This window comes from Nycticebus coucang, chromosome X (genome assembly GCF_027406575.1).
Source record: "Nycticebus coucang isolate mNycCou1 chromosome X, mNycCou1.pri, whole genome shotgun sequence".
NCBI classification, from domain to species: domain Eukaryota; kingdom Metazoa; phylum Chordata; class Mammalia; order Primates; family Lorisidae; genus Nycticebus; species Nycticebus coucang.
The window spans coordinates 179,009,051-180,162,483 of NC_069804.1; the positions used below are offsets into that span (position 1 = coordinate 179,009,051).

The 1,153,433-nt window shown below is 39.6% G+C and overlaps 3 protein-coding genes, 1 non-coding gene and 4 pseudogenes across 6 annotated transcripts; 3 read left to right on the forward strand and 5 right to left on the reverse strand.

The window, feature by feature from the left end:
• The first annotated feature begins 29,454 nt into the window (after positions 1-29,454).
• Positions 29,455-514,595, forward strand: AFF2 (ALF transcription elongation factor 2). The gene is made up of 21 exons (XM_053580856.1): positions 29,455-29,562; positions 185,185-185,317; positions 194,886-195,746; positions 321,221-321,265; positions 350,478-350,564; positions 358,112-358,148; positions 358,442-358,493; positions 399,839-399,935; positions 421,812-421,849; positions 473,098-473,257; positions 476,555-477,568; positions 479,492-479,613; positions 483,542-483,764; positions 488,119-488,408; positions 488,976-489,039; positions 492,622-492,758; positions 496,893-496,964; positions 497,308-497,401; positions 499,833-499,885; positions 506,151-506,341; positions 510,372-514,595. The coding sequence occupies exons 1-21, from the start codon at positions 29,516-29,518 to the stop codon at positions 510,491-510,493; spliced, it is 3,939 nt and encodes a 1,312-aa protein (XP_053436831.1). The 5' UTR covers positions 29,455-29,515; the 3' UTR covers positions 510,494-514,595.
• Positions 514,596-653,705: 139,110 nt separating this feature from the next.
• On the forward strand, positions 653,706-653,812 carry LOC128578713 (U6 spliceosomal RNA). Its single transcript, XR_008377850.1, has one exon. It is a non-coding gene; the product is annotated as a U6 spliceosomal RNA (small nuclear RNA).
• A 321,216-nt stretch (positions 653,813-975,028) lies between these two features.
• LOC128577421 (spermatid nuclear transition protein 3) lies at positions 975,029-975,512 on the reverse strand. The gene is made up of 2 exons (XM_053579655.1): positions 975,369-975,512; positions 975,029-975,169 (listed from the first exon to the last, which is right to left on the reverse strand). The coding sequence occupies exons 1-2, from the start codon at positions 975,510-975,512 to the stop codon at positions 975,029-975,031; spliced, it is 285 nt and encodes a 94-aa protein (XP_053435630.1).
• Positions 975,513-983,160: 7,648 nt separating this feature from the next.
• On the reverse strand, positions 983,161-996,898 carry LOC128577099 (vesicle transport protein GOT1B-like; annotated as a pseudogene).
• A 575-nt stretch (positions 996,899-997,473) lies between these two features.
• LOC128577422 (thioredoxin-like) lies at positions 997,474-997,800 on the reverse strand (annotated as a pseudogene).
• A 56,855-nt stretch (positions 997,801-1,054,655) lies between these two features.
• Positions 1,054,656-1,085,295, reverse strand: IDS (iduronate 2-sulfatase). 3 transcript variants are annotated; one of them, XM_053579651.1, is made up of 9 exons: positions 1,085,033-1,085,295; positions 1,084,154-1,084,290; positions 1,083,314-1,083,491; positions 1,080,143-1,080,231; positions 1,077,773-1,077,973; positions 1,076,069-1,076,239; positions 1,068,718-1,068,844; positions 1,065,157-1,065,330; positions 1,054,656-1,059,054 (listed from the first exon to the last, which is right to left on the reverse strand). In XM_053579651.1, the coding sequence occupies exons 1-9, from the start codon at positions 1,085,133-1,085,135 to the stop codon at positions 1,058,582-1,058,584; spliced, it is 1,653 nt and encodes a 550-aa protein (XP_053435626.1). In that variant the 5' UTR covers positions 1,085,136-1,085,295; the 3' UTR covers positions 1,054,656-1,058,581. The 3 variants fall into 3 exon arrangements, with proteins under 3 accessions (XP_053435626.1, XP_053435628.1, XP_053435629.1); XM_053579654.1 differs by having other exon boundaries at positions 1,058,795-1,058,950; XM_053579653.1 differs by lacking the exons at positions 1,083,314-1,083,491; positions 1,084,154-1,084,290.
• A 25,152-nt stretch (positions 1,085,296-1,110,447) lies between these two features.
• On the forward strand, positions 1,110,448-1,111,985 carry LOC128577420 (protein EOLA1-like; annotated as a pseudogene).
• Positions 1,111,986-1,150,795: 38,810 nt separating this feature from the next.
• The window catches only part of LOC128577100 (N-acylneuraminate cytidylyltransferase-like), a 7,213-nt pseudogene continuing 4,575 nt past the window's right edge, over positions 1,150,796-1,153,433 (reverse strand).

Consider the following 1,153,433-nt stretch of genomic DNA (forward strand, 5'->3'; position numbering starts at 1 on the left):
AAAAATGAAAAGGAAATCAGAACCAAATTCATGGCTTCTGAATTTCCAGTGCTGAGATCTAACAGGTCTAGACATGGGACCTGCCTGAATCAACTTCCTTACCCACTTCTTTGATACATATACTCTGAGGGACAGGGTAGTATTATCAGGGCATGACTGTCATGACTGAACAATGCCCTTAACTTCTTGGTGCCTCAGTTTTTCTGTCTGTAAAATAAATGATGATAATAGTAGTACCTTCCTCACTGGGTTATTCTGAGAATTAACCTCTGCTATATAAATGTTAGTTGTGGTTGTGCTAGGTGGGGGGAGAAAGTTAACAGAATCAAGAGTGTGTAGCTCTGAGGCTAGGGATAGAAGGAGCGTAGGATTATGGGAGCTGCGGGCAGGTTCTGTGGTATCAAGAGCAGATACGACTTGTATTGCTCTTTGCAGGTAGCCAACTAGGCAGTGGTGAGCTTCAGAGAGATCTTCCTTAAAGTCTTGCATGGCTCAGGAGCAATAGATTAGAAATGGATAGGGCTGTCCCTAGGCTGATGATACGAAGGCAGCCTCTCAGTCTCCCTTAGCCCCAAAGCAGCAAGACAGAGCAGCTGGATGGTTTTCCATGCAAAAAAGTAGAGTCTGCGGCTGGGAAAGAGCCAGAGTAGTGATAGGGCCTCCAGTGGAGAGTGAGGGACAGAGCAGTGGCAACTTGCATGGTTGTGCTATGGTTTGAATGTTTGTCCCCTCCAAAACTCTTGTGGAATTTTAATTGCTATCATGAACAGTATTAAGAGGTGGGACCTTTGAGAGGCGATTAGGCCATGACATCTCCACCCTCAGGGTGGGATTAATGTCATTATAAAAGGACAAGTTGCCCTTCTACCTTCTGCTATGTGATGTTGCAACAAGAAGGCCCTCATGAGACCAGATGCCAGCACCTGATCTTAGACTTCCCGGCCTCCAGAACTGTGAGAGAAGAAATTCCTGTTCTTTATAAATCACTCAGTCTCAGGCATTCTGTTATAGAAGCACAAAACAGACTAAGATAGGATGGTGCCTGCTGATGACCAAATGCACTTGAACCTGCAACACAGTGGTAAGTGGAGAGAGAACTCCTCTCTCACCTGACTGAGACAATGTATTTCTGCCACCTAGCAAAATGAGGAATTAAGTTGCTTTATAGAAAAAGAAGTCACTCATTTTGCCTACCCGCATTTAATTTAAGGCCTTGAGATTCATAACTTGGTCACATTACTGCTTTTAAGAGTCACAACCATACTATGCAGTAGGTAGTATTGCCTTTATTTTATAGATGGGGAATGTGAAGCTAAGGAAGGCTGAGGAACTTAACTAAGGTTACAGGACTAGCAAGTGACAGAGCTAGAATCCCAATCAGGTCTCTGAGGTCAAAGACTATGCCTGATCTTTCTACTCTGGTACTCGGCTTCACAGAGCTCTGAGGGACTGTGTGAGTCTAGATCTCAATAAAGTAGGACCGAGTTAGTTTATGTTGAATGATGTGGAACACACTATACAAGGCCTGACAATCAAGTTCACGAACTTATCCTAGAAAAAGTGCTGTATGCCTCAGTGCTGAATATCACTATGGTCACCTTTGAAGCACTCCCCTTGGGAAGCTCTGCACTGATGCCAGTGCCTGGTCCACCCTTGAAAGCAATGTTGGAACTCTTTTTCTGGAATGGCTTTTAGAGCTGTCATGGTATAGCTCTAAAACATGCAACAACAATAATGACTGTCACTCAGCAAGACACTGCCACATGTCAACACAAACATAGCCGTGAAACACTGATATACCAAGGTTATAAAACCTTACAAAGCTGTTTTACAGTTCTGCTCACATAAGCACACAGTGACAAATTCATGAGCTTAATTGTTGGGCCTCGTATGCATTCTGCTGGGCCTCCTTCTCTGCTCAGAAGTTGAGCAGAAACCTCCCAGCCAGGGCAATTACCTCAACCCTGCTAGCCTTTCGATGCTCACCTGGCGAGTTTCCCAGAAAAAAAACAAGGGAGGGTCATTTCATTGCCAGAAAAGGAGCTCGATAACACTCATTCAAGCTATTTTCACATGGTGTTATTTCTTACTGTATGAAATAAATATGTCAAGCATCATACCCTCAGTGACAAGAAATCTCCAAGAACATCTTGGATACTGTTGTTGAAAGAAGATTTAATCCAAAGATTGGCGTGTCATTGGAACAAAGGTACCTTAAACCATTAAGACTGTAATTGTTTTGTCACCTAAGCCCTGTGCTGCCTTTTAATTCAAATCCTATAATGGATTTATATCTTCGTAGGCTATTTTGCTGCACCCTTGTCTCACCTTTAATGTGCCTTCTTAAATCTGTCTTCTACTGATAATTTTCTATATTAAAGTACAAAAATGACAGTTCACAATTAATCAAAAGAGATCCAGATTGGACAGAAGAAATATCAAGCTATTATACTGATTTGGAAACAAAGGAAATCCAGTTCCAACCCAGCGCTAATAATTAGAGGCCACACTACAGTGACCCCCAGGAGGTACAGTGCAAGCTTTGGAGGGCACGACTGCACTGGGGTTTGGTTGCTTGGTAGGGAAAAGGTTCCTGGTAAAGAGCCATTATTGGAGTCAAGTTTACCTTATTCCCATCAAGCTTTACAAAACTATCTAAGCCACAGAATTTAAATGCTTTGTAGAAGCACACATTATACAGGATGTGCTTTTATTTATAAAACTCTCCCCTACTTATGCAAAGAATATTGAATCTTATTTCCTTTCTATGTTTGGAATTTTGGCTGAGCTTATTTAAATCTTTACTGACTTATCTTTGAAGCAGTATCTCATCTGAATGCTTTCATTGCCTAACACTAATATTACAGCTTTTCTTGATGCTTTCAGTTTCACTTTGCTTCTTAGTAGGGTATGTCACCAGGAATAGGTGATCACAGAAAAAATAATGCAACATGGGTTTGAGATCCACGGACAAATGTTATTTTGTATTTTCTCTCGATGATAAGACTGTCTCCACAGATATGAAGACCCAAGAGTGAGCAGGCGTACTTCTCACTTTCCGGGTACAGTAGAATGGAGTCAACTTCCAATTAATGACATGTATCCATATCTTCTTTGTACATTGTTTGCATTAATTTTTAATCCCTCTTTCAGCTTCAAACAACCCCATTCAATCTTCTTCCAATTTCTCCCTTTCGACTGGAATTATTTACATTCTCATTTGCTGGGAATACTGATTTATGTAAAAAAATATATAACTAAATCAGAAAGGTAGGCTCAATTAAAGGAGAAAATGTTCTAAGCTAAGATGGAGTATGCTTTCAAAGCCAATAGAAATGACTTTGAGATTTTTGGACTTCCTGAGTTATCTGCACTACAATTCCCCTCCCCTTTATGGATTATCGAGAGTTGGCTGCAGTTTCCATTTGGTGTTGAATCATGCGCTTATAAGCCGACATAAGCCAAGAAGCATGTACATCTTCCATATGGAGCTGTTATAGAAATTATCCAGCTGATGCTGAAACAGTGAAAGTAAGGAGCTGATCTTGCTGGAAGAGTGAAAAAAAAATGTGAAGATAAAAGGCAAAATTATAAAAAATGTTGACCTCCATTTTCTTAGTTTTCCTATGCTACTCACTGTTCTATTTTTCAAATACAAATGTCTGACAGACACAGAGATTTGGGTGACATTCATGAAAAGTTGCATTCTAGAGGGAAGAGCAGCAGGGTTTTTCAGCACAGGTGCACGTGTTTGTATCCCTCTGAATAACTGGTCATGGTAAACCAAGTGGGCTATATTTGTACCATGGTGAAACTTGCAAACCATTCTTCAGGTATCTGTGAAAACTTCACATGCCCCTTTTCAGACTCTTTTCAAAATGAAAAAAGCAAATCTGTGTATTTGAGAAAAATACTGATAAGAAGATGCTCTGTATTAACAAGTAACTTGCTAAGTCTTGAAAGAGTTTTTTCTTGGAGAGTAAGCATCATGTTTTGTATAATTATACAAACCTAAAAAACAATAAGGTCACGTTTATCCTAGAGGAATTTGGAAATTGATATAGGTTGTAAATTTTGTTTAAATGGATTCTTACTTCTAAATAAGTAAGAATTTATTATTTTTGAATTCTCAATAAGGTACAGTCGCCTTTGTATTATTAGGGAAGATAATAGTGGAGTCTGTTCTTTCTAACTTGGTTTCATATAATTTTACCCGGCTACATGACTGAAATAATAAGGGTTGGATTTTTCTTACATTTATCTGTTAATCTTTCTTTTATAAGTAAATAGTGTTACGACTACACTGTTGGTAAATTAGCTCTTGCTTTTGATCATACTACAAGGTAACTGCTAAGTTCGTGTCCAACCAGAAAAGAAATGGGAGACAGCATAAAAATGAGAAAACACTTTTTTTTTTACTGAACAGGAACAGTGGGCCAAGACATTTGATGTTAGCTCAGTTCCTCTGAAATAATGTTCCTAGGTGAAACACAGATTTCAGCTTTCAAGTTTATTTAGCACAAGACAGGTATAAACTAGTCAGAAATACATCATTTCAGAAACCTGAACCACAAAGTGGTCTCAAAAAAAACCTGAAAAGGTAAAAGGAGCAGTGGATGAAGATTCAGGAAACCTGGAACCAAGCCCTGCTGCTTTCACTAAGAAGCTGGGGGACTTTGGAACAGTCACTTCCCTTTTCTGACCCCAGGTTGCTTGTGTGCAAAGCTTCATGTGAGGACCAAATCAAAGATTTTTCATGTCAGGATCAAATTGGAGAGTTTTTCAAACACTAAAATACCAGAAACTTGTATTGGATTCTCATTACTGAGGAAGCGTATTGCTATTCTCCTAAGAAAATGAAGGAACCATTGGTTGTTTATCTTTATGTCGTGTGTAACATACGATTTGTTGTTTAATAACTATAGAATGTTTATATTTCACTAGGAAGCCAGCTGGCATGGTTTACTCTGAAGTCAAAAGAGATAAGTAAGGAGATGGATCATAGTAGAATGAGTAGTGGGAGCATTCACAAGTGTTACATGTTCGTAGTTATACCCAAATCAATCAGTCTCCATGTCCAATTCTTCGGTTAGGAAATGTGGTTTTGTTCTTTGAGCTTCTATTTGGATGCACTGTTGTTCCCCAATCCAAATACCCTCATCTGAAACTGTATAAACCATTAAAAGCCTTTACGATTCAGTGCCTAGAGCATGCAGAACATGCTAGTTAGTGACACTCAAGAAGGAACCAACTCATTTTCTGTACTGATATATATATATATATATTTTTTTTCTTTTGGTGACACAACGTCAAAATGACATTCTCAGTCTCTTAATCATGCAGATCAGACAATGTCACTGTCTCCAAGCACTGAGCATGTAGCAGAGCATTCAAGTTATATAGGTTGTTCCTTGCATGCAAAATCCCCATACTCCCTCTGAACACCCCATGGCATCTTTCCAAAGACTCATGCACATAGGTGTGGCTTTGCACCACTTCTTTAAGCCACGTGGGCATAAGTAAAACAGAATGATCAGAATGAGAAAACTTTTGAAAGTCCATATTTCTATAGTAGCAAATATTAGTAAAATGGCATTGACAAATACGTTATTTAGAAAGAATTAGACTGGAGGTATTCTTGCATATCTTTTCTAGAACTGCTAGTGTCAACTATTTTGGAACCATTGGTGCACATTTTTGGTGAGGAAATTCAATAGCCATTTCCAATTCCCTTCTCCCCTGATGCTTATAAATATTGGAAAGCTAGGTACTTCCAGCTAAGTTTGGCCCAAATCTGCTTAGGACATGGGGAAATGCTTGTGGTATTCTGATAACAGGGCATATGTGTCTTTTCCTTTTCATTCTTCCTGCTAAAATGCAGACATAATGTCTGAAGATATAGCAGCTTTCGTGTGACCATTAGGCGATGAGAGGTCACCACAACATACACACAAAAAGGCCAAAATGTTGAGTATAGCAGAGTGCAGAGATGGAAAGGACCTGAATTCTTGAGGTCATAGTTAAGTAATCTTCCCAACTTCTAGATTGGCTTACTCCATGCTTCTTTTAAGTTAGCAAACATCCTTGTAGTTTCAAATAGTATTCATCAGGTATTAGTTACTTTCCATAAAAGCATTCCCAATAAATATATAACATAAGCTTATGTGACAGTTTTAGCAAGGTAGAGAGTACTTTTTCTTATAAATATCCATGGCTTCTATCCCTTGGATTGTCAAAAAAAATTTTTTAAATATATTTGGGAAATTATGACAGTAATTTTTTTCATTAGACATATTTTATACCTAAAACTTAAATTGTTCATTTTACCTCAAATGTAAATTCTTATATTTTTATCTCTATTGAATAATATCACTGTTTCTTTTGTTTGTTATCTTCCATAAAGGGGAGTAAAGGTAGTATCTTCCATGTTGGAAGGAAAAGCACCCTCTAACCTCATATAAAAAGTAGACATCAATGCCTGCAATATAACTACCTGCTTCATAATATAACCTATGACAAATTTTAAAAATAACAAATCAAAAGAGAATTAATGTGAAAACCATGCACTCAGGATAGTTTGAGGATAGAGAATGGCCAAACTTTAAGATGGCTTTGAGTGAACTGAAAATGGACCAAGTCTCCTAATTTTCAGAATGTTTTCTCCTGGTCCTGGCCTGCCCTACTAGTAAGGCTCTGTGGCAAGCAAAGGAAGACTAAAACAAAAGAAAACAAACAAACAGTCACTTCGGGGGGCGGGGGGGAGACAAAGCAGGGAAGCTAGCAAAGGGTGCTAATTTTTTTTAAATCCACTACCAGAAAGCCTAAGACCACTCTAAATCTGAAACAAACAAGTAAACAACAACAACAACAACAACAACAAAAAAAAAAACTAATACTAAAAGAAGAAGTTTTTAGGCAGATCAGAACATGAACTATAAGGGCAGAATTTCACATAATACACAGTGTGAAAGACCACACATGGTTTAAAGGGTCAAGCCCTACTTTAACAGGCAGGCGTGACCTAAAAGGACAGGCCTGATATAAGAGAACAGCCTTCAAAATCCATAGCTTTTGGGGGGATGAAAAAAGACAAGAAGGAAGAGAGCAGAGCCACTTGGCAATTGGGTAGTTAAGAAGAATTCAAAGGAAAAGGGGGACAATTTAGAGACCTGCATGACAAAAGAGAACCACAAAACCTAAACACAACTCCCACCATCACAACCAAAGTACCAGGGCAGTGCTATACTGACAAAAGAGAGTGACATTTAATTAGGAGTCTTGTAAAATTCCCCAAACCATAAAAATGAACAAAAGACAAGTGAAGTTAAGAGAGCTATGGCAGAAAGTTAGAAAACAAAATTTCATACGTGTGAACTGAGGAAACTCCTATTCCTCATAAAACCATGAACCATTTAAAAATGTAAGTCAATATACCAAACGGAGGTAAATATATTTAAACGAGCTCTTGAGGGTATTCAAACTATCCTGAGTCAGAAAGACAAAACTAGGAGTAGAAATGGACTAAACACAGGGAGAAATAAAAGGAGTGCTGAGTGAAATTTGCAAATAAGTGGAAGAAAAAGGCAAAAGAATCTCATAAATGATGAAAAATTACAAGGGATCCAAGGGAGAGCAAGTACTCAGAGTGTCCCAAAACTCACCCCTAAAGTCAACATACATGGAGAAAATGGGAAATTGGAACTAAATGTACCATTATTTACAAACTAGTCATTATCAAATTTGACAAAGAGGTGGCCAACATGTAGAAAATTTTTTGTAACTATTCTATAAAATCTTCTAATGACTATTTTATAAATTAAGGTACATTTAGCTAAAAATTTTCCCTGTGTGTGGTAACTTTATGGGCAACCTTTCTTTCTTTTTTTTTTTTTTTTTGGCCGGGGCTAGGTTTGAACCTGCCACCTCCGGCATATGGGACTGGTGCCCTACTCCTTGAGCCACAGGACATCCACCCTATGGGCAACCTTTCGACACCATGTCTATTGAGCCATCCTTTGAGTTTAAAATCCATAGGGGGAAAAACGTTTTAACATTCAAGAGCTTAAGGAATTCTGTATTCATCAGCTGATTTTTAAGAATACACTGAAGTGAGATACATTTCATCTAAACAAGCTATGACTATGAGATTTCTGCTAAAGGACCGACAGTGAGTATATTGATATATGTGTACATGTACACATACAAAAATAGAAATGAAGACAGCATATTAATGCACTGAAATTATGTGTTGTGATAAAGTGGAAGTAATGCAACTAAAATTGGGATAAGGAAGGTAATGAAAAAACAAAACAAAACAAAGATAACTGCTTTGTAAGCAATAGGTGTGTGTTAAAGAATCCTAGGGGGGAAAATCACAGATGAACCAAATAGTAAAAGATTAAATAAGAAACCCAAGTATGAAGTGCAAAAATACAAACCTTCCTAAAAACAAAAGCAAAATATACATAAAAAGAATAACATTTACATCTTACATAGAAAAAAAATTATAGAAAAATATATACAATGATATAGAATTATGGAAAATTGGATAGAAACCATATCAATCATAGCAATAAATGTAAATGAGCTTAACTCATTAATTCCTAAGTTGGGTCACAACCCAAGATCCCACTATAAGCTATGTACAATGCTAGACCTAAAACAACCTATTCAGACAAGGCTAAAAATAAAGGGATGGAGAAATTCATAGTGGGCAAATGGAAACTAGGAGATACTGGTATCAAAGTAGATTCTAAGCCACAAAGCATTAGTAAACCAGTAGCAAATAATTTTCTTTGTTTTTTCTTGGCTAGAATTGAATCACTTTTATCAGTTTTTTAAAAATCTTTTGGTTTCATTGATTTTCTTTATTGTGTTTCTCTTTTCAATTTAATTGATCTATTTTCTGATCTTTATTGTTTACTTTCTTCTCACAATGGGTCTCATTGCTCTTCTTGTTTAGTTATTTAAGGTAAAATCTTAGGTTACAAATTTTAGATCTTTTCTCTTTTCTGATTTATACATTCAATGGTATAAATTTCCATCTAAGCATTACGTTAACTGTGTCATATTTTCATATGCTGTATTCTTGTTTTTATTCAATTCAAAATAATGTTATCTATGCCTGTCTCTTTGACCTATGAGTTATCTAAAATGTCCTTTTTATGTTCCAAACATCTGAGGGTTTTCCAGATTATCTTTTATTTATTTATTTTTATTTTTACATACACATGTGTTTCTTAGGTTTCCATTTTCTTGCCTTCATAAAATTAAAAAGGATTAAAATTTAATAACAATAACAATGTTTAAGATAAGGACTAGAAACAAAAACCTCGTGAAGAATGAACGAACATAAATACATTCAGAAAAGGAATCAGACAATTGATACATAGAAATATTTGACAATATTGACTCTTATTTGACAATGTGAATGTTACTTTCTTTGCATTATTATTATGGTTATTATTATTGCTTAATATTTCAATGTAGCAGATTATCTTTTTGTTATTGACTTCTATATTAATGTTGCTATAACCCCCAAATATACTTTTATATTTTGATTCTTTTAAATTTAAGTTTTTGTTTCATTAATTAGAATATAGTCTATCCTGGTAGATCGTCTATGTGCCCTTGGAAAGGGTATATATTTCATTTTTTGCTGGACAGAGCATTCTATTAATATCAGGTAAATTTGGTTGACAGTGCTATTCAGTCATCTATATACTGTCTAATTTTCTGCCTACTTGTTTTACCAATTAGTGAGAGAGGAGTATTGCTGTCTTCCAGTCTAATGACTTGTATTTTTGTGTCATGTATTTTGAAACTTTATTATTGGGTACATACACAATCTAAGGTCATTATGTCTTCTTGTAGAATTGACCTTTTATCTCTGATGATATTCTGAAGTCTAGGTTGTCCAGTGTTAATGTAGTTTCTTTTTAGTTAGTGTTTACTTTTTTTTTTTTATTTAAAGTATGTTTCTTAGAGACACAGGATACATATTAGTGCTAGAAGTCATAATTCACATGCAGATATATCACGTATAAATATTTACTCAATAAAAAGACAGAAACCACCTTTACTAACAAAAAACCACAGGAATTAACATTCATAGTGGGAGAGATTAATAAAGCACTCCATGTGAAAAATAGATAAAATTGAAAAATCAAGGAGAAAGAATATCTGAACAACTTAATCAATAGGGTATATTTTATGCATATATATTGAATTACCTAATAATGGCAAATATACATTTTTCTCAATCAACTCAGACATAGTCACAATATTGATCAATACTGGAACATAAATAAAATAACAGTAATTTCCATAAAATAAAATAATATTCTAATTACAATGTAATAAAAGCAGACATTATTAAGAGAACAAAAAAAATAGAAAAGGCCTGAAATTAAGAAAATCTTTCATGAAACAACTTTTGGGTATAAGAGAAAATATAAATTGACATTATAAAATTTAAACATAAAATAACATTGAAAACACTACTTATGAGAATCTATGGAGTTCATTCAAAACAGTGATCCGAGGTTAATTCACTGCATTATACACTTGTATCAGTAAAAGTGAAACATTGAAAATAATTGAAATGCTCAGATCACAAAAAATTAGAAGAAAAAATTAAAATTAAAAAGGAATAAGGAAGAAAATAAGGTTAAAAATAGAAATTAATGAATCCGAGAATAGAAAAAGTAGGTCTAATTTAAAAATCTGAATCACTGGGGGCTTTTTTCTTGAACATTACCAAAACAGTAAAATCAATAACTAAATTTAAAAAGAGGAGAAAGTAAAGCTATATAAAACAAGAACTGATAAGAGAGAAGAAATTTAAATATAAACTAAGATACTACTTTTAGATCTCTGTGTAAATACATTTGGAAACATAGATAAAGTGGGTTATTTCTCATATAAAACCAGATTGCTAAAAATAAGCCCATTTGATTTAGAAAACTTAACATATCAATTTCCATGGAAGAAATCAAGAAAGTTTCAACAACTTACCTCATTTTAAAAAATGGTAAGGCTCAGATGGTTTTACCGGGTAATTCCACCAAACTTCTAAATATGAGATTATCTCAATGTACTTTGAATTATTTCTGATCATTGAAAATGGAAGGAAAACATCTTAACTCCTTTTATGAAACAAATGAAACATAGATACCTAAATGCAACAAAGGAACTAGAGACCAATTATCATCTATGAATGTAATAAAAATCTTATGTCAAATATTAGTAAACAGATTCTAATACCATATTATTGAAACAATATAACATGTCTATGTGAGATTTATTATAAGCCTGTGATATTGGTTCAATAATAGGATATCCATTAATATACTATGCTAATAAATTGAAGGAAACAATTTGTATGATTATCTCCATAGACGCTAAAAACCCTTCTACAATTTTTTATTGATACATGAAAATAAAGCAAAACCACAACACTGAGGAAAACAGTAATTTGATGTATGACAAAGATGTTACTACAAAGTAGCAGGGTAAAGATAGAATAAATAAGGACTTTTCTTGAGTAGTCCAGGTAAAAACAGCAAATGAAAAAGAAAATATATCCTCATTTTACAAAAGAGACTGGAATAAACTCTAAATGAATTAGGATCCAAATGTCAAAAATGGAACCTTATAAGTACTGGAAGAATACTGACAGAATTTCTCTTTAACCTAGAAATAAGGAAAGGCTTTCTAACTATGACTCAAAATATACAGTATAAGGAAAGATTGATAAATCTGACTACATACAATTTAAAAATATGAGGGCTATCCAGAAGGAATACAGCCATATATGTCTCTATTTTTCATAGTACATGGCTGGATACTTTCCGGACAGTCCTCATACATGAAAAGAATACTATAAACAAAGACATTTGATAAACTAGAATAAAAATATTTGCAAAGTATACATATGACAGACAAAAGAAATCTTAAAAAATAAGAACCAGTTTTTGTAAGTGGTGACAGGTATGGGCCAGGTTTCAGTCTTTTACATGTGGTTAACCAGTTCTCTCAGCACAATTTGTTGAATAGGGGTTCTTTTCCCTAGTGTATACTTTTGTTTGGTATATCAAAGTTCAGGTGACAGTAAGAGGCTGGTTTCATCTTTGGGTTTTCAATTCTGTTCCATAGATCTTGGTCTCCATTTTTGTGCCAATACCATGCTGTTTTAATCACTCTGGACTTGTAGTATAACCTGAAGTCTGGTAGAGTGATGCGTCTGGATTTGTTTTCATTACTAAGGATTGCCTTGGCTATATGTTTTTTTTTTTTTGTTGTTGTTGTTGTTCCAAACAAAATGAAGAACTATTAACTCATGATGGATAAAAGATTTAAATCTAACACATGAGATGATAAAAATTCTAGAGGAAAGCTTGAGAAGAACTCTAGATGATATTGGCCTGGGGAAAGATTTTATGAAGAGAATGGCATCTGCAATGGCATCATTAATAAAAATAAATAAATGGGACTTAATTAAGCTAAAAAGCTTCTGCACAGCTAAGGACATAACAATCAAAGCAAACAAACAACCTTCAGAACGGGAAAATATATTTTTATGTTATGATTCTGACAAAGGATTGATAACAAGCATCTACAGAGAACTCAATTAATCAACAAAAAAAAGAGCAAACAATTCCAACTATCATTGGGTAAGAGGCATGAACAGAACTTTCTCTGAAGAAGACAGGCGAATGGCCAAAAAACACATGAAAAAATGCTCATTGTCCCTAATCCCCCTCAGAGAAATGCAAATCAAAACCACCCTGAGATATCACCTAACCCCAGTGAGAATGGCCCACATCACCAAAAACTCAAAGCTGCAGATCCTGTCGGGGATGTAGAGAGAAGGGAACACTTTTACACTGTTCATGGTATTACAAACTAATGCAGCCTTTATGGAAAGAAGTATGGAGAATCCTGAAAGTGCTAAATGTGGACATTCTATTTGAACCCATAATTTCATTATTAGGAATCTACCTAGAAGAAAATAAATAATTTTACCACAAGAACATTTGCATTAGAATGTTTATTGCAGCTCACTTCACAATTGCCAAGATGTGGAGGCAACCCAGGTGCCCATCAACCTATGAATAGATTAATAAATTGTGGCATGTGTATACCATGGAATACTGTTCTGCCATAAAAAGATGGTGACTTTACTTTTTGTATTAACCTGGATGGAGTTGAAACACATTCTTCTTAGTAAAGTATTACAAGAATGGAAATGCAAATATCCAATCTAATAGAAAAACAAATACATATCCATAGGAGAGTATAACACAAGTATATTCAAGTTGGGGAAGGGGGGAAATGGGAAAGGAGAGGAGGGAAGGGTATTGGTAAGCTCTTACCTGATGAACACATTGTGAAGGTGTACAGCACAGCCCCAAGATGAAGGGCTCAACTACCTTAACTACAACTTGAACTTTACCTTAGGAACACAATGTATCCTAATCATTTATACCCTCATATTGATCTGAATTGAGAAGAAATGAGAGCCAAATGACAAAGAACTTAATATAAAATTGGGGAAGAGACAAGAACAGACAATATACAAATACACAGATGTGTGTGCATGCATGGTGTGTGCACACACACAGTCTCTCCCTAGTTCAGTCTGCCAAGACGAGCTAAGAGGATTGATATCCTAGTATAATGGACATAACTATGGCCAGATCTTGGTTTTGAAATGTCTTACTTCCACGAAAAGAATTAGGGACTCTCAAAGAAGTGGTTGATTCCAGAGATAAAGCAAAGAAATCATGAGTTGACTCTGGAACATCTGGTGGCAATCAAAAACAAAGAAGTGCTCAGAAAGAATTTGTGCATATTAAAAGGAAACTACCTTCCAAAACGAAAGAAGCTTCCAATGCCCAAAGATGGAATGACTTAAGAAACAAAATAAATAATGATGCTATTGGATTATGACCCACAGAATAAAATAAATATCCATGAGTCCACGTTGATATAAATAATTCAAAAAATAGGGAGAGAGGTGGGAAATCTCATCCTTACAGAAGAATGTCAGTTAATGAATGTAGAAGGAAAGAGAAAAGTAAAAAAGTCACCATTAAAACATCACAGTATTCTGTGATGTGGGGGTATGTACCTGTGGTCTCACCTACTTGGGAGAAGACAGATCACTGAGCTCAGGAGTTTGAGGCCAGCCTGTGCAACATAGTGAGACCTTGTCTGTAAAAAATTTAAAAATCATGATAAAGAAGAAGTCTAGGTGACCATGAGTTTGGCAATGAATTTTTAGATACAACATCAAAGGTATAATGCATGAATGAAAAAAATCAATAATCTGAACATAATTAAAGTTAAAATTTTCTGCTCAGTGAAAGACACTATCAAAAGAATGAAAAGATAAGCCATACATTGGGAGAAATATTTCTGAAACATATCTGATAAAGAACTGCTATCCAGATTATATACAGAACTCTTAAAACTCATCAATAAGAAAACATACAAACCAACTAAAAAGGGGGCTAAAGACCTTAACAGACACCTCACTAAAAACAAAACAAAACAAAACATACAGATGGCAAATAAGCATATAACAAGATGCTCTGCATCATATGGCATCAGGAAAATACAAAGTAAAGCAACAGTGAGATACGACTATGCATCTATTAAAATGACCAAAATCCAGAATATTGACAATGTCAAATGCTGGTGAGGATGTGGAGCAACAGGAAACCCCATTCATTGCTTGCTTGTGGGAGTACAAAATGGTACAGCCACTTCAGAAGACATTTTGGCAGGTTCTTACAAAACTGAACATACTCTTTTATACCATAAGATCAAGCAATTTTATTCCTTGGTATTTACTCAAAGGAGATAAAATCTTAGTTCCATACAAAATTCTGCATGTGGATATTTATAACAACTTTATTAATAATTGCCAAAACTAGGAAGCAAATAAGATGTCCTTCAGTAAATAAATGGATATATAAACTGTGGTATATCATGACAGTGGAGTATGATTTAGTACTAAAAAGAGATGAGCTATCAAGCTATGAGAAGAGATGGCGGATACTTAAATGTGTATTACTAAATGAAATAAGCTGATCTTAAAAGGTCATGTACTGTATAATTCCAACTATATGACATTCTGGAAAAGGCAAACCTATGGAAACATATCAGTCATTTCTAAGAGAAATAAAGTTTGTTCAAAAGAAATAGCTTTTGGCATATATAGTTGAAAGAAAATACCCATCCTTAAAACAGAGGATGGTGAGAGCAAGCATGGAGCAGGCAGAGAAAGAATTCAAATCAACAACCTGGAATGAGCTAAGAACTGTTAGAAACTTAATAGTCATTTTCCATTCCAACATTCCAAGAACCTGAAATTGATATTCTGTAGGTGGACGATAGAAGAGGCTCAGAAAAGTGGAGTAACTTGTTTCAGATCTCACATCTATTAAATTGGAAGAACATGATTAGAACCAGTGGTTGGTATAAGATGATCACTTATTTTCTATTTTATGTGTATTTATATTTTTTAATTCTTTCTAGGTTTACCATATACTTTGTTGGGGAATTTTTCAAGCACCAAAAAAGATTAAATTATTTCATTTTTTTTTTAGGTTTTCCAAATTACTGAATATTCCACAATATAATCATAGGAAATTTACTATTCAGTCTTTATTTATTTATTTGCAAAAGGTCAATGGGTGGACGAGAGTTCTACTGTCTAGATGCCAAGAAGTGGAGGATTGGGAATTACAGCTTATCCTTGACAACATAGACATGGGTCCTCTTATATGTAGATTTTTTTCTATAAAAATTCCTCCTCTTCCCCTTTCCAACGTTTAACTCTTTCCCTTGACCTCACTTATTTAGAAAGTGAGGAGCCTCAAAGATGTTGAAAGGCTTCCTGAAAACAAAATAGACAAGGTTAGCACAGGATGCCAGGTCTGCTGCCAGTATCCCCTTCTGCCTCCTCCATCCTTCTGCCCTTGCCACCACTGAGACAGCAAGGAGTGTCTCCTCGTCCTCCTCCTCCTCAACCTACTCATGGTGAAGACAACAAGGATGAACATATTTATGATGATCTACTTCCACTTAGTGAAAAGAAAATATATTTTCTTTCCCTTACGATTTTCTTAAAAAATTTTTCTTTAGCTTGTTTATCTTGAAAATACAATACGTAATGCATATAACATACAACATATATGTTAATCATCTGTTTATGTTATCAGTGAGGCTTCCTTCAGTCCCCAGCAGGATGTTAGTAGTTAAGTTTTGGAGGAGTCAAAAGTCATATATTCATTTTTGACTGTGCATTACGTTTTTACCCTTAATCCCCAAGTTGCTCAAGGGTCAACTATACTTTGAACCAGGTCAAGATTCTATCATGAATGGGTCAAGATTCTATCCTGAGCCCTTCACAACATAAGAGCTCCTCAAACTTAATAAGCATGTTCTCTAGATCTTTCTTTAAAAATCCACTAATTGAAATATTGAACTTGAAGGAAGAGGAGATAATAGGGATTCCAGTAAATCTCATCATGGGAACTTTTCAGTTTTTAGGTCCCGTGAAGCACTAAAACGTCCAAATCATTTTTGGTTGTCAGTGGATAGTAACATCATTTGGTTATTCAAATCTCACTTTGTAACAGTTCATCAGGTACTGACGTGTGTGCGCTCCATTGGAAAACACTCTTAGGGAGACTGTGGGGGAAAGGACTAGCTATAAGAACTTATTAAACTGAAGTCCCCCAAAGCAATGTAGTAGAAAAAGAGCTGGTGGAATATGAGGTGGCAGCAGACCTGGCATCCTGTGCTAACCCTGTCTACTTCGAAACTTTATTTTCTTCACTTTCACCTTCTTTGAGCCTCCTCATTTTCTAAATGAGTGAGGTCAAGGAAAGGAGTGGAACGTTCGAGATGAACAGATCTCAGTTTGAGTGGTGGCTCTTCTACCTACCATCAGCGTGATGCTGAACAAGTTGGCTAAGTTCTTGAAGCTTCAATATCCTCACCTGTTGTGATGATTAATTTTATGTGTTAATTTGGGCCAAATGGGCAAACATTTGAAGAGAAATAGATTATATTCATAGTCTCAAAGTATCTTCCCATGTTATTTACTAATTACAAAAGAAAAATCATTACATTAACAGTAGAGAAGCCAGTGAGCATCTTAATCAGATTATCAAAGTTACCATCACCCACGATAACATATTACCATTATGAACCCCATGTGCAATGCACTGAGAAGGGTACAGTATTGAATTTGTGATGCTCTTGCCAACAATGCCTTCATCTACTCATGGGAAAACATCAGAAAAACCCAAATTGAGATTTATTCTAAAAACAACTGATCAATATCATGAAAATCAAGAAGAGACAGGAGAACCATCTCAGACTAGATGAGACTAAGTTTATGGGACAACTAAATGCAGTGCGGGATCTCAGATTGGCTCCTTGGAGAGAAAAAAAATGATATTGAGGCAAATGATGATATTTAAATAATTTCTGTATTTTTGTTACCAGCATTGTACTACTTTTATTTTCTTGGTTTTGACAATTTTTGCATGATTATATAACATGTTTACATTAGGGGAGGCTGGGTGAAGGATATATGGCAACTCTTTGTATTATTTTTGCAACTGTTCTTTATGTATAAAATTATTTCTATATAACAAGTAAAAAATAAAAGAATAAAGACAAAAATATCTGTCCTTTGGTAGCTTTCATTCTCATGGGAAAATAAGAAAATTAAGAATAAGCATAATAATGTAAGAAAAACAAAAACTTGTCCTCCCAGGAAATATAGTGAAAACCTGGGGCAATGCACTCCCTTGAGCCTATTCTAGGGTAAATACACAAACCCAGATTTCTGAACTTTCACTGGTTCTGTTTGCTAACTGGAGTTGCTGCAGTGCTTCTTTCCTCAATGCTTGCTGAGTTTTCAATGTCAGTATGAATATATGGAACCCCACACAGTGTGAATTACATGTAACAAGGACATAGTTTCTGACTTCTCCATCCCTTTCAACTTCCTTTGAAGAGTTACCTCCAAAATAAATGTCCTTTCCACCTCTTTCCAAGAATATATGTATTTCATTGATTTATATCTCTTAGAGAATAGAAGGCAGATTTCTAGACCCAGTGGGGGTTGGCTTTACGGAGCTTCGGTGGAGACCATAGCCCAAATTGAGTGCAGAATTCACCATTTTTTAACAAAAAAAAATGAAAGTTATTTAAAATGTTTTATTTAAAAGGTAATACAGGAGCATTATAAAATTTTTTAGAAAATACAGAAAAATAGAACAACAAATCCCCCACTCTCACTCCCTCGCCTCCCCACTGGAGACTATATTTACTTTTGGGTACATTTGCTACCTTCCAGTCTTCCTCCTATGCATCTGTCTCATGTAGTTCAGGCTCGTAATGTTTATATGATTTTATAACATACATTTTCCATTTATTACACATTTTTTGTAAACATAACAATAACGGTTGAATAATATTTCTTCATGTGGCTATTAACTCAAACCCCACTCCCTATCTCTGACTATTTCATTTCAAGGACTGCTTTGTTACTTTCTGTGGGCTTTAGGAGCAGTCTTACTCCTCTAGAAGATGGATGGCAATGACTGGTGAGTTTTCAGAACATGCATTGTGATGAGCAGAATGAGAAGTGGGCTTGTAGATATGGGTTAGAATTTTGACTCTTCCTTATAAAGCTTTTGAACTTTGTTATGCTAATTTTTCTTTTCTGATTCTTTTTCTAAGTTGAAAAATGGTATAACTGATCCATAATCCTTAAGTTTCCTTTGTACTCTAAAATTCTCCAATAAGAGTATGTTATTTACTATCGAATTGTTTGAGTTATTTATATTTCCAGGTTATTGTTCCTTTATCAGACGGAGAGTTTGCAAATATTTTTTCCCATTCTGTGGCTTGTTTCTTTACTTTGTTGTTTGTTTACTTTGCTTTGCTGAAGATTTTTAGCTTGATGTAACCCATTTATTTTTACTTTTGTTGTCTATACTTTTGAGGTCTTATCCAAAAATTCTTTGCCCAGAACAATATTTTGTAGTGTTTTCCCAATTTTTTCTTTTTGTAGTTTCATAGTTTCAAGTCTTAGATTTCAGTCTTTAATCCATTTTAAGTTGTTTTTCTATGTGGTGAAAAATGGGGATTTACTTTCATTATTCTGCATATGGATATCCAGTTTTCCTGGCACCATTTATTAAAGAGACTGTTCTTTCTTTCCCCAATGCTCATTCTTGGCACCTTTGTCAAAATGAGTTGGTAACAACTCAATAGGAAAAAAAAAAAATAATCTTATTTAAGAATGGGCAAAAGACCTGAATAGACATTTCTTGAAAGAAAACATACAAATGGCCAACATGAACATGAACATATGAAATAATGCTCAGCATCAGTAATAATTATTGATATCATCTCATCCCAGTTAGAAAGACTAATACAAAAAAAAAAATGCTGGTGAGGATGCAAAGAAAGTGTAAGGATGCACATACACTGTTGGTGGGAATGTAAAATAGTACAGCCATTATAGAAAACATCATGAGGCCGAGTGCAGTGGCTCATGCCTGTAAACATAACACTCTGGGAGGCCAAGGTGGATAGATTGCCCTGAACTCCCAGGTTCGAGACCAGCCTGAGCAACAGTGAGACCCAATCTCTATCAATAGGCGGAAATTGTGGTAGATGCCTGTAGTCCCAGCTATTTTGGAGTCTGAGACAAGAGAATTGCTTAAGCCCAAGAGTTTGAGGTTGCTGTGAGCTATGATGCCACAGCACTCTATCATGGGCAACAAAGTGAGACTCTGTTTCAAAAAAAAAAAGAAAGAAGAAGAAAGAAAGATAAAAAGAAAAGAAAAGAAAAAGAAAACATTATGGAGGTTCCTTCCAAAACCAAAAATAGAACTACCATACCATCTAGTAATCTCATGATTAGTTTTGTATCTAAAAGAAAAAATATTTAGTATATCAAAGTGATACCTGCATCCCAATGTTCATTGCAGCACTATTCACAATGGCCAAGATATGGAATCAACCTAAGTGTCAATCAGAAGATGAATGGATAAAGAAACTGTGGTACATATGCACAATGGAATATCATTTGGCCATAAAATAGAATGAAATTCTGTCATGCAGCACCATGGATGGACCTGGGGGTCACTATATTGGGTGAAACAGACCATACAAAGAAAGGCAAATATAGTATGTTCTCACTCATATGTAGGAGCCAAGCTGAAAAAGTGGATCTCATCGAGTTAGAGAGTGGAATGGTGGTTACCAGAGGGTAGGAAGGGATGTGAGGAGGTGGGAATGAAGATAATTTGGTTAAGTGGTGTTAAAATACAGTTAGAGAGAAGGAACAGGTTCTAGCTTTCAGTAGTACAGTAGGGATTATAGTTAGCTATAATTTGTTGTATATTTCAAAACAGCTAGAATAGAAGAATTGAAATGTTCCGAACAAAAGAAAAGGTAAATGTTTCAGGTGATATTGATATTTACATGTTGATGTGCCTACATTTCTATAGGACATGTTTATATAGTTCAAACATGCCAGGAAATGTTGCCTGTGTTTTTGCCAGTAGGCATGCTTTTTATCACCTGGTAACTCAAGAAAAACTCTTTAAAAAGTTTTATGTATTAATCCCTGTTTGTATAGAAAGCCTCTGTTTATATATCACAATAGCATAGATGTTTTTAGCCAAATTGCTGATTGAAGTTCTGCTATTGGTCCAAAAGGCACACCAGGCAATTGAGTAATGAAATCATCATAAGAAGTTTATTCCTTATTTTATGGTTTTCTTATGAATCTCATAGAGATTGTGAACTTCTGCTTCTAGAAGTGGTCCTGATATCTAGTCAACCTTAATAAAAGTTAGCAATAAGCACAATTATTGAAGAAATGTTCCATCACCTTTTTATCAGTGAACTTCGAGAAACTACACTTTGCTGAGTGCTATTGCAGAAGTTCTAACTGGCTACTTGAATAATGCATTGAAAAAGCTACTCATTTAAAATGTGCTTTTGGTTGAAAGCAGATACTTCAACCAAAACTGGGGCATGTGAAAATGGAAAGAAAATACCAGGTAATATTTCCATTCTTCACAAGCTCTCAAATACGAGATCAAAAGATTTTCTTCACACTCACCACATTTGCCTGTGATGCATTTGAGGAGGATGAGCAAAGTCAGCAAAAGTTGTGTGGGCCTCAGAGGTGGAGTGAGGTTGCCATTTGGCCTAAGTGAAGCATTTGCCCAAACACAATTCAGCTGAGAAGAATGAGGAGGCAAAGAATGTGAAGGAGGGATTTGGGGAGGCAGAAAGAAGGCTACATAAATGACACTACGTTGAAGAAAACGCATTATTAATGAGGTTAATGGAAAACGAAAGTAGCACCAGAACATTTCCCACCTCACAGTCTGTGGCTTTATTTGGGGTTTTATTCTTTAATTGAGAACTACTTTGCGACCTTATACTCAATAAAGCCAGGATCATTTATTCCAGGAAGGTTCGCTCTTAATAAACTGAAATTCATGTGTTTTCTAAATAGGGTTTACCATCTTCTCTTTTTAAGCAGTAGTATGGGGAAAGTGTCTACTTAACCTAGGACCTGAACTGGGAAGCCTAATGAACACTTGTCGATGACTATTGATTAGAGAAACTATCACTCCTCAACAAAACAGCCAACAATTCTCTTATGGACTCTTGGATGATATTTGCATTTTCTCTGAAGGATAAGACTTTTCTTTAATTAATAGTTCAAACAGCAACATGTATTTTATAACATGAAATAGTATAAGAGACAATGGCTTAAGATTTGGGACTCCATGATTTGGTCATTCAACTGGGACTTAGGAAACCTGGTTATGGTTCTGAGTCTGATATAATTGGCTGTGTGATCTTAGTGAGTAATCTGGGCCCCTAATGAGCTGCAGATACTCAGTAGGTTCCTGGTGGTGATGGTATTCTATGATTCTGTGATATACAAAAAAAGTTAAATGGTGGCAGAAAAGAAAAAGGCTATGTTGGGGTTGTAATCCTGCTGAGAAATTTAAATGTAAGAAATAAAATGTAATGATCTGGTAAGTAAAATGACAAAGTATGCCCAGTGGACCAAAGGAAATGCTACTCATTTAGGCTCAAGTGTAACGCCTTGCAGTGCAGCTTGGTAAAGGTTATGGCCCTCCTCTAGGCTGCAGTCACTCAGAAGATTGTAAAGAAACTTTGGACTGGATGATGTCTTTAATTGGATTCCTTTCCTTCAACCCAGTGTAGACGGTAAGGTAGAAATGGGCAGGTGCATACTTGTCTGTTCACGGGAGATCCTATTATCACTGGCAGTGGATCCAGAGGCATTTGACTTATTGAGGTGGTTGTAGGTTTATGGTAGAAAGAGCCTAAGTGGAGCCACTGGGAAAGTGATGAGAAGTCTTCTCAGCCACGTAACTACTATAGTCTAGACCAGGAGTCCTCAGACTTTTTCAACAGGGGGCCAATTCACTGTCCCTCAGACCGTTTGAGGGCCGGACTATAGTTTACAAAAAAAAAAAAAAAAAAAAAAAAACTATGAACAAATTCCTATGCACACTGCACATATCTTATTTTGAAGTAAAAAAACAAAATGGGAACAAATACAATTCTACTGTCTCATGTGGCCCGCGGGCTGCAGTTTGAGGACCCCTGGTCTAGACTGATTGTGGCTCATCCTGATCATCCTAATCTGGTACAACTGCTGTGCAAAGAGGAAGGAGTAATCACTGAGTAGCAAGGAAGTGTTGTCTCTCTGGAGCATCAGTTCCCCAGAGGTGAGATAAATAGGCCTTCACTCATGGCACAACACAGCCTTATCGTACCTTCGATGGCCATCTCTAAACCCCAGCATCAAAGCTTTCAAGAATAATTCAGAGCTTGAAGGCCTTAATGCATTCTATTTCCTGAAAATAGAAAGACAGAAGCAGCTAAAAGTTGACAGTAGGCAATCATTCCATTTCTTTTAACAACACTGCCAAGGATTTGATTGTTAGTAGTTTATTAGAAAAATTAAAGTTTCTCCTGATGCCAATAATCAGGATAATTTAAACAAAGACACTGATTTAAAACCCTTTCAATGTTTCAATATAAAAATCAGTGACCTTAACCCTTTCCCAAAATGATTACTATGTAAAAATAAGTTTATATTTTTTAGTAAATATTACTTTAAAAGCATCAGACTTGCAACTTATTAATTAGGCACAGGAACCAAGCATTAGTTTGCTCATTTTCAAAAGGAAAAACCTTACAAACACAGCTAAAACACATAATACTGCTAATGTCACCAGTGGAGAAGCTTCTGAGACACCAGCTCTAGGGATGATGAGAGCACGCATCTATCTGGGGCCCTTTACTGTTTACAAAGCACTTCCACATACATATTAGGTTTCCTATCTAGCTGCTGGGAACTTGGAAATTTAGTTCTTCAATCCTATGGAGTGGCCTCAGGCTCCAGGGAGAGACCCTTAGCAGCCCTGCTGCTGAATGGGTTATAGACAGTAGTGCAGGGACAGCACTCAGAGCACCAGGAAGTAGATCTCTCAAGCACTGGATCAGGAATGGAGATGATGGATCTGGGCAGTTGGGAAAACTCTTCACTTTGCCTCCCTCATCCTTATAAATTACCAATCTGCATTTGGCCATGGACTGGAGAGTGTATAAAGGGACTTCAAATCAAGGAGACATAGAGTGTCAGAGTTGGACTGTTTCCAATCCCCTAAATTTATAGACAAGGAAATGGAGCCCTCAAGAAGCAAGGAGAGAGAACCAGGGATTTGCAGTTGTATAGCAGCACAGTATCATGCAGAAGGGAACCAGGGATTTGCAGTTGTATAGCAGCACAGTATCATATGGAAGGGAATCTCCCATGGAGTCCTTTCAGTCCACCACCATGTGCTCCCTAGCAGTCACCCAAAGAGCTTTATTAGTCCTGGATTGCTAATCTCCAGAAAAAGGACCCATCTGAGTCTCTTTAAATGATGAAGCAAGAATTGCTCCACCATATTCTTGCTTCCTGTTGCCTATTAGACTGACTTTCTTCAATGCAAGGGCATAGTTCAGCCAACTGCCTTCCCCTGATTCAGCCACAGTTGAAATCAGGGAAATTGCACCATGAGAATTTTTTTTTTTTTAATCCAACAGTTAACTGATGCCATTGCAGTCCCAAATTCCCAGGGTTTTATAGTTCATCAGGGTGGTCCTGAGACTATAAACAATAATGTGGTAAATATAATAAACACTAAACTTGGTGCCTAGATGATAGTTTCCCAGCCTCAGCTGCTCAGCTGTGCCACCATGTGTCCTTGGCAAAGTCACTTAACCTCAGTTTCTTCTGCTGCCAAATGGAGATAATTATTTGTTCCTTGCTTGCCTCCCAGGGTTACAGTGAGATGAACTCTTTCGTGAGTGCAGAAAGGGGGATGGTGTGACAGCTTAGATCAGCACATGAGCTTTGGCAGCAAACAAGCTTGGGGACAAAGCTTGGCTATCACATATGAGCTCTGTGACTTTGAGTAAGCACAGAGTCTTGTGCCCTGTGAGTCTTGGTTTCCTTCTGGAAAGTAGGCATAATGCTAGTACCTACCTCAGAGAATCATGGTGAGGAGTAAATGAAATAACATATGTACAATGCTTAGCACTGTGCCCTTTACATAATATGGGTTTGATCAATGTTATATGTTTGTATTGTTATGGTAAATATACACAAAGAATTATAGCAACATATCATATACAATTAGAATAACATCATCTTTCAAATACATTAAGCCTTATTAAGAAGATGATGGACGTAGGGTTAGATGATGTTAGATATTTAGGACCCAGTGGGAACCCAGAGCCAGGGACTTTTGGAAGATCCCTAAAATGGGATCATTGTCTACCATAACCAGAAAAGCCAAGAGTGGGTGGGGGCTTTCAATCATAATCCATGATTGGGATCCCAAGTATAAAGTGGTAGTGTCAGGAATTGTGAAAAAATGACATATGTAGGGTGGTGCCTGTGGCTCAAGGCATGGGGTGTCTACCCCATATACTGGAGGTGGCCGGCTCCAGCCAAAAACTGCAAACAAACAAACAAAGAAGACATATGTATATTCCTAAAGAACATCCTAAGTTCCGAAAATTATCCTGAAATCAACTCCTGGGATTGCCACCTACATAGAGACTGGTTGGATACACTCTGGAGGGGCCTGCTATGTATTAAACACTGTACTAGGCTTTGATGACAAGGGCTCAGGCCCTGGCTTCATGAGGCTTACAGTTTCTGGGGAGGACTGAAATGGAACAAGTAAATATAGATATTCTAAGCTTAGAAACGATGCAATGTTCCTTTGACAAGGTTTGTTTCAGAGATTACAGTCCACTTGTGAAAATTGCCCCCCAAGTTCAGAGAGTAGTAGTGATCCATTTCAAACTCATGGCAGTTCTAGGATGCTCTAGCACAGGAAGAGTCACAGTAATGGAAGCTGGTGGTCCCAGTGCAGCCCATGGCATTATCTCTAACAGGCTTCCTCAAACAAGCTGTAGCCTTGATCACAATTTCCTCCTAGAAAGTCAGCCTGACAGCATACCAGGTCAGAAACAAATGCTTAATATTTTAAGTGGAAATCTAAGGTGTGACAGGATGACACATGTATCAGAGGCTGTCAATTTGTTCATTTCCTAGAACTGACATTCATGGTGAAACTTTCTTAAGTTAATTTTAATTTTTAGACCAGACCCTGCATGACAGTGCCTTTAGTACAACTGTATGAATGGAGGATTTCAAATTCTTTGAAATGAAGATTAGTACCTGGAGACTACAAATTAAACTCCCTTAAACGTAATTCAAGTCAAGAATCTCCCTTTACGAAATCTGAGAATCAGCATTTCTGTGAAACAAAGCCTCTTAAAAAATGATTTCTGGCTTCACTTCAACGGATTGAGTCATGGAGTCTTAGTTTTGATGCTTTCTTGTCTGAAAAGATGGCTTTCTTTTGGCCGAATGATCCCAGCAGGCTCCTTTTGGTAGGGGTTTTCTCAATGGGTGAGATTGATGCGGTGCAGGGTGCATGGCAATCAGAATGGGAGAAGCCAACTGAGAGAGGAGGGTCAGAGGGAGAGAAGGCTGTGCTTGCAGCATTGGAAATCTTGGGTTGAACTGACAGTCCTAAGGTTGGGGCCTGAGGCAGGCAACATGCTGGACCAGACGAGTCTTCCACCTTGGCAAAGATACCCCAGGAAGTGGAATGGGGGGAAAAAACTTGACCTCCCCAGATCCAGGCTACGTGGCTGAGCTGCCAGTATGACAGCAGCAGTGGGCTCAGTTGCCAGACAGTCCTTTTATTTCCTCATGCTACCAGGTTTCCGCAACCTGCTTTCCCTTCCCTCCTGCCAGCTTTCAGTGGAGGAAGCACAGCTTAGATGTAGCTTGTGTGCCCACATATCTGAGGGTTCACTAAATAGCCGAGTTCTAAGGTTCCTGGTCCATCAGAGCCAGGGATACAGAGGAGGAGGAGAAGGGCGAAAGCACACCTTGGATTTGAGAAGACAAATCTGCTCTGCCAATAGCTGACGCTCAGACAGTGATCACGTGCCAGGCCTGAATTGAGTGGCCTCTGGGATGGCCTGGTCCCGTCAAGGTCAAGGTGGCCTCCCTTAGCCTCATCCCTGTTCCGGAAAGGTGGCTAGGAGGCGGGAGCTCCTTCCACCAAGCCTAGTCTTCCTGCTTGACTTTGATCTCAGGAAGGAAAAACCCCTGCCCCTCTTTTGAAGCAGCAGCCAGCACCACTTGTCTCTTCTCTCCTTCCCGCAGGCACTTCTGTTCAGAGTGTTGCCTCTTGCTGGCTCCTCCTGCTTCTGCTCAGTCCTCACCAGTGGGGTGATGGGGGTCTGGAACTCTTAAAGGAACAGCTTTATTTCTGTTGAAAATTTATTTACCTAGCATATTATTTTTCTGTCTTTCTCCAATCAATATAATCTCATGAGAAAAGTGAACCAGATACAAAGTGACCATAATCATCATTTAAATGTTAATTGTAGATGTTCTGGTTTTCCTCTAAGGATTTTCAAGCAGATCCAGCACTAACCCTGGCAACAATCATTATTAGCAATCAAATTCAATTCGAGGTCATTTAATGAGGGCATGAAGGTTAAGGGCCACGGATCTGAGCAAGGCAGTCCCTGTTGCCTTAAGGGCTCATAGTCTAGGGATGAAGACTGGAACTCCAAGAATAAACAAGATACAAGAAATAATGTGACACCCTCACCCCTACACCCCATTTTTGCCAATAGCTCCTTTGCTATGGAGTCTATGACCAGAGGAATTTACAGGTAGCCAGATCGACAAGGCAGTTGGAGATGTCATCTTATCTTGGATACCCACTGGTTGATTTTCCATCAGTCAGCTAGCATCTGTTGAATACTTGGTACCATGCAAAATAAATAAACATTGGAGCAAAGCCCCACTAGATGCTTGAATTGCAGGATCTTGTTTCTGTATGTTAATAATGCTTTTTGCTATAAGAATAAAGTGAGAGAGACCAAACACTGGGCCCCTTGTAGTTAACATCTTGAAGGCATTCAAGTCTGGAACAGTAGCACCTTCTATGGCCCTAGCTCTAGATGAGTTTCCCAGGTTCTAAGTTCCAATCTGGATTCCCCTTTAAGGGAAATGTCAGATCTTAAGCATTTTCCTCAGTCTGGGGCCACTGTTTCTTCTGGGATTTTGAGAATATGAGAAAATATTAGAGAAGCATATTCCAATAGAAGGGAGAATGGCAGAGCAGCATGAGCCAGACATCTACTGGGTCAAATTCCCACTTTACAGATGGGGAAACTGAGGTCCAGAGAAATGACTTGCTAAGAATGGCATAGAGAGCCACTGGCACCCTGCTTCGTCAATGCTTAGTCTACACTCTTCCTAAGAGTGTTCTGGCCTTAAGATTTGGGTAATGAGCCAGTACCATTACCTGTGGATAACTACACAAAGAAGGCAAAGGAGACATCTGGGATTCCAGAGCGCACAAGCTCTTGGAAAGACAGAAATGGGTCCTGTCCCTTCTGAAACACCTTTCTTTCCATGGGGGCCAGGAAATCTTTCCCTTAGGGAACTGGTTAAAGGGATCCCACCCTTCCTGGTCCCAGAGTGGAGGCTGAAGAAGAAGGCTTGGTTAAGCCCTCCACATGCAGAGAGACAGAATGCAGGCTGGAAGGGAATCCGGTAGCAAGTGTGTGGTATAGTGGGCCCACTCTCAGCTGGTTTCCCATTTCCCAAAGGAGGAAAGCGTAGAAGTCTTTTGCTCTGGGCACATGGTGGCTGTGAGGAAGGTGACAGTCTTAGCTTCAAACTACACAAGGGCAGTCATTTGCATCTATCCTTGCAGCCCACTGAATCCAGAGCCACAGCTTGTTGACCCGTTAGGTGCGCGCCGCGCATTGCAGTCCGACGTGGCATTGAAGCAGGTCACCCCGGGTCCCCTGGGTACAGGCACGCACGCGGCGCCACGGGGACAGTAAAGGTGATTTGCCTTCTTCCTGGCCCCGTGTGCTCTGTGCTGCAGACCCCGGGTTTGCTCAGGCCCACAAAAGTTTGCTATGGTACCAGGGGCCCAAGGAGCCTCTGCAGACAGGGACTCCGCCCCTGGAAGCAGGGTCGACCCCCAATCCCACGGCAGTTTGTTTCCTCCTTTCTGGTTCCAAACAGTAACTCCCAGCGGTGGGTGTGGGCAGGAATTCAGAGAGGGGTCCCATTCCCCAAGCCTGCATCGCGGCCCCGCCAGCCCACTTCCCGCTTCCCGATGACTGCCCACTGAGTCCCAGGCCCTGGGATGGGGCCAGGTCAAAGTCCCCAGCTCTGCAGCCGCTCCCACCAGCTGATTTTGACAGAGGGGGTTCCCAGGCAGCGAGGGCGGGCGGGGCAAGCCCCTGCCAGATCCGGGGATGATAACGTGCCTGTTCCATGTCGCGGCTTCGAGCTGTCCAGGCTCCGCCCCCGTGAGTGTGTAAGTGTGTGATGCTGCGGCGGCCGCCGCCGCCGCCGCCTGTGCAGCCGCTGCCGTCGCCGCCGCTGCCGCCCCGGCTGCTGCGCCGTGCCGCGCTGCTGCCACTGTCCCGGGCGCCCCCGCCGCCGCCGCCGCTGCCGCCGCCGGCCCGCAGCCCGCCAGGCGGGCGGCCCTGCCTGCCGGAGCCCGCAGCGGCTGCCGCTGCAGCGTCGGGGCACTGGGCGCGCGGGCAACCGCAGACCGAGCGGACCCGAGCGGGCAGCCAGGCGCTTGCCCGCCTTGTGCCACCACCGCCGCTCCGCAGCGCAGGACCAGGCACCTCCAGCTCTCACCGCCGCCGCAGATGCGGCCCGGGCACTTTTAGCAGGGCGGGAGGGCCAGAGAGCCGGGCCGCCCAGAGCAGCGATCCAGCCGCGCCGAGAGCCGCGCCGACCCGCAGAGAGCAGGGACGCACGCCCGCCCGCCGCCGTCGCCCGGCCGCTATGGATCTATTCGACTTTTTCAGGGACTGGGACTTAGAGCAGCAGTGGTAGGTGTTGATTTTTACCTTTTCCCGTGATGAGCAGGTCCCTGGTGGGGTCTGGGCTTTTCGCCTTTGTTAAGAGGAGCCAGGGCTGTCGTGGGGGAGCCCCTCACGCCCTCCTACTTGCTCTCAGCTGCATGGGGCTCCTGCCACTGTGACTCCTAGGTCGGGTGCAAGGGTGGAGGGAGGTCCCGGGAGAGGGAGGGATGCAGACCCGAAAGCGTCACTTTGTACCCCAAGTGCAAAGAGTTGCATTTAGCCCACATCGAATCTGGTGCCCCACGGGGACTGAGCCCCACGACCTGGTCAGGCCGGCTTCCTTGCGCCCCGATGCCACCCACTCGACATGCCTCAACTTTCCAGGTGTCCAACACTCCAGCCAGCCGTGGGGGAAGGGCAAGCGGCAAGGTGCCACTAGCCACCCTCGGCTTCCTCGGTGACCACCTCCCCCGCCGCTGCCACCTCCATCCCGGTGCGACTAGGCGCACACACCTTCTCCTCTGCTGGCTCAGCCCAAGTTCCCTGGCTCAGCCCAACTCCCTGGGCGGAGTTGCTGCTTTGGGGGCTGTGGCGCAGGAACCCTGAGTCGAGCCAACTTTGGTGCTTGGCTTTCAAGACTGGGTTTTTTAAGTTGGCCCCCAAAGTCTGCTACTCCGACGTCCTTGGACATTTAATTACCTCGTAAAGCCTCATTGGCCTCCCACTGAGAGTCAACCATAGGTTTGTGAAACGGGCACCCAGCTCTGATTCAAAGGGTTAGTCAGCTCTTCACAAAATAATCCTAAATTTGGCTCTGAGACGTTTTGAAAGATGGTGCAGATGTGACTGTGTAGCCAGAGAGTTTTTACTCTCTTGGTGATGTGCATGTGCGCGTGCATAAATACTAATACATATATAGCTATTAACTTTTCAAAAACTTCGCCTACTACAAACATTATCACTGTTTATTTGTTATAACATGTTAACGTATCAGTTTCCTTCTACAGCCTAAGGAACTAGACGGGAGGAGGGCGCGGTGGTAGTCGCTTGGAATTGCACTCTTGGCTATTACCTTTTTAAATGTAGTTAGAATAATCTGTAGTACCTACCAGTAGAGCGAAATCTTTTGCAATGTTGAACTACCAGCAGCCATTGGCTATGAATGCTGTGTATTTTTACAAGGATTTCCCCTGTTGATGTGATATTTTAGGCAATTTCCTTCTTTAAAAAAGGGTCATACGCTTGGCCAATAGCTTCATTATACCAATCATGACTCCTTTAGTTGCAAATCCAAGATAATCAGAACTTAAATGCATTTTATTTTACAGAAATTCTGGGTAAATCCTTGAAGCGGAAATCATGCTGGATCAGTATTAATCTGTAAAGCATTTTGATACCATACAGGTTTTTATCAGCTCTAGAGAAAATATCACATTAAAAAAAAATCACAATGTTATTTTAAAGTAAAGATCATAGTAAAATTACTCCTCAATTAAATATTAGGCTCCTGCATACGGCGTTTACTCTGCTTCACTAATTTATTTTGCAGACAACTGATAACCACAGCACTACTATTTTCATGCAATTTGCCTTATATATGGTGTGGCCAACATCATTAATTTAACATTGTGATAATTAATTTCATGGGTATAGTTCTAATGTTAAACATTTATAAGGTATGAGGTTTTAAAATCATGTTTAGTGTATTATTTCAATTACAGTTTTATCTTATGGACACACACTTGCATATTTAAAGGGGATGGGCTCTTTTATGTTTGATTTCTTTCTTTTTCAGAAAAATATGCCACCTCTCACCGTTGAGGAGGCTATCTCTTCTTATCTTTAGGAAAATGCAACCTTTTCTCCTCCAGATCCCTAACTGTGCCACCTCAGTTAAGATGCATGCGAACTTGGACACTCCATGTATATTATGTGAGATGCTGATGAATTAGTATAACACATCTGCATAAATAAGCTGGCCTCTCCCCTTAGGGTACAGGATCCAGGAAAATTTCTCCCTCTTACTGTTCGATTGTGAAGGTATGATATCCGTTATGCCCCTGTGTTTATAAACATTTGTCATTCGGTTGTGTACTATGTTTTGTACACCCCCACAGAGAAAAGGGACATAAATGGGACCATAGTGAATGAACTGAGAAGCCTGACATTGCCTTGAATAGAAATGTGTACCTTTCCAAACTCTCTTTGGAGGTCCAGAGTCTGCCAGTTACATGTTCATTATATGTTTACTTCCCTTCCCTGGGAGTGAGACCTCCTTAAAGTAATGGCATTTACTCTCTCCTAGCCCCCCAAGAGGGCTAAGTTGGGAAAATGGGTCAGCAAAGTTGAGGACCTTATTTACCTTGAATCTATTCTTAACATTCACTTGTGGAACAATAAGCTCTGAGCTATCTCTACTGCAACCCTAGATGTATGACAATGAACAGATCAGGACAGCTTACAAACAAACTCATTTTCCTAGACAGAATGAAGAAAGACTTTACATACACAGGCATATGTGTTATTTGCAAACACTTGAATATAGTAAACAAAAAGTGCATGCCCATTTACAAACACACACGTGTGTTAGGACGGATGCAAATGGGAAGGACGAGGTCTGAATGATGCTGCAGTGTGCACGTATGTGCGGTGTCTGGGAGTGCTCACATGCCTCATGGAACGTGCCGCTGGATTTCACAAACTGCAAGAATAACTTAATGGGTCGTGCTCTGGACTCGATTAAAGGGCCAAAGCTCAAGTTCTTTAAGATTCCTGGATGAATGAGCAATGTTCACCTGAGTTTGAATTTAATATAAACCATTCTGTGAAAGAAAAGGAAAGCACAGATGTCTGTCTGTGTGCACCAAAGACATCACTGCTCTTTAAAAAAGAAAGAAAATGGTAAAGAAAAATGAAATTGTGTTATTTAAATTATTACATATTCTTGCTTGTGGTAACCAAGTAAATGAATTCTTAAGGTGACTGGAGATCATGTGGCTAGATTTAGACTTGTTTACCAGCAATGGTGATGTCATTTATCCCTATTTAAGAGGGAAAAAACAATTTCAGAGGGCCTAGAAAGTACACAGCTGTTTAGTCTGGTAAGCAGCCCCGCCAGCATTGAACAGGTATTGCTTTGTGACAGGCTGAGGTTCTTTGTGGGGATGCTTATGTTTTTCTTTTCATAAGAAAGGAAGAGAGAGAGAGAGACAGAGGCAGATAGGCAATACAGAAAGGGGAAAATTATTAAAAATGAAAAAAAGAAAGAAAGCCACCATGATAGCAAAATCAAAATGTGAAAAGCCTGGTGAAAATTGTAGTTAAGTGATTGTGACGGTGCTGGCTTCTCACTGCAAAGGACAGCATCAATTCTTTGTAGTTTTTCTGTGATGTCTCACAAGTAGCCTAATTAGAGGCGAGCTTGCAGACGGGCAGTCATACAGGAAGAGTCTTAAACTCACTAAACTGTTATATAAATAGAAAGTTCAAAGGTCTGCGTGGGGCTGTCAAGGCTGGGATGGGGCCATGTGCCGGCCAGGCCTCTCCTCCTCAGCGAAGGCCATAGCCACACTTTCCCCATCTTCCTCGACCTTGCAGGCTGTGGCTGGGTGGGGGCCCGGGTAAGGGTAGGGGGTGGGGGCAGGGGCTGCTCTCCAGACAAAAGTGAACTGTTTTAGTTCCAGCCAGGCTTGTCCCATGCACAGCGCTGCTCAGCTCTGCCCGCACAGATCTTCTGAGGCCTCGTTAGCTGCAGTCCTCCGGAAGAGCAGAACAGGACTGTTTATGGATGGGAAGGTGTGGGAGATGGAGGGGACACAACCTTCGCCAACCCTGAGATACCAGGACTGTGGTGGGGCGCAGGGGGTGGGGCACCCTGTTGTGACTAAAGCCTAGAGATCCCAGGATTTCTGGCTCTCTATCTCCATCCCTTTATCGTTCCCCTTTTCCCTCTGTGGTCCATTCAAAGGAAGACTGTCTATTGGGTGTTTTCTCTGCTAGCACAATATGCATTCTCCAGTGTAGTTTGAACATTCATTCAGCAAACCATTAGGGATTGAGTTTCTCAGAGGAATGTGTGGGGAGGAGAGATGTAAGGGGTTGAAATTAGCTACTGATAAGGTCTCCTGTAAACCCCGCAAACCTCCCAGAGAATAAAAGCTATCTCAGCAAATCTTAAAACAAAGATCTATTGAACAAGGAAGAAAATTATCTCATGTTAGAAATCAGTTTAATGATACATGAATTGTTTTGCTAATGATTTAGTCAAGCATTTAACAACTTTAAAATATACAAATCAAGATTGAAAATGACTGCCTCAAAAATGAATCTGTCATTATAGACATAAACGAGATTCCAAACATTTAAGCATTTTGTAGATGGTTAAAAATTATATTGTATTTAAACGTGCTAATTATTGTTGAATAGAAATGACTTTAATGTGCTAACCTTTTATTTCATGCCCATTATTCTTAGCTAAAATTATTTCTTGCATGCAAAATTTGCACGTATTTAACATGATTTTAAAATTGTACAAGTCCAATAAAATGGCCATCTCTGGAACAATCTAGAGCTGTAGCCCTAAAAGCTTGTAACTGTAGGTCATACCTCAAAAAGGAAAACTGCGATGTACTTGATTAGCCTGTCATGTGGACAAAACAATTGGCGCAGTTGACTACATTTTTCATTTTGTCTTTCTTTTTCTGATTGTTGTGGGATAAAGAAAGAGATTTCAAAAACTTGTTTACTGATAAATGGAAAGAAATATGTTGCTGATTAGAGAATTCAAGACCACAATTTGGGGGAACTTTTTGAAGGATGGTTCTGTGTGTGTATGTTTTCACCTGTGGTATAACTCAACATCATCATCATTCCAAATATAATTTGTGTATTTACTTCCCCGAGCTTGGATTAAGTGCTTTAAATACTCAATTTCATTTAATTCTTCTAACAACTTTATGAGATAGAACCGTTATGATCCCTGTTTATAGATGAAGTGATAGAATCATGCATGTACTCAGTGATACAAGCCAGGTTTCAGCCTGGATGGAGCTGACCCCAGAGCCTGTCCCTTCAACATAGGACATTTTTGTCTCAACGTTTCCAAGATGTGGAATTCTTTTTCATATGTCATCTCATTTGATCATCGTGAATTGGAACATGCAGGTGTTATTCCCATTTTACAGACCAGCAAACTCAATCCTGGAGAGGTTGTATGACTCCGCTGAGTTCACTCAGCCTGTGGGTAGTAGAGCTTGGTCAGAATTTCATATCTCCAATTTCCAAATTGGGTACCTTTCTACCTTTATTGTGTGGGTCCAAGTATTTAGGCCTCACCGACAAATGGATTGGATTGTGTATATTATACTTATGTAAAAAAAAAAAAAAAAAAAAGGTCTGTAGAATTACCACATAATTGACCAGCTATAGAACTCTGCTTTTTTTCTTTTAATTGAAGAAAGAACAATTTACGTTCCGATACAATCTCTTAACACTTTATTTATGGATGCCCCTGCAATGAAAACTTGTGAATGGAAAATTATGTACAATTGAACCTTTGTAAGTTGAACACCCAAGGCACTGTAACAAACTGGTCAACATATGGAGGTGGCCAAATGTAAGGAACTAGGCCTACTACACTGATACATATATGTGGTGCATGTTTGGTCTATGAAAATTAGGTGACCTTAAGGAGGTGGTCAATGTAGCGAGGAGGTCAACTATGGAGGTTCTGCTGTATAGAAAGGAGTACTTGGGAAGTGTCCATTTAAATTTGAATGCTCGATTTTGAGGATTTGATACTTGACCATAAAGAAGACCATAGTATATTTGCCTGGTTGATGTGCAGCCTCAAAGCTAGAGATAGGTAGTTAGTAACATTTCTCTCCAAACCTTTGTAACTTGCCATATGTATTATTTGATTTGATTCTCACAATAATGTTAAGGGATTGTTAAGATTGGTTTATTAGCTCCATTTTATGTAAGACAACTAAAGTTGAGAGCGGTTACATGACCTGCCTAAGTTTACACGGTAACTAGATGGTCTTAGTGTTTATTGCTCTTTTCACTGCTTCACCACTGTTGCATTAAGTCATTTATGTTTAAATATCCACATTGGCTCCTAGGGAATGGTGTCTCACCCGCTCATATCACCTAGCACAGTGCTTTCCCATCATAGGTTCTCAATAAATATCTGTTGATTGATGTCAGAGCAACACTCAGCTCAAAGACTTCTCCATGCAAATGCATGTGCCTTCCAAGGATAGTTGCGTAGTAAATCCCTGTGATAATACTGGCCCTCTGCCTGTGTGATCATGTTTTAATAGTTTGTGGTTCTTCTCGGGTCTCTTAGACAGTCTGATCTCTTTTGCAGAAAATAATGTGAAAAAATAGTGATTATAGAAGAAACTAAATAAGAAAAGGCAAACGTAGGGCACATGTTATTGCTATGATTTTAAAAGTAGAATTTCTGTGAAATCGAAGATACATTTAGCACTAGAAGAAACAAAAAAAAGAGTATCTTTGAAGGCAAAGGGTTACAAGAGTTAACAGACTGCTATTGTGTCTCTATCCATACAGAGAATGTTAAAGAAAAATGTGTGACAAAAATCTGAGGAAGAAATGAGTGGTTATAGGACAGGGATTCCACCAGGTTTCCTTGAGTTTCAGCCCTTATGACTTGTATTTCACCACGAGAAGGCTGTTTTTCTACTTAACTGTAGCAGATCCACACCATAAATTATCATGACTGTTAAACAAAGGTCCAGCACTGGGTTCCTCTAATGTAAAACTTTCATGTAGCACTTTAATGAAATTTTATATGCATGTTCAAAGCAAGGCACACTTTACGCCATGGCGAGGGTGATGCTCTGAATTGTTGAATTTATTTTAAAGTAAATCTTTTCGATGACCTTAGCTTCTAACATCTACCTACTTACTGAGCTGAGAAAAATTATCTGAGAGCTTAAATAAAATGGCATGATTTAAGCAGAGCTGACAATAGCACTACAGCTAGAATCTGATTTTGATTATGGATTGCTTAGTTTATGGGATGCTATGTTTTAAATATACCTGTGCATTTTGCTTCATTGAAAAAGAAAATCAGCTAGTGATTTAAAGTATCTTTGATTTGGTTCTTCAGTAGGCTGGTATATGCAGGTTTAAAAGCCAGACGTTGGGGAATAAGCTATAGAGACAGGATTTGCTTTCCTTACTAACTCAAAATTACGCATCTGTTTTTTTTTTTTTTTATGTCTCTTTTGCTGCAAAACACAGACACACACACACACACACACATTACCTCAATCCTGTGAAGAATGGTTTGTTTTGTTAGATTTACAAATGATAGTTCTCTGCATTGTCTACCATCTTCAGGGAAAAATCTCAGTAGCAGATACTGTTTCATTTGGTGACCCTGGAGTCAGAATTTTGTGTTTTATAAGCACTATATCTCTTGGAAGTACCATTAAAATAGTTTCTTTTTTATAGAGGTAAAAAATAAAATGCTACTTGTAGTGATGGTAAAATTGTAATCTCAGCTTTAATAATTACTGGAAGAAGTTTCTTCGGAATCTGATATCTTCTTGGTCTTCGCATTTCTAGTAATGGTTTGATCAAACCAACCAGGCAGAGGGAATGTGTTATGAGGTCAGTTTAACCTTCAGACTGTGGCAATATGTATGTGATGACCTAACTATCTGCTGTACAACAAAACATGCAATCACACAGGCTTTATTTCCCCTTCCAGGATGTCAGTCAAGTAATTTTTTAAATAAATTAATTTTCCAAAGGGACTGATTGTTTTCATGCCAGGTCGGCACAGCCACAGTAACTAAATTAGATTCAGAATGATGGATGCTTCTCATGAAGTGCCATGGAGAGGTCTCATCAATTAGCTATTATTTACTTGCTGGCAAAATACTTGGCTTTGGTGTGTAGACATTAATCAATTGCTAGAGCCTAGTGTTTTAAGGCTTTAGGGTCATCTGAACCAACCTTCTTATTGTACAGATGAGGAGACTGAGGCCCACGTGGGAAAATGACTTGCCTAAGGACATCTGTCAATAAGTGACAAAGGTGGATTGGGAACCCCAGTGCTCTAGTTCAATGTTTCTCTGCTCTCAAGACCTGTTTTTCTTGCCTACCTACATTGTGCTGAATATTTTGCTAGTTAGTCATTTTTAGGGGGAGATGAAAGGAATGTAAAACATGACCTCTGGCCTCATGGCCTTGACAGTAGAATGCAGAATTAGGTTTGGGGAAATAGTGTGACACAGGAAGTAAGTAAAATAAGAATTCCAGGAGACGGAGGATGAGAGAGAGAGAGAGAGAGAGAGAGAAATACGAGTTAAATAGATAAAGCAATCCTAGTCAGGGCCCATGAAACGTTTTCAGTATTATTAAGCCCAGTTCAGAGTGATGTGGAAAGCCAGAAATTTGGATTGTTTAGAGGAACAAAAGCATCCGGTACTCAATATCAGACAATTGACTTTGGCCCCTGAGTTATCTTGTTTGACAGTAACTCAGATTCATTCCATAACTGCCTGAGACCTGTTTTGCTGTGTGAATGGGGTATTCTCATTAACACCAACTGCCATTTGCTGAGGGACAGCCACAAAGCTCTCAAGGACTATTTTGACCATCTGAGGTATGGAAACATTTTTGCAGACATTCTTCAAAGAAATACCAAATGAAAATTTGTTTTCCTAAAACAATTGAAACAGATGTTTGTAAATTGGCACAATTGCTGGCAAAATAGCTATTTTTTTTTAGCAATTAATAATACATTTTATTACTCACACAAAATAGCTATTTTCAAAAGAAGCATATATCATGACTCTTGAGATCTACTCAGATGCGTGTAGCTTCTTTTGCTCTTTCTCCTTTTCTGAAAATATAATTAACTCTTTTGTTTGCTAGGTGTGTACCAATATTTCACAGTCCGAATTTCTTTTTTCTGCAAAAATGGGTCAATGCCTTGGCACTGTCTGATTGGTGTTGACATCTGTGTTAGTGATTAGTTGTTTGACCACCAAGTAATTCTTTGTCTTGCTATCTCATCCTTCAAATCTTAGCTCTATCTCTTGGTACCTGCTAGTGAACAACAATCTTGCCTTTTCTGCCCTCCACCATCCTCCTACCCTGTCTGGGCAGATGCCCTTCCTCTGTACTTTCTTATCATCCTAAGCCAACTTCACCTGGACTGGATCATGCTTTTTCATGTCCATGCCTCCTCCATGAATGTGTGTTGTTGTGAGGGATGAGGACATGTCTTTTATTTTTGTGTTCCTACTTCCTGACCCAAAGTAATAACCTAATGCTGCCAATTCAGAGTGTAGCATCATTCATGCATTTAAATCATTCAGTCCCTGGACTAGCTAAACCTTGGGTAGGTGGGAAGGCATAATAATAGTAGTAGTAGAAATACTAATAAGAGAAACTGATAATTAGGGATAACTTTTCCTATATTAAATGTTCTAATTTATGTTATATGAACTTTTTCTATTTAACATAGTAGGAAACTGGTACAGAAGCATTCAGCAACTTGACCATGGTATCATAGGTATTATATCGAAGAGATAGAATTAATTCACAGACCGTGTGAATCCTTAGCTTCTCTACTAACCCATGAGGACACCCTGGAATGTACGTTGTAATAGTGGCAAGTCTTGCTTGCTCTGGGGCTCTGAAATGGACCAGGTGATGAGGACTTAGTCACTAATCTTTAGTACTTAAAAATCAGCACGAGGTTTATGTTCATAAACAAATATGAAGCATGGCTTAACAAATATGTACATCAACAAGAGACACACAATTCTGCTCTTCTTTGGGGTAAGCAACAGGTTCTATGCTTAGAAGGAAGACATCTTGGTTTGTAAACTTGGACTTGATTCAAACTTGACAAGAACATGAGTTTAATGACAGCTGAGATTTTTGTTGGTTTTATTCACTGTTGCCTCCTCAGTACATAGAACAGTGTTCTGGTGCCCAGCAGGTGCCCAGCTACTTTTTGTTCAATAAATAAAGGAATTGATATGCAATAACCACCTTAATGCTTTTGGAGATTAAAATTATAAAGAGATAGCTGAGAAATGTAAGAATGAGGTCTAAGAGAAGTGCTAAAATTATGGTGGCCAGCCAGGTAGGTACAGGTAGGTGTGTTGCCTTGAATTGATTTTCCTGAAATAGCATGCCTCTTAAAATTTTATAAATTGGGCGGCGCCTGTGGCTCAGTGAGTAGGGTGCCAGCCCCATATGCCCAGGGTGGCGGGTTCAAACCCGGCCCCGGCCAAACTGCAACAAAAAAATAGCCGGGCATTGTGGCGGGCGCCTGTAGTCCCAGCTGCTCGGGAGGCTGAGGCAAGAGAATCGCGTAAGCCCAAGAGTTAAGAGGTTGCTGTGAGCCGTGTGACGCCACGGCACTCTACCCGAGGGCGGTACAGTGAGACTCTGTCTCTACAAAAAAAATAAAAAAATAAAAAAAAAAATTTATAAATTAAATGCTATTTATGTACATCTTACTTGCCAGAAATACTGTTGGGAATTCTTGGTTGATGAGCGAACTATCTCCCCCAAATAGCTGGAAACTTATCAGATTTGTGATTTTAGATTTTTACTTATATTTAATATCTGCAGCCATGCTTTAAGGGTAATTGTGCAGGCCTTTTTTAAAAAAAGTGTCTTAACTTATTACCATCCCTGAATCGACGCTTTCATCTAGTATAAGAGGAAGAGAACATATCCTGAACATTTGCTGAGTATTTTTCTCCACACATTTATAGCATTGTAAGCTTTGAGCCAGGTGCCTTGAGTTTGTGTTTCTTTTCTTTTTTTTAATAGTTCCCTTTTGGGGAGCTAACCTAGCTTGGGGGTTTCCTAAGATATATTTTTACATTGAACACATTTTGTAGGATTCAGATTACAATTTGTCCCAAAGACAAGTAGAAAAGTGTGCATATATGTTGATTTTTAATAACTTGATAAGATAGTTCAGTAGTCAGACTAAGACCTAGCATTTACAGAGCATTATGTCATATACTTACAGACATCACCTCATTGAACAAGCACCCTGAAAGATGGGTATTTCCACACCCATTTTAGAGACAAGAAAGCTCAAGTACAGAGAGGTGTACCACTCACTTTTTAAAAGCCACATAATTAGTGAACTGCAGAGGCCTAATTCTAACCCAGGTTTTCTGGGTCCAAAGCCCAGACCCCTTCTGCCTTCACAGATATGAAAAGGAGCTGCTAATGGTGCTTGATGGGCAACTTCAAAGTGTTAAAAGGAACCTAGAAAAAAAAGTCTAAACATTATTTTATACTTTTCACAGTGTAAATTAAAGGTGACAAGATGTAGGTCCACAAGATAGAGAGATAAAATGTGAGAAAGAAATCTAGGAAATTTTAGTGGAGATGAAACAGCCGACTAGTTAAAAGAACCAGATTATTAAGGTGCATACTAGGAGGACAGATGTCAAGTGCTTAATGGGTCTTTAATAAATTAGGTCTTATAATCAGAAATGAAACATATCTTAGCATTAATCGTGGATCTGGCAAAATTGCAAGAGCCGTGGTAGTTCTTTTAAATATTAACTATTAAGTGTAGAGTATAAATGTCTTAACACAATAATTAAGTAAATGAGGTGAAGGCTATTTTAACCAGTTTGATGTAAGCATTCCAAATTGTATATAAAATCAGCACATTGTATCCCATAAATGCATTAATGTACACAGTTATGATTTAATAAAGAAATTAACTATTAAATGTAAACTATATACATTTTGCTACAATTAGGCACTTTGGCCATTAGTTTAGAAGTTCTGTAAGAGTTTAAGCTTCCACAGTGTAAATATATTTAGACTACATGTGGTGAAACGTCCCATCAAAAATGATGAAGACCATTTTCATTAGATTCTGATTAGCATCATATCCAAAATATACAATGAAATACAAAGGCACACCTGACTTCCATTGAAAAAGGACCTCATGACACTATCAACGATTACAGATACTCAAATATCTAGAACAAAAAATATAAATTTGATAACCTATTTCATTTTTTGGATAACCTATTTCAAAAGACTTAAAAAGTTGAAGTGAATTCTAAATGTAGATTAATAGCAAATAATGACAGCCAAGCTAGCATTACCTCAGTTGATTAATTTATAAGGATACTGGTCAATGATTTTATCCAAAAGCTATGCATAGTGGAATCCTAATGGGACCTGTCTGTTAAAATTACATAAAGTAGGGCATTTGATTTATTTCATAGTTTCTCAAAGCTCAATTTTAACTTCATACAAATAATGCATTAGTCACCCAGGATAAATGACACATTGAATAAAGTTGCGATTTTGTCTGCTCTCATAATCTGATTTCCCAAAGGATTACATCTGTCTTTGTAGTTTATTCCAATTTGAATATTTGTAGGTAGAGTGGGATCTGCACATCTCCTATTTCATATCTCATTAGGTGACACTGGACCGCATAGGCCTTTCCCTGCCTCCAGGTTTCTGGGGTGTGTGAGGAAGGATCTCTGGTTTGGGACTAGTATCATCAACCACAGGATAGTGAGCCAGATGGAATGGTTTAAAAACATTGCTATTCTTAATATGCAATAAGCCAAAAGATTTTATTTTTGAGATTCATTTACATTTTTATTATTTTTATATTTTTATTCTTTTTTTTTTTTTTACGTTTTTAAAGCTGGAGTACATTTCATAATTAAATAAATTCTGTAAAATAACCCTAAAATCACTTGAATTCATGAAAACAAATTAGAATGTGGGGACCACTAACCTTTGCCTAGGTGCTCACTCGAGCCCACTATCTCCATCCATGCCCTCACCCTTGACCCTGAAGTTAGGGGGGTCTTTTCCTTGATACTACAGTGCCTGTTCCAGGGATGTATATCTCCCCAAGTCTTGTAGGATCACCATAAATACAATTTCAGTGCCTAGGTCATATTGGCTGACTTTTAGACCCCGGTCACCATTGTTTCCATCTTTCATAGGTTCATCGCCTTAATGGAAGATGCACAGGTGAGTCTACCCAAATGAAGAACTTTGTAACTGTTCAGCCTGCATTTGCATACCACGATTCAAAGAAAAGGGAGGTTTTAAATCCATGTATGGCTGTAAATATTTGGGTTTATATTTTTAAGATGTGGAAAAATTTGATTAGGACAAAGTTCTTAGAACTTCATGGGCATCACATAACTCTTAAAAAAACTAAGGTAAATGATAAAGAATAGGCTAAGATTCCTTAAATTGAGCATGATCATAAAAATCCAAGCAAGGCAATGTATTCTGCAAAATTTATGAGGTTTTTTGGGGGAGAGAGTTTGCAAAGCTTGACAACCCCCAGTGCATCTGGCCTGGCACATTCCTGTTGGTAATGAGAACCTTATGGGGTGCTTGGTTTTGGGATTTTTTAGGCAGGGCCTACTCCCCAAGAGAATCATAAATGATACACAAGTAGGAAACTTCATGGCTCATAGTGTCTCTCAGGGATGTTTTAGTTAAGCTGCCCCACCCAGCTACAGTGACAGAAGTTGGGAAGAGGGCCCACTCATAAATCTTCATTGAGCTTTAATGAATTAATTACTTTTTTGCTATTGCTTATTTTAAAAGGTGAAGACATACTGAATGACTGTGGCTACATGATGTCACCCCCAGGTTCTTAGGGTTAATGTGACTTTTATTATTTGATAGGCACACAGTCATGTTATGCAATTGCATTGCATAACAATGCAGTTACCAGAAAACTATGGAGGTGTAAATATCGGTAATGAATGCACAGAGGAGAATAAAAGTAGAAGAAGTACAACACCAAAGTTAGGGTTATTTTTCCAGGTGTTTTCTTATGTCTTATCTTTCTTTACATTTGCCACACGTGAAAGTTTGGGATTAACCATAATGTCATTTGTGAACTTGGGCCTTCCACTGAAGGATGTTAGTGTGTGCTGAGTCTCATGAAATATATATTTGCTCTAACATGGTCTAGCACCTGGATTTCCTAAACATGGTTCTGATGTGGCTTTATTCTCAAAAGAAAGACTTCCAGTAATGATGTTGCATTTTGGTGGTGGTGGCTAGAGGTGGGGAAATTTCCAAGTTGAATTGGCCTGTGTGATGTTGATCCTTTAATTGTGTCTCCCCCATGAGCTTGGAGCTCTGTCAACCTCAGCAGCCATGGGGGACAAGCCTGTTGTTACTTCTACAAACACAACCCTCCATCCTATATCACCTACCTTCCTCTTTCACTATCTTTTAAATTCCTGACATTTCTTCCTATAAATGGCTTAGTAGTTACTATTTTACTCACTTCCTTGGCTAAGTCTAACAGCATTTAGAAAAAGCCAGCCTATAAGGTGAGCATTATGTCCCCATTTCATTGTCTTCTATTTAATCATATTAATTACATTTGATAAATTTTCAGATATTTTTATACCCTTTACTAATGACTCAGATACTTATAGCAGTGTTTTGAAAGGGGAAAAATCACCACTGATTTCTTGGGACCACTTAACTAATTCTTTCTAAAAACTGATTTTTTTTTTTTTTTGAGACAATTGTTTAAAAGATTGTAATGATAGCCGGGCGTTGTGGCGGGCGCCTGTAGTCCCAGCTGCTCGGGAGGCTGAGGCAAGAGAATCGCGTAAGCCCAAGAGTTAGAGGTTGCTGTGAGCCGTGTGATGCCACGGCACTCTACCCGAGGGCGGTACAGTGAGACTCTGTCTCTACAAAAAAAAAAAAAAAAAAGATTGTAATGAATAAGACAGCCTACATGGAATGAGGAAATTGGTCAAAATGAATATTTTAGGGGAAAAATGAGGAACTTTTACCTTTTGTAAGTTTCTTTTCAAAAGCTACTAAACAAATTGGTCTGTTTCCTCACTGAACAACAAAGGGGAAATAACATATTTAGGAGACAGATGCCTTTAATATCTTGCAAGCTATTTTCCTGTATTCCAAATTTCAGGTCCAAAACTATTGTGGCTAGTATAGATTTATGACCCATCAGTATTGAAAATCCAAAGAGGCATCTTGCATTTAAATTGTCAAATTATTAGATCTTAATTTTCAATGAAATGGAAAGACACTGGAAATTCTAGCCATTTTATTTTGGCAAAATAAGCCAAAGTCATTTTTATTTCCGGTGTTTAATAATAACGCTGAAATTTTGTAAATAGGAAATAGATGAGCCAGCCTTCTTTCCTTCAATACTGATACTTTGTATCCTTCTATTATTTATTAAGAGAAAAACTAGGGCTCTCTGTGAGCCAGGTTTTTTAATAATGATAATTTCCCATTTAAAAACTGAAATGTAAAAATCATAAAAGCAATAGCAATAGGAAACAAATGTGATCATTTTTCATGAATCTATATCCACTGATTTCAGTGGTGTGCAAATGCAGCCATGGCTCAATTCTCATGCAGTGTGCAGTGCGGAAAGGGAAGAGGAGACGCTCCCATTGGTTCTCTTCAACCGTTGCTCCGGTGTCCCAGCAGTGGTATAGAATTGAGAACGTTAGGTCTGTGAAGGTCTTTAAGGGGGATCAGAGCTAGGCCAACCTCTGTCTCAGTCTCCCCAGTGGTGGTCTCTCAGCTTCTGCCAGTCTATTAAAACCAAAGCAAACCAAACCAAAACAAAACACCTTAGGAGACTGAAACTACCTCCCAAGGCAGCTGATTTCTTCTTCTATGGACAGTATGAAAGTCATTCCACTGTATGTGGGCAGAGAGACCTTCTTTGAGCTCTTAACCATTTGTTGTAATTCTCCGCTGGAGGCCACACAGAACAGCCCATGCTCTCCAGTTTGCCTCAGCCTTCCCTGGGTCTGCGGTCGGAGGGCAGCGCGCCTGTGTTCATTGTGTTCTCATTTCTTAGGGCAAAATGTCCTAAGCCTGGAGAGACTCCAAGTAACTCTGTCTCGATATGCAGGTGGGAGGTGGCTGGGCCCTGAAGGCTCCAGCTCTATTTTTAGGTTCCACAGAGGAGGGAGAGGCCTCTCCATCTCCTGCAAATAAACTCTATCAGGGGAACTTGGGCTGAGAAGCAGATTCTCACTCAGCAGCCTTTTCTCAGGGAAACCTCCATCCAGATATCCTCTCCTTTATTGCCACAATATAGGAACCCCAAAGGATCAAAAGACTTATAAGAACAGTTCCAGAATGAATTAAATAATGAATATGGAACCCTGGTGCCTCCTGGGAAACTATACACAACTCTAATTATTGCCACATCAGCGGACCCTTGGCAGATGACAGTAGCCCCCGGAGTTGAGTGAGTGTAGCACTGAAAACACTCACCTGGAAACTCAATGCACAAACTCTGCTAAACCTTCTAGTGACCTTGGCAGGTAGTAGACAAGCGAATCACCACTTTTATAATGGGAAATTGAGGCCCGGATGGACTGAGTAGGTAGGAGAAGAGGCAGGATTTGAACCCTGGCCCTGTAGCACTGAACCATCACATGGCCCCTCAGAGACAAGTCTTGAGATGTTGCTCTACCTTAGCCACCTCTCAAGAAGCATCCAAGAAGTAGTACTTGGATGTTTTTAAAGCCACTATTCCACTGGCTGTGACCCTTTCCTCATCCTGCGTGGTGGTGATTAGGTCCTCGCACTTCTTACGCCACTCTGACATACAACCTTGATTAGTCACACTCTCCTTTCAGTCTATTTGTCAGCCAAACCTCTGGCTTTGTGATGGGTAAAATCCTTAGCGTCTCCTGAAGAGGGGAATGGGACTTCATTCATTCCTTCATCAAATAAATTGTGGTTGTCTACCATGGGCTAAGCACTGGGGATATCATGGTGACTGTTGTGTAAATGGCTCTGGAATCAGAACATTTACTACTCAATGTAGGACAAGAGTTGTGCAAAAATCCAGTGTTTCTCTAAGATGTTTATGGTCATATCTGAAGATCCTTCTGGTGGAAGAGATTATGGCACATTATGATGACAAAAGTATACCCTTTGTCCAGTCCTACACAGGCTGTACTTTAGGCTGGAGGTTTAGATGAGTGCGATCAGCATCAGAAAGAGAATTGGTTGGAGCTACAGCAAACCATTTCCAGTGAAAAGAGTTGTGTCACCTGGGCCACGCCTGTGGCTCAAAGGAGTAGGGCGCTAGCCCCATATGCCAGAGGTGGCGGGTTCAAACCCAGCCCCAGCCAAAAACTGCAAAAAAAAAAAAAAAAAAAGACTTGCATCATTTATCATCTGTGGAAATGCATGGCACAAGGTATCTGCCTTTTTTTGTGGCTGCCAGGAGGTTAGGCTGACTCAAAGCTGTCTTGAATAATTTTTTGTGTCTAGTATTTTTTTTTTTTGAGACAGAGTCTCAAGCTGTCACCCTGGGTGGAGGGCTGTGGCATCATAGCTCACAATAACTTCCAACTCTTGGGCTCAAGTGATCCTCTTGCCTCAGTTTCTTTTTTTTTCTATTTTTAGTAGATACAGGGTCTTACTTTTTGCTCAGGCTGGTCTGGAATCTGTGAGCTCAAGCAATCCACCCCCCTCAGCCTCCCAGCGTGCTAGGATTACAGGTAGGAGCCACTGCACCCAGCCTCTAGTAATCATTTTTTTCACTTGTTTTTTTTTTTTTTTTTTTTTATTGTTGGGGATTCATTGAGGGTACAATAAGCCAGGTTTTTTCACTTGTTGTACAGGGGATCTTAAGTCAAAATCTAACCACTGTGCTTTTGTAGAACATTATTAATAACTGCAACATTGTAATTGTGATAACTGTACTTCTCAGTACAAGAAGTATTGCAATATTGATGAGTTATTATAACCCCCTGAATTCATCAGTATAGTGTTGGGTCTTTTTGTCAAAGGTACCCTAAATTAGAAAAGAATTTAGTCAAATATCCTTGTCACGGCTATTAACAGGGCATCCTAAGATGATTCATTTCCAAATGGTTTTTATAAATATTGAGTTTACAATTGGGTTAAAATCTATCAAGGAGACATCATATTCTATTTTATTTTGGTCTAGTCTTGGCATTGGAGTATGAATTTGGTAATAAGACCAAACAGAACCAGCTGTTTGCTTCCAGGGAGCCACTTAGACTTCTAGTATGGGTGACAGATGACAGCCTTTGTAGTGAGAAGTTTACTGTCTTTAATTGGCCAGTGGTCTCTGGCATTTGCAATGCTTCATTGACACTGTGTCTTGCTTCAGCAAGAAAAGTTATACATGACCATGGCTCATTTACTGACTGTCAGGCGAGACTTTGTAAACCATTGCCCTCTGTGTTCTGCCCTGAGCAGCGACCCTCACATGTGACTGGACTTTGATGGAGAAAGGAAGAGGTGGTGTGTGGTGTTCTGTCACTTTCAACCTGAGTAGAGGATACCTGGGAAATTTTGAGGTAGAGGAGTACATATGTCCTTGTGTTTAAGCAAAGCCTAGATGACCCTTATCAGGAATGTTGTAGAGGGGATTCCGGCATTAGATATAGATTGAACTAGATGACCTATGAGGTTGATTCAGCTGCTGAGTTTTTATGATGTTTTAAAGTCCCTTAGGAGAAAAGCTGCAGTATAGGCCATTGGCTGTGAATCTCAAGCTTGAAATTGTCAGAAAATAATGGCCAAATCAAACCACATTTAATTCACTTTAAAATTTAGAAATGTAAAAGAAATTTGAAAGAGGGAGAATGGGAGAAAGATAATTGCAACATAAAATTCAACAGATAATGAAAACAATATCACATTCCAAAATTTAATTTTTTTTCAAAAATTAAAAGGATTGGGAATCATTTGATATTTATATAGCTTTCTTTTACATTTAGACTCATTTGTGAGCACAACAAATGGAGCCTATTAATTGCCAGTTCCTCCTATTGGCATTTTAACGACACCTTATATAAATGGAGGCAGGGAGGCTCCTAGCTGCTCTCCTAAAACTTCCCACTCCTGCATTCCTGAATTATTGCAGGGACCTTCCTCTGTTTTCTTATTGACACACTGCTTGCAGAAGTCAGATAACTATTCTCCAGGTCAGAAGTGATATGTTAGCATTCTCATAATGAAGAATGTATACTTATTTCCCTCTTCTCTACTCACTTTCTTGAGTGTTTCCAAAATAAAACCTAAGCATCTTATTCTTCTTTGTTCATAACATGATGGAATGAGTACGTATGACAATCTGAACTTATTCTTAGCGAAATCTCCTTGCAGCAATTTCTAGTTCAGTTTGGTTTATAATAGATGTCTCCCATTCATGTAGACATGAGAATAATATGAAGTGGAAGAAACTATGAATGAAAAACAAAAACACCCCCCCCACCAAAAGAATGCTAAAAAATTCAGAGAAGAATTTAACTGTTCTAATGCCTATGGATTAGGGTACATCCTATGCACGATGTGCCATCAGTTAATCACATAGAATGGCCATTCAGAGACTCAAGAAAATGAGTTAATATTTATCTGTGTGTACATATAGTGTGATATATATATATGCATGTAAGTATGTACAGATGTATGTGAATATGTACCTATGTACATACATACACAAGGAAGTAGTAGATTCTAGGCTTTTGTGAAACTTAAACTCTTAAGATATATTGTGGTCCTAATACTCCATCTTACTCCCTTCTGCCCATATTTACAAATAACCTTTCTTATTCTGTTAGCCTTTTTGTCTGGTTGAAGGCCATTTTGTCTAAACTAATTATGACTATTTTATTTTAAACATTTTTTAGAATAAAATAATCAATGCCAGCTGCTCTGAACATTTATGCATAGAAAGGCAAAAATATTCATATAAACTAGCTTACATCTGAGATGCTTCAAAGAAAGGACTTTAACTATCCAATATTTTAAAACTTATAAAATCCCTTAATGTTTAAGATGGACACACCCAACTGCATTCTGGGCCTGCTGCTTGTCTAGAAGTATTTTCAAATGCTTTCGGATTTAGCGAAACCCCAAATGCATGTTGCCTCAAGCCCTTTTTCCCTCTTTAATTTTGAGACCCTTGTGTATTTGCAGGGAAATGAAATACATATGTTTCTTATTCATTTACGCTTCACTCATCAAAATGTTGTTTTGTAAGAGCCATTTGATGTTCTAGAAGCTTTTGCGCATTTAAAAAAATAAGCTTTTAAAAACCTTCTTCACCACCCCCATTCCTGCTCCCCATAAGAAAGTAAATAATTGGAAATACAGAGCAGGGCTGAGTTCGCTTCTTAATTGCTTAGGTAGAGGGTGCCAGGGGCCCCAGGTAGTGACCAGTGGGCTCCCACGTTTCTGTCCTGGCCTAACTGGGCCCAGCAGGTCAAGATCCTCTTCTGGGTCATCTTAATACTGGCCCAGCTGTCTCTGTTTTGGATATAATGGAATGAATTTCCAAATAAATTTCAACTGAACAGGGAATTGACTCTCATTAACCAGAACTTTCGTTGAAATCTTCATAGAAGAAAGGTCTTTATCCTAATTTGTCATCTGAAAATAAAATGTCTTGAAGTGGGAATAACGTCTATGCCTCAGTGTGCCTTTTACTTTAGACATTAAAGCTCTGTTAAAATTTTTAATTGCCTCACTTACAGTTCTTTTTTATGTATTAAGGAATCTGATATAAAGTAATCAGAAGCAGTTTTGACCAATCTGTTTGACTGTGGCTCGTGGCTCTGGCTTTTTTCCTACAGTAATTTGTTTACGGTTACGATTACAGAGCCCTCTGACAAACCCATTTTATAATGACCTAAACTGTGCCCCTGAGAAGGAGTCTTTGTGTGGAAGTCAAACAGTTTAGTGGAGCATAAAGACTGCAGACAATTGCTAAGGCCAGGACATCCGTTTTTCAGTGCATGGCCGCCTATACACTGCAAATGAACTTGAGATAGAAGCTACCCCTAAGCCTTCTTTCTCTTTCCAAGGGTTTGGCTTGAGAGAAGCAGGTCTTAGGGTTGCATGCAGATAAATGTGTCAGTGGACTGCCAGGTACAATTTGAGGGGAGCCTCACATGGTGTCACTGTCACCATTACTACACCCTGTGACAATGCAGCGACCAGCCAATTACAAATGCAGTAAAGCTTCTAGTAATAATTTGAACTCAAAATACATCCAGGTATAACTCAGAGCTTTGTGCTGATGGCCGCCCAAGAATTATCAGTGGGCTTCACTGGGCCCCGGGGGTTCCATCTTGCCCGTAGCCCTCATAACTCCCTCCCCACATTGTTGTTCTTTTGCTAAGAGTGCCCTGAAAAAGTTCTGATGCAAACTAGTTAAACTGTGGCTGTTATTTGCTGGCCACCTGTCCTGATGACAAGAGGAAATATGGTTGCCCCTGGTGGACCTAAAGTCTTCAGTTCTTCTCCAAGGATTGCAGGTGCACAGTGTGCTATATTTAACTGTGTGGGCTGTCCTAGAGGCGGTTGAGAGGGCTTGTGCATGAATTTGCATGGGGCAGAATGATCAGCTCTTGTCTCTGGTCCATCTGGTGATAGGGACAGTTTCATAGATGTGTATTTTATTGAGCATTTTTTTATCTTAAGAGGTGAGAGTGGGTTTTCTGGGCATGTACTTACTTGTTTATGGAAACAGGCAAACAGTGTGTCTATAAAGCAGCAGGGACAAAAAGGTTGTGAGGGAAAACTTCAGTTCCTTCCTGCTTGGGGAACAGGCTGTGGGGACCTTTACAGTTTCATATTCACTGTTTTACTATGTGTTCTAGGGCTACATTGAGTGGGAGCTCAAGTTTAAATGCACATCAGATCTTTCCAACTACTTTTAGTATACATTTTCTGGTACCATTGCTTATAGATTTATGTACAATTGCACAACGAACATTTAAAATTGATATGAATTTCAATTGACTCAGACTAGGTAGGAGAAATTCTGTTCCAATTTTTTTTTCTGTCCCAATTTTTTTTTTTTAAATAATTTCCGGGCGGCGCCTGTGGCTCAAAGGAGTAGGGTGCCGGCCCCATATGCCGGAGGTGGCAGGTTCAAACCCGGCCCCTGCCAAAAACTGCAAAAATAAATAAAAAAAAATAATTTCCCAAACATGGAAAAACTCTGCTGTTAATATACTCTTATGTTGAAAATAAAGGAGGACTAAATAAAGGCATTTCCAGACCCCCCCCAAATTCCTGTCTTCTTGATATTCTCATATTTATGCTTACATTTCTTATAGTGGCACAGGATCCTTTATAAACCATCCCAATAACTTAGTGGAGTATAAAGATCTGCTCCACATAACACACAAGGGCGTGCATATACTAATAAAAGGAGAAGCTCAGGTAAAGCAATCATGCAACTTGCCTGAGGTCAAATTTTGTATAGGTGATCGCATTGAGATACATCCCTGAAATTATAATTCAACTCCAGTAGCTCAAACACTTGGACCCTGAAGCATCTTTGTAGAATGCAGGGGTGAGGCATATGCATCTAAATCTTCATTAGGATGAAAGCCAGATAGTACGGTAGCTATTAGTGTTAATATCTATTTTCAACATTAATAACTAAATGACCAAAATGAGGCCAATAGATCCAGGTTCTGTGTATGATTACAATAATTTATTTTCATTATAAAGTGAAAATGTTAAATTAAGTGCATGGTTTCCTTTGGATTCATAATAGTGATATTATAAAATAGACATATGCCTGCATACTCCATTCATGTAATTAAACTGATTCATCAAACGTACTTTTGAAGAATCTTGGACATGTGTAGGACAGAGGATTAATTAACTCAGAAGCATGTAAACTCAAAAAGTTTGTCAGTCTATTTTCATTATACATATGCTCTTCCATGTATGATTTGTGACAGCTTAAGGACAGATGGCCGAGTAATTTACAACTCTGACTTCAGTTATATACCGTGTAGTTCAAATGAAAATAGCTCTCTTTCAGCACAGATAGAGATGTTAGCAACCATTTATGAGAAGTGTTTGGAAATTAAAATCAAAAATGGAGCCTGCTTTGTTTGATTACATGCAGAAAAAAATTGGAACGTCTGTTCACAAAATAATTTCCAAATATTAATCTTTATTCCTTGACAGTTTTAAAATTGTGCAAGTTTAAAAGTGAATTATAAGTGTTTTTCCTTTCTCTTTTGTGTAGTTCATAGCAGATATTTTGGCTCTGTCGCTGCTCCAGAAAATCCTTGGATGCAGTTCCTCCAGATTGAGAAAGAAATGATATACTGCTTAGGGTAATCATTTAGGCAAGCGTGAGGAGGATGCTGGAGGAGATAGAATTCTGTTTTGAGTTGTAAAGGCACGCACCCCCAAACTTACATTTTCAAAGTGGCTCTTAGCTATCAGGCAATATGATTGTCCTTCAAAGCATGGGACAGCATGGAAGGGACTCTGCTTCTTGCCATTTAAACTTATTGTTAGCGTGCTTCAGTAAGCACTGATGTATGAGTTGGTTGAAATTGTATATGGGTGGTGGTGGTGGTGGTTTGAGAATCATCCGTATCTTCTCTGTGGACTAGAACTGATTCTTTTTTTTTTTTTTGGTTTTTGGCCGGGGCTGGGTTTGAACCCGCCACCTCCGGCATATGGGACCGGCGCCCTACTCCTTGAGCCACAGGTGCCGCCTTAGAACTGATTCTTTTAATGTGAGTGGGGAGGGTAAAAATAAGTGTGTGCCCCTGTAGAGAAAAGGAGATAAAGTATTCTTTTGATTTTCCATTTTTAATTTACCCATTCTAAATAGTGTTCCAGAAGGATTGTATGACTTAATACTTTCCAGAGAAATATTCTATTTTTGCAGGCTAATGGTTCAGTTTACTTTTAATTTCTTCATTGCCTTTCAGATAAATACTTTCGTATGAATTTGGGATTAAAATTTGCTTTTTTAAATATACTATATGGAATTCCCAAAGGAAATTATTATTAGAAGTATCAGTCTCACTCATCAATTTAGCTGTGGAGTTGAGTTCTTTTTCTAGCACAATCCCCCTCCTCAATACAGATACAGAGGGGCTAAAAGAATCTCTAGATCCATTAACATTTAGTCATGTAGAATTGTCAAGAAGATTCTCATTTTAAAGGGAATATAGAGACAAAATTTGAACTGATGTCCTTATGACTGTGTAAATAGCCAGGGATAAAGGGCACTTTCCCGTCATCAGGGCCCTTTTTGTACATAGACTCAAAGACATCTTCTATCTGGGCTGCTAATGCCCCACCTTTCAAAGAGCAGGCAGCAGGCGGCATGTGCGTCCTCGGACACTGTGCTCGCCTTTATCGTTACTGGAGGCTGTTAACTGCCACATCACCATTTGGAGTCATGACTTACAGAGTACTCAGTCCACTTTGTTGACAAGTGTTGTGGGCACCTCTCCCTTCTAAGTGTTGTTCTAAAGGAACAAGTTTTGAGAAATTAGGTCAGTTGAATTTTCTAGTATTTTTGGAATGTAAATTGTGCAAAAAGCTTCAACTGCAGTTGTAATTGAGGCTTGTTAAAAATGAAAAACAGAGATGTCAGAATTCTATTAAGAAAAAATAGTCCTGGTAGTATTTTCCTGCTATATTGACCCTCCTAACCGTATCTAAGCAAGTAAGCACAAAATTTCATTTGTGTGTGTATGTGTATGCGCACGGGTGTGAGAGCTACTACAGCCACTGTTTTGCTGAATACCTGATAACTTTCCTTTTCTTCCTTGCTTCCTGTCTGTAAGCAAGAGTAAGACATTAAAAGAGCTTTGACATAACATTTAAAGTTGAAACTCTTGCCAACATCAATATTATGTAGCAAATATTGACTTTAATCAAAAAGGTCTGGCTGATGTTAAAGCTTATAAGAACAAACAAAATCCTAACACTTATCACTAAATTACCACTATACAAGTATGTAGATGATTATCTCAGCCCAGTGAATGAGCTGATTCTCAGCAGATAATAGTGCCATTAGTCAGATTTTGTCACTTAATTTATCTATATTATTTGTAAATAGTTTACATTTAAATAAGCAGAACAGGAGACATCATAAATAGACACTAGGTTTTTGGCTGTAGATTTCACCACTATCTACGTTTAGATAAAGCTATAAAGAGATGGTATTAAATGCGGTAAGTTAACACTTAAGTAATTTTATAGTATCATTAAATGGGATCACACCTGAGCCATAATTGTAATAATTTGAAATGTCAGGGAAACAATTGATGTGATATCCACAGAGAAAGACAGAAGGATCCTTCAAAACATGCAACACCACTTAATTTCATTCGTAAAATAAGTTTCATGGCAGGGACCCAGGGATAGTGGGCTAAGATTATATATGAGGAACATGGAAGTCCTGACTGCGCTAGTGTGCTCAGGGCACCAGACCTTGATTGCCAAGTTCAGGACTTCCACATGTCTGAACTAGCCAAGGCACACCAGTCACGGCTCAGAGATACAGCCTTAAGTCCAGTGGAAACACCTGCTTTGGAGAGCAATCACAGTGATAGTTTTGACTGGATAGAATGGTCTTTCATGAGGAAGAAGACATAAGAATGGGCTAAAAAGTTAGCGGTCCACTATTTACTTAATCAGTGAATTCCCATTTTATTTAATGAATCGTAATTCATTACTATCATGATTTATTTAGTTTTAAACTTGGAAGTATTGGTATGTTTGTACACAGTTGTAAGAAATAATATACAGAGTTCCTGCTTCCCCTTATCCAGTTTTCCACAATGGTGGACCCTTGCAAATCTATAGTACATTATCACTGCCTCATTATTTTTTGATGCATAAATTATCCTAGATGTGAACAGTGGGAGCGCCTTCAAGATGGTTCCTGTGTCCTTTTGATTTTTAAGCACTTACTTAATTTCTGGCACAACAAGATACTCCAGGTTCATTTTTTACTTCGCCTGTTTCATCCCTGGAATCATTTCTGTTATGAGCCCTGATTCTTTTTATTGGAAAATGGTACTTAAAAGTTGTGGGGGATAGTACTTTTTACTACTGGAGTGTCACTGTTTCTAGGGCATCTCAGCAAATACAGCCAGGAAGCACATAAAGACACACACACACACACACACACACATACATTCACACACACTTATACCTTCTCTCTATATCCCTGTGTATACAGTATATTAAAATACTATGATATTATAATGATACTACCAGTTCCAACAAACACTACATTCCAATCTCCTCAATTTGCTTACTAATAATTCTCTAAAATTGAGAAACCTAGCTCTTGTATAAGTATATCCTTACTTCCTTGCTCAATCCAATTGTGCTAATCCCTACCACTGATAAAAATTGATTCAAGCAAGAGTCATTGATAAAGTAGTAGGTGAAAGTTTGAGGAATAAGGAAATATTAACATAATATTTAAGTATCTCTCCTACAAAATATTTCTTATTTGTAAGGAGTTAGAAATATGAACTTGACAGTGGAGAAACATGGCAGACACCACCTTAATCAAATTGACCATCATCAGTAATGAGACATAGCAACTTCCTATGCCTCCTGGTACTGTGCACTGAGGGGAATACAATACCATGTCTTTGGTATTTCTGTTGAGAGCACATGACTTAGATATAACCATGAGGAGACATCAGATAGTAATCCCAAACTGAGGAACATTCTTCAAAATAAGTGTCTAGTCTTCTTCAAAATTGTCAAGGTCAGGAGAAACGGAAGAACTAGAGAACTATTTCTGGGTAAAGGAGACAGCCAAAAGTAAGGCATGAATCTAGATTTGATATGAGACCTTTTCTTGTTTTTCTTTATTTTATGCTATGGAGGATATTATTGAGATAATTGATTGAATTTAAATAAATTTGATAGATTAGATAACAATAGAATATCAACATCAATTTCCTGATCTTGGTAATTATGTCGTGGCCATGTAGGAGAATGTTCTCTTTTTCAGGCAATACACATTGAAGGATTTGGAGTCAGAGGACCATCATATCTGCAACTTAATGCTGGGTGCAGGATATATGGACCTTTGTAATATTCTTGCAACTTTTCTTCTGGATGTCTTATTTTTTTCTAAAATAAAAAAAAAATTAAAAAGATATGAGAAATGTTCTACCTCACCTCACTCGCCACTATACTCATTGACATTTGTCATTTTCTCGACCAGTAATCGGGTCTTTTCTAAGGCACCTGAGGCCATCTTGTCTGCTTGCCCTAAACCAGTGGTTCTCAACCTTCCTAATGCTGCAGCCCTTTAATACAGTTCCTGTGGGTCACGACCCACAGGTTGAGAACGCTGCCGTAAACTCTAGCACTGGCTTAGATGAGCTTGCCTCCATATCCCGTTACTTCTATTGATTTCACTCTTTCCTGATTGCAGAAAAGTGATCGAGGGACAGTGCATACATTACCTTTTCCCTTAACTGTCCTTGTCCCTTCTTCAGTGAGTATTTGCCTCTAGCCTGTCCAAGAAAGTGATGCTGCTAACTATGGGTTGTGTCCTGTAATTGCATATTTCAGCTTCCTTGTTATACCCAAAGTAGCCTTAGGCAAGTAACAATTTGTGCTTGGACCAGATCAGACTATTGTAACTCACTTTGCTTCTTAAATTTACCTCTGGGAAAGAAAGAACGTGAGAGACAATGAAAACTTGAGGGGATTGTTAGTTTGGTATTTGCCTTTACAGATATACCTGCCTTTATGAGTTTTGTGTACTTTGGGGAAAACATTACTAAATGGTATAATATTTTGATTTACCATCACTAAAATGATGAAGGTGGGCTTTTCATTTAAAGGGAAACTTTGATCAATTCCTTTGTAAAATAAGTAATCACTTTCTACTGTTGATAAAGGAACCATTTTCTGTATTCATATGTGTTTAGGTGTGAAATGCACTGATCTGTGAGGGAAATTTCTCATGGAGTTCTTGGTATCCAGACTTAGACCTTAGACAAACTCCTGTCACATGATCTTGAAAGGGAGACAGTGGAAATTGGTTCTGGGAATGATATTATGGGGCTCATCTGGCTCAGGAAAGCTTCTGGAACTAGGGATGGAAGTCTCTTCCCAATTAGATTTTGGATTCGTTTCAGTTCATTAATTTTTTCTAAGCACTGTAATAATTTAAATAGTAAGTGTTTATAAGAGAAGTCATTCATCCTCAACTCACCTAAACCAGTATTTTAAAAAAGGCCACATGTATGTTATTTTCATTCAGAAAATGACACAGCTGGTTATGGAATTTGCTTCACTGTCAGCATGTTGGATACAAGTGGCCCCTTATTTTTATGAAGAGTTTTTTCTGTAATTATTTGAGTACTTCCATACAAATACCTTTCAAATGATCAAACTGAAAAATATGATTGAATGCTGATAAGTTATTTTAAGACTTTCCTTTAATAATGTTATCAGGTTCCTCTTCTGCTTATAAAGTTGATAATCGTATCTTAAAATTATATTGATAGAAATTTTGTCCCAGATTCCATATCTGAAATCTCACCAATCATCAAGATTTACGCACAAATCATTTAAAAGATGTCCACTTGTTGTCTGCTACAAGGGTGCCAAAGGACATTTTGTCTGCTTCCTTAATTAGTAAGAAAAATCTATGGTAAGCTAGTCCTGGCCTTGGTGGGTTGTAGGGGTGGAGTGCCATACATGACCCCATGACCTTTCCCATTCCACCGAAGCTCTCCTTCACCCATGATGACAGGAGGCAGTCTGTTGTCATTAAATAAGCAATAACATCATCTATCAGGCACCTTTTCTGCTCCTATGAAATGAGACCTTTTATCCCAACACAAAGTATAGATAAACACAGCCATAGTAACTGGCTAATCAGTAAAGGAGTAGATTGTGCCTGTGTTGACATTTCTGTTCTCAACTTAATCATGTGTTTGTTTAGCTGATGGTTGTTAATATATCAGAACTGAGTTTGAGAAAGTGATAAATTGGGTGCATGTTCATTCTCTTGTCTCCCGTGTGAAATGATTTTTCAACAACCTTTTGATGTGCACAAATCCTCCAATGAGGTTCAAGGAGTAAATAAATCGTACCAAGGAAAGTAGGAATGCTCCTACCACATGGCAGCCCTCTTTGAAGTTTCTAGCACCCTCTCAACCAGGTTTCCAAACCAAAGAATGAGGCTCCTTGAAAACCCACCCAGATTTTACTAAGTATTACCATATGGCTGTAAATATTATTAGAAGAAAATTGGAACTTTTCTCCCTGCTGTTGTTGGGAATGAAATGACATAAGCAGCTAAAATGATGAGGAAGCAGCAAATGGGTTGTTGGCAGGTTCAGGAACTACACTGTTGCCTGAATTTGAATGCCAGCTTTACCACGGAGTTGTGCAACTTTGGGTAAGTGACTTCCCCTCTTGGTGCCCTAATTTCTTCATGTGTAAAAAGAAGTGGTTGTGCTTATCAGACCGGTTAATATGTAAAGGGGCTGAGTAGAGTGCCTAGCATCTGGAAACAGCTGTGCCTGCTTCACAGGGCAGTCAGGAACATTATATGAGTTCATATATGTAAAGTACAAAGGATAGTGTCTGAATTATATTGAGTACCCCCCCAAATTTAGTTTCTATTACAATTATTGTCATTCTTAGGTCATCTGTAGGCAGATTTGCCACCCTTTTTCATTGAAGAGTGGATGCTCAATATATGATACCTATCATTACAATATACTATTATGCCTGGCATGTAATAAGTGCTCAATAAATATTAGTAGCATTGCCATTTAAAATTATTACTGTGAAAATGTCCAGGAATCTCCCATATTGTTGGCTAAAACCTTTGCCAAGTTATGTGACTTGAGTGTTAGCTTGGATTGATTTCAGGGACTGTTCATAACTCCAGTATATTCATTCCCCTTCATGCCTTGCTCTTTTCATATGAATTAATTATATGTATTGAGAGCTGCTTAGTTTGGTGGCAACTCTTGTAAAGTAGCCTGCTTGCCGTGTCTTGTGTAGTCAAGCTGCAATTCCTTACATAACCAGCAGGTGCTGATGACTAACACATGATATATTTCAGACTCAAAATTTTTAAGATTGGAGTTCAGAGTTAAAAATTAGTGCTATATCTAGTAAATGGATATAATAGAAATTGTGTAAAACAAGTTGGCCTACAAAAAGTAGTGCCTGTAGGTATGGTACCCTGATTATCCTTGTGAGATAATTTAAAGCGTAAAATCTCCTGTTCTTGTCCATTCAATCATTTACATTTAGCAAATTTTTGAGATCCTCTGGCAGGCACTCAGCTGAGTGCTATGGGCACCAATAATGAGAAAAAGTGGAAAACAGACACTAACTTTACCCTAGCTTTTTCTTTTGTTTTTCCACAGGCACACACCCAAGAAAAATGGTCAAGGAATTGTTTTAATGATAGTTTTATTCAGATAAATAGAAATTCAATTAAAAGGGACTTTCTTTATTAAAGGCATATCAAAAAATTAAAGCAAAAAATAATAGGAGTCTGAATATAACATTCAGATACACCTTTGGATAATGAAGCGGAGGCAACCCCCAATGCCACAATTCCACCCCCACTCTGCATCAGAAAAAACCTTCATAAAGCACTACTTTTTTCTGGGAGGACTGAGTATTCAAATCCACAAAAAGGCAATTATACTTAGTATAGATTCCAGTAAAATGAAATCTCATGTTCAGAACTCTGAATATTTAAGGCACAGGACAAAGGGCAATTTTGAAAAATATGGCTTGCTTATCATTGCTACATGGAAGATATGATAGGAAAATATTTGGAGTTCTGGAACATGAGATTTTATCTTTAGGAAAGTTACCTGAGTTCCGAGGTAAGTATGTACTCATTTATGCAGGATTGTTCCCTGTGGGTTATGCACGGGGTTGAGCCTTAGTCTCTTCATCAGTGTAATGGGGTTCTTGTGAAGGCCCTAGCAGATAGGGCAGGTAAAAAGCACTTGTGGACTAGTAAGCAGTATGTAATGTGGGGGCTGGTTAAGGGGTAGTGCTTTCCCAAGTATTGGTTTTGTATTTGGGAATGTTCCAACTATACAACATTTGTCTGTCTATATGGTAAGATGAAAATATTTGTGTCTTCATTACTAGGAATCAGGTATTTGGCTGCTTTGAAAGCTACACAACTCAGCTTGACTAACTCAGCTTTTATTTGTATTTATTTATCTTATAATGTTCATGTACACGTGTAGGAAGAATAAGTATTTACAAGATATCACGAATTGTCTTTTGAAAAAACATAAAATATTAGCTTAGCTTCTGCCCATCTTGTTTGTTCAAGTGTTATAAACAGTCTTAAATGGTGGTTTTTAATCAGTTCATCACCATCACTGAAAAGTACATCATTGAAATCTAGATTGAGTTAACACAGCACAGACAGAACATACAAATTAACATTTGTATATTTTCTTGATTCCTATTTTGTGCGAAGCTAACGTAAGATGCCAGTGACTCACAAAACATATTGTTTAAACATGTTCAGATTGCTAACAGACCATACTGTTATGCCTTTTAGATTCCAATAAACCATATGAAAATGCTAATTATTGAGTCTACGTTAATCTGTATAAATTATGCAAATTGAGTAGCAATTAAGCACTACTGTGGTTGAGGTGGATTCCATGCTATTTTTTAACTTAATGTTGGAATGACACAGACTCTGTTCACTCAAATAAATTGTTTTATTGTTGAGTGTTTACAGAGCAACTGCTGATGGTAATTGGTTGTAGATGACACTATTGTGCATTTCAGTAAGATTTATTGAACCATATGCACCACAACTAAAACACACACAGGAAGAGCGGTCAAGGAATGGCTATATGGAAGTTCATTCATAAAAAACAAAAAGAGCTTCTGTCCATGAAAATAGTCCTTCTGTATGAAAGTTCTTCTGGAAAGATGAAAAAAAATGAGATAAAAGGAAATCATTTAGAGAGATGCAGTTCTACTTGAAACAAGTAGAACTTAACAAGAGGTCAAGGCATCTCGTTCAGTCCTTAGAGCAGAATATTGGTAATAGTAGCTTTAGATTCTTCCACGGCACCGAATGAGAAATTCATCCCTGGTTTGGTTAAACTAATTTTATGCACTTCTGCCATGGTACACAGTGGTTTTACTCAAATCACTTACTCAAATAGCAAATAGATAGTGGCCCTGCATGTGTGTGTGTGTATGTGTGTGTGCATGTGTATTCAACAGTGGAGGGGAACACCATCTTTGTATCCTATCAAATGTTACCTAAGTTATGAGTATTGGCAACTTGGGAGCAGCTGAGCTGATTTTCAGTGGTATTTCACATAAGGCTAACTCTAAAAGAACTCATCTCAGCCCATCTCTCTGAAAACCAGAACTTTGTGGTCATGCTTTGTCACCACTGAACAGAACTCAAAGGCAAAGGTTCAACACACTGATGCAATGATTATGAGAGGAAAATAAATCTTTCCTTCCACCAAAAAAATGATGGTGTTGAAAGTGTGTAAATTATGATTTGAAGTACATTCATGACTTTAATGTTGAAACATAGCATCCAGGTGATAAGTAGCTTGTGTCAGTCTCTGGTAATTTATTTCCCTTTCGTTTCCCTCATCAGGAGTGAATTTGAGGAATATAAATTCGTAGCATGCATTCTTCCTAAAAGTTTAACGAAAATATAAAGAATATGTTATGGAATTTCCACTAGAGTCATATTCATGCCATTATTCTAATAAGAAATTTAGTGAGACAAATCTAGAAAGTGATTAGTTTTACAGGTTTTGGATTTGTCTCCCATAATTTTGAAAGCAATTTTCATTTGCCTTGACTTAAGATATTTCAGCATTCTGAGAAATTTGAAGAGTAAATCATTAACTTCTCTATTTGTTACTTCATATCTTAATAATAAACACTCAATCTCCTAAAACAGTGGTCCCAAACAGTTTTGGCACCAGGGATCAGTTTCATGGAAGACAATTTTTCTATGGATGCTTGTGGGAAACATGGGACAGGATGATGCCACTGATGGGAAGTGGCTGTAAATACAGGTGAAGCTTTGCTCATTCTCTCACCACTTAGGTCCTGTTGTGTGGCCTGCTTCCTAATAGCCCATGGACTGGTACCTTTCTGGCACCAGGGACCAGTTTCATGGAAGACAGTTTCTCCGCAGATGGGGGGGGTAGGGAGGAGATAGGACAAGAGGCGGAGGTCAGGCTGCACCCTGGTACCAATCCATGGCCCAGGAGTTGGGGACCACAGTCTGAAAGGACTTTCTTAGTTTAAATTTCATGGTTTTAAATAGGGCTCAGTAAGTCATTTGGTTTTCTTTTAAACCACATTTCATTGTAATCCCTATTATTACTTTCGCTAGATTTTCCAGTTCCCTAGCAAATCCATTGAGGAAAAACAAGGTTTTAAAGCAAGGCCTATGCTTTCAAAGCTTAATTTACACAAACTCATTAGGTTAGAAAGAGACAAAGGATTAAAATAGAATTCTACCTATAGCAAAAGAGGGGTGGCTATGTGTGGGGATGAAAGCCATGTGTGAGTGAAAGCCTTGTTGCCTCCTCCAGAGAGGGTGATTGGGTGTGGTGGTGGGCCAGGACCAGGCTATGTGTCCAAAGATCCCTTCCCAGGACCAGTGTCAGGCTTTGGACAAATTTGTCAAGCATTGTGCATAAGAATTTTCATGTGTGCTTACTGTGAACATCAAATGATACACGTATGTGAAAACTCTTTGGAACCTGAAAAGGATGTATGTATGGAAAGAATTATGGCTTAGTTAACAGAGCATAGTATTTAAAAACCGACATCACCTGTTGATTTCAGCTCAACCTCTGGCACCAGATAGGCTGCATTTGAATCCCAGCGCTACCCTGTGAGCCATGCAATTACGGATATGTCACTGAGTTCTCTAGGCCTGAGTTTCTGCATCTGTGAAGTGACGAAAATAGTAGTATCCACCTTATAATGGTTTTTGTAAAGCTAAACAAATTAATGTCTGGCACACAAAAAGAACATAAAGTTTAGTTGTTACTACTGGGAGACATTACATTAATCATGACAAAATAACAACACTGTTCTCATTTTGCAAATTCTAGAAAATGTCTGGCAGAACTTTATTTCTATTTGTATTCATTTTCTTCCTACCAGAGGTTCAGATCCTCAAAACTTTATTGAATTGGCTAGGCCAGGGGTAGGGAACCTGTGGCCTTGGGGATCCTTGAGTGCCACCTTTTGACTGAATCCAAACTTTACAGATTTGTTCGGTCAAGAAGCTGCACTTGGGGATCTGGAGGTTTACATATGGCCTTGAGGCTATTCTAGATTTGTCAGCATAGTTTTGTTTCATTTCTAAATCACATGTCTAATCTTGTTATCTACTTACTCAATAGAATAGCATGCATTCGAAAAAGAAATGATAAAAGGTGTGGCTTTGTGGCCAGAGAAACATGAATTCCAATGTCAGTTCTTCACCTTACTCATCCTGTGACCTTAGACAAGTTACTTAAATGCTCCATGCCTCACTTTCCTTACTTGTAAAATGGAGATAATCATATTACCTAAATCAGAAGGCACTTGATTGTGAGATAATCTGCACAAAGTCTTGGCCCATAATACTCCCTTAATAAGGAGAGCTGCTACCACCATCAATATGCTTGTTATTAAGATAATATGATTATTCTGATTCTTAAGAATTTAATCCAAACTCATAGAATGGATTTAAAAGCCCTTTATAATGTTATTTACCTCCATCCTTTTCTTTCTTCACACAACACATTTGTTTAGTATAAGCGTAGCCCAAATATTACATGAGACATAACTTGTATCATTCATCATTCATTTTGGTCTGAAATTCAACTTTAACTGAGCATCCTATATTTTCCTTGGCTAAATCTGGCCATCCTACTCACATGGGGACACTTCCCACCCAAATACCTCATCTCCTGCTGGGGGGTAGAGTGATCTCTAGGAAGGCAGAGCCTCTTTAATGTACCCACTTCTGGAGTTGCTACTCTAGGTGGCATTCAGGGCCCTGAGCAGGCCACAGTGGCAAGAAATATTTTTTTATTCTTTCCCTTTATTTGCTATGATGAACATTTCTTAATTCTTACTTCACAGATGTGCAGTATATAGAAGACTGGCTTCTGCCTCCATCTCTACCCGCCCCGGCTCTGTAGCCCCCCAACTTGTCCTGTGATCCACGGCCCTGGCTTCACCCCAGCCAGTAGCATTGGATTTTCTGGTGGTGTGACCCAGCACTGATACGTTGTAAAAGCTCCCCTAGGTGATGCTGATGTACAGCGAGATGGCGAATAATTGCCAGGCCCCTGCTGCAATCTGTTCATTCCGTCTGGAGTGACACCTGTTATTCTCACACCCATATTTTTTCCTTTAAAAATCTACCTGCTACAACCCTAAACTTTATCCCTTTAGTCATCTTCCTCCGACTCAGCACCTGCTTTCCATTGGCAGGTGGTCTTCTTATGCCTGGTGATGCCCCTGCCTTGTTGGGGAGTCTGGAGGGTTGGGAGTGCCAGGTGGGACTCACTGCCCTTTGCTCTGGTGCCTAGCACACTGCTGCCAGCATCGTGGATGAGCCATCCACGGCCGCCCTGGTGAATTGACTGTGCTGTACAGGCCAAATCTTCCATGAATATAATGGAGACAAAACTAATTATAACTTCTCTAAGTATCTTTTCATGTAAAAAATGAAAGTATGTATTTAGTAGTCATTTTATCCCAAGTGAAAATAATTTTTAATTACTTCATCTGTATTGAAACTTCATACAGAGAATTTAAAAAATCTTCATAGAAAGCATTAACTATTATACAATTTTGGTGTTTAATTTTACTTTGCTAGCCCAAGCCCTATAAAGTTGTTTCAAAATCAAAGCAGGAGACACTGAAATGGCTTCATTATTTACTTAGCAGCTGTGAACTCTGGGAATTGTGGTCTCTGTGTGTGAATCATAGGCACCCATTGTGATGTCTGCATTTTTGTTTAAAACAGATTAATAAGCCAATAGATTTTTTAAAAAAGATCTTTATCCATTTCAGTGAGCAGTGAAATCTGAATCTATAGCTTGTAATTGAAACTATTTTTTTCCCCAGAACTACTGAGGGCTGTTACTCAGTCTGGTATAAACAATTTATTGTGAAAGTCTTACAATATTTGCATTTTAATTAAAGAAAAACTTAATAATTCAAAACTTTGCTCAGAAAAGGTGAATTTGGGCAGCTAACGCACTTGCATGCCAAGGCACCTTTTCGGAGATGAGTCAGATTGCAGGAATTCTGTGTTTGGTGCCATTTAAATGACAAAATGGCATATGTGTTTTTCTCACTAACTTATTTAAAAACCTCTCCCAGTTGCCTTTGGGGACTCTCCCCAGGAGCAGCTGAGGGAGGCCGGCCTCCAGCAGGACTGCATACTGGCTAGATGTTCAGATGTTTTAGACAGACAGAGATGGATACAACAAATCAGATTTTCTTGGTAGAAGGGAGAGTTTAGCTATTGCAAAGGGCAAATAATCTTAATAGAAATATTTGAATACATTTATGATCACCTAGACAATGAGAAATAATTTGACAATATTGAAAGTAAATGTTTATGTACTAAATAGCATGTTAGTATAGCACCATGGGTAGTTGATCAGTTTGACCTGGAAGCATAGAAGTAGCCCCAAACCTAGGGTGACAAGACTGCTTTCAGGCCTATGTTCTGCCCCTTCACAGTTTTATGACCTTAGGCAGGCCACGAAATAAGGATTGTAGAGCTAGTGTTTTTCTGGACCTTAGTTTCCTCACGTGGAAAATGCAAATGATAGCCTCTGCCTTTTCAACCCCGCAGAGTTTTTATACTCATTTCCCAACTTGCAATGTGACAGTACATTAATTTCACCTTAATCTGAGAATATTATGAAAGATGACGTATCTGAGCTTTTCTAAGGACAGTCATGAAATTGACAAGCCTTCTCTTAATATCCTGAAAGCAAAGTCGGTAGAAAAGATGTCAAAGCAGGTGTTTGGTGAAAGTTGTTGCTTAGGAGAGAAGTACGTATCAATAGTCACATTTACTGAGCACCTCCTACATGCTGGCCACTAGGTTCAAAGATGAGGTTTGCGGAGATTATATGCATGGTCCAGGCATAAGCTGATAAGAGAGAGGGTTGTCTGATGGGAGCTGTGGGAATGAAAAGGGAGGAGTGATAGTTCTAAATTTTGATTTGTTAAAAGGAGTTCTTCTTTTCTATCTAACGCCTATATAATTGGAGCCCCTGGGTCCCACCATTACACTTTATTTCCAGACCCTTGTACAGAGGCTCACTCACTGTTTAAGCCCTGGCTGTGTGTGTTGCTTTTCCTCCCTGCTGCTTAGCTGGCAGCTTCAGATAGAGCGCTGCTTCTTTGGGGAGGTCAAGATAATGAGGGTGCCCCTTTGTCTGTCCTCCTGAATAAAGCGGTCACAGCAGAGGGTAAAAGGCAGAGGCTTAGGGAGAAGCAGAAATGGCCTTATCAGTGGCATCAAAATTATACAACTTTCCCATCTAATGGTAGCAAATGAGGCATTTTCTGTGAGTTAAGCCTTGATAGTTGTGTCCTTGTGGTGCCACACAGAGTGTGTAGGGGTGAATGTTATTTGTAATGAAACAAGTTAAGGAATAGTCCTAGATGTGGGCTACCCCTCTCCTCCCCACAAAGGCAGCCTCCAGTGTCATGAGACCAACCTCCCACCTGGTATCAAGATCTCGTAGGCAGAAACACTGATGTCTATTTGAGTGAATCCAGGAATACCCACCATCTCTAATCTGATAACTGTTTACCCAGGAATTACATGAAGCAAATATTATGGCAACATGTTTTGGGTGCTTACCGTGTATAGGCATTGTGCAACGGACTGTTCCAAACATGCAGGTTGCAGGGCCTCTTCAGAAGCTGCCTGTTTAACAAGTTTCTAGGAGAAGTCCGTGCTACTGGTCCACAGACCACACTTGAAGAAGTCATGAGGTTGAAGGGCACCTGACAAGGTCACACTTTTTTCCATCTTTAATGTACACAGAAATCATCTGGTGATCTTATGGAACTACATGTTGTATCTCAGAAGATCTGACAAAGCACTGGCTAAATCTCCCTGGCAGTCTAAATAAAATCTATAGATTAACTTGCCTGAAAATTTAGATTTGCCAAACACAATCTTTAAAAAGAAAATAAACTTTGATTTCAAGTAGTTACATTTCTTGAATCCTTACTACATGCAAGGTCTCACGCTTTGCATGTATTGTCATACTTAGTCTTTATAATAACCTTATTAAGTGAAAACAATGCCCATTGTACAGATGAGAAAGTGGAAAGCTCAAGTCATACAGCTAAGTAAATAGCAGATTCCAGATCTGAACCCAGATGGGCTGACTTTGAAGATCTGTGGCTTCTCCTTTATACTGTGGTAACCACCCTGAAGACATTATTTTGATATTTAAACTGTCCACCTTGCTGTCACTCATGTTTCTTGCTGATCCTTCTTTGACTTGTCCTCTGCCGAGCAGAATATTTATAGCTATACCCAGAAAAACAGATAGACGTTGCTAATCTGAATTTTTTAAATCTTCCAGTGTGCATGTGATAGGTTACATAGAGTTGTAATTCTTCCTTAAATGTTGGGCAGCCTTTAAAATTTAGTGTGCCCTGTGAGAGTTATAGGAAGACAAAGTAATGTAATTTATTAGGCACTTATGTACCTGTGCTTTCATATTTCTTTTCTCTTTTAACTCTCTAAACAGTTCTGAAGGTAGGAATTAGCCTCCCCATTTTACAAATGAGATTTAGAAGTGGACTGACCTGTTCAGCACCACAAAGCTAAAGAGAGGCGTGAGTTGTGATTGGAAGCTAGCTTTGCTGGCCTCAAAGCTGTGCTTTCTCTTAGGTCCGACTGCTTCTTGGTTTCCTCATCTGTAAAATGAGAATAATAATCATTACACAAGCAAATCATAATGCCTGGCATAGATTAGATGTTCAGTACATGGTAGCTATTTATATTTATTATTTTGATGACAATCAACAAGAACTTGAAATAACAGACCTGCAAAAATTCTACGCCCTACTCTTTCTCTTATTCTCTCCTGTCCATAGTTCCCTCACCCCTTTTCCCTTTCTCTACCAAGATTGTCTAAGATTGAAATAAACCCGACCTAAGCTACAGTTGGGACACAGGGATTTCTGGGTTAGTAGCTTTCACCCTGGCCCTCACAATTTCAAAGTAGGGTGCCATTTGCTTCCCACTAATAATCAAAGGCAAATGCCATCTGTCACTTTGTAAGTTTTGGTGTTAAAGCATGTCTGGTTTAGAAGGACATGATCTCAGTTGCTAAGTTGAAGATGCCATTTCTTTTGTTAGCCCTAAACAAAAGCTTGCTTTAATGAGAAGAAATTGTAATCTGCTGAAAATGTGCACTTTTGTTAATCTGGGGGTACTCAAGAGAATGGCAAATGGGTTTCTAGATTATATTCGCTAATAAAGAGAAATGTTAAATATAAACAGTATTTCAAGACGAAGACTAAAATGGAATACCTAAAGCCTTCCCGAGTCCAGCTGGTTCTTATTTACATTGCCAGAAGGAGGGATTAGGGAAGCACCACTGACACACAACACCTTCTGCATTCTTAAAATTAAAGGGACAAATCGTTATCTGAAATGAGCTTCGAGGCCAGTGCCGGGCGGGGGGCAGAGAACAGTATCAGCAGGAACAAAGGTTGTCACTGACCAGCTAAACAGTGACCTTTTTCTTTTCCATTTTTTCTGAATCTAAAAATGGAATCTCATTAAATTGCACTATAAAATAGGACCAAATTATAACAAAGAAAAGTCGATACAGTTGCAGATGCTAAGTGTATACTCCCCATGACAGAGATGTGCTTTAGTAGCAGTCCCATCAACCCAGCTTCCCCCAGAGCAGACCCCACTTCCTGAGAATAAATGAGGCATTTTTGGTAGCTGCTCTCCCAGTTGGTCTCAGGCCACTAGGGTTCCATTCTGTTAGTTATTGCTTTAGGACATTTACTGGCTCCCTAGTGGCCCCCAATGAATGAATGCAGCTCCTAAAACATTCTAACTTCCAGGAGGAGTTTGCACACGAGCACAATCTACAAAAGTAATGCAATGAGATGCTTCAGAAACTTCCAGAATTCTGTTACATCCAATGTAAAGCTGTGAAGCAGCCCTAGTTGGAACCTTTGGTTGGTAAAAATCATTGACATCCTTCATGAAAGCAAAACTACCCTCTCCCTGTGAGTTTCCCTCTCTATAGCCAAGATGAGAGAAAAAAAAATATCTAAAAATTGAGGATCTTTCCGCTACAGCAGATGCTTTAGAAAAGAAACAGCTCAGTCATTCAAACAGCCTGATTTTATGAAGTGACATTTTAGATTATGATATGACATTGCAGATTTGACATGATTGTGCTAATTGTGAGAAAATATGCTACTTTGATCAAACTAGAATGAGGGAAATAAAAAGACATTGTGGTTCAACTTGTAATAAAGAGCAGCTCATCCTCACAGCTTTTTGATTGTTGCTATAGTTATCTATTCAGCATGGGATGTACAATACAGTTAACGTTTCATTACCAGTAGCCTGTTGAGCACTTATTGTTAAAAGGAATTTAACATCCAAGCCTTCGTGTGAGTTGTTCTCCTAATTCTGATTCCTCGTGCTGACTGGCATGAGACAGGGAGCTAGATTGTATTAAACTGGTTTTATTGTGACGTGACTATGATGGATGCGACAAGGGCCTCTATTATTCGCTGGGGAGTGTGGCCGTTAATGAAGCCATTAGCTCAGCTAAGGCAAGTGAAGAAAATAGGGAAATTACCATTATTCTGAAGCCATTACCTTGTAATCTGCCACTTTCTCTCCTTATTCAAAAAGGCATCTTCTTTTTAAGGCCTCCCTGACTGTCCTTTAAAGATTCATTAATTCATTAACTTTCTAAGGAGATGGGGGTGGATGGCAGAGTTGAAATTTTAATCAGTCCAGCAGATCATAGTATTAGCATCATGGCAGTGTCTGTGTTCATCGCTGGATCACATCAGGTTAATTTTAAACAAACTGCATTACAGCAGATGTCCTTCTGTTCTATGCATAACCAAAAGAGCTTCCATTTGTAGAGTACTTTAGAATTCACAAAGCTCTTTCACATCTGGGCAATCACTGCGTACCCCTGTTTTACAGATGAGTGAACTGGGGCTTAGTGAGGCTAAATAACCTGAGGAATGAAGATCAGCCAGCTACTGGATGGGCAGAAGTGACTTTCACACTTAAATTCTAGCTGAACCTTTATATTATGATTCATGCTCTCCCCGTGTACATTCTTTCCTGGGAAAATGAAACTGATCTCTAGTTAGCACACATCTTTTGAAAATGAACAACTGGTGTTAAATTCTGCACTAAGAATTTTTAAATATCGGTTTAGTTAATCAGGGCTTTGCATCATTTTTAGACAATGGCAATGTACTGGTGCTAGTTCTGTGTGTCCTCTGCAACGCCAGGAAGTATGCCCTGTGGGTGGTTTCAGTTGACTCAAAAAATGTTTAGCTCAGTCAAGTTGAGTGAAGTCCATTTCTTGGCAAAATAGAGTGTTCTTAAAGACACAGGCCTTAGTCCTACAGCCCTTAGAAAAGCAACATTTCCCCACTGGCCTTTAGGACAGTTTCTCCCTTGGAGGGATGGGGATGCTAATTGCATGCTTGATCATTGCATTAATAAGGAAATTTGCAACACAGAACCAGTGCCTCAGCTTGTCCCCAAGTGGATGCATCTCCAAACCCATTTGTATAACTATGTTGCACACATAATTGTTACTACCCATTGCAAGGTCCAAATGGGTAAAGAATACAAATTTTGATCTTCTACAACAGGATGTTTTTGAGAACACCTAAAAGAGAGCATGCGGACCCACACTCCCCCACCTCAGGCTTGACTGACTGCTGGGCAGAACAGTCTGCTTAGCAGCCACCCTTGCAGACACGTGCCCATAGGCTGAATGACTGTCAGGGGAGATGGTCACAAGGCGGAAGGAAGCAGGATGGGAACTGAAACAAAGAGACTATTTCTCATCATATTTTTATAAGCTCCTCTAGGTGGACTACATAGAGCCTAGAGCAGAGGGGAAACTCAGTATGTATTTGTTAAAAGACTGGACAAAAAAAGGGACTCTGGCTAAGAGTTCATTCTACAGTATGTGATGATTTGGGCCATTCCCTCCTTCTTCACAAGTGAGCCTACAAATGGAATTGCACCTTTGTCCTCCAAATCACAGAGTGGATTACTAGGGAAGAGCTCTAATGAAATCTCTCTTTCTGAAATCAGGTGGCATTACCGTTTCTGTGTGAGTTAGTGATTGGTTCCATGAACCTTCCTGATGACTTTTCGTAGTCTAGAGTGCAGAGCCAGAATAAGAATCTGGCTCTTCTAAATTGTAGACCTTGATATTCAGAGTGGGGTCCAAGAGCCAGCAGTGTCAGCCTGACTTTGCTTAGCTTGTTAAAAATGTCCAGACTCAGGTCCCAGCCCATACCTCTTGAATTTGAGAGTCTGCATGGTCTCAATGCAATGCATATACACGATCAAGACTGCGGACCTCTGCTATAAGGCTTGGTTCCCTTGAAATATGAATCTTATAAGGAATGAGTAAAGATTGTGTTCTTTTGCTTTACTTTTGCAAATGAAGAGGAAGAGAACTGATCTTAATTGGCCCCCTCTCCCCTGTGCCAGTAACAGAATGTGCTTGGCATGCTCTGGATCTGCTTGCTCAACCTTCACAACTACCCTGTGAGATAAGCATTGTCTTTCTGATCTTACAGACAAGGAATTGGAGCCTAAGAGACACAAAGCAACTTGCCCAAGGCCACAGGGTAATTAATTGTCCAAGTGGGGATTTGAACTTCAGTTTGTGTGATTTCAAAGGCTTCCCTAGCACAGACATGGTGCTGTAGGAGAGAGCAGGGAGAGCAGATCAAGAGGAGATGAAATTGCCAAGTTCCTCAGGGGACTTCTCTAGGAGAATTACTTTTTTTACTGTTATTTAATAACCCTAAAATTATTAGGATGACTTTTTTATACTGGCTTTCAGTATCTCTTGATAAATATGCAAGATTGATTATTTGATGATGTCGTAACAAATTATAATGGGCTATAAGGGTGTTTTAAGTTTAGATGCTTTTGTTGAACATTCAATTATCTGCATGTCTTACTTTCGACTTTTTTTTTTTTTTTTTTGCAGTTTTTGGCCGGGGCCAGGTTTGAACCCACCACCTCCAGTATATGGGGCCAGCACCCTACTCCTTTGAGCCACAGGCACTGCCCCTACTTTCAACTTTTTATTAACAGGATTAGAGTAGGTGAGAAAGTCCTTTGCTGCTACCATCCACATTGCTATTTGTTTTTTTGTCACAGCTTCCCCCCTTTTGTGAGGGAAGAAGTCTTTCAAGTCACAATAGTTAATTACTTCCCCTGGGAGGGATCTGGAAAGACAGGAAACAAGGAAAAGGTCAATGCACTTTAAGCTGCATATTTGCCACAGTGTGAAGTGAGATGATCACTTTTGAACTTGGAGTGAATGGTCTCTAAGTGGGGAACTGAACCAGGTAACAAGATAGGGAACCTCCTATGGCCTTGTGTTTTATTTCATGTCCTGCCCAAATTCATCATATGGTTACATTTTCTGCAAACAAAATAGTTACCCAGCTTAAATATAAACTCTTCTTTGCCAAGTTCAAACAATTTTGGTATTCGCCATTTGAATTTCCCACATGACTTCTTTCCTGTATACTCATAACTGTTTCTTAAAAGCATCCCAGTTGGGAAATGATTTGCCGTCCTAAGAAAACAAGTGGATTTAGATCTCTCTCTCTCTCTGTTTCTTCCACTAGGACCAACAGAGAATCCTGTCGAATGTTGTATGTGATTGGGTGCTTGTGTGAGCGTGTATGCCTGTGTCTTGGTTTGTTGATTGGAGTTGCTGCAAGCACAGCCTTGTAATGGGCAGCTTTTCTGAAATGTTGACTGTTAATGAGCTTACTATTTTCTCCCTCATTATATGGGGGCAATTCTGTATTAACAAGCTGTCATCTTTTTCTTTCTTATTGTGGAACTTCGTCAACTGTCATACTATCAGGCTCTTGAGCCTTTTGCGGGAAAGACATGGGTCTCTGAGTTCGCTGAGCTCAGTCCACATGCAAGGCCAGCCCAGTCACTGACAGAACTTGTTACAATCACCACAGTCTAGAGTAAGTTTGGGAGGAGATATGAGGCTATGTGAGTATCCTGTTGCTTCTTGAAGCCTGTCCCACTAATTTTGACATCCATTGGTGGAAGTTGCCTACAGAAATTATTACTATGCTGTTTTAATGATGATTTTCTATTTCCTTCCCTTTATTGACCTTTATTGAGTTGAATTTTTCTAGAAAGAAGAGCTATTCCTTTTCCTTTATGCATTTATTCAATTATTTATTTATGTAATAGGAACTCTTAAACATTTATTTTGTTTTATGGGCTATAATCTAATACTGTTGTTATTTATTTTGTTGCTCAAATCTTTCCACCTATAGCCAACGGTTTCCAAACCCCTTCATTTCAGGTTAGGAAACTAACTAGAGTGGGGAGTACCTTACCCAAGCTGATGGTATAACCTTTGAAGTGGTACCAGGATTAGAACACAGATATGTTTTTGAACTCACTATTCAGGCCTGTCTTTGTTATACTGTACCACTTTGTAAAACAGTGAGAAATATCAAGATACACTTTCTGACCCTGATCTGTTTTCTTGTTTATTTTTTTATTAGTATTGAAAAATAGCTGTGTATATTAATGTGATCATGGGGCCCCATACACTGGTTTTATAGACCGCTTGACACAATTTCATCACACTGGTTAACATAGCCTTCCTGTCATTTTCTTAGTTACTGTGTTAAGACATTTACATTCTACATTTACTAAGTTTCACCTGTACCCTTGTAAGATGCACCACAGGTGTAATCCCACCAATCAACCTCCCTCTGCCCACCATCCCTCACCCTCCCCTCCTTTTCTGCCTTCCCCCTATTCTTAGGTTATAACTGGGTTATAGCTTTCATGTGAAAGCCATAAATTAGTTTCATAGTAGGGCTGAGTACATTGGATACTTTTTCTTCCATTCTTATGATACTTTACTGAGAAGAATATGTTCCAGCTCCATCCATGTAACATGAAAGAGGTTAAGTCTCCATCTTTATTTAAGGCTGCATAATATTCCATGGTGTACATGTACCACAATTTATTAATCCATTCGTGATCAAAGGGCACTTGGGCTTTTTCCATGACTTAGCAATTATGAATTGGGCTGCAATAAACATTCTGGTCTAAATATCTTTGTCATAATGTGATTTTTGGTCTTCTGGGTATATACCTAGTAGAGGAATTATAGGATTGAATGGCAGATCTATTTTTAGATCTCTAAGTGTCCTCCAAACATCTTTCCAAAAGGAGTGTATTAATTTGCATTCCCACCAGCAGTGCAGAAGTGTTCCCTTTTCTCTACATCCAGGCCAACTCTCTGGTCTTGGGATTTTGTGATATGGGCTAATCTTACTGGAGCTACCTGATATATCAAAGTAGTTTTAATTTGCATTTCTATGATGATTAAAGATGATGAGCATTTTTTCATATGTCTGTAGGCCGTGTGCCTGTCTTCTTCAGAGAAGTTTCTCTTCAAGTCCCTTGCCCAGCCTGCGATAGGATCACTTGTTCTTTTCTTGCCTATATGTTTAAGTTCTCTGTGGATTCTGGTTATTAAACCTTTTTCGGAGACATAATCTGCAAATATCTTCTCCCATTCTGAGGGCTGTTTGCTTGCTTTACTTACAGTGTTCTTGGCTGTGCAGAAGCATTTTAGTTTGATCAGGTCCCAGTAATGTATTTTTTAAGCTGTTTCAATTGCCGGGGGGGGGGGGTCCTCGTCCTAAAATACTCACCCAGACTGATTTCTTCAAAGGTTTTCCCTGCACTCTCTTCTAGTATTTCTATAGTTTCATGTCTTAAGTTTAAATCTTTAATCCAGTGAGAGTCTATCTTAGTTAATGGTGAAAGGTGTGGGTCCACTTTCAGTCTTCTACAGGTTGCCAGCCAGTTCACCCAGCACCATTTGTTAAATAGGGAATCTTTTCCCCACTGAATGTTTTTAATTGGCTTGTGAAAGATCAAATAATGGTAAGTAGCTGGATTCATCTCTTGGTTCTCTGTTCTGTTCCAGACATCTACTTCTCTGTTTTTGTGCCCGTACCATGCTGTTTTGATCACTATCAATTTATAGTATAGTCTGAGGTATGGTAGCGTGATTTCTCCTGCTTTGTTTTTATTTCAGAGTAATGTCTTGGCTATTCGAGCTTTTTTCTGATTCCATATAAAACGAAGTATTACTTTTTCAAGATCTTTAAAGTATGACAGTGGAGCTTTAATAGGGATTGCATTAAAATTGTACATTGCTTTGGGTAGTATGGATATTTTAACAATGTTGATTCTTCCCAACCCATGGGCATGGTATGTTTTTCCATTTGTTAACATTTTCAGCTATTTCTTTTCTTAGAGTTTCATAGTTCTATTTATAGAGAACTTTCACATCCTTTGTTAGATAAACTCCCAAATATTTCATCTTCTTTGGTACTACTGTGAATGAAATAGAGTCCTTAACTGTTTTTTCAGCTTGACTATTGTTGGTATATGTAAAGGCTACCGATTTGTGAATGTTGATTTTGTAACCTGAGACGCTGCTGTGTTCCTTGATCACTTCTAAGAGTTTTGTAGTAGAATCCCTGGTGTTTTCCAGATATACAATCATATCATCTGCGAAGAGCGAAAGTTTGATCTCTTCTGACCCTATATGGATACCCTTGATCACCTTTTCTTCCCTAATTGCGGTGGCTAAAACTTCCATTACAATGTTAAAGAGCATTGGAGACAATGGGCAGCCTTGTCTGGATCCTGATCTGAGTGGAAATGATTTCAATTTAACTCCATTCAATACGATATTGGCTGTGGGTTTGCTGTAGATGGGCTCTATCAGTTTAAGAAATGTCCCTTCTATACCAATTTTCTTAAGTGTTCTGATTATGAAGGGATGCTGGATATTATCAAAAGCTTTTTCTGCATCAACCGAGAGAATCATATGGTCCTTGGTTTTTAATTTGTTTATGTGCTGAATTATACTTATAGATTTATGTATATTGAACCAGCCTTGAGACCCTGGGATAAAAATGACTTGGTCATGATATATAATTTGTTTGATGTGTTTCTGGGTTCTGTTTCTTAGGATCTTGTTGAATATTTTTGCATCTATATTCATTAGTGATATTGGTCTATAATTTTCTTTTCTTGTTGGGTCTTTTCCTGGTTTGGGGATCAGGGTGATGTTTGCTTCATAGAACGTGTTGGGTAGTTTTCCTTCTTTTTCTACATTTTGGAACAGGTTGAGTAATACAGGTACTAATTCCACTTTAAAGGTTTGGTTGAATTCTAACGTGAAGCCATCTGGTCCAGGGCTTTTCTTTTTAGGGAGATTTTGTATGGTTGATGCTATTTCAGAACTTGATATTGGCCTGTTCAACATTTCCACTTGATTCTGGCTAAGTCTTGGAAGGTGTATGCTTCCAAGTATTGGTCAATTTCTTTCAGATTTTCATATTTCTGAAAATAAAGTTTTTGTAATATTCATTAAGGATTTTTTGAATTTCTGAGAAGTCTGTTGTTATTTTGTCTTTGTCGTTTCTGATTGATGAGATTAGAGATTTTACTCTTTTTTTCTGGTTAGGTTAGCCAAAGGTTTTATTGACCTTTTCAAAAAACCAACTTTTTTGACTTATTGACCTATTGTGTAATTCTTTTGTTTTCAATTTCATTTAATTCTGTTCTAATTTTGGTTATTTCTTTTCTTCTACTGGGTTTGGGGTTGGAATGTTCTTCCTTTTCCAGTTGCTTGAGATGTCCCATTAAGTTGTTAACTTCCTCTCATTTTGTTCTCTTGAGGAAGGCTTGCAGTGCTATAAATTTCCCTCTTAGGACTGCCTTTGCGGTATCCCAGAGGTTCTGATAATTCGTGTCTTCATTGTCGTTTTGTTCCAAATATTTGGCAATTTTCTACTTAATCTCATCTCTGACCCAGCTATCATTCAACATAAGGTTATTTAAATGCCATGTTTTTGTATGAGTATGCAGATTCCTGTTGTTACTGAGTTCAACTTTTATTCCATGGTGGTTGGAGAAGATGCAAGGAATAATTTCTGTTCCTTTAAATTTACTGAGGTTAGATTTTTGACCTAAGATGTGATCGATTTTGGAGTATGTTCCGTGGGCTGATGAGAAGTATGTGTATGCACTTTTGTTGGGATGAAATGTTCTATAGATGTCTGCTAAATCCAAATGTTGGATGGTTAGGTTTAAATCTAAAATTTCTTTGCTCAGCTTCTTCTTGGAGGGTGTATCCAACACTGCCAAAGGAGTGTTGAAATCTCCAACTATTATGGAGCTGGAGGAAATCAAGTTGCTCATGTCTGTTAGAGTTTCTCTTATGAATTGAGGTGCATTCTGGTTGGGTGCATAGATATTAATATTTGAAATCTCATCATATTGAGTATTACCCTTAACAAATATGAAGTGACCATTCTTATCCTGCCTTACTTTTGTTGGTTTAAAGGCCATTGTATCTGTAAATCGAATTGCACCACCTTCTTTTTTTCTGATTACCATTTGCCTGAAATATGGATGACCATCCTTTCACCCTGAGTCTATATTTATCTTTTAAGGTAAGATGTGATTGTTGTATGCAGCAAATATCTGGCCTGAGTTTTTGTATTCAGTCAGCTAACCTGTGCCTCTTTAGAGGACAGTTTAAGCCCTTCACATTAATGGAGAACATTGATACGTCTGATAAAATTTGGGGTATAAAGTTTTTCGAAAATCCAGTGGGCATTTTTAATCCTTTTGCCACTGTGGAAGTTGGAGTTTGATCAAAAGTTTCTGAGTGAGTTTCCTTTTGTGGTAGAGGATTGGGCTGGTCATTATGGAGGATAGGTCTGACAATATCCTGAAGAGCTGGTTTGGTTATGGCAAACTTTTTCAACATATGAATGTCATTAAAGAATTTAATTTCTACATCATTAATGAAATTCAGTTTAGCTGGTTAGAGGATCCGGGGTTGAAAGTTATTTTGCTTTAGGAGATTAAAATTTGATGACCACCCTCTTCTGGCTTGAAAAGTTTCAGCAGAGAGATCTGCAGTTATTCTAATATTCTTCTCTTTGTAGGTAATGGTTTTCTTGTGTCTGGCTGCTTTCAAAATTTTTTCCTTCATATTAAATTTAGTGAAGTAAATTATGATATGCCTGGGGGATGTCTTATTCAGATTGAGTAGTACTTAGGTTCTGAAACTGTCTGCTATCTGAATTTCAGAATCTGTTGGCCTGTCTGGAAAATTGTCTTTCATAATTTCATGCAGAAGGGCCTCTGTGCCTTTCGAGGCCACTTTGTCACTTTCAGGGATTCCAGTGAGGCGGATATTAGCCTTCTTCCAATTATCCCAGAGCTCTCTGAGAGAATGATCCATTTTTGTTCTCCATTTCTCTTCCTCTTTGAGAGTTTGGGAGCATTCAAAGCTTTGTCTTCAATGTCAGAAATCTTTTCTTCTGCTTGCTCCACTCTGTTACTGAGGGATTCTACTGTATTTTTCAGATCCTGGGGGCAGCAAATTCTTGCTTCAGTGCATCAAAATCTGGTGGTTTTGTCTTTAAATTTGTTAATTTCTTGAGACAACTTTTGAATTTCTCCTCAAATTTCTAATTTCGACTTTCAGATTGCTCCTCGAATTTCTAATTCTAAATTTTCCTTCATTCTATTAATCTTGTTTGCAATCCAAATTCTGAATTCAATTTCTGACATCTCGGCCAGCTGTTTATTAAGGGGATCTTCAGTTACATCTGCCATATCTTTCCTTGGTGGGGTTTATCTATTCTTGTTATTCATGTTACCAGAATTTTTCCACTGATTCCGCCCCGTGATTATTTTACACCATTTGATTTTTTCCCTGCAGCTTTGTCGATGACCCTTACAGTGCTATATAGGGCCTGAGAAACTGGGGACCTGTTTGGTGTGATGGGGCTAAGTGGTTCTGTCTTGTTTTTAGCTGGTCTCTGTTCGACCCTAGTAAAACAGTTATTCTGGGTTGAAGTCTCAGCTGTGGAGAAATACCAGCAATTAAGTCACCCCGCCCCCCCCAGACAACAATTGGAAAAGGAAAATCAAATATTCCTACAACCACACACCCAGGGCACCACTTGAATAGTCCTCGGGAGTTTAGCTCAGTTCAAAAGGTCTCAATCAATTGTCTCAGTTAGCACCTGTCTTAGGTGGGAGAATTTAAAAGGTCTCTGGCAACTGGATTGCAGGGTCTGGTGACAACTCAGATATGACTTGCTCTGGTTCTCCGTGAAGTGAGGAGGGCCCACCCAACAAATAGATTAGTCTGGGAATGTTGATTCCTCCTTCCCCACCTTGCACCTCTGTCACACCCAGTCACTCATAGCCCCGCAGGGCTGTGACCCAGTTGCCTGTAGTGAACAGATACTCCAGGGGTTTGCACCTGACTCAATCACAAGGAAATATATATCTGCTCAGCCAGACCGTTGCACTCTGCCTCTGTTTAGCAGGGTGAGGTGCTTGATGGAGGCTGGGGAGTGTTCACTCAGTTCCAGCCCCACCCCTGATTGATGTTACTGACAGAACAGAACAGAACAACTTTGTGGGAGTTTGTTTCTGTCCCTGCTAAATTCCCCTGCAGAAGAGAAACTGTTTCCAGTTCCCAGAGCCTATGCCTCAGGCTCTGTCTTTGCTCCTGAAGGTTTGTATTTGGTTAGCTGTCAGTTGTAGCCTGCTGCCTTCCTTTGTCTATAGGCTGACGAGTCCCTGAGGGCCAGGTGCACCTTAGGCTCAGTAATGCAGTCCTCTGAGTCAGCCCTGCCCTGGGAATTTCCCGGCTCTGTGTGCGCATTTTCTAGTCCCTGCACTCCACCCAGGCTGGTACCACCTCAGGTAAACCCTTTACTCATGGGGTCTGTGTTTTCGTCCCAGATCTGTTCTGAGGTGGCTGCCACCTGAGAAGCTGCCTGGCCTCCTCTGGTTGCCCAGGGAGACAGGGGGTGTGGCTTCGGAATATCCATGAGTGAGCCCTATTGTTGCCGAAAACGGCTGCTGCTCTGCGCCTTGGGGCACCATTGCTCTGGTGTGGTTCCCTCTCAGCCGACCGTCCTCTCCTCACTCCCGTGCCACAGAATCAGCACTGACTAGCTGCAGTTTAGGCCCTGTCCACACCCCTTGAGAAATCACCCAAGAATATGGACTCCTGGGGGACAGGCCTCCAGACCTCAGAGTGAGAGTGGAGGGGATTGCTGGGAGCTCAGAGTTGCAGGTAGAGAATATATACAATTTTATATAGTTTTATGTCTGGCAGGAGAACGCCGTGGCACCCTAGTAGGGGAGGTAGGTCCTGTTTTTAAAGGGTCTCTCCTGTGGAGTGCAGTGGGAGGACCTTTGAACTCTGCTCATTTGTTTGTGGGGCACTCCAGGCTGTTCTCATGGGGGAGGGAACTCCCGTGGCTTGGTGATAGATTTTGTACCTTTTGTTTGTATCCTTGGGGTCACAGTTCGCCTCAGCGGGGCTGATGTGCGTTCTTCAACCTTCTGTCTTGGTGCAGCTCAAATCCACCAGGTTACTTGCTAAATTTCTGTCCTTTAACTCTCCTTCTTGATGGGAGCCTCTGTGGAAAGCTGGCTTCAGTCAGCCATCTTGTCTCCGCCCCCTCTATACTGAACTCCCAGCTTGTTGAAGGCCCAAGAGACAGCTTTCGCACAAACTTCACAAGTCATATCCACAGAGAACTCGTGCTTCAGCATGTTTGGGACCGAGGAGGTGGTAGCAATGGTGCTGGCAGCAGTGGCGGTGACCCTTGTTTATTTTTTGATTAATATAATTTTGATTATACTTCAGACTTGGGTACAAGAGGAGCTTTTGGGTGTTGGCCTGCTATCTTTGAAAGCTTTTTTTTTGTAAAATATGTAGAACTTGGCCTGTATGATCCATTGTAGAGTAGAATTTAAGATAGAATGGGTACATCTTGTGTCTCTTTTAAATGATTATACCATAATAAGGCAGCATCTGTAGGGTGACCAGGCATTTTTATTTGCCTGAAAAAGTTCTACTTTATGCCTGTTTTCTAAGTGTAGTCATCAGTAGTGCCCTGTTTCCCCTTAAAAATGTGCAGATTTTTTGATCATTTTGTGCAATTTTTTTGATCATTTTGATCAGTCACCCCAGTTCACTTGTTTGCAAACTTGCTCCGTATCAGAATCATTCACAGGGCTACATTTAAACAAACAAACAAATAAGCAAATAAACAAACAAATCTTGGGTGGGGAGAATCACCTGGAGTGCTTCATAAAATATAGATTACTGAGCCCCACCCCCAAATTTCTGATTCATTATGTATGGGGTGGTGCCCAAAGGTAAACATTTCTAACAAGTGCTAAGGTAGTGTCAGTGCTGCCTTTTATGGGACCCACTTTGAGAACTACTTGCCCAAGCATTAGAAAAGCACTTCATGGTGAAAGAACAGATGAATGTCTGAGTGAATGAATGGATGGAGGGATGAATGAATATACTGGGTGCTCCCTGTGTGATAGGCAATATGCTGGTTGGTGGGGGATAAGACTCAGTGTAGTGACAAGAAATAGACTCTGTTAACAAGTGACAGGGGAATTACACGGTCCTCTGTGGGTAGACACCAGAGGCACCCTGCATAGATTTGTGGCCTCTCTGGCTGGAATCCAAGGACGAGGTTATATTGAGGTTCTAGTACCTTATTAAATCATTTTTTTCTCAATTGATTCTACAAGTGTAGTAAGAATTCAGTTAATTAGACATCAACCAAGAGTTTAAACTATTTTTTTCTACTCTTAGTTTTTATTTAACATCAAAAGGTAAGAAAACAACTATTCTCAGTGTCTCCCTACTCCCAGCTGAACACGTAGTATTCATCTCAGTTGTGAGGAGGATAAATAAATAAATATGGACATACATACTTGGTAGATCCAATTATATCAAATTTTCCTGTTATGTCATGGGCTAGGGACAGAGTCATTCCATTCTGCTACCCGTCTGCCTTTATTGGGCTGAATAGTTTTTAGAAAGGACTTGAATTTCCCATAGGGTACAGAATGGTAAATGCTTTACTACTGTACTTACTGAAGCTGAAAATTTGAAGGGATACAGCATATTTCCAAAGGAATTAGGGTTAAAAGACTTCTATGAACTCTTGCTTAACCAGAAAGTGTCCTTACTCAGTAACAACCCAGATCTTAAATGGTTTAGTACAATTTGGTTCCCTCAGGTGTTCATTGATTGTGTATAGGGATGGAGGTGGTTTTTGTTCGCTTTTTATAGCACCATTAGGAAAAGTATTGCGTGGGCCAACCACTCTGGCCACAGATATTGGCCCGTAAGAGTCTAACCTTCAAACTCTGGTATCAGCAGATTTTATGTTTGTGTTGAAATCTATCATTGAGCATGGCTTACCTCCATATAACCCAGTTTGTGGCCTCAGAGAGAATTTAAGCTGATGTCATGATTGTTGGGTGTCTAGGCTCTTTCTTGGGGTTAAATATTTGGCATGACCTCCATCCATGTCATATTGAACCAAAATTATCAGCATATATGCTGGACACTGGGCCCCATTTCTATAGCTGAAAGGCAAACAAAAATGATGAGACTCATTACCTGTAGAGCCAAGGACATATTGTGTAATCAGTATGCTGATTAACATCAGGAAACTTTACTTGTAGGTATTTTAATGTCTATTAATAGAATGTAATCTTTTATACCTTGACATGATGTCATGGGATAGGTTTACTTTTAAAAATTCTTCATTTTTCCTATCTAATAAATTCTGTTTATAAATATCCAGTTAGTGACACAAAGGTAAGATAAGAGCAATAGCACTGCTATTTATATTGCTATACATAAAAAGTGGCAGCACTATTATCAAGTACCATTAATAGTTCTGAATGGTGTCCAATGCAGCAATCTTTGATTTGAATATACCTAATATTGCTTTTCCTTCTTTACAAGTTTTTACTTTTTCATTGATTCTATAGTGTTTATTTAAAGTTGAAACAGAACTACTAGGGGAGCCATAATCTCCCCCTCCCTTTATAACAGTGCATGTGGAGATAGATTGACACCTGCCCAAGTAGACAACCTTTGTGTATGATATGCTAATGACATAAACTGACCTCATGGGCTGCTCCTTTATATGAAGAAAACACAAAAGATGCATGTGTGCATGTACACACACTGCCAACTAAGACAATGACAACAAACTTAGTAGAAATATTTCTTTCTTGCTTTTACTTGCTGAAAGCCAATGTTCAACAATGGCATCTCCATCTTTTAGTTGATTGCCACGTGCCTTCTGCATCACTTTTCATTGCAGCAGAGGAATGTACATGAAGAATAATTTAATTTGGGACCCAGTGTATATCATCCTGTCATGTTGTTTCCACATTGTCCTTTCTCTGCTTTAACGGTATCAAGAATGTAAATCATTTTCTTCTTTGTCTTTGAGAAAGATAATTCTTTGTATCATTATATTATCCTGGTTCTAATAATATAATCAATAAACAGCATACCCGTGCCTCAATGTTTCTTTCTACATAGGCCAGTATATGTAGCATTTTGGTGGCTACCATGTTTAGGTGTACGGTACTGCTTTGTGTTTGCTGTGGTCAAAAACAAAAAGATATTATTACATTAGCACTGACTTATCCTCAGTTGTTGTGTGTTATCATGTGTGTGTTTATTGAGGAGCTACTAAGTTTAAGGGGGTTTGAGAAAGAAACATATGACCAGGACATTGACCTTGCCCTCAAGGAATTTAAAATCTTGTTGAGGAGATAATACATGCCCCCAAATACTATAAACCATAGACAGAATTAAAAGTTACAAGAGCTACAGAGAGAGCATGATGAGAATTCAAAGCAAGGAATGGTTTCTTCCTGCAGTGAGGGGTCAAGTATGGCCTTGAGATTGATTTTGTACATGAAGAGATGAGAAAGAACAGTCTAAGTGGAAGATACAGGCTCTTAAATGCCACACGTATCTAGTATGATAAAGGATCTGGAATAGGGCATCTCTATGTTTGCTTGAGATTCATTCTAATTGAGTGGTTCTCAAACCCCAGTGTGCCTAAGGATTGCTCTTTTTATAATTTCTGGTTTTGTAGGTCTGGGGTGTGGCCTAGTAATCAGCATTTATACTACATGTCTAGGGTAATTCTAATGCAGGTGACTTTGTGATGACACTTTGAGAAATACTGTGCCTGATTTTGTGAGGGTTAAAGAGGTCAGTATCTCTGAGCACAAGTGACCTGCCTGCCACATAGGCAGGAAAAAAATAGAAACATAGAAGGGGCCAGAGCTCCTAATATGGGTTGATTACTTATACATTTTTTCACATTTTGTCTTCAAAATTTCTCTGAATGAGAGAATGCTTTGATTTTTACCTTGGGGTGAAGGCTATGAATACATTTCAGCAGCAGAGTGTCTAAAATGTTTCTAGTAAGTGGGAAAATGAAGAAATGGCACAACAAATTTAGTTTCTACAATCTAGACCTGTCCCAAGGTCCCTCGGCAACTCAGAAGCTCTCAAGAGGGAAGTGTCAACCTTTCAAGTGTCCATGTTTAATCGACTTTGAACAAAAAGCAAGCCTTTCCTTGGAGAGCTCTGTTTTAGGGGGAGATACTCCCTTTTTCCCTGTGGCTCTACGTGTTTTCTTACATGTGTAGAGAGAAGGAGGTCATATCTCCTCTTCATCCTGCATCTAACACTCTCCACTGCTGTCATTGCCAAGGTCTTTCATCAGGACCACCGTGTTGTGTGGTCTAGTTTACTTTAGTCATCTTACTGCAAGTCAATTGTGGTCGCCTGAAATACATTCAACAAGCTTTGTGCTATGTTCATGTCACACTTTTGGCCAGTCTGTGAGTGTTCACACTCCTTGATGGTAGGGGTGAGATCAGCTTCCACTTTCCCAACCAGGGCCATTGAACAACACAGTGGGTTTCGCCAACATTCTGTGGTGGGGACATTGTTGAAAATGTTTGACTCCCAACCACTACTTCCTAATGCTTTGCCATGCATGGAGCTCTCCTTATTTGCATAATAGAGCTTTCTGCAATTACAATGTCCATCATGTCTGAGGTTGTAGCCAGATAAAGCAGCTGTTTCCCATTTACTTTAAAACGTCTGTTCTAGTCTTCCAGTGTAGACATCATAAGGTGGGGATGCCTTTAGTAGTTAGACTAATTGGCTCATGGAATTAAGAGAAGGATAAAATTTTTATCTTTTCACATATGTGTGCCATAATATTAGTGGTTAAATACATCTTTTATCATTTTTTAAAGACTTGAAATATGATCTGTAATGCAAATAACTCTGCAACACTATAAAATATTTGCTTCCTCTGTTCTTTTTATTTTATGTAAAAAGGATTGTACCGCTAAAAGGAACTTTTAGAGGTCATGTGGTTTATCCTTACAGTATAGCTATTAGCCATTCTAGGCAAATGGAAGTGTAGCTTGCTTCCAAGGGTGTCCTGAAAAAATAATTTTCATAACCTTGAGGGTGAAGCTGTATCAACTATTTCTGTATCTCCTTCCTTACCTGGAACTAGCAGAGGCTCAACAAATATGTGTCAAATAAATGAATGAACCTTTATTGAAAATACATTTAATTGGCTAGCCAGCAAGTTCTGAACACATATTTATGGAGTGGATGCATGGATGAAGGAATGGACGGACAAGCCACTAGGAGATTTTCTGATAAAGCTAAGCTGATTTTCTCATGTTACAGATGAAATCAGTTTCCCCTTATTCAGTTTGCAGAGTATAAGTGAGTTTCCTCAACTGGTCACCATCCCCTCTATATTTGAAGGAAGTTATTAATTTTTCCTTCAGCCTACTCTTCTTCTGGCTGAGTAATCACAGCCATGTTTACCTTTCCTCATAGTTTCATCTTTCCAGGCCTGTAAAAGTCTCCCTGAATGAATCATAATCCTCTCTCTGTTGTAGAGCCCAGGCCTAGGTGTGCCAAAGTGAGATTTACAGAGGGATTAGTGGGCATTTTGTATCTAAACCTGGATGATGACAATCACAGACTTCATTAGTGCATAAAGAAAACCTTAAGACAATAGGGGTTTTGTTGGATTTATGGTGAGATTTTTTTCAAAAATCATGTTTGACTGCTGCTTGCCCAGTTGCTATTTCTAGGACTCCAAGATGTGATTAGACAGAAAAGAAGTCCACTGCCTTTCACTTTTGGTTATTGAAAAAATATATATATATATGCCAATAGTTTATTATGCATTTTCAAATACCTTCCTCTAAGACCTGGAGGAAGATATCCCCCTCTTACATTTCTGTGGCTAAAAGATTGTCCTGTAGCTAGAAAATATTGATTTGCTTTTGTTTAGCCCCCAATGGATTGCTTCTTATCTTTAAGACTGAATTTTTGTTAGAATGAGAGTTGACAGAATTCAGATTTAGTCAAGTGAGCTATGTCAGGGTTAGTAAAATGTTAAAGATTCAGAACAAATGGGATATTAACCTAGGAAATTTTGTGAAAAGAAGTTATTTCAGGACTCAAGACCTTTGGGTGGTGTATGTTTGTAGAAGATAATTATTTAAATGCCTAAGTTTCCTTGAGGATGAGGGGAATTGATTTCCATAGATTTTTTTATACAGGTTAAATCATAAAACAGTCCAAATTTTCAACTGTAAGAAAAGAACCGTTTCAAGTTTGCTATACCCATATGCTGGATGATAAGTCATTTTTCTTCTTGGTACTTTTTTGAAACTTCTAATTTTGTCTTACAATGACTTCGTGTTCCTTTTATGCATGCTGATATAATAAGTAAAAAAAGGACACAAAAATAAATCAAGTATGCCCATTATTTTGTCACATAAAAAATCATATACAAATTCTCCCTAAATTGCATTGGTTCGACTTGACGATTTCACTTTATGTTGGTGTAAAAGTGACATGCATTCACTAGATCTTGTACTTTAAATTAGTAGTTAAAATGCCTCTTTGACTTCCAATATTTTTGACTTATGATGGATGAGTTTATTGGGACATAATCCCATCATTAGTGCAGAAGCATCTGTATGTGTGTATATATATATACATACATATGTGCAGGGAAAATAGCAGAAGGAAATACATCAAAATGTATTACATTGATAGTTATTATCAATGAATTTAAGATTATGAGCTGCTTTTAATTTCTTTTTGATTCTCATCTATAGTTTTACAGCTTTCTCTAAAGATGACATGTATTGTGAATCAGGGCTTCTCAACCTTGACATAGCTGGAGCCAGGAAGCGCTTTGTTGTGAGGGGCATCCTGACCATTATTCTGAGCATGCATGACTTCTACCCCTTAGATGTCAGTAACACCCATTTCCCCATCGTTATAACTACTAATGTTATCAGACATTGCCTGGGGAGCCAAATCAGCCCAATTTGAGAACCACTGACATAAATTAAATAAATATTTCTTTAAGAAGAAATTTTTAAGTCCTGTAAACATAAAAGTAAGACTTAAATAAATAAAAACATGGTAAAGAGCAACATGGCTGGCACCTCACTGCTTTGTTCTTTCACCATCCTTCATATTCTACTTGGGGTTATGGTCTGTGGTGGTTTCTTGAGTTGTCAGGTGAAGAATGTTGGTAAGCCACCAACTTCCCCCATTAAAGAAATATAGGACAGAATGCAACATGGACAAAAGATTTCTTATATGTTCAGGCAAACATTAGCAATAATAATAATAAGCAATAAACCTCTTACCAAATTAGCAATGGACTTAGAGTCCTTTCTTCTCTACTCTAAACTGGTCTGTGGATGCTCAGAAGTGCAATACGAAAGGAAAAATGGATTGGGCAAAAGTGTGAGGTGCTCTGTACCTATAATTCTTGGAATCAAAACTTTAAATTGTGTTCTGGAGACCCCTGTGTGTTGCAAAGGTCCTACTCAAAAAGGGGGCCTCCTCACTTTTGGAGAGCCCCTGTGCAGTAAATGGGTTAACCTAGCAGAGGTGGGGTATTCAAACCCTACATATTCCCTGAATATACTACTCTTTAGTTGGCTTCTGAGAGATAACTTCTAGGCCCTGGGAATACTTTGCCCAATAAGAGTGTCTGCGTATACCTGGGGTTCAGAGTCACACTAGACATTTTATGTTAGCAATATGCGTTACATTAAGGGCCTTGGGCCACCATGTGTCAATTTGACTTCTGGAGGGGCTGGAAACTAAACAACTAAGGCCAGCCGCGTGAGTGTTCCCTGCCTGCTCACTGACCCCCAGCAAAAACCTGGGTAGGAGAGTTTCCCTGGTTGGTAATAGTTTGTACTTGTCACACATCATTGCTGGGGGGAATTAAGCACAATCTGTCCTACTTCTTTGGGATAGGAAAACTAAAACTTTGCACCTGCTCTCTCATGGACCCCACTATATGTGTCTTTTTCTTTTGATGATTCTAATCTGTATTCTTTCACTCTAATAAACCATAGCACAAGTATAATACTTTCTTTGAGTTCTGTGAGATCTTCCAGCAAATTATCATTCTTGTGGGTAGTTCTGGGGACTCTTGACACAGTGACATGTCCTTTAACTCATAGAGAGTGATGGGGAAGGTTATGGTTGAATTATGGTGTGAAGACTCCAAATCCATGGCCTTGCCTGGTACATGTCAACTCTGATTGGATGGAAGGCCTGAACTGGATGGTTGGACCTCTAGTAGGCAGGGTCTTTCCATGCTAGAAAAATGCTGGAGTCCAAGCACCTGATTGGGGATAAGATGCACTATAGATTAGGATTCTAGCCATGTCAGGAGGTTCCTGGTCGGTATTCCCTTCCCTTGGTGTCAGATGCATGGGTGCATTTGGCAGATTTCCTTTGTTCCAGGCAAGCAGAACAGAGGCATGGCCTCTAATTGCCTTTGGTTCTCAACACTGCACGTTCCGAGCAATGTTTCTGAACTGCCTTCTATGCTTGTTCGTCTGCTCACACTTCGATGGATTTTTTTTTTTTTTTTTTTTGAGACAGAGTTTCACTCTGTTGCCCCTGGCATGGTTCAAGCAGTCCTCCTGCCTCAGCCTCTGGAGTAGCTGGGATTACAGGCCCCACCACATTTTCTCCCTATCCCCACCTTCCCAACTTCCTTTAACTAATGTTCTGGAGACTTTGTCAATGCAGGAAAGTCTACAGTGTGCTTCCAAAAGAAGGGCGAGGATATCACCATAGACCTGGAGGAGTTTACAACCCAGGGGAGAGAGACCATTTTAGATAACCATGACATAGCTTTCAGGTACAGGAAGCTTATGGAACATGAAATCAAACCTTGAATCATGGTTAGGAGATGACAAGGCAAAGAACAGAGACTAAGAATGAATAGCACATGCATTAGCAGTCAGGCGTGTGGCCAGGTCCACAGTGTACAGGCTGTATCACTTGAGCCAATTATGTTACTTCTCTGGGCCTCTTTTCTATCATCTGCAAAACAGGGAGAAAGATACATTTTTACCAGCACTGTTAAAAAATGGAACAAAAAGAGTATTTAACATTGTTACAATGATTGGCTCATTTGCTCATTCATTCATTCCACAGATATGTTTGTTATAATATCTACCATGTGCCAGGTGCTGGGCTAGATGCTAGGGATACAGCCATAAATGATGTGGGCCTGGCCTTTATCCTCACAAAGGGGGGTAAGGAGTCCTATCAACAGCATAGTTGTTGTGTCATAAGGAGAGGCAGACATGAGAAAGACCATGGTGTGATTGGGGAAGAGTAATTGGTTTAAGTTAAGTTTACCTGTGCCTAGTGGCAGAGGGGACTCCCGGAGGTTAGTAGAGGGAGATAAAACTAGAGGGGGCAGGTTGGAGCCCTCCTCATAGTCGCATTCCTACTGAAAACATTTTGAAAACCCTCAATATGTTTGGGATTATTCAACTATTTAAATAAACCAGAATAGGCTATTCTGTTGTGGGGATAACGGATGACACTTGGATTTGCATTTGCCATGTTTTATTATCCAGATTTCAGTCTAAGATTAGGGAGAATACCATACCAGGATCTTCCACCCCAGAGTGCTTTTGCAATGGTGCTTGGACTTACTTTAAAGTCTTCTTGACTCACTGCAATGCATAGCTCCTGGCAGCATGCCTACAGAATGGATGTTCAGTAGATGTGTGTTGAGTGGTTGGGTGGGCAAATAGAGGGACTGATGCCCAGCAGGGTCATCAGAGTCAGCCTGGCTCTACCTCTACCCAGGTTCTCACAGAGCATTTTTCCACTTAACAGAAGGAGACCTGACTTAGAAGTTAGGATATCTGGGTTTTAGACCTATCCCTACCATTAATTTGCTTTGGAATGATGGGCAAGTCACAACTCCTCTGGGCCTGTTGTCCAACCTGCCAAATAATGGGTCTCCACTTCATGACCTCTGAAATCTCTTCCATGTTTCATATTCCATGATCATGTGGCTCCCAGAGATCATTTTCTCCACTTCCCCTGCCCCTGACACCTACAAGTTGTGTGAGTTGCTCACTAGCTTGCATTTTGGGGAATTGAACTCAAACCAATTAAAAATAGAGCACATTGCGAAGAGTTTCAGTGGAGATGTCTGATCCCATTGTGCAAGGGTTAGTGAAGAGGTAGTGAGAGGATGATGGTCTCTGTTGGAATTGGTGTTAAATTCTTCTTTTCTTTCTATGTCTTTTCATCATCTACCCACTGAGTACTTGATCATTGCCATGCATTACGAAGAGGAAGAATTAACCCTTACCTGACCTGTATTTAAATGATAACCCTTATTATTGACCTAGTGTGATTCTAAACTCTGCCCTAATAAGGCAGTTTCTACCACCTTTTTGATCTATGACATGTTCCGCTTCCTGAATTGGGCAGTGGACTTGGATGTGTCAAGACATGTCCCTTAGCAACATTGGCATATCTTTTTTTGGACACTTAGTGATTAAGCCCACAGCGCTGGGGAGAAAGAACTGAGCAGCTAGAAAGCCTACAGCCAATGACTGTAGGTTTCCCAGCCCATTTCAGTCATCCCACACAAAACTCAAATCACCATAAGAAATCCTTGTGCATATGTAAGATTCTGCATTTTCAGCCCTGGAATATTCATTCAGTTTTTATGCATCAGATTATGCTCATACCAATAACCCTCTAATTTATGGATTCTTGCTATTAGGTTTTGTTGAAACTAGTTCTTTCCAAAAGGAACCAGCCTCTGTTCTGAAAAAAAAAAAAAAAAGAATAAACCACACGAGGTGAATTTTCCTATAACTAATTTCAAATGTGGAGTTTTCAAGGTGTAATTTAGATGCAGCTATAATGGTTTATGGCCACAGAAAGTGTAGATGTGTGGATAGGAGAGGCTACAAGGTACTTATGAATGACTGGAAGCCAGACTCCGAAGGGAGAGAGCCAGGGTGGGGATTTCAGCTCAGTTTCACATCTCTACCTCTAAGGCATTAGATGCTGCTAATTCTTCAAAAGCCAAAGATTTGTTTTACAGAAGAAATTCTGATTTGATTAAGATATTGCTTCCAGACCTAATGTTCCTTTAGCAAGTCATGCCTACATCTATGATTGGAAATAAACTGCATGTTATCTAAGCATAAAAAAGCCACATGATTTGGAACTATTCTACAGAAGTAATATTTAGTGTAATTACAGTACATTTAGATTAATTATAGCCCTGGTTCCGGGCGCCACCATACTTAAGGTCGTATCAGCATTTTCATTATTAACCCTGTGTGGAATAAGTTTATCCACGGGCTGTATAATTTTTACTCAAGAAAATGTTTGTGTTCCACATAGGACTGGGTCACATTGAATGACCTTTCTACATTTAGGGTAACTTTTAAAAGCTATACTTTGAGAGAGATTACTATCTTCAAGATTGATGTTTTGTGTGTAGAATCTCAAAATAGAGAATTTGGAAAACATGGAAATGGTCATGATGTTTAGTTACGAAGGCTAGCTTGCTATCCTTGTGCCTCCCTTTGGTATAACATTGACCATGAAGTAAAACCAGGAGGCCATTTAACGGCCATCTCCAGATCTTCTCCATCTGAACTGAACGTGGCTCCACTCAATTTGGGCCTGTGGTGAGACACTGCCTGGTTCCAACAGTGCCGCCTGCCCAGGCTGGTAGCAGTTTGCGATTTCATCTTTGTGAGTGGCCTTTAGAATCTGTGGCTGGTTCTTTTCGAATATCGTTCATTACTGGCCTCAGGTTTTTATTTCTTGATGGCAGTGGTGACTGTGATTTTTTAAAAAAAGACAACCAAATAGTACTTTGGAGCCAGATTTGGCAAGTAGGGAGGCTGATAAGGTCGAATATACATTTTACTAAAAATGAGCTGCAGCTGTAAAATAATGAGCCTCATTTTTATGCAGGGGTCATAACTGTGGCTGAAAGTAATTCCTGCAGAGGAGGTCCAAGCCCGATTGAGCAATGCGTGTCTCCTTGAAAACAGTGCAGAGTTTCCTCGTGGTGCTGTTTTGAAGTAGTTGGCATTCATTTGAGTGTCAAATGTCTGGTAGTTTGTTATATGAAGAGTCTCATTATTTCGTAATTCTACTTCATGTAAAAAAAAGGAAATTTCATTAACATTGTAAGTAATGAACTGTAATGACGATAAAAATTGTTATGACCTGTATCTTATTCTGTTTCGCTATTGCCATAACAGAATACCTGAGACTGGGTAATTTATAAAGAACAGAGATCTAGTTTTTACAGTTTGGGAGGCTGGTAAGTCCAGGACTGATGGGTTTAGTCATCCCATGGTGGAAGGCGGAAGGGCAAGTGTGTGTGTGTGTGTGTGTGTGTGTGTGTGTGTGTGTGTGTGAGAGAGAGAGAGAGAGAGAGAGGAGCAGGGTGAGGGGTGAAAGTGTAGGGGTAAGATGGGATGAACTCCTAAAGGTCCCACCTCTTAACACTGTCACTGGGGATTAAGTTTCAAACACATGAACTTTGGGGGACACACTCAAAGCATGGCAACCTGTCAGACATGTTGAAGACATTTTCTAAAATATCTTTGTACAAGTGAATGGAAAAAAAATCTCAAAAAATAGTTGCGAGTGCTCTGGCTACTAGCATCATTTTATGGGGCACTTACCACGAGACAGGCAGTGTGTTTTCTGTGCTTTCGCTCATTTGTCCACAGCTTTTTGAGAATCTTAAGCATCCATCCTTTAAATGGTGCCAATTATGTTCACAGAGAGGTTAAATAACGTGTTCCAGGCACACAGCTTGTAAAAGGCTGATTTGCGATGAGGACTCAGGCTGATCCGACTCCGAGCCTGCCCATTTTGCCCCACCCGATGCTTTGTTCCACTTAATAAACACACGCATCGTGGGGAGAGCCACACTCCACTGCCTTGCAGCATTCGAGCTGATCTCTTGGTTGATGGAGGCAAAAATAGGGGCTGTTCGGCCTTTTTTTTTTTTTTTAACACAGAACAAGTTATATTAAATGAACAAAGAATCAGGGCAAATGTAGTAAATTTTTCAAGCCCTCACTCGGTTTTATTTTATCCCTTTCTATTTTGCCTTTTCCTGGTCGAGTCGTGCAGGTGAGTAGCTCTTATCAGGAACCAGTGATGTCATAAATCTGGACTGAAATCAATGGTGTTAGGAGTTGTAAGAGTGAGAGGCCGTGTTGGGGCCTGGGTGTTTTCCCTGCCCAATGTGCTTCACCTTCCAAGTGAGAAGCCAGAGGCTTGGGTGTTGTCTCTCCCGTAGATAGTTCTGCCATTTATGAGGTGGCCTCCCAATCCCCATCTTCCCCATTTAAAGAGGAAGAATATTGACAAAAAATAATAGAGAGCATCTTATGTCTGTGTGTAAACATATAAGAAAAGAAATGTAAAAGGATGTGCCAAACAAAAGCACCTCTTGGTAATAACAATGTAATGTAAAAATTACAGCTTGGATTCTTGCAAATGGCTCCATCCCCTGTCTTGGAGAGACTGGCACCAGCTCTTTAGCTTTACTCAGCTAAAGGGGGCCGATTTAGCAGTGCCAAGTGCACTGTTAGTGAAAGGCGGAAAAGTAGCAGGGGATGCCATTTAGCTTTCTGATGACTGGGTGTGGCCGTTTTCACAAGTACTAACTTCACTTAGAGGAAACCCATTTACAGACACCAGGGTCTGAGGTAGCAGCTGCCAGTGAGCTGGGTCTTCCATTCTCATTGCCTGGTCCCTTCCACGTGCCTGTGGGAACAGCTAGTTGGCAGTTGGACTTCATCTGTTCTAATTGACTGGGTGGGAAAATGGACTTTCTACTCCCTCATTACACAGATTACTTGGCTTAGGGAAAGGCCTTGACTAGGGCTACACTTTAAAAACCAAAAAATCAGTATTCAAGATGAATCATATTTTAATGTTGCATTTGTAGAAAATAAAAATCAATGCAAAAAAATCCATAGTGAACAGAAGATCTAATTTTTAAACAAAGTCAGGATCTGTAACTGCCATTCTGAGCCACGTTGGAGACCAAGGCAAAAGGAACAAATAATGTACTAATTTTGATTTTATTATAAAAATATTGCATTCAACTTTTATTTATCTTGATGACTGAGTTTTTGGCACCTCCTGCTGTCCCTCAAAGACCAGCTCTAATGTTATCTCTCTGGAGATTTCCTGATTTCTAGGGATTCTGACATAGTAAACCATAATTATTTGTTTGCAATATCTGCATCTTTCAGAAGACTGTGGCTTCCCTGGGCATAAAGATCCTGCCAGTCAGACATACAACAGGAACTAAAAAAAAAATATTTACTGGTTATTAAAAACAACAGAGTGAATAAATGAGTTAAAGGGATAAATGAAAATAAACTTGAGGTTTTCTAGTGCTTTATTAGTGGGTTGACATTTCAACAATTACTCCTAAATATAACCTAGGGTCAGTTTTGACCCTTAATTTGGGAAACTGAAGCTGCACAGAGAGAACTGGTTCTAGAGTTGTTCCATCGAACCCATCTCACAGGAGTCTTGTTTGCTGGGTGGTAATGATAAAGTCCATCCCTTGAACCTGTGCAAGTGCTCATTTCATTTCATTGCCCACGGAAGACGCAAGAACGATTCGGCCCTGATATAACCAAGTCTTGGAAGAGGCAGTATCTGCCAAGCGTAGCTTTCAGTTGATGCTTCAGTCGCCCTATGTGGCTTTCTTCAAGGCCTGGTCCTCAGCCAGGGCCCTGCCTCAGAGTCTGGGCTCAGCAGGGCTGCTTTTCCCACATGCCAGTGGATGCCTGTGTCCCTCTCACCCCCTAAGGAACCAGAATCTCTAGGGGGTGACTCCCCTACTCCCCTGGTCGTACAAGGGCCACATGGAATACACCAGAACCCTTAGGAATCTTGCTTAGGGTTCTGTGTGGTCCAGCTATTGGGGGGAGTTGCTGTACCCTTTTATATAAACTATATTTTCTTACCTACTTTATTAACAGTGACTCATTGGTGAATTTCTCCCAATTGAAATGGTTCACCCTAGGGAAAATAACTTTTTTTTTTTTACTGAAAAAAAGAAAACCTGAGTAGGGGAAGTTATATAGTATTCATAATCACTTCAAATCAGAAAAGTGGAAGTTAGTACTGAAGTGGCCCCTTGCATCCTGCATTAGGATTCAGGGTCTGTGAGATGCAATTCTAGATGTAGGATGGTGGAAAAATTAGGGAAATGACTTATGGGAAAATGTTAATGAAAGTGGTGAGTTCCCCACCCCCTACTGTTGTTACTTGTTTTAGCAATTTAAGACAACAGAGTGCCAGCAAAGGATAGCTTGGCTCTAACTGATGTCAAATAAATCATCTGATTTCTTTTTTAACCACATTTAATCAGTCGTCAGGTTGCTTTGTGTTATGTAGATGAAGCCTATGCTCTTGTGGGAACTATATTGATTTTGTGTTAAGAAATCATGGCTGAATGGTGAGTAAAAGGTGTGCGACGCCAGAATACAAACACGTGGAAAAAATGGACATTCATAATCACAGGCACTGCTAGTCAGTCAGTCTTACCAAGTTGCTCAGGTAAAACCTGCAGCACCAAAAGATCCCAATCTAAAGGATCCCAAACCTCTGGGTAGTGTAAATGCCCACCAACCCAGGAATGGATTCACAAGCTGTGGTGTATGTACACCATGGAATACTATTCAGCCATTAAAAAAATGGTGACTTTACATCTTTTGTATTAACCTGGATGGAGTTGGAACACATTCTTTTTAGTAAAGCATCACAAGAATGGAGAAGCAAGAATCTTCTGTACTCAATTCTAATATGAAGGCAGTAGATGAGCTAATACAAGGTGGAGATAGGGGAATGACGGGTAGAGGAGAGAGGGGGAGGGGGGATCATGATGTATGGCATACCTCTTGGGGGTGGGACACAATTACAAGGGGGACTTTACCTAACACCTGCAACCCGTGTAACCTAATTCTTTGTACCCTCAATGAATCCCAAACCTCCCTCATAACCACAGGTAACAAGCCCCCCATGGCCTTTGTCCCACTTATCTTTTCACGTAAGGGGTCATGAAAACAGTTTGTCTGGCAATGCTTTCTTTCCTTCGCCAAGCCGTCTGGCAACCAAGGTTACAGATATAAGTCTGTTCAAGTGTTCATAAAACCAGAAACAAAAAACAAAATCTGAAAACAACGGAATTCAAGTTGAAAGTGATTTTATTGTTAAGAATAGTAGATGGCACTCTTCCTCCCCCTTCCTCTCCTTCCTTTCTGTCTTTTCCTCTTTCCTCTTTCTTCCGGACTTTGATGGGCTGAGCTGGTGCCGAGAGCTCAGTGGGGAACTTGGTGCCTTGTCGCATGGGGCATGCATTCTGGGAAAACAGGAAAAAGTACCAAAAAATGATACAGCCCAGTTTCAGGTTGCAGTAAGTGATTAGAAGAAAGCCAAACAGGATGCTGTGATGGAGTTACAAAAGCTGAAAGGGCTGACTTTCACCTGGGTGGCCTGAGAAGGCCCTGTTGGAGCTGAGGCCTGCATGAGGAGAAGAAGCTGGTCAAGTCAAGGAGCTAGCTGGGCAATTACAAAAGGCCCCAGGGCAGGCACATGCCTGGCTTGTTCAAGGAACAAAATGAGCCTTGTTAGGGAGGGTACCTGTATAGAGGATGAGGTCTGGGACTCAGGCAGGACCAGATCTGTGGGTACTTCAAAGGCCCAGATAAGCAATTTGAATTTTATTCTGCCTGGAACAAGAGGCCTTTGGAGGAGTTTAAGCAAGCTTAGGGCAGGGGGTGAGCAGGATCTCATTTACATTTTAAAAGGGTACATTGGCTGCTATGTGGAGAACAAACTAGGGAGGCAAAGGAGAAGGCCAGCCCAGAGGCTGTTATTGCAGTGGTGGGGACTAGGGTGGGGGCCTCGCTGGGAGAGACAGGTTGAAGGTGGAGCCGGTAGGAGTTGCTGATAGGTCCCACGTGTGCATGCATGCACTTCTGTGTGTGTGTGTGTGGGGGGGTGTTTATGAGCACATGTGCACACACCCTGGGGAAATTAGGAGTGAAAGAGAGGAATCAAGCATGCCTTCTTAATTTTTGTATTAAATGGACAGAAGAGCAGTGAGGCCGTTTACTGTGCTTTCTGTTTATCTAACTAGACGGTTCATTGAGATGATTTGTCCAAAACAATGGACTCGTTTTTGCCAAGGCAGTTTTATCTTTGGTGAGGCAACAGCAAAATAAAATAAAACTGTGGCATTCAAACAAATGGTAGACTTTTACTCGCGATTCCACACCCTCATTTATAGGATTTCTAACATTTTGGGACTGAATTTCGGACTGGGTTGTTCCCTGAGACTGCGACCTACTCGAAGGTTATTTTTCCTGGTGCTTCTGGTGTCAGTGTCAGTGTCTGGCACATGCCAGGTGTTTGTAAATGCTCATCAAAAGGAAAGAAAGAAAAACAACCCACTCTCTCCAGATTTTGCCTCCCTTTTTTCCCCCCAATGCTTATGATGACAACAAAGGGAATATGAAAAAGAAAAGAAAAGAAGAGCATCTCTGCAGATTGGGAGGGGGAGACTTTGATAAACCCTGAAGAGAAAAATCTGACAGGACAAAACAACAAACATGCTGTAAATCATTATTTTTTTCTCACTGTGGGAAGATTCAATAAATCTACAGTGCTGCTTACCTAACTGTCTGGCAATATCATAGTGTTTAGGACTAGATTTCAACTCAGTGGGTCATTTGAATTCATTCCCAGATACATTTTAAATACATATTTCATTCATGTCTAAGACAGTTAGAATGACAAATATACTATCATTAGGCTATATTCAGTAACTGATAAAGAAATTATTAACAAAGGGAAGTCTAAAATGCCCATGTAATTATACAGGAGCTGCCTTGTTCATTTGATGCAATAGAAGCAATGAGCTGTCTGGAAGAAAAACTACTTTCCTCCAAAGCTTTCGGTACTTCCTTCTTGATTAGAAGAGAGAAGAAACATCACTATTACTCAGCATGCTACTTGGTCTTTGAGCGGTCAGAAAGACATCTTCCTCACCTTCTCTACTTGCAGTAGTCTAATTTTCCTTGAATGCCCAGCTCAGATGCAACCTCCTCCAAGCAGCCTTCCCCAGGCTGAATTTACACCATTCTCCATGTTTCTTCCGCTTTATATTACATTCATGCCTTATGGCTGTCTCCTACAACTCCACTGTTTCTTCCACAGTTTCTAGATAGTGCATCGCAAACAGTAACGCTCAATAGAGATTGATTGAATACTAGAGTAGAATTGCAATAATATCATGGTCCTGAGCCTTTATTTTTTTTTCATCCTCTTTCCCTACATCAGATTAGCTGATCTTTGCTCTTCACAGTGGGTCGTGTGTGTGTGCGCGCGTGTGTGTGTGTGGTGGGGGGAGGGTGTTATATGAAATTGAAAATAAAAGGAAGGAGCATGATGCTCCTTCAGTGGAATCATGGGCCTAAGAAGGGAAAATTATGCTAATGACAGGACCACTAGTCTCAACCCAGAAAACCGGCAGTGCTTGGTTTTGTGACTACAGCCTACGATCATGCCATAGAGTATAGCTGAATAGTTGAACATATTGTTGTGCTGGGAGGAATATTATGTAATCTATCTCTAGTTTCCTAATATATTTATGATAAGAACCAATTCTGTCTCTTCTGTACCTATTTTTTTCCTTAGGTATAAAAACTGAAATCTTTCAAGACTTTACTCCATATTCTCCCAAAGGCATCACCAGCAATAACTTCTGAATGTTTTTATTAGATATGATTGGGTTTTTTGTCAAAAAAAAAAAAAACAGAGCTAGAAAAATTTTAAGGTCATTAGCCATGAGTTTTAAATGCATAGTCATTTAAATATGTTAGTTTTAGCTGCTTGGTTCTTGCTCTCTTTAGCTTTTCTCATTTGAAGTTAATAATGATAAAAATAAATCTCATACTTATTACCTTTTTTTCATCCTAAGGTATTAACAAACCTTGGGGGTACAAAGATAATGTAGTGATTCATAAGCTTTCTCAGAGGTTTATGGTCCTAAGAGCATCATTTGATTACAGTTAGTTTTTTTTGTTGTTGTTGAAATTGCCCATAATCAACAGAAAAAAAAATGGATCCAAAATTTCTGGAAAAGTACAAGTAGTAATCCTTGTCAACCCTTAACATGTCTTTGAAGATAGTATCTTAACACAGAATCCATGGTTTTAAGCTCATAAGTATATCTCTATTCCTATGTGTTGTGTTCAAAGCTCAATACAAAGGTGATAAAATTGTTTCTATGCATTATCTCCTTTAATACTTGCAATACCCCCATGAGTTATCATTATCCCCATGTCACAATTAAGAAAACCAAGACTCAGAAATATTATCTCTTTTGTCCAAGTTGATCAGCTCATATGTGGCACAGTCAGGGTTCAATCCCGGCTGTGTCTGACTTCCAAGCTTGTACTCTTTGCCTACGTTTCAAGGTGTCTCCAGTTGGACCAGATGCTTATTTCTTAATAGAAGTCCAGATTCAGAGTAATAGAAAATAAAGTGTGAAAATGGTTGCTTGAGCTTCGAAATTGGAAGGTCATGAATGCCAAGAGTCTATTTGTTTTCATACATATATCCTCAGTGGGCATAGAGAATCAGTCTTCACACACTGATTCTCTATTTGATTCAGAGCAGTAAGATGCAGCATTGCAGTGACAGTTGCATGCCCCTGTGTTCCTCTGAAGACCACCATATGGCTGAGTTACTGTATGGTGCTATCCTTTTAGATACCTTGGTAGTTAAGAAGAACTTCACCAGACTTATAAGGTGTTAAAAAATGAGATGAACCACTAAGGAGTCTACAAAATCCCCCTTGTTCACCATCTTCAGATAGAGAAAACTATTTGTCCTAGGGAACTGAGGTATTCGCTTCTCGAGATCTTTGACAGTTCTGTGTTCTTGTATGACATGCATACATTTCATGTTCATTTCACCTTAAGTTGAACTCTATATTTTGTAGCAGAGTACCAGCAAATCACTGTGGTATCTCTGATAAGGTTAGACTCCTTAACACACACTTGAGGGGTTTTATTTTTGGCTTCATAGAATTTCTTATTCCTGTATTATAGTTCGTTACTTATTTATGTGATTATTTGTGTAATTCCTGTCTCTCCATGCTGTACTATGAACTCCAGGTGGACAGAGACTGTGTCTCTATTGTGCAGCACCCCAACTTACCTACAGAGCTTAACGCTGTGGCTGGAAAATAGTAGGCAATCAATAAATATTTATTAATGGAAAAATAAATGAATGGAATTGAATAGAAGACCAGACACGTGTAACCTTGCAGCCAATTTAGTCTTGCTTTATGCTATAGTGATTCACATTCTTAATTTTTAAGCACATCCTTAGTTCAGTACCTCTTCCATGACCTAACACCTCTGGGGTTTTATGTGATGAAGGGCAAGTCTGTTTGCTTGGTGATTACAAGAGGACAGATACAATATTTACTAGCATTAGCAACTCATGAACAAATTTGGTCCCTAGGGAAGGGCACAAAATAATAAACCAATGAAATCCAGCTGTTATCTCAAAGTAAAGCCACACAGGCATCAAGGCCAGGAGTTGAGTTCCTGTGGTCAAGGTCTCTGGAGTTTTCAAGGATAATTTATGGTGACACCAGTGAGATAGTTCATTTACATGCAGTAACTGCTGAAGGATCCTAAAGTGAAAAAGTCAGCTCATGGTTGAGTAAATACCTTGTTGACCCCTTTTAACTCAGATATGCCACTGTTCAAGGATTTACACTACAGTACTTGAGTCGTGAGTCCTAAAGTGACCCAGGAGAGATGAGCTGACCACAGCCACTTCACACATATCATGCGTATAGGATTTGGTTTCTTAAAAAGAAGCTCCCACTCATCTTTACTCAGCCCATTGTTCTTTGATTGGTTAAATGATGCTATAAATGGAGGACTGTGAGAGCAAAAAATAAATGTTTTATACAGTGCTAGAAAAAGCTTTAGGGGAGAATTTTAGCAAAAGAACAGATTTTTTCTTGTTTCTATAGAAACCAGGAGCGATCAGGAGGAGTGAGGTGTTCTTTCAAGTGTACACGTTAGTAAGGCCAGCTCAGCAGTCTCCGGTGTACTGGAGGGCCGTAGTCAAAGACCCACTAGCTGGGGGAGTGCCTCTGTCTGTCCCTTTGATCTCATTGGGAGTGGGGAACATCCTCCTGGAAATTGCTGGCTCCTCATGGGCTGAGTAAGGCCACAGTCACTCAGCATCACAGAGCCAGAAAGGCTCTTAACAGCAGTCTCCTGTTGAAAGGGGAAGAAAAAGGTAAACATAAGGAAAGCTCTAATATCAGATGTCAACAGGCCTTTAAATGAGCTCTTCAGCAGTGAGCAATAATGTCCTGGTTGTGTCCTGAGCAGATCACCGATAAACTATTGAAAGCAAGGTTTGAACCATTGGATAGTATGACATTTTGTTGCCCTTCTAATTTGTCTGCTCCTGTAAAATCTTTTTTTAATGAAATTCAAATTAAATGTCTCTTTTTGTAGTTTAATTTCGGAAGCTGTTACATTCTTGACAAGTGAATGTTGGGCAAGATTTACAATCAAATTCCAAGGCAAATACTTTCTAAAGCCTAATCAATACTAGAGCTTTCAATGATTTCTCTAGTCTTTTAAATGAAGTTTAGGTCAAATGTAATGACAAGAAGAAGCAGGCATGTTTTACTTCAATCTGACATGTCCCAGAAGGGAAGAGGAATATCTAGTAACTGACAAAAGAGTTTTCCCTTTGCTTGACATTTACCGTGTCTGTAAACAATCCAGTATATTGGCATGTCAGTGTATTAGTTGGTGGTGGTCCAAACCAGAATGCAAATTTAGATGGTGTTTCTTTTCTGTTCACAAACACACACTCTCGATCAACAAGAGAACATTTATTGCAGTCTTGCCTTGAAGTTGGCAGAGCAGAATGAATCATTTTGAAATATAAACTTCCTTAGATCTAAAATATATCACAGGAAAATACAAAACATAAGGGGAGTGGATTATGAAATAAAAGGAACATATTTCATAGTCCATAGATTATAACCATTAATGAGATGCTGGGTGGAGTGTATGTGGCTACATTCAGCGAGCAGGTATGAAAAGGGGCATGATTTCCTTGAACCTGTTCTTCCGAGGCAGCACTGTGCGATGTGGGTGGGTGTGAAGTAGCCCCTTACTGGCTCTGTGACCTCAGGTAAGTCAGTGCCCCTCTCTGATTTTGGTTTTCTTATCTGCAAACTGATAGTAATAACAATGATGATTATGGGATGAGGAGGAAAAAGAGGAGCAGATGGCAGAGGATGGCTGTCTCATAGGGTTGCTGTATATCGGGTTTGTTTATATAAGAAAGCTCTGCACGTAGGATATGCACAATGTGAATCCTCTTCCTCTCCATTGCCCCTTAATGCAAACCATCTCCGTACTTTGCATTTCTCTTTTACCAAGTTTTCATTTGTCGTCTCTCTGCTGTTAAATGAGAACTAAAGTTTTGCTAAAATATACTTTGGCCGAAAAGTAAACATACTTCCCCAAATGAGAATCATACATGGAATGAGAAACATCCTACGTTTTCTAGATACATTTTATTTCAATTTCTCCCCCACTCCCGTGAGTAAAGTTAGTTTGCAAAATCTATCAAGACCTTCTATTAACTTAAGATGAAAAGAACTGATGATTTTCTATGACTGACTCAAAGCTTTTCTGGGTTTCTGAGGAGAACTGTGTGTGGGTTTGACCTCTGGGGCTGAAGTCGGTGTTTCAGCCCCAGTGACATTAGAATTTAGAAGCTCTTTCTATGCATGCACGAATCTTGGTTGCCTGAAAAATTGTAGGGGGCTCAATCAGTATTTTTGGAGGAATAAATGAAAATTTTATGAAATAAAAATGTAAAGCTTACCAAACAAGTCTCAATACATTTGTTTCAGTGAATTTTTTTCTTCCACACAATTACGTGTGATATTAGAACACATGTGAATGGAAAAAGGGATGACTGTTGGTAAAATGGAAAGAATCCTTGTCTCCGTTTCACTGCCTTGATTGGTATATGCTCGTATCTAATATCTCTTATAGACCGGCTACCTTAACTGATCCCATGAGTCTTGGATGTAGTTTGGACAGGCTCATGATGCACATTATCTATTATACAATTTCTACCAGCCCCAAGTGCCCAGCATATGGTTGTATTGATCTGTAATCTCCAGTAATTGTCATCATTATTGAGCCTGCTTTGAACTACTAACCACATAGCAGCACAACATCTACATGGTTACAGAACGTCAGCATGCTTATGACGAAATTTCATATCGGCTTAATAAGACATCTTCATTATTTATAAAGAATGAGTCAGGGAAAGGAAGAAATTATAATTTCGTCAGTGATTTCTTGGCTTATTTAGCTCACAAGCTCATCAATTTGACCCAAACAATCATTACTCCTTCTTTATTACAGACCACACGCATAGCTAGACCAAGAGTTGAAGTCTCATAACATTTAGTAAAAGAGAAATATGGGTCTTGAGAGAATAAATGTGGAATGCATGCTGAGTATTATTTCTTTTCATTTCTAAGATGATGCTTCTTATAATGCTGATGGTGTGCACATGCAGATGTGACTGGCAGGGCCAGCGTGAGACATGCCAACCTTCTACCTGAAATATAGGACATGCTCCCTTTGCACAGTACCTGGAGTTGTGTATCAGCTTCTCAAGGGATGCCAAAACAAAAGACCCAAACTTGTTGTGACTTAGAACAATAGAAGTTTATTGTCACACAGTTCTGGAGGCTATACATTTGAAATCAAAGTGCTGCTATACATTTGAAATCAAAGTGCATGCTTCCTCTGAAGGTGCCAGAAAAGATGTACTTCATGGCTCTCTTTTAGCTTCTGGTAACCTCATATTTCTGGGTATTATCCATCCATCACTTCAATCCTTTGCTCCTATGTGGCCGTCTTCTTTCCTGTGTCCTCCCGTCTTCTCTGTGTGTGTGCCTTTTTCTGTGTCCCAATGTCCCTTTTCTGTAAGGACACCAGTCATAATGGATTAGGGTTCATCCTAAAGCCCTTATCTTAACTTGATCACCTCTATAAGATCCTATTTTCAAATAAGGTCACATTCTGAGATACTAAATATTAAGATTTCAACACAATTTTTTTTGGTGGGGGGACACAACTCAATTTGTACATTTTCATCCCAAAGTTTGTTATTTCAAGCTATACCTCTGACACTTGTGGCCCAAATGAAGCCTTAGCTTAAGAAATGGAATCCATTCTTAGAAGCTGCTGTGTGGGCAGGACTATGCACTACTTAATTGTATTTAATCATCCAGGCCCCACTATTAGGCTGCTTGGCTTGAAGCCATGCTTCTGGGGATTCTTAAAGATGGACTCAATTCTGATATGAGGTCAATTAAGGTCCTAGTACACAGTGGTGATGGGGGATGGGAAAAGCTGAGAAAGGGAAGGAGGGAGGGCATGGGGGGGTCAAGGGATGTGGCTCACCTTTTGGGGGTGGGACACAAATATAAGAGGGTCCTTATCTAACAAAAGCAATTAATGTAACCTGCTTCTATGTACCCTTAGTGAATCCCCAACAATAAAAAAAAGATGGACTCTTCTTCCCTCCTGCCTGTGACTACTATACCTGATTAGCTGCAGCATTGCTTTCCAAACATTCTGGAACTTGGAGTTGTCAACAGTTCGGCCTGGACTGCCCTCTACCTTGTCCCAAAAACCCTACTTACTACAGTTGGACTAGGTTAGTAAATTTTACTGCATCTGAAAGATATCAAGAAAATTTAAGCTTTTGGGCAAATTTTAAGTGAGAAAACAGATGGAAAAGCTGTATTGGAGTGTAAAGTAAAAGGTAGTATTGATTAAAGAGAGGAATTCTAAAAGTCTTGCAGCTAAACTGTATTCCGATGGGAGAAGCTGCTAACCCAAATCCTCCTAGCCAAATCAAGGCAATTCTAAAAAGGAAACACTAAGTTCACTGGCTCAAACGCAGGCAATCACAAGATAGTACTATTATTTTAGAACTACTAAAAGCTTTCTGAGACATTTCAAGAGGTTCATTGTCCTAAGGACAGATGAACACTTAATAAGTATTTGTGGTGCAGTCTAACTAAAGATCAGCACAGGGTCAGAAGGCCAGTGACAGGAGGAATAATATCTCTGGGTCCATCTATATACAGGGAGCGCTTTCAAGAAACTATGGGAAAAAAAGAGATTACTTAGCCTGAGGCATTAGGAATTATTTTGATTAGATATTTCTAAGGAGCTTCAAAGGACATCATCAATTAAGGGAAAAGGTATTCCACATAATGGGAAAGTATTTGAAAATTGTATATATGATGGCCAGGCATGGTAGCTCACGCCTATAATTCTTGCACTCTGGGAGGCCAAGGCGGGTAGATTACTTGAGCTCACAAGTTCGAGATCAGCCTGAGCCAGAGCGAGATCGCGTGTCTAAAAATAGCCAAGTGTTGTGATAGGTGCCTGTAGTCCCAGCTACTTGGGAGACTGAGGCAAGATAATTATTTAAGTCTAAGAGTTTGAGGTTTCTGTGTGCTGTGACGCCATGGCACTCTACCTAGAGTGACAAAGTGAGACTCTATCTCAAAAAAAAAAAAAAAGAAAGAAAATTATACATATGATAAGGTACTGACATCCAGAATAAAGAATTGCTACAACTCAATTATCAGAAATAATCCAATTAAAAATGGACAAAGCATCTGAAGAGACATTTCTTAAGAGATGACATACAAATGCCAATAAATATAGGAAAGGATGGGACGCTGAACACCTTAGCCGTCAGGGAGATGCAAAGAAAGACCATAATAAGATACCACTTCACACCCACTGGGATGACTCTTCTTAAAAACACACACACACACACACACACACACACACATAATAACAAGTGTTGGTGAAGATGTAGAGAAATTGGACACTGCGGAAATGTAATATGATGGAGCCACTGTGGAGAACCATTTGGGGGTGTTCCTCAGAGACTTAAGCCAAGCTTTCACATGAGTCAGCAGTTCTACTCTTAGCATATCTCCAAGAGGATTAAAGACATGTGCACAGAAAAACTTGTACTGAAGTGTTCACAGCAGCATTATTCATAATAGCCAAAAGGTAGAAATAACTCGAATGTCCATCCACTGATGAATAGACAAACTAAATGTGGTCTAATGTATAATAGAATATTGTTCAGCCACAACGAATAATGCAGTAGTGATATGTTATAGATTTTTCTATAACTGCTAAAATGTTACGCTAAGTGAAAAAAAAACAGACACAGAAAGGCTACAAGTAACATAAAATATCCAGAATAGATAAATCCACAGAGTGGTTGCCAAGTACTAGAGAAGGTCAGAATAGAGAGTGACTGTAAATAAGTACGAGGTTTCTTTTTGAAAGATAGAAATATTCTGAAATTAGTGGCATCAGTTGCACATTTCTGAATTCACAAGGACCACTGAATTATTCACTAAATCGTGTATATATCATATATGAATTATATCTCTGTAATATTGTTAGTAAAAAAAAAAAAAACTTTACTCACTAGCTTTAACATTCACTGATGAGTCATTGAAACAGCAACTATTACAGATCCAATGTTTACAACTTAGACCCAGAAAAGTTCTTTTTTTTGTTTGTTTGTTTTCAGGGAGGAGTATTTCATCAGTGGCATTTAGAATTGCTGCTACATGGTGATAATAAATAGCAGGAAATTGTTAAAGGAAATTATGTTGGAACACATTAATCACTCTAGTTTTGTAAGAATCACCCAACTCCTGGAAAAAGATACAAAGAAAGGTTTCAGCGTGGGCCAGCCAGCAGCGAGAGTCAATCCTCAGTGGTTTGCTGGCTTTACAGTTGGAGGGTCAGCCATGTGTTGCTTCAGGTCTCTGTGACCCTGATACCCAGCACCTCCACTAGAGGGGGAGCAAGGGAGATACAGGAGATAAGCAGTGAGACAAGAGAGCCGCTGGGGTTGCCTAAAAGCCTGGGGGACGTGCTATTTCAAATGGAGAGGAACTTGAACCTCCAAGGCAACTTGCAGTTTCTTGACATTGTGTGTGTCTGTGAAATGCAATCATTGATATTAACATGGTGCTCTTTAAAATGGTGATAAAAACACGTTTTTGTTCCCAAGAATCAGATTGAAAAGGCATTAAAATTAGAATCTGCATTGAATATCAGGGTTATTTGAGATTGCCTTTTAAGACAAAGCATGTGGGAGGAAGGTTAACTTCGATGTGAACAACCTTTAAAAGCCAACCGCAGACATTTAAGGTTAACCTCTCTGTTATTTCCACATCATGGGCAACTTTAGTGTTTTTTGCAGTCTTGGAAACAAGCTGAGGTTAAATGACATAGAGATGTGAAATGTTATCCTCTAAGAGAAACTAAAACATGGAACAAACAATATTTTGTGTATTTGAGGAGAAAGAAAAATCATAATTTCACAATAAAATTCCTCTTGTCATGTTATGAGCTGACAAGCAAAACTAAAAATATGTGGCAAACTTCTGAGACTCTAAAAAGCCAAGGGCTGTATTTCTTCACCCTCTGCATCCTGTATCTGCCTTGATAAGGAGAACTCAAAGATAAGCTGCCAGTCTTTTAAGAGAATAAATATAGAGGTTACATCAGAGGGATAGTAAAGATCTAGTCCAATCTATATTTCCCACAGCAGCATCAGGTTTATGATGATATGAATGATCCAAAGAAAGAATAAATAGTGTTGAGTAAGGATTTAGTAACAACTGAATTTCATTATCTTATGAGTCCTGAAAATTGGTAACCCTCGTCTGTAATACACTGATGGTTCATGAAAATATTCAGTCATCTGCAGCACCTCATTCATTCTCAACAATACGTAGTCAATATTCACAGACCTAAGAAGATTATCTGATATGTAGATGACTTCTGGCCCTTCTGCCCTGGTGACAAAGGGGAGGGGTGGGGCTTTGTGAGGAAATCTGATTGAATAGCCCTCTACACCTTGGTGTTGACAAAGCTAAAGTTAGTGGATTCTTCATTATGATTCATAGCCTCTTGTAAGCAGCAGCACAACAAACTGAGACATAACCATGGCTCTGGGTCTGGTTGCTTTGATCCTAGTTAGTGCCTGGAAATTTCTCTTAATAATAGGATCACACGGATTCATTTTGTAGCGCAGCAACTTATTTATTCTTGTTTGGGTCACATTGTTCAGGGAAGGAGATGTGACTTGATGTCTCAGGGCTGGGGATGATGGGCTGGATTTATGATGCTTCTCTTCCCTGTCATTCATGAAGATGACTGAACACCAGCTTTGGCCTTAGTCTATACCTACATGCTATTAATATCTAGTAATAGCAGGTACTATTCACTGGGTACTAGACCATGGCTTTTGCTTTTCTTGTTATTTAATCCTTGGGAAAAACCCAAGAAACACACAGTATTGTTTCCATTTTAGGGATGGTGACACTGAGGCTCTGAGAAGTCTGTGCACAAAATATCATTACTGGTCTCCATTGGGATATTATGCAGATTCATGAACATGTACACAGTGCCGGGGGAGTGGTGTGTGTCTGTGTGTCTCAGTGGGCACTGAGCACTCTTCCTAGGACATGAGAGGACCTCAGTTAATGAGAGGCATACTTCTTTTGTCCCACACAGCATTGACTATTTTGCCAATGCCTAGCAGGTTCAATAGATAGTGGTTGAATTAAATGAAAATATCACTAAATAGATTTTGCAAGTTGGCTTTCCTTCTGTAATTAGCTTTCTTACAATTTGAGTAGTAATTGGTTGATGGAAACAATAATTAATAATAAATTTTCTTTATTTGTGGCATGAGCATTTATCACTGTTTTCACTTGTTTCTATCAGCATCTAATTAATGAAAAGGCTTATAAGGAAACTATAGAGAAATTATATTACTAAATATTGAATAGTAATTATAATACATGATATGTTTTCCTTTTAATTAGCAAATAGACTGTTCATTATGGTTTAGATAATTGTTACATATCATTTGATATTATTTCTTTATCCTTTGTGGTAGGTGATTGCATTTCCACAGGGTATAATTTTTTATCACACTATTTTGAAATTTGATTGCAAGATTATGCTGTACAGAATTCAGTGTATTCAAATCAGTCTGAATTCTTTCATATCTTTTGCTTCTGGAACAGTTGCCTGTTTTTTTTTTTTTTTTCTATTCTCTTCCTTGTGTATGATAAGTATTCAATATTAATGAAACCCAATAGTGGTATAAATTTCCTCAAGTGTCCCGAACTTAGAGACCTTGAAATTTGAACTTAGAAATTTTTTTTTTTTTTCGAGACAGAGTCTCAAGCTGTCACCCTCAATAGAGTGCCATAGCATCTCAGCTCACAGCAACCTCAAACTCTTGGGCTCAATCGATTCTCTTGCCTCAGCCTCCCAAGCAGCTGGGACTATAGGCACCCACCACAACGTCCAGCTATTTTTTGATTACAGTTGTCATTGTTGTTTTAGCTGGTCTAGGCTGGGCTCAAACCCACCAACCTTGGTAATGTGGTGGGCGCCCTATCCACCAAGCTATGGGTGCCAAGCCTAAACTTAGAAACTTTAACTTGTGACTTGTTGCAATAACTATCTCTTTGAAAATCAGTTTCTTTTGCTAATAGGTGCAAGTAATTGTAAATGTAAGTAATGATAAATTATATAATGAAGCAGAGTCATATAATACATATTATTATGATCCATGTAATAAATGCAAATAAAAATAAATGGAAGCGTCCTAAGTGTCTCTGACCCCGTGTAACTGCTAGCTTACCTCTTCTCAGCTTTTGAGTAACTGGGCTGATCATGCCCCTCATTGCTCTGCTACAGGATCGGCCCTGTCAAGTTTAGCTATGACAGCGAATCAGTAGCACTGTGTGTGGTGCTGAACACAGACAGACCTCCTTGCTTCTGCCTTGATGATGTTATTTATGATGAAGGCGAGAGCATAAGCTGCACTTACTGCAGTCATTGTTATATTCAAGCATTGGCAGCTATGGCACCCAGATGCCCAGTCACAGTTTGTCTTAGTAACTGGATTATCTGATTTACTAGAAGTTCTGTAATGTCAAAATGGCAGCCTTTGGGAGAAAGTTTCATAGAAGAGCACTGTTCAATGCAAGGCAGCCAACTTGGTTTAAAATAAGATCTTGTCAGAGGAGTGAGCAGAAGCGACAATTATCTGGTCTTACAAAGATTGTTAAGGTATTAAATGTGAAGCACAACTCTTTCATCCCCTCATCTCATTTTGTTTCAAGGAGTTTAAATAATACTGCTTAATGCTATCAGAACGATGTCAGTACTTCAAGGGAATAACTTTCCTATTTAGATTTGGTCATGCAGTCTGTTTAACAGCTATTCCCTTTATAATGGCATGTTGCATTTCCCAGCATTCCTTAGGGCATGCAAGGCGAATGGCATGGACCTCTTGAATAATTAATATGGTTTCCAGAGTAGTAGTCATGGAAACCCAAGCAGTGTCACATATTTGGATTATAAGAATTAGGCACATTTTGAATATTATATTTAACCAAAAGAGGTGGCTGTCTAGCAAAGACTAGAAAAGCATTTTTCTCAATTCACCTGGTTTAGTGAAATGAATATGAATTTGTTGTGTGCGAGAGAGAGAGAGAAAGAAACTAATCTATCCTTCATAATACAATTATTTTTTGTTTGAATTGCTAAATTGGTTCTTTTTGCTCTGTATTTGAATTCTCTGTTTAATTGAAATGTTTTCACATGCAAGCCTCTGTTTTCATACTTTATCTAGCACTGTTCAGTCACAGGTTATTACTTTTTTATTAAAGAGAAAATGTAGAACTTAATTTACAACAAAATAGCGTAGACCACTCTGCTGTCTTGAGTATCTCTAAGGTATCACATCCTCTTCTAGTGCTCCCCCAAACCTCTGATGATATTAGGATGTAGGATTTCCAAGTGCATTAGACAATTGCTATTCATGAAAAAAAATGAGGTATTGCCACTGAGTTTCTAGACCTGTTCTGTTAGACCAGTTGTATGGCTCTTTTATTTGTCTCAAAAAGTGTCTCTTAGAATCAATATCGTCATTACCTTGGATGTGTGTGTGTGTGTGTAAGAAGTCAACCTGGCAATAGCAAAAAGCCATCATCCAGTCTTCAGTAATAGTGTACGTGTGAAGAATAAGAATAACTGGAAGTTATTTATAGAGTGTAAACCCTCTGGTTTCATAAACCATGTTATGCTGTTATTTGCTCAGGTTTATTCCACAAACAACTGCAGTGTCTAAGACTCCCAAGCCTCTGCTTTCCAGGACCGACGAAGGAAATGATTAGCAATAACATTAACAAATAATGAAAGAGTAAAAAGGATAAGGAAGAGCAAAGACCTCTTTATATTATGACTTCTACTTTTCGGCTTACTATTTAAAATTGACTTTCTCACACACAAAAAATGCCATCTCATGGAAGCCCATTGATTTTTGACTATTTTGTCCTGCACTCCCTGTTTCCAAATGCCTCTGAATAATGGGGATCCTCCTCAGAGCCCCAGATTTTCCTCTTATCTTACATTGATCCTTTCTTTATGGTAAATACACTCATGGTATCGTCTTTTCTCCCCCAAATGCCTTGACAACAAGGCTCTGTGTCTCCCTTGCACTCGGTCCCACCTACTTTCACCTCTGAGGCTAGGCCTGTCCTGCCTGTCCTTTCATTAGGATTCTGACTGCATGGCTGGCCCAGCTTCCATCCATCTGTTGATAAGTTGCAGCTTCTCTGTGAATCTTTTTAGAATTACCAGGCAAATGCTGGACTGATGCTTCAGCAAAGGCTGAGATTCATTTTCCATTTGCTCAGTCGGTCCATTATCCTGTCGCTTTGATTTGGTCATGTGTCACACTTACTTTAGCTGTTGGCATTTAATTTTTTCCGTGAGTGTAGTCAGTCATAAAATCTCAGATACCTCTAATTGGAGGTGCCCTTTCTTGTGTCATTTTGCTTGTGCTTTTAGGTCTTGGAAATTTGGAGTCCTGTACTTATGAAGTTTACCTGCTTGCAGGGGCTCTTTGACTGATTCCCAAATGCCTCTGCTTTGTCTCTTTGGCTATCTCTTTCACATTCCCCTTGGCTGTGTCTTGAGGGCCAGGCTGTCATTTCTGATAGCTTCCCAGTATCCCCCTTCTTCCCCACCAGCTTATTCTTTTGAGGACTCCACTTAAGAGTAATCTCTTCCTCTTTTGTGGTATCTGCTCCTCCCAGACTGAAGCAAATGCCCTGTGTAAACCAGGCCGTGGCACTAGCAAGGGATCTGCTTTCATGTTTGTCCCCACTGCTGCAAAACTTCAAGGTTGTTGAGGACAAAGATTCTATGTTATTCATTTTTCTATCTCCAGCCTTTTAGGCTTTAGTGTTGAGCACAGAATAGGTGCCAAATTAATGTTCTTGTCAATGTTGCTTCCATATTGAACTACATACAGATCATCAAGCTGCTTCATATTCTTATTTGGCATTATTTTTGCAACCTATACATGTGTTGTGTTTGGTAGAAACGCACCTCCTGGGACATTTAGAGATATCATATTCATTACCTAACTAACATTCTTTAGGACAAAGATATTTGAACAAGGACTATGAAACATTGATTTAACAAATTAAATTGTTTTCAAATCTCTCACATTAGGATGCACATCCATTATAGAAAAAAATAGAAGTGTGCAAGGGGAATGTTTCAGAAAGGTACCCCCCCACAAAAAAATCACGGTTATCACAATAATTAATTAAAAATCCAAAGGTTTTCCATTGAGAGGGATTCCAGGGGGTGCTGCTAGAAAGGATGCCTTTCCCCAGAGGCTGTGCAGATTTTGTTTCTAGGCTACACTTTAACTGTGCCTGTTAGCACAGTAGCTAAGCTGTTTTGAAGCATCAGACATCAGGGTTCTTGTAAACTTATAGAAAATATGTCTACGATCAGAAATGCAAGCACCCTTAGAGTGATGTAGCAGCAGACACAATGAAACAGCAATTTTAAATAAAAATGTTTTTGTTGTGATAATTAAGCACAATTGTGAGTTTCCATATGCTGAACTGAAATCCCAAGTATGTCTGTAATTGGTGGCTGGAATGGCTGAATATAGCCTCCACATTTGTTACCAGATTGTCTTCAGTATATTTTGTGTGTAAATAACGTTGGAGTAGTGCGTGCATCTATATAGAGGTAAATTTTACCTGAGATGCACATGCACAATTTTCTCTGAGTTCAATGCAAGGCCAAACACAATTTAGTTCAGTGAATAACAGGCTTTTATCAGCAGCATGTATATCACAGCTACACATTTTGAGAAATAAAGGGATTGTTGTCATTTGCCATAGTAAAAAGAGAGTTGTCTGTAGTAATATAGTTAAATGATGCTATTATTCATTTATGCCCTGATATAAATACTGTTTCATGTTTGTTTTATTAAATATAATAGTACAGCAAGAATATTTTGCTGCTCAAAGTCCCGCGTGAAAGCTGGACTAAATAAAATTGAAGGGCAACCACTGCATGCAGTGTGAAAATCAAGTAAAAACAGTTTGATCTTTTGCGATTGTGCCTTGAAAGCTGGTCATAATCCTGCCCGCTGAGCTTTATTAAAGCCTTCAGTCTGCAAGGTAGCCAAATAAACACGATAAAACATGACGATTTCTTTAGAGTAAATCACTGGGAGGTGCTATAAGTGACACAGAGGAGTGGCAGAGTTCGCCTGGAGTTCTTTGGTGTGCTGAGAATGAGAAGGGGAAATAGTCAAATTAAACTGACTTCCTTTGGGTCTTGCAATATCGTATATTCGTGTATTTTGAGGATAACATATGACTCTTAGAATTTTCCAGTGCAAAGCTGCTGTATTTTGACGTGTATAATGCACTCCCGTGTATAATGTGCATCTGTGGTTTTGATCCAGATTTTCAGGGCAAACATTTTTGTTTAAATGTTTTTATTGAAAATTTTATTTCTTCATATTTTGGTATTTGTTCTGTGTATGATAATGGAATTTTAGCATTTATTTTTAAACGTATTTTGGTACAAAGAATTTCATGTGACAAATAATTATAAAACACAAGAACGATATAAAGTACAAGAATTTTTTTTTGTTCCAGTAACAACAAAAAGAATACTGTGCATCCTTATTCATCCCTCAAAATTTGGGCAATAAGTGCACATTATACACAGCAAAACACAGTGGGTTACTGCTACCTCCTCTGTTGCCAAGTTGGTATGAGCTCAGAGAGTGCTACCCGAGCTGAACACGCTTTGCTGCTGTGACCACGGTGCCTCTATGGAACTAGTACTTCAGGGATTTCTCCAGTAAGTGCTAGATTTGCCCGGATACAGTTGTCCATTCATATCTAGGGGCTTTGTGCCAGTTCCTCCTATTTGCCAGATGGCTGCTACTGGTTGTGAGTCAGTGAAGACTGTGGTTACCAAATTGAACTCAGCTTCTTGGAGACTCTTAGGGGGCTTATCCTTGGAATCAGCCCATCCAGGATTTGTAGAAGAACTCCCGAATAAATGGCCCAAGTTATTCGCTATTTCTTTGAGGTAAAAATAAGTAAAATAAAATGACAATGTTAGTTCTGTCATATAAGTACCGCGTGCTAACCGATTGCGCCACTGGAGCTCCATGACAATGTTAGTTCTTTAAAATTTTTGTTCCTTTGAATCGGTATGTTGAAATCAAACAATTTTACTTCTTAATGTAAATTACAAGGAAGATCAACTCTATACTACTATTAAAGCCTTTTTTCTTTTAACTTTTTGAAATACGAAAGATTTGCAAAAATTGTGCAAAGAATTGTCATCTACCTAGATTGTCATCAACCCAGATTCCAATGTTGACATTTGACCACATTACTTTCTCCAATCTATCTCTCACGTAATATATATGTATACGTCTATATGTATTTATACATACATGCACTTTTCTTCCAAAGTTTTTGAGAATAAGTTGCAAACATAGTACTCCTTAGCCCTAAACAGTTTAATGTATATTTCATCCAACCCAAGATTCTTTTACATAAGTACAATGTGCAGACCAAGATCAGCATACGAGAGACCTTAATCTAAGGACTGTATTCAGATGTTGCTGAGTGTCCTTTGCAGCAGAAGAACATGTAGGATCACGCAGTGCACTTGGTCGTTTTGTCTCCTTAGTCTCCTTTAATCTGGAACGGTTGGTCAGTCTGTCTTTTTAATTTCATGACCTTGATATTTTTGAATAGTATAGGTTTGTTATTTTGCAAAGTGTCCTTCGTTTAGGTTTGTCTTATTTGTTTTGTCTCTGTTAGTTTTCTGGTGATTAGGCTCAGATGATGTACTATGGGCAGGAATACCCCAGAAGTGATGTAAGTAATGTTGTGTCCTTCCCTGTGCCTCATGTCAGGAGGTACATGCCATTGATTTGTCCCATTACTTGTCATATTAACTTTGATCACTTATTTAAGGAGGTGTCTGCCAGGTTTCTTCCCCTGTAAAGTTAGTATTTTTCCATTTGTAATTAGTAAGCATCTTGTATGACATACTCCGAGACTATGTAAATTCTATTGCTCCTCAGCTAAGTTTTACCTACAAGCCGATTAAAACATCGGCAGAGCATATGAATAGGTATTTCTTCAAAGAGGATATACAAATGGCCAATAAGCATATCAAAAGATAACAACATTAGTGATCAGGGAAATGCAAATCAAAACTTAAAATCAAAACTGCAATGAGGTACCATGTCACATCCATTAGAGTGACTATACTCAAAAAGACACACAATAACAAGTGCTGATGAAAAAGTAAAGAAATCAGAATCCTCATCCATTGCTGATAGGAATAGAAAATGATGCAGTTATTTCCAAACTGTGGAACACAGTTGGGTAGTTCCTTGAAAAGTTAAACACACAGTTAGCCTGTGACCCAGCAATTTCACTCCTAAGAATATATGCAAGAGAATTGAAAACATCTGCTCCCATCAGAACTTGAACAGAAATGTCCACACAGCCCTATTCACAGTAGCCAAAAAGTAAAAACAATTCAAATGTTTATCACTCACTTGCTGAATAGAAAAAGCAACTGTGGTATACTGGTACAGTGGACTATCCTTCAGCACAACAGGAATAAATACTGATGCACGTCCCAGCTTGTACCATAACTGGGATGAACCTTGAAAACATCGTGCTACGTGAAAGGAGCCAGACCCCAAGGACCACATATTGTGTGATTCCATTTATACAAAATGTCCAGAATAGGCAAAGACACAGTGACAGAAAGTGGATTGGTGGTTTGAAAGGGGCTTAGGGGGAGGAGAGATGGGTAGCAACTGCTTAATGGGTACAGGATTTCCCTTGGGGTAATAAAAAGTGTTCTGAAAATAATGGTTATGGTTCCATTACCTTGTGAATATACTAAAAACCTCTAAATTATACACTTTAAAGTGGTGAATTATATGATTATATGGTATGTGAATTATAGCTCCATAAAGCCATTATGAAAAAGAAGTTTCACTCACTAGTTCTAGGACTCATTGATGATTCCACTGTATCAGGTATTATTATGGAGGATGCCAAATAATGAGTTTTTAATACATTTTATTTTTTAGACCCCTTTTAGTTTCATAGCAAAATTGAGCAAGACGGTACAGAGATTGCCCATATTATCCCTGCCCCCACACATGCCCTGCTTCCCAATATCATAGTATCATACAAGTGGTTTTACTTTCCTAAAATCCCTCTGAAAGTGATTCTAAGTCTCCTTAGCAGCAAATAGAACTAGAAAATGCACAGGAGTACATATATGTATGTATGTAGACAGATGTACCTCCACACTTCCTATTATATATTTCTGTCTTCCTTTATACAGACTTCAACGTAATTATAGATATGCATTAAAAGCCACAAATTTGTACTCCTACCTCTATTTCTCATCCAATATCAAAGGGTTCATTATTTTTTCTTTGTCATATTTACAACTCCTTTTCTGACATTGAGAAACCGGGGTCCCATTATTCACTACGTGTTACCTTCTTTACGCCATTCTAGCATATGTGGAAAGTACTTTCATAATTGCTAACCCATGGCCCTGCGGAAAGAAGCTGCTAACCACATTTGCTTGGAGTTCTTTTTGTCTTGAGCCCAAGGGTATGTAGTTTAAAAACTGTGCTCAAATCACCTGGGTTAGTTCTCAATCCTCTTACATACCCACCCCCCGCGTGGTTGTTATTCTTTAGAAATATAGTTCATTTTATTTATTTCTGACTGAATTCCTTTAAGGATTTTATTTCCCCACCTTTGCTTATTTCTTTTCTTTTAAAAATCACTGTGACACATTAACATGCTTTTGAATGTCAGAACTTTTTCATTTAAAAATATGTCCTGGATCTTACACCAGTTCATAGAGATAATCATTTTAAAGCTTATTTTAATTAAGCAAATCTCTAGTAAATGAATCTCAAATAATGTGCTGCTTTTTCCCTAGAAAAAAAGTCATTTTATTATGTTGCAATTTATTTTCCAATGCTGAGTTTGAGGAAACTTTTTAAAATGGTGCCAGAGAATCTAAATAAAACATTAGCATCCAAGTGAGAAAAGGAGAAAATGACTGACGTAATAACTGAATAATCAAGGAAGGGATTGAAAATCTGAATTTTATTATGTCTGCTTACCAGCTGTTAAAGTGAGGAGCCAAGGTCAGCTTGACCTACTTATTTGTCCCTAGGGTTAAAACAAATAATCACTTTTTTACTGAATACCTACTTTGTGCCAAGTACTATTTAGGACATAAACATGAGATTCATCCCCTGACCTTACAGAGCATCAGATCTAATCGGAGAAATAAGCCAAACATGTACAAAAAGAAAATTAATTCTTTCAGAATTCAACAAAATAGAGGTACTATCCCAGGATACTAGATGATTACTTGACTAATGGATTGTCCGAGCTTCCAAAGAGGTCATGACTGCTCTGAGAGTTCTGAGAACTGAATTGGAGCAGGAACGTCTGAGACTGAGTTGAGACTGTGATGGTTTTGGAAAGCACATGAGTAGGTGAGAAGAACCAGGAAGCTGTTATAGAAGGCAGAACAATCTAATGGGTACAAACATAGGTAGGACTTCCCGGTGGTTTTGAAGAGAGTGCCAGAGGATTTCATTCCTGAATTTCACTATTGGCTCTGCCTTTTATTGACCCTGCAGTTGAGGTCAAGTCACTTATGCCTCCAAGGCATCAGTTACCTTCATCTGAACGGAGATCTTGTGATGTGGAAGCAAGATAATGCATGCAACATTAAGCACAATGCTTGGTACGTAGTATACTCTCAGCAAATACTTGCTACTTATTGTGTGAAAGCACAAAGGTAATAAAACATAAGAGGAAATTTAAGAAGACTGAATAAACCAGTCTAGATGGGAATGTTCCAGATAGAAACAGTGGGAGGGAACGCCTGAAATGTGTTGGGAGCATCCAATCATAGAGGGAGCAGTAGAGTAGTTCTTTTTTTTTTTTTTCATAGTTGAAATATTATATGTTTTTATTGAAAAAATATTTTTGTATTATCAATAAGATCTCAGTATTGGAAGAAGTGATCGATGATAGTTATTACACACAGAGTATAGGATATGTACTCATAATCTTATTTGATTCCTAAATGGATATAATTTTAATGTATCAATACACCAGGTATTGTTCAATATAATGTATTCATTATAAATCACTGGTCCTAGTGTTCAGAGTAGTTCTTATGTGAGTCTTACTGTGTGCTGGGCACTCATCTACGTGGCTTACAAGTATCAGTCCGCTTACTCTCCTCACCAACCCTGTGAGAAACGTGTTACTATCACCCCCAATTTACAGATGACAGCAAATTGAGGCATAGAGATGTTGAGTAACTTCCCCAAGGTCACATAGTTTCTGGGTGAGGAATTCTGGCTGCAAATCAAGGAGTTTAAATTTTGTTCTGTAGGAGATCATTTTTTTTAATTTAATGTATAGATGTGAAGGGGGTTATTTATATGAACTTGCTTGAATTAAATAATCACTCAACTAGCCTTTGCTGTTACAGAGAGAGAGATGTCAGCAAATAAATGAGTAATGACAGTTCTGCACTCTCAGTCACCTCCTTTCGCAAGTATAATGGTGTACAACGGAGGAAGTGCATCATTAGAAGACATTTATGACTGTGGGCACATTAAAAACTCAGTTTGGGTACGTATGCATTCAGATGAAGTGTGTGACCTTAGAATTTATTTCAAACTTGGGAAAATATGATTTGTTTTTGAAAAATAGTTTTCTAAATTTGTTTGCTAAAGACTCACTTATGCTGAATGTGAAGTTGTACAAATGCTCTTGCATATTGCAATATAAGTACTAGCTCAGCAAATGCACAGTGTTAACTAGCCTTGAATTATAGGGTTTTATGGATGCTTCGAAACCTCATTACCTCACTTCTGGGTGGAAGTAGGGGAATTAGTGGCAACAGCATTTATATTAGCAGAAGATAATTTCAGCCATGTCACGATGGAAGTACATCTTAGGCTTTTAGAGTTAGAAGAGATTAATATTCCACAATTGTTCATTTTAGGTGACATTAGCTTTCTTTCCCTTTCTAAGTATATATTATTACAAGAGGATAATACTCAAATTGTTGAACTAGAGTGGTGATAAGTGTTTTAGTAAACCTATGGAAACATTTCTGAAAGTGAGCTCTGTCAGTCTGCAAATTAAGCAAATACATGCCCAGTTCATCTTTCCAGTGTAGTTTAAATATTTGAAACAAAGAATTCTTCAATGTTTGGAAAATGGGACAGATATTGAACTAATGGGGACCCTCTTCTGAATACTTAGATGTATTTCATTGGTGAGCAAAGAACTCTTTATTATCTATATTATCATTGATGTCATTGGACAATTTAAGTCATAGAGTGACAGAATTTACAGAACAAACACGGAGTTCAGAAATTCTCTGGTTCACTGTCTTCATTGGCCCCTATCGGGCTTAGGATTACAGAAGGTCAATTACTCACCCAGGATCGCACACCTAATACAGCCTTTCTTCCCTCTTTCCTGCCTAGCCTTCCTTCCTTCCCTTTCTCCTTTCCCCCTTCCTTCTTCCCTTAACTTCCTTCCAAGATTCCTTATTGTTTTTCAACAGGCATTTATATACTGCGTACATTCTGATAGAATCAAGTTACCAACTCATCCAGGAAAAATCCCTTTCCTGGAAAGCATTTCCCTCCCAGGAAATACTGAATGACCAATCCAGACCTTCCTAACCTTGTCCCACCTACCTGCCCAGGTAAAGCTATGGACAGACCAATCCTAGCTGCCCTAACCCTTTATATCCCTGTCCACCATAGTCCACGTGTGGATTTCTCCCTAGTCAGGAATCTCACCCTCATCAACACTCCAGGTGGAGTAAAAGCCACTTTAATTGTGCGAATTAGATCTCCGTCTTCCTTTGGTCTCGCACCTCAGAATGATTTTTATCTTTGGGTCCAGAACCTTTCACCTTCTAGGTTCCAGACCCCATTCTCGGTACTGGGGACCCAACAGTGAGTAAGGTTATGAGTATTTCTTGCTCTCATAACCTCAGCCTGATACTCTCAATTAACTGATAACTCTCAATCTAGAGGGGGAGATAGTTTCTGTATTAAGCAAAAACAGTTGTAACATTGCACAGCGAGCTTAGCTTTTGCATATTTTAGGGGCTACGTACAGGAAGGGCTATTCGTTTTACCTTGATTCAAACAGTGTTTCTAAAGGCAGAAAGGGCCGACCACTCCAAAATTGGATGGCCATTGGGAAATTACTTTTAAACATATTACTCATCATGAAAAAGCATGCATTTTAGCATATGAATATTTTATTAAGCAAAATGCCTGTGACTAGCTTCAGAGTTTTGTAATACCTAGCATGAAATATGTAATAAATTGCATAATTGAAGAAAGAAAGGTGATTACAAAAACATGGCTTTAAGGGGCTAATAACTCCTAGAAAGAGCGTATCAATGCATAACTGCTTGAGCATTAGAGTCCTGTATCTTGAAAAAGGCCTGCAGTGAAAGTTTGAGTTGAGCCCTTAAAAGGAAACTTCACATTGAAGTTACCCTTATCTCTTTGCCAAGGGGAAGAGGCCAGGTGGTGAAAAGTGCCTGGATTCCATCGCATAGTAGGCCTGGCCCCAAGCTACCTTTGCAAATGGGACAGATAGAATCCAGGGTTATATGCACTCTTATTGAAAAAGTGAATTTATTGACTTAGAAATAGATTTGAGTTTCATGCATGCTTTACAGTTCTAGTCCTGTTTTCCCAGGTATTACTCCATTTCCTGTGTGTTCAGGTTCTGTGATTTCTTGGTCTCTCTGCATGCACTTTATGTATAGTAGATGTCACAGGCAGGCTTGCTGATTGCATTGATTCTGCACAGGTTTCTGCGTCCCCTCAAAGGCAGTCCCATGAGCTCCTCTTCAGGGAGCAGCAGTGTGCCTTTAGCTGCGGTACCTTCATTAGTCCTGAGAATGGTCCTTTGGACACAGTTGCTGGATTTTTAACAGGAGGAAAATAGCCTACTCCATTACTCTCTCCAGCATAGTTCTTAGGCTCCACATGTACTCACATGGGCTTATACATAACACAGCTTTTCAAATGAATGAAATGTGAATGTTAATCCAGAAGCAGCAATATTTGTTCAGATGAGTAAAATCTAGACAGTTCTAATACAATTATGTGCATCTGTCAAAGTCATTCTTTGAAATGATAACCTGTCAGCAGTGCTGTTGCTTTAAGGGTCTCACTTAAAACTGGCGGAGGCCATAGATGTGAAGCAGACAGTATTGGTGTCACCTCATCAGATCTCCACTTTGTTAGCCCTCCTGACAAAACAGAGTGAAACTATTTATGGGGGCAGAGAAGGGATTGACCTTTGAATCCTAGATTCTAATAAAGATCAGATTGAGCCAGTGGAGTTGTTCAGTGATTCAACTTGCAGAAATTATCATCTGATTTTTTTTTTTTCTACAAACCAATCACTTCCTGTTAACAGCCAGATTTTTTAAAATCAAAATCTGGGTGTCAACTGATTAACATATTTTCTTGACATTCTGGAAAGTTGTGCTTTAACTAAAGGCAGAGATTTGAAAACGTTGCACAATTTGTACTAGCTTACTAACGCGGTCATGTTTGTTTGGTCACCTGTGGGCCACAGCCTCTTCTGATTAGCTGCCCTGGATTGTTTGAGAGCACTTGTTCTAGCCTCAATTGAAGTCCATTACAGTTCTCCTGGTCTATTGTTCCATGATGAGTCAGCATTAGAACTTACAGAAATGCCACAGCACACTCAGATTTCAGTTCCCCATGCTCACCATGGAGATCACATAAGCCATGTATGTCACTGAGGGACCCACATGGCATGTGGCCAGTAAAGAGCTGAACTGGGTTGGCCTCTGCAGCAGAGGAGTTGGGAAATTACCCTGGTCACACTTCGCCCAGCAGGTCTCTCAGCAAGATAATCAGCTTGACAGACTTGGAGAACTTTCCTCTTTCCACGTTGGGGGAGGGGAACACAGACACAGTGAGAGACTTTCCTTGTGCTGATGTGAGTTTTTAAATCTGCTGTCACTGATGCCATGGATGTTAATTTTGGTAGGGTTAATTATGAGAAATTAAAAAGCTGCTCCAAACAGACTGTCCCCTTTGCACTCTGACAGTTAGGCTCTGGCCTGGGAGCATCTCTTCATTAATATCTATCCCCAAAGGGTGACCACCTGCAGCATTTGGAATATGAATCCTGAACGTCCAGGGGTAATGCCAGACACCAGGAAGTTAGGGTTCAGAGAAGGGTGACTGCTGCTTCTTTTATAGTTTCAGGAAAATATTGCAGTGCCTGCTGGAAATCACCTAGTTGGTGACATTTAGAAAAAAGAATTTATTTATTTGCATGTGGGATGTTATGGATTTGGAAATGTGGTTTTAACTGCATTCCATGCAGACCCCACTGTATCAGGGTTCTTGGTGTCGCTGTAATCCATGCAGATAGGTCTGCAGAAGCCCTGTAATTGTTTACCATTTGGTATGTCACCCAGGCAGCTTTAGGGCATGCATTTCTTTCTCAGGGAAATTTCCCCAGCTCCATACAAACCAGGCCCTCTTCCACCAGCCTAGTATATTATGCTAAATAGCAATCTCGTTACCCCAAATACATTGCAGAAAGTAAACTGTGAAAAAATACCAATATAAATAGTGCAGCTGTAAGGCAGATGGTGGGAAAAAATAAAAGTCTTCCCATACAATAGTGATTCTTCCTTGATGTTATAGTAACCTGAAAAGGCCATGTTGTGAAGGAACCTCACCTAGAAAAGGAAGTAGGTAAAATACTACAGCAGTGTTGCCTTTCAGTAGTACTAAAGGCCTATTGTTGGGTTAATTAGGAACTGAGGTCAGTGATAGAGCAGCTTTTCATGTGAAGACCTTGCTCCAGAACACGAGTGTAACTCCTCCTTAGGAAGGGCAGTTGGAAAGATATTAAAATATACTACCTTCCAAAGAGACAACATACACAATGGGAAAGGATATTTGCATATTTTCAATCAGACAAAAGCTTGATAACTAGGATCTATAGAGAACTCAAATTAATCCACATGAAAAAAGCCAACAACCCCATATATCAATAGGCAAGAGACATGAATAGAACTTTCTCTAAAGATGACAGACGAATGGCTAACAAACACATGAAAAAATATTCATCATCTCTATATATTAGAGAAATGCAAATCAAAGTAAGCCTGAGATATCATCTAACCCCAGCGAGAATGGCCCACATCACAAAATCTCAAAACTGCAGATGCTGGCGTGGATGTGGAGAGAAGGGAACACTTTTACACTGCTGGTGGGACTGCAAACTAGTACAACCTTTCTGGAAGGAAGTATGGAGAAACCTCAACGCACTCAAGCTAGACCTCCCATTTGATCCTGCAATCCCATTACTGGGCATCTACCCAGAAGGAAAAAAATCCTTTTATCATAAGGACACTTGTACTAGACTGTTTATTGCAGCTCAATTTACAATCGCCAAAATGTGGAAACAGCCTAAATGCCCACCAACCCAGGAATGGATTAACAAGCTGTGGTATATGTATACCACAGAATACTATTCAGCCATTAAAAAAAATGGAGACTTTACATCCTTCATATTAACCTGGATGGACGTGGAAGACATTATTCTTAGTAAAGCATCACAAGAATGGAGAAGCATGAATCCTATGTACTCAATTTTGATATGAGGACAATTAATGACAATTAAGGTTATGGGGGGGGAGCAGAAAGAGGGATGGAGGGAGGTGGGTGGGGTCTTGGTGTGTGTCACACTTTATGGGGGCAAGACATGATTGCAAGAGGGACTTTACCTAACAATTGCAATCAGTGTAACCTGGCTTATTGTACCCTCAATGAATCCCCAACAATAAAAAAAAAAAATATATATATATATATATATATACTACCTTCACAGAGAGCAGAGCTGGCAGTGTGAACACATAGCTATTCTTGGATTTGCTGGCTGTCTGAGGAGCAAAGACAGCCATTGGCTGTTAGAAAAAAGCAAAGGAAGAAAATCCATCAACATGTTAATTAGCCCTTCTCTTCTCTTTTGTCTAAGGATCATATTGTTCAGAGAGACCTAACAAGGCATGCTGCTGTTCTTCTGCTTTTGTGTTCTGTTAATACTTTCCCCTTCCTAGTGAGTGGGCGCCTACCTGGGCCTTGCTTCTGGTGGTCCACTAAGGACTATTGGCATAACCATGACCTCTGCATACTTTTAAAACTCTCTTCCTTTCTTTTCAATTTCTGAAACTTCTGAGACCTCGGTGGCTCTCCACGAGATGCATCCTTTCCTCCTCAAATTCTCAACTGGTCAGTGGAGGTAACGTCAATGTTGCCACATTCAGAACCCCAGGGGATTATGTCATGTGGGAGTGTTCTTGGTGGCACCCTAGTGGCTCCCAACAAAATACCCATATATGCTTCTAGAAGAAGCTGAGAATCATGAGGGCAAGACAGAAAGGAGCTCAGGGGTTGCTAATTTCTAGAATAAGGAATTTCCACACTTGTTATATTTATTTTCTTTAGGAAATATTTTCTACTCTCAAGACCAAGTAAAATGGGTACATCTCATTATGATTTCATAGAAGGGTAAACATAGGCAGGGGGAGGGGTCATGTGTGTAAAATGACCAGATTATAACCTAGTCTTGTGATTTCCATTCAGAAAACACTTGTACAGAGAAACTCCATATTTTATTATCTAATTCCTTTCCCAAATCAAGGGTTAAGATTTTCCTTAGTTGCACGAGATGGTTGCTTTTGTTTCTCTTTGAATACTCTTGTTGCCACCTGAGTATTATAGGCATATTGATATAAATGATGAACGTGTGTATTCATTGAAACATTAGCAATCTTCATCCAAATGTGTTTGGTGTGATTTTTCTTCCTCTTGAATTTATTGCTTTTACTGTGCTGCTGTCACTGGTGATGCCATCAAAAGGTAATATTGGAGCTAAAGTCTATACAGACATGAGCCAGTAGGACTAGGTGGGGGACACGGATCATCATCGTTAGCTTATTTCATATTTCTTGGGCAGTGTTTGAATGGAAAGAACACTTGACTATATATGGAAGCTTGTCTACAAGTCAGACCTTCTCCCGGCTCAACTCTGGGGCATAGAGCTCTAGGATTCTGAAGGGCAGAGACCTGGGTTCCAGACCCAGCCACACTACTGTCTGGGTCTGGGTCTGGGTCTTTATTTAACCCACAAGAGCCTCAGTTTCTCTTTTTTTTTCTTTGAAATGGAGCTAAAATTGTTTCTTCTCTGCTTTTGTCACTAAAGATTAAATGAAATACTGTACAAGTGTTTTAAATACCCCAAAGTGTCCTGCACACGCTGGTTATTCTTGTGGCTTGTATACTATTATCTGAATTCCTTATTTAATGGCTTCCAGCCACGATCAACTCTTTCAAGGCATGAACTGAACTTATTGCATCATTAGCGAAGAAATTTCCTTTTCTGAGAGGGCCAAGATTACATTTTGTGTAATGTTGCCTTCCATAGAAGTGACCACTTTCGAGTACTAATTCTACGTGCTCCTGAGCATTTGGCAAATGATGTGGAACGCTTTTTTAAAAAACATCTTTCCTTTCAGACATGTGTTTCAAAACACAGCAATATCTCATCAGAGCAAGAATACGCACAGTTTTCATTCAATTTTCTTTTTTTCCATCAAAAATGCAGCTCCCTCACAACTTGTTCCTGTCTAAGGAAAAGGCTCGCACTGCCACATTTCCTCATTAGCTTCGCCTAAGACAGACCCCTGTGTCACAGCTGATGGAACCTTTATGAGCGTTTTAGTTAAATGACTGATGTTTGCCTCGTTATGTCAGATCTGAGGGCACTCCTGGCATCTCTCTGTATTCCCTAACACCATCAATCGAGCAGCTGCTGTGCACCCATGATCAGGCTGATTATGAAAATGTGCTCAGGAGCCCGATGACACCAATTGTCTTTTATCTGAAGAGGCCGGGACACACTAGCTAGAGCTTAGAGCTCTGTGAACAGATTTTGTTCCAGGACTGGCAGGTGAGAATCACCCAAGCCGAGTCCATTGGTAGGAACTAGGTGTGGGCCATGAAAACTAACATTGGCTTATTATGGAAGAAGTTCCTGGAAGCATTGTTTTGGGCATGTTAGTCATATGATTATTCACTCCTCAGAAGATACTTTGGGCCTAGACATTTTGCTTTCATGTCCTATACAAGTTTACTATCCTCAGACCCTGAGAGAAAGCTTGCTAAGCCTAAGACCTGCTAATAGAGAATATATTTTCCTCTAAACGCACCTTTTAAAAATGAAGATAAATGGTCCCAGCTACTCGGGAGGCTGAGGCAAGAGAATCGCTTAAGCCCAGGAGTTGGAGGTTGCTGTGAGCTGTGTGAGGCCACGGCACTCTACCGAGGGCCATAAAGTGAGACTCTGTCTCTAAAAAAAAAATAAATAAATAAATAAAAATAAAAATGAAGATAAACATTTTCTTTATGGAGGATATCAAATTCAAGCTGTGTCTTCATGCAGTTTCTTTGACTATGTGAAGACACTATTCATTTGTGGCTGAAGCTAAAAGTCATCAGTAAGATTCTCTGATTCTGGGACTGCTACTGATCTGGTGGGCTGGTCTTCAAATGATGGGGTTGGGGCTTCCTTAGGGCCACTGCCTACCCCTTTGAGCCAGTTGGATGGGGTTAGACCCTGGGGAATGGGGTCTTTGGATAGAGCTCCACTAGGTGTCTCATGGGTGGTGGAGGACCTTATCAACTCCATGTGCCCCAACAGAGCTCAGGCTGGATGAGGTGGAAGTAGCCTATTGCTTTTCTTCCTCTAGGCTTTTCACTCATCCCAAATTAGACATGTGGCTTTTCTCTTTGCCCCCATGGCCAGCCTCCTTCTGTATCATTTCTTGCTTGCAAAACCAGAAGCCAGTTTTAAGTAATTTAGCTCACAACCTCAGGTTGGCCTTTGGTGTTTGAAATAGATCACTCTGCTGACTCCACAGGGGAGCCCAGGCTGACCACACAGAAGGACCTCCCCGTATATGCAGGAAAACATGGTGAGACTGTAGCCTGGAACTGGATTTGCTCATTTCTAGTCATTTCTGGCAAGCTCTGAATTATCTAACCCGGCAAGTTCCCATGGTGGTAAAACAAGTGGGTGGGGTAGCAATTTTTATACTTGACACTTTTTATGACAGGTATATCTGGATTTCATTTTTTGCTATTGACAGGGCATCTAGAACATGGGTGGGAGATGAAATAGACAGTTCAAGGCTTCCAGGGAGCTAAAGAGGAAATTCAGTAAAAAGCATGGGTTTGCAACCCTGGCCTGGCATTAGAATTGCCTAGGGAGCTTTTATAACATACCCATGTCTAGAATCCACACCCGGGAAGTTAAGTCAGAATCTCTTGGGTGGACCCTGATGTGAAAATGTTTTCAAAGCTCGTCACATGATTTGAGCATGCAGTCAGAGATGAGAACCCCTAGAGTGGGAGAAGAAGCCTGAGGTTCTGAGTTTGAGGCTCGCTTGTTTCTGTGCCTTACTGGTGCTTTGCCCTTGGATCAATCATGTTAACTCTTTGAACATTAGGATCTTCATCTGCAAAATGGCAGGCAGGGTAATAACTACTATTTATCGAGAGCTTCCTGTGTATCAGTCATTGTGCTGAGTGTATGACACCCGCTCTTGTTTAATCTTCACAAAATCCTCAAAAGGTTTGACTATGTAGTTATCTCCATTTTACAGATGAGGAAACTGAGGCTAAAACACTTTGGATAATTTTTGCAATTCATACAATCATCATGGAATCTGGACTCCTACTCTTGTTATATTGACTCCAGAGGGTAATCTCTTAACCATGACTGAATATAAGGATGACCACCACTACTATAATTTTTTCACAGGGCTGTTAATTGAGTTGATATATGTTTAAATACTCTTAGACTGTACATGGAGATGGACTGTACATGAGAGTTGCATAGTAGTAGATGTAGTAATAAGAAGAATGGGCTAGGTATTATGAATTGGGCTGCAATAAACATTCTGGTACAAATATCTTTGTTATGTTGTGATTTTTGGTCTTCTGGGTATATGCCCAGCAGAGGAATTACAGGATTGAATGGCAGATCTATTTTTAGATCTCTGAGTGTCCTCCATATATCTTTCCAAAAGGAATGTATTAATTTGCATTCCCACCAGCAGTGCAGAAGTGTTCCCTTTTCTCCGCATCCACGAAGCTATAACCCAGCTACAACTTAACAATAGGGGGAAGTTGGAAAGGGGGGGGTGGGTAGAGGGAGGGGAATCGGTGGGATCACACCAGTGGTGCATATTACAGGGGTATTTGCGAAACTTGGTAAATGTAGAATGTAAATGTTTTGGCACAGTAACTGAGATAACGCCGGAAAGGCTATGCTAACCACTGTGATAAAAATGTGTCAAATGGTTTATGAAGTGTGTGTATGATGCCCCATAATCATATCATTGTATACAGTTATGATTTAATAAAAAAAAAAATAAAAAAAAAAAGAAGAATGGGCTAGGAATTTCAGTTTATGAAATGTCAGCCTGACCTGAAGCTTGTGCCTCAGAATTACAAGACAGCACTTTTGAACTGCACTTTTGAACAATTGTTGGTTGAGAAGGGGGAAAGAGCCAGTCAGGACTTACTCGAGTCTGGAATCAATTCAGAAATACATCTGAGACACCCTTCACGGGACCTCTTTACCTTATGTTGATGCTTGCCTCCTACATTTTAGAGTCATTCTCAGTTTACAGAGCTAACTGTGTAACATCAGGCACATAATTGATCTTTAAAAAAGGAAGAAGAAGAGAGAGAGAGACATGGTTGTCATATGTGAATTCGCTGCTTTGACTTTTTGTCAATGGTGGATTGATCAGATGTATCTTCACTCTTTCAAAACCACACCAAATGACAATAGAAGGATTAAAAGAAAACCCAAAGGATTAGGATATGGGAGAGGAAATAACAGAATTCTGGTCGCTGAAAACCATTTGAACCAATAGTCACTGATTTTGCAGATCTGGAAATCCTATACCAGCAGTGGAAAAAGCTTAGAATCTACCCAATTTACTTCACAGAACCTTCAAAAAGCCCAGAAATTGGCAATATGGCAGATATTCTTTGAAGGGGGGTGGGTGAAGAGGGTCTAAACAATGATTCTCAACCTTCCTAATGCCATGGCCCTTTAATACCGTTCCTGTGGGTCGTGACCCACAGGTTGAGAACTGCTGGTCTAACATATAGAGGATTGGTTGTAAGCTGTATAAGAAGTTAGATCCCTGATTCCTCTCCCTCACTCTTATACTTTTCCATTCCCCATACCTCCAGAAAATGGGAGCTGTATTCTCTGAACAGGGTAAAACAGCATGTTGTCTTGGTATTTTCCGAAAATAGGGACATTAAGTGAACATATGTGAATGCCGCAGTTAAATGCAGAGACTGTCCATCTGCTTCCTCTAGAATGCTGGCAGTAAGGACTCATTGTGACATTCCAGAAAGAAAAGGATAAAGAGTAAAGTCTATAAGCTTACAGAGAGGGGACAGGAAAGGGGGAAGGGAGGGAGAGAGGGAATAGGTATCATGCAAAAGGACAGAATGTCTTTGGACTTCACAACGACACTGGAACCTACACAACAATTCTGAAGGAAAATAACATCTGCCCTAGGATTCTTACCGAGCCAAATTATCAATCTAGTGGGTGAATGGGATGAAGATGTTTTCAGACATAATCTAAAAAGAATTTGACCTCCAATCAGTCCTTTTTTCAGTAAGCTAGAGGAGGAAGTATTTGATCACTAAAGTAAAGGAATAAATCAAGAAAGAGTGGCATGTGTATAGGAAACAGGAGAACTGTTATAGAGGAGAGAGGCCGGGGGGTCTGTCTGCAGGAGGATAGTGGAGAGAATCCTGGATGTAGAGGGCAGTCAGTTGACGTTGGAGCAGGTCAGAAGGCTCTAAATGAAATTTATGAAGATGAAATTGATAGTTGATGTGACAACTGGTAGAGGTTTTAAGGTTGCATTAGTGACAAGTAAGCCAAACAATAATCAAAGCCAGTGATAATGATTGACTCCAAAGAGTTGCTCAGGAAAGGGAAATCATAGTTCAGTATATGACTACGTTCTGAGTAGCATATACAATCAAAATAATGTAAAAGTAAATATTGATCTAACTAAGCTTTTGATACAAATATGTTAGGAAGATAGCGGAATGGGAAGTATTCCAATGTGTGGTGGGGGAAGGGGAAAAAGCAAGAAGGCTAAACATTCATTTTCCATAGAGGGAAGTCAATTGGTAATACCCCAAACTGAAGAATTATGGAATAGTAATCCAGTGTGTTGTTTAGAGAAATGAGAGCAAATGCCTCAGAAGTAAAAGAATCTAAAGAAACATTGCAAGCAATTAATTGTTGCTTGAGAAGGGGGAAAGAGTTGGAAGTGCGCACAGGGCTGGGACTGCTGTTGGTCTTAATGAAGATTGACAGCTAGTTAACATGACATGTAGACATCAATTTGATAAAAACCCCCAGCATCTACTGTGTCATTTTGCAAATGCCAAACTACTCAGAGGCAGAAAATGAAATGAACAAAGTAGCACTAGACACTGCTGCTAAGCAGGTGATAATTACAAACTAAAGAAAGAAGTCCATCATCAGAGAAGCAAAGACTTCTGAATCTGAAGGGAAAATGACCAAACATCAACAAAATGAGCTACGATGCACTCAAGGAACAAGAGCTCTGCCCCTACCGCTTCATAGCCACTTGTGCTTTGGTGTGAGTGTCTAGCCAAGGGGCCAGGAAAGTTGCACAAAGACCCCTTCATCTAGCCAGGTCTCTCCCCTTAATTGCTTGTAAATCCAATGGAGCTAACCCAATACAATGGGCACTTAAGATGAAGCCTCTGAAAAGAGCACCAAGTGGGACAGCTGTGTTCCTGTCCCCTCTGTCTGTAGGAATCAGGATTTTCCCAGAATTTTGCATTAGCTTCACTCTTTAGTATATCAACTCTCCCAATTAGACCAGGTAGTGATATGCTGAACACTGGGGCTGACTCTAAATGCTAGTTAGTGGGGGTTAGTGAAATCCAAGCACTCAGCTCACAGGCAAATTGTATTAGTAGATATTTGTATCCATTTGCATAATTGATGTGACTGAATAGTTTAACCAGGAGAAGAATATTGGAAATATTTGTTACACTTTTTGCCTCCTTTTGTTTCGTTCTGGGATAGAAACTGTGGAGATAACTGTATGTATTGACTAACTCCTCAGGGAATGTGATAGATATATCTTACAACAATAAAAACTCCTGATAAACTCTCAAGACTACTAATTAACGACTCAGCAGGCTATGTTAACACTTGCTGTCTGTCACCAGGCAGCCACCAAGAGGTAACTGCAACCAGATTCTCTGGAAAGGGTTATAACATCAGATGGGGCAGATGAGTGACTGGATTACCTTGTTCTCTACTGTGAAGCTAAAGTTAGTTCATTTGAAATGGATAATGCCTCATCGGACTTCACCAAGAAGATGTGCTTGCAGGGCCTTGTGACAAAAAAAGAGTTTTTCAAGTTGAAAAATAATTAATAGTATTTAAAATGTCAATACCAGCTATTTTTGTGTGGTGCCCTAGGAAAGGCCATCCAAGGGTTGATGGGGAGGAGGGTTGGCGAAGAGAAGGGTACGGTGTCTCTAAGAGCCCAGTAAAACGGACAGGGATTTTCTTTCTCTGCATCAGGTAAAATCAGCACAGGAGCTCTTAACCGCATGTTGTTCTAGGGTATTATTAAGTGAATACATTTTTCATGGCCCACCTGCTAGTGTAACTAATTAACAGCCATTCTCATTAATTACATTGATCAGGATCATAAAATAATTTCAAATTGCTGAACATGATCAGCAGGAGTAAAATGGTTTCACTTTAATCCCTTAATGATTTTTTCATGATTAATCAAACAAAATATATGTAGTTATTTGATCCACTTTTTTCATCTTGGAACTGCAACTCAGGGCAATTATAGTCGACATAAAGTTGATGCAAACAGAACTACATTTCATGCAGTAGCTAATTAAGCAATAAGGCACAATGAGATGGGGGTATATGATTATCATGAGATAATCACCCCCCTGAGGTGTCACAAAGCAAAAGGTACAGTTGAGTACCTCTGCTCCCACAGGGCAGTGATTACCTTTGGATAACCACGTATCCCACTGGCAACTTATTGCTAATCGGAAACTCTTCGTTTTACGCAGAAATAAATTGAGGAAAAATGACTTTGATCATAGGAAATGGCTCACTACAATATAAAGGTTTCATCTATTAATCGTGACAACATTAATGTGTGCTTTAGAAGGTTAAATAATCAATCATGCTGTCCTCACATCATCTATGGGTGTTGGGGGATTTTAAATTGATTGTTTACACTTTGAAGAGCGCTTGCTTCTGGTGGTTTGGGTGTGTGAAATGTAGTCTTGGAGTGCTTATACTTCTAATAATTAATTTTTTTACCTAATTGGAAAGGTTTTCCTTTTACGGTACTAGACTTAAAAAAATGAAATCATGAAAGAATAGTGAATAACTCAACTTGAAAGTATAAACAAGAGAAAAAATGCATCTGCTAGACATTGGCTATGATGTCTCAGACCTGCCATCTCTCACAGCTTTTTATTCTATCCTCCAGTCAGCTACAGAGGGGACAGTAGCACACCCACAAGGTTATGTAGGTGAGAGCGATAGTTCTGGCTCTTTATGAGACATGGTTTTTCTCCCTTTCTTTGAAAGGAAAATGGAATGAACAAAGCCAAACCCACACAAATAAAAACAAAGTAAAATGACGAATAACCTGCCTGTGCCAGGTCCAGAAAGACCCTTCTCCAGAGGGTGCCACTGTCCCATGGCATTAGCCTCTTTGGATCCTCACTGCACACTGCATGCTATGGGAAACCTGAATTCATCCCAACAACTACGTGAAGTTATTTCTTCATTTAGGAACAATAATGGGGTTAGAGAGGGAGTCACACAAAATAAAAGCAAAATAAACAATTTACTTCTCCCACCAGCAACTTCTAAACAGCAAAGAGTAGATAAAACCTAATGGTTGACAAATTTACCTTCACCCACCTGGGCAGTGTGTGTTTCCATTCGATGTCAAGAATGATGTTTTTCTTGTTAACTATAAAGAAATACCTTGTGGGCAGCGCCTGTGGCTCAAAGGAGTAGGGTGCCGGCCCCATCTACTGGAGGTGGTGGGTTCAAACCCAGCCCCGGCCAGAAACTGCAAAAAAAAAAAAAAAGAAGAAGAAGAAATGCCTTGTAAATTTTGACCAACTAAACTTGTCTTTTTATTATCAAAAATCATTATATTTATCTAAGTCATGCTTAAAATGATCAGATTTTTTCGCATTTTCTTCCTGTTGGTTAAAATAATTATGGCTTTCTCAAAAGTATTTTTAAAGCTTACTTTTCTATTTTAACTCTAGAACACTAATGCCATCAGTAAATAGTTGTTGGTTCTTGAACATGTTCATCCGTATTTGCCCAGGTCGGTTTCAAAATTCGGATGCCCGCCTGGTTTACCATCTGTGGACTTCCTAAAGGAAATGTAGCTGTGTACTTGTTGTGACCCTGAGAAATGAAGATAAATTATGTCATATGCTGCATATATCACCAACTTCATGACAAGTATACATTGACAATTGAGTGAGTCCTTCCCCTGAAAGCATCCCTCCATTTCTTATGTTTTCAAAGTAAGTTTGTTAACAGTGTGTTGAACACAGTATGTTGAAAAGTACGTAAGGAAAACAATTGAACATCAGATCGAGAGTTGCTTGTTGAAGTGCTATTTTTGAAAAGTCTCATTTTAACCTTCCTAAACATTCAAGTTTACAAAACATTGATCAAGTCAAGCCATTTGCTTGACGTGGCTCAGCACAACATGGGGTTCTCTACCAGGTAGAAATACTTTGTTTAAATTTTTGGTGAGAGTTAAGAATGAGCAAGACTTTATTGAAAAACAAAATAGGCACAAAGTATAGGCAATCAGTATTATCTTGAAACACTTGTTTCATGCTGAGTCTACTGGTCTCCCAGCTTATCTCAGGTTCACAGCAGCACTCAAGCTTACATTATGCATTACGAAGAGGAAATGTCAGTTATTAACGTAAGTAGTATAGGTGCAAATTGTAAAAGAGGCTTTTAAAGTGCCAAATGCTGGGAAAAGGAAATTAAACGTAGTTATTTATGATAGAGCTTTAGAAATACTTAGATTTGTTCTTGGGAGACCTGACATTTAGATTTTAAATCATATTCAGTCTTGAAACTTGCACAATTCATGTAAAAATAATAATAAAGGCATCTTTCTCTATAATCATCTAAGTGCATGTGTGTTTGGCCATGATTGTTTCCCCTTAAAGCATCAAACATCACTTTAGTCTTTGCTAAAATATTAACATTTTATTGCAGCTGGTGAATTGAAATGATGACATATGAAACTTAATTGAGGAACAAAGGACATATGAAAAGCTCTATCAGTTGGGATTAATTTTCAGTTTTAATTCCTGTTACTTGTCCATATTTGGTGGAGATTGTCTAAAGCAGTGTTTCTCTTTCTTTTTTTTTTTTTTCCAAGACAGAGTCTCACTATGTTGCCCTTGGTAGAGGGCCATGGCGTCCCAGCTCACAGAGACCCTATACTATTAGGCTGAAGCAATTCTCTTGCCTCAGCCTCCCAAGTAGCTGGGACTACCGGTGCCCCGCTGTTCTTTTGTTGCAGTTGTGATTGTCGCTTAGCTGGCCCGGGCTGGGTTTGAACCCGCCTGCCTTGGTGTATGTGCCTGGAGCCCTAACCACCGAGCTTTGGGTGCCGAGCCATAGAGCAGTGTTTTTTCATCATTTTATCTCATGCCACACTTGAATCTATAGTTAAATTTCCACAGCAAACTTAAATTATGTTGACCCCCCCCCCAAAAAAAAGGTAAAAAAATAGAATATAGTTACTGTGCTTTGAACTGCTTTTGGAAATAATTTAATTAATGATCTTGAAAAATTATCGAGATGCTCCTCTCATGACACGCCAGTGGTCGGCAGCACACCGGTTGAAAATCAGTCATCTAGCGCAATCTTTGCATCTGCTAACATTGCAGGTGTTCTGATTGTTGGAGGCTAAGCTGATTTGTTAGTCTTGGAATTTAGCAACACAGTAGGTCGTTCCATAGATAGCCCACATGATATCAATGAAGTGCCTTTTAGGAATTGTTCATTGGCAAAAACAAGTGGGGGGACAGCTTGGCAAGACAGATGGAAAGCGCTGCTTAAGGAAGGGATCAGAAGAGGCATTGCTCTTCCACCGGCCTAAATCCACTAATCTGATGTTATTATTAGTGATAAGGAGCAGTGGCCAGAAGAAAATCTCATTCTCTGCAAATGTCATTTAAATAGGACGCTGGTATTTTCTGGTCAAGTCGACAGGCTTTAGTCAAATAGTGAGCACTTTATTTGTAAATGCAAGAAAGAAAGCAAAGCTTCAGTTCAGCAGTTCTTAGGATGTCAGTTTCCCAGTATTGATTAATTGTTCAGTAGTGGCAGCTGCTTCTTTATTAAATGTGCAGCTCGCCATACAAAAGACTCCGGTGTAGGAAGTGTTTGTTGACGATTCACCTTTTCTCACAATGTGGCTGAACCCACCTTTACATGTTGCTCAAATACTTTTCCGGAGAATGTACCTTTCCCTCTCCAGATGCCTGCTGCCCACAAACTGCCTGCCAACCCCCTGGAAGTCAGTTAGTAGGGTGAGCCTCCACCAAACAGGTTATGGCTGTACCACTAAAAAAAATCTCTAGAAATATTTTACCTTTCTTTTGCTTTTATTGTCTTTTTCCCCCCCCACCCTCTGTGAGAAGATCTTGCTACTTAAGTATTAACTGTAATTATGGATGCAGCACATATATTGCTAATGAATCATATTCTTGGAATTGCAAAACCACTTCTTGTCCGGGGAATGAGGCATATTAAGAAGCTGAAAGAACTCTTTGAGACCACTAGGGATACTATTTAGCAAGTCATTTGCTTTGCGTTTTGAAATAGTACCCTACTAAGGGTAAAGATTTCCTGAAGTTTTCTAAAAATATCTCACAGTCAGAGGTGAGTTTACACTTTAGGAGTGCCTGACACAGATGCAAAGCTTCAATGGATTTACCCTAAATGCTGCTTTAAGAAACACAAATCCAATAAAAAAGCTTTCTAACTCTTTCCCATCCTTCAAAATCAATTTTAAGTTCATCTTCCCTTGGTAGTCCCCAGCTCTTTGAATTCCCTTGGCATTTACCTTCTACGGCCACACTTGGCATTAACATACATTATACTATGTGCGTGTATTACAGGCATCTCTTTCTTCCCCCTCCATCTAGAAAGTCAAAACTTCTTAAGGTAATGACTTTGGTATTTGAAATCTATATGTTAGGAAATTTCAAGAACAATTTATTTTAAAATACTTTATCTAAGTCCCATAAATCATTGAAATGCCTTATAAATTTCAATGTGTCAATATCCCAAAGGCAAGCTCTAGATGCCTCTTTGTGCAAGCAGCATAACGTTGTTTTATAGACCTTATATCTCTATTACTGGCACAGAAAATATGGCCAATATATCGATTATTCATTCTTTATTCAACAAATTTATCTTGAGTGGCTCCTACGTAAAATATATTCTAGATCAGGCATCCTCAAACTGCAGCCCGTGGGCCACATGAAGCAGTGTGAATTGTATTTGTTCCCGTTTTGTTTTTTACTTCAAAATAAGATAGGTGCAGTGTGCATAGGAATTTGTTCATAGTTTTTTTTTTTTTTTTTTAACTATAGTCCGGCCCTCCAACAGTCTGAGGGATGGTGAATTGGCCCCCTGTTTAAAAAGTTTGAGGATGCCTGCTCTAGATATTTGAGGATACAGCAAAGAGCAAACCAAAGCAAGTGATGCTATCATGAATTAAAATGCAGCAGCTACTACGATAGGGAGGGATGGCGTGAAATTATGGCACGGGAACATTACCCTTGATAGGGTGCTCAAGAGAAAGCCTTTCATAGGAGGTGATATTTAAACAGAGACCTGAAGGGAGAGCCTGGGGAAAAACATCCCCTGCTAAGTGTATAGAAAGTGAAAAGACCTGGAGGTGTGAATGAGCTTGGCAAGTTTGAGGAGGAGAAAGAAGCCCAGTATTGACAAGAAGAGAAAAATTAAGTTGGAAAGTGGAATGAAATAAGAGAAGTAGGTAGGGACAGATACTGGAGGGCCTGGCAAGCCATACAAAGGAGTTAGATTTCATTGTGAGTGCAGTGGGGCGTCACTGGAGAATTTGTCAGGCAGTGCCAAGGTTTGATTTATGTTTTTGTTCTGTTTTGTTTTTGAGACAGGGTCTCATTCTGTTGCTCAGGCTAGAGTGCAGTGGCATCATAGTAGCTCACTGCAGCCTCAAATTCCTGGGGTTTTATTCATAAGATCAGCTCTGCTTCTGTGTGGAGAATGGATTGGAGCGGATGATAGTGGAAGCGGGGAGACTAGTTAGGGGGTTGTTATGGCAGTTGTTCTGGTGGGAGTTGATTCTGGCTTGGACTTACTGTATGGAGGTACAGTATAGATGGAGATTCAGGGAAAACTTTTGGAGGTGAACAGATGAAACTTGCTGATGGCATGAGCAAAAGGAATCACGAATGACTTGAGAGTGACTGTCGGGGCCATGTAATTACAAGAGGATGAGGAGCAGGAATAGGCAGCATAGGGTAACAGTTAAGAGCTGAAACTTTGGAATGTAGTAGTCTTGGTTTTTCTCCTTGGACAAGTTACCTCACTTCTCGAAGTCTCACTTTCCTCAATTTGTTAGAGGTGAATAATTGTAGCTACTTCACAGGGTTTCTGTTCTGTAAATCGAATCTTTAGGGACTTATACAGGTAAAAATGCTTAACATAGTGCATCATAAATTGTACGTTCTCAGTAGCTAGTTGCAAGAGAGTGCTAGGAGATAACTTCGGAGCTTTACGTAAGAGTTTTTATTAAATAACTCCCCTGCAACTGTGAGATTTCTGATTGGACACATTGAAAAGTCAAATCAAATATTCCAGTTAGCCAAGGGCAATGTCAGCAGCACAGCTGGGAAGCTTGCTGATTTCCCTCCATAAACCATAAGAAATACGGAAAAGTAAATTCTATATAAAACCAAAGAGTCTCTGCATAATTTGAAGATCAAAAATGCAAATGCGAAGTAACTGAGTAAAATGGGAAAAATCACCACAACCCAGAGCGTGATCTCCTGGTTCTTCCTTACCCCTCCTCTGATACAAGGTTTTGCAGTGAGTATAGGGGGAATGAGGAAAACTTCAAAATGAACCAATGCCTGCAGAACTCCCTAAATCCTCCTGTGTTGAAAAATATTTTCTTTTCCCTTACAGCCTTGATATTTCAGTAATAAACTAGCTCGTTATTAAATATAAACACTTTCTTTCATAAAGTTTTTAACTGATTAATTAACTAATTTTTCAGAGACAAAGTCTCACTCTGACTGGGGCTAGAGTGCAGTGGTATCAGCCTAGCTCATTGCAACCTCAAATGCCTGGGCTCAAGGGATCTTTCTGCCTCAGCCTCCTGAGTAGCTGGGACTATAGGCGCCTGCCACTATGCCTGGCTAATTCTATTTTTGGTACAGATGTTGTAGGAGTTGCTGGTTCCCAACTCCTGGTCTCAAGTAATCCTTCTGCCTTGGCCTCCCAAAGTGTTAGGATTTCAGGCAGGAGTCACCAATCCTGGCCCTATGAACTTTTTTTTTTTTTTTTTTTTAATAATTCTTCATTGTTGCCTTGCTTTTGGAAACTGATGCTAATCTTTTTTTTTTTTTTTTTTTTTTTACCTTTGAAACTTGCTTCAGCTTGTTTTCTTGAGGAGCAGAGAGGAGCCCGTGAGAGATCTATGATTATTTTTCAAATCTAGTAGTATTTCTTTGGGCTGATGAGTCTGGATGATTTCTCCAAACAGGTAGTACACTGTTTCAGGGGGCTGATTCAAATCTTTTCCCATGTTTGAAACATTGTCTTCTATTGTAATTTTAAGTATTAGCTCTGTTCCAGTATTCTGGAAGTGCAATAATATGAATATGATTATTTCTTTGTCTTCCTTCCATTTCTATTACTTTCTCTCTGACTCTCCATGCTTTTATGTATGTCTTTCTCTCAAGTTGTTCACCTGTCTTTCTTCCATGTTTCTTATTAAATTTTCATTTTAAACTTTTCTCACTCATATACCTTGTAATTCATTTTTTTAATTTTTAATTTGATCTTTTACATTATTTTTTGAGTTTTATTAACTCACCTTTTTCCTGTTTTGTTGGGGGGTATGTTTCTAATTTTAGTTTTTGCATTTCTGATTTAAAGTAGTTTGTCATATCTTCTAATGCCCTTTTGAGATTATTCTTTTTGACTATATTTAATTCTGTTTACAATGTTGCCTTACAGTTTTCCTGTACTTCATAGTTGTTTCTTAGAAGGTGGGGTTTCTTCAATTGATATGTATAAAATTTCGTTTCCCATGAAAAGACACGTTCACAAAACTTTATCATATATTAGGTCACAAAGAAAACATGAATTATTTTCATAAAGTAGAAATAATACAAATAACACTCCCTAATTACAGTGCAATAAAAGTTGAAATTACTAACAAAATAAAAACGGAAATATCAAAAGTGTTCTGGAAATTTTAAAAGTTCCCATTAAATATCTCCTGGGTGAAAGAATAAATGTTATATAAATTGAAATTTCAGATTTCAAAAAATAATGGAAAAGAAAAGACTATAAGAATCTGTGGGATGCATTCAAAGCAATGATCAGAGGGGAATTCACTGTATGGAATGCTTTCACCAATAAAAATGAAATAATGAAGATAAATGAACAAATATTCAGATCAAACAATTAGAAAATATATAACAAAGTACTCTAAAAGAAAGCACAGGAAGGAAATAATGAAGATTAAAAAATGGAAAATCATGAGGTAGAGAACAGAAAAATATAGATCTAACCCATTTATCAAAGTCCTGTGCTTTTTTAATTATGCAAGCAGAGAAATTGCTAGCTAACTTAGTAAAGGAAAATAAGTGGAGAACAAATCTGTACAAAATAAGAAATAATGAAGAAATATTCATTGGCAAAAAAGAAGTTTAAAAACACAAAAATTTACTTTTCAGACATCTACGTAAAGTTAAAAATGTAGATAAAATAAACAGTTCTCTAGGAATATACAGACTAACAAGATTTAGCTTTCTTGATTTATAAAGCTTAAATAGATCAATATCCAGGAAGGAAGAGAGAAAGAATGGGTTGTCTGACAAAAAGGCACCAGGTCCAGATGGTTTCATAGTTCTGAAACTATTCTATGTGAATATTAGGGTTGATCAAACATGTGAGTCTATGCTTTGTGAATAACATATGAACATATGTAAATATATGACCATTAGCTTTCGTTTCTTACTGTTGGAAATAGGAGCTACAAACAAAGAGGTAAGGCCAGAATGAAACTTGTGGTGTTGAGTTGTAATTGGAGGTATCAGTTCATTTGAACTCATGTTTGATAGGTGATAGATAGATAATACATATATGCATACAAGCCTATATTTCAATCTTGGTCTGCTGAGAAAGCCTATAAATTATGACATCCTCATAGAAATAAGCATACCTAGCATGCAGATCTTAGTTTCTGTATAACATACCCCAACTGGGCCTAGAAAATAAATCTAGAACATCTTATGATGCGAGAAAGTATAGAAGTGCTAAAAAATGATTATGGGATGTCAATAGGACACAAGAGCCAACATGAAAGAGCACCCAATGGTCAAATCTTAGACAACTTAAATAAAATATGTAGTGACAGTAATGGATAATGACCCATAGAATAAAATATCCACTGCTATGAATGAGTAAATGAATGAATGAAATACAAAGTCACCATTAGGAAAAGACCATGATATGATGTTTGCAGGCAAGATCTACCAATGGATACCCCAAACTGTGTATGTATGCTTAACAAAAAACTATATTAGCATAGTCTCAGAATATTTATGTTTTATAATTTTTATTTATTATGGGTACACAATAGTTGTTTTTTTTTTTATGATTGTGGGGCATCATACACTCACTTCATAAACCATTTGACACATTTTTATCACAGTGGTTAACATAGCCTTTCCGGCATTATCTCAGTTACTGTGCCAAAACATTTACATTCTACATTTACCAAGTTTCGCAAATACCCCTGTAATATGCACCACAGGTGTGATCCCACCGATTCCCCTCCCTCTACCTACCCCCCCCTTTCCCACTTCCCCCTATTGTTAAGTTGTAGCTGGGTTATAGCTTTCATGTGAGAGTCCCAAATTAGTTTCATAGTAGGGCTGTGTACATTGGGTATTTTTTCTTCCATTCTTGGGATACTTTACTAAGAAGAATATGTTCCAGCTCCATCCATGTAAACATGAAAGAGGTAAAGTCTCCATCTTTCTTTAAGGCTGCATAGTATTCCATGGTATACATATACCACAATTTATTAATCCATTCGTGGATCGATGGGCACTTGGGCTTTTTCCATGACTTAGCTATTATGAATTGGGCTGCAATAAACATTCTGGTACAAATATCTTTGTTATGTTGTGATTTTTGGTCTTCTGGGTATATGCCCAGCAGAGGAATTACAGGATTGAATGGCAGATCTATTTTTAGATCTCTGAGTGTTCTCCATATATCTTTCCAAAAGGAATGTATTAATTTGCATTCCCACCAGCAGTGCAGAAGTGTTCCCTTTTCTCCGCATCCACGCCAACATCTCTGGTCTTGAGATTTTGTGATATAGGCTAGTCTCATTGGAGTTAGATGATATCTCAAAGTAGTTTTGATTTGCATTTCTCTGATGATTAAAGATGATGAGCATTTTTTCATATGTCTGAAGGCCTTGCGCCTGTCTTCTTCAGAGAAGTTTCTCTTCAAATCCCTTGCCCAGCCTGCGATGGGATCCCTATTTACAGGGTTCATGTGATGTTTTGACACAGGCAGACAATGTATATTAATCAAATCAGGGGAATGAAAGTATCCATTACCTCAAGCATTAATTATTTCTTGGTGTTAGGAATATTCCAATTAATTTCACTCTTTCAGTTATTTTAGCTTCTTCAAATTTAGATCAATTAAAAACAAGAAAAGAGTAACTTTAAAAACTTAGAAGACACCTCAATTAAGTGATATGGGTTCACATCATGAGCAATAAGATTACTGATGACTACTAAGGCTGCTTAGACTGTGAACCCCCTGATGTGAAGCACTGAGAAAAGTACAATAACTCCAGTATCAGGTCTGTGGTATTTTGCATAATTTCCATATGATCATGACAAAACGTAGGATAAACCCAAATTGAGGGAACTTTAACAAATAATTTGAGCAGGATTCATCAAAAGTGTCAAGATCAGGAAAGACGAGGAATTGTCCCAGATTGGAGGAAACCAAGAAGGCACAACTAAATGCAATGTGGAGTCCCAGATGGGGTTCTGTAACAGAAAACCAGGAAGAAGGGAGCTACTTGGTGAAATTGGAAAAAGCACTGTAGTTTAGTTAATTGTATTTTAATAATATTAATTTCCTGGCTGGGAGGGTTTGATAATTTTATTAAGGTTATGTAGGTTGCTAGCATTAAGGACAGGTGGGCAGAAGATACACATGAATTCTCTGTACTATGCTTGTAAATTTTGTATAAAGTCTAAATTCCTTCAAACTGTTTTTATAGAGTCAAGTCAGCCTTGCAGATAGATTCATAAAACTTTCTAAAACCAGCCTATTCTGTGGTCATCTGCATGTTTTCCATTGTGTTCCAAGTTTTGTAGTTGCCATGGTATGTGAAGGTTCTATGCTAGATGTTGCAAAGTTTTAGTACCATATGGGAATCACCAATTTTCACAAAAAGAATTCAGGAGGCACTTTAGGCTTTCACAGTACTTCTGGATCATGATTATGAACATGAAAATCATCCTTGTACAGAAAGGAGATGCACACACCCAAGTGCCAATTAACAGAGATTTCTGGTTGCTACAATGACACATACATGAGTGTTTTTCCAATTTAGACCTGAGTCAGTGAAAGTGAAATAAATAGCTTGTCTTCCCTTTTTAAAGCATTAACTCTAAGCTCACTTGACCTTGTTTCTGGACATTACACAGCTCTACTGCCATAAGGCAATTATAATAAATTGATGTTGTGTGCCATGCACAATGTTTAGGGTCATGGACATCAAAATGTGAAGCCAGAGCCCTGAAATCCTCATATTTGTTGAGTACTGAGTCCTGAGATGAGGAAACAGAATCTCATAAAGTTAAAATACATTCACTCAGCTAGTAAATGGCTAGTGAAATGGGCCTTTCACCCAAATCTTCCAGATTCCAAAACTCAGGTTCTTTGAATTATCTGATGTTTTCCCTAGAATAGAGGTATGAAATCATTTGAGAACTTGACCTGTCTAGAGTATAGGGCAACATCAAAGCAGCACACAGCCACTCTGTACCTGCTGGTTATCCTAGAGGAATACCCTGTACATACTGGATACGATCTACTATTAACTGTTTCTCTCATCCTTTGAAGATGTATATCAATTAGTTTATGACATAGAAACTTGATTTCTTATTTAATTATAAGGGCACAAATCTATTTTAAAGAGGGTTCTGAAAACCAATGTGGTTTATTTCTTTTTCGACAAGCTCTATACTGATGCATGAGGCCTGACAATTATAGCTTCACATGCGGTTGTAAGAAACAATACAGATGGATTCTGTGTATCCTTTGGCTCCCTTACCCTAATAATAATATCTTGCAAAATTATGGTACACTATCACAATTAGGATATTGACACTGATACAATCAAGATACAGAACATTTCCATCACCACAAGGATTCCCTCATGTCGCCTTCTGTAGACATAACCTTTCCCTCCTATACCCACCTCCTCCTTAACCCTGGCAACCACTAATCTGTTCTTTATTTTGATACTTTTATTATTTCAAGAATGCTATATGAATGCAATAATACAATTACAATTGCAGCCCGTATAGCCTATGGCTAGGAGGAGTGAGAGTTATAGGTAACACCTGTATGGCTCAATAATGGAACACCTTGGGCATGGAGAGGGATTTAGCTCTCCTAACAAGCATGAGAGAGCTCATGAGAGGAGAATATCAGTGATTGGCAGTCTCTACATCTGTGGTGCAAGTAGTCACAAGATTATCTAAGTAGCAGCAGGAGTAGGCAGTCGGGAGCATGCATTCTATCCTGGACTGCTCACTCTGACTCTGTCTCCTCTCCTGCTTGCAGAACGCCAGCACAGCGTCTTTCTGCTGAAGATTACTAAGTTTGCTAAAGACTGCTAAGACTTAGTCTTCTAAGATTGCTTCACCCTCAAAGACTCTCTCTCTCTCCCCTTTCTGCTAAAGTAGATAGCCCTCAGGCACCTAAGAGCAATTGTTCCTGAGCAAGGTAGCATAGCAGTCTGAGTTGGGAACCTAGATAAGCCAGAGCCAGAGACCAACCAATCCCTGACCCTGACCAGTGGCAATGAGATGGTATCATTGGAGATTCATTCACCTCATTGGGCATATAAATAGTCCATTTATTTTTATTGCTGCCTAGCATTCCAAAGAATGCATAGACCATAGTTGACTTTTCAACCATTAACCCATTGAAGGACATATGAACTATTTCCACTGCTTGACTTTTACAAATACAGCTGCTATGAACATTCTCATACAAAATGCTGTGTGAACATAAACACTCAGGAGTGCAATTTCTAGGTTATATGGCCTTGAATGTTTGATTTCTTTTATCAGTAGACTTTATTATTAGAACAATTTTATATTTGCAGAAAATTGAGCAGATAGTACAGAATTCCTGTGTGGGGTCTGACAATTAAGTTTACAAACTCACTACCGTGTGCTTGCCTTGGCAGCACTGTACATACAACTCAGTAAGGTTTCATAACCATGGTATATGTCGATGTGTGGAAGTGTCGATGTGTGGAAGTGTCTTTCTGACTTATGTTCATGACTGTTGTATGCCATCACAAAAATGTCAGAGCTTGAATTAGAACAATGAACAAACATTAAATTTTGTGTTAAACTTGGCAAAATAGGAAGTGAAATGAGGGACATATTAGTCCAAGTTTATGGGGATAGTGCCATGAAGAAAGTGAATTAAATGTTTTTCTGAGGGGAGAGAAAGCATCATTGATGAAGAGTGGTCAGCCAGTAATGAGCAGCATTGAAAAAATATCATAAAAATTCATCAAATTATGTGTCAAAATTGTCAGCTGACTGTGAAAAACATAGTGGACTAAATAAACATCGGTAGAAAAATACTTAGGAAAATCTTAACTGAAAATCTTGGTATGAGAAAGGAGTATGTGAAAATGGTCCCAAAGGAGCTCACTGATAAACAAAAGCCAAGGAGAGTCAAAGATTTCCAAGGCCTGTTAGAGAAGTGGGATGATATTTTGGGCCATATTATCACTGGTAGTGAAACATGGGTATACCAATATGACCTTGAAACAAAGCGTCAAAGTGCTCAATTGAAGCCATCCAATTCTCTGTGACCAAAAATGTTCTGTCAGTCCAAATCAAGACTCAAAATGATGTTACTAAGCTTTCTTGATATCATAGTGATTGTTCGTTATGAATTTGTGCCACCTGGCAGTTAACTGAATTTACTGTTTGATACTGATCAGAAAGCTGTATGAAAAAGTTAGATGAAAACAACCTAAATTATTTTGCCAACAATTTATGGTTCCTACTTCATGACAATGCACCAGCTTATGTAGCACTGTCTGTGAGGCAGTTTTTAGCCAGTAATGAAATAACTGTATTGGAACACCCTCCCTACTCACCTGATATCTGGTCTTCAGTGACTTTTTTCTTCACCTGAAGATAAAGGAAATACTGACAGGAAGACATTTTGTTGACATTCAGGACATCAAGGATAACATAATGACCGCTCTGATGGTCATTCCAGAAAAAAGAGTTTCAAAGTTGCTTTGAAAGGTGGACTAGGCTATGGTGTTAGTGCATAGTTTCCCAAGGGGAGTACTTTGAAGGTGATCTTAGTGATATTGAGCAATGAGGTAAGTAGCACTTTTTCTATGGTGAGTTTGCAAACTTAATTGTCATACTTTCTGTGTGTGTGTGAAATATATATTGTACAGATATATGTTATGTATATCTATATAGATGCATAATACAGAGTGACCATATGACCATATGACCATATGCCTTGTATATATGTCATATGGGTGTGTATATGTTGTATATATATTTATATGAATGATAGGCTCTTGCTATGTCATCAGACCTAGAAGAGGGTTTGGAATGAAAATGTTTTCTATTTGCCATTTCTCAATAGGAATTGTACGCTGAGCCTTGTGAGAAGTTAGTGATGCCTTGCCATCTTCAGAACTCCTGCTAACAGAGAGAGTTCAGTATCCTCTGTACGGAGGCAATTGCGTTACAGACACTGGAAACCCACATATAGCCATCCTCACTGAGGTCCAGGAGAGAATAGACCCATGAGAGTAGGATGTCCTGCCAGCACTGACTTCTCTCTTTTGCTGGTATTTGAGATCAGAAAAGGTGACAACACAGCCATAGTCAGTTATTGGACATGCCCTAGTGTGTCACCAAATTTTTCCAGATGGTGTTATGAAGCTATTGAAAGGTCCTCAAAGAAATTTACTTTTAATTAGCAGAGAGAGAGAGAGACAGAAAATGTAACTCTGCAGTACCTCTCTAAAGGAAGGGTGTTATGAAATCTAAGAAACACAGATACAGAATTTTGCCTTCAAAATCTATGGGAAATTCTGGCTACCCAGTGACTTTTCAGTAGTTGTATGACTCTAGAGGAAGCTAAGGTGTTTCTTTCTCTCTCTCTCTCTGTCTCTCTCCCTTTCTCTCCCTTCCTCTCTTTCTTTTGGCAGGAGAGTTGGTGGACTATTTTAAACTCCTCTGCAGACATCTCTTGAAGCCTGCATTTTACATTTTTGTCCTGAAATCCAATCTCCATTTGTAATGGCATATATGTGTAAAGGTGCTTTTAACAACAGGAATGTTTAGTGTAGACTTTAGAAAGTCTTTGAGCCAAATCCTGCCTTCAACATGCACTTAAGTTTCCATTAAAGGAGAGTGGCAACTGAGCTTGCAGAGCTGAGGGTAACATTTGAATTCTGCTGTAGGAAATCAGAGTATTAGGAGCTGGGATATTGAATTTCACTTTTCCCCATGCTGACATTGGCTTGCCTCTGGAGCATCACCATCCAGTGTGATCTAGTTCAGTTGCATGATTTTTTATTTTTCTCCACTAACCAAAATCCAGAGATACAAATCCAGGGCTTAGGGGGTTCTCATATAGATTTGCCATATTCCTGAGGGTCTGTGGAAGCTTAATCACTTTCATATTTTATTTATAAAGCAAATGTTCCATGACATTGAAACATTAAATGGATTATACTCAGCCATGTGTAATGTATAATTTTCTAAAATCTCTGATTAATTTAATATGGGTGATTTTCATTCTTTGATATGTGGCCTTGGTATAATTTATAACAAGCTATAAATATTTGAAATGCTGTGGAAATGTGGTTTGGGGAATAGTATTAACACCTGCCTTCTATGCTAGTTGGGTTATATTAAGCTCCGAATATACATGGGTATGTTTCTGGGATATTATTTGATCTGTGTTCCATCTGAATCTGTGTATGTAGTGACTGGCTGGATTAAAAGGGGTTCTCACTATTTTCTTAGCTTTTGATCTGAAACCAAGTCTAATTTTGGGAGTTTTGTGGCAGCGTTCCTTCTTTTCTGTACTTTTTAATTCCTTGTAGAAGCAGAACTGCCAAAGTACTTTTGCTAACTCTTCCCTGTTTCCCCCACACTCTTCCCAACTCAGTGTATGTTTTATAACCAGGAAAGAAATAGCATGATCCCTGTCAGCACCTGTGCCTTGATGCACAGCCTTCAGATATGGCCGGGGCAACATTCATCCTGTTGTGGTGTGGCTCAGCCTAGCGACCCTGGGAACTACAAGGATGAGGATTGTCACCGAATCTGATCCTTCCCGGCTTCTGAGGAAAGGCAGAGGGAAGAGGCAGCCTCTGAGACTTCTCTGTGAGCTCAGTGGCTTGCCCTTTGCCCCTTCCACATCCATCTTGTCCTTTGGAAGGGACAGAGTGAGTATAAAGCAGGACACCTGAAGCTTTGGGCTTTACCCTAAGCTCCTCCTGGGTTCCACTGCCGAGTGGTTGAGCCTCACTTCCATTAACTGTCAATGAGAGGTGGTGACAGCATCTACCCTGTAGGGTTCTTTTAAGAATTAGATGATATACCCATGGAGAGAGAGAGACCGAGAGTGTGCCTGCACGTGCACTTGCTGCATAGTATGGGTGCACTGTTATTATTACAGGTGTTCTGGTCTCTGCTATCAATAATCATTATCGTCAATGACTTGCTGTTGAGTCACGAGTGGTGAAACAGCTTGTTTGTCAATCACTTGCAAGTTGAAGTTAATGGACAATCCCTCAACAGAATCTAGGATTTCCGATGCTCCTTCAGGATTTATGATTTATTCTACCTGATATTGATGCTCTGTGCCCTCTCAATATTCCATATTAAATGATGTCTATGTTTTTATGTATGTCCCTTAAAAACAATAAAAAACAAAGCAAGAAACAAAGATCTTGCAAATAAGTCACATTTCATTTCTTGAAGGCAGATGAAATTATACTTCCCTTTTCTGTTTTTCCCCCTTTTATTCTGAGTGAGCCATAGTATTACACATAAAAGTCGTGAGGCTGCTTCTTTTTTAGTCTACAAGATGAGTGAATTATGGAGCCAGCTGGGATCTGTTCACACAAGCGACTTCTGCCATTCCAATTCTGTTCCTAGTGGGTAATGTGCCTGGAGAGGTGAGGGGGTTGGTGGCCAGGCCACTGCTATAAGCTGGCATTTGGGAAATGGCATCAGGTTATCTTCACACAATGACACTGGGTTCAACTGGTCATATCAGCCTTTCCAAAGTATTAGTTATTAGTATTAGTGTATTACTTAAGAGTTAGAATAAAATATACTTTAATCTATAACACTTTATTTTTTCATATAGGCAATACAATCCCCTTAAAAGGTCAATCAGGGAGCTTGTTAAATAAGAAAGAAAGCTAAGGGAGAAACACTTTCAATGAGTTATACTAGTGAACATTGATAGCAGTAACTTAATAAAATAATATTTTGTAATCCTTTTACTCAGCCCAATGTTTTTGAAGTATTATTCTGTCTTTCTAGCATTCCCTGCAAAAACATGGGAAACAGATCTTCTTATAGACTGTCTAATGTGATGTTGATCAGACAGAAAGCTGAGCTAAATTTTCACTTGTGTGAATTTGCACCCTGGATCATGGACATTCATGGTCAAGTGCACTGGCAGGTAGGGGAAGACCTGAATCAGAAGGTGCTGTGTCAGGCAGTGTGTTATTTTCCATAGTGATGTATTAAAATTGACAGCAGCCAGTGCTCTAAGAGTATTGTGATTGTGGAAGGTGACACTTCCCAGGAGGCATTTGGATTTTGGAAGGTACTCTCTTTGGAGAAGCTGGCTTGCCTGCTGTTTCTGAGTGCTTGTCAGTGTCCTGCTGTCATGTCTCTAATTTGTTGAAATTAAGCACTAGATTCAGGTAGTATAGTCTAGTGGTTACAGCAGTAAGTCTGTGAAGTTAAGAAATGTATTTATATATACCTAAGATGCGTTACTTTTTCATGGCTGTTGTAACAAGTCCTCACACACTGCTTTAACGCAACAAAAATTTATTCTCTGTAGTTCTGGGGGTCAGAAGTCTGAGGATGTACAGGTGGGGAGGTGCATTGTTTTATGGGAGCTTGAGGGGAGAATCCCTTTGCATCGCTTTTCCAGTTTCTAGTGGCTGCCTGCCTTTGTCAGCTGTCGGTCCCACCTTACTCTAACCTCTGCTTCCTTCATCTCATTTCCTTCTCTTTCCCTAACTCTGACCCCTGTGCCTCCCTCTGATAAGGATCCTGTGGTCACATTGGGCCCACCCAGATAATCTCTTCATGTTACATCTTCAAAGTCCATTTGTATTATAAAGTCACGTCTACACATGTTCCAGGGATTAGGATGTGGACATGGGGGGGCATTGCTCAGCCTACCACATATATGATTAACCTCTTTGTGACTCAGTTTCTTTATTTATAAGGGGCAAGCTAAAATGCCCCTCTGTCTTCCTATTCTCATTACCACTTTCACTCCTCCGGGTTTAGTAAAATATTTTCCTCCAAGTACTTTCAACGCCTTAAGGGACACTTTCTATATGAATAAAAAAATGTTAGCAAGAATACGCTAGCTGAAATCTGCAACATAGGAAACTTAGATGTTTCTTACCTTACTGTATTTTATTACCGGACCTTTCATTTATGATTTAGTATCTCCCACTACCGTCTCCCATTGACCAAATGCAGTTGTAGTTTTTTCCTGTTTCTATATCCTTTTCGTAGCTTGCAGTCCTTTCTGGCTGGACTTACTGCTTCCCTAAGCCACGTGGTGAAGTCTGAACCCCTCATCCTGCATCCCTCACTTCCATGACACGGCCCCCACACATCTTTCTTTGCTCTCCTGCGTTCGCTCTTTCTCAGACAGGCTGGGATACTCACTAGCCCCTCCCCTCCCACCCCACCTTGCAAGGCTCCAGTTGCAACCCTTCTGGGAAGCCTTCCTTGCCCTCTAGCCATCAAGGGTTTACCCTTCTGTCAGCCGTCCAGAAGTTACCACTCATTCGGCAGTTTTTACAGGGTGTCTAATTTGGTTAATTAGCTTTACATATCAATACGTCTTACTTCTCCGAATAATTATAATCTTGAGACCGGGGGCCACCCTTCGCCCATTCTCGTGCTCTCCACTCAGTACTTAGCACCCAGTAAGCCTTAAATACATATTTCTTGATAACAGTGTGTGTGAACAGGGATTAGCTTTTCAGGCCTTTTGTCCTAGGATTTATTTTCCTGAGCTATTAATCAGGTACTTTAACCATTTAAATATATTGACATTATTTTCTTAGCTTGCACATGGAAACCTCCCCGTCTGCTGTGGAAAATTATGTCCTGGTTCATTTTGATGATTGTGAAATTATATGAAACTTCATGTAAATTTTATGGTAAACCGATGCCTTTTATAGTTCTGACCATAGGGACTTTACCTAAGCTTCATCTATGTATCCAACTAGATCTACGTTTTTTTGGCCAGGGCTGGGTTTGAACCCACCACCTCCGGTATATGGGGCCAGCGCCTACCCCTTTGAGCCACAGGTGCTGCCCAAATGAATCTTTTTTTTTTTTTTTTGCAGTTTTTTGGCTGGAGCTGGGTTTGAACCCACCACCCTTGGCATATGGGGCCAGTGCCCTGCTCCTTGAGCCACAGGCGCCACCTGACAAGATCTGTTTTAAAAGAATTTTTAGGTACCCTTTCCTCCCTACCAAGACGTCAGAAACCTCTATTAACAAAGCCTTCTCTTTCTTGTGTGCATAATCCTAGTAATTTCCTCCAGGGATGCCCTCAATATGAAGGAATAAATTATTTTACAAAGCTGTAGAATGAATATAGACTTCTTTTCTGAGAGGATGTTTTCCACCTGAGGCTGCTGGTGCTTTTGCCAAACTGAAAAGCAGATGCAGCTAGAGGAGCAGGTGAAGATGCTTCTGTCTTATGTGGGGGAAAACATTTCTAGAGGCTTTCAAAGCACAGACGAGGCAGGATCCCCACACCCGTCCCAGGTTGGTGGCTCATTTCAAACTTCGATTCGTGAGTTGATTAGTGTCCTTGTGGCAGCCCAGTAACTGGAGGAAACATAAGCGGTGCTGAGGCTGGGCATTTTGTACAAGGGAATTTTATGATTAGTAAGAAAAAGATAGGTGATTTTCAAGTATTTATGAACCAATTGGTACAAATTCCTAAGCTGTTTTGAGATCTTGGAGAATGTGGCCTTCATGAAGTCATTCTTTGGTTCTCGTTCTCTCTCTCTCTCTCTCTCTCTCTCTCTCTCTCCATTGGTTCTTGAAAAGGAGGGGAAGGGAAAAGGGAGGTAGTCAATCATTCAGAGATGTTACAGAATAATCACTGTATTTGTGTCAAAGCCGCCTTTTGAGAGTCTAATAAGAATCACGTCACAGATTTTAAGACAGTCTTTCACTCCAGCTTCTAAATTAGAGAAGCTGTTTCCAGGAGCCTCAATGGTGACCATAAGGATCGTTTTTAGGCTTCATTATGACCTGCCTCCATTTTCTGTCCCCTAATATATTAGGCCATAGAAATCAGAAGTGTGAATTCAGCCTTTCATTTCTCGTTGCAGTTCCCCACTTACCATTAAATCCTTAATTTTGAAGGCTCAAGTGGCCTATTGTGCTGGCAATTAGCCAATTGCAGGTGCAAAATCTTGAAGGCATCCACAGGGAGGCCCTGGTGGGAATTGTCCTAAGAAATAGATCCCTGGTTATGCCCTGGGATGCGGAACTTGTGAGGGATGGGTGTAGAGAATATTAAATGAATGCAGATGCCATGTCAGGAAAGCATTGCAAGTGAAAATGAATATGAAATTGCTTGTTTAAGGGTTGACCTTCTTTGATTAGGCAAAAGAGGCCCTTCACCCTGAGCCCTTTACAATAGAAGTCCCCAGGGCCCAGTGAGAATGGCGCCATTTAGAGGTGTACTCCAGCTTTGCCATCTGCCTGAAGAGTTCAGTGGTGGGGCAGCCTTCCTGACCCATTCAAAATAAAGGGCAAATGTGGGGGGGGGCTTGGAATGTGAGCCCCAGCACATTTGACTCCCGCTTTGTCTCCCACTACACATCCTCGTGAGCCCTGTACTCTAGTGTCTTTTTGTTAGCCAAGCCGTCCCTCTCTCTGGAATGCCTTTCACTACTTTTGACACCTGAACTCATCTGTTAAGATCCGCCTCCAGTCCTCATCTCTTCTGAGAAACTTTCCTAGACCCATTTCTAGCCCAAAGCAGAATCTTTGGTCCGCTACATTCCTGCTGCACTTTGTACTCCTGCTTTTTTGCTCAGCCCAAATGAGAGTGATTTGTGTCTCATTCGTTTGCATACCCCTGTAAAACCTAGTCTGGTGCTTTGCCACCAGTTCGTGAAATTAATAACAGCCGTGTGTCCGGCTTAGAAAAAGTTGGCATCAGAAAATCTGAGCACATTGCTTTAAATAAGATATGTAAGAGCTGGCAGCTCAGCGATGGTTTAATGGAGTTGAATGTTAGAATAAACGATCAATTGATCAATTGGAAATGAAGACAAACCATTTTTAAAACTATAGTCAATGAGAGAGTGGGACTTGATTGATGATAGTTTAATTTATGCACAACTTTCTTAAGAACACAGTGTCCCTCGCAGTGGAATGTACCTACAAACTATACGTCCTTTTTTTTTTTTTTGCCTGCTCTGCCTTTCTGAAATTTCTCACATTGTTGAAGTAGACGGAGAGCGGAATTGGCCTTTTGAGTGCGATCAGAGTCTGTTAATGCCATCCATGAATTTAGTGCTAGAGGCCAGACTGAAGGAATGAGATACAGTATTCTGTTTTTCTACCGCCCGGAAGAATGATCCCTGCTTGGCAAGGCGAGCATTCCCTCAGCAAGCACCCTCATGAGGTGCTCTTTTGCCTCATCTTAGCCAGCAGGATGTGGAAAGACCAAAATTCACAGTCAGTGGAATCAAAACTACTGGGGGAGGCCACTTTTTGCAGTTTTCTTTTTTTTGTTTTGTTTTGTTTTTCATTCCTTTTTCTTAAATTATTATTTCAGGGTAGTCTGAGGATACAAAGGATTAGGTTACAGTGTTTGCATTTGGCGAGTAGAGTCCCTCTTGTATGTGTGTCCCAAGAGGTGTGCCGTATACCTTAACATTGTGTCCATTAAGTGGGAGCACAATCATTCCCGCTCCTCCCCTCTCCGGTTTCCTCATTCCCCTGCCCTCCACCTTGAATTAATTTGGGTTTTTCCCTTATGTGGTTGTGTATCCATTTCTTTTCTTCTTCTTTTTTTTTTTTAATAGAAGTTTACCCTAACCTTTCTTTCAGGACAAAGAGAACCAATCAGTTTTCCTTAATGAATAATCCTATGCAAAAAGAGGAGAAATGAGCCTTCAATTCCTTTATATCATTTTCCCACACTTCTTTCTTTATTGCTAAAATGAATCTATTTCTGTTGGCTAGTAATATTTTTTTTTTTTTTTTTTGCTCAGCTTCAAAAATGTTCTCATCAATTCTTGAATGTCCGCATCAAAGTTACATGTCCTTTGTCACACAACACAATTCATGCCTGCTCCTTCCTCCTGTCATTTCCATGCTGAGGGAATTCAAGTCCCTTTTAGCCTAAGCAAAACAAAGTTGAGGGAGTAAAATATGTGGCAGGCAAAATGATGCAATGCACCAACGCATTACTTACCTGATGCACCCTTTCAAGTCTCTTTGCCAATGGCCTCCTTGAACATAGGAGATTTGTGGTAAATTGGGAAGAATTAGAATGGAATTTTACACTGACAGTGTCATTTTGGGTGGTTTAAAGTTTAGACAGAGTTGTCAACCCAACCCATTATTTTGGCTCTGTATTATAATCCCTAAAAGAAAATTACTGTATGTGAAATTAAAATGAATGGTTTCCGATTTTACCATATCTTTTCCTATTTGTGTCTTTAGGGGGCCTTTAAGGACTAGAAGGCAGGATATTATGAAAGGAGATATATTTATTCCACTCATGAGAAGGCCCAGTGCTCTTGGCTTCATTGCCTGTGAATCATCATGTCTTTCCTCCCTTGAAGGATAAATATGGCATTCATTCCAACCCATTTAGCCCATTATTCTTTTGTACATAAAATAGGCCCAATTAAGACATTCTTGTGTTAATTTCTGTATTCTATGTATGGCTAGAAAGAGTTTAAAAATACCCATCATAGCAACTGTCTCAAAATGCTTCATGCATACTGAGCATACCGCCCTTGGCCCCCTTCCCCAACCCTAAGGCAATAATTCACCCAAGCATGGAAACTTGTGATTTTATATCTGCCACTTACCTACATTAAGGCTTGGTCTATGCATGATCCAATATTTAGATGAACATATACATTTGTAAATATCTGGGGGTTTTACTAAACATTTCTATTTTCATGCAGATGTCTTACATAGTCGACAATCATTCTGAATCTCCTCTCTGTATGTGTTAGCTCATTCATGGTTACCCAAGTGCAGAAACAGAAAGGGACATGCTTGCCTTATTCTTCTCTGTCCCCCCCAGGCCCCTTCCCCACCAATGAGGGGATGGGATCATCACATGGAGATGTCTCACTGAAATTCCTACATGTCTTCCACTGGTCACAATAACTCATTAAACAAACCATTTTGAACGAAATCAGGAGATCAGGGCTGTAATCTTACTTCCACCATTACTAGCTGTGGGATCCTGGAAAACCCATTGAACTCTTGAGATCTGGTTTCCTTAACTATTAAAACTAAAAGGAGTCAAGGGAAAAGTTGGGACCCTATAATCACCAAGATTCTGTTGCAGCCCCAAAGTTCTATGAAATCCTTTAGCTCTATGCTGTGTGAAAATTAATTTTTGATGCATATCACTGTGCTGGTGTGCTAAATGAGTTTATCATACAGGACACTTCAAAGTGTTTTTGCCATCTTATGGCTAAGTTGGTAGAGGATACAATAAATAAAAACATGGTTTTCAAAATTTAAAAAAGGACATTTTCAAGGGCCCTTTCAATTTTTTTAATGTTAATGCGATTCAGTGACCTCACATCTACTTGTAAAACCTTTCTTGTGTATACTCCGATAAAATCAGCATGTAAGAACTTCATACAAAATATCTATCCCCAAGATGCCATAGTATTTGGTTACTAAAAAGATTAGCTGCCAGATGAGATGTAACAAAGTTCCTCTGAATTATGATGTAAAGCTTTGAATTTCAAAATGTTGTTTTCAATTGAAAGGTATCTTATAACTTACGACAAATCTTTACACAGAAGTGATATCTGGTGAGAATATTTAAGGCACATACAGTGAATCTTCCTTATTTTCTTTCTCTGTGTTTGTATATGTATGTGTATTTATAAATATGTTTGTATATATTTAGATGTGTTTATACATGTAGTTTATACACATATAAGAAGCTGAAAGTTGTTATTTATAGCCTGAATTACATTCTTTCTGTAACTAATTCTTATAAAAATTCTAAATATCTGTTTGGATTGTTAAACAAAACTCATTTTCTTACCTAGGAGATAATTTGGAGCTTATAACTTTTGAGAGTGAATGAATCTATATTTAAAAAATTTGGCATTTCATTCCTTCACAAGTCTTTCCCTGTATGATGACATTAGCAGAAATTGATACAAGGTGGGCTTTTATAATGTTAGCTGGGAGAGTTTATTTAGGCATGGTTACAGTTTTCTTATGAAAACAACAGGTAGACCAAATGAGTAGATTCTGCTATTTGTAGAAGTAGGCAAGTCCTGCAAAGGGAGAAATTTCTAGCCTAATGGATGCCTACTGGGCAAGACTTTTATGCTTGAAACAACTTCTTATACCTTATATGTTGTTTCTGACCCTAGAGCACTGCTTGATGATCATCAGGGTGAAAGAACAACCTTGCCACCCAATGAGATTATGGCCCAACCTGTTCACAGGTCAAATAATGTTAAATGGGGACATCCAAGGACTCTGGGGGAATTGAGAGGAACATTCTTTTCTTACTGTTTCTTCCTCAGCTTCTTATATTCTATTTTCCTTCACTGTGGCCTCTTATTCCTCTTCAAAATCCCTCAAGCTGGGAGTTTTAGAGGATTGCACAGATAGCCCTGCATACAGTCCCTCATGGCTTTTCATACCGACCCTGTCATTTGTCCTGCATGAGTCCTTCCTGACCTCACTTATCCTAGGGCTGCAGACTGTCTCTGGAAAATGACTCAGATCGTAATGTCAGCAAAAAAGGCTGAGCATGGTGGGCGCTGTGTGTGGGAGGGCAATCTTATGGTCAAAGCAGAACTAGAACAAGGACTTTTGACCAAGCATATAGCTGCGCCCCAGAGTGGCATTGTAGAAACCAAATCCCCCAACCTCCGCCCTCTCAGCTATGTCACCTTCTCCTATATAGCTCCAGTGGATTGGATAGCTCCAGTGTCTTGCTGATCATATTCTTTAGCAGAGCTGTTAACAAATAGATTGAGAAAAAATGAGTTCCCTATTTTATTATTGCTGCTTCTCTTTTGATAGGTGGTAGGATATTCAGAAGATGAGAGATAGGTGGAAGATGGGATGCTGCACTAACCTGAGACTCCTCTGTGTGTGCATAGCTGTGTATGCCACATACGCCTTCTGCAAACAACTGTGTGGCAAAGATTTGTCATGTTTTCACGTGTCTGAGTTCCCAGTTGCAAGACAGAGAAGTCAGGAGAAGATACATACCTTCATCAAGCAGAAGTGTCCAGCCTACTGTTTTCTCTGCTGCACATTGGAAGAATAAGAGTTGTCTTGGGCCACACATTAAATACACAAACATGAAGGGAAGCTGATTAGCACACAAAAAAGGTCTGCTATCCAACACCACAGATAAGCAAAGAAAGTCCTCCAAATCAGTATGTGGCTTCTGGGGCCCAGGTTGGACACCCCTGCCTAAATGTAAACATTAGTTTTTCTCCCTCTTTGGGGGACTTTACCAAGGGGAAGTCTTAGTGACCATTATGCTATGCTTCTGCTCTAATCAAAGGCCCCATGATTCAGAAAATCATAAGAATGAATATGGACACATGTCCTTAGCTCCTGCCATCACGTCTGCTATGGCGGCCAGACCAGACAAGCTTGGGATGGTCAGTTGGTTGGCTGATCAAAAAGTCACTTCACATTGTGGCTATGTGATTTTATTATTAGTTTTCTACCAGCACGTTTGTGTTTGCTTTAGCAATTTTGCCAAGGAATTCGTAATTGAAATTATTGTCCTGACAAAGCCTTTTCCTCAATGTGATTTGAAATACATCATTTGAGAGAATAACAGTAATTACTACCCCAATGCAGGAATTTTTGTGATTATCTTGGGAGGACTAAGTCCCAAGGTTGCTAACATGAGCATGCACGTGGAGTTAGCATTGTGAAATTCTGGAATTCAGTGTGGTCGAAGCTGTCACCAGGACTGGAGTGATGGGCATCCATTGCTCTTGGGGAAGAGTGCTTTGGGCTGTAGATTGTAGAAAGTAAGGCTTGTCTCTCATTTCTACTCAGTCTAAATGATTTTCATAAGAAAGCCATACTTCGCGGTTTGTGGCTAGCAAATGTGAAGGGCATGAGTTAGGTGGTAGGGAAGCTAGGTTTGTAATAAAGATTGTTTTCAATTTTCCAAGAACTGTTTCTTATCATTCATATTCATAGGTTGTAGGATATCCAGGAGATGAGAAGATATCCTTAGAACTTCAGAAAAATTTATGATTAGGACCTTGAAAAAATCTGTGTTATTCATTCATTTAGGATAAATACAAACTACAAATTACTGCATTTTTTCCTCTCCTAGTTAATTTCAGAATCACTCATCATGCCCTGGGTTCAATAAAAGATATAGGTATATCCTCTTGTACAGAGACTTTGGAGTTGTAACATAGACCGCCCTCACTCTAGAAAAGACATCCCCATAAAAAGAACTGGTTCCTAATGTCTCTAATAGTCAGTGCATGCTTTGTGAGTTTGAGCAAGTCAGTTTCCACACCTCTACCTTTTCTTAGCTACTTCTCCCCTACTGGGACTCTTGTTTTTCACTAAGAGGTTTTAGGACTCTGTTGCCCCCCCCAGGGAAAAGCAGTGCCTCCTTAACTTCCGATTCTTTGCCAACCATTGTAACCACCCATTTCGTGAAAACCTTTATCAGAGCTGCCGCCTGGTACCTAAAAGGATGGATTAATGTTTATCAGCTCTTCACTTTCCCAGTCTTCCCTTTGTTGGTGATATCAGTGAGTATTGAAATAGAATCCTTGCACGAGAAATATCACTCTCAGATAGATAGAAAATAGTGACAAAAACACTTTCAAGGGAGAGCAGTCCAAGGCAGTGGAAATGACAGGAGGAAGGAGCAGGCGTGAATTGTGTTGCATGACAAAGGACATACAACTTTGATGTGGACATTCAAGAATTGATGAGAACATTTTTGAAGCTGAGCAAAAAAAAAATATTACTAGCCAACAGAAATAGATTCATTTTAGCAATAAAGAAAGAAGTGTGGGACCCTAAGTCCAGTAGAATTTCAGCTTGAAATTCTTCACCGACTAGCTGTACTGCAAAGACTCTGTTTCCAAATAAGGTCATACTCACATGTTCAGGGTGGACATATCATTTGGAGATCACTATCCAACATGTCACATGGAACGCAAATTTCAGGCGGGGTCACCAGAGAAGACTTAGTGGAAGAAGTAGCCTTTAAATTCAGACATGGAGAAGAGAGGTCTTTCCAGACAGAGAGAATATAAAGGCAGAGACAGGACAATGTTGGGTTCGGGGTAGGAGTGGGTTTGCAGAATTGGATGGGGATCAGCTAGCCTGAGGACAGAATGCAGAGAACAGAGAAGCGAGGATCAAGTTTAGGAATCTTGACAGCGATCATGTCATAAGCACTGGTGTGGGAAAGTGTGAACAAAATCCAGACATATAGGAGGCTGTGGATGTGTTTATAGGAGAAAAGCGTGAAAACTTGAGTTAGAGCGGTAGCGAAAGGAACGGAGGTGAAGGATTGCATTCTGAAGGTCACATGGCCTGGAACCTTGTCGATATCATGGAGGGAGTGACGGGCAGGATCAATGAGGGGAAGAAGGCGTAGGTGATGTGCAAATGACAAAGCTAGCCGACTAGGAGTTTGGTGAAATCAATTAAAGAGCAACGTGGGAGGAGCAAGTTTGAGACAAACTTGTATATAACATGAATTCTCAGACATTGCCAGGCAGAAACAACCTTCAGGCAGGTGAGATTTCAGGGCTTGAGTTCAGGCGAGCATCACAGCGTGGAGATCGTGGTGACTTTTATGTAAAGACACCCTTCAAAGTCCTAAGATTGACCCCAGTGGCCAAGGCAAGGTTGATATTGCCGGGGAGTGAACATGCAGAAAGCTGGCATTGGGACTTCCTCACTGGGGCAGAAGAGGAGCAGAAGGTGCTGTCAGGGTAGCAGAATTCAGAGCCGGCAAGGTCCATTTTTCCTGAACAGGAACACATTAGGAGTGTGGGATCAGTTTGGGGTGTTAAAAAAGTTTTGGAAACAGCGTTGCTGGTTGTACCACATTGTGAACACCTCTGATGCCAGTGAGCTGTACCCTGAAAACGGTTAGAAGAGCAAATTTTTTATTATGCATTTTACTACAATGTGATAAAATAACAATGTAACATTTTAAGAAGGGAACTGATCAACAATGTCAAACGCTGTGGATGAGTCTATGGGGATAACAGGAAAGAAAAATATTTGCCTGAGAGAACCATGATGAGAAAAGTCATTGAGATATTCCCAGTCATCTCGCTTTCGCTGGCTGTTTGGAAAACACGGCCGGAGTTGGTTACTTCCTGTGTTGCATTTCTTCGTTTGGCATTAGAAAAAGATTCATGGGGGCCTCCTTCAAACCAAAGTGGTCACTCAGACCCAAGCAGGGGAAGGCAGCTATGAGAGATGCTTTTAGGAGCAGCGTCCCAGTGCTGATAAATAATGATATGCTAATCACCGTAAAGATACAGTGGCACTTTCTTCAAGATTTTGACACCTCCAATTGATATAACAGCTGCACTGTATTGGAACGCTACATTCTGCCTTGGCAGATGAGCTATGGTATGCTACGATATCAGTTCGTCTGTAATTTTGTTTGTTTTGTTTGTTTGCTTGTTTGCAGTTTTTGGCTGGGGCCAAGTTTGGACCCACCACCTCTGGTATATGAGGCTGGCGCCCTACTCCTTGAACCATAGGCACCACCCCCTGTTTTGTTTTTTTTTTCTTCGATGTGTTGGTTGGCATTGCCCATAAGAAAGTGCACTTACACTGTAAGTAAATGTAACTTTTAATGACTATCATGGTCCCATTATACCACAATAAAATATGCATTTCCCCAAATATATCCTGTTTTAAAGTAATTATCCAATTATGGAAACCTCATAAAAACATGAATCGGCCTCTGACGAATTACAAGTGTATGTCAGGAGTTTAGCGTGTGTAAGCACAGGCAGGGGGCTTGGAGGAAGACGGTGAAGAAAGTGATAACGTCTCTAGGCCTAGTTTTTTCATCTGTAAAATGAGGGGACAGGACTGGTTATGCTGTGAGAGTACTTTCAACTGTAATTATCATGTGCTTCTAATATTGTGACCAGAACATCAGCAGACATGCCTAAAAGTTTGAGATAAAACTTCATATGCTTTCAAGTGGCAAATTGTTAGTTTACTTTAATGAATCCAAACTTTAAAAAGTCAGATAGTTGATTAATTGCATCATTAATCTGTTCCTATTAGTCAGTTGAAACAAACCGTTTATTAATTTCCAGTTGGTAATATGTAAATTTGTAATTTAATTAAAATCCCATTATGTATTTTTTTTTAAGACAAAAGGCACATTGATATAGAGTTTGATGAGTGAGTTGCAGACAGTGCTATAGAATCGGCTCAGCTGCAAGAATGCTAATCTGTTCCCAGGCTCTGTGCAGAGGGAGAGCTGGGCCTGGGGCCAAGCAACTGGGCCCTCCAGGAATCCCGGGGAAGCATATTATGGAATGTGAGTTCCCTCGCACACTGACACGCTGTTCTCAGTGACTCTCAAAATCAGAATTGTTAGAGTGAGAAGCCTTCTCAAGATCACCGGGTTCTTCTCCTCCTTCCCACCAGACATTTGAATCTGAATCTACAACCCCTGAGCCTGTAGGGGCCAAGCTAAGTTTGCTTCCCTATGGGGAAAGCCAAACTCTCCCTGTGGACCTTCTTCCCGCTGAGCCCCCTAGGAAGTCGGCTCTATCTTCCCTGTGATGGCCCTATGTGCCCCGAGTCTTGTCTTTCTTACGGCAAAATATCCCCAGCTTTTTCAACGAGTGTCCACAAGACAGCCTGTGAGCTCACGTTGTTTCCTTGAAGCTGCCACATTCCATTGACCTGTTCCCCAGAGAGTACCAGACCCCACAGAAATGCCACCTGTGAGGAGTCTTACCAGGGCCTCTTTGGTCAGAGTGAACAATTAGGCTTATTTTTCGCAGGGACCTTTGTGTAAGTCGGTGAAGCTCCTTTATGAGAGAGGAGGTTTCCCACAAAAAGGCCTAAGAGGTGGCCATTTCCTGGGAGGCATGGAAGTCCCTCGCTGGGCTTCAAACTGCATAGAGGCCGCAGCAGGGTTAGTTGGCTTTGATTTTTTTGGCAAATGAGGAGAGCAATGATTGGGAAGAAATAACAAATAACATTTGCCTTTGTCTTTGTACTGTAATTATTGGCCTTTTGAGGGGAAATATCTCTCTTCTTTGTTTTCGTTATTTACGCAGGTGGGCAACATTGAAGGGCGCCTGGGTGTAGGCTCCAGTGGTGTTTCTGGAGGAAATGTGTAGGACATTTACAAAGTTCTTATCCCTTCATTGGAGGAATGGATCTTACAGGCACATGACCTCTGCTGCCACTCCTGTGACCATTCCTGTCTCTAGCCAGCCTGCTACTTTTTAGACTCAAATTTCTAGGTGTAGAGAAAAGACAAGCTGCTGGGAGGATCCAGAATCACTTCGTCCTTGCTCACCTTCACAGGCCCCTCTCACAGCTGCCCAGCAGGTCTCTGCTTTAGCCTGATCTATTCATCACAGCTGCCATTCCAGAGCTTTCCTCTCTCCAGGAGCTGAGGGCCTCCTCACTTCCCCGACCAGAGCATGTGAACTCATCGTCTATTTCTCTAAGGAGATCAAGGCCATTTGACATGCATTTCATAATCTTTCTTCCTCCCCACCTGTCACAGTGCCTGTCACTGCTTCCAAGTATCTGTGGGTCTTCAGTGCTTGCCTCACTTTGTGCCTTGACCCCTCAATCTTTGCTCTGCCAGGGTTCGTGGACACTGAGGAACCCTGGAATGTTTTATTCTCTTTAGGTTAGGGTTCAGGGTTCCAGAGATTACATTTGCCTAAAGACACAACACCAGAGAATCCACAGCCCAAATGAAAGAAATCCCTTCTTGGACTAAGAATATAGCAAAATAATATTAATCTGAAGTAAAAAAAAAAGAATAGAAAAGAGAATATAGCCAGATTATATTGGTAAATGAGTTCTGATTAAATTCATGAAAGAAACGGGAGAACAGCTCTTGATTTTATGTAAGATTGCTTTCAGAAAGTGTTTACAGAGAGGGAAAGGATATGTATGGTTGTTAAGCACACACGTAGAAGATAGGGGTAAGGCCCAAGCCTGACTTATTGGACCAGAAAATACAGAGACACTTCAAAGAAGAGTGAGCCAAAGGGGCCAGCTCCCTGCAATCTTTGTCCCACACATCAAAAAGGACAACAGGGAAACAAAAGAACAAGACAACTGCAGAGAGACTGAAGAGATCTCCCCATTTCTGAGGAGTGCATTCTAGACTGCAGCTAAGTGACTTTTTACTCACAGCTCCATTGAAAGAGTGGGCAGTAAGCCATAGGCCAGAACCCAGGGCTTGACGAGAAATCGTCTTATGACAGTTTGCTGGAGGAGCTAGGGAGGTAAGTGAGAAATAGCCTCAGAGAAGCTCTTTAGATGCCTGGCATCCTTTTGTATTTGGGGAGATCCCGAGGCATTCTACCAAGACTCAGATCAGCTAGGGTTCAAGATTCTGCCTATGCGGACATGTGCAAGGTTGCCAGGGCACCATGCCAGAGCCATGTCCCAGCTACATTAAGAGACCAGGTAAAGCCCAGATCAATAATGTATCTTAGTGTCTATTTAAAAGCCTATCTCTGTGAGAACAGGGATTCCATTGAAATGCAGCCATCATTTTTGCTTTCCCTGACTCGTGAACCCAGTACAGAGAGACCAAAACTAATTTCTGTTTAACTTGAATGCTAACTTAATAATCAAATAAATACCTTCATGTTTAATGCTTAAGCAGAATTTCATTAAAATTTCTTTGACGTTAAGCCAAATTTTGAAGTGAATTGGAACTGGTTTGCATTTCTTAAATTGGTCTTTCTTTGGAAATAATGAAAAAGTGTTAGAGTCTTGGCCAAATTCCAATGACTGTGACTCAACTTGTTAAAGTTAAATTTTAATATTTACACATTACATAGTATAATATTTATACTAGGCAACAGATTGGGAGTGTAGAATTCAAAATCGGATACACTTTGACTTGGAATTACAGTGTGGTAGTCGTTACACCCGGAGAACTGGGGGTTATCTCAAACTGAGACTGGGGCAGCCCAAGCAGAGGATTTTGAAATATAAACACTGCTAAGCACGCAGTTCTGGCTTGTTCTCGTGTGTTGGATTTCATGACAATGTGTGTTTTGTACACTGGCTGATCTTTGATTTCACTGTTATTGAGATACTTAGGGGAAAGCTGGCTTTTACGTGATGCCGTCTCGGAGCTTGATGGTAATGATGTCAGTGAGGTTATTGGCAACCTGCCCTGAGCATGCCAGGATCTGGACTAGCTCATGGCTGGAAGACAGGGGACCTTACGGATAGATGAGTGTAATCATAGAAGCTCGTAATATAAGAATTGCCGAGGATCCTGGACACGATCCAGTACAAACTCCCTGTTCTATGTTTGAGAAGACCCAATAGAGGTCACCGAGCTATTTAGTGATAGGTCTGCGATGAAAACCAACCCCAGATAGAAACTCATGTGCACTTTACCTGAGGTTGGTCTGTTTGCAGATTGGATGTAACATCTTTAGATTCTTTGGCAATGATCTTGTAAAGGGCATTCAAGACTCAGTTGGAGGGTAGCGTGCAATTGGATGATATTTCAGTTCCTTTCAAAACCCTCAAAACAAGAGTTCCAGGAGTGCCGTGAAAAAATAGCAGCAAATATAAGTCAGTGTGATATTAAGCACTCAGGTCTAGGGACTACCGGGGAGGGGACCCTTAGCACAATGCCCTTTCTCATCCAGTCACAGCCATGTACAAAGGGATCCTTGGGCCAACTTGTGAGGTCATGAGCACCCTGAAACTTAGCCACTTGTCAGAAAAGGATTTTCTGCATTGAGTGGAGCGCCACACCGTCTAACCCCATGACTCCTGTGGCCTCTTCTCTGAGATCTCCAGCACAAATCTGCTTCATCCCTAAATGTGGGCATGTGTTTGCACGTGGATGTGCAGAGCACGTTTCTCATTAGTGTACTCTTTGCCCTGAGATTCAGCAATATCACTGGCTTAGTAGCATGAGGTTGTGCCTATAAGATGGCATTGAGAAAACAACTCACAGAGAAAGCATTCCGTCAGCCCCTGGGCCATTCAGTCTCCACATCCTTCTTTATTTAATAACTCTCTCTGCCTTGTGCCAAACCATGGGCTTTCTTTGGAGAGCTTCCAAGTTACTCCTTTCTTAAACCAATCCCACACAGCCTGCAGTCTGACAGCCTTTCCGCACAGAGTGGCTAGCTTGCAGACACCAAGGCCTAAGTTGGGAGTGATTCATGAGTATTTTAGAGGAAACTTCCCAAACTTGTTTTATCTATTCAACTCTCTGTGCATGAACCACACAAGTAGAGAAATGCTCTTTTCACTTCTTCTTTCACCTTCCCTTTCTCTCATGAAACTGGGAGGTACTGGATAGGAGTGAGGAAACCCAACCAATGGTACAGAGCAAAAAAGCACTAGGTGAAGGGTCAGGAGACCTGACTGGGTGATGACACTGGGCAGCACACTTGCCCTCCTTGAACTTGGTCTTCCCCATAATGGAAAATGACAGCTGTGATCTCAGTACTCTCTAATGACCCTTTGATTGGAGGTTGTTTCCATGCTCATTTTTTTTCTTGTTTCCACGTCCCTGGTTTGAACTATGGTTAAGTGCTCTGCAGGTGTGGGGGGCCTTTCAGGATAATTTCACTTTTGTTGGAAGATGTATTGTCATCTCTATTGTAATGTCACTGAGACTTCTTATTAATCAATAGATCGGAAGGGTTAATGTGCCACGTTTTATAAACGAGTAACCGCAGATTTTGTGTGACTATGATATGTAAACATGATGAATCCATCTTTCGCTGTTGCGCTCAACTAAAACGTAAAAGGGCATGTGTGGTCTCACTTCTCTATAGCGATTGAGCATCTAGATATTTGAGGTAATTTAAATGTCTTGTGTCAGTCTCTTAAGCTACTTGCATAAGAATAGAAAGCATATTTTCAGGGTGATTTTTGGATGGTCCTTTTTATTTAGTTTTACTGAGTAATAATACCTCACATCCCTATATGAATGGAACCTTTTCCCTCTTCTCACTCTCTCTCAAAGATCTCGTGTCTTTTCTCTTAGTAATAACAAAGCTAAAGGTAAAAATATATATACAGCTCTTTACCTCCAACAAAGGTTTTCACATATATCATCTTATTTGTGAGTTATGGCAATCTCCAGAGATACTTGCTGTGCAGAAAAGTCAGCCTTGGAGAGCTGAAGAGGTTCACCCCAGCTCTCACAGGCACTCAGCGACAGAGCAGGCATGGATGACAATGACACAGGCTTTCAGGCTCTGCCCTACCTTGACCAGTAAGCACTCTTCCTGTGTGAGGTGCTTCTCAGAAGAGGCATTCAAAAACTTTAATAAACCATTCTCATGTGTTCATTCTACTCAGGAAGAATTTTGAAACCCTACTGTATGTCATGAAATGGTTTTAGGCATTAGGGAGGACAAAAGCAAATAAGCCGTTGTACCTATGTTAGGCAAAATAATAATACGCCCTCCAAAATTGCCCATGTCTTAATCCCCCAAATCTGTGAGTATATTATCTTACAAAGCAAAAAGGACTTTGCAGATATGATTAATTTAAGGATCTGGAGCTGAGAAGAGATTACCCTGGATTACCCGAAGACACCCAATGCAATTGCAATGGTCCTAATGAAAGAGAGGCCGGGGAGTCCGAGAAGCAAATGTGATGGCAGAAGCAGGAGTGAGAAAGAGAGGTTTGAAGATGCGATGCCATTAGCCTTGAAGATGAGAGAAGGGGCCGTCAGTCAGGCAATGAAGCTGACCTCTAGAAGTTGGAAAAGGCAAGAAGGAATGCAGCCCTGCTGATACCTTGAGCTTTGGCTCAGAGAGACCCATTTCAGCCTTCTGACCTCCAAAAGTGAAAGAGAATGATTTTTTGTTGTTTGAAGCCATCATTCTTGCTGTAATTTGTTACAGCAGTGGTAGGAAACTGATGTAGTGCCTGTCTCAAGGAACTCATTGTGTATTCGGGAGAAGTGTGAGTAAACAGTTCCATCAGAGTGGAATAGGTGATCTTGAAGAGGATCTGCAGAAGCCCAGGGAGTGGCGACGCTGAACACAGCTGGGATGGAAGGTGGTGTGTCAGGCAAGGATTCCCCAAGGAGGCAACATGGAAGATGAATTACAGATGTTTGGGCATTGTAAGAACTTGCAATTGGGGCACAATTTTTCTTTGTGTCACTGTGCCCAGAGTAGGGCTACTCCAGAGGAAAATGAATAATGGCCTGAGGATTCCATTTGCATTGAGAAATAGGGGCAGAGCCATAGAGGATCCACCATTCCTAAAGCCTTGGTATCCTGTCCAGCATTAGCAGAGTCATCCTCTCTCCTTCTGTGGAGGAAGCAAACCCACTAGGAGGGTATCGATTACAGATCTGCGTCAAATCTGCACGCATGCAATATATATGAGCGTATGTATATATAACTCTCGTACGATCCATCTAGTGCAGCCCAGCATATATATCAGCATAATATTCAACATCCATTAACTTAGGGACACACTGTGGAATTTGAAACAGCTGAATCTTGAAGTAGATCATCTCCTTTCTTCCCTGTCTGTGTTGGATCATACATTATAATGAATGGAGGCAATTATAGATAGATTCAATGGCAGTGCTGTCATTTATTGGAGTATGATTCCTCCAGCCAATCGGGGCTCTAAGTAACATTAAATTACATTAGACTTCCAGTATTACTTGAGCATGTAAAGGGCTATGGATCAATGGGTATCTGATACTTGAAATGCTTCAGCATTCAGTTCTTGTTGAATCTGTAATTAACAAATGAAACCTAACTAATCATAGTAAATTGTTCATTTGGTTACATTCTTGTTGAGCACACTGTACGCTGAGGAACAGGAGTGGAAAGTGCCACAGAGTGTGGGCCTGTGCTCTCGGATGTCGAGGTGGCCATCAGAAATGAATGCGTCTATCAGAGCATTCGAATGGTGTATACTGTGATCCAATGGTTCATCCTTGCAGGCTGCTGATTCATCTGGCTTGAACAGTATGTGTTAATCAATGATGCTTTCATATTAAAAGACAGTTTAATTTTGCTACAGATTGGCTGGCAATTTCTCAAGAAAATATCAGTAAACTGAGGAGTTCTAAAAGTAATGTGCAAAAAGTATGTGAAATAGGTAGAAAAAAAGTCCTTATGACTCATGCAAATCAAAATTCTTCCCAGCTCTTGCCAGTATCTTGGGGAAGAAAATAGGCATAAATGGCTTCAAACTGCACAGAGTTTAGATTTAAATACACCGTTATTGGTAGGTTGTCCCACTCAATTATTTATTCGCTTTAGTTTCTGTGCCTGAAAAATGCCTTCATCTTGTAAAGGAAATTTATATTAAGCCTGGAATAATGCTTGGGATCTAAATTTCAAGTGGGCAAGTACTGGTTCCCACACACCAGCACAATGTTTGCAATGCTCATTTAAATTATTAGGGGCCACAATGTTTAGCAACTATTTAGCATGATTTTGTTTTACTAGCTTACTATGCACCAGTGATATTCAATTGGTTCTAAGCATTAATATTCTCATAATATACAGTGTAGTACCTCCATATGGTTCATTGGTAGAAGCATACTAAACATATTACAGAAACAGAGCTCAACACCCTGCATATTATTGATCAACAATGCACCAATGAGACAATACAGCAGTCATGAAAATAAACACTGGCGTATGTGCCTAAGGTCTGGATGAAAATGGAATTGATGGGGACAAATGAAAATAGAGAAAAAGAGATAATGAAACAGGACCACATAGATTAGACTGTTACACTGTATCCAAAGATACAAAGTCTTTCATTATCCCCAGGCAGACCGCTGAAACCAATATTGTTTCAGCTCTAAGTGGCTTGTTAAGTAGACCTAGAAAAATCTCGTTTTAGGCTAATGCTGCCCAGTAGAATGTAATGTAAGTCACAAACACAAACCACATATAAAAAATTTTTAAAAAGAACGGTAAAATTTATAGCTTTTATTTTAACCTGTTATACAAAACTGGTATGCAAAATATCATTTCACCAGGCAGTCTGTATATAATCATTAAGGGTATACATAATATCATTTACATACTAAGTTTTTGCAATCTGTTGGGTGTTTTGCAGTTACAGCACATCTTGGTTCAGACTAACCATTTTTCCAGAGCTCAGGCTGGCCGGTGGCTACTGCCGAAGTGCAATTTTACATTATTTTGTTGCCGGTTTACCTCCTCTTCCTCTTTTAGCTTATGCTCCTTTAGATAAGTGTTTCTTCAGAAGGCTGCGAAGTTGGGATTGAATGTGTTAACAGCCGAGATGGAGCCTCAGAGTGGTCTTGGGACCTGCCCAGAGTCACACAATCTGTAAGTGGCAGAGTCACTCTCTGAGGTCTTCTCACTACACCACGTCCTCCTTCTATTTGATTCTTTGCTACTAAGGCACAATTATGAACTATTAGCAAATCAATTAATAATGAGCCGTAGACAGCTATTCTCTAAAAAACTTAATAATATCCCTTTACTCTAACACTCAGGAATGTGTCCCATGTTCTGGACCAGTAGGATTCAAAAGCATTTTGCAGTTAGAGCACAGGATGGTGTAGCAGAAAAGAAAGCGCACCCGGACTCAGGCAACCGGCATTCATATTGTGGTTTTGCCTCTCATTACCTGAGCAACAGTGAGAGCTAAGCAGTTAGCTCCTCTGGGTCTCAGTGCCTTCATCTGTGAAATGGGAGGTCAGAGAACCTGTCAGGCCTGTTGCTCAGATGTAAGCCTCAGGTAAGGTTATATTTGTTTAAGTGCTTAGTGAAGTGAAAGGTATCATGCAAATGTAACGGTCTGTTTCTTTTCAAAAGAGAAGTGAGATTTTAAAATCTTGGTATGGCCCACATTCATTCATTTGTTTATTTTGTAATGACATCAGTAATCTGCGAAGCTACTCACCTTCAAAAAATTCAGCTTGCTTTCAAAAAATTCAACCATTACAGATAAGGCTAAGCCCTCTTCAAGGAAACCCCATTCACTCCTTTCCCCTGCTCGCTACTCACTGCTAGTCTGCTATTTGATAGCATTTTGTCAAGGTTAAGGCCATTTGAATCAACACCCAGTGATAGGCTGATATGAAACAAGTATGAAACTACTTACATACTTTTAAACAAAAGGCTGAGCTGGTGACTGCAGGGCAACACAGGTCTCTCACCTCCACAGCAGAGCACATTTGTATCCACACCATCACTCCCATGCTGCCACGTGTAATGGGTTTATTGTGTGTATCGGGGAGTGTGTGTGTGTGTGTGTGTGTGTGTGTGTGTGCGTGATGTCAAGACTCAAGAATGGATTATGTACCGGTGGTGAATCCATTGCATCCATGGGAGATGTGTAAAATAAACTTGGCTCACATATTGAGTCAAAATAAATGTAAAAAAAAAAACAAGCACTTCCTTTTTTATATTGATTGGCAGGAATGTTGGCTGTTAAATATATGGGGTCAGTATTTGGTATAGAGAATTTTCTCTATGTTCAATGAGGATAGTAGAGAAAAATCTGCCACCAAACACTATCGTGACAACCTTAATTATTACTAATGATAATGACTATAATGATGACAGAAAAAGAAGTGCCATTTGATCAGTGATAATGATTTTTGTTTAAAACATGAAATATTTCAATTTAAATTGCAATGCATTGTCCATTTTTATTTGCCATTCTTTAGAGAACAGAGGCAAAATGATAGAAAGGTTTTCATAAAAATCACAAGCATACCTAGAATAAGCATTGTTAACCAAATTACTATCACTGATGTCATTTACATGTGTTATGTTTCAAAAGATGAGCATGCTGTTTTAATTTGCTTTTTAAACACCACAACAGGGTCTCCAAGCATTTAAATAAAACAGAAACAGTTCATTAGAACAGAAGGAAAGTATCTGAATATATTGGTCACAACTTGCTTGCAAGCATTTCTGACAGCAGCCCTCTGTTGAAAAGAAAATTGCACAAATTGCCAGTTATTATCATTTTTAATAAATAAGCCTCCTACCTTCACCCTCCCTCTCTCCCACCTCCCTCTGGCTTCTATGTGATTGTGTTCAACAAGCATATTTTCAGTGGGACCATTTCTATTACTGAGTGATTGAGCTCTGATTTACACATCAATTACCCATCTTCATGGAGATTTTCATGCTCCCCTAGCTGACATCAATGAAGCATAACTGCGTAAACGCTTTATTTCATACCAGTTTTGGATAACTGAGACTGATAACTAATCATAATAAGAGACAACGTGCTATAATACAGGAAACAACAAATGCTTCCCTTTAAAAATCTCATCTATTCTTCATGAGCTCACCATTCACATGCTTATCTCAGTTGTCCATTTCTTTCTGCAAGGATGTTCCTCTCACTTGATATCGCAAGTGAAATTGGGGCATTCCCCTTGAATGGAAGCATTCGTAAAAACAGAATTCTCATTTTCTAGCCTTCCCAAGGAGCAGACAGTTCTACAGTTTTCTAGTCAGTGTTGTAGACCAATTTCACCAAACATCCCATAGACAATGCGCTGGGCTGAACTTAGCTGCATCTTTAATCACTTGTTCACTCTTCCATGTTGGTCCCTTGGAATCATCATTAATGCCACTGGGTTTGTGTGTACTAGAAGTAGCTGATGTACACAATGTGAGCTCTTCCATTGCTTAAGACACAGCTGGAACACAGCTGCCTGATATTGCTTCCTACCCCTAGCCAACCTCAGTGTGTTCCCATGGCACTTTGCTCATACAGTTTTGGCATGTGTTACTCTGCACTGAATTATTTTGAAATGAATTTGCCTCTCCTTCTGGGCTGTGAATTTCTTGAAAGCTTGTGCTATGTTTTATTTTTTTTCTGAGCACCAAACATGATGCCTGGCATGACGTAGGCACCTGAAAAGTGTTTGTTGATTAAATAGATACATTAATTAATATATTAATTAATATCTTTGTCAACATTTGTCACTGAACTTAGGCAGACAAAAATATGTTTGCCTGTCATTTGTTCATTCATTCAGTCAAAAAAATATTTATTTACAGCTGAATGCTGAGCTTGGCAGGTTTCCAGTGAAATGGGAAGCAGAAATGTGTTCTTCCTCCCTGGTAACAGTTTCATTTAACACCCACAAGTAGTCTCAGGCAGATCGGGAAAGAGGGAAAGAAGAATGAGTTGGAAATCCAAAGAAGGGTTGTGCTGGAGTAGAAGCGAGAGGAGTAGATAGTGTGTGCTGTGGAGTAAGAAAGAGAAGGCCTCAGGTCTTGACGTATACTCACTGTGAAGAGTGTACGTCAGTTCCTTGTGAACTGGCTCATGGGTATGTTCTGGGGGCTATTAGGAAGAATCAGTTTCACTCTAGTTTATAGCAATTTGCTGTCCAGTTTGGATTCCTTGGCTTGTGAGAAGCATCACCTTGATCTCTGGCTTTGCCTCCTCCTGGTGTTCTCCCCGTGTGTCTCTGTTTTCACATTTACCTTTTTTATAAGGACACTAGCCAGATAGGATTCGGGGCCCACCCTAGTGTAATATGACCTTGTCTTAACTAATTACCTCTGCAGAGACCCTGTTTTCAAATGAGCTCACATTCTGAGGTAATGTGGTTAGGTTCTGAACATACAAATTTTAGGGTGACACGATTTAACTGGCAACAGCGGCTACCCTGGTTCCAGTCAGGCACCTTGTCAGGGCAAGAGAGACAAGGATAACCCAAGGGAAAGCCACACCTATAGGTCCACATGACAAAACAAGCCTGGGGTCATGAGAGTTTGCAGAGAGTGGGGTGAAAGGGCTCTTTGCTGCTGTCCCGCTGTCACGCTCAGGCCAGGGCTCTGTGGGGGTGCACCATTGAAAGAGGAAGGGCCAAAAGGTTAAGTCTATAGGGGGTAGAATTTGCCTGGGTAAAAATTAGTGAGTGCAGGTCGATCAAAGAGTTTAAGGAGACATGAAAACTGAGTCAGCTTTAAATTGTCAATTATGAATCGCTCCTTAAGGGCATTAATTTCTTTAGTCTAAAAGTAATTAAGAATACTGTTTCTGAGAAAATATTGTTTTAAATCAAGCAGTTATTGAAATTGCCTTGCTTATAGCTAACTGAAAATAAAACACCTTTTAAAAGTGTCATTTATGAGAAGCTAGAAGGTTATATTAAGACTTTGACTTGGAAAAGAATTCCTGATATTTAATGGGCATAGAGAGGAAATACTTCAAGTAGCTTTTTCCTAATTTGAAAGACAGAGCTGTTCTGTGTTGGCTGGCTGCAGGAACAACTGGTACGGTGCTCAGGACCTGGGGGTTGGGATGAAGCCAGAACACATCGGGAGAGGACCAGGGCTCAACGAGAGCAGAGGGATGATCCAAGCTTTGGGCCTTTGAGCAGAGAACCACACCCGTCTCACCAGGAAGATAGGTGGAGACTTGGGGGAAGAGGAGAGGGAGGAAGAGAATGGTGATGACAGTGTTATTGGTGACATGGACTGTGGGCTCTTTAAATATACCATAGGTTCCATAAACTGAATGCTGCCTCAAGCCAGTATTCCAATGAACCACAAAGTCCCTTAGAGCCATCCTAAGTCCCCAAACTCTTCACTGCTCCTCTCTGCCTCCTCTCTTATGGCTCCAAGGAACCGTTTCTGGTTGTGGAAAGCATACTAACATTTTCCTAAAGTAAATCAAAATTTAGATCTGGCAACTCTTTAAAGCTCAGCATTAATGTCAACTCTGATTAAGTTAGAGAGAGAATTATAAATGAGCTAGATTCAAGTTGACACTAAACAGTGCATGAAGAAATTATGGAAGAAAGAGGAAGAAACAGGAAAATAATAAGAATTTCTTCCTCTGGCTGGCCTGGGGAGCAGAGTGCATGCTGACAACAGTGGAAGTGAGAATATTTATGTCATTTTGATTTTTGTATGCAGTAATTTAAATTTTTGAATCCATTTGGAAGTCATACAGTATAAATGAATACGTTTACTGTAGTCACTATCTGATTATGTATTTTCTTGGTATGTGGTATCCCTTCAAGGCCCCTCCTCGTCTTCAGGAAGTATGTTGGTATGTTTCTGAGCCATGCAGTTGTTGGCAGCTCTCTTGGTTTGGCTGTGTTCCATGTGAGCTTGAAAGGGACTGGTTTCGGTTACAGATGGGTCAATGCACCATATAGAGTGATAGTGAAGGCCCGTGTTTAATTAATAAGTCAGAACTACCGTTATTTGAAAATGAAGTTCTATAAAATTGGAAATCAGACATATAACCTCTGAAAATGTTGTAAGAGCATAAAGGAATCTCAGGGGTCCTTAGATACCAATCGTGCAGTGGAGTCTTCCTGTGGTTTAGTAGGTGCTTATGGGAGGGAGGGGAATGCTTGACATGAGGTTGAAGGAGATAAAGGCAGAAAGTTGCATGGTCATAAAGGGTTGCCTGACACATTCTGAGGTGCTTAAGAGAGAAGGGAAGGGACACTTGTTGGCACCTAGACACCTTTCTCAAGCAGTCAGGGATATTGGACCATATCTCTCAGCTGATAGTTATACTGTGTAAAGTCAAAAGTATTCAATTTCACTGCGGAAGCTGCTTTGAGAGGACATTGAATAGGCTTCCAGAAAGTGGTTGATATGCTGAGTAATACTTCACATGGATGGGAACCTTTGGGTTGCTAGAGTCATGTTCATTCTATATAAATGTGGCATTTCCATTAAAATGGGATCCTTCCTCAAAATGGAGTTTGGGTGCATTCTTAGAATACTCTTGATAATCAATATACAGTCGAGTGTCTACCTGTGCTTGCTGCTTGAAGAATTAATCTATACTATACTTCAAGAGCCCTTTATAAGTTAAAATCTTCTGTAGGGAGTAGAGAGACGGAGGGAGGGGGGTGGGGCCTTCGTGTGTGTCAGACTTTATGGGGGCAAGACATGATTGCAAGAGGGACTTTACCTAACAATTGCAATCAGTGTAACCTGGCTTATTGTACCCTCAATGAATCCCCAACAATAAAAAAAAAAAAAAAAATTTCAGATATACATTCTGGATCAGTTGCACCATGTCTGTTGTGTGAGCACAGCTTAACTATGTGGCTGTGTGTCTCTGCGAGTGTCCTCTTCTGTGAGGAAGACGAGTATCTTCTTTATGACTAAGAGGGCAGCCTCTGGATCCTGGCTTCTGACAGCCTCAGCAGTTATCGGTTTGCACCGCTTACTAATTGGGCATGATAACCTCTGTGTCTCACGCATCTCGGTTTTCTCACCTGCAAAATTTGGGTGATAGTACTTGAGACTTTTTGTGAGGATTATGTAAGGTTACACTCTATTCCACTATTCCTGGAATAGTACCTGGCATGGAGCAAGGAATCAACAGATAATAGCTATTAGTTTTATTGTTTGTGTGACAAATCTATTCTTGTAATAACTGCTTTCACCTTCAAGGCATTTCCCCCAACATATATAGCAGTGTGGATTTCTACGTAAGAGAATTTGTCAGTTCTCTAAAGGTGCCTGGTCCTTGATTTACCTTCATGTGAAGAAGAGTTAAATGATCTTTTCAGGTTGGGTCCATCAGCTTTAGGTATACCCAACTGGGGCAAATAAATGTATCCACAAATGATTACATCATGTGCAGAGACCAGAAGTTTTTTCACATGGGATGCCTGGGACTCCTGTGGGGGAATTCTGACACAATTGGTCTAATGTGTGACCTGGGTATGAGGATTCATAAAATCTTCCATGGGTAATTCCTAGGGCCAGACAAAATTGAGAACCAAGTTATAGAAGAAATATTTAGAAATATTTTAAATTAAAAAGTCAGTATCTTAAGATTCAGGTCAATATTAACGTGTAAATGAGGTCATAAATTAACCAGTTTGGTGCCTCTATCTCAAACATCCTATTCAAGTCTATAGAGAAAAAAATTTAAAGAATAGACAAATATATCCTAATATGTTACTAGAAAGACTTAGACTTCATCAATTTTGAAATTTTGCTATAATTTGTACAGGGTAAAGGAAACTTGTGAAAGCGATAAAGAGATTTACATGTAGCTTTATCAGGGTCTCAGTCATCTTATCCATTAAATGTCAGTAGACATTAGGAGTTTACAGAAGTCTTTTTCATTCACTATCATATTTAACCTTTACATCAATGACATGAAAAGAGAAGATAAAGATTATTCCCATTTACAAATGAGGAATCCAAGACTTAAAAGTGTAAAAGGATGTGATGAAGGAACTTGTAAGTGAAAGAGATAGAGCTTGCTCCAGATTATCTGACTCTGGATATCATCATGTCTGAACACACTGGGAAGTTTCTTAGCTTCGCACCTGGCACCAACAGAACCTGTTTCTTTAATTAGCCTCAGGTTATGTTTTTTTTAGGCTTTACTATTCCTAGATTTACTGTTGCAACTTGAATATTTGGTGTTTATTAGAGTGATTACAACATCATCTTGGGAGTTTGATAGGCTAGTCAAAATAATTTTGTCCAAAGCCAAAGCCAGACATTTTTTTTAAAGAGCCTACATTTTCCAAATGATATTTGCATTGGACACTGCTTTTTTTGTTTGTTTGTTTTGAGACAGAGTCTCAAGCTGTCACCCTGGGTAGAGTACCATGGCGTCACAGCTCACAGCAACCTCAGACTCTTGGGCTTAAGCTATTCTCTTGCCTCAGCCTCCCAAGTAGCTGGGACTGCAGGCACCTGCCACAACGCCTGGCTATTTTTCTGTTGTTGTTGAAGTTGTCATTGTTGTTTAGCAGGCCTAGACCAGGTTCAAGCCCGCCAGCCCCAGTGCATGTGGCCAGTGCCGTAACCACTGAGCTACGGGCACCTCCAGGACATTGCTTTTTGTATATGAGGAAGTTCTTTGTGTTCACCTGTAGGATGCAAGAAATGACTTGAAAACCTCTCATCTTAATGAGTGAAAAATCTACGGGAGACATAGGGCACCCCTGTTAAATCAGTATAAACACACAAAATTGAGTCCATCTGATGAGCATGGTATATCATCAGACCAGGAATATCCATACAGTACAATATTGTCCTGCTATAAAAAGACGTGAAGTGCTGATCCATGCTACAGTATAGACCTACCTTGAAAATATTATGTTCAATGAATGAAGTCAGGCATGAAAGACACCATGTTGAATGATACCACATTTATGAAGTGTCTAGAATAGGCAAATTCATTCAGAGAGAAAGGAGATCCAGAGGGCTGGATAGGAAGATTGCCGGGTAGGAAGTGATGTGGAAAGGGTAGAAGGCTTCTTTTAGGGTTGATAAAAATATTCTAAAATTATTTTATCATAAGGACATATGGACTAGATTGTTTATTGCAGCTCAATTTATAGTTACCAAGATGTAGAAATAACCTAAATGCCCATCAATTCATGAATGGATTAACAAATATGGTATATGCCTATTATGGAACACCATTCAGCCATAAAGAGCAGATGGTGACTTCACATCTTTTGTATTAACCTGGATGGAGTTGAAATACGTTCTTCTCAGTAAAGTATCACAAGAATGGAAAAGGAAATATCCAATGTACTCAATACTAATATGAAGCCAGTAGATGATCTAATAGGATCATCTCCCACATAGGAGAAAATCTCATTTCAATTAAAGTTGGGGGAGGGGGAATGAGGGAGGGAAGAGGAGGGGGTGGAGGTGCTACCACTGAATGGGCATAATGTAGGGGTGTATGGAACACGTTTTGAATGCAGGACATAGCTACAAGAGGGACTCTCTCTCTACCCTCAAAATTCAAATATTGTGATTTGGTTGTTTGTTCCTGCACATTAACCTGAAATAAAAAAAAAAAATCAAAATTATATGATGATGATGGTTGCAAGATCCAAATATACTAAAAACCACCAAATTATACACTTTAAATGGGTGAAATTCAATGGTATGTGGATTATATATTAATAAAGCTGTTAAAAAAAAGGGGACTAGAAGAGAAGGGGATCGGGGAGACAGTAACATGGCAGGAGGGCTGGCTCTTGAAGGGTCTGCCTCACTAGGTAGGCTTCCTGGATGAGCTGACTTATAGCTTCTGCTTTCAGAATGAGGTATCCCAAAGTGTTCCTGTCCTTGAATATTAAGCCTACTTCCACCAGGACTTCTGGAAGTATCCGTGTCTACATCATTATTAAAAGCACAGATTTTGGGAAACCATAAGAACAAGCACTAGATCGTTTTCCTAAGAGCTAAAGAAATTGGAATGACCAAATCAGTGGCTGTCTCGACTGAAAACCTTGTGTGTTTCTATCCTTTTCCTTGCCATCTTGACTTTTTTTATGACAGTCAGTGTTTGTGGGGAGATACTCCATTTGCTGCAGAGTTCTTGGTGCGTCCTGCCATCTACGTATGACTTAGGAGGGTCTACTGATTTTGGAACTTCTTTTCCATGCCTAGATTACCTCTTATGCTGCGATTCACACCTAAAGAGCCAAGGTTCTCATGTTGATCTCTGGATGTGTAAAATAATTCTGGCTTGGTTTTAGCTGTTTTTATAGTTTTTAATTTAGTACTTTACATTTGAGTCTTCATGGACATTAGCAGAGAAAATAAGCATATAACCTGAAGTTGAATTCAAAAGTATTGGATAGCAGAGATTTTCTTTTTTCACACATAGAAGCTATGTAGAGATTAGATCAGTGTCAAATTCATAATAGGACTAGATATTGAAAAAGGACCTCTTGGAACTCTGGAACATATAATAAGGATAAAGATAAACATCTACAAATTTTATGGAAGGCAGAAATTCATTCAGGAGACCTATAATAAGTGAGTGATGGCCTATGTTTGTTCCTTGGGTGAATTAAATATGTATTTTTATGCCTTTTATAAAGACATGAGCCAAAATAGAGGTGTTTAATACAGTTGGACAGAAAACAGTTGAGGCTGAATTTCTACCTTCCTGTATATCATCACTACAGCAAATCCCGTATCCACAGTATTTTTAAACAAATTTGTCATTTAAAATATCATTTTAAAATAATGGTTCCCCAAGTAGCTTTGTAAAAGAACCAGATTAAGTAAACAATGATTATTAAGCTTCATGAAATATACAAAGCAAATGGACTTAAACTGGTTTTTATTTTCCCTCCCCCAGCCTCTTCCCCACAGATGCAGTTAATTTTTATAATCCCTTTAGGGTCTCTACATTTTGATATAAGGAAACTAATGGTTTTTCTATACTTGAATCCAAATTAAATTCCTAAAGTTGTTCCCTACTGGCAATTTCTAATAAAATGCAATCCTGAGGAAAGCTCAGCAATGAGTGCATGTGAGACTCATATTTATTCTGGAGTATGATGGAAACATGGGAGGCAGAAGGGACAAAGCATGGGAGGAGAGGTAGTTTGGAAAGGGACAAACCTGGGTTCCAGCCTCCTAGTTCTGCTACAAACCTGCTGCGAAGCCCATTACCTTTTTTTTATTATTATTTAGTTCAATTTCCTCATCTGTAAAATGAGGGCACCACAACTAGATGATTACTAAACTCTCTTCCTGCTTTAACCGTCCCTGTTCTCCAAGACTAGCCTGCATTGTCAGTCTGGGTGAGCTACCACTGTGAGCTAATGAAGATGGCATAATTGAACTTTCTAGATCTCAGGGAATCTACATGTGTCCTGGGTTTTATTGTCCCGTGAATGTACCCGGGGCTTCTAATGAACAAAATGAGAGTTACCTGTGTACAAGATCATGTTTAAGGACAAGGACAGGAGAGTGTCTGAGAGGAGAATACAGGAGAATTGACTTAAATTTGAAGATGGAAGAGAAAGAGGTTCAATGCTTCCTTTGCCACAAGCTTGATGAGGGTTTGAGTCAGCTCCATTCATTTTAGGAGGGTCTTAGTTTCCTCCTTTCTAAATGAGGGCAGTTTCTTTGTTATCAGAGGGTGGGGAAGCACACAGGTAGGTAAAATCGCAGCTAATATAAAAATCTCCTGTCAGAAGATTCTGTCCCTTTGCATCCGAATCATTAACCGAGTAGATAATGGGACCGGTTCTTCTCTTTGTGCTTTCTGTATCAGCTGGTATGGATGTAAGTGAAATAGGGATTCCAAAAAGATAGGCTGTAGGGAGAGAAACCGGAGGCTTTTGGTTAATTCATAGTAGATTTGGGTTTAAGTGGTCAGTGGCTTTTATATCATCATAATGTGACAGATTTCCCTATACTCAGGAAAGAAATGTTGGGAAAGCATCCTAACTTGCTAGGGGTGGTTAGTCTTTGAGCTTTTTTATGGGATTTCATGCTGGTAGTATCAATGCACCCTGTCCTCATCACTGTGAATAAATTTGTATTGTTCAGACCAATAATATGATGATTAATTCAGGTTTCTGGATTCAGCATTTATTTGCAGGCGATGGAGCTCTTTTTCCTTGGAAAACAATTTTAGGAGTGTAAAGATACATCAAATTATCGTGGGACAGACATATGCTTTCCTGCGGCCTCTGTGGGGCTCACAGGTTCAAACACAATCTGCCTGAATCATAAGAACTTTAATTGAATAGATAAAGAGGTCCTCATAATTATAAACGGCAGTAGGTATAACAAGAGGCTAAATGCATAGCTACGGTTTTAATTAGCTGGTGCTTCAAATTAGTAATGCTGGTTTCAGTCAGAAATCGGTGACGTTAGAAACTGAAAGTCTCATGGCTGTGGAGTTCGTTCCTCATTAGACCGCGCCGTGTGATGCTTTTCAATACGATGCCATGCTGAGCAAAAAAGGAAAAAGTTGGAGATATTTGGTTGCCTTCCAAGAGCAGTGGAACTCTGTGGAGATTAAATTCATTCTCACCAGAGATATGAGAATTAACTGTTCTTTGTCGGATGTGTTAAAAAATGCAGCAGGCAGTTTTGCTTGCAACAGATAACACCCGTGTGCACACTCAATCTGCTATTCAAATTTGCGTCTGGAATTTGGTAGCTAATGAACTGATGCAAAGTGCTCTTACCGCTGGCCGCTGAAAGGGTTGTCATGCAAGTTGAAACACGTTTCCCTTTCTTCTTTTTCTCCTTCTCTTCTTCTTCTTCTTCTTTTTTTTTTTTTTTTACCTTCAGGGTTTTAATTATATCTTTCCCTCAGAGGACAAGGAAGGTAGTTTGCAAAGCCAAGAGACCAAAGCACTTCAGTTCTCTTCATGGGAGAATTAAGTGTGATCTATGGGTCTGTCATTCTGAGCTGTCAGGTGCACAAAATGAACGGATAGCTAGAAAACTGACATCTTGCTCGCATGACTCAGAAGCAGGAGACTTTGTTTCTTATTTGTATGTAGAGAATCATCTGCTATGAAAAGCAAAGAAATTGTCTTTTGCAACAAACACCCCCCACCCAAACATTGCTTTAACTTATTGCTCCATCCCATTCCTGACCCCTGATCTGTCTTACATTTAGACAAATTGATGGGCTTGGCTTATACCAGCTGGTATGGGATGTTGAGGTGGTCCCAAGCCCCACACTTAACAGACTCAAAATGTTACTGGGCCTGGTTGATTCCATGTGAGCCTCCAACCTGGACTCATCAGATACTCACCAACTGTGTGGGGTTCTGGTTTCAATTTGTGAATGGAAATGAAAGACGGCACTAGAAAAGTGAAACACCTCTGGAGGGCATCTGAGTCTACAAATGATAGGCTGGCTTCCAGGGTCCGCACTTAGTTTTTTTTTCTTGACCAGGTGGGGCCAAGATGTGAGGTAGGTCTCGGAAGGTTTTCTTTGCTCTTACCAGACAGTGATAACATTTGCTAAACGTACTCATGAGTAGTTCAGTGAGTTCTTACATATCTACATTGTGAAAGTGTAATGTGCATCTAAACATCCTATGAATGTTGTCACTCTTTTAAAATGAAGAAATGAGGATTATGTATCCAGAAGATGAGGCTATCAAAGTCACTTTGAATTTGACAGTTCAAGGATTCCTGGGGAGAAAGGTGGATGATTCATACACTTCATCTAGTTAAGCTGCGTAAATAGTTTATGCTCTAGGCTCTTATTTTGTAAATTAAAGTTATGATATTCACGAGAAAACTAGCCTATCCACTGTGCTTTTTTATCAGTATGTCTCTTGTAATTCCTTTAGCTATTATGTTCATTTGCATGTCAATTATCTAATTAAGTCTTAACATGGTAATAATATTGATGTAGAGAAGGAGACCTACATTTATACAGTACCTGCTGGGCATTTTATATACATTTATATAATTTAAATTTTCCCAGTGTATATATACTTACTTCTAGAAAGGTTAACATCAAAAGCAGAGGAAAAGCCTGATAAACAAAAGGTATACACTGTCAGAAGACAGGTCATTAAAGTGATTTTTTTTTTTTTTTTTTTGTGGACTTCCAAAAAAGTCCAGAAATTCTCCTATAATTCCAGTAAAACAGGCTAACTCTGGTTCAGGAAAGAATTGTAGTTTATCTGCAGCTCCATACTTTGATAATTCCTTTCCCTTAGGGCTTTGTAACATTGGTGGATTCTGAGCCCTAGGCAGTTGGCAACAAAAGTAACTTTAATTCAGTACCTTTCTGCATAATGGACTGACTTTTGAGGAGCAGGTAATTGCTTATAGTAATCAGGACAAGGGGAGATGATTCTGTTATACTTGCATGGTTATGAATATAAATTATAATAAGAAAGTTTCTGCTTGCTTCTCTATTCTGAAGAGCTGGTCAGGATCTTAAAACTAATAAGTGTTTGTTTGTTTTTTGTTTTTAAATAATTCTGGGCTTTTTATGTGGTGTCAATGTGGGTACCAAGTTGACTTGCATATATTTCTTCTTATTGATAACAAAGAAGATTTAAATGACTTACATAACTCATTAATCCTTTTCTCCTTTTCTCTTTTCCTTTTCATATCAGTCACTATGAACAAGACCGTAGTGCACTTAAAAAAAGGGAATGGGAGCGGAGAAATCAAGAAGTCCAGCAAGAAGACGATCTCTTTTCTTCAGGCTTTGATCTTTTTGGGGAGCCCTACAAGGTAGCCGAATATGTATGTAATTTATATTTCTGGAAAATAGTTTACTTGTTACATTTTGAACTCACTAATCAGCATAAACAATGCCAGAATATAGTACATGTTTTTACAAGTGAAATATGGAGTATATTTGAGGCAATTGCAAGTTTCTGAGGAAGTCTTCAGAGACAAATTCCATCTTCTTTGGGGGGCACAGTAAGATTTGAGAGAGACTTGTAAGACTTCACAAGTCTTCCAAGGAACTCCTTTCTGTCTAACAATTCCTAAAGCAGGGAACGCACCCTTGGGACTTTCCACTGGTTTCATGGTCAATAGGCAACCCCTGAAGACTTCTTCAGAATGCCGGTGGACATGTCTATTTCTCTTCTTGGTCAGTGCCATCCATTGCAAGGTCATTGCTTTACTCTTACATTTTAGGTTGTTAATAATTGTTTAGTGGTTTTAATACTCTTTTTAAAATTACTATTCTAGAATAAATGAAAAAAACAACTGCTTTTCCTGGTGGTTAATAATAATGGGTTAGGAGATTGCCTCAACAGGGGTGGAGACAGAGTGGATAGTGCAGCTAGGTTGATTTTCTAGTGGTATTCTGCTAGTGAGTCGCTCCAATATCCATCAAAGTGCTGTGTCTACAAGTACTGATTTTACTATTACTGCTCCTGAACTTTCTATTGGGGTGGAGATTAGGGGTGAGTAGGAAGAGATTATAATGGAAAAATTTTATTGAATTGCTGGAAGCTGGTTGATTTTTATTGAAATTTTATAGCATTGTAATTTTCTATAATGCAACAAAAATGATGTAAGAAATAAAGCAATAGAGAAAATTTTTACGAGTTGTGAATTAAAAGAGAACCATTTAAGGGACAGTGACTTTTGGAAAAGGAAAGTTCTTAAGCAGGACAGCATAGGCCCCAATGGATTGGTGACTACTAAGACCGGAGACTTGCTGCCCTGTTAAGAGAAACTAAGTAATTCTTATTCGAGTCACTTGAGTACGTTCCAAGTTTGGTAAGCCTGAGAAAGAAACTTAGCTTGCCTAATCTACCGGTTTTCAATCTGTCAGTAACAGATTTTTATATAATCTATAAAAAACATTTTTCCTGTCTCAAACAATTTAATTTTGATACTAGCTTTGAATGTGTGTACTTAGATATATTATTAGTTTAACAAACCTTTATCGAAGATCCAGTATGTGCTAGTCAATGTCTTAGACTAGTTTACAAAAGGGAATAAAACATAGTCCCTGACTTCCAAGGGATTCCTGGTTCTGTGCCAGAGGTCATTATGAATGAATGATGGTATGGATGCATGGTGACTGGTTGACTGATAGCAGTGGAGAGATCAGTGAAGACTTTGTATTCAAACTCACTTCAAGGAGTTAGAGCACAATTCTGGACATGATGAGACGTTATTACAAATTCTTAAGTTAGAGATATACATTTTAGAAAGATGATGTTGGGCGGTAGACTGGAGGAAGGGGAATCTAGAGGAAGATACAGAAGCTATTGTGGTTGATAAGGGGAGCTTATGGAAGGAAGGATTTGAGGTAGAGTAAGTGAAATGATGGGACTCAGTGTTTAATTGGATGGGAGTAGTATAGGATAGGAATGAATGACTCCCAAGTTTTTGACTTGAGAGGATACTGGTATGATTAACAAGCTGTTCAGGAAGAAAACAGGGTTGGTGTTTATAGAAAAAATTTCAGTTTAGAGCTTTTTGGGTTTGAGATGCCATGGGATATCAAGGGAGAGCTATCTAGTAGGCATCGGCTATGCAGGTCTAGAGCACTTGAGAGAGGTCAAAAGAGAGATTTAGCTGTTTCTGTCACGTAGGTGGCAGAGGAAGCTGTGAGAATGAGTTAGATTATGGACTAAGAAGAGAGACAAAAAGAATTCTGGGGAGTAGCAACATTTAAGGAGTAAAAGAGGTGGTGAAAGCAGAGGCCAGGAAAGGAAACTAAAAAACAATAATCAGAGAGGTAGGAAGAGAACTAGGAAAGAAACATTTAATAGAAATAAAGGGAATAACAATTTTATGCAGGAAGAATTTGCTAGTTACATGCATCAAAGAGGTCAGGAAAGGTAGGCACTGTAAAGTGGCTGTTGGATTTGTCAGTGAAGGCATAATTGGTGACCTTAGGGAGAGCCATTTTATTTGGAAGCCTAACTGCCAGGGGTTGGAGAATAAAGAGGAAATGGTTAAGTAAAGAAAGAGAGACAATCAATGTAGACTTGATCTTGCATTAAAGAAGGAAGGAAGAAGGATAAGTTAGACAGTGAAAGGAAGAATTATTAGAAAAATGAAAGGAAGATTTTTTTTAAAAAAGAGAGAAATGTGAGCATGTTTAGAGATTGATGGAAAGGAACCAACATTGATGGGTAAAGAGAAGATGCAGAAGAGAGAGGTGGTGTTGAGTGGACCAAGGTACCCAAGAAATTTAAAAACAAAAATACAGGATGTAGAGTAAGTGAGGAGGCATGAGCCATGAGGAGGAAGGTGGGAACAGAGTATTAGAATGAGAACAAAGCAGGAGACTAGAAGACAGATTGGGAGAAGAAAAAGAAGTTGTGGCTTCCATAAATGGAGGAGAGGTCAAAGGATGATAGGTGTCTTGTACTTTCTCGAAGTGAAAGAGGCACAACCAAACAAGTTTTACATCTTATCTTTGGATGTGTTAGTGAAATGAGCTTTTACTCAAAGGTTTTATTCTGAAAATTCAATATTGACCCCATTCTTAACACTATTATGAGGTAAAGAACCCTTGATTTATTCTCCCTTCAGAGTGTTTTGTTTTGTTTTGTTTTTAAGAGCTTGTGTCTGGCTCTGTCACCAAAGCTGGAGTGCAGTGGTGTGACATAGCTCACTGCAGCCTCAAACTCCTGGGCTCAAGTAATCATCTAGTCTCAGCCTCCCAAGTATTTCCTTTATAATTTTAAGTCATGGTGAATTAATGGTCTGGTACCTTTAAGTTAAATCTCTTCATAAGACCTGCCATATAGATGCATATATATTTTTACATGCTAGCAGTTTATTTTTGAGGAAGCAGTTAAAGAAACCTATTATCAACATTGTCAGAAGTTCTCAAAAAACATCTGTCTTGGTGCTGCAAGGGTACATCAGGTAGAGATAAGGATGGGAGCATTTAATCTAGTGCAGGGCCAGGGCTGTTGTGTCATTAGTAGCTTGTTTCATTTGTGCTATTTGATCGGGAAGAACTTTTGTTCTTGAGTGGAAAGCTATCAAGGAAAGGAATGATGCTAAAGTTTGGTAATCTAGTAATTCCTTTTCTTTTGCCCTTGCTTTCATGATCAGTTGGAATTTGGGGCTGTGTCCATGCTCAGGTTTCCTTGAGAGAGGGCTGAGGAGTATGTCTCTTCTTTTCTCCACATTATGATTCTAGAAGGCTCCAAAGGTACCTCCAAAGGCTCCCCAGACTAAGACTGGGGTGGACACCTTTGGAATATCTGGACATGACAGTGGCAATAGGAGTACTAGAGCTGGCTTACTGTTTACTAGTAGAAACAAGAACATAGCACAGTTTTATCCTACAGTTGTAGTGAGAATAGGAAGCTCACAACATAGCTCAATCCACTGTGCAATACTAACAATGATTTATAAACTAGCCAGTGTGAACACTGCTCCCTAGGACCAACTACCCTTTCTTGGTAGAAGGAGAAATGGTTATCTCTCATATTCCTGGCTGATTTCTTTCCCTTCTTTGCTTCGCATCTACCAGTGCAAGACTGAAAATAATATGACTATCCCCAGATTTGGTCATTGGTGTAGAAGTTCTCTGTGGGTCTGTAGAGTTTATGAATTTCAAATATGAATTTGTGTTATGATGTTGAAAAGAATGTCTTCAAATGTGCCTGAAGATATGACTCCATTTGGCAGGTCTTGGTTAGTGTGGAGAGATTGGTGAGGGACTGGCATGTACCAAGGGCCTACTGTGTGCCAGGCATTGTGTGAGTGCTTTATGTATGTTCACGTGCAGTCCTTACAACTGAAGTACACATTTCCCCATGTTTCCCAAGAGGAATTTTAACTCAGAGAAGTGAGGCAGCTTCTGTGCAGCTTCGTTTCCTTGTGCCTGGGGAATCAAGACTTCGCACCCAATTCTGCATGTTTCCTTACCTGAAACAGGAAGTTGTTTATCCTCTGACAGGAAGTCCTAAGACTTAATAAACTGACCACCTAGATGACTATGAGGAAGAAACTTCATTTCTCTGACCCTAAGTTTTCTCCTTTCTGAATTGAATTATAATAATTGTAATAATAATAACATTTTATAGCTCATCACAGCTCACCAAGAATGAGTAAACTGGGGTGTAAAGAAGTTTTGAGTGGCCTACGCAAGGTCATTAATATTGGGGCAGATGGAGGTCAGATGGAGGCCAGGGTACTCTGCTGACTCATATGATTGTTGTAAGGATCCAGTGAAACAATCCTGGAAACCTTGCTTTGAAATCTGTAAGGTACTATATTAATTCACGTTATTGTCATTGTTATAATTAAAGAAAGAAATAGCAACTTACAGCTTAGAGAGAATAACCATAATAATATTAGAATTAGGAAAAAAGAGTTACTGAATCACATATGTTAACCACAATAAAATAATAGAAATAAATAAACTTCAAAACAAATTATCTTGCTACTTTTATTAAAGAGATACATTGTGGTACAATAGCCTCCTAGCACATTAGTTTTGCAATGAAATTATACTACTGATTTGTAGATAGCATTAGAAGCAAACTGAGGGAAGTTTGCATTTCCTGAAGTAATGAGAGGCAAAAAGCTTAAATGAAGGAGTGCTGTTAGTCATGAGCCACAAACCAGACATATAATTTATGCCTTAAAATACTTGGAAAATGCATTTCCTTGATGATAGAGAAATTGTGATTACTTAGAAAATAATGGCTGCAGAGCCTACCTTTAAGGAATCAACCAATTATCTAGAACGGGAAGTAAAGAATTGGCCAAATTGAAAGAAGCATATAATTGATTGAAATGGTTAGATTTCATTTTTGCTGTGTTTATAATGTTCAATCAAGATTGCCGAGAATACCTTCCTCCTTAATAGGGTTGCTAAGACTCTGGAGGGTGAAAAAGAACATTTAGTGTGAATCAGAAGTTACTATGGTGTATAACGAGAGTACATCGTGTACGTGTGTATAAATGTATTTCAGGCCCCATTGGGTTTTCTATCCAGTGACTCTTGTATCCATATCTTGAGAAATTAAAAAAACGATTGCAATTTCCCACCTCTGATGGTGGGAAGGCAGAGAATTTACTGTGGTGACCTGGACTGCACTGCTAATGATGTGGTGGTTGAATGGTGGTGGGTTTCTTTTTTTTAATTTCAGATTAATATGAAGGTACATGTGATTAGTTACTTTGTTTGCATTTGTTAGGTAAAGTTGAAGTTGTAGTTGAGCCCTTCACCCAGGGTATGTGCTGTATACCCTTACATTGTGCCCAAGGGGAGAGTTTACAAATCTCCCACCCTCCTTCCCTCTTCTCTCTTCCTCCTCCCTGTCAAGAAGCCCACCACCCTTTTTATGGAATACTATTCAGCCATAAACAAAGGTGGTGGATTTCTTGAAGTTCCATGTCTGTGGGTCCTCTGTGCCTAACCGTGCCACTGAGGGGTTTCAAATTTACCAGTATTTGTCTTAATGACGGCCATGGTAATTCATTCTTATAGCCACAGCTTATGTGTTACACAAAGCATATGGGCCCTCCTTCAATCAGCAACTCAGGAACTGTCACCAGTGAACTCAACTCAGAACTATCTGCTATACATTTCCTATCACAAGTTTTTTCTGAGACAATCCCTCTGTGAGGAAGCTAATCTCAAGGAGGTGGCATCCTTCCATTCCTCCGGCTTGTAACAGCCTCACTCCTATTCATTAGTACACAAGAAAGCTGCACAACTGGACTGTGTGGGCCTAGACCTCTAAGGCTGTGTGCAGACATGCTCTGAGTCAGACTTTAATGTAATGCTCTTCCTCTTTAATCATTATAAAAACACACAGGAAAAACATCTTTGCATTTTCTAGAAAGCTGTGTACATTGATATAATCATGATGCCCCATGATTATATCAATGTACATAGCTATGATTTAATATAAAAAAATAAATAAATTTTTGAAGGTTTTCATATAAACTTGGGGAAAAAAAAAAGAAAACTGTCGTTTTTATTTATCAAAGGTTCTTATAAACAAACCAGTCAGAGGACTTCCTTTTTACATATCGGTATCAGGCAACTATCTGTCTCATTTAATGAAATAGAATATGCTTGCTTCCATCAAAGAGAATTCTATAACTCGTGAGCTTTTCTTTTTTTGCCTTAGCTACTAGGAAGCTCAAAGTTCAATTTAATGTTCAATCATAGTGACCAAGATAGCCTAACTTTTGCCTTCTGTCTACATACCTTTGACTCTAAGCCATTGCAAATCCTTTATTTTGATATATTCTATTTAACTTAGTAAAAATTTCTTGAACACTTAATATATGTCAGACATGTACTAAATTTTAGTGATATAAAGATAAACAAAAGATGGTATCCGACTTTTAAGAGCTCATGGTTTTATTCAAGGAAAGAAATCAAATTGTAATATACACTGTAGAGGTTCATTTGCTAGACCAATTCAGAGAATTTCAGTTTTCTCCTAATTTTATTCATGTAGACAATATTTTAGACATTGGGTAGTTTAGTTCTCCTTATTTCAAGCATATTTTAAAGCCTAGGTATGGAAAAAAAATCTAAACATGAATCTGAAACTCATATCATTGAAATAGTAAACAGAAATGAGGGAATATTAAAGCCTAGACAAGGCTCTCTCCACTGAGGACCAGTTGAACATGTCTTTTCTATTTACTGCTGAAACAAGGACAGGAATGTGACCACATTATTTGCAAGATAATGAGCCTTGAGGTTCTTGCCTCTTGATGACCTTAGCCTAAAGAGAGTAGAATTACTTCTCTCTGGGCATTGAGATGAGGGTATTGAGGTGTGTGGTGGTCGCTGTGACACCCAGGGGCAAGGTTATGCTTTGGTAGAACTATGTTTCCGTGAAAGCCATAGCAGAATGGAGGCATTTCAAATGGGAAATGAAATGGAAGTGGTGTAGTTTCTCCTTGTTGAGTCAGATCCTTGAATATAACCAGGTATGAGTATTCATTAGGCAGTGATCTGACCCAAGACATAATCTATTTGAACCCTGCAAATGTTTAAAGTTTGCATCAGATTCTTGGTGGGTCCTCAGCACAATGAAATTTTTTTGTTTGAAATTTAGGGATTGAAAGGAGAGGCAATCTTTGGCTGTTGTCCAAATGGCTCATTGTACAACTCAGTTGAAGGACAAGCTACAGACAAGCAGTTTATTCTGTCTTTTCTAAGTGTAATTTTTCCCATTATAAATGACAAGCCTAGGGACTTTTAGGGAATAAAAGTGATTGCTACTCATCTACATCTTTAAGATATGTTTTTCAAATGTACTTTTGAAAACAGAGGAATTATTCAGCTAAGGATCGCGTGGTGTGTTAATTGTTGAATCACTTGTTCAGCACCAAGGTGGCATATGATGCAATATAAGACAAACTGGTGGATAAGCAAACTTGAATTCACATATATTTATTTGATTTTTAAAGATCCTCATCCTCCACAGAACTCCCTTAGCATATACTTAGCATACTTTTCCCCCTTAATCTTTAAAACTCATATTTCTCTAACTGCCCTTATTTCTTTGGAAGTGTCTTTTATGGTTTTACACATGTTATGAGTTAAAAACTTTATATGGTATATGGAGATTGTGCTAATAATGAGGCCAAGGTTTCCGGTTTCATCCTCTGATCGCTCCTTCTTGGTTTCCTTTGCTGGTTCCTCTTCTTCTTTCTGTGTCTTAAAGGTTGATGTTTCCCAGGATCTTCCCTGAGGTCAATCTTCTCATTCTACCTTTTCTTTCTTTGGGTGATTTCATGCATTTCTGGCACTTCACCCTCCATTCATCTGCATATTCTCCCATCTTCACATACAGTGAACAGACACAGCCATACAACCTAGTTTTAGGATGAGATACTAGATACTCCCTGTGTGCACCAGGAGACTGGGCTGTGTTAAGGGCACATGAAAAACCTCAGCTGTTAAACATCTACTTTTACTGGAGAGTGTACCTATGGGGAAATGGTCATCCCCTCCTCTGTATGGAAAATGTACCTGTAGCTCCTGAGACCTGAAGGCCACGTAGGATGGTGTCTTCCCCACCCAGTGGCCAGTTGCCAGCTAGGTCCTCCAGTACCTCTGGCCTTCTGTCTTTTTTTTTTTTTTTTTTTTTTTGTGGTTTTTGGCCGGGGCTGGGTTTGAACCCACCACCTCCGGCATATGGGACCTGCGCCCTACTCCTTGAGCCACAGACGCCCCCAGGCCTTCTGTCTTTATAATATCATGATCCAGCATAGTGGAGCCTAGGCCCAAAGAAGTCCTTTGCCCTGCTGACTTCAGCAGCTCATTTTGGTAACCTCTTTAGTATATAAAGAGAATAATAAAAGTCATTTTCAAGGATGATCAACTGAGCATTTGTCAAAGTCATTTCCAAATATACAGCTACCTACCAATTTTTTTAGTTATGAAAGCTTTGCTTTCTATATTGCAAAACTCACGTGGGAGCTTAATAATTTTAAAAATAGTCATAGCTATTTCAATAGTATACCTTACGGGAGATAGTGTAGCTAGTATGTTGACAGTCTGTAGAATGATTTGATTGTCTCTGTAACTCCTACACATTAGGCTAACACCACGTTGAAAAGACGGCTTTATTTCAATTTACTCAAGCCGCAGCTTAAATTCTTGAATAAATTTTTCTAAATCATCGAAAAGACACAGGAGAGTCTGAGTCACTGTTGATGAACAATCACACTATTTCAAAGTAAATGAGTATGAATCATCAATCGCCCCCAGAATATGTAGGCAGACACCAGTAATTTATACTGTTCTTTGATTAAAAGGAATTAGATTCACTTTACTCATAAGTTAGCTCAATTAGATGTTGCTTAATCCTATGCTTTTCCTAAACTTATTATAGTCATGATAGCACATTTAACTCTCTTCTTTATCCAGCGGACTAAGCCTTTTGCTGTGTTATGATGTAGCGCAAAGACTGATGTCTCAAAAACATACATAAGTTGAAAATTCCATTATAATTCCAATGATTAGTAAGCAGAAGTTAATCATGATGCAGAATGTAGCAATTCAGCTTATCTGACCTCATATAAATTGTTTTTATAATAAAGTTAATAAATGACACAATTGAATACTGTCTCCTGATATGCAAGCGTGTTTAAGGACAGGCTAGAGAGTACACAAATGTTAATCATACCTGCTCATTCCAAGAAGCTCTCTCAATAGTGTTATTGATTTTTTTCTTACATAGCACATGAAAAGTATGAAATTTGATGGCAGCATGACAATTTTAAAGAACCCTATATGCTAGTCTACTTAGAGCATCTGTTTGAAACATTAACATTAGGAAACACAAACCTATTCATTCTCTCTCCTCCCACCCCCATCTTTTTGTTATTTTAGACAAACAAAGGTGATGCACTTGCCAACCGAGTCCAGAACACGCTTGGAAACTATGATGAAATGAAGGATTTGCTAACTAACCATTCTAATCAGAATCATCTAGTGGGAATTCCAAAGAATTCTGTGCCCCAGACTCCCATCAACAAAAATGAACCAAGCTTTTTTCCAGAACAAAAGAACCGAATGATCCCAGCTCACCAGGATAATACTCATCCCTCCGCACCAATGCTTCCACCTTCTGTCGTGATACTGAATTCCACTCTAATACACAGCAACAGAAAATCGAAACCAGAGTGGCCACGGGATACTCATAATCCTAGCACTGTACCAGCAAGCCAAGCTAGTAGTCAGCCAAACAAGATGCAGACTTTGACACAAGATCAACCTCAAACCAGACTGGAAGACTTCTTTGTCTACCCAGCTGAGCAGCCCCAAATTGGAGCAGTTGAAGAGTCAAACCCAACGGTGAAGGAAGACAGTAGCTTCAAGTCTAGTGGAGAAGATGTTTTCAAAGAAATCTTTCAGTCCAACTCACCAGAAGAATCTGAATTTACAGTGCAAGCGCCTGGGTCTCCCCTAGTGGCCTCCTCTTTATTAGCTCCCAGCAGTGGCCTTTCAGTTCAAAACTTCCCACCAGGGCTCTACTGCAAAACAAGCATGGGGCAGCAAAAGCCAACTGCATATGTGAGACCCATGGATGGGCAGGACCAGGCACCTGACATCTCTCCAGCACTGAAACCTTCCATTGAATTCGAGAACAGCTTTGGGAATCTGTCATTTGGATCCCTCTTGGATGGAAAACCCAGTGCAGCCAATTCAAAGACTAAACTACCCAAGTTCACGATCCTTCAAACAAGTGAAGTAAGTAATTTTTAAAGTTTTGTTTTGTTTCATTTTCTTTCCTTTCTTTTTTCATTAGTTCACTGCTCTAACCTCTTAATCAAGTATTCACAAGCAGCTCTCATTTACCTATTGAGCCATATATGAGACTCTTCAAGGTCAGAGTCTGACTCTTGATCTTCTGTCACTTGTGACATGACTGATTAACACTCTACAAATACAGTTAAATCCTTGTAATTTGGAATGACAAAAGACAAGGTCAGTCTGAGTGAATGAACAGTTGGAGTTACAAAATAGTTTCAGAAAAAGCGTTTGTAGCATTACTATGTACAAATTAAATGCACATGAGATTTTAATTGGTCATAAGGAGTATAAGGGTCATGAAAAAGTTGCAAGTCGCCATAGGCCTTCACTAGCCAATAATATACTATAAACAGAAAATGTAGAAATTCCTTAAGGTACAATAATGAACAAATGTGACTTACTGGATCCTGAAGTGGAAGGCATTCTTTAAGAATTTTAGTTTCTTGAGCACTTGCAGAGCAATTCATTGGATTGTAGTGTTGTCTTCTGTACCCCCGATCTTCCCTCCTGCGTCAGCTTCCTCAGCAGGTTCCTGCATAGCCCTCTTAGTCCACCTCCATCCCTTCTGTCAGAGCGAAAGGTATTGTGACCAACCACAGTCCTGCTGGGTTTAGAATGACGAAACGTCCTACCCATCTCAGGAATCGTTGCCTTGTAAAAAGAAGTTTGGAGGGACCAAAGCCTCTCCCGAAGGAATGAATCAATAATGATTGTATTCCAGGCCTTGTGGCCCCTGGGTGGGGGGCATATGAGGGGCTGCCCCTCAGACACCACCGTGTCAGTAGCTGCCTTCTGCACCTCCAGCACTTGATTGGAAGAAGCCACTGCCTTTAGATTGGATTCCTGTACTGCTAAATAAAGGCTTGAAAAGACCCAGAGGAAGAAAGTAGGTTGAAATTCTTACTCAATGGGAGGGGCAGGCAGTCTGAATTTTTGCAGGTTCGGAGTTAGGGCTGTCTGAATTAGAGAAGTCTGGCCATGGGAGCCCGCTGGCTCTTCTTCCTTTATTCATCCTCGGCAGATGTGGGGGGTTCAGAAGATGATGGGGTACCAAGGGAGGGAGGCCTGGGGCTGTTGGTGGTATTTTCTGGTTGTATTTTTAAAATATCGTTTCATTTTTGAGGCGATTTTGCTTTTTGTCTCATCATGCATCAAGTCCTGTCAAGCTTCCTCCTAAGTCCAGTCTGTCACTTCTTCTCCACCCTCACTGCCTTCCAACTGCCAGCCAGCGCCACGTGCTGCTGTGGGAGCCCCTCCTGACTGAGCTCCCTCACTCTGGTCCCTCCTCTCTTCCAAAGCACCCTCCATGCAGGCAGATGGTTTGGAAGAGAGGAGGGACCAGAGTGAGGGAGATGTCATGTCCTCTGTTTTCAATTCTATAACACCTTCTCATCACTTCCAGGAAAAGTCCCAACTTCTTAGTTCCAAGTGCAAGGTTCTTTCCTTTCTGGCTTCATTCTCCCTTTTTGGCCTCATATTTCACCAGTTCTTCATACACAGATGAAATTGCAGCCACATAGAACTAGCTGTTGTTCCCTGTCATGCCACACTTTATCACACTTCCTTGCTTTTTCTGCCTGCTGTCCCCTCAGCCTAGAATGTCTTTCCCCACCCTTGTCTTTCTAGTGAAGTCCTATTTCTCCTTCAGGTCTGCTCGGTTGTCACTTCCTGTGTGACAGCTTCCCTGCTGACTCCAGCTTAATTACTAAAGCCTGCCTCTGGGCGCCTCTGGCCCCTTGCGTAAGCCCTGATTAGAACTTACTTCATTGTACTGTAGAGACTCATTTCTCTGTCTGTCTCCTCTACTAGACTGTGAGCTCCTTGAGGGCAAGGAATATCTTGTTCTCTCTGTATCCCAAGTGCCTAGCAAATGCCTGGCAAATAGTAGATGTTCAATAAATGTTTGTTGAATGAATGGATTTCAAAATGGTTACTCAATTACGTTTTTCAAGCCATAATGTTAATCAGATTACATGCACAATGTGAAATAATTGCTAGAAAATTCATCATGCATTAGATGTTTTACATAGTACTCTACCTGCTTCTGACTCTGCCCTGCTCATATATATAGTATACAGTCATAGAGAAATCCTAATCCTAATTTCTACTGGATACAGGCTTTTCATACTTAAAAAAAGAGAGAGATCTGCTTTGAAAGTAGAGGAGTAAAATGAAAGGCGGAGATATCATTATTATCCCTTCTCTTGCCATGGTATCTACTGCTGTTCCCTCCTTATACTGCCGGGACTGGTCTGGAAATAGCACCGCCTGATAAAGCAGTCTGTCACTCTGTTTCCATACCTCATTAGCGGAGTGACTGATCACAGACCTAGTGAGGTCCACTCCATGTTGTATTCCTCTCTCTCAAACATTCACAAAATGGCTGACCTAGATTCAGACTGACTCCGTGGTTTGACTCACCTAGATTCTCTCAGTGCCCTGGCACACCAATGAGAGGTACATTTCTAAAGACAGTCAGAGCTCTCATCAACTCTGGAGATGATTATCCAAGGAGCAACCTATGTGCCTGTAGCCTTTGGTGATGGTACAAATAGACTTTGGTAGAGCTTTGTGTGAAAAATGGGGATCAAGTACAAAAATGTCATGATAAGGTATCAGTGAAGGAAGAATTTATTTTAAAATATAAGTCTCAAGAAAGGATTTGAAAGAGAGGTAGAGAGAAGTTTAGGGTCCTAAAATCAGGGGCATATTTAGAATTCAAGGCCAGTGTGAAAACCAAACAGAGAAAGAAAGGAAATGAGGGGTTAGACAGCCCAATAGGAGAGCTTGAAGATTAAAATGTGGTCATAAATGTAGCCAGGGTGGAACATTATGGTTCTTTGAACCTAATGGAATTTATGTGGCTAAAACTCTGACCAAGTCTGAAAATTCACCCTATTAAATCTTGATGCACTTTCAAAAGCACTTAACAATAGAATTCAGCCCCAGTTCCTGGCGCCAAGTGTTCCAGGCATGCGGTTCCGGGTCCCTAGTCAGTGTAGCCATCTTTGATGAGTGCTAGCATTACTTTGAGTTATTACCAAAAAGGCTTATCCATGGAGCAATCACAGTATTTCCTTGAGAATTCTCACCTCTTTCCCTGACTCTAGTGACAGGAGGCTTACATGTAAGTTAATGAAATGTATTTAGGGACAGGAGAGAGCAGGATGGATTGAATGACTAGGAAACAGACAGCATTCTAAACTATACAAATAAGCAGATGAGATTATATTTGTGGATTAAGAGGTCACATATATTTGTTGAAATGTGATGTGTGAGTGTGTCTGTCCAAGTTTATGTGTCTATACTTGTGTATATAACAGGGAGGTTTTTATTCCTCGTCCCTGAAACATCCCTATGCTTCTTTGATTTCTATGTCAATGATAGTAGTACTAGGAGTCTAGGAGTCTAACCAACTGCATTGCTAAAGGTCAGCTTTTCAATTTAGGAATATCATTTTAAGAAATAATTTGTTTTTTTCTAAAGAAATTCATGTTACAGAATTTGTTAACATTCCAGGCAAACAAATAAACAAACAAAAAAAACTTATGTGCTCTGCAACTGTATGGAAGAACTTTCTGGGAACTGTGTTTGAAGACAGTAAAAGGCCTATTTATATCAAGGGGAAACTGAGGGTTCCCTGCAGATGGTGTGTTATTAGGAAATGAATTTGTTAATAACTGTAGCTTGAGATATGATTTCCTTACAGATGTTTTTGTTTTACCTTCAGATAAAAATATGCTTGCGCAGACCACTTGACATTTTGGTACAACCTATTATTACGATTGGTGGCAAGTAAATAATTGCATGCAAATTAAAAGATTAATATCACATGTTAAATGTCTCTATCTTACGTCAATAAGCTGTTGAAAGTACAACACTAATGTGTGGAGTGGCATCACCACGAAGGGTCATTGGCTTTACATGCTGCTCTTGCTTGCAATCTGAGGTATCGGAGGCTCCAATTACCTCAAAATTTGGAGCCTCTTGGAATCATTTAGTGTAACTGATTCAGGATTTTTCTTCAGGTTTAGTGGCTAGCCTCATCAACGAGCTGAAAAGTTATTGCTCACATTTGTGACTGTGCTTGTTACGTTTTATGCCCTATGTAGTGAACGCTGTGAGTATAATTAGCTTTATTTATTGTGAGGTATATAGTAAATGCTGGTCCCTGGAGTGAGAGCTACAGAGAATGCTGGGATCTTACCACTGGTGTTCTGGATGTATCTGTTCAGCTACACACAAATGACAGAGGCAGCACCTTCAAAGAACGGAAGGCCATCTAGCTGCTGTATGCAACTTATGCTACTCACCTTGCACTTGTACATCACAAATTTCGTTTTTGATCCATTCTTGTGGGAATAAAATAGTCAATCCAAAGCCATAACTGGCCTAGTTTCAACCCCATCAAGAATGAATGAAAGCAGCCCTGGAAGTCTTTACTCATTCAGGGTGCCAGAAAAGACACTTGAACTTATTATTTGTTCAATAGATGTGTAGAATCCAGAAAGTTTTGCACCCTCCCCCTGCCAGTCCATCCCCTGGTGGTTGCTTTTTGTTTATTCTTTTTGACTGACTCTCCCAACTCATTGGTCTCTTTGGTATTCAAATTTATTTCCTTATGACATCTCTTAATCCGCCCCCTAACTGTAGTGTCTTTCTAAGCTAAATGAAGTGACCCCAACTGAGCATCTGAAGCAGATAGCAATAAAATTTGGAGGCTTGCATTCTTTGTGATGGAGAGGTCAGAGATATTAGGAGATGATTCAATTAAGACTGCCATATTTCAGTGGTTTCACCAGGTGTCCTAAGGAGTAGATGCTGAGACCATTCTCACAATAGTAGAGCTGATTTACCAGGCATTGACACATAGGAATAACAAGGCAGGGTTTCATAGAGAATAATGGGAGGTAGATTTTCAACTTGGCCTTGAATACTAGGTGGAATTAGAATAGTTCAATAGGAATCGGGAAGGAAGTTCATATATGTGCATATTAGTGTACAAAAGACAGAATGGCAATCCAAAAAAAAAAAAAATACAAGGGATATTCTGAGGATAGACCAGTTTGTCTGAGGGTTTGTAGGACTGAAGTGAGATCAGGCTTGAAAGACAGACTGTCAGTTATCTTGGATGTGTAGGCTACGTGGCAGCCAGACCATGATGATACTTTACTGTCCCTGGCTTCACAGGTGACCTAGGAATTCTCTCAAGCCAATTGCCCTCAGAAATTCAAGCAGTAATTTTTGAGCTATCTCAGGTTTATTCTCTACTCCCTATGAAGAAAGCACATGTCACTTCTTTCCTTGTAGACACCAGGTCTTCCTTATTGCACTTTTGCAAAGAAAGATCTTTCAACACAATGTTCTTCTTCCCTTAGAGTCCCTGTCCTTCATTCATTCCCTTTCTCTCCATTTTCTCACTAGCATTAGTTAAACTCAGAGAGATCTCAAAGAAGACTTCTTCAAGAGTATGCCATGGCCTGAGATTTTATTTATTTCTATCTCTTCAAGTCCTATCCTTTCTCTCTCTTTTTTTTTTTCCTTTGGATTTTGGCCAGGGCTAGGTTTGAACCCGCCACCTCTGGCATATGGGACCGGCGCCCTACTCCTTGAGCCACAGGCGCCACCCTTTTTTTTCTTTTCTAAGGCTACATGCAAGTGATTCTAGCCATCAGCATCCTGAAACAGTGTCCGTGATTTCAAAATTCCATTCAGAGGATTTGCTTACAGTGCATCTGACTTGGCATTCTTTACTTTTAAATCCCTAGTCACTTTAAATATTTTTATGGTTGGAAAGAAGCCAAAAGATTGATTTATTATTATTTTGTAAAAACAAAAACAAAAAACCTTTAATTCTGATGTTCTACACGTTTAATAATGATGCAGTTTAAACCATTACTATATGATAATAATTTGAACGATTTTTCAAAAGACAGCTGAAAGCAAATCTTTATGTGAGGAAATGTGTGAAATATTGCAAAGCATAGTTTGAATGTGTGTTTCACTTCTGGCCTGAACTTGGTTTGTGAACTTGAGACAGTGATTTTACCTCGCTAGGCTGGTTGTCACATGACATTACACTAGCCAATTTATGAGGTTGCTTCCAGCTATAAATTTCAGAGGATGTGTTTCTCCTCCTTGGTTAAGCCCAAACACAACTTGTTTGTACAGTAACTTCTTTGCCCATAACCCTCTAGTAGCACTCACATTAGAACAGCCTGCACACCTCTCGCTACCCCCCTTCAAAGTCGTTAGGGAATTTATAAGACTACATAAATATGAACCACAGTTTGACCTTTTTAAGGCTTAACTAGCAATTTGGCTTGGATACTCTTATATTTTCAACATTTTACAAAGGTAACAGCTATATGCTGCCTTTCCCTACAATATACCAAGATGTGGACACAGTCAAATAGCCTCCTATTGCCACCACACACTAAAATAATGAAAGAGAGACAACTTATATTTTCACATTACTTCTAGGAAAATACTTAGGCAGATTCAGTATACAGTAAAGTTATCAGCTTTTGTTATATGGGTTTCAAATCATCTTGTTATCACTGGATGTATTGATTAGTTCAGTACTTTCTGAGCCAGTCATAAAAAAATAAGACTGCTCTCATTCTGCATTAAAGAGTAAGAAAAATTGACAGGTATATAACTATATTGATTCAATCCAAATAGTAAAGGCAGAGGGCTTTAGAGATGAGTTATAAAACTCTTTATGAGTGTTGTAAGTCTGTTTAGTAGTCTTTTAATTGATGTGAAGGGAAATAATTTTTAATTAACTGTTGGTTAAAAATGTCCTATGCTTTGATTCCCAAATAGAGTCTATAATGTAAGTGACAATAACAAACACCTGTTACCTTTATATTTTCTAGTTTACAAATGCTTTAAAAGACTTTATCTTATTTTGATCCAGTCCTAATAGAATCTGAGATTGTCATCATTCCCTTATCACAGATGCAGAAACTAGTCACAGTGAAGCTAAAGGTCAGTTGTCTAAAGGCACACAGCCAGCAATTGGTCATGCTGAGACTAAGAACCCAAGGCTTCAGTGCCATTTTACCGATGGCATTTGGTGTACAGTATGCTACTGTATGTATGTGGGTTAATTTTCTAAAAGCAGATTCTCTACTGGCATATGAGGGGCAAGAGAATAATGAGCGGAATCCAGCTTAAGTTAAAATTCCCTTGCCGGGTTCATGTTTCAAAAGTCTGGGGCCAAACACACCAAAAGAGCAATTTTTCTTGTGGTATTACAGGTTACAGTCATATGTTTTTCATTTACAAATCTGGTGAGAAGTAGTGTTTTTGCAATATTCCTAAATGAGTAACACATGATACAACTTGTTAGCGGACCTTTTCTTGGTTCATAAAGTTTCTGCGTTTTTGTCTCTTTGTTAGGATGACTTTAGCAGAAATGTTTAGACAATACAGCTAAAATCTGCATTCCTGTGACTGAAACACAACCACCCTCAGAATAGACCCTAGATATAAATAAGATATCAGTAAGAAGTGGGCATGAAAGTAATTGCTATAGAGGGATCAGACTTCCCCCAAATGTTCAAGGCCTCACAAATAGATTAATTTTTAAACCTATTTAGGATCAACAGCAAGACTAGTTAGCAAAGAACAAGCATAGTCCCTGACTTTTATTCATAGATACAAAGTGAGTGAGTCTCACTGTCCCTCAGCAAAAGAATTCAGATCATCCATAGACTGTGTACTTCAGAAAATTTCTGTGAGAATAAATGAACCAAGTAGCTGTGAAAGGCATTTGGAAAGTTTACAAGACTCTGAAATTAGGAGTTATGTATGTTTCCTGTAGCTGTAATGACAGTGTCATCAACTGAGGGGCTTTTAAGAAATTTAACAGCCAAGCCTGGCATGGTGGCTTACACCTGTAGTCCTAACACTTTGGGAGGCCAGGCAGGAGAATTGCTTGAGCTCCAGAATTTGAGACCAGCCTGAGCAAGAGCAAAATCCCATCCCTACTAAAAACTAGCCTGGCATTGTGGCAGGTACCTGTAGTCCCAGTTACTTGGGAGGTTGAGGCAAGAGGTTGCTTGAGCCCAGGAGTTTGAGATTGCTGTAACCTATGATGCTGTGGCACTCTACTCAGGGCAACAGAGTGAGACCATGTCTAAAAAAAAAGAAAGAAAGAAAAATAAAAAAGAAAGAAAGACAAGAAATTTAATAGCAGGAGAGAAATTTATTTTCTCATAGTTATGGAGGTTAGGAGTCCGGAAAGGTTCTTTGCTCCCTCCAAACACTCAAAGGATGAATCTTTTCTTGATTTTAAATAGCTTCTGGTGGCCCCAAGCATTCCTTAGCATGTGACATCATCACTTCTCTCTGTCTTTATCTTCATATGCCCTTCTCTGTATGTGTTCCTGTGTCCTCTTCTAAAGACATTCGTCGTGGGATTTATAGTCCCCCTACATCCTAGATGATTTCATGTATATATCCTTCCCTACTTGTATCTGCAAAGACCGTATTTCCAAATAAGGTCTCATTCTGAGGGTTTGGGTAGATATAAATTTTGGGGGGACAGTATTCAACCCAAAGAGATCATTCATCACACTTCCCACATGGAATGGAAGGAGGCCGGGCAGTGTCCACTGTGAAAACCTCAAGCCATTCTTTAGGAGGGAGGTGGGCTTCCTCATCTCAGAACTGACTTTAGGTTTATTCCACAGTGGTTCTGGGTCAAATTAGGTTAAAGCTCTTCAATTTGACTTTGCCTGTGTGAAAGACATTTGTGTATAAACCATTTAACTACAATTGTGCAAAAATTTTTTTAACACATGAAGTATGAAGTTGCTTTGCAATGATGTAGTAGAGAAAAAGAAATAATTAGTGTAGTTGACTTATGAGCTAGATACAGGTGCATAAACCTTTTCTGTAAAGTAAATGTTTTCCCCTTTATGGGATATGTGGTCAGTTACAAATATTGAACGCGAGTGGGGTGGGGCCTTAGTGTGTGTCACACTTTATGGGGGCAGGACATGATTGCAAGAGGGACTTTACCTAGCAATTGCAATCAGTGTAACTGGCTTATTGTACCCTCAATGAATCCCCAACAATAAAAAAAAAAAGAAAAAAAAAAAAAAAAAAAAAAAACAAATATTGTACGCTCTCACTGTAGAGTGAAAACAACCAAAGAGTATGTGAAATGAATGGGCATGGCTGTGTTCCAATAAAATTTGATATATGGATACTGAAACTTGAATTTCCATGTGTCATGAAAGAGTCTCCTATCCTCCAACCATCTTAGAGTGTTAAAAATATTCTGAACCTCCAGGCCATATGAAAATAGGCAATGAACTGGATGTGGCTGGAAGAACTTAGTTTGCTGACCCCTGGGATCCAAACAAAGTATCAGAATGTTAGTTTCTTGAGGCTTTTTGTGGCTATCAGTAGCAGAAAGATGACTTCACATCAACAGGGGAGGGAGGAGAGGAGTCTGTAGTCAAGAGGGAGCTGACCATTGAAGTAAAGGCCCCACCAGGTCTACTCTTGGGTGGATGTGATAGCTTGGTACCCAGGATTAGTACTCTTCAATGCTACAGATCACACCCTCCATTCACGAGGATCTTTTTCCTTAGTGGCTCATGAAGTGAAGGTCATTTCATCTTTTGATTTCTTAGAAATGGACTTTTTGAATTCCCAGGGCAGGAAACCTTTGGCATGTCCCAGCTTGGTTCAGAATCACAGAATGCAAAAGAAGCGACGACAGAGATATCCACTAGAACGAAGGCAGTCCTATCATTTATCTAGGGAGAAGAAAGGAAGGCCTGGGCCAAACCAAATTTAGTTTCTAGTATCTCTTATGGATCAGGAGGACAAAAGTCTATATTCAACGTGGGTGCGAGGAGATTGGAAGTTATAAGGATCTTAGAAGAGCAAATCCGCTTGGTGTAGCACAAGACTGTGAGTTAAATGGAGTGAAAGTGTTGAGTGTTCTGTGGCAGCCCGTACAGGCTCCTCATGGCTAATGGGGGGGAGTGTTTGTGCATGTGTCTGCATATACTATGAGTCAGGTGTCCATGTCTCTCTGTGGAGAGACAGTGGACTTCTAGGGGGAGGAGGCTAGAGAATGATGGCTTTCTCAGCATTTTCTGAAGTTTTTTCCCAGTATCCAGGGTAATATTTATATTCCAAGGAGACACAGAATGAAGTAGTGATAGGAGAAAGGATCTACTTAGTTAAGGCACTGAAGATGGGGGGAGGTTCAGCTAAGGCTTTGAGAAACACTTGCGTTGATAAAGAAAACAAAGAGGTCATATCTTAGCCAGATGAAATGGACAGCAGCATAAACCCTTAGAGGTTAGTGGGGTTTCAAGGGCTGTATTGCGTATATTATAATATGATGACAACTCACTGCTGAAAGTAGGTATCTAGAAAAATGTTACAATTACATTGCAATTTAATGAAAAGATTGATATTGGGAGATATAGCTAACATGTTATAGAGCAGTCGTACTCAAACTGCGGCCCGCAGGTCACATGAGGCGGTGTGATTGTATTTGTTCCCGTTTTGTTTTTTTACTTCAAAATAAGATATGTGCAGTGTGCATAGGAATTTGTTCGTAGTTTTTTTTTTTGTTTTTTTTTAAACCACAGTCTGACCCTCCAATGGTTTTAGGGACAGTGAACTGGCCCCCTGTTTAAAAAGTTTGAGGACCCCTGTTGTAGAGTTTCAGGGGTCACTACTTGTATGCAATACAATCTGAATGATGATGGTTGGAGTTGATCAAAGGGATGTTCCTGGCTCTAGAATAAACCTGTCTTTGACCTTCCTCTGTTTGTTAGGATCCCCCAGTTCATCCAGATTTTGATAAGAGCTGATTAGGGAAGGAATGTCCCATTTCCTCTGGGATATTCAGAAATGCCTTCCTCAGGCATCTGCTGGAGGTACAGACCAGTACACTCATCGTGAGCAGGCTCTTATCAAGTGTTCTTCCCTCTGTGTTGAGGTCTCAAAACTGTCTGTTTGCAGCTCTTCTCCATTTGTTTGAACGAATATGGCCTTCAGATCTTTGGGACAATGGGAAGATCTAACATCCATTTCTAGTGAAGGTTGATGGGTAAAAAAGACCCACACCACATACCTCAGTCTGAACTCCCAATCCACCTATAATAAATCAATAAGAAAGTGGTTTTGTTCAATACTGGAGGGCACCTTTTGGTCCAAGGAGAAACATAAAACAACCAACCAAACAAACAAACCATTGTAATTTTTGGATTGTTCACATTAAGTTTGATATTATGAATTCAGATATTTTAGCTTTGAAAATGTTATCATATTCCTTGTTAGAAAGCTTTGCTAGAAAACGATACCTGTAAGGCCCCATATCTTCTTTTATCCATCTGGATATTCATTCATTCATTCAACAAACTTATATTGAATGCCCATCGTGTACCACATACTATACTAAGAGTTGAAAAACTGGGATGATGACATGCTGCCTTATCTTAAGTAGCTTAAGGCAGGGGATACAGACACAAAACCACAAAAGTCGCAGTGAAGTATAATGGAAGAGTGTTAGATGTTGTCTGTGAGCAGAGAGAGAATGATTGAGAGAGAGAAAAAGTATTTAGGAAAGCTTTTTCAAGGGGATGGGAAGTTGCTTGCTAACTCTTGAATTATGATTGCTAATTTTCATAACGAAGAAGTAGAAATAGTGGCATTTCCAACAATATTAACCCACATCAGATTGTAGATGGGCCTGATGATTCCCGGTAGTCAGTAGACCCAAATGAATCTGCTGTGTTTGAGAAGTTAGATGGGTCAGGAAGATTGGGGCTTGGTGCCAGCTCTACAGATGGGGAGCCTTCTAAACCTTTAAAATGTCTAAAATATAAACATGGCAGATGATGTTTTAGACAAGTCATATTGACGGGCAGGAGAATTGACGGGATTCAAGGAAAGGGAGTAGCAAGCATGATGGGACTGGTGAGATTTGAGGCAACAAAGATCATTGAACAGGATGTTGAAATATTACACACCAGAAATGCTAACAATTTGAACTAGGACAATTTTTTAGAGACATTTTTAAAGTTGATTCAATGGACTCAGTGATTAATTAGATGAACAATTGAGAGGAAGGCAACAGAGAGGAATCTAAAATGACACTGAGATTTCTAGCTTGGACAAGCCATGGATGATGACACTATTACCCAAGATTCCTTTCTTTCACATTCAGATCCTCATGAAACAGGTAAGTTTTCCCTTTTATCTCTTTTATTGTCATGCTGTCATGATGTAGGCTTTGAATGCCATGATATTTGATTTCTATTTGCACAGTGCTGCTTGTGTTAAAGCTATGTACAAAAAAATCATGATTATTTTCTCATGCTTCAGTAAAGGATTTACTTCCTACAAATGGCCTTTTTGGTTCACTACTTAAAAATTCATATTGTACCTCCCAAAGATTTTACAGTGCTTTAGAGAACATGGGAAAGTATATTGAATACTTTCTCAGGAATCATAGGAGTAGAAGTGACAGTTTTCTCTTAGTTTTACAATATAGTAAATATTAAATTGTGCTTTGTATTTTGTAATTTTTTGAAGTCAAATGAGCACATTTCCAGTCGAATTTCTCTTGTAGTCATCGCTGTGTATTTTGCCATGATCCTTCTTGATTTTTTTTTCTTCTTTAGACTAAAGCTGTCTGCATAGGGAAAATGTCAAGAATGGACAGTGGAGTAGCTTTAAACTCCACACCATTCCACCCCACACACCAGGGTAGAATATTGAGGGAGAAATCATGTCCTTGGATTTGAGTAAAGTTGTGTAGGGTTTTTTTGACTGCTATCTATATAAATTGTTACCTTAATAAAATGTTTGGTTCAGCTCCCCTATTCCATGGTGGACTTGGTCATTCTCTTTCAGTTAAGGTGAATGAATTTCTAGTAATAGAAGCAGGAGGAAGGAGAGGAATTGAGTGTACAACATATTTGCACTTCCTAGTTCCTAGAATTGCAATTGTGTGTTTCAAATGGAGGGAAATTAATCATAATACATTTACTTGATTTAATTTATCTACTCCTCCTCTGTTCTGAACTGTTTAAAATTCTTTCTGTCACTCCTCTATACTTTCTTATTTTGAAATTGCTGTAAACACAGAGACTAGAGAAGCTGAGAGCCTCACTTTTTGCAATGAAGAGCATAAAAGCCAGCAGGAAGAGGTTTCACCAAAGGCCCTGCCGCAGCTAATTGCAGAATTGATGCTTGAGCTCTCCACTTTGAAATCTGGGCATTAAGTTACAAGAAAAGAAAAACTAATCAGCATCTTAAGGAACAGCTTATATTTGGTTAACTCTCATTGTTTGAAAATGTAGTAGTCTGAGAAAAGTGAGTCATTATTTTCAGTGGAGGGTCAGGGAGTGGCAGCAAGATTGTGGCAATGACACTATACAATTTATAAAATGAGAGAATCTTGATGCTCAGAGGACTCTGCAAAGCCAGCAGGTCTAACTGGCTTAATAGAAACACATTAGCCTGCTTTTAGCTTGCACATTCCTCACTCAGGGATGAGAAAGTCCTTAAAGGCCACAGGTGAAACCTTCATCTGAGAGCACTTGCATCAAAAATAATCAAGTGTTGTGGAACTTGGCCATTTCCCAGAACTCACAGATACAGATAGAAGTTCCAGCAAACATCTTAGCCATATGCAAAAGCAGCAGCCAAAGTCTATATTTTGACTTATGAAGGAAAAGGCCTCCCTGTCACATGAGTATGTTCATTTCACCTCCGGGAGGTGTGGGGGGGGAAGAAAAGAAATTGTAGCTGTACTGTGTTATTTAATCTGCCTGAAAATTAGCCTTCGGAGTTTCAGAAAATTGAAAGATGGCATGCCTTTGCCTTCCACCACACACAAAACAAAAGGTATTTAATGTTTGTGTCAACACTGGTTCAACTCTAAAATGGAGTTAGTCAAAATTCATGTTAACATTTTTCATATATTATATAGCAATGCTTGAGAACATTAAAAAACATACCAGGTTGCAAGTAAATTACTGATTAAATATCAGATTTAGTTTGTGAGTTTCAATTGAAACATAACTCATTATATGATTTACATAAGTACATTATTTCTTTCCAAAACTTATAGCAATATACCCGTGAAAGCTACATAATAAAACAAGCAAAATCTACCCTTGATCATTGCTGAGAAAAGATTACTGTTAATTTTTTTAATGGAGTCTGATAGTAGAGTCTAAATGATGAAGGGAAAAAAGAGTTTCACTAATAGACATTTAAAAATTACATCTTCATAAATCAAGAGGATATAGTACTCAGAGCTAGAAATAACAGTGCTGTGCTTCCTCTTTTGAATAAGCCCATTATGCATTTTTGTCTTTGCATAGCTATTTAATTTGTATAGCATTATTTATTCCAATAATTAGTGTTAACTTTCTTGGCAGTAGGCGATATAATTACCTTTAAAATTTAAATGGGATAAAAATGCCTTGAGAACATGGTTTAGGGAAACTCTAAATATTTATTTTCAATTTCCTCTTTAATTATTCATTTATGTGGTATTTGAAAGAAAAGATCTTGAAAAATGGAAGGCCACTGACAGAATCACCTCCCAGATGAATGGGCCCAGTTCTCTAGTTGCTTGGGTGACATCCTGAACTGCCGAAGCAGTGATGCCAGGTGGAACTCCACTACCCCTTCACGTTGCCAATCTCAGCTGCCTTTTCTTATTCTCATTCTCTGGAAAAGCAGTTTCTGCTGTTATCCCTGTCCCTCTCCCTCTCTGGGTATGTGAAATCCCACGATTGTATATCAGTGGACTGTAAGCTTTGCACTTCCATTCATCAGAGGAGGAGGCGATTTCTTTGGTTTATTTGTAAATTCTGAATGCCATTTATGTGACTTCTGATTTCAAATAAATTAATAAATATGGAGGTGATTACTTCTTAAATATATGTTAGTTTGAAACTAGTTTATAAGCTTCATAAACCCTTTAAGTTTGAATAAGCACCCAGTCTCCAAGAAAATCAATGTTTCTAAAGATGGAGGGGATGAAACTAGCCTATCCTGAGCCACTGTAAGGAACACAAGCAGCGTTAAGATCAGGTTGATCGTATTCATTCATTGGTCATGTATTGAGCACATCCACAGGCATAATGTAGTTTTAATCTGGATAGTGGATTCAAAAATGTTAGAAGAAGAGATGACAGGGTTTTTGCTGATTCCTGTCATGGCAGCTGGTACAGAAGAGGTGCTCATTAAACAAATGCTGAATAAATAAATGGGTCCCCCAGGGAACTGAAGAGTCCATGTCTGAAGCAATTAGACAATAATCACAGGGTATGTGTATGCAGTGTGTGATAACAAGGTACAGACGGAAGGGTGTTGGATGTGTAGGTTTTTCTTAAGGATTAGGGCCTAGAGGTTGTCCAGAAACAAGTCTGGGATTTGGGGAGGTTAGCCTTCTAGGTGAGAGGAAAGATAACCATAGACCAAAGACCGCAATTTGGGCAGGTATCATCCTATCACCAAATCAGAAAATTGACCTTGTTTGACCAGAGTCCCATGCTGGTGCTTTGTGAGAGACAAAGTCGGACAAAATTATGTTCTGCCTTTGAAAAACTTGGGTTTAGCGCCACAACCAAGGTGTGTACACAGTAATAGTACACTAACAACAAACAAATAAAAATAAAATGTTAGGGTTACAGGAGAGTGCGGAGTGCCGCAGGAGACAGGCGCATACTGGAGGCAGGTCAGGATGGCGCTCAGCCCTACAAAGCCCTGGGCTGAAATTGTGGGCATTTATAATCTTTTGGGGCCTTAGACCTTTATGAGAAGTTGATAAAGTCTTTACATCCTTTCCCCCAGGGAAAATGTGTAAAAGGAAATGCCCAAATAATATTTTATTCTATGGACCCTCTAGGGAGTCCTTATAGCCAAAGTTGAGACCTTTGGCAGAATGGGGAAAAACTGGTTTTAAAAAGGGGTAGAACCATATTCAAATTCCATCTCTGCCTCCTCCAGCTGTGTGATTTGGACAGGTTTCTCAAGTACTCGGAGTCTGTTTTCTCATCTGTAAAACAAAGGTAATGATGTCTACTTGACAGTATTTTGGCATAGGGTGAGTTAACAGAGATCATGTGATCACATTGCCAGGCACAAAACACGTTCTACTTTTCACAATACCACACTGCTGTGTCCGTTTCATTGAGGGTTAGGTAGTTGGATAATACCTAGGTTATTATTAAGTGCTATTTTTCCTCCATCCCTTCCTATCAATCAATAGATTATTTGTGTTCTATAATAATCCCCAGCATACATAGGGCAAAGTTACGAGTACATAGGGCAACATTAATTTAAAAATATAATCCCATACTGGATTGGTATGTGCGTGTGTGCGTGCGTGCGTGCGTGTGTGTGTCTCGGCCAGGGTGGGAGGGGGGAGAGAGAGAGAATGCGAGAATAATAATAGAATTTGAAAATTGACCTTTAGTGGTCTCTTTGTTTCATTGTCCCCACCAGAGAGCTTTGTGTTTTCCTACACCTTAGGGACACACGCAACCATCTTCATGTATTTCCCCAGGGTTTGCTTTGATTTACTGGTGTATGGCTTAAGATTTTCGCAGGAGCATGCATACCCACACAGCAACACACACACACACACACACACACATCCATGCACAAAAGCATGCTATAACGGCAGAATGAAAGCAGCAGGGGACAAATACATACTGTAGTTGTTGTGCAAACTTATAATGTAGCCTTACAAATATGATGTTTAGGGCAGAAATAAAAGGAGGATGGTGACGGGGGGTTGGGTTTAGAATCAAAAGTTACTCAGCTGGTCATTGTACAGGTGACTCAGGTTGGCTTTGTATACTGTGAACGTTTTGATTATAGGACTTAAAATATGCAATCCTAATTTTAAGAAAACTGGTGGAATAAACACTCATTACATACACAAAAGACCTTCCATTCAGCTTTTCATTGCTTTGCGATTATTTTCTCCAAAATAAAATGAGTAATTATTTGAAAGTACTTTTAGCACACGCACCATGTAGGCTAAGCTTGTTCCTGACATCCACAGTCCTTTGAATGGAAGTGCCAAAGGCTCCCTGCCACTATGGGCCACAGCCAAGTATCATGTGAACCTGAGTCTCACAGGTTACATGGGAAAGAAAGGATTGCCAGTCCAGCCTGCTCCCGAGAAAGATGCAAAATGCAGGAACTAGAGAACAGTGACAAGGTCTTGTCCAACACTGGGCACCGAGTAGGTATCTCTTACTTGTGTGGATGGGTGGACGAGTGAATGGAGGCCAAACCTCATGATATGGCGAGGTTAAAAACCACATAAGGGATCATCAGGGCACACTTATTCATTTAGATAAAAAAGAATTTTCTTCTGCAAAATAAGAGACTTGTGATTTGGCTTACTAATTGTTAGCATTCTGTATTTTTAGCACAAACTTAAAAAAAAATAATGCTAACCTGTATTATTTCAGTATATTTTGTCTTTCTGGTACTGAGAAATTCCAAATGCTTCAGGGCTTTGGTAGAGTATATTGAAAAATTTGGATGTCCAGGAAATAGGAGATGTTATGATTCTCTTTATTGTTCACATTATTAGAAGGACATACAGTTCCAGAAGGTTAGGAATGAGAGTGCGTATATGTTTTGCCACACAACTCTCCTGCCTGATGTGCACTAAGTAGGAAGATCAACAGAAAACTTTGCCATTGTCTAGCTGACATGAGCTGTGATCTTAGGTTTTCTTGTACTGGTCCCACATACTAAGTCACATCTACCCTCTGAGCAAACTACTCTTTAGCTGTATCAGAGGAAGAAGTAATCCCTGAGTTTTATTTTCTTTAAAAAGCTGTGGGCAAATCTCCTGAGGTTATGGATGCGCAAGTGCTGTGTAAACTGTAAAGTGACTTGTGTGTGCAAGATGAAGGCTTTCTACATTTTTAGTAAAGCTCCCCAGATGTTTTTATCTGTCCAATGGAATTGCATGTGTGTTCTTTTTGATCTCTGTGGTTGCAAAGATGAATGTATCAATCTACAGAGTATTCAATGACAGGATGGAGTGACATTTGTTTTGAGCTCTAGCTTTGGATATTTATGAACTTCTGCAGTTGCCCATGCGGACTTGTCTTTTGCCATTTTGCTTTCTTATGAGTGAAGGAGTCTGGCATGGTGCTAGAGTACTGTGAGGTTAATTTTGCTCTTGTACATTTAGCATGTTGGTCTTATGTGGGAGTTGTATCTTGTTAAGTATAAAGTATATATTCCTGGCCTATTTCTCTCCTCTCCATTGTTAAGTGGGAACTATAGTTTTTGTTTATAAGCTTTCCAAATCTGGCTGTTCTTCACCTGACTCATTCTCTTGCTTGACAAAACACCAGTCCCAAATTCTTAGCCTGCTCCTGGTCAAAGTTTAGACTTGAGCTCTTCCCAAGTGGTGACATACTTTCAGTTGGCTTGTTGTCCCGTGAAGTCTACTTTTCTTTCATCACTGATGCATTTCTTTGGCTTTGGAGACTTGGGGAACTATTCAGAATATCTTTTTACGAGGTAACAGTGCTCAACAGAAATGTGCTTTCTGTTGCCTTTCCATCATCAAGATGAATTTATGCCTTGTATATGTTAATTTCACCCATACCTAATTTCTCAGAAGTTATCTGTGTGAGAGCCAATGCAAACATTAAATGAAGATAGGCTTGTGTGTAATATAAATCTGAAAGGCATTAAGAAGTTTTTAAGTATTGTAATTGGGGAGGAAGCTATGTTGGATATTTTAAATAAGACTAGAATCATTATTGTTATAAAATAATTGATAGACGTAATGGGCCCTTACTAATCAGGGGCTGCCAAATTAGAAATCATCAGTCCTTAGAGTTCTGACTTATTTGAATTCAACAAGGTCCAATTGTTTTAATTTTGAAGGAAACTGTTGGTGAGCCTTGAAATTTGTACCTTCAGCTTCGAATTCAGCATGTTCATATAGTGTTACATGTGAGCCCAAGTATTTTTTGCTGAGAAATGTAATACATTTTCTCCAACAGTTTTGAAAGATAATAGTAAAAGTTTGATTGATAAAGAAATTACCTATATGTTGATGAAGCAGAGTCCCACTTTCTAACCTGGGCCTTCTATTCTGAGCACAAATTTTTATAACCATTCAAAGTAGCACTTAGGCACTTAGAGCAAATATATACCTGGTCACCTACATACCTATTTGATTTCCTAAATGTTAGAGCTCCTAAGTTTGAAAATGAACTTCAGTAAGCAAGTATAAATTTACAGAATAAGCACCCCAGTAGCTAAACCGAGAAATGCAATTGCAATTATTTGGTGAGAGAGAAATCAGGTCATTGCAGGCTGCACATTGTTGTATAATAAGCTCAAAAGGAGAATTTCTTGATTTTGACTAATATTGCCATCTTTTAACCTTGGGTTTGTTACAACTTGTTTTTTTCCACAGGCATTATCTGTATTATATATGTGTAGACATTAAAGCAGTTTTTAGGCTTCGGCAGCTAACTAGAAATAAATATGCACTTGTTGAAAAGCTTTTCTAGGGTATAAGGAGAGAACATTGCTTTCCTGATTTAAGTAGCACAACTTAGACTAGATTCTAGGGAAACATCTCCGACTACAGACATTTCTGTAGGCACTTACGTGTAAATTAAACATACTAAAACCTTAATTAGAGTGAAATCTGATGTGAGCCAATTTACTCTGAACCACGGTCCTGGGCAGTAAGAGGCAATTGGCTACCTTACTGCTTAGCTCAGATCTTGGTGCTGCCTCCATTGGGGAGGGTAGGAGAAAGTGACATGGCAGAACAGTGGCCAGTAGCTAAAAGTAATTTAATGGTTAGCTTTGCACATTGGTTAGTTTTTGCATTATTTGAACAAAATCCGAAACATTTTTAACTGCTGAGTTATCCCTGTCTAGTGGCAGGAATTATTGGAGGATGCCTAAGCATTTGCGTAGGCACTTGATATTTGATTCCTAGACAGACACGGTGGCTGATGTCTATAATCCTGGCACTCTGGGAGGCTGAGGTATGAGTATCCCTTGATCTCAGGAGTTCAAGACCAGCCTGAGCAAGAGCAAGACCCCATCTCTACTACAAAAATAGAAAAATTAGCCTGGTGTTGTGGTAGGAGCTTGTAGTCCCAAACACTTGGGAGTCTGGAGCAGGAGGATCCCTTGAACCTAAGAATTTGAGGTTGCTGTAAGGTATGTTGATACCACTGCACTCTACCCAGGGCGACAGAATGAGACTCTGTCTCAAAAAACAAACAAACAAACAAACAAACAAAAAAAAACACCAAGCAAACACAAACATTATCCCTGATGGCACAAACAGTGACTTTATTTTCCTATGATTTTGAATTTTTCTTTTCTTAAAATATTACATAAAACATTTACTATCATAAACACCTAAATGAATGGCCCCAGCTTTAAAATGGGACAGTAAAATCTCATTGGAGAAATAGCTATTCTTATATATAATGAACAACAGTTCTGCTGAAGTGCCATTGTAGATAGAAGCCACTTCAGAGCTAATGTTCATGTTTATGTAATGGTTTTGGAATCTAATGCTCAAAATTGCCAAATATCTCCCTGTTCTGCATAGCTAACTCCCAGCCCTTACCAAAATATCACTTAATCTTCATTTTTTAAAAAGTACAAGACTATTTAACTCTTTTGTAAACTTTCTGCACTTTGATGTAGAATATGTCAAGGTGAAAAGCTACCGTATTCTCTCTCTCTCCCCTCGCCCCACATACAGACACACACACAAGCACAATGTACACACATAATCCCGGGTTCTTTCCTGTTCTTCTCAGGAGATTTTAAACTAAAAGGCCTATTAATTTTTCAATTTCAGAGAATTCTGACTTGAAAATCAGCAGTATATTAGCAGTGGAAATTTTAAAGTCTGTTATTTTTAGTGAAACCTAAATGAATCTGTGAAAACTAATGAAAATGATAAAATGTAATTTCTGTAATGGTTTCTAGTCTGCCAAATTCCTCTCAATCCATCTGCACACATTGGTTGAACAACTATTGTGTGCTAGGTAGTAATATCATGATTGTCTGAATTATCATTCAAAGCAGGATACTTTTTCAAGTGAAAGGGGCATGAATTGGTGAAATAGCATCTGACTATAGCTGAGAGCCTTTTGAAAAGTGACTTAGCTTCTCTGAGTCTCAGTTTCCCCATCTGGGGATGACGATAACACATGTACCAGGTGAAATGTGTGTAGTGGCTACCAATACCTAGTAAATAGTGTGCCCTCCAAAAAGCATTAATCTCTTCCTCTTCCCTGAAAGCATTCCCACTTGTGGGATCCTGTGTGGTTTTGGCCAACACTTAATGGCACTTACCAAATGCTACCTCCTCTTGGGGTACTTAGAGTGAATAGAGATCTTCTTTCAATGCTCTCTAGCCTGGAATTTCTTAGAGGGATGGGCCTATGACTTACTTATCTTTGCATTAACAATGGTACTATTAATTAATTAACTAACTCGATAGCTACTGGTTGAACACCCTCATTTAACAAACAAAAATATTTTTTAAACAAGATGGTTATAGATAAATAGGTGAAATGAGGCATACCTGTGTCAAATGAAAGAATAATAACCCACGGAGCTTAAATGTTAGATGTAGTTTCTAAAGATCTGTTAGTCTAACCGTGCTTAAGCAGTGGCTTATGACTAGGGCAGTTTCCCTGACTCCATTTACATGTGTGGATTATCAGTTTTGTTGTCCTATGTGTTTGCGTTGGCATTTCCATTGGAACAAGGAGAGTCAATGCAAGTAATCATCTCTATATCACGGGGTTTCCCTTTTTAAAAACAGAACAAATTATCAGGTTTCAGTTTTTGACTATTAAAAAAATCTTGCCAAGGCCTTGTTTTAAAGCCCATAATTTTGTCCATTTGGGGATGTATTTGAACTCTTTTAGATGTTTAAAAAATAACTTATGGAGATTACAAAAATCTGAAGTTTTCTTCTGAAGATAGCTCATTTCTTTATTTTTAATTACAATCAATTAGGTACATGCCGACGTGTTGATTTGGTAGCAGCAGCGTATTTAGTATGTAGTACCTTTTATACTGGGAAAAAAAATGTTGAAAGGCGTATTTTCAAACGTCATTTAGTTGATGAGATTTCGAGTTTTCTACATATTTAGTTTGCTCCTTAAGAGGATATTGGTACTTAGGTAAGAAATCATTATCTGAAGCCTTTAATTTCCCTTCTGCTTGATCCTTCTGTGAAACCAGAAGTTGTGTCTCTAACTTTCTGGTGTCTTTCTATGCAATATTTTTCCTTGGTGGCACAAACAAGGATGTAGGGAGGTGTGCCACTTTGTTTAATAGACACTGATGGGTAAACATTTAAAGTTGCTAAAGAAAACCATCTGGTAAAGAATTGGGACTTGCATGTGGTGTCATTCCCTTTCCCTCCTCCTCCTCCTCCTCCCTTCTTCTTGTCCCTTCTTTCTGTGTCAATTACCTACTGTGTGCTAGGCATCAGATATGTGTATGCAGCTGCTTTGTACACATCGCTGCTTACATGTTCCCATGGACATCTCATACTCAGTGTAACTGGCACTGAATAGTGATGGCACTGCTTTCCCTCCCAGAAACCAGGAATCACCTGAGATCCCTTCCTATTCCCTTGTACACTACAGCCTATCAATCAAGTCCTACCTTCTTCATTGACTTTGAAGTTTTTGTTCCAACCCTTTAGCCATCATCTTACACTGGGTAAGCATCATGACTCCCTGATTTCTGCACCGGCTCTCTTACCTCTGGTCTCCCCCCTCCAACTTCTCTAGGCCTTCTCCACATGGCAGCCAGTCTGATCGTTCGGTGGCTCTCATTGCCTACAGAAAGAGGTCAAACCTCTGGAAATCCCCTTTTCACCTGGCCCTTGCCAATGTTGCAAGCTTCTTTCAACACTCTCTCGCAGGTAACCGTCTAGCTAAAGGAAAAGCACCCATCTTCTTACCTTCTAGTTTTAGCTTGCGCTTGACATCCCCGGGAAAGACTTCTCAGAGCAGGTACCCATGTTCTGTTTTGATTGTGTGTTTATATGTGTCTCTTCCCTCATCCCTACAAACTCCTGAGGGCAGGGACTGTGGATGGGTTTATTTATTATTAAATCTCTAGCACTTAGCACACCACCTAGCACTTCGCTAGGGGACCAGTGAATACAGTCTACCTAGCTTAACCACTTCTATGCATTCCAGAAATGTGTTGTTAGTCAATTTTGTCCTCATGGGAACATTACAGAGAATACTTCCACAAACCTAAGGATCCTAGTGCATATGCAGGCTGTATGGTGTAGCCTATTGCTCCTAGACTACAAACCTGCACAGCCTGTTCCTGTCCTGAACATTGTAGGCAGTTGGAACATAATGGTAAGGACCCTCAGCTCCTCTCAGTTGACTTACTACTATAAAGCAAAGTTGGATAGTTAGAAAGTATTTTTCTGTTACAAGGGTATATGTGAAACTTAGTAAATGTAGAATGTAAATGTCTTAACACAATAACTAAGAAAATGCCAGGAAGGCTATGTTAACCAGTGTGATGAAAATGTGTCAAATGGTCTATAAAACCAGTGTATGGTGCCCCATGATCGCATTAATGTACACAGCTATGATTTAATAATAATAAAAAAAGAAAGTATTTTTCTGGTTTTGGTACATTCGTCACCTTAAAGATGAATGGAACCCAGCAGTTATTTGTTTATATAGTAACATATAAATTATCTGTAGTCTTTTCTCTCCCTGGTGAGTTTGATTGACTGGCATTGTTTACAGTCTTGAAAAAGTATTTTTTGTGTACATAAAATTCCAGACCCCTTGTGCAGTTTAAATGTGAAATTAAAATGCTACTAAAAGACTCAGTTTTTTTTCAACCCAGCCTGACAGCTCATCTCATGGAAGGTCTGTTTGAATAGATGGGCCCTGATGTCAACAGACCCACACTGCTTGAGTTGGATGAAAGGAAGTGCCTAGGATCACAGATCTTCTAGAGGAAAGGGGCTACTTGCCCAAACTGCAGTTTTTAGTGAGGGATTAGCAGCAAAAGGGAACCTGATAAATGTATCTGTTATGATCAAATAATCAGGATAAAGTGTGCCTCAAACTGTCAGACTATATAATTATCCAATGGCAAGTCAAGGATAACTTAGTAATCAATCAAAAAGACTTTTGTTTGTTTTTCTTTATTTTTTCTTTTATTTTTTTAATTAAATCATAGCTGTGTACAATAATGCAATGATGAGGTAGAATGTGCTGGTTCCATATACAGTCTGAAATATTTTCACTGAACTGGTTAACATAGCCTTCATGCCATTTTCTTAATTATTGTGCCCAAACCCTTATACTCTACACTTAGTAAACTTCACTTGCACCCTTCCAAGATTTTTGTTTTCCACTCGACTGATCACTTATAACCAGCTTTCTAGTAATGTGGGTCTTAGAATCATAGCACCACATAGAACCACACAGAACCATAGAACCCTAAGGTAGGAGGTAGCAGCCCTAGGAAAATGTAGTCTAAACCTCTTATTGAGACATTTAGGAAAAGTAAGGCCAAAGAAAAGAAGGGACTTACTCAGGGCAATGTATTGGGCCACTGACAGAGTTAGGATGCAAATTTATATCTCCTGACCCTCAGGCTAGTCCTCTTTCTTCATCATGTCAGAGTGATTAGGCTATGCAAGCTACCTCACCATTTAGCAGAACTATGACCACCTTAGTTGAGAAACAGTAGAGCTTAGTGGTTAAGAACATGTACTCAAGGAATAAACGAACCCAGATTGACACCCATACATACTAGCTCTGTGGCATTCAGCAAAGTTCTTCCTCTCTGGATAGATTGGCCAGAAAAAAATACTACAAACTTGGCAGCTTAAACAACTAAAATTTATTTCCTTACAGTTTTAGAGGCTAGAGGTCCAAAATCATGATGTTACTGGGATTTGTTTCTTCAGAGGGCCATTCTCCTTGGCTTACGGGTGGCCACTTCCTCCTCATGTCTTCATAGGGCCTTCCTCCTCTGTGTGTCTATGTCTTAATCCCTTCTTTTCATGAAGACACCAGTCACATTGGATTAAGGCCTGCCCATATGACCTCATTTAATCTTAATTGTCTCTTTAAAGACCTTATCTCCAAACATAATCACATTCTGAGGTTAGAAGGATGGCATAGGAGTTGGGAGGAGGCACATTTCAGCCTATAATCTTATGTCTAAGCTGCATCTGCAAAATAGGGATAATAATGCATAGATCTTACCCAAAAAGAATATGAGGATTAAATCACTTGGTTCACACAGAGTGCTTACAACAATACTTAGTATGTGAATCTTTAATTCATGAATGGACAAAAACAGAATCTAAAACCCTTTCAGATTGTTAGACTAAATTTGTTTACATATAAACAATATGTATACATTTCCATATTAGACTGTCCCAATGGATCTATGATATAACTTGAATCATATTGAGCCCTCATACAGAGGGTTTTGAGAGGTGCTGGAAACACATTGTGTTTAAAGAGACAATCCTAGATAATGTCACTAAAAGGTACAAAGACTGAACAAAGAATGGGATTGTGGTTCTTTCTGTGCTTCTATTCTCATGAATTGTTATTTTAAAAAACCCTCCTCTTTCTTCCTTGAATAGTCAACTAGTGCTGAAAATATATCCTGGGCCTACCACCCTGGTGCATGAAACAAAAATGTAAGGTATGGTCCTTTAGAATTCATTTTACTGTTTTCACTTACTCATTCACCAAATGAGTTTTGTTATTCTGTGTATCTTATGTTTTGGTAGGTGCCATCTTTGGTCTCAAAAAAACTCATAGTCTAGAATGGAGAGACATGATTATCAAGTGCAATGAAATGTGGGTAGAAAGCCACTAACTAAGGATTATTAATAATTTGACCTGAGAAAATCTGAAAGGCTTCCCAGAGGATATGAGTGAGGCACTAAATCATGAAGTTTGAGTACAAATTATCTAAGAAACCAATTTGAGGGAAGAATTTAGACTGAGGGCACATATGCTCAAAGGCTAGGAAATATGGTGGAAAATGGACCTGCTCTAGTTTGGTGCATCTAGAGGATGAGCTGTGTTAGGTGATGATTGTGTCATGCTCAGGACATAGGCAATGCAATTATTAATGAATACAATTAAGTCAGAAACATTCATTTTACTTAAAAAACAACTGGTCTTTGGATTATTAGTCTAAAGCTACATTTTTTTTTTTTTTTTTTAGTTTGCAAAATGTTCTTCCTTATCTAATTTGTAGCTGTGATAGAAACATTCCTTAGAAGAACTGGAATTTGATCAGATGCAGTAATTTGGGTTTACAAAGGTTTCCACCCCATCCCCCCCCAAAGATAAAACAGTCCTTACATGTTGATCTGAATTTATTAGGCTCTTGGAGTTCCATAAAATGTTCAAATACACCATCATATCATGGCCATTGGAATCTTGGCCTAAAATTCAGTACTGGAAAATTTCAAAGAATGGTGTATCTTAGTGTTTTTGTTTCCCTGAGGAATAAATGATTTGCCTCACAAATCCAAACAAAAGCCATATTTATTTTAGTGCTAGAGATACAGTTGTATATAAACATATAGCAGTTAAGATATGGTTGCATGTTCTATTTACATTCTTAGGTTATGTTTTGTGTGTGTAGACACAAAGGATAATGTTAATGATACTGACTTAGGTCAGTTTCTTGAGGAAGTCAATTCTGAAATGGAAACTTTTATATGTGGGGAATTTATCGTGGAGTGCATTTATAGTCAACACTGATGAAGGAATAAAGAAAATGCTATAACCCTTTAGAGTTAACCTGAATTCAGACTAGGTACCAGGTTTTAAAAAACCCCTTCATCCAACCAGTAATTGGATGTGGGCTGCGTCTAGGGTTATGGATTCTCGTAGGCTAAGGGCAATTCCTGGAAAGGTGACTCGGTTGAGGGCAGCCAGAAGCCAACACTCCTAGCAGCCAAATGATTGAATGCTTCTGTTCAGAAGGGGGCAGGATTCTGGGACACTCAGGGTACAACATAGATATATGCAACTGCACAAATATGCCATCTGATGAAAAGTGGTCTTTTCATTGACAGTGATATATTTAATTGATGTTTAGCATATGACTTTCCATGACTATCTTTAGTTCTTCTACCATTTCTCTGTGGAGTGTCCTCAAATATGCATCTTTGTCTTATATATTTTTCAGCTGACTCTACTTGATGCTTATTTCTGTCCTCCTGGGATAGTCATCATTTTCTGTAGATTAGTAAAATTCCCCTTTCTGTCTACATCAGGTCTTGCCTGCCCAAGGGAAGGAAGTTGTTAGATGAACCAGAAAGAATCCATTGTTTCAATGGATTGCATGTTTCTGGATTCATCTGACAATAAATTATCATTTGGTATAAATTTCTGTTGAATTAAACTCCCTCTTCTCTTGACACCCGTTCCAAAAGAAAGGACAAAGCAGAGTCTCATTTAAGAATGAAATACCCAAGGACAGAAAGCTGTGCAATTGTCTAGGCCCAGCCTATGTATCATGTCTTATGAAGGAGACTTTGTTAGCTGGAGAGGATGCTCAAATTGAGGAAGTGGAATCACCGCATCCATCCCTTACCTGGCAAAGGTGATGGGACACTATGTTTGCCAGGTAAGGGATGGAGGAGAGGGAGTGGAGTTTATAAAGTTCTGTACTTGCCATGAACAATTTTTTTTTTTTTTGTATTTTCAATTTTAGAAGAAAACATTGCCTTTGTTCTGCTCAAATCACCTGTGGTTTGCTTTTGTTGATCATTTAACCCCAGAGAAATAAATGCACAAAACATTTTATATTCATACTGCTATTGTCATTTAATTATAATGAGTTTAGGAAAATTACTTGTTGAACCATTCATAGTGTTTTAAGATTGTGTTTACTTTTAAATGTGAAAATAGAATACCTGTTTTGTACTGTGAGCAAGGTATCATAAAGCACATTCTTAACTACCATCCAACCTGTCCACTCAATTACCATTTGTACAGACTAGGTTTTACTTCTAGCTTCATTTCAACTTCTTGAATAATCTATCAAGTATCTACAAAATACAAAGCAGTATTTGTATGGTCAGAACCCATCTGGTGACACGTACAGAGACTATGCATTTGGATGATTCTGACACCTGGTCATAATGGAATCTGTGCCATTGGAAACAGAGCCCCAAGTATGTCTGAGATAATGACACCCTAGTCTAACGCATGTATGTAGAATCTGAAGACAGGCCTGATGAATAACAATACCATCTGACAGCAAATAATCAACGCAGGAAATTTAGGCCACAACAGCTTGCTTGCTCTTTACACTGTCATGGTTGATTGGTTATTCTCATCACCCTTTGTTTAAAATCATTTCAGAATTAATTGGCGTTCATTAACGAAAGTCTTTGCAGTGGAATTGCAGAAACAGTCATTAATGTAGCTAATAAACATAAAAAAGAAAAAAGGTCCTATTACTGGGTCCCCACAGGCTGTTAACTAACATTTTGAATAAGAATACATAAACATAAATTAAACATTTTTCAAACTGCTAAGAATGTGGGAATTTCACACGGTGGTCTGTAATAATGCTTTAAACAAATTTGTTCCTTTTTAAAATGTATAGTTAAGAGAAAGTGATTCTGGTTAGAAATCATAACGTTGAGTGATCTCTCAGAGAAGCCAAGGCAAAACCAGAGGCAAGCCATCCTACCAGCCTGTAGATTTTACCTCATATAGTACTGTTGAATGTAAGCATGATGAGAACTGTGTGACATCGTGGCATTATTTGATCATTTAGTAGGTTGCTAAGATAAGAACCTTAATGATATTTTTAAAATCACTAATTTCAAAAGACCAAGAAACAAATCTCACTTTTTAAGGATAAATAATGCTTTCTTGACTAGGCTTTTCAGTATAATAAGGCCTCGTATGCTAACAAATCTCATGAGAACAAAGTCCAGAGAACATACACCTTACACTAATGGATTGATGCCAAACTCTGTTTCAATCCAAGGGCCTAGGGCTTATGAATATTGTCAAGTCAGCTTCTAATTTCTATCTCTGTTTGTCTTCCTTCTCATGCATATCTCTGTTCCAAAAAATGTACCATCCTAGAAGCGATCTGTAGCCAGGCTGGAAAATCCATCAACATTTCTCATTCTTCTTCTGTGATACTGCCAGGCATTTCCAATTGTCCAAACGGAAATGAAGAAATTGAAAAATAGTTTTATAAATGTGTTTTACTATTCAAAGGATGTTTGTGTTGTATGTAAATGTTATGTTTTTAGGAACAGAACAAGGAGTGGGGATAATCTTTGTTCTAATACTAAACATAGCAGAAATCCCCTTAACTCATCTCCAGTCACTTGAGAACTTATAAGTTTAATCAATACTCCTTATGCCCTGTAGGAAATATGTTGGCTGTTGCCACACACTGATGGCCGTTGCCACACACTGATGGCCGTTGCCACACACTGAAGGCCGTTGCCACACTGATGGCCAGAGGCAATTTTCAGGTACATTTGGCACTTTTGCTCCCACCAGTTGAATTATATAGCTAGTAGGGGTTAGTTGTGTTTGCTCCTAACCCTATTAATGCCAGTTGTACTTATTATTCTAATTATATAATTTAATTCAGTATTACATAAAACAAGGACAAATGAGCATTAAAAATTGTTTTTCCTATAAAATCAAGTTGAATGTTTTGGAAAAAAAAAATCAGTGTGTATTAATTTTCTATTGCTGCTATAACAAATTGCCCCCAATTTAGTGGCTTAAAACAATACACATTTATTCTGTCACAGTTTTGTAGGTTAGAGGTCTAAAATGGGAATTAATCGTAAAACTAAAATCAATGAGCCAGCAGGGTGACAGTCCTTCTGGAGGTTCTAGGGGAGAACTTGCCTTGTGCCTTTTCAAGCTTCCAGAAACAACTTGTGTTCCTTGACTTGCAATCTCTTCCACCATCTTCAGCCAGTAGTAACATAACATATCATGTTCTGCCTCAGCTTTCTGTTGTGACATTGCCTTTTCTGACACTGACTATTCTGCCTATCTATTCCACTTTTGAGGACCCTTGTTTTTATATTAAGCTTGGATAATCCTGGACAGTCTCACCATCACAAGATCCTTTATCACATTGGCTAGTCTGTTTTTCTATGTAAGGTAAGTTATAAAAAACTTAGGTGCTGGGGTTTAGAACACAGACATCTTTAGGGTGGGCATTATTTTCTCTACCACAGACCAGTCATTGGCTCCTAAAGATTCATGTCCATCCAAAATGAAAATGCATTCACCACCCCTATATACTCAAAAAGCTTAACCTGTTACATCAGTAAAGTTCAGTTGATTAAAAATGTAATTACACTAGGTTTTGGTGAGACAACTATTAAAGACTAGGGGAAAATTATAAGCTTCTAAAACATTCTGCACTCCTGTTCCTTCTCAAATGTCTGAAAGTTCCTACTCTACTTCAAGAATCTCAAATGAGCAATCCTGGAGGATGCATTATAGGTGTGCTTTATGTGAGAAGAATGTTGTAGAAATCTAGTCAGTGATCTGTACTCATAGGCCTTGACCTTAGTTTAAAAGATTTGAGGATGAATTGACATTTTTATGAGTTAAGATATAATTTTTAATGTACCAAATGCTGTGATACTCCACTTGAATGAAATTCTTTGATTCAATGGACAAATGAGAGTTGTGGTCAAGTCCAGTTGAGAGAGCTTCTCCTCTAATGAGAGTGTCTTCATTCTAGGATAGGCTGAGGGTAAATGTCCCAGATGACTAATCAAAGTTGGGCATTTTCAACTTGCATTTATGCCTTGCTTCTTGCTTCTGCATCTCCTACAGCAGGCAGCTCAGGCCATTTACCCACCCCACCCTGATATCCTCACGCACATTTGTTTCTCTGAGCCATTGTTCACACCATTGCCTCTGGCTTTTGATGCCTTCTCTTTCAGTTTTTTCAATCTTTCCTCTTCATGGCCAACAAAAGACATTTGTCTTATTCCTAGTTCCCATTAGAAAAAAGAGCCAGTTTAGGTCAATTTTGAATTCTGAACTTTGGCAATTCAATAAATCTTCTTCACACCTGAGTAGCTTACATCATTGTTTCTCTGAGGACCTGGTGGGATTATTGTACATGTGATTGGACAGGGTCCATCTCAGAGCTCTGAGCCTCTAGTATACAGAAGCATCTAGAAATGACCTGACTTTGTAATACATGTCATAGCTTTAGCAGGGGAAAAATGTTTTGTTAATGTATTTGAACATAAAATACCAGGACAGGCAATTAATAATGGGATGTTGGTGCATTTTAATAAATGCCAGATCCCCTCAGAAGTGCAAATGCTGACTGTATTGCAACCACTCATAATTTTATTATGGCAACAAGCATACACGTGTGTGTCTAGAGTACACATGTCATTGCAGGTATCATAGTACAGTGGATTTAATATTGAACTCATAACTATGACTAAAATCAGTCTGGATGTGATAAAGAAAAATTGTGTTAACCTTTGGTAATTAGAATATAAAACCAGGAAGACTAAAAATTGTTAGTTTAACTTTTGTTTATTGACTAAAACATCTAAATGGCTTTAGGCATCACAAAACAATGAAAAAAAATGTGGCTTCCTATTGGGTCTTTGATCCATTTTAATTTATTTTTGATTCTGTGTGCAGTTTCTGAATATCTTTTGTGGCTTGTAATAAAATAGCCGCAGTGCAATTTTGCATGTATGTCAAGCGATGCGTGACCTGCTATGCAAATTTAATACCAAGGTGCCAAAGCTGAATTCATAATGTTTCCCAGCTACAGAACTGTTTAAGGCAGTTTAGAAATCAATGAATATGTAATATGAAGGTGATAAGACCTAAATAAAAACCCTATTTATCTACTATGAAAAAGTATTTATACACAGAATACTTAGCACAAGCAGAAAATGGACAGAGTTTCCAATTATATGGTTTGCATAAACAAATGTTAAACTGTGTGCTTTGAATAGATAATAATGTAGCTGGTCCCTCTGCATTGTGCTTTAAACTTTGAAAATGTTTACAGATGTGTTCCCCCTCTTAGGATATAAATACAATTAAATGTGCAGCTGAAGCGGTAGATCTACTCTGAGTTCTACTGTCTATTCTATATTTGATGTTAACGTAGATTCTATATTTGATATAGGAATGAACTTCTTTACTACCAGGGTAAGCAGATACGTGTTTTATGAAGTCTCATGCTTTATTTTGCAATAAAGATCAATTTGCAGCAATTGATCAAAGTGAAAAAAATCTTTCCCCCAGGGTATTTTAGAAGGTGTCATCTTATCTGGATATGCACTTTTGATATGCCACTGTTCAAATGGACATAATGTTACTGTTTCTACTGAAGCACTCGTGCCATTTCCTAGTAAACATTTCAAGAGTTTGCTGACTGGTTCTTGTGCAGTAGCTGGCTACTATGTGGGCAGGGATGGATGGAGGAGGACAGGGCTAGATAAGTGGAAATCATTCCTAGCTTTTTATCATGGGAAATATATATTTGTACTTCTCCCCAGAGAGAAGTAGAAAGCAAGTAAGCATATTTTTGTATGTGAAAAGTGTGTGCACACACATGAATGTGAGTGTGCATATGTACATGTGCACATGTGTGCACATACACACACCCAATCTGTGCTGTTTATGACACCCTTGCTAGTCAAGAGTCCAGACTCATTTATATCCTTTGCCTTAGAGTAAGCTGCTACAATAATGACTAATAGTGTGTAAATCAGTCAAGGAAAACATCGGGGTGGGATTTAAAAAAGACATGTATATTGCCATCTGGGTGGCACTGATACTTGGAAGAGCTTGGAATACACCGAGCTAGAAGCCAATTGCTATTATAACAAAGTCTGAACAAGGTCCAAGTGATAGGAGAGGTTATAACTCTTGGTAGATAATGGTGAACTTTTACATGGGGTCTGCCTTTAGGTCTTTCAAGGAGGAAAATCAGTTTCAAAAAATTTAGCTCAGTTAAAGCCACATTTGTCCTTAAACAAGCTGTCAGAACACAGACCACAGCTAGATAACTGGTGGGTTCCTGCCTTTGAATTTTCCCTTGCCATATGTTTCCTTTGGAAAGCAGCATACTCACTATGAGTACTTAAAAATCACACAATAATTCTGAGGAAGGCCAAAATAAAGACAAAGTATATCCAATATCATCTCAAGCTTGTAATGTTAATTTGGTTTATTTTTGTTTCTTGCCATTGTATTTTCTATTAAGGCTTAAGCACACAGTAGTTTATGCATTTCACCTGAAGGTTACATATTGCTTTCTAAATGGGATGTGATGTCAGGCGTTGTTCATCTTATTTAACAAATGGGGAAACTGTCAGGGTAAGTTATGTGATCCTCAAAAGATCAGAGGCATATTTGGGTTGTGGAAACCGGTGAAATGGAGATGTGGCAATTATCAGGGTCATTTCATCAACAGAGACAGCCAAACTTGATCATTCAGACAAAAAAATAATCTACTTTGGCCACTTTCATCGAACAGATGAACTGAAAAATTGCCAAATCTCAACTTCCTAATGCTCTGTTCAAAACAGCCTTCTTTGCAACAGGGCCAGGCAAGCAGGCTGATTCCCAGGGCAGGTGCTCGTTCTACTTAGCTTAATTAAATGTGCCAGGCACCCGAAGTGGTGGAGTTACCCAAGGGAGTATTTGAGCCCCATGTTGATCCAAAGAAGGGGAGTGCTGTTGAAGTGTATGTGGGAGGAGGGAAGGGCGTTCTGAAGTACCCACCATATTTCTAAAAGAGCCTCAGTCCTGATACTTAAGTATCCCAGTCTCCACAAAGTCTCCTCTGCAGCTATATTCTTCCCATTAAACTATTCCGTCCTTGGCCTTGTGCAGATGCTTCTGGGAGGAGGAAGCTAATAAGGGATGTTTCGGAATATAACTGCAGAAAAGCATTAAAAATTGTTTTGTTGTTGTTTAGAAGGAACATCTGTAGACTCAATTATTTTTCAAGATTCTAATTTACTGCTGTGCAAACAACAGGCCAAATTATATTATCTGTATTTAGCCCTACTCTGTTGCTGTACTCCTGAGGATTTAATTGGCAAGCAAACGTCCTGTCAAAATGCTTTCTGTGGCTGAAAATATGTCTAGCTCTTAGAGAATATTAGGCTCAAAATTAACTAGAATTCCCCTAATAAAATTTCTGTTTGTCATTTAGGGATTTTGTCCTTCGTATTTTGTGAAATCTTTTTTTTTTCCTTTGTAGATATGATGATAGAGAGGGACTGTGTGTGTTTGTGAGTGTGTGTGTGTGTTGTGCACATGTGCCGGCACCATTATGGTAAATTGCCTCGGTGGATTCCATTCAGCTGTGCAAAAATCTGTACTGCTGGCAAGAGCAATTATATCATGTCTATAATATTGAAATAGACCTCCTAGGTTTCAAAAAAAGTGGTGTTTGGCTGGGCAGACAAAATTGTGTTTTAAGTGATGTGCTGGTAAGCATTCTGATGAGTCTGAGCTTGTCTGTGGAAAATATTTATCCTGTTTCCCAATGCCTGGTCGAGCACGCTCACCAGTTTTCACATGTAACATGCTATTTTTCATAGCACTTTAAAAATCCGATAGGGCCCTTCATCTGTGCTGATATCATTCCTTCATATATAAGAAAAATGTGTTCATTGTTCTATAATTTATTGCCATGGTAAATGACAGAACTTCAAAGGAATTCACATGAAGCCCAAATAAGTAATGCTAACCCAAGAAGACTGTGCATTGAAAATATGACCATTATTTGTGGCCATTTCTTATGATTTTGTATTTTCCAAAAATAGTGACAAAATTGTGAAATCATTTCATTACTCCACAAAATGGCAGTATTTTCCTATTTTTCTAGACTCATTGCTTTAGAATATAGTTTTCAGTGTGTCTTAATGTAACACCTTGTGGTATAGTCAGGCATTCATTTTTAACCTTGGAATATAATTTACTTAGCAGTTAAATTGATTTTATTTGTGGTTATGTATCTGTACATTAGTCTGTGACACATTGTGAAATTTGCCATCTTTGCCATGACCAACCCATGAAATTTATCATCTGTCTCTCCAACTTACATAAAATTCCATTTATAATCATCAAACCCAATTCACAAGTGAAAAGTGTTGGACTACAATTCTGAACACTAAAGCATTTTGACAGTGTATTTGCTGTGCAATGAAAAGGTAAATTACGAGCGTGAACCATGTATAGATATTTTGACATTTATATGTTTAGGTTTCATTTGCTCTTAAGTGTACCATCATTATGAATTCATTTGCTATTACTGGAAAAGTACTTGGGATAATGGATTCATTTGGTATCTACGAGGTTGTCACATGTTCTTTTATACATGTTCTACTATAATTTTATTTCAATTCCACTTTAATTTAGAATTGGTTGATGGACTCTCTCATGACTATAGTTCATTTTTTAAAATCTAAACTTCCTAACTGAATTTTCTCACACTTAAAACTCTTGTGCTGTCTGGCTTGGAAATAGGAAGTTTTACTTGGCCCTTTGTCAGCAATACTGAGTAACGGCAGCTCCATTCACATGGTGTCTGTGGTTGATAAGTGGGCATAGCATGGCACTAACGTGGAAATGGTGTGAAAGAACCAGGAATAAGGGTGGAAGGGAAAAATGCCATTTCTGAGCACGTTTTTCTGCACTTGATATCTTTCTGGGAAATGCCACCATTCCAGACCTGTTTGTTCTTTCTTCTCTTTTCCTAATGCTCTATCTTTCCCTCTGGTGCTCCAATCGGGCACAGTGTTTCCCTTCACCAGATGAATGACACTGAGCACTGTCAGAACTGTCCCGTGAAAGCCCTTCCTGAAATCTCCAAACCAGACTGATTGGTCAATCCCAAGCAGGGGATTTCTGTGAGTCACTTGGACACTTAAGTGAAATGTAATGGGCAGAATCACCTGATATTGTAGCCCAAACCCGCACAATCAGTGATGGGTTTTCCTAGGGCATTTGAAACAAAGGTGGCTTCATATCCAATTATACAGGAATGGGCAAACAGTCTGCTTCAAAGCCCTGGGTTGCTGAGAAACAATAGCGTAAGGTCATAACTTTAGCTTGTTTGTAGAGCTACAATGAACTGTTTGCCCAAGATTCTATCTCGGGTAAACAAGCCCCTCTAGGCTCACTTGCAAAAACGAGCAAGCTCATTGAAGCTCTTTGCCTATTAGGCTCAGGAAGAAAAGCAAAGCTGAACCCTGCCAATATTTATATACAGTATTTAATTCAGTTGTTTTATCTCATAGTAAAACTAGTCAGGGGTAGACAAGGAATTTGGGAGACAAGAACAGATCATACTGAATGCATCATACCAAATGAAATTCTTATTTTCGAAAAATGCTTCCCGTGTTGCAGGTATACGCATGTCCCAGGGAAAATGACCCTCATGATTTGTATGCAGTCCTCAAAGTACGTTAAACTTGTAATTAAAGCAGGTTTATTTTAGGCGAGTCATGGATTTTGAAGTTTAGTTTGTGTTTCAGAATTGTTTGAGAGGAAATTCCTTGTTTGTAGCTACTGATCTAGTGTGACGGGGGAGGACGTCGGTGGCTGAATGTAAGGTACTGGAATTTAATAGAGCCTGTTGGGAGTCGGGGGTCCCATTCCCCAATGCAGTTGAGCTGGTTTGATTACTAGGGTGAGCTAGAAAGTTCAGCTGAGGCACAGGAGTAACCAAAAGCAAAAGTGAGTGGAAATTGAAAATAAAACTGGAGGGGCCCCGGCAGTGTGGATAGAAAGAAAAGGAACCTACACACGGTTCAAAAAAGAGAGATTTTATTTAGGAAGAACCAAGAGAAAGTTCAGAGCACTTCCAAAGAGAGGTGGAAGTGGGTTCTTCTCCTGGAGGAGCAGGGGTGAGAAAGACAGAGACGAAGGCCTGCAGGGGTACTGAATACTCATTTGAAATTGGCTTCAAGTCTTGCACTGGTCTCTGCGCCTCCAGGCAGCACTGCCCCTTCCTGTTGGTTGTTGATTGTCTCTTTCTGTTAGTCCTTGGCGAGGTGGGTTATTTCATACCCACATCTTAGGGGCCCTCTGGACTTCCTGGTTCAGCAGGCCAGGTTGTCCTCCCACCCCCCTTGAAGCCCCTTGCTTAGTGTCCTTTCTCACAGCCCACTGTTTGGTCTCAAACTTTTCATCTACCTTTTCTTTGCTACCTACGCCAATCAATCAAATCCTAGTGCCATCTGCACTCAAATTTCTAATTGCATATTATATTTTTACCTGGATGCTTTACACATACTAAAACCCCACTATTTTTATTCTTAAGTATTTCACTTATGAGTTATAATTATTAATGGAACCTTAAATAGATCAGAAAGATAGAATGCTGTCTTGCCTTATATGAAACATGATTTGTTTCTCACAGGCACCCAGCCTCAAAACCCTACTCCCAACAGTCAATCCTGGAGCATTTGCTGAGTTATGACTGTGGCTTCACCGTTCTTCTGATGCCTTCTTCATGCCCAAATGACTAGAGGTCCTGTTTGCAATGTCTACTTTTTCTTCCATCTACCTCATATTCCTTATTTCTTCATTGATTGATTTTTCAAAAACACACTTCTTATTATATATTTTTTTTGCTCAAAAGTCTTGATGTCATTACTTTTCCTACAGAATGTAGTCCAAACTCCTCAAAGCCCTCAGCCACAAGCCCATCTCCCATGACTCCATGGTTCCATGCCCCTCCTTGGGTGCACCAATTACTTTGATGACTCTGTGCTTTGGCTCTAGACTTGCATTGGTTGTAGTAATTCTTCTGTTAAAATCCTTTTTACCCTTTAGAGTCACCCACAAAAGTTTCTACTTTTTGGACTTTTTGGTGTTCCTACCTTTTCTATAAAAAGTTTATGGTAACTTGCTCTTTATTTCTTTTTTAATATCCTAATCATAACATATATCACACTTTCATTTTTCATTCTAGCACCTCTACTTTTCCTTTTAAAATGTGTATACCCTAGTAGATGATTTATCATGGTATCTCCGATTCCTAACATGTGATCATTCACACAGTGGTTGCTTCGTAAATGTTCATGTATTGAGTTGACTGAAATCAAATGGGATCCAAAGAAATGATTGCATAAGGTCAAGGTGCAGGAGACATGACCTACTAGCAGAGGCACTGTGCTTCTTAGTGGTTATGATTGGATGCGATGACCAAAATAGCAAATAGGTTCTTAGTTGGCCAGGAGAAAATATAGTATCTTGCAAAAGGCAGTGATCATTGCAGTTGACTCTGTATTTTTAAGACTGTCAGTGCTTCAGGGAAGGCTGGTACCACAGTTAAAGGCACTGTAAACTAGAATGAATTAGGAGGAAGGTGAGAGGAAGACTCCAATGTTGGTATTGTGAAGCCAAGTCAGATAATATAGGAAGATGTAGTTTTCATCATATATCTGATAGTCTATTGAGTGGAAGGGAAGAAGAATATAGCTTGTTCTATGTGGCTTTAAGGAATAACATTTCATCAACTGATGAAATGTTTTATGTTGGCTGAGTGGTCAGCAATGTATGCCTCATCCTGAAACAGAGGAAGTATGAATGTTCTGTCACAGAAAGTGTGTAATGGGAGGCTAGAGAAGACCCTTGATAGGAGATCCTGCAGAGGGGAATCAAGTTCAGTGGAGGATTCTCATCAGCTGGAGGTCCGCCATCTAAAGGTCCTTCCAGCTATGCAATCCTGCCTCCTTATCACTTGATGCACTACTAATGGACTTAAGTTTTTGGTATACACTGTGATCCACCAATCAATGAAAGAATCCCTTAACTAATTCATTCTAGCTTATAACGTCACTCTCTTCACTTCAGTGTAAGAAGCACCTGTGCTTTCCAATTAGCTCTGAAATCCTGTTTCTGGGAGCCTTGCATTCAAAGTTCAATTTCAGAGGTAAGTGCTGCCAGCAGCCATACTAGCTAGATTTTTTCCTAGGAAACTATGTGGACATGATGTCTGTCACCTTTGCATATGAAACAGTAGAACTGTAGGCCAGAAGGATCCATCTTTAGTTTCCATCAAGGGTTCTCCCACCATGGAGTCCACCAGCATCACTCCTGGCATAAAAACTATCTGTCATGGTAAGCTCAGCTATTTAAATCTTTGAGAAAGCCCGTATGTTGTACCATATTCATGGCATATGCAGCATAAGACTAGCTTTCATTACTGTAATGCCTGTACTTTAACTGAGCTGTTTTCCAGACCAAGAATGTTACGATTAGTACCATGGGGTGTGTTGAGTGATAGCCAACCACAAACTCAAGGATGTTCTTTATTTAAGGCCTAGGAAGAATAAAATGGGAGAGCTCACTTGAAAAGTATATGGCCTCCTGTGTTCTTATTTTAGCTTTACTGACCATTTGTAAAACATTTCCATAGTGCATGAATGCAATTCACTTTTGAGTACAGTCAGGACAATTCATCAGCCAATTTAAACAGTAACTGTCTACAAATGTGTCGTCTGGTTTATGCACAAACAGAAGGCTCTCTTTTTAGGATAGATACCATTCTTTCATTCTGCCTGGTGCTAGAGCCAAAGTACTTTTTTCAGTAGTCTATCCTTTCTGTGAGGGCGGAGATAATGTCTTGCCTTTCCTTGTCTATACAGAGCCTATCAGAGTCGACAGTAACTCACAGTTATGGCTTTAGAGCTGTTTCCTGGATTCTGTGGTTTAAATTTTTTTCTTCTTTTGAGATAGGGTCTCACTCTGTCTGGAGTGCAGTAGTGTGATCATAGTTCACTACATCCTCAAACTCCTGGGCTCAAGCAAAGCGATTCTTCTGTTTCAGTTTCCCCAGTAGCAAGGACTAGAAGCGTGTGTTATCATGCCCACCACTTTTTTGTGTTTTTGTTTTGTTTTGTTATCTGCTTTTTTCTGTAAAGATATAGTCTTACTATATTGCTAAGGCTGGTCTTGAACTCCTGGCCTCAAGTAACCTTCCTGCCTTGGCTTCCCAGAATCCTGGGGTTATGGCGATGAGCCACCACACGTGGCCCACATGGGTTTAATTTAGAAAGTTGTTATCTGTTCTAGCTTTTAATTCAGTTTTAATTTCATAGCAATGGCTCCAATTTGTAAATCAGAAGAACCTAGACTGTTAGAAGAATGTCAAAATAAAATATGACATACACAGAGCCCATCTAATTGTTATATTTTGAGTTAGTAAATAGGTAACCTGTGACATTTCTCTAAATACATATCTTTGAGAGACTGAAATGGCTCAGCTTCCTATATTTGTACAAAGATATCTTCTATTAAGATTATTCATTGTAGGGACTAGAGTCTGTGCCTTGTAATCATTAATATATTAATCTGTTTTAGTTCTCCAGAATAGAATCTATTTGGCATTTTCATGTTTGGAAATCATAGCTCATAATTAGGCACATTTATCACTTTATGGAAAGAAGAATATACTGCTACAGAATTGAAAATGATAGATTTCTTTTTCTTTTTTGTCATCTTGGGGAAAGAAGGTGATTTATGTTAGTTTAGTATCTCTTAGGTGCAAAAAGTATAAGATCTTTTGTATATTTCATTTCATTTCATTTCATTTTTGTGATTATTTAAAGGTGTTTTTCCAATTTTATTAAGGAATTAAAGTAACTGATTCAAGGTCATGGAATAAAATGGCAGCCCCCAGCCTTTTTGGGACCAGAGACTGGTTTCATGGAAGACAATTTTTTCCATGGATGGAGGAGGGGGCATTAGATTCTCCGAAGGAATGTACAACCTGGATCTTTTCCATGTACAGTTTACAGTTGGGGCCAACCACTCCAATGAGAGTCTAATGCCAACCTCATTTGACAGAGCTCAGGAAGTGATGGGAGCTATGGGGAATGGGCTAGAAATAGAGATGAAGCTTCCCTGCTTTGGGGCCTGGTATCTATCAGGTAGGTATTCAGGCCCAAGGATTAGAGACAGAAGGAATTAGGGATTTGAACTCAAATCTGTCCAGTTTCAAACTGAAGTTTTTTATATCACAATGTTATCTATTCAATGGGACTTGTCATCTGTGGCATTGCAATTTATATTAGTGTTTTATTCTTTATTCTTGAACCAATGTCACTGCTAGAACTTTGCCATTTATTCTAAGAATAGCTAAAATATAAAGACATACAGAAAGGATAATCACTCAAATTTTAATGGTAGTAATGTCAAGAGGGGTGAGACTTCAAAGGATTACAAATGTAAAATGAACATATAAAATCCAAAGAACAACTTTGAACCTCAACTGTTGGCTTGTCATTGTTAGCACTCCTACCTACATTTCAGTTGTTGCTGTTTTCAGTGCTTGCCTACTCCTCATTGTTCCAAAATGTTCTGATAATTATATCTTTCAAGAAATCTTCAGAATATTATAGATGAGCTTATTTTTAAATCTGCATGGATTAAAGTTTGAACTGTGTACTTACACCATTTAAAGGTATTTAAACCATCCTATAAAGTTAGGCTGTGGAATAAAAGAAAAGAGTTAAATCAGAGAATTAAGCTGCCTCCTGTGGCTCCATTAGAGACAACTACTCAGAGTTACCATTGTAGTCTAAGGGAAAAGTGAATTTTACAAGTAATGGCTTTATTCTTATATTCTTTGATCAACTGAACTCAGTTAAAACTGCACAAGCAACAAAAAACCTCCCCGGCAGTTTAACTCTTGGCCTTTATTCTATTCTAAATGAAAATGTTACAGCTACTTTGGTCAGAACAAGAAGACTAGAAATATGATAACATGATGCAAAAGGGGCACTTCAGATCAACATTTCATGATTTCGTGGGTCAAATTGGTTAAATTGTAGATTAATCAAATATTGGGTTGAGTTGACTGCATTAGCCAAATGTGCTGGAGTCATTTAACTACCTTTCGACCCACTTTTGGGAAAAGATAAGATTAGAATGAGTATTTTTAAACATGTCTTTTTTATATCATTGGCACCTCAAACAGTGCTGGCATTCAGTAAGTGGCTATTTATTGAATATATGAATTAGTGTCTTTAATGTAAGCACCCGCCATGGGAAAAACACTATATTATGTACTACCTCTGTAAAATTATAATCATACCTATCTCACAGAGTTACAGTGTAAGGATAAAATGATATAATCACATTAAATCCTTTGAATAGCATGTGGCACATTGTAATCACTCAATCAATGTTAAAGTATGAAGTACACAGTAGAGGTATTGCTTTTCACAGTAACTCTGCCATTGGAACTAACCATGAGACACAGGCGCACACACACACACTCACACACACAGAGGCAGTGTGGCAGGATAGAAAGGGTAACCTGCTAGTAGCCGTGAGACTGGATTTGGACACCAATTCCAGAGTTTGCACGTTCTCTGACTTCAAAAACGGCATCCTTACTTATCTTGCTTCAATCGCCTCACCTCTAAAATGGGAACTGTAATACTTGAAGGCAGGGTTTTAAGACAAACCCTCTCTAGAGGGCTTTTTGAAGACACTTACTGGCCATGAGTCAATGATAAGCCACTAATAAATTGAGAAAGCCTGATATAAGAATCAGTTTATGATCTATAAGTGCTTAATCTAAAAATCATCACTTATGGTGATGATCAGAGAATCTGAAGTATTCCTGGACTACTTAAACTGGAAGGATCCCTTACTCAGCAGATTTGGAAATGGAAACCCAGTTAAATAAAGTAAATTGCCCAAGGCCAGTCACAGTTTCTTAGGGGAACATTCCAATTAGAAATTAGGCATTTAACTGGGGATGGGCTTGATTAAGTTATTCTCATTGCATCACTGAATTGGATTAAAAAATGGCACAACAGAACTGAAGACAAATAAGACTTTTAAAAACATATGCAGTGATAAAATAGATCTGTTTCAAAATGGATGATTCTCTGTACCTTTTCTCTCTGCCTCTCTAGATAGCAGTTTCCATCCATCATATAACCAATATAGATCTGAGAGCACCGTTTGTAATATTTCTAGGGTTCGGCTTTATCATCTTAAGACAAATGGAAACATTTAAATTCTTATGATTTTTATAAATAGCATAGCATTAACATTTTTTCTTATGGTTATGTATATATGTATGTGTGTGTATATATATATATACATATTTATATATTTATAAAACATCAAGTTTACCTTTAAATTTTTTTTAATATGTAATTGAGTTGCACCAAGTACATTCACGATATTGTATAACCACCTCCACTATTTGCAAAACTTATTTTTTAATCACCTGAGACAGAAACTCTATAATTTAGCTTTTTGAGAAGTAAAAATACATCCTGGTTTTAACTTGTTTGGATAGTGCATTATCTGCACAGGAATAATTTTCACAATGGGTTTATTTTGTGGCTTTTCTGCTAAATTCAACTTAAACAATTATTTTCATCTGTTTTAAGTGCATGTCATATTCCTTGAAGGCAAACCTTACATTTTTGCATCTGTGAAATCTTAATAGTTCCATAGAATGGGATGAGGCAGTGGCTTTAGGTCAATTGGCTGAATGACCTGTAATAATTATGTATCTTAAAAGTAACGACAGGGCTCATTTGAAAAGTCTTCATACCAATTGCCAGTCTCATATGTTGTTTAATTGTTTAGAAACTATTTTCCTGAAATGAATTACATCTGATTAAATTAGTAGTACCATGTATTTGAATGTACCAATCATAGTCAAATTTTATCACTGAAATGCTTAATTTGCCAAATATAGACAGTATAGTCAAGTGTGACTCAGTAAATAAGGGATGAAGCCATCTTCTCTATGTAGACTAGTTCTTCCCTGTGTGAATATATCATAGTTAAATTTTTTTCTAAGAGAGAACAAAAGCTCAATCCAATTCAGCTTGGGGAGAAAGAAATCATTTTGTAAAATGGATAAACTGCCATTTTTCTTACCCAATGATTCATCGTGTATTTCTAAATTCTGATAAGGATTGTTACAAGTCTTTTCTGTAGCATTATTTGAAAATCTACATTATTATGTATGACAGACCATGTCAAAATAATTGTGTGTGGGACTATTCTGGGTTAAGGGGAATCATATTTGATGTTACTAATTTTCACATTATTTCACCCATAAAAATTCTTCTAGCAGCAAAAGTTTTATTGCACTGTATTTCAGAGTCTCTAATTTATTCATGGGATAAATGTTTCATATAATGAATTTCCAAGTAAATGTATTCTGAAATTCATGCATAACCACGACTGCTGTAAAACTATAAAAATTTGGTTAAAATTGAGGCATCTCCCCATTCCCCTTGGAAAGTGTAGTGGGGAACCTGGAAGATTTTATGCTAATAAAGACGAGATTGTTCAGCTTTTCTTTTTATCCATTGCATTCCTTTTATTGAGTTGAAGGCGTCATCCTAATTAATTACTTTAAATGGAAACACTTCATCAATTGTATTGAGGGTCTACTACTACTTAAAGGGTAGCATGCTCTAGGTGTATCTTGTGTCATTGAACACATACTTCTTGATAGAGAAATAGGTTCTATGTTGCCTTAGAATACTTTTTTGGAACTAGTTCACAGACCCTCTTCCGTTTAACCTCATGTCTGCCTTTCTTCTCTCACTCACTCTCCACTCCCTCTACATTTTTGGATTTTTGTGGTGGTGGTTTATCAACTCGATATTGAGCTACAGTCTCTGGGCAGTGGTAAGAAGCATCTCCCTATTGTGGTCCTGGTAGTAAAAGATATATAACATCAAATTCACCATTTTAACCATTTTTATTGTATCATTCAGTGGCATTAAGCACATTCACAAAGCTGTGTAGCCATACGTATAATAAACAGACAGGAATAAAAGTACTGGTTTCAAGCAACAGTCACACCTGCTTCCATCCTCACCTGGAAGAGTGAGCTCAGGTTATTTCACAGATGATTTTTTTTGGGGGGGTGCTTATTCAACTTGCTGATATAAGAGGTAAACATAGGATTGGAAGCATAGAGTCTGTGTTTATCATTAAGACCAGGAATCCTTGTAACTTGGGAATGTTGCTATCTGCCAGACTCAAGGTATTATATTTAAAGAATAAGTTCATTATTTTCAAAGTGTCACATTATATTGAATTTGAAAAGGTTTTAAATACAATTCTATATTTAAAAATATTTGCAATTCACTTTCCTCAAGCTAGTGAAGAAGGTCACTTTTCCCAGGGACGAGGACAGTGCAAATCTTAAAAGATCACACAGTGCATGTTCTTCTGTCTAGACAGCCTTTTGGTTTGGAACTTTTCCCTGAAAGATGAGCAGTGGAATAGACAACCCCTCCATCAATTAAAAATAAAGAACAATTATCTATTAAGTGTAGTTTTTAATGAATCTACTCAGAATTTCAATGTATCGTGAAATGTCTCATTCGAAGAGAGGAGCCACTTTGCTTGCATTCACATTCATTCATCCTTTCATTCATTCAACAACATTTATTGTGTGCCTACTGTATGCTGGCCACTTTTCTAGGCAGTAGGGATATAATAATAAATAAAACAAATCGAGACTGGCCCTCATCAACATCATATTCTTTGCAGTGGTGGGATGGGCAACAGAAAATAAACTCATATAAGAAGCTTGTAAAATACAGACTATATAACATGATGACAAGTGCTATGGAAAACAGGAAAGTGGGTGGGGCTTGGGGCATGGCTCAGGGGCCCGGTTTCTAAGAGTGGTTAAGAGAGGCCCCATGAAGGTAACATTCGAAGGAGGTGAGGGAGCAAGCCATGTGGGAAGAGCCTTCCAAGCAAGGGCAGCAGCAAGTTCCGGGGATGCCTGCGGAGTATGAAGCATTCAAGGGGAAGAATGGCAGGGGGGAAGGCCGGGAAGAGAAGGAATGTTGGGTTCAGTGTAGGTAGAGAGCAGCTCACGGAGTTTCCTCCAGGACATTTGGAAGGGCTCTGGGGTTTACTTTAAGTAAGATGGAGAGCCGCCGGAGGGTCTTGAACAGCGTGGGTGAGACATCCTTGTGGAGCATTTTGGTGGATACAGAAATACATCAAAGTTAGTCCCTTTCTTTGATATGGTAATTTAAACTTTAAAAATAGGAACTTATAAAACCCATGTCTCTGGAGGCGCCTGTGGCTCAAAGGAGTAAGGTGTGGGGCCCATATGCCAGAGGTGGCAAGTTCAAACCCAGCCCTGGCCAGAAACTTAAAAAAAAAAAAAAAACCCATGTCTCTTAGAGCTAGCACTTTCAGTGGTGGGAGCGGTTGGCCTTGTAGTGAGGAAAACATGGTTCTCCCTGATGTGAAATACTTACCAACAGATTTTAGAGAAAATGCCTCTAGAGTAGAATATATAGTGTTTCCTATTCCACCCAACACACAAAATGTGTAAAATAAATTCTGCTCCCAAAGCACTTGCCGTCAGCCTAATGATAGGCATTGCCATACCTTCTAGCCATTGGCAAGAGTGGACTTGAAAAGGCTGTCCGGTTATTGACTGTTAAATCTAAAAATCAGTATGAAGTAGTCAGTTCTCGAATAGGAAAGATTGAGAAGAATGTAGGAGAGGGTTAAAAAACTGGCCTCTTCACAATTACAGAAAGGGGACATTTTCTGTCTTAAGGGGCATATTTCCTAGTAGCATGTGTTGTCAGGACCCTACTGAGGTAAATGAATTAATCTTAGTCTGTTTCACACTTTATGGGGGCAAGACATGATTGCAAGAGGGACTTTACCTAACAATTGCAATCAGTGTAACTGGCTTATTGTACCCTCAATGAATCCCCAACAATAAAAAAAAAAAAAGAAGTTCTATTTATAGTGGTTCTTTCAGGATATGAAATGCAAAGAAGTGACTCTTCGGATGACCAGATGCATGCAGCCATGTTTGGAATGACAGCAATGTAATGGATAGATGCTGTCATTAGTTGTGACCCAGCTAATAGTGCAGTTAAAACAATTTCGAGTGGGTCAAGACACCCCTGGAGTACTTCCTGCAGTGATGTACAAATCTCCCAGCAATGTGTTCTCAGTCCTGTGCGTCATGTCAGACTTAATGAAACCTTCTGCAAAGCATTCTGTTTCTATGATGCATTTAACTGCAGTCATTGATATGTTGTATCTGGATGGAAGAGATACGTAAATTTGTCATTAATTGATGTGGAAGTGAGAGAGAAAACATATGACTGCTTTTTTTTAAAGTAAGATTCAGAGTATATGTCTTTATTTGTAATTAATTACTCCATAATTATTTAGAATATGCTCCTTTAGACTTTGTCTTCCATCTCAGACTAATATTTGCAAACAAAGGGGGAGCAAATTCAGCAGGGAATGTACCAAGAAAGCCCTAGGCTGGCGTGCGTATGCATGCGGCTCCACTGCTGTGCGTCTGTGCTCTCAAGTGCACACACACACACACACACACGCACACACACGCACACACACCCCTAGCTGCTTCTAAGCACAGCTCTTTCCTGATCTTGCCAGATTTGGCCTCTTCTGAAGGTGGGAGAACACAGAAAAGGTTCTTATGCACCTCCCAATATGAAGATATCAGGGCTCTCATGATCACATGTGTCCAAAGAGAATCTATGAAGTTCCGATTGTGATCACTGACATTTGGCATGTAGACTTTGAACTCCAAATGGACAAATTCACTGGTCAATAGCCTAAGTATGAAATACAATCAGCTTCCTAGGGACCAAGATAAAAATGTGGCTATATCACCTCTTTAAGGGCTCATATTCTAGGTAGATCCCTTTATACTTTCCAGGTCTTGCCACTAAAGTTGTCTGTGGATGGATTTCATTTCAGACATTGCACCCACATTTGAGAGCGTTGCTGAACTGTAAGTCTTTTGCAGCGTGCATTCTTTGATTGCAAGACAAAATGCTTTGTTACCTTTTAAAGCACACTCATGTCACTAATCTCATTGCCAGCAGAGACTTTGAGGTAGGGTCTCACTATTCCACTTTTAAAGAAAGAAAAAAAAAAGCTACAAAAAAGTGAGATAGAGAGAAAACGTGGCCTCCATCATGATGTATACTGTTTCCTTGTTTTTATTGTTACTTCATGATAATCTTACCAAAATGTCTCTGTGACAGATTTGTATTCTTCTAGGACACAAGTTTTTCTAAATCCAAGACCTCTAGCAGCTAGGAGCAACAGTAGACGCCCAGGGTGAGATGATGAATAATCCCAGCAATTATGAAGTCAAGTTCAGATACAATGACTTTGCGGTCTGAGTTCCTAGGCATCCAAAAGTTTTAATGCAATTATTTTCCATAATTGCCCACAAGAAATGATGATTCCATACATTGAAAAATATTTTGATCACACAAGGAATACAGAAAGACATGATTCTTAAACACAGGCACTGCACATAAGCCTCAGGTGCCCTTTGCTTCCGTATAAAATCACTGGTCCTCCTACTTTTGCAGGTAAAAACTGCTATAAATTTGGTGCCTTCCAGACATCATCATTCTCTCTCTCTCCTCCCTCCCTCTCTGTCTTTCTCTCTCCCCACAATGCTACCATATTATATTATTTTGCATAGGTGCATTTTTACATAAATGACCTTATATATGTATTTAACTCTAGTGAATTGCTATTTTCACTTAACTATATGTCATGGTAATATACGGGCTCAACTTGATCCTTTAATCAGCTGCCCAGAATTCTATCCTATTATAATGGGCTTTTTATTGGGTCATCCCTTTACTGATGGACACTGAAGCTATTGTTCTTTGGCTGTTGGAAACAGTGCTATGATGAACATATTTCTGTGCCATTCCTAGCACCCCAGGGAAGAATCAAAATGGAGAACTTTTGACCCTAACAACTTAATTTTAAACAAATTTCTTCCTATAGAAAAGTAATAGCCAGCGTAAGAGGAGCTTCCTTACTTCCTTAACTTATTTCTGGTGACACAATTGGCTTTTGTGGGGAACAGGGTGTCTCTAGATTTGCCATTCTTAATCCCACATGTATATTCCCATGGTGTGTGGGACAGTAGGCCATTTCCTCTCTGGGGTTCCAAAGAGTGTCTCTGCTACAGTTGAGTGGTGTCAGCATTGCATACCAGAGAAGATTTCTAGGTGGGGGAGCCCCTTTGTCAGTCCCCCACCTCTAGATGCCCCCACATAGACACAGTCACCTGCTACTGGTCCTCTTCTCCCTCCCTGCTGTGCCTCTTGGCATTTCCCCCTTCTTTCTTTCTCTCAAAAGTAGTTCTTGGGAACTTCTACATGCCCTATACTGTTTCAGACACTGGAGAAATACCAAAGAACAAACCAAAAAGTCTTGCCCTTGTAGAGGTTATATTTGACAGGAGGAGACAGATAATACACAATAGATTTAATAGGAAAAGTGTATAACATGTGAAACAGGCTAACTGCTATGGAAGAAAAACAGAGGAAAACTGGCAGTTCTGCAAAAAGTTAAACACAAGGATCTCCTATGACCCAACAGTTCTATATATATATATATATATATATATATATTTACAAGAGAATTGAAAACATATGGCCAGACAGAAGCTTGTATACCAAGGCTCTTAACAGTATTATTTATGATAGCCCCTAAGTGGAGATGCTCCAAATGCCCATCATTGCATGAATGGATACACATTTTGTATCCATTGTATGAATGGATACACATTTTGTATGAATGGATTTGTATCAGATTCTGTCCTTTGTCTATGGGATTCCTTTAAATGATACTTCCCCTTAGTTCTTTTAATATATTATGAGTTGTATGTATTTCTGTTATGTAAAGGGAGGTGGCACTTGCCTTTTATAGCATTAATGAAGAAAGATTAATACTTCCCAACTGTTTAAAGAAATGTTATTTCAGTGAGTCTTCATGTCAGAATAAAGATAAGACAGTCATGCACAAGAAATGGAATTTCTTTGAAGAAAGATTGTGTCTCTCTTTTCTCTGATGGTTTTGGAGAAAACATAATCATGGGTAATCTTCCACTGGTGTATTTCTTGGGTCTCCCCTTACCCTGCAAAATGGATATAGGATCATTATTTCCTATGTGGAAATGTTTACAAACTTTAAGTGAACTGATGATGTGAGCTGGGAAGGGCAATGCACCTCAGAACAGAAGTGTAAGTTTGGAGCTCAGCTTTTGTGTTTATTATCTGCACAGTTTGGGGCAAGACCAATAGCCTCAGAGCTACGAGTTTGCCATCTTCAAGCTACACAGTTAGTCTTGGTTGAGTGAATGGATAAATAAAGCAATTGCATTTTCAATTATTCTCATCAATTAATTGCTTATAGTGTCCTCTAATTGACCAGGGGCACTGTGTGAGTGACAATTTGAGTATTCCTGTGTTTCAGGGTGGATGGAAGAGGCTAGCCAAATGAGGTTGAAATTGTGACGATGTCATAATTAACTTCTTTATTGTCACCAATAGTGAGGAATGTGGTGACTTCACAATAGTTCTGAAGCTAAGCTGTATGGGACATGAAAGTCAGTTTTAGTTGTGGCAGCCCAGAGGAATGTCACATTGACTGATCTCTGTATTCTGAATGGAAGATGCGTTTCATCCTTTTTGTTGGTTCATGAAGCGCTACAGGTAAGGCAATATTATTTGAAAGCCTTTCAATCCTTCTTCAAGAATAAGCTAGGCAGTAAGAATGGACTACAGAAAGTCTACAATCAGCTTTTCTCCCTCTTCATGCTTAAAATAACGAACAAGGGGGTGTAGGCTTTTGTCTTAAGAAATCGAAAGAACTGATTTAAATTCATTTTTGTGTAGGCAAAATTCCTTCTCGCTAAGTAAGGAAACTGAGACAAGACCAGATAAAGGCCTCAGGATGGTAAGAGCACTTCACTGGATGTCCTTTATGTGACTAAGAAGAACCGGAGCACAACAGATTGGTGCAGAGATCCTCGAGTGGGAAAGTAGGCAGAAAGAAGTGCAGTGTCCTTCTGATACTTTCCTGTAGGATCGTGCCTGTCTCCTCAGGATTCCAGCCCCTACTAGCTGCTCACTGAATGGTGGGAAACGCAGAGCAGCCACAAGGCAGGACACTGCACACAACCATTTGTTTGGCCCAGCCTGATCAGTTAGACCCTCAGCAACCTCCAGTTGCACTTCCTGCTCTTCTCTTCCCCACATCCTTGTCCCTCTATTTCTTCAATGCTCCTTTCAGTCTTTCTGCCATGGTTTTCCTCAACTCCCATATTTTCTCCTCCCCTATCTCTGCCCTGGTATCCCAGTGAGATCTGTGGGTAGAAAAGCCTGCTGAGTTCTACTTGGAAGGAAGTTTCTTTTTGTGGGTGAGTTGCTAGACAACTTACAGAAATGGAGCTTCCAAAGGTCATGTGCATTTTCTTCCTCTCTCCTTCCCTTCCATTCTCTCTTGGTCCCTCCCTCTCACCCTCCCTCCCTCCTGCCCTTCTTCTTCCTTCCTTCCACCAATCATCTATCTATATACCTACCTAACTATATTTAAACCTTTTCCTGTAAATCTTGTCAATTCTTTCTTGATTTTTCCCCTTTGAGCTTATGTTTATGGTCGATGCTCCATAAATGTTTATGATGAGTAACGATGACAATGCTGATAGCGAGAGCAGCACATATGCTATTCCTCGGTGTTTTTTTATCTCATGTACACAATTAAACACTAATGTTACCATCAATTACTTCTCAAAAGATGGTGGAAGCATATTTGTTAGTAATATTTTGATAATAGCTATATAAACAGATATTTGTCATGCTATTCTGACTCCTGCAACTTCATTCAGAGAAGAACATTTTATTTACATGATCAAGTGAGAGGGTGGCAATTTAAGTGAGACTGGCAATTTATCACTTTGCTTTCCAAGGTAAGTACCGAGAGTTGCACTTTTTGAAATGGTTCTGGAATTCTCTTGAAATATTTGTTTTCAAATATCCTGTTTTGAAATGGTTCTAGAATTATTCTCTTGGAATGTATGTTTTCAAATATTCTCAAAAGGATAAAACAAATATCTATATCTCATATCTATATATGTCTGTCCAGCTATTGGTCTATCTACAGGAAACAGAGGAAAGTCATTCTGTCTGCCTCAGTTTTCTCTTCTGTACAATGGGGATAATAATCCCAGCCTCATGATGTCTTTGAGTGTCTTACATGAAACAACTGCTTTGGAGAAGTGGCTCAGCTTCTTATTTGCTGAGTGATGCTGGGGACTGGTATTCTCTGTGCCTCAGTTTTCTCATCTTTAAAATGGGAATAATAATCCCAGCCTCATGATATCATTATGAGTCTTAAATGAAAGAAATCATTATGAGGGTAACATGAAATAATATTTATAAAGTGCTTAGCAGAACCGCTTGATACATGGGCAGTTATTACTATTGCCCTATTAGATACCATCCATGTAGGACCAGCAACAGAAAACAGAGACTAATTATAGGGTGACGATTATTTTCCAACTTTTAAGGATGTATATTCTCAGAGTTGAAGAGACAGAGTAAGCTTCATGGAAGAGGCATGATTTTTTTTAACTATTTGAAATGAGAACTGTATTGGTTTGCTAAGGCTGCTAAAGCAAAGTGTCGTCAATCAAATGGCTTAAAGAAGAGAAATTTATCATCTCAAATTTCTATAGGGTGAAAGTCCAAAATCAAGGTGGTGTCAGAGCTATGGCCTCTCTGCAGCCCCTAGAGGAGGATGCTTCCTTACCTTTTCCAAATTCTGGTAATCCCAGATGTTGCTTGGTTTGTAGCTACAGCACTTCAGTTTCTGTCTTTATTGTCACATGCCGTTCTTCTTGCCTTGTGTGTCTGTGTCTAGATGTCCCTCTTCTTATAAAGACATCAGTCATATCGGATTAAGGTCCCGTTCTACTCCAGTAAGACCTCATCTTAACCTCACTAATTATATCTTCAACAGCCCTGTTCCCAAATAAGTTCAGATCCACAGGTTCTAGAAGTGAGGATTTCAAGGTATATTTTGGTGAGGGTACAGTTCAACCCATAACAATCAGTATCTGTGAACATGCCACAGTATACTAAATGCTGTTCTTGATCTGTAAGGACTGGTCATGGCAGAGGAAAGAAGGATTTTAAGTGAGGGAAATCATATGAGGAACAGAACAAACAAAATTTTGTTTGTGAAGTAATACTCTGACTTTCTTGTCAGAGCCTGGCTTTCTGCTTAGCACAGCAGGAGGGGTTGCTGGAAAGGTGGGCCGTGTGACATGTATCCAGGCCTCCTGCTGTTTGAGGTGGCACTGGGTCCTTTTGCTTTGTCCCTTACTCAGGGACTGCCCTATCCCTCTATTCGGTCTTACAAGAATACAGCCCACCAGACCCTAGAAAAGACTTTTGACCTCTCCTCACCTTCATGTGCGATATTTTCTTTGGTCAATCACTACAGGCTGTGAAGTTGGCCTATCCCTGCACCTTTGCTGCTTGGAACATGGCAACTTCTTTGTAAATTGTTCCACTGCTTCCGGTCTCTTCCCTGTAGTCTGTCCTCCATATTGGTGTAGATCTGGACATATCAACCCCCTGTTGATAACTCCATCAATGATCATCCAACAGTTGTATGATACAATTCAAGCTCCTTAGTTTAGCACAGAAGCCCTTCACTACCAGGCACCACTTCTCTAGAGGCATCCTTCAGTGTTATCACTCTGCACTGCCACTTGGAGCACCTGGGCTGCCCCATACTGAGTCATGCCTTGCTGACTTTTCATACCTTGTCCCTCAGAGCAATGCCCTCTGCCTTTCTCCCTTTTTACTGTCTTGCTAGCTCCTTCTGAATCTTCATGATTCAACTCGAGTGTCAGCTCCTCTGGGAAACCTTCCCTAGTCTGCTTTCTGGCCTGAGATAGGGGCTCATTCTTCCCTGTTTCATGAGTGCAGAGCTGTGGTTCATCCTCTACCTGCCATGTAGCACAGCGTTGCACAATCACAGATTGACTTGCTTTTCTGCTCCACCACACAGTGAGCGCTTGAGAAGGTCCATGGCTCATGTCTCTCTGTACTCCCCATGCTGAGTGCTGGGCCCAGCCCAGGGCAGAAGGCCAAGAAATGTTCATGGGCTGGAGAGTAGAAAGGGAGCAGTCAGGCCGACCTTATGGCCTGGGAGTTACCCCTGAGATGATGGATCCCCTAATGCCTTCTGGCAAAAATGCAGGTAGAAACATCTATTCCACCATCTTACAAACACTGTAACAAGGGAGAAATTTAATACAAGTGAGAGATAAGCAGACAAACTTTCTAATTATAGAGCTCATGGGCCCAGCACTTGGCAGGGATCATGTGCAACACTGACTTTCCTCTGTTTTAATTCACCATTTCCCAGAGTCTAATTGTTGAGTCCACATTAGGCAGAAGATGAGAAGTGAGGGAAAAAGAAAAAAATCTTCAGTAGACAATCACCTTGTAAACATCTTGTGATGGGGATGGCTATTAAACAGGAATGCTCGTTACCAACTGAAGCTCAGGCGAGTTTAGCCAAGCAAATCAATGCAAGTTAATCTTTCAGTGTCAGCTGGCTGAGTTTTGGACTAGTGATGAATGCCTTGACTGGAAAGATGAAATGCTGGAATGCCAGCCAGTGCTCTGACAGCTACAGATGGTGCCAATTACTGCCAGTGGAGCCTGTCCTGCTGTGAGCCCAAGATGTCTGATTTGTGGCCACAGGAAAATGAAAAAGAGGCTTTCCAGCTGGGCCTGTCACCTGTCCTTTATTGTTCTGTAACCAAAATTGTATTCAGGTATTAATGCCCCCCCCTTTTTTGGTGATGGTGGTGGGGGCATTGAGCAAGTAGAGGGGGCAAAGTTACGTTAATTTTACAACCATGCGCATTGCCAATCATATGCCTGAGCGGGGGAGCAAGTCACTACCAAGGTTGGCCACTTCTTCCTCCCTCATTCCTAACAAACAAAGGCCTGGCTGTCAATCATCCTGGATTATGGACAAAGGCAAATGAAAATATCCCCAATACTCATAACTTCCAAGGGCTTTTGTGCACACAGCATCATCCAGTGTATTGTTTGAGGAGGGTGCTTTTGCTAGAAGGATCGCTGTACTTCTCTCCTGTGGCGGAGTCCAGAATTAGACTGTCCCTATGTTTAAGCCATGGTAACGAATGAGCTCAGTGTGCATATTTGGAGCTTAGCATCCAAAGGCCCTCTGCTCTGCTCCTCTTTTGAGATAGTAGGTTGTAATCACACTTTGGGGGCATTCAAGAAAATACCTCGGGATAGATTGTATCTTCATTATAAGAATAACAATATAAACATTAAAAGATAATAAGATAACAACAACACAAGAATACCTGCAGCCACACTCATTTATTGAAAGCTTTTGATGGAGAAGGTATTAGGCCAGTTTCTTTTAATTATATTGCGCTTCATCTTTTTAACAAACTTGCCTGACATATACCACTGGCCCATTTTATACGTGAAGGGACTAAGTAACAGAGAGGTGAATGACTTGCCCAAAGACATGAAATTACTGGGTGATGCCAGCTAAATTTCAACATGTTCGCCAAGCCTTAGGACTGAGTACAAGCAAAAAGAAAACAGACTATTAGTTTCTATGCCATATAGTTCAAGAGTAAGATATTCAATTAATTTTGGAAAGAACAGTAAAAGTACTAATACTAAACTGGTTAGTAGGAGTGGATAGCAATAGGAGAGGTAGTAATTAATACATCATTTTAATTTTTACTATTATTATTGGTATCCAAGTTTGGTTTCCAGTAGGTCACCACTGAATGTTACTGTTCTGGCCCTAGCTAACGGTTACATAGTGGTCAGGCACTGAGACAGGTTTCATGAAGCCGATAAGACAGGGTTAGCCGTTGCCCAGTAGCTTGAGTCAGGAAGGGACATCAGCCTGCTCTAGCTGCTGAGCCTGAAGGAAGCCACTCTAGCCATACCATCAATAATTCCATCAGCTCGTGGAGAAACCAGTCCCAAAGCCCTACCCCAGGGGACTGCTGAGCAGTGTCAGCTCCACATAGCCTGATCTGTCCCACACCAGCTCAGCTCTGTTTACGTAGATGTTCTCCTCTCTCCAACGTGGTTTCCTGGGAAGTAGAATGGGTTCTGGGATCATCTTCCCATAGTTTAGGGATCCAGATTCTGGGTCTAGAAGATCAGGTACTCCAATGGAAGACTACTTCTCCCTTTAGTAAAACACGGAGCAAAAACAGACTCAGGTGACCTCTGAGAAAACCTCAAAGACTTAACACAGCATCGTGAAAGGTGTCCCCTCAACTTTTTCAATAAGTAGAGATGACGGAGCTTAGATCCTAAGAAAATGTAGCTTGCTAAGAAATGGCTAGTGTCTTTACAACACTTTCACTTTTCTGGCAGTGTTCATCTTGGATAAACTTTCAAAAGATTCCTCCCTTTTTCTATCTTCGTCTTTTACATATTTCTCTCACTCAGAGCATCACTTAACTGCATTTCTATGCTTCTTTCCATCTTTATGCTATTTAATGGGATTAGTCGAGACATCTGTGATCATCTCCAATTATTTTTTCCCAAAAGGCAATTAGTTATAAAAACTTAAGCAACTTGATTATTTTATTTGTAATACTTGACATTTTTGTGAACAGACTATTCAGGCAACTTTAGTTTACATTCTTGGATTTTCAAGATGGCCAAGATTATCTTTTAGACCACGATGAAGAACTAGCAGCAGATTAGAATTCTTTTTTGTTGAAGAATTTTATGTATAAAAAAGAACACAGTGTCTGAAGGAATACAAGCCAGGTTTCCCCAGTAATGCCCTCATAGGGGTTATTTTGGGGATTCCCAGGACCTCCCAGTATTCACTGATTCACAAGAAGGACTCATGAGACTTAACATATACATAGTTTAACTCAAGGCTAAGGTTTATTGCAGAGATACAGCTAAAGATATATAGCTAGATGAATGAAGGAAAATATATGTCAAGAAGAGTCTGGATGAATTCCTGGGCAGGCTTCTACCCTGACATGAGGGTCCACACAGCATGCTTTCCCTCTAGCAGCAAACATATATTAATACATCTGAAATGTTTCTGTCCAGGGAAGCCCATTTTGAGACTCAGAATCTGAGGTTTTTACTGGGGTCTGATTACATACGCACGCTCTATCTAGTAACTACCCAAATTTCAGATCCCCAAGAGTAAAGCCAGTATTCAGCGCTCCAGGAGGATAAAGCAGCCTTATCATTTAGGGGAGGTTTCACATCAGTGAAGGGAACTGTTTGCCAGTCAAGTGCCCAGACTCCAGCCATAGGCCAAAGTCAAAAACAAGAAAGCGCTCTTGGGCTTGCTATGTTAACTCATTTGTGCATAATCCCTCACTTTGTCACTTGGCCAAGGCATAGTTATACCAAGATTACTATCAGTATGACCTCATTTGGCAGGGTGAGTCCAACCTGCACTATTGATCTCAGTCACATCTTTTAGGGGTTCTGGATTTAGCCAGTTAAAACAAATCCCACCAAAAATTAAAGTGTATCTTAGAAATCCAAGTAAGTCTTAAAGTTGCTATGTGAGCCTTTTACATGTGGTGGCCCGAGGCATTAATTTTGGCATGGCCTAGCTCTGGCATTCTGCTGGCCACTAAACTGAAAACTTTCCAGGGCTAAGATGGTGTCATGGTAGCTAGGGCATACACAAGAAGTACAGTCCCTTAGGGCACACATGGTGTCCCTGGAAACGCCGAGCTTACAATTGTTAGGGCACTCCAGGCAGTGCAGATTAACAGAGTCCCCGATGTGGCCTCCCACTGAAAAAGAATGTGACAGGCATCCTTTATCTTGTGCCTTCTGGAAGGCAGAAGTGATGCTTTATAGTTAGATTTAGATGTCTATTTATCTATTTATTTAAAAATAAAAATGACCTATAATCATTAACCCTATTTAAGCATAATAAAATGGAGATCTGCTTCTTTCTTCTTGGCATTATCTGGCTGGAATAACCTAACTGCTAATAGCTTGGAAATTGGGATAGAGAAAGAAACATTTTTTTTCTCATTTCATTAAATCCGATCTACAGGAATTGAGCTCTCGTCCCTTAACTTCAAACACAAATATTTAGCAAATTTTAGGATTCATTTAACAATAAAAATATATCAGTAGCCAAATGGCCTTATAAAAATAACTCGCTAAGCATGCGGGAAGCAGGTCAGAAGTTCCAGATGAGCCTTTGTTTGCCAGTTGTTCATGCAGTATTTCCACCATCTCTTTGGAGGATTGATGCTTTATGCTCCAAATGACTATGAATACTAAATTGTGGTCTCTTAAATGGGAAATTGGCTTTTACATTAGAACTTTTGGAAATGAAGATAAATACAGAGATAAAAGTGTCAGTGATGATACAGAACTTTATGGTTTACACAGCACTGTCCCCTTGATTCTCACAATTGTACCCTGAGATTGGCATTCTCATTCCCACTTTATAAGTGTGTATATATATATATATATATATATATATACTTATATATATATGTATGTTGGTGCTTGGGACATGCTAAAAATCACTCTGAGCAAACAAGTAGAAACATATGGAATTAAACACAAATAAATATTCTGACACTCGGCATTGTACTTCTTTTTTTTTTGAGACAGAGTTTCACTCTGTTGCCCTCTGTAGAGTGCAGCGGAGTCACAGCTCACAGCAACCTCCAGCTCTTGGGCCTAGGTGATTCTCTTGCCTCAGCCTCCCAGTAGCTGGGACTACAGGCACCCGCCACAACACCTGGCTATTTTTTGTTGCAGTTTGGCCGGGGCTGGGTTTGAACCTGCCACCCTCAGCATATGGGGCCAGCGCACTACTCACTGAGCCACAGGCGCCACCCTCAATATTGTACTTTTTGTACTATTATTACCACATAGCCAGCTTTTGAACCCTCAGATTCTCACCTTGCTTCAGCCTAGACAGAGTTTATGACATTAGAAAAAGCCTGGCTGGTGATTTGCTTTACAGCCTTGTAGTGTCTTGAGGGTGTTGTTTCTGTTGCGGACGTTCCTCACTATTTTGATTCTAGGATCAATAGAGTTCCTATAAAAGGAGGTTGTATTATGTATGGCTTTGGTAATTGATATTTTTGGTAGATGAATGCTTTCAAAGAGCCATTGGAACAGGGAAGATGTTGCAAGACACAAACCTGAAATGACTCACCGAATAGTAACCAGTTAATCATTTGACTGTACATACCTAGCTAAGGATGGGAGTTGCACGCAATTCTCACTCCAAACAGAGCTGCTGCCACAGACTCATCGGGTTTACTGTCCATTTGGCTTTGTCTTAGGCATTTTAACAACAAATCTCTAGACTTTAGCCTTCCCTGGGCCTGGCCTCTTGTTAAAGAAATCTCTGCTGTCTACTGAACTCATTTTCATTTCCTGCCAGCAAGAAGAGAGGGGATAAAACTAGTGCAGTCCATAGGCCATAGGCCCCAAGTGGACAGTTTACTGCAGAGCTGGAGAGGACGATGGGCGGGTTTATGTAACATTAAACCCAGGCGGGTACTTACCCACTTTGCCTCAGTGCAACATGTCCAGGACTTGGCACAAATTAGAGTGTTTGTCTTTCATTCCACTTGGCCACTGGCCAGAAGGGATACTCTATTTTCATTTTGAAATTCCACTTGGCAGATCCTTAAAAGTCACCAGAGAACTTTTCCTGAGCAATAAAAAGCAACTTTTATTGAAAACTAATTATTTTTTCAGATGAATATGCCAGCTGTTTGAAAATCCTCTGGTCATGTTAAAACATATTTTAATAGTGTGCTTACAAATGCAGATTCATTTGTGAAATGCTGTTTGACGGTAAGTCATAAGCATCTTATTCCAAAGTGCCTCCAAGCCTAGTTCCATGCAGGTCTAGAAATCTGATAAATAAAAAAATATCCATTAGGTAAATAAATCGGTTATTTAGGAATGGGAAATATTATAAAATTCACTTTATGACATACAGAGTATTTTTCCTCTTAGGAACCAAGACAGATAAAATACATGCATATAATATTCATTGAGTAATTTTAAGCTTTTAGAAGGAAGTAGCACCTAATGACTTGGGAAGGTTTAGCTTACTCTGAGTGTACTTGATATTGTGTCATTATTGGGAACAACTCTGTATCTTGGGCTGTTTCTGTTTCCTGTGTTCTAGGATCCACACTAACTGCTGAGATGTGTATGAAACACTAAAATGAATTAAACATTGGCTTTGCCTGCCAGGAATTTACAGCTTCATGGGGTGGATCAGAAGAGGGACAAGAACAGAAGTATAAACAAGGCCAAATTATGTACGGGTAAAATAGAGGTTTACTGTATATTTTGGGTGAGCACAAAGCCTGCTGTACATTCTCACTCAAGGGACTAAGGAAGAGCCTGATAGAAGAGGCACCGTGTGAACTAGGCCTTGAAGGATGAGAATACTGATGAGTGGATTATAAAGAACATTTCTTATTCTTTGAAGGAACAAGGACAGACACCAAAGGGTGAGAGGGCATGGCCTATAAGGAAGAATGTCAAGGAGATGAGGACTGAATGGAGCAGATGATGGAAGGTCTCAATGTTATACTACAGAGGTTATTTCCTTTTCTGTATAAGTTTGTGAAAAGGGGGATGGATATGCTCTCTATTGAGTATAGTCTTTTAAGAAGAGGACTAGCATAGTCAGGTCTTGTTTTACTACTGGTGGAAAGTGGAGAATTAATTAGAGGGTCATGAGACTAGAGACAAGAAGACAGACCAGTAAGGAGATATTGCAATAGTGGGAAAGAGATGACTAGGGCTTGAAAGGGGCATTAAAACAATTATCCAGTGAATTGAATCAATGCAGAGAATGATCTGGCTAATTCAGGGGGATGGGACAGAGGCACTTTACTCTCAATCATGTGTTTTTATTGGCTTGGCTTGACCAGATAATTGAGTCAACTTTCCACTTTGCTTTGCCTATGTCATAGCCATTGTATGATTTGGACAAATTGCTTAGTATTTCTACATTTCATTTTCAGCAGCTGTAAAATAGGGATGATGGTTCTTGCCACCAATGGTAATTGCCTCATAGGAATTCTCTGTGTATTTGTGTGAATACTAGCATATTCTTGTCATGTGATAATCATTAATAAGATTTCTAATACTTCTATTAAATACTAATGCTTCAAGATATTCTGAAAACTCAACACACTCAAATATAAAATGTATTAAATATGAAAATAAAATTAAAGTAATAAAAGAGTGACACCATTTGGCTAAACAATAATCCCTGATGGCTGTCCCTTCATTTGCAAATCCTCTCTGATCTATTTTGATTTAATTCAGAAAACTTCATTTTATAAAATAAGCACAATGCCCAAAGTACCTGAGAAGTTCCATGGTATGATTTCTATTTTTTTGAATCTTTTTAGACATGTTTCATGGACTAAGATATGATCAGTCTTAGAGAAGGCCCAATGTCCTGATGAGAAGAATGTATATTCAGTAGTTTTGAGGTAAAATATTCTGTAAATGTCTGTTAAGCCCATGTGTTCTGGAGTCCCATTGAAGTCCAGTGTTTATTTGTTTTCTTCTTGGAGGATCTGTCCAGTCCTGTCAGTGGAGTGTTCAAGTTCCTGGCAATTGCAATGCTGCGGTTTATCTCTTCACTTAGATCTGGTAGAGTTTGCTTTATAAATCTGAGAGCACTTGTGTTAGGTACATAACTATTTAGGATTGTTATGTATTGTTGAATTGCTCCCTTTAACCATTATATGTACAATGACCATCTTTCTCTTTCTTTACTATTTTCGATTTAAAGTCAATTTATCTGATATGACACTGGTTACACCTGCTTTCTTTTGGTTCCATTTGCATGGAATATTTTTTTTTCCAATCTCTTCACCAAACTTCTCTTAAGAACTTTTCTAGGATTTTTGCAACAGATTAGAGGCTTTCTTCTAAATACCTAAGACTTTCTAGATAATGACTTTGCTTGTTTGTCGGCAGGTGACAATCGAAGTCAAGGGGTGTCTCATGGTACAGGGGCCCAGTGACAGAAAGATGCTTTGTTAGTTTTCCAAATGTTAATGGAAACTTAAAAAAAAATACCTTTTCTGACTGACTTCATCCTATTGTAGTGTTAAGAAAATTAGGGGAAGATTCAGATGACCATTGGAGTCTAACCATTGGATAGACTCAAAAGACTCATGGTCCAAGGGGAAAATCTGCCATTTTTTAATTACTGTGATCTTATTATAAGTCACTTCAGCATTCTGATCTTCTATTGCTATGAATATAGGGGAATACCTGCTCGATCAGCCCCTCTGCATCAGTTGGAGCGACAAAGGAGATGCTCTCTATACTCGTTCTTTGAAAACTAGAAAGGGTGCTTATTTGGAATTTTCTGTGTGGGACAAGAAATGCATTGTGAGCAGAGGGCCCATGGTTACCTAAGTTAATTACCTGTCTCTGGAAACAGGAAGAACTCAATAACCCAGCAGCCCATTTTCGTATCCACACAATACTGAATAACATGTTTGTGGTTTCCTTTTCCTTGCATATATTATAAGTAGCACCAGCTTGAAAATGATTTGGTTTTTGGTCAAGAGGTTATCATTGACTCTTATTTAGAGATGCAATTAACTTTCCATCAATGACTGTGTCTAACCCAAGACAGTTATAATAATTATTATTTTACCTGCAAGGTTTTATCTGGAGGTGGGATTCACTATTTTTTCCTGTAAATGAAATGCTGAAAGTAAAGTCATTAAAATTTTTTTGACTTATGTAACATAATGTCTGCCTGCTTTATGTTGTCTTTTAAAGACATTTAATTATAGATGGGTGAAATTATTCATTTATTCATTAAAATATTAATCATGTCCTCAGCACTGTTATCTTAGAAACTAAATGCTGTAAGAGTTCTCTGCCCAAAGGCATGGTGTCTCTTAAGCCCACTATACTTGTCTTTTTTGTGCATTCATTCACTCATTCACTTCCTTAATAAATGTTAGAATGAACCCTTTTTCTGTTTAAGGAACTGTGCTAGTCCTCTGTAAGTGGACCTGCATAGGCTTATCTATGGTAAGACACCTGACATATGGGAGACTATAAAGTCATTTTTATAAGAAAGGAAAATTCAAACACTACTGATGAGCAACAAATACATATTTAATAAAAGCAAAAGCCATACTTCCTGAAGCTCTATGACTTGTGTTTTTGTACTCAGAGGTTTTATGTTGTTCCTTTGGAGTACTGCCATTGGGTTAACATATCAGTAGATGCACAACCTACCAGTGGATATAATTTATGTTTGGAAATTGTAGCTTTCAGAAAGTCTCACTAAGCACAGGAAAATGTCTTAATTTGACAGTGGGCCTGAAAAAATGCTAATTTGTTTAAGGAGGCATAACTAGCTAGTTATACAGCATAGGGTCTGTAATCTGACAAAAGGAAATCAAAACCTACCTAGCTATTTCCATGTGGTGGCCTCAGTTCCAACAATAGTGCCATTCTCAGCATGACTGTTAAATAGCCTTGCATGGCATCACCTTAAATAAATATAGTGGTGTGAGACCAGAAGCCTGGGGACAGAATGTGTGCTGGTAGCCCTCTGTCCACCCAGTGAGGACCTCCAAGGACACATTAGGCTTATGCAGGGAAGATGGTAAAGTGTTTGCTTTTCACTTTCTCTGCTTCCAGTTGTTCTCTATGGATTCCTTTTCTGTAATAAGAAACTCTCTGGCTCCTGTCCTTGAACTGTTCCATGATTTTGGCTGCAGTGAAAGGAGGGGACCACAAGAGTAGTAGTGTGAGACTAGCCATTGAAAGTGGAAGAGGGAAGGAATAAAGTTACTAGGCATGTTCTATGTGCTTAACACTTGGGTCTTTATGCACATCATCTCATTTGAACCTCCTCAAAACCCTACAAAGTAGGAGCTAGTGTTGCATCCCCACTGAGAGGAAGAGTAATCATCCACCTTTTCAAAGCCATGTAAATAGAGCATGGGGCCAGGATTCTATCCCAAGTCCATGTAGATTGCTCAGTCATATGCTTTATTCACTATACCATGCTGACTCCTCTCCATCCTTCTTTGTTGAATCAAGAGATGGAATAAACAATAGCTACTGAAGACAGGCCATTCTCTTGGCTATCTTTGTCTGACCAATGTCCTAATTTTGAGGATGTTCACTAAAAACATTTTAGGAATTAAAAAAATCTAGGTCAATATTTACCATTGAGAAGCCCCCCTTCACAACCCTTTCACCTAATAATAGTAGTTGTGGAATCTGATATCTACCATATAGTCCACATGGTTTTTCATAGGCTTTGTGTATTTGTGTTTTTATGTGCCTTCAACCAGTTTGAATATGTGTGGAAAAACAAAACAGCAGATATGAGAACTGGGAAAACCCTACAAGATCATGTAGCATGTTTGAGATGTATAAATACAGACCCAGAGAAGGAGGCTATTATTTTTTCCAGTTACCCAGCAAGCAAGTAAAAGAACTAGAACCTTACCCTGAAGAAAATGTCATTGTGTGCCTATGGCTTTAAACTAGAGCCCCCAAACTTATGAAGCAATGGTTCAGATAAGAATAGACTCTCGAGTGTCGCAGAGGCTTGACAGATATGCACAACGGGTTACATAAGGAATTACATATATCTTAGGCATGAAAGAAAGAGCTAACTCATCTTTGATTTTAGAAAGACCAAAAACTTAGTAAAATACTTTTTTCCCTTGAGAATGGGTACATGAGTATTATCTTAGATACCCTGATACACAATTCTGTTTGAGGGTCTGTGTATATTTATGTAGATACCCAACCTTTAGTACTTCTTCTTTCAATTCTACATTTCACATTTTAGAATTTAAAAATTATGCTTTTAGTTTTGTTTTCTTAAGGCACATGAAGACTGTGTTGGAGGGGAAACACTTGGGTTGAAGTGTGACTACCATATAGTTAATAATTTTTAAACAGGTCTAAGGATGTTACATATTAGAATATTAAAATTTGCTTTTCCAATATCTCTACATTTTTCCTACTGAAAGAAATGAATACATTTAATTGAAACATTTATATTACAAAAATAAGTGAGCAGGGTAAGTTTCTATTACCATCTATGAGTTAAAATCAAGATGACTCCATACGTTTTAATCCATTCAAGTTAAGACTTTTGTTTTAACATTTTGTAAGCTAAAATTCAAATTAACATTTGGCAGTGTTGACTAGACACCTTTCTGCAATAAATCTTATTCATTTTTGGATGAAAATTATGCTTTATTGGCCATGTCCCCACAAATCTTGGACTTGTGTTTGTTAAAATGATGAAAGGAAAAGTTAGACTTTTGGTTTAATCATCCCATTTTGTATGATTTTGTAGAGGCTGTTAGATATAATCTGTTTTGAATTCAAAAAGTATAATAGAAAGCTCTAAAATTAATGATGGCATTTCATTTTCAGTTTGCTGGGGGCTATAGAATGTTATAATGAAGTAATTACTACATCAGAGTCAGACCCCATTTAACTGTTTTTTGTTTTTTGTCTACAAAATAAAAATGGAGCTAAATTATATTTAAAGTCCCTAACATTCTAACATCATACTGTCGTGGAACTTGCATGTGCTTCGCAGGGAGGTAAATTAAGAACTATATGTGCTATAAATAAAATGGGAGTCAAGTATTATTTTGCTATAGGAATAGGATGACTGGTTGCTAAATACCAGAGGGTCATGTTCTCTATCCCTAGACTACCCGTTTCCTTCATGCACTTGCACCAGTTTATCTTCCTGCAGTCACACAAGAGGTGATTGCACGTGTTCTCCAGATTTCTTTTCTTGGCTTCAGAAATTGTATTTGGATTCTGTTCTTGCCTGTATTGTCTTTGTTTATCCCAAACTTGTTTCTTCTTCTAACCTTGCTTTTTGCTTCTTTTTGTGATTTGCTACTATTTTGTGTTTCTTGGCAGAGGTAAGCCTTGTGCACATTCATCTGTTTACAGCTCTATTTCTAGCCAGCTCTTCCTGCCTAAACATTCAGATTCACTTTCCCTCTCTAAATCTGACCTTAACACTAATATTTCCTTTTCGGCTTACAGTTGAGTTTGTCTATAAAGCTTTTGTGATACTGTTGCTTCATGGACCTGAAATAAACAAACAGAATTATATTATAATGCTCTAATGCAATCAACTGTTGCGTGAATGAGGTGTTTTGTGAGGAGTGACAGTATTTGTCAAACAGGTGTTATTGCATTTTGAATAATGGAAAGCATTTGGTATCCATCAATTGTGAAAATATATGAAAGTGAAGATTTTACAGATCAAAATTTTAATATTTTTTAAAGTGGATGCAAAGAATAGCAGTGGTTGCAAGCGTTTAAACATAGCTAAGGAACTCCTGGAGAAACACGCACACATGTGCACACGCATACATAGATACTTTTCCTTACTGTATATGGATATTTTGTTCATCGTGTTTTGTTAAACAATAAAATCTAACATTTAGTAATGAATCTTTAAACTCTTATTGAGGGGTGGGTATGTTTGTGAGTGTATCATGATGGAGGTGGTGAGTGCCCTTGGTAAATTTTCTATTTTCTTCCTCTTTCTGCTCCTTGAATTTTATGGAAGGGCCCTTGAATCCTTTATTTTCTTAACCATGTCACCCGGCAACAAAGAACATGGCTGAGGAACTACACACATAGAAAATATGAGAGCTCTAATGTGGTCTATAAAAAGGACATCATTTGGGGGCAAATCAGAATAAGGTATACTAGTTATTTGATTCGAAATGAAGTCCTTAAAGGCTTCTGTCACAAATAAATTTCTGATGGATTATGTGTGTGGTATGCTGGCAAATAATAGAGAAAACTGCCAACTGTATACTGGATTTGTGTGAAAGGAGTTTAAAAGAAAGGGTAGAAGGACAAATAATTGTGTGTATTATAACAGATACATAAAAGGAAATGTATGGCTGTGCGCATATGTCATTTTTCTATTATGCTAGGATTTCTGTGTAGTAGCAGCCTAGGAAATCCCATCCTTAAGTTTTTACATGTTATGTACCCAAATAAAGGTATAATTGATGGTACTAATGACCCAAGAAGATTGCCTTTATACTTTTTAATGGGCTACCTCCAACCCCACGTAAGGTACACATTTGGAATATCAACATGATTAAATAACAATCTGCCTTGGATTACACAGCCAGTGAGTGGCAGGGCTAGGGCTGAAATGTGACTCATAAGCAAGTCTTCTGTTTATTTTTTCTAATATCATTTTTATTATCTTATAAAGATAATTGAATTAAGAATCTTGCATGTATATCAACATACAAAGAAGAAAACAAAGTTAAGTCATAATATCACCTCAAAATATAACTATTAATGAACATTTTGTTTTATTTCCCTTCAGATTCATGTATATAAGTGTAGATAGAAAAGTTGAAATGGTCATTGCAGAGTTTTGCACATTGTTTTTTCCTCATAATGTATGAGTATTTTTCAGGTCATTAGATAGTCTTTGGAATTATAAACTCAATCCTTTTTTCCTGGCTCATGTACCCCTTTTTAAAAAATTCACCCATCATTAGGAACAGTTTAAAATGACAGTTACTAGAGGGATTTCACCCAGAAAATGCAAGCAGTGTAACCTGGCTCATTGTACCCTCAATGATTCCCCAACAGTAAAAAATATATATTTAAAATAAATAAATAAATACATAAATAAATAAAATGACACTTACCTTTGTCCTAAGGGCCTTCTAGTACTCATGATTGTATTGTCATGAGGACGTGTCACATTAGAGTTTTATTTTGATGTGGTTTTCTTTTCTTCTTTCTTTCTTTCTTTCTTTCTTTCTTTCTTTCTTTCTTTCTTTCTTTCTTTCTTTCTTTCTTTCTTTCTTTCTTTCTTTCTATCAAGTCCAAAGAGAAAGAGCATAGAGAAAGTTTTCTTCACTGGGAGGGAGGTCATTCAGTAAGATTCAAGATTCCTTAATATCTAGGACTTTGGCCAAGTAAATAAAGGATAAGCTAGGGTTTCCCAAGCTGTCTCTACCATGATGCAGGGGATAGTGACCATTGCATTCAACTTGTGGCTTTCCTTAGGTGGACCTATTGGTATATCATTACACTTTTACACTTGTAAATACGCTTTTGTATATATTCTTTGTTATATCAACTAGTGATCAGCATTCATTGGTTTCCATGATGCTTTGGTTCTCATTGATGATTGATGAGAAACTCTCAGGCAGTCATTTCCTCACTGTGGCTTCGTTCCTAAAATGAAGACATTGGCGTAGTTGATCCCCTCATTCCTACAAGTTCTGAAGTAGTTATATATCTATTGCATTCTGTTCAGTGACCAGACATGAGCCCTCTACTAGAGCTCCACAGATTGTGATGGGGAAATGGAAGACATTTTCTAATTTCCATTAACCCCATTCCTCCATCTACTGTACCTCATAATTTCTTTTAGAAGCCAAGGGCTTCTTGACTTCTTACAAAACAACCTTTTGTTGAGTTAATTTAAAATAGGCCAGTAATATGTGGACTCTATTTTACTGGAAATGTCCATTGGCTTAGACGTGAAGCAAAAATCTTGGCAAATGTTTTTAAAATTGTGTTAAAACTTGCCCTGGTCTTTTGTGCCTATGCCATTGTATGAATGTGATGATTATTGTTCCCATGTCTTCAAGTCCTGAGACTTGAAGTGCCCATTACAAGCTCATGTGTAGTAAAGAAGCAGTAGGTATCAACTGACAATCATACTGAAGGGGGAGGAAGCATGCACAAGCAAGCATGATGTCCATTAAAAACACAGTAGCCAGAGCAAAAAGAAGAAACATTGGTATAAATGGCCATTTTATTAGTAGTGTGTGATGGTGCTCTAAGCAGACAAGGAGCAATAGTCATCTAACGACATCTATTCTTAATTAATCTTGAATTCCTGACAGGCTTTTCATTGAAAATTCTGTTTTCTTCCTTTGGACATCAGTCCTTGTTTGTAAGAGGCTATTTAGTTTTCTACTAGCTGCAACCTAACCTTTTTTCTCTGGAGTCTTTAAAAAATAAATATTTCATGGCATCATTTGCCTTTCTTTATACCCAAAGCGTTTTGGAAGACTATGAATAAGAGAACACAGGTAGCAAAGCCAGACAGAATCCCTCCTCTTGCTTCTATTGTATCAACCACAGTGTTGATTTTTCTAAAGGGATCAATGCCATTTATCTGTTGGAACACATTAAATCCCTGCCTACGGGATTTAGGCTAGTGTTTTCTCTTCCAGAAAGGAATTACCACAACCATACAAATCAGCATAGTAAGGAGTTCAGAGCATAGTCAGAGCACTTTATCCATTCATCCATTCACTCATTCTGCATTACCTGCTGCACAAGAGGCAGAAACGTAAAGGAGCAATGGCAGGGCCGTGCTCCCTAATGGAGAGACGATGCAAGCAGGGACTGACTGGCATCAGGAAAGGATTCTCAGAGTTGGTTTCCTTCTTGGAACTGAGAGCCAGTTCACTGGTAGATACTGGTTGGAATTTGCATCCCAAGGAAGTAGAAACATTGGACCAAAGCATAGAAATGTGAAAGGACACAGCTCACTTTGGAAGAAAATTAATTCAGCCTATACAGTCACTGAGATGATGGCAGAGAGGAGGGGAACGATGACGATGGTGTTTCTAGACACAGGAGAAGCATTAGATGCTTGATTATTTCCCTAAGAAAAATACAAATCCTTTTCAAGTGCATATCTCCCTGTGGTGCTATGACTTCTGTGTGAAACTGTCCTCACTTACACATCCAGAGACACAGATATCAGTAAAGGTTATTGTTGGTTTTAACCTAGACGGCTCCTCATGAACTCCTACTCACCCTAGCTTAAATTATAGTCTTATAAGGGAGTCACCCTCAATCCCCAAGTGTCCCCTTCTAGAGCACTGCTCACACTTCATCAGTATCTTTGCTTTAGGCTGCTTCTCTGTCTTGGTCACCACTGTATCTTAAGCCCCAACATAGTGGTTGGCACCTATAAGGAGCTTAGTAATTTTTGCTTGGACAAAAGAATATATATTATGCCCACTAAAACTCTATAAAGGAAGCAGGTACAACCTTGGGCACAGGAACTAAAGAAAAAAAATCATTTAGCTTAAAAAGCAAGTGGAAATAACACAGTTTGAATCTTTATCACAAGATATTTAACTGTAAAGGACCAAGTTCAAAGTTTTTGGTTTGCCATGTGCTTTGCAAACCCCAGGGTCACTTCCCAAATAGTTTGGCCTAGGACTATTTCCTTGTTTACAGGTTTCTTTCTTTTTTACTTGCTGTTATTTTCATTAACAACAAATACTTTAATATAATGCTAAGCCGAGCTATATTAGATCGGCTAGAAATCTTTTAGGCTCTCAAAGCCTGGGCATTACATATTCAAAACAGGACCTAATGTTTCAGAGCTTCATATTCTACTATAATTATATGGTTCAATGGAAGTGATTATATCTCTTCTTCAGTAACGGGCTGAAAAGTTTTGGTTTGCTGGTTCCCTCATAATTTACTGCCTAGGTATAATAGGCCAGTCTTGCGGAAAAAAAGATGATAAATGATGCTGGCTAGGATTCATAGATTTATTAAATTTCTATCAAACAGTGCAACAAAAAAAAATCTGCTTAAGTTAGAAATGGGCTCAAATTTTTTAATCAAAATTCATGAGTCCTGATGCTTGGTTCAGTAGGTCCAAGGAAGGCTTGAATTGAAGACTGATTAAAGAAAATAAAAGGCTTATTTGAAGTAATTTTTCAATGACGGCTTTTAATTGGATGTTAAATCAAATTCTTATCTGCCTTTCTGCAGATAGCACATTATATAAAATACAGTTAGCGGCGCTACCACTGTAACGGATACACTGAATAACAATTGACTTCTCACTTTACACTGAGAGAGTAGAAGGGCCGTGGTTGTCAGCCTGTCAGAAATTAAGTATGTAAATTAATGCTTAAGTGTATGAATAGGAATATGATTTGCAAGAGGCTTAGAGTGTTGTTGGGGAAAATACTGAGGTTTCTCTTTCCCCTTCAAGGTTAACAAGTGCTCAGTGACCTTTACCGAGAATGCGAGTGTGTTAGCATGTGTGCCCACGTGTGCATTTTGCCACTGAACTGGGGCCAGGAGCTTAAATACTCCCGAAGAGCAAATACCGGACTTTCATTCTCTAATGTCCCTTTCTGCCATCCATGAATGTCAGTTCATAAAAGCAATTTCATTAGCATTTCCTCATTTTCCAATATAAGCAGTGAGTGTGGTGCTAATAATGGGCTCTTAGCCATCCATTGCAGAGGATGAGTGCTGTGTCCTATGAAGAGGTAGGTTGCCTTGACTGGGGAACACCCTAGTGAGCAAATGTGAGCTTGTGAGGCTCTGTTTGGGAACAACCAGGGGCATTCCCTGAAAAAGTGCTCACCCTTTTCAGGTCATAGCAGGGAGGAGGTGGAACAAATTCATCTTTCACAGCTGACTGCGATGAGGGTGGTTTGCAAGAGTTAATGGAACTTTTGTAAGTGCTGAGTTAACTCTCAGGACAGCGTTTGTAGACTGACAGAATGGAGATTGCACAGACTGTTTTTCTCATGTACATTTTTAATGGTAGATCCTTAGTAGACAGCTCATTAATTTCATGATTCTTTATTGCCAAGAATAATATCCTTTAGGCTTGGGAAAAGTTTCCTCTCACTTTTGTTCTAATTTTTGGAAGAACTATAAAATCTGTGCTTCATAGAATTTTAAGAGGGGAAACCTCAATATATAGCTCAGATACAGATATATCTTAATTTCCCTGTTACCTAAGGAGAATAGTTTCTGTACTGGCTTTCTATATTTGAATACATACAAATTATTTAAATTAGTGAAATTTAGATTATCTTCCTAGATGTCCTGGGGTTTTTTTGTATTTTTTCTTGACCCCTTTTAGAGCAGACTTTAGTTGAATTCAACTAAATTGATAACTTTTAAATTTCATTAATAATAATACCCATATCTATTCCATGTTAAGTGCCTCACTTGGGCTAGGCTTGTTACTTTATATTCATGGTAATGGTGACCTGTGGTGAGTGCTGAAGGGCCTGAGGAATGGTTCAAGACAACGTTATGGGAGGTTGCCTAGTGGGCACTGCAGCCCCACTTGGATTGACTCCCGACCCTACACGTTCCACCATAACGTAGCATGCTCCTCTCCCTCTAATCCGCACAGCTCCTGCAAGGTAGCTGGCATTAAGCCCCACTGACGAATAAGGAAAGTGAGGCTCGAGAATGGTGAGTAATCCACTGTGTGACAATTGAGGGACTGGTGTGAAATTTGAACCAAGGTCTTTCCATATCCACCCTTCACCTACTGCCTCCTCCCCCCTCCTGGCGCTGCAGGTGCCTTTTCCACGGCTACACTGAACGCCTGCCCCTTAACATTCCATAAGGGCCCCCTAAGCAGTGGTTTCTCAGACCTCATCATTCTTGCGTTTGTTGGGGGTGGGGGAATAGCTTTTTTTGTTCTTTGAGTATTTTTTTTATTTTTTCAAATAAATATGAGGGTACAATACTTAGGTTAACTTGTTCTCACTTCCAGGGTAAAGTTCCATTTGTAGAAGAGCCCCTCACCCAGGGGGCGTGTTATCCATCCTCCCAATGTGTGCATTAGGTGAGACCCTGGCTCATGCCCTCCTTCCTTCTGCCAAACGTCCTCCGCTCTCTCCTCTCCCCCTTCCCACTTCCGTCTACACCCGAACTGGACTATATTAGTGTTTTACTGTTAGGAATCGCTTTTAATAGTATTCTCCATCCTTCTTTGGAAGACTCCAAGATGATGTATTTTCTTGGTTCTCATCCCGCCTCCTCCTGATCTGTCATTGGCTCTCTGCTCTTTCCATCATTTCAGTGTTTTGGCTTGGAGCCCTCTAGGTCATCAGCTTTATTCAGCAGGCATTTCTACTTGGGGTGTTTCTCTCAGACTCCCCACTCCCACTTCCAGTTGTCTTCTGCTTGTGCCCAAATGGATTTAAAGGTGGATTCCATAAAATACTCACTGTGTAACTTTGGGAAAGTCAGTGAACATTTCTATGCCTCTGTTTTCTCATTTGTAAGCTGGGAATAATAATAGTTTGTCATAAGATTGTTGCAGGAATTTAAAAATGAGATAGTGTGGGCGGAGGACTGAGCACAGAGCCTGGCACATAATAAGCACTCAGCAAATGGCAGCTCTTTTTCTTATTAGCGCTCATTGTTGGATCACATGTCACAAGCTGCCTTGCATTGTCTTAATGGCCTTATCTTGTCTCCCTGAGAGACCATGAGCAGCTTGAAGCTATAGATATCTGTATATCAATCTGCCTCAATAAAAAAGCATACCCTTGACTCCTCTTTTGATGGCAAGCATTTACAGTAGTTTATTTTCATTCTGTGAGCTGAATAGAACAATTTATGTGTATTTCCAAATTCTCCAGTGTTTACTGACTATAATTGAAACCACATAAAGATACCACATTTACAACACAGAAGTAATAATTCTGTGCTAACAACATTGTCTAATATTTCAAGGGAAGAGCTAGTTTCTCCAGAGTATTGCTAGTCTTACCAATATTTTTGGTGATGTTGTTGACTTATCTTGTTCACATTTGTAGCTGGTTCACAATACTAGATGTGGAGTGCTATAGACAGAGAAAAAGGAGCAACCAAAGTTCTCAAGCTAGTGCATTAGCTTCATTCTGGTGTTTGTAAGGGCTAGGTCATTCCCCCTCTGCCATGGTGGTGTTTTCTAAATAAGAGAGTTGTCTCAGGAATGAGGTGATTTGGTACTTCAGGGGCATTTGGGAATCATAGATTCATAAAATAGTTAATGATAATTTGATGATGCCCAATTCACCATGATAAAGAACATGTGGCCAGGCTATGATTAGGCTGGATTTTGCACAGGAAAAAGTACATTAGAGCATCTGAATGTGCTGGCAGCCTCTAGTAGATAGGGTTTGGGCCCTGAGTGTCACTGTGTGTGTGTGTGTGTGTGTGTGTCTGTATGTATAAGACGAATTTCCCTCCACAGAGTCCATCTTGTCTTGAATGGCCAAATATTGGGTGCCTAAAATATGGTTTTATTGGCACCCATTTGATTTGTATCAGAGACTGAATAACTTGTATTTATAAACATCAGAAATTTATTTCTCACATTTCTGAAGGACGAGAAGTCCAAATCACTACACCAGTAGATTCAGTGTCTGGTGAGATCCTGTTCCAATGATGGCATCTTTTGCCATCCTTAGGTGGTGGAAAGGGCAGAAAAGTTGAGTAGCTCCCTGAAGCCTCTTTTATCAGGATATTAATCCCATTGACAAGGGCTCCTCATGATACAATCACCTTCCAAAGGCAGCACCTCCTAATAATGCCATCACTTTGGGGATTGAAATTTCAACATAGGAATTTTGGGGAGACACAAATATTTAGACCATAGCAATCATGCCATCCCTACTGCCAGGGGTACCAGCTCCTTTTCTCTGATAACTAGTAGCCATCTCCATCTCTGACAATAGAGCAAACAAGTTATTATATGAGTTTGGTTGGGCTTTGTCTTTTATCCCCTGCTTGGCTTTCTGCCTACCTCTATATTCAGCACTAAGCTGGATGTCTTGAACCTAAGATGAGCTCTTGTAATGTTTATAGAAGGAAGGCAGCGAGGAAGGGAGGGAGAAGGGGGACAATTTAGTCAAACCACTGAGGAATCAAACAACTCACTAATCATCCAACTATGGAGTTTGTGCATCTAGTTTTATTCCTGAATAGCAACCCAATTAAAAAAAAATTGGATTTCAAGTGAGAGAATGTCATGGTCACATTAGTATTGAACGAGCCACAGCACGTCCCTGATTTAATTATGTTATGTGAAAATCTAAGTAGTGATGTAAGAACATATCCCTTTTGGGGAATTTGCTGTTTTTTAATTTAACCTTTGTGGCAGCTGAAACCATCTCATCAACAAAGCCGTATTATCTGGTGAAGACCCTAATGAATGTTGGCAGAAATTCATGTTTTTCTTTTAAGTGCATGGAAGAAAAATAGTATGTTGCTTGCATAGATATGTTTCTAATTATAGCTTTTGCATTATACTGTTGTAATTGTCTTCTTAAATGCAGTATTTGACATTGTGCCAGGAACTTCTCAATGATTTTTTCATTGAGTGGAGGATTTTTAGACATTGACCACATTTCTTAAAACTGTACGTTTTAGCAAAATTAAAACACACTCTTTTCTCCCCAAGTCACATTGCAGCATACAATCCTCCCTTCTCAGAGGACATCATCCCCTTGTACATGAATGTGAAGGCAAAGGTAGGGAGAACTGGAGCAGCCATTGGTAAGGTTCACTTCTCCTTTGCAAGCTCTAAGACCTTGGGGATGTTGTGATGATATAGCTGTTTGTTTGAGAGGGAGGAAATAGGATTAAACAAAATGAAACCACACCAGAATCACTCAACTCCCCATTTTTATAGCATGCATAATCTGCTTTTTCTTCTGGAAGTCATGAAAGATGTTCTTTATTTCTCGTTTTTCAAAAATAGCTGCCTCTGGGTGTTGATAATACTAGTTTAAATTCTTTAAAAGAGTTTGTGAATTGTAACTGCTCTGATAGTTCTGCAGCTATTTTTAAGTTTGTTTTTGCTGAGAAAATTATACACTATGGAGTAAATTTTAAGTGCCAGTTATATATCACTGGAGGGAAATTTTGAGGCAATATCATAAATGGACTTACAATGGGGCAACCTCTTGATAATATGGCCCAGCTGATTCTGTAAGATACACATCTGGGCTTATATGCTTTGGTGAGTCTTCATTAATCTCATTAAAGCTATTCCTACACATTTTTCTTATAGCTTTTCTGATATCTTTGGTTAGCAAAACATTGATATTGTATTTTCTGAGGGAAGGCTATGCTGTCTTTTAGTCTCCTCTAGCTCTGATATGTATCCTGCTTTTTACCAAGTATCAGAAAGTACAGCTTGTCATCATTGGTTTTGACTAGGTAAGTTGTCAGTGCCAAGATTCTATCTGATCTGAACTAAAAAGTTTTCCATGGACCAGTGACAGAAGCTAGGCCATGGAGTGTGTGCTCTTTCAGTTTAGCTTTACCTTCTGTGGAGGTCACTACCACCTTGTGTGTTGCTTAGCTTTCTGTACATCTCTCCCACTCCTTCTGGATAAATCATTACCTCTCAATAGAGACGTGTCTAGCTAAGATGTACATAATGCAAACCCCAGAACCTCCCTATATTTCAGCAAACTCTTCTTTTACACATGAAGGAACAGTGTGATAAGTGGGGGTTTTCTTTCTGATCAAAAACTTCTCATCCAATAAATGATGACTATGATCAATGGCAGAGACAGGGAATGGTGGCTCTCACCTGTAATGCCTATGCTTTGGGAGGCCAAGGCAGGGTGATAATTTCAGGCCAGGAGTTCAAGACCAGGCTAAGCAACACAGTGAAACCTTTGTCTTTCCAATAAATAGAAACAAAATTAGCCAGGCATGGTGGTATAAACCTGTACTCCCAGCAACTCAGGAGGATCACTTGAGTCCAGGAGTTCAAGGTTAGAGTGAGCTACAATCCTACCACTGTACTCTAGCCTGGGGGACATAGCAAGACCTTATAATTAAAAAAGAAAGAATAGACAGTAGACCATGAAAGGAGGAGGCACAAGACATGACAATAATTCTTTAAAATCACTTAATCCAGTAAAATTATGATTCAAATCCTATTAAAAGAACACTAATGCACAATACACCTTGATTTTGCAATAAACCCTAACATGCAACACACACAAGTAATTACACTATATAACACTTTCTATCACTATTAATCTAATAAGCAAGCTCTAATAAGCATTAATTTGACATTAATTACCAATAATTTTATTTGGCTTCTTAGAATCCTAAAGAACTTATGGGGGTTGGTTTGGTCTTCCATATATTTTAAAAGTTGTTTTCTGGGAACCATGAACTGATAATAACTTGATAACTATTTATTTTTCCCAAGCCCTACAGGATCATGCCCCGACCTTAGAAATATACTCATGTGTGTATCCATTCTTTAGAAGTACCCATTGCAATATTCAAATACCTGACAGCCTTGCAAAAAAAATTCATAGTATGTCTTTGGAGACAAGAGCCTTTTGGTCCTTATTTTCTCAGATTTGTACCTCTCCCTAAGAACAATACAAAAACTATAAAAGAAAAATAAACTTCCCTAACAAATAAGAATCGGATATAACTTTGATATAGACCAGAAATCACAAAATATAGAATGACTGTGGTGGTGGAAGAAGTCATGAAGAGTTGGAAAAGATTTGTTAATTTGTTCAAGGGCTCCCTCTATGGATCTAAACACCTGACCTCTCTGCATCCCAACTAATGGAATGAGTCAAATTTCACGTCTTTTCCCTGTGTTGCTGCTTCCCCATTCCCTTTCCCCACACCATCATGGCAGAGCCCTGTTACAGAATCCTTTCAGTATCCTTTGGGTATAGATTCTACAGTTTTGAAGGAACAATTAGCCATTGTTGAAAGGGGATGTATAAAGTACTTAAAAGTGGTAACGTGTTGTGATTAGAGGTGCTTCTTTTCTTTCTTGGTTGAGAGATTATTCAATTCAGACGTACTATTAAGAAATACAAGAGGAAAAATACACATCAGCTGTGTCATCCAGAACTCAACCTAGTTTTAGGGATAAGAGAAATACACAAATAATTACAATGAAATAACTAACAGGGCTTTTCCCTACAGCATCTTTAAGGACTCTGGATAAATTGGATGAGGGTATGAACATGCTGATTGGGTTCATACTCTCATGCATGGGGTTTTGCGTGTCAGTTGCAGTGGTGATCACATTTTATAATTGTCATAGCAAGTTGAGTTAAAGAGACTGATATTTGAAATTTCCCGCTGCTTGCTTTCTGTCTTGGCAACAGGTTATCACTGATGTGCACTCACTGCACAAACTCCCATGTTATGTTCTTTCCTTATTATATATTTATCCTTATCTCAATCATAACTGAAATTGCTTTTGCCACTTTTGTTTTCAAATAATTTTGACACTGAGACATTTCAATGTTTTGTCTGTGTTTAATGATGATATTCAGTTACAGAAAAATGTTTCATTTCAATCTCCCTTAATCAGAGCCTTGAGTCTAACCTTCTGGCTCTGGATCATGTTGTATTTGCTCCTCATCAAAATAGTGGAGTGGTCCTTGTTCAAGTTATACTAAATTACAAAGTGACAAAAGATGACAGGTTCCCCAGTAAGTTGGAATCACATGGTGTTCAATTTTTGCCTGCATTGGCCAAATTCTGATGAAAAAAAGGAGAGAGAGAGAGAGAAAGAAAGAGGTGGTCACTGTGTGTCCAGATGCTCTGAAATGAGGTCACAGCATTACAACAACAGCATCTAATTTTTCAGGCAAAGGAAGTATACAGAATTTCTGATAACAAACTTCAAATACCCAAACATATTTAAAAATTATCATACAGTAAAATACACAGTAATTACCTTTCTATCTATCCATCTCCATCTATCTTTCTTCTTCTGTCTACCAAGCCCATCATACAGGATGTTTCCTAAAAATTTGCCTGGAACACTCAAATGCCCTCCCTGAAACAAACATGCTGTTGGTCATCTGAGCCTTTTACGCCTTCAAGGAAAATCAATGGTGTAGAACAGCTGAAGTTGACACATTGGCTAGTTTGTTTACAATTAGTGGTGTTTACAAGCTTGATAGATTGGGCTTGACCCAGTGAACTATTCAGAGGACTGGGCCAATATCATTGAGTATCAGTGTAGGGTAGGGGGCTAGAATGTAATAGATTTCAATGTAACAGCCTTCATTCACATCCAGGAGACATTCCATTCTGGTCATGGGGAAGATAATCATCCCCAAAATGGGGATAAAAATAGTGTTCACCTTGGAAGGTTAGTAAGGACCAAACGAAATAAACCATGGGAAGTACTTAGCACAGAAGTTAGTTGTGCTGTATATGGGCTGACATTGAAATAGAGCTGTCTTGGTGGAAGAACAGTGCTGAAGGTAGGAACAGTAGCACATGAGCTTCTGACCTCATGCCATGTACCGTGAACAGAGACGATCTCTTATGAAAGAGTCACGCGTAATTTCCTCTTTGCTGGTGAAGTATGAGAATTATGAGCTTTTATACTTTTCATATGTGAACATTTCATTTGATGGTTATTTGTCTTCTTTATGCTCCATGAATAATCAACCTGTTTATTTCAAATAAACAGAAGACAATCAGGAATTGACACACATTTTCTTATAACTTTTCAATGGTAGTAAATCTGAGTCTGCATTCACCATGGCTACATAGTATAGAATCCTGCCCAGGCATGATGCCCAAAAGTATAGTTTTGAATCTGAAAAATAAAATAGATGTTTGCAATAAGTGCTTCCTTCCTCTTTGGATGATTAGATTTAGGTGGCACAGGCTGAATATTTTGAGGGCTCCTGTTTAAACCCAAGCATAATGTACACACTTGCAAGTTACGTTTCAGATAGGAACTAGAATCTATGGAGTGGAGATAAATAAAACTGTAATAAGTGAATCATAAGTGGATAACTTCTGATTTCTCAAGTCATTACGTTTGACTTGTTGCCCCTTGGTCAGGGTGGGAGTTCAGAAATGTCAGGGAGCAACCACATGATATAAGCACATGTGGAATCCAACAAAAAAGGATAGAAGGCCTGAATTTTTATCTCCCACAGAGGAAAATAATATGAGGAAGGTATTTAGATCTATTCTAATCACACCTCATGGTCTGATGTTTCAGTTGTGGCCAGTGGTACATTAAAAGTTTCATTTGGTATAGAATAGGGGTTTACAAATAACACATGCCTGTTGGTATAAATAAAATTTTATCAACACATAACTGTACCCATTTATTGACATATTGTCTATGTTTTTTTTGCACTGTAAGAGTAGAGTTGAGTAGTTGTGACAGAGATTATACAACCCACAAAGGTTAAAATATGTAGTATTTAGTTTTTTGCAGGAAAGTTAGCTGACTGCTGTTTTAAAGGAGCAAGAGAAAAGTTATATCTCCCACAAGTGTATGTATGTGTATATATACATGAACATACGTATATAAAAATAAATTTTAAAGTTTCATATACATGTTAATTTCAAAACAGAGATTACTATACATGTTACTAGCATAGTAGTTGACTCTTAAGTAGATGTCCAATAAATAGAAGCTATTAATTTTAAAAGTAATCTGTATTAAAAAATCCTAGATAAAATTTTTTAGAAGTGTTTTGGACCAGCATAGACTATTTTATAAAGAAACTGCTGATGGATAGACTTGTAGATTTTTTGTAAAATGAGAATTGACCCCAACCTTTACCCTTGTTCACCCAGATTGAACACGACCATTGACTTAATAAGACTTAAAAATCCTTGCAAGCCATTTTTTCCTCTTTCAGTCTTGTTCTTATGTTCTATAATTATTTTAACATTTAAACTCTAGTGCATTTTTGTATTTTGTAAGCTGGGAAGAGAACCAACAAAATCAGAAACAAAAGGCTGTTCTCACAAACAACTGTAATTTTGTCAAAACATGCAATGTCCTCAAGGCTACCCTAGAGCTCATTTAGAGTAGATTCATATACAGAGGGTGCCAAAAACTATACACATTTTAAGAAAGGAAAAAAGCTGTATTAAAATTGTAATACTCAATATGTACCAATAACAAAAGATAAATACAGGTCATATTTGGGCACCTCTTGTAATTTCAGAAGCAAAACATGACTTGAGTATTAAAATTTTAATATGGTTTTCTTTTTCTTTCTTAAAATATGTATACATTGTTTTGGCACCTTCTGTATTAAGATGCGATCAGGTGATGTTGGTAACTATCTGAGAAATTCATTTTGCATTTGGCTGGCAATTATTAAAAAGCACATATTTGCATTATTTAACAGGGTCTATATAAAGCAAAACCTCATGTTGGTGCAACTTGTTGATCCCCGTATATCATACTTGGGCAAACAGCCATGTGCATGGGGGCAGAAAGCGAGGAAGCAGAGTATGAGCTCTTGAGAGTGCTCTATAGGACAAGATTTTCTCAGACCAAATGTCAGATTGAATACTCTCAGGGAATATTTTCATCGTCCATGTAAATATCAGGTTCTTTGAAACAGCATGATTCTTAAGACATGGAGACACTCTTCTAATATTTAACCACTTTTCATTTTATTTTGCTTCTTTGATTTTTGAGGTGATCTTTTGGCAGAAATTTCCAGTAACCTGTTTTAATTAAAGTAATAGAAGTTGACTGTAGAAAATTTGGAAACTGAAGACAAGTATAAAGACTACAGTGAAAATTACCCATAATGTCACCAACCAGTGATAACCACTGTAGACATTTAAGTGACATGTATGTCTCCATCTGGTTATTTACGTCCCCAAACAGAATCATACTGTGCATACATTTTTCTGTCCTGTTTTTGAGCATTCTCTCTTATCATTAATTTTTAAAATTTGTTTTAAAGCCTTATAATATACTATTATGGAACGTGATTGCATTGTGTTTGATTTAACCATTCCCCTTTTGTTAAACGTTTAGACCATTTTCATTCTTTGGCATTGTAAATAGAACTGCAATGAGTGGCATTTTGCATGAGTCATTTCACTCATGTTTTGCTTTTCTCCCTTAGGATAAAATCCTTTGTGTAGAATTATTGAATCAGAGGGTATGAACATTTTTAAGGCTGTTGATACGTATTTCACAGCTGTCCTCCATAAAGGCACTGTCGTTGTGCTGAAAGCCTGGCAGGATATGAGAATGCCGGGGTTCTCCCATCCTTCCTGACAGCACTAGGTAGCATCACTTTTAGAGTTTTGGTTTTTTGAAAGTTTAAATGTGTCATTTTGAAATGTTTGTTACAAAGTATTTTTTCTTACCTCTCTATTGGCTATTGTTGAGGCATCTAGAGATGTTATGAAACATAAAGCAGATTCTTTTTTTTTTTTTCCCTTTAGGAGATTTTTGTGGGAAAAATGTCTCTCAAAAGTAAGATAAGAGTCTCCTCTCATTTTATTTTTGCTTCCTGAAGCCCGGACCTAGGCAATGAAGTTTCAGACGCTGTTGCCAAGGTAGAGGACTATGTTCCAAGTAGGAAGACCAATGGTCCCATATTTTCAATGCTAAACTCGGAAGTCCTGGGCAAAGGAAGTCAGTTGGTCACTTTATTTTTTATTTTGTTGACTGAACATAGTATTGAATCCAGGAAATGTGAAGACATTGGGTTTGCAAGTTGAGAGAATCTTTATAGAGAGCTGCAATTCTATGGAAAAGTCATTCTGTTGGTTCATAAAATCCTTAAACATATTTATAAGATTGTGAACTATTCTTTTGGAGGTATGAGTAAGTTTTTGTATTAGACTTAATTATTTGCATGATTTTATGGGTTCTGAGGAATATTTGTATCCTTTAAACTGTGAAAAAAAAAAAAACACATTTAAACCCAAACCAAAAAGAATGAAGGATTTTGCTCCCCAAGAAATATGAGTTCTCTCAACTGACAGGTTCATAACCATTGAAGGCAAAGACAGTGTTGTTTCCAAAACACAGTAGGAGAAATAGAGGAGTGGAAACATTTTTCACTATATTTTGAAGATGGAAGGATCATTATGTTATTCTAGGGATAGTTTCCTTAATGTAAATGCCTCTGATTCTCCCTCCACCGGTGATAAATAGATTCAAATAGCCTCAGGGACATCGATCCTGTGCGTCACACAGTCCCCTTTTGCCAGTCCATTGTGACTCTGAGAATTCCTAAACTGTATCTGAGAAACCCAAGCCACACTCAGCCTGGGATGAGAAGTCATTGTCTTACCAAGTGAATTTAGTACTGTCATCTACTTCTTAGGCACACTGCGAAAAAACTGTGACCTAACTGACCAATGGCATTTGCAATACACCCAGTTTTTATTAAACAGTTTTTCTCCATGCTTTAGCTTTAAGCCACAGGTAGACAGGACAGAGAGTACAAAATTCACCTGAAATTCTTATTCATTTTTCTAGCAAACATATCTGCCCCAAAGCCATTTTTAACCTTTTTCATAAACATAAATAATGTTTTAAAGTTAAAAACAACACATTGAAACTAAGCCACTTGTGAATTTGCTTTGTTCCAATGTACCACAGTTGGAGTTTTCATCAGGTTGGAAAAATAATTCACTCTCAAGTTAAGACCTCTGATGCCACATTTAGTAACCAAGCTGCACACCTACCCCAACCATGACGTGGATGGAAACAGTTCCACACCTCTAGGAGTCTGTGAAGCAGCACTGAATGGAGATGCTTAAAAAAGCCACAGTGGAGTTTTCTCTGGGCCTCCTTTCAGTGGACTCTAATTCCTGCCTGATTACAGAAAGCAATGTGTACGACAAATAAGAGATGGCACCTTTCTTCTTTTCTGACAGAATTCATGAAAATTTTCTTAAGCTTTCAACAGTGTCTCTCTTAGTGGCTCCTTAGGAAGAAAGATGGCCTTCAAGCATTTTCAAATATCTATAGGAAAACTGGCTTTTTAAGAAATGTAGTGCCAACTGCATGCTCACAACTGGGCTGGCTCAATGAGTTTGAAGATGAAGGAAGGGCAAACCATTAGTGTTATTGAGATGAAATCACTGAAAATGAATTGGAAATTTCCCATGTATAAAAGAGTGAAGTACTCTGAAATCTAGAGGCACATGCCTAGAGTTTGTATTCTTCACTTATTTGAGCACTTACAGCATTTTCAAAGTGCATTAAGTGAAGCGTTGTTAGATATTTTGTCAATATAGTAAAGTGAATTCTATATACAGCTTTCATTAAAAATACAAAGTCATTTCTTTAGAATTTAAATACGTAAGATTTTAAAATATTTCCTTCTGAACCTGCCTTCAATGCAAAGCCTACAATTATGGAACATAAACACTTCTATTCGCCAATAGAACATTTAAGAGCATTTCTTCTGCATTGGGGTACTTTCCATGTTACCTCGTCTAGCTCTGTGACCTTGGAAGGAATACATGAAGAAAACATAGTCTTACTTTGAAGAACATTGTTCTTAATGTGTGATAGCCTCATTTTCCTTATATATAAAATGAACGTTATATTTTCCTACTATTTAATGGATATGTTATGACGATCAAAGGAGGGAGAGAGAGAGAGGACATTTACAAACACGATCATTTAAAAAGTGAATTATTTTAATGACATGTTACCTAACTTTCTTTCAAAATAAAATTCAGAAAAAATCAAAGCCTGTTCCATTATTTCCCCCATTGAAAACATTTACAATCCAGCCTATGTCTATTTCCTGGATCAACTCCCTATAACTAGATTTTTAGGTGGCAAACTCACTCATTTATTTATTGCATAAATGTTTGCAGAATCCTGACTCTCTGCCAGCTATGGTGCTAAGTGCTGGTCATAAAACAGTGAACACAGCAGACACTGTTGCTGTCCTCATAGAATGGGAGCAAAGTATGTGTCTATTCTGTGTGGTTGCCCCATGTTAACATAGTGTGTGCTGCATAGTTGATCTTAGTGAGGTTTGGTGATGGATGACAAATGATTGAGTGAATTAGTATAGGACTCAGAAAGTGAGCGAAAGCAATTCCCTGCAAGTTTAGACTTTGTTAGCTCCCAGCACTACTACCCAACAGTGAACCTCGTTATATTTTACATAATATCATAGCACTGCTTCAACTTGCCCCACTGTGTTATGTAGCATTCCATAGTGAAGATCCAGAAAAGCAAGTCCCCTCAGTTTTCCTTGGACCCACTTTTCTGTGTCCAAGGAAAAGGGTTCTCTTCGTTGACCTCTAGTTGGCTTGCTCTCATATCATGTGCCCTCTGCAGCTCATAACCTCTCAGGAGCCCCTTTGTGATCTATCCGGATTAAGTATCCAGGCTCTTTGAGAAAGCCCTTGGGCTACTTACCCTTGGCCTGATCCCACCATTCTTATGCCTTCCATTTTTCTACCATTGTATTGTGTTTTAAGTTCCACAAGCTGCCTCACATCTATTTTTTAGCAGAACAGGATTGAATGTGTAAAATATGAACTAAAAGCACACATGACATGAGGTCACGGACCTTCACAGCCCAGGCCGAGGAGGCTTTTTCTGGACAACTAACTTCTTGAACTCCACGTGTGCTTTGCTGAATTTCTTTATATTTTAAGATAAATGTACCATGGCCCTTCTCAAAACAACAATATTGATTTTAGAAATCTTTCTTAGTTCTGAAAATCTCAAAGCATTTTATAGGCTAAAGGATCTAGATTTGATGGCACTCTTCTGATAAAAATTTTTCCAGTACTTGGCATTGTGTTGGGCACTCAGAAAATGTTCGCTGAATTGAATTAGGCTCCATATTTTACCTCCTGGGCTGTTCCAGGGAAGTAAAGATGACAGCTGAAAATCTTAATCTCTGAGATACGTGTAGAATATGCTAATCAAGTGTTAAACCTCAGGTTGGCTTTCGACACTGGGTCCTGGTTTTACGATGATACTGTATCGCAGACACCTTCTACTTTTAATGAGCGAGAAAGGATTACTACGAGGTCAATTTGTTAGTTTCTACTTCTTTTAATTAGATTATTTTTATGAAATACAAGGTAGAAAATCAGGAAGAGAATCAGAAGATGAATGCGAGACCATCCAGCTTCTGCTTTGGTCCCAACTGATCAATTTTTATTTCTACCACTGCCTTTATAGTGCTACCTGTTGGAAGCATAGCATGCAAGGTGTCACCCAATAAAGGAATTTGCTCAGGGAATACAGTAACAACAATAATGTTTTCTGGAAGCAGAAGGAGTAATTAGAGCAATAACTTTTAGACCCTTCATTTCAGAAAAGTTCATGCTTTAATATTCAAATAATAATTACATGAATCTGTAGATTAGTCAGCTGAAATATTAAATCTTTTGGCACAGGCTTAATGAAAATTGTCATACTGGTGCCAAAAAGAAATCTTATGGTCGCCTTTTAAATACCAAAGAAATTCTCCATTGTTGTGCTAAAATACAGATGTGGCTTAGAAAGAAACTTGCATAGTGAGCAGAAATAGAATATATAATTAGAACAAAGAGGGCTTAAATCAAATTAATCTTCATCTGACAGGAACAGTTACATTTACATCACTGAGTGCAAAGTCATAGCCAAAATTGAAATTAGAAACAGATAATTATGATAAGAGAGGACACTTATGCTGACTTTTCTCATGCGTAATTGGAAAGCATACAAAATGCAATGCTTGTTCTAATTAGAATTAGCATTAAAAGATGCCAGTTTTGATGAATTCTGGGTTTTGCCATAAAATAAGATGTTTAAATAATTAAACTGTGGACATGCAAATTTGTTCGCCTGTTTGTTCAAGATGAGAACAGGAAGCGAGTTTGGGAATAGTACTTTAATAGTACCAATGATATGAATGATGCTAATTTCATTTGTCAATGGCATATTATAATTTTGTCGGCTTTGTTTTGTTTCTATTTTTTTCCCCAAGAACCTGATTTTATTCTTAAAATCTGTCATTCATTTCTTCCTGCATAGTCTCTTTTTGCATGTGCACTTACATCCGCCCATGCCTTATAAAATCACAGGATCTAGTTGTTCACTTTGCATGTACAAAAAGAGTGTATGTGACAGTTCCAGATGCAGATGTCAAAAGACCTTGTGATATAGTCTTGTTATTTTACCTTGGAGTTCAAAAGTGCTACTTCTGAATAGTTCTACTCAAAGGGAAAATGTGCTTCCATTGACAAATCTTTTTGAAATATTTGTTCCTGCATTCCCGACTAGAACCAATGCCTTTGACTGGGAAATGTTTCCAGCAATCCTGGCAGTTGAAGGAAGCAGGGCAGATGTTGGCCAGCATCCTGGGGTCCCATTACTTCATGGTAGGTGGCTCACCACCCTGGATTCTTTGCTTTTCTTCACCTCTTGTCCTATTACTCTTTTCATGTTTTCTTTATTCTTTTTTTTTCCTTTTCCTTCTTCCAAGGTGAAGCTTCCAGTCTCTTTAGGAGCAGCAGTGGGTCTAGCCGTTTAAATGTCCAGATTTTCTTGGAGATAATGTGATTCTTTTGCACTGAATTCACTCATATAGTGATGCACATTATTGTACATGGTGAAACTCCTAATTGCATCTTTATTGGAAATGTATGGGTCTCTGGCAAGAGAGGTGGGCCCACACCCACCTTTGAAATTATTTCATTTCAAAGCTCCTTACTTCTTGATTGTGGGTAAAGAGGTTTTCTGTGCATAAACAAAGTGTATCTTAGTTGCATAACATGCAGGATGCTGTTTAGGGTACCACTGAATGCCTTACCATCTAGGGCCCTTTAAACTATTGCAAAGGATTAATAAATGAGGTTGCAGATTTTTTCCTGAGAATGTCTTTCTAAGCAAGGAGGATTCTGATCTTTCTTTCTTTTTTTTTTTTTTTTTTTTTTTTGTAGAGACAGAGTCTCACTTTATGGCCCTCGGTAGAGTGCCATGGCATCACACACAGCTCACAGCAACCTCCAACTCCTGGGCTTAAGCGATTCTCTTGCCTCAGCCTCCCAAGTAGCTGGGACTACAGGCGCCCGCCACAACGCCCGGCTATTTTTTGGTTGCAGTTCAGCCGGGGCTGGGTTTGAACCCACCACCCTCGGTATATGGGGCTGGCGCCTTACCGACTGAGCCACAGGCGCCGCCCGGATTCTGATCTTTCAAGGATTATTTAGTATGATGCTGCCTTAGGTTTCTCTAATTCTATGATCCTGATTCTTGTCAGCTTTCTTCTTGGTTTAATGTCCTCTCAGAACTCGCAGAGTTTCTCAGTGCTCAGAAATGCCAAAAGAAGTACTGAAATGTGGATCCTCCCGTGAATCGTGGTAGCAGTATCTTTCTGGTTAGATGATGTAGGTTAAATAATCACAGTCGATTAAATGATAGCTGTAAAAGCTAAACTTGAATGAGTTCTTAAATAAAATGACAATGAAGTATGGAAGAGAGTATGACTATGAAGTAGTTAAGTGGTGTCAATGTGACCTTCAGAATGAGCGTATTCGGTTGAGCAATTCACTTCTACTACAGGGCTTCTCCCAAAACTTGCCCCGAAGGACCCCAGCAACCTAGAGCTCAGTCTTAAGAAAGAAAGGTATTCCAAAGCCTGTGATTTCATAATATCCATGCACCCACATGCTGAACAAACTAATTGGCTATGAACTGAAAAGGGCTGACAAACAAATTGATCACATTACTGACTCAGTTGGTTATTCTTAATGAAATAAGACAGCTTGATTTTCACAACTTGGCTTGTAATGTAGGTGAAGGATATTTAATGCTTTTTTAATGAGCAATATTATGAACTTACATAGCATTTTACATTTGCAGACATTATCGAAGTCAGTTTTCTTTCTTTTTCTTTCTAAGGCTTCTTGGCAGTAGTCAGGCTACTATGCCTACTGTATAGAAAGAATAATTGTAATATGTGCTATATCTCATGAGCCTTGTCAATGTAATCTGAACTCTGAGATTCTAGTGGCCATAGGCCCTGGGAGGCTGACTGGTGTCTACCCCAGCCACATGCCTGCTCCATGCTGTCCCTTCTGCTTGGATGACTTGACCATCCCCACTCACTTTCCGTGCCTGCTGAACTTTTATTCACCCACAGAAGCCCGTTCAAACTGGCCTTTCCTCTGAAGTTTGCTCTGCCCCCCTTCCTACCCCTTTCCCCCACCCCACTCTGATCCCCACCAATTAATCCTTCTCTTTCCTAGTACTAACACCTTCTGTCCTGTGGCTGTTACAGCACCTATCACACTAGACTACAGAAATCTAGTGACATATGTTTTCTGGATGAGACTGGGGAATCCTGTGGCCCCTGTATCTGAGACTTGTGTCTAGCTTGCCTATAATTGTCCCCTCTCCTCAAGAACAGGGAGCTAAGATTTAGAGGCCTTAATTAAATGCAGTTCACATTTCTTTAGATACAATTCCAGGTCTTCAGAGGTAAAGCCTAATACTCACCACTCCTATTACTTCTTTTTTTGTTTTTTACTGTTGCTCTTGCTGATAATTTTATAGAGGACCTTTGGAGGCTTTCCATCAAAATGGAACAAAAATGTGCACACACTCACACATATACACCTATTTAAAAATCAGTCTGGTCTGCAAGACCTTTCAGTTTAAGAGGAATAATGACTTGGGACACAGAGAAGGCTTTACTGTAGCCATCGCATTGAGAATCAATTCAAAATATAAGTTGCCTTCTAGGGCAGAGGTTGAAAGGAAAAAAAAAAAAAAAAACACAACATTTTAGGTTTGCTGGCCAAAATGTCCTGGCTGTGGCAGAAAATTATGGGAACATGTTTTTGTTCATTGTTTTTCTTGTTTGTTGTATAAGTGGCTACTAAGTGGCACATGGTTCTTCCCAGCCAACAGTCTCATCCGTGCCCTGGATGGAGGCAAATTCATGATGCTTCAAAGTCAAGCCTTTTATCTTGCATCTATGTCACTTCTTTTATATCCTGACTGTTCTTATTTAATTTCTCCCATGACCACTTGAAGTAGATGGGATTTTCCCCCACATAAAGGTAAGAAAATTGAGACTGGGGTCCCAGGGATCTTGTCATGTGTACATCTAGATTGTGTACAGATATTGGACTGAGCACACAGGCTATCTGTGTGCTAAAACTATACAACCTCTCGTCTTTCCCAACACAATGGAGTGGGGCTCCTTCTTGAGAAAAACTGGATAGAGGAAAAAATTATATTACAAAACAGATAAATTAGACATTTTTATTGTGATTTGTTCCTCTATGTGTGTCACTGGGTAGCTTGGTTAGAAATGTTGAGCCATTTCATAGTGTATAGGGGACTAAAACCTTGGCTTCTGTTTCCCTCTGGGGTCTTTAGTTTTAGTGGGAATCCAGACCAGACTTTCTGAATGTTTCCAAAGACAGCCACAATTGTTGGAGTAACATGGAAAACCATGCTACTGTAGGGACAAAGGGGAAAGTTCCCCTTCACCCTCAGGAAATTTGCTAAAAAATCAACTCACAACAAGCAGGTAAATTGGAGAGAAAGTGTACAGATGTATTATTACCCACGTACACAGGGAGCATTACAGAGCAACTATCCAACCGCCCCCAACGGGCTACAGAAGCTTATATACTATCTTGAAGTTACAGGAAGAATGGGGGCTTGGATCATGGCAAAACAGGTTATAAGAGAGGAGGAGGATGAGGCCTGCCTAGAAAAGTGGCCTTGTGATACAGGCGAAATCTCACAGGTAGCAGCCCTCTCAGAGGGCCAAAAAACTTTTTAAACAGGGGGCCAGTTCACTGTCCCTCAGACAATTGGAGGGCCAGACTATAGTTTAAAAAAACGAAAACAAACTGTGAAAAAATTCCTGTGCACACTGCACATATCTTATTTTGAAGTAAAAAAAAAAAAAAAAAAAAGTGAACAAATACAATCACACCGCCACATGTGGCCCGTGGGCCGGAGTTTGAGGACGCCTGAATGGTAAATGTTTCTTTTATACCTTCAAAGGTTTCAGATTCTCAGTTCATCTTTCCTGGATCTAGACATAGAGAGGCCTGGCTGCATCAAGGCAGATGTTCTATAGATGCAGATTTTTATCACAAAAAACAACTTGCAGTGGGCAGCGCCTGTGGCTCAAAGGGGTAGGGTGCTGGCCCCATATGCCAGAGGTGATGGGTTCAAACCCAGCCCTGGCCAAAAACTGCAAAAAAAAAAAAAACTTTGTGGGGCTACTTCTTTTTGCATACTTCCTGACAGACTTTCAAAATATTTCAAAGAAATATACTTTAGGGTAAAATATTTTAATTCTGAATGTTTCCAGAATCAAAACAGACTACTACTACTCCTCCTCAGACTCAGGACTCTCAATTAACTGAATAGATTTCAAACTTTGACTCATTCTCATTGACTTTGTATTAAATTTTGGACTGACTCTCAAAACAGACCACCAAATTGATGTAGTTCTAATAGGAAATTACATATAAAGAAATACATTTTGCAAACAAGTGAAAATGGTTCTATAGCATTGTGAGCTATACAGCTGCAAGCAGTACTTTCCTTATAAATTCAGTTATCAGAAATTCACAGGGTCCAAATCAAAGCCTTTTCAGATTATTCAGTTATCCAGTTCATCCCATATACATTTGTTGAGAATGTGCTATATATTAATATCATGCTAGACATTGGTGATGTGTGATGGGAAAAACCTGGAGAGTATAAAAATTCCTCATAACGGGACTCCACAATGCCTCCATGTGGCTTGTAGACAAGGAGGGAAAGTCATGCTTGTAGCCACACAAATATCCATAGTTCAAGGTAGAAACTGTTACGAGAGGTACAGAATAATTCCAGTCAGGGCTATTGTAAAAGGCTACAGAAGCAGGAGATATTTGAGTGGAACTTTGAAATATCCATGGAATTGTAATTGTGGAGTTGAGGGTGCAGTTTTAAGAGCAGGATATACTATAATTGGACAAGAGATAATAAAGACGTGGAGGAATGGGTGGAAACTCATGCAGATGCATATCACACAAGAAGTGACGTTGCAAGATATTCCGTGACCCATTGACAACTGAAAGGTATCGCCATGGTTCCTATAGTCTGCAAAGGCCCCACAAAACTCTTGGTTAGAAAATTTGAAGAGCCTGAATGGAGAAAGCTTCTTACTCCTTTGTGAGTATCAAAAGGGATGGGATGGATGTGGAACACATTATTCTTAGTAAAGTGTCACAAGAATGGAGAAATAAGAATCCTATGTACTCAATTCTGATATGAGGATAATTAAGGTCCTAATACACAGTGGGGGGTGGGGGATGGGGAGTGTTCAGAAAGGGAAGTGGGGATCAATGGGTGTGGTTCACCTTTTGTGGGCAGGACACAACTGCAGGAGGGTCCTTATCTAAGAAAAGCAATCAGTGTAACCTGGTTCTTTGTACCCTTGATGAATCCCCAATAATAAATAAATAAATAAAAGGGATGCTTTGGCATAGAGACTTCCTGGACTGCCTATGATGACTTTTCAGTTGCACACTGAAATTATTTGTAGTTTAATATAGTGTAAATGTATTTCACCACAGGAATATTGGTGCAAAAAGGAGTTCACAATTGATTTCAGTACTGAAACTGCAGTCTTCTGAAGGGCCTGATTGCAAGGTTGACCCCTGCCTGGCCTTTGGGAATTGGCTTTGAGGATATTCCTTAACTAAAAATGGTGGCTCACTGTGCCTTGATTGATTGTAAACAATATGATTCATGCTAGATACCTACTTTCTTTTGGGGAGTGTTGAGTTTGGGTTCATGCTAGGCAGAGGGTGTCTGTGTGGCTAGCCCCAGTGAAAACCTTCAGTGCTAATTCTCTAATGGGCTTCAGGGCAGAACCTCTCTTGGGCAGAGAGAACATACATGAGCCTGTTCATGGATTTCTCCAGACTCGGTCTCTGCTTTTTTGTTGTTCCTATTTTGTCTCCTTTCACTGTGATAAGCCTCCGTCATGAGTGAACTAAATGGTTAGTCGTGTGCATCCTTCCACTGATTCTCCATTTGTGTGGGTGATTTTATGGACCCCATCAAGTAAGATTAAAGGATACCCAGGAGTAACTGTCTTCTTTGTGTCATCTGAGAGAAAAAATGTCAGTTTTCAAATGTTGGATGTCCAATTATAGAAGGGCCTGCTGCTTTTTCACACTCAAAACCAAGACATGCATTTCTTCCTTATAACCGTTTTCTCTTTCTCTTTCCTATGTTTCAATGGAAACCCCTTGATTTCCATATTGAATTGCCTGACAATGAGCATCCCTCCAATCCACTGAATTCCCAGAAATGAATCCACCTTCTAGCCTTGCCACCATCTTGTCTGTGTTCTGATTGGCAGTAATTCAAGTAAAGACAGTAGTAAATATATTTTCTCCTCTTACACCACCAGGTGATCCTCAGTCAAATCTGATTGTTGGCTCATTTCTCTCTCTCACTGTAACATGTTGCTTTTGGAAATGAAAATCAATTTTACAAAGTATTAACAAAAGGAGAATTTACAGGAAAGCAAACCCAAATAACTCTTTGCTTATTTAAGACAAATAGGTCTTAGCTTGTTATCAGGTTTTGCCAAGAGACTTTAAAGGGTATGATTTTAAGTAGGAAATTAGTTCTGTGAAGTACATACATGCATCTGAGATAGCCAGGAATAGTGATGGTAGGAAGACAGGACCCCAGTTTGAAATGAAATGACAAATCTAAAGTTTACTTGCTAAAGACACCTGCAGAATTCAGGCAAGACTGGATGTAGGCAGGAGGCCGCTGGTCCTACAAATGTGTTTTTTGACCCATAATAGGTTACAGCCTGATTTACTAGGTCACATTTCACTGCTTTTATGGGCATCCTTACATCTTCTTTTCAGGGTAATTATCTCAACACACATCTGATGTGGCAATGTAATTGACTCTTGCTTTTGTGCAGTTATAGGTTAATGAACCAGACTGACTTTTTTTAGACCAAATCACTCATGTTTTGTTTTTGAAATGAAATAGAAATGTATTTAGAAGGCGATGTTTGATACATTAAAAATTCTCAGATGGCTGACAACTTTGATTTCTCATCCTTTATGCATCACAGTGTGTAGCCATGAAGAAAGGATTATAGAGGCATCTAAAAGCAGCGTGGATGTTAGAAATTTAGAATCCAAGAGGAAAGAATGGCAAAATGCTGTTTTTGATGAGTTTAACGTTTGCTGTATAGAACACCATGTGATTATTATAGAAAAGTCACTTACATTTTCAATGTATAATATTTTTCTCACCTGAGCCCCCTATGATTTTCAGATATAATATCATATGTGGTTACTTTAAATTTCCAATTAAAAACCTTTCCAAAGACCGTATATAATCCTTTTACTCTCTAATGAAATCCATGTGATGATTTCTATATTAGGAATTTCCAAATAGAGGCAGGGAAGAAATAAAAAAAACAACAACACATATTTAAGCTTAGAATTGGGACTGAGAAAACAGATGTCTTATCATTTATTTAATTGTCAATAGAGTTATAGTCCCGGAGAATTGAAACTAACAAAAGATGGTTTTGATTCAACAAAAAGAAGGCAAAGTGTACTGATAGCTAAATGTACATCCATAGTTGAAGAAGCAAGGGCGGAGGGGGTTTGGTAAGCTCTCACCTAATGGCCACAATGTAGAGATATATGGCATTCTTCCTGGAAGAAGGGCTCAATTACAACTTGGACTTTATGTAACAAACACAAATGATGTACCCTTGTATTAATCTGAAACTTTACAAAAGAAGTAAGTGGTTATGTGTAACAATCTTTTTGCCATAAAATGTTTGTATACGTAAAAAAAAAAAAAAAAAAAAAAGTAGAGAACCATACACCAAGATGTTACATCTAGTAATCTGAGTGGTGGAGCTATGAATTCTTCTTTTTTGTTGCATATACTTCCTAAAGTTTAGAAAAAATATTATGTACTTTTTGTTATAAAAGAAAAAGTAGTAATTGGCATTGGGAGCTCTGAAAGTAATAGTGACTATACATTTGATTGTGGTAAAAAATTTTTCAGATTTTCATGAGGAGAATGTAACCCTCCAATGACGGCTGTTTCCAGCTCTTATTAACTAGCCTCTTATAACCCAGTTGAGGACCAGAGCAATTTCATAAGCACTTGTGAAGAGGGTAGCTTCCTGAGTAGTAAATGAGATTTATTAGAAATATGAAACATCAGGGAGAGAATTAATCAGAATGACAAATGCAAATGATGAGTATGATATAGTGATGTAAGGCTGGTGTTCAGTAAAAAAATTGTGAAAGGTTTGATGGTGTTACCTCTCATATGAGAAGCCCTTAATGCCCTTTCCTTATAGTGGAAAGTAGGACAGAAGGTAGTTTCCCTCTATACTGGATGTTTGAGAGGTATATATGCTCTGCCGAATCCCTCAGTAGTAGCAATATATAAAACTTGGAAGAAGGGTCCCTCAAAGTGCAGGAAACTGGGCCTCTCATAGGACATCAGAGCTAGAAGTCATTCATTTTGCAAAGGGTCAGAATCTGGGAGGTATATGACCATGGTGCTCCAGTAAGTTATTTCACATAGACATTCTTGATCTGTTGGGAGAATATCACCATTTCTGATAGTTTCCTCTGAATGAAGAATTAGGCCTCATCTTGAGTTACTGCACATATAACTAGCAGCACATACTGGTCAGAAATGGCAAATCAAGGTGACCGCCTATATCCTATCACTTTTTAACTCACCTACCATAATTGGTTTATGTCCCAACTTTTCCCGAAAGTGAATCAAGCCAGCCAAGAAATTAAAATGACTATTAGCAAAGCCACTTAGTGATTAAAAAGTTATAAAAATTATTTAAAACAGGAGGGAAGAGACATACCAGAAACATTACATACAATCCCTGTTCATCATTGAGCACAGAATTTAACTTTGATAATTATCTTTTTATCATGAAGTAGATGTCATTTCCTCCTTGTAGAGTATGGACTGACATGGAAGAAAACAGTAGAGTCTAAGAAGATAACTGTCTAACACACTGATGGCCAATACGGTTTTCTGCACTTATGGAGGAGGGCATTTTGACAATCTTATCTCTTCCTCACGTTTCCCTTCCTCCTTTTCCCTTTGCTGACTTAACATCCCACATTCCTCCCTTATATGTCAGTGTCCCCTGTGTTGTTTCCCCCAAGGTACAAATAACTTGGCTACTGCTATTGTAATACTGATGGACACTGCTAAAAATATATACTTCAGAGCAACCTGTAGAATCCTCCCAGAATATCCCTCCCTCCTTCTTACTCATATTTTTTTGTGAACATGTTGGTTTTGGTTGGAAATTTTGTTTCTCTGGGCGCAGAGTGATATGTTGGGATTTCAGTTTTTGACTAATTGGATAGGTGCACTCTTTAGAGCAATTGCCCAATGCTATTGCTTATTCTTTGGCCAAATGGCAGAAAAAATAAAATCAGTGACTGTTTCATCATGTAATGAGCTTTTGAGACCCTCTGAGAGATAAAAAACAGTGAGGTGGACTTTATTGGGCTAGAACCTAAAGAATTATTTTTGATTGGATAGTTCAGCTCTTTCGCTTGATTCATTGTAATTAGGCACAATCAACGCATCCTTATTTTGAATGATTACTCATGCAAGTGGTTACCCTTTAGTGAAAGGCTCTCCGGTGTAGTGTAGTAGAGCACAGCTTTTTTGTTCATTTAGATAAGTTTGATAATTAGGGATGCATTTGTTTCAAAAATTAGTTATGTGGCCAGGAAAGAGTTTTCCATTTCTTTTGGTTCACAACTTCTTTAAAATTGTACATATAAGTTCTGTATAATTTGCATGTTTTATTCTTGTGTCTAAAAATAACTTCTAAAATTATAACCATTGAAACTGGCAAGCTGGAATAACCTTGACCCCTGTGTTGTCATGGACTTTGCCATCCTTAATAGAATGTGTGGTAAGTGCCATGTAAGTGTCAACTTTGTTGTTATTACTTATTAACAAGCCTTTTCCCAGCTAATCTGTGAAGTAGACGTTGTTAGCTCTATTTTCCAATTGAGCAAAGTGAGGTCCAAGGTTGTATTAGTTTTCCATGGCTGCCGTAACAAATTAACACAAATTCCATGGCTTAAACAACAGAAATTTATTCTCCCATAGGTACTAAAGTCTTGAAGTCTGAAACCAAAATGTCTTCAAGGCCCTGAGGCTTTGGGGGCAAATTTTGCCTTATTTCTTCCAATTTTTGCTGGCTGCTGGCAATCCTTGGCTTGTGGCCACATCACTCTAATCTCTGTTGCAGCTTCTTCTCCTCTGTGTTTGTGTACCTTTTACTTTTCTTTCTGTGACTGTCCCCATACTCCCTCTGCCTCTGTCATATAAGAACACATGTGATTGTATTTAGAGCCCACCCAGATAATTGAAGATAAATACTTCCTCTCAAGATCTTTAACTTAATCACATTTTTGCTATATAAAGTAATATTCATCCTTTTGCCATATGTTAATGTTCACAGATTCTAGGGATTTGAACATGGAGATATCTTTTGGGAACCTTTTTTGGCTGCCGCAAAGATTATCTAACCTATAAGTGGCAGAACTGAGACTGACTGAAATCTAGGTACCTTGATACCAAAGCCTGTATTCGTTCTAATACCATTTTAAATGCCACCTATCTTTGCTCTGGAATAAATTTGGAGATCACTCAATGTTACCTCTACCTTTTAGAAGTTAGAAAAGTGAGTCTCCAAGAGGAGAGATGTATTAACAATATTGTTAAGAAATGATAATAACAAGTGTAAAAATAAATAGATCCATAGTTAATAGAGCAGTATTTTTTCCCTCCATTTCTTTTTAAGGAAGTATTTTGCTTGGTGTATTTCATTTTAAAGACTTTGGATATTATTTGGACTAAACTAGCTTAAAAAGAATATTTTATTTCCTTATGCATTTTAGTCAGCTTATTATCAGTAATATGTTTAGCATAAAATTTATTAGTGACATGCCCTTTAATTTAGCCTGTGTAATTGGTGCTAATTTAGTTGAATTGCATTAAATTACACCATTTAATGTAGCTATACGTGGGTCAAGAAATTTATTTCAACAAGTTAGGTAATTTTTCATGCAGCTGAACAGTAGAAAATGGCACTGAGGTTGCTGAAAATATAATATTCCAAATTAATAGTTTTCCTGAAGTCTTATTAGAAAGGCACACAGAGCTTATCCTCCATCTCCACTCATTTTCCAGATCTATAAACATTAGCCAAAATAAAAAAAAGAAAAAGTAAAGAGGATTGGAACTTGGTAGTATACTAGAATCTTTACAAACGATCTCTGATTTGATAGGTGAGGAAGCAAATAACATTGAAAAAGCGGCAGTTTTCCATCTGTGATCTTTATGGATTTTGTCAGATGATGGAGGTACAAAGTCATCGACATCATTCCCTCAGTGATACAAAGAAAAAAAAAACAGTTGAAGTTCAGAGAACACAATCGCAAAACATGTTGCCAACTTGCAACCTGCCTCTGCTCTGCAGACTCCCTTTTACACACTGTGTACCAGTGAAAGGGTTTGCGGGAGGTTTTATTCAGACATAACAAAATCAAAGATGATGAACAATTGTTTCCTTTTTAAATGTTACTTGCTCCCTAATAGAAATGAAGGCTGGGGGAAAGGGTCATTTCTAAAAATTCCTTTTTAGAGTCTCCTTTTCTTAGTTTTTATTTTGGTTAATTTTTACAGATCAGGCAAATGAATGAGATGGCCTTTAAGGAGGGGGGTGTCTTCCATTGCCCAGTCATGCCTCTTGTCTCTTTTAAGTCTGCCAGTGATGATGTATGCCACATGTTTCCCATTGATGACTATGTGGAAGTTGTAACACTACTGGAGCTCATTTGAGAATGTAATAAACATCCCAAGATGTGATTGTTTTTTAGCTTGTCTCTAGAAGAAAGTGTTGCCAAGGTCTCTGGCAGTGTGTGTGGAGGAAGGAGGAGGGGGGTCTATCATAATTCTAATTAGACCCATAGGTGGCTTTTTCTTCAGTTTCCCTTCAGCCTAGCCAAAAGCTGACGCAGGCTTGCTGAAGTATGGGCAGATTGGATAGAGGCTGAATGTTGCTCTTAAAGGCACCTGTGAAATCATAGGTGCTACAAGCTCCAGATGCTGCAGGCCTTTTGAACTGAGTGGGTACCACACAGTGGCAGCAGCAGCCCTGGTGCTCTCTGTGTGTTTCCAGTGCAATCAAGCTTCTGCCTCTTCTCCTGATCTTCCTATAGCAATGGCAACAAATGGCCCACAGTCAAGTTGGTTTTGCCATTGTGCACATCTGAAACTTGAGCCGTCAGTGAACATCCTCTTCAATGGCTAAGGAGACATCAGCTTAGCTGGGGGTGACCAAAGTACAGAGGAGGTTGAAGAAATGTCCCTAATGCCAGAGAACTAAGGGGGGTGCCAGCCATTGCTTTCAATATCCCCCCAGGCTGCGATCCCAGGCTTTGCTCTGAATGCACCAGCCAGGCTGGGAGTAGCACCTGGTCACTGCTACTGCCTTTTTGGACCTCTTGCTCGTGGAAGGTAGGTGAGGAGATGTCTTTGTACAGCCTCTCATGCTAAACTCCTGGGTTGCTAAACCTAAGAGTTAGGAAAAGCTGTAGGGAGAAGGCAACATTTCAGCAGTGTTGTGAATAGCAGCTGGAAACAAGTTGGGAAGGACACTGTACACTCAGAAAGGCCAGAGGAGAGTGGGCAAGGGGCAGCAGTGAGGCAGGCATGCCTGTGCTGGCCGAGCCCGGGAGCTGAATACCTTCATGAGACAAACCGTTCCCCACTACCTAATGCTAGAAGGCTTAAGGCTGAGATCGTTCTTACTCAGTACCAATCCTTCTAATAATAAAATTAATTTGACCACTTGGAACAAGATTTAGTAATGGGCCTCATCCAAGCCTCTCAATATGCATATTCCACTTTGGAACTGTACATAATTGCTCAATTGCACCTGCAAATCATGTTGTTAGCTCACTAATTATTCAAATAGTGGGGGCAATTCCACAATTGTGTGTGTAATTGTGTTAATTGTTAATGCAGTTAGGTACAGGTGCACCGTAACTAATTACACATGCAGAGGCAGCTCCCCAGTGGCCCACCGTCTCCATGCGCAGGCCGCCCCTCTTGGAGACAGGCATAAGGGGTGACACACACAAAGCCACAGGCCATCAGTAGGGGTCCATGTGGCTTTCACTTGGGCGCTGCGTATACATCTGGGAAACAATCAGGTCTTTGGCTGAATTCAGCTGTTTCTGCTTTTGCTTCTCTTCTACGCACCCCACCCCCACCAGGAGTGCAGCTTGGAGCACGAGCCCACGAGCTTGCACAAGTGCCTGTGTGCACGCGTGCACACACACACAGTCACGTGGAAACTAGCTTGTGGGGCTGCTCCACTCACACTTTCGCTGATGATTCCCTGGAGAAATTAACTTTTTGTCAGATTTTATTACTATCTTTCCCTGTCACCCCTATGGGTTCAGGAATCACATTTATTTGCATCCAGATCAGGATATTTATGCCATTTACTAGGTAAGAAGAGACACAGCCTGGGAGGTGAAATTTAGGTGATTTCGGGGACAGTCTGATGATTTATGCCCATGCGACCAGAATGGGGCTTGCTTCCACTTTCACACTTCACTGTTTACCTCTTCACCCACGTCAACCTCGTTTCCCTTGTGGCCTGGGGGACGCGAGTCTGATAACCCTGAAGTGAGTCCCCGTGTCCAGGCTCAGGGGCCAGTTGCATCTCACACTGTGGAAGATAGACCTTCCATTTTTCAAGATGGACTTCATTTCAAATATTCTGCCCATTTGTCCCTATAAACCAGAAGTTTATAGCTTTTCATGGATCATGGAGTGTTTTGAAATTTTGATCAAAATGATGGAATCTCCAGCCAGCACACAGAGGCATACATAAGAGCAGTGTGCACGTGCTTTCAGATCCCAGGTTACCAAGCCAAACTCCTTCTGTAAACCCTTAATTGTTTCAGCACCTAACACAGTTCCTGGTTCACAGAAATGGTTTGAGTGAATGAAATACATTATATGAAAATACTCCTATTTGAGGTCTATGATAACTGAACAAAGTTAGGAAAAATTACAGTGCAAATACACTCAAGTCATGCACACATACACACAAAAATTTTGAGATAATAAATTCTGGATTTTTTTTTTTTTTTTTTGTAGAGACAGAGTCTTACTTTATCGCCCTCGGTAGAGTGCTGTGGCATCACACAGCTCATAGCAACCTCCAACTCCTGGGCTTAAGCGATTCTCTTGCCTCAGCATCCTGAGTAGCTGGGACTACAGGCGCCTGCCACGACGCCCAGCTATTTTTTGGTTTGCAGTTCAGCCAGGGCCGGGTTTGAACCTGCCACCCTTGGTATATGGGGCCGGCGCCTTACCGACTGAGCCATAGGCGCCGCCCAAATTCTGGATTTTGTTAGAAAATATGGGGTCAACACAGCTATAGATTTTTATTATTGTCACGACCATCAGTTAGTTTCATAACACAGTTGGTAAATTTAAAAATGGGTGTTCACAGCCAAGTACACATTTGGTGATCTGGAGAGTGTGCACTCAGGAGAGACAGAAAGGAAAGGGTGAGGGGAAGGGTAGAGTTGGAGGGGGCTGGAGGGTAAATGTGTATGCCTTGTGGAACCATAGCCCTTCTCGTACACAGGATGCCGGGCTCCCAGGCTGCACGTGCCTGTTGCGCCCCAGGCCTTTCCAGCCATCAACATGCATTTACTGTTTTGACTTTGTGCTCTGTAAGCCTAGCTCTAAGGAACTGGCTCTCTTATAAGAATACCCTCCTTGCTATAAGGAAGGCAGGTCAGCTGTAAAAAATTAATTAGCAGTGGCTCGTAACCCAATGCCAAAAGGAAAACAAGGCACACCGACGACCAGAGATCTTTTTGAGGGAGCACTGAGGTCAGCAGTATGGACACCTCCCCCAGACTGGCCTTGATCTGGTACGAGTGATTGAGTCTGCATAGCTGCTGCATGGAGAACAGAACTGACCCACTTCATCCCTAGGTCTGTGGCCCAGCAAGGCGCCCACTGGTACAGAGGGGTAACACTGGAAGTCACATCGAAGAATTGCTGAGAGGATTAAATGAGATAATCCTTGCGGGGCATTTAGCACAACGCTTAGCCCGTATTAAGTACTTTATAAATGTGGCTGTATCATTACCATCGTCATTGTTGTTGCTGTTATTATTTCTGTTGTCCCTTTATAAATATAGGAAATGCACCAAGCTGTTCCCTTCTGCTCCCTCCCCAGCCATTAACTCTGCCCCCTTGCCATTGAATATTGTCCATACCTTGCTTTCATCATTTTCTATAGTCTCTCTTGTAGCACAGGCATTCAAGTATTCGTCTTGTCCCACTAACTAGGATATGCTACCGAATTACTTTACTAGGGCACCAGAACAAAGTACCACAAACAGGGTGGATTTGGCTTAAACAACAGTACTTTGTTGCCTCCCAGTCTGGAGGTGATAGAATTCCATGATCAAGGTGTTGGCAGGAAAGTTTCCTTCTAAGGACTGTGAGACAGAATCTCTCCCTAGAGCTCTCCCTGGCTTGTGGAAGGGTGTATTATCTCCTCCTGAGCCTGCACATTATCTTCCCTCTATGTGTAAATTTCTCCCAATTTCCCCCTTTCATAAGAATTCTAGCCCTATTGGATCCGATCCCAACCTAATTTTAAGTTGAATACCTCTATAAAGATCCTGTCACTAAATAAGGTCACATTCGGAGGTACTGCAGATTAGGACTTCGGCATAAATTTTGCAGAGGACACAATCCAACCCATAATAATGGCCATTAACAATATAGGTTATGTTCCATTTGTCTCGAAGCCCCTATAGTATTTAATTCAGTGCCTGCACTACAGTAAAACAAGCAATGGGCCTGATGCGGTAAAAGCCAACAGGCCTAGGTTCTAATCTCATTTTTATCAACCCATGAGTCAGGCAATCCAAGTCTTCTTCCCCATCTAACTGTGAGGCTCCTGATTCCTACCTTAACGGGAGCTATGAACATTAGTGTTCATATATATGCTAAGCACCCACACCTAATAGATGTTCAGTAAACAGTAGCTATTACTCAGATCTTTGCTAAATAAGTGAATGAAAACTTATCGGAAGGGATGATGAAAACTTAAACATCTAATCACAACTATTTGTCAGAATTGAGTTTTGAAAATTTTTCCCATTTCATTTCATGATTTTATACAGGTGGTTCCCAAGTTACAAACTTCTATGTACAACTTGCACTTACAAATGGGGGCTATTACAGTAAGTCCCTGAGTTACAAACATCTGACTGACATATGAGTTGGTGTTATGAACAGAGGCTATTACAGGTAACAGGTAAATGTGCCTGTTACCACTTACATGCAAATTCAAGTTAAGGACAAACCTGTAGAACCTATCTCATTTATAACCTGTGGAGCGCCCACATCCAATCAATATGTAATGAAAAGGAATTAATACACTGTTTTAGAATGGTGTGAGAGGTTAACCAATTTTCTGAACCAATTTTGTGAACTAGAATCAACATTGTGGCCCTGTGTGTGTACATAACTGTGTTTGAGAAGTTCAAATTGTGTCTTTGAGGTGTGATATTTAGTATGTAGTCTGGTAAAGCCAGTTTATCACTCCAAACTGAAATGTATCTCTTAAATTTCCGAAGTGTATGTAATTTTGTTAGAAAAAATTTTCCAATGACAGCAATATATTATAGACAGATAGGCACTTGTACAGAAACTAGAAAAATGCAAAGTTCCCACCAACATTGTTTTTCATTATAGTTTCAGTTCAGTAGCACAGGCGTGTCACAGTCAGCTTCACATTTCCTTTTTGCCTGCTTGTCTCAACATTGCAATGGTGGCTAAATGTGCATTACTCGCTGTTTGGTGGAAGCAGATGAGAAAATCAGTAACACCAAAAAGCCAACTTCATAATCACTGGTTTTTCACTCTGTGTCAATTGCTGTACATCACAGAGATATAGATACGTGTAGTTGTCATGTTAAAGGTGATTAAAAGATGTTGAATCTGTAATCGCTACAATGAAAGAGATTGTCATCAATAAAGAGACTCTCGAGCTAGGAAGTTGTATTGATCTGAGCTCAGGAATTTGCAAACTCTGTATCTCAGTTATCTTGTGGTCCACAACTGCAAAAGAGACAGTAGCAGGTTTCGTGGAAGAAGTTTCATATTTTGATTAAAAGGACGCTGTTCATTTTCAGCTTTCAGGTCCTAACGTGGGCCTTCTCAGTGGGTGACTACATTGTCATTCTCATTATCTGAAAGTTGACGTATACCTTTGGCAGCACATCCTAAGTGGTTTAGTAGTCATGGGAACATTGTTTGGAGGAGAGAGAAAACTTTAGGGATTGTTTATCTTTCCTCAGAAGTATCCACAGGCTGCAATTGGTTTTATACTTGTAAAGCAGTGTAGAATTAATTCTGAGTCAAAATGCGTAGTAAATGACAGTGCAATAAGAGTGAGGCAGGAACGGTGTACTTCCATTAAGTTGTCTGTTTGAAGCAGTTCCACAGAGCCATGTATCAAGAACCGTGTCTGCGTGGATCCCTGTGAATATCAAACTCGCATGATGCAGGTCAGAGCGGCCATGCCAATTTTTGTTTGGAGCCTAAACCAACATTCTCTGTGCAGAGCCGACCCACCTTCCCACTGGCCTGCGTCTGTTCTCACCATCCTCTTCTTTATGCTTGGGTGGTCATATTTTGAAATTTCCCCAGGACCAGTTTGTCATGCAGTCACGTTTCTCATCACATCTGAAGGATGCTGTGCCTCGCATGATAATGAGGCCCTCTTTGTTTCAGCTGCTGCACTGCTCTCGGTAACTCCCATCAGCGTCTGCAGTGTGAGGCTAATGCCCTGCTAGTGGCGCATGGAGGGCCTCTCGGAGCAATACAGCTCGCTTGTTACACAGTTGGATTTTTAAAAACAGATTTACATCAGTTTCGGGTTTTCAGCTGTTGAGTTTACTCTGTTTTTTAAAGTGCATTAAAACAATTTATGAATGTCAGTTGCAAGCCTTGCGTGTGTGGCATGGGTATGTCAGCCCAGATTATTGTGCCCATGTATACAACTTACTGTTTACAAAAGAGGCTGGACTAAGTTACTGATGCCCATGTGAATATGTTCCACAGGAAGACATTCCTGCCAGGCATTCATTTCTTTATGTATTTACTAGCTGTGATGGTGCCTTTCCCACCTGAACTACTGAAGAATATTATTCTCGGTCTTCTTTTGAAATAATCATTATTTGGTTTCAAATTGCTTTTAATTGTATACTAAGAACATATTGCCTCTATAGAGATGTAGTCTGCCAATTTTATACAATATGTCTCCATGCCTTATCTCAGCCAGTTAAGAATCTGTAATCCTTATCTAGACCCTGGGAAAGCAGAGGAACCTTGGTGCAGTAAAAGGGTAATGGATTGAGTTTTTGTGGTCTCACATGTTTTCCCCCTAGCTGATCATACCACTGTTCCAATAGAATCTGTCCCCTGAATTTGATTAGAAATATTGATTATTACTAAAGATAAATAATTCACCAGAAAACTCTCTGAGACCTTAAGAATCATCATTCTAAACGCATATAACACAGGAGCCAGATAGCCAGAAAGAAACAATAGACCAGAGAGACAATCAGACCGCTTCGTTTCGTAGTGAGAAGACTGTAACCAAGACAGCAAGAGTGATTCGCCACAGACACACAGTGAGATAAAGGAAACCTGCTGAATCATAGAGCCTAACTACCAAAATAATAGAGAGGGATGGTCCATATGATGTACTTTGAGACTGTCAAAAGTTAACTTGACAAAATGGAAAACATCTGAGAGCCCAGTCCTTACTGAGAGTGTTCTGGAAAGGAACACTCCTCAAAGGAAGCAGTAGCTTTACAATTTTATGAAATTATTACTCTCAGCCTTGATAATCAATTTATTTGACCACTAGTCAGTCTTACATTTTTGTGAGTTCTGCAAAAACTGGGATACTTGCTCTCCAGAATCCTCATTTCCTATAGGTAAAGAACTTGAGAGAGATCCAGAGAGAAGGGGTAGAACCAGAATCTTCTGGGTTCAGCTGCAGGACTTTTTCCCATGGGCTACCCCTCTTCTTACACTGTAAACCATATATATTTTAAATCCCTTCTCTGTTGTTGATATATTGCAATCTCATATCTAGGCTGGCTTATTATGAGATTTATTCATTGCCAACCTCTGAAAACAGAGCGATATAAAATAACTCTGTTGATATGTTGAATTGTCTAGTCAGTGGATCTGGTTATCAAAGGGTTAGCTTGTCCATGCTTAAGGTTGAAAGAGGATTTAAACAGGACCAGACTACCAGGTCTGTTCACTTTGAAAGCTTTGGGTGATGATAATACTATAAAGAGCAGATTTTCTCTCATTAGAGCCAAATAGAACCAACCAGCCAGTTGTGAGTCCATTAGAAGGAACTTGTGAGAAATGCAACCTTTGAAAAATAAGGCTTTGAAATTCCCATAAGGAAGACCCATTTTACCATTAGATTGCTTGTCATGGGCCAGTATATATTTATTCCATATACTCTTTCATATAGACATTTCACATTTGCAGGGAAAAACATTAAAATTTCAAAAGCAGAAATTCATAACAGCTCAATTAATTCTTTTTTTTCAAACTTTTGCTTCTGAATTACATGTCTGTATTAAACAGCCTCAGCATAATCTTACCTCCTAGTTTGATTTGATTTGTTGTGTACAAAGAAGAATGACACCAAATGCTCTCATGGCTTTTTTAATCAGTGTCTTTTTGAGAATTTACACAATAGCCTATTGAGTTCCACATTCTATTTTTTTGGTATAGATTAATTTGAAGCTATTTTACTAGCCATGGTGATTGTGAATGCAAGGAAATATCATCATATTTTGTTTATTCTACACAGCTAGGTATATACTATATATGACCTTGTGCTCATCAAAACAATGGAGACATTAGGGTCATTGAACCTCAATTTATATTTTCATTACATTATGTTATACTGCACAATAAAGGAGTTTTGCAAAATAAAAATAAAAATTTAGCATAACTACTATTTTTAATAGCTGTTCCTATATTTAGGGGAATATAATATAGTTTATATAGCTGCCCTTGGGGACAGCTATGATCAAGTTTTCACTCTAGATGGACGAGGCCAGGAGGTCACTGTCACCCTATGATCTGACTGATGGTATATACCACAGTATCTAATTAGGGAGCCCCATTGCAAGTGATGATTTTCTCTTTGGTGTCCCCTTCCATTTAAGGGCTTGATGTTAGGGCTGCATTAGTGAAGTTAGACCAGGAGAAGAAAAAAAAAAAAAGCCGGAAATGGCCTAAATTTTCAAAAGTATAACTCACAGACACCATTAGAGAGGAGGCACAGATGGATCCTTTGCAGGAGTAAGACAGTTGCAGCTGCTCAAATGCATGAAATTTCTCCCCAGAAATTTATAAATATTGTTATTTTATGCACTTAAATTGTACTTTTCAAAATAGGTTTATTCATCCAACATTCTTTTCTCCAAACTTCCATTTTACTAGCATTGTATTACTTCATCACTTTGCATTGATGGGCTCAGTTCTTAATACTGAACATGGCCATGACCTCTTGCACACCAGTTAACCTCACTATGCTCTACAGCCAAAGACTCAAAGGAGGAACTCCAGCCCTTTGCCTAGCACACCTGGCTCTAGGAAAAGCTGGATTCTGACTTCCTAATGGTCTAGTCTTTGTTGGTGTAAGTGGGGCCAGGCCGGGCCTACATTGCTGGGTGATTGGAGAGGAAGCTTATCAAAGAGGTACACATAGACTTTTCTTCCCTTTCATGTAGCTTCTGTGCTTGCTTTCACACTAGTTTCTTGTGCATCTCTTTTTCACTGTCTTAAAAATCACCCCATCATCTTACTATTCAAAATTCTTAAAGAGAGACTATATTTGGGTACTGTTTTCTTGGGTAAGATGGCATACAAGCCTACTGCCCCCATCACTCCTTCCCAACAGAATACAGAGGAGACTGTGTAGATAAATCTAGTGTATTTCCAGTAGAAGAAAGTTGATCTGAGATCTTTGAGTTGCTTACATTGAAATAAATTTAAATGAATCAGATAGAAACATGAACTAACGAGTCTCCTGTCATCAGAGTCATGTAAGCAGTGGTTGTATGATGTGATGATAAGAACTTGGCCTTTTCAAAGCAAGTGGATTCTTGTTGATCCCAGACCTTCCATTCACATGGCTGTGTGAGCTTGGGCAAATCATTTCACCTGTCTGTACCGTATTTGTCCTCATCTTTAAATGGACCAAAAGGTAGAAAGTTAGAATGTATAATGCCCAGAGCCTTTTCTGTCAAGAGCCTACTAGGAAAAGAATATGTCCGTTCATTATTGGACAAGCAACTCAGAAATATTCCATAGAGAATGGAGTAGGAGCATTCATTTTGCATGTGAAGAATGGCATATTTATTATCAGAAGTATTTCATTTATGACCTGACTCTTCCCCTCCCTGTCCTCCAACAGATTTAGTAGATTTCGGTCAAAGCTTTAATACTTTAGGCCAAAGGCCTCTACTGTACTGGTAATGGCTGCCTGCCAGAGTCAGTCATTTTTCAGAGTGCCTGTTTTACTGTAAGTAACCAGAATTCCTGAAGATGGAATGGTTGTCCCTGCTGTTTTTGGCTGTTTCTCTGTTCCTTGAAAAGAGCAAGGGAAAGAGTATGCTATGTTGAATGAGCACGTGTCTTCTTTCATTCTGCCATGGCACTAGTAAGCTCATTTTACCACAGATTTATAACTCCTAAAATCAATATTGAGTGTGAGTGTTGGTGGGAGGGCAGTCAGTATACAGGGTGCTTTGGACTGCCAGTAAACCCGGAGGAATATCCTTTAATGGGGTGTAACATAACCAAGAAACAAAAGCTAACGGAAGAGTCAAGAACTAGAGTATTAAGGTACTGAACTCATCACATGTACCTTACAAATAGGTAGAACTATTTATGTATCAATAATATTTAAAAATTAAAAAAAAGCCTAAAAAAAAGAAATGGTAGAAGATACCTAGTAATGGGATTGCAGGATGAGATGGAAGATCGACTTTTAGCTCTTTGAGGATTCTCCATACTTCTCTCCAAAAAGGCTGTATTAGTTTTCAGTCCCAACAGCAGAGTCGAAGTGTCCCCTTCTCTCCACATCCATGCCAGCATCTGCAGTTTTGGGACTTTGTGATGTGGGCTAATCTTACTGGACTTAGGTAACATCTATAAGTAGTTTTGATTTGCATTTCTCTGATGATTAAAGACAATAAGCATTTTTTCATGTGTTTGTAGGCCATTCATCTGTCATCCTTGGAGAAGTTTCTGTTTAATTTTCTTGCCCACTTAGGGGGCTGTCTGCACTTTTCTTATTGTTTAATATGAATTTTCTGTAGATTCTAGTTATCAGGTCTTTGTCAGATTCATAACATTCAAAAATCTCCCATTCCAAAGGCTGTCTGTTTGCTTTGTGGTACCCTTAGCTGTGCAAGAGCTTTTCAACTTAATTAAATCCCAGACCTTCCATTTGATCCTGCAATTCCATTACAAGGTATCTACCCAGAGGAACAGTAATCATTTTACCAGAAAGACATTTTCACCAGAATGGTTATTGTGGCTCTATTCATAATCACTAAGTCCTAGAAGCAACATAAGTGCCCATCAACCCATGGATGGATCAACAAACTGTGGCATATTAGGTGAGATCCTATATATACCATGGAATACTATTCAGCCACTAAAAAAGATGGAAACTTTACATGCTTTACATTTACCTGGATAGAGTTGAAATACATTCTTCTCAGTCAAGCATGCACTGAGGGTGGCAGGTTCGAACCCAGCCCAGGCCAGATAAACATCAATGACAACTGCAACAATAAAAAAATAGCTGGCATTGTGGCAGGTGCCTACACTCCCAACTACTTGGGAGGCTGAGGCAAGAGAATCGCTTAAGCCCAAAGAGTTTGAGGTTGCTGTGAGCTGTGATGCCATAGCACTCTACCAAGGGTGACATAGTAAAACTCTGTCTCAAAAAAAAAAAAAAAAAGAAAAGAAAAAGAATGGAAAAATAAATATCCAGTGTACTCCACACTAATATGAAACCAATATATAAACAATTATATGCTCACATGAACAATAAAACACAACTAGAACTTTATCCTGGAAGTGAGAACAATGTAAACTAAAAATTTATATCCTCATATTAATTTGAAATTTAAAAAAAGAAATAGTAGAATAAATGCTGGATTGAGTAGCCAAAAACCCAGGTGCTGGTCTTCAATACTGACTAGCTATAAGCCTCAGACAAGTCATGTATTCTGAAGACTCAGTTTTTTTATCTTAAAAAATGAAACTCATTCTATCTTCTTTGCCTACTTCAGAGAGTTTTTGTGAGCAAAAAAATGAGACTTGGTTTGGGGGTGGAGATGTAAAAGGACTTTGTAACCTAGCAAGGACTCTTAACTGGCAAGAAATTCTTTGTATTAGCAACGGTCTTAGTAGCAGTAATAATAGAAGGATATTCTTAATATCACTCTCATATAAATGCCTTCATTCCTTTTTGCTTTCATCTGACATCAGGATGCTGTTGGTTTAAAATTAAAGGGTTAAGATCTTCACTTTGAGGTTTTAGGAGATATCTCCTGGAGTTAGATTATCATTTGTAATGAACACAAACTGAGAATCTTGAAAATGCTAATTGGAGAGCTTAACATTACATAATAGATGTTAGATGCTGCCCTAAAACTTTGTGGCATCCTGATAAGGTGCCATGCTTTCCTTTTGAGCACAGATTGTAAAACAAAGGCAAAACATTTAAAAGGTAATGAAGCGTATTTTATAAGTATACTTAAGTGCCAGGCTAGATAATTTCAATATTAGCATGATCATAATAAATTTTTATTTACAGAATGCCCTCAGCCCAGAGATTTCTTAATACCCAACTAAATGAATGCTAAGTATTACTAATTGCACCATTTAAATTGGTAAGTTATTTTAGATGTAAAGGGTCCTTTCTCTTTATGATAACCCTTTTGCATGAGGAAAGACCTTAAAAGAGTCTAAGGATCTTCAAATAACACTTTATAGTATACCATATATTGGTGAGTTTATTTATCTTAAGTTGAGTGCTTTTATAGATTCCAACTATATGTCTTGGCTACAAATCTTGTTTTTTTGTGCTCGTGGCATCAGTGAGAATAAATGGAAGTTGTAGAGTCTGTGAAGGCCACTGGGGGGAATTTCCCAATCTCCTAATATATCAGTGTCTTTTCCTGTCTGTTTTTGATGGGGTCCAACAACAGGTCAACATCCTTAGGTAAAGAAAGGCTTCCTAAGAGTGAGCAGCAGTCATTGAAAGTAAATTAATGAAATCTAGTATCTGCTGATCACTTTGACAAGAAGGAATTCTTGCTGCCAACATTTAGAAACCACTAGAAGTGGTCTCCATTGGAAACCAGGTTTCGACTTTCTGCCCTGGGCTGCCAAAAGTAGTGCAGGAGAAAATGCGAAAGTAAGTTGAACTTTGAATTATAATTTCAATGACTGTCTAGTGGAATGGATTCACATACTCTGGCACTGCACCTTTGAGGCTTTCGGCTGATTTGCATAAGATAAAAATCTGTCTGGTCTGACAGTTGAAAAGGTCGCTAGCACACTTGATGTCTGGTGGTCTCAGTACATTCCCAAATCTTGAATAAAATGGAAGATTTAGGAACAATCGTGGTTTTTTTTTTTCAAAATAATCTTTTCAAATAGAGCCATTTCTACATGTTTCAGCTTCAAGTTTATTGACTTAGCCAAGTATAGAGTATATTTTCACTACCACACAGCAATAACCTCTTATTCAATGAGAAGCTCTCTCATGATTGAGTCGCTTTAGCTTTGGGGCCAACATGTTATTTTGGAAAATGACATCTAATTGTCATTGTGGTCTCCCTGATATTAACAATTGAACTGTTCACATTTTAATGCTTCCACTGAAATTCTAAAGCATATTGTCTGTCTGTTTTCATTGCTTGCTGGGATGGGTTGACATTTTTACTTTTGCAGATCATGCAGGCTTTGTACCTATGAAAGGTGCAGCTTTGAATTTTAGATTGGAGACTTCTACTAATTAGAGATCATCTAACACAAGTTGAAGCTTTGAAATGAATCTGCTTTGTACCACAGATTGATATATTTCTTTTAACAGGCAGGAGTCACCTTGGAAGCTGGACTCTAGGCCAATCCCTTTGTTTTACATCTGAGGAAATGATGGCTTGCCAAAGTCTTACAGTTTGTTGGTGAACCAAAAGCACTTCTTCAAGACAGTTAGTTCAGGAAAGTTAACTAAGATCTCATGAAATACTCAGGGAATCCTGAGGGTAGGGACAGAGTGTTATATAGTGATGTCTAGCATGCTCAGAGAAACTCTTTTGTCACATTAATCTATCACATTTTCTATTCTTAGCCAATTACATTTGACTATGCCAGAACTAAGTGCTTTCAGGAAACTATATTTTGTCTTTTTAAAATGCCCTAGTCACTGCCTATCTGAATTTTTTTCTCTTTTTCAAGTTAAGGTCATATCTCACTACTTTGAGCATCCTGGGTCCATGGACATTTTTCTCTTTTGTGATTTCCTGTAATAGTTATTGTCAGAGCCATGTAGCTGGCTTCTAAAATAGGATCACCGCACAATCTGAGGTTTCTAGTATAGTCCTGATTTCAATTCATTTTCCCCATAACTGGATATTCTGGAAATTTCTATACTTGTCCATGAAAATTTCTATATTTACTCACTCAAAGAAAAATTCTTCTGCCCATGTGCAGGATTCAGGGATCAGAACATACATCCTAACTTGCACTGTCATTACTCGTTTTAGGTGTATATGTCTTATCTACTCATGCACATTATATGTGAGTTACTACAAAAGTTTTGAGATAAACTGTGTTATTGTTTATCTATTGTTTCACTTCCAAGTAATATAGTTACCAGTAAATTTTCTGATTCACTTGTGCAAATCTCAACTTGCTTGGTGTATTGATGTTGCTAGGGGGTGGGGGCTTCATTTGTTTTCATCGACGTAGATTTTATATTTCTTAAATTTTGTGTATTTCTAAATTTTTGTAATGGCCACACATACAAGGTGTCCCAAAAATTGCCACTAAAGGTCACTTTACATAGGGGAAATGGAAAATTGTAGCTAAAGGTACCTTTATTTACACAATTTTCATTACAAAATTTTACAGACTATTAACAAAATATCCTTGATGTGTTGGCCACCACTTTGAAAAATTTGTAACGAATCTTTTGTAAATAAAGGTACATTTAGCTATAATTTCCCGTTTCCCTATGTTGGGTGACTTCAGGGGTGACTTTTGGTACATCTTTTATATTCCTTATCTTAGTTCATTTTGTGTTGCTATAACAGAATAATTGAAACTGTGTAATTAATAAAGAACAGAAATGTATTGGCTCACAGTTTTGGAAGGTGAGAACTCCACGATCAAGGTTCTTTTTGCATCATAACGTGGCAGAAAGTATCGCATGGAGGAAGGACAAAGAAAAAGGGCAAGGGGAAAGAGAGAGAGAAGCAAAAGCAGGCTGAAGTTGTTACTTTGTTTTAATCAGGAGCCCACTCCTGTGATAATGGCATTAATCCATTCATGAGCCTGCATGGCCTAATCACCTCTTAACAGTGTCACCTCTTACTCCTGTTACGGTGACAATTAAATTTCCGCATAAGATTTTGAAAGGACAAACCTTCAAGCCCTAGACTCCCATGGAAACCTACCATTTATCATCTACTGAATTTCCCATGGTGTTTAGCTCAGTGCATAATGGAGATTTAATGTATAGTGTTCATTTCAGATTATTTCTTTAAAATGAGCAATTTCTCCAAATCCTAATTTTGAAAGTATTTTTGACACATTGTTTCTTATCAAGAATAAGTTTGGTTATTTCATTAAGAGTTTGCTTTATCAGTAATCTGTTGTGTTTGTATCTAAAATTATAAACACCTGCTAGCTGCCTGTTTATTTTGCGTATTTTCACAGCTCAGAAATAATCAATACTGCGTTTTCCTACAGATGTGAGTCAGGCTATGTCTTTGGTGCTGTGCCTATGCTGTCCACATTAATTGGCATAAACCGTTAACTTTCATAAGCCCTGGTACACCACGCATCACTCTTTCTTTGGTTTCAATGTGTAATGCAATGTGATTGAGACACTCCACAGAGCCGGCCCACACTTAATGTCACAGACCCTTTCTTTATGACACACACTGTGTTAAGGATCTGTGTTTTTCGTAGAGTGTTTTTCTGGGAAAGCGCCATGCCCTTCCATGAGCTGGGAGTTTCAAAAGTCTCCCATAAATGCTGGACAAATGGGGCCTCGGGACCATGTTGCTAGCTAACCGGAGATACTAAGCAAGGCCCAGGGGGAGTTTAAGAGACAGGAACTTCTTGTGTTTGTTTTATTGATTTTTCTGCAAAAAAAAAAAAAAAGTGTAACAAATTATGGTGTTTTCAAATAAAAGCATTAGGGATAGATTCTAGTTTTAGAGAGCAGTTTCCAGGACACACATGCAAGTATATTTTGGGGAAGGCTGGATGTACCAGGACATAAGTAACAAAGCCAGGTTGCTTAAGAAAGCAAGATAGGTAAGTGCCAGAGTTGAGAACCATTATTTCTAAATGGACAAAGCGAGAATTGTACCCATTCTCCCTTCTCAGATATGTGACCATCTCCATGAGAATCAAGATTTACTCTGACATAGTTTACTTATCAGGAAACCAGTCTGAGATTGATGATATCAAAAAGAAGGTTGTCTTTCAATTCATTTGAATACAAACTGAGCTGACAACCCATAGCTACTATGGCATATTTTTTTAAGCAAAATCAGGCACCTGCATTGACCTCCTATTTACATTTCTTTGAGAAGAAAAAAAAATCACATAAAAGCTATCAAGAAACACATTTCACAGTAGGCAAATTAATTGGTTTTACAGTATTTGAATGGAGGGTTTGTCAAATAAAACATGCCATGACAGTTAATAGTGTCATTTAGAGCCAGAAAATTATTGGCTTATTTGTTATTGGATAGAAGGAAGGCAAACATTTTGTATTAGAAAGTTTCAATGTGTTTAAAATCCTCATTAGGGATTAATGGACATGCTTGTTTAGCATAGCGCCTCATTAATTTGAGGCTAAACAGTTACTTCTGTGTTTCAATCTCAGTGTTATTTCTTAACGTTTTTTTTACTTTCCTTTAATTAGATCTTGCATTTGAGTTTGGTCTCTACACCATTGGAGATGTAGAATTAATTAATGAGATTTATAAATCTAATGAAAGTGAGTTATTCTTAGCTATCGTTTCATTTTAGTGAGCAGTTAAACCACATGTAAGTGGGCGCAGATCTAAGAGATTTCAGAAGTAGAGAAAAAATGTGAACTTCCCTGAATATATTTAGCAGTGTCACTTGGCATTAATAGATAAAAGTGTTTTAATTAGAGTTATAAATAATAGGGGAGCCGGTAAGGATTCGGTTCCCATGCGCATGGCTTGTTCTTGAGGAGCATCACTGTCAAAGAAGAGCAATTGTAACCCTGTTTCTGTGGAATCGCAGTGTCATCCACTGGCAATTAAGACAATCCTAAGTGCAGGGTTTAGAGAGTCAATAAGGCGCCAAGTTCATTAGAGGTTAGTCTGAAAGTGGAGCCACTTTCTATCAAGAGTATTCTGGTGTCACATTTTTATTGAGGGCATGTGTGGAGACAATTTATAAAGTCTATTCCATTTACATTGCTTTAAGGGAAATGTAGCTCAAAATCAAACCGAAATCTGGGTTTCTCATTTTAAAACAGACATTAAAATCATTAGCTATATGTTCAAGAGACTGTAGTAGTTTCTTCAGGGTGAGGGATTGTGAATGTCAAGGAAAGACCTTTTCAAAACCTAAGAGCCAAAGATACATATTTAAAAGCTTTCTTTTGTAAATGGGGTTATAGTATTTAATTTAAGACCCCATAATATGCCCATGGCAACGTCTTCAGAAGCTAGCAGGAAAACTTGAATTGCAGCCTCATTTTTGTTTCCAATGAGAAAGTCCTTGTATCTTTAAATACCATAAATGCTTTGAAAATCTTGTCAATCCGACATTATAAAAGATGATCGTCTTTTAAAATGTTTTATGACAACAATCACATATTAAATGTGTAAGATGCTTGCTTAAACACAAAATACCCACAGGATTCAAAATAGTTCTCCTTAAAGCACTTCAGAAACTCCCTCTAGTCTTGTGTAGGAATGATTTCTCTCAGAGGAATAAGGGTTAATCGAGTTCTCTGTGCTCCTCTAGACACGGAGCTGAATTCAGTTAGTCCCAGAAGAGATTCTTAAGCTTTGGGACCATATTTGGCCCTGGCCTTCATTTCATCAGGCCTTCTGGATACTATGACAGGAGCCACCCAGCCACCCGGTGTGGGATCCCACCAAGTCATTGTTCCTACCTCTGGGCTCTCTGCTTATTCCATTGAGAATGAAGCTTCTTATAGATTAGAGCAGTTGGAGGACTGTGAACTGTGGTTAATTAATCAGTGTTGGGAAACCAGAGCCTAATGGCTAAATCATCAGAGCTACTTGGCCTTCATCTCCTTTCTTTGCCTCCGCCTCCTTCTGCCTTTATCTCTATCCCCTGAGTATACACAGAGCCTAGGTCTGTGTTACACATTATCCTCGTTCTCACTCTCCCTTCAACATAACAGATAGCTGTGTTCTATTTCCCTAGCAAACCACAATTCCATGTTCCTGATCTCCAAGACAATTATTCCAACTTTTACTTTCCCCTCCCATTTCAGATACTCACACCCCACTCTTAGCTGATGAGCTTGTACTTCATAGAGAAAAATAGACACAATCAGACAAGTACCATCTCATCCTCTCATCTTTAATTCCTCCAACCCGGCTGTTTATGTACCTAGGCACCTGTTACAATGGAAAAGTATCCACAAGTGTCTGTGCTCCTATGTCAGGCCAGCCTCTCCAGCTATGTCCTGACTCCCTCTCTCCTTCTCAAGGACTTTGCTTTTACAATCATCTATTTTCTCTTCTGCAATACTTTTCCCCTCTCCACTGCATTCTGCTCACCAGTACATAAATATGCCATAATATCATCCCTCTTAAAAAAACAAAACCAAACCAAACAAAAACCTTGACTTTGCACCCCTACTTCCTAACATCCCATTCCTCTACTCCCTTTGACAATATGTTTATTTACTCTCTCCATTTCTGCTCCTCACACTAACTCCTCAATACACAACTGAGGTTACATCTCCACTATGCTGCTGTAACAGCTCTGACCAAGGTGGTTGCTGATGACTTAGATATTGCCAAGGCCAATGGCGAATTCTGTGTCTATATCTTAATGAATGGCTACTTTCTCCTTGAAGCACTCCCCCCCGGCCAAAGCTTCTAGGAACCCATGCTTGCCTATTTTTCTCCTGCCTTCATATCCACCCTTAAGAATTCATGTTTGGGTTTGGGATGCACATCATGTGATAGATAATATGGCATGTTATATGGAATGTGTCCTCCAAGCAAAAGAGATTGTAAGTGATCTTTTGGTTGATTTTCGTTTTAGGATGACTCAATTTTATAGATAAGGTATATAGTACTTATATACTACGTGTCATATATGACTTATTACCTAAAGTTTGCCTTTTTAAGTATGTTTGTATTGGTTAGCATAAAAATTATTTGGTATTTCTTATGTATTTAAAAACCACAGGCAGGGGAAGAGAGTGTACTTGGGACTTGAAAATTTGCATTAATAATTCACATTGGAAATAATCCATGCACCACAGATGGAGAACTGAACATTGAAAACAGACTACTACATGTAGTAAAATAGACAACATAGGATAGAATAAAATAGAGAGTAAATGAAATCATGGAATCCAAAAGACACCTGCAAGATGATCTCACCTGGTGACCAGCCCAAGATGAAAGGTGGTTTATCTGAAGCCAAATAGGAAATACATGCACGTGTGTTTGTGTGTATGCACACACATGCATATACACGTTAGATGTTAGCATGAGCTTGTTAACTATCCTATACATACTTTTTAACTGTCCTGTATTTTTAAAAAACTCCCCCTTATTCTGAGATTATACCCTTATTACCTCATGGATTTTACAATATTCTTTCTTTTATGAGAGTAACAGCGATAGTATTTGGTTTGGTTTTGTAATTTTTTTATTGACAAAACACAAAGGTGGAAATCTTATATGTATCCCCTATTATTTTTATACTGATATGTGAAATACAAAACATGAGGGACTTGTATCATATCCTATGCATTCTCTGTCCAGGCTGTGCAGGCTGGAGGCTGGAGAGTAAGGAAGTGAATTGTCTCAAATCACACAGCTAATTAGTGTGGTAGAGCTCGGATATGGAACTACCGTTTCCAGACTGTCAGGTTCTTTTCACTTCCTTATAAGATATGTTATCAGAAAGTGAGATCGCTGCTTAGCGGTCATTTAGTTACTTTATGCTAGGAGAGTGTTCTGTGATCATTAGAGAGGTCAGGAGCATATGAAAACTCTTAAAACTTCTATATTTACTTTTTAATTGACAGAATTCAAAGGCAGACTTCCTTCCTGCTTTATATGTTTTATATATTTAGATCATTTATTAGTCCACTTCTGTTTGTACACCTCTCGTTTTGCAGTCTCTTCTTTTACTGGGACGGACTGCGAGCCTGTGTGGAAGAGAGCTGTTAACATTAATGGAAGTGGAGTAACTAAGGATTTAGTGGAAACTATATTTTAATCCTAAATGGTGCTTGGTTGCAGGGCTGATACTTAGACAAGACAGAAGTGGGTACCCTGCAGGCCCTGAGGAGATGGATGAATACCTAGGAATTTCAAAGGAAGGGACCATGACCAGAGGGTCTGTGGGTTGTCAGGCTGGCAGCAAGCACGGACAGAGGTCAAGAAGGGGCAAGCAAATGGGGGCAGAGGCTGGGAGGCTGGCAGAGAGAAGGAGGAGGAGACAGCTCGAGTCTGAGCCCAGAATGAAAGAATCTAGATGAGAAGCCAAAAGAATAAGTAAGTAGGAGGTCTGGCCGCAGGAACCTGGCCAGAAGATGGTGCACAGCTGGAGCATGAGTGTGGGCAGAAGGGCCTCATTGCCCAGCCCAGGTGACCTGAGGCAGGGCATCCTCAGGGGATATGGACAGGTGGCAAGGCTCTTCCTTCCAGATAGGGTGTTGGTTTTTTGCAGTAATATTTCTAGATGTGTACCTCGTTTTACTTTAAGACTGTAACATACTCTCACCTGCCCCTTATAGTTCACTTTTCTATAGAAATTAGTCATTAGACCAAATAAATGAACAGTGAGCTAATGGCTATTCAGAGCCCACTGAATTAAGTACCCTCCACTTGAAATTCCATCTGCCATTAGGTCCTCTCAGCTGATGGCGGGCCTTTTGGCATACACATTCCACTGTTGCCCATACCTAATGTAATCAGTGGAGAGATGTCCTCATAATGAAGCATGTCGCCTACCCTCCCTCCCTCCCTCAACTCCCCCTCCCATACCCTCTCACATTCCATCTCCAGCCTTCTTTGTCACCTTTAGTAAAAGCCAGCAGATGGAGCAGCAGCCTGAGGCTCCCATATGCTGGGCCCCTGAATAGGGTTTTGTAATTAGCAACATTCATAAGATGTCATGGGGGCTAGTTTGCAAGGTGACCAAACTGTCTCCTCAGAGGTCCCAAGCCTCAAGGCACTGATGTTTTCTGAGGGGGGAACTAAGAACAGAAGGTACTGACGGTCACTTAACATGGATCCACTACTAGGCTAAGTTGATCTTATATATGTCACTTCATTTCGACCTCACAAAAATCTGAGAAGTGGGCCTATTTTTTATTTCTGTTACATAGATAGGGATACAGAGGCTTAGAGACATCTAAGCGGCTGACTCAAGGTCACAAAGCTAGGTAAGTTTCAGATCTCGGATTAAAATCCAAGTTTGTTGCTCTTCAAAGGCCATATGCTCTTTCACTGCCTATTGGAGCCCCCAGCAAATATAGCAAATTATCACATTTATTTGCTCAAATAAATCAAAATTCATCGCTACTTCTTTGTCTTTAGTTTTATGTTCATGTGTGATTCTACACAAAGGATCGTTTTCCATACTTGTTCTTTTCTTTCTTAGACAGGATGGTGCATTTTCACTTATTTTGCATAAATTATGTTGGCCAGGAGACTTTCTTAAAACTTATCAGAAATAGTATTTTAAAGTAAACAGCAACTCTTTGGACACCCAGGACTTTTGCCATATTAAAATGAAATTGGCAGATGAGCTGTACCATGTCACTGTTGTGAAATTGTTTCTGTTTTGATTAAAGTTATATTACCTGAGGACTTCTGTCTACAGCTAATGTAATATTAACTGTTCTCATTTAATCGGAGACTCATGAATACAAACTAGAATAGGGACAGGCGAAGGTGAGGCAGGAATCAAGAGGCAGACGGATCCCGGTGTACACTGCGTTTGTAGTCCTCCAGATTCATTTTGGAAAACTGGAACTCCCTGGATGGGGAGAGAAGGGATTTCAAACTGCACACAAATAGGAACCTTGCAAGTCGCTCTTATCTGTTTTTCACAAATGACCAATGATGGGGATTAAAATTTTTAAAAGAACTAAAAACTCATTTGATAGTACAATTTTATAACCTGAGCTTTCATTTTATTAGTAATGCTGTGTCAAGGGAACTCTGTGTCCCATAAATCAATCATGGGGATAAGTGTGGCAATTTGTTAAATAAAACACAAACCTAAGTAGTTTGGAAACTACCATCGATGCCAGTTGTGGGTATTAGTTAACTGGGCTCAGTTATTTAATTTGTAATTAAACTCACTATTTTTAAGTTTTACTTTGAGAAGTCTTCATCAAGGTAGACTATGAATATGCCTATATTAGTGGACTTTGAGTGTCAGGTATTTGGGGCTAACTTTAGGATGATGTTAGAAAAAAATGACTTTCTTTCACTTACAGTCCCTTAATAGTAATGTACTCAGGCGTGTATTTAACTTCTCTAGGTCAACCATGTGTTGATCCTTATTCTTTTAATGTTTTAAATTAATCTCCATGATTTCTATTAGTGCTGGCTGCTGCTAGTGTCTCTCAATGCCACAATCAGGGTATTTTTAACATCTTGTATTACCCTAATCGCCAGGAAGTATGCTCTAAACTGATTAATTCCAGAATGATTAAAACATCCTATGTAATTCATTTATTGTTGCTGCAGTTAATAGAATATTTGATGATTTAGCGGCATCCTGTTATTTCCTAAGATATGTATTTATCACCAGGCAGATGATCTGTGCATGGTGCCTCTGTGGCTACATGGGGTGGCAGCCTGAATCGTCAGATGGAGAGAGAGTAGACACTTGTGAGGGCTCCCAGGCAACTCACCACCTGCCCAATGTGCTTCTCCCTTTCCTGGCCCTCAGAGGACCATGTCCGTGCCCAGCACAAGAGGGTCGTCCGGGGCCAGGAGTGAGAGCACAACTTCCCCTGTGAGCCTGAGCCGTGCAGCTTGCTTTCTGCTCCAAGAGGAGGGGGTGCAGAGGGGGAATGCGAAAGGACGCTGCCGCTCTGAGTGGCTAACTTGCGCTTTGTGGACTATCTGAATACTCAAGAGTGGATTTAAAGAGAGGAGAAGGTGGCTCCGGAATTAAGCAGCAGCTTGGCGACTTGACAGGCAGCAGTTCTAATCCCAGGGCCACCACTAGTTTTCTTCCTCACTCTTTCTTTCACACCTGTCCGAGTGAGTCCTCCAGGATTGCTAGGGGAGGTGTTTGTGGGTGTGTGTGTAAGAGCAAAAGAGAGTGCAAAAGGACAGAATCCAGGGCTGAGCCCCAGCTTTAGCACAGCTCCCTTCCAGTGTGCAGAGTGACCCGGGCGCGGCTCCACAAGGGGCACAGAGACTGAAGTGGCCTCAGGAGGCCCCAGCACTGCTCAGCCATGTCAAATCCTTGGCCTCTCACTCCCATATGGAGTGAGGACTACAGTGGGGACCTCGGCGGCTGGGAGCTTCTGTCAGACATGGCTCTGTCTGTGGACCCGGTAGGTACCCTTTTCCTGGCACTTAAATCAGACCTCCTGTGTGGTATTGTCTGCTTTCCCCTGTCAATGTTGTCTCCCCAGTTTGTGTGGCGTCTTGAAGGCAGAAATGATGCTGTCTTCAGTGTCTTTAAATCCTGCCCTTTGGCACCATCCTGAGCACAGTGTGAGCTCAATCAGGAGTTGTTGTCTAAAGAAATAAATGGGAGAACTGATGAATGGGCGGACAGCCGCGGAATGAATGCGATCCTATTACCCTTGTTAAGCCTACCTTACAATGTATGTCCCAGTGGGTCCCTAATTGTTTGTTTTGCTGTCCCATCTAGACATTTAACTCTGAGAGAAAGAGGCTGAGTCTCTAGTGATTTGTAATACCAACCCCCATGCCTTGCACTTATCTAGGCACAGAAATGTTTGCTGGTTCATTAAAAAGCACTTGTAGCTCAAATGTAGTTGTCTTTGGGTGAAAGCAGCTGTGGGGCAGGGCTAGATGGATTTGTGGGACTAGTGACTTCATGAGAATGTTGGATTCCAGAATTTTCTCAAAAAGAAAAATATCTAAACACTGGGTGTGGATACATACTTATTTGACTGCTCGTGTCTGTAAAGTTCTTCTCAGTCCTGAGTGCTACGGACCCCTATAGTCATTATTAGATTTGCTGTAAAGCCCCAGAGTCCATGAGCCTTTCTATTTTGACAGCATTTCCTCCATAAAGAAATGGCTATTTCTAATTTGAGGTAAGAGATGGTATTTGCAGTTGGCAAGAGTGAATCAGATCTTAGTTTGAAAAGACAAGGAGACTGGACTTAATGATAGAAGTAAGGAGAACAACAGGGCAAGGTTAATAACCTGACTCATCGCGTGGGCTTTGCAGCTCACAAAGCACATTCACAGCACTTATTCCATTGGATGCTCACAGAAACCCTGTAACTTGAAAGGGACAAGGCTAATTTTATTTTATTTTATTTTAATTTTACAGTTGGGAAGACCAGAACTCAGAGGGGTAAAGTTGGCAAAGTTATTAAGTCCTGTTTTTAAAAGTGATAGGTCACCTCTTTTGATTTGTAGGCAAGGGTTCTTGCTATGTCTGAGTATCACTGATATTTTTTGTCTATACAGAAATTAGCACTGATGTGTTTGTGCGGAGAAAGGAGAACAAAGACTTTTTCATGAGACTAGGCCATCATGTTTAGCTTAGGCAGCCCACACTAATGCAATGCAATAATCACATTGAAAAGTGAAGCCTTTGTTACAATCCTTTTGATCTTTATATTTGGGGAAGGTATTGCTCAGGAAGTTCAAGAATTGTCTTGCAAAATACAGTTGCTGGAGCATTGGGTAATGGAATGAGATATTATTTGTGGGTAAGAATTACCAGTTGAGTCCTATAATCATGGAACATGTTAAAGCAGCATCTACCAGCGTATTAGCAATAGTTGTCAATTGAAAAGCAAAGCCAATAACTAACTAAAACTAAAAACCCAAGGATTTGAGGGTAAAGGAATCTGGGGATGTGCTGCAGTAAAATAATTAAGACCGATGTCTCACAGCCTTGGCTTGCATCATGGATCTCTAAGGGGGGGAGTGTGGATTACAGCACTTCCCACATTTATATGGACACAGAACCTTTTATTTTGCAGAATGAGTGTCAGCGGGATGGTCTCCTTTGTAGTAGTTAAGCACAGTTTATAGTTATGCTTTTACTGTGTGATTCTTCACATCCACCTTCCCTTCAAGACTGCAAACTCCATGAGTGAGGAAACTGTGTCTGTCTTTGCTTCCCATCGTACCTCTGCCTAGCACCAACCTGGTGGCACAGTCCTTGGCCCTCAAGAAATATTCATTGAATGAATGAATGAATGAATGAACTGTGCCAGGCCAAATCCCCTGTGGCTCTCTATCTGTATTTCAAGTGTTTTATAATGTATGCCCAGCCAACTTTTGAAGCTTTTTCTTCTCTCTTTCTTCTACCTAGTACTAGAATATCATTTGGCATTGGGAAGATGACTATATAATTTCTCATCCAGACTGGGACATTTTTGAAGGCGAAAGGAAATGCTATCAATGGTTACACAAGGACAGGTATAACTAGGACTTTGCTGGGCACCCCAGGATTGCTAGTCCCTCATCTCAGCCTGCCTCTCCTACTTGGGATTTTATGCTTCTCAGAGAAGGGACCCTCACTCATGGAGTTTACAGTCTTGAAGGGAAGGTGGATGTGAAGAATCACACAGTAAAAGCATAACTATAACCCAGCCCCGGCCAAAAACTGCAAAAAAAAAAAAAAAAAGAAGGTAAATCTTTCATCAGCGTTAAAGTCACTACTGTACATTCATTAATTTCAACCAGTGTATATTTCAACCCACCACCTCTGGCATATGGGGCCGGCACCCTACTCCTTTGAGCCACAGGTGCCTCCCCAAGATTTACCATATATTTAAACTTTTTTTTTTTAAAAAGTTCCATAATCTGTTTCCCATTCCCTTAAATAAAGTTAGTTTATACTGCAATCTATCAGAGAGTAACTAATTGCCCTTGCGAGGGACCTGGGGTGTGTAGATGCTATGGGGGTGGTCTGTCATCTATCAAGGCGGTGAATGAAAGAGACCCTCTGTTCTCCCTACCACAACAGGAGGGAAGCAGAAGTGATCATATTGTAATTCTGGAGAGGGCTAAGGTGTCTGAGGGATGCCCTTAACCTGCACAGGTGATGTGGTGATCAGCAGACATTTAGACAGTTGTCCCACTCCCAAGTTCCTCATCACGCACTACCCGGAAGCTGACATCTTATTTTGGTATTTAGCTTCCAGCTTTCACTGACTCTGGAACTGACTCCAGAGGAAAGGGCTGTGTGCCTGACATAGAGAAAGTCCTCAACATGTTTCTGCCAATGGCTTGAATTGTGACTGATTCAGAAAGTGACACACTGGGAAAGATGCCTTATGAGATTCACTTGCTGTATTCCTGAGATTCTCTCTAAGTGTCTGGGCAAGCTTGCAATTTACACAGATGTCTACCCTTAGCATTTCGGTAAGAATTGCAGGCATTTGGTTGGGCACTCAACTTCAAAAAGAGTTTGATTTAATCACAGAAGTGGTTTATATAGGCCTCATCTGTTTAATGACTAATATACTGAACTATGTCAGAGGGTTGAAGAGGCCTTGAAGGTCACAAGGTCGAGCTCCCACTTTGTATAGAAGAGTAAAGAGAAGCCCGGGGGAAGGGCCATGGCTCAGTGTCTCACGGCAAATCAGTGACAGAACAAAGAATTTTTTTCTGCACCTTGCACTGTGGTCTTACTGCTTCATTAAAGTAAAACAAAATAAGTCATTTGTAGATATTTTACCACTTCGTAGTTAATAGAAAAAATAATATCGGTAGCTCAATTTTCTCTCTACAATTTGTCCTACAGAGTAAACTATTACACAGTAAGCTTCTCTGAGAATAACTAGATTGTGCTTAATATATATATATATATATAATTTTGCTGTTTATTTTGTTTTAGGTGAGCCTTCCCAGTGATCCAAGCTGTGTTGAAGAAATCTTGCGGGTGAGTCGAAACCTTTATTTCTGTGCCTTTTAATAATGAAGTAATCCATCTGCTTAAGCTGTTTGAAGTAATTACTGTTCCATTTCAAGGAATACCATCCTGGGGAGTTTCCTTATCCTTCTGCTCATCCCAACTGTCTCGTTCCTTACCTGTTGTCTCTCCATCTTCTCACTGAGCTAGTCTTCTAGGATCACTCAGCTTCTGCCTCATACCTCCATCCTTATCACACAGAGACTCACCAGCTTCTTTTTTTTTATTTTTACATTTTTTTATTGTTAAATCATAACTATGTACATTAGTGCAATCAAGGGGTACAATGTGCTGGTTTCATATATAATCTGAAATATTCTCATTCACCAGCTTCTTTAGGAGACTGTCCTTGTTCCATCACCATCCCCTAAATCTTTGCCTTTCAACTTTCTGGGATCTCCACTCAGCCTCGCTGCTGCCTCCCACTACATTGTTCATGGTACGCGGATATGCAGAGTCTATGATGAGGGATGACTGGTGGGAGAGGCAAGGAGAGAACTGGAAATGATGGCATATTCTGGAAAGTGTTGCTTATGGGACTGAATAAATGCGTGGGAATGGCAGAGAGGCACAACTAAGTTGAAAAGGTGGCTATAACCTCTCCCAAAATAAACAAACCAAAAGGAAAAAGCAAAAGCCTGCCGGCCAAATGTGTCTTCCCACTTTCTCTGGTCACCAACATCATAAGGCAATATGGTATCTCAAGCATAGGTGCCATGGGGATGAATTGCTGTCCCAGCTCTGCCATTTATCACTTCAGTGACTTTGGAAAGATGACTTCGTCTTTCTGAATCTCCCTTCCTTGTCTGTAAAAGAGGACAATGACCTACCCTTACTCCCTTATAAGCTACCACATGGCATATAAATGCTGGTTATTGTGATAAATTATGATCAGTGTAGTCTTTCCTAGGAAACTATGCCAATTACAATTTGGCACCCCCTTCCCTTTCTGACCGAAGTCACCCCAACATCCTACAGAGGCTCACCCCACCATATGCCTTATCAGAAGCCCAGTGCCTGAATCAAATCCTGTGATAATACAGCCAAAGGAATAGTAAAGAGCAGAAAACTATTTACTGTTAATTGAGCCTGCCACCAGAGTTCACCTGTTGGGCATATTCATATATCTGTTTTAGCCCAAGAACATCATTACTGACTATTAAAGTGATGAGTCATATCACTGTGATCCGAAAAGAAACTGTATAGATTAGGACTAAGCTGCCTATTTTTGTAAGATAAGAGCCCAGAAACCTCTCAGTCATCTGTCTCTGGGTCCCTAAGTGTTGCTGCACCCTGGGAACTCAGTGGCCTGATCCATCCCATTGGGAAGACACAGGGAAAATGCATTCAATACTTGCTTGCTAGTTGGCCATCTTCTTTAACCGTTGGAATGAATGTCTTACTCTACCCTGCACAGTCACTTTACTTCTCCTCTCTTTCTCCCCTAAAGCCCAGAGGAATGCTGGACCCATTTCAAAATCACCGTAAAATTTGACACAATTGAAATTCTCTGCTTAAGCGCAGCCTGGCCCTGGCGCCTAGGTGGTTCACATGGTGACTAAGGGAGGGAGCAGGACGAACACCTGTCCGAAGCTGGTGACTCCAGTCTGCTGGGGGGGGCCACTTAGAGAAACAACAGAAAGAAACATGGAAAAAAAAGGAGCATGTTGCCTTAATAAGATCATAAAAGATAGCACCCTTTGAGAAAGTAACAAAAGTCCTTCTGTTATTCTTGAAAGAGCATCTAGGGAAACATCTGTTTTTTTTTTTTTTTTTTTTTTTTTTTCCCCTCGAAGGGCTGTAGATTGTATAGAATTCTTTTTTTCAACAATGTTAATGAGTGGGCTTTCCTTTATTGAAGAAAGAAACATTTCATTTCCCATGCTTATAACAAAAATGAGCTTTCTGAAGTTTATGACTAATTCTGAAATTTTTCTAGCCCACATTGCATGTCATAATGGAGTGTGCTTGTTGGACTTTCTGTTTTAAACCACACGTTCATGTTCCTGTTGGTTTGAGGGCCTTGGAGGCATGTGGTGGGTTCCACAGTAAGTCTGTTTGTTGCCTTGTTCCCCATCAGCCTCCTTCTTAAGGGAAAGTACCTTTTTTTCTTTCTATTTACCTTTCCCTGACCCCCTCAGTGCTTTCTAAACTGAGCAGAGGCCAGAGTAAGGTCACCTCCTCGATGAGAGGAGCCTGCACACTAGCCCAGGAGGAGGAGCCGGCATCCGACTGCTGAGATTCCCTCATGTCCTAGCTATGTTGCTTTCAGTCTCTTTATCTAAAAAGAAGGGGCTAATTATTTCCCCCTCCATCTCACTGCTCACTTCTAGTGAAGGAATCTTTAAGCTGTGCATGCTGTTTACATCTGCAACATGGAAATCTGAGCTTCTTTGCTCTACCAACTTTCCCACCTCTCTCATCACCCTTTTCCCCCTTCACAGCCTGGCAAGTAAACACTTGCAAACCCACTTCATCTTACCCTGGCACAGACTGCTTTGATTAACTAAGTGCAACAAAACCAGCCTTTCCCCACTCTCAGCCTCTCGGTCCTCCAGGCAGTGGAAATACTTTTGCCTCTTGTGTTTTAGTGTGGCCTGCTTTTTGAAAATGCTGTCCAGATTCAAACCAGTTGGCTTCCTTTGAAAGCCCCTCTCATGATTTGTCTGACAATGGGCTCAGCTCCCCTCCAGACCAGCGATCCCCTTCTCTTTGGTTTGCCCTACTGGTCCTCATGATGTTCTCAAGCCCACCTTGTCTGGCCTTCCAGCACTTTTCCTCTTGACCTCATGTCCTTGCAGGTGCAATCACATTACAACCAGTTAAATTGACCTGACATGACAACCTTATTTTCCTATAGCAGGTGACTGCTTTTCGAAGCACATGAACCTCATTATCTTATTTTGATCGCAGAAAGAAAGGTCGTCCCTTATACTTCAAGATATCAAGGTTCAAAGAGGTTCAACGAATTGCACCAAGGGTGGTGTAGAAATAAGCTAGAACCTGGTCATTGTTTTCTAAGTCTAGTAATCTTTGCACTCTTCCTGCTTAGTCGTTGGTCACCCTATCACAAGCCTATGATGACAGTTTAGTGTGCCTGTAGTCCTAGCTACTTGGGAGGCTGACACAGGGGGATTGCTTGAGTCGAGGACTATAGTACACTATGCCAATCAGGTGTCCGCACTAAGTTCAGCATCAATATGGCGACCTCCTGGAAGTGGGAGGCCACCAGGTTGCCTAAGGAGGGGTGAACCAGCCTAGGTCAGAAACAGAGCAGGTCATAGCTGATCAGATCGTGCATGTGAATAGCCACTGCACTCCAGCCTGGGAAACATAGTGAGACCCCATCTCTAAAAACAAATAAACAAATAAATAAATACATAATAAAAAAATTGCTTTGCACAGTGGCTGACTTATTTCTACAATTGTAAGAATGCCAATAAAGCAGCATAATTTGTGCAGCTCTTAGGAATTAAGTCTTCCATTTTGACATTCTTTAATATTTTCAAATCTCATCTCAAATAATACTAAAAATGACAATAGCAATTTACTACTAATAGTAAGAGAAGTAATAACAGTAACATGCTGTCCACTGCTCACCAGGCACAATCCTTCAACAGATATGTCTTTGAATCTTTATAATCATCCTCACTAATTATATTATCATACTTTATAGAATGGAAAAGAGTGAAACTCAGAGAGGTAAAGAAATTTGCCTCAGGTCACAGGTCCCCAAGTGTCTGACAACCATCAGGCTATCCGTTTCTTCTGGTCCTGTTAGCTTACCTGAATCCATCCTTATTTAACAGGCTCTGGCCCACTATATCATCAATATCATTGACACCGTCATGGTGTGGCTTTAACAACAGCTCCTGTTGTTTCCTCAAATTGTACAAATTCAGTTATGCCAGAAGAACTTCAAATATTTTCTCCAACAACCCGGAATTCACCAGCCCCTAGCACCTTTCTGCCAAACTGACCTTCTCCCAGGAAGTGAGCTGAAATAAATTCAGATGTCATTGCTCCCTTTCAAGCGTATTATTACTTATTAGGAATTTTCCTAATCAGAAACTTAAAGGCAGCAATCTGGGCAGTGCAGCTGGGTTTGTGTACTTGCTTCTGTCAGCATACCGTTTACTCTTTAGAGTCAAGCTGCCCTCACGAGCAAACAGAAATGAAAAATAATAACATCTCTGGCCCCAGTGATGACATTTTGTAGTTACAATTCATCTATCATATTGGGGTTTCCTAGGCTGCTCATCTGTAATAATATGGGCACCAGCAGCCACTTCTTTTTGGAACTTAACAGGGTTTTATGGGTCCTAGAGTAATCATTTCTGCAAGAGTTAAGCCAAGGAGAGCAGCATGCTCTAAATACTATTAGCTAAGAATGGATGTTCAATGATTATTTGTTCTGAAGTACTATGATGTATTTGTTCCTAGCAAGAATTTACTTAGAAATACCAACAAACTATCAATTAAATCCTTTCTAGAGTCAAAAATGGAGCTAGAGCGTTGCTTTTAGATGTGATGCTGAACAGATTGCATTTCCTAGCAAAATACCTTTCATAGTTGATAATTTCATAGGCAAACATCTGTAAGGGTAATTCACTGTTAATGAGGGATGCTGAATTTGCTAGCTAGGATTTAGGGAACTTGATTTGATAAACTGTATCTTCTCACAGATTTCTTCCTGCCATATGGTTCAGGTTAGTAAACACCTACATGGGCACCTCTCTTTGATTACAGTATGATCTATGGTTATAGCATTCTAAATTGTGGCAATTCTACTTATTACCTTTGTGTCTTAGTTTACAGGTTTAGCATAGAAAGAACTTACTAAATAAATACAGGACAAACATGTATAGGACTTGTTCTTTACTTTTTTATTTTGACAGGGAAACGAATAAAAATGCCCATCTTACAAGGAAAAAAATGGATCAGGGAACAAAATTGGTCAGACAATTATGTCTGAAAGAAAATGTGATTATATTATCATAACTATGCAACATAATCAAGCACCTTTCAGTAGAATTTCTTTTGGAAATTTAACCAATAATTAGGCAATTGATTTTATGTCCTGTCAAATTAATGTATAAATGATGTTCAAATTGGAATCATGCACACAATTTTCTATATAGCTATCTTAAATACAAATCCTTCTGGAATGTTTCAAAAAGCATCAATCTTATTCTAGTGTGGACTTTTACAATTATAGTTTCTTGAAATAGTAACATAGTATTCCATCCAAGAAAGAGAACAATTGCTAAATGTAATTTAGACTATAAATAATGTTAACGTTGATGGAGTCAAATAAATGAACTAACTAATGATTGTACCCTCTGCTAATCTGATGACTAGCTTTTACCTAATGACACTGGGAAATATGTAAATTTGTCAGCAGGTGAAAATGCCTTTGACTGGGTAAATTACGTGCAGTATTACCTTTTCTGAAGCTAATTCAAAGCACTAATGGACTTAATATGTAGCATGCATATGTGAGGTGAGGTATTCATGGAACCAAATTAGCCCATAAGAGATATTACTCATTATTTTCCTTCCAGTAATCATTCCCTGTGTTCTCAAACACAAACTAACCCAGAAGAAAGATGCTAAATTTAATTATAACAACTATTATGTGAACAATGTAGGTGAGCCATCCAGGGTGCTTCCAAATGCACTTAGAGCCTGTGAAGCAGTTCAAATATTTTCCTGTGGAATCTGGGGGTTTGCAGCTAGTACATGAGGTGAATTTTAAATGATTTTACAGACGTCATTGGGAAAGTAAGTAATATGAGTAATGAGGTGACTAGTCCAGTGAATCATGGGAACCTGTCAAACATGGGGAGATGTCAGGGAAGAGATGATGTCAAATACCAGTAACTTAGCAACCCAGAATTTAGCTGTCCAGGGAGTAAGAGTAGCCCCTTTAAAATAGCTGAGTAAATATATGATTCCTATATATCTTAGGTGTGCTATAAAAATAAGTCTGTTTTCTGTCAACTTGTTTCTTTTTATAAATATGGTGATTTATTATTTTCTATTGCATTGAATGGAAGCAGGTGAGAATTTAAGCCATGTGTAGAATTTACACCTGCTTTCTGTATCGTGAGCGTACAGAGAGGGTAATGAAACAATGTATTGGTTTGCCAAAAAGCATTCTAGGCTTATCTGAAAGAAGTAATAGCTTCCAACTGTTGTTTGAGAATCAGCCTTTTGGTCCTGGTTGTGCTGGTAGGATTGGGCTAGGGGAATAAAGGTAAAACAAAGAACGATTCCACTTGTATCTGTGTAAAGATAAAACCTGTGTCTCTGGAAAATGAGTTTAGAAAGTGGCCTCTCACAATCAATTCAGTAGGCATCTTCCAGTTTTTAAGTGAAAGCATTAGGAGAATGAGAAAAATAGATTTAAACTCCATAATTGATCTAACCAGAGGACATCCATAGGCCTAAGTCACAATTTATTCTGTGAAGTTCTAACAGGAAAGAAGCCAAGAGATGATTCCCATGATCACGGATTTGAGGTCTCCCTGATAAAATGCTACTTTTCAGCATGTGTCACACTACGGCAAATAAAAACAATATGGAAATAATAGCAATGGAAGGGAAGGTTGGAGATAGGAGATTGCGTGGACCAAATTTGGGGCTTATCTTGAGAAATAGGGAAGGTAGGATTGAATGAAAAATTACATAAAAAATTCCTATTCATGGAAAGTACTTTATGGGTGAGATAAGGTAGATGAGTGAAATGCTTTGTGGGTACCCGGTAGGGTCAATGTCTTTTGATAAGAGAGAAGTAAAGGCCAAAGACACTCAGTCACATAACCTTGTGTTTTGAAGAGACTTCCTGCTAGTCTGAAATTCAGCCACAGACCTAGCTGGTCCTAGAGGAACTCTTGTCACTGAAAAGTTAGTAATAACAAGAAAGGAATCTCCACAAAATTTATTCAAAAATCCAACAAGAAAGCAGGTGGAAAAAATGTACTAGAGAAAAAAATATCACTATATAATAAACTAAAGCTATGACCAGCATAGTGGCATGAATTTGTTAAAACATGAAGCAATTTTATCTAAAAAACACAATAGCAAAATCAGTGATACAAGAACTTAAAAATGCTATTTTAAAAGCAGATAAGTCAAGAGCTGCAAATTAATGAATTATGAACAGAAATCATTGTAATTAATACAGTCAAGATCCTTTTCCCAAACGAAATGGTAACAATAACAAATAGATAATTTCTTACCTAACCTCAGAGAGAGTAAAAGGAGAAAAGCATAAATACATAAAACAAGGAATATAAAGAGAATAGCCTCACACACAGAGAAAACTAAGACTTGTGGCAGTTTACTCAACCCCATACAAATAAATTAAGCAGCTAGGTGAAATGGATGATTTTTCTGGTGAAATATAATTGACTAAGACTGATTCCAGAAGAGACAAAAACTAAACAGACTTACCACCATCGGTGAAATGAAAACTCACCCCACACTTTAACAAAAACATCAGTCCCAATTGGGATTCTATGGAGAAATTCAACAAAACAATTAGAAAATAACACAATGTAACTGTTCCAGAACAGCAAACAAGAAGAAAAAAATTACAAAATATATTTTTTTAGAAAAGCCAACCTAGTACATGATATTGATATCAAAATTTTACAAAAAAAAGAACATAAAGTGAGCTTATGTAATATTTAAGAACATTGACACCAAGTTCCTTAATGAAGTACTAACAAACAGAAGAAGATAGCACTTTTAAGCAGTAGTCCCCACCAGAGACTGGCTTCATGGAAGACAGTTTTTCCAAGGACCAGGAGACATGGTGAGGGGTAAAGGTTTTGAGATGATTAAAGGTGATTACATCTCCACCTCAGATCATCAGGCGTTAGATTTTCGTAAGGAGCACATAGCCTAGATCCCTCTCATACGCATTTTACAGGTTTACAGTAGGGTTCCTTCTGCTATGATAATCTAATGCCTCTGCTGATCTAATAGCAGGTAGAGCTCAGGCATTGATGCAAGTGACAAGTGATGGGGAGAGACTGTGAATACAAATGGAGCTTCACTGGCTTCCCCTTCTGCTCACTTCCTGCTGTGCAGACGGATTTCCTAACAGGCTATGGATCAGCCAAGGATTGGAGACCACAGGTTTAAAGGATATACACCATGACACAGTGGGTTTTAAGAATCATGAAGCTGGCTCAATATTAAAAAATTCATGTCTATTATACAGATTTTTATTTCATAAATAGAATTAAAAAGAAAAATACACAATCATCTTCATAGATACTTAAAGGTACTTGACAAAAATGAATACTTATTTTTGATAAAAAAATAAATGGAAACATCCTTAATGTAATAAAATATATCCATCTCAATTTCAAAGCTAGTATTGCATTTCATGGGGAAACTCTAGAGTTAAGATCAAGACTAGGTTTTCTTTATCACCACTATTATTTAATATTGTTCTGGATGTTAGCCAAGACAACTGAGCAAAGTAAAGAATAAAAGGTAATGGTATATTAAGTACTGGTTCTTTACCTTAAGCAAAACTTTCTTACATGGCTGAGTCTGATAAAGTATTAAAAATAAAGGGTAAAAATATTTATGATTTCAAAAATAAAATAAAAGGCATTACAAATGAAAGATAATGATTAAAATGTTAATTTACGTGTAAATTTTATATAATTTTCTCAAAAACCCCAAATGAACTAACTAAAAACATAATTAAGAATAATATACCAATTCAGGAAAGATGTTGTGTGCAAAATAAATATATAGAAATAAATAGTATTTATAAATAAAGCAAACAACCGTAAGGTACAATGGATAAAAAAATCAATGTATGTCTTAGGAATTCATTTATCATTCAAACAAATTAAGTCACTATAAGAGACATAAAAGAATACTTAAACAAATGGAAAGGCATACCATTCGTGGATAGGAAGACAATATTACAAACATTTCTGTTTTACCTAAATTAATCTTGAATCCTTACCTCACACCATAGAACATTATTTCCAGATATATTAAAGATTTTTAAAAACATGAAATATTAGAAGTATATATGAAATAATTTTATTTTATTTATTTTTTTTAATTTTTCAGTTAAATCTCAGGATGAGCCAGCAAGGGTAGGAAGTAGTCAGGGCAAAGTTCAGGGGTTAGCAATTAAAGAAGGTTTGAAACAGTCATTGAAAGAGAGAGACAAGGCTCTCTAAGAGAATATGGTAAGATTATGAGGCATTTTCAAGGTTCCAGGTGATATTGAAGACATCATATTTATACAGGTTCCAATCTGTGGATTGTGTAATTTTCTCCAGCAGTGCTCATCACTCAAAAGCCTCTAATTAATGCATCAGGAACAGTCTGGAGGCCTCAGAGAGATTGACTAAATCACCCCAAATTGCTTATTCATACAGTTACTAAGTGGTTGACACAGGATTGGAACTCATGTTGGCCTAAATCCAAAGTACACACTAATAATAATACCAAACACTTACATAGCAGTCTTTAGCACCTGGTGCTGTTATAAGGATTTCACAAATAGCAACTCATATAATCACCATACCAGTGTCAGTAATCAAGTACTATCTTATCATCCTCCTGTTGCAGATAATGAAATGGAAGTACTTTGAGCTTAAGTAACTTTCCAAGTTCAACAGCTCACCAGTAGCAGAGTCAAGATCTCAACCTAGGCAATCTGGCTCCAGAACCCATGCTTTTAACATTCTGTCTTCACCATGAGAATATGGAGCTGAAGAAGTAGGTTTTAAGTGATTAATTACCACAGGGCTCAGCCCTTGACCCAGTGGATAACAGTAAAATAATCATTCTACATGTCAGAATCAGGAAAACAAGTTACCAGATGGACCAAATCTAATAAACAAAGTTTCATAGTAGTGTTAACTAAATGATAATACACTTGCGTCCACCAATGTTTAGAGTAGACAAGAAATGTTTAGCAGTAACATATATACTACTCAAAATTATCTTACTGGAAGATAGTCTAGAGCAGGGGTCAGTGGAGTTTCCCTATGTGAAAGGACAGATAGTAGGTACATTTGGCTTTTGAATCCATACAGTCTCTGTCCCATCTGTGCATCTCTGTTATTATAGCACGGAAGCATCCATAGACAACATGGAAAATAATCATTGCGACTGAGTTACAATACAATTTTATTTATAGAAACAGGCAGTGGGCCATATTTAGCCTTTGAGAGGTAGTTTGATGATTCCCTGATCTAGAACATCTAGATGGATTTCCTCTATTCTGTTTTGTTCCATTGAGACAACACTTGATGGATGGTATTGATTTCTGGCCAACACATTTTTTAAAAAAATTACATTCATCAAAATTTACCTTTTATTTTAGTGACAGTCCTATGAGTTTAAACATATGCATAGATGCCTGTCATCACCACCTATAACAGGATTTAAGATAATTCCAACATTCCAAAGAATTACCTCATATTACCCTTTTGCAGGCAGACCCTCCTCCCCATCTCTGATTCCTGGAAACTACTGATGTATTCTCTGCCCCCCATAGTTTTGCCTTTTTCAGAAAGTATATAAAAATGGAATCAGACAGGATGTAACCTTTCCAAAGTAGATTTCACTTAGCATAATCCATTTGAAATTCACTTAGGTTTTGCATGTATTAATCTGTTCTGTTCAATTCCTGAGTACTATTTCATTGCATGGATATATCCCAATTTGTTTATTTATTCCACCATTGAATGGCATTTCTAGTTTTGGGGAATTATGAATAATGCTGGTATTAACAACTATGTACAGATTTTTTGCATGAATGTACATTTTCCTTTATGTGTGGTAAGTACCTAAGAGTTGGATTGCTAGGTCATATGGTAAGTGTATATTTAAATTTATAAAATTGATACTAAATTGTTTCAGAGTGGCTTTACCATTTTGCATTCACATGAGCAATGCATGAAAGGCCATGCTCAGCATCCTTGCCAGCACTTAATTTTTCTATTTTTTTTTTAATTTAAGCTTTTCTAATAGCTGTGTAGTTGTATGTATCACTGCGGTTTTAAATGTACTTCCGAAATGACTAATTATGTTGAGCAGAGCATCTTTTCATGTGCTTATTTCCAATTTATGTATCTTTTTTAGATGAAGTCCCTGTTCAAATCATTTGCCTACTTTTAAAATCAGGTTGTTTATTACCTTATTATTGAACCTTGAGAGCTTTTGTTCTATTCTGGATATAAGTCTTTTGTCAGATATATGATTTGCAAATATTTCCTCCCAGCGTGTGGCTTGCCTTTTCATTCTCTTGATGGTATCCTTAGAAGAACCAAATACATTAATTTTGATGAGGTCCCATTTATTTTTTTTTTATTTTATGAATTACCATTTTGATGTCAAGTCTAAGAACATTTTGTCTAAACCAAGGTCATAAAATTTCTGTCCCATGTTTTGTTCTAAGAACTTTGTTTAGGAGTTTGATTCATTCATTTTGGATTAATTTTGGTATGTGGTATGAGATGTAGGTTGAGATTTATTTTGTTTATCTTGTTCTAGCATCATTTATTGAAAAGAGTATTTTTTATCATTTTCCATTGAATTGCTTTTGCATTTTTGTGAGAAGTTGATTGACCATATTGTGGATCTGTTTCTGGACTATTTAGTTCAGTCCATTGGTCCATGTCCCTGGCTTTTCACCAATACCATTATATCTTGATGTCTATAAATATAGTAATTCTTAAAATACAGTAATATGAATCCTTCAACTTTGTTCTTTTTCTAAAATGGTTTGGCCATTCTAGCTCCTTTCCATATGAATTTTACAATCACATTGTTTATATCTTCAAAGAATCCTGCTTGAATGGTGATTAGTATTACATTACATTTACAGATAAATTTGGAGAAAATTAATATCTTTACTTTGTTGCATATTTCAACCCATGAATGTGTGCCTTTCCATTTATTGAGGTTGGCCATCATTTCAGAGGGACATTGATAACCTATAGAAATAACCAGAATATAACATTTTATGTACTTAATTATTATATCTATGTAAAAACATGTATAAAAAGCAACTAAATGAAAATGGTCTGATATGATAGTTCTTATTTTGTTAGAGTGATAGGGCTATTGGTGAGTTTTCCTCTTACCTATGTTTTCTCAATTTCTATAACTTGTGTTACTATCATAAATAGTTTTAAGAGGTATATTGCTGAATGGAAATATATTAGCAAAGAGTAACCAGTATAGTGAGTAGATTCAAGATCTGAATGGCTAACCAGATGAGCTAGATTAAACCAAAGGCAATTGAACTAGAAGAGAGAGCAGCCATGCCACATGAGGGGCTGCCTTGTGGAAGCCAGGCTTGGAGGCTGCATTTAGGCTAGGAGGCCTCAGCTGGTGAAAGCCAGATCCTCAGGGGGCACTTACAGAGGAATAAGCATCACAGAAACAAAAGCAAGAATGTTCTAGGGAGATGTCATGGTTAAGGGAATAGAGCTTAACCTTGCCAAAAGTTCTTGGGTAACTTAACCTTTCCATAGCTCTTTTACATAATATTGCCTAATTCACAGGATTACTTGGAAAATTAAATGAGATGATGTGTGTAAAGGCCCTAGAGTAGTGCTTGAAATACTAATAAATATTAGATCCTTTCTGTGCCCCATTCTAACTGGTGGATCTGCCCCCAAATACAAGGGAAGTGAGGTCTTTGTCACTAAAGGTGGTCAAGCAGAGGTACTGTGTGTCCCTAGTATGTAGAGCATAAGCTCCCAAATCCTTATCTTACCAGGCAAGGCTTTTGCTTTATGTCCCTCCTCATGCCTATCTCCGATCTTGCCAGTTCTCCCAACTGTGTGCCCTTTTCTGCATCTGCCACAGACTTTCCCCCCTTCCTCAGATGTGCCATCTCTTCTGTTTCTGTGTGGTGGCCCCTGTCTTTTCCTGGAGCCCTATCCACTCCTATCTTTGCCTGGGGACCAACTCTTCATGCCATGAAAGATACAGCACTGAAATTAATGAGTTAATTTCTCTATCTGTCTTCTCGGTCCCCCTAGCAATGTTTATAGACTTAAACTTGTTGCCATTGTCAGGGGACAGTCTGTCTTTCATGGCTAAATGTGAGGTCCATGGTCTGTGTCAAACTCATTACTCTGTCCCTTTGGCTTAGCTCAGGAGGCCCCGCATATATGCACACAAAGGTACTAAGTGCAGGTGTACAGAAAATATATAGGCTAGATGCAGCATGTTTGTTAAGTGACTTAAATTTATAAAGGAATGATTAGAGAAAATGACCTAAGAGTGTTATTTCCACCCAAGGTACGATAATGATTTGATTTTCCATGAAAATATGTTAAGTTAATAAGCTGTTTAGTGAGCAGAACATTTATATAAAAATTAGACATTCTAATGACTCACTCTCTTATTTCTCCAAATTATATATTTAGCACCACTTTTTGTGCTCAGTTTTTCCATTGCCAATTTTTTTTTTTTTTTTCAAGAAAGACAGACTGCCACATGCAGATCCTCTTTCGGATATGTCTGGAGTCTTTGAAGTTTGACTTCCCAATGTTCTTCTACAAATAGACTTTGAGAACGTGTGTGGAGGTTGTAGCTGCTCATGTACCTTTGCCTCTGTTAGGGAAGGAGTGATGAGGGAGGAAGAGGACACCTGCCTGACCACCCAGATCAGCCAAATTAGCCTTGGCAATTGATGGGTGATAACTATTGCAGCCAAATTGTCATCATACCCTCCAGTGCCAATTATAATTTAGTACCATTATAGCCATTTTAAATATTGCTCCTCAGAGCACAGTAATGCAAGCACAATCACTTTAAACAATGACTAAAGGCAGGGCACCCTTTGCTACTATAATAGGACAGATGATTCAAATCTTTCAGATAACGTTTTAGCACCATTGACTGTGTTTGTTGTTCATTGTGGTCATAAGAAAGAAGCTTCCATGAGATGTGTCGTTTCCACCATACTGAGTTTTTCCAGACTTTTTTGTATATGTTGCTTCCATTAAACACTGAAAATCCCCCCAGAATCCACTATTCCTGGGATAAAGACTTAACACAGACAAGTTCATCTGGCTCTCCCCTGGCAGTGTGTTTAGTGGAAATTACAGAATCATAAAACAATGAAGTACGGGCCAGTATAAAAGTAAGATGGAAAGGAAACATCCTGACCATCTGGGCCTCTGACAGTTTTCTGTTCAGTTACTTTCCTACTTCTCAGGACCTGCTGGGTTTGGAGGAAACCCAAAAAGCTAGTCTATCCTCCAATGTCACAGCCCTTTACTGCTCTTTAATCCACGGCCCCCAGCACAGCTCCACACCCCCAGGGATTTCGATACAAAGGTGAATGGAGGGTCTGAGACCTAAAAGATCCACCCCCAAACCCTATGTTGTCAGAGCTTGCATTGCTTCTGTCCTATGTTATAGAACAAAGACCCTCCATGGTTGGCCACTGGGAGAATTGGGACTAAGCTGAAAACAATGTACCAGTGACATTGGACTGGGCATCAAGACATAGGAAAGCTAGTCCTGACCCTGCCAATTGCTTACTCTGTGACTCTGGGCTAGTAACTTAACCAGTACATCAAGTTCTCCACCCTTAAAGTGGTGACTATTTGCACTATCCAATACAATAACACCAGCCACACCCAGCTGGCTATTTGAATTCAAACTAATGAAATTTTTAAAAATCAAAGTTCAGTTCTTCAGTCCATTTCAAGTGCTCAGTTGCCACATCTGGCCAATAGGTACCATATTAGATGGCACAAAATACAATTTTCCCATTATTATAGAAAGTTATAGTGAACAGAATTTCCCCAGAGTATCACCTAAGATCTGCTCGTGATCTTCATTCTGAGTCTTATCATTAAATAAAGCCAAACTTCATTTTACCTTTTTAGACTGTGTGCTCTCAACTATGTTTAGAGTCTATCTGAATAATTTATTTCCATCCTGAGGCTTATGTAGATTATATTGGTTAAGTGCTACTCTAGTTCTGAGCAGTGCCCCTGCTATATAAGAAAGAAGCAGGAAAGAGCTTAAATGGGTAAAAGGAGAAAGCAAATAGTCCCACAAAAGAGAGAAGAGGAGAGAAATTTCCCCTGAAATACAGCTGGTTTAGGGGTCAGTGTAGGGACACACCCACTCCCAATCCAGGACTCAAGCAGATTTCTTTCCCTGTATTCAAGAAAAGTAATAAAGCCTTCATCCCCAGGCTCTGGGAATGAGAAAGTACAGGAGAGCTTTGAAAAAGCCCTTTTAAGAGAGAAATGGACTAATTATGTATCCAAAATGTGCATACCCCTGTAATACTCTGAAATTAAAAAGAAGGAAAACAAATGAGAGACAGAGACGAGAGACGAGAGAGAGAGAGAGAGACAGTACTATAAAACCCCAGAATGATCCGTAGTCTCCCTCGCTCCCTCCCTTCCCTTCTTGCTCTTCTTTTCCTACCCCTCCAGCTTTGCCGTCTCTTGAGACAGTCACCTGAGTTGCATCGTTACAAGACTGAGTCCTAAGAAAAGCCATTTATCGTTTCAGTGAGGCAGCGTGATTAAATTCTGGAGTTCTAATGTATAGCGTGGTGGCTACAGTTAATAATACTGCACTGTATAGTTGGAATTTACTTGAGAGAGATCTCAAGTGTCTGGCTACATACAAGAAAAGTAACTATGTGAGGTGATGGATGTGTTAATTAGGCTTGATTGTGGCAATCATTTCACAATGTATACATATATCAAAACATCATGTTATGTACTGTAAATATATAATTTTTTGTCAATTATATCTTTATAAAGCTAGAAAATAAAAAGACATTCACTGGAATGTATCCGATGACAAGGCACATTTAATGAATCTAGGCCTTTCCTTAGAAGCAGGCTCATTTTCTTTGATTTGCCATTTAGGTTGTGTGACCCACACACGGCAATGAATTGGGGAAGTGATTTCAAAACAGTTATAAAGGAGCTCTGAAAACTACCAAAATATGAGTGGTAGCTAGAAGGGTGCGAAAGCCTTGTTCCTGCTGCGGGCTTTGTGGTGTGTCCTTTATGGAGCCCATCCTTAGAGAACATGGTGGTGGCCAAAGCCTGGAGCTCAAAGCCAGACCCCTGGGCAGAGGTCCTTCAGCTGCATAATGTTGTCTCCAGGATTCTCTGATCTGTGAAATAAGAGCAAGAAAAACTACATTACCGTGATTCCTGAGTAATGTGAATGAAGCATTCAGTGAATTTTAAGGCCTAAATATTTGCCAGTTTCCATTGGATTGTTTTTGTGACTCTTCTCTTGTTCTGCATTTCTAAATATTTTCAAAGTCTGACTTTGAATTTGATATTTCAACCTGTCACAGACTCTCGATCTGGTTTGACCAAGGAGTCTAGATTTCCCCCGCGATTTTCTTCATTATTAGACATGTAAGCTCCTTTCATATCTTGGTGCCTGTCTTTTTTCCTTGTTCCTTTCTGACCGTTCCATGGTTCATAAGGCACTTTGCAGCTTTTCAAATTGTCACATTTGTTTAATTAGCCTGGAGACCCTGCCACGTTGATTTTTGTCAGCCGTATAACAGTCTCTGTGGGTAACTTGCAAATCCACGAGCAGGATTTAAAAAAAAATGGTTTTGCTCAGTTCTTTCCTTCTTTAAAGCAAATGAAGGAGAGAGCAGACAAGCAGGAGGCGGTGGCGGGGGTGGAGAGGCAACTTGCCATGGGAAGAAAGATGTGACTAGAGCCCAGGATGAAACCACTGGTTGACAATTGGCTTTTGGACAAGAGTTACAAATTGATTACAAACAGCAATCAGAATCCCAGGCTTGAGAGAGGCAGGTTTATGTGTGTAGAGAGGAGTTCTTCCATGCACTATTTATTTACCTAAAGCCTAGGTAGCAGTGTTTCATTTGCCCACCAGAACCTTCCCAGAAAAAGGTTTGACATTGCTCCCTTTGAATCTTCTATTTGGTACTTTATTAAAGTTACAGCTGCCAGTAAAAGTATTGATCTGTTTACCCCAAGAGATGCTATGGGTTTAAAACAGAGAGAAGCTTAAAGAGGATTTAGAGACATCCATGGGCAATGAACAGGGTTAGTAGGGAAGTTTGGGGGGAGGCAGCTGGAATGCACCCCTTCCTCATGGTGAGCAAACGTTTTACGATAGAAATATGGGTGCCCTCAAAGATGTCAATGGGAAATTATTAATTAAAACCACTTTGATAATAGAGTCCAGGTATGATTGGTACCTTTTTATTTACAAAAATGAGTAGGTGGTGAAATGCAAGAATTGGATTAGATTTATGTTTATCAAATATTTAGTATATACTTACTCTCTTTGCTGTATGATTTTCAAAGACATAACAGGTCAATAGCTACTTGTAGCTTGTACTTTTGGCAATGGCTGTTCGCACCAAGGCAGAGAGGGACTTGCTTTCCTGGTTTTAACATTGGATAGAAGCATGCCTATGGGGTCAGTTCCTGGAGTGTTCATATGGAGTTTAGAATGTTCTCTTTCTTCATCAGTCAAGCACCCTTTGATATATGTGGCTTTCATTTGCGCTGCCTCTTTGCCACGCTTAATATGGAACACAGATGCTATTTATTGCAATAATTGCAGAGAAAAACAAATCTGGAGAGAGTAGTGACTGTCCAGGCATTCAGGAATACTCAACCTGTTAGGGGTTTAGAATACTTTGAGGGAGTTTGCTGAATCTAATTTCACTTGGCCATAGTACTGGTTTTGATAGTGTTAAATTCAGGCTACTGCAAAGAGTTTGATGCCTTTTCTGGTCTGTTTTTATTTTTATTTTCATTGAGGGGAGTCTATTGGGGGAAGGGCGGGAGGCTGGGTGTTCAGTAGTTACACTGACATCTTGTGATAGATTTGTTAGCTAATTTCATGTGAATGGGACAAACCAGTTCTCTTTTATCCCCCTGGCGCTGTGATTCTAAGATTAAAATAGCTGCTTCAGAGGAAAGACAATTCCATGCAAATCATATTGGATGGAGTTTCAGCTGTATTAGTGGCCTGGTACCTTGTTTTTACTGAGCTTAGAAATAATGAGAGAGCAAAGCCACGGCCACGTTGTTCACTGGAGGCCTCTTTCCATGAAAATAGATATTATTTCTTTTCTCCCTAGCAATTGAGCCTTTGTTCCTTCTAAAAGCAGTTGTCATGAAGTCCTCATTACCATTTTTCTTAATGTGATAAGTGTAAACTACAAGAAAGCTATCATGTTGGAAAAGCTACAGCAGCCCTTAGAAATGGAATACTAACGCCTTGTGTAATTCTTTGAAAAGGCTGAGACTCGGGATTGTGTGAAATGTATCCTCCTGCCCCTCCCTTTGCCCACAGTTGTCATTCTCTAGTGCCTTTCACTTATAGCTAAGCTGCCTCGCTGCCTTTACACTGTGTCTCTCTCTAGCAATGTGAAATCAACAAATCCCTTTGGTAATTTCTGGAACACGATAACAAATTTCATGTTACTCTTTTTTAAAAAAGCAATTATGACAGGTTTATTTTAGTTCTACTTTGAATAATAACTGGCAATCATTATTATCTTGCTCTCCTTCCAATTATGAATACTCTAACTACGGAGAGGATGGCCCGACTCTGTGCCTGGATGTGGTCCAGCCTCCTGGCTGTTAGATGTCTTGCAGAGAGTAGATACTCAATAAATGTTTTTTGAATGAATGAAATTAAATGTAGATCATTAGAGATGGTTCTGGGGGAGAAGCCAATGAAGGTGGGTGACTTATCAAATTCGTTTGCCTGAGCTGGAGCTAAAGGAGCAAATTAGAGGGTAATCATTAAGAAACAATTCATGCTGTGAGGATACAGAATGTCATTCCATCCAATAAAGTGACTCCGGAAAAGCAAAAAAAAAAAAAAAAAAACCTGGCTGTAATATTATAAAAGCCCAGGGAATTGTTTCAACCTAGTATATTTTAAGTGATAGTCACTGGGTGTTGTTAAAGGCAAAATAAATTGAACCAGAAGAATTAGAAGCTCAGTGGTGAAGTTAAAAATCACGTTTGAAAAGAGTAAAAGTGATATGATGTCAAAATTAGCTTCATAATTAAAGACACACGTTCAAGGGTTCGAAATGTTAAGAATTGGCCATCAAGAATCCTTAGATGCCTGAACTGGAACACTGAACAGAAGCCCTACATTCAGGTTTTCCTTTCGTTCCTGCTCTTTGCAAAACAGCTTCTCAATGACCATTTCTTACATTTCTAACCCTTAAACTTCTGCTAACTTTGCCTGTACCAAACAAGGCAAATAATTCAATGTTGTTCAATCTAATGACATTTCCTAGTGAGGTAACCAGTCTTCTATTCTGACTGATTCCACTTAATTTAGATGAATGTCCTGATAAGGATCCTGATAAGGATCAACATTGACAAAGCAACCATCGGTTTGGGGGCTCAAACCCCATTACTTAGGTAGACTGGGGCTTTAGTTTGCTGCTGCTGAAATCGTGTGCAGGACTCAAAGGCTTTGGTGGAATTCTGTCTGATATATCATGATGGTGTTCTGTCTCCCTGTCATTGTCTCTGGGGTTGTTGTTTCCTTTTCAGTGTCTGAGTGTAGAATGCCTGAGGAGTAATTGGTCCAAAAGAAGTCCCAGGGATAGGCCCTGTGCAGGGCCAGGCATGCCCCCATTGTTTTCAGTGTGTAAAATGGAATTGATTGCACCTGACAATGGCAAAAACACGTCTTGAATGACTGGTTGACTGAGTGCACAGTGGAGCTTCAGGGGACTGATCACTGTGTTTCCCATTTGTAAATGAGAATTAGGCTCTTTTTCAGTGAAACCTTTGTTTGGGGGCTTCTAGGATGAAGGCAGCCAGTATGAGCTGAATTTTCTACATGTGTAGTCCTTGAAGTGATGGAGAAAATTTCCAGATTTCCTTAAACAATTGCAAGCACTAAAGAGTTTGAATAAAGCAGTCAATTATTTATTTGAAGAAGCATTCCCAGTGTTTTTATATCACGTCAGTGAAATCATAACTAAGTGTTAGAAACTTTTAAAAGAATTAGTTTTTTTGTTTGTTTGTTTGTTTGTTTGGTGTGGTGGATTATATTTTGTTTTGACCCATCTTTATGCTGTGGCTGGGAAGTTATGTTTAATGTAACAGTTGATTTTACACTTCCTCCCTACCAGCACTTGCATGGTAATCAGAGTTACAATCTCAGGAGACTGTCTTAAGAGTGTTCCAACAGAAGAATATTCATTCAATTTTTGACCACTGCAGAGGCTCGGCAGGAGTGGTTAGTGATCCAACCCACGCAAGTCTATGGTTCAACTATTGTTGGACTTTCCAAGAGCTCAGCAAGCCATCAGACAAATTGGGCTGCTAGTTGTCTCATTGTGAGACAGTAGGCTTCCCCCAGTACCCTCTCCCAGCCAGAATTCCTGAGAGAATAATTAATTTCCTTAGCCAATTTGGTCAGCCGTTTTTATATGTCATGTAGAGCAACCACTCCAGATTCAGTTTGACATCTTCTCGTCTATATCATTGACTATACAGAAGTAAAGAGTTTGATTATCTGATGAGATAAGGCAGTACAATTGATCCACAACCCTCACCCTCACCTCCCTCCTTTCTAGAAATCTCTTTTCCAGTGTCCTAGGTAGGGGTCATCTCACCTCCAGAGATGGGCTGCTCACTGCCTCCTAAGTCATAGGACCCTTAGTTTGAAAGCTAACATGATTGGAAATTCATTCTTAGTTGGAGGCAAAATTGGTCCCCAGTAACTTTTACCCATAGAGCTTGTCCTAACTTCCTAGTCCCCAAAGCAGATCACAGCTCCCTTCCATATGAGAGCCCTTGATGTGTTTGAAGACACTCCTCAGACCTCCCCCTTAGTCTCCCTTTTCTGTAGACTAAACGCTCCATGAAGCTTTCCAAGCTCTTACTATTGTAGTAGCTGTCTCGGTGAGATTGCAGCATTCTCATGCTCCTGCTGAGATGTGGTGTCCAGGAGAGCACACTCTGTTTTCATCGTGGTCTTTACCACAAAACACTATTACCTCTGCATTCTGGACATTAGACTGAACGTCACCTGTTTTGGCACTAGTTCTTGTGCCTGCCAAACCCCCTCAGATTTACTTGGAGGTAGTCAACTAAAATTCTGGGGGGGTTACCCTGTGAATTACAGCTAAAGCAGGTGATCTTTTTTTTTTTTTGAAACACATGATAAATTCTCTTACATGAGTTAATTTTTATGTCCAAGCACAGCATAATGAAATATATTTTCCATGCAAAATATTATATGCATTAAATAACATACAGTGGTAACAATGCAGTGTAGGTTTTCTGGGAAGCAGACTCTGTGATAGAAATATACAAGCAGAAAATGTATTTACTGGGCAGTGCTGTCTAGATGAGGACCAGGGAGAGTGGAAGAATGAAGCAGGATAGACAGAGCAAGGAGTTAAACTCTATCGAAGTTTCTACAAATGTCTCAGTTGATCCCTTGAGGAACCTCTGAAGTTGGGAAAGCCCCTTAAAGATGTCCAAATTGGGGCAATGGCCAGTCTTTGGATATCTGCTGCCCCACAAAGATGAACCTTGAATGAGATGACTCTCTTTAGCCAGGGGCAAGTTCCAGAGAAGAACTCAGCAGAGAACAGCAACTACCAATAGTCCCAGTAGCTGAGGGAAGGGGTGCTTCAGTCTCAAAAGGGTTGGGGGATTTGTGAGAATCTGGGAAGCACATTATAGCATCGACTACAGATGATCAAAAAGAACAATACGTAATTCATAATTTACAGCAAAGTTCTGCCTCAATCCCAGATACAATTGAACTTGAAATTATGAAAAGGTAAAATTCTAGCAAGAAAACAAAGATCTTTCTCATTCTTCAGTTTTAGACTGGGTTGGTTGAATGCAATTGCCATTTTCATTTACTGCTATTGAAATTCATCTTACTGGTTTCAGGCCAGAACTGCATGATCTTTCTGCATTGTCATTACTCACAACTTAGTATCACCTGCTATTTTGATTAACAGATATTCTCTATGTTCTTTTAAGTTTTTGATAAATTGAGATAATTTTTGGAAGCATGTTTTCAGCCAGAGAGCCCTATGAAAAGAAAGACTAGCTTTTAGGTTGATTTTGCTTACTCAGCAATTTGTGTAAGCTTATTCCACCTTAGTGGGTGGGACCTTGCTTAGGTCCATCCTCAGCTGCAAGAGTTAAATGTGAGGTTTGGCAAATGCTTTGCTGAAGCCAAGATGTACTATGTCCGTGGCACTTTCCCAGTCTGCCAAGTAGGATCCCATTTCCCAAGGGATATCAAGATTCTATAGCAGTGTATTTCAACCTTTCTTAGCTCATGGAACACTTTGAACCTATAGTTAAACTTCCACGACACACTTGAATGGTGTTGATCAAAAAAGAATAAAAAAGGGCAGCGCCTGTGGTTCAGTGGGTAGGGTGCCGACCCCATATACCAAGGGTGGTGGGTTCCAACCCGGGCTGGCCAAACTGCAACAAAAAAATAGCCGGGTATTGTGGTGGGCACCTGTAGTCCCAGCTACTCAGGAGGCTGTGGAAAGAGAATCGCCTAAGCCCAGGAGGTGGAAGTTGCTGTGAGCTGTGATGCCACAGCACTCTACCGAGGGCGATAAACTGAGACTCTGTCTCTAAAAAAAAAAAAAAAAAAATACATATATATATATATATATATATATACTTACTATGCTTTGAAATTCTTTCAAAAATCATTTAATTAATGATGTTTAAAAATTTTGATGGCATGCCAGTTAAAAATCACTATTGTAGACTGTGGCCTGGCCAGGATTATAAAGGCGCCTAAGCCCTACATGGGCTGCACATTTCGCATAGGCTTCTTCAGAGTGAAATTTACTGGTTCTGGGAAACACTTCTGAGGTGGATTGGAGGCAGCCAGGACAGGAAAGCGGTCAGGAGCTCCTCCTACATGCCCTGCTTCCCTCCGAGGGGAGTTTCATCTGGAACACCAGAGCTCCTTGATCCCAGCCAGAGGGCCGCTGTCTTCCAGGGGCTGCTGGAGGAAGGCCTCCCCAGAGAAGCACGCAGCTTTGCGTTTCTGCGGAGGCTGCCCAGCAGCATGGCGGCATCTGGCACCCCACACTAGGGGCAGCAACCTGTGCAGACACTGCCAGCATGCGAAGCCTCTCCCAAGTAACTATGTGGCTGCCGCCACGGGCCCATCCCCACCCTGCTGCAGCTCTTGCGGCCCATTTCCTATTAACAGCCCCACTGCTGCTGCCCATATGGCTGCTATGTCACTGCCTGGCTTTCCTCTCCTATCAGAGACCAGCAGAGCTTCCTACAGGCCAGTTTGAAACTGATAGCAGATTGAAGGCTAAAGGGACGATTTGCCTGGTGCCCTCCTGAGACCCAAATCCCTGGGCAGCCCTTCCTGTACCCCAAGGGCCCTGTCCCTTATTCCCTGGCAACCCCAACGTCTAACTTCTTCATACCCCATTTGCTCCTCAGAAAACTGTTAGGGCCTGTGGATACAAAGGTTCTAAATCATTTATTCAAAAAAATTAGGTTTTCTAGCAGGTTATTAGTCCCCAACACACACACACACATGCTTTTCCTCTGGAAGGAGGAGGACCTTTAACTAAAGAAGCAGATTTGACCGGGACATGGGGATACATGAATTCAGTGTTTTCAGGTATTTTTTAGTTTTGAAGAAGGGAAGATGGGAGATTTCCTCATCCTTAGGTTACTGCGATTGGTAGGTCTATTCAGTATACATGGTTACAGTCCTATCATAGGACTTTTGGGGAGTATATGCCCTATGGGAAAGAAATAAAGAAAAGAGCCCCTCCAAAGAATGACTGAGGTCAGTTACTAGGAACAATTTAATTTGAAGTTTATGTGGAAATAAAATTTAACCTGATTTTGTGGATTCATTCTCCTCTTCAACCGTATTTTTATTGTAAAACTCTCAGCTGTTCACACTTACTATTCTTAATCACAGGATTTATAAATACTTCCAAAATTGCATTTACCATATTCTTGGTCTTTCAGGACAGGGAAAGGAGAAAGGAGTACAGGAGCCCCGTCATCTTGAGCCCCTGGTGGAGCCTAAGTTGGCTGGTTGCTCAGCAGAGGCCACAGACTCAGACTGGTACTGCCATCACCATGCTTGTGGGGCTGGTAGCCATGAGCTGTGAATGTGTCCAGCACTCTGTGGTTTCCAGAACACATAAGTTAGCTCACTTCCCTTTGTGACAGGCCTATGACTTAGGCAGAAGAAGTAGGGGAAGAGATTAACAGCATTGCCAGCTGGGAGAAGGTCTGCAGACCATCCAAGCCAAAGACCACATATTGTAAGTAGCAAAACTGAGGTCCAAAATGGGCAAAACCTTGACTGGGTCTACTCAGATTTTGGCAGAGCTAGACTTGAGTTAAATGCTCCCTATCTTATTATTAGTCCAGGGAGCTCCTCAATATATTGTTATATATTACTATAACAATAACAACGACAATGCTAACGAAATATGTGAAGTACCACCATCATTTCCATTTATTGAGATGGTCATTTGAAAAGATGCTATAATCATCTCTTCAGTTTGAGCTCTTTAAAGGTAAGAATATAACATTTATGTGTAACCTCAATACATATTGTGTAAATAGCTACTATGTGCCAAGTTCAATGTTATTCTCTAAAAAGAATATATACACAACACAGGCACACACACACATATGCTTACACACACACTGTTGCTGTCGCCTGCACTACTAAAGACTTTCCCAAATGCCTGGCACATTGACTGTCTCCCACCACTATGTTCCCTGAGCCCTTCCACATGCCCTTTTTGATGAGATTAGTGTGTTAAGCAAACTGAGCTCTTAAAGGGAAAGTAACTGATCTTATCATTTCTGCATCCTAGTGACTGGCATATAACAGCTATTCAGTGAAAGTGAGTAAAACAAATGTGGGGAATCCATGAAAAAGATCCTGCCATTTACTGTGTGGCCTTGGACAAGTCACCCCACCTCTTCATGTCTTCAGTTCCTCATCTGTCAAAATGATGTGAGGCTAGTCCTAGCCTCTTTAGTTTGTGGTACAAAAAGGCCAATCAATTACTACATACTAGGCACAGGAGATACAAAATTGAATAAGGTAGGTTTGTGACAACCAAGTAGTTATTAGAAATAACAGCCAGACACCTCCATGTTTGGTGACTATGAAATGCATTTGAAATTAGCAAGGCCTAGAACATAGACTGCCTTCTGCCCCTCGGCCTGGGAAGTACCCAGATTCTTAGTCTAAAGTGGGAAAATCAGGACTACCTGCAAGTTGTTTGGGATTTGTTAGAGTCCTAACCATGAGCCGTACTGTGGATAATGTGGTAGAAAATTGGGCCTTCTGTGATTGTTCTCGGTTTGACCTTGGAGGCTTTGCATCATGCTAAATTATGTGTCTACCCATTATTAGAAGTTACACAGAATGCTCTGTAACTTGTGAAACTTATTCTTTTTACAGTACAAAAAATGCATTACTTAGTCCTTTCTTCATTAACCATTTTAGTCTTACAAAGGGGAGACACATTTGTTATAGTAAGGCTATGTGTAAGCCACCTCACCTCTTGGAAGCTCCATTACCCCAGTTGCCCAGAAGGAAGATGAATCCCTGCTCGGGCATTCTCTCTCCCTTCTCTCTCTCTCTCTCTCTCTCTTTCTCTCTCTCTCTCTCTCTCTTTCTCTCTCTCTCTCTCTCATCAAAGGGCATTTTGTGGACGTTCAGACCAATCTCAGATGTGTGTGCCCATGTGCATTAATGTTCATCAGAGGAGAGGGGCTGCATAGTAAGCAGGACCTCATTCCTACTCGCCAACTGAGTGAAGCATTAGTGTGGTTAGGTAAGGGTGCTTAGGTGTTCTTATCTTGGGAATAGCAAGATCATAAAATAGATTAATATCCTTCAAGTGTTAATGAAAAGCATAACAATGGAATATCTGCTGTGAGCTTGCCACACTTTACAGGTCTAACTCATTTTGAGAAATGAAAGAACTTGCTCCAAATCCCTTTGCTGAAGACATTCTTTCAGGAAATTATGTTCCTTTCAACTCTGTCCTCCCTACTGTAATCAAATGCATCAGAGGTAACATGGGCACAGTGTGCTGTTTCATAAAATCACCTATCTTCAAATATGGTTTGAAATTAGTTATAATTGAAAATGCAAAAGTATGTGCAGTCCCAAGTGGATTGGCCATCAGGGTGGTTCAATTTGCTGGTAATTCAAGATACTGCCACAGAGTAAATACAGAAAACCTAAGGGGAAGCATGCACCTTTGAGAAATGCCTGCATTCTTCCTGAAGTCTAAAACTTTGAGTACACCCCAAAGCACTCCTTTCCCAGGCTGCGCTTACTGCTCATTGTTGACTCTGGCTAAATACCAACTATATTTTATTCATTTAAAAATAATTGATTTTAATTGAAAAATAAAATTCGTATATCTTAATGGGGTGAAATGTGATATTTTGAATGTGTATATACTGTGAATGAGTAAATCAATTTTCCATATTCATTGCCTCAAATACTTTTTTATAGTGAGAACATTTAAAATCTATCGTCTTTAATTATTAGAGAAATGCAAATCAAAACCACCCTGAGATACCATCTAACCCCAGCAAGAATGGCCCACATCACAAAATCTGAAAACTGCAGATGCTGGTATGGATGTACAGAGAAAGGAAAACTTTTACACTGCTGGTGGGGCTGCAAACTAATACAACGCTCTTGGAAGGAAGTCTAGAGAACCCTCAAAGAACTCAAACTACACCTCCCATTTGATCCTGCAATGCCATTACTAGGCAGAAGAAAAAAAATCCTTTTACCATAAGGATACTTGCACTAAACCACTTATCACAGCTCAATTTACAATCGCCAAAATGTGTAAACAGCCTAAATGTCCATGAACCCTGGAATGGATTAGCAAGCTATAGTATATATAAACCATGGAATACTACTCAGCCATTAAAAAGATGGAGACTTTACATCTTCTGTATTAACCTTGATGGAAGTGGAACATATTCTTCTTAGTAAAGCATCACAAGAATGGAGAAGCAAGAATCCTATGTACTCAATTTTGATATGAGGATAATTAATGACCTAGTACATGATGGGGGAAGGGGGAAGAGGTGAACAGAGACAGAGAAGGAGGGAGGGGGGTGGGATGTCCTGGTGTGTGACACACCTTTTGGGGGCGGGACACAATTATAAGAGGGACTTTACCTAACAAATGCCATCAGTGTAACCCTGTTCTCTGTACTCTCAGTGACTCCCCAACAATAATAATAATGATGATGATAATAATAAAATCTACTGTCTTAGCAATTTTCAAGTCTACGGTACATTATTATTCACTCTAGTCACCATGTTGTATGGTGGCTCTTAACATATTTCTCCAAACTGAAACTTTGTACTCTTTGACCAACATCTCCCCACCCACTCACTGGCACCAAGCTCTATATTTTAAATGGTCTGACTATTTGGAGCACCAGCCTTAATCAGGAAACGCCATCTTCAAAGAGATCATGGAGTGTTCTAAAAACACAGGGTAATCAGAATTCGGTTTGAAACTTTTCTCACGTAGAGTTACTTGGGGACCAGTTTTGATGAGCACATAAGTAGGATTTGTCATGAATGTTATCAGCTGGATACAAATGCACAGCTCAAAAACACTTGGAAATAGTATTCTCTAAAGTAGGTTAAGCATCTCCTCTAAATCACATATGCATTTTTAATGTACACTTACCTACCCCTTTTTCAAGAGTGCTAGGTAAAATTCAATCTGTGTCAGTGCTTGTTTGAATAGTACTTACAAATTCTGCTTCAGCAGTGCCACTGTGAATGAATCTGTGAAATATCTCCTTGCATTACAGCTCTTCAAACATCAAAGATTCTTTTTGAACTGGGTAATTATAGAAGGGAAAAAAAACATGTTGTAGTGCTACCTGAGAGTTCTTATTAATATTGCCTTTGAAATGACTAATTATGTTTCCCATAAAGACTGGAAGAAAAGTATTATATAACTTACTCATTAAAAAGGACTCTCATAAACTTTCATCTCGCAAACCCCTCCTCAAAGCCCTCCTTTATTTCTGTCATTACATTGATATTTTTTTTGTTTGTTTAATGTTTATATACAAAAATGTTTGATGAATCCAACACACGCTGACTCCCTCCTGCTTGACAAAATTTGTCATCTTTCTGTTGCTGGGATTTTGAGCATGTGATTTAATTATCCTTGCTCTGAGGGTACGGCATGTTGGCCACGTGCCCTAAGACTCAAGCAAGATTTGAACAGCACCTCTTTTCAAGCTGAGTGTTTGAAAGAGCTGAGAAGGTGCCCCTGCTGATAACAGAGAGTGGGAGCCTGAGGGGCTTTTCCTGTTTTGAGACGTGAACTCACAAATACACTGTGTGCACGGCTGGGTGGAATGAAGCTACCAATATCATACTAGCATTGTCTATGAATAAGAAAGCATTCTCAGCTGTCTTATCGTTGCATGGAAAAAATCCACCATGCCAGCGTGGCGTGCAGCACATGTCACTAACTGTTGGATGAATATGAGGGGGCAGGCACTGAGCTGGCAGATGACACTGGGAATAGGATGCCATGAGATAGAAGAGCTGCAGCAGTCCTCCTGGGAGTAACTAAAGACCGTGGCAGAGCGCAGAACTTAAGCATCAGAAGAAAAGTTGAAGTTTCTCACTAAATGAATAAAAAAGCTGAAAATGTCTCATCCCAGAGAAGAGACAAGATAGGAGATAGGATTGCTGTCTTCCAACAGCTGAAGGTGTGTTATGTAAGCAAGGTAGATGTGTTCTGTGCACCCCGGAAGTATGATCTACAGGTGGAAATTTCTAGAGGACAGAATTTTAGATCACAAAGAAGACTAGTCTGACCAAGCTGTCTCAATATGGAGCAGGTTGCTTCAATCAGTAGTGACCTTCCTGTTACTAGCAATGGATAAGCAGATGGTGGATGCTTAGGCAGCCATGTGAAGCAGGGGGTTGGACCAAATGACTTTATGATCCTCCTGCAGAAATATTAAGGCCAATTAAGTCAGCAAGTATTTATAAAGGGCTCATTATATTTAGTGCCAAGAAAAGGGTTGATTTTCTAATTGCCCGGAAATAAAGTTGCTTTGTTTTTCCTTATCAGGAGATGACCCATTCCTGGCCTACTCCTCTCACTGGCATACACACTTCTGGAAACTCTGAGCAGAATACATTTTTCATCCCAGGACAGGTCAGTCTTCTTCCTTCCTCCATTTTCCTTGATCTCATTTTAATTGTACCAAACTTCCAACTGGATTCTTAATGATAAAAATGGCCCTGGTCTACCATAAAATTTGCACCCTCTCAACCCTTGGGATGGCAATATAAACATACTTTGTATTGAAAGAGAGTCTTTAAGGCAATATTTACACAGGCCCTGGCATCCATAGCTTACCACCTGGAGCATTGCCACTGTCCGAGTCATTGTGCTTACAGTGAAGGAATTCATCCCTTAAGAAACAGCAAATGGATGGTTGGACAACATCATCCAAGGTTTTACTCCACTCTAATGAACCTATTTTCATTTTTGTATGTCCCTTTCTAGTCTCTGCTCACCAGCACACAGATCTTTAAAAACCAATATATCACTTTGATCTTTTTCTTCTACAGGTCTATTGGCAATCATTTCATAGAATTTTTTCTTCATCTGCTCATAGTAAGAATTTTTTATCACCATTAGTTTTAAAAATCTCCGGGCATAGCTATTTTATGTACTTTAAGAAATGTCTTCCTTCCTTCTTTTCTTTCTTTCATTCATCCACTTGTTCAGAAATCATTTCCTGAGGGCATACAATGGGCTTCAAATTAGGAATGAAGAAAACCACAGGTAGATCACAAAACAAGTAGAAGGGCCTTTCTTCCTCTCTAACTTCATAGATGATACCAGGCTCAGAGAAATATCCTACACTCCCCTGGGGAGTTGAGGAAGTGCTCACTACTGAAGTGACAACATTTAGAGGATGGTTAGAATGCTGATAGGTGGAGAAGTCAAGATAAGAACATTCCATGAAGAATACCAGAATAAGCAAGGTCGTGAAGAGATGTGAGGTCGTGGTGTGAACCATATGGGCATGAGACCTCGAGTGGCTGGATTAGAGTTTGCATGATGGGGAGTGAAGAGAGAGCAACTCCAGGCAAGTCGGTGCATCTCTTTTAAAGGCCTTGGATGCCACCCAAAGTGGGACTTTTTTATAGAAGCTTGGATTAATTTATAGAATAACATCCAATCAGATCCTTTTGTTTTTAGGGTCATGATTTTGACATTAACACTGATCTAAACTCTGTTTAATTATCCCCTCTCACCTTTGAAAGGGGTCAGAACGAAGTAAGTAGTGACCACTATGGTCCCATATGAGTATGTGGTATTCCTTCCCACAGCCCGCCCTCCCCCTTCAGGCTGCCATGGACATGGGATCTTCCTTCCCCGGCACCTCTAGCAAAGGGAGCAATCTATCCATTTTAGGCAGTGTTTTTGGCTGTGTTCCCCAGTTATAGAGATAATTTGTACAAGTTCCAATTCTGACATTTACAAGTGTGTACAAAAGAACTGTTGTTTAAACGTGCTTTTGTAGTAAGTGCACAATTTGTAATCAGACATAATTTGCATTTTCTGCCAATTATCTGTGCTGCCATCAACTCCGTGATAAAGGTGGAAGCGAGTTGGGTAACATGGCAAAACCAGAGTTGTTACACACCCACTCTTTTATTTCATTTGATTCTTGCCAAAATGTTGGTTTGAAAGAAGAATGCATTTTAAATAATAACATCAGCAGCACTTGTAATAGTACCACATGCCTCTCCTCATTCTAAGCACTTAAGGTAGAGTAGTTTAATATACACTACAGCCCAAAGCAACTGGTAATTTTAAAATAACTACCAGTTTACAGAAGAGAAAACTGAGGCACATAGTAGGTCAATAATGTGCTCTGGAACACAGTTTCCTCATCTGTACTATATGCATTGCGTGTGTGTGTATGGATACTATATGATCTCAGTGAACTTTTTTCAGTTGGAATGGTCTATTATTCTGTAAATTTGTTAAAACAAATACTGCTGCTTGAAGTCTATCTACACTGCAAAGGACCATCCAGGAAAATTCTTTAAGTTGACTTATCAATCCCAAATTGAAGACGTCATGTTTTCTCATAGAGATGGGGAAAGCTCACAAGGGAGGCAGTAAGTACGTGCTAAGCAGAATCGAGGAGTAATCATAAGTCAGTGGAAGTTCAGTAAAAGCTTACGGGAGATACACATTCTGTAGAACAGAAGTTGGCAACCTAACATCCATAGGTTTTTACATTTTCAAATGGTTAACCTTTAAAAAAGAAAAACTTTATATTCTAGGAAATAATATGAACATTAGTGTGGATTCAAATTTCAATGTCTATAAATCAAGCTTTCTTGGAACCCATCCATGCCCGTTTGTTTGGGTAATTGTCTGTGATTGCTTTCACAGGACAATGGCAGAGACAGCTGATTATGACAGAGGTGATATGGCTTCCAATGTTCAAAGCATCTACTATCTGGCGCTTTGAAGCCCAAGTTAGCCACCTCTATTTCAGTGTTTTTCAAGAATTTCCATCTAATGGCATGCATGAAACTTCCAAAACACACTTAAATTACATTGATCAAAAATAAAAAAGGGGGGGAGTAAAAAAAAGAATATATTTACTGTGCTTTGAAGCTCTTTTGGAAATAATGTAATTAATGAACTTTAAAAATTTTGGTGGCACACCTAAGATCCTCTCCCAGCACAGCAGTGTACTGCATCATACTGGTTGAAAATCACTGCTCTAGTTCTTTTTTTTTTTTTTTTTTTTTGTTGCAGTTTGGCCAGGGCTGGGCCTGAACCCGCCACCCTCGGCATATGGGGCCAGTGCCCTACTCACTGAGCCACAGGTGCCGCCCATGCTCTAGTTCTTATAGAATCTCCTGCTTGTAGGATTATTGGCAAAGCTATTATTTAAAAGAGTCTCACATAAGTTTCTGAAAACAATTTCACATCATTTTATTCTACTGCTAAAAGTACATATGTGACATGTCTAGGAAGAAAGTACACAGGTCAGAGTCTGGAATTTTAAAAATTTTGTATTATGAGGCTGGGCGCAGTGGCTCATGCCTGTAATCCTAGCACCCTGGCAGATCAAGGACGGTGGATTGCCTGAGCTCATGAGTTCAAGACCAGCCTGAACTACAGCGAGACCTCATCTCTAAAAATAGCTGAGCATTGTGGTGGGCACCTGTACTCCCAGCTACTTAGGAGGCTGCGGCAAGACAATTGCTTAAGCCCAAGGGTTTGAGGTTTTGCTATGAGCTGTGAAGCCATAGCACTTTACCAAGGATAACAAAGTGAGACTCTATCTCAAAAAAAAAAAAAAATTGTATTATGTGGGTCAGGCACGGTGGCTCATGCCTGTAATCCTACTACTCTTGGAGACCAAGGTGGGTGGATTGATTGCATTCAAGACTTCGAGACCAGCCTGAGCAAGAGCTAAAAAAAGTATACTAGCAGGGTATTGTGGCAAGTACCTATAGTCCCAGCTACTCGGGAGGCTGAGGCAAGAAGCTTGTTTAAGCCCAAGAGTTTGAGGTTGCTGTGAGCTGTGACACCACTGCACTCTACAGAGGGTGAAAAAATAAAAATTTGTCTCAATAAAAAATTTATATTATGTGCATTCAAAATTCCTGTATGAACAATGCAGATTATTTTCAAGACCAAGCTATAATAAATGTAGGGTAGGAATGTATGAAACTTGGTGATAGACAAAAGTGCTTCATTTGTTTGGATTTCTGGTTTAAAAAAAAGTCATATCTAGATTACATTAAATACCGTATCAAGAATACATGACATCAGTTTCTCAGATTCTGTGAACAACACAATCTTCCCATTTGCTTCATGCATTGCTTCCGCGTTGCCCTGGAATGACCGATTGATTGGGTCTGAAGTCCAAAGTATTTCAATGAAGATTTAAAAATTCAGGCTTACAGGGCTAGTACAAAAATTTTATGTTATGTTCTCTGTTAGATATTTATTTATTTATTTGAAACTTATTTAGGAAAATATTAAACAGGACAAAAAGCACAAAGAAAATAAATCTTCAAATTAATTTCAGCAACATGAAAAGCATTTGCTCTCCACAAAACATTAGTTCAGACAATATAAACAGAAAGACAAGCCACAGATTGGGAGAATATATTTGCAAAACTAAGATTTTGTATCTAGAATGTATAAAATACTCTTAAAACGCAGTATTTACATATAAGATAGACAACCCTATTTAAAAAATGAGCGTAAGACTAGAAACTTCAAAAATGATCAATAAACACAAGAAAAGGTAACTCAACAGCACTAGTCAATGGAAAAGGCAAATAAATACCATATACTTAGGATGGATAAAAAAGGAAAACGAAACATCTGACAATACCAAGTATTTTTAATACTGTGTTCCGTATTTTGACTGTGGCGATGTTTTCATGAATTCACATATCAGGTACATCAAATTGTACGTTTTGAATGGATAGAATTTATTGTCTGTAAGTTATGCACCCAAGAAGTTGATTAAAAATAAGCCTGTGGAAGAATAAAAGTTTATTATCTTGAAGGACCAGTGATACAAAGGTGCTTAAGTTCTTGCTAAAGATGACATTCTTGAAGGAAATGAAACTGGGGTCAGATTTTGGTTCTCAGCCCAGGTTATTCTCTCTTCCAATTAGATCGTGCTGTTGTCTATTATTTGTTTCCATGACCTCAGGTAAAGTACCCTATACAAATTCAGATTCATGCACATAGGGAAAAGTGTTAAATTTCTCCAACAAGGTAATGTTTTTGCTATTTGAGCAAAAGTGCTTTTCAGAAATAAAACCTATACAGTTCAACCCCTTAATGCACGTTGTTAAGTGTTAGAAATCCTAAAAAATAAAATTATTTCTTTATTGAGATGAAAGGCTGGAAAACTCATGTTTGAATATGTGCTCTTATTTGAATTATCCTTCATTTATTCTTACAGTGAAATCTTAATACCAGTATCAACTATACTGTGGTAGTAGCACACAAGTAATTACAAAAAAAAGCACACAAGTAATTACACAAGTAATTACAAAATGATAAAATGCCCTCTTGGATAAAAACATCAATTTTCAAAAAACCCTAGTTTTTAAGCCTAAGAAAAATCCAGAGAAAATAAATGTAAAATACATAGGAAATGAAAAATATTAAAAATATTGACAAATGCACATCCTGATTCCAAAAAGCATTAACTCAACACATTCTATGCATTTTCTGATTCTCCCTAAATTCTTTAGCTAATTTTAACCCACTTGCATTATTTAAGTCATTTCAGAAAAGTTTGCCAGTGGTCTCAGAAATGAACACCAAGTTAGGTGTCCGAAGTTCTTTACGCACATCCCCGAATTGTATAAGTCCTCTCACCTTTCCATTCCTACACACATCTATTTTACTCTTTATATATACTTCAAATTTACTCTGTCTACAATTAGGGAAGGAAAAGGAAAATGAGGAAGCTATCCTAAGAGATTAAAATGTTTCCCAGTGAGGAACAAGACATAACTTCTCCGGGGAAGTGTTTTGACATCACTGTTTGGGACAAGACTAAGGGTTTGGACCACAAGAGGTCAAGTCTCAGGACATTCCTTTCCCCTCTTTCTCCTGTTAGATATTTAGTTGGATTGACCTTAGAACTTATCATTTAATTTCCTGAAAGTATAAAAGCCCAAATGCACCCTGAACCTTTGTAATAAAATCACTTAAAGATAACAGATGGAAATACTTGTATGTAGTTACTTAGATACAAATTATTAACAGCTTATTTGGCACTCTGGGAAGTCTGACATTCTGGATAACTGAAACTCTTGAATAACTGAAATGTATGGGAAGAATATAATAGAAATGATTTCGAAAGGTAACTCCTATTTTCCTGACTTTTTTGAGAGATTACACTGAGCATACTTTAGGCTTTCTTCATAACACATATTATTATGAGCATCAGTTATTGTACTACACTGTAATAGTATACTATTCTGCAATTGTGCATTTGGGGAATATTAAGACGGATAGGAACACTTACTTCTATAATAAATAATCATAGAGTGTTGTGCTTTTTAAGTTCTGACTTTGCTTGGTGATTTTCAGTGTATTCCTATGCTGTTGGTTTTCACATGCTAATGTTCCCACTGCCTGTGCCTCCAGAAGTCTTTCACCTTCCTCATCATCTGTGATTTGTTAAGGGGTGAAAATCAAATATTCAAATTTTTTAGAGACCTTTGTCCAAAGTCAGTTTTCAACCACGGAGGTTACAGACAGTCTTTCAGCAGCAAACTTCATGGGCTTTATGACAGCTCTTTAGCCTAGAGGTCTTTTCATTCTTTCTTTCTTTTTTTTTTTTTTTTTGTACAGACAGAGTCTCACTTTATGGCCCTTGGTAGAGTGCTGTGGCATCACACAGCTCACAGCAACCTCCAACTCCTGGGCTTAGGCGATTCTCTTGCTTCAGCCTCCCGAGTAGCTGGGACTACAGGTGCCTGCCACAATGCCCGGCTATTTTTTTGTTGCAGTTCCGTCGGGCCGGGTTCAAACCGGACACCCTCCGTATAGGGGGCTGTTGCCCTACTCACTGAGCCACAGGCGCCGCCAGAGCCTAGAGGTCTTTTCCACCTCTTGTTGAATTTGTGGTAGTCTTCTACAGTGGGGATCTTACCAGAAGACAAATCTCTTCAGCAACAGAATCATGCTAAATAAATCAGAAAGTTCACTTTCAATTAAGGCACAGTGTTATAGTCATTGCTTACTTTTTAAAAAGATAAATTATGCAATCTATGATCCGGGCTTTGCTGTAGAGGGTGTCAAGATTAGGCTTACTAAATAGATTGCTTTCAGCAGTGATTGATATAACTAATTCTTGTATTGACTTGAATTCATGTTCTCCAGTTTGGGAATGCTTGCTTTGCAGTATGTACCAAGCCTCTCTTCCATCCACAAGGTGCCGTGTGTGTCCTGAACGTCACTGTAATGCTTCTACTTTCATGTTTTGTCAGCCTCTGCACAGGTGTGCCACATTCCCAGCAAGCTTGGTGTGTGCAAGTGCGGATTTCTCACCACAGTGAATGAATTGTGTGTAGGGTGACTTTCCAAACAAATTTAAATTCCTTTAAATAATGCAGTTCACTAATATCTCACATTGCTTCTTATATTTCAACCAACTCATAATGAAGTTTTCAGAACACTTCTCTGTACAAAGTGAGGTCCATCTATTGCCTACGTGTCAGAGTGAAGGTAAAGCTATTTCTGTGAAAGGGAAAAATTGAGCAAATCGATAAATTATGATCTTGTTTACACTTTTACTAAAGGAAAAAGACCAAACTTTGTTCAAACCAAGTTCCCTTTACTTCCTTTGAGGCATCATTGCCTAGCTACGTGAGAAATTATACACTCGAATTTCACACATATGGGTCATTCGTTCCCATGTTGCACACATTTCCAAAGAGACAGCAGTATTCCTTATCATTCTGATAAAATGGCAGTTATGATCATGACGCAGCAGGTTTAGCTAGCAAATGTTCATCCTTCAAATAGAGCTACAGACAGAGCCTAATTAATGGAATTGTTAACAGTGGTTTCCTATTTGCAAACAGTCAAGTTATATCTATAGCAATAACAGATATACCTCTCCTTCCAACTGTATTGTTTAAATAATGTCTGTATCTATGTGTTGTTTCTTATAGGAATCCCAACATCTGACCCCTGGATTCACCTTACAAAGTAAGTGCTTTTGAAAAATCCTTTTTAGTCCAAATATTCATTTCATTTTCTCCTTTACCTTTCCCTCTTTCCTATCTAAAATTATTTAACCACAAAAGAACAACAATAACAAGAAGTTATGTTATAATATATTGTGGTACACTCAGTTGATTCCCTATTTGTCTATAATGTACAGCAGGAAAGTGTGAAACTGCATAACTGACAGGGCTACGTGTCTGGAGACCAATTTAATTCTGAATGATCATTTGTCAGTAGAAACATGAGCAGTAATTATTTGTGTCCTCTTTTTTCAGAGTGGAGTGATCCAACTAGCAGAGTGTCTACAAAGTCAGTGTCATTCAAATCGTGAGTACTAGGTTTGCAAACCGGGCCTGTTGGGGGGCATTTGGCAAGGAAACAATGGCTCAGTGCTGAGCTGAACTTGTTCTCTCTCCTGTTCCTTGAAACTGTGCACCTCGACTCATAGTAATATGTAATTAAGTCAGGGTGGAAGAATCAGATTCCCTATTGTTTTAGTCTGTTCAGGCTGCTATAACAAAATACTATAAACTAGGTGGCTTATAAAGAACAGAAAATTAGTTCTCAATGTTCAGGAGTCTGGGGAGTTCAAGATTAAGGCACCAGAAGAAACGATATCTGGTGAAGCTCTATTTGCTCATAGAAAGCTGTTTTCTCACTCTAATTTCACAAGGTGCAAGGGGTGACAGGTCTCTCTAGGCTTTTCATAAGGGCACTAATCTCATTCATGAGGGCTTGACTCTCAGGATATAATCCTCTCCAAAAGTCTCCACCTCCTATAAAACTGTCACCTTCTGGGTGAGGATTTCAGCATATGAATTTTAGAGGGGATACAAGCATTCAGCCCATGGCACCCATGATAAGCCAATAATAGTAGAAATGAATTAGATCACCATTACCCTCTCTAATGATATGGAGTCAACACAGGCTTGATCAATACCTGGGATATGAAAACAACAGTGATTTCAGTGGGAAAAAAAAATCTAGATCCCTTGCTTTCCATATTTTTAAGAGTTGTTTCAGCACTGTGTAACTTCAGCTAAAGAGATCATTGTATACAATATCCAGCTACTGCTGACTAGTATAGACAAGGGACACATATAAGCACCCATGATCAGACATGAAATATTGAGTGGATTGCTGCAGGCAGTCAGCCCAAGGCTTTACTATTTGCAGGTCATCTGGCATCTGTATATTAAAGACAAACAAGGACATCAAGGAAGACATGGAGTAAGAGATTACGTGATGGTAGGATGAAGTTCAGAAGCCAGGGCCTAGCAATTCACTCAGCACTGTCTTCATTTTTTATTAATGTTAACTAAAGGAGGAGCTTGGAGAAACCAATTTCCTCAGATTAACTATTGTAGATTTTCTAATATCCATTTGTCCAAGAGGGTATCAAGGGAGTATTTCTCTCACAACTTCTTTCATTCCACATAATAGAAAATGGAAGTCGACTTTTCTATGTAATAGGCACATATTTGAAAGTTTTTAATGAAATAATTTATGACATTCAAGTGGCCTAATGGAACACTTGAAGCGAATTGCTCACCTTTGGAAGATCATGAATAATTGCATAAAACAACTGGGAATGATTCCCCAATAGACTGAGGCTTTGGGAAATCAATGGCATTTCTACTTCCTTGGTATATTCAGTAGCAAAGCCCTAAAGCCCTGACTCCCATCATCAGCCCTTTTCTTTGGTTTTCTGGCCTGATCTATGCCTTTTAATTCATAGTTCAACAATCGAGAATCCTCAATTTTCTAAGAACTGAGGAAAAAACAACAGAAGTACATAATAAAATCATAATCCTGTTTTAAGGACTAAATGATATAGAAGCACAAAAACAAAAATCATCTTTTCTATTGTATGTTTCAGCTTCTCTATTTATCACATTTTGAATTTCTCTTCCTCTCGTTATCCTAGTAAATGATAGCTCTTACCCTTCCTGCCTATAGTCCTACTTCATCTCACCCCAATAAAAAAAGCCAATAAGATACACACATACACACACACTCACATAAGACTTTGGGAAATTAATAAAGATTTCCAAAAATGAAAATATACACAAAGATATTTTCTGTTGTAAAATAATTTTAGTCCTAAAGCAAGTATTAGGCTGCCACTGTGAAATAAATATGCCACTTTCCATATATACCATAGATTGCAATGTTTCAGTAGTTTGTAACTAACAAAAATAAACTCATGAATTGTGGTTGATAGTTAGAGGCTACATTTTCAAAGAACAATGTTTCATAGTGTGGTAGCATATAGCATAGTAAATAAGACAAAAATTCTCTATGGGGAACATTGGGTAAACAAGAAGACACTGAATATTTTCTGAGTGAGCTGCTCTCTTTTTGTCTGCCTAATCTAAAGTCCAAGCACTCTCTATCAGATCTTAGCTGCAGTAAGTTTCCTTCTTGTGGTAGGGTATGTTTGGGCTTAACACAGGACAGATCAGAATCATAATAAAGTTACTTTTATTATTAGCTTCTAAATGATCAGTTTACCCATCACTAATACTCTTCCATATTTTACTGTATTGTGACTTTTAAGCTACCTTCTAGGATTTTCCATTTGGCAGGGAAATTTTCTAGATGATTAAGAACATTATGGGCATAAAAAGACTGCTGGTGCCTAAAGTGTGGTGGGAAGCAGCCATGCTGCAGGAAAGACACCCACCCAAGGCTAACAGATGTCCTGGGCATGCTCCTGCCACTTAGTGCAGCAAAGAGAGATTAAATTCTTGTAAAACAGAATCCCTTAATTACTGGGACATGTTATTAGTTTGCCTTATCTTGGCCTGTTTTCCCTGTTGATGAAACACAGATCTTCTATTTGAGTATGGATTGTTTATAAGGACTGTGTGCATGAACACCAGATCTGAAAACAATGGCCCTGGTGTGCTTGAGTATAGGCTTGGAATCAGCCACGGTCTCTTTTTGTTCTTGACTGTTGCTGCTCTTTCTGGGCCGACCCCAGCAATATGAATGGCCTTTTGGAAGTATTTTTCAGATCAGTATACTCCATTGACATACAGTGCTTTTTATGGGGTGTCCATTCATAGAATGACATCCCATGTGCTTTAGCAAGACCATTGAACTGGAGCAGTTTGGAGACCTGATTTTGAGCCTCTGCTTTGTCTCGGTTGTGGTATTTGGGAGAGGGGAAAGCACTTCAGGAATTAGAAGATGTGAGTTTTAATCACAGGGGAATTTATTTTTAAAGTATACAGACAGGGCCTTATAAGGAAAACTAAACAAATTAATGAGCATAAGTATATAGACACATGGGTACACACACAAACACTTCTCAGAATTCAAATGTAAAGCAGTTACACACTTTAGTAATTGAGTCTAACAACATAGTAATAAAAATACATTTAATTCTTAATGGGAAGATAGAAGGCCCAGCCATTTGTTTCCCCCACCTCCTAGTCGACATGAGCCAGCTGTGTGGTAGTCTTGGAACAGGCCCTACCTGGGTCTTCTAAATCCAATGGAGTTTTAACCTCCCCGCAGAAAGGTCTCTGTCCCCCAAAAGAGGGCAAGACATTGGCTTAAGAAGGTGAAATTATATTTCTCAGGGTTGTAGAGTTGTATATTTGTACGGTAACATCATACTATTCTGTCTCTAAAAGACCCATTTATTTCAATTACCAGATTCAGGGTCTGAATGGATACAGCTGACATTGTGTTACTTTATAGTTTCTTTTTTTTTTTTTTTTTTTGTAGAGACAGAGTCTCACTTTATGGCCCTCGGTAGAGTGCCGTGGCCTCACACAGCTCACAGCAACCTCCAACTCCTGGGCTTAGGCGATTCTCTTGCCTCAGCCTCCCGAGTAGCTGGGACTACAGGCGCCCGCCACAACGCCCGGCTATTTTTTGGTTGCAGTTTGGCCGGGGCTGGGTTTGAACCCGCCACCCTCGGTATATGGGGCCGGCGCCTTTCCGACTGAGCCATAGGCGCCGCCCTACTTTATAGATAGTTTCCATAAAAACCCAGTATAAAGGCAGATTAGCCATAATGCGGGTTTTCCCTGCCATAAAGCCAGTTCCCCTACTTATTGTATTAGCTACATGCTTGAAAACATCTCAGCCATTGATTCAGAGAGTAGATGAAAGACCTTATAGAGATAGACTGGCTGTAGCTAGCCTGAATTTACCTGCGGGTGGTTGGTATGGACAAATGCCGCATGAACAAATCCTTGAATGTAGCACTAGCTGGGAAGAAAGGTCATTATATTATTACAGGAATGGTAGAAGCCACAGAGAATTGTGATTACACTATTTAACACAGGTGTCAGGCTAGGTGCCAGAGGCTGTTACATACATTGCCCTATGAAGCTTACCAGCCATCCTGGAGATGTTCCAAATTATTCCCATTTCACAGATGAGAAAAGCAGAGATAGAATCCAGTCCCTCCTCCCACGTGTGCACAGGCCAGTGGGAGATGAACCAGCCATGCCCACTTATCTTGAATGGACATTTTGGTTACAAACACGGCGAAACACTGTCACACTGTTCTTTGGTGGGAAAGTTTGAATGCAGGCTGAAGGCCCTCTAGGTTTAAAGACCCTTCTTTTCCCACTGGGTTGTCCTTCCTCATGATATTTGATGGGTTTAAGGGTTTGCCGTGCCAAATGTGACCTTTTTTACCTTGACACAACCATTAAGAAGATTCACAGAACTGAAGTTGGTGAAAAGTAGTCCCACAAGAAATTATACCTATCAGTATTTTGGGGTGACACAAAACTGGGTCAAAATTGCTTTAACTAAAGTATCATTATCTTTGAAGTTTTTTCTAAGTTTTATGAAGATTTCATTGCCATAGAGAAGAGAAAGATTATGAGCATGTTTTCCAGATCACTATAACTGATACAAGACTTATATTATTTCTTAGACAAATTTTAAAAATATTTTACTAATACAATGGTCACATTCATTGCAACCCTGACTGTCCTTGTACCAAACTTCCATCATTGAAAGCATTTCCTTTGGGATTTTGACTTGAGACTTAAGAATCTCCATGCCCTACTGCAGAGCAATAACCCAGTCTAGCAATTTCAAATATTCTGCCCCGCTTAAATGTTTGGTCTGCTACATAGATGCAATTTTGGTAGCAAAGTGACTATATAGTTCAGCATGATAAAAATGTTACTTTCTTAATTAGATTAATTCTTAACAGTATATATGTTTTGGTACTTGGAATTTAGAAATACTACTAATCGGTTTGAGGGTTACAAAAGCTAAAGCAAATCTGCTGATAAATCTTGGTGAATTTCACTAGTTGCAGCCATTCTGGTTTTTAAATCAAGGAGTATGCTAAATTAAAATTAAACACATAAATACAAACAAAATTTTTAAAAATGATAAACAAGTATGACAACTCTTGCTTTTAGCCTGTCTTGCATGCCCTGTGTCTCAGAGCTTGCCAACTTTTCCTAAGGACTTAATATATTTTTGGAAGTTCTCCACCTCGTCAGGGACAGCCACCTGGGAGCAGAGAAAACAAAATTTGGCAGCCTATTCAAGCTGTGAATTAAAGGTAATTCACAGTTTGAAATGAATCAGCATGACGTCCTTAAGAAGAGTAATCAGACATCAAGAGGATTTCATGTTGAGGATTGTATATTGGCTAATGTGACAACAAGCAATATCGGCATTTAGAATGTTCGCGTGGAGAAGCGCTGAAACTGCCTGGGCTTGATGGCTGCCAAGACTGAAAACGAGGGCTCCTTCAACGGGAGCTGGAGATTTCCACTTAAATTCTATAAGCTGAAAACACATATTTTTGCTCAGCTAGCATAGTTGATAGATCAGATTTGATTTTGTGATTTTTTTCATAGGCCCACATCTACCATAGGATTCATACTTTTCAAGTAGCCTCTGAGACACTTCTGCAATTGGAGGTGAATGTCTTTCTCTTTTTCTCCCTCTCAGGGAAAAGTTAAGTGTATCTTCTTTTCTACTTACTTCCAGCCATATCTGTTGACATTTGTTCATTCATTAATTCAGGTTTTTATTGTTTTCAACAAATACTCATTCAGCTCCTGTTGTAGGTGTGGCTCTGGCTGGACATTTTGATAACTCAGGGTTACACTGCACATCCTTTTCTCAAGGAGCTCATGGTCTGGTGAAGGCTGGACATTGGCAACACCAGTAACTCAACTAACTTGCATTTATTGAGTGACTACTACCCTGTTTCCCTAAAAATAAGACAGTGTCTTATTTTAAGGTGTGCTCCCAAAGATGCGCTAGGTCTTATTTTCAGGGGACGTCTTATCTTTCCTGTAAGTAGGTCTTATTTTCAGAGGATGTCTTATTTTTGGGGAAACAGGGTATGTGCCAGGCACTTCCCATATACTTTTTCTCAACAAGCCCATGGGATTCATAATTATTATGCTCTACAGAAAACAGAAACCGGAGTTCAGAGATGTTGAGTAAATCAAAGTGCCAGCATTGCAAAGGGTGGAACCAGAATGGGACCGGCTTCAGAGCACATGCTCTTCACTTACAGAAAAGCCATCCCATGGGCACTTTGGATATTGCTCTACTCATTTGAAGTCAGTTGTGATCTTATCCAGACATGAGGCCAAAGCAGACTAACCACAGTGGTAGCTGCCATTTTGGTTTAAATCAGGGAAAGTGTTAGTTAGATCTGAATACTATTATTTGAGTGAGGTCTTGCATATACTGTACATAGTGATACAGACACAGGGAAGACAGATCTGTCTTTAGCTCAGGGTCTGCGGCTGGATTGTGCCACTAGGACTATTGAATGTTCCCCTTAGTGAGGCATAAGGATCCATTGCCTGCAAGGGACTTATACCACCATCAAAACTCCATATAAGATTGATTGTGGTGACATATGGTGGGAACATCTCTCTCCAGAAATTTCCATTTAGCCATATTAAAATGAAAGGAAGGAAAGGCTGATATTTGCATCTGTTTGTGTAAAAGGTTCAGGTATCACCTTCTATGCTTACCAGCTTGTTTGGTAATTGGAAAGTGGCTTTATATCCTCATGGTGGAACAATTTTAAAAAATATTCCCATCTGTTATCAACCACAATGGCGTATTTCTGACATCTTCCTTGGCATTTTGAACAGTAACTGGGAGTGAGGCAGATAATCCTGGTGGAAGGCACTGAAGTTAATAAGCAAGGGACCAAAGTAAAAATAATTTCAGTTGTGTAATTAAATGTAATGTTGTAATAACACACCCATGCATGCACACATACACACACTCCGTGTTCCAGAACATTACATCCCTCAAATGCTTCTGATCTAACCAGACGCGTGTGCACACATACACACTCTTTTTTTCAGTTATTAAATTTTAAAATTATATGATCAGTGATATTTTTCTGTCAGTACCACGCGCTAACCAATTGTGCCACTGGAGCACTGATCAGGGATATTTTTCATGTGCATAGTGAATGATAATTTTGAGGCACTTTTACACAGTACATTAACATTATATGAGCCTCACAGAAATCTGTTAGATAACCTTGTGAAAAGAAATCAGACATTGGGAAGGGAAGATATTTGTCCAGGGAATGGCGGATTTGGGACTAGAAGCCATGATTCTTCATTCGCATTAGAACACACTGCCTTGTCCCATTTTCCCCAGATGGCTGCAGGGCCAGAACTCATCAATCAGAGCCCTGCCGGGCATTCCAGGCCCAGGTGAAGAAAATACAGCACAAGTATAGACAAGCCCTATGGATCATTCCTTGAAATTAAAAAAGAAATAAAAACAAAAATAAACCCAACTGAGACTAGATAAGAAGAAATACCCACCCTGCTTCTAAACTGTTCATTTTGTTTTTCCATCCTATCAAGCATGTCACAAACAGCCAGATCCTTTATCATAATTACGTTATTGGGAATGTTATGCTTAAATGGTCTGCTCTTGACACCTTCTCAGAGTTGCTAAAAGCCCTTGTATTTTACTGATGAGTGGGGAATGCGGCAGATGCATGCACAATTACAGCTGTAAAATCAGTTGAAAAATCTGACAAATGCCTTTCTTTGTGGTTCATCCATCCACTTTAACAATGAGGACCAAAAAAGGAAAAAGTCTCAAAGCTATTTGATTGACATCTCCCAATATGCTGCCAAGACTGGGACAGAGTGGGTAGCATGGAGTAGGGTGGGGTAAGGGTGGGCCTTCAGAAAACCAAATGAACACAATTTCTTTTCTTTGTTACCCTGTGGGATCTTGGCACCCAAGATCTCCCAGTATAACTCCTTAGTACACTGTCTTGTCCTTGTCTGAGGTTCCAGGGTGCCTGAGAGAGAAATGAGGGAGAGAAAGGTATCTAAAGAGAAGTGGAAGGTAAAGAATTAGCAACCTGTAACTTTGCTGGCCCCATTGCCTAATTTCTGGAGTTACTTGTTTCTGCATAAAAAAAAATCCCAGATGGATATTTCAATTTGGTAGCTACATGTGATATTTCTAGATTTTCAAAAGAAAACTATTTTTAAAGTACCTAATTCTCGCCTATAGCTTAGTGGTTAGGGCACCAGCCACATGCCCTGGGGCTGGTGGGTTCAAACCCAGCCCCGGAGTGCTAAAACAAACAAACAAAAAAATGCTGGGTGTTGTAGCAGGTGACTGTAGTCCCAGCTACTCAGGAGGCTAAGGCAAGAGAATTGCTTGAGCCCAAGAGTTTGAGGTTGCTGTGAGCTATGACACCACAGTACTCTACTGTGGGTGACAAAGTGAGACTGTCTCAATAAAAAAAATTAATAAAAGTACCTAATTCTTACTGTATCTAGAAATTGTCTAGGTTTTGCCTAGAAATTGAAAGGATCTTTCTAGGTTTCTCCAAAATCATTTTCATATATGGTACAGAGCGAAAAGAAACAACTGTTCACCATCAGTGTGCTTGGGCAATTATAGCCACCACTTCCAGGCACTTACTGTTATATATGCCAGGGACTGCAGCAAACATTTCACAGGCATCAGCTATTTTATCCTCACAAGACAACAACCTTCATCACCATCGTTTCCAGACTGTCATCTCCAGAGCTCAGAAAGAATACCCATAGACTCCTAGCACCACGCAGCTAACATTGGCAGTCAGGCCTGCCTGGCAACCTTGCACTGTGCCGATTCACTGTTCACTTGTTTAATCACCTTCCATCCTTATAGCATGCTGTGAAGTAGATAAGATTAAACCAGTTTTGTGGAGAAGGAAATTTCATGTCAGAGATGTTAAATGACTTGCTCAAGATCACATAACTAGTTGTTGAGGGAGCTGGAATTTCACTCCAGGATTCTTGGATTGCAAAACTCAAACTTTGGTAAATACCGTATCTACCTAACCTGTATGTGGTTTCAATTGAACTATTATTAAGTACAGGGGAAAATAAGAAAATAATAATAATAATCATGTTTCTATTTCTATGGCACTATGTGTTTCCATACATATTGTTATATTTGTTACATTTGGTCTACACTCAAGTCTAGGAGTCAGGGGACAGGGAAGGAAGTTATTACTGTCCTGTAGAAACCACAGATATTGGGCCTCCACTTCTGGCTGGCTCAAATCTCAGTTCTCTTACTCCCTGGTCATGTGACTTGATGAATTCATGGGTGCTGTTCTCTGAGCCTTTGTTTCTTCCTATAATAAAATGGAGATGGTATATTATTTAGACTCTTTAGTGAATTGTGATGTCAGCAGATGAGGTCATGAGTGGGCTTAGCAGTTAACTATTTCCATTGGTTCTCTCTCCATGTTAGGAGTGAGGAAAGTCATGCTCAAGTGGCTTAAGTGAGGTGTCCAAGCTCAGTCCCAATCTTCTTGGATCCTAGGAGTGTGTTCTTTTTGATAATATTGGCCTGTATTTCTCAAAAGTGTTGTGTCGCTGTGGTTTTAATCGAAGGATCAACTGTCAATGCTGTCAGATAGCAGCAGACTTAAAATCAATGGCTGTGTGTGCCATTCTCCCCCTAATCTGATATCCCCAGCATGTTTCCGGATGTTAAGAAGAGCAAATGCATTTTCCCACTCATTTATACTCTAGGAATCATCGTTTAATTTTGTGATGGTTTGAGCACTTGTAGAATAACTTGAAAACTTTAGAAAAATCACACACTTTTTACAATCTCACTGTATTACAGATTAGATATAAAAGACCTACCTTTTATCTTCATGCTTTTCGTGCAGTGTTTTTTCTTTATTGTGATATTGAAGAGGATCTGAAACTAGTGGCCTATCTTGCCCTTCACTACTGGATTAAAATTCCAGGTTGCTACTATGGTAACCGTACCTTGAAAATTAGATCCTGACAGAGTCACTAAGAAATTTAAAAGTGCATTCCTGCCATGAACTTTGAAGAAGGGTTGCTTACAACCGTCAGCGACAACCTCTTAATTGAAATAATCTGCCTTTCCATCTGCTAGAAAGAGTTTGTGTGTCTTAGGGAAGGGGGACAAAAAGATTATATCTTGATGGATTTTTGCAACATAAAAAATGGTTATAGTTTGAAGCAAAGCTGTTTTCTGCATGAAATTTAAATCAACTTCAGCTCAATTTATGCTATTCAGAGGAACTGTGATATTCAGTATTCATGGTGGCAGGAAGCCAAGAAGCACAGTAAGGACGTAAAGACACTCAGAGAAGATGCTGCTGGGGATGTAGCCTACACAAACCCTGGTTGCTCCAGAGGCAAAATGGCAGCTACTTTCAAACCACGCATTGCTGTACCCAGGCCTCTGGGAAGTCGGGGAATGCAGAGTGGCCACGTGGCAGATTGTCTGGTCAAGAAGGCCAGCAGTCACTGATTTGCCTAGTGACAGAAAAGCGAAATCATATCGATGCTCCCAATGCCAGGGGAATGAAGCCAGCGATATAGGGTCACTCACCATTTGGGAAATTGAGGAATTGAGGCATTTGTGATTTCCCTTCCCTTCCCTTCCCTTCCCTTCTCCTTTCCTTCCTTTCTTGACATGATTATAACAGTATTTTAGTGTATGCTTCTAATGCTACACGTACAACATGACTCTTTAATTCCCTGACAGTTTAATACCAGATTTTTTTTTCTCACTCTGAGACTTCTGCATACTCTTTCCCACACAACAGATATCAAATATTAATCCTTTTGGACAATATCAAATAGTAGGGTGGGCATGTGGAGGCATGGGAAGTCTCTCACCCCCTAGTGGTGGGAAAGTATCTTGATGGGTAGAAAACTTGGAATAGAATGGCCTCTCACCTCACTTGAGAGCCTCTTCATTGTTGATTTGGTCAGTGTGGTACTGAGGAGACTGTGATCATAATGGCTGAATTGTGATATTCCTTCAGACCCAAGGAATGCCCATGAAAGCCCAACAAACAAACACCAGCAATGTTTTCCTTGTGAGAGCAGTAGAACCACAGATAGCAACTGTGACTCTCCTGACACAATGGGTTAATAAATGTGTGAGCCCCTAAGTGGAGTAGGTGCCATTTATTCACCTATTTCTTCAGCAACTGGTATAGGAAGGACCTGCTACACAGTAGATAACCAGAAGATTATTGAGTATTTGGTAGTCAGTGAAAGAACGATCCAGAAAGTGTCAGTTGTCCTGAAGTAATTTTAATATTTCGATATACTTTATTCTCATATGCCTTAATCTATATTGAAAACATAGTGTTTTAAATGTTGATTAGTATGATGTAAGAACTCCAATTTGTACAAATAATCAACATGCTGAAATTGGCATAAATGTATTTATGATCTATGTACAAAAGACTTACTAAAAAAAAAGTGAGTATGTGTGTGTGTGCATATGCGTGTATGTGACTGGGAAAAAATGCAATGTAAAAGTTGAAGCAGACAGGCTCTGGAGCCAGGATGCCTAGATCTGAATCCTACCCCACCATGAGATCTCGGGCAAGTTGCTTAACCTCTGTATCACTCAGTTTTCTCATCTGTAAAATGGGGATAGTTATATGGCTTATATCATAGGATTGAATGATTGAAGTGCTTATCACAGTGCTCAGAACATGGGAAATTCTAAAGACTCACTAACTATAGATTATATATGGTTATGCTCATATAATATATTAGTTATATATTATATGCTCATATTATATATAAGTTACATATATATTATTTATTAGTCATAATTAGTGCAGTCATTATTGCTGAGTGCTCTGAGTGCTGTTTGTACCCTGTTCCAATCTTCAGCCACCTGTGTAGCCTTACACTCTGTTCCCTGACTTGTCCCAGTGGCCACCAGTTGGAGCAAGACCTCTGCAGAATAAGTAAACCTAGACATAGGTTAAGTCATGAATCCGTATAACTGGCTATGAGAATCTTGCTTCAAGTCATGAATCTCAGTTCTTCATGTGTACGATACGGATAACAGCAGTGCCTGCACCTCATTGGGGGTGTGAATAGTCAACTAGCTAATGGATATAAAGCACTCAGGATAGCCTGTCACCTCATATAAAATCACCACTGCAATAATCTCCTGAGTCATAATTGTTGGCCGTGTATTTCACATATGTGAATAACTACTTTCAAAATATCATGCAATCTTGTTGCCAGCTTTCTAATCAGGTAAAACAGAATCCTTTTCTATTTTCCATACGCATAAAGGAAATAATCTGATTAAGAAAATGTGTGAATAAAATGTCATGGACTAGCCCCTGTCATTCTGTGAAATAAGCACTCTATTCCCTTGTCTGTGCAAATCATTCCTGATGCTACATAATCTGCTTCTGTTTCCTTGGTCGAAAAAGACACTTCAGACTCTGCCTTTAATTATGATCAGGCTTGACTATGAATCCCTTGAGAAATAAGCTTATTTTTGCTGGGAGGGAAGGTAAAATAACATGTAAATAGGTTTTTAAAATACAAATGGAATCTCAGAAGGCGCACTATTGTGGAACACATTGTATATCAAAATACATAAGTACGTAGTTGTAACAGTGACTTAGTAAACACATTGCTGAGTGAACTATGAAAAATAATCCACCAAGGTGCTATTTCCCATACTCCTAAGCACTGAGTTAAGAGAGTATTGCCATAAAGTGGATATATACTGTTTAAAAATATTGGTGTGGATTTTTAAGAGTATTTTCTTCAGGCCCAATAGACTAATCATTTTTTTCCCTTGCTAGAAAAAGTATGTTGTAAGAAATTTACCTAAGTAATGTATTAAGTGAGGGTCTGAAATAGTTTTAGAAGATAACAATTCTGAGCAAAGAAATGTCTTTAGCAATTTGATTCTGAATGTAATACAAATTAATATTATGCAATATTGGCAGTGCCCATAGCTCAGTGGATAGGGCGCCGGCCACGTACACCAAGGCTGGAGGGTTCGAGCCCAGCCCAGACCTGCTAAACAATGACAACTACAACAGAAAAATAGTCAGGCATTATGGTGGGACGTGTAGTCCCAGGTACTTAGGAGGCTGAGTCAAGAGAATTGCTTAAGCCCAAGAGTTTGAGGTTGCTGTGAGCTGTGACAAGGGTGGCACTCTACCAAGGGTGACATAGTGAGACTCTGTCTCAAACAAACAAACAAGCAAACTATGCAATAGAATCCAAAGAGGTTCAGTGCAATCTTTCCAGTCTATCCTATATTTTGGCATTTCACACTCATCGTATTGAGTACTGACACCTTTATTATAAGAGCCTGAAACTAAAAGTAAAAGAAATACACATGTCAGTGTATATAAACAAATTTTTCTGTTCTGGAAAGTAATCTTTCTCTGGGCAGCATACCTTATCCCAGTTAAGAGACTACCTCTGTGGCAGAGCAACTGTCTTGAAGAATATTTTTTATGTAAAGTTATGTGCAAAACTCCTAGATGCCTGCTCAAAAATTACAGAATCATAAACAGGAGGCATCCCTAAGCATGTGCCACTTCGTTGCTCTGGCTTAAACATTTAGATCTCAACTAAAGGAACTGGACTTTTCAAAGCATGTTTCAGTTCAGCTTTGCTGCCTTTTAGTTCCATAATAAAAAGTTTGATGAGATATGATGAGAAGAGTAGAGAGATAAAGAGGCAGTTCATTATGCACATAAAAGAATTTCAAAAACTTTCTGGTTTAAAGTCATTAAATAATTTCCAAATTTTGAACCTATGGTATAAAACACTTTTCTTAGTGTAATTCTGATAATTTAAAGGGTGTATATATGGAAATATTTCAAAGCAATGTTTCTTATAAATAGAATCTCAGTAGCTGCTTCTTTTAAAAAGAAAGTAGGGAACAAATCAGATGAATCACAGCCGTCTTTCATAATGAAAAAACAGAAAATGCACATTCACATACCCACCCTATTACAGTATACTTTGGCTGTATGATGGTTATCTCTGAATGATTATAATACACAATTTTATGTGGGAGAGAAAAAGAAAAGACATATATAGATGTTTTCCCACTTGAAGCAAACCTGTCACAAAAATTCTAGCATATATTTCCAAACAGATAAAAAGGTAATTTTCACTCTTAAAAAGAATCCTTCACTTTGAAAATGATTCACTGCAGTTTAATAGTAAGCTCATCTCATGCATTTACAATGCGGTTTGATTTTCACAACATCAATTTACTTGCACTTAACAGTAACAAATCTATTGTGCAAAGTGATGCTTACTTGTATAAGATAAAAAAGCAATTTTTTAAAAATTGGAGTCCATGGTTTATGGTTTGCTCAGGATTAATATTAACTATTTATAGTTCAGCAGCTTTTGCTAACATAAGTAGAGATGGAAACGCTACAGGCTGCCTCAGAGGTAGTTCCATAGTGCCCATTCATAATTATCGAAATGCTGTATTTCAGCAGCAGTCAATCAGACTCGCCCTTGTTCTTGTTCTCATGGGAACTTAATCCTTCAGTCTCTTCTTTCCCTTTAAGCTTGCCTGGTTCACAGACACATTCCATGAGCTGAAAATCTAACAATAAATTAATGAGAAAATTAGGGCAGTTTCACGACTAATATTTGAAAAGGAATATAATCTTTGTTGACAGAGTATTCACAATAATGGGAAATAGACAAATTAGTAATTTTCTAAAGAACCATGGCAGTTCTTGTGGAAAGGTTACCTGGAGTCACCATTTTAAATGGAGCAAAATGCTATTGCAAAAGGGGCCAGAATTATTTGACATCCCTGCACCCAGGAACCAAAAGCACATCTCAAATGCGGAAGACACACTTCCCTACTTTCACCATAATATTTTAAAGAAAGATCTGGCTGGCTTTGCTTTTTAATACAAATGTGTTTAATCTTTGTTAGGAAGAGGGTCAAACCACACAGGAACGTTTTTAGGGATAAGGAGATTGGTGTTACATGCATTCTCTCCTCTTCTAAGAAACTTGATTTAGGAAACTTGTCTCTTTCTTTAGGAAAAGAAACAACCCCCAAAATAAATCCAAGCAATATAATGTACACAGCTATGATTTAATAATAAAAAATTTAAAAATTTAAAAAAATCCAAGCAATAAAAACCTCACTCAAATGATGGCTGAACACATTTTGTGACCTTTTTATTTTTTCTTGTTAAGCAGGCCCAGGCCGAGTTTGAACCCACCACCCCTGGTGCACAAGGCCAGCATTCTAACCATCACTCTAAACACTGAGCTATGGGCAGCCTATAATTTTCATATAGAATTCAGTTTTAACAGTTTTGCCACAGGTTTTTCTGAACTGATTATAAAATTTTAATCTATTTTTTTAATTTAGAGCACTAATTTCAGATTTTTTAATGTAGTTGTCTCAGCTAATTTCTATGAACAAACTCTACTTCTAAACTTTAAAAAGAAAAGGTCTATTTCTGCATTTGTGGCCACCAGGTGCTTCATCAAAAGAATCATGCATGTGTCACTGGGTGATGATTTCGAGAATTTGAGTATATTTTCATTGTCTAATTGAAAATCAATTTTCTACTGTATATTTTGGAACATTCCTTATTAGTATCAGACAACTTTCCTTGGAAGCTTTGACTTGTATGATCTTATTTATGAGATGTTAATGATATAATAGATGAGGCAAATAAAATTAGAGAGAAAGAAAATCACTTCCCTTTTCTGTTAGTTATGTGGATATGTAACGCAAAATTATTTTCAACATGAAATATTTAGATTCACCTAATCTAAATACTTTACAATGAAATAGTTACCATCAAATATTAATTTGAAAGGAATTTTATGATCCAATATATTTGAGAAACAGTTAGTTAAAAAACTAACAAGTCTTTTCATTGTAGAAATGCTTTGAGCTTTTAATATGCTAATGCTCACTGTGTTTCTACAAGAGGAGTGAAGGATATGAAGTGTTTCTCAGACTGACTACTTGGCCATAGAGGTTTTTTTTTTCCCCCCTCCAGAATCTCTATAAACATCATGTGGAATAATTGGGGCCATCTAAGTAACCGTACCATGATAGGGTTCTCTGTGCACGTGTACACGCAACTTCCATATCTACCTGGAGTGCGAATAGGTCATTATTGTTATTTTTTATCTTGTCAATTTCACCCCACCTTTCCTCCAGTTGCCCCACCAGATCAGAAAGTCTATTTTAAATCAAATGTCGCTTTTAGGCAGCTGAGTGAAATTACAGACATTTGTATTCCAAAATCACAGGGGCTTTATTTTTGTATTGATAATATAGAGGGTGGTCTGAAATCCCCCCAACTTTCACCCAGAAGATTTCTTTTGTGAGGAGTCCTTTTGTCTGGTTTCTTTTTCCCAGACCACCTGCAACTGTAAGTTGTCTCCTGGGTGGTTGGCTGGGATCATTTTCCCTCGCTGTGGGGAGAAAAACTGATTGAATAGAGAAAGAAACACTGCATACTCACTGAACATTCTTGAGAGATAATTTGCTGCCATGTTTTATAAAATCAGGGACTGGATGTGCTTAAGAGCTTTTTATTAGATATTGCCAAGAGAGATAATAGTCCTATGATCCTGCTGACTTTCAAGACCATCCTGAAAATGCAGTAATGAAGTCAACTCTCAAATCTAAGTGTGTGGACTGTCCACGTCAAACTGTGTCTTCCCCAGCTGGCTTGCTGCAGCCACCCAGCCCAGCTCTGGGCTGTCTTCCCCTGACCCTCTGTGGGAATGTGTTTTAGGAATGCAAACTCGCATAACCTTAGACTGAGAAAAACCACAATTAAGAAGATGATTTTTGAAAAAATTGTAGGGAGAGGGTGTTGCATCACACACAATCCAGAGTCTAAAGGAAAGAATTCTCCGTTTTGCCCTCCTTTGCTATGTGCTGCTTGGATTTATTAGCACAAGTAATCCCGAGCTGATTTAGTCTCTCTTAAACAGCCACATCATATTTTAATCAAGGCCAAGAATGTGTCCTTCATTTAAGCACTTTCTTGATAGCTGATCTCCTCTTATGGGGAACATTTACTACATAGTTAAGCTGGCAGGAACTGGAATTTCTGTTTTTTGTTTGTTTGTTTTTTATCTGTACACTTAGAGCAAAGATGTTTCTGTGTACACAGTACGCCACTGAATTATCATTTTTAATTACTTAATTGATTTAAACATTAGTATTGAACACATTTTACAATAATGATAACATACAAGCAGTTTATAATTTTCATTATGTCATATCTCATTCACATTATCTGAAGGTTGATACTAGATAATTAGTTGATTGGATATGGAAACGTCCCAAATATTGATGGATAGTACAGATGAACCCTGATTAGTTGGCTCTTTCTTCCTTCACCAATTACATATTATTCTTTGTATTTATTTTTGGTGTCTTCTCAATGTTAATAATATGCATCTTGGAAATTTGGAGAGATGGATGAGTGATTGTACTTGGACTGTATTATAACAGCTAGTTTATTGCATGAAAGAAAACAAATATTGAAATTTTTATTTCTGAGATTAACTTTTTTTACTGTGCATTATCTTATTTATCATTGTCACCGCCGATTTTATATATGCATGTTAGAGACACGTTTTAGCAGATTTCCTTTTTCTCAGCAAACTGGTGGGGTTAAATTAAGAAATTCTGAAATCATACAATGACCCACAAAAAAATAACAAAGATGACAATACAAAATGTTGAGAAGCTGGTACAGAATTACAGTTCGTAAGACTACCCTGCTGACAGTGGTACACCTAATCTAGCTAAACTCACTGCATCAAACTATTGTTTACATTCTCTTGGTTACCTTGACTAAGACGTGGCCATCCGAATGTATTTAGTTTTAGTAAAATCTGGTTAATAGATTAACGTTTGAGAATCTCACACTGAAACATTATCCAGGCAGTAGCAACAATTATTTTTTTCCAGGGCATTTGAGGGAACATAAGTAAACTTCCAGTAGGTATTCCAGTCTAGATACACGGTTGTTCTCTGCGGAAATATCAATAGTAAATGCAGATGCCCAGCTTATCTTGTGAAGTTGAGGTCACCGTGTTGTAGAGATGTTTCTCACTGTGAATTGATCCTTCTCTTTCTATTGTATTTTTCTTTGTCCACAGGGAGAAAGAGGGTAGAGTGAGAACAATGCTGGAAATCCAGGAATGTGTATTTTCATCTACAAAGAGAAGTCAAAATTAGATTCTTAGAAGTCAGAAAATTCTTTCTTATGTTTCCCATAAGATAATGTCCTGCTGGCAAATCAACCCCAGGTATACCTGGTCTCGGGGTGGAAGGTCCTTGTGAGTTTTCTCTCACTGCGACTGAGTTTCAATGAATACTGAGAGAAAAGTCAGTTAGCCAGTATCAAACAAGGTCTCAGAGATGCCCGGATGCGGCACTACAGGTTCTTTGTTATGGCCCAGAGCACTGTGAGCAAGTCTTCATCATTTGACACATGGCCAATGAGGGATATTTAACTTTAAGAGAGGCAAGTGGAATAATCACTGAAGTTGACTCTGCCAATTGGCCTACTTTGAAAGCCTGGAGTGGATTGGCTTCAAATGGGTAACTGATGAAGTCTTTCAAAAGAATATCCAGTTCCAACTGGTGGGGGATTTAACTCAGTGGCTTCAGATCAGCCCACGGACACAAAGGCTTCTCCGCATCTGTAACTTCTGTTTTAGCAATCGAGAACTAGGAGTCTTGTTGATGGTTGTAGTGGAAATAACAGGTATTTACTTTGAGGAGGTGAGCAATGCTATCTGAGGTGAAGCCCAGTGGCTTGACTTTCCACAAAATTCTACCAACACAATGGTATGAACAAATTTCTTTTTCAAGAGCATTCATTCCAATGTCTGAAAGCAGGTATAGATTTATGCAGATTGATTTGGCACAGTACTGCAAATTGCTGCTGTGAGATATAATTTAGAATTGCTTCCTAGCTAAGGCTAATGGCTAGAATCAAATAAAACATAAAAATAGGTTTACCATAGATTGTTTTATACATCAGATAAAGCTTTATGTTACCTACCATTGGAACTGGACGTGTTTTTGCAAGCAACATAAGGGTTGTTCATGTAATACTTTCATTATTTCCAGCAAGCGTAAAACAAAATAGAAACAAGTCCATTGAATTTAGCCACCATTAACTGCCATTAACTGTAATTTTTCCTGACAAGCTCTCTCTCATCTGATGATGAGCGAAACATTGGGAAAAGTAGACTGAAAAATTGTATAAACGTTAATGAAATATCCCCTTGTATTTTAAGTGTGCCCAGTTCAGACGTTTAAAATAGAGCAATTTATAATGTGTTAGCAGCCAGAACTCCATCATGTTTTAAGTAAATTTATTTTTCTTCTTCTTCGAGATTCTAAGTCACTCAGAGAAGACTCATGACATTTCACTATGCAAGGCAGGTCACAAATTGAATAATGTGAAATAACTTTATTAGAGAACTGAAGAAAATGATATGGCAATAATGTGTTTCGCAGTAAAATTTGATAGCTCTCTAAAGATCAATGAGTGTGTTTGTTTACTTTGAAGTGAAAGGACAAAGGCTTCATAATGGAATTCAGAGAAATGCCTGAATTAACGGAGTCTTTGCTGGATAAAATGGCTTTCCTAGTCTGTGGTGAATTCAGAAAATCTACCACATACTTTGCGGTAGAAAGAATAGTCTAGGTACTGTCTGTGATAACATGTCATTAGAAAGCTGCCCTGGAATGAATGAAAGTCCTCTCGTGGCCACACAGAATAAAACAAAGCTGTGAGTCTGCAAGGGTCTTGTCCTGTCCCAAACATTGATTGAAAGGGCACTTTATAAAGGGAGAAAGAAACAGCGGGGGCACCTTCATTTGCATCACCAAATGCTAATGATGGAGGCGCTTTTATGGACACACTGTGTACACAGAATAGGTTCAATTAAAAAGGAGCCATTTTACACTGGCCTTTACCCCACCAGGATTAGGGGAAAAAAGACAAAACAAAGACCATTTATCTGGGTAACAATACATTGCTTGAAAAAATGACGCAGAGTCCAGAATATAGGGTAAGCAAGAAGTGTGGGTCTCCCATGGCTTTATCTTTGTCACTTTTCTCAGCCAATGTGCCGTAGTCCTCGCGAAAGCATATCTTTTTCAAAATTAGGTAAATATGAATGATTGAAGTAGGCAGGGGTATTTGCAGCTGACTCTGACTAGGGAGAGCAAGATTTAGAACTTATAAGTTTAAAATCAAGCTTCATAGCCTGGACCAAAATGAATTGCTGTGTGATGTGTTTGGCCTTAGTAAAAGGAGTTGGGGGTTTGAGTTCAATGCCTGTGGACAGATGTTCCACAGACAAAAACCGAGGCTCTTAATTGGCACTAATTAGCACCCTTGTTGGCAGGGAGGGATTGACAAGGTTATTTCTATGGCACTGCCACTACCGACTCCCAAAGCTGTTCTTTCCAGGACAAGGGGAGAGCAATGTAGGTAAACTTATGCTCTTAGCCTTCACGGATTATTTGTGCCCCCAAACAAAGAGAGTCTTCACATTTCTAAGCTGTCAACTTAGTAAGATTCTTTGCCTAGGATATACATTGGCTTTTATTTTTAATTAAATAAAGTGTAATTAGTAGGAAACCATCAATACAGTAGAGTGACAGGCACTTACGTGCCGGTTTGCTTGTCGCTTGCTTAAAGAAGCAGAGGCAAAAAGAAAAAAAAAAAAGCTATAATAAGAATGAGAAAAACAATCTCAGCACATTCTAGATGTTAACACCAGTAGAGAACATACAGGATGTTTTGTCCTGGTCCAAATCCCCGTGACCTGCCATGCAATCCATCTTTTCAATGTTCTGTTTATAACCACCTCCATCTATAAAATGGGGAAATACCACCGTCCTCACCAGGGGGCTTAAGTCTGCAAAGAACCTGGATGTTGTGGTAGAGGAAGGTGTCTTGTAATTACGAGGTAGTTCTATGAGTGGTGTGATGAGGGAGACCGTGGCTGCATTCTAATAAATATTAAGCAAAGCTATGTGGAAATATGCTTTAAGTTTCTGCAAATGCTCCTCTCTCTATAATTGCAAATTTGGGAATTATGCAATAGTAGTTATTTTTTCATTTATTCAATTTAGCACTAATAAGGAGCTCAAAGAATGGATTAAAGTCATTTTTAGTAACATAACAGATTTTCTTATACTGCAACATGATGGTGTACATTGCTAAAGAGCTAGAGAGGCTCTTAAATCTAGATGAAGCCTTTTTTTCACTTCCAGGAAAACCAAGAGATTAGATCTCCAGAACTAAATAGAACCAAAAAATGTCTATCAATCAGACATAGAGGTGGGAGAAAACGCATGTGAATGTGGGACAGCTTTATGGCAGTTTCCTTAGGAGGCAATCCCGATGTAGGCATTTTTGTGAACATGATTTAAAGAAGACGAAACCTATAAGGAAGTGAAGAGAGCAAGATATGAAAGGCAGGATGGTGGGAATCCTGGACTTGTCCCACTTCGAGGCAGGGGCACCAGTCTTCTGGCTGGTCATTGGCTGGCTACCTCCCAGTCATTGCATAGGGGCTTCCTATTGGAGAGAAAGGCCATTCTCATTGTGCTAATGACAGGTCATTAGAAAAAAGCCCAAATGGAGAGCCCTGGAGAAGGACCCGCAACAGCTGGAGTAAGGGTGCGCCAGACTGGTGAAAGGAATGAAGGAAGAGCAGTGCCACCAGCCTCCACTACAGAAACTGAGGTTGGCAGGTGCCTCTCTAAGCACGGCCTTTGGCTCCCTATGCAACTTTCAGAAGAGCAAGATGTTTATTGCCCAGAATAAAGTCCGATCTTTAGTAACAAAATCCAAAAAAAATATTATTTGCCAGTTAGCAACAGTATGCACATGGACGAGCTAATCAGTGATTTCTTTCCTGTGAACAGTCCTACTTTAAGTAAAAGAAGACAGCACAGAGGTTAATTTGGGTTCTTACCTATTCATGTACTATGGAAACAGGATTGCCAGTTTTGCAAACGAGCTATTTTCATATATACCTGTCCATACCTGTGGGTGTGTTCTGGAGTCCTTGTCTTCCAGTCATCTCTCAGAACATAGATTCCTAGAAGAAGGTTTCCACTCAGGAAGACGTCATCCCAAAGTCTATGCTACTATCCCAAGTTGCAAAAGCCAGGGGATTTTCCTGTGCTTCCCCGAGACCATCTCTTATTGTCTCCTGAAGTCCCAATCCGTACCCTAGAATCTAGAGCCTAGACTCCTCCAAGCTCACTCACATCCTATGCCCCTCAGGGCATTTCCCTTCTCACCCAGCATTTACTATGATTGGAAAAGTAAGGAGCAGTCAAGCCCCAGCAGCCCCACCAGGTCCCTTCTACTTCCTCACCATAAATGCCTGGATGCCTTTCCTCATCAGCATAGCTCTGGTGCTGACACCAGATCCTCTGAAAGTTCCATACACTTTCCTGATACATCACACCCATGTGCCAGCCAACCCGCCACCATTTCTTTCCCAGGCCCTTTAAACAGCTTCCTCTACTCTCCACTCAAGGCCACCCTACTCTGCAGATTCTAGATATCCCACCAACAATCATTTTCAGGGACTGTGTGTTCTGATGCCCTCAGAAGATCGTAATCAGGGGAATTACCTGGCCAGAGTTAGTATTTAGAATGATCATTCTGGCCCACTGAAGGATAGAGAAGGCTTGAAATAACGTGAGGAGAGAAAAGAGAGATGAGTCTGGAGAAGGTTAGGATATCTGTGTCTCCATCAGTGGAATGGAGTGACAGGATACGTAAGGTGAGGGAGAAGGTAGAAAAGTTAAAATGACTCCAAGCTTCTTTGCTTGGAAATTTGGGTAGATGGCAACATAGTAGACACATATTAGTCCATTTTTGCTGCTATAGCAAAATAGCTGAGGCTAAGTAGTTAATAAAGAAGGAAATTTATTTTTTCTACTATTGTAGAGACTGGAAGCCTGAGATTAAAGCACTAGCAGGTTGGGTTGTCTGATGGAAGCCTAGTGTCTTTTTCTAAAGTTCCCACCTCTTAATACTGTTGCATTGGTAAGTTTCAACTTACCATGAATTTTGGAGGGATCAAAAACATTCAAACTATAGCAGAGAGGGACAAAAATAAAGCATGGGAATGAAGTACTGATCCATGTTACAACATGGACGAACCTTAAAAGCATAATGCTAAGTGAGAGAAGCCAGACGTCAAAGGTCACATGTGGTATGATTTTGCTCATATGAAATGTCTAGAACAGCCAAATTTATATGGACTTAAAGATGATTAGGAAGAGGGATAAAGGGTGGAGGGGATAGATGGATTGAGGAAATAATAGAAGAAAAGTTATCAGATTTCATTCTGGAGTGATGGGAAAGATCTGGAACTAAATAATCAATCATGCTGCTTGCACAGCACTGTAAATATAATAGAAAGTAGAGAATATTCCACTTTAAAATCCTAAATTTTGTATTATATACATTTACCACAGTAATAAGTAGATAGATGAATATATAGATCAAAATAAAACATGAGATGAATGAATGAATGAAATATGTACATTCACGCTTAACCCAGGAGGGGAGGCATGCCAGAGATTGGGAGTTCAGCTTTAACCTTTCCTGGGCTCGAGGCATCTCTGGCACATTGTGGTGAAACTGGATTTAGGAGCCTGGAAATCGAAAAGGTGTTCTAGGCTGAAGATGTAGCTGTAGGGGTCAGGGAAATGGACGGTACTACTCGGAGAAAGTGGAAAAGCCAGTGTCTGCAGGGGAATTGCTCTGTTTGCAGGCCGGGTGGGCAGAGGAAAAGGAAGTAGCAAAGTTGGCTGTCGGGGAATAGACAGAGCGGTGGAACTCAGAACACTATCTGCTTCTCCTGTCTCCCTGCTGGCTGGGGGACAGTACATCTGATTACTGGCCATGTCCTCAGTGTCAGGGATTATCTTGCTTTTCCTTTGTAGAGTTTATGCTATCCTCCCTGGCATCTGATCCCTCATGCTGTCTGACTCACCTCTTCTTCTGAGGTTATCTATAACTTTAAATGTACAGAAGCAAATGGGGCAGCGCCCGTAGTTCAGTGGTTACGTGGCTGGCCACATACATCAAGGCTGGAGGGTTCCATCCCGGCCTGGGCCAGCTAAAACAACAATGACATCTGCAACAAAAAATAGCCAGGTCTTGTAGTGGTCGCCTGTCGTCCCAGCTACTTGGGAGGCTGAGACAAGAGAATTGCTTAAGCCCAAGAATTGGAGGTTGCTGTGAGCTGTGACGCCACAGCACTATACTGAGGGCGACGTAATGAGACTCTGTCTCAAAAAAAAAAAAATGTACAGAAGCGAATTATGTAACCAAGACATGTACATCCCTGTAATATTCTGAAATTCTAAAAAATGAGAGTGATACTTTAAGCTCTCCAGAGGGCAAAAATCGTGGTACAGGACTGCTGAGGTTCTAAGATATCACACATTTAAATAGTCTGAATTGACCCTCAGATAGCATTGTCGGAAGTAACCAGAAGCAAAACTTAGCTTTAAAATTGGCAAGAATAGGAGTGAAAATAAATGAGGCTTACCAAAGCAATATAATCTTTAATAACCTCTCTTACAAATAAGACAATTTCTCAAATAGGGTGAGCAGTGACATGGGGTTTGGGTTGAGTTTTTGGTGATGTTATTTGAACTTGGGTTGCTCAAATAACCCAAGTTTCAGTTATTTTCTACTTTAGAAAATTGGTATTTGGAAAAATACTAGAAATGTCTTGTATCCCAGTTCTGGACACTGGAAGGCCAAGATGGAGATGTTGGCGGAGCTGGTTCCTTCTGCGGGCTGTGAGGGCAGCCTGTGCTCCAGGCCTCTCTCTTCCCCTTGAAGGTGGTGCCTTTGTTTCCTCACACTGGCTTCTTACTGTGTGTATGTCTGTGTACAAGTGTCCCCTTTATATGATCCATTTGTCCTGGATGGATTATATTCAAGTAAGACCCTATCTCCAACTAAGATCACACTCTGAAGTACTGTGGGTTGTGATGCCAACATATGAGGGGTTCTGGGGCATGAGGGGAAGTTACAGCTCAACCCCTAACAAGCGCATTTCCTAAATTTGACTTTTCTAAGTGGCAGTGATTCAAATGGCCCTCTGAATGTAGTAATGATCACTTGCTGAGTTCTGTCTCATCCAAGACAGTGGGAAATTGGGGGTGCCTTTTCCCTAAACCACTCTTAAGCTCCTTGACCTTGCTTACCTTCTGTACTGTCTCAGAATGACATGGACTTAGGGCGCTGGCTCAGGAGGCTTCTGCAAGCAGTAATTTCCAGATAACACTGTTACTATGATTACCAAGTTGAAAATAGCTTGCTCAACTGCTACTTGGGCAATTGATGAAGTAATGGGGGAAAAAAAAAAAAAACAGGTTTCGATTTACTTGTGCAGACAAAATGTTTGTAGGAAGCAACCCCCATATTCTTCATAAGCAGCTCTGTTCTGTAGGTTTTCCCAGCATCTTTTTTTAAATTATTTTTTTATTTTAGATTAATATGAGGGTACGTACAATTAGGTTACATTGTTCATGTGTTAGATAAAGTCCAAGTTGCTGCTGAGCACTTCACTCAGGAGGTCTGCTGTGTACTCTTACCTTGTACCCGATAGGTGAGAGCTTACCACACTCCCATCCCCTTCTTAAATGGAAATGTGTTTTTCACTCATGTGGGTGTTCATATACTCATCAGTGCTGAGTACATTGTGTGCTTCCTTTCCCACTCTTGTCATACTTTACTTAGGAGAATGTTCTCCAAATCCTTCCGGGTAAATAGAAAAGATGTGAAGTCTCCATCTTTCTTTATGGCTGAATAGTAGTCCATGGCATACATATACCATAGTTTATCCATTCATGGGTTGTTTCCATGTCTTTGTGATTGTCAATTGAGCTACCATAAACATTCAAGTGCAAACGTCCTTATGGTAAAATGCTCATTGTCACTAATCATCAGAGAAATGCAAATCAAAACCACCCTGAGATATCACCCCGGTGAGAATAGCCCAGATTACAAAGTCCCACAAAGAAGGAAATGCTTTTACACTGCTGGTGGGGTTGAAAACTAATGTTACTTTTTTGGAAAGTATGGAGGATCCTCACAGAGCTAAAAATAGACCTTCCATTTGATCCTCTAGTCCCATTATTAGGCATCTACCCAGAAGAAAACAGATTCATTTTACCATAAGGATATTGCCCAGCATCTTTAAGCAAGCTTAGCTTCTTCCCGTCTTGTTTTCCTGCGATAGTTCATTCTCTGGCCTTGTGGTAGAACACTGTGCCAAGTGAACCCACTAGAGACCAAGAGACAGATCAGGCTGTTGTCCCACATTTTCTATCCACTAAATCACAGTTTTCTTTCAAGGGAAGGTGGCTATTGTGAAGCTGTCAAACTGACGCAAGTTAAATGGGCTGTAGTGAAGGCTCCTGTTAACAATAGCAGCTATCTCTGTCAGATTTTAGCTTTGCAGACAGTTACAAAGCAATTTGGTGCTGATAGGTGGGCGATTAAAAATAACAAAAGGCAAGAAGAATGAGATGGGAATGCTCATATTCCTTCCTGGTTCAAAAACCAAGGGGGCAACTGAATATAGAACACTTGGACCTAGGCTTGAGTTAGCGTGGCTTTCATAATCTCATGGAGATCAGGTGTGGGGACAAAGTGTCCTCCCTCTAAGCAGCTCTGGGTGTATTTCCTGGCCACATCTGGTGAATGGAAGGCCATAGTGGGGAAGATGACAGCAAGGTCTGTGTGGAGTTCAAGGCACCTGAAGAGTTCTGAATGCTGATAATGATAGGAACAGATTGTCACTGTTGATGGGAGTGTGTGTGGGAGGGCAGTGCATGAAAAAGAGCAGTGTGGACATTTTTACAGTGTCATATCTAAGATTTTGAAGGTTAGACAATAGACAACCAAAGAGGATTAAAGGGAAATTATCTCTCAGCTCAAGGGAACCCCAACTTTAATTGGATTTGTGAGCTAACATTTGCATTAGTGTAAGAGCTGTTGCCAGTGTGGGGGCCCTCCAAGAAGCCTGGCTACCTACTCCCACGTGTCAGGGTCTGGGAAATATATTCCTCAGGCCTGGTGAGGGCTCGGGGGAGGAGAAGCTTCTTCAACCTGGGAGGTCTGCACTGCAGACCAGCAAGAATGAACACTTTTTCCCTCCCTTGATAGATTCTGAGTCCCATTTTCCCTGAGCTTAATGAATTCCTGTGTAGTACACTCTTCACGCAGCTTCTCCTGTAACCACTGAAATGAGAGCCTCCTTCCATTAGCCCTGAGGTCTGATTAGAGAACTCATCCAAATTGGCGGCCCACATTAAACACGAGCCTGCCCATGGGTTTTACTGGAGGTGGGGGCAGGCGATTTATACTGTTTAGAGGAAGGCACCTCACAGATTTCTTTTTCTCTTTAGTAGCCTTGGGTTTGGAAATTTTGAAGTCTGAGGAGGGGGGCACAGGAGTCTTTGCATGCAGGATGTTGACTTGGTCCCCATTCCATCCAGACAGCTGTCTCCTTAATGTAATGCTTTGTCTCTCCTAGAAAAGAGAAAGCACTTTTCTCTTGGTGAGGCTTCTGCTGGCCATATCAATTACATTCTAATGTAGGAAAATAGAGGAGAAAGGGATTAGGTGGGAAAAATAGCTCTTTTTCTCTGTATTTTTCTCCATCGATTTGAGTAGAAATGCATTGGAGATGTTCTGCCACTCTCTGTCAAGCAGGGCAGTAAGCAGAGTGATCCGGGACATGGGCTTTGATATCAGGTAGCTGTGGGTTGCCAGCCCAGTGCCCCCTTCCCCTCTTGGCCAGCTGTGAGACTTTTTTCAAATAACAGCTTTATTGAGATACGGATACCATAAAATTCACCATTGTGAACTGTGCAATTCAATGGTTTTTAGTATATTCACAGTTGGGCAACCACTACCACTATCTAATTCCTGAACATTTTTATCACCCCCAAAGAATCTCTAAAACCTTGGCAGTCACTCCCCATTCCCCATCCCACTAGCCCCTGGAAACAAGTCTCTTTCTGTCTCTATAGGTTGGCCTGTTTTAGACATTTCATATGAATGGAATCATGTGATACATGGCCTTTAGTGACTAGCTTATTGCACTTAGCATGATCTTTTCAAGGTTCATTCATGTAGTATATATGTCAATGCTTTCTTCCTTTGTAGAACTGAGTAATATTTCATTGCATGGATTAACTACATCCTCTTTTAGCCCTTCATTCTTTGTCATTTGTGTTGTTTCTAGTTTACGTATATTACCTTATGCCTAATGGTGTTGTCTATCTTTCCATCTGCTTATTGGCCATTTGTCTTTTGGTCTTAGTCATTTTGGGCTGATATAACAAAAATCCACAGATTAGATGGCTTAAACAACTAGCATTTACTTCTCATATAAATGGATATTGGGCATTCCTAGATCTGGGCGCTAATGTGGTTACGTTCTGGTAAGGGCTGTCTTCCTTGTTTCTTCACATGGCTGAGAGAGAGAAAGAGGAAGCAAGCTCTTTGGGTCTCTTCTTAGAAGGGCACTAATCCCATTACAAGGGCTCCACCCTCATGACCTAGTTACCTCCCAAAGCCTCCACCTCTTAATACTATCACAGTGAGAATTAGACTTTCAATATATGAATGGTTGGGGTACAACCACTCAGTCTACAGTGCTATCTTTTGTGAGGGAATGCCAATTCTGATCCTTTACTCATTCTTTAAGTGGATTATCTATCATTTTATTATTGCATTTCTGAGGTTCTTTTTATATTCTGCATACTATATACTGATAAATAAAAGTTGCACTGAGCACCTTTTGTAATTGTAGAAGTCAAATGTGACTTAAGTACTACAAATTGAATACAGTTTTTTCTTCAAATGATTCTATACTTCTTTAGCACCCTCTGTACAACTACCCAGATTTCTTGGGAAGAGTCAATGAAGTGATCCCGTTAGAGCTCTTAGAAAAGTGAATGTTTGTCATGTGTTAAACCTACCTCAAAAAGTCTTCATTATTATTAGTTAGTATTGGCTGACTTCCATTTATTGTGAGACAGAGGCGAGGTGCAAGCCCTCAAGTTACAATTATACATCTAAAAAGTATGATGTGAAAGGTGTGAAGTGCTTCAATTTTACTAACACGTTACTCCTAGAATGATTCTAAGATATGAGATAAAAAATTTTAGCTGGTATCAGAATCTGCTACTCTCATAGATCTGTGTTTATAACTCTCCCTGTTTCTCTCTCTAGATAGTTCAGTCCCATCTATCAAAAATGTGAGTTTATGAATAACAAGATATAAATACCTAGTTTGGGGGCAAGTACTCAAAAGTGGCACCTTCTTACTGGCCTCTTACTGAGGCCAAAACAAGAAAGAATAGATCTTGAGCCTTACACAATGTTTATCCTGTTGTATGTAAAACTTACTCTGGTGGCTCTCTGTTGCTGAAATTACTCTGGTGGCTCTCTGTTGCTGAAATTGCTTTCTTCAATCAAAGACCCAATAATTTTTTCCTTGATGATTCCTTAAAATCTGCTTCTGAATGCACTGATATAGAAGAGGGCCCCAGTTTATCCTAATATCAGCAATAGTGGAAGTGGTAGCATTTATTATACTAAGGCCACAATCAAACTGTTCATATATTGATTCACTTACTCTTTGCAACAATCCTACAGAGTAAGTATCAGCAGCCTCTTTTTAGAGCCTAAAAAAAAAAAAAAAATGAAGGCTCTAGAGAAGTCAAGTAGTTTGCCTACATTTGCACAGCTACTAAATGCAAGAACTGTGACTGGACCCCTAATATACCCAGGCCCCAAATCTTTGCTCTTTCGTTAACATGCAGTCTCTTTTAGGAAATTGGATTTACCAAAGCTCTTGATCACTGGACACTTGGGTTATTCTTGTATTTCAGAATTAGAAAGCCAATCTTTTGTAATTTATTAACATATGGTAGTATAGAACAGGTAAGATTTGCACATCATTTTTCAAAGGTAGACCCTTCCTTATCTTGACAATTTTCTCCCAGAGTCACCTGGTTCAGCCATTGTTTAGAAATCAATGGCAGTGCTGAACCTTATATGTGCTCAGCTGGGTCACAGAGTTAAGAAACGTCCATGGTATGTTAGTGAGCCACAGAGAATTCATTTGCACTAAGTTGAAATTTGGAGAGAGATGGCCAAAATGACTCAACATGTCTGGCTTTCCACATCGATGTGATTGTGCCATGTGCTATAATTTATAGTGTAAACAAGTTTTCTGCGAAAGCTAAATATATCATGCAACTCATTTAACATGCACAGAAGGAGCCTTTAAATTATTTCAGTCCCATTACTCAAAACGTTCAGAAAATTCCTCTGTATTAGAGCCAGTGCAGGATTGGCTCTGTAGCCAAGTGCATCAACATAAATGTTGAATCCTCAGGGGAAATGCATACCTCATACTGTTACTTAGGGAAAATACATGCCCAGACATTGTGGAGCCCCTTCTAAAACAATTCTCATTTTGTTAAAACAATAGGATAAAATCTTCAGTCAGGTTACCCAGCATCTTTGACTTTCTAAATCTGGCAAACAGTTATGAATATCACTAAAATGGCAATGTGTTTGTAAAGGATTAATAATTTATGAAGCATGGAAATGGAAACTGAGGCTTTTTATGTCACTTTCTGATTTTGTCTTTACCTACATAGAAAGCATTCCTTTGGAAGCCATATGTGATGCTTCAAAACTGTTTAAATTGGAGTAATTATCAGAACAAATGGTGTCATTGGATGATATTAATCTGTTTGTGTTCCTTCTGTCTAGTCAATGAATCAACATTAATACTAACTTTGAAAAACAGTTGAAACACAGTCATCTGTGATTTCATTTTTATTTTAAAGAATGTTTAAAAATTGATCTATTATTCTATACCTATTAAAACATACCTTTAGTTTGATAGTTTTCTGTTAAGGCAGTCTCCCTCACTACTTAGTTTTTAAGGAGTTTGGATAAAGAATGGGTATGAAATTTTATCAAGTATATTTTTGGCATCAATTGACATGATCATATGGTTTTCATCATTTATTTGTTGATAATATGTTATGTTCTGTGAATAGACATCTCATTATCAAACTGCTTTTGCACTCCTGGAATCTTGTAGACTAATATTTCATTATATATGGTTAAGTTACATAAGACATAAGCTAAGATTTGAATTTTTCAGATTTGAGAAATTTGATAATATAATGTTAAAAAAGTTTCTCTTTATTCTAAAATATGACCTTCCATTTCTGGCATACAAAAGCTATTTGTGGCAAAGGTACAGATCTTTTCCTTCCTTCAATTTTTTCTGTAACATGAGAAAAAATTTCTCTAGTTTTGCTTGTTTCCAAATACAATGACATTTTATGTGTTTAGAGTAATTCAGGCTGAGCTAACGTGAGCCAGTAATTACAACTTATGGTAAAGATTGGGTATCTTATGTGCTAGGGGGTTTGAAGTGGGATATCTCATTTAATAGTTATACCAATCCTATAAGGTGGCACTGTTGTGCCTCATTTCACTGAGGTACTCCAAAATTGAAGGGATTCGCTCTCAGGTGGTAAAAGTTGGGAGAGTTTGAACTTGGGCCTGACTACAAAGCAGGCTTTCTTTCTACACCGAGCCCTTCATTGTGCTCAATAGCCACATACAAGTCAATTAGCTTTGCAAAGTGGAAAGTTACTGGTCTCCGAGGACTCAGAATATTGGCTAGTTGTTGCAGATGTGTGCCCTAGGACCCAAAGGGGTGTTGCATGATGAGTTATAGCTGGCTTAGCCCACACATGGCCACTAGCAGAGAAACAAGTCCATTAGCTACTGTTATGCTTATGGTAATGACACTACCAGTCTTTGTTCGAATTTAAATGTGGGCAGCACGTTTGACATGAGACATTAGTAAATGAGAGTATGCTCAGCAGTGCACCTGGATCTAAAAAACAGGTCCTGTAATGAGCAGTTATCAACTGACTAGGATGTCTGGTGGTGTAGGGGAACAGCTTTACTGTGGCACCAACGAGACTCTGCAGGTATCCAAATAGGCCACATGACATGAGCTTGAACCACAACTAATGAGTTTGATGGAACACCTAGTGATCTTCCTGGAACACAAGAGGCTAGGGAAGATCAAGAGATATACTTCAAAGGCTTCTTTCACTTGCCTCCCTCTGTCTGAGATGCTATCATAAGATAGTTTCCCATTACCTCCCAGGTTCTCATGAAGTATGGACCATTCTGTCCTGACCCCAGCAGCATAGAACTCTGACCAATAAGATTGCTTGCTAATCAGAAGTCTAGAACAGACTCCTGAACCACAGTGTCTTATAACTCTCTCTGCAGTCATCTGGTCCCTTTTGTTTTGATGTCCTCCTTTTTGGTGTGTGGGACAAACATGAGGGGATAGCTGACACCTTTCACAGTTCTTCCTTTCTTTCATTATGTAAGTACCAAACTATTCTGTGAATCTAAAACTGGATCTCTGTATTATTATGGGTTGAATTATCCAGGCCATGGCCTTGACTTTGCCCTGTCTTGTATATACCCACCAGTAACAAGCGGTATGTGTACTCACCTGCTAGAATGCTCACCTGAGTCCTGAACTACATGTGCCAAAGAAGGTCTATCTAGCTGTAGGATTTTGTAGAGCTGAAACTTTCAACATGTGTTAGAAGACAATCTACCTCCTAGTCAGAACTGGAGTAATTTTTTTTTTTTTTTTTTTTTTTTTTTGTGAGAGTCTCCAGCTCTTGCCCTGAGTAGAATGCTGTGGTGTCACAGCTCACAGCAATCTCCAACTTTGGGGCTCAAGCAATCCACTTGCCTCAGATTTTCCATTTTTAGTAGAGACAGGGTCTGGCTCTTGCTCAGGCTGGTCTCGAACCTGTGAGCTCAACCAATCCACCCGCCTCGGCCTCCCAGAGTGCTAGGATTACAGGGGTGAGCCACGGCACCCAGCGGAGTCATTTTGATGCAGCAGAAAGAGCTCATCATGTAAATCAGGTGGAATTTTTATAAACAACTAAGCATTATTGCTGTCAACATTTTACTTGGGCCTAAATTGTCAGGTTTGAATATTTTGCTTAAATAGTCTGAAATAAAATGTGAATTCTTTCTGCATCAGCATAAGGAAAATCCTATCTACTGTGCCAATTCAGGTAAACAGCCCTTCTCCACAACCATTCTCTGGAAATGGCTTTGAGAAATAGTTTAAAACACTCCAAACTAAAGTGCTCTGTTATTGGCAGCTGAGAATTTGCAGTGCCTTAGATATAAGTAAGAATTGGTCCTCGCTCCCATTGAGTTTAATGTAAGACACAATGGCTTTCGGTAGGCATGAGTTGTAGTGTTCTCAACCGCAACTTAATATGTCAGTTGTTCTGGAGGGTTTCTTTAGATAGAAATTAATAGACCAGCTCCATAAAGGAGTTCTTTACTTAATCCTTTCATAATTAGGAGCTGATGTGGAGATATGAGTAATGAAGTAACCTCTGTGATTATGAGGTACTTTGGAAGTAACCACGGAAGTTTATTCTCTCTAATCTTCTGTGGTTGCTCTAAGAAGCTGAAGAAAGGCTGAAAGGGACAAGCCCAAAATGAAGGCTTCTTGTCAAGACATCTGTCTATCTTCATCACTTGAGAGCTGATGTAACTGGCTGTGTCTCCGAAGAGAAAGGTTGAGTACTAGAGACACTCCTCTGCCAGATTGAAAAGATTTCTAGCACAGGTATCTGAGCCTCACAGGAATGAAGGGACATTCATTTTAGAGAGGCAGCCTAGTGTGAGGGAATGCTTTGCTGTTTAGTGAGATTCCTCATAAAGATTCAATTCTGTCAGAGTGGTAAGATGACCTTGGATGTCAGGATTATCAATGTCCAAGATCAGTTGATTTTTAGCTCTGAAATGACTCTAGAGATTTGTCTCTTTTCTTCCTCCATCTTTACTGTCTCTGTCCATACCCTGACCCAGGCCATCCTCCTTCCATTACCTGAAATACTACAATGCTGCTCTAACTGGTTTCCTTGCTCCCTCCCCCTTCTGGTCAATTTCTATTCTCTGCTTTCAGCAGTCTCACCCACAAATACCAGGCCCAGTGAATGGTCTGAAATAAATCGCTTCATTTGGATGACTTTCCATATTGCCTAGTATGTCTTAAAGGAAATTCTCTCAAGGTGACTTGTATTGTCCTACTGAAGAGTAGAATGTCAGCTATCAGGTTTTTGTTTTTTTTTAGACAGAAAATACTCTTTTCCCCTTTGGAATTATCTCAGCATTTGTTTTCAGATCCAGCTTGGTCCAATGGGTTATGGTCTTCTCTGGGGAAATCTACTCATAGTTGTTTTCATACACACACACCCCTGAAAAATGATACAATAGTGTTTTTGTATGTGTAACATATTCTTGAAAGCCATCTGAATTTTATTAGGCCCTTTGTCATTTGCATGGTAACTTGAGTTTTCACAGTGGAAGAAAATTATATAACCCAGAGAAATATACCAAGAAAAAGAAAATTAAATCAAAATGACTGTACAACCAAAAATTGGTATTGTGCTGAATTTATGTGATCAATTCTAAGGAATTCCAATGTTGAAGAAGAGGCAGCTTGATTCAAGTCAATAGTCATATACATCAGGATTCACACTATTAGCTTTGGTTTATGTGTGTAATATATATATGAATCCATATGTACCACACATGTGCCTAGAAAAGATAGTTTTTTTTTGCCTACTGTTGTTTTTTATGAACTTAGAACTCTAACACTAACTGAATCGATGACATAGATACTGTTTTATTCCTAATGCATGGAGGAATAAACTGAGGTTCAGACAAGTTTAGTAACTTAAGCTCAGGTTGTCTGATTAAGTCCCATGCAATATACATACAGCCACAATTTCCTCGATAAAATAAGGACATTTTACTAGCTGAGTTGTTTTAACACTATGTTCCTTTACTCCCAGGGGCTCTCCAAAGCAAAGTGCTATACTCTAGTTTTCATTTGGAATTTCTAATAAGATTTCATTTGGTGGCTTGGGAAAGGATATTTTGAGTTTAAAAGTTTGAAAACCGGTGGCTTTAAGCAAGGGTCAGAAAACTTTTATTTTTTTCTCTAACAGCTCAGAGAGTAAATATTTTTAGGCCTTGTTCTCTATTGCAATTACTCAACCTGGCCATTGTGGTTCAAAAGCAGACATAGATGACACCTAAGTAGGAGTGGTTGTGTGCCAATAAAACTTTATTTATGGATAGTGCAATCTGAGTTTCATATAATTCTCATGTGTCGTGAAATGTTATTCTTTTGATTTTTTTCATTTAAAAATGTAAAAACTGTTCTTAACTTGTAGGCAATACAATAACAGAGAGAGAGCTACTTTACACTGAGGGCTGCAGTTGGCCAATTCCTGAACTTGATGGTCTCTACTGGAACATCTAGTTCTCATTCTAAGGAACCTGGGTAATCTTATGAGATGTTTATTTTCTAAAACTTCTGTAAGGCCTTGAGCTACAGAAGACACTCATTCCCTTGTCCACATGCCCGTGACAATGTGTGCAATGTGGTTTAGTTGGTGACATAGGGCCAGAGAGCCCCAGCTCATAGACCTCAGGGATTTGTCCCTATAAAGTACAGTATAGATTTTAAAACTAGTTGTCACTTCCACAGCCTTCAGATCAGTATTTTCCAGCATTCTCACTGAGATGGTCATCGAATGAGAAACTTCCATGAAAAAATGGTATTCAGTTCCTCCTGAGAAAAAAAGGCTGAGCACCTTTGCTGCAGGGAAACAAAATGAATGTTCTGAAAAATATCACCATCTCTTCCTCATCACCTGCCTTACTACAAAAAAAAAAAAAAAAAGATTATTAAATGCTGCAAAGACTATAAAACACTAGATAGGAAAAAATATATTTCCCTGAGTAATTCCTTCCAGCTTATTTTATGAAAAGAAAGGAGTCAAGGAGAGCTAAGTTACTATTTTACTAAGTTATTATTTTAAAGGAGTCAAGAGAGCTAAGTTACTAGTTAGTATAGAAGAGGGCCCACCAGAAAGTGCCTACTGAGATGGCCGAAGTCCTCAGGCATCCCTCACACTCTCTGGGCCGTGGTATTTCCCCATAACTCAGCTGTGTTCTTCATTTGGAACCAATAAAAACTTACTCTGATTGCTATTAGCTGGGGGTAGTTAGGAAGACGATGATAATTTAAGCTAACTAACCAGAAAACCCCAAACTATTTGGGTCAGAGGATGTGACTTTTCATTTTTGGTAAGAGTCCGAAACCTAAGTCAAATAGCCTCTTCCCTCCCCTGTGTGACCAAGGTCGCAGCACTGGTTCTGTCTCTAACACCATTGAAAGTCCAGTCTCTGGGCGTGGAGTATAGAGAACAAAACTCTAGCTCCTGGGTGGAAGGTACAGGAACGCACATGGCAACACCGAACTGGCAGAGTGTTCTCACAATTAACGATACTGACCAACAGAAAGACATTTCAGCTATCCATTAGACAAAGGCTATATGGCCATATGTTGAGGATGTTGTAGATATCTCCATTATGTGGTTAGGTGACATGGTGAAATAATAGTGACACAATGAAATAGATAGCACTTACAGGTACATGCAACTATAAGAGACAGGATACAGCTGAAAACTGGCCACCAACATTGCAACTAGCACCGCAGACACCTGCAAGCTGGAGTTTGGCCAGTATAAAGTGATGCTGCCTGTCCAGAGGAACACCATTTTTTAGTTCACAAAAATGCACTGCAGGCTTGCAGGCTCTGAAAACACCTCAGTGTCCTGATGGTGTTTTCCATACAAGGATTCTAGATCAACTAACAGACTTATATACAGTCTTGTATACAAAGGTTAGGGCCAGGTATGTGTAGGAACTGCCTCCTGAGACTACTACCAGGCCTAAAGGAAAGGCGAGCATTCCTTCCGATGGGAGCCATCACTGGTTTATTTCTCTAGATCTACAGGTAGCTCCATAGGTATAAGGACTATGACATCAGGATCACTCTTACTTTAAATTCTCTCTCACTTGGAATTGTTTGGCTGTTTCCTCTCACAGCCAGCTTTCAAACCTCCTTGGGCTCTTGAGTACTCCAGGATGATCTCAGGAAACTCAAGACAGCCCTGAATGGATTAGGACCACCAGAGCTTTATTTTTTTTATTGTTCCCACTTCTACAGTACCATCTCACAGACAATAATAATAATAGCAATAATAACCAAGATGAAAGTTGTAGCTACCTAGGCAATTTGTATATATGTTCTTTCTAATCCTTGAAAATATCCTCCAGTATAAGTATGATTATTGCCCATTTGAAAATGTGACAAAATTGAGCTTCAGAGAATTTTATTAACTGGATCAAGAAGCAAATCCATTAGAAATTCCTATATTTGAACTCAGGTCTAGCTGGCTCTCAAGCCCTTGCTCTTAATCCCATGCTGCCTCAAGCAAGGGTTTCATATCCATGGAACCTTCTGTAATAATGTTTCAAACCCTCTGTCTCTTCCTCTTCAAAATCACCTTAGCATTTCATTACATAAATTGGGGAAGTTTATGAAGACAGGTCTTATGCTTGTAGTTCACATAGGGCTTGTCACATCATGGTGTCCTAGAATGTTCCAATGCAAAGAGCCCTTGGAGGTCACTAGGTTCAGCTTGAGGCCAAGAGAATTAGGCTCATTTTCTTTTGGTTGATTCTATCTCATCTGCCCCAAATATCATTATTAGGGCTTTTATATGATCATCTTCTCAGGGCAAGCATTTGGTTTTATGAACAGTTTGAAGGACTATTCTATTTCTTAATACTATAGAAATTACATGTCATAGTAATAATAAACACACAGCATTTTTGCACAAGGATGGACATTATGAACTACTAGATCCTGCAAAAAAATATCCGGTGTCACTGAGGAAGTCTGCCTGATTCTGTTTTCCTCTAATTGAAAAGTTGAACAACAGTTGCCATTTTTGTTTAAGAGACACACAGGCATTCATTTATATGAGCATGTTTTTCACATTTTGTGGTATCCAATGTGTGATGAATTTGTCTACAGAATTATAACCTTATGAAAAGAGATTATCATTTTTATGCTGAGACGACCTTAGCTGCAGTGGGTGTGAATAGTGTTGCTACAATAATTAAAGCCAAAATCTTTCATTATCCTATGCTTTCCCTAGAGTAATGTTCAGCATTAACCAAGGATGAAAACGCAAACAAGTACATGTATATTCAATAATAAAGCTTAATAGGTCAGGGAAGAAGTGGAAGAAATGGATGTGTAGCATCTCCAGAGATAACTAATGATAGTTCGCCTTCCTATCCTGCCTATTTACTTCCTTGACTTGTGTTTACCGGGACTTGAATATATGCATCAAATTGTCCTTTATTAACAACCAAATCTATACCAAGCTTGTTGCCTGGTAGGGGGTGTGTTTAATGTCAGTCACTCTGTAGATTACCTGCCTATTTTCAAACTGTACATTGGAGGGCATTCATTGCCATGTTAAAATCATATGGAGTTGATTGGAGAGTACAATAACTGCTGAGTTCAGGCCTCCGTGCTCTGGCTCTGGATATGCTAGTTCTGCTCGAAGAGTACAGCCTGAAGTTCCCTGAGCCCATTTCTAGATCTGGCCTTGAGATGCCTTTAGACCTTTCCCAGGTCACCATGGCTTACCTTCAGATTGCTTAGCAAATTAACAGAAGAGCAAAGGTGCATGGAGCCTTCTGCTTATTTTGTTAATAGTATTAACAATGTGCATTATTTCCTACTGAGATGATTGATATCTTTCCGAATGAATCGTACCCTGTGTTAATTTTATGCTTTCATGAAGCCTGTTCACATGTATTAGTGCCTGTGCTGCTCACCAGTGCCCTCCTGTGAGAGAGCCAAAGTATTATCACACTGAATGGATGAGGGACACGGATGAGGCTCAGAGCTGATTAATGCCTTCCCCACGATATCAGAATGTATGATTAGCCAGCAGTTATATCCAAATATCGTAGCTTCATGTTAACATACTTTGTGAGGGGATTTGTCATTGCTGTTTGTTTTTTGTTTGTTTGCTATTTAAAATATCATCCTTTATAAGTTATACTCTCTAGGAAAATATTGTGTATTCTCAAGTTCTGTGATGGTCTGGGTTCGATGTTTGCTTTGTGGTTTCTAGCCATGTGGCCATGCACAAGTTCGTTGACCTCTCTAAGCCTCAGAATCTCCATCAGGAAGGTGAGCCTAATAACAGCATCTCTTTCACAGGGTCATTACAAGGACCAAATTCCATGCTGTCAGTCAAATACTTAACATTTTCTCTGTCATGGAAAATGTACCTTCTAAATGTAGGAATCACTTATCATTATTTTTTTGAACACTGAAATGTAATTTAACATGTAGATCTTTTTTGCATGTTGAAAAATGAAACCTTTAATAAAAAGTATAGGTAGTCTTTAAATGTTTGTGTTTTGCAGCTTACGATAAAGATGCAGCCTTAATTTCCCACAATATGTTGTAAAGAATTATTTGTTCAGAGTCATAAGCCTACAACTACAAAAGAAATACCACTGCACATTGTTTTCTCCTTCTATAAGATCGTCAAAACATTCATTAGTCTCTTGAAGGACAGTCACAAATCCTGCAAATTTAGTTTATCTGAAACTAACTCGAATAGTTGTCCTTCCCACCAATCATCTTTTAGATCAGTCTTCGGTCTGCAGACCTCAGAGAATACATCCTGGTCTTATGTGGCTGAGCAGGAAAGTGGGGAACTCTGCTCTCTTTGGAAAGTTATTGTATACCACCCCTACCTGAATCTCTTTCTAATGTTGGAACATTACCCTTAAAGTAACAGTTTCCCCTGTTTATCACATCAGAAGCTGTCCTTTCCCTTCCAGCTTCCCTTCTAGAAAAACACACAGGTGGGAATCCAGATATGGGAATTTTAGGACTGGCTGTAGCAATAGCTAGCTGTGTGATGGTGTGCAAAACAGTTCACCTCTCTGAACCTTTCATTCCTTGTCTGCAAAATGATGCCAGTGGACTCATTTCCAGAAAGATGCTGTGAAGAACAGGGAGATAAAAGAGCTGTTCCTCCCCCCTTTTCCCACATGGGAATTAAGGGACTGGTGAGGAGCTAAGTGGGAAGCAGTGTGAGATGGGTCTTGGGCAGAGGAAAAAGGTCAGCTTTATGATGTGAGAGTTCTTTATAGAAAGCTTTTGTGGAAGAAGTGGGATCTGACTGGGCTATGGAGGAAAAATAGGATTTCCAGAGTTGAAGAAAGGAGTTCTCTCCTGGGAGCTGACCCTGACGGTGAACTAGAAGCTACAAAGAATAGCACGTGCTCAGAAAATGGTAATTGGTCCAGAAAGGCTGAGACTGCCCCATCTTGGAGCATGAGGATGGGGTCTAAAGTTGTATTTAATAAATAAAATATGAACACCAATTGGTCTTTGAAGGCTATTTCACTGGAATTTTAAGACAATAAGCCATTCCTCCTGCTGGAGCTCACAATTAGAGATACAGGAGATGGCACGGGAATCCATACCCCTGTAGAAACGTAAGGCTCTATGTGTTCCATAAACAATTTTGAGAGTAAAGTTCATCACAGAAACAAACAACTCGTATTTTCTCATGTGCCTTGCTTTCGGAGAGAAAGATTTCTTATCCACTTGGGCTTACATCCCTTGGATCAAATTTTATAGAAGGAGATGGGTCATATATCAAAAGGTTAATGACTAGCCATTTCTCACCCTGCTCTTTTGTGGCCGTTGAACTACCCAGCAACGGAGGGCACTGAAAAGCAGTAGATGTTCAGCGGGCCCATTGCCTATCCAGAGAGCCCCTGCAGGCTTCGATGACGGCTTCTACAGCTAGGGGCTGTTATCATGCCCCTGTTCTTTCATGGGAGGCTCAGAGCACCTTGTCCTGTGGAGATCCAATGCTGCATCCCACCTACACAGTGATTGATCAGTACATTTATTGCACTTTTAGTAGTAAAAATATATAGACTCTAGTCATCTCTGGAGATGCTGAAATTGTCTTTTTTCCTCTTGATTTAGGGGAAAGTAGAGAGGGAAGATGTGTGCAGAGTATGACATAAATATAAGAGCTCAAATATCTAATTAGCTGAAAGAATCTTGGTTCCTTCTGCACCTTTGACAGAATTGCAGCTGTCAGATTGTAGCTCCAATATTTTATCCCCATTGCAAGATGTATCGGAGGATGATTTAGAAAAGACTCCTTCTAACTGGAATGCCACTCCGCTTTCTTTGTAGGATGCTTGAGGATGATCTGAAGTTGAGCAGCGATGAGGATGACTTTGAGCCTGTGAAGACCTTGACCACACAATGTACTGCCACTGAGCTCTATCAGGTAGGAAGAGCTTAGAGCTTGGTTTGGGACCTGAAGGGAGGGAGGGAGAAAGAGGAACTAGAAGGGTTTTGACATCCACAAGCTTCCCCTGCTTTGCCTCTGGGATTTGGGGAGATGGAAAGAAGCAAAGATGGGCATAGTGTTCTGGAACAGGTTGGATTAGCTCATGCTTTCATTAAAGCTATAGTAAGGAAATGCTGAGCTCTTTAAAACCGCTTTTACCTCCTCTCTCTACTTTTCATACACAAATACTGGGCATCAGGAAGCAATAGAGATTGCCTTGCCCTCTCTTGGACTACTATTGTCTTGGACAAGGTGTAACTTTCCTTTGCTGACTCCCGCGTGCAGCTGAGAGCCTACACTCATTAATCCAGGTTTAAGTGTGACTGCTCCATTCACCTTGCCCAGACCCACTGCTTCCCAGTGCAGCTAAGAATCAATACACACCATCCTGCTGCTTACACGACCCTTGAGGCAAAAGGCATTTGGAAAAAAGCTTGCTGTTGCCCTTGTCTTCTTCTATTCTACATTATAAGTATTGACAGTGCATTACTACCAAATGAGATGGCAGGAACGTGTATCTTCAGCATTTCCAATGAGACTGGACTTCATAATTTGAAAAGGTCAAGTATCATTTATGACTCATGAGTCGACAATGTAGTGTGTGGTGTCAGTGATACTTGTGCATTTTCTCTGTGAGAGAGAGTTGTCTCGAATGGGTGGGCCTCCTGCATTACTGACAACCTCACATAGGAGTACAGAAGTATTGCCTTTTAAAGCCAATACCTGACCAAGGCCTTCCTCCGGGGAGGTCTGCTAAGTTATCAGAATGAAATAGTCCATTTTAAGGAACGCTCATGCACTGCTATTTCAAGCTAGTAGACAAAAATAAAATTTCCATATTCACTAAATATTTCATGAGGAGGATCTTGAAAAGAAAAGCTTCTCTACAGTTGTGACCACACTGTAATGCCTGCCATTCTGCTATACTTTTATCATCAAAATCATCTTCAATGCCATGTGGACAAAACTTTCCTCTCCTTTACTGTCTTTACTTTATTGTGCATGCATTTTTGATAAGATACAAAAAATTACATCCCTGCAAGTTTAGCGCTTTATCAAGAACAAGCACAAGGTGAGTGCAGACTACACGGCTCTGCCTAAGCCAAGTTTGCAATTGTTTCCCAGGGGCTTGCTGCATATTTAGTGAATGCAAGCAGGCCCCGTCCCACTTGAGTCATGGCCTTCATAGCAGTTGTAAAATGCACACCTACTTTCTGATGACTACCATTTCTGCTGTCTGCATTTAATTCACCAATGACAAGAGCATCATATTTGTAATTAAAACAAAATCCAGTACCAAATAATCCTAGATCATTAATTTTGACAAATCAAAAGTTACTTTTTGATGGAAAGCTTTAAAGCAAAATTCAACAATAAGTGAAAGGAGATCTTGAGCACCGTCTTCTTCACTATCTGATTACATAAATGCAGTCGCTTTTTAGCTGATAAAGTTGTTAATTTCTGTATTTACCTTAAAAATGACATTGTGTCCGTTGGCCCAAATCATCTGGGGTTGACTTTATGCAAATGCTAAGACCCTCAGATGATCAGAATGGCTGAGTTGGGACCTATTCCCAACATGCTGCCTGTAGAGGTCATGCCTGCCTCAGCAAGGCTTTGGCTCTCAGTTAAAATTAGGTGGGAGGTTGAATTAGGGGATCTAAAGGGAAGCCAAGTGACAACTTCTTCCCCCTAGCAGAGTACAGGAAGCAATAAATGGGCACAGGATTATAAACATTTGCAAATGAACCCTCCTTGCAGAGTTTGAAGTTTAGTTAAAAAGCCTGTAAGGCTCTAGACCAAAATAAAAGCGAATGCTCGTGCAATAGTGGTGGCAATAATGACACTAGTGTTTGATGAGCTCTGGCTTTCTGAGGCCTAACATTCTCATTCTAAGATATGTGGGTTGACAACACTTTTCAAAATTTTTATTGTTGTAAAATTCACACAATATAAAATTAACCTTTTTAAAGTTTACAATTCAATGACATTTAGTATATTCACAAGGTTGTGCATCTACCACCAGATCAGAATGTTTTCCCCAAATGGACACCTTTTACCTGTTAAATAGTCACTCCTCATTCTTTCTTCCCCCCAGCCCCTGACAACCACTAATTTACTGTTTGTCTCTATGGATTAGCCTAGTTCACGTCAATGAACTCCTGCAACACGTCACTTATTTATTTATTTATTTATTTATTATTGTTGGGGATTCATTGAGGGTACAATAAGCCAGGTTACCCTGATTGCATTTTTTACGTAAAGTCCCTCTTGCAATCCTGTCTTGCCCCCAGAAGGTGTGGCACACACCAAGGCCCCACCCACCTCCCTCCTTCCCTCTCTCTGCTCTTCTTTTCCCCACCCCTCCCTCCTTCTTTCTCTCTTTGCTCTCCCCTTCCCCCACCCCGACCATGACCCAAATTGTCATTGAGTACATAAGATTCATGCTTATCCATTCTTGTGATGCTTTACTAAGAATAATGTCTTCCACTTCCATCCAGGTTAATACGAAGGATATAAAGTCTCCATTTTTTTTTAATAGCTGAATAGTATTCCATGGTAGCTGAATAGTATTCCAACCACAGCTTGTTAATCCATTCCTGGGTTGGTGGGCATTTAGGCTGTTTCCACATTTTGGCGATTGTAAATTGAGCTGCAATAAACAGTCTAGTACAAGTGTCCTTATGATAAAAATATTTTTTTCCTTCTGGGTAGATGCCCAGTAATGGGATTGCAGGATCAAATGGGAGGTCTAGCTTGAGTGCTTTGAGGTTTCTCCATACTTCCTTCCAGAAAGGTTGTACTAGTTTGCAGTCCCACCAGCAGTGTAAAAGTGTTCCCTTCTCTCCACATCCACGCCAGCATCTGCAGTTTTGAGATTTTGTGATGTGGGCCATTCTCACTGGGGTTAGATGATATCTCAGGGTTGTTTTGATTTGCATTTCTCTAATATATAGAGATGATGAACATTTTTTCATGTGTTTGTTAGCCATTCGTCTGTCATCTTTAGAGAAGGTTCTATTCATGTCTCTTGCCCATTGATATATGGGATTGTTGGCTTTTTTCATGTGGATTAATTTGAGTTCTCTATAGATCCGAGTTATCAAGCTTTTGTCTGATTGAAAATATGCAAATATCCTTTCCCATTGTGTACGTTGTCTACTTGCTTTGGTTGTTGTCTCCTTAGCTGTACAGAAGCTTTTCAGTTTAATGAAATCCCATTTGTTTATTTTTGTTGTTTTTTCAATTGCCATGGCAGTGTTCTTCATGAAGTCTTTCCCCAGGCCAATATCTTTCAGTGTTTTTCCTATGTTTTCTTTGAGGACTTTTATTGTTTCATGCCTTAAATTTAAGTCCTTTATCCATCTTGAATCAATTTTTGTGAGTGGGGAAAGGTGTGGGTCCAGTTTCAGTCTTTTACATGTGGATATCCAGTTTTCCCAACACAATTTATTGAATAGGGAGTCTTTCCCCCAAGGTATGTTTTCGTTTGGTTTATCAAAGATTAGGTGGTTGTAAGATGTTAGTTTAATTTTCTGGCTTTCTATTTGATTCCAAGTGTCTATGTCTCTGTTTTTGTGCCAGTATCATGCTGTCTTGACCACTATGGCTTTGTAGTACAGAGTATAATCTGGTATGCTGATGCCCCCAGCTTTATTTTTATTACTAAGAACTGCCTTCGCTATACGGGGTTTTTTCTGGTTCCATACAATACGCAGAATCATTTTCTCCAAATCTTGAAAGTACGATGTTGGTATTTTAATAGGAATGGCATTGAATAGGTAGATTGCTTTGGGAAGTATAGACATTTTAACAATGTTGATTCTTCCCATCCATGAGCATGGTATGTTCTTCCATTTGTTAATATCCTCTGCTATTTCCTTTCTGAGGATTTCATAATTTTCTTTATAGAGGTCCTTCACTTCCTTTGTTAGGTATATTCCTAGGTATTTCATTTTCTTTGAGACTATGGTGAAGGGAGTTGTGTCCTTAATTGGCTTCTCATCTTGACTGTTATTGGTGTATACAAAGGCTACTGACTTGTGGACATTGATTTTATATCCTGAAACATTACTGTATTTTTTGATGACTTCTAGGAGTCTTGTGGTTGAGTCTTTGGGGTTCTCTAAGTATAAGATCATGTCGTCAGCAAAGAGGGAGAGTTTGACCTCCTCTGCTCCCATTGGGATTCCCTTTATTTCCATGTCTTGCCTGATTGTATTGGCTAGAACTTCCAGCACCATGTTGAATAGTAAAGGTGACAGAGGACAACCTTGTCTGGTTCCAGTTCTAAGAGGAAAAGCTTTCAGTTTTACTCCATTCAGTAAAATATTAGCTGTGGGGTTGTCATAGATAGCTTCAATCAGTTTTAGAAATGTGCCACCTATGCCTATACTCTTCAGTGTTCTAATTAGAAAAGGATGCTGGATTTTATCAAATGCTTTATCTGCATCTATTGAGAGGATCATATGATCTTTATTTTTGCCTCTGTTAATATGGTGGGTAACATTTGCAGTTTTTGGCCAGATCTGGGTTTGAACCTGCCAACTCTGGCACATGGGGCCGGCACCTACTCCTTTGAGCCACAGGTGCCACCCCATGTCACTTTTTTTGTCTGGCTTCTTTCACTTGCCACAATGTATTCCGGGTTCTTCCATTTAATAGCATGTATCAGTACTTCATTCCTTTTAATGGCCAAATGCTATTCCATGGCATGAATCAACCATATTTTGTTTATCCAGTCATCAACTGATGGACATATTGGTTGTCTCCACCTTTTGTCTATTGTGAATAGTGCTGCTATAAATCTTTGTATACAAGATTTGCACAGACATATTTTCAGTGCTTCAGGATCTGTGCCAGGAAGTAGAATTGCTGGGTCACATGGGAATTGTACAGTTAAATTATTGAAAAATCACTGAAATCATTTTCTGTTACACATTATATTGTCATGCAGATAATAGAGTACTATTGCTTCAACTTATAATGGGGACCGTCATACCTCTAGCAACATCAGGAATAAGAGTCCTGAGATTCCCATTTTTTGAGCCACCCTTTCTCTGTGCCAGGTACAAGTTAAGTGCTATGACTCATCTGAACCTCACAGAAAACCTTACAGTTAGCTTTGGGCCTTCTGTCTGTGAGCAAGAAACTTGCAGACTCATTCTATTTGTGGCATAACACTTAGGGGGAAGCATACAAACAATTGCAAAATCATATCCCCAAGGGCCCAGAACACAGCATTAGTGTGAGCTGACATAGTTAGAAACTTCTCAGAAGCAAGTAGCTACCTACATTCATGCAGAACTAGATCAATTTAAAAAAATACACACGTTCTGGAGATATCCCCAAATCACCTCATCTGCATCATCTCACCATGACTCATGTTAGGAAACTTAGATAGTCCAAGCTTAGTAAGTATACAACAGTTCTTTTTCAAGCAGCTTCTAGGACCTTATGGCATAGTTAGGAACATAAAGGCTCCCAAGAGAATGCATTTAAGCATACATGAAAATGAAATGCAGGATCACGATGTCTCAGCTTCAAACTTGGTCTTTGAGTTGCAAGTACCTTATAATCAGAGCACCTACCTTTTCCTGCCCCACCACTGCCACCTTCCACAGAACTATTGGCACAGATACTCTCAGAGCAGGTAAGATGTGTGTTAATCCCTCAAATGGCAAAATGGAGCATGAGGCCAGAATGGAAAAATCACAATATACAAATTAAAGATGTCCAGTGGTTAGCTATGGAGACTCAGGTTTATGACAGAACATTATTAACATACGATTTTACCTTCTAATGACTCCTTTAAAGTCAAAAATGCACAATCACATACATACATAGTTTCAGTGAAGAAGCAATAGAGATTGTAGTGTGAAAATGTTTGTTAAAATCCTGCGTGTTCTCTTTACATCCATTATTGTGTTTTGATCTCTTCATTGGGGATATTTGGGAAGCAGCTGTGTCCATGCTGTATTCTAAGGTTGTATGGCAATGCTGGGACAGTGTAGGGGCTGCTTAAGAATACTCCTATTCCAAAAAACTGAGGAAGAAGGAATCTTCCCCAACAAATTCTATGAAGCAAACATCACCCTGATACCAAAACCAGGAAAAGACCCAAACAAAAAGGAGAATTTCAGACCAATCTCACTCATTAACACAGATGCAACAATTCTCAACAAAATCCTAGCCAATAGATTACATCTTATCATCAAAAAAGTCATACATCATGATCAAGTAGGCTTCATCCCAGGGACACAAGGCTGGTTTAACATACGCAAGTCCATAAATGTTATCCACCATATTAACAGAGGCAAAAATAAAGATCACATGATCCTCTCAATAGATGCAGAAGAACCATTTGATAAAATCCAGCATCCTTTTCTAATTAGAACACTGAAGAGTATAGACACAGGTGGCACATTTCTAAAACTGATTGAAGCTATCTATGACAAACCCACAGCTAGTATTTTACTGAATGGAGTAAACTGAAAGCTTTTCCTCTTAGACCTGGAACCAGACAAGGTTGTCCTCTGTCACCTTTACTATTCAACATGGTGCAGGAAGTTCTAGCCAATACAATTAGGCAAGACAAGCAAATAAAGGGAATCCAAATGGGAGCAGAGGAGGTCAAACTCTCCCTCTTTGCTGACGACATGATCTTATACTTAGAGAACCCCAAAGACTCAACCACTCCTAGAAGTCATCAAAAAATACAGTAATGTTTCAGGATATAAGATCAATGTCCACAAGACAGTAGCCTTTGTGTACACCAATAACAGTCAAGATGAGAAGCTAATTAAGGACACAACTCCCTTCACCATAGTCTCAAAGAAAATGAAATACCTAGGAATATACCTAACGAAGGAGGTGAAGGACCTCTATAAAGAAAATTATGAAATCCTCAGAAAGGAAATAGCAGAGGATATTAACAAATGGAAGGAAATACCATGCTCATGGACGGGAAGAATCAACATTGTTAAAATGTCTATACTTCCCAAAGCAATCTACCTATTCAATGCCATTCCTATTAAAATACCAACATCGTACTTTCAAGATTTGGAGAAAATGATTCTGTGTATTGTATGGAACCAGAAAAAACCCCGTATAGCTAAGGCAGTTCTTAGTAATAAAAATAAAGCTGGGGGCATCTGCCTACCAGACTGTAGTCTGTACTACAAAGCCATAGTGATCAAGACAGCATGGTACTGGCACAAAAAGAGAGACATAGACACTTGGAATCAAATTGAAAACCAAGAAATGAAACTAACATCTTACAACCACCAAATCTTTGATAAACCAAACAGGAACATACCTTGGGGGAAAGACTCCCTATTCAATAAATGGTGTTGGGAGAACTGGATGTCTACATGTAAAAGACTGAAACTGGACCCACACCTTTCCCCACTCACAAAAATTGATTCAAGATGGATAAAGGACTTAAATTTAAGGCATGAAACAATAAAAATCCTCCAAGAAAGCATAGGAAAAACACTGGAAGATATTGGCCTGGGGAAAGACTTCATGAAGAAGACTGCCATGGCAATTGCAACAACAACAAAAATAAACAAATTGGACTTCATTAAACTGAAAAGCTTCTGTACAGCTAAGGAGACAATAACCAAAGCAAAGAGACAACCTACACAATGGGAAAGGATATTTGCATATTTTCAATCAGACAAAAGCTTGATAACTCGGATCTATAGAGAACTCAAATTAATCCACATGAAAAAAGCCAACAACCCCATATATCAATGGGCAAGAGACAAGAATAGAACCTTCTCTAAAGATGACAGACGAATGGCTAACAAACACATGAGAAAATGCTCATCATCTGTATATATTAGGGAAATGCAAATCAAAACAAGCCTGAGATATCATCTAACCCCAGTGAGAATGGCCCACATCACAAAATCTCAAAACTGCAGATGCTGGCGTGGATGTGGAGAGAAGGGAACACTTTTACACTGCTGGTGGGACTGCAAACTAGTACAACCTTTCCGGAAGGAAGTATGGAGAAACCTCAAAGCACTCAAGCTAGACCTCCCATTTGATCCTGCAATCCCATTACTGGGCATCTACCCAGAAGGAAAAAAATATTTTTATCATAAGGACACTTGTACTAGACTGTTTATTGCAGCTCAATTTACAATCGCCAAAATGTGGAAACAGCCTAAATGCCCACCAACCCAGGAATGGATTAACAAGCTGTGGTATATGTATACCATGGAATACTATTCAGCTATTAAAAAGAATGGAGACTTTACAACCTTTGTATTAACCTGGATGGAAGTGGAAGACTTTATTCTTAGTAAAGTATCACAAGAATGGAGAAGCATGAATCCTATGGAAGTATGGAGAAACCTCAAAGCACTCAAGCTAGACCTCCCATTTGATCCTGCAATCCCATTACTGGGCATCTACCCAGAAGGAAAAAAATCTTTTTATCATAAGGACACTTGTACTAGACTGTTTATTGCAGCTCAATTTACAATCGCCAAAATGTGGAAACAGCCTAAATGCCCACCAACCCAGGAATGGATGAACAAGCTGTGGTATATGTATACCATGGAATACTATTCAGCTATTAAAAAGATGGAGACTTCACATCCTTCGTATTAACCTGGATGGAAGTGGAAGACATTAGTCTTAGTAAAGTATCCCAAGAATGGAGAAGCATGAATCCTATGTACTCAATTTTGATATGAGGACAATTAATGACAATTAAGGTTATGCGGGGTGGAGGAAAAGCAGAAAGAGGGACGGAGGGAGGTGGGTGGGGCCTTGGTGTGTGTCGCACTTTATGGGGGCAAGACATGATTGCAAGAGGGAATTTGCCTAACAATTGCAATCAGTGTAACCTGGCTTATTGTACCCTCAATGAATCCCCAACAATAAAAAAAAAAAAAGAAAAAGGAGAAAAAAAAAAGAATATACCTATGATGCATCTTAGAAGGGTACAGGTAAAATTTACTAAATTAGAATTACTAATTATTGTCTGAACACAATAATTAAGAAAATGCCATGAAGACTATGTTAACCAGTTCGATGAAAATATTTCAAACTATATATAAAACCAGCACATTGTACCTCATGATTGCATTATTGTACACAGCTATGATTTAATAAAAAAAAAAAGACTATAGCTGTGTTTTTAGACAGATGTGGATGTGAATCCTATCTCTGCTGCTTTCAAACTGGATGAAGTTGAGTAAATGATGTAAGTGCCTATAAAACGGAGGTAGGAATTACACATACTTCATTGGGTCAGACTGGTAACTAATGATGAGGTGAACTGGTGAATTGATATAGACAAAATCGCTTGGCACATAGTAGTAAGCTTACCACTTTACATGCTAATCACCATTATTGTTACTACTACTAATAGCAATGTAAAATGTATCCTAGTCTTTGGGATCCTATATATATTTACTGTCCATTTTCTTGTAAGGAATGGGACATTAAAGACACCTGTTGAATTTCCTAGCCTATATATGGCGAACTTGAATGAATAGGTTCTGCCTTCTCCTAATATTTATCGACTCCATATGCCTGGCAGAGAGGAATTGCAAGTACAGTCATTAGCATGTTTTATGGAACAGAGAAGCATGCCCTTCAAGCCCAGCCCTCACATACAAGCTGTCTCATATTGGGCAAGTTGCCTAACATTTCTGAGTCTCAGATCTCTTAATAATCAACTACAATAAACCAGTCTTGTCTAATTTACAGGAGTCTCGTGAGGATCCGATGATGATAGTGCACAAGAAAATCTTTGAAAACCACAAGCCCTACACAAATAGGTGGTTGTTCTGCCTTGTGGCCCTTCTAAACATTACCTGGAAGCCCCCTCTTTGGATCTATAGGGAGATACATATTGCCTTTCATGCTGGTCTAGGTGTCCATAGGGATCTTCTAGGGACTGGATTGAACGTTCTAACTGGCCTCTAACAACACCTACCAAACAGGAACGACCTTAATTTTCCTCTGAGCCCTGACAACCTTTAAATTAAAAGTCCCAGAAAGAAAGGCCAGATTGCCAGTGATCCCCCTGGAAACCAAGTCTTTCATGAAATGACATTTCTCTGAAAGAGTTTTGCTTCAAAGGATTAACATGGGTGAAGAGTTGATTCATACCCTTCTATAGCACCTCTTACCTTCTCTTTCCGAGTCCCTTTCTGTCCTAGAAAAAGGCTAAAGTGCTTTGCTGTGATCCTGTACTCACCTAAAAAAAAAATAACCAATTAAATTTGAAATCGGACATTGCAAAAATCCAGAACAGTGCTGGAAATGGACATAGTACTATATATATATATATATAATATCAATGACATGGTTGGAATTTGTGGGCTACCTGATGTTTATTAACCAGCTGACTGTATTTTTACTTCTCAGCTGCCGCTGTTGGCATCATAGATATAAAAACTAGCCCTGGCCTTCCTACTGCAGTGCTTATTGAATTGCCATTTTCCAGCCAGTCCTCCAGGGCAGACAGCAATACCCACTGGGGTTTGGCTAGGGAGCAGCCTTACCCAGGAGGAAAGGCTTCTTGGGAGTGGGGATGTTTTGTGTCCCCTGCAGGCCTCCACCTCAAGCCACTAAGCCTTCAGTTTTTCTTTTTGTCACATTTTTCTTCTTATGTTTCTTGGGGTTAAAGAAACTCCTGAAAACAAGGAGTTAAATCTGGAATCAATTTCCATTTACAGCTCAGAAGCAGTTATTGATGCTGTGCTCACAGTTCAATACAAGATCTAAAGATATAGACCTTGTGCTTCTCTTTCAATATAAGCAGCCTAATGAGTCTCAAATGTTTTTTTTAACAAAGAAATTGTATTGACAGGTTTATTAAAATAGCTGTCTTTAAAGTTTTAAGCGATCCACAATTTGACCTATACCAAAGGCTTCTAGAATATGTGGTGGCCAAACTCTAGAGCTCCCTCAAGAACATATTCATAGAACCAGGTAAACATCTGCTTAACGTTTCATCAAATGATACCACAATGTTTCATCTGCGCAGCTCTAACCCTGCAGCCTGCTGTACTCAGGTGGCAGGAGATCTAGACGTGGCTCTCTTATACCCCAAACATCTCCGATAGGCATCTGAAGCAGCGGAATTTAGCAATGTAAAGCCAATAAAAGAGGCAGCTACTGGTAGAAAGTTCCTTTAGAGCATTTTAACATGGATACCATCTTCTTATTAATGTGAATTAGACTGATACCTTAGATGAGTTCATTTAGCCCAATGAGAAGTTCAGAAAAATATGACTGGAAATGTTCAATTAGTCTCCAGGTTTAGCCAAAGGATTCTATATAAAGCTAGGAATGGTGTATTAAGACTTTAAAAGCAGAGCTGAACAATTCAAATTTTCTTGAGCAAAAATATGTTCTAATGTGGTATTAGGTGCATTATTATAAGTAGCTGCCGTGTATCCAATTTTATTTAACCCCATCTCCTTTATTTTCCTGCCTAAGAACAACCTTAGTTCCCTGTGAAACATGCACTTAATTCAGAGCTGAGCTACGCCTCAAGCATATGACCATTTACAGAAAAAAAATAACCTTCTCAGGTCTTCCCTTGTACTTCTTAGTTTTATCTTTTTGTCTACAGACCACTAATTTTCTCGCACGTAAAAAGTGTGCCTTTTATCCAGATCCTTGATTTTGATTTTATATTGGACACAATGTTTGTTTGTTTGTTTTTTGTTGTCACTTTGGGGCCACCTTACTGGCTAGGTTGCTGTTTGATAATTATAAGTGAAATAAATTATATAGCTGCCGAGACATGGAACATTCTGGCAGATTTAGGATGTATCCCTAATACTTACGATGTACACTGGACATTCAAAACATAGTAGCCAAGTTAAATTGAAAGCCCATTTTTATGTTTTAAGTTTGCTAATGAAAAAGATGCAATAATTTTTTTATTCCTGCTGTCAGCTAGCTCTTTTGAAGTTGATGTGCTGTGGTGAATATATGAGTTGTGACAACAGATCCTCTTTCCTGCTGTAACCGGTCCTATTTTGTACCCACAGTTCTCCCTCATCACACTGAACAAGTTGTTACCTCCCCAAGGTTTCTCTGCATTTCCATTTACTTTGTTATCAGCAGAAAGGCTGGGGAGGCCTCTTCGGTAATGACATCGGTACGGCACACGCAGCAAGAGAGGTCAGCCTGTCAGAGCTCTAGAAACAGCAGATGGATTAGGATGAAACTGGGTGCAAAATAACTTTGATAGAGACTTTTAATGTAAACAGTTTCTCTGTCATTGCCTTTCATTGAAATCTGCCACAAAATAATAAGGGTTTGGGATGTTAAGACTATACAATGTCGCTGAATACAGTCCATACATTGTGATACTCAAACACTACAGCAATTAGAGAATGAGAAGACATTTTAATTTATTCATTAAAGATGGGAAAGTAAATAGGATAACATATAAGGTTAATAGAATAACATTGGCCTTCATATTCCCAAGATTGTGTTTCCCATTTGGCTGTATTAGCATAGAGACTAGATAAATAAGAAACTGCTTAGGGCTTGTATGATGTGATTTTTAATATGCTTGAGGCAAATTTGTGACTGCTTAGAAACCTGCATGCTAAATTTTTTTCATTGTAATTAGGTCTTCTACTTTTAGCACCAAATATTTTGACTTGTAATCTCCATATAATAGAAGGCCTTGAGCATATAGACATTTGTAGAAGAGCAGTGTTGTTATATGTTGTACTTATCACATGGTCAGTAATGACAAAAGCCTGGCTAATGTCCATTGTGCTTTATGAATTATCCAACTATAAGCATTTCAATCACAAAGCCAATGGCTCTTGTGCTTAACTTAATACTTTTGTCCTACTGATCTTAAGTCATACACTGATGACAGCATGCTGCTTGTGCCCCAAGATCCAAACAGAAACAAGAATGAGTATGATCTATTATTCAGAATAGATGACTCTCATAGATGACAAGGATGACCACAGCCTTTTCGTCCATAAAGAGTACACAGCACAGCTCTGGCTCTGTGAATAGGGTGGCAGAGGGAGTATCAGCACCTCTGGGAAGCTGGGGACCACTACGTATGGAGTTGAACTGAAGTGCTCGAAGAAAGAGGCCTCACCCTCACCATGTTTCTCTCGTTGCTTTCCTGGGGTAGAGGAAGTGGCTAAACAATGCTGGTCCTCTCTCTGCACTAATCTCTTCCCCTTTTGGTCCAAGCATATTCTTTGTCAAAGGTCCTCTCATCACCCCATTCCAGTCTCAATGCATGATGACCTGGAGGTTCCATCTTGGAATCATCAGTAAGCAAGTCCCAGGAAATGTGCCATGTATACCTAGATTTATGGGAAATTTCCAAGTCTTGACTTCAATCAAGGGTCTAGGATATACCTAGAACAATATGAACAACTTGAGTGAAGGCCATGTAATGAAACACTTTGCCAGACAGAAAATGTAAGATTTTGAAATGTATATGCTATCTTTGAAAAGTGTGCTGGGGCTTTGGTTTAGGGCTCAAGCATGCTTTACTCTGACCCTCCAAATATCTGCCCTCTGCCTGAAAAGCCAGGCAAGTGCAAATACACCAAGGTCTTTGTTCTGAGTCTAGCAGAGTCTAGCTTATTCTTAAGCAGCCATATTTAGTTTTCTATTTATCAAGAACAACGAGCATAAGGATCATAAGTACACAGAAGAGTTGTCCACATTTGAGATTAACCAAAAATTAACCATTCATATGCAAGTGGATGGGCAGACAAAAGAGGTAGGACTTTCCAAAATGTATGGGACCGTATAACCAACATTCCACATATCTAATATCCCTTTGGAACATTAGACTAAAAATCTATAAACTTGCTAAAATTTATTTCTGGTTAATGAAGGTGGTCCCAGGTACCATATTTAGACCTAAATCATATATGTGTGCATGTGTGTGTATATATTGTATATATTAAATACTCCTTTGTGTATAATAAAGAATATTAACCTTATAATGACAATGGAATCTTTACTCCAACTTCCTTGTTTCTCCTATAATGAAACTGAAGTATAAAGCCGTCTGTATTTTGTATATGGATAAAAATGGATACAGCAACGAACTATAGAAATGATCTCGGAAAGTAAAAAAAAAAAAAAAAAAACATTGGGGTGGCACCTGTGGCTCAAAGGAGTAGGGCACCGGACCCATATGTAGGAGGTGGCGGGTTCAAACCCAGCCCCAGCCAGAAACTGCAAAAAAAAAAAAAAACAAAAAATGGATACAGCATCCTCACTCAGAGTTTAAAATGCCCTAAAGGGATGGGAAGCCTGATTACAATAATGCTGAGGATAAAGGTATATCATCAGCATTTGCCTCCCATGTAGGTTTCGGAATACATACATCATTGAGTACCTACTATGTACTACAAATACTCTTCCCATTTTTTCTGGTTACACATGGTAGGGAGAAAGCTTCTACTAGGTATTAATTATGTTCTGCCAAAGACACATGTCATTTTGTGAAGGGTTCCTCCTAGCATCAGAAGCAAGAGGGCTCAGATTAGTTGGGAGAAAAAAATTGAATTTTCAAACCCACAAACCCCGGGGAATAAGTGCCACTTACAGTGGGTCCTCTGCTGGAGGGAAATAAACACCTCAAGCCTCCACTGAGATGCTGCCTCGTGTCTTCACATTGACTCGCTTAGAGACTGGTTCGTGTTAACAGATGACTTTGGTGGGTGAAACATGCTTCTTCACCAAAGACGGGACCTTTTTCATTAAGTTATCATAAACCAGAATCTCAGTTATGAAGGAAATCATCACCAGTTGACAAATGAGTCTTGCTAAAGCTTTTCTACTATGTAACTAGCAAAACAGCATGAAGAGAGCAAAGCTTTATGGATTCCATACACTCTGAATGCTATTGTCACATCATCTTTGGGCCAGATACTCACAGAGCTCCAACTGGTTGCCATATTAGTGAAATGCACGTGCAGGGACAAGCAGGACTTGCCCTGCAGCAGCTGTTCAACTGGCCATGGCAGAGTCTTGAATGGCAGGGTGGGTGAAGTTGATATGTTACCCAATAAGCAATGGGAAGGATTATGAAAATGAGAGTAATTTGATCAAAGTACAGCGTTAGGACGATTCATCTTGCAGCAGAGCAAAAAATGGGGTAAGAACAGGGAAACCACTGGAGTAGGTCAGAGGCAGTGGCCATGTTCCTGGTGTGAGGTAATAAGGATCAAGCTAGACAGTAGCTGCTAGAAGAGTGTAGTATGCACAGGTGTTACATGCCTTCTGCCAGTGGGATAAGAAACCCACCCTGTTAATGCCTCTGCAGACTTCGTCTTCTTTAGGGTGTAAACAAGAGCTTCATGTTCAGTTGCAGGATGAATTTAGATGGATGCACATAGCCTGGAGCTCAGCTCTTCCTCCAGAAACCTATTTCTCCCTCCATGAAGAGTTTATGGTTCTCTGGCACTCCTTCATCCACAGCATAGCGTTCAGACCTCTCAGATTGTCCAGCCATTCTTGATTCATTGATCTCATCAGTGTGTATTAAGTGACTATTAGATGAAAGACACAGTTCTCTCGCCAGTTTCTGCCTGTCAAAATTCTGTTCCTGCCCATGTTATATCTAGCACAGGCCTATTTCATTGGTGCATAGAAAGGAATGAATCAAATTAAAACGTGAGAACTCCAGTATTCTAAGGTTGAGGAACATCTTTGTGCTTCCTAGAAGTTCAAAGTTCAAATATAAGACGTTTCCACGTACTCTTCCGTGCACCTATCCAGAGGGTTAAAAACAGTGGGAGATGTTTTTCTAAAGACTGTAGTCCCTGGATTAAAGCCAGGCATTCAGGCAGGCATCCAGGTGTTGCAAAATGTCGAGTGGCATTTTCTCCTCTTAATCTGCCATCCTGGCTGTGTGTGCTTGCTGCCAGCTGAACCCCCTGCCTGTAGGATACAGTGTCTTTTGCTATTTTACTTATTTCAATGAAATCTATTTAAATGCTTTAATTAAACAATTCATTTTTATATTTGAGCAAGTGCTTTCAGCATGTCTCTTCAATTGATTTAAACAATTCTGTAGGTATTGATCTTAGACCATCTGAATACCCTAATGATGAGTTCATTTGCTAATAGAGGAGTTTATTTTCTGAACTGAAGCAATCGATACAATTCACCAATACATACCACTAGGTTTGGATATAACTAGGGCTCACAGAACAACCATGAGAAAAGTTTTTCTTTCTTTCTTTTTTTTTTAAAGGCAAAGCAAATCAAAGAAACAGAAAACCAATGCAATTGGTTTAATTGTTCTTCTGTTGTGTTCCTATATTGCCTAATATCCACTTATTTGGACTTATCTGAATGGCCAACTTTTCCCTTTTTATCAAGAAATATATTGTAACACCCAGCTTGGATGCATCTGCTAGTAGAATGCCAGGGAAAATCACAGAAGCAGGAAATGTAAAAGCCATATAGAGCAATTCCAATAAAATCACATTTATGCATGACTGGCAGCTTTATTATTGATTATGGAAAAAAGCAGTACCTGAATACATAGTCTTGTAAAATGAGTCCTCTGCTACACTATCTCTAGGCCATCAGAGTACTCGCTTTGACAGTTCCAACATATAGGAAACATATTGCACTGTTTGTTTTCTGTAAAGCTCAGGAGGAGGATAATGTCATAAGTCTGGATATAACTGTTCAGGACATGCTTCTTAAAAGCACAAAAAGATACTCTAAATTTTCTGTAAATACAGTATACATATGTATTGGACTAGAACAGCAATTAATGGCATATTATCACTGGGACAGAATGACTTTGTCAAAAAATTTTGAAGAAGTTTGATAATTATATAGGGAATAACTAGCAAGGTTCTAAGTCACACTTTCTCCCTAAGGAAATATGATGTCATGTGTGCCGTGGTGGATGGGACTGAAGAGACAGCCACTTTCTTTCCTTCCTTCTTTCTTTCGACCTGTGTTTTAGTGATAGCCTTACATTATACGGTTCATGTAATTCTGTATGATACCTGAGTCGCTTTAGCTTCAGTGCAGCACAAGGATTTTCTATCTAGAAGAAACAGAAATTTATTCTTATTTTTAGGAAGATAGGTTTAATGATTGAGCAACTATGAAACTGTCCTTAGCCACATCATCCCTCCTCATCCCTCCTGAGGAAATAAATTTGCTACTTGCCAGGATATCTCCAACACTACAATGCTGGTAATAAGAGAGGAATCAGTTCATAAACAATCCTTGGAGTCAGAGAAGTACCTTCACCCTGGCATGTAATTTCTCAAAATGCCACCTGTTGGAGGTGGCCTGCTTAGAATAGGATCATCAGGGCCCCACGCTCAAGGTCAAGTTTAGTAAAAAAAGTAAAGAACTTTTCCTGATGGGATGAGGTATGGAAGGAGGGACTGCTAAAAGCAGGATCACTCAGAAAATAGGAAGGAGTCATGGGAGGCTTCCTTGGACAAAGAGAGAGACACAGAGACAGAGAGAGACAGTGAGAGAGAGAGAGAGAGTTGCGAGTATCTGCACATGTACTTGTGCCCCATCTCAGGTGCCCTGACCTCTCTACCACCCATGCCCAGGAAGATTGATGAAGAGGGTGTAGTGCCCTCTCCTGCTGAGCTATGGACATGCCTGTCCACTCTAAACACAGCAACATGTTCTGCTAGTAAAGGCTTTCCACGCAGAAGCATTCTGTTCACCCCAGCCCCATGCCTGATGTGGAGGAAGAGCATAGTGGTTTCCCTAAACCTTGTTGGAATAACTGCATAGCTTTGATACTGCCACCTGACTGCTGCTCAGTAAGCCCATCAACTACCGGTCGTAAAAACCTGTGCAGCACAAAGGGCATTTTCTTAGACTACGTAAGAGCTCAGGGGAATATTGCTAACATAATATTCAGTGAAATAGGATTTCAAGACTTAAAGGCAATATGAACACAATTACGGCAAATAAAAATTTTGCCTCAGCAGCGCCTGTGGCTCAAAGGAGTAGGGCGCCGGCCCCATATGCCGGAGGTGGCGGGATCAAACCACAAAACCCGGCCAAAAACCACAAAAGAAAAAAAAAATTCGCCTTATTGCAGTTCAATTCATAATTGCCAAGTTGTGGAAGCAACCTAAGTGCCCATCAACCCATGAATGGATTAACAAACTGTGGCATATGTGTACCATGGACTATTGTTCAGCCATCAAAAAAGATGGAGACGTTACACCTTTTACATTTACCTGGATAGAGTTGAAATACGTCTTCTTAGTAAAGTATTGCGAGCATGGAAAAATAAATATCCAGTGTACTCCATACTAATCTGAAACCAATATATAAACAGTTACGTACTCACAAGTACAATAAAACACTAATATAGGCCAGTTCAAGGGCAGAGAAAAGTAGGAGGGGGGAGGGGAGAGGACGTTTGGCAGAAGGGAGGAGGGCGTGAGGTGGGATCTCACCTAATGTGCACATTACAGAGAGTGTATAACATGCCCCCTGGGTGAGGGGCTCTTCTACAAATGGAAGTTTACCCTGGAAGTGAGAACAATGTAACCGAAAAATTGTACCCTCATATTAATTTGAAAAAATAAAAAATACTCAAAAAAAAAAAAAAAAAGACCTGTATATAAATACCCGTGTGGAAAGCAGTTATAGTCAAGGTGCTCTGTGCTTCTGCAGCGTGCTGTAGTTTTCAGAGTGCTGTTGTCGATGCTGGCTACTTAAGGCTACCCTTGATATAAAAAGTGATGGGATGATTATCTTCATCTTTAAAATGAGGAAACTGAGGCACAGATGGGTTAGTGTCTTGCTAATGCAAGTGGCAAAGCTGGGACCAGAAGCCAGGGTTTTAGCATTTCTAACAGCACTCTTTCCACTTGAGACTCTTGCCTTTCCTCGCATGTAATGGGGTATACTTCTTAACATTTTTTATTTCCTTTATCATCCTTTATATACTAGAGCTTCCTCAATGGTGAGATAAATATCGTGTTAGGGAGCCATGGCACAAAATAAAGAGAATGTAGGTTTGAAAAAGCATATAGATGTTATAAATTAAAGCAGCGTGACTGTTAACTCTCTAGCCTCCATTTTCCAATCAGTTTAAATTACTTTAATGTATGTTTTTAAACTCAAAATTAGCTATAATCCCAGGATGTAACTGCCTTAATGCTTGGCGAATTGCACTATGTCATTTCCTTTTCATTTGCCTCCTTTCACAGCATATCTCACATTCTGGCACATGTATCCTGGGACTGTCTTCTCATGTCCCATCATTTCGAAAGGGGAATTCTCTCCTTTTACATTTTATGGAATAATTCTTATACCTTAAGGGCATATATTACTTGCATACAAATAATTCACTGGAAAACTTTTCTTCAAAGTTTTTTAATGTAATAATTCCTCATAGCATGACTCAAATAAATTCCCATCACAGTGAAAGTAAAGAACACAGATTGGGATCTGTGTCTCATCTGGTGGAGGTTCCCTGCCACCCTTTAGAGGTGGAAGATCATGAGCACGCAAGGGAATGGCATGAGGGCATCAGACTAGATCTGTGGGGACGTCGGAACAATCCAAACTCATTTCCAAAGGAAAGAGAAGCTCTTGGCACAGACACTTTCAATCGATAGCCAAGCAACCCAGAAAAATTAATTTGAATGAAGTTATTTTCCTATGATGACTCTATAAAAAGACATGTTTCAAAAAAACCTGGGCTCAAACATGATCATGTTCTTCCTGATCAGAGAAAAATAACTGGGTCTAATTGACAATTCTGAAAGCACAGGAAGAGAGGACGTTTACTAAAAACCTATCTCTGAATCAAAGCTAGGTTAAGCAATGTCACTTTGATTGCTTCTTTCCCTGTGTTCTGCCAGTGGCATGTTCATCCCATCACATCCATCATGCTTTAAAAGACAACCACTCGAACACAGCACCCATTAATTCATGATAACCAAAGTCTTCTAGAACAGACTTATTTGGATTCTAAATGATTGAAAAAAATAGATTCATGTGATTTGCACCATAATATGTCTTCAGCCCACTACCATATCTTATTCCAAACCAGCCAGGCTTAGAGGAAAAAAGCTGGTAAGAAAAAGGCAGATGGGAGGATGTGTGTGTGTACAGACTGGTTCCCACTGCCACAGGAGAGGTGCGTGATTAACCCTCACCCCCCCCCCACTCCATTGCCTCTCCCTTTGGCCATCTGACCTGGCAGAATCTGCACCGTGATCTGTGTTAGCATCCTCTTCACATGGACTTCACAGGGCCAGGCTTTCATATCCTAGATATATGTGAGAGGGGAGCTGGGCCAGCCAGACACATATTTCTTGTTTTCTCATTTTCACCTGTTAGCTCCTTCTCTGGTTTTTCCCTTTTCTAGCACTTGCCAAAATTCAACCTCAGACACAGATGGTGAGAAAATGATTTTTGCCTACCAAGCCAAAGAAAGTGCCCAAATATTAATAATTATTTATCTAGCAACAGAACTTGAAACTTAATAAACTAAGGCTTGGATTTCCAATGCTAGCATCTAAACGTGCAGAGTGTTTCATTTGTTTTAAACATTGCTTTTAATCACATTGAGTTGATATGCATAGAGAGCTTCAGTACGCAGAATATCACCGGTCATGTAGAATGTTAAGTCCATGGCAAGAGCAGATATTGTCTCTGTTAATAGTGCTTGCCTCTGCATTCTAATTACCTGCAGTTGTTCTCTCCTCTTTAGTCCTTCTCCACCTCCAGGATTCAGAAATATAAAGATCCCTGAAAGGATACTTTTTAAAATGGTCTGAACAACCCCAAGGTTGTCAAATGGCTGCTTCGCTGCTCTCCGTATTAAATGTTATTTCTATAGCCTGAAAAAGTCTAGAGGAGTACAAGTTTGGTTCTGATTACATAATTATGCTACAAAAATATGGAAAAAAATCATCACTAAAACCCTTCAGGTGCTTAAACAGTTTGATAGACTGTAGCCATTCTGCCATCAGCGCCCCCAGCTGTGTTGCTTAGCAACATTTTAATTCCAGAAGAATCGAAGGAGATGAAATCCCTGTGGAGAGGGAAACAGAAATAAGAGGGCTGTTGACAGATGATCTGAGTTGTTTCTTCTAATATACTGTGAAGATCACTAGCTCTTTTCATGAATGATAAATGGACTGTACACAGATCAATGGGTTCAGCAATAAACTGGAACCAGGCTCCATGTCTAAGGCGACGTGGGCCGAGAGGCCTAGAGATTTCCTCATTTCGATGATTTGGTGTGTATTTTCTTAAAGGCTCCACAGGAGGAAATTGATCTCAGTATTTGGCCATCCTTTGCCCTTTTGTGGTGTCTGCTAATAAAAATGATTTCGGAATGAACACTTTGGCCTTTCTATCGCAGTGCAAGTGTGGCCAGGTGTCAATAGTAATGTTAGGGTGAGCGGTTCCTGACCACAAATCTAAAAATCCAGGATATGCCCACGACCATTCCCTCTGCACCTGCCTCACCAGCCTGTCGCTATAACCCAGTCAGGCCCACACGGGCTGAGATAAGAGTGAAAGAAAGGGAGAGGAGGACCTAGTTGGGCACCAAAGAGCCGCTGGCATGGCTCCTCACAATGGCCGGCTGTGTTGGGATGCTGCCCTCGGAGAGGTACCCACAGCCCCCAGGCGAGGAAAATTGCTTTCTGCCTCCAGTCTGCTTATCTACAGCAGTCTGCTTCCGTTACTCCTTCTGTTTCTGAAGAGCATTTCACATTGCTTATTGTTTGGGGGAACTAGTTGTAATGATTATGCCTGCTAATGTTGTCTAACTGCATTGTTTTCTTCTGTTTACAGGCTGTTGAGAAAGCAAAACCTAGGAACAATCCTGTGAAGTAAGTTATTATTTTTTTTGGTTGGAAATGTTCATTTTAATGGATGCTGTGAATGTGAAAAAATAAGGTCATAAAAAAGACTTTGGATTTTGAAGTTAATCTCTATTCATGACAATTTAAAGACAAAAACAAAACAAGCAAAAAAAACCCTGCGATGAGCAGAGAGCAGCTTATATTTTTTGCCTGTGTTCCTGATGTGGAAATGCCCCAAGTTGTACCCAGTTTACATAAATTAATATGTGCCACCCATGAATAGCTGCCAAATGCTATTATAATCATATTCAATGCATAGTACTTCAAGCCTTTGGGTTTTGCACATGCTAAAAAGATTACATTTTTAATTGCAAACCTTGGACCTATGACAGAGACGTAAGTGACTGAAAGTGTGCCAAGTGCTTCCCAGCCACGTGGGGAGGTTTGGCACCTTGGCATCAAGGCCTCGGTATTCTGCTAATGAAAAGCTCATAAAAATATATTTAAGTAAAGGTATTTTTCTTTTTTCCTAAAAGAGAGTGATTCCCAAGGCATTTTATGGAGCACTCTTAAATCACAAGTTGCACAGCAATCTTTTAAATATAGTACATCTTAGACGTTCTGTCTTTTGCAGAAGGGAGACTTTGAAATTAAGAAGGATGTCTATCTTGTCATTTGGGTTTGTGACATCTGATTGCAGCATTACAGAGCATACTAGTCCTGGAAGCTATGTGGCTGAGGGAGGACCAGTTCTATTTGCTGGGTCATTATAGGTCTGGTAATATCACAACTCCAGGAACTCTGAGTTAATTTATTTTAGCTGACTTCCATTATAGCTGGTATCAAGTACAGAAATGGGGCGTGCACTGATTTTTAATGATTTCTGGGGGAATGCCAACAACTAGAAGGCTGCTTGGTCTTGTAAAAGTATTAACTTTTCCAAGGAACCAGAGTAGCGTTTAGCATACCATTAAATCCAAGCTCTAATACATATTTCCAAAAGGTGTTGTATACTTTGTTTTTAAATTTCACTTTTCTTAGGCCACAGAACGTTCCCTATCGGGCTGTGTAGCCTCTAGACAGGCATCTGTAGTGTGGGGGTGCATTACTTTGTGGTCCTCTGGAAGTATTTGTAGGAGCTGAGTTTGTGTCTGGTCATCCAGTTGGGGTTGAAATCTTCTCTGCAGCCTGATTTCTTTTCCGTTTGCCCTGAAGGCTCCTCCACTATAAGCCTGTGGCTGGTGAGCCTTGAGAATTATGGGATGGTGCTAATGAGGCTAAGGCCAGGACTTTAGTCCCTGGGTGAGCCATTAGTGATCGTCTTTCCCACAGTCTTACTGCACCTTTCCCTCCTGTCTGCCTGCATGCAGATGTGTGCCCCCAGTCACAAGGTGTAGGGCAAGGGCTGGAGAAATGCAAATCTTAGCCCTTGATGAGGCAAACATCTCCAAGTTCCACCCTTTTCGATAGGCAGTAGGTCCCGAGCTCCATCTTGGCATGCACAGGTCAGCCCATTGGCAACGTGGGGGGCTGCATTAAATTGTATTCTAATGGCCTGGAAGTCGGGCCAGTTTCCCTTTTGCTCCTTGTGAGAATCTGACTGTATAGTAATTGTATTTTTATGAGTTCTTGTTAATTCACAGTGCAAACTCTATCTAATGTCTAGTGCTTTAAGGAATGTTATAGAAAGAAGACAGGAAAATTAGAAGTGTCAAAGGATTATGGAGCTTTTTCACCTTGAAGTAAATTTGAACATCTTATTAGTAATAATTTTAACCTAAGTCAGAACTAACGGATAGGTGTTGAGAATTGTCTTCTAATTAAGAAATATATTGTTCCCAGCGAGAGTGTGAGTGTCCTGTTGCATTTGTGCTCACGTGCCCAAAAGCTCTATGGGCACCTGCAGATGAGAATCTTTCTCAAGACCTCAGCTTAGGGACAGAAACTCCAGAGCATGGATCAGTTACACTGCCTGATGGAAGAACAAGGTCGTGGCTTTTAAAACGTTTATATGTAATGGTCCTCTTGCCATTTCTGATGTCTTCACAGACATTTTCAGTTACAGACAATGTACTGGGACCCTAAATAAAGATTTGATGCATACTTTTTTCTGGAAGAAGGAACAAACAAGTGAAGAAATTAGACACATTCCAGGAAACAGTCCTTCCAGGAACCTGGCTTGGAGGCTTACTAAGGCTGGTGGCTCTTCTCTAGTACAGTGTCACCGTCAGGTCAGAAGGACCTGTGTGTTCTAACTGAACAAGTTGCTTAGTCTCTGTTATGTAAAACTGCTCCCACGTGGCTCTAGCTGCTTTGCCTCTGACCAGTTCCTTGTTTGAGCTTATATGCAAGAATTAACATTTGATTTTCTTTTTGACCATACGATGCAAAGTGCATACAGTGTTGCTGGAAAGTAGAGATCCAGTGGCATCATTTACAGCTGAAATATTGAAACAGATTGGTGAAGATGATCATATGTGTGGTTTGATATAGTCCTTTAGTGCACAGTTTGGAAATGGTTGGGGAAGAAAATGACAAAAAAAAATTCATGACATGTGAAAATTATATGAAATTCAAATTTCAGTATCTATAAATAAAGTTCTATTGGAACATGGCCACACTCATTCATTTCCATATTGTCTGTGGATGTTTTTGCACTACAATGATAGAGTTGAGTAGCTGCTACAGCCATAGCCTATAAAGCCAAACATTTTTACCATCTGGCCTCTTCAAGAAAGTTTGCTGACTCTAGTTGGTCAGGTAGAAAAAGGCACTAAGCTTTTTTGTGATGCTGAAGGTTAAGCTATCAATTCTTTCTGTTAGTGGCCTTTAAAATAATGAGTAGATATTTACTGAGCCCTTCCAGTGTGTTCAGGACTTTCTGGAGTTCATGCGCCACCCAATTCTTATTCAGAGCAAAGAGATTTACTTTTTACTCATTGCCTTTGGAAATCATACAGATATGAGATCCATTCACTGAGCAGTGAAGCCTCAGAAACCAGTCAAAACACATCTACAGCATACTGCTAGTCTTCCAAGTTCCGTGCAGATAGATATATTTCAAAGGACGTGGAGATTTTCTACAATTCTGTTACTTCCACATCTAAGGCTAAATGAGCTTTCAATTAGGGTGATAGTAAATGATTCACAATATCAATTTGGTTTGTATATTTGCCTCTGTAAAAATTTCACCACCATCCCGTTCCTATTTTCCAACCACTTGTTCAATTTATTTTTAATACCTTCATGGTTGTAAGCCTCTTTCATCACCATAGGGAGGCTGTGGTAGACACTAATTACGTTCCATATAAAGGAGAAATTAAATATATGCTTAGTGAATGTAAGTACATAATGTACCTGGATACCGTAATGACTTTCCCTTGAAACAGTAAGTATTACCTCAAAGGGGAAGATGTGAGTGTTCTTAACAACAGTGATCAGTATAAGAGAAGCCTGGCCTATTTCTCACTACATTGGAACCATACTGGTATCAAAGCTTGATTAGCATGTTCAGACTGTGGATCTTTAATGTGTCAGTGAGACTTTCACTTGTATGTTAATATTGTACAGCAATCATCTCCAAGATTTCATGATGACAGCAAGGCCTGAGAGATGTACAGATTTCTTCTACCATATGTGACTTATCACATACATTTTTTAAAAAACACATTTCTGTTATTAAGACATATGTGATAGTACACTTCTTAAAATGTGAATTGCTTTTGGCTAAAAGCCATGCACTAATAAGTCGAGTTGAATCTAACCAAGGTTGACATCTGTTGCCGAGACAGAGAGAGAGAGAGAGAGAGAGAGAGAGAGAGAGAGAGAGAGAGAGAGCGCGAGCACACACGTAAAGTTCTTCCTTGCTTTTTACACTTTAACAACATTAAACAATGCTGTGGTTGTCTTGAACAAATCAGGATCAGAATCCACTGTGCTTGGGAAATTACGTTTTGATTTAGGAACAGATTCATCTTAAAGATAGGATGTTTTCATTATTGAAAATGACAAATTTTCAGGAAGATTTTCCTGACTATGCTTGCACATTATTCATTTATTCATCCAATGAATATTTATTTGGTTTCCCCAACATTCTGGGAACTGTGGTAGATGCTGAGGGAATTAAAAAGAAATCTGACACAGGTTTTACCCTCGAGGAGTTTAAAGTCCAGTAGGAGAGATAAAATCACTTTATAAAGAATTAAATACAAGATAGAGAGATGCCTGTTAAGTGGGGAACAGATAAAGTACAGGGATGCTCTAAAGAGAGAAAGTGTTTCTAGTTAACACTATTCCAGGCTGGGAGAGGGGGGAGGAGACATTTACACTAGGACTTTCAAGATTGCAGGTTAGAGTCAGTGGTACTGAGGTGTGGCAGAGGGAAGCAAGGAGCCCGGCTGCCTGATGTACAGGGAGTGAAAGGTCAGGTTGAAAACTGAGGCCAAAAAGTAATGGTAGCTTAGGGCCCTGGGGACTCTTCCAGATTAAAGAGATTCACTTTGTAGAGTCAAATGACATTGAAGAGCTCTTCACTTGTTACTGAATATGAATCATCAATTAGTCCTCTAATTATTAAACATAAATAGAAAGTTGATAGGCCCAGGTTCTAGTTTTGAGTCTGACATTAGCTTGTAGTGTGAAATTTGACACATTCCTTTCTTGTTACAGACCTTAGCTAGATTATTGGTATTGTTGTCCCACTTCATCAAAAAAGCTGCAGCTTGGGGCGGCGCCTGTGGCTCAGTGAGTAGGGCGCCGGCCCCATATGCCGAGGGTGGCGGGTTCAGACCCAGCCCCAGCCAAACTGCAACACAAAAATAGCCGGGCGTTGTGGCGGGCGCCTGTAGTCCCAGCTGCTCGGGAGGCTGAGGCAAGAGAATCGCGTAAGCCCAAGAGTTAGAGGTTGCTGTGAGCTGTGTGACGCCACGGCACTCTACCCGAGGGCGGTACAGTGAGACTCTGTCTCTACAAAAAAAAAAAAAAAAAGCTGCAGCTTGAAAGCCTGTTTTATAAATCTGCTAATTATAGGACAATATTTGCTCTGTTAGTTTGATGTAGGTTCATGAATGCACATAGATTATGTGTGTGTATGACACATTCATGTTTCTCTTCACACTCACATATGCACACTGATCTTTCCCCAGCGTTTCCACCTTGTACATTTGTGCAATGAAGTACAACAAACCACTTCACTTGAGTTTTCAAAAGATAGGTTAGGTAGAAGATTAAGCGTAGCTCCAAGGACATTTGGTAGAGTGTTTGAAATGGCCCATATGGGTGAATTTCTCCCTAGTCAGGAATCTCACCCCACCTGCGCTCCGGGTGGAATAAAAGCCTCTTTAATTGCAAAAAAAAAAAAAAAGAAAGAAAAGAAAAAAAGAAAGAAGAACGAAAAAAAGAAAAAGAAGAAATGGCCCCTATGAACACAGATGAATTTTGCAGTTGGAGTTCATATGTCTTGCAGTGTTCCTGGCCAGGTGTGCATTACAGATGTGCAGAGAACCAATGCAGTCACCACATCCATTCCAAATGATAAGCGCTGGATTCCCAACTGTGTTCTGCCAAACATTACTTTTGTGGGGTTGTCTACCTTAGAAAAAAAAGACTGCAGCACCATAGAGGTTTGGCATGCGCTGTCCCATCGCTTTCCTGAAGTCATTGTGTACATCACATAATACAGGCTCAAAGTAGTCTATAGAAAGAGTTGTTTAGTTTGTCTTACTTAAGATTTCCCAAATGTGTCTGGCCAGAAGACATCTTTATCTGGTAGGGCAAATGTTTGATGAAATACAGAATTGGATGTTCAAATCCATGTGAAATGAAATGACCACATAAAGGCAGGCCTCCATTGGTGGTTCAAGAAACCTAGTGCCAAAATAACTCTCACTCAGTTTGTAATAAGAGGGGTAGTACAGTGAGACTCTGTCTCTACAAAAAAAAAAAAAGAGTATCTAAAGTAAGTACATTATTTAAAAAGTCAACCATGGAAAGAAAAGAAATCCCCCAATTCTGAAATGATAAAATACCTTTTGTGTCTCTTTTTTAGTTGACATATACAATTGGCACATATTTATGGGGTACATGTGGTATTTTGATACATGCATAGAATGATCAAGTCAGGATATTTATTAGAGCCATCACCTCAAGAATTTATCACTTCTTTGTGTTGGGAGCATTTCAAATCTTCTCTTCTAGCTATTTTGAAGTCTATAATGCATTTTTATTAACTGTAAATATCCTACCGTGCCTTAGGCCAGTAGAATTTATTCTTTCTATCTAGTAAAACTATGCATTTATATCCACTGGCCAACCTCTTTTCATCCCTGCCCTTCAGACCACACCCCAGCCTCTGGTATCTGTCATCTCACTTCTCTCCCTTCATGAGATTCACTTTTATACCTACCATATACGAGTGAGAGTATCCAACATTTGTCTATGTCTGGCATATTTCACTTAATGCAATGACCTCCAGTTCAACCCGTGTTGCTGTAGATGGCATGATTCATTCATTTTTTATGGCCAAATATGGAGGGTGCCAAAAAAACATATACACATTTTAAGAAAAGAAAAGAAAACTGTATTAATATGTAACATTCAAAATATACTGGTGATGTTTGTTATCTTATATCTCTTGTAATTGCAGAAGTCAAACATGAGTTGAGTATTACAATTGTAATACAGATTTTTTTTCCTTTCTTAAAAAGTGTGTACATTTTTGGCACCTTCTGTAGTATTCTGTTGTGTTCAGATACCACATTTTCTGTATCCATTTACCTGATGATGGACACTTAGGTTGATTTTGTATTTGGGCTCTTGTGAACTTGGCTGCAATGAACATGGGTGTGCACCTATCACTTCGATATACTGATTTCTCTGCTCTGAAAGTCATCACAGTTGTAGAGAAATGCAAGTCATTAATTACATGGAAGAGTGGACTGGTTCTATGACTGAAGCATGGGCAGCACCCTGCAGGGCAGAGGGGAAGGAGTGAGGAACTGTTTGGTGCAGACTCTCCCCAGTTCAGCAGAGGCCATTCAAGAGAGCTGTAGATACTTACATTTATTTGGGAGTTCTCTATTTTGTTATGTTGGTCTGTGTGTCTCCTGAATCTCTTACCGTGTCACATAAATTACTTAGATAGATTGTGAATGTCCTGAGACACAGTCCTCAATGAAGGTAAGGGACATTTAGGGGTGGGTCCCTCTGAATGAGACACGTGAAGCCCAAAATTCCCCAGTGAGCCTCATCAGATCTGTGGGTGAGACGCCTGGCTCACTCATTTCATGACAGCACCGTGCCCACACCGATGTTCTTCCTCCCACCTCTCCCAAACCTCTAGTCAGCATCTGACCATCTCTGGCTGGTTTAAGGGCAATTAATGGAAAGATAGCAATAAAAACTCTCTCTAAATAGCTACATAGGCTTAGCCTCTGTAGCTCAGCAGCTAGGGTGCCAGCCACATACACCAAAGCTGGTGGGTTCGACCCAGCCCGGGCCTGTCAAACAACAAGGACAACTACAACCAAAAAATAACTGGACATTGTGGCAGGCACCTGTAGTCCCAGCTACTTGGGCAGCTGAGGCAAGAGAATCGCTTAAGCCCAAGAGTTTGAGGTTGCTGTAATCTGTGATGCCACAGCACTCTACTCAAGGCAACAGCTTTAGACTCTTGTCTCCAAAAATAATAAAAAATAAATAAATAAATAAAAAATAAATAGCTACATAAAATAAATTGGGCTCATTATGTTGACCAGATAGTTACAACCGGATGCAAAAGGCTCCAGCAATCACCCCAAAGCTAATGAAACTTGCACTAATTTCTGTTCACTCTCGTATTCCTTGGTAATTGCAGTTGCACCATCTAGACAACCTCAGATGAGACAACTGAGACCCAGGGAGCAGATTCCTTGGAACACCAAGTTTCCAGAAACTCTCCACTTTGCAACCACTGCCTTTCAGGACACACATACCTATGTTCAATGCCTAGAATTTGTTTTTGGTTTTAAAATTCATACTATCTATCATTATGTAACAGTTTATTTTCTTAGAACACAGCACCAAATATGTCAAAACTTAATGAATCATCAAATTTGCAAGCACTTTTATAATTATGCCAATCTCAATTACATTAACTTCACATCTGTAAGGAAGAGTTTCTTCAAAACTTCAGGCACATTATTTGCCTCATTACCATTACTCATCTTTCTAAAAGCTTTATGAAAACCTATCCTCTTTAGGTGGTAAATTAATACCCTAATAATTATGAGGATGAAACAGAAACACTAATAAACATTCATTTATTAATGAATCTAAAGGACCTCAAGTAAGCCAGCAAATGTGGAATCAAGCCTTTTTACAGGAAACTAAGCCACATTTGTTTAGCAATAACATTTAAAAAATCCTTCCTGGTCTCCATTCATTTCTAACTCTGTGTTTAGTGTTTGCTGCTTAGACAACTGTGGACAACACTGTGTAATCTGTGTGCATAAATCAGCTCAGTTAGAGGTACAGAAGAGTTACACTTAGAATTTTCACGTTACCACTCAAGGATCTTTCATTAAACTGTTGAACACTTGGAATCACGTAGGTGACCTGGTAGAAATTCAAGCAAGCTTCACAAATTTGCCCTTGTAACAAACATTAATGATGTACCTACTGTGTGCCAGGCTCAGTTGATAGAGAGATGAGTTAGATAAGATCACTGCCTTGAAAGTCCTCCCATGCTGGTAGGGAAACACAGTCACTACAGAACAGACCAGTTCCGTGTGCAGCACCCTGTGGGGCAGAGGTGAAGGAGTGAGCAACTGCTTGGAGCGGGCTCTCCCCAGCTCAGCAGAAGTCCTCCGGTGAACAGTGGGATGAGGCCATTCAAGAGAGCAGAACAACACTTTCAAAAGGCACTAAGAGAAGAAAGCAGGTGAGGTGTTATGAGCAATGTCTGGTACTTAGAGGCAGTTTAAGAGAAGGGGCATTTTTCACGGTGCTGAAAATACAAAGTTTGTGAGTTGTAGGATAGAAAAGAAAGGGAAGAGGAGCTGCATGTGCCAGGATACATAAAGCATCGCACTGCCAAAGCCGCGGGCCCCACTTTTGACATTAAGAGGAGAGCAGTGCAAGGTGGATGAAACTAAGATAATGCTGGAAAGGATTATTTTATTCTAGAAGCTCAGGGTTAGGTTAAGGAGGGATTATAAGGTACCTTTTTTAAACTGCTTAGAAAGAAATAGATATATCAAATCCTTTCTGATTATATCAGGCTAATCCTTCTCTGTGGACTTTTATGTAAATCTCAGCTCACGTACAGTTCCTGAAAGCATCAAGCTGTTCCCTCGTGGCTTCATGGACCCTTGATTGTTTCTTGTATTTTTTTTTTCTTTTCTACCATTCCTGTCACATTTCTCAAATGTCTAGGCTACACCAAGATGCAGTATTTTAGGCATGACACATAATTCTATTATTTTAGTTTCAGTTTCTGAATTCATTTCACAGATATAAAATTTATTTCTGAATATATTTTTAGCAGGCAAAAACATAAGCACAGTAGGGCTTTTTTATTTCTAGGGAAATTATACATCCTCCAGTGGTAACTACATACAGGGCTCCAAACAGTAAATCAGTCCCCCATCGACCACAGAACATGTTCAAAGTCAAGAGTCGAAGGTAATAAGTCATTATTTAGTTGACTACTAGTCTGGGGGAACTGAGAACTATAGAAATGACTCATTTTGGCCAGAGACTAAAATAGGAAACAAATAGGGTTCTGCTTTCTTAAAGCTTTTGCAACAACAGTTATCCAGAAAACCAACATTAAAAACAAGTAAATTATTCATCTACAAGGAAACGCTTCCATTTGTAGAATTTGTAGCACAGGGATAGATTATATGTCGTTCTAATCCAGTTTTTATATGCACATGTATTTATAGACTCTACATCACTGTACCCAAATGCTTCATGGTCATTTAAACCCACAACAGAATTGTTCTTGGTGATGAGGCAGCCATAATTAAAAGAACTTCTCAAATCTGTTGTTCAGCTCTCACCTCCTCCCAATCTTTTGCCTTTCTTCCACCCTCTCTCAGCACCATATTCTCACAGGTGGGTTCTATGGATTTGGGGAAAACATTTCAGAAAACTGTTGTGGCTTTTGCTTAGTTTTTGAGCAGCTTCATGGAGGACATGACTATATTTCCCTATGAAAGCCTGGCAGGGGCTTTGAATTTTCAAACGCTGAGTATGGATTGCTGGGAATCTGCTAATAACAGCATCTCCACGTAGAAACACACCTAATTTATCTCTTTCCCACTAGTTGGAGGTGTGTTACTTCCAACAATGGCTAAGCGAAAGTTTAAGGTGATTCAAAGAGTGATGCAATCATTTAATAAGTAAATTAGACATGTTAACAAACTCGCCTTACAGATGCATATGGATGTGTATATACACTCTCTACGTATATACATTGTACACTCACATATAATTTAAACCCCATCTGTTTCCAAAAAGAGATGTGACATGATTGAAACAAGATCGTACAGGAGAGGTTTAAGGAAAACCTACTATTTCCAAGCACTACAGAAGCATCTGTTTACATATATGAGGGAAATAGAAAATGCTATGTGTATTTAAAGTCAACACCCAAATGAGAGTTGCCCAACAATGACAGATCAGAGTGCAGCTGTGCCCTTTCTATAGTGACGCTATTGTGGTGCAAGGCCCATTTGGAGATTCCCCCTGGAAAGTGCAGTCAAACCATATATGATTTTTCTCTGCTGCTTCTTAGTGATGGGTGGAAGACCTTTCTTTTTTTTTTGTAGAGACAGAGTCTCACTTTACAGCCCTCAGTAGAGTGCCGTGGCCTCACACAGCTCACAGCAACCTCCAACTCCTGGGCTTAAGCGATTCTCTTGCCTCAGCCTCCCGAGCAGCTGGGACTACAGGCGCCCGCCACAACGCCCAGCTATTTTTTGGTTGCAGTTTGGCCGGGGCCAGGTTTGAACCCGCCACCCTCGGTATATGGGGCCGGCGCCTTACCGACTGAGCCATAGGCGCTGCCTCGGAAGACCTTTGAATGTGGTTCAACTTCTGAAAAGTAGTCCAAGACAGTGACTCAGAGCCATGAATGTTAAAAAGAAGTAGTTAAACAAGGCAGATCATGTGATTATTGGTTCAAAGTGTGGGTGACTTTCTCTTGTGGATAGTGAATTCCCTGAAGAGGAATTTTACCAGGGCAAGAGCAGAAGCAAGAGTATTGGATCACCACGCTATACAAAATAGCAAGCTCTCCAACTTATACACTCCCACCCCCTTTACCCCACTTTATTTTTTCACTTAAGCAGTCATTATCATAGTCTATCTATTGATCTATGTTTGGAAGTGTCATCTCCCACAAGAATATAAGGTCCATGCAAGCAAGGACATTGTTTTGGTCACTACTGTAACCGTGGACCCTCATATAGCCCCTTGCATGTGACAGCAACTTAATATCTTGAATGAATTAAAGGCAGCCACCTAAGGATACAACTCTGAAGTGCAACCATGCTAGTTTAGTATGAGTTTAGTCTTAGAATAAGCCTGATTTGGGGCAGCTTTATGGACAATCAATTATTGAGCTATTAGTTATTGCATAAGTTACTTTCTTTTAAAATAGTCTATATTCCATATTAGTTTCACTCCAAGGCTTTATAGTTAGTTTTGCTACCTATATAGAACTAGAATTTCTCCCCATCCCCAGGTGATTCTTGTGGTCTGTGCCCACTTTCTACTTAGGATGTATTCCCACCATTGATTTTGAGGAAAAGCTGCAGAAATAAAGATGTCAACTTCCCCGTGAGCGAGGGTTACATATGAGCCATTGTGTTTGACATCATTGGGCATTTTCAAGAATGACAGAAGTCAAATTTTTGTCAGATGGGACAAGGAAACAAAACAGTCATTAAGTTAACAACTTATAACACATGATTTTTCCTGTATTTAAAAGGCCACCTTGAAGTTCAAAAACTAGCAGGGTTGAACACACATACCAGTCAATGCCAGAGCACACACACTTGCCCTTTTCCTTGGAAGTGGAGCATGTGAGATGCATCTGATCTCTGCTCTCTCCTTTCTGCCATACTTCGCTATCACAGCATGAAGAAGCATTGGGCAGCTTCTCTTATTGGCCAATAGTCAGAGAAGTTTGATGGCTCCAATGCGGACAGCTCTAAGGGAGCTGCTTTAAGCAAGACTTGACACACAGAATCATAGATGTTTCTAACCACAAGAGTCCAGGCAATAACTCTGCAGAGTAGTAAAACCAAACAAGCTTTCTTTAATTTCATGTTCTTTTCATGAATATGTAAGTAATTAAATCCTTCAGTCCCATCTCAGTGAGAAGGTAAAAAGAAAAATCCCTCACTAAATATTGACGTGTACAAAAGAAACAAACAAACCAAAAACAAGACTGTGTCTCAGGAAATAACACTGCTACAAGGTTAATTTTGCCTCATACAGCATTTCCTAGAATTGAATTGCCTGATCTCCTCCCCTGGGCATTCCTCCTAGGCTTGCAATAACCGAGGCTGATTTTATTGGACTTTATTGGAAAATCACCTCTGGATGAGGTCCAGAGAAAACTTTGCCTGGGACAACTGGTGTCTGGTGCCAATTGCATGTTATCCAGGCCAGCACAATTTTTTCTCTGTATTTATTAGTAACCCTTCGGGCAGGGTAGAATAACTAGACATATTAGGGAAATTTACTTTGAATTGTTTGGGGAACTTATTGGCTAACAGGTCAGTAATCAAACTATAGCTCCTAACATGCTCACTGAATGTTTTACTAGTAGTGATAGGACTCACTGTAGTTTTGACTTCAAGTGCTTAACATTAAACTATTTTATATAATGATCTAGGAGTCTCAAAGATCCTGACCAACTAGGCAGTATTATGTGGGGTAGAATGAGAGGAGAGAAGATGGAGATACTGAGTAAGAAAGCTGTTACACTACCTATGTAGGCATGACTCATCCATCAATCATTCCCTGCTTGTTGACTTTTTAAATTATAAAATGAATCCAGAGTTATCTTGACAGCACAGTGTAGCACTACTCACCAGGAGACCCAATTTCAGAAACGGACCCCAGCTCCCAAACTCCACCAAGTGGAAATGGAGATTATTAGAAACAGAATATATTAAGGAGGAAGGGGAGGAGGAAACTGATAGAGAAGCCACACATAAGGGGACTCTAGTGACCTTGGGTGACATTAACTCTAGAGCAGAGTTTTTCAATCTTTTGTATTTCATGACATACTTAAACCTGTAGTTAAACTTCCATGGCACAATTAAATTATGATGATCCAAAAAAAGAATAAAAAAATAATAATATACCTACTGTGCTTTAAACTTATTTCAAAAAAATTTAATTAATGACGTTTAAAATTTTTTATGCAACCCCCGAAGGTCCTCTCACGGCACACCAGTATGCAGAGGTACACTGGTTGAAAATCTGGAGGCTGGAGGACAGGTACTCAAAAGCTGATTTGATTCACAAACATGGGAGAATTGGAGAGAAAAAGCCAGAAAGGATAGTTTTATGAACAAAAGAGGGAAACAGAATAGAGTTTATCAAAATACCAACTGTTTCTGATCCTCAAGCTTCTTAGGCAAAACATACAATAAGAAGAGAAGAAAAGATTCCCCTGTTGGATTCCTCTTAAAAGTCTCTCTGCTTAAGCCACTTACCAAAGCACAAGAAAACTTGTTCAGAGACAATGTGCTTCATGCCTACTTCTAAGATTGTAATAATTTAGGCATTAATGTAAAATTCCAAAATGTCAGTCTGTGTTGACTGCTTGGTAACCTTCCTTGGTGAATTTTGTACCCAAATTATTACTATTACTTACTTTAACCAAAAGAGAGAAAGGAAAACAATTCCCAGGATCCAACAGTCACACAAAGCATTTTAACTACTGATATAAGTGGCATATGGCATAATACTTGGATTTCCAGCAATCAAGAAGCAACCTTGTGCAATATCACCGTAGCTCAGTCCCCAGTGGGCATAACAGAGATGATTAGATATATTGAGTTCTTTGTGTCATTCAAAGAAAGGAGAATCTCATACACATTGGTGTTAGCTTCCTCTCACTTCATTTCAATTTTCAATAACCACTGTCATCACATGTAACAGTTTCTTCATAATGAAACTTCATGCCGAATTGGATTTGTCTTTCAAGTGAAAGCATATTGTCAAGTCTTCTGAAATCTGATCTATGAAATCATTTTATTGCTATAAAATTGTGTATGTGTGTATATATACATATATATTTCAAATTCCCCAAACAAGACCAATACTGAAAATGAATAATAAAACCAAAATTACTATATTCAAAAAAAGTTATTGTTCCCACTTGATATTTGACAGGTTGGGGGAAAGAAGTACTCTGACTAATCAAAATAATTTGGTTAATGGCGCTTCACATATAGAGAGTATGTTTTTTGAGGGATTAAAAGATAATAAATTCCCTTAACAAGAAACAATGTGATATATAACCTAATCTCTCTTTGATGATTCAGGAAGACCACACAAGTCTGTCACTGCATGAGTGGTTCTCATAGTGCCATTAGTACAGAAATTCCAGTAGCTCAAAAATTCTACATGCTTAGAATCAATCATCCTCCAGACTATCCAATTTTGTTCCTGCATTTGATGGTTTGGTGGTAAATCACCCCTTTATCCCATGTACTTCGTACCTCCTCAACCAAGCTATACTCAATCACCTGGTGATGTGAAAAATATCATGGTAGTATCTGCACAAATTCTCCAATGTCCCTCAAAGTCAAGAATAACCTAGACCATTTGTCCCTTAATTCTCCAATATGAAGATAGTTCACTTGGTATGGTTTTGAGATAGGTCATCGATAGCAGAACTTTCCCCAAGACTTCTTAGTGATATAGATGACAGAAATGCAGATATATTAATCTTTGTAACCTTTGAGTGTCAAGGCCTAGGAGACATGAAGTCTCATGACTGCAAACCATCTTGTAAGTTCATCCTGGCATACTATTCCAATCTTTTCCTATGTGGACCAAGTTATGGAAAAGGTTAGGAAGTGGTATCCCAGAGATTTGCACATGGGCATCCATGCTCATTTCTTAAGATTAAAATTCTGTAAAGCAAAGAAAAGTATTCAGGCAGAATTTTTAAAAGCTTTAAAGTCATGGTTCTCTCCTCTTTCATCCAATTTTATGGGCTAGGTCAGCATTTCCCAAAGTGTGGTCCATGAGCACTATTTTGAAAAGACAAAACAAATGCATATCTTGTGTATGTATGTGTGTGGAGAGTAGTCACGTAAGTATAGCAATGCTGAGTTTAAAAAGTTTTCTTCTTATTTAATTTGGAGCTGTCAATATCCCAATAAACATTGTGAATCTCTAAGAAAGTGTATGCAGTTTATTTCGGTGTTTCCCAAGCTTATTTGCCCCTAGAAACTTTTTCTGAATGGAATATCAGAATCTACTTTGAGACATGCTGGGATGAGTTAATGATTTAGATCCATCAGTGGGTTAAGCAAAGTTGTTTTCATATCATGGTTACCCCACTGACCCAGAAGCAAACATTTCTTTAGCCAACCTGCTACTGGTATATGGGGCCGTTGGGGACTAACTCTGGAGGTTTCACCTGCCTACCAAGGGGGCCATTAAACTGGACAGAGGTCCTGTGCACAGAGACTTCAGACCACAACCTCATTGAAGACACATAAAGTGAACTATAAAATTGGAGAGTTAAGATTCAGTGAAATTAGGTGAACATGAATACCTGTGTTGGTGAGGTCAGCATTCCCTGTAACGTCTGTCCCTCTCTTGAAGCTGTCTCCATTATGGTCATATAAAGTGGAGTTATCGGGATGATTACACAATTTATAAAACAGCTTTTTGAGATCTAAATCACATACTATACAATTAATTGATTTAAAGTGTACTATTTATTGGCTTGTATATTCAGAGATTTTTGCAACCATCACCACGATCAATTTTGGAACATTTTTATCATCCCCAAAGGAAACCCTATACCCATTAAGCAGTCATTTCCCCTTTCTCCCTCCAGCAAGCCCTGACCACTAAACTACATTCTATCTCTAGAGATTTGCCTATTCTGGAGATTTCATAAAAGTAGGATCATACAGTATGTGGCCTTTTGTGTCTGGCTTCGTTCGCTGAGCATGTTCTCAAAGTTCATCCATGTTTTAGCATGGATGAGAACCAGTAGGTGACTGGCAATGTTGCTGGGGAAGAATTATTTCCTTTTCTCTATTCTAAATGTATTGCACAGTGAAATTTGATGGTATTTAAAGTATATTGAGAGACACTGAAACGATCGTAAATTATAATTTTATATGTTCTAATACTTAAAATAAAACGACTCCGTTATGTGGATCTTTCTCAAAAGCATCTAACATCTTGTGGTTTAGATTTGGGGAAGCTTGTGTTAAGTACAAATGGTATTCTTAACTTCTGTAAACGATTCATTCTACTTAAAAACAAGGAGGTGGTGTGGCTATTGTATCATGTACCTAAGGCTTCTCAATTCATGTTCTTAATCTTGGCAGTTTCCTATAATTTTATGAAATATTTTAATATGGCAAAGTCACTTCAATTACACAGTCATTATAAGTTTTGCCAAGGTTGAGTATGGATCGTTTTGTGTTCATTAGAGCACAAAATTAGAATTTTCATTGCTGCAACTGTAAACACTGTTGGCTCAAAGGATTCAAGCATTTTCTCATAAAATCTTGGATAACTGATCATTGGTATTTTCCATGTTTTCCAGCATATTTTAATTTTTTGAAACTACGTTTTCCTCCATTGGTAGATTTCTTTTGGCCTAGAAGATGAATAAGTGATTCTCTTCCAAATGGATGTCATTGCACACCATGCATGAACCTAGTGGGCACAAAGAGCAGCATCCCCAGAGTCAGGCAAAAGAGAATAAATAATTTCTTTAATTTTCTCAGCTTTACTTGGCCCAAAGTCTGGCAGATAGACCTGGATAAGTCTGGAAAAGCCATCTGGCACACCTACATCTGTTCTCACATTTGCCAATCAGGATTTATCAAAAATCAATGACTCAAAAATGTGACGCTCTTAAGAGGTGCTAATTTGTGGCTAAAGAATGATTCAAATGCATCACCATTTGGTCCTCATGGAGTATGCTTTTGGTTTTTAGGAATTCAATGAATCTGTTTCATCTTACTTTCTTATATTCTCTTTTAAAAGAAGAAAACGTGGAAAGAAATTCATGTCTCAGGACGTTCTTTTCCCTGCTTTTGTCTATCTGGATATTGGAATCACTTTTCTAAGGAGTTTTGGATACCTTGGTGCTACTGCTTTAGTAACAATAGCTCATACATCCCTGCTCTCTTCTTGGTTGTTAGGGTGTTCTCAGCAAAACACCAAGGTTTGATTCTATTTGCCTCTTATCCCTTTTCTCCAACCCTCTGCCTGACACTTGAAGTCAGGCACTGATGAAGAACCCCTCCCAGGCAGGAAAGAGGAGATGGCATTCGGTTATTTATTGCAATGCTTCCTCTTGGCCAAGGTGTATTCTCTTGTTTCAAACTCAAAACAGCTCGTTGGCTTTTGGAGATTCAACGGCCATCGGCAGAGGAACACGGTTATTGTGGGAAGCACATGACTCTGCCAGATTTCACTGACAGATTGTGAAGCTGGAGCAAGCAATTGGCTGGAACTCTTCAGGCATGAATGTCCTTTGGCTGATGCCATGCTCATTGTTACACAGGTGCCCCTGGTAAAGTGCACGGACATTTCTAAGACCATAAAATCAATCATGTCATTCATATACCAGCAACTATAGGGAGTTCATGCCTCCATGCCACATTCGAGATGGGTCTAATCTCTACTATGATGGGTGTGTGTAATACACAGTATACACACATATGCATGATGCATGTACACGTAACAGGCTAAATTATACTTTGATACAGCTAGATTGCTTTTATAAGACTCTGTAAATTTGGCGATTAAGGTAATTTACTTTTGTATCTCATATGCTTGGCACGAGGGGTTTTGTCCCTAAAGTATCAAAAGCCCCTTATTAAACTATAGCTTTCCTGATATTGCTATCTGAGGTCAGCTTTGTGATGTGAAGTGAAAGTGAATATTAAACCCTGCTACTATTTGCAGAAATTCAGAAAAAGAAACATATCAAATCATATCTCACTCACTAGTATGTAAAAACAAAGCATGTGTGATAGGTAAAATAGGGGCATGTGTTCAGAATTACAGTGTGTATTAGTAGCGGTGAACAGGATCCCACAGATTCAGCACTGAGAATCAAGAATTGCTTCAACTCCTAAGAAAACACATGACCATTTGATTTGTAGGATGGATATGGTCTTTGCCTAGAAGGGTTTTGTCTTCTGTGAAGAAATCTACAGTGTGCCAAATATCCCCCCTGCCCACAGGAGTGGCAATCACTTTCTAAATCCAACCCAAAGCCTCTCTGCTCACATGTGTTCCTGAGGCTGGTGAGCATCCTGGCCCTTCCAAAAGGAAGACTGTGTGAGGGCATTTGTTACAGAAAAAGGAAGCTCTGGGGATCTCTTTGGGGCTCCTTATCTATTGTAGAAAAGCAAAATATGTCAAAATGGAGTTGCAGCTTAGACATTGACAATTGCCAGCAGATAACTGAGGCCTAATTATACATAAGACTTCAGCTCTCTTGACATCAATAACATCAGAAATGACCAAAGATTTTAAATTCTTCTATAAAAAGTGAATTGAACCCCAGCTTCATCTAGTTTGGATGAGCTTCCATTCCTCCTAAAATGGAAGGGCAACTAGAGAAACTCAAAATAGAAAACTCTTGCAGTGCATACTTTGATTTGCTTCAAGGCTATAGTTAATGTTAAAGATAGTGAATAAACCTACCAGCTAATAAAAAGAGAATAGTGAGATAGTGAGAGCCTACAAAGATCAGTTGTGTGTGCACATATGTGTATGTGTGTAGAGTTTTCTATCACTGTAGGCAAATATGTTTAGCATCAGGGTTCTTACCTACAACCCATGCCTTCCATCTAGATAAGCAATGCTGGGTTTTATGGGATTATGAACATGAAAAGAACTTGGACAATTACTACCTCTTCCAAGGAAAGCATTCTGCAGAATTTGTTATACTTGCAGAGAAATTAGTGGGCCTCTACTCTGATACACACTGGGATTCCAAAGTGAGGAAGCCAGCAGCTGCCTACAGGGGCATTAGAGTTTAAATGAGGGAGGAATTCAGATACCCAGATGCTTCTACTTCCAAAAAGATGTCAACCCAAATATGAGACAGAATAATTTTTTAAATGTTAGAATCAGGCCACCACCACCCACCCTGCAACAAATCTTACTGGTTATGGCAAGCTTCGTTTTAACCAACAACCTTTGTTGTAATGTAGGCTTATACTGCGTCTGTGCTCTTCATGCATCTCAGATTTTTCTGGAAGGTTCTTTGTAGGCTGAATATCAGCAAAACAGTCCAGCCAGATCTACTCAATAAGTAAATGCATATAATAAGATGCTTGCACATGAATCCAAATTTCACCATTCTATCAAACAGTAAAAAAAGTAGATTTGTATGATGTTAGATTGAGCTATTTTAATGATTTTCTTGTAAGAGCAGCTGTCCAGTTTGCCTACATCCTCTCCTGAATGAAGAGGTGGGACCACATGAGCTGTAAGGCTCTGTGCAGTTCTAATCCTATCTAATCTGTGAATTCTTCTCCACTAAGTGTGGCTTCCTGCCAGTGAACAGCCACAAGGATATACTTTAGAATATATACTTGTTTTATCCCAAGACTTAAAGAACCATCATAAGGACAAGAGGTTATCATTCCTGTCTTTAGAGAAAACTTTTAAGACTGGAATATATTTGAAATTTTAAATCTGTTTATAAAGAGTCAGTACCTGGTACACAGTAGGCATTTTATATTTGTTTAAATGAATGAATACAAAAAAAATTTTTTAAACCTCAGCACTCAGGACAGAATTTCCACAGTGTGTTGCACAGACCCTTGTCCCAAAGGAAGCTAAAAGGTTAACAGTTGAGGCATTCCAAATATTTATCTCCATAGCAGAAGGCTGGCTGCTGGCCACAGCCTTGGGAGTCCAGGCTCTCTGCAAGGCTTTCAAAGAACTCAGATTCCAAGTGGCATAGCCTGGTAGCGGGACACACAGAACCACAGCTCTGTCACTTCCTCACTGGGTAGCTTTGGGCAAGTTGCTCTCTCTTTGCCTCCCTTTCCTCATCTGTGAAATGGGAATAATAATAGAATATGCCTCATAAATGAGTTGACATGTGGAAGGCACTTGGAATAGTGTAGCCATGTGAGCCTTTTCTTTGATGTTCATCCCCCTGTTGGCTAGTCTACCAGCTCAGCTCAGTGGCAAGAGTTCTGGACCTGGTCCAGGAAGACCTGGATTTGAAATCTGGTTACCTTTTTGGCCTTGGACGATTTCTTTAGCTTTTCTTAGGCTTTGTTTCCTTATTTCTAAAATGATGGGATAATGCTTCCTATAATTGCTGTAAGAATTTTAAAAAGAAAACAGAAGGAGATTCTAAGTGTCTAAAAATCCCTGGCTTATGAAGAATGCTAGATCAGCATCATCTGCTCAGTTGGTTAGATGAGGGTCCTTAGTGCAATGCCACATACCTAGCCACACTTGAGCTGATCTGATGATGCTGTTATATTTTTCCCAACCTTGTCTAACAGCTCTGCTGCTTCCTGTGTACTGTGTATTATGTATGCAGCAAGTCCAGGAGTGGGGAGGCATCAAGGCTGTACAGGAAGTTCCATTTTAGTGCAAAGCTTGATATGTCCTAAAAGGAAATAACAAAGTATATGTTGGTGTCTTTTACCAAGAGCAACCTAGCCACATCAAAACCTGACAGTTCTATTTATTTGGTCTCTTCTGAGATGAAAAGGGTGAATGGACATTCTCACACTCCGTATCACACTGGTTGCATGAGCTCCCCACCGCTGACAGTGTGACGGGACAGTTTAGGAGGGAGTTTCTCCCTCTATCCCAGTCATAGCACCTTTCTTATGCAGAGCAGGAAAGGAAGTCATCACTCTTATTGAGGATCTATGGGAAATCACTGTCATTGCTGAGCTGAGATGGAAGTAGCCATGAATGCCATGGTTTCTAAATGAAGGCGTAGCATATGGAGAACACAAAGTGGAATTTATAGGTCATAATTACAGAGGATATGTGGTCAAGTCCATCTTGCTGTTGTTCACAGTAGTCCACTCCTTCCCACGTCAAAGCAATGCCAAATTGCAGCATCCTCCTGGCTGTTTTCCCAGTGACTGAACCTTGCACCCCACTTTAATCTGTATTCATTGATTTTTGTCAGTCAAATGAAAGCCTATTAATGGATCTATTTGTGTGACTTCTTAGAATAAAAGACTCAATGTCACATGGAGAAAGCAGCTTATGAATCTGCCCTGACGCTGTAATTGGTGAGCACACAGAGCATTCCGCTGATGTCCTCCTCACGGCTCAGTTTTCTCGGATATTTTAAGATTCTTCAACCCTTAGACTCAAAGCCTCAATTTCTCTAGGATTGTATTTCAGGGTATTTTTATGATGAATTCTATTCATCAGTTTACATTGTGGTATCACTTTGAGTAATCTTAGGATTTTTTTTTTATAATGTGGATGAGAGTTACACTTTTAAATTTATCCAGAGAACTAATAGATGTTAGAAAAGAGAAATTGCGATCTTAAACATGGACATTTATTAACAGCTACTAATGCTATGGCTAGTGGATTCTTTTTTTTTTTTTTTTTTTTTGCAGTTTTTGGCCAGGGCTAGGTTTGAACCCTCCACCTTTGGCACATGGGGCTGGCGCCCTACTCCTTTGAGCCACAGGCACTGCCCCGGCTAGTGGATTCTTTAGAGCAGCGGTTCTCCACCTGTGGATTGCGACCCACAGGAACTGTATTAAAGGGCCCCGGCATTAGGAAGGTTGAGAAGCACTTCTCTAGAGTGCGAGGGAGTACGACTGAGGCAGGGTTCAAGGCAGGGAATATATCTTGGCGGAAACCTTAGCACAGCCACACTGATAACCTTCATCATTTGTTTGCTTAAACAAGTAATCCTTTTACTGCAAATCATTCTTCCCTTTGTGTTTTCTCCTCCCCTTTCCTCTCTTTGATTGCATTTTCACTTTTTCTTTTGCTCTGTGCTTTGCCCCCTCTCTCTTTTCTGTCTCCTCACAGTCCTCTCTTTTCCCTTCCTTTTTCTTTGTTTTGCATTCTCACGTTCTGCTCGCCAGGGCTCCAACGCAGCCAGGATCTCTTTAGACTACTGTCTATAGAAGGAAAGCCAGGATACCTGGAGGCTGGGCTAGAAGGAAGGAGCCTACGGCTATTTTTTTGCACGTGGTTATTATTTTAAGCACTCTACTCACAGGTAAAGAGGGACCCAGCATTCCACATTCTATTGGGATGTTTACTTCCTTCGTGGAACATCATGAACAACGTTTATAACCAAAACACTACCAAACTCCCTTCTTTCGGAGACTAAAAAAAATGAGGTTATGATGTTTTTGCACATTCACTGTTGAATTTCACTTCATTTGAACATAACAATACTGGGGAAGGAATGACTAAGTAGACCAAACTGTCATTTTTCAGGTGGTTTCTCCCTGTGCTGAGTTTTTGAAATGAATGCAAAAATGATTAGGGATTCTCATCATATTCCTGAACATACAAATGGTATCCAACATCTCCTCAATGGAAGATGTGGCTCTGTTTTTCATAAGGTTCCCACTCTGTTCATATACAATACTGTATCTTAAATATAAGCCTATCATCAGGTTTAGAAAATCAATACTGTAAGAGTGTGAAATGGTCCCCAGAACTCTTCACAAGGGCATTTCACAGTAAAAGCAATTGAAAAAGAAGCTGCAATGGAATATCTTATGAGATAGCCATTTAGACCACAAAAGGGCCATAAAAGTCACAAGCAGTTTGTGTGAAGCAAGGTTCATAATATAACCATACAGGACTTGCTGGGAAGAAAAAGGAAAATTGCAAACCAATTTGTGGTTATAGCTTTTTCTGTCAATTCTTTTGGGATTTAAAACTTGTAAAAGGTAGAAACTTCTGCCAGCTTACATTATGTAGAAAAACTGTGATAACTATAATCATAGTAGCCAAACAAACACCAATTATTTGAAGCCAATAAAATCTTTATTAACTTCAAAGCAATTAGTGCCTCTTGGGTTAAGTTAGCCACAGAATGGGAAGGTGCCACCCAAGGCAATTTATCAGTAACAAATTTAAGAATCATCCCCAAATGCTTTATTTATATCTTTCAAAATAGTTTTGCAAATAATGGATGAATACTTGTGAAACCGAAGAGGAGAAAGAGTGGCCTTCCTTTTGGTAGCCCATAGAGACTCCAAAATGTCACTCGTATGGAGGCTTTAATTTCATACTATCAAAAATCCTACCATGTCCATCATTTCAGGCTCTGCAGAACCAGCCATCTTCCTGAACATAACCACAGTAATAATTACCATCTATACTGAGGCACCACAAATTCTCTATGTATCCACTCTAATCAGTTCAGCAGTTTTGTGAGGCGTTAGTCTCTTTTTATAAGTGAAGAAACTGAGGCTCAGGAAGGTTAATTAGTAGCAATTGAGAATCAAATCCAGGGTCCCCCAATCTTGCAGGCTCCTCCTCCACCTAATAGGTCAGTTGATGGCCAGAGCCACGTAGCACATACATTTTTCTACTTGGGTCATCCTTGGAGTTACCAAAGTGAGGTTTAATCTTTACTCCCTCCCGGACTGAAGACATGAGCTGACAGATCTCCTGGCTATAACAATTCTGCATTTCTTGCTTTAGCTCTAAATTAATCTCTCTAAACAGTAAGAAAACTAATTAGATTACAATTGCCAGTCTTTTAGCATGAATCTTTATGATTCACTGTTGATTATAAGCTGATACACAGCCAGTCTACGCAAGTTTTGTTTCCATCTGAGCAATGAAAGTAGTTTCTGGTTTCCCTTCAGTTAACATTTCCTTTTAAAGAGCAGCATTCCATTAATGAAGATGTATGAAATGAAATCTCCTTGCTGCTTTACTCAATCTAATTTCTTCAAACAAATGAAAAGTAATACTGCCTCTTTTAATATCATTAGGAAACCTGACATCTCATAATTATCTTTAGTTTGTAGTGTAGCTGAGGTGAGAGTTCTAGTATATTTGTACCACTTGCAAATCACTTTCTTCAATGGCAAAACAGATTGCAATGCATACACTTATCATCTGGCTCTATAGCCTTTCTGACACCAGGCAGAAATGTCTGTAGATTCTGTGTTTTTCAGAATTCCCATTCACCCCAACAATCCATCTCTGAAGGGCACTCTCTATAGATACCTCACTAGTCTTAGCTTATCTAAGAACCTGGAGTCTATGAAACCAATGGTAAAAAGAAATCCAGATTCATAAATAGTCCAAAAGGGTTCTGGAATTCTCTATGGCTCACAACCAGCTTTTGACAGACTGTACAAAATCAGTGAAGTCCCAGCACATGGACATGGGTGGGCAACCACTACTGGAACATTCAAGGACATAAAGTCACCACATTTTGCAAGAATGTGTCATGTGGCATCATACACTCAGTTAGAGCTGTAACATGAGAAGTCAGATGTCAGACAGACTTGAGACATCCTGACACTGCTGTGTTCTAGCTCTGTGGCTTTGAACTAGTGTACTTCAAAGAATTGGTCTAGTTTCCTTCAAGGGTATCAGTTTCCTTACTGGCAAATGGAGATTGGTAAATGGGGGGCTGTGACCTCTGAACTAGCTCCCCCACAAGGCCACTTGAAGGAACAAGGAGAGACAGTGTTCTTTGTCCATTGTTGTGTAAACTATAAGAAGCTATAAACTTATTAGCCAAAAGGGTGGCTAAAACATCAGGTCTCAGTAGGCAACCTGGAAAATCATTCATTCTGAACTACATCAGCTTCCCTGCTAAACAGAGAACAAAGGCAAAAGTGGAAGTCGGGGAAGGGGAGAGGGGGAGTGTGACTGGCTGGTATTGAACAGAACATTTGCCATTCCTATGCTGGAATGGAACTACTCAGATCCTAACAGGAACCCACTGTGTTCCTGAGCCAGCCTGAACCATTGTGAACTGTCCAAGCATTCCCTCCCCAGCATGGAAATGAGTGATCCCCTCAAATAGCCAGGACCACTTAACAACAGTGCCTTGCCCTCAAGCCACTACATCTCCAAATGCTTTGTCATCCATCTCTATTCACTACTGTCATTCTAACCTTGAATCTCAATTGCATTGGTCCTAAAGCACTTCCATGCATCACAAATAAGACAAGGACTCCTGGAGGCCTCTGGCTACTGGACCTGGAGGGATGTCTATCACCTTGCTAATTACTGACCTGCAGCTGATGGGGGTTTAAATAAGGTAGTGTTCCTGGCCCCATGGCCACTGAGGCAGTGCTATTTTGGAAGCTGCTGCTGGCTAACTTCAGATAGGGAGTCTAAGGAAGAGTGCTATTTTTGCAAGCTGCAAATGCCTCTAAGTTGTAGGTTTCATTCTTCAAAGACTACATGCACTTTACAAGTGCTTGTACTAAAATGGGCATTTAAGAATTCACACACAATTCATGTTTGTCATTTGTATTCTCAACACTGAATTATCTCACAGTATCTGTCCATTGCAGTGCACTGATATTTTAAATAATATCTCTGCTGCTTCGAGTAACAAGAAAAAAAATGTGAAGGTTATAACAGCCATTATAACCCATTTATCAGAGTGGTATAGTTATGAATAGTACTTTCCAAGGAATCGGTAACCTTAGTCATTATTAAGCACCAATCATACCAAGTAGCATCTTCTAATTTTCACGTCTTGCACCATTGTTATCATCTATAATGACTTATCTTGTTGAAATAAATTTATTAACATGACTTGAAAAGACAAAGGCAAATTGTCTTGTTTTCCCTTGTGATTGTTAGTAAGGTGAAGGCTGAAATGCAGGTTTTTATTCTGGTCTAGGTATTATATCATACTGGGAATGGGGTGGGGTTCTCCTTCTGGAAGTACATTGGGAAGTCCTGTTTGTTTTGCTTTTTTACCAGGTGTTTTCCCAAAACACCATTATGGGAAGGACTCACTAAAAAAGTGTGGTGGGGGGTGGCGATCTCAGTCTGCTTGGCCTTAAACAGATTCATTTGTGTTGCTTTGCTACTTACATGTACCTGGGGCTTTATTTCTATCTTCTTTGCTGCTGTTGCTGTTGCTGCTGTTGCTGCTGATACTAGGAAACGTCTCAGGCTGATGTCATTCTTGATGAAGTACATTCCGTCAAATCTGCGTCCAACTCTCGGCGTGTCCCTGTTGTCCAGTCTCTTCCCTCTCTGGGTCTCAGTCGATGCTTCTGTCAAGTGAGGGAATGGATGAGACATTCTTTAAGTCCAGCTCTGCAACATTCTGTGTGAAATTTCATGTGTTTGGATTTGTTTCTGAGTATGAGTCATATGGGTGAAAAGTACCACTTAGTTTGAGATTGAGTATGGCCTAGGATGACTTAGCCTCCAGAGAATTTCTGAGATTAGAAAAGAGACAGGGCTACTCTGCGTCCTTGGGGATTCACAACAAACTATACGCCTCCTCAGAGACTACCGTTACTCTTTGGGGTTGAAAAGAACGAGCCACTTAGAGATCTACCAAACTCTGTGTAACAGGAAGAGCTGCGGAGTCATGCTGACCTGGATTTGACTACTAACTCTTCCAACTATTAGTTGTGGGATCTGAGGCAAACTTATGTGAGCTACCTGAGCCTTGCTACCTGAGAACCTCGAACCACCTCCATTCTAAGGAACATTTCTTGCCCACCCCCAACTTTAAGCTCATACACACTCTCTCTCCAGTTGGGCTCAGCTGGGTTCCAACATTATTCCTTCCTCTTCAGGGAATGACTGTGGACATTGAGGTAACTTGTGTCAAGGATTCAGCATCTAACATAGAATAATTGCTTAATAAATGGGCATTCTTATTCCTGTTATCTGTTGTTAGTGTTTACTTTGTCATTGAATATACCACACTTACCATAATCTTTGAAAACACATATTTTTATACTTATTCACATTCATTAATTCATGCCTCAAATATTTATCAAATGCCTATTAGGTATTGGGTATTCTTCTCAGAGCTGGAGATACAGCAAAAAAAAAAAAAAAATGAAACTGTCAAAAGCTCTGCCCTCATGGAGTTTATATTATTTGAAGTAGAGACAGATAATAAGCAGTATGAATATATAATGATAAAATATATTGGAAGGTGATAAGTGCTACAGAGAGAAATAAATCTGGGGAGAGTGCTGGAGAGGGGTGGGGTGGAGTTACAGTTTTAAATGGTGTGGTCAGGGAAGGCTTCTTAGAGTTGGCATCTGAGTAAAAACGAAAATAAAGTGACGGAGTGAGCCCTGCAGAGATTGTAGTGAAGAACTTTCCAGGAAAAGGAACAGAGTGTACCTGGTGTGCTCTAGAAATAGTCAAGCAGATAGTTTATCTGAAGCACAATAAACAAGGATAAGAATGTTGGCAAAGAAGGTCAGAATGTTCACTGGGAATTAGATCACACAAGAGGTTGTAGGCCATGGAAAAGGCTTTGGCTGTGACTGAGTGAGTTAGGAGCTACTCAAAAATGTTGAGCAAAGGGTAGACATGATCTGAGTTTTGTCATAATAAGACCATACTGTACCTATTAAGAAAGGACTATGGGAGGGGGCAGGAATGGAGACGGTGAGAAAAGTAAGGAAGCTATTACCATAAGCCAGGAGTGAAGGGTGGTGGTTTGTACCAGAGTAGCGGTGATGAGGGTAGTGAAGAAGGGATGAATTAGTGATGTATTTTGAAGGGAAAACAAAAGTTTAACTGATGGGTTGATTGAATATGAATATGAAAAAAAGTAAAAAAGTCAGGAATGATTCCAAGAGTTTTAGCCTGAGTACTTGGAAAGATGCTATTTGCTATTAACTGAATAATTTATTTTATTTATTTATTTATTTTTTTGGCCAGGGCTGGGTTTGAATAATTTAATATAGTTAACAGGTAGCATGATAACAGTGAGACCATATGGAAATACTGAGTATTTTTCCCAGTAAAGGGACTGGGAGAATGTCAGCTGCTTGGTATCTTTCTATTACCAATATTGAGGGAGAAATATCCAACGTGTGTAAGAATTTCTCTTCTTCACACCAACCATTGCTTCCTGCTTTCCTTCTCTGCTGGTCAGCCCTTTGATTGGATTTCAGAAGTCCAGACTGCAGTTATGTGTCTTAGACCAGTGGCTCTTAAACTTGGAAATCACCTATGGAGCTTGTTAAGAAATCTGGGTGTGAGGTCACGCTCCAGACTCTCTGCTGAAGCATACACACACATACCAACCACACACATCAAGTTGCCACAGTTAAATATATTTTTTTAAGATAGAGTCTTACTTTGTTGCCCTTGGTAGAGTGTTGTGGCATCATAGCAGCCTCAAACTCCTTGGGCTCAAGCGATTCTCTTGCCTCAGCCTCCCGAGTAGCTGGGACTATAGGTGCCTGCCACAATGCCCAGCTATTTTTTTAGAGATAGGGTCTTGCTCTGGCTCAGGCTGGTCTCAAACTCCTGAGCTCAGGCAATCCACCCACCTCATCCTCCTAGAGTGCTAGGATTACAGACATGAGCCACCACGCCTGGCCCACTGTTATATTTTTAGACCACTGATTGAAATACCTGGTTTGTGCCTGATCCCTAACCAGCTCTCCATATGAAATATCTGGTTGTTTTAAATAAAATATTTTCCCTCTCCAGCTTATCTTTACTCATTAGCTTCTGTCCACCACCAAAGCAAAATGTCACAACTGATCCTACCAAGCTGATGGTTTAGGAGGTTGATAGACTCATTCATGTGACCTTTAGTTCCCTGAACATGTTTTGATTGGCCTCTGTTCTACTTTTTACAATTTAGAGGGATGGATTAATAAATCCCTAAGCTCCTCTACAGCTGTATGATTCTATGATACTGTGATTCTGCTGTGAAATTGTTATTGGAAGGCCATTTGCCTATTCAAATTGGATATTTATGAAATCAGAAATCTAAGATGGTGATTGATATTTTATTTATATGGCATATCAAAATTAATCCCAAGTTACTTCAATATAGCACAGTAGTGTAAGATCACAGCCTTTGTTTTTAGAAAGCCTCTAATTCAAATCTTTAAGCCCAACGCTTAACCTTTTTAAACTGCAATTTTCTCACATGTAAAATAAAGGTAATAACAGTATTGCACTACAGATGTACTGTCAGAATTATGTAAGATTTATGAAAAGTGGTTAGAGCACTTCCTGGCACACAGTATAAGTCTAATAAATGGTAACTATCACCACCACTACCACCACCATCATCATCATCATTGCTATTAACTGAAAGATACTTGGTAAATATTATCCCGGGTACATTTGTACTTGTCATTAAAAGGTATTATAAAAGGCTGCAAATAATTTTTTGAAAGCCTATGTTTAAATATTTTAGCACTTGTTCTCCAATAGATCTGTCTGGAAATACACATATGGTTGGGAAATTGTTTGGCTGAAATTTTAGGAAAAACAAACAAACAAAAACTAAAAAAGCAGGACTGTTCCTTCTTAGCCACCTACTGGCTGTGAGATCTTGGACAAACTTATTGCACATATTAAGAACTTGACAAAATAAAGTATATTAGTATTATGATTATTATATATAATGTGAGTGATGATGGTGGTAAAAGAAGACTTGTATACAACACAGCCTAGTAACTTCTGAAGTCATACACTCAGGCATAGAACTCAGAGAAAGAGGAATGTAGCCTATTTTCAAATTGGACTTATGTAAGACTTTCTCTTCACAAGCTATAGGTTGTTTGTTGATAAACTAACAACAAGCTGAATTATTTTGTTATTTGAAACTACATATGTATGTATATAGGAATTCTATGTATAGAAATATATATACAGGGGGTGCAAAAAAATACACACTTTAATAAAAGAAAAAAACTATTAAATTGTCGTACTCAATATATGCCAGTAACAAAAGATGAACACAGGTCACGTTGAGCACCTGTTATAATCACAGAAGTCAAATGTGATGTGAGTATTACAAATTTAATAAAGGTTTTTTTTCTTTCTTAAAATGTGTATACGTTTTTGGTACCCTCTGTAGGTATATAGGAATATACATGCTATATATTTAGGAATGTTGTATATGTAGGAATCCATGTGTCTTCATATACGATTCCACGCCCAAATGTCACATTTCTACCACCCTTCCCTATACCAGCAGCTCTTTTTCAGAGGTAATTCTGTTGAACAAGTTAAGTCCACATCACCCCATTCCAGACTTCTTCAGAGTTCTCAGCAAACTCCTGCCTCCATGATCTTGGGTTTCATGTGAAATTACCTCCTCCTGGAGGCCAGAAGGGAGGTGAAGACTTTGACTTTGAATAAGCACAGCTCTCTATCTCTGCCCCTCCTGCAATTTGAGTATTTCACAATAATTGTCATGTTTTTGATAAAAATAATAAAAAGGCAGACATAAAGGCAAATATCAAGACTTCTAGCTGACAAAAGCAGAATTCAGAAAGAAATGTGAAAATAGCAACTTACTTCAGCAATAAAAAGAGTATATTTTATACTTTAGGATTTTTTTCGTTTTGTAAAATCATGACTATCTAGTAAATGACATCCCAGAAGATATTTATCAAAGCAGGAAAGCTGTGGAAAGGAGCACCTCGCATTCACTTTAATATTTTGCCTTTTCTTTTCACATTTTTTTTGCCTAGAGATCTAATTCTATTAAATATGTACATTTTTTTTTGGCTGGAAGTCTTCTTCATGTATCTTTCAGATAAATCTTAAAAGTACATAAGGTCTGCAGGCCAGCTTTTTTTAAGTGCAAATGAGACACACAGAATATTGTCTATGAGGGTTTCCAAATTATTTATATTCCTGCAGAGCTTTACCTTGCACTTTCTGTGATAATGATAAGAGAAAAGGAAAGATTCCAATATGCCTTCTGTAGAGCACTGTCAGACCGTATTAGTCATATATAATATCTGACATGCGGGAACTTACTTTGGCTGCTCTCCACTTTGATTGGCTTTATTAGGCATTATCAAGAATGTAACTTTGCCTGATAGACAAGGTAAATAGAAGTGTAACCAAGTGTTAAGTTAGCAGTGCACTGGGTAATATTCCATTACGCCTTTGCAAATGGACATAGTTTGACTACTCTACTTCACCATAATACTCCTCTAGGACTTTGGGGTACAAGTACTTGTTAAATTAGAAGAATTACATTCTAGGTTCTGTAAACACCTTGAGTGAATCAGAGTTTCCCAGTAGACATTTCAAGGCTATAATGTTGCATCTGTAATTTCTGCTGTTGCTTCTAGCCATCATTTCCTAAGCCTTTAACATATCTCTTGTATTCATATGAAAGCAAATTTCCACCATACCGATTCACACATGTAGAATTTTAGAATGTCAACTTATATTGTTAGGCCCTGTAGAAAGGGGACTGCAGTAGGGGATACCCAGAGTTGGAGTTGGAGGTAGGGGTGATCTAGATCTGTTCTTTGCTTCACAGGAGAACCACTACTTCATTACTAAAACGCCCTAGGTATTATAGAAGGTAAGACCTCTGATAAAGCAATAGAAAATGCAGCCATTGAATAATCAGTCAGTAGGAACACTGAGAAACTCCTACAGGGCTCCAATATTCATGTTAATGTGTGACATTATTTGGAAGCTCAGAAATGCAGTGCAGACCCCAGCCTCCTCGGGCAAGTCAGCTCAGTTGATGGCTGTCGGCTAGGCCTATAATCCTATGGGATAGCAGAAGGGACCACAGTTCAAAATAGTTTCTCCATTTTATTCTGAGAGCAGGAAACAAGTCTTGGTGATTATAAGCATCTCTGCTTCCAAATGACCTATCTAAAGACTATGAGACTAAACATTAGAAAGACAAATGTGGGAACCCAGAAGAAAGGGGGAAAGAAAGGGAAAGGAAGATAGAAAATCTCCTGGTCCTGAATTCAAACCAAATACATCCCCAGTTCACCTTACTCCATTGGTTTGTCCAAGCCATCTTTCCACTGAGGGAGACGGTCTTTTTCCCCCTGCCTATGTCTTATCGTTTTTCTTCTTCCCTTGTCATTAGTTAATAGTGATAGCTTTACTCAACTACTTTCCCTATCACTGAAGACAAAGATATGTTGGAGTTTCTGCATGGTGAAGGAGATGATGGGAATGAAGGGAGAGCATGAAATGTTGCTTTGCAAAATTTCATCGAAAGGATAGCCAGAACATGAATGATACTGTTTTGGCTTCAAAAGGGTAAGCAGGTGTCTTCAAAGTCCCAAATGAGCTGTGTACAAGCTTGTACAAACAAGCGCAGAATCAGGCCTGTTTGTTATTCACACAAACAGAGTTTAAACCATCTGAATTCCACAGTTCCCAGAATTCAGATGGCGCACAATGGGCCATAATGAGCAGCACCTGTGCTTACCTCAATTACCAGACAGTTCTGAACAACGGCAGAAAGGGCTTACTAGAATTTTTTTTTCAATAATAGATTTAGTTATGTCTTTCATAATTGGATTCAAAAGCTCAAAATTTCATTTTGCAACTTGTTCATAAAATTGGTATGAAAAAGTCTGGCATTTATTCAAAAGAAATAGTCTATGAAGAAAAAAATTGCAAAACAGCCAACCGCTGGTAACTAAGCAGCCAAATTATAGTCCAAGCACTTGGCAAATACACCGTCTTTTTATTATTTCAGTAATTGAATTTCTGTTAAAGCGTGGAGCATAATTTAACATGAGGAATTTATTTATAATACAATCGTGTTTCAGTAATAAATGCATTATTATTGTCACTTTTAATGGAGTCTTATGTATTCCCTCTGAGACTGTGTGGCAGACTTTGAGACAGCCACTGCACCAGTGTTGTTTGTAGACAATTGAATTAATTGGAGACAGGGTCATTAACTCGACCTGAATACCTCTGATTGCTTCTGTAAATAAGGTTAGAGAGCAAATGGCTAATCTTCTTTGTCATTATAGATTCCTCTTCCATTTTCACACTGCCTTGTATATTAAGATCATTTTGCTAAGCAGCTTTTCAGACTCTCCTCATATTTATAGTATTGTCTTTCGTGGCATATAACCATAATTGTATCAGACTTATATTGCATTCTCCATATCTTTATAACACATGACACTAGAAAAGAACCTACATCGAATCACAACTCAAAAGCCATCAGACCAGTAAATGAATAAACCACAGTGTATAAACCATCATACTAAAGGAAAGCAAAATTGCATAGTCAAAGTTGCTTTGGTTTCCTCTTGCAGATCCACGTACAATTTGGAAACCCATTTAACACAGGATGGGCTTCCAAAGATGTAATCTCTAAAGAAAGAGCACGGCAAGAGAAGCATTGATTAAAATCTCTTTATGTTTCAGTTGATGCTGTGCCCTTTCTTGCCCTTCTGTAACAACATTAATAACATGCAAATTATAGGTGGTTGGGTTCTTTCTCCCTGCTCATTCTAGAATGACATTAACTAGTAACTATTGCAAATACAGATGTTAAAATCTTTTAAATATTTGACTTGTAGAGTTATTTTTCATAGCTTTATCCTGTTATGGGCATGCCAGATATTTAGAAGGAATTTGAACAACAATAAAAAATTCTCTCATTATAATTACTCAAATAATTCAAAAAGAGCATATACTGGAAACTTTTTTAAAAATGGATTTTCCTAAGTCATTTTATAATATAATTCAGCTAGGTGAGGTGGCGTGTACCTGTAGTGTCAGCGACTCGGATGCCTGAGGCAGGATTACTGGAGTCCAGGAGCTTGAGACCAGCCTGGGCAACATAGCAAGATCCTGTCTCTAAAAAAAAATTAATTAATATAATGTAATGAAATATAATATAATTCATAAATAAAGGGCCATTCAAATGGACAGTATTATGTTGAATGAGATATTTACAAGTAAGATATCAGAAAAAGATGGAAGAGAGGAAAGTCATTTTGTGCTTTGCTTTCTTTTCTTGACAAGATAAAAAAAATACTGAAAATGTGAAAGAGATTATCGATAGCAGATCGGCATTAGGTCATCTGTACTATTAGAAGAGTAGGTCAATTCTACATAAATGTATCACCTACCCTAGGAATTTCTCATTATCCTACCAACCTCCTAGAAGCCTACCTGTCTTCATGAGTTCTACAGCTAACTGAAAGTGTTTCCAATTCACTACTATTTAATGAGCAGCGTCCAACAGAGAAAGATAACCCCATTTCAGTTCTTTCAGACTTTTTACCTTTATATCTTATTTTAACACTAATCTTTGTGTATATGATGAAAATGTAACTTTTGACTATCATACATATGAATGTACATATGTGTATGCTAGTAAAGCATGGCTAGAACCCAAATGAGGTTAACATAAATGTCGGCTAGTAATGATGTAATTTTTATCAAATAACTAATGGCCAACATGTACTACAGAAGTCAACGTTTCTGTCCTTAGCCAAGTAATAGCAGCATTACTTTATAAATTAATATTATGCACCTAATTTGAAGGATGATACTTCCCCCAGTGTTTACTTCTTAGGCATTTTAATTAATGCTAAAATTATTTTACTTTTCTTCATATTAGCTGCCTTGGATTTTAGCCAATAGATGCATACACATGTACACTCACTCAAATGCAGACACACGCAGGCCCATACATTCACAGGCAAGAGCACATATACTCACACATGTACACACACATTCTCTTTTAAATGCCTTGACTGTGGGCATAGTTATCTGCAATACATGTTGAATTACAATCATATGCAATGGGAACATTTTGGAATGCAACCTTTCTGGAAAATATTTTTCTGCCAGTTCTTTGCCTAAGTTTTTAACTGGTAGAGTAATGGACGTATGCAATTCAGGGCATAGAAACCACACTGGAATTTGAGGTCTTCATATTATCGGCCTAGAAAGTTACTGGTATCTCACTGAAAGTACCTGTTTCCTATGGTTTTCAAGTGAGCATATTTTTCTTGTTTTTGACATGTAAACCCCAGTCCCCAAGTTTGGAAGCCTTGACAACTCTGTAATCCCTAAGAGGTGCATCTATTTGCACTTAGCTGGTGAGGACCCTGTATCATTGTGATTTGCTCTTAACGTACTAAAAGAGCATCTGATGTAACCTTCAGAACATGTAGAGTTTCAGGGTTTTTTGATGAAGAAATGACAACAAATGTAATTTATTTAACCCCAGAAGATACTTTTAATTGCTTGTTTTTAAACCCTTTGTATTCTAAATTATGCCTTTTCTGGGATCGCTAAATTTTCCAAATTACTATGCATGACAAATTCCACTTAACAACAAAACCGAACACCTTGACCTTATTACTACCAGCGTGTTTGACATCACAGATTCTGTTAGTTCTTGTTGAAATGCCTGTTTGTTTCCATCTCTTTCTAGGTCAGCTTTTAATTGGCTCTGAATTAATTTGTAACAAAGGATTGCCATTTCTATTCCTCTTCACCTAGATTCACTCATAAGCCCTGCCACTCCACATACAGGAGTCAATGTTGAGTAAGGCTGCCTAAACTTAGCTATCTTATTACTAGTGGCCACTAACAGACCTCCTCTTGACATCAAAGGAGAACTGGGTCCAAGATCAAATGAGCTCCCCAAACATGGGGAAAGTGCAGTCCCCTTTTCTTCTTTCATTTGCACTTGACCTCCTTCAATGTAGCATTGATGAGAAGGGTGACCAGGAGCTAGAATATAAGATTTTCAGGCAGACAGTGTTAAGGGACTAAAGATCCAGTATTTTCTTAGCTGTCATTCAAAATAACAGGTGTAGGAAATTCTGTTTAAAATAGCTGGTCTTTTTGACTTAAAGGGCTTTTGTGAGGAAGATTTAAGATGTCAGCTTTAAATATGACATTGATAGTCTTAGGCAAAGAATGGAAGTGAATTCTTGTAGAAACTGTCGGTTTTTTTCTGCCTGTTTATTAATGGTCTTTGTGATTTATAGTAAACGCTGGGGAGGATTTTCAGGCCCATTTATCATGAGAAGGGAACACCTTCTTGTTCTTAATGTAAGTGTGTCATAATTAGCAATGCATGTGGGACAGGAGATTTAGTTCTGTCTTTTCTGAAAGTCCTTCAACCTCGTATTTAATCCCAAACTGATTGAATATTTTTCTTCCACCAGGAAATTAATTATGCTGCTGGAAAAATCATCGACTAGAGAGGGAGTTTATATCAGGCACAATGTAGACTGGTCTAGTTAATGTATCAAAATGATATGATGATGATAGTTCACATCTTTCACAAATAGGAATAATGGAATCATCATTTTAATTAAAATAGGAAGGTCTGTTTGTATGTAACATTCATTTTCTGTAAGAGGTACACCATTTATTTCTCATATTCGTGCATGTTTGTACATGCTGTGACCCATCAGCAGCTGTTGCTCTAAATACCAATTACATTAAAAATATCCATTTGAATAATTTGCATTTTGCCAATAGAAATGAAGCTAAAGAAGGAGTTGGGCACTGTATGACAGGCCAACATCCACACAGACAGTGGAAAAGTGACATATCTATCATTGGGTAACCTGTTTGCCTAAGTATTTTCATCATATTAATTTATACTTAGATGTTTTGGTGTTCTATAGGCTGGCCTAAGTATTGGCTTCTGTTGGTAATTAGCAATGCATAGATATTTCATTGTTGAGTATTGGTCTTTACCAAGTGACGTTGTGCTGTATTTTAATATATTACAAGGCCATTTTGAGTATTTTTTCATAATAAGAAAATTACATACAAGTTTTCGTGCCATCCACCATGAGATACAGAAAGTAACTTTTATAACCTGGTCCTTGCCATCTTGGAATGTACAATTTAGTGGTGCAGGTTAGCACGATGGAGCAAAATAATTGGCAAATAATTAAGTGATAAACTGTGATCCGGTTAGTCAAAAGAAATTAGAACAGGGAAGTATCTGTGGAAATTAAAGTCACTGGAGAGGACCTCATATGATTTGAATTTGAGCTTGAAAGACAAAGATTTAAGCAAATTTGAACTTGAAAGACAAAGATTTAAGCAAGCAGAAGAGAGGGAGAAAGTGTCACTGTAGCCACAGCAAAGAGGAAAAGCAAAGGTATGGAAGCGGTGTGGGAGCCAGGAGGAGACAGTAGCGCCAGTTGTGTTGGGAATAACAGTGACAAGTAAACTTGACACTAGGCAAGGATGGTAATGGAGATTGATTTCCGAAAATCTTATAGAGAAGAGTGCATCTATCTGCCAGAAAGTCCTTGTGAATTCTGAAAACGAGAGCTCTCATGATACAACATATTGTCACAGACAGAGAGTAAAAATGAAGCCAAATCTTTTAGTTCACCAGGGAGTGAGGTCAAGGAGAGTAAGGTAAGACATTCTATTTGCAATGGGAAGTAGGTAGAATAGACTTTCTTGGTGGCAATTAAGAAGGAATTTTAGTAGACAAAATAATTGCAAGCCTAATTACCAGGCCTGAAGAAATTTCTAATGGTAAGGAAGTGTTGACCACGTCTTTAAGAAGTTTCATGGTGGAGGACAGTGAGTGACTTATTCCCAAATAGAAACCTATGTCCCGGTGTGGGTGCCCACCCAGAAGGGCTGTCTGCAGAGCCAGCTTCTCATGACAGTGTGTTACGTTACTGCCTCTTCCTCTTGTTAGGGTTAGACATGGCAATTTTGCAAATTGCAATTTTTGTCTGTCATTCCCTTAGATTTTTAAAGCTCACGTTTACAATAAATTTCAAACACAATTATGAAGATTCATTCAGTAAGAAAATTCTAAGACTTTCATCTTAGAAATGGTGCATGTGACTTTGAATGAGCCTACCATAATGAAGTTTTCTGAGCATACAGGGTTCATGGCCTTCAGGGTTTTCAACACTAAATTCTTGCAACCTATCTCATTAGGTCCCTTGAAGAAAACATTTGGTATTAATTCTCAGTTCCTATTGCTTTTTGATACGATTAAGAGGATGGATTTTGTAGTGGATTCCTGATTATTTTCATTTCCTCAAGGTTGACTTGGCGTTTAAATAATTGTCACAGTGGCCTAGAAGAATACCTGATCCTTACCACTCAGTGTTCTTGCAGCAATCTCATATCTTGCCACAAATGGCAAGGTCATGGGAGTGAAGGTGCTTGAAATTTACCAAGTGCTCTACAGTAAAACGTATTCTGGTCTTGTTGATCAGATGGTGGTGATATCCTATAGGGACCATAGGGTCGTAGAGAGGTTAAATGCCTACCCACAAATAGAAGATGGGTCTGGGGACAGTTCTTCCTGAGATCTATAGAGAAGACTTTTTTTGCAACTTTACTATAGGTGTCTTAAGCACACTTAGCATTTTATAGAGTATGTGGTTGATAAAGCCTTTTGGCCTTAGGAGTTTACATTCTAAATTAAGGAACTGCGATGCATCAGGTAACAGATCAGATGTGAGGGGAGCAGAAAACACCACTAAAGAGATGGGCACTGAAAGGCATCACAGAAGACATGTGGTCTAGGGAGGGACTGAGAGAGGGCTGCTCACTTCCCAAATGGAGCAGCAGGTGTAAGCATGAGAGGCAAGAGGAAAGAAGACATCGGCAAGGAAAGGGCAGAGGCTGGTGCAGAGCCACTCTGAGACTATCTCCAGGAGTTTCTGAGCCTGCCACAGCATGCTTCAGACTTTCCTAGGGAATTCAGCCCTCCAACTGCCCGGGCTCTCTCAACAAGCAGTTGGCCCTCATCTCCAGAGCAGTTCTGGAAACACAATGGGGAAATTCCTGCATGGAAGCAGCTTCCAAGTTGAAGTACACACCCTGCTCCACCTAGGGTTTGTGACTAATGTAATTCTGCTTTGGAAGCCTTTGAGCTTTGTTAAAGACTCCTGGCAGCAGGCCCTCTCTGGGCTCCTTGTGAATGCAAGCTGCCAATCAGTCATTCATTGTCTGCTTTGGCAGAGGCGCTGGGGCTCCTGGAGATCAGCATTCATCTCCACTTCCTTGCTTTCTCCTCTCCTTTGCTCCCAAATTTTAAAGGCAAAAGGTACAAAAATACTTGACACTTTATGAATTTTTTCCCACCTGTTTGCCAAGTTGAAGCAGCTCTGTCTAATGCCAGAAAAGCTAGTGTGTTATCTGAATGTTGTGGTGGGAGGGAGGCTGAGGCAAGAGGATCGCTTTACCCCAAGAGTTTGAGGTTGTTGTGAGCTGTGACACCAAGGTACTCTGCCCAGGGCAACAGAGTGAGACTTCATCTTTAAAAAAAATCAAACAAACAAAAAACCCCAGAAAAGCCAGTGTGGTTTTTAAAATTATTTCCAGAGAAACTAAAATATCATTTTATTCTCCCATGTGCAAATTGTGATGCTTTCAAATCATAATGTCCCATTAGCCAGCGCTGACAAGCCTGATACCAGCATCCTCCACAGTATCCTGTCACCATGGACTCTAGTGAGGCTGAGCTCAGGTTTCCTCCCCCCTTTTTGTAATTTCTTTGAAACTGTATCTCAGAGTTTACCTTACAGTATCCTTAAAACTATTTCTCAACTTTTTGTTTAATGTTTAATTAACGTTTAATTGTTTAATGCTAGACCTCAGTATTCTCCCCTGTAAAATGGAAACAGAATGTCTAATTACACAACTCACAGGATCATTCCTGGCCACAGTGAATATGTGGTAGATAGCAGCTAAGATTAGCACTACTATTACGGATTATGCCCTGAATCCTGTCAGCTGCCACTCTGACCCTCAGCTAAGACAGTGGCAAACCACCTTTGAACCTATTTAGTGATCTGTCAGACACATTTAAGGGAAAGAAACGTGCAATTTGGTGAACTACAGGTGCAGGCAAGTAGCTTCATGGAAGTTGTCACCTAAAGTCCCTGCTTATTATCAGAAGGAATCTGATAAGAAGTCTTAAGCAACAGTTGCCTAAAGAAAGCTCAAATTTGACCAGGCCAGATTAAAATGTGTATATCAAATCAGCACATTGTACCCCATAAATGCATTAATGTACACAGTTATGATTTAATAAAAAAATTTAAAAATAAATAAAAATGACACAAGACTGTCAACTTTCTCTGTTGCTAAAAGGAGACAAAATATTTATGGAAAAATAAAATCTACAATTGATCTCAAAACTGTGTCTTAGCTTTGAGTTTCGAATTTATAGCTGACCCACTTCTTTTCCTCCCAACAACTTCCATCTGAATAGCCCCGCGTAGATTTTAGCCTTGCCACTCTCACTGTGAGCCACCAGGAGTATCTGCATCACCTGCAATCAGTTGTATTAGAAATAAATGCAGAACTCAGACCCCACCCAAGGCTGACCTAGATAGAATCCACAGGTTCATAAGATCTGCAGGTGATTCCTATGCATATTAAATTTGGAGAAGCTCTTGTTAATAGAGTTCTCTCACCCAGATTACTTCATCCAATGCTCTTAGAAACCTATGTGATGTATTGGCCCCATTTTACAGATAATGAAACTGAGACCCTTATGTTAAATGCCTAGTCTAAGGTCACACAATGATGAAGTCTCTAAGGTGACACTCAAAAATAGTGTCTAACTTCCAATCTCATGCTCTTCCCAATGTCATAAAACCAATCTCTTTAAAACCATTGGTGGGAGGGAGGTGCCTGTGGCTCAGTAAGTAGGCGCTGGTCCCATATACCGAGGGTGGTGGGTTTGAACCCGGCCCTGGCCAAACTGTAACAATAACAACAACAACAACAAAACAAATCAGGAACGGGAATGGCCAGGACATAGAAAGGGCAAGCAAGCCGTGATTGGTTGAAAATCAAATGTAATGATGAAAAGCCATTGCCAAAATCACTCGCACTCATCACCTTAGAAAAGAAGTAGATGTCAAATAGATTAGGAGAAGCAGACATTATCAACAAAGTTCCCTTCCGGCGGGGGTGGGGGGGCGAGGGTGCTTGTATGTTTGGACTTATCTTTTTTTTTTTTTTTTTACATTTCTGTTTTCTTCAACTTTATTTATTTATTTTTTTATTAAATCATAGCTGTGTACATTGATATGATCATGGGGCATCATTCAGTTTGGACTTATCTTAAGGGAAATAAAATTCTATAAACAAAAGTAAGTACGTTGAGGTATAAGCTGCTATGCTCAGAGTTTTTACTATTTGTATCTTTTTTTTTTCCAAGCTTTATTATCCCCAGAGTATGGATGAGGAAAGTGAGATTCAAGGATTAATCACCACCAGCAGTTAGACAGCAAGAAGGCAAAATAAAGGGAACTGGTTTGATTGTTGTATAAGACCATTTTGCTCCCAGTACCTCAAACATGAATCTCTGTGGCTGATGATTAAAGTGAGGAAAGCAGGCTTATTTTAGAGATTATCCTTGTCTTTCCTGGCCATTATATTTCCCATTATAGAAGGCAAAGCCCACCTCATGTCCAAAGGCAGAAACAAACATCATTAAAGTAAGTCATAAGTATTAATGCAACAGCTTTTAGTAAATTACCGTTATTTAAAATTCTTCCTGTTGCTGCTCTAACAAATGACCTGGAACTCAGTAGTTTGAAACAAGACATATTTGTTATCATAGAGTTCTGGAGGTTAGAAGTCAGATGTGGCTCTCAGATGGCTAAAATAAAGGTGTCAGCAGGACTGAGTCCTTTTCTGAAGCCTCTAAGGAACAGTTTTTTACTCACGTGAGCTGTCAGTGGAATTCAGTTCTTGGTGACTGTAAACTGAGAAGCTGCCACATTCTTTGGCTTTTGGTCCCCTTCTTTCAAAGTTAGCCTAGTGGGTCAAGTCCTTCTCACTGGACATCACTCTGACCGCCTCTTCTGCCTCCCCGTTTCACTTTGAAGGACCTTAAAAGTGATTACATTGGGTCCATCTGGATAATCCAGGACAATTTCCCCATCTCAAGATTCTTATATTCGTGTTTCTAAAATCTCTTTTGACATGTGAGGTAACATATTCACAGGTTCCAGAACTTAGAATGTAGACACCATTAGGATGTGGACATCTTTGGATGAGTCATTATTCTTCCAACCATAGATCACGCAGACATTGGGTCTTTAAACAATATCATGTATAGCAACTCGTCCATGAAAATGATTAAGTGTGGATCCCCTTATTACCCTTTGCAAGTAAACTGAACAGACTTCATTTCAAATACCAGGATTAAGCAACAGGAAAAATACCCAGTGTATACATATTGGACGAAGAGTTCCTTCTTAGAGCTGTGTTGGAGTGTGGCCCAGGTCACAATTGGACAATGATCTACTCACCAATAGCAACAGAACATTAGCATAGAATATACTTGATTGTGAGTTGCTTGTGATAATATTGGAATATGAAGTGTTTTACTTTCAAACTGTGCTCAAAGGCCACCCCAAGGAGGAAGGAAAGCTTCTGGGGACACTAGCCTGGTCTACTTTCCCGTCCCTTGTTTCCATCAGAACAACTCTGCTTTCTCTGTTTTCTATGCCATGCTTCTGCACATACTTTTATTACTTTCTAGTTCTACGTATACTCTTTGTTGGGCAATAGGCTGGATGGATTTTCATGGGGCAGGGAAGATGGGGGAAGATTTTAAAACGGCTGACCCAGACAAAAACTAGATGTTCCCCATTGCTTGGTTGGAATAGTTTCAGGGTTTCGATTGTCTGCCTCTAGTGGCCTACTGTGGTGAGGCAGATGTTTAAAGAATCGGGAGAGGGGGGAAAGGGAGGGGAGGGAGGGAGGAGGTAGCTAGAGGGAGGGGGATTAATGGGATTACACCTGCCGTGCATCTTACAAGGGTATATGTGAATCCTAGTAAATGTGGAATGTAAAGGTCTTAGCAAAATAACTAAGAACATGCTACGAAAGCTATGTTAACTAGTGTGATGAAAATGTGTCAAACGATCTATGAACCAAGTGTATGGTGCCCCATGATCATACTAATGTACACAGCTATGATTTAATAAAAATAAATAAAAAAAAGAAAAATGAGGGAGGAAGAGAGGTAGTCAGCTATGCATGTTGATTCCTTTGCCCCACAGCCCTCCCTTTACAATTTAATGATGAAATAAAATATGAAACCATTCCAATTTATCTGGTAGACAGACATTTGATCCCTTGTAAAATAGTCATGTTGATGAAATTCATACAAGTCTTAACTAAAGGTGAGGGTTTAATATGGGACTCCCTGTCAAATATCTTGTATGAAATACCTTTGGCAAGTTCTGGGCCTGCGAAATGTATTGCCAAGATCAGTACCCTGTGGACTTGCTTGTTGAATCTTCCCATGTGTATTTCCTCCTTCAAAGTCATTACCCCTTCTGGAACCTTTCCTTTTTGATGCCCACACAGCTTGATTGAGCAGAATGGCCAATTCATCATTCCTGTTTATCTCTAGAGAAAGGAATTTACAGTTAAATTAGAATTAGACTCAAATGGCAATGATACAGATGTTTGGCTTTCTGGAGGCTGTTAATCTGAATTAGTAAAAGCCTTTCCTTTTCAAACATCTCTACGGAAATGGAGATTTAAGTATAACCAAGAGCAGGACATTCCAGACCTGTCTTTAGGAGCACATTGGATGGCACAAATGTCTCCTCACACATTTTCTCCTAAGGTCCATGAACAGCCTCCCCTAAAATCCTCTTCATACTTTAGATTTACAAAAATTATAATCTTTGAGTTGGAAGACACTTTATCCTATTCCCCTACTGTATTCTTTATAGGTGACAGGCTATCTGATCACCCAAGGGTGCAGGGTTCAGTGGCCTACAAGGCAGTACATTCTTTCTGTGTGGTCAGCTGTGAGTTTCAAAATGATTTTCCTGATATTAAAGTGAAGTCTTCCTAACTAGGTCTCTAACTCATTGGTCCCATAATTACCTTGGGAGGCCCCAAGAACAAGCCCAATCCCTGCCTCCCCTGGGACAAACCTTAAGGTTGTTTGAAAACTATCATTATGGGGCGGTGCCTGTGGCTCAGCGGGTAGGGCGCCGGTCCCATATGCTGGAGGTGGTGGGTTCAAACCCAGCCCCGGCCAAAAAAATAAAAATAAAAAAAAGAAAACTATCATTATGTGACCACCCACACCACCCACATAGTTATCTTTATGCAAAATAGTGCCACTTTTTTCAATATGGATTTTAGACTCTTTATCTTTCTTGCATCTACTCCATTATGGTATAAGAGATTGATCCCTTTATTGCAGAAGAGGCCTGGCCAATATAAGCATAGACAGACTGTCATGTACCTGGACTATCTCTAAAAGCCCCTTTCCCCCTGGTACTCTCAAGCCTTCTTCACCAGGGAGAACCCTGTCTGGAGAAGGTATCTTAAATGCCTCCAAAGTTCTCTCTTATTCACATGCTATTTGATCCCCATCCCCAGCCTTGGGTTTTCCACTAGGGTCATTGACTTGCCAAGCCAACTTCTTTGTCCTCAGTCTGGTCTGTGACCATGAAATCCAAATGAATGGATTTAGAAATTAAAATGAGGCTTCACTCCACTCAGTAAAGATGCTCACTCTGAGGAATATAATAGCAAAATCTGATCTTTGGAAAGGCTGAGCAGTTGAATTTGAAGTTGTTGCAAATGTGGGTCCTTTTGGGAAGTTTTACTATATCAGGACTGAAGTCATAAAGTACACTTTTAATATTTAAAGACTGTGTGCTGGATGGTTTAATATACTAAATGTTTATTTTTAGTATAAGACATTATCTTTGTCATAACCACTAGCATTCTTTATAAAAGCAGTTTATCGAAATAAGAGAGTAAATGATGTGCAGGAAATAATTTTAATACAGCCTTGGTGAATGAAAAATGTTCAAACTGCACATTAGTTTTACATCTCTTAGGCAAAATCAAGTATTGCATGGGCTAGCTTCACTCATAGCCACTTTAATATACATTTGGAAAATAAATTAGCAATTTATGAAGATAAATGTAGCAGAAGTAGGAAATTAACTAGCTGAACAGCTAAGGGATTTCAGTGAAGAACTTAAAGTGAAATATTGTGATGATTTGCCAACTTGCAAGTGGTGGATTCTAGATGAGAACATGGTCCTAGACAAATTATTCTGATATTGGTGTTTGTTCCTCTTGTGAAGACAATGTTTTGGTTTCATATTTACTTTTTGTCCTGGGAACAATCCCAGCTGGGCACAAGATGGGCCCACAGGAAATGATGCCCAAACTCAGATTTGTAGCCTACATTCCTTAGCAGACTGGATGAAGCCACAGTCTTCAGCAAGCCCGTGAGCAGCAGATGGAGAATAGAGGCACAGAAAAATACTGGGGAGAGCAAACAACTGTTATTCCCTTCCAACTGTGCAACTGCCCTGACAAGGCAATCCTTTCTCAGTAAGATTTTAAAGTCCCTGACCCTCAGTTTGAGTTCTTGTGTATTCCCTGAATCAAAGTCCCTGTTTACTCTAATTCCCAAGTTCCCATGTATGAGTATGAAAAGCTGAGGTTCTTCTTTTTATACTAATTTCCCCTAAGTGGTCATTGTCAATGATGACTGACTGTGGCATCCTACCTGAGAACATAGCAACAGAGTTAGCTATTAGAATTTTCAGGAGGAATAATTTCAGGTCTCATTTCATTAGGTGTCAGTCAAGGTTACTTTTATATTTCAAATAGTTTTTATTAATATTTAAACCTACATTATAAATATAAGTATAATCAATTTTTTCATATACGATTTTTATCTGCACCCAAAATCTCATAATCACAATCCTAAAATTCAAAAAGTTCTGAAAATGCTTATTTTTTCTAAGTTGAGACAAATTAACTTGATGATAAAATCTGACCTAAACCAATGGAAGGATATTTATTTAAAGCATTTATTAATTCCTCTTACTGTGAATGTTGCTAAAACAATATTAACAAGTTTTATTAAGGAGTGCCTCTCCATATGCCACTGACAGTATTATATACAATATGTTGAGCTTACTATTGATACATTTAAAATTTTTTAAAATCCGAAAACCAAAATACATCTGTCCTCAGAAGGGCATGAGATAAGGAACACATAGACAACACACACAAACACACACACACACACAGACAGACACACAGAGACACACATACACAGACAGACACACACAAAAACACACAGAAACAGAGACAGACGCAGACACACAAACACACACACACAGGCACACACAGACAGACACACACACACACAGAGACACACATACACAGACAGACAGACAGACACACACAAAAACACACACAGACACACACACAGAAACAGAGACAGACACAGACACACAAACACACACACAGGCACACACAGACAAACACACAAACACACAGACACACACAGAGACACACATAGACACAGAGACACACACACAGACATACAGAGACCCACACACACACACACACAGACAGACACACACAGGCACACACACAGACACACACAGACACACAGACACACACAGACACACGCACACAGAGACAGACACACACACAGAGACACACACAGACAGACATACACACAGACACACACACAGAGACACACACAGACACACATGCAGACACACAGAGACACACACACAGACACACAGAGACAGACAGACAGACACACATAGACACACAGACATACAGAGACACACAGACAGACACACACAGACACAGGGACACACACACAGACATACAGAGACACACAAACACACACACAGACACAAACACAGAGACACACAGACACACAAACACACAGAGACACACACACAGACACAGAGACACACACACAGACATACAGAGACACACACAAACACACACACAGACAGACACACACAGACACAAACACACACACACAGACACACAGACACACACACACAGAGACACACACAGATAGACATACACACAGACACACACACAGAGACACACACAGACACACACGCAGACACACAGAGACACACACAGACACACACACAGAGACACACAGACACACAGACATACGGAGACACACAGACACACAGAGATACAGAGACACACACAGACACACACACACAGACACACATAGAGACAGACACAGACACACTGAGACACACACAGACACACAGAGACACACACACAGACAGACACACACAGACACACAGACATACAGAGACACACAGACACACACACAGACACACAGAGATACAGAGACACACACACAGACACACAGAGACACACACACAGACACACACACAGAGAGAGTCACACACAGACACACAGACACACACAGAGATACACACACAGACACACACACAGGCACACACAGAGACACACACAGAGACAGACACAGACACACACAGACACACAGAGACACACACACAGAGACAGACACACACACAGAGACACACACAGACAGACATACACACAGACACACACGCAGACACACACACAGACACACACACACAGACACACACACAGAGACACACAGACACACAGACATACAGAGACACACAGACACACAGAGATACAGAGACACACACAGACACACACACAGAGACACACATAGAGACAGACACAGACACACTGAGACAGACACAGACACACAGAGACACACAGACACACACACAGAGACACACACAGACACAGACACACTGAGACACACACAGACACACACACAGAGACATACACACAGACAGACACAGACACACAGAGATACACACAGACACACACACACAGACACACACCCAGAGACACACAGACACACACAAAGACAGACACACAGAGACACACACACAGACACAGAGACACACAGACACACACAGAGACACACACAGACACACAGCCACACACACAGACACACAGAGACACACACAGACACACACACAGACACACAGAGACACACAGACACACACAGACATACAGAGACACACACAGACAGACACACACAGACACACAGACACACACAGAGACACTCAGAGACACACAGACATACAGAGACACACACAGAGAGACAGACACACACACAGAGACACACACAGACAGACACACACGGACACACTCAGAGAGACACACACAGACAGACACACACACATAGGCACACACGGACACACTCAGAGAGACACACACAGACAGACACACACACACAGAGACACGCACAGACACAAAGAGACACACTGACACACAGAGACACACAGACACACACGCAGACACACAGACACACACACAGACACACAGAGACACACACACAGACACAGAGACACACACACACACAGACATACAGAGACACACACACAGAGACACACATACAGACACACACACATAGGCACACACAGACACACACAGAGAGACACACAGACAGACACACACAGCCACACACACAGACACACAGAGACACACACACAGAGACACACAGAGAAACACAGACACACACACAGACACACAGAGACACACAGACACATACACAGACACACAGAGACACAGACAGACACACAGAGACACACACAGACACACAGAGACACACAGACACACACACAGACACACAGAGACACACAGACACATACACAGACACACAGAGACACAGACAGACACACAGAGACACAGACAGACAGACACACAGAGACACACACACAGAGACACACACAGACACACAGAGACACACAGACACACAGAGACACACAGACACATACACAGACACACAGAGACACAGACAGACACACAGAGACACACACAGACAGACACACAGAGACACACAGAGACACACACACAGACACAGAGACAAACACACAGAGACACACACAGACACACACAGAGACACTCAGAGACACATAGACATATAGAGACACACACAGAGACAGACACACACAGGCACACACAGAGACACACACACAGACAGAGACACACAGACACACACACAGACAGACACAGAGACACACACAGACACACACAGAGACACTCAGAGACACATAGACATATAGAGACACACACAGAGACAGACACACACAGGCACACACAGAGACACACACACAGACAGAGACACACAGACACACACACAGACAGACACACACAGGCACACACAGACACACACAGACACACACAGGCACACATATACACACATACCCCATGGTTCCTACTAAATTTGTGAAACTTTGATTTAGCTGAGGAATAAGTTAATTTTGGTAAATAAAACATCTATAATTCATGTATATACCCTTTATGCATTTGGTTTTGAAGGAGTTATACCTAGAATAGTTTTGCTTTTTACAGAAATTGCTGAAAAATAATCCACTAAATGGAACTTTATCCAGAAAAATCGCAAAGTAAATCTAGTCTATTTAGTTTGATAATTTCCAGATGACCAGTTTCTTAGAAGACTCCAGAACTTAATGCCTAGAAGTGAAAGAATACTAGGAAGCAGCCTTTTCACCCGAGAATCATAAATGTGGATACAGATGAGATTTCATTGCTCACTCCGCCACCCAGCATTCTCAGCATTGTGCTTGCCCTGTGTTATACTTAAAAGTTTACATGGGGGAGAATCGAGGCCAAGTAAGCCTAATCTCTGGATTAGTCTTGCTTAGATTTATGTTCGCTCAGTCTCTATTTAGTAACCAAAGACAAAAACAATTGATTAGATTTAAGGGGTACTTCGCATAAATATAGAGTCATTACTGTCACTAAAGAGAGATCTGCAAAGGATTGCCGAGAAATAAGAGCCCTGAGTTATAGCTCTCCCCCTCTCCCTCCACTCCTGGGGAAAACACAGTTCCCAGGATATATACTTAGTCCCCTGTTTCTTGTACTTCTCCTAATCTCTTGGTGTACTTGGCAGAGGAACGTACTTGCAGATAGCATTTACTTAGCACATAGCATTTAAAAATGAGCTTCTGCTCTGTGAAAGAAAAAGCTTGCCCTAGGATATTAAAGGCTAGTCTTCAGGGACAGAAGGCACAGGTAATGGAAAGGCTTTCCACAATGGGTAGTGACAATGGGGAGCCCACACTGGCTTTGAAAGTATCCTATTCCTTCCTTAGCAGCAGCCGTGCTTGGCTCCAGCTTAGTGGGTAAGGGTTGTAATGTTAGAGAAGAAGCTCTTGTGAGGGTGTAAGGTAGGGACATAAACCCTCCCTCAAGATTTTAGCCCCACTTCTGAAAGAAAACAGTGCAAAACTCAGTCCAAAGAGGCAATGAGCAAAAGGGCAGAAAGGCAATGACATCCCTAGGGTGCCAGAGGCAGCTGAGGTTGATTTGTGATGGAGCACAGAGAGCAAACGATTGGTAAGGAGGAGTATGGATTATCAATAAAGGCAGGGTAGCAAATGTGTCACTTTCCAAATGCTTCACTTGGTCAGCTTCACAAATCTGAAATCAATCATAACAGCTTGTTGGTCACTTATGATCGTACCTCCTGGTAAGTGTTTGACAAAGAGTTTACAAAAATGGTGGAAGTGGCCAAGGAGTATGCTCTGTCATTCCCTTATTCATATAGCAACAGATAGCAACCAAGGACCAATCATAGTCACTCTGGTACTGAGCACCTGGCCCTCCGCAGTGACCAGGCTCAGTAAAGCCACTGCCCTTTGAGGTTGCTAGGTGGCCACAATGCTAGGTACTAGTCTCAGCTCTCCAACTAGGTGGAAGGCAGTGGAGAACCTTGCCCCTTTCCAGAGATTTGTTTCTTCCAATTAAAATGATGGTCAAACTCACCCCTTCTTGGTGATAGGACTATACCGTGTGCTTAGCTCAGATCAGAACCTCTTGACAAACCTGTAGGCTACTGAACAAAATGGAACAGAAAATGAAAAATTATTTTAACTGAAATGAAAAGAGGCAGCGAAGCATCTAACACTCTGCTTCTATATCTGCATCCAGAAAGCATGGGACCTCGGCTTAAAGTTGTCATGTGGAGTGAAGGCAGCAGAGCTTTTCTGGGAGGCAAGGCAACGTGATGGGAACCCAAAGAACTTGGATACATAGATATGGCTAATATCGAATCTTTGACCTTGGGCTGTTCCTGGGCCTCCTGTGTCTCATGTTTCCTATCTGTAAAATGTGCCCTGTAGTTGCTACTCTGCCTATAAGCTTACAGACCAGAAGTCCTTATGCTGAATTGATCTGTGTTATGTCTGCTTTGAGACTGAATGAGGCAACAGAGGATGCCATTTTTCTTTCAGCTCACCCTTGACCACACCACAGCCCCCACCTGCAGTGCAAGTCAGTGGGGGTTCCGGCAGTTCCAGTGAATCAGAGAGCAGCTCCGAGTCGGACTCCGACACTGAAAGCAGCACCACTGACAGTGAATCCAATGAGGCACCCCGTGCAGCTACTCCAGAGGTGGGTGAGGGTGGTAGAGCCCCAACTACAATCTGCTTGTCCTTCTGGAATAGCTGTCTCACATGTGCGCGCACACACACACACACACACACAGAGAAAGCATGGTACCTTGGCTTAAAGTCTTCATGTGGAGTGAAGGCAGCAGAACTGGTCTGGGAGGCAAGGCAATGTGACGGGAAAATGTTATTTTCACCACACAATTACTTTAGCACAATAACTACTTCAGAAAGTCTCCAGGCATTTGAAAGCATTTTCTTTCTTTAAAGCATTTATCTGTATAGTCCCTAGCATGTGTGTATTTCTGATCATGTGACTGAGTTTCTGGATACTGACTAGCTGTTCTGAGCCTCAACCTTCCTCACACATGAAACTAGCGTAGGAATGACTGGTCTAGTACCCTGTTTCCCCTAAAATAAGACATCCTCTGAAAATAAGACCTACTTACAGGAAACATAAGACGTCCCCTGAAAATAAGACCTAGTGCATCTTTGGGAGCACACCTTAATATAAGACACTGTCTTATTTTAGGGGAAACAGGGTAGCTTCTCTTTGGAGAGAACCAGTCAAGCCAGTTAGGAGCCCCTCCTGGCCCTGGGGATGCCGACCTTTACTCCAGGGTGTCCAGCCTCTTTTTTTTCTTGGCTGCACATTGGAAGACTAAGAGTTGTCATGATCACACATTAAATACACAAATACTAAGGACAGTGATTAGCAATAAAAAGGGCAGCACATGCATTTCGTGATATCCAACACGACAGATGAGCAAAATCAGTCCTCACAAATCCAGCACGCGGCCCGCTGCAGATTACACGCCACCGAGCAGACGTCTAGATAAAGTTATTAAAGCATGAATTGGCATTTGGCAAATCCCAAGAAGTATGGCTAAATGGTAAAATAATGGTTAAAAGATCACATGCTTTTTGGGTGGCACCTGTGGCTCAGTGGGTAGGGTGCCGGCCCCATATACCGAGGGTGGTGGGTTCAAACCCAGCCACGGCCAAACAACAACAACAACAACAACAACATAGCCAGGTGTTGTGCTGGGTGCCTGTAGAACCAGCTACTCTGGAGTCTGAGGCAAGAGAATTGCCTAAGCCCAGGAGTTGGAGGTTGCTCTGAGCTGTGTGACGCCACAGCACTCTACCGAGGGCAAAGGAGTGAGACTGTGTCTCTACAAAAAAAAAAAAAAAAAAAATCACCTGTTTTGTATTTTAGTTTGCATCCTTCAACTGTGTTTGATAATACCTGATGAAAACATTTAATATGGCCCCATAAAATACCAAAATAAAATAACGGAATTTGCTTCCCATCTTCTCTGAGTCTATGTTAGCCGCTCAGTTCCCCTGGACTTAAAGCTGGCACAGCAAGCAAATCCCATGGTTCTTCATACACTTATTTTTCAAAAATCAAAAAGGAAAACTAGAAGGAGACAGTAGTCATTTTACTCTTATTAATAAGCGCAAACACTTACAGAGCTGGGACCATGTGCCGGGCACTGTGCTAAGCTCTAGATTTACCTTTTCTCTTTTTGTACTCACAACCACCCTCTAGGGTACTTGCTATCATTATCTTTGTTTGACAGATGAGAGAATAAGGTTCTGAGAAGTTAGAAAAGAACTTTCCCAAGATCTACCAGACTGACAGTGAGAGAGCCGGGACTGAAACCCAGGTCCCTGGCTGCCATTGCCGATGCTCTCAATCCCAGAGCTGTGCTGCCCACAGTGGCGGCTGATAAAAATTCTTCAGTGCGTAATTACCATTGTCCTGTGCGGGTTGGAATCACAGCTACTCAAGTGTTTGTAATTCTGTCACCCTCTATTGGCTGGTGCCATAAGCCTCAGCTGATGGCTTTCAAAAGAAGAGCTCTTCTAATAAAATGATGGCTCTTTTATTTCAACCAGCAGAATTCCGAGTTGGGAATGAACTCGGAGTAGTACGCCTCATTTCCATGGTTTAACAGTGAACACTAATGTCTGCATGCATGTCCCCATGAATTGGTTATTGCTCATATACTGGGGAAAATGCAGCAGTTTTTTGTTTTTTTTTGTTTTATTTGTTCATTTGCAGTTTTGGCCAGGGCTGGGTTTGAACCCGCCACCTCCTGCATATGGGGCCAGCGTCCTACTCCTTTGAGCCACAGGAGCCGCCCTGTTTTTTTTTTTTTTTTAATAAAATCTTTTTATTCTTCAGTAAAAATACAAAAGGCCTTCTTTGTTTTCAGAGAATGGCAGCATCATACAGGCACTGGCACTGTGAGTTACATGTGAGGCACACTCACAGTCCTTTGTAGGATCAGAGACTTACCTCTCCCTCCTGGTGAGAGGTGGAGTGATGATTCCTGGCAAGGATTTTTGGAAGAGGTTTTCCTCCCAAGCACCTCTGCCCACTCCCTAGAACAGTCATTCTCAACCTTCCTAATGCCACGGCCCTTTTTTTATTATTATTAAATCATAGTTGTGTACATTAATGCGATCATGGGGCACCATACACTGGTTTTATAGACCATTTGACACATTTTCATCACACCGGTTAACATAGCCTTCCTGGAATTTTCTTAGTTATTGTGTTAAGACATTTACATTCTACATTTACTAAGTTTCACATATACCCTTGTAAGATGCACTGCAGGTGTAATCCCACCAATCGCCCTCCCTCCGCCCACCTTCCCCCTCCCTCCCTCTCCTCCCCCTTCCCCCTATTCTTAGGTTATAACTGGGTTACTTTTCATGTGAAAGCCATAAATTAGTTTCATAGTAGGGCTGAGTACATTGGATACTTTTTCTTCCATTCTTGAGATACTTTACTAAGAAGAATATGTTCCAGCTCCATCCATGTAAACATGAAAGATCCACGAATGGATTAATAAATTGTGGTATATGTACACCATGGAATATTATGCAGCCTTAAAGAAAGATGGAGACTTTGCCACGGCCCTTTAATACAGTTTCTGTGGGTCGCGACCCACAGGTTGAGAACCACTGCCCTAGAACATCTCTCTGTGAATAATTCTTTTCTTCCTAACCAGGGAGGAGTGTATTAAGGAGGAATAGAAATTTATTTAAATAAGTAGGCTACAGCTGGCTCGTATCTGGCTATCTAGGTAATTGAATTATGGTGGATAGTGTTTGTGTGTGTGTATGTATATGAGCACGCATGCATGTGATGTATGTGAATGTGCGTGCATATGAGTGAATGATCACTGAAAACTTTTATTAGCAAGCAGTCACTATACTGAGGGTTCTTCTGAATTCTTCTCAAACGTGAAATTCATTCTTTTTGCTATTTCTTAATCTGTAGCCTGAGCCACCAGCAACCAACAAGTGGCAGCTGGATAAATGGCTTAACAAAGTGACATCCCAGAATAAGTCATTTATTTGTGGCCAAAATGAAACACCCCTGGAGACAATTTCTCTGCCTCCTCCTATGGTCCAACCAATGGAAGTCCAGATCAAAGTGAAGACAAACCCCAACCAGGTCATGGCTGAACCCAAAGAAAGGCCTCTCCTCAATCTCATTAGGGAGAAAGCCCGTCCACGGCCCACCCAGAAAATTCCAGAAACAAAGGCTTTGAAGCATAAGTTGTCACCAACTATTGAAACAGCTTCTCAAAGGACAATTGGGAAAAAACAGCCAAAAAAGGCTGAGAAGAGCACCAGCATGGATGATTTTTCCTGGCTCAAACCAAATATTACCAGCAGCACTCCCAAAGAAAAAGACAGCATGGAGCTTCCTGACCCACCAAGAGGCCGCAACAAGGCTACTGTCCACAAATCAGTCCCTAGGAAAGAACCAAGGCCTAATATCACCTTGGCTGCTGAAAAGAAGAAGTACAGAGGGCCTGGCAAGATTGTGCCAAAGTCCCGCGAATTCATTGAAACAGATTCATCTACATCTGACTCCAGCACAGATCAAGAGGAGACTCTGCAGATCAAAATTCTGCCTCCTTGCATTACTCCTGGAGGTAATACTGCCAAACCCAAGGAAACTGGTGGTGCCAACTTGACCCTCAGCAACTTCGTCAGCAGCAATGGCAACAGCAATAACTTATCCATCAACAATGAAGAGCCAATTTTTTCATCCATTTCTGCCACACGAAGTGAGCGTCTGTCCCCTGTACAATCAGATCAGGAGAATCTGAAAAACCTATGGGTGAAGATCGACCTTGACTTACTCTCTAGAGTACCTGGCCACAACTCACTCCAAGCAGCACCTGCCAAGCCAGACCATAAGGAAATGGCCACAAAACCCAGGCGTCAGACTGCTGCTGCAGCGGTGGAAAAACCGGCCCCTAAGGGCAAGCGTAAGTACAAGGTAAGCTGTCCAAAGTAGCCTGTCAAGTGATTGTGAGCAGTGGCTTTCAAGGAGGCCAAAGTCAATGGATTGCAGACTTTGGTGAAAGTAATGATGCCCTCCATGGGAAATGAAATATTTGACATTAATAGGGAGAAAGCCCTAGAAAGAATCAGTGCTAGGAAGCCAATGGCAGGAGTGTCTAATACGGCACATAGGAGATTGTGATGTATAGGAAAGAAGATGAAGAGAATCCCTTTTCCCAGGCAGTCAATCCCTGGAGTCAACTCCTTAAGCTGCGTCTGTTTTCATGGACTCATGTATAATTGCTCTGAGGTCCCACATGCTAGCCAGCATCAGCAGGGTACCCAAATGCCCCCAGCGTCCAAATGCATCCTTTGGGACTTGGTAATTTGTCTGAGCAGTCATTAGCATCCCAACAGTTCAATTATGCATCAAGTTTCTGGCTCTTACTAGATATGTGTTCTGACTAGTCTGCTAGGCTCACTGACTGTGTGGTAGGTTTGACCTGTGAAAATCTCTTGTGCAGAAGGTTAAGGCTACATTTCAGGGCTACAAAGTATAGTCAGAAGGTGAAATCCAGAATACCCCCTTCCATTTAAAATATGTCTAGAGAGGTGACAGATGAGTTTGTATACAAAAAGCTCATTCCATTATAATCTCCAGGTCTTGGGGTAGTTTTTTTTTTTATTTGTTTGTTTTTGTTTTTTTTTGCAGTTGTTGGCCAGCGGCGGGTTTGAACCCACCACCTGGGGTATATGGGGTCAGCGCCTTACTCCTTTGAGCCACAGGCACCACCCTTGGGGTAGATTTTAGAGTAACACTATCTCATAGTGTTTGGGTAGCCTTATTTCTAAGGCTATCATAGTGACTTGAGAGGAAGTGCCTAGTCCTTTCCCCATTTCTCCTGTCTCTTTCTCTTAGGTATGGCCAGAATACTTAGGTATTGGCTCCGCTTCTTCATTGCGACATAGCCCTAGCTGTACCCAGGCCATACTATGGAATAAAGTGATGCAAGAATGGTTTAAGTCTTCACTCAGCTTTACTTTTCACATTAAAAAACATAGGCCATTTGCTCTGAGTTTTCCACCAGCATGTCTAATGTACAAGTTGAGCACCCTAACTCAAAAGATCTGAAATTCAGAATGCTCCAAAATCTGAAACTTTTTGAGTACTGACCTACTGCTCAAAGAAAATGATCATTGGAGCATTTTGGAGTTTGAATTTTCAGATTTGAAATGCTCTACCAGGGTATAATCTAAATATCCTAAAACCTGAAAAAAATTAAAATCTAAAACACTTCTAATCCAAAGCATTTGGGATAAGAGATAGTCGATCTATATTTCAAAATAGGGACCAGGAAGTTTGGTGTCCTTGCCCTATCACTGAGTCTCCAGTCTTAATGATGACAACAGGACAACCAGGGGTGAAGATGCACCTTCAGGGCCAGCACATGAGAAGGCCCAAAGGTGTGCCTTCCATGCGATTCACCTCCTTGCCTGGTGTTGATTGTATAAACAGTCTTTATATGTCACCCACAATCCCCATGCTGTTTAGATAGGATTTATGTTAGAGTTACAATGTTAGTTTCTGAACTACTTGTTTGTGGGGGTATTGTTGATGGGAGAAGTGTCTGAAAATTGTAGATCTCTCTATTTTTGTTATGAACTTCCTATGCCACCCAATCTTCAATCACAGGTTCACATCACAGTGCAGCTCTAATGCCACCTTTTTCATAGGACTAGGCTAGGCAAGGCTGATTGCTTTTCTGTCTGATGAAAGTTGCTCATTTCACTCTCCTACCTAATCTAGAAGTTAAAATAGAAGCAAAGCGTATATCTTGCTTATTTTTAATATGTGAAATATGATTGCCTGAATGTAGCATACATTTCAAGGTCTGTGTATTTTCTTTCCCTGTTCTAGCCAACAGATATTGCGGAGAAGATTCCTGAGAAGAAGCAGCGCCTAGAGGAGGCCAACACAATCTGCTTGCTCCCCCCTTGCATCTCACCAGCGCCACCCCAGAAGCCTCCCAGTGCTAGAGAGTGAGTTGGCCCGGGCTCTATATGGTGACTCTGTAGGGGGTCAGACTCTAATGTAAGATAAAAAACTGAAGTCCCTGAGTACAGGCCCGACAGCTGTCCCTAGCCACTAGCCTGACAAGGGTGTGATGAAGGATGGACTACAAACTGCCCAAGTTGGGGCGACTCTATGAGCTTTTAGAAACATTTCTCTACTCCAAATCAGACTGATCACTGAAATCCACAAAAATGAACTTTTAACACTAAGGGAAGGGTAGAAGGAAATAAATAAATTAAAAAGAGTAAGGAGCAAGAGAACCCCCCCCCTTCACTTTAAGCAGATCACCTGCACTGGCCAGCATTCATTTCAGATGATTAACCCATTTCCCTAGGAAAGCAACTGCTTGATCTTGACAAGATGGTGCAGATGCTTGCTCTTGGATGTCATCACTTAACATGAGTACAAAGCCTAGGGACCGGAAGCTACATCCTGAACTCCACTGAGGCCATGGATATGATGTGTTTGGCGAGGTCAGGGAGATGAGCTGTCTGAGAGTTTCCCTCCCCAGGGACAGTTCTGTGTCAGGGAAAGCCAGCTATGGATGGATACATTGATTCCATTTTGCAGATACCTCTTTGCCCTCCACTCTATATGTGAAAGGTTCCAGAGTTGGGCAGGAGGCTTCCTGTCCCCTTTCCCTCAGACAGCATCAGCCTTCCCCAGAGAAGTCCTGCCCTCTGTTTCTACCGAGCATTGTGACTGAGTTCCTTCTGTCTCATAAATGTCACTTAACTAACAATCATGTCAGCTACTTGCACCATTCTGTGTGAGTAATTATTGCCATAAATTCATTCAACATTAGAGATTACTTCTATCAAAGCCCAGTTGTGGAGCCCATTAGCAGCCCAGAGCAGAGAGGCAATCTGGTTAACTGCTGCTAACAATTGATTTCACAGATTAGTGTTTAACATCAGTGATATGGCATCAATCTGCCACAGATAAGATGCTGGAAATGAGTTATCAGCTTACATTTTCTGCATCTTTGTTGTTTAGAGATGAAAAGGCAGAAAAGACATGTTCCTACTAGATCCGCTCTATGTAACAAAGAGAATAGGGTCTGGGCTGCCCCTTTCCTTGAGGTTCAGTAGCTACTTCCCTGGTAGAACTTTGCTCTGAAACATCCCTTCACATACTTGGAGTTCTCAGAACTAGAGCCCCTTCTGGTAGAGGAAGCTGACATCCTTCACCTCAGGTTGGAGCAGGCATGTGAGGAAGCATGCTACCCTGATGGGCCGATGTGATCATTCCAGGACCCTCCTCTTTGCCAAGAAGGAAGGACTAAAGTGACGTAGCATAGTGGCAAAACCTCATCAGTTCCCAGCCTTTGACCAGTTCAGACCACTCAAAAGCAAAAGGAAGAGGCAGGGGGCAATAGGATGCTGCCACACCCATTAGTTCCTACTGCTAGTCTTCCTAAGTGACCAGGGGCCATGTCACTTTCCTCATTTTATGGAAGAGAGATGACTGAGTATTAAAGGTTTGTTCACTTAAGTTGGTTCTCATCAAAATGGTATCCTTAAGCCACAGTCCTTATGATGTCTCTGCCTTTCTAGTACATGAGAAAGCAACCTGCCCTTGTAGCATATAACTTGGAAAAGACCTCAATCAGGTTCTTATGCTCATCAAACAGATTCAAGTCTCCAGGAAAAAATCTCTAGAGTAGAAGACGACTGGCCTCTTGGGGTCTTTTCCTGGGAACCCTCTACTGAAGCTCTGTCTGCTCCTTTATGCCTTATTGACCCTTCAAACCATATCCTTGGAGATTTCTATGACACAACATTTATTTTTCTAAATGAATATTCTAAACCTAGCATTTTGATATTCTAAACCCAATAATGATGCCACATCAGACTATGACAGCTGGAGTTCCCCATCCTCTAGCAAAAGGACCCTACTGAGCCCCCCCCATCCCCTTCTGTAGAGCTTAAACCATCAGCAGGGCCTCTGAGAGATAGAATGCGGATGGTGATGCTCTTCTGTTGTCTCCTATTTTCCTCTGGTCCATTGAAAAAGGTACCCAGAGAAGCAAAAATTCTTGTAGTTGGAAACCATAAGAGTGACAGAGTGGTCTCTAGAAGATACTCCCTGGGTATATTTCACCAAGGAAATCATTAAAGGCCCCATGGTTCCAGGTCACTACCAGTCTTGGGTGGTCAGTTCAGTGGCAGATGAGAAGGCTATAAGACTCTAGTAGCCCATGACAAATCAGATGCCTCTTAGAAGCAGATGTTCCCCTTATGGGCCCTACTCACTTCTCATCCAGATCAAGCAGAAGGGGAATGGTTACAACTAACGAACCATCCACCTCCTGTAGATGCTACATCAATGTTTGATGTCAGTATATATACGTGTGTGTTTGGGGGGGGTATGTGTGTGTAAGTTCATTTTTGTTGATTTCAGTGATCAGTCTGAGTTGGAGTAGAGAAATGTTTCTTAAAGCTCATACACATATAAACTCTGAAATGCCCAGTACCTCTCTAATTATTAAATGTAATGTGTTCTCATTTTTCTGGAACTTCCCCATGGATAGGAATCTTACTTTATATGTTCCTCGTCATTTTATTCAGGGATCACAACTGTTTTAAAATGGTTATACATGTCATAGCAATTTTTTAAATCCATTGACAAGGATTTAAAAATTAATATTAATCAGTTAATGACAGAAATAGTTAAGATTTTTGAAAAATTTCACTACATGACAAAAATTGGCATGGGCCACATTTATGAAACAAAATATGAAAAAGATGTCGCATACTATTATAATTGGCAGATTTGGGTGACACGGTGGAAGTGGGACTAGGAGACTGCATTGACTTCTACCATTTCAGGAAATCAGACCACTTGAATGCTTGTTCCTCTTTGATTTGTTGCTTTGAGATATCGTAAATCTATATTTCTAGACACTGACTGAAATTGACCCAGAGGAAAACATAAATTCTTCTTGACTTAATTTGTTATTGAAAATTGTACTCAATAATCATGAAAAGTAAATGGCTGCACAGTGCAATATTAGTTGTCTAAGAAAAGATTAAAATTCAAGTAATCTTCATTGATTAGTCTAACACAGTAACTAAAATGAAAATCCATGACCCAATTACCACGTTAAGCAGCTAGCAGAAGGTTTTAGTTGTTCTGTTTTATTTGAAGTCTCAGTCTATTTGATGGTGCCCATTTAATGGGCAGATAAATCAGTTTGAAAGTATGGAAGTACTTTTAGGATGGCAGATGCCTTGTGTCAATATCACCAAAGTATATGTTTTAAAGGGAGTTTTGTAAAGTAAAGTACATTAGTACTTCAGCATAACAGTTTAAGGTCAGGGGCTCATTTTGCCTTGGCATTGGGGTAGAACATTTTGTACATACAATTTACAGTGAGTCACAATAGTATTTAGTGCATTTTTTATTTCTAAGTAATGTATAAGCGTCATATTTCTTAAACTGTTATTCTACTGATTATTTATTGTACCATTTATTGTGTGATTGTGCAGTTAAAGTCCTAGGGCAAAATAGGTAGGAATCATCCTGGAAAATAATGGGATTAAAGTCTGTGTTGTATTTTCCATTAAAATCTAATTAACAGTAATATTGAAAGGTTGCAAATATCACACTGTAGCATACTCCATTAGGCATTTAGATTTGTCGTAAAGTTATGCTTCAAAGATATTCATGTGTTTATTCTTGGATATATATGTATGCCTCTATCTATACATAGGATGTATGAGAGATACCCATTAAAATATCTATATCAATGTCTATATGCTTTTATACACACTCTTCACCGTAAGTAATGGGTCACCAATTAAAATGACTTTAGCCGAATGTACCAGCATAATGAGGGAAATCAGAATAGAGATAACACTTTATGACACCCTACACTTTTTATTTCCACAGAAATAATTCATCCAGGAGAAATAATAGAAGAAAGGATGAAAAGCTATTTCCTCCTCCACTTTCCCCACTGCCAGAGGACCCTCCACGCCGTAGAAATGTCAGTGGCAATACTGGTCATTACAATCAAGACAGAAACACCTCCACAACTGGACATAGCACCTCTGGCAAACCTAAGCGAAATGAAGGCAAATTCTGTTCTACTTTCAAAGGGATATCCACAAATGTAAGCACTTTAGAGGAAATATTATAATCATTAAGGTAAAAACAAGTTAACGCAGCTTATCAAACTTCACCAGATGGGATGTTGCAGGGGGAAGACAGGAACTGGCAGAGATGAAATATAGGCGGTGTGTGTGTGTGTGTGTGTGTGTGTGTACAAATACACAAGGCCTTCATTATTTCAAATCTCAGTTATTCCAATTTATGATGAATTTTTCATTCCAGATTAATTTTCTGTCCTGCTTCCCCAAACAGATTTCATATGCAGAGATTTAGGGCCTTGAACATTTCTTGGTCCAATCTCTTCATATCATGGGGGTGGGACAGACACTTCCATAATACTGACCACAATGTCCAGCACACAGTGGGCACCAGTCACTTAGTGAGGAAAGAACAAATGGTTGAAATGGGATTGTCCAAGGTTGCTAAACTGGAGCTGGAACTTCAAGTCACATCTTCCCACCACTCAGCTTTGCAAATGTGAATTTCTTGAAAAACAGTGACTAAATAGGATGGAATTTAAAAGGTGAATCTGTTGCTAAAACTGTACCATAATAGTTCTATGCCCAACTAAAGGATTATTCAGTCCTTTGGATTTTCTGCACTGCTGCTCAGTTAGCACAGATAATTGAAAATTTGCATTACTTTTCATAACACACTGTCTTTTCATTTGTCTCAGGTATAGGTACATAAACTGTAGCAAGTATCAGCAATGTTGCTGCTAATGAATATTAATGAGAAATGTGCCTGCCTTTTCATGTATATGCAGATGATATCATATCCATATGTATCTCATTTAAATGTAATATAAAAAGCAAAGGAGTGAAAATAAATAAGTTTTCACATGTCTTGTTGTCAACTTGGTAGGTCTTGAGCCAAAAGGGCCCGTTTAATACTCCATGAAAGGCCATGAGTCCTCTGAACTTGAAAGAGTTAAATTAATAGTCCTCTATCCTTAGAGATAACAGAGATGATATACACAGGTGAATTTTATTGCTGACATAAAAATTTCACTAATCTGAAGTTGTCATTTTTATATAAAATTCATGTGTGTATGTACACGTAATATTTGCATATACATTTAAAGATGCTGACTCTATAATGTTGGGAATTAAACCAACTATTCAAACAGTAATTACACTATCCATCCTATTTTTCATACTGAATATAATTAGTATTATAAACTCCAACTGATGCTCACTTCTACTGCAAGCTTTTGGAGGGCATGCACCCTATCCAGGGAATTATTTTTATATAGTGCCTAGTATGTTGTCACAAATAATTGGGTGTTATAAATAATACAGATGTTATTATGACAATGCTAATGCTTATAAGAATCTACAAAGTCATTTCCACAAGAGGTAAAAACCACTAGAGAAACGTGATAAATATAACATTTGCTCCTAGAAATGCATCATCCTTATGGAAATCACTGGGGTTTCCTCAGATAGGAGTGAGCAAACTGGTGCCTCTTTTTGGGCCATTCCCTCTTTCTGCTATTGATTTGAAGTCTGGAAGACTTTGTGGAAGAATTTTTGCCTTATCCTGAACGTTACGAGACTTTACTCTTAACTTGTATGGTACTAGCACTGCAACAAATTTGCTCTATGACCCTGAACAAATCACAAAATATCTCTGAGATCATAAAATGAGTAGATTGGGCTAGATGACCTATTAATATAAGGCTCCGTCCTGCTCTAAAAGTGTTTGCAATTTTGTGCTCTCAGAGTCTCCTCAATTTCACTCACACATGAAGTCCTGTTTACGGATACAATGGGTGGGCACGTATGGACAGACGACATGTTTATAAAAGTTACATAATCATGGCTGAATTCAGCCATTTCCAGTCACATGTGCCGGGACTGACATCAATCCTGTGTGTGGTGACATAATGTTTCAGGGTTCTTGCCACATATCTTGACCATAGAGACAAGTGGCACTAACTTGGGCTGACCCCACGGTTTGGCTCATCTGGTTCTGGCAGTGAAAATGTGGAGCTGACTTAGGAGTTTCTTACAGCTCTTATTCCTTTACATATTTGGATTGAATAAAATCCACGATGACCTTTACTTTTTCCACATCTACTGTAACAATTTGTAGATGTGTGGCTTCTCAGCACTTTTATCTCAGTGAACTCTAGCTGGTAAGAATCATTTGATGATCAGAAGGTCCAGGACCAAGTGGAAATGATCCACATGGATGTACGAAGTATATCACATTTGAAAATGGCCCTTTCAACTCAGACAGGCCTGCACACATATGTGCATGCACGCATTCAGCAAACACGGAGAACGCTGACTGTGACAGTCTCCCACCACCCCGCCAGTGCTCTTAGTCCAAGGTGAGCAATGAAACATATGCTCCAAGGACTAGACTATAAAATCCCTGGTGACTGTTGTCTTAGGGTGGGGAGAAGGGCAGGCCTCCGAGTGGAGCGAGGTGGATAAAGCACTTCTGCTGTAGATACCAGGCAGTTCTCCCTGTGGAGGAGGGGTGTGTTGAGCTGAGCCTTAATAAGTGACTAGGGTTTAAAAACAAAAAGAAGTGGACACACACAATGTGTTTAAGATGGTAACCTTTGTGATATATGTATTTTATAGCAATTTAAAAACTTTGAAAATGAAGTAGAAATAATAAATGAAATAAATTATCACAAGGTGAAAGAAGAAAGAACGAAAGAAAAGAGGGAGGGAGAGAAGGAAGGAAAAAAAGAAAAAGAAAGGCATTTTGAAGCCTAAAATTCCACATTAACTGGATTAGGAAAGTGAAGAAAGTAGGGACGTGTTCAGATTGTTTAGTGCCAAGGTTCATGGAGGAGAACAGTCAGCAGAGATTGGGAAGAAGGCTAAAGCCAGATCAGTGAGAGCCTTGAATGCCAGTAAAGGAGCTACAGCCTGGAGTTTGCATCTGGGTGCAGGGCATTGAAGTGGCTGGAGCTTTGTTTGGAAAGCTCCAGCTGGCAGGTAGCAGACTGAGTGGAAGGAGAAGCTAGCTCAAAGGCTGATTGTCTGGCCAGAAGATTATTTGTTAGTCTCAGTGAGAAGCCCTGAGAGCTGGCATTTTGAGGCTTTAAGAGTGGAAGGGACACGTTTGAGAGATATTGGGGAAATACAATGATTGGGCTTTGTAATCAATTGGATGGGGTAATGAAGAAATAGTGCAGTGATTTTCATCTGCCATTAGCACAAAGAGGGAACTGTTTTGGTTATCAGTTTGGTTTGAGAGAAATCAGAGATGCTAATAGACATCTTTCTAGAATTGTGCAGAGGTAGTAACTGCAAGTCTCCAACTGTGGAGAGACAGTAAGATCGAGGTCTCTGTTTGGGAGTTATCCACTCATTGCTGAACCTGTTCCAACACATACAACATTGACAAATCTGATCAAGGAAAGGAGATGAGGAGTGAACTTTGGGGCCTACCAACCACAGAGACATACTAACTTGGAAGATCAGAAGCAGGAGAAGGCCCCATGGGAAGTAGGTTAGAGGAAGGCCAGTCAGAAGGCTACCATGGTTGCCAGGAGGGGTGGGTAGTGTTGGCCATGTAAACAGGGCAGATGGTCCTGTGACAGCACAGTGTCCCATAATTACAAACCTTACCCTCACCTTTCTTTATCCTCTCTACAGCAATGATAGTTCAAAGTGGAGCCATCGTAAGTCTCTTAGTTGATCTTGGACCTGGTTGAAAGGAAGCTTCACCATTCCAAGACTTCAAAATAGGGAGGCACACTCACATAGCAGTCACTTAGCTCAAACCAGTCAAGCATCACACATGAGCAGAAGGACTGCTTCAGCTTGGGTTCACCTAGAACCCAATTTTCTGATATTTTGATGAACTGTAACTAATATGTTGTGGAGTGATCTGAAGACTTTACTTACCCTAAAGAAAGCTTTGGGACTGGCTCCCTTATTAAAAATATTGATATCTGGGTCAAGAACTCTATTCAATCCTTGTCTCTTGCTTTTTCTCTCTCTCCCCACCCTACTACCTTCCCTCCTTCTTTCCATCTCCCCCCTTTCCCCCTCCCTCCTCCTCTCCGCTCTTCTCTGTATTTTTCCTTCCCCTCCCCTCTCACATTTCCTACTAGATTTAGACCCTTTGGCTCTCTTGATGGGATGGTGGGGCCATGTAATCACAGCACTTGATTAGTTTGGTGTTTGGGGTCATCGTAGAACAAAAGCTGTTGATTCACAGTGTTCCTGAAATATACTTATGTGACATAGTTTTTCTCAAACCATGTGCATTGTTTTCTTTTTTCTTGCCTTCTTTCCTGGTGTGGTTGGCATTTAAAGCATTTATGAAGAGATACTTTTAAAAATGTGGACCTAAAGAAAGCTATTTGTGCTCCTTTTTCCCAGGAGGGAGACACTCCAAAAAAGCCAGCCACTTCCACTGTTTCTATTACCAGCACTGCTATTGCAACTGTCACTGCTACTGCTATTGTCACAGCTACAGTGACAGCTACCGCAACAGCTACGGCAACAGTCACCACTACAACTACTACCACTACTATTTCTACCATCACCTCTACCATCCCTACTGGCCTCATGGATAGCAATCACCTAGAGATGACATCCTGGGCATCCCTGCCCCTTCTGTCCAGTAGCAGCACTAACGTCCGGAGACCCAAACTCACTTTTGATGATTCGTATGTTGTCCCCAGATTATCGTGGGCACAGTTTGGGAGGAGGGCATGGTACATGGGGGTGGGTAATGGTATGACTTTTCTAGTGCCATGCATGTGTCACCCCAAATAAGACTCTGGCAATAGCTCCTACAATTAAAAGTATCCTCTGCCCCCTACACTCCCACCTCTGTCCGCATCAAGAAATGCCTTTGGCTTATTTTAATCATGGAGATTTTGTTACTATTGCCAAAGGCAGATGCTTACTTCTGGGTTGTTTTGTCCTTTCTTATCCACATCTTCACGTATGACTGTGTGCTAGGTGTAGCTAGGTTTCATTTGATTTGTCTGGGCAACTATAATGGCTGGGGTTGGAGGACATGGTTATTTACCCTAATGGGCTATTATACACTTGAGATTTCATTTACAGTATTATTTCAAGGTTGGTTATGATAAGAATAAGAGCATTAGCCTGCCTTTTACAAGGCACTGTACAGGAATAGATTTGTAGCAAATTTTTTTTTCACTGTTCAGTGTTTTAATGAAAACATGAAATGCTGTTTTCTGAAAGAGCTCATTCTGTTTGTTTAGGGTTCACAATGCTGATTATTACATGCAAGAAGCTAAGAGGCTAAAGCACAAGGCTGATGCACTGGTAAGTTTCTGTCCTCTCTTTGTTTGGCTGCCATTAAGGTAATATTCCTTGAAAGGAAACAAAGAAAGTACTTTACAGAGAGTCAAACTGCTGGTAGCACAGCCCAAACCTGCTTGGTAGTGCACAGCATGATTGCCAAAGTTCTTTAAGTTGTATTGTCCTATCATTTTTTGTTTTCCCACTGTTATTGCCCTTGCCCCAACAATGGCATATACCATTGTCATTATTTTTAAAGGGAATTGGAAATGACTGTAGAAACTATCCTGGAGATGATGCGAGCTCCCATTGGGTCTAGTAAACCAGAAGTGGTGTGAGAAGAGGGATCACTGTTGAGAGCTAGCTATGTGAGTTCAAAATTTGGCTTTGGGAAACTTGAGGCTATAGCAAAACTCAGCTCCTTGCTGCATTTGGTGACCTATTTCAAGAGTGAACCCTGAAGTCAGGTTGGGACCCTGAATGGAGAAAGGAAATGCTTGGAAGGAAATCATCTGGATTTCCCAAAATACCTTGTCTAGCTGCCTCCGAGAGTTTTGGCCCCCTAGGCCAGTGATAAGGTCAACAATTTATAGATTTATGAAATGTCGAGTTGGTTGATTAGGTTGATCCTCCTAACAGTGAATCTCAACCATGCATCACTTGGGAAGCTTTAAAATAACCCTGATGCCCAGGCCACACCCCAGATGAATGAAATCAGAATTTCTGGGACAGGGACCCGGGCTCCCTAGTATTAACACTCCCCAGGTAATTCTCACATGAAGCCATTTGAGAACCACTGTCCTAGAGAAGGCCCCAAATTCAGTCTTCTCACCTTTCACCAAACTCCCAGATAATTAGAGGTATCAGTTTAACCCCACTGGGTTAACAGAAAGCATCCTTCACCAGGTCATTGTGCCCAGCTAGGACTAGCTGTCCTGTGGTGTTTGACGTTGGGAAAGGTGACCTCTGCTGCTTCCCAACTGTCTGTTATTTCTTCCTGTGGTCCAAATTGCTCACCTATTGCCTACAGATGACTTTCTGTGGTGTGAATTTTCCCTTGGAAACTATTCTCCCCTACTCCTGCAGACAAAAATGGGAAGGCAGACTGGATGCCAGCTCCACTAGAGATGCCAAGAAGATTGTGTCTATGATCACTGCATGGGTGGCAGGAGATTTGAAAGGCATTGGGAGACAATTCTGCTGGCTCAAAGGCCAAAAGTTTTCTCTTCATGTTCTCAACTATATGGCACTGCAGAATTTCTCTGGAGTTTGCTCTTTGTCAAAATTGGGGCTAAGGAGCACATAGATATTCCTTTGAAAAACTGTCATATGAGCTGATGAAGACTGGAATGTATGTAGGAGACTATGTAGATGAAATGTTGGAAGAACTGAGAAAAAATCAGAGCCACAGATCAGACACATATATATGATTAAGAATTAACATCACTCTTACCATCCAGGGATGAGTCTATGTCTCATCCCAAGTGATTTTTGTCAAATCCATTTAGAGGATAGATTATCAGTTGAGGGGGTACAATTATTTTGGAGAATGGGGTGAAAAAGTCTTGGATATTATAATGGGATGTGACCCTCCAAAGGGCCACAGTGCACGGAGCGATAGTAAGTATAATTTGGGTATTGAAATTTCATCGAAGGTGTGTGAAAACTTATAGTTGCCCCTAAGTATTTATGGAAGATTGGTTCTAGGACATCCTTTGGATACCAAATTCCATGTATGCTCAAGTCTCTGATTTGAAATGGCCTAATACATTCATATAACCTATGCTTTAAATCATCTTGAGACTATTTATAATACCTAATACAATACAAGCCATTTGCGAACCACTGTCTATAAATAAATGTTATACTATATTATCTAGGGAATTATGACCAAAAAAGTGTTCAGTACACAGCCATTGTTTTCTTTTCTGAATATTTTTGATCTGCATCCATGGTTGCTTGAAAGAATGGATACAAAACTCAACAGACATGAAGAGCTGATGTGTCTAAAAAATCTGCTTGGGGGCGGTGATAACAATAAAATGTTGACAAACAGTCACAGGATTATACGTTCACTAGACTGATGTCTATACTAGAGCAAGGAGTACCCTTGTAGTTAAAGCTCCTCATTTCATGGATGGGGAAACAAGCCTAAGGACAAAGTGTAACTTCGTGAGTAATTGGCACCATGGCCATGTCATTTTCTCTCTAAGCTTCAGTTTCTCCTTCTTTTAGAGAAGGTGCTCTTTAAGGATCTTTCTAGCTCTGGGGTTTTGAACGAAAAGTCACTTTCAAAAATCAGGGTGTCAAGATTAATTTCAAAATGGGAAAAGCAGTTAGAGCCAGATAACCTAAGGAAATTACCTTGTAAGGCAAGAGAGAAAGGAGATAGATTGCACACACGTACATAGGTTTTCAGAAAATCAGACTGATTTTGGTTGGCAGTTTTATTTCCAGTAGCGTACAGAAAAGGGAAGCACAAAATTCCTGCAATACATAAAAACTGAACAACATTTATTGTAAAGAAAGTCATCTACAATAAGATTCTAAAGGCCCCACAACTAATCATTTTATAGTTGTACCTAATCCTTTTCCAGAGACAGATACTCTGCCATTTTGAGAATTGAAACTTTCATAGTTACACCAAAAACATTTTAATAAAATGTATACAAGAAAATTAAAATAGCTAAATCTGCAGTATATTGGTTCTTTTGCATAAAAATACCATATTACTGGAATTCTTACATCCTGCTATCAAAAATTGAAAATGTTAAATCTTGTTATAAAATACTCACGATAAAAGTGTCATATATAATATTCATTACACATAAAAAAGAAATCAGTATGTCTAAGTCAGTTTAATCGTGACCATTATCAGGGCTAAAACCTTTTGCAATAAAATTTTACTAAACTAAAATATTTAGTAGTGCTATATTTTTGGCTTTTTGACACACTATTTCAAACCATCCTTTACAATGAGAGTGACGTGATTATTGTCAACAGTCAGACCACAGCTTCAGATTTTTCCTGACGATAGCCATCAATTCGTTGCTCTCCTCCTGAGGGGGGTGTTGATGTGCTTGCAAAGAGTTCAACAGCAAAGAACATGTGTTTGTTGTCCATGTGACTTGTAAAAAGCAGAACTTAGTTGCAAGCACTGTCGGTAGGACACTACCATGACTAGTTTAGTAAATTTTGTGAACAGAAACTAATCGAGGCATTGATTTGGATTCTGGTCCACCAAAAAGATAATGATAACAATACTAACAATATCACAAACCCCACATGATGCCATGGTCGTGTAGCCAGTTCATACTTTGTCCTCTCTATACATAAGGGTTTCTCAGCCTGAGCACTATTGGTGTCTTGGGCTGGCTTATCACTGTCCATTATGGTGGCTGCTGTCCTGGGCATTGTAGGAAGTTTGGCAGCATCTCTGGGAAACACCAGACTCTCCCTCTTTACTGGTTGCAACTGAGAGTTTCTCCAGACATGGACAGATGTTCTCTGTGGAAGGTGAAGAAACCTCCCCTAGTTGCAATCTGCTCTTTCCTATGAAGGAGAAAAGAGGGGGAATTATGCTGATCAGTCATCTTCCTGTTTCAGTTTGAGAAATTTGGCAAAGCTGTGAATTATGCTGATGCTGCCCTGTCCTTCACTGAATGTGGCAATGCCATGGAACGTGACCCTCTGGAAGCAAAGTCCCCGTATACCATGTACTCTGAGACCGTGGAGCTCCTCAGGTGAATGGCCTTTCTGTAGTCATCTTTCTCAGCTCATTTCAGCTAGAATGAGAAGCTATATTTTTTTCTAAAACATCATTTCCACATATTAATAATTTGTCCAAGGCATCTTCTTCTTAGAAGTCATCATAATTAGCTCTTGCCATTTTATTAATGTCACAGAAAATTTATAATTGATGGACACTGCTTTCATAAATTATCCCCTTAAGAGGTTATATTGTGAGTGTTATAATTTGCAGTATTCATAATGTTAAAATGAAAACATAGTGGGTAGAAGAAAAGTGTAATCATTTCACCATTTAGCATCGCCTTGTCTTTCCCAAGGTGTAGCTTTATAATTTGAAATGTGGTTCTCTCAGGCTCTCAGGATTTCTATTACAAACCATGTTTTCTAAGAATTTTTATCTTGGTTATTAAAAAGGGAGGGGCGCTACTGCAACCCAGAGCTGGTGTTGAAGGCTGCAGGTGCTGGTAGACTTGCCATGCAGCTGGAATAAGGGAAAGAGAGAAGGTGGTAGTGGGGTGGGACAGAGATGAGAGGATGAGAGCAGTAGAGGATATATTAACTGCTTACATTATTGCTTTCATTTACATTTGAAATGATATTTTCTGGCCTGTTGGTCTTGGTGGTGTAGAATTTGTGGGTTATCAAACATTTCCTAGAAGATGAGGAAGAAGGGCTAGGAGAAGAAGACATATCCATTCTGTGTGTTTTCCAGGGCTTTGCACATATTTGTAAAATAATGTAATCCACCCATGAGTAGTAGATAAGCACCATCATTCGCTGAATGGACTAAATAACCGCTTTTGATGGAGTGAACAGTTGTTACCTGATATGCTCATATGTTCCAGTCTCCTCTAGCTCAATCTATTAGTAATACCAGGACCTGTTTTTTCCTATCTTGTTTGTATCTGCTTAAACTGTGACAAATCTGAGGATATCTGGACCTAAATTTTCAGACAGACATTGGACTGATTTAACACGCATATTTTCTCAGTGAAGCCTTCCAAAAGATCAAAAGAAGAGAACGTAAAAAAAACAAACAAAAAAACAAAAAACAAACAAACCAAGAAAACAACTTTGCTCACATAAAAATCAGAAGTTTAGTCAGAGCCATAAAACTAGGGTGATAATGAGGGCAGCTCCAGCCTTACCTGTCAAGCTAGTCAGCCATCTTTCTCTTTTCGCTGCTCTGAGATGAGGCACCAGAAAAGAGTGTAAAGTATTTCTCTTCAACTTAGAGCATGGAAGTCATCACCATCATTCTGTACCTTTCATGAGGAAATTGATTGCTCAGTGTCTAATCAAGGCTACCCGTGATTTTCAAAGATGTATGAGATGAACATTCTGTCAAAAATTATTAGGGTTCAACGTTGAGGGAAAACAGCGAACAAATATGGAGATAATCCATGCTTTCTATTCATTCAAAAGCGCACATTAAAACAAGGTACTTTTAAAATTAACAATAAAATATAACAATTTTAAAACCTAGCATTAACAACTAAAACAACAACAACAACAAACATACCCTGATAGTGAACTAGGGCTCTCCTATGCTACTGTTGAGAATAGCACTTGATCAGTGTATATTGAGGGCAATTTGGCACTCTGTAGCAAAAGCCATACAAATGAGCATTCATACCTTTTGATCCAGTACCTCAACTTCTAGAAATTTGAATTTCCTCTATGGAAGAAAATAATTGAAATATTAGAACAAGCTATCAGTATAATGTTCGTTTTGGCATTGTATGTAATAGCACACAACGAGAAGAAAACCAAATAATCAATAATAGAAAAATAATTAAGAACACTCAACAGAATACTTTGCAGCCATTGACATACAACAATGAAGATGACTGTGCAACCATACAGAAATGTTTATAATATGAATTACATGCACACCACAATTATGACCATGAAAATCATGTATATTCATCTGAGCCAAACTGGAAGGGAAATGAAATCATAGCTTTAATATGCGGTGAGATGATGGGTGTTTTTCTTCTGTATATATTTTTCTTTCTTATTAATTGTCTTTTAGGAAAACACATACTATGTTAAAAATAGAAGAGACTGAGGCAAGAGAATAGCCTAAGCCCTGGAGTTGGAGGTTGCTGTGAGCTGTGTGACACCACAGCACTCTACTGAGGGTGATAAAGTGAGACTCTGTCTCTACCAAAAAAAAAAAAATATATATATATATATATAAGCATAATACTAAATTCATTATGGAAAAAGTGTGATGTGAATAATTAAATAACATTTATGTCCATTAAAAACATTTTGCCATTGTTTACAAAATTATGCTCTTTAGGGAAAACACATGATTTATTTTCATTATATGGTATCTTACTCCTCATAGAAGTATATTTCTATGGAACCTGAAAGTCAGTAAAGAAATTATGGACATTCACTTTAAAGTCAGTATTTTTTAATTTTATTTTGCGGTAATTGTGGATTCACACACACACTTGTAAGAACTAATACAGAGAGTTCTCGTGTACCCTTCATCCAGCTTCCCCGTGGGAATATCTTGCACAGTATCACAGCCAGGATGTTGACATTGATACATTTCACGTACTTGATTCAGATTTTACCAGTTAGTTTTGCTTTTTTTTTTCCAGATTTCACCATTTTTACATCAGTCCTCTTTATTTTTTATTTATTATATTTTCAGCCAATCGCATGTGTGTATAATTTTTTTAATGAAAGAAAATTTAGTTGGGAAAAAATAAGTTAAAAGCAACTAGATTGTCTGGTCCACTTAAGCAATTGAAACTCCACTATCAAGTCACTTCAAATGTGGTTGAATTAGAGGGTAACCGTAATATGAACACAGTTTATAGTAGTTCAATATGATATTGAAGAGATTTTTATTACTCTCTCCCTGACAGTGTACTGGCTACAAAAAGCCTCATTTTTTTTCATTCAAGTAATTATACTTGTGTTGAGTCCTGGGAATCTGTAATAGAAATGTATTTGTGAAAACATGGGGGGCGTCACAGTGACTTGACATTTCAGTGGTCCAGCTGTCAAAGGTAGTTAGACTTCTTACATAATAAAAGTCCCTTCACTTAACATTGCAACAAAAGAGGGCCCCACATCAAGTGTGCAAGTCCCTTTGCTGGAAAATGTTCATGCAACAGAACTGGAGTGATAAATGGGAGAGCAAGGTAGCTAGAATGCTTAGGAGGCAGGCTGAGTTTTGAGGGGCAAGCTTGGGGTCCCCCATTCCCTGGGGGAAGCTGCTGAAAGTGAGGGGTTGTAAGCACAGCGGCCCTGTACAGTCTCCACCGCCTTCTCATTAATGAGAACTTTCAACTGCCTTCTGCCACATTGCACTCCATTACTTATTCTACCACAAGTACCTGTGAAATTGCATTAAAGCTCAGACAATGATTTTATGCAATGAATTGATTTTCAAGAGTCTAAATGCCCAGAATGGAATGTGCATGGCTAGAAATAAAAAACGGGAACTACTCAACCTTTTATCACCCCACCGTGGAACACTAACAATTAAAGAGAATGGAAAGACAAAATATACAAGCGCCATAAATTAAGGGCTCTTAGACCTTAAAATGCTGTGAAATCGACCTTCCTTAAAAAAAAAAAAAATACCAAGCCACTTTCTACAGGAATATATTCAGAAGCTGAGCCATTAGAAAAGACCTTTTAACAGTGTGATTGAGGTCTACTCATGCTCATGTCAGACATAGTTGTATATTATTTACCTTATCTGTCATAAACTGAGCTGTGACCGACGTTTTTGTCCACCTCTCATTGAAAACCAATAATGTTGTTTAGCTAGAATGTTTCCAGAAACAGTAGTTTGCCAGCATTTATACACACATGTAAACTAACAGCAATTCTACAGCACTGTCCTACCATGTGGCCTTACGATTGAGCTGCTTTCTCTGGAGTTCAACTCCCGTGTGTCATTATCAGTCCTTTTAGGCCGTTTTGGTCCCCATTTTGTGTGTTTTCAGAAAAGCAGGCTTCTGCCCACATGTGCCAGTCAGTCCTCTGGCCCAGAGCAAATGTGGGGCAAACTCAGGCAATCAGAATACCAGTGACTTAGGGAATTTCTGAAGGGGAATAGACATTCCACTTTAGTGTTTCCTTTTTTTTCAAAGGTATGCAATGAGGCTGAAGAACTTCGCAAGCCCCTTGGCTTCGGATGGAGACAAAAAGCTGGCAGTCTTATGGTGAGTCTCATAGAGGCTACAAGAAAACCACTGAAATGTCACAGAAGGGTTTGAAAACTCCAGATCAACTTAAGCTGCTTACCCCAGATTATCACTTTTGTTTTCCATTAAACTATTAAAGGATAACTAATGGATTTTTTTTAGTCGCTCACTAAACATTTACTTTCCTAATTTATACCCTTATCAAAATGGGATTTTAATGCTTCCTCCTTTCCTTTTAAAATTGTTCTTTATTTACTTACGTTTCTCAATCTAACTGCACACTATGAATCAGCATTCTTCTTACAGTTTCTAGGTTGTATTAAGCAGCAGCATTAACATAAGCCTGTCTTCCTCACCACAGCTACCGATGTTTATCGCTTCTCTACTTGAGGATGTTTAAACTGAAGAAGGACCATGCTATGAAGTACTCAAGATCACTGATGGAATATTTTAAGGTAATTTCTATTTTGGATCATTGATTGATACGAGGTGATAAAATCACTAATTATGGTTGGCATGTTATTAAACATCAAATGACAAAAACAAGGTTGTTTGTTGCTGCCAAGAGCATAGCCTCTCTCATGCCAGCTAGCCATGGAATTCTCACACCTGATTTGATTGCTGGGAGAGAAGGTGCAATAGTACCACCCCCTGACTATTTCCCAGACTGACCAAATGGCCCTTGCCAGCCTCCTGGTTATAGTTAGGGAGATGTTGTCTGCTGCCCTGCCCTCTAGGATAGACACAGGTTGTGGCTCTGGTGCACTTTCAGTCTCTTATTAAATGAGAAGTCAACCCAGGAATCTCTCAGAAGTGAAAGAAGTCACTGTGGCTACCCTGGGTCTGGGTGGACATCCACACCCCTGGAAAGTATAGTTGGCCATGGGGAGTCTTGGAGTTTGGTGACTGCAATTTAAAACAATTGGCTGCCTTGGTTACCAAAACAAATATATAAAGCCATCAGTAGACATCTAGCATTTGTAACTTGCGAGAAAAAAAGAAAAAAAGATAGGCAACCACAAAATGTAATGCCAAAATTTGGGAATGAGTCCAGATAAAAATTATAAGCAGCAGCCTGATGCTAGGCCTGATCATTGTCTCCTCCAACACTGGCCCATGATTTAGATTTGGAAGCCTCAATGCTCCTTCTATTGGTGAGGTCTCATAAGAAAAGAAATATATATATATATATATATATATATACACGTATATATATAACGTATATATACATTTGCATATATACATATACACATATATACACATATATGTATAAATATGTGTATATAAATTATATGTATATATATATATATATATATGTATGTATGTATTTTTATTCTTTGCCAAGTACATGAGCCTTCTTGGCTTCATTACACCAAAGCAGTTGTTTGAAATGAATCAAATTACAACCTTATATCACACACCCGGTGAGTGCTGCTGCGCAGCTCTACGTGTATGAGAACCCTGTGGACTGGTTGGGAAAAAGCAAGTTCCCCAGCTATTATATGGTGGGGCCATAAACCCATAAAGCTGATGCTCATGTGGATGAACAGGGAAAACACACAACATCTCACCCTCCCTTCATATGTCCCTTCATCCCTGTTGACCTGTGGTCTGGAAAGGTGGTTCTTGAATTTAAGCAGCCATCAGAATGCCCTAGAGGGATTGCGAAACCACAGAATACTGGACCCCACCCCTCAGTGTCTAATTCTGTAGGTCTGGGGCTGGGTGCAACAATTTGCATTTCTGTCAAATTCCCAAGAGATACTGACACAGCTGGTCATGTAATGATACTTTGAGACTCACAGCTGTAGTATCTGTCCTTTTCAACCTGTCCTTTGTACCTTTTAGGGCCTTGCAAAATTCCAAGCAAATGCTAAATAACTCATTCCTGTAGAAAGAAGCGTGTTGAAGTTTTTGGAGGTTAAAACTGGAGTTTGCAGAATATGCCTTAGGTGAGGGTTTCTGTAGCTGCAGGGAGGCATTGCATTCTTACCGGACATCTGAAAATGCTAACACTCTCTAACACCCTTTTTGTAAAAGGGGCTGAGCTGGAAGCCCTTAGGCAGAGGAAGGGCATCACCTGCGCTGTGACTGACAAGAGCGGGTCTGAGGCAGGCTTACGGCCACAGGTGGCATGTCATGACCATCTGTGCCGCTTGAGCTTCAACCTGGTGAGGCCATTACAATGGGCCTACTTCTTGTCCTGTTGTGGGAATGCTAAATGTCAGATTTCCCTCTGATTCACAAAAATGGCTACAAAAATACAAGGAGGCCCATTCTTTAAACCAGCCTAGTTCCATCAGAGGAATAAAAGCCTGTTCAGCATTCCATGCAATGCAACTCAGAACCAGTAGCTTTGTTAAACAGGGAAAACCTTTAGCCAGGAGGATTTGCATGTCAAGACAGCAAATCAAGGTGATTCCTTAAAACAAACAAGCAAATGGAAAAATGCTGCTTGGTTCTGGCACATCCTTGGGATATTAGAAATTGCAGTCCATCGTACATTCCAGGGAAGAAGTTTGCAAGTGAAGCTAAAGGTGAAAAGCTTACTTGTACTCTGAAGAGCTTGTTTTGCAGACGAAATTTCAGATGAGGATAATTAAACCACTTCTTGGAGAACTGAGTCTGATTTCACTGGGCCTTTTAGTATATAAGATCTTTCATCAAGTGACTGTCATGGTCCTGATTGGAGCCCACTAATTATCCTAACCAGCTATTTTCATCGAGTATGCGGCTTGGCGTGCTGACGTACACATACATCGCAGCTCTGCATCCCGAAATGCTGCAATCAATATTAATGTACTCTAAATCACACTTCCATCTGTTCTGGAATTAATAAAACACAAAATAGATGTCCTTATTTCCCTCTCTCTTTCTCTCTTTTAGCAAAATGCTTCAAAAGTCACCCATATACCATCTCCGTGGGTTGGCAATGGAAAGTAAGTATTTTATGAAAATTGCTTTTTCACGAAAATGAGTGATTTACTAGACCCCCAAATATATTGCATTGACAACTCAGGAACAAAGGTACATTCTGAATCTATGGTCATTTGGGGGCATACAGAATACTAGCCAGATTGTAGCTAATAGGAAGACAGAGAAGTTTAAAATGATATGGTTCCAATTCTTTAACTATTTGATCTTTAAGCCAAATTATAGCCATAAAAATATCTGCTAATGAGATGGCAAGCACCATGCTATTTCAGAGAGGCAGGGAAAAGTTAACTCTACTGCAGTGATTTGTCAGTGATTCACTCGGTAATGAAAGACCAATGAAATATTCATTGATCTATGATAAGTGCTGTTTAATAAAACCAAAGGCATAATAGTGCTGAAATTGTGAAGGCACTTGGTCAGCCAATTATCCAAGCCTTCATGAAGTTTTTTTTATTAATACTAAAACACCCTGACCTAAATTTTTTAAAAAGCATCTACTATATATAATGCTGATCTTGGGCTCAGTGAATTCACTCATGACCATGGCTTTATTTAGAGTTCTATTTGCTTGGGGGAGGTCAGTCTTAACAGTAGTGGAGTAGGGGTCCAAAAAACCTTTGACTTGGTCCCAAGGTTGTCCTTGGATCACAGATAAAGTCAGTGAGTCCCTTTCTCTACCTGGGCTTGTTTGTGCCTCGTTAAAATGAAGGAGCAGGACCCAATGCCCATTGAAGAGACAATTCATACAGAAAATGAGTTTGGATCCTGCTTCTGCTGCAGCCACAAAGTGGCTGCCTTATGCCCTTGCTAACTTGTCTGAGCATCAGCTTCTCCTGTGATTCCTGAATTTCCCTCACCACCCTAATCCCACTTCCCACCCCCCAGTAGTGGAAAGAGAAACTATTCTAGATGATTGTGGACATAGACCATTGCCAAGAGCCTGTTTTATAACTCAAAGCTGTTTTTTTCAGTTTTCCATCATTTCAAACTTCTTGCATCTCTGATCAAAACATTTTCTTCCAGAGTAAAACAGTCTCTACTACTACTTTATAAATATCTATAAAGCATACTCCAAACGCAGTGGGACAATGAACTCTACTTTGAGATCATAAAAACATTCAGAGCTAAGGAGAGATCCATTAAAAACTACACATTAACTCAATTACTGTACTGAAAGGAAGCACCGTTTTAGTTGTTGCATTAGGTCTTCCTCTTACATTGATGAACAAAAGGGAAAGAACGTTCCTCTCTGGAAGTTCAGAAAATAAAAATAACCAGGGAAAGGCCCAGAGAAAGCTATTTTCTCTGAGCACAGTGTAGAGCAAGGGCAAGGTCAGGTAAGCAGCTATTAAAGGATCACTGGGGAAAAAAAATTGTTTTTTTGTTTTTTTTTTTAAATTCTGAAATGAAAGAACTCAAACATATCCTGAGCTTGTGAAGTCACATGAAAAGCCTCCTGAAATGATGTTTAAGCAGCTTCTGTCTGAAGAAAGCACACTCCCTTTAGCAGGCCATGGAGCTTTTGAATGAGACAACTCAAAACAGTCGCCCAGGGGTTACATCTCATTCATTCAGCAAAAACTTCAGGTACATCTGCACCACCAGGGTCTGGGGGACATGTTGCTGAATTCAATGTGGTGCCTGCACTCCAGAAACACACAATCCAGTAGAGGGAGGCGACAGGTATCTCAGAAGTGCTGTGGCAATCCGGGAGAAAGAGCTTGGGTCTCCCTGTGTGGTCAGGAAGTGCTTGTTATTTGCAAGCAAAACTATGGTCTGATTTCGCGGGGAATAAGTATGCTGTAACCCACAAAGGGCCTCTCACAGCATCTTACATTAGCTGCATCTCTAACTTCAAACCCTCCTAGGCCAACTAACAATTGGGAAGTCAGTTACCCCAAGGTAGTCATAGTATGGCCACCTCTCCATGGATGAGGGCTCCATATGAAAGTCTCGGGATAGATAAGCAAGGGATTGAGAAAAGACCTTTAGAATCAGCCTCTGTGGAAACTGGAAAGAAAAATGCACAGAAATAGTTTGAAGAAAGAGCAGAAAAATCTTCTTGATTTATAACAGGGGACAGCAAGCTCTTTCTATAAAGGACCAAATACTAACTGTTTTTGGCCTTGCAAGCTAAGAAGCAAAACTGAGGCTATTATATGGAAGAATATAACACATAAAACAAATTTCCGCAGTAATATAGAAGAATATAAGACAGAAGACAAAGTTCCACAAAATTTTTACTGACAGAATTCAAAATACATTATCATGTATGATTTTTGAAATACAGGTCTGCAAAGAAGAAGAAGGGACTTCCTTTTTTAATTGGCACTTGAAGATAGTATTGCCTCCAATTGACTGTAAATGTTCAGTTTTTTAAATCATTCATAGCTTACAGGACATACAGAAACAGGAGGGCCAGATTTGCCAACCTCTACCATAGAGTTATGGAAGCTATATGTTAGACAGTTTAAAGTGTCTGGGCAACAATTTCAAATGTGACTGAGAGATAATAAAAAGAAACAGAGCTAGGAAGGCTACTGAATGTTGAAAGAGTGCTTTTTGAGGTCTTCAGAAGAGCTGTTTCAGTGCACATGTGGATGTGGGTGCTACACTGAAAATGTTCGAAGAAGCAATGTCTCCACTTGAGACACTGGCCACTTAAAGCAACACGAGAAGTCTGGTATTCACTAAAGGAACCATCCAGGCCAATCAAAGGCTTCTCCCCAAGTTTTTGGATTGCCCAACCTGTATGAAGAAAGATTAGATACCTACAAGCCTGGGGAGAAGAGTGGAAACAAGCCAATGTGCACACGAAGGGGAGAGCAGGGTGGACACTCATGTCTCATGAAATCTCTATTCAAGTGGATGGTAAGACTTTGAAGTAACTGGGTAGAATGGAAAAAGAATGAACTTCGGAGGATAACAGGGCTGCTCTTTCAACTGTGTGGCCCTCAGGAAGGAGCTGAACTTCTCTGAAGCCATTTTGTCATCTGTGAAACAGTAGTAGCTGAAATTTCCATGCCGAGTTGTGAGGCTTAAAGATAATTTCGGTGAAGCCCTGAGCTCAGCACACAGTAATCGTTCAGTAAATGGTGGCTGCCACTGTTACTGCCACTAGTACTATTGTCATTATTACCTTCTCAAGTTGGAAAGCATAAGCAATCCTGCCCTGCAGCTCTTGGTGTGTGCTTGTTTTGACACTTATGCTATGTTGCTAGAAAATAATGGATTTTGCTCTTCTGTTAGATCATTTGCTCTCTTTCAATATGGGACCATGCATCCTTTCATTCACCAAATCTTTATTGAATGCCCTCTATGTATGGGACACTCTGCCTGGTCCTTTACAAACACATATCCTATCCTTCTGCTATATACATTGTTCTCCTTCCCTCCAGAACACTTTACATGTAGTGGATGCAAAATAAGGAATGGCAACAATCCAATCATTTATTCTGTTGGTTTATTGAGGACATTTGATGTGTCAGAAACTATTGTAGATTCCGCAGTATAGCACAGAGCACAAAATACATGAAAGCCCCTGCCCTTCTAGAGGCCAGATTCTCTTAGAGGATAAAGACAGTAACAAACATGTGGCATGCTAAATGATGGGAAATGTCATGGAGAAAAAGGGAACAAGGAAGCTAGAAAGAAAGGGTTATGAGAGAGAGGAGGGAGCAGTGGCACACTTTTGAGTCTTGCAGTTAGGGCATTGGAGGATGGTACAGCAAGCCATGCCGATACGTTGGGTATGCACTTCCCCCAGAGGGATGGTAGTGGCCTCTGGGGTGGGACAGAGCATGCCTGGTGGGTTTGAGAAACAGCAAGGGGATGCATGTGGCTGAGAGGTGAGAGAAGATGGTGGGATGCCTAAAGCAATGAGAGCCAAGTCAGAGTAGGGAGCACACTGGCGTGAGCACGCTCTGCATTGGCCTTCTGGTAGCCACTGTCACAATTTCTCAGGTTTCAATTTTTCATTTCGTGAATATGACATGGTATACATACATGCTCTTCAGAACACATCAGATCGTAGACCCCAAAATGAGAATAATAATGACCCAAAAGAAACCCTAATCCTAGCTCTTCTAGATTCTGCTACTGAGTATTTAAATGAAAGAAAGGAAGGGGAAGAGAGCTCCTACATGTAACATTTCCATGTGATCAGTTCAAAAGGAAAAGAGGTTTCAAGATGTGCCGGGTAAAGAGATGATTTACTTTCCCTTGTGACTCTGGACATAGCTGAAAATCATTGATACCAACCTTTCCTCTCAGTTGAAGAAAGTAAGGCCTAGCAAGGGGAGGGGATGGCCTCAGGAGCACATAGCAATTTTATGGCAGACCTGGGGCTAGAATCCAGGTCTCCTGAGATTCCAGCACCTCTTTTCTAGCACCACACAGTCCCTTTTTCAACATTTGTGGCACTTGACAGCTTTGTCATTATTTCCAGAGATTACAAATGAGACCATATTCCATTCTTGCCACAAATTGACATTTAAAGAGTTAATAACCAATATTGCGGGAAAAGACTAAAAAATAGCATTTTCAAGCTTCTGCAATAAAGAAACCCAGTATTCACTGTTTTTTTTTTTTTTTTTTTTTTTGTAATTGGCTAACTCTTCTGTGCTTAAGCCCCTTAGTGTGGACATCTCATTATCCCACTCCTGACTTGAGAAGAAATCATTCTACTAAGAAGTAAGAAAATATCTTAGAAATTACAAATATGCAGAAATATCCTCCAACCCCCTTATAGCAAAGTACAGAGCAAGTATAAGGGTACACTTTCCACCTGACACCAGAACAAATGAGAAGAGAGACTCTGTTGGCAGAAATGCTCCAAATCTCTCCCATGGCTGTAGTCACAGTCATGATGGCTCCCAGATCTAGTCCACAGTACTTCATCATTTTGGGGTACTGTGATTGCTGCTCCCTAAATCATGCATATGTGGTGCCTGTAAGGGTGCATGTCTGTTCTTGAGCCACCCTGGAAAGCTAGAGTTACCCACAGCAGCATCTGGTAAGGGGATGGGGATGAGGATGGGACAAGGTTCCTTGATGATGTTTCTGGGGTCTATTCAGAGGAATGAGGAGGAAGTTCCTTCAAGCATGCAGAGTCCTGGAGTCCAAAACATAGCTTACCCCATTTCTTTTACTCCCTCAAAATGTTCTGTCCTAATAAAGTGGTACTTTTGCCTGGGAATTGTTCAAAGTGTGGCTGGAGGAGGATAGGGAGGCCGAGGGGCAAAATGACATTGCCCCTGTGCACAGGAAGCTCCCCCTGCTTTGAGGAAGTCCCTGGGCAAATGTACAGCATGCTGAGCTAAGCCCAGGCCCTGAAGGAAGAATGACCTCCATGTTGTACGCAGGCAGCAGGTGATCGCTTGTTGCTGATGTTAAAGAATCAGTGAAAATCTATAATATGTCCAAACATTGGTACTGCCCAAAATGAGTTCTCTTAAGACTTCTCTTTATAAACCAGCATGCAAGTGAACAGTCACCAATTAACAGCCCATCTCTGCAGCATGTCTTAAAGAATCCTAAAGAGAGATTAAGAATTCTACTTTTTCCAGCTTCCCTAATAGTGCTCCTTAGGGAGCTGTTAAGAATTGCTCTTTGCTTATTGTGGTAACGGTATTTGGAGCAAATTGTCATTGTGGTTTCCACAAAACACTTTGATGCTAGGCCAATATTATACATCAAATGTTTTCTAACTGCCAATAGCTATTCTGGCAGCAGGTGGAGAAATCATCATAGCTCCGAGCTGTTTCTTTTTCTGAAACATTATAACACTTGTTATATATATTCAAAGTAAGAGATACATTTATGGGTAGAATTAATGCCAAGGAAAGATTCATCCAGCTCTCTCTGGTATTTTAAGACAAAAGCAACACTGTGCATGATCCCTCGGTGGTTGTCAAAGGTGGTGACGTGTTTAGTGTTAGAAAAGGAGATGAGGGGGCTCTTCTATAGCCTGGCACTGTACCCTGGGTGGCTCCATTGAGGCAGGTGGAGGCAGTAGTATGATCTCTCTATGGAGCAGCCCCGGAGGAAGCTATTATGCTGATGAAAGCTATGGGATGTCCTCAGAGAAGAGTTGGTGGGATGTGGGAACAAACTCCACTCTCCTGACTCTTCACATATGTTCACCATGTAAACTTCACTCTGGAGAACAGCAAGCTGCTGACATTCCAGTGTGATTAGGGAGGTCTTGAAACCTACCGTCACTCTTTCTCGCCAGGCTAACAGGGCTCATCTCTTTCCATCCCCCAGAAACACTCCATACCCAGTGTCTCTCAACAACGTCTCTGCCATCAATGCAATGGGGAACTGCAACAATGGCCCGGTCACCATCCCCCAGCGTATTCACCACATGGCTGCCAGCCACGTCAACATCACTAGCAACGTGTTACGGGGCTACGAACACTGGGATATGGCAGACAAACTGACACGAGAGAACAGAGGTATGCTCAGCTACTCCACCCACTGCTCCCAGACCAGGACTTGAATTTGGCCTGGTGGCCTTGTATCTTTCTGTGTCCCGATTTCCAGGGTGTTCACTCAGGCCTGGCACATTGACCTACTGTTGCTGAGAGAGTGAAAAAGTCTTGGATTTTGTTCTCCTTTAAAGCCTAAGCTAATCTGAACTGTGAGGTGTTGGCAAACAACTATTTTGGAATTTCACTCAGGGATAAGGACCAACACAGAGAACCAGAGGCAAAGGAAAGAATGGTTTGAAAATTAATAAGATTATTTGGGCTTCTGTTCACAATTTTTTTTTCTTGAGACTTGAAGGTGAACTGGGGGCTTCTACCTTCATTATAATTGTCAGCCCTAGATGAATAAATGACGATGCAATGAGGGCCAAAGTCAGCTAGTTTTTCTCACACACTGACAGCTGAGATGAAGGAGTGAGTCCTATTCATGGTAATGCATGAGGTTTGCTACAAAATAAATGCAAAAAGGACCCTGCTTCACCAGAAAGTAGGCCAGTGGTCTTTGGTGAGCCATGCTACCATCTGTGACCCTAGCTACCACTGAGGCTCACAACTTGACTATTCTAATGAAGGTAGAAAATAAAAATAAGCTGTGCTTTTGCCCCAGCCATTCATTTGACTTGGCTGATTCTGGCCCAGTAGTCACAGACTGCAACACTATACTCAAGGTGGAGATAGCTGTGGCCTTTTCAGAATCAGACTGCAAAGGGGTGACCAGAAATTTAGAGTAGACATTTCTGGCCAGTAATTGGGAAGCTTGAGTGCTACTAGGTCACAAGCAGTTCCAGTGGACCGTCTATGTCCACAGGCTCAAAATCCACAGTCAACCAACCATGGATCAAAAATATTTGGGAAAAGAAAACAATAAGAAATAACAATATAGCAATCAAAATAATAAAAATTGTAAAAAATATACCATAACAACTCATTGCATAGAATCCACATTGTATGAAGCATTATAAGTAATCTACAGATGATTTAAAGTACATGGGAGGATACGCCTAGGTTGTATGCAAATACCACATCATTTTGTAACAGGGACTTCAGCATCCTCAGATTTGAGTATTCTTGGGGGTTCCAGGATACTTGGGGATCCAAACTTGGGGTTGCAAGCCATATATGTGCAGATGGAAATTCCCATGAGTTTAACTGAGGACTTACTGGGCCTCCTGGCCTAATCCTTCTACCAAGCCCCAGAGTCCTCACAAGCCAGGACTCCTGGGAATATGTCAGGAGTTTTACACACTTGTTTTGTTTTATTTTGTTTTAGTTTAGTTTTGTTTTTTTGAGACAGGGTGTTGCTCTGTCACCTGGGCTGGAGTGCAGTGGCATCATCATAGCTCATAGCAACCTTAAACTTTTAGACTAAAACAACCCTCCTGCTTCATTCAGCCTTCTGAGTAGCTGGGACTAAGTCACACATCACATGTGCAGCAAAATTTTTAATTTTTTATAGAGATTCGAGTCTTGTTATATTGTCTAGGCTGGTTTTGAGTCCTGACATTAAGTGATCCTTGCCTTGGCCTCCCAAAAGTGCTAGGATTACAGGCATAAGCCACCATACCTGGCCAGAGTCTGAATTCTGAAACAATAAGTTACACTGCCCGTGAAGATAGTGAGATTAATAACAGGTCTTCAGAAACTTTAGGTGAGATCCTGAACCACTTTCCTGAACAATGGGCAATTTCTAAGCTTGTCTACATTTTTGAACTTCTGGAAATCCAGAGACGACTGGTGCATACAACCAGCCCCATCCGAGGGTTGTAGAGTTGCAAAGGAAGACATTACACATCTTAAGATTTGCCTTGCTTGTCTGCCTTCGCATTCTGTCTTATTTTGTATTGGTTTCTAGAGGGTAAGTCGATATTTATGGATTTCCTTTATCATTGCATCCATTTTTAAAATCTGTTAAAGTAATTCCTTCTAAATTAACTGCCGAACTTTCCAGGAGCAATGTGGTGGCTGTGCTGATGTTAGGGTGAAATGATGCTAATCTTGTCATTAAAACAGCATGTCAAGGTGTTACTAAATTCCTTATGTTATATTGCATTAAAACAACTCTGTCACTCAACCAGCAGAAAGTGTCCTGCTAATGCTTTTCATTGAACTAGGGAGAGAACCTAGCATGGAATCTTCTGCCTACAGCCTTGAGTTTCACATGTGTGTCACTTTGTATTTGCTTAGCTTTGGGGATTCTTCTTGTTCGTATAGACGGGGGAACTGAGGAGCTTCCCATTTTATGGGAGCTCCAATTCTTACTGGAGACAAGTGTGCATTTGCACCTTTTCCCACCCAACTGTACAGTGGAGATGGGTGAGGTGGGCTGTTCCAATGGAAGGTCTCCATGTCCACCTCCTGCCAGCCTACTGTGCAGCTGTACATGGCTTATTCACAAGGTTCTGGTGCTAAAATGGGCCAAAGGGATTGATGCTGTGCCTCTGGCCTTTGTTCTAGAAGCCCTGTTCCCTATCTTCCCAGCTGCTTATGCTGCTTACTTGGAGCAGTTATTAAAATGGTGACCTGGGCATCTAATTAGGAATGCCACAGAGAGCTTTATAGAAAATACCCAGGGAAGGAACACCCAGGCTCACATTCATTCAACAATGAATAGGTCCTTTAACACTTTCCTTAGTATTTGTCTTATCTAAGAAAATATTTAAGATGCCAAAAACAATTTACTCCTTTTTCTACAGAAGTCATTTTTATCGCATATCATAGGTTTGAAAGTATCACATAATCAAATGAAGTTGATACCTAAAGGAGCCCATGTGTTATATGTGACATGAAGAATAGATGCATTATTTGGTAAAATACCATCTGGTGAACAATCCAGCACATGTAACCCATGCTTGGAAATTGCTTTCCAAGAAGGCAGGAGAACATCCCAACCACTTTAGGGTGCTCTCTGGACCCTGCCCCCATCCCAGATTGCTCACCTCCAGCCAGCACAGGCATTGGGAACTAACCTAAGTGCCAGACAAATGAATTTGAATGTCAAAAGGAGACACCTAGGTAATTTTTAGACATCATAAATTTTTTACAACATACTACCCTCCACCCCACAAGGCAGACGTTCTAAAACTCCAGTCACCTTGGTTAGTAGTGTAGCCTCAGGGCTGCCCTCTTCTCCAAGTCAGTCAAGAGGGAGTCAGCTGGGCATTTATTTCTATTATTCATGTCCTAGGATGTTGCTATGTTACAGAAACTTGCAAGTCATTTTCCACTCCTAAAGTAAGTCTGGAATAAGACTTACCAAATCAGATTCTTCCTAGACGTTTATTTGGCTCTGGAGGCAAATTGCTGTCCAGATTCACTAGCTTTGTCTATACCGTGCCAAGAAAAATCAGCAAACTCAGTTCATTTAGACAAAAGAAAAAGAGAACGACAAACAGCTTGACAACAGACCATGGCTCCCCAGCATTTTGTGTGTAAAATACAAATGTGTAATATAAAGACATAAATTTATTATATACTATAAATATATTTAAACATGTTTATATGTAATTTATGTGTATATTTTTAAATATATAACATTAAAATGTTACATAAATATATAGACAAATATATACATATGTAATATATAGTGATATATATGTGTGTCTATATATATACGTATATATATATAAAACTTCCACAGGATCATAATGTACTTTTATACTCTTCTGTCTGAAAAAAATATATCATTTTTTTAAAACTTGGTATGAATTAAGTAACAGATTTAAATGGATTTGTGCTTTATTAATTATAATAACACATATACTCCTGGGGCTGCAGAGTTTCGGGAGCTCACTAATAATAGTGCTTGATGTATATATATATGGTTTTGATCCCATAGTAATCACTCTATAAATTTTTGTTGAATGTGAGAACAAACAAATGAGTCACTTTTCCAACATGCACATGCTTGTGGTATTGTGTAAAGGTAGTGTGTCCGTGTGGTGTGTATTTGCATGGCATCATGTGAAGGTCTGACAGAGGATTGCTCTGTTTTTTTCAGAATTCTTTGGCGATCTGGACACGCTGATGGGGCCTCTAACTCAGCACAGCAGCATGACCAATCTTGTCCGCTACGTTCGCCAGGGACTGTGTTGGCTGCGCATCGACGCCCATTTGTTGTAGTGGGTGTGCTCCTGTGTCTAGTGTCATCCCCATCACTCTACCTCTACCAGCACACCAATGGTCACTGGTGGAACTCCATTCAATGGGGAAAATTCTCTTTGGTTATTTTTGGTTTTATGCTTCTTTTAATCTCTTTCGAAAACAGAAATCATTGAAAGTGGACACTACAACTTGAGAGCAGCGTATGTTTTATTACTTAGTGGTTTTTTAGCATTTGATCTGCATTCTCAGATCCCACCATCTTTTTATGCTTTATAGAATGATAGTCCCTACCATATTGTTTTAAGTCCACACTACTCAACACAAAGAATGGGAAGCATTTGTGAAGATGACAGGTTCCTGAGAACATAGATGCAAGGGACCTGTTGAGACTTGCAGCAATAGCGGTCCCCCAAACTATATTATTATATCCATAAGAGAATGTGTTTCAGAATTCATTGTTAAAATTTTGTGGTTCCCACAGACTCAATCTTCAGGTGAGAATTTTCATTGCCACAACTCACTGGTTAGATGTTGTGGCAATATCATAAATCAAAGAGTATAAAGAACAGAAATGAACATAGCAATGTGGCGCTTAAAATGATGCTATGTGACACAACCAGAGGACTTTCTGATAGCATCCCTTTCCTTATTGCTCTTTTTTTTTTTAATTTTAATGATGAGAAGGAGGGGCAACATTTATTTTGACAACTTTAAGGCATCAGCTGACATAAATGAATGAAGTACATGATATGAAACACGAATCTTCACCTGAGATTCACTTTGTGCAAAGCTCTCCTTTTGGAGGAGCAATTTGGTAGATGCCAAAATGCTACACTCCAGTTTCACAGTTGGGAGATAAGACAGGTCTGGAAAATGTCTAAGAAGGAATTAACACTTTTGTTTTCTTTGCACTTGGTAGGCAGGTCCATAATTGACAGGATTTTTCAAGGGTGTTTTGCTTAAATCTATGGAAACAAAAGACAAGTTATCACTACCTGGAAGTAATAATATACAGTTTTCTTCTTAGTGGCTTTAAAATCTGGGCTTCTCTAATTATTATCCACATTTTCTGTTGCAAGATTTCTTTTTATACTTTCTTTAGTTTTTTATCTCTGCTTCCATTTCCTTTTTCTTTCTTTCTTTCTTTCTTTTTTTTTTTTTTGGCTCATTGTTTTTAACTGAAATATGAGCACTGATTTTATTAAATTCTATATTAACATGAATCATTTCCATGAAAATCATAAAGAAAACTCCAAACTAGCAGTAGTAGCTAGTAGTAGCTAAAAAAAAAAAAAAAAAATGAGTCCTGGGGTGCTCTTTACCCTAAGGTTCTTTGAAAGAGCCCTGAAGACTGAGATGTTCATCTAATTTACAGACATTTCCCCCTTTGGTTGTGATTACCCACCCTTTTTATCATTCTTTACATTCATTTTATGTTCCTAAACATCACAATGTAAATATCATCTTTGGTGTCCCAGCTCACCAGAAGAGTTCCCCAGTTGTAGTAAACACTATCCATGCATTTGTTACCTGTTATTACCTGCCAGTAGATAATTCCACGTAGCATTTAATCTGCTGAGTTATTGAATTCTGTTCACTGAGTTATGACAAGATAAATAATAGATATGCACATGAAAGATGCAAACTTGTGTGACTTTTAAAGCAAGTCATGCAGGTCTGTGATAGCAGGTGATCACTCTGTACTCTCATTGTCAAGGTTAGATATATCCTAAGTTGCAAAACAGCCAGACTTGAGCTGTGCTCTGGCTGTCTTTGAGTTTAAGGCCCTTTGTTGTATAATAAGGTTGTGGAAGTTGTACTCCAATGGCTGAAGCCATGCTGTTAATATGGCTGATGGGAGCATCCCAGCAGCTGAACCCAGCACTTTGTATGCTCCCACTGTAGTTGAACTTTACGTTTACAGTCTCAACAATAACACTTACTCATGCATGCAAACACACACATGTGCGCACAAACACATATACACAAATGAAACCTTAATCTTTTCTGAGCCTCTTAAATGAGGAAAATGATAATATGAAAGACTCTGAACACCCAAGGTGGTGTCAAATATAAAAGTTAAGCTGATGACTTTGCAGTGACTCAGGTTCTTTGTCTTCCATAGCTTACCAGATAGAGGGCCTGGCTATTTCAATATAATGAAGCCCACTGGCTTGACTTGTGAGTTCAACCTAGACCACAATCCTAGACCATCATGGATTTACAGGTAGATGCTTCTTGAAATTCACTCTCCAGAAACTAGACATTAGAATGCTAGAGGCAGTTTCCCAGGGAAACAAGCATATTGCCACATGGGTGATAGACTTGTAGTTCTAGTTTCAGCAACTTGTTATATCTACTTACAACAGGGAGGCAAAAGGATTCTCTGTCATTTCTGGTGGCTGAATGTAAAGTATGTGCCAAGTCAGCAGCACAATTATGAAGAGCTCTGGATCACTGCCTGATTATTTAGTAGACCCATTTTTAAATCAGGTTAGAAGCCAATTAAACATGGAGGATGAATTACCTTCCTCTCCCTGGAGATAAGACGTCTTTCGATTTCACGATTAAAGATTGTTGCTGTTTTCTAGGTACTCTATTCATCACACTGTAAATGGTGATATGTGTCGTAGGTGTGCAAGTATTGAAGGGATTGAAGGATTGAGGTATTTTGTCAAGTGAATCTCTTCAGCATACAAATTTGTGGGAGGGCTATGGGACATGTGAGAGAGAGAGCATGCCTCTACACCTTGACAAAGACTTGGTGACACACAGCTACATAAGCACATGGAGGTGGGGTGGAGGACAGAGTAACAGGCAGCTCCACCTGAGCAGTACACTGAACCATCTCAGTCCTGCAACTTGACCCAAGTAGGGCCACCACTATGCCTTCCTTTATCACCCAAGCTCCAACCACAGAGAGTTTGACAAGTCTGTGTGATGATGCTGGCTTGGCTTTGTATTTTTAATTAACTTTGGATTTTTTAGTGGTTTTGTCATATTACTGTCTGAGTTTGGTAGGTAGGATTAATTTGAAAAGAGTTTGCTAGTGTGGTCCTCCGGGTAGAATTTAGCTGTAAGCATGTTGTTAGCCAGCCTGTAGAGTGTTAATTACTTAATAAGCTCATTGGGAAAATACTAGTAGTTTTATATTTGGGTGACATAATTGGAAAAGCAGATTAGCTGCTTCTACTTTTATAATAAAAGACTTGAGGTTGGGATGACTTTTCCCCATGTAAGGAAATAAAAAGATCCAAATCAGGCAATAACCAAGTTGTGAAATTAGAAACCATTGGCTAAAATGTGTTTTGTTGTGTTTCCAAATGGTTAGAGTTTCATTTGGACATTACATTGCTATGCACGTTGGATTTGGTCTGCATTGGAAAGATATTTGTTCTATTATATCTTCCTGAATTTATCTAATTTGGATTTTGTTTTAATCAAATTCGCATCCTGGAGGTTGAAGTTGGAGTTTGAAAAGCATTTTTGAAGGCAGAATCGATTGAGTTGTTAGGGTGAAGCCCTCATATACTTCTCAACAGATGTGATAAAATTCACCTGCATGAGTTGGCAGGTGGGAGAACCAAACTGGATCACTGGGTAGGACTACTCAGTAAAGCAACAAACTGCTTGCTTATAGAACCACCATTATCCCCATTGAGGAAAAAACGTGTGGCAAGATGGTATAGCTACACAATATCAAACAAATGGGTCGATTTAGTGCCCCAAAATTCATTTCTGTGGGGAAAATTTATTGGGCCAGTTGTCAGAGTTCTGTTACTCAACTGGCAGACAGAATTCTTCGTCGTTGTTATTGTTGTTGTTTCTCATTTCCATTCATACAGCCTTATTCTCATAAAGAAACTCTGATTCATTTTCTCTTTGGTGTTAGCAAACTCCAGCAGCAGAAATGGCATCTGTATATTGATAATCAGCATTTACCCCGGCAGGAGACTAATCAGATAGGCTGGTCTCAGACATAAATCCAACCGTCTGATATTTTGGGCAAAAGAAAAGTATTAATTCCCTTTCCATTCTCCTCCTCACAAATCTAGAAGCCCTCTTTATCAAAAGCATCACATTTTACCCTATAATTTATCAACTAAAAGAAAATTGTATGGTAGGGAGGGCAGGGAGGTGGGGGTGGGGGTGGAGGGCGGGGAAGCCCCTCTAGGCCAGATTGCAGTTCTTGCCCCTTTTTGCTTCTGACATGAGATGTTAAAGAATTATTCATAGTGCTCACACTGGTTTAGGGAACACTGTACTGCTTTTCAAATCCATGATCAATCATCATTCTTCTAAGAGATTGGAGCTTTGCTGTTTCATTAACTGTGCAGTGTAGACTAATGGTGTTTAATAAAAATCATTCAAAATTTCAAACTCTTTTGCCAGTGACCTCAATTTTGTTGGCTGTTTGATTTGTATCAGACTTTGAGGAGGGACGAGGAAAGCAAAGGAAACGTGCTTCCAGGTCCCAAGCAAGGCATTGTAGTGGCAAACTCAAGCCCACCTGCCTACCAGCAGTCGCTGGAGAACAGCAGCATATAGACCAGCTGTGGGAAACCTCCTGAAGAATGTCCCAGTGGATGATGGGGCATAGCTTTTTTCTACTAAGGAATTCATTGCTATTCAGTCTCTGCAGCAAGAAGCCAGCTGCTATGTCCAAAGAGAATTTCAGGGACTTTACCTTTTTGGTTTTGTCCTGCATCACTTACGTGGCTACCACATAGAAGTATCTCTGAAAGTAGAGCCCAGTGTAGTGACAATGGGTAGCCAAATGCACCCCAGATGCACATGGCCCTCTGCTGGTTCTTCAATACTTATGAAATTGGGGGTAAAGGAACCCCTGGAGAGGAGGCAAATTGGAGAAACCCCAAAGAGGCCAAGTGGATGATGTGTTTCCCAGACCAAGAGCTTCTTTTGTCATCCTGGCATCCAACCAGTGGCGTGCTGGTAAAATATTTAACAACCAGCTCACTGAGAATAGAAGGCACCTGATTTAAAGCATTTGCCAATTTCTATGGTGTAAATATTCCCGTTATGGCTGATTTGAAGCTACCAAACGTGGCATCACTGAACACAGAGATGGGAAGACATGCGCACAGTAGGCTCTTGCCAGCCTGAGCAGGCCAGCTCCAACACATTACTGGGTACAGATAGTCAAAGAGGGATCAGATTTCACATGTGGACACATGTACACACCCCCAACATGCACTTCAAAGACTAAAACTATTATACCAGGTGAAAATTCAGATCAATCTTCTATAAATATAGTTTATGATGAGGCCTAAAGGTAAGGGCTTCCCTGGTGGCCTAGGTTTTAAGCAGGAGATGGCTGAAAAGATTGAAGCCCTCTTAAGCTGAAAGGCCAGATGAATCAATGGTGATGGTTTTATCATCTCCACATCTCGTAAGTAAAAATGAAAGTGAAATAGGCACCTAGAAAACTCTCATGCTTATTTTTTTTTTTTAGAGAATAGGTGTTCGTTATTTTTAATTATTCATGTTAATTATCATTATTTTGATTTGCAAATTCTATTTCTAACTTTTACATGTAACTTGGATAAAGTATTTACCAGGCCTCTATGGAGAATAGCACAATCCACAATTTTCTGTGTTTTCATGTTATGGGAAAATTCAGTATTTATCTCATGTCCACATTGTTGTTCATAAAGTTTTCCCTTTGGCTATTAGGGAATTTAAGTTTCTTTATTAACATTTACTTTTGGTTAAAAACATTAACCTACTGGCCTAACTCTGAATTCAAATCAGAATGTATCCATTTTCAATTATATAACTAATATTCAGAAATGATCATTCAAACCCAATATGAGGAGAACTAAGGTCACTAACAAGACAGCATAAACTATAGTATATTTTTCTAAGACAATGAGGCTTTCATTAAATACACATACACATATACACAGTCTTCAATTAAGCCCATTCACATATATCATCTTGGGAATAGAATAGAAAGTCTCAATGGATCCATACTCCTGGTACTGTGAATCTTCTGCAGTTAATAAGAGGTTTGAGTCCAGAAAGGTTGAAGAAATTGCCCTAAAATCTTATTTTCTTTAAACATTTCCATGTTCTGTCTGGGTCTGTGTCCATAGTCAAATGCTAGCCCTGGAGGAGATCCACGTCTTGCTCTTACTTTCTGGCCTTTCTGCCTTTTGCCTCTGCAGTTCCTTCTATGACTAGCATGAGAGTACCATTTGCACATCTGTCCTCTTCATGGCATTCCTACAGTTATCCTTACTGGGAAATAGTAACATCCGGGCCTAGTTTAATTGACACTGTACTTACACAGGGACACTAAGTCCCCCAAGCAATGGGCCAGTTTTCATGGCTACAAAGAGCTAGAAATATGTTTAACATCATTCTGTTTGTTGCAAAGCCATCCTCACTTATTAATCGTATTCAGCCATGAATATTAAAAAATGAGATTGATCCTGTCTCAAGACTATTTGTCAAATATCTAGTTTTCTTCCTGAATAATTCTACTCTCTGGATATTTTAGAAAAAGAAATGTCTGAGATGAAATGTTTCACATTTATTCAATTCTACAAATTGCTGTTTTGATTCCTATTTTCATCAGAGTAGTGATTCTGAAGATTATCTGTTGTAGTATCGTCTACCATAAAAGGAATATGTCAGTGGTGAGCCTCATAGAGGTTATGCTCGGAAGCACTCACTGGGATCAGAAGATACCTACAATTCTCCCCCTTTGCACACGTGGTTAAATGAGTGATGTGTTCTTTGCTTTCCTTTCTGTGGTGGTGGTGGTGGTGGCGCTGGTGGCTGTGGCCGTGATGGTTGTTACTTGTTTCTCTCTCTCTGGCTCTGGCTTTTGCTTTCTTGCTAGTGTTCTTTCTGCAAACAAATGCGTAGTTAAATGTGACCTTCTAAACTGTACTTGTTCATGCTTTTAAGACATAACAGATTAATAAAACTAGATGTGTCCTGATTTAAAACATGCCCCCTGGAAAGGCATGCTGTATTATGAAATCATGATAATATAATAACTGCATTATTACATGGCAGTATAAATTCTAGTCTCTTGAATTCATTTGTTCAATTGTATAACTCTGTGGAGCAGTGTTTTGACCTTTGCTACATAATTTTGGAGCAAGTGGAGTGGTTGCAGGCAGATGAGACAAGTGTTTTTATATCAGAATTTTTCAATGAACTTTATAGGTGGAGGCCTGGCAATGGCAGACAGCTTCAGATGTTGTAACCATTATAAATATGAACAGCAAATCTCTGTTCAAGAAATTTCCCCAGAGCACTCCAGTCAAGACATTTTATAGGTTCACCTTTTTTTTTCCTTTTGCTTTTTTTTTTTTTGAGGGTGATTTTTCATTATTGACTGAAGTAATATTCTGATTGCAATGGTATAACTCTCTCCCTTTCCCTTCTTCCTTTCCTCCCTCCCTCACAATGCCACTCCCTCATTAAAATATTGAAATCTAGAGTCTTTGCTAAATCTGCATTAGACCAGTACATAGGCAGGCCAAGAATAAAATCTAGGCAAATGTTGAAGGTTTTCCAGAGAACACCACATGTTCATTGGGCCTTTTCACAGCCCACACTGAAAAATGGCAAGGAGAACAGAAGTAGTTGTTTTGCAGAGGAGCACTTTATTAATATTCTCTGAGACCTATTGCAGTTTAGCAAATGACTCCCCTGTTTTCCCAGTAAGTAACTTGACTAAGACATGCAAAATACTCCTGAGAGTTGCCAGGGCTGTCTTCTGCCTGGTCTGTCGTGCGTGTGTTTGCTTTGTATCTAAGACGCACATTCACGTCTTGTGTGCTCATTTGAAGTGTTTCCTCATGTCCCCATTAGCCTGTATATAGGAAACAAAAAGATAAGCCCAACATGTTGTAAAGGAAGATGTGACTCTATAACCTTTCTCTTGTTCTTCTGGGGGAAAAAAAAGACATTTTTGTGCACATTTTAACCAGAAACTTTGTATATTTAAGTGTCATGGAAAATATGTATTGAGTAACTGGGATGCAAATGGGAATTTAATTGTCATCGTACTCTTAGTGTGTGCGGGTGCCCGCTCACACCATGTCGCTGAACCAAGAAAGCATGTCGTCAGTGTGTGCGTGTGCGTGTAATGTGTTTATGCATGTGTGACATGTCTGGCTTCTTGTCTTTCATGAAATCTTAGCTTTCCCTTCTTGAAAAACATTGTCTTACAGTTCCAGGAGTCCATGGCTACATTACTATATGAAGGCAATGATTTGAAATGAAAACGTTTCTCTTCTTGGAAGCTTTTGTCATAATATCATAGTTCAATTAAGTGGATTCCACTGGCCCTTATGAGGGAAGAGCCTCTGTTCGAATTCAACTGAGTTTCCAAGAGAAGGTTGTGGGTCAAGACACATAGGATGGAAGATGGAGGCTGCCTCAGCTGCAGCCACATGAGCTGAGCCCTCAGGTTTGCGGTGGGCTTGCTCTAAGCTATAGCTCAAATCCTCGAGGCTGCTATCTGGCCTGCACTCTCTCCAAGTGAGTAGAAGAGCAGAGCCATCAGGAACAGCTTAGCCTGGCTCCTAAGAAGAAAACTTCCTGAGGTCCTGCCCCAAGGGGAAGACCCTTTCCCCAGGGGTACCCCAGGGCTCCATGAAAATTCAACGATCATTCAGAAAGTGCCCTCCTTGGCTTGAACAAAATCTAATTGGTCTTTTGAGCCACCTTTTCATGGGTGGAGCTTTCCAGTATTCATTCCATTGCACATCCACCAACTGTCACTGTCCTTTACAAGCATGCTCGTCTTGTCAGAATTTCAGCAAGTTCCAATATCCTGTATAGTTCAGGGTAAACTGTTCTAACATCAGTCAATTAATGAAATGTTATCTGGTTTTTAAAACCTAATTTCATGTGCTGTCTATGTATAAAACTATATCTGCCTGTGTGGCTTTGCATTTCAAATGTGTAGCGCACAAGCGTTTTGTTGGTGCTTTGTTCTCAGTACGGTAACTCTGTGTACAAACATTTTAATGTGTTTTGTTGTTTTCCAACAAGATGTCTCTGTAAAAATGATATTGGCTGAGCTGGTGCGTTGGTTTCTCTCATAGAGGCATTAACTATACTGCCAATGCATTGAATTATTTAAAAATGCAAAATAAAATTTTTATGAAAATCTCATTTTAGACAGATTATTCGGCTTCCAAATCTACCAGCCAGAGTACCTTGTTACCACCTCTCTCGCATTATAATACATAGCCAGTGTCCCTCATTTACCTCAACAGCTGTAAAACTGAGGGCCATAAAGAAAATAACTCTCACAAAGTCAGTTCATTTTATAAGGGAGATCCTTGGACCATCATTCAGAGCCCATTTAAGAGAAAATTGTGAAATGTTTAGTCGTCTGGATTCCTAGTACACAGCACATAAAAGCTTACAAAGTATGAAGTTATAACTGCAGTAGATGCTGAGAGAGGAGACAGAGGAAATTACAAAACTACGCTAAAAACTTCAAAGCACAGCGACAGTGGCCATTTCCCGCAGGGGGATGCAGCTACTAGCCTGGGTGGGCAGCAAGAGAAGTAATTTCAGCTCACAATAATGATCAAAAGTCAGCAGGGAAAGGTTATCTGGAGCACACTCTTTGGACTAAGGCAGAAATTTTTGCTGCCATATATTTTAGAACTATTTCCTTCCAAATATTAGATGTTTTCTGGATGGTTAAAGAGTAAGTTTCAGATATGTAGAAATTTCATTAATATGGAATGTATTTTCTAGTCACGCTAAGTGAAGAATTGCAGTGCTAAGACGATACAGCTCAAAACACCTGCCAGTAAATGAAACATTAACAATCAACTTGGCTGCATTTCCTGTGAACAAATGAACTACATTTGGTTTGGCCACATATTTTGACACCACATAATCACAGTCATAGTCCAAGTGCGAACACTAAAGTAGTTAAACGTGGTTACAACTGACAGTTGTAACACTACTGCTACAAATTCCAAATCCTTTCCAAAACGTGAAGCTCACAATATCTGTAAATATGAACATTTTCCTTGTGAGATAATTAAGAAGTAACTGATCTGAGAAATAGAGTAAAATCAATTATAAATTTGTTCTCAATCAAATTGTTTTCTACACTCAAAAAAGATGCCATAAATTATGATCATGCCTGTGTAAAAGTATAAACACGTGTATAGAAAAATTGGGAGGGAATATGCACAATGACATTTTTTAATATTAGGGCTATGATGGCGGCACTTGTGGCTCAGTCGGTAAGGCGCCGGCCCCATATACCGAGGGTGGCGGGTTCAAACCCGGCCCCGGCTGAACTGCAATCAAAAAATAGCCGGGCGTTGTGGCGGGCGCCTGTAGTCTCAACTACTCTGGAAGCTGAGGCAAGAGAATGGCTTAAGCCCAGGAGTTGGAGGTTGTTGTGAGCCGTGTGACGCCACGGCACTCTACCGAGGGCCATAAAGTGTCTCTACAAAAAAAAAAAAAAAAAAAAAAAATTAGGGCTATGATAATTGATCAGTTTGTGTAGCATGTACAAGCACCAGTAGGAAAATACTGGTCAGATACTGTCCTTGCACTTGCTTATATATTAATGCATGCAATCCTCTCAATAGCACTAGGAGATAGGTAGTAAGATACTCCACTGTTTAGATGACAACATGGAGAAATAAAGAAGTTATGCAGCTTGACTAAAGTCACACAGCCAAAATTTGGACCAGTGTGGCTCCAAAGGCCTTCACCATAACCACTATGCCTACTGCTTCCCATTATTAATAATGCTATTGATCTTATAGCATATATTATTTTCACTAGAGAAACAAAAGTAAAGAATGGCCCTGAACCCTCAGGGAGTGATGTCCATTCTTCCAGAATTCTCTACAGGAAAGGCATGGGGCCAGTCTTCCAGAAACACCTTTTCCCATGAAGTCTGGGACTACAGCACAGGCGGGGTCAGCAATTCAGGAAAGGTTTGGTGAGGTGGGACCCCTTATGCTTGGAAGTATTAAACAGAAGAAATTGCACCACATTCATGGCCAGTGAGTCTGACTGGGATGATGGTCATGGATTGGTAGGGCTTAGACATCAGTTCATTTTAAGACAGGCCCAGCCCTGGGCTAACTGCTGCTCCTTGCCTCTAAAGTACAAGCATTGGCTCAGAAGGGAAGCAGAATATTGCAGAGGAGTAGGTGCCTTGGGCTTTGAGGCAGGATTCTAGATTGGGTTCTCACGGACTGACTTAAGGGAGATACCTAAAATTTCTAGGCCCCACTTTTGTTCCTCTACAAAATGAAGTTGATAATATCAGCCTTCTCCTTGTTACTCAGAGATAAGCAAGATGTCATATAGACGAGTGTTTCTCACCCTCCATTCCTTCTTGGCACCAAATGATTTCCTCTGACACTGTCACTACCAAGGACAGAAGACTTAATAGTCACATAACAATGGGGGCTCAGGCATTGACCCCACGGCTGTTTTTGTGTGTTATATTGTCCCATAAAAACAAATACACCTCCCCAAATACTCTCCCCCCCACACACAAAATGATGGGGTAAGTCCCTGACCCCCACTTTGGGATATGACTCTGAGGATGTAAGAGTAGCAAGGCAAGTTCAAGGTTGCATGTCTAGCAGATGATGTGCCACAGGTCAATAGCCTGTGACACGGTGTGTCATATGGAGAGCTAGGAGGACACTAAGCTTCATATTTTGAAAGGAGAACATGTTTAGCTTCTTAAGTTTCTCTAAGAAAGATATTTTGGGCTTAGATTGAAGATTTTTGCCTCCCTTCCTCATTTTTAGAAAATAAAATAAAATAGTAAGAACTTTAGCTAAGACACAAGAGGTCTCTGTTCAATTTGGTAAGGGAGATTTGGCCTGTATGTTTCATGTACAGGCACTTGAAATTGACATATGTTGTCAGGGCCTTTTCCATGAGCTGGGCATCTGTGGAGATTGACAGTCACACAAACTCGTCTGTGACCTGAGGAGGCCAGTAAGATGCAGGAAATGACTTTTAATCTCTGTCTCTCTAGTCCTGGTACTCTCCACCCTGAGGAATACCAGGGAGGGACTTTTAAAAATGAAAATGCTAAGTCTCAGCCTCCAAAATTCTGATTCCATTGGTCTGTGTCAGAGGTCACAGACATCGGTATCTTTTAAAGCTCCCTTGTTGATCCTCATTTGAAAACAAAGTGAAAAATCACTCTTCTAGGCTTATCAGAGAAAAAGCCCAGTTTTTCGTGTATCCCACCCACCTTCCTCAGGGAATAGGAGATAATAGTGCTTCTAAGGCTCTAGAGAAAACATCCCACAGGAATTCAAACTCAGAGTATTCTTCTCCAGGGAAGGGATTTCCTTTCATGCTATTGTAACTCACCAGAAATTTTCCAGTTAGCTCAAACCACAATTCAGTTGAACATATTCTCATTTCTCAAATAAGATAGGCCCTACTGCAGGGCAAAAAAGTGAGGAGAAATTCATGAGGAAAGATGGACTTCTCTGGAAAGATTCTCTTGGGCATGGCTGGACCTGAGCAGAGGTTGATGGTGGGGATATGAGATTCTCTCAGAATTCCCCACTCTGAAAACATAGCAATGATCCATGGAAAAGGAATGAAGCTTCTCTCACAAAAGTTTATTTAGAAAGCTCCTCCCTACATCTTTGTTGGGCCAGAGTATTTGCAGGATAAAAAGCTACAGACTAAGAAAAGGGGATAAATCTTTCCAGCATTATGTAAGTGGGTAATCAATCACTGGCCTCAGTGTATGGGCCTCCGTGTTATTTACTTCCTCACAGCAAGCCAGGACTGGTTACCTCAAACGCCCCGGCACCAAACTCAAAATTTTACACATCTAGTTATTTTAAATATAGCTCAAATAAGCAATTTTTTAGCCATTTAGAGCCTGCCTGCTTTGCATATCCCATGAAACCGTGCCTGACATCTGCTAGGCATAGATCACATCGCCCTGAGGCTACAAAAGACTTCAAGCCACAGCTGCCCTTCAGAGCTGTCTAACTTAGAGAGTCCCCATTGAGCTGCTGAGTGACATCACCTAGACATGGAAGCCTATTTTCTGCCTCTTATTTTTCCTCCCCTTCCTGAGGGTGGTCTCTGCACCCTAGCCTCTGGAAGGCCTCATCCTGTAAAGAACTTCCCTCACACCTCCACAAGCAAATCTGTCAAAGCATCACCCAAATAAAGCTTGTCGCGTGCTGCCACCTTGTTGTCATTTCTTTTTCCTTGATCAGCCCCCAAATTCTTCAAATTTGCTACACCAGGCAGCAAGAAGGGGCTCTAAAGGGTCAACTGACAAAAACTAGAGGCTAGCTCCATTTAAGGTATCCTCCCAGAGAACCTTAATATGACCAAGTCCTGGCCTAGACTCACTGAGCGAGTCCCATGATAGCCACCAAACACATCCCAAATCATTGCCTTCACTGGGAAACAGCCAGGTCTCTCAAGGTGTAGCTCAAACCCCTGCAGTGCCCTGTTGGTGCACAGGCCAAGCTCCTGCCCTATTGGCTGCCTCCCCAACCTTCATACTCTAGCCTGCTGGGGACATGGCCTCTACCCTTGCTCTTGACCTCAGGCCAAATTCATCTCCCACACTGACACAGGGCATCTTCACCTTGACTAAGCTTCAAATCCTGCAGTTCCTGGAGCTCACCCCATAAACTCTGATCGAGTCAATTTGGATATGACTCCCATGCTCCAACCATCAACCCCACATAGATAGTTTGTAAAGCTCTCCAAGTGACTTCATTCTGCCATCAGGATTATGAAGTAATTTTATAGCCAAATATCTTCTGGCTGGGCTATACCTCAAATCCCCAAGAGCAGGTGTCCTCAAACTGAGGCCCGCGGGCCACATGAAGTGGTATGAATTGTATTTGTTCCCGTTTTGTCTTTTACTTCAAAATAAGATATGTGCAGTGTGCACAGGAATTTGTTCATAGTTCGTTTTTTTTTTTTAAACTATAGTCCGGCTCTCCAACGGTCTGAGGGACAGTGAACTGGCCCCCTGTTTAAAAAGTTTGAAGATGCCTGCCCAAGAGTATCTTGGCATTGATGGACTGAATCGTTGTGCATGGTGCTGAATTTCTGGGCCCACAGCCTATCTTTGGCAGGTCATCAAAGGTCATTCAAAAGCCATTGGGCATTTGGGCTTGGGAGCTCATATCAGACTCTATATTGTACTCCTTGGATTCCTGAATATCTTCAAATTGCTATGGAATCTATTACCAACAAAAATAGGCATACACAAAAATTGTAATCTTTACTAACCTAACCTTCAAGTGTATCCCCTTATGAGTTAAGACATGTAAGTGCCTTATTACCCTTTTTAGAGTATAATCTTTATCTGGGGGCAAAGAGGAAGCCCAGGTTTGCATCTGAGTCCAGGAAGACCTGTGCTCATGCTTCATGATTCCATCAAGTCTTTGAGGGAAATAATGGCTCTCTATGAGAGATGGCACTGTTTGGGGACACATCTGGAGAAAATACATTTCCTCTATTTGAGATTTCAGTTTTACATTTAACTATCTGTTCAAATCCACAATCTTTACCAGCTCAGAACACAAAACAAAAAATCTGTAAGATATGGATAATGCCTCTTGTTGATTTCCATTATTTGGTAACAAAGTATCACAAACCTAGTGGCTTAAAGCAACACCAGCATGTATCTCCCAGTTTCCCTGGGGCAAGAGTCTGGGCATGAGTTAGGTGGATCCTCTACCCAGGGTCTCACAAGGCTACAGTCAAGGTACTGATTAGAGCTGTGATCAGCTGTCGCTCAGGGTCTTCTTTGAAGCTGCTTCAGGTTGTTGGCAGAATCCATTTCCTTGCAACTGTAGAACTCAAGTCACCTTGCTTCCTCAAGGACACCAGGAGACAGAGTCTGTCCTCTAGACCCTCTATCCAAAGACTTGCCTGATTAAGTCAGGCCCACCCAGAATTATTTTCATTTTGCTTAACTCAAATCAAACAGATTAGAGCCCTTAATCACTTCTAAAAAATCTTTTCACTTTTGCTATATAATGTAACCTAATCACACAAGTGACATTCATTCTATCCACAGGTCCTGCCAACATTGAAGAGGGGTTATAAAGTAAGGAGCAGGAATCTTAGGGGCCATCTTAGTTTTCTGCTTACCTTATACCTTTTAGGCAGGAAAAGACTTCATATCATGCATAGATTTTTCTCCCTTGCCATGATTCCTGGAGTGGCGGGCATAGAGTTTCTTGAACTGTGGCCCTGCCACCAGCACAGTCCTTTTCCCTGCCATAGTTTCTGTAAGCTAAAAATTATTCAAGCAACCCTTACTTCTCTGCTGCTTAGGAGAGCATAATAAATTAATGAATTAATTGTGTTAAGCTCATTAGTCAGATGAAAGGTGCTATAGAAATGCAAATTATTATTATTTTGAAATCTTGTGGCTGTCATCGCAAGGTTTGCACTTAGCTATTAGACACTGTGCCTTTGCCATCTATCAGCCCCTAGTTCAACAACAATGCTTGTATTTTGTTTCAAACCATTAATTTGAAAATAACCACCTTGGTGTTCATGATGTGCTGATGGGGAATGATCTGCCCTGGGAACTTGCCAACAAGAATTATTAAAAGAAAAGAAAAGATTTGCATTAGCTGAAGCTCAAAAGAAGAGAGCCAATGAGGAAACAGGAAGAACACATTCCCATTGTTTACCACTCTCGCCCTCCAGGGATTACAAATGGCTCCCCTGGCATCCCTCATATCCTCAAGGGACCCTGCCTTCCTGATGGGCAGGGTACAGAGGGATCACACTTTTCTTTTGACTATAGCTGCAGCTTCCACAAGATGATTTAAGGTTTCCTGCCCTGGGGACCTGCCAGGAACAACTTCCTTTTCTGGTCCCTGCTTTCCTGGAAGACCTGAACCTTGCTCCCCAGATAGTATCAGACTCTCCTATGAGCAAAGACTTACTCCTCTGAGGCTCTCCCCAGTCTCATCCTACTTCCAGCAATTTCCCTTGAGCTGCTCCTATTCTCCAGAGCTGTTTCCTTGCAATTGTCCTCTCCCCTATTAGTCATGGGGGACCTCTTCCACAGCCAGATTCTTTCTCTCTCCAGGAATCCCCTACCCCAGCCCTGAACAGTCCTCTGAAGTCTGTTCTCCTCAGGAGTACTCCTCATGCCCTCACCTCCCAGGCCCACTGTGGAAGCTGATAATAGAGGGAGAACATCTCAACAGTGGGAGAGAGGGTTAAGTGGCTAAGAAGGACAAGGAAATCAGGCCTTGACCTAGAGATATCCAAGTCTGAGGCCTTATGCCTGGCTTCATTCATGGCCGGTGCAGTGCTCTTCACTCACTGTACTGGCAGAGGGCTTGACCCCAACTGCTCTCTCCCTTTGGGACAGTCTAGCTCTGTACCAGCTGCAAGAGACACCCACACAACCATGGGTGATACAGCTATGCAGTTCAGCAGGGGATGGACCTGCCATTCTCCTTGGTTCTGAGATGGCAACCAATTTCTAAATTCTTGTTGTGGAGAATCCTAATTAATTTTTGACCCTGGGTCTGTTGCCTGTAGTTATAGGTTGAATATCGTCCTCCCTCAAATTTCCTATGTTGGAGTCCTAACCCCCAGTTCCTCAGAGTGTGACCTGATTTGGAAACAGGGCCTTTACAGATGTAATCAAGTTAAAATGAGATTATTAGGGCCCACTTTGACTGGTATTCTTTTTTTTTAATATTAAATCATAGCTGTGTACATTAATGCGATCATGGGGCACCATACACTGGTTTTATAGACCATTTGACATATTTTCATCACTCTGGTTAACATAGCCTTCCTGGCATTTTCTTAGTTATTGTGTTAAGACATTTATATTGTACATTTACTAAGTTTCACATGTACCCTTGTAAGATGCACCATAGGTGTAATCCCACAAATCACTCTCCCTCCACCCATCCTCCCTCCTCCCTCCCCTCCTTCTCCCTCTTCCCCATATTCTTAGGTTATAACTTGGTTATAGCTTTCATATGAAAGCCATAATTTAGTTTCATAGTTTGGCTGAATATATTGGATACTTTTCCTTCCATTCTTGAGATACTTTACTACGAAGAATATGTTCCAGCTCCATTTGACTGGTATTCTTAAAAAGGGGGACATTGAGGGACATAATCACCTATAGGGACACCACCATGTGAATATTATGATTGCCATTTACAGGAGAGAGGCCTGGAACACATCATTCCTTCATAGCTCTAAAAACTCCGCTGATGCTTCGTCAGATTTCCAGTCTCTAGAACTATGACACAAAAAATTTGTATTCCTTAAGCCACTCAGTCTATGGCACTTTGTTATGGTGGCCCCAGAAGATTTATACATCACTTGTTTATTCATTCAGTAAATTGTCATTATGCACACAGTTATGAGGATATGTACCTTGATCGGGGAACAAAATCAGATCTTCCCCTGCCCTCATTGATCTTATGGTCCAGTGAGAGAGAGTGTCAGCAGGCAATCACACAAAGAAATGTGAAATTGTGACGAAGGTGAAGACTGTGAAAGAAAATTGCCTAGTGCTGGAAGAGCCTACAACGAGGTGGTGGCAAGTCAAGAAAGGCTTCACTGAGAAGGTGCCAAATGAGATTGAATCTGAAATCTAAGCCAGCCTCAAGCAAATGCAGATGAGGGAGGGGTAAGAGCACTTCAGGCCCTGCTCAAACCCTCAGATGATCCCCAATGTGCCCATTGCTCTTCTAGCCCATGCATCAGGGCCAGGGTCACCTAAGCATCACCAGCTCTTTAAGGGCACTCCCAAACGACCCTCAGCAGATGGTATCCATCACCAGAGGAGGGAGGGTTTAGGTGAGAAAAAAGCCTGGGTGCTAAGTCAAGAACAAATATGCCCAAACACTGGCTTCAGTTCTCTGCTCCCTGAGTTCATGAGATATGCACCAAAGACCACAAAGTTGTCATGTGGCACACCCGTGAGGAGGCTGGCCTCAGCTCAGATCACTACTGCTGCTTGCTGGCCAACTCAAGCATGTCAGGCCTGAACCTCCTATCAGGACACAGGCCAGTGGGGTGAAGATGTAATAGCCAAGGGCAGGAGGCAGGGCCAGGGTAGATGCTCCCTAGACCTGTCCCCAACCCCAGCTGCTCTTGGCCCACCACCTCTGGTCATGTGGCTGTATTTCCTTCCTGATTTTCAGGGACTATAATTTATGGCTTGGAAAACTCTTACCTCTTTGTAGTGGAGCCATTGTGTTTGTTAGCATAATCATTTCTCAGAAAAGATGTCAATGAAGGCTGGGGAGTGAAACACAACTCCCCCCACAATCCCAACTGCTAAATAATTTCTGGAATGAGTTGTCAGGAACCTTTTATTTACTGATTTCACACATTTCATTTATTTCTGGCACAAGGCCAACCTTTCTGACAGTTAAGATTTATTGATTTAATTGCCTAGGGTAACCATGCAATAAAATCATCTCAAAGATAAATTTTCATGGCACTGTGCAGCATGGAGGTAATTTTTCAAATGCTACGGCTATATTTCTGCAGGTTACAGGTGCGAAATTTGCTTAAAGCAGGGATGTCTCATTATTGCAGCTCAGGAACATTGGGGGCCAGATCTTTGGTGCAAATTCTTCAAAAAAGAGAGGAGAGAGAGAGAGAAGAGAGAGAAAGAACAGGAGAACATAGCCCTTTCAGGAAAGAAATGATATTTCCTTAATTGGTTCATATATCCAATGCCCATGAGAAAGTGGGGCTTCACTTTAATTAGGAATGGGCTTGGAGGTTATTTACAGTGTTCTGTGGAATCATTTGTTTCCAGCTGTGCGACGCTTTGTACTGCATGAGCCTCACAAGGTAGATGATTGCCACTTGTGACATTCGCGTTTATTGCTTCTTTAGATCTTTTTATTTACCCTGTTAAAGTGCTCATTATGGCTCTGAACATGGGTAAATGAAAAACTCTGATTAACTCCCAGGTTAATAGTAACATTTCGGGAAGTCAGAAATAGCATAAACTTTTAACAATGTGAAATCTTTTCTTATCTCTTTTGATTTATTTTACAGTGTTTTTGCTTTGATTGCAGGTTTCAGATGGTGCCATTTAATAGCTTATTAAACTTGCAGCCTAGCAGGTTTGCTGTTTGGATAAAATTCCATTTTTACTCAGGTATAAACTTTTGGAACAGGTAGGGGCATTTTTTTTTACCTCATTGAATTCTAGCAGCTGGGGTCTGGCTGATTTTTCTCTGGTGCCCTTTGTGGAACACAGGATCACGCAAGAGTGGCTCTGAAACTATTGACCTTGAAACACCATCATTGCCCATAGTGAAGAGGGATACCAACTTGGGATGAGAGGGGGGCTTCTCACTTTTCAGATGAAACTTAACAAGGAGCCAAGAACAACGGTGCTATATTTGAGTCCAAGCCCCAGTCCCTTCATGGATCAGATGAGGAAACTGAGGCCCAGGGATGTGGGGTAGAGCTCCTGAAAGCAGATTTGCAGATGCTCAGAGCAGATTTTCCCATTTCCTGCTACCTGTGCTGCTCCCTGCACATTACTCACTGCCACATAGCCCAACTGCACATTGGCCCTGGCAACTCATTGCCCCTCTCTGAACTTCCTTGGCATTATGGAAGAGGGCAAGGCAACATGTGCAGAAACATGAAGATATGAAATTGGCGCTTTTAGGGACAGCAAGTAGTCTCCTGTGTGCGTGGAGTCAGCGGCATGAAGGCAAGCGTGATGCACGCTGAGCAGGGCCCTGGCATTATATCTAGAAGGGGATGGGTAGACGGGAGAGATATTAGGATACAGAATATACAGGACTTGGTGACCAATTAGCTAATAAAGATGCAGGAACCAAGGATCAATCCTGGGTCACTAATCTAGGTAACTGAGGTGGCATTAACCATGATAGGAAATTTAACAAAAGCAGAGCTTGAGCCCAGGAATTCGAGGTGATAGGGTCATATTTCGTTTTGGGATGTTGGCTCTGACTGCTGTGTGAAAGTGAAGACCACAGAGCAGGTGATGGAGTGGCAAGGATGGAGGAGTTAGAGGCGGCCCCACGTTTCTGGCTTGAGCCCCTGAGTGGATGGAGGACTCATTCACTTAGATCGAAAACACAGAAATAAAGATGGATTGAGAGGTGAAAATGTTGAGGATGCATGAGAGGCCCATTAGTAGAGCATGAAGAGCAGTCCCATTCACGTAAGGGTTGAACGTGATATCACCACATGAGGGAAAGCAAAAGAGGACATTTATTAGAAGGGTCCATTGGAGAAAAGAGACTATAGTCTCATAAGCCTCAGAGGAGATAGAGATAGCCATCTCCATATGATTGCTTGACAAGTGTGGGCATAGAGCCCATATAGGGGGTGCTGTCCTGGGTGCCAGTAGCAAGGAGACATACAGGTAAAGGACTCCTCCACCACTCTCCCTTGGGTGCTATAGATTGGAGGAGGGCCCACAGATGTCATAGACACTGGCCCCAGGTGAAAAGCCAAGTTGGTGGTAATGGTGGACTAATAGGATCCCAGAGCTCTGAATTTGTCCTGTATTTGTCATGAATGAGAATCATGCCAAGTCAGGATGTCAGCACTGTTCTGACAGCCCAATTTCGCACAATGTCACCAAAGAAATAGCACACAACACACTGGAACAACGTATAGTATGAGTCCTGGAGCTACTCGGAGCATCTGGTTGACTCTGCAATCTTCAGTGCCCTATGAGGGCACCACAGGGAAATAGAGAGTACACAGAGAGGAGAAATGGGGACCAGAACCTACGTGGGTCCCTCTTCAAATTGCCATGCTCTGATGGCTGTTCCCTGCCAGGACTCAGAAAATTTCAAGGGAGCCTTTTTCAGAGATCGAGTCCCACAAAAGACCCAGTCCAGGCTTGCAACACTGTGCCTGAACAATACTGCCAGTCCTGGGTAGTTGCAAGTACCAGATGGAGACATAGAAAATTGGTAAAGCATTCCAAAGTTGGAAAACCCCTGAGGAATGGGGACTGAGATAGAAGACATGATTTCTCAGGTCTGAGGGTAGTCCAGAGACTACATTTCCTAGCTCTCCTTGAATCTAGGTAGTTACAAAACCAGCTCTTACCAATGGAATATGAATAAGATTAATGTGTGCACCTTTCATGCCAAACTAGACAAAAAGCAGAAATGATTTAATACCTTTTATTTCCACTTTTGCCAGATGGTGGCAGAGTTCTCTGAGGCTCTAGTTGTAGGCACATCCACAAGATGGAAGCACACAAGCTCCCTGGATCACCATGTGGTAGAAAGGCTGCCAACCAGCAATGTCTACAGTGCACTGCTACCTGAATGAGAAACAAATTTCTATTACTGACATTTTGGAGGTTTGCTAGAAAACCAAATATTATTTATAGTGTACAGTCCAAATTTACATAAGGCTTACATTGAAAGTGGGCACAATACAGTGTTAAAGCTCTCCAAATCTGTCTCCTAGCCCTCTGAATACAAGCAATCTCTTTTTTTTTTTTTATTGTTGGGGATTCATTGAGGGTACAATAAGCCAGGTTACACTGATTGCAATTGTTAGGTAAAGTCCCTCTTGCAATCATGTCTTGCCCCCATAAAGTGTGACACACACCAAGGCCCCACCCCCTCCATCCATCCCTCTTTCTGCTTTTCCTCCCCCCCACATAATCTTAATTGTCATTAATGTCCCCATATCAAAATTGAGTACATAGGATTCATGCTTCTCCATTCTTGTGATGCTTTGCTAAGAATAATGTCTTCCACTTCCATCCAGGTTAATACGAAGGATGTAAAGTCTCCATTTTTTTAATGGCTGAATAGTATTCCATAGTATACATATACCACAGCTTGTTAATCCATTTCTGCATTGGTGGGCATTTAGGCTGTTTCCACATTTTGGCGACTGTAATTTGAGTTGCAATAAACAGTCTAGTACAAGTGTCCTTACGATAAAAGGATTTTTTTCCTTCTGGGTAGATGCCCAGTAATGGGATTGCAGGATCAAATGGGAGGTCTAGCTTGAGTGCTATGAGATTTCTCCATACTTCCTTCCAGAAAGGTTGTACTAGTTTGCAGTCCCACCAGCAGTGTAAAAGTGTTCCCTTCTCTCCACATCCACGCCAGCATCTGCAGTTTTGAGATTTTGTGATGTGGGCCATTCTCACTGGGGTTAGATGATATCTCAGGCTTGTTTTGATTTGCATTACTCTAATATATAGAGATGATGAACATTTTCTCATGTGTTTGTTAGCCATTCGTCTGTCATCTTTAGAGAAGGTTCTATTCATGTCTCTTGCCCACTGATATATGGGATTGTTGGCTTTTTTCATGTGGATTAATTTGAGGTCTCTATAGATCCTGGTTATCAAGCTTTTGTCTGATTGAAAATATGCAAATATCCTTTCCCATTGTGTAGGTTGTCTCTTTGCTTTGGTTATTGTCTCCTTAGCTGTACAGAAGCTTTTCAGTTTAATGAAGTCCCATTTGTTTATTTTTGCTGTTGTTGCAATTGCCATGGCAGTGTTCTTCATTAAGTCTTTCCCCAGGCCAATATCCTCCAGTGTTTTTCCTATGCTTTCTTTGAGGATTTTTATTGTTTCATACCTTAAATTTAAGTCCTTTATCAATCTTGAATCAATTTTTGTGAGTGGGGAAAGGTGTGGGTCCAGTTTCAGTCTTTTACATGTAGACATCCAGTTCTCCCAACACCATTTATTGAATAGGGAGTCTTTCCCCCAAGGTATGTTCTTGTTTGGTTTATCAAAGATTAGGTGGCTGTAAGATGTTAGTTTCATTTCTTGGCTTTCAATTTGATTCCAAGTGTCTATGTCTCTGTTTTTGTGCCAGTACCATGCTGTCTTGACCACTATGGCTTTGTAGTACAGACTAAAATCTGGTATGCTGATGTCCCCAGCTTTATTTTTATTACTAAGAACTGCCTTAGCTATACAAGCTTTTTTTCCGGTTCCATACAAAACGCAGAATCATTTTCTCCAAGTCTTGAAAGTACGATGTTGGTATTTTGATAGGAATGGCATTGAATAGGTAGATTGCTTTGGGACATATAGACATTTTAACAATGTTGATTCTTTCCATCCATGGGAGTGGCATGTTCTTCCATTTGTTAATATCCTCTGCTATTTCCGTTCTGAGGATTTCATAGTTTTCTTTATAGAGGTCCTTTATCTCCTTCGTTAGGTATATTCATAGGTATTTCATTTTCTTTGAAACTGTGGAGAAGGGAGTTGTGTCCTTAATTAGCTTCTCATCTTGACTGTTATTGGTGTATACAAAGGCTACTGACTTGTGGACACTGATTTTATATCCTGAAACATTATTGTATTTTTTGATGACTTCTAGGAGTCTTGTGGTTGAGTCTCTGGGGTTCTCTAAGTATAAGATCATGTCATCAGCAAAGAGGGAGAGTTTGACCTCCTCTGCTCCCATTTGGATTCCCTTGATTTCCTTGTCTTGCCTAATTGTATTGGCTAGAACTTCCAGCACTATGTTGAATAGTAAAGGTGACAGAGGACAACCTTGTCTGGTTCCAGTTCTAAGAGGAAAAGCTTTCAGTTTTAATCCAGTTAGTAAAATATTAGCTGTGGGTTTGTCATAGATAGCTTCAATCAGTTTTAGAAATGTGCCACCTATGCCTATACTCTTCAGTGTTCTAATTAGAAAAGGATGCTGGATTTTATCAAATGCTTTTTCTGCATTTGCTTTTTCAATTTTTCCAGTTTAATTATAATTTCCTATTGCTGCCTTTTTCAATAATTAGAACTTCATTTTTGCTAGGGTTTCTACCGCTATTATTTGGTTTTTCACCCAATTTTATCCCGTAAAGTTTTCTGTTTGCTTGTTTTGGTTTGATTTATAGCATTTTTGTCTTTCCTCTCTACTTGGTGGAGGTGGGGTACTGTGTCTGATCAGGTTAGCAAAGAGCTGCTGACCTCGAGGGAACCACCCAACTGGGCACCCCAAGAAGGTGGGTTTTCTTAAGGTTGTGTCAAAGTACCCTACTGTATGCCTATATTGCTCTGTCTCCCTCTTTCTGTGCCTCTCTTCCTTTTGTCAATATTCCTTTTACCCACCCCCTCTCCTTACCCTATTTTTTTTCTTTTCTCTCGGTCCTCCTTTCTTTCATTCCTTTCTTCTCTTCAACCTTCTCAACCTTCTGGTCCTGTACCAAAAGGACTCATCAAACCCTTAGTCCACAGGCATGAAAACTTAAAAAGCAAGAGGAAGTGGAAGGAAAATTAGGGCAAGGAAACAGACAAAAGAAATCACTCATGAGGAAGAATCAGTAGAAAACTCCAGGCAACATGAAGAACCAGTCCAGAACAACCCCGCCAAGGGACCATGAGGTAGCTACTGCAGATGATTCCACCTATAAAGAAATGTTAGGAATGACAGAAAGGGAATTTAGAATACACATGTTGAAAACAATGAAAGAAATGATGGAAACAAGGAAGGAAACTGCTAATAAAGTAGAAAATAACCAAAAGGAAATCCAAAAACAGAATCAAATAAGAGATGAACAATATGAAGAATATAGAAAGGATATAGCAGAGCTGAAGGAACTGAAGCAGTCAATTAGGGAACTTAAAGATGCAATGGAAAGTATCAGCAACAGGTTAGACTATGCAGAAGAAAGAATTTCAGAGGTAGAAGACAAAGTTCTTGAGATAACTCAGATAGTAAAAGAGGCAGAAAAGAAGAGAGAGAAAGCAGAAAGTTCACTGTCAGAATTATGGGACTTTATGAAGCGCTCCAACATACAAGTTATAGGAATCCCAGAAAGGGAAGGAGAATGCCCCAGAGGAATGGAAGCCATACTAGAGAATATTATAGAAAAAAATTTCCCAAATATCACCAAAGATTCTGACACACTGGTTTCAGAGGTATATTATACACCAGGTCGCCTCAACTCTAACCGAGCTTCTCCAAGACACATTGTGATGAACCTGTCCAAATTCAAGACAAGAAAAAAGATTCTGCAAGCTGCCAGGAGTAAGCACCAGTTGACCTACAGGGGCAAATCCATCAGAGTGACCGCAGACTTCTCTAATGAAACTTTCCAAGCAAGAAGACAATGGTCATCTACCTTTTATCTACTTAAATAGAACAGTTTCCAGCCCAGAATTCTGTACCCTGCTAAGCTAAGCTTCAAAATTGACGGAGAAATCAAATCATTTACGGATATACAAACATTGAGGAAATTCGCCACAACAAGACCAGCTCTACAGGAAATACTTCAACCTGTTCTGCACACTGACCACCACAATGGATCAGCAGCAAAGTAAGAACTCAGAAATTAAAGGACAGAACCTACCCTCCACACTGATGCAAAAGGTAAAACTAAGCAATGGACCCTCACAAAATAAGATGAATAGAATACTACCAAACTTATCAATTTTCTCGATAAATGTTAATGGCTTGAATTCTGAAGAGACATAGATTGGCTGACTGGATTAAAAAACACAATCCATACATTTGCTGTCTACACGAAACACACCTGGCTTCAAAAGACAAATTAAAGCTCCTAGTCAAGGGTTGGAAGACAATTTTTCAGGCAAATGGAATTTAGAAGAAAAGAGGCCTTGCAATCTTATTTTCAGATTCATGTGGATTTAAAGCAACTAAAGTCAAAAAAGACAAAGATGGTCACTTTATATTGGTCAAGGGAAAAATACAACAAAAAGACATTTCAATTCTAAATATTTATGCACCCAATTTAAATGCTCCCAGAATCTTGAAACAGACCTTACTCAGTCTGAGCAATATGATATCTGATAATACCATCATAACAGGGGACATTAGCACTCCTCTTACAGAGCTGGACAGATCCTCTAAACAGAAATTAACAAAGATATAAGAGATTTCAATGAGACCCTAGAACAACTGTGCTTGATAGACGCATATAGAACACTCCATCCCAAAGATAAACAATATACATTCTTCTCATCACCCCATGGAACATTCTCCAAAATTGATCATATCCTGGGACACAAAACAAATATCAACAGAATCAAAAGAATTGAATTTTTACCTTGTATCTTCTCAGACCATGAGGCACTAAAGGTGGAACTCAACTCTAACAAAAACGCTTGACCCCACCCAAAGGCATGGACATTAAACAATCTTCTGTTGAATAACAGATGGGTGAAGGAAGAAATAAAACAGGAAATCATTAACTTCCTTGAGCATAACAACAATGAAGACACAAGCTACCAAAACCTGTGGGATACTGCAAAAGCAGTTTTGAGAGGAAAATTCATCGCTTTAGATGCCTACATTCGAAAAACAGAAAGAGAGCGCATCAACAATCTCACAAGCCATCTTATGGAGCTGGAAAAAGAAGAACAATCTAAGCCTAAACTCAGTAGAAGAAAAGAAATATCCAAAATCAAATCAGAGATCAATGAAATTGAAAACAAAAGAATCATTTAGAAAATTAATGAAACAAGGAGTTGGTTTTTTGAAAAAATAAATAAAATAGATAAACCATTGGCCAGACTAACGAGGAATAGAAAAGTAAAATCTCTAGTAACCTCAATCAGAAATGATAAAGGGGAAATAACAACTGATCCCACAGAGATACAAGAGATCATCTCTGAATACTACCAGAAACTCTATGCCCAGAAATTTGACAATGTGAAGGAAATGGATCAATATTTGGAATCACACCCTCTCCCTAGACTTAGCCAGGAAGAAATAGAGCTCCTGAACAGACCAATTTCAAGTACTGAGATCGAAGAAACAATAAAAAATCTTCCAACCAAAAAATGCCCTGGTCCAGATGGCTTCACACCAGAATTCTATCAAACCTTCAAGGAAGAGCTTATTCCTGTACTGCAGAAATTATTCCAAAAAATTGAGGAGGAAGGAATCTTCCCCAACACATTCTATGAAGCAAACATCACCCTGATACCAAAACCAGGAAAAGACCCAAACAAAAAGGAGAATTTCAGACCAATCGCACTCATGAAGATAGATGCAAAAATTCTCAACAAAATCCTAGCCAATAGATTACAGCTTATCATCAAAAAAGTCATTCATCATGATTAAGTAGACTTCATCCCAGTGATGCAAGGCTGGTTTAACATACAGAAGTCCATAAACGTTATCCACCATATTAACAGAGGCAAAAATAAAGATCACATGATACTCTCAATAGATACAAGCAATCTCTTAAAGCCAACATAGCTTTGGATTCATTAGGAGTGTAGCAGGTGAAGAAACCAAATGCCTATAGGTCCCAGCTCAGGATAGAGGGATTAGCAAGAGGGATGGGGCTGTGTTTTTAGCATTTCACATTTCTAGCTGCATTCTACAAAACTAACTCTTCTAGGTTCTGACAGATGAGTCTAAGCTTGGCACAAAAGTCCCCTGAAGTACAGAAGGCATTTTAGAAAGAAAGCATCTAGGATAGGAGAGGCGGAGCAAGATGGCAGCCGAGTAACAGCTTCCTTGCATCTGGGCACCGTGAGTCTGGGGAGACAGGACTCCAGGCCTCTCTGGCTGGTGGGAACTGCCTAGCATCACTCCTATGAGGATACAGGGAGTCAGCGAGAGACTTCTGGACCCCAAGAGGAGGACTAAAACAGTGGAAAACCGGCAAGTTGTCGCATGTGTCCAATCCGTCTAAACCCGCCCACAACTGTAAGTTCAGTAGCAGCGAGACTGCAAACCAGAAAGGCCTTACCTGTGAACTGTTTTGATGTCCTTGGACTTGGCACTGAGTTGAACTGCCTTGGGGAAGGCCTGAGAGGGAGTGCTGAGAACTTTGGCCGTTGTCTAGGGCCCCAGTCTGAGCCGCTGAGCCAGACGGAGCTTATAGTGTTTGGCGGTGGGTCACACGGATCCATTGGCAGTGATCTGCCCCGGCAAGCTCCGCCCTCAGGATCACAGAGCTAGAAACGGGTGGGAGCTGGTAACCCAGCAACCAAGTAGCCTAAGGGTGGGGTCTGAGCCGCCTTGCAGCCCTAACCCTCAGGGGCAGAGTGAGACCGGTTTTGGCACACTGGGTAAGTGGATAGCCACGTCAGCAGCAATTCCAGCGAGAAAGCTGGGAAAGCTTCTGCTCAGCAAGTTTAAAAGTTCAAAGTGCCTTTTAAGTAGGCTGAAGAGAGATTTAGGGTGTCTACCTGCTGGGGTTTGAGAAATCAGCAGCCTCCAGTCATATCAGAACTGTGACTAACATCTCATACCCCAGAAGACCACGTGTTGCCCAGACAATATTCAATAACATATACAAACTGCTTTGTTTTTGGTTGTGTATTTTTTTCTTTTTTTTTTGTTTGGTTGCTTTTTTTTGTTTGTTTATTTTGACGTTGCTGATGTTCTTTTGTTTTTTTAATTTCAATCTTATCCACACAGATCCCTTTTTCTTTCTCAATTTTCCTAGTTTAATTATGATTTCCCATTGCTGCCTTTTTTAATAACTTCAACTTCATTTTTGCTAGTGTTTCTACTGATATCGTTTGGTTTTTCACCCAATTTTATCCTCGTAAAGTTTTCTGTTTGCTTGTTTTGGTTTGATTTATAGCATTTTTGTCTTTCCTCTCTACTTGGTGGAGGTGGGGTACTGTGTCTGATCAGGTTAGCAAAGAGCTGCTGACCTCAAGGGAACCACGCAACTGGGCACCCCCAGAAGGTGGGGTTTTTTAAGGTTGTGTCAAAGTGCCCTACTGTACACCTATATTTCCCTGTCTCCCTCTTTCTGTGCCTCTCTTCTTTTTGTCAATATTCCTTTTACCCAACCCATCTCCTTTCTCTAGCTTTCTTTTTTTCTTATCACTCGGTCCTCCTTTCTTTCATCCCCTTTTTTTGCTCTTCAACTTTCTCACACTTCTGGTCCTGTAACCCTTAGTCCACAGGCACAAGAACTTAAAGAGCAAGAGGAAGTGAAAGGAAAATTAGGGCAAGGAAACAGATAAAAGAAACCACTCATCAGGAAGAATCAGCAGAAAACTCCAGGCAACATGAAGAACCAGTCTAGAACAACCCCACCAAGGGACCATGAGGTAGCTACTGCAGATGATTCCACCAGTATAGAAATGTTAGGAATGACAGAAAGGGAATTTAGAATACACATGTTGAAAACAATGAAAGAAATGATGGAAACAATGAAGGAAATTGCTAATAAAGTGGAAAATAACCAAAAGGAAATGCAAAAACAGAATCAAATAAGAGATGAAGGACATGAAGAATATAAAAAGGATATAGCAGACATGAAGGAACTGAAACAGTCAATTAGGGAACTTAAGATTCAATGGAAAGTATCAGCAACAGGTTAGACCATGCAGAAGAAAGAATTTCAGAGGTAGAAGACAAAGTTCTTGAGATAACTCAGACAGTAAAAGAGGCAGAAAAGAAGAGAGAGAAAGCAGAACGTTCGCCGTCATAATTATGGGACTTTATGAAGCGTTCCAACATACGAGTTATAGGAATTCCAGAAGGGGAAGAAGAATGCCCCAGAGGAATGGAAGCCATACTTGAGAATATTATAAAAGAAAATTTCCCGAACATCACCAAAGATTCTGACACACTGGTTTCAGAGGGATATCGGACCCCGGGTCGCCTCAACTCTAACCGAGCTTCTCCAAGACACATTGTGATGAACCTGTCCAAAGTCAAGACAAAAGAAAAGATTCTGCAAGCTGCCAGGAGTAAGCGCCAGTTGACCTACAGGGGCAAATCCATCAGAGTGACCACAGACTTCTCTAATGAAACTTTCCAAGCAAGAAGACAATGGTCATCTACCTTTAATCTACTTAAACAGAACAATTTTCAGCCCAGAATTCTGTACCCTGCTAAGCTGAGCTTCAAAATTGACGGAGAAATCAAATCATTTACGGATATACAAACATTGAGGAAATTCACCACAACAAGACCAGCTCTACAGGAAATACTTCAACCTGTTCTGCACACTGACCACCACAATGGATCAGCAGCAAAGTAAGAACTCAGAAATCAAAGGACAGAACCTAACCTCCACACTGATGCAAAAGATAAAACTAACCAATGGACTCTCACCAAATAAGACAAATAGAATACTACCACACTTATCAATTATCTCAATAAATGTTAATGGCTTGAATTCCCCACTGAAGAGACATAGATTGGCTGACTGGATTAAAAAACACAAGCCATCCATTTGCTGTCTGCAAGAAACACACCTGGCTTCAAAAGACAAATTAAAGCTCCGAGTCAAGGGTTGGAAGACAATTTTTCAGGCAAATGGAATTCAGAAGAAAAGAGGAGTTGCAATCTTATTTTCAGATACATGTGGATTTAAAGCAACTAAAGTCAAAAAAGACAAAGATGGTCACTTTATATTGGTCAAGGGAAAACTACAACAAGAAGACATTTCAATTCTAAATATTTATGCACCCAATTTAAATGCTCCCAGATTCTTGAAGCAGACCTTACTCAGTCTGAGCAATATGATATCTGATAATACCATAATAACAGGGGACCTTAACACTCCTCTTACAGAGCCGGACAGATCCTCTAAACAGAAATTAAACAAAGATGTAAGAGATTTAAATGAGACCCTAGAACAACTATGCTTGATAGACGCATATAGAACACTCCACCCCAAAGATAAAGAATATACATTCTTCTCATCTCCCCATGGAACATTCTCCAAAATTGATCATATCCTGGGACACAAAACAAATATCAACAGAATCAGAAGAATTGAAATTTTACCTTGTATCTTTTCAGACCATAAGGCACTAAAGGTGGAACTCGACTCTAACAAAAATGCTCAACCCCACCCAAAAGTATGGAAATTAAACAATCTTCTGTTGAATAACAGATGGGTGAAGGAAGAAATAAAACAGGAAATCATTAACTTCCTTGAGCATAACAACAATGAAGACACAAGCTCCCAAAACCTGTGGGATACTGCAAAAGCAGTTTTGAGAGGAAAATTCATCGCTTTAGATGCCTACATTCGAAAAACAGAAAGAGAGCACATCAACAATCTCACAAGAGATCTTATGGAATTGGAAAAAGAAGAACAATCTAAGCCTAAACTCAGTAGAAGCAAAGAAATATCCAAAATCAAATCAGAGATCAATGAAATTGAAAACAAAAGAATCATTCAGAAAATTAATGAAACAAGGAGTTGGTTTTTTGAAAAAATAAATAAAATAGATAAACCATTGGCCAGACTAACTAGAAATAGAAAAGTAAAATCTCTAATAACCTCAATCAGAAACGATAAAGGGGAAATAACAACTGATCCCACAGAGATACAAGAGATCATCTCTGAATACTACCAGAAACTCTATGCCCAGAAATTTGACAATGTGAAGGAAATGGATCAATATTTGGAATCACACCCTCTCCCTAGACTTAGCCAGGAAGAAATAGAGCTCCTGAACAGACCAATTTCAAGCACTGAGATCAAAGAAACAATAAAAGAGCTTCCAACTAAAAAATGCCCTGGTCCAGATGGCTTCACTCCAGAATTCTATCAAACCTTCAAGGAAGAGCTTATTCCTGTACTGCAGAAATTATTCCAAAAAACTGAGAAAGAAGGAATCTTCCCCAACACATTCTATGAAGCAAACATCACCCTGATACCAAAACCAGGAAAAGACCTAAACAAAAAGGAGAATTTCAGACCAATCTCACTCATGAATATAGTTGGAAAAATTCTCAACAAAATCCTAGCCAGTAGATTACAGCTTATCATCAAAAAAGTCATTCATCATGATCAAGTAGGCTTCATCCCAGGGATGCAAGGCTGGTTTAACATACGCAAGTCCATAAACGTTATCCACCATATTAACAGAGGCAAAAATAAAGATCATATGATCTTCTCAATAGATGCAGAAAAAGCATTTGATAAAATCCAGCATCCTTTTCTAATTAGAACACTGAAGAGTATAGGCATAGGTGGCACATTTCTAAAACTGATTGAAGCTATCTATGACAAACCCACAGCCAATATTTTACTGAATGGAATAAAACTGAAAGCTTTTCCTCTTAGAACTGGAACCAGACAAGGTTGTCCTCTGTCACCTTTACTATTCAACATAGTGCTGGAAGTTCTAGCCAATACAATTAGGCAAGACAAGGAAATAAAGGGAATCCAAATGGAAGCAGAGGAGGTCAAACTCTCCCTGTTTGCTGACGACATGATCTTATACTTAGAGAACCCCAAAGACTCAACCACAAGACTCCTAGAAGTCATCAAAAAATACAGTAATGTTTCAGGATATAAAATCAATGTCCACAAGTCAGTAGCCTTTGTATACACCAATAACAGTCAAGATGAGAAGCTAATTAAGGACACAACTCCCTTCACCATAGTTTCAAAGAAAATGAAATACCTAGGAGTAAAGCTAACGAAGGAGGCGAAGGACCTCTATAAAGAAAACTATGAAATCCTCAGAAAGGAAATAGCAGAGGATATTAACAAATGGAAGAACATACCATGCTCATGGATGGGAAGAATCAACATTGTTAAATGTCTATACTTCCCAAAGCAATCTACCTATTCAATGCCATTCCTATCAAAGTACCTACATCGTACTTTCAAGATTTGGAGAAAATGATTCTGCGTTTTGTATGGAACCGGAAAAAACCCCGTATAGCTAAGGCAGTTCTTAGTAACAAAAATAAAGCTGGGGGCATCAGCATACCAGATTTTAGTCTGTACTACAAAGCCATAGTGGTCAAGACAGCATGGTACTGGCACAAAAACAGAGACATAGACACTTGGAATCGAATTGAACACCAAGAAATGAAACTAACATCTTACAACCACCTAATCTTTGATAAACCAAACAAGAACTTACCTTGGGGGAAAGACTCCCTATTCAATAAATGGTGTTGGGAGAACTGGATATCTACATGTAAAAGACTGAAACTGGACCCACACCTTTCCCCACTCACAAAAATTGATTCAAGATGGATAAAGGACTTAAATTTAGGCATGAAACAATTAAAATCCTCAAAGAAAGCATAGGAAAAACACTGGAAGATATTGGCCTGGGGGAAGACTTCATGAAGAAGACTGTCATGGCAATTGCAACAACAACAAAAATAAACAAATGGGACTTCATTAAACTGAAAAGCTTCTGTACAGCTAAGGAGACAATAACCAAAGCAAAGAGACAACCTACACAATGGGAAAGGGTATTTGCATATTTTCAATCAGACAAAAGCTTGATAACTAGGATCTATAGAGAACTCAAATTAATCCACATGAAAAAAGCCAACAATCCCTTATATCAATGGGCAAGAGACATGAATAGAACCTTCTCTAAAGATGACAGACGAATGGCTAACAAACACATGAAAAAATGTTCATCATCTCTATATATTAGAGAAATGCAAATCAAAACAAGCCTGAGATATCATCTAACCCCAGTGAGAATGGCCCACATCACAAAATCTCAAAACTGCAGATGCTGGCGTGGATGTGGAGAGAAGGGAACACTTTTACACTGCTGGTGGGACTGCAAACTAGTACAACCTTTCCGGAAGGAAGTATGGAGAAACCTCAAAGCACTCAAGCTAGACCTCCCATTTGATCCTGCAATCCCATTACTGGGCATCTACCCAGAAGGAAAAAAATCCTTTTATCATGGGCGGCGCCTGTGGCTCAATGGGTAGGGCGCCGGTCCCATATGCCGGAGGTGGCAGGTTCAAGCCCAGCCCCGGCCAAAAAAAAAAAAAAAAATCCTTTTATCATAAGGACACTTGTACTAGACTGTTTATTGCAGCTCAATTTACCATTGCCAAAATGTGGAAACAGCCTAAATGCCCACCAACCCAGGAATGGATTAACAAGCTGTGGTATATGTATACCATGGAATACTATTCAGCCATTAAAAAAAATGGAGACTTTACATCCTTCGTATTAACCTGGATGGAAGTGGAAGACATTATTCTTAGTAAAGCATCACAAAAATGGAAAAGCATGAATCCTATGTACTCAATCTTGATATGAGGACAATAAAAAAAAAAAAAAGAAAGAAAGAAAGCATCTAGGAAATGATGGCTAATCCTGGAGTTAAAGAAATAGAGAGAGATATTGAGGTTGATTTGTGTTCTCTGAATTTATTAGGCAGAGTTTTGATTGAGTACATGATTTCCTGGCCTTTCATAGTCTTCATTTTTTCTGTGAAATATAGCATATAGAACACTAATAATAGATGATATTGATTTAATGGGGGATTTTCACAAGGAACAGGTTTTTATGAGATGTAACAGTATTTATTTGAAACATATTGACATTTTTAGTGGTTGACAGCATAAATACTGAGCAGCTTCCAGATTTACAGGATATAGTCTTATAATAGGAAAGAAAAGGCAATGAAGATCATCAAGAAACCTAAATTGAATTGGAAATCTTTAAGAACTGTAAAGTTTTAATCAGAAAGTAGCTATCATGAGGGCCCTGAGCATCAACTATGGGACTTTCAACCACAGCAATAATGCCTTAGAAAACAATAGAAAGTAGAGTTCATTTTTAGCTGTTTTAATATATGAACTCATCCCAATAGGAAATGTCTTGGCTTTACTCCAACCCTGGGCATTTCCAGCAGTAGTATCATCTCTTCTTTTGTGGTCATACTGCTATCAAAGTCTAAGAAGTCCTGAACAGCTAAGTGGCAGAAATATATAAGGCAGTTGAAGAGACAGAGACAGTATGAAAGGCAGTATCTTCATTATCAACTGGTTGTCATCTTCTAAATTTATCATTAGTCCTTTGAGAACTGGATCATTGTCAGCTATTCTTTTGTGTTTGTACATCCTTCCAAGCAATCACACGGTAAGTCTAATTCAATGATGTGCACATAGTAGGAATCAAAGATCACATCTATCAACTCGTTTTTCCTTAAATATATATTTTGTAAGGCCTACTCTGTACTGGGCTCTGGGGACATAGAAAGAGATGAACAAGGCCTAACCCTAAGATTCATACAACACATACAACAGCATAGGCATATAAGTAGATCACCATTATCTTGTTTGATCAGCATGAATAGAAGTATGCTATTGTATTAATAGAATAATATTTAATGGCTTATAGAAGTGCTCAAGATATAAGAGATTATCAAAAAGGATAGATAACCCTGTTTCAGCAATATAAAAAATATTCAAACATATTTTTGCAATGAAAAAATTAGTAATTTCTAATCAAGATGATATTGTTGGTTCATCTTTTGAGCCTTATCATTCCATATCACCCTTTTCCCCTCTCTGTTGCCTTCCCATTCTTCAGACACTCATCACTTTTAGATGAAACAGAAGAAAAGTTAAAAAAGAAAACATAACTACACTCCAAAACAAAATAATAGCCCTGGATTTACAATGATATAAAAAAACAAAGGAGCACATACGATGAATTGTTCAAAAGGTTCTTAAAAATAACCAGAAGTATTATGGAATTTCTGAGAAGTGATGGGAATAGGAATATATGGCACAATATGGAAAAAGAGGCAATGGTTGATGCCGGAAATGAATCTTGGGATATGGCACCCCAACTGTAAGAGGTGTTTGAAACACCTGAGATTGTAACTGGGGCTGTAGCTTATATAAACCCACACTCCACGTCTTGACACATGAGAGTAAGCAGACCAAACAGCTCATCTAGGTCTTGATCCAGGCTGCTAATGGCTAAGTGGTTGAATCTGTGATATTCCCAGTATCATGGAGGAGAGGGAAATGCTATGCTGGGCTGGTAGCCTGGCCCACTGGATGAAAGCAACAACAGCACCCTAGATGGTGACTTTCAACTAAATGTGTTTAGAATCTCAGAGAAATGAAGAAAGGAGTAACTCATAAAATGAATTATAACTTATGAAACAAAAAATACAGAGAAATGAAACTGAAATTAACTAGAAATTACAAATATATATGGAAAGATTGAAGCTAAACTCAATAAATGTGAATGTGTACAGACTAGGAAGAAACAAAGAGCAAATTAATAAATTAGAAGACTCATATAAAAATCACAGAGGGAGAAAGAGATTAAAGTACATGAAAAAATATATGAAGAAAACTAAGAAAAATAGAGATAAAGGATGGATTTAAAGATGCTACCATGCATGCTGTAAAAGTTACAGAAGTAAAGAAATAATGGAAAAGACATATTTGAAAAATTAATGGCTAAGAATTTTCCAGAACAAAAGGACTTAAAAGCACATGGAATCATTTTCTGTGGATTATTGATTTGAGTATTAAAGGGAAACCAAAAACCTGTAGAAAATAAAATAGTAGATAAATAAGAGAATATTTTCATGAACTTGAGGTAGGCACACATGTTTCAAAGAGGGGTAAAATTACTAATCATAACAGAAGATTGCAATTTTAACTACATTAAAATTAAGAATATTCCCTCATCCAATGACACAATTAAGAAAGTGGAAAAGCAAGAAACAAAATAGAAAATATAATTGTAATAAATACGTGATAACATATATCTAGAATACGTAAAGAACTCTTGCAATTAAACAAGAAAAGGGTACTGTTAGAACAATGGAAAAAAGACTTAAGCAGACACTTTAGAACATAAGTTATCCAAATGGCCAACAATCATATGAAAGGTGTTCAACCTCATTAGTCACCAGGGAAATTCAAATTAAAACCATAGTCAGATATTATCACACATCTATCAAACTATTTTTTTTAAAAAGACTGAAAATAATATCCGCATATATTGGTGAGGATATTAAGCAACCAGAACTCTTAAACTCTAGAGGGAGTAGTATAAATTGTTACCACTGTATTAGAAAAATCTCAGTATCTGCTAATGCTGAGTATATGCATAGCATATTATCCAAAAATCACATGCTTAGGTAAATCCAACAGAAAAGTATATATAGTGTGTCAAAATATATACACCAGAATATTCCCAGTAGCACTATTTTTGAAAGTCCCAAAGTGAAAAAAGCCTAAACGTTTATCAACAACACATAAATTGTGCTATAAATTATATAATACAAAACTATGCAGCAACAAAAATGAATGATCTACTTCTACATGCAATAATATGAATGACTTTCACAAATGATGGTAAACAGAAGCCTCCAGACAGAAATCAGTAGAATATGTACGATTCCATTTGTTTAGACTTCTAAAAACACACATATGAAATTTAAGGTAGTAGAAATTAAGAGTCCTAGTTATTTTTGAGGAGGAGGGTGTGGAAAATGATTTGGAGGGTACTAAAGAAGGGTTTCTGAATCCAGAGAATGTTGCATGTCTTGATCTAGATTTTGATCACATGGATGTATTCACTCATTGAAAATTCTTCACACCATTTCATTAGTATTTGTGCACGTTTATGATTGTAAACATTTATAATGGACAAAGGAGATGTAAAATCTCCAGGATACATTGCTAAGTGAAAAAAATAAACATAGAACAATTTTTATATGCTCTCCATTATCCACAAAGAAGAGGGATATGAATACACACAAACATACACACATATCTGTATGTCTTTGCTATACCCACTGACCCTCCAAAAAATATGCAAGGATAACCATAACATTTTTTAAATGGCAACTTACAAGAAAACAGAGGACGCAACACAGCAGTGTAGGGAGGAAATCCATGTCTCTCTGGGTATATTTGTTTCTTTATTTAATTTTAATTTAATCCTAATTATTATGAGTACATAATAGTTGCACATCTGTTTTTATTCATCAAAATTGTTTATTTCATTGCTTCTAAAATTCTGATCCATAGAATTGTACAGATCCATGATGACATTTCTAATTCTCGCTACAGGGAAATGGGACAAATTAAGAAAATGGTGTGATGTTTTCCAAAGTTCTGTTCATTTAAATAAACTATTAAACGTTAAAATTCCTTAAATGTTTGATAAATATCAAGCACTGTGTTAAGTTCTTTGAAATGGTACTCATGTATTTTTTTCTCTTTTAATTTTAAATACATTTTATAAAATAAATCTGTACTTGAATGTTTACAGTAGCACAGTTCACAATTGCAAAGATGTGGAAATAACCCAAGTGCCCATCAATACACGAGTGGATTAATAAAATTTGGTATAAGATAATGGCTGAGTCACAGTTTCTTTGCAAGCAGGAGCAGTAAGATTGGGGAGAGAAGACTCCAGGCACCTCTGGCTTGTAAGCTCAGCCCAGAAACATCCCTTTGGGGAAGCAGGGAAGCAACGGGAGACTCTGGACCCTAGGAGGAGGACAAAAGCAGTGCAGACATGGCAAGTGGTTGCATTGAATCCAAGTCCGTGGCAGCTGCCATGGCTGTAGCTATAGCAGCAGTGAGACTGCAGACAGGGAAGGCCTTCCCTGTGGGTTGTTTTTTCTGGACTTGGGCACTTGGTTGAGTTACCCTAGGAGACCTTGGACGAGTGTACAAGTGACTTTTAGCAGTCTCCAGAGTCCAGGACTGAGCTGCTGGGCTGGAACAGAGCTTACATTGTTTGGCTGTGGCCCGTAAGCAGCCATTGTGGGAGAGCTGCCTTGCACGCTTCACCCTCAGGGTCCCAGAGCGAGGCCCAGGCTGGGGGACCTTGGACGAGTGATCTAGTGACTTTGAACAGTGCCCAGAGGATGGGACTGAGACACTGGGAAGAGCAGAGATTTCAATGTTCAGTAGTAGGAAAGCTGCCTTGCAGCCTCAGCCCTCAGGGGTATAGAGTGAGGCTGGTTTTGGTGTGCCTGACCGCCACTTCTGGAGAGATCCCAGCAATACATGCTTCCCTGGGAAAGCCTCTGCTTAGCCAAGGGTCACAGGTTAAAGTGTTTTTTAAATGAGCTCAGAAGAGATTCAGGCTCTCAACCCTCCCAGGCATGAGGGCAAAGAAGTCAGCAGAGGCCTCCAGTTCCCATCTTATACAGCTATATCAGCATTGTGATTAGCATCTCATATCCCAGAAGATCACCTATTGCCCAGGCAATATTCAGCGAGATAGATATATATATATAGCTTTGTTTTTTTCCTTTCTTTTCTTTTTTTTTTTTTATACAGAGTCTCACTATGTCGCCCTCAGTAGGGAGCTGTGGCATCACAGTTCAAAGCAACCTCCAACTCTTGGACTTAAGTGATTCTCTTGCCTCAGCCTTCCAAGTATAGCTGAGACTACAGGCTCCCATCACAAGGTCCAGTTATTTTTTTGTTGCAGTTGTCATTGTTGTTTAACAGGCCTGGGCCAGGTTCAAACCCACCAGCCTTGGTGTATGTGGCCAGCACCCTAACCAATGAGCTATGGGTGTGCCGAGCCACCTTTCTTTTTCTCTTTTTAGAATCAAATTTTTATTTTTTTAAACTTTGTGTACAGTAATTAATTTATGGGGTACAATGTGCTGATTTTATATACAATTTGGAATATTTACCTCAAACTGGTTAACAAAGCTTTCGCCTCACTTACTTAGTTGTTGTGTTTAGACATTTATACTCCTCCATCTTAATAGATTTGACATGTACCCTTGCAACATGCAGCATAGATGAAGTCCCACTGATTACCCTCTCTTCATCGGGCCTCCCCCTTTCCCTCCCTTCATCCTCCTCTTCCCTCCTTCATTCTGGGCTATTGTTGTGTTTTGTCATTCATATGAAAGTGTGGGTTATAATATATTGGTTTCATAATAGTCCTGAGTACATTGAATACTTTTTCTTCCATTCTTGAGATACTTTACTAAGAAGAATATGTTCCAGTTCCATACACGTAAACATAAGAGGTAAAGTCTCCATCTTTTTTATGGCTGCGTAATATTCCATGAGGTACATACACCACAATTTGTTAATCCGTTCATGGGTCAATGGGCACTTGGGCTTTTTCCATAACTTGGCAATTATGAATTGGGCTGCAATAAATATTCTAGTGCAAATATCTTTGTCATAAAATGATTTTTGGTCTTCTGGATATATACCTAATAGAGGAATTGTAGGGTCGAACAGGTCTACTTTTAGTTTCCTAAGTATTCTCCAAACTTCTTTCCAAAAGGAATGTATTAGCTTGCATTCCCACCAAAAGTGCAGAAGTGTTCCCTTTTCTCCACATCAATGCCAACATCTGTAGTTTTGGGATTTTGTGATGTGGGCTACTCTTACTGGAGTTAGATGGTATCTCAAAGTAGTTTTGATTTGGATTTCTCTGATGATTAAAGATGATGATCATTTTTTCATGTGTATGTAGGCCATGGGCCTGTCTTCTTCAGAGAAGTTTTTGTTCATGTCTCTTGCCCACAATGACTTGGGATCACTTGTTCTTTTCTTATTAATTAGTTTGAGTGTTCTGTGAAACCTTTGTCAGAAACATAACCTGCAAAAATCTTTTCCTATTCTGAGGTCTGTCTGCTTGCTTTACTTACTGTATTGTTGGCTGTGCAGAAGCTTTTTAGTTTGATCAGATCCCGATAATATATTTTGGTGTTGCTTCAATTTCCCAGGGGGGGGTCTTCCTCATAAAATATTCTCCTAGGCCAATTTCTTCAAGTATCTTTATAGTTTCATGTCTTAAGTTTAAATATTTTATCCAGTGATAATCAATTTTTGTTGATGGTGAATGGTGTGGGTCCAATTTCAGTCTTCTACAAGTTCCCAGCCATTTCACCCAGCACCATTTGTTAAATAGGAAATCTTTCCCCAGTTTATGATTTTGATAGACTTATCAAAGATAAAATGATGACATAAGTGGCTGGATTAATCTCTTGGTTCTCTATTCTGTTCCATACATCTACCTCTCAATTTTTGTGCCAGTACCATGCTGTTTTGAGCACTATAGATTTATAGTATAGCCTGAAGTCTGGTAGCATGATTCTTCCTGACCTGTTTTTATTTCTGAATAATGTCTTGCCTATTTGAGGTTTTTTTCAGATTCCATATAAAACAAAGTACTATTTTTTCCAGGTCTTTAAAGTATGACAGTGGTGCTTTAATAAAGATTGCATTAAATTTGTACATTGCTCTGAGTGTATGGACATTTTAACAATGTTGATTCTTCCCAGCCATGAGCATGGTATGTTTTTCCATTTGTTAACATCTTCAGCTATTTCTTTTCTCAGAGTTTCATAGTTCTCTTTATAGAGATCTTTCACATCCTTTGTTAGGTAGATTCCCAAATATTTCATCTTCTTTGGCACTACTGTAAAAGGAATAGAGTACTTGCCTGTTTGTTAAGGTTGACTATTGTTGGTATATATAAAAGCTACTGACTTGTAAGTATTGATTTTGTATCCTGAGACATTACTGTATTTCTTGATCATTTCTAAGAGTTTTGTAGTTAAATCCCTGGGAATTTCCAGGTATAAAACGATATCATTTGTGAAGAGTGAGAGTTTGATCTCCTCTGTCCCCATTTGGATACCCTTGATTGCCTTCTTTTGCCTGATTGCAAAGGCTAAGGCTTCCATTAGTATGTTGAATAGCAATGGAGACAATGGGAATTCTTGTCTAGTTCCAGATCTGAGTAGAAATGTTTTCAATTTTATCCCATTCAATATGATATTGTGAGGGTTTGCTGTATATAGCCTCTATCGGTTTAAGAAATGACCCACCTAAGACTATTTTCTTAAGTGTTCTGATCATGATAGAATACTGGATAATATCAACAGCTTTTTCTGCATCACTTGAGAGAATCATATGGCCTTTGTTTTTTATTTTGTTTATGTGATGTATTATACTTATAGATTTACATATGTTGAACCAACCTTGTGACCTTGGGATAAAACCAACTTGGTCATGGTATATATATTTTTTTTCATGTGTTGTTGAATTCTATTTGCTAGGATCTTATTGAATATTTTTCCATTAATATTGATTAATGATATCGGTCTATAATTTTCTTTCTTTGTTGGGTCTTTTCCTGGTTTGGGGATCAGGGTGATATTTGCTTTGTAGAATGTGTTGGAAGTATTCCTTCTTTTTCTATGTTTTGGAAAAGGTTATGTAATATAGGTACTAATTCCTCTTTAAAGGTTTGGTAGAATTCTGATGGGAAGCTGTCTGGTCCCAGACTTTTCCTTTTTGGGATGTTTCATATAGTTTTTGCCATTTCATTGATTGATATAGGTCTATTCAACATTTCCAATTTTTTCTGACTGAGTCTAGAAAGGTGGTGCACTTCTAAGTATTGGTATATTTCCTTAAGATTTTCATATTTCTGAGAATAGATTTTTTTGTAGTAATCATTAAGGATTTTTTGAGTTTTGGAGATGTCTGTTGTTAGTTCTCCTTTATCATTTCTGATTGATGATATTAGGGATTTTACTTTTCTGTTTCTGGATGGGTTAGCCAAAGGTTTATCGATTTTGTTGAACTTTTCAAAAAACCAACTTTTTAATTCATTGTTCTTCTGAATGATTCTTTTGTTTTCAATTTCATTTAATTCTTCTCTAATTTTGGTTATTTCTTTTCTTCTGCTGGGTTTGGGGTTGGAATGTTCTTTCTTTTCCAGTTGCTTGAGATGACCCATTAAGTTGTTGACTTCCTCTCTTTCCATTGTCTTGAGGAAGGCTTGCAATGCTATAAATTTCCCTCTTAGGACTGCCTTTGCAGTATCCCACAGGTTCTGATAATTCATGTATTCATTGTCATTTTGTTCCAAAAATTTGGTAATTTCCTTCTTAATCTCATCTTTGACCCAGCTATCATTTAGCCTAAGATTATTTAGTTTCCATGATTTTGTTTGCGTATGAAGATCCCTGTTGTTGTTGAGTTCAACTTTTATTCTGTGATGGTCCAAGAAAATGCAAGGAATAATTTCCATTATTATAAATTTGCTGAGGTTAGACTTGTGACCTAAGATGTGATCAATTTTTGAGGATGATCCATGGGATGATGAGAAGAATGTGTATTCAGTTTTATTAGGATGAAATGCTCTGTAGATGTCAAGTCCATTTGTTGTAGGGTCGAGTTTAAGTCCAATATTTCCTTGTTTAGTTTTTCTTGGAGGATCTATCAAAAACCACCAAAGGGGTGTTAAAAACCCCAACTATTATACTGCAAGAAGATATCAAATGGTTCATGTCTATTAGGGTTTCCTTTATAAATTGAGGAGCATTCTGGTTGGGTGCATAAATGTTAATAATTAAAATCTCTTCATATTGAGTGTTTCCCTTGACAAATATGAAGTGACCATCCTTATTTTTCCTTACCTTTGTTAGTTTAAAGCCTATTGTATCTGCAAATAAAATTGCAACCCTGGCTTTTTTCTGATTTCCATTTGCCTGAATTATAGATGTCCATCTCTTAACTCTCAGTCTATTTTTATCCTTTAAGGTAAGATAAGATTCTTTGATGCAACAGATATCTTAGCTGAGTTTTTGTATCCAGTCAACCAACCTGTGCCTCTTTAGAGGACAATTTAAGCCATTCACATTAATTGATTGCATTAATAAGCATAGTATTGTTTTGATTGTCATTTTATTGTGTCCAGTGGTTATTTTTAATCATTTCACCATTATGGATGTTAGGATTTGTTCAAGGCTTTCTGAGTGAGTTTACTTTGGTGGTAGACCATTAAGCTGATCATTATGGAGGATGGCTCTGAGAATATCCTAGAGAGATGGTTTAGTTATGGTAAATTTCTTCAACGTGTATAAGTTGGTAAAGTATTTGATTTCTTTATCACAAATGAAACTCAGTTTAGCTGGATACAGGATCCTGGGCTGAAAGCAGTTTGGTTTAGGAGATTGAAGGTCGATGACCATCCTCTTTTGCCTCGAAAAGTTTCAGCTGAGATATTTGCAGTCATTCTAATATTCTTCCCCTTGTAGGGTATACTTTTCATACGTCTGGCTGCTTGAAGAAATTTCTCATTCATATTAACTTTGGCAAAGTTAGTTACAATGTGTCTAGGAGATGCTTTATTTGGATTGAGTCATACTGGGGTTCTGAAACTGTCTGCTATTTGAATTTCTGTATCTCTTGCCATGCTTGGGAAATTCTCCTCCATTATATCTTGGAGTAGAGCATCATTGCCTTCAGGCCAATTGTCTTCTCCTTCAGAAATTCCTGTAAGGTGAATGTTTGTTCTTTTGGAGTGGTCCCACAACTCTCTCAGGGAGTGATCTGTTTTTGCTCTCCACTTCTCTGCCTCTTTGAGCATTTGGGAGCATTCAAATGCTTTGTCTTCAACATCAGAAATCCTTTCTTCTGCCTGTTCCACTCTATCACTGAGGAATCCTATTGTATTATGAAGCTCCTCAAATAACTTTCTCATTTCTTTGAGGTCTGCAATTTCTTTCTTTCTTTTTTTTTTTTTTTTATTGGCCGGGGCTGGGTTTGAACCTGCCACCTCTGGCATATGGGACCGGCACCCTACTCCTTGAGCCACAGGCACCGCCCTGAGGTCTGCAATTTCTTTTGTCATTATGTCTAAATCCTCAGAGATTTTGTCTTTGAATTCATTGATTTCTTGGGAAAAATTTTGAACTACTCTTTGAATTTCTAATTCCAACTTTACTTCCATTATATTAATCTTATTTGCCATCTATGTTCTGAATTCTATTTCTGACATTTCAGCCATTTGTTTATAAATGGCATCGTTTGTTGTATCTCCTTTGTCATTCCTTGGGGGAGTTGATCTACTCTGATTATTTATGTTGCCAGAGTTTTTCTGCTGGTTTCACCCCATAATTATTTTTCACAGTTTGGCTAGAGAAGCTGGTAAGGTGAAATGGATTGAGGGCTCCAGGAGTTGTAGTTAACCAGCCCTTCACCAAAGAGCTGGAACCCTAAGAAAAGAAATAGCAGAAGATATTAACAAATGGAAGAACATACCATGCTCATGGCTGGGAAGAATCAACATTGTTAAAATGTCTATACTTCCCAAAGCAATCTACAGATTGAATCCCATCCCTATTAAAATACCAACTTTGTGGGTGGCGCCTGTGGCTCAAGGAGTAGGGTGCTGGTCCCATATGCCAGAGGTGGCGGGTTCAAACCCAGCCCCGGCCAAAAAAACCCACACACACACAAAAAAAAATACCAACTTTGTACTGTCAAGACTTAGAAAAAACTATTTATTTGGCTCAGTGCCCATTGTTCAGTGGTTAGGGTGCCAGTCACATGCACTGGGGCTGGCAGGTTCGAAGCTGGCCCAGGCGTGCTAAACAACAACAACAACAACAACAAATAAAAAAAAAATAATTCTTCATTTTGTATGGAACCAGAAAATACCCCATATAGCTAAGGCAGTTCTTAGTAATAAAAACAAAGCCGGGCATCAGCCTACTAGACTTTAGGCTATGCCATAAGGCCACAGTGATCAAAAAAGCATAGTATTGGCACAGCAATGGTGACATAGACATCTGGGATAGAATAGAAAATGAGGAAATGAAACTAATATCTTACAGCCACCTAATCGTCGATAAGCCAAACAAGAACATACACTGGGGGAAAGAATCTCTATTCAATAAATGGTGCTAGGAGAATTGGATATCCACACATAAAAGTCTGAAACTGGACCTGCACCTTTCTCCAATTGCAAACATTGGTTCAAGATGGATAAAGACCTAAAATAAGGCATAAAACAATAAAAATCCTCAAAGAAAGCATGGGAAAAACACTTGAAGATATTGGCCTGGAGAAAGACTTTATGAAGAAGACATCTGTGGCCATTACAACATCAACAAAAACAAACAAATGGGACTTAATCAAACTGAAAAGCTGTACAGCTAAGGAGACAACAACCAAAGCAAATAGACACCCTACACAATAGGAAAGGATATTTGCATTTTTTGAATCGGACACAAGCTTGATAACTAGGATTTACAGAGAACTCAAATTAATCAACATGAAAAAAGCCAACAATGCCTTATATCAATGGGAAAGAAAGATAAATAGAACCTTTTCTAAAGAAGACGAATGGAAAAAAAAAAAGAAGAAGATAGACAAATGGCTAACAAACATATAAAAAAAGTTCATCATCCCTAATTATTAGAGAAATGCAAATAAAAACCTCCCTGAGATACCATCTAACCCTAATAAGAATGGCCCACATCACAAATTCCGAAAACTGCAGATTGGCATGGATGTGGAGAGAAGGGAACACTTTTACACTGCTGGTGGGACTGCAAACTAATACAACCTTTTTGGAAGGAAGTATGGAGAACTCTCAAAGAATTCAAACCAAACCTCCCATTTGATCCTACAATCCCATTACTGGGCATTCACCCAGAAGAAAAAAAAATCCTTTCACCATAAGGACACTTGCATTAGACTGTTTATTGCAGCTCAATTTACAATCACCATATGTGGAAACAGCCTAAATGCCCACCAACTTAGGAATGGATTAACAAGCTGTGGTATATGTATACTATTCAGCCATTAAGAAAAAAGGAGACTTTACATTTTTTGTATTAACCTGGATGGAAGTGGAACACAATTATAAGAGGGACTTTACCTAACAAATGCAATCAATATAACCTGGTTCTTTGTACCCTCAATGAATCCCTAACAATAAAAAAAAAATACAAAGAAAGAAAAAAATGTGGTATATGTATACCATAGAATACTACTCAGCAATAAAACAATGGTAAACTAATACCTTTTGCAACAACCTAAATGGAGCTGGAGACCATTCTTCTAAATAGTTGTATTTCTTTATAGGATATATGTGATATTTTGATATAGGAATACAATATGAATTAATCAAATGGGGTATCCATCACCTGAGGTTTTTATTGTTTCTTTGTAGTAGAAACATTCATTCCAACTCTACTCCTTTAGTTATTTTAAAGTATACCCTGGGTGGCGCCTGTGGCTCAAGGAGTAGGGCACCAGTCCCCTATGCCGGAGGTGACGGGTTCAAACCCAGCCCCAGCCAAAAATCACAAAATAAATAAATAAATAAATAAATAAATAAAATAAATAAATAAGTTGTTAAAAAAAATAAAGTATACCCTAACTTATTATTGATTATAGTAACTTTTTGTTCCATCAAATATTGTTTATTCTAACTACAGTTTTGTACCCAAACCATCCCCTCTTTATCCCCGCTCCCTGCTACCCTTACCAGCCTCTGGTAACCATCATTCTAGTCTCTGTCTCATGTCTCCTAATTGTTTTTAATATTTAGCACAGGTAAAATTTGTCTTTCTGTGATTAGCTTGTTTCATATAACATAATATCCTCAAGTTCCATCTATGTTGTTGCAAAAGGCAGGATTTCATTCTTGTTTGTGGCTATACAATATTCTACTGTGTATACATACATGTACCACAATTTCTTTATCCATTCCTTGGTCAATGGACACTTAGGTTGATTCAAAATATTGGCTATTGGGTGGCACCTGTGGCTCAGTTGGTAGGGTGCTGGCCCCATATACTGAGGGTGGCAGGTTCAAACCCGGCCCCAGCCAAACTGCAACAAAAGAATAGCCAGGCATTGTGGCGGGCACCTGTGGTCCCAGCTACTTGGGAGGCTGAGGCAAGAGAATCGCCTAAGCCCAGGAGTAGGAGGTTGCTGTGAACTGTGATGCTACGGCACTCTACCAAGGGCGATAAAATGAGACTCTGTTTCTACCAAAAAAAAAAAAAAATATATATATATATATAATATATTATATATATATAATATATTATAATATATTATATATATATAATATATTATATATATAATATATATTTTATATATATAATATATATTTTATATATATTATATATATATATATATATATAGAGAGAGAGAGAGAGAGAGAGAGAGGCTATTGTCAGTAGTGCATCATTAGAGAGACAGAGAGAGGCTATTGTCAATAGTGCATCATTAAATGTGGAAGTGCAGATATCTTTTCAGAATACTGAATTTCCTTCCTTTGGATATATACCCAGCAAATGGAATGATATGGGGTTGCTGGGCCATATCATAGTTCTACAGGTAATTTCAGTTTTCTTGAGGAACCTCCACATGGTTTTTCATAATGGTTGCAATAATTTACATTCCAACCATCAGTATATAAAAATTCTTTCTCTATATCCTCATCAGCATTCTTTATTGCCTGTCTTTTTAATAAAAGCCATTTTAACTGGGGTAGGATGATATCTCATTCCAGTTTTTATTTGCATTTTTCTGATGAGTAATGATGTTGAGCACTTTTTCATATAACTGTTGGCCATTTGTATGTCTTCTTTTGAGAAATCTCTATTCATATTCTTGGCCCATTTTTAATTGTATTATTTATTTTTTTACTATTGAATTGTTGAAGCTCCTTATATATTATAGTTATTAATTCCTTGTCAAACAGGTAGTTTGGTTTTGTCTAAGAAATTATTTATTTCTCCTTTAGGTTTGAAGGTTTCCATTGAGAATTCTGCTTCCAGACATATCAGAACTCTTTTATATGTTAGTTTTTCCCTTTTTTTAGTTCCTTTTGGAACTTTTCCTTATCTGTTAGCTTTATACCTTGATTATTAAATCCTTTCAAGTAGCCATGTTTGGGTTAAATCTTCTTGGTGTTTTATAATCTTCTTGTATCTGAATATTGATGTTTTTCTCTGGGTTTGGAAAGTTCTTTATCATTATTTATTTGAAAGAAATTTCTACCCCACTCTCTATCTCTACATCCTCTTTAAATCCAATAACTCTTAGATTTGCCCTTTTGAGGCTATTTTCTAGATCTAGGGATACACCATTCTTTGTTATTCCTTTTTATTTTTTCTCCACTGACACTATATTTTCAAACAGCTTGTCCTCAAGCTTTCTTATTATTTCTTCTGCTTGGTCAAGTATGCTATTGAGGGATTCTGATGCATTTCACAATTTGTTAATTCAATTTTTGAGCTCCAGAATTTCTCCCTAATTTTTCTTTATTATTTCAATCTCTTTGTTAAATTTCTCTTATATACTTCTAAATTCCTTCTCTGTGTTCTCTTGAAGTTCATTGAGGTACTGCAGGATAGCTATTTTGAATTTTTATTATGTGAAAATTAATGTATCTCCATCACTCCAGGAATTGTACCTTATTTAGTTTGTATGGTGAGGTCATGCTTTTCTGTATGTTCTTGATGCTTGTGGATGTTCATCACTGTGCATTGAATATTAGGTGTTTATTTTAATCTTCACAGTCTGGGACTTTTTGAAATCATACATCTTTCTGAATATGCAAAGGGAATTTGGTGTTGTGATCTAAGTCTTTGGTCACTGCAGCTGTATTAGCATTGGGGAACCCTGGAGCCCTATAATACTGTGACTCTTGCTGGCTCCTGGTCATACAACCTTGGTGGACTTGGGGAAGATACAGGAGAATTTACTAGATTACCAGAAAATAATCCTCGCTCTCTTCCTTCTTTCTCTGTGTTGGGTTGCTAAAATTGGGGGAGGAGTTATATGGGCACTCCTTTGTGGCTACCAGTGCCAGGCCACACCTGAATTCAGCCTAGTCTCACCCAAAGCTTGTGGTAACTACTGCTTGCCCACCTGTGATGTTTATTAAAAGCCCAAGTGATGTTTAGTTAGCAGGTGGTTAATCTTGCCAGGACTGGGAAGTTCTTTCTGTTTCCAGTGTGGGTCCAGAAATGCCATCTAGGAACTAAGGCCTGGGCTTAGGGACTTCAAGAATCTGCTTGGTGCTTTACTATAGTTAAGCTGCTAACCAAGTTGCTAAAGCAAAGTCCTCTGGGCTCATTCCTTTCTTTTTGCCCAGGTGGAAGAAGGTACAACGTAGGCCACATTGCCTGATTTGGGATCTTCTGAAGGTGCTTGTTTGCAGGAATAGTTGTTGAATTTGGTGTTGGGGCATAGGGATGACTGCTGGAAATTTCTATTTGGCCATCATTCTCTGCCCCCTCCAGCTTCTCTGGATATATGTGAATTACGTATTAGACTTAGGAATTATATGTGTTTTACATAATTATAAGGCAAAGTTAAAGGAAAATGAAAACATAATGAATTCTTGTAAACTTGAAACAAAATTAAGCCAATGAAAACAATTGTATGTTGCATTGGTGGCAGAGTCATACAAAAATAAATTATTTCAATGGGCAATAATTTGACTGTTCATCCATTATTAGATATACCTCTGGACAAAAAAGTGCTATCAATCAACAACAAAAATATTAACTAAACCAACCAAACCAACTCAAAACCCTAGAACAAAAGAACAAAAAGCAAGGAAAAGTGCAAGAAAACCCTCTTAAACAGTTTTCAGTAATCAATGGTAGTAAAAAAAAAAAAAACTAGTGTTGTTCTGAAATAATCATATAGAGAGAGTTTATATGTATATATAATTAGGTATTGTGTTAATAATGTTATTAGCAATTTTTTTCTCTTCACATAGAAAAAATAATGGATATATAAAATTATAGAATTTAACTATAAAATTTATGATCCTAAGTTTGAATTAAAGTGTTAGTATAAACTGATAAAGTTGTTGGATTGTGATTTGAATACAATGAGTATAAAAAATACTAAAATTTAAAAATAAATTTGCACCCATTACTGAATATTTGATATTAATAAATTATTGTCATACCTAGACACATCATAATAAACCTCATGTTCTAATATGAAGAAGAAAGGAATTCTTTTTTTTTTTTTTTTTTTTGGCCGGGGCTGGGTTTGAACCCACCACCTCTGGCATATGGGACCGGCGCCCTACCTGCTGAGCCACAGGCGCCGCCCAAAGAAAGGAATTCTTAAACACTATAGTAAAGGTGGTGTATTACTTATCTGGATAAAAATTAGCACAAAACTTAGTGGTGTGAAAAACAACCATTTATTATCACACAGTTTTGATGGGCCAGGAATTTGGGTACATCTTAGCTGACTGACGCAGCCTTAAGGTCTCTTACAGGGCTGTAATCAGGTATAAACTGGGGCAGCATTGGCATCTTAAGACTCAACCATGAGAGTTTCTGCTTCCAAGATCACTTAGGTGAGGTCAGTAGGATTCAGTTTCTCACTGGTTGTTCAACCTCAGCTCTTCCTTAACTAATGGCTGAAGATCTCTCTCAATTCCCTGCTATATACAACTCTGCATAGATAATCCCACATGGCGGCTAATTACAGAACCAAATACAAGAGGAATAGGGGGCATCCAAGATTTTCTATAATTTAATCTTGGGTGTGACATCTTATCACTTTTGTCACATTATTCTATTTATTAGAAGAATGTCACTAGGCTCAGCCAACACTCATGGGTAAGGGACTATACAAGGTCATAAATACCAGTAGGTTGAGTTATGCCATTCATTGTAGAGGTTGCCTACCACTGGCAGATAAAGAAGCAAAAATTAGACCTACATCAGATTTTTTAACAGCAATAATGGATTCTGGAAGATAATGGGAAAATATCTTCAAAATGCTGAAGGAAAATAAACAACCTAGAATATTATTCCAAGCTAAACTAGGTATACTAAAAGAGATATCTCCTCAAAAGTCAGAATTTTAAAAAAGAAAATTAAATATGTTTTTAAAAGATCATATTACTGGAGTAAGCAAAATTATTCAATATACCAAGAATTCTATGTCAGAATGAACTTGGAATAGCATTCAATACTACAGATTAAATAAATGTTATTTTTCATCCAAGAAAAGGAAAGTTCACACCACTAACAAAGGATATACTTCCATGTGGTGAAGAAAAGTGTTTCAAGAAGGAAAGAATGAGATCCAAGAACCACCAGAAATGATAGGAAGTAAAAAACTTGTCATATTAGGGTGAAAAGGAAGCAAAAAAGATATCATAAAGAAATGTCTTTATTGTGACCAAGTAACATCTTAAATTTGATTCAGCACTTTTAAACACAGTTGAAGTGCCACCTCAACTAACCAGAGGATGAAATCAAAGCATTCAGTAGGGCACATGACTGACGCATGATGCAGGGCAGAGCTTTTCCCTTTCACATCCCCCTCCTGGAAGGGTCCTTTGGTAAGTCCTAGGAAAGAGTTGGAGACCATTGATACAAAATATCACTGGCATTATTCCATAAAAGATAGTAAATATCACCAGAGAAGGTTTTGCTTGACTTATAGACATTTCAGTATGAGGTTCTCAGCTCCATAATCTGGAAAACAAGAAGGAATCAATCTTCTCTGAGCATGAGAGGCCTGTGAAGAGACCAAGGAAGAAAAAAAAAAAAAAACAAAGGATCCAAATGAAGAGGAAGACCAGAAAGTAGAGGCTCTTGGATGACAATGATAATATATTTTTAGGCTGAGGAGAAGAAAAAAAAAAAAAAAAGCTAGACAGCAAAGAAATACTTCCAAATGCTTACAATGGACATGTCTGTAAATGTGAGTACAATAATTTTCCCTCATCTTCTGACATAAGTTCCAAGACCCCCAATGAATGCTTGAAACTATGGACTATACTGAACCCTATATATACTAAGTTTGTACCTATACATAGGTACCTATGATAAAGTTTAATTTATGAATTAGGCATAGTACTCATGCACTTTGGAGGCATTTTGTAGTAAAACAAGGGTTCCTTGAACACAAGCACTGAAATACCACCACAGTGGATCTGATCACCAAAAGGATTTCTAGGGGACTGATGGGCTACAGGTAGCTCCTACAGTATGGAGATACTGGATTAAGAGAGGATTCACCTCTTGAGTGAGACAGAGCCCAGTGGTATGAAGATTTCATCACACTACTCAGAAATATGCATAATATAAAACTTATGATTATATATTTCTAGAATACTGTATTTAACATTTTTGAAACATAGTTGACTGCAGGTAACTAAAGCCATAGATAAGGAAGGACTTCTATACTGTTGATTTGAATTTTCATTCTTTCTTTTATGTATTTTTATAAGTTTCTACTATGATAACATGTAGTTTTATAATAATCTTCATAATAAATCCCCTTCAAAAATTAATAGAAAATATATTTTATCTTTCCTGGATCCAGAGAGTTTGTTAGAGTGCATTAGGGATGGAAGAGGTGAACATGGTACAGGGAAATATTGTAAACCTGTCTCATCACACCCCTCCATCCAACATCAGTTTAGGATCGCACTGGATTGCATATACCTTCCTGCAAGAGTTGTTAATGTGGCTTACACAATATTTCTGGATCTCTACAGGCAGATGGTAGGATTGTACCTCTCTGCTGTTCTTTTAAGTTAGGTTTGACCAAATGACTTGATTTGATTTGCCCATGATATATGAGTACAAGTTATACTACCACTTCTGGGTATAATTCACTGCACAGTCTTCCACCTACTGCGGTAATCATGAGATCACACATTGAGGTAGACCCTCCATCAGCCTGTGTCTCTGAATGGCTGCAATGAACAGAGCCCCTCTGTTGACCCATATTGGACATGTAGTATGAGCAAGAAACAGACCTTTGTGTTGTTATGCTACTCAGATTCTGGGGTCATTTGTTACTGCAGCATGGTCTAGTCTATCCTTACTGATACGCTTTCCTTTGGGGAACTGGGAGAATCATATAAAAAAATCACATACACTCTCTTACATCCTTTTCAATCAGCAGCTTCTGAGAGATCAACCTTAACCATCTTACAGCAGTCAACAGACAACTCACTGGATGATAGCAACCACCAGGGAAAGCCATACAAAAAAAAAAAAAAAAAAAGGATGGCAATGCATGAAGCCTAAGCTTTGACAATTTTCCTTATGCATTTATCTTAGCACCACATCTTGTAATTAACAAAGGAGAAAAATATTCACTCCCTTCCTCATAATTTATGGCTCAGGATTTAACATTCTTCCAAGCTGGATGTCGCTTGAGGCCATCATCTTCATAAACAAATTAACTTCGGAGCCACAGTGGCTGAAATTAATCAAAATGGCCTCTAGTACAATAAATGTATGTGCTGTGCATCAAATTTGAGTTTTTGAAACATAGTGGAAAACAGAGGAAGGGCATGTATATGTCTGATTTGACTAATTCATCTCCAGACTGAAGTTGATATCTGGTTAGTCTTGAAAGGGCCTTCCAAGGTATAGTCTGTTGTTGTTAAGGTACCTCATTTTTCTCATGATAAATTTTAGAACCCAATGAACCCAGAATAAGCCTCCCCTAATATCTTCCAAATTATAGGCTTAGAATCACCTGATGAGTTCACCTTTAATTTGTAACACTTCATGCTTAGAATATTTGCTTCAATAGTGAGAGATTTAAAAGATCTGTTCTTATTATTTCTTCATGAAATGTCTCCAGTACTCACACAGAAAAAAATCTTATTATGGCTTCTTTTTCCTTCGCATAAATGGCTAATTGCCATGGAATCCCAGAGGCAGTGCAAGGCAGAGGGAAGAGGCAGAATAAAAGAAAATTGCTTTAAATGGGCTAAACATACCTAGGAAGAAAAAGGCAAATTTCCCTGTAAGGCAAGTGCATCAATGAAACCTTTCAATGGGGGAGATCTTACTTATGCCCTCAGCATTAGTCTGCAATATATATGACCAAACTCTATTTACTCCTCTAATTAATATAAATGAGCTGCTACCTTAGTAATTATTGCATTATATGATGCACATAAAACCCTAGCTACAGTTAAAGCTAGGGTCAACGTTTTAAATCACTCTTGACTCATCATGAATCAAATATCCCTTTCTGAATATTCCAACACATGAAGAGTGAGCCTTTATTAGTAATAATGGAATGTAGAATTAATGTAACACATTTTATCTTCAAAGTGCTTTCACTATATTAACTAGTTAAATTCCACAGTGTTCCTTTTATGAGGGTCTATCCCCCCCACATTTCTGGTGGTAAATTGGAATAGAGATCAGACAAGGGACAGTCCCTGAGAGAGGAGTGTCACTCTTCTCTATCATTTGGAAACATAGTGTACAGAATTTTATTATTTGTTTTTATTTTTTTTATTTTTTGCCGGGGCTGGGTTTGAACCCACCACCTCTGGCATATGGGACCCGCGCCCTACTCCTTGAGCCACAGGCGCCGCCCAGAATTTTATTATTTGTTATAGGAATTCCATAAGAAAGAAGAGTTTACTTCAACAAAAATTCACAGATGTCCTTTTGGTATGTTACTAAGAAGAGTCTGAGGAAATGTGAGAAGCCTTCAGAAGCCAGGTGGGGGCAAATAAGGTTGGGTTGAAAGGAGGGAATGGGGGAATTTGGCTTGAAATACAGCCTGATGCTCTGGGACCAGGCCAGGGAAGGGGATGAATGTCCAGTTCATCTCTGACATACTCACCTCTTAGCACCATTTCTGTGGCTGATCCACTCGTGGGTCCCAGAGGCCCATATAAGACTCATGATAGCACTGAGCAATGCTCCCTCCACCGCTGGCCTGTGTGTTGCTCTGGGGCAGAGGCAGGCTTGATTCCTGCCTGTACTCTATTCAGAATCACTATAAAGCCTCATACAGAGGAGGTGCTCAGTCAGGGCCTGCTTCATGGCCATGTAGCCAGGGTGAGTCCCCAGGGCTCTAAACTTAGAGCTCAGAAGGGTCTTGTGCTTGGTTTAATGCTATGTTCACTGTCGTGAAATTCCTGACAGTTTTATCTTTGAATTTGTGTCATGTGAGTGACATCTGGTGAGACAATAAGGCTGGGGGCCTCAGCTCACCTTCCACCATTCTCTTGCCTCCCTGGGATGGGTTATTGGCTGCCTGCTCCCCTGACTCCAGTATTTGGGGCACCATCAGGTCTCTCCCTCCACACCATTTTCCGGGGAGTACAGCTGCCCTGTGTCCTCAGCAAGGGCCTGAGAATGAAAGTCAGGAACACGTGTTCTGCAGTTTTAGGGTGAGTTATGGCTTTACAACACATGCAGCAACTAGGCAGCCATGAGCCTCCTGACCCAGGTTTCCAAAGGTGTCCTGGAGTGGAGGTTCCAATCTCTGGGAGTCTCCTGCGTGTAATGAGTTGGGATGGCCATCTAGTGGAAGGGGATACGCCTGGATTCACTTCCCTGCCCTTGAGCACTCAGCCAGGCCAGTGTGTATGTGTCTGGGAACCTGTGGGAAGGGAAATCTGACTGCTGGTGGGTCTTGGGGTGGGGGGGTAAGGCAGTCTGCTAGGTACCTTTCAGGGTCTGTATTTACCTTGCAATTATCTCTGTGCCCAAGTAAATGTGACATTAAATAGCAAATAAAAGTCACCAGGATAGGTCCAGAGAGAGATGGTGGGAAAAAGAAAAAAATGTTTTATATTTTTATACCTTTAATAACACTTTTTCTCTGATTTTTGAATAAAGAGGACCACATTTCATTTTTCACTGGGTCATGAAAATTGTGCAACCAGCCCTGTCCTCAGTAAAGACTCATTAATAATAGTATCTATTATATATTGAACAGCCATTCTGGTTAGTCATGGCACTCACTAGGTTTGCATGCATCATCTTATCTAATCCTTATAAGATCCATACGAGGTGCATCTTAACGTCTTACTACTTCCAGCACCGAAGAGTTTTGTGGCAAATTAATTATCTTTTATGTGCCCCAGGTTTCTCATCTGTAAAGTGGTCCATATTAGGCTGACTTACATGAAACCATGTTGTCGTTCAGAAGGGTTAATAGTGAATAATTGTGTATCGTTCCATTGACTGGTTACCTTTTCCTCAGAGTACAGGGAAGATTTATGATATATAACACAAGCAAACTAATCACTCGATTAATGTTCATTGTACTTTTATTAATAGTGATGATCATTTTAGTAGTATAGAAATACGTATAGTATTTGTATACATAAAGAAACAGGGGCTTCTTAGAAAGAGATGGTCTGAGATGGGAACCCAGGCCTTCACTACTCAATCTATTAGTAGTTGTGTGGACTTATTCCCTTGCTTACATGCACTGTTTGGAGAAGGCACTGGACTTGTCCTATCTTGGCCCAAGAATGTGTGTCCTGAGCTGTAGCCCTGATAGGTGAAATCTGGTGAGACAATAAGACTGGGCTGAGAGCCTCTGAGGACCCCAAGCTTGTAATCCACCCTTAACGCCATCCCTCAGATCCTATAGTCGCATTGCTTTCTCCTCATCTCTACTATGAGGGAAATTTCCCTGACCTGAAATTGCAGTGCATTTGCATGCATTCATGGTGGGAAAGCAGCTTGCCAAAAAGGTATTATCTATTGAGAATGAGTGTTTTCCTGTATTTAGATCCAGTTTCCCCAAAACAAACACATCTCAAGATTTGTTGGAGGACTCATCAGGTTTAGGACTGCATCTGATGCCTTTTTTTTAGCTGAAGATGAACTTCAAAAAGGTAAAGGTTCATTTTGGATAAAGCCTGAAAAGTTCAGAAAGCTCCCAAGACTCCATCTGAACTTGCTTAATTTCTCTACAGCTTTGCGCTCTAAGTAATTATCCATATTTGTGAAGGATAAACTGCTCTTCCCTTCTTCATCTGTGTCACTTCTGATTGTCTGCTGGTCCTAGAAGCACCACTGCTCATCAGTGGCAGCCCTGAGTTCTTCCAGGGTCCACACAAGGAAGGTCAGCCTTGCCTGCAAAGACATAGAAGTAGCTCTTCCCTAAGGAGCCGAAGCCTGACAGAGAAGACTCCTTTTCAGTCAGAGAGCCACCGACAATCACAGCCAGGGGTGTAAAAAGTCTTGAAGTTAAGAATGTGGAAAAAAGGAAAATCCCTTTGAAAATGAATGTGTTACTAAATCTTCTGGTAAGACCTCAGTAATGGTCCTCATCTCTCTCACTCACTGAAGAGTGAATAAAAACGTCTTTTTCCACCCCATTTCCATGAATTCTCTAATCAAGTCCTCTCAACAATCCTTTTGAGAAATTTTGAGAAGTGTTTTCTAGTCCGCACTCGGTCCTAAGACAATATTGTCTTCATGCAGTGAGAGGAGAAGGAGGGTAAAATCCGAAGACGCCCCATGTCTAATCCTTCCTTCCACAGGAGGCGGCCCCAGGCCTGGAAAGCTCGCCACCCTACCAGATGGTCAGGAGCCCTGAGCTCGTGTTCTGGCTCTGCCACTCACCCCCAGGGACACCTTGCCCAAGACATTCCTTTCTCCGGGTCTCAGTTTCTACATCAGGAAAGTGAAGGTTTGGGTGGAGTCACAAAAGAGCTCTTCGGTTTTAACATCTTTTAAAGTTTTAGTGATGATAATATTAATAGCAATTACATAATACTACTACTCATTATTAATAATCTCTTAGTAGAGACTGTGTGGACTTAGGGTGGTCAGTTAAAGGTGCTTGTGCCTCCGTTTTCTCATTTGCAACCTAGGGATGATAATAGATTGCTGTGAAAATAAAATGGGTTAATCCACACAAACTCCGTATGCTTGGCACATAGTGAATGTGCCAGGAAATGTTATCTGTGACTATTATTATGTCCTGGGCATTTTGTTAGGTGTGGCCTACACTCATCCTCTAATGCCAAAATCACTGCTAAAATTAGCTCATCTTGAGGTGGGGTTATAGAGTGATAGAGGAGTGATAGAATCAGTGAAAAAGGATGTTACTTTAACTGCATGTAAAAAATAATGGTGTTTTAACTAAATGTTTTTAATGTCTTTCTTATTTAGTCTACACTCAAAAATAAGTGTTCATGTGAACTGAGTCCTCACAATAATTTTAGGGATCCACAACTACTAAGATCCATGTCTCCCCAACAGGAACAGCTGACCAAGACCATGTTGATTACTTTACCATTCTGTCTTCTTTGGAGGCCCTGGGGCAGGACTGATACTGAGGAAAGTACACAAGAGCCTGGGGTTTTTATCTCAGTCTCTAACTTTGTACATGGGTATAAGTCTTTTATTCTCTGGAGTTTTGTTTTCCTAGCTAGAAAATGAAGGGCAGGCTGGCCAGATGGTCTTACAGGCCAGTCCCACACCCCTAGGATTCAATAGTTTTAAGTGAAATTTTACACAATCTTATATTGATGGTTCTGACTACTTTAAGAAAATTATCACCTTCTTTGATAAGATAAAGTTCATATCCTTCAAGGCTGGCAGTCCCCATGCCAAAGGGAGATGCTTTAAGTGAAAAGGTCAGTCTTGTAAGCTGTATCTTATGCCCTTACCTGAAACAAAAAAGGTCCCTTCATCATACGATCTCCTTGTTGATGCCAGATGTGGCTCACACCCTGACATTGATGGAGGTGACGAGACGCTATGGTGGCTAGGGTAGCCCTGCCCTGCTTTCCATCATTCTGGTTAGAGTGTGAGCATAGGATGCTGCCCTTTACTACTCCAAAGCTTAAAGGAGACATGGCTGGAGTCTTTAAGTAAGAGTTTACTTAGGGCTTGAGAATAACAACTAGAGAATTAAGCAATGTAGGCTAAGAATCTACATAACCTGTCTCATAAGCTTTGTTTTCTTCTCTAACACCTCGGTCCTGTTCCACCGTAGCTCTTCATGTACCTGCAAGCTTAGCCAAAGCAACCTTGATAGGCACCCAGGAGTACTACCTCAGAGGTTTGTACTTTCTAAAAAGTAGACTCCAAAAAAATAAACTAAAAATAAACAGTAGACTCTAAAATATCAGTTTAAAGAGAAGTTGGGTTCCCTTCCCTTCCCCTGTCCTCCTCAAGGCCACCTGCCTACTTGTAGTTGTTTAAGAATCCACCTCTTGGCTCAGCGCCTGTGGCTCAAGCAGCTAAGGTGCCAACCACATACACCTGAACTGGTGGGTTCGAATCCAGTCCGGGGGCCACCAAACAACAATGATGGCTGCAACCAAAAAATAGGTGGGCATTGTGGCGGGTGCCTGTAGTCCCAGCTACTTGGGAGGCTGAGACAGGAGAATCGCTTGAGCCCAGGAGTTTGAGGTTGCTGTGAGCTGTGATGCCACGGCACTCTACCCAGGGCAACAGCTTGAGGCTCTGTCTCAAAAAAAAAAAAAAAAATCCACCTCTTAGGGATAGACCCTGGGAGTCAGGACAGAGCACAATTACCATGGATGTTCTAGACAAATTTACCTTGACTTATAGTTATACCAAGGGATAACATGTTTGCATATCTATTATGCCTTAGACACTGTTCTGAGCATTTCACGTAGGTTCACTAATTTATCTCTCACAACAATTTTATGAGGTTAATACTATCATCCTCACTTAAGATATGAGGAAACTGAGACCCACAGAGGGGCGATAACTTGACCAAGGTCAGAAAGCAGAATTCCAGCAGAGCAAGGATTCAAGGCTGGTAGTCTGCCTACAGGGCCCCTATGTTTAACTGATACACTGTGCTGTGAGATACACCCAGAAACACCCCAGAGCTAAGCAAGCCCTGAGATGAATTGGAGAGGCAGTCCTCAATGTTGAGCAATGGACTCAGATCCAGAAGGTGCCAGAAAAATGGTCATATATTGAGTGAGTACATAAGAAATTTCCTCAAGAAGCTCACAGACTAGAGGAGAGAGACAGATGTGCAGACAATAATATAATGCCATGGTTACAGAGAGGATAGTTACTGCTTCCTCTTGGAGAGTTTAGAGAAAACAAAGTTGGGAGAGGGGATTTGCATTAGGTACACAGTCTGAAACAAGAACCAACTATTAGGTCCATCTTCTAGGGCACGCATGCCAAGTTTCTGAGAGTGTTGTTCTCTGCCTACAGACAGTGTGTTGTTCCTTACTGTTACTGTTTGGGAGAAACTGTAGGATACTGGCCACATTTGATATGTAATGTACATAAGAAATTATTGCATAGCAAAGTTAGACTTCTAAAATACATAAATATATTCTCACCCATTAGAAAGGCTACTATCAATGAAATAGAAAATAGCAAATGTTACATGTGAAGAAATTGGAACTTCTGTACACTATTGTAATATGCACTTATGTAAAATGGTACAGCTTCTGTGGAAGGCAATTTCTCCTTGAGAAATTAAAAATAAAACTACCATATGATCCAGCAGTTGAACTTCTGGGCATATATACAAAAGAACTTCAATCAAGATCTCAAAAAGATATTTGCAAATTTGTGTTTATAGCAGCATTGTTTACAACAGCTGAGAGGTGGAAGCAGCCCAAATGTCTATCGATGGATGAACAGATAAACAAAATGTGGTGGATATATACAGTGTAATATTATTTAGCCTTCAAAAAGAAGAAAATTCTGTCACATGCTACAGTATGAATAAATTTTGAGGACAGGACATAATGCTAAGTGAAACAAGCCAGTCACGAAAGACAAATATTGTGTGATTCCACCTATATGGGGTCCCTACAGTAGTAGAGGCAGAAAATACAATTCTGGTCAACAGGGGGTGTAGGGAAGGAGAAATGGAGAATTGTTACTTAATGAGTTTTTGAGTTTCAGTTTCACAAGATGTAAAAATTCTGAAGATTGCAAACAATATGAATAGGTTTAGTACTACTGAAATTATAAATGGTTAAGAAAGTAAGCTTTATGGTATATGTTTTTACCACAATTTTTAGAAAAGCGTAATTTTAAGCCATAGTTGTTGTGCTGTAATCCTGATCAAACATAAAGGAATAATTTCGAGATGATACCCAAAGTATTGCTGATCCCTAAAAATCTTTGTTCACACTGATACTACCTTAATTTCTAAGCAGAACATGAAATGGCAGCCAGATATAACTGGAATCCACAAATGCATCCTACTTTGCCCACCTTTCCATTTCTAAAAAACTTGTTACCATATTAGCATATTTTTACCAACATAACGTGGCAACTACCTAATCAGGAAAACATAGCAATAGCATAATGATCAATGTGTTCAGTAATCATAACTGCATTTATTCTGTGAGAGATAAAGACCTTCAGAGACTTATAGCAAGTCCTTAACACAAAAGCTATTGCACGCTCATTTAAATTGAAAAGAAAAATACACAATTTGTGCTGCATGTTAAACAATGAAAGTCCTCGCAAGGCAAAGAATGACCCTATGAAGTAAAGGCTGGACTCCCCCAATGCCTGGCTTCAACAAGCCTTGTTTCCCACTAGTGTCTGCTCAAGGGATCTTCGGGATGAATGGGGCCCTAAAGGTTTCTGCAACACTAAGCAAAGGCAGCTTTCATTCAACCCCTACATTCGAGCAGTTTGTCAGTCACCATGGACTCACTGGAGTGAACTCTTGAGAGAACCTCTGACTGAGCTTCTGTTGTTTGTGTGTATTTCCATAAAGAAATACAGTAACATGCAGTGTTTGAGAGTCCTAAAACCCTGGATTCAAATTCCATCTAGTCCATTTAGTAGCAGTGTGATTTAGGAACTCATTTTGCTCTGGGTGTCAATTTTTTCACCTGTAAAATAGGAAGAATAACTGTATCTTGGCCTCATGGAGCTGTTGTGAGGATTAATGGGATAGTACCTGTAAAGCACTAAGCACAGAAACTATAATTTATGAAATCTTTAATACATTATGGCTATTGTTATTTTAATATGTTACTCAAAAGGGGGTATGTCCAATGACTTTCCCAAAGTATTTCTGTAGCTTAGATTTCTTACTTGACGGGATAAAGATGAATGTTTTCAGTAACTGTTATATTTGGACATGGTCCAATCAGTCAACAAGTAACTCCTGAGGACTCAAGGGGCTACAAAACAGTATTGCCCTAGAATATTGCTGAAACTGTATCTTCTCTTCCAATTAGCCACATTGTTTATGTTGCTACAGGTAGTAGGCTTCAACAAATGTGGCTGCAAGGAGATGTTAGAGCAAGCCCTGCCATGCTCGGTCCAGAGATTTCTGCTGTATCAGCTGAGACCTCAACCACTAAACCTCCCTAGTGTCACCACAGCATTTGCAAAGTTGTTGGCTTAGAGCCAGTAGTGGAAAAAACCAGAAAGCCAAAATTTTCCTCTTAGAGCTAATGTAGATATTTCTTGTTTAGCCTTGAATAGCCTGACCACAGAAAGTGCCTGCCCTTGCTTAAAGCCTAGCCTCTCCTCATAGAATTATTATAGCTTTTCCATACCAGTTGGACAGTTGTTTGAGAACCAAGAAGGTAGAATGTTTGCAACCAACATGTCTACTGGCTAACATATCCTCTAGGACAAATCTGGAAAAGATCAAGTCTTAATTATTTCTAATAATTTTAGATAGTATCTTTTGTTCTTAGAGCAGCTATCACATGCTAGACCTGGTTCCATCCACTTTACATGTATTTACCTATTTAATACTCACAGCAACCCCATGAAGTAAATGTTCAAAGAGGTCAAGTCTTCTAGTTACTTCTCATAGATCTAGGCTGGAATGAGGCTGCTATAGCTGCTTATCCATGTCTTTGTTTTGTGCTGCTATAACAGAATACCTAAGGTTGGGTAATTTATAAGGAACAGAAATTTTTTCCTCACAGTTCAAAGAGGTTAGGAAGTTCAAGATCAAGGCACCAGCATTTGGTGAAAACCTTGCTGCATCATTCCATGTCATAAGGCATGAGAAAGAGAAAAAAGGGCCAAAATTGCCCTTTTACAACAAAACCAGTCCTACAAATAATATCATTAATTCATTCATGAGGGTGGAGATCTCATGGCCTAACACCTCTTAAAAGTCCCACCTCTTAATATTGTTATAATAGCAATTAAATTTCATCATGAGTTTTGGTGGGGATAAACATTCATACCCATAGCATTTCCTCAAAGGACCATATTACTCTAATGCAGGTGATGCTGGTTCAAAATCATATTTCCTATCCAAATAAACAGCTCTTTACCTGTGAACTGAGGACAGCCAAAATCAAAGTACAGGAAAAAAAAAAAAGAGAGAGAGAGAATAAAGAGAAGTGCTGCCTTTAAAATGAGTAATGGGAATGATTTGAAGCCCCAGTGCTGGCAGTACATTATGAAGATAATATGTGTGGAATAAGTGAATAAATGAATGAATAAACAAAGCATATTAATTTTTTCTCAGCAAAGATTTACACGAAATGATCCAACAGCTAAATAAACAAAAGTACATTGGTAAGAGGAGACTTTTCGCTTCTACTTTGCAGGCTCTATGTCCTAGTAACAGAGAAATAATTCTATTAGTCCCCAAACCTGCATGGTGCCGTGAAGTGGAAGTGGGAGAGGAATGGAGAACTCAGGGGGCATGACACTCGGGAGAGCTGGGTATGATACATATAGGAAAGTCAAGCCAGAGAGTCCATTGCCCACTCTTTCTGTCCCCTGAGCTACTGAACATGAAGTTAGGAGATGTTTACAGGTCCCCAGGGTCTTGCATCTAGCTGGAAATGCACTAAAAGCCTGGTCTTAATGTTATGTCCCAGGAAGTGCCTTCACAGGCAACTCAGCCCAGACCAGCACTGTTAGCTTCAGATGATCTGGGCAATGAAGATTTGTAATCCTTAATAAAGTGGTTTAGTGTGATTCCCAGGAAAGAGCTTTGAATCCTGGTTTCAGTAAACATCTTTTCTCTAATCTATGAGCTATTTATCAAATATGAATGTGCTTTTTGAAATGAGTAACTCATTTTCCTGGCGTTTTTGTTCCAAAAATAATTGGAAGTGACAATACAAAGAATTACACATAGAGTTGAATCATCATAAAATAAATATAAAGTTGGAACTGCCCTTGGAGGCTCACTCTCTGGTGCAGCTTCCTCTCTGAGAAGGCACAGATACTTCCATACACAGATCTGTGTTCCATTATTGATTAGCTTTTAGACTCTCGTTACACATTAGATTAGGATAGCTCTATGACCACAGAATTAATAGTCCAACCATACATAAAAACATCTTATTAAAAAGCTTCTAGTATTTTTTTTTTTTTTTTTTTAGAAAGGAAACCTCATTTTGGCAAAATTTGAGAAAACAACAGAATTCATTAAACCCACATTCTAGGTGACTTCTTCTATTCTGTTCTTTTCAGAAGGAAGTCTCCACCTTGGCTTGTAGGGGTGTGTGTGTGTGTGTGTGTGTGTGTGTGTGTGTGTGTGTGTATGATCAATCTCTTTGAGCAGCAATTTGAAACAATGACATTAGATGATATTCAAAAGGAGAATAAACTGTATATGTTATGAGACTATTCTTTAATATTAAGCTATTTAATATCAAGCTTTAATATTAAAACATCTAAAATTGATGTTTAAAGGGGGATTCAAATATCTGGGTTTAGCCAAATGCATTTGGCAGCACATTATTACTCCTGTTTACTCTCTCTCTTACTCTCTCTGAATATTCTTTTCTTGTTTGTGCAAATGTATCTGCCTCAAGAACTGATGGGCAGGGGACCAGTGAACCTTGGAAAGTTGTGTTGGTTCTGACAATCTAATAACAAAATAACTAACTGGATGTGGGCTAGTTCATGCAGAGCATTTCTTTGATATTATCCCAACTACAAAATCCTGCTTGTTACACTGACTCCACTTTACCCATTCTAGAATTTATTCCTACTGCTTAGGGAGGCATTGGCTATCTTCCTTTACACTGCCAATTCTCTCCTATAATAGAGAAAATAACCTTCCTGATCAGGTACTCGTTGATTAATATCTGAGCTTGTATGAGTTTTGTATTGTTGCTGTAACAAATTGCCACAAACTTATAGGCTTAAAACACTATTATCTTACAGTTTCAGGGTCAGAAATAAGACATAGAAATAATAAAGTGGTGGTACTGTGTTCCTTTCTGACTCTAGAAGAGAACCTACTTCCTTGCTCTTTCCAGTTTTCAGAGATAGCCTGTGTTCCTTGGTTTATAGCCCCTCCTTCCATTTTCAAAGTCAATAAAAATCTCTGACTCTCCTTCTATTGTGACATCTTTTTTATGACTACAATCGGGGAAGTTTGTCTGCCTTTAAGGATGCAAGTGATTAGTATAAAGGTCCATCTGGGCAATCCAGGACAATCTCCCCATCTAAAGGTCTTTAACTTTAATCCAATTTGTAAAAGTCATTTAGCCATGTAAGATAATATACTCACAAATTTTGAATTTAGGAAATAGATCTCTGGGGCCATTGTTCTGCCTTCCATAGAGGTCCATCATTTTTTTTTTTTCCTTTGTAGTGGTGGTGATGCTAGGAAAACTTGCCCATTTTCATTTGATTTGAAAGGAAAAACAGAGTTTACTTAATCCAAGAAACTGGAATAAGAGTCTCTACTCTTTCAACCACCATGATACTCATTGAGATCTCAGTTGTCCATGGCCTATCAGTAACATGAGAATTTCCTCCAATTTGCTCTGATGAACCAGCATACTCAGGCCCCAACTTGATGTTTGGGACCCATCACAGAACCTGACCACTTAATAGCTTCCTAAAATGAGAAATTGTTTCTGCAGGGGTGGAAATTTTCAATTTCCATAAAACTGTATTTTTACAGTTTTCTTTTGTTCACAAATATATAAAGTATGCATACTTTTTTAAACAAAAAAAGCCCACATTTTCTTTTGCCAAGTTAACATATAATGTGCTTTTGCCTTCATTTGATAAATATATCCCTTTTCATTTAAATATCTGCTAAAGAGCAGTGTAACTGTAGAGAGTGAAGGGAATGCAAAATTCAGCAGACATGCCATGATCACCTTTTAAATCAAATTGCCAGACTTTCATTGAATCATGATTCCGCAACAGTTAAAACAGATGTAGATGGCTGATGTTGAGATCAATTGCATTTTTCAGTGCAGGGAAGTAATGTATTTGCCCCTCCCTAAAGTGTTTAAATAATAAAATACTTCACTATGCAAATTGCCTAGAGGGGTGGAGGAGGCAATAATTCCCAGTTAGGTTCAGCATAGGTTGATTCAGGCACTACAACTCACATGACAAATCCAGGCTGCCAAGTCCAGAGGATTAGCCATGTCCTGTAAATTTGGGCAGTTCAGACTATATAATTCAGCCTGAAAAAATAAACAATCCCTTTCTCTTTTTCATTTCCTGCATAATTAAAGAAAACACTGACTTACTTGCCTGGATAATTACAGGCCTGTAGGCCTGGCCTCAGGCTGTCTATAGAAGTGCCAATAAAATCACCAGAAAAGTGAAAAATATCAGGCAATCAACTGTTGGCTTTGTCAAACAACTGATTTAAATGATTTTCTGCTCCCTGTCCATTATAAATTGAGGGGAAAATGTCAATGCTCCTGAAGTCTACTGCATACATACCTGAGCTGTGGAAGATGCTGCCAAGGACACTCCAGAATGCCTGGTATTTTTTACAAGGTGCTCTTCTGTCACCCAGTGACTCCAGCCTTAATCCCAGATACAGCACTTACTGCGTTTCTACTTCATTGAAGAAATTTGGGCCAATAGGGATGATTTCATCTCATTTTTATACCCTCTACCCATTCTTAATTTTCTCTGTTACTTGCATGACCTCGGGGAGCTATTTTACCTATCTGAGCCTCAGTTTGCTCATCTGTAAATTGGGAAAATTTAAAGGTATACTGCAGTAAGTGCTTTAGGATGTGTGAGTGAGGATGATGATGGGAAAGTGATAATGGTAACTACTGAGTCTCTTGAGAGAAGAGAGAAGACAAAAATGGTGAGACGGAGGAGTCACCTGACTTAAAGAATCTTTGCTTGTATCTTTTTCCATCTTCATTCTCCATCTCATCCAATCTCACTTTTTGAGGGCTTAGAGGAGAGAGGGGGAGGATAGATTAAAAGTAACTCCATAGAACACACAATGGTGAACCATTCTGGGGCAGGTCAATTTGCCTTTCATGTTTCTTCCTCTCTTCTGGGACAAGTAATCCACATTTAAGGGGACAAGTGGAACCAGAAGCAGAACCATCAGTGTCATATCTAAACACACAAACAAAACATGGCTTATAAAACAGCAAGCAACATGTCTCTACTACCTGGCTTCCTTCAATTCAGATAGAAGTGGAAAAATCATAGGCTATGGAAACAGTGAGATGTGGTTTGAAGTTCTAATTCCTCATGAACAAGCCAAGTACCTGGTACTGAGCTACTTACTTTACTTGTTGAAGCCTTGGTTGTCTAATCTCTAAAATAGAAATGAGGGTGATTGGCACCCACCTGGATCCCGGTAAGAGCTGCACTGCAACCCGCGATCAGCATCTGCCTGGACCTCCTGGAGAGCTGCAGCATGACCAGCAATCCGCCATCTGCACCTGCCTGAAACCCAGTAAGATCTGCACCATGACCCGTAACCAACGCCTGCCGGGCCTCCACATGCCCTGACCAGGAACTCCGGGAGCTGTGTAACACCGTGTCCTCCCTCCTGTACCCTCCCTGCCTCCACACCAGCCTGCTTGTCAGGCCAGGGACTCTGGTAGCTGCGTGCTCTCCAGAGCCCTCCCTGTCCCTGCATGGAGCCCTTCTCCTGTCCAGAGACTGCTGGAACCTTGGGCCCTCTGTGCCAAAGTCACTGGGCACCAGGCAATCCCAGAACAGTGTGCACTGCCCCCTACCCTGTTGCTGGATCCGGGTGTGTCACACTCCAGAGCTGTTCCCACAACCAGAATTCCCCAGCTGGGGCAGACCCAGAGGAACTACACAGGTTCACTCCCTACAAAGATCCAGCAACAATAGAGTGATTCCACCCAGGGTCTAATCTTGGAGACACACCTACACAACTCTGAGGATGGCCAGAGGCAATGGTGAAAAACAATCATGAGGCGAAATCAATGGAAATACTCTGGTAATATGAATAATCAGAGTATACCAACTCCCTCAAGAAAGAGACACAGCACAAGATCCCATGCACAAACAAATAGCTGAGATGTCAGAAATTGAATTCAGAATCTGGATAGCAAATAAAATTGAATTAGAATTCCAAGCAGTAACCCAAAAGATGTCTCAAGAATTCAATGAATTCAAAGACCAACTGACCAAAGATTTTGACACATTAAGACAAAAAGTTGCAGCCCTCGAAGAGCTGAGAAACACAGTAGAATCCCTCAGTAACACAATGCAGCAAGCAGAAGAAAAGATTTCTGACATTGAAGACAAAGATTTGAACACTCTGAAACTCTCAAAGAGGAAGAGAAGTGGAGGGCAAAAACAGATCATTCTCTCAGAGAGCTCTGGGATAATTTTAAGACAACCAATATTCATCTTATAGGGATCCCTGAAAGAGATGAAGTGGCTTCACAAAGCACAGAGCCTCTTCTCCATGAGATTATGAAAGAGAACTTTCCAGACATGCCAAGAGATTCTGAAATTTAGACAGCAGACAGTTTAAGAAATCCACCATGACTCAACCCAAATAAGACATCCCCAAGACACATCATAATCAATTTCACTAAAGTTAATATGAAGGAGAAAATTCTGAAAGCAGCCAGACAAAAGAAAACAATTACCCACAAGGGGAAGGATATGAGACTAACTGCAGATCACTCTGCTGAAACCTTTCAAGCTAGAAGAGGATGGTCATCAACTTTTAATCTCCTAAAACAAAATAATTGTCAACCCAGGATCCTGTAGCCAGATAAACTGAATTTCATTTATGATGGAGAAATTAAATACTTTAATGACATTCACATGTTGAAGAAATTCGCCATAACTAAACCAGCTCTCCAGGATATTCTCAGACCTATCCTCCATAAAGACCAGCGTAATCCTCCACCACGAAAGTAAACCCACCCAGAAAATTTTGATCAAATTCCAACTTCCACAGTCGCAAAGGGATTAAAAATGTCCACCAGACTCTCGAAAGGCTTATCAATACTCTAAATTAGTGTGAATGGTTTAAATTGTCCTCTAAAGAGGCACAGGTTGGTTTACTGGATACAAAAACTCAATCCAGATATCTGCTGCATACAAGAATCGCATCTTACATTAAAAGACAAATATAGACTCAAGGTGAAGGGGTGGTCATCTATAGTCCAGGCAAATGGAAAGCAGAAAAAACAGGCATTGCAATCCTATTCACAGATGCAATAGCCTTTAAACCAACCAAAATAAGGAAGGATAAGGATGGACACTTCATATTTATTAAAGATAACACTCAATATGATGAGATTTCAATTATTAATATTTATGCACCCAACCAGAATTCACCTCAATTTATAAGAGAAACTCTAACAGACATGAGCAACTTGATTTCCTCCAGTTCCATAGTAGCTAGAGATTTAAACACCCCTTTAGCAGTGCTGGATAGATCCTCCAAAAAGAAGCTAAGTAAAGAATTTTTAGATTTAAACTTAATGATTCAACATCTGGACCTAACAGACATCTACAGAACATTTCATCCCAAAAAAGCTGAATACATATTCTTCTCATTAGCCTGCGGAACATACTCCAAAATCTACCACACCCTAGGCCACAAATCTAACTTCAGCAAATATAAAAAAATGGAAATTATTCCTTGCATCTTCTCAGACAATCATGGAATAAAAGTTGAACACAATAACAACAGGAATCTGCATACCCATACCAAAACATGGAACTTAGGGTGGTGCCTGTGGCTCAAGGAGTAGGGCGCCCATCCCACATGCCGGAGGTGGCGGGTTCAAACATAGCCCTGGCCAAAAACAAAAAAAAACAAACAAACAAACAAAAAAAAAAAAACATGGAACTTAAATAACCTTATGCTGAAAGATACATGAATTATAGATGAGATTAAGAAGGAAATCACCAAATTTTTGGAACAAAACAACAATGAAGACATGAACTATCAGAACCCCTGGGATACTGCAAAGGCAGTCCTAAGAGGGAAATTTATAGCACTACAAGGCTTCCTCAAGAAAATGGAAAGAGAGGAAGTTAATAACTTAATGGGACATGTCAAGCAACTGGAGAAGGAAAAATATTCCAACCCCAAACCCAGGAAAAGAAAGGAAATAACCAAAATCAGAGCAGAATTAAATGAAATTGAAAACAAAAGAAATATACAACAGATAAATAAATCCAAAAGTTGTTTTTTTGAAACAATCAATAATATAGATGAACCTTTGGCCAACCTAACCAGGAAAAAAAGAGTAAAATCTCTATTTTCATCAATTAGAAATGGTAAAGATAAAATAACAACAGACTCCTCAAAAATTAAAAAAATCATTAACGAATATTACAAGAAACTTTAGTCTCAGAAATATGAAAATCTGAAAGAAATTGACCAATACTTGGAAGTACGCCACCTACCAAGACTTAGCCAGAACGAAGTGGAAATGTTGAACGGGCCTATATCAAGTTCTGATAGCATCAACTATACAAAATCTCCCTAAAAAGAAAAACCCAGGAACAGATGGCTTTACATCAGAATTCTACCAAACCTTGAAAGAAGAACTAGTACCTATATTACTAAACCTCTTCCAAAATATACAAAAAGAAGGACCCAACACATTCTACGAAGTAAACATCAACTTGATCCCTAAACCAGGGAAAGACCCAACAAGAAAATAAAATAATAGACCAATATCACTAATGAATATTGATGCAAAAATAATAAGATCCTAACAAACAGAATTCAACAACACATCAAAAAAATTATACACCATGACCAAGTGGGATTTATCCCAGGGTGTCAAGGCTGGTTCAATATACATAAATCTATAATTATAATTCAGCACATAAACAAACTCAAAAATAAAGACCATATGATGCTCTCAATTGTTGCAGACAATGCTTTTGACAATATCCAGCATCCCTTCATGATCAGAACACTTAAGAAAATTGATATAGAAGGGACATTTCTTAAACTAATAGAGGCCATCTACAGCAAACCCACAGCCAATATCGTATTGAATGGAGTTAAATTGAAATCATTTCCACTTAGATCAGGAACCAGGCAAGGTTTACCATTGTCTCCATTGCTCTTTAACATTGTAATGGAAGTTTTAGCCATTGCAATTAGGGAAGAAAAGGCAATCAAGGGTATCCACATCGGGTCAAAAGAGATCAAACTTTCACTCTTCACAGATGACATGATCGTATATCTGGAAAACACTAGGGATTCTACTACAAAACTTTCAGAAGTGATCAAGGAATACAGCAATGTCTCAGGCTACAAAATCAACACCCATAAATCTGTAGCCTTTATATATACCAATAATAGCCAAGCTGAAAAAAACAGTCAAAGACTCTATTCCTTTCACAGTAGTGCCAAAGAAGATGAAATATTTGGGAGTTTATCTAACAAAGGATGTGAAAGATCTCTATGAAGAGAACTACAAAACTTTAACAAAAGAAATAGCTGAAGATGTTAACAAATGGAAAAACATACCATGCTCATGGCTGGGAAGAATCAACATTGTTAAAATGTCCATACTACCCAAAGCAATATATAATTTTAATGCAATTCCTATTAAAGCTCCATTGTCATATTTTAAAGATCTTGAAAAAATAATACTTCATTTTGTATCGAATCAGAAAAAACCTCGAATAGCCAAAGCATTACTCAGCAATAAAAACACAGCAGGAGGAATCATGCTACCAGACCTGAGACTGTACTATAAATCCATAGTGATCAAAACAGCATGGTACTGGCACTAAAACAGAGAAGTAGATGTCTGGAACAGAATAGAGAACCAAGAGATGAATCCAGCTACTTACCGTTATTTGATCTTTGACAAGCCAATTAAAAACATTCAGTGGGGAAAAGATTCCCTATTTAACAAATGGTGCTGGGTGAACTGGCTGGTGATCTGTAAAAGACTGAAACTGGACCCACACCTTTCACCATTAACTAAGATAGACTCTCACTGGATAAAAGATTTAAACTTAAGACATGAAACTATAAAAATACTTGAAGGAAGTGCAGGGAAAACTCTTGAAGGAATTGGCTTGGGTGAATATTTTGTGAGGACTCCCCAGGCAATTGAAGCAGTATCAAAAATACACTACTGGGACCTGATCAAACTAAAAAGCTTCTGCACTGCCAAGAACATAGTAAGTAAAGCAAGCAGACAGCCCTCAGAATGGGAGAAAATATTAGCAGGTTATACCTCCGATAAAGGTCTAATAACCAGAATCCACAGAGAACTCAAACATATTAGCAAGAAAAGAACAAGTGATCCCATCTCAGGGTGGGCAAAGGACTTGAAGAGAAACTTCTCTAAAGAAGACAGACACACGATCTACAAACACATGAAAAAAAGCTCATCATCCTTAATCATCAGAGAAATGCAAATCAAAACTACTTTGAATTCATAATTGCTAAGTCATGGAAAAAGCCCAAGTGCCCACTGATGCATGAATGGATGAATAAATTGTGGTATATGTACACCATGGAATATTATGCAGCCTTAAAGAAAGATGGAGACTCTACCTCTTTCATATTTACATGGATGGAGCTGGAACATATTCTTCATAGTAAAGTATCTCAAGAATGGAAGAAAAAGTATCCAATGTACTCAGCCCTACTATGAAACTAATTTATGGCTTTCATATGAAAGCTATAACCCAGTTATAACCTAAGAATATGGGGAAGGGGGAGAGGGAGGGAAGGGAGGGGAGAGGATGGGCTGAGGGAGGGTGATTGGTGGGATTACACCTGTGGTGCATCTTACAAGGGTTCATGTGAAACTTAGTAAATGTAGAATATAAATGTCTTAACACAATAACTAAGAAAATGCCAGGAAGGCTATGTTAACCAGTGTGATGAAAATGTGTCAAACTGTTTATAAAACCAGTATATGGTTCCCCAAGATTGCATTAATGTACACAGCTATGATCTGATAATAAAAAAAAAACTACTTTGAGATATCACCTAACCCCAGTAAGAGTAGCCCACATAACAAAAATCCCCAAACCAGAGATGTTGGTGTGGATGTGGAGAAAAGGGCACACTTCTATACTGCTGGTGGGAATGCACACTAATACGTTATTTTTGGAAGGATGTTTGGAGAATACTTAGAGATCTAAAAATAGACCTGCCATTCGATCCTATAATTCCTTTACTAGGTTTATACCCAGAAGACCAAAAATTACAATATAACAAAGATATCTGTACCAGAATGTTTATTGCAGCCCAATTCATAATTGCTAAGTCATGGAAGAAGCCCAAGTGCCCATCGACCCACGAATGGACTAGTAAATTGTGGTATATGTATTCCATGGAATATTATGCACCCTTAAAGAAAGATGGAGACTTTACCTCTTTCATGTTTACATGGATGGAGCTGGAACATATTCTTCTTAGCAAAGTATCTTAAGAATGGAATAAAAATGTATCCAATGTACTCAGCCCTACTATGAAGCTAATTTATAGCTTTCATATGAAGGCTATAACCCAACTATAGCACAAGAATATGGAGAAAGGGCCAAGAGAGGGGAAGGGAGAGGGGAGGTTAGGGTGAAAGGAGGGTAACGGGTAGGGCCACACCTACGGTGCATCTTAGAATGGGTGCAGGCAAAACCTACTAAATGCAGAATACAAATGTCTACATATAATAACTGAGAAAATGCCATGAAGGCTATGTTGAAGTTTGATGAGTATATTTCAGATTGCATATGAAAGCAGCACATTGTACCCCTTGATTGCACTAATGTACACAGCTATGATTTAACAATAAAAAATAAATAAAATAGAAATGAGGATTACAGGTGTCTTAGTCACTTTTGAACATATGCAACTCACTTATAATAGCTATTTTTGTGTTTTTCAAATAATACTTTTTAAGAATAGTCTTATATTTACAGATAGTTATAATGCTAGTAAAAAGAGGACTCATGTACTCCACACCAATTTTCCATTATTTTTAACATCTTACATTAATTAGTATGACTCATTTGTCCAAACTAATGAGCAAATATTAATACATTACTATTACTGAGGTCCATACTTCATTTCGATTTTCTTAATTTTTGCCTAATGTCCTTTTTCTGTTCCGAAGTCCCATCTAGGATTACACATAGTTGTCATGTTTACTTAGCTTCCTCTTGGCTGTGACAGTTACTTGAATGTTCCTGGTTTTTAATGACTTTGACAGCTTAATGGAATACAGAGAGTCCCTAACTTATGATGATTCTTGACTTCACAATGATGCAAAAGTGATGCACAGTCAATAGGAACTGTACTATAATGCAATATTCAATAAATTACATGAGTTATTCAATGCTTCATTGTAAAATAGGGTTTGTGTTATAAAACAGGCTTTGTGTCAGATGTTTTTGCCCAACTTTAAGCCAATGTTAGTATTGGGAGTACATTTAAGGCAGATTAGGCTAAGCTATGATGTTTAGCAGGAGAGGTGTATTACATGCATTTTCAATCTAACAATATTTTCAGTTTATGGGTTTATCAGAATGTAATCCCATTTCAAGTAAAGGAGCATATGTGTTGGTTAGGTATTTCATCAAATGACCCACACCTAGAATTTGACTGATATTTTTTCTCATGATTAAATTAGGATTCTGGATTCTGGCAAGGAAGGCCAAAGAAGTAAAGTGCCATTTTTATTACACCATATCAAAGGAGCATGATGTCAACATTACTTATTTCTATAGAATGTGTAATGATAAAACTTCTTTCATTCTTTTTCTTTATAATTTTTGTAATGTCTAGCTTATTTCTACCAAATTAGCAACACTTTAATTTTTTATTTTAGATTAATATGAGAGTACATAAAATTATATTACATTGTCTGAACTTCTTTAATTCATAATATTGGTAATTTGTGTCTTCTCTTTTTTTGTCTTTATTAATCTTGCTAGAGCCTTGTCAATTTTATTGATCTTTTTTAAAAAGCTCCTTTTCATTTTCTTGGTTTTCTTTATTATTTTTCTGTTTTTGATTTCATTGGTTTCTAGCTAAATATTTAATGTTTTTTCTTCTGATTAGTTTGTTATTCTTTCTCTATTTTCTATAGCAAAAAGTTTTAATTATTTTTCTTTTCTAATATTTTCAAGCAATTCTATAAATGTCTGTCTCTCTAAGTGCTGTGTTAATGGTACCATACAAAGCTTACTAAGTTGCATTTTCATTTTCATTCAACTAAATGCACTTTCAAGTTTCTTTCAAAATGTTTTCTTTGACCCATGATTTATTTAGAAATGTGTAGTCTAATTTCCAAACACGTGAGACTTTTCTAGCTATCTTTTTGTTATTACTTTCTAATTTAATTCCATTTTTGTCAGAGAACATATTTTCTATGATTTCTATTCTTTTAAATTTGTTAAAAAGTGTTTCATGTGCATTTCAGAAACGTGTATATTCTGTTATTGGATGGATTATGTTATATATGTCATTTATATCAAGTAAATTAATAGTATTGTTAAGGTCATCTGTATCTTTACTGACTTTCTACTTGCTGGATTTCTCAATTAATGACAGAGTGGTATTGAAGTCTCCAGCTGCAATTGTGGATTACCTGTATCTCCCCTCAGTTGCATCAGAATTTTCCCCATGAATTTTCCCCAGAAATTTCCCGCAAAATTTTCATGTGTTTTGATGCTCTGTTGTTAGGTACATAGACGTTAGGGATTGTGACATGTTTTTAGGCAATTAACTACTTTATTATTATGTAATGTTCTGCTTTATCTATGTTATTCTTCCTTATTCTAACATCTGCTTTATCTAAAATTAATATAGCTACTTTAGCTTTCTTCTGATTAGGGTTAGTATTTTGTAACTTTCTTCATCTTTAATCTATTTGAATTTTTGTTAAAACTGGCTGCTTGTAGACAATATACATTTTGGTCTTCATCTTCTTTTGTTAATTCATTCTTGCAACCTCTGTCCTTAACTGGTGTATTTAGACAATTCACATTAGGGTGGTTATTGATCAGCCATCATTGTAACATTTTCTATTTATTTCCTTAATGTTTTCCTCTTTTTTTTCCTCCCTTTCCTTTTGTTTTCTCTGGTTTTAAATGAGCATTTTATATGATTTCCATATATCCCATTTCTTGAAATATAATTTATATTTTATTTGTAAAAAAAATTAGTGCTGATGGAGCAAGATGGTGGATGAGTAACAGCTTCTTTGCAACTGGGCACAGTGAGATTGGGGAGAGAAGACTCCAGGCACCTCTGGCTTGTGGGCTCTGCCCAGAAACTTCCTTCTGGGGATGCATGGGAGCAGCGGGAGACTTATGGACCCTAGCAGGAGGACAAAAGCAGTGGAGAAGTAGCTAGTGGGTACATTCAGTCTGAGGCCATGGTGCCTGCTGCAGCTGTAGTTACAACAACAGTGAGATTACAGACAGGGAAGGACTTCCTCGAAGGTTGTTTTGGTTTTTTTGAACTTGGGCACTTGATTAATTTATTGAGGGAAACTGTGGGTGAATGTGGAAGTGACTTTGAGAGGTGTCCAGAATTTGGGAGTGAGCCACTGGGCTGGAACAGAGCTTTCACTGATAGGCTGTGGGCTGCATGCATAGCCATTGTGGGAGAGCTGCCTTGCAGACTTCACCCTCAGGGCCCCAAATGGAGGCCCATCCTGGGACACCTTGGGCAAGTGATCTAGTGACTTTGAACAGTGGCCAGAGGTTGGGACTGAGACTCCAGGGAACAGCAGAGCTTTCAGTGTTTGGCAGTAGGAAAGCTGCCTTGCAGCCTCAGCCCTTAGGGGCTTTTAGTGAGGCCAGTTTTGGTGCTCCTGATAAGCAGGCAGCCACTCAGGGAGAGATCCAAGCAACGGGTTCTTGCCTGGGAAAGTCTGTTTAGCTAAAAGCGGTCTGAGGAGAAATTCAGGTTCTCAACCCTATGGGGTTGGAGAGCAAAGAAGTCAGAAAAAGCCTCCAGTTTCCATCTTATACAGTTGTATCAGCATTGTGATTAGCATCTCATATCCCAGAAAATGACCTGTTGCCCAGGGAATATTCAACAAGATATATATATATGTATTTCTTTTTGTTTTTATAATTCTTTTTTATTTCAACTTCCCCCCCCAAGATTTTTCTTTTCTTTTCATTTATTTTGTTCCTTTTATTCATTTTTCTATGTGTAAATATAATTTTACATTTTTGCCTTAATTAAAAGTAAGAACATTTTTGCTAGTATTTCTGCCCCTGTTATTTGGTTATTCCCCCAATTTTATCTTTTAAGATTTTTTGTTTTGTTTGTCTTGGCTTTATTTATAATATTTTTGTTTTTCCTCTCTATTTGGTGGAGGTAGGGTACTGTGTCCACTCAGGCTGACAAAGAGCTACAGACCTCAAGGGAACCCCCCCAACCCAGCACCCCCAGAAGTTAGGGAGTTTTTAAGGTATGGGTCCAAATACCCTACTGTACACCTATATTACTCTTGTCTCTCTATTTCTGTGCCTCTCTTCTTGTCAATCTTCCCTTTTACTCACCCCCTTCCCTTTCTCTTTTTTGTTTTCTTTTTTTTTTAATCTTTTGTCCCTTCTTGCTCTTCAATCTTCACAACCTTCTAGTCCTGTACCGAAAGGACTCATCAACACCTTAGATCAGAGGCACAGTAACTTAAAGAGCAAGAGGAATTGAAACAAAAACTAGGGCAAAGAAACAGACAAAAGAAAGCATGCATGAGGAAGAAACATCAGAAAAATCCTGGCAACATGAAAAACCAGACAAGAGAAACCTCCCCCACAAGGGATCATGAGTTAGCTATTGCAGAGGATTCCATCTATAAAGAAATGTTAGAAATAATAGAAGGTGAATTTAAAATACAGATAATAAAAACAATGAAGTAAATTGCTGAGAAAGTGGAAAGTAACAAAAAGAAAATTCAAAAACAGACTCAAATAAGAGATGAATGACATGAAGAATATAGAAAGGATATGGCAGAGCTGAAGGAATTGAAGCAATCAGGGGACTTAAAGATGCAGTAGAAAGTATCAATAACAGATTAGACCATGCAGAATAAAGAATTTCAGAGGCAGAGGACAAAGCTATGAGTTAACTCACATAGTCAAAGAGGAAGAAATAAAGAGAGAACAAGCAGAATGTTCAAGGACAGAATTATGGGACTACATGAAGTGTTCAAACATATGAATTATAGGTATCCCAGAAGGGAAAGAAAACTGCCCCAGAGGAGTGGAAGCCATACTGGATAATATTATAAATGAATGTTTCCCTAATATCACCAAAGATTCTGACACACTCCTTTCAGAGGGACATCAGACCGCAGCTGGCCTCAACTCCAATAGAGCTTCCTCAAGATGCATTGTGAAGAACCTGTCCAAAGTCAAGGCAAAAGAAAAAATACTGCAAGCCACAAGGAATAAGTGCCAATTGACCTACTTGGGCAAATCCATCAAGGTGACTGCAAACTTCACAAATGAAACTTTTCAAGCCAGAAGACAATGGTCGTCTACCTTTAATCTACTTAAACAAAACAATTTCCAGCCCAGAATACTATCTCCTGCTAAGCTAAGCTTTAAAATTGACGGAGAAATCAAATCTTTTAATGATATGCAAACATTGAGGAAGTTTGCCACAACAAGAACAGCTACGCAGGGAAAACTTCAACCTCTTCTACACATTGACCATCACAATGGACCACCAGCAAAGTAAGCGCCCCAAAACTAAAGGACAAAATCTAGCTTCCACAATGATGCAAAAGGTACAACTTAGCAACAGACTTCCACAAAATAAGATGAATAGAACTCCACCATACTTATCAATTACCTCAATAAATGTTAATGGCTTGAATGCTCCACTGAAGAGGTATAGATCGGCTGATTGGATAAAAAAAAAAAAAAAACACAAGCAATCCATTTGCCATCTGCAGGAAACACAACACACCTAGCCTCAAAGGACAAATTAAAACTCAGAGTTAAGGGATGGAAGATAATTTTTTAGGCAAATGGAATTTAGATGAAAAGAGGGGTTGCAATCTTATTTTCAGATACATGTGGATTTAAGGCAACTAAAGTCAAAAAAGACAAAGTTGGACACTTTTATTAGTCAAGGGAAAAACATAAGAAAACATTTCACTTCCAAATATTTATGCACCCAACTTAAGTGCTCCTAGGTTCCTGAAACAGACCTTAATTAGTCTGAGCAATATGGTATCTCATAACACCATAATAGCAGGGGACTTTAACACTCCTCACCATTACCAACAGAAGCAAAAACAAAGACCATACGATGCTCTCAATAGATGCAGAAAAAACATTCGATCAAATCCAGCATCCTTTTCTAATTAGAACACTGAAGAGTATAGGCATAGGTGGCACATTTCTTTTCTTTTCTTTTTTTTTTTTTTGTGGTTTTTGGCTGGGGCTGGATTTGAACCCGCCACCTCTGGCATATGGGGCTGGTGCCCTACTCCTTTGAGGCATAGGTGCCACCTGGTGGCACATTTCTTAAACTGATCAAAGCCATCTATGACAAACCCACACCTAATATTTTACTGAATGGAATAAAACTGAAAACTTTTCCACTTAGAACTGGAACCAGACAAGGTTGTCCTCTATCACCACTACTATTCAACATAGTGCTGGAAGTTCTAGCCAATGCAATCAGGCAAGAGAAGAAAATAAAGTACATCCAAATGGGAACAGAGGAGGTCAAACTCTCACTCTTTGCTGATGATATGATCTTATATTTAGGGGATCCCAAAGACTCTACCACAAGACTCCTGGAAGTGATCAAAAAAATTCACTAGTGACTCAGGATATAAAATCTACATCTACAAATCAATAGCCTTTGTATATGCCAATAACAGCCAAGATGAGAAGGTAATTAAGCACACAATCCCCTTCACAATAGCTTCAAAGAAAATGGAACACCTAGGAATACACTTAACAAAAGAAGTGAAGGACCTCTAAAAAGAAAATTATGGAACCCTAAGAAAAGAAATAGCAGAAGATGTTAACAAATGAAAGAACATACCATGCTCATGGCTGGGAAGAATCAACATTGTTAAAATGTCTATAGTACCCAAAGCAATCTACGATTCAATGTTATCCCTATTAAAATGCCAACATCATACTTTCAAGACTTGGAAAAAATAATTCTTCATTTTGTATGGAACCAGAAAAAACCCTGTATAGCTAAGGCAGTTCATGGTAATAAAAACAAAGCTGGGGCATCAGTCTACAAGACTTTGAACTTCATTACAAGGCCATATTGGTCAAAACAGTATGGTATTGGCATCTGGAATCAAATGGAAAATGAGGAAATGAAACTAACATTTTACAACTAATTGTCAATAAGCCAAACAAGAACATACACTGGGAGAATAATCCCTATTCAATAAATGGTGCTGGGAGAACTGGATATCCACATGTAAAAGACTGAAACTGGATCAGCACCTTTCTCCAATCACAAAAATTGATTCAAGATTAATAAAAGACCTATTTAAGGCATGAAATGATGAAAATCCTCAAAGAAAGCATAGGAAAACACTTGAAGATATCGGCCTGGGAAAAGACTGTATGAAGAAGACTTCCATGGCAATTGCAACAGAAAAAATAAACAAATAGGACTTAACTAAACTGAAAAGCTTCTGTACAGCTAAGGAGAGAACAATCAAAGCAAATAGACACCCTACACAATGGGAAAAGATATTTGCATATTTTGAATCCAACCAGAGCTTGATAACCAGAATCTACAGAGACTGAAATTTATCAACATGAAAAAAGCCAACAATTCCTTATATTAGTGGGCAAAAGAGATGAACAGAACCTTTTCTAAAGAAGATAGATGAATGGCTAACAAACATATGAAAAATGCTCATCATCCCTAATTATTTGAGAAATGCAGATCAAAACAACCCTGAGGCATCATCTAACCCCAGTGAGAATGGCCCACATCACAAAATCTCAACTGTAGATGCTGGCATGGATGTGGAGAGAAGGGAACACTTTTACACTGCTGGTGGGACTGCAAACTAGTACAACCTTTCTGGAAGGAAGTATGGAGAAACCTCAAAGCACTCAACCTAGACCTCCCATTTGATCCTGCAATCCCATTACTGGGCATCTCCCCAGAAGGAAAAAAATCTTTTTATCATAAGGACACTTGTACTAGACTGTTTACAGCAGCTCAATTTACAATCGCCAAAATGTGGAAACAGCCTAAATGCCCACCACCCCAGGAATGGATTAACAAACTGTGGTATATGTATACCATGGAATACTATTCAGCCATTAAAAAAAATGGAGACTTTACATCCTTCGAATTAACCTGGATGGAAGTGGAAGACATTATTCTTAGTAAAGCATCACAAGAATGGAGAAGCATGAATCCTATGTACTCAATTTTGATATGAGGACAATTAATGACAATTAAGGTTATGGGGGGGGAAGCAGAAAGAGGGATGGGGGTGGGGTCTTGGTGTGTGTCACACTTTATGGGGGCAAGACATGGTTGCAAGAAGGACTTTAGCTAACAATTGCAATCAGTGTAACCCGGCTTATTGTACCCTCAATGAATCCCCAACAATAAAAAAAGAAAAAAATAGAAAATAAAAAGGTGGCTAAAGAGCCAGGGGTGGGAGGGAGTGGTCAAGAAAATGTGAAGATAATGGTGAAAGGGTGCAAAATTCCAGTTTGGCAGGAGAAATAGGGCTTTTTTTTTTTTGAGATCTATTGCACAGCATGGTGAATATAGTCAATAATAATGTATTGTACATTTCAAAGTTGCAAAGAATAAATTCCAAATGTTCTTACCCAAAAAATTATTTGAGGTGAGGGTTATGTTAATTAGCTTTATTTAATTATTCCACTTTGTAATCACAAACTATACTATCACTTTATTCCATAAGTATGTACTAGTGGTTTCTAGTTTCTAATATCATTTTCCTTCTGTGAGAAGAAGTTCTTTTAACATTTCTTGCACAGTAGGTCTGCTGAGAGTGAATTCCCTGAGCTGCTGTTTGTATGAGAATGTCTTTTTTTCTCCTTTTATTTTGAAGGATAATTTTGCTGGACCTAGAATTCTAGGTTGGTGGTTTAAAAACTTGTTATTTATTGCCATATAATTTGTATACCATAAAATTCACCATTATAAAGTATACAATTTAGAGATTTTTATATATGCATAGGTTGTGCAACTATCACCATTCTCTAATTCTACTTTCATCACCCTAATAAGAAACACTGTACCAGTTACCAATCACTTTTTACCTCCTCCTCTCCCAGTCCCTGGCATCCACTAATGTACTTTCTGTTTCTATGGAATTGCCTATTTTAGATATTTCATATAAATGCAGTTGTGTAATACGGAGTCTTTTGTGTCTGCCTTCTTTCAATTAACACAAGCATTTCATAACTGTAGCATGTTATAAAATGTATCAGAACTCCATTCTTTTTATAGCCCAATCATATTACATTGTATGGATATACTGTGTTTTTTTCATTTTTCAGTTAATAGACATCTGGGTTAATTCCACTTATTGGTTATTATGAATAATGTTGCTAAGAACATTTGTGTACAAGTATTTGTGTCCATGTATATTTTTCACATCTCTTTGGTATCTGTCTAGGAGTGGAATTGTTGGGTTATAAGGCAACCCCATGTTAACTTCTTAAGAAACTTCCAAGGCATGCAATATTTTTTATTCCACCTCTTAAAATTTTAAGCAATGAGATGCACCCTGGGTGAATAAGCAACCAGCAGACATGAAGAAGTGAGTGTTGCATATGTGAGGGTTGCATATGAGACCATGGGAAGTCCTCTTAAACCAAAAGGTTGTGTGTTTAGATGAGGACCTCAAGTAGGCTGAGCCTGCTGATTGTCCATGAATATAATACCTGTGGCTAACCCCAAAACACCTTCTCTTTCCCCCAGTGCCAAAAACTTGGGAGAAAAACCTGCCTAGGTAGCTACATGGACAGAACTTAATCACACAGTGTGACATCCAAGAAACTGGAAGCTTACTATGGCTATTCATAAAAATGAATTCTACCAGTATCTTAAATGTGAGGTAAACTGCAAGGGAGGTAGGATGATAATGATGCCAGCAGTAATGTAAGGTGAGGAAAGTGGTTTGTGAGGACACCCATAGAGAAGAACTTTGCACTGAGTGTCAACACAGCTCTGGTTAAGGCAAACTCCTTCTTGGTAATACTCATCAATATTAGGTTATAGTTTCCTGCATACAATCTCCCACCATAACTGGCACTTGAGTATCTGTCTCATTGTCCCATACACTGTGAAAATCCAATTCTGGTACTACACCTACTGAGATGGCCACAACACCCATATTTGAAACAAGACAAAGATACCCAGTGGAGCAGGTGTAAACAGTGAAGACAGACTGAAGGCAGTGATTTCAGAATGGAAAATGGAAAACTGAGGAGAGCTACATGGACACTGGGGAAAGGAGATGGAATGATAAAGTTTTCTAATAGTATTTAGGAAGTGAGACGTCTTCAAGATATGTAAGAAGTATTTTTGGGAGGGAAGTGGATAATTCACATCTCTACAGTCACTTAAGTATGGTCAGATTGCCATGGGTAGACTGTAGGTAAGACATACAAGTCACCAGGTAATGATGAAGTGTGAGAAGGAACAGAATGTACCATCAACTAGAAAGCTGCGTGAAAAGGCTTGGAAAAGACCCCCCCCCCCCATGTAAACCGGAACTGACATAGGGGAATGAGGAGGGCAACAGGTCACTTTAGAAGGTTCTTTAGAGATGCTAAAGAAATGCCCCCTTTTCTCTAACCAGGACATCCTGGCCTCCCTCGCATTACCCCTCCCCCATGAAGATGTCAGGGTGGTGCATTATGATGTCTAAGGTCCCCCAGGGCTACCATTGGCTGGGGAGTGGATGACCAAACAAAAGCAGGGGTGTGGCCAACCCGTGTCCTGGCCAGCACACATCCAGGAAGATCAGAAGGCCAGAGTAGACTACTCGGGGAACATTGAGTTGGTGAAGATGGCCAGGAAACCACAAGCCTCAAGTGCCATCATTGAACAACTATCCACCAAGACCAAACAGGGAAAGAGGAAGGCCCCTTGTAACCCTAGGTCCAGAGGCAGCTTCAAGGTGAGCGACGCAACCAAGTTCCTCCCCACTTTCCCCTTCTCTCCCCACAAGACTCTTCCCCTACCCCTGGCCCACACACATCCCCCTCAGCAGGCACTTCTCCCGAGCTTGCTCCCGTCTTCCACTTCTTTCCTCAAACCACTACCCTTCTGTGATCTCTCTGTTGTCGTTTTAGGCACCCAAGAAAAGCAAGAGGGCAAAAGGATGCCGACGAGGGAACTTGAGAAGAAAAACTCCAAAAATGACCAACCCTTCAAGAAAATCAAAGAAAAGGAGACCAGCGCTGTTGGGCCATTATCACTGACTCACCAAGAACTGCAATCCGAACGACGCAGGGGAGGGCCCCTCAGGTATCACCTTCAGACGCCATTAACTTCAGAGAGGCCAGAAACCTCAGCGCTATCTCTTAACTCTCTGGAGGTCTGGCCAGTGGGCAATACCCAACCGCTGTAGACGGTGAATTTCATACACCATGGTGATAAAATAAAATCAATCACTTGTGAAATGATTTGTCTCTATGTTTTCATTGATGGTGGGGAGGGAGAAGGAGGAAAGAGGTGGATGTATGAGAATGAAGGCAGGAAGTGGGTGTATGGGAATGAAGGGGAGAAGAGTTTGGGTGTATGGAAATGATGGGGAGAAGAGGTGGGTCTATGGGAATGAAGGTGGGAACCGGTGGGTGTATGGGAATGAAGGCAAGAAGAGGTGGGTGTATGGGATTGAAGGCGGGCAGCGGTGGGTGTATGGGAAGGTGGGTAGGTTCTACAGGGTGGCATCAGACAACCAAGTTTACAGAGAACCAGACACGGAGGATAAACACTGGGGCAGAACTGAGTACTGAAGACACATTTCTCCCTTAACATGTCATACTCTAGCCGGGTGTGGTGGCTCCCGCCTCTAATCCTAGCACTCTGGGACAAGGAGGGGTGTGGATTGCTTGAGCTCACGGGTTTGAGACCAGCCTGAACAAAAGCAAGACCCTGTCTCTACTAAAAATAGAAAAACTTAGGCAAGAGGATCACTTGAGCCCAAAAGTTGGAGGTTGCTGTGAGCTATGACTTCACAGCACTCTACCCAGAGAGACAGCTTGAGACTCTGTCTCAAAAAAAAAAAGAAAGAAAGAAAAACATTTCATACTCCAGGCAAGGAGGAAAATGACTTGGTATTTCTGCCTGTAGGGGTAGTGAGCAGATCCAGATGAGGAGAGGTATGATGTGTAGGGTGACAATGACACCCCCCTCAAAATGGTGGACAGCGATGTCATCTGTAGGCCACCTCCTTATATTGATGCTTGTTTCACCTTACACTGTGTTGTAAGCAACTAAAGGTTCTCAAAAACCCCAAACATCTCATCCTACTAAAAGTTCATTGAGCTCAGGGGTAGAGGGCAGCGGGAGGGGGTGGGGAGAGGTCCTATCCCAGAAGGAGAGAGGGCTTGAGGGGGGATCTCACCTAATGTGCACACTGTGAGGGTGTATAACACAGCCTCTGGGTGAGGGGCTCTTCTGCAAATGGAACTTTACCCTGGAAGTGAGACCATGCAACCTAAAAATTGTACCCTCATATTAATTTGAATAAAGTTAAAAAATACACAATGAAAAGGGATAAATAATTAGGCCTTACTGGCTGTGAAATGAGTAATTTGAATAAATATCTTGGTTAGGCAAATTACATATAATTAAATATTTTCTTTTGTTAAAAATCATTTTGTTTGAATAGTGAAGAAGAAAGTTTTCCTGTGCTATTTCAATATTTAATTCTAAATAAAAGAGCATTTAAAGAAAAAATAAAAGTCCATTGAAAGGACTGAAATAAAGGTGTTTGGGGAGGTCACATACTCAATACTGATGATCCAACTTAATAAGAAACTTGGGGTGGGGCAGTGGGATGGGTCTGCATCCTGTGAAGGTAGTAAAGGGGAGCACTGCATGCAAACAGTTTTAAAACAAAAATAGAACCATAAGAATGGGCCAAGATGGCAGATTAGAAATATCCTGCAAAACACAGCTCTCATAGAAAGGATCAAAAGTAGTGAATAATATCCACTTTTGCATTGATCATCTGAGTCAGAGCACTGGGAATCCACAGAGAGGAAGAGGGAAGGAAAGAATACAGAATTGAGCTGAGCTGTTGAGCAAAGGTAGAGGCAATTAAGGAATGTACCCACACGTGGAAAAGGGGACAATGGAGAAAATCCCAGGCTCCATGTTTCCCTGAGGATACTGTAACTGGAGTGGAAGGACAACCCCTGTACTGATACAGAGACTTGGCTCAAGGCTGTGCAGCCGCATTGCTCTAGAAAGGATGGCTTGTGAGCCCTGGGTGCTGTGGCTGGTGACAGTGTAGGATCCCAACTGCAGAACACTACTTTTTCCCAGAGGTCAGATCTGTGACTGCTGCATCCTCCTCGCCCTGCCAGGCAGGTAAGGATTTGGGGAATCCTGGCAGTTACGTGTGCCTTGGGGACAGGGAAAAGGCACCACTGCCACTTTTGGGAACTGTGAGTAGAGCAAGAAGCCATGGACCAGGCACCTACTGCTATGGCCTAGGCAATCCTGCTCCATACCACTTCTTGAGGGACTCAGGTGAAGCACATGCCCAAAGCCCTTAGCACCCACTGTCCACTACTGAGGAAGCTAGACTGCTACCACCACCACTACCACCTGATGTGCCTGGACTAGGATGTGATAGCCAGAGACACCATTGCTTTTGGTTCTGGGCAGACTACACACCATAGATCCATATCATCCTGCACAGGCACTTGACACCATGCCCTGCATATACCCTACCCCTCCTACATACTTTACCCCCTAGCTACCCTGGCCCATGTGCATGAGTACCACCTCCTGTGGATCTGTACATTCCCATGTAGGTACCCTGTCCCACTTGTCTGCCCTGTCCTAGAGTCCACGTGAGTTGTGACCCATTAGTCTGCTTTGAACTGGGGGCTGCTCCACCCCATGCCCTGTAAGTCTACTCCACACACAGGCTGACTCTGCCACAAGTACCTGCTATGCCCTGTACCAAACCCTGTGTTAACCTCACCCTGGGTGAGGCACAAGGGCATGGCCCAAGCACATGCCATCTCAGCCACCCAGGACTGAAAACCATGAGCATATTACTTCCTCCATCCTGCATGCACACACCATCCTACTGGCCAGTCCAACTTCATGAATACAACTGGTACCACGGGCTGGCTCTGCCACAGAAGCCCAGTGACAGTCACAGGGGAGCAGGTGAGAACTGCAGCAGAGCAGCGGTGTTAATAATACATCTACTCTTCTCCTGCATCTACTCTTCTCCTGCCTGGTCAAGCTTCTGAACTAGGACCCAACCACACAATCAAAGGACCCATTTCTATCTTCATTGAACAACATAGGTCTTAGCAGGGGAAGAAGAAGTGTACTAATTCTGATATCTATTTTGAGCTGATAGACGTGGCCCCAGATGAGAAGACACCAGCCTAACAACTCTGGTAACATGAAAAAAACAGGCTGTCTTAACACTTCCTTCCTCGTGCTAAGGATCACGTCAACTCTCTAGTAATGCACTCCAACTAAAAGCAAATTATTTAAATGACAGACATGAGTTCAGATTATGGATAGCATGTAAAATGGATGGAATAGAGGACATAGTAAAAAAAAATCTCAAAGAAAGAAAAAGATAAACAAAATCATTAGACATCTAGCTAGGTTAACCATAAATAGAAGAGAAAGATCCAAATAACCTCAATAAGAAATGAGAAAGGAGACATTACAACTGATACCACAGATTTATAAGATACCTATGAAGTTTGAAAAATTCTGTGCACACAAATTAGAAAATGGATAAATTTTTGGAAACACACAACTTCTCAAGCTTGGACCAGAAAGAAATAGAAATCCTGAATAGATCAACAATGAGTAATGAGATTGAAGGCCCTCTTTACCTCTCCCCAAAAGCCCTGGTTCAGAGGGATTCACATCTGAAATCTACCAAACCTACAAAGAATTCACACACACTCTACTGAATTGTTCCCAACATTGAGAAGAAGAAATTCCACTCCCCAATTCATTTTACAAACTCAGTATCATTCTGATACCAAAATCAGGGAAGGACACAACAGAAAAAGGGAAACTACAGATCAATATCTCTTATAAATATGGATACAAAAATTCTCAAATGTACTAGAAAACTGAATTCAACAGCACATTAAAAAAGTAATACACCATGCTCAAGTGGGTTTCATCCCAGGGATATGATAGTTCAACATATACACATAAATAAATATGATTCATCACATAAACAAAATTAAAAGCAAAGACCATATGATCACCCTAATAGATGCATAAAGAACATTTGATAAAATCCAGCACCCCGACTACTAGGTGTGCTCGGAGGAATCTCTAGGGAAGCGGGTGCGCGCGGCCAGGTAACTGGCGCGGGCCCGCGGCTGAATTGTGGCCGGGACGGTCGCTGGGATACCCAGACCCAAAGTGGGGCTGGAGAGGCCGGTGCGAGCAGAAAGCTTTCTCCATAACAATCTGAAAGGGGAGAATCTTTGGGGGGAGTCAGCGAGAGACTTCTGGACCCCAAGAGGAGGACTAAAACAGTGGAAAGCCGGCAAGTGGTCGCGTGTGTTCAATCCGTCTAAACCCGCCCACGACTTCCACAGGCATAAGAACTTAAAGAGCAAGAGGAAGTGAAAGGAAAATTAGGGCAAGGAAACAGATAAAAGAAATCACTCATGAGGAAGAATCAGCAGAAAACTCCAGGCAACATGAAGAACCAGTCTAGAACAACCCCACCAAGGGACCATGAGGTAGCTACTGCAGATGATTCCACCAGTATAGAAATGTTAGGAATGACAGAAAGGGAATTTAGAATACACATGTTGAAAACAATGAAAGAAATGATGGAAACAATGAAGGAAATTGCTAATAAAGTGGAAAATAACCAAAAGGAAATCCAAAAACAGAATCAAATAAGAGATGAACGATATGAAGAATATAAAAAGGATATAGCAGACCCGAAGGAACTGAAACAGTCAATTAGGGAACTTAAAGATACAATGGAAAGTATCAGCAACAGGTTAGACCATGCAGAAGAAAGAATTTCAGAGGTAGAAGACAAAGTTCTTGAGATAACTCAGACAGTAAAAGAGGCAGAAAAGAAGAGAGAGAAAGCAGAACGTTCACTGTCAGAATTATGGGACTTTATGAAGCGTTCCAACATACGAGTTATAGGAACTCCAGAAGGGGAAGAAGAATGCCCCAGAGGAATGGAAGCCATACTAGAGAATATTATAAAAGAAAATTTCCCAAACATCACCAAAGAGTCTGACACACTGCTTTCAGAGGGATATCGGACCCCAGGTCGCCTCAACTCTAACCGAGCTTCTCCAAGACACATTGTGATGAACCTGTCCAAAGTCAAGACAAAAGAAAAGATTCTGCAAGCTGCCAGGAGTAAGCGCCAGTTGACCTACAGGGGCAAATCCATCAGAGTTACCGCAGACTTCTCTAATGAAACTTTCCAAGCAAGAAGACTATGGTCATCTACCTTTAATCTACTTAAACAGAACAATTTTCAGCCCAGAATTCTGTACCCTGCTAAGCTAAGCTTCAGAATTGACGGAGAAATCAAATCATTTACGGATATACAAACATTGAGGAAATTCGCCACAACAAGACCAGCTCTACAGGAAATACTTCAACCTGTTCTGCACACTGACCACCACAATGGATCAGCAGCAAAGTAAGAACTCAGAAATCAAAGGACAAAACCTAACCTCCACACTGATGCAAAAGATAAAACTAAGCAATGGACTCTCACCAAATAAGACAAATAGAATACTACCACACTTATCAATTATCTCAATAAATGTTAATGGCTTGAATTCCCCACTGGAGAGACATAGATTGGCTGACTGGATTAAAAAACACAAGCCATCCATTTGCTGTCTGCAAGAAACACACCTGGCCTCAAAAGACAAATTAAAGCTCTGAGTCAAGGGTTGGAAGACAATTTTTCAGGCAAACGGAATTCAGAAGAAAAGAGGAGTTGCAATCTTATTTTCAGATACATGTGGATTTAAAGCAACTAAAGTCAAAAAAGACAAAGATGGTCACTTTATATTGGTCAAGGGAAAACTACAACAAGAAGACATTTCAATTCTAAATATTTATGCACCCAATTTAAATGCTCCCAGATTCCTGAAGCAGACCTTACTCAGTCTGAGCAATATGATATCTGATAATACCATCATAACAGGGGACTTTAACACACCTCTTACAGAGCTGGACAGATCCTCTAAACAGAAATTAAACAAAGATGTAAGAGATTTAAATGAGACCCTAGAACAACTATGCTTGATAGATGCATATAGAACACTCCACCCCAAAGATAAAGAATATACATTCTTCTCATCACCCCATGGAACATTCTCCAAAATTGATCATATCCTGGGACACAAAACAAATATCAACAGAATCAGAAGAATTGAAATTTTACCTTGTATCTTTTCAGACCATAAGGCACTAAAGGTGGAACTCAACTCTAACAAAAATGCTCAAGCCCACCCAAAGGCATGGAAATTAAACAATCTTCTGTTGAATAACAGATGGGTGAAGGAAGAAATAAAACAGGAAATCATTAACTTCCTTGAGCATAACAACAATGAAGACACAAGCTACCAAAACCAGTGGGATACTGCAAAAGCAGTTTTGAGAGGAAAATTCATCGCTTTAGATGCCTACATTCGAAAAACAGAAAGAGAGCACATCAACAATCTCACAAGAGATCTTATGGAATTGGAAAAAGAAGAACAATCTAAGCCTAAACTCAGTAGAAGAAAAGAAATATCCAAAATCAAATCAGAGATCAATGAAATTGAAAACAAAAGAATCATTCAGAAAATTAATGAAACAAGGAGTTGGTTTTTTGAAAAAATAAATAAAATAGATAAACCATTAGCCAGACTAACTAGAAATAGAAAAGTAAAATCTCTAATAACCTCAATCAGAAATGATAAAGGGGAAATAACAACTGATCCCACAGAGATACAAGAGATCATCTCTGAATACTACCAGAAACTCTATGCCCAGAAATTTGACAATGTGAAGGAAATGGATCAATATTTGGAATCACACCCTCTCCCTAGACTTAGCCAGGAAGAAATAGACCTCCTGAACAGACCAATTTCAAGCACTGAGATCAAAGAAACAATAAAAAAGCTTCCAACCAAAAAATGCCCTGGTCCAGATGGCTTCACTCCAGAATTCTATCAAACCTTCAAGGAAGAGCTTATTCCTGTACTGCAGAAATTATTCCAAAAAATTGAGGAGGAAGGAATCTTCCCCAACACATTCTATGAAGCAAACATCACCCTGATACCAAAACCAGGAAAAGACCCAAACAAAAAGGAGAATTTCAGACCAATCTCACTCATGAATATAGTTGGAAAAATTCTCAACAAAATCCTAGCCAGTAGATTACAGCTTATCATCAAAAAAGTCATTCATCATGATCAAGTAGGCTTCATCCCAGGGATGCAAGGCTGGTTTAACATACGCAAGTCTATAAACGTTATCCACCATATTAACAGAGGCAAAAATAAAGATCACATGATCCTCTCAATAGATGCAGAAAAAGCATTTGATAAAATCCAGCATCCTTTTCTAATTAGAACTCTGAAGAGTATAGGCATAGGTGGCACATTTCTAAAACTGACTGAAGCTATCTATGACAAACCCACAGCCAATATTTTACTGAATGGAGTAAAACTGAAAGCTTTTCCTCTTAGAACTGGAACCAGACAAGGTTGTCCTCTGTCACCTTTACTATTCAACGTAGTGCTGGAAGTTCTAGCCAATACAATTAGGCAAGACAAGGAAATAAAGGGAATCCAAATGGGAGCAGAGGAGGTCAAACTCTCCCTCTTTGCTGACGACATGATCTTATACTTAGAGAACCCCAAAGACTCAACCACAAGACTCCTAGAAGTCATCAAAAAATACAGTAATGTTTCAGGATATAAAATCAATGTCCACAAGTCAGTAGCCTTTGTATACACCAATAACAGTCAAGATGAGAAGCTAATTAAGGACACAACTCCCTTCACCATAGTTTCAAAGAAAATGAAATACCTAGGAATATACCTAACGAAGGAGGTGAAGGACCTCTATAAAGAAAACTATGAAATCCTCAGAAAGGAAATAGCAGAGGATATTAACAAATGGAAGAACATACCATGCTCATGGATGGGAAGAATCAACATTGTTAAAATGTCTATACTTCCCAAAGCTATCTACCTATTCAATGCCATTCCTATCAAAGTACCTACATCGTACTTTCAAGATTTGGAAAAAATGATTCTGCGTTTTGTATGGAACCGGAAAAAACCCCGTATAGCTAAGGCAGTTCTTAGTAACAAAAATAAAGGTGGGGGCGTCAGCATACCAGATTTTAGTCTGTACTACAAAGCCATAGTGCTCAAGACAGCATGGTACTGGCACAAAAACAGAGACATAGACACTTGGAATCGAATTGAACACCAAGAAATGAAACTAACATCTTACAACCACCTAATCTTTGATAAACCAAACAAGAACTTACCTTGGGGGAAAGACTCCCTATTCAATAAATGGTGTTGGGAGAACTGGATGTCTACATGTAAAAGACTGAAACTGGACCCACACCTTTCCCCACTCACAAAAATTGATTCAAGATGGATAAAGGACTTAAATTTAAGGCATGAAACAATAAAAATCCTCAAAGAAAGCATAGGAAAAACACTGGAAGATATTGGCCTGGGGGAAGACTTCATGAAGAAGACTGCCATGGCAATTGCAACAACATCAAAAATAAACAAATGGGACTTCATTAAACTGAAAAGCTTCTGTACAGCTAAGGACACAATAACCAAAGCAAGGAGACAACCTACACAATGGGAAAGGATATTTGCATATTTTCAATCAGACAAAAGCTTGATAACCAGGATCTATAGAGAACTCAAATTAATCCACATGAAAAAAGCCAACAATCCCTTATATCAATGGGCAAGAGACATGAATAGAACTTTCTCTAAAGATGACAGACGAATGGCTAACAAACATATGAAAAAATGTTCATCATCTCTATATATTAGAGAAATGCAAATCAAAACAACCCTGAGATATCATCTAACCCCAGTGAGAATGGCCCACATCACAAAATCTCAAAACTGCAGATGCTGGCGTGGATGTGGAGAGAAGGGAACACTTTTACACTGCTGGTGGGACTGCAAACTAGTACAACCTTTCTGGAAGGAAGTATGGAGAAACCTCAAAGCACTCAACCTAGACCTCCCATTCGATCCTGCAATCCCATTACTGGGCATCTACCCAGAAGGAAAAAAATCCTTTTATCATAAGGACACTTGTACTAGACTGTTTATGGCAGCTCAATTTACCATTGCCAAAATGTGGAAACAGCCTAAATGCCCACCAACCCAGGAATGGATTAACAAGCTGTGGTATATGTATACCATGGAATACTATTCAGCCATTAAAAAAAATGGAGACTTTACATCCTTCGTATTAACCTGGATGGAAGTGGAAGACATTATTCTTAGTAAAGCATCACAAGAATGGAGAAGCATGAATCCTATGTACTCAATCTTGATATGAGGACAATTAATGACAATTAAGTTTATGGGGGGGGAAGCAGAAAGACGGATGGAGGGAGGAGGGTGGGGCCTTAGTGTGTGTCACACTTTATGTGGGCAAGACATGATTGCAAGAGGGACTTTACCTAACAATTGCAATCAGTGTAACTGACTTATTGTACCCTCAATGAATCCCCAACAATAAAAAAAAAAAAAAAATCCAGCACCCCATTATTATAAAAACCATCAACAAACTAGTCATAGAAAGAACATAATTCAAAATAATAAAAGCCATATATAGCAATCCACGGCCAACATACTGAACCGAAAAACCCTGAAGGGTTATAGCTTTCATACAAAAGCCATAAATCAGTTTCATAGCAGGGCGCTGAGTACATTGGATACTTTTTCTTTCATTCTTGAGATACTTTATTAAGAAGAATATGTTCCAGCTCCATCCATGTAAACACGAAAGAGGTAAAATCTCCATCTTTCTTTAAGGCTACATAATATTCCATGGTGTACATATACCACAGTTTATTAATCCATTCGTGGATCGATGGGCACTTAGGCTTTTTCCATGACTTCAATTATGAATTTGGCTGCAATAAACATTCTGGTACAAATATCTTTGTTATAATGTGATTTTTGGTCTTCTATGTATATACCTAGTAGAGGAATTATAGGATTAAATGGCAGGTACCAGTGTGATTAAAATGTGTCAAACTGTGTATGAAAATAAAAAACCTGAAGGGTTTCCCCCTAAGCACTGAAACAAGATAAAGATGTCCACTTTCAGCACTTCTATTCAACATAGTGCTTGAAGTCCTAGTCAGAGCAATCAGACAAGGGAAAGGGCAACCAAATGGAGAAAGATGAGTTCAAACTTTCCCTGTTTGCCAATGATATGATCGTATACAAAAAAAAAAAAAAAAAAAAAAAAAAAAACATGAAAACTCCACCAAAAGACTCTTAGAATTGATGAACAACTTTGGTAAACATTCAGGTTACAAAAGTAATGTACACAAATCACTAGTATTTCCATATACTACAAATAGTCAAGCTGAGAGTCAAATCAAGAACTCAATAACCTTTATATTAGTTGCAAAGAAAATAAAATACCTAGGAATATACATAACCAACTAGGTGAAACATCTCTACATGGTGAACTACAAAGTACTGATGAAATAAATTAGATGACACAAATGAATGCAAAAACATCTCCTGCTCATGGATTTGAAGAATCAATGTTGTTAAAATCTCCATATTGCCCAAAGTGATTTACAGATTTAATTAAGTTCCTATCAAAATTCAATTACATTTCCTTCAGATATAGAAAAAAATAATCCTACACATCATATGTAACCATAAAATACCTCAAATAGCCAAAACAGTTCTCAGCAAGAGGAACAAATCTGGAGGCATCACATTACTTGACTTCAAAATATACTACAAGGCTATAGTAACAACAACACTATTGTACTGCTGTAAATGTAGATACACAGACCAATGGAAAAGAATAAAGAACCCAGAAATTAACCACATTGCTATGACCAACTGATTTTTATTTTTATTGTTAAATCATAGCTTTGTACATTAGTGCAATCAAGGGGGTACAATGTGCTGATTTCATATACAATCTGAAATATTCTCATCAAACTGTTCAACGTAGCCTTCGTGGCATTTTCTTAGTTATTGTATGTAGACATTTGTATTCTGCATTTAGTAGGTTTCGCCTGTACCCATTCTAAGATGCACCATAGGTGTGGCCCCACCCATTATCCTCCCTCCACCTTAACCTCCCCCCTTCCTTCCCCTCTCTTGGCCCTCTCCCCATATTCTTGTGCTATAGTTGGGGTATAGCCTTCATATGAAAGCTATAATTTAGCTTCATAGTAGGGCTGAGTACATTGGATACTTTTTCTTCCATTCCTGAGATACTTTGCTAAGAAGAATATGTTCCAGCTCCATCCATGTAAACATGAAAGAGGTAAAGTCTCCATCTTTTTTTAAGGCTGCATAATATTCCATGGAATACATGTACCACAATTTGCTAGTCCATTCGTGGGTTGATGGACACTTGGGCTTCTTCCACGACTTAGCAATTATAAATTGGACTGCAATAAACATTCTGGTACAGATGTCTTTGTTATATTGTGATTTTCGGTCTTCTGATACCAAGTAAAGGAATTATAAGATCGAATGGCAGGTCTATTTTGAGATCTCTAAGGATTCTCCAAACATCCTTCCAAAAGGAACGTATTAGTGTGCACTTCCACCAGCAGTGTAGAAATGTGCTCTTTTCTCCACATCCACGCCAACATCTCTGGTTTTGGGATTTTGTTATGTGGGCTACTCTTACTGGGGTTAGGTGATATCTCAAAGTAGTTTTGATCTGCATTTCTCTGATGATTAAGGATGATGAGCTTTTTTTCATGTGTTTGTAGATCGTGTGTCTGTCTTCTTTAGAGAAGTTTCTCTTCAAGTCTGTTGCAAAACCTGAGATGGGATTACATGTTCTTTTCTTGCTAATACATTTGAATTCACTGTGGATTCTGGTTATTAAACCTTTATTGGAGGTATAACCTGCAAATATTTTCTCCCATTCTGAGGGCTGCCTGCTTGCTTTACTTACTATATTCTTGGCAGTGCAGAAGCTTTTTAGTTTGATCAGGTCCCAGTAGTGTATTTTTGATACTGCTTCAATTGCCTGGGGAGTCCTCCTCATAAAATATTCACCCAGGCCAATTCCTTTAAGAGTTTTCCCCGCACTTTCTTCTAGTATTTTTATAGTTTCATGTCTTAAGTTTAAATCTTTTATCCAGTGAGAGTCTATCTTAGTTAATGGTGAAAGGTGTGGGTCCAGTTTCAGTCTTTTACAGATCACCAGCCAGTTCACCCAGCACCATTTGTTAAATAGGGAATCTTTTCCCCACTGAATGTTTTTAATTGGCTTGTCAAAGATCAAATAACGGTAAGTAGCTGGATTCATCTCTTGGTTCTCTATTCTGTTCTAGACATCTACTTCTCTGTTTTAGTGCCAGTACCATGCTGTTTTGATCACTATCAATTTATAGTACAGTCTCAGGTCTGGTAGCATGATTCTTCCGCTGTGTTTTTATTTCTAAGTAATGTTTTGGCTATTCGAGGTTTTTTCTGATTCCATATAAAATGAAGTATTATTTTTTCAAGATCTTTAAAATATGACAATGGAGCTTTAATAGGAATTGCATTAAAATTACATATTGCTTTGGGTAGTATAGACATTTTAACAATGTTGATTCTTCCCAGACATGAGCATAGTATGTTTTTCCATTTGTTAACATCTTCAGCTATTTCTTTTGTTAAAGTTTTGTAGTTCTCTTCATAGAGATCTTTCACATCCTTTGTTAGATAAACTCCCAAATATTTCATCTTCTTTGGCACTACTGTGAAAGGAATAGAGTCCTTGACTTTTTTTTTCAGCTTGGCTATTGTTGGTATATATAAAGGCTACAGATTTATGGGTATTGATTATGTAGCCTGAGACATTGCTGTATTCCTTGATCACTTCTAAAAGTTTTGTAGTAGAATCCCTAGTGTTTTCCAGATATACAATCATGTCATCTGTGAAGAGTGAAAGTTTGATCTCTTCTGAGCCGATATGGATACCCTTGATTGCCTTTTGTTCCCTAATTGCAATGGCTAAAACTTCCATTACAATGTTAAAGAGCAATGGAGACAATGGGAAACCTTGCCTGGTTCCTGATCTAAGTGGAAATGATTTCAATTTAACTCCATTCAATACGATATTGGCTGTGGGTTTGCTGTACATGGCCTCTATTAGTTTAAGAAATGTCCTTCTATATCAATTTTCTTAAGTGTTGTGATCATGAAGGGATGTTGGATATTGTCAAAAGCTTTATCAGCATCAATTGAGAACATCATATGGTTTTTATTTTTGAGTTTGTTTATGTGCTGAATTACATTTATAGATTTACATATATTGAAACAGCCTTGAGACCCTGGGATAAATCCCACTTGGTCATGGTGTATAATTTTTTTTGATGTGCTGTTGGATTCTGTTTGTTAGGATCTTATTGAGTATTTTTTCATCAATATTCATTAGTGATATTGGTCTATAATTTTCTTTTCCTGTTGGGTCTTTCCCTGGTTTAGGGATCAAGGTGATGTTTGCTTCATAGAATGTGTTGGGTAGTATTCCTTCTTTTTCTATATTTTGGAAGAGGTTTAGTAATATAGGTACTAGTTCTTCTTTAAAGGTTTGGTAGAATTCTGATGTAAAGCCATCTGTTCCTGGGCTTTTCTTTTTAGGAAGATTTTGTATAGTTGATGCTATCAGAACTTGATATAGGCCTGTTCAACATTTCCACTTCATTCTGGCTAAGTCTTGGTAGATGGCATACTTCCAAGTAATGGTCGATTTCTTTTAGATTTTCATATTTCTGAGAGTAAAGTTTCTTGTAGTATTCGTTAAGGATTTTTTGAATTTTTGAGGGGTCTGTTGTTATTTTATCCTTACCATATCTGATTGATGAAATTAGAGATTTTACTCTTTTTTTCCTGGTTAGGTTGGCCAAAGGTTTATCTATTTTATTGATCTTTTCAAAAAAACAACTTTTGGAATTTTTGATCTGTTGTAGAATTCTTTTGTTTTCAATTTCATTTAATTCTGCTCTGATTTTGATTATTTCCTTTCTTTTTTAAAATTTTTTTATTGTTAAATCATAGCTGTGTACATCAGTGCAATCAAGGGGTACAATGTGCTGGTTTCATATACAATCTGAAATATTCTCATCAAAGTGTTCAATGTAGCCTTCATGGCATTTTCTTAGTTATTGTATGTAGACATTTGTATTCTGCCTTTATTAAGTTTCACCTGTAGGCATTCTAAGATGCACCATAGGTGTGGCCTCACACATTACCCTCTCTTCACCCTAACCTCCCCCCTCCCTTCCCCTTCCTTGGCCCTTTCCTCATAGTCTTGTGCTATAGTTGGGTTATAGCCTTCATATGGAAGCTATAATTTAGCTTCATAGTACGGCTGAGTACATTGGATACTTTTTCTTCCATTCCTGAGATACTTTGCTAAGAAGAATATGTTCCAGCTCCATCCATGTAAACATGAAAGAGGTAAAGTCTCCATCTTTCTTTAAGGCTGCATAATATTCCATGGAATACATGTACCACAATTTGCTAGTCCATTCATGGGTCGATGGGCACTTGGGCTTCTTCCATGACTTAGCAATTATGAATTGGGCTGAAATAAACAGTCTGCTACAGATGTTTTTGTTATATTGTGATTTTTGGTCTTCTGGGTATAAACCTAGTAAAGGAATTATAAGATTGAATGGCAGGTCTATTTTCAGGTCTCTAAGTATTCTCCAAATATCCTTCCAGAAGGAACGTATTTGTGTGCATTCCTACCAGCAGTGTAGTAGTGTGCCCTTTTCTCCACATCCACGCCAATGTCTCTGGATTTGGAATTTTGTTATGTGGGGTTAGGTGATATCTCAAAGTAGTTTTGATTTGCATTTCTCTGAAGATTAAGGATAATCAGCTTTTTTTCATGTGCTTGTAGATCATGTGTCTGTCTTCTTCAGAGAAGTTTCTCTTCAAGTCCCTTGCCACCCTGAGATAAGATCATGTGTTCTTTTCATGCTAATACGTTTGAGTTCTCTGTGGATTCTGGTTATTAGACCTTTATTGGAGGTATAACCTGCAAATATTTTTTCCCATTCTGAGGGCTGTCTGCTTGATTTACTTACTATGTTCTTAATTTAAAAAAATAGAAATTATTCCTTGCATCTTCTCAGACCATCATGGAATAAAATTTGAACTCAATAGCAACAGGAACCTGCATACCCATACAAAAACATGGAAGCTAAACAACCTTATGCCGAAGGATAGATGGGTTATAGACGAGATTAAGAAGGAAATCACCAAATTTTTGGAACAAAACAACAATCAAGACATGAATTACCAGAACCTCTGGGATACTGCCAAAGCAGTCCTAAGAGGGTAATTTATAGCACTGCAAGCCTTCCTCAAGAAAATGGAAAGAGAGGAAGTTAATAACTTAATGGGACATCTCAAGCAACTGGACACGGAAGAACACTCCAACCTTAAACCCAGTAGAAGTAAAGAAATAACCAAAATCAGAGCAGAATTAAGTGAAATTGAAAACAAAAGAATTATACAACACATCAATAAATCCAAAAGTTGGTTTTTTGAAAATATCAATAACATAGATAAACCTTTGGCCAACCTAACCAGGAAAAAAAAGAGTAAAATCTCTAATTTCATCAATCAGAAATGGTAACGATGAAATAACAACAGACACCTCAGAAATTCAAAAAACCCTTAACGAATACTACAAGAAACTCTACTCTCAGTAATATGAAAATCTGAAATAAATTGACGCATACCTGGAAGTACACCACCTATGAAGACTTAGCCAGAATGAAGTGGAAATGTTGAACAGGCCTGTATCAAGTTCTGACATAGCATCAACTATACAAAATCTTCCTAAAAAGAAAAGCCCAGGAACAGATGGCTTTACGTCAGAATTCTACCAAACCTTTAAAGAAGAACTATCACCTATATTACTAAACCTCTTCCAAAATATAGAAAAAGAAGGAATATTACCCAACACATTCTATGAAGCAAACATCACCTTGATCCCCAAACCAGGGAAAGACCCAACAAGAAAAGAAAATTATAGACCAACATCACTAATGAATATTGATGCTAAAATACTCAATAAGATCCTAACAAACAATCCAACAACACATCAAAAAAATTATACAGAATGACAAAGTGGGATTTATCTCAGGGTCTCAAGGCTGGTTATTTCCTTTCTTCTGCTGGGTTTGGGGTTGGAATATTCTTCCTTTTCCAGTTGCTTGAGATGTCCCACTAAGTTATTAACTTCCTCTCTTTCAGTTTTCTTGAGGAAGCCTTGTAGTGCTACAAATTTCCCTCTTAGGACTGCCTTTGCAGTATCCCAGAGGTTCTGGTAGATCATGTCTTCATTGTTGTTTTGTTCCAAAAATTTGGTGATTTCCTTCTTAATCTTGTCTATAACCCATCTATACTTCAGCATAAGGTTATTTAGCTTCCATGTTTTGGTATGGGTATGCAGATTCCTGTTGTTATTGAGTTCAACTTTTATTCCATGATGGTCTGAGAAGATGCAAGGAATAATTTCTATTTTTTATATTTGCTGAGGTTAGATTTGTGGCCTAGGATGTGGTAGATTTTGGAGTATGTTCTGCAGGCTAATGAGAAGAATGTGTATTCAGTTTTGTTGGGATGAAATGTTCTGTAGATGTCTGTTAGATCCAGATGTTGAATCGTTACGTTTAAATCTAAAAATTCTTTACTTAGCTTTTTTTTGGAGGATCTATCCAGCACTGCTAAAGGGGTGTTTAAATCTCTAGCTACTATGGAACTGGAGGAAATCAAGTTGCTCATGTCTGTTAGAGTTTCTCTTATAAATTGAGGTGAATTCTGGTTGGGTGCATAAATATTAATAATTGAAATCTCATCATATTGAGTGTTATCTTTAATAAATATGAAGTGTCCATCCTTATCCTTAATTATTTTGGTTGGTTTAAAGGCTATTGCATCTGTGAATAGGATTGCAATGCCTGTTTTTTCTGCTTTCCATTTGCCTGGACTATAGATGACCACCCCTTCACCTTGAGTCTATATTTGTCTTTTAATGTAAGATGCGATTCTTGTATGCAGCAGATATCTGGATTGAGTTTTTGTATCCAGTCAACCAACCTGTGCCTCTTTAGAGGACAATTTAAACCATTCACACTAATTTAGAATATTGATAAGGCTTTCAAGAGTTCAGTGGACATTTTTAATCCCTTTGCAACTGTGGAAGTTGGAATTTGATCAAAATTTTCTGGGTGGGTTTACTTTCGTGGTGGAGGATTATGCTGGTCTTTATGGAGGATAGGTCTGAGAATATCCTGGAGAGCTGGTTTAGTTATGGCAAATTTCTTCAACATGTGAATGTCATTAAAGTATTTAATTTCTCCATCATAAATGAAACTCAGGATCCTGGGTTGAAAGTTATTTTGTTTTAGGAGATTAAACGTTGATGACCATCCTCTTCTAACTTGAAAGGTTTCAGCAGAGAGATCTGCAGTTAATCTCATATCCTTCCCCTTGTGGGTAATGGTTTTCTTTCATCTGGCTGCTTTCAGAATTTTCTCCTTCATATTAACTTTAGTGAAATTGATTATGATGTGCCTTTGGGGATGTCTTATTCAAGTTGACTAGTGCTGGAATTCTGAAACTGTCTGCTATCTGAATTTCAGAATCTCTTGGCATGTCTGGAAAGTTCTCTTTCATAATCTCATAGAGAAGAGGCCCTGTGCCTTGTGAAGCCGCTTTATCATTTTCGGGGATCCCTATAGGATGAATATTGGTTTTCTTCTAATTATCCCAGAGCTCTCTGAGAGAGTGATGTGTTTTTTTCCTCCATTTGTCTTCCTCTTTGAGAGTTTCAGAGAGTTCAAAAGCTTTGTCTTCAATGTCAGAAATTCTTTCTTCTGCTTGCTGCATTGTGTTACTGAGGGATTCTACTGTGTTTCTCAGCTCTTTGAAGGCTGCAACTTCTTGTCTCAATGTGTCAAAATCTTTGGTCATTCGGTCTTTGAATTTGTTAGATTCTTGAGACATCTTTTGGGTTACTGCTTGGAATTCTAATTCGATCTTATTTGCTATCCAGATTCTGAATTCGATTTCTGACATCTCAGCTATTTGTTTGTGCCTGGGATCTTGTGCTTTGTCTGCCCCATTGTTCCTTGGGGTGGGTTGATCTACTCTGATTATTCATATTGCCAGAGTATTTCTGTTGATTTTACCTCATGATTGTTTTTCACCATTGCCTCTGGCCCTCCTCAGAGTTGGGGAGGTGTCTCTCCAAGATTAGACCCCAGCGGGATCACTCTATTGTTGCTGGATCTTTGTAGGGAATGACCCTGTGTAGCTCCTCTGGGGCTTCCCCAGCCAGGGAGTTCTGCTTGTGGGAGCAGCTCTGGAGTGTGACACACCTGGATCCAGCAACAGGGCAGGGGGTGGTGCACACGGTTCTGGGAGTGCCCCGCACCCAGTGACTTTGGCACATTTTTTCCAAGGCTCCAGCATTCTCTGGCCAGGAGAAGGGCTCCATGCAGAGGCAGGGAGGGCTCTGGAGGGCACATGGCTACCAGAGTCCCTGGCTTGGTGACCAGGCCAGTGTGGAGGCGTGGAGGGTATAGGAGGGAGGACGCAGGGTTGCGTGGCTCCCGGAGTTCCTGGTCAGGGCACATGGAGGCCTGGCTGGAGTAGGGTTGCAGGTCGCAGTGCAGCTCTTATGGAGGTCTGGGTGGGTGCCAGTCGTGGGTCTTGGCTCTTCTGGAAGTCCGGGTGGGTGCCGATGGCTGGTCACGGGTCGCAGCACAGCTCTTATGGAGGTCCGGGTAGTCCTGATTGTGGATCATGACTCAGCTCTTCTGGAGGTCTGGGTGGGTGCTGATGGCGGGTCGCTGATCGCATTGCTGTTCTTATGGAGGTCCATGTGGGCTCAATTGCGGGTCACGGCGCAGCTCTTCCGGAGGTCTGGGCAGGTGCCAATTGTGGGTAGTGGATTGCAGTGTAGCTCTTATGGAGGACCACTTAAGTTCTGTGCAGGCTCGAGCTCCACCAGCTCTTCAGTCGAAGCCACCCACTTCTAACAACCATAGAAATGAACAACCAGAAGAGTCAAGCTTCCGACCAACTGATTTTTGACAAAGCAGACAAAAACATACAATTGATGAAGGAAGCCGTATCCAGCAAATGGTGGTGGGAAACTGTATTAACCACAAACAAAAGAACAAAATAAACTCCACATTACTACATTTTTAGTACTTATCCTTAAGAAATCATTGTAGTAATTTCGTAATTGGTTTGGAATTGCTTGAGATCACTTTCACTGAATTCCCAGTCCAAAGTCTTGAAAAACACAAACCTTTCCTATTATATCAAATTTACTTCTAATCTCATCAATGATTTTTGTCATCATAAACACTCATTTCATCTCTATAAGGACAAGTTGTGTCTTTTTTATGTCTTCCAGGATTCTACTAAACTGTTTGAACATATAGAATTCAGTTATAATAACTTACAATGTTCTTATAGAATTCTAAAATCTGTCCTTGGGGCCAGTTTTCCATTTCTCAACATAGATTTTTAAATGTCATATTTAATTGTCCAAAATCAAGACAACAGCAGATTTGGTGTCTAGTGAGGGGCCTCTTCCTGGTTCATAGTCTCTGTCTTCTTGTCTTTTTGCTCTGTCCTCACATGATCAAAGGGGCAAGATGTCTCTCTTTCCTAAGGGCACTAATCCTATTCATGAGGGCTCCACTCTCATGACCTAATCACTTTCCCAAGGCCCCATTTCCTAATACCGTCAGGTTGGGTGTTAGAATTTCAATGTCTGAATTTAGTCTATTGTCCTTACCTTAGTGAGGTTAAATATCTTCAATATAGTTAAAGGCTAATTTTATATCTTTTTATGAATTATCTGCTTATGTCTTTTTTACATTTTTATATCTGGTTTTGTATCCTTTGTCCAAGTAATTTTCAGTATTTACGTATTAGGGATATTAGCCTTCTAATCAACAAATCAGTTGTCTTTTGATTTATTTCATTGTGTGTTTTTCTCTCCCTTTTAAAATTTGAAACTATGTGGTGAATCTTGAGTGAGTAAGTAATCAGTGGACACAAGAAAGTAAGTGATGCATAGGACACCCTGGGAAGCCCCACCAATGCAAATGGTTGTGGGCTCAGATGAGTTCCACCAGCTGGCTCAACCTGCTAGTCAACTAAGAACCTAAGGCCTGGGGTAAACTCCACCATGGCTTTCCTCCGGGTCTATAAACCCAAATGAGGAACCCTCTGTTTTGGGAAATATGTGGACAGGACTTGATCATATAGTATCGTCTCTAAGAAGCTGGAAGCTTGTTATAGCCAGCACGGACTTCATAACCATGTGACCTAAGCAGTCACACAGAGCCCCATGCTTTGAAGAGGTCCATGTACTTGTGCTTTAATGCTATGCTGTAAGAGTTTTGAAATATGCATTACATATTACAGTTTTTGAACAGGACCCACATTTTCACATTATGTCAGCCTTGCAAGTTATGTAATCAGTTTTGTCCTCACTCTCAGGCCTCCGGAATCATGGTTTCTATGGTGAGTTCCATACTTCTAAATAAAAAGGCTTGAGCCCTGTCACTGTACTACTTTTCAGCTGTGAACAGTTCTGTGACTCTTTCCTCTTATTTCACATGGAAAAATACATAAAGACATAGACAGCAAACAAGTATGTGTTTCCCAGGACCTCTTCCCAGCAGGTCCTCAGGCTGGCCTGCTTCTGCTTCTAAATCTGGCCTGCATGCAAAACCAAGGCATCAATTGATGGAGCCTCCTGTCTGCATCTGGAAAACTCATATGGAACTCATTCTTTCACTTGCCAATTGAACCCATAGCTTGAAGCCCACAGCAGCCCCACAAGTAGGCAATATGGGCTGACTTTTGGAGTTGAAATCCTTGAATACTATGGATTTCTATGTTCTGAAGTGAGGCTATGACCTGCTGGGGCCTTGTGGTATCCTGGTCAGAAGAGAAGAGCTTGCAAAGGTTTTGCAAGTTGTCAGGACATCAAAAGGCCCTTATGACCTTTTTGAAATTGTATAGAATTCAGCAACATCTGGATGAGATTTCTGCCTCAAGAACTCACAAATTCTAACATGAGAAAAAGGTGGTAAGTGAAATGTGCTGGTCAGATGTGAATAGCATCAGAGGATGGGTGACTCCAGATGAAACCCTACTTGTCTTGCCCATGTATTGTTCAAGTCAAATGAAAGTGCTTTATCCTTTTGGAAACTCTGATTTTCACTGTCAAGTCCAACTGCCATGGAGATCTGAGAAAGCAGATTTCAAATGCTGATGACCACATATTCTGAATGATGGTATATTCAAGGCACCAGAAACTGCTCTTTTCTTCCTTCCTTTTCTGACTTACTAACTAAAACTCAGTACTCTTACCTGCCACATGGAATGTAAGCCATATCATCTATGTCTTTCATAATCACATCAAGTTCCAAGTGACTCAATATAACAAAGGGAATTTTGCACCTTCTAGGACTTCATTTACCCTGGAGGAGTTCCTGAGCATAAGGGCACCACTCCTAAGTGGCTTGTTGCATAATAGCTGCAAACCATGCCAGCATTCTCCTGTCCTCTTACACTTTGGCAATTTTTACAAAATGAGTTGATCAGGATGCTGAAATTTGGAGGGAAATGGACTTTGTCCACTCTGAGTAGCTGGTGCTGAAGAATAATAAGAAATGGACTTGGCAATGGTGGGATAGATGCTATAGAAAGCATTTCATTCTCACCTGTGACAGTGCTCTTGGGACACTAGCTGAATCAACCCCCAGTCTTTTATGGATGACATGTACTGAGATGCTCATTCATAGGGAACAAAGATCCAGGGATGCTCTGATAATGGATTGCTGGCTTGACTATCATGTGAAAGAAATGGAAGCATTTACTTTGGGGATACTTAACTCTTTAGGATCCAGTGATAATATTTGTTACTTACCTGGTTTCTGAACCACTATTATCACCATTTCTCATCATTAGGAACATATCCCTTAAATTGAAAACTGCCAAATACTAGTAATCAGACAATGATCTCTGGGGCAGGCTATCCTAGGAGCTATTCCCAGCCCTCATCCCAGCTTCCTCTTGTTGAACTACCCAGTTCCCAAAAGTACATTTATCTCTGGATGTACATTATTTCTGATCAGAAATAAGTAAACATATTTCCTCTTACAAAATAAATATGCTTCGAACTGGGAAGGCAAAAAGGCAAACACAATTCCCTTCAAAAGACAAACAAATCCTCCAAATCATGTGATGCCCACATTGGTGCTTTGTCTCTCTTTCCTTTAAGAACCTTGCCCTATTCCTACAATACACAAAAGTGACAGGCATATGAATAACCCTGACTTAAGCATGATAAAAGCTATCTATGGTAACAAAACATTTTTACTTCTTTCATATTTTGAAATAAAAAATGCAATCTTTTCAAAAGATTTTGAAAAAGATAACCCAACTCACATCCATTAAGATGACCATCATAAAAAGCAAAACAAAACAGATAATAACAATTACTGGCAAGAATGTAGATGAAAGGGAACTCTTATGCACTGTTGGTGGGAAAATAAATTGGTGTAGCCAGTAAGAAAAGTTTAAAATAGAATAATTTATATGATCCAGCAATCATACTTCTAGGTATTTATAAAAAGAATATGAGATCAGCATGTTGAAGACATACTTGCACTCCTTTGTTCATTGCAACAATATTCCCAATAGCCAAGAGCTGGAAACAATCTGAATGTTCATCAACATATGAATGAATAAAGAAAATGTTTTATATAGATATAATGGTATATGATTTAGCTTTTTTTTAAAAAAAAGGAAATCCTATCATTTGGTACAATGTGGATGAACCTTGAGGACATTATGCTAGGTGAAATAAGCTAATCACAGAAGGGTGAATACTGTAAGAATTCACATATATGGGGCGGCGCCTGTGGCTCAAAGGAGTAGGGTGCCGGCCCCATATACCAAAGGTGGTGGGTTCAAACCCAGCCCCGGCCAAAAAACTACAAAAAAAAAAAAAAAAAAAAAAGAATGCACATATATGAGCTATTCAAAGTAGTGAAACCCATACAAGCAAAAATAGTGGTTACTAGGGGATAACTGAGGGGTGAAAGAAAAGTTGTTGTTCAATGGGTTTATAATTTCAGTTGCATAAGATGAAAATCTCTAGAAATCTGCACAAAATGTGCATATGGTTATCAATAATATACTAGACATTTAGGGTAGATTTCATGTTATATATAGGTTTTTATCACTTTAGTACAAAAAAAAAAACAGTCATTTATTTGCAAAGGCATCAACAGTAGCTTCAAGTGGCTGTCTGTGGTGAGTTTGTTATGGATCCAGATAATACTCCCCAATCCTGAACAGTTGGGGTGGGTGTTGGAGACCCAGGGGCACTCTAGGTACAGATCCTACTACCTTTGCAACTTCACACATTTTTTTTTTATTTCTTCAGAGATATCATTTCTCCTCTTAAATGAGAAAAATAAGACAATATGTCTAGCAACATCTTGAAAGACCATTTGAATCACCTGGGCCCTCAAGCACAGCTCAAGCACAACGTGGGTCCTGATAGGCAATGAAGAGAGGCACTAAGAAGAACAGAGATGGGAAATAAAGTGTAAAGCCAGGTATCTTAGTCTCTTGGGGTCACTATAACATAATAGCATAAAAGAGGTAACTTATGAACAACAAGAATTTATTTCTCACAATTCTGGAGGCTAGAAGTCCAAAATCATAGTACCAGCATGGTTAGATTCTGGTGAAAGTCCTCTTCTGGATCTCAAAATGCTCAGAATGGTCCTATGTTATGTACCTTATGTTTTCGTATGACAGAAAAAATGGCAATCTAGCTCTCCAGGGGCCTGTTTTATAAGGGTACTAATTCCATTCATGACGACTCCTCTCTCATGACCTAATCCTCTACAGATACCATCACACTGTGGGTTAAGATAGTGACATATGACTTTGTGGTGAACACAAACATACAGTCCACTGCATAGAACCTTGGGCTTTACTAAAGGCCTCCCAGGACATCACTTTTGCTGGGTCTTGGGCCAGCAGCTTTCAAGACAGTTCCTAACTGGAATTGCCAATGTTTGCGGAGGAGAGGCCTAGCATTTCAGAGTCAGAACATAATACTTGATGATTTCATTGATATACCAGTCATGATTCTGTTTCCTCTTACAGTTGCTCAGTTATTTATCTCATACACATTTCTATATCTTCTGTGTGTCTGATACTGTGATGGGCCCAGAGGGAGTGGAGGAGACAAGTGGCCAGAGGTGCACAAGAGAAGGAAATCTGTTGGCCTGAGCTATAGACCAATACTTCCCCACATGTAAAACCATATATCTTTAAGAGGCTTTCAACTTAATTAAGGATGTTGATCATGGAAGCAAACATCAAAACTGTACTGCTTAAATAGCAAGGATGCTTTCTAGAGGTACTATGGCATGATGATCAAGATCAGGGGCTCCAGAGCCAGACTTCTTGGGTTCAAATTGCAGTCCTGATTTACATGCAGTATAAAGCATTCTCACTTTATCATGAATCTGTTTCCTCATCTATATAATTGAGATAAATAATAGTATCAACCGAAATTGGGGGGGGAGGAGACAAGATGGATGACTGAAGCCAGCTTTCCACAGAGGCTCCCGTTCAGAAGGAGAGTTAAAGGACAAAAATTCAGCAAGTAACCTGGTGGATTTGAGCTGCACTAAGGGAGAAGGTTGTAGAAAGCACATCAACCCCGCTGAGGCGACCTGCGACCACAAGGATACAAACAAAAGGTACAAAATCCATCACCAAGCGGACGGGAGTCCCCTCCCCCATGAGAATGGCTCAGAGTGCCTCACAAACAACCAGGCAGAGTTCAAAGGTCCTCCCACTACACTCCACGGGAGAGACCCTCTAAAAACTGGACCTACCTCCCCTACTGGGGTGCCACGGCACCCTCCTGCCAGGCATAAAACTGTATAAACTGTATATGGTCTCTACCTGGAATTCTGAGCTCCAAGCGCTCTCCTTCGCTCACACTGGGTCTGGAGGCCAGTCCTGGTTGGTCAGCGGAGAGGGGACTGCACCAGAGTGGCAGTTCCCTAAGGCACAGTGCGACAGCCGTCTTTTGGTGATAATACGGCCAGGCATAAAACTGTGCAAAGCTGTGTGTGTTCTCTGCCCGCAACCCCAGGCTTCCAGTGCTCCCCGCGCTCCCCTCTGCTCTCGCTCCAAGGTTTGGAGGCCTGTTCCCCAGACGTGGAGACTCTTGGGCGATTGCTCGAGGGGTGTAGACAGTGCTGGGCTGCAGCCTGTCGGTGCAGACTCTGGGGTACAGAGCGGAGAGAGGACGATTGGCCGGAGGGGAGCTACACCAGAGCAATGGTTGCCTGAGCCATAAGGCAGCAGCCCTCTTTTGCTAGTAATACGGCTCACTACAGAATATTCTGAAGCCACACCCCCTGTCTCCCTGGGCAACCAGAGACTCTGAGTTTGCCTGAGGCAATATAAACTTGCAAATCAGGGAAACTCCCAGGGCGGGGCTGACCCAGAGGTCCGCTTTACTAAACCTAAGACACACTTGACCCTCAGGGGATCGTCAGCCTATAGACAGTACAAGAGCAAAGACAAGCTGATTTGGAACTCAATTCAGCTTCTCTTCTGCAGGGGAAACGCAGAGTTGTTCTGTTCTGTTCTGTCAGTAACATTAATCAGGGGCGAGACTGGACCTGAGTGAAAACCCCTCAACCTTCATATAGTGCCTGAGGTTATCAGGCCTCACCTCCTCCTGCTGGAGAGAGGCAGAGCACAGCGGCCTGACAGACTTCCTTGTGATTCAGGCAGGTACAAACTCCTGGAGTACTGATTCACTACAGGCAACTGGGTCAGCCAACTGCAGGGCTATCAGTGACTGGGTGTGAAATGGTGCAAGGTGGGGAAGGAGGCAGCAACCTTCCCAGACTGATTTATAGGCTGGGTGGCTTCTCCTGACTCCATGCAGCACTGGAGCAAGCCACACCAGAGTAGTCACCAGACCCCTGTGATCCAGTTCCCAGAGACCTGTTAAACTCTCTCACCCAAGACAGGTTCAGACTGAGACAATTGATTTGGACATTTTTGAACTGAACCAATCACCTGAGGACAAATCAGGTGGTGCCCTAGGTGCACGGTGGTAGGAAGGTTTGATTTTTCTTTTCCAATTGTTTGCCGGTGGGAGGCGGGGTGACTTAATTGCTGATAGTTCTCCACAGCTGACACTTCAATCCAAAGTATCTGTTTCATTAGGGTGGAACAGAAACCAGCTGAAAACAAGGCAGAACCATTTAGCCCCACCACACCAGACAGGGCCCCAGTTTCTCAGGCCACAACACTGTACGGGCCCTTGACAAAGCCCCAGGGGAAAAAATCAGAGGGAGTAAAACAACCATGGGGAGGAATCAGCGGAAAAACTCTGGTAACATGAATAACCAGAATAGATCAACCCCCCAAAGGAAAGATATGGCAGATGCAATTGAAGATCCCATTCATAAACAACTGGCTGAGATGTCAGAAATCAAATTCAGAATTTGGATTGTAGACAAGATTAACAAAATGGAAGTAGGAATTTGAGGAGAAATTCAAAAGTTGTCTCAAGAATTTAACGAATTTAAAGACAAAACCACCAAAGACTTAGACACACTGAAGCAAGAATTTGCAGCCCTCAAAGATATGAAAAATACAGTAGAATCCCTCAGTAACAGAATGGAGCAAGCATTTATCTGACATCAAAGATAAAGCCTTTGAACGCTCCCAAACTCTCAAAGAGGAAGAGAAATGGAGAGCAAAAACGGATCACTCACTCAGAGAGCTCTGGGATAATTTGAAGAAGGCAAATATCCAAATCATAGGAGTTCCAGAAACAGATGAAGTGGCCTCGATGGGCACAGAGGCCCTTCTGCATGAAATTATGAAAGAGAATTTTCCAGACATGCCTAGAGATTCTGAAATTCAGATAGCGGACAGCTTCAGAACCCCAGCATGACTCAACCCCAATAAGACATCCCCAAGGCATATCATAATTAACTTCACTAAAGTTAATATGAAGGAGAAAATCCTCAAAGCTACCAGGAGAAAGAAAACCATTACCTTCAAAGGCAAGAATATTAGAATGACTGCAGATCTCTCTGGTGAAACTTTTCTTTTTTTTTTTTCTTTCTTTTTTTTTTTTTTTGTAGAGACAGAGTCTCAGTTTATGGCCCTCGGTAGAGTGCCATGGCATCACACAGCTCACAGCAACCTCCAACTCCTGGGCTTAAGCGATTCTCTTGCCTCAGCCTCCCGAGTAGCTGGGACTACAGGCGCCCACCACAACGCCCAGCTATTTTTTTTTTTGGTTGCAGTTCAGCCGGGGCTGGGTTTGAACCCGCCACCCTCGGTATATGGGGCTGGCGCCTTACTGACTGAGCCACAGGCGCCGCCCTCTGGTGAAACTTTTCAAGCCAGAAGAGGGTGGTCACCGACTTTTAATCTCCTAAAGCAAAATAACTTTCAACCCAGGATCTTGTATCCAGCTGAACTGAGTTTCATTTATGATGGAGAAATTAAATACTTTAATGACATTCATATGTTGAAGAAATTTACCATAACCAAACCAGCTCTCCAGGATATTCTCAGACCTATCCTCCATAATGACCAACCCAATCCTATAGCACAAAAGTAAACTCACTCATAAACTTTGGATCAAACTCCAATTTCCACACTGGCAAAAGGATTAAAAATGGCCACTGGACTTCTGAAAAACTCGATACCCAAAACTTCACCAGACTTATCAATATTCTCCATTAATGTGAACGGCTTAAACTGTCCTCTAAAGAGGCATAGGTTAGCTGACTGGATACAAAAACTCAGGCCAGATATCTGTTGCATACAAGAGTCACATCTTAACCTAAAAGACAAATACAGACTCAGGGTGAAAGGATGGTCATCCATATTTCAGTCAAATGGTAATCAGAAAAAAGCAGGTGTTGCAATTTTATTTGCAGATACGATAGGCTTTAAACCAACAAAAGTAAGGAAGGACAAGAACGGTCACTTCATATTTGTTAAGGGTAATACTCACTATGATGAGATCTCAATTATTAATATCTATGCACCCAACCAGAATGCACCTCAATTTATAAGAGAAACTCTAACGGACATGAGCAACTTGATTTCCTCCAGCTCCATAATCATCAGAGATTTTAACACTCCTTCGGCAGTGTTGGATCGATCCTCCAACAAGAAGCTGAGCAAAGAAATCTTAGATTTAAACCTAACAATCCAACATTTGGATTTAGCAGACATCTACAGAATATTTCATCCCAACAAAACGGAATACACATACTTCTCATCAGCCCATGGAACTTACTCCAAAATCGATCACATCTTAGGTCACAAGTCTAACCTCAGTAAATTTAAAGGAGAAGAAATTATTCCATGCATCTTCTCGGACCACCATGGAATAAAACTTGAGCTGAGTAACAACAGGAATCTGCATACTCATACAAAAACATGGAAGTTAAATAACCTTATGCTGAATGATAGCTGGGTCAGAGATGAGATTAAGAAAGAAATCGCCAATTTTTTGGAACAAAACAACAATGAAGACACGAACTATCAGAACCTCTGGGACACCGCAAAGGCAGTTCTAAGAGGGAAATTTATAGCATTGCAAGCCTTCCTCAACAGAACGGAAAGAGAGGAATTCACAACTTAATGGGACATCCCAAGCAACTGGAAAAGGAAGAATATTCCAACCCCAAACCCGGTAGAAGAAAAGGAATAACCAAAATTAGAGCAGAATTAAATGAAATTGAAAACAAAAGAATAATACAACAGATCAATAAATCAAAAAGCTGGTTTTTCGAAAAGGTCAATAAAATAGATAAACCTTTGGCCAACCTAATCAGGAAAAAAAGAGTAAAATCTCTAATCTCATCAATCAGAAACAACAAAGACGAAATAACAACAGACTCCTCAGAAATCCAAAAAATCCTTAATGAATATTACAAGAAACTGTATTCTCAGAAATATGAAAATCTGAAGGAAATTGACCAATACTTGGAAGCATATCACCTTCTAAGACTTAGCCAGAATCAAGTGGAAATGTTGAACAGGCCCATATCAAGTTCGGAAATAGAATCAACCATACAAAACCTCCCTAAAAAGAAAAGCCCAGGATCAGATGGTTTCACGTCTGAATTCTACCAAACCTTTAAAGAGGAATTAGTACCTATATTACTTAACCTGTTCCAAAAGGTAGAAAAAGAAGGAAGACTACCCAACACGTTCTATAAAGCAAACATCACCCTGATCCCCAAACCAGGGAAAGACCCAACAAGAAAGGAAAATTATAGACCGATATCACTAATGAATATAGATGCACAAATATTCAACAAGATCCTAAGAAACAGAATCCAGCAACACATCAAACAAATTATACATCATGACCAAGTCGGTTTTATCCCAGGATCTCAAGGCTGGTTCAATATACGTAAATCTATAAATGTAATCCAGCACATAAACAAATTAAAAAACAAAGACCATATGATTCTCTCAATCGATGCAGAAAAAGCTTTTGATAATATCCAGTATCCCTTCATGATCAGAACACTTAAGAAAATTAGTATAGAAGGGACATTTCTTAAACTGATGGAGACCATCTACAGCAAACCCACAGCCAATATCATATTGAATGGAGTTAAATTGGAATCATTTCCACTCAGATCAGGAACCAGACAAGGCTGCCCATTGTCTCCACTTCTTTTTAACATTGTATTGGAAGTTTTAGCCACTGCAATTATGGAAGAAAAGGCGATCAAGGGTATCCATATAGGGTCAGAAGAGATCAAACTTTCACTCTTCACGGATGATATGATAGTATATCTGGAAAACTCTAGGGACTCTACTACAAAACTCTTAGAAGTGATAAGGAATACAGCAGCGTCTCAGGTTACAAAATCAACATTCATAAATCGGTAGCCTTTATATATACCAACAACAGTCAAGTTGAAAAAACAGTTAAGGACTCTATCCCATTCACAGTAGTGCCAAAGAAGATGAAATATTTGGGAATTTATCTAACAAAGGACGTGAAAGATCTCTATAAAGAGAACTATGAAACTCCAAGAAAAGAAATAGCTGAAAATATTAACAAATGGAAAAACACACCATGCTCATGTCTGGGAAGAATCAACATAGTTAAAATGTCTATACTACCCAAAGCAATATATAATTTCAATGCAATCCCTATTAAAGCTCCACTGTCACACTTTAAAGATCTGGAAAAAACAATACTTCATTTTATATGGAATCAGAAAAAAACTCAAATAGCCAAGACATTACTCAGAAATAAAAACAAAGCAGGAGGAATTACGCTACCAGACCTCAGACTATACTACAAATCAATAGTGATCAAAACAGCATGGTATTGGCACAAAAACAGAGAGGTAGATGTCTGGAATAGAATAGAGAATCAAGAGATGAATCCAGCTACTTACCATTATTTAATCTTTGACAAGCCAATTAAAAACATTCAGTGGGTAAAAGATTCCCTATTTAACAAATGGTGCTGGGTGAACTGGCTGGCAACCTGCAGAAGACTGAAATTGGACCCACACCTTTCACCATTAACTAAGATAGACTCTCACTGGATCAAAGATTTAAACTTAAGACATGAAACTATAAAAATACTAGAGGAGAGTGCAGGGAAAACCCTTGAAGAAATTGGGATGGGCGAGTATTTTATGAGGAGGACCCCCCCGGGCAATTGAAGCAGCTTCAAAAATACACTACTGGGACTTGATCAAACTAAAAAGCTTCTGCACAGCCAAGAACACAGTAAGTAAAGCAAGCAAACAGCCCTCAGAATGGGAGAAGATATTTGCAGGTTATGTCTCCGACAAAGGTTTAATAACCAGAATCCACAGAGAACTCAAACGCATTAGCAAGAATAGAACAAGGGATCCTATCACAGGCTGGGCAAGGGATTTGAAGAGAAACTTCTCTGAAGAAGACAGGCGTGCGGCCTTCAGACATATGAAAAAATGCTCATCATCTTTAATCATCAGAGAAATGCAAATCAAAACTACTTTGAGATACCATCTAACTCCAGTGAGACTAGCCTATATCACAAAATCCCAAGACCAGAGATGTTGGCATGGATGTGGAGAAAAGGGAACACTTTTGCAGTGCTGTTGGGAATGCTAATTAATACATTCCTTTTGGAAAGAGATATGGAGAACACTTAGAGATCTAAAAATAGATCTGCCATTCAATCCTGTAATTCCTCTACTGGGCATATACCTAGAAGACCAGAAATCACGTCATAACAAAGATATTTGTACCAGAATGTTTATTGCAGCCCAATTCATAATTGCTAAGTCATGGAAGAAGCCCAGGTGCCCATCAATCCACGAATGGATTAATAAATTGTGGTATATGTACACCATGGAATATTATGCAGCCTTAAAGAAAGATGGAGACTTTACCTCTTTCATGTTTACATGGATGGAGCTGGAACATATTCTTCTTAGTAAAGTATCTCAAGAATGGAAGAGAAAGTACCCAATGTACTCAGCCCTACTATGAGACTAATTTAGGGTTTTCACATGAAAGCTATAACCCAGTTACAACCTAAGAATAGGGGGAAGGGGGAAAGGGAGGGAGGGAGGAGGGAGGGGGTAGAGGGAAGGGGATTACACCAGCGGTGCATCTTACAAGGGTATATGTGAAACTTGGTAAATGGTCTGTGAAGCTAGTGAATGATGCCCCATGATCATATCAATGTACACAGCTATGATTCAATAAAAAAAAGAAAAAAAATAATAGTATCAACCCAAGTGTTAGCATAAAGGAATCACATGCAAGCCACAATTTTTACAATGTCTGTAGATATTATTATAATAAATGAAATATATATGTATTTAAAATGTAACTGGGTTTAGCTTCTTGTCATTCTGTATTTTATCAATCAATTGATGTCAAAAATATGACTACTGTCAAGCAAGGACATTATGATTTATTTTTATGTACAAAATGAAGAATGGCAGACCTCTTCAATGGCATGGGTTTATGATCTTGGTTTTCCCTCAGCCATTTCCTGGCATTAACAGAGTCTGAAATTAAAGACTGGCTAGGTCCAGTTTCTCATACAAGAAATGTTATGAAGAACCTAATTATATAAGACCCAAGATGAGCTACCACTTAACTATGAAACTTGCAACAAATTATTTAATTTGCTTAAATCTTAAATATTATTTTCTTTCTTTTTTTTTTCTTTTCTTTTTTGCAGTTTTTGGCTGGGGCTGGATTTGAACCCACCACCTCTGGCATATGGGGCTGGTGCCCTACTCCTTTGAGCCACAGATGCTGCCCAAATATTATTTTCTTTACTTATGAAATGGTATTCTAACACTTAGTTTGTTTCAAAAATTAGATGAATGACCTACATAACATCATTTAGCACAAGGCCTGGCACAGAGAACATGTCAATAAATGTCCATTTTCTTTCTAACCTATTAAATGGCAATTAAGAAATCACTATTTAAGCTTCCTAATCCTCTGTATGAGAAATCACTATTTAACCTGCCTAATCCCCTAATCCTAAATATGAGAAATCACGTACGGTTTTATGACAGTCACCAGAGGGGCAATGTATCATGCCCTCTTCAAGTAGGGGTTGGGGATGGTATAAAAATTAGATCGCATAAAGCATATCCTAGCCAGGTGCCATTGCTGAGCTTTGTAAAAAACAGCCTGGCACAAAAGCACTGGTTAGAAGGAGAGACTAGCACAGAACTGTTCAGTGCATGAGAGTTTAATCAGGTTGGATGTCAACATTTTATTATGAGTATGGCTCCTATAGGGGCTCTAATCTATAGCAATATCCTTTAGATAAACTTGTAGCCCCCCGGGCCAAAGGAAGGATGAGCAGGGCTCTGAGTGCTGAGATGAAGGATGGGAGGATGTATGGGGACACACCAGGAACATCAATTAACCCCAAGCATGGAACACTCATTTGTAATCTCATCCCTATGATTTACACGGCATTCAAGTGTATGCATGAAGAACACTGAAAGTAATGATGATAAATCCCCACCACATCAGAGATCAGGATGACATGTGTTATGAGCTTCTCAGAGGATGGTTACACATCTTCCAACCTGCCACAGAAGATACAGGACTGAATAAGATGGACAAGCACCCTGTCCTTGTGGAGCTTCCAGTGTAGCAGGGAGGCAGAGAACAAACACAGGGGCATGCACTATCAGGCAGTGATAAACATTATGAAGCAAACTGAATCAGGGTAAGAGAGCCATGGGTGACATTAAGTGATGCTAGAGATAGAAGTGCTCTTTTAAGATGTAGTAGTCAAAAAAAAGTGTCTCTGAGGAGGCTTTGGGACAGAGGGAAGCATGTGGTAGGGGAGGAAACCTTATGAAGATCTGTGGAAAATGTCCCACTTAGATGACAAAGCAAGTGGATGAGGCATGAATAAATGCCTTTGAAGCATGGATGAGCTTGACGAATCCAAGGGCAGCTAGAAGAGCAGTGTGGAGGTTATGAGCAAGAGAAAGTATAGAAGAGGTCAGAAATTCAGCCAAGATATAACCCCTTCTAAACACTTCTATCACTGCCATCATGGTCCAAGCCACCCTCATCTCTTGCCTGGATTCCTACAATAGCCTCCTTAACTGGGTTCCTAGCTTCTGCTCTTGACCTCCTTCAATCTATTGTATTACTTTCCAAATTTTGTTGCACCTTAGATCACTTTGGGGTGAATTTAGTTTTTATTTCTATTTTTTGTTAATTTACTTTTTTATTGTTGGGGATTCATTGAGGATACAAAGAATCAGGTTGCACTGATTGCATTCATTAGATAAATTCCCTCTTATAATTATGTCCCATCCGCAAGAGGTGTATCACATCCCGTGACCCCCCACTCCCACTCCTTCCCTTTCCCTGCACCCTGCTCCCTCCCCTGTACTAGGTCATTAATTGTCCTCATATCAGAATTGAGTACATACCCTGTTTCCCCGAAAATAAGACAGTGTCTTATTTTAAGGTGTGCTCCCAAAGATGCACTAGGTCTTATTTTCAGGGGACATCTTATCTTTCCTGTAAGTAGGTCTTATTTTCGGAGGATGTCTTATTTTCGGGAAAACAGGGTAGTATTCTTGCTTCTCCATTCTTATGATGCTTTACTAAGAATAATGGGTTCCACGTCCATCCAGGTTAATACAAAAGATGTAAAGTATCCATCTTTTTAATGGCTGAATAATATTCCATAGTACACATATACCACAGCTTGTTAATCCATTCCTGGGTTGGGGGACATTTAGGCTGTTCCCACATTTTGGTGATTGTAAATTGAGCTACAATAAACAGTCTAGTGCAAATGTTCTTATAATAAAAGGATTTTTTTTTTCTTCCAGTAATAGAATTGCAGGATCAAATGGGAGGTCTAGATTGAGTTCTTTGAGGATTCTCCATACTTCCTTCCAAAAATGTTGTTAATTTACGCTTTTAATTAATGCCTGTATGCAAGTAGCAAAGTGTTCCTGGGGCTAGTAGTGGCTGAATCATGATTTGAATCCAATAGAGCCTCTACTCCAGCTATTATGTTTTACTGCATAACTGCTAAGTAAAGAACCTAAATACTTCACATTTATATAAAACCTACTATGTGTTAGCCAGTATTTTACAAGTTTTGACTTGTTCAATCTTCATGTCAACCCTATGAATTCAATTTTATTTTTAACCCCGAGTGAGGATGAGGAAACTGGGGCTCAAAGAGGTTAGTAGCTTACCTAAAGTCACACAGCTAGTGGTGTTGAGTTTGGCTTTTGAACCCATGTAATCTGACTCTAGAGCATGCAGTTTCAATGTGGAAAATATCACCCCTAAAAAGGATAATAATTTGTTCTTAGCAGAAAGAATTTTTTTTCTCTTTTTCTGTATACAGGATTAAACATTATCCTTACTACAACAGCCACCAATATCATAACTCATCTGGGGAATTACTGAGAACAAGACATTCTCCTGGCAAGCCTGGAAATCTCTAATCTCTTGTGACTTAAAAAGCAAGCCACCCAGTAACTCAGTAATCCTGGAGGAGCAAAGATCAGTCCTGTATTAGTAAGGCTAATGTTACACATTAAGCATTTAATGGCAGTTCTTTGAAGGGTTAGTGGACAAAAATTGCATGTAGTATTTTTGGAGGTCATTTCCCTTGCCACCCTTGAAGATCATTTCCTTAACCATATATTCTCTTACCACACTTGAAGATTATTTTCTTGAGTACATACTCTCTTGGCACCTATGAGATGATTTCCCTGAGCATGAAGCCCCTGCATGTCTTTGCTTAGTAATCTTTCTGCCCATTATGTATCTTCTCAATGAAAGGACTCTGTGAGAAGAGCTTAGTGCTATCCTGCACCTATGGTTAGCCTCACCTCTTGCAGCATGTACTGTCAATCTGTGTCTCATGTGATCATTTATGCAGTCGCAACATCTGGTGCAGTCGACAGGACCTGAACCAGGCCACGGACCAAAAGGGAAAAAAACACTCGGGGGTAAGTGAAGCCTTCAACAAACACGAGAGGGAGATTACAGGGAAGCAATGGGTAATTCCCCATCCATTGAATCACAATATCTCCGGCTTTTAAAAACATTATTAAAGTTGACCAGAGTGAAAGTGAAACAAAAAGTTTTTGAAGAATTATTTAAACATTTTATAACTGTGACATTTATGTATAAACCACAGATATACATATAGTACATACATAGTCTATTGGGGTTCTCCATAGAAACAGAACTGATAGGCTGTGTGTATATATTTATACAGAGAGATAGTTCTTATAAGAAATTGGCTCATGTAATTATGGAGGCTGGCAAGTCCAAAATCTTCATGATGGGCTGGCAGGCTGGAGACCCAAGAGAGCCAAGGTTCCAGTTTGAGACAACATTGCAGATGAAGTGTGAAGGAAGCCTGCTGGAAATTCTCTCTTGCTAGTGGGTGGGGGGCAGGAAAGCAAGACTGTTTTTTTGTTTTACTCAAGCTTTCAATTGATTCAATGAGGCCCACCAACATCATAAGGGAAATCTGCTTTATTCCAAGTTCACTCTTTTAAATGTTAAACGCATCCAAAAACAACCTCACCAAAGCACCCAGAGTAACATTTGACCAGATATGTGAGCTCTCCATGGCCCAATCAAGTTGACACATAAACTAACCATCAAAAATAGAAATATAGTATATCTGTGGTATTAAAATTTCATGGAGAAGACAAATCGGAAAAATTAAGAAAAAAAGTTTGAAAGGCTCCTTTGGTAGAAGGGGTAGGGGCAATAATGAATAAAAATATTCATAAGCACTGTGTTATAGTGTGCTTTTAATCATCACACAGTTTAGGACAACTAATCAGCTACAGAAACAACACAGGGAGGCAAGTGACAGCCATTGTAATCATCATTAATGCTTTTTGAAAGCTTATAATGTGTAAATAACTGTGCCTAGATTTTTACATGTATGTTAAAGAAGCATTTCTAATTGCTGTCATAGCTACATCATGCTCTGTTTAGCGCCCTCCTCCCCTAACACATAGGTAGGGGCTACCTCAACTATAAGGATCCCCCTTTTTTGAAATTAAGGTGTCATGGGCCTTATGGGATGGTGTCCACTGAAATAATTAGGTGAGGACAGAGCAAGATATGGCTGGACATCTTTCCTGCTGGAGTTCATAGCCCACCCCAATGTACAAATTTAGGGGCTAAAAGGGTCATAGTCTCTGGTTAAGAGGTTTTTGGACAAGCAAGACTGGCTCATAGGCTCTTCAGGACAACTTCCCTAAGATCAGGTCCCAGGATTTAGGCACCATCTAGAAAACTTTTCACTTCCTCCACACTGGGGAGCTCTTAAAACTTTCCATGTCCATGTCACACTCCAAACTAAATATATCAGAAAGCCTGATAACGGAAGTTGGGCATAAGTAATTTTTAACGATTCCTTTGTTCAGCAAAATTTGGGAATCACAAGCCTATTCTCAACACTGCAAGTAGACTTTATTTTCATACAGCAAGTTTAATTACCCATTCCTCCTCTGCTTAAAACTCTTCAATGACTACTTACAATAAAGTTGACTTTTTTCCTGTGACTGCAAGCTCCTCTCCTCATTGTTATCTGAGCACATTACTCTCCTCATTCACTGTGCTTTAACCAGTGACCTTATTCTTGCTCCTCAAACATGCTGAGGTTCACTTGACTCAGAGCTCTGGAATCTTGAAATTGGAACACTCTTCCTGAAGATATGTGCATGGTTGGCTCCTTCTTGCTATTCAGGACTCAACCCTAACATCATCTTTCTGGAGAAGCCTTCCCTGGCTTTTCTAGCAAGTTTAATATACACACATCTCCTATATGTATGCTATGATTTGCTATCCAGATTCCCCTTCAGGGACTGAAGAACTTACTTTTCAAGATCCTGGGAAAGCTGCTGGCACTTGATCTTGTCTGAGAAGACTGTACCTTATTAGGTATAGCCTTCATCCAGTGACTTTTCATGTCATTGGTAAAGTTTAAGGACACAGTCAAATCATTGCAATGTCAGAAAACTCAGCCTCAGCACTTCCCAAAGGGACAACTTTTGCTTTGGCTGAGAATACATAACCACCCAAATTTTCCCTATATCGAATCCTGCTTTCACCCCTTCCATAGCTGTCAATCCCAAGAGAATTCCCTAACAATATCCCTGCACATTAAATTTTTACCTCAGATTCCAAGGTAACTAGAACTTCAAGGGTTAGTGTCAGGAGTAGTCTGAGCAAGCAAAGTCTAAGATGGCTTTCTAGAGCTAGCCCATCCACCAGAAAGCTGGCACTGAGGACCCCTTCACTGGAGATACACGGCATGGGATTAGCCCCCTCATAAGGCAAAAATACAATTGTTAAAACTTTAAATGTGGATGTGATACATGTGGAAGGAAAATCACTATCAAGAATGGAATTGAGTGTCATTTCCTAAACAAAATTGATGCTTTGGGAAAAGATAACCAAAGGTTATGAAATATCAGAAATGAATCATCCAAGTAGTAGACCTCCAAAGAAGCTTAAACTCCCAAACACAGTCCTCATAGGCCAAAGCTAGGGCTCTTGTTGGCAAAGAATAGGACATGAAATCATAGGATGGAAATATCTGAGTTGATACACTGGCAAATCTGGCATCCTCAGTATTTCCCTAAACCTTGCATCTGCGTAAGTGGCCCACTCTTTTCTTTAAATGCACCTTCCTTTCTTGAAGATGCTGCAGAAACTTCTCCCCTGAAAGTGATATGCTCATCATTAGTAAATACTTCTCTTTCTCAGCTCTGTCTCCTGGCTAATAGTTCAATAGCAAGGCTACATCACAGTATAACATGGCTATGGAAAGTACCGGGCTTAATAAGAAAGAAAAGGTACTTTACCTCAAAGAACTGCTTGACCTGGTTAAAATGAACTATTCAGAAAGCCAGAAGAATGTCCATGGGCTTGAATTGTGAGGGTAATAGATGAAGAGGAAGTCAGAACATAAAGCTGAATAAAAGATACTGATGTGGGAGCACTCACTAGAGCTAGAGGATTTTCCTGGAAAAGACCCTGGGAGATAATATGAAAATGCTATTTAATATGATGCTTAGAAATATGGAAAAACAAATAATCCACATCAAACAAGGGAGAAATGTCAGAATTGTTAACACATGCAGTATGAAATGTAATTAAAGGCTTTGAGAAGTTCATGTGCTAACATGGCTATTCCATGGAATTCTGGAATCCCTGTCTGATGAATATGTTGTTCAGGAGGGGCTGGATGATATACCATTCACCACAGCCATTGTGAAAACAGGTGATGGGGCACCTGCATCACTAAGAAGGTCCATTATGGACCTCCCCTGTGGGACAGGGCAGAAAGTAGGAGAAGATATTATAGAGCTGAGTTCACTGATAGTGGCAGGGCTAGCAATAGAGACCATATGATGATATGTTACCATCAGAAGCTGTATGGGCATAATTACTATAATGAGTGTAAGGTCAGACTTTCTAGGATGACTCTACTCATAGAGAGCTAAGGAGATAGTCAAAACACAGTATCGCTAAGGACAAGCTAGATGGACATCCAGCAAGAGTAGTAGTCAATTTATACAAACAGAAAAAAGCAAGGATAGTTGAGCAAGAGGTTGTGAAGAGTGACACCAACAAAAAGTTAAAATCCTTTGTTTAGTTTCTAGATCTAAGTAAATTTTCAGACTCAAAACCTATTGAAGGAAGGAGGGCTGGCTCCCTAGAAGGAAGGATCCTGCAGCACCAGGCAAACATATATGGTAATGGTGCCTCTACATTTTCTCTACAGGACAAATGAATATTTACTTGGGTAACTATGTACTTGTGAAAGGGGCATATCCAAACATTTCACAATAATTTTCTATTGATAACTAAGGACTTGGTCATCATCATGATCCCTCATTATAGAAGTGGCATAAAAGGACTAGGCAATAAATGTAATCCTGCCCCACAATTTGTCCACATGATTCACAGACCCACCTGATGCTCATTCATTACCACAGTCCAAATGTGTAGTTAGAATTGGTATACTTGGTAGTTGGCACAAGACCTACATTAGTTCCTTGTCTGTAATATGAGGTAGCATAGTAGAGCAGGTGAAATGGAAGCCTCTTGTGTAACTTATGGCAAGTCCAAATAGAAGAATCACAAAAAAGTATTCTAGTGTTCTAGAGCAAGGCCATGATGTCTATAGTGGAGAATTTCACAACTTTTATATAACAGTTTTGGACATGCTACTGGGCCTTAGTAGAGATGAAGTACCTAATTAAAAGTCATTAAGTGACCATAGAGTAAGAGCTGCTCTACAAGTGCTGGATTCTTTTAGACCCACCAAGCTCCATATAAGGTTAGGTGTACCCAGGAGCAACCTATTGAAAACCAGCTGATGGAAGAGGGAAAATGCTGGGCTTGTTTTGCAGATGGGTTGGCTCAATGTGTGGACTTAAGCTGAAAGTGGATAATCATTGCATTTTTAGCCCATTGAGTGTGACCTCAAGAGACAGCAATGAAGGTAAATCTTTCCAATGGGCAGAGCTTTGGGTGGTACAATTGGTCATTCATTTTATTTGGAGAGAGAAATATCCTGTGGTTAGACTGTGTAAGGAATAATAGATTATCACAAATGGAGTAGTTGGTTGGTCAAAGGTCTACAAATTAGAAATAGTGTAAGATTTATTTATTTATTTATTTATTTATTTTTATTAAACCATAGCTGTGTACATTAGTATGATCGTGGGGCACCATACACTTGGTTCATAGATCGTTTGACACATTTTCATCACATTAGTTAACATAGCTTTTGTAGCATTTTCTTAGTTATTTTGCTAAGACCTTTACATTCCACATTTACTAGGGGATTAATGGGATTACACCTGCGGTGCATCTTACAAGGGTATATGTGATCCTAGTGTAAGATTTTGGACAAGGATGTCTGGGATATGACTGAACTTGTAGAAATGAACATGCAGTGTGAAAATCTTTGTATATTTCATGTTAAAGTCCATCAAAGAACATTTTGTATGGAAGAAGCACAAAATCATGAGGTAGACAAAATGACTAGGCCAAGTGATGTGTTACCTCAATGCTGGCACAATGGACATGGGAAAAGAATTACCATATGGCAGAGATGGCAGCTATCTGTAGGCCTACTGGCCTACTGGCAGCTATCACCGAGGCTGATTTAGCAACTTCCATAGCAAAATGTCCAAATTTCCAGTGACAGAGACTAATACCTAGTCCTCCACATGGTACCTTGAAGAAACAACCAGCCATTCTGTGGCAAGTTGACTACATTGGAACTCTTTCACATGGAGAGGGTGATTCATTTGGCAAATGATTCATTTTGACAAGAATAGGAATATATTTCAGAAATGACCTCAGACAGCACAAGAATGTTTGATACAGTGGCATGGGATTGCATATAACATTGCATTAAAACAAGCGACACACTTTAACAGCAAAGGAGATACTGAAGAGGGTGCATGATATAGGATCTACGAGTCATAGCACACCTATCTACCCAGAAGCTTCCAGTATGACAGAGGTACAGTATAGCCTGCTGAAGGCATAGCAGAGAAGACTGTTCAAAGATGATTTCAGGATATAGTATATACTATAAATTAAGACATTTTGTTTTACCCCAGTGGGTAGAATACATTAGATATGGATTCACAGTGTGAAAGAAGCCCGTCTTGGAGAATTTTTGTTCCCTGCCTTGCCACTCTGGGCTCTGTGGGTTTAAAGTTCATGCTTCCCAAAGGGGAAGTATTTTCACTACGGATAACTTAAGAGTCTCATTGAACTGTAAGCTACAGCTGCAGCCTAGACATTTTATGCGTCTTGTGCTATGGGACCAGCAGTCAAGAAGAGGAGTCACCCTGCTGGCAGGCATAATTGAACCTGAACACCAGAAGGAGGAAGGAATGCTGTTGTGCAAAAGAACTAGGGAGGAATATGTGGGAAGCATAGATGGCCCCAGTTCATTGGCTAATCTTGATGGTAAATGGACAAGATTTAGCAAGCATAGCCTGAAAAAGGAATGGTGACTACTGCTTCAGATGCTTCAGAGATAAGATCTCAGTCATGTCTCCAGGTAAGTCATCAAAAACAGTGGAAGTGTTAAGTGAGGACAAGAATCTAGAAAGGAGACTAGATGAGCAAGATATGGAGTATCAGTGGTGACCTCAAAAGTAGCTGCAGCTGCAGGGCCTATACTTTTTCTCACTAACATTCTACTTACAAATTATTCCCCAGGAAAATAGGCCCACTAGGGTTCTGGAGTTCTTGCTCCCCAAATTTATATAAATAGTAGATCCAAGTGGCAGAAGAGGTAGACTTTAGTGGTTGGTAAGGTGTATTTATCACCCAGATCTGCCTTAAGGAATGACAGATTGATTTCCACTAGCCTCTAGTGGTGCTACTGGGCTCATTGTTTTCAGTTGTCAGCTCTCCCTGAAAATTTAACTGGAGAAAATGGCCTCTTCCAAGGTGATACCACTGTTTCCAAGGAAATTTACGTACAATGACTTGCAAATGTGAATGTTAAAAGGCCCCATCTCCTTGCCACAATGTGGCACAAACTTGAAGAGCTGTTTCAGCTTAGTGCTCCCCTTGGGATCAGAAGAGGCCTTCACTGAAGCACTATTACTGTTCAGTGTTTCCCTTTGCCAGTCTTTGTTCCTTCTAATCTCTACCCTTTCACAGTTGTCAATCCTGAGGTCACTTCCTAATATATCTCCTTTATGTTAATTTCTGTCTCACAGTCTGCTTTGTGAAGAATCCAGCCTACAAAATACACACACACACACACACACACACACACAAACACACACACACACAGTAATTCTCTATTTTATCACAGTGTTTTAATTGCTTCACTCCATTTATAAGCACTTGAATGTTTTTATTCATTTTAATTATACATTACCTATCCCTTCTAAACTAGAGTATGAAAATGGCAGAGGCCTCATATAGTTTATTTACCACTGACTATATTCTTAGTGCCTCCTTTGTACATGACAGAGCCTTAATAAATACTTGTTAAAAGGATAAATAGACATATGCTTGCTCTTATGAGTTCCCCAACATTTATTTGGCTGGGGGTGTGACAGGCTGGAATGGAAAAAGGGAAGCAGGCTTAATTGTCAAACTAATTTGATCTAATACAGACAAATGTCTCTTCTACCTCTACCAGACCACAAGCAGAATGAAGTCAGAGTTCATGCCTTAATATTAGTCTTTGGCAGTGAGGAAAGTTACTCAAGTCCTTTAAAAGCAGGAAATCTGGAGCAGCTTGTATTCTGGCTATTGATTATTCCCCACAGTCCATCTATGCTCGATCCCCAGAGACTGATCCTATTAACTTCAGACCTAGGTCCCTCGATTATAGATAATGGGATGGGTGGTTGGTCAGGCTATTGGAAAGAACAATATTGGAATTTTGATGACAAAGTTGGAAAAAGTATGTAGATGGACATCTCAGAATGGGCACAGAGTGCTCATATATGTCCCATATGAATGCTTGCCAAACAGATCTGCCACTTCAGAGGAGGCCTCAAATAATCGCTAGGCAAGATGAGAAATTATAATGATACCTGTCAACTTCTTTGCCCAACTACATCAGTGCTTGTGCATGGGCCAAGGTAGTGGCAGGGATGAAAGTTATGCATCTACTCAGTAAAATGGCCTTCCTCTCACCAAGGGAAGTAAACTCAGTATGTCAGAGATATCTGAACTCCCATGTTTATTGCAGCATTATTCTCAATAGCCAAAAAATGGCTTCATTTTGTGGCAAAACTAGTCTGCTTGTCAAAGGACACAACGTTGTGTGTGTGTGGAGGGTACCAAAGTGAAGTATAAAGTATTTCCTAAATGTATAAATAGTGGGCGGGGTTTTGATTTTCATTTGCCTGGTTATTAGTGATTTTGAGCATTTTTTATATACCTTGTCTTAGTCTGGTGTTGCTATAACAGAATACCTGAGACTGTAATTTATAAGAGATGATGCCTATTTAGTTCCTGGTTCCATAAGCTGAGAAGTTCAAGAAAGGGCTTATCTATATATTTTTTGAGACAGAGTCTCACTTTGTTGCCCTTGGCAGAGTACCATGGTGTCATAGCTCACAGAAACCTCAAACTCTTAGGCTAAAGGGATTCTCTTGCCTCAGCCTCCCAAGTGCCTGGGGCTACAGATGGCTTCCATAACGCCCAGCTATTTTTAGAGATGGGATCTGGCTCTAATCAGACTGGTCTTGAACTCCTGAGCTCAAACAATCTACTTGCCTCAGCCTCCCAGAGTGCTAGAATTACAGGTGTGAGCCACTGCTCACAGTTGTTAATTACATCTTTTAAGCTTATTACAGATGATAACTTATTTCTAGACAAGTGTATCTGAAATGCATCTTCCCCAACATGAATAGCTATTATAAAAAGACAAAAGGTAACAAGTTTTGGCAAGAATGCGGAGAAAAAGAGAACCCTTGCACACTATTGATGGGAATATAAAGTAGTACAGCCATTATGAAAAATGGCATAGATATTTCTCAAGGTGATCAAACAATCCTCTATTGGGTACATATCCAAGGGAAATAAAATCAGTATGTTTTAGAGATATCTGCACTCCCTGTTTATTGTAGCTGTATTCTCAATAGCCAAAAAATGGAATCAAGCTAAGTGTTCATCAACAGATAAGTAGATAAATAAAATGTGGTGTATGTACACAATGGGATACTCTTCCTCCATGAAAAGGAGATTCTGTCATCTACAACAGCATGGATGAACCTAGAGGAAATGAAGTTAAGTAAAATAAGCCATCACAAAAAGACAAACACTGCATGATCTCACTTATACATGATATCAAAAAAAGAAACAGTAAAGTGGTGGCTACCAGAGGCTGCAGTTTTAGATAGGAGGAATGAGTTTAATAGACATACTGTACAGCCTGGTGATTGCAAATAATGATGATATATTTTATTCAAAAAAATGCTAAAAGAATGAAGGCTAAATGTTCTTACCACAAAAATAACAATGTGAGGTAATGTATACATTAATTACATAATATATATGTACTTCAAAATATTATATTGTATAAGATAAATATCTGGACTCCCATGTTAATTATAGAACTATTTTATTTATCAATATAAAAATAAATATATACATGTGAACATTCTACAAAAAATATTTTCCTCCTTAAAGATTAATTTTTTTCCCTTTTTTTAATTAAATCATAGCTGTGTACATTAATGCGATCATGGGGCACCATACAGTGTTTTTATAGACCGTTTGACACATTTTCATCATACTGGTTAACATAGCCTTCCTGGCATTTTCTTAGTTATTGTGTTAAGACATTTATATTCTACATTTACTAAGTTTCACATGTACCCTTGTAATATGTACCACAGGTGTAATCCCACCAATCACCCTCCCTCCGCCGATCCTCACCCTTCCCGCCCCTCCCTCTCCTCTTCCCCCTATTCTTAGGTTATAACTGGGTTATAGCTTTCATGTGAAAGCCATAAATTAGTTTCATAGTAGGGCTGAGTACATTGGACACTTTTTCTTCCATTCTTGAGATACTTTATTAAGAAGAGTATGTTCCGGCTCCATCCATGTAAACATGAAAAAGGTAAAGTCTTCTTCTTTCTTTAAGGCTGTATAATATTCCATGGTGTACATATACCACAATTTATTAATCCATTTGTGGATCAATGGGCACTTGGGCTTTTTCCATGAATTAGCAATTATGAATTGGGCTGCAATAAATATTCTGGTACAAATATCTTTGTTATAATGTGATTTTTGGTCTTCTGGGTATATACCTAGTAGAGGAATTATAGGATTGAATGCCAGATCTATTTTTAGATCTCTAAGTATTCTCCAAACATCTTTTCAAAAGGAATGTATTAATTTGCATTCCCACCAGCAGTGTAGAAGTGTTCCCTTTTTCTCCACATCCATGCCAACATCTCTGGTCTTGGGATTTTGTGATATGGGCTAATCTTACTGGAGTTAGATGATATCTTTGATTTGCATTTCTCTGATGATTAAGGGTGATGAGCATTTTTTTCATATATCTGTTGGCTGTGCGCCTGTCTTCTTCAGAGAAGTTTCTCTTCAAGTCCCTTGCCCAGACTGAAATGGGATCACTTGTTCTTTTCTTGTTTATATGTTTGAGTACTCTGTGGATTCTGGTTATTAAACCTTTGTCGGAGACATAACCTGCAAATATCTTCTCCCATTCTGAGGGCTGTTTGCTTGCTTTACTTACTGTGTTTTTGGCTGTGCAGAAGATTTTTAGTTTGATCAGGTCCCAGTAGTGTATTTTTGAAGCTGCTTCAATTGCCCGGGGGGTTCTCCTCATAAATACTTGCCCAGACCGATTTCTTCAAGGGTTTTCTCTGCACTTCTTCTACTATTTTTATAGTTTCATGTCTTAAGTTTAAATCTTTAATCCAGTGAGAGTCTTAGTTAATGGTGAAAGGTGTGGTCCAGTTTCAGTCTTCTACAGGTTGCCAGCCAGTTCACCCAGCACCATTTGTTAAATAGGGAATCTTTTCCCCACTGAATATTTTTAATTGGCTTGTCAAAGATTAAATAACGTAAGTAGCTGGATTCATCTCTTGGTTCTCTATTCTGTTCCAGACATCTACTTCTCTGTTTTTGTGCCAGTACCATGCTGTTTTGATCACTATCGATTTACGGTATAGTCTGAGGTCTGGTAGCGTGATTCCTCCTGCTTTGTTTTTATTTCTGAATAATATCTTGGCTATTCAAGGTTTTTTCTGATTCCATATAAAATGAAGTATTATTTTTTCAAGATCTTTAAAGTATGACAGTGGAGCTTTAATAGGGATTGCATTAAAATTATATATTGCTTTGGGTAGTATGGACATTTTAACAATGTTGATTCTTCCCAGCCATGAGCATGGTATGTTTTTTCCATTTGTTAACATTTTCAGCTATTTCTTTTCTTATAGTTTCATAGTTCTCTTTATAGAGATTTTTTACGTCCTTTGTTAAACTCCCAAATATTTCATCTTCTTTGGCACTACTGTGAATGGAATAGAGTCCTTAACTGTTTTTTGACTATTGCTGGTATATATAAAGGCTACACATTTATGGATGTTGATTTTGTAACCTGAGACGCTGCTGTATTCCTTGATCACTTCTAAGAGTTTTGTAGTAAAAGATTAATTTCTATGAAATGTTTAATAGAAACTAAATGACTAAAACAGATACATACTTATCACTTTTTCTCAAAAAATTAAATTTGGTTTATCATTTCCTGTGACCTGAAAAATGTAATGAGAATTGGATGAGTTAGCTTCAGCATTTTCATGGTTCTCAACAGGAAGTGCAAATAAGAAAAATTACCTTCTTCATGTATTGCTGACATGAAGCATGTAAAGGTAGGAAGATTAAGTAAACTGTTTTGGGACCCCTTCAAGCAAGGTGACATAGATAAAAAACACAACAAAGAGATCCAACTGGGCAGCTTCACTCTCAGGAGAAAGGTGAGGCAGCTTCTTACTGGAAATTTCAGGCTGACTCAGAGCAGAGATGCCAATAGCTTTGGCTCCACTAAAAGCAGCAGGGATGGCACATTAGAAAAGAATATTCCATCTACATTGGGGTGTGGAAAATGCAGTTGTATCACAATGGGATTGTCATATGTACCCCCACATACTCACATCTGAACACATCTTTACAGTAAAGTCAACTACAAAATATGAAAGAATGTTCAGTGAAAAGAGAATGGCCCAGAGATTTTCTTTCTATTGCTACAAAATATGAAGGGGGCACAAATATTTTGTTACATAGTTTGAGTCAGGGCTATAAATGTGCCCATCACCTGATTAGTGTTCAGTGTACCATTAGGTGGGTTCCCCACCCTTCTTTCTCCCCGTAAGCCCTGCTTGATTTCCAACGACTTTTACTTCCCTCTGTGTCCTTGTATGCTCATCTGTTAGTTCCAATGTATTAGAAAGTAACATGATGTTTTTTTTTTTCCATTTTTGAGTACTTTGCTTAGGATAATGATCTCTAGTTCCTCTCAAATTATTGCAAAAAGCATTAATTCATCCTTTGCCCGGCTGAGTAGTACTGCATATTATATATATACCACATTGTATTCAATAAATGTTTCCTAAGAGGCTACGTGGGTATGTGGATGTGGGCCAAACCATGGAATGAGCAGATATTTGAAGAGAGAAACATGAAGGGTACAGTGAGAGTCTTACATACATGTATACTTTAAGGACCCATGGAAATATAATTTGAGGGAGCAATTTTCTGTGTTTTAGTTGTCAACTTTCTTTGCAGTTTAGATAGTGAGGTATCAACATGCTGTGTAATGTTAACAAGTTTCTATTCCCAAATTTGAAAATGAATGAGTCATCAGTCACTTGAGTCAATATTGCTGTAGTTTAGAAATTACACTGTTTAGTCTGCTACCATTTCTTGGTTTCCTATGATTGTCTGAAACTGGTGTGTGAATAATTTTGGCAGTGTCTTCCAAGATATTCTACATTCTTAGTAGGCACAGGGAAGAGTTAAGAGAAATTAAGGTGTGTGGTGGTTGTAAAACATGGCTGCAAATTATTTGACACCATAACAAAGTTCAGGTTTTCATGTGATCAATTACACAAAAGAAGCATTGGATTGAAAATGTGGAACATGTAGACAAAGATAAAAGTTAACAGCTAATGTATGAGAGGGAGAGAGAGAGAGAGAAAGAAAGAGGAGAGACAGAGAGAGAGAAAGAAAAATCTGAGACTATTTAATGTTGTAACAACAAATTCCACAGACCTCATTGCTCCTGAGAGGGTAGGTAAAATAGAAGACAATAAAATCACAACATCAACACCAACAATGAACAACACCTATAGAGCACTTACTGTGATCCAGGCACCACTCTAAGACCTTTACAAATACTGTACTAACAGACTTTCTATACACAACAAAACAATGAGTAGCTAACATTATTCTCATTTACAGATGAGGAAATTGTGGCATAGAGAGGTGAAACAATTTGCCCAAGGTCAAAGATGTCACTCTTAAATTGTCACGATGAACTTATGTCCACTTTTTTAAGACGGCGAGGAAACAAGTACAATGCTTTAGAAAGATATCAAACTAAAAGAGCTCAATCCAAGGCATTCTTGAACTGAAGACTATAAACCTCAGTTACCTAAAATGTCCCTTCACTTGGAACAGCAGCGTCTTCCTGCTTCCCTAAAGAGGCATTCCCTAACCTGGAAGATTTTATCCTTCCTACTTAAACCCCTGCATTTCTGCTTCAGAATCCTTGCAACCATGCAAACCAACCAAGCCTCTGGTCCCTACCTAGGGTTGCAGAATAAAAATATAGCTTCTGGTTAAATTGGAATTTTGGATAAACAACAAATACTTTTTAAAAAGGGTAAGGGTACCTCAAATATTGCATGGGCAATATATAGAAAAAAAGTATTCACTGATTGTCTGAAAGGCAACTTTAACTAGACACCCAATAGTTTTATCTACAAATCTGGCCACCCTATCCCTACAGAAATCTTCTCCCTAAGTCCCTGGACCTCTCACGAGCCCCCTCTTTGATTACCCCAGGATTTACACCTTATAAGCCTGAAGGAAAGAGGACTGGAGAGTCCAGGCTTCAGCTGCCAGAGGCTAGACAGGGCTGGGGGATTGCTGCTGGCATCCACAATTAGCCCCAGGAGCACATTTTCCCATAGAAACAATAATCTTAATGGTGATTGGCTTTCTAGTGCTATGGGCCCTATAGTCTAGCCATATTCTAGGTTAAATAGGCTTTTGTGAACTGGCCTGGGAACCTTCCCACCATGTGTAACATTGTTTCCATGGGAAAAATGCTTCTCAAGTTCCAAACAACTGACTTACAAACAAACTTTTGGAACAAAACCCCTTTGCTAAATTGGGGAAAGCCTGTAGACTCTCTCAGAGTCATTCAAAGGCTGGTGACTTCACTCCAAGATGTTAGCAACGTTTGGGCCTGCTTAGCATACCAAAGGGAGGCCACTGGGTTTGCTAAAGAAACTTTAATAAGCAAACAGACAAGATTGACAGATCCATAATAGACAAGCTGACTCTGTCTTTGATTGGCTACGTAGGCCAGCATTTACATTGAATGATTTCCCTTAATCAAACACATGCCTTATCTGGACAGGCAGGACACTTATCTGACTAAGTGGGTGGTTATTAAGGAGATGGCAGGTACTCTGCATCTAATTGTACATTTAGCAACCTTTCACAGACACCAGCATGGCAGAGGAAAGACAAGCTTATTTTTCCCCTTCATTGTCTGATACTTTCAATGTTTCATTGGTTTGTTCACCTTGATGAAAACATAGCAATTATGCAGCTTTCATCTGCTTCTTTGAAAGGCATATGGAAAATGCTGCTTTCAGGAATAAAATGTTAATTCCAAAAAAGTACTTCAAGGCAATGTGAGAGGTGGTCTCCCATATTGCTGAAATTACATGCAGTGCCGCAGCATTTGCATAACAAATGTGACAGAATGGTTACTTAAGAGACTAAAACAGGAGGAATAAAATGTATAGAGATACCTCAGTTCTTATTAATTATTATTGGAAATGAAATGTAATGCCACTAGCTATAGGGTGCCAGAAGTAGAGAAGGAAATATATCATCATGTATTTAAAAACCCTTACAGTGTATAATAATAATTAAGAAATTATTACACTACTGATCTTTTAGAAGCAGTGTAGCCACCTGTTCACTCCTTTATTAATTACCAATTTTCTTCCTCTTTAACGCTGCACAGAAAAGATTAAAGGGAAGAATACAAAAATTGAGGTACTGAGGAGTAATTTATATCATGTAGCAAAACTATATTAAAATACATCATTCTAATTAAGATTTTTCACTAGTAGAGAAAGTCATATTTAAGGTCTCGTTTATAGCAACATATAATTTGACTTAAAAGAATAGCAATGCATATTAGTAATTACTATTGTTGATATTATTAATTTGCTCTAAAATTAACTCTAAGTGATTCTTTTTTCTCCTCTGAGCAGCAAAGAATCACTATCATAAAAGGGTGTTTAGACATTGCCTATCCCAATCAACTGAGTTCCTGCTCAGGAGACTAGTGTGTGACCCTCATGACTACTACGGAGTCATCAATGCCACAGGACATGGCAACAAATGCATGTTCAAGGACACTGGGAAGGAAAATGGGAGCTGGAGTCACAAACCTCTATTCAAATTCTGAAATGGGGTATTTTCTTTATCATGTGACCCTGTGCAAGTTAGACTCGATTACTCATTTTTTTCAGAATGTTTCAAAACATTATTAAAAATACCCCCAAAGTATTAGTTATTATCATTTTAAAAATTGCTAATTTAGTACTGTATACAATGGATACTTGCTTTTCCATTCTTGTGATATCTTACTATCATCAACTCCATCCAGGTTAATATGAAAGGATTTGGAAACTGCTTACCAACAAAATAAAGCAATTAACATGATCACTTATTCTGGTAACAATTATCATAGAAACACTAAATTGTTTTATTGGTTGAATTGTGACAACTCTAGCTATCATTGCTTATTCACAAACTTGGATTTTTTTTTTTTCATGTTGCTGGTCTTTCATTCACTAAGTCATTATGAAAGGTTGTACTTTTTTTTTTTATTGTTGGGGATTCATTGAGGGTACAATAAGCCAGGTAACACTGATTGCAATTGTTAGGTAAAGTCGCTCTTGCAGTCATGTCTTGAACCCATAAAGTGTGACACACACCAAGGCCCCACCCCCCTCCCTCCGTCCCTCTTTCTGCTTCCCCGCCATAACCATAATTGTCATTAATTGTCCTCATATAAAATTGAGTACATAGGATTCATGCTTCTCCATTCTTGTGATCCTTTACTAAGAATAATGTCTTCCACTTCCATCCAGGTTAATACGAAGGATGTAAAGTCTCCATTCTTTTTAATAGCTGAATAGTATTCCATGGTATACATATACCACAGCTTGTTAATCCATTCCTGGGTTGGTGGGCATTTAGGCTGTTTCCACATTTTGGCGATTGTAAATTGAGCTGCAATAAACAGTCTAGTACAAATGTCCTTATGATAAAAGGATTTTTTTCCTTCTGGGTAGATGCTCAGTAATGGGATTACAGGATCAAATGGGAAGTCTAGCTTGAGTGCTTTGAGGTTTCTCCATACTTCCTTCCAGAAAGGTTGTACTAGTTTGCAGTCCCACCAGCAGTGTAAAAGTGTTCCCCTCTCTCCACATCCACGCCAGCATCTGTAGTTTTGAGATTTTGTGATGTGGGCCATTCTCACTGGGGTTAGATGATATCTCAGGCTTGTTTTGATTTGCATTTCTCTAATATATAGAGATGATGAACATTTTTTCATGTGTTTGTCAGCCATTTGTCTGTCATCTTTAGAGAAAGTTCTATTCATGTCTCTTGCCCATTGATATATGGGATTGTTGGCTTTTTTCATGTGGATTAATTTGAGATCTCTATATATCCTAGTTATCAAGCTTTTGTCTGATTGAAAATATGCAAATATCCTTTCCCGTTGTGTAGGTTGTCTCTTTGCTTTGGTTATTGTCTCCTTAGTTGTACAGAAGCTTTTCAGTTTAATGAAGTCCCATTTGTTTATTTTTGTTGTTGTTGCAATTGCCATGGCAGTCTTCTTCATGAAGTCTTTCCTCAGGCCAATATCTTCCAGTGTTTTTCCTATGTTTTCTTTGAGGACTTTTATTGTTTCATGCCTTAAATTTAAGTCCTTTATCCATCTTGAATCAATTTTTGTGAGTGGGGAAAGGTGTGGGTCCAGTTTCAGTCTTTTACATGTAGACATCCAGTTCTCCCAACACCATTTATTGAATAGGGAGTCTTTCCCCCAAGGTATGTTCTTGTTTGGTTTATCGAAGATTAGGTGGTTGTAAGATGTTAGTTTCACTTCTTGGTTTTCAATTCGATTCCAAGTATCTATGTCTCTCTTTTTGTGCCAGTACCATGCTGTCTTGAGCACTATGGCTTTGTAGTACAGACTAAAATCTGGTATGCTGATGCCCCCAGCTTTATTTTTATTACTAAGAACTACCTTAGCTATATGGGTTTTTTTCCGGTTCCATACAAAACGCAGAATCATTTTTTCCAAATCTTGAAAGTACGATGTTGGTATTTTGATAGGAATGGCATTGAATAGGTAGATTGCTTTGAGAAGTATAGACATTTTAACAATGTTGATTCTTCCCATCCATGAGCATGGTATGTTCTTCCATTTGTTAATATCCTCTGCTATTTCCTTTCCGAGGATTTCATAGTTTTCTTTATAGAGGTCCTTCACCTCCTTCATTAGGTATATTCCTAGGTATTTCATTTTCTTTGAAACTATGGTGAAGGGAGTTGTGTCCTTAATTAGCTACTCATCTTGACTGTTATTGGTGTATACAAAGGCTACTGACTTGTGGACATTGATTTTGTATCCTGAAACATTACTGTATTTTTTGATGACTTCTAGGAGTCTTGTGGTTGAGTCTTTGGGGTTCTCTAAGTATAAGATCATGTCGTCAGCAAAGAGGGAGAGTTTGACCTCCTCTGCTCCCATTTGGATTCCCTTGATTTCCTTGTCTTGCCTAATTCTATTGGCTAGGACTTCCAGGACTTTGTTGAATAGTAAAGGTGACAGAGGGCAGCCTTGTCTGGTTCCAGTTCTTAGAGGAAAAGCTTTCAGTTTTACTCCATTCAGTAAAATATTAGCTGTGGGTTTGTCATAGATAGCTTCAATCAGTTTTAGAAATGTGCCACCTATGCCTATACTCTTCAGTGTTCTAATTAGAAAAGGATGCTGGGTTTTATCAAATGCTTTTTCTGCATCTATTGAGAGGATCATGTGGTCTTTATTTTTGCCTCTGTTCATATGGTGGATAACGTTTATGGATTTGCGTATGTTAAACCAGCCTTACATCCCTCGGATGAAGCCTACTTGATCATGATGAATGACTTTTTTGATGATAAGCTGTAATCTATTGGCTAGGATTTTGTTGAGAATTTTTCCATCTATATTCATGAGTGAGATTGGTCTAAAATTCTGCTTTTTGTTTGGGTCTTTTCCTGGTTTTGGTATCAGGGTGATGTTTGCTTCATAGAATGTGTTGGGGAAGAGTCCTTCTTCCTCAATTTTTTGGAATAATTTCTGGAGTACAGGAATAAGCTCTTCCTTGAAGGTTTGATAGAATTCTGGTGTGAAGCCATCTGGACCAGGGCATTTTTTGGTTGGAAGATTTTTTATTGTTTCTTTGATCTCAGTACTTGAAATTGGTCTGTTCAGGAGCTCTATTTCTTCCTGGCTAAGTCTAGGGAGAGGGTGTGATTCCAAATATTGATCCATTTCCTTCACATTGTCAAATTTCTGGGCATAGAGTTTCTGGTAGTATTCAGAGATGATCTCTTGTATCTCTGTGGGATCAGTTGTTATTTCCCCTTTATCATTTCAGATTGAGGTTACTAGAGATTTTACTTTTCTGTTCCTAGTTAGTCTGGCCAATGGTTTATCTATTTTATTTATTTTATTCAAAAAACCAACTCCTTGTTTCATTAATTTTTGAAATGATTCTTTTGTTTTCAATTTCATTGATCTCTGATTTGATTTTGGATATTTCTTTTCTTCTACTGAGTTTAGGCTTAGATTGTTCTTCTTTTTCCAATTCCATAAGATCACTTGTGAGATTGTTGATGCACTCTCTTTCTGTTTTTCGAATGTAGGCATCTAAAGCAATTAATTTTCCTCTCAAAACTGCTTTTGCAGTATCCCACAGGTTTTGGTAGCTTGTGTCTTCATTGTTGTTATGCTCAAGGAAGTTAATGAGTTCCTGTTTTATTTCTTCCTGCACCCATCTGTTATTCAACAGAAGATTGTTTAATTTCCATGCCTTTGGGTGGGGTCGAGCGTTTTTGTTAGAGTTGAGTTCCACCTTTAGTGCATTATGGTCTGAGAAGATACAAGGTAAAATTTCAGTTCTTTTGATTCTGTTGATATTTGTTTTGTGTCCCAGGATATGATCAATTTTGGAGAATGTTCCATGGGGTGATGAGAAGAATATATATTCTTTATCTTTGGGGTGGAGTGTTCTGTATGCGTCTATCAAGCACAGTTGTTCTAGGGTCTCATTTAAATCTCTTACATCTTTGTTTAATTTCTGTTTAGAGGATCTGTCCAGCTCTGTAAGAGGAGTGTTAAAGTCCCCTGTTATGATGGTATTATCAGATATCATATTGCTCAGACTGAGTAAGGTATGTTTCAAGAATCTGGGAGCATTTAAATTGGGTGCATAAATATTTAGATTTGAAATGTCTTCTTGTTGTAGTTTTCCCTTGACCAATATAAAGTGACCATCTTTGTCTTTTTTGACTTTAGTTTCTTTAAATCCACATGTATCTGAAAATAAGATTGCAACTCCTCTTTTCTTCTGAATTCCATTTGCCTAAAAAATTGTCTTCCAACCCTTGACTCGGAGCTTTAATTTGTCTTTTGAAGCCAGGTGTGTTTCTTGCAGACAGCAAATGGATGGCTTGTGTCTGTTAATCCAGTCAGCCAATCTATGTCTCTTCAGTGGGGAATTCGAGCCATTAACATTTATTGAGATAATTGGTAAGTGTGGTAGTATTCTATTCGTCTTTTTTGGTGAGAGTCCATTCCTTAGTTTTATCTTTTGCATCAGTGTGGAGGTTAGGTTCTGTCCTTTAATTTCTGAGTTCTTTCTTTGTTGCTGATCCATTGTGGTGGTCAGTGTGCAGAACAGGTTGAAGTATTTCCTGTAGAGCTGCTCCTGTTGTGGCAAATTTCCTCAATGTTTGTATATTCATAAATGATTTGATTTCTCCGTCAATTTTTAAGCTTAGCTTAGAAGGGTACAGAATTCTGGGCTGGAAATTGTTCTGTTTAAGTAGATTAAAGGTAGATGACCATTGTCTTCTTGCTTGGAAAGTTTCATTAGAGAAGTCTGCGGTCACTCTGATGGATTTGCCCCTGTAGGTCAACTGGCGCTTACTCCTGGCAGCTTGCAGAATGTTTTCTTTTGTCTTGACTTTGGACAGGTTCATCACAATGTGTCTTGGGGAAGCTCGGTTGAGTTGAGGCGACCTGGGGTCTGATATTCCTCTGAAAGCAGTGTGTCAGAATCTTTGGTGATATTTGGGAAATTTTCTTCTATAATATTCTCTAGTATGGCTTCCATTTCTCTGGGGCATTCTTCTTCCCCTTCTGGGATTCCTATAGCTCGTATGTTGGAACGCTTCATAAAGTCCCATAATTCTGACAGTGAATGTTCTGCTTTCTCTCTCTTCTTTTCTGCCTTTTTTACTCTCAAGAACTTTGTCTTCTACCTCTGAAATTCTTTTTTCTGCATGATCTAACCTGTTCCTGATACTTTCCATTGCATCTTTAAGTTCCCTAATTGACTGTTTCAGTTCCTTCAGCTCTGCTATATCCTTTTTATATTCTTCATATCATTCATCTCTTATTTGATTCTGTTTTTGGATTTCCTTTTGGTTATTTTCCACTTTATTAGCAATTTCCTTCATTTTTTCCATCATTTCTTTCATTGTTTTCAACATGTGTATTCTAAATTCCCTTTCTGTCATTCCTAACATTTCTTTATAGGTGGAATCATCTGCAGTAGCTACCTCATGGCCCTTGGCAGGGTTGTTCTGGACTGGTTCTTCATGTTGCCTGGAGTTTTCTGGTGATTCTTCCTCATGAGTGATTTCTTTCTTTTTTTTTTTTTTTTTTTGTAGAGACAGAGTCTCACTTTATGGCCCTCAGTAGAGTGCCATGGCCTCACACAGCTCACAGCAACCTCCAACTCCTGGGCTCAAGCGATTCTCTTGCCTCAGCCTCCCAAGTAGCTGGGACTACAGGCACCCGCCACAATGCCCGGCTATTTTTTTGTTGCAGTTTGGCCGGGGCTGGGTTTGAACCCGCTACCCTCGGCATATGGGGCCGGCGCCTTACTGACTGAGCCACAGGCGCCGCCCATGAGTGATTTCTTTTATCTGTTTCCTTGCCCTAAATTTCCTTTCACTTCCTCTTGCTCTTTAAGTTCTCGTGCCTGTGGGCTAAGGGTTACAGGACCAGAAGGGTGAAAAGGTTGAAGAGCAAAAAAGGGATGAAAGAAAGGAGGACCGAATGATAAGAAAAAAAAATAGAGAAAGGAGAGGGGGTGGGTAAAAGGAATATTGACAAAAAAGAAGAGAGGCACAGAAAGAGGGAGACAGAGCAATATAGGTGTACAATAGGGTACTTTGACACAACCTTAAAAAAACCCCACCTTCTGGGGGTGCCCAGTTGGGTGGTTCCCTTGAAGTCAGCAGCTCTTTGCTAACCTGATCAGACACAGTACCCCACCTCCACCAATTAGAGAGGAAAGACAAAAATGCTATAAATCAAACCAAAACAAGCAAACAGAAAACTTTACGGGATTAAATTGGGTGAAAAACCAAATAATAGTGGTAAAAACACTAGCAGAAATGAAATTCTAGTTATTAAAAAAAGCAGCAATGGGAAATTATAATTAAACTAGAAAAATTGAGAAAGAAAAAGGATCTGTATGGAAAAGGTTGAAATTAAAAAACAAAACAACATCAACAACATCAAAATAAACAACAACAAAAAAAAAAACATCCAAACCAAAAAACAAAAACAAAAACAAAAAACACAACCAAAAACAAAGCCGTATGTATATGTTATTGAATATTGTCTGGGCAACACGTGGTCTTTTGGGGTATGAGATGTTAATCACAGTTCTGATACAACTGGAGGCTGCTGATTTCTCAAACCCCAGCAGGTAGACACCCTAAATCTCTCTTCAGCCCAGTTAAAAGGTACTTTGAACTTGTAAACTTGCTGAGCAGAAGCTTTCCCAGGAAAGTGCTTGTCACTGGAATCACTGCTGAAGTGGCTATCCACTTACCCAGTGTGCCAAAACCGGTCTCACTCTGCCCCTGAGGGTTAGGGCTATAAGGCAGCTCAGACCCCACCCTTAGGCTACTTGGTCACTGGGTTACCAGCTCCCACCCGATTCTTGCTCTGTGACCCTGAGGGTGGAGCTTGCTGGGGCAGATTGCACACAATGGCTCTCTGTGACCCACAGCCAAACACTATTAGCTCCGTCTGGCTCAGCGGCTCAGACTGGGGCCCTAGACAACGGCCAAAGTTCTCCGCACTCCCGCTGAGGCTCTCCCCAAGGTAGTTCAACTGAGTGCCAAGTCCAAGGACACCAAAACAGTTCACAGTTAAGGCCTTTCCGGTTTGCAGTCTCACTGCTACTGAACTTACAGTTGCGGGCGGGTTTAGACGGACTGAACACACGCAACCACTTGCCGTTTTTCCACTGTTTTAGTCCTCCTCTTGGGGTCCAGAAGTCTCTCGCTGACTCCCTGTATCCTCACAGGGGTGATGATAGGCAGATCCCACCAGCCAGAGATGCCTGGAGTCCTATCTCCCCAGATTCACGGTGCCCAGATGCAAGGAAGCTGTTACTCAGCCTCCATCTTCACGAACTTGGATTTTTAATTTTATTTTTAAAATTAACATAAAGTAAAATTGACTTTTGGGTGAATTTTAGCATGTGTATATTTGGGTAACCATTACCACAATCAAGATATAGAAAAGCTCCATCATCCCATAAAAATCTCCCATCCTGTGTGCTTGCTTTGGTGGCACATATAACTAAAGTGGAAAGATTCAGAGAAGATCAGCATGGCCCCTGCGCAGGGATGACACACAAATTCAGGAAGCATTCCATATTTTTTTACCTGGAAGGATTTGGAGAGCATCCTCCTAAGTAAAGTATCACAAGAATGGAAAAGCAAGCGTCCAGTGTCCTCAATATTAATGTGAAAGTGGTACGTGAACAACTACATGCACATATGAGAGAAAAACTCATTTAAATTAAAAAAGGGTGAAGGGGGAGGGGGAGGAGGCGTGGCAAGCTCTCACCTATTGGGTACAATGTAGAGGTAAATGGCACACCTCCAGGGTAACAGGTTCAATTGCAACTTAAACTTTACCTAACAAATTCAAGCAATGCAACCTAACTGTGTGTGCCCTTACATTATTCTGAAATTTTAAAAACAATCTCCCCTGCTGTTCCTTTATTGTGACACCTTCTCCAACCTTAACCTTTCCTTGGCAACCACTGATCTGTTCTCCATCATCATAGGTTTTTTTCTTTCTTTTCAAGAGTGTCATATAAATGAAATTATACAGTATGTAACCTTTTGAGATTGGCTTCTTTCACTCAGCATGCCTTTGAGATGTACGCAAGTCGTTACATGTATCAACAGTTCTCCCATTTTTATGGCTGTGTGGTATTCCACAATCTTTTTTAACCATTCACTCATCTATTAAAGGACAATTAGGTTGTTTCCAGGTTTTAGTGATTACAAATAAATTTATTATAAACACTAATGTATATGTTTTGTGTAAGCATAAGCTTTTATTCTCTAGGAAAGAGTGATTACTGAATCATGTAGTAAGTGTATGTTTAACTTTATAGAAAAGAGTCAAACTCTTTTCCAGAGTGACTGTACTATTTTGCATTACTATCAGCAGTGTATAAGAGTTGTAGTTGCTCTGCATTCTTGTCAGCATTTCATATTGTCAATTTTTTTATTTAGCCATTTATTTCTAATCATGTTTCATTATAGTTTTCATTTACATTTCCTTAACATCTAATGACATTGAACATCTTAAGGTGCTTATATTCCATCTTTGTATTTTTCATTGGTGATGTGTATGTTGAATATTTTGCCTACTTATTTATAAAATTGGATTATTTCCTTAATGTTGAGTTTTGAGAATTCCATATGTATTTGCATGCAAACCTTTAGCTGGATTTGTAGTTTGCAAATACATGTATTTCCTCTCAGTCTGTAATTACCTTTTAATGAATTATCTTGACAGTCACTTTAGCAAAGAAACATGTTTAATTTTGATAAAGTCTGATTCATCATGTTTTCTTCTTTCATAGATTTTCTTTGTGTGTTATGTCAAAGGACTCTTTTCTTGACTCCAAATAACAAACATTTTCTGTGTTTTTTCCTATAAGTTTTGTTGTTTTAGATTGTACACATAGATCTGATACACTTTTAGTAAATTTTCCATAAAGTATGAAGTTTTAGTCAAGGTTCATTGTTTTAACTGTGGATTTCCAGTTGCTACAGTATCATTTGTTGAAAAGGCTATTCTTCCCCCATTGACTAATTTTTACATCTTTATAAAAAAAAACAATAGGTACCATCATCTCTTACCTTGAACAGGGACCATGGTCCAAATATGGGTCATCATCAATTTTTGTAAATACAGTTTTATTGTAACATAGACATATTCATTTGTTTATGTATTGTCTATGGCTTCATAAGCAGAGTTAAGTAGTCGTAACAAAAACCATAAGGTTTGCAAAGTTAAAACTATTTTCTACCTTGTCCTTTACAGAGAAAGCTTGCCACCCTTCATGAAGATTACTGCAGCAATGCCTGTGGTACAATGAGCAGGACTATAAAACTATAACCTTGGCAATTTATTTTGGATTGCTTAGACAATGAGCTAGTTGGAGCTGGGGGTTCCCATTTCTCCTAGAAGAAGGGGTTGAAGGCAAACTGAAGTTCCCATGTGACTTGTTTACTCTAGCAAGGAAGATTATACCATTCCATGGGTGACTGACATTCCCAGACAACTCTTCTTCTTCTTCTTCTTCTTCTTTTTTTTTTTTTTTTGGCAGGGGCTAGGCTTGAACCCACCACCTCTGGCATATGGAGCCAGTGCCCTCGTCCTTTGAGCCACAGGCGCCACCCTTTGAGTCACAGGCGCTGCCCCAGACAACTCTTTACAAACCACTCGTACCCCAAATCCAAACTGACCATTGCTCAGCAGCTTGTGTATTCTCCTATGGACAACACTGCTTCTTCCCTTTTGCCTTATGGAAAACAGGGAAGTATGTTCTCCTTGCTGACACCCAGCAGTGCTCAGGGCCTTGGCTTGACATGGGATGACAAGAGGATGGAGCACCTGCGATTTTTTTTTCTGACTTTCCTGGACCTCTAATTTTTTATCTTCATCAATAAAGCCTACCCCCTAACCCACGATATTTGCCTTTGTGCAGTTTACCCTGATGCTTATACATGATAACAGACCAATCACCCTAATGAGACCTATCCGGCATGCCAGTGGGGGACCCCACAGAGGCTGACCTAGCACAAGAGCCTTGTAACTGAACCTTCTGCATACATGTTGGTTCTCTTCCAATTTATTATTCACATTGCATCTAGAGTGGGTCTTTTCAAATCAATCTGTCCTGTAACCCACCTTCCCCTACCAACCAAATTAAAGATAGTACAAAAGATTCCAATTATTCTTAAAATAGATCAAAATCTTTAATGGTCTGATAATACATGGAGTCCTCTGGCCCCTGTCATTCTCTCCAGCCTTCTCTCCCACCATTATTCTTTCCTCTCTGACCCCCAGACAAACATTTTCTCATGTTACCTCCTGCTACTGAGCACATCTCATTCCATATATCTGAAATTCTTTGCCCTTTATCCCTCTTAGTCTTCAGTCCAAATGAAATCTTCCTCAGGGAAGCCTTGCCTCAACTCCAATTCATGTTTCCAGAGCATCAAGAAATGTAGTTGAGAATTTTATGGGGACAGAGCAAGTTGGCAATGCAGAGGATCATTCAGCTGAGCTCTCATAGTATAACTGGGAAAAAAGAGAGAATGAGAGAACCCAGCCATACCTGGGTAGCAACTGAGACATTACACCACCAGCGACATGGCTGTGAGCCAGATACAGTGTGTGATCCAGAGCAATGGAAATCTGACATATTAGGCAAGAATTGCCACCAGCTGGGATTGGCCACCCTGCCACAGAGGTCTAGGATGGGAGGAATGCTATCAAAAGTTTTTGGTTTGTGGGGGGGAAACTGCAAGTTGAGTGGAAAGCTTGGAAGAGTGGGCAAACTCAAAACAGTATACAGCAACCAGATGAGAGTACATTTGGAATGGATTTGCCATCAGTTTCATGGGTGGTGAGGCAGCTATACTGAGAAAGTGTAGGCAGCCGGGGACTGCCATTGAGGGAAGGTCAGGAAAAGGTCTTAGCAGAGGCCTAAAGCATGGCTGTCTTAATTCTGCCTGCCAGGATCAGGAACAAGTTGAGGGACTCCCATACCCCATGGGAACTGATGTCAGGGGGCACAGTGAGACCTGCCCCTAAAGAATTCTGGAGATCTTTAAGATCTCAACCCAGTAGGGTAGAATGCTGAGAAAACAATCAGGAGATCACTGAGGGCAACTAAGTTACAAATAAGGATCACAGTGGCATTTCTCCTCAGTGGATTAAAAGAACCAACATATGGTCTTGATCAATATATGGAACAATCATTTATATTTTTGGAAACAAAATGCAGTTAGCTTCCTACTTCATAGAAGTAAAAAATTCCAGAGGAATTAAGAGCTAAATTTTATTTTAAATAATCCATATATATAATTAAAATAAATTTTTTTGTTTGCTTGTTTTCCTTTTTTTATCACTATTTATTTTATTTGTTTCATGTTGTTTTTTTTTATTAAATCATAACTGTGTACATTGATATAATCATGGGGCATCATTCACTAGCTTCACAGACCGTTTACCAAGTTTCACACTTACAGCAATTCTATTATAATAAATTGCCATATATACTTGGAAAAAAAAAAACAAATAAGGATCACAGAGGTTGCTGGCTGTGTTCTCTGTCTCCTAAGAAAACCACAGTGCCACCTGGTGTCCTGGGGACACATTGCAACAGATATATTCCTATTAAAGCTTGGTCCCTTCTGCTACATACATATATACACACATGTATACATTTTTATTAGCCTTTTTTTTTTACTTCTTTACTATTTTCTCTCTTTTTTTCTATGTTGCTGAGGTAGCTGCTGTTTTGGACTAATTGAGCTTCTTCTTTTTTTTGTTGTTGTTGTGTTTTGTTTCTGCTAATTTGTTTGGTTTGTTCTAATCTTAACTTCCATTTTTACTTTATTCAAGAGTAAGGACTCCTGTATTTCTTGCCATGCTATTTTAGCCTTATTACTTCTCTCTCTCTATTTCACTCCTCTTTGTTCTCTTTTTAAATAGAGACTCTTCTACTTTCCTCACTTTCCCCACATAAATTGCTCATGCAACAACTAAGATATTACCTTTTTTTTTGTTTTTTCTTCTCCCTTTCCTTTTCCTTCTCTCGCTTTTATTTGATACAACTGTATTTTTAATTTTCTCTAACTATTCTTATTTTATTACCCTTATGTTTCCTTTTCTTTTTTTGCTGGGTTATGTGGTAGAATGACTATGGTCTGCTAGGGAGGTCATGGCAGTAATTTGGCTCAAGGAAGCCAAGAGTTCATGGTCTAGGGAGCCCATGTTTGGGCGTGGGAAGACAGTATTGGAAAATCAACACTGTAGAATTTTTCTATTTCTTTTTCATTTTTATTTACTTTTTACTTCTTGTTATTAGTTTTTGCTCTTTTCTTTCTTTTCCAATTTTTGGCAGAGGAAGAGTTTGGCTTTTTTCAAGCTGGCAAGAAGCTCCTGGTTTTGAGGAATTCCCCCAGCTTAGCTCCTCAAAATCCTTGAATTACAGGTGCAGCCCATCAATACCATTTATTCTATTTCTCTGATTCTTTCTTCCTGTCCTCATTCTCTCCTGCTCTTCAATTCTTTTCATTCATCCCACTTCCCATTGTTGCTTTTTCTTTTCTTCTTTGATGTCCTTCTTTTTTCTTTATTTTTTTCCTCTTATTTCTCCCTGCCAGAACTTTACATTTTTCTTCATTTTGACCAAAGCTCTGAGATGAGGTAATTTGAAACAAAAGAGGAAATGAGAGGGAAAAAGGAGGACAAGGAGGTAAACAAGAAGAAAGAACACATGAGGAGGAACAAACAGAAAAATTCTTCTTAAAGCATCGCAAGTATGGAGAAGCAAGAATCAAATGTACTTAATTCTAGTATGAAGGCAGTAGATGAGCTAATACAAGGGGTGGGGTAGAGGAATGAAGGAGCAGGGAAATGGGAGAGGGTTGGGGAAGGGGAGTCACAGTGTATAGCACACCTCTTGGGAGTAGGACACAATTATAAGAGGGAGTTTATCTAACAAATGCAATCAGTGTAACCTAATTCTTTTTACCCTCAATGAACCCCAAACAATAAAAAAAGAAACTTAGTTAAAAACATTTATTTGTATGATTATGTGTTTACTGTCTGTTTATCCCAGTAGACCATAAGATCCATTTCTCTTCTTGTTTCCTAGGAGCCTAGTTTAAAATGCCTGGAATAAAGTGGTTGTTTAATAAAATTAGTTGAATTATATTAACTATTACACAGAAAAAAAGCCAACCCACAAAGACCATATATTGTATGATTCTATTTATATGAAATGTCAAGAAAAGGCAAATCTAGGAGAGAAGTAAAGTAAACTAGTGATTGCCTAGGGCTAGGAGTAGAAATGGTGATTTAATGTGAACTGGCATCAAGAATTTTATTGAGATAATAAAAATACTCTAAAACTGCCCAACTAATTAAATTTACTAAAAATTCATCATATTGTACATTTAAAATTGGGAAATTGATAGCTTATAAATTGTTCCTCAATAAGGGTTTTTTAAAAATCAATTGGCCATACATGTGTGGAACTACTTCTCTTTCTATTCTAGTCCATTGATCTGTGTGTCTATCACTCTGCCTATGTCATTCTGTCTTGATAACTTTGTTTTTTATAGTATGTTTTAAAATTGGATGATGTGAGTCTTCCTATTTTATTCTTTTTCTCTAAATTTTTTTGGCCATCCTAGTGCGTTTGACTTTCTCTATAAATTTTAGAATCAACTTTTCTAAATCCTTTTTTAATGAGCCTTTCTGGAATTTTAATTGGAACTATATTAAGTACATAAATCAATTTTGGAAAAATTGACATCTTTCCTATATTGAGTCTTCTAACTCATGAACACAGTATAACATTCTGTTTATGTCATCTTTGATATTTTTCATTATTTTTATAAAAAATGTAAATATTTTGTTACATTTATGACAAAATACTTAATATTCTTGGAGGTAATATATATATTTAAAAATTTTTCTGTTTTCAGTTGCTCATTGCTGCTGTGTAGAAATACGATTAGTGTTGTGTGTCAAAGTTGTAATCTGCAAGTTTTCCGAAGTTACTTATTAGTTCTTGGAGATTATTTTTCATAAATAATCATGTAATTTGCATAGATACAGTTTCTTTTTTCTTTAATACTCTTGCTAAAGGTTTAAAATTTGATTGATTTCTGGTTTCACTGATTTTTTCTATGTTTTTTAATGTCATTTATTTCTGCTTTTATCTTTATTATTTCATTCTTTTTGCTTGACTTAGGTTTATTTTACTCTCATTTTCCAAATTTATTGAGGTAAGAATTTTTTCTATTATAAACATTTAATGGTTCAAATTTCCTCTAATCAGTGTTTTCACAGCATTTTACAAATTTTGATAATTTTAGTTTTATTTATATTCAATTAAAGTATTACTAGTTTTCCTCAAGGAAAATATATGATCATAAAAGTGTAATGGACATTGAAAGATAAGAAGGGTTGAGGAATAAAAATCTACTTATTGGAGGCCAGACACAGTGCCTCACTCCTATAATCCTAGCACTGTGGGAGGCTGAGCTGGGTGGATTGTCCTGAGTTCATATGTTCGAGACTAGTCTGAACAAGAACGAGACCCCGTCTCTAAAAATAGCTGGGTGTTGTGGTGGGTGCCTGTAGTCCCAGCCACTCGGGAGACTGAGGCAAGAAAATCACTTGAGCCCAAGAATTTGAGGTTGCTGTCAGCTATGATGCCATAGCATTCTACTGAGGGCAACAAAGTGAGACTCTGTCTCAAAAAGAAAAAAAAAAAAAACTACAATGTACACTGTTCTGTTAGTGGGTACACTCAAAGCCCTAATTTCAGCATGACACAATTCATCCATATAATATGAAAAAGCACTTGTACCCCCTACATTTTTGAATTAATAAAATAAAAATACTTTGTTTAATTTCCAAGTGTTTGGATTTTCAGTTATTTTCCTCTCATTAATTTGTAGCATAATTCTTTTGTGTCATAGAACATACTCTATAGGATTTCAGTTCTTTTTAATTTGTTGAGGTTTGTTTTATGTGCCAGGATGTAGTCTGCTTTGGTCAATGTTCCATGTGAACTTGAAAAGAATATTGTTTCTGCCATTTTTTGGCTAGCTAGAACATTTAATACATGACAGCTTCTCTTGCTTGATGGTGTTGTTCATATCCTTGATGAATTTTTTTTGTTTTCTAATTCTATCAGTTACTAAGAAAAGCGTATTGAACTCACCAATTATGCTTGTAGATTTACGTAGTTTTCTTTTCAGTTGTCAGTTTTTGCTTTATATATTATAAATCTCTGTTTCTGGTGCATACACATTTAGAATTTTTATTTCTTTTTTGTGAATTGGTCTTTTTACCATTATATAATGACCCTCTTTATCTCTGATAATCTTTCTTGTTTGGAATTTTATTAATAATTTGTATGACATTTATTTATCCATTCCCGCTAAGTGTAGTTAATGATTGGTGGTATATCTTTTTACGTCATTTTAATTTTCATGTAGCTATGTCATTATATTTAAATGAGTTTCTTGTATACAGGTTATACAGTTGGATGCTGTAAATTTTTACATTTATTCTGGGACTCTCTACCTTTTAAGTGGTGTGTTTAAACCATTTCATGTGACTAATAATAGGTTTGGATTTGGTTTGCCATTCATTATTTGTCCTCTATTTGTTCCTCTTTAGGGTTATTGAAACATTAATGATGCAATGATGCATGTTAAATTATCCATTGTTTTCATTATGTATCTTTGACTAATTATTTTTTATATGTAGCTCTAGTGTAGTGATTTTCTTTTTTTATTTTTTGAGACAGAGTCTCAAGCTGTTGCCCTGGGTAGAGTGCCATAGCATCATAGCTCACAGCAATCTCCAACTTGGGCTCAAGCAATCCTCTTGCCTCAGTTTTTCTATTTTTAGTAGAGATGGGGGTCTCACTTTTCTCAGGCTGGTCTTAAACTAGTGAGCTCAAGCAATCCACCCACCTCATTATACCAGGGTGTTAGGATTACAGGCGTGCATCAGCACACCCAGCCAAGTGCAGTGATTGTCAATCAATGTGCTACGCACAGCAAAATGGTGTGTCATGAGAGGATCTTAGGTGTGCCACAAACATTTTTAAAGGTGTTTAATTAAATCATTTTTGAAATAATTTCAAAGCACAGTAAGTATATTCTTTTTTTTCTCTCTTTTTTTAATCAACATAATATAAGTGTGCTGTGGAAGTTTAACTATTAGGTTCAAGTGTGCCATGAGATTTAAAAGATTGAAAAACCCTGCTCTGGTGATTACAATATACATATTTAACATTTTATAGTTTACTTAGAATTAATATATTAATACTTAAAAGGAATATAAAAATCTTATCACTATATTAGTCCCTTTATCCTCCTAAATCTTATATTGTAGTTTGCATTATGTATTAGATCTTTGTGTATTAAAACCCAATCAGATGATGATATAAGTCTTGATTTCAACTCTTGAATATGCGGTAGAACCTCCATAGTTGACCACCTCGCTGACTGACCACCTCTTTAAGTTGACCTAATTTTCCGAGACCAGACATATATCACATGTATATATCAGTATAATAGACCTCTAGTTCCTTAGGTTGACCACCTCCATCTGTTGACCAGTTTGCTACAGTCCCTTGGGTGGTAACTTTACAGAGGTTCTACTATAATTTAAAAATCAAGATAAAAAGAATAGTCTTTTATAATTACTCAGATATTTATCATTTATATTGTTCTTCTTTCATTCCTGATGTTCCAAGTTTCCTTCTGGTACCATATCCCTCTTAAGAGTGAAGAATTTCCTTTAGCAAATCTTTAGAGCAGTTATGCTGGCAATTAATTCTCTAAGTTTTCCTTCACTTAAGAATATCTTTGTTTTACATTCCTTCCTTAAGGATATTTCCACCTAAAATTGTGGGTTGAGAGTTGTTTTTTAACACCTTCAAAGTGTTTTACATTTTCCTTCTAGCCTAAATGTTTTCTGATGAGTGTCAAGCATTCCCTAAGCAGCAATATGGTAGCAGCTGGTAGATTGAGTGTTACTCTTCCATAGACTCAGATAGTATGGAGTCAGCAAGTCCGAATGTTGTTAGACAGTTGATTAGTTACACAGATAGTATAAACAAGATCAGCATGGGTCAACTTTCTTCATCCTATGCCATAATATGACACTGAACTGGATGGGCCAGATGGTTAACAATATAAGTAGGGATCACTGTGTCATAGAATAGCCAACTGTGGACTTTAGATAAGCAGTTTTATAGCTTAAAGCTGTACCCCACGAGGAGGAGGCAAAATGGACACTCCTACATTTCACCAGAACCAGGGAGGTAGATGAGTACTTGGGTCTTGGCCTCCTCACAAGATAGGGAAGCAAGTGAGAAGCAACTTTTTGATAGATCCTCATAGGTTGACTATCTTACTATGTTTTAGGAAGATCACAAGATGGTTCCTTAAGACTTAGGTCAAACTATGGCTTTTCTTGGTTTGTGTGGCCTATGGGGATACATGCAAGGTGGTTAGAGTACACTGGTGGAGCTGTTGCAATGCAATAAGAAATCCACAGATAGTGAAGTCATTGTTTTGTTATAAATAATATGTTTTTTCTGGCTGCAGTCAAAAATTTTTTTATCTTTAGTTTTCAGCAGCTTTTTTTTTATTTTTCTTTTCTTTTTTTTTTGAGACAGAGTCTCACTATGTCGCCCTCGGTGCTCTGATGTCACAGGTTACAGCAACCTCAAACACTTGGGCTTAAGTGATTCTCTCGCCTCCTCCTCCCAAGTGGCTGGGACTACAGGCACCTGCCACAACACCCAGCTGTTTTTTGGTTGTAGTTGTCATTGTTGCTTTTAGCAGGCCTGGGCTGGGTTCGAACCCACCAGACCCAGTGTATGTGGCAGGCACCATAACCACTGAACTACGGGCACCAAGACAGTTTTCAGCAAGCAGCTTTATTATGATGTATATAGCCATGGGTTTCTTTGGGCTTGACCTATTTGGATTCCACTAAGCTTCTCAGACCTGTAGGTTTTTGTCTTTTGCCATATCTGGAAACTTTTCAGCCATTATGTCTTCAAATTTTACATGTGCCACATTTGTGGGTCTTCTATGATGCCAGCCCCTCTTTTCAGAAAAGAAGGCTCCTCTTTCTCACACCTTTGGTACCTGGGTCTCTGCTCCCAGTGCTTTTATTGCCACCGCCACTACCACTGTGGGATCAGAGGCCTGAGAAGAAAAGGAGCGAGAAAAAGGAAAAATAAAATAAAGTGGGGGATTTCTCCTATTCTTTTTGAAAGTTATCCACTTTTCTGCTTCTTTTTTTTTTATTAAATCATAGCTGTGTACAATAATGCAATCATGAGGTACAATGTGCTGATTCCACACACAGTCTGAAATATTTTCACCTAACTGGTTGACATAGCCTTCATGGCATTTTCTTAATTATTGTGTTCAAACCCTTATACTCCACACTTAGTAAACTTCTCCTGCACTCTTCCAAGATGCACCCTAGATGTGGACCCACCAATCACCCTCCCTCCACCCTTCCTCCCCCTCCCTTCCCCTCCCTTGCCTCCTTCCCCATATTCTTGTACTGAGATTGGGTTATAGCCTTTGTGTGAAAGCTATAAATTAGTTTTATATTAGGGCTGAGTACATTGGGTACTTTTTCTCCCATTCTTGGGATACCTTGCTAAGAAGACTATTTTCCAGCTCCATCCGTGTAAACATGAAAGAGGTAAAGTCTCCACCATTCTTTATGGCTGCATAATATTCCATAGTGTACAAATACCACAATTTATTAATCCATTCATGAGTCGATGGGCACTTGGGTTTTTTCCATGACTTAGCAATTATGAATTGGGCTGCAATAAACATTCTGGTACAAATATCTTTGTTATAGTGTGATTTTTGGTCTTCTGGTTATATACCTAGTAGAGGAATTATAGGATCGAATGGCAGGTCTATTTTTAGATCTCTAAGTATTCTCCAAAAATCTTTCCAAAAGGACCATATTAGTTTGCATTCCCACCAGCAGTGCAGAAGTGTTCCCTTTTCTCCACATCTGCGCCAACATCTCTGGTTTTGGGATTTTGTGATGTGGGCTAACCTTATTGGAGTTAGATATCTCAAAGTAGTTTTGATTTGCATTTCTCTGGTGGTTAAGGATGATGAGCATTTTTTCATGTGTCTGTAGGCCGTGCGCCTGTCTTCTTCAGAGAAATTTCTCTTCAAGTCCCTTGCCCAGCCTGAGATGGGATCACTTGTTCTTTTCTTGCTAATACATTTGAGTTCACTGTGGATTCTGGTTATTAAACCTTTGTCAGAGGCATATCCTGCAAATATCTTCTCCCATTCTGAGGGCTGTCTGCTTGCTCTACTTATTGTGTTCTTGGCTGTGCAGAAACTTTTTAGTTTCATCAAGTCCCAGTAGTGTATTTTTGATGCAGCTTCAATTGCCCAGGGGGTCCTCCTCGTAAAATGTTCGCCCAGGCTGATTCCTTCAAGAGTTTTCCCTGTGATTTCTTCTAGTATTTTTATAGTTTCAAGTCTTAAGTTCAAATCTTTAATCCAGTGAGAGTCTATCTTAGTTAATGGTGTGAGATGTGGGTCCAGTTTCAGTCTTCTACAGGTCACCAACCAGTTCACCCAGCACCATTTGTTAAATAGGGAATCTTTTCCCCATTGAATGTTTTTAATTGGCTTGTCAAATATCAAATAATCGTAAGTAGCTGGATTCATTTCTTGGTTCTCTATTCTGTTCCATATATCTACCTCTCTGTTTTTGTGCCAGTACCATGATGTTTTGATCACTATTGATTTATAGTATAGTCTGAGATCTGGTAGCGTAATTCTTCCTGCTTTGTTTATATTTCTGAGTAATGTCTTGGCTATTCGAGGTTTTTCTGATTCCATATAAAATGGTGTATTATTTTTTCAAGGTTTTTAAAGTATGACATTAAAATTGTATATTGCTTGGGTAGTATAGACATTTTGACAAGGTTGATTTTTCCCAGCCATGAGCATGGTTATGTTTTTCCATTTGTTAACATTTTCAGCTATTTCTTTTCTTGGAGTTTCATAGTTCTCTTTATAGAGATCTTTCATGTTCTTTGTCAGATAAACTCCTAAATATTTCATCTTCTTTGGCGCTACTGTAAATGGAATAGCATCCTTGATTGTTTTTTCAGCCTGGCTATTGTTGCTTTATATAAAGGCTACAGATTTATGGGTGTTGATTTTGTATCCTGAGACATTGCTGTATTCCTTGATCACTTCTAAGAGTTTTATAGTAGAATCCCTGGTGTTTTCCAAATATACAATTATATCATCTGTGAAGAGTGAAAGTTTGATCTCTTCTGACCCTATATGGATACCCTTGGTTGCCTTTTCTTCTCTAATTGTGATGGCTAAAACTTCCATTACAATGTTAAAGAGCAATGGAGATAATGGGAAACCTTGCCTGGTTCCTGATCTGAGTGGAAATGGTTTCAATTTAACTCCATTCAATACAATATTGGCTGTAGGTTTGTTGTAGATGGTCTCTATTAGTTTAAGAAATGTCCCTTCTATACCCATTTTCTTAAGTGTTCTGATCATGAAAGGATGCTGGATATTATCAAAAGCTTTTGCTGCATTAATTGAGAGAATCATATGGTCTTTGTTTTTTAATTTATTTATGTGCTGAATTATATCTATAGATTTACGTATATTGAACCAGCCTTGAGACCCTGGGATAAAACCCACTTGGTCGTGGTGTATAATTTGTTTGATGTATTGCTGGGTTCTGTTTGCTAGGATCTTGTTGAATATTTTTGCATCAATATTTATTAGTGATATTGGTTTATAATTTTTTTTTCTTGTTGGGTCTTTTCCTGGTTTGGGGAAGAAGATGATGTCTGCTTCATGGAATGTGTTGGGTAGTATTCCTTCCTTTTCTATATTTTGGAAAAGTTTGAGTAATATAGGTACTAGTTCCTCTTTAAATGTTTGGTAGAATTCTGATGTGAAGCCATCTGCTGGACCTGGGCTCTTCTTTTTAGGAAGATTTTATATAGTTGATGTTATTTCAGAACTTGTTATGGGCCAGTTCAAAATTTCCACGTCATTCTGGCTAAGTCTTGGGAGGTGGTGTGCTTCCAAGTATTCATCAATTTCCTTCAGGTTTTCGTATTTCTGAGAATAAAGTTTCTGGTAGTACTCATTAAGGATTTTTTTAATTTCTGAGGAGTCTGTTGTTATTTTGTCTTTACCATTTCTGACTGATGAAATTAGAGATTAAAAAAAATTAGAGATTTTACTTTTTTTTTCCTGGTTAGGTTAGCTAAAGGTTTATCTATTTTATTGACCTTTTCAAAAAACCAACTTTTTGATTTATTGATCTGTTGTATAATTCTTTTGTTTTCAATTTCATTTAATCCAGAATTAGTTTCTCCTGGAACCCTGCCTGGGTTCCTACATTAGGCCCAAGATTAGAGATACTAGAAGAAAAAATGATAAACTCACCAACAATTTGGTACTTCAAATTCTGATCTTCCTCTGCAATCTTTCTGCTACTATGTACTTTTCAAAGTTCTCACATAGCTGCCCCATGTACAGTGTTTAAATTTTATAATTTTATTCAATAAGAGAGACAAGGTACATTTGTGTTTAGTCAATCTTAACTGAAGCTGGAACTCCCTTGGCTTTAATTTTGTCACCTGAGAACTAAGACAAAATATGTCCATATAGCCTAAATGGATTAAGAACATGATCTTTCTAATCCAGAAATTCTTATCCAGAATGATGAGATTGTATGTAATTTTTAGATGTTTCTGGGATTTCCTAAAAATTCATGTATTTGAACAAAAGAACATTCAACTAACTCACATTACAGTAGTGCCCCTTTTCTCAAAACAAGTCATTCACTAGGATTTTGTGTTATTGCTATTCTTCAAGGCTTACTTCAAAACTCTTACCTTACTTAGTACACCAGTTCCATATGATTGATATATCACAAACTATTCCAATCCTAATCATGCTCCAGCATTAAATTATTTACTCTAAATAAGACCCCCCCAATTCTCATATATATGTTACTACTGACTTTATTTTCTTAGATATTACTAAGACTGTTAAATTTTATAATGATTATGGTCTGTGTAATAGTCAAGGTTCTCCAGAGAAAAAGAACCAATACGGATACACACACACACACACACACATATATAGACATATGTGTGTGTATATAAGTGTATGTGTGTATATATATATATACATATTTGAAGCAAGCCATATATATATATATATATATATACACACACACACATATATATATGTATGTATGTATGTATAAATGTCCCCTATTGGTTCTGTTTCTCTGGAGAACCTTGACTAGTACACACACACTTACACACACATATCTATATGTTTATATATGTGTGTGTGTGTATATATATATATATATATATGCATAAATGAGGAATTGACTCATGTGATTATGGAGGCTGAGAAGTGCCAGAATCTGCCATCTGAAAGTCGAAATCCCAAGAAGGCTAATGGGGTAATTTCAGTCCAAACATGAAGGTCCAAGATCTGAGGGACTGATGGGGGATTAAGTCCTGATGTGAGTCAAAAGGCCTGAAAATATGATCCTCTGATGTCTGACAGTAGGAGTATAGAAATCTCTCCCCTTAAGCAAAGAGCAAATTTTCTCTTCCTCTAACTTTTTGCTCTATTCAGGCATCAGTGGATTAGGTGATGCTCACCCGCATTGGTGAAGGTGATCCTCTTCAGGATCCTTTTCAGTTTGTTAATTCAAATATTAAACTCTTCTAGAAACACCGTCGCAGGTACACCCAGAAATAATGTTTTGTCAGCTATCTGGGAATCATTTAGCCTGGTCAAGTTGACACATGAAATTAAACATCACAGGTGTGTATGTGTGTGTATGTGTGTGTGCATGTGCATTTGTGTGTGGTGGGGTCAGCAGTTGACAAACCTTATCTCAAAATCGTCTTGTGGGACCAACATAGCAACTGAAAGACCTTACCAATTCTTACCACTTTCATAAAAAATAAAGTAGTTTGGATAGATCATTAAATAAAGATCTTAACAAGTGATCTTTATTACATTTACTCTCATTTATACATTACAAATGAGAGTAGTGAAAATTATCAAATTCACTTATACATACTAACCTTTACTGAATAGAAAGTTCCCTGGATCTTACCCTTTGTCATTGCTAATGAGAGGTTTCTACATTTTTTTTTTGCTTTATTGCACATGATATGGAGAAGAAGACAATTTTATTTATGTCTGCTTCTTTGTTCAATAATTTTCCTATATTAGAATCATATGTTAACTCCCCCAAGTCTCTCCCAAGTTCCCCAACACATACCTCAAAGTGCTTGTTAACTTCTGTTCCCCTTTTCCTCAAATGAACATTCTCATTTTTATACATGCAAATCAAGTCATCTGTATTGAAGAGAAACAAACCATAATTATTGGATACCTGAACTGTAAATGCCACACACTAGTGGTAATTTAAGAGTGTGTTTCATTAAAGAAAAATAACCCATTTACCCTTATTCCAGCTTATTTACAGGATATATTACTTGTCTGCTCTCTTTATTTTGCCTAATTTCTCAAGGGATTTTTACTCTTTTTGATTTTTATTTTAAACAGTACTGACATTGGTGTTTTTTTATTATTAAATCATAGCTGTGTACATTAATGTGATCATGAGGCACCATACACTGGTTTCAGAGACCGTTTGACACATTTTCATCACACTGGTTAACATAGCCTTCATGGCATTTTCTTAGTTATTGTACTAAGACATTTACATTCCAAATTTACTAAGTTTCGCATTGGTGTTTTTAAAATTATCATGTAAATATGTTCTGTGATTATTTACCTGTGATGTGAGGCATTGTGATTTTGAAATCTGTATCTTTACAACTTTGCATTGCATTTGAGAAATGTTTGCTGTGGCATTAACCATCATGTATCATGGCTTCCTTCTACTCTCCAGCTTCTTTTCATTACTCCAAAGTTTCTACACCTGCCTCCTGCTTCAAAATCCACCCAACTCTCCTTTCAATTTCCCATCTCAGGTCCCACATTTTCTAATTAGCCCTATCAGGATTGACTCACATACACTCAAGCAGAGATTTGTTTCTGGTAAAGTCTACAGAGGTAAAGCTATGTACACCAGAATTTTGCTTGAGGGGAACTCATAGTGGAGAAAGGATTTTTATAATTTCATTTTTTCTTTGGGGACTTTATTTCCATTCTCTTGCTTCTTATCAAAGCAACTCATAGGGATTTTTTTCTGTATATTTGTATTTCTGTATTTACAAATAACTTTGATAAACATTTGATCCTGACAAGAATTGCTTAAGGCAGGGAGCAGCAGCATTACTCTTCTTGAACAGATTAGGAAACTAAGGCTCACCAAAGAAAGGGGCATGAAACTAAATGTGCTAAACTAAATGGTTTTCCCATGATTGTGGGTTTTTTGTTCACTCATTCATTTATTTATTGACAAATATCTTCTGCACTCTTAGGATATATACATTTTTGTGCTGGGTGCTAGGCCCCACTCTTGTGTTATTCTTAGACCACTGAAGTAGACAGATGAGATAACTTCCTTTAGAATTTGGATAACAAAATTCTCTTGCTGATCTGATTTTATTTCTAGATCACGTCTAGGCATATTTCAGCTGAGCCCAAAGTCAATTAGAAATTAATGAAAGGAGGAAAAACAACAATAAATTGGTGCTCAAGAGACATTAGGTACCAAAGTGGACGCAGTCTTTCGCTGTGAGTACAATCTTAGACATCTAACTGCTTTCATCTCTCTGTTTCTTCATCTTAGAAAAGAGGCTTTAGACTAGAAGTACTGTTAGCTCTAAGAATCTCATCTTTAAGGATTCGTATTAATTGACTTTTACTATCTATTCATAGATACAGTAGGTCAAGGTCTCTCAGTGTGGAGGGGGGCTACATTCCCCAAGGTGAGGTATGTCCTGTGAAATCCAAGCATGTGGAATTTAAAAAGGAGCTTTAAATATGACAATCACATTTTTCAAAAAAGGGAGGAAAATTATTGTTTTTGTATTGCTCACTGCAAATGCAAAGTTAAGGTAGCCTTCTAGAACAGAGAACATCAGTGTAATTTTACAGTTGACATGGAGGATGGTGGGAGGAGTAGCACATTATCAGCTGACCTAAAGAGTCCATGGGTTTTAATTACAGGGTGCTCTGCTAAGCTTGCAGGAACAGCAGACAGAGGCAGGCAGGCATCAAAGACTCTTTGGCCACCCCTGTACCCTAGGGAGTCCCTGGTGTGTTGCCTGCTTGGTGTCACTCACTCCTTCTCCCTCCAGGTCCCTGCCTGTGTTATGGGGAGGGGGTTTCTGCCGCTGTACTCTCTCCCGGCCACAGCAGCTCCCTGATGGAGTTCCCTATTACTCCAATTACTGCCTGCTGCATGCCACGTGGCCAATTATTTTAACAGCCATTTACCTCGGTGTGCAGTCTTCCTTTATGGACAATTTAATCTTGGTTTTGATCTTGACATTGTGCTTTTCCCCTTTTGGTTTACCAACTTGTTGATTTCAGTGAGCATGCTCTTGCTGCCCAATCCTCTCTTGATTTCATCTCTCATTTCATCGAACCTGTCTGTTTTCCTGGCTCTCCCCCTCACTGCTGTAGGTCTCCACTTCACCAGTTAGCACTTTGGTTCCCACTCCCTCTCCAAGCCTCATCTGCAGCTTTGTCTATCTAGCGTTAAGCCACCCGTACCTTTCTGTCATATTCTTGCAGATTGCTAGACCTGATGCATTGATTTTCCCCTTTTCTGCCAGTGAAAATAAATAGTTACTTGCTAAATGATTGTGCTTTTCAAGCCTCCTGCTACTTGAAGCTCACAAATTATCATTGATCAAGGACTTTCATTAAGTGCATCATTAAACAAACACTATTCTTTAACACACGCGAAACCTGTCTTTCCCGTGGAAGAAGAAAGCAGGAAGCAGACCAGGGTGATTCTGTTGCTAAGTTCTTCCTATGAAGATAGCGTGAAGAGTGGCCCCTTCATCTCCATGCGGCCTGCTCTGCTCTCCACACGAGCACGTAACTGGCAGTGACATAAATCAATTTTTTACGGATTAACAGGGCTTCTGTGCAGAAGACAGACAGGGCTCCTAGTGACTCGCATCTAAAGAATGCTCCTGATTTCTTTTCTTGCCCCCTTTAAAGTAAAATAAATACAGTTGAAAGTCTCCTGAATTCTAGCAAAGCTCGGTTGAAGGAAGCAACTTGCCATACACAGCTGACTCTCCTTGCCCCCCCAAAGGCCACTCAGTCACCTTCCAAACCTCATCCTCTGTGGCACCCCTTTGAAAAGCCATTGTTTCTATTTCATCTGCTAAATGTGGCCACTGACTCCTCATTTTCCCCTTTGAAGCCCAGCAAAAAGGGGAAATTGGAGGGAGTAAAGCACCTGGGAAAAGCCGCCCAAGAGCAAACATCAAAATGCCTACACCCTGCATGTGTTAGGAGGAAAAAAAAAAAAAAAAAAAAAACATCAGTGAAAGCCAGTGGGAGCCAACAGCATGTGTTTCTTATTCCTAAAACCCCAGCAGGCTTCACTCCACCCAGACCAACTTTTGAAATGTAAAGGAGAAAAAGGAGAGAGGATGATTAACAAAGAAAAGAAGCCATGCTTAGATGATGATTTTATTTCCCAGATACGCCTTTCCTGCCTCATTAATATACTTCTGGAGTGGATGAAAGTACTTGGCATCCAAAGCAGGTAGTAATGGCCCATCAAGAGATACCATATCAGCTTCCTAATGCCTTATCAAAGGTTTATTGAAGAATACAGTCATCTTGCTACTCTCACTGGTTTTAAAGAGTTACATGAAGACAAATGAAATGCCCCTTTCCTTCATATGTTTCCCCCCAACCATTTCTGACAGTGTCTTTCATGTATAAATCATACTTCTCTGATAGCGTTTGGCTGGGTCTATCATGTTAACAATGGTACAAAGACAAGGCCAAAGGGCTGAGCAAGTGCTTTGTGTTCATTTAAAGATGCAGAAACATGCTCACAGTGTATTAAACCCCGGAGAGCAGTGGGCTATTGAACATGCTATGTGCATTATTACTGGTGCTGAAACAACTTGGTGTTTATAAAGTGGCAAATATGTTATTGGAACTCTGTGTATAGATACAGTTGAGACTGTATTATTAACAAGAATAAAATGGAAACATTACCCTTCAGCAGTGGTTTTATTCAAACCAAACCTGTTTGTCCCTGTGAAATAATAGAAGCAGATTTACTCAGGTGCCCGGGCTGGAGTGTCTCAGTGCTCCAGACAGTAGCAGTAAGTCTTGTCTCTTGTGTATTAAAAGCCAGTCCCATCTTACCCCATCACCACCCTACCCTACTCGAATGATATCTCTCAGGGTCTGTACACCTGTGCCATTGCACCCAAGGCACTGTGGCAGAACTCCTATCCTGAAGCTCAGCCCTTATCACACATCTCCCTACTCAGCAGACTCATCCCCAAACCTTGAAAAACTTCAGTTTGCTTGCATAATAAGGCCCTATTGCTTTGTCCTGGCATTTGAGGTCATCCTCTGTAAGAGTCCTCAAGCCCCACCAGCACCACATTTCCACACCAATATTTTGCTCCTGTTTCCCTTCATGTATCCTCTCCTGCAGCCAAGTGAACAACTTCTTGTTCCCCATACACCTTTCCCAGCCCTGACTTCATGGTTAAGCAATTCCTTCCACTGAAGGGAACAGGGTAGAGTTGGGGGGGAAGGGTCTGTAAAAGGAGAGGAGTCCAGTCCAGGAATTAGGAAGGCTTTATTTAGCAGAGGAAGGGGGAAGAGCAGAGTGGAGTCCAACTGGTAGTCAGCCCTGTCTCACATAATTTCAAGAGATTTTTATTACCTCTTATAGGTATGGTTGGAATGTGGGAGGGGGTTCCTAGAGGAAGTCATGCCTTCTGCAGAGGGACTGATTTTTTTTATTGCAGTTTTGGCCAGGGCTGGGTTTGAATCCACCACCTCTAGCATATGGGGCCAGCGCCCTACTCCTTTGAGCCACAGGAGCTACCCAGAAGGACTGATTTTTGCACTAAGGGTGAATAGTTACTCCCTCGATTGGCCACCAGCCGGGGGCAGGGTGGAAAGTCACAGTGCTGTTTCCCAGGAACACTAACTAGCCTTGAAGCATTCCAGCAGATGGGGAGGTGGTTGCTGTGATTACACAGTTTGACTTCTGGCCTTCATTCTCTCACTAGCTCTTTCCCCAAATGGCTGTATTCTTGTCGGGGTCGTGAGGATTTCTTTTCCACGTCCACCGTTTGCACTCTGCTCCCGTTACATGCCTATATATCAAATCTTCCCTGTCCTTAAGATTCAGTTCAAAGGCCAGTCCCGCCACAGTTTTCTCTGCCTTCTCTGCTGCTCCCCTGTTGTGCTTTGTCAGGATCTAGCCCATCTTTGAATAATTCCTCCTGATACATGTAACAACTTTAAAAAAAAAAATTGTTTTATTTCTTAGTACTATAGTCTGAATGTTTGTGTCTTCCCCGAATTTCTGTCTTGAAATCCTCACTTCCAAGGTGATAGCATTAGGAGGGCGGCCTTTGGGAAGTGATGAGGTCATGAGGGAGGAGCCCTCAGAAAATTGGTCGTCATAAAAGAGACCCCATCCACCATGTGAGGACATAGCAAGAAGATGCAATCTATTAAACAAGGAATGGACTTTCACTAGACACTAACTCTACCAGCTCCTTGATCTTGGACTTCCTAGTATATACAGCTGTGAGAAATATACTTCTATTATTTACAAGCTACCTAGTTTATGGTATTTTGTTATAGCAGCTTAAGTAAGGCATTTAATCCACATGATCTTCTTAACATCTCTGTTACACAGGTAGGCTTTATTATCCTCACTTTACAGATGAAGAAACTGAAGCTTTGAACAATAAAATGAGTAAGCCAAGGATCCCCAGTTCATGGCAGAGTCAGGAGTTGAAGCTAGTTTTGCTCCTCCAGTTCCGAGTTTATAACTCTTGCTTATCACTATGGGCGGGGAGGGGGGGGATGCGGTTGAAATTTTGTTTTTTGGGTTTGTTTGTTTTTGTTTTATTTTGTTTTTATGGGGGAAGGTAGATTTTAATAACAATAACAATTAGTCATTTTACTCAATACATCCACTCATCTCCTCCCTTTAAGTGATTTGGGTATCACTTAAGTTTTAGATGCCATAGGGTTAATACGAAAGATAAGTTTTAACCTGCATTCGGCCACATTCAACTTACATGTTCTTGGCAAACCAGTTTCCTATTATGATCATTACTTCCCTGATCTGTGAAATTGGATATAATTGTGCTTAGTGTCAAAAGACAAAATTGCAGTAAATTTCATTTAAAGATCTAATTGTTTTTTATTTGCAATCCTAAAATCAGGATATAAAATAAAATGAGTGTTCTTCTGGGCATGAGAAAATAGTTGGTTTTCTAAGGTGGGGAAAAAAGAAACAGACAATAAAAAAAGAGGATTAGGTAACATCAGGTCACTTATCTCGTAGGGGCTTAAGTAGAAAGGACTCTTCATTACACTGACTCAGATAGACTGGGGTTTTTTGATTGGTTGCTGTGACTCTCCTCTTTGGGCTGATTTGTTTGGGCATCTACCTGCTTTCATAAAGTTTTAGTTTGATTATATGTCACTTAGCATGAATGTCCTCCACTTTGATTTAATTTGTTTTGCTGGGGCCTGTTGTAGGAGGCTAGTCCAAAACAATGGCCTCCCACAAACATCAGTGTTACTTAGTCAGAACTAAGAGGAGAACGTATTTGCCAGGTACATATGAGATATTTAACCATCCTCAGAGGATCAGTCATCTTCTTTACTTATGTGCTCTGGGTGTCCCCTGAAGCCAGAGGTGTTTATCACAATTCTCTGTCACAGTTTGGGAAATAGGGAACAAGGAGATAAATACTCCTTACCTTGCCACAAACTTTTACCTGACTCTGTCTTAGGGTCAATCAATGGAGCAGATATTTTTTCTGACCTTTTCTCAGTGAGATGTGTTCAGAGATATCCTAAAGTATTCCATTTTCTTTTCTTTTTTTTTTTTTTTGTAGAGACAGAGTCTCACTGTACCGCCCTCAGGTAGAGTGCCGTGGCGTCACACGACTCATAGCAACCTCTAACTCTTGGGCTTACGCGATTCTCTTGCCTCAGCCTCCTGAGTAGCTGGGACTCCAGGCGCCCGCCACAACGCCCGGCTATTTTTTTGTTGCAGTTTGGCCGGGGCTGGGTTTGAACCCACCACCCTCGGCATATGGGGCTGGCGCCCTACTCACTGAGCCACAGGCGCTGCCCAAGTATTCCATTTTCAAAAGCAACTTCATGCAAACGATGAGGCATTTCCACCCCCATCCTGCTTTGCATACTCAGGAGTGAGAACCAATCACTTGGAGGAAAAAATAACCACTATTTGAAAAAAAAAAAAAACAATTTGTGATAAAGCTAGTTTGTGGGGAAAGGACTTATTTAACTCAATAGGTAAGAGCACAGTGCTCAACAGACCAAGGGTTCCTGGCTGATCTACATGGGGACTATTTGCCCAGGTGGCATGCTGTCCCCTTCCTTTCATCTACTCTCAAGCCAGTTTGTCATAAGTTTTTTCTCCTGGCCAGTTTTCAGGAGACTAAAACTAGTTTGATGGAAGTATTTCAAATTGTATAGAAAACCAGCACATTGTACCTCATAATTGCATTAATGTACACAGCTATGATTTAATAAAAAATATTATGTATAATCAAGCTTATATATGTATAAAACAAACAAAATGAGAATAAATAATGGAGGCAGAGATCAAAGGCAAACAGGAAGAAACTTTTTTTTTTAAAAGGTGGAACATGGATACAGATAAGTATAAAAAGCAAAGAGTTTTCAAAATAAACCCACCCATATAACTCCACTTAGGTCAAGAAACAGGACATTACCTGGATCCCCAAAGTCTTTCTTTCTTTCTTTCTTTTTTTTGGCCGGGGCTGGGTTTGAATCCACCACCTCCAGCATATGAGGCCAGCGCCCTACTCCTTTGAGCCACAGGCGCTGCCCCCTAAAGTCTTCCTTGTGGCCCGTACCAACCACTACTCTCTCCTCCAGGGAGATTAATTTTACCAAAAAGCCAGAGTGAGAAGAGGTGAAACTTCCAGAAGACAATCAGTATGGTAGAGAAGACACAGGGCAGTAAGTAGGAAGTGAACATACAGTTCTTAAGTATTAGATTGGCCTCTTTTTCTCGCCACACTGACAAGAACACAAATAAAATGGCAGTCTGTGATAGTACAGTGAGAACTTGACATATTGGCACAGTGACGGCAGGCAAATTACTTCACTTTGGCTTTCTCATTTCCCCCCATTGTAAAATTGAAAAGATAATGCCTACCTTGAAAAGCTGTTGTGGTAATTAAATGAAATCATGCATAGCTACACAGACGGTCCCCAATTTATTATGGCTCAATTTATGATTTTTCAACTTAACAATGATGGTGCAAAAACCATACGTATTCAGTAGCAATGGTACTTTGAATTTGGAATTCTGACTGCTCCCTCTCTAGCTATGCTGGACAGTAGCATTGAGCTGCAGCTCCTGGTCAGCCACATGATCACAACCAATACACCACACTATACTGTGCTGCCAGATGATTTTGCTTGACTGTAGGCTAATGTGTTTTGAGCACATTGAAGGTAGGTGAAGCTAAGCTGTGATGCTGAGTATGTTATGTGTGTTTTCCATTTATGGTATTTTAAACTTATGATAGGTTTATCAGGAAATAACCCATCACAAATCAAGGAGCATCTATATATCTGTATGTGTAAACTTAGTAAATGCTCAATGAATAGGAGTTGCTAATTTAATACCCTTATTATTGGTGAGTTTAGATCAGCATAAATCCATACTCAAGACATATGTACTGTGTCATCTACTACAAAGAGAACATTATTTGAACAATCTATTTTCTTACTGTTTATTTAAACCACATAAAGTGCTTTGAGTTGTGAATGCCTAATTTCAATTTAGAAGCTGATACTGCACTATATAGTACTATAATAACTGCTTTGTATTTTTATTTAGCAAACAATTGTCCTTATTAATTGGCAAGATAAGTTTTTTTTTTTTTTTTTTTTTTTGCAGTTTCCGGCTGGGGCTGGGTTTGAACCCACCACCTCTGGCATATGGGGCGGGCAGCCTACTCCTTTGAGCCATAGGTGTCGCCCAAGATGAGTTTTATTTTTATTTCACAGATGGATATTATTATTTTAGGACTGTGTTTTTGGGGTGACACCTTCAAAAACACAGTGAACCTTCCTAAATACTAGGGCTTATTTGGCATCTTGGAGATTACCTCCTTTTACATCAGTAGGCTCAGTCTCAACTCCTAGAAGTCCTCTTCACTAGAGCTGTAAGTGACTTTAATTGCTACAGCAATAGTAGTAGCTGCAAGAGGTACAGTCTGTGCCCGATCACACCAACAGATACCAGTGCCTGTTCCCACAAACATTCTATCTGCTTCATCAAATAACTGATGTGTTTCTGGGTAATCAAGGCCCAATCTCAGCTCTGCCACTTGCAATTAGTTAGAACTGCAGGCAAACACTAAGCAGAGCCCAACGCTGGTTCCCCTGGGGTAGCGCTACAGGAGTAGGGGTGGGTAAAAGGCTGTGATGGGTAAAATGAAAAAGAATGGGTTCTCAATATGCTCCTCAAGTCATTTTTGTGAATTCCTCAGATCTTGTTACAATCATCTCTTTGTAGTCATATGTATTCTGATACTTTGAGAAATGGGTTAGCATTTCTGTTCTTCTAAACAGTTAGAAAGCTCAGGCATGGTGGCTCATGCCTGTAACCCTAACACTCTGCAAGGCCAGGGCTGGAGGATGGCTTGAACTGAGGAGTTTGAGACCAGTATCAGCGAGAGTGTGACTCTGCCTCTACTAAAACAATAGCCAGGCGTTGTGGTGGGCACCTGGAATCCCAGTTACTCAGGAAGTTGAAGCAAGAGAATCACTTGAGCCCAGGAGTTAGAGTAAGACTCTGTCATAAATAAATAAATAAATAAATAACAGCAGCAATTAGAGGTGGTGATTGGTTCACATCTATTTTAAAAATTGGTATCTCAGAACCAAGGGATGAACCCAGCCACTTATCATCATTTGATTTTTGATAAGGCTATCAAAAACATAAATTGGGGGAAAGATTCCCTATTTAACAAATGGTGCTGGGCAAGTTGGCTGGCGACTTGTAGAAGACTGAAACTGGACCCACACCTTTCACCATTAACAAAAAATTGATTCTCACTGGATAAAAGATTTAAACTTAAGACATGAAACTACACTGTTTTCCCAAAAATAAGACATCCTCTGAAAATAAGACCTACTTACAGGAAAGATAAGACATCCCCTGAAAATAAGACCTAGCACATCTTTGGGAGCACACTTTAAAATAAGACACTGTCTTATTTTTGGGGAAACAGGGTATAAAGATACTTTGGAAGAGTTCAGGGGAAATACTTGAAGAAATTGGCCTGGGAGAATATTTTATGAGGAGGACCCCCCCAGGCAATTGAAGCAACACCAAAAATATATTACTGAGATCTGATCAAACTAAAAAGCTTCTGCACAGTCAAGAACACAGTAAGTAAAACAAGCAGACAGCCCTCAGAATGGAAAAAGATATTTGCAGGTTATGTTTCTGACAAAGGTTTGATAACTAGAATCCACAGAGAACTCAAAGTAATTAATAAGAATAGAACAAGTGATCCCATTTCATTGTGGGCAAGAGACTTGAACTGAAGCTTCTCTGAAGAAGATAGGCCCATGGACTAAGACACATGAAAAAAATGCTCGTCATCTTTAATCATCAGAGAAATGCAAATCAAAACCACTTTGAGATATCATCTAACTCCAGTATCACAAAATCCCCAAACTACAGACAGATGTTGGCCTAGATGTGGAGAAAAGGGAACACTTCTGCACTGCTGGTGAGAATGCAAGCTAATATGTTTCTTTTGGAACAAAGTTTGGAAAACATTTAGGCAATTAAAGGTAGACCTGCTATTCAATCCTGCAATTTGTATACTAGGTATATATCCAAAAGGTACATTTTACAACAAAGATATTTGCAACAGAATGTTTATTGCAGCCCAATTCATAATGGCCAAGTCATAGAATCAGCCCAAGTGCCCATGGACCCATAAATGGATTAACAAATTGTGGTACATGTATACCATGGAATATTATGCAGCCTTAAAAAGATGGAGACTTTACCTCTTTTATGTTTACATGGATGGAACTGGAACATATTCTTCTTAGTAAAGTATCTCAAGAATGGAAGAAAAAGTATTGAATGTACTCTGTACTATTATGAAACCAATATATAATCACCCACACTTTCATATGAATGATAAAACACAACAATAGCCCAGAATGAAGGAGGGAAGAGGAGGGTGAGGGGAGGGAAGTGGGGAGGCTGGGTGCAGGGAGGGTAAACAGTGGGACTTCACCTATCTGCATATTGCAAGGATACATGTCAAATCTATTAAGAGTAGAGTATAAATGTCCTAACCACAACAACTAAGTGAAGTAAAGGCTATGTTAACAAGTTTGATGTATGTGGTGGGTGCCTGTAGTCCCAGCTACTTGGGAGGCTGAGGCAAGAGAATCGCTTAAGCCTAAGAGTTTGAAGTTGCTGTGAGCTGTGACACCATAGCACTCTACTGAGAGTGACATAGTGAGACTCTGTCTAAAAAAAAAAGTTTAATGTAAGCATTCTAAATTGTATATAACATCATCACATTGTACTCCATAAATGCATTAATGTACATAGTTATGATTTAATAAAAAAATTGTTAAGAGACAAAAATAAAAAAAATTTTGATATATCTAATCACGGCTTCCTTGATCCTTTGCTGAAAGCTCTCAAAAGAATACTTGATAATATCTAATAGGATTCTTCTTGACCTCAAAAGAAAGTAAAGATAGGTTTTTTGCTTTCGAGTCTTCCATTTAATACTGTTTGGCTTTCCTCTCATTCAATTACATGTTATCTTTAGGTCCATCCAACTCTGAGGTTCCTGCAGGCATCATCCCCTCTTCTCCCCATACTACCTAGGGTCCTTACTATGCAGGATGGACGCTCAGCTTGGGCTTTCCAGTCTTGAATTCTTGAAGGCTTCTCTTTGGAAATTATAATATCCCTGGAAAACCACTGTGCATTACAGAGACAAGATCCATCTCATGTTTCTCCCCCTTGGGATCTTGCCTGGACCCACCCAAACAGACTCAATCCTTCTGCTTTTTCTTACCATTCTTACACGAACATGCAGCCCAGCTCTGACTTCCCACCTGGAAATGGAAATGTGATCTCCCGGGGCTAGTGGCATAATTTCTTTATTCTTCTCTACATCCGTAGTAATCCCCCTCATTGACAAATGAATGTTTGTGCTGACCATACACTATGAAAAATTGTAGTTTTTCTTACAGAGTAATAATAAAGTAACAATAACTCCAGTCTTTCCTATATTAAATCTAAAGTAGAAAGTTGTTTTAATGACAAATATACCTGTAAATCAGTTTTCTAGTTATTACTTAATACAGGTACAAGCTGTCTCCCCTCTTGCCAACCTAACTTCCCCCTTCCTTCCAGCTCCCCCAGTGGATATTCCAGGGTATAGCCTTCTAGGCCCATGACATTCCTCAACCCTAGGTTTCAGTATTTGACTGTAAAGTTTGGGTGGGGACTTTGCGTTCAACTCTCACTATAGCCAACCAAGCATTTAATGTTGTTCTGCAAATGGTCCCTGAATTACTTTTCCAGTCTTATATCACAACACCCCTTTGGAATACGGGTTACACTGGACTACTTCCTTTTTTGTTATATATATCAATAGCTTTCATAGCATCTTTCATCACATCTTTGTAACTTCTATAATCTCTTTCCCTATACTTTTGGCCTTTGGCCATCTTATTTGACCTACTGTTTGATCCTGCAATCCCATTACTAAGTATCTACCAAAAAGAAAAAAAAAAAAGACATTTTACCAAAAGGATATTTGCACTTGAATGTTTATAGCAACAAAATTCAAATAGCAAAGATGGGGAAACAACCCAAGTGCCCTTCAATACATAAATGGATTAATAATTGTAGTATATGGGGCAGCGCCTGTGGCTCAAAGGAGTAGGGTGCTGGCCCCCTGTGCCAGAGGTGGCAGGTTCAAAGACAGCCCTGGCCAAAAACTGCAAAAAAAAAAAAAATGTAGTATATGTACACTATGGAATACTATTCAGCTATAAAAAGGCAGAGATTTTCTATCTTTTGTAACTACCTGGACAGATTTGGAGAATGTTCTCCTAAGCGAAGTATTACAAGAATGGGGAAAGAATCATCGTACTCAGTGTCAGTGTAAAACTGGTGGATTAACAACTACATGCTCACATAAAAGAAAAACTCAAATTCAAATAGGGGAAGGGGTAGTGTTTGGGTAAGTTTACACCCAACAGGTACATTTTGCAGGTATATGGCACACTTCCTGGATGAAGGACACACCTACGACATGGACTTTAACCTTACGAAAGCTATTTATGTAACCTAATTGTATGTGCCTCCATATTAACCTGAAATTTTTAGAAAATAATAATAAAAAGCAGAAACAGAGTTTCTTTATTAACTTTTCCTGAAGACAATTTTACTTACCAAGAAAAAGGAAATCCATCATGGTTAGTTGGGAATCCTTTTATAATATTTTTCAAATTAGGAAAGATATAATTAACTAGATCACACAACCCTCATTACTTGATCACATGTGACAATGATTCAACTGTCATTAAATAGAAATTAAAATATTTTCTTAACAATCTTTATTTTAAAATGCATTTTAATGTATATTGATGGCACTGTAATGAGGACTACAGGCATCAGAGTCACTACAGATTATAAACTATTTTTTTCCCTAATGCCAATTATTCAGAGTCAATTGGTATTATTATCTTGAGAAGTGATCTTCAGGTACAACTGTCTCAGCATCATGAGCTCAACATGAAATACTTGATTCTGAAAGGCAAGTCACAGTTACCATGCCATTTTTGGAGATTAAATATGGTCTGTTGCTTTCTTTGGGGTTGATCGTGAAAAGAAATAGCCATGTATAGAATTGCCTTGCTTTGGGGAATTGCTATTGTATTAAAGTAGTTAAACTGGATTTATTTTCTGAAATGAAATGTTCCACTCAAAAATTTCTGAGGGATACTCTGTGAGTGATGCTTGCACATTTGGCAATTGCTTGGCCTTTCCCTGCTCATTCATAACCTTTCTCATACGCTGAGAAGTCAGGAGTCTCCTGATAGTAAGAAAAGCTGGAGAAGGTACAGACGACTTCCTCACTCCCACCCAAGTTGGGGGGAAAGCCTGTTTGAGGCCCCTGAGCTGTTTTCTATTCAGTTTTTAGGTCACTTAACACCTGATCAAACCACATCATTTAGCAAGCCTTAAAATTAATGTCCAAGAACATTAAATGTAAGTGAACATATCCGGGAGCTTTAATCACTCTGTCTAATCAACCTAAAGGCTCTCAAAGCTAAACAAGCAGTCTATGTGAGGAGTTACACCAGAAAGGTCAAAGGGTGACAACTACCCTAACACCAGATCACAAGCTTCAAAACAAGGGCCAGTCAAAAGTGACAGATTCCAGCTGCGATGATGTATGGAGACCTTCTAGGGTGACCTAAGGTGGCAACCCACAGTGTAATGACTCATCAGTGAAGAAGAACAGAAGAGAGGGATCAGGAAAACAGTAATCTGGTTATGACATGTAATGTATGCCTAGAAACAAGTGTCAATTTCACCCAGACAGCCTTTTTAGACTTGAAAAACTGTATCAACACAAATGAATAGAGTTCTGAAAGTTCAAAAGGTTTTCTTGGAGTGAAAAAGAAAAAAAAGATTGTTTCCTTAAAATCAAGCAATCACTCAGGAGGCATACAATGCTATTACTTCCAAATGTCTCTCATTACCACTCAGAATATTTTTGTCTCAGATTTATGGCAGTTTGAGTTTGTTTTCCCTTAAATCTTTCTTTATCCAAAGAACCCCTTTTAATTTGTAACTTAGAAAAAATAAATTCCCCACAGACATTCACAGGCAGCTGTTACATAGTATTGCAAATTCTGCTTTCAAATGGGATTCAATTTTTGCTCATTTTCAACATGAATCCTTTTGTTCTGTACAACAGAAGCATGCATTTCTATTCCATTGCCTTTTGTACTTCTCTTGTTAAGTCTTCCAGCCCCTGTAAAAGAAATTCAAGCTTCTGAAGGCAGATTTATAAAAATCAAAAACAAGAACAGATTTCTGTTCTCAAGAACACACATAGCCAACCTGAAGTCACCAAGAACATTGGGTAATGGAGGCCAGAATTGGACTTCACAGACAAATGTATTTATTACTTCTACATCTTAGTGGCTTGTATTAACCAAGGAAACTCATGTGGCAATTCACTTATTGCACTGAAATCCCAAGGCTTGTTTCATCTTGGAAAATTTTCACATGCCTTCCAGATGCTGATAACATGAGGCAGTAACCATGGTGTCTCTTGTTGGGGAGGACAAGGGGTCCCTCAGGAAATTTCTCACAGGAATGGTTTTTGCCATAGTAGTGAGGGATGCATGGATGAAATCTTTGTTTTGGTTAGAAAGGTTTTAAAATGCAGAGTTTGTAGAGTGAAGATAATAAAACAGAGTGGCCCTAGACAATCCACTATATAATTAACTTCTGCTGAAATTAAAGGCTAAGTGACATGTTATCTTGTTGTCAACTTGAACATGATTGCAAGAGATTTAACACAAATCACACTATGCCCCTGCTGCACACATCATCTCTGCCAACACATACACACAGGCACACACACACAAAAAAGATGTGTATATTCCATTTAGAGCAGATCTGCCCTTCCCCCATCCTGCTGAATAAAATTTGCTGCTTATTTTAAGATAGGAATTGTTTTTAATCTGCTCAATATAGTTGAAAGCCATACACTCAAGGAGCCCACATGCAAAATTTTCCTTTGACTTGTAACTAATGTTATAATTCCATACATTTAGGTCCAGCAAATATAGATACAATGCAGTTTTAGCTAGCTCACTTTTTAAAGCATCTTAGAAATATCCCACTTTTTGGTGGGAGGAGAGTTATTGTACTTTAGCTACACTTAGGTTTTGAGACTGAAATTTTTCCTTGAGTTCAATTCCAGGTTGGGGCTGTGGGGGAGAAATGGGATATCTGTTCAAGCTGGTTTCCAATTCAATCCTGTTTGCAAGTAGAGAAACCTGATCCCACCTACACAGGGCTCAATATAAGAGACCTTTGCTATTTGAAGTGAGGGTCTCCAATTTCTTTTTCTTTTTTTTTTTTTAAGGGAAAACCTGGACTCAATCCATCTATGTAAAGGGCAGGGTTTTTTTGTTTTTTTTTAGTTTATTTAAGTCTCAAATGAGGAGGGAACTCCCTCAGACATATCCCTTTGGTTACAAATATATTTTAACCTTTTCCAGGCAAGACACAGTTTCCAATCTATAAAAATGAGGAGTACACAGGAAAAGCCCTTGCCAGATCATTAAAGCATACAGTTAGTTATTTTTCTATCAAATATTGACCAAGATGGAATATGTATTTACAGGATTCAGTACTCCCCTACTGCTCCCACCACACACACTGGGCTAGCTCTTATTGGATTTTTGTCCTTGAACGAGAACACCTGACTCGTCAGTGGGATTAGTCACTCATCCTTAGAGCAGTCAAAAGTCTCAAGAGTTAAAAATGTCCAGACAGAAGGGGATCATAAAAAAATCAAAGGAAAAATGAATTAGCAAAAAGTCAGCATGTAGCAGAGGAAAATCTAAACTGCATTCCATAGATATATGTACACTTGGCCAAAATATGGCAAAATGGAGCCAAAAATGGAATATTTTTATTCTAAACACTGCATCAATCCATACATTAACACGATACCTTGCTTCTTATAAAACATGGCTAAAGCTATGAATACAACCTGGAAAAAATGACCACAGCCAAAAATGAACGCATAAGAGATTAGCTGCTGAGTTTAAGGCACGGTGTCTGTCAGGCAGGAAGGAGATGGCCCCTCTGGGAGGAGAAAGAACTGTTACATCATTTATGAATTGGCCCTGCTCATTTTATGAGGTGTGTGACAGTTAAAAAATAGTTTATGCACAAGTATGTGGTCTATAAATCAGTAGATAAAGGTAGTCATATCATTTCTAAAGAACAGTACAGCATTGATTAAATGGCTATTTTCTTACTAATGATAATAACATAAGAAATTATTTCTATTACAGACCCTTATGAGAATTTACAAATATATATATATATTTTATGCAAGACACTATTGTTGGAAGGAACACTGTATCAGGTCAGAGTGTATTAGCCCAAATCTGACTCATTCTCTTGACTTCATGGCACTGGTTGACAAAAGACTAGGGTGAACATTTACATGTCATGTCCCAAAAGACTCTGGAATCAAATTCCACTGCTCCAGTCAAAGGCCTCAAGATTTTTTTAATGATAAGTTAGAGTCAGGCCACCAAAAAAGACCTAATATGGACACAGTGTATCCAACTGCCCAGGTTCAAATTCTAGCATTACTACCACTAGCTATATGAATATGGGTTACTGAAGATCTAGAAACTTCAGTGTCGCCCTCTGTAAACTGAAGATCACCATATTGCCTATTTCTGAGGGTTGTTGTAAAATTTAAAAAAGATTATACTTGTAAAAGCACATAGAAGACTGACATAGAGTTATCACTAAGCAAATATTATCTCTTGTTATTGCTGATAGATAAAGTATTTTGAACCATTTCTGTAAGAATTCCAACACGTAGCTGACTTTGAGAGTGTTTCCACAGGGTTCCACTGGTCAAAACCTCACCTTGACATTCAGAGAAGAATAACGAAAGAAAAGAGTGATGGCATAACTGGCAACAAGTTCTTTTCTTTCTGTTCATTTATTGAGCAACATATGTGGTTCAGGCACAAGGAACAGAGCAATGATACAAATCAACGTGGTCCCTGGATTGGTGGCACTTACAACGTACATCTTTGTCCCACTGATGAACCTAAGGGATCTGGAATGTTCTCCAACCATATTTCTGCCTCTGGAGCCCCTATAGTTTATAACACAAGTTCTCAAACTGTCTACAAAAAAACACTAGCTGCTTTCCAAGTTTCAGGGTTTCTAGTTAAATATTTGTGTGAAAATGAGCAGGCAATAGCTTTATAACTTCTGTACTGTTCATTTATGTTTATTTGGTTTTTTTTTGTTTTTTTGTAGAGACATAGAGTCTCACTGTACCACCCTCGGGTAGAGTGCCATGGCATCACACGGCTCACAGCAACCTCCAACTCCTGGGCCTACGCGATTCTCTTGCCTCAGCCTCCCGAGCAGCTGGGACCACAGGCGCCTGCCACAACGCCCGGCCATTCCTCTGTTGCAGTTTGGCCGGGGCTGGGTTCGAACCCGCCACCCTCGGCATATGGGGCCGGCTTTAACCTGTCTAGTTCTACAAAGGTTTTAACATAACATAAATAGTACGCTCTTACAATAAGATGAAAATAAGCATGAAAGCTTAACTCAAGCTGTCAGATTAACCTCTCCTTCTCTACATCATTACAATATAAAAATGTTTTACAGGAAATTAATAAATGCAAGAAAGTGCTAGAAAACAAGAAAGATTGCCATCAAGAGACCAGAAATATTAAGGAATCCCTGGAAGATAGAAAACACATTGGACTGAAACTGAGACCAACACAAACACAAAAGATCTCTTTAACCTCACAAGCAATAGATACAAGTAGCTGGAGGGGATTCAGGATAACTTTCAGGTAATTAATTGGGAAACTGTTTCCCTTAAGACTTATAGAAAAAATAAATGAGAGCAATGATGTAGGGAAAAAATAATTAAAGAAATAATAGAAGAAAAATTCCCAGAGCCAAAGGATACTTTATATTTAAGGGAATACCCAGTGCCAAAGAGAATGAATGGAAAAGATATATCTTTATCTTGAAAAGACATTTCTAGATCTAGATCTAGATATACTGATACATGTATGTGTATACACATACATACACATACGCAAATATATATGTATATGTATATATAATGGGGAAATTTTAAAACGCCAAAGATAAAGAAAAAAATTCCTAAAAACTATCAGAGAATACATACAAATGAACAACAATTAGGCTTCTCATCAATAATACTAGATGTTAGAAGATAATGAGATAGTGAAAATGAAAATTAGTTTGAATCTTGAATCCCATTCCTACCCAAACAAGCTTTCACACAGACAGGTAAAATAAAGTATTTTCAGGCATACTTATACTCAAAAAGTTTACAATATATAGCCACCTTTGAATTTCTTAACGTGGTAGTTCAGCAAAATTAATAACAACTAAAAGAAAAAATAGATGATGTGAGATGCAAGAAAAATAATTAAGCAAAAAAGACCTGCAAAAGTTATAGTTGAGTTCAAAGAATAGTTAACAAATAATATTTTTAGAAAGAAAAAAGGTATTCATTTCAGTTCAATTCATAACTGCCAAGTCATGGAAGAAGCCTAAGTGCCCGTCGACCCATGAAAGGATTAATAAATTGTGGTATATGTATACCATGGAATGCTATGCAGCCTTAAAAAAGATGGAGAATTTACCTCTTTAATGTTTACATGGATGGAGCTGGAGCATATTCTTCTTAGTAAAGTATCTCAAGTATGGAAGAAAAAGTTTTTAATGTACTCAGTACTTTTATGAAACCAATTCATATTTACTCACACATTCTTATGAAAGATAGATCACAACTATAGCCCAAGATGAAGGAGAGAAATGGAGGGAGAAGGGAGGGGAAGAGGGAGGGGATAGAGGGAGGGTAAATGGTGGGACCACACCTATGGAGCATATTGCAAGGGTACAAGTCAAATCTATCAAGTATAGAACATAAATGTCTTAACACAATAATCAAGTAAATGAGGTGAAGGCTATATTAATTAGTTTGATGTAAGCACTTCAAATTATATAAGAAATCAATACATTGTACCCCACAAATGCATAAATGTATTCATGATCTATGTATACATGACTTAATAAAAGAAAAAGAAAGCAAAAGGGTGAATAACCATAAAATATTAAATATCAAATAATCTAAATATGAAGGAGGGAAAAGAGCAATTATCGAATACATACTAAAGTTCTTATTATGGTCTAAAGGCTATAGATACTGGGTATGTTACTACACAGAGGCAATATAGTGGTGGTGGTTTAGACCCTGGGGTGTAAAATCAGACTGAGTCAAATCTTGACCTCTGCTATTTGCTCACTGTATGATGTTGGGAAATATATTTACCTTTCTTTTTCTCAGATTTTTTTCATCTGTAAAATGGAGATAATAATTAAAACTACTTCAGTGAAGTGCTATAAACCTTAAATTAGTTAATATTTGTAAGACATTTGGAATAGTCCCTGGATATGTATCATTGTTATTTATTATCATTATTATTGTTAGTAGTATTAACTTTGGATATTAGTGATTTTATTTATTTTTATTATCATAAGAGTTCTTATACAAAACTTTATTGAAAATGTATATTTGCAAATATTTGCATTAAAATGAAAGACATCATAAAATAGTTTATTTCCATATTTATTGCAATACAATTAACAAATAAACATTGTGCACATTTAAGATATACAATGTAATGTCTTGATATATGTATACATTATGAAATGATTCCCCCAATCAAGCTAGTTAAACTGTCCATTATCTCAAATCTTTAACTTTTTTGTGATAACACTTAATATCTATTGTCTTAGAAAATTTCAAGTATATGATACATTATTATTAAATATAGTCACAGTGTTGTACATTATGTCTCTAGAACTTATTTATCTTAGAATTAAAAGTTTATACACTTTATAATGAAATTGTAATGATTCCAGCTTTGTTCTTACAATTGCTTTGGCTATTTGAGCAACATCCTCCCCATCCATCCCCTGAAAATCACCATTTTGTATTCTGTTTATGTTAGACTCAACTTTTTTAGATTTCATATATTGGTGTTTTCATGCAGTGTTTGTCATTCTGATTCTGGCTTAATTCACTTAATATTATGTTCTCCAAATTCATCCTAAATGGCAAGATTTACTTTTTTATGGCTGAATAGTATTCCATTGTGTGTATATGTGTGTGTTTATATATGTATATATTATATATATTATGCATATAGAAAGTGTGAGGTATATGCACTCATACATACCTCATACGTGTATTTTAGTATATATAATGATATAAACATGTGACTTATATATCTCACATTTTCTGTATCCATTCATCTATTGATGTATGCTTAGGTTGTTTCCATTCTTGACTATTTTGAACTGTGCGGCACTGGAGATAGGAATGCAAATATCTGACATATTGATTTCATTGCCTTTGGATGTCATGCAGTAGTTCTACTGTTCATTTTTTGAGGGACTTTCATAGTGTTTGCCATAATGGCAGCACTAATTTTCATTCCCTTCAATAGCATATAAGGGTACCTTTGACATTTTGATAATAGCCATTGTAATGAGTGTGAGGTGATATATCATTGTGGTTTAATTTGCATTCCCCTGATGATTAGTGATGTTGAGCACTAGTTAGACATTTGCATGTCTTATTTGCAGGCCTTATTTGTACGTCTAGCTTCTTTGTCCATTTTTAAACTGTTAGTATTATTATTATTGCTACTGATTTATATGAGTTTCTAATATATTTTAAATACTAGCCCCCATCAGACATATGGTTTGCAAATATTTTCTCCCATTCTATAGGTGTAACTATTTTATCCCTTTCTATAGATGACCTTTTCATTTTATTGATTATCTCCTCTGATTTTCAGGAAGCTTTCAGTTTAATGTACTCTTACTCATTTTAACCTTAGTTGCCTGTGCTTTTAGTGTCATTTCCAAAATATCTTTGCTAAGACCAATATTATTTTTCTAGGAAATTTATAGTTTTAAATCTTCTGCTTAAGTCTTTGATCCATTTTGATTTTTGTGTATAGTGAAAGATAAGGTCCATTTTTGGTATTTTCCATGTTGATATTCAGTTTTCTCATCACCATTTTTTCAAGAGACTATCCTTTTCCCTTGTGTATTCCCGGCACCTTTGCCAAAGATTATTTGACACTGTATAAATGGGTTTATTTCTGGGATATCTAATCTGTTTCATTGGTCTATGTATCAGTTTTTAAGCCAGTATGATACTATTTTGGTTACTATTGCTTTGTAATGTAATTTGAAATCAGAAATTGTAATGATTCCAGCTTTGTTCTTACAATTGCTTTGGCTATTTGGGGATCTTTTGTGGTCCCATATGACTTTTAGGATTGTTTTCATATTTCTATGAAAAATGTCCTTAGAATTTTGATATAGATTTGATAGAGATTTAATTGAATCTATAGATTGATTTGTGTAGTGTGGATATTTTAACAACATTCATTCTTCCAATCCATGAAGAATTTATCTTTTTATTTATTTATGTCTTCTTCAATTTTTTTATTGATATCTTACAGTTTTCAGTGTAGAGATCTTTCACCTCCTTGGTTAAATTTATTCTTAAATGTTTTATACTTTTTGATTGCTATTTTAAATAAGAGTGTTTTCTTAATTTTATTTTGGATAGATTATTATTAGTATATAGAAATGAAATGGTTTTGTAGAATTGTTTTTTAGCCTGCACCATTAATGAACTTGTTTATTAATTCTAAGAGTTTTTTGTAGACTCTTTAGGATTTTCTACATACAAGATTGTGTCTTTTGAAAACAGCATTATTTCTCCCTTTTAATTTGAATGTCTTTTTTGGGGGGGAGCCTAATTGTTCTAGTTAGTACTTCCAGTAGTCTGTCGTATTCCTTACCTTAGGAAAAAAGATTTCAACTTTTAACATTTGATTATAATTTTAATTGCGAGTTTGTCATATATGACCTTTATTATGTTGAGACACATACTTTCTGTAGAGTATTTGCTGGGAGATTTTTGTCATGAACGGATGGTGAATTTTGTCAAATGCTTTTTCTCTACCTATTGAGATGGTCACATGATTTTTACCTTTTATTCTGTTAATTTGATATATCATATTTATTTGTGTGTATTAAACCATCTTTGCATCCCAGAGATAAATTCCACTTACTTATTATGTTTTGTTCTTTAAATGTACTGCTTAATTTAGTTTTCTAGCATTTTGTTTAGGATTTTTGTGTCTATGTTCATCAGGGATATTGGCTGCAATTTTCTTTTCTCACAGTATCCTTGTCTGGCTTTAGTATCAGAGTAGTACTGGCCTCATAAGATGAGTTTGGAAAGTGTTTCATCCACTTTCATTTTTAAAAGAAGAGTCTAAGAAGAATTAATTCTTCATTAAGTTTAATATAAGATTAATACAAGATTTTTAATATAAGATTGTTTAATGTTTAATATAAGATTAAATATGTGGAAAGAATTTAAGCATTAGTACTAGCGAAATAGAAGTAGAGATATATAACTGCCAAACCACTACAGGATGAAAAACATTATACGGAAATATGACAGAGCCATGAAAGAATGGAAAAAAACAAGAGAACCACCAAGAACAAATACTGGCATAAATAGAAAAAATAAAAAATAATATAACATGGACCACATGATAACTGTGAATTGTGAATAAATCTCTGTTAAAAATAGAAATGCCTAGATTTTATGTAAAAAATTCAAATACATAGTTTTTCCAAGAGGTACACCTAAAACAAAATGACATACAAGGGCAGAAAATAAAAGGATGTAAAATATATTCCATGCATATGTTCACAAAAAGAAAGCATATGTGGCATTATTCATATCAGACAAAACAGAATTTAAGATGAAAAACATTGTACATGACAAAATAGATATTTTGCATTGATAAAAGGAACAATACTGAATAATGACAGAAGATGAATTTCAATACATTTAACGACATAGCTCTGAAGCAGATAATACAAAAAATATCATAAATAGAAAGATAACTTGAAAATTTGTAGTCTACGATCATTGTGAGAGACAACCACTCAGCCATATTAGAAATCAACAGATGGAGTAAACCAAAATAAAACGAACCATCCATTAAGCCACAAGGAAAAGCTCAACAAATTCTCCAAAGTAGAGATCACATAACTCATATTCTTCAACCTAATTCAACACAGACTACAAAAATTGTACAGAAATATTTTAAGGCATTTCTAAGTTGTTTGGTTAAGATAAAAGTGATGAGTAAATTTTATGAAATGTTTAGAAAAAAGCAATAATGGGAACACTATATAACAAAACCTGTGAAATGCATCCAATGAAGAAGTTATAGAAAAAAACGTACAGTCTTATATTTTTCATTAGAAAAATATGAACTAATCAAAATAAGTAGATTAAGTTTTTCCACAATGTGATAGAAGCACAGCAAAATAATCTCACAGAAAGTGATAAAAAGTAATTAATAGGGTGGCACCTGTGGCTTAAAGGAGTAGGGTGCCGGCCCTATATGCCAGAAGTGGTGGGTTCAAACCCAGCCCTGGCCAAAAACTGAAAAAAAAAAAAAAAAAAGTAATTAATAAAGACAAAGCACACATTAATAAAATTTAAAAATTATTGCTTGCTCAACAAAACTTAAAGCTACGGTTTTTTAAAAACATAAATAAAAGATACAAATATTTGGCAACTTTATCAAGAAAAGAAGAAGGCACTTCTAAACCAAGTAGGAGTGAGAAAGCAGATATAACTACATACAGTTATAGAGGGGATTTTATAAATTATAAGAGACTGCATAGACTTAGTCTAATAATTTTGAAAATCAAGAAAGTTTCCACATGATGTAAATGTTTCAGACTACTTAAGAAGACGGACAGTTTACTTTCCTGTTCTACAAGTCTACATGACCTTAATATCCACAAAACATATGTTTAGCACCAAAGAAAAAACTATAGCCAATCTCATCTCTAAAAATAGATCTAAAATCCTCAATAAAATATTAGCAACCAATTGCAGCAACAGATCAAAAAGGATGTGGCAAAGATTGCTAATTGCCTACTCATTATCCTTTATCTTCTTCCTTTGTAATAGAATCTTAATTTTATTTGGTGGCAAATGGGCCCAGCTGAAAAGAAAAAAAAAAAAAAAGAAATTTTCCAATTTTGCCTACAGATGAAATTGATTACATAGCTAACTCAGTGCTAGCAATTGAGATGTAGGTGGAATTACTGGGTTAGAATTCCACAAAAGTCCTTAAAAAAGGTACAGGTAGTTAATTTAGTCTCTACTGCCCTTCCCTCTCCCTGTGATGGATATTCTGTATTTATTACTCCAGAGTTTCTCTCACCCTTTTCCATTCTGCTCTGTGGCCCAAAGGCTGACCTGCATAGACTTCATTAGCAAGCATCTTTGTCCTCTGGATTCTGGTTGGATTTGGCCAATGAGAGGCATTAGCAGGAGATAGATGTTGGAAGGTCAGGGAATCACATTATTTATTCCTTTGGTGCACTTTTTGTCAGGCCAAAAGTTGACAATGGCTCCATTCCTTTACCAAAGACCACAGTTCTGACCACAAAGCCTTTTCTTACAACTACAGCTGCAATTCTCTGGATTCCTGTAACTGTTTCTTTTCCTTATGCTTTCAAGCCTAGGAGTAGTAATGGCTCCCTGCTGTCACCAAATCCTGGGTTCCTTGCTATCCCTATTCATTACCCTTAATTATAGCCACATATGTGTGAAGAGTCTATCCATTAAATTTGACAAGTTAACTTATCTGTTTCTTACCAGGATCCTGACATAATCTCATTCTGTCTTCTGTTTGGAACACAGATGTATTAGTTGGACTTAACTCATTTTGTTTTGCTAGTTCAGCTATAACATTTCTTTTCCTGAGACTGTTAAGGCCAAAGTCTAGTTGGAGTGAAGAAGGGTGATAGCAAATAAATGGATTCTAGGGACATAAAACATGTGGAATATCATTATTTTGTGTATTGCAATGTACTGAAAATGCTTCTGTTTCCCAAAAATGCATAGATTAAAATCCTACCCTTTAATATGATGATATTAGTAGGTGGGACCTTGGGGGATAATTAGATCATGGGAAGGAATTAGAACATTAGGTAATTACCTCATTAATGGTATTAATTCCCTTATAAAAGAGACTGCAGAGAGCTAGCTCAACTTTTTTCCACCATGTGAGAGCACAGCAAGAAGATGGTAGTCTGCAATCCAGAAGGGGCCCCTCACCAGAAGCTGATCATGATGGCACACTGATCTTGGACTGCTAGCCTCCAGAACTAGCAGTGAGAAATAGCTGTCTGTTATTTAAACCATCCAGTTTATGGAAATTCGTTACAGCAGCTGGAACCGACTAAGCCATGTATCATCTCACCATATACAACGATGCCATCAGTTGTCTTCTTCCACAAGTGAAGATAAATAGAAAGTGGTGGGGCAGAGGCCAACTCTTAAAGATCAAGGCACTTGACCCAGTTTGTTTCCAAGTAATCCCTATATCTTATCTTTCATGTTAAAAAACAACAACAACAACAAAAACATTGTGGCAACTTAACCCTGAAGAGGTCAATTCAGACTCTTCTAGATAAAGAACCTATCACTAAAATGCCACACTTCAGCAAGTCTCTCGAAGTCAGAAAGGTTTTTACTGGCATTGTTTCAGTGCCTTGAGGAAATCTTATTCTTTATTTCAAAATCATACGTAGCATTGTGCCCTTCGACAGCCAGCATACTTCAATGTAAAAATCAGAGTCTTAGATTCACTGCTTGATTCTTTTTACAGCAGCCTGAAAAAAATGCAATCAGAGGATATATTTTGATGACATTCATGGTTGTCACCATTCCTTTTGAAGCTGAAAAATGATCATGAGACAAGTTGTTGACCACCAGTTGTTTTCTATGAGCAAATCTGTGTTATGTTTGGGTGTTTAGGCCCAGCCTCTAAATTTTTGTTTGTCAACATTCTTCCATGATTCTCTATCAGTACCATTCCAGATGCACTGCTTTCCTCAGTTTAAATCAAAACTCACAAAGTAGTTATTAACTAAATGAATAAAAAGCCCCCTCCTTCTGTATTCTGCTTTGTCAGTGATAAACATAACAATAATCAAAGTAATTGAATGCAACAATTAATATGTGTCGTACACATATGCCATGAACCAATTTATACTCTATATATCGGTGGTTTTGTTTTGTGAAATATCTGCTTTCATACACATGATAGTAATTTCTCTTCCTTTTGTTATCATTGATATTGTGTACCATCCAACAGTTTCATTTAACACCTTATTCTTCTTTGTCTCTGAGCAGAATATTTGTCATTAAATTTTCAGCTCCTATCACAAATTTCTTGGCAATCAAGAGGCTTAAGAGCTGTATATTCACTCTAACTACGTGCTTAACTGCATGAAACAGACAGAATCAGACTAGAAGTTTATTTATGTCTCTTGTAACAGTCTGGAGAGAGAAGGTTCAGGAATGAATGACATGGAGTTTCTGCTCCAGGAAGTCATCCAAAGATCTAGGTTCCTCCTAGTATATTGCCTGCCTTCTCTCTAGAGTTGCCCTCACCTGCGTGGTCCAAGATAGCTCACCACCACAATCACATCACAGGCAGCAGATGGAGGAAGGAGGGAAGAAGGCACATGTCTCTTTTCTTTAAGGACATGCTCCAAAAGTCACATACCTCACTTGTCTTTACATTCCATTGGCTAGAATTCAGTCACATTACTGCACATAGCTGCAAAGAAGCTGAGCAATTGTGTATTTGTTCTGAGTGTTCGGGCACCCCAGTAAAACATTAGCATTTTTTCTGAAAATGGAGGGGAACACAGATCTGGGTGACCTCTAATAACCTCTGTCACTTCTTGATATTTCCATAAGGAAAAAAATCCATGAACAATGCTTTTGCAGTTTGGGTCTGTTCTTTGCTTTCATTTAAAAAAAATCATAAATTTATTATTGGAAAGCATTATTATGCACTCGTCTTGGAAATGTTTTATGTATATGCTTTGTTTAAAAGGACATGAAAGATCTGACACCTCTGTGTGATCATTAGGTAAAGTTTTTTGTTTTTTTTTTAACTTAGTCATCAGCATGTTTCCTAATCATACTTTTCTTTTTCTCTCTTTTTTCCTTTCTACCTTCCTCCCTCTTTTCCTCCCTACCTCCCTGTCTTCCTTCCTTCTTTCCTGTCTTCCTTTCTGCCTGTTTATTTGAGGTCATCACAATCCTACATTGTCCTTGACCATATAGAGATATGGTCTATATTTACCCTTGAGTCCTACTTACTATATAAATTTACCACATTATGCTGAGTTACAATGTTCATATCATCATTTTCATAAGTTCTTTTATCACTCATTGAACCATTTTGAGTCATTGATCTATTTTTTCTCAATTGAGGATAGAATCAAGTATTTTAAACAATAGGAACCACAAAAAATACTGTATGACACCCATAAGTAATAACATACAAATAACGTAAAAGTATAAAAGTGAAGAGCTATCATATAACTGACTAGTGGGTAAGACAACCTTATCAACTTAGTCCTTACAGTAGATGTGCAACCCTTAAGGCTATAACATATTAGGAATACTAAGAAATTTCTGTTGCAGTCATAATTAATGTTGCATTTCAAATCCAGGGAGCATATGTAAATAATTTCATTGCTTTCTCCACTGAAACTGTGGAACTCTTTTAGAATCACTTGTCCTATCAGAGATCAAGTAGTGAAGTGAGGCCTGCATTATGTCCTTACTTAAGCCAACCCTGGTGTATTGTATATTTATTTGCAGAGGTCAACCAAAGAGTTTCTGAATAGTTCTGTAACCAGCACAAAGGTTTAAGGTAGGAGGGTATGTGCCCTTGTTTTGTTTTGTTTTGAGACAGAGTCTCAAGCTGTCACCCTGGGTAGAGTGCTGTGGCATCACAGCTCACAGCAACCTCCACTTGTTTTGGTTTTTTATTTGTTTGGTTTTGGTGAGACCTGTATTAGGAGGTTGGGAGCAAGAAAGGCAGAGAAATCAATGCTATAAAGAATTCTATTAATAGAGATTTTAATATCTCTGAAAATCAGTGTAAGTCAGGTAGTGGTGATAGATTTAAAAGTCACCTTTCCTACCAGTTGTTGCTTTTCTCCACCTTCAGACAGTTTTGGAGAAATGCTTTAAATATAGAGGCAACCTAGATTCCAGTGATCCCTGGATGTTTTTTTTGTTTTGTTTTGTTTTTAATTTCTGGCAGCACTACCAATACACTGACATTCTGAAACCAGAAGTCTTTGTGAGAAATAGAGATCAAAATGACTGTCACCCACCATTCACCCATTGCAAACTTTGTAGGGTGGGAAATTTACTTGAGTTGAATATAATCTGTGAAAGGAAGAATATTTCCCTGGCATATATTAAAGCTGAGGAAGACATGGCTTATGGATAACTTCAATTTGGGAAACTATTCATAAGAGATCTAGAGATGTGAGCACATAACTTTGCTAGGTCTATCTGAAGGTCTGTTGACCTGCACGGGATCACAGCTCCACTGAGCTAGAGCCCTTGGGAGAATTCACTAAACTTTTGAAGGTAATGGAGTAGATCTAGACCAGCATTTCTCAACCCGTGGGTCGTGACCCCTTTTTAACAATGAGAATACATTGCAACATTAGGAAGGTTGAGAACCACTTATCTAGACCAACAGCATCACATAGTTATTTTCAAATCTGAAAAAAAGTAATGAAAGATTTTAAGGAACTGTACTGAGATTGATATCTACTTTAAGTCATTGATTTCAATGGAGTGTTTTTCTGATTGAACTAGAATTATGAAAACTGATGGATCAAAAGGCATTTTCTCACTTCAAAAACTTTTTGTATCCTTTAATCAAATTGGAAAATATCAGGCCTACAAAAGATCTTAAATAAACATATTGTCAAACTTTCCTCCAATTCCACTCCATCCGGTAGTTAATTATACTCTGATACTGGTTCTATAACATGTAAGTGATCACCATTTGTAATATAATAATTAGCTATTACCATAATAATATTGCATTACAAACTCTACTCTTCATCTGGGTTCACCTGGACTTGTCTCTAAGTTGCGCTTTGGATCCAGGTCTATTCTATAGGTCTTTCATTATCTTTGTGCCAGTGGCTAACTGAGCATATTCTCTTGGTGAAATGCAAGAGTGCACAAGAGTAACTCAACTTCACAAGCATATTTCATGCCCTATGTGCATCACATGTACTAGTATCGTATCAGGCAAGACCAAAGTCAAGGGGCAGGAAAGTACACTCTGACCATCACAAGGTTATGGCAAGGATGTGATATATTACAATACTGCAGGGAAATAAAGAGTTGGGAGCACCAATTTATCACAGTTTACCCCCTAGGTCCTTCAACTGTTCCTGAGATTTTCCCCACCCTGGGAACTTTCCTCTGAGCATGATCATGTTTCTCCTTATTCCTCTGATGATGCCCTGGGCCCATGGCTATACAATATTCCAGGTAGAGTTGATAGTGAGCAGATACATACCAGAGGGCATCCCTTTATATTGGTTATGGGTCTATTAGCTCTGGCTCCATGAATTGCCACAACTATACAGAGGAGAGCCAAATTAGTACCACTCTTTTTTCTGAAATTCTACTATACATAACCTAAGATTCCATTAGCTTTTTGGTATTAACACTTTGCTAACAACTTCTTAGCCACAATACTCTTTAATTCATTGTTTCAGTTACAAAGTTTCTGTTTTCATTTTCATGTTGTAATCAGTTAATGCTCCATTTAGGAATAACACATATTTTGTAGTATCTATTGAAGTAGCATGTTTTATAACAAATCAATCTTAACATGTGAATGTGAATGTTTGGTGCATGTATGTGTGTGTCCATGTGTAAATTCTCCAAATGAAGAGGGTCTCTTGTAAAGTGAAAGGTTATAATCTCATTCAGAATGTTTGTGAACACACTTTTGCATATTACCCTTGAGTCCATAATACATGCCATTAACAGAGTAAAACCCATGGGCATTGACAGTAGATTTGGGTGTGGATCCTTGGAGAATACAATTCTGTTTATACACAAACAGTAGTCAAGGTCCCTCTTCTTAACATTTTAATGTACATATTGTTAGATCTTACGAAGGAAAATGAAAAAAATCAGTTAAGCACTGCCATTATTTAGTATTAACACCATACACTTTTTTTAGAGTTCTGAAAAAGTAGAAAATTGGCCTTCAAATCCTAAAACAGGAAGTATCCCCCAATGATCAGTATAATGGTTAATGATCTTAAGATGGTTTAGCAATAATTCTGGTCTGTAATATATGATATTGAAGATTACTATTCTTCTATCAAAAGGTGGAGTGTTTTTCCCTCCCTTTGAACCTAGGCAGGCTTTTGTTATTGCTTTCAACAGTGTAGCAGAAGTATGACCATGAGGCCAGGTCACTAAAAGGCAATATGACTTCCATTTACCTGCTCCACCCCTTGGGATGCTTTCCCATGAAACTCAACTACCATGAGGTGAAGAAGACAGTGATCACACAGAAAGGCTATTTGTATGCTTTATAACTATAGTGGTGACTGTTTGTTCTGCTAGCTGACAGGCTGTACCAGCTAACAGACCTGTGAGTAAGTGAGCCTCCAGATGATTCTGCCCTCTAGCCTTTGAGACAACCAACTGAGACCGAGTAGAGCAGAGATGGGCATTCTAGCCAAGCCATATTCACATTGCAAAGTCATAAGCAAAATTAATGTTTTTGTGTTAAGCCACTATTTTTAGGATCTGTTATACAACAATAGATAGCTAGAACAGAAGTGGAGCAGAGAAACAGGGTAGTAGTTTGAGGGGTTGTAGGGAAAAAATAAAATGGAGATAGGAGGTAATAGAGGGTGTTTTGAGAGGAGTAGAGGGGAAGTAATGAGTTTGGTTTTAAGTATGTTGTGGTTGAGCTGCCTAAGAGAGGTAAAAAGTAGAGATGTCCAGTGAGCATTTCAATATATTACAAATCAGAAATTTGGACCTGTCACCACTCTGAAAGGAGTGATCTTGAGCAAGCTCTTCTTCATCTCTCAGACTCAATAACCCTGATGTACACTGAGAAAGATGGAATTTTAGATCCTTTTGTGCTCTAACAGCATGTAACAGTGTTTATTCTCACATGCTTCTGTCTTTCTTGTCTAACAGAAAGATATTATAATGTAATTGAATTATTGGATATTTTTAGTAAGTTTACAATTCAACGAGGAGAGTTCAAAAATAAAATTTAATTTGGGCTTCTCAAAGTAGTATCATCAAAGACCTAGTAAGAGTCACATATGAACTCAGAGAATATAGGTCATCTCAGAAAATCAACCTCAAGTAGACCCTATGACATGGTATGCTGATCCAGTCACAAATACAGGAATGATGTACCTCTACTAACCCGAGCGGGTTGGAATATTTTGTGATCATTACTTTCAAACAGATTATGCATAGTTCCGAAGCTGGTCACCTCCTTTATCCACAGATCTATTTCCAATACCATGAGTCCAATGTGGATCTAAATCTTTTGGGAGTTTCCATGAAAGCTAGGAAGAGTCTCTCCAGAAAAATTCAAATATATTTTTATACATTTTTTCACACAACTTATAGAATTTACAGGCCTCTCTTCCCAGAGCAAGAAATAGCAGGCTTAGTGCTTTCCAATTAAGTCTGTTATATTCTCTTCACCAGTAAGTAGATTTCTCAACAATATCATGTGGTCATGGGAAATTTTTAAAAATCCCCTTATTTGCTCTCTTATTTATTGTTTCATTATAATCTTTTTGAACATAGACTTTATCTTTTAGAGCAGTTTTAGGTTCCCAGAAAAATAATGAAAAGTATAAAATTCCCCTATATCCCTTGCCCTCACACACTCACAACCTCCCCCACTATTGACATCCTGCACAACAGTGATACATTTATTAGAGTTGATGAACCTACAGTGAAACATCATTACCATCCTAAGTCCATAGTTTTATATTAGTGTTCACTCTTGGTGCTGTACATTGTGTAGGTTTTGACAAATGTAAAGTGACATGCATGCACCATTAAAATATCACACACAATAGTTTCACTTCCCTAAAAATCCTTTAGGCTCAGTTCTTTTATACTTTCTTTCTGGCAACTACTGAACTTCTTAACAAGTCCACATTTTTATCTTTTTGAGAATGTCATATACTTAGAATCATATAGTTTGTATACTTTGGGTTCTTTCACTTAATAATGTTCATTTATGTTTCTTCCATGTCTTTTCATGCCTTTATTGTAGATTATTCCTTTTTAGGTCTGAATAACATTCCATTGTCTGGATATACCAGTTTATTGATTCACTGACTAAAGAACATCTTGGTTGCTTCTAACTTTTAGCAATTATAAGTAAAGCTGCTACAAACATCCATGTGCAGATTATCGTATAGACATAAGTTTTTAATTCATTTAATTATAAATACAAATTCATGTGTTTACTTGATCTTACATGAAGAATATGCTTGGTTTTGTAAGAAACTCCCAATCTTCCCAAATGTCTCTACCTTTTTGTATTCCATCAGCAATGAATGGCAGTTTCTGTTGCTCTGCATCCTTGTGAGCATTTTATGTTGTTATCATCGGTATTTTGTGTTATTGAATATAACTTCTTTGCAGTTTTATAGTTTTAGGTTTTACATTTGGATCTGTAATACACTTTTAGTTATTTTTGTGAGGGGTGTAAGATCTGTGCCTGGATTAATTTTATTGCATGTGAATGCCTAGTTGTTCCAACAGCATTTGTTGAAAAGACTTGCTTTTCTCCATTATATTTCCTTTGCTTTTTTGTCAAAGATCAGTTGAATATATTTATGTGGCTTTATCTCTGGGCTCTCTATTTATTTTGTTTCTCTCATCTACCTGTCTATTCATTTACCAGTACTAAGCTATCTTGATTTCTATATCTATATGATAAGTCTTGAAATTGGACAGTGTCAGTCTTCCAACTTTGTTCTCCTTCAATATTAAGTTGGTTATTCTGGGATATTTTTCCTCTCCATATAAATTTTAGAGTCCATATGTTAATATCCACAAAGTAAATTTTGGGGATTTTTTTTTTAATTTTTATTCCTGCTTTATTTTTTTTCCTTTTTTTTTTATTAAATCATAGCTGTGTACATTGATATATTCATGGGGCATCATTCACTAGCTTCACAGACCGTTTTATTGAGAGTGTGTTGAATCTATAAGGTTGAGAAGAACTAATATCTAGATAATATTAAGAGATTTCTTGTTCTTAAAATGAAGCAAGTCTCCTTTCATCTAGTCCTTTGATTTATGTCATCAAATTTAGTAGTTTTAATTATCAGGATCTTGTACATATTTTGTTAGATTTATACATAAGTATTTCATTTTTAGAGCTGAAAATATAAAAGGTGATATCCATTCTTTCAGATTTTCTACCTAGATGATCATGTCATCTGTGAAAAAAGACAGGTTTATTTTTCTTTCTAACAACGTAACTTTTATTTCTTTTTCTTGTTCTATTGCATTAGCAAAGACTTCTAGTACAACTTTGAAAAGGAGTGATGAGAGCCATTTTTGCCTCAGTCCTGATCATAGTGGAAAAGCTTTGAGTTTCTCACAATTAATTATGATGTTAGCTGTCAGTTTTTTGTAAATATTCTTTATCATGTTGATGAGTTCCTCTCTTTTCCTAGTTTGCTGACAGGTTTTTAACAGAAATAGATGTTACATTCTTGTTCTGTATATGTTATTATTATATAATGCTTAAACACCGATCCCCAATCTGCTCCCAGCCAAGATCTAGATCCCCTGCCAAGGTAGCACGCTGACACATGGGAGGAAGTCACCATCATGTTGCCACTCCAGCCTTCTGATTGTGGCTAACTTTTTAAAGAACAAATCTCATGGTGTAGTGCTTCTACAGTTTCTGAAAAATAATAACCACCAATATATTATTTATATCAAATAAAAAATCTGTCTTTAAATCCTTGGTCTGCAGAAATATGGAAGTCAATTATTTTGAATAATAATTTTTTCCACTGGACTACATCATCACATTGAGGTTTTTTTTTTATTATTCTTAGTAATGTAAGGTCCTTCTAAGATCATTAAACATCAATGGATAAATGGATTTGACCCTATAATCTGTGAAATATCACAACTTGCACATTGGAGCAAAAATTCTATGACTTAAGGACCACCAATGCTTTATTCATTCCAGAGAGTATTTGGAGGGATCCAGTTTCAAGGCAGTCACTCAGTGCAACTATCAAACATGGTGATCAGAAAAAGGACGGACTCCAAAGGGCGTATAGTCAACAGTAAATCAGATTCATACTTTGAGAATCAGAATGCAAGAGAAATATCTTCTTAAGCTGATTGTCATGATGTTCTGAAACAGATACACTTGAAGTTTAGGGTTTGTCTCTTCTGCCTTCTGTACCCTGATGTTTCTGTATAAAACAAACCTAGGTTCACATGAAGTGGGTTCAAGCTACACTATAGCAAAAAAATACTCTAAGATAGATTTGGATCATCTTTATGGGTCCCAGCTACCAGACTGCCATCTGAAGAGCCTTGTTTGAGAGCCTCTCTGTGTGTGAGTGTGGGTTGTGGTCTGCTGAGTCATTACTCTTTATGATAATTGCAGCTGTAGAGGCTTCTGATTTACAGGCAATTTTGTGGGCTTTCCTGCAGTTTTACTAGTTAGGAAGTAATTCATAACTATGAAGATACTGCCATTTTCCTAAATTTATGGCCCTAAGGAAGGGAAGCGTCCTATGTCAGAGGCACCAAAGAAATTATCAGAGCATAAGTCAGGTCCCTTTGCATGCATCAAACACTCATTGACAGCCCCCTTGGAGTTAGGCCCTAGGGTACAGATTGGAAGCTAGAGAGGCTTTAGGGATGAAGATGACATAATCCCTGCCCTTGACAAGCTTCAGTCTCATGCACATGACAGCCATGCAAATAACTCATTTAAAAGCCAAACGCAAGAGGGGCGGAAACAAGATGGCTGACTGAAGCCAGCTTTCCACAGAGGTTCCTGTCCAGAATGAGAGTTAAAGGACAGAAATTTAGCAAGTAACCTGGTGGATTAGAGCTGCACCAAGAGAGAAAGTTGAAGAATGCACATCAACCCCACTGAGGTGAGCTGCACCCCAAGGATACAAACAAAAGGTACAAAATCCATCACCAAGCGGACAGGAGTCCCCTCCCCCATGAGAATGGTTCGGAGTGCCCCACAAACAAATGAGCAGAGTTCAAAGGTCCTCCCACTACACTCCAAGGGAGAGACCCTCTAAAAACTGGACATACCACCCTTACTAGGGTGCCACGGTGTTCTCCTGCCAGGCATAAAAGTGTATAAAACTGTATGTATTCTCTACCTACAATTCTGAGGTCCCAGCACTCCCCTCCACTCTCACTCTGAGGTCTGGAGGCCTGTCCACCAGGAGTCCAAATTCTTGGGTGATTCCTTAAGGGGTGTGGACAGGGCCTAGACTGCAGGTTGTCAGTGCTGATTCTGCGGCACGGGAGTGAGGAGAGGACGGTCGGCTGAGAGGGAACCACACCAGAGCTGCAGTGCCCTGAGGTGCAGAGCAGCAGCCATTTTTGGCAACAGTAGGGCTCACTCCCAGATATCCCAAAGCTATAATCCCTGTCTCCCTGGGCAACCAGAGGAGGCTGGGCATCTTCTCAGGTCGCAACGACCTAGGAACAGATCTGGGATGGAAACGCAGGCCCCATGAGTAAAGGGTTTGCCCAAGGCGGTACAAGCCTAGGTGGAGTGCAGGGACTAGAAAATGCACGCACAGAGCCTGGAAATTCCCAGGGTGGGGCTGACCCAGAGGACCGCTTTACTGAGCCTAAGATGCACCCGGCCCTCAGGGGATCATCAGCCTATAGACAAAGGAAGTCAAGAGGCTAGAACTGACAGGTAACCAAACACAAACCTGCAGAAGCAAAGACAGGGCCTGAGGTGCAGGCTCTTGGAACTCAAAACAGCTTCTCTTCTGCAAGGGAATTTAGCAGGGACAGAAACAAATTCCTGCAAAGTTGTTGTGTTCTGTTCTGTCAGTAACATCAATCAGGGGTGGGGCTGGAACTGAGTGAATACCCCCCAGCCTCCATCAAACGCCCGAGGTTGTCAGGCCTCACCTCTCCCTGCTGGATAGAGGCAGAGCGCAGCAGCCTGGCTGAACAGATATAGATTTCCTTGTGATTCAGGCAGGTGCAAACCCCCAGAGTATATGTTCACTAGAGGAAACTGGGTCACAGCCCTGCAGGGCTATCAGTGACTGGGTGGGACAGAGGTGCAAGGAGGGGAAGGAGGCATCCATCTTCCTAGACTGAACTATTTGCTGGGTGGGTCCTCCTGACTTCACAGAGCACTGGAGCAAGTCATATCTGAGTTGTCACCAGACCCCTGTGACCCAGTAGCAAGAGAGGTTTTATACTCTCCCACCTGAGACAGCTGCTGACTGAGACAATTGATTTGGACCTTTTGAACTGAGCCAATTGCCCAAGGACTATTCAAGTGGTGCCCTGGGTGTGTGGTTGTAGGAAGGTTTGATTTTCCTTTTCCAATTGTTGCCTGTGGGGGGTGGGGTGACTTAATTCTTGCTATTTCTCCACAGCTGAGACTTCAGCCCAGAGTAACTGTTTCACTAGGGTCAAACAGAGACCAGCTGAAAACAAAACAGAACCACTTAGCCCCACCACACAAAACAGGTCCCCAGTTTCCTAGGCCATAGCACTGTACGGGTCCTTGACAAAGCTCCAGGGGAAAAATCAAATGGTGTAAAACAATCATGGGGTGGAATCAGTGAAAAAACTCTGGTAACATGAATAACCAGACTAGATCAACCCCCCCAAGGAAAGATATGGCAGATATAACTGAACATCCCATTAATAAACAGCTGGCTGAGATGTCAGAAATCGAATTCAGAATTTGCATTGCAAACAATATTAATAGAATGCAGGAAAATTTGGAATTAGAAATTCGAGGAGAAATTCAAAAGTTGTCTCAAGAATTTAATGAATTTAAAGACAAAACCACCAAAGATTTTGATGTACTGAAGAAATAATTTGCAGCACTCAAAGATCTGAAAAATACAGTAGAATCCCTCAGTAAAAAAGTGGAGCAAGCAGAAGAAAGGATTTCTGACATTGAAGACAAAGCCTTTGAACGCTCCCAAACTCTCAAAGAGGAAGAGAAATGGACAGCAAAAACAGATCATTCTCTAAGAGAGCTCTGAGATAATTCCAAGAAGGCTAATATCCACCTCATTGGAATCCCTAAAAGTGATGAAGTGGCCTCGCAAGGCACAGAGGAACTTCTGCATTAAATTATGAAAGAGAATTTTCCAGACATGCCTAGAGATTCTGAAATTCAGATAGCAGACAGCTTCAGAACCCCAGCATGACTCAACCTGAATAAGACATCCCCCAGGCATATCATAATTAACACACTAAAGTTAATATGAAGGAGAAAATTCTCAAAGCAGCCAGACGTAAGAAATCCATTAACTACAAAGGGAAGAATATTAGAATGACTGCAGATCTCTCTGCTGAAACTTTTCAAGCCAGAAGAGGGTGGTCATTGACTTCGAAACTCCTAAAGCAAAATAACTTTTAACCCCGGATCCTGTATCCAGCTAAACTGAGTTTCATTTATGATGGAGAAATTAAATACTTTAATGACATTCATATGTTGAAGAAATTTGCCATAACCAAACCAGCTCTTCAGGGTATTCTCAGACCTATCATCCATAATGACCAGCCCAATCCTCTACCACAAAAGTAAACTCGCTCAGAAACTTTTGATCAAACTCCAACTTTCACAGTGGCAAAAGGATTAAAAATGTCCACTAGACTTTCAAAAAACTCAATACCCAAAATTTTACCAGACTTAATATTCTCCATTAATGTGAAGGGTTTAAACTGTCCTCTAAAGAGGCACAGGTTAGCTGACTGGATACGAAAACTCAGGCCAGATATTTGCTGCATACAAGAGTCACATCATACCTTAAAAGACAAATATAGACTCAGGGTGAAAGGATGGTTATCCATATTTCAGGCAAATGGTAATCAGAAAAAAGCAGGTGTTGCAATTCTATTTGCAGATACAACAGGCTTTAAATCAACAAAAGTAAGGAAGGATAAGAATGGTCACTTCATATTTGTTAAGGGTAATACTCAATATGCTGAGATTTCAATTATTAATATCTATGCACCCAACCAGAATGCACCTCAATTTATAAGAGAAACTCTAACAGACATGAGCAACTTGATTACCTCCAGCTCCATAATAGTTGGAGATTTCAACACTCCTTTGGCAGTGTTGGATAGATCCTCCAATAAGAAGCTGAGAAAAGAAATTTTAGATTGAAACCCAACCATCCAACATTTGGATTTAGCAGACTTATACAGAACATTTCATCCCAAGAAAACTGAATACACATACTCCTCATCAGCCCACAGAACATACTCCAAAATCGATCACATCTTAGGTCACAAGTCTAACCTTAGTAAATTTAAAGGAATAGAAATTATTCCTTGCATCTTCTCAGAACAAAATGGAGTAAAAGTTGAACTCAGTAACAACAGGAATCGGCATACTCATACAAAAACATGGAGGTTAAATAACCTTATGCTAATGAAAGCTGGGTCAGAGATGAGATTAAGAAGGAAATTGCCAAATTTTTGGAACAAAATGACAATGAAGACATGAATTATCAGAACCTCTGGGATACTGCAAAGGCAGTCCTAAGAGGGAAATTTATAGCACTGGAAGCCTTCCTCCAGAGGAAGAGCGGAAGTTAGCAACTTAATGGGACATCTCAAGCAACTGGAAAAGGAAGAACATTCCAACCCCAAATCCAGTAGAAGAAAAGAAATAACCAAAATCAGAGCAGAATTAAATGAAATTGAAAACAAAAGAATTATACAACCGATCAATGAATCAAAAAGTTGTTTTTTTGAAAAGGTAAATAAAATAGATAAACCTTTGGCTAACCTAACCAGGAAAAAAAGAGTAAAATCTCTAATCTCATCAATCAGAAACGACAAAGACAAAATAACAACAGATTCCTCAGAAATTAAAAAAATCCTTAATGAATATTACAAGAAACTTTATTTTCAGAAATATGAAAATCTGAAGGAAATTGACCAGTACTTGGAAGCACGTCACCTTCCAAGACTCAGCCAGAATCAATGGAAATGTTGAACAGGCAATATTAAGTTCTTGAATAGAATCAACCATACAAAATCTCCCTAAAAAGAAAAGCCCAGAACCAGATGGCTTCACGTCAGAATTCTAGCAAACCTTTAAAGAGGAATTACTACCTATAATTACTCAACCTGTTCCAAAATGTAGAAAAAGAAGGAAGACTATCCAACACGTTCTATGAAGCAAACATCACCCTGATACTCAAACCAGGAAAAGACCCAACAAGAAAAGAAAATTATGGACCAATATCACTAACGAATATAGATGCAAAAATATGCAACAAGATCCTAACAAACAGAATTCAGCAACACATCAAGCAAATTGTACATGATGACCAACTTGGTTTTATCCCAGGGTCTCAAGGCTGATTCAATATAGGTAAATCTATAAGTATAATTCAGCTCATAAACAAATTAAAAACCAAAGACCATATGATTCACTCAATTGATACAGAAAAAGCTTTTGATAATACCCAGCATCCCTTCATGAGCAGAACACTTAAGAAAATTGGTATAGAAGGGACATTTCTTAAACTGAGAGAGGCCATCTACAGCAAACCCACAGCCAATATCGTATTGAATGGAGTTAAATTGAAATCATTTCCACTCAGATCAGGAACCAGACAAGGCTGCCCATTGTCTCCAATGCTCTTTAACATTATAATGGAAGTTTTAGCCACCGCAATTAGGGAAGAAAAGGCCATTAAGGGTATCCATATAAGGTCAGAAGAGATCAAACTTTCGCTCTTCACAGATGACATGATTCCACATCTGGAAACACCAGGGATTCTACTGCAAAACTCTTAGAAGTGATCAAGGAATACAGCAGCATTTCAGGTTACAAAATCAACATTCACAAATCAGTAGCCTTTATATATACAAACAATAATCAAGCTGAAAAAGCAGTTAAGGACTTTATTCCATTCACAGTAGTGGCAAAGATGAAATATTTGGGAGTTTATCTAACAAAGGATGTGAAAGATGTTCATAAAGATAACTATGAAACTCTAAGAAAAGAAATAGTTGAAAATGTTAACAAATGGAAAAACATACCATGCTCATGGCTGGGAAGAATCGACATTGTTAAAATGTCCATACTACCCAAACAAATATACAATTTTAATGCAATCCCTATTAAAGCTTCACTGTCATACCTTAAAGATCTTGAAAAAACAATACTTCGTTTTATATGGAATCAGAAAAAACTTCAAATAGCCAAGACATTACTCAGAAATAAAAACAAAGCAGGAGGAATCACGCTACCAGACCTCAGACTATACTATAAATCAATAGTGATCAAAACAGCATGGTACTGGCACAAAAACAGAGAGGTAGAAGTCTGGAACAGAATAGAGAACCACGAGATGAATCCAGCTACTTGCTGTTATTTGATCTTTGACAAGCCAATTAAAAACATTCAGTGGGGATAAGTTTCCCTATTTAACAAATAGTGCTGGGTGAACTGGCTGGCAACCTGTAGAAGACTGAAACTGGACCCACACCTTTCACCATTAACCAAGATAGAATCTCACTGGATTAAAGATTTAAACTTAAGACATGAAACTATAATAATACTACAAGAGAGTGCAGGGAAAGCCCTTGAAGAAATCGGTCTGGGCGCATATTTTATGAGGAGGACCCCCCCAGGCAATTGAAGCAGCTTCAAAAATACACTACTGGGACCTGATCAAACTAAAAAGCTTCTGCACAGCCAACAACACGGAAAGTAAAGCAAGCAAGCAGCCCTAAGAATGGGAGAACATATTTGCAAGTTATGTCTTTGACAAAGGTTTAATAACCAGAATCCACAGAGAACTCAAAGTCTAAGCAAGAAAAGAACAAGTGATCCCATCGCAGGCTGGGCAAGGGACTTGAAGAGAAACTTCTCTGAAGAAGACAGGCATATGGCCTACAGACACATGAAAAAATGCTCATCATCTTTAATCATCAGAGAAATGCAAATCAAAACTACTTTGAGATATCATCTAAATCCAGTTAGATTAGCCCATATATCACAAAATCCCAAGATCAGAGATATTGGCATGGATGTGGAGAAAAGGGAACACTTCTACACTGCTGGTGGGAATACAAATTAGTACATTCCTTTTGGAAAGATGTTTGGAGAACACTTAGAGATCTAAAAATTGATATGCCATTCAATTCTATAATTGCTCTGCTAGGTATATACCCAGAAGACCAAAAATCACATTATAATAAAGATATTTGTACCAGAATGTTTATTGCAGCCCAATTCATAATTGCTAAGTCATGGAGAAAGCCCAAGTGCCCATTGATCCACGAATAGATTAATAAATTGTGGTATATGTATGCCATGGAATATTATGCAGCCTTAAAGAAAGATGGAGGCTTTACCTCTTTCATGTTTACATGGATGGAGCTGGAACATATTCTTCTTAGTAAAGTATCTCAAGAATGGAAGAAAAAGTATCCAATGTATTCAGCCCTACTATGAAACTAGTTTATGGCTTTCACATGAAAGCTATAACCCAGTTATAACCTAAGAATAGGGGGAAGGAGGAGAGGGAGGGGAGGGAGGGGGGAGGACGGGCAGAGGGAGGGTGATTGGTGGGATTACACCTGCGGTGCATCTTACAAGGGGTACATGTGAAACTTAGTAAATGTAGAATATAAATGTCTTAACACAATAACTAAGAAAATGCCATGAAGGCTATGTTAACCAGTATGATGAAAATGTGTCAAACAGTCTATAAAACCAGTGTATGGTGCCCCATGATCACATTAATGTACACAGGTATGATTTAATAATAATAAAAAATTTACAACTACTATTTGTTGCCTCTCAGGAAATAAAATGAGCTCAATAGACATGGTGCATCCTTCCATCCCCTCCCACAAAAGGCTGCCCTCCCAGGTCAGCATGGCTTAAATGAGTCATTTTAGGCAGTGTCAGCCTCTGGGCTCTGCCTGAACTACTCTGGTTGCCTCATTACCAGCAAAAGATTTACAAACATGTTTCCATGGCGAGCAACAAGAACAAATGGAAAAAGTCCAAGAGAAATGTAAACAGAAAAGATAAGTCTGGGTCAATCTCCGATGAAATACGAATGCAACCCACCCAAATTGCAACCACTTCAATCACCACAACTGAAATTGTTGTCATTTCCTTGTAACAAGACATGAGCCACCAAATCAAGGAAGACACTGGATTTTTTTATGGATATAATAGTCACAGCTCCATGAGACTCTAATGACGTAAGGGCAGTCACCTTCTGCACACAAATTCCTTCCCTTGGCTAATGGTCTACACGAGTATTGCCACTTTAATTCATGGCCCTACATAAAATGAACATCTATTAAAAAAAAAAAAAAAAAGCCAAAGGCAAAGCCAAGGGAAACCTGAAAAATCTCCAGAAATCACCTGGGGTGCTGTTCAACCAAAAATTCCCCAGATGGCAATATCTTCATTCCCAGGAAAAGAAGGTCACATTTTATTAGGCCATTTCCCTGTTTGGAAACTTTCCACAGATCCCAGCAACTTAGACATAACAATTCAAATTTCAATTGTTATTTTGCATAAGACAGACATATTCTACCTATGACCTTATCTTCTCTAGCCAAGGCTGCTTCTTGTCCCCCCATTTTCTTATCTCCATGTGTTTTTCTCTGTCTTGTGAAGTTTTTAAAAGTCATTTTTAATACACATTTTAAGTAGATATTTCATTTTACCTTATAAACATTTTATCACAAATATTACATAAGCTAATCAAGATAAGTGAAACTCTCTAAGATACATAAAGAAAATACTTATAATCTCCCATTTTTTAGGTAAGCACTGTAAAAAACCTGATGCATGTCTTTTCATGCCTTTCTCCAGGATAATACAAAAACATTTTCCTCTGTGTTGAAGGCCAGCTTCCCACCACTTTCCTCTAGTCAATAATATTCTATTCCTACTTGTCTTCAAAACCCATCTTCCATTAATTAAGAAGGCTTCCTAGATTTTCCTTCCAGTCTGAAGCAATCTTCCCTACCCTCAGCCTCAAGTTGTAATAACAATAGCAATAACAATGGTTAAGACCTCCCAAGCACCATCTATGTACCTGCCATGCAAGTTGTATGTACCTCTTCTATTTTAATCCTCCCAACAATCAGTAGATACTTGCTTATTGTTCATTTATAAATAAAGAATCTGAGGCTCAGAGAGATGAAAAACCATGCCCAGGGGTCCTCATTTAATAAGAAGGAAAGCTAGAATTTGAACCCATGTCTGTGCTCTTCACATTCTACTCAACTGCTGTTTGGAAATATTTCATGTTTCCCCTCCTGAATCTGAGCTCTCTAAGGATGTATGTCCCCAAAATTATATATTGTGGTTAATGGCATATCATGAGCTCAGAAACTTCAGTAGAATTTTTTTTAAATGATTACAGAGTAAAAGAGGACCAAAAGCTTACATCTGGCCAGAATGTGACTGATAGAAGAGATTTTTCTCTCCACAGCAGCCAAGAGTTTACTCCAAATGTGAGAGGAAACCAAAAGCCCGCATAAGTTAGGGAAGTGAATTCCAGGGCCATAGCCCATGATAGCTGTTATATATAGCCCAGGGGACACTAAACAGCTCAACTAGTGTTTCTGTTCCTTGAAAGTGTCTTGGATTTTATGTTCAAGTGATTTAAGGTGAGGGTTATTTCACCAGCCCTAAAGTATGGTCTGCTTAAAGGTCTACTTTTCCTTTGCCTGTCTTACTACCAATACACAGTATGTCAGTTCTGTTTGGTCTATGTTTAACAGTGTCTAGAATTAAAAACCTTCACAAGTTAAATTAAATTCTCAGCTCCTCACCAGCAACTACTATGGTCCATTTGCAAATGGTCAAGTAAGCCCTGTCCTACCATGAAAAGCCCACAAATGGAAAGCAGAGACCTATTTCAGCTGAATCTATTTCCTGATATTTTCCTGTGCAGCATTTGGGCTAAAAGTTCTGAAAAAGAAGCAAAAATACTCCATAACATTAGTGGTTTTCTAGAAAAAGTATAAAACTTTTATTAAAATGTTGTAATCTCTCCTTTTTTTTCATAAAGTCAAAGGATAGAGTTCCTTCTCCACATAAAACAGGTTTTGAAATTTTGCCTTTCACACACAGTAGACAATGAAAAATTTGGAAAGCTTTAGTGTCTGCTTTGATTAACATGTTCAGAAACATATGGGATTTTCCATTAGTTTCAGGGAGATAATACCCACAACCACTAGCAAATCAGTCTTTAAATATGCTTTATATGATATAAGTCTGTGGATGCTCAGAATTGACGTATGACTAGATCATCATCATCACCATTTTAGGAAAAGATAGGTATTTGATTAAATTAAAACTCAGATCTACCACAATTTTTACAATATTATATTCAACTGTAAATGCATTTTTGTTTATAGACATAAACAGTCTATATAGCCTGGGAGTAGTAAAGACTAGTGCTTATTAACCTTGGCTGTAATAATAATAGCTATAATAAAGTGTTACTATGTTACGGTGTCAGGCACTGCTCTGTTTTGCAAGTTTTATCCCAATCAATCCTCACAGCAGCCTTGTAAGGCAGAGACCATTTTATTACTATTATTACTGCTGCTACTGCTACTATTGTTTATGCTGTTACTATTACTATTACTATGAGTATTGTAATCTGTATCTGACCCATGAGGAAACTGAGGTAAGTTAAATAATCTATCCAAGATTGCACAACTGGTCAGGGGTAGAGCAGATGTCTTGGAAACAGTTTTTTTTAGTCTATAAGTAAAACATTATGAAATTTATGCCTTTATACCATTGACTCTTCCAATCCATGAAGAACAGTATACCTCTTCATGTACTTTAGTCTTCTTCAGAGTCTACCAATAAATTTTGCAAATTTTCTTGTGTAGGTCTTATGCAAGTAGAAAAGATTTTGACCTCAAGCATTTTGACTCCTGAGCCCAATTTATAACCGCAACATAATACTGCTGTCTGACAATGGAGAATTTGATATTTCTTTTATATTTTAGGTATTAGAATATTCATAACCCCAAACTGCATCCAAATGGCCAACAGTAGACTAAACATATAAACTGTGGAATATTCACACAAAGGAATACTATACAGAAATGAGAATGAACAAGCTACAACCTGATGTAACAAAATGGATGAATCTCATGAATATAAATATTTAATAAAAGAAGTTAGAACTAAGAGTCCATGCTTTATGATCACATTGATACAAAGTACAAAAATAGGCCAAATTTGCTTATGCAAATATATTTGAGGATAGTGATTGCCTACAGATTAAGAGGTAGTCGTAGTGACTGGCAAGGGGACATGAAGGAGCATCTGAAATGTTATTTTCTGATTATTGATCTGAATGCTTGCTGATCACATGAGTATGTTCAGTTTCTGAAAATTCATCAAGTCATACTTTTGAGACTTGTGTACCTTATTGTATGTTTATTATGTTTCAATAAAAAAATATTTAAAGGTTTTGAACACCAAAATGCCAATATTGATTTGATTTTAAAAGAAAAAGAAACTCAAGCTTTTCCTAGTTGCACACTCTTCTATAAATAGATGATAACAAATCAGTGTTGATGTCAAAGAGAACAATGTGTTATGTAGAGCAATAAAAATTAAAATAAATGGGGCGGCGCCTGTGGCTCAAGGAGTAGGGTGCCGGTCCCATATGCTGGAGGTGGCAGGTTCAAACCTAGCCCCAGCCAAAAAAAAAACAAACAAGCAAAAAACAAAACAAACAAACAAAAAAAACAAAGAAAAAAATTAAAATAAATGATTCCTTCAGCACCTTCACTGATTTTGACCAAGAAAAGCATTTGACTTTAGAACATCATTATTTAGGTAATAAGCCAAAATGGCTAACCAGAGGCATCAGCTATCACACCATCTCAGAGAGAAAAAAAGTTTTAGATGAAAAATTAAAAAAACTAATAAACAATCATAAAATGAGTGCAATCTCAAGAGAAAAGTACTAGAACCTACAAGAGATTCCATGGGAAGAAGTTACAGAGCAGAATAAGAAGGTGCAAAATATTAAAAGAAGACAACCCTTAAGAGAGACTTGTAGCCCAGTGAGAAGGGCAGATAGAGCAATTTCCTTCTCCCTCCCTGACATCTATGATAGCAGGAGGGCTCTCTAGCTGCTAGAGACACTTTCTCCCTACACGAGCCCAGAGGCCACTGCCACCAGGGAGCTGGGAACTGCTTGTGGACAAAGCACAATTCCAAGGTCCCCACAGGTCCAAGCCAGGAAGGCAGGTGACATATCGATTTTCCACTCACTTTGTGATTTGTCCTCCCCAGGGGCTTCAACTCGTCAAGTTTCACCCTGATTATTTCCACACAGATATTTCCCAACACTGACCCAGACTGCAGAATCCACAGTGGTCTAGCAGGTTCTGGGTGATTTCTATAACTCTAGAGTCTGGACATTCAGGGCTGATGCCCCTCTGATCAGACTCCCAACACTCTTCTGTACAGACTATTATCCTTCACTCCTATCCCCACCTATGGCTCTCAAGAGAGACAATTGAACCACAACTCCAAAGTTTCTACAGAGGGTGGGACTCAGACCTTTCCCCTTGAAGTCCTGCAGCAGACCAAGATGTGCTCAGACTGTGAGTTTCCTGTGTCTGACTAGACCTGGTGTTGCATGCTCCATAGCTCCATCAGAGGGTGCCACACCCTGAAGCAGTGGGATATTGAACCTGCTTGAGCACCCTGTGAACAACTCAAGATGGGCACACATCTCCATGGTATGGTCTGGAATTCACCTACTTGGTTTAGGGAAGTGAAGGAGCCCAGGGAACTCCTCTTGAAGGAGGGCTCCACTCTCAGCTCAGGACAGTCACAGGGGAGCTTGGAGGGCCTGGGGTCCAACTTGCCAGAACACACCCTGGGAAGACTTTGGAGCAGAGGGTAGGGAGAAGATCAAGGCTCACTGAAGGCTACCAGTTTGTGAGACTCTAAGGGACCATCCTCCATGAACATACTTTCTGGTTGGATAGGGCCACCTCCGATTCTCTCTAGTGGGAATCCACCCAGAAACTGAGAGCAGACCTTTGACCCCCAACACAATGCTAACTGATCAGCTTCTGTGGGTCATGAGGGCAAGCTCACCCAACCCACCCTTCCCAGCTGCTCTCCCCTACACACCTGCCTATAGAATACATTATATTATAATACATTTATAATATAATTGTATCTGAAAGCTCCAGGGCCCCACCCACCACCTGGGGCATTCAAATCCTTCTCTTGAGGGACAGGAGCCAGTCAAGGACCCAGAAATAGTACTGCAGCTTGTTCATTCTTGCAGGTGTCACCTACTGACAGGAGGGCTCAGGAAAGCTAACCACAAACTGCCTTGCCCCTAGCCCCTATTTCGGTGGTGGTGGAGATCAAGAAACCCCCTAAGAGCCACAGAGTACCTCCTAAAGCTTGATAGACTCTAGTTCTCCAAAGGAACATCTCAGCAGCTGGCTCATTCTTACAGTCTTCAATCAATAACTGGGAACACAGTAACATAGCCCTTCAAAGCATCTTCCAACCCAAACAAACAGGGTGTGGATAATTCATACTTACAGATACCACTTGCCACCACTGAAAGGAAGGTGGAAGACCTAACTTACTACATTCTGTCAGGAAAGATGAAGACAGCAGGTCAGAAGTAACACGAGAGGTTCATTAAACCTGCTAGAGCAACACCTATAGGCAACTCAGAACCACTATTCTTCTCCCTGAAACAGTCAAGGACAACCTATGAAGTCTCAGAGACAAGCACATAAGCGAGCACCAACATACTCGGCTCTTGGTAGAGAAGCCAGATGAGAAGGAACCAATAGGAAAACTGAGGAAATATGAAAAATCAAAGTGAAAGGTCACCCACTAAAGAAAACAAGAAGATGAGAATGACAAATGAAGAATCGTGAAAATAGGTTGTAGGTAACTCATGGAAATAAAAGAGAAAATGGAAATGCAAAACGAAGAAACCACAAAGACAATGAAAGAAATGACTAAAGCAACCAAAGTATTAAAGAAAAACCAACAGGACTTCTAGAAATGAAAATTTTACTCAAGGTATTACAAAGAACAGTGGGAAGCTTTAAGAATAGACTTGATCATACAAATAAAGTATTTGAGAATTTGAAGATAATACCTTTGTGCTGAGTAAGTCAGTTGAAGGGAAAGAATAGAGAAGCAAGAACAACGAACAAAGCCTAAAAGAAATGTGGGACTATGTAAAGAGAGCAAACATAAGAATCATAGGCATCCCTGAAGGAAAAGAATAAAATTCCCAAGGGTTGGATAATTTATATAAGGGAATTATTGAAGAAAATTTCCCAGGCCTTGCTAGCAATTCAGATATCCAGGATCTAGAAGCATATGGGACTCTTGGGAGATTCATCATAAAGAGGCAGTCACCATGACACATAATCCTTAGGCTGGCCAAAGTAAACATGAAAGAGGCACTCCTGCAAACAATAATGCAAAAACAGGAGGTAATGTACAAAAAGAAAACCAGTCAGACTAACTACAGATTTCTCAATTGAATCCTTATAAACCAGAAGTGAGTGGGGAACCATCCTCAGCTTCTAAAACAGAATAATGGCAAGCCTAGAATCCCGTATACTGCACAACTTATTATTATTATTATTATTATTTGAAGGAGAAACAGATTTTTCTCAGGCAAGCAATTGCTGAGGGAATTTGTGAAGACCAAATCTGCCCTGCAGAAAGCACTCAGACCTGCACTATACAACAATCAACACATCTACCAGTGTAAAACCATCCACAAACTAACATTCATGGTTCAGATACCACAATGGCTCAAGCAGTAAAACAAAGAGGAAAGGATCTACCCAATAAACAGGTAATTCACCATGGATAAACAGAAATTCGCCATGCATATCAATACTTCCAATAAATATGATAGCTTGAACTGACCACTGAACTGACTGAATGGATAAAAAAATAGATGCCAATTATCTTCTATCTGCAGGAAACACATCTAACCCACATGGACTCATTAAGACTCAAGATAAAGGGATGGAAAATGATATTCCATGCAAATGGAAACCAAAAGAAAGCCAGTGTAGCCATTTTTGCCACAGATGACATTGACTTCAAATCAACAAAAGTAAAGCAAGACAAAGATGGTTGCTATATAATGGTGAAGGGAATAATTTTACAAGACTTAATGATCCTAAATATTTGTGCACCTAACACAGCAGCACCCAGATTCATAAACCAAATTCTACTTGATTTAAGCAAAATGATAAACTGCAGCACCATAATTGGCAGGAACTTCAAAACATCGCTGTCAGAAGAGGACAGGTCCTCCAAACAGAAAACAAGCAAAGAAACAGAGACTTATACAGAATTTTATAACAAGTGAGCCTAACAGACAGTTGCAGAACATTCTAAAGCCAAACTACTGAATACACATTTTTCTCATCAGCTTGTGGAACATTCTATAATATTAATGACATCTTAGGCCACAAGATGTGTCCCAATAAACTTAAAAAATATAAAAAATTGGCTCAGCACCTATTGCTCAGTGGCCAGGGCACCAGCCACATACACTGGAACTGGCAGGTTCTAACCCAGCTCAGGCCTGCCAAACAACAATGACAACTGCAAACAAAAAATAGCCAGGTGTTGTGGCGGGCACCTGTAGTCCCAGCTACTTGGGAGGCTGAGGCAAGAGAATCTCTTAAGCCCATGAGTTTGAGGTTGCTGTGAGCTGTGATGCCACAGCACTCTACCCAGGGCGACATAGTGAGATGCTGCCTCAATAAATAAATAAATAAGTAAAAATAAAATAGGGCAGTGCCTGTGGCTCAAAGTAGGGCACCATCCCTGTATGCTGGACGTGGCAGGTTCAAACCCAGCCCCAGACAAAAACTGCAATACTAATAATAATAAATACAAATAAAATAAAATAAATAAAATAAAAAAATTATAAAAAGTATCTTCTTAGCCAAAAGTAGAATAAAATTAAAAATCAATTTCAATAGAAACACTCATGCCTACATACAGTCATGGAAACTAAACAATGTTGGGTCAATGAAAAGATAAAGATAGAAATAAAAAAGATTCCTTGAACTACATGATAATGAGGATACAAGTTATCAAAATCTGTGGAATACCTTTAAAAATGCTTTATATCAGGTCCCAGTAGTGTATTTTTGAAGCTGCTTCAATTGCCCAGGCAGTCCTCCTCATAAAATAGTCAGCCAGACCAATTTCTTCAAAGGTTTTCCCTGCACACTCTTCTAGTATTTTTATAGTTTCATGTCTTAAGTTTAAATCTTTAATCCAATGAGAGTCTATCTTAGCTAATGGTGAAAGGTATGGGTCCAGATTCAGTCTTCTACAGGTTGCCACCCAGTTCACCCAGCACCATTTGTTAAATAGGGAATCTTTTACCCACTGAATGTTTTTAATTGGCTTGTCAAAGATCAAATAACAGCAAGTAGCTGGATTCATCTCGTGGTTCTCTATTCTGTTCCAGACATCTACTTCTCTGTTTTTGTGCCAGTACCATGCTGTTTTGATCACTATCAATTTATTGTATAGTCGGAGGTCTGGTAGCGTGATTCCTCCTGCTTTGTTTTTATTTCTGAATAATGTCTTGGCTATTCAAGGTTTTTTCTGATTCCATATAAAATGAAGTATTATTTTTTCAAGATCTTTAAAGTATGACAGTGGATTGCATTAAAATTGTATATTGGTTTGGGTAGTATAGACATTTTAACAATGTCGATTCTTCCCAGCCATGAGCATGATATGTTTTTCCAATTGTTAATATGTTCAGCTATTTCTTTTCTTAGAGTTTCATAGTTCTCTTTATAGAGATCTTTCACATCCTTTGTTAGATAAACTCCCAAATATTTCATCTTCTTTGGCACTACTGTGAATGGAATAGAGTCCTTAACTGTTTTTTCAGCTTGACTATATATAGTTGGTATATATAAAGGCTACTGATTTGTGAATGTTGATTTTGTAACCTGAGACACCGCTGTATTCCTTGATCACTTCTAAGAGTTTTGTAGTAGAATCCCTGGTGTTTTCCAGATATACAATCATATCATCTGCGAAGAGAGAAAGTTTGATCTCTTCTGACCCTGTATAGATACCCTTTATAGCCTTTTCTTCCCCAAGAACACAGTAAGTAAAGCAAGCAAACAGTCCTCAGAATGGGAGAAGATATTTGCAGGTTATGTCTCTGACAAAGATTTAATAACCAGAATCCACAGAGAACTCAAATGTATAAGCAAGAAAAGAACAAGTGATCCCATCGCAGGCTGGGCAAGGGACTTGAAGAGAAACTTCTCTGAAGAAGACAGGCATACGGCCTACAGACATATGAAAAAATGCTCATCATCTTTAATCATCAGAGAAATGCAAATCAAAACTACTTTGAGATATCATCTAACTCCAGTAAGATTAGCCCATATCACAAAATCCCAAGACCAGAGATGTTGGCGTGGATGTGTAGAAAAGGGAACGCTTCTACACTGCTGGTGGGAATGCAAATTAATACATTCCTTTTGGAAAGATATTTGGAGAACACTTAGAGATCTAAAAATAGATCTGCCATTCAATCCTATAATTCCTCTACTAGGCATATACCCAGAAGACCAAAAATCACATCATAACAAAGATATTTGTACCAGAATGTTTATTGCAGCCCAATTAATAATTAATTGCTAAGTCATGGAAAAAGCCCAAGTGTGCCCATTGATCCACGAATGGATTAATAAATTGTGGTATATGTACACCATGGAATATTATGCAGCCTTAAAGAAAGATGGAGACTTTACCTCTTTCATGTTTACATGGATGGAGCTGGAACATATTCTTCTTAGTAAAGTATCTCAAGAATGGAAGAAAAAGTATCCAATGTACTCAGCCCTACTATGAAACTAATTTATGGCTTTCACATGAAAGCTATAACCCAGTTATAACCTAAGAATTAGGGGGAAGGGGGAGAGGGAGGGGAGGGAGGGGGGAGGATGGGCGGAAGGAGGGTGATTGGTGGGATTACACCTGCTGTGCATCTTACAAGAGTACATGTGAAACTTAGTAAATGTAGAATATAAATGTCTTAACATAATAACTAAGAAAATGCCAGGAAGGCTATGTTAACCTGTGTGATGAAAATGTGTCAAACAGTCTATATAACCAGTGTATGGTGCCCCATGATAGCATTAATGTACACAGCTATGATTTAATAATAAAAAAGTAAAAATAAAATAAATAAATAAAAATGCTTTATATGATATATGGATGAATCTCATGAAACACAGCAAAAGCAGTGCTGAGAGGGAAACTCATAGACTTAACTGCCTACATCCAAAAGACAGAAAGATTACAAATCAATGATCTAATGAATCATCTCATGGGACTGGAAAAGGAAAATAAAACCAATCCCAAACCCAGTAGAAGAAAAGAAATTGCCAAGATCAGAGAAGAACTAAATGAAATCAAGATCAAAAAATTAATGAAGCAAAAAGTTGTTTCTTTGAAAAGATGTGGAAAATTGGCACGACTCTAGCTAGATTAATCAGAAATAGAAAAGAAAGGGCTCTAATAAGCTCAATTAAAAATAAAAAAGGGAAAACTACAATTGATATCAAGAAAATATTAAATATTATAAATGTCTCTATGCTCACAAACTTGAAAATGTGGAGGAAATGGACAAATTTTGGGAAGCACACAACCTCCCCAGGCTCAATCTGGAAAATATAGAACTCCTCTACAGTCTAAAATCAAGGACTGAAATTGAATCAGCAATAAAAAATACTCCATCAAAGAAAAGTCCCAGGCCAGGCAGTTTTATAAACAAATTTTACCAAAGCTACACAGAAATTTGTACCTATATTGCAGAAATGATTCCTAACCATTAAGAAGGAAGGAATCCTCCATAATTCATACTATGAAGCCAATATCACCTTGACACCAATGCCAGGAAAGAACAAAACTAAAAATAAAAAGTACAGATCAGTGTGTCTTATGAATATAGATTCTAAAATTCTCAATAAAATCTTAGAAAACCAAATTCAGCTGTACATTAAAAGAATAATTTATCAAAACCAAGGGGCCTTCATCCCGGATGCAAGGATGGTTCAACTTACACAAATCTATAAATGCAATCCACTACATACACAGATGCAAAAAAAGGACCATATGATCCTTTCTATAGATGCAGAAAAAAAGTATTCAAGAAAATTCAATAGCCTTTTATGATAAGAATGCTTAACAAAATAAGCATAGATGAGACTTACTTCAAAATTATAAAGTCCATATACAATAAACCCACAGCCAACATCCTATTAAATGGGGAAACATTGAATGAATTCCTGCTTAGAACTGGCATCAGACAAGGTGCTCATTATTCAACATATTGCTGAAAGTCCTAGCCTGACCAATCGGGCAATCAAGGATATCCAAATAGGGAAAGAAGACATCAAATTTTTTGTTCTATGCTGACAATATTATCTTATATATAGTAAACTCCAAAGATTCAACCAAGAGATTCCTGGGGTTGATAAATAAATTCAGTACAGTCTCAAGCTAACAGAATAAATGTACACAAAATAGTGGCTTTCATTCACGTATACACCAACAACAGTCAAACTGAGAATCAAATCAAAGATGCAATACCTTTCTCTAGCAACGAAGAAAATAAAGTGCCTAGGAATATATTTAACTAAGGAAGTGAAAGGCATATATAGGGAAAACTATGAAACACTGAGGAAAGAAATTGCAGAGGATGTAAACAGATGGAAAAACATACACTGCTCGTGAATTGGCAGAATCAACATTGTTAAAACAGCTATACTACTCAAAGTGATTCACAGATTCAACACAATTCTCATTAACATACCAGTGCCACTTTTCACAGATCTAGAAAAAATAGTTCTATACTTTGTATGGTACAAAAAAAAAAAAACTCTGAATAGCCAAGGCAACCTTATGTAACAAGGACAAAGCAGAAGGCATCACCATACCAGACTTCGAGTTATACTATAAGGCTGTAATAATCAGCAGCATGGTACTGGAACAAAAACAGAGGCATAGACCTGTGGATCAGAATAGAGAATGTAGAGATGAAATCATCCTCATATTCCCATTTGCTTTTTGACAAATTATATAAAAACTTACATTGAGGAAAAGAATTCTTATTCAATAAATGGTGCTGGAATAATTTGATAGCCACATATAAAAGACTGAAACAGTACCTCAACACCAACAACTCACAAAAATTCATTCACAATAGATAAAAGACTTAAACCTAAGGCATAAAACTTTATGAATTCTAGAAGAAAATGCTAGAGTCTTGTAGATATCAGCTTCGGGAGAAATTTTATGAAGAAGACCTCAAAACCAATCTCAGCAACAATAATAAAAAAGCAGGACTTGATCAAATTTAAAAAAAAAATTCTACATGGCCAAGGATACAATCAATGTAGTAAATACATAGCCCACACAATAGGAGAAAATATTTGCATGCTATACATCTAATAAAGGGCTGATAAGCAGAATCTACAAAGAACCCAAGCAAATCACCAAGAAAAAACAACAAACCACCCCATTATAAAGTGTGCAAAAAACATGAATAGAAACTTTCAAAAGGAAGTTAGTCTAATGGCCAGCAAACACATGAAAAAAGTTCCAACATCTCTAATGACTAGGGAAATGCAAATCAAAACCAAAATGAGATATCACCTAACTCCAGTAAGAATGTCTCCATCATAAAAGCTAAAAGTAATGATTGCTGGCATAATGGAGAGAGAAAGGAACACTTATACACTGTAGGTGGGACTGTAAACTAGTACAACCTCTGTGGAATATTGTATGGAGATACCCCATACAACTTTTGTGATGACCTGGATGGAACTGGAAATCATTTTTCTAAATGAAACATCACAAGGACAGAGAAGCAAACACATAGACTCAATACCCAGTTGGAATTAACTGATCAACACTTGAGTGTAGATATGGAAGTAAATCTCAGAGAAAATCAAGCTAGGGTATATGTATACCATGGAATACTATGCAGTCATAAAAAGATGGAGACTTTACATCTTTTATGTTTATCTGGATGGAGCTGGAACATATTCTTCTTAGTAAAGTATCTCAAGAATGGAAGAAAATATATCCAATGTACTCAATACAATTATTATGAGACCAATATATAATCACCTACACATTCATACGAATGATAAAACATAACTATAGTTGAGAAAGAAGGAGAAAGGGGAGGGAGAGGGAAAGGGAGGGGTGAGGCCAGGAGGAGGATCTCACCTAATGTGTACAATGCAATGGTACATTTCAAAACTATTAAGAGTAGAGTATAAATGTCTTACCACAACAAATAAGTGAGGTGATAGTTATGTTAATCAGTTTGATGTGAGGATTCCATATTGTATATCAATTCAGCACATTGTACCCCATAAATGATTACTGTACACAGTTATGATCTAATAAAAATGCTAAAAATATAATATAAAATACATACAAATAAAATAGATTGTGGTATCTTCAAAAAAAAAAAAGAAAAAGAAAATCAAGTTAGGGAAGGGAGGAGGAGGAAACGGGTAAATTCACATCTATTGGGTACAGTGCACACTATCTGGGTGAAGGACACACTTATAACTTTGATTCAATCTGTACAAAAACCAGGTATGTAAACAAAATATGTGTACCTCCTAATACTATGAAATAAAATATTAAAAATAATTATTGATTTGTTTAGAAAATATTTACTGAGTTGTTGCTCTTGCAGTGAGCTGGTCACATTTTCTAGTTGCTATGGACACAATAGTAAATAAGACAGACAAGGTCTCTGGTCTCATAAAGCCTATAATCGATACAGGAGGAGCAGTTTTAGTGGAGAAGATAATTTAGTTATGAACGTATCGAATTTGAGGCTTAAGTCAGTATAGCATCAAATAGAAATATAGAGTAGGTAGATACAATTCAAGGAAGAAGATTCAGGTCAGAGATGAATTTGGGGCATCATCAGCCCAAAAATATTTCACACCATGTATGAGCTCTATTGAAAGAGAATTGTGCCTAGGATTGAGCACTGGGGAACCCATTCATTTATAGCTTTAATAGAAACAGACAAGTTGTCAAAAGAAATTGAGGAAATACAACCACTAATATAAGAAGAAAAGCAGAAGAGTGTGGTATAATAAACATTAAAGGAAGAAAGGGCTTCCCAAAGGGAGGAGTCGCGTATATGTCAAACGCTATTGAGAAGTCAATATGAGGACTCAAAAGTGTGTTTTGGATTTAATCATCTTGGAGCTACAGATGACCTTGTTAAGGGCAGTTTCAGCAAAGTGGTGGGAATATAACATGAGAGTAGGTTGACAAGAAAATAAGAGGAGAATAAACACAGATGGCAAATGTAGACAATTCTTCCCTGAAGTTTGGCTTTTGAGGGAGATAAGGAACTATCTGAAAATAGATATGATGCAAAAAGAAAATTACATTCCAGTATATTTTAGGTCTCTTGTGAATATAGATGGAAAAATTCCAAACAATACACTGGCAAACGCACTCAGCAACATACAAAAAGAATTATAAACCATGACCAAGTGAAATTGATCCCAGGAATGTCAGGTTGGCTTAACATCTGAACATAAATTAATGTGATATACTTAACAGAATAAAATATTGAAACTACATAATCATCTCCATAGAACAGAAAAATCATTTGTCAAAAATTCAACATACCTTTATGTGTTTGTAATTTGAGGAACTATAACAAAGTACGATAGATGAGGTTGCTCATAAGGAGCAGAAATTTGTTTCTCAAAGTTTCTGGAGGCAAGAAATTCAAGATGAAGGTGCTGTGAGGGCCCTCTTCCTGGTTACAGATTTCTATCTTCTCCTTGTTCCTCAGAAGACAGAAAGACGGTAAGAGAACACCCTGGATTCCTTCTTATAAGAACAGTAATCCCATTGTTGAGGGTTCCACCCTCATGACCTAACCTCCTAATGTCATAACATTGGGGGCTAGGATTTCAACACATCAGTTTGGGGAGGGATTAACACAAACGTTCAGTCCATAATAATTTATGGTGAAAACACTTTTAAAAACTAGGAATAAAAGGGAACTTCCTCAATCTGGTTGAAATACACCTATGTAAAATCTACAAATAACATCATACATAATGGTGAGAGACTGAATGCTTTTCCTCTAAGATCGGGACCAAGAAGGGCATGTTCACTCTCCCCACTTCTATTTAACATTGCACTGGAGTTTCTAGCCAAGGCAATTAGGCAAGAAAACAAATTAAAAGGTGTCCAGATTAAAAAGGAATAAATAAAACCATGTCTAGTTTCAGAAGACAGAATTTTGTATATAGAAAATCTGAAGGAATCCACAAAATAACTGTTAGATCTGATAAATGAGCTCACCAAGTTTGCAGAATGTAAAATCAATATACAAACATCAATTGTATTTCTCTATATGAGCAAAGAAAAATCTGAAAATGAAGTTAAGAAAAAAATTTCCATTTGTAATAGTACCTAATAAAATACTCAGGAATAAATTTTTCAAACTAAGTGCAAAACTCATTGTTAAAAGAAATTAAAAACCTAAATAAATATAACAATATCCCATATGTATCAAATGAAGACTTAATAGTGTTTTTTTTAATATTTATTTATTTTTATTAAACCATAGCTGTGTACATTAGTATGATCGTGGGGCACCATACACTTGGTTCATAGATCGTTTGACACATTTTCATCACATTAGTTAACATAGCTTTTGTAGCATTTTCTTAGTTATTTTGCTAAGACCTTTACATTCCACATTTACTAGGATTCACATATACCCTTGTAAGATGCACCGCAGGTGTAATCCCATTAATCCCTCTCCTTCCCCCTCCCTCCCCCCTCCCTCCCCTCCCTTTCCCCTTTCTCCCTATTCTTAGGTTATAACTGGGTTATAGCTTTCATGTGAAGGTCCTACATTAGTTTCATAATAAGGGTGAGTACATTGGGTACTTTTTCTTCCATTCTTGAGACACTTTACTGAAGACCAAAAATCACACCATAACAAAGATATTTGTATCAGAATATTTATTGCAGCCCTATTCATAATTGCTAAGTCATGGAAAAAGCCCAAGTGCCCATAGATCCACGAATGGATTAATAAATTGTGGTATATGTACACCATGGAATATTATGCAGCCTTAAAGAAAGATGGAGACTTTACCTCTTTCATGTTTACATGGATGGAGCTGGAACATATTCTTCTTAGTAAAGTGTCTCAAGAATGGACTTAGTAGTGTTAAGATGACACTATTCCCCAAATTGATCTTCAGATATAACACAATCCTTACAAAATTCCACCTAGCCTTTTTGCAGAATTGACAAACTGAAAATTCTTATTGAAATGAAAAGGCAATATAATGGCCAAAACAATCTTGAATAAAAAAGAACAAATTTGGAAGACTTGAAATTCCTGGGTTCATCCCTTACTAGAAAGCTACAAAAGTCAAGACCGGGTGGTAATGGCATAAGGATAGACATGTAGATCAATGGGATAAAATATCAAGTCCAAAAATAAACTCTCACTTTTTTGGTCAGTATTTTTTTAATAAGGGTTCCAAAACAATTCAATGGGTGAAAGAATAGCCTTTTCAACAAATAGTACTTGTACTATTAGATATCCACCAAAAAAAAAATGAATGAAGTCAGCCACCCCCTCACATCATATATAAAAATTAACTTAAAATAGGTCAAATCACAATTATAGCCCAGGATGAAGGAGGAAAGGGGAGGGGGATGGGAAGAGAGGGGTGGTTCAATAGAGGGAGGGTTAATGGTGGGACCACACCTATGGAGCATATTGCAAGGGTACAAGTCAAATCTATCAAGTATTGAACACAAATGCCTTAACACTGTGATTAAGTAAATGAGGTGAAAGCTATGTTAATTAGTAGGATGTAAGCTCTCCAATTTGTACAAATAATCAACACATTGAATCCCACAAAGGCATAAATGTATTCATGATCTATGTATATATGACTTAGTAAAAGCAAAAAAAAAAAAAAGAAAGAAAAGAAAAATAAAACTTATTCTCAAAAAATCAACTCATAGTAAAATAAAATTTTGAGATTAAAAAAAGAAAAGAAACATGGAATGATAAGATAATCAGATGTACACTTTCATTATGGGAAATAAGAACCATGTTAATGCTACATTTGCTTTATAATTTTTGGATTGAAAAAATTTCAATAATGCTAAAAATACACAATTTTACCACATGAAAAATAGGTCATAAATCTAAATGTAAAACTGAAAATATAAAACTCTTGGAAGAAAATAACAGGAGTAACTCTTTGTGACCTTGAGTTAGGCAAAGCCTTCCAGGCAAGACCTCAAAAGCACAACCAAAAAAAAAAAATTATAATAAGCAAATGAATAAATTGGACTTCATCATCAAAACAAAATACTTTCTGCTTCAAAGTACACTATCAGGAAAGTGAAAACACAACCCCCAGAATAGGAGAATATATTTGGAAACCATATCTATGATAAGGTACTACTATCCAGAATAGATAAAGACCTGTTAAAACAACCATAAAAAAATGTAAAAATGGGCAAAGGAGTTGAAATATATCTTTCTCCAAAGAAGTTATGCAAATGAATAACAAGTACATGAAAAGATGTTGAATGGTATTAGCCTTCACAGAAATACAAATCAAAATCCTAATGAGATACCACTTCACCCCCACTAGAATGGCTATAATCAAAATGACGGATATTAACAATTCTTAATAGCAATTGTTGGTTATGATGGGGGAAACGGAAGCCCTCATGCATGGCTGGTGGGAATGTAAATTGTGATGCTTCATTGGAAAACACACTTGCAGTTACTCAAACTGTTAAACAATTGTTACTCAAATTGTTAAACATACTTCCTATGACACATACATTTTGCTATATCCTTGTCAACACTTGTTATGTTCACTATTTGTTATTGTGCTCATTCTAATAAGTACATAGTAGCATCTCATTGTGGTTTTAATATATGTTGTAGTTTTCTGTTTCTCTGCATGCCTGATAATTTTTTACATATTTGAATTTGATACATGCTGTATATTTTTGTTTTCCTATAAATATTCTTGAAGTTTGTTTGTCAATACTGTTAAATTACTTGGAAATAGTTTGATCCTTTTAGGTGTCACTTTATAGCTTTGGTGGGACCACAGTAGCATTTACTTGAGGATTAATTTTTCCCTATAATTCAGGCAAATCTCATCTGCATATTCTACCCAAATGTCCCATGAATTATAAGATTTTTGCACTCTACTCTTGGGAGCAGGCATTATTCCAGGCACTGTGTGGAATCCAAGGATAGTCCCCTCCATTTCTGTTTAGGTGATTCTTTCCCTGACCTTGGGCACCTTCCTCGTGTGCATGTACTTATCAATAATCATCTGAATCCTTAAGGGTGCTCTGTGCAGATCTTCAGAGTGCTTTCTCTATGCAGCTATCTCCTTTCTAGTGTTTTACCCTGTGCACTCCACCTGCTACAGCCTTCCAGAACTCCCAACTTCTTCTCTACTTAGGGAAACCACCCTACCTGGAATCTTTCTTCAAAAAGTAAGTTTTCAGCCTAGAAACTTTATACAATTTTAGTTCTTACCTAAATTTGTTTCCTATCTCTCTGTGATCATAGTCCTTCAATGTCTAATGTTCAATGTCTTGAGAATTGTTCCATAGAATTTGTCTTTTCTGTATTATTTCAGGTAGGAGGGTAAAACCAGTCTCTGTAACTCTATCTTACACAGAAGTCTTCAGTAGTTTATTTTAATGGGAGGGGCTTGAGCATACTTACAGGCAAAGAGGAAAGTTAGCATTGAGAAGGGGTGGTTTAATATTTTGAGAAGAGACAATCAATAGTGCTCAGTTATTGAGAAAGCACTCGTGGGTAGGATCTAAAATACAGGTGGAAAAACTGGCTTTATATGGCCTCTGTTATAACAGGAGGGATGGGGGAACAGATGGGTATAAACCTGGGAGAATCTTAAATTTAATGGATTATATTTTTCTATTAAATAGAAGTCAAAGGCATTTGCTGAGAATGAGGGTGGTTTTAGAGGTGAGAGACATTTGAAGAGGTATATGCAGGGTTAGGAAAATATGTTACAGAAGGGAAGAAATTAGTTTATCAGAAAAACATATAAGGATGGCCAAGGTTTGCTGATGATTCTTTTAAGACTGATGGTCATAAATATATATTGAAACAAATCTAGCCTAAGGTCTTCTCTTGTTCATGAATAGCTCAAATTAAACATATCCACAATAGAAAACATTTCTTTCTTTCTTTTTTTTTTTTTTTTTGCTTCAGTAGGTTTACAGGGTGCAAGTGTTTTTGTTACATGGACGAATTATATAATGCTGAAGTCAAGGCTTTCGGTGTTCTTGTCACCAGAATAATGTACATCATACCTGACAGGTAAAATTTTATCGCTCAATTCCCTCCTAAATTCCCCCCTTCATAGTTTTCAACATCCATTATACAACTTTGACTATATGTGTATATTCCTTGTTAGTTTGGATAGTTTATTTTTATTATTTTTTTATTAAATCATAGCTGTGTACATTAATGCAATCATGGGGTACAATGTGCTGGTTTTATATGCCATTTGAAATATAAACCCAGAATACAGGTGGAAGAACTGGCTTTATCCATTAGTTTAGTAAATAACTAAATCCAGTGGATAACTAACTAAAGCCAGTTCTTCCACCTGTATTCTGGGTTTACTTACCTCACGTAATATACCATCAAGACTGCCCAACTTCAGCTTCACATAATGGATTATACTGATCTTTATGGCTATTTTTGGTACTCAGTAGTTGAGATGATAATGATGATAATGACCTTGACAAAAGCCAATTGCTGGGCGGTGCCTGTGGCTCAGAGGAGTAGGATGCTGGCCCAATATGCCGGAGGTGGTGGGTTCAAATCCAACCCTGGCCAGAAACTGCAAAAAAAAAAAAAAAAAGCCAATTGCTTTGGTTTGGATATCTGAGCCCTCCAAATATGTTGGAAATTTGATTCTCAGTGTTGGAGGTGGGGCCTAGTGACAGATGTTGTGGCCATGGTGGTGGATCCCTCATGAGTGACTTAGTGTTGTCCTCACAGTAGTGAGTTCTTGCTCTATGAGTTCCCATGAGAGCTGATTATGAAAAAGAGTCTGGCACCTCCCCATCTCTCTTGTCCCCCCTCTCTCTCACCATATAACCTGCACATGCCTTTTAATCCCTCACCAGAAGCAGATACTGGCACCTTGCTTCTTTTTATTTTATTTTTTTTTTTTTTGCAGTTTTTTGGCCGGGACCGGGTTTGAACCCACTACCTCCAGTATATGGGGCTGGCGCCCTACTCCTTTGAGCCACAGGTACTGCCTGGCACCCTGCTTCTTGTACAGCTTACAGAACCATGAGCCAGATAGTTCTTGCAGGGACTTCCAAACTGCGGCTTGCAAGCCACATGCTGATTTGCGAGGAGTTTTTTTGCTCATCTGTGTTGTTGGATATCACAAAAAGTATGCACAGACCTTTCTTTTGCTCACCAGCTTTCGTTGGTGTTTATGTATTTCATGTGTGGCCCAAGACAACTCTCATTTTTCTAATGTGCAGCAGAGGAAAGAAAGTAGATTTCCCTGCTTTAAACATCCCAAAATGGACTAAAATACCAATTCAATGAGTGGTAGAGGCAGATGAGATGGAATGGTAATTTGTTAGGACAAGGGTAAGAGGACGAAAAGGAAGAACTAGAGATCAAAGAGGAATTTTTTAAAAAGAGATAAGTGCTGTGCGGCGCTTGTGGCTCAAAGGAGTAGGGGGCAAGTCCCATGTGCTGGAGGTGGTGGGTTCAAACCCAGCCCGAGCCAAAAACTGCAAAAAGAGAGAGAGAGAGAGAGAGAGAGAGAAGTGCTTTGAGCATGTTTAAATATGGATGGAGAATATCCAGTGTAGAGGGGAAACAGCAAATATACAAAACAGGGAAAGAAATGATCATTGCCACATGGGTTTTGAGGAGCTGGGCAGGGATGGGATCAGAGCACAGATAAAATGTCTTTGTTTGTTTGTTTGTTTGTTTGTTTTGGAGACAGAGTTTCACTTTGTCACCCTCTGTGCTGTGGCATCATAGTTCACAACAACCTGAAACTCTTGGGCTCAAGTGATTCTCTTTGCGTTACCCTCCCAAGAAGCTGGAACTATTGGTACCCACCACAATACCTGGCAATTTTTAGAGACAGCGTCTTGCTCTTGCTCAGGTTGGTCTTGAACTCCTGAGCTCAAGCGATCGATCCACCCCCTGCCCTATCTCAGCCTCCCAGAGTGCTAGGATAACAGGCATGAGCCATCCTGCCCAGCGCCTGTGGCTCAGTGAGCAGGGCACCAGCCCCATAAACTGAAGGTGGCGGGTTCAAACCCAGCCTCCGCAGAACTGCAACCAAAAAATAGCCGGGCGTTGTGGCAGGCGCCTGTAGTCCCAGCTGCTTGTGAGGCTGAGGCAGGAGAATCGCGGAAGCCCAAGAGCTGGAGGTTGCTGTGAGTCCTGTGACATCATGGCACTCTACCAAGGGTGGTAAAGTGAGACTCTGTCTCTACAAAAAAAAAAAAAAAACAAAAAAAAACAAAAAAAACCGTTTCACTCTGTCACCCTTCATACAGTGCTGTGGCCTTATAGCTCACCGCAACCTCAACTTATAAGCTCAAGGGATCCTCTTGCCTCAATCTTCCAAGTAGCTGGGACTACAGGTGCCCACCACAGCACCCAGCTAGTATTTTTCTATTTTTAGTAGAAACAGGGTCTCACTTTTGCTCAGGCTGGAAAATGTCTGTACTGATTATTTACTGCCTTCAATTATACAGACAGAAACTATCAATAACGCAAACTACATGAGATTAACATAGATTCCTCACCACAAACATCTCTGTAAAATGTGTGTATTATATCACTAAAAGAATCAGTCAAGTCAGAAATGGTCCCCTGACATAAAAGATATTAATTTCCAGAGATGAAATACAAGGATGGTGCCCTTCCTTAATCTGAGAGGCCTTCATAAGTAATTGAATTTAGTTAAAACTAAATTGTCTTTGTAGACCTTGTAAGCATTTGCTAAAATTTAAATAATACCACTTAGCAGGCCAACGTGGTCAGACACCCCAGGCATTTGGCAGTCAATTCATCTTGGCAGCCTCATACAGAATCAGAACTTCTGAGGGGAATGAATGAAGGTTTTCTGTGGGTGAAAAGAGTAACACCCACTTTGAAATTCTTCTAGGCTAATAGTTTCTTTTGTACCTTATGTCATAGAACTACAGGATCTCAACAAAATACCTGTAAGGAGGCAGGGCAGCGTTGTGGTTAAAGCATGAACTTTAAAGGCATACACATACTGCCTGATTCCAACTCCTGACTCTGCTACTTCCTGGCTGTGTTACCTTAAGTTTTTTTAAAGGTATCTGTGCCTTAATTTCTTTAACTATAAAATGAGATGGGGTTTATAGTACTTACCTCACAACATGAAGATTAAATGAATTAATATTTGTAAAACACTTAGAATAGTGCTAGATACATAGCGAATATTTAGTGTCTGTTAAAGAAACAGTAACATTTAAATTGATGAGTAGCTACACTGTGAAAGAAATTCTGGGTGAAAATATTGGTCAGTATATTCGATTTTAATAGCATCATCAACTTGTCCATAGGCTAGATTGTATCAATTTTACCTTAATTGACTAAGCAAGATACCAGAGATATGAAAGACAGAATAACAATTTAGAATTTTATAGCATGAATCTAGCAAAACTCTATCAAAAAAGTATAAAAATTAAACTAGATAGTATATTGCAAACCTCTAGGTAGTATAAATTCAAATAGTTACAATTTAGATTTTTAGAATGCTTTATACTCAGTCTCATTTGTTCAGATTGCTAGAGAAACACCTTCATTGAATATATGTTATTGTTATACCCTTGGCCTTTATCAAGGATACTATACAAAGAAAATGACAATGTATTTACTAAACCAATGGATAGAAAGACAGATGGATGGATTAGCTGCTGTTTTTACTGTGAAACTATAATGTAAGATATTTTCCATGGTTTTTACAGTTCCTGGTATAAAAATAACACCAAGAGAAAGTGATTTCATGAAGAATCAGTAGGCCTCCCTCTATCAGAAAATAATTCTATAGCACTTTTTCTCTGATTACTTGGAAACTCAGAGTGAAGTTTAATGCTAAATCATTCTAACTCTCTTAGCCCTCAATGTTATTTTCCCTTCATATTTGCATATATTTGATCTTCCAGTTTTATCCTAATTATTTCAATATGTATTTTAAAAATGACAATAATAGCAAACATTTACTGAGTTATTAATATCATCTCAATAATGTTCCAGGCATTCTGAATAGATTATCTTATTGTAAGCTATTGAAAAACCTTTTTGGAAAATATAGAGATATATATCAATAAAGGTACATACATGTCAGTGTGAATTCAATATTCAATGAGAATGAGATTTTACCATGAAAAATAAGATTGCACTCAACATGGGGCCACTCTTACATTGATGTATCATTTGATTGTTTTTCTTTAAAGATGAGTTAGGGAACTTCAGTTTCCAGTGCATCAGATATCCTGAACAACACTCTTGTTGAATATAACTAAAAAACTAGATAGCACACATCTATCCCTAATTTAATGATTTCAATTTGTTTCTAAAAACCCTGCTGGTAAGTGAAAAGTTGTTAAATGAAAAAAAAAAAATCCACTACTTTTAATGAGAAAATTATTTTTAATTCATCATATCCAAGATAACCAAACCATTACCACCTATATTGAATAATGAAATGGAATAACAATGAAAAAAAGAATATATAAGTAATAAACAACAATGTGAAAGTAAGTATGTTTTTTTCTGTATACATCATTATCTTGATCTATTTTTCTTTGTTGGGAGGGAGGGGGCTCATAAGTGTCAGTCTCATCTTATACTGACACTCCTAAAAATAAAGTTGTAGAATAGAAAATCCAGTTTAGAAGAAAATAAAGACAAAACACCAGACCATGTTGAAATATGTGAAATAGCCATTATGCACAATAGAACGAAGCTGCCTCTTTACCTCTTTTGCTTGGCTTATGTATGCCAAGCAAAATGTTTTAGATTCATTTAAACCTGATGCACAATTCCACTTTGTTCCATATCATAGTTTCTAAAAAGTGTTGTGCTGACTAAATTTAAGAGGATATGTTTTTCTGAAACTTTAATGTTGAAATATCTTTTTTATGGCATATTTATTTAGTGTGATTTTAACAAATCAAGACAGCAGCAAAACACCATGCTAGTAGCCACTGTATTATTCACTGTCATACACTAGCAGCAAAAAAATAAATAAATAAATAAAAACATTTCACATAAGAACATCCTTCATGAATCATTAAAAACTTATTAATTGTACTAAATCTTGACCCTTGAGTATACGTCTTGGTAATAATATTCTGTGTGACAAGATGAGAAGTACATATCAAAGCTCTTCTTCCACATACCAAAGTCCAATGTGTGTTTCAACTTGGAGTTGTGAGCTGAATTAGATGCTTTCCTCATGGAATAACACCTTTACTTGAAAGAAAAATTCAGAGCCAAACTATAGTTATTCAGATTTGGGTATTTAACAAATATTTCCTTGAAAAATGAAGAAAATTAAGCTATTGCTTCAAGAAAAATAATTGACAGTATTTGATAAAATTGAAAAATAAAAATAAATTGACAGTATATGGTAAAATTCCAGTCTTGAAGTTAAAATCAGAATTTTTGAGAACTTGAATTTGAAATTTTTCTGGTACGTAAATGTTTTTTCTAATAAATTGGGTGGTGATATTAATAAATGTGACTTTGTGATACTGAATATGGAAATATATCTACAGTTGGAAATCTGCATAACTTGATAAACCTACATCTTACAAAAAAAAACCTAATGTATAACATTACAAACATATGTATGGGAAAAAGAGCCAAAGTGTAAGTGAGATCAATGGATTTTCATATAACTGAGTAAAAGCATTCACTGATATGATTTCAGAATCCAGATTTTAACTTTTAAGAAACTAACAATTGTTTGGTTTCATGTAATATTGATGAATTGTATCCACAATGATATAGTCTATTAGGAAACACCCTACATTTCCAACTATGTATCTATGTAAAGACAGATTTCCTTCCACCAGAACAATATAAAGCAACAGATTAAATACTGAAGCAGACATGAGAATCCAACTATCTTTTATTAAATCAAACATTAAAGAGATTTGCAGATAATTAAAAGAATGCAACTCTTCTGACTAAATTTGTTTTTGGAAAATATATTATTTTTATAAAATAAGATTTTATTATAGCAATTATTTAAAAATTGAATCAGTTTTTATTTTGAATATGGTACATGTTTATAGTTATATACCATTTAAAGAAAAAAATTGGGCTTCTAAATAATTTTTAAGAGTACAAAAAGTTCCTAAAACTACAACATTGGTGGTCACTACTTTGACAAAGATATGTAAGCTCTTTGTGGAGAAACTTATAAAACTTTATTTAAAGACATTAAAACAATCTTAGTAAACACAAAAATAGATGGTTTTCTTGATTAAGAACACTTGATATTGTAAATTGTCCCTAAATTGATTTATAGATTCAAAACCACTCTAGTAAAAATTCCATGTTTTTCCTCAAGGGAATTAAAAGTGAACCTAAATTTTATATGGAAACAGTAAATATCTTAAAATAGTCAATTCACCCCTAATGACACAATTTTAAGGTACGGTAAACAAGATAGAATAAAATTGGCCCTGGGATAAGCAAATAGATTTGTGGACCAGAATAGAGAGCCCAGAAACCATCTCCCATGTAGGTGGAAATGCTGTCTGACAGAGCTAGTATCGCAGACCATGGGGAGAAACAGTGCTCAATGAATAGTCCTGAGACAATTGGTTATTCAGATAAAGAAAAATATAAAATTGGATCCCTATCTCACAATATCCTAAAACACCAATTCCAAATGGAGCAAAGACATGAATGTGAACTATAAATCTATCCAAACTTTTAGAAAAACAATACTGGCATATATCTTCATAAACTCAGAGTGGGGATATTTTAAAACAAGTAACAAAAGGCACAAATGATACAGAAAACGACTAATAGATTCAAATAGATCAAAATTAAGAACTTTGGTTTGTCAAAAGACATAATGAAAGGGATAGAAAAACAAGCTACAAGCTGGGTAAAGATATTTGTTACATATGTCACCTTCAAATAATTCATACTCAACATCGGTAAAATAATCTTACAAACCAAATACACATAGCTCAATTAAAAGATATGACACAAGAACTGAACAGACATTTCTAAGAAGACAAAACACAAATGACCTATTCATTAAAAATAGATGGCTATTTTTTTTTAGAAACTAGGGAAATGCAAATTGACACAATGACATATAATTTTACACACAAAACACTGGCAAATATTAAGAGATCTGATAATGCTAAATGTCTGCAAGGATGCAAAGAAAAAAGAATTATTATCTGCTGCTGGTGGGAGCATAAATTGGTACAATCACTATGGCAGCCGTAGAAATGTGCAAACTTGCCTCCACTTCCTTCACAAAGATGGACCTGCAGGGAGGCCTAAAGGCTCTCTCTTTTTATACCTAACTCCTCTTTTTACCCTTACAGGCATTTCTCCCAATAGGACCCTTGAATATCTAATTCAATACTGGCAGCTGCTTCTTAGACCATCCAAACTGACAAAAGTATTTTGTTTATTTGTTTGTTTTCTATTTTTTTTCATTCTTTCCTTTTGTGTAATATCTTTTTTTTTATTAAATCATAGCTGTGTACATTAATGCGATCATGGGGCACCATACACTGGTTTTATAGACCGTTTGACACATTTTCATCACACTGGTTAACACAGCCTTCCTGAAATTTTCTTAGTTATTGTTTTAAGACATTTATATTCTACATTTACTAAGTTTCACATATACCCTTGTGACATGCACTGCAGGTGTAATCCCACCAATCACCCTCCCTCCGCCCATGCTCCCCCCTCCCTTCCCTACCTTTCCCTCTTCCCTCTATTCTTAGGTTATAACTGGGTTATAGCTTTCATGTGAAAACCATAAATTAGTTTCATAGTAGGGCTGAGTACATTGGATACTTTTTCTTCCCTTCTTGAGATACTTTACTAAGAAGAATATGTTCCAGCTCCATCCATGTAAGCATGAAAGAAGTAAAGTCTCCATCTTTCTTTAAGGCTGCATAATATTCTATAGTGTACATATACCACAATTTATTAATCCATTCGTGGATTGATGGGCACTTGGGCTTTTTCAATGACTTAGTGCAAATTAATACATTCCTTTTGGAAAGTTGTTTGGAGAAAACTTAGAGATCTAAAAATAGATCTGCCATTCAATCCTATAATTCCTCTACTAGGTATATACCCAGAAGACCAAAAATCACATCATAACAAAGATATTTGTACCAGAATGTTTATTGCAGCCCAATTCATAATTGCTGACAAAAACATTTTGGAAAACATCTTTATATTGCCCAGTAATTGAACTTGGCATATTCTATGATCCAGAAATTTTACTCAAGTATATGCCCTAGAAAGATTTATAACGTGAGGCATGTATAGGAATGTTCATAGATAGCAGCATTGCACCAAAGAGCCAAAAACTGGGGGAAAATCCAAATATTGGTCATTCGTGGAATAAGTGAATGAATTGTGGCTTATCCATACAATGGTTACACTATAGCCTGGGCTGCTATGTATTGATTCATACACTGTGTATGGCAGAACTCCAGGGAAGGGACCATTCATGTGGATTAAGAAAAAGCTACAGAGAGATGAATCAACATGGAAAATCTCAAAAAAGACAAAGTGAGTCAAAGAAGCGAATAGCAGGAAATTCCTAAGAGTATGGCTTAACTTAAAGTTCAAAAGCAGGCAAAACTACACAACACAATGCTCAGGAATACACACACACATATAAACACAAATACTAAAAAGAAGAGTAAAGCAATGATCAAGACAAATTCAGGAGAAAGGTTATAAGTGGGTCAGGAGAAGAGAGACAGGGCATACAGGGGCTTCTAAGTTACTCCATTCGATTGCATTATGACATAGTATTCTATTTCATAAGGTCGGTGGTAGGTTACTTTTAAATTGTTATTATTTTTATTCTGTGTGCGTGATACATTCTACAACATTTTGAAGGGGCTAGAATGCCCAGGTCATAACAATTTGAAACAACCTTTTTGCTAATCCCTTTTTTAAAACCAACCCCAATGAGCATCAGCATATGCTTTACTAGGTCACTGTGCTAAACCTGATTTGGGGAAAGGAAATAATAAGCAGTCACTAATGATGATTTTCAGATTTCTCCTCTTTACACACCATGAGCATGTTCTCTGGAGAGCAGATGAAACAGGTGTGCTGCCTGATGCTTCCCTCAAGCCCCAATTAGTCACGCTGTAAAAGAAATGCAAAATAAAGCAGACACATGCTTCAGTGGCTATAAAGGTATTATCATGTGTGAATGCTTCCCTTCCAGAGCCAGAGAATATGAGGAGGTGGGTTTGTAAGGGAACTTCCTCACAAGACACCAGTACCAGTAATGACTCCTTCTTACACTTCCACGGATACAGGCGTGTACAGGCTAAAGCCTTCCTTAAGCAACATTGGGCCTCACTCCAGCTATGACAAGATGCAGGAGTTCCATATCAAGCCCTCTAATAGTTCCATATCAAGCCCTCTAATATATCCACTGCTCTGTGGTGAAGATGTCCTTGGAAAGTCACCCACCAGGACAAGATTGCCACAGCCATTAAGTGAGACATGTCCAGAGTGATCCCCAAAAGATCGAACATGTTGTTTCAAGTGGTCCAAGGGCTCCAACCACTGTAGTGACAGGTCCCACTGCTAACTCCATTTTCCTAGTAAAAATACCAAGAAGGTATTTACAGAATTGTCCCATCGAAGGGGAAGAAAACTCAATGGTGTTTCATCAAATCTAATTTCCATAACAATTTTATAAAGCACATACTTATTTCCCCCAGTTTACAGGTGAGAAGACTGAGGCACAGGAACAGAAGTAGCATGTCAAATGGCACCCACCTTCTGAGTAGTGTGGACCTCCTACCACTGATTCCCAGAGCTGGTTCATAGCCTCTGTCCCCTGGAGCATGTTACTTTGTTAATATAAAGTGTTAATATCCAGAATACATAAAGAATTCCTACAACTCAAAAATAACCAAATAATATAATTTTAAAATGGACAAAGGACTTGAATAGACATTTTCCAAAGAAAATGGGGTCTTTTTTGATTCTATAGTCCATAGACTCTGTGGCCTAAGCCTCTCTCACCCATTCCTCCCTTCTGTTCCAACCTTACACTCACTTCTCACAACAAGTCTTTCAGTACTTCTCACCTTGACGATTTCAAGACCTTTCTGAAGGGTGTCCCTGTTCCCTATCTCTTTTGTTTGTCCACTATATTGTTTAAGGACTGCCTTCTCTATGTAGCCACCATGAATCCCCACACATCTCACTCTTTCCTCTCAGCATCCAGGGAACTTTGTTTGCAGCACATTTTAGGAGTTAATTCATCCAAAACTTTGTATATGGCTTGGATCTCACTTCATCAAAATACTCCATATAACATTCTAGGCAATGCAAATTTATGTTTGGTCTTTTAGCATCAGTGTTAATTTTAACTTCAGAACACATGAATTAGGAGTCACTCCTGCTGGAAATAATTTGAAAATAAAAAGAGGGAATCAGAGGTAATGAAAAGAAAAAGGAGGTAAAGAAAAAAGATAAAGGAGTTGAGAGTCTCACAAGGAAGACTGAAGAGGAAAAGAAAACAGTTAATGAAAAGTTAAACAAAGCCCAGATCAGTACACTTGGCCTTGCTATTTTATCCCACACACAACCGAGGCCAGACAGGGGCCAGACCACATATTAGTGAGATAGCATGGGAGATTTCTCTACTACCACTGTGGAGTGGAAAGAAAATAAAGGTTGTCCAAGCAGAGGAGGGACTCAGAAGTGGAAGCCTCCGCATCCCATCAACAGGATTCCAGTTGCTCTACATCTTGTCAACATTTATTATGATTTTTCTAATAATGGCCACTCTAATGAGTTGAGGAGACATGGTGGTTTTGATTTGCATTTTCCTGACATCAGCTATCTTTACATATGCTTGTTGGACATTTATATATCTTCTTTGGAAAAATGTCTATTCAAGTCCTTTGTACATTTTGAAATTAGATTATTTTGGGTTTTTTTTGTTGTTGAGTTGTAGGAGTTCTTTATACATTCTGGATATTAACACTTTATCAGATATATGCTTTGCAAATATTTTCTTCCATCCTGAGAGTCACCTTTTTACTCTGTTGATGGTTTTCTTTGCTATGCAGAAGTGTTGAAGTGTGATACAGTTTCCACAGTTCCCTTTTTCTAAAAATTGGAAATTCAAGAAGGGACATTACAGTTGATGTCATAGAAGCAGAAAGGCTCATAACAGATTACTATTAATATTAGCAGTTATATGGCAACAAATCTGATAACCTAAATATTTTTAAATTGCTAAAATATATTCAATTGACCAGGACTGAATCATGAAGAAATTAAAAATCTGTAACTACCTATAACTGGCAAGGAGATTGAATCAGTCATAAAAACACCTTCCAACAAAACAAATATCCAGGACCAAATGATTTCCTTCAGAATTCTGTAGAATATTTAAAGAACAATTGCACCAATCCTCCTTAAACTCTTCCAAAAGAATTGAAGAGGAGGGAGCATGTTCAAACTCATTTTAGTCCAGCACTATTTTGATATCCAAATCAGACAAAATAGTACAAGAAAACTACAGATCAATAATTCTGATGAATACTAATGAAAAATACTCAACAAAATATGCATACTAGAAAACCAAGTTCAATGACATATTAAAAGGATTATATACTATGTCCAAATGGGATTTTTTCCCTGAAAAGCAAGGATGGTTCAACATATGAAAATCAATTAATGTAAAACACCACATTAACAGAATGAAGTACAAAAAACACATGATCATTTCAACTGATGCAGAAAATCATTTGACAAAATCCTTTTACATCCTCTTATAACAAGAAACACTCAACAACCTAAGAATAGAATAAAATTAATTCAACATAAAACAATCACATATGAAAAGCCTAGAGGTACCAGCATACTTAACAGAGAAAAATGGAAAGCTTTTCCTCTAAGATCAGGAAGAAGATACACATTCCTACTCTCATCATTTCTCTTCAATGTATTATTAGATGTCTTAGCCAGAGCAATTAGTTAAAAAATAAAAGACATCAATGTGGAAAGATAAAAGCAAATTTATCTATTTTTAGTGACATGATCTTATATGAAGAAAACACTAAAGAATCTACAAAACACTATTAAAATTAACAAATTATTTCAGCACAATGCAGGGTACAAAATGAACACACAATATTAATGATTAACAATCTAAAAAGAAAACTAAGAATGATTATTTTTAACAATAGCATAAAAAAAGAATAAAATACTTAGGAATATATTTAACCAAGGAAGAAAAAGACTTACAACACTAAACACTATAAAATATTTCCAAAAGAAATCAAAGAAGACAGAGTAAATAGAAAGATATCCTATATGTATGAACTGGAAGACTAAACATAGTTAAAATGTGCATAGTACTGAAAGCAATCTATAGATTCAATGCAATCCCTATCAATGTGCCAATATTTTTTGCAGAAATTGGAAAAAATGCTAAAATTTGTATAGAATCTCAAAGGACCCCAAATAAACAAAACAATCTTGAGAAATAAAGTTAAAGCTCTGGGTCTCATGCTTTCTAATTTTGAACATAATACAAAGTACAGTAATCAAAACAATTTAGTATTAGCATAAATATAGACATATAGACCAATGGAACAGAATAGAGAGACCAAAATTAAACTTGTAGACACGTGGTCAAGGCACCTTCAACAAGAGTGTGAGGTCTGCACAGTGGGAAAATGGATAGTCTCTTCAGCAAATGGTGTTAGGATAAGTAGATATTCTCAGCAAAAGAATAAAATTATATGCTTACCTTATACTATATAAAAAAATTAAATCAAGATGGATTAAAGACCTAAACATACAACCTAAAACTACAAAACTCCTGAAAGAAAACACAGGGGAAAAGTTCCATGACATTAGTCTGAGCAATGAATTCTTGAATATGACTCCAAAAGCACAGCAAAGGCAAGATTAGATTTATCTTCCGTTTTAACGTAGGCATTTATCACTCTAACCTTCTAATTCTGCTTCATTCCATAAGTTTTGATGCGTTGTGTTTGTCTCAAGATATTGTTTTAATTTTCCTCATGATTTCTTCTTTGACGTATTGATTGTTCAATAGTGTGGTGTTTAATTTCCCCATAATATTTGCTTCTTGAATTTTTAAGACTCATTTTTGTGGTCTAACCAATGATCTATCCTGGAGAATGCTCCCTATGGGCTTGAAAAGAGCATACATTCTGCTGTTGTTGGGTGGAATGTTTTGTATATGTCTTTTAGGTTCAATTGGTCTATATTGCTGTTTAAGTTCTTTGTTTCTTAATTGGCCTTCTGTCCTATTTATTAGGGCATATAGATTTATAATTGTTATGTATTCCAGATGAATTGATGCCTTATTATTATAAAATGTCCTTCCTTTTGTCTTATGACAATTTTTGACGTGAGTCTATTTTGTCTGATGTAAGGATGGACAACTCTGATCTTTTCTGGTTGTCACTTTCATGGAATATCTTTTTCATCCTTTTACTGTCAGCCTATGTGTATTTTTAGGTTTAAAGTGAGTCTCTCATAGATAGCATATATTTGGATCTAGGTTTTCAAAAAAAATCTATTCATTCACTCTATATCTTTTGATTAAGGAGTATATTAGTCTGCCAGGGCTTTCGTAACAAAATATAACAGTTTGTGGCTTAAACAATAGATATTTATTTTCTCACAGTGGTGGAGCCTAGAAGTACATGCTCAGGGTGCTAGAAAGTTTGGTTTCTGGTAAGGGTTCACTATCTGGTTCACCTCTGTTGCCTTATATAGTCTTTTCTCTGTGCTCAAGTATAAAGAAAGAGAACTCTAGTATCTTTTTCTCTTCTCATAAGGACTGTAATTCTATTGGATTAAGGCCTGACCTTTGTGACTTCATTGAACTTTAGTTACCTCCTAACTTAAGTACCTCATATGTACTTTAATACATATTAATTTGTGCCTCTCCAAATAAATGTGAGGGGTGCACAAGTCAGTTCATAACAAGGAGTTTAATCAATTTACATTTGAAGTTATTACGAATAGGGAAGGTCCTACTATTGCTATTTTGTTATAACTTCTCAGCTCTAATGTTGCTCATCAGGACAGAAGCCATATAGGACACACAGCATTGCAGCTCTTACTTCATACTGTAGCAAAGAATGTGGTGCACAATAAGCCCTGGGTCAGCAGAAATGTAGATATTCCAAAGATGGACACAGTCACCCATAGGATGTCAGTGGCCCAGCTCCTGAAGTCCTCTCATGGATGTAATGGCATTAAGAGCACAAAGGATAGTGGAGTACCCACAGCTATGAATAAATCCTAGGATAAAGGAAGAAAGCAGAAGTGGCATAATAGTTAAGAGACAGGACTATGAGCCTGAGTGAGGAGTTCATTCCAACTTGTTAAACTGGTAAATGAGTCCAGAAAGAAGCCATGTAAAGAAGGATAGTAAGCACAATAAATGCTTGTGTATTTCCCTTCCTTTCTTCCTTCCTTCCTTCCTTTTCATTAAGGGTTTTCCTGCTAATCCCTACAAAGAAATAGGTGGGGGGAGTACAAAAAATGGGGGGAAATGTGGTAAAAATGGGGAAAAAGCAAAGTTCACAAAATGTTCTCACAGTCACTGTTGCTGTGTTACACTCGCTGATTTCTTTTCTAAAGGGTATTCTCTGATCTCTATTTTTTAAGGTTTTTCCAACATTTACCATGTATTATTATTATTATTTTATAACAATGTCATAGCATCAATAGACACCCAAAACAAAACAAAACAAAAAATACACCTGTGATTGCACCAGCTGAATGGAACAAATAAGACATCATAGTCAAGAGAAATCAGTTTCTGAGTCCTGATTTTGTTACTTCCTAGCAATGCAGTCTGCAGCTGCTCAGCTTCACTAAGCTTCACTTGTGCAGAATGAGCATAATAGTGCCGACCTCCCAGGGTTGTTGTAAGCATTAAATGAAATAATGTGCATAAAAGTACCTCATAACTATAATTTACTGGGTACTTTGGTTATAATTACTTTCATCTTTTATATTCTCTTCCTGCTCTCATCCATAAACATATAGACCTTTCCCAGCTGTGATTGTTGTACACACAAGTTCATAGCTTGCCCCTTGCTCTTATCATGGATTTATTTGCCTGTTGCTTACCATCACTGTCATTATTTTTTTAAGGTTGTGTGTTATGTTAAGTGGATGTGCCAAAATGCATCAAATCATTTCCCATACTACTGAATAGTATATCTAGTCCTTAAACTTTACTATATAGATAACAATAATGAACATCTTTTAATGGTTTGTATATTATTGAACATCAACAGGAAACTTTAAATTCAAGGTCTACAAGGCCTAAAGAAGTTCTTCTTCTGAGAGTATAAATGGCCAAAGTCAGGTTTGTTGCCAGAAAGGCTTTCATGAGCCAGAGCTGTCTTGCCACAGAGATAGTGCTTAAGGACCTATAAATTGTGTTTTGTGCCCCCACAAAGACAGGAAACAAAAACATTGTGGAGCCTGGGCAGTGATTTTCAGTGTAATGGTAGGAATTTCTATGCATATTTCTGTGAGCAATTAATTATTTAAAGATTGGAATAGATGAAAACAGAACTTTCAAGCACTAAAGCCGAAGTCCTTGCCCAAAGAGATTACAATTCAAAATGGTCTGATTGGTTGTGGGGACAAAGAGCAAAAATGCCCAAGCTACCAGTCACAAGGACTGTAGAGATGGAATCAGCACCATCAGAGGTCTTGCTAGGAGGCAGGTCTAGGGCAGATCAGAGTTGAAGGAGCAGTCAGAGAGACGAGAACCCAGAGCCAAGCACCACTTGGGTAGGAAAGGCCAGGAAAGCAGAGGCAGTGAGGTTATGCAAGAGGAATCAGAATGCAGGCATAATCAAAGGGGAAGAAGCTTCTTCAAAACCACTTCATTAGAAAAGACCAGGTGCGGTGGGAAAGAATGTCCTCTCCTCTTAATGGCAAGAAAACCAAATAGTGGGTGGCTTTAGAAGTAGGCCCAGTGAACAGAGGGGCTGACGGTCATATAAACCCGGGGAGCATCTAGATTCCCTCCACTGTGACACGTGGAAGAGATCGTGGGGGTGAATGCAATAACAGACCAATCTGAAAACGTCACTTCTCTGCTTAAGAGCCTTAAAAGATTCCCCTTTGTTTTTAGAATGATGTCTGACCCCATGCTATTGCTTACAATGTCTTGAATGCTCTGGCCTCTGCCAATTTCACCAGCCCCATGTCTTCCCACCGTCTAGTGTTTTGGCTCAGAGTTCATCCTCTCCGGTCCTTGAAGCAGTTGTGCTCTTTAACACGGAAGCCTTCTTACATGCTGCTTCCCACATTTGCAATACTGACCCTTCCCACCTTCTTCACCTACCTAATTCCTACTCATTGTTCACATTTCGATTTAAATGTCTCCTTCTCATGGAAATATAGATTTATGAACTCCTTGGCATCCTGTGCATACTCTATAGTGACACTTGGCACATTCTTTGGTAATTATCTACTTTTCTGTTTCCTCCATAATCTGTGAGCTCAAATGGGGCAGGTACCACATCTGTCTTGTTCACCATGGACTCTTTAGTGCCTGGAATAAAGTAGGTACTTGGTAAATATTTTGAATATAATAATAGATACATGGAAGCAAATGAACCAGTTCCTTTTAGTTATTCATCATTTATTGAATGTGTGGTCTGTGGCAAGCTTTGTTCTAAAAGTGATAAACAAGACAGGCATTATTTATCTCCTGTTTGGGACCTACTGTGTAATCCAGTATAGTGGGTCATAGACAGGTCCATAAGCAATTCAGCAATAATAAGTGCACTAAGAGAGGAGCAGAGTGTTCTTGGTGAAGGGGGTTGTCACACCAAAGAGGAAGAAAGGGAAAGAAAGATTCTAGGGTAGGAAAGGATCAGAGCCTGGCTTTGGAGGTCCAGTAATGCTGGACCTCCAGATGAAAAGAGTTAGGAAGGGTGCTTCTGGCAAATAGAGTAGCTAGAACAAAGCCATGGAACCAGGAAAGAATGGAAGGGGACAGCAAGTAGGCTGGGTGGCCACCGTCACAGATATTTAATTGTGTTGTGAGCTAAGAATGGAAGGTAGGTAGTGGCCAGATCACAAAGGGCTGTATTCGCCAAACTAAAGAAAATGGAATTAGTCAGTGGTAAAATGTGTGAGTTGGTTGTCTTCAGACATCACAGGAGAAGAGCTGTGTTTCTTTCAGTTGACGGATAAACTGCCATGGGACAGTGTGGCTGGGAATTCTCAGTGTAAAAGTACCAAGCCTAGGAGAAAATGTTTTAAGTAAAACCTGCATTTCATGATCTATAGTAAAAAATTCTATAAATGTTTCTCAAATTGTAGAGGATGTAGAAAGGATGTTGGCTGGATCCTGGAATACTCAAATTAAAGGGGTTGGTTTGGGGTCAAATCTGTGATATACATTTACCTGATTCTGACCAACCACACAGAGGGCTACACTAGAGGCACAGGTGAGAAGAAACACATAGATGGAGTGAGAAGGACCAAGGTCAGGAACACAGCATAGGGTTCTAACTCCATTTCTGCCTTGACTTGCTGTGCAACCTTCAGAAAAATCTCTTCTCCCCTCTAGGACTCTATTTTATCACCTAAACCCTTTTCATTCTAATGTTGGAGGGTTTGGTGGGAATCTTGGACTACACAGTTGAATTGTGAAGATGGTCCACCCAAAGCTTCTGCTAGTTTTTATGCAAATAAGAAAGTGCCCTTTCCTCTAGCAACTTGACTTACATTAGTTGGAGAAACTGCTCTAAGAATTATACAAACATTTTCTGTCTACTAAGTGAAGGGCCTCCCCTAGCACAGGATAGTACACAACCCACAATAGTCTTGCAACTCAAGTCAGAAGAGAGGGGCTGGGAAGGCCACCATTCTGTTCCAGTGAGGCATATCTGACTAGTTCAAGACAACTAACGGAGAATGTGGATTTGGGGCTGAGAAAAGTAGATTATGAGGAGCTTGTCATAAGAATTACAATGGCTCCCATCAACACAATGATGGTGGCAGTCCTGCAGCCATGCCCTCTCCACTGGCAAAGCAAAGTTTTCTAAAGAAGATTCTAGCCAGAGACTACAGTTGGATATGGAGTGGGGGGATGTGGATTAGTTGACTAGCTCAATTGCTCACATGGTAGGAAAGGAATGCCTTTCTCCAATGACCCCTTCACACGTGTTTTCAAGCAAGACTTTCTCAGAGTCATTTCATATAGGCCCTACACCGAGAAGACTATCTCAAACTTCTCAGGTGCCTAGTCTTGGATAGCAACAGTGGAGATGGCACAAAATTCTACCAAATATTTCTAAGGACTAGTGTTTAATGAAACCTTCATAGCAACTGATGAGTACATTTATCTGAGACCAACTTATTTACCAGCAACTAAAACATGAAATTAGCTAGTCCCTAAAGGCAATTTTGTCCTTCTCTGCCTGATGCTTCAATAAATCATTCCAATCAAGGTTGGCAGGCAATGGGGGAAGGTACCACATTTGCTTTTCATATTCTCACATTCTGCATGAACAATCGTTTTCCATTTAGGGCCTGTGATGATCCCCTTGAGACCGTCTGCATGATCCTGTGATTTCTAGTTTCTGGGGGATCAGCCATGTGTTTGCCTTGGCAGACTATAACAGGAAACCCTTTTTTATTTTTTATTTTTTTCTTTTTTGGTTTCAAAATGTGAAGTCCTGGGAATGTTTTTGAAACAGGCTCCTGACCAAGACAATGTTTCTACTGTAATAGAACACAACAGGAATGGTTCTCATGAGCAAAATTCTTTTTTTCCCAACCATATGTTTTAAAAGAATGAAGATACTTCATTTGATTTGTCAGATTTCTATCAATCCCCCCTGCTGCCATGAAAAATGTGAGTGTGTATGAAACATGGTCCTCTGTGCAGGAATCCCAAAAGCCCAAGAAGATGCCATTTTTCCACTGAACAGTAAATTCACATGCTACTAGGAGTACTAGGACAAAGAAGGACTTAGGCAGCATGGGGCTGGCCCAGCTAAATGAGAGAAGTCCCACCTCATGGTCCAGTGATGATGAGCCAATTCTGGTGGCAGTCATATTAGTGCCAGAGAGATCTTTCTCCTGAGCTGAGGGAGTGAAGGAGGACCTATAACGCATGAACCTTAGCAATTCACCTGGGAAGACAAGTCATGTGCAATCTGTCCCAGAGCTCTCAAAGCCAGGCTAGCCACAGAACTCTAGTAACTAGCCCACTCTATAATGGAAGGGAGCTCTCCTGAGACTTTTAAAACCCAAGAAAACATTAGAACAAAAGAAATACATATTATTTAGGTGTTTGGTCTTCCTTGGTTCCTCTTGTTAGGTATGCATTGCATTAGCTCAGCAGTTCTCAACCTGTGGGTTGCAACCCACAGGAACTGTATTAAAGGGTTGTGGCATTAGGAAGGTTGAGAACCACTGCATTAGTTGAATCCAAAGTTCCTTATTAGGTATTTCCATTTTATTTGATTTTTATCCTAAAAAAAAGTAAGTGAGTATCCCTGACACCAGGATCTGGAAATGAGGTAGCACATCAACTATCACAATCTTAGAGGTCATTCCTTTTCTTTTTTTTTTTTAATTTCAGAATATTACAGGGATATACACATTTTAGTTACATAATTTTACCTTAGAGAGCATTTTTTTAATTTTGAAAATTAATTAATAAATCTTTTGTGATGTCTTCAATAATAATTTCATGAATCAAATCACCAATTGCTGGATTTGATTGTTGTTTCCACGTTTTACCTGAGAAAGCCACAAGCAAGTTTAATTTCACCATTTGCTTTCAGGGTTGCAAGAAATTAAAAAATGAAACTGCTACCCCATTTTTTGTACTTTTCTCCAAAAAACATCAATTTTAATTTTTGGTAATGCCTTTAATAGAAATGAAGAGAATAAAATTAGCTTTAGCATTTTTTCATGAAGTTAAGCTAGAAGGAAAATGTCAGAGTGCCAGTTCTAGGGAGAGCAACAGAGAGAGAGAGAGAGTGTTTGGGAGAGGGGGTGTGAGTCTTGGAAACTTAGGGCCTCAGTTGTTGCATCAGTTGTTGCAAATGTAAAAAATGAGGCTGTTAGCACTAATTGGTGTCACTGATTAGAGCCGATGCATCGTATCCTTTCCCAGAGGCGGCCTGATCCATGACACCTGCTCTAAAAGAGGTGCGACAACAAATGGAACTTCATTGTCTAATAACCACCCCAGCCCTTTTCTGATGGTCCACTGTGGCAACCAACCATTCCAGCCTTTTCTGATGGCCCACTGTGGGTCACATGTTGAACTGGGTATGCGTTATAGAGCCCTCTCAAGACTTTTATGGAACCAATGAGAAATAAATAAACCAACATAAACATTCTCTGGTTGACATGTCAAACTAACCCTATGAAGTAGGGATTATGATTTTCCCCAATTTGTGAATAAGGAAACTAAGGCTGAGGAAGATCAAGACAGATCACAAGTTAGTAACTAGAAAAGCTGTGCTTCTAACCCAGGACTGTGGAATTCCAAATTAACTGTTTTTCCCAAAATTAGTATGACTGAAATTTCTCAATGGTGTTATGAATCAAAGATATCACAAGTAGAAAAGATCTTAAGAAGTTAACTAATCCACTCATTTATTTCCAGAAATGAGAAAATTAAGTTCAAATTGGATAAGGGATTTGACCTCAACCACATAGAAGACAATTGGCAGAACTGGGGCAAAAATGAAAGTTTTGGCTGGTGGAGGTGGCTCAGGCCTGTAATCCTAACACTGGCAGTCTGAGGTGGTGGATCGCTTGAGCGCAGGAGTTCAAGGCCAGCCTGATCAAGAGCAAGACACTGTCTCTAGAAATACCCAGGCATTGTGGTTGGTGCCTTTCATCCCATCTACTTGCGAGGCTGAGGCAAGAGGTGAGCCCAAGAGTTTGAGGTTGCTGTGAGCTATGACACCACAACACTTTACCCAGGTGACAGAGTGAGACTGTCTCAAAAAAAAAAAGCAATAAAAGTTTGTAGACACAAGAGGGGGCACAGGATGAACCCTCTCTAGGAAATTGGCCTTCAGTCCTAAGGCCAATCTGCTCAGAAAGGGAGGAGGAGGGAATTAGCAGCCTCAGCTCCTGCCACCTGTCCTAGGTCCTCTTCTAGCAGAGTTTCTTAACCTGCAAACTGTGAACCTGGATTGGAAAAAAGTTAAGTTGTTAATTTCACGAACTTGTAAGTAGATTTAAAATTTCCCCAATTAACGAATGGATGTAATAAACCATAGCAATATGAACAATACTTTGGCATGCTATCAAAAGAAATTAGAGATATTTGCAAATTACATTAGAGTTGATGAACATATCTCAAAATTTCATTTATACTCACTGCTCAGAAATTATGGTACTTGTTCATGACTCTTGATGAGGAATTACATGTGTCACTGTATCACAAATTTGTTTGCAAAAAGACTGTTTTCTGATATGGGTTGATAGGCTTCACCAGCCCACCAAAGGGGCCAGGGCACAAACCAGGTTAAACCTCTTGCCCAAGGGGAAACAGTGCTGTCACTGCAGACAAGGCTATCTTCTATGAGTGATGGTTCAACATCAACTCACCACCATCTCAGAATAATTCAGAGGTATCTGAATTAGCAGGCCACTTGCAGGCTTTACTCAAGGAAAGAGCAGCAGCAATGTTGAAGGAGCTGGAATTATATCATTAGTCAACGCAAAACCTCAACCAAAAATTTCAGTTTCTTCCTTTAGTAATCCCACAGGCTATTTGTTGCAGGACTTTCAGGGCCGTGGTTTCAATGGCCTGTATGGGCTGAGTGTTGCCCCTAAACGGACAAGGACAAAGCAAGTCCTGGTTCTTCACTGTAGCAAGAAATGATTGGCCTTGAGTTTGTGCAAAGAGCTTGATACCCAAATAACTTTTTAAAAACATATCAATCCGACCGTGAATCTGGGGAGATAGGACTCCAGGCATCTCTGGCTGGTGGGAACTGCCTATCATCACTCCTATGAGGATACAGGGAGTCAGCGAGAGACTTCTGGACCCCAAGAAGAGGACTAAAACAGTGGAAAACCGGCAAGTGGTCACGTGTGTTCAATCCGTCTAAACCCGCCCACAACTTCCACAGGCACAAGAACTTAAAGAGCAAGAGGAAGTGAAAGGAAAATTAGGGCAAGGAAACAGATAAAAGAAATCACTCATGAGGAAGAATCAGCAGAAAACTCCAGGCAACATGAAGAACCAGTCTAGAACAACCCCACCAAGAGACCATGAGGTAGCTACTGCAGATGATTCCACCAGTATAGAAATGTTAGGAATGACAGAAAGGGAATTTAGAATACACATGTTGAAAACAATGAAAGAAATGATGGAAACAATGAAGGAAATTACTAATAAAGTGGAAAATAACCAAAAGGAAATCCAAAAACAGAATCAAATAAGAGATGAACGATATGAAGAATATAAAAAGGATATAGCAGACCTGAAGGAACTGAAACAGTCAATTAGGGAACTTAAAGATACAATGGAAAGTATCAGCAACAGGTTAGACCATGCAGAAGAAAGAATTTCAGAGGTAGAAGACAAAGTTCTTGAGATAACTCAGACAGTAAAAGAGGCAGAAAAGAAGAGAGAGAAAGCACAACGTTCACTGTCAGAATTATGGGACTTTATGAAGCGTTCCAACATACGAGTTATAGGAATTCCAGAAGGGGAAGAAGAATGCCCCAGAGGAATGGAAGCCATACTAGAGAATATTATAAAAGAAAATTTCCCAAACATCACCAATGAGTCTGACACACTGCTTTCAGAGGGATATCGGACCCCAGGTCGCCTCAACTCTAACCGAGCTTCTCCAAGACACATTGTGATGAACCTGTCCAAAGTCAAGACAAAAGAAAAGATTCTGCAAGCTGCCAGGAGTAAGCGCCAGTTGACCTACAGGGGCAAATCCATCAGAGTGACCGCAGACTTCTCTAATGAAACTTTCCAAGCAAGAAGACAATGGTCATCTACCTTTAATCTACTTAAACAGAACAATTTTCAGCCCAGAATTCTGTACCCTGCTAAGCTAAGCTTCAAAACTGACGGAGAAATCAAATCATTTACGGATATACAAACATTGAGGAAATTCGCCACAACAAGACCAGCTCTACAGGACATACTTCAACCTGTTCTGCACACTGACCACCACAATGGATCAGCAGCAAAGTAAGAACTCAGAAATCAAAGGACAGAACCTAACCTCCACACTGATGCAAAAGATAAAACTAAGCAATGGACTCTCACCAAATAAAACGAATTGAATACTACCACACTTATCAATTATCTCAATAAATGTTAATGGCTTGAATTCCCCAGTGAAGAGACATAGATTGGCTGACTGGATTAAAAAACACAAGCCATCCATTTGCTGTCTGCAGAAACACACCTGGCTTCAAAAGACAAATTAAAGCTCCGAGTAAAGGGTTGGAAAACAATTTTTCAGGCAAATGGCATTCAGAAGAAAAGAGGAGTTGCAATCTTATTTTCAGATACATGTGGATTTAAAGCAACTAAAGTCAAAAAAGACAAAGATGGTCACTTTATATTGGTCAAGGGAAAATTACAACAAGAATACATTTCAATTCTAAATATTTATGCACCCAATTTAAATGCTCCCAGATTCTTGAAGCAGACCTTACTCAGTCTGAGCAATATGATATCTGATAATACCATCATAACAGGGGACTTTAACACTCCTCTTACAGAGCTGGACAGATCCTCTAAACAGAAATTAAACAAAGATGTAAGAGATTTAAATGAGACCCTAGAACAACTATGCTTGATAGACGCATATAGAACACTCCACCCCAAAGATAAAGAATATACATTCTTCTCATCACCCCATGGAACATTCTCCAAAATTGATCATATCCTGGGACACAAAACAAATATCAACAGAATCAGAAGAATTGAAATTTTACCTTGTATCTTTTCAGACCATAAGGCACTAAAGGTGGAACTCAACTCTAACAAAAATGCTCAACCCCACCCAAAGGCATGGAAATTAAACAATCTTCTGTTGAATAACAGATGGGTGAAGGAAGAAATAAAACAGGAAATCATTAACTTCCTTGAGCATAACAACAATGAAGACACAAGCTACCAAAACCTGTGGGATACTGCAAAAGCAGTTTTGAGAGGAAAATTCATCGCTTTAGATGCCTACATTCGAAAAACAGAAAGAGAGCACATCAACAATCTCACAAGAGATCTTATGGAATTGGAAAAAGAAGAACAATCTAAGCCTAAACTCAGTAGAAGCAAAGAAATATCCAAAATCAAATCAGAGATCAATGAAATTGAAAACAAAAGAATCATTCAGAAAATTAATGAAACAAGGAGTTGGTTTTTTGAAAAAATAAATAAAATAGATAAACCATTGGCCAGACTAACTAGAAATAGAAAAGTAAAATCTCTAATAACCTCAATCAGAAACGATAAAGGGGAAATAACAACTGATCCCACAGAGATACAAGAGATCATCTCTGAATACTACCAGAAACTCTATGCCCAGAAATTTGACAATGTGAAGGAAATGGATCAATATTTGGAATCACACCCTCTCCCTAGACTTAGCCAGGAAGAAATAGACCTCCTGAACAGACCAATTTCAAGCACTGAGATCAAAGAAAGAATAAAAAAGCTTCCAACTAAAAAATGCCCTGGTCCAGATGGCTTCACTCCAGAATTCTATCAAACCTTCAAGGAAGAGCTTATTCCTGTACTGCAGAAATTATTCCAAAAAACTGAGGAAGAAGGAATCTTCCCCAACACATTCTATGAAGCAAACATCACCCTGATACCAAAACCAGGAAAAGACCCAAACAAAAAGGAGAATTTCAGACCAATCTCACTCATGAATATAGATGGAAAAATTCTCAACAAAATCCTAGCCAATAGATTACAGCTTATCATCAAAAAAGTCATTCATCATGATCAAGTAGGCTTCATCCCAGGGATGCAAGGCTGGTTTAACATACGCAAGTCCATAAACTTTATCCACCATATTAACAGAGGCAAAAATAAAGATCACATGATCCTCTCAATAGATGCAGAAAAAGCATTTGATAAAATCCAGCATCCTTTTCTAATTAGAACACTGAAGAGTATAGGCATAGATGGCACATTTCTAAATCTGATTGAAGCTATCTATGACAAACCCACAGCCAATATTTTACTGAATGGAGTAAAACTGAAAGCTTTTCCTCTTAGAACTGGAACCAGACAAGGTTGTCCTCTGTCACCTTTACTATTCAACATAGTGCTGGAAGTTCTAGCCAATACAATTAGGCAAGACAAGGAAATAAAGGGAATCCAAATGGGAGCAGAGGAGGTCAAACTCTCCCTCTTTGCTGACGACATGATCTTATACTTAGAGAACCCCAAAGACTCAACCACAAGACTCCTAGAAGTCATCAAAAAATACAGTAATGTTTCAGGATATAAAATCAATGTCCACAAGTCAGTAGCCTTTGTATACACCAATAACAGTCAAGATGAGAAGCTAATTAAGGACACAACTCCCTTCACCATAGTTTCAAAGAAAATGAAATACCTAGGAATATACCTAACGAAGGAGGTGAAGGACCTCTATAAAGATAACTATGAACTCCTCAGAAAGGAAATAGCAGAGGATATTAACAAATGCAAGAACATACCATGCTCATGGATGGGAAGAATCAACATTGTTAAAATGTCTATACTTCCCAAAGCAATCTACCTATTCAATGCCATTCCTATCAAAGTACCTATATCGTACTTTCAAGATTTGGAAAAAATGATTCTGCGTTTTGTATGGAACCGGAAAAAACCCCGTATAGCTAAGGCAGTCCTTAGTAACAAAAATAAAGCTGGGGGCATCAGCATACCAGATTTTAGTCTGTACTACAAAGCCATAGTGGTCAAGACGGCATGGTACTGGCACAATAACAGAGACATAGACACTTGGAATCGAATTGAACACCAAGAAATGAAACTAACATCTTACAACCACCTAATCTTTGATAAACCAAACAAGAACTTACCTTGGGGGAAAGACTCCCTATTCAATAAATGGTGTTGGGAGAACTGGATGTCTACATGTAAAAGACTGAAACTGGACCCACACCTTTCCCCACTCACAAAAATTGATTCAAGATGGATTAAGGACTTAAATTTAAGGCATGAAACAATAAAAATCCTCAAAGAAAGCATAGGAAAAACACTGGAAGATATTGGCCTGGGGGAAGACTTCATGAAGAAGACTGCCATGGCAATTGCAACAACAACAAAAATAAACAAATGGGACTTCATTCAACTGAAAAGCTTCTGTACAGCTAAGGACACAATAACCAAAGCAAAGAGACAACCTACACAATGGGAAAGGATATTTGCATATTTTCAATCAGACAAAAGCTTGATAACCAGGATCTATAGAGAACTCAAATTAATCCACATGAAAAAAGCCAACAATCCCTTATATCAATGGGCAAGAGACATGAATAGAACTTTCTCTAAAGACGACAGACGAATGGCTCACAAACACATGAAAAAATGTTCATCATCTCTATATATTAGAGAAATGCAAATCAAAACAACCCTGAGATATCATCTAACCCCAGTGAGAATGGCCCACATCACAAAATCTTAAAACTGCAGATGCTGGCGTGGATGTGGAGAGAAGGGAACACTTTTACACTGCTGGTGGGACTGCAAACTAGTACAACCTTTCTGGAAGGAAGTATGGAGAAACCTCAAAGCACTCAACCTAGACCTCCCATTCGATCCTGCAATCCCATTACTGGGCATCTACCCAGAAGGAAAAAAATCCTTTTATCATAAGGACACTTGTACTAGACTGTTTATTGCAGCTCAATTTACCATTGCCAAAATGTGGAAACAGCCTAAATGCCCACCAACCCAGGAATGGATTAACAAGCTGTGGTATATGTATACCATGGAATACTATTCAGCCATTAAAAAAAATGGAGACTTTACATCCTTCGTATTAACCTGGATGGAAGTGGAAGACATTATTCTTAGTAAAGCATCACAAGAATGGAGAAGCATGAATCCTATGTACTCAATCTTGATATGAGGACAATTAATGACAATTAAGGTTATGGGGGGGAAGCAGAAAGAGGGATGGAGGGAGGAGGGTGTGGCCTTAGTGTGTGTCACACTTTATGGGGTCAAGACATGATTGCAAGAGGGACTTTACCTAACAATTGCAATCAGTGTAACTGGCTTATTGTACCCTCAATGAATCCCCAACAATAAAAAAAAATAAAATAAAATAAAATAAAAAAAAAAAAACATATCAATCCATACCTATAAAGACTTTCCACCAGGGTGGCACCTGTGGCTCAAGGAGTAGGGTGCCGGTCCCATATGCCGGAGGTGGCGGGTTCAAACCCAGCCCCAGCCAAAAACCACACACATACACAAAAAAAAAAGAAAGAAAAATGGTTAAAAAATACTTCCACCAGTGCTAGGCATCAGAAGTTGCTGGGTGGGGGGATGTATTGAACTCTGGATACTTGAAGAAATTTCCTCTGTAATCCCCTGTCCCTTAGTGCCTCCTCCCTTCCTCTCTGCTGAGTCTGTGCACATTATAATTCATCACACTGGGAGAGAATGGGGTATTGCCCTGGGATAAACTTACAACTTTAACTAATGGGATTACACCTGCGGTGCATCTTACAAGGGTATATGTGAATCCTAGTAAATGTGTAAAGGTCTTAGCAAAATAACTAAGAAAGTGCCACGAAAGCTATGTTAACTAGTGTGATGAAAATGTGTCAAACGGTCTATGAACCAAGTGTATGGTGCCCCATGATCATACTAATGTACACAGCTATGATTTAATAAATAAATAAATAAATAAACAACTTTGAAATATGTGCATTCTATCTGATGTCCGCCCATCTTCAGCTATGCATTTTTAATCCAAGGCATAACACTTTGTTCAGGCACTAATTCAACACATGGATTCCATGTGTGCAATTGTACCATTGGTAAAGAAAACACTATCGTTTTTATATGGGGAAAATGCCCCAAAATTCAAGATGTAGCAATGGCACATACCTGTAAAATAAGAGGGATACTTATGTGTAAAACACTGGGACAATACTTCACGGGTTAAATGTATTTCAACATCATCATCTCGATTAATCTAATCTCTATGATTCTATCTGGGAGGGAGTTTATTTCCACTTTAGATATACAAGGAAACAAGGTCATATGTCTCACAAGGAAATGAGGTCGCACAGGCAGCCAGAAGCAGAGCTAACACTTGGATTTATTATCTTCTCCCACCAAAGCTTTTTACACCACCCCAAAGTGATAGCTTTTTGTAGTCTTATGATAGTTCTAGGTGGAAGTGCAGCAGTAAAATGCTGTCTCATCAATGGATGGCATTCTCTTCTAAATCTTCAAATGCATGTCTATTGACATGCCAAGAAATGGACCTGGAAATCAGTCTTCCCTTGATTGAGTTTCAATTTTACCCTCTCTCCCAACTGAGCAAAGATGGGGGATCCTAAAGAGCCAATGAAGAAGAAGGGGGAGAGCTGGCTATCTACTGTCAGATCACGGCTCCACCAGCCAGCTACAGAGTGCAAGTTCCCATTGCAAGACTTCTGGGACACACATCTCTTGGGACCATAGAGGGGCAAAATTGGCCAGAAAGAATGCTAAGAATTTCCCACTTGGAAGCACAGAAAAATGAGCAGCAGAATAATTAATCATTAAAGACTCCCTGCCAAACTTTCTGTCTGGATATAACTGTGGTTCCCAAGGCAGTCTGATGATGGAGATGGCCAGAATACACCTGTAAATACTCAACTGCTGGTGCAATTATGGGAGTTAGCTGACCATCTGTCATTTGGGGAAACAACTGCCTAATTGCATCCTTAACTGAGTATTTGCAGATGTGCTCAATACATAACAGAAGAGAAGGCCACTAGGAGCCATGACCATGAGCCTCATTATCACATTATGAAATCCTTCTACAGCACAGAGAGGAGACCTGCAAGTCAGAAGCTTCCCCCCCCAACTCCATATCAGTCATCCTGTAGACAGAGAAGAACAGAATGACAGAGAGAAAGAGAGCAAACCACGTTCTCCTTAAGGGCCTGGGCCAGGCTTACTGGAATGATCAGTCTCAACTAGGCTCACTTACCTAAAAAGAAGTGGCCCCAAGACATCAGCTGTGGAGGGGGATGGGGGTAATAACTGGCTTCCCCATCCTCACATCCTCAGAACTGCCATGACACATTGCTGGTCCAACACAAGTAAAGCTTAGAATCTAAATTCTCCAGAGCAACTCTGCCTTCATTAACAATGCATCATCATTCACACTGAAATGTAGCCATTGCTCTGAATTGCTAAATCTGCTCACAGAACTGCCTAGAAACAAGTGACTATTTTGACTGACAGAAAAACTTAAGATTTGGCCTTTAAAAACTTTTCTATAGTCATGAAGGAAATTGGGAAAGCCTTCACTTTCCCATGTCTCTCAGTGTCACAGTCAAACTCACCTGTTGGTCAGACAGCTGCTTTCTGTTCAACCTGACAAATCAGAAAATTAAGAAATTCCGGAGTTGGGAAAGCCCTTTCCGAGCATTGGGAAGTAGAGGAAGAGAGAGAGGAGGCTTGTTGGAAGTGACACCGAAAGTTAGGGGCAGAACTGGAGTAAGAATCTGGGGTGGCGGCTAGGACACCACCTGCCCACCAAATGCCACTAAATAGGAAATGCACGTAGATGACACTTTAAGTAAATAGTGTATGTGATGGATCCTTGACAGAGCCAAGACATGTCACTTCCACCCTCCTTCCTCTCCCAAACCTGTCCTGAGAAGCCCTCAGCTACTCCTCAATTCTGATTAATATCTGGCAGATGGAATTTCCTGTACCTGTGTTGTCCCCAAGATTTTCTAAAGTTAATGGCGCTGGAAATGTGCATAAATTAATGATGGTTGGAGATGGCAGAATCTTCTGGCAGGCAAAGCCATAAAAATTGAGAACAACCTTCCCTAGGTGTAAATAGAAAACTCCTCTGGGAACACATCTGAAGGAAAAGTGTTTCTATAATGCTGAGTTAAAATCTAAATTACATTATTCAGAGCTATATACGTGTAGACTAATAAATAACACATAAAATAAAGCAGCACTTTATGAGAAAGATTCACCCTACATTTCAAGCATTTTCCCACTCTGATATTCGTTATTTAATATGGACACTTCTAGCCACAAAATTTCTAGAGTTTATTCAATATCTTTTATGTGCTTTACAAGGTCATTAGAGAATTTATTTGCTCTTTCCCTTACAGATTGGAAGGTGGGCAGTGATATATGAGGTTTCACATTTTATTTATTCACCAAACTGTTCCAGATGTGATCCCATCATTTATCCACTGACACATCAAACCTGCTGGGTGCCCTGCACACTGACCTCCTCCCCACGTTCGCTTTCATGCTCTTAAAGTTATAGCAGGGCTCACTTCCATGGGAAGACAAGAGAATTGCTATTTGGGGAGAGATGGTGGCTGGAGGGAGATGATCGAACTTTAGTAATAAAAAATTTAATTGCTTGGCTACAATTTGGAAATGATATCCAGGTGGAAAACTGGCCCAGCACCATTTCCTTAAACCATTGCCTCCCATTTGCCCTCCAAACAGTGCTGCATACCTCAGATTTGGAATGTGCAGGATCTGAATAAACGGAATTGAGCAGGTACTAAATCATTTCCCCTTCTCCCAGTGATTTGTCACTGTAATAAGCATTCTGAGGGTGATAGACCTTTTATTACTACACACTGTTGAGCAGGAAGGAGGCTGCAATGTATTCCTGGCACTCTTTAGGGAAAATAATTACCCCATGCAGACATTTCTTTAAAATATCGATTTAACAGAAAGAGTTATATTTAAACGCAAGTGCTTATTTAGTAGAAAACATGAAACATTGTTATGTTTGTGCTGGAGAGGATAATGGTGACTCATTCTATGACACCAAAGTCCCTGAGATGCAATCCACACTTTCCCAACTACCTCTCAACATATTTTTTGGAGGGGGCAAAGAGAAGAAGGGGTGCTTTCATTTAGGGAGCCCCTCTATAATGCCAATTCTACATATACTATATGTAAGTATTGTTAAGTATCATCTAAAATTTGAAAGGCTTTTGCAATTCGCTCAACAATGCCATATGCATTATTCCATCCAATCTTCATAACAGCCCCATGAGGCTTTCAGGGTTAATGTTATTAGTCCCCCTTTAACTGAGACTCAGACTGATAGGAGGATGTGAAAAGTATATATGGATCTGGCATTGTAGCAAGGGTTGCCAAATTTACTAAAAATAACTGAGCATATTGCATGCAGCCTACTTGTAGTAAAATATTATTCATTGTTTATCTGAAATTCAAATTTAACTTGTGTTCTATATTTTATCTGGCCACCCTAACTGTGGTGGGACTACAACATGAGAAGTCCTACATGAGAAGTCCTAATCCCTTCTCGCCCCCATCAAAAAAAGACATCGATGACTTGCCTAGGAAAGTGTGGATGAGTTGCCCACAGTCCCATGGTAAGGCAATGGCAACATGGAGAATTCAGGCCATTTCTTTGGCCTCTTAGCTGCAGACTATTTAAGCTCTGCCCTGCTTCCCCACTTGGGACCAGTGTCAGGAGAACCGGCACATGCTATGGGGCTATGACAGGATGGCAACTTTAGTGGGAAACAGTTATCTTAGGCCTTTAGGGTCCCTATACTCAGGGGAATGCAATAATCCAAAGACTCCCTTTGCCTGGTACCCCCCACATTACCCATGAAAGGAATAATCTGACTGCAATCCAACCCAACAACCAGAGTTTGGAACCATTTGGACGGTTTGCTAAACGTGGGCATAAAAAGATATGTTTGGTCTCGCTCATAAATACATAAATATACATGAAAGCAATGCTATGCCATTTTCTGTTTATCAGATTGGCAAAACACAAACCCAGATCAAACCTTCTGCTAATGAAGCAGTGGGAGGAGAGGGTCTCTTTTATGTGGTTGCTGAGAACGTAAATAGATACCTTCTTTCTAGAGATTAATTTGGCATTATCTGTAGCAATTTAGAACTCACATATCATTTTACCCCAACAATTTCATAGCTATGACACTAAAAGCAAAAGCAAATCAGATGGTTAATTTGTATGTGTTAACTTTAGTTATCTTAGAGATGCCCAGAAAGATGTTTAGACATTATTTAGGCATGCCAATGAAGGTGTCTTTTGGAAGATATGTGTATTAGTATTTGAATTGGTAGATTCAATGGTAAAGATTGTGAGCAGGTATCATCCGATCCTTTGAGAGCCTGGATAGAACAAAAAGTCAGAGGAGGCACAGATTCACACTCTCTGCCTCGGCAGGAACATCCATCTTCTCCTGCCCTTGGTGCTCTTTATTCTCTGGCCTTTGAACTTGAAGTGAGTCTTACACCATTGTTCTCAGTCCCTGAAACTTGGGCTGGGATTTACACTCCTTATTCTCAGGTTATTGGACTTGGAATAGAATTTACACCATTGGTTATGCTAGTTCTCAGGCCCTTGGACTTGGACTGGAACTATACCATGGTTTCTTGGGACTCTAGCTCACAGACACCAGATCATGGTACTTCTTAGCCTTCACAGTCACTTGAGCCATAGTAAATCTCTTTCTATACTTCTAAATATATCCTATTGGCTCTGTTTCTCTGGAGAACTCAAATACAAAAGGAATTCATTTATTTAACTTTCAATCAAAATACATGACAAACTTTTTATTTTTATTTTATTGTGTAGCCAAGTCATTTTACCAAAAGCAAATGACAGCTTGATGATATAAGTGGTAAATTTGGAGGTGTTAACTTGAAGAGACAATAAAGACATTTTGAAGGGCTGACACTCCTGTGAAATGATCAGGAAAAATTATTTTTTTAAAAATTTTATGTGATTAACCCAAAGGCAAGGAAGATATAACCCCTACTGGGGATGGCTTGTTATTTTATGAAGTAAAAGATGAATGACTTCAATGAGGAAACACTGAAACATTTTAACTCTCTTCCAAAGAAAAAAGAAAATGCAAAGTATTAATTGAGCACATATAATATGCAAGGAAGGCACTGTGGTAGGCTTATGACTCTAAGAGACTGTGGCTGAAAGCCACCCTGTGCAACCACTGGCCAATCGTACTCTGACTCTAACCAAAGGAGGTCAGGCACACATGTCTAAACTGCAAATCAAAGCAATGTGGTAGAATGCAAAGGGCTTCAGCCTAGGATTTACGTTAGAGATTGACTGTCTGGATCTTAGGCTTAACCCCTTCAGACTTCAATTTCCTAATCTGTAGCATCATAACAATAATGCCTGTCTTTTACCTCACAAGGGCAATACTATGCTAAAAGTAGAAATGACAGAGGTGAAATAGTGTTGACAAAAGTAAAAGCAAAATATGGGTGCCTGGTGCTGCAGTAATGAGGCTTGGAGTGGAGAAGATATTAGAGGTATGTCTCAGTTCTGCGTGGGCTGGCCTCATAACCTTGGAAAATTAGTCCATTGACTTTGGGATTTCCAGGGTGGGGAGAGAACTGAAGAGGCTAGCCTGGCTACTTATTCAGTTCCAAATATGTGCAAAGCAGAAGATATGAATCTTACAAAAATAATAATTTAGCTTTGCACTACTAAGTACTCAGAAAAGTTTCCAGAGAGTTCAAACAACATAGGATGCACATGACGTCATTGGGCAGTGGTGGGCGGCTTATACCCTCTTGGGATCCATTGGAGGTTAGAGTGTCATGTCCTTTCTTACCAAAGTGCTCAAAGGAAAAGCCTCTTTGGATGATCATCTCTATCATTTTCTTTTCATGGGCTATAATTGGGCTATAACTGATCAACTGGATTTGTTTAAACTGTACTCTATTTTTGAATATCCAAGAATGCTTTAAATCTTGCAATACTTTTATATTATGTATGCTTCAACTAAGACACTTTTCTATGTACATTTCTTTATCATAGACTCATATATTTCTTCATTGATAACCTACTCAGGAATACTTTGTTATTTGTGATTGTCTATTGGGTATTTAGCTTTTCATTGGTTTTCACTCTGGTGCAGGTGAAATGAAAACATATTTTGCACTATATTTTCTTCAACTGTTTATAATTCTTTTGTCATTTCTATAACAATAGTTTTAGATCTATTTGTCATCTTTAAATATCCACATGATTTTATCTACCATTAAAAAGGTAACCATTCAACTACACACTGAATCTCCTGAATGTAATAGGTCTTCTTTAGGAAATAATTTAAGAAACCACCTAGCACATGCTGAATAACATAGAAATATAGGAATTACAACTTACTTTTTTTGTTGTTTTATGAATAACACAATATTTCCAAGTGCACCAAAAAGTTGTCCAACCAGACTTGAGCCCTATGTCTATCTCAGGTTTCTTGTAAGAATTGTATTCATCCATGAAGGAATAGTCTTTTGTGCTCTGTTTAAATGTGATCAACCATTTTTATCCATATCCTTCATCCTTTTATCAAAAGAAACCAAACTTTCAGCTTTGGAAGACCAAAGATGGTGACATCAAGGAAAACACCACTATGTGAATCCCACAGTGTTGTGTATACTGTTCTTAGGTGATGCTAAATTCTGCAAAGGTTTTCTTTGCTCAGAGACTGGGGCTTTTGATTTGTTTGATGACTCACCAAACAAGATGCGTGTGACCTGGCCTCCTTTACCCTGTAGCCATTTTGGGTGAAGACCCATTTGACTTGAAGCAGGTGAATGGTGATGTGGTGGCTGAAGAACAAACTGAATCAGACTGTGGGTAAGTTGATAGTCTCCTTTCATCTGATGGCAACTGGTACTCTGGAATACAGAAAGAATGGTGTCTAAAGGAATATCTGAGGACCTGGGGAAACATGGGATGTAAGTCGGGAAGTCTCTTGTAATGCCGGCCAGTCTCCTACCTTCAAGAAAAGCCTCCTCATTGTTTGATTTCTTTCTAAGTATAGGCTGTTGCAGCATTGAGATGGTTACTCCAAAGTTGACTCCAAACATGAGAGCCATTGTGACAATGGCAGTACAGGGCACTGTGCATTGTCAAAATTCAAAGGGCTCTACACATGGGACATTTTTCCTTAACTCATTTAGTGGCTAAAAACTGACTTGAACTGGGGTAGAATAGGTGGTATTTGTAGTCTTTATTCACTCTCTATAATGTGAACATTCCTACGTATGACTACAAAAATATCATTTGTTTGATTAGGGGGTGCTGCCCTAGTATTTTACATACAATATATGTGTATTACCTTTTTTAAAATTGAAAGTTTTAAATTATGAACCACACCTGGCTCCAAGGATTTCAGGTAAGGGGTGGCAGACAGGTGTAGCATAGCAGTTTAAAAAGTGAGCTCTGAAGCCAGCCCAAGTGATTCTTGTCCCAGCTCTACTACCTAAAAGCTATGTGGCCTTTGGTAAGTTACTTTACTTCTCTGAGCTCTGATCAACATAACAGAACCGACCTCATATGTTTGTAAAAATTGAGTGATCTAATAAACATAAAGGGCTGAGAAATTGATTGATGTTATGAATAATGTTCTGGGGATAATCGATATAAACCTGGACTCACCAGGAAGCTGCCAGCCATCATCAAAGAGGTGAGCTCCACAGGATCTGGCCACCCGTGATGCTGGAAGAGAGTGAAGGGAAGCATTTACTGATAAAACTAAACCTCACTGTTAGCACTTAGGGCTCCTATATTTGAGACCTGACATGTTCTTTGGGAACTAGACTTGTCTCAGCTATTAACTTATACTGTGACCTTAAAGCAAGCCACTGCCCTCTCTGAACTTTTAGAACATAAAGGGTAAAGCAGACAATTTCTAAAGGCCGTGCAACTTGAATACATTGATTCCAAAAGGAACATACTGCAGACAGAAGAACAAATCTGGCTGGGGATTTGAAAACCTCTTCCCTGCTAATTCCTGGGGGCTAAAGGCAACACAATCCTTGTTTTCATAACCCAGAGCTATGTCCAGGGCCAGGCCAGAGCAGCAGATGGACAGACCCAACTCCTAGATGTTTGTAATTGATCAGGACACACTGTAATGAAGTAATTTTCTTGTCTTCATTCTCCATGTCAGCAGGGGCCTGTCTGCCACGCAGGAAGGGTGACAGAGTAATCCGAGCCGCAGCTGAAAACCTGCTTTTTCTCCACAGTTATTTAGCCTGCCACGAGCTGTGGCAGGCAGCGGGAAAGAGTCCAGACAAGCAGGGGAATTTGGCTGCTCTCAAAATATCATACAGGAACTTTAAAAATTGAACTGATTTGTGCTTTGTAATGTTTTCAATAATGTGTAAATTAAGTTACAGCTTGAATCTGGGTTTAAGGGGGAAATGTTATATGTTACCAGCCACAAAAGGGCCACAGAAAAATCTCATTGTATAATAATGTTCCTTCTACTGTACAAGAATTGCACTTTGCATAAATAATGGGTTCTAGGATAGAATATGTAACATGCATTACTTTTCAGCATCAAAGACGCTCAAAGTTACCTGGACACCTGACACCTTTGGGGCTTATGAATCTCTGGGTTCAGATGAAAGTGCCACCACTATAGAGCTGGCTCACAAGCTCTTCAAGCTAAAAGGCTACTGTAGAAACTTGGCATAAGCCTCAACCTTCTCAACTGAGGCATGGGCATCATAGGGCCCAAACGTGGGCACTGTGCTAAAAGCCAAATTGTATAATTCAGAGTCACTTAGGCCCTGGAGTACCTTCCACAGACTCCTTCTCTGAGCCAGTAGCCTATTTTTTCCCCTAAGGTTTAAATCGTCTTGTACTTTTTAACCTCAGAAAATTTTACAATAGCTAGTTTTGTGACAAACAGAACAAAATATGATTCCAGCAAAACCAGTTGCAGATGATATTGAAACAAAGACTTAGGAAGAAGAAGGGCAGCACAGTCCTGCATGTTGTAGCCCATTTGTTGGTGTGGTCCTCTTCTCCCATCATAAACAACTGGACAAAATCCTGAAACCCAGAGACCTGAGTTGGTCATTAAAATCCAGGCCATTCTTTTGCTTTTCAGTCTAATTTGAAGTGAATATAACAAACATCTCTGGGAGCATCACGCTTCTACCTTGCAAAATCTTTAGCCTGACATCTGTTGGTCCTGTGGGAACCTTCTAATAGGTTCGACCAGCTTTTCAAAAGGAAAGAGGAATTTGACATTTACATTACTGAAGGCTTTTTCTAGAATTTAGCATTCTGGCTCTAATTCTAGAAAATTAGAGAGCTCTGAAGAGTACTACATATTGGCTCACACTTGAAACATAATAAGTGAAAACACTTGATAGAGCATAAAGTGCTACGTGGTATACAGATGCGAGGTAGAAAGGCTGAAGTCATATAGGTCACCCCAGATGGGGTGCAGCAGGGGGCCAGGACCCGAGGAAAATGAAAAGAAGGTATCCCCACTGATGAAGCAGCCAGAGGAATGAGGTCCTGGCCATCACAGGGGGACGTCCAGGCATCAGTCTCTGGACACAATAGGAGAGGCTCTGCCTTGGCTGGGGCTACAGGAAGGATTAAAGATCAGGTCATTAGCTCAAGTTGGTGAGGGCGAGGCATGGCCTGGTAGGGAGAAGGCTAACGGGGAAAGCTCTTGTCAAGGAGTTGTGTCTGGAACACTCAGGGACAGATCCAGACCATCTGAGGCTCAGAGGCCCTTGTCTCAGGTACGGTGGCCTATTTTATGCACAAAGATTCTATATCACAAAATCTCAAGACCAGAGATGTTGGCGTGGATGCGGAGAAAAGGGAACACTTCTGCACTGCTGGTGGGAATGCAAATTAATACATTCCTTTTGGAAAGATATATGGAGAACACTCAGAGATCTAAAAATAGATCTGCCATTCAATCCTGTAATTCCTCTGCTGGGCATATACCCAGAAGACCAAAAATCACAACATAACAAAGATATTTGTACCAGAATGTTTATTGTAGCCTAATTCATAGTAGCTAAGTCATGGAAAAAGCCCAAGTGCCCATCGATCCACGAATGGATTAATAAATTGTGGTATATGTATACCATGGAATACTATGCAGCCTTAAAGAAAGATGGAGACTTTACCTCTTTCATGTTTACATGGATGGAGCTGGAACATATTCTTCTTAGTAAAGTATCCCAAGAATGGAAGAAAAAGTATCCAATGTACACAGCCCTACTATGAAACTAATTTGGGACTCTCACATGAAAGCTATAACCCAGCTACAACTTAACAATAGGGGGAAGTGGGAAAGGGGGGGGTGGGTAGAGGGAGATCGGTGGGATCACACCTGTGGTGCATATTACAGGGGTATATGTGAAACTTGGTAAATGTAGAATGTAAATGTTTTGGCACAGTAACTGAGATAACGCTGGAAAGGCTATGTTAACCACTGTGATAAAAATGTGTCAAATGGTTTATGAAGCGAGTGTATGATGCCCCATGATCATATCAATGTATACAGTTATGATTTAATAAAAAAAAATCAGCACATTGTACCCCACATATGCATGAATGTATTCTGATCTATGTGTACTTGACTTAATAAAAAAATAAATTAAAAAAAAAAGGTTCTAGTCACACTCACAGACAGCTCATCTAGTGCTAGAATGGTGATTATTGATAATAAATGCAAGTCTTTGCTTATATTTTCATTGCATTTCTTCATCAATGAATTCATTTTTGCCTTCCCAGAAAATCTTAAACAGGTAAAGCAGGTGTTATCTTCACTTGCATGAAAAGAGAAGGCTATTAGTTAAGGTAATCCAGCCAGCCACAGACAGAGGAAAGTGGCCTAGTCTCCAATCTTGGGTTTTCCACAGCATCATTCCCTTTTCAGGGACTAACATGCACAAAATCAGCCAGACTTCCACCAGTGAATAGCTCATTTCCACAGGGCCTTCGTATCCTGGGTCGCCTGGGCCCATGGCCCCTACATTTTTAATAGGCCTACAATTTAAAAACTGGAATCTGATGAGAAGTATCTAGAGTCTGATAAGGGCTAATTATAGTTAAGAGATATGAAAATGGGAGACTCAGGAGAAGATCAGCTTTTACTACTACCTGGGCAGAATAATCAAGAAATTAGCAGAAAATGATGGTGACTATAAAGAGGCACTAGAGGATAATTGAAATATTAAAATTAAAGATATGCTGGCAAGTGGTTTGTCCCTTGAGAATCCAGGCCCTCTTCTTTGCTAGCAGGACATAATATGACTAAAGATCTTTTCAACAAGGCAATGGGGGCTCTACAGAAGAGATGCCTGGACTGGGGCTGGGGCTGAGGGACACTGGCTAGTGAGTGGGCTTTTCTGCATGAAGCATGAGGACCCTAGCTAGAGCCCATACATTTAGGATTTCTCTGAAAAAGTAAAGGAAGTACAAAGAAAGGCAATCAGAGGGAAGGATCTGAACTGATAGCATAGGAAACCCTTAGAAGAAACAGCCAGGCTTTTAGCTTGTGGGGCAATGGCTTCAAATGGGCATGTTGGCATCTTCAGTTATTTTAGCCTCAACATCATGAGCCAAAGGATTAATGTCTAGACTCCCAAAGGGAGAGATAAAACTACATTTAAAATATGTTTAACCAAACATTGTTGAGCTCCTGCCATGTGCCATACATGATCTCATTGAATCCTCACAAAGGAGGGTCAAGTCTGAAAAGCAAGGTATTATCCTTCCATTACAATTGGTAGAACAGAGGCTCAAAGAGAGAAAGTGACTTCCTCAGAGTGAAGACTGAATCTTGACCTCAATTATGTCCTTGAATCATATCTTATGCTCGTTCTACTACATCACACAGATCTTAATTTGACATAAGAAATGCTCAACATTTAGAGATGTGCCACAGTAGAATCCAGATTCATAAGATAGCATATTCTCTATCATTTGAGACATTTAAACAGAAGCTGGATGGAAATTGCCAGCTATTAAGACATTATGTACAGGGTGGACCATATGACCTCTAACATCCCTACCCATACTGAGCTGTTTGGACCTGGCCACCTCAAAAACATGTGTGAAGGGGGTGAGGTACATGTTACAAATAAATCCCTTATTGATCCCCAGTAACTAGAAAGAAGAGAGATCAATGACTCACAAATCATTCTAAATCCTTTTTTTAGCCTCCTAATCCAGGGGTTATTTACTATCCACTTCACAAAGTTCCCTAATTTGAAAGCAGTCTTCTTTCTATTTCCTTGCTCTTTAAGGCAAAGTAGAAAAATATCCATAGAGTAAAAGAGGGGCAGATGGGCTATATATGCAGCCTTAGCATTGAGGACAGTTACAGAAAGGTCCAGTGAAACAAAGCAAGGTGGCCCACCATGACACAGGTCCTATTAATATTTTCATAAATTGACCATTTTACAGAAGACTACTCAAGCTAATAAATTTTCATCATCACCCTCAAACTGTTTCATAGTGTGATTGAAGTGGATACACTTAAATAATTAGCCTTAGGAATATAAGTGTGAGTGGAGAGACAGTCAATTTTATTTTTATATCCTCATACCCACTTACTTCTCCAGAAGAATTTTGGGCAGCCTAAATACAATATTTTAGCAACAATACAATAAAACCAAAATTACTTTTAAAATAGTATAAATACAAGGACAAGTAAAAAGGAGTTAACGGTGCGGGGGGGAATGTTTATAAGGGAAGCACTGGGTCAGAGTCTTCAAACTCAGATGGTTAGAGGGCTCAGTCAGGCAAGACAAATGTGTGGATCAGATCAGATTTAAGACAATTGGGAGAAGTAGAGCCTGTGAAACTGAAGAAGCACTTAACAATGGAGATATGTTCTAGAGTTGCCTACCAATATGGATACAATCTGAGAAATGTATTACTAGGCAATTTTGTCATTGTGTGAACATCATAGAGTATAGTTATATAAACCTAGATGGTATGAGTGTTATCGGTCTTGTCTAGGTCCATTCTCCCCAATTGCAGTAAATCCGTCACTGTGACACTGATCATGCAAACAAGAAAAGATACAGTCTCAAGGTTGCCTAGTGGAGAGGTGGGAAAACAGCTCTCAAATCTACCTCTCCAAAGATAAGGCTTAGAGGTATTTGTAGGTTAATGGACTGGTCTAAAGTGTAAGGAATGGCAGTTGGCAGCAGTGCAAAATGAAGTTAACACGTTTATTCTGCACAAGTGTACTTGAGGTTCATGGCATTTAATAGGACATATGTACAGAAAACAGTGGTGTTAGCATGATCTAAGGGTAGAATTTTTGTCCCACTGATGTCAAAAGGCTACTGCTCTGGCATTTGGGCACACCCAAATGAAGGGTTTGTTGTCTTGACTGGTTTGAATTGGACAGGAGTTGTCCCATAAGTTCCTGGAAAACAACTGAAGTGAACCATAATCATGATGACTTACGAATTTCATCTATAAAGCAGCCAATGAACATTAAGTTTCAGCGATCAGCATCATGGCCTTCACCTATCAGAGCCTCCAGCCTCATGGGAAAAGGGAGAAAAATAACAAAAAGCAAGTGATAAAAAGGAAGCCAAGTAGGGCAGCACCTGTGGCTCAAAGGAGTAGGGCACTGGCCCCATATGCCAGAGGTGGCAGGTTCAAGCCCAGCCCTGGCCAGAAACTGGAAAAAAACAGGAAGCCAAGCAGGCAGACTTGATCAAATTAACCAATCCATTTAATAGCCTACTCCATACCAAAGCTATATGGTATAGACTATTTCTCTTAGGCTACCAAACTGTACAGCATGTTACTGTGCTGAATACTACAGGCAGCTGTAACACATGGCAAGTATTTGTGTACCTTATATGTAATCTATCTCTGAAATATCATAAAATATTACGTGGCACATGACTGTAATTATTTTAAAACATAGAGAAGCTGAACACAATTCATCTAAACATAACATTGGCCCCACCCCAGCTTGTGATTTTTGACTCCGATGAAGAGAAACTACTAAAAATGAGCAATTGATGCAGAAGTTCCTGAAAGACAAGACAACAATGGACAGATCATGGCAGCCCTAGAGGATCTTCAGTAGCTCACAAAAGCAAGTAGACTAGTCTAGCAAGACAGTCTGTTTCTTATTTCAGAATGTTAAGAAACACTTGTCTAGGTCTTTGGTTAAGAGAACTTGTACAACATAATGGATAGTATACCTGAAAGGAGTTTTACCTAAGAAATGCACTGATATGCCTCATGTGATATCTGTTATGTGGACCTTCAGGAAAATTCAAATGCATAATGTTAAGCAACAGTTCTGGGAAGGCAGTTCCACTGGGAATAGAATGATGGAGACCAGGTCTGTAGCTTCAGGGTGCTCTGATATAAAATAGGGATATATCTTTGAAAACTTGGAAAAATTCCCTAAAATTGGCATTCTTGAATATCAATGGCTTCCCCTGAGCTTTTAAAAAAAATACGCAAATAATTCAAACCAGTAATCCCAAAGAGAGAGATAGAAAGAAGGGGAGGTGCTCTTCAATGTTGCCAGAAAGAGAATCCATATTAAACTCAGCATAGAGGTAACCAGAGTATTGCCTGCAGGCTGCTTTATTTATACATTTCTCTCAAAGGGCAGCTTTATTTATACATTTAGGATGTATTCTTTCCTACCCAAGGCAGCCTTTAGTACAACACATTTGTGCATACCACAGACACATAAGAAAGATGTCATGATCATATCCATTCCCATGGCTTTGAATACCAACTTTATGCTCATGGCTTCCAAACTGACATTTCTAGTCTAGAGTTCTTCTCTGAGCTGCGGACTTGCATACTCAACTGCATTGTCTTCCTCTGGATGTCTCACGAGCATCTTAAATCCTACATGACCAAAACTTAATTCTTGATTTTTAATTGATCCAAATTCTTCCTCTCCCAAGATATTGGCATCAATATCTTTCCAATTGCTCAAACAAGAAACCTTGGAGTTGTCATTATTCTTGATTTTCTACTTCTTGAGATCACACTAGGGCATAGAGGTAAAGAGCCTAGGTCCTAAACTCTATCACCTGGGTATGTAGATCAGGGACACTTTTAGCCATTTGCATGACATTGAGAAAATCATTCAAAACTCTGTCTCAGTTTTTCTCATTTGTAAAATGGGAATAATAATAACATATCTTTTTATAGAGTTTTAGGGAGATTAAATGAGATAGAGTATAATAAACTCCTGGAATGTTAAACAGCACCTAGTAATACATGCTCAATAAATGTTTGCTGGTATTATTCTCCTTCCAACATTCTATTCTATCTATGAAGAGTTAAACTTATCTGTGAAATATAAATAATATACCTTATATTACAGAAATGTTTGGATGATTAAATGAGATAAAGTACATATAGCACATGCACGGCAGGCCCTCAGTAAATAGTAGTTGCTATTAGTGAGAATTATTATCTTTGAGGAACATCAAGGAATAGTAAAAATAATGCATTCATTATCATTCAACAAGTACTTTTTGAACATCCAATAAATGTCAGTCAGGCATTGTGATAGAGATTGAGAATAGAGTGATGATGAAAGTAAAGATTTCTAGATCATGGCCCTCATCAGAGTTTATTTTCCAATAGTGTTGTAAGCAGATGATAACTATACTAAATAAGTCATTTAGGTAGTATGTTAGTCATAAAATGTGCTTCTGGGAAGAATAATGCCAGGATGAAAAATGGTGGGAGACAGGAAGGTGATATATATATATATATATATATATATTTTTTTTTTTTTTAACAGGATGGCCACAAAAGGCCTTCCTGAAAAGGTGACATTTGAGTAAAAATATGATAGATAGAAGGATATCTGAGGAAAGAGGCTCAAGTGGAGAGGGCGAGGAGAAGAGGTGTAGTAGATGAAGTCAGATAGGCAGCAAAGGACAAGAACATGTTGGGCCTCCTAGGCCCTTGTAGAGAGATGAGGAGCCAGTGAAATGTTTGATGATAGAAGAAACATGATGTGTTTTGAAAGATTCACTCTTCCTATTGTACTGAAACTAGACTGAAGAGGTTCAGGGGAAAGAATGGAATCAAGGAGTCTAGTCAGGAGGCTACTGCAGTAAAGTGAGCCAGAGAAGATGGCATTTAGACCAAAGTAGTATCAGTGGAGGTGGTAACAAGTGTTCAGATTATGATGCATTTTGAAGGTAGAGCTCACAGGGTCTGCTAACCAACACTATGAATCAAGGATGATTTCGAGTATTAGGATCAGAAAAGTCTGGCTTCAAATCCCAGCTGTTGTGTTTGAGTTCAAAAGGCAAATTACAGTCACTAATGTAGGGGTCTACACATAACTAAAATAATTAGAGACGTAAACCTTCTTGTCCCTTGGAAAACCTTTGGTCCCAAGAAGGTGAGAATTTAAACAAGAAATCAATAATAGAAAGGTATCTGGAAAATCTATAAACTTGGAAATAAAACAACACAATTTAAAATATTCCATTGATCAAATGAGAAATCTCAGTACAATTCTAAAATTACATTTAACTGAATAAAAATGAAAATAACTCTCACCTATCAGGGACAATGTAGGGGTATAAGGCACATTGCCTGGGTAAAGTGTTCAACTGCAACTTAGACTTTACCTAACAAATGCAAACAATGCATCCTCATTGTATGTGCCCTTATATTAATCTGATTTTTAAAAAGATGAAAATATAGCTCAGCGCCCATAGCATAGTGGTTAGGGCTCAGGCCATATGTACCAAGGCTGGTGGGTTCAAACCCGGCCTGAAGCAGCTAAGTAATAATGACAACTGCAACAAAAAAATAGCCAAGCATTGTGGCAGGCACCTATAGTCCCAGCTACTTGGGAGGATGAAGCAAGAGAATTGCTTAAAACCAAGAGTTGGAGGTTGCTGTGAGGTGTGACACCACGGCACTCTACCAAGGGTGACATAGTGATACAATTTGTCTCAAAATAAATAAATAAATAAACATATCAAAACCTGTGGGATGCAACTAAAAATGTATGTAGAGAAAAATTTATAGCACTATTCCTTTTAGAAAAGAAGATAGGTCTCAAATAAATAAGTTTCCCCATTTAGATATCAAAAAGAAGTAAAATCAAGCAAAAGAAAAAAATAGTACAGATAAGAGCAGAAATCAATGATATTTAAAACAAAAATAAAGAAAATCAAAGAAACCAAAAATCTATTTAAAAATCTATAAAACTGATACCCCCACCCCCGGAATACTTAAAAAAAAAAAAAAACACACACAGAGGTATAGTAGTTTAGTGGCTAGGTCCCTGGCCACATACACTGTGGCTGGTAGGTTTGAACCCAGCCCGGGCCTGCTAAACAACAATGACAACTATAACAACAACAAAAAAATAATAGCCAGGCATTATAGTGGGCGCCTGTTTGTCCCAGCTACTTAGGAGGCTGAGGCAAGAGAATCTCTTAGGCCTGGGAATTTGAGGTTGCTGTGAGCTATGACACGACAGCACTCTACTGAGGGCAACATAGTGAGACTCTGTCTCAAAAAAAAAAAAAACACAGAGGGATAAAGGAAGAAGACACAAATTATCAATATCAGAAACAAAATGGGAAACATTCCTACAGACATTATAGATAATAACATGAAAATAAGGGAATCATATGAGCAGGTCTATTTACATATATCTGACAACTTAGATAAAATAGACCAATTGCTTTAAAATCACAAGCTAATAAAACTTATTAAATGTGAAATATATAATTGAGATAGCATACTAATAGCTACTAAAGAAATTAAATCTGTAGTTTAAAAACTTCCAAAAATGAAATCGACACTCCCAGATGGAGCAAACATTTTTAAAAGATACAAAATCCATTTTACACAATCTCTTCCTAGAATTAGAAGAGGAGAAAGTATTTCTCAACTCATTTTAAAAGTACATCATGACTATAATACCAAAGCAAGACAAAATAATTACAAGAGTACAGACTGATATTACTCTCATGATTGCAAAGTTTTTCAACAAAATATTAGCAAATAAAATTCAGCAATATATAAAAATAATGTCAGAGCCACATACAATTTATCCTAAAAGAGTTGTTTGATATTCAATAATCAATGGTTATAATCCCATTATATTAACATTATAAAGAACAAAATATATAATCCTAACAATGGTGTGGAAGAATCATTTGACGTAATCCAATATGTGTTTACAATAAACACTTTCCCGACTGATAAAGGGCATCTGCAAGACAAACCTATGGCTAGTATAATATTTAATAGTAAAAGATTGAGTGCTTTACCTTTAAGATTGGGAACAAGCCAAAAATGTCTGATTTCACTACTCTTATTTGGTATCATACTGAAAGCCTTAGTGCAATAAAGAAAGAAAAAGAACTAAAAGCCATACAAATTTGAAAGGAAGAAATAAAATCATACTATTTTAATAGATATAATTGCTTATGCCAAAAATCATAAATCTACAAAACAATTCCTAGAACTGATAGGTGAGTTAATCAAAGTCAACATATACAAAGTCAAAACACAAAAATCACCATTTTTCTATATACTAGTGATGCATTTTTGGAAAACAAAATTTTAAAAACATTTATAATAGATTTTTGTCATTTTTTATTTTTTTGTTATGGGTTAATATGAGGGTACATATGGTTATGTTACATTATTTGCATTTGTAAGGTAAAGTCCAAAGTCTGAGTTGAAGTTGAGCTCTTCACCCAGGAAGTATGTCATACACCCCTACATTGTACCTGATAGCTAGGAACTAACTAAGCCCCCTCCCACTCCATTTCTTGAATTTAATTGTGTTTTTCTCTCCTGTGGGTCTGTAATTATTGGACTACAATTATCAGGTTAGCACTGAGCACGTGAGATGCGTGCTTTTCCATTCTTCAGATACTTTACCTGGAAAATGTTCTTTAAATCCACCCAAGTAAATACAAAAGATACAAATTTTCCATCTTTTCATGGCTGAATAGTATTTCTTGGTATACATATATCACAGCTTATTAATCCATTCATGGGTTGATAGGTACTTGGGTTGTTTCCGCATCTTTGCAGTTCATAGCACTTGCACCCAAATGCTATGAACATTTGAGTGCCAATGTCCTTGTGGTAAAATGCTTTCACCCCCCTGGGTAGATACCTAGTAATGGAATTGTAGGATAAAATGTGAGGTCTACTTTTTGTAATTTGATGATTCTCCACATTTCTGTTCAAAAAGGCTGCATAAGTTTACAATCCCAACAGTATGAAAGTGTACCCCCTCTCTCTGTACCCACACCAGCATCTGTAGCTTTAGCACCTTGTGATGGAGGCTATTCTCATTGAGGTTAGGTTATATCTCAAAGTGGTTTGGGCTTGTGTTTCTCAGATAATTCTAGATGATGAGATATTTTTCATCTGTTTGGTGGCCACTTTTTGGGCTGTCTTCTCAGGCAAAGTTTCTATTCATGTCACTTGCCCATTGACTTATGGGGTTGTTTGCTCTTTTCTTGTTGTTTTGCTTGATTTATTTGTATATTCTGGCCATTAGCCCTTTAGAAATGGAGCAATCATCAATTGGTAACATGTAAATATATTCTCCCATCCTGAAGGTTTCTATTTGCTTTAATGATTGTTTCCCTAGCTCTGCAGAAACTTTGTGACTTGATCAGGCCTAATTTGTTTATTTTTATTGTTTCTGCAGTTGCCAACAGGGTCTTCCTCATGAATTCTTTCCCAAACCAATATCTTTAAGTTTTTCCCACACTTTCCTCTCGGTTTTTTATTGTTTTGTGCCTTAGATTTAAATCTTTCATCCAGCATGAATAAATTTTTGTAAGTGGTGAGAGGTGTAGGATTAGTTTCACTCTTTTACATGTGGCCAACAAGTTCTCCCAGCAACATTTATTAAATAGTAATTCTTTTTCCCAGAATAAGCTTTTGTCTGATTTGTCAAAGATAAGATGGTGATATCAGGCTAGTTTCATCTCTAGGTTCTTGATTCTGTTCCATAGATATATGTCTCTATGATTATGCCCAGTACCATACTGTTTTGATCATTATAGACTTGTAGTATAACCTGAAGTCTGGTAACATGATGCCTCCAGATTTGTTTTTATTTGTAGAATTGCATTAACTTTTTTTTCTGATCCCATGTGAATTGAAAAAATATTTTTTTAAGTATGTCAAAGTATGGTGGTGGTGCTTTAATGGGGATTTCACTGGATCTGTAGATCACTTTGGGTAGTACAGACATGTCAACCATATTTATTCTTTCCAGCCATAAGCATAGTATTTTCTTCCATTTGTTAACATCTTCTGCTATTTGTTTTCTCTGTAGAGATCCTTCACATCCTTTGTTAAGTATATACCAAGGTATTTCATTTTCTTTGAAGCTACTGAGAAAGTTACTGTGTCTTTGATTTGGTTCTCAGCTTGACTGTTATTCGTATATATGAAGCTACTGATTTGTGGACATCGATTTTATACCCCATGACATTACTGTATTTCTTGATCACTTCTAGGAGTCTCTTGGTTGAGTCGCTGGGGTTTTCTAAGTATAATATCATATCATCAGCGAGTGACAGTTTGACCTCCTGTCTCCCCTTTTGGATACCCTTGATATCCTTTGCTTGCCTGGTCATATTGGCTAGGACTTCCAGCACTATGTGGAATAACAGTGGCACTAGTGGTCATTCTTGTCTGTTTCCAATTCTAAGTGGAAATACTTTCAGTTTTACTCCATTCAAAATGAGGGTTTTCACATGAAAGCTATAACCCAGTTACAACCTAAGAATGGGGGGGAGGGGGAAAGGGAGGGGAGGGTGGGGGGAGGTGGGTAGAGGGAAGGGGATTGGTGGGATTACACCAGTGGTGCATCTTACAAGGGTATATGTGAAACTTGGTAAACGGTCTGTGGAGCTAGTGAATGATGCCCCATGATCATATCAATGTACACAGCTATGATTTAATTAAAAAAAATGATATTTTCTGTGGGTTTGTCATGAATGGCTTCTATCAGCTTAAGAAATGTTGCATCTATACCTATTATTTAAGTGAGCTTATTTGAAAAGGATGCTGAATTTTGATGAATGCTTCTTGTGCATCTATTGAGAGGATCATATGTTTTTTTCTTTTTGCTTCTATTTATGTGGTGAATTACATGTATGGATTTGGGGTATGCTGAACCAGCCTTGTATCCATGGGATAAAACCCACTTGATTGTGATGTATAATTATTTTTTAATGTGTAGTTATATCCCACTTGCTAGGATTTTGCGAAACAAAAAGTTTGTTTTTGAAAAGATAAATAAAATCACTAAACATTTGGCCACATTAACCAGAAACAGCAAAGTAAGATCACTAATAACCTCAATCAGAAACAAAAGAAGGGAAATAACAACAGGTACCACAAAGATATAAGAGATAATCAACAAATGCTACAAAAAACTCTATGCTGATGATGTCAGTCTGGGGAAAGATGTTATGAAGAATTGTTCATTGGCAATTGCAACAACAACAAAAATAAACAAATGGGACTTAATTAAGCTGAAAAACTTCTTCAAAGCTAAGGGGACAACAATCAAAGCAAATAGACAACCTTCAGAATGGGAAAATATTTGCATTTTAAAATCTGACAAAGAGTTGATAATTAGAATCTATAGAGAGCTCAAATTAATCAACAACCAAAAAAGCTAACAATCCCATGTATCAATGGGAAAAAGACATGAACAGAAACTTCTCTGAGGAAGACAGATGAATGGCCAACAAATATGAAAAAATGCTCATCATCCCTAATCATCAGAGAAATGCAAATCAAAACCACCCTGACATATCACCTAACTCCAGTGATAATAACTCACATCACAGTCCCAAAGCTGCAGATGTTAGCAGGGATATGGAGAGAAGAGAACATTTTTACACTGTTAGTGTGATTGCAAACTAATACAACCTCTTTGGAAAGAAGTGTGAAGAATCCTCAAAGAACTCAAAATAGACCTTCCATTTGATCCTGCAATTTCATCACTAGGCATCTATTCAGAAGAAAAAAAGTCATTTTATCTTAAAGACATTTTCACTAGATTATTTATTGCAGCTCATTTTACAATTGCCAAGATGTGGAAATAACCCAAGTGCCCATAAACCCATGAATGGATTAATAAACTGTGGTATATGTATGCCATGGAATACTGTTTAGCCATAAAAAATGGATATTTTACATCTTTGGTATTAACCAGGATAGAGTTGGAGAACATTCTCCTTAGTAAAGTATCACAAGAATGGAAAAGCAAGTATCAAGTGTACTTACTACTAATATAAAGCCAGTAGAGGAACTAATACACACCCACACACATGAGAAAAACTCAATTCAATTCAAGTTGGGAGGAGTATGAGGAGAGAGGGGAGTAGGGAGAGAAATTGGTGTGCTCCCACATAATGAATACAATGTAAGGGTATATGGCACACTTCCTAGATGTGGGCCACAACCATAACAAGGACTTTACCCAAGAAATGCAAACATTGTGACCTAATCATTTGTTCCCTCATATTAATATGAAATTTTAAAAAATAAAAAATAAACATTTGTGAATAAGAAAAAACTCTATACCTAGAAGTTTGAAAATGTAGAGGAAATTGGCCAATACCTGGACTCTCACTACCTCTCTAGACTTAACCAGGGAGAAATAAAACTCTTGAACAGACCAATATGAAGCATCAAAATTGCAACAGCAATGAAAATGCTTCCAACAAAAAGAAGTCTTGGGTCAGACAGTGTTACACCAGAATTCTACAAAACCTTCAAAGAAGGGCTCATACCTACATTACAGAACCTATTCCAAAACATTGAGAAAGAAGGAACCCTCTCCAATTCTTTCTACAAAGCAAATCACCCTAACACTTAAACCAAGAAAGGAACCTAGAAAAAAGAAAAGTACAGACCAATATCATTAATGAATATCAATATAAAAATATACAATAGATTTTTTAAAAAACAAAATTACTTAGATATAAATCTAGCAAAACATTTACAAAATGGGTGGGCTGGAAATTACAAAACATTGATAAACAAGACAACCTAAATAGAGAGATAAAGTATATTTATGTATTGGAAGACTCAACATAATAACAATGTCACTTCTCCCAAAATTTTTCTATAGATTTGATAAATTAAAATCAAAATCACAGCAGGACATTTTGTACATACAAACTAATTCTAAAATGTATATGGAAAGGAAAACGAACTAGAATAGTCAAAATAATTTTGAAAGAATAGAATTGGATAATTGTCACTACCCATTTTACACCCTACTATCTTTATACAGATACAGTAATTAATATAGTGTGATGTTGGCAGAGGGACAGACATATAGATCAATAGCACAGAATCAAGTACAGAAAATTACAAACACAAATAATTTCTATTGTTTTTTGAGGTAGGCTCTTACCCTGTCACCTGGGCTAGAGTGTAGCGGCATCACCACAGCTTTCTGGGCTTAAGCAATACTCCTGCCTCATTATCCTGAGTAGCTGGGTCTACAGGTGAATGTCACTATGCTTGGTTAATTTTTCTATTTTTTGTAAAGACAGGGTCTCACTCTTGATCAGACTGATGTCAATCTCCTGTCTTCAAGCAATCTACCCACGTCAGCCTCCCAAAGCATTAGGTTTACAGGTGTGTTCAACTGATTTTTGACAAAGGAAAGATAACATTTTCAACAAATTGTGTTAAAAATTTTGAACATGTATAGGCAAAACAAACAAAAATCTTGCTCTATCTAACCTCATACTTTATAGAAAATTAAATGAGTCATCCATATAAATGCAAAACATAATACTGTAAAACATTTGGAAGAAAACATAGAAGAAAATTTCTCTAAACTCGCATTAGGCAATGAGTTCTTGGACAAGACCAGTGGACTGTTCTAAGGAAAAAAATTGATAAATTGGACTTCAGCATAAATAAAAACTTTCTCTAGCAAAGTACTCTGCTGGAAAATAAAAAAATCTAAAGACTGGAAAAATATGTTTTAAATTATATGTATGATAAAGGACTTGTACTGAGAACACTTAAAGAAACTCAAAAATAACAATAAAAAAAAATCCAACTAGAAGATGGGTGAAAGACCTGAAAAAACACTTCACCAAAGAGGATATGGATGAATATGGAAATACATTCAGCACCACTAGTTATCACGGAAATGCAAATTGAAACCACAGTGAGACATCCTTACTACATATCAGAAAGTCTGAAATAAAAAATACTGACAAAGTGTTAGTAATAATGCTGACCAACTATAATTCTTATACATTGTTGGTGGGAATTCAAAATGGTTCTGCCACTTTGTAAAACCGTTTGTCAGTTTTCTTATAAATTCTTATAAATCTAAACATGTACTAACCCTATGGTCCACCAATAGCACTCTCAGGCATTTTTTCCCAAAGGTATTAAAAATTATGTCCACATAAAAACATATATATTTATGCTCAGAATAGCATTATTTATAATAGCCCCAAGTTGGAAACAACCTAAATGGCCCTCAATAGGTGAATGGATAAAGAAACTCTGATACATACATGCAGTAAAATACTACTCAGCCATAAAAAAAAAAACTGTTAATAAGTATCAACTTAGGTGAGTCTCAAAGGCATTCCATAGAGTTAAAGAGGCAAAACTCAAATTATATACTGTACAGTATCCAAAAGGCAACACTATAGTAAGGAAGAGCAATATATGCCCTTGTCAAATTCTAGACTCTTATTCTTTACATTGATCTATGTGCCTATACGTTGGGCTATGAGCTTCTCAAAAGAAGCAGTGATATCTCTCTCATTCATCTTCAAACTCCAAACTCCTTGTACGCAGTAGGCACTCCTTAAAGTTTGCTGGATGTAAGAGTACTAACTTCCAAATTCACATATGGAGACATAGGTGGAGAGATTCAGAAATAGAACCCAGGTCATGGCCTTTCACATCTGCACACTTCCATTTGTTAATATGCAGGAATAGTGACTATTCTGGCACATATTCTTGGAGATTAAGCACTCTCTCAGCTTCCCCACATTGTAATCACTATGCATAATAGCCATGCTAAAGGATAAGGCCATGACAGAAGTGGCCTTGCTCTAAGTAATTCCAAATCTTGATGATATGAGCTCTTACTGAGATGGTAAAAGGGACTTTCATTTGTTCATCAACCTTCCGGACAAGGAAATTTGTGCTAAACTGACAAACTACCCTAAACCGTGCTGAAAACATTTTTAAAGAGCTACCAGTGTCAATGGCTCTTCCATAATTTCAGATGTTGATGATTTCATGCCAAATCCTTAACATAATTTTATAGAAGTCACAGAGTGTTGATTTTGCAAATCTTGGCAAGTTATATGCTGTTTTCCTTGGCTTAGAAAGTTGGCATGTTTTACGCTTTTGTAGTTTTGAGGGCAGAATACAGCAGCTGTCCATTTGCTTTATGTTTGTAAGGTTGGTAGCTGATGGTTACATCCATATACTCTATCAACAATTGTAGAGATTGTGGCAAGCAAGTATGACCAACCAATCATATGCTTTATAAATTAAAAGAGGCCCTATTTCTAGTCTTGTCTGTCATAAACACATTGAAACATTCTTTTTTTTTTTATTGTTGGGGATTCATTGAGGGTACAATAAGCCAGGTTACACTGATTGCAATTGTTAGGTAAAGTCCCTCTTGCAATCATGTCTTGCCCCCAGAAAGTGTGACATTCTTAAGGCAAATCAGAAAATAAATGAATTCAGAAAAACAAATACTTTTGAAAATTAACATCACAAATTTATTATTTACCCATTCAAATAGCTAATACTATAACCCACAGTCTCCATGGAAGAACCTATCAAGGCTCTTACTCTCTGCTGCAGATATTGCCCATGGAAATCCAACAACTGTGTTTCACATTCAATCTATGTTCAAAGGTTTGTGTGTGTCCAAAGCGTGCTGGTGTCTGTCTGCCTGTGCATCCAGGATGGCTGGATCACTGCTCTGGAACAGTGCCCTGCATGCCACAAGATAAAAGTGCTGAACTGAAGGAAATGGAGACAACAGAAGTTCCTAGGTTGGTTGGCAACTTGGTGTAGGTTACCTACACTTACCTGCCACTATCTTAGTTTGATAGTTCTCAATGCTGGCTGCACATTAGAATCACTGGGGAGGGACACTTTGTAAACATACCCATGGTGAGAACTTACACCAGAGCAATTAATTCCAAATCTCTGAGTGTGAAACTAGGCATTCATGAAGTAAAATTTCTCTAGGTGTTTCCAATGTGCAGTCACAGTTGAAAAGTATTTCTTTGGATCAACCACAGTTATAGATACTCTTAGTCAGTCATTGTGGCAACTCTGCAACTCTAATTTATTTGTAATCTTTGTATTCCAGAAGGACTTAATGAAAACGTATTTTCATTCTGGGAGGATTCTAGCCTTACAAAGGAATCTCTATTAGTATAACTGTTAGAGTAGGAATAAAGAAATACATAGTCAAATGTTGGTCCCCAGGCTTTTCTTAAAGTCAGTCCCTCAAGTTGTATATCCCTCTTAGGTGAAGTTTTACTTATTTCACTACAGATGTTTGGGAAGCTCTGAGATATGTCATAGATTCACTATGCCTAGTAACAAGAGTGGCAAGGGGGTGAACGTTTTCCTTCAAACCACTTATTCAAAATGGCATCCTTGGGGAGCCTTACAGAACATGTCTAATACTATTCAAGGGCTGAAAAGCCAGCCAAGATTTTGTCCCAATGTCTTTAAATGACTTTAGCTTACTAACATAAACATACCTTAGGAACATGTAAAATATTAGCTGTAACAAAACAGATACCTCATATTCATAGACTAGAATAATTAATATCGTTAAAATGCCCATACTGTTCAAAATGATCCAATGATTCAACATAATCTCTACCAAAATTCCAATGGCATTTGTTGAAGAGATAGAGAAACAATCCTAAAACTCTCATTGAAATGCAAAGGCCCCAAATACTCAAAGCAATAGGTATTTCTTTTTGAGCAAAAAGAACAAACTTTACAACCATGCTATGATAATCAAAACAGTGTGATATTAGCATAAGAATAGATACATATACCAATAGAATTGACTAGAGAATTCAGAAATAAATCAACCCATTTATGGCCAATTAATTTTCAACAAGAATGCCAAGAACACACAATAGGGAAAGAACAGTCTTTTATATAAATGGTGCCCTGAAAACTGGATATACACATGCAGAAGAATGAAATTAGACCCTCATCTCATACTATATACAAAATTAAATTCAAAATGTATTAAAGACCTAAACATAACACCTTAAACTGTAAAACCACTGGTAAAAAGCATAAGGGGAAATCTCCATGACATTGTTCTAGGCAATGATTTTCTGGATATGATCAAAACCACAGGCAACAAAAGCAAAAGTAGATGATGAATTACATCAAACTACAAGTCTTCTTCACAGCTAAGAAAACAATAAACAGAATGAGGAAATCACCTACAGAATGGAAGAAAATATTTGCACAGTCTACATCTGATAAGGGGTAATACTCAAAAATATACAACTCATACAACTTAATAGCAAAAAAACAAGTAGCTCTATTTAAAAAAAAAAAAAAAAAGGAGGTCTTAGGGGAAGGGCCTGAGGATTTGAGATAATGGCTCCTGGTGACAGAGACATCCCCTTTACCTACAAAGCATATACACGATGTGAAGATGGCAGAAGCAGGAAGATTTCATCATTAGTACCTTGCTGTGCCCAGACCCCTCCATTAACAGCATGATCCATGGGATGGTTCTTTCCTTCAAACCACACCTCTGTCTCTGAGGTTGGAGCAAGATGACAGACTAGAGACATCTCCTTACTAGCCACCTGCGGTGAGACAGGGGAGAGAGGACTTCAGCCACCTCTTGTTGGGGGAATTTACCCAGAAACATCACTCTGGGTGTACAGTGAAGCAGTAGGAGAATCCAGGAGACAATTAGGTCTGAAGCTGAGGAAGACCAGCACAGAAGGCAAGTGCCTGAGTACAGACAGACACCAGCTGGCCACTGGCCCTCCCATGGATGACTAGGGACAGGAAGGGGCTGTCCTTCAGTTTTTCTGTTTTTAGACTGGGCTGTTAGCTGGAGCTGCCATAGAAGGGCTTAAGTGAGTAAGTAAACTCAAACAGCATCGGGCAGCTGGGATTGAATACTAGGTAGAGTGAAACTTCCATCAACTTGACTACTAGCAGGGTACCGCCATTGTGGGAAAGGCTGCATGGGAGGAACTGTCCACAAGGTCCTAGTGCACAGCCAGCTCTGACATGCCTGCTGAGCCCAGGCAGTCATCCTTGGGGTAAGGTGAATAGCCCCCACACCTCCAGGAAGGCCACCTTTTGTCAGGGGGGCACTGTTTGAAAGGATAAGACATCCCACCTAAGAAACTGGTGAGAACTTCAGGATCTCAATCCCATGGGGACTGAATGCTTGCCAAACAACCAAGCCCTGATTGAGGGCAAATAAGTCAGTTATTTAAGCAAAGGACTGGGTCTCCTCTGTAACTAAAGAGTGGCTTCCTGCCCCTATCTCATACAGTAAAACGAGAGTGAATGTTCTCCATCTCCTTACACCACAGTGCCATCTGGTGTCCAGGCTAGATAGATAGATAGAGCTATAGATGTAGATACAGATATACATACACTCACACGTGTGTGTGTGCACACACATATTTTTCATTTTTTGCTTCTTTTCCCAATATTTTTCCTTAGGGTTGTTGTTTCTTTTTTGGTTTTCTTTGGATAAGTTGTATTTTTATATTTTCATTTTTACTTTATTCAATAGCAATGGCTCCTTGATTTTTGTTATTGTTTTTCAGCCCCTTTTATTCTTTTTTCTTTTGTGTTTCTCCCCTTTTCCCTCTCTTATCGTAGAGATTTTTATACTTTTATCATCTTTCCCACATAAATTTCTCATATAACAACTAAGATGTCTCTTCTTTTTTCTACATCTTATATAACTGCATTTTTAATTTTCTTTATCTATTTTTGTTATTTTTTCTTTTCTCTGAGGGCTGGGGGGTCACAGCATTGGTCTGACTAGGAGGATAAAATAATGGGTCTGGCTCAAGGAGGCCATGAGCTCATGGTCTAGGGTGTCTTTCTAGATTTGGCCTTTGAAAAGATGGTATTAGTAGGTCTCCACTGTAACATACTGCTGATATTTTTTCTATTTTTGGCAGTTGTTGCTTTTGCCCAGGCTGGTAAGGAACTCCGGACCTTGATGAACTCACACAGCCTGGCCCTCCAAAGCCCTGGAATTATGGTTGTGGGACAAAGGACCCTGCCAAACACCACCATTTCTCCTGTCTCACTCTTTCACTCTTGCTGATCTCCTCTCCTTTTCTTCAATTCTTTAATTTCATCCTCCTATTTTTTTCTTTATCTTTTTATTTCCATTTTCCCTTCTTGATCTTTACTCTTCTCTTCCTTTTGGCCTTATACCAAAAGGCCAGTTCAACACCTAAGCTCAGAGACAAGGAAATTTACAACAAAGGAGATAGTGAAGGAAAAAGTAGGGGAGAGAGGTTAACAAGAAGAAAACACATATGAGGAGGAACCAACAGAAAAATTCTGGCAATATTAAAAAACCAAACAAAGCAACCCCCTAGCAAGGGATCATGAGGTAGCTACTACATAGGATTTCACCTTTAAAAATTTAATGGAAATGACAAAAAGGGAATTTAAAATATAGATTTCAAAAATAATAAAGGGAATTGATGAGAAAATGGAAAATAATAAAAAGAAAATGCAAAAACAGAACCAAAAAGTGAGTGAAAAATATGAAGACTATAGAAAGGATATAGTAGAGCTCCAAGAATTGAAGGAGTCATTTAGGGAACTTGAAGATGCAGTAGAAAGTATCAATAACAGATTAGACCATGGGAAATCATTTCCACTCAGATCAGGAACCAGGCAAGGTTGCCCATTGTCTCCACTGCTCTTTAACATTGTAATGGAAGTTTTAGCCATCACAATTAGGGAAGAAAAGGCGATCAAGGGTATCCATATAGGGTCAGAAGAGATCAAACTTTCACTCTTCACAGATGATATGATTGTATATCTGGAAAATACCAGGGATTCTACTACAAAACTCTTAGAAGTAATCAAAGAATACAGCAGTGTCTCAGGTTACAAAATCAACATTCACAAATCGATAGCCTTTATATATACCAACAATAATCAAGCTGAAAAAATAGTCAAGGACTCTATTCCATTCACAGCAGTGCCAAAGAAGATGAAATATTTGGGAGTTTATCTAACAAAGGACTTGAAAGATCTCTATAAAGAGAACTATGAAACCCTAAGAAAAGAAATAGCTGAAAATGTTACCAAATGGAAAAACACATCATGCTCATGGCTGGGAAGAATCAACCTTGTTAAAATGTCCATACTATCCAAAGCAATATATAATTTTAATGCAATCCCTATTAAAACTCCCCTGCCATACTTTAAAGATCTTGAAAAAATAATACTTCGTTTTATATGGAATCAGAAAAAAAACTCAAATAGCCAAGACATTACTCAGAAATAAAAACAAAGCAGGAGGAATCATGCTATCAGACCTCAGACTATACTATAAATCGATAGTGATCAAAACAGCATGGTCCTGGCACAAAAACAGAGAGGTAAATGTATGGAACAGAATAGAGAACCAAGAGATGAATCCAGCTACTTACTGTTATTTGATCTTTGACAAGCCAATTAAAAACATTCAGTGGGGAAAAGATTCCCTATTTAACAAATGGTGCTGGGTGAACTGGCTGGCAACCTGCAGAAGACTGAAATTGGACCCACACCTTTCACCATTAACTAAGATAGACTCTCATTGGATTAAAGATTTAAACTTAAGACATGAAACTATAAAAATACTAGAGGAGAGTGCAGGGAAAACCCTTGAAGAAATCCGTCTGGGCGAATATTTTATGAGGAGGACCCCCCCCAGCAATTGAAGCAGCTTCAAAAATACACTGATGGGACCTGATCAAACTAAAAAGCTTCTGCACAGCCAAGAACACAGTAAGTCAGAATGGGAAAAGATATTTGCAGGTTATGTCTCCGACAAAGGTTTAATAACAAGAATCCACAGAGAACTCAAACGCATTAGCAAGAAAAGAACAAGGGATCCCATTGCAGGCTGGGCAAGGGACTTGAAGAGAAACTTCTCTGAAGAAGACAGGCACATGGCCTACAGACATATGAAAAATGCTCATCATCCTTAATCATCAGAGAAATGCAAATCAAAACTACTTTGAGATATCATCTAACTCCAGTAAGATTAGCCCATATCACAAAATCCCAAGACCAGAGATGTTGGTGTGGATGTGGAGAAAAGGGAACACTTCTACACTGCTGGTGGGAATGCAAATTAATACATTCCTTTTGGAAAGATGTTTGGAGAGCACTTAGAGATCTAAAAATAGACCTGCCATTCAATCCTATAATTCCTCTGCTAGGTATATACCCAGAAGACCAAAAATCACATTATAACAAAGATAGTTGTACCAGAATGTTTATTGCAGCCCAATCCATAATTGCTAAGTCATGGAAAAAGCCCAAGTGCCCATCGATCCACGAATGGATTAATAAATTGTGGTATATGTACACCATGCAATATTATGCAGCCTTAAAGAAAGATGGAGACTTTACCTCTTTCCTGTTTACATGGATGGAGCTGGAACATATTCTTCTTGGTAAAGTATCTCAAGAATGGAAGAAAAAGTATCCAATGTACTCAGCCCTACTATGAAACTAATTTATGGCTTTCATATGAAAGCTATAACCCAGTTATAACCTAAGAATATGGGGAAGGGGGAGGGAAGGGGAGAAGATGGGTGGAGGAGGGCGATTGGTGGGATCACACCTACAGTGCATCTTACAAGGGTACATGTGAAACTTACTAAATATAGAACATAAATGTCTTAACACAATAACTACGAAAATGCCATGAAGGCTATGTTAACCAGTGTGATGAAAATATGTCAAATGATATATAAAACCAGTGTATGGTGCCCCATGGTTGCATTAATGTACACAGCTATGATTTAATAATAAATAATAAAATAAAAACCAGATTAGACCATGGACAAGAAAGAATCTCAAAGCTTAGCTATTATGAATCTCAGAGCTAGAGGATAACGCTCTTAAGCTAACACAAACAGTTAAAGAGGCAGAAAAGAAGAGAGAGAAACAAGTATATTCACTCAGAGAATTATGCGATTTTACAAAGCATTCAAACATATGAATTTTAGGTATCCCTGAAGGGGAAGAAGGATGCCCCAAAGGAATGGAAGTCCTAATAGAGGATATCATAAATGAAAATTTCCCAAGTATCACTAAAGATTTTGAAATACTACTTTTAGAGGGTCATCTCAACACAAACAGAGCATCTCCAAGACATAGATATATGGAACAGAATAACAAACCCAAACTGAAACTGGGCCCACGCCTTTCACCACTTACAAATATTGACTCAAGATGGATAAAAAAATTAAATCTAATACTTGAAATGATAAAAATCCTAGAAGAAAGTATGAGAAAAACTGTTGTGGATGTCAGCCTGGGGAAATATTTTGTGAAGACTTCAGTGGCAATTTTAACAACAGCAACAATAAACAAATGGGACTTAATTAAAATGAAACGCTTCTAGACAACCTTCAGAATGGGAAAAGTTATTGACATGCTGCAAATCTGACAAAAAGTTAGTAACTAGAAATTACAAAGAACTCAAATTAATCAACAACAAAAAAAAGAGCAAATAATCCCATCTATCATTGAGCAACAGACATGAACAGAACTTTATCTAAAGAAAATCAAAGAATGGCCAAAAAGCATATGAAACAATGCTCATTCTCCCTAATCACAGAAATGCAAATCAAAAACACCCTGAGATATCACCTAACCCCAGTAAGAATAGCCCACATCACAAAGTCCCAAAGCTGTAGATGCTGGTGTGGGTGTGGAGAGAGAGGAAGACTTTTACGCTGTTGTTGGGACTGCAAACTAATACAGCCTCTTTGGAAAGAAGTATGAGAGTCCTCAAAGAACTCAAATTAGACATCCTATTTGAACCTGCAATCCTACTACTAGGCATCTACCCAAAAGAAAAAAAATCATTTTGCCATAAGGAAACTTGCACTAGATTGTTTATTACAGCTCAATTTACAATCACCAAGATGTGGAAACAACCTAAATGCCCATCAACTCAGGAATGGATTAACAAGGTGTAATATATGTATACAATGGAATACTATTCAGCCATAAAAAAGATGGAGACTTTACATCTTTTGTATTAACCTAGATGGAGGTGGAACACATTCTTTTTAGTAAAGCATCACAAGAATGGAAGGCAAATATCCAATGTACTCAGTACTAATAGGAAGCCAGCAGATAATCTAACACATGCCCACCTAAGAGAAAATCTCAATTCATTTCAAGTTGCGGGGAGGGTGATAAGGAAGGAAGGGAGAGGATTGGTGTACTCCCCTTGGGGCACAATGTAAGGGTATATGGCACATACTTTGGGTGTGGGACACAACTACAAGAGGTACTCTACCTAACAAATGCAAATATTGTAACCTAGTTGTTTTTACCCTCACATTAACCTGAAATAAAACAAAATATGAAAAGAACCTCCATAACCATTTCTCAATAGAAGATATACAAATGGCCAGCAAACATATGAAAAAAATGCTCAACATCACCAATCATAAGGAAAATGCAAATTAAAACAACGAGATATGATTTCCCAACTTTCAACATGGCTTTTATAAAAAGACCTGAGATGTTAGTTGTTGGTCAGGATGTTGAGAAAAGAGCACTCATATATTGTTAGTGGGAATGAAAACTTAGAACAGCCACTATGGAAAACAGTATGGAGCTTCCTCAAAAAATTAAAATAGTATTACCATATGGCCTAGCAAATGAAATGAAATCAGTACTTCCATGGTCATTGCAATCTTATTCATAATAGCCAAGATACAGCATGCACGTAAGTATCCATCAATAGATGAATGGATAAAGAAAATGTTGTATAGGTACACATAAGAATGTTATTCAGACTCAAAAGGTGGGCAAATATTGCCATTCATGATAACTTGAATGAACCTGAAGGAAATTATGCTAAGTGAAATAAACTAGGTAAAGAAATAAAAACTCTGAATGATCTCACTTACGTGTGGAATCCAATAAAGTTGAAGTCATAGATGCAGAGTGTACACATAGAATAACGGTTACAAGAGGCTGGTGGTAGGGAGGTGGGGAAAATGGCTGATACCCAGAACCTACAAAGAACTCAAGCAACTGAGCAAAAAATAACCAAACAACCTCATTAAAAAATGAGCAGCAGATATAAACAGAAACTTTTCAAATGAAGATATACTAATGGCCAACAAACTCATGAAAAAAATTCTCAATATCTCTAACCATCAGGGAAATGAAAATCAGAACCACAATGAGATATCACCTAGGTCTAGTGAGAATGGCTCTTACCAAATAGTACCCCCCAAACAGGGGCTAGTGTGGATGCAGAGATAAGGGAACTCTTACATGCTTTTGATGGCACTACAAACTAATACAACCTCTATGGAAAGCAGTATGGAGATAGCTCAAAGGACTTAAACTAGACCTACAGTTTGATGCTGCAATCCCACTGCTGTGTGTATATTCTAAAGAAAAAAAAAAAACAGTCATTTTATGAACAGGACCCTTGTACTCAAATGTTTATGGCAGCACAATTCACAAATGGAAACTCGTTTAAACAACCCAATGTCCACCAATATATGAATGGACTAATAAAATGTGGAATATGTATACCACGGAGTACTACTCAGACATAAAAAAATGGTGATCTAGTATCTTTTGTGACAACTTGGATGGAAATGGAGACTTCTAAGTAAAGTATCACAAGAATGGAGAAACAAACACCACATGCACTCAATACTAAATTGGAATTGCTCAATCAACACTTAGGTGCACATATGGATTTAAAACTCAACAAAAACCGAGCAGGAGGAGGGGATAGGTAACAGCATACCTAAAGGGTATAGGGCACACTATCTGAGGAAAGGGCACACTTATTACTTTGACTCAATCTGTATGAAAACAAATTTTGTAAGCAAAATATATATGCCCCCTTATATTCTGAAATAACAAAAAGGGGGAAATGCAAGTTTGTCTAAATTTTAAAAAAAAAGTATTTTCCTCCGCATCAGGTGGCCTACTGTGGCGAGGGCAGATTGAAAGCTTGGCTAAATCAGAGTAAAGGAGATTTTGGAGAGTTGCTATCAGCTGAGACTGGAAGTGAGCACCACAGATGGCCCACATCGTCACAGGGAATAAGCACTCCCACAGATTGTGTTCAAGTTGTTATTAGAAGGAAGGTCAAATGGGGAATGCACGAGGTACAGCAACCTACATTACTCTGTGCTCTTTGTGGCCATTCTCTTGACTTGTCAGGGATAGGGATGATTTTTCCATATCTTTATGGAATTATGTTTAGGGCCAGTTCTAATATCTCTGGCTTCATAGAGGAAGATCCTGAAGGGCCTAGAAGATTTTATGAAAAGAATACTTCCTCAGAAAGTCCTTTCTGACTTTCAAGCCAGGAAAAACCCTTCTTTATAGGTTGTGGACTTTTCCATTGGAGCACTTGCCATCATTACAATTTTACATTTATTTTTATGACTACTGATTGTCTCCCCCATGCGGGGGTACTGACCTTGACCTTCTTTTCACCTGTGTACCAGTGCCTGGCACATAGAGGTGTTCAACAGATATTTATGAAAGAATGAGCACAGAAATGTCATAATAGGGCAACTCAGCTTCCTTCTTTGATACACCTTGACCTTGAAATTAATCTCCATTTATGAGGCTAAAAGATTACAAATAAAGAGAACTGGTAAATAAGATATAATACAGTTTTATAAAAGACACAGAAAAATACCAATCAAACCATTCTGCCAGGAGCAGATCCAGGTTTTGTTGTGCAGAATTTGAGGGAAACCTCTTTAAGAAAAAGAATTCTGCTTGGATATAGACTTGCTAGGATGCCATCCTCCTGCCCCTGCTAGACACAGGCACAAGCCATCAAGGTCCTTTGTTATCTGGGCAAATGCAACTGCAAGATTCTACCAATAAGCCCCTGCTGAATCCTCAGATGAGCCAGGACCTCTTGTTATGGGCTTGCCTAGTAGTGAGGTAGCTTGTGATCTCCAGAAGCCATGGAAAGGCTGTGCTAGGTGTGCTACTATCCCCAGGCAGCTGGCCGTGCTAGCTTCTCATCAACTTCTCTGGGTTCCAAGTACCATAGGTCACCTACTGAGTAGCCCATATTGTAGAGTGCTCAGAAGAGTCTGCTGGTTTTTACTTCCCTGGAAGCATAGAGAAGTGGAGACAAGCCTTCCAGAGAGTGAAAGAGTTTAAAATCCATACTGTAAGGACTAAAAGACTCCTTGAGAACAGCGAGTATACCAGCGACATCACCTCTGGCCAGCTGGCACAAAATGAGTACTCAGGTAATACCTACGGCATCATAATGAACAGAGCCTGACAAAAGCAGCAGACCCCCCCCAGGCCTGTACCAATCACAGCCTTCCAGCCTAGCAGAAGGCTGCAGAATTACCTAGGGTCTGCTCTCTGGCGATCATTAATGCTTTCTTCCCTCTCAGACCACAGCTGCAACTCTCTGGTTGATCTGAGCCACAGGTACAGAAGACTACATAGGTCTTCTGATATTACTTGAAAATAGTGTCCTTTGCAGCAATTGTGCCATCAATCCAACAGACGTGCCTCCCTCTGTAAACAGCGAGGCCAGAGACAAATAAATGGCTGGTGCACATCATGAATCCCTCTGTGACAGGGCAGCCTGAAGAGAGGGATGGAGTTTAGCACATTTGTATAAAATAAAAATGGATGGTATCTGTTCTGCAGCAATCAGAATTTTAGCAGCTCTGACATCTAAAAATGCCTTGCCAATCTCCTTCAATGTCAACTACCTTAGAGCTTAGCTGTGTAAGTGCATTTTAGTGGAAATATAAACTGAGAAGGACACAATCCAAAAGAATTCCTGCATTTTCATTAACAGCAAGACAACCAGATCTCACAGTTTCTGGAATGCAGGGCCCACCTGCAGACCAGCCTTATATCATCTACAGAAAGAGAAAAGATGCACCAGGGAAAAGGACATAAGCAGGAATGGAGCATCTAATTGCCAGAACTTGAACTTGCTCTCTGTTTGTCATGTCTCCACTAATGTAAAAAATATTTGCTGCCCACAGTAGCATGTAACCCTGTGATCTCCTTGTAGGAAGAGATCATGTTTTGTTTTGTTTCGTTTTTTTCTCTAAAGGATCATGAATCCAAAATGGAACAAGATGTGGCCATGCCCTCCAAGGAGATCATAAGATAGGGAGACAGATTACAAACCCAAATAAAATTAATTATGACCAGTGTGGTAATAGAGGTAGGCACAGGTGCTATGCCAACACACAAAGAAAGCCTCTAGTCTCAGGGGGTGGTGGGAGGCGTCCTAGGTGAAGAGGCATCTAAGAAGTGATTGGCACTGATGAAGGAGGAAGGTGTTGCAGTCTATCCTGTCCGGCCGAACCTGCGGCTTTAACCACCTCCAAAGACAGCAGCAAGGGAGTTCCCACAACACATTGTCCCAAACCATCCTGAAATAGATCCAGTCGGGATTCCAAAGAAAGAAGCACTAAATTCCAGGGTGATCAGTCCAAAGTATTTATTTATTAGGAGAACTTATAGGTCTAACAATTAAGTTTGTAAACTCATCCTAGAAAAAGTGCTGCATACTTCATTGCTGAATATCACTATGGTCACCTCTGAAGTACTCCCCTTAGGAAGCTGTGCATCAACGCCAGCACCTAGTCCACCATTCAAAGCACTTTTTGTAGGATGAGTTTGCTAACTTAATTGTCAGACTTTGTACTATGACAACTCTAATGGTGATCCAGAAAAAGGACTTCCAAAACTACACCAAAGGGTGGACTAGGCGCTGGCATCAGTGCATAGCTTCCCAATGGGAGTACCTCAGAGGAGTTTGCAAACTTATTGTCTGACCTTATATACAGAGTACCGCAGTAGTCTTCACAATGGACAGTGAGAAAAATGAGGTGTTCGACCTAGGTATGTCCACAACATGGGGTAAGTCTATGTAGTTTATATGAGGCTTTCAGGAATTTGGCTCAAGGATGAAGCTAGTTTCCATGTGTGTGGCAATATGTTAGACTTTTTGTTGTTTTAAATAAGCTAAATACGCTTTTCAATGTCTGGAAATATTCAAGGACTCAACTTCGGTTTAAGTCTTCAGAGAAAAACATGCAGCTGGGCAGGTCACATAATGGTCAGGGCACTCTGTGTCCCTTGGTCAGGACAAGAGAAAAGGTGAGGTATAATGGGGTACCTTACACACACAAAGTGAATGGCCAAAGGCTTGGAGATAAGTGAGAACAGGACCTAGGATGGGAACTTAAGGAAGATTGGTCTGGTTGGAGAGCCAAATTTAGTTTGGCTGATGGGAAAGAAGCAAGGGATGTGGTTGGAGAATCAGACAGGAGCCTGCTCATGAAACCATGTTAAGTTTAAATCACCACTGCAGCAATGGAGAGCTGTTGAAAGGTTTCAGTCAAGAAAGTATCTGGTTACATTTCCATTCTGGAACTACTTCTCTGCCTGCAGAGTAGAGGATAGATTGAAGGAGGAGAGACTGCCTATACGGGGGACAGGTAAAATTGTCCAAGAAGAAGATAATGATGCCCTGAGGTGGAGACAGTGGGAATAAAAAAAAGTAAACAGACTCAAAAGGTATTTAGGAGCTATATTCAACAGCACAAGTAAGCAAAGAAACAGTCTGGGTATCTCTATTGCCCAGGCCTTAAGGAAGAGATTGGAGGCACAGTGTCTAGAAAGGAAAGCAAGTTTGGATATGAAAACAGGCCATCTCTAGTGCCAGGGAAGCTATAGTCTGGGTAACTACTGACAAGCAGCACAACGCTGATGGGAGCTTAAAGGGGTCAAGAACTCTGTCTTCAAAGAGTATTTGGGTCCTATGGGCTAAGGAATAGAATCCAACCCAAAATCTCACCATGTTGCTCCTATACTGTCTGTTCCAGTCAATAGAATCTCGGGGACAGGAGCAAGCCAAGGCCCAAAGTTGCTGTGCATCCAGCTTCAGTCAGAGGAGGCAAAGCAAGGGAACATTTCACCACTGTGTGGGGCAGGGATTTGGGAAGCATTCGATTGGGAAATTCTGCTCCACGTGGCATCAGCTGAGTTCATTCAGTGGTATCAGCTGACAAATAGGCCAATTTGTAAGATTTAGGATGGGCGTCAGCCACATGTGTGATGCCTCGGTGGGAATGGCTGCAAGTTTCCTATCCAGGAGTGATTATTGACCAGAATGCTTACACATGACAGCAGTTAGTCACATGTCATACATATATGGCAGCTCAGGGCTCCCAGAGAGGTGTCTTAGCCTTCAGGAAATTAGGACAACATCACTGCCACTGTATTATACTGGTCACAGCAGTCAAAGATTCAGTCCAGATTAAAGGGGAGAGGACCCAGACATCTCTTGATGGGAGGACCAATAGCAACTTTGTATCCATCTATAATTCATCATGAGACCCAAAATAAGATAATGCAGGTAAAGTGCTTAGTGCGGTGCCTGAAACATAGTAAGCGCACAGTACGCAAACAGCAGTTATTTTGTGTACCTAATGGCAACATCCAAATGAAGAAAATCATTAATTGGAAGATCTCTCCACAATTCGCAGCCTACTGTGGCCCTTCACTAGTTAATACCAACCAGTCCAGTACCCTATTTATCTCTCAGTCCCTGAGTGAGTTTGACAATTACATTTTCTGCCTCTTTGCCGTCTTCTAAGATCCTGTACTAAAGAAGAAGTAAGGTTGCTATAGAGAATGGTGGCCACGTGCAAAAAGGAAAATCTGTGTGTCAGTGTATCCTTAATATCAGTGGGTAGGAGGGAAGGGAGACTAAAGCAAGCCAGAGTATGCCTTGGAAAAGTATTTTGGCTCCTGACAGCCCTGATTGTAGATCTGCTATTGCTTTTGGTCCCAGGATTTAATGCCAGACCCACAGAGATGTTCTGAGACTGTGAGGCTTCCCAGTGCCAGAAAGAGACATGTGCCACACATTATGGATACACTCCTGAAACAATCTTCCTATCCAAATGCCTTCTTGGAAATCCCAACTCAATTTAAAGGAAAAAGCTGTCAAACCTGATATATTAGGAAGACAATTCAAGCAGCTGCTATTTGTATTTTATTTTTAGACATCTTTATTTTTTTCTTCAGACTGATCACAACTTCTATAATATTATTCTTTCTTCTAGGTCAAACAACATCTGTTGTATAAAAAAGAAGATAAACTAATTCACATTGTCAAGTTTAAAAGCTCCATTTTTATTGTGCTACAGCAATATCATGCAGTTATTTTATTTCCCCTCAGAAGAAGTTGTTATGGTCAATGGTATCAATTGACCTTGGCTTAAGGGGTCCCCAAGCAGATTGTGGCACATTGTTGAGGTTTTTAGTGTCAATGATCCTTGAGTAGATTCTGATATGATAAACTAAAATAGCTCCAAATGAGAATTTCCTGTTTGTTATTAATATTGAATCCTAATTATGCTGAGGGTTACCTTCAAAAAGTTTCTTCTTGGGCGGCGCCTGTGGCTCAAGGAGTAGGGCGCTGGTCCCATATGCCGGAGGTGGTGGGTTCAAACCCAGCCCTGGCCAAAAACCACAAAAACAAAAAAAAGTTTCTTCTTACCATATTGTGTTCTTTCTGTCTTAGAATCTCTGTTGAATAAGAAATGTGGGTGAAGTCCCTCCTGCAGCTTGGCCCTAATGATGAAGAAGAGATTCTATTAAAAGACATAAATGAGCAAGTTTTCAACTAATGAGCAGGTTGCTATAGCTAAAAATTACCAAAGAATCAACCCTCTGGCCTCCTTTCATTTTGGTGCACATGCTGTTTGCTCCTTGCCCCTGCCTCTCCTTCCCTAGATAATGCCTACACATCCTCCATATCTCAGCTCAGCTATCTTGGCCACCTTTAATCTTATCCCCCAACAGAATAGGTCAAATCTCCTTACTATACATTCTCCCCATACCATGTACCTTTCTGTCTTAGCACTTACAGCAATTGCAATTTGCTTTATATTTGTGCAGTCATTTGCTTAATGTATATCTCTCCACCAAACTGGAAGTTCTGAGTGCCGGCACCATGTCTGATTTGATCATCACTATGTTTATAGCTTCTAGCACAGTACTTGGAATATAGTGGACATTCAATAATTATTTGACGACTTATCAAGGTAGCTTTGTTCCTGGTAGCACTAACTGCTGTGACACATAACCCCCAAATCTCAGTGACTTAACACAATAAAGATTTCTCATTCACATCAAAATCTAATGCATATTGAACAGTTCTTATTGGTGGCTATTTTTCATGTGATGATCCAGGGATCCAGGTTTCTTCCATAAAGTGATGCTGCAGTTTCCAGCATACAGTGGGCCCTCTGCATCTGCAGGTGCTGCCTCCACAGGTTCAACCAACCACAAATCTAATAAAAATAACAATAAAACAATACAAATAAAACAATAGAGCATAAAAGCTATTTGCACAGCATTCACATTGTATTAGGCATTATTTTACAAGTAGTCCAAAGGTGATTTAAAGTATACAGGAGGATATGTAAGTTATATGCAAGTATACACCATCTTATATCTGGGACTTGAGCTCTTATAGATTTTGGTATCTACAAGGGTGCTGGAACAAATCCCAGGAAAATACTGAGGGCCAATACCTAGGGCATGTATGCATAGACTCTGAAGAAGGGGAAGAAAGAACATGGACGTTGGTGGAAGGATTAGAAATGACTCACTGTCACTTCCACACATACTACATTGGTCAGAAACCCAGTCACATGCCCTACGTTGACCATGGTGGGGGAAACTCAGAAATGTGTCCTTTTTGTTTGCACAGAGACAGAAAACAGGATTGGTGAATACCCAGTCCATCTTTGCCACAGACTCTGCCACAACCTACCATCTTCTGCAACCACGGAGCTATCAACAAACCCTCAAACGCTGTGCTCGCTCCCTCTACCGACTCTCATACCGTCTTCGCTGCCCCTAACCCAAACCAGACTTAAGGGTTTTAAACTAACAGTATCTTGGCTAAATGTTTTCTAAGAAGCAAATAGATACCTGGAAAACTGAAGAACATAAACAACCAAGTCAGACTCCCTGATCAAAACCCTTTAATAGCTTTTCATCACCTGTCACAGGTTTACAGGGTTTTCTATGATTTAGCCTTTAATACCGTTCCAGAAGCAAGCAGGAGATCTGTCTGAAGTAACTTGCTTTATCTTAAATATTCATGTAAAATTTTGCATTCTGCTTCAAAATATACCTCCGGGTGTTTAAATTTAAACTGTATCCTTAGAAATTTCTAAATACAGTTATTGTTCCAGGAAGATGCCCTGCCTTTATTTAGGTTTTAGAATGCTGCGTGGCATGAGTATAAAGGTTTGAGAAGCACAGCCCTCAAAACCCTGAGAAATGTTGTATTAAACCAACTCTACTAGAAAGAGCCCAGCATAGATGCCCCTCACTGCTTAGGACCCTGTTTCAGTTTTCCTGGGCTACCCTAACAAAGTATCACAGACTGGGGGCCTTAAATAACAGGTATTTATTTTCTCACAATTCTGGAGGCTAGAAACCTGAGATTGGTTCCTTTTGAGGACTCTCCACTTGCTTATACTAGATGGCTACCTTCTCCCTGTGTCCTCACATGGTCTTCTGTGTGTGTGTGTGTCCTAACCTCTTTTTATAATGACAACAGTTAGACAAGATTAGGACCCACCCATATGACCTCATTTTACTTATTCAAAGGCCCTGTCTTCAAATACAGTCACAATCTGAGCTATAGGGGGTTAGGATTTCAACATATAAATTGCACAGGTGGGTAGAGTCCATAACAGACCCCAAAGGTAATCTGAAAAGCAGGGGCAGCTATGGCAGTACTAAAAGCAGAACAATTCTCTACTGAATTCATTGCAAGAAACAAATGGCCGTTTCCCGCCCCTCCCCCCCACCACACACACTTATGTTTTGGCAGGGTTAGATTCAGAGCATTTTGATTTAGGGCATTTTTGCACCTGTCTACGGGCTGTTGAGGAGTTTTTTTGCTTTGTGGCGTTGCTTTGTAGTTGGTTTTGCCATGGCTGCTGCACATCTCAAGCAATAAAAGGGATTTGAATTGCAATAATTTCCCTTCCCTCTCATTCACAGTGCCCTGACTTGATTGTCAAGCTTTTCAGGAAAATCACAATTATATACACTTTCTGTGCTGATACCTGCCACGCCTCTATTTGTTTTCTGATAAATAGGCCCTTTCTCTAGAATTTCACTCAAATGCCAGGCTGTGATCGATTCTACTGCCTATCTTGTCCCTGTGTTATATGACAGCCCGCCTGCATAAGAGGCCCTGCCCCTTTGGAGAGATATACTCAGAACTCAATCTCTCCGCTCCTCCCCCAGCCAGCACTCAGCAGCTGCTGAGCAGAAATGGGCTTGGGGAATGTCAATGTGACAATTACACAGGTACCTTGGAGGATCCATAGCTCTGGGCTCGGCTGCATGATGACTTCAGGGAAATTAAGTGCAAGCTGTTTGGAGAATATTTCTCCTTAGGACATCATGAAATCCCACAGAGGTGGGGGTGCGTGGACAGTCCCTGCCTGTTACCCTCTCCTCCCTCTCCCCAGCTTCCAGAAAGAAAGAAAAACCTGCAGCTTAGTATTTGATATTTAGAATTAATTAGCGCCCCAAATCCCACATCAGCCAGCAGGTTTCTTAATGAGGCCAATGTATTCATCTTCTTCAGGGATCATTGCAGAGCTCCGCGATGCCCTGTGGGTCTCAAAGCACTACTGCATGTGGCTGCCTCATGTAGGCCCAAGGATCACCTTAGTAGGTGGCCAAGGGAGAAGTCATTCTCCCCACTTCCTAGCTGAGTTTTCGGGGAGGTTGAGTCACTTTTCCAAGGTCGCACAAGTAATAATCAGTAAAAACTGGATTTGAACTCAGCTGGTCTAACACCAGGTCCCACGCAGTTAACCATCACTATTCTACTCTGCTTCACGGCAGAGCTACTGAAGGCTGCAGAAAAAATTATAGAAGCCTCAATTAAATTTGAATTTCAGATGAACAAAGAATAAATTTTTAGTGTAAGTATGTCTCATGGTTATGCTTATCCCAAATATCGTATGGTATATACTAATATGTACTAAACATTGCTTACCTGAAATTCAAATTTAGCTGAATATCCTGTTTTGTATTTGTTAAATAAGAGAGAGTCAGCATTAGCTTTGGGATTCTCTCATCTGGCCCTACCTTCCCACTCCCCTAACTACCACCCTGATCCAGAAACCTGTTACCTTTCACCCACAGCATGATCAAAGTTCTTTTAGTGGCTGTCTTTGACAGATGATTGCCAGACTTTTTCTGACCAAAGCACAGGACTTTCTCCTATTGAAAATCTTATAAAGGTTCTCTAAGCACCTTAGTGTGGCCTTTAAACATCATTCATTTAAGTCCAATTTCACAGCTCCACCTCTTCCCCCTCTGCCACCTTCAGTTGAGTATGGATTATAAGCCTGAGCCAGCTTTTCACAATACACTGTGCCCACTTCTGTCACTCCATTGGCCTTGATGCTCACTTCCCTTGCCATCCCCAAGTCCAGTTTGACTGCCATTGCCTCCAAGAAATATTTTATGCTTGCTACTCCCACACCCACAAGTGATTTTGCCTCTGATTCAACCTTCACAGTACTTCCTAACCTTTTTGGCTACATGCCATTTTATGTTTCTGTTTTACTTATTTTTGCTCATGTCTTAGCTCCTCTCTCCATTGTCTTATATAACTAGGGGGAAAGGGCTATTTTGTGTGCTGTTTTTCTCCTCTAAATGGATTAGAACAGTTATAGCACATAGTAGATGTTTCACAGAAATGTTTGGCTATCTGTAAACAGGTTGATCCCAGAAACATTCTCTACCATATGACACCTACACCTGACTGACACTGGGCCTAACACAGTGGAGACAGAAAGAGAACTAAGATCTGGTCTTGTCCTCAAGGCATGCCATAAAAACAGAGCAACCTGTAACTGGAATGAAACTGGGCCACTCTGAAGCAAATCTTAGCTCAGTGTTTCTGCAAAAAAAAAAAATAAAATAATAATAATAAAATAAATCACATGCCCAACTCCAGAATGCTTTGAAGAATAAGGCAGGAATTTACTAAATAACCCTTGAGAAAGTTGGAGAGTATAGGGAGGGATGAAGAGGAAAATGGATCCTACAACACACAACAAAATATCCTCAAAGTCCTCTTCCCACCTCTCTGCCTCAAACCCACTCTTTGTGGTAACTATCCAATCTCTACCTCTGTCTCTTCTCCCTGTATTCAAAAAGTAGCTCTCATTCAGTCTCGATGGTGCTCTATCCTCCATCTGACCCTCTCCTGGGATTTTGTTTCACTTTTAAGGATTACTACACACTTTCTCACATTGAGCCATTGATCCCTTCTCTTGGTTTCCATGGCTACATCCCCAGGAACTACCTGTATAGCAGAGTTCCTAGAGAGGCCAAAATTACAAAAAAAAAAAAAGGACTTTTTTCCCCCCACCATAAATCAGTGAGATACCCTGAGAGAGAATATACCTTCCAGAGGTATAGACAAAAACTCACAGAAACAGTGTCTAACGTGGCCTATAAGATAACCCTCAATGGCCCTGTGTCTTGGCGTTAATGTCCTTATATAATTCCCCCCTCTTAGGCTTGAGCAGAACCTAGTGACTCACTTGGGCAGAAGTTATGGAATGTCACTTCCAAGGTTAGATTATTAAAAGACTTCAGCTACCATCTTGCTCTCTTTCTCTTGCTGTTGCTTGGATGGTTCTACTCTCTCTTAGATCACTCCTCCTAGGAAAATCCAACTGCCATGCTATGATGCAGCCATTTGGAGAGGGCTGAATGAGTGACCTAGGCACCAACCCTCCATAGTCAAGCCTTGAGATGACTGCAGCCCCAGCTTCCATCACGACTGCAACTGCATGAGAGATCTTGAGCTAAGCTGTACCCAGATCCCGGAATCATACACACTGTGACATAATAATTGTTGGTTGTTTTAAGGCACTGAGTTTAGAGATGATATTGTTATACAGCAATAGAGAACCAATACAGAGCTGAAGCCTCTCATGCTTCTCTCTGAATCAAGAGAAAAGTGATGCTGTTGGTTTGGGGAGCCCAACCAGTACAAAGAGATGACTACAGCAAGCACACTAATCCTACTTGCATGTCCAAATGTCATTTTATCATGTTGCAGTCAAGACGATAAAGCCAGTGGTCCCCAGAGACAGTCATGGGGCGTTTATAGCTGTTACAAATCCTGCTTCATGAATCCCAGACCTGTATGTAAATGCGAAGCTCAACCTTTGATAAGCCATTTGATTTCCCTTTTAGTTAATGAAGTGAAAATACAGCATTTTACACTAAGATTAAATTGCTAAAATGTTTCACTCTGGTCCCAAGTTAGTTGTAATTAAAAACAGAAATGGAAGAGCAGGAAAAGTCACTTGCTGTCTTCTGGTATCCTGAGGCATGGAAGGGGAAACCTTTGGTCCTCTGCAACCTCTGAGTAGAAGTGGAAGGATTGGGAGGGGTGAGCGGGGTGAAAACATGGACACACCCCAAATGGCAAAAGATGTGCCCCACACTTTGTGGGGAGGAGGAAGGGCAGGAGGGCACTCCATTTTTCCCTGCCTGCTTGACACAACACTCCTTAACATGAAGCCCACAGACACCTAGGAATACAAGGGTGAATTTCAAAGAGTCTAGAAATTCCTAACATGCAGTAAGAACTGAAATGTGTGAAAAATTGAGAGAGAGAGAATGGGTGAGGGTGGTTTTGAGGTACCTATGTGAGTGAGAGAGACTGGGTGATGAAGTGTGTATGTAACTGTATCTATTTGTGTTGTGCATAGGTGCCCATGTGTGAGAGAAAACAAGTGAGGGAGCATATGCACTTGTGCATGTCAGTGAACCAGTGAGAGTGGTATCTAGGGTGAGGAGAGTGTATACATACCCATGTGTTTTGTGAACAGTGTATAGAACCTGTGTGCAAGAGGAAGTGGGTGAGAGGAGTACACACACGTGTGCATGTGTAGGTACCTATGTGTGTGAGTAAGGGAATATACATGAGCCACTCTGTGTGCAAGTGTCTATGTGAGTGTTTGAGTTAGGGGTGTGAGTGTGAAGGTATGAATAAGCAGTGTGTATGTATGAGTGTGTACATGAGAGAGACCAGGCAAGGACCTGGCTACGTATATGTATGTGGGGGTGGCATGGATCCCTATGGAGGCGAAGGGATAGATATGTACATGTGTGAGTTCATGGGTGAAGAGGTGTATATGCATCTTGGGGCAATAATATATAGGGGAAAAAAGTGTGTATGTGTGTTTTGTGAGTGTATAAGAGGCAGATGCATATATGAATATGTGTATCTGAGTACATGAGTAAGAGGAGTGTAGATGTATGTGTGCGATGGTTGAATGCAGGAGTGATTAGGGGCTATACGTGCATGTACATACCTGCATGGGTGAAGGCAATATATGTGTACGTGGGTGGAGGTATATGAGAAAGGTCTATATGTACTATGTTAACATGTGTGTGACTGTGTCTTGGAGGGGTATGTGTACATGTGGGTGTCAGTATATGGCCGAGAGGGCTGTATACACATGCTGATGGATTCATACACAGGTGAGAACATATCTGTGAGTGTGATTGTGTGGGTATAAGAATGAGGTGGTAGTACGTGCATGTGCATGCGTGAGTGTCTGCGTAAAGAATGCATGTATAAATGAAGTGTGTGTGTGTGTGTATGTGTGTGTGTGACAAAGTGGGTGTGAGTGTATGGGCAAATGGGGTATATATGCACATGTCTGTGAGAGATTGGATGAGTGTGTTGTATATGCGTACATGCACATGTGTGCATGTAAGTGTGAGTATACGTGTGTGAGTGTGTGGGTGATGAGTATATGTATACTGGAGAGGTATGTATATATATATATATATATACACATGAGAGTATGTGTTATATGAATAAATGAGATGTGTTAGGAGGGTAAAGGAGAATACATCGTCCTCTGTGTATGCACGTGTGTATGTTTGAGTATATGGATGAAAACACATTTACATATATTTGGTTGAGAAGTGTATGTATATGCCTGTATATATTTATGTGAGTGATTTTGAAGTATTTCTCCTTTTTCTATTGTCTATAAGATTTGGCATGATTGGTTTTTTTAATTATCTTTTATTTTTATTTATAAATATTAGCTGTCTATTTTTTGAGACTTTGGGAAAAAAATAATAAGAAGTTAACTGATGACTCCATACTGAATCTCAGAGTCAAAGCATTCTATGATGGACATACTCTTATCTGACAATGTGAATGTTACTTTCTTTGCATTATTAGTATTATTATTATTATTGCTTAATATTTCATTGTAGCAATTGTCTGATTTCTTTTCTGAATGTATTTATCTTCATTCATTCTTTACGAGGTTTTTGTTTCTAGTCCTTATCTTAAACATTGTTATTGTTATTAAATTTTAAGCCTTTTTAATTTTGTGAAGGCAAAAACTGAAAACCAAGCAAACACATGTATATGTATAGAGAAAATTAAATAAATAAATATTTCTGTGAGTGTATGCAAGCATGAATGGGAAGAGGACACATATGTGTCGTGTGAGTGCGTAGGTGAGAGGAGTACTGACTTGTACTTGTGTTAAGGCATCACTGAGGGAATGGATCTTTGTGTGTTTCAGTATATGGTTGTGGGGCATTTATATTTATGAGTGCCTTCAAGTATGTGATCAAGCTGGTATAAATATACATGTGTGCTGCTTGCGAGGCTGAGGCAGCAGTACGGCCTTCATACATTGCTGGTGGTAATGTAAAATGGGGCAGCCACTTTGGGCAACAGTTTGCCAATTCTTCAGAAACTTAAACATAGAGTTGCCATATGACCAAGCAATTCCAGTCCTATACCCAAGACAAGGGAAAGCATATGTCTACACAGAAACTTGTACCTGCGTATTCATAGAAATTTTACTTATAATAGCCCAAAAGTAGAAACAACACAAATGTCTATCAACTGATGAAAGCACAAACAAAATGTGATCTATCCATACAATGGAATACTATCCATAAGAAGAAATGAAGAACTAATACATGCTGTAACACGGGTGAACTTTGAAAATATTATGCTATGTGAAAGGCTACCTATTGTATGATTCCCATTTACATGAATATTCAGAATAGACAATCTATAGAGACAGAAAGTAGATTTGTGGTTGCCAAAGGTTGAGATAGAAAGGGGGGTGGAAGGAAATGGTGACTGTGGATGGGTATGGGATTCCTTTTTGAGGTGATGAAAATGTTCTAAAATTGTGAATTTAATAAAAAACATTGAACTGTAAAAAAATAAATAAATGCATGTGCTTGAATGCATAAGTAAGATAGTATATGTGCATGTGTGTGTGAGTTTGAGTGAGGGCTTATATATGTTCATGTGTGTAGTGAGCACCTATGCTCACCTCTGTAGAGGCGATATGTGCACATACACTTGTGAATATATGCGTGGGGGCCTTCATGTGTATGTTTGTGTGAGTGTATGGGTGAATGGGTTTATGTGTATGGAAGTATATGGAAACAAATGTGTGAGTCACATGTGTGTGTATAGGTGAACTGAAGAGTAAGTGTGCATGTGAGTGTACAGGGCAAAGGCTTTGTATACATACACATGTGCATGCTTGAAGGGGTGTGTATACATGTCTTTCTGTAAATCTATAGTTAACCTGCTGTATAGATAGTGTGAATGTGTGAGTTCATGGGTGAAGAGGGTGTATATTGACATGTGTGTGTGGGTGAACATGTTGTATATGGATGTGCACACATGAGTATATGTGTAAAAGTGCGAACATGAATATAGATGAGTGTATGACTGATGGCATATATGTACATATATGTCTGTGCTTGTGTATGGTTGAGGGGACCTATATGTATATATGTATGTGTGTTTGTGAAATGAAATGTTAATGTTTGTTTAAGTTTTGTTTGAGTATATGTGCAGGGAGAGTGCATGGTAAATCTGTATGTGCCACAGCATATGTAGCAATAGATATATGTGAACCTGTGTTAGGAAATAACATATAAATATGTGCGTGACAGTATATGGATGAAGAGTATTTATATGTAAGTGTGTCTGTATGTGTCAGTGTATGATTGAGTGGAGTATCTGTACGCATGTGTGTGACAAAGAGTGTATGTACAAGGTTAACATATACATATATGTGTGTTGTGCGTGCCTAGGTAAGGGGTTGTATATGTAATTGCATGTGTAAAGTTTATGACTATGTATCAGGTGTTGGGTCTGTGCCTGCATTTTGGGTAAGTTTGTGTGTCAAGGAGATATCTACTTGCGTGTGGAGGGTGCATGTATATGAAAGGGGTGTGTGAGAAGTTCGTGTTCATGTGAGCATATCGGTTAGGGGAGCATACATGTGTCTGTGCCCATGTGTAGGTATGTATTGATGAGTAAGATATACACATACATGTGTGTGTTCGTAAGGGCATGATTGGATTCATCTGTGTGTGTAAGAAAGTATATGAGTAAGGAGGCTTTTATATACATGGTGTGTGAGAGTATGTATTTGTGTGGGCTTTATATGTACTGGTGTATGACTGTACATTTGAGTGGGCTACAGGTGTGGGGGGATGGCACGTTGGCTGCATAAGTGCCCGTGTTTCTTTGAGTGTATGGATGAAGGGGTTGTACAGGTAACTGTGTTGTGTGTGGGAGTACATGGGTGACGGGGTTGTGTGGCTACCTCTGCATGTGCACAGGGGTGTGGGAGGTGTTCACATACCTTTGTGTGTTTGTGCTGTGTGGGTGTACATCCATTGTCTTCCTACTGGGCATCAGTATGCTATAGAGTTTCAGAGCATATCTTCAAGTCAGAGAAAGCTGAGTTGAACTCTTCACTCTTACTTGACAACTGTGTGACCTTAAGCAAGCTCCTTAACCTTCCTGTGCCTCTGTGTCTTTATCTGTAAAATAAGGATAATATAGTACTTACCTCATAATGTTATGATAAAGATTTTAAAAGATCATAGATAATACTACGTTTTTGAAAATGCTTAGCACAGTTCTTGTTGCCTACTAACTACTGTTCAATAAATGTCAGTTGTCATATAGCTATTACCTTGATTATTATTTTCAGCAGTAGATTCTCAAGGGAGCCTATTGAGTTAATGGGAGCTGTGTTTGATTCCCTATTAGGCATGGGAGTAGTGCTGCAGAGGAGGCCTTGAGGAGAGGTATGTGCCCTGGTTGTCCCTACCCCCCAGGATGGTGGCCTGCAACAGTTTGAAGTCCTAGCAGTAGCCCAAGAAACATTTTCAGGCTCAGATGGGTTCTTATACAATTTGCCCATGGCGGGTCCAAAAAGTCCAAGTTGTCTCTGGACAACTTAGGTCAGCCAACTCACTGATAAGCAATCATTGAGCCAAATGACAATGTGGCGTGGGGATGAGGGATACAGGCCCTTTAGCATCTGAAATTGGTGTCTGGCTCTTTTCACTAGTTCCTTCATTTGAATTAACGTAGGCACCATCTCACACTCTAATTCATGTGATCACTCAGGCACCTAATACAATGTATTCGAGACTGGTGCTGGTTGCAAGGAATCTGAAGAGTCACTCGTTCAACAGAAAGTTTAGGAGCACCTGCTTTGGGCTGGGCACAAGGGCATAGAATGGCTCAGAAGACGCCTTACCCTCAAAGAGCCCTCAGCCTCCCTCTGTGGATTCTCTCACCTGCCTGTGCTCCCACCATGGTTCTTTAGAATCCTCATCACCATCCCAGACCTTTTGCAAAGGTGCCTTCTGAGGCAGGGTGGACATGAGTCAAGATGGAAACAAACAGCACAGCCAACTTTTAAATGTATGAACATGAGAGAAACAAAGCCTAGGCCCTATGTGGAGGCACTCTATTCACAGGCAGCTCCCAGCCAAGGGGCCCAAGCCCCATTTTCAAAGCTGATATAGCAAAAAACAAAAAATACAAAACCCACATTAGCTAGAAATTTTGATGTGGATACACATAATACACCACACAAAAAGAGTGCTCTGTGGCTCCCCCAGAAATTTTCACATTGGTTCTTGTTGAAAAGATGTCATTACCTACAGAGTTGAAACTCTCTACATTATTGACATGAGGAAAAAGTAGTTCTGAGATTCTTCCAGTACTTAAGAATCAACTGAGAAGCTTGTTAAGCATGTAGATCCTCAACCTCCACCCCTAAGATTGGGATTCAGTAATATTGGGAGGGGCCCAGGAATATGCAGGCTTACACCACTGGTGATTTCTTAGGTAGGTAGGTCCGGAGAAAAATTCTAGTGTGGGAACCTGGAGATCCACAGTGAAAAGGAATTGCACAAGTCATCATTCTACAGATGAGAAAACTACGTCTAGAGAATGAAAGTGGCTTGTCACAGGCCACACAACTGACAAATGATAGGGCCACAACTCACACACTGGTCTCCTTCCTGGAAGCTCAGTACTCGTTCAGCTACAGTAATACCTCACAAGTGAGAAAGACTAGGGGAGAGGGGATAGTTACATGAGGGACTTCTTCAGAGAGTCCCTGCCATACTGAGTATCTATTTGTGTGTGTTAATTACATGTTTAAAGGGTGTTGGGGAAGAAAATGGCTATTGGAAAGCAGGGCTTGATGTCATATGGCATTGCTGCTAGGGCTACTGTATTAAACAGCAAAGACAAAGGACAACAGTGAAAAGTGAGCCCTGTGCAGGGGGAAATCCTAGCTGGAAGTCCAAAGTATTCCACCCAGGGAACATCCACGATAATGGGGCTAAAAGCCTGTTGGCAATAATTGGGTTTATGAAGGATTCTAGCTTCAGAAAAACTGGGCGTAGCCAATAGCATCTCATAGGAGAGAGAGCATGTCCCTTCAAAGACATGCTTACAAAAGGGCCAAGTGCTATTTTTAATTCAACCCCTATGCCATCTAACAGCCTCTCCCATTACCCTCTATCTTGCCCATTCATCTCAGATGCTGAACATTGTCAGATGCTTTTTAAAAATCTGAGCACAGTGTAGCCCCTGAGTTTCCTTTATCTGCCATGACAGCAATGTCTTCAAAGAACTTCCGTAGGTTATTTTAAAATGACCTCCACTAGCTTGAAGCTTAGTTTCCCAGAGAGCTTTCAGTTCAGTGCTGGATATGAGAGGGGGAGGACCAGGGAGGCTGATCCAGCAGCCCTGCTGAGACAGTAGAGTGAGCCCTGGCAGAGAACACTGTGTGGGGCCTGCAGTGTTAGTGGTGCTCATGAGGGGAACCTCTGCCTCTGTCAGGAGCTGCCAGCAACTCCTTAACTCCCAATGTCTTCATCTCCACAGTAACCTAGCCAAGGGAGAGATGGAACCACCTCACTCCTACCCCTGCCCATTCATTCATCATGGCACCTAGACACACAAGGGCCACGAGCATGGCAGCAGTTGGCACAAACAATTGCTCAAGCAGAGTTCAAAGAGACTATGGATAACAATCCTGTGATCCCCTGGTTCTGTGCTCTTTCCTCAGCTGTGAGGAAAGGGGTCAATACATAGCTGGGCAATGCAGGACTACTCCAGAGCACTGGAAGTCCCCTGGTGACTCAGTAAAGATTGGGCCAGTGGCAGAAGGCATCTCCAGGGAAGTCCTAGCATGCTGTTAGCTTTACCAGTTGGAGCAAAGAGCTGCTGATTATACCTAGGATTTTTGCATTGTTCACTCTGTTACACATGGGGACTGGCTGAAAACTTATTTCCAGAGTTCTCTAGCTCTCACTGACTTTCCAGCTCCATTTATGCAGGGGAGCATTCTCATAGCACTTTCCCTGAGTCTGGGACCTACACAGCAGTAGTGAAGACAAAGGTGGGGAGGCTTTCAGGCTTGGCTCTGCAAAAGTGCTGTCCAGCTGCAGGAAGAGGCCTGCAAGCCACGTGCACTGCCCTGCTGGAATCAAGTGCCCTGTGCCCCAACCTGCGAGAACCTCGTGCCCTGTGCCCACCCTGCCAGAGCTGCCCTTCACACACTCCGCCCTGCCAAAGCCAATGGTGCTCCCCCCCAACACCAGATCCACGTGCTGTACACCCCACCCTGCTGCTAGAGCTGCACACCCCATGGAGCCGCAGTATGGCCGCTTCCTTGGCAGTGGGAGCTACCTGGGAGCGGCACAAAGACACCTCCCACAAATATTCAGCAACAGTAGAGCAATCTTACTGGGGTCTAATCTTATAGAGACACCTCCCCAACTCTGAAAACTGCCAGAGGAAGCCAGACCTTGCCCCATAAGGATACCAGTGCTGCAGAGTGGCTGGGGCAAAGGTATGGTGTCTGAGGAAGAAACTTATTTGCTGACTTGTTATCCTCAGGTTCAGACTGAGCTCAGGTGGAACACTCCCCAGTTGCCATTGAGTACCAGAGGCAGGCAGGCCTCAGCTCCCCTAGCTGGCTGGCAGCAGAGGGTTTGGCTAGGCTGAGGGGACATTGACTTTCATTTGACTCTGGCAGATGCAAAGCCCTGGCACATCTGTTTATTGGAGAGAGCAGGACCACAGCCCCATGGGGTTACCAGTGACTGGGTGTGAAAGAGGTACAAAGTGGGGAAAGAGACACCAGCCCCCTGGTCCAACCCTGCTACTGGGTGGGCCTTTCTGACTCCACAGAGCACCACAGCATGCCACATTTGAGCAGTCAGTAGACCTCTGCTATCTAGTTGCTGGAGACCTTTCGAACTCTCCCACTTGACAATTGGTACTGACAGGGTCAATTGGTTTGGAAATCCTGACATGAGCCAATCACCCAAGGATACTCTTGAGGGGTACTCTGGTGTGTGGTAATGGGAAGGGTTGATTTTCCTTTTCCAGTTCTTGCCTGTGGTGGGATGGGGTGTCTTAGTTGCTTGTATTTCTCCACAACTGAGACTTCAACCCAGAGTTACTGATCCACTAGGATCGGACAAACAAGCTGAATACAAGACAGAGCCACTTAACCCCACCACACCAAGCAGGTCCCCAGTACCTGTATGGGTCCTTCACAAAGCTGTAGGGGAAAAATCTACAGTCACCAATCCCAGATCCTTGGCAAAGGGCTGGTTAATCACAACTCTAGGAGCCTGCAATCCAATTTCACTTTACCTGCCCATCTAGCCAAATGGTGGAAAATAATCATGTGGCAGAATCAGCGGGAAAACTCTGGCAACATGAATAATCAGAGTAGATCAACTCCCCCAAGGAATGACAAAACAGATACACCAGATGATCCCATTCATAAACAAATGGCTGAGATGTCAGAAATTGAGTTTAGAATTTGGATGGCAAATAAAATTAACAGAATGGAGGTAAAGATGGAAATAGAACTTTAAGGAGTAACTCAAAAGTTGTCTCAAGAATTCAATGAATTCAAAGACAAAATCACCAACAATTTCAACACATAGAGACAAGAACTTGCAGCCCTCAAAGATCTGATAAATACAGTAGAATCCCTCAGTAACAGAATGGAGCAGACAGAAGAAAGGATCTCTGACACTGAAGACAAAACTTTTGAATGCTCCCAAATGATCAAAGAGGAACAGAAGTGGAAAGCAAAAACAGACCATTCCCTGAGAGAACTGTGAGACCACTCAAAAAGAGCAAACATTTACCTTATAGGAATCTCTGAAGGAAAAGAGGTTGTTTTGAAAGATCCAGATGCTCTACTCCAACACATAACCGAGGAGAACTTCCCAAACATGGCAAGAGATTCTGAAATCCAGATAGCAGAGAGTTTCAGAATCCCAGCATGAGTCAATCCAAATAAAACATCTCCTAGATACATTATAATTAATTATGCCAAAATTAATTTGAAGGAGAAAATTCTGCAAGCAGCCAGATACAAGAAAACAATACAATAATCTACAAGGGGAAGAATATTAGAATGATTGCAGATCTTTCTGCTGAAACTTTTCAAGCTAGAAGAGGACGGTGATTGACCCTTAAGCTCCTAAAACAAAATAACTTTCAACCCAGGATCCTGAATCCAGCTAAACTGAGTTTCACTTATGATGGAGAAATTAAATATTTTAATGACATTCACATGCTGAAGAAATTTGCCATAACTAAACCAGCTCTCCAGGATAATCTCAGACCCATCCTCCACAATGACAAGTACAATGCTCTACCACCAAAGCAAACTCACTCAGAAACTTGTGATCAAATTCCAACTTCCACAGTGGTGAAAGGATTAAAAATGTCCACTGGACTTTTGAAAAACTTGATACCCAAAATACTACCAGGCTTATCAATATTCTCAATTAATTTGAATGGCTTAAATTGTCCTCTAAAGAGGCATAGGTTGGCTGACTGGACAAAAACTCAGGCCAGATATCTGCTGCATACAAGAATCTCATCTTATCTTAAAAGATAAATATAGACTCAGGGTGAAGGGATGGTCATCTATACTTCAGGCAAAGGGAAATAAGAAAAAAGCAGGTGTTAAAATTTTATTTGCAGATACAATAGGTTTAAACCAACAAAAGTAAGGAAAGATAAGGCTGGTCACTTCGTATTTGTTAAGGGCAACACTCAACATGATGAGATTTCAATTATTAACATATATGCATCCAACCAGAATGAGCCTCAATTTATAAGACTCTAAAAGACATGAGCAACTTGATTTCCTCCAGCACCATAATAGTTGGAGATTTTAATACCCCTTTGGCAGTGTTGGATAGATCCTCCAATAAGAAACTAAGCAAAGAAATTTTAGACTTAAACTTAACCATTCAACAATTGGATTTAACAGACATCTACAGAATATTTCATCCTAACAAAACTGAATACCTATTCTTCTCATCAGACCATGGAACATACATCAAAATTGATCACATCTTAGGTCACAAATTTAACCTCAGAAAATATAAAAGAATAGAAATTATTCCTTGCATCTTCTCAGACGATAATGGAATAAAAGTTGAACTCAGTAACAACAGGAATCTGAATACTCATACAAAAACATGGAAACTAAATAACCTTATGCTGAATAATAGCTGGGTCACAGATGAGATTAAGAAGGAAATTACCAAATTTTTGGAACAAAACAATAATGAAGATACAAATTACCAGAATCTCTGGGATGCCACAAAGGCAGTCCTAAGAGGGAAATTTATAGCATTGCAAGCCTTCCTCAAAAGAACGGAAAGAGAGGAAGTCAACAACTTCATGGCACATCTGAAGCAACTGGAAAAGGAAGAACATTCCAACCCCAAACCCAGCAGAAGAAAAGAAATAACTAAAATTAGAGCAGAATTAAATGAAACTGAAAACAAAAGAATTATACAACAGATCAATCAATCAAAAAGTTGGCTTTTTGAAAAGGTCAATAAAATAGATAAATCTTTGGTTAACCTAACAAGAAATAAAGGAGTGAAATCCCTAATTTCATCAATCAGAAATGATAAAGGCCAAATAACAACAGACTTCTCAGAAATTCAAAAAATCCTTAATGAATATTACAAAAAAATTCTATTCTCAGAAGTATGAAAATCTTAAGGAAACAGACCAATACTTCGAAACACACCACCTTCCTAGACTTAGACAGAAAGAAGTGGAAATGTTTAACAGGCCTATATCAAGTTCTAAAATAGCATCAACTATAAGAAATCCCCCCAAAAGGAAAAGCCTGGGACCAGATGGCTTCACATCAGAATTCTACCAAACCTTTAAAGAGGAATTAGTACCTATATTACTTAACCTTTTCCAAAATATAGAAAAAGAAGGAATACTACCCAACACATTCTATGAGGCAAACATCACCTTGATCCCCAAACCAGGAAAAGACCCAACAAGAAAAGAAAATTATAGACCAATATCTCTAATGAATATTGATGCAAAAATATTCAATAAGATCCTAGCAAACAGAATCCAGCAGCACATCAAACAAATTATACATCATGACCAAGTCAGTTCCATCCCAGGGTCCCAAGGATGGTTCAATATGTGTAAATCTATAAATATAATACATCACATAAACAAAATAAAATAAAATAAAAAGCAAAGACCATATGATTCTCTCAATTGATGCAGAAAAAGCTTTTGATAATATCCAGCATCCTTTCATGATCAGAATGCTTAAGAAAATAAGTATAGAAGGGACAGTTCTGGGTGGCACCTGTGGCTCAAGGAGTAGAGCGCCAGTCCCATATGCCGGAGGTGGCAGGTTCAAACCTAGACCCAGCCAAAAACTACAAAAGAAGGGACAGTTCTTAAACTGATAGAGGCCATCTATAGCAAACCTATAGACAATATTGTATTGAATAGAGTTAAATTGAAATTATTTCCACTCAGAAACCAGGCAATGTTGCCCATTGTCTCCACTGCTTTTCAACATTGTAATGGAAGTCTTATCCATCGCAATCAGGCAAGAGAAGGCAATCAAGGGTATCCAAATAGTATCAGAGGAGATAAAACTGTCACTCTTTGCACATGATATATGATTGTATATTTGGAAAACCCCAGGGACTCAACTACAAAACTCCTAGAAGTTATCAAGGAATACAATGTCTCGGGATACAAAATCAATACTCACAAATCTGTAGCCTTTATATATACCAACAATATTCAAGGTGAAAAAAAAAAAAACAATCAAGGACTCTATTGCCTGTACAATAGTGCCAAAGGAGATGAAAGATCTGGGAGTGTACCTAACAAAGGACGTGAAAGATCTCTATAAAGAGAACTATGAAACTCTGAGAAAAGAAATAGCTGAAGATGTTAACAAATGGAAAAATATACCATGCTCATGGCTGGGAAGAAACAACGTTGTTAAAATGTCTATACTACTCAAGGCAATCTACAGATTTAATGCAATCCCTATTAAAGTACCTCTGTCATACTTTAAAGATCTGGAAAAATTAGTGCTTCATTTTATGTGGAAACAAAAGACCTTGAATAGCCAAGACATTACTCAGAAATAAAAACAAATCAGAAGGAATTACACTACCAGACTTCAGACTACACTATAAATATATAGTGATCAAAACAGCATGGTACTGGCACAAAGATAGAGAGGTAGATGTATGGAACAGAATTGAAAACCAAGTGGTGAACCCAGACACTTAACTGCATTTGATCTTTGATAAGCCTATCAAAAATATAAATTGGGGGAAAGATTCCCTATTTAACAAATGGTGCTGGGTGAATTGGCTAGTGACTTATAGAAGACTGAAACTGGACCCACACCTTCCTCCTCTAACAAAAATTGACTCTCACTGGTTGAAGGACTGAAACTTAAGACATGAAACTATAAAAATTCTTGGAGAGAGTGCAGGGAAAACACTTGAAAAAATTGGCATGGGAAAATACTTTATGAGGAGGACACCCCCCCCCCCCGGGGATTTGAAGCAACATCAAAAATACATTACTGAGATCTGATCAAACTAAAAAGCTTATGCACTGTCAAGAACACAGTAAGTAAAGCAAGTAGACAGCCCTCAGAATGGGAGAGGATTTTTGCAGGTTATATTTCCGACAAAGGTCTAATAACCAGAATCCACAGAGAACTCAAACTTATTAATAAGAAAAGAACAAGTAATCCCATTTCATTGTGGGCAAGAGACATGACCAGAAGCTTCTCTGAAGAATACGGGTGCACAGTCTACAGAGACATGAAAAAATGCTCATCATCTTTAATTATCAGAGGAATGCAAACCAAAACCACTTTAAGATCCATCTAACTCCAGTAAGAGTAGCCCACATCACAAAATCCCAAAACTATAGATGTTGGTGTGGACGTGGAGAAAAGGGAACACTTCTGCACTGCTGATGGGAATGCAAACTAGCACTTTTGGAAAGAAGTTTGGAGAACACTCAGGGATCTAAATGTAAACCTGTCATTTGATTCTGTAATTCCTCTACTACCCTGTTTCCCTGAAAATAAGACAGTGTCTTATTTTAAGGTGCGCTCCCAAAGATGCGCTAGGTCTTATTTTCAGAGGACGTCTTATCTTTCCTATAAGTAGGTCTTATTTTCAGAGGATGTCTTATTTTCAGGGAAACAGGGTAGGTGTATATCCAAAAGACCAAAAATCACCTGGCAAAAAATATTTGCACCAGATTGTTCACTGCAACTCAATTCATAATTGCCAAGTCATGGAAGAAGCCCAAGTGCCCATCAACCCATGAATGGATTAATAAATTATGGTATATGTACACCATGGAATACTATGCAGCATTAAAAAAGATGGAGACTTTACCTCTTTTATGTTTACATGGATGGACCTGGAAAATATTCTTCTTAGTAAAGTATCTCAGAAATGGAAAAAAAAATATCCAATGTACTCAGTACTATTATGAAACCAATTTATAATCACTCACACTTGCATATGAAAGATGAATCACAACTATAGCCCAGGATGAAGGAGGGGCGGGGAGGAACACAGGAAGGGTGGGGGGTGGTTTTATAGAGGGAAGGTTAATGGTGGGACCACACCTATGGAGCATATTGCAAGGGTACAAGTCAAATCTATCAAGTATAGAACAAAAATGTCCTAACACTGTGATTAAGTAAATGAGATGAAAGCTATGTTAATTAGTAGGATGTAAGCTCTCCAATTTGTACAAATAATCAACACATTGAACCCCACAAAGGCATAAATATATTTATGATCTATGTATATATGATTTAATAAAAGGAAAAAAAAACAGAAATATGATCATCTCTGTTGCTGAGCAAAAATTGGATGTTCCCATTCCACTGTAGCAGTGATTTCAACCAATGTACCATGGCACACTGCTTTGGCCTGAGAGGATCTTAGGTGTGCTGTGAAAATTTTTAAGACCATTAATGACATTATTTTAGGAAGAAATGCAAAGTACAGTATCTTCTTTTTCACTCTTTTTTTGGATCAACATAATTTAAGTATGCCATGGAAGTTTAAATATAGGTTCAAAAATAGCCAGGCATTGTGGAAGGCACCTGTAGTCCCAGCTAGTTGGAGGTTGAAGCAAGATAGTAGCTTGAGCACAAGAGTTTGAGGTTGCTGTGAGCTGTGACGCCACAGCCCTCTATGCAGGGTGACAGCTTGCGACTCTGTCTCAAGAAAAAGAAAGAAAACATAAAAAAAGGTTGAAAAACATTGATCTATCAGCTGGGATGTAGAATGTGTTCCTTTTTGTGGTGGCCCTTGTACTGCCCTATGGAATGGGAACAGTGTGAAAGAGCAGGAAATCACCTCCCTAGGCCCCACATGTCCCACACACAAGCATAAGACCTCAATCCCCACAAGGACCCTGTGAATTCTTTTCAAATTCCAGCTGAGGAAATTGAGGCCTGAGGATGTTTGACGATTTACCCACATAGCTAGTAAGTTGGCAGAGGCTGAACTGGAACCCAGATTATAATGAGAATGAAATGAGCTCATGCAGGTAAAAAAGCAGATCGCCAGTCAGTGCTTCTTGGATGGGAGCTCTCATTGCTCTCCTCTCATGGGGCAGTTCAGTTGCAGCATCAACATAAGGAATTGCCCACCACTGGGCCTGGGTTTCTACATCTATCAACTAATAGGTTTGACTCTCCAAAATGTCCTCTGAAATACTGGGCTGCTGGAAGATAGAGGGGAAAGAGGAAAGCAGCCTCTAAAGCTGTTAAACTTTCCCCAACAAGCAGCAATTCTTAGACTGGGGCCTTTGCAGTGACTTCAAGAGATCTGCAGATGCCCCTAAATAGTCCATACACTTTGTAAGTATGTGGAATTTTCTGGAGAAGATGGCCACAACTTTGATTCACATCCAAGACCCCAAAGAGCTATTAGGGGAGACAGTAAATCCCTAAGGAGGGCACCCAACACCCAATGGGCATTTAGTACAAGGTTAAGTTTCCTTATTACTGTGAATGTTTAACTTGATTCTAAACAGCTGTACTTAAAAATCTGAGGTACCATTTCTATGTAGATTAAGTTGCTCAAGAGAGATCCTGGAATCAGTTCAATTGGAATTCAATTGCACCTCTGCCACTTGCTGGTTGTCTGAGCCCAGCGCAGTTATTCCCCCTCATTGAGCCTCACTGCTCACACCAACACAGCGGACACAATACCAATTGAGGAAAAGTGTTACTATGACCTGGCATATGGTAGGCATTTAGAGCATGCTATTTCCTTAACTTTCTTTGAAGCCTAATTACAATGTAAAATTCTAATTATTCTTTAGTGTTGACATAATTTCAACTCTGAAATGGTTATTATTGCTGTTGCTCTTAGTGATATTTATGGAGTGCCTACTATATGTCAGGCAGTGTCCTAAAAGATATACACATGTGTACCCATTTAGCCATCACAGTTACCCACTAGGAAGGTGCCATTATTATCTCCATTTCACAAATGAAGAAATGGAGGCAAGAACTGAGCCAGTAAATTTCTTGCCCAAGATCACCCAGGTGATAAGGAATTAGAGCTAGAATTTTTTTTAGCTAAATTAAAACAAAATTATTGATTCATAGTAGATGTACATATTTGGGGGATACATGTGATTTTAACCACAAGTGGCCCCAATTCAAATACTCTATTTGTAAGCTGTTACACAATACTGACACTTATTGGTTAGTGATAACAAGAGTTTGTAATCCTGGGCTTTTCTCAGTCTTGTGGAAGGAACCTGAGTTTATCCCTAATCTTAGAACCCATGACTCTAGCAAAGACCCTTACTTTTATGGCTAGACTATTGCTACTACCTGACTCCCAACCCAGGCTGGGCTTAACCATGTCCTTTGGATGCATCTTAATTCCTGCCATTACAATCTATTCTCCACTCATTCATACATTTGCTCATAAATTCACGTCATATTTCATTCATTTGGCATTTCTTTCCCTTTTTACATCACTATCCTCCTCTCTCCTTTTACTACCCCTCACTTCTATCTTATCCCCCATGACAAATTGTCATGTTCACATACATGTGCATATGGAAGCATGTGCACATACTTGCTGCACACAAATACATGGAGGGCAGTTGGTCACTGTTATGTAAAACCAAGATTACATTGCATATGCTTTTCTGTACCTTGCTTTCTTCACTCAGCAGTCTCTTCCAGAAATCTGTCTAGGTCAAATGGCAGAACTTTACCTCAGTCTTTTCCCTGGTTCTGGTCATATTCGTCATCTTTTGTAACCTTTAGCCACATGGAAGTGCTGGCATTTTCCTGGATACCGCATACTGTGTCCTGCCCCTGTGCCTTTGCCCCTTCTGCTCCCTAAATCTGGAAGTGCACTTCTCCGTTCATCTGGAGGGTACCTTCTTATCTGTCAAGACTCAGACCATGGCAAGACTTTCCTGACCATCAATCCACCTGGCAGAATTGACTCTGCTCTCCTTTGTGTACACAAGGTGCTCCAAACAGACTTTTCTCTGAGAGTGTCTAAAATGTTAATGAAGTGATATGCTCACACCTGTCTTTTCCAGCTACACTCCAAGTTTCAGGAAAACAGGACTAGTCTGTTTTGCTCACTTCTGGAACATTGTAGCTACCCAATAAAAATTTGCTGACATGATGGATGGATGGATGAAAGAATGAATGAGGATGATGAGAGCCTGAACCAAAGGACTGACAGTGAACAGGAGTGCTATTGGTAGACTTCAGAGCTATTTATAAAGTGCAGCTTCTGGGGCTTGCTGATTAGTTTAAGAGAATGTTCCTTATTTCCACAAGAACATAAGCACGTTAAAGATAATGTCTGTCTTGTTATAGTTTCAACTCTATTTGTTAGATTGAATAGTGCCTGAAACATATCAGGTGCTCAACGAACATAAAATAAATTACTTCCACTGGAACCAGTGATCTCAGGTCTGGGTCTTGACCCTGACTCAGAGGAATATACTGTTCAGCAGCTCAAGCCTCTGACCCTGCTGGCCGTCAAACACTTGTGCTGTCTGCTTGCTCACCAAAGCTGTCCAAATCATGATGTAAGATCATTCTTCCTCGGAATCTTTCTGTACTCTGCACCTCAGCTGGTCTCATCCATCTCCAGCCCAGGCCTGGGGGTGACAAATGACTGTGCATGTTTGTGTGTATGTGCCCCCACATGCCCGTATACAGCTGTGTGTATACAAATGCTATAGATGAGTATGAAGAGGATTCCCAGCATGGGGGCTCAGAATATTTCTGTCACTCAGAGAAAGAGGGGGCAGAGTCCAGGGATGCTTCGGGAGCAACAGAAGAAACTGATATTACCACACTGAGGGGAGGATGGGCAGAGCTACCCCACTCTCCTATCAGCATGAGGCCAGAATATGGGCTCTGAAGAGAAACTTTAGCCCCAAGAAAACTTAGGAGGCGCACCTAACTGTAGGATATCTACTGGGGGGTGCCTTTGGGAGCCCTGGGGTCTAACAGTAGGTGGAAAGGAAGAGATGCCCAATCTCCAAGCCAAACTCCTTGGAGGGCTTTCTCAAGAAAGGCCTCTCCCCACCATGCTCCTTGCCTCTTCTTCAGGAGGAGTCTCCAGAAGCCGAACATTGCTTCAGTGGGGCAAGGAATGGGATAGGGAACAGGGATTCCTTCTCAAGACCTGTGGCCACACTCGCCTACAGCCCTCCCATAAATCAGAGTTAGAAGCCCAGAGCAACAGCCTCAGCAAAGACACTGATAATTTCCCACTGTGGACATTCCCATGGGCTAGTGAGTGGCTCCACTGTGTCTGCAGGCACCTGAAGGACAGGAGTGAGAAACTGAGCTGAAGGTGAAGGTGAAGGCTATGCTGTGGTATTCTTTGAATTCCTTTCTAAATGTTTTGGGCTTTATCCTGAGGGCATTTGAGTGGTGGGAAGAGTATAATCCATGACAGAGTTTATATGGGTAGGATATGATTAGCTTTGAATCTGTAAACCGTCACTCTGGTGGCCAGATGGAAGCATGATTTAGGAACAGAGAGACAAAGAAGAAACTGTGAAGGTTTCATAGGCACCATCGATGTGGAATGGACATGGGGAATGTGGATCATTCAAGGGACATTTAAGGGACAGGCCTAGCAGAGGAGTGGCAAAAAGAGCCATAAGAGTGCGTTTGCATGGTTGGAGGATTGTGTGACTCAACAGGAGTGCAGGGGCATGTCTTGACCATTTAAGGTTTTAGCAGGCAGCCTAGTGCAAATGCCTAGCAGGCAATTGGGAATAGAGATATCAGAACCAGACAGGGAAAGCTGACATTGGCAGCATGAGATGATCGAGATAACTCAATTTTCAATCCAGGCCAGCACTATGTCGCTAATCCAGAACACAGAGGCTCAGACAAATTGGGCAATCCTGGCCTGTAACTTGGAGCAATGCACATGCTGTGTAGCCTCCCAGGAACGAGCTCTCACAAGCTAAGATCCACCTCCCATATGTACGGGAGGTGGCTTGAAGGAGATGCATTTAACTTAGGTTTGGAATATAAAATGTGTATACAACCATTTATTCCATTAGTACATTCACTTCCCACTTCAGAACTTAATGTCTCTACTAATTAAATACATTTATTTTAACTGCAGAAGCATTTATTTCCAAAATAAGGACATGATAATTATCTGCAGAGTGAAATTAACCCCAGGATGCTAATCTATACATTCATCTGCCTGGAAATATATTACTCATGGTTGCCTGGTTGCACTGCTAACCGTTGCCCAACACTGTTCAATGCACTCTTGCCACCTGGATCCCCATTCTTCTTGTTATCTTCTTACTGAGAAATGAGTGGCTGGTGTGGAATGTAGAATTTCAATATTACTATGCTCATCGCAGACCTATGAAGACTAGAGATTTAAGATTCACAATCATATTCTGATATAATTCAAGGGCATTTTTACTGGGAGAGGAGGTAACTGTCTCCAATTACCCTGAGGAGATTTTTGTTCATGTTTTATGAGAACTGACACCTTAATTCTCTTGTCACTGACACTTCCTAGATATAGGTACGTATCTGTAATTCTCATGATAAGTCATTAGTATTAATTAAACCACATCAATAGCATAATTTAGCTAGTCAGTCAACATCTTCTGAGAGCTCACCGTGTGGGCAGCCCCAACTCAGAGCATTGGAAAGTTAATAAGGGAAGAGAGAATGCAGCAAGAGAAAGAATTTTCCAGAATGATGGGTATTCTTGCCTTCACAACCACTGGGGAGTCACTTGCAAAAATCTCAAGAAGTGGTGAGGTCTTTTACAATATGACATCTGTTTTTCTCATCTACACAATGGAGCCGCAATTCATTGCAGCAGTCTGGCACCAGAGGAGAGGAGCCGCGGAAAGAGTGAGCTTCAGTGCTCCCAGGGAAAGACAAATAGAATGCAGCTGGTTCCAGCAGGGATTTGGCAACTCTGGGAACAAAAGTCTGACATTTGTTCTACCAAGCCTGGTCAGTCAGAAGTGACTGAGTCTAGGTAATATAGATAAGAAACTGTGAAGCCCATTCACATTATCCCTGTATGAAGGAGGTATGGGGTACAGAGAGCAGAAACTCAGTCCTACAAACACCTCTGCAAGTGACTGGGCACAGGGTAATTTTGGCAGCCTTCAATGGAGTTTGATCTTGTGTTCAAAGGAGGAGATAGAATTGGAAAGTCTGGTAGTGTCTGAGGTCTCATGGCTTCCCCAAATCAGTCACTGCAGTGGGCTGACCAGGTGCCAGGGATTGCAATACTTGGCAAAGAGAAGCTAAAGTTCTATTCAGAGGTCTTCAGGCTATTAGGACCTGCATACTCTGAGCAGGGGAGGGGTGGCTCCCAAAGAAAATTGGGCCCTATTAGTGTATGAACAAGAAATTAATTCTGGGTAGGCCAACAATAGCTATTCATTATACAAAATATTTATAACTCTGACTAAGTAAGTTGACCACCCAAGGGACTATAACAAACTGATTCATATATGGATGGGGTCAATCTAAGAAACTAGGCTTACTGTTTCTGATACATGCATGTGGTGTATGTCCAGTCTATGAAAATTAGGTCAACTTCAGGAGGTGGTCAATGTAGGGAGGTGGTCAGTTATGGAGGTTCTACTATATTAAGAAGGTTTAGATAGCAAAATATAAGCAAAGATGAAACATATGACAAATGGAGGATAACAAATTCCAAAATATATGACTAAGATATGGTTAATTAATTGCCTTATTATAGGAAGAGCTCCTAGAATCTATCCCACTTTTGATAAAACTCTCCCAAATCATTCCTCATTTCATTCAGAGTCAAAAGCCAAAGTCTTTATGGTAACCAATAAGGTTTTGTTTTTGTTTTTTTTTGAGACAGAGTCTCACTGTCACCCTCGGTAGAGTGCCCTGGCAAAACAGCTCACAGCAACCTCAAACTCTTGGGCTTAAGCAATTCTCTTGCTTCAGCCTCCCGAGTAGCTGGGACTACAGGTGTCTGCTACAATGCCCTGCTAATTTTTGGTTGTAGTTGTCATTGTTGTTTAGCATGCCTTGTCTGATATTAATTTTCCTATGTCTTTCTTCATTATTTCCATTTGTCTGAAACGTTTTTGCCCAATCTTTTGCTTTCAGTTTTTCTGAGTTATTTCATTTTCAGTAAGTATTATATAGTCAGTATTTAATGGGATTTTCTTAATAAATATGAGTATCTCTTTTTCTGTTTGTTAACATGGTAGACATGTTTAGTATGAGTGCTATAATGTTTTTCAAATTTTAATTTCTCTTCTTTATTTTGTATGGGGTTTCTTGCTATTATTTTAGAAGGTATATTGTCTCATTTTATTTCCAATGGTTGCCTTTGTAAGAATTTTATGTACAGGACTTAATCCTCTATTTATGTAGCTAATATATATTGACTCTTCAACTATAGTAATGAATTAAATTAACATACCCCAACTTCTAATTCTTTCTCCCCTCCACCTCTTAATTTTATGGGTATGCTATTAGTGTTAATTCTTCCAGTGGTTAACTTTATACATTTAAATATATGTGTACCTTTTAAAACTCCAATGCAACATTTGAAAAATATTTTGACCCCACCGAGTATGCAAAATAAAAAAGCCAGCTTACATATCCAATCTCACTCTCTCCCTTTACATATCCTAACTTTGAGTATTTTAATATTTCTTCATTGTCATGGTTAATTAAATTTATTATTTGGCATTTTATAATTGTTTTCATACTTCTTTGAACATTTTCCCATAGTTTTACACTTATTTTGCCAGTTTCCAAATCATCTTTTGGTTCAACTTCATCTTCTAGTAGGGTCCTCAAAAACATATTCATGAAAACTACATTCCCTGGATTCTTGAAGATCTGAAAATATTTGTCTGTGGTCGTTATACCTGAATGACAGTTTAGCTAGGTCAAATTTCCTGGCTCACATTGTCTTTTCCTGAAGATTTTGTAAGCATTTTTCTCCACTGTCTTGTAATGTTGAATATGGATTAGTTTGAAGCCAACCTGTGTTTTTTATTTTATTGTCATAGGAAGTTTAATCATTTTTGACTGCATACCCATAGGATTATACTTTTTTATCTTTAATTCAAGAAACTTTACTAGATTATGGTTCAGTGCTGATTAATATTTTTAATTTTTTTTCTTAAAATATACTGTGCCCCAATGTTAGGGTGTATACCACACCTCTGGGGGGGTGAAACACAATTATAAGTGGGACTCTATGGGCGGCGCCTGTGGCTCAGTCGGTAGGGCGCTGGCCCCATATACCGAGGGTGGTGGGTTCAAACCCAGCCCTGGCCAAACTGCAACCAAAAAATAGCCAGGCGTTGTGGCGGGCGCCTGTAGTCCCAGCTACTCGGGAGGCTGAGGCAAGAGAATCGCTTAAGCCCAAGAGTTGGAGGTTGCTGTGAGCTGTGTGAGGCCACGGCACTCTACTGAGGGCCATAAAGTGAGACTCTGTCTCTACAATAAAAAAAAAAAAAGTGGGACTCTACTTAACAAATGCAAACATTGTAACCTAATTCTTTGTACCCTTGAATTAAACTGAAACAATAATAAAAAATGTATATTGTGCTCTTTCAATCTTTAGATTCAAATCTTCTTTAATATCAGGAAAGTTTTGCAAATTATATCTTTGAATAGTTTCTATTTTTCTAATATTTTCTTCAATAAAAAAAATGCTTATGTTGTTTCTCCTTAGCCTGTCTTCTGTGTTTACAATATTTTCTAATTATTTTCTTTAAATTTCCATTTTGTTTTGCTCAATTATCTCAAGGTTGCCATCCACTTTTCTGTCGTCAACAATCTTTACTATTATATCAGTTAATGTGCTGATAGTATGTCACCACTTGCTACTTATAAACATAGAAGACAGTCATAATTTCTGTGATTTTAATTTTCTCTTCCACTTTGTGTCCTAAATACAGCTCAATTTTCACCTCCTTCTGTTGCTTTTCTTGATTCCTTATACCTGTGAAGTGAGCTTTTAATTCACAAAAGACTTCTTTTGTTAAGTTCTTTGAATTCTTGAACAAATATTTGGTCAGGATTTTCATCAGCTCCACATCAAAATGTTTGTACTGTGTAGACTTAGTGTGCCTTTTTCTTTATCTTGTTATTTCCACCATTTTGTTATATGTTTGTATAGATCTCCTTGTTCCTTTTTCATTATTAGTCACCCTTGAACGAACAGAAATCATCCTAGACCAGATATTTGAAAGGAATAGTGTGGAAAATGGTCCAGTGTATTGGTCTGGGTTAGCAGAAAATCCCCTGCTTCTTAGTAAAATCCTTTATGATTTATGGTCTTGTGGGAGAAGGTGGTAAGGTGCACTTGTGAATGCATTTTGTGTGTGATAGAAAGTGACTGAGAGGTGGCTTAACTGTTTTTCTTAGCTCACAAAGAATGGCTTCTACCAAGTTATTTTTCTTCAACATGCTGCACATTTACAAAGATGAAGTCTCTGTGAATTTTCTCACTCATTCCCACCTCCCTTGCCATTTTAAAGTATCTGAGAGAGTTAGGGAGAGTCCTACAGCCAAAGACTCACCCAGACTTATTGTTCCAAACAAAGGATTGTTAGATTTGCCCTTAGAGTAGGTGACCTACTTTGGAGAATTTGGTGCTCTGCCAGCTCTCTCCAAAATCTTGAAAAACATTTTTTTTTTCTATTGGGCCTCCAACCCCATCACTCCAGTTCAGTGTTCACTGCACATGACATCTCATCTTATTTTTATGGCTCAGGATTATAGATGCTTCCTAGTTTCAACAATTATAAAATTGTTTTGGTTTCTTATCCATTTTTTTCCCATTTGGTTTCATAGAGAAAAATAAAGGCATTGTTACTCTAACATCTTAAACTTAATGCCCAGGAGAAACCTAAACTGCTCACTACTCATATCTGTTATGTTGTATGTGATATGGCAGAGAGTGCAACCTGTTCACCAGAATCTATTTACTCTTCTCAGGTATGTAATAAAACTACATTTCCCAGCTTCCCTTGAAATTACATGTGGCCATGTAATAGAGAATTAGCCAATTTCATTTAAGTAAAGACAAAGCATGCTAATTCTAGGCCTGGCCCATTAAAAAACCTCTAACATGAGCTCTTCCATGTTTTCCTCATTCTGCTAGATTGAGTTAGAGATTATCGGTGATGCTAAAACCCACTTACTAAAAAAGGCGGAGCCTCCTTCAGCCCAGGCCCCCAAATGACTGTGTAGAACACAGCCTCCTGCCAGTCTGAAACCAGTTATAATAGATTGTTACATGAGCAAAAAGTAAACTTATATTGTGTTAAGTCATTAGATGTATGGGTTTATTTATTACTGCATCCTAAACTAACAAAAAATAATATACTAAGGGGAGACATATATTTGGCATGGAGTTATTAAGGATAAGTTATATGAGAAGGGACTCTAAGAAAAGGGTTTCAAGGTGGGTGGGAGGAAAACCTGGTCTGCTACACCAAGATGTGTGGAGGACCCATAAGAATGTGGGTATGAAGTAACCCAGGTAACCAATGACCAATAGAAAGAGACAATTAATGACCAATAGAAAAGGGCAATACTGCCTGGAGGTGCAGAGAGGCCAATTGAAGACTGGTAGCCAATTTCTAATGGAGTATTTAATACCCCTCCAGGCCTTTGTCTCCATCCTCTCTGTCATCTTTTCTCCTTCACAAGAGAAACCTACTTCCAACTCTCTTGGAAGTGCTCTAAACTTTCTTTGTTCTTCCTAAATAAAATCTCTCTTTGTTACCCTGAAACTTGTGTAAGTAACTTTGCTCTCTACTCATACTGCTTGTGTCGCTCCAGTTTAATTTCCAGTTTCCATTTGTTTTTACTTTCTTTTTTTTTTTTTCTTGCTTTTTTTTTTTATTGTTGGGGATTCATTGAGGGTACAATAAGCCAGGTTACACTGATTGCAATTGTTAGGTAAAGTCCCTCTTGCAATCATGTCTTGCCCCCATAAAGTGTGACACACACCAAGGCCCCACCCACCTCCCTCCTTCCCTCTTTCTGTTTCCCCCCCATAACCAAAATTGTCATTAATTGTCCTCATATCAAAATTGAGTACATAGGATTCATGCTTCTCCATTCTTGTGATGCTTTACTAAGAATAATGTCTTCCACGTCCATCCAGGTTAATACGAAGGATGTAAAGTCTCCATTTTTTTTTAATGGCTGAATAGTATTCCATGGTATACATATACCACAGCTTGTTAATCCATTCCTGGGTTGGTGGACATTTAGGCTGTTTCCACATTTTGGCGATTGTAAATTGAGCTGCAATAAACAGTCTAGTACAAGTGTCCTTATGATAAAAGGATTTTTTTCCTTCTGGGTAGATGCCCAGTAATGGGATTACAGGATCAAATGGGAGGTCTAGCTTGAGTGCTTTGAGGTTTCTCCATACTTCCTTCCAGAAAGGTTGTACTAGTTTGCAGTCCCACCAGCAGTGTAAAAGTGTTCCCTTCTCTCCACATCAACGCCAGCATCTGCAGTTTTGAGATTTTGTGATGTGGGCCATTCTCACTGGGGTTAGATGATATCTCAGGGTTGTTTTGATTTGCATTTCTCTAATATATAGAGATGATGAACATTTTTTCATGTGTTTGTTAGCCATTCATCTGTCGTCTTTAGAGAAAGTTCTATTCATGTCTCTTGCCCATTGATATAAGGGATTGTTGGCTTTTTTCATGTGGATTAATTTGAGTTCTCTATAGATCCTAGTTATCAAGCTTTTGTCTGATTGAAAATATGCAAATATCCTTTCCCATTGTGTAGGTTGTCTCTTTGCTTTGGTTATTGTGCCCTTAGCTGTACAGAAGCTTTTCAGTTTAATGAAGTCCCATTTGTTTATTTTTGTTGTTGTTGCAATTGCCATGGCAGTCTTCTTCATGAAGTCTTTCCCCAGGCCAATATCTTCCAGTGTTTTTCCTATGCTTTCTTGGAGGATTTTTATTGTTTCATGCCTTAAGTTTAAGTCCTTTATCCATCTTGAATCGATTTTTGTGAGTGGGGAAAGGTGTGGGTCCAGTTTCAGTCTTTTACATGTAGACATCCAGTTCTCCCAACACCATTTATTGAATAGGGAGTCTTTCCCCCAAGGTATGTTCTTGTTTGGTTTATCAAAGATTAGGTGGTTGTAAAATGTTAGTTTCATTTCTTGGTTTTCAATTCGATTTCAATTACCTCTGTGCCTTGGTTCAACTTTCTACCTCAGCCAAGTAATTGAACCAGGTCAATTGGGTTCAGGGAACTGCGACCCCGACCCCCCCCCCAACATTATACAAATCATAAGGACCAGATGCCAATGCTGGTTAACCCAAGAGCTTGTTCTTGTTAACCCAGAAGAAGCCATTGACATGATTCTAGAAAAGGAAGCACCATGGCTATGAGGAGACAGACCATTGCTATCAACAGAAGGATAAGAGCAAAGAAGTCAGCCACTAACATCTTTGCATTAAGGAGGATTAGGCCTTCCTGCATATAAAATACAATAAGGAAATATGACAGGACAGTTAATTCAGGACAGTTAAGGTAAACCACACATACAGCCATTTTCCCATATTAATTTAAATTAAAAATTCAAAGAGAATTTAAAGGAAATACTTCCTTTACCTATTTCATGCTAAAGAGGCCTTCCAAGTTATTAAACTCTCTCTATATAAATAAGACTGCACAATTCAGACCTTCTGGAACGCAGAGATGAATTGGATTAGTAGCTGATGAGTGGGAAGCCCACAGAGTAACATTTCTGGTCATTGTTATCCAGCTAGCTGGGACCCTCAGAAGAATAAGATAAAAAGGCATGTTCAAGCTTCCTCTTTCACACAAGGTAGACTTGGGTTCTAGACTTCATCCTAGCCCCTCTTTCTGCTTCCTCTATCACTCACTGAGTAGCTACTTGATACTAGGCATTAAACTGCTAAGAATGGGAAAGAAAACAACCCTCTACCAATGTCTGATGGAAATGAAGATACGTCCCTCCCTCAAGGAGCTTCTGGGCTTTTAGCATCAGTGACCTTCTTCCCCAGGCAAAATGGATTGTACCAAAGCAGCAATCTCAGATGGACTTACTGGGAAACAAAAAAAGATGCAACTAAATGGGCCATATTTGCAGGGACCCCTTACAAGGCCCTGCACTTGATTTAGTATTTGTAATTTTGAGTTATTTCTTTTAAAAGAGGCCCTCCCAAGTTATCTGAGCTCTAGGCCTTACAAAACTTGGATCTTCTCCCTTGAAGCCACATACCGTGATCATAGATTACTTTCAGGGGTCATCAAGTGCTGGAGAATTCATACTTAGATATTTAAATAAAAATTCAGAGAATCTACAGGACCTTGGGACTGAGACCAAGCCTTTCTTCTGCTAGTTTGACAGCCTTTCTTCTGCTACTTGACTGCCAGAAAACAGAAAGCGGAGCATCTCCATCTGCTGGCAGAAGACCAAACTACACCATATTGCGTGGGCTGCAGACACTGGGCTTTGTTTCCCTTTAAGTGAATAAGTAAAATCAATCAAGCAACATCATATCAACTTAGGAAAACAAAAGGAGGACTCACAACCACACTCCCACAACAACACGCTCACTTTAATTTTGAAGAACCACTTTACAGCTCCTGTTTATAGACAGTGATATTTTCACATGAATATAATGGTGTTTGAGACAGTCTTGCTTTGTAGAAGGCATTTTTCTTCACTGATCATAAGTATTAGTCATGCTTTTACATTGTCTTCACAGCCAGGTGTTTTAAGTGTTTCATCAATGTCAGTGATGGGCCCTTAGTGATTTCAGCAGTTTCCCTAGGTAGCTGCTATATACCACTTTTATAAATAATGCCATAATGGCCACCCTTAAGTAGAGAACTTGATCTTTCCCAGGGATTAGTTAGGGGGAATTCAGGAAACCACATGCCACTCCATAGCCTAGTTTAGGGGAAGTGAAATTCCAAAAGACAGAGTGCCTTAGCTAGAGTCAGAGCTCAGCATGTCTGTGGCAGATGAGTAGAAAAATGAGAGATGAATGAGTGAGTCTGTTGTAAGTAGATGACATGCAAAGAAACCCCAAGAGCTTACTCTAATTTTCACAATCCCTAGAAAATTTCAGTGTGATAGTCTTACTGCACTCTCATTGATACTGACAACCACCTTTTTGAGAATTTTGACCATGAGGCTTTTGACACTGTGTGCTCTGGGATCTTGGGGTTCCAACTGTTTTAGCAATTTACATACTCAGTCAAATGTAGAATCTAGTGAATTATTGATGGCAATTTTGCTCCACATATTAAAAGAACAATCTGCATTAATCTATTATAGATCATGATAAATTCTTTCAAAAATTATACATTTGAAACCCAGAAATGTCCCAGCCCCTTTGTCAGGCACACACGTCACGTCCACATGCATCCCTGGCCATGGCTTATTAGCTGAATGATGAGAAAAGAGAGGCAGGAGGAATTACTGAATGAGTAGCTGGCCAGAAGTCAGGGGGCCTGGCTTTTATCTTATTCCTCCCATGGATTTTTCTATGTCACCCTGAACAAGTCATACCCCCACTCTATTCCCTTAGTTATAGACTGAAGGTGTTAGACTATTTGCTTTTTGAGGTCTTTCTAATGCTGCAGCTCTATGATATCATAACATAATACAGAGTCTTGGACCTTTGGAAGATTACCAGGCATACGAAAGCCCTGGTAATCTTCCTAGACCAAACAGTCCAACTTGACACCTTCAAAATGTATCCACAGTGTCCATTTATATAGGAGAGAGGATGGCACAGGCTACAAGACTGCCTGTTGCCAATCTAAGAACTGGTGTGCTGTTCTATAGATCATTCTGCATGAAAGCAACAGTAAAGGGCTGGCCTAGCCAACAAGGGTTGGCCACTTCCATATGCTCAATAGAGAGAGCACACCATCACACCAGGAAGTAGGGTGGGAAGTGCAGTGCCATCCAGGACCACAACTCAGCTAACTTCAAGCAGCCTGGGATTGAGTTACTGAGCTCAAAATATAACTCAGTGCACTTTCTAAGCCTACCTCAGGCCAAGCCAGGCCAGGTCAGGCCCCAGAGAATTCCAGAGACAAGACAGGTATGGCATTTGTCCCCAAAGATTTCACACTATAGTGGAGGAAATCGGGTAACAGCATAGTTGTAAATATACAAATACAATTAGCTGTGTTCTTAAAGAGAGTTAAACACACACACACACACACACACACACACACGGAGAAATTAATTTAGACAAAGCAGGAAGGGAGGGTGAGATGATGCCAGGAATGGCTTACTGAGGAAATGTCACTTATGATGAGCCTTTCAGGTGAGGTGGATTTTGATAGAAACCAATAAGAAGGGTGGGGATTGGGAGTAGCTGTCAGAAAACATAGTGTGCACAAAAGTATAGAGGCAGGAAAACATGGGTATGCTTGTGAAGCATTAAAGAATGTGGTTGGCCCAAGGACAAGATTCACAGAAGGACCTCCCCCAGCCATCAGCAGGCTCTCTTGCTTGGCAGGTGTCCACTGCGGCCGGACAAATAACAGATCAATATAGGTTCTATTTGAGGCTTGGCCCAACAATGAGACCAGCTGTTGACCAGCTTCCTGCATCCTTAGTTTCCCTTCTCCTGATGTCATGAAAGACTCCCAAGGCAGTTCCAGGGCTGTGCCAAGATAGATGCACATCGGGATATTGTAATGAAGAGCCCTTGTCTTGTTCTGTTTGTTTTAAGGATACATAAGTGAAATAGCAAGGTCTCCCAAGAGAGGGCAGAATTGGGTTTGTCCCCAAGGAAAATGAGATCTCTCCACCACTGCTGTTGTCTCCATGCCAAAGCGGCTGGGTGTCCCCAGCAGCTCTTTGCTCAGTGGCCCTGCTGCTAGACCTGATGCTTCCCATATGGTCAGCTCAGATGCGCAACCCTTCTCCATTTTTATTATTTGAGCAATATAATCATTATTGCTCTCATTACCCAGAATCATATAAACACCCATTTAAGAGTAATCTAGGAATCATTTTTCTCTTTTATTTGATGAGATAATCTTTCTCATTGGCTCTTCTGGTGGGAGGGGTGGGCAGTGGGGAGCAGCCAGCCTCATCTCACTCTTTCCTCAGTCCTACGCCTCACAAAACCCACCTCTACAGAATGGACTTTTGCCCATGGTGGACCTCAGTTATCTGATCAATGGCCAGAAGCTCCTTGAGCCGACATCCAGGAACATAATAAACCTGGAGTCCTAACTTTTTTAGGCTAGGCTGCCCACATCTGGGACAAGAATGGCAAATAGAGTTGATCTCACTTTATAATTCCCAGAGATTAAGAGTGGCTTCCTGGAGTGCTGAGTTGAGAAGAACTCTGAGGTAGCATCTGGATCCTGTATGAATATGCCTTTCCCAGGTCCAAATGAAGCTTTCAAGGCCTGTGATTTTAGAAAGTGCTGGCTGAGGTGGTAAATTGTGAACAGAAGGGATTGGTAAGAGCCATTACAGACTAAATATCTGTTGTATGCGAGTGTCTGTGACCACTCCCTCCTTAATGTCTTGCTATATTCTTAGTGCATGACACACATTCCCAAAGGCCTGGCTCATTGCAGGCTCTCAAGAAAAAGTCCCTTTCTACTCATCCCATGAGTCAACAAATGGATGAATCCAGGGGGCTGTCTGACTCCAAAGTCCAGGCCTTCCTCTTTTGGGGTACATCACGCCATGGAAGGCTAGGGCTGCATGCAAATCTCATTTTCATTAGTTCCCTTACTAATTCATGGAGGATTTTCTCCTAGAGCCTGAGCTTCTAAGGTTTGCTCCAGCTTTGTTACTTCATATCTAGTGAACAACTCTGACCCAGATGCCCCACAGCAGAGCCCAGGGCTCTGACAGAGCCAGAGAGACAGAGAGTTTTAGCTAAGAACAGCTAGACACTACAAGGATCTGCAGAGATGTCCAGAGACACCTCACAAATTCCAACTTCTGGGGAATGCGTACTGTAGTCTTCCTTAAGCTCTACCCAATATATGAACGCCTTCTCCCAGACCCAGACCCTGGCAAGTCCTTGAGAGAGAGGTTATGAACTCACTTCTGCTTCCCAGATGTGTGATATTACTGAGCATTGCCTGTGTGCAAATTGTCAGACAGATGATATACCTACCAAACTCAAGAACCACTGGGCAATGACTAGAATGACACTGAATTCAACACTTTAGCCCAGTGAACATGGCCATGTGCTAGGCCCCATAGGAGACAGCAGAAGCAGACACCTAGACCCAGTCCTCAAGAGGATCTCTGATTTTCAGAAATGTCAGGAACACGAAGACCATCTGTATTATAGTGTAGGATGTAGAGTGGGTGGAGGGGTGGGCAAGAGGCAAAAAGAGTTAGGATCGTATGCCTTTGAATCTCTGCCCCCACTTTTTTATGTACTGGTACTCCACCAAAGGAATTGTTCTGAAAAATGAAAATTCCAACTCCTAAAAACAAGAGTAAATACTTTATCTATTAAAAAAGAAACAACCCATTTCCAAAGGAAAAAAAATGTGTTCAGAGAAGGGAGGCCCTTGCCCTTAGCCTCACAGCTAGTTCATGGCAAAGCTTGGGGTAGAACACATTTTTCCTGAACCATATGGTGTAGACTGAATGTTTGATCCCCTCTCCCTGCCAAATCTATTTGTTGAAGCTTAATCCCAAATAGGATAGAAACAGGAGGTGAGATCTTTGCGAGGTAATTAGGTTATGAAGGTGGAGTCTCGTGAATGGATTAGTGCCCTTATAAGAGGAGACACAAGAGTGATGACCTCTCTCCCTCAGCCATGGGAATATACAACAAGAAGGCAGCCATCTGCAAATGAGGACAAGAGTCTTCATCAAATACCAGATCTTCTAGCACCCTGGTCTTGAACTTCCCATCCTCCAGAACTATAAGAAATAAATTTTGTTTAAGCCATCCTGTCTGTGGTATTATTCTGTTAATAGTAGGCTGAAGAAAGACTATAGTTTCTGAGCACATTGACACAAGCTTATTTCATCCCCTGAGATCCATTCTAAAGGATATGAGCCCATGTGACCTGTTGAGTGACAGAGGAAGAAAACAAATGTCTTAGTTTTCTGGGGGCTACTGTAACAAAGTACCATAAACTGGGTAGCTTAAACAACAGAAATGGATCCCCTCACAATTTTGGAGGCAAAAGTTTGAGATCAAGTTTTTGGCAGGGCTGGTTCCTTGGCTTATAGAACCATCACCCTGATCTGTGCCTTCATATTCACATGGTATTCTTCCTGTGTGCATGTATATTTATGTGCCCAAATGTCCCCTGTTTATAAGGAAACCAGTCAGGTTAGGATGCACACTAATTACCTCATCTTAACTTGATTACATATTCAAAGACTATCCAAATAAGTTCACATTCTGACATGAGGGGTTAGAACTTCAATGTATTAATTTAGGAATGTCTTAGTCCATTTTCTGTTGCTTAGAATAATTGAAACTAAAGAAAATAATTTTTTTCTCACAGTTATGGATGTTGAGAAGTACAAGGTCAGGGGTAGCATCAATTGGGAGCCTTCTTGCTGGTGGGGACTCTCTGCCTGCTAGCTCGGGTCTTCCTTCCTCTTCTTATAAAGCCCCCAGGCCCCTCTCATGATAACCCCTTAATCTACTTATGAGCTCTCACGACCCTATCACCTCTTAAAGCCCCACCTCTCAATACTGCCACATTGGGAATTAAATTTCAACGTGAATTTTGAAGGGCGTAAACATTCAAACTGCAGTAGTGAGGGAAACAATTCAACCTATAATAACAAGAGTAGTCAGAGGCCAGAGGTCGCAAGAGTCCAGAGGACTTCCTGAGGTATAAGGGGACGTTTGGGAAAGGACACAGGGAGGTCAGCTCTGCCCCTGTGATATCTGCTGCCCGCCTCTGCCTATTTTCCCTGCTCTGCCTCTCTGGGTTATTGCAGAGGAGATGGGAAGAAATGTGTTTGCCTGATAGGAAAGCACATCTGACTAGAGTTATTGACACACCAGTGGTGCCACGTGCTCTCATTGTCCTTCTCTGCCCTCCTTGCTTCACTCCCGTGCTCTCACCAATAGGTATAACATACTGCATGGCCAAGAGTGTCAAACAAGAAACCACCTGAAAAATATTAAACTTCATAAAGTCCTTCGCTTTTGCATTAGAACAAGCCAGTGCCCCTTCCACAGACTGTGAGAGAGATTTCTGAATGAAGTCCACCTGTGCTTGTTGTTAGTGCACTAGTTATTTGCCTTTTCCTCATTTTTGATTAGACACCAAATAGATGGCAGGTAACCAACTCTTGTATCTTAGAAGATGAGTGAGTAAGGGTCCATAGAGGACTGTGTCCAAGCTTAGGTGCTTGGGTGCTGAGAGCCTGGGGTACAGCATAGTACCAGCAGCTGCCTGTTACTCAAGAGAAGGGATACTCAGACACTTGGTGCTCACTAACGGGCCCAAGGGATGGTGTGTTCTCCAGGAACATGTCCTCTTCTCTGGCAAAGGCACCGACCCCTGTGCCAAGATGCTTGTCAGTTAGCCATTTGATTAAAAGGCAACCCTTGTAAATGTTTCCTCCCAAAGACCCGTGACACACAATTCATCTGGGAACATTTGCATTTGTCACCTTTCTAACTGCCAACTATTATTAAAGGCATTAAAGTAGACCTAGAGTAACTATTTTACCATTAACATAGAGATGGCTTTTAAGTTGTCCTGGAATAAAAGAAATCGTGAGACTGTTCAAATGTATGAGGTCAAGAACCTAAGCGAGTGGCTGTTCCATTTTTTAAAGTATCTAACAATTTGCATGTAAGAGATTTCATGCAATGAAATGAATTGAAAAATGAAAGTGGAAATAATGTTTATCTTACCTTTATAAGCCACAAAATGTACTAGAGAACTGAAATGTCATACTAACACAATGAATTTTTATAAGCTACCCATTTCATACTGGCTTTTAAATAATACTTATCCTAGATCCATCATCAGAAATTCCTCAGGGTCATCCCTATTTTAAGGTCTAACCAGAAAATAGAGTTGACAACCAATTCATGAGGATTCTCATTAACATGCATCAAGCTGTATGACAAGTCCCACACCAGGTACCCTATATTTTATATTTTATCTCCTCTGCTCTTGGCAACAACCCAGTGAGACACATATTAACACTATTTTACAGCTGAGGAAACTGAAGCCCAGAGAAGTGAAGTAACTTGAACCAGGTCACACAGCTAGTAAGAAGCAGAGCCAAGAGGTCTTTGCTTTTTTGCTGCTATCTGTTCAATAACCAAACAATCGTAGCCATGTGGCTCTGCATGGACCATGCTGGGAAATCACTTGGCCAGGGCTTTTCCCCCTTGTAGGAGATGAGGTACTGGTCTTCATAGCTATATAAATTGTGAAATTCCTCTACCATATTATTTCATATCTGGTCCCATGGACAAGTCAATCTAACATTTCTGTCCAGTGAAATATGGAAAGCGGAGAAATTTATTTATGAGAATGCATCTATATCACCCTCCAAATGGGGGGCCAGTATGTCCTGATTGGGCAGCCTAGTTGGACAACTTAGCCTCTGTTCCGGATTAACACCTTGGGGTGCTTCATATCTGGGTGCACATCGTATGTAATTACTGAATGAATAAATCAGTGAGGGAATGAATACATGAATGAATGAGAGGTCTTCTGGATCCCCTCTTCCTTCCTACCCTTTAAACTAAGTTTGCAGGGCTGTCTCACCCTTCCCAGTCCATAATCAGCACCACAGGTTTACATTACAAAGAGCTGGAGCCAAAGGAGTCCAGGAAATAGAAAGAAGCAAGGAAGATTCAAGAAACTGAGTTAAGACAAGCCAAGTTTTGCCTTTAAATCCAGGCCACCAGCAAGGCCTTTTCCCATTGCTCTAGGACAGTTATTCTCAACTAGTGGGTCATGACCCACAGGAACTGTATTAAAGGGTTGTGGCATTAGGAAGGTTGAGAACCACTGCTCCAGGAATTGGTGGTTTCTTCTAAATATTTAATTACACAAGTATTTCCTCTAGATGTAAACAATTACATAAAAAACGTCCTTAGCCTGCACACAGCTAAGAAACATCATTATGGGGGTCTGAGGGAATACTGCAGGGGAGGAAGTCTCTGCCAGCAACCTGAGTGGGACCCAAATGGAGTAAAAGAGTTTTAGAAATAAATCAGTGTGTTTTCAGGAGCAGCCAGAGCCCCCATCCCCTGGATCCTTTGAAGAAACAGGCTTGAGTGGAACAGATTTTCTTAGTGATGAGTTCACCCATTCTGATTTGGGCGACATGGGTGAGACAGCATGTTCTCCCGGCACAAGTGCAGATCATGGATTCTCTTCTCTCCCTGTGGGTAGGAAACATTTCTGAAAGAAATGGGAAACATCTGGGGAAAAACACTCCACAGCAGTGAACATCAGATGCCATCCCCCAAATTAGCTCCTGAGACACATTTCCTGAGGAAGAACAGTGCGAATGTACCCTTAATGCAATTAGATGACAATACCGCAAGCCAACCAAGAAGCTGAAAGGCTTAGGTATCTCCCTAAGTTTTAAGTGGCTTTGTGTGTACCAGTTTAACTTTCCACTAAGATTTTAGGAGTGTGACATTGGAGCCTATGAATTTAGATAGCTCATTGGTTGTGGGACACTAACCATGCACCAGTATCAAGTATGTTTTTAGATCCCTCAAACACAAGGAGAATTCAGGTAAAGTATTACATGCTACCACCTACTGCAGACTTGGGCACAGCTCTGAATTTCTATTATGGCCTTATCCATAACTTTCAGACTTCATTAATTTGGGTAGAGTTATGGTTTGGCTTTGGCTTTTTATTAAGGTTGTGTGTGACAAAAAAATTATGCTTTTAATTTGCAAAACCAAATACCTACATGGGACCTGTCAGGGCCAGCATGAGCTGCAGACAGTCACGGTGATGGGGTTAATTGCCATTTTAAAATAATTCACTGCTTCCAGATTGATTCTTCTGTTTTTTGTCTTTACACAACATTACTATGTTTCACTCTAATTATTCAATGCTAAGTTCATACTTCTGAAGCAGGAGACTGGAGTCAGAGGAAATGGTGTTTGATTTGTTGCCATGGAAACATCTCACTGTAGATGGACTCTAATCCCATGACAACTCTCTCTCTCAAGAACCATTTTTTTCTGACATAATAAAAATCTGATGAAGGTCACATTTAATAACCATCTCAATTCCCTGACTTTCTCCTGTATTTGGTGTCAGAGACTCGTTTTTGACAAAGCAATGCTTAAAAGAACTTTTCCTTGCTTTCTGTATAAATTATTGTTTATGCCTCTAAATACATAAACTGGGCTCTGTGTCATATTAATTTGCAGCCATACCCTTTGTTATTGCATAATTTCTGCATTTAAAAAGTTACTTATAATTGTTTGCACTACATTGGCAGATGTTAACATTTTTGTGGTGCATTATTCTTGCTACTACATACATTAGGGATATCAATAAAGCTCATTGTTTGCCAACAAATGGTGTTTACAGTATTAACAAATGCCAGGACCATTTATCTTTCAGTTTGCATTGTAATACTTTTCTGAACTGATTATCATGCAAGTTTGCAGTTCATTGAAACAGGAGCTATGCACTGCCACCCTGAGATGAAATGCCTTGTGTTGGAGAAAGGTAAATGAGAGATGGCCTGCTGTGTGACCTTAAGCAAGGCCTTTCCTTTCTCTGGGCCTTTTTGGCTTCATCTGTACAATGACAGCTGAGAACACAGGTCTCTAAGGACCTCTCTTGTGTCTGTCTGACCCTGATTCACATCAGCCCTGCGGTAGAATCACAGGCTCTTGCCTGGGCCCTCCCACTTAGTGCCTTATGGAGCCCTGGGTTTGTAATTGACTCTCCTACTTGCAATGCACATGGCCCTTGGCCATTCCCAAAACAATTTAACTTAGTTAACTAAAGCCTTACACTCATCCTATGAAGGGAAAGGGTGGGGATTTTTAACTCCAGTTCAGAGATGAAGAGCCTGAGATTCAGGGAGGTTAAGCCACCTGCCCAACATCACACAGCTTCTATTTAGTAGAACTACATGTCACATTTCCACTCCTCCCCACAGCCAAGGGAGTCATGTTAGTAAAACATTGCCCAGGTGCACAGATGCATCCAACCCTTTCCATACACAGGATTTTGAAGACTATTATATATCCCGGGGAAGTTATTTCAACTGTCCCTCCCTCAGTTTCATGATCTGTGAGAAGGAGAAGCTAACAATACTACCTCACTGAATTAAAGAAGATTGTCTGTAAAGTGTCTAGACAGACCATGGCTCACAGTAGATGCTCATGATGGCAGTGACAGTCAGCATTGCTACTCTCATCCTCAGTAACCTCTTCAAGTGGAGCCTGGCTCCTGCCAGGGAGTGGGGTCCTCCAAGCTGTCTAGCCTCCTACAGCTACATTCACATTCTCTCTAGAGACTTGGGAGTTTTCTCTTCCTTTCCCAGCCTTTGGTGTACCCATCATTTCCAATGACTACAAATCTTACAAAAAAACACCAAACATAAAATACACCAGATGCCGACTTGCTTAAATCATTCCATTCCTTGACAGTCATTCTGTAAACATGGTTCTAATCCCCCTGTAGACATAAAGGCCCATGATTTGTGTGACAAATGTAGCAGATGCAAATATTTTTCTTGCCTACTTTTCTGCTTTCATTCTACCAGGCATCTAAGCTTGTTTCACAGAAGTCTGTGGATGTGGCGTTCTCGGGGTGAGAGTCCTCATAAAGCCCAGTCACCTGAGAGACCAGCCATCTAGACAGGAGAATTTTCTTATTTTGTAATTCTACCAATGTCTGAGTACTGTGGCCTGGTGCAAGACTTGGAGTGGTACAGAAGGAAGAGAAATAATTAGGATGACAGGGCTTCATCTTCCTACCTCCCAGAAAGCAAAACTTTGGCCCTGAGTACCTTCAGCTGTTTCTCATCATTGTTCTTGTTTAGGAGTTGCCAAGTGCCAAGGCATGCAGAGCACCCCAATTCTGGCCCTGGGGCCTCCATGAGTTGTCCTTGCAACTGTCTGCCCCTGGATTCCTGACACACACGCACGCACACCCCGTACTCACCTTAAAATGAATATATTGGACTAAATGGCTGACAGTGGCTCCCTCCGTGCTGCCAGCAGGCAGGTGGATCACCTATCACACCTCCCCTGCTGGGTACAAGTCCAGCTGGCCAGACAGTGATTAATTATTTCCAGAGCTACAGGCTCAAATAGGGGCAAACACTGAGTCACTCTTGGCCACTGCTCTTGTAAAATTTACCTTTTTCTCATTTAAAAGGAACCAATGAGGAAATATGTTAAACAAGAAGTAAAACCTTTTACAGACTTATGAGACTTATGGCCAGGTTTTTCAGAATATTCAGAATATTCGTGCAGAGAGTACGCTGAAATGCAGGCAATATGGTAAGTGGATTAAACTCTCTTGAAAGGCTATAACAATACTTTCCTCTCTGGTGAGATATAAAATAATTGAGAGAAACATGTGATGTAAGGCTCAGGTAGTAACAGTACATAAGAGGAATCAAGTGAAGAGACCAGATTTCCATTTCTTTCCTGGCTCCTAGCCAATCCTCCCGCGTGGCTTTTCCAGTCTGCTTTGGGGCTAGCCAATTGGGTTTTGTGGCACGACTTTTAAAATAAAAAACATATATTTTTAATTTTTAAAATTTTAAATATTTTAAAATATTTTGTATTTTTAAAGCAGTATTACTTCCATAATATCCTCCAAGTGAGTGATAGCTCCATCTTTCCCTTTACTATCACACTTTCAACCCTCACTACTTCTCTCCTGGCCATGATACTAGCCTCCTAGCTGGTCTCCTTGCCCTCTGTCACGCTTTTTCCAACACTACCACCAGGGAGATCTTATTAAAATTTAAATCTCTTAAAATTAAAATGCATACCTTATTATATCCTTGAAATTCTTCAACTCCCTGCTGTCTTCAGAAGAAAACCCAAGCTCTTGACTGGGAACCACTAGGCCCATCTGGCCTGGCCCAACTAACCTCTCTTAATCAACTCTGCTCTACTGTCATGGCCAAAGTCATATCATCCCCTAATTCATTCATCAATTAATACATCATTTCTCTTCTTCTGCTTCTCCTCACTCTCATGTCTGGCAAAAGGGACCACTGGCATTAATGAATACCTTCTGTGGTCAATTGTCAGCAAAAATGATTGCCAACAATTTCTCCTTCTCCCATATGCACATACTAATTAATCTTCCCATCAACAAGTCAAGCTTATTTGCTCTCCCCTTGACTCCGGGATAGATAATCCTATGATTTCCTTTGGCCAGTAGGTTGTAGCAGAAATGATACTGTGACTTTTAGGCTTACATCTAGAAAGCCCTAAGAGGCCTTGAAAGCTTCTGCTTTTTCTCCTAAAACATTCTCACCGTTGTGGAAGGAAGCTTGGTCCAAACTGTCAAGCAAAAAAAGAACACTTGTACATAAAGGTCCTGAGACCATGAAAAGAGAGACAATCACTCATCCAAGCACCCCCAGATGATCCAGCAATTAGAACGTAGCCACATATGAGGGAGCCCAAGGAAGCTCTAAAAAGAATCACCCACAGATTTGTGAGAAATGATAGTTTATTGTGTCAAACCAAGCTGTCGGATACTTTGTTACCCCAGCAATAGAAAACTACGGTGTCATCTATGTGCCTACCACTTTTCCAGTGTGAAATTTATGATCTCAACCCTGTCTTTTAAAAGCATTCCACCCAACTACCTTTGCCTATTTCAAATATGTACAACCATAGGGAGGAAGAGGAGGAGACAATCTCAAATGATCACTGCAATACTGTGGAAAAGTACCAGAATCTGGGCAATCCCAGGCTGGCTGTGTGACCCTTGAGAATGAATCTTCCCAGTCTGGGTTTCAGTTTGCTCCCAGGCACATGAAGGGGCTGACCACAAATTCTGATGGGCCTGCCAACCACAAGTTCACACCAAGTGAAAAATGTTCTTGGTAGACTATCTAAGAGCTGAGCGGGAGTGACATGGGAAGAGCTCTCAGAAAGAAGTCAGAAAATACTCAGCCTGGGCCAAAATGCTTTACAAAGACACACCCGAGTACTGGTAACTGGGCCAGACCAGGCACCTGGGACACATTAATGAACACTCACAGGTCCTCTCATCTGATAGGCAGGACATGGGCTGTTATAGAAGCAGGGAATGGGCTACAGAAACTAGAGATCATTCAAGGTTGACCACACTGCCTGTGTGACCTTGACAAAAGCATATAACCTCTCTGGGTCTCAGGCTTCTTGACTCACCAATAGACATGGGAGGGATAGCTCTGCCTGCCTCATGGTGTTGGGTCCAGTCTCAAGTGAACTTCTGTGGCTTGAGTAAAGGGCTCCATCATTATGAAATGCTGTATCTAGGTAGGTTGCTGGCCCTCTGGCTCAAGAAAGGACTGAGTAATCTTAGCAGATCTCCCAAAGAATGTGAAATATGGCTGGAAAGTTTGGAGAGGATTTTGCAAGGTGAGAAGGAAAAATAAGAGAGCTTCCCTGGGTTATACGGCTTAATTACAACAGAGAGACCAATCTGTCCTTGATAACCAACCAGCCATGGCTGTTTCTGTGGCCAAGGCAGTAATGGCTCCTTCCTCTTTATTTGCCCTAAGTGTGAACTTCAGAGTCTAGAGAGGTTATCAGACCCCTACTACTGAAAAGAAAATGAAGGGCAGTGCCTGTGGCTCAGTGGGTAGGGTGCTGGCCCCATATACCGAGGGTAGCGGGTTCTAACCCAGCCCTGGCCAAACTGCAACAAAAAAATAGCCAGGCACTGTGGTGGGCGCCTGTGGTCCCAGCTACTCAGGAGGCTGAGGCAAGAGAATCTCCTAAGCCCAGGAGTTGGAGGTTGCTGTGAGCTGTGACACTAGAGCACTCTAGCGAGGGCCATAAAGTAAAATTTCTCTGTCTCAAAAAAAAAAGTGAAAAGAAAATGAACACTCAAATGGGACTACCAGATATTGCATGGCAGTCAGTGGTCTGGTGACCAAAGCCATTTTTTTCTCTCTTGCTGCCCCAGTTTTCTCTTCATCTCAGTCTTACTATTTTGTAAGAAAACATGTCAAATAATTTTCTGGCAAGAGTCAAGAACTGAAAGAGAAGTTGCCACAGGCAACTGTCAGAAAACATATGCATATTGGTTTTGGCAAATATTATGGAATGTCCTACAATGTCCCAGTGAGAAATGTCCCAAAGAGGCCCTGCTGATGATAGGGACGGTAGGGTGGGGGGAAAGGGGTAAAGAGCAGGGCATAGGAGCTCTGTTCCATTCAATAGAACCTCCCATAACTAAATCCCTTTATCCTTCATGATCAGTGGTCAGTTTTGTCTTCCAAACTGGTTCTCTTCTCTTGAGAAAAGCACACTGTACCAGAAGCCTGAACACCCACGTTAGATTCCCTGGTTGCCTTCTGCAAGCTGAGTGACCTTGGGCAGAGGTTTTGACCTCTCTGATTCTCAGTTTACACATCTGTGGCATGGGGTGGATCTCTGCCTGCCCCACAGGCTTTTGCAATAGAAAGCAAGGCAATATAATTTGAAAGCTGGGAAGTGCTAGACAAATGGAAGTGATTTTTATTATTAAATCAAGCCTTGGAATTTACACATTCACTGCCTGCTCTCAAGGTTGAAAATGGAGCTCAAAGGTCAAGTGCAATTCATTAAAACCTAATTAGAAGACAAATTGTCTTTCATTTAAACATGTGATACAGAATCCAGCAGCTTAAGCAATAAGGATAGTTTATTTTAAACTCTTTCTTTTAATTCAAAGCTTCCAGGATTTGTCAGGCAACTGCTTTCTCCAGGTCCTATGAGGGGGACACAGAGAAGCAAAGGTCTCCGTGCCCACCTTCCCAGAGCTTGCAGTCCAATATAGATGAGAAGACAAGGCCACGAACAAGAGACAGCATACTTGGAGGCTGACATTGCTACAGGGCTAATGCCTTAGGCCAGGGCTCTCTTGGGGACACCAGTCTTATTTAATTGGTAAGAAGTCAAGACAATTCTGAAAGAAGGGCTTGAAGGACCAAAAGGGAGCATGTGGGGTGGCAGAGACAGGCAGCAGAGAGAAACAAGAAACAAGTTTTTCTGACTTCAGGGTCTCCAGAGCCCGCCTGTTCTGCCCAAATGCAGAACTGCACATACTCTGGTGACACTGCAAAAACCAGCTTCCTCATCCAGTTAGCCAGTCTTCCTTTTCTTCCATAACTATTCATTGAGAACTGTGATGGCTGGCTCAGCTACAGTCCCCATTTATTCAATCAAACATGGATCTAGGTGCTATAGTGAAAGAAATATTGCAGATGTGATTAAATTCCCTCATCAGCTGATTTAAATTGATCCAAGGGAGATTATCCTGGGTGGTCCTGACCTAAACAAGTAAACCTTTTAAAAGGGAGTTGTTTTTCCTGACACAGTGCTCATAAGGTTTCAGCCTGCACGGGACCTTCCCTCCTGACAGTGGGTAACAAGCTTCAGCCAGTGTCTGTACAGTGCCAGCCTGCTTGTGATCTTCCCTTGCTGACTGTCTGCTCTGTGGATTTGGGGCTTGTTTAGACAGCCCCAACACCTAGGTAAATCAATTTCTCACAAATACATATAAGCACACACAGACATACATGTGCACACACACGCACAGCTTGAATATCCCTTATCTAAAATGCATGGGCCCAGAAATGTTTCCGATATTTTTGTATCTCACAAATTTGCATTATATTTACCAGTTGACTACCCCAAATTCTAAAATTCAAAATGCTTCAATGGAAAGAAGTATGCAGAATCCTCAAAGAGCTAAATGTACACCTTCCGTCTAATCCCACATTAAGTATCTACCCAAAAATAAAAAAAATCATTTTGCTATAAGGACTTTGCACTAGAATGTTTATAGCAGCTCAATTTACAATCTCCAAGATGTGTAACCAACCCAAGTGCACATCAACCTATGAATGGATTAATAAACTGTGGTATATGTGTACCATGGAATACTATTCAGCCATAAAAAGGTGGAGACTTTACATCTTTTGTATTTACCTGGATGGAGTTGAACAAGATTCGCCTTAGTAAAGTATTACAAGAATGGAAAAGGAAGTGTCCAATGTATTCAATACTAATATGAAACTAACAGATGAACAACTACATGCCCACACAAACCCACATGAGAGAAAAACTGAATTAAACTCAAGTGGGGGAAGGGGGCCACAGGGGAGCAGCGAGGGGGATTGTTGTGCTCTCACCTAATGGGCACAATGTAGGGGGATATGGCACTCCTCATGGGGGAAGGGCTCAACTACAACTTTGACTTTACCTAACAATCGCAGACAATGTAATCTAGTCATTTGTATCCTCATATTAATCTGAAATTTTAAAAAATGCTTCAATGAACATTCCCTTTGAGCGTCATGTTCATGCTCTAAAAGGTTTGGATATGGGAGCATTTGTATCAGGGATACTCTCCCTATATATAATATATAATAGATGATATAAGTTGTTTATATAGTGTATATAATAGTGTAGTTGTAGGATACACACACATATATCTATGGTTATACCTACAGTTATATCCATATCTGTATATCTTACTGTTATTTCTGTTTCTCTGGTTAAATCCTAACCGATACAAAGAACTACACTGCACCAAACTGTATGCAGGGCACTAATGGCACAAGCATGGCAGCACAAACAAAGGACGTTTAACCTAAAAGGTGGGGACAAGGGATGCTGTAAAAGAACATAACAAAGTCAAAACCTCAAGTGTAAGGGGGCTACCTGAATGAGGAGAATTGAAAGGAGTTCTCAGCAGAGGAAGCATCCAAAGGCTGACAAGACCAAGAAACTACAGAATTAAAATGCTCTGAGCTCATGACCCCTCACTTACTACACAGCCTGACACATAGTAGGTGCTCAATAATATTTTAGAGTGAATTGCCTTATAGGCCTAAGGGACAAGAAAACATTGCCCTAGATAGGAATATAAGGCAGGTCAAGTACTGCTTATTCAAGTAAAGAATGAGAACCAGGTGTTCTGCAAAGATCCTTAGAATAAATGGTTGCCCTGGGGTGCAGTTTGGGCAAGCCTCACTGGGTATCCTCACAGGCAGAACCTTGTCTTCAGCACTGCAGACCAATGAGAAAGAGCTCCATCCCAGCCAGGCCTGCACAGAGGTGATAGTGTAGTCATGAGATGAAAGAAGGCTGAGGAACGGGAAGAGTGTTGATGAGTACAAGCCAAAAGAAGGCCAAGGTCAGATAGTGAAAAAGATCATGTCTGGTAAAGGAGACTGTATCTCCCAGATCAAAAGACCTTGGCCATATTTGTAGTTATAACCTTTCAAACAGTTTTATTTTTTATTCAAGCTTTTAATATAATTGGTAATAATCTAGGAAGCAAAAAGAACAAAAGCATAAACAAACAAACAACAAAAAAAAAACAAATATAAAGGTGAAAAAAATCTGGTTGCCTTAAGGTTAAGAGGCAGAATTGCAGTACTACAAAAAAATAAAATACATAAATAAATTAAAACCTGGCCAGGAAAAACAGATGTGATAACAATAGTGGAAGCTGGTGAAAAGTGCCTGCCACTCCTCTACAGAACAAAACTGACCAGGTATTGATTCCATGAGGAAATGATTAAGTGCACCAAACAGCAATCCCCAGGAAGGTTTCTGTGAAAAAGAGGAAAACCAACCAGTATTTTTAATGGTGGGTCAATCCTACTGATTCAAGTGACATTTAGCCATTGACTTTTTAGAATCTGAAAGCACACTTAGCAAAAGAAAATTGCACTGACAAGATCGTAGCAATACACCATGTGATTTCCTCTTGTTTTCCTTCCAAAATTTCCAAGGCTAAGCTTGCGGTTCTCACGCATTTGATCATGCATAAGGCCAGGCACTAGTGCTCTGGAGATTAATCAGTCATAGTGCCTGCCATCAAGGGACATTCCCCTGAGAGACTGGGAGAAATGTTTGCATGGGGTTCAAGAGGTTCAGTTCTACTGAACAGGGCGTGGTTCCCATGTGGGTTGGCTGTTTGCCAGGTGGATAGCCATCAGAGGTAATTGAGAATGCTCCAGGCAGAGCAATTCATGAGAGGCAAGATCCAGAGCTTGGAAATTTCTGGAACTTGGGGCATCTCCTACTGGCTGAAGTGTTAGGGCAGTGCTGAGAGGGAGATAAGAGTAATTCTATAGCCAGTGGTTCTCAGCTCTGCACTTGAGGGTCACCTGGAAACTTGAAGAAAAGGAATGATTGATACACAGGCCCCAATGGAGACCATTAAGCTGGATCTTTTTTTACACAAAACAACAGTGGCAAACCAAGGCCAAGAACCCTAAAGAACGCTTGTCGAGTTTTTTGATGGTGGATGCCATGTCCAAAAGACTCTAAAGGCAGGGATATTTAGAGTTTTAATAGGCATTTCAACCACAGGTATTTTCCGTTAAAACCTGTACAGTGCTGACTGTTATAAAATTAAAAAAAAAATTACAGAGCCTTTTTCACAAAGCCCATAGAGTAATTGTGCTGACACAACAGGGATAATTCACGTCAATTATGGACAATCCTCACCCCGATTTGGAATTTTCCCACTTTTGTTTGCTGGTACACAGGACAGAGGATTTCCTGTGGCTTCCCTTCAGCACCAACCTCAGCATTCAAGAAACTGCCCTTACTCCCAGGATCAACAGGTAAAAGAGGTAAAGAGATGAGCTGACATGCACAGTGGTGATATGGGTTGTTTCAGAAGTTGAGAAGAGGAGGAAGAAAATAGAGAATATCTGGCACCATCCCCACATAGTTCTCAGATAGGTACCTAAATGATTCTTAAACATGAAAAGTTGGTCAGCTTACTCAAGACAAATGCAAATTAAACTACACCAAGATCTCTGGTTCTATGGAAAAAATATGGTTCTTTCCCACTCCATACTTTTGTTTCTGGGGGCAAAATGGCATTCTTCCCATTCCTCTCATAAGTACCATGAAAACCTTGGACGCAGTATATAAAACAAACATGAAAATATGTTGAATGTTAGAGAGAAGGAGGACTCCAGGACCTGAGGCAGACGTGCAAATGAGTACCCTGGTCTTTTTTCCCTTCATATATCACAGACTTGAAAATAAAGAACCTGGCAAATGGGAAGGCCAACGGGTGAAGACAAAAAGAATGCCCCCATGAAGCCTCCTTTTTCTAGCCAAAGGACTCAGAAAGGAGAAGCCGAGAAAGGCAGAAGAGGCTCAGCGCATGTAGGTCAGGGGCTAGGGCACCAGCCACGTACATCGGAGCTAGCGGGTTCGAATCCAGCCTGGGCCTGCCAAAGGACAATGACAACTACAACCAAAAAACAGCTGGGCATTGTAGTGGGTGCCTGTAGTCCCAGCTACTTGGGAGGCTGAGGCAAGAGAATTGCTTAAGCCCAAGAGTTTGAGGTTGTTGTGAGCTGTGACACCATGGAACTCTACCCAGGGCAACATCTTGAAACTCTGTCTCAAAAAAAAAAAGACAAAAATTTTAGGTAATAGTCACTCTACTTTAGTCAAACAGCACATAAAGAACTGTGTCCCTGCTCCATTCCACCCAGCAAAGACTGAGTGAGGAGCCAAATCGAAACAAGGCACCACCAGGGTAGTGTCACCAAAGGCAGAAGTAAGGAAGCTGCCATAGTGCGATGTCACTGGAGGGCCCAGGGAGCCTAGACTTCTACCTTGCCCATTAGTTGACAAGAAACCCACCCCTCTCTCTGCAGTGGTGTCAGAGAAGGTGTAGTGGAACCTGGATTTTTGCCATCAGACAGTGGTAACAAAGCCACCTCCACATAATGTCAGTGGAGACCACACAGGGAACCAGAACTTCCCTCTATACTCAGCAGTAATGAGGTGCCCTTCCCACTCCCTGCTAGAATGGTGCCATAGAAGGCCAAGTGGGGAGTCAAGATCTCTTGGCAGGAATCACTCCTATCCCCTATAAGGTGTCAGTGCAGGCCTAGTGCACAGTAGTAAAGTGCCCTTCCCTCTCTGGGCCAGGGAGGTATTGGAGGAGGCATAGTGGTGAGTCTGAACTTCCACCACCACCTAGCAGTTACAAGAAGCCCCCCACACCCCTAAATGTCAACAGAGACACAGCAGAGATCCTGGACATCCATCTTCATGTAGCAGTAATGAGGTAATCGAGATGGAACTTGATTGAGTAGGCTTGTTGTTGGTAATAGTATTTATCAGGGTGCCAACTCCAAAACTACTTTTTTTTTTAATTTATTGTTGGGGATTCATTGATCCAAAACTACTTTTTGTGTATTATAGACATGAGCCAATGAATAAATATACTGATATTGTAAGAAACCAAAGTTCTTGCTCTGGGAGAAAAATGATATAAATATGGAACTGAGAGCCAGGTTCAGTGGCATGTGCCTGTAGTTCCAGTAACTCAGGAGGCTGAGTTGGGAAAATTGGTTGAGCCCAGAAGTTCAAAGCTGCAGTGAGCTATGATCACATCTGTGAATAGCCACTGCACTCCAGGTTGGGCAGCAAAGCAAGACTCCAGCTCTAGAAAATATGGAATTGGGGAAAGAGAGAAAGAACTTTGAACTGGAATTAAAAGTTTCATTATTAAATTGTGATTTTAAATTAGGGTGTGCATGTGTTTGTGCGTGTGCATGTTTTTCCTATCTACGTCCACTGAAAGGAGGTAGAAGTATGGACACCCGGTAACAATGAGCTCAATTAGCACCCAGTTAGTGATTGAAATTCCCCATTCAAAGGAAACAGAGCCTCCTGGAGAAATGGTAGATTCCAGGTTGGGGCAGAGTAGGCGATCTCTGATGAGGCAGCCACCCCATTGTAGTTGGTCATCTGTTGTCATTCTTTGTGATCACATACAGGAGCCAAGGCAAAGGAGAAAAAAACATTTGAGGCCTGGGTCTGATTGTGGTCAGAAGGATCCCATGAAGCTTTATAGCCTCTCAGTCAGGAGTTCCTTGCCATGCTTTTTTAGTGTCAGTTTTCTTGAAGAGGTTGGTCTGCCTCAGCTGTGTCACAAGGGATTTTAAGAGAAGAGGTTCACATGTTCACCTGGGCTGGACATTTAGCAGAGGCTGGACATAGTACTGGGGGCAGCCAAAGTCAAGGAAGAAGGACCTTTGGTTATTTGGAGGTTTTTTTAGTTCTTCTTAGGAAACTCAGATGGTTCTTCCAGTAAGAAGGCTGGTCTCCAATAAGCTTGTTTGAGTCCAAATGGGGTTTGATATTTTTTGTTATTTGTTTTGGCTTATGGCAACTTGGGATAGTGGATATTGGGAAGTGGTCCTTGCCACTTTTTACAGCACACTGACACCTGCTTGCTGGCAAGGTAAGTAGCAAAACCAAGAGTTGCAAAGGATATAAAATGCCCTTCAGCAATTGGGAATCCACTTAGTGAATTTTATGGCTGATAAATTGAGAGCTATACTAAGGCTGGTAGAGGGGTTGGCTGCACAGATCCTCTGGTAGAAATATAGACTCCTGGAGCTCTAAGGCCAGTTTCTGAGATAGCCACACACATATTTTCTTCAGCTACTTTCTGACATTAAGTAAGTTCCTTAAGCTCCTTGTGCTTTAATTTCTTCATTGATAAAGCACTAATATCATCTACCCCACAGGCATGTTGTGCTACTTCTGCAGGCCCCTCCGGTGGTACTGGTGTCTGTGTCCTCTCGCTGAAGTTATCTCTCTAACAGTCAACTGACCTAATTAGTACCCTTGCACAAAGAAGAGCCCTTTGTTTGCCCAGAGACATTTCTAGTCTTAAGGATTCCTGCACAGAGAACTGGGCTGGAAGGAAAATGCCCAGATAGCCATATCTACAAGTCTAATTGATGACATTCACAGTCATAACCATCCATATGCACACCAGCCATGTCCCAGGAACTATGTTACAGACTTTACTTATTGCATGGCTAACCATAAAACTAGTCTTGCAAAGTAAACAGACTCATCTCTATTTTACAGAAGAAACTGAAGCAAATGATAAATTAAATAAATATTCTAAGAAATATGACAAGTGGATATCCTTCATATATAAAAAGCTGTCATAAATCATCAAGAAAAAAAGCACAAAAGAGATAAGATAACATATGAATCATGTGTGTTCAATAAACTTTAAAATGTCAACATGTCTGATAATCAAAGAAATGCAAATGAAAGTGAGATTATTTACACATCAAATTGGCAAAAGTTTTAAACATAATGATATGCACAATTGGCAAAAGGACAGGGATATGGTTATTCATACATTTACATACAATACCTACTGGTAAGATATTTCCAAAAGGCAATTTGGCAAATTATAAATGTATATATTTGCATATTTTTCCTTTTAATAAGTCATATACACATAGATCATGAATACATTTGTGCATTTGTGGGGTACAATGTGTTGATTTTTTTATACAATTTGGAATGCTTACATCAAACTAATTAATATAGCTTTTGCCTCATTTACTTGATTACTGTTTTAATACATTTATGTTCTATACTTGATAGATTTGACTTGTACCCTTGCAATATGCTCCATAGGTGTGGTCCCACCATTTATCCTCCCTCTATCAAACTATTTGCATATTTAAGAATCTGTATTATTTGACTCACTATTTCTACTTATAGGAATTTATCCTACAGGGATAATTAGAAAAATATACCCACATATGAATGAGATCATTCAACACTAATATAAGTCCAATTAGTCAAACTCTGGCATGTTTAAATGATAAAATAAAACTCAACTGGCATGTTTAAATGATAAAATAAAACTCAACCTTAAATAATACTTTAAAATATACATTGTTTGTGATATAATTCATGACCAAAAACCCAGGATACAATGCATCCAACTTGATGTCTGTCTTACGTTTATATAGATCTACTCACTTTTAACATTCATGTATATGCCTACATGTGCATAGCAAAATACTGAAAGAACACACAAAAATGCTCGAACAAAGGGATCTCAGGAAGGCATAATTATTGATGAGTTTTAAATTTTCTTATTTTCTATATTTTCAAAATTCCCTTCAGTAACTTTATAATCTGAAAATACTTTATAAAAAGAGAGTTTCAAGTTATTCTGAAAGAGTTCATATCTCCTGGCCTGGGTGAACTCTACCCCAAGGCTCATCATATAGAAGGAATAGTTAAAGTGTGGTACTCCTTGGGAAATATCTCTTGTAAGAATAGGAATGATACCAGGAGAGTAGAAAAGGCAAAATTCTATCTCAATTTTGCAAAGTAAGAAGGAAGCAAATTCTATAAATCCCAGCACATTTTAGTGGATTCTTAATCAATTGAATGCCCATACATACAAAATTCTAATTAACTGTGTTAGCTAGAGGGGAACCTTGGGCCCATGTAGTTTAGCAATTTCCAATGGACCCTTGGATGCAGACATCAATGGCTTGTAGATTATATTCACAAATATCATGAACCTGAGAGGGAAATAAACTATGTTGAAGGGGATAAGGCTACACAGTTATTTGAAAGGAAGAGTTGCTGAACTAAAACTATGAAGATGAAACTTAATAAAGCTAGTGGAGAGTTCTGCACTTTGGTCCAAAAAGTCAATATTCTTAGGACACCTGAATGAATGGCATGCACAAAAATGATGGGGCTTGTAAATAAAGGCCAGTTATATCCCAGGAAACTGCAAGATGTGACTGCCCTGAAGACCAGTACCTGCTAGGGCTAACTAAATAGAGTATGTGGCCCACAACAAGCCAGGAGATGGCCTATCCCAGTTCTTCCCTGAGGAGGCCTCAGCTAAAGGGACAGGTTCAGTTCTAGGTACCAACATGCTCTTAAAGGAACATTAACTCCTTGGAGTTTGATTAGAAGAGAGTGTGACCAGCAGGGCAGCCTGACTCACCTGCCACAAGTATTTTGGAACTGGAGAAGTTTAGTACAAATAAAAGGTGGTACAACTCTGGAGGTGCTCAGGGATTGGGATTGCCTTGGGTAATATCAAGGGTGTCCAAATAGGGCTTGACACAAGGAAAATATTTGTAATGAGGCATATACCTGTGAGAACATAATAACTTGAATGACAGATTACCCATTCCAGCTATATTTTGGTAATTGTAGACCAGTTACCACTAGACGTCTGGGTCTATATAAGACTAAGGCTTTTATTTAGGTGAATGTCAGGTAAACTGCTCTCTGAAGGGGTCTCAGAATAGGTAATCTGTTAAAATGACCTTTGCAAAGCTTTGTTTGTGGTTCCTCCTTGGTCTCAAGAGGTGAAGACATGACTAAAATATATAACAAATGCTCTCTTAGGTTTCACCCTCTGAAAACCAAGCTCCGAATTCTATGTGATGAAGGGGTAGATGAAAAATCATCTTATAGGTGGCTTGTCTTCCCTTAGCCAGCATCCAAGGCCTGCCACAATCTGTTCCAATGTCCATACCCACCACCAAGCCCTTGGCTCCAGCCACACAGCACAGCTTCCTTGCCCTGCCCAAGCACTTCCAGCACATTCTCATCAGCACACAGCTGCTTCTAGTGTGTACTCTGCTGTTCTCTCCACCAAGCTGATCTTCAGCTTCCCTGAAGACCTACCCCAGTCTGCTGTGGCACATGACCCCCATCAGGCAATTAACCAAAGATACCAGGCAGCATATGCTCTATCAAAGAGGCTATAAATCTCTCAACTTGGTATCTTGCACTCCAACACAGGCCCTGCTCAACAGACGTCTGGCAGGGAGGATACAGATGTGGCAGCATAGCCACAGAGATCTGGGAAGGTCATTAAGTAGAATAACATCCCAGAAGGGTGTGTCTGCTGTTCTGTTCCCTATTATACCACTAGCTTGTACCTTTCAGGTCCTTGACAATTTATGATGCAGCAAAAATCCCATTAGAAAAGCTACATGAAGGTGTTCAAATTATGTCATTGTACTGGAATTTGGGTGTGTTGAAGACAATTCCAAATGAAAGAACCACTGTCCAGGACTTTGTTGGTTTCCATTAGAGTGGAATTTGCTTTGTAATGTCATTAACAGGTAAAAGATCTGCCTAGTGTTGTGTATACCCAGAGATGAAGTGAGTAATACCTGGACAAAAAATTGTAAGTAGAGTTTATAAAATCTACATATAGCCTTTCCAATGTATAATTAGAGTATATTTTATATAGCTGGGGTTGATCAATGAATAGGAATTTGACTCCATGGGATCTGAGACCTGGGGCAGCATGGTTATATATGTAGCCCAAAGAAAGTGATTATTAAATGACGTAGCTTGTGATGCTAAACACTGGCTATGTATTTGTATTTTGTGTATAAACATGATGGCCTCTCTTCTGTTACTCTGAGGAATCTTTGATAATTCACATGTGAAATTAAAGGCATCTTATTCATTCAGTTATTTATTATTCTGTGTAAAATGAGTTAGGAATTTGTCCCTGTGAATAATGTTAGCCATAATAGTTAATTTACTCCTATTCATTGGCAGTAATAAAAATGTACAAGGGGAGGCAGAAACATTATTATTTCTTGCTTGAAGTGCAATTTCATGTGGTGAGAAAAACATGTTAATATGCTGCAAAGTGCTACAGGAATTTAGTTCTCAAAGGAATGGCGGTATTAAATGTATTCTGACAAGAAGGAGCCTCGAAAGGGAAACATTTATCTTCATAAAGTCATTAAATTTACTGAGCAGCATCACATTCTTCCTGCAATCTGCTCACTCCATTAAAGGCGAGGCTGTGGAACTGGCTCTGTCACATGTGAGGCCGCTGCATTTCTGAAAAGGGGAAGAATGGGGCTCTTTCCCCTCAAAACCAACAAACTCAAGCTCAGGTATACACATGGGTGCGCCGCTACACTTTTTCTCCAAATAAATAAATGGGGTACTGACAAGATCCTTCCTTTCCCCATGATCAGATTATTTTCCATGTGACTAAGATAAAACAGATTTCACAAAGCCTCCTGATTCACTGTGCCAGGAGACTCTCAGCTCTGAGAATGTTCTCCATCCTGCAAAGATGGAGCTCAGGCAGCTCACACTAGTTAGGGCCAGCACGACGGCATGGGCTGTTCTGCAGAGCAGTTTTGTGAGTGTGCATTTATTAATTGAGGTATCTTTATCTATACCCAATATCTTTAATCTGTGTTCTTAAAAATTTCAGAGAGAAACAGGACTCTTTTTCCTGAGAGTTATGTATTTTCCTTGTGCTTTTCTATAGTAGGTGTCATTAATTAGCTAAAATCACCAAGAACAGCAAACAGACTTCAGAACCAAAGCCATGCTGTCAGCTTAGATACATGGCAGGGAATGAAAAAAAATTGAATGTTTTCAATAAATTTTAATAATATTCCCACTTACCTGATACCTTTCTTCCCAACACTGTGTGAACAGCTATTACTCTGGAAATGAGGACCAATATCTTATCTGCATCTGTGTTTCAGAAAGAATGTAATTTTCAAGTGCAGTTCAGGAGAGAATGGGGGTAAATAACACAAAAGAAAGATATTGAACTAAGAAAAGGTGCTGTGGATAGTGATTTAGAAATTTAAGTGCAAGTGTAAAGAAAAAAATCTTAACCTGAACTAAGAGAGCCAAAGCTTCTTACACTCTACCTCAAATATGCCATAGCTGGGGCTGCCTAAACACAAAATATACAAGAATCATTCCATTTGTTTGTTGACATGAAACCCAGACAATTGAAAGGAGCTGCTGATTATAAGCTCCAAGAGATCAGAGATAATAGCTCTCTTGATTGCTATTACAATACTAGCACTTAATTCATAGAAGGTGCTCAATAAATATGTGTTAAGTAAAGGAATGGATGTATAGACGATTTGGTCAGGTTTGTTGTGGGGGTTTGCAGGGCCACGTGGATACATTTTAAATCTTTTCTTCTAAGCAGTATTGGTCTGTCCAAAGGATACTACATTTTGTCAGCAGGATGGATTCTGACATGTTTAACCAGGTATAGAGAGACTCTGCAGTGACTAATTCCAAGAATTCTGATTCTCCATTCTGAGAAAAGATGGATGTTTGTTTTGTTCATCATGTGTTAATTATTTGACCTGTGTCTTCATTGAATACTTAGAACAGTCAATTCTACAAATGAAAAATCTCAAAAAGGTTAAGTAATTTGCCCAAGAGTACACAGCTAGTAAACGATAGAACAGTACTTACAATTTATTCATTCATTTGACAACTATCCAATATGTGTTTTCAATGTGCCAGGCCCTGTTTTCCATGCTAGTCATACCTCACCTCACTGAATGAGACAGCACAATTATTGCCTTCCTGGATTCAATGGTCTAGAGTTGGAGACTGTCATTAAAAAATTAATCATCCAATTAATCAACTGGCTATACTGGTAAAAAGTGCTATAAACAAGAAACATACAGTGAGAAAAAATAGCACATATAACTAATTTTATATTGGTTAAGGATCAGAGGCTTTCCTTGACAAAGTGGCATTTGAGTAATGCTTTTAAGAGTGGTCAGGCATGGTGGCTCACACCTGTAATCCTAGCACACTGGAAGGCCAAGGCAGCTGGATTGCCTGAGCTCACAGTTTTAAGACTAGCCTGAGCAAGAGTGAGATCTTGTCTCTAAAAACAGCTGGGCATTGTGGTGGGCACCTGTATCCCCAGCTACTTGGGTGGCTGAAGCAAGAGAATCACTTAAGCCCAGGAGTCTGAGGTTGCTATGAGTTATAACACCATGGCACTCTACCAGTGGGCAAATAAAGTGAGACTCTGTCTCAAAAAAAAAAAAAAATCAGGAAGAGTTAGAAAGATAAAAAGAACAGAAGGGGAGCATATTTTAGCAAAAGAATCCTGTACAAAGAAATGCCCAGAGGTAGGAAAGAACATATATCTTCTGGGGATCCAAAAGATGTGACCAGATGGAGAGCAGAGAGTAAAGTGACTAGTGAACTAGAATGAGGCTAAGATAGGCAAAAGGGATCATGTAGCTGTGTTAGGAAATTGTGCTAAGAATAATAGAAAGATAATGAAAGGCTTTAAGCAAAGAAGAAAGGAACCTAATAAGGTCTGCATTAGTAAGAACCACTTCTGCCAATGTATAAGGTACAGATTGAAAGGGGGTAGGAGGAGAAGCCAGGAGAAGAGTTGGAAAATCAGCATACTTCTGATGTGGCTTGGGTTGTCACACACAAAAAAGAAGAAAACAAGTGGACACATAAGTAAGATATTCAGGAGTTGGAGTCTATAAGGCTGGGTGATTGGTTGTAAGGAAGCAAGGAGAGGGATGAATCTCAAATTCTGGATGGAACAACTGAATAGATGGCAATACTCTCCACAGAGATGGGCCTTGTGGAAAAAAGAACATTTGCCTAGCTGGCATCTATTTACTCTGCAGTACAGCAGGAAAATCCTTTGGACTCAACCACTGGGAGGGTTCCATGTTGGCCTGGTGATTTGCACCAATTTTAGAGGTAAAGTATCATTCTCATTCAGGTAGGTGCCTGAATTGGTCAATGGAAACTCAAATGGCATTCCACGAGAAGACTAGTGACCTTCTAGGTTATAGATTAAGAGAATTTTCTTCAAAAATGATGCTGATTGGGTGCCTGAAGCCTCCCTGTGACCACTAGTAAGAAGGCCAACTCTGTTCAGCCTTTCTGCAGGTGAGCACCCAGGTTTCCCAACATTCAGCACTAATGCATAGTTAATAGATCACACAGAACAAGATGCCAATGATGGGCCCAAGTGTTTGTTTAAGCCTCACACATTCTGTTTAATAATTTTTTTGAAGACTTTTGAAATATTTAAGTGACTAGTGGCATTCTAGAATATTTGGCCTCAGAGGCAGAGCAGGATGGCAGACCAGAAGGATCATTCAGCTGAGCTCTCCTAGTATGACTGGGGAAAAAAAGAGAACCCAGCCATACCTGGCGTGGGGACCCTGCCCAGAGTCATAGCTCAGGTAGCACAATGAGGAGGTGATGAGCTGGATACAACATGCGATCCAGAGCAGTGGAAATCTGATGCATTAGGCAAGTGATTGCCATCTAACAGGATCAGTTGCCCACCCCCCAAAGGAGGTCTGGGATAGGAGGAAGCCTTTCCAAAGTTTTCAGTTTGGGGGAGAAGCTGCGAGTTGAGTGGAAAGCTTGAAAGAGTGGGGACTCAAAAGCATATAGCAATCAGATTTGAATACCAATTGGAGTGGATTTACCATGAGTTTGGTGGCTGGCTAGTCAGCCATACTGGGAAGATCTCTATGGCCAGGGGCTGCCATTCTGGGAAGGTTGTGAGAAGGTCTTAGCAGGGACCTAAAGCAAGGCCATCTTAATTGTGCCTGCTGGGATCAGAACTCCATTCTTGGGACAGGCTGAGGGACTCCCACAACCCACGGGAACTGTTGTTGGGGGCACTGTGAGACCTGCCCCTGAAAGATTCTGGAGAGCCTTAAGATCCCAATCCCACAGGGTCTGAAAGCTGAGGAAATAATCAGGCAAACACTAAAGGCAGCTAAGTAAGGAATAAGGAGCATAGAGACTGCCAGCTGTGTTCTATGTCTCCTAAAAAAAATGACAGCGCCACCTACTGTACTAGCAACATGTTGCAACATATATATTCCTATTAAAGTTGGTCCCTTCCACTAAATATAAATTTTTTGAGTATTTTTTCATTTTTATTTTTATTTTTTATACTTTCTTTATTTTTTATTTTTTCTTCTCTTCTATGTTGCCAAGGTTTCTGCAGTTTTTGGCTATTCAAGTTTTTTTGGTTTTGTTTTTATGTTGTTTTTGCTAATTTGTTTGGTTGGTTCTATTCTTCCATTTTTACTTTCACTGCATTCACTGCATTTTTGGTCACAGAAAGAGTTTGGCTATGTTCAGTATGAAAAGGAACTCCTGATTTTGAGGAACCCACCCAACCCAGCCCCTCAAAATACTTGAATTACTGGAGTGGCCTGAACACCAGGCCAATCAACACCATTTCTTTTGTCATTCTCATTCTCCCTTCCTGTCCTCATTCTCATCTGTTCTTCAATTCTTTTCTTCCATTACCCTTCCTTTTTTTTTCTTTTTCTTTTCTTTTTCTCTTTCCTTCTTTTTCTTCTTTCTTTCTATTCCTCTTATTTCTCCCTGCCTGCACTTTACTGTTCTCTTCCTTTTGACCTAAGCTCTCAGACAAGGTAATTTGAAGCAAAGGAAGAAATGACAAGGAAAAGGGAGGACAAAGAGATGAATAAGTAGAAAGAACACATGAAGAGGAACCAACAGAAAAAATGGGGCAACATGCAAAACCAAAACAGAGCAACTCTCCCAAGAAACCATGAGGCAGCTACTGCAGAACACTCCACTTATAAAGATCTAATGAGTTTGACAGAAAGAGAATTTAAAATATGGATGATAAAGAGAATAAAATAAATGGACAAGAAAATGGAAAGACAGAAGCAAAAGTGAGACAAGAGATATGTAGAATATTGAAAGGATAAGATGGAGCTAAGGAAATAAAGGAGACAATCAGGAAATGTAAAGATGCATTAGAAAGTGTCAAAAATAGGTTAGACCATAGAGAAGAAAGAACCTCAGAGCTAGTGGATAAAGTGTTTGAGTTAACCCAGGTAGTTAAAGAGGCAGAAAAGAAGAGAGAGAAAACAGAATAGGCAGTTAGAGAACTACAAGGCTCTATGAAGCATTCAAACATATGAATAATAGGGATTTCTAAAGGGGAAGATTGTCCCAGAGGAATGGAAGCCCTACTGCAGACTATCATAAATGAAAACTTACAAATTACTAAAGATGCTAACACACTACTTTCAGATGGATATTGAACCCCGGGTCATCTCAACTTAAACAGAGCTTCTCCAAGTCACATTGTAATGAACATGTCCAAAGTCAAGATGAAAGAAAAAATTCTGCAAGCAGCCAGGAGTAAACACCAACTGACCTAAAGAAGCAAAACCATTAGGATGACAGCAGACTTTTCAACTCAAACTTTCCAAGCCAGAAGAGCATGGTTATCCACCTTCAACATTCTTAAACTAAGCTTCAAAATTGATAAAGAAATCAAATCTTGTGCAGATATACAAACAATGAGGAAATTTGCCACAACAAGACCAGCTCTTTAGGAAATAGTTGGACCTATTCTCAACAGTGACCATCACAATGGACCACCAGCAAAATAACACCCAAAAGCTGAAGATCAAAACTTACCTTCTACAATGGCACAAAGGATAAAAATATACAATGGACTTTCACAAAATAAGATGAATAGAACTCCACCACACTTATTAATTCTCTCAATAAATGTCAATGGATTTAATTCACGCATGAAGGGGCACAAGTTGGCTTATTGAATAAAAAAAGCACAAGCCATCCATATACTGTCTGCATGAAATACACCTAGCCTTTGAAGGACAAACCAAGACTCAGGGTTGAGCAATGGAAAACAGTATTTCAAGCAAATGTAAATCAGAAGAAAGGAAGGGTTGCAATCTTATTTTCAGATCAAGTAGATTTAAAGTTAAGACAAAAATGAACACTTTATACTGGTCAAAGGAACAATACAACAAGAAGACATTTCAATTTTAAATATTTATGCAGCCAACTTAAATGCTCCTAGATTTATGAAACAGACCTTAATGGGTCCAAGCAATATGATATTCCATAACACCATAATACCAAGGAATTTAACACCACTCTGACAGAAGTGGACAGATCCCCTAAACAGAATCTAAACAAAGATACGAAGGACAAAAATATGACCCTAGTACAAATGGGATTATTAGACATATACAGAACACACCATCCCGAAGCTAAATAATATACATTTTTCTTGTGATCCTATGGTACATACTCCAAAACAGACCACATTCTAGGATACAAATCAAACATCAGCAAAATTAAAAGAATAGAATTCATACCTTGTATCTTCTCAGATCACAAGGCATTAAAGGCAGAACTCAACTGCAACAAAACGTTCATCCCCACACAAAGACATGGAAATTGAACAACCTTATGCTGAATGATAGTTGGGTTCAGGAAAAGATAAAAGAGTAAATTGTTAAATTCCTCAAACATAACAACAATGATGACGCAATTTACCAAAACCTGTGGGACACAGAAAAAGAAGTCTTAAAAGGGAAATTTATTGCATTAGATGCCTAAATTTGAAAAACAGAAAGAGAGCACATCAACAAACTCATGACCCATCTTCTAGAATAACAAAAACAATCTGATCCCAAAATTATAACCAAAAAATAAAAAAATTAAATCAAAGATTAATAAAATTGAAAACAAAAAAAAAATCTTTCAGAAAATTAAGAAAACAAAAAGTTGGTTTTTTGAAAAAATAAATAAAATCGATAAACCTGTGGCCAGATTAAATAGAAACAGAAAAGTAAAATCTCTAATAACCCCAATCAGAAATAATAAAGGGAAAATAACAACAGATGCCAGAGAGATTCAAGAGATTATTCCTGAGTACTAAAAGAAACTCTATGCCCAGAAATTTGACAATGTCAAGGAAATGGATCAATACCTGAAATCACATCCTCTTCTTAGACTTAACCAAGAAGAAATAGATCTCTTGAATAGACCAAGTTCAAGAACCGAGATCAAAGAAACAATAAAAAATGTTCCAAAAAAATGCCCTAGTCTAGATGGCTTCACACCAGAATTCTATCAAACCTTCAAAGAAGAGCTTATACTCATGCGGCAGAAATTATTCCAAAAAATTGAGAAGGGAGGAATCCTCCCCAACACATTATATAAAGCAAACATTACCCTGATACCAAAACAAGGAAACGACCCAACTAAAAAGAGAATTTCAGCCCAATTTCACTAATGAATATAGATGCAAAAATTCTCAATAAAATCCTAGCCAATAAATTACAGCTGCACATTAAAAAAAAATCATTCATCACAATCAAGTAGGTTTCATCCCAGGGATGCAAGTCTCATTTAACATATGAAAGTCCATAAACATAATTCACCATATCAACAGAAGCAAAAACAAAGACCATATGATCCTCTCAATAGATGCAGAAAAAGCATTTGGTAAAATTCAGCATCCTTTCCTAATTAGAACACTCAAGAATATAGGCATAGGTGCTACATTTCTTAAACTGATTGAGGCCATCTATGATAAACCCACAGCTAATATTATACTAAATGAAATAAAACTGAGAGCTTTTCCACTTAGAACTGGAAGGTTGTCCTCTATGACCATTGCTATTCAACATAGTTTTTGAAGTTCTAGCCAATGCAATCAGGCAAGAGAAGGAAATAAGGGGCATCCAAATGGGGGCACAGGAGGTCAAACTCTTGCTTTTTGCTGACAATATGATCTTATATTTAAAGTGTGTGGCAAACAGACCTTAAGGTGACTCCTAGTTATGCCTTGGTAGTCATGCCTTCACATAATCACCCCTTGAGTGCAGGTGGAACCTGTGACTTACTTCTAATCAATAGAATATGGCAAAGGTGATGACACATCACTCCCAGGATTACCTTGTTATATAAGACTCCATATTAGCAGACTGGAAATAAAGACTCTCCTTGATGGCTTGATGAAGTAGGCAGTCATGTTGAGGAAGCCCATGTGATAAGGAAGTTTAGGTGGCCCCTGACCCACAATCAGAAAAAGCTCAGACTCTCAGTCATATAGCCACAGCCACAAGGAAATTAATTTTACTGAAAAAAATAAATAAATTTGGAAGATAATTCTTCTCCATTTCAGTCTCCAGAAGAAATCTCAGCCCTAAACACTTTGATATCAGCCTTGTGAGACCCTGATCAGAGAATCGAATTAAGCTGTGCCCAGACCTCTGACCCACAGGAGCTCTGATGTTTTAAGCTACTAAGTTTGTGGTATTTTGTTATACAGTAATAAATAAATAAATAAATAAATAAATAAATAAATAAATAAATAAATAAATACTAAAAATAAAGGCTTACAATCAAGCGCTTGTTGGAAACAAGGAGTCCAGAATTAGTCAGAGTGAACCTTAGCCTATGTGGAAGAGGTAACATGTAGGAGCAATAGTGGGTAGAAGGATGAAAATAAGAGCATGAAAGATCTTAAACATCAGAGTGAAGCAGACTTGCTGGAGTCTGCCCTCCCAAGTCCTCCCTGTAGTGACTCCTGCAACCCAGCTTTGGTTCAAATGCACACATATTGCACCTCCCATTCCATTCATTCAACCTATAGATCCTCAGCACCTAGTATATGTCAGGCTCTTCTTAGATCCTGTGGGGAAGGGACATGGGAATGTCAATGTCACTGCTTCCTAGGAATTTTAATCAAGAACTTGGCTACCAAAGGGAACTGGCTGACCCAGAATACTTGTATAATATGTAATCTCCTGTGCCCAACACCAAAATATTCTCAGTTGACAGTTCGTGGCCAAGGCCCAAACATTCATACTGTAATATGAACATCTTGAGTGATTCTTATTCAGGCATCCCAAGGAACACACTTTAAGATTAAATACTGACCTATAGGGCCATTGGTGGGTTTTCAATAGAACAAGGACAAGATATGGCTTATTGTATGGCTTAAAACTAAGAGGCTTACCTTGGCTGCTGCATGAAGAATGGACTGACGAGGAACTAGGGTGGAAACAGGTGACAAGCAAGAGCTATGGCTATGGTACAGGAGAGAAAGTAGTGGCTTGACCAAGATAGAAGCAATAGGGCTGGAGAGAAATATAGATGGTGTCAAAAAATGTACACACATTTTAAGAAAGGAAAAAAAACTATATTAAAATGTAATACTCAATATATACTGATAACAGAAGATGAATGTAAGTCATGTTTTACTTCTGAAATTACAAGAGGTGCTAAGAACATCATACTACACATTGCTACTGTAATTGAATTCAAAATATAATTCATAGATAATATCTTAAATTTGTATACCTTTATTTGCACCCCCAGTAGATGTGTACAGGCCATATTATGGAAGTAGAGCTAACAAAATTTGCTGTTGAGTTGAATGTGAGGGATGTGAGAGGGAAGTAATGAGGATAATGCCATTATTATAATTATAATTTTTAAAGTTACATGCCTGTTATAATTGTGGCCACCCCACAGTATAATATTCATGAAATATAAGGAACAAGTAGATACAAAATCAATCTTTTTTCCCATCAAAATAATTTAAGTAACTTATTGGAACACAATAATTTCCTTAAATCAATAGGTGTGTTCATCATCATTAATGAATCAATTGTTTAAATGTCATTCCTCAGACAAAATAGCAAAAGCATTTTCTTGTCTACCTTATTCAAATTGTTTCAAACTGTTCATAAAATGTTTCAAGGAGATATCATAAGACACTAAAGGCTGGAAAACTAGATAAGGACTCTTTGTTTTCTATGTGGACCAAGAAACAAGTCCGAAGAGAGTTAAGTAAGTATTTGATTGCCATAGAAACATTTCCTAAGTGTAGCAGACTTATTCAGAAAAGGATAATTAATTTCTTTTTGGTACATATTGTGTGTGTGTGTCAATTTTTTATCTCACTTAATCTTTACATTGACCCTACAAGGTAGAAACCATTATCATCCCCATCCTATACACAGTACTTGATAAAGGGGGCAGAATCTCAAAGAATTATTTAATGAATTGTCAAGGAATTATTTAATAAATAACTTTCTCACTTCACCTCTTCCATTCAAATAAATTCCAAAGAATTAAAGAGTTGCATATTATTCTTAGTAAGGTATCTCAAGAATGGGGGGAAAGGTGTGCAATGTACTCAATACTATTATGAAACCAATATATAATCACATACACATTCATAGGAATGATAAAACACAAATATAGTCCAGCACGAAGGAGGGGAGGAGAAAGGGGAGAGAAAGCAGAGGGAAAGTGGAGGCAAGAGACAGGACAATTGGCGTGTTCTTGCCTAATATGCACAATGCAAGGGTACATTTCAAAACAACTAAATTATAAATGTAACTTATAATTACTATAAAAACTAACAAAAAATAAGTAAGTGAGATCATGGGTATTTTAATCAGTTTGACTTAAACACTCTACATTGTATATCAAATCAACCCACTGTACCCCATAAATGTATACAGTTATGATTTAAGAAAAAAATAAAATTTTAATAAAAAAATAAATAAATAGTTAAATTGCAAAGCTCTTCAGTACACTATATTTACCAGATCATGAGAAGGGAAAATATTTTCTTTCTTTTTTTTTTTTTATTGTTGGGGATTCATTGAGGGTACAGTGAGCCAGGTTACACTGATTGGAATTGTTAGGCAAAGTCCCTCTTGCAATCATGTATTGCCCTCATAAAGTGTGACACATACCAAGGCCCCAACCATCCTCCCTCCATCCCTCTTTCTGCTTTTCCTTCCCCCATAACCTTAATTGTCATTAGTTGTCCTCATATCAAAATTGAGTACATAGGATTCATGCTTCTCCATTCTTGTGATGCTTTACTAAGAATAATGTCTTCCACTTCCATCCAGGTTAATATGAAGGATGTAAAGTCTCCATTTTTTTTAATAGCTGAATAGTATTCCATGGCATACATATACCACAGCTTGTTAATCCATTCCTGGGTTGGTGGGCATTTAGGCTGTTTCCACAGTTTGGCGATTGTAAATTGAGCTGCAATAAACAGTCTAGTACAAGTGTCCTTATGATAAAAGGATTTTTTTCCTTCTGGGTAGATGCCCAGTAATGGGATTGCAGGATCAAATGGGAGGTCTAGCTTGAGTACTTTGAGGTTTCTCCATACTTCCTTCCAGAAAGGTTGTACTAGTTTGCAGTCCCACCAGCAGTGTAAAAGTGTTCCCTTCACTCCACATCCACACCAGCATCTGCAGTTTTGAGATTTTGTGATGTGGGCCATTCTCACTGGGGTTAGATGATATCTCAGAGTTGTTTTGATTTGCATTTATCTAATATATAGAGATGATGAACATTTTTTTCATGTGTTAGCCATTTGTCTGTCATCTTTAGAGAAGGTTCTATTCATATCTCTTGCCCATTGATATATGGGATTGTTGGCTTTTTTCATGTGGATTAATTTGAGTTCTCTATAGATCCTGGTTATCAAGCTTTTGTCTGATTGAAAATATGCAAATATCCTTTCCCATTGTGTAGGTTGTCTCTTTGCTTTGGTTATTGTCTCCTTAGCTGTACAGAAGCTTTTCAGTTTAATGAAGTCCCATTTGTTTATTTTTGCTGTTGTTGCAATTGCCATGGCAGTCTTCTTCATAAAGTCTTTCCCCAGGCCAATACCTTCCAGTGTTTTTCCTATGCTTTCTTTGAGGATTTTTATTGTTTCATGCCTTAAATTTAAGTCCTTTATCCATCTTGAATCAATTTTTGTGAGTGGGGAAAGGTGTGGGTCCAGTTTCAGTCTTTTACATGTAGACATCCAGTTCTCCCAACACCATTTATTGAAAAGGAGTCTTTCCCACAAGGTATGTTCTTGTTTGGTTTATTAAAGATTAGGTGGTTGTAAGATGTTACTTTCCTTTATTGGTTTTCTATTCGATTCCAAGTGCCTATGTCTCTGTTTTTGTGCCAGTACCATGCTGTCTTGACCACTATGGCTTTGTAGTACAGACTAAAATCTGGTAGGCGGATGCCCCCAGCCTTATTTTTATTACTAAGAACTGCCTTAGCTATACGGGGTTTTTTCTGGTTCCATACAAAACGCAGAATCATTTTTTCCAAATCTTGAAAGTACAATGTTGGTATTTTGATAGGAATGGAATTGAATAGGTAGATTGCTTTGGGAAGTATAGACATTTTAACAATGTTGATTCTTCCCATCCATGAGCATGGTATGTTCTTCCATTTGTTAATATCCTCTGCTATTTTCTTTCGAGGATTTCATAATTTTCTTTATAGAGGTCCTTCACCTCCTTCGTTAGGTATATTCCCAGGTATTTCATTTTCTTTGAAACTATGGTGAAGGGAGTTGTGTCCTTAATTAGCTTCTCATCTTGACTGTTATTGGTGTATACAAAGGCTACTGACATGTGGACATTGATTTTATATCCTGAAACATTACTGTATTTTTTGATGACTTCTAGGAGTCTTGTAGTTGAGTCTTTGGGGTTCTCTAAGTATAAGATCATGTCGTCAGCAAAGAGGGAAAGTTTGACCTCCTCTGTTCCCATTTGGATTCCCTTTATTTGCTTGTCTTGCCTAATTGTATTGGCTAGAACATCCAGCACTATGTTGAATAGTAAAGGTGACAGAGGAAAACCTTGTCTGATTTCAGTTCTAAGAGAAAAAGCTTTCAGTTTTACTCCATTCCGTAAAATATTAGCTGTGGGTTGTCATAGATAGCTTCAATCAGTTTTAGAAATGTGCCACCTATGTCTATACTCTTCAGTGTTCTAATTAGAAAAGGCTGCTGGATTTTATCAAATGCTTTTTCTGCATCTATTGAGAGGATCATATGATCTTTATTTCTGTCTCTGTTAATATGGTGGATAACGTTTATGGACTTGCGTATGTTAAACCAGCCTTGCATCCTGGGATGAAACCTAATTGATCATGATGAATGACTTTTTTGATGATAAGCTGTAATCTGTTGGCTAGGATTTTGTTGAGAATTTTTGCATCTATATTCATGAGTGAGATTGGTCTGAAATTCTCCTTTTTGGTTGGGTCTTTTCCTGGTTTTGGTATCAGGGTGATGTTTGCTTCATGGAATGTGTTGGGGAAGATTCCTTCTTCCTCAATTTTTTGGAATAATTTCTGCAGTACAGGAATAAGCTCTTCCTTGAAGGTTTGATAGAATTCTGGTGTGAAGCCATCTGGACCAGGGCATTTTTTGGTTGGAAGATTTTTTATTGTTTCTTTAATCTCAGGGCTTGAAATTGGTCTGTTCAGGAGCTCTATTTCTTCCTGGCTAAGTATAGGGAGAGGGTGTGATTCCAAATATTGATCCATTTCCTTCACATTGTCAAATTTCTGGGCATAGAGTTTCTGGTAGTATTTAGAGTTGATCTCTTGATCTCTATGGGATCAGTTGTTATTTCCCCTTTATCATTTCTGATCGAGGTTACTAGAGATTTTACTTTTCTATTTCTCGTTTGTCTGGCCAATGGTTTGTCTATTTTGTTTATTTTTTCAAAAAGCCAACTCCTTGTTTCATTAATTTTCTGACTGATTATTTTGTATTCAATTTCATTGATCTCTGATTTGATTTTGGATATTTCTTTTCTTCTACTGAGTTTAGGCTTAGATTGTTCTTCTTTTTCCAGCTCCATAAGATGGCTTGTGAGATTGTTGATGCACTCTCTTTCTGTTTTTCGAATGTAGGCATCTAAAGCGATAAATTTTCCTCTCAAAACTGCTTTTGCAGTATCCCACAGGTTTTGGTAGCTTATGTCTTCATTGTTGTTATGCTCAAGGAAGTTAATGATTTCCTGTTTTATTTCTTCCTGCACCCATCTGTTATTCAACAGAAGATTGTTTAATTTCCATGCCTTTGTGTGGGGTCGAGTGTTTTTGTTAAAGAGTTGAGTTACTTTATGGGGGCAAGACATGATTGCAAGAGGGACTTTACCTAACAATTGCAATCAGTGTAACCTGGCTTATTGTACCCTCAATGAATCCCCAACAATAAAAAAAAAAAAAAGAGTTGAGTTCCACCTTTAGTGCCTTATGGTCTGAGAAGATACAAGATAAAATTTCAATTCTTTTGATTCTGTTGATATTTGTTTTGTGTCCCAGGATATGATCAATTTTAGAGAATGTTCCATGGGGTGATGAGAAGAATGTATTTTCTTTATCTTTGGGATGGAGTGTTCCATATGCGGCTATCAAGCACAGTTGTTCTAGGGTCTCATTTAAATCTCTTATATCTTTGTTTAATTTCTGTTTACAGGATCTGTCCAGCTCTGTAAGAGGAGTGTTAAAGTCCCTTGTTACTATGGTATTATCAGATATCATATTGCTCAGACTGAGTAAAGTCTGTTTCAAGAATCTGGGAGCATCTAAATTGGGTGCATAAATATTTAGAATTGAAATGTCTTCTTGTTGTATTTTTCCCCTCACCAATATAAAGTGACCATCTTTATCTTTTTTGACTTTTTTTTTATTAAATCATAACTGTATACATTGATATGATCATGGGGCATCATACACTTGCTTCATAGACCATTTGACACATTTTTATCACAATGGTTAACATAGCCTTTCCGGCATTATCTCAGTTACTGTGCCAAAACATTTACATTCTACATTTACCAAGTTTCGCAAATACCCATGTAAGATGCACCACAGGTGTGATCCCACCGATCCCCCTCCCTCTACCCACCACGCCCCCTCCCTTTACCACTTCCCTCTATTGTTAGGTTGTAACTGGGCTATAGTTTTCATGTGAGAGCCCCAAATTAGTTTCATAGTAGGGCTGAGTACATTGGGTACTTTTTCTTCCATTCTGGAGATACTTTACTAAGAAGAATACGTTCCAGCTCCATCCATGTAAACATGAAAGAGGTAAAGTCTCCATCTTTCTTTAAGGCTGCATAGTATTCATGGCGTACATATACCACAATTTATTAATCCATTCGTGGATAGATGGGCACTTGGGCTTTTTCCATAACTTAGCAATTATGAATTGGGCTACAATAAACATTCGGGTACAAATATCTTTGTTATGTTGTGATTTTTGGTCTTCTGGGTATATGCCCAGCAGAGGGATTACAGGATTGAATGGCAGATCTATTTTTAGATCTCTGAGTATTCTCCATGTATCTTTCCAAAAGGAATGTATTAATTTGCAATCCCACCAGCAGTGCAAAAGTGTTCCCTTTTCTCCGCATCCACGCCAACATCTCTGGTCTTGAGATTTTGTGATATAGGCTAGTCTCACTGGAGTTAGATGATATCTCAAAGTAGTTTTGATTTGCATTTCTCTGATGATTAAAGATGATGAGCATTTTTTCATATGTCTGAAGGCCGTGCGCCTGTCTTCTTCAGAGAAGTTTCTCTTCAAATCCCTTGCCCAGCCTGCGATGGGATCCCTTGTTTTTTTCTTGCTGATGCGTTTGAGTTCTCTGTGGATTCTGGTTATTAAACCTTTGTCAGAGATATACACTGCAAATATCTTCTCCCATTCTGAGGGCTGTTTGTTTGCTTTACTTACAGTGTTCTTAGCTGTGCAGAAGCTTTTTAGTTTGATCAAGTCCCAGTAGTGTATTTTTGAAGCAGCTTCAATTGCCCGGGGGGGGGGGGCGGTTCTCCTCATGAAATACTCACCCAGACCAATTTCTTCAAGGGTTTTCCCTGCATTCTCCTCTAGTATTTTTATAGTTTCACGTCTTAAGTTTAAATCTTTAATCCAATGAGAGTCTATCTTAGTTAATGTTGAAAGGTGTGGGTCCAATTTCAGTCTTCTGCAGGTTGCCAGCCAGTTCACCCAGCACCATTTGTTAAATAGGGAATCTTTTCCCCACTGAATGTTTTTAATTGGCTTGTCAAAAATCAAATAGTGGTAAGTAGCTGGATTCATCTCTTGGTTCTCTATTCTGTTCCAGATATCTAATTCTCTGTTTTTGTGCCAATACCATGCTATTTTGATCACTATCGATTTGTAGTAAAGTCTGAGGTCTGGTAGTGTGATTCCTCCTGTTTTGTTTTTATTTCTGAGTAATGTCTTGGCTATTCAAGGTTTTTTCTGATTCCATATAAAACGAAGTATTGTTTTTTCAAGATCTTTAAAATATGACAGTGGAACTTTAATAGGGAGTGCGTTGAAATTATATATTGCTTTGGGTAGTATGGACATTTTGATAATGTTGATTCTTCCCAGCCATGAGCATGGTATGTTTTTCCATTTGTTAACATTTTTAGCTATTTCTCTTCTTAGAGTTTCATAGTTCTCTTTATAGAGATCTTTCAGGTCTTTTGTTAGGTAAATTCCCAAATATTTCATCTTCTTTGGCACTACTGTGAATGGGATAGAGTCCTTAACTGCTTTTTCAACTTGACTGTTGTTGGTGTATATAAAGGATACCGATTTATGGATGTTGATTTTGTAACCTGAGACGCTGCTGTATTCCTTGATCACTTCTAGGAGTTTTGTAGTAGAGTCCCTAGTGTTTTCCAGATACACAATCATATCATCTGCGAAGAGCGAGAGTTTGATCTCTTCTGACCCTATATGGATACCCTTGATCGCCTTTTCTTCCCTAATTGCAGTGGCTAAAACTTCCATTACAATGTTGAAAAGCAATGGAGACAATGGGCAGCCTTGTCTGGTTCCTGATCTGAGTGGAAATTATTCCAATTTAACTCCATTCAATATGATATTGGCTGTGGGTTTGCTGTAGATGGCCTCTATCAGTTTAAGAAAAGTCCCTTCTAGAGCAATTTTCTTGAGTGTTCTGATCATGAAGGGATGCTGGATATTATCAAAAGCTTTTTCTGCATCAATTGAGAGAATCATATGGTCTTTGTTTTTTAATTTGTTTATGTGCTGAATTACATTTATACATTTATGTATATTGAACCAGCCTTGAGACCCTGGGATAAAACCAACTTGGTCATGATGTATAATTTGTTTGATGTGTTGCTGGATTCTGTTTGTTAGGATCTTGTTGAATATTTTTGCATCTATATTCATTAGTGATATTGGTCTATAATTTTCTTTTCTTGTTGGGTCTTTTCCTGGTTTGGGGATCAGGGTGATGTTTGCTTCATAGAACGTGTTGGGTAGTCTTCCTTCTTTTTCTACATTTTGGAACAGGTTGAGTAATATAGGTACTAATTCCTCTTTAAAGGTTTGGTAGAATTCTGACGTGAAACCATCTGGTCCCGGGCTTTTCTTTTTAGGGAGGTTTTGTACAGTTGATGCTATTTCTGAACTTGATATGGGTCTGTTCAACATTTCCACTTGATTCTGGTTAAGTCTTGGAAGGTGGCGTGCTTCCAAGTATCGGTCAATTTCCTTCAGATTTTCATATTTCTGAGAATAAAGTTTCTTGTAATATTCATTAAGGATTTTTTGGATTTCTGATGAGTCTGTTGTTATTTCGTCTTTGTTGTTTCTGATTGATGATATTAGAGATTTTACTCTTTTTTTTTCTGATTAGGTTGGCCAGAGGTTTATCTATTTTATTGACCTTTTCAAAAAAACAGCTTTTTGATTTATTGATCTGTTGTATTATTCTTTTGTTTTCAATTTCATTTAATTCTGCTCTAATTTTGGTTATTTCTTTTCTTCTACTGGTTTGGGGTTGGAATGTTCTTCCTTTTTCAGTTGCTTGAGATGTCCCATTAAGTTAACTTCCTCTCTTTCCATTCTCTTGAGGAAGGTTTGGAGTGCTATAAATTTCCTTCTTAGACTGCCTTTGCGGTGTCCCAGAGGTTCTGATAGTTCGTGTCTTCATTGTCGTTTTGTTCCAAAAAATTGGCGATTTCTTTCTTAATCTCATCTCTGACCCAGCTATCATTCAGCATAAGGTTATTTAACTTCCATGTTTTTGTATGAGTATGCAGATTCCTGTTGTTACTCAATTCAAGTTTTATTCCATAATGGTCCGAGAAGATGCGTGGAATAATTTCTATTCCTTTAAATTTACTGAGGTTAGACTTGTGACCTAAAATGTGGTCAATTTTGGAGTAAGTTCCGTGGGCTGATGAGAAGTATGTGTATTCAGCTTTGTTGGGATGAAATGTTCTGTAGATGTCTGCTAAATCTAAATATTGGATGGTTAGGTTTAAATCTAAGATTTCTTTGCTCAGCTTCTTGCTGGAGGATCCAACACTGCCAAAGGAGTGTTGAAATCTCCGACGATTATGGAGCTGGAGGAAATCAAGTTACTCATGTCTGTTAGAGTTTCTCTTATATATTGAGGTGCATTCTGGTTGGGTGCATAGATATTAATAATTGAGATCTCATCATGTTGAGTATTACCCTTAACAAATATGAAGTGACCATTCTTGTCCTTCCTTACTTTTGATGGTTTAAAGCCTACTGTATCTGCAAATAAAATTGCAACACCTGCTTTTTTCTGATTACCATTTGCCTGAAATATGGATGACCATCCTTTCACCCTGAGTCTGTATTTGTCTTTTAAGTTAAGATGTGACTCTCGTATGCAACAAATATCTGGCTTGAGTTTTTGTATCCAGTCATCTAACCTATGCCTCTTTAGAGGACATTTTAAGCCATTCACATTGATGGAGAGTATTGATAAGTCTGGTGGAATTTTGGGTATCAAGTTTTTCAAAGGTCCAGTGGACATTTTTAATCCTTTCGCCAGTGTGGAAGTTGGAGTTTGATCCGAAGTTTCTGAGTGAGTTTACTTTTGTGGTATAGGATTGGGTTGGTCATTGTGGAGGATAGGTCTGAGAATATCCTGAAGAGCTGGTTTACTTATGGCAAATTTTTTCAACATATGAATGTCATTGAAGTATTTAATTTCTCCATCATACATGAAACTCAGTTTAGCTGGATACAAAATCCTGGGTTGAAAGTTATTTTGCTTTAGGAGATTAAAAGTTGATGACCACTCTCTTCTGGCTTGAAAAGTTTCAGCAGAGAGATCTGCAGTTATTCTAATAGTCTTACCTTTGTACGTAATAGTTTTCTTTCGCTGGGCTGCTTTGAGAATCTACTCTTTCATGTTAACTTTAGTGAAGCTAATTATGATATGTCTGGGGGATGACTTATTGGGGTTGAATCGTGCTGGGGTTCTGAAGCTGTCTGCTACCTGAATTTTGGATTCTCTAGGCATGTCTGGAAAATTTTCTTTCATAATTTCATGCAGAAGGGCCTCTGTGCCCTTCGAGGCCACTTCATCATTCTCAGAAATCCCAATTCTTCGTATATTGCTTTTTTTCGAATTATCTGAGAGCTCTCTGAGTGAGTGATCCGTTTTTGCTCTCCATTTCTCTTCCTCTTTGAGAGATTGGGAGCGTTCGAAGACTTTATCTTCAATGTCAGAAATCCTTTCTTCTGCTTGCTCCATTCTGTTGCTGAGGGATTCTACTGTATTTTTCATATCTTTGAGGGCTGTAAATTCTTGCTTTAGTGTGTCTAAGTCTTTGGTGGTTTTGTCTTTAAATTCGTTAAATTCTTGAGACAACTTTTGAATTTCTCCTTGAATTCCTAATTCCATTTTATTAATCTTGTCTGCAGTCCAAATTCTGAATTCGATTTCTGACATCTCAGCCAGTTGTTTATGAATGGGATCTTCAATCACATCTGCTGTATCTTTTCTTGGGGGGGGGGGGGTTGATCTATTCTGGTTATTCATGTTACCAGAGTTTTTCCACTGATTCCGCCCCATGGTTATTTTACTCCCTTTGATTTTTCCCCTGGGGCTTTATCAAGGGCCTGTACAGTGTTGTGGCCTGAGAAACTGGGACCCTGTCTTGTGTAGTGGAGCTAAGTGGTTCTGTCTTGTTTTCAGCTGGTTTCTGTTCGATCCTATTGCAACTTCTACTCTGGCTTGAAGTCTCAGCTGTGTGGAAAAATCAGCAATGAAGTCACCCCGCCTGCCCCCATCTGGCCCCAGTTGGAAAAGAAGAATCAAACCTTCCTACAACCGCACACCCAGGGCACTGCCTGAAAAGTCCTCAGTCTATTGGCCCAATTCAAAAGGTCCAAATCAACTGTCTTAATCGGCACCTGTCTCGGGTGGGAGAGTTCAAGAGGTCTCTGGGAACTGGATCACAGGGGCCTGGTGACTCCTCTGACACAGCTCATCCCAGTGCAGCGTGGAGTCAGGAGGAGCCACCCAGCAAACAGAGCAGTCTGGGAAGGTGGACGTCTCCTTCCCCACTTTGCCCCTCCGTCGGACCCAGTCACTGGTATCTCTGCAGATGGCTAACCCAGTTGCCTGCAGTGAACAGACACTCCAGGGGTTTGCACCTGCCTGAATCGCAAGGAAGTCTGCCAGGCCCCCACAGACTACCGCTATTTAGCAGGAGGAGATGGGGCCTGACATCTTTGAGTGCTTGATGCAGGTGATGGGAAGGAGGTGTTCACTCAGGCTTAGCCCCATCCCTGATGGATGCTGTTAACAGAACAGAACAGAACAGACAACTTTGCGGGGTTCTGTCTCTCTTCCTGCCGAAATCGCCTACAGAAGACGGGCTGTTCTGAGTTCAAACGTCTTTGCTGCTGGAGGTTTGTGTCCTCTTTGCTGCTGATGGTTTGCGTCCGATCACCTCTCTGTGTCGGCCCCGCCCTGGAAGCTTCCCGGGTTTGTGAGCAGTGTCAGGAAATCCCCCGTTCACCGGTCACCTCCTCTGGTTGCCCAGGAAGACAGGGGGTGTGGCCTCAGAATATCCAGAAGTGAGCCGTTCTGCCGTTAAAGAAAAAACGGCTGTTGCTCTGCCTCCAGGTAACTGCTGCTCTGGTGTGGGCACTCAGCCAACCCTTTTCTCCTCTGTCTCACGCCCCAGAGTCAGCACTGAGCAGCCGCAGTTTATGCTGGGTCCACACCCCTCGAGAGATCCCCCAAGAATCTGAACTCTTGGGGACAGGCCCCCAGACCCCAAGTGGGAGTGGGGGGGAAGCTAGAGTTTCATTCAGTTTTATGCCCGGCCATATTGTTGCCCGCCCGGGGAGGGCTGCTGCACCGCACCGCAGGGAAGTGCCACCAAGGCTTGATTTCCCCTCAGCAGAGTGCCCTCTCCTCGCTCATGTGTCTCAGAGTCAGTGCTGACCTGACGCAGCTCGGGCACTGTGCACTCCCCTTGAGAAATCACCCAAGGATCCGAACTCCTGGGGGATAGGCCTCCAGACCCCGAGTGAGAGTAGGGGCGCTCAGCGGGGAAGCTAGAGTTTTATTCAGTTTTATGCCTGGCCGTATTGATGCATGGGGAGGGCTGCTGCACCGCACCACAGGGAAGTGCCGCCGAGGCGTGACTCCCCCTCAGCCCGGTGCCCTCTCCTCACTCGCGTGCCTCAGAGTCAATGCTGACCAGTCGCAACTCGGGGACTGTCCACTCCCCTTGAGAAATCACTCAAGAATCCGAACTCCTGGGGGACAGGCCTCCAGACCTCAGTGGGTGGGAGGGGAGTGTTGGGGATTCAGGGTTGCTGGCAAAGAATTTTTAAAGTTTTATTCAGTTTTATGCCTGGCAGGAGAACGCCACTGCACCCGAGTAGGGGAGGTAGGTTCAGGTTTTAGAAGGTCTCTCCCGTGGAGTGTAGTATGAGGGCCTTTAATTTCTGCCCATTTCTTTAATTGTGGGGCTCTTGAGCCAGTCTCATGGGGGAAGGGGACTCCCGTCCGCTTGGTGGTGGATTTTGTACCTTTTGTTTGCGTCCTTGTGATCACAGCTTGCCTCAGCGGTGTTGATGTGCGTTCTTCAACCTTCTCTCTTGGTGTGGCTCAAGTCCACCAGGATACTTACTAAATTCCTGTCCCTTAACTCTCCTTCTGGATGGGAGCCTCTGTTGAAAGCTGCCTTCAGTCCTCCATCTTGTCTCCCTCCCCCCATCTTTTTTGACTTTAGTTGCTTTAAATCCACATGTATCTGAAAATAAGATTGCAACTCCTCTTTTCTTCTGAATTCCATTTGCCTGAAAAATTGTCTTCCAACCCTTGACTCAGAGTTTTAATTTGTCTTTTGAAGCCAGGTGTGTTTCTTGCAGACAGCAAATGAATGGCTTGTGTCTGTTAATCCAGTCAGCCAATCTATGTCCCTTCAGTGGGGAATTCGAGCCATTAACATTTATTGAGATAATTGATAAGTGTGGTAGTATTCTATTCGTCTTATTTTGTGAGAGTTCATTGCTTAGTTTTATCTTTTGCATCAGTGGGGAGGTTAGGTTCTGTCCTTTCATTTCTGAGTTCTCACTTTGCTGCTGATCCATTGTGATGGTCAGTGTGTAGAACAGGTTGAAGGATTTCCTGTAGAGCTGGTCTTGTTGTGGCGAATTTCCTCAATGTTTGTATGTCCGTAAAGGATTGATTTCTCCATCAATTTTAAAGCTTAGCTTAGCAGGGTACAGAATTCTGGGCTGGAAATTGTTCTGTTTAAGTAGATTAAAGGTAGATGACCATTGTCTTCTTGCTTCGAAAGTTTCATTAGAGAAGTCTGCGGTCACTCTGATGGATTTGCCCCTTTAGGTCAACTGGGGCTTACTCCTGGCTGCTTGCAGAATCTTTTCTTTTGTCTTGACTTTGGACAGGTTCATCACAATGTGTCTTGGAGAAGCTCGGTTAGAGTTGAGGCGACCTGGGGTCCGATATCCGTCTGAAAGCAGTGTGTCAGAATCTTTGGTGATAGTTGGGAAATTTTCTTTTATAATATTCTCTAGTATGGCTTCCATTCCTCTGGGGCATTCTTCTTCCCCTTCTGGGATTCCTATAACTCGTATGTTGGAATGCTTCATAAAGTCCCATAATTCTGACAGTGAACGTTGTGCTTTCTCTCTCTTCTTTTCTGCCTCTTTTACTATCTGAGTTATCTCAAGAACTTTGTCTTCTACTTCTGAAATTCTTTCTTTTGCATGGTCTAACCTGTTGCTGATACTTTCCATTGCATCTTTAAGTTCCCTAATTGACTGTTTCAGTTCCTTCAGCTCTGCTATATCCTTTCTATATTCTTCATATCGTTCATCTCTTATTTGATTCTGTTTTTGGATTTCCTTTTGGTTATTTTCCACTTTATTAGCAGTTTCCTTCATTGTTTCCATCATTTCTTTCATTGTTTTCATCATGTGTATTCTAAGTTCCCTTTCTGTCATTCCTAACATTTCTTTATAGGTGGAATCCTCTGCAGTAGCTACCGCATGGTCCCTTGGCAGGGTTGTTCTGGACTGGTTCTTCATGTTGCCTGGAGTTTTCTGCTGATTCTTCCTCATGAGTGATTTCTTTTATCTGTTTCCTTGCCCTAATTTTCCTTTCACTTCCTCTTGCTCTTTAAGTTCTGGTGTCTGTGGACTAAGGGTTTGATGAGTCCTTTTGGTACAGGACCAGAAGGATGAGAAGGTTGAAAGGCAATAAATGGATGAAAGAAAGTAGGAATGAGCAAAAAGAAGAGAAAATAGAGAAAAGAGAGGGGGTGGGTAAAAGGAATATTGACAAAAAGAAGAGAGGCACAGAAAGAGGGAGACAGAGCAATATAGGTGTACAGTAGGGTACTTTGACACAACCTTAAAAAAAACCCACCTTCTTGGGGTGTCCAGCTGGGTGGTTCCCTTGAAGTCAGCAGCTCTTTGCTAACCTGATCAGACACAGTACCACACTTCCATCAAGTAGAGAGGAAAGACAAGAATGGTATAAATCAAACCAAAACAAGCAAACAGAAAACTTTACGGGATTAAATTGGGTGAAAAACCAAATAATAGTGGTAGAAACACTAGCAAAAATGAAGTTCTAGTTATTGAAAAAGGTAGCAATGGGAAATTATAATTAAACTAGAAAAATTGAGAAAGAAAAAAATCTGTACGGAAAAGGTTGAAATTAAAAAACAAAAGAACATCAACATCAAAATAAACAAAAAAAACACAACCAAAAACAGAGCAGTATGTATATGTTGTTGAATGTTGTCTGGGCAACACGTGGTCTTCTGAGGTATGAGATGTTAATCACAGTGCTGATATGACTGGAGGCTGCTGATTTCTCAAACTCCAGCAGGTAGACACCCTAAATCTCTCTTCAGCCCTCTTAAAAGGCACTTTGAACTTGTAAACTTGCTGAGCAGAAGCTTTCCCAGGAAAGTGCTTGTCGCTGGAATCACTGTTGAAGTGGCTATTCACCTACCCAGTGTGCCAAAACCAGTCTCACTCTACCCCTGAGGGTTAGGGCTGTAAGGCGGCTCAGACCCTGCCCTTTGGCTACTCAGTTGCTAGGTTACCAGCTCCCACCTGATTCTTGCTCTGTGACCCTGAGGGTGGAGCTTGCTGGGGCAGATCACTCACAATGGCTCCCTGTGGCCCACAGCCAAGCATTATTAGCTCCATCTGGCTCAGCGGCTCAGACTGGGGCCCTAGACAACAGCCAAAGTTCTCTGCACTCCTGCTCAGGCTCTCCCCAAGGCAGTTCAACTGAGTGCCAAGTCCAAAAACACCAAAACAATTCACAGTTAAGGCTGTTCCACTTTGCAGTCTCGCTGCTACTGCACTTACAGTTGCCAGCGGGTTTAGACCAATTGAACACATGCGACCACTTGCCGGTTTTCCACTGTTTTAGTCCTCCTCTTGGGGTCCAGAAGTCTCTCACTGACTCCCTGTATCCTCACAGGGATGATTATAGGCAGATCCCACCAGCCAGAGATGCCTGGAGTCCTATCTCCCCAGACTCACGGTGCCCAGATGCAAGGAAGCTATTACTTGGCTGCCATCTTGCTCTCTCAGGGAAAATATTTTTTTAAAACATGAAAAAAGTTGAAGTACAAAGACAAACATTAATAAATTTGACTACCGATATGTATTTAAAATCTCTGTGCATAAAAGTTCCATTAAAAAATTTAAGAAACAGATGATGGAGTGGAAAAATATACAACCACTATAACACAGAGCTAATGATTTCTTCACAGTGTTCTGGCTCTTTGGCATCTGACTACTTCAAGTGCTTTTGCCATTTACTATCTATGTGATTTGGAGCAAGTTATTTAACTTCTTTCTTTCTATTTTCAACATTATAGTGCCTACTATTTTCATTTTGTGATTATTAAAGGAGTTAATAAATATAAAGTGCTTACAAGTGGGCTTGCCACACCATCAATTTTCAATAAATGTTATCTATAATCCTTTTATTATTATAACAATTACTAGTACAAAGCACTAAGAAAATAACTATCATCTCAAAGAAAAAACAGGCAAACCTCACAAACAATTCATAAAATGAGAAATACAACTGGTCGATAAACAATTTTAAATGTTCAACCACACTAGTAGTGAAAGAACTGGAAATTAAAAGAACAAGTAACATTGTTTCATCTATCACTTTGAAAAAAATAAATATTTAATTATAATATTTTGCATTGGCAATCATCAATGGAAATATTCTTTATACTGCTTGCCAGAGGAGAAAATGGTACAATCTCTCACCAGAACAATTTAGCAGTAAATACCAGTATCCCTGAAAGTGCTCATGCCCTTTGACCTGATGGTCTGAATTCTAGGAATCTAGTCTAAGGAATTCAGATACACAAATGTCTGTGTGCAAGAAAGCCCATTATAGAAGTTTTTCTAAAAATTTGAAAATAGCCAAATATATTGGACAATAGAAGATTAGGTACCTCTGTACATTAAAATAGTACATTTCTCATCAAAACATTTTCAAAGAGTATTTCATGAAACATAAGGATACTCAAGATACAGTAAGTCAAAAAAACAGTATGCAAACCAGTAAGATCCCATGTGTGGGTGCACACCTACATGTATTTTTTCTAAAAGAAAATATACTGTAACATCAGCTATAATTATCTGAGAAGTGAGATCTTGAGTAATTTTTTTTCTTTCTTTGTGCTTATCTCTATTTAACACATCTTATACAATAACATGCATCCTTTTATAACAAGAAAAATAATTAACACATTTTGGTATGGGACTAGAATATTTGGAATTTTAAGAGAAATTCCAGGAATCTGTAAAAGGTGAACATTTGGTAGATAAATTCTCCTTCGTTGTGGTAACATGTTAAACTAATCTTAGGTCAAAGACCATCAGAGGTTATGCAGAGAGCCCTGGCATTGACTCCTGCTTGGTGACCATATCTTTTCTGGAACCAGGGAGAGGGAGGAGAGGGCCATCCTGGAAGGGTTTTGGTGTGTGGCTACCTTCTTCCCAGCTTCCAGGCTTCTCCTCTGTCTGCTAGCTCACTTTCTTTCAATTGTGTTGCAGAAGAAATCTGAACTAAGAGGCTGAGATGCTCACTCTTGCCTTTGTGTTGAGATTATTAAATCTATTCTTTGTTCTGTTGTTGGGCTGATGTTTGAATATGTTATCTTGGCTGTTAATGGTGTTAGCTCTGTATGCTTTTGATCCAGGGAGACTACTTTGAGTGATGTCCCTTAGAGTATTAGGGAGCACTATTGTTACAGTTAAATGTGCCCCCTTCAAAATTCAGGTGTTGGCAATGTAAGAATATTAAAAAGTGGGACCTTTCAGAGGTGTTTAGGCCATGAAGGATAAACTCTCAGGAATAAGATTAAGGCCCTGTAAAAGAGGCTTCATGCAGCCTTTACCTCATCGCTTTTCTGTCTCCCACCATATGAGGACACAGTGTTCCTCCCCTCTGGAGAGTACAGCAACAAGGCACCCTCTTGGAAGCAGAGAGCACCCTCAACAGACAACTGACCCTGCAGGTACCTACATCTTGGACTTCCCAGCCTCCAGAGCTGTGAAAAATAAATTTCTGTTCTTTAAAAACTAAACAGGCTCAGGTTATAGCAGCACAAACAGACTAAGACAACTATTTTCCTATAATTTCTTTCAACAAAGAATCAGTCATTTGGCTACTTGGTAAGGATCTACATTTCATTTTAAACATTAACTGAATGTTTTCACTCTGTAAAAGAGACTTCTAGAATAGGAAAATCATGGGGATAGTCTGGGACTAGGGTGAGGTGAGAGAGGCACCTGGTGCCTCCTTCATGTGTGTGCCCCGGGTGCCTTACTTACTGCACCATAGTCCCTGGTCTGCCTGAAACATAAGACTAACATTTATTCCTCACAAAAATCATTCAAACTCAAGAAAAACAGACAACCTTTTTTTTCTTTTTTCAGCTTTATTTAGATTTAAATATTGCATCTATCCAAGGTGTACAACATGATGTTTTTATATACAGGTTTACCTTGTTTTATTGTGCTTCACTCTATTGCACTTATAGGTATTGGTTTCTTCACAAATTGAAGGTTTATGACAACCCTCTGACAACCCTCTGTTTATTAGTGCCATTTTTCCAACAGCGTGTGCTTGCTTTGTGTCTCTGTGCCACATTTTGGTAATTATTATAATATTTCCAATCCAATCTTTTTGTTGTTATTATATCTCTTATCATGATCTGTGGTCACTGATGTTTAATGTTACCATTGGAATTGCTTTGGGGCCCCACGGACAGTGCCTGTATAAGATGGTGAACTTAATCAATTAATGTTGGATTTATTTTGACTGATCCACTCACTGGCCATTCCCCTGCCTCTCTCCCTATCTTTGGGCCTCCCAGTTCCCCAAGATACAACAATTTTGAAATTAGGCCAATTAATAACCTTACAATGATCCCTAAGTATTCAGGTGAACGAAAGAGTTACACATCTCTCACTTTAAGTCAAAAGCTAGACATGATTAAGCTTAGTAAGGAAAGCATGTCAAAAGCCAAAACAAAGGCCAAAAATTAGGCCTCCAGTGCCAAACAGCCTGGTTGTAAATGCAAAGGAAAAGTTCTTAAAAGAAATTAAAAGTGTATACAGAAATGATAAGAAAATAAAACAGCTTTATTGCTGATGAGAAAGTTTTAGAGGTCTGGATAAAAGATCAAACCAGCCACAACCTTCCCTTAAGCCAAAGCTTAATCCAGAATAAAGTCCTAACTCTCTTTGTTTTCATGAAGACTGAGAGAGGTGAGGAAGCTGCAGAAGAAAAATTGGGAAGTAGCACAAGTGGGTTTAAAAGATTCAAGGAAAGAAGCTATTTCCATAAGAAAAAGTGCAAGGTCAACAGCAAGTGCTGATGGAGAAGCTGCAGCAAGTTATCCAGAAGGTCCAGTGAAGATAGTTGATGAAGGTGGCTACACTAATCAACAGATTTTCAATGTAGATGAAATAGCCTTATATTGGCTATTTCCCCATTTTGTAGATGGCAAACTCAGGTATAGAAAGGTTGAATTATCTTCCCAAGAACACATAGTTGACTTAGTAGCAGAGTCATGCAGTCAGATCCCAGCAACTGCATGTTTAACCACTTTGTACTACTTCTCATTATCAACACTTGCTATTTATCGGAAGGGTAAATGATAGCCACTACACAGAATGGAAATGGCCATAAACCTTACTTTGGGGGAATGCAAAATGCAAATTCTCCTATGGAAAGAAAAATGACAACATTTAGCAAAATTAAATGTATTTACCTTTTGATGTGGTAATACTAATTTTGAGAATCAATCCCACGTGCAAACATACACGTACACACACACACACACAAAGCTATTTATTGCAGAGCAATTTGTAACACCAGAAGTCTAGAAACAATCCAAATGTTTGATAGTGGATTGAACAAACTACAGTGCATCCACACAATGGAGTACCGTGCAGCTGGTAAATGAATGAGGAGGATCTCTATAAATAAAGGTGTAGAAAGAAAGCAATGGAGATGTTGGATACCTTTATGGCCTTAATGATGGTGATGATTCCACCAGGTACGTATTTATCTCCAAACACATACGGCTTTTTTAAAACTAAATATTTATTTGTTTAATTTTAAATTTTTCACTTAATATAATTTTATTTCATGTTAATGTGAGAGTATGGAAACCTAGGTTACAATGTTCACATTTGTTAGGTATCGTCCCTCTTATAGTTGTGTCCTGCACCCAAGAGGTGTGCCATATACTCTTACATTGTGCCCACTAAGTGACTCAATACAGCTTTAAACAAATCCAATGTACTCACCCCTACTATGAAACTAATTTATGGCCTTCACATGAAAGCTATAACCCAGTTACAACCTAAGAATAGGGGGAAAGGGGAAAGGGTGGGGAGGGAGGGGGTGGTGGGTAGAGGGAGGGGAATTGAAAGAAAAATAAAACAAAATAAAATAAAAATAATAATAAAAATACCTCAAGATAATATTAGAGAGTGACTTCCAATATATATGGTTACATTTAAAAATACAAGGTATATAAAAATATTTATGCCATGCTATCATTTATCCATGAAAGAAAGGATATGAAAATATATGTGAATATTCTTGTTATTAATACATTGGAAAATATAAGAATGAACCTTAAAAATGCTTGCCTCCAAGATGAGGTGGAAAGAGGGTGGAGGGGATAGAGATAGAAACTGGTCTTACTTGAATATATCTTGGTTTGTATATTTGACTTTGGAGTCATGTAATCACAAAACAACAGTATAAAACAGTCATTCCTAAAAATTAAAAGCAAAATGAAATAAATGAATCTAATTATATATGTAGTTGGTGACAGAGAGAAACTATTCTACATGACTTCCAAATATAGTAATTTGATAGTACATCCTTAGAGAGGTTTGCTTTAAGGACAAGAATAACTAAAAACGTTGTAAATTATTTATGATAATCATACTGATGGTGGTAGCATTAGTACTGTCATTCTGAAACAGTTTTGTTTGTAAGAGGAGATAAACTGAATGAGCAATTGTGTGATATTTTAATTCTATCATCCCCCGTGGCCTTAACTGGGATTCTTAATGTGGGAGTAAAATGATATGAATGTAAGATAGATGTTATGTGAATACTTTGTAGTCCTGAATTTGAATTGGTATGAACTCACAATATAAGTAATCTTAAAAAAATACTTTTCCTAGTTCCTCCACGGAAGAGCTCTAGAAACAGCTATCCAGTATAAATGTAGCTCTTAAAATGCAGACTGTGGTTTTGAAATATCATTTGCCTCTAAAAGAATTGAGAGCTTGTTGGAGAAATGGCTGATTCTAGGTGTAGGGTAGAGAATGTACGAGATGAACCAGGAGCATCTTTGTTCTACTAGTTAGCAAGGAAACTTATAAGACTCCTAGGGTCATGGCAAAAGGAATCAGGAGCCAACTCACTGACCAAAGATGGAATAATTTTAGTATCAATAATAATAATAATGATAGCAATGGATTGAACACATTGAATATGTTTAAATCCATAATTTTATTATTAAATCTAATTGGTCACTATTTCTTTATGGTAGGAAGCCAACTTATAACTTTGATAATTTATAATTAAAGAAAAATAATCAGGTGTTAATTCTGTATTTTCTATATAAGCCATACCACTGGGCAGCCAAATAATAGATAAAGGAAATTTCCCTTTATAAAAATATTCTAGCCAATAAATGATGATATAGCTAAAATTAGAATATCACCATTTTGTGATCACTAACAAGGTGATGGATCTAGACATTGTGCAATAACAATTGCTATTATAACAAAAGCTAGACGGAGTGTGCCTTCCAAAAGAGGAAACTATTACCTATATCATATTACTTTTCCCTTCCCCAAATCAAATCTGAATCAGAGCAAGTCTATATATCCAGCTACCAATTCATAAGAAATCTAAAGGACAGAGGATCATCTTAATCTATACTACGGAGAGTCGAGAAACAAAATCCAGATTGTGATAATCTGTATATCTTGGTTTCTCCAGAAAGTAAATGTTGAGGGAAAAAATGATGGAGAGGGTTCCTATAGTTTTTAAAAAAAAATCTCTAAAAGGCAAATCAATCAATTGTAATATATAAACTTAATATAAATGCTGATTCAAACAAACTGTATAGTGTGCATGTGTATATGTGCAATTGGAAATTTGAACACTAATAAGATATTCGATATTAGGAAACTTTTATTATATTTATATTTGATAATGGCATTGTGCTTATGTTATAAAAAATTCATAACTTTTTACAATACATATTGAAGTTGTTATGAATTACATATACAAAGGCGAGGATTTGCTTCAAAATAATATGGGAAGAAGGAGGTAGGTGGAACAAGAGATGGAATAAAACTAGTCCTAAATTGATAATTATTGAAGCTGGGTAATGGGTATGTGGAGATTTTTCTCACGATTTCTCTAACTTTGTGCATTTTAAGTTTTCTATACTTTTAAAACAAAGGTCAAGCTGTCAGAAGTTAAGTGATAGAAAGGGAGGAGGGAAGACAGAGAAAAGGGTAGAGACATAACATTATTCTCGTCTCACCGAATGAGAAGTCAAGAAATTCTTTTAAAAATTGACAACCAAGAAATGGAGCCCTACTACTATTAAAATTACAAAGTAACTTATAATGTAACTAGTAGGAGAATCAAATAACAAAATATCCACCAAAATAGTGGAAGGAGGAGGCATTAATTATCTACTACTGCATAATGAATTACCCCAAAACTTCCTTGCTGAAAACGACAAACATATTACTGGTATTTTTGAGGGTCAGCAACCTGAAAGCAGCTTATCTAGGTAGTTCTGGTTCAGGGTCTTTAGTGAGATTATAGTAAATTTGCTGGCCAGGGCTGTAGTCATCTGGACACTTGACTGGGCTGCAGGATGTACTTCCAAGACTATTGATTGGAAATCTCAGTTCCTTGTCATGTGGGCCTCTTCACAGGACTTTCTGAGTGCCCTCAGGACATGGCAGCTGGTCTCTCTCATTATGAGTGATGAGAGAGAGAGATGGTTTGGGGGTGGGAGGAGAAAAGTGGAGCATGAGAGAGACCAAAGTGGAATCTACAGTGTCCTTTATGACCAAATCTCAGAAGTGACATACTATCAATTCAACCCCTCAACCATATGCTGCTGGTCACACAGCCCAACTCTAATACCCTGTATGGGAGGGAATTATGGCAAGGGCCTGAATACCAGATCATTGAGTGCCATCTTAGAAGTTGACCACCACCAAGAGGTGAAGGATAGTAACCATAAGTGATTGTCTTTATCTTTCATAGTATTGAGTTAGTAGATACTATTTAAAATAGTTAAATACAGATAGATGATAGATATATTCATATCACAATATGAATCTATTCTTTAGCACTAAGGAATTAACCAATAGAAAAGCTAAAAGCAGATATAGTTAAATATGCCCCCTACTAGTGAATGAGCCTAGGACTAGAAAGGGATAGGATGTGGAAATATTGCTTTACATTATAAGCCCATTTATGCTACCTGATTTTTACCATGTTTAATCATGCCAATGTGATTGCAAAATCAAAGTAATTTGAAACATGCCCCCTTACAAAGATTGCATTTGTGTATATGTCCTTGATCTGAATATGGAGGTAAGAGAGGGGCTGGCCCAGGAGTCTGGACTACAAGAGGTATTAGCAAAAACTAGGTACCAGGTCCAGGAGACAAGGATCAAGAATGGGACTGAAAATGAAGAGTTTGTGAGTTTACCTCTCCCAGCCTTGGGGCACCAAAGACCCCCCCCACTGGCAAGTTCTTATAGGCATCCCCCAGATGATAATGTGGCCCTAGAGAGAGTCATCTCACAAGACCTTGGCTTCTAGATCAAGCCTACAGAAGCTTCTCCAGGACTAGCATTTATAAGTATTCTCTTGAGCACCAGCATGGAACAAACTGTGGCCCAGGCAGTGAGGAAATGATTTTAAGCTTTTAGCACCATTTTGGCACCTGGCCCCTCAACATCTCAAGAACAAATATTCCTACATGCAAGGAAGCTGCTGTTGTTAAAAAAGGTCTGCCTCCTGGGACCTCCTGCCCTTTGGTCCTCATGGGTATGAGAACCCCCTGCCCTGATAGACCTTCAGTGTCCTCCCGCCACTCTACCCCCCATCATCAATGACCTACAGCTGCTCAGAAAAGGCCCTTATTCCCAGAACAACGAAGATACACTTTTCTAAAAGAGCCTCTTCTACTCAGAAGACTAATCTAAAATACAGCTTAATGCTGCTATGAGTATTTAATTATCATGGCTGTCAGTTTATCTAAATATCTTAATGAATAGTTTTATTATGCTTCTGTCCTACAGATTTAAGCAGGAAGCTCAGTTGTAAAAGTCTAATGCTCTTACAGCCATATTTGTTTGGCATTTTAGTGTTTGTTGAGAATGTCCCAATTCTGTTTATTTGTTATGACTCACACTGAGATAAGACAGCAGCAGTGGTTTTGTAGAAAGAACCTTGAACTAGGGATCAGAAGTCTTGGACTTAAATTCCATATCAAAATATCACATTGCGTAAATGTTCCCTTGTCTCTGCACCCACACCAGCATCTCCAGCTTTGGGACTTTGTGATGTGGGCTATTCTCACAGGGTTAGGTGATATCTCAGGTGGTTTTGATTTACATTTCTCTATTGATTAGGGACAATGAGAATTTTTTTCATGTGTTTATCAGCCATTCATCTGTCTTCTTGGGAAAAGGTTCTGTTTATGTCTCTTTTCCAATGAATAATGGAATTATTTGTTCTTTTCTTGTTGATTTGCTTGAGTTTTTTTTGTAGATTCTGGTTATTAGCCCTTTGCCAGATTCGTCACATGCAAGTATCTTCTCCCATTCTGAAGGGTGTCTATTTGCTTTGTTGTTTGTGTCTTAGCTTTACAGAAGCTTTTCAGCTTGATCAGGTCGACATTTATTTCTCTTTGTTGTTGCTGCAATTGCTGAAAAAATTCATAAAATTTTTCCCAAGCCAATATTGTTCAGAGTTTTTCCCATACGTTCTTCTAGAGATATTATTTCGTGTGTTAGATTTAAATCTTTTATCCAGCCTGAGTTAATTTTTGTAAGTGGTGAGAGGTGTAGGTGTAGTTTCAGTCCTTTACATGTGGCTATCCAGTTATCCCAGCACCATTTGTTAAATAGAAATTCTTTCCCCAAGTATCTATTTTTATTTGGTCTGTCAAGTATCACATGGTGATATGAGGCTGGTTTTACTGTTGGGGTCATTGCAAACTAATTAAGCCTTGTTGGAAAGAAGTATAAAGAATTCTCAAAGAGTTAAAAGTATATCTCCCATTTGAGCCTGCAATCCCATTACTTCTTACCAGAAGAAAATAAAATAATTTTACAACGAGGATATTTGCCCTCAAATGTTTATAACAGTTCAATTCACAATCATAAAGTTGTGTAAACAACCCAAGTGCCCAACCTATAAATGGATTAATAAACTGTGGTATATGTATACCATGAAATATTATTCAACAATAAAATGATTTAGACTTTACATCTTCTGTATTTACCTGAATGGAGTTGAAAAATATTCTCCTTAGTAAAGTATCTCAAGAATGAAAAAGCAAGCATCCCATGTACTCAATACTAATTTGAAAGTAGTAGATGAACAACTACACACCCACACAAGAGAAAAAGGCAATAAAATTCAAGAGTGGGGAGAGGGGAAGGGGTGCCGTAAGCTCCCACCTATTGGGTACAATGTAGGGGTATACAGCATACCTTCTGGGTGAAGGACTCAACTACAATTCAGACTTTACAAATACAAACAAAGTAGCCTAATTGTATGTATCTTTGTGATAATCCAAAATATTACATGGTATGCCTTCAATATATATCCAATTTTTATTGTTTAATTATACCTCAGTAAAGGTAGGAGAAAAATAAATAAACAAGGGGAGAAAATTTGTGTTAATAATTGAAAACATTAATGGACAAAAAGCAAAAATTATGACTGAATAAAAATATAAATAAATTCCATCTCTGTCACTTACTACAGAGATGACATTGGGCAAGCATGTTAACCAATGTGAGCCTATGTTTCCTTATCTATAAAATGAAGCTAAGCCTGACCAAAATAACTGTTTTGAGAATCAAACCAAATAACATATGAACCTATCTTCTAAACTGTAAAATGCAAGGTGTGCAAGGTGTAAAAGATTTAAACTCCTCTGCAAGTGAAAATGTGTATTAATGTAAACAGCCAAGTTGCTAGTTATTTTAATTCGTAAAAGACATGCTGAGCTTTCACCATCTCCCTAAGAGAAACCCTGTATCCTTTTTCTCTTACAGCCTGCCTGTATCAGCTGTGCCTGTGAGCAACACCAGGGAGCTCTCCATGCCCATAGTGCCTGCATAGCACCTGATACAAAGGACACTTGGTACACAGTTAGTACACTGGAATGCTCTCCATGGATCTTTCTCCCATCCAAACCATGTTAAGCTTCCAGTTCCAGGGCTCCCTGAGTGCTGCTGCATCCCCTAGTCCATACAGATCACATGACTTATGGCCTTCAGTAATGGCATCTGGCATCTGCTCCCTCAGCTTGGATGGTGACTTGTAATGCATTTGAAATCCACTTGCCTTTATAGACTTTAAATTCCTGCTTTTTTAATTGTTATGTGAACTTGAACAAGTTATTTCCTATATCTGGGCTTCAATATCCCTTCTGTAAAATGATAATACATATGTAACAGGTTGTTGCAGGGTCAAATGGTATGCAGTGCAGTAAGCATTCAAGAAACAGAAGCAGGGCGGCGCCTGTGGCTCAGTCTGTGGGGCCCCGGCCCCATATACCGAGGGTGGCGGGTTCAAACCCGGCCCCGGCTGAACTGCAACCAAAAAAATGGCTGGGCGTTGTGGCGGGCGCCTGTAGTCCCAGCTACTCGGGAGGCTGAGGCAAGAGAATCGCTTGAGCCCAGGAGTTGGAGGTTGCTGTGAGCTGTGTGGGGCCACGGCACTCTACCGAGGGCCATGGAGTGAGACTCTGTCTCTACAAAAAAAAAAAAAAAGAAAAAGAAACAGAAGCAGTCATTGCTGTTACACTGCATTGTGATAAAGTTACTCAAGGAAAAGTTGAGAAAGGGAGACAATCTGAGAGTGGAGAACTGCAACAATAAAGCTGGGAGCCCCCCCAACACAACACACATCCTTAACTTCCTTTCACACCTCCCTGCATACTCACAGCAGCTTCTTGGGGCTGCTCTGAGGACCAAGCAGAGCCCCACCCCAGTTTGCCTCTTGCACAGATAAGGCTTATAATTGCCCAAAACTCCCCCCATCAAGAGAGCCAGCAGAGGTTGAACTAACTCCCCTTCCTGCTGGCCAGGCCTGGAGCCTGCATCTTATTTGCATACTGATTAACATCAGTTAGGAGAAATGTATGATCATGATCCTCATCCTATGCAGGGTATTCCTTTCTAGGTAGAAAAAGTTCAATGTGCAGAATAACTTTATTCTTTCAGCCAGCAGTTCTCAGCCTGTGAGTTGTGACCCACAGGAACTGTATTAAAGTCGTGGCACTAGGAAGGTTGAGAACCATTGGTATATGCTTTATCCCTAGAGCAACAACTGAGGAGGGGCTTGAACTCTGCTAGGAGCATGCTACTAGCATCAGGAAATGGTCTTGCAATAATTAAAAGAGTCAATGACCCATCTCCCTTCTGTGTACAGTGCTTGCCAATTTCTAAGGCACTTTCACCTCATTATTACATCTAGTCCTCCAAATAGTCCTGTGAGGTAGGTACAAGTAAACCCATTTTACAGAACATGAGAATGCAGACTGGAAAAGGCAAAGGGATTAATCTAAGGGGACTCATTTACAAATGTACATGCACTCATGCCCTAGTGGGCTTTGATTTCAAGTTCAAACCTGAGTCTGGAGACAGACGCTACATTTCTACCCCACTCCACTACATCTTACTGCTTCCTTCCCTCCTTTTTACTATCAGTCAGCAAACTCCATCATTCCCTAATTTAGTCTCCTTTTCTGTGACTCCTGCCCACCTATGAGTTTTATGGCCACAGAGTCTAGCCAAGCCTTCAGGCCAAAAAAATAAAGATGCCTACAAGGAGTGACCATAGCTTCTGTTTGGAACAGTTTAATTTCAAAGGAAATGGACTTCACTTAACTAAATTTCCTTTTCTATTTTTTCTAACTATTAGAGAACTTGCATATCTAATAAATATTTAATAGGAATTCCCCTCCAGCTGAATTCAGGCCCCTCAGCATCTCATTACCATGTCTTAGAATAGTATCCTCATTGTCACTTGCTTAATTATGCTAAAAAAGAGTTGTATTGTGTGGCTGTTGGGATCAGAAAGTGATTAAATTCACTTGGCAAGACTTTGGATATCTCATTATGAACCTCATTTAGCACTTCTAATGGAGTTATTTTTTCCTCCAATACTGACTTGGGAAAGGCTTGCTCGGTGTAGCTAACTATTTCCCTAAGCCTTGCACAACTTTGCACTGTGCCAGAAAAGATCAGAAGTTGCTTCACAGCTCATTTGCACTCCCAAGAACATCAGCTACGCAAAGAACAATGATATGAAGCCCTAAAGAAAGGGTGAGGCAGCTGGACGTCCAGACATTTTTCAAACCACACAGTCCAGCCCCATGTGAAGGTTGAATTCCTTCTGCAGCATTAAGCATTAGCAAAGGATAGTCCAGGTCCCACTTGGATTTCTTTTGGTGTTGGAAAATTCTCTGAGGCAGCCCGATCCTTCTTTAGAACCCTCAGTAAGACTTTCATTATTTTCAATCACTGGTCATCGCTGTGCTCTCCAGGTCTCCTCGTCTTTGTTTGAGAACAAATTGTGTCTCTCTTTTAGAAAATCCTTTGGTGATTTGGAGATTAATCACATGGCTGCCCTGAGTCTTTTCTTCTCTCAGTTAAGTACCCCCACATTTATTTGCTTCATTCTTCATAAAACTTGATTCCTAGTCCCTTCCTCATCCAAATAATACTTTCTTACCTTCCTCCATCCCTTGCTTCCTTCCTTTTCTTCTTGAGTGCCTACCCTATGAAGTGAAGGCCATGAGAGTATATGCTGAGCAAAGAGCAGTGATCATAGCAGAAATAACCCCTGCCCTTCCAGAGCTTAGAGTCTAGGTGGAGAGAGAAACAGGTACCCACAGCCTCTACAGGGGTAACATGGACATTATGTGAGGAATAAGAAGCAGATCTGACGTTTATTGAATGTTGGCTTTGTACCTGGCTCTGTGCTAGGTACTTCCCATGGATTATTTCACTTATTTCTCACAAAAATCCCATTCTACAAAGGAGGAAACCAAAGCGTACAGAGGTTAAATAATTTTCCCAAGATCACACAGAGCCATATTATAGTCTCTGGTGAGGACTGGAAAGCATTCTAGTTGACTTCTGCCCAGACTGGGTAGGAGAATTAAAAATGAACCTTGACCCTCCAAATACAGAAGATGACTTTCCAGAAACACACCAAACCATTGTAAGTATTCAGAACTGTTCAGGTTCTGAAGTATTCACAACTGTCTGTTCTCAGAGAGAACAGGAAAGTGGAGTGATGTTTGCAAAGAAAAGGTGTGGCACAAAGAAACAGGAAGAGCTATTGCCAAGATTGGCCCACCAGCTGACAATCCAAAGACCAAACATACTAGCACCTGGGTGAATATACAGAGCCCAGCCTACATTCCTAGGGCATGATGATCGCATCATTATCTCAGGGTTGATTTGACTTGGGGGTGTTCAACCATATCCCCAAATCTCTCAAAGTCCTAGGAAGAAAACCCAAAAAGCCTCCGTACTAGATTATAATAAGAAATAATCCCAGCCAGTTTACCATCAGAAAGTTTCTTGGGGAACAAGGAGGCACAGCTATATGTCCTTGATATGGACTGGGGCTTTGATGCTTCCCTGGGTACATGAGGAAATTGAACCAGGCAGTCTTGGATCTCCCATTTAGCACTTAAGATGGAGAGATTAACCATAAATTCTTCTCAGGTTTTAAATCAGATCCTAGGAAATCCCTTTCCCTCCCTCTAGACTCAAATACCCACACATGTCCTCTCCTCTACATTTGGGATCTTCCCACACACACCACTTTCACTTCTCGGTTCTCTGCCTTACCACCAAGGCAGGCACAACCATTTGGCTGCCGAGGCTTTGAAACCAGGCTCAATTTAACAGTCTCTGCTTCTCCCAGTTCTTTCTCCTAAACCTCCCCATTCTCCATGTAATAATTCCAATGTAAAGACAGCACTAAGTACCAAATTACCTTGTAGTTCCACCTTAGAATCTGCTGCTGCTTCTGCTGCTGCTGCTTTTAGGAAAACAAAACATTTTTCTAGGCTTTTGCGCCTGAATAATCTCATTATTGAATGGCCCAAACCTCTTGAAACAGCCAGAACTGAGAAGCACATAGTCCTAATAGATTCATAATATTTGAATAAAGTGGTTTTGCCTACATGACACTTACCCACAGGCTCACTCAATCCCAGCCCAGCACTAAAAATGTGAGGGCCACAGGTGGGCAGACCGGAGCTGGAAGGGCATAGCATGGGAAATCAGAGGCCTGGATTCTAGCACCTACGCTGACATTGATTAAGTAGATCACCTGGAAAAACTCCTTTTACCTCTCTGAACATCACCATGACCATGAGAGTTAGAGTAGGAGTTTATGGACACAAGTGTGCAGTGGAGATTTTCTCAGGTGCATCGCACAGTGGGTTCAGTGGATCTCTGAACCTATATTGTTATTTCTCCAGATCCAGATGCACAGTTGGGATAGACATACTTGAAGCTAGCATAATCCCCACATTGGATCACTGACCAGTGAAGTGAGGACTGTTACACTGGGAAAAGCCAAAAGAAAGTCACTGGAATGACATCTACATAGAAAAGTGATAAATCAAAAGCAATATGGCATTCCTGGAGTGATTGCACAGATCGGAGACACCATCAAAGACTTGAAAAATGCAGGAGTGAGTGATTCACACAAGATCCCCATTCAACTTTACCATTTGGCAAGAGTGGAAGACAAAGGGATCTTATGGAATTACACTGAACTTAACTAAGTTTGGTTAAGTAAGATTAAACAAGTAGTGATGCCATTTGTAGCTGCTGTATCAGATATGGTTCCATTACTTGATCAAATTATCACATTCTCTGGCACTTAGAATTCAGTTACTGATCTAGCAAGTGCCTTTTTTGTTCCTACGCACCCACAATGCCCACCAAAACAATTTGGTTTCAGCTGGCAAGGCCAGAAATACACCTTCACTGTGCAACCCAAGGGTATATCATCCCTACATCCCTATGTCACAATTTAGTTAAAAGGGATTTTGATCTCCTTTCCTTTCCAAAACATCACACTGGTCCATTATATTGATAACACTATGCTGATTTGACCTACTGAGTGAAAAGTAGCAACTGTTTCAGACCTATTGGTAAGATATTTCCATGTTAGACAGTGGAAAATAAATATGACCAAAATTTAGGGTTCTTCCACCTCAGTGAAATTTCTAGTGGTCCGTTGGTATGGGGCATGTCAAGATATCTGTTCTAAGGTGAAGGATAATTTGCTGCATCTGGCCCCTCCTACAATCAAGAATGAGGCACAATGCCTACTGAGCCTATTTGGATTTGGGAGGCAACATATTCCACATTTCAGTGTGTTACTCTGGCCCATTTACTGAGTGCTCTGAAAAGCTGTTACTTTTGAGTATGGCTCAGAACAAGATAAAGCTCTGCCACAGGTTTAGCCTTCTGTACAAGCTGTTCTTCCATTTGGGCCCTATGACCCAGAAGATTCAATGGTGCTTGAATTGGGAAGAGAAGATGGGGATGCTGGTTGGAGCCATTAGCGAGCCCCTGTAGGTGAATTGTAGTGCAGGCCTTTGGGATTTTGAAGCAAGGCTCTGCCATCATCTGCAGATAACTATTCTTCTTTTGAGAGACAGTTCTTGGCCTGCTACTGGGCCTTAATACAAACTGAATGTTTGACCATGAGCCACCAAGTTATCACATGACCTAAGATTCCCTCATAAACTGGGTGTCATCTGACCTAGCAAGCCATGCAGTTTGGGATGCACAGCAGTAGCACTCCTTCATTAAATAGTAGTGGTATATGAGTGACCAGGTCTGAGCAAACGCTGATGGCAAAGTAAGTTACATGAAGAAGTGTTCCAAATGCCCATGGCATTCCCCTTTGCTATACTGTCTTTATTCTCACCTGCACCTGTCACCACATGGGGAATTCCCTACAGTCAGATGACACACAAAGAGAAGACTAGGACCTAGTTTAGACATGGTCCTTCATGATATTCAGGCATCACTCAAAAGTGAAAAGCTGTAGAACTACAGTCCCTTTCTGGGGCACCCATAAAGGACAGTGGTGAAGGGAAATACTCCCAATGGGAATAAATTTGGCCAGTGTACCTTGCTATGTACTTTTATTGGAAGAAAAATATCAGACATGCAATTATATACTAATTCATGGGCTATAACAAATGGTTTGACTAAAAGATTAGGGACTTAGAAGAAGTGTGATTGGAAAACTGGCAACAAAGAAATTTGAGGAAAAGGTATGTGAATAGAGGATTTTGAATGGGCAAAGAATGTGAAGATATTTGTGTCCCATTTGAATGCTTACCAAAAAGTGACCTCTGCAGAGTAGAACTTCCATAAACAAATGGATAAGATGGACCATTCTATGGGTATCAATCAGATTCTTTCCCTAGATACTCCTGTCATCACCCAATGGGCTCATGAACAAAGTGGCCATCATGGTATAGATGTCAGTTGTGCATGGATCCAGAAACATGAATTTCCACTCTCCAAGGCTGACCTGGCCACAGCTACCACTGAGTGTCCAGTATGTCAGTAACAGATCAATACTGAGTTCCCTGTATGGCACCCTTTCCCAGGCTGGCAAGTTGACTGCATCATTTGACCACTTCCATCCTGGAAAGAGGCAGTTTTCTATCCTTACTGGAACAGATATTTAATTTGGCTATGGATTTTTCTTCCCTGTGTGAAATGATTTTGCTAAAACTACTATCCATGGATTTATAGAATGTCTTACCCACTGTCATGATACTCCATACAGCATCGCTTCTGACCAAGAAACTCCCTTCATAACAAAAGAAATGCAGCAGTGGGCCCATGCTCATGAAATTCACTAGAAAAGGATCTGGCTTGATAGATTGGTGGAATGGCCTTTTGTTTTGTTGTTGTTGTTGTTGTTATTGTTTTGTTTTTTTATTAAATCATAGCTGTGTACATTAATATGATCATAGGGCACCATACACTTGGTTCATAGACCTTTTGACACATTTTCATCACACTAGTTAACATAGCCTTCCTGGCATTTTCTTAGTTATTTTGCTAAGACATTTACATTCCACATTTACTAAGTTTCACATATACCCTTGTAAGATGCACCGCTGGTGTAATCCTATCAATCCCCCTCCCTCTACCCACCTCCCCCCTCCCTCAGCACCCTTTCCCCCTTCCCCCTATTCTTAGGTCGTAACTGGGCTATAGCTTTCATGTGAAGGTCCTAAATTAGTTTCATAGTAGGGGTGAGTACACTAGGTACTTTTTCTTCTATTCTTGAGACACTTTACTAAGAAGAATATGTTCCAGCTCCATCCATGTAAACATGAAAGAGGTAAAGTCTCCATCTTTCTTTAAGGCTGCATAGTATTCCATGGTGTACATATACCACAATTTAAAAATCCATTCGTGGATCGATGGGCATTTGGGCTTTTTCCATGACTTAGCAATTATGAATAGGACTGCAATAAATATTCTGGTACAAATATCTTTGTTATGATTTGATTTTTGGTCTTCTGGGTATATGCCCAGTAGAGGAATTACAGGATTGAATGGCAGGTCTATTTTTAGATCTCTAAGTGTTCTCAATATATCTTTCCAAAAGGAATGTATTAATTTGCACTCCAACCAGCAGTGTAGAAGTGTTCCCTTTTCTCCACATCCACACCAACATCTCTGGTCTTGGGATTTTGTGGTGTAGGCTAGTCTCATTGGAGTTAGATGATATCTCAAAGTAGTTTTGATTTGCATTTCTCTGATGATTAAAGATGAGCATTTTTTCATGTGTCTGAAGGCCACGCACCTGTCTTCTTCAGAGAAGTTTCTCTTCAAGTCCCTTGCCCAGCCTGCGATGGGATCCCTTGTTTTTTTTCTTGCTAATGTGTTTGAGTTCTCTGTGGATTCTAGTTATTAAACCTTTGTCGGAGATATAACCTGCAAATATCTTCTCCCATTCTGAGGACTGTTTGCTTGCTTTACTTACTGTGTTCTTTGCTGTGCAGAAGCTTTTTAGTTTGATCAAGTCCCAGTAGTGTATTTTTGAAGCTGCTTCAATTGCCCGGGGGGTCTTCCTCATAAAAAACTCACCCAACCCCATTTCTTCAAGGATGTCCATACTACCCAAAGCAATATATAATTTCAACGCAATCCCCATTAAAGCTCCACTGTCATACTTTAAAGATCTTGAAAAAACAATACTTCATTTTATATGGAATCAGAAAAAACCTCGAATAGCCAAGGCATTACTCAAAAATAAAAACAAAGTAGGAGGAATCACACTACCAGACCTCAGACTATACTACAAATCGATAGTGATCAAAACAGCATGGTACTGGCACAAAAACAGAGAAGTAGATGTCTGGAACAGAATAGAGAACCAAAAGATGAATCCAGCTACTTACCGTTATTTAATCTTTGACAAGCCAATTAAAAACATTCAATGGGGAAAAGATTCCCTATTTAACAAATGGTGCTGGGTGAACTGGCTGGCAACCTGCAGAAGACTGAAACTGGACCCACACCTTTCACATTAACCAAGATAGACTCTCACTGGATTAAAGATTTAAACTTAAGACATGAAACTATAAAAATACTAGAAGAGAGTACATGGAATGGCCTTTTGAAGAATCAGTTGCAGGGCTAAGAATCAGTTGTAGCCCAGATTGTAGGGCTAAGGCAAAGTTCTGCAGAAGGCTATACGTGTCTTGAATCAGCATCCAATATATGGGGCTGTTTTTGTCATAGCAAGGACTCCTGGGTTCAGGAATCAAACCCACTAGAAAAAATTTTGCTTCCTATTTCTGACATTTTATGTCCTGCTGGTCTACTGGTCTTTGTTCCAGAGGGAGAAATGTTTCCACCAGGAGACACAACAGTGATTCCAATGAACAGGAAGTTTAGACTGCCACCTGCTCAATTTGAGCTCCTCATACCTCTGAATCAATAGGCCAAGAATGGAGTTACAGTGTTGGCTGGAATGATCCAAACTAATCAAGGAGATATTGTACTACACAGTAGAGGCAAGGAAGAGTATGTCTGGAAAGCAGACAATCCCTTATGGCATTTCCTTATATTACCATGTGCTGTGATTAAGATCAATGGAAAAAAGCTCAATCCAAGCAGGACTATTAATGGCCCAGGTCTTTCGAAAATGAAGATTTGGGCCACCATGCCAGGTAAAAAAACCACCTGAAGACAAAGAGAATACAGATGGATAGCAGAAGAAGGTAATAATAAATACCAGCTGCCACCATGTGACCAGTTACAGAAACAGGGAAGTATAACAGTCATGAACATTTCTTCCTTATTTTCTATAAATACATGTGTGCATATAAATACATATAAATCAGATATCTTTGTTTTCCTTCCTCTCTTATTCTCCTCATGTAACATAAGATGTATTGAAGATGTGTTGACTTTAAGAGGCCAGGTATGATGGCTCACACATGTAATCCCAGCATTTTGAGAGACTGAGGCAAGAGGGTAATTTGAGACCATGAGTTTAAGACCAGCCTGAACAAGAGCAAGACCCTATCTCTATGAAAAAATAGAAAAATTAGCCTGGCATGGTGGCATGCACCTGTATTCCCAGCAACTCAGGAGGCTGAAGACAGGAGGATTGCTTGAGCCCAGGAGTTTGAAGTTGCAATGAGCTATGATGGTGCTGCTGTACATTAGCCTGGGAAACAAAGTGAAACCCTGTATCAAAAAAAAAAAAGATGTATTGACTTAATATCAATATTTAAGTAATTTTAATTTTATATCATAGGATTTCAGTTAAAGAATATCAGGAATAGAGTAAACATCACTTAAGGACTTTATCTCCTCTTCTGGGGAGTAGATTAGTGTGTTTCAATTGTACATAGGATGGTTATATCCTGTTAGGTAGAATTATTACCTTGATTTTGTATTTATTTGAAGATTAAGTATGGTTTAAGGAGATACATATGGGTGCCAAGTTGACCAGGAATGGGTTTGTGACAGTTCATTTTATATATCAACATGACTGGGCTAAGAGACGCCCAGTTAGCTGGTAGGGCCTTATTTGTGGGTATGTCTGTGAAAGTTTTCATAGAAGAGATTAGCATTTGAAATGGTGAATTAAATAAAGAAGATTGACCTCCCCCGTGTGCATGGATATTATCCAATCAAATGATGAATTCACTCTCTTTGCTTCAGCTGGGCCATTCATCCTCTCCTGCCTTTGGACATCAGAATTCCTAGTTCTTAAACCTTAGGATTCAAATTGGTACTTCCATTTGTTCCCCTGGTTCTCAGGCCTCTAGTTTTGGACTGGAACTATACTACTGGCTTTCCTGGACCTCCAGTTTTCAAATGGCAGATTGTGACATCTCTCAGTCTTCCACACATATACACATATATGTATGTATGTGTGTGTCCTATTGGTTCTGTTTCTCTGGAGAACCCTGACTAATACAGTGTCTCTATCTGCCATATGGTGAGAATGGACTTAGTATGGAAAAATATTTGAGAGAATGTGGAAGGAATATAATTAGAAAATAATTACTATAGCACTTACAATGTGTCAGACACTGTCCTAGATCCTTTACAAGTATTAGCTTATTAATCTTCATCACAATCCATTAAAGTAGATACCATTGCTATTCTCTTATTATAGAAGAGACAACTAGGCACAGAGGTTATCCCCAGGTTATCCAGTTTGTAAGCAGTAGAGCTGAGATTAGAGTCTAACTAATCTACATCCAAAATCTGAACTTCTAACTATAATGATGTGCTGAGGAACGGAGGCTGTTTTCACTGTCCCCGATTTACAGAATGCTAATAGGCTTAGACTACACATTCAGTGCTCTTTCCCTTCCATGGCACTGCCTCTCATATACGCTGTATGCTCACTGAAGATCTGCTATAGAAAGTTACACTCGGAAAAACCTGAAAACCCTCAAGGCCTCACTCAGACTGGAGATCAGTACTTCTCCAAAGGAATGTTTGATGTTCCTGTGAAGATTCACAGGAGACTCGCTTCTGAGGTCCATGGCATTGATCTTATTCACAGCCATGTCCTCATTTATCATGATTCTTTAATCAATAGCTACTTCAGCAACTGGAACTTTGGGCTTGTATTCATAAAGATGACATTTGGCCAGGGCCAATCTCCTTTCAGGTGGCCGCTGCAACTCCCCTATAGGGGAGCAGATCCAAGACTCCTGCAGTTCCTGAAGCAGAAGCCTTTCCTCCATGGAAGGTGAGGCCATGGTTCAAAGTTGTCACTTGGCTTTTGTATAATAAATGTCTGTCTTGGGAGATTAATGGGCTTCATTTCTTTTTCCTTCATTTTATGTAGCCTACTTGGCTTGCAGGTAGTTTTAACAGAGAGAAAAGGAGATGGAAACACCTTGTTGAAAGCAATACAGAGCTCTTTGGGTCCTCGGCAAGACATTTTCCAGAACCTCTCTCCTCCTCCACCTCCCCCTTCAGTGAGCAGGACTATAAAAGGCAGAGAGTGCCTTCTGTCAGAATCTGCAGCCTGGAAGATAATTCTCCAGAGAGACACATCAACTAACCAGTTCAGAATGTTCTCCTACCCCTGAAGCTTTAGAATATGTTTCACAGCCTTCTCTGAATTCTCATATCTAAATACATGTAGGTAATAAAACTACTATAAAAGTACAATGACATAGTTAAACAAAAATGCCTGATGGTTTTATTCTTTTTTTATCCTTCATCTCTGGGAAGGAAAAACATCGTGCAGACACTTTAATGAGGGAGCCCCACCTTGAGAGTAGATGAGGCAACATTTCCTGAAGCTTATATCTTAGTCCTACCTTTTTGGACACAATATTTTAATGCACAATGTCTTCATCACTAAGGTCATTTTTCTAACATCACTCTGGTGAGGAGAGGGAAGCCTGCAACATAAAAAATATATTCTGTATATTCTGCTCATGCTGTTTTGTCCAGCCTAAAATGAATTCACACTTGATCAGAAATTCTTCTTTGTGATGTAAGGCAGGGGGAAAAATACCAGGAGAGAAGAAAATGATCACAAACAGAACAGTTGAATGAAGATGGCTGATAGTTGATTAAATTTTGAAATTAACCTCTATGGATAAATAACCCCCGTCAAGTGCTCTTTAAGAAGCATCAGTATGGATCTCTTTGTGGCATTCAATCCGAGAAATAATGGATAGAAGGAAATTGATTTTCATTAAGTTTCTACAGAGCTGAGGGCACAATACTAGGTGCATTCAGATATGCTACCTTGTTTAAGCTGCAGAATGCTCTGTGTGAGTGGTGTTATTACCATTCATTCAACAGATGAGGAAACCAAGGTTCAGACAAGTAAGTTATTTTCCAGAGGTCAAATGAGCTCATTACTATCTAAATAAACCTGTGATGTAATATATTATAATACCTCATCCTGTCAGTTACCCCAAAGGCAGAAAATAACAACCAATCCTTCCAGGAGAAAGGCTGAACTAGTGACCCCTCCCTCTCTCTCTAGAATGTATTTTCATTTTGTGTCATTTTGTGTAGCCTTCTTCTTCACCTTTACTTTGTATAGTTTCTTTCTTTTTCCTGTAAGAAACTGTGTGGGAAGACTGAGAGAGGACACTAGAAAGGGGCTTCAAGAGGGGTAGATGGAAAACCTGGCCTGTCAAACCAGGAAGTGTGGAGCGCCCAAAAGAATCTGGGTATGAAGTAACCTAGGTAACCAATGATAAGACAAAGAGCCAATCAATGACCAATAGAAAAGGGTAATACTGCCTGGAGGCACAGAAAGGCCAATGAAAAACTGACAGCAATTTCAAAATGAGACAGTATTAAATACACCTGCAGGCCTTTCTGCCCTTCTCTCTTTTCTCCTTCAAGAGAGAGACCCGCTTTCACCTCTGTTTGGAAGTGCTCTAAACTTTCTCTTTGTTCTTCCTAAATAAAATCCCTCTCTGTTACCCTGAAACTGGTGTAGGTTCCTTTTCCTTTCTATCCACACTGCCTGTGCTGCTCCATTTTTATTTCCAGTTTCCACTCATTTTTACTTTCAGTTCCTACTGTGCCTCAGTTGAACAATCTAGCTCAGCCAAGTAATCAAACCAGGTCTAGTGGGTACAGGGAACTGGGACCCCAACCCCCAACAAATGCTCTGTTTGTGATCTCTATGTCATTGGCTCGAGTCAGTATCAGTACTCATTCTTGACATGAGAAGCCAGAGCACCAGGGAACATCAGACAGACCTAGCACTATTGTCTTAAATCTGCTTCCTTCACCAGGTTTACTCACTACCTGTCTTGCCCCTGTAAGCCTTGAGTTTGAGACCCCTGCTTTCAATGGTTTTTCCCTTCTGCTATTTGTAACAAGGCTAGTGTATTTGTCTACTGTCTTAAATCATTCTTTTGGGAACCAGTTAGGTATGAGTTATAAAACATTATTTTTAAAGGTATTCACACTAAATCTTTGATGGTTTCACAATACTTTTGGGATAAAATCCAAACTCTCAGCATAACATTCTGGCTCCTTCATAATGTAATTCCAAACTGTGTTTCCAGACCACAGCCAGCCACAGCCCAGCATGTGTGTTTTGCAACAGCTACACCAGCCATCCTTCATTTCCCAGTTACACTGTTGTCATTTTCTGCCTCTGTCACAACTCATGCTCCCTCCACTTGGAATAACCTTTGCCTGACCAGCCAACTTTCCTGACCCCTGCACAGCCTAGATGCAATGCCATCTCCTCTTCATAGCCGTTCCAAGTGTGTGCCCACTCAGGGCCACCTGCTAACCTATACAGTGCCTCTGTGAGAATTTTTTTTAATATGCGCCTCTTCAATCTGCCAGAAAAATGTCCTGATAACTGTACAAATTTGTGTATAGTATTATGGATGATTTCTACTTGAATGTGTCACTCTTGCGCAGTACATGTCCTACATGGCTTTACATAGCAGTCCTGTTCCTGCTAAGGCAGAGTCAGCCTCTCTTCTGTGTTCCCACAGTAATGCTTGACACCTCTGTCATAGAATAGAAAACATCATAGCATAATGAACTACCAGAGTCTGCCATCCCTGCAGGTAAGTCATGAGTTCCCAAGGGCAGGAACCATGACTTAATGACTTCAGTATTCTCAGAACACATGGAAGGCAGTCCATATGGGCATTGAATCAGTTTGTCAACTATTGAATTGCAGATATTGGCAGCTAGATGGAGTGGATAGAAAGTAGCAATATCAGATAGTCCAAAGGTATAACTAGAGGGGAGTGGAAGGTTCAGCTGACCACCAGCTTATAGACAAAGGGGCCCAGACAACTGCTTAGAAGCAACTGGCTTTGAATTGTCAGGAACTATATTAGACTCAGAGATCTATAATCCCATTAAAAGAAAAATCAAGACGATTCAAGTAAAATGTATTGTGTTACTCCATTCTCAAGATGGATTTTCTTTATATTTTCCTCATTCCTAACACAATAAAATAGCTTCAGCCTGACAAGCATCTTACTTAAATGAAAACATGATTGAACAAAATGACATTTTATGAGCTATAAACCAAGAAAATATTTGGCATAAAATTGAGGGGAGAGAGAAGAAAAGAAGGATAGAGAAGGCAAATAAAGGCTGCTTCTGGGGGTGCACACGGGCCACTTTTACAGTTGTCACACCTCTAGGTAGGGTTATTCGCCGCCCCAAGGGATGAATGGTGAGAAGAGACCAAGCAGCTACAAAGCAAAAGACAGAGTAAGACACAGAGACCAGCACTATCAAGGCAGCAAGCTTTGCTCCAGAGAGAAAACAGCAGGACCAGAGCAAGCTCTGTCAGCAGACACCATGGCTGACCACAGATCACTTGAGCTCACAGGGCCTTTCTGTCTCTGCAGCCCAAGTGTGTAGGCTCCAGGGCACATCTTCCAGGAAAGACTCCCAAGATTTAGAAGGATCTAGGGAAATCAGGATGGAATCTTATCCCTCTCGATTGGAAATTACCTTAAATCAGCCACATCTGAACCACAGCTCCATCTTTCAGCTTGACAGGAGTCTCAGCATCGCATTGAATCTAACCCTACAGAAATAATCCAGGCTACAATTTGTCTGTTTAGAACTCCTCTTCCTCCAGCACTGAGGCTGGGACTCTATTTATGCTGTAGCCTGTGATCTACTACTATTTCTCTTTCCTCATGCCCAATCAAGTACAAGAGTTAAGAGGTATTTTTCTTCACCACTGTGGCTAGTGCCTTTAAACTAGAGAGGGAGAGAATTGGCTGAGAGAGAATGTCTACTGCTCTCTCTTGACTGGAAAGACCATGGGCTTTCCAGGGCAGGGTTCATTCCTAAAAGTCCTAAAAGTCAACCTTCCTTTAAGAATAAGACCAATAAAAAAAAAAAAAAAAAAAGAACAAGACCAATATTCTGCTCCGCCTCAGTCCATCTTCTTAAACCACAACTCTGGCCATACCATTCCTCTGCTTGGGGACTTGCTATGCACCAGGCTTCATGCTCAGTGCTTTACATATAATTAATCATGCAATCATCACCTAAGCCCCACTAGGCAAGTACTATTATTACCCCATTTCAGTTTCACAGGTGAAGCTTAAACCAGTTAATTAACACAAAGTTACAACACTGAATGAGTAGTTAATCTAGAATTTGAAACCAAGACTAAACCAAAATTCCTCAAGACTAGTCCATGGTATCTTGCTGCAGATTTTTATTCTTTGTGCCTGGAATGGGCCATAGATTCTGCATTTCTGAAAAGCTACCAAAAGATGCTGATTATGTGTTCCCAGACCATACTTTAAACTACAAAGCTTTAGAGCTTTCTATTTCCCAGAAGAAAGAGTCAATAGTTATGGTTATTCTATCTTACATCCATAAAGACTTCTAGTATATAGACCTCCTGTGATCCACCAGTCAGAGCTATCATTAACCAAAAGCCATGATTGTCAAGAAATAGGCCTGGGTCTTCCAATCTTCCTAAGAAATAACAGAGAGAAGAAGCTAATACGAAATAAATCACTTCCAAACACCCACATTTATGGCCATTCAACTTTCCTTTTATCTGTGTCCAGCAAATCTCTTACCTTTGTTCTATGAGTCACAGTCAAATCAAGAACTAAGAGTCAAGCTCTAAGTTATCTCCCCTTTGACAGTGAAGCAAGCCCTCAGGTATCCTACTCCTTTCATTCATAGCTGCTTAGATGGTCCCAGCCAGCAGACCAGAGGAACGTTAGGCTCTATATCACAAAGAGTTTGGCCCAATATTAAATTACATTAAGATGCTAACATCTTGCTATCAAAGCCCATTTATACAAGTTTTGAAGTCAGTGAATAACCAAATAATTGCTACAAATGTGCCTTTCTTAAATGAAGACTTAGATAAAGTCAAATTAAAAAACCAGTACATTGAGGATAGCACTAGGTCAGGTCAGTGTTCAGTTTCACTAAAGTATTTGCCAGGACCTTCAAAGTTTCCTTGGCTAGCTTATGTACAGATGAGGACAAAAGCAACCCTTCTTTAAAGTGTGTCTCTAACTTCTAGAGGTCACCCTACCAAAGTGGAAGTTAACAGTAGGTCTCTGTCATCTTTTTGTGGATCCTTTTTCTTTAAAAAACATAAAATGACTTTTCAAGTGTTTCAGAGACTTATGGACAATGAAGATCTTCCATTTCCTAGCGATTATGCAGGAAGCAAACTATTGGTAAAGGTACTACAATGTGAAATCTCAACAAACCTATTGCTTCCAGCAGAGTCTAGTATGCAGCAAAGCTTTGAACAGACTTTAATAATTAAAAATGTTGCATTTCCTCTAAACAACATTGTTGTGGTATCTTTAAAAAGAGATTCCACAACCTGCCTGAATCTTCTTAGTTCCACCAAATCTCTGAGTTGATAACTAGTAATTAATTAACAATAAAGTATGTCTTGCTGTCTATCACAGTGACTAGCACTCTATCATCTCTAGAAGAGGAAGATGTACTGATGTGGCAGGCTTCATAATCCCCAGCTTTCAGCTCAACACCTGATGTATGAGACAGATCCCTTCTCAGGACAATTTGGCAAGTGGAGATTGGAGGGGTAAAGCCATAGCTCTCTGGCCAGAGAGGCTACCTGCCAATGGGACAGAAGTTCATGGTCCAGAAGCTCAGTAACCGGTTCCTTTCATTCAGTGATTCCATCATCTTCCTCCAAAGTGCTCCTCTCACTAACTCAGCTTAATTCTAAGCAAATTTACTGAGGATCTGCCATGTGCAAAGCCCTCCCCAAAACTCTAGAGATTAACAGGCTAAAGGGGCGTGGCTGCTGAGTCAGTGAGAGCACAGAAAAAAAGTCTTGTCAGCAAGCTGTATGGCCCTAGTCTTGGCAGGGTCATTTTCTATTCTCCCTTTTTAAGAAATTACCCATCTCATTTTAAGATCTATAACCATAAATATACACACACATGTGGGCAGACCTACTGCAGACCTTTGAAGTGATGAATGCCCATAGCCACCTACCTGCCTGGTCTGGAACCTGGCTTTTTCAGGTTGAGAGGAGGGGGAGCTGGGGCATTTGCTCAAGTCACTTAGAGGAATCTGTCCAACTATGGTGGGTAGAACATCAGGGTAATAGCAAAGTTAAGATACAAAAAGAAGCCATCTGGATACCTGGAGCCCAGAGTTCTTGCCTGTCCCTACCGTGGACTTGCTATGTGACCTTGAGCAAGCTCCCTTCTCTCCTTGGGGAAACTAAAATGCCTATCTGCTAAGAGAGGGACTCAGACTGGAAGATGGTAGCTCCTTGCTACTCTCCGAGCAACCAGCACAGTACCTGTAATTGTTTATTGCCTGAATGATCTGTCAGAAGCCCTTCCATTGCTGACTCCACAATTCTGCGGAATCACCCCTTTTGGTACACTGAATCTGCTTTCATAGCTTCATAGGTCATCGAATAAGAGAATCTTCACTCAAGTAGGGATTTTTTTTAAGATCAAGTGACAACTATTTGAGATTCTCTTTTACTTTTTAAATCATTCCACAGCTCACAGTTGCTTCCTACCATCACCCAGGAGACAGGAGCTCATGCCAGTCATGCTCTCTTCACTGGTGGTACATACCACTGTACATGGTCTGTGACCATAAGAAAAGCATTAGAGAAAAAAACCTCGGCTCCATAATCCCCAGCTCAGACAACATAGCACACAGCCTTATAGCCAATTCATACAAGGAAAGAAGGAAACAGAAGAATATTAACACTGTCAATCTGAAAATTCAGGTTTAAAATTAGTAAAGAGAAAAATGTGACAGTCATGACTCGGGTGGCATTGCCAATTGCTTTGCATGTTCACTTCAACCAACCAACCACTTGAAAATTTTCATACCCAAATGTCTACTGAAAAAATTCAGTGCTAAGATCAAGTCTAAGTGAAAAAAAAAATAAATAAATAAACTTTACAGAGAATGGACAGACTGAAAGAAGAAATTTAAATCACAGATTAAATATTAAATGGGTGATTACTACAATTATCTTTACTGATTACCAGAAAACTCTGAATTTATTGGAATGTGTGGATAAAGAGAAAGTAAAAAAGAAGCACCATAGTAAAATTTGCTGCTGAAAGAGAAGAATACCAAGCAGGCAGTTATTGTGACATTAAGTCAATTCTTAATGCCTTCCGCCTGTGTTCTCAAGAGATAACCAGAGGCAGGGTTAAAGCAGCATCACATGGAAATCACTACCCCATGTCCTAGTCCTGCCAGGAGTGGGAAATGAAGTTCCTGAGAGAGTGAGTGAGCAGGACCAGTCAGTCATCAGGCTGGGGGATGGAGAGGGTGAGGGGGCTGGCTGGTGCAGGCAAGAGGAACAAATTCTTGCACTTCACAAAACCTGCAAAGCTCTGTGGCTGGGATGGGTAAGCAGGAAAAGGGCATTGCACTTGAACCCTATCCACTTACACTCCTATTGGTTAGAATATGGGAGGGCTCCAGAAAGGAAATAATGACACTGACCATAAGCATTGGAACCCTAGAAGCTTCAGGAGCTGCCTGGTCAGGCCCCACTCCCCAAAACACACACACACACATTTTTTATATTAGGTGCAACACAAACATCTAGAACAGAAACAAGTTTAGGAGGCTCCATCCCAACTCTACCACGAACCCTACATGTTCTTTATTGGACAAATACCAGCACCTACTTGAATTCAGTGTCTCCATTGAAGGGCTACAGCAGGTGATCTCATAGGAGCCATCCAATCAGATGTGGCAAGGCTAAAACAAGCTCGAGTCTTATGGGAAGACAGATGAGTCCCATCCTTGACTATACCAGGCGAAATTGGGGCTCGGTTCTTTAATCACAGGGCCCAGCAGGTATTCAGAAGGATTGCACTGCAATTGTACTGAGCATGATCAGAAGCTTTTAAATCTAGGCTGGGCTTTGGAGATACTTGATTACACCTGAAAAAGTTGTTCATTACCCAAGTGACCAAAGACACTTCCATCCTGACACAAATGTCCTAGATGTTGCAGGCCCACTCTGTCATCCCATTGACAGCCTGTTAGTATATGGATCATTACAAAAGTTTTGAGATACACAAAAACCAAGAAACATAAAATCAGCAGGGATGGAAACAAATGAAGCCCTCCCAGCAACACCAATAAGCTCAAAAAGTTGAAACTTGAATCAAAAAGGACGCTATTGACTATGTTTCTTGGAAATGAAATAATGGATCATAACACAGTCTATCTAAAAACTTTTGTAGTGACTCACATATGTCATAATTAGGAAAACGTTGTTTCTGCCATCATCAAGTTTTCATTTTTTCACACAGTATTTTAAACAAAAAAGGTTTCACATACCAAAATCCAATTTGACAGCCTGATCCTAGATGAATCAGTATCCTTAAACCTGCCCTCTTTTACTTAAGACAAGAATTTTCCCTTCTTTTTCTAGGACTAGGACCATTCAAATCTTTAAAGTAGAGATCAGAGAACAATTTTGGCTCAGACATGGAACACAGAGAGAGACAGCAGAGAAGTTCAAGGATCCCATGGAGAGGAACAACAAAGCTGAAAGAGAAGAGGATAGAGAAGCGAGATTGGCAGAACAGACCAAATCCAGGAAGGCCTGGACCTCGGTGAAAGGATAAAGGGGGGATCCCCTCCACTGTGCAGGTGCCTCTGGCTGGCAGTGGAACACAAGGCTTTGATCCTGTGGAAGAGTACCATAAGAGACCAAAGAACCAGCATTCTTGCAACTGCATGTCCTCCATTTCTGGCATCACAGAAAGTAAATTTGATTCAAGCCAACTTGTAGGCATGGCTCCTACCCCCTCTATATAGCAACAGAAACACCAACTGTTCAGAAAGGCAGGCATGACCCTGTGTTCCCTGGTCACAACAGGCAGGCAGGGAGATGTAAGAGAGAGGATGCAGTTCTAGACTCAAATGGAAAATGAGCCCTGATGACCATATCCAATGGGAAATTGTAGAGGGGCACAGAGGAGCTGGGGTCTGTGAGTATAACCCATCCCCTATTCTCACCAGAGAACCTCCATATTGAAGAAAGTTGGGTCAATCAGATGAATTTGTTTAACCCCTGGTTCCCATGGCAACTGAATGCCTCAGTGCACAGGCAGAACCAGAGCAGCAGCTCCTCCTAACACTCACTGCAATAGTAAATGCAGCTTGATCCAAGAGACTTATGAGCTGTCACTTCTTCCCAAGAAGGAGAGTGCTCCTGGAAGGGACCTACCTCCCTCATGTTTGGGAATAGTGATGGAACAGCGGAGCCCAACTGGAGATGCCCCTTTCTGCCTGCATCATGTGGATATGTACCCCAGGAAGTGAGACACTTGAACTGTAGGGTAGCTCTAAAGCTAGTCTTCAGTGGAAAAGAAATGCACATGGACTTATCAGAGGGGAGAGTGCTGTGGAGATCCAGAGAGCAAATTGGGAGGGTGAATGTTCCACCCTACAAAGAAACCAAGTTAGTGGACAGAGACGGAGTAAGCTTGGACCAGGGGCTTAACAATTACATGAATAGTCCTCTCCCCTCAGGAGCAGCTCTCCAGTCTTGCAGAGATTGCCCTGAACTGCATATCAGTAGCTCCCCGCAGCAGCCAGATAAGCAACCTCTGAGCCCCACTGAAACTCAAAAAAAAAAAAAAAAACTTCTCAGGCTATAGCAACTGAATCATGATCTGTCTTGGCTTCTCCCTCCATCTCAGGGGAATTAGAAATCAAGCAACTTCTTGGGAAATACAGAATCCTTCCTAAAGTTTGCAGAATCCATGTGCCCCATCTGGGGGACCAGAACTTGCCATGGGCACAAAAGAACTCCTTGGCAGCTTGCTCTTCCATACAAACTACATTCAAAGAAAGGGAGAATAATCCCATTGTTAAATATAGCATCTTGCAACTCAAGCAAATAAGAAGCAGATTTTGAATCCACAAATTCCACCCACATATTGGATATTAAGTTGGGGGGCCTAACTCATCACACACTATTGGGAAGAGGTGAAGATAATAGGTCAAAGGTAGCCCAAAAAGTTTATCAAATATTCTAGATTATCCCAAAGGCAACTCAGGTCCAGCATCATTCACCCTGACACAGAGGGGGACCTATTTGGGGGGTCTTGGAGACAAGCCCATAAGCCAGGCCAAATAGCCTCAGCTCTTGATTGAGAAGCCAGATGAGAAGGCACCAGTGGAAAAACTTCAGAAATTTGAAAGGTCACTTTCTAAAGAAAACTATAACTCCTTAACAGTGAATATCAATATAAATGAAAAGTTTAAAATTACAGATAAAGAATTTTGAATGTGGGCTGTAAGGAAGCTCAATGATGTTCAAGAGAAAATAGAAACTGAACACAAAGAAGCCTCAAAAACAAGGCACAAAATGAATAAAAAATTATCTAAAGAAATCAAAGTATTACAGAAAAACCAAAGAGAATTTCTGGAAAATAAAAATCCATTTAAAGAATTATAAAGTGCAGTGGAAAGCCCTAAGTATAGGCTCAATCAGTCAGAAGAATCTCAGAATTTGAAGATAATGCCTTTGTACTAAACAAGTCAGGTGAAGAGAAAGAACAGAAAAATTAGAGGAACAAACAAAGCCTAAAAGAAATGTGGGATTATGGGGCGGCGCCTGTGGCTCAAGGAGTAGGGCGCCGGTCCCATATGCCGGAGGTGGCGGGTTCAAACCCAGCCCCGGCCAAAAAAAAAAAAAAAAAGAAATGTGGGATTATGTAAAGAGGCCAAGCATAAAAACCACAGGCATCCCTGAGTGCAAAGAAAATAAACAATGGTTGGAAAATTTATTTGAGGGAAGAATTGAGGAAAATTTTCCTACCCTTCCTAGAAATCTAGATATCCAGATACAAGGAGAACACAGGATTTCTGAGAGATTCATCATAAAGAGGGAATCACTGTGACACATTAGGCTGGCCAAAGTAAACATGAAAGAGGCACTCCTACAAGTAGTAAGGTAAAAACAACAAGTAACTTACAAAGGAAGCCCTATCAGATTAATTGAAGACTACTCAACTGACACATTACAGGCCAGAAGAGATTAGGTCCAATCCTAAGTCTTCTAAAACAGAATAGTGGACAGCCTAGAAATTTGTATCCTGCACCAAATCTAAGTTTCTCATATGAGAAAAAAATAAAGACTTTTTCAGACAAGCAATTGCTAAGGAAATTTGTAAAGACCAGATCTGTTCTGCCGGAACTACTCAGACCTGCATTACACTCTGATCAGCAAAATAAACACCCACCAGTGTAATCATTCCAAAGCTAAAATTCAAATACCAGACACCACAATGTCTCAAGAAGTTAAAAATGCAACTATGATCAACCTAACAGGATGAACAGAAATCCACCAAACATATCAATTTTTTTTTTTTTTGAGACAGAGTGTCACTATGTCACCCTTGGTGGAGTGCTGTGGCGTCACAGCTCAGAGCAACCTCAAACTCTTGGACTTAAGCAATTCTCTTGCCTCAGCCTCCCAAGTAGCTGAGACTACATGCACCTGCCACAACACCCCACTATTTTCTTATTGCAGTTGTCATTGTTTAGCTGCCTCGGGCCAGGCTCGAACCCACTAGCCTTGGTGTATATGGCTGGCACTGTAACCACTGTGCTACGGGCGCCGAGCCTCAATTCTTTCAACAAGTGGGAATAGTTTGAACTCCCCACTGAAGAGACATAGGCTGACTGGATGGATCAAAATACAGAAGCCAAGTTCCTGCTATCTGCCCATATAAACTCATTTAGATTCAAGGTAAAAGGACGGAAGACAATACTCCATGCAAATGGAAGCCAGAATAAAGCTGGTATAGCCATTCTCAGATCAGATAACATAGACTTCAAATCAAAAAAAAAGGAAAAAAAGACACACATGGTCACTGTGTGTGTATAATGGGGAACAAAACAATTCAATAAGAAGACTTGACAATCCTAAATATTCATGCACCTAACACTGGAGCACCCAGATTCATAAAGCAAATCTTATTCAATCTAAACAAACTGATGAAGAGTAGCACCACAATTTCTGGGTTCAACACTCCACTGACAGAACTAGGCAGATCCTCCAAAGAGAAAATAAGCAAGAAAAAGAAAAATGTACTTAAAAAAATCCTGGAACAAATGGATACTAACATATTTACAGAATATTCTACCCCAAAACTATTGAATATACATTCTTCTCATCAGCTTATGGAACATTCTCTAAGATTGATCATACCATAGACCATAAGAAATGTCTTAATACATTTAAAAAACTGTAAATTATACATGTTTTCTCAGACCACAGTAGAATAGAATTAGAAATCAATTTGACCTCCTGTGCTCCCATTTGGATTCCCTTTATAGCCTTCTCTTCCCTGATTACATTGGCTGGAATTTCCAGCATATGTTGAATAATAGTGGTGATAAAGGACATTGTTTGGTTCCTGTTCTAAGTAGAAAATCTTTCAGCTTTACTCCATTCAGTATGATATTACCTATGGGTTTTTCACAGATGGCTTCCATCAGTTTAAGAAATGTGCCACCTATGCCTACAATCTTAAATGGTCTTGTTAGGAAAGAATGCCAAATTTTGTCAAATACTTTTTCTGCATGTATTGAGAGGATCATATGGTCTTTGTTTTTGCTTCTATTGACATAGTGATTTACATTTATGCATTTAAGAATGTTGAACCAGCCTTGTATCCCTCAGATGAAGCCTACTTGATCATTATGTATAATTTTTCAAATTCTCACTCTTTGCTGATGATATGATCTTATACTTAGAGAACACCAGAGATTCAACCACAAGACTCCTGGATGTAATCAAGAAATACAGTAAGGTCTCAAGGTATAAAATCAATGTCTACAAATCAGTAACTTTTCTATATGCTAATAACAGCCAAGTTGAGAAGCTAATCAAAGATACAATATTCTTCACAGTAGCTTCAAAGAAAATGAAATACATAGGAATAGTCCTAACAAAAGAAGTGAAGGACCTCAACAAAGAGAATTATGAAATCCTAAGAAAAGAAATAGCAAAATATATTAACAAATGGAAGAACATACCATGCTCATGGCTATGAAGAATCAACAATGTTAAAATGACTATACTACCCAAAGCAATCTACTGCTTCAATGCAATCCCCATTAAAATACCAACATTATACTTTTAAGAACTGAAAAAAAAAAGTTTTTCATTTTTGTATGGAACCAGAAAAAAAAACCCTGTATAGCTAAGGCAATTTTTAGTAATAAAAACAATGCTCAAGGCATCACTCTACCAGAATTTAGGTCATATTACAAGTCCACGGTGATCAAAGCAGTATGGTATTGTCACAAAAAAAGAGATATAGTCATATGGAACTGAATAGAAAACTAAGAAATAAAACCAGTCTCTCTTATCACCATCTGATCTGTAATAAACCAAACAAAAGCATACACTGAAACAAAGAACTTCTTTTCAATAAATGGCATTGGGAGAATGGATAACCACATGTAGAAGACTGAAACTGGGCCCACAACTTTTACTGCTTACAAAAATGGACTCATGATGGATAAAACATTTAAATCTAAGACATGAAATGATAAAAAAAACTAGAAAAAAGTGTGAGAAAAACTCTTGAGGATATCAACATGGGGAAAGATCTTATAAATAAGACTTCTATGGCAATTGCAACAACAACAAAAATAAACAAATGGGACTTAATTAAACTGAAAAGCTTTTGCACAGCTAAGGATGCAACAATTAAAGCAAATAGACAACGTTCAGAATGGGAAAAATATTTGCATGTTATGAAACCAACAAGCACTTGATAACCAGGATCTATAGAGAACTCAAATTCATCAACAAGGAAAGAAAAAACAATACCCTTTATCACTAGGCAAGACAGAACCTTCTCTGAGGAAGACAGATGAATAGCTGACAAACATGAAAAATGCTCATCGTTCCTAATCATCAGACAAATGCAAATCAAAAACACCATGAGATATCACCTAACCCCAGTAAGAATAGCCCACATCTGGGCGGCGCCTGTGACTCAGTCGGTAGGGCACCGGCCCCATATACCGAGGGTGGCGGGTTCAAACCCGGCCCCGGCCAAACTGCAACCAAAAAATAGCTGGGCGTTGTGGCGGGCGCCTGTAGTCCCAGCTACTCGGGAGGCTGAGGCAAGAGAATCGCTTAAGCCCAGGAGTTGGAGGTTGCTGTGAGCTGTGTGATGCCACGGCACTCTACCCGAGGGCCATAAAGTGAGACTCTGTCTCTACAAAAAAAAAAAAAAAAAGAATAGCCCACATCACAAAGTCCCAGAGTAACAGATGCTGGTGTGGGTGTGAAGAAAGAGAGATACTTTTACACTGTTGGTGGGACTGCAAACTCAGACAGCCTCTTTGGAAAGAAGTATGGAAAATCCTCAAAGAACTCAAATTAGACCCACAATTTGACCCCCCAATCCCACTACTAGCCATCTACCCAGAAGAAAAAAATAATTTTATCATAAAGACATTTGCACTAGAATGTTTATTGTAACTCAATTACAATTGCCAAGATGTGGAAACAACCTAAATGCCTGTCAACTCAGGAATGGATTAACAAATTGTGGTGTATATATTCCATGGTCTACTATTCAACCACAAGAAAAGGTGGTGACTCTACATCTTGTGTATTAACCTGGATGGAGTTAATACACATTCTTCTTAGTAAAGTATCGCAAGAATCGAAAAGCAAGTATCCAATGTACTCAATTTTATTATGAAGGAAAGAGATGATCTAACACATGCCCACGTAGGAGAAAAACTTAATTCTATTCAAGCTTAGGGGAGGGGGAATGGGAGAGGAGGGGGATTGGTGTGCTCCCACTTAAAAGGCAAAAGGAAGTGGTGTATGGAACACATTTTGAGTCTGAGACACAACTACAAGAGGGACTCTACCTAAAAAAAATCAAATATTGTGATCTGGCTATTTGTACCCTCACGATAACCTGAAATAATAAAAAAGAAATCTAAATCAAATCTTAACAAGCTAAATTCAGCTGCACATCAAAAAACTAATTCATCACGACCAAGTGAGTTTCATCTCAGAGATGCAAGAATGGTTCGACATATGCAATTCTATAAATGTAATACACCACATAAATAGAAGCAGAAACAAAGACTATATGGCACTCTCAATAGACACAGAAAAAGCATTTGACAGAATTCGGCAACCGTTTATAATGAGAACACTTTACAAAATAGTTCTAGATGGGATATACCTCAAAATTATAAAAGCTATGTACAACAAACCAACAGCCAATATTCCATATTGAATGGAGAAAAATTGAAAGCATTCCCACTTAGAACTGGAACCAAAGAAGGTTTCCCATTGCCACCACTTCTATTAAACATAGTGCTGGAAGTTCTATTCAGAGCAATCAGTAAAGAGAAGGAAATCAAGGTATTCAAACTGAGGAGGAAAGAGGTAAAAATCTCCCTTGCTGTCAATACATTCTTATCTAGAAAACCCCAAAGATTCAACCAATAAACTCTTGGGATTGACAAATAAATTCAGCAAAATCTTAGGTTACAAAATCAATGTGCACAAATTAGTAGCTTTCACATATGACAACAACAGTCAAATTGAGAATCAAACCAAAGAAGCATTGCCTTTCACAATAGCAAATAAGAAAATAAAATACCTAGGAATATATTTAAGAGGTGAAAGTCCTCTGCAGGGAGAACTACAAAACACTGACAAAAAGTGCAGAGGATGTATACAAATAGAAAATCATATCATGCTCATGTATCAGAAGAATCATCATTGTTAAAATGCCTGTACTATCCTAAGTAATTTACAGATTAAATATAATCTTCATTAAAATACCAACATTTTTTTTACAAATCTAGAAAAAGTAGGTCTATGCTTCATGTGGAACCAGAAAAGACTCCAAATAGCCAGTACAACCTTATGTAATAAGAACAAATTGGGAAGTACCACTTTTCCAGACTTCAAGCTATGTTAGAAAACTATAGTAACTAAAACAGCATGGTACTGGCACAAAAATAGAGACATATACCTGTGGATAAAAACAGAGAACCTGATAGGAAACAATCCTCATATTCCCATCAGATCTTTGACAGAGCAGACAAAAATATACACTGGGGAAAAGAATCCCAATTTAATAAATGGCGCTGGGAAAACTGCATAGTGACATATAAAAGACTGAAACAGGATCCACACCTCTTACCACTCATAAAAAATAATTCACAATGGATAATAGAATAAAACCCAAGGCATTAACTTGTAAGAATTATAGAAAAACCACTCTAGATATCAGCCCGGGAAAAGAATTTATGAAGTCCACAAGGGCAATCACAGCAACAACAAAAATAAATAATTGAGACCTGATGAAATTTAAAAGTTTCTGTACAACCAAGGACACAATTAATATTGCAAACAGACAACCTACAAAGTGGGAAAAATATTTGCATGCTTTACATCTGATAAAGGGCTAAAAACTAGAATCTACAAAGAACTCAAGCAAATAAGCAAGAAAAAAATCAAAGAGAGAGAAAGAAGGAGGGAGGGATGGAGAAAGGATGAGCAGAGAGAGGGAAGGAGGGAGAGGGTGGGGCCTTGGTGTGTGCCACACCTTTTGGGGGCAAGACACGATTGCAAGAGGGACTTTACCTAACAGATGCAATCAGTGTAACCTGGTTTATTGTACCCTCAATGAATCACCAACAATAAAAAATAATAAATAGGCAAAATACATGAACAGAAACTTTTCAAATGAAGATAGACTAATGCCAAACAAATACATGAAATAATGCTCAATGTCTCCAAATACATGAAATAATGCTCAATGTCTCCAATCATCAGGGAAATGCAAATCAAAACTACAATCAGATATCACCGAAGTCCAGTGAGAATGGAATAGCTTTTATTAAAAAGTCCCCAAATGGGCAGTGCCTGTGGCTCAAAGGAGTAGGGCGCTGGCTCCATATGCCAGAGGTGGCAGGTTCAAATTCAGCCCCGGCCAAAAAAAAGTCCCAAAACAAGAGATGCTGGTATAGATATGGAGAGAAAGGAATACTGCTGGTGGGACTGCAAACTAGTACAAACTCTAGGGAAAGTAGTATGGAAATATCTCAAAGAACTAAAAGTAGCTTGATCTAGAAACCTCACTACTAGGTATATACCTCAAAAGAAAGAACAAAAGACATATCATAAAAAAGACACTTGCACTCAAATGTGTATTAAAGCATAATTCACAATCACAAAGATGAGGAAACAACCTAAGTGCCCATGAACACATGAGTGGTTTAAGAAAATGTGATACATATAATGCAGTACTACGCAGCCACGAAAAGATGGTGAACTAATACATTTATAATAACCTGGATGGAACTGGAGACCATTCTTCTAAGTGAAGTACAACAAGAATGGAAAGATAAACACCACATGTACTCAATACAAAATTGGAACTAGTTAATCAACACTTATGTGCACATATGGAGGTAAAGCTCAATGTAAATCAAGCTGGTAGGAAGGGGCTGAGGGGATGAATAAGTTCACATCTAAGGAGTACAATGCATAGTGTTTGGGTGAAGGACATATTTAATAACTTTGACTTAAAATGTACAAAGCCAAGTTATGTAACTAAAACATGTGTTCCCCCATAATATTCTGAAATAAAACAAATAAATTAATAAATAATAAAGTAAATTTTAAAAATATTTGAAGTGACACTTGTCAATATGGCTAGAAATAGCATTTTTCTTTTTTTTCTTTTTTTTTTTTTGTGAGTTTTTTTTTTTTTTTTTTTTTTTTTTTTGGCCAGGGCTGGGTTTGAACCTGCCACCTCTGGCATATGGGACCGGCGCCCTACTCCTTGAGCCACAGGCACCGCCCAGAAATAGTATTTTTCAAGGGGGAAAAAGTCTTAACTGAGGCAATAGATGTTACTTCCTAAACATAAAAAGCCCTCCTAACTATATATATATATATATATATATGTATATATATATATACGTATATATATATATATATACGTATATATATATATATATGTATATATATATAGTGTGTGTGTGTGCGTATAATATGTTATATATTTATATAAACTCAGACACACTCATATGTTCTAACGTTAGAAAAATTTTAAACAAACTACAAAACTTATAAATATGGATATTACATGGCAGAGTTTCTGAATCACCATTTAGTAAGAAACTAAATATAAGAGGCAAATATTTAGTCAAAAATTATTACCAGGCAGGCATACCCCTGTTCTTTTAGGATTCACAGCAAACAGAGACCATTGCAACCTACAAATGAGTGTTAAAACTCTGAAATGGATATTGAATGTTTAAATAAGAACCATCAAAAGAGTCAAAGAAACTGCCCACCTGTCTTTGATTCTTGGTCTGTAAATCATTTCACAGATGAAATACTGAGAGTTTTCTGCCACTAATCTTTTCCAGTGAGGTCTAGGGTCATGTGATTCAATTTGCCAAATCTACATGATGAAACATCTTGTCTTAAGTGGTCAGTCTTCAAACTGGCTAATTGGAGAAAGAAGGGTAGAAGCAAATCAGAGGGAACAACATTTTCCCATCTGAATATGCAAAACTATTATATTCTTTGCCACTAAACCCTTTTCTTATGAGATTTGTGCATGAAGAAGTCACTTTCTCTTGCAGTGACTTGGAAGCAATTGAAGTGCTTCTCTCATTTCTCTTCCTTGTCCATGCTCACTATACATGAATAAGGCTTTTGATCTACTGTCCAAAGGCAAATGGAATGGAGGCCCACTTGATTGGAAAAGATGAAGGGGATTTCTTTTTTAGTGTTCCCATGTCCAATGACAAGTTCACTGGTAGGATTTCTAATATAGGATTAGTAAATGCTCATTATAGAAAATTGGGCAAATATGGAGTAGTGTACCAAAAGACAACTGAACTTCTATCCCAAAATAACAAATTGGTATTGTTCTGCTATGATTTGAATTTTGTGTCCCACCAAAATTCATATATTGAAACTTAATTCCCAATGCAATGGTATTAAAGAGAGTGGTCATTTGGAAGGTGGTTAGATTATGAAGACAGAACTCTCCTCAGTGGGATTACTGCCTTTATGAAATAGGCCCCAGGTAGGTTGGGGTCTTCTACCATGTTAGGACAGAGCAAGAAGGTATCATCTGTGAGAATGTGAGCCCTCACCAGACACCAAATCTGCTGATGCCTTGGTCTTGGTCTTCACAGCCTCTAGAACTATGAGATATAAATTCCATTGTTTATAATCTACCCAGTATATGGTATTTTCTTATAGCAGCCCTAAAAATTTAAGACAATTTCCTTCTGCCATTTTTGGTTATGAATAAGTGCTGTTTGCTTTACAATATTGTAATTGAATCACATCCACAGTCACATATACTGCTTTTCCACATATAATTATAAGTGTACACTTTACAACCATGATTTTGAAAGCCACTTGAAATTAGTGTATCAAAAAGTGCCCTATAGGTAGTTAAGAGTATGGGTTTTGGAATCAGGTGGAGCTGGGGTCAAATTGCAACTCTTCTATGGTCTTGTAGGAGTGATTCAAACTCTGAGCTTCAGTCTCTTCCTCTATAAATTAGGGATAACAATAGCAGAGTACCCATCACCAGGGGTTTTCTTGGCTTATTGAGATAATGCCATAAAGTACTTGCATGGTTCCAGGAGTAACTCTTTAGTACATGTTAGCTGATATTACCATTGCTACCATTTTTTAACTTATCTAGTCTCTTACTGTTAACTACTGGATTATGTCTAAATTTCCTGTTTGGACAACTCTGCAATGTGCACATAAATAGTATGAATTCTGTTCCTTAGTATATATTTTCCAAAAGTTAAACTCCTGAACATTCTATAGTTGTTGATATATATTGCCAAATTTGTTGGCAGTTTGTTGCCAGGAATAATTAAGTGAAGATATTGTCAAGGGCTACAGAACAGAGTGAAGTCCTTTAAGGTCTTAGCGTTATTGAGGCCCTTGAGAAGCAGCAAGTGTAATCCTGCTCCAAGCCTTAATAGAAGACAGCTGCCTATACGGATGACTTTGGTCTCATGAGATGGAACCTCATAGACTGCAAGACAACGTGCACATGAGGCAGCATGCAGTCAGCCATTGCTAATAGCCCATATCATCCATGCCCACAGGCTACTGGTTGTTCAACAGTGACTCCCCATACTATGGGCTCTAGCCCCTCCCTGAAAGTAAGAGGCATCCTTTCACATCCCCTTGGCATACATACCTCTCTCCATCAGAAACATTTAAAATCATGATAGTGGAGTAAACTTGCTTTTCCCTAACTTCTTGAACAGCTACTTCCTTCTCATCCTTTATGTCTTGGCTTCTATGCCATCTCTTCCAAGAAATGAGAGTACCCAGTTTGGAGTAGCTGTGTTATACACAATTATCTATAGTTGTGCAAATTCACTTCCTTCTAAGCATTTATCATGGCTTGTAATCATTCTTTGTTTACTTATTTATAGGGCAACTCTCTAACTAGACTGCTTTATGAGGAGTGGGACTATGTCTCAGCATTGCTACTGTTATACCCTTAGTCTCCAGCTAGCAGAGCACCTAGCTCAGAATAGACATTCCTTCCCCCATTACCTGTTTGTCTGATGCTCAGGGACCTCTTGACCACATCATCAACTAGACCCTGAGCAGGGTCCTGGGGTTACAGGAACAAGGCATATATGATCCTTGCCTTTAAGGAGTGACCATGACAGATTTCTCAGCACAGCCATCATGGAAAGAACTAGGAAGCATTATAGAATGTTACAGGAGCAACATCCTATAATGCTGAGGAGGCAGCTGGGGGCCATAAGTCATCAGTAAACATCCATACATGGGAATGATCATTCTACCACCCCCAACATGTGCACCTGTACTTTGAGCCTCTATGTACCTTGTCTGATTTATGAAGGCTCAAAAACATATTCCTCAGAAAACCTTCACAAACTCTCATAAGCCAAGATCTAAACAGGCTGGTGAAATGGAGCAAGAATGAATGAAAGGTGGAGCAGGACAGAGGGACAAAGCCCCAGAATGGGATTCTAACCTCAGCTGTATTCTTTAGGATACACAGCAGGTCAAAACATCAAATTTTTCCTTAATAGTAGTTGGTAGTAGACTCTGTCCTACCTTTTGCAAAGCTTCACTGGTCACATTTATGAAAGACAATAGTGCAACAGGGAGTCTAATAGGTTATTACTGCAAGCTGGAGAGATGCAGAGTGTGCCAGCTCAGTGACTCTGAAGACCCCCAGCCACAGAGGATGTTGATAGTGGAAGCAGAGAGAGAACTAGAACTTCTGTGCCTAGACCTGAGCTTGCCTTGTAGAATAATTCTCCTCAGGCCTCTTGAAATAGCCCCACGTTGGATCGCCTCCTGAATATACACTCAACAGCTATTATTTTCTTCTTTTTTTTTTTTTTGTAGAGACAGAGTCTCACTTTATGGCCCTCGGTAGAGTGCCATGGCCTCACACAGCTCACAGCAGCCTCCAACTCCTGGGCTTAAGCGATTCCCTTGCCTCAGCCTCACGAGCAGCTGGGACTACAGGCGCCCGCCACAACGCCCGGCTATTTTTTGGTTGCAGTTTGGCCGGGGCCGGGTTTGAACCCGCCACCCTCGGTATATGGGGCTGGCGCCTTACCGACTGAGCCACAGGCGCTGTCCAGCTATTATTTTCTTGAAGGTAAGTTTTCTAATCAAATAGGCACTATCTCCATAGCAGCCTAAGGAGGTATTTAACTGATGAACACAAAAGCTCAGACAAACCACAAATGCCCTATTCACCATGTCAATCCTACCAAAAAAAAGTTGTGGTTCTGTCAATTTCCCCTGCCACATACAGCTGTAACACTGGCTTACATTACTAATTACATGCAATAAGTGTGTCTCGGGTTATAACAGATGGTGTTTGTGATGCATGCAGAAGCTTCAGATAGTCAAATGGTGCAGCCGTGGAGATTTTCCAAAGAGAAGACAAAACAACAACAACAACAAAAAAATACTCTCACCAGTGAAAAACTAAAAAGTGTTTATGTTACTTTCTACTGCGGCAAAATAGGAGCATCCGATTCCTGTGATAGCTCCACTAACTGAGAAAAATGAGCCAGCACAGAAGGATTTATGCCAGTAGAAGGCCCTACCTGAGGGGCATGCTGTCAACATTTCTAGAAAAGCTGTTACTCAAAAGAGGTGAAAGTGCAGAATTTAGGCCTCCTTGTCCTGACAACAGACCTGAAATCTCTTCTCTATATGCCAAGGTTGTCAACTCCATGAACATCCTGTTCTAGTTGGTAGAAAACTCTGTTGTAGCCAAGCACCATGGCTCACATCTGTAATCTTATCACCTGGGAAGCCTAGATGGGTGGAGGTGGATTGTTTGAGGTCAGGAGTTCAAGACCAGCCTGAGCAGAAGTGAGACCCTGTCACTAAAAAAACTAGTTGAGTGTTGTGGCAGGTGCCTGTAGTCCCAGCTACTCAGGAGGCTGAGGCAAGAAGAACACTACAAACTAGGAGTTGGAGGTTTCTGTGAGCTATGACGCCAGGGTACTCTACTGAGGGCAACATAGCGAGACTCTGTCTCAATAAACAAACAAATAAATAAATAAATAAATAAGAAAACTGTTACAATAGAATAACCAGTATTTCTTTCCCGTAACTCTTAGAACCAGAGCTGAAAAGGATCCTGTGGGGGGGGGGTCACTGACTTCAATATCGTAACTTTCCAGCTGAGGCTACTTGAGGCCCAGATATAGGGAGGAGAGTTAGTCAAGGTCATGAATGAATAATGACTTGCCTTAACTCTCTAAGTTGGTGCATACCACCAGGGTCCTCAGACACCTAGAGGGAAATAGCAAGAGACTACTATTGTTTTACCAATTCTCCAAGACACATATGCTCCCATTTATTCCTGACCTGCTCCTGTTCTAATAGCCTTGTGACTTTTGCCTTCTCTGTGACCATAATCTAGGGCCTGCCATTGGACCTTCAAAATTGAGTCCTAGATTTTGTCTCCAGCTCTCTATAAAAAACTCAGACTTGCCTTCCCACATAGGCCCATACTTTGGCTCCACTTACTCCAATCCCTAATCTCAGCAGTCTCTCCTGAGCCATAGCCCAGCCACTCCAACCCATAGCCAAACCACCCCTAAAAAAGAGAATATTCAGACAGTGGCAAAACCAAGTCAAAGTCCAGTTCTACTGACCCTAAGACTAGTGAATTTTATACTACATGGTATTACCTATCCCCCACCCCTACATTGCTATTAGTTCCGCCTTCTCTAGCAGCCAGTAAATCTAGCCCTTCTCATTTATTATACACATACAAAGATAGTTTTCATGTCCCCACACCATCCCCAACCAATCCCCCTGAGCTTTCTCTCTTCTATATGAATCATCCCCAGGTTCTTCAAATTGACCTCACAATTCATGATTCCCAGACCTTCAGAGGGCTCATAAACTCAATCACTATCCTCTGAAAAAGAAAAAGAGATAATACTTTGGATTCACTTCATCCTTTGCTTTAGACAGTCTGCTTTGTATCAGTGCAGCTCTGATCATTGTTATATTATCGTCAGCTATGTGTCAAATTATAGCAAGCTGTGGTTTATATTAAAAATCAAAATTCTTGCTTACAGATTGTTTAAATATGAAAAAGAGAACAAAGATGCTTTCTCTTTCCTCTAGGGCCTCTAAGCTAGGATTTTGTATTGAAGGAAAGTACTACCAAATCCAAAAAGGGAGGGGGACCAGATATGTAGCAGCACCCCTCGCCCCCTACCATAAGAATGTGACCTTTTGTAAGTGTCCTAGGAAATAGCCCTGAGCTGAAGCAGATAACTGGTAACTGGTTCTGAAAGAAAAAAGCTAAGCAAATGTTTAACTGCTGATCTTGTCTTAAGACAGATGAGTAATGAACCAGAGTTCTTCTTATCTGGAAAAGCCCCTATGTCTGCTACCCCTCCCTAAAGCCCCTGCTATGTCTGCTACCCCTCCCTAAAGCCCCTGCTATGTCTGCTACTCCTCCCTACTTTATGGTTTTTGCCTTTATAAGCTTGTGAAAACTGCTGTTCAGGGCTTGACTCCTCGGCTCCTAAAAGAGTTGCAAGTCAAGCCCCAGCATGCTGGAATAAAATCCTCTTGCTGTTTGCATCAAGCGCCGTCTCTTGCAGTTGATTGGGGTCGTCAGAGCTCAGGGCAGAGTGGGGGGTCCTGCCCCAAGTCTTTCATTTGGGGGCTCTCCCGGGATTTGACGACCACCCCTCACCTGCAGAGTCGACCTTGGAGGTAAGAAAGGGGTACCCTGAAAACTGTCTGGTCTGTGTCTTCAGTCCTTTGTTTGACTTTGTGTGTGCACTTTCGGTTTCACAGCCGTTTGGCACCTCGTGAGAGTGGCCGGACAGTGGTCGGTAGACAAGCCCGGAGGACCACAGGCTGAAATCCTGGGGGATGCCCCAGGAACTGAGGAGAACCAGGGACGCCTGGTTGTCTCCTGCTGTAAGGGCGCTGATCGAGTCCAGTTGTTCGATCAAAAATTACGGGAAACGCGCCCGTCTGATTCTGTTGTAGGCTTGTGAGAGACCAAGTGTGGTAGGTAGGTCCTTGTATCTGTAATATTTCTGTTATTCCTGTTATTTGTGTTTCTGACATATCTACTGACGATGGGACAGACTGTGACAACCCCTCTGAGTTTGACTCTAGATCATTGGACTGAAGTGAAGACAAGAGGTCGTGACCTGTCAGTAGAGGTTAAAAAAGGCCCATGACAGACTTTCTGCTCCTCGGAGTGGCCCACTTTTAACGTCGGCTGGCCCTCAGGAGGAACCTTTGACTTATCTCTTATTTTTGCTATCAAAGAGATTGTTTTTCAGAGAGGACTGGGAGCCCATTTGGATCAACAACCTTACATCATAGTCTGGCAGGACCTGGTGCAGAATCCACCCCCCTGGGTTCGGCCGTGGACTGCCACATCCAGGCCCCTGTCTAATCCTCAGGTGCTCGCTGTCCAATCTCCCGGTTCCAGAAAAAGGGGGCGACAGCTCGGACCCCCCTAAGAAGATCTACACGGAAATTCAGACTGATCATCTTCTCCTCGACCCTCCGCCCCCTCCTCCCCCATACCCTCCCGCCTTGGCTCCTGTCAGGGGACAGGGAGAACCAGCATCGCCGGATCCGGCGATTGCCCCCTCTGCACCCCCGGGGGAACCTTCACTGGGGCCCGCACAAGGTACCAGGAGTCACCGCCGGGGAGGAATGTCTCCCAACACTACTGTTGACCTGCCCCTGAGGGCATACGGCCCCCCACCAGTGGCAACAGATGAGGGACCACCTCCTCTCCAGCCCCTCCAGTACTGGCCATTTTCTTCCGCAGACCTGTATAACTGGAAAACTAATCACCCCCCTTTTTCAGAAGACCCCCAATGCCTGACTGGGCTGGTAGAGTCCCTGATGTTCTCTCATCAGCCCACATGAGATGACTGCCAGCAGCTCATACAGACTCTCTTCACTACTGAAGAGAGGGAGAAGATTTTACTAGAAGCTAGGAAGAATGTACTCGGGGCGGACGGGCATCCTACCCAGCTCCCCGACATCATCGAGGCTGCCTTTCCCTTCTCCAGACCTGACTGGGACTTCAACACGGCAGAAGGTAGGGAGCGACTGCCAGTCTATCGCCAGGCTCTAGTGGCTGGCCTCCGTGGAGCGGCAAGACGCCCCACTAATTTGGCTAAGGTAAGAGAAGTAATACAGGGGGCCACGGAACCCCCCCTCAGTGTTTCTTGAGTGCCTAATGGAAGCTTTTAGGCGCTACACCCCATTTGACCCTGCCTCTGAAGGACAGAGGGCTTCCGTGGCTATGACTTTCATAGGGCAGTCAGCTGTAGACATTAAAAGAAAGCTGCAGAGAATTGAAGGATTGCAGGACTATACCGTGCAGGATTTAGTTAAGGAAGCTGAGAAAGTATACCATAAAAGAGAAACTGAGGAAGAAAAAGAGCAGAGAAAGGAGAAAGAGAGAGAGGAAAGGGAAAATAAGAGAGACCGAAGACAGGAGAAAAACTTAACACAGATTTTGGCCGCAGTAGTAGGGGAGAAGAGCCAAGAACAGACCCAAGGTAGAACTAAGAAGTCAGGTAGCCTGGGCAACCGCGTCCCGTTAGATAAGGATCAATGTGCCTACTGTAAGGAGAAGGGGCACTGGGCCAGAGAATGTCCTAAAAAAAGGAAGAAAGTACTGGCCTTAGAGGAAGAAGAAGATTAGCGGGGACGGGGCTCAGAACCCCTCCCCGAGCCTAGGGTAATACTTAAGGTGGAGGGGAAGCCAGTTGAGTTCCTAGTAGACACCAGAGCTCAACACTCAGTCCTACTCGAACCATCAGGACCCATCTCCAAGAAAAAATCTTGGGTTATAGGGGCCACAGGGCATCAGCAGTACTCATGGACTACCCGAAGATCAGTAGATCTGGGAGTGGGACGGGTAACCCACTCATTCTTAATTATCCCTGAGTGCCCTGCGCCCCTCCTTGGGAGAGATTTACTCACCAAAATGGAAGCCCAGATCACTTTCACTCCTGATAGCCCAGAGGTAACCCAGAATAAGAGAGTAACAGCCCTGACCATGCGTTTGGAGGATGAACATAGACTCTGAAAAGGAACGGGAGAAAGGGACTAGTCTCATACATGACTGGCTAGAAAAATATCCCGGGGCATGGGCCGAAACTGCCGGAATGGGACTGGCCGCAGAAAGGCCGCCTATAGTCATAGAACTCAAAGCTACTTCCACTCCTGTGGCAGTGCGCCAGTATCCTATGACTAGGGAAGCTCGGGAAGGGATTAGGCCTCACATTCAGCGTCTCCTACAGCTGGGCATACTAGTAAAGTGCCAGTCACCATGGAACACCCCCTTATTACCCGTCAAGAAACCCGGCACAGGAGACTATCGCCCTGTGCAGGACTTGAGAGAAGTAAACAAGCAGGCACAAGACATCCACCCCACCGTGCCTAACCCTTATAATCTGTTAAGCTCTCTCCCTCCGGACCATATCTGGTACACCGTCCTGGATTTGAAGGATGCCTTCTTCTGCCTCCGACTACACTCCTCTAGCCAGAACATCTTCGCATTTGAATGGAGAGACCCGGACTCTGGAATGACGGTGCAATTGACATGGACCCGACTTCCACAGGGGTTCAAGAAATCTCCAACCATCTTTGATGAAGCCCTCTACCAAGACCTAGCTCACTTGCGTGCCAGCCACCCTCAGGTAATGCTCCTACAATATGTAGATGACTTACTACTAGCTGGAACGACAAAGGAAGAGTGCCATCGGGGCACAGAACTGTTACTGGAAGAGCTAGCCCACTTAGGATATCGAGCCTCCACCAAGAAAACCCAGATCTGCCAGAAGAGGTAACGTACCTGGGTTACACCCTAAGAGGAGGGCAGAGATGGTTAACAGAAGCCAGGAAGCATACTGTGACTCAGATTCCAGTTCCCCGCTCGCCCCGCCAGGTGCGAGAATTCTTAGGGACTGCGGGGTTCTGCCGCTTATGGATACCGGGGTTTGCTACTCTGGCAGCCCCCCTCTACCCTTTGACCAAGGAAAGCACTCCCTTCGAGTGGGGTGCCAGCCAACAGCGGGCCTTTGACAACATTAAAAAGGCATTATTATCAGCCCCGGCCCTGGCTCTACCAGATGTAACAAAGCCCTTTGTCCTATATGTAGATGAGAAGAGAGGAGTGGCCCGAGGGGTGCTGACGCAGCCTTTAGGGCCATGGAGAAGACCGGTAGCATGCCTCTCCAAGAAATTAGACCCCGTTGCTGGTGGTTGGCCAGCCTGTCTGAGGTCTGTGGCGGCAGTAGCGGTACTGGTAAAAGATACAGACAAATTGACTATGGGGCAGAAGTTGACAGTCATTGCCCCCCATGCCTTAGAAAGCATCATCAGACAGCCTCCTGATCGGTGGCTGTCCAATGCCTGCATGACACACTACCAGAGTCTCCTATTAAATGGAGACAGAGTCCAGTTTGGCCCACCTGTCATCCTCAACCCGGCTACCCTACTACCTGATACCTCTGTCCGGGAGGATGTATTACACACATGCCAAGAAGTACTGGCTGAGGAGACTGGAACTCGGAGGGACCTCTGTGATCAGCCCCTGCCGGATGCCCAATTGACCTGGTTCACTGATGGGAGCAGCTCCATAATAGAAGGTAAAAGGGTGGCCGGGACGGCGGTGGTGGACGATAAGCAGACCATTTGGGCAAGTAGTCTGCCTGAAGGGACGTCGGCCCAGAAAGCCAAGCTGGTCGCCTTGACCCAGGCCTTACGTTTGGCAGAAGGAAAAAAAGTTAACATATACACCGATAGCAGGTATGCTTTTGCTACAGCCCATGTCCATGGGGCCATTTACAGACAGCGAGGACTGTTGACTTCAGCAGGAAAAGAAATTAAACACAAGGAAGAAATCCTAAGTCTACTGGAGGCTGTTCACCTCCCTAAGAGAGTGGCCATAATCCACTGCCCTGGACATCAGAAAGGGGGGTCCAGAGTTGCCGAGGGAAACCAAAGAGCTGACCGAGAAGCTAAGCGGGCGGCTCAAGGGCTCAACATCCTACCGCTATATGAAAACACTTTAAGGCCTAGCCTTAAAGAAAAAGCACCCCCCCTTATCAAAAACTAAATATTCGGAGCGGGATCTCGAGAGGATGGACAGATTAGGCCTCCACCTAGAATCCCCAGAGGGGATCCGAGAAACCCCAGAAGGGAAAAACATCCTCCCTGAGGAGCAGGCAATCACCTTTCTCAGGCAACTTCATAAATTAACCCATCTGGGCCCCAAGCATCTGAAAACCATTGTTCAGTCCTCTCCATACTATATTATAGAATTAAGTAAGCTCGTCAATGCAGCTGTAAAAGAGTGCAGACCTTGCCAATTAGTAAACACCCAGCCTAGCACACTACCTCAGGGAAAACAACTCCGAGGGGATCGCCCTGGAAGCTACTGGGAAACAGATTTTACAGAGATTAAGCCGGCTAAGTACGGATACAAGTACTTGCTAGTGTTCATAGACACTTTCTCAGGATGGGTCGAAGCTTTTCCTACAAAGAGGGAGACTGCTCAAGTTGTGGCCAAAATAATATTAGAAGGGATTTTTCCAAGATTTGGGCTACCCAAAGTAATCGGATCCGACAACGGTCCCGCTTTCGTTGCCCAGGTTAGTCAGGGTTTGGCCAAAATCCTGGGGCTTGAATGGAAATTACATTGTGCTTATCGGCCCCAGAGTTCAGGGTAGGTAGAGAGGATGAATAGAACCCTAAAAGAGGCCATGACTAAATTATCCTTAGAGACTGGCATTACTGACTGGACAGTCCTCCTTCCCTTTGCCCTGTTCCATGTGCACAACATCCCTAGTACTCTCAAGCTGACCCCCTTTGAAATCCTATATGGAGCTCACCCCCCACTCGTTGCCATGCAGCACCTCCCTTCCCCAGAATCTTACTCCTCTCAATCTCTATACACCAGATTAAAAGCCCTTGAAACTGTGCAAAAGGAAGTGTGGAGCCGGCTGATCGAAGCCTATAAGCCCGGAGATCTGCAAATACCTCACCAGTTCCAGGTTGGAGATTCTGTGTACATCCGGCGCCACCGGACAGCCAACCTTGAACCACGGTGGAAAGGACCATACCTAGTACTGCTCACAACCCCGACCGCAGTAAAAGTTGATGGCATCGCAGCCTGGATCCACGCGTCTCATGTCAAACCAGCACCGCCGCCAGACTCCGGGTGGAAAGTGGAAAAGACGGACAACCCCCTCAAGCTCCGCATCCGCCGCAGTAGCCCTGCTCCTGCTGATACAACTCCCGGTGATAACTAGCTCTGGTCCCAATCCCCATGCCCCCCAGAGGTTAACCTGGCAGGTTCTTTCTCAGACTGGTGATGTAGTATGGAGTACTACAAAAGAGAACCCTCCTTAGAACTGTTAGCTGTCCCTCACCCCAGATATTTACACCTTAATAGCAGGGCTAGATAATTGGGATATCCCCGATGAGACCTTTGAGGAGGTTCCATCGAGCCTTGATCATCATTTGGCAAAGCGCTCGCTTACCCGAGGCTCCACATCCCGAGGCCAGTACGTTGCAGACGCCCCTGGCTGTGGCAACTCGCCCGCCCAGTGCCGGTTGCGACAGAGTTCTATATCTGTCCCCAGGATGAACGAGAAGCCAGGCCAACAGATGCGGGGGGATAGAAAATTTCTATTGTAAGCAATGGGAATGTGAAACGACTGGGCAGGCCTCCTGGCACCCCATTTCCTCTTGGGACTTAATAACCGTACCTTTGGGCCCTGCATTTTCAACCGTATAGTCACCTTCGTCTGGGAGAAAGTAAGTGTTGTACAAGTGTTAATGCTCAGACAGCATTACTAGTCTCTCCGCCGGGACGATAGCCATGAGAATGAATACATAAAGCCAGAAGTTCCATGATTAGAACTTCCCAAAAAACAAATGGGGGAATGAAGGAAAGTACTACCAAATCCAAAAAGGGGGGGGGGACCAGATATGTAGCAGCACCCCTCGCCCCCTACCATAAGAATGTGACCTTTTCTAAGTGTCCTAGGAAATAGCCCCGAGCTGAAGCAGATAACCAGTAACTGGTTCTGAAAGAAAAAAGCTAAGCAAATGTTTAACTGCTGATCTTGTCTTAAGACAGATGAGTAATGAACCAGAGTTCTTCTTATCTGGAAAAGCCCCTATGTCTGCTACCCCTCCCTAAAGCCCCTGCTATGTCTGCTACCCCTCCCTAAAGCTCCTGCTATGTCTGCTGCCCCTCCCTAAAGCCCCTGCTATGTCTGCTGCCCCTCCCTAAAGCCCCTGCTATGTCTGCTGCCCCTCCCCAAAGCCCCTGCTATGTCTGCTGCCCCTCCCTAAAGCCCCTGCTATGTCTGCTACCCCTCCCTAAAGCCCCTGCTATGTCTGCTACCCCTCCCTAAAGCCCCTGCTATGTCTGCTACCCCTCCCTAAAGCCCCTGCTATGTCTGCTACCCCTCCCTAAAGCCCCTGCTATGTCTGCTACCCCTCCCTAAAGCCCCTGCTATGTCTGCTACCCCTCCCTAAAGCCCCTGCTATGTCTGCTGCCCCTCCCTAAAGCCCCTGCTATGTCTGCTGCCCCTCCCTAAAGCCCCTGCTATGTCTGCTACCCCTCCCTAAAGCCCCTGCTATGTCTGCTACTCCTCCCTACTTTATGGTTTTTGCCTTTATAAGCTTGTAAAACCTGCTGTTCAGGGCTTGACTCCTCGGCTCCTAAAAGAGTTGCAAGTCAAGCCCCAGCATGCTGGAATAAAATCCTCTTGCTGTTTGCATCAAGCGCAGTCTCTTGCGGTTGATTGGGGTCGTCAGAGCTCAGGGCAGAGTGGGGGGTCCTGCCCCAAGTCTTTCAGTATATCCAGGGATTCTGTAAACCAGGTTCTTCACAGGTAAAGAAAGCTTATTTGCAATAGGAGAGTTTAAAGCCAGGAATAAATGAGCAAATTTTGGTTTGTGTGTCTGTGTGTTTGCGTGTTTGTGTGTGTGTGTGTGAGAGAGAGAGAGAGAACTACCTAATACTAGCATGTGAGCACATATTCACTGGTACTATCAAGTCCCCAGTTCCAATTACTGGAGACTCCTAAATTGCCATGATTCCTAAAGTTTTTCCACTGATTCAGGAAGCTACCCCAGTATCCTGACAATAAATTATCTTGCATGTCTAAGCTAGGAAGTTCTTGTCACTTACAACCAAAGGAAATTTGACTACGAATCTCCTACAATCATCACATGCCAGGCTTCTTTTTGTCCTTTATGTCACTGGTTTATAGCCCTGATGTGGCATATTTCTGTGTGGAATGATACCCAAGACCAGGAATCTGGACAGCAGGAAGGATATAGAGAAGACCCAGAGTTCTGCTTACTAGTTTCCTGAGCACCAGGCCCAAGCTGTCTCTGGAGTCCTCCAGTAATCATTCATAACCCATGAAGCTCAGGTGATGTGGGAGGTAGCTATAGGTACCTGGACTGAACCTTTTAGCAGAGCTAAATCCTTTGAACTCCTGATCTGCAATGAGATAAGGAAATCTGGCTTGCTTGCCCTGCAGGGATGAAACTGGTTTTCCCCTCCCCTACCTAATGTTCCTGTTTACCCAGCCTTTCCCTCTATTTAATCTTCCTGGGGACTTGGGGCTTTTTTAACCCTATCATTTGGCATCTTTGCATTTTGCATATACACTTTGTGTTAAAAATCAATAAAAGCCTTCTGAAGAAGCCAGAGAATTGCTGCATTGTCCAAATCTGCCACTCCACATGAGATAATGCAGGCCTTTCTCTATGTCTTAAGCTGGTGTAATTTATTGTGATTTTCCCCAGCTATTGTTTTCCCCTGTCAACTCTCAACCAAGGTCAGGGTCCATGGGTGACGACCCTGATAAGTTGAGAATGCAGAGGAGTCTACTACTGTGATGCTTCCAAATATCTCTTCAGATGTGAAGCTTTGCAGAAGATGGGTTAGTGAGATAGAGAAAAAAAAAGGAAACTCTTTGGAAAATCATAGGTCTGTGACACAATCTGATTTTTTCCTGCTCCCAGGCCCTTTATGTTGCCAAGCCACCCATTGGAAGTGTGAAATGGAATACCATCCATATTATTCCAGAGAATATAAGAAATCTCAAACTGGAAATGGCACAAACTACATCATAATCAAGTTGAATCTCGCAATTGCCTTGGGCTCCTCTTCTTTGAAAGCACTCTGTACACACATAAGAAAGGGATTTGGCTTAAAGCCCAGAAGTTAACAAGTCAAAAAAGACAACCTCTAACCCAACTGTTTGCTTGGGCCACATTGTACAGAAGACAGTCAATATCATGTTGAGCTGAGAGCAATGCTCTTGGCATCACTGTCTTCAATGTGGCTAAGATGCTGTCCAGCATCTTTCATTACCATTAGTAGCTACAGAAACCCTGGCCAGCTAATAGCCTTACAGTTGTAAACTCACCCAGGAGGGATTATGTGCCTCTGCTAACATAGTACTATTGGAGTGAGCTTTGCTTGATTACATACTTGGCCTCAAGCCTTCAATTCAACATATTACAGCAGCACCTCACAAACTCATCTATCAGGAAATCTCATTTTTTGTCTTATACTGATCCTAGAAAACTACTAAAGAAAGATTTTATTTGCTCACTGAGTGTCCACTTTCTTGATTTATTTCAGGAAATGATGTTTCTGGAAACATAAAAGGCCGAAGGCATAGGGGGGGAAATGTCACCTATTGAACCCAGGAAAATACAATTCTAACATATTTATAAATTCTTTTTGCACACTAATTGATTACTAATCATTCATAATAAATGCTAAAAGTCTGGATGGTAATAATCTGAAGGAAGAAAAGTTATTAAATGGCTTCATATAAGCTGCTAATCAACAATGAAGAGGGATTTTCAAAGCCACTGGAGTATACACCTCGAGGGAAAGATAGAATTTTTCAGTAGGTTTTTGGCAATTATCTTCCCACTAAGGAGCCCTTGATTAAGAAGCCTGTTCACCTACTTACAGATCCTCTTAAAGCCTGTACTTAGTGCCTTCATGCTATTTAAGAAAGCAAAGAAAAAAATAACTTTGGGAGATAGAGACAAGATGGTCAGCTAGATGGATGTAGATAATATGTGCCTCCAACACAAAGAGGAACCAGAACAGTAAGCAGGCACTCACATTTTGAACAGATTGTCTAGGAGAGAAAGTTAGAATTCACCAGAGAAGTGATAGGAAGCACTAAAATTAAGAATAGTGTTCAAGGCAGCTTGCTCACTCAGGGACTGGCTAAGAGCCAGGGGAAGCTCCTAAAAGTGGGGAAACTGTAAGAGAGAAATCCTTGGGGCTTTAAACTCCAAAATTGGCTTTTACAATCTTGGCTACAGGAGAACCTGATGACCCACACATGTCTCAAGCCTAGCACAGGGAGCTGCCAAAAGATTTCACAGAGATGTTGCTCCAAAAAGGGAAGCCACATGGAATCCTGCAAACATCCAACCATCTTGCAAACTTCAGCAGTCCCACTACTGGGTATCTATCGATACCCAAAGGAAAAGAAATTAACATATAAAAAAGCTGCACTCATATGTTTATTGCATCACTGTTCACAATAGCAAAGATATAAAATCAACCTAAGTGTCCACCAATAAAGGATTAGATAAAGAAAATATGGTATATATACACAACAGAATACTATGCAGCCACTAGTACAACCTTTCTGGAAGGAAGTATGGAGAAACCTCAAAGCACTCAAGCTAGACCTCCCATTTGATCCTGCAATCCCATTACTGGGCATCTACCCAGAAGGAAAGAAATCCTTTTATCATAAGGACACTTGTACTAGACTGTTTATTGCAGCTCAATTTACAATTTCCAAAATGTGGAAACAGCCTAAATGCCCACCAACCCAGGAATGGATTAACAAGCTGTGCTATATGTATACCATGGAATACTATTCAGCCATTAAAAAAAATGGAGACTTTACATCCTTCGTATTAACCTGGATGGAAGTGGAAGACATTATTCTTAGTAAAGCATCGCAAGAATGGAGAAGCATGAATCCCATGGACTCAATTTTGATATGAGAACAATTAATGACAATTAAGGTTATGGGGGGAAGCAGAAAGAGGGACGGGGGGTGGGGCCTTGGTGTGTGTCACACCTTATGGGGGCAAGACATGATTGCAAGAGGGACTTTACCTAACAATTGCAATCAGTGTAACCTGGCTTATTGTATCCTCAATGAATCCCAACAATAAAAAAAAAAATGCAGCCATAAAAATAATGAAATCATGTCTTTTGCAGCAATGTGACAGAACTGGAGGCCATTGTCTTAAGTAAAACAACTGAGACACACACAGATACTACATATTCTCACTTATAAGTAGAAGCTAAATGATATGGACACATGGAAGCAGAGTGTGTAATGATGGACAGTGGAGACTTGGATGAGTGGGGCTTGATGGGAGGTTACTTTGTAGGTATAATGTGTATTGTCCCAATGATGTTTCCACTGAAGGCGCCCCCCCACTTCACCAGGATACAATGTATCAATGGAGCAAAATTACACTTACCCTCCATGAATAGATACAGTGCTTGCATCTCAAGTGCTCTACTTCAAATCCAAAACAAAAGTAGCATATCTCTGTTTTGAAGACAAGATAACAACCATCCTTCATAAATATGCAGTCACTCTAGATGCAGTGGTTCTCAACCTTCCTAATGCCATGACCCTTCTATATGGTTCCTCATGTTGTGGTGACCCCCAACCATAAAATTATTTTCGTTGCAACAAACTGTATTAAAGGGTTGCAGCATTAGGAAGGTTGAGAACCACTGCTCTAGAGACAGATGACAGCCAGATACTTGAAACATTATGTGGGAGAATGTAAGTCCTTGCTAAATAAGTAGTACAGATACAGCCAACATCTGGCTCTCTCATTCCAGGACAATATTAACATTAAACACCCTAGTGAATGGTATTCCCATAAATCTCTCAAGTTTTCTAAAAATATCAATATCTCAGTAAATAGTAACAAAACTGAGTAAGTAATTAAAGCAACACAACTTCAACAAATAATAGAAATCACATCTCAGATCATATGTCCTTGATTTTCCATTGATATTGACAATACAGTACTGCAGATTTAAGAGCTGTATTTATAGGTTGATATTTTAGCTAAAGGTCTTTGACTGTGAGCAACAAAAAAGGATTCTGGGTAACTTAAGCAAAAATAAGAACATACTAGAAGGCCATGGGGATGTTTATAAGCTCATAGGAAAACTACAGAACCAGGCTTGGAACAGTCTGGAGCAAGGGAGTTCCAGAACACTCAGTAGCTTCATTCAAGTATGTACCACCACTGGATTTGATTCAGTCATTCAACACATATTTACAAACACCTATGCTAGGCAAAGTTGTACATGCTGGGGATATAACCATGAACAAAACAGATAGCATTTCCCACTCTCCTTTGACATTTATCCAGTAGAGGGAGACACATAATAGGAATAATAATGATCATGATAGAGGTGGTAATACCTCCAATTTTTGAGCAACTACTCTGTGACTGGCATTGCGCTAGGTATTTATATATTCATACATTTATTAACAAATATGTATTGTTCCTAGCATTCCAAGAACTGTCCTAAGTACTAGAAATATAGCCATGAATAAAACTGATAAGAATCACTGCCATTATGCAGCTGGTATTGTAGAGGAACAAATGAATTCATACCTCTCAAAAATTAAAGTCTTATGTCCATAAACTAATAGCCTTTGTATATGCCAATGACAGCCAAGTTGAGAAGCAAATCAAGGACACAATTCCCTTCATAGTAGCTTCAAAGCAAATGAAACACCTAGGAATATACCTAACAAAAGAGGTGAAAGATCTATACAAGAATAATTATGAAACCCCAAGGAAAGAAATAGAGTACATTAACACATGGAAGAACATACCATGCTCATGGCTGGGAAGAATCAAAAATGTTAAAATGTCTATACTTCCCAAAGCAATCTACAGATTGAATACAATCTCCATTAAAATGCCAACTTCATACTTTCAAAAGATTTTGAAAAAATAATACTTTGTTTCTTATAGAACCAGTAAAAAACCCAGACAGTCAAGACAATTCTTAGTAATGAAAACAAAGCTGGGGCATCACTCTACCAAACTTTAGGCTATACTACAAGGCCATACTGATCAAAACAGCATGATATTGGCACAAAAATAGAGACATAGATATTTGAAACTGAATAGAAAACTGAGGGATGAAACTAACCTCTTACAGCCACCTGGTATTTAATAAACCAAACAAGCACACACTGGGAAAAAGAATCCCTATTCAATAAATGGTGCTGGGAGAACTGGATACCACACATAAAAGACTGAAACTGGACCCACTCCTTTCACCACTTACAAAAATTGACTTTGGATGGATAAAAGATTTAAATCTAAGGCATAAAACAATAAAAATGCTCAAAGAAAGTGTGGGAAAAACACTTGAAGATATCAGCCTGGGAAAAGATTTTATGAGGAAGACTTCCATGACAATTGCAACAACAACAAAAATAAACAAATGGGACTTAATTAAACTGAAAAGTTTTTGCACAGCTAAGGAGACAACAATCAAAGTAAATGGACAACCTTCAGAATAGGAAAACATATTTTCATACTGCAAATTGGACAAAGGCTTGATAACTAAGATTTACAGAGAACTCAAATTAATCAACAAAAAACGACTCAACAATCCCATGCATCACTAGGCAAGAGACTTGAACAGAACCTTCTCTAAGGAAGACAGAGGAATGGCTAACAAACATATGAAAAAATGCTCATTGTCCCTAATCATAAGAGAAATGCAAATCAAAACCACCCTGAGATGTCACTGAATCCCAGTAAGATTAGCCCACATCACAAAGTCCCAAAGCTGCAGATGCTGGCTGACATGGATGTGGAGAGAAGGGAACACTTTTTACACTGTTGGTGGGACTGCAAACTAATACAGACTCTTTGGAAAGATGTATGAAGAATCTTCAAAAATATCAAATCAGATCTCCCATTTGACCCCACAATTCCACTACTAGACATCTACCCAGAAGAAAAGAAATCCTTTTCTCATAAGGACATCATACTAGATGGTTTATTGCAGCTCAATTTACAATCACTAAAATGTGGAAACAACTTAAACACTCATCAAGTCAGGAATGGATTAACAAATTGTGGTATGTGCACACCATGGAATACTATTCAGCCATAAAAAAGATAGTGACTTCACATCCTTTGTAATATGATAGATGGAGTTGAAACACATTCTTCTTAGTAAAGTATCACAAGAATGGAAAGGCAAGTATCCAATCTACTGTATACTAATATGAAACCAGTAGATGATCTCATGCATGCCCACATAGGAGAAAAACTCATTTCCATTGAAGTTGGAGGGAGGATTAACAAGGGAGGGTGAGGGGTTGGGTGCTCTCACTGAGTGGGTACAGGGTGGGGGTGTTTGACACACCTTTTGTGTGTAGGACATAACCACAAGAGGGACTCTACCTAACAAAATCAAATATTTTGATCTGGTTGTTTGCACCCTCACATTAACCTGAGATAAATTTACTTTTCAAAAAAATAAATAAAATGAAAAAATCAAAGTCTTAAGAAACAGCATATGATTGGTCATGCTTAGGTGATGTATCTGTATCCAGTTTTACCAGGGAGGCAAGAGGGAGGATCCTGCAGAATAGCCATAGGTCTTGTTCTGCAATGAAAGTGGGAAGGCAGGCATTCGTATTTACTGTCCAATCAAGACTGAACACAGTGAAGGAAGAGTCCCCAGAAGGGAGAACAACTTAAATAGATAGATCTGTAAATGAAAGAATGTCTGAAAATTTCCAAATGTTATGAAAACAATAAACTCATAAATATAAATCTTAACACATTCCAAACAAAACTAACATGTTAAAAAAAACACACAGTATGTAATCAAATTTCTAAACATCAATGACAAAGAAAAAAATCTTAACAACAGCCAGAGAAAAAGACATACAGTTATTACATAAAGAACAAATATAAGAATGACAAAACTTCTCATCAGAAGCTGTGCAAGCCAGAAACAATAGAAGAACAACATTAAAGTGCTCAAGAAAGTGTTTACTTAGAATTTTATACCTTAAGAAATAAAGGCAAAAATAAAAAAAAATAGACAAAATCTGACAAGACTCATTGTCATCAGATCTGAGCTACAAGAAAAGCTAAAGGAATTTCATCAAGCAGAGGAAAATGTTACCAGGTGAAAGCACAGACCTAAACACAAAAATAAAGAGAACTGGGAAGGCTAAATATATGGGTAAATATATTTTTTAAATATCTTTACATTATCTTTAATTTTTTTTAAATGAAGTGACTATTTACAGCAATAATAACTATATATTATGTGATTAATAATGCATAGAAGGGAAATCCATTAAAATTGGGGCATATGTAAGAAAAGATGGTAACTTTACATCTTTTGTATTAACTGGGATAGAACTGTAACACATTCTTCTCAGTAAAGTATCACAGGAATGGAAAAGCAAGTATCCAATGTACTCAATTCTATTATGAAGCCAGTAGATGGATGGTCTAACACATGCCCACATAGGAGAATAACTTAATTCTATTCAAGTAGGAGGGAGGAGGCGGAAAGGGGGCAAGGAGGGAGGATTGGTGTGCTCTCACTTAAAGGACACAAGGTAGGGTTGTGTGGGACACAGCTACAAGGGGAAACTCTACCTAAAAAAGTTCAAATATTGTGATCTGGTTGTTTGTACCCTAACAATAACATGAAATAAAAAAAAAATTAAAAATAAGGACATTAAAAATATAATAGAAAAAAGGAAGAACATAGAACTTGTTGTATCATTCTTACAGTTTATGTGAAATCACATAATATCATTTGAAGGTAGATGAAGATAAAATAAATATATATTTTTGAAATATGGTAACTAGTAATAAGATTAAACAAAGTAGAGCAAAAAAGTTGATAAAAGACATTAAATAGAGTGAAAATAAAATACTCAAATAATACCAAGAAAGGCAGGAAAGAAAAAAATTCACATAGAACATATGGAGAAAAAATAAATAAATAGCAATATTTCATATTTCATTCAAAATAAATCGAAAGTGTATTAAATGGAAGTGGTACATTATCAGATGTTATCTCACTGCAAAAATAATTAAATGCTCTACACAAGAAATTCATTGAAACATGAAAACACAGGTAAATTAAAACATAAGAAAGCTAAATTTTCTATATTAACATCAGATAAAGAAGACTTCTGAACAAGGAATATTACTCAAGCTGGTAAGCGGCATTTATATTTTGTAAGTATAAAGAAGTCAACTCATCAAAAAGATGTAATAACTCTAAATGCACATAAAATGATCTTCAAAACATCTGAAGCAACAAGTGAAAGAAACAAAATTAAAGATAGGCAAATCCATATTTACACTTGGAGACTTCAATATTCCACCTTCAATAATTGATACAAGTATACCTCCCAAATCAGTAAGAATGTAGAAGAATATAGAAGAATAGAACAACACTATCAATCATTTTACATAAATGACACTTATAAAACATTCCATCCATCCGCTAAAAACACAAAGCACATTCTTCTCAGATTCACATTGGACATTTCACCAAGATAGACCATATATTGTGCCATAAAAATGTCTCAATATATTTAAAAGGAGTGAAATTATACAGAGAACATTCTATTCTATAACCACAATGTAGTTGAATTGCAAATAAATGACACAAATATCTGAAAAAGACCCCAAAATTTGAAAAAAAATTAAAAACCTACTAAACGTTTATTTTACTTCCAATCAAGACAGAGTATCATGGATTTATCTTCCTTCCTAAAACAATGAAAAAAACAATAAAACTTTAGGCAAAACATGCAAATAATATCACTCAAGACATTGGACAGCAGACAATAAGAGTTATCTGTGAAAATGGGAAAACAAATGAGGTGAGCCCTAATATTGCCCCAGACAACTACCTTGAGAAAGTTTCCATGGTGTAGGTAGCCTCCTGGAATTAAGTTGACAGAGGTGTGAGTCTGAGGCAGTGAAAGTGGCTAGAGTTCACAAGACAAAGTATCAGAGAGGAGAGAGCTGCATAGAGAGAAAAGTCTGGGGATCTGTAGGGGTTCCCCACTCAAGTATTCAGGAAAGTAATGATCAGTGCATGAAAGTAAAGAAACTACACAAGGCTAGGGAAATAAGGTTATAGGGAAGAGTGTGCAGAGACTACACACGGTCCAAGAATAGTGCCTGTTGTCAAACATCAGTGTGGAAAAATTCATAATTCAGGAAACATTGCTTATAGCAGCAGTTCCCAAAGGAAGGTAATTTGGGGCTCTACGGAGACATTTGGCAATGTCTGGAGAAAATTTTGGTATCACAACCAGAAGCATCCTACTGGTATTTAGTATGAAATCCAAGGATACTGTTGAACAATGCACAGGACATCCCCAACAACAAGGAATTATCTGCTCCAAAGTGTCAATAGTAATGAGTTTGAGAAATTGTAGACTAAAGTAATAAAAAGGGTCTAGTTTCAGCAGTGGTCAAAAATTAACTCTAACAAAAACTAACCAACAAAACTTTTGTTTCTGTTGCTGCAAGACCTAAAAGGATCAAGCTATTTCCACATAACCACATCCTAGAACAAAGCTCAAGAACTAGGTTCAATTTATAGGAATATAAACATATTTAGTAACTAATAAAGCAAAACTCACAATGTTAGTCACCTAATAAAAAATTACCAGACAAGAAAAGAGGCAGGAAAGAAAAAGACAATGAAAAGAAAAAAAATCAATCAAAGTTGAAAGAGAAATGAAGATATGATAGAATTAATAGAAAAAGACATTAAGACAATTGTTATGACTGCCTTCCACAACTTCAAGAAGCTAGAGAAAAGATTGAACAAGCTAAGTAGTGAAATGGAACATATGGGAAGTTCCAAACAAACTGCTATAGAAAATTTGAGGTAAAAAATACACTGGATGGGGTTAATTACAGATTATACATTGCAGATGAAAAGATTATTAAGACATAGCAATACACACTATCTAAAATGAAACAGTGTGAAAACAAAACATAAATTACAAAAAAAACAGGGCATCAGTAAATGGGTTTTGCAACTTTAAGCAACAAAATATACATGCAATTAAACTCTCTGAAAGACAAAAGAGCGAGGGGAAGTTCAAAAACTACTTGAAGAAAAAGTGGCCAAAATTTTTCAAAAATTCACAGAAACTATAAACCCACAGATCCATGTAGCTCAACAAAGATCAGCACAAAAAGCATGAATAAAGCCACACTAAGGCATGTCATAATCAAATTGCTTAAAACCAGCAATAAAAAGAAAATCTTAGAAGAAGCCAGAAGGGAAAAATGACATACTATGTATAGAGAAACAAAGATGAGGATAACAGAAGATTTTTTTCATGGAAACAATGAAAGTAGAGAAGAGTGAAACAAAATATGTAAAGTAATGAAAGAAAAAATAACTCTCATCCTAGAATTGTTTACAGTTACAATATCTTTCAAAAATCAAAGCAAAATAAATCATTTTCTGAGAGAAAAGTAGAAAAGATGACCTATACTACAAGGAAGAAAACCCAAACCAAACATAAACTTAGATTTAGATAAAGGAATGAAGACCCTGGAATTGGTAACTATAAATAATTTTCTCATTACTTAAATCTCTTTAGAAAACAATTGGAAACACAAGATACCACTTAATGTCCACTAGGATGGCTACAATCAAGAAATCAGATAACAAATATTGATGAGGATATGAAAACATTTCAAGTTTTATGAATTTCAGGTGGGAATGTAAAATGGTCTAAGCACTTTGGAAAACAATCTGGCAGTTCCTCAAATGATAACATAGTTACTAATATGACTCAACAATTCCATTACTAGTTGTATATTCAAGTGAACTGAAAACACATGTCCTTACAGAAACATGTACACAGATATTTACAGCAACGTTATTCATAATAGCCAAAAAGTAGAAACAACACAAATGTCCATCAATGGATGAACAAACTAAATGTAGTAAAGCCAGATAAACAGGGAAGTACTGGTATGTGCTACAACATGGATGAACCTTGAAAACATGTGAAGTGGAAGAACCCAATCATAAAAGACCACATATTGTATGATTCCATTCTTACGAATGTCCAGAGTAGTGATCTATAGAGACAAAAAGTAGAATAATGGTTGCCTAAGGTTAGGGGTGGGAGATAGAGACAGTGTAGAGGGGTGATAGCTAAAGGATACAGGGTTTTTTTCTTGAAGTAATGAAAAATTTTAAATTAACTATAGTAATGGTTGTACATATTTCTAAATGTACTAAAAACTATAGGAATTTACACTTTAAATGAGCGAATTGTACAGAAACTTGTATCTCAATATAGCTGTTAGAAAAATAAAATTGACTATTTTAAAGAGAAAACAGTGTATGTACTGTGGGATCTATAATATATAGAGAAATAAAATATCACAAAAGGAAGGGAGAATGAAAGTATACTATATATATGCTTTTCATACTTCATGTGAAACAGTATAGTGTCACTTGAAGATATTACATAGATTGTAACAAGTTAAAGATGCATATTATAAACCTTATAGGAACCACTAAATAGCAAAACTAAGTGTTATAACTAATAAGACAACAAAAAAGATAAAATGGACTCATAAAAAACACTCACTTATCATAAGGACACTTGCACTAAATTGTTTATTACAGCTCAATTTACAATCACCAAAATGTGGAAACAGCCTAAATGCCCACCAACCCAGGAATGGATTAACAAGCTGTGGCATATGTATACCAGGGAATACTATTCAGCCATTAAAAAAGATGAAGACTTTCCATCTTTCATATTAACCTGGATGGAGGTGGAAGACATTATTTCTAGTAAAGCATCACAAGAATGGAGAAGCAAGCACCCAATGTACTCTATTCTAATATAAAAGCAGTAGATGATCTAATACAAGGTGGGGGGTAGGGGAATGAAGGATCAGGTAGAGGGGAGGGATCAGAATGGGGGGTCATTGTGTACGGCCCAACTCTTGGGGGTGGGACACAATTACAAGAGGAACTTTACCTAACAACCACAATCGATGTAACCTAATTCTTTGTACCCTCAAGGAATCCCAAAAAACACAAATACTCAGTTAATCCAAAAGATGACAGGAAAAGAGAAACAAAGAATAAATGGACAAATAGAAAACAAATATGAGATGGTAGGTTTAAACCCAATAATTAGATTAAATATAAATTATCTAAACACCACATCAAAAGGCAAAGAAATCAGATTAATAGAAAAGTAAAACCTAACTGTGCTATTTAACAAGAAAGCTACTTTAAACTGAAAACACAAGGCCGGTACAGTGGCCCAGGCCTGTAATCCCAGCACCTTGGGATGCCTAAAGAAGAAGATCACTTGAGGCCAGAAGACCAAAACCAGCCCAGGAAATATCGTGAGAACTTGTCTTTACAAAAAAATAAATAAATAAATAAAAATATTAGCCAGGCCTGGTGACAAACATCTGCAGTCCTAGCTGCTTCTGGAGGCTGAGGTGAGAGGATTGTTTTGCTTGAGCCCAGGAGTTGGAGGTTACAGTGAGCTATGATTGCAGCACTGCACTCCAGCACTCCAGCAGCCTGGGTGAGAGAACAAGACTCTAGTTTAAAAAACAAAAAAATCTAATACGCAGCCAGGTTTGATAAATAGTAGATGAGTGCCTGAGGCCAAGAACATTATTTGACCAAGTGCCAGGAACTACATGTATATCAACAAGGCCTATTGGCCCGAATTTAATCTCATAAAATGACATTTCTTCAACAGACATGGTTTCCCTGCTTATTAGGATAAATGGGAGGGACAAAACAAAATACAAAATACACTTGTATCTTTTATATTATCCTAAATAGCACTGCTCAAAAGAGCTTTCTGTGATGATGAAAATGATCTAATACACAATATAGTAACCACTAACTACTTGTGGCTATTGAGCACTTGAAATATGGCTAGTGTGACTAAGAAAGTTAAGTTTTAATTTTACTTAATTTGAATTAATTTGAATTTAAGTAGCAACATGTGGACTAGCAGCTATCATATTAGACAGCACTGCTCTATAAAAACAGTTTCCTGACAGACTCAATGTTCCAATGGTTTTTGTTTTGGGGTTGTTTTCTTTTTTGGATATGTACCAATTTTTCTCACTTCGATTTCTTTCTTTCTGATAATTGGAGTCTCCTATATGCTAGTCTGCATTTTTACTCTGAAACAACAGTACAGACTGGGGGTGATGGCTCATGCCTGTAATCTAGCACTCTGGGATGCTAAGGTGGGAGGATCCCTTGAGATCAAGAGATTGAGACCAGCCTAAGCAAAAGCAAGACTCCATCTCTACCAAAAGTAGAAAAATTAGCCAGGAATGGTGGCAGGCACCTTTAGTCCCAGCTACTCGGGAAGCTGAGGCAGGAGGATCACTTGAGCCCAGGAGTTTGAGGTTTCTGTGAGCTATGATGACACCAACTTCACTGTACCTTAAGTGACAGAGAAAACTCTCTCTCAAAAACAAAACAAACAAACAAAAAAGCCCAGCAGTACAAATGCTACTCCACTCTCCCATACTGGCAATATCAGGATCTGGTATCCTCTCTAGGCTCCCCCCACCTGCAATGCCTGTGCTTGATGCAGAAAGCAGTCACTGTGCCCTTGGCAGAGAACATTTACTCTAAGCCCCCACCCTGCCTCCCTTTCTGGAGTATTTTGGTTCAGACCAACACTAAGTTTTCGACTTCTCTCTCTGGAGTTAATTCCAAACTCCTAAAGAAGAAAGGAAAATAGGTTCTCCTGGTGGAGGGCTGCAGATGTTCTGTAATTTGTCTCCATTTAAAAAATAGCTTTTCCCCAACCCTCTACCATATCCACAAATTTCTACTACGCTGCACAGCTAATGACTACATTAAGCATTTGGAAGGTCTGCATTATTGTATTGCTGATAGCTTGGTGGCAGAATACAATTATACTATAGATTGCTTAGGCTGTAGGAGTGATGGGAAGAAATAAACATTTTGGAGGGGCAGTATAGATCGAGCTTTATCACATACAACTCCCTCAACATCCTCAACACTGAAAGCAAAAACCAAAGGTGAGATTTTAGATGTACTGCTACCGTCTGGGGCCACACAGTTTATCACGCACACGTTATGGTTGAAGTTCAGCTGTCTTTGCTTTTTTAGTGGGTATAGATGGGGTTTGTGTGATTTTTAATGATGCAAAGAGGTGGGAGAAGATTTTTTTTTTTCAGGGTAACAAAGAGAGATTTTATTTAGAAAGAACAAAGAGAAAGCTTAGAGTACTTCCAAAGAAAGGTGAAAGTGGATCACTCTCTCCTGAAGGAGAAAAGGTGAGAGAGACAGAGACAAAGGCCTGCAGAGGTAGTAAATACTCCATTTGAAATTGGCTACAAGTCTTTCATTGGTCTCTGCACCTCCAGGCAGTATTGCCCTTTTCTATTGGTTATTAAATGTCTTTCTATTGGACTTAAGCAACTACTAATCCACTTTCTGTCTTTATGGATTTGCCTGTTCTGGATATTTTGTACAAGTGCAATCATTAAGTATTTTGTGACCAGCTTCTCTCCTGAGAATAACATTTTTAAGATTCATCCAAGCTGTAGCATGCACTTCATTCCTTTTTATGAATGAATAATATCCTATTGCATTCATACATCACATTTTGTTTATCCATTCATTGTTGATGGACATTTGTTTCCACTTTCTTTCCTGTTATGACAATACTGCTATGATATTCGTACTAGGATTTTGACAGTGATTATGTTGAATGTATAGATCAATTAGAGAAAAAATGTCATTCTAACAATCCGTGGACATGGAATGTTTATTTATTTAATGTTCGTTATTTTCTGTGAGCAATGTTTTGTATCTTCCAGTATGTAATACAGGCTTGCATTGCTTTGTTAAACTTATTCCTGATTATCTTATTCTTTTGATGCTATGATGAATAAAACTGCTTTTTTTTTTTTTTGGTTTTTTTAAATTTTATTTTATGTACATGTGTTGTCCATCTATGGATGTATTGAGTTAGCTTGGTTTCTTTCATAGCAGCCCCCTGGGGAATCCATTCAAGGAAGATTACTTAGTCCAACTTAATGAACACGATGTCCTTCGCGTACTTCCGGATCAGACCGTGCCGGTTTGAGCAGATGCGACAAGAGCGAGAACCCTGGCCGAATTTTCGCGGGTGGCTCCAGTAGAGCTGCTGGTGCCCCATCTTGCTTTCAGGAGTGCAACGAGGCAAAAAAAAAAAAAAAAAAAAAAAAAGCATAAAACTGCTTTTTAATTTTATTTTTGTATTGTCCATTACTAGTATTTAGAAACACAACTGATATTTTTATACTGAACTCTCATCCATTAGCCTTGCTGAACTCATTTATTAGTTCTAAAAGATTTTTGTGTGAGGATTTTGTAGGATTTTTTGCATAAAATATTATACATGTATTATCTGTGAATAAACATTTTTATTTCTTCTTTTTCAACCTTGATGTCTTTTATTTCTTTTTCTTGGCTGATGAGATTGGCAAGAACCTTCAGTACGATGTTGAATAGAAATGTTAAGAACAGACATTCTTGCCTTATTCTCAATCTTTTCCTGATATGCAGAAATAAGCATTCAATTGTCACCTTAAGTACGATGACGTTAACTGTAGGATTTTTGTAGTTTTTTTTTCTATTTCTAATTTGTTGAGAATTTAATCATGAATGGGTCTTGGGTTTTGTCGATTTTTTTTTTCTCTTTCTACTAAGAGGATCATGTGGGTTTTGTCCTTCATTCTATCAATATGATTTATTGCATCAATTAATTTTTATACATCAAGCCAACCTTATATTCCTGGGATAAATCATACTACTTGTTCATGGTGTTGAGATACTTTTTTTATATTGCTGGATTAATTTTCCAAAATCATATTGAAAACTTTGCATCATATTTATGAGGGCTGTTGGTATGTAGTTTTTTATTATAATTTCTTTGTCTGGATTTGGTATAAGGATAAAACTGGACTTGTAGAATGAGTTGGGAAGTCTTCTCCTCATTCTATTTTTAAGGATTTTTATTTACTCGTCATTAAGCATTAGGTTGAATTTAGTAGTGCAGCCACCTGGGACTGGGTTTTCTTTGTGGAATTTGGAGAATTTACTAATTTTTCTTTTTAAATATTCTAGGCCTATTCACATTTTTATCAGTCTTAAGTGAGTTTTCATAGTATTTGTCTTTCTTGGAACTTTTAATTTCATCCAAATTATCCAATTTGTTGGCACAATTGTCCACAATATGGCTTTGAATTTTTGTATTATTGCAAAATCAAAATTGATGTTCCTTATATCATTCTTGATTTTAATCTTTTGAGTCTTTCCTTTTTTTGTTTTTTTGTTTTTTTTTTTGGCCAGGGCTAGGTTTGAACCCACCACCTCCAGTATATGGGGCCGGTGCCCTACTCCTTTAAGCCACAGGCAGCGCCCAAGTCTTTCCTATTTTTATTTTTGAACCTTTTTTGAGATTAAATTTAATGTTTATTCAAGGCTTATTAGGACATAGCAGTATAAATCATTTTAAACGAACACGGTTACTCTGTTTAAGCTACTTTCTACAATTTCTTATATTAATGATGCCTTGCCTGTACTAAATTATCACTGGTAAGTAACTTAGCCTGTATGAAAACCAAAATCTAGGCCACATTACAGAATATATGGATGTGATATAATGGAACTAAAGAGTCCTCCACTGATTTATTGTGCATGCTTCCTCAAGTTGCTTAATTTCTTTTTTCTCTTTCTTTCTATATTTTTTTTACTAGTCCATTATAATTAATTTGTTTTCTTTTTTACTAGTGCTTTACTTTACTTTTAAAATCATGAGTTTTCCTGTAAAATTGGAGTATTACTGATAATAACATCATAGGTTAAAGGGAAGTATAAACGAAAAGGAGTATATGATTATAGTATTGACAATGTTCAATACGAGCTTGAATATGTGAGAGTCCAAAAATGAGAAATACATCATCCCTCTTTTCAGAGAGCTCACATATCATGAAAAAGGGCATACAGATAAATCAGCAATTACAATATGGTATATGAATGTAACAGTAAAATCAAATGTAAAGTAAACAGCACACAACAAAGAAGAATTCACTTATCTGGTGAGGAAGCTGACCATGGAGGGTTTTTCCAAATGGAGGTGATGTTTGACCATCAGGGAAGAGGTCAGAGTTATAATTTAGGAGACAAAAGGGCTAAAGTTATAATTTAGGAGACAAAAGTAGATGGTAGTCAAAAGCATGAAGTTTTAAATATTGAATGATTCGAGTGAGAAAAACAGTAGATTAAGGACTGAATCCTTTGGAAAAGCAAGACTTAAAAAGGTAGAAGAAATGGAACCTATGAAGGAGGCAGAGAAAAAACAATGAGATGGTTAACAGGCAACCCAGGCAAGAGAGGCTTGTCACAGTGAGTTGGGGAATGGGGAGTTTCTGAGAAGGAGTGGTCAATATAATCAGATACTCCTCATGGAAGAGTTATTAAGAAAGGTAAAGATGAGTATCCACTGGATTTGATACATCTAGAAGTCATCTGGTTCCTTTTTCTCATGCAGTCAGTTAAGAAGTAAGGGGAGGAGGCTTGGCGCTCGTAGCACAGTGGTTATGGTGCACTGGCCACGTGCACCGAGGGTGGCAGGTTCGAGCCCAGCCCAGGCCACCTAAATGACAATGACATCTGCAACAAAAAAATAACTGGGCATTGTGGCGGGCTCCTGTAGTCCATTTGGGAGGCTGAGGCAAGAGAATCACTTAAGCCCAACAGGTGGAGGTTGCTGTGAGCTGTGATGCCACAGCACTCTACCAATGGGTGACAAAGTGAAACTGTCTCAAAAAAAAAAAAAGAAGCAAGGGACTGAAACAATGTGTACTGTTGGTTGTACGGTAATTAAGTTAGAAGTGAAGATACAAAGTATAAACTTAAGTATCAAGAAGCCAGATATAAGGACAAAGTATGAGAGCAAGAGTGGGAGTCAATGGGAATTGAGACAGTAGGAGGAATTCCACTTGGATAGGAGGACTTCTTTCTGAGATGAAAAAGGCAAGGAAAATCATAAATACAGTTTCATGTAAATTAGGTTGTAGAGATACTGAGAGGGAACACATACTAAATGAAGGTAAAGTCATTAGAAGACTGATGAGGGCAGGAATGGGTAGTGTTTTTGAGACTGATACAGAGGAAAGGGAAATGGAATTGACAAAACAAAAATTAAGAGGAATAATTGATTGCAATTTGCCAATGTCCAGTGTCACCAATTCCTAAGATGGAATGAGTACTTGGATCAAGTGTGTAATCTTCCTTCTAAACTAGCTCAGCAGCTCTGCTGGAAGAGCTCATTTTAGGGCAAATGTTATAGCAGAAAGGAAGGTAAAATTAAGAGTAATTTGGATTATAACAAGTTAATTGCTTTGCTTTTTGCTAAAGAGTAGGGATTTTGTTTATGAAGATGGGGTAGATATTAAACTTATCTTTTTTCTTTTTCTTTCTTTTTTTTTTTTCTTTTTTGGTTTTTGAGACTGAATACCTACCAAAAAAAAAAAAAAAAAGCTTGCGGCAGCGCCTGTGGCTGAAAGGAGTAGGGTGCTGGCCCCATATGCCAGAGGTGGCGGGTTCAAACCCAGCCCTGGCCAAAAAAACCTGCAAAAAAAAACCTTGTAATTTAAGTATCTATGATCAGAGCTATAACCTTCTATGACCCTATTATCTTTTTTCATTATTACTATTACCTCAGAACATTACAGGAGTACACATGCTTGGGTTACATGGATGGTTTTTATACTGCTTGGGTCTAAGTCTTAAGTGTGCCCATCACCCAGATAACGTACGGTGTACCTGTTAGCAATGATTTCTCTCATGCCCTCCTCCCACCTCCAACCTGCCTGATTTGCATTAAGTTTTACTTCTATCTGTGCACATGAGTGCTGTCTGGTTAGTTTCAATTTAATAGTGTGTACATGTGGTATTTGTTTTCCATTCCTGCAATACTTCATTTGAAAGAATGGTCTCCAGCTCCATCCAGATTATTGCAAAAAGTATATGTATTAATTTATTTATGACTGAGTAGTACCCCCATGGTATACATATGCCACATATTACTAATCTACTCATAAATTGATAGGCACTTGGGTTGGTTCCACATCTTTGTGATTGTGAACTGTGCTGCAATAAACATTTGAATGCAAGTGTTTCTCTGACAAAATTACTTTTTCCCCTTGCATAAATACTCAGTAGTAGGATCGTTTGATCAAATGGTAGGTCTACTTTTAGTTCTTTGAGGAATCTTTGTACAACTTTTCATTGAGGTTGCACTAGTTTGCAGTCCCACCAATAAGGTATAAGTGTTCCTTTCTCTCCATATCCATCTATTGTTTGGGAAATTTTTTATAAAATCCATTCTCACTGGGGTTAAGTAATATCTCCTTGTGGTTTTGATTTGAATTTCTCTGAGGATTAGTGATGTTGAGAATTTTTTTATATGTTTATTTAGCATTAGTCTATTTTCTTTTGAAAAGCTTCTGTTCATGTCTTCTCACTTTTTCATTGGCTTCTTTGATTTTTTTCTTGCTAATTTGCTTGAGTTCTTTGTAGATTCTAGTTGTTACCCCTTTATTACAGCATGCAAATATTTTGTCCCATTCTGTAGGTTGTATATTTGCTCTATTGATTGTTTCCTTTGCTATGCAGAAGCTTTTTAATTTAATCAAGTACCATTCATTTATTTTTGTTGTTATGACTTCCCTTGGGGTCTTCTTCATAAATTGCTTGTCTAGGCCAATATTTAAAAGAGTTTTTCCAGCATTAGTTATAGAAATCTTATAGTTTCATGTCTTAGATTTAAGACCATAATCCATCTTTTAGTGACTGGTGAGAGATACAGGTACTGTTTCTATCTTTTGCATGCAACTATACAATTTTCCTAGCACCGTCTGCTTTGTCAAAGATCAGATAACAATATATGGATGGTTTTATATCTAGGTTCTCTGTTCTGCTTCATTGGTTTATGTCTCTATTTTTGTACCAGTACCATGGTAGTTTAGTCACTATAGCCTTTAGCATACTTTAAAGTCTGGTAAAGTGATGCATCCAGATTTGTGCTTAAGGTTGCTTTGGCTATGTTTATTTTTTCAGTATAGTGAAAGGTTTTTCAATATTGTTGACCTTTTCAAAGATACAACTTAGATTTTGTTGATGTTCTCTATTATTGCTCTATACTCTCATTCTTTTCCACTCTAACCTTTAATATATTTTTTCCTGGCTTTTGAATTAGTTTACTCTTACATTTTTAGATTTTTAATGTGAAAGGTAGGCTATAGATTTGAGATTGTTTTTCTTTTTAAATATAAACTTTTAAATCTAAAATTTTCTTCTAAACACTGCTTTAGCTGTTTTTCATACATTTTGATAAATTGTTTCTCCTTTTCATTAATCTGTACTTGTTTTATAACTTCCCTTATGATTTCTTTGTTGAGCCATGAGTTATTTAGATCTGTGTTGTTTAATAATTGTGTATTTATGGATTTCTCAAATTTTCTTTTGTTAATAATTTTTAATTCCATTGCTGTGAGAGAACATACTTTATATGATTTTGATCATCTTTAGCTTAATGGGGTTTGTTCTATTGACTATATGGTCAATCTTGTGGAATATTCCATGTGTGCCTGAAAAGAATGTATATCTTGTTGCATTTAAGGAGAGTGTATTCTGTAGATGTCTATCAGGTCTAATTAGTTTATAGTGCTTTTAAATTCTTATATCTCTTTGTTGATTTTTCATTTAGTTGGCCTTAGAGTTTCAGGATCAATTCATGATTTTGAGACAGTCTTACTTTGTCATCCTCAATAGAGTGCCATGGCATCACAGAACCCTCAAACTCTTGGGCTTAAGGGGATTCTCTTGCTTACCAAGTAGCTGGGACTACAGGTGCCCACCACAGTGCCGAGCTATTTTTTTTTTTTTTGCTGTTGCAGTTGTAATTGTTGTTTAGCTGGCCCAGGCTGGATTCGAACCCAGCAGCCTGGGTATATGTGGCAGGCGCCCTTACCACTGAGCTATGGGCGCTGAGCCTAATTAATGATTTTGAATGACCTCTATGTGCCGTCATGTATACTCTCTCCAATATTCATCACAACAAACATTTAAAGAAATGAAGACTAAGCCATTAAAATGGCTTTTCAAGGATAGTCACAATAAGTGACAGAAACAAGATTCAATCTGACATCTTCTGACTTGAAGTTCATTGTTCATTGTACTGAATCATGTTGCCCATCATGCACTCCTTTCATGTTGGTGAAATGAGTGGTCACCAGTTCTGACTTTCTCCTGATATATTGAGTATCCCACTTGAGAATGGAGGACTGGAATGTCCTGCCTATACAGAGACAATCCTAAGGCCTAGAGGAGCACCTATGAGGATCTCCTCGTGAAGACAATGCAAGTAATACTGAAGAGAGTATTACCTTTTATGAATCCCAATCTGTTTTCCTGAGGTTATTGACAATAACTGTTATTTTAAAAGAAGACTAAATGGTCCACTTGCACTTTTTTCAGACATGAGGCTAGGGAAAAGTTTAACGAACTGGTCGGGATCCAGAAAAGCCCTAAGACAGACTAGCATAACATGGTGGTGAAAAGTGAATTTTCCCAAACTGACTCCTAGCATTTGCAGGATGGAATTGTGAATTTTATGTGTCAGTTGGTCAGGCTATGATGCCAATGGTTTGGCCAAACATCAGTGGAGATGTTGTGTGAAGGGACTTTTGTGATTTAACTTTAAACCAGTAGACTTGGAGCAAAGAAATGACCCTTGATAATGTAGGTGAACCTTATCCAATCAGTTGAAGGCCTTAAGAGAAAAAAAACTGAGATCTCCTAATGATGAGAGAATTTGCCTCCAAAATAGCTTCAAATTCAAGCTGCAATATCAGCCCTTCCCAGCCAGCATACTGCCTGCTCTGCAGACTTCACACTTGCCATGTCCACAGTTATGTGATTTCACACTTTCCATGTCCACAGTTATGTGAGTTAATTCCCTAAACTAAATTTCAATCTCTCTCTTCTCCCCACTTTGAATAATGCACAGGACCCCAGAGAAGATGTAAGCCCACATACCATATCAAAAAAATTAAAATTTGTACTAAACTTTTTTTTTGTACTAAACATTTTTAATCTGTATATGAAGCTAACAACCTGTCCTATCTCTCTACCTCAACAAACATACCTGAATAACAATCTGGAAATCTAGGTTCAAAACTGAAAGGCTTGGACTTCTTAGAGTTTTACACCTAAATGTAGTGACATGGAGAATATGAACTCCCAGCAACTGACGCACTTGATCCTCTTCTACTTCCACTCTGCGCTCACCACTCACTATGAGGGGCCTTTCACGTGCTTTGTGGATGGCTCTAGCCCATGCTTCTAAATTCCATCCACACTTCCTGCAAATAAAAAACAGCCGTTTCCTAGACACCCCTCAATCATACAGGGGCTTACACCAACTGTATGTATGTATCCCCAGGAAGAAAGACCCAGGAAAGGAGCCTGTGAAGGCTCTGGAAGTGACCTTGTATCCCGAAGGCCCTCACCAGTTGTCAGGGTCATGCTCATGTACATTCCAGTCTCAAAACTGCAACAAATGAATTTCTTTATAAATTACCCAGCCTTACTAATTCTGTCATAACAACAGAAAACTAAGACAACTAGTCACCGCCACTTTCCCATCTTCTCTTCTCCAATCAGATTGCAACCTGTATTCCAAGAATCACATCCATAATTAAAAGGGCTGTCTACAGATCTCCAAACCCCTATGGCTGTGACAGAGAGGGAGTCTTTCTGAATCAAGAACTTCCTGGCTCATAGCTCTCCTCATTGGTTGTATCCAAAAACATTTCCCATTTAAATGGTTGGTGAACACCAAGACCACTGCTTAGTATATGTTCCCCTAATGGTGCAGACAGCCTAAATTACCTCCCAAAATACAGAGCCTCAGCATGTTCCCACCTTCACAGTGAGCTGCCAGCAAAGCCAGCTACTCTGTTTATCTGTGCATGATCTTGCTACTAATAGAGAGGTAGTGCAATGCAGCAAGGCATTCAGCTCTAGATTGCCTGTGAATGAATGTGCTTATGTGTTATAATTCCCTTGGTGCACGTAGGACATTTGATACTCATTCACTCACCACCAAGGGCTGGCCCAGGGCTCAAGGCCAATTCAGCAGCAACAATCAGTCATCTGTAACACACCTTCTTGTGTTGCCTTTCTTAAGTTTGCTGGAGCCTCTGAGCCATGCCCCAGTAACTATTTCAAAGATTGCCATAGATACTAAAACTCTGTTGTGGTGGAGGCTTACAGAAAACAGACGCCTCTAGAAGAAGGATGTCACCCCAGTTCTTTTGGACAAGCTAATACTAGTCAGCACAGTATAGATAAACATAAACTAGAAAGATAATGAAGAGGAAAGAAAAAATAAGAGTTCACCAATTAACAATGATGTGTACAGGTGCTTTCAGGAGCAAAGAAATATATAACTGCTGGGGCCTCAGTTCTCTCTGTTTTACTAGCATCCATATTATAGAGACAGAGAGGGTTGACCCCACCAGTATGAAAATGAAGAGGAAAGAAATGTCTTAGGCCATAGCCTACCAGAGAATGGCTGCCTAGGTCCCATTGAAAGCACTTATTTGTATTCTTTATTGACTCCTGTAGTTCTGGCATGATTATGATCAAGCTCTGAACTGCCTAATTTGTTCTTGCTTCAGGAATCTTTTCACTGCCTAACTTACTTTTCATTTCTCTGTGTCAAAAACATTGTGATAGCATATGATGTAGAAAGGAGATCATTTATAGTAAATTTTGGATTTTTTAAATAATTATTCATTTAGCATTTTCTGTGTTTCTACCATATCTTAAGCCCTCTGTTAGATGTTGGTACCATTCTGATTAATTGTATAAGGATGGTCCCTGATCTCAGAGTGTTTACATTATATCAGGAGAAAGGGGGGAAAATATAAGCATAACATATAATAACAAAATAAACATAAGCATAACATAAATATTATCAAATAATGATAATGACTATGAAGACAAAGTAACAAAATGGCAAGCAACTGGGGTGAGAGTGATCCAAGAAGGCATCCCTTAAGAGATAAAATTTGAGCTGAGAATTGAATGATAAGAAAGAGAAAGCCATGCAAAGCCTTTGGGAAAATTATTCCAGGTAGAGACAACTCCAGAAAAAAATTCCCTGAGGCATAAATGAGCTTCAATTGTCTAGCAAGGGTCCTCAAACTATGGCCCGCAGGCTACATGAGGCGGTGTGATTGTATTTGTTCCCGTTTTGTTTTTTTACTTCAAAATAAGATATGTGCAGTGTGGATAGGAATTTGTTTATAATTTTTTTAACTATATTCCGGCCCTCCAATGGTCTGAGGGACAGTGAACTGGCCCCCTGTTTAAAAAGTTTGAGGACCTCTGGAAGGAGCAGCAAGAAGGAATAGGAGAAGGAGGAAAATAAGAGGAGTAGGAGATGAGATTGTAAAGGCAGGTAAAAGTGAGTCATTTATGCCTAATAGTACATAGTGATATGTTAGGATCTATTGCAAGTAAAATTAAAATTTGCCTGAGGGGTTTAAATATGCACCACACCTTTTATGATAACAGCACCCCAGTTTTACTCATTGGAAATGTCTTCTTTCCCCATTGGAAATGGTCCAATGGGACTATCAATCTAAAGGCTCTGCCACACCCTAGCCAAAGTGTAAGAATAAACCAATAGGATATACCCTCACTGGACATTTTTTCTTTCTGATTTTATGACAGCTTTATTAAATCATAATTCACGGGTCATAACATACCATACAATTCACCTATTTAGAGTGGAAATTATATTGTTTTTTATGTCTTCACAGATATGTGCAACCATCACTCCACTTGATTTTAGAGTATTTTAATTACCTCTAAAAAATCCCTATACCCTTTAGCTATCACCCTATCCCCTCTCTTCCACCCCCACACTCTATTTTAAGTAACCACTAATCTATTTTCTGCCTCTGTAGTATTCACATTTCTGGATATTAAATATAAATGGAATCATATGAAATGGTCTTTTTAACTGGCTTCTTGCACTTAATGTTTTCAAAGGTCAACCATGTTGTAGCATGTATAAGTACATCATTGCTTTTCATGGCTGATTAATAATTGTATGTACATACCAGATTTTGTTTATCCATTCTTCAATTGATAGACATTTGCCTTGATTCCACCTTTTGATTCTTATAAATAATGCTGCTACAAATATTTATATATAAGTCTTTGTGTACGCATATTTTTAATTCTCTTGAGGAGATGCCTGGGACTAGATTTTCAGGGTCATATGGCCACTCCATGTATAACATCTTGAAGAACTGTCAAATTGGTTTTCACAGAGGCTACATCAATTTATATTCCAAAGAACAATGCATGCGGACTCTGATTTCTCTATATCCTCACCAACACTTGCTCTATGAACTGAATGTTTATCCCTCAAAAATGTATGTGTTGAAACCTAGTTACCAATGTGATAGTATTAGAAGGTAGGGCCCTTGGGAAGTGATTAAGTTATGAAAACTCTGACCTCATGAATGATATTAATGTTTTTATAAAATAAATTCCAATGCTAGCTAGCCTTTCTCACTATGTGTGGACACAGTAAGAAGGTGCCATCTGTGTGAATCAGCCCTTACCAGGCACTAAATCTGCCAGATCCTTGCTCTTGGACTGCCAAAACACTATACTTGTGAGCAATAAATTTCTGTTGTTTACAAGTTACTTAGTATAATGTATTTTGTTACACCAGCCAAAATAGAGTATGACAACTTACTTTCCTCTTTGAAAAAAAAATATTAAAGGCATCTGAATGGTTGATAAGTGGTATCTAATTATGATTTTGTTTGCATTTCACCTATGGTTAATTATATTAAGTATCCTTTTATACGCTTACTTGCCTTTGCAAGCAAACATTTCCTGTGTTTCTACCATATCTTAAGCTCTCTGTTAGATGTTGGTACCATTCTCTTTTTGGAGAAATTTATTTTCAAAGCCTTTGCTAATTTTTAGTTGGCTTATTTGCCTTATCCTTGTTTATTTGAAGGATTTTCTTATATGTATATTCTGGGTGCTTTATCTTTTTCAAATACATGATTTACAAACATTTTTTCAAAGATTTTATTTATGATGTGCAAAATACTTTAATCATTATGAACTTCAATGCATCTATTTTTTAAGTTACTTATGATTTTGGTGTCATATATAAAAAAAATTCCTGGGGTGGGAGGGAAATGGAAGAATACATGCAGTTTGCAAGCACACTGCTCTCAAGGAAAGAAGTGAAAGGTGCAAGCAGCTGCTTACATATGGATCGTTCTCTGAAGCAACATTGTGAACTCACAGAGAAGCAAAGGACACTCGGTATTGGGGGTGGGAGGAAAACAATGATGAGGTAATAAATATAATAAGATCAAAGAATGCACAGGGAACAGTAGGATGATAGAGCACTGGAATGCCATGTTCTGACCACCCCACAGGCCTCTACCTGGTTGCACTGGGGACCTGACTGAAGTCTGTGCAGACTCATTGCACTAGACAACAGGTGTGGTAGGGATCAGGCAGCAGCTAAAGCCAGCCTGAGCTCTCAGGAACACCATGCTAGGTCTGTGCCAGGCTGGGAAAGGGAAGCAACTGACTTGTGGCTTCCCTGAGCCATACCCTGTGACTTGAAGTCCAGTGCTTCTACCCTAGAGCACAAGAGAATATGAGCCCATAAACCGACCAGGGCACAGCAGATTCTCACCTGAGAGGATTTGAGCATCCACTTTGGGAGCTCTTGAGTGGGATATAGAGATCTCCATGGTCCCTGGGCCACCAGAACTGACCTATTCCCACCTGACTTAGCATCTGCAAGGACCCTGAACCTGTAGAATAGCCTGCCACATGCTCAGTCCTGACTCTTCCTTCAGGCCTCAACTGCCACCTGCCGGTGGATCAGCCTTGTTGTCTGCGTGGTCCTGCTTCTGGCTGAGAAGCCATGCTCAGAAGCTCTGTGTTCAGTTCCTCTCCATTACCAACTCTGAGGCTTTCATGCCAGAGCCCAGAGCTCTGCCTCTGTACCTTCAAAGCTCCCACCAGGCCTAAGTCACTATCCCCATCCCAAGTGTTGCATTTGGATCCCAAGACACACCCTAGAGCCTTCACCACTGCTGCAGGGCCAGAAGAACTGCTCCAAAGTCCAGTGCCCTGCCAAGAACTCCACCCAGTCCTCAAGCCACCAGTACAGTGAAACCTAGTTTGAGGAAACTCACATAGCTCAGAAACTGACAACAACCTCATCCAGCTCCTGTTATTACCTCTGAGCCCCTGCCTCAGTCAAGAGAGTATTGCCCAGTTCCCAACTAAAATATCCCACAATTACCTGGTAAAGAACTCAACACCTAGTTCAAACAGCATTCAGCACAGGCCTGAGCAAAGGCAATCACAGGTAAAAAGAACAAATCAGAACAGTTGTATTTCAAGATTCTAGTGCACACACCCCTTGTCTGGCAAGTTAACATCCCAGTGTGTGTTTATCTTGGAATGTCTTATTTTCTCTTGTTTTTTGAAGTACAATTTTGCCGTGTACACAATTCTTGGATGACAATAGTTTTTTTTTTTTTTTCCAGCACTTTGAAAATGTTATTTCACTGTCTTCTGGCCTCCATAGTTACTGATGTAAAATCATCTATTGATCTTAATGAGGATCCTTTGTAGGTGATCAGTCATTTCTCTGCTGCACTGTCAAGATTCTGTCTTTGTCTTTTGGATAAATTTTTATGTTGTGTCAACATGTATATCTCTTTGAGTTTATTGTATTTGGAGTTGATTGAGCTTCTTGGATATGCAGATTAATGATTTTCTTTTTTTCTTTGGTTTTAACAATATAGTTTTATTTTTTTAATTATAAAATAATAGCTGTGTACATTAATGTGATCATGGGGCACCATACACTGTTTTTATAGACCATTTGACATATTTTCATAACATAGCCTTCCTGTCACTTTCTTAGTTATTGTGTTAAGACATTTATATTCTACATTTACTAAGTTTCACATGTACACTTGTAAGATGCACCGTAGGTGTAATCCCACCAATCAACCTCCCTCCACCTATCCTCCCTCCTCATTCCCCTCCCTCTCCCCCTTCCCCATATTCTTAGGTTGTAACTGGGTTATAGCTTTCATATGAAAGCCATAAATTAGTTTCATAGTAGGGCTGAGTACATTGGATACTTTTTCTTCCATTCTTGAGATACTTACTATGAAGAATATGTTCCAGCTCCATCCATGAAAACATGAAAGAGGTAAAGTCTCCATCTTTCTTTAAGGCTGCATAATATTCTGTGGTGTACATATACCACAATTTATTAATCCATTGGTGGATCGATGGACACTTGGGCTTTTTCAATGACTTAGCAATTATGAATTGGGCTACAGTAAAAATTCTGGTACATATATCTTTGTTATAATGTGATTTTTGGTCTTCTAGGTATATACCTAGTAGAGGAATTATAGGATTGAATGGCATATCTATTTTTAGATCTCTAAGTGTTCTCCAAACATCTTTCCAAAAGGAATGTATTAATTTGCATTCCCACCAGCAGTGTAGAAGTGTTCCCTTTTCTCCACACCCATGCCAACATCTCTGGACTTGGGATTTTGTGATATGGGCTAATCTTACTGGAGTTAGATGATATCTCAAAGAAGTTTTGATTTGCATTTCTCAGATGATTAAGGATAATGAGCATTTTTTCATGTGTCTGTAGGCCGTGTGCCTGTCTTCTTCAGAGAAGTTTTTCTTCAAGTCCCTTGACCAGACTGCGATGGGATCACTTGTTCTTTTCTTGCTTATACGTTTGAGTTCTCTGTGGATTCTGGTTATTAAACCTTTGTTGGAGACATAACCTGCAAATATCTTCTCCCATTCTGAGGGCTGTCTGCTTGCTTGACTTACTGTGTTCTTGGCTGTGCAGAAGCTTTTTAGTTTGATCAGGTCCCAGTAGTGTATTTTTGAAGCTGCTTCAATTGCCCGGGGGGTCCTCCTCATAAAATACTCACCCAGACCGATTTCTTCAAAAGTTTTCCCTGCACTCTCTTCTAGTATTTCTATAGTTTCAAGTCTTAAGTTTAAATCTTTAATCCAGTGAGAGCTTATGTTAGTTAATGGTGAAAGGTGTGAGTCCAGTTTCAGTCTTCTACAGGTTGCCAGCCAGTTCACCCAGCACCATTTGTTATATAGGGAATCTTTTCCCCACTGAATGCTTTTAATTGGTTTGTCAAAGATCAAATAATGGTAAGTAGCTGGGTTCATCTCTTGGTTCTCTATTCTGTTCCATACATCTACCTCACTGTTTTTGTGCCAGTACCATGCTCTTTTCATCAATATTGATTTATAGTATAATCTGAGGTCCGGTAGTGTGATTCCTCCTGCTTTGTTTTTATTTCTGAGTAATGTCTTGGCTATTCGAGGTTTTTTCTGATTCCAAATAAAACGAAGTATTATTTTTTCAATATCCTTAAAGTATGACAGTGGAGCTTTAATAGGGATTGCATTAAAATTGTATATTGCTTTTGGGTAATATGGACATATTAACAATGTTGATTCTTCCCAGCCATGAGCATGGTATGTTTTTCCATTTGTTAACATTTTCAGCTATTTCTTTTCCCAGAGTTTCATAGTTCTCTTTATAGAGATCTTTCAAGTCCTTTGTTAGATAAACTCCCATACATTTCATTTTCTTTGGCACTACTGTGAATGGAATAGAGTCCTTAATTGTTTTTTCAGCTTGACTATTGTTGGTATATGTAAAGGCTACCAATTTACGAATGTTGATTTTGTAACCTGAGATGCTGCTGTATTCCTCGATCACTTCTAAGAGTTTTGTAGTAGAATCCCTGATGTTTTCCATATATACAACCATATCATCTGCGAAGAGCAAAAGTTTGATCTCTTCTGACCCTAAATGGATGCCCTTGATCACCTTTCTTCCCTAATTGTGATGGCTAAAACTTCCATTACCTTGTTAAAGAGCAGTGGAGACAATAGGCAGCCTTGTCTGATTCCTAATCTGAGTGGAAATGATTTCAATTTAACTTCATTCAATACGATATTGGCTGTGGGTTTGCTGTAGATGAACTCTATCAGTTTAAGAAATGTCCACTCTATACCCATTTTCTTAAGTGTTCTGATCATGAAGGGATGCTGGATATTATCAAAAGCTTTTTCTGCATCAATTGAGAGAATCATATGGTCTTTGTTTTATAATTTGTTTATGTGCTAAATTATATTTATAGATTTACGTATATTGAACCAGCCTTGAGACCCTGGGATAAAACCGACTTGGTCGTGATGTATAATTTGTTTGATGTGTTGCTGGATTCTGTTTATTAGGATCTTATTGAATATTTTTGCATCTATATTCATTGGTGATATTGGTCTATAATTTTCTTTCCTTGTTGGGTCTTTTTCTGGTTTGAGGATCAGGGTGATGTTTGCTTCATAGAATGTGTTGGGTAGTTTTCCTTCTTTTTCTGTATTTTGGAACAGGTTGAGTAATATAGGTACTAGTTCCTCTTTAAAGGTTTCGTACAATTCTGACGTGAAGCCATCTAGTCCTGGGCTTTTCTTTTTAGAGAAATTTTGTATGGTTGATGCTATTTCAGAACTTGATATAAGCCTGTTCAACTTTTCCACTTCATTCTGGCTAAGTCTTGGAAGGTGATATGCTTCCAACTATTGGTCAATTTCCTTCAGATTTTCATATTTCTGAGAATAAAGTTTCTTGTAATATTCATTAAGGATTTTTTGAATTTCTGAGGAGTCCGTTGTTATTTCGTCTTTGTCATTTCTGATTGATGAAAGCAGAGATTTTACTCTTTTTTCCTGGTTAGGTTAGCCAAAGTTTTATCTATTTTATTGACCTTTTCAAAAAAAAAAAAAAACAACTTTTTGATTTATTGATCTGTTGTATAATCCTTCTGCTTTCAATTTTATTTTATTCTGCTCTAATTTGGTTATTTCTTTTCTTCTACTGGATTTGGGGTTGGAATGTTCTTCCTTTTCCAGTTGCTTGAGATGTGCCATTAAGTTGTTAACTTCCTCTCTTTCCGTTCTCTTGAGGAAGGCTTGCAGTGCTATAAATTTCCCTCCTAGAACTGCCTTTGTGGTATCCCAGAGGTTCTGATAATTTGTCTTCGTTGTTGTTTTGTTCCAAAAATTTGGCAATTTCCTTCTTAATCTCATCTATGACCCAGCTATCATTCAGCATAAGGTTATTTAACTTCCATGTTTTTGTATGAGTATGCAGATTCCTGTTGTTACTGAGTTCAAGTTTTATTCCATGGTGGTCTGAGAAGATGCAAGGAATAATTTATATTCCTTTAAATTTACTGAGGTTAGACTTGTGACCTAAGATATGATCGATTTTGGAGTATGTTCCATGAGCTGATGAGAAGTATGTGTATTCAGTTTTGTTGGGATGAAATGTTCTGTAGGTGTCTGCTAAATCCAAATGTTGGATGGTTAGGTTTAAATCTAAAATTTCTTTGCTCAGCTTCTTATTGGAGGATCTATCCAATACTACCAAAGGAGTGTTGAAATCTCTGACTATTATGGAGCTGGAGAAAATCATGTTACTCATGTCTGTTAGAGTTTCTCTTATAAATTCAGGTGCATTCTGGTTGGATGCATAAATATTAATAATTGAAATGTCATCATATTGAGTATTACCCTTAACAAATATGAAGTGACCATTCTTATCCTTCTGTACTTTTGTTGGTTTAAAAGCCTATTGTATATGCAAATAAAATTGCAACACCTGCTTTTTTCTAATTAACATTTGCCTCAAATATGGACGACCATCCTTTCACTCTGAGTCTATATTTATCTTTTAAGGTAAGACATGATTCTTGTATAGCAGCAGATATCTGGCCTGAGTTTTTGTATCCAGTCAGCCAACCTGTGCCTCTTTAGAGGACAGTTTAAGCCATTCACGTTAATGGAGAATATAGATAAGTCTGGTGAAATTTGGGGTATCGAGTTTTTCGAAAGTCCAGTGGACATTTTTAATCCTTTTGCTACTGTGGAAGTTGGAGTTTGATCAAAATTTTCTGAGTGAGTTTACTTTTGTGGTAGAGGACTGGGATGTTCATTATGGAGGATAGGTCTGAGAATATCCTGAGGAGCTGGTTTGGTTATGGCAAATTTCTTCAACATGTGAATGTCATTAAAGTATTTAATTTCTCCATCATAAACGAAACTCAGTTTAGCTGGATACAGGATCTGGGTTGAAAGTTATTTTGTTTTAGGAGATTAAAAGTCAATGACCACCCTCTTCTGGCTTGAAAAGTATCAGCAGAGAGATCTGCAGTCATCTAATATTCTTCCCTTTGTAGGTAATTGTTTTCTTCCATCTGGCTGCTTTCAGAATTTTCTCCTTCATATTAACTTTAGTGAAGTTAATTACGATGTGCCTGGAGGATGTCTTATTCAAGTTGAGTCATGCTGGGGTTCTGAAACTGTCTGCTATCTGAATTTCAGAATCTCTTGGCATGTCTGAAAAATTCTCTTTCATAAATTCATGGAGAAGGGCCTCTGTGGCTTGCAAAGGTACTTCATCACTTTCAGGATTTCCAATGAGGTGGATATTAGCCTTCTTCGAATTATCCCAGAGCTCTCTGAGAGAATGATCTGTTTTTGCTCTCCATTTTTCTTCCTCTTTGAGAGTTTGGGAGTGTTCAAAAGCTCTATCTTCAATGTCAGAAATCCTTTCTTCTGCTTGCTCCACTCTGTTACTGAGGGATTCTCCTATATTTTTCATATCTTTGAGGACTGCAAATTCTTGCTTCAATGTGTCAAAATCTCTGGTGGTTTTGTCTTTAAATTCGCTGAATTCTTGAGACAATGTTTGAATTTCTCCTCAAATTTCTAATTCCAACTTTTGAATTGCTCCTCGAATTTATAATGCCGAATTTTCCTCCATTCTATTAATCTTGTTTGCAATCCAAATTCTGAATTTGATTTCTGTCATCTCGGCTATCAGTTTATGCATGTGATCTTCAGTTACATCTGCCATATCTTTCCTTGGTGGTGGGGGGGGAGGTGATCTACTCTGGTTATTCATGTTACCAGAGTTTTTCCACTAATTATGCCCCATGATTATTTTACACCGTTTGACTTATCTCCTGGAGCTTTGCTGAGGACCCATACAGTGCTACAGCCTGAGAAACTGGGGACTTGTTTGGTGTGGTGGGCCTAACTGGCTCTGTCTTGTTTTCAGGTGGTCTCTGTCTGACCCTAATGAAAATGTTACTCTGGGTTGAAGTCTCAGCTGTGGAGAAAAACCAACAGTTAAGTCACCCTGCCCCCAACAGGCAACAATTGGAAAAGGAAAATCAAACCTTCCTACAACCACACACCCAGGGCACCACTTGGATAGTCCTCGGGTGATTGGCTCAGTTCAAAAGGTCCAAATCAATTGTGTCAGTCAGCACCTGTCTCAGTTGGAAGAGTTTAAAAGGTCTCTGGCAACTACATCGCAGGGGTCTGCTGACAACTCAAATATGACTTGCTTCAGTGCTCTGTGAGGTCAGGAGGACCCACCCAGCAAATAGATTAGTCTGGAAAGGTTGATGCACCTCTGTCATACCCCACCTTGCACCTATGTCATACCCATCACTGATAACCCTGCAGGGCTGTGACCCAGTTGCCTCCAATGAGCAGATACTCCAGGGGTTTGCACCTGCCTGAATCACAAGGAAATGTATGTCTTCTCAGCCAGGCCACTACTCTCTGCCTCTATCTGGCAGGGGGAGGTCAGGCCTGACAACCTCGGGGGCTTGATGGAAGCCTGGGGGTGTTCACTCAGTTCCAGCCCAGCCCCTGATTGATGTTACTGACCAAAAATAACAATTTTGCAGAATTTGTCTCTGTCCCAGCTAAATTCCCCTGCAGAAGAGAAGCTGTTTTGAGTTCACAGAACCTGCGCCTCAGGCCCTGTCTTTGCTGCTGCAAACGTTTGTATTCGCAGCACAGTTAGCTATCAGTTCTAGCCTCCTGCCTTCCTTTTTCTTGGCTGATGATCCCCTGGGGGCCAGGTGCATCTTAGGCTCAGTAAAGCTGTCCTCTGGGTCAGCCCACCCTGGCAGTCTATGGCACTGCCCATGCATATTCTAGTCCCCATGCTCCACCCAGGCCGGTATCACCTCAGACAAATCCTTTACTCATGGGGCCTGCATTTCCATCCCAGATCTTCCACTGGTGGTTGCCACCTGAGATGATGCCTAGCCTCCTCTGGTTTCCCAGAGAGAGAGGGAGTGTGACTCCAGAATATCCAGGTGTGAGCCCTATTGTTGCAAAAAACGGCTGCTGCTCTGCACCTCAGGGCACCGCCACTATGGTGGGGTTCCCTCTCAGCCAACCGTCCTCTCCTCACTCACATGCTGCAGCATCAGCACTGACCAGCTGCAGTCCAGGCCCCATCCACACCCCTCAAGAAATCACCCAAGAATCTGGACTCCTAAGGGACAGGCCTCCAGACCTCAGAGTGAGAGTGGAGGGGAGTGCTAGGAGCTCAGAATTGCAGGTAGAGAATATATACAGTTTTACAAAGTTTTATGCCTGGCAGGAGAGTGCCATGACACCCTAGTAGGGGAAGTAGGACCAGTTTTTTTATTATTATTATGAAATCATAGCTGTGTATATTAATGTGATTATGGTGCACCATACACTGGTTTTATAAACAGTTTGACACATTTTCATCACACTTGTTCCAACTAAAAACATTCAGTGGGGAAAAGATTCCCTATTTAACAAATGGTACTGGGTAAACTTGCTGGCAACATGTATAAGACTGAAACTGGACCAACACCTTTCACTATTAACTAAGATAGACTCTCACTGGATTAAAGATTTAAACTTAAGATATGAAACTATAAAAATACTAGAAGAGAGTGCAGTGAAAACCCTTGAAGAAATTGGTCTGGGAGAGTATTTCATGAGGAGGATCCCCCGGGCAATTGAAGCAGCTTCAAAAATATACTACTGGGACCTGATCAAACTAAAAGGTTTCTGCACAGCCAAGAACACAATAAATAAAGCAAGCAGACAGCCCTCAGAATGGGAGAAGATATTTGCAGGTTATGTCTCTGACAAAGGTTTAATAACCAGAAGCCACAGAGAACTCAAATGTTAAGCAAGAAAAGAACAAGTGATCCCATCGCAGTCTGGGCAAGGGACTTGAAGAGAAACTTCTCTGAAGAAGACAGGTGCATGGCCTACAGACATATGAAAAAATGCTCATCATCTTTAATCATCAGAGAAATGTAGGTCCAGATTTTGGAGGATCTCTTCCGTGGAGTATAATGGGAGGACTTTTAAACTCTGCTCATTTGTTTATGGGGTATTCAGAGCCGTGCTCATGGGGGAGGGAACTCCCATCTGCTTGGTGATGGATTATGTACCTTTTGTTTGTATCCTTGGGGTTGCAGCTCGCCTCAGCAGGATTGATGTGTGTTCTTCAACCTTCTCTCTTGGTGCAGCTCTAATCTGCCGGGTTACTTGCTAAATTTCTGTCCTTTAACTCTCCTTCTGGACGGGAGCCTCTGTAGAAAGCTGGCTTCAGTCAGCCATCTTGTCTCCTCAGCTCCAGATTAATGATATTCATCACATTAGCAAAGTTTTCATCTATTGTATCTTAAAATATTATATCGACCCATTTCTTTCTCTCCTCTCCTTCTAGGACTTCCATTATGCATACATTGGTATGCATAATATTATCTCAAAAGTTACTAAAGCTCTATTCATTGTTCTTCATCTTGTTGTCTTTCTGTTCCTCACACTGGATAATCTAAATGAATGAATTTCAAGTTACTAGATTCTTCTACCAATTCCTGCCTGCTTTTGAGTCCCTCTTGTAAAATTTTTATTTTGATTATTATCACAGTCCAATTACTTAACTCCAATTAAGTTATCCACATTCCCTTTGGTTTTCTTATTGCTGCTCATTGTAGTTGTGTTTGCTTGCTCATTGAATTTTCTGAACTAATTATGTAAAGTCATTACTCTTTGTTGTGTATAGTCACCTAAATACCTTTGCTTGCCATTTAAAGGTCAGCTAATGATTGGACAGAGATTTCCTTAACCATAGTATGATATTGCTCTATTTCAAATTTCCTTATAAAGAAAGTGGCTTTTTCTGTATTGGGTTTGTGGCACTTAAACACCTTTATTTTAGTCTTGGGGGATGATGTCAATAAATTTTACCAGGATCAATTTGGGTGCCTTCTGAAGGCATTGAATTGCTTGCTACATAGTGTGAGGAAAAGCAAACACCACTGTGAAATAGGTGGCCTGGAGGTATTTCCTTTGTCCATCTTTTATAAAGAGAGTGATACTGTCACCCAACACACATCACACCTGCCCTCATTTGCATTCTTGCAATATAAACTTAAATATCTATCTATCTATGTCACACAAACATACACACACACACACATACCCCAATCCCTTTTCTCTAATTGCCTATGGTTTGTAATGTTAAGAATGGAAATTTGGCTTGGCACCTGTACTACAGTGGTTATAGCGTCAGCCATACATACCAAAGTTGGTGGGTTTGAAACCGGTATGGGCCAGCTAATCAACAATGACAACTGCAACAAAAAATAACCTGGCATTGTGGTGGGCACCTGTAGTCCCAGCTACTTGGGAGGCTGAGGCAAAAGTATTGCTTGAGCCCAAGAGTTTGATGTTGCTGTGAGCTTTGACACCATAGCACTCTGCAGAGGGTGACATAGTGAGACTCTGTCTCAAAAGAAAAAAAAGAAAAGAAAAGAAATTTGTCTTCAATGTTGAGTCCTCACCTAGTCCTTATCCCCAACATCTGTAATTGTGTGGCCCCATCTCTCTAAGTCCTCACCTTGTTCCCATTTACACACTTGCTTTTCCCCTTCCTTTGCTCTTTCCCCACAATCAGAGAACTTACAGAGATAAAATATACACATTCTAGAATAAGGGTCCTTTTTAACATTCCTATTTTATTTTAATCACCACAATCTCTGTTTCATGATGGTGTTGTATCTTATAGAGATGTAGAGACATTTTGTAGTCTCTTGGCCTGGGCTGTGTGCTTAAGCTCCCATTACATTTTTGCTAGTGGTCTAAACTTCTTGGATTTTTTCACTCTCTTCACCTTTCTTGGAATTGCTGTACTAGTAGTAGAGGATTTTTTTCGTGAGCTCCCATGCAGCAGTCTTTTTATTCCCCTCTGCATCTTCTTCACCTGGAAGGCCAACAAGAAATAAGATGATTCCGGAAGTACATTGGACTGGAGAAAGGAGATAGGTACTAAATTGGAAGGAAGGCTTTATGAGAAGGGGCTTGGGCTAATGAGGGGATTTGTGTCAGGCAAGAAAAGGGTAGGAAACTTAGAGGAGCATGAGTCAATGGGAAAGAATAGAGCTTGAATGGGGTGGTCTCACCTTGCCACCACTTCTGGGCTTGGGTTGATAGGGGTTCCTCCTTTTTTTCCTCCCTTTTGTGCCTAAGGTTAATCGCTTTTTGTTTGGAAATAGTTGTTTCACAACTCTACTGGATTCCTCTGGTTTCCTGGTAACTTTAGTCATGTTGAAAACTCCCAGTGGTCTTTTCTAGGGCTCCCAACCACTATATAAATTATCTATCACCATGACAATGAGGACTCACACCCACCAGCATTGTTTGTTCAGGAAGGCATTTCCCCTAGCCAGTAGGAGTTAAAGGGGCCATAGACATCACAAAGCACCACTCCTGGCTCCTCCCTGAGGGTAGAAATCCTGGGGAGGCCAAGATGATCTGGCTGGAAATCTGCCTAAGAAGCTTTCCAAAACTGACCGACCACCCTTTCTCATCATCCACACACATGGAAGAGTGTTTCCTCCAAGTTCTCCCCCATATACACTCTGATTCCATTTTCATTCTGTTTTATTCCATCTTTCACCCTTACCTAACAATTTGGATATCTTAAGTTTCTATGGAAATATAAATCTCTCCATTCCCCAGAAACAGATTTCTCTTATGCAACTTAAAAATTCTGCCTTTCTTGGATACTACCAAGAAAATTTCCCATCCCAACTCCATTTTCCTAATGTCTATGTATATCTCTTCTTTTTTCTATTTTTCAGATTGAAATCACAGCTCTTATCAGTCATCAAAACATTCTGATACTGGCATAAAGTTGAACATAAAGATCACTGAGATAGAATTAACAGGCCAAAAATAAATCCACATAGCTATGAAAATTTGGTTTTTTTACAAGGATATAAAATCCACTTAATGGGAAAAGAATACTTATTTCAATAAGTGGAGTTGTGATAACTTCATATACATATGAAAAATAAAATAATTGAACCCCTACTTCATACAGTCTATTCTAATTAATTCATACTGGATCAAAGACCTAAATATAAGAGCTAAAATGTTAAACTAATTAGAAGAAAACGTAGGCAAAAATTTTTATGGCTCTTCATTAGTTGATTCCTTTCAATAGTTTCTTAGGTATGAAGAGACACAAGTAACAAAAAGAAAAATTTGATATAAGTTGACATCATCAAAATCAAAACCCTGTGGTTTAATAGACACAACCAAGAAAGTGAAGAGACATCTGGGCATGGTGGTGCATGCCTGTAGTTCTACCTACTGAGAGGCTTAAGCAAGAGGATCCCTTGAGCCCAGGAGTTTGAAACCAGCCTGGGCAACATAGTAAAGTCTTATCCCTTAAAATAAAAAGAAAGCAGAAGAGACAATGCACAGAATGTGAAAAAAATTATAACCCAATAATAAAAAGATAACTCAATTAAAAATGGGCAAAGGATATGAAAAACATTTCTTCAAAGAACATATATAAATGGCCAATAAGCACATACAAATATAATTAGCATCATTAGCCATCATGGACATGCAAATAAAAACAAAACTGAGATACAACTTTATACCCACTAAGATAGTAATTATAAAAATGATAATGATAGTAACAAAAATTGGTGAAGTTGTAAAAATATTTTAGCCTTCATACCTTGTTTGTGGGAATGTAAAATTCACATTAGCTTTAAAAATGGTCTGTTATTTCCCCCCAAATTTAAACATAAAATTACCATATGACCCTGAAATTCTATTCGTCAGTATACACCCAAGAGAAATGAAAACCATATCAACACAAATAATTATACATAAATGTTCACAGCAGCATTAGTAATAACCAAAAGGACAAAACACATATGTCCATCAACTTGAAAAATGGATAAATAAAAAGTGGTATAAGCATACAATGGAATATTGTTTGGTCATAGAAGTAAATGAAATACTGATACATGCTACAACAAGCATGCTACAACAAGCATGAACCTTGAAAACACTATGCTAAGAGAAAGAAGACAGTCACAAAGGACTACACATTGTATGATTTCATTTATACAGAATATTCATAATAGACAAATATATAGACACAGGAGAAAACAAGTAGATTAAGTCTGGACAAGATATGGGCAAATTGAGAGGTGACAAGTAAGGGTTGGGTTGGAATCATGAATAGGTGGGTTTTGGAATCATGAAAATATTGTAAAGTTGATGGAGGTGAAGGCTGCATAACTCTGCGAGTATTGGAAGCCATTGAATTGTCCACTTTACAGTTTTGGCTGGGGCTGGGCTTGAACCTGCCACCCCCAGTATGTGGGGCCAGGGCCCTACTCCTTGAGACACAGGGGCCACCCCTGAATTGTCTACTTTAAATGGCTGAATTGTATGATGTGTGAATTATATCTCAGCAAAGCTATTAACAAATGATAACTCTCCTTATGAATGTAATTCAATAGTTAGTGCCTTGGAATCAGACAAACTTGGATTTGAGTCCTGACTCTGCCACTCACAAGCTGTATGACACTGGGCAATGATTTCCCCCTTTTTTGTTGAGACGGAGTTTCATTATGTTGCCCTCAGTAGAGTGTGTGGTGTCACAGCTCACTGCAACTTCAAATTCTTGGACTTAAGCGATTCTCTTGCCTCAGCCCCTCAGCTGGAACTACAGGCACCCACCACAACATCCAGATTTTTTTTGTTGTAGTTGTCATTGTTGTTTGGAAGGCCCGGGCTGGGTTTGAACCCGCCAGCCCTATTGTATGTGGCCAACACCCTAGCCACTGAGCTATAAGCACTGAGCCAATTTCCCCTTTTTGACCCTCTGTTTCCTCATTAATACATACCTTATAAGGTCATTATATGTGCTTTATTAAATAAATTATAATCTTCAAACATTAAAATATGAAGATCCTAATAATAAATCTGTGGATTCTTTTTTTTTTTTTCAGAGACAAAGTCTCATTTTGTCACCCTCGGTAGAGTACTATAGTATCACAGCTCACAGCAACCTCTAGCTCCTGGGCTTAGGTGATTTTCTTGCCGCAGCCTCCCAAGTAGCTGGGACTACAGATGCCCACCACAACGCCCGGCTAATTTTGTGGTTGTTCTTATTGCATTTTGGCCAGGGCCAGGTTCAAACCTGCCACCCTCGGTATATGGGGCTGGCACCCTACTCACTGAGCCACAGGTGCCGCCCAAATCTATGGATTCTTAAGAATATGTCCTGTAGACTCAAGTTTGTAAAACAATGCCATTTTAGTTTATTACAATCACAAATACCAATGCCAAAGCAGATGTTGAAGTCATCTGTCATGGTTTATTTAAGAAGTATTCCCTCAAATAATCCAGAATTCACATGTTTACTAAAATTCATATAGAACACTTTATACCTGCCCTAGAAAACTTGCTGATCCTAACACCCTCTAAGAACCCATAACAACTGAAACTCTCATATACTTTCGGAGGAGGGAGTGTAACATGTAACGTGTTACAACTATCTTGGATAAGTGGTTAGCAGTCATTACCTACTAGACATCTGCACATAGTGTCATCAAACAATTCTATTCTTAGGAACTATAAATATATATACATATATACATGTAAATGTCTAACAGAAATCTGAATATATGTCTACTAAAACATATGTACTGAAATGTTCATAGTAGCATTCTATTAACAGTTTTTAAAAATTAAAAATGAATTAAAAGTTTATCAATATGGGAATGAATAAATGATTCTATATTCAAGCAGTTTAATACTATTCAGGAATGAGAGAACTGAGCTTTAGTATGCACACAATATGGATGAACCTCATAGACATTGTGCTATACAAAGGAAGCCAGTCATAAAATGATATATACTGTACAATTACATTTATATAAGGCTTAAGAGCAGGAAAAATTAATTTATGCTCTGCTCCAGAAGTTAAGATTAATTTCCAATGGGGAGAAAAGAGAAGTAGTGATTTGTAGGCACATGGTCTCCTGAGATGTTAGCAATGCTAATCAGTGTCATGGTTACATGAGAGTGTTTGTTTATGATTTGTGTACTTTTATGTTAGTGCAGTCATACTTTTTATTTCAGATATGAGGGTACAAATGTTTAGGTTACATTGCTTTCAATTCTAAGATGAAGTTCACAAGTTGCAGTTGAGCCTTTTACTCAGGGGTCATGCTGAATACTCTCACATCATGCACATTAGGTCGAATCCCATAATTTGTGCTACCTCCTCCTGCTAATTATCTTCCCTCCTCTCCCCTCCCCTTGCTAGACTATATTTGTGTTTTAACATTCATGTGGGTGTGTAATTGTGGACTTATTGGTTTCATATTAGTATTGAATACAGTGGATTTTTTTTTTTTCCATTCTTGAGATACTTTACTAAGAAGAATGTGTTTCAACTCCATCCAGGTAAACATAAAAGATGTAAACTCTCCATCTTTTTCTTTTTTATTTCAAGTTAAGGTGAAGGTACAAATAACTAGGTTACAATATTTGCATTTGTTGGGTAGAGTCTCTCTTGTAGTTGTGTACCACACCCAAAATGTGTGCCATATATCCTTACATTGTGCCCATTAAGTGGGATCATACCAATCCGTTCCCCTCTCTCCTTGCTCTCATTCTCCTTTCCCCAACTTGAATTGAGTTTTTGTCTTACACAGGCATGTATTAGATCATCTACTGGCTTCATGTGAGTATTTAGTACAATAGATATTTGGTTTTCCATTATTGTGATACTTTACTAGGGAAAATGTGTTTCAACTCCATCCAGGTTAATACTAAAGATGTAAAGTCTCTATCTTTTTAACGGCTGAATAGAATTCCATGGTATACATATATCACAGTTTGTTAATCGATTTGTGGGTTGATGGATATTTAAGTTGTTTCCACATCTTAGTGATTATAAATTGAGCTGCAATAAACAATCTAGTGCAAATGTCTTTATGATAAAATGATTTCTTTCTTCTGGGTAGATGCCTAGTAATGGGATTGCAGGATCAAAGGGGCAGCCTAATTTGAGTTCTTTCAGAATTCTTCAAACTTCTTTCCAAACAGGCTGTATTAGTTTGCAGTCCCACCAGCAGTGTAAAAGTGTTCCCCTCTCTCTACATCCATCACAGCATCTGCTACTTTAGAACTTTGAGATGTGGGCTATTCTTACTGGGGTTAGGTGATATCTCAGGGTGGTTTAGATTTGGATTTCTCTGAGCATTAGGGATGATGAGCATTTTTCATTTGTTTGTTAGCCATTCATCTGTCTTCCTCAGAGAAAGCTCTGTTCATGTCTCTTGCCCAATAATAGATGGAATTGTTTGCTCTTTTTTATTTGATTGAGTGCTCTATGGATACTGGTTATCAAGCCTCTGTCAGATTTGTAACATGCAAATATCTTTTCCTATTACGAAGATTGTCTATTTGTTTTGTTCGTTTGTTTTTTGTTTTTTTGCAGTTTTTGGCTGGACTGAGTTTGAACCCACCACCTCTGGTAAACGGGGCCAGCGCCCTACTCCTTTGAGCCACAGGCGCTGCCCTGAAAGTTGTCTATTTGCTTTAATTGTTGTGTCTTTAGCTGTGCAAAAGATTTTCAGTTTAGTTAAGTCTCATTTGTGTATTTTTGTTCTTGTTGCAATTGTTTTTAAAGTCTTCTTCATAAAGTCTTTGTCTAGGCCAACATCCCCAAGAGTTTTACCCACACTTTCTTCTAAGATTATCATTCCGAGTCTTAGATTTAATATTTTTGTCTATCTTGAGTCCATTATAGTAAAAGATGTGGGTCCAATTTCAATCTTCTACACATGTTTATCCAGTTCTTCCAGCACCATTTATTGAATAGGGGTTCTTTCCCAAGTATATACCTTTGTTTGGTTTATCACAGATCCTATGGCAATTAGAGACTGGTTTCATCTCTTGGTTTTCTATTTGGTTCCATATGTCTATGTCTATTTTTTTTTTTGCCAGTATCATGCTTTTTTGATCACTGTGGACTTATAATACAACCTGAAGTCTACTAGACTGATGCCTCCAGCATTGTTTTTATTACTAAAAATTGTCTTGGCTATACAGGTTTTTTTCTGGTTCCATACAAAATGAAGTACTATTTTTTCCAGTTCTTCAAAGTTTGCTGTTAATGGGAATTTCATTGAAACTGTAGATTGCTTTGGGTAGTATAGACATTTTAACAATGCTGATTTTTCATAGCCATGAGCATGATATGTTCTTCCATTTGTTAATGTCTTCTGCTATTTCTTTTCCTAGGCTTTCATAATTCTCTTTGTAAAGGTCCTTCACCTCTTTTGTTAGGTATATCATTTCTAGGTATTTCATTTCTTTGAAGTTATTATAAAGGAAATCCTGGCACTTGTGGCTCAGTGAGTAGGGTGCCGGACACATATACCAAGGGTGCCAGGTTTGAACCCAGCCCGACCCAAACTGTAACAAAAAAAAAAAGGAAATTGTGTCTTTGATGAGCTTCTCAACTTGGCTGTTATTAGTGTGTACAAAGGCTACTGATTTGTGGACATTGATTTTATACCCTGAGATGTTACTGTATTTTTTTTTTTTTTGAGACAGGGTCTCATTGTGTTGCCCTTGGTAGAGTGCCGTGGTGTCACAGCTTGCAGTAACCTCAAACTCTTGGGCTCAAGCAATTCTCTTGCCTCAGTCTCCTGAGTAGCTGGGACTACAGGCGCCCATCACAATGCCTGGCTATTTTTTTGTTGCAGTTTGGCTGGGGCTGGGTTTGAACCCGCCATCCTCAATATATGGGGCTGGCACCCTACCCACTTAGCCACAGATGATGCCCCTTTCTTGATCACTTCTGGGGGTCTTGTGGTTGAGTCCAGGGTTTTCTAAGTATAAGATCATATCATCAGCAAAGAGTGAGAGTTTGACCTCTTCTGCCCCCATTTGGATGCCCTTTATATCCTTCTCTTGCCTGATTGCATTGGCTAGAACTTCCAAAACTATGTTGAATAGTAGTGGTGATAGAGGCCCTCCCTGACTGGTGCAAGTTCTAAGTGGAATAGATTTTCATTTTATTCAATTCAATATGATATTATGCGGATCTATCATAAATGACTTCAATTAGTTTAAGAAATGTGCCACCTATGCCTATATTCTTAAGTGTTCTAATTAGGGAAGGATGCTGAATTTTGTCAAGTGCTTTTTCTACATCTATTGAGAGGATCATGTGGTCTTTATTTGTTGTTTCTATGGATATGGTGAATTACATTTATGGACGTGTGTGTGTTAAACCAGCCTTCCAAACCTGGGATGAAGCTTACTTGATCATGATGCATAATTTTTTTAATGTGTATCTGTCATCTACTGGCTAATATTTCACTGAGTATTTTTGCTTCAATATTCATTAGTGAAATTGGTCTATAGTTTTCTTTTACAGTTGGGTCCTTTCCTGGTTTTGGTGATGTTTCCTTCATAGAACATGTTAGATAGGGTTTCTTCCTTTGCGATGTTTTAAAATAGATTCTTTCTTCATTATATGTTCAAGCTCATCTTTGAAGGATTTATAAAATTCTGGTGTGAAGCCATCTGATCTAGGGCTTTTTTTCACTTGGAAGAGTATTTTATTGTTTCTTCAATCTCAGTGCTTGACAGTGTGGAAAAACAATTTACATAGACTTCGAGAGTTTCAGTGCACATTGTGACATGGGTTTCCTCTCCCTCAGATTGCTTGCTGACTTCTTAGGTCACTTGACTAGAAGCCTGTTTCATCACTTCTTTGCTAATTGCTGTTGGTACTTTGTAGACTACGCATTTTAAACTTCTGTAAAGAATATTACAAGCTATTTCATGTAATTTAATTTTGTGCTGAATATTTTTCAAAAGATTTTATAAATAATACAATATTTTAAATGAGTCTTCAAATTCAATTATTGTTATACCATATTGTTGCATTCTCCAACTTCATCTACAAATGATCTAATTCCTGGTTAATTTAAGAGATGCAGGGACTGGCACTCTTCTAATAAAGCCAACCACCACAGGAAAGAAGCCCCTGAACAAGAGAAAGAATCCATAAATTTCGAAGATCATGCCTATCAAAGGCTAGCCAGTAAGGACTAAAAATACACCACCCAGAAAAAAATCCTTTAGCTTTTATTTTATGTTTTTGAAAGAAGAATCTGAATGCTCTTTCTAAGCCAATTACAAAAGCCAGGCCAGTCACAAATAAAACATTTCCAATAGCCAGTGCTTTGTCAAAAAAGAGAATCATTCCAAAAAACAGGAAAAACACTCCAAATCCTGTTAATCCCATTCCAATTTTCTGGTTGTCTGTTAGGGAGATCATGGCTGCAGTGGTGAGGGCAATAGTGGAACCACCTCAGAATGGCCAGGGTGGGAAGCTGCGTCAAGAGAAATGAGACTGGGAGGCAACCCAAGTGAGAGCTGCCACATCTTCTGGAAGCCAAAGAACTTTTTATTTCATTGATTTTCTGAATGATTCTTTTGTTTTCAATTTCATTTATTTCTCATTTAATTTTGGTTATTTATTTTCTTCTGATGGGTTTTATTGCTTGTCCTTTTCCATTTCCTTAATAGAATTTATTAGGTTGTTGATGTGTTCTCTTTCTGTTTGGGGGATGTAGGCATCTAATGTGACAAATTTCCCTTTTAGAACTGCTTTTGCAGTACCCTATAGGTTTTAGTAGCTTGTGGCCCCCTTATTGTTATGTTCAAGGAATTTTGTAATTTCTTCCTTTATCTCTTCCTTGACCTAGCTGTCATTCAGCATAGATTGTTTAATTTTCATGCCTTTGTGTGGGGATGAAAACTTTTTTTGGAGTTGAGTTCCACCTTTATTGCCTTGTGGTCTGAGACTATGCAAGGTATAATTTAAAGTCTTTTGATTTTGTTGAGGTTTAATTTGTACTGAAAATATGATCTATTTTGAAGTACATTCCATAGACTGATGAGAAGAACGTATATTCCTTAGCTTTGGGATTGTAGATTTGGGTTGGCATGTTCTGCATATGTCTATTAAGCCCATTTGTCCCAGGGGCACATATAAGTCCCTTATATCTTTGTTTAGTTTCTGTTTAGAAGATCCATCCATACAGTTCTGTCAGAAGGGTGATATGGTATTGTAGGATATCATCCAGACCAATCAAGGTCTATTTCATAAATCTGAGAGAATTCAAGTTCTAAATTTTAGAACTTGAATTAGAATTTTCACTTCAAAAAGTTTAGAAGTGAAATGTTCTCTTGATGTATTTTTCCCTTGACAAGTATGAAGTAACCATCCTTGTCTTTCTTAACTTTAGTTTCTTCAAATCCATTGTATTTGAAAATAAGATTGTGACCCCTTATTTCTTCTGATGTCCATTTGCCTGAAATATTATTTTCCAACCATTTACCCTCAGTCTTGTTGTGTCTTTAGTGGTTATATGTGTTTCTTGAAAACAACATCTGGATGGCTTGCACTTTTATATACAATTGGTTATCCTGTGTCTCTTCGGTAGGGAATTCAAGCCATTAACATTTACTGAGAGAATTGATAAGTGTGGTGGTGTTTTTCTATTCATTCATTTTCTATTCAAAAATTCACATATTCTGTGAAAGTCTGTTGTTTAGTTTTATCCTTTGCACCATTGTGGAATGTACTAGGTTTTGTCCTTTAGTTTGTGGGTATTTACTTTGATGGGGGTTCATTGTGATGCCCAGTGTGGAGAATTGATGTAAGCATTTACTGTAGAGCTGGTCTTGTTGTGGCAAATTTCCTCAATGTTTGCATATATACAAAAGATTTGACATCTCCATCAGTTTTGAATCAGGGTACACAACTGTGGGCTGAAAAAAAATTTTTAATTTTTTTTTATTTTTACATATACATGTGTTTATTAGGTTTCCATTTTTTGCCTTCACAAAATTAAAGAGGCTTAAAACTTAATAACAATAACAATGTTTAAGATAAGGACTCAAAACAAAAACCTCATAAAGAATGAACAAACAGGAGCAACAGCGGTGGGAGGCAAGGGTTGTGGACACCGAGCTTCATGATTTCATCATAGAAACAGTTTTACTGTAGAGATGGTCAACATACCTAAAACCCAAAGAACTTTCTGTAAGAAGTGTGGCAAGCGGAGGGGAGAGACAAGATGGAGGACTGAAGCCAGCTTTCCACAGAGGCTCCCGTCCAAAAGGAGAGTTAAGGGACAGGAATTTAGTAAGTATCCTGGTGGATTTGAGCCGCACCAAGAGAAAAGGTTGAAGAACGCACATCAACACTGCTGAGGCAAGCTGTGATCACAAGGATGCAAACAAAAGCAAAATGGCTCACTTCTGGATATTCTGAAGCCACACCCCCGTCTCCCTGGGCAACCAGAGGAGGCCACTAGTGAGCAAAGGATTTGCCTGATGCTGCTCACAAACCCGGGAAGCTTCCAGGGCAGGGCCGACTCAGAGAGGTAATCGGACACAAACCTCTAGCAGCAAAGACATTTGAACTCAGAACAGCCCATCTTCTGTAGGCGATTTTAGCAGAAACAGAGACAGAACCCTGCAAAGTCATCTGTTCTGTTCTGTTCTGTTAGCAACATCAATCAGGGACGGGGCTAAGCCTGAGTGAACACCTTCCCCCACAACCTGCATCAAGCACTCAAAGATGTCAGGCTCCATCTCTTCCTGCTAGATAGCAGCAGACTGCAGGGGCCTGGCAGACTTCCTTGCAATTCAGGCAGGTGCAAACCCCTGGAGTCTCTGTTCACTACAGGCAACTGGGTTAGCCATCTGCAAAGATACCAGTGACAGGGTCCGACAGAGGGGCAAAGTGGGGAAGGAGACATCAACCTTCCCAGACTGATCTATTTGCTAGGTGGCTCCTCCTGACTCCACGCAGCACTGGAGTAAGCCATATCAGAGGAGTCACCAGACCCCTGTGATCCAGTTGCCAGAGACCTCTTGAACTCTCCCACCTGAGACAGGTGCTGATTGAGACAATTGATTTGGACCTTTTGAACTGAACTAATAGACCAAGGACTTTTCAGGCGGTGCCCTGGGTATGCGGTTGTAGGAAGGTTTGATGTTCCTTTTCCTTTTCAAATTGGTGCCAGAGGTGGGCAGGCGGGGTAACTTAATTGCTGGTTTTTCCACACAGCTGAGACTTCAAGCCAAAGTAAATGTTACAATAGGATTGAACAGAAACCAGCTGAAAACAAGACAGAACCACTTCGCCCCACCACACAAGACAGGGCCCCAGTTTCTCAGGCCATAACACTGTACAGGTCCTCGATAAAGCCCCAGGGGAAAAATCAAAGGGAGTAAAATAACCATGGGCCGGAATCAGCGGAAAAACTCTGGTAACGTGAATAACCAAAATAGATCAACCCCCCCAAGAAAAGATACGGCAGATGTAATTGAAGATCCCATTCATAAACAACTGGCTGAGATGTCAGAAATCAAATTCAGAATTTGGACTGCAGACAAGATTAATAAAATGGAATTAGGAATTCGAGGAGAAATTCAAAAGTTGCCTCAAGAATTTAATGAATTTAAAGACAAAACCACCAAAGACTTAGACACACTGAAACAAGAATTTACAGCCCTCAAAGATATGAAAAATACACTAGAATCCCTCAGCAACAGAATGGAGCAAGCAGAAGAAAGGATTTCTGACATTGAAGATAAAGTCTTCGAACGCTCCCAATCTCTCAAAGAGGAAGAGAAATGGAGAGCAAAAAGAGATCATTCACTCAGAGAACTCCGGGATAATTTGAAGAAAACTAATATACAAACAATTGGGATGTCTGAGAATGATGAAGTGGCCTCAATGGGCACAGAGTCCCTTCTGCATGAAATTATGAAAGAAAATTTTCCAGACATGCCTAGAGAATCTGAAATTCAGATAGCAGACAGCTTCAGAACCCCAGCATGATTCAACCCCAATAAGTCATCCCTCAGGCATATCATAATTAGATTCACTAAAGTTAATATGAAAGAGAAGATGCTCAAAGCAGCCCGGCAAAAGAAAACCATTACGTACAAAGGTAAGACTATTAGAATAACTGCAGATCTCTCTGCTGAAACTTTTCAAGCCAGAAGAGGGTGGTCATCGACTTTTAAACTCCTAAAGCAAAATAACTTTCAACCCAGGATCTTGTATCCAGCTAAACTGAGTTTCATTTATGATAGAGAAATTAAATACTTCAATGACATTTATATATTGAAAAAATTTGCCATAAGTAAACCAGCTCTTCAGGATATTCTCAGACCTATCCTCCACAATGACCAACCCAATCCTATACCACAAAAGTAAACTCACTCAGAAACTTCGGATCAAACTCCAACTTCCACACTGGCGAAAGGATTAAAAATGTCCACTGGACCTTTGAAAAACTCGATACCTAAAACTCCACCAGACTTATCAATACTCTCCATCAATGTGAATGGCTTAAACTGTCCTCTAAAGAGGCATAGGTTAGCTGACTGGATACAAAAACTCAAGCCAGATATTTGTTGCATACAAGAGTCACATCTTAACTTAAAAGACAAATACAGACTCAGGGTGAAAGGATGGTCATCCATATTTCAGGCAAATGGTAATCAGAAAAAAGCAGGTGTTGCAATTTTATTTGCAGATACAATAGGCTTTAAACCAACAAAAGTAAGGAAGGACAAGAATGGTCACTTCATATTTGTTAAGGGTAATACTCAACATGATGAGATCTCAATTATTAATATCTATGCACCCAACCAGAATGCACCTCAATTTATAAGAGAAACTCTAACAGACATGAGTAACTTGATTTCCTCTAGCTCCATAATCGTCGGCGATGTCAACACTCCTTTGGCAGTGTTGGATCAATCCTCCAGCAAGAAGCTGAGCCAAGAAATCTTAGATTTAAACCTAACCATCCAACATTTGGATTTAGCAGACATCTACAGAACATTTCATCCCAACAAAACTGAATACACATACTTCTCATCAGCCCACGGAACTTACTCCAAAATTGACCACATTTTAGGTCACAAGTCTAACCTCAGTAAATTTAAAGGAATAGAAATTATTCCTTGCATCTTTTCAGACCATCATGCAATAAAACTTGAACTGAGTAACAACAGGAATCTGCATACTCATACAAAAACATGGAAGTTAAATAACCTTATGCTGAATGATGGCTGGGTCAGAGATGAGATTAAGAAAGAAATCGCCAATTTTTTTAAACAAAATGACCATGAAGACACAAACGATCAGAACCTCTGGGACACCACAAAGGCAGTTCTAAGAGGGAAATTTATAGCACTGCAAGCCTTCCTCAAGAGAACGGAAAGAGAGGAAGTTAACAACTTAATGGGACATCTCAAGCAACTGGAAAAGGAAGAACATTCCAACCCCAAACCCAGTAGAAGAAAAGAAATAACCAAAATTAGAGCAGAATTAAATGAAATTGAAAACAAAAGAATAATACAACAGATTAATAAATCAAAAAGCTGGTTTTTTGAAAAGGTCAATAAAATAGATAAACCTCTGGCCAACCTAATCAGAAAAAAAAAGAGTAAAATCTCTAATATCATCAATCAGAAACAACAAAGATGAAATAACAACAGACTCGTCAGAAATCAAAAAAATCCTTAATGAATATTATAAGAAACTTTATTCTCAGAAATATGAAAATCTGAAGGAAATTGGCTGATACTTGGAAGCACATCACCTTCCATGTCTCATCCAGAATCAAGTGGAAATACTGAACAGGCCCATATCAAGTTCAGAAATAGCATCAACCATACAAAACCTCCCTAAAAAGAAAAGCCCGGGAACAGATGGTTTCACGTCAGAATTCTACCAAACCTTTAAAGAGGAATTAGTACCTATGTTACTCAACGTGTTCCAAAAGGTAGAAAAAGAAGGAAAACTACCCAACACGTTCTATGAAGCAAACATCACCCTGATCCCCAAACCAGGAAAAGACCCAACAAGAAAGGAAAACTATAGACCAATATCACTAAGGAATATAGATGCAATAATATTCAACAAGATCCTAACAAACAGAATCCAGCAACATATCAAACAAATTATACACCATGACCAAGTCGGTTTTATCCCAGGGTCTCAAGGCTGGTTCAATATACGTAAATCTATAAACGTAATTCAGCACATAAACAAATTAAAAAACAAAGACCATATGATTCTTTCAATCGATGCAGAAAAAGCTTTTGATAATATCCAGCATCCCTTCATGATCAGAACACTCAAGAAAATTGGTCTAGAAGGGACTTTTCTTAAACTGATAGAGGCCATCTACAGCAAACCCACAGCCAATATCATATTGAATGGAGTTAAATTGGAATCATTTCCACTCAGATCAGGAACCAGACAAGGCTGCCCATTGTTTCCATTGCTTTTCATCATTGTAATGGAAGTTTTAGCCACTGCAATTAGGGAAGAAAAGGTGATCAAGGGTATCCATATAGGGTCAGAAGAGATCAAACTTTTGCTCTTCGCAGATGATATGATTGTGTATCTGGAAAACACTAGGGACTCTACTACAAAACTCCTAGAAGCGATCAAGGAATACAGCAGCGTCTCAGGTTACAAAATCAACATCCATAAATCGGTAGCCTTTATGTACACCAATAACAGTCAAGTTGAAAAAGCAGTTAAGGACTCTATCCCATTCACAGTAGTGCCAAAGAAGATGAAATATTTGGGAATTTACCTAACAAAAGATGTGAAAGATCTCTATAAAGAGAACTATGAAACTCTAAGAAAAGAAATAGCTGAAAATGTTAACAAATGGAAAAACATACCATGCTCATGGCTGGGAAGAATCAACATTATTAAAATGTCCATACTACCCAAAGCAATATATAATTTCAACGCACTCCCTATTAAAGCTCTGCTGTCATACTTTAAAGATCTTGAAAAAACAATACTTCGTTTTATATGGAATCAGAAAAAACCTCGAATAGCCAAGACATTACTCAGAAATAAAAACAAAACAGGAGGAATCACACTACCAGACCTCAGACTTTACTACAAATAGATAGTGATCAAAACAGCATGGTATTGGCACAAAAACAGAGAAGTAGATATCTGGAACAGAATAGAGAACCAAGAGATGAATCCAGCTACTTACCGTTATTTGATCTTTGACAAGCCAATTAAAAACATTCAGTGGGGAAAAGATTCCCTATTTAACAAATGGTGCTGGGTGAACTGGCTGGCAACCTGCAGAAGACTGAAATTGGACCCACACCTTTCACCATTAACTAAGATAGACTCTCATTGGATTAAAGATTTAAACTTAAGACATGAAACTATAAAAATACTAGAGGAGAGTGCAGGGAAAACCCTTGAAGAAATTGGTCTGGGTGAGTATTTTATGAGGAGGACCCCCCAGGCAATTGAAGCAGCTTCAAAAATACACTACTGGGACTTGATCAAACTAAAAAGCTTCTGCACAGCCAAGAACACAGTAAGTAAAGCAAGCAAACAGCCCTCAGAATGGGAGAAGATATTTGCAGGTTATTCTCTGACAAAGGTTTAATAACCAGAATCCACAGAGAACTCAAACACATCAGCAAGAAAAAAACAAGGGATCCCATCGCAGGCTGGGCAAGGGATTTGAAGAGAAATTTCTCTGAAGAAGACAGGTGCACGGCCTTCAGACATATGAAAAAATGCTCATCATCTTTAATCATCAGAGAAATGCAAATCAAAACTACTTTGAGATATCATCTAACTCCAGTGAGACTAGCCTATATCACAAAATCTGAAGACCAGAGATGTTGGCGTGGATGTGGAGAAAAGGGAACACTTCTGCACTGCTGGTGGGAATGCAAATTAATACATTCCTTTTCGAAAGATATATGGAGAACACTCAGAGATCTAAAAATAGATCTGCCATTCAATCCTGTAATTCCTCTGCTGGGCATATACCCAGAAGACCAAAAATCACAACATAACAAAGATATTTGTACCAGAATGTTTATTGCAGCCCAATTCATAATTGCTAAGTCATGGAAAAAGCCCAAGTGCCCATCGATCCACGAATGGATTAATAAATTGTGGTATATGTACACCATGGAATATTATGCTGACTTAAAGAAAGATGGAGACTTTACCTCTTTCATGTTTACATGGATGGAGCTGGAACATATTCTTTTTTTTTTTTTTTTTTTTTGGTTTTGGCTGGGGCTAGGTTTGAACCCGCTACCTCCAGCATATGGGACCGGCGCCCTACTCCTTGAGCCACAGGTGCCGCCCTGGAACATATTCTTCTTAGTAAAGTATCTCAAGAATGGAAGAAAAAGTACCCAATGTACTCGGCCCTACTATGAAACTAATTTGGGGCTCTCACATGAAAGCTATAACCCAGTTACAACCTAACAATAGGGGGAAGTGGGAAAGAGAGGGGAGGGATGGGAGTGGTGGGTACAGGGAGCGGGATTGGTGGGATTATACCTGTGGTGCATCTTACAGGGGTATTTGCAAAACTTGGTAAATGTAGAATGTAAATGTTTTGGCACAGTAACTGAGATAATGCCAGGAAGGCTATGTTAACCATTGTGATGAAAATGTGTTAAATGGTCTATGAAACGAGTGTATGATGCCCAATGATCATATCAATGTATACAGTTATGATTTAATAAAAAAATAAAATAAAATAAAATAAAAGAAGTGTGGCAAGCATCAGCCTCACAAAGTGACCCAGTATAAGAAGGGCAAGGATTCCTTATATGCCCAAGGAAAGAGGCACTATGATCGAAAGCAGAGTGGTTATGGTGGGCAGACAAAGCCAATTTTCCGGAAGAAGGCTAAAACCACAAAGAAGATTGTGCTAAGGCTGGAATGTGTTGAGCCTAACTGCGGATCTAAGAGGATGCTGGCCATTAAGAGATGCAAACATTTTGAACTGGGAGGAGATAAGAAAAGAAAGGGCCAAGTGATCCAGTTCTTAACTTTGAGACTTTTTGTCTTTTTGAGGAGAAAATGTTGAAGCTATACAAAAATTACCTGTAGGAAAATAAATATGATGATATTCAAAAAAAAAGAATGAACAAACATAAATACATTCAGAAAAGAAATCAGAAAATTGCTGCATTGAAATATTAAACAACATGGGGCGGCACGTGTGGCTCAGTTGGTAAGGCGCCGGCCCCATATACCGAGGGTGGCGGGTTCAAACCAGGCCCCGGCTGAACTGCAACCAAAAAATAGTCGGGTGTTGTGGCGGGCTCCTGTAGTCCCAGCTACTCGGGAGGCTGAGGCAAGAGAATCGCTTAAGCCCAGGAGTTGGAGGTTGCTGTGAGCTATGTGAGGTCACGGCACTCTACCGAGGGCCATAACGTGAGACTCTGTCTCTACAAAAAAATAAAGAAATATTAAGCAATAATAATGATAATAATAATGCAAAGAAGGTAACATTCATATTTTTTATTTATTTATTTATTTTTTTTTTTTTTTGTAGAGACAGAGTCTCACTTTATGGCCCTCGGTAGAGTGCCGTGGCCTCACACAGCTCACAGCAACCTCCAACTCCTAGGCTTAAGCGATTCTCTTGCCTCAGCCTCCCGAGCAGCTGGGACTACAGGCGCCCGCCACAACGCCCGGCTATTTTTTGGTTGCAGTTTGGCCGGGGCTGGGTTTGAACCCGCCACCCTCGGCATATGGGGCCGGCGCCTTACCGACTGAGCCACAGGCGCCGCCCAACATTCATATTTTCAAATAAGAATATGTCTATTATAGAATGCTTTGACTCTGAGATTCAGTATGGAGTCATCAGTTAACTTCTTCTTATTATTTTTTTAAGTCTCAAAAAATAGACAACTAATATTTATAAATAAAAGTCAAAGATAATTTCAAAAAGCAGATCATGTCAAATCTTATAGATAATAGAAAAAGAAGAAATACTTCAAAAACATTCTACTTTATCTGGGTACACCTGATATTGAAATTGGAGAGAATATATTATTATAAAGGGTGAAAATCGTTTTGTTTAAGAAGGTTAAAAGTAGATAAGCATTCTCTTCTGGCTTGGAAAGATTCAGCTGAGAAGTCCACTGTCACCCTGATGGATCTGCCCCATAAGTCAATTGTTGCTTACTCCTAGCTGCTTGCAGAATTTTCTCTATCATTTTGAGTTTGGACAGGTTCATTACAATGTGTCTTGGAGATGCTCTATTTCTGTTGAGACAACTCAGATTTCACTATTCCTATAAAAGGAGTGCTTTGGAATCTTTGATGATATTTGGGAATTTTTCATTTATGATATCCTCCAATAGGGCTTCCATCCTTTAGGACATTCTTCTTCCCCTTCAGGAATACCTATAGGGGAACACTTCATGAATTTCCATAATTCTCTGAGTAAATATTCTGTATTCTCTCTCTTCTTTTCTGACTCTTTACCTTCCTGAGTTAGCTCAAGAGCTTTATCCTCTAGCTCTGAAATTCTTTCTTCTCCATGGTCTAATCTGTTATTGATACTTTCTAGTACGTCTTTAAGTTCCCTGATTGACTCCTTTAAGTCGTTATGCCCCACCATATCCTTTCTATATTTTTCATAACTTTTCTCCGTTGTTTGGTTGTTTTTCCATGTAATGTTTTTGCCATCCATATTTTAAATTCCCTTTCTGTCATTTCCATACTTCTTTATAGGTGGAATCCTCTGCAGTAGTTACCTCATGATACCTTGGAGAGTTGCTCTGTTCTGGTTTTATCATATTGCCACACTTTTTCTGCTGCCTCCCCCTCAGGTGTATTTTCTTCTTGTTCACTCCCTTTCCCTACTTTTTCCTTCACATTACCTCCTTTGCTTTACATTATCTTGTCTCAGAGCTTATGTGTTGAAGTGGCCTTTTAATGTATGGCCAAAAAACAATGAATGTAAAGAACCAGAAGAGAAAAAGAAAAGTAAAAAATAAAGAGAAAGGAAGGGGGGGGGAAGGAGATGGAAAGGCAGGTGGAATGAAAAGCTTGAAGAAAAGGATAGAAAAAGGACATTAAGAAAGACAAAGAGTGAAAGGAGAAATGATAATGTTTGACAGGGTGTTTTAACCACATCTACAGCTCTTAGATTTGGGGGGTCAGGCTGGGAAGTCCACTCAAAATCAGAAGCTCCTTACTAGCTTATGGAAAAGCATGACCCCTCTTCTGCCAAATATAGAATGATATCAGCAGTATATCACACTAGGAACCTACCAATACCTTTTTTCCAAAGGCCAAAGCTAAAAGGACATCGTAGGCCACGATCTTGTGGCCTCCCTGAGCCAGACCAATGCCATGACCCTCAGCCAGACCAATGCTGTAAACCCCCAGTCCTCAGAGAAAAAAGAGAAAAATTTTTAAAATACATAAAGAAAATTAAAATTCAATTATATAAGCTAAAGAAGAAAAGGAAAAAAGGATACCTTAGCTTTTGTATGAGAAATTTGGGTGGAAAAATTGAGAAAAGTTGAGAAAATTCTACCAAATGCAAGAAAAAGGAGAGAAATAAAAAAGAAAGAAAAAAGTTCTAAAAAACCATTAAAAAATGGAGTCCTTGCTATTGAAAAAAGTAAGAAGGAAAAGTAAAAATACAACCAAAACAAAAAAAAAAACTAAATTAAAAAACAATAACAACAAGACCAAAAGGGAAATAAAAGAGAAAAAAAAAACAAAGAAAAAATTGAAAAAAGAAGCAAAACTCATAAAACCATATATATGTATATATATAATGTATGTGTATGTATATATATGTGTTTGTGTGTATGTATATATATAGTGTATATGTGTGTGTCTGTGTACATATATAGTGTGTGTATGTGTATATATATATATATATACACACATGTATATGTGTGTATGTGCAGATAGATAGTCTGGATACAAGGTGGCATTGTGCATGGTGTTAGGCACTGGAGAACACAGATTGCATTTACAATATATGATAGGGGTCAGAAGCCATGCTCTAGTTGCAAAAGAGACCCACTATTGCCTTCCTGACTTATTTGCCTTCAACCTAGGCCTGTTTGTTTCATCAGCATTCAGTCCCTGCTGGACTAGTGTCTCAAAGCTCTTGCCAGACTTCCCAGGAGGCCCATCACACAGTGTCCCCTGACAACAAAATGGCCCTCCCTCAGGGAGTGTGGGGATCACTCCAGTTCACCCCAAGTATGGCTGCTTGAGCTCAGCAGCCACACCAGAGCCAGCCATGCATTAAGATCCTGCAGACGGTTCCTCTCATGTGCACAGCCTTCCCACAATTGTTACCCCTCACCAGTAGCCAAGCTGAAGAGAGAACCACCCCACTCAGCATTCAACTCCTGCAGTCAGCCACTGTTCAAGCTTACTTGCTGCTCCAGCAAATAGCTCAGTCCAAGTATACAACTGAATTTTTAAAACATGAACACGTTTTTAAAGATGTAAAACAAAACAAAAACCGGCCCATTCCTGTCCCCAGTCTTGTTCAGGAAAGCCAAGAGGCCTCTGCCCATACCAAGCACCTGCATTCTGTGCCAGTTGTCCCAAGCTCCAGACCTCCTTGGCGGCCCCCAAAGTCTCCTACTGCTTCACTGTGCCTCCAGGGTGATGTTTCTGAGCAGATTCCCCCAATAGAGGTGGCACAAGTCCACTTTCCCCTGTCTCACCACAAGTGGTTGATAAGGAGATGTCTGCAGTCCACAATTTGCCCCCACTCACACACATTTTTTGGTTTTGAAAGTCTTTGGCAGTTACTGTCCTCCTCTTGCTTGGTTGTTGGCATTAAAGGACAACACATTCACAGGTATTTAATTTCTCCTTTGCTTTGCAATTAGGACATTGAGCATTCCACCCAATTAATGTAAACTGTACTCCCCCAGGGATTCTGCGACAGTCCTAGAATTTTAGGAAATGCTCTGACTAAACTTCTCAAAGAGCTCAGCTTGGCTCCTCTGAGTGCCCTTATTCAGTATGTAGATGACTTACTTACTAATCTGTAGCACTTCATATAAATCTTCTGTTAAAAACACTAGACAGGTGTTAAATTTTCTTAAGGAGGAAAGATTTAGGGTGACAAAGGAAAACACTCAGTTGTGAAAACATAAAGTTGCTTAGGTTTTGTTCTTTCCCCAGTGAGAGGAGGCACTGATATGATAGAGTCAAGATAATTTGTTCCCTTACTAGCCCCTCTACAAAAAACAACTCACGAAGTTCCTAGGAATGATGGGGTACTATTGGATATTAATTCTTCTGTATAGAAAGTTTCTTAAGCCCATACATGATGCTTTCACAGGTGAAGTTGTAGAAAGACTAACATGGGTTAGAGAACAAAAAAAAAGCCTTTCAAACCTTAAAACAGATTCTTTTAAATGCATCTGCCTTGAGAATGCCTGATTTAAAGAAACCTTTCCTTCTGTATCCTTTCATTGGGCCTACAATTATGATCATCTTTTTCTTAATATTTGGGCCCTGCCTGTTCAACCTCATTATTAAGTTTGTGTCTTCCAGGCTCCAACAGTTTCACATCAAGATGATGGTGATGCAGAACTTTCAGCAAATACTGATGGAACCTATTGACCAGGTGGCCAGAAAACTTCCAATCCGCAAAACCCCCTTAAAGTAGGGAACCTGAGATGGGTCCCTGATAGGTAGACTAACTCCCCTTTTTGACAGCAGGAAGTAGTTAAGAGCAGTCTTACCCATTTACCCTTCAAGATTCTAGGACCATATCTCCTCAAGGTGGAAAGAGAAGGGACACTAAGAAAGGGGCTTCAAGGGTGTGGGAGGAAAGCCTGTCCTGCTGCACCGGGAAGTGTGGAGAGCCTATAAGAATGCGGGTAATAAAGTAACCTAGGTAAGCAATGACCAATAGAAAGAGACAATCAAAGACCAGTAAAAAAGGACAATACTGTCTGGAGGCACACAGAAGCCAATGAAAGACTTGCAGCCAATTTCAAATGGAGAGAGTATTTATACCCCCAGCACCACCTTTGCCTCTGTTTCTCTCACTTTTTCTCCTTTCTCTCACCTGTTCTCCTTCATAAGAGGGACCCATTTCCAACTCTCTTTAGAAGTGCTCTAAACCTTCTCTTTGTTATTCCTAAACAAAATCTGTTACCCTGAAAGTAAATAAATAAATAAAAATGATAGTATTTTCTGTATTATTTATAATCAGATAGCAGTTGGGCATATAGTATCCATACTTCATAGTTTTTGTAAATTAAAAAATTTACAAATTTTAAATAGGCAATGGCCAGTTATGTTTTCAGAAAACATGATTAGACTAATTTATTAACAGTAGTTTCAAGTTTTTCTTTATTATCTCCAGAAAATTCACCCACCTTTTGTCCTTTTCTAAAAAAACTGGAAGATGGACATGATGTGACTTCACACTCTGAAGCAACATCCTAACATCTACTTCATCCACATCTACTTCCACTGTGGAACACCACATTGAAATACTTTTAGGAGAAGGAATGAAAGAAAGACTTGATCATTTTGCCAGGCCATTGCCTCGTGGCTGAAAAGTCAACTACTACAAGTTTATCTCCGGCAGCATCCCAGGCTTACTGAAAAGCAAACTTGCTCTTGATCTGCTTCACCATTTTCACTGTTGGGGTCTCACAAGCAACCATGAGAACTGACGGAAACAGATTTAAGGTGCTGAACCAAGCTTTGGGGTGAAGGAGCAGCATGCCTTCCCTTTATAATTTATAGCAATGGGGTGGGGCCTGTGGGCACACAGTGAGGGTGTGGTAGGGCATGCTTGCTCAGGCCTCCCACACACACCCCCACACACCCACCGAGGTACCTCGCTCTGCCTCCTTTTTATAAGGTTACTTGTAATTGCATTTCTGTCCTAACAATATAATCTGGGATAATCTCCCTGTCTCAGGATCCTTAATTTAATCACATCTGCAAAGAATGTTTTCAAATAAAATAATACTTCCATTTCCAGGGATTAGAACCTGACACCTTTGGGAGCTAATTTTCAGCCTAATACAATATATTGGTGCATATGTGTCATTTTTCCCAACTTCCATAAATTGTTTGGGAGAGGAGATATAGCCCAGTGTCCAGCAGGAAATACTAGGCACCCAAATAAAATGGTCAATTATTAACAATTCACAGATGATGCAACTGAGAGAACACTGGAGATTAGGGAATTGGGGGAAAATGTGTTTGGTTTGGTTTTCTTTTAACAAGTCCACTTCCTCATTACCTGAAAAACTCCTGGGTCTTCAATAGCAAACAGGCAAGAAGTGGAAAGGCTGTATGCAATGCAATAAGCTGGTTTGGAAGTGTTGGGGAAAAAAGAAATTAAAAAAAAAATCAAGACCCAAAGGAGCATGCCAACTAGCAAGTGTAAGAATTAGCTGATTGCACTGTAAGCAGAGCAAATACTCTGACAGCGTGCAGGTGGCTAGCAAGTGTCTACAAAACTGTAATGATATTCAAGTCTATTTGTATGGAATTAAAGCTGCAGCCGCTCTATATCATCCTACTTTAAAGAAGCAGCAGATATTCAATTTACATCAGCAGTTACTTTGACAGTAGCTACTCTCGAGTCCTGTTTTTCCTAATTATCAGGCTTTTTCTGACGTTTTGTTCTTTATAATTCTTTCTCAGCACCTCCTACGGTTTCCCACGACAGTTTATTTGGCACATATAATTAGTTGTATCCCTCAACATTCCTCAGTGAGTTTAGATTAAGTTCATTTTCCCCACAGAGGTCAGAAGACCGTGTTCACAGCGTAATTCTGGCACTAACTTTTTGCTGTGTGACATGGAGCAAATCCCTTTTCAGGTTTTGTGTTTCACATCTGAAAAGCACAGAAGGTATATGGCCCTGTTCAAAAGTACAAAGTCCTTTATGGCAGCTGAAGCACCCTGGATTTAGCCCAGAGAGAGATGATTGTAAGCAATCATCCTAATAAGGAAACCCACGTATGAGTCTTAAACCACAGTACCGCTGACCCACATAGCAGGCTGCTTTCTCTGCGACGTCTCAAGTTGGTCCTGAGTCCTACAACGTGGCCTTAGGCATAGAAAGGCTATCATTCTTCTTAAAATGACTGTAACAGATCTCATTCTTGGCAATTATTCTAGGTGGGAATGAGAAAATTCTTTCATGATGAACAAAAGCCTTTGTGTCTTTTCCAAGCAGTGGAAAACTGCCTAGATGAACACACCAAACCACCCTCATGGAAGAATTTAGAATGTCTAATTTTAAAAACAGGCACACGGCAACACAATCAAGGCCTCTGCCTCCTTTATTCTCCATCTCTTTTCCTCTACCCTGCTTGCTTCATTGTGCCCAATTTAAACAATCTTAAACCTGGAAATTTGAAAACTGAACTATAATCATTTTTGTGGATTTAAGCAAGTATTAAATTAATTAGTAAAATAATACTGTCACATAATAAGTTTAATGTGCTCCTGGAATGGACAGCCTTTAAAGAATTTCTTTATTCCACTTGGGTTAAGCCACCTCCCTCTAGCATAGGACAGTGGGGAAATGATGGCCTTTGAGGCTGATAAAGTTGGGCTGGAATGCCAGGTCTGTTCCTTCCTAAACATGTGACCTTGGGAGAGTTGTTTAATCTCCACTTCCTCTTTTATAAAATCAGTTTATAGTAAGTATTACACACTTACTATATTAAGTGAGTAGCTTTTATAAAACTACTTATACATAAGTAGATAGATTCATGAATTATATCATTTATTCCTCACAGTAGCTTCTGAGGTGGGTGTCATCTGCTTACTTCTATGAGGAGTGAGATAATTCAGCTAAGCAAGTGAGACATAGTAGGTATTAAACAAAGTTGTAGACTGCTGTTACTGTATGTTCAGCTTTACACTAGGTGCTCTGGAGAAAATCAGGGAATATGTACTCATCAAGTATACATTGAGCATCTCATATATGTTTATTTTTTAAATGAAGGGGGACTGTTCAAAGCAACTAGGTGACAGTTTCTTTACTGGTTCTCTTCTTTTTGGAAAGATTTGAGTGAGGGTGGATTAAACATCCTTCATGGCCACATGAGCCTCCACAAGTCTTAATGCTGAATATAAACAAAATTAAAGACAGAGAATATTTTTAATATTCAAGTGGTCTCTTCAAGAGAAATCAGGAGCTTGCACTCTCTTTCTGCAAACCCTTCACAAAATGGCCTCTTCCCAAGTTGGCTTTGGCCATTGACCATTCCTCCCTTCTCAACACCTGTCGTACATGCTTCTTATAGAGCTTGCTCAAACCTTTCTCTTTGATCATCTTGGCATTCTTCAGGTTATCCTCTAGGTCTGGCAGAAGACTTACATGGTTACTGAAATTCAGCTTATCTTACAAATTTGAATGGTCCCTCTGGGGATGGTATCAAAACTGAAAGTTGAGGCTGACTTTCGATGGCATATGGTGAACATAGCAGCTGACTCATGTGATGAGGGGTAACTGGAATATTGTAATCTCTATTAAAAGCATCAACAATGTATAGCTAATCTTTTCAATAAAAATAAGGGTGATATTTATGTAGTACGCATAAACCAATTATGAACACAAATCAATTAATTAAAAGTACTACCCACCAGATGTCAGCTTCTTGCCAGATGCCAATATGTATAACCTTAGCTATATCATACACATACTCTGCTGCATAGACTAACATACACTTTTGACTTATATGATTACATGTGATTTATAGATTTATATACAAAGAAAACACGATTAGCCAAGAAAAAACTATAAAGATGGCTGAGACACTAAATAGCCTAAATTATAAAGGAATGCCACAGGCTCAAATATGCTACCTACAGCATCTATAATTTAAAGTGAGAAAAGCAGCACAGAAAACCTCACACTCAGGTTTTAGTTTACGGTGACTAAAAGGAAACAAGTTTCAAATCACAAAAATGAAATAAAGTTTTATCTACTTAATTGTACTGAGCCACTGTACTATACCAAATAGTGTTTGCCAAAAATTCATGTCTACCTGGAAGCTCAGACTGTGACTTTATTTGTAAATAGACTCCTTGCAAATGTAACTAATTAAGAATCTCAATATAAAATTATTTTGGATTATAAATCCAATTACTAGTGTCCTTATAAGAAGAGGAAAGGACAAAGAGACATACAGAGGAAAGCCATGTGAAGATGGAGGCAGAAATTGGAATGATGCCTCGCAAGTTAAGAAACACTAAAACTTACCAGCAATCACTAGAATCTAGGAGGGAGGCATGGAATAGATTTTTCCTCAGAGCCTCCAGAAGGAACCAATCCTGCTAATACCTTTATTTCTGACTCCTGGCCTCCTGAACTGTGAGAGAATAAATTTCTTTTGTTTTAAGCCACCAAGTTTGTGATAATTTGTTATCATATCCTAGAAAACTAGTGTAGCCACCTTAACTTTGATATCAGAAACTGAGAAAGAACTAAAAATGAGAACTCAAACCCAACCTAATGTGTAAAGATAAAAGCATGAATTCTAAATAAAATACTAACAAAGCAATTATTGAAAAATAAAATATATTAAAATACTAGTCCACACAACTAGATAGGTTTTATTTTAGGAAATCATAGGTGCTTGATTATTAGGAAATCTATGAATAGTATTCATCACATGAGTATCAAAGCCATATAACCATTTCAATGTGTCAAAATGACATTTGTTAAAAATCTACATGAGTTCCTAATAAATATTCTTAATAAAGTGTGATTATAAAGATGTTTCCTTAGCAGGAAATAAAATATGCATCTGAAAGTGTATATATTTGTGTGTGTACACACATATACTTGCTGACTGCCACTGAGAGGACCTAGATGCAATGAAATGACTGTGCCAGCAATAGGCAAACCAGCTTCCAGATGTTGATTTCAAAATACCATTCTCCTTTGAGAAATGGACTGTGGCAGGCAATGTACCAGATGAGGTTGGGGCATCTTGCACTACCAGAAAGTAAACTATGGTGCATCTTACAAGGGTGCATGTGAAATTTACTAAATGTAGAATATAAATGTCTTAAAATAATAACTTAAAAAATGCCATGAAGGCTATATTAACCAGTTTGAAATACTATTTCAAATAGTATATAAAACCAGCACATTGTACCCCATGATTGCATTGATATACACAGCTATGATTTAATAAAAAAAATTTAAAAAAAGAACGTAAAGAAATTCTCAAAGAATAAAATGATGGAGACATGCCAAAGGGACTCAGAAACTAACCTGAAAAAGCATTCAAGGGCTAGTTAAAACAATTTGAAGTATCTATCAGAACTTCACTCCTTTTTTACAGATGAATAATATTCTATTGTATAGATATACTACATAGTACATTTTATTCATTTATCTATGATAGATGTTTGGGCTATTTCCACTTTTTTATTTAAAAATATTGAGGGTGTACAGATATTTTTGACAACAAAATTTGAGGGTGTACAGATATTTTGATGAATCTTGAAAATATTATGAAAAGTAAAATGAGCCAGACACAAAATAGAAATTATGGTATGATTCCATTCATACACATATGAAATAGCTATAACAAGCAAATTCATAGAAGCAGTAAAAATTGTAAAGTTTACCAGGGTCTAGGAGAATGGGGAATTGCTGCTTAATGGGTATATAGAGTTTCTCCTTGGGATAGTAAAGTTTTGGAAGTAGTGGTGATGGTTGCATGAAAGTATGAATGTAATAAAGGCTGCAAAATTGTACACCTAAAACAGTTAAAATGACAAATTGTATATTACATGTATTTTATCAAAATAAAAGTTACTCTTAAAGAATTAATAAATAATTACATTAAAATTAAAAAACCAATTGAGCAACAAAATAAATAATACAGTATTTAATTATAACCCAAAACATAAAATAAATATGCATAGTTTATATTCAGATGGACACATAATTGAATAAATAAATAAGGGAGAAAACAAAGCTCTTTCTATCAATAAACAAAGAAGGAAAAATAGACATAGAAAATCACCATTTGGCAAACACCACAGCAGTAATTGTTTCAAGAAAAATGATCAGTAGAAGCTAAAATTAGTAGATAAAGATATTATAAGAAACAGAATAGTTACATAGTCTCAAAATATCTTCCCAGAGGATACTTATAATCACTAAGGAAAATAGTACCTTAATACTACAGTGGAGAAAGCTGGGCAACAATGATCAGAGTTAATATCACCAATATTGGGACATACCAACATCATGTACCTCCTGATTGAATGCCCTGCAAAGGGCACAGAATCACTTCTCCGTAATTTTTGCCAAAAATGCAAAAATCTTCATTTCATCATGAGGAGGACTTAGACAAACTGAAGTTAAACAATATTCTACAACATTATACATCAGCTCTCTTCAGAAGTTTTAGAATCATTAATAATAAGCACTAGGCCAGGTACAGTGATACACACCTATAATTCTAGCACTCTGGGAGGCCCAGATGGGAGGATCACGTGAGCTCAGGAGTTTGACACCAGCCTGAGGAAATCTAGACCTCATCTCTACTAAAAATAGGAAAAGTTAGCCAAGCATGGTGATGAGTGCCTGTAGTCCCAGCTACTCAGGAGGCTGAGGCAGGAGGATCCCTTAAATCCAGGAGTGGTTGCTGTAAGCCGTGATGACACTACTGCACTCTAGCCAGGGCAAGAGATCAAGAGTCTATCTCAAAAAAATAAACAAACAAAAAACACAGTAAAGAACTGTATGAAGTTATAGAAGACTAAGGATATGACACAACATGACAACTACATGAAGTTTGGATCCTGGACACATATATGAAAAATATGTATAATATATATAATGTAATATGTAATAAATATATTAGTGATAAAATCCGTATAAGGCCTATAGATTTATTAATGTACAGATGATCGCAGACTTAAGGCATTTGACTTACTCTTTTTCAATTTTCCAATGGTTCAAGAGTGATACACATTCAGCATAAAGTGCATTTTGAGTTTTGAATTTTGATATTTTCCCAGGAAAGCAATATGGAAGGCAGACAACGCTGAGAAATACAGTGAACAGCAGCTACCAGTCAGCTGTATGATCACGAAATCATTTTGTACATAACAATATTTTCATACATGTATGAAGGATTTGTCATTATATAACCCCATCATTAAATAAGGAACATCTGTATTGCATTAATGTTAATTTCCTGACTTTGATAATTGTTTTATAGTTATATAAGACATTTGAGGGAGCTGAATGAAGGGTACATGAGAATTCTTTCTTCTATTTGGTGAATTTTATAAATCTGAAATTATTTCAAACTCAAAAGTCAGATAAATAGATGTTTAAAACCCAAAAAAATTATAAAAATAAATTCCACTGCATTTTATACAATGGAATTTTCAGTAAATATTAAAATTAGGATGTTCTTAAAGTAACAGGATGCCAATGAGGAAAGTCTCACCCCATATTAAATGAAAATTCTCTAGGGGGCACAGCAGGATGGGGGGGACCAAAAAGATAATTTAGCTGAACTCTCCTAGAACGACTAGGGAAAAAGAGAGACCTAGCCATACCTGGCACAAAGACCTTACCCAGAATCATACCTCAGGGAGCTCAGGGAGCACAGCAAGGAGGTGGTGAGCTGGATACAGTGTATGATCCAGAGTAGTGGAAATCTGATGAATTAAGCAAGTGATTGTGACCCACTAAGATCGTCTGGCCCTCCACAGAGGTCTGGGATGAAAGGAAGCCTTTCTGGAGTATCCAGTGTTTAGGTAGCTGCAAGTTGAGTGGAAAGCTTGGAAGAGTGGGCAGACTTAAACAGTATAAAGCAACCAGATTTGAATACCAGTTGGAGTGGATTTGCCATAGGTTTGGTGGCTGGTGCGGCAGCCATTCTGAGAAGGTATGGGTGGCCAGGGGGCAGCCATTGTGGGAAGGTCATGAGAAGGTCTTAGCAGGGGCCTAAAGCATGGCCATCTTAATTTCACCTACCAGGATCATAACTCCACTCTTGGGACAGGCTGAGGGACTCCCACATCCCATGGGAACTGGAGTTGGGGGCACTGTGAGACCTGCCCCAGAGGATTCTTATGATCTTTAAGATCCCAACCTGGCAGGGTCTGAATGCTGAGGAAACAATCAGGCAATCACTGAAGGCAAGTACTTTTAAAATAAGGACCATAGAGGTTGCTGGCTGTGCTTGCTCTGCTCCACAACACCACCGGGTATCCTTGTGACATATTGTGACATACCGTCATCAACAGCAAGGACTTCTGTTTGAAACAAAGGATGCAGTGTGAAGGAAAAATGAGGACAAGGAGGTGAACAATAAGAAAGAATACATGAAGAGGAACCAACAGAAAAATTTAGGCAACATGAAAAACCAAAACAGAGCAATTCCCCCAAGGGACCATGAGGTAGCTACTGCAAAAGACTCCACCTATAAAGAATTAATGGATTTGACAGAAAGGGAATTTAAAATATGGATGACAAAGACAATAAAAGTAATGGACAAGAAAATGGGAAGACAGAACCAAAAGTCAGATAAGAGATATGTAAAATATAGAAAGGATATGGTGGAGCTTAAGAAAATGAAAGAGAAAATCAAGGAATATGAAGATGCAGTACAAAGTATAAAAAATAGGTTAGACCATGCAGAAGAAAAAAACCTCAGAGCTAGAGGAAAAAGTTTTTAACTTAACCCAGGTAGTTAAAGAGGGAGAAAAGAGAAGAGAAAAAGCAGAACCAATGCTTAGAGAACTACCAGACTCCATGAAGCATTCAAACACAAAAATAATAGGGATTCCTGAAGGGGAAGAAAATTATCCCAAAGGAATGTAAACCCTACTAGAGATGATCATAAATGAAAACTTCCCAAGTTTTAATAATACCTCAAAACACATTGTAATGAATCTGCCCAAAGTCAAGATGAAAGAAAAAATTCTGCAAGTAGCCAAGAGTAAGCACTAACTGACCTACAGAGGCAGAGCCATGAGAATAACAGCAGACTTTTCAACTGAAAGTTTCTAACCCAGAAGAGCATAGTCTTCCACCTTCAACATTCTTAAACAAAACAATTTTCAGCCCACAATTCTGTATCCTGCTAAACGAAGCTTCAACATTGATGGAGAAATCAAATCGTATGCAGACATACAAGCATTGAGGAAATTCACCACAAGTCCAGCTCTACAGTAAATACTTAGACCTATTCACAACTCAGACCATCAAAATGGACTGCCAGCAAACATAACACCCGGAAGCTAAGGGACAGAACTTAGCTTCCATGATGGCACAAAGGATAAAACTACACAATAGACTTTCACAAAGTAAGATGAATAGAACTCCACCACACTTATCAATTCTCTCAAATGTCAATGGACTGAATTCACCACTGAAGGGGCACAGCCTGGCTGACTGGATAAAAAAATCACAAGCCATCCATATGCTGTTTCCAGAAGACACCTAGACTTGAAGGAAAAATCAAGAGTCAGGGATAAATGATGGAAAACAGTATTACTTTTTTTTTGTTTGTTTGTTTGAGACAGAGTCTCACTATGTCATGCTCAGTAGAGTGCTATGGCATCACAGCTCACAGCAATCTCAAACTCCTGGCTTAAGCAATTCTCTTGCCTCAGTCTCCCAAGTAGCTAGGACTACAGATGCCTGCCACGACGCCCAGCTATTTTTATGTTGCAGTTGTCATTGTCATTTAGCTGGCCTGGGCCAGGTTCAAACCCAGCTCCCTTGATGTATGTGGCTGGTACCGTAACCACTGTGCTATGGGTGCTGAGCCAGAAAACAGTATTTAAAGCAAATGTAAATCATAAGAAAGGAGAGATTTCAATCTTATATTCAGATACAAGCCCATAAATGCATTAATGTACACAGCTATGATTTAATAAAAATAAAGCAACTAAAGTTCAGAAAGAAAAAACTGGACAATTGATACTGGTCAAAGGCACAATACAACAAAAAGATATTTCAGTTTTAAATATTTATGCACCCAACTCAAATGCTCCCAGATTTATGAAATAGACCTTGATGGGTCTGAGCAATATGATATCCCATAACACCATGATAGTGGGGGATATTAACACCCCTCTGACAGAACTGGACAGATCCCCTAAACAGAAAGTAAACAAAGATGCAAAGGACTTAATGTGATCCCCTAGAACAAATGGGATTAATAGACATGTATAGAACACATCATCACAAAGCTAAAGAATATACATTTTCTCATTGGCCAATGGTACATACTCCAAAATAAACCACATCCTAGGATACAAATCAAATATCATCAAAATTTAAAAAATAAAAATTGTACCTTGCTTCTTCCCAGATCACAAGGCAATAAAGGTGGAACTCAACTCCAACAAAGACATTCATCCCTTCACAAAGACTTGGAAATTAAACAACCTTATGCTGAATGATAGTCGGGGTCAAGAAGAGATAAAAAAGGATATAGTTAAATTCCTCAAACATAACACCAATGAAGAAACAAGTTACCAAAACCTGTGGGATACAGCAAAAGCAGTCTGTTTTATTTTTTTTTTCCTTTTGAGACAGAGTCTCACCATGTTGCCCTCGGTAGAGTGCTGTGATGTCCCAGCTCACAGCAACCTCCAACTCCTGGGCTTAAGTTCTCTTGCCTCAGCTTCCCAAGTTATCTGGGACTACAGGAACCCTCCACAATGCCCGGCTATTTTTTGTTGCAGTTGTAACTGTTTAGCTGGCCTGGGCTGGGTTCGAACCTGTCAGCCTCAGTGTATGTGGCCGGCGCTGTAACCACTGTGCTATGGGTGCAGAGCCAGAGAGAAATTTATCACAGTAGATGCTTACATTTGAAAAGCAAAAAGAGAGTGCCTCAGCAAGCTCATGAACCATCTTATAAAATTGCAAAAAGAAGAACAATCTGATCCCAAACCCAGCAGAATAAAAGAAATAACCCACAATAAATCAGAGATTAATAACATTGAAAACAAAATAATTATTCAGAAAATTAACAAAACAAAAAGTTGGTTTTTTGAAAAAAATAAATAAAATTAATAAATCTTTGGCTATATTAACTAAAAAAAAAAAAGAAAAATCTCTAATAACCTCAATCAGAAATGATAAAGGAGAAATAGGAACAGATGCCACAGAGGTATAAGAGATCATCTCTGAGTACTACAAAAAAACTCTATGCCCAGAAATTTGACAATGTAGAGGAAATGGATCAATACTTGGACTCACACCCTCTCCCTAGACTTAACCAAGAAGAAATAGATCTCTTGAACAGACCAATTTCAAGAACCAAGATATGAAGAAACAATAAAAAATCTCCCAACAACAACAACAACAACAACAACAAAATGCCCTGGTCCATATGGCTTCACACCAGAATTCTCTCAAACCTTCAATGAAGAGCTTATACCCATACTACAAAAATTATTCCAAAAAATTGAGAAATAAATATTCTTCCCCCAATACATTCTACAAAACAAACATCACCCTGATACCAAAACCAGGAAATGACCCAACTAAACAGGAAAACCTCAGACCAATTTCACTAATGAATATCAATGCAAAAATTCTCAATAAAATTCTAGTCAATAGAATACAGCTGCACATTAAAAAAAAATCATTCATCACAATCAAGTAGGTTTCATCCTAGGGATGCAAGACTCATTTAATATATGCAAGTCAATAAACATAATTCACCGTATCAACAGAAGCAAAAACAAAGACCATATAATCCTCTCAATAGATGCAGAAAAAGCATTCAATAAAATTCAGCATCCTTTTCTAATTAGAACCCTTAAGAATATAGGCATAGGTGGCACATTTCTTAATCTGATTGAAGCTATCTATGACAAACCCACAGCAAATATTATACTGAATGGAGTAAAACTGAATGTTTTTCTACTTAGAACTGGAACTAGACAAGGTTATCCTTTATCACCACTACTTCTCAACATAGTGCTGGAAGTTCTAGCCAATATAATCAGGCAAGAGAAGGAAATAAAGGGCATCCAAATGGGGGCAGAAGAGGTCAAACTGTTGTTCTTTGCCAAGGATATGATCTTATACTTAGAAAGCCCTGGAGACTCAATCATTAGACTCCTGTAAGTCAGTACAGCAATGCCTCAGGATATAAAAATAAATGTCCACAAATCAGCAATCTTTGGATATGCTAATAGCAGCTAAAATGAGAAGCTAACTAATCAAGGAAAGAAGGAGAAGGAGAAGAAGAAGAAGAAACCTAGGGATATAACTAACAAGAGAGGTGAAGGCTCTCTATAAAGAAAATTATGAAATCCTAAGAAAAGAAATATCAGAAAATATTAACAAATGAAAGAACATACCATGTTCATGCCTGGGGAGAATCAACATACTTAAAATATCTATACTTCCCAAAGCAATCTTCAGATTCAGTGTAACCACCATTAAAATAACATCATCATATTTTTAAGATCTGGAAAAAATAACTCTTTGTTTTGTATGGAACCAGGAAAAACCCCATATAGCCAAGGCAATTCTTAGTAATAAAAACAAAGTTTGAGTATCACCCTACCTGACTTTTGACTATACTACAAGTCCATAGTGGTCAAAACAGCTTGGTATTGGCACAAAAATAGAGACATTGACATTTGGAACCAAATAGAAAACCATGAGATGAAACTAACATCTTACAGCCAACTTATCTTTGATAAACCAAACAAGAACATACACTGGGGGAAAGACTCCCTATTCAATAAATGGTGTTGGAAGAACTGGATAACCACATGTAAAAGACTGCAACTGGGCCCACACCTCTTGCCACTTACAAAAATTGATTAAAGATGAATAAAATATTTAAATCTAAATCATGAAACAATAAAAATCCTCAAATAAAATGGGGGGTAAAACACTTGCAGATATCAGCCTGGGGAAAGATTTTATGAAGAAGACTTCCATGGCAATTGCAACAACAACAAAAATTAACAAATGGGACTTAACTAAACTGAAAAGCTTCTGTACAGCTAAGGAAACAACAACCAAAGCAAATAGACAACCTTCAGAATGGGAAAAGATATTTGCATATTATGAATTGGACAAAACTTGATAACTAGGATCTATAAAGAACTCAAATTAATCAACATAAAAAGACACAACAGTTGGCCAGTGCCTGTGGCTCAAAGGAGTAGGGTGTTGGCCCCATATGCTGGAGGCGGCGGGTTCAAACCCAGCTCGCCCCCCCAAAAAAAAAAACTGCAAAAAAAAAGACACAACAATCCCATATATCACTGGGCAAGAGACATAAATAGAACCTTCTCTAAAGAAGACAGACGAATGGCTAACAAACATATGAAAAAATGTTCATCGTCCCTAATCATCAGAGAAATGCAAAGCAAAACTACCCTGAGATATCACCTAATCCCAGTGAGAATGGCCCACATCACAAAATCTCAAAGCTGCAGATGCTTGCGTGGAAGTGGAGAGAAGGGAACACTTTTACACTGTTGGTGGAACTACAAACTAATACAACCTTTTTGGAAGGAAGTATGAAGAATCTCCAGAGAACTCAAACTAGACCTCCCATTTGATCCTGCAATCCCATTACTAGACATTTACTCAGAAGAAAAAAGTGTTTTTTTTCATAAGTACATTTGCACTAGACTGCTTATCTCAGCTCAATTTACAATCGCTAAAATGTGGAAACAGCCTAAATGCCCACCAACTCAGGAATGGATTAACAATCTGTGGTATATATAATCCATGGAATACTATTCAGCCATTAAAAAAGATGGAGACTTTACATCTTTCGTATTAACCTGGATGGAGTTGGAACACATTCTTCTTAGTAAAGCATCACAAGAATGGAGAAGCAAGAATCCAATGTACTCAATTCTAATATAAAGGCAGTAGATGAGCTAATACAAGGGAGGGTAGGGGAATGGGGTATGGGGGAGAGGGGAGGAAGGAGGGGGTGGGTGTCATGGTGTATGGCACCCCTCGTGGGGGTGGGACACAATTATAACAGGAACTTTATATAACAAATGCAATCAGTGTAACCTAATTCTTTATACTCTCATGAATCCTAAACAATAAAAATAATTCTCATACTATATTTAAATTATTTTAAGTCTTACATAAATGTGTGTGCAAATTTTATGTTTTCTATGATCCCAACTTTATATAACATATTCATAGATATATGTATAGCAAAACAAAGAAAATAAATTAGGTAATACTGGCAATTAGAGGACTAATACCATATTTGCAGATGGTATCACATTCTACCTGCACTTAGGAAAGGCAAGATAATCAACTATAAGAGCTACTAAGAAAATTTAGTTAAGTTACTACAATAAATGTATAGGATTTGTAGTATTCTATATGTCTGCAGTAACAAGTTAGAAAATATAATTTTAAAAGAGGACCCCATTAATAAATAAAACTGTCAAAAGATAGAATCTTAGTATGTGAAGTGAGGTTGGTGATAAGGCAGAGATAAGGCCACTTCCATAGTGGATGATAATGTAAATTACTACAACTTTTCTGGAGTGTAATTTGGCAATATAACAAAAGCCTTCAAAAAATCCATTCATTGTGATCCAGTACTTCTAATTATCCTCAAGGTATATCAGAATTATTCCTAAGAAAGTAAGAATAATACAGAGAAGTACTTATAACAGAAAATACTGAAAATAGTTTAAATACTATAGATACTAATGAAATGGTTAAATAAATTCTGGTCTATTCATTTATAAGACACCATGCAGCTATTGAAAATTATGTCAGAATTCATAAGAAAAATACTTACGCAATACAGTAAAATACCATATGTATTATAAAGTAATAAAAATCATGCTATAAAATAGTAATGAAGTATGATCTCAGTTTTTAAATATACATATATATTTAAAATATATAAATACCTCCACCATTTGGCTTACTTCAAATGTAACAAGAAAGTCTATTTTGAATATACTGAGAACCTGCTAAGAGTAAAAAAGTTAAAAACATAATTTAAATTGAAACATTATGATATTTTACCAGAATAAAATTCAGCTATATGGTTTTAAATTGTGCATGTGTATAGGATTCATTCATTAAATAAATATTTATCAGGCACCCATTATGTGAACAAAAATACAAACCTGTCCTAATGGCATTCACACTCTGGGAGAGCAGATACATTAAACATATAAATAAACACACAAATGAATATCATATATAATTACAGACTTTACTAGTACCTTAAAGAAATACTATAGGCTACTGATTTGTTGGGAGGTTGAGTGTGATGGGCAGAACATACAAAAAGAATAAAAAGTTATTTCCCAAAATATTAAAAGTGATTATTATTTGATTAGGATCATTAGTGATTATCCTTTTTCCTTTTTATCTTTTTTGCTATATTTTTCAAAATTCTAACAATGATCATGGGCTATGGTTTGAAAGTGTTTCCCCCAAGTTTATACATGAAAAACTTAATCTCCAGTGCTACAGTGTCAAAAGGTGGGATCAACTGGGAAGTGTTTAAGTCATGAAGACTCTGCCATCATGGCTAGATTAATACCCCATTATAAAAAGACAAGTTCAGCTCCCTTTTGCCTCTTCACCTTTCTACTATGCGAAGACACAATGTTCCACCCTGCCAGAGCACACAGCAAAAAGCCTCTTGCCAGATGCCAGCACCTTGATCTTAGACTCCTCACCCTCTAGAACTGTGAGAAAATAAATTTCTCTTCTTTATCAATTACCCAGTCTGTGATACTCTGTTATAGAGCACAGACTAAGACAACATGTGTTACTTTTATAATCATAGAAATAAACAGTAAATGTAAAAGAAAAACACAACAAAATAAAAAATAGTTTAAATATTGCTGTTTAGTTTGCCAAGTCCCCCAAAGTCATACTGTCTAACAAGGGCAAGCTGACCTTTGGGTGTATGTGTATACTTCACCCCTATGGCCTAATGAAGTGGCACCAATGCAAAGGCCTTACCCAATTCATTCTTCAAGTTCTCTTGTAAACTGTATGCCAAGACATAAATACTTCCACTATTGCCTTAACACAAATGCAAAAAGGAAGTCTATTTTGAATATACTTAAAATTTGTTAAAAGCAAAAATGTTAAAACATAATAAATTGAAATACTGTGATATTAACCAAAAAAAAGATGATTCAAATATATGACATGAAATCATCTTTGGCATAAACACCAATGGAATGAAAACAATACTGGGATGATTTGTGTACAGCAGTACCCTCCCATGTTCATAGGACTTGTATTTGAAAGAGAAATCTGATAGATGCTGGATAGAAAGCAGTCTGGTTCAGACAAGGAGTGACCTTTAAAGAGCAATTAATGACATCAGACAGAAAAAAAAAATGGAAATACAATATGGCCCAGTGCATGCAAAAGTTTGGTTTAGGACCATTTATTAATATTACAGTCTCAAGTTGAAAAATGCAGCGTGAGTTTCAGACCAGAAATCAAGAGGCTTTCAATTGACTGCTATAATTTGCCACAGTGATGACTAGGGCTAGTCGCAAATATTCTGGCTGTCCTCTTTCTGGGAACACATTTAGGATTGAAATTTCACATTTGGAAAAATTAATCTTCCAATTTGTGTTAGCCAAGTCTTAGCTTTGGCCAATGAAACTTGTGAGGAAGTGAAGAGGGGCCAGTGCCACTATGATTGCTGGAAGCCTGAGTAACGCTGAAGGCTCCAGCAGTGTGAGTAATCACATTCAGGAGAGTTCCTGTGACCTGAGTCAGGCATGCAGCATGAGCAATAAATATGTTTTTCTGCTAAGCCACTGAGTCTTAGGGGTTATTTGTAACTACAGCAAAACCTAACCCATGCTGACCCATACTGTTATTAATTCAAACCATCAGGTGTCTTTGATCAAATTTACCTAAACCTTTATTTCTAGTGAGAGAAACCTTAGTTGCTGGTATCCAGCTGGTTACAAAGGAAGGACTGTTGCAAGTTTTACAGGACAATGAGAAAAAATAGCTCATAAAGAATAGCACAGGTTTGGAGGTAGAAAATAAATTTTCAAAAAGAAGAAAAGAAGGCTCGGTGCCTATGGCTCAAGCAGCTAAGGCGCAAGCCACATACCCCTGAGCTGGTGGGTTCGAATCCAGCCTGGGCCCACCAAACAATAATGCCGGCTTGCAGAACCTGTGTATAGGAAAAGTTGGTCCTCTATATATGTTTTTTTGTTGTTGTTTGTTTGTTTGTTTGTTTAGAGACAGAGTTTTACTTTGTCGTCCTTAGTAGAGTGTTGTGGCATCACATCTCACAGCAACCTGCAGCTCTTGGGCTTAGGCGATTCTCTTGCCTCAGCCTCCCCAGCAGTTAGCACTACAGGCACCTGCCAGAACGCCCAGCTATTTTTTTGTTGCATTTTGGCCCGGGGCCAAGTTTGAACCTGCCACCTTCAGTATATGGGGCCAGCACCCTACTCAATGAGCCACAGGCGCTGCCATTTTTTATTTATTTATTTATTTTTTTTTTGATACAGAGTCTCACTTTGTAGCCCTCAGTAGAATGCCATGGCATCACAGCTCACAGCAACCTGAAACTTTTAGGCTCAAGCAATTCTCTTGCCTCAGCCTCCCTTGTAGCTGGGACTACAGACACCTGCCACAATGCCCAGCTATTTTTTTTTTTTTTTTAGTTTGTTTGTTTAGCAGGCTGGGGCCGGGTTCGAACCTACCAGCCCCGGTGCATGTGGCTGGTGCCCGTAGCTCAGCAGTTAGGGCCTATATATGGGTTCTGCATCTTGAATATCCATGTTTAGTTGAAAAAAATCTGCATATAAGTAGACTTACGCAGTTCAAAACTGTGTTGTTCAAGGGTTAACTATAACTAGCTATTAAGGAAATGTAAATTGAAACTACAATGAAATACCTACCTCACACCAACTAAGATAGCCATAAACTAAAAAAAAAAAAAAAGAAAAGAAAAAAAACAAGTATTAGCTCTGGGCCTCTGGCTCAAGCGGCTAGGGCGCCAGCCACATACACCTGAGCTGGTGGGTTCGAATCCAGCCTGCCAAACAACAATGACGGCTGCAACCAAAAAATAGCTGGGCATTGTGGCGGGCACCTGTAGTCCCAGCTACTTGGGAAGTGAAGGCAGAAGAATTACTCAGCCCAAGAGTGGGAGGTTGCTGTGAGCAGTGAAGCCACAGCACTCTACCCAGGGTGACATCTTGAGGCTCTGTCTCAAACAAAAACAAAAACAAAAAAAAAAAAAAGGAAAAGAAAAGAAAACTGTGTTTGGGTACTGGTTACTATTAGCTCTGTGTCCTGGGCAAGTCATTAACCTCTCTGCACACCATTCTTCTTCCATCTGTAAATTGTATTATCAGCAACTATTTCTCAGGGTTATTATGTAATATAAAGATAGTATAAGACAATGCATGTTAAAGAATTTGGCATACTTGTTAGAAGACAATGAGTGTTCGGTACATTACTATCAACATCATCATTATTATTACAACTCATTATTATTTACAATCTTACTTTTTAAAATACCATAAGGTCAATAACATGTAAATCTTACGGCTCTCCAAATAGTAGAGATAAGCATTTTTGCATACAAATATGCAGTATTTCTTCATTCCTCTGTCCCTCCTCAATTAAAAAAAAATAGTGTTGGTAGAAGCAAAATTTCAGCCTCAACTTGTACATATACCCAAGATCATGTAAGTCATTACAATGTGTTTTTGAGAGTTGCCACTTCACTGCTCTATAAAAAGCTTCCTGGAAAAAGTATTAACAGATGGCCTCTTACTCTCTGAGACTGTTAGTAGCACACCAGATGGCAACCCAAATGAGAAGATTCAACTTAAATTCTCCAACTGAAGGAAATGTGACACTAGCTTTTTAATAGGTGTGCAACATTAGAGGTCACAAAGAAATGATTAGTTAAGATAACAACTCATTGTCTCTCTTTATTTCAACATGGAATCTAGTCTTCATTGTCTTATCAGCTTGCCAGATAGTTAATATAAAGTGCTGGAAATAGTTTTCCCAGCACAAACAAATTTTATTTAAAATAACAGATTTATGAGGTGTAAGGCTAGTCAAAAGAATGAAAATACAAGGCACGCCTCAGCGAGAGTTGCTCTGTGCCACGGACACTCCTCTCTCTCCAGGATCAGTCATTAGTTTGCAACATTTTGCTCTTATTGTTAGAAATATTATGCCTCAGCTCAACTTTCAAACTTTTAACAAGGAGGTACTAACCATTCTAAGATACTTATCATCCTTCCAGATGTCTGGCTCACTGGAGAATAAAATCCTGGACTGGGTGGGGTTTCCTTTCTCGGGCATTGCTCCAATACAAATTCTACCAATTGCTTTGTATTTCAAAACAATAAATAACCAATTAGGGTTCATAAAAGATGAGCATAGTTTTCATGTTGGTGTAGAAAGGTGTCCTTCTTCCATCTTGAATAATATGAGTCAATGAGAGTAGTTTTTGACATCAGATAACCCTCAAATATGAATGTTTCAACAGGACCATGGACAAACTTTGGGTGCAAAGTCAACTCACATAGTCCATTCAGGCCATGGTGCTGCTTAAAATATTTAAACCAATACAGCCCACTGTACAGATGGATTTTTGCCAAAGTGGCTGGAAATATGGTCCAAAATATGAACACACAACATTAAAATATACATGTACACTCAGGAACAGTCACTTGGGGGAAAACAGTGAGTCAAGCCTCCACTGCTACACAAAACTCTAACAGGTGTTAAACCTGGGACATTTTCAGCCTTGACCACTGTTGTCTTCTCCTATCCAAGCACAGGTCTATTGCAGGGCTGGGGTACACACAGAAGACTTGACTGCCACACACCACATCACATTTATAGGAACTCCTTCCAGGTTTTGTTGTGTGTGTGTGTGTGTGTGTGTGTGTGTGTGTGTGTGTGTGTGTGTGTGTGTGTGTGTGTGTGTGTGTGAGAGAGAGAGAGAGAGAGATCCTGAAATAACTAGAGTTAGTAAAAACTAGATTGGGTCCATGCCCTGCCCTCATGGATCCTCCATACCTATAAAGCTAAGACTGTAGATACCCTGTAGTTGGAGGATATACACATGGCTCTGGGTCTTAAGGGAACAGGCACCGTCTGAAGAACAAACATGTCAATCAAGGGGGCTAACCAGTATGCGAAACTGATTTCAAAGAAGTAAAAGTCGCCATGTGTATGCAGCACTATCTAAGTGAGAAAGCTATCTGGGATCCATTAGGAGAGGATCTTTACTATAGGAAAAGGATATATCGCTCACTTCCCTCAGTGGTGAGGTAAAAATTCCCACCCACCCCAGGCCACTGAACTCTCCAAGTAACGTTTGGCTAAATGATTCTGCTCTCTGAATCTCTGGATACTGGGATGTAGACACACAAGCATTCTGGATACTGGAATGAGGAAATACCTATAATTAATTCTTTCACCTTATACATTGCTGTTGGTATTTCAGTTAGCATGAGTCTACCCTCACTTCTGGTACCCTAAGACAGCTCAAGACAGAGAAGCAGATTCTAGAACTGGAGTTCTTAATATGGGGTCCATGGTCCTTTAGGATAGGTCTTTACAAGTTCAATGAAGTCCTTGAAATTGTATGTATAAAAGTGCATATATGGGCTTGGCACCTATGGCACAGTGGTTACGGCACCAGCCACATGCACCGAGGGTGGTGGGTTCGAACCTGGCCCAGGCCAGCTAAACAACAAGGTCAACTGCAACCAAAAAAAAAAAAAAAAAGTACATATATGTTTAAATACACATGTGGGGATATGGCGGAAACAACAGGTTCTCTCAAATTCCCAGCATGACCCATGACTCCAAAAAGGCTAAAAACCACTTCTCTAGAATGTACTGACCTAACCAAGAAGATGCTCTATGTGCCTAGATGGTATCATCACATCCCCTAAATTGCAACAATACAATACCTAAATCCTGCCAACTGTGATAATTACTATTAATTCTAAGGATCAAAAAAGAGTTTACCTCTTCCCTCAGTTATTTGGCAAAAGGCAGCCATCCTCAAAATCAAATAATTCTCCTTTTATCTGCTACCAATTTCTTACCCCACAGATAAGTTTATGTTGTTTATGTACTGCTTAAATTTGGAATAATTGGCTCATATTTAGCAATGAGAAGAGAGGTCTGGTGAAAGGCTATTTCTGCTTACCCAAAAAATGTCTGGTTTTTTTTGTTGTTGTTTGTTTGTTTTTTACCATGTGATATATGAGGGCTCAAAAAAGGTTACATTAATCTCATAAAAGTTATAATAAATAAAAACACGATTGCCAATTAACAGCATAAGACAATGTATGAACTTGCAAACTACTCAGATGTCCTCTCAAACAAAGAGAGCATTGCTGTAAAGTCAAATATACTGATAACAGCATCACATGTTTATTGTAGTGGTGGATGCAGGCAAAATCCCACAGAGACAGCCTTCCTCTTGGCTTCAGCATTGGCTGCCATCCAAAATTCACAGACTATAAACAATACAACCTTTCCATGAAGAAAAATTAGGGATAGAACTCACTCGGGGTCCCAAACTTTCTGAGGAAGTGCTCAAGCCATAAGTCAAACCAACGTTTTCATCAGTCCAAGGTGGCAGGCAGGATAAACGGCCTGGCCGTGAATGCACACGTTGAGAGGGAACAGTGAAAAGGGCCCTCAGGAAATACCTGTGGAATGCTGACTCCTAGCCCAATAGGCCCGGGCTGGAGAGGAAGGCCCCACTGAAGGTGTTACACCACAGTGGGAAGCTGAGCTCCTCCAACTCGGTCTCACTCTAGTGAAACACAACAGCTTCATTGTTGACTTTCTGTTGAAACAAGTTTCTAGTTTTACTAGCAGCCTAATTCAGGGAATGTGATGGCTGGGCTTTTATATTATATGAAACTGAGAAGGTTGAAGATAGCCCTAAGTAAGTCCTAGGCACTAAAGCCTAATGTTGGCCTGGTCTAGGGAATTAGAATTTTCTCTGTAATTACTGCTGCTCCAGGTGAGCAGATGTCCACATATTTTATACCATATTTTTCTGAGGTGTTGACATTTTCTAGCTTTTGAAGATGTAAATTTGTGATGTGTGAAATTAAAAGTACAGTACCAGATTCTTTGAAAAGAAAGGGAAAAAGTCATTTAAAAAAAATTCTTTCCCCTTGAGGTCACTGGGTTGACTCCATCTCAGGCTGGTTGTTACCAAACTGCATTACCAAGGCTTAATTTCTAAATATCAGACTTTCAGGGCATTGAGAGGAGAGACGATGAAGTAGTACTGAGTGGAGACTAGGGAAAAGGTAGGTTGACCAGAACACTCAGCAGCTGGGCCAGGTAGGGTCTAGATCCCAAAGAAAGGGGTTCATTATTGATGGGAGGCCCAGAATAATGGTCTCAAATCCAAGAGGAATTTGTGGGAGTGAAGCCTCCTTATTCTTTTATCAAGCTGTGAAATACCTGCAGGGTGTCATTGGGATAAAGAAGGGGAAGGGTCCACGTCGTCCTTCCTGATGATCACAGCCACTGTAGTCTCTGAAAGCAGAGCAGAGAATGGAGAATTAGAGGTGATGATGGGAAACAATGACCCCAAGAATACTTGTAATCACAGAGTTAGGGTTTAAAGAAGACTATATATAACACAGATACCCCCATGAAAAGAAATATTGCTGGGAAATTTCTTGGACATTTTCAGGTCCTAAATTAGGACTTTTCTGTGGGCAGAGATAGAGAAGATCAAAACCACGTGGACCTGCTGATGCTGGGTACTGGGCGTGACTCCTTCCCACACACCGACCTCTCAGTGTCTCCTTTAGAGTTACAAATAGCTACATGTTATAAAACAGTCACTGAAATCAGATATTAAGTAAATATACATGCAAAGGCCACTGAATATGTAAAGTGGTTGGCACAGTAGATAGAGTCAATACCTGGTGGATATTGCTATTATTGCATAGTTTGAAACTGATCAAATTCTATCACAGCACTGAGCTTCCCCTGAGAACACATGCCTCTTCATAGCTCCCACTGTATAGAGCACAGTTCCTGAAAAATAGCAGCCATTTAGCCAGAGTTTAGCAAATATTTTCAATTAATGCTGAACAAAACAAAGAATGAATAAAAGAAAAAGCCCTATATAAGCATAACTCAAAAGAACTTTAATCCCCTTGTTGAATCAATACTGTCAATTTTTACATCCAAAAGCTTTAAAGATCTTCCTCTCCTTTTTTTCTCACCACTGCCACCCTCCTGTTATCAACTCTAGCCTGGTCTCTTCAAAAGTTGTCTAACAGGTCTCTCTTCCATCCATTTCAATTCCCCTCCCAATGTATGCTCCACCCTGCAGCCAAAGGGATCTACTTTAAAATTTGTATATGATCTCCTGTCACCCCTGCCTTCTTTTTTTTTTAATTAATTTTAAATCATAGCTGTGTACATTAATGCGATCACACCACAATGGATCCATTTCACCTGAGACAAAGACTAAACTCTTTACCATGGTCTGGCAGATTAAAGATAGATGTAAATTCTTTGCTAGGCCTCTCCTCATTAAGAAGTACAATTCCCCTCCACTTGAATCTGGGCTGGTTTTATGGACTTGTAGAACAGAATATGGCATAAGTCATGTTCTGGGACTTCTGAGACTAAGTCAACTTCTTCCCAGCTTTCTTAAATCACTCTGGGGAAAGCCAGCTGCCCTGTAAAAAGGCCAGATGTCCTGAGATGGTCATACTGAAAAATGAAATGCTATGTGGAGAGAGAGGTCAAAGAACACTGAAGCTTTAGACAAGTGCATTAAGAAGTCAACTGAAAAGTAGATCCTCTGGGCCTACCTCCTTAAGGTGATGCCACGTAGATCGGAGACAAATTACTCAGCAACCCTTCCCAGATTTCTGACTTACAAAATTATGAGCAAAATAAAATGCCTGTTTTAAGCCACGGATTTTGAGAATAGTTTGTTAAGCAGTGATAGAGAACTAGAACTCATGACCTACAAGATCATGCCTGACTCGGCCCCTGTCCTTTTTCCTCCAACTTATTGCATGCCACTCTTCCCTTGCTCTGCACAGTGGCCATACTGGCCATCCATGATGTGTTTTTTTCTCAAGGCTTTGCATGTACAATGTTTCACTACCACATTACCACCACCAGCCTCTCCCATTTGTCTAATTTTTTTTCCAAATCTTAAATGAACATCATCTCAGGAAAGTACTCCCTAAACCCTCAGAGAGTATCAGGTCCCACTGCACTGCCCCTATGATAGCATTTGCTACACTATTGTGTCATGATGTATGGGTCTTCCTTACTCTCTCAGCTGAAAGTTCTTAAAGGACAAAAACTGTGTTATTCAACAACCAGCATCCAGGATATTGATTAATATAAAAAATGTTCAATAAATATTGGTTAGTGAGTTGATTGTGGAATGGATGAATGACTGTGCAGATGCATGGTGCGATTCCTAGAAAAACAGAGGAACAGATGTCAGAAGCCAGGATCTAATCCAACCTTAGTGATCCTTTTCTTGTGTACCTACAGAAGACCATCAGCTTTCTCATGTGCACAGTTCTTTAATGTTTGTAAATCGCTATCCCATCTATCATTTTGTTTCTTTTGAATTAGCCTTTTTAGTTTCCTTATCTTTCAAATGGAAAAAATACTTATAACTTATCTTTCATATGATAGTAATGGTATAGAGCTGGCATGAAAGTAAAGATTATGAAAATGAACATAATTTTCATTACAAATAAAATATTTTATAATATACTATGGGATATTTCTACCAACATGTTTCAGAGGCACTTCAAACTCGATATATCTAAAACATCATCATCTTCCCCCTGAACCTTCTTTTTTCTCTGTCTCAGAGACTGGCATCAACATATACCCAGTCACCTAAACCAAAAAGATTGGCATAATCCTACAAGCATGTCCCCACTCTTCAAGCTGAGAGAAATTAGTAAATTTCATCCATAACTAAAAACTACAACTGATAGCTCTGCAAGATAGGATCTATACAAAGATACATCATCTATCGCCTTTGTTGTATTTGACTCCTAAGGAAAATAGGCTTTGAGGATTCATCTATTTTAAAATTCCCTTAGGCCAAGCAGAATTTGTAGTCTCCAAGAGCAAAGTTTGGCTAGCAAGGGGTTTTTAATCGAAATTCCAGAAACCACCAACTCCTACAAGAATAGGGCTCCAGAAATTGTCCAAGAACAGCCAGTGCAACCCTTCCTCCACTTTCATATAGTGAGTGAGGGCCAAAGAGGTGGAATGACCTGATCTTATTTAGAAACAATAGCATTGAGTTATCACTTTTGTCACTTAAAATGGAAGCCTGGCTGAACAAGAGGAGACAGACACATAATTAACAGAAACAGAATAACAACAAAGCCCACTAAAGGAAAGAAGTGGGTCATCCAGGAATGTTATTATCCCTTGGCCCTCAAAAAGGGACTCACCAGCCATCTGTTCTGGAGAGTAACCCACATGAAGGCAGGCTTTCAGTGAAAGAGCACAATACCTTCTAGCTCTGTGATTTTAGTAAGGACTTAGAATGCCAAGGTGGTCAGTGACAAGTCTTCCCTCTCACAAAAAGTAAACTAACCAATGTGTACAAACGTAATACATTTCAAGGTCTGTTTATCAACTTCTGCTTCTGTGGTTGTTCTGAAGTCTAATATTCCTATGGCAGGATGGAGGTGGGGGTGAGAGGGTGAACAGTTGATAACAAGGCAGGGAACCATCCTTCTCAAAACACACACCCACGTGCCTGTGTACAGAGAGCACATGGTACAGGTTTTGGAGGTCAGGTGTCCTGGTTCCCAGAACATAGTTGAGCTGGTTTGTTTACTCAGCTGAGCTAGAAAGTTCATGGTAACTGAAAGCAAAAGTGAGTAGAAACTGAAAAAAAAAAAAAAAAACTGGAGCGGCACAGGCCGTGTAGATAGAAAACAAAAGTAACTTGTACAAGTTTCAGGGTAACAAAGAGATATTTTATTTAGGAGGAACAAAGAGGGGTGTAAGTGGGTCCCTCTTCTGAAGGAGGAAAGGTGAGAGAGAAGGGGGAAAAGGCCTGCAGGAGTATTGAATGTTCGATGTAAAATTGGTTGCAAGTCTTTCATTGGTTTCTCTGCACCTCCAGGCAGTATCGCCCTTTTCTATTGGTCATTGAGTGTGTCTTTCTATTAGTCACTGGTTACCTAAGTTACTTCATACTCATATTCTTATGAGCCCTCTAGACTTCCTGGGTCAGCAGGCCAGGTTTTCCTCCCGTCCCTTTTGAAGTCCCTTTCTTACTGTCCTTTTTAAGAGGTATTGAATGACCGTCCTGATAGCATTCCAAATATTAAACTCCTATTGGAAAGTAAAGAAGGGTCTATTGTACACTAGGAACTGGTTGAGCACTAGGGAGACATTAGTGACAAAAGTACAGTCCATGTACATAAATTAGCAGGAAGTCCTTGATGTTTGATGTGTTTGACTATCAAACAATTCCACTCTCATGCATTATGTATTGATACCCCACACTGCTTTGTGTCTGCAGATTTTTTACTTTCTTTCAACTATTATGAATGAATGTTTCAAACCAGCTTCAGCAGCACCGCCTTCTTTGTCTTATAACATTTGTGCAATTATTTGACTATTTTATTGCTTTATGCCACTATTATTGCATAATGTAAGTGAAAATTTTAAAAATTAAAATGCTTACTGAAGAAATAAGATGTGTAGGTCTCATCACACAATTGAGAAATAAATGTAACTTATTAAGCACACAAATAACATGTCTGGTCTTCATTGGGAAGTGATCAGACTTTCTGTGAGTGGACTATGTGCTCAATTGTAAAGAAAAATAACAACATTTGAAAACATGTTTGAAATATCAGAAATAATAATCTAAGGCTAAATCTAAAATACTTGAAATAAGTAAAAATAATTAGATCTTTGTATTATGTCATGTGTTATTAAAATTTTTTTTAATTAAGATTAATTTAGGGTACAATGAATTAGGTTGCACTGTTTGCATCTGTTAAGTAAATCCCCCTCTTATAATGCTGTCCCGCCCACAAGATGTGTGCCATACGCACTAACATTGTGCCCATTAAGTTGGAGCACACCCATCCCCCACCCCTCTCCCTGCTCCCTTGTTCCCCTGTCCCCCACCTTGAAATGATTTGACTTTTCCTTTCATGTGGGCATGTATTAGACCAACTCCTGACTTCAGATTAGAATTCAGTACACTGGATTCTTGCTTCTCTATTCTTGTGATGCTTTACTAAAAAGAATGCATTCCAACTCTATCCAGGCCAATATAAAAGATGTAAAGTCTCCATCTTTTTTAGAATAGTATTCCATGGCATACATATACCACACCTTGTTAATCCATTCCTGGATAAGTGAACATTTAGGTTGTTTCCACATTTTGATGATTCTAAATTGAACTGTGATAAACAGTCTAGTGCAAATGTCCTTATGATAAAATAATATTTTTTTCTTCTGGATAGATGCCTAGTAGTGGGATTTCAGGTTCAAATGGAAGATATAATTTGAGATCTTTGAGGATTCTCCATAATTCTTTCCAAAGAGGCTATATTAATTTGCACTCCCACCAACAGTGAAAAAATGTTCTCTTCTCTCCACATCCTTTCCAGCATCCATAATTTTGGGACTTTTGTGATGTGTGCTAATCTTACTGGGGTTAGGTGATATCTCAGGGTGGTTTTGATTTGCATTTCTCTGATGAGTAGGGACAATTCATTTTCCTGTCTTCCTCAGGGAATGTTCTGTTCATGTTTCTTGCCCAGTGATAGATGGGATTGTTGCCTCTTTTTTATTTGATTAATTTGAGTTCTCTATAAATCCCAGTTATCAAGCCTTTGTCTGACTCATAATATGCAAATGTTTTCCAATTCTGAAGGTTGTCTATTTGCTTTGACCATTTGTCTAGCTGTGCAGAAGCTTTTAAGTTTAATTAAGTCCCATTTGTTTATTTTGTGTTGTTGCAATAGTCACTGAAGTCTTCTTCATAAAATCTTTCCCCAGTCCAACATCTTCAAGAGTTTTTCCCATACTTTTTTCTAGGATTTTTATCATTTCATGCCTTAGATTTAAATCTTCTATCCACCTTGAGTCAATTTTTATAAGTGGTGAAAGGTGTGAGTCCAGTTTCACTTTTTACATGTGGTTATCCAGTTCTCTCAGTACCATTTATTGAATAGGGGTTCTTTTTCCCAGTGTATGCTCTTGTTTGGTGGCTATAAGATGTTATTTTCATCCTTCAGTTTTCTATTTGGTTCTGTATGTCTGTGTCTCTATTTTTGTGACAATACCATGCTGTTTTGATCATTATGGACTGGTAATATAGCCTAAGGTCTGGTAGGGTGATGCCCCTGGCTTTGTTTTTATTACTTAGAATTGTCTTGACTATATGAGGTTTTTTCTGCTTCTATACAAAATGAGGAGCTATTTTTTCCAAACCTTCAAAGTATGATGATGGTATTTTAATGGGGATTGCATTGAATCTATAGAATAGTTTGGGAAGTGTAGATAGTTTTACTATGTTGATTCTTCCCAGCCCAGAGCATGGTATGCTCTTCCATAATGTCTTCTGCTATTTCTTTTCTCAGAGTTTCCTAATTCTCTTTGTAGAGGTCCTTCACCAATTTTTTTAGGTAAACTCCTAGGTGTTTCATTTTCTTCGAAGCTACTGTGAAGGGACTTGTGTCTTTGACTAGCTTCTCATCCTGACTGTTGTTGGCATATACAAAGGTTTCTGATTTGTTGACATTGATTTTATATCCTGAAACATTACTTTATTTCTTGATTAATTCTAGGAATCTTGTGGTTGAGACTTTAGGGTTCTCTAAGTTTAAGATCATATAATCAGCAAAGAATAAGAGTTTAACCTCCTCTGCCCCTATTTGGGTGCCCTTTATATCCTTCTCTTGCCTGATTGCATTGGCTAGAATTTCCAGCACCATGTTAAATAATAGCATTGATAGTGTACATCCTTGTCTGGTTCCACTTCTAAATGAAAAAGCTTTCGGTTTTACTCCATTCAGTATTATATTAACTATGGGTTTGTTGTAAATGGCTTTAATCAGGTTAAAAAATGTGCCACCTATGCCTATTTTCTTAAGTGTTCTTGCCAGAAAAGGATCCTGAATTTTATCAAATGCTTTTTCTGCTTCTATTGAGAGAATCATATGGTATTTGGTTTTACTTCTATTGATATGGTGAATTATGTTTATAGATTCGCATATGTTAAACCATCCTTGCATCCCTGGGATGAAGCCTACTTGATCATGATGTGAATTTTTTTAATGTATAGATATAAGCTATTGGCTAAGATTTTGAGTATTGTTACATCTATATTCATTAATGAAATTTGTCTGTAGATTCACCTTTTTAGATGAGTCTTTACCTGGTTTTGGTATCAAGGTGATATTTTCCTTCCTTCCTCTAGATTCTTTCCTAGAAAAAAAGAAAGAAAGAAAGAAAGAAAGAAAGAAAGAAAGAAAGAAAGAAAGAAAGAAAGAAAGAAAGAAAGAAAGAAAGAAAGAAAACTTCATCAGTGTAGACTTGCCAAAGTTGTCTTTTCAGATGTCAAAGGTAGAAGATCTCCCTAGGATCTCATAACCTACTTGATCCAGACCTCTGTCATGATTTCCCATCCAGATTAACGCTGAGACCACTCAGCTCTCAGAAAAAGAGAGAGAATAAAAAAAGAAAAAAAGAAGAATATATAAGGAAAGTTTAAAATATAGATATTTCAGATAAAAAAGAAGAAAGAAGAAACCAGAAAGAAATAAACTACAAAAAAGGGGAATATCTTAGGAGTTGTATGAGAAGTTTATGTGGGAAAAGTGAAATAATTAGAAAAGGGAGAAGTAAAACAGAAAGAGAGGGTATAAATGGGGTTGAGATACCATAAAATACAGGACCCATCACTCTTCAAGAATGTAAAAATGGAAATTAATAATACAACCAACCAACCAATCTAGCATAAAACAAGACTAAAAAAATCACATATCCTTTATTATTATCACCTCAACAATCAAGAAGATAAAAGAAAAAAAAAACACTGAAAAAGAGGGAAAAAATTAAAAAGTAAAGTAAAAAACATAAAAATAAAAAAAATTATAGAAGGGGACAAAATTAACAAAAATCTATATTTTGTTATTTTGTTATCTATATTTTGCAATGTATTACTCAGACACTAGGTGGCGCTGTGGTGTTAGGAGATGGAGAATACACGCTGAAAATCACTCTCTAGTTGCCTAGGAGGATAGGTCTGCTATCCTTACTTAGTTGCCCTCTGTGGGTGCCTGATTGTTTACTCAGCTTTTAGTACCCTCTGGGTTGGGGTCTTAACAATCTCCAGAGTCTTTGGGACAACAATTCCCAGTGGGTGCAGGATCCCCTCAACTCACCACAGGAGTGGATGCTCAGGCTAGGCAGGCATGGCAGGGCCAGCCATATAGTAGGCCCCTGCAGATAGACCTTCTCACAATGGCAGCCCAGCTAGCAGTAAAGACCTTCCCAAGATGGTGGCCCAGCCAGACCGGAAGCTGATGAGAAATCCCCTCCATCTGGTATTCAAACCCAGTGTCTGTACACTGTTTGCCTTTCACCACTCATCCAATCTTTCTGCAGTAGTTCCAATGCATAGCTACCCCCGAAAGGCTCCCTGCCTACTGGACCTCCGTGGAAGGGCAAGCCAGCTGGTCCCTGCCCGCTCCCATGCACTCGCCTTCTGGGTCAGACTTCCACAACTCTGGATGTCTCACTGTCTCCTGCAGTCCACCACCATCTTCCTGTGCCCACAAGGGACCAATCCAGGTAGGTTCCTCCCACCAAATATTGTTAGATTATCGCTCTCTTGTTGGGAGAGGCCAGCCTGGAGATCGTTCTAGTCCATCATCTTCCTCTGCCTTCAAAATAAATATTTTAAAATGGAGAACAGAATTTCCTCCGTCGTGATGTGTAAGTTCATTATGTTATTTTCACAGCATCCTTTATTTCATATGAAAATGTAGACTTTTTGTATCTCATTTAATCCTCACAATTAAGTTGAGAATAATAAATTGTACCAAGCCCTAGGCCAGGCAGTAAGAATTCAGAGATGAATCACAGCCACTTCCCTGTAGGAGTTCACAGGGCAGTCATACACATAAGAATAGAATTTCAATATATTCAGTGAAAGGATATCCTAGAGGTAAGCACAGGGTTTGTGGGTGCACAGAGGTGCAATATCTAAACAAGCTGGGGGTAAATCTTTCCAGAAGAAGTGATGCCTATTCAGTCTTAAGTGATAAGCAGTAGAAAGTAAAAGTAAAGTAAAAGAGGTAGAAAAGGGTGTTCCAGGAGCAAAGAACAGCATGGGCAGGGCATGTAACAGAACGATATCTACTGGAACATTCATGTGGCAATGGGAAGGAAAAGGAGACGAAACTCGATTGGTGAGTCGAAGCTAGATTTTGAAGGTCCTTGCCAATCCCTACACAGATGAGGGGCGTACTGTGCATTTATCAAATCAAGAGCTTTCATTCTCAAATACACCAGCTACCACAGGTGAAGACACCACTGATGTAGTCTAGATTACAGGTAGTGAGTTTCTGTTTTAAGATAATGATAAGAGAAATGGATGAGTAGAAAAGATATTAGAAGACAACTGTTAGGACCCAGTGATTAGTGTGGGCTACTCTGGTGATGAAGAAGGAGAAGTCATCGACAGGCCCCAGGTATCTGGCTGGGATGTTGTTAGATTCTGGTGTCATTTACTAAAGTAAGGGCTGAGAAGTGTCCATCACATGTTGTAACAAGATCATTTAGAGTAGTGATGCGGAGTGATGGGAGCAGATGGCAATAGTCTGTGAGCCAAGGCTGAGCTGTTGTGAAGTAGATTAATATGACCACAAGAGAGAGTAACCCAACTCTGAGGAATAAGACAGCCCTGTGGCATCTGCTGAAGAAGGCCCCATACTACTCAGACACTGAGGATCCCTGTGGCTAAGATAAAGCATAACAAAAAATACACTTTAGACTAATTTCTTTGGACAAAGGAATTCTAAGCTTTAGACTCTCACAAGAAGAAGAGATTTCCATTTTGGATCTTAATTTCTTTAGGTCTTCACTTCTAAAAACAAAAGGATTTAATTTTGACCTTGAATTTCTTTCTATGAATTAGATCATGGAGGAGCAAGGCTTACATTCAAATTCAGGACATCTCAGTGTTGCTGGCACTTTATTGTTGTGGAATCTTTACTTTGCCATTCAACCTCACTGCAGAACCTCTGAAGAATTCTTCTAGGCAAGATGGATGAATACAAGTTGGAATGGAAAGTAGTTAATTTTCATCCTTGGCCACAGAACAATCCTGAAGTTAATTAGCTTATTGTTCTGATCCATCCCAGAGCTTTCTTAAATCATAAATCTACATTGCCCCCCATAGGATTCCCAGGCGGTTACCCAAAGTAGCACTAGTTGTATGGGGGAATATGAGCTTAGGACTGTGCTGAGACAGGAAGACAGCTGTACCCCAGATGACCTCAGTCATAATGCAAAGCTGTTAGGATAACAAAGAGCTAGGAAATATTCGGAGGGACTAGGAAGAAGTAAGAGAGAACAAATGACTTAGTCAAATTGAGGAGATGGAACTGAGGGTTAGAGAATCATGAAGAAGTTAGAAGGGGCAAATTAGTTCTGAGTGGGCCTCACAATTAAGACATGTTTGCCAACAACTCTTTCAGGAATAATGGTGATATTGGAATTCTATCTGCCTGACTCCTACCTCTGTTTTACCTTTGAATTGGATCCAGGGCAGAGAAGAGAATCAACTGACCCACAAAACTCCAATGCATTCCAATATAATCCAAATGTCCCCAAATTCCTGAAGCTTCTAGATTCATTCTTTTCTTTGAAATCTAAATAAAATCATTCATGCCCACAGTCCTTACAGTGAGAAAAGTAGATTCTGTCTTCGGGGTTTTCAAGGATTCCCAGAGAGGCTTGCACCCTCCTGCCACCTCCCTTTCCAAATTTCTTGATCCCACTAATTTTCCACTTAACTGCTTATCTTCTTGTACCTGTAGCTATGATGCTATTTTCTCCTGCTTTGCAATGTCCTCAACAGTCCCTCTCTCCTTCATTCCTCAAACACCCCTTAACCAGGCTATTTTGTGTAAGACTTTTTACTTAAGGCCTGGTATAATGGAGGGGAATTATTGCACGGAAGAGGGAACAATTCAGAATTGAAGATTAGGCATCTCAGGCAGTACCTGTGGCTCAGTTGGTAAGGTGCTGGCCCCATATACTGAGGGTGGCGGGTTCAAACCCGGCCCTGGCCAAACTGCAACAAAAAAATAGCCGGGCATTATGGCGGGCACCTGTAGTCCCAGCTACTTGGGAGGCTGAGGCAAGAGAATCGCCTAAGCCCAGGACTTGGAGGTTGCTGTGAGCTGTGATGCCTTAGCACTCTACCAAGGGTGACAAAGTGAAACTCTGTCTCAAAAAAAAAAAAAAAAAAAAGATTAGATATCTCAAAGTTTCTTGGTTTCCCTGCCATGATATTTGTCTTCAGGTGTCTTTCTTCTTAAACCTCAATCTCCTCTCTTGTTGCTGGTGTCTCTTCTCCCTACAGCAATCCTTCTCCAACCTGCCCTCTTCTACAAATCCCTGGATTCCCATCTCACCCACCCTCTAGGACAGGAGTCAGCAATTTTTTTTTTTTTTGTAAGTGACAAAAGAATCATATTTTATGGTTTGCAAACTATATGGTCTGTCTCACTTCTCAACTCTGATCTTATAGAGTGAAAGCAGTCATATAAATGAATTCACTAAAACTTTATTTACAAAAAAAAAAAATATAATTTTATTTACAAAAGCAGGTGGTGGGCCAGATTTGGCTCTTAGGCCATAGTTGACCAACTCCTTCTCTTGGGGAAAGCTAAAAATTCTCCCCAAGTCCTTCAGTTACTTTATTATGGGTAGTGATGGAGCTCTTCTTTATCTCAACTCCCCATTAGAGATTTGGTTCTGGGTCCTTTCATGAGTACTATGGAGGCCTTAAAAAAGCTTTCCTAGACCAAAAGTCCTTTTATTTGTAGTTGAAATACCCAAGTGTGTTGGTCAGCTTTTCTGCAATAACAAGTGATCAGAAAATCTCAGTGACTTAATAAACAAACATTTAGTTTTCATATACATTACTGGTCACTGGTTATGGGTAAACTCCGCTTCATGTGTCTTTTCATTCCAGTACTCAGGGCGAAGATACAATCTCTTTTGGGGAGATGATGTTCTTATTTATGGCAAAGGGAAAGAGAAAGAAAGGCTGGCATAAACTCACAATGCCTCCGAAATCTTCTAACTTGGATATGATAGGTTATGTCTACTTATATTTCTTTACCCAAAAGAATGCACATGGCCAGGCTGAGCCTCCATGGGGCAGGGGTTTATAATCCTTCCATGAGGGGAGGAGTGCTCTGCAGGTCACATGGAGATCAGTGAGGATGTTTCATCCTTTTACGGGAAATTGAGGAGAGAGAATAATACACTTTACCACACCTAGAATACCAAAATACACTTGTTCTATATGTAAAATAGTAGTTTTTCTTTATTTCTTATATAATGAGTCATTGAGGAAAAACTCTGTTGTCACCCTGGTGACACCCAAACTTTTATTTTTTTCTTCTTTTTTTTTTTTTCCCCTCACCCATATTTCAGTATTACACACCCAGAGTTTTCTGAAATCTGTACCAGCAGCACATTTATAGATCCTCTTACAGGGTGGGACACTTCCACAGAGAGCTCAGCCCCTCCAATGTGCATTGATTCTTAGGAGCTTTACTTACCAAAAGACTTCATCCCTGATTGTGGGGAACTTTGATATACTGATGAAATCAGCCAGATCTCACTTGTGTGTATCCTATAATTTTAGAACTTGTGATAAATAAGATACAACCCAGCCTGGAATTTACCTTTGGAGTCTATGTAATTAAGGCCATTTACTAAGTATTTCTGGCACTCCTGGGAACTTGACTTCCAGAAGCTAGGTATGGGTAACCATGTAACCATATAATGGTCTATATTCCTTGTCCCCAGCATGGTGATTATGAAAGTAAATTTTGACTTCTCCACCAGCCTGAATTCCTGAGTGACTATGAAGGGCAAAGTCCTTTGCTGATACCAGTACTGGAGAAGTCAAGTGAAGTAGAATTTTGTCACCTTACACCAGTAAGAGAGGTGGGGTTGTTTGTTACTACAGCATAACCTAACCCATTCTGACTAATACAGAATATCTTTGAAAAAAGAGTTTTCCATGGAAATTAATAGTATAAACATAATTTCAGGGGTAAATCTATTTAAGGAAGTAATTTTCCTCAAATACTTTAAGAATACCCATTTACTTATGAAAAATTGTCATTGATAAAAAGTAATTATTATCTCTTCATCAAGGCAGGTTCTTAAAGATATTTTCTGATCCTGGTATGAGTCATAGTATGAATTTATTTTGTAGTATTCACTAACTTGTTATAGAGTCCAAGAAAGGTTTTCTGTTCTATCTCCTTAATTATTTTATGAAATACAGTAGAACCTCCATAGTTGACCACCTCCCTACACTGACCTTCTTCTTAAATTGACCTAATTCTGATAGACCAGACACGCATCACATGTACATATCAGTACAGTAAGCCCAGCTTCTTATGTTGACCGCCTCTATATGTTGATCAGTTTGTTACAGCACCTTGAGTCATCACCTTGCGGAGGTTCGATTGCATTTATGGAGCATCTATGAGGTTCTAGGTATTCTGTTAGGTGTTGGGAAGTCAGTAATAAATAAAAAATACATGGTTTATTCCTTCAGGGTGCTGGAAAATGTTCTGAAGGAAAAGAACAGGGTGCTTTGAGAGTATATAAAATGAATTATGACATGGGTAGAGAGGGCAGAGAAGGCCTCCTGGAAAATATGACATCCTCATTGAGATTGGAGAGATGAATAGAAAGTAGCCTTTCTTTTTTTTGAGACAGAGTCTCACTTTGTCACCCTCAGTAGAGTGCTATGGTGTCACAGCTCTCAGCAACCTCCAGCTCTTGGGCTTAGGCGATTCTCTTGCCTGAGCCTCCAGAGTAGCTGGAACTACAGGCACCTGCCAGAAAGCCCAGCTATTTTATTTATTTATTTATTTATTTATTTATTTTTATTGTTGGGGATTCATTGAGGGTACAATAAACCAGTTTACACTGATTGCATTTGTTAGGTAAAGTCCCTCTTGCAATCATGTCTTGCCCCCTGTTGCAGTTTGGCTAGGGTCAAGTTTGAACTCGCCACCCTCAGTATATGGGGCCGGTGCCCTACTTACTGAGCCACAGGCACCGCCCCAGAAAGTAGCCTTGTGTGGGATCTGTCAGCAAAGTTTCATTAAATGTAATATTCAAGAAATTGGGTATTTATGTTAATTTAAAATTTTAGGTTTTTAAATAGTTTTTAGTTAAATAGTTAATACTTCATTCATAAATACTAAAATACTAGTATTCTTATCTCTGTTTTGTAGAACACTTTGTGTGCCCCACACATGTCAATTAGCCCTTACCATTTCCATATACACTGGCTCAACTTCCAAAAGCCGGTGTTGGACCCTCTATGCCTGGAGGCTGTCTATGACCACTAGTACTGCTGCACCTGCCCACATAGTAGCCCTAAGGATGAGGAATTAACCCCTGCACCAGAAGCAGCTCTGAACTGATCACCGACAAAAACTAGTGTATGAATGACCATGGGCACAATAACTCTGAGACATGTATTCTATTCTGGTACCTAGAAGTCTCCAGAAGTAGACTTACTATTAAGCTCCACTTGTCTGCAGTGGTAACTTACTTGATAACACACACTTTGTTGGCTACTTTTCCTTCCCTGTATCACTTCTTCATTCTTCTACAAGTATCACCTGATGTCACCCCTGTGATGGTTGATTTTATGTGTCAACTTGGGTAGGCCATGATACTCTATTCTTTGGCCAAATACCAGTCTAGAAGGCATAATTTGGATGAGATTAACATTTAAACCAGAAGACTGTGAATAAAGCAGATTCTCCTCCATAATCTGGGTGGACCTCATCCAGTGAGTTGATGGCCTTAAGAGAAAAAAGTCTACTGAGGTCTGTCAAGGAAGAAGAAATTCTGCATCTAGGCTGCCTTTAGACTCAAGCTACGACATCAGCTATTATGTGGTCTGTGTTTGCAGCCTGCCAGCCTACCTCTCAGATTTCCAGCTTTCCATCCCACACTATTGCTTGAGCCAATTCCTTAAAATAAATCTCCACCTTGCTATATATATACAGTAACCCCTAAATAGTATGGGTTCAAAACACCTGGGTCCACTTACATATGAATTTTTAAGCAATCCTAGCCTAAGAATACACAATTTTTTTACAAAAGTCCCACTGAGTTTGCCTGTCTCTCCTACCTCCCCTTCCACCTCTCCAACTTCTTCTGCCTCTGCCACCCTGAGACAGAAAGACCAACCCCTCCCCTTCTCCTCCTCAGCCTACTCAGCATGAAGATGATGAGAATAAATATCTTTATTATCCACCTCCACTTAATGAGTAGTAAACATATTTCTCTTCCTTGTGATTTTCTTAACATTTTTTCTCTAGCTTACTTTACTGTAAGAATACAGCATATAATACATATAATACCTATTACATACAAAATGTATCCACCAACATTTATGTTATTGGTAAGCCTTCTGATCAACAGTAGGCTATTAGTAGTTAAGTTTGGGGAAAGTGAAGTTATACATGAATTTTTGACCTCATGGGTGTTGGCGTACCTAACTCCAGCACTGTTCAAGGCTCAACTGTATGTATACACACACATATATACATGTATATCTATGTGTGTGCGCGCACGTGTGTGTATTCACTTTATTGGTTCTGTTTCTCTGGAGAATCATGACTAACACAGACTCCTAAACAAACTACTTGTATCCAAATGCATGTTTCAGGGTCTGCTTTGAGGAGACCCCAACTAAGACACTGTCTTACAGATAAATATTCCACAACACAGAACACCTAAATGATTTACTGAAGTCACAGAACTACTTAGACGTAGATCTCAGACTGGAAACTCCATCTCTTGACTGGCACTGTGTACACCTACGAAGATTTGGCCAATACTTGCCTCTCACTCTCCTTCCTGTGCCCATAACAGCCTTTGTGAGTTGGCCTTTGCCTCTGAGCCTACTTGTATGCTCAGGAACTTTCTCAACACACATGCTCAGCAGTTTTTGCAATAAAGAGGGCTTGGTGAACAACAAGGAACCCATTTACCATTGCTACTCTGGACTGTATTTTAGTACATAGTGAATTCAATTGTGCCATCCAAGCCTGCTTCACCCGACCCCACCCCATACATGCTAACATGCTGATTCAAGCTTGTTCCATTTCACGACAGAGGCAGAAAATACACCTCCACCGACAAAAAAAAAAAAAAAAAAAGGGACTGGCTTGAAATTGTCATTCTCAGAGCCCAGATCTGAGAGTTCATCCAGAGCTGAGCTCTCTTGCACCAAGCACATTTGAGGCCTATGAGCCTGCCATGGACTGGCCAAGAGTAGGCAGTACTCTGTGTGGATGGGAAAGAGAAAAAATGAGTGAATGAATATCTCCAGTCAAAGTGAGTTATTTTGAAGTTTGTTCTAGTGGCCTTTAGGGGAACTGACCAAGAAAAGAACAAAAATAAATAAATAAGTCACAAAGCACTTTGGTCCTATTATTCCAGAGTCCCCATCCAAGCTTAGAGCTCCTTCAAACTACTTCCCAAAGGGCTTACAGATGCTGCAACTTCTCTTGTTACAGAATCTAACCAAGGCCATTGATTTGGGAAAGCAGATTTGCAAGATAACTTGGCAGTGACAGCAAACCCTAACAGGTTAATAGCTGCAAAATGACCCAGGGCAGTGAACCCTGGCCGAGTCAGGACTCTCCGGACTATCTCCTGGGACAGAGCTATATACACTGGTCTGGACAGCTCCCAGAAGAGGGAGCCATGGACAAGGTCTAAGTTCAGCCTTAGCACAAGTGGCCACCCATCCCCCTGTATGCTGCGGGTGTGCAGTACACACAGCTGCAGCACATCAAGAGGAGGTGGCAAACCAAAGGGGCCTTGGCTGCAGGTTCAATGGGAAATGATGGCAGAAACAGAGGAGCCTTCAACAGAGGAAACATTTTAGTAAGTAAAGCTTAGCCTCTGCTCCCTCATGCCCTCCTCTAAGCCATGTTCTGATAGAAGATGGCCGGGACAGCTGGGGAAGCAAGGATGCTGGGAACTAGGACATCGGAGCTCTGCTTTTCTCCCATGTGAGTACAGTTTGCCAAGGTCATTTTGATGAAGCCATGAACAGTGAACCAAAAGTTATCTGCACCAGGGAGAAGACCAGGGTCTGGTGTCAGCATCATCATTGACCCCCACAGGGCACACCCAAGGTCAAGGGCTCTCCAAATGCAGAGCAATATTTCAGTGGCATAATCTTTCTCATGCTTTGGGTTTGGACAGTCTGAACAAGTTCACATGGTCTGATGACATCCTAACCGCCCAGTGAGATAGGACTGTCAAGTCCTTCCATATATGCAGTTGATCAAGACTCAGAGACATTAATGCACCAACCTAAAGCCACACAGCTAGTCAGAGAAAGAGGCAGAATTCACATCGCAAGTTCAGGACATAGTCTCATCTACCATGGTCTCTCTTACAAGCTCTCAAACAGTGATCAAGTACTGATATAGGCCAGGTGTGATGGCTTATACCTATAACTCCAGAACCTTGGGAAGCTGAATTGGGACTGTGTATGGTTGGGGGTTCAAGACCAGCCTAGGCAACATGGTGAGACCCCATCTCTACAAAAAAAATTCCCCAGACATGGTAGCATATATCTGTAGTCCCAGCTACTTGGGAAGCTGAGGCAGGATTCCTTGAGCTTGAGCCTGAACTCTCCTTGAGCTTGGGAGTTTGAGGCTATAGTGAGTTATGATCACACCATTGCACTCCAGCCTGGATGATGGGGAAAGACCTTATCTCTAAAAAAACAAACAAACTACACACACACATATATATTTTTTTAAACATTTATCAGGCTCTATTCTAAGTGTTGAGAATGCATAGGTAATAAGATGCCATGTAGTCCTTGCTCTCTGGACTGAACATTCTAGTGACAGAAATGTACAATGACCTATTAACAAGAACAAAACTTAAGTTCAGAAAATGGCAAGTGCCATGAAGAAAATGAAGCAAGTTAATATGAGAGAAATGTGGCTGATCTAAAGATCAGGTGGGCTGGTAAATATGGAGGATGATGCTTTCCATTGGACCTTTTGAAGAAATCCTGCTGCCCCAGAATGAGCATGTGTGAGTGCAAGGGCAAGCCAGCTATCCAGAGCCAGCTCTGGCCTCTGACTCTGAGAACCCTGGCTGAGTCACCACTGCGGGTAACCCCACGTCTGTCCCCCCTCTGCCAAGAAGCCTTCCCCAGGCCTGCCCCTCCCACACTAGAAGTGGCTGTGAAGCCAGAGGGTGGCCTGGTACCATGTGAATCTGGGACCCTGTGGCCCCAGGGAAGTCAGGAAATGTGTTTGGGTGTAAGGCTGGAGTTGGGGCCTCTTCAAAGCCTAGTTTCTAAGAGGAAAAGTAAATGCATAGCGTGTATTTTGCTTCTCACAATGAACACAGTTCCCTATGTAGACTGGCCTTTGCAGGGTTATAGAGTGTGACAGCTAGGAAGGATGGCCCCTAGATGAGGAGACCTAGGCGCAGAAAGGAGATTTATCCTGGTTCAGCCCATTGGTCAGAGTCAGGGCCAGGGCTTGAAGGTCCTTACCAGGAGAGCAGAAATGGGAACACTATACCTCACCTCCAAATACTCATAACCCAGGCAAACAGGGAAGAAATGCACAAATAATTGCCACAGATTTTATACTCCTAAAGTAGCCATTATATTAACCATTTTTGTGTTTTTCTTTCCCCAGGAAGTATGTCCTAACTGGAGACCTACTTCCTCTTAAATGTTTTTAAGCAGCAGTGGCAGCCTGTGATGTGCAGACCAATTATCTTCAGGTAAATCCCACCCTTCTCCTTAACTCATGAAGGGAAGAAAAGCAGACGCCCCACACTGCTGGGGCAGGGGATGGGTGCTCCAGTGCACTGAGGGCTCGCACGCCCACTGGAGAAGAGCCACACTCTCCCCATCCTAGGGAGCAAACAGGCCCAGAGAGAAGTGGTGCACACAAGGTCATCCTGCTCTCAAGTGGCAGAACGAGATCAACCCAGGTCCTTGTGTGCGTTTTGCTCACTGGCTGTCACTCTCAAGATCCCCCACGTCTCCAGGGCCACCTGAGTCACCAAGAAGACCCAAAAGAAGGGGGCCAACGGTTTGGAGCTCTTTAGTTGCTCTAGTTTATCCACACAGCCATAAAATAGAAATACCGGGGATGTACATCTCCGCTGACTCACAGAGATCTCCAACCAGACAGGAGAGGCTTGTGAAGAGTCAGGGGAGGTGAACACTAATATGTTGGGATCTTGGGGACTTAAAAACTCCCAGGTTTGTCAAATGCCCCTTTGCTGCCTTCCCTCTCCTCTGGCTGCAGGGAGTGAACTCTACCACTGATCCTCAGGCAGTAGTGCTGGCTCGCAATGAATGCGGTTTCCATGTCTTGCCCACCCTGGGAGATCACGCCAGGGGCAGGGCCTGCCTGCATCAGTGCTGCAAGTCCATGGCTTCCCAGAGCCAGGGCACTATGGCTGCTGGTTGACCTCAATGAAGCTGAACTCTGCCTTTGAGTGAGACTTTGATAATGTCACCCAAAGCTGGTGCGCCTGTGTAGGTATTAAGGTGAGGACACAACCGAAAAGAGAAAAATGAAACATACCCTCCAGTTACCGCTTCTAAGAGAACGGTTCTCTTCCTCCGAGACTCCTTCCCACGAGGCAGGTCTAAGAGCCTATGTGTTCCGCGTGACAACATGTGGCTCATATTACCACCCACCTTGAAAATTCTTTGTGCCTGCTTCACCTCTGACCACCCCCAGACACTGAGTTCCCTCGGGCAAGTCCCTGCTCCCTCACCTGAGTCACCCTTCCTGAGCAGGGAGGCCATAGTTTGGCAATAAAAAATACAGGACGCTCAGTTAAATTTGATTCTGAGACAAACATCAAATAATTGTGTCATATAAGTATGATCCATGTCATATTTGGGGGCATTCTTATATTAAGCAATTACTCGTTGTTCATCTGAAATTTGTATTTAACTGGCAACCCTATTCCTGCTGCTGCCAATACTGGTTGACAGAGAATACAGCAAAAGTACTTGGGAATGAGTACTACAGGCTGCAACTGTAACATTTGTGTCATTTTTGGAGGACGTTTCCACCATATATAAAGCCTATGCCTCATGAGTTGCAAATGAGAGCTGGTCCCAGAGGGGGGAAATGAGTTAGAAAGCAGTTAGAAAACAACCCCAGGGGATATGAGACCCGAGATTCATCTGTCGAGTATTTTATTCTCGTTAATTCATAACAGTATCTTTAAAATCCTGGACTAGAATTTGAGAACAGTCAGTGTGTGACAGTCATTACTCCTTGGAGACGCCCCCTCCGCCAGCTGGGTGCCCTTCCCGTGTTCTTGGTGCCACAGCGGCCTCCAGTGGCTTGTAGAGGAATCGCACGCTGTCGCCAGCCAGTCCCTAAAGTCAGGGAGGGAGGTGGCAGGGCCCCCTGTGCCACCCAGGGGCCTGGGCTGTGCGGCAGGATCGGAGCCAAATGGCCCAAATCCAAGGGTGGGATTGGAAACAAAGTTCTTCCCCGTTGCTGTGAAGTTCAGACCAGACAAGGTTATATTTTATCTTCCACAGCAACGTGTAGCGTATCTGCTGACCCAATTTTACAGATGTTCTCTTCAAAATGGACTCGGCTTTGTGAATATTTTTCTCTATCAAGCTGTGGTGACAGAAATGTCCCCCCCAAAAAAAAGCCCCTTTAAATAGAATGAGAGCCTGTTCTGCTCAGAACTGATTCTTATTCAGCCAGCTGGAGGTTGTGGAAAGGTAAAACCACTAAAATTAGGACCCCCACCTCTCTGTAGCGCCTTTACCGCCAACCTAGCAACTGTCTCGCTTGTTTCCTAGAAGGAGCGGCACCACCGATCTATTACTGAAAACACGCAAATCCCAGACCCTTGTTCATTTTCATATATGTACCTCAGGATAAGAGGTGCTCTGCTGCTGCTTCTCTTTGATTTGAAAGCAATACAAAGAATAAAGGGAAATGAAAACTATGGCCACAGCAAGGCCAGCACTTAATCCTTCCACACACGTGCGTGCCCTCCAATTACAACAAAGGCAATTTTCCAAACAGGCGGTCGCCAGCCCTGTTCTTTTCACTAGGTGATTTTCTAGCAGCTTCACGGCTTTGAGATGCACGTCATTTCAGCTGAAATCTAGCCTCCCGGGTCGGGAGACCCAAAAACAGAAATGTTGTCCATGCAGAAGCCTTGGCAGCCTCCCCCACAGAGGACTGAACTTGGAAGTGGGCTTAAAATAGACTTGATGAACTTGGATCTGAGGCAGGCTTCCACCTGGGTAGCCTTGACTCCTTGGTCTAGTCTCTTGCTTTCTCTGGGCTTCAGCTCCCACCTCACAAAATAAGGAGCCAACCAGATGTCTTCCCAGTCTAGCTATTATTCCTTTGGTCTTCTCAAACTCTTTAAAAACAATTCTTTTCATTTATCCATTTAGCAAGCACAGAAGTGCCTAAAAGGTGCCAGGCACTGGGTTAGAGGGTTCCTATAGAAAAATAGGTAAGAAATAGATTCTTAGAAATAGATTGTTGCAAAGCAACATACAAAGCAGGAGAGGGAACATAGACACATGGGTGCTGTGTGTCCTATCGACAGGACTATGAATTTGTGCTACCTCTTTGGAAGAAATGTGTTAGCTTCCAGATTTTCAAATGCATACACTGCCTCAGTCAGGAGCCTTAATTGCTTGACTGACCACCTAATTCAAATAGAAAGGGGTTTTAAGGTTTTCTGTTTCATGTTTTTTGTTTTTGTTTTTGTTTTTAGAGACAGAGTCTCACTTTGTCACCCTGGGTAGAGTGCTGTAGTGTCACAGCTCACAGCAACCTCCAACTCCTGGGTTTAGGCAATTCTCTTGCATCAGCCTCCCAAGTAGCTGGGACTACAGGCTCCCGCCACAACCCCCGGCTATTTTTTGTTTGCAGTTTGGCCGGGTCGGGTTTGAACCTGCCACCCTCCGTATATGGGGCCGGTGCCCCACCCACTGAGCCACAGGTGCCGCCCCATGTTGTTGTTGTTTTTGAAAGGCTATTGTTAGAATCCCAGGAAGGCTACCATCTATCACGTCAAAAACAGGTAAGGACAAATGTGACCACACAGCTGCCACAACCACAGCTGAACTCACACCACAAAAGCAGCCTGGCAACAACACTGCTGTTGCCAGTACTACATACTAGTGACCCCTGTCACTTCCTTTGGGGAAAGATGAAGTCACCACGGATCCTGCTTTGCCAGCTCATGGAGGAGGGTGCCTGTTGAGTTGGGTCAAAGTCATATGCCCACTGTCCAGTCATAAGGGAGTCACAGGGACAGTGAACATCTGACATTTTGTGTCTCTACAGTGGCAACTGGGCTCCGCCTCCCACCCAAAATAATAGAGTGGGCAATTTCCCAAGAAGAGGAAGATATTTATGATGCTGGTGGCCAATATCATGACAAATGTCCTCTACACATGACTTTGACCAGAGAATTCCATTTCTACAATTTTATTGCAGTGGTTCTCAACCTTCCTAATGCCGCGACCCTTTAATACAGTTCCTCATGTTGTGGTGAGCCCCAACCATAAAATTATTTTCTTTGCTACTTCATAACTGTAATGTTGCTACTGTTGTGAATCATAATGTAAATATCTGATGCAGGATGTATTTAGGCGACCCCTGTGAAAGGGTCGTTCAACCCCCAAAGGAAAAACGTGACCCACAGGTTGAGAACTGCTACTTCAGAGGTAACATTAATGCTTACACAAGTATACAAAGATGGACACACAGTAATGTTCTCTTCATTGTAGTTTATAACAGAAATGATACTGAAAACAACCTAAATAGTCAGCAATAAGAGTTTAGGGAAATTATGGAATACAATGCAGCTATTATAAAGATTGTACTTATCCATTCCATAAACATTTGTGAGTGTTACTGTGTGCTGGGGGCTAGGAGACAAAGGTACAAACCAGACACTCTGTGCCCACAATGAAGCTTACCAGGGAAACAGAGAGAAATAAAATAATTACGCAAATGAATGTAAAAGAACAACTGAGCTGAGGACTAAGAAATGGCATGTGTATCATGCAAGCTGAGTCCCGGCCAAGTTAAAAGCATCAGGGAAGGATGCCCTAGGGAAGGGAGAGTTAAGCTGGTCCTGAAGAAAGAGCCAGAAGTAGGACAAGGAGGTGTGACAAATAAATAGGGATCAAACCATGAAGGGTCTATACAGAGGCCAGGTTCAAGAGTTCTCTGCTGGTCTTCACAGTAATGGGAGGCCATTGATATATTTGAAGTAGCGTGCAAATGGTGGGTGTTGCCACAGTCACATTTGCATTTTGAAAAGATCATCTCCAGGGTGGAGAACAAGATGGCGGCAGAGTAACAGCTTCCTTGCATCTGGGCACTGTGAGTCTGGGGAGATAAGACTCCAGGCTTCTCTGGCTGGTGGGATCTGCCTATAATCATCCCTTTGAGGATACAGGGAGTCAGCGAGAGACTTCTGGACCCCAAGAGGAGGACAAAAACAGTGGAAAACTGGCAAGTAATGGTGTGTGTTCAATCGGTCTAATCCTGCCAACAGCTGTAAATGCAGTAGCAGTGAAAATGCAAACTGGAAAGGCCTTACCTGTGAACTGTCTTGGTGTTTTGGCACTCAGTTGAACTGCCTTGGGGAGAGCTTGAGCGGGAGTGCAGAGAACTTTGGGCGTTGTCTGGGACCCCAGACTGAGCTGCTGAGCTGAACGGACGCAGCTAATAGTGTTTGGCTGAGGGCTGCAGGGAGCCATTGTGAGAGAACTGCCCCAAAAAGGTCTGCCCTAGGGGTTGCAGAGCAAGGATAGGGCAGGACCTAGTAACCTAGTGACTGAGCAGCCTAAAGGCGGGGTCTGAGCCGCCTTACAGCCCTAACCCTCAGGGGCAGAGTGAGACCAGTTTTGGCACACTGGGTAAGTGGATAGCCACTTCAGCAGTGATTCCAGCGACAAACACTTTCCTGGGAAAGCTTCTGCTTAGCAAGTTTAGAAGCTTAAAGTGCCTTTTAAGAGGGCTGAAGAGAGAATTAGGGTGTCTACTCTGTGGGGTTTGAGAAATCAGCTGAGGCCTCCAGTCGTACCAGCATTGTAATTAACATCTCATACCCCAGAAGACCACCTATTGCCCAGATAACATTCAACAAGATATATCTACTGCTTTGTTTTTGGTTGTTTTTTATTTATTTATTTTTGTTTATTTTGATGTTGCTGTTTTGTTTTTTAATTTCAACCTTTTCCGTACTTTTTCTTTTCTTTCTCCAGTTTTCTAGTATAAATACAGTTTCCCATTGCTGCCTTTTCTAATAACTAGAACTTCATTTTTGCTAGTGTTTCTACCCCTATTATTTGGTTTTTCACCCAATTTTATCCCGTAAAGTTTTCTGTTTGCTTGTTTTGGTTTGATTTATAGCATTTTTGTCTTTCCTCTCTACTTGGTGGAGGTGGGGTACTGTGTCTGATCAGGTTAGCAAAGAGTTGCTGACCTCAAGGTAACCACCCAACCGGGCACCCCCAGAGGTTGGGAATTTTTAAGGTTGTGTCAAAGTACCCTACTGTACACCTATATTGCTCTGTCTCCCTCTTTCTGTGCCTCTCTTCTTTTTGTCAATATTCCTTTTACCCACCCCCTCTCCTTTCCCTATTTTCTTTTCATTCTTTCCTTCTTTCTTTCATCCCTTCTTGCTTTTCAACCTTCTCTCCCTTCTGGTCCTATACCAAAAGGACTCATCGAAACCTCAGTCCACGGGCATGGGAACTTAAAGAGTAAGAGGAAGTGAAAAGAAAATTAGGGCAAGGAAACAGATAAAATAAATCACTAATGAGGAAGAATCAGCAGAAAACTCCAGGCAACATGAGAACCAGTCCAGAGCACACACCCCATCCAAACCACCCCCAGCAAAGGACTGTGAGGTAGCTACTACAGAGAATTCCACCAATAAAGAAATGTTAGGAATGACAGAAAGGGAATTTAGAATACACATGATGAAAACTATGAAGGAAATGATGGAAACAATGAAGGAAACTGCTAATAAAGTGGAAAATAACCAAAAGGAAATCCAAAAACAGAATCAAATAAGAGATGAACAATATGAAGAACATAGAAAGGAAATAGCAGAGCTGAAGGAACTGAAGCAGTCAATTAGGGAACTTAAAGATACAATAGAAAGTATCAGCAACAGGTTAGACCATGCAGAAGAAAGAATTTCAGAGGCAGAAGACAAAGTTCTTGAGATAACTCAGATAGTAAAAGAGGCAGAAAAGAAGAGAGAGAAAGCAGAACATTCACTGTCAGAATTATGGGACCTTATGAAGCATTCCAACATACGAGTTATAGGAATCCCAGAAGGGGAAGAAGAATGCCCCAGAGGAATAGAAGCCATACTAGAGAAAACTATAAATGAAAATTTCCCAACTATCACCAAAGATTCTGACACACTGCTTTCAGAGAGATATCGGACCCCAGGTCACCTCAGCTCTAACCAAGCTTCTCCAAGACACATTGTGATGAACCTGTCCAAAGTCAAGACAAAAGAAAAGATTCTGCAAGCTGCCAGAAGTAAGCACCAGTTGATCTACAGGGGCAAATCCACCAGACTTCTCTAATGAAACTTTCCAAGCAAGAAGACAATGGTCATCTAACTTTAATCTACTTAAACAGAACAATTTCTAGCCCAGAATTCTGTACCCTGCTAAGCTAAGCTTTAAAATTGATGGAGAAAGCAAATCATTTATGGATATACAAACATTGAGAAAACTCACCACAACAAGACCAGCTCTACAGGAAATACTTCAACCTGTTCTACACACTGACCATCACAATGGATCAGCAGCAAAGGAAAAACTCAGAAATTAAAGGACAGATCCTAACCTCCACACTGGTGCAAAATATAAAACTAAGCAATGGACTCTCACAATATAAGATGAATAGAACACTACCACACTTATCAATTATCTCAATAAATGTTAATGGCTTGAATTCCCCACTGAAGAGACATAGATTGGCTGACTGGATTAAAAAGCACAAGCCATCCATTTGCTGTCTACAAGAAACACACCTGGCTTCAAAAGACAAATTCAAGCTCCGAGTCAAGGGTCGGAAGACAATTTTTCAGGCAAATGGAATTCAGAAGAAAAGAGGAGTTGTGATCTTATTCTCAGATACGTGTGGATCTAAAGCAACTAAAGTCAAAAAAGACAAAGATGGTCACTTTATATTGGTCAAGGGAAAAATACAACAAGAAAATTTTTCAATTCTAAATATTTATGCACCCAATTTAAATGCTCCCAGATTCTTGAAACAGACCTTACTCAGTCTGAGCAATATGATATCCGATAACACCATAATAACAGGGGACTTTAACACTCCTCTTACAGAGCTGGACAGATCCTCTAAACAGAAATAAAACAAAGATATAAGAGATTTAAATGAGACTCTAAAACAACTGTGCTTGATAGACGCATATAGAACACTCCACCCCAAAGGTAAAGAATACACATTTTTCTCATCACCCCATGGAACATTCTCCAAAAGTGATCATATCCTGGGACACAAAACAAATATCAACAGAATCAAAAGAATTGAAATTTTACCTTGTATCTTCTCAGACCATAAGGCACTAAGGGTGGAACTCAACTCTAACAAAAATGTTCGACCCCACCCAAAGGCATGGAAATTAAACAATCTTCTGTTGAATAACAGATGGGTGCAGGAAGAAACGAAACAGGAAATCATTAACTTCCTTGAGCATAACAACAATTAAGACACAAGCTACCAAAACCTGTGGGATAGTGCAAAAGCAGTTTTGAGAGGAAAATTTATCGCTTTCAGTGCCTACATTTGAAAAACACAAAGAGAGTACATCAACAAACTCACAAGCCATCTTATGGAGTTGGAAAAAGAAAAACAATCTAAGCCTAATGTCAGTAGAAGAAAAGATATCTCCAAAATCAAACCAGAGATCAATGAAATTGAAAACAAAAGAATCATTCAGAAAATTAATGAAATGAGGAGATGGTTTTTTGAAAAAAATGAATAAAATAGATAAACCATTGGCCAGACTAACGAGGAATAGAAAAGTAAAATCTCTAGTAACCTCAATCAGAAATGATAAAGGGGAAATAACAACTGATCCCACAGAGATACAAGAGATCATCTCTGAATACTACCAGAAACTCTATGCCCAGAAATTTGACAATGTGAAGGAAATGGATCAATATTTGGAATCACACTCTCTCCCTAGACTCAGCCAGGAAGAAATAGAGCTCCTGAACAGACCAATTTCAAGCACTGAGATTAAAGAAACAATAAAAAATCTTCCAACCAAAAAATGCCCTGGTCCAGATGTCTTCACACCAGAATTCTATCAAACCTTAAAGGAAGAGCTTATTCCTGTACTGCAAAAATTATTCCAAAAAATCAAGGAAGAAGGAATCTTCCCCAGCACATTCTATGAAGCAAACATCACCCTGATACCAAAACCAGGAAGAGACCAAACCAAAAAGGAGAATTTCAGACCAATCTCACTCATGAATATAGATGCAAAAATTCTCAACAAAATCCTAGCCAATAGATTACAGCTTATCATCAAAAGTCATTCATCATGGTAAGTAGGTTTCATCCCAGGGATGCAAGACTGGTTTAACATATGCAAGTCCATAAACATTATCCACCATATTAACAGAGGCAAAAATAAAGATCACATGATCCTCTCAATAGATGCAGAAAAAGCATTTGATAAAATCCAGCATCCTTTTCTTATTAGAACACTGAAGAGTATAGGCATAGGTGGCACATTTCTAAAACTGATTGAAGCTATCTATGACAACCCCACAGCCAATATTTTACTAAATGGAGTAAAACTGAAAGCTTTTTCTCTTAGAACTGGAACCAGACAAGGTTGTCCTCTGTCACCTTTACCTATTCAACATAGTGCTGGAAGTTCTAGCCAATACAATTAGGCAAGACAAGGAAAAAAAGGGAATCCAAATGGGAGCAGAGGAGGTCAAACTCTCCCTCCTTGCTGACAACATGATCTTATACTTAGAGAACCCCAAAGACTCAACCACAAGACTCCTAGAAGTCATCAAAAAATACAGTAATGTTTCAGGATATAAAATCAATTGTCCACAAGTCAGTAGTCTTTGTATACACCAATAACAGTCAAGATGAGAAGCTAATTAAGGACACAACTCCCTTCACCATAGTTTCAAAGAAAATGAAATACCTAGGACTATACCTAATGAAGGAGGTGAAGGACCTCTATAAAGAAAATTATGAAATCCTCAGAAAGGAAATAGCAGAGGATTTTAACAAATGGAAGAACATATCATGCTCATGGATGGGCAGAATCAACATTGTTAAAATGTCTATACTTCCCAAAGCAATCTACCTATTCAATGCCATTCCTATCAAAATACCAACATCGTACTTTCAAGATTTGGAAAAAATGATTCTGCGTTTTGTATGGAACCATAAAAAAACCTGTATAGTTAAGGCAGTTCTTAGTAATAAAAATAAAGCTGGGGGCATCAGCGTACCAGATTTAGTCTGTACTACAAAGCCATAGTGCTCAAGACAGCATGGTACTAGTACAAAAATAGAGACATAGACACTTGGAATTGAATAGAAAACCAAGAAATGAAACTAACATTTTACAACCACCTAATCTTTGATAAACCAAACAAGAACATACCTTGGGGGAAAGACTCCCTATTCAATAAATGGTATTGGGAGAACTGGATATCCACATGTAAAAGACTGAAACTGGACCCACACCTTTCCCCACTCACAAAAATTGATTCAAGATGGATAAAGGACTTAAATTTAAGGCATGTAACAATAAAAATCCTCAAAGAAAGCATAGGAAAAACACTGGAAGATATTGGCCTGGGGAAAGACTTCATGTAGAAGACTGCCATGGCAATTGCAACAACAACAAAAATAAACAAATGGGACTTCATTAAACTGAAAAGCTTCTGTACAGCCAATGAGACAACAACCAAAGCAAAGAGACAACCTACATAATGGGAAAGGATATTTGCATATTTTGTATCAGACAAAAGCTTGATAACTAGGATCTATAGAGAACTCAAATTAATCCACATGAAAAAAGCCAACAATCCCATATATCAATGGGCAAGAGACATGAATAGAAATTTCTCCAAAGAAGACAGACGCATGGCTAACAAACATATGAAATAATGTTCATCATCCCTATATATTAGAGAAATGCAAATCAAAACCACCCTGAGATACCATCTACCCCAGTCAGAATGGCCCACATCACAAAATCTCAAAACTGCAGATGCTGGCGTGGATGTGGAGAGAAGGGAACACTTTTACACTGCTGGTGGGACTGCAAACTAGTACAACCTTTCTGGAAGGAAGTATGGAGAAACCTCAAAGCACTCAAGCTAGACCTCCCATTTGATCCTGCAATCCCGTTACTGGGCATCTACCCAGAAGGAAAAAAATCCTTTTATCATAAGGACACTTGTACTAGACTGTTTACTGCAGCTCAATTTACAGTCGCCAAAATGTGGAAACAGCCTAAATGCCCACCAACCCAGGAATGGATTAACAAGCTGTGGTATATGTATACCATGGAATACTATTCAGCTATTTAAAAAAATGGAGACTTTACATCCTTCGTATTAACCTGGATGGACGTGGAAGACATTATTCTTAGTAAAGCATCACAAGAATGGAGAAGCATGAATCCTATGTACTCAATTTTGATATGAGGACAAATAATGACAATTAACGTCATGGTGGGGGAAGGAAAAGCAGAGAGAGGGAAGGAGGGAGAGGGGTGGGACCTTGGGGTGTGCCACACCTTCTGGGGGCAAGACATGATTGCAAGACGGACTTTACTTAACAAATGCAATCAGTGTAACCTGGCTTATTGTCCCCTCAATGAATCCCCAACAATAAAAAAATAAAAATGGAAAAAAAAGAAAAGATCATCTCCAGAAGTGCATGCCTTGGTTTATATAGTGCAGCAAGGGAGGGAGGCCAGTTGGGAAGTGGCTGCACATCCAGGGATAGGAGCCGGTGGCACAGAATGGTACCAGATGGAGATGAGATAGAGATCCTGTACTCAAAGAGGGAATATCCACATGGGAAAGTTCTAATGGTGAACCCCACAGAGTTTCTGGGCTATACAGGCCCCATTGTGAGCAAACAGAATTGTGAAGCTCAAGGCTGGGAAAAGCAGCAGCCTTGGTATTAACCTTTGTAGGAACATTCACATTTATTAGATGTCGTGGAAGAGGAAGGAAACTCAGAGGTTTCTAATTTTGTCCTCCAGGAAATGGTCTTACGTGCCTACATGGAAATTCCTCCACTTTGTGTGTCATAAAAATTTGGAATTGAGACGCCCTTAGAAATCAAGCACCATGAAAGGGGTGCTATAAAATACAACATAGAAAATAAATAGGATGGAGAATATGATTCAATTTTGAAAACATATTATACAAAGGAAGGTCTATGCCAAGTAAACAGTGGTAGTATTTTCTTTGCTTTTGTATATTATTCTAATTTTTCTGTTCTGACTATGTAATACTTTCTCAAAGAATGAAGAATACAATGTTTTTTAAAAGAAATCATCTCATATAACTCCTCTTCTGTAGAAGAGGAAATGAGATGAGAGAGTCTCTCTAGACAGAAAGAAAAATACAATCAACCACTACCACAGAAAAATTTTTTATTTTAAAATCTTCATCTTTATTTGAAAGCTCAAAGCTCCTTCTATTCTTTGAAAACATTTTCAAGGCTATACACAAAGGGCCACTCACCTGACTAAAACAGCACATTATTTTAATCATTGAGTGTGCATCCTCCCATCAGAATGTCTCAGAGATGGCAGGGGTTAGTAGTTAATCCTCATCTGGCAAATGATTGCTTATGTCAGGGTTTCACGGCCTCAGCACCACTGCCATTTGGGTCCAGATAACTTCTTTGTTGTGGGGATGTCCTGCACTTACTAGATGCCAGGAGCAGCCTCTCCCCAGATGTGGCAATCTAAACTGACTCCAGAATTGACAAATGTCCCCTGAGAGCAGAATCACTCTCAGTTGAGAACCACCGGCTTACATACCTCAGGTGACAGCTCACTATACCTACGAACGGGCTCTTCCAACCATGAGTTGCTGTGTCAGAAAGTTCAAACACTGAGTGGCCATTGTCTCCCTGTGCCTCTGGCACTGGGGCTTCCCCTGGGGCCACAGACAGCATGTGTAATCTCTTGCCTGTGACAGTTATTCAGAAATTTCAAAATAGTGCCATGCTCAACCCCGCTCTTCCCCACCTCTACTCATTTCCAAGTAAGTCTTTTGTCTCCCAAGTAGAACAGGCCTTCTTCAACTATGACTCATGTGACATGTTGAGTCTCACCCATCTTAAGGCTGCCCTCTGAACACCCTCCTGTTTGTCCACATTACCATGACAGCTCCATGTTCTCCATTAAAGACAATTTTCCAGGTGCTAGCTGACCATGGAGTGCAGGTGGAGTAGCTTACCGCTTCCCTCCCTTCTTGATACCCATTTATGTAGCCCACGATCCCTTTCACCTCCTGGGGACTATGGACGCTACCACCCCACATTGAGCTGCTAACCACAATGCAGAAGAGCTGCTTGTGTGACACTGCTCCCCTGGGTCAACCCTCCGCAGCGCCTTGGGCCCTGCCTGTTAAATCTACATTTATCCTTTTCAAATTTCACCAGTTCATAAAGAACTGGTAAGCATGCTTGCTTCTAAGGACAGAGAGGTGGCAGGGGACAAGATGGAAGAGAAAATGACATTTCATTGAATACATGTTTGTGCCTTTTAAACTTTGCACCACACACACAGACCAGGGTGCCAAAAAAATGTATACACATTTTAAGTAGTCCTGTGGGAAGTAAAATCAATCATTCTCAAAAGGTGCATGGATTGCAGGTAGAATGGATGTGCATAGCATGTCTACTTGACCAGTAACAGTACCTTCAGTTCAACTTGGGAAAGTAATACATACGTAACGTCTCTTGCAATGTGTATACATTTTTTGGCACCCTCTAGTCCTAATAAATGAACTAGCAAATAAATACATTGACATACTTTTCACCCGCTTACAACCACCTTTCCAGCATGTCGTTATCCATTTAGAAATCTGTCTTGCAAGGTATGTCCTTCCTCACTTGCATCTAGCAATGTAAGGAAGCACTGCCTTCCAAATCCTCAGTCAAAGCTATCCATAAGGATATGTGAGAAAAGATAAGCCAAGACACTAAGGCACTCAGTGGCCACATTTCCAGCTGGGGCCTCAGGAACCCACTAATTTCCTTCATTTCCCTGATTGCTATAGCGTATCTGGTTTCCCTAAACAGAAACCTACCTAATTAGTAAGCCACTTCCTCCTTCTTTCTGGGGAGTCTCTGCATTCTGTGGACAAGGTGAGAGACATATCACTTCCCAGAAGGACGCTTCTACATTCAAGTGCAACTCACCACCTACCTTAAGAGTTCAACTCCTTCACATGCTACAGCTTCCCTGGCCTCACACGGGGAGGGATAGGTAGATATTCTAAGGGAGCAAACCTGTGCCTTGGTCTGTTAAATGGCTTCATTATTTTAAGGCAGCATCAGGTGGTCCTGAAACAGCAGCAAGAATTGCACACACAATGATAATGGCAAAGTTAATGTGATTTATTCATACAGTAACTCATGCTGCACTTAACACAAATACAAGGGTGCAGTTTTCAATATTGTAGAACAGATGAATTCATAAAACTGGTTAAATAATGAATATTGAATATAAATCACCTGCAAAAGGTTCTTTCGGACACACAAAACCACATTAAATTAGGGCAAAGGTTCAAGAGCTTTGTAAATGCCAGCTTCGGTCCTTCTCCAGACCATCTTACCTGCATAGATCATGCTCCCTGAATTTTACAGAGAAAAACACAAAAGCAGTTAACCCCTGGCCTTTGTTCCTCGTTTTGTCCATGTCCTGCTGCTTCCTAGCATGTGCCGAGTTCCTCCTCGGCAGTGGGGGCTTCCTGCCTGGGCCCTGCCACATCCCCCTGTGCCAGGCACCTGGAAGATGTCTCCAGCCACCTCATCTGAAGCCAAGCTAAGTCATGTCTGTTTTCTCTCGCCTAGACTCTTCCCCATGCAAGGACTAAGACTGTCACCTAGAATCCAGGAATAAACCAGGGCATCATTTAGTGGTTAGGACCATGGATGACAGTGATCTCAGGAAGGACATGGAATTAACATCTGAGAAACTCTGATCCTGAAGGAAACCCTTGAGTGTGGGATCCCCACACCAGACACTCAAGAGGAGCATGGCAGCTGCTCCATTATGCAAGTGAATGGACAGGGATGCCAGTAGGATCTTTCGGCAGGATGTGGAAAGGCAAGACCCAAGAGAGCGAGAGTTCTTGCTCATAATGGCAACACGATGGGTGATCTGAGAGCACAGATTAATGACAGCCTTCTCTGCTTGGACAAGGGGACAAGAGGACACTGAGTGCAGTCAGGCATGAGGAGGCTAGGTTGACAGCAAGTTCAACTATGAAAGGCTACCAAAGGTACAAAGGGGCCAAAGGGAGAATTTTGCTTCCAGTTTAATTGATGATCCCAAGCTAAAATTCAAGAGACCCCTCTGAAGAGTAATAATCTACAGCATGTACTTGGGAAAGGATAAGGGGCTGGGCCCACATCTACAAATTTGTTCCCAAAGCCTTTCACACAGTAGGGTATGGATGGCTTGGGAACCTGACAGGAAGCAGAAAGGTTCAGCCAAGAGGGAGAAGAGTCAGCTCCTAGCCATTGTTCAGAGAAATCTTTCCCTCTGTAGCCAGGGTGAGGCTGCTCCAGAGTCACCTTGCTCACCTCTCTCAGCGAGGTACACCACACAACTACAGAATACATTACCAAGAATATAAAGCATCTTTTCAAGAATCTGTAATAACCATATATAATAATTAAGGATTATCATAGTCTGGGTATATTCCCAAAACAATTAAGAGCAGGGACTTGGGCAGAAATTTGTACACCTATATTGATAGCAGCATCATCGCAACAGCCAAAAAGTAGAAATGACCCAAATGTTCACTGATGGGTGAATGGATAAACAAATCATAATATATACATACATTTCAATAAAAAAAAGATTAATGTAGGAAGGGTGGTGCAGTCATTACAACTGTTAACCAAGAACTGTCAATAACAATTGAAAAACCGTGCTGACATTATGTTAGATCTAAGTAAGTGAGGTAAAGGCTATGGTAACCAGTTTGACATAAGCATTCCAAATTATATATAAAATCAGCACACTGTACCCCATAAATGCATTAATGTACACAGTTATGATTTAATAAAAAAAATTTATAAAGCAAGATGTGATAGATTTCAGCAATGTAAAGTTAAAAATGTCCATATCTGCACATATGTGTGTGGGTAGGAAAAAGAGTGGGAGGAGATACACAAATGTCAACAGTGGCTATATTCCTACTGGCAGAATTCTTTTCATCTTCACCATTTTCACACTCCAAATTTTACATAATGAGCATATATTATTCTGATAATGGGGTGAAGGTACAGGGTTAATATAAAACCAAACCACAAAGAATGCAAAAAAAAAAAAAAAAGAAAAAAGTATTTATTCCATTTCCAGACTGGGGAAAGGGTCTCTAAATTTAACAGGAAGACAGGAAAAAAAAAAAAATCACACAAGAAAAGATCAATTTGTTTGATTACCTTAAAAAGTAAAACCCGTAACTAAAATTTAAAGGAAATTCACACAACCAAAAATACAAATGCCCAATAATCATACATACAGAACAATGATCAAGGTCACTAATAAGCAAAGAATTATAAGTTAAAATAGAACGCCACTACCACCAGTTATCATAGGGATATATATATATATTTTTTTTTTTTTGTAGAGACAGAGTCTCACTGTACCGCCCTCGGGTAGAGTGCCGTGGCATCACACGGCTCACAGCAACCTCTAACTCTTGGGCTTACGCGATTCTCTTGCCTCAGCCTCCTGAGCAGCTGGGACTACAGGCGCCCGCCACAACGCCCGGCTATTTTTTTGTTGCAGTTTGGCTGGGGCTGGGTTTGAACCCACCACCCTCGGCATAGGGATATTTTTGGTTTTATAGTTTTTATTTGTATACCTGTTTTTTGTTTTTTTTTTTACTTTACTACCCTAAGGTAGCAAGAGAGTGGGAAGAAGAGTGAAATGGAGATGTTTTTGACAACTCAGCACTGAGAAACTATCCTAAGGGAATAATTTGAAATACATAAAAACATTTTATTCACAAAGTTGATGATTACAGCATGATTTACAATATTGAAAATCTGGAAATAAACTAAATGTCCAACAATTAAAAGGTTAAGTAAATTTTTGCAAAACTATGCAATATATTACCACAAATATAAAGTATCTTTGCAAAAATCTGCTATAACCATACATAATACTTAGTTAAAAAGAACATAAATTGCATAACAAAGAATACAGTATGATCTCACACCCCCAAAAAGACAAGATATTAAGTGCTATCTCAGGATAAAATATTCATGTATTTGTGCTATATATCTGTTTTCCAATTATTTTTGTAATTGACACAATTTTATAATCAGAAAAAATATCTTTTTTAAGTAAGGTGAACACAAGATTCTTTAGCAATGTTCATTTCCTCCCATTATACAGTTTAGAGAGTCACAAAACTCTCAGCCTCCGGGGGTGGGGGGTGGGCATGAAAGCCAGGTAGTGAAGAATGATCATGAATGGGTGGGTGAAGAGAGGAAGAGGGCAACCTAAAAGGGGTGGGGAGGCAAGGATTGGCAAGGAAGAGTCAGGGACCAGTATGCAAACTGGTCAGCCGAGGAAAGGGGCATTGTGGAGTCAGGGAAGACTCTGACTGCTCAGCGGAGGTCTATCTAGACCCAGTAGTAGGCACTGACGGTGTTCTCAAAGGGCAGGATCAAAGAGGGACTTTAGGAAGACACGTGGATTCCTTTAGGGACAAGGGAGGAAAGAGGAAGGGTAGGTAAACCACTTGGGAAGTCAGGGAGAAGGACTGAGGCAATGATGATGGGAGTGAAGAGGAAGGGGCCGACTGACATAGTGACCTCCCTACCAAACATACTTTGCTCACTTCTGGAAGTCTCAGTGGGCAAATGCAGGGTAGAGAAACAGCTCACTGGAGCAGCTTGTCAACAGCCAGCAGATTCAGGTCAAATCCAGAGATAATCTAGGCAGCTCTGTCCAGTCCAGATTTCTGTCGTGGTGGAAATTGTCTAGACTGTGGCTACTGAGCACTTGAAACATAATGAGTGTGACTGAGAATCTTTTTAAATTTTTATTTCATTTTAGTAAATTAAAATAGATGCATGTGCCTAGTGGCTACTGAGTAGCCAACACAGATGTAGGACAGTGGTTCTCAAAGCATAGTCTCTGGACCAGCAGTGTCATCGTGCAGCTTGAAGTAATACCAATCTCAGGCCCCACCCCAGACCCACTGAATCAGGATCTCTGCGGGGAGGCCCCAGCCCACTGGGTTTTATCGAGCCCTATGGGTTGTTCTGATGCTCCCTTGTGTTTGTGAGCCAATGAACTAGGACCATTCAAAATGTCTGGGATCACTACTTCTGCCTTCAACTAAACCATATAAAGAGCCCCTGCGCAAGTGAAGTGGAGATTTGTACAGATATGGTGACTGGAGAACCACTGACCAGGTATGTCTAGCTCAGCAGGATGAGGAAAGGTTATATGAAGCAACGAAGATGTGGTTTCTCTAAGCTGAGTCAAGGGAAGCAATTTGGTTAGCTTCAGTATCTGAAAACCAGGAAGTGACTTCTCATCCCCATGTGTGTTGGAGATGTGCAAAAGTAAACAGAAAGTGGCTCTAAATTGTGTTCAGTGACAAAAACGCAAAAAGCAACCATAACTTATATGATGATTTGAAGAACATTCCACCAAATGGGAAATACAGCCTTTATTTCTAAAAGATGGCCAAGAAAAACTAAATTTAAGGATAGCTCACAAGCATTCTGGGGCTGTGCCCTCACATAGAACGGAGAGAGAAGCACTTCAGTGGAGACAAAGCAACACACAAGAGCAGCCCATGTAGACCCACTCCTGGATGCAGCTTCAGTCACACAGATGAATAAGAAACTGCAGCCAGAGAAAGCACCATAGACTTACGGCCAACGTGGCAGCTGCACAGCGGAGATGCTTGTCACTTTTCAGGCACCGTTCAGCTTACAACTTCATCAGGAGAAGAATCTAAAGATTTGTGACACTAAAACTATGCTTCCAGAAACAAAGCGAGGCAAAAATGATAAAGCACATACATTGTAGCTAACCAGGAGCAACAAATGGGCATGAAATAAAATCCCAGGCTAAAACTTCTAACTGTGGAGTAGGGAATAAGGCCAAATACACTGAAATATGTCACGAGGAATTTACAGACTGTACTGTAGAAACCACAGTGGATGTGATGAGGGCAATAGAGAGGATGAAGAATGAGAAAGAAAAAGCTAAGGGAAACCATTTACAAAAGCTGAGGTTTCCTGACGAGAGACAGGCTTCAGGAGTAGGAGAGATGATTAGGGCCCTTCACTGAAGTGAACATGGTTGCTGCCAGAACAGTTAGTCATTTAACTTCTTATATATCTCTAACATAAACAAAGCAGTACCCAAAAAACCTCTTTAAATATATTACTGATTTTAGTATAATATCTTGTCATTTTTGGTTATAATTTAGTACACTATAGTAACTTAACCTAATTTGCTTTAGTTTGTTTCACAAACATTTACCTTGAAACACTGAAGCATTTATAAAAAGAAAATGACTGAAAAATACTCATTTCAGTACAGGACTACATTATTATTTATTTAGAAAGCTGGTCACTTTTCTTATGACTACTTATGAATTTACCAGTTTCAACATGTTATGAGTTGTAAATATTCCATCTCTTTTAAGATACATACTAAACTTAGGATGACCACTCGCCTTTATGGATAGTTTCATATTAAGGAAACAGAATTAAATAAGTGGGGACTGACAATTACCTAATTTTACACTATTCAAAAGTTCATAATCCTCAAAATAAAATTAATGTTTTCCTTAGTATCCAATTAAAAGTACAATGTTTTCTGCCTCTTTGACAAATAGAGGTCTGCAACCAACCATGGTAAAGAACACTAACATGATTTTGAATGACTCAATCTATGGGTACAGTTACCCCTTTAAACATTTTCATCGTGAATAAATCTTTTAACAGATGGTTTTGAGTTCAAGGGTCATATTATTTGCTAACAAATTATTTAGATGAGAAAGTATCTAAACAATTTTAATCCAATTTCCCATACATCTCATGCCTCTAGTTTACTGAACATTATTTTTTGATGTAAAAATTCCACATTAATTACTTCATGCATATTTTATCTTTGGATTTTGAAATCCTATTTTCTTAGAAACAAAAATAGGAAATAGACTTTATGACATTGGCTTCTAGCATTATTTTTTAACTCTATATTTGAAAAAGAAATGTGGATTACATGTTGACATAATATTTTGAATACATTGGGTTACATAAGATATATAATTAAATTATGAACAAAATTATACAGAACTCAGCTTGGAACTCAATTTCACATATGGTTACTTTTCAAAACACACTAAATACCACAAATAATTAAAGTCTTTCTTGAGTATGTTATGTTTGCTTACTATGGTTCTGATATCCAAAGGTACGATATAATTTTATTTTATTCACTTTGTACTTATTCACTCACTAAATAAGCTATGACTTTTTTAAAAAGGAAACAAAAAGGTTCAGCCCAGGCCTAGTCCAATTACCAATTATAAATTAATGGAGACAAAATGAAAAGGTTGGCCTGTTACATATTCTTAGACCAAATTGTTAAGGTCTGTTTGGATTACCTATCCCTCAGGTTGCTTACATTATTGTGGGTAATCACAAAATAACGAGCTCTAACGAGCGCTAACTGGAAGGGAGCACATTTTGTTTGCTCTCTGTGGTTAACAAAACTCAAGGGATCAGTGATCGGGAAATTTCTCTGCCTTGGGAATCATTATACATATTGTGATCCTGCAATGGGTCGGAATCCACAAAATACAGTTCCCCTGCATGGATGTCAGAAAAGTTAGCCAAAAATTCATCAGGATTGAAACCAACCCACACGGTATATCTATAGTCTATGGTGCGAATGGAATAGCCCATGATCTTTATGTCTTTTAAACTCGGCTTGTCGGAATTCCACTGGGGGAAGTCTGCTGGCCGGGGGTACTGGCTGTAGGCAATCAACTCACGGGGATTACCATCGAGGTATGGATCCTCTTCCATGTCATGGAGCTGAAAATACTTCAGAAGGCTCCGACCTTCTCTACACAGCATAACCTGAAATGAAGGAATGGGACAGCGAGGTGGAACTTGGAGTCCTGCAAGTCCAGCCAGCGTGGGGAACAGAGACACAAGTTCCACGAGGTCCATGGATTGCCTGCCTGCAAAAGGAAGTGACACAGAAGAATCGGTTAGGTTATGTTATTCATCCTGCCACACCAGGCAGGAAGAGTAAAGGAACCCGTCTGGGCTGCACATGTTCTCTTCACTTACAATATTCATTTCATAGATGTTTAGAGACACCACTATCTCAGCACCTCACCCTCTACTAACTACTCACCCAGTCAAATAGCATGATGCAAAATGAAGGTACCCCAGTTGGCACTTCAAAAAACTACTTAATAACCGATTCAGGCAAAGATCGGGCTAAACTACTAGGTAAAATGTGTTAAGGAATAGGATATTCTGAGTCTCACAGATCACCCCACAGATTATTCCTGCCTGGATGTCTGCATTTGGTCCATATTTTCTTTTGATTATAGTCAACTACACATAACACAAAACTTACCATCTTAACCATTTTTTAGTGTACAGTGCAGTGTCATTAAGTAAATTCACATGGTGGTGCCACCAGCAACATCATCTGTCCCCAGAACTCCTTTCAGTTTACACAACTGAAACTTTGTACCCATTAAATAACCTCCTCCCCCAGCAACTGGAAAACACCATTCTACTTAATCACTATGAAATGGATACCTCACATAAGTAGAATCATACAGTATTTTTTTTTGTGATTGGCCTATTTCACTTAGCATAATGTCCTCAAAGTTCATCTATGTTGTAGCATGTAATAGAATTTCTTTACTTTTTAAGCCAGTCTGATAATCCTCTGCAAGGATAGAGCACATTGTATTTCTCCCTTCGTGTTAGGGACACCTGGGTTGCTTTCACCTCTGGCTATTATAAATAGTGTTGCTATGAACATTTATGTATAAGTTTTTGTTTCAATGCCTGTTGTCATTTCTGTGGGATACATACACAGGAGTGGAACTCCCAGATCATATGGTAATTCTACATTGAACATTTTGAGGAACCACCAAACCATTTTCCACATAGGCTGTACCATTTTACATTCCCACCAGCAATACACAGTGTTTCGATTTCTCCACATCCTCACCAACACCTGCTGTTTTTTGTATTAATTTAATAGCCATCCTAATGGGTACGAAGTGGCATCTCATTGTGGTTCATCCATCTTTGAAATGTAAATGTAAAACTGATCTTGTACTATCATTCTCATCTTTTTGGATCTTTAAGTCTGGGTGGCGCCTGTGGTTCAGTGAGTAAGGCGCTGACCCCATATACTGAGGGTGACAGGTTTGAACCTGGCCCCAGCCAAACTGCAACAAAAAAATAGCCAGGTGTTGTGGTGGGTGCCTAAAGTCCCAGCTACTTGGGAGGCTGAGGCAAGAAAATCACCTAAGCCCAGGACTTGGAGGTTGCTGTGAGCTGTGATGCCAGAGTACTCTACCGAGTACAATAAAATGAGACTTTGTCTCTTAAAAAAAAAAAAAGAGAGAGATTGCTTCATAATGCCCAATATACCCAATTTCATTCTCTAGACACTGATTTATAGGAAAAATAAAGAAGAAAAAGTAAAGCAAGTTTTTAAAAAGATACTTTTCAAATGGCAAGATCTGGCTGATGCTATCCCCCTTAACTAAGAGATCAAATTTAGCATTATTGACACAGGCCATGAAGTGCCTTCAATGAGATACAACAGAGGATACAACACCTCATGCAGTACACTTGCTGAAAATGTGTAAGTTGAATATAGTCATGAGAAAACAATCAGACAAATCCAGACTGCAGTACACTATAGAGGACAACTGGCCTGGATGCCTGTTTTTTAAAAAAAATCCTAAAATTCACATGGAACCAAAAAAGAGCCTAAATAGCCAAAGCAATCCTAAGCAAAAATAAATAACAAAGCTGCAGGAATCACATTACCTGACTTTAAATGGCTATAGAAACCAAAACATCACAGAGAACCCAGAAATAAAGCCATTTACCTACAAACAGCTGATCTTCCACAAAGCAGACAGAAACACTGGGGAAAAGACATCCTGTTGAATAAATGATGCTGGGAAAATTAGAAAGCCACATACAAAAGAATGAAATCAGGTCCCTGTCTCTCACTGTACACAAAATTAACTCAAGATGGATTAAAAACTTAAATGTTACACCAGACAACATAAAAACTACAGAAGAAAAACTACGAAGAACTCTTCAAAATATTGGGATAGGCAAAAAATTATGCTAAGACTCCAAAGCAAATGCAACAAAAACAAATAAATGGTACTTCATTAAAGTGAAAACCTTCTGCACAGCAAAAGAAATAATCAACAGAGTAAATAGACAACCTACAGAATGGGAAAAAATATTTACAAACTATGCACCTGACAAATGACTAATATCCAGAATCTATAACGAACTCAACTCAGCAAGGAAAACAAACAAAAAAAAACAAATAACCCCAATAAAAAGTGAATAACTGTCATGTTCAGACATTTTTCAAAAGAAGACATCCAATGGCCAACAAGCATATGAAAAAACGTTCAACATCACTAATCCTTGGAAAAATGCAAATTAAAACTACCAGATACCATCTTGCTCTAGTCAAAATGGCCATTATTAGAAAGTAAAAAAAAAAAAAAAAAACCAAAAAACAATAAATTTTGGCATAGATGTCGTGAAACAGGAATACTTATATACTTTTGGAATGCTGAATTTAGTGCAACCCCTGTGGAAAACAGCATGGAGATTCCTCAAAGAACTAAAAGTAGATCTACCATTCAATCTAGCAATCCCACCCCTGGGTATCTACCCAAAGGAAAATAAATCAATATATTAAAAAAAGACACCTGCACTCATTGTAGCACAATTCAAAATTACAAAGATAAGGAAGGAATCAACCTAAGTGGTCACAAACTTGTAAGTGGATGAAAAATGTGATATATATTAATATATATACAATCATACATACACACACACCATTGAATACTACTCAGACATAGAAAAGAATGAAATCATGTTTTTTGGAGGTCATTACCCTAAGTGAAGTAACTCAGAAATGGAAAATAAAATACACATTCTCACTTATAAGTGAGAGCTAAACTACAAGTACACATGAATGGAGTGGAATAATAGACAGTGAAGACTCCAAAGGTGAGAGAGTGGGAAGAGGTGAGAGATAGAAAATTACCTATTGGGTACAATCAACACTATTCAGGTGACAGGTACTCTAAAACCCCAGACTTCACTATATGATATATCATGCAACAAAACTGTACTTGTGCTCCCTAAATATATTGAAATTTTTTTAAAGATGAGGTTAGGGCTCAGCGCCCATAGTACAGTGGTTATGGTGTTGGCCACGTACACCAAGGCTGGTGGGTTCGAACCGGCCCAGGCCAGATAAACAACAATGGCAACTGCAACAAAAAAATAGCTGGGCATTGTGGTGGGCACCTGTAGTCCCAGCTACTTGGGAAGCTAAAGCAAGAGAATCGTTTAAGCCCAAGAGTTTGAGGTTGCTGTGAGTTGTGATGCCACAGCACTCTATGGAGGGCAGCATAGTGAGACTCTGTCTCAAAAAATAAATAAATAAAAGATGAGGTCAGGGAGATAATGGGAACCAGATCATGTAAGGACCTGTCAGCTGTGTGAGGATTCTTACTCAGAGTAAGCCAAAAAGATAGAAGGCTCCTGAGCAGGGCTATAACGTGACCTGACTTGGGATTAATGCATCATGTTGGCTCCTCTGAGGAGTAAAAACTTCAAGGGACCCTGAGCATCAGCAAGGAGATCATTTAGCAAGCTGTTGCAATAATTAAGTATGAGATGGCGGCAATCTGATCCAAGGTGGGTGGCAGGGGAAGGGATGGCAAGTGGTAGGGACAGATTCTAAATGGAGTACAACAGGCTTGGTGATGGACTGCATATCATATATGGAGTATGAGAGAAAGGCAGGGGTCAAGATAATTCCATGATGTTCTAGCATAAGCAACTGTTGCTATTTCCTGAGGATGAGAAGAATGTTGAAGAAAACACATAAAGTGAAAGAGAACTTTGGGTATGCTCAACTGGCCAAATCGGATTGGAAATGCAAGCCTAAGTTCAGGGAAAAGTGATAAATTAGAGAAAAAATTTCAAAACAAAAAGGATGACAGGGAAGTTACGTGAATTTATAACTTGCTGAACACCTCCCAAGCAAAGTCTCAAAAAAAAAAAAAGAAAGAAAGAAAAGAGTATCAACCTGTCAGAAGATTTCCCCCAGCAAATGAAGGGCTAATATCATGCCTTAAAACTGTCTGACCTTTGTTTCAACAACATGAAAGAAAACAGAGCATACCATTTGCAAAAATCAAATGTGCAGGAAACATAATTGGGCAGTTTAAAGGTAACTCAGAAAGATCCAGAAAGGGCAGAATATGAAGTACAGGATTACTTGTTAAGTTAAAGACAAATACTAAAGTCTAGAAAGGGGGCACCTTGGTTCAACAATGTCCATGGAGAAAGCACTCCCAAAAAATCAAATGTCATCTGAAGTATATGACTTGTCTCTGAATGCACTGGGCAGATCAAGTTAGAATACAACTCACAAGAACCAAATCAGGTCACCCCACGCAGGCAGAAGGGGTAATCTGCTCCGAGGGATATTCTGGAAGTGATTTCTCAAACTGGAGCTTTTTGGGACACAAAGGCCAGGATATCCATGGGTCTGAACACTACCTTGTGGGAACAGCTGAAGGACTAGGAGTTTCATCCTGGAGAAGAGCAGGTATTGGCGGGCCAGGCACAGTGGCTCACAACTATACTCCCAGCACTTGGGAGAATGAGGCAGGTAGATTGTCTGAGCTCACAGGGTCGAGACCACCCTGAGCCAGAGTGAGACCCCGTCTCTAAAAAATAGCCGAGAGTTGTGGCAGGCACCTGTAATCCCAGCTACTTGGGAGGCTGAGTCAAGAGGATCACTTGAACCCAAGAGTTTGAGGTTGTTATGAGCTAAGACACCACAGCACTCTACTAAGGGTGACCAAGTGAGACTCTGTCTCAAAAAAAAAAAAAAAAAGAGAGAGAAGATATTGGTGAATGAGATGAGGGTTTCACTGCTGTTTTCAAAGCTTTGAGGAACTGGCACATAGAAGTCAAAATAAATTTGACTTTCACTGTGGGAAAGAGCACAGCAGAATTGCCCAGTAGATTTTACAGATGCATTAAAGTGATGAGCAGCCAAAATGGAAAATGTGTGCACCCAAAAGGGCTGAGTCCCTGCCAACATGGATGCATGCAGTAAAGAATTCTACCCATCTGGCAAGGCACAATTGTAAGAGGGACTTTACCTAACAAATGCAATCAGTGTAACCTGGTTTCTTGTACCCTCAATGAATCCCCAACAATAAAAAAAAAAAAAGAAGAAAGAATTCTACCCATCTGTTAGAGGAATGGCCCTTTCCTCTAAGCTATGGAGTATGCTATTGTCACTTCTCCATCAGCCCTACCCATCCTGGGAATGTCACCTACTCCTTTGTCTCTCCCCACTCCAAGGCTTCCTTTTTTTTTGGATTAATATGAGGGTATATACCATTAAGTTACATTTTTTGCATTTTCAAGGTAAAGTCTGAGTTGTATTTGTGACCTTCACCCATGAAGTGTGCTATTTATCACACACTGTACTTGTTTGTTAGGTAGGAACTTACCAAACCTCCCTCCTCTTTCTTGAATTTAATCGAGTTTTTCGCTCATATGTGCACATTGTTGTAAATCTACAAGTTTCAACTTAGTATTGAGTACATGGAATGTTTGATTTTCCATGTCTCTGATGCTTTACTTAGGAGAGAGTTCCCCAAATTTATCCAATTTACAGCAAAGATTCAAAATCCCCATCTTTTTAAGTCTGAATAGTATTCCATAGTGTATATACACCACAATTTATTAATCCATTCATGTGTTGAAGGGCACTTGGGTTTCTTATGAACAGGGATCATACTTTTCAGCTCTGGCTCTGCCACTCCTCCACCCAGAGCATGGGAGGTGCTCAGAAATTGGGTGCGGAACACACAATGTCGAGAAGGAATTCCAACAAGGGGAAATAAGGGGGCCTATCTAACCAAGCCTGCAGCCTATGAATTGATTAGGTGGATCACACATAAACTAAAGGTGCTCTATGTTGGGCAATATCTCGTAAGCATAGTTTATACCTGGCTCCATCAACTCTGAGACGCAATCAAAAGGGTCACAGTAAGGAAAAAGCTTCTCTCCTGCCTCCAGAAATGAAGCCGTCTTTCCAGGAACATAGAACATCAGGGGCACACGAGTGGTGACATCAAAATTGCTGTACTTGGCCCATTCTCCGTGTTCACCTAGAGCCCACCCTGGTCCATAAAGAACACAGAATGACAGACAATGAATAATCATATTACAGCTTGTTTATTTAGAAACCATTTCTTGTTGTAAAAGCCAAAGTAAGGAAAAACTAACCTAGAAGAAAGAAATTCTCCTAGAATTACAACAAAAAGGGTAATTTCTCCTGAATGCTGCTATATTTAAAGTCAGATTTTTGTCCTTAATGAGAACACCTTTTAAGAGGAAAAATGACATTAAATTCCCAAACTCAAACTATTCTTTTAACAAGCAGCCAGAAATATATACCTATGCAGGGCTCTGTGGGACCTGCAATCCCCGTGCGGACATGCCTCCCCTACAATGACAGGCTCATTCTTGACTGGCAGGGACCCCAAAATCCACTGTGTCACAATTGTCCTGCTCTGTGTGCCTACCCAGCTCTTGACTCATGTCACACAAGCTCAGGTTATCAGTTTGGGTTGTGGGCCCACCAAAAACTGAGCTGTGGAACTGCAGCATAAAAGGTCAAAATCAAAAAGGACAAGGATATCTTGCTTAATTTTTAAGACATACCATACATGGACTAAAGCAAAAATTCAGATTTCCAGATCCTAAACTTTGATTAAAAACAACCATTAACACTGATTTAAAACATCCCTTACAAAAAGACATTTTGAATACTTCCATTTGAAAGCATTCAGTCTTTTTAAGTGTCAGCAATATATTTTGTACAAAAAAACCAAACATGACAGAAATCATACATTGAGTATTTAGTGTGATAAAATTCAGCAAAGACACAAAAATCTGCCATGGGTAGACTGGAGGAAGCATGGAAATGCATGTGTATTTGATTCATCACAGCCGCACCTGCTGGCATCTGAAGCAGGACCATGCAGAGCATAGCACGAGCTCAGTGACCCTGGGGCTGCCAATGGAGTCCCAGCCTGCCTGGCCTGCAAGAGCAGGGCCAGGACCTGCCCTGAGTCAATAGTGCTGTCCTATGGGTGGTGCCTGTGGCTCAGTGGGTAGGGCACTGGTCCCACATACCAAGGGTGGCAGGTTCAAACCCAGCCGCAGCTGCAACAACAACAAAAAAAAATAGCTGGGCATTATGGCAAGCACCTGTATTCCCAGCTACTCGGGAGGCTGAGGCAGGAGAATCACCTAAGCCCCAGAATTAGAGGTTGCTGTGAGCTGTGTGATGCCATGGCACTCTACCAAGGGCAATGGAGTGAGACTGTTTCCACAAAAACAAAAACAAAACAAAACAGTGCTCTCCTAAGAAGCCCCGAAGTGGAAAGGAATCTTTCACCAATCAGTAATGACGGTGGAATTCACGCCCATCACGGACATACAACATGCCTGGCTGTCAGGCTGGGTCATTAGTGGGACGTGCAGAGAGCTGAGTGGAGCCCAACAGGAGAGCACTTTCCACAGGTGACCAGCCCCAAGGGCTGAGGAGTGCCCCCAGCCAGCACATCTGCACTCTGTCCAGGAGGACAAGGCACCCTTGACTATGAGTACTAGTGAACGGGTGGGTCAGGTATGGGCCCCTAGGGCACCAGCTTGGGGGCCATGTTGTCCCAGTCTGGAGGGAATCTAAAAGGTTGAGCAAGGAGCCTGTGGGAATGTGAGAGTCCCAGCAGTGGGACTCAGGAGTCAAGCCCCAGAAGGCTGATAGAGTTGCAGGCAGATGCCCTGGAAGTGCATCAGCCAGGCACTTGGAGGTTTTGCTGATGACAAGCACTCAGTCCATGGGCCTCTGCTGGCCATGGTTGGTCACCCAGGTCCAAGCAGAGGTGGCCCCCGGACCCAGCACAGGGCCTGGCATCGGGCAAACGCTCACTAAATAACTATGTGTATCTATCAGTCTTGTGCTGGGCTCAGTCTGTGCCGCTGTGGCTAGGAGCAGAGACCTGAAAGTCTTGCTGAGGAGAGCATGTGCCTGAGCCAGCCCCCAGGATCCCTTGGGGCATCAGGAGGAACAAGAGGCCGATGACCTGGGCAGACAGCTCTGAAGGTTTCTGGCTCCTGCCCCGGAGGACTAAAGGAAGACATGGCAGCACAGCCTAGGGAACAGAGCTCGTGGACAGGGAGACAGAAGCACCTGAGACGCTTGCTACAGTGCACTTGCCCGTGCCCAGACATGCAGGCCACACCACACCCGCCGGCTCATCAGACAGGGTGCAGGAACCAACATGTTCTATCAGCTTCCAGGTGGTTCAGATATAGGATGTCCCAGGAGGACACTCTGATCCAAGCTATTGGTAATCAACTACAGCTATGTCAAAGCAAAAAGTATGTCCAGGTAGAAGAGGAAACTGGGCAGAGGTGGATGACAGATCATTAGGAATATGTGAAAAACACTGGTATCTCTATGCATAATAAAATACTACAGACAGACCTTTACAAGGGAAAAGGCAGGCCCTGTGAGAAGTGACACACAGAACTGTCTGTGACATTCAGTGGGAAAAAAACAGGGATCGTAACAGTACACATCATGTCTTCTGATGAGCTGCATGGTACAAGCACACATACACGTGTAACATACATCCCCAGGTGCATATGTCCATAGCCAAAGGCTGCCAGATGGATCCCCAATCTGCCAGCACAAGTCAGCCTCGGGCAGGGGGATAAAAGGGCAGGATGTTCTGGCCCTACATTATACATTCAAGATCCTTTTTTCTTTTTATAATGAGCACATGTTATGACTAACCATTGTCCTATTTCATGTGTGATGAAAGAATTATTTTATTTTTTCTAGGTATGATAATGGTATTATGGTTATACTTCAAAAGAGGCAATACATTTTAGAGATAGATCAGAAAACGAAACCATCTGGGTTTGCATCAGAACAGTTTGGGAGTGGGGGAGTGGGTGTGGAAGAGATGAACGAGATGGCCTGAGTGAGGAACTGAGGGAGCTGCTATTCTATTCTCCAGTCTTGGGCATGTTGAAAAGTTTTCAAATTGAAAAGAATGCTTTAAAAAAGATACTTCCATTTTTGGAAAAAGAGGAAAGAGCCTTAGAAGAGAGAAGAGTTGAGAAACCCTGGCTCTTGGCAGGCAGAGGACAACAGGGATGGGGTGGGCGGCAGGAGCCAGGTCTGAAGGCCTTGCTGGGTTCTGTCAGGATTGTTCTAGATTCTCCTTCTAAAAACTAAAAGTCTTCCTCTAGGTTAGAAATGGGAGTTAAAAGAGCTCCCTACACAAATAGAGCTCTGTGTTTACCAAGAACAAAAGTTGCCACAGCCTAACCCACCTAACAAATTAATCAGAAAAGCACCCATGGCCCCAGACTACGGGTATCATTGATCCTCAAAAGAGAACACACCTATGTTTATGGCAAATTTAAAAAGCACATTTTACAGGAAACTTCAGATGCTCTTACTCACCAGAGCATTTCAAAATGCTTACCATGATCTGAGGTAAACACAATGATCGTGTTATTGGCCAGTTGAAGATCATCCAAAGCACTCAAAAGGTGACCCACCTGTGTGTCCAAATAGGAAACAGAGGCAAAGTAGCTCTGGCGGATTTTCCGCTGCAAATTAAAAAATATAAAATAAGTGAGTGTGATTCAAGTTGCCAAGAAATACAGAGACGATGTCTGTCTGAGCATCTCTCTGTCTCAACCCTCTAGCTCAGAGGTTCTCAACCTGGGGGTCAAACGACCTTTTCACAGGGATTGCCTAAATACATCCTCCATATCAGATATTTACATTATGATTCATAACAGTAGCAGAATTACAGTTAAGAAGTAGCAACGAAAACAATTTTATAGTTGGGGGTCACCACAACACAAGGAACTGTATTAAAGGGTTGCGGCATTAGGAAGGTTGAGAACCATTGCTTTAGCTGATGCGGAAACATAAAACTCCCTTCTCTACCATCCACATCCCCTCCTCCACAGTCACTGCAACATCTGCACATCTAAAAGATTGATTTCTAAACAGATCAGCTTTCATTTTAGGGCAGGGATCACGGTGGATGGATGTGTCACTGACTGCCCCTTTCTGTCTCCGCCACATAATCTGACAGATCCCAGGAGATGAACGTGTACACAGACACTGACCCCAAAGCCCCTCTGAACAGGGGCTGCATGTGCTCTGATGAGGGACATGTCAAAGACACATGTCAACTATATTAATTTCCTGTGGCTGCTGTTAACAAAGTACGACAAACTGGGTGACTTCAAACAACCAAAATGTATCATCTCCTGGCTCTGGAGGCCAGAAGTCTGGAATCCAGGTGTAGGGACAGGAAAACGTGTTTGGGCTTTCTCTCTCATGGCCTTGGGATGGGACAAGATGAAGCTGTCTAGGCTTTCTGGCCTTCTTCCCATGGGAAAGCACCATGTATTCCTACATAGCCATAGCCATGTATAGTGAAGTCATGCTTATGTAACTGCATGTTGCCACTTTTGTTCTGCTGGGTATAAAGGTGCACAGGAAGGACCTTTCCCCTGAGCTGACTGTGGCTCACAGATTGCAATGTATAACTTAGCTCCCCTGCCACCAGGAACTAGGGTGGACTTGCCATGCTTGCTCCCCCTGCCACCTGTGAGCTGAATAAAGCATGTTACACCTACCCTCCATGTCTGAGTTCTCTCCAGTCTGGTCAAGTAAATACACTGGCACAAGGTATCAGGAGGGCCACTGTCTTGCTGAATGCTCTGGGGGATATATTCCTCTCCCTGATTCTGCTAGTGACTGTAATATTTGCATTCCTTGGCTTGAAGCTGCATCATTCTAACCTCTGTCTCAATCTTCACATGGAGTTCCTCCTGTGGGTGTCCCTCTCTGCTCCTTTTACATGTATAAGGACATCATATCAGATTAGGGCCCACCTTACTCCGATATGACCTCAGCTAATTACATCTGCAATGACCCTATTTCTAAAAAAAGGTCACATTCTGTCTGAAGTTCTGATGATAGGACCCCCCTTTGGTGTGTGGGGGGCACAATTTAGCTCATCACAACAAACCTCAGTAAGCCTTTTCTCTGACCACTTTCTAATTCATGAAAAGATAACAACTGCTTTATCTTCACTGACCAGAGGCTGTCACATGGAGATCATTTCTAAAAAACTCTCAGCAGTCAGGAAAAAGGGAAGGGAGGCACAAGAGAGCAGCATGCCTGCCATAGTCCCTGAACCCCAGAGAGACTTTGGGAATAGTGAGGCTGTGCCCTGAAGTAAAGGAGGCATCAGCTCCTCCTAGGCTGACGCCCCTGACCTTGTTCACAAACTTAAGGAAAAAGATTAATTCCCCACCCCACTGAGGGTAAGATGCAAGAGAGCAGTTGACTTATCAGAACAGCCCCTGTTCTATTACCTGAACCGACCAGCTGCTTCTCATCACTGCCAGAGTGAGGACAATCTGGAGACCCACCTGTGGTCCCCTTGCAGTGAAGGGAATGGACATGCATCCAAACTTCTAAAAGGATTACGGAGAAGCTAGCCTACTGATACTTTCTATTATAGTAAAGTCTTTAGTCTGTAACCTGGGGAACTTTAGTCCTCCCAGGGACAAAAGACACCTATCAGGATAGCTATGTACCATATAGAGAGGTACAAAGGTATATTCTCTTCTTCATATGCTGACCCCTGGACATAAGGCAACAAGCAGACTTAGTACTCACCCTAAGTGAGCCACCTGTCCAGTAAGGACACAATCACAGAGACAAGAGAATGCATTATTCGCTCGGCGCCCATAGCTCAGCAGTTAGGGCGCCAGCCACATACTCCTGGGCTGGTGGGTTCAAACCCAGCCTGGGCCTGCCAAACAATGACAACTACAACAAAAAAATAGCCAGGCATAGGGCGGCGCCTGTGGCTTAAAGGAGTAGGGCACCGGCCCCATATGCTGGAGGTGGCGGGTTCAAACCCAGCCCGGGCCTGAAACTGCAAAAAAAAACAAAACAAAACAAAAAAAATAGCCAGGCATTGTGGCAGCTACTTGGGAGGCTGAGGCAAGAGAATCACTTAAGCCCAAGAGTTTGAAGTTGCTGTGAGCTGTGATGCCATAGCACTCTACCAAGGGCAGCATAGTGAGCGTCTGTCTTTTAAAAAAGGAGAGAGAGACTACATTATTGGTGAAGCCCAGGGATGAGACAGGAGAATGTACCCTTGAGTCTGCCTGGGAAGGTTAGGGAAGGCTCCAGGGAAAATTCAGCATTTGTGAAGAGGCACCTGCAGCCAGACAGATGGGGTAGGATGCTCTGTGCAGTGGCTGCACTGCAGGGAACATTGTGGTTGTATCTGGGGCTGATGATCAGGCTGATGTGGCAGGAGAATCAAAGTGGAGGGCAGAGGGTGAGAGGAGACACTGAAAAGCTAGGTCAGAGCCAGATAACATGGACCCAGTGGGCCCATTCAGGGAGCAGAGGTCCCAGGCTGTAGATGAAGGGAGTCTTCCAAGGTGAGGAGTTGATGCAATCTGGAAGGCATCTTAAGGAGTCCTATGACAGCAGCTCAGAGGTGAATGCCAGAGGCTTTGGATAAGATGGCACTAGACCACTGCTGGGTGCCTAAGCGGCATTCAATACATTTGTTGAATGAACAAAACAAAGCAAAAGCCATTGCAGGAGCACAACAGGAAGAAGAAAAAACAGAGGTAGAGGTGTTGGCTGGGCCACGTAGAAGCCTATGAAGCTAAGGGTGTCATGGTCATGTGTCTGAGAATGGCTCTCAAAGGCAGATGAACGTACATGTCCAAAATGCAAGGATGAGGCCTGGGCTAGAGGGGTTGTCCTAGGAGTCACATTCCAGCAGGCCTCAGATGAGCCTGCCTGGAGAGAAGGGACCCAGGAACTGAGCTGAGGGAGCAGCATCTAAGTGTTAGACACAGAAAGGGAAGCCTGCTATGGAGCCTGGAGCAAAGAGTCCATGATGGATGGCAAGGAAGCCCAGGAGGCAGAAAGTTCCAGAGAGGTGGTGCTGGTCACCAGTGAGAAATAGCACAGAGCTCAGGGAAGCTCAGACCCCACAAGATGAATTTTAATGGCCAAGAGCTGACCCAGGTAAAAGAACTCTCAGTGAGCAGGGGAGTTGGGAGCTTCAGCAGAGAAGGATGAAGAATAAATGGGCAGCTCCATCCATGTAAACATGAAAGAGGTAAAGTCTCCATTTTTCTTTAAGGCTGTATAATATTCCATGGTGTACATATACCACAATTTATTAATCCATTCATGGATCGATGGGCACTTGGGCTTTTTCTATGACTTAGAAATTATGAATTGGGCTGCAATAAACATTCTGGTACAAATATCTTTGTTATAATGTGATTTTTGGTTTTCTGGGTATATACCTAGTAGAGGAATTATAGGATCGAATGGCAGATCTATTTTTAGATCTCTAAGTGTTCTCCAAACATCTTTCCAAAAGGAATGTATTAATTTGCACTCCCACCAGCAGTGTAGAAGTGTTCCCTTTTCTCCACATCCACGCCAACATCTCTGGTCTTGGGATTTTGTGATATAGGCTGATGGAACATATTCTTCTTAGTAAAGTATCTCAAGAATGGAAGAAAAAGTATCCAATGTACTCAGCCCTACTATGAAACTAATTTATGGCTTTCATATGAAAGCTATAACCCAGTTATAACCTAAGAATATGGGGAAGGGGGAGAGGAGGGGAGAGAGGGGAGAGGAGGGGAGAGAGGGGGGAGGATGGGCAGAGGGAGGGTGATTGGTGGGATTACACCTGTGATGCATCTTACAAGGGTACATGTGAAACTTAGTAAATGTAGAATATAAATCTCTTAACACAATAACTAAGAAAATGCCAGGAAGACTATGTTAACCAGTGTGATGAAAATGTGTCAGACAGTCTATAAAACCAGTGTATGGTGCCCCACAATTGCATTAATGTACACAGCTATGATTTAATAATAAAAAATAAATAAATAATTTAAAAAAAAGAATGAATGGGCAATGAGGCCATGGACACAGACAGAACAGCTTTCCACTCAATCTCCCAGAAAAGGCAGGTGAAAGAGCAGGAAGGGAGAAGAAAAAGGTAGGAGCTAGGGAAGCAGCACTTTTGAAGCTGGGAGGGACGGAGCAAAAACAGAGGCTGCAGGGAAGATGGGCGGGAAGGAAGACCTTACTCTGCTCATAGACTCAGGAAGGATGCAAAGAGGGGCAGTGTGGAAAGTCAAGTCCCTGCTGTTCTTTGTCAGAGACTAAAAAGAAGGCCCCGCACCCAGCCCAGGTGCACATGAAAGTCCAGGTATTGGGGAGGGAAATTATTAATAGCATCCATTCACCAAGTACCTACTGGGTGCCATCCAATCCTCTGAACCACTATACCCGTAAGGACTCCAAGGCTCAGAATGGTGAGTGAACTTGACCAGAGTCAACAGCTAACAAGGGGCACAGCCAGGCTCTATGCCCACACCCATCCTCTACTGCCCATTCCCCTCCCTCTGGCTGTGCACTAGCCTCCATTGCTAAAATAGGAAAGGTGGCCATCTGCTGAGAAATGGGGCAGAGGGATGTTAGGGGTTGGAGAAGCATGGCCAGCCCAGGTAGCTGGCCCAGGACAGCCAAGGGCCTCCATTTCTCATAGCTGCATGGATTCTCTCCAACAGCCCTTGGGACTCGGGGTAGAGAGCAGAGGGTATGACGGGGCTGTCCTGTGATCAGGACAGGAAGGAACCAAGGAACAGTAAGTGACCTGCCACAGGGCCTTAGCTATTCAGGGAAGGAGCCACTGCAAAAGGCCACCTAGACACATAGGTGAGAGTAGACATCTACACAACACATGGGAGACCCCAGTGAGGTGTGTGGGCAACGAGGGCATCACCATGAGGGAGCTGTAAGGAGAAGAGGCAGGCTAGTGACCAAGAAGGAGCAGGCCCAAAACTCCAGTGTGGCCTCCTGAGGTCACTGGCTCAAGTGGAGCTGAGTTAGAGCTCTGGGGCAGATAAGAGCCCAAACCTGAGGGGCTTGAGAATGCCCCTAGAGAGTACCTGGACACAGATAGCCGAAGTGCAAGAGGATGGTGAGCAGTGCCCAAGTGCAAGAGAACGTGGGGGGCAGGGACAAGCACATGTGCACCAAGGAGGCCCTGTGGGTCACTATGGCCACTGTGAGTAAGAAGGGGATTAAGAGAACTTAAAGGAAACCTCTCCATGTAGCTGACACTGTCCTGGGCACTTCCACAGGTGCTCTGGTTCTCACCAAAACCTCCAAAGTAGATGGTGTCACAGAGGACTTTGGCCCATCTTGTTTCCATGTTAGAGAGAAGGAAACTGAGGTTTGGAAAGTAAAATCACCGATATCAAGCAGCTGGTATGGGGTAAAGTGTGAATTCAAATCCACACTGCCAGGAACCAACAAATCCAACCATGGGGCTCTGGAGTGGCACATCCTAGGAAAGAATGGGCTCCAGCTGGTACTGACGTTGTGCTGTCAGGCAAGTTGGACACACCCAACTTTAGTTGCCTCACCCGAACGTCAAAGAGAGCAGATGCCTCATGAAGTTCCTGTGTGGACCAAAAGAATCAGCACTCTTCCTGCCACACAGTCCATTGTAAAGGGTCATTTTAAGTGACCATCACTAATAAAGTATCCAGATGAGTCTCAGAGCTGCAATTTGAACTACCTCACTATGAGACACCCAGAAACACGAAATCAGGAAAGAAACTAATGAATTTCTTGCTTTCCAAACTCTCACCACTTGCCACCAGAAACGGAGGAATGAAATGGATTTGAGGAATGGAAACCCCTCACCACCCAAACTCAAACTTCCTCACCCCTATGCCCACATACAAACTCTTGCTGTGCAAACTAAGGAGCCAAACGGGTTTGCATAGCAGGAGATACCTGTATGGGTTGTTTTGGTGTTAAACAATAGACCACAGAGGTGGTTCCCAAACCTATGAGAGCATCAGTTACTTGGTTGTGAATTTTTTTTTTTTTTGGACATTTTCTGAGTGGGCCAGGACTCTGCATTTATGACAAACCCTCCCAGCAGGCAATCCCAGAAGCACACTTTGAAAACATTTCCCTCTCTATCCACTATTATCTGCCTATTGTAGTATTCAAGAGGTAAGAGAAGGGCATGGCTCTGTGAGGAATATTCCAAAAAGAGTTTTATTAATCAACATATACTCTGCCCTCTCCAAGACAAAGGGGGTTGATGATTCAACATGAGGCTTGTAACTCTGTGGCTGCTCCCCCCATTATCATGGCAAAGGGACACCAGGCATCACAGGTGGATGGCACTGTGGGCATCCCAGTTCCCTTTGTGCCAAGGTCCTGCTCACCAAACCACCCTGAGAATGAAAGCTACCAGTGTAGGTTTTCCTACAGAGGAAATCTACAAATTCTAGCAAACTGAGCATTCCTTCTGCTTGCGAGCTGCCCACCACCCTATAACTGATGAACTGTCAACTCTTAACAGCATCCTCCATCATTTAGATAATTGCCCAGGCCACTTTCTCATCCCTGTGCCCACATGCAACAAGTCACCAAATCTCTGGATGCCCTCTTGTTTTCCCTTGGAGGCTGAGACACTGGTGGGGAGACTCAATCCACCCAGCACTACTCAGGCTCTAAACACTTACAAAACACCCTTTCCCCAGTACTTCACACAATCCCCTGCACAGAGAAGGTTGTTAATAAGACATTATGGATGGAGCAGTGCCCACTGAGAAAAATGGCTTCACCATCATTGCCTAAGCTCCCTGGTGGTCTAGTGGCTAGGATTTGGTGCTTCCACCATCATTGCCTAGTACATCCTCAAAGGATAAGCTTGGTACCTGAAAGTCCACAGGAATTGGACCATAGGGCACACTTATGTTTAAGGCCTGGACGTCCTCACGCTGCCTGATGTCCATCCAGGGGTTGTAGGCCACAGAGGGTAGCCTGTCAGGGACCTGGGGATCAGGAGCCAGGGTGATGTTCTCCAAGGGATACAGCTTCTGGAATTCCTTGGGGAAAAGCACACAAAGCCACAAGGTTGTCATTCTTTTGGCAAAGTCACAAGGCTACTGCTCTACTGGCATTTATACTGTCTTTGATACATTTAAATGGCAGCTCACTGATGTTCCCCAGGTACTTACCCCACCTAGAAGTCAGGCCTTAGGTCACCCTCATGAAAGCCAACAATGAAATCATCCAACTTCTGTTTCCTACAAACTGAGCAGGGACATCTCTCTTGCCTCATGTAAACAGATGCCCTCCTGTCCCTGTCCACACTGGACTCTCAACTATGGTGAGATGATGTGGGTTTCCAAAACCACCCTGAGGTTCAGTAACTTACTAGGAGGATGCACAGATTTAGTCTATAGTCACACCCCTGGCTATGGCATATTACGGTGAAGGGATGCCACAGGCAATCAGCAAAGGAAAGAGGCACATGAGGCAAAGTTTAGAGGAGAACAGGCACAAGCTTTGAGTCCTCTCCCAGGTAGTCACACAGTTTACACTCACTGCTCCTAGCAACGAGTTGTGTGACAACACACATGAAGTGCTGCCAATCAGGGGAGCTCAGTAAAGCCCCAGTATCCCACTTTTATTTGGGGTTGGTCATGTAGACACCTTCTGCCTGGAGCACACCAAAGTTCCAGGCTCCCAGAAGGAAAACAGTGGTTCAGCATAAACCATAATGTTTGCCTAAACAGTTTAGGCATGACAAGCCAATCATCAGTTCTTGGAATGATCAGAACATTCCCAAAATCAAAGTTCCAAGATGCCAGCCAAGGGTCAACCTTATAAGCAGGCCTTTCTAGGGATCACCATCAGGCTGGAGGGCTGAGTCTCACCTGTCAGGAAGGCATGGTCCTTTGGGCTAATCAAAGCAAGACACCCGCAGCATTAAAGGCATACCTCCTGGTCCCTACTCTCATTACATGTCAGGGGCATTCTGTGCAAAGTCAAAAGGATGGGATATTCAGGCCCAGCGAAAAAACAATAGGGAAAAACTCAAAAAGATTATAAAAAGGAAAAGACTATATGCTCTACATGACATACAAGCAAGTATAGGATATGAGGTTCCAACAAGCAACGCACTGTCCTGGGGTTAAGGTGTCTGGACTAACAGGCTCGGGGTGGAAGGAAGGGAGTTGTTGAAGAGAACTTCATGTTCCCCGAAGATTTTCCTCAGGGCCACCCCTCATTACAGACTTTGGCAACCTGCTCCGACTCACTGTGATGACTTCACCATCAAACCCAACATTTGCTGGATGAGTCTAAGGAAAGGAAATAAAAAACTCCAGTGGAGGGAAACAGAAAGGAAAGCATTTCTTACAAGATTCTTACGTGTCCTAAGATTCTTACAAGTTCTTGGCCTTGACCTCTGAATCCCATCTATACTCCACTGAGTACACACACTTTTTCCATCAAGCATGCCTGGTGCCTGGGGATAGAGGATGTGGCCACCTTTCCTACACAAATTCTTCCCTCGAAAAACAACACAGTTGTTGTTGCTGTGTTAGATGATCAGCCCTCAGCCAGCTCTTCACCTTGGGGTATCTGAAGGGGATGTGAGGCTTATGATAGCCAACGGCCAGGAAGAAAGGACTGGATGACATTTTCATCTTTTCCAGCAATTGTATGGCTTGTTCAGTGCTCTGTTTGTCAGGCAAGGTGCCCTCTGGCACATCCACCACATCCACAGGGCAAAGCAGGTTGGCATGAAGTTCTCCATCCAGCCCCCGACATGTCTATCAAAACAAAACATGACATCAGCCTTTTAAATACAAGAAATAAAAATCACAAAGGTCACACTTATGTGGATTTAACATTCACATCACCAGCCCATTAATGTTAGTCATTCAGACTGCACAGGAACATCAGAAACGAAACTAAAACAGAGAAGTGCTTTTTCTTTTTCAGGCAGGGGCCGAAAATCCACCAAGCACGTAGTTTCTTGTGGCTAATTCTCTGTCTCCAGGTTATAATTAATTAAAGGAAACTCAAGTAAATGAATCATTAAAAAAAATTATCTCCAACTCAACAATAGATAAATAAGCCAATTAAAAATGTGCAAACACTTCTCCACAATTAAAAAAAGAAGAATATAGCACAATACCTTCCACCCCACCCCCAAATTGGGGGGGGACACAATTGGACACATTCCCCACAATGTCTCCAAAACAAAAAAAGCCAGATATGGGTATAAACAGCTACATACTTATGATTCTATTTATATGAAGTGTCCAGAATAGGCAAATCCATGGATAATAGAAACTGATCAGTGGTTGTCATAGGCTGTGAGCTGAGAAGAAATGGCAAAAAACTGGTAATACATATAGAGCTTCTTTTGGGAGCGATAAAAATGGCCTAAAATTGATTTTGGTGATGGTTACACAACTCCAAATTTACTGAAAATCACTGAATTGTACACTTTAAAAGGAAGAGTTTGATGGTATGTGAATTATATCCAAATAAAAAATTAAAAAGGAAAGAGTCCTGTTTTAAATTTCAAAGACATACTCAGACCTGTGACAAGGTCCCAATCACCTAGGTAAGGTGACAATCCACAGAATTTTCAGATCCCCAGCAACACAATGCACAGAATGAAACCTCCTGCTTCATTTCCCAAGTTAGTTTTGACTATGAATTATACATCGCAAAGACCTAGGGGCTGTGCTGGCTGCTTCTCCATCACGAACAAAGAGAGCAGCCTCCTCCCTCCTTCACAGCCTGCCTTGCCACTCTGCCTGGGCAGGACGGTCCAGCACCTGCCTCAGACCACTGGCTCACCCTCTACATATACATAATCAGCAGCACTCAAGGGGAGCTTGGTACTATCAGATCTGCCACTGTAAGAAATGGGTGGGGGAGGACTGGGAGACAGGGGCCTGGCATGTGTAGGTAAGACCACTAAAAAGTAGCAAGATGGCTTCAGGGAACTGAGGATTTGAGATAATGTCTTCCAATCTCATTCTGTTCCTACTCGAGCCACAAGCCAACGACTAGAGCCCTAAGTATTCACTGCATTCTGAAATGGAAAGCTGTCAAGAATTTAGAACAAGGGAGAAGGGGAGGAGGGAGAAAGAATGAGGGGGATAGGTGTGTTCTCACCTATCAGGCACAATGTAGGGGTATACAGCACACTTCCTGAGTGAAGGGATCAAGTACAACTTGAACTTTACCTAACAAATGCAAACAATGTAACCTAATCATTTGTACCCTCATATTAATATGAAATTAAAAAAGAAGAATATAGAACAATACCTTCCACCCCACCCCCAAATCCTCATCCTTCTTCCCCACATAAAGTCTCCAAAAACCTCAAGGTGTACGTCATTACTCAGTTCTCCAGGTAGTTTTCTGAATTTCTTAAATGTGCATTTTAGCTTCATTTGTACCTGGGATATTCCTCTAAATCGGATTATTTTCTTTGTAGATTCCCTTTTTTATATAATGCTCTACAAATTTAAAACTTTTGTCAGAGGTCTCAGCCGCTGAACATAGATTAGAGCTAAGACAGACAGGCAGACAGCATGCCTTTCTCCCACTGAGGACTGAGGTTCCCAGAGCTTAGACCTCTCTTCTCCCTCCCATGCCTCAGCATCTCCCAAAACCCACAGTTCAGAGCCTTATCCAGAGTGAGGACCCAGGAACCATTAAATGAGTCTAATGAACCAGGGGCTAAGGTTCTAGAACAAAGAGTTCCTATCAGCTTCTAAAATGAAGCCACTGTTCCCATCAGCCCTAATGCTAAAGATCCAATACTTGTCTCTGTCAAAACATTATCACAAATGAAAACAACAACCTCACAGTACAACCAGCTTGCTTGATAGAACATGCTGTATACACAATGGTTTGTTTGCTAGACAAAGAGAAAGTGCTTCCTCCTCAGAACAGTGTACCTTTCGGAGCCTTACCTTAGTGTTCTCGTACTTCTCGGAGGAGGGATGATAAGGAGGGAAGGACCAGCTATATGGAGAATCATCACTATGATTAGAAGATATACCTTGAGGAGGAAAAAGAAAGTTGTTACATAAAATGTCAAGAATCTTTCAGTACCCCATCCCCTCAAAATAAAACTTGAGTAAACAACTGGGCAAGTGAAATCTCCCCTCTGTGGGCCGCAGTGTTCCCATCTATAAAATCAGAAGCTAATGCAAGATGATGGAAAGTTCCCTCTAAAGTCAATTCTCCACATTTCTATTGGAGTACTAAGCATCTGATTGGTCCCTAAGCCCTGGCAATTTGTGTCAGGCCCTGGGAAAGGGATACACAAGGGCAGGGCAAGCCAGCCCATTAATATGGCACAGTTCCCTGGAGACCACACTGGACCCTCTAACCCACCCTATGAAGGAAGGAGCAGAGTCATCAGCACCACCACAGGGCAGGGGTGGAAAGAAAGGGAGGCTCAAGGTAGGGCCGGGCCTTGCCCAACCAGATATTAGATGAGTGAGCCAGGACTCATGCCCATGTCTTAGGACTTCAAGTTCACATGTTGATTCATGAAACAGAAACCCAAACCTAAGCTTAGCAGTTTACAGTCTATTTGGAAAAACAAAATAACAGCACATGAAAACAAGGAAGCACTGCAACTGCCAAAAGAGTTGAAGTGCCAAGTGGGGGAGCCCTCAGGCACAGAAGTGCAGTGCGTCAGGTAAGGGTCTGTAAGGAAGACTTCTAGGAATAAGCAAGGCTTGCAAGGAATGAGAGGTTAGCCAGGAGGAACAGTGGAGACATTAGGCAGAACCACAGAAGAGCACCAAAAGCAGAGCAGCACAGTAAGAATCCGACCAGCAAAGAAAGTACTGGTGAGGAAGAGGGCAGCAGGTGGAGAGCCTATGAGCACAGCAAGTATGGTGGCAAGAGCAAATAGGAAACTGATGGACCTAAGTTCAAATCCTGATCCTACCTCTTAGAATACGGGCAACCTCAGGCAAGCTACTTGACTTCTATGATCTTTAATTTCTTCCTTGGGAAATGATGATGATGATACAAACCCATCTAGCTTGCTGGCAAGAAGATTAAAAAAAGTGGCCACCACAGTAAATACCACCTACATAACTGGCACTCAGTAGTGGCTACTGTCATCTGTGAGCAGGCCCAGTACTAACAGTAAAGGATCTTAAAAACAAAGGTTCATTGGAAAATGTGTTTCCTCAAGGAGTACAGGAAAAGTGTTTGTTCTCTGGCTAGGACATGGTGCTTAGGGCCTGATCCCAAAATCCAGTGGTCAAGAGGAAGAAGGTCAAGCAACATCACTCAGCCCTGGTCTGGCCTCCTTTCCCAAAGCACAATCTCCCCCTCTGTTATATTTCCTCCTCTCTACAAAATCATCACTTCCCTCCAACTGCATTCAGGCAATGCTTGTGGTGATGAGGACCAAACTTCAGAAAGTTCTACTGGTGTTGGCTTTTGGCTGTGCAATATGGTCCTTGACAGATTTGACTTCAAAATTGGGCCTGACTTAGCAAAGGTAAATGTTTCCTTCAACCTAGACTAGCCAGATGGGTTCCTGAAAAAGGCTGCTGAGCCCACCAGTATAACCAGTGAGCAAAGGGAAAGCTACAGACAACATTCAAGTTGTAACAATAAGCAACCACCCTCCTTATGATGCTCTTGTGTTCCAATGCACTCATAAACTAACCAAATTGGGAGGCTCCCTTGGACGGCAGTTAAGACAGCTATGACTCTAGCTTCCCAGGTAAGGAATCTCAGGTTCCAAGAGGATAAAAATTTGCCCAAGGTTAACTGCACAGCTAAGAAGTAGCAGAGCTGAGATCAAGAGTCCAGATTCCCAGTGCTACTGCCCAGCAGAAATTCACTCTGCTTCCAAAGATGTTTGTGTCAGCTGTACCTACGACAATGAAAACCTGAAACCATTTGGACTACAGCATGGCACACTTCAATGTTAGACTACTGTGAGATTATTCAAAACATTTTTATGAAGAGGAACATTATGGGAATTTTTTTTTTTTTTAATTCAGGATATGGGCCAGGCATGGTGGCTCACGCCTGTAATCCCAGGACCCAAGGAGGTCAAGGCAGGCAGAATGCCTGAGCTCACAGGTTTAAGACCACCCTGAGCCAAAGCAAGACCCTGTCTCCAAACATAGCTAGGCATTGTGGCAGGCGCCTGTAGTCCCAGCTACTTGGGCAAGGGCATCGCTTAAGCCCAAGACTTTGAGATTGCTTTGAGCTATGATGCCATGGCACTCTACACAGGGCAACAAAGTGAGACTCTGTCTCAAAAAACATAAATTCAGGATATAAAATTGTATATAAGGATAATCTTAAATCACAAAAAATAAAAGGCTCAGAATAAGAGGAATGTCAAAATGTAGCTCGCCTAACAATGGTGGAATTATAATGATTTATATGACTTATTTTTGACTTTGCTTTTCTCCAGTGTTTTGGTCAAATAATCATGCATTACTTCCAGAAATAAAAAAGAAAGTTTTATATACAACTATTATGTACCCATGATAATTAAAAATAATTTTTAAAAATTTTAAACATTGTACTTCAACATTCCCATTTTGTTATTAAAGAGAATGAGTTTAGGAAGCAGCACTGAAGGTCAGCACTGGCAGTCCCTGACCCCCTATAGGCCCTAGGTACCTGCTGACCTTGAGCCTCCCCAGGCAGTGTGCAGCAGCCCCACCAAAGCTCAGCCCCCCTCACTGGGCAACGCATCAGTGCTACCACATGATAGGTCCTCAAATTTTCTTGCCCCACCCCAGATTTACCCACAAGGACCCTGTGGGGCAGAGAGTTAAGGCCCAGAGCCAGACTCACACCCAACCCTACTATCCTCCCCGCCCCCAGCGTCCTTCCTACCACCCAGGAGCCAAGGAACCAAATAGCACCAGCAGCAGTTTCTGAAAGGAACCCAAACTCCTTCTGCTCTTTTTCACAATGGATGAGAACATGAAGCCAAGCTGAGAAGTAGGTTTAGAAAGGCAGCAGTGAATAGGGAAGTGTCTGCCCAGCCCGGAGATGCCTCTGTCAAGACAGCCCCAAGCCCAGGAGGGGATTCCCATGTTCAGGCACAAAGCAAGAGAACACAGATGGGGGACGTGGAGCAGTACCCGGGTGAAAGACTTTTCCCACCGACATGGTCACGTAGCCATTCTCCTTGAAGTACTGGGGGATGGTGGAGAAGTTTCCAGAGTGCACCCTCCAGTAGGAGTTGAAGTCATACAGACGGGTGGTGTCAGGTCTCCTCCCGGTGAGGAAGGACACGCGGCTCGGGGCACACACTGCTTGCTGTTAGGAGCAGGAGCAGAGGTCAATGTCCTCACAGCAAAATGTGTCTCTGATCTCCAAGGTAACCAAGCAGCTGCCCTCGCAAGGGCCCCAGGAAAACAGCCTGGTGGCTGAGTCATGCACATCTCAAAGCCAACCAGTGGGATTTGGGCCTCACCCGGGCGTCAGACATGAGTCTTCCCAGTGACAGAAGGGTAGGAACCGGGCCCTCATCCAGCAAATGCTTCTATGCTCCTATGTGATGGTGTCCCCAGGCACACAGGGCGGGCAACATTCCTATGAGCAGCCCCTCGAGGGGCTCGAGGAGCAGAGTCGCTCTGGCCAGCTGGCTGGCCCTCACCCAAAGCCCAGTTGGCAGACCTGTGGGTGGCATTCTGAAGCCCCCCTTCCTTCTGAGCACCAAGCATTCCCCCCTTCTGGGAGAGAGCTGGCCAGCGCCATCCTGAGCACATTAGGGCTACAGAGGAGGGGCACCCCAAAAGTATAAGCTTCCTTGTGTGTGGACACCTGGATGTTCTTGAACACCCTTTTCCAGACTACACTTCCCTCTAACGAAGAGCTGCCTGGCACAAATGGCGTCATCTAACAACAGCTGAAGGCCCCCCACAGACCCTCGGTGCACAAGGAGGCACATGCCCACACCTAGAGGTCCCCAGACATACCTGGGCAAAGGCATTCTGGAAGAGGAGGCTGTGGGATGCCAGCTGGTCGATGTTTGGGGACCTCACTAGCTTATCCCCATAACAGCCCAGAGAGGGACGCAGGTCATCCACAATGATAAGAAGGACATTCAGAGCATCTACACAAGAGGGAAAGGTTCTGGTGAGGTCAATTGCACCAACACTGACACTGAAGCTTCCCTGCCATGAGAGGGCCAAGGTTGGACACTGTGCCTTGACAGTCCTGCCAGCCTCAAAAAGGGTGGCAATAGGGTGCAAAGAGGAAGCATGACTTTTGGGTGGCAGGGTTAGGCTTTGGCTATGGTCTCAAGCCTCATGGATGAGAGAGGGGATAGGAAGAGAAAAAGGGAGAAAAGGAAAGAAAAATTAAGTGATAGAAGGAAAGATGGAGGGAGGGAGGGAAGGATGGCTGGATGAAGTAAGAGAGGGAAGGAAAAGTTGAAATGAAGGAATGGAAAGATGGAGGAAAGAATGACGAAAGAGGGAGAAAGATGTATGGATGGAAGGAAAAAGGGAAGGATGGACTTTCAGAGTTGGAAGGAGGGATGGAAAGATAAGGATAGACGAATAAATGGACAGATGGATGGGGGGACCGCAGGAAAGATGGAGGTAATAAGAAAGGGAAGCACAGATGTATAGGAGAGAGGATGAAGGGATAAACACAGATGAAGAAGGAAAAGGAGAGGATGGATGGAGGGAAGGATGGATGGACCAAGAGTAGGAAGGCGAGAAAAATATAGGAACGGAAGGAAAGATGGATGGATGAAAAAAGGAATAGGAGGAAAGGAAGAAAGGGGGAGAGAATGGATGTAAGACCGGGAGGGAGGAAGGGCGCCCCCGCAATCTGGGCTCAGGCTGCACCTGTGGCCGAGTTAGCTTGCGTCGCGGACTGGAGGGCGGTGCAGATGGAGCCCAGGACCAGGCCGAGCCAGAACAGGCTCCAGCCAGGTGGGGGCGGCTGCATTTCTGCTTCGACGCGACCGCTCCAGAGCTCCAGTGACAGGCTGCGGCGGAAAAGCCCAACAGCAGCCGTCGCCGGGGAGGCCTTCACTTCAGGAACCCCCGAAGACCGCGCCACACCGCTGCCGCGGGCCCAAAGGCCCGGGCACCGGCCCGAAGGCCAGTGCGCCTGCGCGTCTCTTTCTCTCGCCCCGCCCTTCGAGGGCGTGGCCCTGCGGTGCGCGAGATCTGTCCGCGTGATCCGGCCCCAGTGGGCGGGACCGAGGAATGATCTTAAGACTCTGGCAGCCCGCTGGCAGCAAGTCGTGCCCACTCACTGCCTTTTGGGCACCGTCTTGGGTGAGAGCTGCTGCAGGGTTTGCTACACTTCCACTGTTTTTAAATAGCAGTTTCCTGCCTCTTTGCCTTTGTTTGTGTTGTGCCTTTCACCTGGAAGTCCTGTCTTCCATCATTTCTATATAAAGTTACACTTTTCCTTGCAGTCCAGTCCAATGCCATTCCCCTTCCATGAGGCCCTTCTAGAACCCCCGTTTCCCCATCTAAAGGGCCCCTTTTTCCTATTCATTTGTTCAAAAACCACTTGGTAAGTATCATATATATATAGATAGATAGATACTTAAGTATCATATATATATAAAATATGTCATATATACACACACACACACACACACACACACACACGGCACTGTTGGGGGCCCTGGGGCTCTAAGTTCCTGTCCTGATGGAGCTGTATAAAGCAATAAATAAATATATAGACCTCCAGTACACATTCGGTCTGGTGAAAAGTCAACCAGGGGAGGAAGAAGGGGTGCTTGCTATTTTCCATGGGGTGGCTAAGCAGAGGCTCACTCCTAAAGTGACATTTGAACAAAAACTTGAAGGAGGTGAGGGAGCAAGCCACATTGATGTCTGCATGAAGGGTACGACAAGAAGAGGAAGCAGCAATTGTGGAAATGGAGTCCTAGCCACAGGCTGTACTGTAATGGATATTATTACCAGGTCACAATACAGCCAACACAGCTTGATTTTCAACTTTGAGAATTGATCTATAACAAAGACCAAGCAACTTAATTATGGTTAAAGAACAATGGACAATGGGAAAGAAGCAATGCAGCTATGGTGCACTGTTCAGATCTCCCTTCAAGACCAAACATTACATTTCCCTAACTGGCTTAAGAGCTGTTAGCTGCTGTTATCCCGCCTCAGAAATTGTCTTAGACAAAAACAGTCACCTAGACCAAGTTGCAGCTATTCTCAGGAAGCCCAAATACAATGACAGCGCACATGGGCAAATTGGTAAATCTTCCCTGATACTCTGCCAGAGCAGTAGGATGAGGATTTGGGGGAGAGTTCAAGACTTGTATTTCATTCTAAGTCTGGGCCCGTTGGATGGGCACTCTTCTTTAGGACCCTTTCCATTCACTGCTGTAGCCCCAGGCAGAGTTTCCAGGACTCGGGATGGAATGAGAAGCATGACCAGCATTACCTGGATGAGAAAGGAGCATGTCCCAGACTGTATTCAGCCTGATATCAGTGAGGGCTCTCTTACTCTGCATAGACTAGCAGGAAGGAAGAGCCCTAGACTCAGAGCAAGTAAAACAGTGTCCTGAGAAGGCGCCTAACATGGGCTTCAACTGCCACCAAATATTCTGAGCATCCACGGTGCTGTTTCCAGAAACAGCTGTCTCAAGATATGAGAGGGAGTGTGCTGGACTCTTCTCAAGCTGTCTAAAGAGTGCAGATGGACAGAGGCAGCTCTTGACTGCCCTGAGGATTACAGAAGAGCAGTAGCAGCCCTGCAGTGCTTAGAGCTGGAGAGGAGTGAAAGTGAATCACTTCACAACTAGAATCTGATTCTGTTTTGTTTCCCAGGAAGCAGAAGTGAAGCCCCATGGAGCATGAGGGTGCGGCTGAGGGGCTGGACATCACAACAGCCTTGACATTTACTGAGCTCCCACCTCGGGTCACGCTGTGCCACATTACTCATAAGATGTTTCTCTCGTTATGGGAGATGTTAGTCACAGCCCATTAGCCTCTGGACATCTGTCATCATCTTCTGAACAATCCTTTCCCTCCTCCCTCCTTCTGAACTGTTTTCTCCCCTCCCTCTTCCCTCTTCTCTCCTCTCTTTTTGTTTCCTTTCTTTTTTCAAAGCCCATACTTTGCCATCACACCATACACTGATTCAGCCAGTGCAGCTCTGGGTGCACAGATAGGCAGGGCTTGGAACCCGGCAACCAAAAGTCGGAGTTCTAAAAGCTTCCACCAGAGGTCGTCTAAGCTCCGGTGTTTCCTACCACTGCTTAAGATCTAAGCTTTGGCGTTTCCTACCACTGCTTAAGGGTAATTCATTTTCTTAAAAAAATAAATCTTGGCGGGACCCAGTTTGTAATCCCAGCACCCTGGGAGGCCCAAGCAGGAGGATTGCTTGAGTTCAGGAGTTTGAGACCAGCCTGATCAAGAGCGAGATCCTATCTCTACCAAAAATAGGAAAAAAAAAAAGAAAGAAAGAAAGAAAAAGAACTAGCCAGGCATGGTGCCAGGCACCTGTAGTTCCAACTACTCCAGAGACCAAGGCAAGGGAATCACTTGAACCCAGGAGTTTGAAGTTGCTGTGAACTATGATGACATCACAGTACGCTACCCAGGGTACATTTTCTTTTTCAAAAGAGAAAAAAGAAAAAAATCTTATTTAGTAAAGTATAAGTCTAAAACAAAATAAGAAAAACAGAAATGTCTAATGAGATCTTTGGAAGTATTGCACTGTCACTGCATGAGGTGTGACTGGTTCTTTTCCCATTTGAATTGTAGTCATCTGAATGAAGGGGTACATTTGGTCAGCCTCCTTTCTTCTGGTTTGCTCTGTTACTCTTTGATCTAGAAAGGATTTCTGCTTATTCTCTCAGGTCTCTATACAAAAGGCCACAGGGAAGGGAGACAACCATGGCTACTTGGGAACAAAGGAAGCTTCCCCATATGAGCTTGGGTGAGGGGAGGGGCATCTGGTCCTTCAGGTCCATCAGTCACAAACATGGGCCCTGCTCCATGGTCCAGTAAGCCTGGCATTGCACACCTACACTTTTAGGCTCTGACAAGCTAATGTGTCTTGCCGATCAGACCACAGCTAGAATCCAGGGCAATGCCTACTTCCTCTTGCCAGTGAAGCAGGAGAGTCTCTTGTAAAGTGAAAACCAGAACATAAGATGGACTGGGAAACACAGCAAGGACTTTGCATTGAAAGGAAAGTCCGTGTTTCTTGTCAGACCAGTGCTCCCATGCCAAAAAATGCAGCAAGAAGAGCAACTTCTCTGATCGGGTGAAGAAAATCAGTCCTTTTCTCTGTGACAGGAGACTAATTATTAAAAGGGATGGCATGCTTCGCCCAGAATTTCAATTCTGTATTTACCAAGACATGAGTTGCCCATGTACTACATGCTGTCATCTGCTTTTTATATGAAGAAGTGTGGCATTTGGGAAGCAGCAGATGCCACCCCTTGTGGAATTGGTGTGACATAACATTTCTGTAACATCATTAAAAAGTCTATCAAAATGGGAAACTTCTCTAAGTTCTCTCAAGGTCCAATAAAAACACTCAGGGGGTGGCACCTGTAGCTCAGTGGATAGGGTGCCAGCCACATACACCCAGGTTGGTGGGTTCAAATTGGGCCTGGGCCAGCTAAACAACGACAACAACAACAACAAAATAGCTGGGTATTGTGGCAGGCACCTATCATCCCAGCTCCTTGGGAGGCAGAGGCAAGAGAATTACTTAAGCCCAAGAGTTGGAGGTTGCTATGAGCTGTGACGCCACAGCACTCTACTGAGGGTGACATAGTGAGATTGAGATTCTAACTCAAAAAAAAAAAAAGACTATTTGCTTTGGTTGTTGTCTCCTTGGCTGTACAGAAGCTTTTTAGTTTAATTAAATCCCATTTGTTTATTATCGCTGTTGTTGCTATTGCCATGGCAGTCTTCCTCATAAAGTCTTTCCCCAGGCCAGTACCTTCCAGTGTTTTTCCTGTTTTTTCTTTGAGGATTTTCATTGTTTCATGCCTTAAATTTAAGTCCTTTATCCATCCTGAATCAATTTTAGTGAGTGGAGAAAGTGCGGGTCCAGTTTCAGTCTTTTACATGTGGATATCCAGTTCTCCCAGCACCATTTATTGAATAGGGAGTCTTTCCCCCAGTGGACACTCTTGTTTGTTTTATCGAAGATTAGGTGGCTATAAGTTGTTGGTTTCATTTCCTGGTTTTCTATTTGATTTCAATTGGCTATGTCTCTATTTTTGTGCCAGTACCATGCTGTCTTGACTACTATGGCCTTGTAATACAACCTGAAATCTGGTATCGTGATACCCCTGGCTTTGTTTTTATTACTAAGAACTGCCTTAGCTATGTGGAGTTTTTTCTGGTTCCATACAAAATGCAGAATCATTTTTTCCAAGACTTGAAAGTAGGATGTTGATATTTTAATAGGGATGGCATTGAATCGGTAAATTGCTCTGTGAAGTATAGACATTTTAACAACAACCAAAGCAAATAGACAACCTATCCAATGGGAAAGGATATTTGCATATTTTGAATCAGATAAAAGCTTAAAAACCAGGATCTATATAGAACTTCAATTAATCCACAAGAAAAAAAACAACAATGCCATACATCAATGGGGAAGAGAGATGAATAGAATCATCTCTAAAGACGACAGACGAATGGCCAGCAAACACATGAAAAAATGCTCATCATGTCTAATTATTAGAGAAATGCAAATTAAAACCACCCTGAGGTATCATCTAACCCCAGCGAGAATGGCCTATATCACAAAATCTCAAAACTGCAGATGCTGGCACGGATGTGGAGAAAGAGGAACACTTTTACCCTGCTGGTGGGAATGCAAACTAATACAACCTTTTTGGAAGGAAGTATGGAGAACCCTCAAAGAACTCGACCTAAACCTCCCATTTGATCCTGCAATCTCATTACTGGGCATCTATCTAGGAACAAAAAAAAAAAAAAAAAAAAAAAAACTTTTATTATAAAGACACTTGTCCAGGGGTCCTCAAACTGCAGCCCACAGGCCACATGAAGCGGTTTGATTGTATTTGTTCCTGTTTTGTTTTTTTACTTCAAAATAAGATATGTGCAGTGTGCATAGGAATTTTTTAATAGTTTTTTTTTTTTTTTTAAACTCCAACGGTCTGAGAGACAGTGAATTGGCCCCCTGTTTAAAAAGTTTGAGGATGCCTGTACTAGGCTGTTTATCACAGCCTGATTTACAATTGCTAAAATGTGGAAACAGCCTAAATGTCCTTCAACCCAGGAAGGGATTGGTAAGCTGTGGTATATGTATACCAGGGAATGTTATGCAGCTATCAAAAATGGAGATTTTGCAGCATGTGTACTACCTGGATGGAGGTGGAACACATCATTCTTAGTGAAGCATCACAGGAATGGAGAAGTATGAATCCTATGCATTCATCTTTGATATGAGGACAATTAATGACACAGTGGGGCATGGGGAAGGGGAGACCAGATAGAGGAGGGAGTGGGTGAAGGAAAGGAAAAGAAAAAAAAGAGAGAAGAAAATAAAATAGTGACTAATTCTCACATAAATTGGATTTAATTTTGACCAAAGTACATTAATTTTTAATTCAACTTAATATGTTGTTTGGAATATTGCATCCTCATTTATAAGTGAAATATGTTTGTAATTTCCCCTTTATAATAATATATTCGCTCCAATTTTAATATCAGGTGTACCCAGATCAAGTAGAATGATTTTGAAGTATTTCTTCTTTTTCTATTGTCTATAAGATTTGGCATGATCTGTTTTTTGAGATTATCTTTTACTTTTATTTATAAATATTAGTAGTCTATTTTTTGAAACTTAAAAAAATAATAAGAAGTTAACTGATGACTCCATACTGAATCTCAGAGCCAAAGTATTCTATAATAGACATACTCTTATTTGACAATGTGAATGTTACTTTCTTTGCATTATTATTATTATTACTTAATATTTCAATGCAGCAATTCTCTGATTTCTTTTCTGACTGTATTTATGTTCGTTCATTCTTTATGGGTTTTTGTTTCTAGTCCTTATCTTTTTTTAATTTATTTATTTTTATTGTTAAATCATAGCTGTGTACATTAGTGCAATCAAGGGGTACAATGTGCTAGTTTCATATACAATCTGAAATATCTTAAAAATTGTTATTGTTATTAAATTTTAGGCCTCTTTAATTTTGTGAAGGTAAAACATAGAAAACTAATAAACATGTATATATAAAACTAAAAAAAATATTAAAAAAAGAAAAAGAAAGAAAAAAGGAAGAAAAAGAAAACGATACTTAGGGGAGGAAGGCACATAAGAGGGGATTCTTGCTAAAGGGCATATATGTTCACATTATAAAACAGTTTTCCAAAGTCCTCAAACTCAACAGCTGGGATTTCTCTCCATTGATTCTTGGAACTTAAGAGTTGTCTTTGAATCCTGGGCAGAAGAAAAGCTTTGAAGCCCCCATCCCAATCCTGATCTTATACCCTGGGGCAGAAACCAGCAGTTTTCCCCCAGCTGGCTGCCTGGTCCCCCACCTTTCTGACTGATGACGATTTGAGTGGTCACATGATGACAGCATGAGCCCTGGGATCAGACAGACCTGATTTCAATCCTAGGCCCACCGTGTGACCTTGAACCACTGCTAAACTCCCCAGGACCTCACCAGGAATTATAAATCCCACAAACAGCTGGCCTAAGGACTCATGCCAATTCCCCAGTAGGCACTCAATAAACAAGCACTTTGGGAAGCAGGTTCTGACTGCACGGACAGTTTCTAGCTCAGGGAGTTCCAGATTTTGGCCCGTCTAGTCAGGGCAGCTGCAGCAATTTCTGGCTGTGCTGATCCCCAAGCCATGAGTTATAAACTTCAGAGACATTCTATCTGGGGCACTAAAATATTTTTAGTTATAAATCCATTGCCTGTGGCATGTGGGACTTCAGCCTAGACGCAGGTGATGCCCACAGAGCTGCCTGACAGGACCCAGACAGACTCCAGGGCTTTATGGAACATTCTTCTGAGCCCACTATGGCCCCTGTGATCAAGGCAATTCTGGTTTTCCATTTCTAATATGACTTGTTTTCTACATCAAGAACAAGCTGCTTAAAGAATAAGTTCCCATAGAAATACAACAGCAGGCTGGAGGCAAGGTGGAATTAGCACTTCCCATAACACTATAAGCCCACCTGGGGGCCCAAGTCAAACAAAAGACCCCAGTACCACTTTCTTCTCTTTCTTTCCTATAACATCCTTGTGGACCAAATTCATTCCAGACTTTTCTTCAACTCACTGAATCCTCACTGCTGCCCCAGGGCTGTGCATTGTTGCCATCTCTAGCATACTGATACACAAATGGACCCTTGGAGAAGGTCTTCACCAACCCAGTGTCTTATGGCCAACAAAGCTGGAACTTGGACCCTGCCCTCTTAACCACTATGTAACACTGTCACAGACAGACACAGGCTAGAATCCTTGTCCGGGGTCTTCAGCCCTATGCTGTGAGGGTGGTCGTGGTATGTCCTCTCATGCAACCAGGACACCGGAAGGTCATAAGGCAGACAAGCAGGAGTTGACAAGCAAGAGAGTGCTTCAAGATAATGGGCTGACAGCAACATCATCATTTTGCTCAAGGAAAAAGTGCATTTTGTGATTCAGGATCCAGATTAGTTCTAATGTAATTTATGTTAGCTACCAAGTCTAGAGTGAGTATGGCCATACACTTCTGCCCAAAGGATTTTATGACCTAACAACACCAGGGTCTGAATTCTACCATCCTTGTTACATGATTGAGAAAGTGGTGATAATCTAAGGTCACACAGCTAGTAACTGACAAAGGCAAATCTCAAACTCAGTTCTAGCCAGCGCAAAGGCCCCACACTTAGTCCCTACACTCTGTACAGATTTGGTGAAGAGAAAACAATGATCAAATATATGATCCCAATAAGTGCCACGAAGCTACCCTGGACCAAACACTTGCCAGACCCTGTGTTAACTGCTTCAGCTTTAAGTCCAACCAGGCTTTCTGGCCCTCTTGCCTCCCTAATGTCCACTCAAGTCAGTTGCTAGTCATGATGTGGTCTCTAATGGACTCCTCCCAGGGAGAAAAATGGAAACCACACACACACACACACAAAAAAAAAAAAAGACAAAGATCTTCCTTGCAAATCTGCTTCCAGGCATCTTTTTATCTTGCCAAAAGTTAACTGAGGGGCCTTTGAATCCTGGACAGGAAAAGGGGGCTGCCCAGCTGGGTAAAGTATAGTAGACTACTACGTGACATCATCTGTGTTCAGCTCCCCCAGCTGCACCTCCCATTTGGCATTTGTGAGGAGCATGCTATGATAATAGCAACTGGGTGTCATTCCAACATCTCAAATCAGAGACTCTTAAAGCAAGTGGAACTCCAAAATTGCATGAGTGTGCATAGGCTTTGTATGACTGCACTGGGGACCAGACAGGGTATAGAATTTCTTTCTTCACCCAAGACTCCATGGGCAGATTTTGGTGATATAAATGACTAGCGGGCACACCCACCCTCCAAGGGCTCTGTTTTTAGTCCTTTGTTTACCCCATTTTCCCAAGAAAAACCGCGGATGGTACCAAATGAGATTTCACCTGTCTGGTGCAATTTGGCTGGAGGGTGGGGTATCCAGCCATCAGGTTGACCTAGGGCAGGACCTTAGCCTCACCTATCCTGAGAAGGACATCCCTACAAAGTGAAGGCTAGGGAAAGAGCATATGTCACATCCAGAAACTTTGGCTGTCTGTAAGGCCTCAACAAATGTTGGCTCTTACTGGTGTTAGTATCACACGTGCATAGCCCTTCATTGATGACCCTTCAGGCCATATGATTTTCAGAATTCAGAAAGGATATGAAGTAAGTACACCATATACCGGTAACACTCTTACAACATCTAGCAAACATAAGGACATTTATGCAATTAGATGTATAAATATTAATACCAACTATGATGATTAAAGAAAATTCAGGATTCTATAAATAGTTTTGTGTCATACATTTTAGATTTCACTACCTAAAGAACATTGGTCAAGCTTCTGAAAAACCTTTGGGTTGCCAGAGCTTTATGGATTAGGAAATTGTGAATAAAAGATCATGGGCCTGTATCACCCTAGGCAGCAGCCTGGCAACCCCCACACAGATCAAGGAAGAGGCTCCCAGCCTTATAGATTCCTGGTGTCAAAACAGCCCCCAATTCTGAAACCTGTCAGCTTACCTGAGTTGATTCTTATTGTCTCCCCCATTGGTTCTGGGATCCACTATATATCCCTAGCCAAAATACAGGCACAGCATTTGAATCCCCAACCAGATCATATTCTGTAGAACCTCTGGGACCAGAGGCCTATGGTCTCACTGCTCTTATTCTTTCTTCCCAAGCTGGAGGCCTTTCACTACCCATCTCATATCTGCAGGCTTTGAGGCTCAGCCAGCAGCCCCACACTCTCTCAGCCTTCCTGGGAAAACAGAGATGTATCTTCACCACTATCAGTAGTTGAATGCTTTGCAGTTCACAAATCACTCTCACAAGACTCTCCTCACCCCCAGGAGATAGCTTAAGAAACAGTATCACTCATTTGGGGGGATTTTAATATTGTGCCCATCTTCCAAATGGGGTGATTGTGGTTCAGAGAGGTAAAGTGACTTGCTCAGAGTCACCCATCCAGCAAGTGATGGAGCCAGCATCCAAGGTTCAGAACTACAGACAAAGCTGTGTGTCCTGCCCTGCTCCCCCATAGAGGACAGAAGCCAGAAGCCAGACCATCTTCACCTGGGTAGTCTCACTTTCTCTTTCTCTCTCTCTCTCTCTCTCTCTCTCTCTCTGTCACACACACACACATACACACACGCCATTCTTTTACAGGCAATGGATGGAACCTTATGGCTTATCCAAATCCTTAAAGCTCCTATGCCAATGATCCTTCACTGAACCTGAACTGATGTTGCCAGATGTGGAGGGCAGGGCAGCAGGAAAGCAGAAATTCCCACTGGAGCAGAGCACCATCCATTATGATGGTGATTTTCTGTCTCATCTGTCAGAGCAACCATTGCCTTTCCTGGAGACAGCAAAAGGCAAATGGGGAAAGAACCTGACAAAGAGTTCATGAAGCCTAGAAGATCAGCCCCAGAGGTCACCCCCAACTCCACCCGACTCAGACTCACATGCACCTACACGCACACACTCTCCCACAGATGGGAGTGGTGTCTCCCAGGCAGTTTGTGGCAAACCTGGGCTGAGAGCTGTATTTCCTGATTCCCAGGACAGGCTCAGCAGCAGCAGCCAGATTCTCCCAGCAAACAAATGAAGGCTGGGTGATACAGGGAAGATGTTGGTGAGATACAGCGTGTCGCAAATACATTCTTCAACCAGGTTCTAGCCTTTCCCTTTGCAGAAAGATGTGGAAACAAATGATCATTTGACTCTAGGAATTGGACTCGGGCGTTCTGTTTAGTGGGGAGAGTGGTGGGAAACCAGGAACAGGGAAATGTAACAACAACACTAGGACACCTCTGCCCCACTTGTATGCGAGGTGCCCTGCTCATTCTGTTCAGTCCATGCCCCCTCCCTCAAGTGGGGGTGATGCCTGAGGCCCCCATCATTTTATTGAGGGACTTTAAGTATCAAAACTATGGGTGCTCACAGGGTATAATACAGCTGAAGACAGGCAGATGTGTCCAAACTTATTTTCAGAGTCTCTTCCACTTGGGACTCCCGCACCTGCCATGTCAAGCTCTCCTTCTCCTCATTCCAAGGACTCCTCATTCCCCAGACCCTCTTCTCTCTGATGACCAAGCTGCTGCTCTCCCCACATCTCCCCTTCCCCTAGGCCCAGGCTCATCTAGTCTCTTGCAGGGACATAGTTCCAAGAGCAGCATCCGAGAATTGTGGTGTTGGGACAGTAGTTTCCTTGAATCTCTGTTTCTGTCCCAGTGGGGAGTGGAGGCACAACCTTCATAAAATTGAGAGCAGCACGTTTGGGGAGAATATACAGAGAACAAGCAGATGATCTTCAGGTGTGGCCCTCCCACAGTCATCCTGCAAGTATAGCTCTACATCCTCCAGAAGATGACAGCATCTTCTACCTTCTCTTTTAGCCCCAAGAATAGGGGCTAGAGCAATGATGGTTGACCTCCAGTGTAAAGGTACTGAATGCCACTGAACTGCACACCTAAAATGCCTAAGGTGGTGACTTTTATGTGGTGTATATTTTACCACAATCAAAAACAAGCAAAAAAAAAAATAGGAGTTGGGACACTGCCCAAGGGCTTTTACTCTGGACTGATAACCCCCAGTGCCCACGCCCCTAGGACCGCAGCTGGGTGCCCATTGTTTTCCCTGGTTGCTTCCCTCAGCTAAGAATGTCAATGTTGAGACTGACGTGTTAGTTGCGGGGCCCTGAGGGAGGCATCTGTGTGCCCTCTCCCAGCCTGTCCTGAGAACAGGGGTCCTTTGCACAGATTGGGTGCTTAGCTCACTGGCCCTCCCTATTCTATGTGGCATTCCTAGTGTTCCCAGGTCAGAAAGGCCTGTTCCCCAGCATTGCGGGCCATCACTCTGTCCCCTGGTAACTGCCTGTCTCCCCACTCTGACACACAACTGGCCTCAAACTTCTCACCCTCCATGGAACCAGAGTTAGCTGCTCTCTTCTTTTGCTTGGGAAGATGTCCCCTTTTCCCTGCCAACCTCTGGGAAATTTTCCCCATTAAGCTGTCTTAGGAGCCAGTGGTTATTTCTGTGGAATCCCTTAACTGGCCCTGCTCCACCCACTCTGCTCTCTTATTTCATCTCTGACTACTCTAACATGGATAGTGGATGGGACCAGCTGTCAGCCTGTATGTCCTATTCTTCACTCTCCATCCTGTGGCTCTGGCCACCATCACCCAGCTCGATTCTGGCAGTTTGTCCCTGAGACTAGAAGTTCACAAGACAGGTTCCAACACATGTGTAAACTCCATCTCCCTTCCCCAAACTAGAATCAATGGCAGCCAAACATCAAAAGCAGAAGATAAACATCCAATGACTTTCTCTGTGGGGGCACTGTTGTCATGCACCAGGAAAGTCACATGTTACCTTCACTGCTCTTTCCCTCAAGGACAGTCTCCCAGCATGTTTAGCAGGGCCCAGTTAAATCCCTTCTGGTGAGAGTGCCATTGCAGAAGAGAGTAAATAGTAGTGGGTTTCTGTCCTCAAGAGCACTTTTGACAACCAAGAAGGAACTCTGGAAAGCCTGCCTCTGATCTGAGCAAAACTGGCATCAAGTCGGTACACTGCAAATAGCTTTCCCAGCACTTATGAGCAATGTAGATGCTTTCTGATCCAGCTGGCACACCACAGGTGATGTGATTGGTCATTACCAGTGCCTCTACCCCAAGTCCTAAAACCTACCACGTCAATGGCATGTTAATGACTGGGTGAGAGAGATGTGCCAGGGATGTTAGAGTCCTTAGAAAGAGACAGACACTTGAGAAGATAGGAAAATAACCCTATATTCAAAGGCCTGTCAGATCAATGATGTATTCAAGAGTCTAGTAGCCAGAGCATCCTAGAGCTTCCCCTCCAAAGTAAGAGACAAATGATTACATCTCACACCTGCCACTACTAAGAAGGAAGCCCAATGCCGGTTAGGCCTCTTTGAGGCTACAAGCAGGGAACCAAAGGGTGGAATTACCCCACTTACTATCTCTCCTGGTGATCCACATGATTATTTGTTCTTTCTGTTGCCACAGTTTGGGGTTCTGTGAATCTAATCTGTGCTGTCCAATATAGTTATCACCAGCCATGTTTGCTATAGATAAAATATAATAGAAATTCAGTTCTTTGATTTCCCTAGCCAGATTTCAAAGACTCAGTAGCCACACGTGGCCAGTGGCTACCTGATTGGACAGGCATCCTGGTTCACCCAATGGGGATGCTTCCACCAAAAGATACACACGTGTCCCACTGAACTCCAAGGCCTGGTTGACAACTGAATTGCAAGTCATGGGCACACTGGGCTTCTCATGCTATGGACCACCAGGCATGAGAAAGAGTTGCCATCCTGTCTGGGGGTTGTCCCTGGTCACTGGGAGGAGGCAGGGCTGCTCTTACCTGTGGGAGCACAGAGGGACATGCACGTAACCAGGTGATCCCCGTGAATGTGTCTCGGGACTCTGCTGCCACGTTTCTATAGTAACTGGCCCTGTGTAGTTTCCATAGTCTGAGGAAGGCCTGGGGCCAGGGCCTCAGCACGCTCTGCGCTACTCCTGCAGGAGAGTTACAGGGAACAGCAGAGGGGCTGGCTGAGCCTGAGAGGATTCTGGGGTGGATGAGAGAGGAGGAGGCCACGAACACAAACTGCCTTCAAAGCCAGCAGCTACAGAGGGGAAGAAAAGTCCCACTCCCCTTCCCCATGTGAACTTCTCCAGGAAAAGAGGCAAACTGAATCCTGAGAAGCTGTTCCCAGAAAGGATGCGCTTCTTATGTGGGGCAAGTGGATCTGAGCCCTGCAACGAGAGTCTCTAGTGGGTGGTGTGGGGGCTCCGACAGCCTTGTCTCATGACTCAAGTATCCTTCCCTTGGCTGCCAGAGGCGCTGCTGGATGGTGGCTCATGGGTCTCTCAAAAAAAAAAAAAAAAGGGGGAGACAAGGCCTGACCACTAGCCTGTATTTAGGACATCTATATACAATCTTCCCAAATACAGAGCTCCCAGTGGGATTGACTGAGACCTCTGAATCACCTGCAGTACAACTCTACTTCCCTCACTCTGCTACAGATGTTACTTTCTAGAACACATGTAGTGCCAAGTCAATCTGCAGGGGCAAACTAGCGGGATCCCCAAACATGGACCAGCTGGCATCCCACAGCCTCCTCTTCCAGAATGCCTTTGCCCAGGTATGTCTGGGGACCTCTAGGTGTGGGCATGTGCCTCCTTGTGCACCGAGGGTCTGTGGGGGGCCTTCAGCTGTTGTTAGATGACGCCATTTGTGCCCTGTGGAAAAGGGTGTTCAAGAACATCCAGGTGTCCACACACAAGGAAGCTTATACTTTTGGGGTGCCCCTCCTCTGTAGCGCTAATGTGCTCAGGATGGCGCTGGCCAGCTCTCTCCCAGAAGGGGGGAATGCTTGGTGCTCAGAAGGAAGGGGGGCTTCAGAATGCCACCCACAGGTCTGCCGACTGGGCATGGGTGAGGGCCAGCCAGCTGGCCAGAGCGACTCTGCTCCTCGAGCCCCTCGAGGGGCTGCTCATAGGAATGTTGCCCGCCCTGTGTGCCTGGGGACACCATCACATAGGAGCATAGAAGCATGTGCTGGATGAGGGCCCGGTTCCTACCCTTCTGTCACTGGGAAGACTCATGTCTGATGCCCGGGTGAGGCCCAAATCCCACTGGTTGGCTTTGAGATGTGCATGACTCAGCCACCAGGCTGTTTTCCTGGGGCCCTTGCGAGGGCAGCTGCTTGGTTACCTTGGAGATCAGAGACACATTTTGCTGTGAGGACATTGACCTCTGCTCCTGCTCCTAACAGCAAGCAGTGTGTGCCCCGAGCCGCGTGTCCTTCCTCACCGGGAAGAGACCTGACACCACCCGTCTGTGTGACTTCAACTCCTACTGGAGGGTGCACTCTGGAAACTTCTCCACCATCCCCCAGTACTTCAAGGAGAATGGCTACGTGACCATGGCGGTGGGAAAAGTCTTTCACCCGGGTACTGCTCCACGTCCCCCGTCTGGGTTCTCTTGCTTTGTGCCTGAACATGGGAATCCCCTCCTGGGCTTGGGGCTGTCTTGACAGAGGCATCTCCTGGCTGGGCAGACACTTCCCTATTCACTGCCGCCTTTCTAAACCTACTTCTCAGCTTGGCTTCATGTTCTCATCCATTGTGAAAAAGAGCAGAAGGAGTTTGGGTTCCTTTCAGAAACTGCTGCTGGTGCTATTTGGTTCCTTGGCTCCTGGGTGGTAGGAAGGACGCTGGGGGCGGGGAGGATAGTAGGGTTGGGTGTGAGTCTGGCTCTGGGCCTTAACTCTCTGCCCCACAGGGTCCTTGTGGGTAAATCTGGGGTGGGGCAAGAAAATTTGAGGACCTGTCATGTGGTAGCACTGATGCGTTGCCCAGTGAGGGGGGCTGAGCTTTGGTGGTCAAAGCTGCTGCCTACTGTCTGAGATTGATATCAGGAGGCTAAGTGTCAGGAGGGTCGTGCACCCTGTCTCATGAGCCGGCGGGTGTGGTGGGGCCTGCAGGTCTGGGCACGGGCAAGTGCACTGTAGCAAGCGCCTCAGGTGCTTCTGTCTCCCTGTCCACGAGCTCTGTTCCCTAGGCTGTGCCGCCATGTCTTCCTTTGGTCTTCCGGGGCAGGAGCCAGAAACCCTCAGAGCTGTCTGCCCAGGTCATCGGCCTCTTGTTCCTCCTGATGCCCCAAGGGATCCTGGGGCTGGCTCAGGCACATGCTCTCCTCAGCAAGACTTTCAGGTCTCTGCTCCTAGCCACAGCGGCACAGACTGAGCCCAGCACAAGACTGATAGATGTGTACTTGCAGTCGGGAAGTCCACTCGCTCAACCTTTTAGATTCCTTCCAGACTGGGACATGATTCCCAAGCTGGTGCCCTAGGGGCCCATACCTGACCCACCCATTCACTAGTCCTCACAGGTCAAGGGTGCCTCGTTCTCCTGGACAGAGTGGAGATGTGCTGGCTGGGGACACTCCTCAGCCCTTGGGGCTGGTCACCTGTGGAAACTGCTCTCATGTCGGAAGAAAGTAAATGGAGCTGAAAAAGCATTCAAAGAAATAATCGCTGAAATTTTTCCAAATTTACAAAAGATATAAAGATTTATGAAGCCAAACAAATCCCAACCAGAATTAACCCTAAATTGTCCAGATCAAAACACATAACTTAAAGTTGAGGATTAAAAGAAAGAAAAATCATGGAAACAGTGACTGAAATGACACCTTACCTATATGGACAAAACAATTCAAAAAATGGGGACAAGAAAAAAGTGGTACAACACTTTTCAAAGTTTGAAAGTAAAGAATTCTCTAGCCTGCAATTGTGGCGGGCGCCTGTAGTCCCAGCTACTTGGGAGGCTGAGGCAGGAGAATTGCTTGAGCCCAGGAGTTGGAGGTTGCTGTGAGCTGTGATGCCATAGCACTCTACCCAGGGCGACAGCTTGAGGCTCTGTCTCAAAAAAAAAAAAAAAAAAAAAAGAATTCTCAGCTCAGAATTCTGTATCCTGAAAAAAATATCCTTCAAGAATGACATTCCAGCCTTACAAAAAGATGGAGACTTTACCTCTTTCGTGTTTACATGGATGAAGCTGGAACATATTCTTCTTAGTAAGGTATATCAACAATGGAAGAAAAAGTATCCAATGTACTCAGCCCTACTATGAAACCAATTTATATTTACTCACCCTTTCTTATGAAAGATAGATCACAACTATAGCCCAGGATGAAGGAGAGAAATGTAGGGAGAAGGGAGGGAAGAGGGAGGTTTGATAGAGGGAGGGTGAACGGTGGGACCACACTTATGGAGCATATTGCAAGCGTACAAGTCAAATCTATCAAGTATAGAACATAAATGTGTTAACACAATAATCAAGTAAATGAAGTAAAAGCTATATTAATTAGTTTGATGTAAGCACTCCAAATTGTATAAAAAATCAACACATTGTACCCCACAAATGCATTAATGTATTCATGATTTATGTGTATATGACTTAATAAAAGGGAAAAAAAAGAATGACATTCCATGGGCCATGCCCACAGCTAAGTGCATAGGGCATCGGCCACATACGCCGAGGCTGGAGGGTGTGATCCCAGCCTGGGCCAGCTAAAACAATGACAACTGCAACAACATAACAAGAACAAAAGAATGACATTCCAAGGTCAAAAAGTTTTGAAAGTCACATTCTATACCAACCAGTTCATTCTCCAGATATCAAAACTGAGATCCTTCAAGGAGCATAAGGGACCTTATCAAGACTGTATTATAGTCCCTGGAACGCTGTTGGGAATCTCTGAAATTTACAAAGTCCAGGCACCAAGAAAAATCTTAATCCAGTGTTGGTGGAATAACCTCCAACCTTTAAATGTAGAAGCAAAGATTGAGAACCCAAGTGCCAGCAAGAGAGAAGACAAGGTTCAAGGGTATGTCCTGGCAATAGCCTTATGAAGTGAGTGCATTTGTGCCATCTGGTTTACGAGAGAGGAGAGGGAGACACATAGAGATCAATAACTGCCAAAGTCACATAGGAAGAGTCACACAGGAAGAACTCGGGTCTGCTACATGCCCAGGCTCTGGACCTCTCCTTTATACAACCTTACAGCACCACCTACCCATCCCGTGCCTCTGTGTGCCTGCAGTGGTCCATTAGATACAAAACATGGCCTCCCACGTCAATGCCTGAGCCAACACATATAAAACCTTGGCAAGGAAAATGCCAACTGTGTTGATATGTTTTCATGGAAACAAACATTAGGAATCGGTGTTTGTTTTAAAAATCCATCATTATGTATCTGACATTCCATGTAATATACCTTGAGAAAGTTAGAAAGATGAAGGTAGGAAATGTTACAGGAAGGAAAGGAGGGAAGACATAGTTTACAATGTATCAACATATTAGTTTTAGCACCTCATTTTTACACCCACATCCCTCTCCCCAAGAAATTCATGGAACTTTCTGCCATGGAAGCTGCTTCCCGATCATGCCTCTGATTAAAAGTGAAGTTGGATGAGTCAGTCAGCAGATGAGATGGCACAGTGAGACATCAACAAACCCGTGACTATGTTTAAACACTAGCTAGTGTGATTTCACACACAAAGTGGGCCTCTTTCCTAAAGCTTTCCTCAGGCATCATTTGCAAACATTCTAGGTGGGTACTACACATTCCAAAGTCACCCTCCCTCATCCTAGTTCTCCTTCAAAGGAAGCATGTCTAGAGGCCGTGGGGGAAGGGCCCGAAATAAGAAACCCCACTCCCCTGGCCCTAAATGCTGCTGCAGGGAGGCCTTCTGGGAGTGCCTCGCACACAAGCTTAATGCACTTTCTTTCTCTGGGTCGCCAGGAGCAGCCACTCTGCTCAGGCCTGGCATTTTAGGGTGTCCCCTGCTACAAATCACCTTTCTGGTAGGAGTGTGAAGGATCTTTCCTCAGAACCTAAAGACCTAATGACTTCTCAACATTCTTCTAAAGTCAGTAACAAGAATTGGAAACCTCCCCACAAGCCAAGAGAATGAGGCAGCCTTGAGGTTACTCAAAGGAAAACACCTACATTGTCGGTGCTGATATGTCACGCTGACACCACGGGCAGGAAACAGCCAGTACACGGATTGAAAGTACAAGCTTGCAAGAGGTGAGGCTCCCCATAGGTGCAGAAGAGCCTCCAGTAACCTCTGCTGTGGCCTTTAACTGAAACAATACACAACAGGTGTGGGGATCCCCACACATAAGGACTCCTTGCTTAATGATCGCTAAGTGCTCTTTCCCCACAGGCTCGACTCCCACAGGGATGCACCACAAATGTTCCAAGTCTAACACCTGCTTACTAATGAGTGTCCAATCCTATCTCGTTGGAGCACTAAGTTGCTTGAGGCTTGTCTCCAGGCTGCAAAACCATCTCCATGCTGGCCGGAGATTGTCCCGTTCCCAGAGCCTCCCTCAAGAACCCGTGACCATTCCTATAAGCATGGTGCTCAGTCTCCGACACTATATGTTCAGAACATCAAGGACAGGAGCACACTGCTGGGACCAAGCATTCGTCTGTGGAAGGCTGCTGCTGAGCCACACAGAATTGCATCATGTTGTCCACACACACTCCTGGTCTATCAGAAGCATGAAAAGGTTTGTTGGATGACTGATCAAATGAGGGAATAATGAATTCTTCTTGGGAAGAGAAACAACAGGCCACCTTTAAAAATGCTCACGGTGAAACCCACGTAAAGATACTGACCCACTGCAGCCAGAGTGCAGCCCAGATACCTTTGGGGGCCTTCATGAGTTGGGCCCAATATAGTTTCCTGCCTCATTCCCCCATGAACTTACTCAAAAACTCGGTCTGCTCCAGCCTAGTACCTTCCTTCAGTTCTCTGACTCAGGCTGCCCTGACCCCATTTCCCACCTTAGAAAATGCGTTTGATTTGAAGACCCAGCTCCACACCCCCTCCTCTGTGAAGCCTTCCCCAGCCCCTTGCCCACAGTCTGTAGTTCCTTCCTCTTCACATTTATCTAACTTACTCTGCCTAGCTTGAGGCTCCATGGAGAATGAGGGAAAGGAAGGAACAGAGAAGCAAACCAGGGCATCACTGAGGGAAGGATGAGACCCTTAACTGCAAAAGATTTGACTGGAACTTGGATTGGGTTTTTTTTAGCTACTTAGGTCTGAAGGGCAGCAGAACATACAGAGTGGAGATTTTTCTCAATTGCAAGGAAGGCCTTAAAAGGATTATCCCTCCGGGCTCGACACCTGTAGCCAGCCACATACACCAGAGCTGACTGGGATCTACTACCAAAAAATAGCCGGGCATTGTGGCAGGTGCCTGGAGTCCCAACTACTTCGGAGGCTGAGGCAAGAGAATCGCTTAAGCACAGGAGTTGGAGGTTGCTTTGAGCTAGCTGTGATGCCATGGCACCCTACCCAGGGTGGACAGCTTGAGGCTCTGTCTCAAAAAAAAAAAAAAATCATTCCTGCTGGGACAGAGCTGGGGTCGCCTGGGGGTGGAAAATTAGCCCTGTGGTGCAAGACTCAGCCTAGAGCTCCCTGGACTCCAGAAAAGTGTTCCTGCCCTTCTAGCAGCTTCCACGCCCTCTGGAGTGCTCTGTGGGGTGCCCTTGGGGGTAGACATCGGGTCGGGCTGAGTAGCTGAAGGTCCTGGCGTTGCCACTTTCACTCATGCCTTAGCAAGAAGCGCCAAAGCTCCCTCCTCCACCTGTGCACTGTTCCACAAGCACCACGCCCCTCTTTCCGCAGCCCCTCTTCCCACTTATGGCCCCCACCTTCCACATTTCCGCTCTCCTCCTCCCACGTTTCTACCTCCTTCCCCATCAGCTCAGCCTGGTTCTTACTGTAGCTCAGACTCATTTCCTCCCAAAGCTAGCTCCTGCTCCAAATCCGCCTCTAGCGTCCTTCCTCCTCCCAGTTCCGCCCTCATCCTCTTACATCTCCGCACCCTGCAGCTCTGCCCACCGCTCCTCAAGCCACCAAAGTCTACAGGAGCTCCTACCCCAGCTCCTTCCCACAGCCCAGCTTTGCTCCTCCCGCATCACCACCCCCACCTCAAGGAGCTCCATCCAGTACTTCCCACCCCTCTGCCCTAGAAGCAGCCCAGCCCCTCCTTTCCCACTTCTTTCCCACTGTGGCGCACTAGCTCCTCCTCCACACCTCCCCTAAGCCAGCCCTTCTCCACGGAGGCTCCCCATCCCCAGACTCACCCCGGCCCCGCCCTGCTCCTCCCCTTTCTCCTCCCACACCTGCCCCAACCCCTCCCCCATGGTGTTTTGGCCCCGCCTCACCCCTCCCCTAGCGCTCCGCGGCTCCCTCTCAACACCAATGGTTATGCATTGGTCCCTCCCTGGCCACGCCCTGCTCCTGTCGCGGTCCCGCCCCCAAACCCTCCCCCAGCACTTTCAGCCCACTCCGTCTGTCATAGAATGGCAGCCACTGCCCCTTCTTCCTCTTCCTCACTCCAGTCTCTTTTCCTCCTTCTGGTCCCCACTCTGGGCAGCGCAGCGTCTTTGGCCAGTGCGCGTGAGGGCCCCTTGAGTGAAACAGCGTCTCCTAGTGGCCAGTTCGTGTATACGTGTGTGTTTACCTAAGTGCGTGTCTGCAGGTGCCTGGATGCCATAGCTATCTAATTGCATGGCTGCGTGCGTACGTGCGTGCGCGGGGGTACGGACGTGCGTGTGTACGTACCTGCATGCGTTACGCATAAAAGGGGCGCCGGGGGCTGTACGAACGCGACACAGTTAACGCCTTGAAACACCTGTGACTGGTACCTGTTTGCTCCAGGTGGCCATGGCAGCTTCAAACGCGAGACGGTCTACCCATGGCATCTCCTCGTCTGAATATGGGGGCCTGTCATCCTTGCGCCGGTGACCTCGCTGAGCCAGGGAGAGGTGGAGGGATTTACTGCCCCGTGGCCAAAGATTGCAGTTGCCACGAGGGGTTTACTGCCCTATGGCCAAAGACTGCAGTTGGCTGCGAGGGACTTTACTGGCCCATAGCCAAAGGCTGCAGTTGGCCCCGGACTCCCGCGAGACCGAGGGAGTTAGGACCTGCCATACAGGCGTCTGTGGGCTCGGCCTGTTGCAGACAGTACCTCTGGGCTGTGAGACGGGGGGCACCCTTCCTGGCCCTTCCTCCCACTAGCGTCGAGCCCCTGTCCCTTCTAAGCATGTGGCTGTCTGTCGGAAAGCAAGTGTTCTTCATATGCAGAGGCCTCATCTTGGCCCAGTCCTCCCTGACTCTGGCTTGTACCTTAAGCTGGGAACTCGCCAAGACCTGAGGCTGGGTGGTGCACAGCTCTGTGGCCCGGACACAGCGCCCAGCGTGGCGTGCTCAGAAGTGGATCGAGAGGAATGGGATTTAGGCCCCTCAAACCCTCCAAAGCCTGTTGAGTAGAAGACCTTCCTAGTACCCTGAGCCACTGTAACTGACTTGTGTTTAATGACCTTTCTCCATGTGGCCCTTGTCATTGTGCAGGTAAAGACACTGAGGCAAGAGGAAGACCGTTTTCTCCTCAGACCACAAAGCAGGTACTTGAACCCTTTCTTTCTGCTACAGTTACTTCAGTTCTCACCAGGGATTCCACCCTCATGGTTCGCGTTTGATTGCGGTGATTATATAGTATTGATGAGAAAGGACTGGCTAAGTAACTGAGTGGTGGAAACTAGGCAAACCTTCCTTCTAGTCACATACCCCAGTAGAAGAAAGAGGAATGGCCAGGCCCCATGGGGGACAGTCATTGTCCCTCATAAGTAATCCAAATCCAAGGAAAAGGGCAACTTTGTCACCCCTTAGCAGGATGGGTGGTGTAGAGTGTGCACAGGTGGGTCTTTGTGGAAGGCCACTTACTGGCAGTCCCAGCACCTCAGACATGCTTGACATGTGACCCAGGAATCCTCTTCAGCAAGGCTTCAGACAGTGAGGGTTAGGGGTAATATCATTTCTAGTAGCAGAAAATTGGAAGCAGCTTGTCACTCTCCACCAGTAGAGGGATGTTTAGGTAAATTATGGGGTAACCAGCAGTGGGATGCCAGCAGGCAGTAAAAACTAAGGTAGGTAAAGATGTACAGACAGGGAGAATGTGCTTGGTGTGCTATTGAGTGGAAAATCTGGGCCTCACCCCATAGAGACGTGTGGGGAACATCTTACATGTATGTGTGTGTTTGCCTAGGTGGCCATAATAAAAGACAGACAGGGTGGCTTACACAACAGATACCGGTTGTCTCCCCAGTTCTGAAGGCTGGAAGTCTAAAATCAAGGTATCAGCAGGGTTGGCTGGTTTGTTCTGTGTGCCATGAGTGAGAATCCATTCTGTCCCTCTCTCCTAGCTGTCATGGGTGGCTGGCAATCGTTGGCATTACTTGGCTTGTAGATGCATCACCCTGACCTCTGCCTCCATCTTCTCGTGGTTCTCTCCATGTGTGCATCGCTGTCTCTAAATACCCCCTTTTTACAAGGACACCAGTGACTTCGGAGGTGAGACCACATTTATGACTTCAGTTTTACTCAGTTCCCTCTGTAAAGACCCTATCTTTGTCATAGGTCACTATTCTGAGGTGCTAGGGTTTAGGACTTCCACACATGGATTTTAAGGGAACACAACATAACTCATAATAGCCTAAAAAGTCCCTGAGGTAAGAACAAGCTTGGCATGTTCCTGAATGGAAGGCAGGCCTGTGTGACTGCAGGGGGATGAAATAACAGGCAGAGGAGAACAGATGGCAGGAAGCCAGATCACAAGGGACCTTAATAGTGGGAAGGAGGGACTGTATTCCAGGTTGGGCAGGGGGCCCTTGGAAATTGTCAGCAGATGGGTAACATGATCTGCTGGCCCCTGTACTGAGGTCGCCCTGATGGCACTGTGGACATGCAATACATAGAGCACCTGAAGGAGGGGGCTGATTGGGATGCCAGGGGAGGCAGCGAGGTATTAGGGGCTCTGAATGGGATTATGGCCATGGAGATGATTAAAAGTAATTAGATTTGGGATCAAGGATGGAGATAGTGCTGCAGGATGTGACTGGTGGTTGTGGGAAAGAGAGGGAGGGCAGAGAGCCGCTACTTCAGGGGCAGGAGAAGGGAGGAGATGGCAGTGCCATTAGAGAGGTGGAAGGGAGGTGGACTTGGTGTGGCAGTGGTGGGAGTCCTGAGACTGTCAGCCTGGCCGTGCAAGCCTGAGACTGAAGGGTCATGGCCTGTGCCGGGGGAGGCAGAGCAGGCCACTGAGCCATGTGGCAGCTGAGAAGAAGGGAAAGAGTGTTGAGTAAGATGGATACAGAGCTGGCACAAGTCTGGCAATTGGTACCCGTGGAGACAAGCTTGTTAGTGGAGTGGAGGTGACGGGAGGCAAAGGGAGGAAGTGGGGCAATGGTGCAGAATGTTCAGAGAGACTGAGTGCAGACTGCTCTCCTAATGTTTCTCCTGCGCTGGGTTAAGAGCAGGGAGGCAGAGCTCAGAGGAAGGGCTTTGTCTGAGTGGCACTATCTCCAACACTGACCCGAATCTGGTCCCTTTCAATCCGGTCCTCTGAAGACAGTCATCTAGTAGGGGAGGGGAAAGTGTGATGCTGAGCTAGCGCAGACAGTGGCAGCACCTAGGGCCCGCAGTGAACTGGGGGGCAGGGACAGGGTTCAGAGCACAGTGGGGGACCGCTCACCCGAGAAGTGGGAGGAGGGCAGAAGGTGTGCCCAGCAGGTAGGAGTGTGAGTCTGGAGAGGAGTGAATACTGGCAGCTCTACTCCTGACAGGGCCTGATCTTGTGGGGGTGAGCATGCTTTCCTATAATCAAGGGAGGTACTTGAGGCTGACTGTCTGTACCTGAAGGGCAGGGGACACTTGCTGGAGTGAGGGGGCTGCTCATGAGTGGAGTATGGAGCCAGGGTATGGGACTCCAGGCCCAGTAATGACTGTGAGGTCGACAGTGAGAGGAATCGCCTCTGTGACTGCTCTGTTAGGTGCCAGGTGCTAGGCTGGGTGCCTTCAATGCCTTGTGTCCATCCGTTCACAGCCCCAGGGAAACTGAGGCTTCCAGAGATCCCATGACTGGGCCGAGGTTCCGGCTTCAAGCCCGTGGCTCTCCAGGCCCAGGGCCCATGCTCCTTCACAGCACAGTGCTGTCTTCCAGCTGGGAGGAGGGGAACCTCTCCAGACGTCCACACAAAGGAGGCCAGGACCAGGGCGGGGGCGCGTGAGGTCAGGGCCACTGTAACCGTGGGCTGTAGATGCTCAGTGCCGCCTCCTCAGCCGTGGAGCTGGCCTCATAGTGACACTGCCACTGATGGGTTACTTGAGGATTAAATTTGAGGACCTCTGGCTGAAGCCTGTCCCTCGGCCTGGCACATAGGAGGTGCGTGTGCCCTGGGGCCAGTTGTTACAGTTCTCCTTGTCCTTTCTTTTGGCGTAGAACAGATCAGGGACATCCGCTGACCCTGGAGAACAGTGGTGGGAGAAAGGGATTGAGGAGAGGGACACGCCTGAGAGAAGCCATCTGACGTCACAGGGAATGCTGAGAGGTGAACTGAAGTTGGATACCAAGGATTAGGAGTCAGCAGCCCTGGGGCAGGAGCTGGAAAGATGGGGGCCTGCAGTGCCTTTGGGTACCAGGGCCAGGGAGCAATGGAGATGGGGTGAGGGGAAGGAAAAGAGGCAGAGCCCAGGCCCCCATCTTCCCTCTGCATGGAGAGCCAGCTGAGGCCAGCCACAACTCTCCTCTCCTTTTGTGTTACCCTAGGGCTGAGGGACCTCTATTATAGCACTAACAAAAAAACTGTCCTTCCTGTGCCTTTCTCTAGCTGTCCCCACCCTACTTGGTGAACTCCCCAAAGATGTCAGGGATGGACCTGAGTCCTCTGAACCCAACCCCTTCCATTGGGCCTACTGTGGCGTGGGACAACAGTGACTGCGTGGGGATAGAAGCAGCAGACTGTGGAGGTCAGTGATGTTCAGCACACCTGGGAGCCATGGCCGAAGGGCAGGCCCGCTCCCTGGCAGCTCGGAGGGCTGGTATGTGGCATGCCTCTGTGTTTCTGTAGGCCCCGGGAGCTTGCGGGAGATGAAGTTTGGCTGCCTCTCCTTCCAGCAGCCTTATGCTGGCTTTGTCTTAAATGGAGTCAAGACTCTGGAGACGTGCTGACGTCCTCTGCTAAGCACCCACCAGAACCGTACCATCGCAATCCACATTGCCCACAGGGACTGGGAAGATGATGCCTGGAGGGACCTGCTGGTGGAGAGGCTCAGGATGACTCCTGCCCAGATTCAGGCCCTGCTTTGGGAAGGGGAAAAGTTCGGTCGCGGAGTGGTAGCTGGTAAGTGGCGACATCGCAAATGTTGTACAGACATTTCCAAGAGCAACCACATAGCATGCTGCTAGGGAGTTTTGTGGCCTCCATTTCCATGTGAATTGGTTGGTGTGTTCGCTGTGGTTTCCTTCAGCAACACGGCTCCTAAGGGGCAGCAAGGGGCCCTGGCCTGGGGTCGGCAGGCCTATATTCCAGGAGCTCTGGTAAATCATTCTCCACTCTAGGCCTCAGATCCTGTGTGTGATCTGAAAGACTGGGTCAGGTCCACGTCTGCATGTGGCATTTGGCTGAGTGTGCCCGTGTGCATGGCAGAGACCACGAAAGACTGCAGGGCATGCTGACCAAGTCGGGTGGCCTTGAAAGTCAGGCTGCCCACCAGGCTTCACACACCTGCCCCAGGTCCTCTACTCATGGCATCCTGGGCAAGTTCTCTAGCTCCTGGGTGCTTGAGGACAGATGTCAACTCCTGCCACCTGGTAACCAGCCTTGCCATCACCTATAGGTTTCCAGCAGTGGCTGGTGCCCTTCCAACCTGTCTGTGCTGCCCTCAGCAGTGTGATTTGGACCTGCACATTACTCCTGTGGCTTCCTTGAGGACAAGGCCTCTCCTTCTCCTTTTTGGAGCCCTCCCTCTGCCTCACCTCGGATCCCCTGAAGAGTTTGGCTCATTATCAGGGCTTAGTATGAAGGACTGGCTTCATGCTTTTTGGTGATAGCATCTTAGCCTGTAGCACTTGTGACTTTGAATAACTGTGTTGTCACACAGGCAGGCCTTGGGCTGTGGAAGGGGAAAACATCTCATGTTTTTTTCTGTGCACAGGGCTCATTGACATTGGGGAAACTTCACAGTGCCTAGAAAACTTAGCTCTGGATGCGGTTGTGGAACTGGAAAATGAAGCCGTGCTGACCATCCTGAAGCAGAAGTATCTGACTGTGATTTCAAACCCCAGGTGGTTACTGGAGCCCATACCTAGGAAAGGAGGAAAGGATATCTTCCAGGTAGACATCCCAGAGCACCTGATCCCTTTAGGGCATGAGGAGTACAGGCTTCTGAGAGCTCAACCATGACACCATCATTTCAGCATCATGGTGCAGACCTGTGCACGTCTTGCTAATTCTGAATTGTCCCTGCATTGCACAGCACCATCCACTGTCAGTCATATGGACAGATTCCTCCTCCTCTCAGACAAAGGGAATGGGGGTTAGGCTTTCCTTGTAACAAGCCCCTTAGGGTCGTTGACACAGCCTCAAGTAGTTTGACCTTTGTGTAAAAGGAAAAGCTGCCAGGGAACTTCTCCATGTTTCTGCTAATATAGGTCCTGATAATTTCCAGATTGTACCAATAAATTTGTTGTGGGTAACCATTATTTGGGGCTCCCTTGTATATTTTTTTCCCTCCTTTCGTCCCAGTCCCAACTCATCAAATGTCTGAGCAGCACCTATTGTGACTTTGAATAACTGTGTTGTCACACTGGTGGCAAGTCTGGCACCGGCCCTGAATGTTTGCCTGAGAGTGACCAGCCCTTAATGGACTGACCATCCAGGATGAAGAGGACACCAGCCTCATAGCAGCTGTCTGTCCTTTCCTGCACCTCTTGCTCTGTTGTAAACGTGTGTGCTGGTTCAGGAAATGTGCGTCCCACACATCACACAGCTACTTCGGATCCAAAAGATCCTAAATGGTAGAGTGAGGTTAACTTTGAAAAGTGATAGTGTTATTTGATTTGTAGCAAGGCTTTTTCCTTTTTTTTTGCTGCTGATTTCTTAGCTAAATTTCTAGTGGTTCTTATTGGTGAGGATGATGGGGGTTTCCCCCTAGGCATTGATTTCCCGCCCTTCTCTTCTGCACCAGGAGGGAGTGGTCACACATCCTTTGGCTGATGGAGTGACCTTTCAGGTGGGTCTCCTTGGAGGGCCTCTGGATGCTGGGCTAGGGACGCTGAGCCACTGACCAGAAGCTTCCTGACTTCATTGGGAGTACAGGGAACCCATGAGGAGAAAGTTTACTCTTTTGAGACCCATGAACAATGTAAGGTGATACTGCCAAGATCAGGACCAAGGCTGTTCTGTCTTCTGAGCAAAGGAGCAAGTGTTAGGGCACCAGACCTTCATGGGCTTGCCCTCAACACTCTGGCAGCATCCTTTGCTAAGTGTGTGATAGATAATGCTGCTTCTCCATGGGAAAGAGGACAACGGGGGCCAAAGCCTGTCTTGGACAGGATTTTCAACCTCCTGGCTTGTACTGAGGAGATCTGTATATTATAGAAGTGTAGAAAGAACACAGACTCGAGATTCTCATTTTTAAATTGTTTATTTGCTCATATAGGCTTTTTAATTTTCTTTACCAAGACCGATAGTAGGTTCATTGTTAGAATATGACAATTTTTATCCATCATTAGTGGCCTGAGAGTTCAAGGATTTGAATTTGGATTGTCCTTGAACTGCTCACAGAATGCACACTTAACAATCTGAGGAGCTCTCTGGCTCCTCATTCTCAGTGGTCTCATTGGGAGACATCACCGAAAGGGCAGCCAGCAGGATGGAATAACAGGTGTTATATAAAGACATCACGGAACCATAATCTGGATACAAATGAAGGTTGTCAAGTACTTCTCCTGCACCTTCCATGCTGGCAGTAGCCAGTGGTGCTGATGCAGCACTGCTTGAGGTACCTTCCCCACTTGGGCCATTTGGCTCAAAAGTGGAGCGGTTTCCCTGGTGATATCTCATGGCGCTGCTCATGGAAGAGTTTCGAGAGCGCAAGTGTGACTGAGTGCCGCTGGTTCCCTGAACACTGGGGGCTCCTGTAAGGGACTTTTGCTTAACTTCCTTCTTGGCAGCATTGTGATGGATTCGAGGGGAATGTCTTGTAGCCACCAGCTTCTTTTTCTTCATCGCTGGTTCTCCAGGTGCTTGCAGAGTGGTCTTTTGGAAGTATCCTTTCTTCTGGATCTTCTCCAGGAGCTGAGGCTTATCTCGCTGAAAGTTGGAGTGGCGGTAGATCTGAAACAGAATAAACATTTCAGCCATTGTGGAATAGAATGTTCATTTTTTCCCTCCTATCCCTGAGTCATACTGGTTTTGTTTTACAGTGGAGAATAGAATGTTGTTAAGTTGCTGGCGGTGTCATTATGACCTACGGCATGAGGTCACTAAAGACAAAATATTCACAGCTTAACGTGCTCATATATATATAGTGAGATGGATGGATGGATAGATAGATAACATTAACTGGCCTGAGTCTTTTCTCAGACCTGCAGGTTAGCAATGTTATAGTTTAATAACAACATAAGTTATCTTCAGAACCAAATCTCCTGCACTATGTCATTTGTCTTGGTGTCCTATAGAGATGTGTGAGTAACAGAAAGTGGGTAACAGAGACACTTTATACATTACCATCATCTTCTTCTTTCCTTGAGATGGAACCGAGGGGTTGTTGGGGCGTATTTTCCTGAACCCGTAGAGGTTAAGTTGACGAATAAAACTCTTCAAGCTGTCTGTTTCAAATATCTTCTTTGCGCCTCTCCGGCGAAGAATCTCTCTCTGGAACAGGTCCTCCTGGATGACCACAGTGTCTCCTTGATCACTCCAGTTCACAGACTCGAACACGTCGTTTTCCACTATCACCCAAAGCTTTCTGGGGAAGGAGAGCCCCGAGAAGTCAATGTTGTCTGGCACATCAGCTACATTTTCGTTTTGGTCTTCTGACTCCACGTTATCTTGATTGCCTTGGTTTTGGCTCGCATCTTCACCACCGTTTTTGTCCATGTCTTCATCACCTTGCTTGTCCACATCTTTGTCCAGGCGCTTGTTGGCATCTTCATCACGGCACTTGTCCGTATCTTCATCATGGCACTTGTCCGTGTCTTCATCACGACACTTCTCCACATCTTCATCACGGAGCTTGTCCGCATCTTCATCACGGAGCTTCTCCGCATTTTCATCACAGCACTTCTCCGCGTCTTCGTCACCGCGCTTGTCCCCGTCTTCATCACGGAGCTTGTCCGTATCTTCATCACGGCGCTTCTCCGCATCTTCATCACGGCGCTTGTCCCAGTCTTCATCACGGCGCTTGTCCGCATTTTCATCACGACGCTTCTCCGCATCTTCATCATGGCACTTGGACATGTCGTCACCATGCTTCTCCGCGTCTTCATCGCCGTGTTTATCTGCATCTTGGTCACGGTGCTTGTCCACGTCTTCGTCACCGTGCTTGTCCACGTCCTCCTTTGACTCCACCTCGGGATCAGTTGAAGTGTCGGGTGGGACCCAGTTTTCTGGCTCTCCACCAATTGTTGGGGCTGGCATACCTTCGAATTTCTCGTCCATATTCTGACTAGCCATGGGGCTAGGCCAGCGTCAGGAGCATTTTCGAACCAAGACTGTTACCGCTATGGTAGTGAGTCAGAAATGGCTCTGGACTGAGTCCGGGCGTCCAATATATGCCATCCATGAAATTCTAGAGTCCCGCTATCAGGGCAACCAGCTGCTTAAGTCACTGTCCCCTTTATTTGTCATGTGATGTCACAAAGACAGCTCAGCCAATCTGAAGAGAGGGTCCTGGCCAAGTATGGGGTTGGGGGGGAGACAGGTGCAAGGGCCCCAAATCCTCTCTTTTCTTAAAGTATATAAAAGTTACGGTTCTGTTTCCCACAGAAGTCTCCCATCTGGTGACAGGCACAGTGTTCTGAACTGCCAGGATGAGTTGAGAAGTCACAATCCCCATCAGCAATCCCATCCCTTAAAATGTGTGAGGAGACTGTTCCTAGTGTCTCTGATTTGCTCAAAAACCAGACTGGTAGACTGTACCTCCTAGGAGATGGTGCTCTGTATTGGGCTGGTTGTCCTAGTCTCAGTTGGTATCACCCTTCTCCCCCCACTTCTGCTTTGGACTCTACCAACTACTCTTAATGGGTAATTGGTTTAGTCTCAGTTGGTATCACCCTTCTTCCACCCTGCGCCCCTCCCCACTTCTGCCTTGGACGCTACCAACTACTCCTAATGGGTAACTGATCCTAGTCTCAGTTGGTATAATCCTTCTTCTCCCCACTTCTGCCTTGGACTGTACCAACTGCTCTTATTGTCCTAGTCTCAGTTGGTATCACCCTTCCCCTCCCTTCTGCCTTGGACTCTACCAACTACTCCTAATGGGTGAGTGGTTTAGACTCAGTTAGTATCCCCCTTCTTCCTACTGCCTTGGACTCTACCAACTACTCCCTAATGGGTAACTGATCCTAGTCTCAGTTGGTATAATCCTTCTTCTCCCCACTTCTGCCTTGGACTGTACCAACTGCTCTTATTGTCCTAGTCTCAGTTGGTATCACCCTTCCCCTCCCTTCTGCCTTGGACTCTACCAACTACTCCTAATGGGTGAGTGGTTTAGACTCAGTTAGTATCCCCCTTCTTCCTACTGCCTTGGACTCTACCAACTACTCCCTAATGGGTAACTGGTTATCCTAGTCTCAATTGGTATCACCCTTCTCCACCCCCACCTCCCACCCCCACTCGCCTCTGCCTTGGACTTTACTAACTAATCCTAATGGGTGAGTGGTTTAGACTCAGTTGGTATCTCCCTTCTTACTACTGCCTTGGACTCTACCAACCACACCTAATGGGTGATTGGTTGTCCTAGTCTCAGTTGTCCTAGTATCACCTTTCTTTCACCCCACTTCTGCCATGGACTCTACCAGCTACTCTGAATGGGTGATTGGTTTAGTCTCAGTTGGTTTCACCATTTATCCCCCGCACCCTTGCTTCTGCCTTGGACTCTACCAACTACTACTAATGGCCTGATTGAGTCTTCTAGTCTCAGGGGGCATCACCCTTCTCATCACCCCCCCTACCCTCACCGCTTCTGCCTTGGACTGTACTAAATATATATATATATACATATATATATATATATGTGTGTGTGTGTGTGTATGTATTTTTTTTTTTTTTTGAGACAGAGCCTCAAGCTGTTGCCCTGGGTAGAGTGCTTTGGCATCACAGCTCAAAGCAACCTCCAACTCCTGGGCTCAAGTGAGTCTCTTACCTCCACCTCCCAAGTAGCTGGGAGTACAGGCACCTGCCACAATGCCGGGCTAATTTTTGATAGCAGCCATCATTGTTATCTGGCAGGCCCAGGCTGGATTCAAACCCGCCAGCTCAGGTGTATGTGGCTGACGCCTTAGCCGCTTGAGCCACAGGCGCAGAGCAAAGTACTAAATAATCTTAATGGGTGATTGGTTGTCCTAGTCTCAGTTGATATCACCGTTCTTCCCCACCCCACTTCTGCCTTGGACTCTACCAACTACTCCTGATCAGTAAGTGGTTCTCCTAGTCTTACTTGGTATCACCCTTCTTCCCCCCAACTTCTGCCTTGGACTCCATTAGGTACTCCTAAGGAATGATTGGTTTAGCCTGGGTTGGTTTCACCCTTCTTTTCCCTGCTTGCTCCTGATTCTGCTTCTGCCTCAGAATCTACTGAGTACTCCTAATGGGTGATTGTTTGTCCTAGTCTCAATTGGTATCCCTGTTCTCTCCCCCTCCTACTGTCTTGGACTCTACCAACTACTCCTAATGGTTGATTGGTTGTGCTACTGTCAGTTGGTATCACCCTTCTCCCCCCCCCACCCTTCTGCCTTGGAGTTTACCAACTACATCTAATGGGTGATTGGTTGTCCTAGTGTCAGTTGGTATCACCCTTATCCCTGACTTCTGCCTTGGACTCTACCAACTACTCCTAATGGGTGATTGGTTGGGCTTTACTCAGTTGGTATCACCCTTTCCCACCCCCTTCTGCCTTGGTTTCTACCAACTACTCCTAATTGGTTTAGTCTCACTTGGTATCACCCTTCTTCCCCCCTTCTTCTGCCTTGGACTCTACCAACTACTCCTAATGGGTTATTGATTGTTGTGGTCTAAGTAGGTATCAGCCTTTCCCCACCCCTTCTTCCTTGTCCTCTACCCCCTACTCCTAATTGGTGATTGGATCTTTTCCTATGGGCCCAACTAAAGACGGTTTACTTTTTTTTTTTTTTTTTTTTCAGATAGAGTCGCACTATGTTGCCCTAGGTGGTGTGCTGTGGTGTCACAGCTCACAGCAACCTCAAACGCTTGGGCTTAAGCAATTCTCTTGCCTCAGCCTCCCAAGTAGCTGGGACTACAGGCACCCTCCACAACACCCAGCTATTTTTGTTGTTGTTGTTGTAATTGTCATTGTTGTTTTGGCAGATCTGAGCTGGGTTCCAACCCACCAGCTCCAGTGTATGTGGCTGGCATCCTAGCTGCTGAGCTATAGGCACTGAGCCTAAAGACCGTTTCTTATTGCCACTAGGTCGAGTCATCCACAGAGCAGACCGTGCCTGAGCACAGTGGGAGCCCTCCTTTTCATTCCTGAACCTTAATGTTACTCAAAGCACCACCATGTGATTGGATGGCCACATCCTCAACTTTGCTTACTCCCAATCACATCCTTCTACAGATCACAACCTGTTTCCCTTTAGTTCCTGTTTCTTCTCCCATACATACTGTTCTCATTGCCCTATACCTGCTCATTTTTGAGGCCACTTTATACAGACTCTATGCTAAGGAAAGCTATGTGTTTAGTTAGATGTGACTAAAGTAATCCAACACAAAAATACCCTTAAAAATATATTTTAAAATAGATGAGAATCTAAGTGTGTGGGGAGCCAGGAGGAGGGAGAAAAGTCAAATGAAACACATCTTCAACTATAAATGGGAGGATAGACAGTCTTTGGTAATTTGTGTTCTCTAGAAGTTGTGGACAACTTTGTTCTGAGTATTCACTCTGTCTAGGGAGACAGTGTACAGTGGAAAAGCCCCACTGAGCTGTGCCCTTTGTTCTCTAAGGGGCATCCCTGAGTGCAAAGAGGGTGTGGAAGAGGTTCTCCCAAGGTGCCTTCCTGGCAACCCGCATCGTGGCCCCATGTCTGGGTTCAGGCTTGGTTCATGGTACTCATGGTTTTAAACAGATTTTCAAAGCATCTGTTCAAGATTAATTAATTTGACCTGTAGGGGTGTATACTTAGAGGATAAGAATTCAAATGGAGGCCATTGGTGGCATCTCCAAAGGAGGCATAAACAGCATCTTTCACTCCCATACCAACATCTTTTTTTCTTAAGCAAAGTCTTAAGACTAAGAATGATCTTTCATTATGGCCTTTGTTAGCTCATGAATTCTGCTGATCACTTCAATAAAAGGGGATTTGGCGATTGGATGGGAGTAGAATGGTAGTGAAGAAAATGAGTGGGACAACCGCAGCTCTGGCATTCAGCAAAGAGCTGTCATTTACTTCATTTGACACACTTACATCCTATGAATTCTATAGGACCCATAGCTATCATTCTCCTTTGTTTAAAGAGTCAGAGGTGTCTACAGTGAATAAGAGTCTAACCGAGTGGGGAACCTATGGCCTTCTGATTTCAAGATTGTTCTTTTTTAAGCACCAAAGGAGCAACAAAAGTTTCATCTTTCTCTGATGAACCCCTTTCAAAGAAAGGATTTGTTCTGTAAAATGTAGTTTCAGCCAAAAGGCTGCACTTACGGACCTAGAAGGGCACAGGTAGCCTGAGGCTACATGTTCCAACATCAGGCTCCTCTTGTCCTGTGAAGAGGGACTATTCACAGAACTGACCTGAGTCAAGTCCAGGAAAGTCAATGTGGGAAAGCTGGGCTCCTCTGCAAGCTCCCTCAGGCCCAGAAGTTCAAGTGTGGGACCTTTAGCTGCCCCTCATGGAGTCTGTGACGTACCCACCATGCACCAGTCCCTTTAAGAAGAAAGATTGGTATTCCCTTCAATGTCTCTATGGCCTCCATGGATGACCCCCTTATTATCACTGCCTTGTGCATAGAATCACCATAGCCAGAGGAGCGGGCAGAGTGCAGCTGCCTGGGGAAGGAGGATCATGCCTCATGGGAAAGCACTTCCAGTCTCACTGGTTACAGCTTCTGTGTGGCTGTGTCATGATTGGGCTTGTGGCTATGGGGTCCCGAAGCCTGGGTCTGGCCATGGGGCAAGACTCGCTGGGTGTGCCTTGCCTGCCACCCTCCTTCACGGTCCCATTGCCATCTCCCTGATTTCTAGGGAACTTCCCGTGTGCTGGTCTCTCTTCCAGGATCCAGCCTGTGTCCCTGCAACAGGTTCATCCCACCCTGGAGGCGTCTTTTCTGAACCATGGCTGGAAACTGTTTGGTTATGTCTGCAACAACTTCTGGAGACACCCAAGGCTCACTTTCCCTGTGTCATTGCCACTGGGCTCCTCTCACATTCTCAGGTGTCCACTGTACCAGCTGCCCTTTGGCCTCCTTCATTTAGCATCTGCTCTGGGCCTGGGCCCCTCATCCCTAGGGCCCCAGTGTTATTCCCTGAGCCTGCCATGAACTGCCCTGCTGGTGACAGTGATCATGCCGCCCCTCGTCCGAACACCCTTCTCTACATAGAGGTGACTCAGCTTGTCAGGGACCAGCTCCTCAAGTTCCAAGTCACCACGGGAAGCTCCTTCCCCAAGAATCCATCAAGGACTCCACATCCAGTTGTGTGGTTTCTGTGAGGACAGGAGTGTCACTGTCTCCCGTCTGCATGAGGAGGTCCTTGAGACCTCATTGTGAACTTGGCCCTCAGTAGATATGTTTCGTTAATGAAGAAAGTTCTATGTTGCCAGGCCCTGGGTGGGATTTAGTATTGGAAATGGCTCAGCATTAGAGCAGGGTGAGGGAGCAGTTAGTGAGAGCTCCCACATCACAGCCACTGTGCTAAGAGCTCTGCCAGTGTTATTTACTCTGCATCACACAGTCCCTTGGGTGATTATTAGGAAGGAGCCTATCCCTCTGATGAGCCAACTTGAGTCATCGAGTTGAGCCATGGGCCCAGGTTCCATGGACAGGAAGCAGGAGAGCCAGAATAGGCCGGCAGGTCAGAGACCCTCATGCTTAGAGCCTCACTCATAAATGCAATGCATGTTCCCGTGAGCTTCAGAAAGGGCGGAAGGAAGCAGAAACAACACAGAAAGCAGATGGGTCATTTCAAAGTTACTTTCCTTGTAAGGTTAAAGCAGAGGAGACTTCTTGGATACACCGACTTGGGTTGACTGGAATCTTCAGAGTTTTGTTTTATTTGTTAACTGGCCTGGTCCTTTTAAAAGTTCAGTTTGACTACGTAACACTTTGCATAAGTGACTCCCTTCTAGTTTGGTCTGGTGTGGTCTGTTGGTCCTACTAGAGCAGGGGGGCTAGTCTAAACATGAAGTTTATTTAACATTTCTTCCCCCAGGTTAGGATCTAGTGAGTTTGTGACCGAAACTTAGGACATCAGTGCCCCTCCCAGTCACCACCGTTTTGGGTTTTCAATCTCAACATGTGTCATTCATAGGTTACAGAGCCCGTGATATCACGTGTCTCTTGGAGTTTCCATCACTCCAGCTGGAGAGAGACCATGTAGCGTTCAGCAGAGGGCTGTGTGTAGATACTGAAGAATTGGAGAGGATACGGTGCTCCAAGGATATTACTATTATGAATATCAAGAGAATAATTCTAAGAGTGTGGAGTGTGCCCTTGAGGTTGGAAGGACACAGGAAAGGTCGCTGCCTAGGGCCATTAGAAGTAGAGCACCACGCCCAGATGGCTCCAGCCTGTGGCCAGAGTTAGCAGACGGGGCTCCTGCTCTTTCCTCTCCACCCTTTTCTTGAAGCTGGCCACTCAGGCATTTGCCTGTGCAGCTAAAGTGACCCCCACCTTACTCCCCTATGTATGGACTGCTGGTTCTTCCCCCACCCGCCCCTTAACTCTTGCCTCACTTGGTCTGGGAATGGTCCCATCGTGCTCTCCCTGCCCCAAATCTTTAACTGACAAATCTTCCAGTGAGTTGTGGTGGTGTATTGAACCTGCGCCTTCCATCTGAAGACTCAGAGGCTATCCTGAGGCAGAATTTTACCTAGGATGCCACAGGGATTACAAGTTCCTAATGCCAGAATGATGCTCAGGGAGGCATAAACTGGACACAGGTCAGACAAGGGCCATGAGGATACCTGTCAGTAGAGACAAGTTTCCCGTGCAAGGGAAGCCCTGGTCCAGGTCAGACTAGGGAAATGGAGTATCCCGTAAAAGGCACGCTGTAAACACCCACGTCCACCTCCCCTTAATTTCTCATTGGAGCAGGGTGGCTAGCCGCTCTGGTACTGGAACCCTAATTTAGCTGGGGGCTCTTTAATCAGGCGCCCCCATGAACCAAACCAAGTAAAACTGAATAGATGAAAGCAGGAGACAGAGGAGCCATCTACCCATTTTAACCAAGCAGCCTGTGCTTTATTGTATTCATTTGGGAGAAATGTGTCAGCAACTATGCAGACTCTCCCCTGTTTGGCCAGTAAGTAGCGATTCCGTTACCTCATATCCCAAGACAGAGTCATATGAAAGCAGGGGTGGGGTTGAGGCAAGAGAATCGCTTAAGCCCAGGAGTTGGAGGTTGCTGTGAGCTGTGTGAGGCCACGGCACTCTACCCATGGCCATAAAGTGAGACTCTGTCTCTACAAAAAAAAAAAAAAGAACACTTAAAAAAAAAAAAAAAAAAAAAGAAAGCAGGGGTGGGAACAAGTGGGTCTAGGAGATGGACTCTATAAAAGGGACCACTAGTGCGAGTTGAACAAACAGTGCATTAGGGATGTTGTCAAAGTTAGCCACTGGCTGGATTAAAGGATCCCTTAGGTCATGCAAAGATCTGGGTTTGGCATGACAGATTCAAAAGTCTGCAGAAAGTACGGATTATACCATTCTAACTATAGGCCCTTGAACAGCACAGATTTGGGCTGTGTAGGTCCACGTGCAGGCAAATTTCCTGCCACCTCTGCCACCATGAGACAGCAGGACTGATCTCTCCATCTCCTCAGCCTATTCAAGGTGAAGATGATGAAGAGGAAGACCATTTGGCGATCCACTTCCACTTAATAAACAGTGAATATATGTTCTCTTCCTTGTGATTTTCGTAACATTTTCTCTTCTCTAGTTCAATTGATTTAGAGAGCATATGGTATGTCATGTATGCAGCAGACCCAACAAGGAGGTGATCAGGAACGTTTCCAGTCAACAGTAGGCTCTTAGTAAGTTTTTGGAGTTACAAGTTATTCAGGGATTTCCAACCATGCACGGTGTTGGTACCTCAACACCCATGCTCTACACTGCTGGGGTCCTCAAACTACGGCCCGCGGGCCACATGAGGTGGTGTGATAGTATTTGTTAGCGTTTTGTTTTTTTACTTCAAAATAAGATATGTGCAGTGTGCATAGGGATTTGTTCGTAGTTTGTTTTTTTTTTTTAAACTATAGTCCGGTTCTCTAACAGTCTGAGGGACAGTGAACTGGCCCCCTGTTGGAAAAGTTTGAGGACCCCTGCTCTACAGTGTTGTCTGCCAAATGCAAGAGGTAGGCAAAAGCAAGGACAAGTTAAGAGGAGGAAGGGTCTCATTGTGATTGGGGTCTTGTTCTGAAGTCACCAACTTCTCATCCTCGTTTGCACGTTGAATGTATCTGCTTATGGAAAGGGATTCTTTGATGAACTCTCTGAGTCAGTGGTTCTCAACCTTCCTAAGGCCGCAATGTATTTTCATTGTTAAAAGGGGTCACGACCCACAGGTTGAGAACTGCTGCTCTGAGTGGACACACATCAGGCATGAGGGTTGCCCCCCTAAAGTTTACATTGAGTTGTGCAGTTCCAGCTTTTGTGGCATAGTGAACTGAGCAGTTCCTGCTCTTAGTTGGAGAGTTAGGGCAAGATAGTGGATGCAACTAGAATTCAGAACCCAGCACAGTCTACATGAAAAGAAAACTATTAGCAGGGCTACAATCTAATATTAAGCTTATTCAGTGTGAAATGTCTGATTTAAGTGCTCAGTTTGACACTTGACATCTCTAACAATTCACTTCGATCCTTCTTGTTTTATTTTTATTGTGAAGTGTGTGGTCCTTTAAGGTACATCCCACTATTTCAAACGCACAAGCTGTGGGAAATGCCTTTCACAATCTCATCACCTTTCTCTGCAGGTTTCTTCACTGCTGGGGTAGCACGCTGCCTTTGATATAGCCACGCTGTGTCCATAGGTTAGGCACACACTTTGATGGTACTGCTTCTTGTTTCAGATATAATAAACTAAAATTTTTGTTCTGAATTGGAAATTTCATATTTAATGTGCCATAGTTTTCTTCAGAATCATAATTTTTCTTTTCAGTCATCTCCATTTGGATAATCAGAGTAAGATGACTTTGTCTGCAAAATAAGTTTAGTCTCGTCAAGCCCGGCCTGACGATTATGTGCAGAATGGTTAGTGTCTAGCAAACGGAGGTTTTTTTCGGTTTGCTTGCTTGAACTTTTGACAAAGAATGCTGGATTGGACTTTAAAAATCCTCTTGAAGCTACGAAGCCAAACCAGGGCAGACATGTGACTTCACCTGCAGTACCTGTGTTTGGGGGTGAATTCTTCTCTTCTCAAGGTCCGCTACATACTTTGAAGTTCCGGGACCTTTCAGGAAGTGACCTTTTTCTCATTACGAGGCTGGGAACCCTTGAAGCCAGGCAGTCTACGTACCTTCTCACATACAGCATCCCAGGGGAAGCCTTGTTACTATAACCAGTACTTCTATCAGCGTCCTGCTATGAAGAGGGCAACTTATTACATTATTGAACTAGTGAAATCAGTTATGCTCCTAACAAATGCAAACATCTTAACCAATTGTTTGTATCCTCATATTAATCTGAAAGAAAACATTAAAAAAAAAAGAATTATACTGCGGCTGAGCGCCGGTAGCTCAGCGGCTAGGGCGCCAGCCACATACACCGGTGTTGGGGCTGCTTTATTGCGGGCGCCGCACGCAGGAAACAGCGGTTCGTGGATTGAAAGCACAAGCTTGCAAGAGGTGAGGCTCCCCAGAGGTGCAGGAGAGCCTCGAGTAACCTCCACCGTGGCTATTTATTGAGATGATATACAACAGGTGTGGGGGCCCCACGTACAAGGACTACGTGCTTAAGGATCGCTCGGTGCTCTTTCCCCGCGGGCTCCACTCCCACCCTGAAGTACCTGCTTACTAATGAGCTACCCATTTCATCTCATTAGAGCACTAAGGCGCTTGAGGGCTCGTCCCCAGGCTACAAACCATTCCCAGGCCAGCCAGGAGACTGTCCTGCTCTCAACGTTTCCCTCAATAACCAGTAACTGTTCTTACAAGCCTGGTGCTCACTGTCCTACACACGGGAGCTGGCGGGTTCAAATCCAGCCAGGAGACTGTCCTGCTCTTAGCGTTTCCCTCAAGAACCAGTAACTGTTCTTACAAGCCTGGTGCTCACTCTCCTACACACCGGAGCTGGCGGGTTCAAATCCAGCCCGGGCCTGCCAGACAACAATAACAACTCTAACCAAAAAATAGCCAGGCCTTGTGGCGGGCGCCTGTAGTCCCGCTACTAGAGAGGTTGAGGCAAGAGAATTGCTTAAGCTCAAGAGTTGGAGACTGCTGTGCGCTGTGACGCCATGGCACTCTACCCAGGGGGATGTAGGGAGACTCAAAACAAAAAAAAAAAAAAAAAAGCAAGAATACAAATACTTTCCAAATTGTGTAGGACTCAAATAGGAAAAATAAATAAATGTTTCCACTTTTGTTTGCAGAATTCTACTTTACTAAATGGCTGTAAGCTGGAGATACCTTAAAAGAGTAAGTTTCCTTAAATCTGCAGAGCAAAACATTAAAATAAAGAATTGGAAAAATTTCAAAGAAAAAAACCTTAAAAACATTACCCTCATCAGTGCATTTAGTCCTGTGTATTGTATTCTTATTCAGTTTGATCTTGGGATAGCAGTTTTATGAAGACACCAGTTTCTTCATTACAGTTCTAGACATTGTTACTGAGATTGAATGTTGTGACCTTATAGTTATTAGAAACCTGCACTTATCAGAGTCCTTTCTGTGAATCTCCTTGAATAGAGGAAGCACTTCAGGATTATGGTTGCTTGCTAAAGCTTTCAGGAAACAATTATGTGTGGGAGAAAACACTTAAAATAGTCATGGTTAAAAATCTGATAAGAGTTCTTGGTGAGCTCCTGGTCCATAGCTCAGTGGTTAGGGCACCGGCTACATGCACTGGGGCTGGTGGGTTCGAACCCAGCCAGGGCCTGCTAAGCAACATTGACAACAATAACAAAAAATAGCCAGGCATTTTGGCAGGTGCCTATAGTCCCAGCTACTGGGAGGCTGAGGCAAGAGACTCGCTTAAGCCCAAAAGTTTGAGGTTGCTGTGAGCTGCTTACTAATGACCTACCCATCTCATCTCATTAGGCTCTCTACCAACAGTGACAAAATGAGACTCTGTCTCAAAAAAAAAAAAAAAAAGAGTTAATGATGATAATGACATAACGGACAAGGAAATTTGTTTCAGAAGCACAGGACCTTTTAACATAATGGCCAAAATTATGACTGATAACATATCAGATTTCTAGGAATTTCATACACTTTCTGGAAGGCATATTCATATCATCCACACAAATATAGCTCACAGAAGGCTAAATATCATTTGTTATTTGACACTGTTTCCCATATAACTGAACATATCAAGCAAGCCTAATTGGTTTACAGTCTGTCTTCCTTTGAATAATTCCAGGGGCCAATCCAATCAAAACTCTCAGAACACTAGAAGTATAAAGGAACTTAAACTAAAACTAATATAGGACATCCGCAAAATCCTAGAGCAGCAGTTCTCAACCTGTGGGTTGCAACCCACAGGAACTGTATTAAAGGGTTGCGGCATTAGGAAGGTTGAGAACCACTGACCTTGAGCAAATATCACACCTTACAGTGAAAGACTGAATGCTACAAAAGAAAATAAGATTTCAGGACCCTCTGATTTTATTCTGTCAAGGAGGGGGTAAGCCCTGGAGACAAGTCCTGTAGAATGTTTACAGCTCTTCTTAGATTATAGATTAACTACTTTTGCATTGTTCTTGTTATGGAAATGACTAGGAGAGGCCAGACATCAGAACTTTCCCCTTCCAATCACTGATATTTGTTATGGATTAACCGGATCTTTTCTTCTCCTGCACCTAACTCAGACCAGATGGTGCTCAAGACCCTGTGACTATTGCATTTTCTGTGTGGGACTTTTCCAAAAGGAAAAGACCACCTCAACTAATCAGATCGTTGTAACTGTGAATCCAGCCTTACATAGAAAGATGTAGAAATTCTGCTAAGTTTCCCTGAACTTTGTCTACATGAACGATCACAAACTTCTATGTTTTGGAACACTGGCTTCAATCTTTGGAGTCTGTGCTTTCTGGGAAGCATGTCCTCAAAGTTTTCCCCTCAGGGTACTCTAATTTATGCTGCATTGTGACCCTTTTGATTATTTCAGGTTAACAGCACTTTCCCCCTGAGATCAGAAACAAGGCAGGGATGTGCCCTCTCACCACTGCTATTCAGCATTGGTAGTGAGACTGTAGTGGAATAAGCCAAGAACATTAAAGAGGTAGTAGGAGGCATGCCGAATGGTACGGGTTCCATAACACTGTCCTGAGCCTCAGAAGACATGACTTTCACTGAAGCAAATCCCGAGGAAACGACACAAAATCTCTTAGAACTAATAAGTGGTTCTACCAAGGTTGCAAGATAGAAGCTTAACACATGAAAATCATATTTTCTAATAATGGCAATAAAAATTGGAAAATTGGAAATTTCTATTGACATTTCTTCAATAATGCAATAATCGAATAATAACAAATCAAGCTCACTGCTTCTTTCCTTGGCTCTGCCAAGTCTACCTGATAGGCCCATCATGGGCATTCTTCATTTTTATTTTTAGCATTTCCTTTTGATTCTTTCTTAAAGATTTTCCACCTTTCTGCTTGGATTACACATCTGTTCTCAAACATTATCCACTTTTTCCATTATAGCTTTTAGAATATGAACCGTAGTTGATTTAAATTCCCAGTCTGATCATTCCAACATGTCGACCATATCTGATGCCTGCTCTTTTTTATTGTGCTTTGACATTGCATATTGCAAACTGAGTTCAGGGGGTAGGAGAAAGATGGCAGCCAAGTAACAGCTTTCTTGCAACTGGGCATGATGAGACTGGGGAGAGAAGACTCCAGGCATCTTTGACTGGTGGGATCTGCCCAGAAACATCCCTTTGGGGACATAGGGAGTCAGCGAGAGACTTCTGGACCCCTTGAGGAGGACAAAAGCAGTGGAGAACTGGCCAGTGGTTGCGTGTGTTTGTTCAGTCTAATTGCACTGATAGCTGTAAGTACAGCACCAGTGAGATTGCAAACTGAAAAGGCCTTACCTGTGAGCTGTTTTTTTTTTTTTTTTTTTTGGACTTTGCACTCAATTGAACTACCTTGGGAGAACTTGGGTGAGAGTGCGGAGGGCTTTAAGTGTTGTCTACGGCCCTGGACTGAGCAGCTGAGCCTGAACAGAGCTAATAGTGTTCGGCTGTGGGACTTGCAGAGACATTGTAAGAGTACTTCCCCAGCAAGCTCTGCCCTCAGGATCGCAGAGTGAGTATCTATTGGTCGGGAGACCTTGGGTGAGTAATCTAGTGACTGAGCAGCCTAAGAGTGGGGACTGAGACACCTCACAGCCTTGGCCCTCAGGGGCATAGAATGAGACCAGTTTTGCCACACTGGCTAAGCAGGCACCCACTTGAGGAGGGATCCCAGTGATAAGTGCTTTCCTGGAAAAGCATCTGCTTAGCCAAGGTTAGCAGTTTAAAATGCTTTTTAAGCAGACTGAGGAGAGATTTAGGCTCTCTACCCTGCAGGGTTTGACAAATCAGCAGAGGCCTCCAGTCTCCATCTTGTATAGCTGTATCAGCATTGTGATTAACATCTCATACCCCAGAAGATCACCTGTTGCCTAGACAATATTCATCAAGATATATATGTATACTGCTTTGTTTTTGTTTTTTAAATTTCCCTCTAGATACTTCTTTTTTTCTTTCTTCATTTTTCTAGTTTATAAAATACATCTTATATATTATAAAATATTATCTTCCATTGTTGCCTTCTTTAACAATTAGAACTTCATTTTTGCTAGTGCATTTTTTCTACTCCTATTATTTAGTTTTGCCCCCAATTTTATCTCATAAAGTTTTCTGTTTGATTGTTTGGGTTTGATTTATACCATTTTTATGTTTCCTCTCTACTAGGTGGAAGTGGGGTACTGTGTCTGAACTGACAGGCAAAGAGCTGCTGACCTCAATGGAACCACCCAGCCAGCAACACCAGAGGTTGGGGTTTTTTAAAGTTGGGTCAAAGTACCGTACTGTACACCTATATTGCTCCTGTCTCCCTCTTTCTGTACCTCTGTTTTTGTTTTTTTTTTTTCCTTTTACTCATCCCCTTTCCTTTCTTTTTCTTCTTTTCTACTTTTTTTTTGTTTTAAATCTTTTTCCCTTCTTGCTCTTCAACCTCATCCTTGTGGTCCTGTACGAAAAGGACTCATCGAAACCCTAGGCCAGAGGCATGGTAACTTAGAGAGCAAGAGGAAATGAAAGGAACATTAGGGCAAGGAAACAGATAAAAGAAAACACTCATGAGGAAGAATCAGCAGAAAAATCCCAGCAATGTGAAAAACCAGTCCAGAGCACACACCCCCACCCCACCCCAGCAAAGGACTATGAGGTAGCTACTGCAGAAGATCTCACCTATAAAGAAATGTTAGAAATAACAGAAGGGGAATTTAGAATACAGATGATGAGAACAATGAAGGAAATGATGGAAACAATGAAGGAAACTGCTGATAAAGTGGAAAATAACCAAAAGGAAATCCAAAGAAGGAATCAAATAAGAGATGAATGATATCAAGAATATAGAAAGTATATAGCAGAGCTGAAGGAATTGAAGCAGTCAATTAGGGAACTTAAAGATGCAATAGAAAGTATCAACAACAGATTAGACCATTGAGATAAATAGTTAAACAGGCAGAAAAATGAGATAGAGAAAGCAGAATGTTCAGTGACAGAATTATGGGACTTGATGAAGCATTCAAACATATGAGTTACGGGTATCCCAGAAGGGGAAGAAGAATGCACCAGAGAAATGAAAGACATACAAGAGAATATTATAAATGAAAATTTTCCAAATATCACCAAAGATTCTGACACACTCCTTTCAGAGAGATGTTGGACCCCAGGTCACCCCAACGCTGGCAGAGCTTCTCCAAGACACATTGTGATGAACATGTCCAAAGTCAAGACAAACCAAAAGATTGTGCAAGCTGCCAGTAATAAGTGCCAGTTGACCTACAGGGGAAAATCCATCAGGGTGACTGCACACCTCTCTAATGAACCTTTTCAATCCAGAAGACAATGGTCATCTACCTTTAATCTACTTAAACAGAACAATTTCCAGCCCAGAATTCTATATCCTGCTAAGCTAAGCTTTAAATTGACAGAGAAATCAAATCATTTACTGATATGCAAACATTGAGGAAATTCACCACCTCAACACCAGCCCTATAGGAAACACTTCAGGAACCTCTAATTTTTTTATGTCAAGGGTGAGAGTACTTATCAGAGTCCTTTATATGTATCTCCTTGAATAGACGAAGCACTTCAGGATTATGAGGACATGAGAGATTCAGAAGTCTGCAGAAAATATGGATTATAAAATCCTAACTATAGGCCCTTGAACAGAACAGATTTGGGCTGGGCAGGTCCACATACAGGCAAATATCTACACACTGACCATCACAATGGATCAACAGCAAAGTAAGAACTTAGAAATTAAAGGACAGAACCTAACTTCCACAATGATGCAAAAGATAAAACTAAGCAATGGACTCTCACAAAATAAGATGAATAGAACACTACCACACTTCTCAATTATCTCAATAAATGTTAATGGCTTGAATCCCCCACTAAAGAGGCATAGATTGTCTGGTTAGATTAAAAACACAAGCCATCCATTTGCTGTCTGTAGGAAATACACCTAGCTTCAAAAGACAAATTAAAACTCAGAGTTAAAAGTTGAAAGACAATTTTTCAGGCAAATGGAATTCAGAAAAAAATAGGGGTTGCAATCTCATTTTCAGATACATGTGGATTTAAAGCAACCAAAGTCAAAAAAGACAAAGATCGTCACTTTATATTGGTCAAGGGAAAAATACAAAAAGAAGACATTTCAATTCTAAATTTTTATGCACCCAATTTAAATGCTCCCAGATTCTTGAAACAGACCTTATTCTGGTCGGTCTGAAAAATATGCTATCCTATAACACCATAATTTCAGGGGACTTAAATATTCCTCACACAGAGCTGGATAGATTCTCTCAAGAGAAATTAAACAAAGATATAAGGGAATTAAATGAGACCCTAGAAGAACTGTGCTTAATAGACACATATAGAACACTCCATACCGAAGATAAAGAATATAATTCTTCTCATTGCCCCATGGAACATTCTCCAAAATTGATCACATCCTAGGACACAAAACAAACCTCAACAGAATCAAAAGAATTGAAAATTTACCTTTTATCTTCTCAGACCACAAGGCACTAAAGATGGAACTCAACTCCAATAAAAACGTTCAACCACACACAAAGGCATAGAAATTAAACAGCCATCTGTTGAATGACAGTTGGGTGCAGGAATAAATAAAAGAGAAAATCATTAAATTCCTTCAGCATAACAACAATGAAGATGCAAGCTACCAAAACCTGTGGGATACTGCAAAAGTAGTTCTGAGAGGAAAATTTATCACTTTGGATGCTTACATTCCAAAAACAGAAAGAGAGTGCATCAACAAACTCACAAGCCATCTTATGGAATTGGAAAAAGAAGAGCAATCTAAGCCTACACCAGGTTGAAGAAAAGAAATATCCAAAATTAAATCAGAGATCAATGAAATTGAAAACAAAAGAATCATTCAGAAAATTAATGAAACAAGGACTTGGTCTTTTGAAAAAAATAAATAAAATAGATAAAACTTTGGCCAGATTAACTATAAATAGAAAAGTAAAATCTCTAGTAATCTCAACCAGAAATGATAAAAGGGAAATAACAAGAGATGCCACAGAAATACAAGAGATTATCTGTGAATACTACCAAAAACTCTATGCCCAGAAATTTGACAATGTGAAGGAAATGGATCAATATTTGGAATCACACCCTTTCCCTAGACTTAGCCAGGAAGAAATAGAGCTCCTGAACAGACCAATTTTAAGCGCTGAGATCAAAGAAACAATAAAAAATCTTCCAACAAAAAAATGCCCTGGTCCAGATGGCTTCACACCAGAATTCTATCAAACCTTCAAAGAAGAGCTTATTTCCATACTGCAGAAATTATTCCAAAAGATTGAGGAAGAAGGAATCTTCCCCAATATGTTCTATGAAGCAAACACCACCCTGACACAAAAACCAGGAAAAGACCCAACTCAAAAGGAGAACTTCAGACCAATTTCACTAATGAATATAGATACAAAAATTCTCAACAAAATCCTAACCAATAGATTATAGCTTATCATCAATAAAGTCATACATCTAATAATCAAGTAGGTGTCATCCCAGGGATGCAAGGCTGGTTTAACCTACGCTAGTCCATATATGTTATGCACCCTATCAACAGAAGCAAAAACAAAGACCATATGATCCTCTCAATAGTTGCAGAGAGAAATCATTCAATAAAATCCAGCATCCTTTTCTAATTAGCACACTGAAGAGTATAGGCATAGGTGGCACATTACTTAAACTCATCGAAGCTATCTATGACAAACCCACAACTAATATTTTACTGAATGGAGTAAAACTGAAAGCCTTTCCACATAGAACTGGAAGCAGACAAGGTTGTCCTCTGCCACCATTACTATTCAACATAGTGCTGGAAGTTCTAGCCAATACAATTAGGCAAGACAAGGAAGTAAAGGGCATCCGAATGGGAGCAGAGGAGGTCAAACTCTCCCTCTTTGCTGATGATATGATCTTATACCTAGAGAACCCCATAGACTCAATCACAAGACTCCTGGAAGTCATCAAAAAATATACTAATGTCTCAAGATATAAAATCAATGTCCACAAGTCAGCAGCCTTTGTATATGCCAATAACTGCCAAGATGAGAGGCTAATTAAGGACACAACTCCCTACAAGCATTTTCCCCATACTCGCTTTTAGAATCTTTATTGTTATATGTTTTAAATGTAAATCTTTCATCCACTGAGAATCCATTTTTGTCAATGGTGAGAGATGTGGGTCCAGTTTCAGTCTTCTACATGTGGATAACCAGTTCTCCCAGAACCATTTATTAAATAGAGATTCTTTTCCCGAGTGCATGCTTTTGTTAGCATATCAAAAATCAAAAGATGACATGTGGTTGGGTTCACCTCCAGGTTCTCTGTTCTATGTGATCTATGTCTCTATTTTTGTCACAGTCCTCATCAAAGCACCAATATCATATCTTGAAGAACTTGAAAATAGTACTTCACTTCATATGGAATCAGAAAAAAACCCGAATAGCAAATATAATTCTTAGAAATAAAAACAAATCTGGAGGGATCACGTTACCAGACTTCAGGTTATATTACAAGTCTATAGTGTTTAAAACAGCATGTTACCGGCACAAAAATGTAATACATTTTGAAATCAAGAAGTGTGAGTCTTCCAATTTTGCTCTTTCTCAATATTGTTTTGGCTAATATGGGTCCAGTTAACTTTTGACAAAGAATCAAACTCATTTTAATGAAGGAAGGACAGGCTTTTTAAGCAACAGTGCTAGAACAATTGTACATCTATAGGCAAAAGCATGAGCCTCATTATAAACCTGATACCTTATAAAAATTTATGTCAAAATAAATATTTATTTAAATGTAAAACATGTAACTATACAACTTTTAGAAGAGATTTAAAGAGAAAAAGTTTAAGAACTAGGGCTTGGTGAAAAGTTCTAAACACGGCATTAAACTCACAACCCATAAAATAAAATATAACCAAAGTGGACTTCATCGGAATTAACAACTGTTAATCTGTGAAAAATATTAAAAGAATGAAAATATAAGCAATCCATGTATTCCAGAAAATGACTAGATCCTTGAATATGTGAAGAGGCCTCATTAAGGAAATACAATGTAAAACCACAATTAATTACCTATGTATACTTATTAGAACAGCTAAAATAAAAAATAATGACAATTCTAAATGCAGGAAAGGACATGGATTAACTGGCTCACTCATACATTCTTTTTAGGAATGTAAAACAGAACAGTCACTCTGGAAAATAGTTCAATAGTTCCCTTTAAACAGAAATATGGACTTAGCATTTTACCTCACAATTGCATTCTTAGACAATTATCCCAGAGAAATCTAAGCTATTCACACAGAAACCTGCACAGAAATGTTCATAGCAGTTTTATTTATAAATAGCCCCAAACCAGAAACAATCAAGATACCTTTAAGCTGTGGAAGGAATAAGTACACTGGTATATAATGAAATACTATTCAGCAATTAAAAAAAAAAAACTATTGATACATGCAACCAATTGTATGAATCTTGAGGGAATTATTTGAGTGAACAAAATCTCAAAATGAATCACATTCCATTTCATTTATACAACTTTTTGAACGAACAGCATTATAGACATGAAGAACAGATTAGTCAGTTGGCAGAGGTTAACGTTCTCAGTGAAGGGGGTAATGTGACTACAAAGTGTAACACCAGGGAGTCTTGTGGTGATGGTATAGTTAAGTATCATGATCACAATAATGGTTACACCAAAATATACATTTGATAATATTACATTTATACTCAAATATTCTCACACACACAAATGATTGCTTGCATAACTCTTGAAATAGTAATAAACTTTGTGCATTGTACCAATATTATTTTCCTGATTTTAATATTGCACTGTATTAATGAAAGATGCTAATGGAAGGAGAGGTGTGGAACCTCTCTGTACATTTCTCTGTAACTTTCTATGATTCTACAATTATTCAAAATAGAAATGTGCTGATTTCATAGAAAGCTTTAAAAATAATAACAGAAAAGAGAGAAAACCAGCTGAACATATTGTCTACTTTTTGTCTATATTCTATCTTGAAGTATATCTTACAGCTAGAAATACTGTCACTTTTATGAGGCTTTTTTTCTTGAGAAAAATGATGTAATTGGTTAATTTTATGTGTCAACTTCACTGGGCTAAGGGATGCCCAGATAACTGGTATACATTATTTCAGGGTGTCTGAATGTGTCTCTAAAGGTGCTTCAAAAAGAGATTAGCATTTGAACCTGGAAACAGAAGATCTTCCTCACCAGTACGGGTGAGTATCATCCAAACTGTCCAGGAACTGAATAGAATAAAAATACAGAGAAAGTGAAAATTGGCTCTCCCTTCTGGAGTTAGGACACCAAATTTTTCCTGACCTCTGACATTGGTCCTTCTGGTTCTTGGGCCATTTGACCGGGACCAAGACTTAATACCATTGGGTTCAGAGGCTATAGCTCAGTGGTTACAGCACCAGCCACATATACCAGGTCTGGCGGGTTTGAGCCCAGTCTGGACCTGCTAAAAAACAACAATGACAACCGCAACAACAACAAAAATAGCCTGGGGCTGTGGCGGGCACCTGTAGTCCCAGCTACCTGGGAGGCTGAGGCAAGAGAATCGCTTGAGCCCGAGAGTTTAAGGTTGCTGTGAGCTGTGACGCCATAGCAGTCTACCGAGGGTGACATAGTGAGACTCTGTCTCAAAAAAAACAATAAAAAATAAAAATAAAAAAAGACTTACACCATTGGTCTCTTGGTTCTTGGACTTGAGACTTGGTCCCTTGATTCTAAGACTCAAGACGGAGTGGGGTTTACACAATTGGTTTCCTTGCTCCTAGGGTGTTCAGGTTTAGACTAGAGCTACCCTACTGGCTTTTCTAGGCCCCCATCTGGCATACAGTAGACCATGGGATTTCTCAGTTTCTGTATGCACATGAACAAACTCTTTATAATAAATTTCTTTCTATGTATTTATGATTATCCCATTAGTTCTGTTTCTCTGGAAAGCCCTAATACAGCTTTTAGGATGGAGAGTGAGATTCTAGAGGAATGGAATTTTGAGAATGAGATTTCAGAATTCATACTGTGGTTTCTAGAATTAGCTCTCTAATCTGATTAGATATACAAATATTAACATATCTATTTCCAGTAATAGAGGGAGCATTGATAGTTCATGCTGTAAATTATTTATTTATTTATTTTTTATTTTTTATTAAATCATAAACACATAGATCATGTATACATTAATGCATTTATGGGGTACAATGTGCTGATTTCATAGAGAATTAGAAATGCTTACATCACATTGGTTAATATATACCTCATCTCATTTACTTAATTATTGTGCTAAGACATTTATACTCTATACTAATAAAACTGACATGTATCTTTGCAATATGCACCATAGGTGTGATCCCGCCATTCACCCTCCCTGGATCTGAAGCACCCTCCACTTCCCATCCCCCCTCCTCCCTCCTTCATCTTGGGTTGTAGTTGTGATCTATTCTTCATATGAAAGTGTGAGTGATTGTAAATTGGTTTCATAATAGTACTGAGTACATTGGATATTTATTCTTCCATTCTTGAGATACTTTACTAAGGAGGAAATGTTCCAGCTCCATCCATGTAAACATAAAAGAGGTAAAGTCTCCATCTTTTTTTAAGGCTGCATAATATTCCACAGTATACATATACCACAATTTATTAATCCATTCACGGGTCAATGTGCACTTAGGCTTCTTCCATGACTTGCCTATTATGAATTGAGCTGCAATGAACAATCTGGTGCAAATAACCTAGTTATAAAGTGATTTTTGGTCTTTTGGATATACACTGTGTAAAGGAATTACAGGATCAAATGGTAGGTCTACTTTTAGATCCCTGAGTATTCTCCATACTTCTTCCCAAAAGGGACGTATTAGCTTGCACTCCCACCAGCAGTGCAGAAGTGTTCCCTTTTCTCCACATCCACACCAACATCTGTAGTTTGGGGATTTTGTTATGTGAGCCACTCTTACTGGAGTTAGATGATATCTCAAAGTGGTTTTGATTTTCATTTCTCTGATGCTTAACAATGATGAGCATTTTTCATGTACCTGTAGGCCATGTACCTATCACCTTCAGAGAAGCCTCTATTCAAGTCCCTTGCCCATGATCAAATGGGATTACTTGTTCTTTTCTTATTAATAAGTTTGAGTTCTCTGTGTATTCTGGTTATCAAACCTTTGTTAGAAGCATAACCTGCAAAAATCCTCTCCCATTCTGAGGGCTGTCTGCTTGCTTTACTTACTGTGTTCTTGGCTGTGCAGAAGCTTTTTATTCTGATCAGATCCCAGTAATGTATTTTTGGTGTTGCTTCAATTGCCCAGGGACAGGTCCTCCTCATAAAGTACTCTCCCAGGCCAAATTCTTCAAGTGTTTCTCCTGCACTCTCTCCAAGAATCTTTATAGTTTCACATCTTATATTTCAATCTTCTATCCAGTGAGAGTCAATTTTTGTTAATGGTGAAAGGTGTGGGTCATTTCAGTCTTCTACAAGATGCCAGCCAATTCACCCAACACCATTTGGTAAATAGAGAATCTTACCCCCAATTTATATTTTTGATGGGCTTATCAAAGATCAAATGACGATAAGTGTCTGGGTTCATCTCTTCTCAATTCTGTTCCATACATCTACCTCTCAGGCAGCATCAGTGGCTCAGTGAGTAGGGCACTGGCCCCATATACTGGAGGTGGCAGGTTCAAACCTGGCCCTAGCCAAAAAAATAAATAAATAAATAAAAAATAATAAAACACTGGATACATGGCAGAGGCAAGATGGCTGACTGGAGCCAGCTTTCCACAGAGGTGCCTGTCCAGAAGGAGAGTTAAAGGACAGAAGTTTAGCAAGCAAGCTGATGGTTTGGAGCTGAGCCATGATAGAAGGTTGAAGAACGCACCTCAACCGTGCTGAGGTGAGCTGCGACCCCAAGGATACAAACAAAAGGTACAAAATCCATAGCCAAGCAGACAGGAGTCCCCTCCCCCATGAGAATGGCTTACAGTATACTTTCTACAAATAAGAGAGCAGAGTTCAAAGTCCTCCCATTTTATCCCATGGGAGAGACCCTCTAAAAACCAGAACTCCTTCCCCTACTAGGGTACCATGGCACTATCCTGCTAGGCATAAAACTGTATATATTCTCTACCTGCAATTCTGAACTCCCAGCACTCCCCTCCACTTGCACCCCAAGGTCTGGAAGCCTGTCCCCCATGGAGTCCAGATTCTTGGGCATTTTCTCGAGTGGTGTGGACAGGGTGTGGGCTGTTGCAGGTCTGTGCTGATTCTGCAGCACAGGGGTAAGGAGAAAATGGTGGACTGAAGGAACCGGGAAAGGGAGAGGCGGTGTCCCCGACACAGAGCAACAGTGGGAATAATATAGCTCACACCCCTGGGCATATTTTAGAAGGACACACTCTGTCTCTCTGGGCAACCAGAGAAAGCCAGGTATCTTCTCCCATGGCAAATGCTGGCAGAATAGATCTGCAACGGTAATGCAGACCCCATGAGCAAAGGTTATGCATAAGGCAGTACTGGCCTGGGTGGAGTGCAGCAGGACAGAGAATTGAAGATGCATGTGCAGATACAGTATACTCCCAGGGCAAGGCTGCACCAGGACTGCCTATTGAGCCTAAGAAACACCCAGCCCTCAGGGGATCATAGCTGAGACAAAGGCAGGTAGGAAACCAAAAGCTGAATGTAAGCTCTAACCACACCTGCCCCAACACAGACTGCACGGGAAACAGAAACACCAGCTCTGGGCAGCGGCACAGACTGGAGCTGAGTTGCAGTTTCTGTGAACTCAAACAGTGCCTGGTCCACAGGCGAATATAGCCAGGACAGAATTACAAATTCTGCACAAATATAAGTGTCAGCAACATCAGTCGGAGTGGGGCTAGAACTGAGTGAACCGCCCCAGCTTCCATTAACCACCCGAGGTTGTCAGGCCTCACCTTCCCCTGCCAGATGGTAGCAGAGTGTGGAGGCCTGGTCGAGGAGACATAAGATGCCTCTGTGACTCAGTCAGGCTCAACCCCCTAGAGCATCTGCTCATTGGAGGGAACTGGGTCACAGCCCTGCAGGGTTACCAGTGACTGGGTGTGACAGAGGTGCAAGGACGGGAAGGAGGTATCAACCTTCCCAGACTAATTCATTTGCTGGAGTGAGGGGGGTTCTTCTGACTCCACAGAGCACCAGAATGAGTACTACTCGAGCTGCCAGCAGACCCAGTCTATCTAGTTGCTAGAGACCTTTTGAACTCCCTCACTCGAGACCGGGTAATGACTGGGACAATTGATTTGGATCTCTTGGACTGGGCCAATCACCCGAGGACTATCCAAAGTGCTACCCTGGGTGTGTGGTTGTGGGAAGGTTTGATTTTCCTTTTCTAGTTGTTGCCTGTGGGGGGCGAGTTGACTTAATTGCTGGTATTTCTCTACGGCGGAGACTTAAACCCAGAGAAACTGATTCACTAGGGTAGGACAGAGACCAGCTGAAAACAAGACAGAGACACTTAGACCCACCACACCAATCAGGTCACCAGTGTCTCAGGCTGTAGCACTGTACGAGTCCTTTGCAAAGCTCTAGGGGAAATGGCACAGACACCAGTCACAGCTCTGGGGTAAAGGGTTGGTGAATCACTACTCCAGGAGCCCACCAACCCAACTTCACCTTATCTGTTCATCTAGCCAAACAGTGTAAAATGATCATGGGGCAGAATCAGTGGAAAAACTCTGGTAACATGAATAACCAGAGTAGATCAACTCCCCCAAGGAATGATACGGCGGCCTAGGCTCTGAAGAAAAAGTGCTGACAAGATCTAGAGTTGCATGACCCCACAAAGCTGACAATTCAGTGACAATGCAGAAGTTGGGCCAGTGGTCCTAAGTGTACTGAGAAGGAGCAATACAGGCCATTGATTTTTTTTTTAAATAAATGCATATATATTTGAAAGCCTCCCTATATTTATTTGAATGAGTTGAAGTATAAACAAATACAAAGTCTTTATGCCTCAACCTCATAGGCTAACTCTTCCAAGTCAGAAAGTTTTTTTGGGCACTTGGGCTACTGAGTATCATTCTACCAGATTCCAGATTGTGTTATTTATTTGCCCTGGATATTGAGGCTTGGTTTGGCTGAGGCTTATGATTGTGGGGGAGCATGCACCTTCAGCAACACCTGGTTCCTAACATTGGGTTCACATTTTAGGTTCTTTGGGTCTTCTTTTTACTAATACATCATTTTGAGAGTTTTAGTCCTTGGGTGCATGGATGAGCTATTGGGATTAAAACAGAACAACAATTTGGAATATTTCTAAATTCTTTTGTGACCATGATGCATCCCTTCTGTCTTCTCAGCCATTTGGTCTATTGCTTTCTGAATGGAGAGGAGAGGAAAAAGAAGCCAGGTGGGGATTAGTTGTGAAGGAAAAGTGAAGAAAGTGCTTGACACTTGAAGCAGAGTAGAGTGAGGGCAGAAATTGACTCTTGTCAGGGAGTAGAATTGGATGAACCACAAAAATTCCCACTGAGGAGGGTCTCCTGTTCTCATCCCTCTTCTTGAAGCACTATGTAGACTGTCAGGCCCTGTCCCCTCCCCACTCTCATTGATCAGGAGTCACTGTGGCCTGTCCTGAGGCTCAACTCTGCCCAGATCTTTAATACTCCTTCCTTGGGGCTGAGAGCATGTTAGCAGCCTCATTTCACAGCCTATTTTAAGAGCATTTCGCAGTCCTCAGGCTAGATGTGTGATGATGCTGCTCTGCCACTAAATTTGGCCTCCTTTCTCAGACACAACCTACATTCTCCCTATGGATGATGACTGTTCCTTCTTACTAGAGGTGAAAATTCCCACTGCTTAGCAGCTGCCCTGAGGCCCTTCTTCCAGGATAAAACTTGAGGGCCAGGCTATTCCTCTATATTCACTCTGTGAGACCTTGTTGCTTTCCAGTTGTCTGAACTCATCACATTTTATAGACCCAACCTTGCCCACAACAAGGTCAGCAATGAGGCAACATCAGTGGACATAGCACAGATACTTCTCTAAGCTTAAAGCCTTGTTGATATGCAATGCTGCTTAGTAATGCTTTCCTAATTAAGAATTTGGTTTATTGGATGAAAATATTTAACTCTACATCTTAAAATAATTCACTATCATTCTATTATGCCCCCTTTTCCAAGGATATTTTGGAGTTATAAGCTTGTCTAGTACATGTGAACTTGATGGGTTCACATGTACTAGAGCTTCTAGCTCCCCATCATTGCCAACTCTGATAACTTAAGCCCTTTAGATATATTTTTAGGGAGTGATTAATATATTCAAGGGGATCTATGTAAGTTATGAAACATAACAAAATAAAATACAACATTGGACCCACCAATAAGAATAAGAATATTACTAATACCATACATACTCCTGTCCCAACTGTGTTTTTTCCCCAGAGGTAAACACTCTCTCAAATTTTGTTTCTATCAATTACTTAACTTAATTTTAGTTTCTTCACACAATTTTTCTCTTTAAATTATATTTTGGTTGATACATGTTAATATGTATTAATGATAATTAACTACATGTATTCTCCTGTAACTTATTTACTCAACATTGTTTCTAAGAGTTATCTTCATTGAGTAATTATAGGTTCACTTTCTCTGCTGCTCCCTCCCTCCACTAAAGTAACTAATAAATTTACACAATTATTAGAATCAACTTTTTAGAGCTCTGGAATCTAAAAAAAAACACAAACAAACAAAAGTCAGGGCATGTTTAATGAATGTGATGAATTCCTATAATTTTACATTGCCTCAGTAACCATTCTGAACACATTGTGGGTTTAACTTTCTCATACCAGAAGCACAGCTTAGTTACTTTTGACATAGTTTCCTATTTTCCATCTCCTCCAAGTCCCTTAGTTTGATTAATCTAGATATCTGCCTTATACAACAACCTCCTGGTGACCATCTCCTTCTGGGACATATAAATAACAAGCTACTTAGCTTTCTGAACTGACTCCAGCGCCACACATGGACTACACAGATATGCCATACTAGCCACCTTTTAGTCACAGTGTGATCCCATGTAATACATGCTTGCTTGTTCTAAACCCACCAATTAGAACTTACCATAGAAAATGTGGTTGGAAAATTCTCTGGATGCTAAAAAAGGTGTTGGCCCACTGGTTCATCTCATCTTCCTGGCTCCCTACTTATGGATTGAGTATATCACCCGGGTGAACTTATCAGACCTCATCACCCTTTATCAGTACCCTTCTTCTTTTGCAGATCTGTATCTAGAAAACTGCTTCTGTTATTTCATGTGTTCTCTTTGTGTTCTTCCTCTGTGTCTCTCCTTACTGACACAGACAGATCTAACTATTCTCCTGGTCAAGGCTCTTTTAGAGAGTGGTTATCTTGCCAGGAATAAACTAGACACAGTTCAGACAAGCAAAAAGAGATGTTCTATCTAGGTATATCCACAAAGAAGGGGTCAGAATATAGCATCCTGATGAGGGCTCAGTAAATTTGGCTCATGCCAGGGGTCAGTTTCTACATGTGCATCAACATAATTAATTTCTAAGTGATCTTGAGCAACAACCTAAATAGCCTTCTCAGTGCCTGGGAATACTCAAGAATCTGGCTTGGGTTCAAGCCTGCAGGGAAAAACATGCAGTTGGCTGGGTCACACAGCATTCTGTTTTTAGGCATTCTGTTTTTAAATAAAGGCATTTCTGTTTTTCAGTTGGGCCAAGAGAAAAAGTAGGGGGCAGGAACTGAAGGACCCTACAGAAGGCAGAGACATCAGATGCAATTGACAAAGATTTTAAATCAAATGCCTTAAATTCCTAAAGAAAAGTATGGACAAAGAGCTAAAGGAGACTAGAAAAGCAACATATAAGCAAAATGAGAATATCAAGACATAGAAATTATAAAAGAAACTGAACAGCAATTCTAGAGCTGAAATGTACAATAATTGAAGTGCAGTGTTTACTATAGGGTTTCGACAGCAGAATTGAGGATAAGAAAGAATCAGTAAACTTGAAATTAGGATAATTTAACTTATAGAGTCTCAGGAGTAGAAAGGAAAAATAATAAAGTGAGCAGAGAATAAGACTCAAGGGACAACACGAAGCAGACAAACATATGCATTATATAATAGAAGTTTCAGAGAGAGAAGAAAGAGACAAAATACTTTTTAAATAAATAATTTTGAAAAAAATCCCTAAATTTAAAGAAACATTGAATCTACAAATACAAGAAACTTAATGAACTCTAAGTAGGGTGGCGCCCATAGCTCAGTGGTTAGGGCACCAGCCACATACACCCAGACTGGCGGGTTCGAACCCGGCCCAGGCCAGCTAAACAACAATGACAACTGCAATAAAAAAAAAAAAAATAGCTGGGCGTTGTGGCGGGTGCCTGTAGTCCCAGCTACTTGGGAGGCTGAGGCAAGAGAATCACTTAAGCCCAAGAGTTTGAGGTTGCTGTGAGCTGTGACGCCACAGCACTCTACCAAGGGTGACATAGTGAGACTCTGTCTCAAAAAAAAAAGAAAAAGAAAAAACCTCTAACTAGGATAAACTCAAAGAGACCCACACTCAGACATTATAGTCAATGTGTTGAAAGCTAAAGCCAAAGACAATCTTGAAAACATGAAGTACACTGCCACATTTGTAGCATCCTCCATAAGACTAATGGTTAATTTCTTATCAAAAACTATGGAGGTCAGAAGACAGCAGGATGACAGATTTAAAGTGCTTAAAGAAAAAAAAAAACCTGTAAAACAAGAATACTGTATCTGCATAAACTGCCATAAATGAGGGAGAAATTAAGACATTCAACATACTTTTTTTTTCCCCCTAAAGCTGAGGGAGTTTGTTACCATTAAACCTTTCTTACAAGAAATGCTATAGGGATTCCTTTAGTTTGAATGAAAGGACACTAGACGGTATTGAATATGAAGAAATAAAGTTGTCTAGTAAAGGTAAACTAATCGGCAAACATAAAAGCCAATATTGGCCAGGCACAATGGCTCAAACCTGTAATCCTAGCAGTTTGGGAGGCCAACGCAGGAGGATTTCTTGAGGCCAGGAATTTGATACCACACTGAGAAATATAGTGAGGCCCTTTATCTATGAAAAATATAAAAATTAACTGGGTCTTGGTGATGCAGCCTGCTTGGGTGGCTGAGACAGGCAGATCACTTGAGCTACTGCACTTTAGTTCAGGCAACAGAGCAAGACTCTGTCTCAAAAAAATCTAACCTACATAATTTAAAAGACAAATAGATAAAAATCTGTTATTGGGCCCATAATATTCAAAGATGTAGTTTGTGACAACAATAACATAAAGGGGGAATGGATTTGTATAGGTCCAGAAGGTGACATATGCTATGAAATACACTTTAAGTCGAAAACTGTTATACAAGAAAAAGAAGGGGGGGACGGAAAAAATAAATTAAGTAAAAAAAAAAAAAGAAGAATATTATACATTGAGAAAAGGGTAAATACACCAAGAAGATATAGGAATAATAAATGCATATACACCAAACAAGAGTTCTAAAATACATGACATGAACACTGAGAAAATGAAAGAAAAAAACTGCAATAATAGTTGTAGACATCAATACCTCCATTTTCAATGATGAATAGATCACCTAGACAAAAGACTGAAAAGGAAACTGGGGACTTGAAAAACACTATAAATCAACTATTGCTAACAGGTATACTTAATATACTTCATCCCCAAATAGTAGAATGTACTTCTTTTCAAGTGCACATGGAACATTCTCATGGATGCACCATAGATTAGGCCACAAAAACAAAATCTTAACATTTAAAAAAAAAGTTGAAGCTATGAAACATATCTTTTCCAACTATGATGAAATGAAAGTAGATATCAATAGCAGAAGCTAAAAAAATCCACAAATATGTGAAAAAAGCAATACACTTTTAAACAACCAAGGGACCAAAGAAGAAATCCTAAGAGAAATTGTAAAGTATCTTTGAGACAAATGAAAACGAGAACACAGCATGTCAAAACTTACAGAATGCAGAAAAAGCAGTGCTATGGGGGAAATTTGTAGCTGTTAAGTACTTACATGAAAAAAGAAAGAAATACCCCAAATCAGCAACCTAAATTTACACCTTAAGTAATTATCAAAAAGAACAAACTAAACCAAAAGTTACCAGAAGGAAGAAAATAATAAAGATTAGAACAGAGATAAATGATGTAAAGAATAGAAAAACAAAAGAGAAAATCAACAAAACCAAGAGTTAGTTATTTGAAGAAAAATAATAAAATTGATAACTCTTTAGCTAGATTGACTAAGAAAGAAAATACTCAAAAAAATTAAATCAGAAATAAAAAAGGAAACATTACTTACAAGTTTATAGAAATAAAAAGGATTATAAAAAAGGATTGTGAACAACTGTAGGCTACCAAATTAAATAATCTAGACAAAATTCCTGGAAATATAAAACATAACAAGACTGAATCATGAAGAAACAGAAAATATGAATAGACCTATCCCTGGTAATATTGAATTGGTAAACAAAATTCTCTAACAAAGAAAGTCCAGGACCAGAAGGCTTCATTGGTGAGTTCTGAAAAAACATTTAGAGAAGTTTCAACACTAATCCATCTTAGACTCTTCCAAAAAATATAAGAGGAAAGAACATTTTATGACTTATTCAATGAGGCCAACATTACTCTGATACCAAAACTAGACAAAGAAACTACAAGAAAACTATAGACCAATATCCCTGATAAGGGCGGCGCCTGTGGCTCAGTGAGTAGGGCGCCGGCCCCATATGCCGAGGGTGGCGGGTTCAAACCCAGGCCCAGCCAAACTGCAACAAAAAAATAGCCGGGTGTTGTGGTGGGCGCCTGTGGTCCCAGCTGCCCGGGAGGCTGAGGCAAGAGAATTTCGTAAGCCCAAGAGTTAGAGGTTGCTATGAGCGGTGTGACGCCTCGGCACTCTACCCGAGGGCGGTACAGTGAGACTCTGTCTCTACAAATAAAAAAAAAAAAAAATCCCTGATAAATGTAGATGCAAAAATCCTCAATGAAATGTTGAGAAACCAAATCCAACAGCATAGTAATATTTAAAAATTTTCATGGCACACCTCAGATTCTCTCATGGCACACTGGTTGAAAATCACTGTTGTAGGGACAGAAAGTAGCTGAGCGCTTGCCAAGTGATGGTGGGGCGGAGTGAAATAGAGAGTACCTGCTGTTAGCTAATGGGGTTACTTTCTGATTTGTTGAAAATGTCCTATAATTGATTAAGATTATGATTTTGGGACTCTTCAAATACACCCAAAATGATTTAACTATATACTGTAAATGGATGAGTAGTATGGTATATGAATTACATCTCAAGAAATCTACTTAAAACTATAAAAATCAGGGCAGCACCCGTAGCTCAGTGGATAGGGCATCAGCCACGTGCACCAAGGCAGGCAGGTTCAAACCTGGCCCTGGCCTGCTGAACAACAATGACAACTGCAACAAAAAAATAGCTGGGCATTGTGGCAGGCACCTGTAGTCCCAGCTACTCAGGAGGCTAAGGCAAGAGGATCACTTAAGCCCAAGAGTTAGAGGTTGCTGTGAGCTGTGACATCACAGTACTCTACCGATGGAGACAAAGTGAGACTCTTTCTCAAAAAAAAAAAAAAAACTGTAAAAATCAGAAATGTCTTATTAAAAAAAGATTTTGAGTTAGTAAGTAAAACTCTTACTGCAAAGAAAATCATAGGTTCAGATGGTTCTAGTGGTGAATTATACCAAGTTTTTAAAGAAGAATTAACAACAATTCTCTAAAACTCTTCCCAACTAATTCTGTGAGGCCAGTAATATATATGAAAATCAGACAGAAGCATTATGAGAAGAGACAATTATATCTTTCATGAAGATAGATGCAAAAATTCTCATCAGTATACTAACCAACTGAATCTGGCGTCATATAAAAAGCAACACATACAATGACCAAGTGGGATTTACATGTATCCTAAGAATGCATGCAAGGTAACATCTGAAAACTCCATTGACATAATGTGTTTTATTAATAGAATAAGGGACAAAACTATATGATCATCTCAATAGATACAGAGAAAGCATTTGTCAAAATCCAATACCCTTTTATGATTAAAAAAAAAAAAGACAAGAACAAACTAGAAAAAGAAGAAAATTTCCTAAAGCTGATAAGGGCACTACAAAAAACATACAGCAAACATCATACTCAAAATTAAAGTACACTGAATTATACACTTAAAATGTGTGGAGAGCAAATTTTTTGGTATATAAAACATTCTGCCACTAAAGCTGCTAAATAAATTGTTCATTTTGCCTTTATGGGAGGTACTTCTTTCCCAGAGAAAGAGGGAGCGACTGCCAGGGGTTTATCCCTTGACCATCTAGAGAGCACCTGAACTCGATAGTTCCAATTACCCTGGAGTTTTCTCTTCCCAACCCTTACTAACTGCATCTACTTTCTTAGAACTTTAAAAATGGTAGGGGTGAGGGGTCATTCTCCCTGTGCTCTCCTCTCACTCCTTCCCATCTATCGCCTGTCATGCTTAGAGACCACCTCTGCTGGACACTACATGGCCCTAGGAGGCAAGAATACAAGGAAAAGAAGAGAGAGTCCTGTGTAGGGAAACGGGGAAGAAATATGTAAGTGTGGGAGATAAGAAGGATTGACGCTTTATCACTTTTCAACAGTCACCAGCATTTAACAATTGGAAGATGTCACATTGAAATCTGAATTAATGGCTTAATCTTGTAAAGCATTTGATCCCCACGCTTGGCTCAATACTTCTCCCATAGACAAGCATCTTCATTCGTTTTTTATGACCTGTCTGGCCCCTGCTGGCATCAGAATTTGAGATCCTTCTGCCCTGCCCAGTGCCCATGCACCTCATGTTCTGGACACAGAATAACCTACTTGAACCTCTCAAATAGGATAGACCTTTGACACTTTTCTGTCTTTGCTCTGGAGTTTCCTTCACCTGCAGTGACCTTACCCTTACCTTACCCTCTGCCTCCTACCACTATCTTCTGTGAAATTTTCTCCCATCCTACCACTGAAAACCATCCTCTCTTCCATCTTTCATCTGACCACCTCATTTGTACATGAGGAGAGCAGATACTGTGCCTCAGCGGACTCCACTAGTCTAGACCTGGAGTCTTTCCTACCAATTGCTGCCTGGCCTGCTGCAGCACTTTGGTACCCTACACACAGTAGATGCTTAATATTTGGCAAACTGTATTGTACCACTGGCCTAGCCCAATGCTGGGGAAGACAGATTGCTATCATAATAGAAAAATATTCAATACAGAAAATCTAAGAAAACAAACTCAGAAAAAGTGGTCATAAATGGAGAAATCTGGCAACAGAGACAGAGGAAAACACTCCTTGCTTTAAATAAGCTAAGCGTATTCAGAGATATTCACAATTTAGGAATTGCATATAACATCCCTCAAAGTGGAAGAGACCTTAGTCCTTCCAAGATCAACTCATTCCTAACACTTGCTGGCGAACCTTATGTTGACAGCTGCAGGAGGAAAGGTGATCTGTTCTGTGCAGCTGATGCTTTCAGATCTGACAATCATGTTTTCTGACATTTCCATTTGTAAAATACCATTTCTCCCTCCCACTAGAATAGACTAGACCACAGGGTTGATGTGTAGAGTGGAGAACTCATGATTTATTTATTTGTCTATTTCTACCTGAAAAACCAACTATAGGGAGAGTAGGAGAAAATAAAGAACAGGGTGGAGGAAAATTATAATTCCCTTTTTGCTTCAAGCCAGTAAGGACAACTTTCCTTGATGGTCTTTGCTATTCAGTGACTAAAATTTCTTCTTAGTAGTCAGTGAAACGTGCCCATAAAGAACAGCTCTTCCTATGTGCCATACCTTCAGTTACAGAGCTTCTAAAAAGGATCCACTCAAGACTACCTTCCTGATTCCACCTCACAGTGGAAAACAGAAGCCCTAAATTCAGTGCGTCATAGACTCCCTTAGGTATAGGCAGACAAGACCACCACTTCAAGATTAGCATCTGTTGCCAGGCACAGGAGTCCCTGAGGACCGTGTTGATATGCAAATTTTCCATCCCTAGAGCTGAGTGGGGCCTGAGATGTTTTCCTAACCAGTCCCCAGGTGATGCAGATGATGCTGGTGTAGTTCCACTATTAGGAGACAGAGGGGAAGTCAGACTGGTGACAACTGACCCTTAGCATAATCGACTTTACTTCCTTCCAGAGGAGAGGGAGGTGCTACAGAGAAAAAGCAACTAGAGCAGGACTTGGGCTTCCTCCAGGCAGATGCTGGGTGTGCCCAGGTGATCCTTCAGAAGGGGCGGGGTTTGATCCAGCAGCCCAGGTCTGAGTTCTGCCATATTTGGCTCCTCCCTTCTTCTTAAAAAAAAGGGTGGGGGATGCCTGTGGCTCAGAGGAGTAGGGCGCCGACCCCATATGCCGGAGGTGGCGGGTTCAAACCCAGCCCTGGCCAAAAACTGCAAAAAGAAAAAAAAAAAAAAGGATTCACTTAGGGATGGTGACAAACAGCACAGAACTATTCACCGTGTGTAGGAAAGTGTCTGTGTGCAACGTCAGGCATAGTGTAGTGGGAGGTGGTTGGCTTAGGACCTCCCCACCCACCCACCCCGGTTTGTACTTTCCTGGGATGCTGGAGAGAAAAAAGGGATCACCCCTTAAGGATGCCCTGGGACAAAGAAGGGGGCACTTTCCGCTGTTACCCAGCCTAGGGTCCTCAACCAGACCTGGAGTCCTCTCTGCACCCGACAGTTGTCCCAGCTCTGAGCTCATTTGATTCCAACTGACGGAGCGCCGGGCTGAGCCTGCCGGCTGCACCCTACGGGAGTCGAATGAGGTGGTCTCCTAGACCTCCCGCCTCCGCCAGCTCTTGGCAAGCCCGAGTCCCAAGACGCTTTGGCAGTGCGCAGGCGCAGCCAGGAAAGCTGCCCAGTGCAAGTTTCCTCCTGTCCCGGCACTGCTCTATACGTGCAGGTGGCAGTCACCGCTACTCTCGTCGCAGGACCATGCAGGCCCTGGTATCCCCAGTGACCAAGGCCATCTTCGTGGCTCTATTCCTCTTCGCTATCCTGCTCATCCTCTACGTGATCCTGTGGTACATCTGCCGGGACGTGGATAACGACCGCATCTGAACAGGTAGAGAACGGCCTGAGCCCGCTAAGGTCTCACTCTGCGTCCCCACCTCTGAAACCCCTTGTTTCTCTCCCCAAATCCGAGTCCCTTACTGGGACTCCGCGGTCCTTCTCTGGACTCCGACTTCCTTTCCTGAACCCCGCACTCCTCTCCCAATTCCGCATTGCTACCTGCACTCAGTGCATTCCTGTCCTAAACCCACCCTCCGCCGCTCCTTCCCGGACCCTACACTTCTTCCCCAGAACCTGTACCCTTTCCTTGGTTTCCGCATTCCTTTCCTACACCCAGCATCTCTCCCCAGATTACGCGCCCAGTCCCAATGCTGCGCCCCACCGCTCATCTGCACTCCTTCCGAGGACTCTGTGTCCTTCCCTTGCATTCCACAGGCATTTCCTGCATGCAGTTTTCTTCCCGGGACCCCTCCCGCAGGTCCCCTCTAAATTTTCTGCCTGTCTCCAGGATCCTGCCCTCATCCCAACACCCCACAACACTCTATGGCTCTTTGCTGATCCCTTGCCCTTTCCCGGGATTCCATTCCCTTTCTGGATCCCATGGCCCTCTCCTCATCTCGAGTCGTTCTCAGGAATCTGCATTGCCCCCTCCCCAACCCCACCACGATCCCGAGCCCTCTTCTGACTCTGCACCCGCTCAAGAATCCTAAGTCCTTCTCCTCTTCCCGGAAACCGCAGCTTTCACCAGATACAGTGCCCCTGGGCAGCAGCCTGCACTCCACCCTGTCCTGGGGCCCCTCCACGACCTTGCCCAGGATCCGTGGGCCTTCTCCCAAGCTCATGCCCTAACCCTGGTCCCGCACTCCTCTCCAAAATCTTCACCCCTAAATCCTGCCCCAGTAACCACTCCCCTCTCAAGAATCTGTGGCCTTGTAAGGAACTGGAAATGTGAGGTCAGTTGCAGCTCCTGGCAAGTGCCTGCCGCCGCTAGGCTCACCAGACTGACCGCCATCCAGTTCTGTTTCTGAGCACCGGTGACTGAAGGGTAGTGGGGGAAATTTTGGTAGCCAATGGACATCCTGGAGCCCTGCCCTTCTATAGGGGGTTCCCTGCCCCATTACCTCTTCTTGATATACCTGATGGTTTCCTCCTTCCTAGGGACAGGATGCTCAAGTAGCTTGAGCTTGCAAACCAGCAGGCAAATAACAATTTGGCATGTCACTCCTATCCCTGGAGCACTTGCTCTTGAATTAGATTCCATCTCAGAAAGGGGTCCCTAGCATTAGAGTGGGCTGTTACCCTGAAGACTAAAGGATACACCATAGATGATGAGCCTCTCTGGACAGGGTCTAATAGGGACTGGGCCAGACAAAGTGGATCCAATTGCCTCTGGTTTCCTTTTTGTGATGAGATTAGTACATTTTCAGCCGGCGGTTAGTCAGAAGTTGGCCAAGAGGATACCTGCAATATCAGCCACCACACCTGCTTTGGGGCAGTAAGATAGAAATATGGACAAAGAGTGTAGACTACCACATTTGGTGACCTTGGCCTTACTCAGACATAAAGGAGGAACACATGGTCGAGCATGCACTTGAAGTGAGTTCACCTCAGATTCTTCTCAGAGAGGTCAAGGGCATCCAGGAGCTGAAGCAGCACTTTGGGATGATGTACGCTTGGACCACATTCATTAGTATGAACCATATTCACTGGTATGTTCACATGGACCACGTTCATTGGCATATGCAGACAGTGCAGGCACAGGATGTGAAAGCTGCAGTTTTGGATACACACAGACCTGGGTTCAAATGCCAGATCAGCCACTTACTAGCTATGTGGCTGCGTGAGTTATGTCTCTGAGAATCCATTATTTCACCTGTTAAATGGAAGTAATCACAGTATCAAGCTCATTGAAAGGATTACGTAAAGTACTGCATCTAAGCTGAGAAACAGTCTTATACACAATAAATCCTTAATTATGGTAAGTTGTTACTTGTGGATGATTAAGCATCTTCTAAGGATAACCTATTTTTCTATTTCTCAACGTGAATTTACAATAAAATTCACTGTTTTTTAATGTATAGTTCTCTGAATTTCAACAAACATAAAGCTATGTAACTACCGCAACAATAAAGATATAAGTACGTTATATTAAAAACCTATTAGTAAAAATACTTTTCTTTCAATTTCTTTACATCTGAGAAAGCCAGCATCTAAAACTGGTTTGGGGTAAGCAAATGCAATATTCGAAGATTGACTTAATTAGTGTCTTTGCCTGCTACTGGTATACTGCCTCACCAAAACACCTCACTATTTTTTTCACCACTATTTATGATAGTTTACAATAAAAGTAGATTGCTTTTTCATATCACTCAAGGAATATATAAAACTTTCCTTGCAAAAAATAAACAGTCCTCAAGTGAATAATACAACAATCATTCCACCCATTCTCCTCCCCACAGGAGGTGACAAGCACTGCTAATCATTTGGTTCTTCTCTGTGATGTCTTTCTTTTTTGTATCTCTCTCTCTCTCTCTCTGACACACACACACACACACACACACACACACACCCCACAGTGGTGTTGACTTTCCTCTTCATATTACAGGAATTCTGCTTTAAATTTCCGGGGGACAAAAGGGAATGCAGATGCGGAATGAAAACCCCCCAAGGAAGCACTAAGGCCCTATGGCTGCACCTTCTTCCCATGCCCTTATGAGGCCTGCAGGGAGACTGTTTTGAGCTCCTTTTGTGAGACCTCTGATGAAAGGTGCTACATGAAGTGCAAAGATTATTTTTAAGAGTCAGACAGAAAGCACTGGGCATTTGCATAGAGGACTTCAGGGCAGGTGAAATCCTACATTTCTAGGAGTTCCACTTCTCTTCTTTCTTCACTTCTTGGCTGTCCCCTTCCTTGGAGTATGGCAGCCTGTGAAGCCCCTGTTGTTCTGTCTCTTTGGGTGCCGAGTGAAGCACCACTCACTTACCAGAGGCACTGCTCACATGGGCTGGTCTGGAACTGGACACTTCTTCCTCTTACCTACGGAAAGCCCAGAGCCTATCATAGTGATCCTGTCAGGGCCCCTCTGCTAAAAAGTACCCCCATCAGCAGTGTGGAGAAGGGATTGGGAGGGCCAGAGAGTGAAGAATGGTTAGAAAGCAAGAAAGGATGAGGGCCAGAACTTAAGCAGTGGCCATGGGACAAAGAGGGCTAGAGACGTTTCTGAGTCAGAATTGGTGAACCCTGGTGACCGAAGGTATGTAGGGGCATAGGCACTGGGGTGGGTAGGAAAGAGGAGAGGGGAGCAAATTTGATGCTATTCTGGCTAGCATAGCTAAATAAGAGGCCATTTATGTCATTAAAATATCACTGCTCCCACTGGACACAGGTTCCTTAAGCCTCTATTCCAGGCACTGCTTACATTGCCAGCTTGATTTATTTTCTCTTTAGCCCACCTGACTCCTTGACATGGGAAGATATCTAACCAGGTTCCTGACTCATAGGAAAAGCTCAAAAAATGGCAACCTATTTATATCACATGAGGCTTCACCTGT

Excerpts from the sequence above, each read along its gene's own strand:
- AFF2 (XM_053580856.1), top strand. The coding sequence starts at position 29,516 with ATGGATCTATTCGACTTTTTCAGGGACTGGGACTTAGAGCAGCAGTG. Across the intron at positions 473,258-476,554 it reads CCCGTGCAGCTACTCCAGAG|CCTGAGCCACCAGCAACCAA; the intron begins GTGGGTGAGGGT and ends CTTAATCTGTAG. Across the intron at positions 499,886-506,150 it reads CCGTGGGTTGGCAATGGAAA|AAACACTCCATACCCAGTGT; the intron begins GTAAGTATTTTA and ends TCCATCCCCCAG.
- LOC128577421 (XM_053579655.1), bottom strand. The coding sequence starts at position 975,512 with ATGACTAAAGTTACCAGGAAACCAGAGGAATCCAGTAGAGTTGTGAAA. Across the intron at positions 975,170-975,368 it reads AGCCCAGAAGTGGTGGCAAG|GTGAAGAAGATGCAGAGGGG; the intron begins GTGAGACCACCC and ends TTGGCCTTCCAG.
- IDS (XM_053579651.1), bottom strand. The coding sequence starts at position 1,085,135 with ATGCAGCCGCCCCCACCTGGCTGGAGCCTGTTCTGGCTCGGCCTGGTC. Across the intron at positions 1,080,232-1,083,313 it reads GGGAAAAGTCTTTCACCCGG|GTATATCTTCTAATCATAGT; the intron begins GTACTGCTCCAC and ends TTCCTCCTCAAG. Across the intron at positions 1,068,845-1,076,068 it reads CAATTCCTGTGGACTTTCAG|CGGAAAATCCGCCAGAGCTA; the intron begins GTACCAAGCTTA and ends TTTAATTTGCAG.